Here is a 1,153,433-nt window from a genome sequence, read left to right as displayed (position 1 = left end):
AGCCCACATGACTGCTCTGCCCACCCTCAACTGAGTGGGCCTCTCTGAGGGGTTGCCAGGGATACCCCACTTTCCCCTTGGCTCCAGCTGGTTTCATCAGTAAGAGCTGAAGGGTAAGGCACAGACTGCCCTTTAAAAGATCTGTCCCTTTTCTCTTCTTGTCCTCTCTTACACCTGTTTCTCCCTCTCTTCAGAGTATTCCAGCAGTTATTGTGATGGGGTAGCCTTGCCCCCCCCCATCTCCTCCCAGAGATCTGGAGAGAGACAAGGTTTGTACTCTCTGGGTCCCACACAGTTGGCTAACATCTTCTGTCACCTTCAGGTATCCCCCCCATGCCTGACCCCCTCTTTGTAATCCCCGCCTGGTGGGACCTCTCTCTGTGCTCTTCCTGGGGCTCCCAGTCAGTCACTTTCATGCTTGCCTCTTCCTCAGCAGCCCTCAACTGCCTGAAGGGTTGCTGCAAAGGTGCTCACTGAGGTGAAGCCATCGGCAAAAGCCTTGGCCAAGGCAGAAAGGTGGGCTGCTGCCTGTCCTCTCAATCTCAGCCCTTGCTTCCTGGAAGGCCCCCTATCAGTGTGGCACAAGCCTGCCACTTTTGCGGATCCTGGCAAAGAGCAGTTCAGCAAGATCAGCTGTGCACAAGCATTTAGTTGCTATTGGATCAGGCAACGGTGCGGGATCCACATGCACTCACTCCAGTAACTGACAGGACAAAATTACACAATTACGATAAAAATGTCCAGCATTGAAAATCCAGGGATTGTAAATCTAAGCATTTTAATCTGTGATTTGATCATGTATCAGGTACTGGATACTCAAATTCCACATCAGGGCTCTTCTAAAGGACTAGATAAATTCCTCTGAAGCATTTTGTCTGTTTCCCAGACTCTATCAATTTGGTTTTTGAATTAAGCCCAAACAGCCGCAGATAAATTCTAAGCCTGCCATCTCTCTGTCCTCACAGCCCACAATGAATGGTTCTATTGTTTTCCCTCTGGCGTATAAATTCTTTCTAATAAAGCCACAGGAACATTGGAAGCTGCCTTACAACAAGTCCGGCCATTGGTTTATCCAGCTCAGTATTGTTGCCAACCCTTTTGAGACAGTGGGCACATGTGGAATTTGGGGGAAGTATTGTGGGAGCCAGCACAAAATGGCTGCCGTTGGGTGTGTGACATAACACAAAATGGCTGTCATATCTAAAAGAGGACCACAAAATGGAGTGGGCATGCCCCTGCATTGACCACCCCATTATTTGGGAGGAAAAGGCCTACATCAGACACTGTTGCTCACAAAGATAAGTTATTTTTGAAAACCTCTGTTCAGAATAGGAGGATATGCATCCAGTTGTGCTGTCCAATGAAATTTGGCCATGTTTAATGTAGGTGCAAACAGGAATTCTGTAGAAATATCAAACAGTCTCTCATGCATTGAGAATCCTTACTGGTTCTCTTTTTGGTTTCCAGAGGCACTGTGCTGGCAAACCCACTGACTCACAGTGGCTACCCAAGATTTCAAACAGGGGACATTCCAGTTTTACTTGGCCAAGAATTGAACTTCGAATCTTCTGCATGCAAAGCAGATAGATGCTCTGCCAATCAGCTACAGCCCTTCCCTCCTAGCTATGGTCCCACAATAAGAAGACTTCTGGCTGCTGGGCAGTAAGTCCCCACAGTTCAAGACCAAAGCAACTCAGACCCAGTTCAAACAACATGGGATTACCTAGAGATGTTTCAATGAAATGCTGTTGCTCTATCAGGGCCATATTGGGGGGGGGGCAGGCCCATGATGACAACATGGTGTGCTTTTCAAATCCATGAAGAGGGTCTTGTTTGGTCTTGCACTGCTATGAGAGGAGACCACTTTCTCTAGCAAATGATACCATCTCATTTGTGCACAGTTTCCAATCTTACCACTGAGTGGGAGTATTGTCGCAAGGAAGCGGACAGAACAGACTGCTCAAGAAATCTCATTCTTTAGAGGCATTAAAATGAGACAAGGGATATTGCATTAGTGCCCTCCCCATTCTTCTCCTTTATCTCACAGGAGAAAGAGAAGATGACTTTTTTGTGACGAATAATAGTTTTGTGATTGATCAAACTCCAGCTTAAAGTAGATTCTGGTCAGCAATATGTACAACTGTGAAAGTAACTCCACAATCCCAAAGGGCCTTTAGGCTTTCGCAAACGGTAGGCGTCCATGCTGCATGGCAAATCGCTTTTGAGACTAAAGGGAGTTTTAAAAGCATACCGTACGGTGATGTGTTTTGAGAGCCTGATGTACTAAAAATAAGAGCCGATTCCAGCATATTGCTTTAGAACTGGTGTAATGTATAGCAGAGGTAGTTTGAGGGTAGCACGACTGGTGAGGTCGCACTGGGAGTCAGTCTGGAAGGGGCACCAAGCAGAGCGGGGAAGGGGGGCACTGAATTTAAGCGTTGCATGGGGTGCCACTGAAATTTGAGAGCCCAAACTCCACCACTTCAAGAGGCAAACTATGACTGGGAAGTCCTGGCTCGCATCTCACCTCAGGCATGAACTGACAACGTGGCCCTACCCAAGCCACTAGTTTTTCCATCTTCCATCTGTTTTGCCATTGGACATATAGAAATTATGATACATATCTACTATACCGAATTGTTGTGAAGACAACTTTTTTGAAGTGCTCTGGAAACTCTGATTAGCACTGTATAAATACAAATAATCATTGCTTGCAGTGAATTAAAATGGAACTATTTCCTCAGCATTAGTTTTAGTTAATGGGCAATGTAAAATTTGCATGGTTCACCTGTAGCTTAAGAAATTTGAGAGATACGAACTCTGGAGATATGAAATCTGAAGAAATGAAAACTCAGCCCAAGAGCTTCAACACTACCGTAATTATAATACATCCTCCCACCAGCAGATAAATCTATTCTAATTTGGTCATTCTGCACAACTGATATCCAGCTGTACTCTCTTCCAACCCCACCCACCTTGATCAATTAATTTCAAAAATTGATTTCAACATTCTGAGCCCCTCCCTGTGCATTGGAGTTTTAAACTACACAGATGCCACCTTCTGTGACAATGGTAGGAAATCTGACACACTAATTTTCTTTTTCGTGGAGTGTTGAGGTTGCAATAGCCCCCAAGGCAAGCCCTCTTTATTAGCACTTAATGGAATAGCGCGCTGGTGGTAATTCACCCCAATAACTCCATCACACTAATTTCCATCAGTTGGAGAAAAAGAAAAAATTAACACTGATTGTGTTTACATAACCTTTGTGGGGTAGGGAATACCATGCCAGTGACCTTCCCCCTCTTATTACTGGTGGTAAATGGTCTTCCTTGCGAGGCCTCAGTTGCACATTGTCATTACATATAGAACAGGGTAGTCTCTCTGTGACAGGACAATTAAAATGTAAGCATTGTGCATTTAGGAGATGTGCAAGCAATCGACCTTGAAAAGCTTTGTTTATATAGCTTATGGGACACAGTTACAGCTGTGTGAATACTTTATGCAATCACTCCAGTGTTTTAAGCCTTTTAAAATTGCCTTTCTATAATTCAGGATCTGAAGAATTAGGTATCTTGATAACTATGTCTGAGAGGTCAGAGAGACTGCTGTTATAGGGATTTTCACACTTTCCAATTTGTGTTATGGATGTACAAACTGTGCTAGTGTGGTGACCTTTATTCACACTGCTTTAATATTTCATTTCTAGGTGCCCTTTGGTTTTTAAAGCCCATGAGGGTGGTTTTTTTTAAAAAATTAAAATGCAGATTTTTGAATAATGGGGCTCAGTTTGGGGTAATATAAAAATAGAGAGATTCAGCTCTAGAAACTATTCACATGAATAGTTGTGTTACCTTGGGGCAAAGTGACTTTTGTTTGAGCTACAGAATGCAGGGGTGAATGTGTAATATGGAGTTTGCAGACTTTCAGAAAGCCAAAATGCAGGGGCTCAATTCTGTATTTTAACTGGGGTGGGGAAAAGAATGGAAGAGAATCAGTGGGTTGCAGCAGCTAAAGAAGAGGTGAGGAACCTGTGGTCCTCCAAATATTGTTTGGCTCCAATTCCCAATGATGGGAGTTGTAGTTCAACAATATCTAGAGGCCACAGGTGGGCCAAATTGTTATAATTCCATGAAATCTTGGACCAGTCATTGCATCTCGACCTAACCTAGAACACAGGGTTATTGCAAGAAGCAAATGGGGTTGGCGAGGGAGGAAAAGCTCTACTTACCACCTTGAGTTCCTTGGAAGAAGGGTGAATTTAAAACGTAATTTCTAAAATATCATTGTGAGATTCACAGCAGGTTCAAGTGCAAAAAGGTGTCTTTTAAGACCATTTGTTGTGGTTGCATTATAGTGAAGTTATTCAAACAGGGACTTCACCCACCCACCCACACCCCTTTTAAAAGTACAGAGGTTTGTGCTTTTAATAATGGCCAATGCGCAGAAACAGCGATGTGGTCACAGATATACTTATTCCTGAAAATAATTGCATGTCATTTGAAACAAAGCTTGGGACAACTGCCCTCCACATCCTGCCGTAATAGTACATCTGACAAAATGTCAGCCTTGGAACCATGTTTCACTTATCTTTTGGGATGAAGTTATTGTGTGATTACAAGAAACAATTGGATTTCACATTCATATCAACCCTCTAACAATTCTTCTGGGATATCTTAAAGAACAGGTGAGACCAGAACACTGAAACTGCCCATTTTGGACCCACATTTCCTGCCTGTGTTTCATGAACTGCTGCAAAGATACTGATATCAGATAAAAGGAATTCTCTGATAGTTCTGATACAACAATAATGGTTTAGTAACATTTAGTATCTTACCACAATAACAAAATTGATGAAAATTCTTCTTGATGTAGAAAACAAAAATTTGAGAATTTATTACATGAAACAAGAACATCCATTAGATCTATTTAAAGCTTTTTCACCTCTGTCATCATTAATGAATTATTTATATTATAACATTTGAATAATATGTAGTATATTTTTAAAGAAAATATTACATTTATTCTACATTACATCAAACCCGTGATTATTTAGAAGCAAACAATAAAATTAGTTAATATTAGAACATACAGTATGATATATTGTTTGTAGACTATTTGTTGTCTTGTAATGTAAAAACATCAATATTATAGCTTTGGTGCTAGACTCAGAAACCTCTGCTTGGGAGAGGGCCTCCTGAGAGCCCCAGTCTGGTGGAGACCCTGAACTATCTCAGGAAGCAGCCACAGGTGACCCTCTCCTGCAGGGATCTCTACAGATGTTGAGGGAAAGAAAACCCAACAAACATATCCTCCATCAGGATAGATAGATATCAACACTTCAGAATGAAAATGTCAACAATTGATTTCTGGTGAGGGGTGGCCAAGACAGCATCTGTCCCTGCAACAATATTTTAAGCTATCATCAGTAATAATAATAATAGCAATAATTTTATTATTTATACCCCGCCCATCTGGCTGGGTTTCCCCAGTCACTCTGGGCGGCTCCCAACAGAACACTGAAAACAGAATAAAACTTCAAACATCAAAAACTTCCCTTAACAGGACTGCCTTTGGATGTCTTCTAAAAGTCAGATAGTTGTTTATTTCCTTGACATCTGATGGGAGGGCATTCCACAGTAGGGTTCTGATCAGTGCTTGAGCTATATTACTTGCCTGATGCAGGTCTTCAGCACTGTTAATTTTCAGCATTGCTGTGCTCTGTCCAGGGTCCTGATGTCTTACTGCAATACATGTTCACCATTGCTGCCTGCTGACCTATGAACTCACCTTCGCGAAGCAACTCCTCCATGGCCCTCGGTCCTGGAAATCCAAGGGATCAAGAAAGAGACGGAGTATGAATTTGTATCATCCCATGTATGGTATGAAACACCCCAGGTATGGTGGGAGAGGCATGCAGTTTGAAAGTATGAACCTTTTACTGTGCTTAACCCCAACATCACATTGGTCCATAATACTGCATCTCTAGCATTTTATAAGAAGAAGTGTCTTGCTGGATCTAGTCCAGCATCCTTTTTCTTTAAATAGTTGCAGACCATATGCCTATGGGAAACCTGCAATAAGGGCCTGAGTGCAACAACACTCTCTCCAATCGTGATTCCCAACCATTGGTATGCATTCTGCCTCTGGCAGTGGAGATAAAACATAGGCATTATGGGTGGTACAATAGCCTTATCTATCATGAGTTTGACTAGTTACCTTTTAATGACATCCAAGCTGGTGGTCACATCTTGTGGGAACGAATTCCATTGTTTACTGTGTGTTGCTATCCCTGAATCTTCCACCTTTCGCCTTCATTGGCCCTGAGTTCTAGTATTATAAGAAAGTGAGAAAAAAACATTCTTGCTACCTGCTTTTCCCACACCATGCCTGTTTAGAGCTGATTCAACATTTGCTCAGGTGGCAAATCCAAAGAATGGTCAATGCACTTTGTTAAGTAGACTTGTGCAACAAATTAAGTCTGACTCGCTCAAGATAATTTGTGGGCTTAATGAGAGGAGGAAATTAAATAATGTGGGAATGAATTGGGTGACTATCCCCACCCCCACCCCAAGGGTGTATTGCTAAGGAAGTTTCCTTTTTTCTCTCAACAGAAAAAGAGATGGGCGTTTTGACTCTGGGCTGAAGATTTTGGCGATCCACTGAATGCAACAGCGCAGGAAAGCAGTAAGTTGAGGACCATGTTGTGTATCCTTGAATGAGTAACACTGAATATGATGGCCTCTTCCACCTAGAGTAACTTTACTTTGGTTATTTTGATCTAACAGGGACATCATATCGTATATAATAACAACAGCGTTTTTTCACTGGCTGCAAGCAGAATGGTTAGGAAAAACACAGAAAGCAAGGTGGAATGCCCCAGAGTCCCTTTATACCACACATGCCAATTTTTGATCATTCTGTACAGCATGGGTGGTGAATCTTTTTCAGCCTGAGGGCTGCATTCCTGCATGGACAACTTTCCGGTGATTGACAGGGCCAGAGGCAAAGTGTGGGTAGAACAAGGGATATGAGCACTACCTTTGCACAGTAGGCTACATTCCCACCATGCAAAAGGCAGAGGTGTTTATTCTTCCACATCTTTTCATCCATCATCCATGCAAAAAGAGGCATGCTCACGGCGCAAAGACACATTCTAGCCAGGCAAAAGCACTCAAGGCTGGTGCAGAGAGAGAGGGGCATGGTCTGGGGATGGCATGTGTAGCCTAAGGGTGTCCTGAGAGCTGAATAGAGAGGCCTGGAGTGCTGCATTCAGCCCCCAAGCCTGAGGTTCCCCACCCCTGCTGTGTGGCTTCACTTATCAACCCATCTCAATTATATTGTACCACAGGAAGAGCAGCAAAACAGTCAAGCAAATGGAATATATTTCATAGGAGAGAGAGAGAGAGAGAGAGAGAGAGAGAGAGAGGAGTCACATTACACTTCCTGCAGCAGTTGTATTAGCAACAGCAACACTGGTGTTTCACTGGAGCTCTCTGCAGTAAACACTGGAAATGTTAACAGATTTGGGTCCCTAATCATGCAGGAGCATGCACCAGGGAATTTGGAATGACAGCAGCTGCATGTTGAAGGGCATGCACCTGTCCATCACACGTTGGGTGATTACTGTGGGAACAATCATAATTGTTGCATAAAGCATGGGATAGAAGAATTGTGCAGTTGTGTGATTCTGCCATCCTGATGTTCATTCATATAGACGTTTATCATTCATATATATATATATGAGCCAGTGTGGTGTAGTGGTTAAGAGCAATAGACTCGTAATCTGGTGAACCAGGTTCGCGTCTCCGCTCCTCCACATGCAGCTGCTGGGTGACCTTTGGCCAGTCACACTTCTTTGAAGCCTCTCAGCCTCACTCACCCCACAGAGTGTTTGTTGTGGGGGAGGAAGGGAAAGGAGAATGTTAGCCGCTTTGAGACTCCTTCGGGTAGTGATAAAGTGGGATATCAGATCCAAACTCCTCCTCCTCCTCCTCTTCTACTTTATCCTTCATGATGAATAAATATATGTAAAGAAAAACCAGAAAGCTACCCTTGAGAATGGTGGTTGATGGGGAGAATGTGTGTCAATGACATCATGAGCACTAGTAAATTGGGGACCTTTGCAGCTGGCTAAACTACCCTGGAAATCTAGTCTTCCTAAAATTCAAACCAGCAGATTAAAAATATGCACATTTCCCCCCCCCCCCAAAGTGGGAGAGTGGGCTCTATCAAACAGCCTCATCCTTCTTAACATGCTGCATTGGACATATCACATAATGCAGGTAGAAGAGTTGTGATGACACCACACAACAAAAGCACATTACTTCCTCCAAAGAGTCCTGGGAACCGTGATTTGTCAAGGGTGCTGGTGAGGGATAAACTACAGTTCCCAGGATCCCTTGGGGGAAGCCACATGCTTTAAATATATGATGTATACAAAGCTCCCCTGCTGCCACTGATCTGCTGTGGGTGCCTTTGAGGAAAATGGTTTTCATAATCCATGACATATCCTCACTGATTTATTCTGAATCCTCCTAAATGTTACTGCAAAATCAGATCTGGGCAAGACTGTTGCTTTTGGGACTTTTCCTAATTAAACTTGAATAGCTCTGCCATATTAACAAAACCCCACGCTTCCCATCTCCCTCGAGCGCCACATGTGCGAAAGGCCTGGGCTGCAATTGCCAGCCAGATAGCAGTAAGCAAGGATGCTTGACTGCTCAGGAGTGGCTAAATTATGTTGGACTGCAGCAATGCAATTTCATCTTTGCTTCAGAGTCTCAGCTCCTCTAGCCTCGCTGCAGGGAATAAAAGTCAGCTTGCTATGACAGAAGACTGTGTTTTGTGGGCCAGGCCGTTGCTGGCATGTTAAGGGGAAAGAGTTCAACTTTTGTGTTTATTTGCTGAAGCACTAAGCTACCAGTCAGTGCATATTTGATGGTTTCCTGGAGCTATTCATTACTCAGACAAGTTGGTTAGCAAGCCCAAGGGTAGCATGTATTCTTTGGCTGCTCGTAGGCAGTGGGATGATTTTGTCTCAATAAACTTTTCTATTCTTCAAAGCTCAGCTGACAAATTTGCCCTTAAGCTCAACGAAGGGTATATCCAAGATGGCCAGCTCCCGTCCAAGGATTTGTGAGCAGCTGGCCAATCAATTTTTGCCACAGAGGGAGCTGTGGAAGAGCATTGGGCCTGAAAATACTACCTTATCGATTAAACATTTGTGGTCTATAAAATACAGTAACAGCGCGAGGCTGGCTGGGGAGTGAAGCCTGCCAGCGAATTTCCTGTGTCTCTCCCCGCACCCCACCTTCTTTCAGCCTCCAAGGACAAGAGAAAAATAAGTTAAGATGCTGAGTTGGAATTCATTTGTATCATAATGGTTTTTGATGACTAGCAAAGGTTACTTTATGATTATCCACCTAATTATAAAACGGTCGGCAAGTATCATCTTATCTGAATCAGCATCGGCTAAATTATAAAATGCCCTTGTTTTATGCAAATTTGAGTCATATTGCAGCTTCACCCTTCTAACCTGTCTGTCTGTCAATAAGGCATGTGTGGGACATAAATCTTAAGGCTGCACCAGAGTTTGATTCTGCTGCAAATAAAAAGTGAGTAGAAGGTGAATTAATTCAGTAGCATACCTTGACTGATGGGGAACACTAAAGAGGCGGTTGGGTGTAAGGTTGCTTTCATGCCTGCAGGGAAACTTTACTACAGATGAAGAGCTGCGGCATCTCTTAGATAGATTCCTAGAATACTGAGAGTTTGATTATCATTTCTTCTTTTTTCCAGTTGGCAGACTTTTGTGTGTGTTCAGATTTACTGCTTATCTTACCTAAGACAGCCTTCTTCAGCTTTGGGTCCCCAGATGCTGTTGGACTACAATTCCCATCATCCCCAGCCAGCAAGATCAATGGTCAGGGATGATGGCTGTTGTAGTAGAACATCTGCAGGTTCCTCCCCTTGGTGGCTGTGATGGAGAAACTTCAGTCTGAACTGGGATGTCCATGGTCCCCACCCCTGCAGTAAAAATAGAACGATGACAAATTAAATAACTTAATAATTTGCTGCCCTTTCATGACCCCCCAAATCAGCTGAGGTGTCTGCCTCACTTTGTCTAATAATGGGGCTGGCCCTGCTTTTCAGAGAACATGTTCTGTGAGTCTGTGTCTATCTAGCTATATTAATGCTGTCCCCTTTGCAATGGAGCATGTGCTAGGCTCCTGCATGTTATCATAACAGTGTTACAAATTTGTATGTTATAGCCATACAGTGGTACCTCGGGTTATAGATGCTTCAGGTTACAGACTCTGCTAACCCAGAAATAGTACCTCGGGTTAAGAACTTTGCTTCAGGATGAGAACAGAAATCGTGTGGCGATGGTGTGGTGGCAACAGGAGGCCCCGTTAGCTAAAGTGGTACCTCAGGTTAAGAACACTGTATTTGAGGGTGGAGCAGGGCAAAGCAGAAGGGCCCAAGATATTTTGCTGCCAGAGGCAGAACAGCGGCAAGCAATCTTGTTTGCTCCCCAAATCAAAGCACATAATACCCAAGTCCTGCCAAGTTATTTCGGCACCTGAGGCAGACAGTCCAACAAGCCCCTGTCTCCTTTGGCAGTAAAAACAGTATCATAACAAATTAAATAGCTGACCATTTGCTGCCCTTCCAGGATGCCCCAAATCTGCTGCCTCAGGTGGCTGCCCCACACTGCTTAATGATAGGGCTGGTTGCTTCTCAGCTGTCAGTCAGCGGGCACCAGGATGACCTCAGGTGACCTGTTGACATCAGACTGTGTTGACAGAGACAGTGGGCATTGCAGGTGCTGGTGATGATCAGCTGGTTGTCACAGCTTGCAAAGCTCTCTGCCTTTGCAAGTGCCAGTGATCATGGTCATGCTTGCAAAGGCCAAAGCCCACAATTGTCATATAGGTTTACCTGCCCCACATCTGACATCATGTCATGTGTAGGACAAGTGGGTGTGGCTTGGCTGATTGGCCTTGCGGGTCAAATGAGGAGGCCTGGTGGGCCTAGTAAGTAGACCCAAAGACGTAGCTTCTCCATGCTTCTTCTAAAGCCTACAAGCAGCCTTTGTATGGGGGAATAGAAGATTGGAGTCCACCTTCCGGAACTTCAAAAAACTGCAAGGGCTTGCAGACACTGTGCAGATGAAGATGAAGGTTTGTCCAGGTGTTGTTTTTTGTACAGCAAAGGCATGGTTGTTGTTTTGCAGAATTCAGATTCTCTTTAGTCAAAGTAGTGCTTCCTTTCTGGCAATAAGCATTTCCTCAGCACTCAAAACAACTATATTTTGCGGCTTCCCAGCTAGCATGTCTACAGCTGCTCTAAATGCTCTGTGGAATTTTATTTATTTAGAAATTTATATCCCACGTTTCAGTTATGGGAGCCCCGGAGACAGCTTACAGAGTAACAGAAACAAATGCAAAGCATGCAATAGAAATATAGCGAAATAGAAAGCTAAAAAAGCAGAATAATGCTAAATTCATCCAAAGCAGCAAGGGGAACATTCACACAACCAGAATGCCTGGCCAAATAAAAAAATGTATTAACTACTTGCCTAAAGCAGGACTGGGAAACTTGTGGCCCTGCTGGGTGGGCTTTTCTTTTTCTTTTACTACTTCTGTGGGTCCCCTGATGTGTAGCCATTATGCCAAAAGGTTTTGGTGCTTCCTCAGCTACCCCAAGGTTGTCTTTAAAAAAAGAGAACTATTTAAGTTTTTCCACTACTTTCACAATTCATATCAATGATCTTAATTAATCATTTATATTATAGAGCTTTAAACAATACCTCATATAAATATTTTAAATATATATTTATATTTGTGCCACATTACATTAAAGCTGTACTTTTAATCGATCATGATTTAGAAGTAAGCTTTAGTGACCATTAGAATACAATACATACATTTGTATGTGGAAAATACAATTTTGAAAATTACTGACTACTCCCACTATGGTACTTTGAAGGCTAAAGAGCTTTTTCTGGTCCCCCAAGCCACCCTCTCAATTTTCCCCTTAAAAAACTTAGAATTAAATATTTTATTTTTTAATGTCTGCTCCCACGAGTACCCCACTGTGATGTCAAAAGTACTCTCATGGCCTCTAAGAGCCACTCCAAATATGTCTATTCAATTTTTAAAAAAATCAATTTATTATTTAACTGACATCTCTTCTTTTGGAAGACAAAACTGAGAAATCCTGTTCTCGCCATAATTTGCCCACACCCGGTTTGCACTCCCATCCCTGGAGGGTTGGCCGTAATGGGGCCATGATGGTCCTTAGTTTGAAAAAGGTTGGTCCTCCTTTAGGATCCAGTGTATATGCTGTGTATGATCTTAAACCACATGCCACACCTGCAAACATGTGCAAGGAAATGACCCTACAAAGCTGATTAACTGAGCACTATGTTAAAGTGAGAGCTGGACCATAAAGAAGGCTGATCACCGAAGAATTGATGCTTTTGAATTATGGTGCTGGAGGAGACTCTTGAGAGTCCCATGGACTGCAAGAAGACCAAACCTATCCATTCTGAAGGAAATGAGCCCTGAGTGCTCACTGGAAGGACAGATCTTGAAGCTGAGGCTCCAATACTTTGGCCACCTCATGAGAAGAGAAGACTCTCTGGAAAAGACCCTGATGTTGGGAAAGATGGAGGGCACAAGGAGAAGGGGACGACAGAGGACAAGATGGTTGGACAGTGTTCTTGAAGCTACCAACATGAGTTTGACCAAACTGCGGGAGGCTGTGGAAGACAGAAGTGCCTAGCATGCTCTGGTCCATGGGGTCACGAAGAGTCGGACACGACTAAACGACTAAACAACAATAACATGTTAAATTCCTCCCAATCTACCTGCAACCCGAGTGGCCAAGTGGAAAAAGGACAGGGCTTGTGCACCTTTGACAGGTGTTTAGAAGACAAAATTACAGCTTGTCATGAAAGCTACACTTGCTGATAATCCCTGCTTCTCCACAGCAGTTGAAGGTGCATGAGCCTGGTCCCTTTCCGTCTGTCTTTTTGTGCATCTGTCCATCTCCTTTGCAGCACCAGCTGTTCAGTCTGAATTCAGTGGAACCAAAAAGGCACAGTCCTAATTTCAGTAAGAACAGGACCAGCTCATCATGGGCAGCTGGGAGACAAAGGTGTTGAGAAATGCCAATCGTGTGGGATAGTGAAAGGAAATGAAGAGGAGATGGGAGGCGAGAGAGTGTATATAGATTAGGTCCTATTAGCCACCCACCCTTTAAACACCAAAACCTACAAAACACTCTAAAACCTGGCCCTATGATTATACAGTAGCACTACTCTGCAAGCAAACCCTAGTAAGAAGGAGCTCCTTTGAAATTCAGAGCCTCAGACACATTCATTATGAAGATCAGGCCTTATTAAATATATTCAGTTTGAAGATTAGGCCCTATTAAACACGAGGCAGTTCAAAGTTGAAGTCCAATTAAGCACAGGCTGTTGGAAAATTGGAGCTCGTGGGGAAAGGAGGGGAGGGGGAACCTTTGCATATCTCTGGCTCTTTGCTGATTGAAATAAATTAAATAACTTTCCTTCATCAGGCCATTCACCTAATGCTTACTTGCACTCCTTGGTGATGGAATTGAATTAGCCGGGCCAAACTTTATCAGTTTGCCGGATTAATTTCTTTTGCTTCCAAAGGAGGGAGGGGGGTGGGCAAGGAGAAAACAGGAAGCAGCCTTATGCCAAGGGAGGCCTGTGGGGCATCAAAACCAGCATTGTTGACAATGGAGAGTAGGAATCTGCCTGGGTTTCAGGCAGGGGCCTTTCCTAGTCCTGCAAGTGGATGCCAGAGATTGGATGCAATGCATGTGCTGTCCTGTCTGAGTTACTGCCCTTCTCCAAAGAGGAGACCAGGCAGCAGAGTGCAAAAGGAAAAAAGGATGGGGAGGGAGAAGGAGAAAACTTTGGCACCAGTTAAAAGGAACAAGCTTTTAACAGGTATTTTACTGATTTTGCTGGATTACTGTGGTATAGGAGAGCCTCATTTAAAACCACACTTGCTAGGGTGTGTGGACCACACTTGACGTTTGCCTGGCCATGGTTAATGGAAAAGGATCTACTCTGCGTTCGGATTGTCCCAGGTTCTCAATCCCCAGAAACCTCAGGTAAGGCTGGGAATGTTCCCTGTCTGAAAAAATCCCAGAAAGCTTCTGCTAGTCCGTGTAGACAATCCTAAGCTAGATGAACCAATGACCAGGCTCTGTATAAATGCAGTTTTGAATTGTGTGCTATAGTGAATACTACATTTAGCCCCTTTCTAAACAATCGTAGGCAGCTTCCTATGTTCCTGTTCTGCAGTTTGCGATTTTTGTTTTTTTTTACATCTGTGTGGACTGAGCCACCAGAGGGCACCACAACACACCCTTACAAACAAAGCAAACGTGGTCCATTGTGATGCATTTAGTTTGATGTAAACAAGGCCCTTCATAAATGCATCCTTTCAACAATGAGAAAAGGCACACAATTTCCTATTCCTTTAATCTTTTAAAATAGGGTTGTTTCTTTTCTTTTCTTTTTAAGGATCAGATGAAAAGGCCCACACTATATCAAACTGCTCTCATTGCTTACTTTGAAGAAAACATTGGTGAAATTATTTAGAAAGGCACATACGCACACAAAAAAAGCACTCGAGCTGGTTTAGCATGTCAGAAATCCGCTCAGCAATCTGATTAAGACATAGGCATTTTCACACCATTGACTGAAACTGAGTCATGACAGAAAGCTTTCACTAAGCACCAGTGAATCAGCATCCCATAAAAACAGCCAAGAAATGCTTCCAGAAATACTGTTCAAAACAAAGATATAGCTGAAGGATCTGGCATTGAAAGTCCTGCTCAGCATGGTATTTTTTTTCATCTCCTAGGGACCGCCCTCCCACAAGTCCTTTTTATTTTGATTGTGCTCATGATGGTATTGACGCAGTTATATGCAATCCCTCTTTCAATACTGTTTGTGCCTACAAAAGTTTCATGGATACATACTTCCAGTCAGAGAAGGTCCTGTAACTTCCTGCTGTAAATCATGTAACTTTTTATACCACAAATGTTCGGGTTTATTTTTTTGTCCCACTTTTGTTGTGCTATAGTGCAAGAGTGCCCCTCCATACAGCAAGAATTCAGGAACGCTGGGGAAGAACAGAAGAACAGCTAATAAAGCAGTTGAGTATAAATCTGGACAGTTGAGTATAAATCTACTGCTAATGCGCTATTATCACATCAGTGACATATTGCAGAATATATACACCCATAACAAAAATCAAAACAGCAACACCCTGGTCTGGAGAGGCCCTGAGTAGTTTTAAGCTCAGTGGCAACCAGTGGATCATTTTAATGTTGCATTTATTTTAAATGTGTTAACACATGACATAAGGAATGGTCAGAAGTGTGAGATCATGAGGAAGGTAAAGAGGAGAGTTTTTCATCTATTGCACATCAAGGTAACACTGAAGAACTTCACTCACTTGTACTGGGGAACTGGGGACGGCCAGGTTAATTTGGGTTCCCCTCACTTGGGCTTAGTTCTGCTGCTCCATGCATGTCTTTTATCATGGAACTTTGAAGTGTCAGGCATAGCCCTATTGGCTTTAGCCCAAACGTAGCAGAGTTTTCCTGCACAGCGAAGAAGCTAGTTGCGGCAGTAATGACTAGTCAGCTAGACTTGGAAGAACTATTTACAGGATTTATTAAAAGGAAAAAATAAAACCAGCAGAGTTTCTGCATACAAATAAAAGCAAAATAAATCCTCTCTTTCTTTCTCTCTCTCATAACCATACACAGCACTTCTAACTCCTAACACACCTAACACCAAACTGTGCTAGCAATCCTAGATAACAGAGTTGAGTGCTGCTCGTTAACCAATCAGAGTGAGTAGTTTCTAGGTCAAGCAGACCTGGGCTTTCTGCCAAGAGTAAATTGACACCAGCTTGAGTTAATTGTGCTAAGCTAGAATCTGCAAGTTTCCCACGAGAACCAATTAACAGAAACTGAACATTTTATTGGGATAATGGCATGCCCAGTTGATGCAATGACTCAAACTCACTTAAATGACTTCAGGTCAATCAACGGTATGCTTCCCGAGTTCCTGCATTGGCACTGTAGTGTACTGTGAGAACGGGGTAAACAACCCAAGAAAAAGCAGGTACCTTCCCCCCTGGAACAGACTCATGCTTGCAGTTGAAAAGTAGCCATTTAGGTTACTCAGCACTTGGCAATTACTGTCGTCTGTGTGCCACAGTGAAAAATCAGCACAGATGAATTTGTGTGGACTAAAGCACTCTCTACACGGTGGAGGATTGAAGGATCTGAAATGGCATGTCCAATCCTCTAAATTACAGCTGGTTTCCCTCCTTGCACCAGACATCTCGTGTCTGTTCTTGCTTATTCTTCAGTCTATCACAACTGAAGTTTGAGGGTAGGCAAGTGTTTAGTCTGCCACTTTTTATAAAGGACTGGAAATTCTCTTCCTCCATGTTCAGACACTCAAGTGCGGACTGGATCTTGATTTATTGCAGGGATAGGGAACCTAATGTCAGCAGCTAAATGCACCCTCATCCAGGCCTCTCTAATCTGGCTCCTGGACCTCTCTCCAAGCCACACACTCTCCACAGCCACATACTCTTTCCTGAGGCACAGTCTAGCTTCATTATCCTCCTTGAGCATTTCTGCCTGTCTGAAATGTGTTCTTATACTCTTGGTTGTCTAGTTTGGAAGATAGAAAGGGATGTGTGTGTAGAAGCTAGCCTACCTTATGAAGGTAACATTTATATTCATTGCTATGCCCATTTTTGCCTCTGGCCTTGTCTGAGGTTCCTAGAAGGTTGCCCAGACTGGAATGTAGCCTTCTGGCTGGAAATGGTCCCCACTTCCTTGGTTTATCATATGTGATTGAGCACCATTCAATGGATTGATTTTTGTTCTTCCTGACAAGAAAAGCACTCTAGGCTATGCCTTTGTATTACAAATATGTGACACCACGAACAAAAGAAAACAAGCTGGACACCATGAACTCATCTGCTAATCAGTGTCTTTTGAATGCCTCTACCCTTTTGACTTCTTTTACTTTTCAATGTAAAATTCAACTGCTTGTGTTACATCATGAGATGAGATCCTAGAGTAATTTGGATAAGTTAGCAGCCAGTTATATATGGAGAGCAGTCTTTTCTCTGATGCAAGCAACTTACAAAGCTTGGTAAACTTTTTTTTTAAGAGTAGGAGTGCGGAAGCCCCTCAACCCGCAGACCATTTTAACAGGTGGGTGGGGCCTTCCACCTGTCAGTTATCTGATATCACAATGACATCAGATGACCCAGCTTCAAAAGAAAGAACTGGAAGTGCACTCTAAATGTACTCCAAATGCTTTCCTTTCTTCTTTTGAAGGTGTGGCTTCAAACTCCATCTGCAAAAGACAATTTTCTCAGTCTGCAGAGGAAAAACCCTGCCCAAAGTAGGGCTTGCAGTTGGGGTTGAATTCGAATTCAGTGCCAGCTGCAAGTCCTACTTTCTTCCAAAGGTCAGCTGTGCTTGAGATCTTCCAACTGGGAACTACTAAGTGCAGCTAATCCCAATGGGATTCCAACTTAAAAGGATATAAGAAGTTTACAGCTTATAGTTACCCAAGAACTATGTATTATGAAAAAGGTGATTAAATCTCACACACCAGGCTTAGAACTCACTTCATTAGAGTCCAGAATGCTCTGTCCAGTCCTATGCATAGCAGAAAATTCAGATGCCTCAATGCATCAGTTATTGGCCACTGCTGGAGGCAGGAAGGCAGAATTCATGAGTTAAGATATGACCCACTGTGACAAACCTTTTTGCTTGCATAAAAGCTTGTATGTTCCAGGAACATACCTTGCTTTTGAAATCTTTCTTTGAACATAAGGGTGTCTTTTTTTCTATTGCAAAGCACCATATGTATAAATTTAATCGAATAGATCAAGGCGGTAAACAGAAGACAGGGAGAATTTTTAAGTCTCCTGCTGTGACACTGCGTAAATACGTGGTGACTTATTCTCCCTCTTCAACATATCTTTACCCTATAAGTACAATGGCAATAAATGGAAATGTTGCATTCCATTGCAGGGCTGATGGGTTTTTATCACTGCTGCAAACTCCCTGAGCTGTTGAAGCAAAAACATATCATGGGAGGCAGAAGGATGTCATTACGGTCAGAACACCACTTTGCAGCTGCTGGAAATAGGCAAACTGTGGCCTATATTTCACCTCTTTTGAAAAGAGAGGGATATAAAATTTGAAGTGATAGTGCGGATTTTACTTTTATGAGAGGAAAGGGAGTGTGTGCCTTTTATGTGCAAAACACACGGGGGAGCATAGCTGTAGTGAACACAAAAGTTTAATCTGAATTTGAAAAAGCAAGGAAGGGGTTTGCAGCTTGAGGGTCAGCCGATCTTCGAAGGTAGTAGTTCTGAACCTTTTCAGAACCAGAACCCAGTTTTAACCCTCAACTGCAGCACGGGGCCCACTTCTCATTTCCCATGTGCCTGTGTCTCCCCCTCCTCCCCCTTCAGGTGATAATATGCAACAGAAAGCAGGGCCCCTGTACTTTCCTAGGGTCTCTTCAGATTTGCTTGCACAAAGCCTACAAGGAGGCCAGACTATGTCTGGTCTTCATTAAGTGTTCTGATTTGTTTGTGGGGAAGTTATACAACAACAAATGTTTATCAAGATACACTTCTGACATCTTCCCAAGAATCATCCACCCATTCCACACTTTTCAGTGCATTTCCCAATCACTTGCCTGATCAGAAAGAGACTGGGGGTTCTTTAATTTAAAAAGCGGATCTGTGACATAGAGCACTTCAATTCACTGTAACTGTGTGAACCCAAAGCACTTGAACCCCTTCAACAAAATGCTGATAGTCTGGAGGCAACCCTAGCTGCATAGAAGAGGGCATTTTTGCAGGTACAGCTTGTCAGGGAGGCAATAGACTTTCCAAAATTATCTTCCTTCTCTTGCAGATAAAGAGAAGGAAGATAATTCCATTTGCTATTCACTTTTCTCACTGCCTCTCCCATCCTCTTTAAGAAGAAACTCTGAACATCTGCAAACACTGTGCCATTCATGTGGTGTGAACCATCTCAGGGCAAGGCATGACCTACTTGTTGGGTTTGGCCCACCAGATGAACACCAGTGCTCTAAAAGTCAGTAGGATGTGCAGAAAGCAAAATATACTTGATGTGGGCCCACTGGGGGGAGAGCTGAGGATTACCTTGTGCTGCTTGACAGCAGCTTCAGTACTGAGTTTTAGGGGTTCTTGCACTTCATAGTGACCAGTGGTAGAGAGCAAATGGGGCTGCATTGGTAAGGCAGTGGGGAGCTGTCCATGGTGTGAGCACCGCAGTGGAGCTAATCCTATGCAGGTTTTCCCACTGCCTTGCCTTTTCCTCTTGGTACTAGCAGTGATGCACAACTTTTGGAAAACAGAAGATCAATGCCGTTCCACCTACACCTTTGGGTCCTCTCCAAGTCTGTGGCTTTATAACTGTAAGATGGGATTCTGTAGAAGAAGGAACTGCTGAAATGGACAGATCAATCTCTTTCCCAAATTACTGGCCCCATCTAAGTCTGTTAAGCATCTCTCTGCATAACAAAAGAGTTGGCCAGGTCCAGGTGTGTTGCCATAGAAATGAATAGCCAGAGATGCTTTCAGAAGAAGGGGACAGGTGTTCTTTCACTCTACTGGCTGGAGTTGATGAATAGTGGGTACAGGAGAACAATAAACCAGAGCCTAGTCCTGTAGCTGGAGCTGAGAAAACACAGAGGCCCAATTTGCTTTCTGTGCTGCATCCAGAGCTGCGGTTTTGTTATTCCTAGCTGCTGGAAACCTAGGACTCAGCTGTACAGCTGCAAATATAACCTTTTAAGTGCATTATACAAATTTGACACTAGATGGCAATGGTGAGCTAATGGCAAATTCAATACATATTTTTAAACTTTTTTAAAAAAACTATATGTCTAGATTCAGCCCTAGTGGGGGAGTGAGATCTGTTGGGAGTGTTAATGCCGTGAGCCCTTCCATCTTAAGCTCATCCTGTATATATGTGTAAATAAAACCACAGGGAAAGTCTGTAGCTCTGTGTTAAGCATCTGCCTTCCCTGCAGGAGGTCCCAGGCTCAATACCCGGCATCTCCTGGTAGGACTGAAAACATACTTGCTCTGAAACCCTGGGGATCCACTGCCATACAGTGTACTGAGCTAGATGAACTGATGCATCCGATGTACTATAAGGCAACTTCCTATGTTCTACATATCGTATAGACATCAACATCACCAGTGACCTTCCTTCCAAGGAAAGCAAACCTGAGGTATGTGCTGGCATCTCATCACTCGGAGACTGGGCTGCATGTCTATATATTAATGATAGACATTCTGAAGAGGCTATGGGGTCTCCTACTCAGAGATTTTCCTTCCTTCTGGAACTCTGCTTCACCCACAAAAAGGAGCATGCCAGAGCCCAATATTTGGAAAATAGGCAATTAAATGAAAATAAAAAGCACAACTGCTGGATCTTATATTTTTGAAATGTCACAGATTTGATCTTTTATATTGCTTAAAAATATATATCTTGGTTTATCATTACCGTTAAAAAGAATCTAGCTTTGTTAGCCTCATTGGATATCTTTGGGATAAATGAATCCATAAATGACACCACATTGGGTTGTCAACATTACTGGTGTATTGATATATTGCTGAGATAGGTTTGCAAACTTGAGGTTTGTTGAATCTACTTTGAGGTTTAGTGGAACCCCAAGACTGACTAGCTACAGTAGGTGCCAATCAATGTAACAGATCAAATGAAAAAGCCTAGAAATGTGTTTCTCTAGTACTGGAGGTGAACTCGGCTCACATCCTTTCACACAAAAGTCTAATCTTGGATAGCTTTCTTCATTTCGGCAGCCTGAATTAGGTGGGAGGAAAAAAAAGTCATTTTCTTGCTAAATAATTGGGTGTCAGAAATCTTTGCCAGTCTGTGGCAAATGACCAGAGATCTGTCAGTAGATCCCAATCTACCTTCTGTCCACTCCCAGCTGTAAGATAAGGAATTCTGGAACTGGTTATCCACTCTGGAATGGCGCCTTGTATAACTCTCAAATAATCTCAACCCATCAGAGTAGCATTGTTAGCGTCTGCACTGTGTCAAATTGTGTCAGCAGTCCAAGAATCCCTCTTTAGACAGGTATGCTTGTCTCAAGGGGCCTTTATCAGTGAGAATGACAACACAGCTCCAGTCAGACAATGGTTACTTAAAACACTGGGCATAACAAAAATGGACAAATTGGCAAAAAAAAATTCTCAGAAGATTAGGAATTACGCCAGTGATTGGCAGAGAAGCAGACTTCACTACTTGAACAATGGAAAGCAAAATGCATTTATATAAGACTATATATCTGTATCTATATAACTTGGCACCCAAATTGTTTCACATTTTGGTGCTAGGTGAGAACTTGTCTTTTTGTATATATATATATTTTTTATTAACTTTTCTGTTTTACAATTTAAAGTACTCATTTTTACATCCTTAAAATATCAATTTCTTCTCATCTTCTCTTTCCATGGTTCATTTTACATATCATAAATCCCTGCATATTTTATGGAAGCTACCATTCAGTATTCTGTTATTACATGCATCATAACTTATTTACACTGTTGAATTTATCTCAATGACACTCGTGTTTACAGCTGTACACAGTTATTTCCCATATATTCAATAAACGTTTTCCAATATTCTCTAAATGTAGGCTCTTCTTGTTCCCTTATTCTATATGCTAAATCTACAAGCTGCACGTATTCTGTCAATTTAAGTTGCCACTCTACTTTGGTTGGAACCTCGCTCATTTTCCATTTTGGGGCTAACAAAACACGGGCTGCAGTAGTGAACTTTTGATTCTGTATAAGCAGAGGAATACAGGAGGCATTTTTATACTGAGCCAGGCCATTGGCCTATCTAGCTCTGTATTGTCCACACTGGCTGGAAGCAGCTTTCCATGATTTTCAGACCAGGCATATTCTCAGTCCTACCTGGAGATACTGGAATCTCAACCTGGCACCTTCTGCATACAATGCAGATGCTCTGCTGCTGAGCTACTGCCATTTCCTATTCTCTCAGGCTTCTAAAGTTCTAATGGTTTTAACAGCTGCATTTACTGTTTCATTGAGTACTTTTATATTTTTTCCTTTTATGATGCTGTGATTTTTTAAAATAGCTTTATGCGAATCACCCTGGAAACATGGTTGAAAGGGGACCTAAACTCCTGATAATAATAGGTGGCATTGCTTTGTAGTGAATGAATGTAAAACACATCCCAATATCTCCCCCCCTCCTTCTGCCTCACAGGCCCCTGAATTTGGAAAGTCTTCGAATCTGCATCTAGCATTGCTATTTCTATGCTCTTCTCTGTTTATCCCCACCATGGCTGAAACAAACTGCTGCTTGCAGAAGCATTGGCCGGTGGATTGATGAGAATACATCTTTAAACCTGAGGAATTTGTGAGCCTGGTTTGCATGGATTGCAGGAACACGCTATTGAGTTAGACCGCTGTATTGATTTTATATGTATCCTTGGGGTTTGCAGTCTCACTCTCTCCCCCCCTCCCCCCCCCGCTTTTGTCTGGCTCGAAGCTCTGCTGGAAGGCCTCAGCAAAATCTATTTAATTGTCTCTTAATGAAAGATAGATAGATAGAGAGTGGTCCATTAAGAGAAGTTTGTTTAGAGCTGTGGATCTTCCGTAGGGTCCCTGCAGAGTGGCTATTTAACATATTGCCAAAAAAAGGGAGAAATGCATTGCTCCTAAATGAAGACAAAAGAGGAACCGGAGTTACATAAAATTAGCAAATGCTAGTTTACATGCATAGATGTAAATTTAGAAATAACGACTATAGTGTAAATCAGGGGTCAGCAAACTTTTCCAGCAGGGGGCCGGTCCACTGTCCCTCAGACCTTGTGGGGGGCTGGACTATATTTTGAAGAAAAAAATGAATGAATTCCTATGCCCCACAAATAACCCAGAGATGCATTTTAAATAAAAGGACAGATTCTACTCATGTAAAAACACGCTGATTCCCAGACCGTTCACAGGCCAGATTTAGAAGGCAATGGGCTGGATCTGGCCCCCGGGCCTTAGTTTGTCCCCCCCATGGTGTAAATAGAAACACAGGGTTGTGTCCAGCATAGCGCTGTGTGAGCGTTCCATCAGTGCGTGGCTATCTGGTTGCACAATGGAACATCTTTTCCCTGCCTACCATCTAAATCTGCTCTTGGGGTTCTTCCAACCCTCTGGAGCATTCTGCAAGTGGAAATTTTTGTGCTGTTGGGACACATTAGTTGAATACCATCCACAGAGCATCTCACTGTTGTGGGGAAGGTTGAGCAGGGGCACTTCCAGGCAGTTTCTGTTTTGTAGGTAGGATTTGATCATCTACTCACAAATTCAGGTTGCACAATTCAAGCAGATTTGGCGCTTATGTACAACCAATCTGCTCTCTCCACCACAAAAAATAAAATAAGGAAAGTGATGGGGAAATTGTATTACCTCCCAACAAGCAGATCAGAACAAATGCTTAATAAACTGGCATTGTATAACCTTTCTGCAAACAAATCAGGATTAATGCACCTGGAAGTGACTCAGGTGACCTGTGTGCTGAGTCAGAACTTCTTACCCCTTAGCGAAGTACTAAAGTGTGGGGTAAGAATATGCTTCCTTTGATTTTTTGGGGGGACATCCTTCATTGATGGACATCCTGACAAATTGCTTACTAATATAAACACGACAGCAGCAATCTTTTAATAAGGCAACAAAACTGACCTTACTAATTACCAGTCAGATGGTGTGCTGGATATCACTTAGCAGCTGCATACAATATTTCTATCAAATAAGGTGGAATAATGAGCTGATTTACGAGGTGAAGGGTTTAAGGCTTAACTGAGAGCCACTGGAAATCCCACAAAATAAAATGTTAAGATCCTTGTTAGGCGCTCCACCAGGAACACTAGCAACATATATTACAGGAGAAGTGGGATTTACGCCCATAAAATTAAACATCCTTGTGACAGCTTTTCTGCAGTTTTAAAGTGCTTGGATTAAAAAAGAATATGCTACCTAAAAAATGTTTTTTGGAGCAGGACATGATTAAGAGTCCAGAACAGTGAGTTGTCTCACCACAAAAATAAAATAGAACTGTGTAGCATTTTGAAGCCAGGAACGGATTGATCCTTGGTTTATGCAGGTGGTTTGAGGGGCCCTAACATACTGATGTTCAAAACAAATTGGGTCTTGTGTTCAGGTGCATAAGCATATGAACAACAGGCTGAATCTCTCAAAGATTTAGTATTTACAGATGTCATCATTTGCACAGTATTTACCTTGTATGTCGAGAGCTTTCTCCATGATTTAATACCTCCTAAAGCCTCATTGAGATTAAGACACCAAGCAATCTCTTCCCAGCACCTGCAGGGGCATTGCTGTAGAAATCCGACTGTGCAACATTTATATATTTGTGGAGCCCCAGCTGTGGAAAATGCATGCCGTTATAAATTGTGCTGTGCCGTGATATGCATTCACCTTAGAAAGAAATGTATTGTAAGTTTGTTAGCCAATATGCCTTAGGCTGATGATTTATCTAAATTAAGTCTGATCTGATCTAGAGAAGTTATGTAGTGGTGCACAGAAACTGAGGATGGAAGGACTGTCGTAGTTTAGTGGTAAAGCATTTGTCTTGTATGCAGAAGGTTCCAAATTCATTTCCCAGCAACTTCAGGGGTCAGGAGCTGGAGTCAAGAGCAGGTCAGCATTAAAACACCTGGTGCCAGTGAACTAACTCTTTATTCAGACACCAAAACAGCTCAGTGATCACAGCAACCCTTTCCAGCAGGTCTTGCCCCAATGAGGTAGTTGCGAGGATGGAAGGCTTTCCCATAGCTCTCTAAGTCTCCTCCTCCCCTGGTTCCTTCTTGGGGAAGGCTCCACCGTCTTCTTGCCTGTCTTTGTTCCGCCCTCTTCATACCTCTTCAGGTTCTGGAAGACCAGGGGGAGAGGAGCTGCCCATCACAGGAGGGGGAGACAGCTTGGCTTCCTCACCAGTCTGCCTAATCTCTGCCTCCTCTTCAGCCTTCACTTCTGCCTCTGATTCTGGACTGCTGTCTGCCCCAGCCTCTTCCTGCTCACTAAACCCTGTAGCCTCTTCAGCTTCCAACACCTTCTCCTCTCAGCCAGCTCCCTCTGACCACTCATCATTGCCCCACCACCACTCCCATGGCTCTGAGCCTTCTTTCCTTGGGGAAGCTAGGGACCTTCAGTGTTCACAACTACCTCCATGGGGCAAGACCTGCTGGGAAAAGTTGCTGTGGTCACTAGTCTGCTTTGTTTCTTTGAATAAAGAGAGTTAACTTCACTGGCAAATCCTACAAATGCCAAGCTATGTGGTCCAAAGGAATTCTGAGCAAAAAGACTACTATGGCATGCCACTGTTAATGCATTGCTCCAGGTAGTTTTGCACCCACCACCCCTTGGCTTCCAATGGCCCCTGGGCCTTGCATTATTAGAAAGGGTAACTAGTCTGTTACCCTTTGTATTAGCCATGATTTCTTGCACCTTTTCTGCCCTTCTGACCTGTTTGCTATTCAGTCCTAGACCTTGGTGATTTCTTACTGCCTGGAAAAGTTTTGCAGAAAAGGCAGTTGGCCCTTCAGCAGGGTTGTGGATGCCTATTACGGTGGAGAGCACAGCCAATTACAGGATCACCCATTCCTTTCCCACATATTACTCACCTGGGAAAGGCAGAGCTTTATCTTAGCCCATCTGGCATCAATAAGTGTGTGTTGTTAACCTTTGCCCAGATAAGGAACTGCCTTCCTGCTGGATCATTAAATGTCTTTCTGATATATCCAGGAGCTAGATCAGATGGAGAGTAGCTCTGTACAGGACCACATGGCTGGCAAGAGAGCAGAAAAAATGCCATTTGGTGACAGTGTGTAGGTTTCTCTACCTTCAGTGGGGTGAACCTTTGAGGTGATACATATAATCAGTGCTATTTTTCTAGAAAAAGAGGTTCTGGAACACCTCCCTTATTCTCTTAGAATGGCAATGGCACCCACCTGAGAGGTGCCAGAACTGAGTTCCAGCAATTTCCGGCTGAAAAAAAGCCCTGTATATAATGCAAACAGATATTCACAAGGGCACTTTCTGGTTGCTTAGAAAACAGATCTGAACATCTCAATACAATGCAGAGTTAATTTATATAACAAGTTGGGCAAAAGCTATTCTATACCCTAACAACTTAATATAACTCATTTCTAAAACTTTGACATTTGTCTCAAATTGGCAGTAGTCACTAACATTTTCACATCAAAAATCCAATTCTAACATGTAATGTGTGACACAGTTTAATTTCTCCCTCTCGTTTTCTTTTCATTTTTCAGGGCCTATGTACACTGCATGTAACAGTATTTTATTTTCTCTGGAGAGCCAAATTCAGAGGAGAGGCCTGTGAGGCAGAAAGTTGGTGGTGGGGGAAGATACTGGAATGTGTTTTATATTCATTCACTACAAAGCAATACCACCTATTATTATTAGGAGTTTAGGTCCCCTTTCAACTATGTTTCCGGGGTGATTCGCATAAAGCTATTTTAAAAAATCACAGCACCATAAAAGGAAAAAAATATAAAAATACTCAATGAAACAATAAATGCAGCTGTTAAAAATAAAGCTATTTTTTTTTAAAAAAAAACAACAACAACACAGTAAGGTCAGCAGTTCGAATCCCCACAACAGGGTGAGCTCCCGTTGCTCTGTCCCAATTTCTGCCAAGCTAGCAGTTCAAAAGCATGCCAGGGCAAGTAGATAAATAGGTACCGCTGTGGTGGGAAGGTAAACAGCATTTCTGTGTGCTCTAGTTTCCATCATGAGCAGGAGGCTCACTAAGTGAAAATGACCCAGATGCAAGGAACCAAAATATCAAAGAGGAGAAAAAGTTGAGCTCCTGCTGAGACAAAGCCCTGCAGGTGCACTTGCATCCCAGAGCCACAGGTGTGACACAAGCCTCATTAATGTGCTTTGACAAATGCTTTCAACTCTGGCTCTTAGTTCAATGAGCACTTTACAAATGCATTCTCAGGCTGCTCTCCTATGATAGTTCAGATTTATTTGCTTGGGTTTGGCTCAAGCTTGGGACCAGCACTTAAATGTTGGGTAGACGGTGACAATAAATTTGTTTTCGAAAATACACAGCTGGAATTTCCACTGCACAAGTCATGCTTTAATGTCTGCCTCCCAAAGAACCTAATCACCTTATTGTCCAAAAATGAGAATCATGAGGCCAGTCGGCATTCAGGATTCTTTAAAGGCTAAAACAGTCTTTCAGCCATGATCTCAGGATCAATGCTAAACAGAAGGGATGAGCCTCCCCCCTCCATATAAGTTTTCTCTCAAAGAATATGAGTAGACTGCATGCTGGGGGCCAGGATAGGAATGGAGACGCTGCTTCTATGTGAGGCGTGGTAAGGTTTCTTCTTCAGAATAATGACTGGGTGCATTGTACTCAAAACAATATAGCAGAATTGAGGGAAAGGCTCTCTCAGTATTATGGGGATCTCCTTCAGAGCTGGCTGGGTAGGAGGAGATAGATGTTCATCTGGGTCACTAGGTTTTATGAGGAAGGAATATGGTCTTCTAATCAACAATCTGTTCTGACCTCTTTTTATCAGGTACCTGCAGGGGCAAGGCAGGATTCATGGAGAGTGAGTGTCTTGCTCTAACAAACGCTGAAGGCTTACTCTCTTCCTCCAGCCCACATTTCCCAGGCTCCAGCCCCCAGGCCTCATGTAGAGCACTTCTTTATCTTTCTGTGGTCTCCTTCTCCATTCGCTGTCAAAACATGCTCCATTTAGGGAAAACTGCAACAAAACAGCATATATACATCACCTACATCACGGCCCACCATTTTGTAGCCTTTTAATCACCTGCCAAAATGATTTCCTTAAACACAATTTTTTCTTATTCCATGAGTAGCACTGTGGCGATGTATGCCTGATCAGGTTTTGCATTTTGCATGCATTCCCTTTTAAGCCCTTCAGGCAGTTGTGGCAAAGTTGATACAACCTGCTAGTATGTAAAATAGCATCCGATTTATTTAGGGAAAATGGTGATACTCAATCTATACGCAGGTGATGTGATAGGAAAGCAACCCCCCCCCAAATAAATAATTGTACCTAGTGTTCAGTGTGTGTGCTGTTAATTCCATTCAGAGCCATGCTGTGCTTTTCCAATTGTTCAGGTGTTAAATGGCACCCAGAAGGTCTTTCTTTTCTTTTGTGCTATAAAGTTTTCATTTTAGGTGGCAAATTTTCACAACTTCGGTAGTAGTTAAGGAAATGGGAACTTCACAACATGAGGGGAAAGAAAACCCAGACCCAATGGAGTCATCAAATTCCTGAACATCTGGAGTTAATACCTGAGGCATTATGAAAACATAAACTATTGGAGAATTATGATAAAATTTCCAGAGTCTGCACTTTGCAATACTACGTTTCACTAGTTATCTTTCAGGAACTGGAGGTGATTCCCTCACTTACAGGTGACATCTGTTGGAAGTAAAAATGATAGATTCTTTGCTGAAGTGCTTGAAAAATCTTCAAGCTGTCATTTGAATCTGAGGCTTATGTGATTGATTCTCTTGCCATGTCATAGTCCTTGATAAATGTTTAATTGGCCTTATTGATGTTTATCACATTGTAGGTTGCTTTTAGGTGTTCATGCCCACCCATGCAATCTCATCACATCCCTATTTTTCCTTTACTAAAAGCCCCCACCACAAATCCTATGAATACATTTTAAGCTTGGTCCTCAATCATAATTCAAGCACACTTCCTATCTGGTGAAGGAGAGAACCTCAAAGTCACGATCACATAAAAACTTAGAGCTAGAAGTGAAGACCTGAAGGTCGTTCACTCCAGCCTACTGTACTAAGTGTTCTCACATTGGTCAATTGGATGCTGCTAGGTAGCCCCCAGGGACGGGGGTGGTGCAGTGGGTTAAACCACAGAGCCTAGAGCTTGCTGATCAGAAGGTTGGTGGTTCGAATCCCCGCAACGGGGTGAGCTCCCATTGCTTGGTCCCTGCTCCTGCCAATCTAGCAGTTTGAAAGCATGTCAAAGTGCAAGTAGATAAATAGGTACCACTCTGGTGGGAAGGTAAACGGTGTTTCTGGTTCACCAGAAGTGGCTTAGTCATGCTGGCCACATGACCCGGAAGCTGTACACCGGCTCCCTCGGCCAATAAAGCGAGATGAGTGCTGCAACCCCAGAGTCGGTCATGACTGGACCTAATGGTCAGGGGTCCCTTTACCTTTACCTTTTAGGTAGCCCCCAGGCAGGACATGAGTGCAACAGCATTCTCCCCACTCATGAACCCTAGCAACTGTCATTGGAAATTCTAATCAATATTGACCCAGAGCAGATTCCAATGTATAGTTAGCAGAGTAAAAACTTAAACATTCCAGGATTCCCAAAAAATAGATCAGAGGAAATTATATTTCATTCAGCAGAGCTTTACTGCTACTGAAGGGAAATGAGCATAATGGTCACAAATCCAATACATTCAGGATTGGCGCTGTACATAAGAAATCCATTTGCAGCAGACTTAACTTTAACTTACAGTAACTTATAATAAGTCTAAAACCTTAACACTAACCATACTATGTACAGAACACCACACCAGAAGGAAGAGAGATAGAAAAAGAAATTGAAAACCAGGCTCCTCCTGGCCTTACTTTTATAGTCAGCATGACCTTGACAGAAAGAGATAAGAGAACCAGTTTAAGCCAGCTGTATTCAGCTTCTCCGAAGGAATAACCCAAACATCACGAACCTTCTGCTTGTTTCTTTCACACAGAGAAACTCCCAGAACCGTCTTGAATTAATTAGAATAGGAAAGTTCTGTATACATCAGATAAATACTTTCTGCACCAAGAAATGCAAAATGACAGTAACTGGTTTTCATAGGCACTGGAGGCAGTAGATACCCACTATGACTAATTGTCACATGGATTTTCCACATGAATTTGTCTGATCCTATTTTAAAGCTGCTTGAGTTGTTATCCACCAGTAGGACTGTGCCTCTCACTAATGGGTTGATGTTTTCATTTTGTTTCATTCATTTCATAAAATTTTCTTAGACCACTTGACTGTACAAAACCTCAAAGTGGTTTACAAAAAGGTAAAACAATAAAACCATGAAATCCTGTACCATACTGTTTTCCCTTATTTATTTAAAAGGATTTCTAAACTGCTTAATATTTTTTACATCTCTCTGTGTTGTACAGCATTAACCCCTCAATGCCATTAAATAAATGCAGCCCAAAACAACAATGAAACTCCCAAGCAGTATAAAAAGATATAAAATAGAACGGGAATGAGGGGATTCAAACACATAAAGCAGGATCTGATCTCATGTGTCAGGAAAAGCTTGGACAGAAAGAAGCAACTGATGATTATTGCGTCACCTATGCAAAGGACATTCCATAATACAGGGACAATAGCAGAAAATGCCTATTTTCAGGCCACTGCCCTATGATATTCCGTAGGTTGTCACGCCACAAATACAATATTTCTAGATGATCTTACAGGCCGATACACTTTTCTAGGGGAATAGGGTGAGTCCACCACACTTTGTCACTAACCCAACTGCTGCATTCTAAATCTTCAAACAATATGACTTTCAGCAATGGCCTAGCACACTCCTGTTTTGAAGTCTTTGTGGAAGTTGCATCAAGTATAGATCAAATGCGCAATTGAATTGTGACCCTGTAACTAATGAATTTTGGCCGAGTCTTTGGTGCTCAAAATCTTCCTCACCTCTGAGATTTAAATCAGAACTTAAAGGACCTTTGCCACTTTGTGAGATTGATGCTTCTGCTGCATGTATTATGTTGTTCTCCAGCTCATAAAAAGTGATAGGCTTTTTATTTTATTTTATTGGCAGCAGAAGTCTTTTTGTGATATTTCTGCAGAATTATACTGATGTATGTGAGCTGACAGTCTGATCCACTCAGTCTCCATTACTATGTCTCATCAGGGAATATTCTGCCAGCAAAAAAACCCACTTTCAAATATTTAGAGTGTGGCAAATAAAGATATTTTTGTAATGTGCTGCAGAACATGCTTTGATTGCTTGTCTAGAAATTGCCTTGCGAGTACTCCTACTCCTCTGGCAGGTTCGATATAGGGCCCTTCAAGGCTGGTGGGTTTCTTTGTGGTGCATTTTGCAACATGTCATTGAAATAATAATTAGTGCATCAGCGGTGCATTTATACTGTACCTTCCTTATGTCACTTCCACTTTATTAGTTGTTTTGAGATTCTCCTCCAATGTTACCTCATTATTGCCATCTGAAGGGGCACTTTTATACTGTAAAAAGCAGGACAAATTTGCACCTGGCACCATCGTTGTCAGTCTTTAGGCACCAGGCTGAAACCATTTTATTCACTTAGGTCATTAAGTTGCCTCCAGAGTTGCTACTCGTCGTTTAATGGGGTGAATAGGAGTTGTGCTTATTAATGTTATTGCATGAGTATTAATATGTTATTGCATCAGCATTTAATGTCTCTTGCATTGTTCATTGTTTTACATTGTTCTGGTTTCACGTTGCTTTTATTTATTGCATTTTATACTGCTTCGTTGCTTTGAGATTTTTTCTTTTGTATAGGGTGACTGACAAATGTAACAGATAAAGAGAAAAACAAAATCTGGAACATTTGTGGAATAAAACATTAGAGGCCTATGGCTCGATGCCACAGGAGAGGAAACAACTGGAAACAAACCACTATGTCCGCAGCAAAACATTTGCAGCCACAAACAGTATTGAAAGTGGGGCCCAATATAACAACCACAGTACCTTCATGAACACAAATCATCATGCATGTACAATAAAAAAGATGTCTGGAGGGGCCCACAGTGGCACATTCCACATGGGTTGTTCTCTCACAGCGGGCTCAGGAGTATTATATACTGATAATGAACTGTTTCCCTGAGTGCATGTCCTAATGCAGCCAAAACATCTACCCACAAGAAGGAGATATCAACAGGCTCGAGGGAACCCCAAGGTTTACAAGAAGTACAAAATATATTTGGGCAGGGGAGCAGCCTATTGAGTTCATGTTCAGTGGGAATAGAATGCTGACTAACTTGTGTGTGTGAATTGAATTGAAAACTGGGAGGAGGAGAGGAGGAATGGGATGGAGTACCTTGGAAGAGGTTGTGACTGGTTGGCTGGGCTGTAGCCTTGGAACAGGAATGCTCCATGTTGCAACATTTTGTATTACTTAATAATAAAACATAGGAGAACCTTGTAGTGACACCACTCCTCTGTTCAGGCATATGATGCTGCCTAGCCTGTCCTCTGTCCCCTTTTGTTATGCATGCAGTTCTGAATAGACTTGGCTCAGGATATGTGTGATTTGCAGGGTTTAAAGGTAAAGGTAAAGGTACCCCTGCCCGTACGGGCCAGTCTTGACAGACTCTAGGGCTGTGCGCTCATCTCACTCTATAGGCCGGGAGCCAGCGCTGTCCGCGGACACTTCTGGGTCACGTGGCCAGTGTGACGAAGCTACTCTGGTGAGCCAGAGTCGCACACAGAAACGCCGTTTACCTTCCCGCTAGTAAGCGGTCCCTATTTATCTACTTGCACCTGGGGGTGCTTTCGAACTGCTAGGTTGGCAGGCGCTGGGACCGAACTATGGGAGCGCACCCCGCCGCGGGGATTCGAACCGCCGACAATGCGATCGGCAAGTCCTAGGCACTGAGGTTTTACCCACAGCGCCACCTGTGTCCTTGCAGGGTTTAGATGTGCTAAATTTTTCTCTTACAACAACCAGCCCTGGACAGAGAGATGGTTATTTGCAGCAAACTTCCAGCTGTCCAGCTGTCTCTCTTGCAGGCTGCTGGCAAGATCATCAGTTAAGGAAGACAGAATCAACAGTACTGATTGCACTTGGTTTTCATAGGACCAAGCAATGCCCCAAGGTTTTTGTCTACCATACAGGAGACCACCACTATCATTCTCATGCCTTGCTTCCCTATCTTCCATAGCTACCTGGATGGCTGTCTTTAGGAACAGAATGCTAGAGCAGATGGATTTTGATCTGGTCCAGCAAGATGGTACTTTTGATCTTAAATTCTTAGCATCACACAGAATTCTGCAAAGCAGTGTGCTTTGCGTATGAAGTTCTGTTTACAGTGATGGTGCATGTTCTCTGGATAAAATATGAGGATTCCTTCAGAATCCATGGTGCCCAGTTGCAGTTGCAGAACTTGTGCCCCCCCCCGATGGTTGGACTCCCAACTCCCAGCCACCCTGGCCAGTGGTCAGGAAAGATGGAAGTTTCAATTCAGAAACATCTGGAGTGTGCCTCAGGTTCCCCAACCCTGGCAACAAGTGGAGGATGGTTGCTGCTGAATGACAGAGTGCAGACAAAGGACAGAATGTGCTGTTTCTGAGGGCAAAGAGGTGTGAGGAAGGGATAGGGATGATGAGAGTTGTAGTTCAATGAAATCTGGAGGGCCACATGTTCCCCATCCCTAATCTAGATGGTGCAGAGCATCTTGTAACCTGCAGTATAAGGATGAGGAATGACCTAATAACTTGTAATATAGGTCATGCATTCCTGTCTCCTTCAGTAGTTTACATCATCCAAGCAGGGCTGTTCTTACACAAGAGAATGAATAGACACAGATCAGACTAATCTAATTATTATGGCAAGAACTGAAATTGCCAGTAAATGAAAGAGATCTGGAATTCTAATAGATGACAGGCTTAAGAGAGCCTGGAATACATTTCTTATGGTTGACTAATTCATTTAGTTAGTTTCAGCAAGGGGAGGGCAAGAGAGCAAGCCAATGAATTTATTCAAAGGGAAGAGGCTTTCGGTTAATTAATGGTACCAAAAATATTTCAAATGTTAACCTTGGCATTTTTGCCCCCTGTGAGTTGGATGATTTTGATATTTGAGAAATGTTTTTTATCCTATGTAGCTTACGTTCTGCATGGTATTTGTAAGCAAGTTCTTCTGAGAAATGATTATGATAAAATGACTCTTTGTATAACCACAGACAATGTTTGTGCAATTTTGACTATGACAAAAGAAGACGATCAGGGAATGAGATACATAAGTCAGTGGGTGACAAGGATGGGAATTCTGGCTTGAGGAAAAGCTACTGGAGTTTCAGCCACCACCTCCAGCAGCTGCATGCAGGTCCTGTCAATAGTAGATGCTGATTGGTGGGAGGGTGAGAGAGGAGTTGGGGTCATCCATTGCAGTGCTGAGTATGGCAGAGGATAACATGCAAATCTAGTTCTGGCCGTGGGAGAAAGTGTATACCTGTGTACTTTGTTATGTGTGTTCTGCGATGTGTGCATATACTGTACAGCATGGGCCAACAAACTATGGCTTGGGGGCTGAATGCGGCCCACCAGGCTCATAAATCTAGGCCACGGACCCTGCCGCCCACTCGGTCAGTCCTTGTGTTGAGCTAAACCGGCACGGTGCAGCGTTTCCTTGAAGCCGCAGACGCCTTGCCACGCAGGGACTGACTTCCATGACGCTGGCATGGCTTGGGATTGGCTGCAGGAAGTTCCAAAGCTTCACTGCCCGCATGCTGAGGTAAACCTGGCGTGGCCATGGACAGAGAGGCCAGCGGGGGGTGGGGTGGGTCTGGGCCATGCCATGGGCATCATGATGGGCGCATTGTGGGGCTTCAGCTGGAGCTTGGCATGCCTGCTGGCCCCATGCCTGATGCCCGGCTCAGTGCTGCTGCTGGTGGTGCACTTGTCGGCCGTGCTGGAGCAGCTGGAGAGCGAGCTGCGCGCTGCCTGCTCAGTGCTCCATGTGCGCGGCCTGCCTGCTGACCTTGCCTTGGACAACAGGCCGCAGCGCATGGTGCACGCTGCCTGTGAGCTCCATGAGGACGGGCCGATGGAGCGGCTGCTGCTAGTCAACAACACCGGTGAGCGGGCGGCGCCGAGATGCGCTCCTGAGCGCATGCAGAGTGCATTCCTCCTCCAGTTCCGGAGGTCAGCTGTGGGACCGGCTTGCGGGGTATTTATATTTTTCAAAATATAGTCCAGCCCCCCATAAGGTCTGAGGGACAGTGGACCGGTTCCCTGATGAAAAAGTTTTCTGACCCCTGATGTGCAGTTATACCTTGGCTTTCTAACAGAATCTGTTTCGGAAGTCTGTTCGACTTCCAAAACGTTCAGAAACCAAGCTCCTGCAGCCAACTGGAAGCCGCAGAAGCCACGTCAGATGTTCGGCTTCCAAAAATAGTTCACAAACTGGAACTCTTGCTTCTGGGTTTGCGGCGTTTGGGAGCCAAAATGTTCGAAAACTACGCTATTCGAAAACCAAGGTACGACTGTATATGGTAGTTTGGTAGAGCGTGCGAGTCTTAATCTCAGGGTCATTGGTTTGAGCCTCAAATTGGGCAAAGGATTCCTGCATTAAAGGGGGTTGGGCTAGATGACCCTTGTGGTCCCTTCCAGCTTTACAATCCTGTGATTCTATGTCAGGATCCTCTAACTTCTGGACAGCGTGTGGCATAAATATGCTTGTGCCATCTTTGGATCTGGCAATACACACTGTTATACCCTCCACCCATGATCACCCATGCAGAATGTGAAGTAGGCTTATATAATGATCACCTTTTTTTGGCTTCTTAATGAATATTAGCATTTGCGGGGTGTGTGTGAGAGAGATTTATTTCCATTTATACAGTTCTTACCTGTAGATGGCACTGTGTGAACATGATACAAACAGACCCAAACCAGGACAGCTTTCCAGTATTTCTACACCTACAGCTTATTTTTGTTGTCCTCTGGGTCTAGAATTATTTATATAAACCCTGTAATAAAGGATTTTCAGTTCTAGAAACAAGCTGTTGATTACAGAAATAATCAATGCCATTGGTAGTAAAATACAATTAAAAAAAAAAAAAAGATACTGTCAGAAGACTCGTTTCATTTTTCTGCTTGTGCCGGTTACTGGAGGAATCCAGAGAAAAGCTTGTTTTATGGAGGTGCTTCTGTGTCCTAAGGCATCGTGGGGAGTAGATGGACTCCCAGTGAGACAGAGATTTTGTTTTGAGACCTGTCGCTAGTGTTTTAAAGTGAAAAGCTTAAACTGACCCAATTTGTTTGGTTTTCAGCTGGTCAGGCCCCAACCTAAAGTGACTCATAGCAGTGGCATTTCCACAAAATAAATGTTTTTGTGGTGTTGTTGTTGTTGTTTTAAAAAAAAGGAAAGGAAAGAAAGAAAGAAGAGAAATACAGGGTGCGTTCACACCATACATTTAAGGAACAGGGCTTCCCCCAAAGAATCATGGGAACACTTGATAATGCTAGAGCTTACAGCACTCTTAACAAAACTACATCTCCCAGGATTCTTTAGGGGAAGTCACATGCTTTTAAATGTACAATGTGTATGCAGCTGCAGAGAGAAAGTGGGGCAGCATGTAAAAAGGAGGGCTGGTCCCCTGCACCTGTAATAATTGTCTAGAAGACAATATTTCCAGTGGTGTTGATAAGCTGCACCTTCTTAAGGTCTGTCTTGTGCATCCTGCTCTCGCAGATATACCCCAGAACTGAGTTTGGAAGGGAGGAAATTGGTTTTTCCAGCATGCTGGGAAGGTGCTGAAGATCTAAATCAGCACAGGTTTTTCCATCCTTTAACAGCAGCACGTTGAGCAGGAGAGACAAAAGCTGTGCTGACAGCTCATGTTGGGAAGGGAGGGTGCAGCTGGCGCTAACCCTGCCTGTTAGTGCAAAGATTATGATCAGGCTTCCAGGATGCTCCCAACCTCACTCTCTTCTTCATATACAGAGTTATTGCTCCAGCGGAAAGGGATTACTTATCTGATGGACGATAAAATCTACAGGGTCACACATGCTGAGAGCCTGCTGACACTTCCTCTTAAGACATAATCGGAACATTTGCAATAGATTTCCCACTGACCTCCTTGGATAATACAGTGAAAGTGTGGATTGGAGACAGGGGTGGACTGTGTGATCAGGGCACAGGGCAGATAATGTGACAGCAGCTTAGACAGTCATTGCCAAAGACTGTGATGTTCTTATTCCACCCAGCCTATGCTAAGAAACATATTCAGCAGAAAGTGATTGAGTCCCAAAAGTTCTGCTCCAACTTCTCTCTTGCAATTTCTTCTTCTTAGGCCAACCATGAATATTTTATTTATATTTACAATATTTTAAGCTATATATATATAAATATAACAGTCGGCTAACAGTTGTAGCAAAAATGTGAAACCCCAAAGCTGTCAAATTACAATAAAGTTAAAATTACCATAACAGAAAGCAGCATCCATGGTTTGTTTTTTTTAAAGCAACATTGATTGTTGTTGTTTTTTAAAGTAAAACAGTAGCACCTAAAAATGACCCTGCGGGGGGGGGGGGGAGGTATTAATGATCCAGAAGAAAAGTTTCTCTGGGCTTGGTGCCTCCTTGATGTCACAGAAAAGGCCCTGTCACTCATCATGCCGGCCTGTAGTACTTCTGGTGGCAGTGGAAGCACATGAAGCAAGGGCCTCCGTAGATCATCTTCAGGGTCAGGCAGTTTCATAATACAGAGTCTGCAAAGCCATTTCACAGCATGGCTTCTGATTCTGTCCTCTCTGATCTTCAATCACTGTGAGTCTGGATATTGCAAAGGCCTCCCTTGGCCTCTGGTCCATAAGCAATAGAATTTTTGTATCTTATCTACTTATGAACATTAAAGAATATTGAGGTTTGGGCAAAGAAAGCTGATGTAAAAGGGCAGTTGTGGGTATCCACACCACACACTTGCAATTGTTCATGTCAAATATTTTCTGATTGAAGACATGACTGTTTAAAATTGCATTGCCCTGTAAAGTATTTGTCTTCAATTGCTACTGCATGCACATTTGGACTCAACTTTGCATAAGATGCTATCCAGAACACAGAAGTGCATGGTTGCTTGGTATCAGTCTACATCAAATGTACAAGACAGGAGTTGGAAGTAGGGACAGGCAGACCATAAATAGTGGGAGAATAAGGAGGTAGTCAAGGAGCAGAAATTGCAAGCCTACATTTGCTGTAAGGAGCAAGATGTATGTTTCATACACAGGCATGTAACATGCATTTTAGATGGTTTCTTCATTTTATATAAAGCATTTTTACCCTGCTCTGCAGCTGAGAAGACTTCCAGAGTGCCATACAAAAGATCAAGTAACCAATAAGGCAGCCTCTGCCTGCAAACCTATGATCTAAAAGATACAAAAGGAAAACATTTATAGGGAATAAAAGAGTGGATGGATCTGCTTGAAATTAGGCAGAGTTAACTAACTGGAGGGATGTCTTTGCCTGCAAATTTTATCCATTTATGTGAAAAGTGTTAGAGTTAGTCAATTTTTTATTCCACTTTATAAACATTTTGCAGCCTCGCTGCTCAGAAATGATAAGAAACCAAAAAATTAGTGCAGTTGTGAAAGGTTAAGTCTGTCACGGTGGTTCAAAATGGTGTCCAGCGGTATTTAAACAAAGACAAAAGTCTGTGTGATAAACCAACAAAGCATGAAAAGTAAGTGTGTGGATTTTTTCCATTAAATAAAATACAGATTCTTCATCCCATTCAATTTTCTTCTTTGCAGGATAGCGACACGCCCCCTCCCCCTATTGCAGAATGAAATACAATACATAAACACAGAGGGGTATGCCAGGTATCCCCAGTCAATTTTCTTTTTTGGACTTCTCTCTCTGTAGTTGTTTATTTGCATCATTTATTTAATAGCTTCTTTTATTTTTCCATCAGATGCCATATGAGCTGGAAATAAATATCCCTCCAAATACAACCTCCTGAAGGCACTTGCTCTGGCTTGAAGGAGCACAGGATCTGTAAATTGGCATGCCACAAAATCTTTCATTTGAAGGCATTTGCAAGGCTGCCTGAGCTTGTAAAGTCGCCTGTCTGCTTTGCGACTTGAAATGAGACACGCAAGAGGCTGATCCGAAAAAAGGGCTGCTTCATGAGCTGCGGAGCAGCAGCTGTTCTGCACATTCCATTCACTTGCTTCCAATGGATCAACCCCCTTTCTGTGGTACAATGCTGCACAATACGATGCACAATTTTTTTTAAAAAAAATTCTTTTCAATTATGGTTAAAGCAACAGAACAAGAGAAAGTGAAATTGACAGCAATGACTTATCACTTCACAGCCCTTAGGGGAATTCTAGGTTTCATCCAAATCAAAACCTTTTAGTGCTGCTGAACCATTGTTTTCTGGAAATTGCTAGAGGTAGAATTAAAATGGAAGTTCCATATGACTCTTAATATGGTGCTGTAATAGCCAGTGATGCCTGTTTGCTTCATAAAGTCAACTCAGAAGTAAGTCCTGCTCAGCAAATGTTAATTATTAGTTTACTTCTTGAAGCTTCTGCTCCTTGTATTGCTTCCTGTTCCATGTGGCAGTAGTAGTAGTACTGATAAAAAGGCTCTTAGTTGTGTCTTAGTTGCTCATTGTTCCCTGAGGGGATTTAATTACCGATTCTCTCTAATTATTGTGTTTTCTCTTTTCTTTTTTAATAGCAAAATAGTACTGTGGCCGGATCTAAGGTGGGCCACATCACTTGTTTCACCCATTCAAAGTGAACAGCTTTTGTGAGAAAAAAATAAAAATAAAAAAGTTTGGATTTGGATTTGATATCCCGCCTTTCACTCCCTTTAAGGAGTCTCAAAGCGGCTAACATTCTCCTTTCCCTTCCTCCCCCACAACAAACACTCTGTGAGGTGAGTGAGGCTGAGAGACTTCAAAGAAGTGTGACTGGCCCAAGGTCACCCAGCAGCTGCATGTGGAGGAGCGGAGACGCGAACCCAGTTCCCCAGATTACGAGACTACCGCTTTTAACCACTACACCACCAGATTACGAGACTACCACTTTTAACCACTACACCACACTGGCTCTCCACACTCTCCACTCTCCACTACACCACACTGTCTCTCTCTTAAAAAATAAGCATGACCTTTAGTCTGTGAACTTGGGATTCTCCCAGTTCTGAAAATCAGCTCCTCAAAAGAAAAGATTTCTAGAGAGGGATAGATAGAGGTAGGCACCAAACTGAGAAATTCCCACCCTGCATTCTGCCAGTTGATGGATAGAGGGGACATCAGACTAGGTATCCCCTTTAGATCTCAACAGATAGCAGTATTCATATGGGTAAGACTAGTACTCCCAAAGATATACAGGGGACCCAAGCTGTTAAGAGGCCACAACCAGTACCTCCAGTCATACCATGAAGACTACAGATAATCTGCGTTGCATGGCCTTTCCTGCTGCATCGCACCAGGAAATGGGTAGATAAATTTTGCAAAGAGCTGTAATTTCCAGACAGACTCAAGGCCATCACATGTAGACTGCACTCAATGAATCAATCCAAGAACTGAACAAAGCAAAGCATGACAGTATTCTCCAATTTAGGGATGTGACTGGTGATTATAAAAGGAATGCTGGGCTGCAGAATTCAGTAGCAAGGATGGGTCCCGAAGCATTCTCTGAACCTACTCTTTCAAGCAGTCCCACCCAGAATAGATTAACTACCATATTCAAGATGAGAAGAGCATTCAGTTACTAGAAGTCCCTTTCTGGATACAGGCATAGGCACAAAGGAAGTCTTACACTGACTTAGGCCGTTGGTCTATCTACCTCAGCATTGCGTGCAGCTCATAAATGAGCCCCCTGAAACAGGTATGTTTTCAAAGCAGAGTAACCAAGAATCCCAGAGCCATGAAGCTGCTAGAAATTCAGGTACTTCTCTCCCTCTTTTGCAGAAGTGGGAGAGCTATTGCTCTACATGCAAAAGGTCCCTGGTTCATCTCAAGGGATGGGGAAGACTCCTGTCTGAAACCCTGGAGAGCCTGTGAAGACGGCACTAAGGCAGATGGACCAGTGGCCTAATTTGGTACACGACAGCTTCCTATGTTCCCCGGGGATTTATAGCTTGAGCCCATGCTTCCCCCTGTATTTTCCATTTTGCGTGCCAATAAGTCTTCCAATTTCGTAATGTTTACTCTGATTCTCCCATTGCTGAAAAGTCACCCCATCACTCCTTGTTGTTGCCGAGCGGATTAACCCAGATATGATGTATTGTAAACTCTCAGTTTTGAAATAAATGCACATTAGGTGTCAATTGTATTTGCAGCTTTCTGACTGGTGACAAATAAAAAGCGTTAAAAAACACCAGACCTTATAGGGCTCTATTGTTGTCTAGGTGCTCCTGGTGACATGGACAAATCGCTTAAGCTTCATGTTGGTGGTTTATAATTTAGGCAGAAACCTTTGCTAATACTTTATGTCATACAGATGGGCATAATTAATCCCCCTTTTATATATACATATAGAGAGAATTTCGTGTGTGCAGCATATCCTATGGCATTCAAGCTTTCAATGCTAATCCTTGTTTTGATGCTCTAAGGAAAGTGCCAAGGGGTTAATAATTAACCCCCTCTGGGGAGGGCGGTTTGAGGCTTTCTCGGCCTTCTTATGCCACCTAACGTTCTTGAAAAGCTTTTTTGTTTTATTGTTGTAATCTTTCATTTAAAGAAATTCCTGCTGGAGAACTCTTTCAATTTGCTCTGCGGAGCAGAAATAAACTGGCTTATCTGAGATCTTTTAATATCACAGTCAGACTTTTAATAAACGTGAATTTCATCAGTTGCATTTTTTTCTTCCTTTGCTGGCAAGATAATTTTGTATTAACACATCACACCTTATCACCCAATAACACTTAGTCCCTGTATTCTTATGACAGGGTAATTTCTGTCGCAACGTCCCTCGTGTCAAATCGGCTCCATTCCATTACTGCCCAGCCTGAACGGAGAGTCTTGGCTTGGTAATGAATATTCTAGCTTCGGAGCTTTTATCTAAGGATTATAAAATGAATGAATGCAGAGTTTAGCCAGAGGGAGTTACTGCTTCATTTTGGTTTGTTAATGTCATTGGAATAAATGTGACAAGCACACACTGATTAGAAAAGTAAGATGGGGGAAGAAATCCATTATATCCAGCAGTGGTGCACATCCCTCATAGTGTTCCAGTGAGAGGAGACACTTCTGGTCCTGCAGCAAAGGCTCGCAGACTATTCTTGCATCACTAGTTGGCCATACTCTGTTCTGTGCTTGGAAAAATGGTCCAGTGTCACCTGCATCCCCTCTGTAAACCACGGCTGGAGGTTAGAACTGTTAGATAGGTCTCCATGCATGGTGTAAGGCTCGTAAAGCAGCAACCTTTCTGAAATTAAGCAAGTCTGGGTCTTGTCAGTGCCTGGATTGGGAACCTTCTGGAACTCCATGTAGGAATTCTGTGATGGAAGAAAGGCAGGATATAGATGAAATGAAACGAAATGACTCTCCCTAGTTCAGTTGGTGGGAAAATTGAACTGTGTTCAATGCAATATAAAATACATTTGTTATGAGCACATGGTGTCTTCCAGATGCTGTTGGATGCCAGCATGACTCCCATTATCCCTGACCATTGGAATCCAACAATATCTTGAAAGCAGCACACTGGATATGCCTGAACTAGAGGTAGTCCAGTTACATTTTCCAGGCAGACAATATCAAGGGGGAGTTGCAGCCCTTGTTCCACCCTATTCTCTCCAATTTTGGCTTGAGGACTAGGGCTGTGCATACCTACCTCGATCCATACAAAGATGATCTGGGGCAACTCAACCCAGATCCTTGCCCTGAACTAATTTGGGGCCTTGCACAGTCTTTAATTAGAGTCTTTAATTCACATATTGGTGTGAATAATGAAATCTTCCATTTTGTTCAGATGTCTAACCTTGGAAGCAATACATATAACTGTACTTCCCATTTTGCCTGAAAAGCAAAATGCGAAAAGCAATGACCCTGGAACAGGAATTTTTGGAACATAATTAAATAATAATAATAGTTCAGCCTCTTTACTCTTTACTTTTTAACAATCTTGCAAGGCATAAGAACTTATGGTATTCCATATTCGTGGTGCATTCTTTGTTCTGTTGTTGTCTCATCAAATGCTTGTTCCTTGCAAGGTTTACTTCCTGTCTACATCCTGTCTGCTTACTTCCTGTCTACATTCTTGTCACATAAAACTATTGCGTAGCTTTTAGGCATAATGGGTGATATCCAACTCAGAGTACTTGAGTCTATTGAGTCCAATGCACCTAATCCAATAATGACTAATGTTGGCTATCACCCAATTAAGTCAATTATGATGAGCCATAGCTTTGAGATGTTCAAGACCAACTTAAGATTTGTGAAATTTTCCCAAGAAAGGGGAAAGCTTGCAATCCAATAAGAAAACTTGTGCTATAAATATTGCCCATGATATGAATAGCTTGTATATGTAATAAAAAGATGAAGGCAAAATCAAGACAACCATGAAATAAATAATAAGCAACCAAGACCTTCAAGTATGAGGATGCAGAGTGAAAGATCACGTGGTCACATTGTTGTTAGCCACAGTCAAGGACCAAATGAAGAGATGAAATAATTCTTGGCCAGAAACAGATATGAAAAGATACATGCAGAGATCAGTGAACATATTCACACAATGATGCACACAGAAAGACCAAACCCATTGGTAATCAAAGAACAACAAAGCAAAGACTAGTTGAAGCATATCTAACACCTCCACACCCCTACAGCTTCACTGCATTGTTGTAAGCACACAGATCTCAATTATATTAAGAAAAACTTGGTTAAATTTCTTTAACATGGAAATGGTGAACATGTTACGGGAAACAAGAAACAGTAGGGTGTGTGAAGAGTACCTGTTTTAACTTGGTAATAGCAGAGAAGGTGTAGACAGGTGCTTGGCAGGGGGTTGGACTTGATGGCCCTTGTGGTCTCTTCCAATTCTATGATTCTATGAAATACATTGAGCAAGGTTCACTTCTTTAGAAGCCTTCTGGCATGCAAGATGGGATCTAGGAAGGCCATGGAACATCTTCAGACCATAGTAGGCCTATTCTTGCATGCTTTGAGGTCTTTAATGGATGAAGGTACAGTGCCAGCACTGATCTGTGAACTGCCACAAGACCTCCAGGTATAGGGCCGTTTATTATTATTATTATTATTATTATTATTATTATTATTATGAGATCTCAAAGGATTTGAGGCAGGCATAAAACAGACTGGGGGTGTGTCCAGGTTGTACTAGGTTTGCCTTGCACTCTGTTTCTGGAATAGATTTTGAACCCACTGCAATATGATAGGGTGTGGATGTGTTCCAAAAACACTTTTCTACCAGAGCTTGGGGTTCCAGTTGCACCTCTTGCTTACTTCTTATGTGAGCATGTTTTAGAGAAGATTGCAACAAAGGGTTCCTCCAGATGACCTGCTTATTGAACATTTATTACAGAAAGGTTACTTGGATTTTATTGAGCATGCATTTTGATTTGTTTTGTGGGAGGGTATATGATAGTGAGCATTCGTCCTGCATGTATTTTGATTTGCTTGTGGGGTGTTTATACGTCTTCCCAGTAATCATTCATTCTAGACTTTTCAATGCATTTCCCTGTTACTTTCCTAGCTGCAAAATGCACTTTAATTGTGCAAGTACACACTTGAATCCATCTTGCAAAAGATGCAAGGGCAAGAAGGCACACCTCCTGAACTCACAGGTCAGTGGCCAAAAATGTTCTATTCATTGTGTCCAGTGGAGGCTGATCCATGAGGGTAAATGTGGTGCTGCCCCACTAACCTCAATCTGCCCTCCTCCAGCCCTCACCTGTTTGTCTTCTTACTTGCATCTAGTCCAAGGGGTGGCACTGCCTATCAGCTTCCTACAGAACTCAGCAGAGAAGTGGATGGGAACAAAACCCATCCCATTAGGGCTCCCCTACACTTCCACTAGTCCCGTGCCTGAAAAGCAAGGATCCAAGTGGTTTTGTCCTATGCTTTCTAGCCATGAGTCCAAATTGAAGCAGGGCAATTGGAGGCGTGGATAAACTCTTAGTTGGCTCTGCCTGTCATTAGTGATCCTGGCCTCACCTGGACTCTGTCTTCCTCCTCACCCAATGAGGCCCAATGGGCCTTAGCCTCCGCAGGTGGTGTACATGAACCCTTCCTTGTACAGCTGAGGTGGGAAATCAGCAGCCCTGTAGAAGTTTTTGGACTCCTTCTACTTGCCCCAGCCAGCTGTCATGGCCAGTTGTTGGGGATGATGATGAGAGTTGTACTCCAGCAACATCTGCAGGACTGCTGATTTCCCACAGCAATACAGTGGTACCTTGGGTTAAGTACTTAATTTGTTCCGGAGGTCCATTCTTAACCTGAAACTGTTCTTAACCTGAAGCACCACTTTAGCTAATGGGGCCTCCAGCTGCTGCCGTGCCACCGGAGCACGATTTCTGTTCTCACCCTGAAGCAAAGTTCTTAACCTGAGGTACTATTTCTGGGTTAGTGGAGTCTGTAACCTGAAGCGTCTGTAACCTGAGGTACCACTGTATAGAAATTCATATTAAGTACAGCCCTCCCCTTTTCTTTCTTTTAGCAATTTCTTGGTAGTCTTTAACCCCCACAAAAGAGCTGTGCTGGTCCCGGGGGGGGGGGGGGTGTACCGTGCGGCATGGTCCATGTCTGGTCCGAGGCTGAAGCGGGGTCCAAGGCAGGGAGTCGGGCGTGGTCAGGAACTCTGGCAGAAAGCAGGAGAGGGTGCCGGAAGGAGCAGGTAACCAACAATGTTGCTCCTGCAACCTGGGACTGGGCGGGCTGGCCTTTATCTCCTCTGAGGCATAGGGCGGCCCTGGGCCACAGGTGACTCACCTCTCCTGGCCTGGAGGCAAGCACTCCTCCTACGAGAACTTAGTTCCCTCCGCCTCTCTGCCCTGAGCCTCTGCAGCTCAGGAGAGGCTGGAGGGTTACTGGACCCAGAGGCAACCTCACCTTCCCCTGACAGGGCTGGGAGAGGAGCACCTGCAGGCAATGGGTCCTCGATCACCTCCAGAGCCAGAGTGGATTCAGCTGGTGTCTGCTCCTGAGGATCCGGCACAGGATCCGGCCCTTCAGGTTCAAGCCCCTGCCCCGGCTCAGCTGGCCCTGGAGGCAGGGACTCCTGTGCAGGCTGGGATTCCTCAGGTTCAGCCTCTGAATCAGATTCCCAGGCCATCACAAGAGCATTCCACTTGAAAGGCACTGGGAACTGGAGTAGTTGCCAAAAAAAAGTGCACATCCATAGAGGCTTGTGACGGCTTCTCAGACAGGGGTGCAACGCAATCTTTCTGTGGTGATCATGTTGCTAGCAGAAACCACTGACATCAAGCAGTAGGAAATGCTTGGCAAGTAGATAGGACACTGGCCTATATGACAGATTAAAGCACTTTAGATTTTCCTCTCTAGACCATCAATCTTTTTGTCACTGTAATCCGCATGTCAGGATGTCAAGAGGCGTACCTGGCTCCTGGCACCTGTCAATGTGTGGCTTGGGTCTCCCTCCACCCTGCCTTTCCTTTGTAGCGCAGGTACCTACTTTCACTTAATTTAATATGTGTAGCTCAGAAGTCTAAAGATGAGGTGAGCTCATTTGGCATAATTATCAGATGTGTCAAGAATGTGCAATCCAAGGCAATATAAATGTCCGGGAGCCATCACACCTTCGACAGCCTGTCAGCTGTTTGATGCTAGAAGGATAGAAAGAACACCTGACTCTTCAAGCAGAAAATAGACTGTTAGAGAAATGGTAAAGACTAAACCGCTATCATGTTTTTCTGTTTAGCATATGCTCTCACTTCCTACTCTCCTGCCCCCACACCTACCATTTCTCTCGCATGTCTGTTGCGAGACCTTCAGAACAGCACAGTGTGATCTGAAATGAATAATGCCACTCTATATCAGAAGAAGGTGATTCAGAGTTTTGTTCTAACAGGGGCTCAGAAGAGGCATATGGACTTGGATGGCAGATCTAACAAGGGCTATTGTCTTTAGCAAAAACAACAAACCCTGCCACTTACCAGCAGATACAAGATTCATTGTGCCATGTTTGTGTGAGCTTTCCAGGGGCATTTGTTCAACCGTGGTGAAGACTGAATGGTGAACCAGCTAGATATTTGGTTTTGATCCAGCATTGCAATTCTTACATTTCAAGTATATCTTAGAACACGTCCCATGCAGAGGCCCAGGACCTCAGAGACCAAAGCCTGCTGGGGGAAACCCCAGGCACCTGCTGGACTTATGCTGTCATGCCAAGAATGCCCTATGCCTCCCAGCTGACCAGGGATTCCCACTCCAGGCCTCAGACAAGCTCTGCAGAGACCTGCTTAGAATTGTAATAATGCCCCTTGCTTTCCCGAATGGAGGATGGAGATGTGTGAGAGAGTGAAAATTCAGAAACGTGTGATTTTTCCATGGCTGGAATGTAATCTGCTGTACAACGATAAGAATCACATCTTCTGCTACTCCTGTCTTTGCTTCTGGTTACACTTACTTTCCCCCTCCCATCCCACCTTTCACTATTATGTATACCCATCAATTGCCCCAGAAAAACCAGAACATCCTGTTTTCTCCCATGAGAGTCATTTTGATGCACGATTTTGCGTCAAGATCTTGCCTTGAAAAAAGCATTGGGGGTGGGGGGGACATTGTGTGGTGCCTAAAACGCACGTTTTTGGGCACCCTGCAAAAAAGGGTGATTTTTCCGGGTCTGTGACTTGCTCGGGATTTCGGACCTGGAAGATGGTGTCCTGAATTTGGGCTGTGCTGTGTTGGAGGGTGGGCTATTATGTAGCACCCAGAAGCTTTCCCATGAGGGAATGTAGTCCTCAGGCTGGAAAAGGTTTCCCATTCCTAGTCTCCAGACACTTTTCCAGCCCTGTGCAGATCTTTCAGGGACTGAACTTGGGACCTTTTGCATGCAAAACATGCATCCTACTACTGAGCTACAGCCCTTCCCCTTGGATTAGAGACCTGGAGGGAGAGTGGACATTTTGCTGGCCACATGTAATGCAAACAATTGAAACAGGAGCTTTAAGAACTGTTCCACTCACAAGGATCTGCCAAAAAGTCAGGGCCCTAAACAAGCAACAGTAAATGAAGCACCCACCTGTGTAACATCTTTCCCATTTAAGGCAATGCCAGGTGCATTTCCATTATGTGTGTCAAGTTGCCACTGACACAGCAGTCAACAGGGAAGCCCATATTTCTGCACAAGAGTTAAGAACCCAACTTAAGGGAAAGCACAAGGTAAACAAGGCCTCCAGATTCTGCAACTCGCCTTCCAAGGAAATGTGGATGACCTCAGCTCTGGAAATCTTCCAGCAAGTTTTAAATACCTATTTATTTCAGCCTGCTTTCCCCCTAATTTAGGCCTTTATTTTTACAAGTTTAATTTAGAATACTGTTTAACAGCTTTTTAAACTGCTAGAATCCATTCTGCTCTTTTGTTTATTTCTGACTGGCCTATATTTTTAAAATAATTTTTCGCTGCTGCCATTTAAATTGCCTAGTTTTGTTTTCAATCTGATTGCGGATTTAAGATAGTTAAACTGCCTTATGTAGGCTATGCCCCCAAAGGTGGCTGTTGGGGGCTGGGGGGTGCAGCTGGATGCTCATTGAGCCATTATGGAAGGTGAGCTGGACAGACAAGGTAGGAAAATGCAGGTGAAGCTTCTGATTACATGCATAGCTGGTGGGTAAAGCAGCGGCTGGCTTCACATTCCAGGCAGGGCCTGAACAGGGTAGAGTGGAGGCAACAAGCAGAGTAATAAAGGAGAAATGAGTTCAGAGGAGGCTGAGCAGAGATGCAAGAGGCAGAGATGTGGAAGGAGTGAACAGGGAGAAGAAGAGAGGAAGACATGAAGGAATGGAGATGGGGAGACTTTATCCCAGATTGGGAAGAGGCAAGCTGCCTGAGAGGTAATACAGGTAATCCCAGTGGTGAGCAAAGGAGAACGGAGAAGAAGAAGAAGAGGAGGAGTTTGGATTTGATATCCCGCTTTATCACTACCCGAAGGAGTCTCAAAGCAGCTGACATTCTCCTTTCCCTTCCTCCCCCACAACAAACACTCTGTGAGGTGAGTGGGGCTGAGAGACTTCAAAGAAATGTGACTAGCCCAAGGTCACCCAGCAGCTGCATGTGGAGGAGCGGGGAAGCGAACCCGGTTCACCAGATTACGAGTCCACCACTCTTAACCACTACACCACACTGGCTCTCTAGGAGCATTGGTGCAGGCAGGCAGGGACCTTACACATTTCAAAATAGGTGAAATGGGTACAGAATCTTATGATGGTATAGAGAGCCAGTGTGATGTAGTGGTTAATTAAACACAGAGTGTTTGTTGTGGGGGAGGAAGGGAAAGGAGAATGTTAGCCGCTTTGAGACTCCTTCGGGTAGTGATAAAGCAGGATATCAAATCCAAACTCTTCTTCTTCTTCTTCAAGAGCATCCAAGCTCAGAGAGTGAGGGGCTCACCAGGTGGGCTCTGGAAACAAGACATGTTGGAACTCTGAAGATCAATGGGACCTGAATCGTGTGTGTGTGTGAGAGGGGAGGGAGTGTTCCTATAATAAAGAAACTGCGAAGGAACATGGCTGTGATCATGCCGTCCATTTCTACACAGAAATGTGCAGCAGAAATGCTGTGTGGTTGACAGTGTTGGCACAGGAGGAGAGTTTTGTGCTTCTTTCCTTTCTTCAGTTTTGTTAATTGGGCAGCGCTATTTAGGTCTGCCATTTACAGCTTTGGAAAATACACAATGCAAGCACATTCTCTGGTCCAGTGTGTATTGTGGCGCTTACTGACTGAGCTACAGGTTTGACCCTAATCTGGTATTTATTGTGCCTCCTGTAGAGAGGGAGCATGGATCCATGAAATCTGTTTTGGAGAGCAGATTCACATTACAGCGTTAAGCTGCGTTAGTAAGAAATGAAAATGAAAAAGGATGGATGGAAGGAAATAGTATTGTGCTATTTCAGAGAAAGCTTTAGTTAGAGTTTTTGGTGCTCTTTCCATGTATGCGTGTTCGAGATTGGCGAAGAGATAGGCCATGCTCTGCCAAAGGATTTGTCTTCATTCTTTGCTCTTGTAACCTGCGTCTGGAGCCCTCTTGTTTAATTGATTTGGGCTCTTGCCAGTTAAAGTGTTAAAGATCTCATTTCTCCTCTCTTGCATAGTCTCCGAAGCTCCTCTTGATCCACCTTTTCGTCAATAAATCATTTTGGAAGTGAAATATAAATGAATCTCTGAGCCAAGATTGATGCCAGCGTGAAGGCTTGCTTTGAATATAGTGAGTAACAAAGTAGGGCTGCTCAGTATTGCTGGGCCTGTTAAATTTTTCATCCAACTGTGGCATCCCTTTCTTCCCTACAATGCAGAGTTGCAGTTCACAAAAGCCATTGGGATAGCTGACTTGCCAAATCCTCTGTGACTTGACTGCCTGGCCCTTGTAAGACATTCGTCTTACCCCAGCATATTAGAGACGATAGCTACTGACTGCCTCATTTTGGACCTAACTGCACACTGCACACAAACCTGTCTCAGAAGCCTGACAGCTGCTTTCCTCATAAAGCAGAGAAGCAGGGAGGGTGTGTGTGCACTTGTTACTGAGAAGTACAGATCAGCTGGGACTCTGTATGTGCCCCAGGACTATATGTATAGTCCGGCTTTGCTGTGAGCTATAAAGTTTAGTAGTGGTAATAATAATAATAATATTTTTTTATTTATGTGCCACCCATTTGACTGGGTTGCCCCTGCCACCCTGGGCAGCTTCCAGAAAAATATGAAAACATCAAACATTAAAAACTTCCCTAAAGAGGGCTGCCTTCAGGTGTCTTCTAAAAGTCCTATCATTGTTTATCTGCCTGGCATCTGGTGGGAGGGCGTTCCACAGGGCGGGTGCCACTACCGAGAAGGCCCTCTGCCTGGGTCCCTGTAACTTCACTTCTCGCATTGAGGGAACTGCCAGACGGCCCTTGGAGCTGGACCTCAGAGCCATTGCAAAGAAAGAGAGAGACCAATGTTGGCTGAAGCAGGGTATTATCTCATAGCAGCTGCTGGACTGCAACATAGGGGCAAAACCAATTAGTAATTGCCATAGCTAATGCAACCTTACACCTTTATTGTGGCCAAAGACCACATGGCACCCCTGACATTCTGTAGCAGGGACTTGTGTTTATTTGTTTGTTAATGAGCAGGTATGGCTGTTCTGATAGGGCAGAGCTTCAACTATAACCTCCGAGCAGCAGAATTGCTCCTGCGTATCAGCAGGGGTATGGGTAATGTGGCAATAAGGTGAGGGTTTGTGGACAGCTACCAGCTTCTAATGGTTTAATCAGGAGGCATCTCAACTTTCTTATCTTTCCCTTCCTCCTGCTTCCTCAATATTCCCCATTCCAGCTGTCTCTCAGTGTTATGCTGTTCAAGCTACAAATGATTAATTTTCCTGTTGCTGTGGTTGCCATGTCCTTTAGGAACTATTTTTGGTGTGTGTGTGTGTGTGGGGGGGAATCAGTGCCTTAGTGAATTTTTAAAAAACTTTGGGCTGGCTAACTATAAACTTTGCCAGTCTAATTTTCTCTTTGGACCTAAAGGGACCAGAGCATTGCTTGTGTGCTAAACACATTAGTGATGTGTTTGGCTTTCCGTAAGCAACTGCTGTAACATTTAGTATAATTGTTGTCCCAGCTAAAGTATTTCTGTTTTATTTCAACTATTTGCAAATTTTATTCCACTTAAGCCCCTATAGTACCCACACAGGCAGAGGTTACATGCTCACACTAGGTAAAGGACCCCAGGACAGTTAAGTCTGCTCACCCCTTTTGGTGCCACGGCGTTGCAGGACGGCAGAGGCTTCACCGGGCCCCAACCTGGGAACTGGAACAGCGGTGCCCTTCCTGATAGGCGGTAGGGGTTTAAGCCCACACCACCTATCAGGAACTGGATCCTAGCCTGCACCCAGCTTTGGCTAATGGGGATGCAGGCTGGGGACTTGGGCTGTGCTGGAGGCGGAACCAATGGAGCAGGTAGGCTTCCCTCAGATCCACCTCTTGCCCATTTAAGCAGCCCACACCTGGGCTATTTGTTCCTTCGCTTGGTTCCTGCTTGGTTGTAGTCTCTGCCTGCCCCTCCAAACGCTGGCTTATCCTGTTAAAGGTATCGGGGGGGGGGGAGAGATGTCCGTGTGCCCAGGCAGGGGCCAGGGCCAAAGACACTCCCCCCAGACAGCAGTCCCTGCGGGGGTCATCCTATTTGATGTAAATCTTAGGAACGGCTGTCTGGATTTACCACATGTCATTTCTGGTGGGCAGGCCAATAGTATTTTGATTGCCTCATGCCCAAGCCAAACCTCTTTCATCTGTATTCAATAAAGTTGTGGCCTGTTTTTACCCCCAAACCACCCTCATTGGTCTCTTATTTGGGGAATGGGTACCCAATACCTGATCCTGCAAGTCCAGGCAAACTTGACTATGGGGTCTCGCTTCAGGCCGAGGGAGCTGGCGTTTGTCCGCAGACAGATTTCTGGGCCATGTGGCCAGCATGACTAAACCGCTTCTGGCACAATGGGACACTGTGATGAGTGCCAGAGTGCATGGGAATGCCGTTTACCTTCCCACCACAGCAGTACCTATTTATCTACTCGTGCTGGTATGCTTTCAAACTGCTAGGTTGGCAGGAGCTGGGAAAGAGCTCACCCTGGGTTTGAACTGCCAACTTCTGATCGGCAAGCCCAAGAGAATCAGTGGTTTAGACCACAGTACCACCCATTCCCTGACACTATCATGCCTTTGGCTCTTGTCTCCAAGCCTGGCTGCATGGGCACCCTTCTGATTTGCACTCTTATTACACATGTTAACAAACATTTTGTTAGAGTCTTAGACTAATAAGCTGGAGGCAGCTGACTGAGCCTTCGATGCCCAGAATTTGGCCGCTAGATGTTGACAGCTGCATGATTTCATTTATTCTGTTAAACTTTCCCAATAAGCAAAGAGCTCAAGAAACTAATTCTATACTTTGCAATCACCCAGAAGCTTCAGCATGAAAATAATAAAGCACCAAGTTAACAACTTGGAAAAAGAATCCAAAATACACAAGCTGAAAAGTGTGAAAAATTGGAGTGGTTGTGCATGGAGTGAGATAATTGGAAGAAGAGGGCACTGCAATTTTTCACCTCTTTTATGTTTCTGCAACCAGGAACACCCCCCCCCCTTTCCAGAGTGGGACAGGGTATGTCCCATTCAAGAGGATAAAATTGTGCATGTAATCTCCCTGCCACTATGAACTGTCTGCAAGGGCACTGGGTCATGAGTAGTTTATTCCTCAAAAAGTTCCAATTCCCAGAAACCCTTAACAGGCTACAGTGCCCAGAATTCTTCAAGGGCAAAACAGTGCTTCAAGTGTGCTTTAAAGGCATATTGTATATGCAGCCAAAGTTGTTGTAATAATGTACCCAATGCTGCAACATAGGTCTTTTAAAAATAGTAACTGTATTATTCTAAAATATATATATATATTTTTAAAAAAACAGTCCCATTGCAATTTCCTTCACACTAAAACACTGATGATAAAAATGAAAGGGCTTTTATTGCTTAATAGTACTAAGGTCAAATGACCTGTATATTGAGCATTCATCCTGATTTACTTATGCAGGGTTTGTGCGGAGGTTAAACTATGTCCGTCTTTATTGCGCATTCATCCTAATTTGTGTTCTACGACAATGAGCATTCATCCTGCTTTTCTTGCAGAGTGGTCATACATCTTCCCCTTAATCCTTCACCCATCCCACACTTTTAAATGCATTTTCCCACAACATTCCTAACCACAAAAGGCCTATTTCTAAAAAGTGGCCTTATTGTGCCAACACAGCAGAGCATCTTATTCTGCTTCAGTTTGTCAAATCCTAATTTCTTGTGTGCGCTTGACTCCCTCCCGCAAAACACTGATAGTCTGGAGGTGACCTGAGATTAAAATTGAAACCCCGGGGTCTGCAGGGGATGTAAAATAGTGATGATCTCTCCTTCCGCAGGTGGACAGGAAGCGCCTACAGAAACATTTGCAGTTACAGTGGTACCCCTGGTTACGAACGCTTTGGGTTACGAACTCTGCTAACCCGGAAGTAGCTGCTCCTGGTTGCAAACTTTGTCCCAGGATGTGAATGAAAATTGTATGCAGGAGGCCCCATTAGCGAAAGCATGCCTCAAGATAAGAATGGTTTCAGCTTAAGAATGGATCTCCAGAACGAATTAAGTTATTAACCAGAGGTACCACTGTATTTCATTTTTTGCCACTAGAGTTTTAATGGTAAAGGTAAAGGTAAAGGGACCCCTGACCATTAGGTCCAGTCGTGACCGACTCTGGGGTTGCGGCGCTCATCTCTCTTCATTGGCCGAGGGAGGCGGCATACAGCTTCCGGGTCATGGGGCCAGCATGACTAAGCAGCTTCTGGCGAACCAGAGCAGCGCACAGAAACACTGTTTATCTTCCCGCTGGAGTGGTACCTATTTATCTACTTGCACTTTGACGTGCTTTCGAACTGCTAGGTTGGCAGGAGCAGCGACTGAGCAACGGGAGCTCACCCCGTCGTGGGAATTCGAACCGCCAACCTTCTGATCGGCAAGTCCTAGGCTCTGTGGTTTAACTCACAGCGCCACCCGTGTCCCTGTTTTAATGGTAGAGGGGGTAAAAAGAATGTGCTCCAGGAGTGTACCTTGGATGGATCCGGAGAGGCTTTAGAGTCATTGTATCCCTAGCTCTCCCTTTCCCCCCTGGAGCGGGTGTACATATATATATGTAGCCATTGGAGGACTGTCCCCATCCTGAAAAACTGCCCTTCCCAATGTACCTTTTAGCCTGGTGACTTGAACTGGGCAGGGCTTTGTATTTCACTATTTTATTTTCTCTTTCTCTCTTTTTCCTGCCTCCCCCCTTCCTCCACCTCTACTCCTTCTGAATTGCTCTGCTTGACAGTAATAGCGACATGGGCGTAATGATTCGGATTACAATAGCGTTGTTTCAATGAACATTATACAGCAAATACAATTGAACAATATTAAGTCTATTCTCCTTTCTCTCCTGTTTCCCAGCTCTTTCCTTTTACAAAGCAGCCATCTGGCTGATGTGCAGCCTAATGGTGCTAATTAGATCAGCCAGTATATAAAAAAACCTAATTTTAGGTCATCCAAGTATGTACACAGCGTGCTGTATTGGTGTGGCCTCTCTGAGCATTTAGGGCTTCAATCTATGTCAAAGAAGACACACATAATTCCAGAAAAGTGTCTTTTTTGTTGTTATTTGTTGAATTTATAGCTCACCTGTTACTTTATATCCCACCATTAAGGCACTGCTAGATCTGGCCCCATTAGGGTAAATGTGAAGTTAGGATTGTTGTTATTTTTATTTCTTTATTTTGCCTGAATGTGCATCACTTTAAATTTTCCATGCTTCTGTTTGTTTGTTTAGTTGTTTAGTCGTGTCCGACTCTTCGTGACCCCATGGACGCTTTGTTCGGCTTGAAGAGATCGTTTGGAAGCATCTCAAGGCAATGTGCAATAACCAATAGAAACAATTAAACACAACAAAAAACAATGGGTGGTATCTGATGCTAGTCCTACTCAGAGTAGGTCCATTGAAGGCCCATTAACTTAGATTCATTAATTTAAGTGGGTTTACTTTGAGCAAGATTAGCATTGGATGCAACCCAATTGAAGTAAAATGTGCAAACTATATTAAAAATATGGGAGAAGAGGATGGGATTTACCTGATGCCTAAAAGATAACCAAGATAAGGGTCAAGCATGTCTAAAAAGAGAAACATGTAATTATTGATCTGGAAATCCTTTAGATCAAGAGACCATAACCCAATGCCCTGCCTGCCCCACCAATGCCTGTTTGTCAATAAAGCTGTGGGCAATTTCCACTCATACACTGGTGCAGGTGGGTTCCCATGAGGCAAGACACCGTGATAACAGCAAGAACCTTTATTGAACTAACAGAACTGGACAACAGGGGCAAAGCAACTGCTTATATACATTCCTGAAGGCCTGGGCCACTCCCACTCCCAACATTATTGGCTGTCTAAACTTCCAAGCTGCGAATCATGACTCTGAGTATAAGGGCCAATGGCAGAGGCCCAAATCCTGAAATGTTCTGTGATTGGATATAATGTATCAAATCAGAACACAGGGGCTCAGAATCCTTAGTCCTGACTGAAGCTCAGACAAACACAGACCACTGAATACATAACATGCACATCTCTTGTTGTGTTGCACCCATATCTGGGGCCCTGATAGGGGCTGCCGAAGTTGCTTCCACCACAACAGAAGCATTACTTGAAATAAAAGCCAGAAAATGCATGTGTGTGCTTATTGATTGAAGGCAAGGGCTGTTACAGTAAGAGGGGAAAGGTTAAATATCTGGTTAGCCAGCCAGAGGCTTGCTCATTTCCCCTTGTGTTTCTTGGCAACGTAATCGCTTTACGTTCACACCTATGTACACCTAAGCAGTGGAAAGATCCAGGCAGGCTGGCTCCTATTCCTCCCCAGCGCAGAATTAGCCATTGCATCTCTCCCTCCCTGCTCCCCTTCTGCAAAGATGCCTAATAATAAATTCAACTAAAAATAATTACATTGTTGTAAATTAGATATTAGCATATGAATTGGAGGGTTTAACATATGAAAGGGCTTTTTTGATGCCATATAAAACTGATATGGAAAACGGCTGTAACAGAGTAACAAATTACAATTCAAAAGGTAGCTTTATCTCTTGCAGATTGAAGGGTTGATGGCTGAATGGAAATGCCTGTTTGAGGGGGGGGGAAGGATGTGGGGTGGCAGGGAAGAGGGAGGAGGCATGTTAACTTTCAGGCCTGCCTGGATTATTTAGTAGCATTTGGCATTCTCTCCTCCTCTCTGCTTTAAAACGAGGAGGGACCTTATTGGTTAAAGCACATGCACATGTTTGCAGAAAGTCTTAGTTTTAATCCCTGGCTTCTATACTTAAAAGGATTTCGGACAGCAGGTGTTGGGAAGCCCCTTTCATTTCCTTTTGGAACGTTTTGATTCAGCTTTACAAAAGTTAGTTTCCATGCTAATACATCACTAGATATTTATAACAAAACAAAAACAATGCTGTCTCCTACCCAACCCCCTGGAGGGAGAACCCATGTGGTTCCTCACTGAACTGCAATTGTCCATGTGGAGGATGCCAACGTGATGGATTGCTAGATAGGGAAGTCATAAAAGGACACAATATTTCCAGAAAATTGTTGGAGCCTTAAGTTCCACTTAGAGCTCTAAAGCCCCTTTCTTGACACTCCAATCCAGCTGCCAGTCAGAATAGACTTCACCAGGCTAGATGGACCAAGGGTATGATTCATGTCATGAATTAATCTAGCATGTCCACAGTCCAAGAAGCAGAATCCAGGGTGGAATCCTGTACTGTTAAAAGCAGACACCGTTCTCAGTGTCTGGGTTCACTGGGATTGCCAACCACAGGCGCTGCTTATACATTATATATTATATAATATATTATAAATGTTCATTTATTTAACTTGTATACAGCCCTTCATCCATAGATCTCAAGGTGCTTCACATTGGAGTAGGGGATAACTGGAAAAAGCTCCTTGCATGCGACTCATCCTGGGATTGGGATCCTTGGTTGCCCATCATACAGTCTCCCCTTTACAGACATTCCCCCAATGTGTAGGTAGGAGACATTGGGTCTGGCCACTCTACCGTTGCCTCTATGTAATTGCATGTCCATGGATGGAACATCCAAGTAATGCCTTATTTCTGGTTCCAGCTATTCTTCCCTTGCCTTTTTCAAAACCAATGTACTAGATCTTTAAAAAGAACCCTTAGCTGTTGATTAGAAACAAAACAAAGCCCTGCTGGGAGCTGCTCCTCTGCGACAAAGTACCCAAAGGAATATGCAGACTTTTCTGATACTGACCCTCCATGTGCTTTCCCTGTTTGCCGACTCCCTTGTGCCCTTTCCCAAAGCCCCACCAGTTCTTGTGAACGTGTTTCTATATCTGGCCCTTTAATAGCTCTCTGCAGTGGCAAGCAGGCCATAATTGAAGCTATCCAGCAGCCTCTGCAATGTGCAGAAATTCTCATTGAAATCAGGCCTTATTTTTAAAAGCTTCCAGCCTTTAAAGGTTGCCCAATAAGTGACAGTGATGAGGATAGATGGGGACATTTTGCTTAGCAGCACCGACAATGTCTCTAAGTAGCTTATTATTTTGTTTTCATCTAGAGATTGCTCTGTTCCCTTTCTTTTTTTAACACAGAACAGAGGGGGGCGGCGGCAGCGGGGAACTGCCTCAAGGTAACTTTCCAGATCCCTTGCCTTTCTATATATCTCTTTTACTGCAATGGCCTTTCCAACTACACATGTTTCATTACTTTTTTTTTTTTAAAAATCAGATAGAATAAATTGAATTAAAGGTGAAATATTATCATGGCTTGGGTATTTGGCTGGAAGGGTGGGCTTGCATGAGACAGAAAGGACCTCTCTGTTCAGGTAATTTGGATAGCCAAAGTTGACCAGGACCTTGAATGTGTCTGACTTTGCAAGTTGAGCTTCCTATCTATAATGCCACTATCTGGTTGCAACCATGTGGGAGAGGGTGCATCGCAAAAAAACATGAGAACATGCAATCAAACTAAAAGTCCTGCTGCATCAGACCAAAGGCTTGTCCTCTCCAAAGTCCTGCTCTCACAGGGGCCAACCAGATCCCCATGGGAAGCTTGAAAGCACTTTCTTCACCTGCAATCTTCTTTTAAAGCCATTCAAGTTAGTGGCAATCACTGCCTTTTGTGGGAATGAATCCCACAATTGAACTGTGTGCTATATACTGTCTGTCCTGCACCTTCTCACATTTTGCTTCATTGGCTGGGATCCAGTATTATGAGAGAACAAGCTTCTGGAGTCAACCCTATTGTACAACAAGGGGAAGCAGTCTGCTCATGATGACAACATTTAGGAGGACACCTGAAAGCAGGAATTGTTGTCTGAATGGAGATTTCAACAACAACAACCCGAGGATGCTGCTTGTACATTTTTCCATGGTAGATTGCAAGTTTGGGAGGAGCTATTTCCACTTTGTGCAAAAAAGGAGGATATATGAAAGGAGGAATGGTTGTCTAAAAGAAATTCCCATAACAACAAGAAGAGACAGTGAGCAATAAGAATTCTTGCATACAAAGTTTTCCAAAGTTTTCCCTTGTGAATAACTTCAATTTAACCTAAGGAGTCTTTCCATAATGACCCAGGTAGCAAAATTTAACAGAAAAGTTTTTATTCCACATGATTTCTTATTGTCTCAGTGAGTTTTTCTGTTAAAGCCAAACTGTGTTTCATTTTGCATGTTGTTTCAGAATGTGTGAGTAAGGTAGGTTCCCATTAAAATCTGATGTGAACCAAATTTCTCCCCCATCCCTAATCAAACAGAGCTCAGCAGCCATGTATGCTGGTCAGCTTGGCAACCATCCCCTTTTCAGGCCCTGGTGGGCGGCAAAACCTAGAGTTTGATTAACTCTTGGTGGGTCATTATGTACTGTATATGCCTCATGGGCTGCACCAGCTTGCTGGGTCCACGTTTTTGCTCTGGCCATCAGAAAACCTGTTCACCGACTACCATGGTCATGGAGGTAAGTGTGGACAGAGTGGTCTTCCAATGTGTAACCTATAGTCAAGGGCACAGAGGTGGAATAGCTTGAACAATATTAAGGATTAAGACTCTAGGAAATCCAGACAGAAAGTTGCACATATCTGAGAGCTGGGAAAAAGGAGATGGAAAGAGCTGAGTGGCTCTAAATGCAAGTGCAACACGCAACTGATGGGGAGAGAGGAAGGGAATGGAAGGGTTAGCAAGAAAAAGACAGGAGCTCAGTCCATTGTGGTGTCCCACCAGTTTTTTCATTGTGCGGGGAAATGGAATGTGAAATGGAACCAGATAATAGCCCATTTATGGTATCCCATTCATGACACCTTCTCTTCAGTGAGATGCTTTCAGAATGCATATCTGGAGGGGGTTGAGGGAGGATTGGAAAGTGTGTGTGTGTGTTTGTGTTTGTGTGTGTACGCATGTGTGCAGGCACAAGCATGTGTGTGTAACATCTGTGTAAAGGTTCTGGTTGTGAATGGGAAACATGAAGATTTAGTGTGAAGCAAACATTTAAGAATAGTTTCCTGGAATATTGAAGATAATAGGCTTATTCATATGTTACACTGAACACAGGTACAAGCTGTTCCTACATGTGTACAAGTGTTTGTGTGAAAGAATTTACAACTGTTAGTTTGTATAGCCTGAACTATTATGTACACAGACTGTACACTCATAGAATGCTACAAGTGAATCATTGTTCTTGCATACAGAGGTACTTATGCTGTACACTCATTGGGTGGCAGTGCTCAATCAGAGCAAACAGCAATTTGGGTTTTCACCGAATTGCCATTTGTTCTAATCTATTGCTAAAGAGCAGGTTTTCCATTGGAAAGCAGTAGGGCAAGGGGAACAGCATTCAGACGCATGTTTTCTAGGCAGGCATGGCATAAGCAGATGTGTGGATGAGACCTCACTCTGATACATTGAAGGGCCCAGAATCCTTTGTCTTCAGCTTCTGTGTCTACCTGAGGATTTGCCTTTTCTTATCACGGCCATGGTGCTGCGACTTGAACCTGAGAACTCCTCTTGGTCTGTTCAGGGTTAATGGAGTAACTAACCAATACATTTTCTCAACATGGCTTTAAGTAGTTGAAGAAATAGGTTTTTCATCACAGTTGTTTGATGTTAATATGTTGCAATCTGAAGCAAGTTGAGATCAAAGCCAGCTGTTGAAGAACATTTATAATCTGGAGATAGAGTTGGAAACAATCTGTTGATGCTATAAATTATTATTTCCAGACAAATGGCTTTATTAGGAACAGAGTTAAAGTTGTAAAGATAGATCAATTACTTTTGGTAGAAAAACAACAACAAGAAGTCTTACTAGCATAAGTAGCTATAAAAGAAGAAAAATGGTGCTAGAAACTTTAGGAATTTTAAGATGAAAATATAAACACTCTCAAATGCCCAAATGCCTGGGATTTGGAGATAAGGTTTTACAGTGCTCTGTTTTACAGTTTTATATGTCCCCTTGTACTGGGCATGTATTTGAAGCCTGCAACCTGTTCCAGGTTTACCTTTTTAAAGAGGAGCTCTGAGGCACACATGTACCTTCGGCATGTGCAAAGTTTTTCCTCCACTTCTCAAGTGTCCTGATCACTGGTTCTGGTCATCCACAGGGCTTAGAAAGTGATAGGGATGTTGGATAATTCAGGTGAGAACAGAAATGGGAGCAGAAATGGCCAGTGTTCACTTATTCATGGAAATCAATCCAGTCAATACAATTTTTATTAATTGTTGCTGTTGCTCTCAGCCAGCAAATAGCATGGAATGGATTACATTTCCCCCACTCTGCATTTGATTACAGTTCCTTTGCAGTGAAATGAATGGGACGGAATAACAGTAATTATGACATAACTGACGTAATTTATGTAATTAGTTACGTAAATCACAGAAGTTCTTTATGTAATTTCTCCACAACAGACAGTAAAACGAATAACATAGTTTTGGGTGGAAAATGCATTGCAGTGAAATAAAAAGTGCATTCAGATGTGGGGAATATTGTGTTAGGTTTCCTGATGACAATGCTGGAACATCTATACTTTTTTGTAATGTTCCTTTCACACTACAGTATCCGTTGCTTTATGGAATGGTGGCTTTTGGATGGATATGCCAGCATATCATGCTAATTTTCATTCACAACAGTATGTTGTTGTGAACAGAATTCACAACAATGGACATCAATGGACAATGTTGCTATTCTCTTCCCCCTTTCCACACATGAATCCTCCCCCCACAACATGTTTAACCCATGAAAATGGCAGGAAAGAACTGTATACTGGTATACCACTCGAAATTTTGTCAATTTACTCTCAACATTTTCGGGTTAAGAGGATTTCGGTCTGATTTTTTTCCATTTGACATGGAAATTAGCTCTAAACTTCCACCAGATTCCACTAGATTTCCAGAAGTGGCTTTTTGGTTGGGTGAAATCTCAAATATAATGCAGAAATTAACCGTTAGGGAAACATTAGGGGAAAGGAACAAAGTGCTGTGTGAATGAAGTCAGAAACAGTATTGCATTCAACAAATACAAAGCAGAACAGAAAATGATGTCTACTTACATCTGTAGTAGGAGGCCATCTCAATATTGCAAAAAAGCTTGCTGGCTTCTGCAGCAAATCTTGGCCAAAGGCACAGAAGTAAGCAACACCATTTTGTCCTGCTAACTAGCAATTTACTTCCTGGGGCAAACAGCAATGGGAAAGAATTTCCACTGGGTTTGCACCCTTCCAGCCATTTTGTCTGGCCCAGTCATAGTGCCCAAGCAAACAATGTTTATCTAACAATAGGTTAGATAAAACACAATGTTGATTTTTAATGTTGCTTTGCATCTGCTTTATTTCTGCTACTTGTTCTTATGCTTCTCTATTATACAGTGGTACCTCGGGTTATTCTGGAGGTCTGTTCTTAACCTAAAACTGTTCTTAACCTGAAGCACCACTTTATCTAATGGGGTCTCTGTTCTCATCCTAAAGCAAAGTTCTTAACCCGAGGTACTATTTCTGGATTAGCGGAGTCTGTAACTTGAAGCGTCTGTAACCCAAGGTACCACTGTATTATGATATTTTAATATTTCTGTTGTAATTCTATTGCAATGATAACGTTTTGTAAGACACTGGGAGTCTGTGGGATTATATCCTAAAATAAGCAAAGGGAAAAAATAAATGCAGCTAACTGGACTAACTGCTCTCTTGGTTGAATCAAGATCTAAGGAATTATCCCACACAACTTTTGCCCTGATCTTTCCAGGCACATGTCCATGTTTTGAAGAACAGCTGCATTTTTGGTTGTCATATTGTTTCTGAAAGAGCAAACTTAGTAGGTTCTCCTTTAAATGTGAAATGAATTGAATTTCCTCCATCCCTACTTCTGAGCAGATATATATAGGTTAGAGGTGTACAGTGGTACCTCGGGTTACATACGCTTCAGGTTACATATGCTTCAGGTTACAGACTCCACTAACCTACAAATAGTACCTCGGGTTAAGAACTTTACCTCAGGATGTGAACAGAAATCGCGTGGCGGCAGCGCAGTGGCAGCGGGAGGCCCCATTAGCTAAAGTGGTACCTCAGGTTAAGAACAGTTTCAGGTTAAGAACGGACCTCCGGAGCAAATTAAGTTCTTAACCCGAGGTATCACTGTACTATCAGTAGTTTTGGGGACCTAAATTCCTGGATCTGAATGTGCTCCTTTGAAATCCGGCTAGCGGACAGCTTCAGCTCACCCATTTATGCTTTCCTCTCACCCCTCCCTTCCTACTTGCACTTCTTTCCACATGTTCAGTGACCTTTTTTAGACAGCACTGCACAGTGAGATTATTTAAAAAATTCCCTCTGCAACTGATTTTTTTACATCTGCTGGGCAAATGTAATTTGGTACAAAATAACAAATGAATTGGATAGGGCACATGTGCAGGTAGAGGGCCTCTTAGCATAACTAGTATTCTTGGCATCAGACTGTGAGCGATGATGGCTGTTCTGGAGGTGAGAAAACACGCACACACAAGAGATTTATATATAGAGGAAGCATTATAAAGTGCCTGTTCTGAATTCATAACAGAATAAGAGAAACTAGAGAGAATCACACTTTATTCTGGGGGTTAACTACCTGCTGTGGAAATACTAATTGCTATGAATTGTGCCCATTTATTACTGTACAGAGAGGTTTTTTTCTCAGCAGGTGAGCAAAGGGCTGAAAGAATTCAGGCTTGTTCGTTCAATGAGAAACAGAACAGAATTAAGTATCTGGCCAGGACTGGATAAAGGATGGCATCAGGGGTTGGATATATGGTGCAGCTGAAACCGGTAACTCCTTATTAATTCAGGGCTGCCAAATCAGCCTGAATAAGGAACTGGGATTAAAAAAATGCTGCATCTCAAAACAAGGTTTGGACCATCTTAAATCATACGTTCGCATTACTGGGGACACTGTGCCCTATGCAGTGCTGTTTGCACAGCATGCCCCTTCCGAAGCATCATTTACAGAACAAATTTAAGTATAGGAAGTTGACAGAACTTATGCTGGTTCATTGCAAACATTGTTTAGGAGGAGGGCAGCTGCTGGCTAAGCTAGCCTCAACTTTCAAGTGGGAAAACAAGCCTTTAAAACAGGTTGACTTCCACCACCCTTTTTGCCTGTGTAAGTTCTGCCCAGTCGCTATGTGATTGAGCTGAGTGAGGTTTGGAATAGGTGTACGTCTCTCTTTGCCCCATCTCATGCTCAGCAGCAGAGCGTATGCCCGCGCTGCCTGGGGCGGGCACGCGGGGTACTCCTCCAAGGGAGTGGTGTGCAGAGGACACCCTCTGCAGGGCAGAGTGCTGCTGCCCACTCTCCTCCTGCTGCAGTCTGACCCAGTGGCGTAGCGTGGGGGGGTGCAGGGGGGCCGGCCGCACCAGGCGCAACATCTGGGGGTTAGGGTTAGGGTGCGCAAATTACTTGCCTTGCCCCGGGTGCTGACAACCCACGCTACGCCATTGGTCTGACCTGGCAGTGGAGCTGCTGCAGCCAGGCAGGAGGTTCCTCGCAGCCAAGGAGGGTGGGCAGCAGCATTGCTGCCAACTCTCCTGCTCCTCTTCTCTGGGTCAGGCTTGACCCGAGCCCCATGGAGCTGTGCCAGGCACAAGTTCCGCAGCCGAAGCGGATCTCCTTCTGGCGCGGAGTCAGGCTCCAATGAAAGAGCCTGTTTGTGCCCCCTTTCAGAATTGAGCCCAGGACTACGGCACCCACAGTACCCCTCTTCTTGCTGTCCATTCCAAATTGCCCAGCTGATGCCTTCTTAGAGGGGTAGTTGGTTGCAGACCTGTTTGCTATGCTTTGCTACTGTTGTTTGCAATCTGTAGCTGGTTCCCCACCCCCAGGGGCAGGGCAAGCCACCCACTGGGCGGGGTGAGTTGGGACAGGGCAAATTGCATCGAGCCTCCCCCCCCCCCCAGCTGTAGGGTGGCTGAAGGAGAAGTGGTTGCAAGCCCCATGCTGCTGTTTTGGGCAGTGTGGAGCCTGCAGGTGCCCGAGTCACCGTGTTACACAGCGTGTTACACCCAGGCAGCCCGCACCCCCCTTCCCACGCCACTGCTCATGCCCCTTTTTGGGGACTTTAGTCCACTTTACATGTGCAAAACTTGAAGCCTCATTGAATTAAATAGGAAATCTGAGTAGGCACGGTTAGTTACCTATTTACATGTCCATCCTTATTCATACAGTTTTAAGAATTCGTGCATTGTGGTGGATATAAGCAGATCATGATCAGGTTTGCAGAATGAGCAAGGAGGTATGTTGGTTAAAAAATACAGGAATGTAATAACTTCAATGTGTTTGCATTTTATTATAAATGTATTTAAAAAAGAACTCTCAGAATTAATGCACCCCATTTGCTTTAGTGTGGTGAAACAAACTTTAAGTTGAACAAGTTTATTAGGACTCTAGATCCCTCTTTTTCAAGTTTTGCAAACTTTAGCTCAGACCTGAATTTCGCAATTATACTTGTGTATGTCTGTGCCTGACCTGGAGAGGGAGATCTTGTTCCAGATATGAGATCCTGGGATGGAGAAAGAATTAGTATCCCAGTAGGAGATCCTGACAAGTACAGATTTTTGACAATCAGTGACCACATTTTTCTATGCCTGGAGAAGAGAGTGATGGTGTTTCAGCCAAGAGATCCTCGTATGCAGCAATTTCTGACTGCCCACCAGACTGGAACAAATGCCCTCTCTACAGATTTACTACTCCTGAATTGGAGAAAGAGCCTAGTGTTCAAGCAGGACATCATGATGGGCAGTTTTCTTTGTTTTAAACCCAGTTATCATATTTTTGGTGATCGCTCAAGAGATAATGGTTTGGCTCACACATAATGCTAAACCATGGCTTATTAAACTATGAAGTCATGGCTTTGCATTGTGTGTGAACCCAGACCAGCAGCATAAAAATGGTTTATTAACTATGGTTAAAGGTTGTTTATTAACTAAGCTTTTTAATTGGTTTATAAACCTCAGTTATCTGACAATTTGCCAAGTATCAATGGGGTTATGGACTGGAAGTGTCTGTTTCAGCCTACCGCCTCTCAGGAGGTATTTAGAAATGGTTAAGGTGGGTTTGTGCATCTGCAACGCCTTTGTTCTACCTCCACTGTCAGATGCATTATGCTTCTGAATACCAGCTCCTGGGAATCATTGGTGGGGAGAGTGTTGTTGTGCTCAGGTCCTGTTTATGTCCTTCCCATAGGCAACTGGCTGACCATTGTAAGAACAGGATACTGGGTTACTTGGAGCATTGGCCTGATCTTCTAACGTTCTCTGCCAAATGTTCCTGCTTCTTTACCAAAACCCATCTTATGACATTTTGATGGTTCTGTTCCAATAGGTTTGTGCGTCTAATGAATCATGTGGAATAGCAGTTCATTCATAATAGGTTATCTCTCTAATAAGCTTTCGGTCAACCGCTTATACGAGAAGCTATTGTTTCTTCCCTCTAGGGAGTTATGGTGTAATCTCTCTGTGGCAGAGGCCATGCCTCTTATTGTCCAGACAGCATGTAGCACTCTGGGGCTTTATATTGATGTGTAGATACAACCGCGCTACAAATAAGAGGCTTGTAAGGTTTTTGTTATGAGTCATGCCTGCCATTTCCTTCCAACAGAAGCAGACATGGGTTCCCCTGGAGGCTTCTCTGACAATAGTCAAAGCAGTGCCAGCAAGACCACCTGCTCCCACATGCTATAACAGAAATTTCAGCAATTGAACTGGGTGAACATTTTGTTTCTTTGGGGAAGCTATTTGTATGAGAGTATAGGATAGCCATGATAAAAAGGGAGAAAACGGGTCCCTGCTGGGATTGACAGAACATCACTAGTCTTTTACAACCACCTCCCTTCCCTCCATGTTTCCTTTTGGTTTGGTGAAATGATTGGTGGCCTTAGACAATGTTGTCCTCTAAACTGTCCTAAACCGCTGACAATTCTTGCAGTATTTGCCAGTTTGAAAAGCAATAGTTTGTTGTTTATGGATTCTCTCTCTCTCTCTCTCTCTCTCTCTCTCTCTCTCTCTCTCTCTCTCCCCTCCCCTGCCTTCCCTCCCTCCCTCCCTCCCTCCCTCTGATGTGTCTTTTGGGAGTGCTCTCTTCTGCAGATTTGGTGTCTGAAATGGACTGATGCGCTGTCCTTAAATGTATCCCATAGGGGAAAAGATGCTTAAAGTGGCTTTAAGTCCTCCCGCTTGCTAGTTTGCTTTTACTTACTGCCAAACTCTAAATGTAAGCTGTTCTTGTAAACCTCAGAAATATGGTTCTGATCGTTGCTTGCTGGAGCGGTTTAATGGCAATTCATGTCCTGCATACGTCAAATTCAGCTGGAATTCAAACTAGGAACACTCCTACTCTCTTTCCTGGCACCCCTTAGGGTGAAGGGTGGGTAATAAACAAACAAACAACAACTCTGAAGCTGCAGGGATAATACATGTCCCTAGGTCCCAGCATGGTTCCATCCACCCTTACAGCCCATTGTTTCTCCCCTGCATGGCTTGCCTAGACATACTGCTAGGTTTGGGTCTTTCCCTAGGTAATGAGGGCAAATTAGTCACAGTGTCAGGGCTTAGCCACTGCACTTATTCAATGCCAGAGCTCAAAGCAGGGATTTTTTTGAAGTACAAATTGAAGAAAAGCGAAGAGCCTTGAGCCTTGCCCCAGGCGTTGCTAATTGGAAACTGGTTACAGCCTCTCTGATGCCACTTCAGATGGACTTGCTGTTATCAGATCCTTGCCAAAACCAACTGCCTCTAGACCAGTGTTTCCCAACCTTTTTTGGGCAAAGGCACACTTGTTTCATGAAAAAAATCTCGAGGCACACCACCATTACAGCCCCGTGACGTCAGCGCGCAGCGTCACGCCGGGAGGGACATGAATTGCTAGCAAATTACATAATCACCTCCTTGAGGGCTGGCTCATCTTCTCCGAAGGCAGAACCCCATTAATTAACAGCACAGACTCACACCATAGCCAAGACGAGGGGGGAAAACCTCAGTCATGCACAGTCATGCACATGTGGGGGCTAAATGAGGACGAAGACCGGGCAGAGAGCAGGGTTCAAATCACCCCACCTGGCCAGGACAATCCCTTGGTGCTCCCTTGGGCCACTCGCCTGACCCACCTCGCAGGGCTGTTGTTGCGAGGATAACACGGGGAGAACCACGCGCACCCCCGGGAGCTCCTTGGAGGAGAAAGCGGGCGATGAATGCAATGCACGAAATATATGAGAGGCGACCAGGTTTTGCAGGTGAGGGGCCCCCGCCAGCCTCCGCTTCCAACACCGGGCGCAACGACGCCGAAGTTTCCCCCCGGGCTCGGCTCGGGGAGCAGCGCTGCTCCCCCCCGGCTCCCCTTCGCCCTCCCGGCTCTCTCTGCCGCCCACTGGGGACCCCCCTCACCTGCCAAGTCCGGAGCGCCGGTGGAAGTTGCATGCATGCATGCAGGGCGCCGCGTTGCCATTGCATTGCACTTCACTCCATGCAACGCCTGCACGCATGCATTGCCTTGCATGCCCGCCAAGGGGTCTCCCCGCGGTCCGATGCGTCCCCTCCGGCGCGGATGCAGCATTGCAAAAATAACCCCCCCCGACGCAGCCCTACCTGGGGGGCAGCCTCCGCCTCCGCCGCTCCGCCTCCGCGGGGATCCCTGGGCTCCATCCTGCCGCCCGATCTCCGCGGGGGTGCAGGCAGGCTGCGCGGGGTCTGCGCGGAAGAGCCCCTGCCCGCCCGGCCGCCGCCGCTGCGCTCATTCCATGGCCGGGAGAAGAGCGCTTCAAACAAAACGCCCGGCCCGCCAGGCCACGCTGGGAAACGTAGTTCGCGCACCCCGCGCGGGCACGGAGCCCAAGGGCGAGGGGACTACGGATCCCGGCAGCCCCCGCGCCGGGGACGGAGGGGGAGAGGCCGGGTGCAGGGATGGAGGGACGGGTGGGCGAGCGAGTGAGTGAGTGGCAGCCGCCAAGCCTTGGCCGAGAGCCAGGAAGGGCCTCCCCGGAGGAGGAGGAGGGAGGCGCAGAGCGGGAGGGAGGGAGGGAACCCCAGGGGTCATCTAGTGACGGCGCCCCAATCGAAAATGTGACTTTAAAAAAAAAAAATCTTTCGAATTTTTTAATTTTTCCCGCGGCACACCAGGCAACATCTCACGGCACACTAGTGTGCCGCGGAACAGTGGTTGGGAAACACTGCTCTAGACCAGCCTCAGAACTCCCATCAACTCCTATCCCAATTCTGCTGATTAAATGCTTAGGTCTGTAGGAGTTCTGCAAATGTGAGACTGGAGGAGAAGCATTTTCCTAAAACCTCAATTGTTATTACCCTCTATGTACAGATTAAGTCCACCATCTTTGTAGATTTGTGTTGATCTATCATTTAAGACACACAGACCGAACACTTGGGTTGTACTGATGTGCTTGATTAGCCTGCACATATACAAAACATAAAACTTACCATTAGAGAAATGTCTTGTCTTCATTTCTTGCAGTTGCTGACTCTCTAGGGCAGCCTTTCCCAACGGTGGTCTCCAGATATCTTGAACTACAATTCCCATCAGACCTAGCTGGCATGGAAAGCAACCCCACATCAAGATAATCAAAGCCCTAAACACCACAAGCAACCAATTAGAATGGAAAAAACAGCCACAGTCTTCAGGCAACTCTGATAAGGAAGAAATGAGTTTCATACTACAACTGCACACTCTATAATCTTGTGCAGAGATGGAGAATCTACTGGACTCCAGCTTCCATCAGTCTTAACCAGCACGACCAATGGGCAGGATGGTGGGTGTTGAAGGCACACAGAATAGATAGCCCTGCACTAGATGGTCAAATCTAAGAGAGCTTAATTTTTCTGCAGTTCATGCTTGTTTATTGACAATCGTGAAATTTCTCAGTTGCAGTGAAAATTCACAGGGTGGAGTCTGTGGCCTTCTGGACTTTGTTGGACCGCAGCTCTCATCAGCCCTAGGCAACAGGGATGATGGGAGTTGTAGTCAAAAACATCTGGAGGGTCAAATCCCTGCACTAGAATGGCTTGTAACTAGGAGGCTTCTGTCTAGAACCCATAGTCTCCTTAGGACAAAGGAACCAGACCTACTGTTGTACCAGGGATTCTGTACAGACCGTGTTTAGGCAATGTACACAACAGACTGTGCTGGCACTTCTTTTGGGTGAAGAAGCATTTTGGACTACAACAGAATGGCTAGAAATAGCTGGAAGGTCCTGGACTGCTCTGTTCTGAATGGGGGCATATACTTCTTATCTACCCTACCCATTGATGGATCACATAATGCATGCATTTTTTAAAAAAGAAAATAAATTGTAGTTTTGAGAAAGGGACGGGAAGGGCTAAACAGAGTTTTAGATGCAGATACCTCTCACTGGAGATCTGACATTGGAGCAGTGGGTTTTGCTACAGTGACCTTCTGCTTTTGCTCATCTTGTACAGTGGTACCTCTGGTTAAGAACTTAATTTGTTCTGGAGGTCCGTTCTTAACCTGAAACCGTTCTTAACCTGGGGTACCACTTTAGCTAATGGGGCCTCCCGCTGCCGCCATGCTGCGATTTCTGTTCTCATCCTGAAGCAAAGTTCTTAACCCCAGGTACTATTTCTAGGTTAGCGGAGTTTGTAACCTGAAGCATCTGTAACCCGAGGTACTACTGTATATTTGTAAATAAATGCAAAAAGTATGGACATGTTTAAGTCTCCAGTGATCTCCAACAGAAACTAAACTTGGGTAAGCACTGCCCCTGAAATGTGCACATGGTCTGAATGTGGTCTGCATGGAATTCTTGGTACCACATCAAATCTCGTTCCCTTGTCCCAGGGAGCCTGTGGGTTTTGGACACAATCCTTCTAGCTACTAGGTCAGTCTAGACAAGGGATGGGGAACCTGTAGCCCTCTAGATGTTGTTGGATTACAGCTCCCACCATCCATAACCAGTAGCTAAGTTGGCTGGGGCTTATGGGAGTTGGAGTCCAACCACATATGGAAGGTCACAGGTTTTCCATCTCTGCATGGGCATGGGCAATTTTTATGAATGAAATGACACTTCTTCTTCCATAGCAGAAAGTGGACCTGTCTGCCATCGCTTGCAGACTTTGGCTGGGAAATGGGGCTCACATAACAATATTCTGAGCTGCCTGATAGCTGACGGTGGTGTAGAAGCTGTGAGCTGAGCAAAGAAGATAACTTCTGACAGAGAGCCCATCCCAGCCATAGGATATTCCCATGATCCTATGGCTCAGCCAGTACCTGGGGACATGGCCAGACACGCTAAACTAGTAAGCGACACACTAGCACAAAGCAGACAAGAACACATTTTGTTCTTCTCTAGACAGCTTCTGATAGTGTTGCAAGGAGAATGGAGGGGAAATATCACCCTCTTAAAGCATTTGACAGATTTCTTTCTCTCTCTGCCTGGCAGTAAGAGCAAGAAAAAAGAAAAGAAAAAGAAGCCTGAAATAATGTTGTAGCTTTAATAGAACGACACCTTTATTTATTTATTTTTTAAAAAACCCTTTCTTTAGCGCCAAGGCTGCAGCTTTAGATCATAATTGGAAACATTTGATCAGGTTGAGTGGCGATAAGTGTCTTTCTTGTTAAAAGAATAAAAACAACTATTTTTCATCCCCGACTTACAATTCTTCTACGGGTTATTTAATGATAAGGAAAATCCATGAATTTCCTTATTTATTCTACCAGCTATAGTAAGAAACATTGTCTTCAGCATAACATTGCCATATACTTTTATCTGCCAAGTTTTTCTTTCTATTCCAGCTTTTCCCCAGGAAAAAACCCTAAAATGCTGTAGCAATAAAGCTTATGTGAGCAGAGAGTAAACCGTATGTATCATATATTTTTTATCTGCCCAGAGACAGATGTCTCTATTAATATGCAAAAATGTAACTACTAACAATATGAAAAGATTCCCAATGCCCATTTTAAAGCAGAGGTTGAAAAAAACCATGCCAGGCCATCATTACACTATTGCTAAATTGCAGCCTCCACCAACCTGGTGCCCTTCATATGCTGATTGGGCTAGTGGGAATTGTAGCCCTAAACATTTGGAAGGATGTGCGTTGGTCTGTGTGTTGGTCAACGTGTGTTGGTCAACGTGCGTTGGTCAACGTGCACTGATCAACACACAAAAAATAAATTCACGCACAGGCGTCTTCTGAAAACCCAACCCAAACCCCCAAAGTCCCATGGTGATCGGCAAATGGTAACGGAGGCAGGATCGTGAAATCTGGAAGCCCCTAGTCATGAACCGGCACTTGGGCGGTAGATACAGATTCAATCGTTCTGACTCAAGGAATGAGGCAGTTGAGCAGCTCGGCAGCTGTATCCATGACTGAGCAGCCCTTTTTAGGATCCACTCTGCTCACCCCGAAAAGGGGGAGGGGCTAGAAAAGGTGCCCTAAACATAGTCTGCCTCCCTTTTCCCCTGACTGGATTACCGCGCCCAGTGGGGTCACCACCTAGCGGTTGTAAAAGACAATTTTACCGTGTTTATGGAAGACAATCTTAGTCGGCTATGAGCCAAAGAATTTTCTTCCCTAGATTGTGATTAAGAATGTGAAGATAGCATCTGCCCCTTTCATTTCCTGTGACATTTAGGTACCAATGGGGGTGAAGGGTGAGAACGGGAGCCTTTTCCCCCTGCTCCAGATAGCAGGAAAAGATTGGTACTGCAAGTGGGGGACGGGGAGGCAAAGTAAAGATTCCCTCATCCCTCCTGCTGGGTCCCCATTCTGAATATCCTTTACCTGCTATTTACTTCTTGAAAAAGACAACATCCCTTCCCACAATTATAGTAATGTTTCATTGAATGATGTCAATGTCTAGACTGGCCCTTAGCTCTGTGCTGCAACCATTAATATAGATGTGGTTTGCACTTTAAAAAACAAAGAGTTTTCTAATGCCCTCCTTTTAATGATTAAAAATTCTGCAGAGAGGACAGTGCTATTGTACTCAGGTCCTGCTTGTTGGTTTCCTGTGGGCATCTAGTTGGCTATTGTGAGGGAACAGGATTCTGTACTATATGTGGTTTGTACGTTCTGTGGTCTAGCCTGTATGGAGATCCCATGGAGATGTGTTCTTAGGACTTATATGCTCTGGGGGTTGCAGAAATCAGAGCTAGTACTGGATGATACAACTGTTCCCACCCCAAAGGGAAAGGCAACATCATACTTTGCACATAGGTAACTCTGGGGTTGTGGCGTTCATCTCATTTTATTGGCCGAGGGAGTTGGTGTACAGCTTCCAGGTCATGTGGCCAGCATGACTAAGCAGCTTCTGGCGAACCAGAGCAGCACACGGAAATGCCGTTTACCTTCCCGCCAGAGCGGTACCTATTTATCTACTTGCACTTTGACGTGCTTTCGAACTGCTAGGTTGGCAGGAGCAGGGACTGAACAATGGGAGCTCACCCCGTCGCAGGGATTCCAACCGCTGACCTTCTGATCAGCAAGTCCTAGGCTCTGTGGTTTAACCCACAGCACCCATCTGCATCCCTATGTACTTTGCACATAGAGAATTTCTAATAGTAGCCAATACTTCCTATAGCAGGTGTCACATGGGACTCCTGCAGAATTTCCCCCAGAAGGTCACAATCAGCAAAACTAGCTGTAGGAAACTATTATATGAAGTAAGCAGAATTAACCACTTAAATTCAGCTTAAATCCATAGGATCTGCAGGAATTCTTTGGGCTGGAGAGAGGCAGTTGATGGGCACCACCCTAATCTCCTTGAGATGACAATAGTCTTCTGTGATATGGCAATACGGTGCTGCAGTAGTAGATTTCCTGTCAATTTCCTGCCAATGCAGGGGAATTTTGGCTGACCTACAGCTCCCATCATCCTTTGCCATTGGCCATGTGGGCTGGGACTGATTGGAGTTGTATTGACTATTTGTTGGACTATTTGACCTTTGAGGTCCCTTCTAACTCTACAATCTATGAAATCCCATCACACTCAATATCTCATCATCTTCACAAGGCTGCAATCCTCAGGAATCTTGTAAAAACAAACATTCCCCTGGTTTGAAACTGGTTTAGTTGTGTTATGTGAATGTGTCCTAAGTACAAATAGCAACAGGAAAGGTTCCAGGAGCGGAATGCCATATGCACAACTATTTGAGACCTGTAAATCCATTTACAAAGGAAAGATATCGATGTGGGTGATCAAGAATCCCTTGCCGTTAGAGTTGTTTGATATCCCAAGTCCTGATCATACTCAGAGACTCCTTGGTCTTGTTAGAGAACTATATTTGTGCTGTTTCACAGTGGCACAGACCTTCTGGCTCTGTCACATCAAAGCCAATCACTCTTGATGAAATTTGTTTCCACTCCCTTTTTGCACAAGGCTTTCCCCAATCCTTCCCTTTCTGTGTGCTAATTCTTTATGGACAAAGAAGTACTTCACTCACAGAGTTCCTGCTTTGATCAAAGGCAGCCTTATCCAGTTCTAGTGACAAGCCCTTCCCAAAGAAAATAGGTCACCTCACCAGCTTTTTAAAGGAGAAGGAATATGGGTGGCAAACTCCAGCAGCTAACATTTCTGTCTGTATGACTATCAGCCTTCCATGCTTTCTACCCATTGTCCTTATCTCTTGGGAGCTGAACCTTAGCACAGGGACTCAGAAACCAGTGGACCTCCAGATATTGCTGAACTCTTAACTCCCATCAGCCCCAGCATGAGGCCATAGCTCAGTGGATAATTTGAAAGTGAGAACAAGTGACTAATTTAAGTCCCATTAAAAAGCAACAACAAACAGTTTTGTGGCACCTCAAATTCCACAAAAGATTTATTGTAGCTTGCTTGCATTTAGAATCATAGAATTGTAGAGTTGGAAGGGACCATGAGGGTCATTTAGTCCAACCCCTGCAATGCAGGAATATTTTGCCCAAGGTGGGGCTCAAACCCACGATGCTCTACCAAATGAGCTATCCTAGGGATGAAATCTAGTCCATGAAACTTTATGCCATAATAAATTTGTTGGTCTTTAAGGGCCACAAAACTCTTGGTTGCTTTTGCTGCAACACACTAATTCTGGGAATTGAAGGGACTTAGAAATCTATGATTTCTATAAATTGTGGTGGGGAATCTAAGGACCTCCAGCTGTTGTGGTATTACAACCCTCCCCATCATCACCAACTATTAGCAAAGATGTTTAGGACTGATGGAGTCACACCCACACCATACATTTAACACACATGACTTCCTCCACCCCCCAAAGTGTCCCGAGGATTGTAGTTTGTTAAGGGTGCTGGGAACTACTGTTGTGTGAGGGATTAACTACAGTTCCCAGGGTCCTTTGTGGGAAGATGTGTGCATTCAATGACCTACTGTGTGACTATAGCAAGGAGACTTTAAAAAGCGTTTTCAAAAGGCTCCTTGAAGCAGATACCAGAGCAGGAAGCATGAACTCTGCTCTCCTGTGATATGCCAAGGCAGCAACTATTTTAGCTGGGGGTGATGGAGAACATTAAAGGAACAGTACATAGAAATGGAAATAGTTATCCTTGGAAGTGAGCTCAGAGATTTCATTGCACCAGTGGCTCCAAGTTGGCTTTGGTGACTTTAGCATAATGACTAATCCAGCCCCTACATGCATTATTAAACCAGTCCCCCACCTCTGGCAGTTTTCTGTATCTGTTATGCTCTAATCTCAAAATCTGTTTCTAGGGCCAGCAAATGCTGTTTTACAAAGTGGAGTATTTCTCCCACATAGCTGTTCTGACGGCTTCCTATAAAGCTATCACTGTGACTGCTTAATGGAGGCAACTAGAACCCATCTCCTGCTCCAAGCTTTGGGCTTTGAACTGCCTTGTCATCCTCTCAGTAGTTATCAACCTTTTCATGGACTGTTTGCCTTGGACGACAGTTGGTTTTACTGACATGTCTGCACAGTATTAATAAAATTTTTGCTTGGATTTGAGGAGGTCATGCTTTTTAAGGTGGTGGGAACAGTTTCGGTGAATCCTTTTCTCTGGGACGGTGCTCTTACGATAGCCCCAAAACATCATTAATCTCAAGCCAATGACCTTTCTTCCAGCTCATTAACATCAAATGCTAAAGAGATAGAGGGCAGAGCCATTATGTAGCAATTTATATGTAAATGCATAAGGTACCAAATAAAAAGCAAGTCCACTGGCATTCATTAAAAAAGAACAGCATTATTGGATTAGGTTTTGAAAGGTCTGTGTTTTAAAAGTTCATCAAAAGAAAATAAAACACTTTTTGAAACCATTCCATAAGCCTTCATAAGCTCCCTCATATTAAGACAGGTCTCTGGTCCACCTAGCTACTGACTGCTGGTGGCTTTTCAACAGCGCTTCAATGCCATATATTTAAACCACTTTGCCACCCCAGAAGAATCCTGGGAACCAGGGGCGGCCTGTCCTATTTTGTCACCTGAAGTGAAATGGGAACATGCTGCCTCCCCTGGCCACTGCCACTTCCATGGTCCCCCTGCAGCCCCCCTGCCTGCATGGCTTATCAGGGTTCTGGCTTGCAACACTGGTTTCTAGATTCTGGTGAGATATTGCCAGAAGCCACTGCTGCTTCTCCCATCGTGGTGGTGGTGGTGGTGGGCATTGTCAGAAGCTGGAAGTTGACCCTGCTGGGGAGGCCAGAAGTTCCCGGGCAGGCCACAGGCCTTGGCAACAGCCTCAGCGCCATTTTGGAACCAGCCTCGGCAGCTGCTTCAGCAGCAGGCCACCCACCCAAGTGGCACCCTCAGGCTGTATCTTCAGTGGTAGGATATGCCGTCTCAGGATCTCAGCAGTATCCCGCATCCTGAGGTAGTCACTGTATGCTAGTGGTGGGCAAGGCCAGAAACAAAAGTGGTCAGAGCAACGGATGTGAATTTTACCATTGTACAGCAAGCTAGTTTCTACATACACTCACACACCCCTCTCTATTCCTACATCCAAACAGGCAAGAGACTTTATCAGAGTTCAAGGATACACCCCATCCAGGCAAAAACACTGATGGAGGGTCAATGCAGGACCAGTAAGGGGTGTGGCCTTACTCATGTTCTGCTCCCCTCTCTCAGCCCTAGTGCCTCAGATCTTTTAACTAAAGATTGATATATATTTTTCCATTGAACTATAGACCCTCATCAGAGTTTGTTTAAACATGCCATGTGGTGAATGTGTGAATATGGGTGCCCATGTGTTTTATGATGACTGGCTCCTAAGCTTATTCCGTCAGTGCTTCTAACTTTCTCCATTACAGATTTGAGCTCTGCTAGGCAATTTCATAAGAGACCCTACAATTGTTCCTTTAAATTCCCGCATCTGTGCAATTGTGTTACAGTAGCACAGACTATGTGTAATTGAAATGTCAAAATCTTTACGCTCTTAGAAATAACATGCCTACCATTTTCTAGTCCACCAGGAGAAGAGCACAGATGGTAAGTTCTAGTGCCCTACACACATAATCTTCTCAAAGTGCAAAAGGGATTGCGTACTGAACTGAAAACAAAATCCTGCATAAATTCAAAACTTGCCAACATTGGCAAGGGTGCCATTCAAACTGTAAATGCAAAAATGGAAATCTGAGGTTTGAAATTGAAAATTGAGTGGTTAGGACTTAAAGAGATCTTGATTATTCTGCTTCCTACCCTCTACACTGCCCCCCATAGCCATTTTAGCAGTGGTTGGTCAGTGGTGCCACTTGGGACTGGTAACCAAGATGGCTGCCATCTGTGGTGATCAGCCACCATTTTAATTTACCACAAATGCGGATGGAAGCTAAGATTGGCTCTTGCTCAAAAGTGGCAGTTCCACCTGCCCACAGCAACACATGAGAGACCAGAGAGGAGGGTGATATGTGATATTGTTGCTGCTGTGGCAATGGAGGCAGGAAAGGGGGAACAAAGTGCCTCAGCACTGGTGTATGTGTGTGTGTGTGATGAGCAGTGGGTGTGATGGCTCTGTGCTGAGGGCACCTTGAAGTCTGGTGCCGATTGTGACATCTCCCAGACCAATTTCCATTCTACTATCCATCACAAAAGAATATGCCACAGACTGTGTAAGCTGCCGTTGGTCAGTGTGTGTAGACATGTCAACTTTTCGTTCATAGGCACAGCTCAAGGCTTGACCCTGGGCAAAGTGTCCTCTGGTGCCACCCCTCTCCAGTCCACTGTAAGTGAGTACTGGCAGGCTTATCTGGCAGTGCTGAAAGAGTGCTCCAAGCAGTATTGGCAGCGCTTCAAGAAGTGCCGGGTGGCTGCATTCAGCCATCCTTTTAATTTCCCACAATCCCCTGGAATGATGCTAGGAGCACTGTGGGAAACTAAATTCAGCTACCTACATAAGAACATGAGAAAAGCCTGCTGGATTAGGCCAACAGCCCATCTAGTAGAGCATCCTGTTCTCACAAGGGCCAGCCAGAAGCCTGCAAACAGGTTCTCAGCACAAAAGCGCTCTCCCCTCCTGAAGTTTCCAGCAACTGGTATTCAGAAGCATTACTGCCTCCAACCATGGAAGCAAAGCAGAGCCATCATAGCTAGAAGCTATTGACAGCCTTATCTTCCATGAATTTGTCTAGCCATTCAAGTTGGTGGCCATCACGGCCTTCTGTGGGAGTGAATCCCATAGTTCAGTTATCAGTCCTGAATCTTCCAACTTGGTGTGCTACGCCAAAGAAATTAAGTGGGGCACAGACGGGTTTCAGCAGTGGACTAGACCCTGATGTTGGGAAAGATTGAGGGCACAAGGAGAAGGGGACGACAGAGGACGAGATGGTTGGACAGTGTTCTCGAAGCTACGAACATGAGTTTGACCAAACTGCGGGAGGCAGTGGAAGACAGGAGTGCCTGGCATGCTCTGGTCCATGGGGTCACGAAGAATCGGACATGACTAAACAACAACAACAACCCTTCCTGCCCCAGTGCATCCCAATGCTTTGCTATTCCCTCATTGTGAAACATGCTCAGCACCTGTGAAAGGCAGTGAAACTGTCTAAGCAGAGCTTCTTGCCTGTAGCTTTTCATGGTGTTCTCCTCATTTGCTTTCCTTTGCTGCAAAAATGACACCCGGTCAAGGGAGGAGCACTGCAGATTTGGCTCTGGCTGCTCTAATCACTGAGCAAAAATGTTTGTGCAGCTGTGCTGATGAAACTTCCAGGAAATGCGCTGCATTACGTTGCAGTCCAACATATTGTTTACAGGACAGAAATGAGTCTAGGGAGTATTCCCGTTGGCATCTTGTAAAACCTTTTGTCCACGGGCAGAGCTATGCAAATTGCGACTGATGTTGCTAGCTTTTCCTCTGAAAAAAAGAGAGGAAAGGAAGTCCTCTGCTTCACCTAGTTTGCTATTAATTCTGCGAGTTATGTCTCAGTCACATTGCTTGCATAAAGCATCTTGATCTTTCCAGACGTTTTTATTCATTTTTTATCATTTTTTATTTATCTTTCAACAGCTGCACAGTGGGAAAAAAGTGTTAAAAACAAGGGGAGACGATAAAAATGCAGCCCTAAAGTCATAACTCCACCATTAAAAATGCAACAAACTTTACCCTGTAAGAGTTGCTCATTACATACTAAACCACTGAGCAGAAGAGATCCAGCAAATTGCTCCGTAAACTGGTGAAATTATTCTCAGACACAAAACCAAACGCGCAGGCAGATTCCCATGTAGCCAACTCAACATATATGTCTGAAATGTGAAGTGGCAGAAACTGAGTGAGAATTGATCTCTGGTTTATACTATACCTGTCTTCATACCTGCAAATTGATCACATGCAACTGTGGAAAATCAAGCATTTGGATTTGCTCTAGGGTGATGGCCCTGGGAGTACCAATGGCACTCTTCATTTTTCTGTAGTAGTCAGTTAGGCTGAATGCAACTTTCAGCTGTACCTGTAAATGCAACAAAGTGAAAGGTGGACTAAGTAAGGTAGAAGAGTGGAGAATCTCAGGCCCAAGGACCAAATGTCCTTCAAGCCTCTCTGGACACATTCACACAATACATTTAAAGCACCATACATTTAAAGATTGGTTTTAACAATCTTAATAGGGAACGCTGGAAATTGCAGCTTTGTGTGGGGAATAGGGGTCTGGTGTAACTTTTAATTATCTGAACAGGGAAGTGTGCACAGAAACCTTGGGATTTTACAAGGCTTGAATGTAGTCAGGGTTTTGTGTTTTTTTCAGCTGGAACTCAGTTCCGGCATCTCTCATGTGGGTTTGGGCACCTCTCAACTGGGCACCATTGCCATTCTAAGAGAATGAGAGAGGTGTTCATAGTGAGTTCCAACACCTCTTTTTCTAGAAAAATAGCACTGAATATAGCCTATCATTCTGCCCACTTTTTACCTCTGGCTATGTCCACCACTTGTATGTGACCTCTGATCCTTTGCTCAGGAGGCCATGTGGCCCTTGGGCTGAGAAAGGTTTCCTTCCCTTGGGCCTATGTTGCACAAAACACAGTTGGTCTAAGCACTGCTGTTAGCAGAGGATCCATACATGGGGAAACTGTGGATTATTTTTGCCCAACTGCTGGAACAGCTGCAGTGTTTTAACCTCTTTTCCCAGGACTTGGCAAAATGATTGGCTAGTGAGTGGATCCCCCCAGTCTGCTATCTTATTGCTTCTCTTGTTCATTCTGCCCTGCATGCCACTTTTAAATTCAGGTTTACCAACAAGAATTTCTATACTTCCCCCTCCAGAACTAGAGCACTGCTTTCAGAACTTTTAGTTCATTTATATCCCTCTTTCCCCTCCCCAAATTTACCAGTGCACCAAAACAATCTTGATGTGATCGTATAGATTGTTATATCAGGATTTGTTTTGTTTTGCATGGTGTTTTAACAATGTGCACATGCAGTCCTGCACATTGGTAAAAGGACACACAAAAGAATACTGATACAAACAGATAAAAGGAAATCACATAAAAATTTACTCCTTTTGTACACCTGCAAGTGTACAACTGCACCAGTAAAACACTGTAGGAAAATAATCCAGATGTATCTGTCCTTAAAGTCACATCAATATTGCATTTTTGCAGTATTTAATCAGTGCCCACATACCTGTTGGTGATGCAGAAGATGGGAAATACTGTATTTTTTGCTCCATAAGACGCACCTAGTTTTTAGAGGGGGAATGCAAGAAAAAAAATATTATTTAAAGCGAGCACTGAGCAGAGCCTGTATGCATCCCAGGCTCTGCTCAGCGTTCCCTTTCACGAGCCGTGTGGAGCATGTGTGCGGCACTTGCAGGCTTTTCCCCAAGGAGGGAGAAGGGCAGCCCGTCACTCCCTCCTTCTCCCTCCTTGGGAAAAAGCCCCCAAGAGATGCACACACACTCCACACGGCTTTTTAAAGGGAGCACGGCTCTTGGGGGCTTTTCCAGGAGGTGGGGGAAGGGACAGAGGGGCTAAGCCAGGAGCTAGAACAGTGAGAGGGAGCACTGCACAGTGCTCCCTCTCACTGTTCTGGCTTCTGGGATAGCCACGCGAAGCCTCCTCGGGGCAGCAGGATGAAGGCTCCCGGTGCCCTGAGGAGGCTTTGTGCGGCTAAGCCAGAAGCTAGAACAGCAAGAGGGAGCACTGCGCAGTGATCCCTCTCGCTGTTCTGGCCTCTGGGATAGCCGCGCAGCTAGCATTCGCTCCATAAGACGCACACACATTTCCCCTTACTTTTTAGGAGGGGAAAAGTGTGTCTTATAGAGCAAAAAATATGGTACATGAAGGAGTTGAAGAAACCATTGTTGGAGGCAGTATGCCTTGGAATACCAATTGCTGGGTATTGCAAATAGAGAGAGTGTTGATGCACTCAGGTCCTGCTTGCTGGCTTCTCAAAGGCAATTGGTTGGTGCCCAATGTGCGAAGAAAATTTTGGACTTGATGGGCCTTTTGGCTGTTCCAGCAGGGCTCATCTTATGTTCTTGTGCAGCAATGGGGAATTCCTAAGGCATCAGTTTTGCTTCAGAACAAAGATAACACAATTTGAAATCCACGAGGAAACTTGGGTGAGAAATAGGCCCGTTGTACAAGCATGGCTACCAGGCCAATGAATGAACCGACCCTGATAATAAAGGACAATGACAGGAGTAATGTTTGAAAGAGACGGGAATGTGTTGGTGCAGAATCAATTTGCACTACACCACCTCTGTTTTAGGAGGTATAAAAATTACCTAATAATATTTCCTTATGCCTATTTGCTTCAAAGTACCAGCTGTGAAAGTCTGAAAAGGCTGGAGTCCCTGTTTCAAAAGAAAATATTTAATTTGTTGATAAGGGGAACAAAGAAGCGGTAATATGGTGCAGAGATAGATTCATTATGGAAATTCAACCAGCCTTTTTCAAACCTGAATCAGCTCTTCACCAGGTGAAAATTAAATTGAAGAATACTCTTATTCAGAACTGTGCATGTATAATACTTGTGTCTTCGTAATGTTGTTAAAGCCAGAATTTGCATAGTAGATCATTTAAAAGCAAATATTCCTTATTCAGTTGTTGTTTATCATCATCATGGGATGGTGTTGTTGTTTAAATAGGCCTTTAGCAGGTTTAGTAAGTTAGTGGCTCTCATAAGGTTCAGTAGGGGAGCAACTGTAACATGGTGGACCACTAGCAGTGCTTCTCTGGATTATCTCAATGATCAGGCTGGAATGTAGGGGCTCAGGTGGGCCTTAAGGTATCCTGGGCACAAGTTGTTTAGAGCCAGTGTAGGTGTGTTAACAGAGGTGATACATGCTGTCAGTCATAGACTAAGGTAGTGAGAATGTTGTGTATGTGACAGTTTGTCAGACACATTACAGGATAAACCAAGTGAAGTAAATTACAAAACGAAGACAAGGTGTTAGGGACTGGGCAGAGGAGGAATGGTGGAGACTGCCTCCCCATCCTGACCCTTCCAGGGAGGAGGAAGAGGAAGACAGTATAGATTTACTACAGGGGGTTGAGGGAGGTCACAGCTCAGAGGTGGATGAGGGGAAAAGTTGGGAAATCATGGGAGAGCCAGAGCAACACTTGGCTGACATGTTGTCATTAGTAAGCATTCCAGACACACCATCTCCCAGAACCTGGCAAGCCTCAAAAGTAGGAGAGCAAAGAGCTCAAAGACAGAGGGCACTTAATGGCACCCATAGAAGAGGTGATGATGACGGCAAATGAGGAAGTGGGAGAGAAGGGGTTGGAGATTCACTTGGGACAATGCCATTATCCAAGAGGCAGGGTTCTATAGCCTCTCTTTGTAAAGATTGAAATAAAAAAGGACTGTAAGAAACTTTTCCATGTCTTTATACTTTCCTGGGCAACCAGCTGGGAACCACTGAAAGCATCCTGACACAAGGCTATCGTTTCATATTAAACTGATATGTTATTTAGTTCGTACTTCATTATCCTCTCATCTCTCTCTCTCTCCCCCCATTTTGTACTATAACTCCTATCATCCTTGACCATTGGCCATGCTGGCTGGACTGATGGGAGCTGGAGTCCAACATTATACACCTGGATATTTTAGTTAGTAGAGCATGAGACTCTTAATCTCACATGGGTTTGTGCTCCATGTTGGGTAAAAGATTCTTGCATTGCAGGGGATTGAACTAGATGACCCTTGTGGTCCCATCCAACTGTACAATTCTATGATTCTGTGTTATGGTAAGATTGTCTATGTCAATCTCAACCTAGCATTGGACTGACACTTTTCAGTGCCACTTAGTTTCTAAGACAAACTCCATCACAGAGGGGAACTACAGCCTTCTTTTCATTTACTTTTTTTTAAAAAAAGTATTGGGACTTAATGTTGCCTAGAGTAATCTCATTCTAGCTCTCCTTCCTCCTGCATTGGTATGGATGTTCAGGCATTTTCTTTATTCTTTCTTTGCATACGTCAGGACTGAGGGTGAAATTCAATGTTGCATTAATATGATTGTTCCTTCAGCACAAGCATTCTTGCTTGCTAGATGTAGGATTCTCTCCCCTCCCCCCACATAATAGTAGTAATACAGTGGTGCCCCGCAAGACGAATGCCTCGCAAGACGAAAAACCCGCTAGACGAAAGGGTTTTCCGTTTTTCGATGCGCTTCGCAAGACGAATTTCCCTATGGGCTTGCTTCGCAAGACGAAAACGTCTTGCAAGTCTTGCATTTTTTTTCGCTTTCCCCCCTTTTTCTAAGCCGCTAAGCCGCTAATAGCCTTTTAGACGCTAAGCTGCTAAGCCTTTAATAGCTGCTAAACCGCTAAACCGCTAATAGCGCTAATCCGCTAAGCCGCTAATAGGGTTGCTTCACAAGACGAAAAAACCGCTCGATGAAGAGACTCGCGGAACGGATTATTTTCGTCTTGCGAGGCACCACTGTAGTAGTAGTAGTAATAATAATACATTCATTCATACTCTGCCCATCTGAATTGGTTTCTCCAGCTGCTCTGGGAGGCTTCCAGCACACACAAAAACATCCAGCACAGATGCTCTATCTCCTGAATGCCCAATGTCGATTGGCAGGGGGAGGAAAGGGGCGAAAACTGTGTTGCACTACTGGGACTCATTAATTTGGCTCCTGCTAGTGCAACTGGGATCAGACCTGAGCATTGAATGCTGAGGTTTTTCCTCTGGTTGGTCTTGGCCAAATTAATCACAACCTTTCTTTGAATTAATGTCTGAAATGTTCCTTTACTTTTTGGTGATTATCTGGTTTAGCAGTTTCTTAGGACTCCCCATACATAGTATTAGAGGAAAACATCCTGGTCCATGCATATTAACCTAGAATAACTACCCCCCATCCCCGCATTCAGAATTCATCGTCTCAGTACTACAGTGTTACTGGAACAGAATATAAAAACAGTATCCTGGTGAACTCATCATCATTTAATGTGCCAGTATTGTGTTGTCTAGCAGGCGACTAGACTCGCGGGGAGGGGGAGGAATTCATTGCTCCTAGGGCAGCAGAACAGCTCGAGCCAGAAGCCCATTTCAGCTACCATAGTTTGTCTCTGGGGTGCCATGCTGGGTTTGTGCTATTAAAATACGTTATGCCAGCACAACCTGTGACTCACACTCAACTCAACAACCACTTATGGAAGCTTATAAGTGGCTCAGTAAACCTCCTGGCTTTTGTTGTTGTTGCTGTTGTGAGTGTAAAAGCAGAAGAACCGTCAGTCTTATCATGCACTTTGTGGGAAACAGTGCATCGATTGGTAGGGTATGTTTAGTTCTGTACTTAAGTTGGCTTACAAAAGAGTAAGAAGAATAAACCACTTAATGCAAAATTAGGCATCTAAGCAGTTTGCAAGTATTTCAATTATTTCACTCCACAGTGTGGAGTGCTGATGCTCAGGATTTCAAACATTCCATTTCTTTACTCCTCTATATGTTTTCTCCATCTTCCATCTCAACAGGCAGTGAGCATTCTGTGACTACCCAGCATGCTCAATCCTTGTTGGGAAGGTTTTGGATGTTTCCCCTCTTAAGGTTCCCCCACCTCCAAGATCTTTTATATTTATGCAAACCTTGGTTTCCGCCAAGCCTGGTTGACAACTCCATCTTGTACCTGGGTGGTGCCATTCTGGCTACATAAACCACAGCTTGTTATTTTTGCTCGTGGATGCTGCATGTTGTTTAAGTAATCTTATTGTACTATTGGAATGTGCTTTTTTGTATACTATTATATTTGCTACTGTTTTGCTATGTTATTATGAAATTGTTTCTGCGGTGTTTGTTTGAAATGCATCCCTATTTCTTTGTTGTAAGCCGCTTTGAGCATGATTTTATTGTGTGGGAAAGCAGCTTAAAATAAAACGAACGAACAAATGAAATGAATGTATGTTGTAGATATTAATGATCATTTAAGAAATATGTCCTGATCATCAGAATACATTACTCAAGCAAATTATTAAAACCACCACTGTGTCTTCCCTTGGCACCACACAAAAGAATTTCCATTACATGGATTTATGTTTTCTTGTATATAATGCTTTTTTCAAACAGAGTCCCAAATGGTGATTGATTTTTTGGGGGGTGGGGGTGGGGTGGGGGGCAACAGCATCACAAAGTAACCTTTGTTATATGAACATCAGCAGCTGTGCAAAGTATGAGCTTACTTTAGAATTAGATGAAAACTTAGTCTCTCTATTTATTTATGTACTGATATGTTATTTTGGCTTGCTAATGTTTCACAAAACTAATATTCATCATAGATCATCGGTTTACCTATAAGCTGGCTAACAAGGTGATGCAAGGAGTGATTTATATCAAGGTGATTCAGTGCCTGGATTGTTGGCACTGATAATCTCATATTGATTTCACTGTCTTTTTACAATTATCTCTTTTTAATAAGTAACGGGAAGATTCAAGACTCCCCAAAGGCTTAGTTAGCTTCTTTCCTTCATCTTTGAAAAACAACAAAACTGAACCATCAAAGAAGTCATAAATAATAAGGCGCACTAGGCAAGTATGCTTTGATATCTGGATATAAGACATTGGCTTAATAAATAAAATAAAAATAGAACACTTCATTGACTTTCATTATTTACGCAGGAGAACTTTTGATAACAACAAAGACAAAAATTTATTCTATGCGCAAATGTTTGTATGGATATGCTGCATGAACACATCTGACAAACTGTGATGATGAATAAACCCAAAGCCTTCCCCTGCATAGGCTCACCTCTAGGATGCTGGGACAAAGCAGCCGCGGATGATTCCCATTCTGGAAAAGGTAAGTCCGGTTATTACCCAGATTTATCTCACAGCTTAAGTGAAACACAAAGGTTTCTGGTTAGGAAAAGAAGGGGACAATATTTGCCCTCTAGTCTTCAGGGTCCTCACCTGTTCTCTGAGAATTCTCAAAGACTATACACAGAGGCTCTGAGATTAGACCTGCAAGCTCCTTTGGGTGCAATTCACCAGGTACTGGAGATTTGAATGCATTGAAAGTAACTAGGTGTTCCCTTACCATTTCTTTCCCTGTCTTGGACTTCAGTCCCCCACTTGCATCATTTATTTTGCTATCACCAGGTTGGGCACTACTTTCTGTTTGGCTGAAGACAGAGGTAAAGTAGGTGTTGCACAGTTCCACCCTCTCTGTGTCACTCAGTAGCATTTATTTGTCTTCTTCACACAGAGGACTTACTACTTGTTTGCTCTTCCTCTTGCTTTGAAAATATATTCTGATTCTGATTATTAACCTCTCTTGTAAGCCTGAGCTCATTCTGAGTTTTGGCACGTCTGACCTTCTGTCTGCAACTGTTAGCCACTCGTATATTCTCTTCCTTCATGACTACTATATCTTTCCTTTTTGAATGTTTGGTAATCTTCCCTAGGAAGGCATCATGCCCAAGTCTTGTATGCTTCCATGCTCCAGGTCATGGTTGTCTTCTCAAGTGTACACATCCTTTACAAAAAGTGCTACTCCTCTTCCCTCCCAACAAAAAAAAGTGCACAAAAAGCTTTCATAGGGGGAAATTATGAACAAAAATGTATAAATTTGTGAAAATAATGTACAAAAATGCATTATAACAAGGAAAATGATTGTAAATGTGTGTATATTAAGATAAATGCCCCCCAAAATTAGTACAACTCTTTATGAGGACTTATTTTTAAAGATTGCAAATTGATGTAGAAGTGGAATTAACTGAATTTAAGACTGATAAAATGAGACATAGAGAGAAACTGAAACGGACAGATTTGTCAATCCCATGGCACTGGCTTCTGACTGCACAAGTATGTAGCTCTAATGGCATAGATTTACCATATATTCAGACTTCAATGACAGCAGGGGAATTTGGAGTGATCACATCCCAAACCAGTGTAAATCGGGGATAGCATCATTCTGCAGAGTATTTGACACTGGAGGAAAATGGCTTGTTTTGTTGTCAGATGGAGTTTGTAGGAAGAACCAGCTGAGAATGATGCTTACTGCAATTTCTAGCTGCTCAAAGTTGCTTATTGGAGCACAGAACTAAAAAGATTATAGCATTCAAAGGAAATAATTCAGAAACAGCAGATGTTCCATAAACTACGATAAAAAAGAGACAATGTATGCAAGTGCCTTGACTTGGAAAAAGGTATCTAGACAGCACAGCTGCTGTGAAAGCCAAGGGAGGTCGGCTGCAGAGTGGCAGCAAAATGCACATGCTATGCAGAGTGCTTAATAGGAAATTTCTCAAACGTGAGCAAAGAAGGGATCCAAGGAAATTAATCTCATGCGTTCTTGCAAGAAACAAAAAAAAGAAGGGGGTGGATGAGCTGGGGAGGGAAAGGCAATGGGAGAGAATAATAATAAAGATGCAACAGAATTTTGAAAGACTGTATGGTCTGAGGCCAGCCTATGATGCTTTGCAATTGGTGAGATAGACTGTGACCTCCTCCTCTCCCCCCGGTCCCCTTTCTCATCTGGGTTCTCTGTCAGCCCCGTTTCCTCCAGAGAAATGGTGAATGAGAAGAAATTCCAAACAGCAAGAGTTTAGCGTCGCTCCCTTCCCATAATGCCTCTTGGCTGCAGCTGCAAAAATGTCCTTTGAACAAATCGAAGTGGGCTTTAATTCAAGCTTTCGGTTTGATTGATTTCATTTCATCTGCATCCACTAAATAATAGAGCTGAGATTTCAGACCACATCCCTCTTCAATTACCCACATTTACTTTTCTTTTTGTAATCAGCCCTCTCCTTCTTCCTCCATTTCTGGCTCTTCATTTTGAGAACCACCTTCTCAAACTGCTGTTGGCGCATTTGAAGCTTTATGGCATCAAAAGAAGACACTCAGGAAGAATCCTTCTCCCCCGCCCCCCCTGCATTTGCCTTTCTTTCATTTGTGGCATGAGATTTAACTTGCTGTTGCTTTTCAGATAAGCAATTTGTTTCCTGCTTGAATACCCCTCTTGTCTGTCTGCAAGGATATTTGGCAGAGACATTCAGTCACCTCTAGTAGCATGAGTGATGTGAAAATATATACATGCATACACACCCTGTATTGATGTCAAGCAACTTGTTCAGCTACGAAAGTTACATAATAAAAGTACCACACGTGAAAAGTTGCAAAATATTATTGTATATGTGGACATACAATTAATATAGATAGTACATTTTATTTATGAGTCCATTTCAAACTACAATTAGGAAAGCTATTGCATATTTCCAGTAATTCCTGTCCTCAAATGTGGAAGCTTAATTCTTTCCATTAGCTCCAATGAATGATTTCATCCTGATGCAAATACATTCCTCAGAGGTGTGTTTTTTATCAGGAGCACAGCAGGGGAAGGAAAATTACCTTCTGCACCTGATATGGTTACAATTATTATCACCCCCCACCCCTATTTGTATGTTTAAACAAGGAAATGCATGTTAAATGCAAACAGAACAAATAAACAGATATGTTCTGCTGAAAGATCAGCTTCATCAGGCTCCCCCTTCAATAGTAATCTATCAGCAGCCAGTCTCTTCTTCTTCTTCTTTGGCGATCACTCGTAGCCAAATAAGATTGTCTTCCATGAACACAGTCTTAACAGTGAGTCCATAAGTGACTGTGGAGGCCAATTCTGGATCCACACGTCCTTCCACAGTGGGGACATTGGTTTCCGGGCGGGAGCTGATCACGGTGTGGATTTGCCAAGCATGCCTTCCTCCTAGCACGTTTCTCCCTTGCGTCCTGAGTTTGAGTGTCTTCAAAGCCCATGACACCTTTGGTAAAGGCTGTTCTCCAACTGGAGCGCTCGCAGGCCAGTGTTTCCCAGTTGTCAGTGTTTATACTACATTTTTAAAGATTTGCCTTGAGACAGTCTTTAAACCTCTTTTGTTGACCACCAGCATTACTCTTTCTATCTTTAAGTTCAGAATAGAGTAGTTGCTTTGGAAGATGATAATCAGGCATCCGCACAACATGACCAGTCCAGTGAAGTTGATGTTGAAGAGTCATTGTTTCAACACTGGTGCGCTTTGCTTCTTCCAGTAAACTGGTATTAGTTCGCCTGTCTTCCCAAGTGATGTGTATAATTTTTCGGAGACACTGTTGATGGAATCTTTCGAGGAATTGGAGATGGCAGCCAGTCTATCAGGCTACAGGATGGATAAATCCTGATGGATAGATGTTTGTCTGAGCTCAATGGGTCAATACATCTGGCTGTTAACCAAAAGTTTGGCAGCTCAATCCCACCCAGTGATGGCTGTGGGCAGAAGATTATTGCATTGCAGTGGGTTGGACTAGATGACTCTTGATGTCTCCTCCAACTCTACAATTCTATGATTCTATGAGAAGGGCCATAGGTCAGTGGTAGAGCATTTGCTTTGCACACAGATGATCCTTGGTTCAATCCCTGGCATCTCCAGGTAGGGCTAGGAAGGGACCCCTGGACAGCTACTCCCAGTCCGCCTTGACAACACCATTGGCCTGACTCCATGTACAGCAGCTTCCTGTGTCCCTTGGTTACCTGCGCCTGCCCCCCCATCAAAGTGGTTTATCCCATATTGTCCACTGAACATATATCTCCTTGTGTGTTCTCATCTCCCTCCCTGGGAATGCAATTACTTGGGCTATCATTTCTCTGACTACCTTTTCATTTCTGCTGTCTTTAGCAGAGCATAAAGCACCTCTGTATCAATGCAACAATTGGCATGAGTCAACCATCTGCACTACTGCACAAGCAGCTGTGCAGCAGCCCTGTTGATTTACCGTAAGTGTTGAAGCTTCTGGAGAGCAATACACCCTGTTGAAGAAGTTCTGCTGGCTAAGTGACTTTGGATGATTCAAATCAGACAACACATTCTGGAACATGCCAGGGGCCTATTTTCAGCTGCCAACCATGAGAAAGTCCCCATGTCGCTTTTGACATACTAATGAAACAGGATATAATCCAGAGACCTCAACAAAAACTCTGCAATATTTTCATTTAAGATTTGCGTTCGTAGTGGAATCTTGTGTTTGTGTTTGTAGTTTGTGTGTGTGTTCTATTCTCCAAAAGCGAGGTACTTTCAAGGGCTAAACATCTTGAATTCTGTTTTGTTCCTGCATAGCACAGACTTGGATCAAGACATTTAAAGTGCTGTGATACCACTTTAACCAATCATGGATTCACAAGAATTTTTGGAACCTTTGTTAATGGTGCTGTGAATTGTTAGGAGGCCTTTCTTCACCTCCCAGAGCTACAGGTCCTAGCATTCCCTGAGAAGAGGGGATTGACTGTTGAATCACTTTAAATGTATGGTGTGAATATGGCCTAAATGAATCTGATCAAACTCACACAAAGAAGCTTAGTTCCTTAACTCAACGTCTCAGTCCCTGTGCTTTAAAATCTGAAGGCCCCTAGATTGATCCCTGGTGTGGCCATCTTCAAAGTAATGGATCATATGGTGCTATCGGCTTAGCTGCCTTTGTCACTTCAAACTGACTATCCCCTCTACTGGCTTTAGTGACTTGGCCTGTCAGCCAAGGATAAGGTGGAAGGATTTAGCCCTGCCTGAACATAAGTGCATCACAGAGTTCTTCTGGCACTTTCTCATTGATTTCTCTCCTCGTCTGAAAATGAGAGGAAGGGTCAGCAGCATATTAATGCTCTCCCTCAGCTTCATTTTCCATGGAGCCAGGTGTGACATGGAACATATTGCACCTGCAAGGAAAGAGGGAGGGTTGCAATCTGTCCAGAGGTGGAAAATATAGTTAAGACTTGAGGATGTATTTCCACTCTACTGACAAATCTGCTGAAGATGGAAGAGAGAAATTATGATCCCTGGAATAATGCAATGTGAATTTTTCCTCTTTCTCTCCCCTTTCCTCTGTGGAGCCCAGAGGCAACTAAAAAGAAAGTGGGATTTTGCCATGTAGCCTTTGAAATGCTTTAGATGATTGAGTGCTTTAAAACTCTGAATTTGGAAATTTCTGAGGGTGTTTTTATTTAGCACCAGCAAGCCTGACCTCAAGAAAGCCACCTTCAATTACCCTTAGCTACCTTTTCAGACCCAAGCAGATATCCCCTAGCCATTGGCCTTCTGCTTAGTTTGGGAGGGAGTACAGGTAGAAACCACTCCTACCCTTGACACAAAACAGGTCCTAATGGTTTGGACAGATGAAACATACACCGTAAGCTTCTCATGAGTGTATTGCATATCTAACCCACACTCCCCGAAATAATATGCAAACTGAAATGCAGCCTTCCCTCAAAATTCACACTTCTCTGAATTTTGCAATGCAGTTCCCCAGTGAAGTAATGTGTACAAAAATGCACATGCTTGGGTAAAATGTGAAGAAAAATGCAAGGATGAGTGAAAACAGTATGGGAAGAGGGCTGCATATGCATATGCTGATCCCATTTTTAAGGAAAGGCTTATCTTTCTTCCAACATGTTGCCACCTCTCCTTGCCTCCCAGGATCTGCCACTTAAAGCTGCCTCTCTCTGCTAGCAGTAGGGACAGCCTTGTTAGATGCTGACACATTCCCATGTACATTTATTCCTTTTAATTTTACTTTTCCCAAAGGAGTTTAGGGAGGCATATGTGGTTGTCTCCTGCCGCCTATCCTCACAACAACCTGAGATATAGTCTAGGTAGAGAAATATTGATTGTTACATATCTTTGTTTGTAAAAGATGTAAAATATATTTTTCTTTTGTATAATTTTGCTATTTCTTTGTCTGTTTTATTTTTGTTTTCTTCTTTGCTTTCCCCCTAAATGTTCTTTGTGTGTATGTGTTGATTTTAAACCAATAAAGATTAATATTTTTTTAAAAAAGAGAAATATTAATTGATTGGCCCTGTGAATGTCATGGTTGATCAGGGATTTCAGCCAAGACTGGATCTAGACACATCAAAAAAGCATTTCAGGAAAATGCATTGTAAACCTCATAATGGGAAATCACATTGCTGAAAGATGGAACTCCACAGCGCCATCACAGTGTCACAGTGTTATAACACGTTTAAAACGCTTTTTCTTTACTAATGCAGCTGAGTCCCAAGTCTCCCTGGCCCTAGACCAGCACTCTGTTCTCTTTGCCATATTGGAGTTCTTTATTTCTTTTCTTAATGCATGAAAAGGCTTGGGTGACCCTTACATGGGAAATCTCCACTGAAAAATATTGGATCTGAGTTGGCATCAAGTGAAGCAAAAGCTTTGATGATGATGCCTGATGGTTTGCATAGTTAAGTAATGACTTGAGTCATCAGATGGTGAATGTGCATCTGTGAACCAGCTCTTCTGACGCCTATGAACATGTATATAAAACTGACATAAGAAGTTGCCAGCTCAGGGTAGTAAACATAAAAGCCAGCCCTAGGTGATTTCTCTAGTCCACATGCTGGAATGAAAACTCTTTCTGCTATTATAGCTATTATGTTCATAGTGTGGCATGATTGCTGTGTTGCAGTGGCAGCAGAGGGAGGGAATTTGGATCTCTTTTGTTCCTAATATGGAGGCTGAAACGGAACAGCTTCTTACTGGGGACAAGTTTCACGGGGCCCAGTAATCAGAGGAAGAAATAAAGTGGAAAGAAAAAGAAAATGATTGAAATGGAAACAAACCTGTAGCTTTCTGCCCAAGGTGTCTGGAGGACTGAAGCTTTTATATGCACATTTGAATTATTCAGTTCCACCCCCTACCCCCTTCATGCAGCTTCTATTCTCTCCTTGCATTTAAAATCTTCTCCAAACACATCATCTCAAAATGTCAGCTTAATAAAAGGTGCCTTAGCCCGGAAGCCCCTGTGCGGCTTTGTCACTTTGCTTCCTCTGGCTTCTTGTTCCCCAGCTCCAAATGCAAAACCAGGCTAAGAGCAATTAAAAAAAGAAGAAAGAAAGAAAGAAAGAAAGAAAGAAAGAAAGAAAGAAAGAAAGAAAGAAACCACCAGTGTCCTTGAAACCACCTGACTTACAGTTTGCTGACTGTCCTAGATTATTATTGGATTCCAATGCAGAAGAGCTGACAATGTTTAGGGCTCTCTGCCTCCAGTATCTTTGCCTAGCGTGGACATAAATGATGGCAAAAGCATCACCTGCAGCCTTTCTGGGTTATCGAGCTTTTGTTAAAGGGAGGTTAGAGGAAGGGCTGTAGCTCAGTGGTAGAGCCAGGCCCATGCAGAGCTTGTTTGAGGTCTGGGGTGGAAGTCTTCTTCTTGGCATGACAGCGTAAGTCCAACAGGCCCCTGGTGCCCCCCCCAGCTGGCTTAGCTCTCTGAGGCCCAGGGCAAGTATACCCAGCTGCCTTCCTTCTGCATAGGCTTGGGTAGAGCACATGCTCTGCATGCAAAAGGCCCCAGGTTCCATCTCCACTGGAAGGCACCATGTTGGCTATCTCTGTTTTATATGGTCATCACCAGAGTTTATTGCACTGCAAGCGTTTTCTGTGTACGAAAAACAGTTATTTGCCAGGGTATAGGTAGACATGTGAAATGTCCCCAAAAAATGTCTTCCAGGGATATTTCCTCTTGAAATCTCCCCTCCTAGGGAAGTCAGATTAGCTACTTAATGGAAGAACTAACATCCATAAACCTTTTCATTTCTCATGGCCAAGGGAGATAATCTTTTGCTAAATAGGCAGTGAAGAGCTAGCAAAGCAATCAGCAGCTTGGCTGGTGAAGATTCCTGTAAATAGTACTTGGGGGAGAAAACATTTTCACCAATATAACACTGCATAATAATATCAGGAAGACTCTGTGAGCTAAATAAAGATTTCAGACAGGAGTTTAAATAGAGGACCTGGACTGTGTATATTTTGATCTTGGGGATGTCACAGCAGCCCCAGAACAATCAGTTTCCATCCCTCACCTATATTGCCTTTGGCCTCATCCACCAGTCACCGATGAGCAATGGGGCAGTTGGTCAATCCCCATATGACTTCAGGACACAGGACCGCCACTGAATTTAAGAGGTAATTTCAGAAGACTCAGCACTGAGATTGCACTTTCCGCATCCGATTGCTGTAAGAGTTTTAAACACAGGAGAATGGCTGTAATATATTCTTTGGCATAGCTATTGATGAGGGCACAGGGGCTGGAATGCAATAAGGGGAAAGAGCTGAGAAGGCATGGAGTATAAAAGGAAAGCCAGGGAGGATGCAAGGATGGAGGGGTACAGCCAACCAGAGAGGAAATGAAATAAATGCATTTGACGCTTGCTGCACATAACAGCCCGGCACTTTTAATGAAATGCTGCAACATGTCACCAGCTTAATGTGTTGGTTCTTGAAATAAATATTGTTATGAAACCAACAGGAGTCTGAGACAACTGACTGCATTGGTTGGCACTCAGCTTCCCAGATCTTTTCTGAGATGGAAATTAAAACTCCTGTGACATGGGTTCATCATTCACAGTAGAATCCTCAGCAGCTAAACCCTTTGCTGTCCAAATTCCCTGCTGCCCTGCCATCTTTGTAGCTTCTAGCTTTAGGAACCTTGTTCAAATAGAACCCCTGGGTGGGAGTCAACTAATTAGTCCCATCAGTAGAAGCCCACACAAGGACTCCAGACCTCCACACTAAATAAGCAGGGTAGGAAATGAAGTCAACACTTGCAGGGACATTGGGGGGCAAGGTTTGCATTTGCCCTCTCTCCCTATTTAAATCTTGCATGTTGTCACTTGGATACCTGCATTATAATCTAGCATAAATCTGTTCAGCATTCTGAGGACTGGAGTACTCAGTGACACCTCATGAATTAAGGACTCACAGAAGCGGATCTGCAAACTTTTGGAGAGAATGAGAGAGTGGGATTGATTTCCAGGAAACAATGGCGTAGCATGGTGTGTGTGTGTGTGTGCGCGCGCGCTCCAGAGGGGCCATGGCCCGAGGCACAGATTTTTGAGGGGGCACAAAGCAGGCACCCCCATGCAGGCACCCCCAGTATGGCCTGTCCCAGCACTCCTCTCCTGGGGTTGGAAGAGAAACATTCTGCCTTTTGATCTGGAGGGGCCAGAATCAGATGGAATGCTTTATATCAAGAGAAGGGGAGAAACAACACCAGTTATATTGATTCTTCCTGATAGTATCTTGTGGGTTCTAAAAATAGATTGAACACAGGGGAAGAGAGTGAGAGAAAAAGGTTAACATTTCCTGTAATGCCGAAGTGATAACCGCAACGTTGGATGTCTTATTACACAAGAACAAGAGCCAGTTCATTTCAGACTTTATTGCTTCTCTCTACCTCCCCAAATGAAGGTACAGTGTTTCCTGAGTAGTCATGCTTTGCAAGTTTGCAGTTGGGAACAAAGCAGCTAGGGGGATAGTGGCCAATATTCTTGGTTTTTCTCTTTGATGCAGTTTGGGGTGGGCAACTTTTTTAGCCCTGGGGCTGAAATGTATGCAGTGATCGGTGGGTTGGAGACTAGGGATTGCAAGCCAGTGGGCATGGTTGGAGCTAGCTCCCTCCCCATTAATGCTCATCTCACACATATCCATGCATACAGACATTCGGGGAGAGATAGATTCATACCGATCATCCCTGCATGCTTATCTCCCCATTGAAATCAAGAAAAAGATTGCTGTCCTTGCACTGCCATTAGCTGCCCAGGGACAGTGATCTTTGGTGGATGAAAAGCATGGGGAGAAGAGATTAATGCCTCCCAACAACCCTTGTGATGTATGCAAGAATGCTGCCCCTGTGCTATTGTTAGCTATGTAGGGACATCAGCTTTCTCCTTGCTGTTCAGCTTATGGTGGAGCAGCTGGGCAATGAGGAAAGACCAGTAAGTCTTCCTGGGGCTTGGTAGGCCACAGGAAAAGCAGTTAAGGGCAACAGGTTGCTCATTCCTGTTTAACATCACCAAAGCCTGCTTTTGCTCAGTGATTTTGGGTGTCTGTGATAGACTGTCGCTTTTATCATGTTTTTTGGTTTATTTCCCGCAACTATCTTTCCGTACTTCCCAAGTAGGGGAAATTATGTACATGCACATCATCACATTTAAGGGTACTTGAATATCTACTTTGCCGTGAAAACATATTCTAGGAAGCTGGTGGCATGGAAACCATCATCATGTGGGGAAAAGTAGTCATCTGTCAAGTGTCCTGCAGGGAAAGCTTTCCTTGTGTCATATCTGGGATATCTGGGGTGGGGTGAGCCAGAAACCAGGAACCATGGGACTAGTCAGGACCCAAAGAATAAGTTGAAAGCACAGGGCAAGCATTGTCAAAAAGCAAGAAGAAGAAGAAGAAGAAGAAGAAGAGTTTGGATTTGATATCCCGCCTTTCACTCCCTTTAAGGAGTCTCAAAGCGGCTAACATTCTCCTTTCCCTTCCTCCCCCACAACAAACACTCTGTGAGGTGAGTGGGGCTGAGAGACTTCAGAGAAGTGTGACTGGCCCAAGGTCACCCAGCAGCTGCATCTGGAGGAGCGGAGACGCGAACCCGGTTCACCAGATTACGAGACTACTGCTCTTAACCACTACACCACACTGGCTCTCAGGCTAGAGGATAGGCCAGGAGGCAGGACCAGAGACTAACCAAGAGTACAGGAATGCACCACAGGTCAACAAGACCTTGTTGCTCAAAGGATTTACCGTAGGTCAATGGCCAGGGCTGATGGAAGTTGCAGTCCGAAACATGTGGACCCTCCAGGTTGGAAAGGCTGCCCTACAGTGGCTGCCAATTAGCTACCAGACAAAGTTCAAGGACCTGATTTTGGTATACAAAGCCCTGCACACCTTGGCACCAGGGTACTAGAAAGAATATCTGATATCTTGCTTGCATACCCAATCCATCAGTGCACTTCACAGGTGAGGGATTCCTGCAGATGCCATCTTACTAGGTAGTCTGTTCCTTCCCCACAATGCAGGAATTGTGGCTTTAGTGTTCAGGCACCTAATCTTTGGAATGCTCTCCCCTTGAATTTTATACAGCTAATGTCTTTGTTGTCTTTCCAGTGCCTACTGAAGACCTTTGTCTTCCATCAAGGCTTTTAAGTAGAGATCCCCCCCCCCATCTGCATCTGTATTGGAATTGTTTCTAGATTTTTTTTATTTTTATAATGCTCTAATTGTTTTATTGTTTGTGTGTCTGCCACAAGGGTGGGATTAAAAAAATAGTAAAATAATAATTGTAGTAATAATAATACTTCACACAGAATCTCTGCACACTCCAGAGGATTGTGGGGCATATTTTGGTTGGCGTAACTCAGTAGCCATGCCTGTCTGGCATCATGGTTAAACTACATTTTATTTATTTATTATTACACTTTTATCTCACCTTTCCTCCAAGAAGCTCAAGGTGGTGTATATAGTTGTCCTTTTCCTCACAACAACCCTGTGAGGTAGATTAGGCAGTGACTGTCCCAAGATCACCCAGTGGTTTACTGGGGACTAGAATCCAAAACTCTAACCACTACACAACACTTGATTGTTCCCATTTACAAATAAACGTAGCTCCTGGGTTTTTTATCCATGACAAAATACAATGTTACTACCATCCGAATATATTCTTGATGTGATGTGACATCATTGCTCAGCATAGAAAATTAACAATTAAAATCAAATTAGCGTCTCTTGTGAAAGTGACATAAAGATACGAGTTAGTTTTATTGCAAGTGGCAAGTTTTAAAAATTGTTGGGAGTCAGCATATTTGTATTTCCTATTTTGGGGGGATTTTTATGTCGCTAACCCATGGCTGAAGGCAATGCCCCAGAAGCAGATCAATATGTCAGTACATCAAACTAGCCATAAAATGTAATAAAAACAGTAAAACTGGCGCACAGCAAACTAAAAATAGAAACCTTCAAATTTGCCATTACCCTTACTGACATGCATTGTTCCTTCAAGAGTATAAAAGTATGACATGAAGACCTTGGAGGCAGTAACTGCACGGAAGCAAAACAGGTTTGGGGCTAGTCTGTGTGTGAATGGGAGGCTATGTTTGGTCCTTTTATGCACTGCTTTGAGTTCCATGGAAGAAAGGTAGGATGTAAATAAATTAAGCTAAGCCCAAAGTGTCACATTGACCCTAGAAAGTAATAAATATCTATCCCAAATGAACTGTTTGGAATAGATCTTGTAACCTGGGAGCTAGTACTGAGTATGCCTCTTAACATACACTCAACAGGGGTGACACTGGAATAATTTATTCAGAGTAGGTAAACAATCTGAATAAATGGTAGGGGAAGAAGAATGGGTGTTGTTGTTTTTTTGTATTGTTCTTGGCCAGATAAATTAGTGGGATGGGAGATTAGATCTCAGACTTCCTGGCAGGAAAGGTCTGCCATTAGCTGGCCTCAGCAGCTTCACTGGCTTATTGGGAAGGAGGAAAGTCTGCATGGTGCAAACATACCAGCGGTAATCAGGAAACTGGTAATCAGTAGCCATGTGACTGTGGCCAGCCACAGGTCAGGTGAGTGCCACTGTTCCACCACACCATCTGCTCCTGTATTTATTACACTCTCAACCCCCCAATTACTTTCCCTCCTCCTAAGTATGTATACCAGAGTAACTGATAGCAAGAACGAGCCCTTTGTGACACTTTAAGTCTGAAATGGGTGTCATGCCACTCTATTTAATTACTACTGGTTCTAGCTAGGTTACTTTCCACTAAGGTGGAATGTACATTTGGGAATATCACTGAATGCTAACAGCTCTTTAACAGTTAAGGAAGAACTAAAAAAAAATCTGCTAATTTTCAGAGGTGTTATGTTCCCTATTATAGCTGTCAGAGAAGTTATAATTTAACCTTCACATAGGAAAAAAAATATGTTCCCTGGCATGGTGCTAGACTTGGTATTTCTCTCTTGACATATTATTTCTGGAATGAGTGCCAAGCTCCATCTCAACATTCTGTAGAAAATGTAAAATACCCAGTGGATCCAAATATGACAATAGAACTATCAAGGAAAAAAGATATATTTCAGTTCAGAGGAATGACTGACTTCTCATTTGACGCAGGGAGAATGGCAAAGCTGTTATTGTTGCAGAGCTAGTGTTAAGTGAGCAGTTGAAAATAATACAGTCTTCTTAATGGGCACTTATTTCAGGGGACAAGTTCCAATTTCCCAAAGATCTGGATCAGGTTTGCTCTGTTTGTTCCACCAAGAAGAAACTCATAGGTACGGTGTCTCTTCCAAGAGTTTTAAGGCAAGAGTTCAACATATCTTCAGGACCTTGGAGAGCATCCAGGGTCCGGCTGCAATAGCTATATGAGCTGTTGTCTCTGCAGGCACCTAGCTTCCAACTGAAGCCTTATATATGTTTGTTGCCTGGACTGCAGTTCAGTAAAGCTTGCTGTCTGGTTGTTAGAGGGTCCTTTAAAGTATTCTACAGCCTTTGGCTCATGTGTGGAAGCAAGGATACCACAGGAGACTCCTCTGAATCAGAGGAGAGTGGCAAGGCTGTGTCCTTCATTTGGGAAGAACCTGAAGATGGCCCTGGCAGTTCTCCCTCCAAGGATAGAGTGAGTGTCTATTGCAATGTGTGGTCTCTCAATCAGGAGACATGATAGCTGCTTGACTGCCCCACTCAGGCAATTCCTTTCAGAGGGCTGCAAGATCCTCTCCTTCCCTACAGAATGTTCCCAGGATGTAACATTATTTATCAATTTGCTATGCAACGCAATGCCATGTCTCTTGTCAGTTTCAGGAATTTCTTCTACGAGAAATGAAATGAAAAGATTGCCATTTGTTTTTCGCCTTCGAGAGCCAGTGTGGTGTAGTGGTTAAGAGCGGTAGACTCGTAATCTGGGGAACCAGGTTCGCGTCTCCACTCCTCCACATGCAGCTGCTGGGTGACCTTGGGCTAGTCACACTTCTCTGAAAGTCTCTCAGCCCCACTCACCTCACAGAGTGTTTGTTGTGGGGGAGGAAGGGAAAGGAGAATGTTAGCCGCTTTGAGACTCCTTCGGGTAGTGATAAAGCGGGATATCAAACCCAAACTCTTCTTCTTCTTCTTCTTCTTCTTCTTCATTGGGAAGGGGGCTTTGCTCTCACATGAGTCACCTGGTTTCCATGAGGTCGCAACCCTGAAAGACATGTGTTTTACTCTGGGGCATGTTTGGAGGGTATGCTGTTGACACCACCCCACCATACTGGGTGCTCCTTCTAGTATGCCAGGGAGAACTCTGAATTTGCCTGGGTAAATACCATCTCTTACCATCAGAGGGCACATACACAAAAGACTTAGCATGTGAGCATGATGGCTATTGATGACCCCTGCATTGCAGGGGGTTGGACTAGATGACACTTGGGTCCCTTCCAGCTTTATGATTCTATGATTTTATGATTCTATACTAGCCATGGGGACTATGCTCTGCCTCTGAATTCCGGTTGCTGGAAACCTCAGGAGAGGAGTGGGCTCCTGTGCTCAGATCCTGCTTGCAGGTTTCCCACAAGCATCTCTGGCTGGACACTGTGAGATCAGGATACTGGCCTGATCCTGCAGGCCTCTCTTCTGTACTTCTGTTTATGAGATAGTGTCTTGGACTCATGTGAGAAGTCCCACCAGATCACACAGACCTTTTAAGCTGATAGAAGGAAAACTCTCAATTGTAACATCACAGCCCTGCTAAGAGTGTGACCTTACGTTATTATCAATTAACTCTTGTCCCTGTCCTTCCTGGGCTGTCTGTCATTTCCTTCCACCCACCATAAAAGAAGGGAAGAATTCTGTCCTGTAATTTTCCATGTGGGGTTGGAAGATCACCGCTGCTGACAGAATTCTGCCTGTTTTTCCGTGCTTACATTGTCTTAGAGACATATATGCAAATGTAATTAATATCCTCTGAATTAATCTTCTGTACTCGGAGGGGAGAAAGAAAGAGCCACGGCTTACTGCTCCTCATCTTCTCGGCTCCCATGGATGGCATAGCGTCTGTGTGAAATAATAGGACAGCTTGAAGGATCGTTTAACACCCAACCATGCCATTTTAAAGCTCTGTTTGCAATGCCCTGCATGGAAGGATAATCGCTGTACCTGCTGCTATCAGACTTATCAGCATGAATGGTAATTATTGGCACCTACAGATAGGAGCAAAAGCTCATTCAAGCTCCATGAAATGTCAAAAACTCAGCCCACCCCTCCCTCTCTATTCTCCCCCTAGAGACAGAGGAAACCTGCCATGAAGTAGGGAGAACTGGGCCCACATTCCTCTGCTGTGCGGCGTTGGGTTTTCTGCTGAGAAATAATACCATGATCTGTAAATCTGAAAGTATAGTAAAGGCTGTTCAGTCAGTTCTAGTTTTAGTCTGGTCCTTACAATGCACTGGCAATGTAGTGAGGGGTATGCAATTGATGATGAGTGAACTTCATGTGTTGTGATGTGGGAATGATTTGGCCCTCCTTATTGTCTGAAGCGCAACATCAAAAAAACGAAGATCATGGCCACTGGGCCCATCACCTCCTGGCAAATAGAAGGGGAATAAATGGAGGCAGTGAGAGATTTTACTTTCTTGGGCTCCATGATCACTGCAGATGGTGACAGCAGTCACAAAATTAAAAGATGCCTGCTTCTTGGGAGAAAAGCGATGGCAAACCTAGACAGCATCTTAAAAAGCAGACACATCACCTTGCCAACAAAGGTCTGTATAGTTAAAGCCATGGTTTTCCCGGTAGTGATGTATGGAAGTGAGAGCTGGACCATAAAGAAGGCTGATCGCCGAAGAATTGATGCTTTTGAATTATGGTGCTGGAGGAGACTCTTGAGAGTCCCACGGACTGCAAGAAGATCAAACCTCTCCATTCTTAAGGAAATCAGCCCTGAGTGCTCACTGGAAGGACAGATCGTGAAGCTGAGGCTCCAGTACTTTGACCACCTCATGAGAAGAGAAGACTCCCTGGAAAAGACCCTGATGTTGTGAAAGATGGAAGGCACAAGGAGAGGGGGATGACAGAGGATGAGATGGTTGGACAGTGTTCTCGAAGCTACCAGCATGAGTTTGACCAAACTGCGGGAGGCAGTGGAAGACAGGAGTGCCTGGCGTGCTCTGGTCTATGGAGTCACAAAGAGTTGGACACGACCAAATGACTAAACAACAACAATTGTCTTTGGATGGTTTAAAAAAGGTTTCAACAAATTCACAGAGGATAAGGCTTTCAGTGGCTACTAGTTATGATGATTATTTATTACCTTCAGTATTGGGAGCAGTATGCCTTTGAATATTAGTTGCTGGGGAGCTCAGGCCCTGCGTGTGGGCTTCCCATAGACATCTGGCTGGCCACTGTGATAACAAGATTCTGGACTAGATGGGTCTTTGACCTGATCCAGCAGGGCATTTCGTATGTTCTCAAAAGGATATCTCACATGCCAATGGAGTTGGATGATGTACAGTGGAACTGTTTGACTTCTGAAACTTTCTAAAACTGAGGATCAAAGGGCTGTCAGCAAGTTCAATGGAAAAGAAAAGAAAAGAAAAACATGCCTTGGAAGCCATTTGACTTCTGAGGCACATTCGAAAATGGAAGCATTCACTTCCGGGCTTTTGGCGTTCAGCTTCCGAAACGTTCGGCACCCAAGACGTTTGAAAACCAAGACTTGGAATGGGCATAGAGGAAGACAGAAACATGGTCACACGGAAAAGGCAAGGACTTGTGTTTTGCTGTACTAGAGAGAAGATAAAGTCTGATAGGACTTTGTCAGAGGAGAATAGATTTTGGTGGAACATTAGGAGAAATTTCTGGGAAGGGGGGGCATTCCCTTGCTGGAGGTCTTCAGGCACTGACTAAACAGCCTAGATAGTCTAGCTCTAAATTTCTTGCACTGGCAAAGTCCAATAGTTCCTGTCGATAAGATGGATTTCAAGAATGTGGTAAAGAAGAAAAGGAGATGATTTGAGGGAAGTAGTTCAGGTATGAGAGAGGTGCACATGGTAACAAGACTGTTAAATGGCAGACAAATAGGTCCTAGGGCTTTTATGTAAGGCATGTTTAAAGAATTAAAAGGGATTTGCTTTCTTGATCAAATATTTTCCTCTGATTTCAAGTTTGACTAATCAGTCACAATGCACCTCTCCCTTTTCTCATGCTCATATTTGCTCTCTCTTCACCCATCACCTGGCCCTGGCATTTTCATTATATATTGCATTGTCTTTATACAGTAAGCTTAGAGAAATTTAGTTTTGCTTTTAGGAGACACTTGTCGATAGGATTTTTTGACATCTGGATTGCCAAGGTGTCATAGGTCTCTGACAAACTACATCCTCTGAAGCACTTTGCTAAGTTAATTGAACATAGTCATTACATCCCATTTATTTCAATAGGAACAATCTTGCCCCATTGACTTCAGTTCAACTAACTTATTTTGGATCCATCCCAGCTATTTTGACTCCAGTTCTGGCACGAGATATTCATATAGTGAGATTATTCATTTTATTCATTCATATCCCCCCCCCAAAGATTAAAGCTGGATTTGCCAACATAAGCTTCCTTCCTTCCTTCCTTCCTTCCTTCCTTCCTTCCTTCCTTCCTTCCTTCCTTCCTAAACTTGCCTGCTTCAGTGTGTTTTTCATTGCATGTTTTCTGGCCCTCGAAGCTCATATGACACCCAAAGAACCTCTTCTGGATATCATGCACATAAAGTCATTAAAGACTGTTTTACAACCTCCCAGCCAGGGATACTGGTAGCTCGGTTAACAACTGCCCATGCTTGGCTTGTGGCAGAAATTGTTAGTTTTACTTTTTTAGACTTTCAAGTAAAGCAAGATTAATGGAAAAATCAATATATGTGCTGTAATTCCATGCCGTTATTACAAGTGATATATTAAAAGTAGAAAATAATAGAAAAGTTTGGGGGGTGTTAAAAAGACAGTAATTGATGGATTGCCTTTTTTAGAGAGAGAGAGAATAATTGTGTGTGTAAGCCTGTGATGAGGCACTTAGTGAGCTGACATCATGTTCTGTAACTCTCCCATCCATTTAGTCAAGAAAATCACTGTTTTCTGAACACCTACAAAGCTAGACTAAGTAGAGCTATGCCTTTCTTGTCAAACTTGAGAGAGATGTTGAGATGCAGTAAGAACAGTTATAGAGAGGCACAGAATTCATCATGTTCTTTAGGAAACAAATTGCATATAGCTTATTTTCTTCCCACCTACAGGAGTTATGGGTGGGCAGACCATGATATGCCCTGGCTTCTAGGAAAGGGTAAAGGGACATACATAAAGTCCCAATTCTTTTCAACTCCAGTTAAAAGAGGGGTGGATTAGCATTATGTATTATTATTGTTATGCCATATATCATAGGCAGGGCCAGATTTAGGTTTGATGAGGCCCTAAGCTACTGAAGTTAATGGGGCCCTTTATATTTCCAGCTGTCCTTTGTCAACAACAAATTGTTGCTGTTTTTTGTGCTGAATATATGCTATATGGTAATTTATGGACCTAATATGGAGCCTACACAACACAAAACACTGTTGCTGTATGTAGGTTTTATTTTATTTGTTTTTTATCTTACATTTTGGAAATGTACAGTCAGGATTTTTTCCCTTTAAATTTTTTGCCCGCCCCCCCCCGCAAGAGTGGGGCCCTAAGCTATACCTTGTTTAGATTATATGTAAATCCAGCACTGATCATAGGGGCCATCTAGTCAAACTCCTTTCAATGCAGGAATCTTTTGCCCAAAGTGGGGATCAAACTCATGACTCTGAGATTAGAGTCTCACGGTCTATGAACTGAGCTTTCCCAGGGTTATGTTATAGACTTGCCACCCATCAGGAAAATTCCTGACACGTCCTGGTTGTTGGGTGTAGAAATGGCCTCAGGGGGTAATTTTGCCAAACTGGCAAAAAGTCAGGGAAAACCTGGATGTATGGCAACGTGGTGGAAAAAGCAGTGGAAACAGTTCCCAAAGCTTAACAACTTTGCGGGTGTCAGGAATCTTACTTTCAAGATATGGCGATCTTATATTTTATAACCTTCCTGGGCGCTCACAGGGCACCCTTCCCTTTTCCTACTTAAAATAGGTTTTAAATAAGCCAACAGAATAGGTTGTGGCAATTGCCTGGGCACAGTGCCCACAACAATTCCTCCAGTTTGCAAGTGTACCCATTGGCCCAAAAAGGTTGGTAATCTCTACAGTATTTTGTAAATTGACTATGACTAGTGACCTGTCTGACAGTTAAGCTCTTTGTATTTCCAATTCTTCATGATGGGTGGTTGCATAGAGACTGGCTTGCTGTAAATTGCATGCTGCCACTTCACACTGGGAAATAGTGGAGCAAATCTGTATCCTGGCACTGGTGATTAAAGAATCAATGTGGAAACATTCATTAGGTATATTCAATATGAAAAAGAACAAAATGGTTGTGCAATGGTTTGGAATGAAACAGTTTCCCAAATGTCTATTATTTGAATTACTTTCTGACAGTAAGAGCTGTTTGACAGTGGAATTTGCTGCCAAGGAGTGTGGTGGAGTCTCCTTTTTTGGAGGTCTTTAAGCAGAGGCTTGACAACCATATGTCAGGAGTGCTCTGATGGTGTTTCCTGCTTGGCAGGGGGTTGGACTCGATGGCCCTTGTGGTCTCTTCCAACTCTATGATTTTATGATTCTATGAAAATCCAATGTAGTGGCACACTGAAAACCTTCAATTCACTAGTGGCTTGGAACAGCATCTGAAGCTGGCTATGTGTGAAGGAACTGGATATTATTATTATTATTATTATTATTATTATTTACATACGGGCTTTTATGCACAATAGCATATCTCTTACTTTGTATATCCAAAGTCACTAGTTCATCTGGTCTGCTCTAGTTGCACTGCAGAAGAAAAAACATCTAGGTCCCCCCCCCCCCCACTGATTGGGTTCTTCTGTGCCTTAATTGACAGGTGGCTTTATTCATGAAAATGATGTTCCAATTCTTCCTCATTCAATGATAAATTGTCCATATGCTGCGCCCCCCAGGATTTTGCTAACAAGATCCATGCTGCAATTCACAGCTGTGTAACCAAGACAGTAAAACCTCTGATCTTTAACATACCCCAGGATCATTGAAAGAGCGTTTAAGGCTATGTACACACCACACGTTCAACGCACATGACTTCCTGCATTTTTTGGGGGGACTGTAGATTTTTAGGGGTTTGGGAATTGTGGCTCTCTTAGGGGTGTTGTGGGTTAAACCACAGAGCCTAGGGCTTGCCGATCAGAAGGTCGGCGGTTCGAATCCCCGCGATGGGCTGAGCTCCCATTGCTTGGTCCCTGCTCCTGCCAACCTAGCAGTTCAAAAGCACGTCAAAGTGCAAATAGATAAATAGGTACTGCTCTGGTGGGAAGGTAAACGGCGTTTCCATGCACTGCTCTGGTTCGCCAGAAGTGGCTTAGTCATGCTGGCCACATGACCCAGAAAAACTGTCTGTGGACAAACGTCGGCTCCCTCAGCCAGTAAAGCGAGATGAGCGCCGCAACCCCAGAGTCGTCTGTGACTGGACCTAATGTTCAGGGGTGCCTTTACCTTTACTTAGGGGTATACTACAGTTCCCATGATTCTTTAAGAGAAGTAACGTGCTTAATACGTGCCGTGAATGTAGGGTGTGTATGCAGCCTTAGGCAGTTGGTTAAAGTCTTCTGGTTTCTAGTGGTCATTTTCCGCTACGTGATCAGAAAGTCTTCTCATTCAAAATGGCAGCCTCCCACCATACAGAATTCTTTCAGTCAAATAAATAAATAAATAAATAAATAAACCACACTTGGCGTTTTTTGTTTTGTTTAAAAAAGCACCCTTTTCCTTCAAGCCATAAAATGGAGACGCAAATATCTGCACCCCCCCTTGACCTGGTTTCCATGGAGACTCAGTAAAACTGTGTGTGATCCACCTAGCTTTCAGAAGAGGGTGGGAGCGAAGATGGGTATATTTATAGAAATGACGCCAACCGGGCCAGCTTCGTGTGGCAGTTGGCTTTCAGCTTTGGGAAGGTCATGTTTTTGTTCTTGTTCTCGTTCAATTTATACTTTCTTCTCTCTCATGTTAGATGTTCTGGCGACCGCTATTACCGTGCTGATTGAGCACAGGAAGTGAGGCCTCATACTGTTCTGGAACCCAACAGCAAGGCATTAATAGCTTATGTATGACTGTCATTCCATCAGCCTATCCTGTGTCCTGCTGAGAAGCATGGGCCTAGGTGGAAGCCTGCCATCTAATGAATATTTAAATTAAATTTTAAGAATGAACTGTCCCCCGGAGACCTAATTTAGTCTCTAAGTGTTAAAGTGTACGGAATATCATATCCTGGGATTGGGGAGGGGGGGGGGATAAAGAGTTATGACTGGTTGCTGAGCAAGGGAATCTATCAGGGGAAGATGTAGTGCTTAATTTTCTTCGGCAAATGTGTTGCTGAGCCTTTCAAGGAGGTGAATTCTCATTAGCTCTCTGAAGATATAAAGCCTGGGTTCTTGCATCACACTGGTGTCATGGGGGCACGAATGGATTATAGTGCATCTCTCATGCAGCCTTTGGTATCGTAACACTGACTGGGGATCAAAATCATATTAACCCGAGGTGGAATTCATACCTTGCCTTCCTATGCCATGGATTGGGACCATTGAGGCAGAAAATAAAAGTTGCAAATCAGCGCCAAGGTTGGATGTGTTCTATTACTTAAATAAAACATTAAAACAGGAAGAAAGCAATCTAAGGAATGTAGTCGCTGTCACTGGCTTCCTGTGTTTTCTTTGTTTGACTAATATGCATCTTAACTCAGATAAAGGTAATTTTGCAGGGCTGTTATAAAGATCAGCTAATAATGATTTAGAAGTAGGTTTGAAACTCTCACTTTGAAATGAGGAGAGGTGTGTAGTCAGTGAAACTGCAAAGCGTCTTAAGTTGAAATTAAGCACTTCCTTTCATTACTGAAGGGTGCCACTTGGTAGCAGTAGAGGCAAGGAGCAGGCCAGGGCTTCACTAAACTCTATGGTGCAAGCCACATGCCAAGAAAGTAAGTAGCAGTGGTCAGCATGGGCTGGTAACACAATCTTCCCTTGCCCTGCCTCTTATAAGCAGCATTCTCCTGCAGGGATCCTTTGTCCTATCACCAACCTGTATCTGGGTAGTGTGTTCAGTCTTCCTGCTTATAGCATCACCAAATCCAAAAAAAGCCCATGCACTAGAACATACATAGGCAAACTCAGCCCTCCAGATGTTTTGGGACTACAACTCCCATCATCCCTGACCACTGGTCCTATTAGCTAGGGATGATGGGAGTTGTAGTCCCAAACCATCTGGAGGGCCGAGTTTGCCTATGCCTGCATTAGAAGAATGGAGATTGATCAGCTGCTGTGTTGGGTGGATTGCACTCTGTGAGGTGGCCAAGTCCAAGGTTGTACCACGCATGAGGTACACTGAGGCACCCACCTCTGGAGAAGTGGTGGCTGCAGAAGTTCCGACAAGCTCTTGTGGTATCTCTGCCACTTCTCCTGGCTTGTCTGGTACCACCATGGGCACCTCCTCTTTCCATCAAGTGAGAAGTAAGGTGAAGCAGTGGCAAAGTCTGGTGAGTTCTCAATGCTTCAGCCACTTCTCCTCGCTTCTCCAGTGGTGGATGGCAGGAACTTCTCTGGTCCACTGCTCCTGCATCTCCTGTGGTGGTGGCTGCCCTGCCACTGGAAGACAGAAGCCAATGCAGCCAGATTTTAAGCTGCACAACCCTGTCTTTGAGTGGAGGGGAGCAACAAAGGTGGTAGCTGCCAGGTGAGGAGGCACCTTCCTGTTTCTCTTCAGGTGGCGAAAAGGGTCAGGCTGCCCCAGCCAAGAACTACAGCTTTTGACCACTTGCGGCCATAAAGTGGGGAAGAAATGACTGACCAGGACGCAAAGGATCTTCTATGAAAACTACACTCCTCCCTATGTTTAAAGAGATGGCTAATTTCCCCCCAAAGGTGGAAAGGGGATTTCATTGACTTTTGAGCAGTGTGGATGAATTCTCAGAATTAACAGGTAGGCGTTGGGTTTACTTTTAAGCATGAGGTGGCCAAGGTTGTGCCTTCTTCTGCTTCAGGTGAGAAAGAAATAACACCACTCGGTGGCCTGGCAATTTGAGACAGAATACCCCATGGGAACAGTGTCACACCATGAGGAAAATCTAGCCTGCTGCTTGAAGCAGCAATGGCGGTCTTGTTATTCTTTGGTTCAGCACCATGTTTTAATGTGAGAAAAATGGTTGTGGAACATTGCTTAAGTTTAAGGTGAATTCTCTCTCTCTGAGTGCGTGTGAATATATATAAACTGCCCTTTTCTCTCAAGATTGATCATCTTGCCTGAACATGTGTTATTAAACATAAAACTTACACAAGGATGTGAGGGAATAAGATATATTATAGCAGAGATTTATGCCCAAGGTTCCTTGCCCAATGACTACATTTGTTTTACAGCTTTGCTTTAGGGCCTCTAATATGCATAAGGAAGGGCAACTCCCAGGACCAGTGTCTAGAAGAATTATGTGTTTGTATGCATACTGTGTGTGTGTGTGCATGTGTGTGTGCTGCAGAAGTGGTAAAGAATACACTGGAAATGTTGACTTCCCATTAGCACAGGGAAACTGGAGTCAATAAGGATTAGTGTGAATCCACTGCCCTATCTGCCAGCGGACTGTCTCGCCAGAGTGGTGCATGCTCTAGTTATCTCCCGCTTGGACTACTGCAATGCGCTCTACGTGGGGCTACCTTTGAAGGTGACCTGGAAACTACAACTAATCCAGAATGCAGCAGCTAGACTGGTGACTGGGAGTGGCTGCCGAGACCATATAACACTGGTCTTGAAAGACCTACATTGGCTCCCAGTACGTTTTCGAGCACAATTCAAAGGGCCTTCTGGCAGTTCCCTCACTGCAAGAAGTGAGGTTACAGGGAACCAGGCGGAGGGCCTTCTTGGTAGTGGTGCCCGCCCTGTAGAATGCCCTCCTGTCAGATGTCAAGGAAACAACTATCTGATTTTTAGAAGACATCTGAAGGCAACCCTGTTTAGGGAAGTTTTTAATGTTTGAAGTTTTAATCTGTTTTTAGTGTTCTGTTGAAAGCTGCCCAGAGTGGCTGGGGAAACCCAGCCAGATGGGCGGGATAGAAATAATAATAATTTCTTCTTCTTCTTCTTCTTCTTCTTCTTCTTCTTCTTCTTCTTCTCATCATCATCATCATCATCACTGTCAATATGAACGACAAACTGGCAAATCTTCCCCAACATTTTAGTTGTTACTACTTTTATTTATTTCTTTATTTCTTCCCTGCCCCATTTCTTGGTTAGAGCTGTTATAGAAAGTCACTCACAGCCTGGGAGAAACTGCCATCTGGGTAAATCATAGTGATGTGATATCAGGTTTCTCTGTTGTGTTTTTCTGCTACATTTGGCGTTCGTCCACACTTTCACTTGTCCTGTGCTTAGAAAGCATGGGGCTGAGTGTTTTTCTGCTTGTCTCGTGCTTTCTTGGCAGATTTCCATTTCCCCCGCCACTTTCTCTCAAGAAAACCCACTCTTTACCAATGGTGAAGGGAAAAGAGAAGACAGAGGGAAGTGTTGCAGGAAGGAGAGGAGCACTGGAATAGCGCCACAGGCCCCAGCTGCGCTATACATTTAAAGAAGTATCACACCACAACAAACATGGCTTCCCTCAAAGAAGCCCAGAAAGCAGGTAGAGTTGAGATGGCAGATGGGCTTCTGCCACGCCTAGTCTAAGCCTCATGCTTCTCCTAGTGTAAGTGAAGGTTTAAGTGGATTGCAAGTGAAGGTGAAATATTGTGCAACTTAAACAGAAAGCTGCCGAACGTCTGAGTACACGAAGCAACAGATCCCCCCTTTTGTGCCTCATTTATTAGGTTTCTTTGGTTCCGCGGTGAGGAAAATGATGCTCCCCTAACTGACACAGGACATGTGAGGATTGATTAGTTAATGTCTGCAAGGTATTTGGAAGATGAAAAGTGTTTATTGTTAACATTAGACATAGTGTTAGCTATGCCTCCAGCTTTCCATCTCTCACGTCAGACAGTGACTTTTTGTGAGTTTAAAAACGACCGTGGACAAACTTTCTTGTCTTTCTAGACTTACCCACTGCAGATGTTTGTGTGTGTGTGTGTGTGTTTTAATGGCATTATAGATTGCAATTCTTTTACTCACGGCACTGTTGCCAGAGAAAAGAACAGAGCCGCTGCATCACTGGGATATGCAAAGATAAGGGGGTTCTTTTGGGGGCGAGGAGAGAGAATCGAATTGTGTACCACAACCAGGCACGAAGACTTGTCCTTTGAACAGAATTACATCTCGGTAAACTAGCTCAGATGTGGCTCAAGCTCCGCTCCCGCTCCCCCTCATTATTAGTTTCTGAAAGGTGCCTGTCCTCCATGCCTTTCATTCCTGAACAGAAGCAAAAAGTGTATATCATTGTTTCCTGCCATGTTGTACAAGATGCTAGTACACAGGTTAATGGAAAAAATGCATGAATTTGGATAGATATATAAAGGTCCCTTGGGTGCTGAGTCATAAATCTTTGTAGCTGGAAGGCACAGCAGACACAAATAGGCCTGCCAGAACCAGCTGCTTGCATACAAATGAGCACTTGCCTTTTATTTAGTTGACTATTATTATTTTGGACCCAAGAAGAATGTTAAGTAACTTCTGTTCTCTTGCCACAATTAGGGTCAGTTCGGGACAGGGCATAATTTTGGTTCAGTTCACATTCAAGGGAGAACTTTCCTAACATCCCCCCTCCAATTTGCGCTTACCCACATCTTGGACGCGGGTGGCGCTGTGGGTTAAACCACAGAGCCTAGGACTTGCCGATCAGAAGGTTGGCGGTTCGAATCCCCACAACGGGGTGAGCTCCTGTTGCTCGGTCCCTGCTCCTGCCAGCCTAGCAGTTTGAAAGCACATCAAGGTGCTTCCGGCAGGAAGGTAAATGGCATTTCCGTGCGCTGCTCTGGTTTGCCAGAAGCAGCTTAGTCATGCTGGCCACATGACCTGGAAGCTGTACACCGGCTCCCTCGGCCAATAAAGTGAGATGAGCGCCGCAACCCCAGAGTTGGCCACTACTGGACCTAATGGTCAGGGGTCCCTTTACATCTTGGAGTCCAGTTTTTCAGCCACGTAATGTGCATATACTAGGGAAAATGTGTATACATCAGTGAAAATAACACGCAAAAGGCATTATATTAGAGAAAGATTGTGTGCAAAAAAAAATAGTGTGCGTTAGGCAAAATTGCATATGTAATGTGCATATTAGCAGACATCTGCGGAAGACGGTGATGGATTTTCAAACTGATGTGGAAGTGTGGGGAATTGAAATTAAGATGCGGAAAAAAATGAGAACCTGAGAGAAAGTGAAATTGACAGATTCACCCATCCCTATGATTTATTCTTGATCTCTGATTTGTGACAGCTCTAGTGACTGTAGGATACCCGTCATCAACCTGAAGCTCTGCGTTTGCTTTGGACTATAGCTTCCATCAGCCCCAGCCAGCACAGCTGCAGGCTGTGTGTGCAGAAATATTGGAGTGTACACACCCAAGTCATACTCAGAGTAGACCCATTTAAATCAACAAACTTAAGTTAATCATTACTAAGGATTGACCCTAATAGAGGCAGCCTAACAGAAGCTAGATAAGATACAACCCTTTAAAAAAACCATCCAGTGTACAATTATGAGATGGGTTTTGCTTGTAGGGCAAGTCTATATGAAATGTTTCGTACATTCTATAGACATGTGGATGGAAATGGAGGATGAAGGGAGTGAAGCTAGTTTGAGGTGGCCATGTGTAATCTTTAAGGGTTTCACTGAGCTATCAGCACAAAACTGTTAGGAGATTTTGATTCGGTTGTTTGCAATGCTGGTGCAAGACAGCAAAAAGACAGCAAACATCTCTTTCATTTACCTGATTGGAAAAGTAGTATTTAGATTCTCCTTGTCCCTAGAAAAATATTTGCTTAAATTCTAGTGGATTTTAGCCCCTTGCCCCGAATTTGCCTTTGAACAGATCCACACTATACATTTAAAGCATATCCAATGCACATTGAAAGCACTTGACTTCCCCCTAAAGACTCCTGGGAACTTGAGTTCGTTAAGGGTGCTGGAAATGGTAGCTCCTGTGAGGGGAAAACTACAGTTCCCAGGATTGTTTTTGGGGGAAATCACATGCTTTAAATGTGCTTTAAATGTATAGTTGCAGGTCTGTCAAGTATTTATTGCCTTATGCTTGACAAGAAGCATTGCTATTGAAATTTTACCTCCCAGAGCGCAGCATAATTGCAAAATTGGTTGGGAAATGTTGTTTGTGTCAATCAATCAATCACTACCTTTCAGTCTAAAATAGTATATACAAAGCATTTTTCTAAAGGAGTTGAACAGTATTGTATGGTGTTTTTTTTATTATTATAAAAAAGTACATATTACTGTGGTATACATTTGACCATACCCTCCTCCCATCAAAGAACAATTGAGACAGGATATCACAGCTACGTATTGGGCTTGCAGCTCACCAGCAACAAGACAGCTGTACTTTCAAAGCAATCAATCAATACCCTGTCTACAGCCAATGGTTTTCACTCAGCTGAAGTTTTCCTTATGGGAGAGAAAAAGGCTCAAATGTTTTGCAGTAAAAGGCAGAAAAGTGGTAAAATCCACACTCTCTTTCATGCCCATAGATACCCACTGTCATCCTTTAAGGGTAAGAAAGGGTTCAACCTAAGTTCATAGGTTGCTCTGGAACCAATAAGAATATATATATGATACACAGAAAGCCATCTTACACTGAGTCAGGCCATTGATATTTTTTTAGCTCAAGGGCCACATTCCATTCTAGGTGACTTTCTGAGGGCCACATGCCAGTGATGGGTGCATAATGAAATGAATGAATCTAAATTTTACTTCTGGGCAGCAGTTAAGTTTCTACACACACTCACAAATGTCTTTCTATTCAGGGAAGCATGTGGCATTGTAAGAGTTCAAGGACGCGTTCCAGCCTGGCAAAAAAGTTTGGGATGTGAGGTAAGGACATTTGTTGAGCTCAGAAGATATGGCATATTGACATATACTTTCTCAGTACTGCTGCTGTGTCTTCGCCTCCCATATGGCCCAGCCTTAACGTATATTTGTTGTCCAAAATCCACGGTGCTGGAGACCTGAGGCCAGTCTGACAGCTCTTGGGTTTTTCTGCATGGGTTGTCAGTCATACCACCTATCACCTGTGAATATGCTTTCCTTTAAAATGAAACTGGTGTTGTGGCTGTATTGTGTGTAATGTTTAGAAACACAATTGACATAGCAGCAAACCATTGGCTCTACTAGTTGCTGTGCCAATGTCACAAGATGAGATGATGTGCCTAGCATTGGCAAGGTACCAACCTCATCCTTTTACCCCTCCAGGAGTGCCTTAGCTTGTAGGAGTGTGTCGATTCTTATCTTCCACGTTCAAATTGTGTTGCACTTAAGCATGAGTGGATTCAAGACACTCACAAAAAGCCATAACAAGAGATTTCTGCTTTCTCTTTTCAGAACAACAACCCTTAACCATGTGGCTGTGCAACCTGTGAAAATTATGTCAATATTCTTGAACTGGATCTGTGCAGATTTATTTATGTTTAACTCATATCTTTGTTCTTGCATCCCAACCTTCCTCTAAATGTGCCGAGAGCGGCTAACAAGAACCATACAAATAAAATTAATAAAAAAATTGTCCAGTAGCACCTTAGAGACCAACTAAGTTTGTTCTGGGTATACGCTTTCGTGTGTATGCACAGCTTATACCCAGAACAAGCTTAGTTGGTCTCTAAGGTGCTACAGGACAAATTTTTTTATTTATTTTGACAGTGTTAGACCAACACGGCTACCTACTTGAATCATACAAATAAAATCAACATGGGACAATGATTAAAGCCTATACACAATGCAATAAAATAAGATAATAAAATACAGTAGAGCAGCAGCAGTAAATGAAATGATTGACTCCCCTCCGGTTACGTGCCAAAGTCCCAGAAAGATAGAGACATTTTAAGTTTTCACATGAAAGAAAACACTGGGGGGGGGGGCAGCCCAAGCTCCTGTGCAAGGGAGCTCCATAACTGTGGTGCTACAGCCAAGAAGGCCCACCTTCCTATGGGCCATGTTTGCTGAGCACAGCCTTAATAATATCATACAGTTATGATTGCAGTTCAACTCACAATTCTTTTCAGTAAATAATAAGATCCTGGATTTCCTGGATAGTTCCGTTGGTTAGAGCATGGTGCTGATAACACCAAGGTTGCAGGTTTGATCCCCATATGGGACAGCTGCATATTTCTGCAGGATTTGATTAGGTGATCCTTAGGATCCCTTCCAACTCTACAAGTCTATGATTCGAAGATAAGTGGATTCTAGGTAGTACCATATCATAATAATTACACATCAGTTCCAAAAACATAATGGGTAGACTCCAAACTATATTTTAAAAGTCATTGATTTTTATTGTTGAGTTTTTAGCTTTCCCATCTCTGACTTTTGCAATGCTGTCATATTGGCCTGATATTTCTCCAGGCTTGCTTCGGCTGCATTGTGCAACTTACTGTTCAAGCAAGCTGAATTGCATTACGTTAATAGTGTAGGCAGCATCGCGGCGCTGTGCCTACGGCAGTCAAAAGAATGGATGGTGTGCAACCACTAACACAGGCATATCCTTGAAAAAACAAATAAAACCATGAATTACAATGCCTTCCCTCTCTCCCTGTAATGCTTCTGCATTTAAAAACTAAAAAAAGGCAGCGGGGGGGGGGGGGAGTGGATGCAGCAGCAGCCTTTGGAGGACCACTTTCCCTTGGAAGATTGGTACTTTGAAAATGATGAACCAGCACTGGCAATGCATTTCGAACTTTTCTGCACTCAAGTGCTGTGCCTCAGGTTCTCTGGCACCAAAATACATAAAGTAAAAATAAAATCACAGAGCGGTGTAATTCTGTTTTTCTTCCAATGTCCTGCACCTGTATTTTATCCATAAATGGCTCTTGCAGTCGCAAATAATGCACAAATGGAGACAATTTATCCTAATTGGTAGAAGAAAAAGACTGAGGTGAAAATAACATTAAAATACCCAGTTATTGTGGGCATAGGACAATGTCATATCCTCCTGTATCTTTTATGTAGTGAGAGGTTATTCCCTGGGGAACTCCATGAGAATTCCTTCCAAGTAAACAGGCATAGGACTGGACCCTTGATCATTGTTGCTACACCGTTTCATTTCCCCTGCATTGAAATATAAGTCAACCTTTTAAAATGCAGTGGTACCTCGGGTTACAGAGGCTTCAGGTTACAGACTCCGCTAACCCAGAAATAGTACCTGGGGTTAAGAACTTTGCTTCAGGATGAGAACAGAAATCGCATGGCAGCAGGAGGCCCCATTAGCTAAAGTGGTACCTCAGGTTAAGAACAGTTTCAGGTTAAGAACGGACCTCCAGAAGGAATTAAGTTCTTAACCTTAGGAACCGCTGTATGGCAGCCCTTCTTTACTCCTATTCCTGCCATGCCATGTTTTTCAACTCCTATCGTGCACTTTCAAAACCACTTTAATGCAAACTGATTGCCGCCTCATCTATCCCACCTTTGAATCCTGCATCTATCCCAGCTCTGAGTCCTGCAATGCTGAGAACTCTGTTCCCACAATTGCTTCTGGCTGTAATGGATGTTTCCTGTAGGTTAATGGCTTCTCATAGAAAAATACTCTGGTTCTCAGGACTAGGCATCTCACTATGCTTTGGGAGAAAAGGGAAAAGAAAGACAAGGGGAAAGATGGAGGAAGAAGAAAAGGGCATAATAATAAATTGGTTTGAAAGCAGAGCAGTCCGAGGTGATCCCAGGGCACCACGACCAACATGGGGATGGAAGGTGGGGAAGACAGCTAGGGTAGAAAGGAGATCCATCATCACCACTGTTCAGATACTTTGAACCCTCAGTGGAAGTGTTTGTGCGCTTGTTATAAGGAAAAAGCTGGAAGCTGAAACGGCACACACTAAAGGTACAAACTGTGCTGTTAAGACAAAACTGAATCACAGATGTTGGCACATCTCGCCATTATTTGTTACAGCTGGCAGGTACCTCCCTAGGCATCTTGCATTCGGAGAGTATGCCCAATCTGGTCAAAGTCTGCCAAATGGAATCAGTTTTGCAGGGCTTTCTGTTAGACTCTTTGTAAAGGGCTAGAAGTAAAGCTTCCAATGATTCCATCTGTTTCTTTCTACCTTCATTTTGGAAGTCATAAATAAGGTTGAAATCAAATATACAGTCTGGGTTGCTGCCTGACTGCTAATGTGCAGAGTAAGTGTTAAGAGTTTCCAGTAAGGATTGTTCTAGGCCAAGGGCTATTGGAAACATTTGCAGGCTTCTGTTCACAGTTGGTATGGGAAAGAGCAAACAAACCCTCCTACCATGCTGTTCTTTTAAACTGTTGTGGGCGGCTAAGCAGGTGTGCTAGCAGCCTTGCAATAATGCAGCAATTAGTTAGTTAACTTATATTAAATTTTTAAAAGGACATTAAATGTTCTGGTTCTGTAAAGAAGGCTCTATAACAGGAAACCAGGTTATGATTTCAATGCAGTACTGCCTGCTGCGGCAATAATAAAAAATATCATTAGAGGAAAGCGCCATTATTAGAAAGGTAGTAACATTACTACATTACTTCTGAGCATTTATTAAAGGTAAAGGGACCCCTGACCATTAGGTCCAGTCGTGACCGACTCTGCGGTTGCAGTGCTCATCTCGCTTTATTGGCTAAGGGAGCTGGCGTTTGTCCGCAGACAGCTTCCGGGTCATGTGGCCAGCATGACTAAGCCGCTTCTGGCGAACCAGAGCAGTGCATGGAAACACTGTTTACATTCCCGCTGGAGTGGTACCTATTTATCTACTTGCACTTTGAGGTGCTTTCGAACTGCTAGGTGGGCAGGAGCAGGGACCGAGCAATGGGAGCTCACTCTGTCATGGGGATTCGAACCGCCGACATTTATTACATTAACCCCAAATCTGTTCTTTCTTCCCCTCACCACATGTTATTGGACTACAACTCCCATCATCTCTAGCTAGCAGGACCAGTGGTCGGGGATGATGGGTGTTGTAGTCCAATAGCATTTGGTGATCCAAGGTTGAGAAAGGCTGGCCTAAAGTTTATGGTGAGGTCTAAACAGTATTAAGAAATTTTACCTTTGGTCAGCCACTATCACCAGGCCTAAGTGATCTGATTTTCCTTGTTGTTATTGTGCCAAAATTGCAACTGGACATTTTGTGGCAGGTTTTGATAGAATGGAGTCTCCTCCCCACTGGCCAGTTGGATAGAAAAGATGCACGCATGATGTTTTTGCATCAGCTATGGGATATACACATATACTGCAGGTATGGGGGATTGTGCCACAAGGAAGCACCCCCCTTGCATCCCTCCCTTCTGTCTGCTCATGGTTCATTCCTCTGTATTGTTTGGCCAAGGCAGGAAGGAATAAGAATACAAATATTCAAAGGTTAGAATAATATAGAGGATGTGGAACCTCATTAAACATGTTTGCTGCCTCTTTGTGGGCCAGCCTACATTTTTCAGCGGATGTCTCTGTGCCTCCTGAGGTTGTTGTTGTTGTTATTAAAAACACTATTTTTAGGAATCCATTTGGGAATTGATCTGCTTCTATCTTCCTTCTCCTACTCGCCTCTGTTATCCCCTCCATCTCCAGTTTTCACTTCTCTCATTATCTTCTCAGGAGTAAATGTACCAGCACTTTTCTTCAATGTCGCATTAGTGAAGCAGATGTTTTCATTAAGTAACTGGCTTCATAAGACTTTCACTTCTTTCCTCAGTCCCTGACACTTGAACAGAATCACCACCTTTTGATTGTAGACAATCCAGCAATTCACTGAATTAGTGATGTAGGACATCAGAGATTTTATGTGGCCAAGTAGTCATAGTCATGTCATATAGCCATATAATCATGTGTCTCTAGCCACTGCTATTTTAAATATTGGAGTCATATTGTTTTAATTGATGTTGTTGTTTAGTCGTTTAGTCGTGTCCGACTCTTTGTGACCCCATGGACCAGAGCACGCCAGGCACTTCTGTCTTCCACTGCCTCCCGCAGTTTGGTCAAACTCATGCTGGTAGCTTCGAAAACACTATCCAACAATCTCGTCCTCTGTCGTCCCCTTCTCCTTGTGCCCTCCATCTTTCCCAATATCAGGGTGTTTTCCAGGGAGTCTTCTCTTCTCATGAGGTGGCCAAAGTATTGGAGTCTCAGCTTCAGGATCTGTCCTTCCAGTGAGCACTCAGGGCTGATTTCCTTAAGAATGGATAGTGTTTACAGGGGCCCTGCCATACTTTACCATCCATACATCAGGTTACTGTGTCTAGCCTGGAGCAGAGAAGACCAAGAGATGATACGACAACGGTCTTCAAATATCTGAAGGGCTGCCACATGGAAGAAGGAGAAAACTTGTTTTCTGCCACTCCAGAGTGTCCAAACCAATGGATTCAAATTACAAGAAAGGAGATTGCAACTAAACATTAGGAGAAACCTTCTGATGGTATGAGCTGTTCAAAGATAAGAGCTGGACTACCTTGGAATGTGGTGGACTATCCTTCACTGGAAGATTTGCACCTCTGTTTAAAGAGGTTGGATGGTTATCTGTCAGAAATTCTTTAGCTGTGATTCTTGAATTGAAGGCGGTTGGACAAAATGACCCTTGAGATCCCTTCCAACTCTACAGTTCTATGATTCTATGATCCTACTATCTTAAGACAATCCAACCATTCTCAGATGTAGACAATCCAAACTGTTGCACAAAGCAAAGGCTAAAAATTAAAGCTAGGTTGAGAACCATCTGCACTTCTGTCATATAGGCCTGATTTGTCTGCATTATTGGTAGTGGGAGAAAGAGATCAAGATTCTGCAAAAAGGAAAAATTTGATTTTGTAGAACCGTATTAATTAAATGTACATTAATGTTAATTATATGTAACCATATTAATGATATGTAACCTCCCTCAGGAGCTTGTAGAGTCATATTGGAGGTTTCATTGGAGGTTTTTAAGCCATTTGTCATGGATGTTTTAGTTGTGATTCCTGCATTGCAGAGCATTGGACTTGATGACCCCCAGGCACCCTTCCAATTCCACAATTCTCTGAGTCTATGATTCTAAGTTATTTCACTCTTCCTAATCATGGAAAGGGGGTCAGGATACACAAAGAACATCAGACTGTGCACTTTTGCAGAATATATACAGCGTTTTGGAACCTCTTTCCTCAGGGTTTAGAGGGCTGGTATAGCATAGTGGTGATGAGCCTATGCTATGCGTCAGAGTCCTGAGTTCAAGCATCATCTCTGCTATGAACTCACAAAGGAGCCTCAGGCAAGTCATCCTCTTTCGGATCCCTCACGATGGAGATCATAATGTTGGACGATGGAGATAATAATGTTGACCAATTATACAGCATTGTTGGAGTCCAGCTCTCATCAGCCCCAGCCAGGGATGAGGAATCTAGCCACACCTGGAAGACCACAGGTTCCCCACTTCGGGAATACAAAACAATGCATGTGAAGCACTCTAAATTTCAAGTGCTGCTTGATGCTTTTACACAGGAAGCGTTTCTCTGAAGAAGAGAGGGGAAAGAATGACAGACTCCACTGCCCTCCCTGATTGACAGTTTTCAGACAACTCCCCATGTCTGGTTTATTAAGTGATTCTAGCTAGGCATTAATGAGTTCTTAAGTAATTAAGGGTGCCCAAATCAATTTGCTCTCTTGTCCAGTTCATTTACCTTTCAGAGACAATATTAGTATTGATTTCTGAACAGTTGCCCTTCACATCTCTAAATATTACACACAGAGACACAGTCGCTATGGACCCCGGCTGAGGCCTGGATTGCTGCCAGCTGCCTGAATGTGTCTGATATCAAGAAGGGAAGCACAAATATGAAAAGAGAGACTGGTGTGCATTAGACACCGAGGTCTTTTTGCCAAATGCAACTTTGTTTCGGTCACTTGCAAATGTTATAGCTTGTTAAAATGTGTGTGTGTGTGTGTGTGTGTGTGTGTGTGTGTGTGTGATCATCCAGTCAGGTTGGCACCTTACTCCCAGAGTTCTGTTCCCTGACTGAATAACAAAGCCAAAGTTCATGGGTCCAGCTCTGGCTTCGATAATTTTTTATGTGATACAAGACAGAGATTCTCTGTTGCCAGAACAAGAGGGGAAGCTTTAGCATAATAAAACATGATGATGTGTCAGGCTTAGAGGTGGATGAAGATCTGTCTGGGGGGAAAATGGCACCAAAACAGCAGAGATTGTTGAAAGAAGCTGAGTCCTTTTACTAAAGGAATTACCATGACAGAACAGCTTGGCCCCTTCAAAAAGGAAATGGAAAATGGAATTGGCTTCTGTGAAGCCTTCACTTAGGAAGTATTTGAATTAGATGAGGTGGCAGCTACAGCTAGGTGAGGTCTTTGAAATGGGCATTCAGACGAATCATCTGCCAAAAATAAGTAGAAATTAGGGCACCAATTGCATGGATTGAACCTGCATATGAAATATCTTAAGGATTGAAAGTGCCAATATGACGAAGGCTAGCTGCAGTGGCTGTGTGCCCTATTTTACAGAGTTCTCTGTCTGAAGCAGTATGTGGTTCAGTTCCAGCTTAAAAATAAAAATAAAAAAACCATAAGAAGGTAGAGAAAAGCCTTGAAGTTGACATTGTTGTTGTTGCCTCTAAGTGATTTATGCCAACCATTTTATGCAGACAGGTTTATGTAGACAGGCCTGTGCAGTTTTAAAATTTCTTGAGTAGCCAGTCACCTGTCTGTCGAGCTCAGTGTTGTCTACTCTGATTGGCAACACTGTCTAGGGCAGTGTTGGCCAAACTTGGGTCTCCAACTGTTTTGGGACTACAATTCCCATCATCCCTGACCACTGGTCCTGTTAGCTAGGGATGATGGGAGTTGTAGTCCAAAAACAGCTGGAGACCTAAGTTTGGCCAACACCGGTCTAGGGTTTCAGATGGGGCAGGGGTGTCTCTCCCTCCCCTACCTGGAAATCCCAGGGATTGGACCTGGGTCCTCCTGCATGTAAAGGCAGATGATCTACTGATGAGCTACTGCCCTTCACAAAGTTCTGTATAAGGACCAAACTGCTTATCCTCTATGAGCAGCTTGGGCAGAAACAGTGTTGTTTTTCTAGAAAAAGAGGTGCTGGAACTCACCATGAACGCCTCCCTTGTTCTCTTATAATGGCAATGGTACCCACCTGAGAGGTGCCTGAACTGAGTTCCAGCTCAAAAAAAGCCCTGGGCAGAAATAGCAGCACACTTTGAAACCCATCTACAATGAAGACACAGATTTGTCTCTGTGGTTCCATCATTTTATTAACATATCATATTGTGGATACAAAAAGCTGGCTTAGCCATGACCATGACCATTTGGCACCCCTTTCTAGCATTTGTGGATGGAATACTTTACTGTCATTTTACACACCACCTGAAATGTCTTTTTCACTATGCTTTTGGAGACATTTAATTTAATAAGACAATCTCCTTCTTTTAGCTTTTAGCTTCTGTTTATTAGTTATGCTTTTGTCGGTTTGTGATTTGTTTTTATCATTTCATATTACTTTAGCATTTTAAGTGACGGTTATAAGCTTTGAGAGCCTTTTAGTCAAGATATGGAAAATAAATTCATTTTTATAAATAAATGTGACTAAATACTTCCCTGACAGATAAGTTTAAAGTAAGACCGATGCTTAATTAAGAAAAAAAATTAATTTTTTTCTTAGTTTTACATTACACAATATCCCAGGAATCTTTTGTTGTTGTTGTCATTGTTGTTGTTCCTTTTTGTATGTGTTGCCTCTTTATATTGTGATGATTTTGTGTCATGTGTTTTCTTTGGATAAAAAAGTTGTGAGTTGTATAAATAAAGAACAACCACCAGCACTCTACACTTCATTATGTGTTACATGTATGGTTTGGGAACATGATTTGAAACATTGATTAAGGTTATTAACACGAAATACAAGTTGCAACTGCACCTTAGCAATAATCACACAAGTTTTTTTCATGTCACAGTTGGCATGCAAAATTATTTCATATTTGCAAGTATACAGATGTAATTTTTGCAGGGATGAGGAGGAATTGGCAACTTTGCCAGATAGCTCTGGTTTGGTACATTCCTTTGTTAGGCAAAGAAAAGCAATATATTGCTATGGGAACTAGATACATAACCATGCATAACTAGATGCTCCTTAACAAATGGTTCCTTTCTGAGGCATGTTCTGAATAGGAAGAACCATCAGAGTCTGAGGCACATGCTGCCCATAGCAAATGATGATGCAGTTCAGATATGTGTTTACCAAAGACAGGCTGATGTTTGGGGAAGAAATGACTGAGAAATTCTTAGATACAGTCAAGCTGAGCTTGGGCTCTTGAAAAGCATCTTGAGGGCTAGGTGTTCCTCTAAAAGATCTAATATGGGAACAGTGGACTTTGGATGTCTGTTGGAGTGTTTAATTTATGGGTATGCACCAATGCTTGTTAACAAATACAAACATTACAAAATGTCAATAAGTACCTAGAGATTGTTTTCCAAGGGCAAACCAAACATGAATAAGTGCTACAACCTGGATTTCATCCCTCAGAGTGGTGTGGCGTGTAACTACATGATAGCCTGACCACTGCAGACTTCTGTGAAACTGTAAACTTAAATTGCCCAGCCAATCCAAAACTATTATGTTACATGGATGCTGTCTGGACCAGAGACACAAATCAACAGGTGGATTTCTCTTTATGTTTGGAAATGGTTCTGTTTCCTGGGCCAGTTATAAACAAGAATCTGTAGCTTTATCTTCCACAGAGTCAGCGTACATAGCTGCAACTGAGGCATGCAGAGAACGGGTCTGGACTGACCAACTAATGATGGACTTTGGGGTGTATGGTGAGAAATCTGTCTGACTGATGGAGGACAACCAAAGCTGTTTGAAATGATCTCAAAGCAAGAACCAAACATACTGGGGTGAAATACCACTATGTACATGAGGTGATACAATATGGACTTGTTGAATTGGTGTATTGTCAAACCAAAGAAATGACAGCTGATATTCTCACAAAGCCCCTACCAAGAGACAGTTTTGAGAACCTTTGAGTGAAGATGGGACTCTGGGTGGTTTATTAATTGTGCATGCTGCTGTTATATTTGCCTGAGAAAGGTTTTTTGGGGATATACCTAGCCTCATATAACCAACATGCTAAACTCTAATGCAGAGGTTTTCAATCTTTTTGAGTCCACGGCTCCCTTGGTCAACTACATTCTTTCTGTGGCACCCCTGTGGGACTCATGAGCCCAGTTATGTCACCCCTTGCCTGCAGAATTGGCAGCCTCTCACCCTTTTTTGAACATCCTCCCTTGTGGAATGTTCCCTCAGCCTCCTCTCCTCTTCCCTCTCCTTGGGAGTCCTCCGGGCAGCTGCTGCCACTGCCCCGATCTCTGAGGTGTCTCCTCACACTGCCCCACCAGGGCCTGGGACTTATCTGTCCATTCCCAACAGCAAGGGCTGGTGGGCTGGCTGGCTGGGCTTCCTCACCTGCTTGCTTCTTTACACTGAGGCCACCTCAGCTCCTGACAACCAGCACCCCTGACCTGCCCCAGAGGCACCATTTGCCCACGGAGCTTGTAGCCAGGGCTGCTGCAACAAACAGCCACGAAAGCCTTTGTGAGGCAGAGATGTGAAAGGGTATCAGAGGCAGGAAGAAAGGAAAGTGGGACAGAGGCCAGTGTTGCCTGCGGCACCCTGACCACCCTTCAAGGCACCCCAGGGTGCCACAGCACACTGGTTGAAAACCACTGCTCTTATGGATGTGAGAAAGGGTTAAGGCCATAGACAAAGCTGTCCTGCCAGGCTTAGCTAGGTCAAACCTTGAGTGGAATGGTTGCCAAAGCCTTTGTTCTTCCTCTTTCCACCATGTGAACTGTCCAGTCCATATCTATGCTGGATGCTCCAAGCTTAGACTGCATGGCTTTAGCAAGCCATCACTATGTTTCTATACAATGACATAGAAGCATTTATCATTTTTGTAATGTAAGTTAAACTGCCCGGTTTCCTCCCCCTGCTATATGGAAAAGCAAATGAATCTGACCTTTGAGGAGTTTGTAAGTAAACCAATTTTAACTTACCAAACGTGTGATCTCTTTCTATGCTAGGGGAAGTGAGGAACTTTGTAAGCAACTTAGAATAGGAGATTTTAAAGGTATAACAGCCTTTATTTCCACATTTTACCTTGTTGTATGTTTTGTGATTTTAAATCACTGCTGGGGCTTTCTCACCAAGGAGTACTTGCCCCAAACCAGGATCTAGGTATCTAAGGAATTCTTGTTTTAATTGCTGATTAATCAAATAAACAAAAATAGCAACAGGCACAGCCTTGTGGATGGAGAGGATGTTGAAAGATGGTTTAGTTACTTTCTTTCAGTTAAGATGCATTTGGACTCAGAAGGCTCCAGAGCTCAAACTGCTATGCTTCATCCAGTTTGGGGGAAGGAAAGGAAAGGAAAGGTTTCCAGCCCCGTCAAACAGAGTGAATGAGAAATAGTGCCTAATCAAAGGGGACATGATGGATTGTTGCTAAACGAATAAGAAAAGCTGCCTGCACTGATAATAAACATTGCAACTGCTTCCATAATGACTCCCTGGGGCAGCTTGTTCAAACTGCAGTCATGAAAGAAAAATAACTGCACCCAGCAGAGCTAGCCTATTTATAAAAAAATAAAATAAATAAATTGTGTTTTTTTAAAAAACCCAGAGCAACTAGTGCAGAATTTTGCTTATCCTATTTTCACTAGCCAGGACACTCAGTAAATGAACAAGTTCTCCAAAACGTTTTTGGGTTCAGCCCAAGAAAATGTAGGGCAATATCTTACTAATGTGTCCTGTCAGAGAAAGGATTTATGCTGGCACATTTGAGTTTTCCCATCTTCTCTCCCATCATGTGCCCCCCACTCTTTCCAAATCTTCTGTAGAGGGTTGGAGGAACCCTTAGAACAGTTTTGGGAGAGAGTGCAAGGGGAAAGAGAGGGAAAACTTCTGTTTCACAAGCGTAAATCCCTGCATGTCAGTATGCATTAGCTGGATACCACCCATAATTGACACTCATCTTTAGGGATATTTTATGTATTATTTTACTTCATTGAATCATAGAACTGTGGAGTTGGAAGTGACCCCAAGGCTCATCTTAGTCTAACCTCCTGCAAATTATAAACGCTATTGGGAGCAGGTGGCGCTGCATTCTAAACCACCAAGCCTCTTGGGCTTGGTGATCAGAAGGTCGGTGGTTCGAATCCTTATCTTTACCTTTTTACCTGCTATTTATTAAAATATTTGTATACCGCTATATCATAAAAAGTATATATATTTAAGCAGTGCTTTTTTTCTTAAAAAATGTTTAGGGGTATTCTCATTTTCCTACTCATATTGAAATACTGCCCCTCACAGAGGCAAAGCTTAGATTCACAAAATGTTTAGGGGTATGCGTCCCCCTGAGTCCCCCCCAGAAAAGAAGCACTGTATATAAGTGTGTCAGGGGCTGGCAGAGCCAGGAAGAGAATGAGTCCAGGGTGGGGAGGAGTGCAGGAATGGGAAATGAAAATCCTTGGCAGCAGCCCAGCAGGTTGTGGTGGGGCCCACTGCCATGAGGGAAAGAATCAGAGACTACTCATGCCCTCACCCAAGCAACCTTATCCTATCTCCACATGCCAGCTCCTTCCAGAAAGGAGGAGGTGTGTGAGACAATCTCTGCATTTTCAGAGTAAGCAGAGTTTTTGTTTGTTTGTTTTACTCCCTGCAGTAGGAAGAGCAATTCTTGAAGGTGCCACCTGTTAAGTTGTGGGTGAACATATCACACGACACAGCTATTCTTCAAACAGCTCTTGTTTATTCACAGGCCAGAACAGAACTGAACTGAAGGGTTCAGCCAGCCTGCTTATATACAGCTCCACTAGAACGCAACAGTAACCATTTTCTGTAACTATCCAATCAATGAACATCACTTTCAATCCCTTATTTGCATGTGTGGACCTGAGTGAAAACTATCTACAGTATCCCCCTGCTGGCCCAGGGTGAGAACTTCAGTACATAACACCACCCCTATTCACAAAGGAGAAACGCAGGCAGCAGACGGGGCAACAGATGGTAAGACAGAGTGACCGTCTGAGAGAACATCCTGCCTTCAACCCCCTTGGTATTTAGGGCTGACAGAGAGGCTACAAGCAGTGCTGGATTTAGGGCAGTTTGGGTGGTTCTCCCACACAGAGCACAGAGCTGAGGGAGGCACAAAATAATAACAAATAACAAATGAATTATTGCAAAAATAAGGAATAAATATAAATCTAATGTATCTAATATATAATAAATCTAATATATACATCTAATAAATAGCATAAATCATAAATAAAGGCGGGCACCAAATTTTGTCCTCATTCAGGGCAACATATTATCAAAGTCTGCCCTGGCTACAAGGTCCATTCAACTTTCTAGAGCATAGCTTGGCTGTTAGGGTAGCGAAAGAGAGGATTAGCAAAGCCTGCATTGTGTAGGAAAGAATAAAGGCTTATCTGTGTGTATTGTCTGAAGTGCCTCGAGGGGCTAATGTACCAAAGCTTTCTCTCAATAAAAGTGAATGGGAAAAGTAGTCACAGCTCAATTCCTGGAGGGCAGGACAAAGTGGTTTACAGCAATAAAAACATAAAACCTTACAATAAAACCACAAAAAGTTTTTTTTAAAAAACCCTTTAATGGTAGCCCTCCCAATCAACTATCATCGTGCAACCTGAATTTGTTGGTACATCCTTCAATCTCATTCAGAAATAACGATGGCCTGGAAGTGTCTCGAAGCCCTTCTTTTATAGTTTACAAGGAGCATAAATTTGTACGACAGAATGCATCTTCACTAAGATGATCACCAGGGCCTGGTACATAATAATGATAATTCCCTATGATAAGAGACAATGTAGCACAAGCAAAGGCAGCTAAAGGTCTCGGGTGTCCAGTTCCGTCTCCAATAGCATTGATCCTACCATGAGGTAGGATGTCAGGCTGTTTTGTACTGGGAGAGACCTGCACTGGCTCCCAGTATGTTTCCGAACAGAATTCAAAGTGTTGGTGCTAACCTTTAAAGCCCCAAACAGCCTTGGTCCTGTATACCTGAAGGAGCATCTCCACCTCCATCGTTCAACCCACACACTGAGGTCCAGCGCCGAGGGCCTTCTGGCAGTTACCTCACTGCAAGAAGTGAGGTTACAGGGAAAAGGCAGAGGGCCTTCTCGGTAGTGGCGCCTGCCCTGTGGAACACCGTCCCATCAGCTGTCAAGGAAATAAGCAGTTATCTTACTTTTAAAAGACATCTACCATAATGGGCTTAATTGCAGGCAGAGATGAAACAGCTTAGGCGGGGAGGTTCAAAAAGTATCTACATGGTGCTTAGAAATAAATATTAGTAAGACAAAGGAGATGGTGTTGGACTTCCGGAGGAAGAGAGGGGAACCTGCCCCATTGTATATCGGGGGGTGGTGGTGGAGAGAGTCTCCCCTTTTAAATTCCTGGGAGTTTACCTTAGTGAGGACCTCACTTGGAAAATCAACATACCACAGGTGGTCAGAAAGGCCCAACAGAGACTCCATTTCCTCAGGGTCTTGCGAAAGAATAATGTTAAGCAACAATTGATGAACTCCTTTTACCGGTCCACAATAGAAAGTGTCCTTTCATCAGTGGCGTAGCGTGGGTTGTCAGCACCCGGGGCAAGGCAAGTAATTTGCACCCCCTAACCCGTGGATTTGCGCCCCCTAACCCTAACCCCCAGATGTTGCGCCCGGTGCAGCCGGTCCCCCCTGCACCCCCCATGCTACGCCACTGCCTTTCATTTTGTATCACAGTGTGGTATGCTGGCTTGACAGCCACGGACAGAATGTCTCTACAGAGGGTGGTGAATACAGCACATGATATCATGGGCTGTCCCCTGAGCCCGCTAGATGACATCGCAAGGGATCGTTGCCTTAGGAGAGCGAGAAAAATTCTCAGGGATGACTCAAACCCCAGCCACCACCTCTTTAATCTTCTACCCTCGGGCAGGAGATATAGAAGTAGAATCTGCCGTACCAACAGGCTAAAAAATAGCTTCTGTCTGTTGGTTGTTAAGCTGTTGAATGGAAGATAACATAGCGCAACTGACTTGCGAGGTGGTGTGTTGTGCGATAAGCAATGGGTGCAATGAGACTAAGTGTTTGAGTGGGGGGGGAGGGAGGTTTGTTTATTTTCATTGTACACAGGTTCTACAGTGACAATAAAGGTGTTGTTGTTGTTGTTATCTGAAGTTTTTAATGTTTAATGCTGTACAGGGGAACCTCTACTCACGTATGGAATCCGTTCCAGAGGTCTGTTTGTGAGTCGATCCAGGTCGCTGGTAGAAGCGCTGTTCTGCACATGCGCATTCGATGGCAGTGCCGTTCTGCGCATGTGCAGACGGCAGCAGCCGCTTCTGTATGTGCACGAATCATGTCAAATCTGGTATTTACTTCAGGGTTTGCCACGGTCGCGAGTCGAATTGTTCACGAGTAGGGATGGTAGGGATGCGGGTGGCGCTGTGGGTTAAACCACAGAGCCTAGGACTTGCTGATCAGAAGGTCGGCGGTTCAAATCCCGGCGACGGGGTGAGCTCCCGTTGCTCGGTCCCTGCTCCTGCCAACCTAGCAGTTCGAAAGCACCTCAAAGTGGAAGTAGATAAATAGGTACCGCTCTGGTGGGAAGGTAAATGGCATTTCCGTGCGTTGCTCTGGTTTACCAGAAGCGGCTTAGTCATGCTGGCCACATGACCACCTTGGCCAATAAAGCGAGATGAGCGCCACAACCCCAGAGTCGGCCACGATTGGACCTAATGGTCAGGGGTCCCTTTACCTTTAGGGCTGGTGGTAAGTCAAGGTTCTACTGTATTGTGCTTTTAATATTCAGTTGGAGGCCACCCAGAGTGGCTGGGGAAAGCCAGCCAGATTGGCAGGGTATAAATAATAAATTATTATTATTATCATTATCATTATTATTATTATTATTATTATTATTATTATTTACAGTGGCAAAATATATTGTGCTGTCTATAGCCCCCTCCTTTGGCAAAGCGCTTCCTTGCACAACTCAGTAGACATCTTTTAGCACAGCTGACATGCACTAAAAGCCAAACACTGCAGATTATTCTTAATACTTTTAGTTCTTCACCGTGAGCTGGGGAATGAAAGGGTTAAAGTTCTCCTTGACTGTGTCTGTTTCACAAGGGAGCATGTCTGTGGTTACGCCAATAATTCTGGCCTCCTTGCTCAATTCAAAATACAGCTTCTTAATTAAAAAGCAATTGCCAACCAAGGACATAGGATAAAATACAAAACTTGCTAATTTGCTTTCAGGAGTGGGTAATTGCAAATGCCCGATTCTTGGCAAAGAGTGAATGAAAGCCCATAATAACCCAGTGTGGCTACACACTGGATGCACTTCTAATCCAGGAGCATTGGAAGGAGCCAAGCACTGTGCAGAGAACTCTGGAAATAATATCTGCATAGTATCTGGAAATAAAAACAAAACCCTACATGCTCACATGGTGTACTAAACCTTTGACTCCTTCTCTGCAAAGAAGTGATGGGAAGGTATGATTTAGAGTGGGGGCTGAGCAAAAACGTTTAGCTAAAGAGTAGGAATCTCTTTCAGCATGAAGACCAAATTCTATTTTGGCTTATTGTGTTTTCTAGTTCTCCTGCGTTTCTTGCTGGTCAGTTTGTATACCCCATTTTAACTCCTGCTGCCCAACTTTGGTCTTAGGCGACAGTAGCATTTCCCCAAGTTTCTGGTTTTCCTAGTGATTATGTTTCTCCATTCAGCAAGCTGGTGTAAATTAAGCGAGCATAAAATTACACCAAATTCAAACCCTGCTCAGCAGAGTTGCGCAGAGTTCAGTAAGTACTGGATGATCAAGCAGGAGGGGTCTTGTCTGACCCCAGCTAGAAGGTTGGACCACCATGCAACAATGCCTATATAAATGTATCATAGGAGCCAACTCCTAGAGGCCATGGGCGCTTCAGTCCTCACAATAAAATATTTGAGGGGCTGTCCCCCTCAAAAAAGTTGATGGGCACTGCCATTCAAATGGTGCTTGTGCACCGTGTCATGTGACTGATTGTATGGGGCGGGGCTTACCTGGGCCCCCGCAATATTTTATTCAAAATATATCAAAGTATTTCTCTATTCCTTGCTTCCATTGTTCAAAAAGGATCACAGATCTTGAGTTTCCCCACATGTCTGGCTAAAGAGCAGATAATCTCTGCATGTTCTTTCTGCCACCTCAGTAACCTGCACCTACCCTTAATTGGAAAGATCCAGACAAAGCTCTCTCTCTCTCTCTCCTGAAATGCTATGCTTAAAAAAATGAAGTGAAAAATGAAGTGTGTGTCGGTAATTTAACTACTTTGACAATATATAAAATCTGCTTAAGAAATATTAGCAACTTGGCCAATATTCTTGATAATTAAAAATGGATGTTATGACAAAGTACAGCAGCCATTAAATATATATCAGGTTTTGAGTGCATTTAAAACACTGCCCCCACTATCAATTTTGAAGCAGCATAAAAATGTGGCAAGTTTGCACTATTTTAAATATCTCTGATATATTGTCCTATATATTTGAATTATTAATGTGCAATACAGCCAACCGAATAGTAAATTCATCCCAGCGGCGGCTCTAGGAGATCATTACGGAAGGAACTGTGCAACTCTGTGAGATGTGAAGATAAGCAGTCCAGGAGCTGCTCTACCTGATTCAGATTCACAGCACCTTTGAATCCTGAGTCACAAAGATATGTGGATAATTCAATAACAATACAAAGTCTCTATTCTTATGCAAGTGCAATTGCAGTTGCATTTTCTATTTATTTGACATTCACCAGACCTTCTCTGGGGCTATAGCTGTTTCATGTGACTGTGGGGTTATGGTACAAGGTAGGAGATATGATCCAAATAGTCATGTGGTGATAGGGCCGCCATATTTCAAAAATTGTTGATGGAAATTTGCAAAAATGACACTGCCAGCATTGGTTGCCACACATCCATATTTTCCCAGACATTCAGCTGATTTCTGCCTGGACACTGCTTTCGGCTGCAGTATTCTGGGTATGTCTGGAAAATTCTGGACTTATGGCAACCCTGTGTGGGTTCTGGCTTCTACCAGGGCAGACCATATGTCTACCTAGTCTACTTTCATCTGCTTATTGGCAGTGGATTTCTAAATTCCCATCATCTGTTATAAGTGGGGTGCCAGTATGCCACAAACTGAGGCAAGTTCCAGGATCCAGTATGGGCCACTGTTACTGTTGCTGGGGCCACTTTTGCTGTAACCACTTGCCTGCCCATTACAGAAACCAGATGGGCAGTTCCTCACCTTTGCAGAGGAGGAAAGGTGTTGAGAGCCTAAACCTCAACAGGAAGTGATCTAACCATGACAAAGGACTGATGTCAGCACCCCCCACTTTCAGATCACTTGCTTCCTGCCCAACCAAGAAAACAAGGTCCAGAGTGTGACCTGCCACATGCATTGGGCCGATGACATGTTGAGACAACCCTATGACCATCCTGAAGTCTTGAGCCACCTCAAAGGTAACTGTTTCAATGTGGATGTTGAAGTTCCCCAACACTAGCAGTCTGAAAATCCTCAACACTGCCTCTGAGACCAGCTCTGTCAGCTCAGGCAGGGAGACTGTTCGGTAACAAGGTGGACAGTAACCCAGCAGAATCCATAATGTGCCCCAATTGCACAGTGCCAGGAACAAACACTCTACTGGACACAGAGCCTGGAGAAAGAGATGGCATCTCTATAAACTACAACACCCTCCGCCCTTCAAGTCTGACCTGATTCTTTACTGAGTGCCCAGGTGGCCACAGCTGGATGAGACTAACTCTATCCTGCTCACACACACTCTCCAGCAAGTGCACTTGCTAGCCAGCCTCTCAGGCTTTCTGTGCTTTAAGAAGAGTTTGGATTTGATATCCCGCTTTATCACTACCCGAAGGAGTCTCAAAGCGGCTAACATTCTCCTTTCCCTTCCTCCCCCACAACAAACACTCTGTGAGGTGAGTGGGGCTGATAGATTTCAGAGAAGTGTGACTAGCCCAAGGTCACCCAGCAGCTGCATGTGGAGGAGCAGAGACGTGAACCCGGTTCCCCAGATTACAAGACTACCGCTCTTAACCACTACACCACACTGGCTCCACACTGGCTTTAATTGAAGTCCAGGAGATGACACCATGATGTAACTCTTCCCATGGTGCATCCCCCTACCCGCCTCACCAGATTAGGAGGCAGAGGCAGCCAGGAGGCTTCAGATCAATGGATAAATTCTTAATGAAAGAAATGCACACAAACCAGCCACCCTATGCTTTCTCAGACCATTGGTCCATCTAGTTCAGTTCTGTCTACACTAACTAGCAGTGCCTCTTCAGATGGGACATCTCCAGTCCTAGCTGGTGATGCCAGGGAGTGAACTGATGCCACCGAGCTATGGCACTTCCCTTAACAAACAAGTTAAGCTCAGCCCTGTACTCATGGGAATCCTGTGAATGAAGCAAAACAACAGCTGCAGCAGCAGAAACCTATTTCAGAGGAGAATGAAACTTTTGAGAAAATGGTGACAAGTTCCAGCACAGTGCTATTCCAAGGTAATGTTGTTATTTTATGTAAGCACCAGGAAACCTGAATTTGAGTCAGATTAAGTGAGTTTTGTAAAGCGCCCTGAGTGTCAGCAGACAATGGGGTGCTGCATTAAAATTGTAATTATTCACTTTTTCACACCGATAAAATTGCAGCCTATTTAAATCCATTTTGCGCCTGCTGTCTTCTTTGTGACAGTTCGGCTGATAAACCAAAGGTATCTAGTTTACTCTCTGAATTTTACAGTGGTTAAAATCTGCTTGCTCAGAGCCTGCAAAAGTACACCAATTAATGCAATACCTGGCCAGCTGTTCAGAACTGCCTCCCAAGGAATAATTATTCCTAATCCGCCATTAGGTGATTAACTAGCATCCCCAATCTTGAGGATTTAAAGGACAATTGAGCTGGGCTGCTCCATTGCCTTCTTTGGCATGAATGCATGAGTAGAATAAGTGGAACATTAAAAAGAAAAAGAAAAACCCAAGAAGAGCACATTGTGCAAGAATAGTGTGTGGAGGTGTGTGCCTTCCATACTCTTGCCAAAAGGAAGTTCTGCCATTGATTCTCCCAGACCAGGCTTCACAGCTACAGTAGGTATTTTCATTGTCTGAATACACCCATATTCATCTGCTTCAGGCTGCCTGTACTGTATTTGAAATTAGTATTATGGGTATGCACCCTTTGCATTGGGAGATTTCATTTTTAGTCATCATAGCTAATAACCACTGATAGACCTAGCTTCTTCTGTGAATGTCTAATCATGTTTTAATCTTGCCTTTTAATCACCTTTCAAATCTTTCCAGTCTTGCACCGGGGGCACATTTCCATAAGTTAATTGTGTGCTGGTGTTTTGTGAGAAAGCACTTTCTTTTGTCTGTCCTAAATCCTAAATCTAGTATTATGGGAGAGGGAGGGAAAAAAAATTCTCCCTGTTTGCTTTCTCCATGCTGTGAATAATTGTAGGAATCTCTGCCATGTCCTTATTTGTCCTTTTAAAAAAAAATGAAGGTTGGTGGGTGGTGAGCCTCAAAGGCTTGTAAGGAAGGTGTGTCAACTGCTTGGTCATTGTGGGCTGTGACTCAGGTGCAGGCTTTCAGCATTGTGGTACCAGTTGTTTGGAGTTCATGGAACCGTAGAATTGGAAGGGATCCAGGTGGTCATCTATTCGAACTCCTTAAAATGCAGGAATCTCAACTGAAGCATCCATGACAGATGGCCATCCAACCTCTGCTTAGAAACCTCCAAGGATAGCCTACCACCTTCCAAAGGAATCTGTTCCACGGTTGAACAGCTCTTACCATCAAAAAGTTCTTCCTGAAGTTTAGTCAGAATCTTATTTTTTGTAACTTGAAGCCATTTGTGCACTGACTGGGAATGAAGCAGCGTGGCTGTCCCATCCAGGGGCAAACGGTATTGAAAGCAGAACTGCCCTGAAAACATTGTGAGCACAAATGACCATCTATGTGTGATAAAAATGATGTTCAGAGGGCTCCTAGGCGCTAAATGCCATGGGTGCTTTGGCCCTGAGTTGTTTGGACATTCATATTTGTCTGGGACTGTCAGGACTAATATGAGAATATCAACATTATGTGGGTTTTCAGAAATTTGGTGTAAGGAATATATGAGAGGGTCCAAATTTGTTGAATGTCAACTTTCACAGGTGAGCACTGACAGTCCCGGAGGAATCTTTGCTGGTGCATGTTCCTGCTTGCTGGGTCACACATTGTTATATGCATACAACCTCATTCAGGTAACCATTAATATTCAACAGCATCTCTCTTGAGTTTTTGGTCATCTGTAGAATTCATCTCAAGTCATTTCCTCTTCCTTTCTCCAGTATTGTTTCTCAGCTGCAGTCATTCATTCCGTGTGGTAATGACATTTCACTTGTCCTTTCCACTCTTCAGAGGATGGAATATGTTGGGAATATTTTACACAAATCAGACTAAAGTGGCCGGTAATTTTCATTATCATGCAGAGTCAGTGCTGCAGTGAACCTTGTTATGGCCCTCAAAGATTACTTTGGGAAATGTCAGCGTTAACGCTTTTCTTTTCAAATGGACTCAAGCTGCTCATGGTTGGGAATTTTCTTAATACCATCGCCATTAAATATCAAAACAAAATCAAACCCTAGTTGACCTGCTGAACCTGCCACAGAAGATGAATAAATCTAACCTCAAAGGTAACATTTTCTTCAGGTCCTCAGACATTTCAAGGTTATAACAACAATCAAACAACACTCTTGCAAAAAAGAATAATGATAAGCATTGCTGGCTTGTGCGAAGCCAGAGTGTTGGGCAACTGTTCATTTAATATAAGAGAGCATTTGTGCCATCTCATACATCACAAAACTGTCTTCACAAGAATCCCATTTTGTGACGTGCCCATTTAGCAAACATGAGACAAGGTTGCCCATCAGGTGGAGGGCAAATGGGTACATCTCCTTGAGGTGACTTTGGCTAAAATCCTCATCACAAGCCAGGCATAGACAACCTGTTGCCTTTGATCAAACTTCATGCCTCCCTTAGCCTAATTTCAGGTAGGTAGCAAAAGAGGAGAAATTGGTGCGGGGGTGGGAAACACAGAGAGACAAGGAGTGCCATACCCACTATTATCTCTGATCCTGCTCACTTATGGCTGACTTTGGCCTCATCTACCTCTGGCATGTGGCCTCTGAAAGATTATCCCCAAGCAAATGTGACCTTCAACAGAAAAAAGGTCCACATCCCTGCTATGTACACATATCTGGGAGTAAGCACCATCGAACACAATGGCATTCAGCTTTGTGTAGACTTGTATAGGATTGTAGAAGAAGAGTTTGGATTTGATATCCCGCTTTATCACTACCCGAAGGAGTCTCAACTCTCATTCTCCCTTCCTCCCCCACAACAAACACTCTGTGAGGTGAGTGGGGCTGAGAGACTTCAGAGAAGTGTGACTAGCCCGAGGTCACCCAGCAGCTGCATGTGGAGGAGCAGAGACATGAACCCGGTTCACCAGATTACAAGTCTACTGCTCTTAACCACTACACCACAGTGGCTCTCATTATTCTTTTCCACATGGTCTAGTGCAGGGGTCTGCAACCCGTGGCTCCGGAGCCGCATGTGGCTCTTTTACACCTTTGCCGTGGCTCCGGGGCGGATACTAGCGAGGGGAGGAGGCGCATTGTGCGCCCCGACACTCCCTACTGTGGCGGGCGCTGTACTGGCTGTGACGTCGCATGGGGGCGGTGCGTGCGTTAGTCACGCGCCATCCCGACGTCACCTTCCCGCCCGCTGTCAGATCGTGGCTCCGGAGATATATTTGTTTTAAATGTCGCAGTGGTTTTGCGGCTCCCAGTTTTTTTCCCCTTCGGAAATGGGTCCAAGTGGTTCTTTTTGTCTTAAAGGTTGCAGACCCCTGGTCTAGTGGTTAGGATTCCTGGTTTTCACCCAAGTGCCCCGGGTTCTACTCCTGGTATGGGATTGGCAATCATTCTGGGGCCTTGAGATAGCTCAGTTGGTTGGAGCACGGTGTTGTTGTTGTTGCCAAAGTTGCAGGTTCAACCCCCATGGGCAGCTTCATATTCCTGCATTGCAAAGGGTTGAATGACAGTCTATAATTCTTCCTCTTCTGTCACTAATAAATCTTCATCTCTTGACCAATACATATTTGAAATGGTATAGTATGAATAGGTAAAGGTAAAGGGACCCCTGACCATTAGGTCCAGTCGTGATCGACTCTGGGGTTGTGGCGCTCATCTTGCTTTATTGGCCGAGGGACTAAGCCGCTTCTGGCGAACCAGAGCAGTGCACGGAAACGCCGTTTACCTTCCCACCGGAGGGGTACCTATTTATCTACTTGCACTTTGACGTGCTTTCGAACTGCTAGGTTGGCAGGAGCAGGGAACAAGCAACAGGAGCTCATCCCACCGTGGGGATTTGAACCGCTGACCTTCTGATCGGCAAGTCCTAGGCTCTGTGGTTTTTTTTTTGTTTTTTTTTTTTGCCAAGTGAATTTTTATTGTTTTCCTTACATATTCTTTTCCAACAAATTGTAATAGCACCATACATTTCCTTTGACTCTCCCGAGTCGCGACCCCCCTCCCTCCCCACAACTGGTATATTTATCCTCTTTCCATCACACACATCATTCTCAAATTAGTACTATTATACATTGGAGGTATTATGTCAATCCTGCTAGTGTCTTGACCTCTTTACAATTCTTCTTTAAATATTCAATAAATTTACTCCAGTTATTTTGGTATCTTTGATCTCCCTGGTCCCGGATCCTCCCTGACAGTTTGGCAAGTTCTGCATATTCTGTCAACTTCGCCTGCCACTCCTGTATAGTTGGTATATCTTGTACTTTACATCTTTGGGCCAGAAGGGTCCTCGCGGCAGCTGTAGCATACATGAACAAAATTTGATCTTCTATTTTAATTTCTGTTCCTATTAAGCCTAATAGACACGCTTCTGGTCTTTTGGGGAAAGTATATCTAAATATTTTTTTGAGTTCATTATAAATTGCTTCCCAAATTTTTTTTACCTTATCGCAGGTCCACCACATATGAAAATAGTCCCCATCTGCCTTTTTACATTTCCAACACTTTCTTTCTTTTTTCCTATACATTTTAGCTAATTTTACTGGCGTCAAATGCCATCTATACATCATTTTTAGCAAGTTTTCCTTCAAAGCCATGCATCCTGTGAATCTCAAACCCTCCTTCCATAATCTTTTCCACACATCCAGTTCAATGTTATGCCCAATATCAATTGCCCATTTTATCATTGATTCCTTTACTTCTTCATCTTTTGTATACCATTCTAGCAATAAGCTATACATTCTTGATGAAGTTTTATCTTTACAGTCTATTAACTCGATTTGGAATTTCGATTTTTTATCTTCGAACCCATTTCTCTTTTTGTCTTCCTTTAATAAATCCCTGATCTGATGGTATTGCAGCCACCCTGTTAACCTCTTTTCAATTTGGTCGTATGGTTTGAGCTTTATCCCTTGGGCTGTTTTCCTAGTAATATCCTCATATGTTATTCTTTCCCCTTCCATGTTTGCTTTTTGTTGTTGTCAGCACCTCAATTGGTGATATCCACCACGGTGTCTTTCTTTCCAGGAGGTTTTTATTCCGATCCCATACTTCATATAAAGATTTCCTAATCACATGGTTTAGAAAACCTTTATGTACCTTTACTTTGTTGTACCATAGGTACGAATGCCAACCATATCTATTATCATGGCCCTCTAAATCTAATAGGTCGGTGTTTTCTAAGGTCAGCCAGTCTTTTAACCATACCAAGCACGAAGCTTCATAATATAAAGTCAGGTCTGGTAAATTAAAACCTCCTCTCTCTTTCTTATCTACTAGTATCTTCATTTTTATCCTTGGCCTTTTTCCCTGCCAAACAAACTTCGCTAAGTTTTTTTGCCAATCCTTAAATTGTCTTATCCCTTTTACCACTGGTATTGCTTGAAATAAAAATAACAGTCTAGGTAATATATTCATTTTTATCACAGAGATTCTGCTAGGCTCTGTGGTTCAACCCACAGTGCCACCCGCGTCCCTATAGTATGAATAGTGAAGGCTTAATCTGAACCATACACCTTGATCCTAGGCATATGATTTCAGTGACACTCTCAAATACATAAAGTAGCAGACAGCAGGGAAGGAGGGCATCTTAGCAGAGGCATAAGTATTATATAACAAGTTAACTTGTAACTTTCCCCTCAGCCCTAAATAGTTTTCGCACTGTAAGTTCCTTTTTTCGTATTCCTGCATTCAGACCAGCCCCCTTACTGAACCCATATGATGCATCTTAGATCAGCTGATTCATTAGATCATATGAGGTTCTGCTAAGTTAGCTAATCAATTGCTGAATCATGTGACATGCTGCAGTGGTCGGCATCACAATATGTTATGAATGGGGATGCATCCTAGTCACTTTCAACCCTTAGGTTCATTTTAATTCTTTTGGAAAAAAATGATTAATTTCACTTTAAGGTAACAAATGCACTGCACATTTTCATCATTGCTGGAAGGTTTTTTTTTTTTTAACTCAGTTCCTCCCTTGCTTGCAAACAGTGTTCTAAGGAGACAAGCTTTTGATGCAAGAGAAAATTATGCAATATTATTCATGTTTTATGAATTGCAAGCCATTTTCCAGTTATGTGAAGACTCTAATTTAAATCACAAACAACACTTCTTATTCTTTCAAGGAAGTGGAGGGGTGGAGAGCCTCTGGTTAAAGCTACAGTATATTGATGGTTGGTCTTGAGACCCCAGGCAGTTGCTTTCCCTCTGCCTAGACAAACATCTGAAATCCCATGGATGTACGTTACATTTGCTGGAGTTGCTGTTTGGAATGAGTGATAAGGGAGGTGGAAAGTGCCTTCAAGGCTGCTGTCCTACCCAGAGCTTGGTGAGCCTAAACCCATTGAACTCCACTGGGTTTTAGCATGCTTAACGCTGCATAGGATCAAGCTGCATGGCTCAAAATGAAGAATTCCAATTTCTGAAATAACAGTGTGTGTCCGTGAATGAATTCCCCGTGAGAAAACACTAAAGGTGTTTGCCAATAGCCAAACATGAACTTTCTATGCAATTACATGGGTTTTGAAATGTCTCTGCTTAACCATTCTTGCCTCTAGATCTCCACAGGGCACCCTCAAAGCTTGCAGGCTGGCTGCCTTTGGTAAACAAAATAATAACGATGATTATTATGGAGCATTTCCAGGTTCCTGGATGTACTCAGCAGCAGATATTCAAAATTACGGAATATGGAACTCATCCATGCACGCTAACTAACCTGCTTAGCTCTGGGTGAAAATATTGTAAATATTCAGTGAGAGAGTTCTCTCAAGGCCACACTATATGGTGTATGTATAGCCCAGGCATCCCCAAACTCGGCCCTCCAGATGTTTTGGGACTACAATTCCCATCACCCCTAGCTAACAGGAACAGTGGTCAGGGATGATGGGAATTGTAGTCCCAAAACACCTGAAGGGCTGAGTGTGGGGATGCCTGATATATCCACTGCTAAAAACAGCAGCTGCACATCTAGATCCCCTGACCTGTAACTGCTAGCATTACTTTTCTGATGCCACTATATATAGGAAGCTGTTTTATACCAAGCCTGTTAGTCCAACCAGCTCAGTATCTTTTACACTGGAGGCAGCTCTGCCATGTTTCAAACAGATGTCCTCCCCAGACCTACGTGGGGGTGCCAGAGATTGAACCTGATGTATTTTGCAGGCAAAACAAACTACAGCTTCTAAGATTCTTGGCTGGGGGGAACCACGCTTGTCAAAGTGTGATAAGAGTGCTTTGAATGTATGGTGCTGATGTGGCCATTAAGGTAAAAATAATAATTTTGTCCTGTGTGGATTCCTCCAGCATCCCACACTGGACTAAGTTTGGAAAGACCTAGGTTCAAATCTCTACTCATACCACAAAACTCACCAAGAATCTAAGGAGAGCCTGGTGAATCAGGCCAATGGCCCAACTAGTCCAATGTCTTGTTTTCACAGTGGCCAACCAGATCTTTATGGGAAGCAGGCATGAATACAACAATGCTCTGCCTACCTGTGATTCCCAGCAGCTGGTATTTAGATGCATGCTGCCTCTGACAATGGAATTAGAAGACAGCTGTTGTGGCTAGTAGCTGATGATTGTCCTCCATGCATTCGTCCACCACGGATTTGTCTAACTCTTTTAAGCCAACCAAGTTGGTGTCTCATGAAAGAGTGACTCCCATAGTTCCAACATTCAGCTTTGTTAGATATCCAACACAGAGAGAGAGAGAGAGAGAGAGAGAGAGATATTTGTACCTGTTTTTTCCATGCTGTGGATAATTTTCATGCCCCCTCTTACTTCTTGTTGTTGTTTAGTCGTTTAGTCATGTCCGACTATTCGTGACCCCATGGACCAGAGCACACCAGGCACTTCTGTCTTCCACTGCCTCCCGCAGTTTGGTCAAACTTATGCTGGTAGCTTCGAGAACACTATCCAACCATCTCATCCTCTGTCGTCCCCTTCTCCTTGTGCCCTCCATCTTTCCCAACATCAGGGTCTTTTCCAGGGAGTCTTCTCTTCTCATGAGGTGGCCAAAGTATTGGAGTCTCAGCTTCAGGATCTGTCCTTCCAGTGAGCACTCAGGGCTGACTTCCTTCAGAATGGATCTTACTTACTATTCCTCTAAACCCAAAAGTCTCAAATGGAATTGCTCCACCCCCTCGATCATATTGGTTGCCCCTTTCTAGACCTTCACTCAGCTCTGTAATATCGTTCTTGAGGCATGGCAAACAGAGCTGCGCACAGTATTCCAAATGCAGCCGCACCATAGATTTGTAGAATGGCATTCTCATGCTGTTTTATTTTAAATTGCTTTCCTAATGATCCCTAGTGAGGAATGTGCCTTTCTTCACAGCTGCTGCACACAACCTGACCTTAGGCCAGCTACTATCTCTCAACCTAACCTAATGCTATTATTGTGGAACTAAAATGTGTGAGGATAAGAAATGGGGCGGGAAGAGAAGAACCATGTGCTCTGCTATTAACTCCCCATGGGAAACCTGGGTGGACATGTAATATATAAATAGCTCCTTATATGAAGAATGGGGAAAATATATTTGCAACTGCTTTATAGAAACTCACAAAGATGAAAGTGTGACAAAAGAGGGGGGGGAGGGAAAATATCTAAAAACCATTAAACCCTTTCCAGGTTGGACCTCCCCCCCCCAAAAAAAACCCTTGCCATCTCACCTTGATGTCATTTTAGCTTCGCGATGATATGCTGAATGCTAATTTGCCTCCAGTAGTTTAGCTGAGCATAACCATCTTTCTGAGCCTTATCACTTGGTTCAGCCACATTTCATTTTTAATCTCTCTCTAACTTCAAACAATTTCTCCTTTTTCATGATACCTAATTAGCCTGCCTGCTTTAGATAATCATGTGAGGTGTTCATGCGTACATTACAGCCCCGAGTGCAAAATTGAATCTCTCTTCCCTCTGAAAAGGATCCATGGGGGACTCTGGCAATTAGTCTCTAGCAAACACACATGTGGAAACAGCTGTACAAATTTGAGCTGGACGGAGAAGCAAAGCTGAGCTGTGGGAGGGATCTTAAAAAAAAGGCAGAAAATGTAACAGGGAAGGCAAACTAGCTGAATGCCCATAACGTGGCAGCCAACAGCAGGATCCCTATAAGCGAACATCAGGGATGGGAGCAGATTTTTACCTAATTTTTGAATTCTATTTTCTGCTTTCTCCTCTTATTTGTTAGTCCTGGCTAGCTGTTTGGGTCATCTAGGGGGTGCTTTTGCAAAAGTGGCACTTCAGGGGGAGAACAGGCACCTGATGAAAGATGTGAAGAGGCCTTCCCATCCCATAATGGGGTCGGAAGAGAGGTTCCCCTCCTCTTCCTCCAGCACTACCTTCAGGTGCCAAGACCCTACTGATGCTGTGTGTGACCTGTTGAGGGTCTGCTGAATCTGTTCTCCCCTCTGCTAAATCTCTGTTTATACGTTGTTCATTTGACACCCCCCCCCCACTTCTGCTGAGTGTGGGGATGTGTTCACATGCCTGCCTGAGAGGCTAATGTTCAGTGCAACCCTTTGGCCAAAAAGGGTTAGTCAGGCATGTTGTAAATAGCAATCAAACAACTGACTTCCGTTTGTTTCACTGAAGTTCCATGTTTCATAAACCCAAGCCAATAGTCATTAAATTTCATACATGCAGTCGAAATAATGCTTGATGGTGACCTTCAAGATATTTCCTCTGTTCATTCTTAATCAAAAAAGTGACCTGAAATCCTCGAAAGATTTCAATTTAGTGCAGAAAGAGAGTGAGAGAGAAAAGGCAGATGATTTACTGTTTCGTATCTCTTTTTTTACACAACGAAGGGAAGGGCTTATGGGTTTGTTTTGTTCTTGTTTTTGTGTTTTTATTTTCTATTTTTATGCTGTGAACCACCCTAAGATCCTTTGGCTGAAGTGCGGTATACGAATTGAATAAATAAATAAATAAATAATAATTGAACAAATAAAGAAAAGAACAAAAAGTAAAACCTGGAGAATAGAGCATATTCCCTTTTCATTGGTTTTCAATTGACTTTGTTGTTGTCATGTAATGTGGCTGGTAAAAAGCGAGCAGAAGAAAAATTATTATCAGCATGCTAGTGAGGTGCAAATCGGCTATTGTTTTCTAAAAGCAGCACCATGCTGACTTTTTGTGTGCAGTAAGAGTTTTGCAGATTTTTCTCTGCATGCTGTAGAAGCAGAGAAAGTGGGAAGCTGAGTGGCACTGAGCAACCATAGCATTGCTTCTTTAAGGTACAAGTACACATTATGAAGCAGATACATGCCTTCTAACCATAATACTACTGCAGACCCTACAAGCGTCCCTATTTTCCAGGGACATCCCTGATTTAGAGAAGCAATGCTTGGTTTCTGCTTTGACCCCAGAATGTCCCACTTTTCCTTAGGATGTCCCTATTTTCAATGGAGAAATGTTGGAAGGTATGGAGTCAGTGGCGGAGGAAGCCACTGGGGCACCCGGAGTGGCAAACATGAAGTGCACCCAGGGGTGGGGTGTTTCGCCCAGGGGCGGGGCAATGCACCCACGGAGGTGGGACGATCTGCCCACGGGGGCATGGCGATCCTCCTGGTGGTGCCATTGGCGGCGCCCAATCCTCCCGACATGCCATCAGCGGCACCTGATCTTCCCAGGGGTGCCATCAGCAGTGTGCCTATCCTCCCAGGGGTGCCAGAGGCATTGCCCAATCTTCTCGGGGGTGCCAGTGCTGCCCGACAGGGACGCCAGGTGTATTTGCGTGATCAGCGGGTGGATTTTCACGATGACAGTTGCACCAATTGAGAAAATCCACCCGCCGGGGGTGCAAGCACTGCCACACCGATCCGACCGGGGGGATTTTGTCACCCCCCTAGGCATGACATCCGTGGCAGACTGTACCCCCCTTGTGATGCCCCTGTATGGAGTTATCCAACCTCTGAGCTACCTGAAGGCAATCCTGTATAGGGAAGATTTTTTCAAAAATGTTTTAATGTTTTATTATATTTTTATATATGTTGGAAGCTGCCCAGAGTGGCTGGGGCAACAGAAGTGTGGGGTATAAATAGTAAAATTATCATTATGGAATGGGATGTCCCTATTTTCATCGGAGAAATGTTAGAGGGTATTCTACCATGGATCAGTAGGTAGAAATATGCTTGGGAGAACTGACTAATGGAGAAGTGTTCACCATCCTGTTTGCAAGGTAGGAGAGAGGGCTGACATGTTATTGTGCAGCCCAGTTCATTTGTGCTGCGTATCATTGATAGCCATCTAAACCAGAAGACCATATTGCCATGAACTGGACTGACCTGATGAACAGCAGCTCATTCGTTCTTTTCCCTTCTTTTTTGCCCCATCAGCAGTTCCGTTTCTGTATTGTAATCTTAAGTGTTTGTCAATGGCAGCTAGTGCTCTCAGAGAGGCGCCTTCTGTTGTTAGATATGAATAATATATGCTGTCTGCAAGTGCCCCATTAGGTGGTATGGAAGTGCAGGGATATTTTAAAAGAGAGAAAATGGCATGAGAGAATATTACCCATTCGCAGCTGATAGAGAGGAGGCAGCCCTTCTGATTTATGTCTGAAACTCCCATAGCACGGAAAGTGAAATGACAATTTTGAGGAGGCAGACTGAGGCAAATGATATGTCAAAGGGAATATAAATTTTCAGTAATAATGCAAAGTGCAGAGGCATAAACAGGAGAGGTGGAGACAGAATGTAATGCTGAGAGCAGGGAAATGCAGACTTAGCATTTGGGCTAAGCATCCTTTATTCTCTACCTTACAAGGGAACATTGTAGTCAGTGGTGTAGGAAGGGGGGTACAGTGGGGGTAGGCCGCCCTGGGTGCCATCATGAGGGGGTAGGTGTGACAAAATGCCAGCTAAACGTGCCCGCTCCCAGCCCCTGAAAGAAAGCAGCTGCTTTGGGCAAACACCACCACCATGCTCCTTCTGCCCCCGCCGGTTGCCCTAGTGGGTAAAGAGAAGTGGGGTGAGGTGCGGTGGGGGTGGAGGCTGAGGGCGGGGAGAGGTCAGTGCAAGCCTGAACCTCCAGGACACCAACCATCAAGCCTGCGGCTCTGTCTCCTCCTCTCAGGGAGGCCACGTGATGACCCGGCTGTGCGTGTGTTGCCTTGGACTGGCAGGAGCACGCTCTTCTATTTCCCACCCCCCTCCTCCACCTGCCTTCTCCCTTCCCTCAATGAGGGAGATGGGGGGTTGGGGGGTTGGCGCATGTCATCTCTTTTCTTGAGCGGCTCAGTTAACTTTACAAATCTCAGCGGGGAGCAAAAACAGCACAGAAATGGACATGTTTCTCCTCTCACACGCTCTTAAAGCCAACTTTCTTGCTTGCTAGGAAGCCTCCATGTAAAAAAACAAGCACCTACTGAGCCACCCCACCTATCGCCCCTCCAATATGTCATCACCCCGCCCCCCCAGGGAGCTGGGGAGTTCGCCCCTGGGAGTTGGCCCCCATGTATGCCCCTTTCCCAGTGTGGGAGCCTAGCCAAGCATTGCTGAGTCATGTCCTGAATCTAGCAGTTTCCCCCGGGGCAGGAATCCACAAGAGGTGAGGCCATGTAAAATTTAAGGGGAGTGAGAGAGCTGGGTTCCCTAGAGCGGCCCAGAAAAGGCCCCCCTCTCCATCTCCCCACCTCATCTCATTTCCTCTCCATGCTTGTCTTGGGAGGCCTCTGGGGAGGTGAGTCCTTTGGGCGACGGGGAGGTTCTGGGGCAACGGGGGATGCAAAGGAGGCTGTTGGGGGGCTGAGAGATGAATGGGAGGATGGAACTCAAGGCCTCACTGAACCCCCCTGGGACACTAGCCGTGCCCCCATGGGTGGCTAGCCCCACCCTGGGTGCACAGCATGTGTGCCGCTCCAGGTGCCAGAGCAGCTAGCTCCACCTCTGATTGTAGCACCTTTCTATAAGGGAAAGAGAGACTGCAGTCTCATGCATTATTTGGCCCAATCTAATTCACAGTATTTTTTGAAACAAAGAAAACATTGAGTTTGTGGTGCAGCACAGTCCCTTGATCGTTTCATGCTGATTGGTCATCACTTCTCACATGCCGTTAGCCAATATTTTGGTTCACAAAGCTCTGAGTTTCTTAAGTGGTGGGAAAGGGCCAGCCAGTTTTCCCAAAGAGTTTTCACAGGTAGATGGTGTGTGGGGTTGCTGTGCTCACCTGACCTCCAGCTGGTCATGTCACTGCTACTTACTAGGAGGCAGAGGGGAGGGCCAAGGCAGCAGTAAGGCCATTGAAGCACAGACATGCTGGAGTGTCAGACTCCAGTGGTGTGCTGCTGAGCCACCATGCCACCCAACACTGTGTGGAGCAGAGGCAGATTTAAGGGAGCATGACCAGTTTGCTCACACTGGGTATGGAGCCTTGGTGGTGCCTGCAAATGTTGCAACAACTATTATTTAGAATGGAGCACGAGAGGAGGCGGGCACCAAATTTTGGTGCCACACAGAACGCTGCTGAAATTTGAGGCCTCAAGGTCTACCACTGTGTGGAGCATGTTAGGATTTTTATCTATCCGAGCTGCTCCAGCAAGTGGTACTTTGATTTGTATACATCATGTGAGTGTCTGAGAGAGCGTGAGAAAGGAAGTCTGTGTTATCTCTTCCTTCTGAGTACTATTGGAAGTTGGTTTCACTTCTGTGTTTGTCACAGTTCTGTACTGGTGTTCAGAGAGCACAGATGTACTGATGGAGTCTCTGTATATAAGACTGGCGTGCTCTTTTCAGGAGAGTAGAGTCGCTTATTACCGGCCACTCTGGACTGAAGAAGATTTACAGCCAGAGAGAGCCACCGGGGAATGCTCTGGAGACTTGGGTAATTTGCAGCCTTCCCAGGGCGTTTTTCCAACAGAGCAATGGGAACAATTTCTTCCTTACTGGTGTGGTCCAGAATCAGTAGTGATAAAAACAACCATCTAAATAGTATGGATGACCATATGATATAAAACATCCCCCAAAACATGTTCTGAAATAGAGTACATGTTTTTACAATCCACTTTTGTGCCATTGAGTGGGAGAACAAATGTGGTTACATGTCTTGAGTGTTAGCCATTCCACTGCAGGGTCTTAATACCACTCACCAAAACTGGAGTTGTGGCTGGAGAAGGAAGGAATGCATATCCTCCAACACTTTGAAGCCAAATTCGGGGTCGCCATCTTCCAGTTTTTTTGTTGTGAGAGTACGGTGGCCATTTTGGTTGCCTTGACCTCACATCATTTTTTGCTATGGCCCCCCCTCTCCCTAAAAATGTTTTTTTCAGGCATGGGGCCCAAAAAAACACATGTTTTGGGTTGCTGAGTGAGACTGTGGTCCAAATAAAACACTTTTTTTGGGGGGGGGAAGCATGGCACGAAATTGTGGGAGATCACAGCAACCGAAATACAGTCATACCTTGGCTCCCGACCACCTTGGGAGTTGAACATTCCGGCTCCCGAATGATCGAAAACCGAAAGTGAGTGTTCTGGTTTTCGAACGTTCTTTTGGAAGCCCGACGTCCAATGGAGCTTCCTGCAGCCAATCAGAAGCCGCGTTCTGGAAGTCAAACGTTCTGGAAGTCAAGCAGACTTCTGGAACAGATTCTGTTCAGCTCCTAAGGTACAACTGTAACCACCATTCTCTTGCGATTAAAAAATGGATGGTCCAGTTTTTCCAGGACTTGCTAGTATTTGAATACTATATGCCTGGTGTAGCTGTTTCTTTCCAGTGATGATACTGTTAAGGAAACAGCTCTTCTCATGCCTGTTGAGGGGAAAATAAGGGTCTTGGGGTCCTGCTTCTCTATTGGGAGCATTGGCATCACTTTGCTAATAGAAAATAAATACGTGGTTATGGTAATGAACTCTAGATATGATCTTCAATTTGATTAAGATGCACAGTTATGGAATGGTAATTTACTGAACTGCAACCTTTTAAGATGGATTTTAGCCTCGGGCCTAGCAAAGTGACTTTAACTCATCTTAATAAGATTAAAGCCTGAAAAGCACTGCTAAAACCCCACATTTAGTCACACAAGCAACTTTGCAATGTTATTTAAAAGAAAACATCTCACTTTTTTCTATCTCATGACCAGCAACAAACTTCATATAACCAACATGCTTAAGTCTAATTAATGCTCACCTTAGGAGGGACCAGGCTATGAAGCCTATTGATCACCCTCCAGTCTACCTGAGAAGTTCAACGTGTGAGGAGCGCTGAGCTGGTTGCTCCAAGCTCAGACTGCATGGCTCTAACAAACCTCTCTTGAATTTCTATAACAATAATTTAGGAAATTTCCCCACATTGCATCTAAGCTAGGTTTTACTGCCTGTGCAACTTTGTATCAATCTGCCCTTTGAAAAGTTTTTAAGTAAATCATTTTTTAACTTACCAAGCATATGGTCTTTTCCTATGCTGAGAAAAGAGGGTAGTTTTTGGAACTCATAAGGGCATATTTTGGAACTCACAAGGGCATGTTTTAAAGAGCCTATATTTCCACGGTTCCAGTAGTAGATAGGTAGCCGTGTTGGTCTGTCATAGTCAAAATAAAAAATTCCTTCCAGTAGCACCTTAAAGACCAACTAAGTTAGTTCTTGGTATGAGCTTTCGTGTGCATGCACACTTCTTCAGATACACAGTGTATCTGAAGAAGTGTGCATGCACACGAAAGCTCATACCAAGAACTAACTTAGTTGGTCTTTAAGGTGCTACTGGAAGGAATTTTTTATATTTCCACGCTTTGCTTTGTTGAATATTTTGTAGTTTTAAATATCTGCTGGGGTTCTCTCACCAAAGGGTACTTCCCCAAACTTGATTCTTGGCATCCATGAATTATCCTTTTATACCTATTTTTTTCTAGCTACTAATAAATTTCATAAGTCATTCTGTTTATGAAAATCATTCAGTGGGAAGACGATATCCCCAAGCTTAGTTTACCATCCTGAATTGCTTCAGTCATTTTCTCTGGCTACTTTAATTTTCTTTTCTTTTTCCATTAGACACCAACTTGGTGAATGTTGCCTTTACTTAAGAGCCATTTCAGCTAACTTTGCATGTCAGGGTTTAATCACCATAATTTTCTTCAGGCAGCATGTGAAGCTAGCTGCCATTTGAAGTAAGTGCCAACACACTTTTAAAATCTGTTCTAAATACTGATGGGATTGTAAGTATTTTAAAGCTATTCATGATTTACTTTCTAATAATGAACATGGAATAACAAAAACCAAAAAAGTGCAGGTCTCCACCATAAGGTCTTTTGAATCCGAATTTTGACTCTGGGAGGCTAAACAAAGGAAGTTTAGGTCTACCATGACACCATAGCACAGGGCTGGGAGCCATTTTTGCTTGGTGGGTCAGATCTTGACTTCCCCTATTCCATGAACTAACTGACACATGGATGGGGCCACCCACCTGCCAATCATAATAATAATCTGTAGAAAACACAACTTGAAAAAGGAGACAATGCACCTATTTTTGTAAACTAGGAAATCTTTAATAACAAAAAACACACAAAACAAAACAAAAACAAAATACACTTGGGCTGAACCACTGGCATAGCTACAATTTGTTTGGCCTTGTCCTATGGCTGTTTTTGATCCTCCTTTGTCTGCTGTGGCTCAGTTCATAGTCTTCAATAGATAAGAGCATTTAGCTAGGAAGCCCATAAGACTAATATTTGCAGGTTTAATTGGACTCTTAGGAAGATGTTTACATTCGGATGTTCTTTAAATTTGATGCATTTAGCAGATGAGGGCTTTGGATCCTTTTGTTCACTGTGCATTGGAGAAGAGGACTGAATGGGAGAAAGCACAAGCTGTAACCAATTGAATCTGAAGAGCCATTTCTTTGCTGGTATATACAAGAAACCTCTTGTCCCCTATGAGTCAGTTACCAGAAACAGAGAAAGAACAGGAACTTCAGCCAGTTCATCTCCATACCTATTTGACAGGGATGCCTGGCCTTCCTCCACAGAAAACACATGAACATAAACAAGATATTGTCATCTTTATCCAGGGGTAGACTTTGCCTTCTATGCATTTACTCCCCCTTTCTTTGTGAGTAGGCTCCCCATTATCTCAGGAATGCAGTGCCATGACTCACTACAAAATAGCTACTATGGGCACAGTGTTCATCTAGCAAAGCAAATGTTTGATTGTGAGAGTTTAACCAGTTTCTGGAGTATGCCAGTACTGATCTAGGGATGAACAGTTCATTCCATTCTTTGATCTGCTACTTTCCATTCCACAGCTACTGATTTATTTTGCACAACTCTTTCTTCTGTTTCGTTACCTGCTGAAGCGGAAATATACATATTTGTTATGCATATAATAGCACACAGTAGGTATGCATATCTCAGCCATCAACAGTTATTTACAAATGAATTACCTTCTGTGTGTTCATGTTCAAAAGTTAATACATTTCTAGAGAGGTAGCTTTGTTAGCAGTTTTCCTGCAAAACAAACAAATGAAAAACAAATGAAGACTCTTGTGGCACCTTAAAGACAAAGTTGGTGGCCCCTCAGAAAGTTATGTATGGTTGCCATTCTGCGCAGAATACAATGGGGCTTACTTACAGGTAAGTAAGGTTAGGATGGCAGCTTATCTTGCTAATTTGATTTCACAGTTTAGTATGAACACAATTTTGTCTCATTTCACTCACCCAGACATCAAGGAGGAACAGTTCAGCACTCTGCTTATATTTTGCTCTTTTTATTTTGGATTGTATGACTTACCCCTTCACTCTTGTTCAGTGGCGTAGTGTGGGGGGTGCAGGGGGGGCTGGCCGCACCGGGCACAACATCTGGGGGTTAGGGTTAGGGGGCGCAAATCCACGGGTTAGGGGGCACAAATTACTTGCCTTGCCCCGGGTGCTGACAACCCACGCTACACCACTGCTCTTGTTATGACATTTAACCACATATACTGTAATTACTTCTCTGACTGCAATCCCCCCATAAGTGCATATTATAGTCAGAAAATGGTGTGTGTGTGTGGCTGCTGAAACAAAATGCACAAGCTAATTTATGTTTTAAATGTTTGTAGTAAACATGATTTTGTGTTAATGGCAATGCTTTAGTGAAGCCTAGGAAATAAATTTCAAAATTTATCATTTGATTATCTGTTTATTGAAAAACATGCACTTAATAAAATTTCAAGCTCTACATTTTGTGTCAAGCCTACCTGCTCCGTTTTATGTGCTTTGTTATGCAGTGAAACATACCTTTAAAACCAATATTTTGAAACAAAGTTTTAAAGGATGGATGGATGGATGATCAAAAATGAGCAGGGAGATCCAGGTGGTTCTTCCCAATTTGATAAAGAGAGTTGGGCTGGATCTACATTGACCTGTTAACTGTTTTTTAATTTTTTTTATAAAGCTTGATAGGAGTTTCCCATTGCTGGTGGCTCGTTGCTCTGAAGTGACCTCTTGTTTCACATTTTAATAACACATTTATAACGTTTTAAATGATGAGTGTAGATTAGTCCATAGACTTTAACTAAGGTGTAGAGATAGTCTACAGGTTACAAAAGAAACCATTTCCTTCTATGTGAAAATAGTAATGAATAATGCATTTCAGTTTTTGATTTTTTTAAATACACAGTAGGAAGTGGATTAAGGCTATAATCCTAACTCCACTAACCTGGGTATCGGCCAAGTGCTCCCCCCCCTAAAAAAATGTTTAGGGGTACTCTATTTTCCTACTCATATTGAAATACTGCCCCTCAATGAGGCCAAACCTAGATTCACTAAATGTTTAGGGTTATGCATCCTCCCGTGTCCCCCCAGCAAAAAAGCACTGTGTAGGCCCCATTGAAGTCAGTGGGACTTACCTCTGAGTAGACATGTTTCCAAGTTGTGCAAGTTGTTTATTGCAATCTTAAAGTCAACAAATAACACTTCAGGAAAAAAGAAAAGAAAAGCGATACAGTATATGTATGGACAGCAGCAATAAGATATCAGTGAATATGTCTTCCAAAGCAACTGCTCTATTCCCAACTTAAGAATGGAAAGCAAAATGCCAGTGGACAACAAAAGAGGTTTAAAGACGCTCTCAAGGCAAATATTAAAAAATATAGTATCAGCACCGATAACTGGGAAACACTGGCCTGCTAGCACTCCAGTTGGAGAATAGCCTTTACCAAAGGTGTCATGGAATTTGAAGAAGCACAAACTCAGGGCAAAAATGAGAAATGAGCTAAGAGGAAGGCACATTTGGAAAACCCTCATCGTGATCAACTCCTGCCCAGAAACCTATGTCCCCACTGTGGAAGGATGTGTGGATCCAGAATTGGCCTCCACAGTCACTTACGGACTCACTGTTAAGACCGTGTTTATGGAAGACAATCTTACTCAGCTACAAGTGATTGCCAAAGAAGAAGAAAATTTCTTCTTCTTCCTATACCACCCTTCATCTGAAGATCACAAAAACACAAAAATGCATACCATAATAACAAACTAAAACAACTCTCTTTCTCTCTCTCTTCTCCCCCACCCTCTTTAAAAGGCCATAGATTGCTTAACTAGCCAAAGGTCTGGGAGAAGAGTAATGGTTTTTCCTGGCACCTTATGTGCATCAAAGCCCATGAAATAAATTCCTTGTTTTAGGTTTGCTCTGCTAACAACCACAGTTTCTTGATAGAATCACTCTTAGCAGCAAGCATGCTTTCAAAAGAAAAAAAGGGAAGTACAAAACTAATAAGGCTAAGTTGCATTAGAGAAATATAATGCATAGTGTTCTTTTGTTTGCCATCCCCACTGAGAATTGAAATCACTGCATAGAATAGCAAGCTACTATGATGATCACTAGGCATTAATGACCTGCTTTCTAATTATGGATTTAATAAGTAAACAATTTTTTAAAAGCACACCAGTTGCTCATGATCTTACTGTGGTTAGCTGGAATCCTTTTTTACCCCACTGGTGGCAAAAAGGTAAATGCCATTTTTAAATGCAAGTGAAAACCAATCCAGGCTAATTTATCTGTGCTGTTTTGCTCACTGCAAAGGAAACCCTGCAGTCATGCAAGCAAGTCCAATTCTTTGAAGGCTTTGGCATTCTTAAGTGATTTAATTTTCCCCTTTGAAAGTTGGAAGATGAATTAGTTCTTGGTATTTATAATGCTTGCTGCTACCCACTCCCAGCTGCCTAACTATATTTTTTTGGGACGCCCTCCCTGTAAAAGTGTCAAGCAGAATTTATACCTCAAGGAAGTTCTACCTGTGACTAAAGTAGCAGTCAATAAGTCAACAGCTAAACTGGGAATAGAGCTATGAAGTGTGTGTGTGTGTGTGTGTGTGTGTGTGTGTGTGTGTATTCCACTTTTTAAAGTGAAAAATATACGCATATCTTCCCAGAATCAAAATGCCTCTCTCTCTCTCTCTCTCTCTCTCTCTCTCTCTCTCTCTCTCTCTCTCTGTATAGTCAGTGTGCCAAGTCCTATACAACACTTTTTGTATAGGACTATCTCAGAGACAATGGGGTGTGCCTCTGATGGTGAATTCAAATTGCTTCACTATGAGGACTGAGGTGACCTTCCTGGGGCATAAGCCTGGGCAGTGTGGATGGAGGTCTTGGGCGGCCCAAATGACAAAACCCACCTCTTGGCCTGGCAATACATTTGGCACCAGCTTGAAGTGTCCCTATTTTAAGAGCAGAATCGATCACTCCTAAGCTTCTAAGAGTGTTTATATACTACACTTAGGAGGGTTACCAGCTTTCTCTCTGAACTGAACTGCTCTTTTCAAACCTATATAGAATAAACTATGCATCAAAGCACAGTTACGGTAGTAATAAAAAGAAGTTACTATATAATGCACAGTAACATTTGAAAACCATTATTAATATATTAGTGCGGACGGTTTAATAGCAGAGATGATTAGTTCTGTAGCTTCTGACTTGATACGTAATTGGAAATGTGCATAATAGGGTTGCATATTAGTCCCCTTTGATTTACACAGAATCATTTGCAAACTGGTAATCTGTGCTGAAGATATACTTGTTTGAGGGGGAACAGGCAAGCTTTGCTATTGAGAAAGGTGCAAAAAGGAAATGACAGTGTTACTGAGTGCATGTTCACCAGGATATAAACAGCTATGTGAGTGTGTGAATCCCCCCATAGCTAGCAGAGTTTTCATGGATCTTGGCTTGGATTCAGAGATGTCCTGTGCAAGTGGAAAATTTATCTAATTTCCCAGAGGGTCCTTTTGGCGTTGTGGGATGCAGTAGGATGCAGTGGGTGCAAGAACCATAAAATGTGACGAACTGAACTTATGATTGGAGAGAATGAGGAAGTGAGAAACCAGAAGTGACAAATTGGCCCATTCCTAGTCAGGAACCTGGAGAGCTGCTGCCAGTCTGTATAGAGAGAAAACCTCCTATTTCCCTAAGCTAGGGGGTGCCAATGGGCACATGAGATTTCTGAGTGCTGTGGGAGCACTCTGTTCAGTTCTGTCCTCCTCCCCTTCAAAGCTTCTCACTTTTCTAAGCAATCTGAGTATAAGCAGGTTCGATACAGTATAATCAAACTTAACCCTGAAAAACACATAGATCTGAAAGAGGAAGCATCACTCTTCCAACTTCCTACTTCAGTTGCTCAAGGACGAAAAAAGTAACCACTCTCACCACTTCATGACCAAGAATGCAGGGAGTGGATAGTGGGCAAGAGATTTTGCACACAGTATGGCAAAACCTCAATATTAACATTGCACCCATAGGCACCATGTTGGCAACCCTCTCCTAAGTCCCCTCCTCTGCTCTTCTCTCTTGCAGTTTCTACCTGTGATCTCTTAGACCCCACCTAAACTATGCATTTAAAGCATTATTACACCACTTCAAAGAGTCAGGCCTTTCCCTCCAAAATCCTGGGTACTGTTGTGTGTTAATGGTGCTGACAGTTGTTAGAAGACCTCTGTTCCTTCCCACAGAGCTACAGTGCCAGAGGATTTAACAGTCCCAGGGAACACTGGGAATTGTAGCTCTGTGTAGGGAGCGGGGTTTCCTAACAACTCTCAGCATCCTTAAAAAACCACATTACCCAGGATTCTTTGGGGCAAGCCACAACTGTTTCAAGTGATATGATAGAATCATAGAATCCCAGAGTTGGAAGGGACCCCAAGGGCCATCTAGTCCAACACCTTGCAATGATGCAACTTTAAATGTATGCAGATGGGGGGCCTTAACAATCAAGCTGTGTCAGGACCAGCATCTGCTCTCCTTGCCTTCTCCCTCCCTCCAGCCAGCCATGGAGATTGGTCTCAGAAGAAGTATTGACATGAATGGGCAGGAGTGACAAGTGGCAAGGAAGATCAGAGTCCACACAGTGCACCCCTAAAACCTGGAACAGGCATGAGTTACAGTGGTACCTTGGTTGTTGGACTTAATCCATTCTGGGAGTCCATTTGACTCCCGGAACCATTTGAAAACCAAGGCGCGGATTCCAATTGGCTGCAGGAGCTTCCTGCATTCAAGTGGAAGCCGCGTCAGACGTTCGGCTTCTGAAAAACATTCACAAACCAGAATACTCACTTCCGGGTTTGCAACGTTTGGGAGCCAATTTGTTCGGGAGCCAAGCCGTTTGACAACCAAGCTACCACTGTATATGATTTCAGTACTTCACTGGGTGTATCCCAAGACAAGGCACTTGCTAAGGAGGCAGAACCAGGTAAATGTAGACGACCTGTGCTCCAGAGGCTAAAAATATTTTCTGAAGTATGGTTCAACTTCCTAACCTCATCACACATGTTACATGGTTTTAATTGCCATAGTAGTCCTAGCACTTCTTGAGCAGGAGATACTAGGCTGCATCCAATTTTAAATAAGCCTGAGAATTGTAGGCTCGGTGCACTTCTTCAGCCAGTCACAGAAATATACAGAGATCTAAACACCATTTCTCCCTCTGCTGATGTTTTAGTTCTCTGATGAGGTTCTTGGCAGTTGTCCAAAAGATGTGCCCTTTGCAACCGTTTTGGCTTCTGTCTCCAATTCTTGTGCGTTATATTATGATTATAACACATATGGTACCGCCAGTTGATAAAACTGCTCCTGTGAGTCACAGGCAGGGCTTTGCAAAGTGCCTAATTAAAACAAGACCAGAAATTATACTGATAATCATTAGCACTTTGCTTCCAGATCTGTTTTGTATTTCAAAGAAATTTCCCCCTATGCTGTTTTTAAAAAGGGCACTTGATAAAACACAAAGCTGTTTTTGCAAAACATGTAAAACGTAGATCTAATGACAAATTATAGAAGTATCCTTAAGGTCCTCTAGTCTGTCTAGAACAGCTGGGCTCCCTGGATTTCGTGGTACATATCCTCATTTACATCTGGTCTAGAACTACCTTATAAAATCCAGGAAATGTAATTCTGTGACTTCTTGGAAGTGTCTGATACATTGCACCTGTTTTCCTTTCGCGACTGAGGAATCAGGGCATCAACAACACAGTTCTTCAATTCTACTCGCATCCTTTTTATTTCAAGTAAAATTTACAGTGCCTTTATAATACATGTGCATTCCAAACTTGCCTGTGGCATCTCTGTCTCCTTGAAACTTCCAGCACCAGGCAGCACTCCTGTTTAAGGCCAGGTCTCTGTTTGCTGCTTACTGGAGCAACACTCTTACCCTCACTCTTTGACTTTTAGTCTATGTTCTTTGTTTGCCTTTAGGACTTTGACCACTGCTCTTTCTGGCCTTGTCATGTTGGTGGTCCTGACTTTGCTTCCTGGATTTGGGACTGGCACTATCCGTACATGACCTCATGTCTCTGGGCCTAGTGTAAGTCCCCCAAATGGGACTGCTGCCTGGGACAGATCACATACTGTTGGGAATTGCCTTCCCTCAAGGGACACCTCAGCGGCAAGCCTTCTCCTTGTAGACTTTCCAGTCAGGCTTTTGAAGTGGGCATAGTTTTCAGATCCTTCTTCCCTGTGCTTGAGCGAATGGTGTTTTATTTGTTTGTTTATAGTTTTTTTATAGCATGCTCTTCACTGGATATTTTCAGTTGCAGAGCAGGGATCAAAGTAGTAAAGATAAACAGAGGGGGAAACCAATGCACAGAAATTACAAAGTCATATAAACAGGCCCAATAAACAACAAATTAGCAATTCTGCCATAAGTTCAACAAGGAAAGCATATAACAAGGGCAAACATTGACATTTCCAGTTTTACCAGTACCTAGGTACAAAACAAAGGGCATTCAAACACATGGTCTTAGCAACAGTTTCCACTCCAATTTTTTCCTACTTCTAGCAGCCCACTCACTCATATAATGAGAGCCCTACCAGGGGGCAACAGCCTCTCTCACTATTGCTTTTAAGCTACTTAATAGCTTTCATTTGCACTCCCTGAACTGATCCAGAATGTCACTCTGAAGTAGTCTGCTGTACCGAGGTTGTCTTCAATGTGCCTCCATGGTAGGAGTCAGCCTCTCCCATCACCTCTTGGTTCTACACCCTGTGAGCTTTTCTGTTCCTGTTTCTACTCATATCCATTATATCTCCTTGACAAGGAAAAGAAGCAGCTTGGGTTGTTGCAGTCAACTAACTTCTACTCAGAATGAACCCATCGTAATGAATGAACTGGAGTTTGTTGTGGTTGTTCGTTCCAACAGGTCTGTGTTCAGTAAGGTAAAAGGTAAAGGGAGCCCTGACCATTAGGTCTAGTCATGGCCGACTCTGGGGTTGCAGCGCTCATCTCGCTTTATTGGCCGAGGGAGTCGGCGTACAGCTTCTGGGTCATGTGGCCAGCATGACTAAGCTGCTTCTGGCAAACCAGAGCAGCGCACAGAAACGCCGTTTACCTTCCCGCCAGAGCGGTACCTATTTATCTACTTGCACTTTGATGTGCTTTTGAACAACTAGGTTGGCAGGAGCAGGGACCAAGCAACAGGAGCTTACCCTGTCACAGGGATTCGAACCGCCGACCTTCTGATTGGCAAGTCCTAGGCTCTGTGGTTTAACCCACAGTGCCACCCGCGTCCTGGTGTTCAGTAAAGGTTTAGGTTAATACAGCCCCTTGCTTCCATCAATGATCGCCAATACCACTAGATGGCAATGAGCAGTATGATGAACTCCCACCCTTCATCCTGGTCTGACCAGCCTCCCTATGATGTCTTCTCAGGACAATCCTCTCTCTCTCTCTCTCTCTCTCTCTCTCTCTCTCTCTCTCTCTCTCTGCAATGCATGTCCTGAATATAGGGGCATTATCATGAGGTTGATAATCACATTGATTTGTGCTTTCTGTGCACAGAGGCACACCTAAGCTGCCTTCCACCCTTGACAAGGAGCTGTACCAATGCCCCCTGTCCCTGTGCCCTAGGCAAGGAGCTGTATTGGCACCCCCCCATGCCTTGGAACCTTGGAACCCTGTTGGGCACTCTGCTCAGACTTCTTAGAATGCTGCCAACTGACCGGGGAGGGGTCCCCACAGGGCTGCTGTGATGGCCCATGCCAGCAACTGGATTTCTCCACCGAGGTGCCAGAGCACCTCCTTAGCTGCCCAGAGCAGTCGAGGAGCAGCCTGTGGAGCACACAGACTGGCAGGTGGGCTCCAAGACACTCCGAGCCAGAGTTGAGAGGTCTGTGCCTTTGGTGGGGTCCATTAGCAGCAAGTGATTGGTGGATTTGGGTAGAGTTCCTAGGGATGGTGTCGGAGTGCTCAGTCTATTTCAGCCAAGTAGTTTATTCTGTGATGTTCCTGCAATCAGCTACCTCTATGATTCTTTTTTTTTTTAAGGGAAAAAAACAGTAAAAAAAGGAAGAATCAAGGGACTTTAATAAACTTAACCTCTTTAATTTGTATAATTGTCACATTCCTGAGACCTTAGTGTAGGAGGAGAGAAAGAAATAACACTGAGCAGTTTGGGCGCATTGATAATTTATTGCCTAATAATCTCTTGTCTGCATTCCTTTTCCCAGTGTTCTCATTATTTGTATACAGCTTAATGTCCCATTGTTAGCAGCAGGGTTTCAGTAATATTGCTGAGCTAATCCTCCTGCCTTTCAGTGTTGCATGATGTGGTACTTGGACTCAAGAACCAGGCCAGGCAAATGTGAAAGGCCTGGGGGTGTCAAGAGGGTGAAATGATTGAATCCCCTTCTTTATTGGGGCATGCAGTTTCTTGAAGTCAGAGGCAGATGGAGCTTGTAGGATCAATAGCAGTGATTACAGCTACATTTGTTCAAGTGATCTTGATGCCGGCCATGACTGAGATGTCATGATTCATTGCTATCTATGCATTTACTTTGCCTGACCTCTTCCAACGGGCTGCTGTTGTTTGAAGAGCGTGCCATAGGTCTACTTGTCATGTCTGGGAGCTGTTTATCGCTCATTCATTCTTAGGGATGGGGGGAAATTGATGCAGCTGGCATTTAAATGAGAACTTCTCCAATTCTCACTTTCCAAAACCATGCCAGAACCAGAACACAGACAGCCTTCAAATTCTGCACATTTTTGAACTGTGCAATGCAGTTCTCCAGCTGAATAATGTGTGCATATCCTGGGGTAAAATGTGCATTAATATGCATATATTTGAGAAAATAACATAGGAAATGTATATATTCCACAAAATTAGATACAAAAATGTGTGCATTTGAAATTTGCATCAAAATGCTGACAAATTTTCACGAGGACTTCTAAAAACTAAATTGCAAGGGGATGTGAAAATGTTAAGAGTTGAACTTGAGAAAATGAACCTGAAATCGAGAGATTCATCCATCTCTACTCATCTTCTCCTCTCTTCCCATCTCAGCACTTTTGCTAGAAGGAAGAAGACAGTGGATCTTCTGACTCATGGCATTGGATTAAGGGGGGGGGGTTGTGGGGTCATCAGCACAACATCTTATAGGCAGTGGAGGGAGGGGCATGTGAACTGAGCCCCAAGTGACTAACAGGGAAATCTACTTGGAAGGGATCCCAAGGGTCATCTAATCCAAACTTGTGCTGGGGTAGGTGACTGGTGGTGAAACTCCTACACAGTGACACACTGCCAATGGAAGGAGGAAAAGCAGATAGTGTTGTGGTTGTGGCAGGAGACAGCCTTACTTAGAATCCTATGCTTCTTCTGGATTTGCTTGCTGCTGTGCTGGTGTAACATTACACTGATGGAAGAGGTAGCACAAGTCTCAAACACTCCCAGTGGAATAATGCCCCATGGTCATATCAGAGAGCAGTATTCTGGCTGTGCCAGGAGCCAGTCACAGCACAGGCTCAAGAGCCACAGATGACATATGAAGAGGTGTCACTGTTGGTTTCTGCTCTCTTCACTGTGCAGCGAAGTGCTTGTCACGGGACAATGTTTACATTCCACAGTCAGAGTACTGTTGGGTTTTCCCACGGGAATGGGAGACTGGATGTGACGTACACTGGTTTCCTGTTTTTCACCTGTTCTCTCGGTGTTCTTTGTTCTGAGGAGAAGGACGTTTGCTTCTCTGCTCCCGCAGAGGCAAGATGCATGTTTGTAATCTCTCAACATTGAACTGAAAATAAAGCAAGGTTAAGCATGTGGCATGTACTGCTCATCATTCCGCTGAGTACAGGACTCTGCAAATACAACAGTCACATGGCTAAATTTCAGCTTTCTTTCAAGGGAAGCACTAGCTGATGTGGCAGCTTAATGGTGGGGATCTTTGTACAAAGGGACCACATTTCCCAAAGAAAAGGAAAAGGGAGGGCTTTTGGGGATGAGAAACACCCAGTAGAGGATAACAACACAGAATAACCATGGCAGATGGGTAACTTTTGTTCTCAGAGTCCTCCAGACACAGACATTCACTAGGACTCCAAAGGTAAGAGAACACAGCAAACAGGGGAAGACCATGTCTGAACTCCTCTGAGCACCTTGCAGCCATCCTCCATAAAGCATCTAACGGCATACGGACAGAGCACTCATGCCCAACAGAGTGATTGCTCCTTGGCCTTGCAATATGGGAAAACTGTGAAGTGGCTAAGCTATTCCTATTAGTCAACAGTTAATGGGCATCTCTCTGACACAGATGAGGCAGGAAGACATTCAGTTTATAGGGGGAAAGCCCTGTTACTCACAGAACCCCAAAGTCAAATTCCCCTCACCATGCAGGAACGGCGAGTGCAGCTATCTTTGCATGGGAACCCTAACCCCACCATTTCCAAGGCAGTGAAGAAGATTGAATGATGGAGGGGGCATTTCCCCCTCTTCATTTAGTTGTGCTGCTGTCCATCCTTCTGTTTCACATTTTTTGCTATGATGGGCAGGTGGGTTCTCCACCCCCTGCTATTTTTCCTTTTTTCCTTTGAATGTTTTGCCATTGACAGCTTCATACCATGCCAAGACACCAGGCCTGTACAGATTTGATTGTGGGCAGTGGGTTGTTTTGCAGCAGTTTCCATTATTGTAGGGCTGAAAAATTTATGTGCATAGTCACCCACCTACCCACCCGCAAAAAGAACCACTTGTCTACTCTCCAATCACCATTTTGTAGTTGAGGATGTTTACAGAGTCCTTTCCAACTTTTTGGTGGAAAGAGTTTGGGCTAGATGACTTCTAAGGCTTATGTAATTAATCAGAACTACGTCCAATTGTTTTGGACCTGCCCTGCTCCAACTGATCTGATTTCCATTTCAGCTTTGTATGCTGAAGCCTAGCACCCTGCTGGCACTGAATAAAGAAGATTAATTAGTGGTACCTAGCTATATCATGAGGAACAGCTCCCGCAGCATCCCCTCTTCAAAGGCATAGTCAGATGCTTCTTCTGGCACCACATGCTTCTTTCTGAATCAACCTGTGATCAGCTTCATATTGAACTGAATCTTGTGAATAGTCCAACTATTTTATTTTCATTTTCAAAAGCTTTGTTTTTCAGAATAGATGACAGGGGAGGGAAAACTCTAAAATAAAATAAATAAAACACACAGTCCTTCCTGTGGAGGCTATGATAAAGGTTACCCTAGTCTGTCACCAGACCAGTAATAAAGATCCTGTCTTCTTTTCCTCCATCCAGATCAGAGCCTCTGAGGTCCAGGCGTGAAGTACCCCCTCCCAGCAAATAGCTTCGCAGGAAGAGTCAGCCCAACAGCCAGACACATCTTTGCATTACTGAGGGAGGATCTTTTTTGTTTGAAGCCATGAAATGTATTCAATGAAACAATGCCAAATACCACAAAGACTTTATGCTGCCGCTTTGCCCCTTAACACATGCTGGTGATGTGTCACTCATTATACCACTGCTATATTTCCCATGTTGCTGCAGACCAAAATCATGCCACTGTTGGGCAGTCCCTTAATAAATGCATGTACACCCCCTTACTCGCACAGTAAGTTCTGGGATGCCACCACAATCTTCAGAACCATTGGTATGTGGTTTTGAGATGCATCTCCGATAGCATTTTCAAAGACATCCAGTTTCCCTGCTGTGATATCCACTAACATGCCTCCATAAATTTGTTTAAAGCTCTAAAAACATTCAAGTTGGTGGCCATCACAGAGGGAGCTAATAATAATAATAATAATAATAATAATAATAATAATAATAATAATTTATTTATACCCCACCTATCTGGCTGGGTTTCCCCAGCCACTCTGGGTGGCTTCCAACAGAATATTAAAATACAACAGTCTATTAAACATTAAAAGCTTCCTGTAATACTGCGTTTTCATACTGCAGACCCAAGGAAAGTCATCCAGTTGTGTCATTGACTCTTGGACTTTTGTGTTTGATTGAAGCTGAAATCCTGAGCACACTTACTAGGAAGAAGCTGGTACCCACTGAACGCAGTGGAAATGATTTCAGAAGGAACATGAAGAAGATTACATTGGTAGGCTCTCTACTCAGATGGTAAGGACTATCCAGAAAGTTTATGTTCTTATTTGATGTGAAGCAGGGCTGTCCTCTTGCTCCCTTTCCTATTGAATATTTAGGAGAACAATACTCCTAAACCTAAGCACATCAAATTCTTATTGATTTCAGTGTGAGAGATTTAGGGTGCAATCCTAAAGGCACTAACTTAGACGTAAATTCCCATTAAACTCATCTGGAGCCTGCCATAATAGTACAGTAACTGACTTACAAGGGTTCTATTTCTTTGCCTCTTCTGTCATCCCACGTAAAATTCCCTTTCTACTCTATGCAGGCAATATGATTTGCATGCCCTTCTCACAAGACAGGTTTATGAAATTGCTTAAGGTCCTTCTGTGTGCATAAACAACTTGTCATTGGTTATGATAAACTCAAAGTAACAATTGGAGAATGAGAAATCCTCTTTTCCATGCAAGGAATTGGGGTCCAGCATCCATCGAGCAAGTTCAGTCTTTTAAATATTTAGAGGTACATTTTTCATTTTCCAAAGGGTGAAAGTTGGATCTAACTTGCACTAAACTCCAAGTGGAAAAATCAATCCAGGCCTTTTTAAAATTCTGGAGAAGCAGAGGCAGCCACTTAATCTGCCCAACCTTAAAGCTGCTGAAACTGAAAATTTCCTCTTAGATAGTATATGGTGCAGAACTTAGGAATATGATGGTGTTTGAACCACTGCTAAATAGGTTTCTGAGATCTGTACCTACTTTCCCAAGTAATATTCTAGTTGTCCCAAGGAGAAGAGAAACAGGGATATAGTTTATTTCTTCAGCACTTATATTTTATTCACTTTTCAGACAAATATTGTCTTCCCAATAAGAAAAGGACAAAATAAAAAAGACAGGAGATGCACAAGGAAAACTGAAGGAAAATATAGAAGAGGGAAATTGGTTTATTAACGCCAGCAATGTGACGAGTTTTAGATAAGAATTTATACCCTGCTTGAGTGGAAATCTTCCTTTTCTAGTAGTCTGGCATAAGATATAGGTGCTTCAGTTGAAAATAAATAATTAAAATAATTAAAATACAATAATTAAAATACAATTAAGCATTGATAGAATTAAAACTATATACATATATAAAATCTGTTAAAGACATACCAAGGATTACAATGAAAACAGCATGGCACCAGCCCTTTCATTAAAAGCAGTCAATTTCCAGAGGCCTGTTGGAAGAAGAAAGTCTTCATCTGCTGGTGAAAGGACAGCAAGGAGGGAGCTGGTCTAGCTTTTCTAGGGAGAGAGTTCCAAAGTTCAGGAGCAGCCACTGAGAAGGACTTGATAGGCCATTGGCCTCATCGCTGACTAGATCATTGGCCTGATCCAGCAGGCACTTTTTATTTTCTTATACAGTGGTGCTTCGCAAGACGAAATTAATTCGTTCCGCGAGTTTTTTCGTCTAGCGAATTTTTCGTCTTGCGAAGCACGGTGTCGGAAAAGTTTTGGAAAAGCTTCAAAAATTGCCAAAAACCTCAAAAAAGGCTACCACACTGCATTCTATGAGTTGCTCCTCGAAGTCAAGTCGCAACTGTATTAACGGTGTTAAGAAAAAGGAAACAAACTTGCAAAAAACGCAAGACGTTTTTGTCTTGCGAAGCAAGCCCATAGGGAAATTCGTCTTGCGAAGCAGCTCAAAAACTGCAAAACCCTTTCATCTAGCGAGTTTTTTGTCTTGCGAGGCATTCGTCTTGCGGGGCACCACTGTACCTCAATTCCCTTTTTGTAAATTTCATCTCCAGCTTACGTTGTTTTAATGGAAAACAAAGATGGAACCTGATCCTTGTTTACTACTGCCCCAGCCAGAAAGCCATGTTCCTTCCAGATCCTTCCTCATTACCTACATATGTTTTTGTAGGGTGATTTATAGGGGAGATAGTTGGAATAGGCAAACACCTGCTTGATGCATGTGTTTATATTATGGTGAGTTCAATTTTGACATTCTTTCACACAGAGGTTTCATATGAACAAAAAACAGCACATTGAAAAGCAAAGCAAAATATTTCTTCAAGAATAATATTCAGTTCTCCTTTCCCTGGTCAATACAAAGTGCAAAGCTGCTTCTGTAGGAGTAATTTTCTCGGGGCACACAACAGTTTTGCACTTTATCTAATATTCTGCTTATTTAAAAACTGACAGGTTGGCAAATAATTTGAAGAGCAATTCAAGCAGTACAGACAGTGTTCCTAGACCATCCCCTCCTAGTCCCAGAATAACTGAAAATATAACAATGTAATCAAGTCAATTCACATATTGTGAAGCTTTCTAAAGCAAACTGAGTAAACTAAAAGCATCATCACCCACAACCCCCATTATATAAATGTATCAGCCAGTAATCTTCCTTGTATGGTGGAAAAGTGAGTGACCACCACTCTCCTAAGCCACAATTATTTTTCATTTAATTGCCTTCATCCACTTGTGATCCCCACTTGTGTAACCACAGCCCTCTTCAAGTGTTCAGACTTAAATGCAGGAAGGTAGAGGAGCTGACTGCTGGCCCGACCTTCTTCCCATGTTCAGTGCAGAATCACATTCTAATCACATTCAGCAGAAGGCACTTGGAAGCCTCTGCATGATCAGGAGCCCGGCATTATCAGGGTTTCTGCCTGTCTGTGCAAGGGCTTCTCGGTGCAGTGATCCAGAGGCATGCTGCTCATGTGAGTTGAGCTGGCTTCTGAGCAAAAGCAGACTGAACGCTCTGATGGGACTTTCCAGAACTCTGTAGCCATTGCCAAGTTGAATGCTTGAAGGCAGAGGACCTGATACACTTCTTCTTAGAACACCCTTTGTATTCAGAGCTGGGGATCTGACATCTCAAGCCCCTTATTGTAAGGATTAGAAATGACTCTCCTTTGAGCAAAATTTAGTTACATTGGTTGGAACAGACTATTTCATGACAGATTGTTAAATTGGGCTTAGGGAAGTGGGAGTTGCTCACCGTTTCAGATGTTAACATATGCCAAAGAGTTGTAATGGAACAGTTTTTAATCATCATTTAGAATGGATTAATGAATTTTTAGGTGCTTATTTTGTTGTTGTTTTCATTGCTAATGAGCAATGAAATTTGGATTTGGATCCAAGCACTCTTAAGCTCTTTTCAGTGTAGGACACTTGGGATGGGGGTAACCCCCCAAAAAAAAATTGCTTGGAAGCCTGAAGGGCTCATCCAGAAATTTGATTTCTGTCATCTCAAATATGTGGAACTGTGGTTTTTTTTTCAGTTACATGAATGAAATAAAAATAGCATTTGCCACATTCTACTGCATGCCACCTATCAGTTTCCCAAATGTTGTCTGTGCTGCATGTCAGACACTGCCAAATACTGACTGCTACTGCATGTCAGCTGTCAAATCTCGACAGATATTTGCTGTGACGTGTGAAATGCAGCCAAAAAACATGCTCCTGCTTTCTGCTGTCAGGCACAGTCAAATGTGGCAAAACCCTTTGTATGGCAAATGTGAATACCACACAGTGAATATTAAGGGGATGCTCCTACAACCACAGAACATTCAGATAATATGCATCATTTATCAATGTATCTGTACATTTAGGTATGTTCCTCTTGACTCTATCCTTTCAGAACAGTGCTCAGTAATGACTGTTCTCTAATTCCCACTTCATACCTACATATCATCCTTCCTCCAAGGGGGCTGAATTACTGAACAGTTGAAAGAAAATTCCGAGGTCTTCCCCCTCCCTAGTTTGATGGAAATAAATTTGCCTAAATGCCTGCAATTCTGCAATAACAAAAAAGCTTTCCCAGAAGGTTAAATTACTTAGGAGAGATGCCAATTTATCACATCAGATGTAATCATTTGGCAATGCGGTTGGGGAGGTGATGCTTTCAGATTTCTGTTGTCATCCACTGCTGTGGCAGCATATCCAATTACGCTACTTTCATTACTGAGCCTTCGGATGGAGCTAGGAGCAGAGATCAGCAGCTGCGATGGATTGCATGGTGTACCTTAAGCTGTGGCAATAGCAACAATGGAAGTTGACAACAAACTCCTCTGGCTGCCATTAGATGCTTCCCAGCATGTCAAAAGGGTCTTTCTCAAACGCTCTCCAAGGAAAAGTTTTTTATGGTTGACTGCCATCACCTGTGTGGTTTGACATTTTGTAGCTAACTTTCTTGCATGTGACATGCACAATAAAAACAGCGGAGAGTGAAATATATGCTTAACTAGGTCAGACAGCTAACTAATTGCTACACATAAAAAATGAACTAGACATGGTCTTTTCTCTGCAGACATCTCAGTGATTGCACCCAGTGGCATAGCATTGGTTGTCGGTACCCGGGGTGGGGGCATGTGTGTGCTGGGAGGGGGTTCACCGGGTGGTGGGGCACCAGCTCAGCCCTTGCCACTGATGCCGTTGGAGCGCCCCCCACCAGAACAAAGCGGAGCTGTGTTGAGCCACCTGTGCAGAGGGGAACCTGGCTGGCTGATATAGATGGAGAGGAGTACCAGGCCAGGCTGCACTGGGGTCGCCTGCGTGGGGTCACCTGGTTTGTACCCACTCAAAAATTGTGTGCCCAGGGCCATGGCCCCCCTGGCACCCCTATGCTATGCTTCTGGCTGCACCAGGGGGGAGGACGAGGACATGAGCCTAGGGTTTGATTCTATTCATTCATGTAGTGCTAAACCATTGTTTAGCATTGTATTGAAACAGGCAAATTCAAGTTTTGTTTGTGGGAATTCCATATGTGTCTGGTTGGCCACAGTGAGAACAGAGTGCTCAATTAGATGGGCCCTTTGGTGTGATCCTGCAAGGCTCTTCATATCTTTTTAACTTCATCATATTCCTTCAGACCATTTCCCAGACCCAGACACTTCCCCATGGGTGCATCTTAAGTAGTCTTTCTGTTCTGCGTAGCACAGTTATCCTCTGCCCATTCTGATAACAAAGCTCTGCTCTAGCTTTCTATTCAAGCCTTAGCTACAGAACATTTATCTCTTTGTACCATTTTATGTTGTCTGTTTCCTGCCTAGCGGGAATCCTTCTTTGGCAGTGTTAGATGCAAATCAGCAAACACATAAAGCTGTAAAGGAGGGGAATAAATAATTTACATGAGGTTCCTAACCAGCAATGTTTATCATTTAATACCCTATGTCTTTACAGTAATTGTCTTCTATACAATTTCAGTCAGATGATATGCATCAATCTATCCTCCCAAACCTTGATGATGCTACGACTTTCGTGGGCACGCTCAAATGCAATAAATAATTGCAAATTACAACAGTCTTCAGTTATCTGACCCGTGCTGGCTCTTCATTAATAACCCGCCAATCCAGAAATGACTTGTCATATGAATTTATCTCCGGGAGAAGCTCTCTGGTGTAGGTATAGCTGTCACACAAATTCTCCCAGTAAGTTAAATGGTAAAGGAAATAAATTTCCATTTATAATCATAGCACAGAGGGGATGGGGGGACAGAAGTACTGGGAGGCAATACTCTAGCAGTGTGTGGCTCAAGTTTTTGTAACACACACACACACACACACACACACACACACACACACTCACTGGACTATTATTATTGGCAAATTAAGATGATAATGATAACTGAGTGCACTGGAGACATGAGACACAGAGGGTTGCTATGGATAAAGAACTGTCATCATCATGCCATCAACACCTGAAATGACATCAGTGGTCCATGAGAATGGTTGGGACACCCTCGCCCCCAGGATAGATGTGGGGCTGCCTCTGAAGATGGTTTGGAAACTTCAACTAGTGCAGAATTCAGCAGCCAAGTTGCTCACCAGAGTAAGACCATTTGTGCATATATAACATCCAATTCTAGCCTGACAGCACTGACTGCCAATTAGCTTACGGACCTATAAAGCTTCAAATGGTTCAGGACCACAATCCCTCAAGTATCACTTCTCCTCATATGAACTGACCCAGACACTGTGATCATCGTCTGAGGCCCTTCTTCTTGTGTCCCTCCACAAGAGGTCTGGAGGGTGGCAACACAAGAATAGGCCTTTTCTCTGGTGGCTTCCCACTTGTGGAATGCTCTCACTAGGGAGACTTGCCTGGCACCTTGATTACATATCTTTAGGCACCAGGCGAAAACATTCCTCTTCAACCAGGCCTTTGGTTGTTAAAAAGCTGATGGCAAAAGCATCTGCTTTGTATCTCCGGCATACCCAGGTAGGCCTGGGAGAGACTCCCTGCCTGATATCCTAAAAAACCACTGCCAGCCAGTTTAGACAATACTCAGCTAGGTGGACCAATAACCTAACTCAGTAAAAGGCAACTTCATAGGTTTATAAGCCCCAAGGAAAGGCAGGAGAAAAGTAGCTTAGCCTGGGAGCTGATTCAACATACCCTCCAGCATTTCTTCAGTGAAAATAGGGACATTTTATTCTATAATAATATTAGTAATTTTATTATTAATGCTCTGCTCATCTGGCTGGGTTGCCTCAGCCACTCTGGGCGGCTTCCAACATATATAAAAACATAATAAAACATTAAACATCTCCCCCTGCCTTTACATGTCTTCTAAAGGTTGTATCGGTTTGGGAGGTCTCATAACTTCATACGCTCCAACCTTTCTCTGATGAAAATAGGGACGTCCTAAGGAAAAGCGGGACATTTTGGGATCATATCAGAAACTGGGATGGCTTCTGTTTTTGGTGCTTCAGAAACCTGTGAAATCTGTTTGGCTAAGGAAAACTGTGATACAAACGAAGCAGGAAGCAGTGGCTCTATTATACTACATTCAAGCCTCTTTAAAACATCTAGCTTGAAGCCAGAGCTTCAAACACCTGTCATGTGGGAGTGCCCATCTCGGTTTAGCCATCCTTCCTGAGAGCAGACATGCACATAGAATTGTGTTACAGTGCATTGTTGGTCCAGTGGGTGGGAACACACTACATCCCTCTAAATAGCTGCAATGCAGGGTGGTGGCTTAAAATAGGAAGTCGATGGCGAAAGATGGCTGTACATGCTTAGACTCTCAGTACACGAACCACCTGGATAATAACAGACAGATCCTCAAATCACAATTGAAAGTGTTGTGAGAGAACTGCCTCACTCTACTAACTTTCAATAATTGGTGAAGCGATTGCAATAGAATTTGTGCACTGTAGTGGAAGAGATCTATTAAAGAGTGTTTTCCAAGTCTATGCTGCTGCAAAGAAGAGTTAATTGAAAACTACAGGGCTTGTATTAATTGGGTCTTTCCAGAAAGTTGTGCTTGAACGGCCTTCCAGCCCAATAGCTCCCCCAGAGAGCCAAGTGCCTGCATGTTATGGTATTTTGTTATGGGGTATCGATAAAGCGAAACCAGCCGGCACAGTACAAAAGTGCAGCAAACATCAGTGCTGAGCAGAACAAATCCACAACGAGAGGGTAATCTTCTGAATATATCAGCACTTCTAGAATATGCGGTCTGAGCCATACATACAGGAAAATGGGGTGGCAAAATTCTAACAGCGTTGAATGGATTGCATCATTCTGGACTGCAAATGGGGGATGCCATTTTCACAGTCAAGGGTAGGAATAACACAGTTAACAGTACTGGGAAGTCATTAATCTCTTGTTTGTGCCAGTACCCTGTGCCGTGCAACAGCACTCTGCCCACTTGTGATTCCAGCAACTGGTATTCAGAGGAGCAGTGAAGGCAGAACATAACCAGTTTGACTACTAACCATTAATAGCCTTAGTTACAGATAGGTAGCCGTGTTGGTCTGCCATAGTCAAAACAAAAAAATTCCTTCCAGTAGCACCTTAAAGACCAACTAAGTTAGTTCTTGGTATGAGCTTTCGTGTGCAAGCACACTTCTTCAGATACACTGAAACAGAAGTTGCCAGATCCTTCTATATAGTGAGAAGGTGGGGAGGGGTATTTACTCAGAAGGGTGGTGGGAATGGGTGATAGGCAGATAGCTGAGATGAGCCTGTTGACGACTCTTAACGACTGCAATAGGTCTTACAGGAAAAAGCAAGGGGTGAGAAGGTGAGAAATGGCTTTGTCATGTATAATGAGATAAGAATCCAATGTCTTTGTTCAGGCCAGGTCTCTCCATGGTTTTAAGTTTGGTAATGAGTTGTAATTCAGCAGCTTCTCTTTCCAGTCTATTTCTGAAATTCCTTTGTAGTAAAACAGCTACTTTGAGATCTTGTATAGAATGTCCTGGGAGATTGAAGTGTTCTCCTACTGGTTTCTCTGTCTTGTGATGCTTGATGTCAGATTTGTGTCCGTTTATTCTTTGGCGTAAGGTTTGGCCTGTTTGTCCAATATAGAGAGCTGAAGGACACTGTTGGCATTTGATGGCATACACAATGTTAGACGATGAGCAATTAAACAGTCCCGAGATGGTATGTGTGATGTTGTTGGGGCCAGTAATGGTGTTGTCCGGGTGTATGTGGCAGCAAAGTTGGCATCTGGGTTTATTGCAGGCTCTGGTGCCAGTGTCCGTGTTAGGTCTGGTTGTAGTATTATTGTGGATTAGGAGTTGTTTAAGATTGGGTGGCTGTCTGTAGGCAATGAAAGGTCTTCCTCCCAGAGCTTGAGAAAGAGAACTGTCATTGTCCAGGAGAGGTTGTAGATCTCTGATGATGCGTTGTACTGTTTTAACTTGGGAGCTGTATGTGATGACTAGAGGTGTTCTGTTATTTTCTTTTTTGGGTCTGTCTTGCAGCAAGTTCTCTCTGGGTATCAGTCTGGCTCTGTTGATCTGTTGTCTAATTTCATCTGCTGGGTATTTTAGTTCTAAAAAGGATTGCTGTAGATCTCTTAGGTGAGAGTCTCTGTCTGTAGAATTGGAACAGATACGGCTGTAACGTAGTGCCTGGCTATATACAATGGACTGTTTGGTATGTTTGGGATGGTAGCTAGAGGCATGTAGATATGTTTGTCGGTCAGTTGGTTTACGGTATAAGGTGGTGTCTATGCGCCCATCCTGTATTTTTATAGTAGTGTCCAAAAAATGTATTTCTTGTATAGATTGATTCATAGTTAGGTTGATTGTGGGGTGAAAATCATTAAATTTCTGGTGGAAGGTGTCCAGGGTCTGTTGACCATGTGTCCAGATGATAAAAATATCGTCAATGTATCGCAGGTACAAGAGAGGTTTGAGTGGGTAGGAGTTTAGGAAACGTTGTTCTAAATCTGCCATGAAGATGTTGGCATACTGTGGGGCCATGCGGGTGCCCATTGCTGTGCCGCTGATCTGAAGGAACAGGTCATCACCGAATTTGAAGTTGTTGTGGGTAAGGACAAATTGGCAGAGTTTGGTGGCAAGATCCGCTGTGGTTTTATCTGAAATGGTGTTCCTTATAGCTTGTAAACCATCGTTGTGTGGGATGTTGGTATACAGAGATTCCACATCCATAGTAGCTAGTATAGTATTGTTGGGAAGATTATTTAAAGATTGTATTTTCCTCAGAAAATCTGTGGTGTCACGTACATAGCTGGGAGCACTGATGGCATATGGTTTCAGAACAGAGTCCATATAACCGGAGACACCCACTGTAATAGTGCCAATACCTGAAATGATGGGGCGTCCTGGATTTCCTGGTTTGTGTATTTTAGGTAGAAGATAGAAAGTTCCTGGTCGAGGTTCTGTTGGTGAGGATCTGTTCTTGGATGTGTGGGGGTAGCTCCTTAACAATCTTGTTCAGTTCTTTTTTGTATTCTTGCATGGGGTCTGAGTCCAATTTTATGTAAAAGGCGGTATTGGAAAGTTGTCTGTGAGCCTCCTGAATGTAGTCAGTTTTGTTCATGATGACGACAGCTCCACCTTTGTCTGCTTCTTTAATTAATTAATAGCCTTGTCCTCCATGAATTTGTCAAATCCTTTTCTAAAGGCATCCAAGCTGGTGGCCATCACTACCACAAGTGGGAGCAAGTCTCATAGCTTAACTGTGTGCTGTGAAGAGATGCAGTGTTCACAATCATTGCCCCGAGCCATCAGGCTCATCTTAAGTTCTTCGAACCCAGTGGCAGAAATACCATTGGAAAGAGCAGTGATTTGATGGTCTATGCTGAGTTGGCTAAATTAACTGGGAAAATTTGGAACCAGAAAGACCAAACTTTCCTGAAAGACTGGGATGAATTTATGGTATATTTGAAAGACAACTGTAAATAACTGACATCGCTAGTAGGGTTACAAGAAGTTTTGTAAGGATAATTTTTATTAATTATTGCGAAATATAATTTACAATCTGTTTATTTATGAAAATGACTTAATAGTAATAACTATAATAACAAAATGCAATATCAGAGAGTAAGCTGGAAAACCATCAGTTGAAGAGGATGGAAGTCGTAGGCTCGTGTAGCCAAATGTTTGCTATGCTATACATAGGTTGGCTGTTATGTTTAAAAATATGTGGAAAAATCAATTAAAAAATTAATATTATTTTTTAAAAAGGAAAGAGCAGTGATTTCCCAGCACCTCCGGGATCCATCCCTCAAGGTAAGAATAGAATTATTGTAATGCCTTATAACCAACTTACACAACTGGTTCAGAAGAACACCAAATTGTTGATGCAAAAAGATGCTGAGAAGTCTAATCAAGATGGTTACATACCCTCTCTCATGGTTTGGGCCATTTTCTGATCAGCAACAGCAGCTTCCCTCCATGAATAAAAAAGCCTCAGAGAAGGAAAAGATCAGAGAGCTTTGCAATCTGATTGTCTTTAATATATGTACTTTTAATGGTAAGACTTTCCCCCCTAGTGAATGTCCCACAAATTCATGGATTGCGTCTTCAAAGGGCCCACACTTTCAAGTTCTATTCTTAGCCAGAGTTGAACACCCCCATGAATCATGATAATGTAGTGAGTAGGGTTGCAATATTCCCAAAAATGAAAATCTGAACAAAGTTGTTGAGTTCCCGCCGGCACCACTTTTTGGTCACAGTTGTTGAGCTTTTTTGTAGAACATTTCCCCCAGAAAATTAAGTTTTGGGGCTTCTTCTTTCAGATTTTTAAAGCTTTTTTATTAATTGCCCTACTTGCTATACATCCGGGTTTTCCTGGACATTTCGCCAATTCAGCGCAAATCTGCCCCAACACCATTTTGATCCAATTGCTGGATGTGTCTGGCAAAACCCAGACGTCCGGCAGCCCTAGTAGTGAGCCATTGCCTGCTGCCAAAGGATACAAAAGAGAACTTGGTCAAACTATCTAAAAAGTGATGCGGAAACAAATCCTTATTCTTTCAGAGAATACTAGGAAGCTCTTATTCTCTGCTAGGGCATGTTCTGGAAGAGGCAGAACATTTACACTGATTTTCCTTGCACAAATGCTCACATTATCATATACTTTGTAAATTGTTGATTGTGGGAAGTTGCAACGATGCATCTCAGGTGATCTCAGAATAGGCCTTTGGATTATTAGAAAGAAATCCTTCGGAAAATTAATCCATCCAAGGCTTTTGCAGGGCTGGCCCAATCCATTGTGCTGTCTGAGGTGGAAGCCTTCCAAGCTGTAGTACCCCAGGGTGGTCAAGTTTTTTTGACACCCGAGGCAGAAAATCCCACAAGTGCCTTTTTCTCTTGTGTGCAGCAAAAATGCAGTGACAACAGTAATAAATTAAACAACAAACAATTTGCTGCCCTTTCATGCTACCCCAAATCAGCAGCTGGAGGCAGTTATGCCTCACTCTGTCTAACGGTTCGGCCAGCCCATGACTTTTGCCTTAGCAATGGTGCATTTGTGACATGAACAAGAAAAACATGCCTCCCAGGTGATTCCAAGTGCAGCAGGTGTACACTTCCAAGGCTACTTGATGCATCATTTGGATGCAGGGAGGTCTAGCACATTTGTTTTGATTGCTGAAGTGCTGCTCGACTGTGTTAACACCTTGATTTTATTGAACGTCTCACATACTGGTTGCTGGAATTGCGCACTGATTTAAGCAAAACAGCTAACTGTAGTGTCTCAGGGAATCAGACTCGTTGGCTTTTAAATTCACCTTATATTTGTCATCTCTCAGGAGAAACAAAATACCGCTCCAGAATGTTGTTTTGTTTTGTTTGGATTAAAAATGCAAATTTTATTTTAGGTTGCAAATTGTAGACAAGGTTGAAAAATCGAAGGGGGGGGGGGAGAGGAGGAAAACACATGATGCACTTCCGATTTCAGGATTTATGTTCTTCTCCATGGAAATAAATAAATAAATCTGAATGACATTTATTTGGCTGGCTGAACAATCCATGTTAACAAGACAATTAGTATGTGATGAAAGTTATTATCTTCCTCGGGGTGTCAAAGTCGGGGGCTGCTGCTGCTGCTGTTGCTGGATCTTGGAACCAAGCCTGAATTCATTTCTTAGTCACAGTAAAAGACAATATTGAATTCTTCTCTGCAGAACTTGACAGGATGTAATTAATACTTTCCTTCTGCTTTAAATAAAAAGGAGCAAAACAACCTGCAATATTGTGTGTGTACTTTCTTCTTTCAAATTATATTTTGAAGGAAGTCACTAACTTGTAAAAGGTAAGTGACTGGCAGACAGGAGCAACCAAAGATCTAACTTTAGGCAGTATTGATTGGAGTGATTTACACTTTCTGTTGACATTGTGATTGTATCTGTCTAAAATTTGACACTATTGCTTCAACTAGTATACCTATATATTTCCTAGTAGCGGGAATGGTGAAATTTTGCAATTATGTGACAGCAACTACTCAGGTCATTTCCAGTTGTGAAGGCTGTACGAAAAATGTCTCCGTCTTTCCATGGACTTCAGATAAATTACTCAGATTTGTTACACTGCACGTTGAGGATATTCCTGGCTACATCTGTGGGAGGCTGTCTTCCTCTATGTATGCATTTCAGTATTGCAGACAAATCTCCCCAAGGCTTCCTCCCATGACGCTTTTTATTTTATTGTGCTTTGCCTACAGAGTGTCAGGCTGCTGCCAGCGACTCCCGGCCGGTTGCCCAGGAACGTACAAAGACAAGGAAATGTTTCTTACCATCTGCCTTTTTTTCAGTATTTTACAGAGAGAGGCTATAGAACCCAGCCTCTTGGATAATGACCCAAGTGAATCTCCACCCCCCCCTTTCTCTCCCACTTTTGTCATTCTCATTGTCTCCTCCCTCTACAGGTGCTGCTACGTGCTCTCTGTCTTTGAGTTCTTTGCTTTCCTACTTTCAAGGCTCGTCAGGTTTGGGGAGAGGGTCGGGTCTGGAATGCTTTCTAAAGACACTGTGTCCGTCAGCTGTCGCCCCCCTGGTGCTTCACCCTCTCCCCCTCCCAACTTTCCCCCTCATCTGCCTCTGAACTGTGACCTCCCTCAAACAACTGTTGTAAATCTAAACCAGGGGTCGGCAAGGTTTACCTCGTCTGGGCCAGTTCACTCCAGCGGAGATCCCTCTGTGGGCTGGATCGCACCAGTGATTTCCGGCGTCTGCGTCTGTGCAGATGCGATTTTCAGCACCTGTGCATGTGCACATGTGATTTCTGGCACCACGGAAGCGAGTCCCTGTGCCGTGCTGTGCTGGTTTAGTGCAGTGCACAGGGACTCGCTGAGCAGGCGGCTCAGTTTGGGGGCGGCTTGTGGGCCGGTTAAACAACCCCTGTGGGCTGCTTGTGGCCCATGGGCCTTAGGTTGCCTACCCCTGATCTAAACTGTCTTCCTCTTCCTCCTCCCTGGAAGGGTCAAGCTGTTGAGGCAGTCCCCACCATTCCTCCTCTGCCCAATCCCCAACACAAGAGGCCATTATGATGAATGTACTGGTGTTTGCTAGCATATTGCCCACACCTGAAGCAAAGCTACCACCATGGACCTCCTTTGTGAGGAATGGCACAAGGTTTTAATATTTTCTGCAAATGTGCAATGTATCTGTTTTAGGTAAAAGCATAGGTTGCAAGCAGTTGATGGAATATGCTTCATAACGTTTCATAGGAAGCAAGACACAAATGGAAAAATAAATGAAATAAAAATTCTGTCTGAAGAACTACGTATGCATATCCAGGTCCAGTTGCTAGCTTCTGGAGCTCAAAACCAGGTGAGCTTTAGGAGCTTCTACATTCTTCCCTGTTTCAGATTAATAATTCCAAACTAGGTAAGTATTGTTGGCTCCTTCTCTACCACCCTTCCTGCCAGCCCTCCCAGATCCCCAAGACCTCTTTGCTCATTCCCTTTTAAACTTTAAAGGCTTGGCAGAACCAGCAACAGTATTCAAATAGAGAGAATATTTCGGAAGAATTGGCCCATCCTCCCTCACTTTTCTGGGCCTACCAAACATCTGATTGGCTCAGAAAAAAAGTTAATTCTATTGTTTAAAACACACACACATAAAACTCTTCTTATTTCTGAGCTAATCTGATATGTAAAATTGAGTGAGGGAGCTTGCTTACCAGGGTAAACTTTTTTAAAATAAAAATCTTTCAAGTTCTAGCAGTTGTGGAGCTGATTTCAAAACTGAAGAGATGGCAAAATAGTTAGTAGCCATGCATTTATCTTAGCCATGGTGAGGCTTGTGGAGACTCCACCTAAAGGGACTGAGGGCTGAACCTATTTTGGATTGACTGAGGGTTGATTTGGGTTATCTTTCAGCTACCCTCAAGTAGAGATGGATAAATCTCTCAAATTTGGATTTCTCTCAATTTCTTATTTTTCTCATCTTCACTTCACCATGGATCTAAGTTGTAGTAGTAGTACTTAGAGCAGCAGTAGTAGTAGTAGTAGTAGCAGTAGTAGTTATTAAGAGTTTCAAAACAAATGTTTTGTAAATACATTACAGAAAAACAAACACAAGGCACAGGGCAATAACAGTTGTTGACAATATTGCTATATAAAGGTTAAGTTGACAACTAAGAGGTTGAGGGTCAAATAAGGAGGAGAAGGATTATGGTTGTGTTTCTTCCAGCCAAGGTGAATATAGAACAAGTTACTTGTCCCAGAGGTCATGGAGGAAGAGGTGGGTGTATTTGATGCTTTTTGTGAGGTTTTTTGAAGTTCTCATGAAAATTTGTCTGCATTTCACTGCAAATTTCTCTTAATAAACATTTTTTCTGGTGCCACTTTGCCTGTTATACACATTTTTGCAAGCATTTACCCTCAATATGATGTATTGTATAAGTTATTTTCAGTAATATATGCTTTTTCATGCACACTTGCCCAGAACGTACAAGTTTTGTACATGTAATTTGGTTGGAGGATTGCACCACAAAATTCAAAGAAGTGCAGATTTCGAAGGATAGCTATCTTTTGCTTTGCATATTGTTTGAGAAGGTGTGAATTAAGTAGCTTTGCATTAAAATCCTTTATCAGACTTCTACCCTTTATCAAAATCCTTTATCAAACTTCTACCCTTTATCAAAATCCTTTATCAAACTTCTACCCTCAGGTTAATCTAGTATCAATAGCTAAGATTGAATGGTGGGATGGATTTCTAAGAAATAAAGTCACACGGTTAATTGTGAAAAATCTTACATATTTGGCAGCATGTCAGCCACTCTTCAGAGCCCTCTTTCCAGTACAGTTCTGATACTTTTTTCCACTTTGGAAGGTCACCAGCTTCCAAACCAGATGCTACTATGATTTGCACATATGTGCATGGAGACGCTTGCTTGGAGATGAAAATGTCACAGCGATGTGTCTGTTTTCAAAAAAAATCTCTTCTTCTGATTCACAACTCTATTTTTGACAAGCCTAGTCTTCATTGTTAAGGGGTACTGGAAGCTGATATTCTCTAAGAGCCTTAAAGTGTCATGTTTTCTAAGAGAAACCATTCTTTCTCTTGGAAATCATGCCGCCATCTCTCTTGCTGTTCATTCTTGATCCTCCCTCTCATACAACAGACTTTTTGGGGCATTCCCGCTAATTTAAAAGGAAATTTTGCATGGCTTCTAGCAGCTTCTTGGAAATTGTGGCCAGCACTAGGTCCATGGTTATTGGGTGATGAGGTCATTCTCACCAAGCTGCAGTGCAATAACAAGGTACCCCGATAGAGGGATCTAACTAGATGACTGCCACAAAGACATGTGGCAGATGGGTCATAGAGCTTCTTTCAGTGGCTTGGGAGAGTCATCACTATAGACCTGCATTTTGCTGATGACCCATTAATCCTGTGCTCAACCCTGTCATGCGTCAGCCCTCCACCTTGGAGCTGAAAGCGATTTACACCCAGTGCCTGAGCCAAATCCAAGCTACTTCTGGAGTCAAGAAAGCTGTGGCCCATTTAAAATCCCAGAACAATGTCCTTGTTCACTTTAGCAGACTAGGCTTTGCTCTTGCGGGAGGAGTCACTATGAGTGGGTCCGCGATATGGGAAGAGTCACATCGAGACAGAAAGGGACTACCTAGGGCAGGGCTGTCCAAACTTTTTTCAAAGAGGGCCAGATCTGATGAAGTGAACATGTGTGAGGGCCGACCAAAGGACCAGCCAAAGTTGTTGAGCTTTTTTAAGGATTTTACCCCAGGAAATAAACTGCCATAGGGGCCGGATTAAACCGGCCAGCAGGCCAGATTAAGCCCCTGAAACGGACTTTGGACATACTTGACCTAGGGCAATGAAAACCATTAAGAACTGTTGCCAAGCTGCACTGCTGGTCTTGATGCTTTATTAAAATAAGGTGGTGCTGTGGGTTAAACCACAGAGCCTAGGACTTGCTGATCAGAAGGTCAGCGGTTCGAATCCCCGTGACGGGGTGAGCTCCCGTTGCTCAGTCCCAGCTCCTGCCAACCTAGCAGTTCAAAAGCATGTCAAGTGCAAGTAGATAAATAGGTACCGCTCTGGCGGGAAGGTAAACGCCGTTTGCCATAAGCGGCTTAGTCCTGCTGGCCACATAACCCGGAAGCTGTACGCCGGCTCTCTCGGCCAGTAAAGCGAGATGAGCGCCGCAACCCCAGAGTCGGTCACGACTGGACCTAATGGTCAGGGGTCCCTTTACCTTTACCTTTACCTCTCCCACACTGGAGAGATACGTTGTGTAACCACCAGAGAACATCAATATCTGTCAGAGACTGGGCAAAGGAGGAGGACACTGGAGGGGTGTGTGATGTCAGGGTCTGGGCACTTAGCGGCACCCATAGAGGAGATGATGATGAATGAGGAAGTGGGAGAGAAGGGGGGGTGGAGATTCACTTGGAAGCTGCTAAGTGCCCTCCGTTTTCGAGTTCTTTGCTCTCCTACTTTTAAGGCTTACTGGGTTCTGGGAGGTGGTGGGTCTGGAATGCTTTCTATTGACAACATGTCAGCCAGCTGTTCCTTCAGCTCTGCCTGCTCCTCCTCTCCCATTATTTCCCAACTTTCCCCCTCATCTGCCTCTGAGCTGTGACCTCTGGCAAACCACTGTTGTACAATGGTAGCTCTGGTTACGTACTTAATTCGTTCTGGAGGTCCGTTCTTAGCCTGAAACTGTTCTTAACCTGAAGCACCGCTTTAGCTAATGGGGCATCTCGCTGCTGCCACGCCACTGCCACGTGATTTCTGTTCTCATCCTGAAGCAAAGTTCTTAACCTGAGGTACTATTTCTGTGTTAGCGGAGTCTGTAACCTGAAGCGTATGTAACCCGAGGTACCACTGTAAATCGATACTGCCTTCCTCTTCCTCCTCCCTGGGAGGGTCAGGATGGGGAGGCAGTCTCTACCTCTCCTCCTCCTTTGCCCAGCCCCTGACAATATCACTAAAAGCCCTCTGTGGGAACAGTATGTGTGTCACATTTCCTGCCTGCTAAACAACAAACTAAGCAACCTCTGCTTCTGGGACAGCCTGTGCTATTATTTCAATAATTATCCACTTCTCCATTTGCTTGATGAAGCTTTTATGTGCAGTTTAGCTGGCTGATGACGGCCCACCTTTCCCCATCAAATAGAGGAAAACGGCAGCCTACCAAACAGAAAGCAAAGTTGTTTTTCAGACATATAAATGATAGCTTTTAGCATGGGCATATGGGTCTCTGAGAGGTATGTATTGATTGGTTCTCCTTCATCCTTCATGAAGAGAGAGCAAAGCACCTACAAAAAAAGGAACACGTTTCTGAGCAACAGAATAAGAGGTGATGGCCTTAACTAGGATGCATCTGAACACCAGCAATCCATTCCATCTTGCCCTAGGAAATGCTGCTTCAGAAGGGGAAAGTCTGAAGTGAGCATGATTGACAGCTCCAAGTACTGCCCCCCCATGTTACTTTTCTCCGTGAAGTATTCTAAACATGTTTTGTGAGCGAAGAAGGGGTACAAATTTCTTTTCAGCCGCTGCTTCCCCATTCCATTCATGGTGCATATAACCCATACATTTAAAACACATTTCCCTCGCCCCAAGAACCCTGGGAATGATAGGTTCCCAGCTAAGGATGCTGGGAATTGTTGCTTTGTGCTGCTACAATTCCCAGGATTCTTTGGGGGAAATGTACTTTAAATGTATGGGGTGCTCACCATAGGATCCAACTCCTAGGGACAGTTGGGGCTTCAGCCCCCTTAATAAAATATTTGAGGGGGCCAGGCTCCCCCAAAGTTGATGGGCATTGCCATTCAAATGGTGTGCATGCACTGCATCATGTGATTGATTATGCAGGATGGGGCTTACCTCCCCCCCTAATATTTTCTTCAAGTTGGCACCCCTGGTGTACACAAATTTCTTCTCACAGAGCTACAGTTTCCAGCACCCTTCACAAACTATTGTTCCCAGGATTCTTGGGGAGAGAGAGCTTTTAATGTATGTATACAGCATCCACTCTGTAAGTAACTTTGTGGAGAAATCCACAACTGACAGTCAGCTTGTCCATTCTTCACTGACCTCCAGGACCTCCAGCCAATCAGGGTCTATTGTTCCCCAGACCAATTAGAATGAATCTACCTGATCTATTTACCATCTATAAATATTAAAAATGGCTATCTCTTCCTGCCGCCCGCTTCCAGAACCTGCCACCAAGCAGCTACTGCAAAACATTCCTGCAATGTGTTAAACATCCCCAGGGCTTGATCTTTAACAGATACATTCTGATAACAACAGAGGTCACAGGCATATTTCTCAAAGCATAAAACATAAATAGACAGCTATATACGCAGCATTTTTCTGCAGGCTTGTCTTTGAAAGAGGGGGTGTCAGTATTCAGTCATGCATACAAGCACCATGTACATAGGCCGTCAGGTGAGTTACCGTATTTTTCACTTTATAAGACGCATTTTTTCCTCCTAAAAAGTAAGGGGAAATATGTGTGTGTCTTATGGAGCGAATGGCGCTGTGCAGCTCTTCCTCTCTGTGCAGCACCACTTCAGCGAAGCGGGAGGAGAAATGGAAGGGGCTCCGTTTCTCCTCCCGCTTTGCTGGAGAGGCGCTGCGCAGAGAGGGAGAGCTGCACAGTGCCTCTTCACTGCTGAAGAGGCGCCAAGCAGAGAGGGCCACCTTAACCTCACTGGGTTGTTGTGAGGTTGTTGTGTGATAGCCCTTGTTTAGTCCCCTGAGCAACTTAACAAACAGACAGGAGAACATTATTCTTGTTTTCCTTCTTCAGTCAGCCTTGGATTCCATCACTGCCCAAACCATGTGCCTCTGTCTCTCCAAACGGCCAGATGATCCTGTTTTTTTTCCTGGGGCTTTCTGTGAGATAATGAAATCCAAGCACTAATGCCTGTTAAAATGCTTCTACTGTTCACTTGCAAAATCAAGCTTTTGAAAAGAGGCTCTACAGAAATAAAAGATTTGGGATATTTTTTTTTCTTGTCTTCCTCCTCTAAAAACTAGGTGCGTCTTATGGTCGGGTGCGTCTTATAGAGCGAAAAATACGGTAAGTCATTTGGGTTTAACTCTGAGAGTTTCTCTGAGAGCTGGGTCATCATTGGCATCTGGAAATGCATATAGATCTAGCACTCAGCTCCTGATAAAAATGGTTCTGTTCCTCTTGGCCTTAAGTAGGCTATGGTCAATTTCCACCTACTGGAGTTGTACCTGGAAGAGATGCTGATGATGTCAGTAGTGGGGATACAGGACTGTACATACTCCAGGATGGAGCAGAGGCTCAGTCTTTTGCACATTCAGCAGAAATATGCCACTTCAAGCAGCAAGAGAACCTCTTGCTTCCCTTAGCAAAAAATTGCTTGCAAAGAGAAAGCTAGCACATCAGGTGGGGTGAAGGCTTAGGCAAGCCCTTTTCCTGCAATGCTGGTTTGCTGTTTGCAGAGAGTTTCTAATACAAAATGCATCTGGCCACATCTGCACCATACATTTAAAGCACTATTATGCCACTTTAATAGGCATACCTTCCCCTAAAGAATCCTGGAATCTGTACTTTGTTACAGGTGCTAGACAAGTTGTTAGATCTTATTGACCACACAGAGCTGCAAATCCCAGAGTGGATTAACAGTGGGAATTAAACTCTGGGAACTGTAGCTCTCAGCACCCAGTACAGTTCCCAGGATTCTTTGGGAGAAGCTATGATAGTTAAATGCTACAATAGTGATTTAAATTTATGGTTCGAATGTGGCCATGGAAGCAGTAAAAAATGTGGTACTGCGTCCAGAGTCTGAAATGGTCCAGTCCATTCTGCCACCTCATTCTTCATTAGAGAGATGGGATTGACAGGTTGGGTGTGTTTGCTAGGAGGCTCCAAACACTATTCACTGTACTAGCACATTTTATACTAAGGCTGTTGTCGTCTTGATCACAACCCAGACAATGTTGAAAAATATTTCATTTTACAGAAGCATAAATGTAAAGGTAATGTCAGGCTTCGGGGAATCAGCTCTCTCCCATGGGGAAGTCTGGAATCAGAGAAACAAGAAGAGTTCTTACCAAGCAATTTATTCAATAATTCACAGAGAATGATGCGGGAATGCAGCCTTCCCAAAAATGGCATTGCTCCAACTAAGCTCCTCCCGCCTCCCTTCCTAGCAACAGCACTTTCCCTTACGGTGGCTGCAGGGGCTAATTGTCTCTGAGTCCTTTGCTCTTCCACTTTCAATGCACGCCGGGTTCTGGGAGAAGAGGGGTCAGAAATGCTCTCCAGTGATAACATGTCAGCTGGCTGTTCTGTCTCTGTCTCCCCCTTCTCTTCTCACAACTCTTCTGTTTGCCTGTCTCTGAGCTGTGACCTTCCTCAGACCACTGCTGTAATTCAATACAGCCTTCCTCTACTCTGGGAAGTTCGGGGGGGGGGTTAGCCTCCATCATTCCTCCTCAGCCCCCTCAGTCCAGTCTCTGACAGGTAAACACAGTCTCTTACTGGTGTTTCTGTATCAAATTCAATTTAGAGAAAAAGACATACCTAGAAATGGTATGCATACAAGTAATGCATTTCTGAGTTTAACACATTTTCTCTCCCTGCAAATGCCACAATACTTTCAAGTAAGTGTGCCAAATATAAAAGATCCTTGTTAAATGGTCTGCAGTGGTAGGCGAACAATGAATATGTCCCAACATGGTTTGCATTATATTCAATATGCCATATCAGAAAATTCCAAAAGATGCCTTTTTGAAATTTTCAGATGATCTTTCCACTATAAAAAGAAACTGGTATAAATGATGTTCTCATTGTCTCAGGGATGGGTCAAGGACAAGTTGCCCCCCCACCTCTGCACCACTTCTCCCCATTGCCATTCTGGTGGTCCCCTTCCTTAAGACCCCCCCCCCGCCATTTCACTGATAGTGCTGTTTTTGCCTTGAAAATTAACAAACTGAAACTGGGGAATTTTCCTTGTAACTCAGAGATTAGGGTGAGCTAAAAATGTAAAGACATATACTGTGTTTATCTGCTAATTATATGTGTTTAGCTTATAATGTGTTAACATAAATTTCAAGGTTTTTCTTGTTCTGAAGACAAGTCTACCCTATCTTAAGTTATAATTTTAACAATAACAACAAATATTATAGTTATTCAGAGCCACTGCTGTTGCTTTGGATAAAGGACAAATAAAGTTTTTCCTAACACCACCAAATATGCTAATTGAAAACAAAATATCCTGGCAAGTATTACAAATTTTTAGATTTAAAAGAGAATTCTTTTAAAAATAGGTCTTTCATAGGTCTTTTTTACACGTATAATTTGCATTGCTATTTGTTCCCCAGTAATAATGAAGTGTTAGTCAATTGCACCTTCTTTGGAAACCCTTCCCTTTCTTTAAAAAAGGAACTTTGTTTGGGACTGTAAAATCCTCCTCAAATTCTCTGTTTCATCCCTGTGTTTAACAAAGGATATGTTTGCTTGGTTGTAGACAGTGCAAAAACAATTTTCAGATGTTGCTGCTACTGTCAGCAGGGTGTAATAGAACCTCATTACAGATCACGAGGCTGATGGGATTAGCTTTTTCTTCTTCAAGAAACTTACCCTCTCACAGCATGTTCATCTACATATATTATGGCATGTGTGTATCTATAGTGAAGAGGTGGGGAATAATTATGTGATGGAACCCCCTCCACCTCATCTTCTATAGGTTACCAACAAAAAATAGGTAGCTATTGGGACACTGGAAAACAAACTGTTACCGCACATCTGAGGAATCTTTCCAGTGCTTCTTCCAAGAATCAGTGTCTAGTTATTCAGGCAAAAAGGAGATTGGTGGAGGACTGAGCCAGAAGTAATGCTGACTTAAAAATGTCTTCTCGAGCCATTCTTCATCAATTAAAAAGAAAAGAAATTACATTCTAAAATTATCAAAGGGAAGGGGACATTTTCGTGGGTATGGTGTAAAGGTTTTTGTCATGTGTATCTTACTTTTGAGGTGGCTGAGAGGTATTTGCGAGCATCCTAGAATCATAGAATCATAGAGTTGGAAGAGACCACAAGGGCCATCAAGTCCAACCCCCTGCCAAGCAGGAAACACCATCAGAGCACTCCTGACATATGGTTGTCAAGCCTCTGCTTAAAGACCTCCAAAGTAGGAGATTCCACCACACTCCTTGGCAGCAAATTCCACTGTCGAACAGCTCTTACTGTCAGGAAGTTCTTCCTAATGTTTAGGTGGAATCTTCTTTCTTGTAGTTTGGATCCATTGCTCTGTGTCCACTTCTCTGGAGCAGCAGAAAACAACCTTTCTCCCTCCTCTATGTGACACCCTTTTATATATTTGAACATGGCTATCATATCACCCCTTAACCTCCTCTTCTCCTGGCTTTCTTTCTACAAATCATCACATCAATGGTTTGCACACTGCAGCCTCCCCAGGTGACTACACTTCAAGTAAAGCCCAGGGGAAGCTATCAAGCAGTGACTCCTCTCAAGGGCCTTTTTCAAATCAGGAAGCACAGGCAGCCAGGGAGGCTGCATAGTGCTGGATTAAGAATTACAAGGGGGGGAAACCACACACATATGCCACCTTTGGCCACCTCACAGCTAAAGTGAACGTGCCAACAAAAATTAGTAAAGATTTATAAAGAAACTCTCCAGTGTCCTGAGAGTGAGGCAGAAGGCTCTTTCACAGAAGAAGAAAAATTTCAAGAGATTGGAGGACAGATTCTGGTGCAGCATTGGCCAGAACAGACAATAATCATGAGTCCCACTCACTCTCACACACACTGCAAAACCTTCATTGACTCACAGTGAGATCACAACAATTTTTTTTTTTAAAAAATTATATCTGAAATGGAAGAAGGTAATTATTACAGCTGTGTAGTTATTAGATGATTAACCACAAAAATGGGGGAACGAGAGCATCTGCAGTGGTTATTTATGATTCTTAAACAGCCGTGGAAGAAATTTAAAAAAGTCATTACAAACTTGTAATTGCACAATCTTAACTAATTCTTCATTCTTCATAGTGACAAATTCAGCTTGCCTAATTGCTCCACCAACTTTTGTAAATCAGTAATAGCACTGTATGCTATTTGGATTTTTTACATGAAACTCTTTGAAGGCTTCCATAATGCCTTCTGTCTTACAAATATTACTGAACTATAACTCTAAAAGTTATAGTTTAAATAAATGTTTAAATAATAACAAATATGACTGGTTTGAACTGGAACAAGTTACAACTAAATATGAATTAACTGAATTCAATCCCCCACATTCTAGCTCCAATGATTTGTGCAAGGTGTTCTCACTGGTTCTATTGAGTCAAAGATAAAAAACACGAAGGAAATGCAAAAAAAACACAACTCACTTTCAAATGATGAACCAAAATGCAAAATTAGGCATGAGTATATACATCTGCAAATTAATATGCATAGATATACATGGAAATAATCCATTTTTATCTCTTCACAAAAGTCAAATATACAAAATATGACAAATAATTAAAACCTCTAGAATATACTCAGTTGAAATATGCCAACATACAAGTGCATCAGGATCTTAACTGGTACAGCCAGCAAATATTACCACATTCAATGCCATCTGATGGAGTATTGCTTGTCTTGTTTCCTGGTTTGCCCTGTGATCCTGACGTGTTCTTTGACTGTGTGGTGATTCCCGCCCCCTCCCACAGATGGAATAAATAAAGACACTGGACACCAGAATTTAGGTTAATGGGCGAAAAATGGCCACAACTTTATTGATTACAAATAAGAGCGGTATTGTCTTTAGGCATTGGCCCTATCAGACTAACCGGCATAGAACCGGGAAGAGTTAAGCACCAACAGGGGGAGCCCCTCAGATGCACATCCCTAGGCGCTCCCCGAGGGGTTACCGCTTGGGAGCGCGCTTTAGGCCCTAGCCTCCATAGGTTTTGGATGAGGCGACACCCCCCGGAGTCCTTTAACAAACTACCCTTCAACATTTAATATACTCAGTTGAAATATGCCAACATACAAGTGCATCAGGATCTTAACTGGTACAGCCAGCAAATATTACCACATTCAATGCCATCTGATGGAGTATTGTTTGTCTTGTTTCTTGGTTTGCCCTGTGGTCTTGACGTGTTCTTTGATTCTGACATCTGCCTTGTTCCTAAATTGTGTATTGCTTATTGGTTTTGTCCATTGGTCTGTCTTACTCTTCCTTGTTCCCAGCTCCTGATTCACTCCAGATTACTACCCAGAGCCTATCTCTGGCACTGGGCCACAGTACATTGCTGGTGGGCTGTATTTGGCCTGGGTGTGTGTCATAGGTTGAGTGTTCTCTAATCTGTGGAATATTCCTTGTGGTCACAAATATGGTTATAAGTTAGACCTCGGCCCTTGTTCAGGTGTAATAGAAATATGGAAATTCTACAGGGGGTGGCACACTAGCTGCTGTCCTCTCTGCCTCCCACCCTCTATATTATTATTATTATCTTACCCTTTACTATGTATATAGGCATTACGTCCATGCTGGCTTTCATGCTCCTGTCACAGGATCTTCAGCCCCAGCCTCGTACATCGGATTTCAGAAATACTGACATTTCCCACTGCCGATTGGTGCAATGGGGTGATAGTGGGCTTTATCTCACCATGGCAAATATTCAATTTTTTTCCACTCAAGTTGCCTGGTTCCAGAGACATTGGAACAGACCTCGTAGCTGATTATCTTTACCCCAGTGTAACACAATTAAACTTCTTAAAATGGGAGCAAAATGCATCTTTCTGTTTTTGTGATGTTCTTCAGAGATAGGTCAGACTTGCATACCAGACTGGTATTGTTATGTACTGAAGTTCTCACCCTGGGCCAGCAGGGGGATACTGTAGATAGTTATGCAAATGAAGGATCGAAAGTGACATTCAGTGATTGGATAGTTTGTATGCAAATGAAGGATCGAAAGTGACGTTCAGTGATTGGATAGTTTTAGAAAGTTGCTACAGTTACGTTGTACTGGAGCTCTATATAAGCAGGCTGACTGAGCTCTTCAGTTCAGTTCTGTTCTGGCCACTGAATAAACAAGAGCTGTTTGAAGAATCGCTGTGTCATCTGATATGTTCACCCACACCTTAACAGGTATAATCAGCAGTCCCCAGTTCCTATCTTGCACCAATGTGCAAATGTCTCCTGTTAGAAAAAGGAAATCTTGAATTAGCCTGATTTAATCAATCCACCTTTATTGTTAAACAAGTTGTTTTCACAGTGAATGTTATTTTTAACATCGATACTTTCAGCATACTCAGATGTGAGCTAAACACATTCTTGTACAATTTAGGTTTTGATAACTTCTGTGAAACTTCTGTCCAGATACACGTTTTAAAAATAGCATTTGTTTGCATTTGATGTAGTTTTATTAGATGTTGCTAAAATTATCTTACTTTGATGATAGCAAATTATGTTTAATTAAAAGTCGTGCAGAAGCTGCAATGTGCGGTATATCTTTTAGGCATATGATTTATAAAATCCTTTCATGAAGCTGGATATTTTATGGAATATTTTTCTTTGATAACTGAGTAAGGTTAGAAAACTTCACTTCCTTCGAAGAAAAAAAAAGAAGGGCACAAATATTTCCCTCTTTTGAGCATCTCCCAGTCTTTTATTTTGGGAGGCCCATATCACCTTTTCTTGGGTCCAATTCCAGCCTTGCTGATTCAGGTAATTATAATTTAAGTAGAGTTTCTCAGCTCTGCATCAGTAATGGATACTTTAATTTTGTAATGCTAATATTTTGTAATGTTTTATGCTCATTCATCTTCTTTTCTGTAGTTCCTGATTAAGCTCTATTAAGTAAATGAAATGTATACACTATGTTCCTGAAATCTCATCCCTGGACACTAGATTTTCTGTGTGCTGAAACGGAGGGGGGGGGTCTAACTCCCCCACCTCCATGTGGCAGTTGTTACAGAGGAAACGAAAGTGAAAAATGTAACTGTCAGACTCAGTTTTTGCCATCTGGAACAGCGCAAAATTGCCACACTACCCTTCATGGATAAGTGTATTAATAGAGTTGTGGCCCTGGTTCATCTCAAATATTGCCAAGTGTCTTTATTTGGGTGAGGGAGCTATGACTGCAGAGGGAGGAATCTCCCAGCACAATATAAACCAAAGATTTATATACCCACAACTCTCAGTTAAGGCAAGTAAGCAACATCATCAGACTTCAAGGACACATTCTAGCCAGGCAAAAGCATTCAAGGAGGGGGTTACTCAGGGGTGTGGCCTGGGGATGGGCATGACTTAGGGCTAGATAGAGAGGCATGGAGAGCCACATTTCCTAGAACATAGGTTTTCCCCCTTCTGTGTTACAGTAAGGAGTTGGGGATCCTGAAATCCTAAGGCAACATAACCTGTTTTTCAACACACATGCACAAACACGGGAAGTGGGATGCAACTAAGTGTCGCCGACACCTCAGGCTGGTTTGTTGTGCTGGGCTTCTTATGTTTCCTGTTATCTCTTCCTGAGCAGAGATACGCATGGTGTCAGCTCCCTAAAAAAATGTCAACAACTCTGGGCAACCTGTGGGCGGGGGGCGCCGGGTGGATCTTTGCACCCCGGTGCCGCATATGCTTAAGACAGCCTTGCTTATCACTTTCCACCAATCTCTGGGCTCTGACCCTTCTTCCCTTGCTGGGTCCCTGCTGGGTCCTCCCACCATTCCTCTGCATCCATAAAGTCCATGACATTCCCCCTCTCCTCCCTTGCACACACACACACACACACACACACACAGACTCTGGGGGTGTTGGGACACCCAGAACAGTATATTGGGAGGGAGGGCAGATCGTTCCAGCATTCCATTAGGCATGCAAAAGTGCTTCAGCTGACTGAGCAACCTGCTTAGCACTCGACTGAATTCCTCCCAGAGATGGGTGCCCACACAAACAAATCAGGGGAAATTAAGACAAGTTCACATACTTCCATGTCTATCTCTATTATGATAATCTACATATCCTGCAAGGGCTAGATAACATATGGTCAATAAAACTGGCTCATTTTATTTTGCATTTTTGCGGCTGCCCATATTGGCAATGCAGTGACAGAACTCTTGCAAGGGATTGATTTCGCAGAGAAATTTATCTAGGCTGTTTGTGGTTTATTAGGAAGATCAAGATAACAAGTGCTGCATTATTGATCAAACCCGGAGGGGGGCATTTCCTTATTTCTCCCCCCTCCCATGAAACCATGTAATTGTGTTTTCCTCATGCTTCTCACCCGTTCTTGTCTCTTCAGAAACGATCAATTTGGAAGGGGTCTAATGAAGTAAATGCTAGAAATGCCAATCATAGTTGTCAGGTGGTAGATATAAAGAATGGATAAAGATAGAAGGCAGGGAGGGAGTTGTTTTAGTAAACATGTGCCTGAGTAAATACAAGTCTCTCTCCCTCCCCCTTTTGCTTTTTTTAAAAAGCAAATACATCAGTGCACTAGCTATAGACCGGGAATAAGGAACTTCAGTACTGGAAGCCAAAGGTGAACCCTCCAGGCCTCTCTGCCTGGCCTATGGGACTCTCCCTAGACCACACTTCCTCCCCAGTCGCAACCACCGTGCATATTTTTGCCTGACTGGAATATATTCTGGAACTCCAATAATGACTTTTGCTTACCTTGATGCAGGATACAGAAGGGTAAATGTGTTACATCATCCCAAAGGGCTCATCTATGATCCATAGATGATATGATCATATCATATCAGTGATCCATGCGACGGTCACCTCCAGGCTTGACTACTGTAATTCGCTCTATGCAGGGCTGCCCTTGAAGCTGTCCCAGAAACTCCAGCGGGTGCAGAATGCTGCAGCGAGGCTCCTCACGGGGTCTCTGCCATGGGAGCATATTCACCCAGTGCTTTTCCAGCTGCACTGGCTCCCGGTGGAGTACAGGGTCAGATTTAAGGTGCTGGTTTTGACCTTTAAAGCCCTTCACGGCCTAGGACCCTCGTACCTACAGGACCACCTCTCCCGGTATGGCCCATGGAGAGCCTCAAGGTCCATAAATAGCAACACCCTAGTGGTCCCAGGCCCTAAGGAAGTTAGATTGGCTTCAACCAGAGCCAGGGCCTTTTCAACTCTGGCTCCGGTCTGGTGGAACACTCTGCCTCATGAGACCAGGGCCCTGCAGGATCTGATTTCTTTCCGCAGGGCCTGTAAGACAGAGTTGTTCTGCCTGGCCTTTGGCTTGGAGCCAATTTGATTCCCTCCCCTTATTCTCCCTCCCCTTCTCCTTCTGCGATGAGGCTACATTTTAATATTTTAATGCTTCAATATTTTAATGTTGTATTTTAATTTTGTTTTTAAGTTGTATTCATTCAACTTATTTTTATTATTGCTTGTTAGCCACCCTGAGCCCGGCCTTGGCTGGGGAGGGCGGGGTATAAATAAATATTATTATTATTATTATTATTATTATTATTATTATTATTATTAGCACCTATACTTTTGCCAGTCCCGTTCCTATAAAGTATGGGTTTGAACAGTTTTTCACTTGTCCTGCATTTTCTAGGCACTGGTCTAAGCGGTTTTTCCTTTGACCCACCACTTTCTCCTGGAAAACCTGCTCTTTAGTGCTAAATTGGAACAAACAGTAATCTGTGGAAATACTGATTGCCACTTGTTCCAATTCAGTGCTAAACTGCGGAATTCTCCGGGGGAAAGTGGTGTGGCAAATGAAGGCGTGGATAAGCCCTAAATTTACTTAAATTTATCCTCTATCCCTTCAACTTTGAAGGTTTTGCTTGTTTTTGTTTTTACAAACAAGTCGTACATAAATTTTAGGAAATAGAATAAATAACTAAAATAAATTTTAGCTTCTTTGTCCTGCAGTCGGTGCCGTAGGAGAGTGTCTCCACTTTGAAAGACTCACACTGACTTTTTAAATAATGCCTGCGCATGTGTGACTAACACACACAATCCTCCCACATTCTTGTCTAGCAACATAAAAATTTACAATTAAGGATCCTGGATCTTTGATGCCTAAAAGCTTTGCTGAAAATCATGACAAATTCCCAATGTTAGAATGTTCGACTGCTGTCTCAAAAGTAGCAGGGATGAAATTTATATCCTGTCTAAGTTTGGCAAGCCTGATCTCCCATCCCTAATCAAAGTTTTTATTTCTAAGTTAGGCAGGCAGTAAAGGGAAGCTGTTTGAAAAAGCAATGCCGCTGCTGGCATATAAAGCGCTTTAGGATTTCAAGGCTTTTCTTCTCCCTTAGTGATACAAAACAGAAATGATCCATGATGCTCTCTAACAGGGAGGCACTTGGTGGGTCAATACCAAGGAGCATTTAAATGGGGGAATTTTCTTGCACTGCTGCCATGGCACTTCAATTCTCCTAATTACCGCTATTAATAAAGTCCTGCCGATGCCTGATTAATGAGGAGTCAAACCCAACTTTACCTAATTTATTGCCCTTTCTTTGTGCTCATGCAGTAGAAGTGACAGTTGTCAGGTTGCTGAACCAACTTAAGGTGAGCCTTTGAAATTGAAGGTGCCAGAGAGATTAATAGAGTGCAAGGAAAACTGCCTTGCAAGGGGACCATTTGTTACAGAGCAAAAGATGCTTCTTTGGAGAGAGAGAGAGAGTGAGGAGGGGGGAGCCAGTTAGTGTTGAAGTGAATGCCAGTTTCCTGATGTACGTAGTGTTGGCTTCTCTCTAGGACATTAGGAAAACAGGAATACAGTCAGATTATGGGACAATCCCTTGCATGCTGTGTGTAAGGAAGGCCGAGCCCCAGGACTGGCAGTAAGAGTTCACATTGATGTGCAGCTGATGAGGTCCATTTGTTGTGGAGGCAGCAGCGGAGGAAGCTGCTGGGGCATCCAGGGGCAGGGTGAGGGTGGGTCAAACCGCCCATAGAGGCAGGACTCACTGCGGGGCCCCCGGAGTCTGCCTGTCTCCTCCCACTCAGCCACCCTATAGCTGGGAGCGGGGAGGCAGTGGACAGACTGTTTGGGCAGCACAGAGAGATGCGTGGCTTGGGCGTGCTGCAGGCCCCACGGTGAGTGCTGCCTGGCATTTTGTCACACCCTCAGTGGTGACACCTGGGATGGACCGCACCCACCACCCACCCCTTCCTCCTCCCCTGTGTGGAGTGGCCCACTGCCAACTCCAGACCAACCACTCCTCCTCCTCCTCCTTGCTTGGTCATCTGCTTCACTGGGTCAGCAAAAGCAAAGTGCAGGGGGCGGGAAATTAGGCCTAGAGGAGATATGTGGTAAATCCTGTGTCTTGCCACTGTTGCCTATTTGCAAGAACCCACTGGCTCTTGGCATGAGTGAAAAGGTAGTGGACCAAAACATGACTTTGGCATGACTTTGCCATAATTTTGGCACAGGTTTAACCACCTCTTGAGATATTGTCACCAAACTCAGTGCAATGTTTCCTGAGGTGGTACTCTACCCCGTTTGGCATGATGGGTCACAAGAGTGATGATTTGGATGCTTCTTGAGATATCATCATCAACAACAAGCAGTAGCATCAAGGTGGGGGGAATCCCCCCAAACTGATGGAGCATTGGAGGTTATCTCCAAAAGCCCCACAGCTGACTGGTCAGTTCCAACTTTGTTTACATGTGTTCCGCCTCAGCTGCATGAGCAAAGTGGGTAGTCATGTATGTGTAGCACCCATTTGTGGGCACATTCCACATCAAACCAGTGATGGAAGCTTGCTTCGATATGTCAATATCCCCTAGCTCTGAGTCAAAGCTTTTGTAATGGAAATGAATCTATCTTTTGACTTTGGGAAAGACATGAGACCAATATTCAAAGTTCTTATGTCAGTGGGAGACATCTGGTCAATGAAATGCATTGGGGCTATTACTGCAAGCGATAGAAGAATTAGTTTTATTATTTACTGCCTTTGCTTTCTTATGTAACAAAGAAAACACCCGAAGGGACCATTATTTATCCCAGGTGGACTGTTTTATGATATATGAATTTTATCCGCTAACATTAACCTATAACAACAATACTAAAAGAACAGTCTTCTATATGCTTCGGCATATATTTTGGCTTATCTGTCTATCTGCCAGCATTGATCATGTCAATTTCTGGTGCCAGCACTGTTCACGTCAATTTCTGGCATGATCTCACCAACATTGCATGAGACCTTGCTGAGTGTGTGAGATCTCATGGGATTTCAGCAAGATCTCACTGGAAATTAGTGCAATCTTACCTGAAATCAGTGCCAATACCAATGGCGCTTCTTCACTGGTGAAGGTGGTGGGGTGGGTAGCACAGGTGGTGGTGGCAGAGCAGGGCACACTTCCTGTTTCACCTCAAGAGGCAAAATGGGATTCGCCACCCTTGCTCAGAAGCACAACTGCCTCCAACCGTGGAGGAAGCTAAGCCATCATGGCTAGCAGCTATTTCTAGCCTTCTCTTCCCCCAATTTGTCTAATCCTCTTTAGAAGCTATTCTGCTTGGTGGCCGGCACTACTTCCCATGGGAGCTTCACTTTCATATTTTTTTTTCTGTTTGAAGATTAAATGTTCTAGTTGCAGACTTTCTTCAAGTGAAGTGGGGATGTGGCAAGCCTTTATTGCACCAATAGACTTAAAAGATGCTTCCTCTTAAGGCTCGTGCTTCATCCTCTTCACTAAGTTGGGAGGTCAATGTTGCAGGAATTCTCAACCATTCAATTTGTATGAAGAAACGCAATGCATTTCTTCTCTATGTAACTGACTGGAGTCAATTAGATGAAGTCAATATCAGGCTGTAACTATTCTAAGGAAAATTCTCATTCAGCCTCAAGGACTAGTTAAAGTCAAGTACCTTTCACTGCTTGCTTTCCAATATCACATTGTACAAATAAATATACTTCCACAGAAAAGAAAGGGGAATAATTTAATTCTATATTTAAAAATACCTGAAATATGTATTTACGTACCTTTGCAGCTGAGCAGATATACCAAAGGTTGGGAGGGTAGATTATTTTTATGATCCATGGCTGCATTGATATTAACATTCTTTTTCCTGTTTATCTTTTCTTTCTTTCTTTTGTCAGGAAGGATTAGAGACCAAACTTATGCAAGTACATTTTATTCTGAACTAGCAGGGAGAGCCCAGCACTGCTCAGGACTTGAAAGAAAGAAAGAAAGAAAGAAAGAAAGAAAGAAAGAAAGAAAGAAAGAAAGATGTGGGGTTTTTTATACTGGGTAATGTAATTTGTGGGTTTGGGTGCTGTGTATAGAATCAAAGAATTGCAGAGCTGAAAGGGAACCTGAGAATCATCTGGTCCAACCCCCTGCAATGCAGAAATATGCTGCTGTCCAATATGGGGATTAAACTTGCAACCTTGGTGTTATCAGCACCACACTCTAACCAACTGAGCTATCCAGTGTCAGGGACCGTGCTGAGGAGGACTGCACTGAGAAGGAATGGTGGGAGCCACTCCCTCCCCCTGATCCTGAATCTTCCCAGGAGCAGGAAGACAGTATAGATTTGGAACAGTGGTTTGCAGAGGGGCATAGTTCAGAAAGCAGAAGCTGGGAAATACAGGATGGGGAACAGTTAGCAGAAGTAACACTGGAAGAGAGAGGGTTAACAGATTCACAGTCTTTGGACAGCATTCCTCCACCACCCTCCCCAAAGTAACGAAGAGCTCAGAAAGTCTCAGAACAGAAAGCACAGAGGGTACAAACTCAGATTACAAGACGCGGGAGTGACGTAGATTAAGAGGGACGGAGGGGGTATAAGTCTTAACTGGGAACACTGCCATTTCTAGGAGATTGGTTCTTTGTTCTCTCACTGTGATTATTAAAGATTCTAACTGGTAAGATGTTCCTTTTGTTTGATCTCCTTATCTGCTGCCATGTGGGGAGGAAGCTGATTCCCCAAAGCCTGACATCCAGGCCCGTACATACACACTGCTACATGGCTCATTGCATCTGACGGCATCCAAATATAGGTGGAAAATGTCTCCTCCACCTCAAGATACCTCATTTGTAACCATCACACCAATTTGGTCAAAGCCATGACAAAGACACATTTGGGTCTACCATCTTGATTCCAGGTCATGTCCGGTGTTCAAATGCAGGCAAAAACTGCCATTTCTACCTCAGGAACCTTCATGCACAATGTTGATAGGCATGCCTATTCAGAAGTGGTAAGGCAAGCGGTGGGCATTTATACCACAGCGGTGGCCTCACCTCACCTAATGGCTGCACTGGTCCTGCTTCTGAATAGCAGCTTACAAAATGGTAGAGGCACACACCCACAACTCCTCAATCAACAGCAAAAAAGGCAGCATCAGCCATGATCACTCACACAGATAAGCCCTTTGCAACTTTTCTCTGTTCAGAACAAAGGAAGGAGTGGGTGTTTTCTGTTTAGGTGTTTAATGGTTTGTGTTTAATGTAAGAGAGATAAAGCAAATGCAAATAGGAATTGGGTAGGAAGAACAAACAGTGTCTTGTGGATTCCTGAGGGGTTATTTACTGGGACCTTTTAGAGGCACGCTCACAGGCACTGCCAGGGATACTGGCACTCTGGTGGAAACCCTTGTTTCAGCATTTATGTGGAGGCATGCCTAGAGAGGGCTTTTGACTAACCATCAATCAGCTACTGAGGCAAACAGAAAAAGGTGTGTGAAAGGATTCCTGTCCAATCTAGACAACAGTTTGATTTGGAAATGAAAATTCAATTTGGAACTTAAATTTGCAAATCCGTGTGTGTGTGTTAGGTTTGTGTTGAATGTTTGTTTTAAGCGTAAAGGGGAGTTAATCCGGTTATTTGTGAGTGCATAAAGTCCAACAGGAAAAATAAAACACCCTGTCAATGGAACATGCTGTTTGCTTCTTCGTCTTGCTGTCAGAGTACATTGCTCCCTGGCATCTTCATAAGATGGGGAATAAAACATGACATAATGAAGATGTACGGCACATGTTTCAGCTAAATTGGAAGACTGGCAAAACATTGCCATCATTTATCTGTGTTTATTTGAAATCATAAAGAGTTAAGTGCAGCAGTTTGCAATCAGTATTCCCACCCCCTCGAAATAAGAAAGATAAACAAATGAAGAACTATGACCATTAATTTAATAGTAAGTAGAGAAAATATACTGATCAGTGATATTAACTGAAAGGAAAGGTGGAGAAGCTCAGAGCTTCACAAATACCAGCCCTCTGTAGTTAAATAATGAAGCAGAACAGAGTACACAATCTTTCAACACATTATATGTGACATCCAAATATATCTATTTATATATCCATATATCTCTATTTGAAGACAAGAAGAGGAAATCACTAGCAGATCTGTGGTCTTGTATTTACCACCAAGTGAGTGTCTATAGATAGATTCTTTAGGCCGGGAATGGGGAATCTGTGGCCCTCCAGATGTTGTTGAACTCCAGCTCCCATCAACCCAAGCCAGCATGGCCAATGGTCAGGAATGATGGGGGTTGGAGTCCAGCAATATTTGGAGGGCCACAGGTTCCCAATCTCTACGTTAGGCTACAGCTGTTCCTTATATGAAGCAATGTGATGTAAAATATGAATCTGGAGTGAGTACAGTTTCATCGGCAAATCTGTGACAGAAAAACAAAAGAAGTCTCATTTGATGGGGGCAAGGGATCAACATTGTGCTCCCTGTTCAGGAAAGAGAAAATGAGGCCTCAGACTTGGCAGTGGGAGAAAACAGATCATCATAATTTGCAGGAAGCCCAGAAGAACGCATCTAGCGTAGGAGAAAGAATAGTGTCGTAGGTAAAACCCAGAGCCAAGTAAGCTCTGACTTCCTCAGCCATCCCTTTGCAGATGTGGCTGTACTTTTTTTTCCAGCTGCTGGAACAAAAGCACCTAGGGCTCCTTAAGAAAACACCCCAAGGTGTAGTTGTGGGGGTGACACAACTCACCTTCTACATGAGCCCTTACTCAAAGCAAAGATCCACAGGAAATAGACAGATAAGAATTTGCTAATAAAACACCACCACTTCTCGAGGGTCACCTGTTAGATTCCAGATGAAGTCTGCCATTCTAAACACACTGAGGAGTAAGACCCATTAGACACAAAGGAATTTACTTCTGGATAAACCTGCATAGAATAAAGTTGCAAAGCAGGACATCCCAATATCTGGACTATTTATTGCCCCTGTGCAAATAAATTGTTGGTTACTTATAGTGATATATTGAATTGTGGCATAGTTGTTCCTTCTGAATAAACATGCATATGACTGCTCTATTTTAAAGATATGCCAACTGTTATGGGCCCTTAAAGGAATTGAATTGCCTACTGGAAGGTATAATGTTGAGGCTGAAAAATCCCCATGGACCTTTGCAAATAGATATTTATTCAGCTCTTTGAGTACAAATGGGCACTATGAGATCAACCCATTTCATTAGATTAAAGGTGCACACTGTCACTACTAGCAGACTTGAAAACATCTATGCAAACGGAGTTCAAATATATCACAGGGTTGCATAAATACAGATGTCCATGGAGCTTAATTGCACGGCTATGTTCATTTTCGAAAAAAGGTACTGCAGTGCGCTTTGAAAGTCAGAACTTTTAAAAGGTCATGCTTTAACACAGAAATTAAATTTTAGATGTTGATATTCTCTGGTTAGAGTAATTGCTTATTACCTGACTCCCTGGGGTTTTAAGCTCTTGGGAAATCATATTTGCATCTCAGCTCTTGTTTAAAGAAAGGAGGTAAAATCAGACAGTCTGTCCCACTAACTTAATGCTGAAAAGAAGGAAGAGCCATGCAGACAGGTTTACAGATCACTGCAAAGCTGGCCACTTCTGACACCATCTGCTTTTGGGACTTTATGCTACAACACATATGTGATCTGCAGTTTCTTCATGGTCTCATGCACCACACAAGGGGTGGTGGTGGTAGCAGGAAGCAGCCTAATAGTTACTGGACAGCATCCATCCCCTAGCGGTTATTGCACTGTAAAGAAGTCTGTATAATAGGCATGAATGAGAAATCCATTTTAAACAGATTTATACATGAAATCTGTTAGCTCCAATCCAGCATCACCCACACAGAACCACCTCTTGCTGTTGTGAATCATGCATCCACTTATTTCTGAGCCACTCATGCATTAAAATTGAACCCTGCTTCCTTTGATTTCAAACCTCATGGTCAAAGAAAGCATTCCCCCCTTTTTAAACAAGGCTTATAACAGCTGCTGCAAACCCCCCTTCCTTTGCAAGTGTGGTTTGATTTCAAACCACATAGGCAAAGGAAGAATTTCCCTGTTGGGTTTCCTGCCAGTGTCAATCAGCCAGTCAGTGTTGACATCAAGCATTGCTTTGGTTAAAGATTAGCTGCACCATGAAGTTCCTAATTCTGAACTCCATGATACAGTCAATCCCAGACTTGCTTAACTGGGAATAACCAGGGATTCATTTTAATGCTGCATCTTTACTCAGCCCCACATATGATGGTAGGTGTGGGACATATGGGTATGCTTTGGGGAAACAGCCTCATGTATTAATCACTCATCATCACTGACCATGAAAGGTGACAAATGTAAGGGTATGCAGTGTTCAAATAGAGTACTGTGTGCCAACATCTGCGGTGTATGAACCAGTTCTGTAAAATAGCACTGCTGTAGCTTTAAGGAATGGGACACAGGTGGCGCTGTGGTCTAAACCACTGAGCCTAGGGCTTGCTGATTGGAAGGTTGGCGGTTCAAATCCCCGCGATGGGGTGAGCTCCCTTTGCTCGGTCCCAGCTCCTGCCAACCTAGCAGTTCTAAGGCACATCAAAATGCAAGTAGATAAATAGGTACCACTCCGGTGGGAAGGTAAATGGCGTTTCCGTACGCTGCTCTGGTTTTGCCAGAAGCAGCTTAGTCATGCTGGCCACATGACCTGGAAAAACTGCCTGCAGACAAACGCCGGCTCCCTCGGCCAGTAAAGCAAGATGAGCGCCATAACCCATTCATTTGCGACTGTACTTAACTGTCAGGGGTCCTTTACCTTTACCTTTTAGCTTTAAGGAACAAAGCTTGGTTGTTGACTCTAGAGCTGTGAGGTTGCATCAATGAGGGAGCTGTAGGCCTGCTTGGTTGAATGTAGCTGTTGTTCTTGTCGATATTTTATCCTTTTGCTCTCCAAGTAAAGGGATAGCTCAATTAACCCACACCCCACCCCTGCACCAGGCTGGTAGGGGGTTGGATTCAATGGAGTTAGCGCTGCTGGTGAAACTGGCCTCCTGCTGGCTTAGGATGTGGAGCTGGGAGCCCAGCTGATGAATCTCCCCAGTGGGGAGTTCCAAGTGGGAGTGTAGCCAGGACTGATTGATCTGCTCGTGCTCCGACCTTCCACTGTGGACACTGTGAGTAGCCGATCTATGGATGTACCAGTGGCTCTGCTGTTCCACTGGTGGCGCAGGTGTTTGGATTGCACATTAGGTGAGACGTTATACTTCACAATATCTGTTGGCTGGCTCTAAATGTAAGTTGTTGTTGGTTGTTGTTCATTTCAATTCATTAGCCATCCTTGCCCAGAAGATTGCTGGTATGACTAGCCAATGAGAATCCCTCACTTGAGGTTTGCAGACTCAAACTATAACTTTGTCCTCGCTGTTTCAAGCATCTGCTTGATATCTCATGTTGAGATTTTTGGAGTCGGTGTGCTAGGGGCATCCTTAAAACAACAGTGAGGCTGAGCTCTCCTGTAACAACCTTTCCCGGGAACTGCGGTTGCTAAGCGTGCTGGAAACCGTAGCTCTGAGAAGGGGAGATTACAAATTCCCAGGATTATTTGCGGGGATTCATGTGCTTTGAATATCTTTTAAAATGTATGGGGTGGATTTGCCCTTGGTCTAAAATCCTACACAGTGGTACCTCAGGTTAAGTACTTAATTCGTTCTGGAGGTCCGTTCTTAACCTGAAACTGTTCTTAGCCTGAAGCACCACTTTAGCTAATGGGGTCTCCCGCTGCTGCCGTGCTGCTGGAGCACGATTTCTGTTCTCATCCTGAAGCAAAGTTCTTAACATGAAGCATTATTTCTGGGTTAGCGGAGTCTGTAACCTGAAGCATATGTAACCTGAAGCGTATGTAATCTGAGGTACCACTGTACTTACTTAAACTGGGAGTAACTACCATTGAACTCAATGGGACTGGCATCTGAGTAGATGTGAATTTGATCCAAGCCTAAATAACCCCATCAGGACCCTTGAACATGGGAATTCATATGACTGGTTGCAAGCACAGTTTAAGCACAATTGCAAAAGTTCTGTGTGGTTTGTAGCATTCACATCATAGCAAATTGTAGAAAGCAAGTAGCAGTAGCTTTTATACACCCTAACTGTTGTTCAATATAAAATAGATTTAGCTTCAGAATATGTAAAATATTAAAGTTTCTCTCTCTTTTTTCCTCCACAGTTAGGAATAAACACAGCTATAAAGCATACTGATGTAAAACAACCACAAATTGAGGCACTACTTCAAGCTATTTGTACCACAGTTTTATTCCATTCACAGTTATGTACTATATGTAAATAAGTTCCATATTGTAGGGAAATGTTCCACTGTAACTCAGTTATTTGATCATTAGAAAAGAACAGAGGGTGGAGGGGAGGAAGCAGCAATGGATTCATTCGCATCTACTAAATTAGGACTGCTTTGCTCAAGAAAAACATTCCTAAACAGTTTGTGTGTGTGTGTGTGTGTGTGTGTGTGTGTGTGTGTGTGTGTGTTAGCTAGTGGGTAGGACAATGGACTTGGACTAGAGAAACATAGGTTCAGATACCTATTGAAATGTTCTTAGAGTAGTCACTATCCCTCTTCAAGCTAAACTACATTGCAGGGCCGCTGTGAGAAGACAATAGAATAATTCCATGAATATCATCCCGAGCACCTTGGAGACAGGGGGATACAAATGTGGCTATAATATCAGATTACCTGAATATCATGTGTAGTAACTTCTGCAGATTTGACATGAAGTATATATTTCTCTGGCCATTCTCAGTGGTTTCTCTAATCCTTATTTTTTTTATTTATCTAAAATGGAACAAAACAAAACCCACTATTATTACAAGCAGAGCCGCAATGAGATGGCTAGAAGCAAAGGAGGCCATCAGGCACTCAATCACAATGTTTCCCTGTGTTTGTTACTTTTGCATATTGCAAATTGAGTTTCAAGTCCCTAGGTGGGCTAGGTTGAGCCAATCTCATGTTATGCAAACATATGCCAAGTGCAAGAGAATTGCAAATGCAGAGAAGAAAATGAGGCTTAACTTGACTAGCAATTTTATTAATGCCCATTTGCTAGCATAAAAAGCAACCTGGCAGATTAGATGAATAAAACAGATTGTGCAAAAAGAAAAATCACGCAGGGTCATTCTTCTAATGAAACCCTGTATATAATTTTACTCTAGCCAGAAGGAACTCAGGAAGCTATAGAGAATCTTTTTGCTTTCCATTTCATGTGCTTCTGTGCCTTCAAACTGAGCAACTGATGAAATTTTGGACATGAGCAACAACTATATCGCAGATAAAAACAAACAAACTATATCGCAGATGTATTTTCCTACAGAATATGCACAGAAATTCCAATTCTAATATGAGGCTGTGTCTGAATGACTGTGAATCTAGACAGGTTCCGAAGTCCAGATCGATTCCTTCAAGCAAGAATAGTTTTAACTCTCTGTTCCGGTTTCCCTCTTTTCAAATGCTTTTATTTTTCTCTTTCTTCTCTTTCTTTCCATAGGTTAGTCAAAATTATACTAGATGTTTGTTTTGTAAACCCAAAGCTCTGTCCCCTTTAACAGATGTTGGAAATAATCCAAAACAGCCAAAATATTTTAGGGCCTTGGTTGTTTTTATTTTTTCACCGGCCATCCAAATGAGCCCTCCATGTAATACATGGTAATGAATCAACTGCACCTTGCAGATGCTAAATAAATTTATCCTGTGCTATATTACCCCAAGGTTTCTAGTAATTGCAGTTGATTGGTGGGGGCAGAAAGCCATCCAGAGGAGAAACACAATTTGTTGCTGTGGCCACCAGCTCCCAGATTTATTAACTTGCTTCTTTCTCCCTGGGTATTGTAAAACATGTAGCAAATCCAGCTGGTTTAGTAGAGTCCTTTACTCCTTTGGCTAGTTATGGTTTTTTAAAGAGTGCATTCCAATTACAGCTTGTAAAGGGAGGTGGCATTTGCAAACTGTTTTCCCTAGTTCTCTCTTTTCAGCCCTTATCCAGAAGCTTCAGTTTAATAAGACATTCATGTAATGCTTCCATCCCTTGGAGGATCTTTAAAGGCTATCCAAAATGGAGCGCATTATCCACCAAAGAAAAGCAATTTTCTCTGACATGGCAAAGACATGAACGATTTTCACAATGTGAAACTGAGGGTACGGTGGGTATCTTACAATATAGCAAACTTGGCAAAGACAAACACACGTGTGCATTTCACATTGTCCTGATGTAATCATGCTAAAGGGGGGGGGTAGTAGAAATGGATACATACTCCATAGGGTTTTGCTCAGGGCCAATGACTTTATGGTCTTTCCTCCACAATGCCCTCCTAAGAAAGGGAAGAACAAAATCTCTTCTGAATTCATCCTGTATATGCTTTCTAGGAAATGCTAATCTATGCAGCGTAATGTTATCTATCTGGCAGCTAGCCTTAGTTCTGAATTTAGCTCCCTTGTTTCCTGTTCCTTAGCCCTGTCCCATGGGTACTGAATACCATCCTCAGTTTCAGGATGCGTTCCCTCTTCTGCTCTACAGCTATTGCCCTACAGCTATGCAGGAATGTGCAACTGAAGAATTGGCTACAATCATTAAAGCTTCTGCTCTACAGCTATGCAGGAATGTGCAACTGAAGAATTAGCTACAATCTTTAAACAGATTGCACACAACACAGATTTAGGGGTGGAGCCACTTCCAGGGAAGGTCCGGCCAGCTGTCTTAAGCCTTCAGATGACTCTGTCCTTTGGTTGAGATAATGTCTTCCCTAGCCAGTGGGATCTACTGGAAATTGCCCATGATCTTGATCTGTCTTGACTGGCCATTGGTAATCACTACCACTTCCCTGGTAGGCTTTAGGTACCAGTAGAAGAACATAGTACCTTGAGCATCCTGTTATTTTGGCACAGAGATAGCCCATGCAGGTACCCTCCAGATGGCATTGGATTGGACTACATCTATCATCATTCCTGGCCATTGCCCATGCTGACTGGGGAAGGTGGTACCACACTGCCTAAAAGACACACCACACCTCCATATGTTGACACATTTCTTCATTGTTGGGTTAATAATAAAAATTCATAAGCCTCCTGAGACATGGTCTTTGTTTTCGGTTACAGGTAGGGAGCCGTGTTGATCTGCCATAGTCGAAACAAAATAAATAAATAAAATAAAAATAAATAAATAAAATTCCTTCCAGTAGCACCTTAGAGACCAACTAAGTTAGTTATTGGTATGAGCTTTTGTGTGCATGCACTCCTGTTTCAGACTTAATTTTCATGTAACTTGAGAGTTAAATCGATCACAATTGGAGTGACTATCATTGTGGTTTAACTTTCCCACACCTCGGTTTATTGCCAAAAGCAAAGACATCTTAACCTTTGTTACGGAGGGCAATAAAGTAATTAATCTTGCCGAGCTGTTGCATAGAAAATCAGGCTAAGGCAAAGCGCGTGATTTAGACTTTATGGTTTATATTGCATTACAGCCTCAAGGATTTGTACATGCTGCATGTTAAATTATGAGTGGCAGAACTGGTGAAACTTGCTGCTGCTGCAAGATTGGAGAGGAGTTGGAATTTATTGTCAGGGAAACTGGGTGGGATAGGATCAGTCCCAGCTCTTCTTACATTAGCAAAATGTTACACAAAGGACAACTGAAGCAATGTGATGAGCACTGGACTAGAACTAGGGAAACCTGCATTCAAATTTCTGTTTACTTATGAAACTCACTGAAAGAACTTGTGCCAGTCATCATCTCTCAACCTAACTTACCTCACAGGTAATTGAGAAAATGAAGGGGTGTGTGTGTGGACAATAGATGACTATATAAAACAGACAGGTGAATAGATAGATAGATAAGAAACTGTGGAGGAGGAATGATAGTGTTGTGTTAGGGCAGTGCAGTGTTGCTACAGTCACTGCTGGGGCAACTACAAAATGCTTCAAGTTTTAGTGCAGGCATAGGCAAAGTTGGCCCTCCAGATGTTTTGGGACTACATCTCCCATCATCCCTAGCTAACAGGACCAGTGGTCAGGGATGATGGGAGTTGTGGTCCCAAAACATCTGGAGGGCTGAGTTTGCCTATGCCTGTTTTAGTGGGTTGCTGCTGGAGTGAACTGTGGTGTGCTTTTAGTCATTATGAACAGCTCTAATCATAATAGCAAACAGTGTAAGCAGAGGTGTGCTGCAAAAGAAAAGATAACTAAGTGGCAAGCCCTAGCACTAGGCAAAGTGAAGTGGCTGCCTCAGGTAGCATATTCTCAAGGGTGGTGAGTGGAAAAACTGTGTGTGTCATGCAGCCCGCCTTGCACTCCCAAAGTTTGTCTGTTGAGTTCAGTGCAGTGTAGGACATGGTCCCATCATCGGTGTTGAAGTAAGATTTAGCTGCCAGTCTGATTGGATTTTGTTTATGGGTTGAGAGAGAGGCCATTTTGTCCATTGCCTCAGGCAGCAAAATGTCGTGGGCCAGCCCTGATAAGTGGCAGGATAATTTGCATAATCTGCTACCATTTGGCCTACTTTAAAAAGGAGATTAGACAAATTCACATGTTAGCTTCATCACTGAGGACTTTATGAATCATCCAGGTTAAAAGACAATACATCTCTGAACACCAATTGTTGTGGAACAGCAGTGGAAGAGGGAAATTGTGTTATAGCCTTATTTTTGGAGGCACTGATTGACCACGGTGGGTAGAATGACTCTGAACTAGGTGGACCCCCAGTCTGATCCAGCAAAGCTGCTCTCGTGCTCTTGCTGCAGTTTGCTAAATATTCAAATTTCCTTGACAGCCTCTTGATCTAATTCAGGCTCCTTAGCTAGTTTCCTGATCCCCATTTAATGGCAGAGTGCTCCTGTAGTTAATTTTTTACGTTTATGGCCCCTACCGTCATATTCTTTGGGTCTGTTAAATTTTATGTGCTGTAAAACTGTTTATGATTCATGGTGACCCAGTGCCGTCTTAGCTACAAAGTACAACTGTAAATCCTTTGCTTGGTCTGCTATAGTCAGTTTCTTTCCTTTCGTTCTTTTTACTCTTCACCACATCAGCTGTCAAGACTGACACAGTAGCTAGTGGAGGAGATCATTCGCAGCCAGCTTTCCAGATGAACCAAGCATAGATGATCAGTTTGGGGTGTTTGTGGGTCAGAGGGGAGCTGTCTACATATTTGGATAAGGAAAATGCTACAGGCAATTAATAACATATTGCTCCCATTAAAGACAATGTAAACTATCCAGAGAAAGATGAATAACCTCAGCTTCCACTGGAAGCCAGAAATCTCTTTGTTTTTTATTTTCCCTACCCCATATTAAGTGTAGTGGCTTTGTTTTATTAAATTTTATTGGTCTTTTCCTATCCTCAGATAGAAACAAGCAGATTCTATGTCAACAGTCTATATCATAGACTGTTCCTAGTTTTGTTTTTTAATAATAAAAATAAAACAATATGGCTAAACTTTCCTCACAACCTAATCTCAGCAACCCACCCAGTCAACTACTCCAAAAGATGCTTAGTCTTCCAAACTGAAATCTAAATGAGATTCCAAATGGCACTGTATCTGACAAAAGAAATGACTTTTAGTTTATAAAAGAGATTAATTTGACCTTTGGGGGTTTGTGGAGTTGTAGCGTTTTTCTGAGTTCCAACTTTGTGTGTGTCCCTCTTGATGCCAATAATGTGGTGGCCACAGGGAAGCATCTAATAAACTAATGAAGCAGAATGATGGATGGATTGTCCCATATACATTCACCACTAATGCAATATTATTGCACCCATTACATGTTGTGCAAGATATCTGCCAAATACCCACCAGTATGGAGGGGCTTTAAGAAAACTGCAAGGCAGTTGTGGCAAAGTGGGATACTCCCTGGCCCTTACAAAATTTCAGGCTGACACATTTTCATGAGCTTGAGCAACAAGGGCTGCCTACTGAGGTCAAAGATTCTGGGGCACAGCTAGCTACACATATATGGCGGTGAAGCATAAAGAAAGATAATGTTGAAATCAGAGAAGACATGAGGAACAGATAGCTGGCTTATGAGTGACTTGACCAGCAGGGGATGACAGGCTTGTAAACTAATAGAGCCATGGAATATTGAATCCACCCATCACCACAAATATCAGAAATATAAGTATAGCTCTTGGTCATTATGTGCTACCCTAATCATATCTGCAAATAGCCATAGCGACAAGGAAGCTGCCTTATATTGAATCAGGTCAGTCTTTGTTAACTCAGTATTGTCTATAATACTGAGAACTTCACAGATGGTCATGCCTTTGAGTGCAACAAAAAATTAGTGGTAGGTCCATAGCTCAGTGGTAGAGCCCTTGCTTTACATGCAACATATCCAAAGCAACATATCCCAAGTTAAATCTCTGGTATGTCCTGTTAAACAGGGATGGGGGAACCTGTCACCCATCTTTCATGATCCTTGACTGGTGTCCAACAACTTCAGGAGAATCACAGGTCCCCCATCCCTTAGCTAAAAGGATCAGATAGAAGCTGCTGTCAAAGGCTGCCGCTTAAGACCCCAAATAACCATTAGCTGGTCTGAGTAGACATTTCTGGGCAAAATGGACAAACAGCCTTACTTGACACAAGGAAGCTTTCTGTGTTGCAAATTGCTTGTGTCTTAGGATGAAGAGTGGCATATACATACCGGTATTTAATAAATAAATGAATGTTATATGCCGCTTTCTCTTCTGCAAGACTAGGGGAACCGACAAATGCTTCATGTAGATGATTTTTCTTTAGCATCTTGGGTTACCTGTTCTACCTTCTTCTGAACTGCCTGTGTTGCATTTCTGCCTTGCTGTGCACAGATTTGCTGTCCTTTAGGTTCTTTTCTCACAGTTCACTGTGTTTCATTGTAAATCTAAGTCAGTTTATCTGTACCTGCCCTCTGGCTCCAGGCACTTCTGCCAGTGCGGATTTGTGTAATACTTCCATCTTGTTGAATAGGTCGTTTTAGGCCTCCCAACTATAATGCACTTCTTTTACTTGCTCTTCTCTATTCTTAGTAGTAGAGACAAATGGTTGAAGTATGGGGGTCTGTCATCTCTGTCTTGGTTCATGTCATTGCTGTGAGATGACTCAGTTCAATTTCCCCCCAAAATTCAGCCATGTAGATAGATCTCAAGGACAAAGAAAGACCTACTGAAAAATAAAAAAGTCAGAGTATGTTAGTCGTGTAATGAAGGCTGAAACAAATTCTAAGCCTGCACAACAGTAGCCTGAGAGAAGGAAAGCTTTGTGATGAGTAAATAAGATAAAAACTGGAAAATGCCAACCATCATAATTCTCCATGGTGCTCTAGGAAAGTTTATCTGCTACAAGCAATTTTACTGGCTTTTGTTTACGATATTGTAGGTGTCTGTACAAATGCTCTGACTTAGAGCTATGCACAAATGCCTTCTTGAAAGTCTCCATCCTGTTTGTAAGAAGAGAAATTAGGAGGACCATTGGGATGAGAATTCTCCCAACATTTTCTTAGAGTGGGATTTGTAGTGGAAGTAGCAGTTTCCTTTTCCCAATCCCAGCTAGTACTGTTGTTGTTAGCGTATTTTCCTTTATTATTATAAACCCAAAGTGGTTTATATCATTAAGAAATATTAGAAATGCAATTGGTGGTCAGTCCTGAACACTGAAAATTGCAGGAGCAAGTTCATTTTAGATCTGATTGCTGCTCTACTTTGTAGTGCATGGACACACATTGTTAACATCTACCTTGATCACTATAACTTTATTTTGGTTCTTTTCATTTCTCTTTATGCAATGCAATAGCCATAGACTAATGATTAAATCCCCTCCAGCAGCCATTTATGTTTCATTTGGAGTCATTATTACCTCTCTGGATGGGTTTTACAGTTTCATTCAAAACATAGTGAACGTTAATAGAACAGCACTGAAATCCATGCCTATGTAGCTATTTCTTTAATTGCCTGTAGATGGAATTATTGCTTTGCTTCACTTTGCAAACAAAAAGGAGCAGCAGGTTTGATAGGATTCCCTGGGCTGCTGCTACTGTGCTGTGATCTGGAAATCATCTCTCTGTGTCTCATAACTGCTGTTATCTGTGAAAGAGGTACAGCTTCCTTTGTCCCATTCTGGAGCAGGGCACTGCTGTCTTAATAAGTACTATCTGATTAAAAATGCAATTGGAAACAAAAACAAACGCATAGTAAATATTTCAGACAGTATTTGTACCCTAGAAGACAGAAGGCCCTTCCAAGGCAGCCCAGCACTAACTGGAGAGCAAACTCATCAGATATAGAGACATCACTGAAGTTTTCAGTTACCTGGTTTGGAATACAAACCTGTCCAGTATGCCATGATTGGATGTCTTATGAATTGAGCATCATTTCTCCTCCTCTGAAAGTACTTTGCTGGCTTCAAATAGAAAATGTGATAATGTACACACAGGGTTAATGATCAGAAGACCATGCACTCCAGATCAGCTGTTTTGTAGGCACATACAAAAGTTATTTAATATTAGACCCTTACTCTCAATTAAACTCTCACTGACTGCTATATACTGTGGGCCAAAGCTTCCTGATCAAGCACCTTTTGGGTTGGTTAACATTTGTTTCAATCAATTACCTTGATTATTTCTTGGTAACATTTTATGTAGTCGTTCTCTGTCCAGATCTACAACCCTCTCTTGTTCCCAGGGATGTCTGCCTATGGGTTCTTAATCTCCAAAGGGTTGTTTCTATCACTGCTAGTATGCAGTAGGTCCAGAGTAGGCAAGGGGAAAGTGCTATTGCCATGGGGCAGCAGCATAATGCACACTTGCATGAAACTATGTGTCATAACCAGGGATGAAGGAGTAATCTGATGTAGTTTGCATTTAAAGGCAAATTGATGAAATTAGCACTTTCTGAAACAATATGAGAACGGAAACATCCAAAATTTGCAATAATCCAGATTTTGTGATGCAGTTCTCCAAGCAAACCATTTGTACAAAAATGCACATGTTAGGGAAAGATGTGCATACAAATGACTATACTGTATTAGTGAAAGCAGAATACAAAAATGCATCACAGAAGGGGAAATTGCTTGCAAAAATGTGTATATTAGACAAAACTGCATACTCCATTGCCTCAGTAATGGACTGGATGAGAGCCAACAAACTGAACCTCAATTCAGATAAGGCTGAGACAATGTTAGTTCCTTAGACCACAAGGATGGGAGGTTACCTGCTCTTGATGGAGTTACACTCCCTCTGAATTAGCAGGTGTGCAGCTTAGGGTACTACTGGATCCTTTGCTGTCACTTGAGGCTCAGGTGGCCTCAGTGGCACAGAGTGCTTTCCATCAGCTTTGGCTGGTGGCCCAGCTGCACCCCTCTCTGGATAGCCTAACTTCTGCCATCTATGCTCTGGTAACCACTAAGTTATAATATGTTATACATAGGGCTGCCTCTGAAGATGGTTTGGAAACATCAGCTAGTGCAGAATTCAGTGGCCAAGTAGCTCACCGGGGCAAGATGGTTTGAGCATATTACACCAATCCTGGCCCAACTGCGTTGGCTGCCATTTTGTAAGTTTATGTTGTGATCTTCAGTTGAGGGGCGGTACACAAATTCAGTAAATAATAACAAATTATTGGGACAAATTTCCACTAAAATGCTGATGAATTTTCAGTACAATTAAAAATAATCATAGATTTTATTTCTGTCACGTATCCAACATAGAAACAAGATTTCAAAGAATCCCCTGGACTTCCCTCCTCCCCTTTGTGGGTCCTATTGTTAATCATTTTCTCCTGCATATTTTAAAATAATCCAAATCTTTTACCTCTCCGTTGTGTCCAAAATTCACCATTAAACTACAAGTGTTATTCCAATCCTACTAATGATTTTAACAGTTTACAATGGTTTTTAAGATAAATTATAAATTTCCCCTGTTCCTTATTAAAATTTTGGTCTTCCTGATTTCTGATCCTTATGTCACTTTAGACATTTCAGCATAATCCATCAACCTGATCTGCCATTCTTCTCTGGTAGGGACTTTATCTCCCTTCCATCTCTGAGCCAATAACATCCGTGCAGCCATGGCCACATACATAAATAGTCTTTTCTGCTCCTTTGGGATTAAAAATGATCACAGATTAAGACAGGTTAAGGAGAACTGAATTCAAGTTTATTAAAAACGAGAAATGGAGAGATCCTTCCATCCCTAGTCTTGAAAAACTTCTGGACTTCCTTGGAAAGTGGTGTACTTTTCTTCATCGGAGGCTTTTAAACAGAGGTTGGATGGCCATCTCTCAGGAATCCTTTAGTTGTTATTCCTGCATTTCAGGAGGCTGGACTAGATGATTTTTGGGATTCCGTCCAACTCTACAGTTTTACAATTCTGTGATTCAAAGTGATTGATTCAATGGGTCTACTCTAATTGATGTTTTTGTGTTATAGTGCTGGAGGAGACTCTTGAGAGTCCCATGGACTGCAAGAAGATCAAACCTATCCATTCTTAAGGAAATCAGCCCTGAGTGCTCACTGGAAGGACAGATCGTGAAGCTGAGGCTCCAATACTTTGGTCACCTCATGAGAAGAGAAGACTCCCTGGAAAAGACCCTGATGTTGGGAAAGATTAAGGGCACAAGGAGAAGGGGATGACAGAGGACGAGATGGTTGGACAGTGTTCTCGAAGCTACTAATATGAGTTTGACCAAACTGTGGGAGGCAGTGGAAGACAGGAGTGCCTGGCATGCTCTGGTCCATGGGGTCACGAAGAGTCAGGCACAATTAAACAACAACTCTGAGTTGGCAAAAGCTACTATATGAACTGGAGATAATTCTCTGGAAACAGATTAGATTTTCACATGAATCTTATGAGAAAGCTTGTCAGTTCTCAGCTGAGATGAGTTTGCCTGTCACTAATCAGATGACAGCAGTATGCCATACTGAGTCTAAGCCTAGCTATATCAATGCAGCAATGGGAGCAAAAGGAACTGTGCCTGGGGAATGAATATTCTGAAAGATCTTTTCATGTCAACACGGAAGGCATGTGTAAAACAAGCAGAGAGATATTGCTTGTGCTCAGTTGGGAGAGGAGAATAGGAGAAAAGATTATGGTGGGTACATGGTGGGAAAGAGCAAGTTTCTTTAAAACCATCTGGCCATGTGGATCAGAGGTGAATAAAGTCTTGGTATTCCCTGCCCAGCAGCTCTTCTTCCTTTTCCAGATATTGCCTCAAGCTCCATCAATTATTTCCTGCACAGCCCATGTCAGCGTCAACCTTAGTCAAAAACAGAAAGAGAAAAGAAAAGAGCAGGACACACCTATACACAACAACCAACCACACACATTTTGAAAAGAAAACAATGAAATAAAAATCCCTTTGGACACGTGAATGCTCCCTTGCTTCTTGATATTTTTCTGGCTTCTGTTTTCTTGTTTTGCAATTACATACTAAGACACAATTTGTAGAGATGGAGCTCCATAGAGGAATCTGCTGTGTCCCTCTGATTCTTTCATCCTCTTCAGATCCGAGGGATTTGATGTGCTTTTTCGTTCTTTGCTTATGTTTGTAATTCTCATTCCTAAGAGAGAAGTTACTCCATTGGTATGCCCCCCTCTTCCCTCTTTCTGCCAGCAAATGATAAGCTGTCATGTGCTTGAGTGAAATGCATCCTAGGATCTATTCTGTGCGATGCCTAAATCCCATGTATGTATGTGTGCTTAGGAAACTTGCTATCTGTGGGTGGCCACACAACAGCAAATCCTTTGGAGCCACCATTGGAAAGTGCCAGTAATAGACCCTTGGGGACCTCACAAGTGCAGCAGGTCATCCGCAGCCAACTACAGCGTAGCCCCAAAGGGAGAAGTACAACGCCAATGCAGCACAAGACTTGTACTTCTTTATTTTTCAAGTTAAGGTGTCTGGGAGGGAGGTGGAGAACAAAAGCTCTCACCAAAGCCCATTTTGCAATCTTTTAACATTAAAGGGAAATAAAACAAAAAAAAGAGAACACAACACTTTTATTCATTTGACTACAGAGTGTTATGTTAACATCCCCCATTTAAATACAAAGCTGGCCGGCTTGTAAAATGAGCTTTGAAGTGCTGAGCTGACAAACCCCAGGGAAAGCATGCCTTTTATTAACAACTGCTAGTACACTTCAGGAACCTAATTCTAATGTTTAGTGAAAACCTATTCCGTAAGAGTAAAAGGCATCTTCAGATTGGGAAATCTGCTGGACGTGGCAAGGCAAATTGTTTCTATTTTACTGTCTGTGCCCAGGCCCTGTTATCAGTTTCTTTCTTGGCCAATTCAATTTAAATTCCCTCTGAGAAAAGTGATCCATTTTCTGTGTTGTTCGGCTTCAATTACCAGAGTTATAGGGTGAACGCACGGCAAACCCAGCTGCATTAATGGAGATAATAAATGCAAATATGCCTATCAGGGGTCTATATGTTCCTAAAGGTACACAGGCTGCCGTGAAAAATATGCAATTAACAAAGGCAAAGCTGTCATTAAGTATGGGGACCGTGATTTTGCAGGGCTAAAGATAGTCATGGTACTTTTGGCTCAAGGTATGGTCTGAAGTCGCGCTTATTTCATTTATGAATTGCTTCCAATGAAACATCCCAAAGTGAATAACAATTGAAACATCGTAGGAACACAGAAAGCTGACAAACAGGCTATTGGGCCATGCAGCTCAGTATTGTCAACACTGGCTGACAACAACTCTCCAGGATTTCAGGCAGAATTATCTCCCAGCCCCACCAGTACAGTATGTACTGTAGTGCTAAGTAAAACTGTGAGGGGGATATATTTCACATGAGGCTACCACTTTGCAGAAGCTAAGCAGGTCTCCATCTAGTGAGGTCCTGGGTAGGAGACCAAGGGGAAACATCAAGCATGCTGCTGTCTTGAATTACAAGAGGGAAGTAAATTGGGATATAAGTAAAGCAATTTTTGACAGTATTATAGAACTATCCACAGCACAGACATTCATTTCTAGTGTCCTGTGACTGAATCAGTGAGTGATCCAGCAAGATGCAACCCTTCATTTATTATATATATATATATATATATAGAGAGAGAGAATGACCATGGAAAGCAGGCATAGGTAACCTCAGCCCGCCAGATGTTTTGGGACTACAACTCCCATGATCCCTAGCTAACAGGACTAGTGGTCAGGGATGATGGCAACTGTAGTCCCAAAACATCTGGTGGGCCGAGGTTGCCTATGCCTGATGGAAAGTAAGGCATGCAGCTAGTCATCATAGTGACAAGCAAGATAGAGTTGGAAAGCATAAACCTGTGCCTGTTTACTCAGAAGTAAGTTTATTGGGGTAATAAACCAGGTAAGAATGCATTGGCCTGCAGATTTCATGAAATTCAACTGAAAAGCTATATATTAATTGCTTTACTTATTTTTGTTTTAACCTTTTACAATTAATAATTTTACTAGCCTTTTTAATATTCCACATTTGCAGGATGAGAGTGCTTCACATTTTGAATTATACAGTTCTCTGTCTTTGGAAGGCAAATCCTAGCTTGTATGAAAGGAGTTGAATTATCACTGGGAATTTGCCTTTGCTTTATAGGATGCTGAGTTCGAGCTCTCATACATTTTGCCAATGCAAGCAACGTTAACTTCAATGGGAAGCTCAGTGGTGCAAGAGTTTTGGGGACTGGGTAGGAAACTTAAGCTCTGCTATTCCCTGAGTGCTTTTTTACAATGCAGATGGGAGATAAATTAAGAAAGTACTGTGGTGTTTTCTCTGCACACATGGGCCACTAGAGGCCACCACATACCTTGCAAAGTAAACGAGTATGAAGGAATCCAAATATATCAAGGAAAATTGAAAACTCCAATCTTTCCAGGAGGTCTTCATAGGTCCATCTCTCACCTTCTATATTTGATCTTAACTACTAAAAAACAAATGTAGAAGGTGAGAGATGGACCTATGAAGACTTCCTGGAAAGATCAGAAAGAGGATGGAAAATTAGACCATATGAAGAGTTAAAAAACAAATTAACAGGTTGGTTGCAGTATCATCAAATTAACACCTTATGGAAAGAAGATAAAAAGATTGGGATGAATGAGAAAAAATCTAGGTTCCGGGTAGAGATAATAGAAAGTAAAACCAAACTTCTATCCAAAATGTATAATCAGTTATTAGAATGGGACACTAAGGACGCGGAGGTCAAGGAAGTTATGGTAAAATGGGCGATAGACATCGGATACAATTTGGATTTTGACAAATGGATGAGGTTGTGGAGTATAGGAGTGAAATTCACAGCCTGTTAGAGAAAATATGGAAAAGATGATGTATTGTTGGTACATCACTCCTGTGAAATTGGATAAAATGTATAAGACTGGAGATAAAAGGTGCTGGAAGTGTAAAATTAAAGAAGGAAGTTTCTACCATATGTGGTGGAAGTGTGAAGAAATTAAAAAAAATTGGGAATCCATATACAACGAATTGAAAAAAATATTTAAATACAACTTCGTTAAAACCCCCGAAGCCTTCCTTCTGGGAATGATCGGAGACGAGATTAAGAAAGAAGATCACATAATGCTTCAATATGCAACTGTAGCTGCCAGGATCCTGTTAGCACAAAATTGGAAAACCCCAAATATCCCAACCATTAAAGATTGGCAAATTAAATTATTTGAATATATAGAATTGGCAAAAATGATGCAGAACATCAGACAGCAAAAAGGTACAAAGTTTATTGACGATTGGACCAAATTTATAACATACATGGAAACAAACTCTAGAGATTTAAAAATCACAGTATGTTTAACATAATCCTTGCGATGTGTAGATGATATAAAATGAAAACTGCAGAATGGAATTATTATTTTACATAACCCAAAACCAAGATGGAGGGAAGTCAACCATTATTTGTTGTTAATTAATGTTTGTCTTTTGGTCTGTTTATGTTTTCTGTTTTGATCGATGCTTTCTTTTTTCTTTGGTGTGTTTGTTTTTCTTTTTCTTTGTTGTTTGGTTACTGAAAATCAATAAAAAGAATAGGGAAAAAAAAGAAAAAAGAAAACTCCAATAAAAAACAGAAGTCTGATGAAGTCCCAGAGGTGGGTCCGTGCTAGTGTTATTCTTCTGCTCATTAAATTCATCAGAGCTCTGCTTTATATTGTATACTTGGTTCAGTATCATGTAAGTATTTTCATCTGTTCTAAGAAATACAGAACCGGTAAAAGGTAAAGGGACCCCTGACCATTAGGTCCAGTCGTGACCGACTCTGGGGTTGCGGCACTCATCTCGCTTTATTGGCCGAGGGAGCCAGTGTACAGCTTCCGGGTCATGTGGCCAGCATGACTAAGCCACTTCTGGTGAACCAGAGCAGCACACAGAAATGCTGTTTAACTTCCTGCCAGAACGGTACCTATTTATCTACTTGCACTGCTTCCTTTTGAACTGCTGGTTGGCAGGAGCAGGGACCGAGCAACAGGAGCTCACCCCATCGCTGGGATTCAAACCGCGACCTTCTGATCGGCAAGTCCTAGGCTCTGTGGTTTAACCCGCAGCCATAGGCGCCGACTCCATGGGGCTTGAGGGGGCCCGAGCCCCCTCAAAAATTCATTTGGGGGGGCTCAGCCCCCCCAATAATCTCCGGCGCCCCTCCAGCAGAGCGCCATCGCCGCCCCTCCCCCAGCCCAAAATGCACAGGGTCGGGCTGCATGCCTCCTGCCCTCCCTCCCGAGCAAAAGGTCCACCCAATTTCTGCTCCGGAGCTGATTAATAGGCGCAGCACGCTCTCCCCTATTCGCTCACGAGGAGGCGGCGCCACTTTATTTGCATATTCATGAGCTTATTTATTATTCATGAGCTTTCCCGGGCCCCCCCAATATTTTTTATAAGTCCGCGTCCCTGCCCGCAGCGCCACCCACGTCCCTACAGAACAGGTAAGCAGGGGTAAAAGCTCTTAGATAATGTTGTAGTTAACCAGGTTGCATATCACCGAACCTAGGCATTGATGCCTTTTTGTTGTATTGAAAGAATTTAAATTAATAAACAAAAGCTATAATTCATGATTAAAAGGAAAGAGTCACCTTGAATGTATTATTTTTCCACTTTCATTCCTCTAACACACCAGAGTTGAATTAGCCTAAGTGAAAACTTACTCCTTACTCCTGGGGCTTTCTTCCATAGAAGAAGGGTTAGGATTTCAGCCACTATATCTTGATTTTTCAGTTCAGTACCTAGACTATCTTTTTATCACTGGCCATTAGAAAAGGAAAGTCTCATCAGAAGGTCATACAGTTTTTAAAACGAGGATTTAGGGTGGTGAAAAGGAGCAGTCAAATCCCAATGGTTCTCCCCATGTTATGAAAGGGGGTAAGACTTTAAGTGAGGAGCATAAATAAAATCCACAGGTAGCAAAAGAGATCACTACTTTCCATGTGAAAGTACAATAATGAGCGACACATTCCATTGGTTTTTAAAATTCACAGCATGAGGTGAAAATCCTAACCCCTGGAATAAAGTGGAGAGCAAGTATCACTGAATTCTATGGGATTTACTTCTGAGTAGACATAGCTAGTCTTAGTGAATATAGGCTGCCTTTGGCAACAAACAACACTTCAGAAACAAGAAAAGCAAAGACATCTGTACATATCAGTGAATTTACATGAAGAACAACACAAGGGCGAATATTTAAAAAGTTTTAGAACACTATGGCAAACACTTTTTATAGCAAGAGTTCATTCCATCCAGAATGGCCGGGGCAACCCATTCTGATAGACTGGGTACAATTAATAATATTATAATTATAATAATTATGCCACAATTAGGGTTAAATGGGCAGATGGAAGAAAATTTGGTTGGTAGTTCATTTTCAATGGATTCCACTGCCATATCTAGGCAAGACACCTTTATTTCCATAAAACAGAGCAAAAGTTACAAATCAAGGGGGGGGGGGGAAAGATTCCACTTCAGGAAGTAGAGGGATGCTGCAAATACACATTTATTCGGAAACGTCCAGCTGACTCAGTGGATAGCAGATCATTAGCGAATTAGTGAAATTCAGTAAAGCTGGGGAAAATTGCATCAATTATTTGATGCATTCAAATTATGTAATTTCTACATGCTCTCCATCAGTGATCATGCTTGGTCAACTTGACCTGAGTTACTATAATGCTTTCGTGCAGGGCAGATGAAAACACTGATGAAACTGAGCATCTGGTGTACTCTGCAGTTGGAGGCAGCAATGCTTTGGAAAACCAGTTGCTGTAAACCACAGGAAGGGAGAGTGAGTGCTCTTGTTTTCAAATCCAGCTTATGAGTTTCATTCGGCCACTGAGAACAGGATGCGGAACTAGAATGGGCCATTGGCCTGAACCAGCAGACTCTTCTTATGTTCTTATATTCCCATGATACCCTCTAGTTGAAGCAAAATATAATGTCAATCAGCTTTAAAGTAGCGTGGTATGAAAACTGCTTGTTTATACTCCACAGTTAAAATCAACAACAAAATGTAAACATACTAAAATAGCATTTTTTAGATCAGGAGTGAGGAACCTAAGCTCTCCTAAGCATGGCCACTGGCCAGATTCACCCAGATTCACTACAGACAGACACCTTTCATTTCTGCCCCTTTTCTCTGTAGAATGGGAGAAAGTTCAATCTATAGGTCAGACATTCCAGGTGTGTGTTAAGGATTGTTCTTCGGAACAAATTATACATAGCATTAAATGCATTTTTGAATCCTTCTCTTTCCACCCTTAACTTGAACCCTGTTCCTGTCCCCAATTGCCAGGTTCTTTAATCCTTTATCCATCTCTCTGGTACATTCAGTGTTGACTTCCGGAAAGAAGATGGCGCCTGATGCAAGTCTCCTGTGAGCCTCAGCAGAGTGAGTAGGAGCTTTTAAAAAATAATAAGGGAAAAAGACACACTCCCGGAAAACAAGCTTATATCCCAGCCAAATAAGGACTCCGGAAGTCACCGGACAGCATTTTAAACATCCTCCCTTCCTTTGAGGCTCTTCTAAAGCCCCCTTGAAATCCCGCTGAAGCCACCCAAAACTCCTTGAGGTTGTCTAAAACTATTTGAGGCTAACTACAATGCTCCGTCTTTGAATCTTGAGATTGGAATGATCTTCTCTTATATTTTTTCACTCATGGCGACCATGGCATTGCATGCAATCAAGATTGGGACATGACATGGGGAAGGGAATTTACCCATTTCTCTCTGCTAAAAATCACCTCCACAAAGCTGTGATTTGCCCCTGAAGCTGTTCATAGAAGGGGGGGGGAGGGTAATTCCCACCCGTCCTTACACCATTCTTCCACTCTCTAGTTAGTGAAAGAAAATATACAGGAACCTCTGAAATACACATTTTGAAAGTTCATTTAATGTAGTATGCAGGTTAACCCTTTCTCTTTAGGGTAATACATTTTAGATGAGCCATTTCATCTGTGGCAGTGGAAAAACAACTTGTGAAATCTACAAGTTGTGGATTTGTACCCAACTATGCCAGACGTGAGTGGCGCTGTGGGTAAAACCTCAGTGCCTAGGACTTGCCGATCGTATGGTCGGCGGTTTGAATCCCCGCGGTGGGGTGAGCTCCCGTCGTTCGGTCCCTGCTCCTGCCCACCTAGCAGTTCGAAAGCACCCTTAAGTGCAAGTAGATAAATAGGTACCGCTTTATAGCGGGAAGGTAAACACCATTTCCGTGTGCTGCGCTGGTGCGGGCTCGCCAGAGCAGCTTCGTCACGCTGGCCATGTGACCCGGAAGTGTCTTCGGACAGCGCTGGCTCCCGGCCTCTTAAGCGAGATGAGCGCGCAACCCTAGAGTCGGACACGACTGGCCCGTACGGGCAGGGATACCTTTACCTTTACCTATGCCAGAATAAAACAGCTAGTCCTTAAGATATGGCCAGCACAGACCATTGGTCCTTCCAGGTCAGTATTGTGAACACTGAGCAGCAGCATCTCTCTACGCTTTCACACAAGAGTTTTCCCCATCCTTAGGTGGAAATGCCAGGCCCTTCTGCATGCAAAGGATGTGCTCTCCCACTGAGACATGGCCCTCATCAGCAGCCCGAGCTTCAGCTCCATGTGTAAGGAATTCAAGCGGAGACTTCAGAAAATGTCCTTTTTTTCATCAAAGCAGAGCAGGAATAAAAGATCTCTCTATTTTGTCCAAATGAAAGGCTTGAAAGATGACAAAGATAAAGGGAGCATCAGAATAATTGAAAGAGCCACCTGATAATATAAACAAATGCAAGTTCCTGCCTCGACTCTCGACCTGAGCTCCTGGCATATGTTAGCTGTGCGGTGCACCCTGTTACCCTTTGCAAAAGCATTTTCCAGTGGAGAGGAGGAAGGTTGAAAGGACAACATTGTGCTTTCAGATATTTAAGACATTTATTCACCTAGATTCATTTTCACAGACATTTGTTCATGATGTGAATGCATTATATAGTATGAAAGAAGCTGCTGCAGAAGAATGATGAAGTTTTGTTTCCAGGCTCATGATGGGGGTCAGTGAATCTGCTCTCATTTCCCCCCAGTGCAATGCAACACCCAGACCTTTTAGCATCCCTCTCCCATTCTGGTATCTGTAAGTATTAGGGCTAAGCTGAAAAGCAGAAGAGGAAATCACTCCTGCAAAATGTGTCACCAGTTTCCAGTTTCCAGTGGGCCTTGGAAATGGGGGTGAAAAGATTGTCCTGTTTGGCAGAGAGAAGCATTGCTGTCCCTCTCATTTATGGTCACATAGCAATCTGATTGGCTGTGTGCACTGTGACATCATTGCATTGACTACATGATCTCTGATTGGCTTGATTGCATAACCAACAAGAACACCAATGCTCAGGGCAGTGTGTCCTGATTCACTGCTTGAATCAAAATGGGAAGTGCTACACTGCCGCTGCTTCCAGCACCACCTACTCGCTTCTGCTGCCGCCATGCATCTTGCAGCATCTGCCACTGGTGGAGAAGTGCTGCCACAATTGGTGCCAATTTCAGGCAAGATTGCACCAATTTTAGGTGAGACCTCACCCCAAAGCATGCGAGGTCCTGTATGCTCAGGCAAAATCTCATCCAAAATCTTACCCAGTATCGGTGCTGCTGGTGGCACAGCTTCTCTGCTGCCGACAAAGGTGTGGCTTGGAGATCTTCTGCCACCTAATGCCATTTTCAATTGCCTAAAGGCTGTGCCAGCTGTACCAATGCCATTTTCAATTGTGACAATAAACAGCGGGAAAACGGCATGAAGAAAATGTTTGGGGACAGATCTTTTCAGGAGTGCAGTTTTAGCAACCGGTTGTAATGACGTGCTTTGGATCTTACTTGCTCCTTTGTCATCCCTTGATTATCTCCTATCCAATGCTCATTACTCTTGTTTGAATCCCTGATCTGTTCCCCATCCATGTCTTGGCTATCCCTATTAGATTGCAAACTCTCTGGCCTGGAACCTTATCATCATCATCATCATCATCATGATTTGTGTTCTGTACCGCATCTAGCAGATCTTTAGTTACAACATTAATGTTACATGTTAATGCTAGTGAAAAGATTGCAGTTCAAAAAACAGGCACGTTTAGCTTCCTGAATGTTTACCCGTGTGCCAGAGGTGAAGTATGCTTTATGTACTTTTATAGGAAGCGTTCCAATAAACTGAAATTCTAGACATCTCTTGCTTCATTGTTGCTGTTTTTCTCTTGGTGGAAAGAAATATGCGCCCAACACAACAAATCTCTTTATAACCCACTTTATTGTTCCAGCTTTTCAAGGCTTCAAGATTGGCCCGGCTGTAGCATAACTGGTGAATATTTTCAATCCTGTTTTCTGTGCATTCTTTGCAGTTTCTTCTCTCTTTAGAATTCTTAAACTGTGCAGAAATGCTTGGAGGCAATTGCTTTGGAAATTCTTGATGGGCACCTGCTGTTGCTGTTTGTGTGTGCACTAGAAATGTGTGTTTGTGTGTGCACTAGAAATGAATTCTGTCCAGAGTAAACTAACTGCAAAATTCTCTCCTTCCTCACCCCAACTCAGACAGAATTCACTGTTGTATTTCATCTCCTAATAAAATACCATTTATTTTTTTTAAAAAAACAATTGCAAATATCTTTGTCTGCTATATTTGCAATCAAGTCCCATGATCCAGCAGGAAATGAAATGTGGAGCATGCAATTTGTTGCTGAGAAGAGGCCCTGCAAGACATCTACTAATGCATTCTCTTCCATTCTCTGATACCATCTCCACCTTCCCCAAGGTAAGGGTGAAAGTGAATGAGCACTGGCAGGAAGACTGTGTGCCGTGAGATGTGAGCCATTTGATGGCAGCCTGGTCCAAATCTGAAATGAGGTGTGTGTGTGTGAACCATTTTAGCCCATCATTCTCGAGTACTTGCCACATCCCAAATTCAGAATTATTTCAGATACTGTGAAATTGAACCAGCCTGATCTAATTCCCTGTACTTTAAGAGTGAGTTCACACATACATGTTCATCACTCAATGACGGCAGTATCAAACAGTTACTTGAACATACAGAATAACCTTCATAAATCAAACGCCACAAAATGAGCTTCTCATGTCAGCTGATATCACCTTGAACTTAATACTCATCAATTGATGCATTTCACATCTTCAGCTTCAAGTCTTTAAGTGATGAATCACTTAAGCCAAAGCTATCAGTCACATTGCATCTGCTTGGCATATGAGCCCCATAGCTCTTTCTCTATTACAAAGTGCTCTTGGTAGGGAGTGCTTTGCAGTGGGAAAGTGGCAAAGAAGGGGAAAGAGATTGTTTAAGCCTTCCATTGCCACCTATCTTTCTCCTGACATTACACCTAGCTGCTTTAACTACTTTCTGATACAACCCCTGCCTCCTTAGATATGCCTTGCAACTTAAAAAGAACTGTTTGGTTAATGGTGCAGGGAACCTCCAAGCAATATGAACTTTGATCCTTTGTTAATATTTCTGCATCTAGTGCCAAGGAAAGAGGACACTCGAAGGCACCTTTTCTCATATGTGGTGGATGTGCAAGGTAATAAAAGCATTCTGGGAAATGATATATAATGAATTGGAAAAAAATATTTAAAATAACTTTTATTTTTTAAAAAAACCCAGAAGCTTTTTTATTGTAGGTATCGAGATTCCTGAGGAGCAGAAAAGACTTTTTATGTACGTGACAACAGCCGTACGGATGTTACTAGCCCAGAGATGGAAAGAAGACAAGGTCCCTACCAGAGAAGAATGGCAAATTAAACTGTTGGACTATGCCAAAATGGCAAAATTGACTGGAAAGCTCACGAACCAAGAAGACCAAAACTTTAATAAAGAATGGGGAAAATTTATAATTTACCTGGGAGACTACTGTAAGCAGATGGAAACATTAGCAGGATTGCAATAACACTTGTAATAATAGCAAATATTATGGACAAAATGGAGAGACATAAAATATGGATTACTGAAGAATATGCAGTTGAAAAGGTTGACAACAGGACCCATGGAGGAGAAGGTGGGAAGTCCAGAGATTTGGAGAAATCTCTAAATATGGATATGTATTTTGTATTGTTATAATTCTAAACTTGTAAAATCCAATAGAAATTATTTCCGAAACAGAAAAAAAAGGAAAGAGCATACTCAACAACAACATTGTAACACATGGCAAGGCAGAACTGGGGAACCTCAGTGTTGGAGTCCTCAAATGCACCCTCATGAGTCTTCCCAAACAACAGCCCCTCCCCACCACAGCCTTTCTTTGTACCTTCCTTTAATGTTTTTGCCTGGCTGGAATGTGCCCTTCAATTTAATGCTTCTTGCTTGCCTGGAAGGAAGACAGAGAGGGATGTGCCAAGGCGAATAACCTAGACTACTGTCCAAAGGCAAAATTCACATTTGTTGCTCCTGCCTCTTTTGCATCTGGTTTCACCCTTCAGTGGCATATGCCAAAAGGGAATATAGCCCTCAGGCTGAAAAAGGTTTCCACATCCAGTGGTAAGATTTGCATAGAGTCAGCCTAAAACTCCTGACCTTTCCATCTCGGTAATAAATGGAATTGAGTTTTATTGAAGAATTTCAATAAACACCAACTGCACGGCTATATGATCTAGCTTGTTGCTGCCAGTACCTGCTTTCATTAGGCTAAGAACAGTATTTGGCTAGAGTTCCTTTTCCCAGTAGTGGACAGCCTGCTGTTGGGTAAGGTTTTTTTTTTTTTAACTATTAGTTTTTCTTTTTCTTTTTTGCTTGGGTCCTCAGAGCCAGACCTTAAAACCAAATCCAGCTGTCTGTTGTAATTAAATTTTAATGACTCAAGCCGGGTGATTTTTTTTTCCCCTTTTCCATTTTGCATCCAAAGTTGAATTACGCTTGAGATGATTTTGAGCTGTTGTTCTCCACTGACATTTCCTGCAGGCTTCTGCATTTATGTCCATGGATGAAAATGGGAGAAGGGAGTTCATACCTACCTTTGCTAATGTGGTCACTTTCAGGTGCTTTAAATGGACTCAAATCAAGGTGGTGGTTTATTGTAGACATATCACATTTACACCCCTCTTTCCTTTTATGTGCTACTTAGATGTGGCAGAGAACTTTTGTGTTCCTTCACCTCCTTCTAAGGTCACACGATCCCTCTCATGCTAGGGCATGATCTTAATGATCCTAAAAAGCAGGAACCTCTTGCCCTCCCTGGTCTTCTGTTTTGCCCCCTGGAAAAGACTCAGCATATTAATAAGTCTGGCCTTGGCAAACAGCCAGGAGACAGTGCCTATTTCCAACAGGGAACAAGAGTCCTTCAAGAGTCCTCAGATATGGAGAAAAGGGTTACCATCTGCCTTGCTCACTGCTCAACTTTCAGTTCCTCTTGCAGCACACCTGTACAGGCACAACAGTATGTTGTTGCTGCGGGCATCCATCTCGTGTGACAATGTGCCTGTGGATGTCAAAGTCAATCTGCTGGAGAATCACAGCGCCTGCTGTGGCTGCGGAAACCAGCACCTCATAACTGCTGCCTCCCAGCAGGCTCTTCTTAGGCTCTTATGGGATGCACAGCCACATAGGCATACTTAGAATCACAGCCTTCCTTTTATGGCTCAACATGTTTTATCTTTTTGGTTGTTGGTCTTTGATGATATGGGTATTAATCTGATTGAGAGGTGGTTGGTTGGTTGCCGCTCGAATAGGATTTTTGGATCAGCATGAAAGTCCACACAGAAACATAATAATGCTTGCTTCAACTCGCCTGTGGAAACAACTCAGAGGTTATTAAGAAGAAAAATGATAACAACAAGAAGATTGGAAGACGGAACTTGTGATCATTAAAGCAGCAGAAATATGACATGATTGGACCCTTACTGAACTCGAAGCATGGGTACCCCCAACAAAAATTTTAAAAATTCAGCAAAATATATGGATTTTATGATATGTATTGGTATAATTTGGTTTAACTAGTGTGATATGATTGGATTGTTAAATGGAAAACTTAATAAAAATTATTTTTTTAAAAAAGAGAGGTGGTTGGTTGGTTTTTTTAATAGTGACTTTTGTTAACTGCCTTGGAAAGTTATTTGTGTATTCATTAAGAATGATGACATTTCTTAGAAATAAAACCACATATTATAAAACAACAACAACTGCTGCCTCCCGTGTTGTCTCTGCTGCATTAGCAGCACTGAAGTGACCTGTCTGGGGCGCAAGTCTGGGCAGTGTATATGGAAGTCCTGGGCTGCCCAGACAACAAGACATAACTCTCAGCCACCATTAGCTATCCTGGTGCCCTCCCATTTTGAAGTTTTGGACTAATGCCCAAAATACAGGAAGCGGCCTTTTACTGTGCCAGACCAATGGTCCATCTAGTTCCGGATTTCCACACTGAAAGGCAGTAGCTCTTCAGGATTTGAGGCAAGAAACATTCCTAACCCTACTTCGAGTTGCTGGAGATGGAACCTGGGTCCTTCTGTATGCAAAGCAGATTGTCCACGACTGAGCTATGCTCCTTCTCTGTCTGGAGGGCACCATGTTGGAGATGACTTAACTAGATAAATTGTGCTTGCCCTCATCATGATTCATAGACCTAATTCCTTCCCCTTTATCTTCACTGTTAGAGAAAAGGCTAGAGAACTGTTAAAGGTACTTTCTTGCTTGATTCTGAATCAGACTACCAGTGAATTTCAGCACTTTTTTGCTGGTAAAAAGAATCGGGGGGTGGGGAGGCTTCCTTCCCATCCACACTAATTCTCTTTCATAGCCTGTAGATGGAGCTTGTGCATGGAGATTGCTGTGTAATATATATTCCACGCCTGCATACTCAGATTTTGAAAACAAGGGTACTGTCAGTCTAATGGCTCCACTCTGTGATGAATTTCATTGCTTTGCCAACTACATTTCCATGAATGCTAATGTCACCATTGTTTTTACAGCGTTTGCAGTGTGTTTTGGAAACCACAGAGTGATCCTATCTGTGAGTGATGCCTGTCGTGTATGGGATAGGATTCTGATATGCTACACCAGTGAATTTATGTAAGATTAAGTGTGGTAACAGGCTTCCACTAGCAGGGCATTATGGCTTGTATCCCACACATTGCAAACAGATATGCAACGGGTCTTCCTCTCTTTCCACTCACTCCCCCAACTATCGGTGCCCCAAAATTTGCTCTAGAGTTTGCCTCCTCCCAAAAAGTGATTCTGATTCCAATCCAGTTCAATTCACAGTTCGTTCATGTGGTCCTTGGCATCCCCCCCACCAGAATACCAACAATATAGTGCCAACAACACCAAGAATATAGTGCCAATATTAGTGCTATTTATTTCCTCCAACATTTATGATATTTAAACTTAAACAGCAGCATCATTTTTCACATAGGTAGAAATGGAAAACACAATTGCCACAATCAAACACCAATTGTAATGAAGCATTATGAAATTGAATTGAATTTAAAACTGCCCAAAGTTCCACCACAAAAGAAATTTAATTCACATTCAGTTGACCTGGAAAGTATAAGAACTACTTCAGATGTAATTCATAGATTTTTTTAATTAATTCAGTGAATTAGTTAATCTGAATTAGTTCTTTCGAAGTACTGTTTCTAACACATTCTTTGAGGGTCCGCAGTGGAGAAGGATGAAAGTACAACTGAAAATCAAACAATAAAACCGAATGACCACTCCCCACATCAAATGGGGGCACCTTATGCATGGTTGCGCGCAGCCCCCCGAACCTATGCGGCTCCTGGCAGTACAGCCTAGCTTTGCCCCCCCCCCCCCGGACTCCTGGAGGTCTCCACCTACCTCTGCCAGTTATCCTATTCTGGCTGGGGAGGTGTTGCCAGGAGATTTGGCCAGGTAAGGGGAGGGACCGCCCTGCTCACACAATAGAGGGTGGAACTTACATGGAATCCTCAATTGACTATTTAAAAAAAATAAATTGTGATCCATAGACCCTCAAAACAGTTTCAAAACAAAATACAGTTAAAACAACCAAACAACAGACGAAAGAGACCAAGGTAGTCATTTTGTTATGTCTAGAGCATGAAGGTCTTTTTTTCTTGTGACCTCCAGAAGAAATTTTGTCACGGTCAGTGTAATATCATTTGACCTATCCTCCAGAAGGTATTTAATATGGGAAGCTTCAGATTTTCCCAGCAAATTTGCTAGTAAGGGTTTGATCAGTTGATCCCTTGCTTGCTTGTACTGCCCACAATGCAGTAGGATATAGTTCATGCAATCAATGTCCTGAAAACATAAACAGATGCCTCTCAATCTGCCATTTAAAACTTCCGATGGAAATAAATTTAATCTAGCTTTGGTAAATAAATGCCGATAGGTGGGTACGGACAAATTCCTAAGATATGACGCTAACTGAAAGTCATGTCAGTATTGGATTCCAGCTGCAGTCAGGCCACAGATTACATTGGATCTGGATCGCAGTTCGCTATGTGAGATGTCCCAAAGCCTTTGCCTCAGGGATACAAGGGCGGTATCATAGCCCAGTTGATACAAAAGCGATGGTGACAGTCCAATCGAGATGCAAGCCAAATATTTAAATTCCCTGAAACTTTGCTAGAGGACTGATGCTTGTGGATATCATAAAGGCAATGCAAAACATAATGTATGGTAGAGGGAGCTGGTCAGGATCCTGTTCTCATTCCTCAAGACAGCATTTGTGTACATGTGCAGACGTTATGTGGGTGTGTTCCCAGGTTCACTCCAGGTATGCATTCTCTGTACTTACGTTGCCTAGACAGATCTTCTGACTCTGCAGGAGGAGGATTAGAAGGAGGACACAGATTTTCATGAAACCAACCAACCAAAAAAGTACTGTACATGTGCATCTTGTCTGTCATCAATCCTGCTGTGAACATTTGGATGGGAAAAGTGCTTCAAGGCAAGTTGTAGGAGGCTAGAACAGATGGCACTGGCCATCACTTTGAGAGAATCGAGAACTAATGTGTTGGCACACAAAGATAAATTATGCAATCATTTATGTAAAGTGAAGTGACAGTTCGCCAACCAGAATGAGGAATGTGAAGCTCAAGAGATGATTGGGCAGTCATGGCCTGTAGACGGAAAGCAAAATTCATGGCAGCTACAAGCTGTGTCAAAAGCAAACCTTGGGAAGGAAGGTGAGAGTCAATTATTATAATAGGGGATGATCTTCTTTTCATTGCTCTTTGATATCTACATGAAGCCTTCGAGAGTGGTCATTAGGAGTTTGGGGGCTGAGGTGCCATCAGTATGCTGAGGACATTCAGCTCTATTTCTCCATAACATCTGAATCAGAAGAGGTCATACAGTCTGTGGGAGAGTGGAGACAGTGGTGAAATGGGTGGGTAAAATAAGCTGAATTTGAATGCTGGCATTCGAGAAATTGGTCAGTTGCCTACCCTGGATGTGGCTGCACTCCCCCTGAAGGATTTCAGAATCCAGCTAATATTTGGAATATTGAAGGGGAAAATACAGCCTGCAGCAGTTCTCCTGGGTACAGCCTATCCAAACTAGCCTGGCTGGGCTAGTTTAAATACAAGCCATTATGAAACAATAGACAGTTGTTATCAGCTCAAGAGGAATCTTGTGCCAAGCAGAGGTTACCAAGGTGGCAGGAGGATGTTGGGGTTTTGTGCAAGGTATGCTGGGAAGAAGAAAGGGGAACAGAGGAGTCCTCAATGTGCTGCTGCAGAAGCCAGAACTCCATGCTGGAAGTCCGAAACCATCTTGGCAAGCTGAGAGAGATGTCTTGGAGTCAGGCTACGCTACTGTGTAGAACAATCACCTCTTGAGATGACCATGCTGTAAGATCTGGACTCCCTCCAGGTGTAAATATGTGAATAAATAATATTTCTTAAAGCTGTGACAGCATCTGCTTCTTATTGATTCTCAAAGGAACACAGACCCCTGGTGAGGGCCTGGGACCCCCCTGGAATCTTGCCACAATTCAGCAGAGATTGGGGGTGGCGTCCAACCTTTGTATCAGTATTTTAACTTTTGCATAGTTTAAAGAGTGGTTGTGAATTGTTCTTGATTGATCTTTTTTTAATTATTATTTTTTTACAATCAAACAATGTATACATTTTATGGAATAAACAGATAAATGCTAAGCACCAATTCAAACTGATGCAGCATGAAAGGATGGGATAAAATGGGCAATTACTCACTATATATATATATATATATATATATATATATATATATATAATCTTCACATCACTGCACTCTTTTCCAACGAACCTGCTGCCTTTTTGTCTTCTTATCACCCACATATCAGCAGAGCAGAAAGTGCTGTGTCCCTTTGTTTCATCTCTGCTCAGAACATATTTACCTGCGTCCCTCTGGGTAATGGTTGGCTGTCTTTCATAAGCAGGCTAGCCAACAGTTACAATTCTTAAGCAGTAGACAATTGCCCCCATTAGGATAGAGAAGCTGTCGAAAGCTCTTTCCCCTTCTTGGTTTATCTTTTCCCATGTGTACATTCTATGTCGTGGCATGTCCAACAGAGTATCAAGTCCGTCACTGCACCGAGATGTTCCACTGCTGCCGCACATGACACTTTCTCCCGGCTTCCACAGTGTGGAAAAATCTCAGAAGTTTGTTCTTGAAAGGAATATATTCAAACCCACTCCACTCCCCCCCCTTTTTTTAAGCAGGAGGCTCTGACTTGTGAGATTCTTGCTCTGGTATTTTTATGCTGGTTTCAAATGGTTTTAGATTGCTTTAACTGCAAATGGTTATGAGCTGCCTTGTGTATCCTTTTTGAGGTTTTAAAAGAAATAAACAAATGAACAAACTTCAAAACCTCTGGGGGATGACCTGAGAGAGGAAGAAACCCTTTACAAATGGTTAGAAATGGCATCATTATTCCTGAACATAATAATTGTTACATTTACCTTTTGTAATAGCTGGAGAAGTGAATGTATAATTTGACTTGTGACTGAACCAATCTAGAAAAAATGGGAGGGAAATTTCAGAGGTGAACAAATATCTACCTTTAAACCCATACATGTCCTCCCTAGAAGTCTTATCTTACACTTGGAGAAACTGAATCCAGTATCAAATATAACATTATTATTATTATTATTATTATTATTATTATTAGTGAGGGGAACACCTTTTAATTTGAAATATTAAGGGCCAAATAAGGCAGAGAATATTAATAGAGAATTTGTAGCTGCAAGGGGCAGGGGAGAGAAAATAAGAATGAAAGAGCTTCCTATTTTTTGTTTGTTTTCATATCACCTGCTATATTTTGGGAAATCGACATGCATTGTTGGTAACAGGCATCATTGACAAGTATTAAGGGTATGAAGTTAATCTAAATATTTGCCCAAACGCTGCAATAAACTTGAGCCAATTTTTATGGCTTAAAAGTTGAGTTTCCACTTTCTTAAATCGCTGCTCATTTTCGCCGATCTCCTTGGAACGTGCCTGCATGCTAAAACAATCAATAATAGCAACCACCACAGGGCAACAGAAATCATTACACTTGATTTGTTTCATTACAAGCCTTGTAATAGGAAATAATCTTATCACTCTGTTGGTAATGCTCTGATATCCTGCAAGTTACAAAACAGCATAGCAGTTGCATAGAATCGTTTTGGGAAATTTCAGTGTTGTGGAAAGCTAGTTAACAACAGAAGTGTTTATTGCACATCGATGCAAAATAAGCAAAAATAGAGATGGGTCTCTTCCCTGTGGAACTTGCCTTGAAGATTTTGACAGTGATGGCAACAACAAAGATTGGAAATGGGAGAGGGAAAGAGAAGGCATGGGTAATAGGAGAAGAATGTGCAGAAATGCAGTTAAGCTTATGCACTGCTTTCTATGGAGGTGGAGAGAAAAAGGGCTAAACCAGGGGACGGATTTAAGAAGGCATTGTTTTCTATTCTGTTCCATGGACTTGACACATGCAGAACTGTTTCCATTCGGCTGCAGTTCACCCTCCACCAAGAACTGGATTATTCATCTTGCTGTTGGCTGTGTTGAAATAACCTAGCACATGTAATGCATATAATTAATTATATAATTCACTTAGTCATATTTGCCCACCCCATTCATTTCAATGCAAAGGGAACTGGGTGCAAATGGTGTGTGGGGTTGTGGGTGTATGCAATCAATCATGTATTGTTTGCAGACTGAAAGCAACAACAATGAATGTTGATTGTATTCACTGGATTGATTTCCGTTCCAGATATGGAATGAATAAGTGAATGCTGGCAATCTCCGCTCCTCTTTCCGTTTTCATGAGAATTTTCTGCCATCCTTAAGCCACAGACATATTGGAAGAGATCATTAATGCTCCTAGGCACAAACTTTGGGGCCCAAGTCTGCATTCAGGGGGCACCACAAACAATACTCCCTGGCACATTCATCTCACCAGCCTTAGACTGAGCATAGGTTGGCTGCCAATCTCTGGAAAATCACTGCCTGCAAAGGGGCAAAAATGCACGTGAAAACCATAGTGGCTGGTGCCCACTTGGGGTGTTCAAGGCTGACCCAGTGACCCACAGTAAGTGGAGCAAGAGATGGCAAGATAGAGGCAAAGCTAAAGAAGGAATGGGAGTATGAAATTAGATTAATGATTGCACAAGGTGTCCAGGGAATGGACCTAGGGAACTGGCCCTAATCTGAAGTTAACGTGAACATAGATTACTTTGCCAAAAAGCAAAATAAGTCAGCAAATTCATGTCTGCCTCCCATCGTGGGTATCCAAATTCTCAGAGATGAGACAGATCCCCTGAACCCTGGCTGTCCACCAGCAGGAGAAAACATCACACCAAGAGATAGTTTCACTGCAACAGAAAGATTGTTGGGGGGATCTCATATGCAGAATTGAACTCAGTGTGATGTTACTTGGGCTCAGTAAAATTAAACTATTTAAGCAAAGCAGTGGAAATTTAGGTTGTTGGGCCTTTAAAATACCCCCTTCTAAGTTGCTTCCAGAGTTTCCCACTTCCCTTATATAGAAAGAGACCACACATTTAGCAAGTTAAAAATGGTTTACTTACAAACACTTCAAAGGTCAGATTCATGTGCTTTTCCATACAGCGGCAAAAAGAAACAGACAGTATAACTTAGGTTCCAAAATGGTAAGAGTTTCTAAATTATTTGTATAGAAACACAAAGATGGCTTGCTTAAGCCGTTCACTCTAAGCTTGGAACTTCCAACTTAGACCTCCTTACTGGTAGAGTTCACATGATAGAAGAGTGGAATGTGAAAGAAGAAAGAGTTTCCTAGCCCTTCCTCCAAAAGTGAGGGGGAGTGACTTAGCTAAGCCTGACAGGACAGCTTACTCTATGGTCTTAACCCCGTCATGCATTATTTAGAATTAAGCATGAGGCTGGATATCCCAGACATACAACTCAAGCAGCTAGTTTTTATTAGCATGGCCACTTACCTCTATCAATACTACATTCTGGAGAAAATGTATCATTGCTGTTCCCTAAAGGTCAGTGCTAATTGCTAATTCTTCCACGGGAAGATCTAAAAGTGTCCACTAAGCTTCAAATGCAGAAGCCAAGCATTGATGACTGTCTGTGAGACAGAAGCTGAGGCTTTGCCAATAGTGAAAACGCTACCCTTTCCCCAAGAAAGTGTTGGGTATTTTCTCTCCCCCTAGAGCCATTCACTGAAATGCTACTCTCCCTTTCTCTGCCCACAAATAGGGTGGAGAATTCCAAGAGGCCATCTGCATATAGTTCTAGGAATGTCTCATTTCACTAAAGAGCCAAAAAAGAAAAACCCAGTGAAAAAGTTTTGTTTTCACCATCCATCTGAAGAAGAGGGGAAAAAGAGACCTGTTGCACCTCCTCTGAGGAGGAAGTTCCAAGTGAAAATGTATTATTATTATGTTAAAAAAAATCTTTAATATTCTCTGTGCCTCCATAGCCAATTATCTTGACCTAATTCATGATGCCGGATGAAGCTACAGCAACCCTGTTATCTTTGCTTAGTTTGCTGGGTTTGCTTAATGGAAGATCTGTGCGCGCACACACACACTTACATTTGCTTATTTACATTTGCTGACAATGAATTTGCATACATTTCATATTTCTCCATCTGTTTTAGAGCCTGTTAGATGAGTCCTCAACAAGCTCCAAGCCCCCTTTAGACATCATTGTCTGCGCATTTCCTGAGCTCGGCAGTCTTCTAATGGAACCAATAGATCTAGGTGACAGGCCTATATGATTTAAAGAGGTTCATTAGGGCTATGATGAGCCGCACAACTATCTTGTTTACTCACAGTTAGCAATTCCACTCTCTCTCTGCCTTTATCTCAAAATAAATAAATAAATCCCTATTACGCACTGGGTGACATATCCTCCCCCCTCCCCAAAATAAATTAAAATTCAAGTACTGACACTTCAGGCATACATCAAAGCCTTACCAATTATGCACATGACCAACATTTAAAGGAGGAAATGCTATCGCTGCTCTTCCCTTAATCTCTGCAGCATTGTACTTGCAACGCCTGGTACCAGCACATAGGTTACTGGGTTCACTGCTGGGAAATGCTGGGTTTGCTGCTGCTGCTGCTGCTGCTGCCAGGCCCACAGGTGCTGCAATCACCCAGTTGCTTTCCTCCACCATCTTGGGAACTAAGGTGGGCAGCAGTGATCAGAGTTCTAAACCATGCATCCAAAGTTGCTGACTCTGCTATCTTAGTCATATTGCATGGTTGGCTCAGCCAGTGTGTTCAGGCTCACAGCTCATAGCCTCACTTAGTGTCACTTCTGAGCTGCCACAGTTGCTGCTGAGCAGGTGAACAAATTGCACACATGCACTTCACTCCCATTCAAATGAGACTGGAGTAGCCTATACCCACATTTAGTTGAATATGCATATGGGAAGCAGCTTTGGTTTTTCCCTTCATACCAGTAGGCATTTGAGTTTCTCCCCTCCTTCTAATTTGCTGAGTCAATTATGTCAATTCAGTACCAACAGGACATGTGTGCAGATAGCTGTGTGTGTGTAACACAGTCAGGCCATTTTAAATTTGCTTGTGCTGTTTTCTGGTTTTGTGCAAATCTGAGGCATCAAACAAAAACTATATACATATAAAAGTTTAAGCTGCTGTCACACCCTAACAAGCATGGTGGAAAAGATATGAAATCATGCACACACTTTTCAGATTGCTGCCTGATATATATGGGGTGGAAATTGTTAACATTGTTTGTGCAGTTTTCTGGTTTTGTGCAAATCTGTGCAAAATCTGTGCAATCTGTGCAAAGGGATCAAAAGTTAGGGTCGGGAGAGTGCTCCTCGTTTCAGGAGAGCACTGGAAATAGTTGTGAGCATGACCAGAAAAGAAATGAGGAATTGTGAGCATAAAACAGGAATTGATCATGGATCTGCCCACATATAAGCAGCAAAACAGTCTGCAGTCCCAAAGGGAGTGCTTTGAAGCCCAATTTCCCCCAATTTGTTGGATTTTTCCTGTATTGAATAAACTTGAATTTACAAGGAAGAAGCATCAAGACTGGTGGCTTTTTGGAGAGTAATGTAATGTGGGTTATGCAAATTAAATGGGAATGCAAACAGCTGTAAACACAATGTAAACTCTTAATGTGGACAAGCCCTTACTTAAACTCCCATCAGCTTCAGCCAGCATGGCCAGTGATCAAGATGATGGGAATTAAAGTCCAGCAAGTTCTGGAGAGTCACAGATTATCTGCCCTTGACATAAGTGCTTGAACGCAGTTGCACACATTCAGCATTTATGAGGATGGGAGCAGAGAAAGGGAAAAGGTCAAAACTGAGCATGTGATTCCAAGAGGGAGAAATACATGTGTATGAAATTGAAACATATGAAAATCAATTATGGAGCAGCAAACCTCAGCTGGTAGAGCATGAGAGTCTCAATTGCAGGGTCATGCGTTCAAGGAGCCACATATTGGGCTAAAGATTGCTGCATGGCAGGGGGTTGGACTACCAGATGATCCTCATGGACCCTTCCAACTCTACAATTCTATGATTAGTCAAATGAAATTAAATGTGACAACATCACTCAGTATTTGCAGAGTCCCACTCACTGAATCATCACCTTGTCGTGGTGAGTAGGCTTGCATGTTCCTATGACCCTTGTGAGTGAAGCCGTTGGGAATCTCGTTGGGGTCACCCAAGGCGGTAAGGTCAAAGGGAAGGAGCCAGACAAAGAATGATCCAAGAAGTCCTCAATGGCAGAACAGGCGGATGATCATAAGTGATATGTTACAATGGCTGTGAAGGCGCATGAAGGCTGCAGCAGATAGGAATCTACCAGTTTGTCGTGACCACTTCATGCCATTGGAACACAGCCCTACTGCAAAGACTGTGCATTGGTCAGCGTGCACACATAAAACAAATTCATGCACAGGCGTCTTCCAAAAACCCAACAATGTCCTCATTGTGGAAGGAATGTCCCAACTGTGGAAGGACGTGTAGATCCAGAATTGGCCTCCACAGTCACTTACGGACTCACTGTTAAAACTGTGTTTATGGAAGACAATCTTACTCGGCTATGAGTGATTGCCAAAGAAGAAGAAGAAGACTTGCAGAGTACTCCTATATATGTGCCTACTCAGAAGCAAGTCAAATTACATTCATCAAGACTTACTCGTGGGTAAGTGAGGACTGGGGTACAGCCTCAGAGCCAGAGGGAAAGGTATACAATATATGATACAGAAAAGCACCACATAGCACAACCATTACACAGCAACAAAGCAAAGCCTCCTCTTTTTTTCCACATTAAGATTCTCCTCGTATCTGTTAGAGCAATATTAACCTTTTGAATTTATTTAGAAACTCATTAGTGCTTTCTACATAGTCCATTCTTTTCCTGATTAGCTCTCCTCATTACAATTCAAATTTCTTTCTGCTACATTTACCACATTGTCCTGCTTCCTTTCATCTCTATTGTTGTTCAGCTTAATTTATTAAGGTAGTGAAAGAGGAGCAGGCAAGGGAGGGTGAGCGGGGAGGAGAAATCAGTTGACATCGCAGACTTCATATTTATTCCCAGGCTTCTCTGGGGAAAGGATGCACAGGAAGCTTGAAGAGAAGAGGAGGGAGGAAGCCTCACGGCAAAGAGGGATGCAACGTTAACTTCTCCCAACCTTTTGTATTGGTAGGCTGCTTTCTTCTTCACTCTTCACTGATTCCATCACACAGTGATCTAGTGTCTATGGAAATAAGAAAAGGAGCAAGAGAGGATACTGGCAGAGTTCTGATGCATTTGTACCATGAAAGCACCAAGGAATGCACAGAGGCCATCTTAATAATAGAACCCAGATCACAGTGCAGAGAACAAAAACACAGCCTCGAATGGAGGCCAGTGCTTTTCATGCTTTTCAGTCTCTGGGTGGGCATCTGCACTACTGTACTGACTGTATGTGAAAAGCATTTGGAAACATCCACTGAGCCAAAATGTCACTGCCAGATGGTTGCCCAGGACTTGTCCAAAGGAGTACCTTAGGTTACAAATGCTTCAGGTTACAAACACTTCGGGTTACAAACTCAGCTAACCCGGAAGTAGTACCTTGGGTTGCGAACTTTGCCCCAGGATGAGAATGGAAATCGCGTGCCGGCGGCGTGGTGGCAGCGGGAGGCCCCATTAGTGAAAGCGTGCCTCAGGTTAAGAACGGTTTCAGTTTAAGAACGGACCTCCAGAACGAATTAAGTTCATAACCTGAGGTATCACAGTATATTATTCCAACCCTTTGCAATATTCACTGGCTCCCTATTGTTTCCAGGCTCAATTCAAGGTGCTTGGTTTTACTTTTAACATTTAAGACCATCTCTTCTCATGTGTTCTCTGTGCCACAGACTGATCAACAAAAGAAGTCCTTCTCCCCTGCCAATGGAAATACAGCAGGTGAGTATTAAGAGAAGAGCCTGTTCAATTGGAAAACCTTCCCCAGAGAAACCTTCCTGGCGTCTTCATTTTCCATTCTACTATCTTGTTAATGCTTCAATATTTTAGGAAGCCCTTTGGTTAGGCTGATTTGGCTGTGTCTCCGCTCCCCACGCTTCACTGCAAAGTTACATTTTTGATCAGTTGTTTGTTGATTGTGTTGTGGGTTTCTTTGTTTTTAGTTGGTAAAAAGGTTTCTTTGGTTTTTTCTGTCTGATTTTTTTCTTTTGAAAATCAAAGCAAACCAGATGATATTGTCTTCTTCTGGATTGCAGTCCTAGAAAGTGCTTTTTTGCTGTTGTAAGAAACAAGAGGAATATCTTAATAAAAGTGTCATAGGTGCCACCACAAAATGGCTCCCAGTACTCCATATTGGTGAGTTCACAGTAAACCTGCAATAGGTTACGCTCAATTTACTTATATGATCACAACATTATAAATAAATTGGAAAAGTGTGGGGAAAATAGGGGGAAATCAAAATATTGGGTATAAGAATGTCAGAAGGAGGCAGTCGCTGGTCAGTCTTCAAGGGCAATCCCACATGCAGCACATTTCAATAGTCTAAGTGTACAACTACCAGGTGCATTGTGCCAAAATTTGTTTTCTGGGTTCTTCTGGGTGCTTTGAGAATGAGACAAAAAAATGGAAGAATCTTTGGAAGAAGTTTTTTTTTTTTTAAAGACACTGCAAGACCAATTTGGTCACTGCACTAAATTACGCAAGCTAACTCAAGCTCCCAGCACCCGAGGAGGCCTCCATTCCATATTCCCCTCCTATCTATAGAGGATTTCCCTTTCGTTATATAGGATTCACACCCAGCAACCTTCCTTTGGATCCTTCACCATAGACAGGGCATTGCCACACACAGATGATGTCACTCCAGGCTTAATCTTCCATCAAGATTCTGAATGTATCACCTACAACATTTATATGAACTGATTAAAAGCAAAACACCTAATCAGCAACAAAAACAGCCTGTACTTGGTTGACAGCACTAATTAGAAACAACCAGGTGGCTGTTGTGTATTGTCACACATTCATTTAGTTTCACGTACCACTGTAACATTTGCATGCGTGAAGAATATCAATTAGTTCTTGGATCGTGACATAAATTGTGAATTGCAATGGTTCTCAACCAGCAGCATGGTGCACCCCCCCTCCAATCCAATCCAAGACAAAAACTTAATGGAACATGGACATGGAATTAGAATTTAAATGGCTGCAATCCTAATATAAATCTTTTTAAAAGTAAATTGTATTTATTCAATGGAATGTGTTGCTGATGTGGGTAAGTAGACTTCTCCCTTTATTCCTTTACTGTCCTCATATGGTTAGACTTAACAGACAAAATGGGTTGTTATTAATACATAAGTCTGATTTGCATCATTAATTAATCCAAACCTACCTACCCTGACTTAGTGCAGGTATATTTGCTATTTGAGAGCTTGGAAATGGCATCTTCTGCTGCTTGTTGTGTGGAAGTGATTCTGCCACTAGTCCAAGCATTGAATGAATGATATAACTAGTCTTTGCTCTTCACTGCCTAAAGAAATGAAAGGTGTACCAAGGATGCTCTGTCAGCATCATCAGCCCATGAGCCAGCACACCTTGTGGTCGATGAATATGTCAGGGCTCACAGTGGACCTCCTACCTCCAGGTCCCCTTAAGGCAGTTCAGGACAAGAACTTCATTAAAATAAACCTCCCTTCACTGCCCTGATGTCTCAGGGTGTTCAGAACAACCTGTATGCCTTTCCATCCCTTCAAGCCATGATGAATTTCTGCCAAACACTAGCTGGGAAGTGGGGGCAGGGAATATTTGGACAAGGCACCCTGTGGGGTTCAAACTGAATTTGCAGCTCATCTTGGAATTTACCAAGCAGTGTTTAAGGTCTAGGAAAATAGTTTAGTTTCTCCCCATCAGTAGCTGAAATGCATGCATTTTTGTGATGCTGCAGCATATCCCACACAAAATATTAAATATCCAAAAATAAATATTTGCTAGGAAAGCTGTGAAATTGTGCCAAGAAAAGCAACCTTCTATCAGTAACCAAAGCCAAGCCATGCGATATTATTTTACTAACCAAATTGGTATGGCTTGCATATTAGCTGATGACTAAGTAGGAAATATGCATACAATTGGTCCCATCAGTGTGATTCCAGTTACTTCTAGACATAACACAGTGACAGTGGTGGACTTTGGACTCTCAAATTTCAGCGGTGCCTTGTGCAACGCCAAAATTCAGTGCCCCCCCCACCTCTTGCACTCCATTATACAGCATGGTTGTGATGACCCCTACAACATGACACCCAGTGTGGCCAATCCAGTTGCGCTGCCCTAAAACTGCCTCTAGGGATGCGGGTGGCACTGTGGTCTAAACCACTGAGCCTTTTGGGCTTGCTGATCAGAAGATCGGCGGTTCGAATCCCCACGACGGGGTTAGTTCCCCTTGCTTGGTCCCAGTTCCTGCCAACCTAGCAGTTTGAAAGCAAGCCAGAAAGTGCAAGTATATAAATAGGTACTGCTCCAGTGGGAAGGTAAACAGCATTTCTGTGCACTGCTCTGGCTTTGGTGTTCCGTTGCGCCAGAAGCGGCTTTGTCATGCTGGCCACATGACCCGGAAAAACTGTCGGTGGACAAATGCTGGCTCCCTCGGACTGTAAAGTGAGATGAGCACCACAACCCCAGAGTCCTCTCCGACTGGACTTAACTGTCAGGGTTCCTTTACCTTTACCTTGAAAACTGCCTCTGGTGGTGACCAGATGTTCTGATTTGCCAGCTTCCATCAGCCCCAGCCATCATGGCCAATGGTCAGGGACAATGGGTGTGTGGTCAAACAGCATCTGGAGTGTTCATACCACAGACCATCTCCACAGGAAATAATTTTCATATTTGTTTTTATCCTGCATTTGAAAGTTAGTTCTTTTTACGCTTTTCAGGGGATAGGGGATGGGGAGTGCAAAATCTTACTTTGCATGCTCCTATAGAAACCAAACAAAATGATAGCAACAATCATAATTGCCTAAGTGTATAATTTTGGACTCCAACCGAGGCCTAAAACAAGTGGGGTAATTACTTCACACATCTCAGAGCCATTGGGAAAGTAGGCTGCTCCGAACAGCTGAGCTTTTAAGATAAAGAGCATGAATTGGAATGAATTCAGAGAGCAATAAATTTTTTTAAAATGCAAGAAGTATTTGGGGAAATGAGACTTTTTTTAAAAAAGAAAAAGTTCAGAAGGAGTTGGGCCTGTACAATCTGGATGGAAATGCCATGGGTGATAAATCATTGTAGCCTATATCTGCCAGAAAAGTCAGAAGTCCATTGAGGCTAAGTCATACATGACCATGCTGAGTTGGGATATTTTGTTGGCATGGTGACTCATCTTGTGAATGCACACATTGAAACTTCAGCTTGCTCAGCCCAGACAAAAGAAACAAACAAGTAGGCAATTGATCTTGTCAGTACTGGAAATGGTTTGGAATACCCACAAGGCCCGTCAGTCACTATTATTTATTACATTTTCATTCCACTCTTCCTCCAATGAGCTCAGGACAATAGATGCAATTCTTCTGCACCTCTCTTTGCCCCCACAGCTACTCTGCAGGTAGATTAGTCTTAGAGGGTGTGATTCAGTGAGCTAAATTGACTTGAGACAAAATTTGAACTCTAGACCCTTCAGGCCTGGTTTGACACTCAAGCAAGTACACCATGCCAGATGTAGGGGCACTGGGTGCACAGCCAAGGATGGCACCTTCTCAAAGCCCAGTAAGCAGTTGCCTGGTTTTGGGTAGGAGATCTGTGAACTCAAACAAGGTCCTGGAGTCCACCTACCTCCTCCCCAAAGCCAAACAAGTGCTTACCGGGTGTTGGGAAGGAGATGGGAGGGCTCTAGGGTCCTTCTGGAGCCTCACACGTTGTTCCAAAAGCTTAAGCCGGGCATTGTATGAAGGAGTGCCAAATCTCTTGTCAATCAATACCACTGGATGCCCAGAGTAATTCTGTCTCATCTTGCTAAGTCATGAGGAAGATTATTTATTCAGGAAGAGATGCTTGGTAGAATATGAGTGGGGTGGGGAAATAAAAGAAGTAATCTATCTGAGCTCTGTAATATTATGTTCCTCAGATAAGCACATTCTTAAGTATGGTGCAAGGTACATGCAAGGAAAGTACTGTGTGAACTGTACTTCCGTCAGTATATGATGGAAGGGTAGGCAGCTTAGAACATACGAAGAGCTTGCTGGATCAGGCCAATGGCCCTTTAAGTCCAGAATCCTGCTCTCACAATGATCAACCAGATACCTATGTCCTCAAGCAGGAGCTGAGCATGCAGTACTCTGTCCCCCTTTGGTTCCCAGTAACTGGAATTCAGAAACATATCGCCTCTGACAGAAGGCAGAACATATCTATTAGGGTTAGTCGACATTGCTAGCCTTCTCCTCCATGAATTTGTCTAATCTTCTTTGAAAGCCACCCAAACTGGAAGCCATCACTGCTTCTTGTGGGAGCACATTATATAGCTTAACGATGCTTTCTACGATTTTGCTGCCATTTTTTAAAAAAAGCTTCCAAGGCCAGCAAAATATACTTTGCACGTTAAAAAGTACTGTACAAACAAAATAACAATATGCTGAAACTGAAGACGCAAGACCGTGTATAAAGTCTTATGTCTAATGTGCTTATGTAAAAATGAATGTTGTAGAGAAAGTGCTTCTGGTTTTTGTCCCTACATCGCTAAATGCAAGTACCAGGCTTTACTTTCATTTCTCTTGCTCCCTAGAGGATATGATCTGCACATTTCTTCAAATATGACTTCCTGCTATGTAAGTTCGTCATGTAGCTTATGCAAACTTTACTTGTGCTGGCAAATATTTGGACACTCAACAAACACAGTCATAAAGTGATCCGATGTCTATCAGGGCACAGGAGAACTTTAAAGAGCTGAAAGTGCAAACGTGCTTTATTAAAAAAAAAAATCACTGATAAAAAGGAATGCAGGAGGCTGCTGCACTCCAAGTACGAAGAATAAACTAACAATAAAAATATCTACACTTGTGTTCTTTTATGTTGGGAAAGCCGCATCCACAACTACTGCCTGCATATGGCCTTGACTATGCTATTGCTTTTATTCCTTTCTCAGTTGTTTCAGTAAGATGAGCCTAAATAGCTCTGGAGACTAATAAGTGGATAGCTATAATTTTCCTTTTCGTGACTCTGATTTGAATCTCGCAGTAGCTAAATTTTAAACTTCGCCCCCACAAGGCATGGATTTAAAAGGTAAAACTACGGTATGTCTTTTGGGGTGGGGGTGGGATGGGGAATAAGTTTTAATAATTATTATAACAACTGATCCTAGTTACACATTTTTATCCAATATGTAGATACCTTGGGACTCTGATTATTATTAATGACACTTAAACATATGTATAGTGCTTTCATGTGTTCAAAGCACATCACAGTCATTACCTATGCAATCCTTACAAGAAGTCTGCAAGGGAAGTAAATAGAACCTTTTGCTCCCACCCCTCAGAAGGGGCAGGTTCTTAGAAGTAATCCCAAGCACTCTTCACTCATGTCTCTGTATGCAATAAGAGATTAAGTGGAGCATGATCCTAAAAAGAATTGTGCACGAGGTAATCACGCATGTAATTGTTGTAAAAGTGTCTTGAATTTTGCATTTGGGGTCCAGAATTTGGAGAGTTCCTCTGGATCATTTATTCTTGCTGCAGCCTGCAATAAATATGAACTCTTTCCACGACGCTGCTATCTTTATTTGGCTAAAGAGGACTGGCGTATTTCCAGGCCCCCTTCGTAGGGTAACAATAGTGGGGCTATGTGCACTTGCTACTGTGCCCCCAGGTGTTGAGGGCAGGTCAGAAGAAGGGGAAGCCTTCTGAATGCCTGTTGCCAGGAATGGCCCAAGACTTTTTGGCACCTGGGGCAAACCACAAAATGGCACTCCTCTACTCAACAGTGAAGAAGGTGTGTGTGAAGGAATGAGGGGGCGGGGAGGAGTTCTACATCAGGATCTGCTGCCCCTGTGGATCCTGTCACCTGAGGCTGTTGCCTCACCTTGCCTCATGGTTGGGCCATCCCTGTATGAAACCTACCCCTGTGAACTGCGAGAACTTTGGGAGAAGGCTGAGTCCCTGCTAATGGAGACAAGTTATATGCATTTGCCAGTGGAAGCTGTCCGAGTAAGGCAAATAGGGTGTTGCTCCACCAAGCTCTGTCTGCCATCAGTCAGCCCCCCACTTTCTTACTTACAGCTTGCCCAGGATGTGGTCCTGGCTGTTGGCTTCATCCTCTTCAGTTTCAGTGCTGCCATTGCAGAATGCAACAGGGAGGAGGATGGGCCAGAAGTAGAATTAGTTGGCTCTCCGTCTCACTGGCTCTGGCTGCACCTGCTACTGGCCTCCATGGAGAGAAATGCCTGAAGATGGCTCTAGACATGCCATCATCTATGGAGCAGCAGGTGGTTCCAGTGACCAGAAGTTCCATTTAAAAGCTTTGACTGCTTTTCCACCTGCAACCTTATCGATAGAACAATGGTTGGTGGTGTGCCAACGCTCACTTGATCTCTGGTTGGTCACACTGCTGCTGCTTACCGGGAGTAGAGGGGGTGGCACTGAGGGGGCAGAGAGGTTGACATGGTGCAAACACACCAGCAGGATTGCCAGATTGACTCTTCTGAAGCAAGCAGACCTTGCCTCAGTGAAAAATACTTTGGCTACATCCAGTCCAAATTACTGCCATGCACTCTATACAGGACCACCGTAAAGTCTGGAAAGGTCAATAACTGCTGAAGCTGGCAGCTGGAATAGAAAGGTAAGAAAAAAATATTTGAGTCACGTTACAGTTACCATATTTTTTGCACCATAACACTCACTTTTTTCCTCCTAGAAAGTAAGGAGAAATGTCTGTGCGTGTTATGGAGCGAATGCCTGCGGGGGGGGGGTGTCTGCTGCAGTCGTGAGCAGAGGATCCATGGTTCCCCTTCCTTCCCTCCTCCGTAGTTACAAAGCATGGATCCACATGGATCCTCAGGATTTTTGCACTGGGCTACTCCAAACTCACTGTCAGATCACATGTCTGTGGCCACAGCATGAACCACAAAAATCATATATCCACTATTTCGTTTAGAATATTTTTTTTTCTTGTTTTCCTCCTCTAAAAGCTACGTGCGTGTTATGGTCCGGTGCGTGTTATAGAGCGAAAAATACGGTATCTTGCAACAGTTACAATGATGTTTCTTGGCCTAATTTAAGGCGTTGCTATTAGCCTCTAAAACCCTAAATGGTTTGGGGCCAGATTGAATGAAGGGACATTTACACCTGCATGAAGCTACCTGAAATTTAAGATCAGCACCCATGGCTTTGTTCTCTAGTCTGCCAGTTATGCCGACCATATGTTCTACTTTACAAAAGAACGTTCTCCAATTTGAAAGAGTCCATTATCTGAAGCAGAGGCTTGACAACCATATGTCAGGAGTGCTCTGATGGTGTTTCCTGTTTGGCAGGGGGTTGGACTCGATGGCCCTTTTGGTCTATTCCAACTCTGGTTTAAGGATGTCCAAGTCTGGTTTAAGGATGCCTAAGTTTGTACCTGGACAACCCAGAATTCTCATGAGCAGATCACACATACTGTTTTTTCAGTGACCCAATCCTGGCTCCAGTCCTGTCAGCACTCCCCACTTGAGTTCACTATCAGAAGAAACAATGTATGAAAGGTCCATCAGAAAAGAACAATGAAAGATTTCCAGTGAATCTTTCATTTCTTTTTAATTTTGGCTGATCACTAGTGAATCACCCCTCATTTTATGCTTATACAGTATATATTTCTTATTTGCCCTGTATATAATCATTTATATCGGCTAAATTTCCCTGTACAGTGGTACCTTGGGTTAAGTACTTAATTCGTTCTGGAGGTCCGTTCTTAACCTGAAGCACCACTTTAGCTAATGGGGCCTCCTGCTGCCGCCGCGCCGCTGGAGCACTATTTATGTTCTCATCCTGAAGCAAAGTTCTTAACCCAAGGTAATATTTCTGGGTTAGTGGAGTCTGTAACCTGAAGCGTATGTAACCTGAAGCGTATGTAACCTGAAGCGTATGTAACCCAAGGTACCACTGTACTGGTCTCATTGAAGCTTCCTAGCCTCCCGGTTTACTGGCAGTATAATTTCCTCTAAAATTGTTGATCTTATTCCCCAAGTTGTATCCTCTAAGAATTTGATATGTGGACTGTTCACTCAACCAGGTAAAAATGAATGAAGTTGTTGAATAGCATCAAACCCAATATCTGGTCTGCTAATCCCCCTGATACATTTTTCCAGTTTGATGTCTAATTGTTATGCTTTCTGTATGCTATATTTAACAAACCCAGAGCTCCCACAGTTATTCTTCCAAGTCCATATGTCTTAAGCATTCTTAGAAGGCTGTCATGCTGGAATATGATGTTGTCTTGACTACACTTCCTCCAGCTAATAAAACCGTTATTGGATTCTCTTAGATGTCAACACAAAAGTTGGTTACAATGAAATAAAAGAACATAGTTTCTATATCTGAATGCCTGTAATAACCTCAACATCCTTTCTAATTTATAGCAAGGTCAATAAAGAGAATAGCAGCAAATAGTCTTCCAAAGACTGTGGAGCCTAGTCACTCCTTATCGGTTCAAAAATGTTGGTGCCTGGAGCTATCATTCTTGCTATAATGCAAGGACAACTTGTTTTCTTTCTTTTTTTGTTGTTGTTGCTGTGAAATATTTAAACTTACCCTACACACAAGCAACAGCAGACCTGTTTAGTTCATTTCTCTTCAAAAGCTCTAACATGGACATTTGTTTCGGATTTTAAATTAACACTTTGTTTAGAGTTTCTATTATACAAATCACAGCAAAGGCTTGGGGTGTGTCTTTGTAGATTCCCCCAACCACCAGTGCAGGAAAGTTCTTCAAGGAAAGACATTTTTCCCCCTGAGTATAATTGGAAGGAATTCCACAGAACACTTTATTTCCTTTCATACAGTAAAAGGAACACTTGGATCATCATAAAAATAATATAGAGATCTTTTCATATTGGAATAGTGGTGCAAATGGTGAGTCCGAGCCATGGAGCCACCTTCTGAACACTGGAAGAGGAAAGTGGCCACCCTGGGAAGGAAGTGAAATTAGTCAACAAAACAATAAATACTTTTAGAATGCCTAGATGGGACAGGTCAGGGTGGTGGTGAGGCTGAGGCTGGCACTCATGCCAGTGAATTCACATAGCCTCACTACACCCCCTCGCTGCGCTGGCCTGCTCAAATCCCATCTAGGTAAGCAATAGCAATGTAGCAATGTAAGAAGGTATCATTTGCTATTCTGCCTGGTAGAATGCAGCATTGTTTCTGTTTCGGCCACAGTTCATCTTTTCCCCAAAACTACATTATTCACCTCACTGTCTGCTCTGGAAAAGTTATGTACAGTGGTACCTCGGGTTAAATATGCTTCAGGATACATACGCTTTAGGTTACAGTCTCCCCTAACCCAGAAATAGTACCTCGGGTTAAGAACTTTGCTTCAGGATGAGAACAGAAATTGCACGACGGCAGCACGGCGGCAGCAGGAGACCCCATTAGCTAAAGTGGTGTCTCAGGTTAAGAACAGTTTCAGGTTAAGAATGGACCTCCGGAACAAATTAAGTAGTTAACCTGAGGTACCACTGTAAGTAAAGGTACCCCTGCCCGTACGGGCCAGTCGTGTCCGACTCTAGGGTTGTGCGCTCATCTCACTTAAGAGGCCGGGAGCCAGCGCTGTCTGCAGACACTTCCGGGTCACGTGGCCAGCATGTCGAAGCTGCTCTGGCGAGCCAGCACCAGCGCAGCACACGGAAACGCCGTTTACCTTCCCACTATAAAGCAGTACCTATTTATCTACTTGCACTTAGGGGTGCTTTCGAACTGCTAGGTGGGCAGGAGCTGAGACCGAAAGACGGGAGCTCACCCTGCCGCGGGGATTCGAACCACTGACCATACAATCGGCAAGTCCTAGGCACTGAGGTTTTACCCACAGTGCCACCCGCATCCCTGCTAGGTACCACTGTACTTTACTTTATTAATTATGTAAACTGCACATTAAAGAGTACTTTAAAATGGACTGGAAAGATTTTCATTCCTGAGTTAACCCTTTTCCCCAGCACCCAACAATCCTTCTAAACAACCTTGTGTGTTAAAGTAGTATTGTTACATACCTGCCAACATTTCTCTGATGAAAATAGGGATGTCCCATTCCATAATGATAATTTTACTATTTATAACCCACACATCTTACTGGGTTTTCCCAGCCACTCTGGGCGGCTTACAACATATATAAAAACATAATAAAACATTGAACATTAAAATCCTTCTCTCTACAGGATTGCCTTCAGACAGCTTGGGGGTTTGGATAACTCCATACCCTCCGACATTTCTCCAGTGAAAATAGGGACATCCTAAGGGAAACGGGCACATTCAGGGATCAAATCAGAAACCAGAACAGCTTATCAGGGACATTCCTGGAAAATGCTTCTATTCCCATATTACAGATCCTGGGTACTGAAAAGGAATGACTGGTCAAAGTGAGATCATGGCACAGGTCAAATATGAACCAGGAGCCCCCAGATTTGTCACCTTCTTTCTCATCCTCTGGGCCATACAAGCTCAACCATTCAGCAGGGTGAAGCAACCTATGTCAGGTGACATCATGAACTGTGTGTGTATATTGATGAAGGCAGGAATGAGTGTCTGTACTGTGTAGCAAGACTTTCTAAAATGTTGGCTTTAGCAGGGAAGCTTTTGGGTTCTGCTTCAGGTAGAAATATCTTGGACCACCACAGAACAGTAAGCTCCTGTAGTCTTCAGTTATGCACCTTGGCTATTCATAACCAGTTCATTTGGTTTGATTTGAAACTTACCCCAAAGAGGTATTAAGCAGTTTTTGTGCCCATTAGACAAGATAGGGATCTGATCCCAGTGTATCACTGATGACACCTTCTTCTCCCTTCGGAGTAACAGTAGAATGTAAAGATGATGCTCTTGGAGCACAGGCTGGGAAATACTTCACAGCCCTTGACCACACACTGTAGAAGGACAGAAGCATTCACTGAACACAACAATAGTGTCTGGGAGTGTGTCCATCTCCTCATGGCAATGAGAATGGGCATTGTGTAAAAGGATGCTGGAATGAGACCCACAAGCTCTTCCAGTTCGGAAAGTAATCACCACCAAATGCTTTTGTAGACTTCTGTTCACATGCTGTCATGTCTAACACAGGGATTCCCCCCCCCCCCCCGTTTCTATTTCTGAATTGTTTTACTGTCAAGAGATGAAATGTGAAAAGAAGAAAAGGATTTATACTTTGGCAGAGAAATGAAAACTCTAGTTTTCACTCACTCTTTCTCCAATTAGAACTTCGAGGGAACACACCAGGAATAGAAGGTGACCTTTCTCCTCATCTAAGCTCGAAAAGATTCAGATGACACAGTCGATGACAGCTACCAGTGGGCTGAAATTGCACTTGCACTTGCTCCGGAGAAAATTGTTACAAGGTGCATGCACAAGCCTGTGTTATATTTAAGGAAAGCACATATAATCTTCAAATGTTTGTGCCATTTGGAAACGCCACTGTTTGGAGGTATGGTGGGGGGAATGAACAGAAATGCATTTTCGACTCTAAAGGTTACTGCAGAGAACACAGGCTGAAACTTGGGTTTTGACTTTTGAAGAATGTTCCCCATTTGGGGGAAAGTTCAGATTAATCCGATTTCATCTCAAGAGTCTGGTATTTTGTAATTTTCTGCCCTCCCTAAAAATGTGATTTCTCTCTCCTCCCTCCCCAAACAAATCTTAGCAATCTCTCTGCTCTCTCTCACACACAAAAATTGGTTGACATACCACATCTGTTTTTAAAGGGACATGAAAGAAAAGTAGTTCGATAGATACGGTAACCTTTCTGAGCATATCTACTAGAGGAATGGAGATTAAACTAGATCCAAGGAATGATAAGATGAGACACCAGGATGTATTCAGAATGGTCTTCAGTCATGGTAAAGCTAAATGAAGGGAATGATGTTTCCAGGAGTTTAAATATCAAGTGGAGGTCAGAACTGCTGTGGACATTTTGAGCTGTTATAATTGCAACCTGAGGTGCTATAATTGTCTGAGAATGGATGCTATGTTTTTGTTTATTTGGTGTGCTACATTGTACCATGCAATGAAACTCTTAATAAATATTTTAAATAAAAAATATATTATTCTTTATTTCTCTTGATTCAATACTGTTCCTGTTGGGATTTTCCATTCCACCTTACAGAAGTGGGATTGTTACATGTCACATGTCTGTTTATATTCCAGCACAGTTTTACTGGTGTAAGCGGAACTTCTGCTGTGTTGTTTTTGCTTTTGCTTTTCTCTCTCTCTCGGAAGAAACAGCAAAGAGAGGCGACATGTTTCTTTGTCCTGATTTATGTTTAATAAATCTGTAGTTTGTTAGTATGTCTCCACAAGCCTCAAGCCTCTTTTGCTTTGCTGAATATAGTGTTCTTGGGTCTTGAGGCCTGAGTTGCTGATTTATGTTGCACCAGAGGTCGAGGAATCTTTGCAGCGGCATGACTGGAAGGAGACGATCCAGCTGGGGGCTAGCCAGCTGGCCGTTCGACCCCCGGATGCCGACAGTTCCATCAGTGTCACTATTGTGCACGGTTGCTTCTTCTTGAACTCCATCACATGGATGAACTATCTGCTCATAGATCACATTGTGAATGGGATGATGTCATCACTGATGGGATGATAATCACTGAGGGCAAATGGTGGCCACCAATCAGAGGTAAGGCAAGTGATGGAAATTTAAATGCATGAGTTAACACTTAATTACAAGTTACTAAAATAAAAGGAATCATATTCAAAAAATATGGTGTGTGCAGCTTATGTTCAGCTGGGTTTAAAACAAGTTCCAGAGCTAGGCTTTGGTGAGCTTTAGCACAAATTAAGTCTGGAGCAGATCTATATTCTATATCACAGAGCAAAGGGAAAATGGATTGTATATATTTTCATGTAAAAGAAATATTCAGGTTTTCATTCCCTGAGTCACAATGGCCACTTATCAAAGTCAATGGAATGGCCCTGTCATTCAAATGATGGATTTTCCACATTGAAAGAGAAATGTTTAATCTGCTTAAAGGAATGTTGTTTTAGCTACTTTAAATTCAGTGGTGTTTCGTTTTTCTCATTTATTTAAGCTATTATATTCAAAAACGGGCTTAGTTTTGAGCAGCTATAACAAATAAATAATAACATTGCTCGTATTACTGCACTGTACTCATTGTATCCCATTAGCCCACGACTATTAATAAAGACAATTGAACTAATAAATCAGTAGTCAACAGAGATACCAAGTAACACTCCTGATTACATTTTAGCTCTTCTGTCATATTGCTGCAAATTCCTTTTCTATGCCGGTAATGGGAAAAATCACTGTTTTGGCCCCAAAGCAACATTTAAGAATCTGAGATACAGTCACAGGCACCACAGAATGCCCATTTGACAGAAGGAAAAGTGGTGATTTTAAGAAACACCCCTCCTCCAAAACTACAGGCAAAACAATGCACCCCCCCCCAATAAAACAGACAGAAATGCAGTCAACTCCCACTCAAAAGAGGCAACTCTCAAAACAAAATGAAAATTTTGAAAACCTCTCAATTTTTAGTTTGAGCAGGAACCGAGTAGGGTGTCTGAGGGTGTCAAAGTGCCCATGGATGGCCTGTTTTGGACCCCAAACATATGGTCGATGGATTGGCTGTAGATGAAGCATTATAGTTATACCTTGGGTTGAAGTAGCTTTGGGATGAATATTTTCGGGTTGCGCTCCGCGGTGACCTGGAAGTAACAGAGCACATTGCTTCCAGGTTTCGCCGCTCGTGCATGCACAGACGCTCAAAATGACGTCATGCGCATGCCCGGAAGTGGCAAAACGTGACCCATGCATGCGTAGACACGCAGACGCGTCTTACAGGATGTGAATGGGGCTCCGGAACGGATCCCGTTCATATCCAGAGGTACCACTGTATAGGTTTGCATAGGTTTACCTTCTTTAGCGGGACACGGGTGGCGCTGTGGGTAAAACCTCAGTGCCTAGGACTTGCCGATCGTATGGTCGGCAGTTCGAATCCCCGCGGCGGGGTGAGCTCCCGTCGTTCGGTCCCAGCTCCTGCCCATCTAGCAGTTTGAAAGCACCTCTAAGTGCAAGTAGATAAATAGGTACCGCTTTATAGCGGGAAGGTAAACGACATTCCTGTGTGCTGCGCTGGTGCAGGCTCGCCAGAGCAGCTTCGTCACGCTGGCCACGTGACCCGGAAGTGTCTCCGGACAGCGCTGGCCCCCGGCCTCTTAAGCGAGATGGGCGCACAACCCCAGAGTCGGTCACGACTGGCCCATATGGGCAGGAGTACCTTTACCTTTACCTTTTTACCTTCTTTAGCAAAATGGATTTGCCTCTACACTCAGTAAGGCCGCAATGTAGGGGCATGTGTGAGGGGCATGCTGGTGACACATGGCTGATGAGTGGGTGCTGGCCTTTATAAAGTGCTTCTCCCCCTGGCTCTTTTCTAGCTTGTCCAACAACCCCCTCCCTTCACCATCCCTTAACAGCAGTGTGGAATTAGCCACGATGGCTCTGCTCTGACTCCCGTAATTCTTCTGAATACCAGGTGATGGAAATCGCAGGAGCGGAGAGTTGTGCTTGAGGGTTTCCCACAGGCATCTGGGTGGCCACTCTAAGAACAAGATGCTCTTCTTATGTTCTTGTTAGCCACTTACCTTTGTGGGGGTTGAGCATAATTTTGGGGTGTTCCCCAATTGACTTTGGGGTGCACCTCTGTTCACCTGCTCCATTCTGTTCATGGGAGTAGGGTGCCCCTCGCCCCCCTTCGTGTTAAAAAGACAAAGCAAATCACTATTAGAACATGTTGCATGTCAGTGACAGGTTTTATGAGATCTCAAAGCAAAGATGATTGTTAATGACACGGCTTTAGGCAGATGCGACTTTACATCTCCATCTCCTCCTCCCTGGTTCTTCTGAAACTTGGCTCCCTTTTGTAGAGCAAACAGCCTTTAATTAATACAGCCAGGTCATCTCCATTTATAGCATAAGACGCTGCAGCCAAGAGAACAACAAAAATGTATGGCATTGGCAGGGAGCCCATTTCGAGATCCGTCTGCAATAAACAGGGAGAGACTCGTGAAATTGAGAGAAGTGGCATGCAGCTGTCTCGTTTGCCAAACCCATTGCAAAGAAGAGCCAAATATTTTCCCCATTCCAGTTCCGTTCTTGCACAGATCCTGATGCCATGCCAAGAATACTCTGAGGCCAAATTCAGGCCTGTTGAAAACATATGTAGCACAACGGATTTCATTGGTGTTACACCTGCTTAGACCAGGGTCCAGATCCCCTGCAGGAACAGAGGTTGGATCACTTCTGCTATTTGGTAATGATGGGACCAGCATGAGGTCTAGTTTAAACATGATGTCAGCTTCCATGAGACACCAGCTCATGCTATATTTTGTTTTCCGATGTTTCTGTCTCTGCTTATTAACTTGATGTAGCTTTCTTCTCGTATTCCAACATAAACTGAATTAGGGGTTGAAAACACAGCTTCGGGTAAGGCCAGAAATGGCCGATTCACATTCCCAAGCTATTGCCACCTGCCAGCAGTCTGGAGCTCTCCGTCCTCATATATGCTGCAAATTTTGCTACTGCCATTCACAAAGGTTTGGCATGCATGTATTGTATATTCAAAATAGTGGCCAGGCCAGTACAGAAATGCTTCGTTTGTTCAAATAAGTCTTCCTACCATGGTTGTTTCAAACTGTCTCTGAATGAGTGGGCTTCGCAGTCCGTGGTGGTGAAAGTGATTGGCGGGAAGGCTAATGACATGAAAGCCAAAGGAGGCGTGCCCTGGCCCTCATGTTTGTACTAGTCACCCAAAGTTAAGTTGCATAGTCTGGACAAGTTATTTTGGCACCACAAGTACTCCCTGCACATAATAAAAATGCAATACTACTACACTAGGGAATCACAAATTTGCTGTCATTTCAGGATACCCACAACCAACTGCTTGAGGCAGGTGCCTGAGTTCACCTAATGATAGGGCTGGCCATGTCTCCACTGAAAAATGTTTTATATAGTAGCTGCTGGTGATATTATTGTTGACATCTGAATGCAATGGAAATGTTTATCATATCTGATTCTGGCTAATATGTTTTAACCAACTGATATCAGTTGGTGTGTTTTAATGATTGATAATCTATATTATTACCCTGTGAACTGCCCTGAGGTTATTATTCCCAATGTATGATGAACTAATGCCTCCATTAATCTCCATGTGAGTGAGAGAAACAATGCAGAGTTAAAATCAGAGCCTGAGGCCAAAATCTACCTGCCACAAATCATTTATGGGAAAGTGTCCCACAAAAGTGATTGGAGGTGGCTAAGTCATTCTGATCAGTGACAACATGTCACACACACACACACACACACACACACACACACAGCATTTGTATTGTAGCTCCACTTGTGATTTTTCAGCCCAGTTCCTATGCAAGACAGCATTTCATGCAGTTAGCTTTGCAAAAACAAGAGGAGGAGGAGGAAGAGGAGGAAGGGCACAATGTAAAAGTCAGCCGTGCCCCTGCAACTTGTATACAGAAAATCTGTGACCCTGCTCTGCCACATGTGGTAACATTCATGGCATTTCAGTTGATAAGAATGATCTAAGACACTGCTCTTTAACAGCCTATAGAAATCAGCATGTACTTTGAGCGCACTGCCCTGAGAAAACTCCCAGAGATCATGAAGGCTTGGTCACAGCATGTGCCCCAGTGGTGGTCTGTAATGGGAAATGACACATTTATGTTGAAAGCTTTACATGCTCCTGTCCTTAGGCGTGAAGGAGACAACATCTGTATGTGCGTGAGGCTTCTTCAGCTGCCGGAGGAATCAGGAAGGAAGTGTTTGCTCCCTACTAATAAAACACTTGCTGTCTTGATAAAGGAGCAGGAAAAATAGTAACTGTTGAGGTGCTGGGTTTACTCTGCCTCTGACAATGTCATTCAGGGACACAGTTGAGGATTCCCAGGTGTATTATCATACTTTTTATTATAATTTATGACATGCACAGTAGACCTAACCGGGTTGACAGTAGTCTTGATGTATAAATATTAGAGCTGATTGCAAATGGAAATAAAATATACAGTCTTCTTGACATTTTTGTATTGAATCAGAAGAATGTCGGCTGGCTGAAAATGCAAATCAAAACTGAAAATGTTCTTATTCAACACAAGTAGCATTGAAAATGAAATTGTACTGTATGTGGGCATAGTCAGGGAAGACTAGCCGAAGGGGTGTGTGAGAGAGGCAGTCTAATATGGCCAATAGGAGAAATGTAAAGAGCAGAGCTGAAACATGCATTGGCAAATAGAAGGCAGGTAACTTTTCATTCTGTACTGTTCAAATGTTTGAGGGAGAGATTCTGATGCAAAAATTCAATTTTTCGTTTTGCAGGTAAATATTGTTTCGAGTTAAAATATGAAAGCTTTAGGCTTGGCATCTCTGTTTCAATATTGTTGGGATCCAAAACAGTTTATAGGAATCTAAAGCAAGATAAATAAAATCGACTTTCTAATAAGAATACAGTAACAACTGGAGAAACCAGGAAAATTGCAAAAGACTGGCTATTAGTCACCTGAAAATGCTTAGTCATCTCTCTCTCTCTCTCTCTCTCTCTCTCTCTCTCTCTCTCTCTCATCTATATCTATCTATCTATCTATCTATCTATCTATCTATCAATCATCTATCTATCTATCTATCTATCTATCTATCTATCTATCATCTATCTATCATCTATTACCAAACAGCAGCTTGACATGGTCTAAACCCCCAGCAGCTTTCCCAACACCTGCATATAGATGTTAAACACAGGGCTGGCCTGCCCATGTGACAGGGTGAGGCAGCAGACTTGGGTGGAGGAAGCCCAAGAAGCAGTGCCTCAATGGGTGCCCCACCACCTCTGTTGCCAGCAGAGAAGCTCTGACTGAAATTTCACAATTTTGGCAAGATTGCACCAGAACCCATCACCACCACCGCTTCACAGGCACTGTCACACAATCCAGGTAAGGGGATTGGTGGGGTGGCAGCAGGGCAGGGCAGAACGTTGTGGAAGTGCCATGGACACCAGTCACAAAATGGCTGCAATGGGCCATGGTATATTGCAAAATGGCTACTCTCTGTGTGTGATATAACGCAAAAAATAACAACCAGCTTTTTCAGTGGTGCCACCACTTTCATGGAATGCTATCCTGAGGGAAACACACCTGGTGTTGGGATACTGCCAGGGAGACAGAAGCATCAGGCAGGCCCCCAGTCGTCTCTGGACGATCACCGGTCTCCTGTGGAACAGCAGCAGTCAATTAGCGACACGAGCCTCAGAGACATTCAAAGGCCCGTGTACACCCTTTTCAGCGGAGTCTCCACAACGAAAGGATGCAGACAGAAGAGCATATTTACAGCTTTATTCAACGTAGTTGAACAAAGGAACAACATGACTGCTTGCCCCCGTGTCCAGGAAAACAGCCGGAACAAAAGCTATATACAAAACGGAAGTTCTCAGCGAGAAGTTAGAAGTAAACAGGCATGTGATACACAACAGCCTGTTCCCTTTTTAAGGTGGAATGGAACATCTGGCACCATCACTGTCAACTTTCAGGTGCTACTTTAAAACATTCCTTTTTGCCCAGGCTTTTTGGTTGTTGATTTGGTTCATACCTTGTTATGATTGAGGACAGCTTATGTGTTAAGTATATTCAAGTGGTAAAGTTTTCCTAGAATGATTCATTTCAGGCTGCCAATAGTGTCTTGCATTTCTGAGCACTCCCCTATAGAGAGGTGGGGAGAGACCTCTCTGTATAATAAAATATAGCTTGTTATTAGTTACAAAGAAACATAGGCAGGACTCTTCTCCTTAGCATGTTCCCCCAACACTTCCTAGGCATAGAGCATCAGGATTCTATCCTCTAACTGCAGCCTGCACTCCAGATATAACACTTAGTTCTTCTGACTGTATAAACTTTCCCTTATTAACATTCCCTGCTTGCTCTTTTCCCATTTCCAAACTACCGTATTTTTCGCTCTATAACACGCACCCGACCATAACACGCACATAGTTTTTAGAGGAGGAAAACAAGAAAAAAATATTCTAAATGAAACAGTGGATGTATGATTTTTGTGGTTCATGCTGTGGCCACAGACATGTGATCTGACGGTGAGTTTGGGGTAGCCCAGTGCAAAAATCCTGAGCATCCATGTGGATCCATGCTTTGTAACCATGTTTTTGCACCACTGCGGCCCCAGGCAACAGTGGGTGCGTGATTTTTTTGGTGCAAGCTGTAGCCATGGACATGCTATGTGATCTGATGGTGAATTTGGGGTGACCCAGTGCAAAAATCCTGAGGATCCATGTGGATCCGTGCTTTGTAACCAGGCTCTCTGTCCCTCTCTTCTCCCCACTCAGCGACTCTTCTCCCGCTTTGCTGTTTCAAAGCGAGCCACGGAGGAGGGAAGGAAGGGGAACCATGGATCCTCTGCTCACGACTGCAGCAGATCCCCCGCCATCCGTAGGCATTTGCTCCATAACACGCACAGACATTTCCCCTTACTTTCTAGGAGGAAAAGGGTGAGTGTTATGGAGCAAAAAATACGGTAATTAGAATGACATATAGGGAAAATATATCTCCTTTCCGAAACATCCCAACTGGAGATTAACCCCTCTACAGGAAGGCATCGCATGCAAAGTATGCATCAGTGCATGAATGAGTCATGGGGCAGAATTAGTACCATTGTGAAATGATAATGCTCTCGGCATCTTTCCTATATCGCAGTCTGTCTGGTTACCCAGATCCTAGATTCTGATTATTATTTTGAGGGCAAAAAATAAAATATATATAGCCAACTAGGCTTATTTTTCTTTTATGCTGTAACAACTCCTTTTATGCACTCTGCAGCATTTCCTTCATGCCTTTCAAAGTGTTATTTGCATAGAGATGCTGACTAGAGCTATAAATTAAGAGCATCACCTGCATTGGCCCAGATTTTGGTTTTGCGTGGCATTTGCTGTCAAACAATTTACAAATATTTGCAGCCAAAATACACCTTGAGTTTTCATGCGATATTTAGTAATGCCATATTAGTAAATGACCCCTGAATGGTTGAGTCCAGTCAAAGACAACTATGGGGTTGTGGCGCTCATCTCACTTTCAGGTCAAGGGAGCCGGCGTTTGTCCACATACAGCTTTCCAGGTGATGTGGCCAGCATGATTAAACCACTTCTGGTGCAACGGAAAACTGTGACAGAAGCCAGAGTGCACAGAAACGTCATTTACCTTCCCGCCGCAGGAGTACCTATTTATCTTCTTGCACTGGTATGCTTTCAAACTGCTAGGTTGGCAGAAGCTGGGACAAAGCAACAGGAGCTCACCCCTTCGCACAGTTTCAAACTGCTGACCTTCCAATCAGCAAGCCCAAGAGGCTCAGTGGTTTAGATCACAGCGTGGATATCAGCTAACTGGACCAAAAAAGATAATGAGCAATATCAGATTGTTACAAGGCATTGTATTTAGTGCTCTTTCTGTGTGGAGTTCTGCTTGTGCAGTGGGACTTCTTCCTCCCCTCTGCCCGTATGACCTCAAAATCTGCTCCAGAGGCTTGGATGGGGAAGGCCCATTGCACAAGTGGACTTCTGATAGTCTAGTGGATATCACTCTATGTGTCCTCATCTACACATACATTATTACTAACGTACTCCTAGGGAACATGTGTTTGGTTCTTGAACTTAACGTCACAATACACCATGACAAAACTGGTAATGCCAGGAGGTGACATAAGCCTCAAGACAACAAGTCAGAATAATGGGTATCTGGCCCAAATTACATCATTGGGTTTTCACACCACATTTTATGGGTATTGACAGACAGGAGCAACAAAGATCAGACAGTGCTTTTCTCCTGATATGTCCCATCACACTGAGGAGAGTGAGAGCATGTCAGACCTCCCCCCCCCAAAAAAAATCTGGCACATCTGTGAAGGCAAATAGGAGGGCGCTGGCTGAGGTTGGTGGGTCAGTGTCCCAAATACCCTAATGGATAAGCTTCCATTAATCCTCTGAATTTCTGTATGGATTGTTTGCCAAGTATACAGAAAACTGTAGCCTTAACCTGTTTAAGTAGGTGCCCACTTCAGTCATGCAAAGTTAAGATGACATTGACCTGATGATTGAAAAGAAAGAAACTCTTTCCATGACAAGGTGCCCACTTGAACTTTATAAGCATTCCTCCTGCATCATCAAACTGTTCACCAACAGGTTTTTGGATGAGGAATGGCTGCAAGGGAGGGCAGTCGAGTTGCATATGGCCATGCAGTATGTTCATATCGCATGGTCCCCAACAACGTAGTCAGAACTTCCAAATGCCTTTGAAAGCTAATGGTCTGTGTGTAATCGCTCCTGGCCCTGGAACCTAGGCTAGCAGCTGGTGCCACTAATTGGTAGCCCTGAGGAAGAGTGTGTGAGCAGCAGCCAAGCAACTGATTCTGGACCAACCGAAAAAGATTATTGTCACAACATGGCTAATTCCATCATTCACTGTAATTTTTAATCAAGATGCAAAGTCAAGGGACCACGAGGGGCTAACAAATAGCGGCTTTCCCCCCGATTACTGGAGACCATCTCATGCAAAACTTGATGTCCTTTGCTTTGAAATGGTTGGGCCTGTAGCAGCTTGCAACCGCGCCTAGTCACAGCTGCTCATCTCCCTTCCCTCTGGCATCTGCCAGACAACACTGGAAATAACAACATCAGAGGGAAATTTTGCCTGGCTTTTGGCCTCTGCTTTTTGGGACACGTGCTTTGTTGTTCAAGAGGACCATCTCACATTATATATTTTTGTTTTAAAGTGAAAGAACGCCAACCAAGCCAAGCAAAGCTGAGATGAAAGCCATAATACCAAAGGGATGCATTATGGAAGCACAGCTTATCTCCAGTTCCTTACTTGGTGCCTGCCCATTGCAATACTGTCGAGGAAATTAAAACAAACAAAAACAAACCCACTGCTTTCTGATGCATAAACACAGTCCAGCTTTCTATCATTATTTACTGACAGAAAACCCAAAAGAGACTGATGAATTGCTAATGTTCTAAGTGGCTTGTTGAGATTAAATACAGTGGTACCTTGGTTTTCGAACATCTCCACTGACAAACATTTCAGAACTCAAATGCTGTAAATCCAGAAGTAAATGCTTGTATTAAGTTTTCCGTATTGAGATTTCTGTTTTGAGGCTTCTGTTTTGAGTTTTCGGTTTTTGAACATTTCAGAACTCGAATGGTCTTCCTGAATGGATTACATTTGAAAACCAAAGTAACACTGTACATTATAGGGACAAGGACCCCAGGAAACATGATTTGAAAGAAAAGTTGCTCACTCATTTTTAGGAGGACTGGTTTGTTTGCTTGGGCCCACTGGGTTAGGTTGTCTTTTGTTCCACAATCTAAGTCACAACGAGAATGCTTACATTTCAGCAACCTCCTCCAGAATTCTTAAGGTAAGGTAAGAATGGCTCCAACCCTTCCAGTACAGTGGTACCTCAGGTTACATACGCTTCAGGTTACAGACCCAGAAATAGTGCTTCAGGTTAAGAACATTGCTTCAGGATAAGAACAGAAATCTTGCTCCCGTGGTGCGGCAACAGCAGCAGCAGGAGGAGGCCCCATTAGCTAAAGTGGTGCTTCAGGTTAAGAACAGTTTCAGGTTAAGAATGGACCTCCGGAACGAATTAAGTACTTAACCCGAGGCACCACTGTATATGTCTTGGCTGTGACAATGTGGCTTATACTCTATCAATACTACATGCCTCTGTTCTTGGAAGGCTTACAAATCCTGCTGCTTGAGTGGATAGAACTGGAACAAGGTGCCTCTGATTCTAAGTGAATGTTAATGCTTTGGAAGAGAAAACATGCTAGGCTTTGGAACTGAGGTTCTTATGGCAAATTAGATTATATGTGAGAGATACAGGAACAGTCTCCATATATGAGTATGTATGTGTCCTAAATGTAGCCATGAAGACAGGGGACAGCTTGAATTATTTCTTCTTAATTTCATTTCTGAACTGTTTCCCATGACACATAACGAGCAGTGATTTCACAACAAAATAAAAACAAATGTAAAACAACTACATATATAAAAATAGCTAAAATATTGCATATATAAAACCTATGAAAACAATCCCCTCCACATTAACCCATCATTCCATCTGTGGGTGGGATATTGTCGTCCCCCCCCAATGGGTGAGAACTGCCATGTTTCCTGCCCTTTGGAGTGCTGTGAGCAGTGACAAACTTTGGGCTCTCAAATTTAAGTGGCACTCTATGTGACACTTAATTTTGGCACCTCCTACCTCTCATGCTCCATTCTGCAGCATTGTTGTGGCGCCCCCTGCAGTACAACACCCATTGTGATTGCACCGGTTGCACTATCCCCAAACCACCTCTGCTATGAGCAGATAGGAGCCCTGAAGATAAATAGCACCCAGCAGCAGCAGGGAGCACAGTCCACTGTCAAGACCATATGAGCAGATGAGAGCAGTCAAAAAGTTGAGTGTGGTTTCAGGAAGCCTTTCAATCAGCTCCCCAACTTAAAATTCTATCTGAAAAAGTTACATTAGAAACTTCCAGCTCGTCTTTACCTTGTAATTGCCTAGGAAGTTTGTTCCATATGAAAGTACACTAGGGAGATGAAACTGTACTGCAATTAGAGTTCCCAGATACACAAACAGAAGAAATTGTGAAAAATTGCAATGACAAGGTTGGTTGGTTAGCTTATGATCCTGCAACTTCAGAGAAAGCCATGCCTAATGGCTTTACACAATAAAGGTAAAATAAAGACCACACCATTTTATGCAGCAAAGAGGCATTTCTGTAGTTCTGCATTTCCCACCCAAGATTTAAGAGTGTATATATTTCAGTACTTCTGCTAAAGACTAAATTACTGGATAAAACTGTTTCCGATACAGTACGATCACATATTACAAAGGGGTTCGGGTCCAAGTGTTCTACGTGTACACAAAAATATGTATACTCAAACCAGCTTCACATGAGCATCAATAGCCTTCCTGACGCAGTGAACTTAGCAGGCCTTACCTCCCCAACCCCACCCCACAAGCAAGACAGAGAGCGTAAAATTTCTCTCTATCCCAAGTAACTCAAGCGGGCATGACACAAGAAGTGCTTTTAAGCTCTCTGCTGAGCAAATGGCCCCAAATCCTTGAATATGAGGCCTTTCAAAGGTCACAACACAGGACTTATGGGGCAGGGACCAAGGTATTTAGGCAAACCATGGGTAAATTCCCTTGGGAGCTTTCAGAGAAACCCCTGAACAAGGAGGCAAAGATTTTCTGAAGTGCTTTTCAGAAATTTTAAACAATACTGGAAGGCTTTAGAAGAGGATTAGACAAATTCATGGCGAACGAGGCTATTGTGGCTACTAACCCTAATGGCTGCATTCTACCTCCACTGTCAGAGGCAGTGCGCTTCTGCATACCAGTGGCACAGGAGTGGAGAGTGCAGTTGTGCTCAGGTCCTGCTTGTGTGCTTTCCATAGGCACCTGGTTGACCACAGTGAGAACAGGATGCTGGACTCAATGGGCTACTGGCCCTGATGCAACAGGGTTCTTCTGATGTACTGCTTCACAAACCACTGCAGTTGCTCCTTTCTTCTCTCTTCCTCATCTCTGGCTGCAAAGAACCAAATGTGACTTTGCTTCTTATTTATCATTATGTAAAAGGCACCAGATATATTGCTTTGTTTCCACATAAGGTCTCCCTTTACGTTCCCTGTTTCCCTGTTTTGTGCATTGCCCCACCGATGTTCTCGATTAACACTCCCTTCTCTACTGTGATTTCCCTGTACCATTGATGTCTTCCTCTCCTGTGCTCTCTATTTGACAACTGACTTGATATCTTCTAAACAGCACTTCCTGAGATTAAGTGGGATAATTTTTTTTTCACCTTCTCCCCTCTTGTATTAGACATTAGGCACCATTAGCTGGCTCGTAGCTCGCCTTGGTACAACATATTGAGATTTAGAGCATCATATATTAAACATGCAAACAGATACTTTTAGCGGTAGCCGCCACATCTTGCAATATGTTTTATTAACGCCAGGCTGCTCCGAGTCATTTGTCACTGTCAGGATCACTACTGTTCCCAACATTTCTTAGGACCATGTAAGTGAACAGAATAGCGGAGGATATTACATGTTTCCCCAAGGATTTTTTGTAATCTCTGAGATGGGGGGGTGGGGGTGGGATGGACAGCAGGGGAGGAAGGAGAGGGGGGAGCAGAATGCAGTGATTTAAAGTGCACTTCAAGTTTGTTTATGTATTTTGGGTCATTCCTGTTCCTAGTGCTTCAGACAATAAAGGATTTGTGTTAGTCAAGGGACCCTCAGATTGTGCAATTACAATCAACGGTGCCTTTTAAGTAAAAGGGTACAAATTTGCTCATTTTGCAAATATTATTCTGTTTCTAAGCTTCAAAGACTTAGAAATATTTCAGAAAGGAAGGCAGCAGCAGAAGGAAAGGAAAGAGGGGGAAAGGAATGCGAAATTGGGTAAGATAGGCTCAGGAGGCAGCAAGTAGTAGCACCATCCACTTACCATGGACAGTCCTGCCAAGGCATTATTTTGCTTTATATCTGTAGCAATGGGACTAGGGATGGGTGAATTTTGGTTTCTCTCTGTTTCTCATTTTACCAAGTAGTTGCACTTCTCTTACTTTTGCAGTAGCTGAATTGCAGTGGGTATTTGCAAATGTCCTTCCATTCTACAAATTGTGTCCTCCATCATGGAGAGCACATGTTGCAGTGAGATCACCTAAAACTGCCTCCTTGTTGCGGGGTGGGACTGTTTGGATAGCCACAACACCCCATTGGTTGCCCCTCAGTTGCTGGGGCAGAAATTTGGCCTGTTGGGTTGTCTATTGCCTACCGAGGGGCTATTTAAGTTGCTGTACATCGCTTTATGTCACTGGGAGCTTCCTCTTTCTTGTGACGTGCACCGGTAGGAATTTTGCCATTTGGCTGTTTGGCTGTTGCCATCTGGTTTTTGCCTACTGTGTAGCAAATCGTCACAACTTTGTAAGGTTGGCAGTTAGGCATTGGTTCAATGTTTTCAGAGGGGAAGTGGTTGGCTGTGCCTGCCCCTCCATTTGCTGCTGCTAGGGAATTCCGTTAAAGGAATCCAGAGGCTTGCCTTGCTTTTGTCCGAACCCTGTCGGGGGGCTAGGGCTATGCCAGAGTCCCTGGGAGCATCTGGGGTGAGCTGAGAGACTGAAGCCAGCTTCGTGCTCCCCCAGAATGCTTTCCCTTAGTGACATCTGGTGGTGCTCAGCTGTCAGTCCTGTTCCCGCCACAGTGCAGGTTCAGGTAGTCTGGAACCATGCCTAAGCAACCACTCACATGTTGTAATCAATAAAGTTGTGGCCAAAATTATTGCCAAAAACCTTAAACTAAAATTCTGTGTCTATTGTGTATTTATTTGGGGGTGGTTGGGGGGGGGGTCTTCATATGCAAAGCATTTCACCAGTGGACTGCACTTCATATCCTTACTGGGTGTTCACATTTCCATTGAAACGCAAGGGTGGGGGGTAGAGACAGAAAGATTTCAGGTTGTGTGCAAGATTCACAAAAGGTTTCCTGATCTCCACTTTGGTATACCCAAACATTGCGGATCAGCAGCAGCCATGGTAGTGGCAGCGGCAGTGGTGGCAGCATATATTAAGAATATTTGTTGTGTTAACCTTTTTATGTCCAAAGATAAAATGCTCCTTCCTGGGCATGGTTGGCCAATTGGTGTCAAAGAAGGATAGAACTTTTTTTATGTATGCAACAACAGCAGCAAGAATACTCATCGCGAAATATTGGAAGACACAAGATTTACCCACCCGGGAAGAATGGCAGATGAAGTTGATGGACTATATGGAATTGGCGGAAATGACTGGCAGAATCCGAGACCAGGGAGAAGAGTCGGTGGAAGAAGACTGGAAAAAGTTTAAAGACTATTTACAGAAATACTGTAAAATTAATGAATGTTAGAAAAATGTTGCAATGAAGTTATATGGCTTTAGTAGAAATGTTATAAGGAATTAAGTATAAATAGATTAATAGAGTATTAAAGGGAAAAATAAGGTTAGAATGTGTTAAGATAATTATAGGATAGAAAGCAGAGGAAGATGGAAAGGAATTGCTGAAACAATTAATAGAAGTGGAATACAAAAAGGGAGGTGCGAGGAGGTCATTGAAATAAGGGAATGAAAGATAAGATATTGAAATTGATGTGTTTTAAACTGTTTTTGTTTTGTTTTGTTAGTTGAATGTGTTAGTGTTATGTAGTGTTTTTGTATTGTATTGTTCATTTTTTGTAGTGTTTAAATTGTTGGAAAAGTAATAAATATTATTTTCAAAAAAAAACACCAAAAACAAAACAAAGATAAAATGCTCCTGAGCAATAAACCATATGTGGTCTAAAATGTAATAAAGAGATTGACTCCACCCCATTCTTCCAGCCCTGCTCTCCTCCAATGGCTCTACTCTATGCAAAAAGGATTATGATCACTTACAGGTCTAATTGCTGCTGAGGGTTATCTTTGAGAATCCATCCAGACATCTCTGTTATTCTGACCATTAGCATTACTGTAAATTCATATAACAAAGAAGTCTCTCATGAGAACTGTAGCCTGAAGGCTGGATTCTCCACTTGCTGTGTTCTAATATGAATCGAGTGTGAATATGTTAATAGCTATGGTATTGTCCTTCCAGTTGTGTAGAAATAGTTTGCAAGGAGATTCATTAAAAGAGACCCATGTGGGATGGGTGGATTACTAGTTTCATGTGAAATGTCTATTCTTTGTGAATCTCCACTGCATTGCATACATTTCTAGAGTTCTGTGGGACTGAGCCATATTGAAGCAACAACCATGGTACACTGATCATATTCAGTGACCCCCCAAAACCTGCTGGTTTAAGATCAGCATTAAAGTTGTCTCATGTTGGATCAACCCTGGGAAATGGGAAACGGAGGCTAATAGCTTAACAGACATGTCCCATGATCAGTAATGGTGTTGCAAATTGTGCTTGCTTATAACACACCCTCCATACATCCACACTGTTTCTGGTCTTTGAAACCCAAATCTAAGTTGGGTCAACCCCAGATCATCTGAGGTCAGACTGGGGCCTTTCCAAAGTGCCAGATTGGGCCCCAAATCAGATCTGGGGGCCTATTCCCACCCATAGTAGATATCTCTCAGTTTTGTCTGGGTGGAATGTAGCCTACTGTGCAGTTACATATGTGGCTCCATTCACCTTTGCCTTTGGCCCTGCGCACCACTGGTATGCAACCCCTAGAAGGCTTTCCAGGAAGGGATGCTGTCCTTGGGGTGAAGAACTCTCTGCATCCCCAGATAAAGAAATAGGAAGGCACAGTCTTCCAACATCCATCACCATCCTTATCCTGGCTCAACATAGAGGCAGTTTCTCAATGGCACTAATTGAATGACATCATGAGAATTCATGTTTCTTTTTCTGGATTTGAAATTGCAACATGGTGAACAAGAGAAAACTATTTATTCACTCCCACATTGATATTTCCATCAAGATACTTCCTATTGCCAACTGGCTGCTGATTTAAACCATCCAGACTTGATCCACCTCAAGTGTTTTCCCCACCCCATCATGCCCAGATTAACCAAAATGTTGGTAAACGATTAACCAAAACGTTGGCATGCATTAAATGTATTGAAATGTGTAAGTGAGGGATGCCCATTTTATTTCCCTCCTGGGGAAAACTTGGTCCCAAGCTTAATGTTAATCAAATGGCAATGAGCGAAATGTTTGTGGACTCACTTGCATGCAAAAGAAACCTGTGTACAAGAACCATTTACACGTAGTGCCAAGGGTGCATGAAAACCTAGGGCACAACAACTGAAAATGTGGGCCCTTAGGGCTTTGCCTCCATTTGGCAAAAGCAAGACAGCACCTGCATATGTGGGCAAACAGTGGCAGCTGGTGTTGCGATGCTTTGCTGAATGCATCTCTGGAAAACAACAATGAGAAGCTGTTTAGCTATTCCATACAAAATATTGATAATGCTGCCTTAGTGCCTTTCCTCTGAAGGAAGAATGGCCTGATCAGGATGCAAGCAGCATCCAACTCAGTCCTTTGCATCTTATATACCAGCGCAAGAGAAACACCGTGAATATCAGCCGCGTTGTTCCCAATTTGCACTGGCAACAGCGAGAGGAGATTCAGCTCCTGGGGCTGAAATTTGCATGCGAGGTGACATTTTTATAGGCATTTACAGTGTTACCAATCATCAGAATAATAAGGGGAGTGTCCAAATGGGCTTTCTAAGCAAGCCCTCAGCCACAATTAGGACAATGAGCAATTTGAATCCTTTGCAAAGAAGGCACAGGGGTACTTTCTGGAATTAAGAAGGCAACAGAACCCTGCAAACTCTCTCTTGTGGCAATGTTACATTGCACACTGCTGTAATTAATAAGAATACATACTTTACAGGAAAAAAATATTTCTTTTTCAGCCTGACTTGTCTAATAAAGAAAAACAATGCCAAGTACTTCATAACAGGACTCCTGCCTCTCTCTTTTTAGTGGCACAGTGTTTGTTGTGAATTATTTAAGGCCTTTAGATTTAAGCACAGAGATTCAGCCTCACCCCAGATGAATTGAAAAAGCCTAATTAGCAGCTTTGATTTAATTCTATTGCAGTGCTACTCTTCCACTCATGGAATGTACCAGCTACATAAAATGCTTCTGTCTTTGAGTGGGGGCAAGGCCTATCTTGAAACAGGACTTGGAAGTCCTGTCTTTCCTTTTTTCCTAACAGGAAATCCACATTTCATGTTTGGTGTTCCTTAGAAGCTGAGGTAAGTAGGATTCCCCAACACCACTTCTGTTTCACCTTTTTGCCATCTGACTGTAGGCTTTTTCCATACTTCCCAAGCGCCCCGGGGGAAAACCCGTTTTTTTCATGTGAGATCACGGTGGCCATTTTGAGCATTGTGATCTTGTGTGCTCTCACACCATGCACTCGCCTCAGAAAAGCACCTTTGTTGGTGGCGTGATCTTGCGTGGCACCAAGATTGCATGTTTGGGGGCCACACGTGAGAGCTCACTCCAAAAAGCACCCTTTCAAGGTTGAGAGAGTGGCGCACGTCTCGGTTTTGGCTCACTGAACACAGATACAAGCTGTCTTTAAGCCTGTATAAGTGTTTGTGTGGAAGAGTTTGTTGAATTGTTACACTTAGCTGTCATGTGGACAGGCACACAGACTGTACAGCTGTTGAATGTTGCACATGAATAACTATATGAGTAATTCAGAGAAGTGTAGATTTTGAAGGATTGCTGTGGTTTGGTTCAAGTATTGTTGTGGACGGTGCAGATTTGGTAAGTTTGTCTTTAAACGTGGACTGAATCATATTTCACCCCCATCCCTGGCCAGCAGAGACTGGGATGTAGGTTGTGGTGCTAGCAAGGAATATGGTCGAGCAAATTCAGCTCTATGCCCTAAAAAGAGCCCTTTCTGTGATATGGACCCTTGATGGACGCTGGCTAGCTTATTCAAGAATATGCCGTCTACTATAAAACACAAATATATTTACTATGTACAGAATGACATTATTTGCTGCAGTACCTGCAATGATTTATTATAAGTAATACATTTAGACTGTAGCTATAAACAGTAAAGGTATTTATCAATTAATTTCAAAACATGAGTGATACCCTTTGTTTGCCTGATGCAGTCATTCATTCTGTATCTTTTATGCGGTTATATATATGTAGCCTTACAAAAGATGGTTTATATCTTGTCTGTGTTTTGTTTCTTGTTAAAACTACGTTGCGATTGGACGTGTTTTATGCATTGTGCTTTATCACCTGAGCGGCTTTCAGTTCACCTTGTGAGAAAAGGGACATAAGTTATTAAATAATAACTAAACAAATAGGTGAATTACAGCTATAACCAATAAAAAATGGGTAGAGAAATTCAAAGGGGAAGAGGCAGGAATCAAAATCAATTGGGTTTTTTTTTCCTATGCCCTCCTGGCCTACAGTGACAGTACAGAAGGTGTGGGAAAGTGCATTTTTCTTTCTTTTTGTGTTCTTTTTTTTAATGAACAATTTTCCTCCAATTCCCATATGTTACATCGTTCAGATGTCATCTGTCATGCATGATCTAACTGATCAAGGTATAGGTTTCTGTGTGATGCTGGTAACTTGTGGAGAAGACCAAAGTCTTCAGTCCTGAAACCATGCAGTCCAGAGAGGACCAACTGAAATCTATCGCGTTCAACTAAAATAAGTAGGCTTGAGGATCCAGAACAAGGTTGCTTGGTGCTGACATTCCTTTGAGTGCTGAACTGCAAGTGGAGAGCCAAAAGGCAACCTTGAAAAGGAATTAAGTTGGCTACAGGAGAGTGAATGAGAACAGACAGTCAGGATTTCCCAAAGCTAAGTACTCGGGTGCAGCACATTAATACTCTGCAACAGCTCTGAATCTGCCACGGCTGACAGCCAAAGGGGACTGAACTGAACATCTGCCATCTGTGATTTGTAACTGGCTTGTTGCAATCCTCTACTCCTTTCCCCCCTCCTAAGTTGGAGAGCATGAGTCCCACTCCAAGCATCTCATGTCTTGGTTTTACTGGATATACAAAAGAACAGCCATGCCAAGTGGGGAGTGATGTTGTCTGATGACTGGTCCCATTTGTTGCTTATTCTGACAATGAGCAGGAGACAGAATAATTGTTCCCTTTCAGAGAAGGCTGTTGCCCAAGAGGTTTCCATCTGGTGAATCTGGGACTAATTAGAGTGCATCCACGCATCAAGGTTTTGGAAGGGCTCAGAAGGAAGGTGGATAAATTGCACTATGCACTAGGCAAGTGGGTGCCCCAGCGGATGCAAATCACGACGTGGGGGTATGTCACTCAAGGCTTGCTAATAACCTGCATTAGTATTATTATTTTGTTTGGAAGCAATGGGCAAATATGTTGCTCCCTATACATTTTTTCTACCTAGCAGGATATTATTAAGATGTTACTTTGCATAAGATGTTAGAAGGGTTCAAATAATAGGAATTGTGTTAAAAGGGAGGGGCAGTGGATTCAGATACAAATAGAGAAGACAGCAATTTATCCCTCAGGGCTTAGAATGTTTGGGCATCTGGGAATTCACCTCTGAATACAGCCCATTTTACATACATAGGACAGCAGTCACACAAGAAAATTAACATAAATATCACACTCTCCTATCCCAACCCCCGAACGTTTGTGCAGAGATTTGGATCCATGTAATGTAGCACATTTTCTTTTTCCTTTTTTGCCCAGAGGGACTGAAATGCTGGAAGGAAAGGATGAAAGCAGAAGAATTATTTCATGGGAAGGGAAGATTTGTGCCAACTCTCCAGGCAGCAAAGGAGTGGGAGTCAAAAGATCATAGCTATATATCCCATCTATGGAGAATTCTAGTATTTTAGGGGTGTCTCACCACCTCATTGTCAGTGATGGAAGAAACATTAAAAATAAATCTGAATTGCTGTGAGGAAAAATGCAAAATGCATTCTGGGAGGGGAAATCCCTGCTTCACTTGACAAAAAAGTCCCCAATTTCTAAACTTTATCAAATGAGTTGTTTCTAGCTAGAATGGGAAGAAATGATTTACCCTCCAAAATGAACAAAGATCTTGTGGCACTGCAATGAAGTGAAGTGCAGCTGACGAATTGGACTACAGTGCAGCTTATGCTATAGTACAGCCTTTGCCAAGCTGGTGCCTAGCAAATGTTGCTGGACTACAACTCCCATCATCCCCAGCCAGCATGGATAATAGGCTGGTTAGTCTGTAAGCTCCCACAAGCAGGGACAAGTGACACATATTTCATTAAGAAATGCTTGGCGAGGCTTAACCTTTACAGGCTGTAGACAACTTAGTTAGGTCTGGCTTACTTCTGCTTGACTACCACTCGGTTATTGATGACTTGCCTGAATGAGTGTCCTGTATATTACCAATCAAATGTTACAACTAGAACTTCCAAATAACATCATGTCAACTCAAACATAAAATTATTCATTGAATTTAGCCGACACATGGTGCTGTGAGTCATCAAACATAGAATACATTTGCATTTTCAACCCAAGGGTCACATTCCCTTCTGGGCAACCTTCTGGGAGGCAAAAAAAGGCAGAACAATACATGTGAATATTACCTTTGTATCACAATCTGGTTTCTGCAAACACACAAGCCTCTCTGTCCTCCATCTGAGGAAGAAAGAGGAATGATCAGAGTTCAAGGACATATGCCAGCCAGGCAAAAAAGGAGGAAGTCAGGAAGGTGTGGCCTGGGGAGAGTCCACAGGATCAGACAAAGAGGCATGGAAGGTACATTTGACCCACTGGCCTGAAACTCACCTGTTTTACCTGGAGATGCTGAGATTTGAACCTGAGGCCAGATCTAGTATGAGTACTGGGAGTCTAGTATCTTTGCCTCATCAGCAGATCAATTTATTCTGCTAGCAGAGCTTCAGGTTCCAACTTCCTCCAGCTTTCAGCCCAAGCATGTGGTATAGTGTGGTTTAGTGGCTAGAGTGCTGGGCTAGGACCAGAGAGATCCAGCTTCAAATCCTCACTTTGTCATGAAGCTCATTGGTTGACCTTGGGCCAATACTCCTCAGCCTAACCTAGCTCGCAGGGCTGATGTGAGAATCAGGCTAAGGGAGGATAACCGTGCACACCTTCTTCAGTTCTTTGGAGGAAGGTGCCATATGAATGTGGTAATTAAGTGTCAGTAACCTTGAGGTAGTGATGTACTGAGATGTGGTCCCTTCTTAGATCAAAGTATTTGAATGCCCTAACCACAATATGAATAAAGTCACTTGCTGTATGATGGGAATAACAATCTTGAAAAAAGACTTGTAAGCAGCAGTTGTGGTGTATTTATTGACTGTGGAATGTGATTGCGGCGCATAAGTATTATATAAAATCGAACGATACCTCAAGGCAGCTATGGACAAAGAAATTAATAATGATCAAGGAACACTATAGGGAATGTATACTGAAAGGAGCCTTGAGTATTATTTATTATCTGAGAATTGGTGTTTTCTAGCACATCATTATGAAGTTTGAGCAATAAATTATTTGCATGTCAGGAAACAATGATCTCCCCATGAAGTTTTTTCAGCCCCGATTACTCTTAATGGAAATTGCATTGAAGTTCCAAAACAGGTTAAAATGTTACTCCTTGAGGTAGAATAAGTCAGAGAGAGGAACTGGAAATCTTCTTTATTGCCTTTCCATAAAGAGCTCCTGACAAGTATACAGCCTGTTCCATGACTGGTTTAATTTATTTACCCTTACCAAGACTCACTCAAGAGCCCTTTTCATCAGTGCTGAACCATGTCTTGCCACCTATTTGAGAAATAAAGATATTAAGCAGGGAACAGTTAGTTGGTTCTAAGAGACCTGTGCAGGCTGGCTTTCAATATCTGCATCAGTGAAATCATTTGCCAGAGCCAAAGCCTTTGGTGCTCACCCTGTGGCAGGGGCCTGCTTGTGGCATTTTGAAGGACAAGATGGGGTCTCCTTCTAAATTCCATGTACAATAGCCAACTGCACTGACAAGTCAGTCTAGGCTGCAGTGTGAGAAGGGAAAAGGAAGTTCTAGCCACATCCGCACCATACATTTAAAGCACTATGGTATCACTTTAACAGCCAAGGCTCCCCCCAAAGCATCCTACGAACTGTAGTTTGTTAAGGGGGTTGAGAGATGTCCTCTATTCCCCTCACAGAGCTATAATTTCCAGAGTTTCCAGAGGAATTGATTGTTAAAACTACTCTGTCAGTTGCAACTCTTTGAAGAGTTTAGGGGTCTCCAAAGAACTCCTAGCATCCATAACAAACTCTAGTCCCCAGGATTCTTGGAGGGAAACAATGCCTGTCAAATCTGTGTAATAGGTTTGGGGGGGAGAGGGGTAATAAAAATAAGGCTCAGTAAACTGAACAGGACTCCTAGTGGTCTAGGAAGGGTCAGGCTCCAGACTTCTTGCCTCTTTATGGAAGGGCCATAGCTCAATAGCAGAGCACTTGCCTTGCCTGGAGAAAGTCCCTAATTCAATCCCTAGCCTCTCCAGGCAGAAGAGGAAGAAGAGTTTGGATTTGATATCCTGCTTTATCACTACCCTAAGGAGTCTCAAAGTGGCCAACCATCTCCTTCCCCTTCCTTCCCCACAACAAACACTCTGTGAGGTGAGTGAGGCTGAGAGACTTCAAAGAAGTGTGACTGGCCCAAGGTCACCCAGCAGCTGCATGTGGAGGAGCGGAGACACGAACCCGGTTCACCAGATTACGAGACTACCGCTCTTAACCACTACACCACGCTGGCTCTCGGTAGAGCTGGAAATGTCTTTTCTCTGAAATCCTAGAAAGCTGCTGCCTGTCAATAGAGATAATACTGAGTTAGATGGAGCAATGGTCCAACTCTGTATAGGGCAACTTCAATGTTCCTCTCATGCATGGCAGCAAAAGCAGAATACAGTAAGCAATGGATCTGCCAATTTGTCTTCATTTACATAATTTATTCACTTTTCCTTTCTTGGCACAGCATAGAATATGGATCCCCCCTCTTGTTAAGATTACTGCCTATATATCCTGACCGGATGGGGTTAACAGTCATAACAAATAATAATGTTCATAGTAATGTGGACCAACCATCTGCTATGTGTTAGGAAATCATGGTTTCACTGACATGAGCTTAGCATTATGGATTTACAGCAGATAGAGTTCTCCATTAGCATTTTGCTCCCACTCCCCGTCCGGAGCTGTGAGAAAGCCACATTAATCCTTTGCCTTGATTGGCATCATCTCCTTTCATTGGTTCATCTGGTGCAACATGGACTCAAGCTTGTCTGAACCTGGATGATAAGCTCTCCTTGTTAAAAGCCATTATATTCACTAGTAGCTGTGCATAATTCTGATGGACTGCCACACAGTTCTCTGTGCATAATTGAATTCATATTCATCATAGAGCAATGAAAAATAAATTGTGTATCTATGCAATTCACACACACACACACACACACACACACACACACACACACACACACAGCACCCTTGTCATAAAGGAAGGCATGCTGTGGGCCCTGTCTTTTCCATAATCATTCCTCTTTGCAATGTTGTAATAGAATTCACAGTAACAGAGGAGCGGAAATTGCACACTTGTGACCCACCTAGCAGGAAAGACCTAGTTAGCTGCCGGGAGGAAATAGATTCATTTGCTGAGGGTTAAAGCTGCAGACCCTACACAGTGGTCCAAGAGTAAGCCCCACAGAAATCAGTGGGGCTTATTTCTGAACAGATACCATACTTTTCCATGTACAAGACTAGGTTGTTTTTTTTAACTGTCAAATAAGTTTAAAGGGCATCTTATACACGGGCAGTGCATTGGGGTGGCTGGTGATTGGTTGCAGCCGTGAGCTGCAGCTTGTAAGCGGCAATTTGGTTGTTTATTTGTGCCTGCCGCAAGGGCTGCTTTGGATTGGCTGATGTTGAGGCAATTTCCTGTGCGATTGCAGGCTGCTGTTTGTGAGCGGGCAGATGCTTGTTGGCTTCTGTGATGCATGCGATTTTTAGCGCTTGCCATTCGGGTTAGTGAATCTCTGGTGTCCCCCCCCCCCAAAAAAGCTCGAAAACTCTGAGCAGCACAACCCCCCCCAAAAGTTCAACAACTCTGGGCCATCTCCCCCCATTTTCTTAAATTTGAGTCCCCCAAAATAGTCTTATACATGGGGGCATCTAATACAGGGAAAAATACAGTATGCATAGGGTATTGGGACCTGGCCCTGAGACTGTGCAACAATGGCTCAGTTCTCACTGAGCTGATACACCTGCTTTTGGATTGTACCATTTCAGGCCACAGAAGGTGGCTCAAATGATTGAACATTGCCCCAGATTTTGTTAAGGGAAAAAATTAGTTGGACATACAAAGCCAGTATGATGTGGTACTGTAATTGCATGGAAGACTCTTTATTCACAGAGACAATTGTAGGCTGAATATCTCAGACCTATTAAGTATCATTCACCTCAAAATTTAAGATATTAGATTTGTCGAAGTACAACAATTCGATATGCATATTTTAAGAAATGAGTGGAACAAAGAATTGGAGGTTCCTATATTACCTAGACAGTGGGGAAGTGATTTAGCTTTTGTAGCTGAAAAAGAATATTTAGAATTTACTGGACTCCATTACATTTCTATAGAAAAGGACAGCAAATTTTTGGAGATGTAATAAGGACAATAATTTTTTGAAATGTATGTTTTTACAATGTCCTTCGGTTAGTAAGTTTTGGGAGAAAATATTGGATTGTATAAACTTGACTGTGCAGAAAAAGTTAAAATTTTCAGAGGAAAAATATATTTTGAATTACATACCTACCGTATGGAATTTGACAACTGGATAATATAAATGGATAACTTGTGTCCTTATTGTGGCCAAGAGGCTGATATCGATGCACTGGAAAGAAAAATGTATGGTCCCCATTGGTCAATGGATGACAACACTCACAGCTTATGAACTGATTGCTTGAAGATTTTGTATGGACAAGTATAGTGATATTCATAATGCGTTCATAAAAAAAAAACCATAGTAGGGTATAAACAACATTTATTATACTATACAGTACTAGATAAGCATATATGGAATTGTAGTTGTTTGCATATATAGTAATATAGTATAATATATACTATATATAGTATATAGTATATATATAGTAATATAGTATAGTATAACTTTCCCCTTTTGCTTATTTTTTATTCACATTTTATTTCCATTATATTTTGTTCAGTTGAAATATTCTCAGTAAAGTATTATCAATAATAATGTTTGTTAAAGGACAGGCACTAAATGTAAGAGGTTATTGAAGGAATTCTAATGTATACCAAACTGAAGCGGAAAGTTTCATTCTGCATATTAACAAATCAAAATGAAACAGATCTGTTAATACTACCATAAATGGATGATAATTACAAGGCTAAAAATGTTTTCCTAGCTTAAAATAGATATTATAGATATGCTGGTTTATTCTTTACAGGACAATTTGTCATAGCTCCCAGGGAATGTCCAACTTATATTTGGTGAACTACAGTGAGAGAGAGAGAGAGAGAGAATACTGTATAATATTAAGCATACAGAAACCAGTTGTAATGCATCTTACAGCATTCCTAAGAAACCCAGCTATTATTTTCCCAATTTACAAATAATTAATTGAGCCTGAGATCCCAAGGTCATCCAGTATCCATTCTCAAGATCTCCCTGGTTATGTTTAATAAAGTGGCAGCAGGACACCATTGGTCCTCCTCCAGCCATTCCCTGGAACTCATAATAGGAAGGAGACTTGGGAGAGGAAGAAAGCAATTTCTGATTCTCAAGGCAATTGTTTTCATATGCATCCATGTTTCATAAATGCATTGGATAGGAATCAAATGCTTACCACTCCCTCTGGAGTCAATAAACAGCTTTCCCTAAAAGAGAGATTATTCTGGGCCCCATCCTGTAATGAAGGTGAATCTGTGGCTGTGACATTAGGCAGTGCATCTGGTACCCTTCCTCAAGGGCTATAAGGAAGCCATCTCTCTGTGCAGATAATTAACTCTGATAGGAGTGCCACAGCCCAGGGAATAGCTGGAAGTGCTGTCAGATCCTGCTTCTCTAATGATATAATTACATTCAACAATCTTTAAAAACATCAGATCTCATTCATGCCTGTTGGGGAAATAATTAATGCATCAAAAACGCAAATTCAAAAACCTGGTACAATAGCCCTAACCAACATCCTATAATTATTTGCAAAAAAAAACCCCACTGTCTTTGGGGTGGGTGTCCCTTGGGGAGGGGCCCATCGTTAATTTTTCTTCAAAGATGTTTTTGTTCTTTACATCGGCTATTAGGGATGCCAGGCATTGTCTAGCAGACAAATTTATTGCTAACTATCCCCCCCAAAGTATAAGGTGGATACTGTAATATTAGGAAATGCTAATACTCCCTTTTATTACAATGGTAGTAATTATGTAACACACACACATTTTTCTATGTTGTAACAAATTGCTGGTTCACACATTAACAGATTTCATTGAAGCGGACAGTTCAATCGCAGATCGTAATGCCATGAGAATACCAATCTGTTGAGATTCATCTCCCAGATTCATTTGAGCATGTGCCTTCTGATAATCGGCCCAAGCCAGAATCATCTGCTCAGGAGAACTTGTGTCCCATGAACATGCCAGGCAGAGCATTAGAGGGCTTTACAGAATGATCTCAGAATAAGCAGGTGGAGGTGACCACTGAGATGTCATGAAAAGACAGCAAATTGTAACATGCATTGTATATGTTGTGTTTTTGCCATTAAGGGGCTGAGAGGTGCTTCTGGGATTTTCTGGGATTTAAATAACATGGGTATTGTGCACCTTTACTTAAGTGGGTGGGGATTTGTTGCACTACTTTGAGTAGCCCTGATCAGAGTCCCAACTGAAGAATAGCAATTCACATCTTTGAGAAGAGGAGTCTAAGTAATATGTTCACCACTCCAGTGCAGCTTTCTTTCTTCATATTCCAAGTGATAGAGGGAAAAGACACAATCCCCTTTGATCAGTGTTGGAAGCTGAGATATGAAAACTAGGAGCTCAATGGCACCTTAAACCTGGGTTATGGGCGCAACAATGGAATGTCTAGGCACACTTTCTTATAACAAGAATACAAAGCTGAAAATGAATGAACTGCAGCTGAAATATTGTGTTCATTTTTCATGTGGTCTAGTCCTTCCCCTGCCCATCTGCCCAATAGGGTAGGGTTTCTTCTCCTGTCTTCAGAGAGTAGCTGGAAGTGGGTTGTTAGAAAAAGGTCTTCCTTTCCTTCCACTCTGCAGCTTTAATCTGAAATCTTAGGCACAGTACTGCTCCCAGAGCTCAGAAACTGCTCGCGCTGATGAAATTCCCTGTCGCAAAATGCGCCTAGAACAATGGGAGTTTTGAACACTGCCTTTGATATCTTCCCTCCACATATATACTATATTAGTGTATTGCTGTTTTAATATTATATGACTTTTTGATTACCTTGGGTATCAGATTGAAATTGGATATCAATATTGGAAGTGAGCTAGAAGGGCAAGATAGAGAATTTTTAAATAAATAAATGCTGAGCAGAGGGGAGTCACAACACACTTGCTGGCCCTGGCTCTGATCTTGGGGGAATTTATGCACGGGTAATTATTTGTACAGGTGTTTCATATGACTGGGAAGACTGGATGATCAGGGTTTCTGATCATGTGGAAGGCCCTGTGTGAAGCCCCAGCTACACCTACTGACCATATAAATATCAAATATGGGGTCCACTAGTCATGATCCTGTCCCCCTGCCATACATTCAGTGAAAAATACTTTAAACCAAGTCCAGTCAATGGAGCTATAGTAAATGGGTAGAAGGATGCATGTTTTCCATTAAATTTCCCTAGTAGGCAGAATTCTGGAAGTCATCATGCGCTGTTTCTGGATATAAGAATGGAGTTGAGCTTTGGGCCACAGTGGATCAACTCTTGGTATCCTGGGGAGCTGTCCCAGGTCCTGTAGTACCTAAGCCTAACCAAATGCCTTGCAACTGGGCCTCAGTTACAGATGTGTTCTCTGCTACTGGTTGCCTTGTGCCTCAAGTTGGTTCTGCAGTATTAGTCCAGCCCTTAGCTTGGCTGAAGCAAGACACAAACCTAGGTTCTTCAAAGAAAGGGCGACAGCTTAGTGGCAGAGCACTTTTTCTGCCCACAGAAGGTCCTAGATTCAATCAATGACATCTACAAGTGGGATTGGGGAGATTCCAGTCTGAAAACCTGGGATGTTACTGCCAACTAGTGTGGACAATGCTGAGCTAGATCGACCAAGGGTCTCACTCAGTAGAAGGCAGCTTCTGCATTGATGCATTTATTGGTCGTAGGCCTATTAATTTGTTTTGTGCAGCTCTCATCATTTAGGGCCATGAAACATGATGAGCTTGCATTGTAAATATTTTTTAATCTTGGTTGGTCTAATAATTCTTGTTGTTGTTATTGCAATGGGTTCACAAGAAGGTCTATGTTAATCTAATTAAGCTCTTGGCCTCTCTGCTTTGTAACAAGGAGGTGCTTACACAGGTTAATTGTGTATTGTGTAACATGATGCTTCGAGTTAGCAGTGATTTTCCTCCTTTGAATTTGCTTCCTTGAACCTTTTTCTAGACTTCTTTGTTCTCATCCAATAAAGAATATTAATCTCTACTCTCAAGAGTTAATCAATGGGTTCTTATGCTTATATATTCTATTCATACAAAATGTGCTGAATGTGGTCCAATAACTTTTCGTTATGGGAGAAGGGAAGCATGTGTTTTCCTTCTTCTTAAAATCTGTTTTGTTAATATTGGTGAATTGGGGAATGAATTTTGGCTAGCAATAAAAATACTTATTTATTAGATTTATCTCTCATTGGCCGAGAGTAGCTTATAGCAGTTCACTCCCCAAATGTCAACACTGTTTTCCCAAATGCACTCATTATCCACATAATGAAAGTGTTCAGAGGATAAAAGAAGCTGAATGAAATAAAAATGACATAGCATACATAGATTTCAATCCATGCATGGAAAGAGTTCTTCCATGGTCAGAAAGGCCTTTGAGGCAGTAGAGGCTCCAACCCACCCACCCACAACAGTACCACAATGAACAAGAATTATTACATTTGTCTCATTACCAACACACCCAAGAAAACTTGAGACAAGAAAAAATGGGTAACAGGTTATATTTATTAAAATATAGAATCTGCCAATATGAACCACTGGCCAACGTTCACACTAGTGAGCCTGAGAGGCTCAAACACCACTCTAGTTCAGATTATGAATCTACTTACCTGCCCAGACCAAATGGCAAGTAGCCAAATACAAACAAAACACTGTGCCAGTCACACAGACAACACCCAGCTGTGAAGTAGGTAAAAGAGAGTTGTCAACTAAAAGAAATCCTACTGTGTTTCCTCAAAGAAGGCAACTAGCAGAACCCACACTGTAAAACGGTGGAGGGTGGGTCTCAGTGAGAAGAGATGAGAGTGTGGGGTGGAACAGACTTTAATAATAATAATAATAATAATAATAATAATAATAATAATAATATATTTTTATACCCTGCCCATCTGGCTGGGTTTCCCCAGCCACTCTGGGCAGCTCCCAACAGAATATTAAAAACACCAAACATAAAAAATTCCCTAAACAGGGTTGCTGTCAGGAGTGCATGCAGGAGCCAGGCCCTGTGACTGGTAGGGCCTCGCAGGACTGGGGCCTTCCTGAGTTTGGCCTGGAAGGGCAAGGTGCGGCCACACAGGTAAGGCTTGACAGAAGATTCGTAGCACCTGGTGGCAAGGGCCGGGAGGGGTATATAAGACCAGCATTTCCCTCTGGCTCTTTGCCACAGCAGCATGCAACCCACCTAGCTGTGCTTTGGCTTCCTGACTCCTGGTATCCTGACTCTTTGACCCTTGGCTTCCTGACTCCTGGTTTCCTGATTCATGGACTCTTGGCTTCCTGACCCCTGGACTGCTGACCCTGGACTGCTGATTCCTGCTTCCTGACCTGTACCCCAGTCCTGACGTACCAAGCCGGGACTCTGACTGCCCGTAACCCGGACTGTGACAGTTGCCCACATTACCCTTGCTGCAGAGTCCACCTCTCATCTTCTTGCTGGGGAGAAGGGTGTGTCAGATGTGTGTGTAATGTACTGAATCTAGGTTAAAGTTATTAAAATAGGATGTCACTTGCTAAATGGTTAGTCAAAGTAGGGCGTCACTTGCTAAATGGCTATTTGTTTTAACAGTACCGCAAAGGCACATATTCTGATCCCAGGTGTGGCAGTGATCGTGTTTCTGCCGCTTTGCTCAGGAGTTACCTGTATCTTTACTCACAATGTCCACCTTTCCTGCCACAGCATCAGCTGTCAGCAACAACTGATGGGAAAGTGATGAAGCAAGGGCTAGACTGAAAGAGGATGAAAGCTCGGTCTCAGGTATGGTGAAGATGGCATCTATGACACTCTGCCCATCTGTGTCTTAAACCAAGGCTGCACCGGGAACAGTACTAGACCTTCCAGTCCAGGTTCCCAACAGTCAGGAGTGGGAGGCTGGAAACTAGAGCATAGGCTGCAACAAGCAGGTGGTTCTATCTGATAACAAATAACAGTTTAGGCTTCCAGGATTTATATCTAGCTCAGCTAACCCAGAGGTCTTATATCACTTTCTTCCCACAGGGGCTGGTGTTATTCCATGCCTCATGAAGGCTCTGGAACATGAACACATGATACTGGATACTAGGTTATACTGCATACTTACACTATAATGTTCCTAAGAACATGCTGCATATTGTGATACACTCTGCTGTAGTATGCAGCATGGTCTGTTTCAGATAACTTACTGCAGTGGACCTCCTTCTTGCTTGTTACACATCCCTGCAGTGCAGATTGATGCTTGGGAGCCCTGGTGAATGGATAGCCTTGTCCTGAAGCCAGATTTGGCTGGATAGCCTTTTTCCTCTTTTCATTTCAATTGTTTGGTGAACAAATTGCACAGATCTATACATAATTGAAAAGGTTGTGGTATTCTATTACAACATGGCAACTTGAAGGCAGTACTAGATTGCGGGGGTTTCAATTTCAATCGAGATTAGCATGATTTTACAGCTTAAATAAAAAGGAGCTTCTTTTAGGTCTCTGAAAATGGGATCTACCTAGACTGTAATGCAGAGCTGAGCTGGCTTTCATGCATGCCATACCAATGAAGGGTAGATAAGAATCTTTAACTCAGAATCCCAAACATTTTTAAAGGAGAAATTTCAAGAGGAAACAGGTTTGACTGTGGTAAAGAAGGTGAAATACCTAGGGGTTTATTTAACATCTAAAAATCTGAATTTGTACAAGGACAATTATGAAAAATGTTGGTCAGAAATTAAAAAAGATCTAGAAATATGGTCAAATTTGAAACTGTCAATGCTAGGCCGAATCGCTGTGATTAAAATGAATGTATTGCCTAGAATGCTTTTTCTGTTTCAGACCTTGCAGATTCTCGACAAGATGGAATGTTTCAAGAGGTGGCAGAAAGATATTTCGAAATTTGTCTGGCAGGGCAAAAAGCCCAGAATTAAATTCAAAGTATTAACAGATGCTAAAGAAAGAGGGGGTTTTGCCCTGCCGGACTTAAAATTGTACTACGAGGCAGCAGCTTTCTGCTGGCTGAAAGAATGGATGCTCCTCGAGAACACTGATATCTTGGATCTGGAAGGTTTTAACAATGCTTTTGGTTGGCATGCATATCTTTGGTATGATAAAGTAAACAGCGCTTTAAAAAATCACATTGTTAGGAAAGCATTGATTAATGTTTGGATAAGATACAAAGATCTATTGGAAAATAAAACCCCTAGATGGGTGTCACCAGTGGAGGCCAAAGCAGTGAAGAGACTCAATACGGAGGCCGGATGGCCGAAGTATTGGGAAATCTTAGAACAGGATGGAGACAAGTTCAGACTACAAAGTCAGGAGAAATTGAAGCATAAAGTTGGAAACTGGTTTCAATATCGTCAAATAATGGAATTTTTTAAACAGGACAGGAAAATTGGTTTCCAGGTGGAAAAATCAAAATTAGAAACTGAACTGTTAGAACCCAATACTAAGATTTTATCTAGAATGTATAACTTGCTGTTGAAATGGAACACACAGGATGAAACAGTAAAATCTGCTATGATTAAGTGGGCTCAGGATGTTGGACATAACATCATGTCAGCTGACTGGGAATGGTTATGGAACACCGGTATTAAATTTACGGCATGTAATGCCTTAAAGGAAAACATTATGAAAATGGTATACAGGTGGTACATGACCCCAGTCAAGCTGGCAAAAATCTATCATTTGCCTGATAATAAATGTTGGAAGTGTAAAGAGACTGAAGGTACCTTTTATCACCTTTGGTGGACTTGCCCGAAGATTAAGGCCTTCTGGGAAATGATCTATAATGAAATGAAAAAGGTACTTAAATGTACCTTTCCCAAAAAGCCAGAGGCCTTTCTTCTGGGCATTGTCGGCCAATTGGTGACAAAGAAGGATAGAACTTTTTTTATGTATGCTACAACAGCGGCAAGAATACTCATCGCAAAGTATTGGAAGACACAAGATTTACCCACTCTGGAAGAATGGCAGATGAAAGTGATGGACTATATGACATTGGCCGAGATGACAGGCAGAATCCGTGACCAACGAAAAGAGACGGTGGAAGAAGACTGGAGAAAATTTAAAAGTTATCTGAAGGACTATTATAAACTTAATGAATGTTAAAAATGTCGTGGTTTTCAGAAACAAGGGGGTACAGGGATATATGGTTAGAAGATAGAAAAGAACTAAGTTGACAGAGACTTGAAAGCAATAATTGGGAGTTGCTAGTTGAAGTATGGACATTGGGATGCAGAGAGGGGGGGTATGGGGAAGTCCAAGAAAAGAGGTTTATAAGAAAATATGTACGAAACTATGCGTGTTTGTTTGTCATTTTCATTGTTTGTTTGTCTTTTTAAAACGTTGTAAAACCAATAAAAATTTTATAAAAAAAAAAACAGAATCCCAAACATTTTTATATATTAACCAGTGTCACATCCCATTTTAAATTTTCACTAATATGCTGAACAGATCCTTCTGAACATCATCATATTTTCACTCTGAAGGCATCTGTCTACACTTCCAGGCATATTTTTTCCTTCATCCCTCTGAAGTCCTTTTCATTTTGCCATAGCCTTTTTGAAGTAGAGTGACATTATGCCACCTGGGGATAAGTCATCATTTTTAGAGCAGAATTTCAGGACCAGCAATTCTTTCAAAAAGTAGATATCCATAGAAAATCACGGAGACTGTTTTGGCTGAGGTGCAGAAAGCAGTGAGATGTTGCAGCCCCTGTTAAAGTTGCCAGCATTTGTTTTGTAGACCCTTCTGATTGTGTGTGTGTGTGTGTGTGTGTGTGTGTGTGTGTGTGTGTTTTCTGGAGACGAATCCCAGCAGGGTGGTTGACAGTACACATCTAGCCTCCTAGCTCCAGATTCACTGCAGGTTACTGGAAGGGAAGGGGACAAGAAGATGAGGAGTTAAGTGCTGTGTACCTCGTTGTCCCTCCGCACCAACCACTCCTGTGCTATTGAATTGCTTAAGGACCACCTGACAGAGGTCTACAGTGGTACCTTGGAACTCAAACGGCTTGGCTCCCAAACAAATTGGCTCCTGAATGCTGCAAACTCAGAAATGAGTGTTTGCAAGTGTTTTTTGGAAGCCTAACATTCTGTGGCTTCCAACTGAGTGCAGGAAGCTCCTGTAGCCAATCGGAAGCCATGCCTTGGTTTTCAAACCATTTTGGGAGTCGAATGGACTCCTGGAATGGATTAAGTTCAAGAACCAAGGTACCACTGTATTTTGTTCTGCTTTCAGATACTGCAGGTTTGAATTTCCACATGCTCAGACAATTGTATTAAAACATAGGTAATGGAAGCAGTACATTTAAATCATGGAAGAGCCATTTTCCAGCTGTCCTCACTTGCTTGGGAGGCTCGAGACCCTGGTTATAACAAACAAAGTTGCCAATCTGCTACCCTCTGATCTCATGACAAGGCAAACCCAAATGCCCACCCCAATGTGGGCCTTGCTTACGATAGGCTTGAATTGGCACCATTCAAACTCAGCAGCTGGGAAGCCAGGGAGCAGTTATTTTCCATTCATTCAAGCTAAACAGATTAAAGGTCAGGGCATTGGAAAACTATAGTCTTCAGGTTTTCCAGCAGCAGCGGATCCTTTAGGGGTCTTGATAGTAATGGCATAGCAGTGATGACTGAAGAGTGCTCATTGGTCTTTCTGGGAACTCTTACAAAAGCTGAAACTGCCACACAATGTACCCTGAAAAACTCAGGAATGCCAAGCCAAATATGAATCAAGTTAGTAGGAGCAGTGCACACACATTACAAGTGATTGTCACATCTACATTACTATGATTATGGGACAGTAAGTATAGAAGCATTCTTTTCTTGGTTTTCATTCATTTCATGCACACCATAAACATTCCTACTAAAAAGTAGAAACTGTTCACTGCCTAAATGTGCATTTGTTCTCTGATGCTTTAATTGATTGCACCAGCCTTCCAACTGATCTGCCCGTGAATATCATTTCATCCAGTTCATTGGATCACTTTCCCTAATCAGCACCATTGAACTGAGAAACAACACATTTTCCAAGCCACCTCCAAGTCTGTTCACTGTCAGTGCTTACTTCTGCAGGGACAGCAAAATCACCCGAGGTTAAGAAGTGGGGTAGTTTTGTAATTGAAATATGCAGTTGTAATTTTTATTATTTCTTATGTTTTTAAAGGCAGGAAAGCGCTGCAGGCAGGATGCATTCAAATGGGGGAATTCGATTTACACATATTAGAATGTTCATAAAAGTTTAGCCAGTCCTTCGCATACTGAATTACAATGTGCAGGTTACTGTGTTCATGAGGGAAATGGTAAATAAACAAAACCGAATAACGAGTCTGGACCTCTGGGCCTTCTGCTGTACTTGTACATAGTTAAGATAGCTAATGTTGTATGCTGTGGCAAAAAATTCAGATGAGTGGATGGCATAGGTAAAGCAGACCATAGCTGTGTTTTTTTAATCCTCAGTGACATGGGGTTATTGTGAAATCTACTATAGGTTGAAGCCAACAGGCAGGAAGTATGTGTTGCTGAAAAATATGGGCAATGGAGGTACTTCTACATTAGGGGTAGGATTCAGCAAGGATTTCTGCCTGTGCAATGGAACATTCACCACTTCTCAACCCGTGCATCTCCTAAATCTGTTCTAGGGGCTCCTCCAACCCTCTATACCACATTTGGAGAGGGTATGGGGCAGACACAGGGGGAGGAGAGGGAGAGAAGTTTAGCTGAGTGACAGCAATCTTTGCACTGATGAGATGCTGTAATGGAATGCTGCCCTAGGTGTTTTAATATAGAATTGCCCATCTTTTCCCTGTAAAAAGTGAGGAACCATTGACATGATAGGAAATGTACTGGCTAGAGCATGGAAAGTTCTGCAGCTAGCAGAACAATGAGTGGGCAGTGCTTAAAGTCCTCCGTTTGGAAGCACCATAGAGCATAAATTTGAGGAAGCCTTAAAATAATTGCATCTGATGGGTAGTTTATGGAGAGCTCCAAGAACTAAATGGATTTATTTTAATTTTAAGGGTGTGGTCATAGCTTGGGGTTAGGGCACATGCTTTTCATACATGGATGAAGTTGCAGATTCACTCCCCAGCACCTTTAGTTAATGGACCTCAGGCCTGGAAAGATGTCTGCCTGAGACCCCAGCGAGCCACTGAATAGTCGGAATAAACACTCTGGGCTAAATGAATTAATGATCTGAGCAATAAATTTAAAGAAGTATCATACCACTTTAAACAATCATGTTTCCCTCCACAATACACACACACACACACACACACACACACACACACGTGAAAGTGTAGTTTGTTAAGGATCCTGAGAGTTGCTAGCAGACCCCAGTTCCACCTTGTTGAGCTACAATTCCCAGAGTGGTTTAACAACCAATGTCTCTTCCCAGGGAACTCAGTGGAGAATGGGACAGGATGGAGAACAGGTCTCTTAACAACTATTGTGGAAAATGGGGTCTCACAATAATGCAGCTTCAAATGTGTGTAGTAGGGTGTCTCTAAGAACATAGGGTGTTGGTATGAAAAGCAACACCTCTGGAACAATTGTGTTTCTAAAACAATGGGCCAAAACTGGATGGTTTTTTTATACTATATACTATAGCCATGAGGGTGGAACTAGGGGTTCAGATTTAAGAGGCACTCATGGTCCCCCTAGTTTACTTCAAACAGCAGGAGGCAGTAGATAAATATATGAACACCTCCCACATTTAAAACATCAAAAACTTTGAAGAAGGTTACGTTAGAACCCTTCTTTCTGACCTGCTATTTTCCCTATGTGCAGGGACTTTGTTTTGGATAGGACAACATTCATTTTCTCTATTCTGCAGTTGCACTATCAGCGTACAACCCATCTTAAGAAAGTGCCTTTTTGCTAAACGCAGGCATCTGCCTCCTGCCCTTTTCACATTGTTCTGCTAATGGCCTCAGAATTTCTAAGCAGAGCTGGCAAATGTCAGAACTTATTGATGTCATCCCTAATTCTAATAGATACATTAGGCTTTTAAACCAGTCTTCTGGAAGCTGTTGAATTTTTCTCAGGGAATATTTCACAGATAAAAGAGACTCATTTGTAGTACTAATTACACAGCAATGGATTTTGTTAGCAAATCTTGGGATATTAAAGGCAGAATTAGGTTCATCCTGTGCAAGAATTGTAAGATCAAAAAACCTTTGGTTTTAAGAGAAAAGTTAGGATGGTTATAACAAACTCACACACACATTAATGAAAGTTCTAAGTTAATTTGTATGTTATGTAAGCAGTGACATATGTTCTACAGTCTCATATATTGTATTCTCTTATAACCTCATACACCACACTTTCCTTTGGTTTATCAGCACCAAACCTCTTCCTTTGCAGGTCTTGGGAACTGGATGTGAGAATAAAATAATTGAACAACACATCGGGCAAGCAATAACCCTTTCTGCATGGATTATCCAGACTGCCTGGTTTCATGAAATAAGTTATTGCAGATTGGACAAATGATCCTTCTTTTCTTTTTGACTGCTGCTAATGATAACTGCTGGTTTTATTTGTTTCTTTTCTTACATTTATATCCCCCCTGCCTTCCATCACAGAACCCAAGGCAATGAACATGGACATCCATTCAGGCATTGACCAGATCCAGACGTGCTCAGCTTCAGCAAATAAGCAGCTTCCTGTGCTTTCAGACCACACTTTGGAAGCTTATCTGTTCATACCTCAACAAGGCTATGACTTTCCAGATGCTGTTAGACTTCAAACTCCCATCAACCACAGTCTCCACATGGTCAGATACGATTGGAGTTGTAGTCCAGCAATATCTGGAGGGTCACAGGTTCTTCACATCTGCTTCCTAGGAGCTATTATATATTTTTGGAAAGTTGTTTGTGCATTCAGACCCTTCCAAAGACATCATCACCCAATTTGGCATGATGGTTCCCAAGATGGAGCAGTGAGTTTTGGTCTTTGGAAACAGTCAGACACCATTTTGAATCAAGATGGCAAAAGGAACCATCCCAAACTGCACTGATTTGGACATTTCTGAATATATTGTTGCCCAATTCAGTGTGATGTTGCCTGAATTGGAGGAGCAGGTTTCGGTCTATGTTTAAATATAATTGAACTCCATTTGAGTCAAGATGATAGACTGAGCCTTTTGAAACTGCACTGATCTTACCCACTGACTTCAAAACTACAGTTTTCCTCTGGTTCACGGGCAATGCCAGGAATGAAACAGTATTTTATACGGAATCCAAACAGTGGGAAAGCGCGCCTTGGTTTAATAACAGTTTCAGTTTAAGAACGGAATTCCGGAATGGATTAAGTTCGTAAATCGAGGTACCACGGTATATAATGCCAAATAATAATATGGCAAACTTTATTACATTGAAAGGCAGGGCATCCCTAATGCTGGTCCATCTGCTCCTGGTGGTCCCTCCAGTCCTGGTCCAGATTATTATTTTTTAATCTGCAGCATATGCATGCATGAGTTATTTCATAAGGGGAGACTGTCATCTTCAAAATACAGGGATGACTGTAGACATTTTGCTACAATGAGGTTCAGAACAATATGGCACCCTTCCTGCTCATCTGAAGATAGCCAATAGCAGCCTAAAATTGAATTTTGCTTGAACACTGGTGACAGGAGAATGTCTTCCATCACATCCAAGGGCAGCAGACCAGCTGTGTGGCACACAAATGTTGGTCTTGCAATGTTTTCTTCTGATCTAATGTGGCTGCCTCACTCTGCCTAATGATAGGACTGGCCATATAAAAGAAACAGCAAAGAAAGATATGGGATAAATGTTGACAGCATGTAGGAAAGAGGCAAAGGCATGACAGACACATCAGGAAAAGTTGCTGGGCCTGACATGGCCTGCAGACTGTCTATTGAGGAATTGCCCTGTTTAAGTTTATAGGGGCATTAAGACTGTGAAATCTGAAATAGCACCAAGCTCTGGTGCCACTTCAAAGAACATTGAAGAATGCAGTGGCAGCACTGAAATGGGAAATATTCCACACAGTAGCTGTAACCACTCCCTCTAGTAATGCTCCTTGGCCTTTGACCCATTCAGCGACTCAAGACTCTGTTGTATATAATACTGTGTTGTGATTCACCACTCAGGAGTCCTGATCTTAATTATAATCCTGTCTCTTGTGTGTGTACTGGCCTATAATTTGAACCCCAAACACTCAAGTGTTTAATGAGGCAATGCTTTATGGCTCATATCTTGACATGCACCAGTGGTCTGCTGATGCGTCTTTTCATGCAGACTCCAGGAATACAAAACCAAACCAAAAATAATAAGAATAAAACATCAACACATGTGGGTTCTTTCAATTGGAAAGAGGAAAAAAACTGTTATTTGGCTGACTTTTTAAGCTTGCCTGGAAAATACATACTTGCGAAGTCTGGACTTCCTTTCTCAATTCTCATCGCATCACATATTCTTGATATCTGCTGGCCCAGAGGAGATGCTGCAAGTTGGATCGTATCAGAGTCATTCCTGCCTCTGACTTATCAAGACAGAATGCAAACATACATACACATCCAGAGACACTTGCTAGTGTCTGAATGTCCTTCCCTGAGGATTGTTAACAGGCAATTCACTGTCTTGCTTCCATAACTGCTAGGCTGAAATGCCAGCTTAGATTGACACTCAGACTTCATGACTTCTCGTGGCTGGTGCAGGCTTGAGTGCCTTTTGCAACGTTGCGCAGATTATTCTGGGCGCTGTTAACAAAAACAACCAGAAATTATCTGGTAGCGTATTATCAGGCTACTTCATCTGTGAGTATATAGGAAAAGCTGAAATTAGTGGATCCTCAGGGCAATGTATGGGAGTGTTCAAAGACTCTGCAGGAAAAAATATGGCCTTACGGGCAGTATAATACTGGCAATGCACCATTTAGAGAGAGAGAGAAAGAGAAGACAGGTGGGGAAATGTCCAAAATGGGAAAATAACATAATACACAAGATTTTGGATATTTCAGAGAGGTGATTTTATTTATTTATATAAAAAAACAAAACCACAACCATTAGAGAAAAAGGACAGAAGAAGGTGATATCAGTCTGAGCAAACCAGGCAGACTACACTTTCAGAGACATGGGATTGTTAGATGCCTATATTATTTGAAAGAAATGTCTCTTAATTTAAGGAAATTGGGTTCATTCCAGAACTTCACAGTAGCTGTGAAAAAAAAGAAAGAAAAACCAGAATTACTGCCTGCTATTTTAGAAAATTACAATTCCAAAAACACCAGCCATTGTAACACCACAGGGCCCTTATCTGCAGCCCAGAAATCCTTTCTAGGAAGGAATGAGGGATGCCTATGATTCATAGGTATTTATTTATTTCATAAAATTCCTATTGTAAAAATGATTGTAAAAAACAAAATGAAAACCACATTCTTTCTCCAAGGCGCATAAGAGAGGTTGCCCAATGTCTGAAAGGCTACAATACTATGAAAGACTGCACTGAGCCCTGACTAACCTTCTATGTGCCAATCTCCTTATTCACTGTACATCTGGTTCACCAAGGACATGAGCCCTACTTATATATTAGTTCCCCTCATCACATGACAGGACCAAGGAGAAAATGCTCATTAGTTGAATCCTGCTTTGAAATTGGCATATTTGCCCATCCATGATTTCAGGTGAAAGTCACCCAGTACAGATGAGTTGTTTATGTATGTATTCCATACCCTCCAACATTACTCCGATGAAAATAGGGACTTCCCATTCCATAATTTCACTATTCATACCTCACACATATTATTGAGCTGCCTCAGCATTCTGGGCAGCTTCTAACATATTGGATAACTCCATACCCTCCAACATTTCTCCAATGAAAATAGGGACATCCTACCAAAGCACATCAAAGTGCAAGTAGATAAATAGGTACCGCTCCGTCAGGAAGGTAAACGGCGTTTCCGTGCGCTGCTCTGGTTCGCCAGAAGTGGCTTAGTCATGCTGGCTTAGTATATGCCGGCTCCCTCGGCCAATAAAGCGAGATGAGTGCTGCAACCCCAGAGTCGGTCACGACTGGACCTAATGGTCAGGGGTCCCTTTACCTTTACCTTTACCTTACCATAGCCTCCAAAATTTCTCCAATGAAAATAGAGACATCCTAAGGAAAAGCAGGGCATTCCAGGATCAGAAAACAGGACGGCTTCTCTAAATCAGGGACATCCCTGGAAAATACTTGCAGGGTCTGTGTATTCAGATCTCTGGGCTATTTATTTAATATTGTTCAAGGGTGGTTATGATCTAAAATACATCGTTATGAACATGAGTCTTCAAATATCAGTTGCAGTCATCCCCCCAAGTGTTTTGGGAAAGAGCTTCATTTGTGCAGAAAGAAATAAAAATCTCATTCCAGCTATGCTGAAAATATCTGGGGTGAAACTTTGGGAGATAAATATTTAACAAACCCTGACTTTGTATACCTGTTTTGCATTCTGTTTACTGTAACTGTGCCACACCCAATTTGGAACTTTAGCATCATTTTTCAGACAGGGGCTCCTTTCAATCACATAACAAAGTCAAGTCAGAGTGAGTACAATGCTCCTTATTCTCACTCTTAATAAGTAACATTTTTGTCCCGTTTTGTAGAAGATTATTATTGTTATTATTATTTTGCAGAACTCTCCACATTTGTCTCATAAGCAGCCTTCAAAAAGTTCTTCTTCCAGTTCTCAAATGAAAGATCTGGCACAAACATGACACAAATTCAGTGTTATATTCATAGCTGTCTACTTATGAAAGTTGTGTTAATTAATAGGTGAAATTAGCCAACAGCTCTTAACAGCATAATTGTAAATAATTTCCTGATGATTTGCACAGTTTCTCTTGCAAACACAAGAGATGAGCTAATGATAATCCAGCAATCTCCAGAAAAATGACAAACATTAATTATGGACTATTATGATGTAATCTTCAAATTTAACAGATTTTGACATTTGCACAAAGAACCAGATAGAAGGACTTGTTTGACAACCTTGCACTCTGCCAATGCATTCTATAGCTTACATTATTTTCAGGCCCTGTTCTTTGTCACTGTCATGATAATAGTACAGATTACAGGGGAACAGATAGCAAAATAAATTCTAATATTTGTAACATTGGTGCTTGATGGAGTTATAAATATGCAGAAAGTAGGGTGAAGTGGAATGGCTTACAGAGCAATACATTATTAGAGAACACTTGGCCAACTTCTTTCAAGGCTGCAAGCTGGAGGCTGAAATGTACACATTGCACTAGTGATCACAAACCTGTTTGCATCAATTGGTACCCATATTATTCAGACCAGCTACAACCTTGTCCCAAAGAGACAAGCTTTCCTCAACGTGGTTGTAATTTAAAATACTTATAAAATTCTCCCTATCCCAGTTTCCTCTTGGATTTTGGTTAGGGTTCCAAATTACCTGGTCCTATTTAGAATCAGAATCTTAGAACTGTAGAGTTGGAAGGGATCCTGAGGGTCATCTAGTCCAACCCCCTGCAATGCAGGAATCCCAACAAGGGTTCCCCCATCAATTTGAACCCTGCTTAGCTTTGCAAATGTGCTAGTAGTTTTATTGCTGCAACACTAGGAGGAAGATACCATCTGTGTTTCTTTCTGGACTTTGCAAGCTCAGTTTAGCACATTTTTCATTTCCTTCTGTACTTTTGAGTCTCTCCCCACCCCCCCCCCTATTTTTGTGATGGTTGATCATCCCTAATTGTAATTTTCATGTGCTTTGTACGTGCCTGTCCATGCAAGTAGCTAACCATGAGTTACGAAGCATGGTGGCAACATTATGGACAAGCTTGTAAATTGGGTTGGAATTCATTCAGCTCTCATACGGCCACTCCAAGTTCATGTACACTTAGGGACCTAATTCACTGCAATGATAGAGGTCAAGGTCAGAGCTCTCAGCTGTGGATTGTAGCCCAATAAAAACCATGTGGATGCATCACACTGGTTTTTATTAATATTGCTGAATTTTCATGGCTGGATGACTGTGAATAGGGAGGACATAGGTAAACAAGTGGTGGGACTTCTTTTGATAATGAAAAGCAGTAATGACATCTTAAACCTGGTTTTATTGTGTGTGTTTTTACATTATAAGCTGATTTGGGTTAATTATATATATATATATATATAAATCAGGGTATACTTTTTTCAACAAAATATATAAGAAACTCAGGGCTAAGGCAAAACAACTGGCATCTGCTTTTTGTTTGGAATCTGTGGAAAGGATTTAGTATTGTCGGTTATGCTTTTTAGGGTGGGTTGTGTTCAAGGGAAAGGGAATGAATTAAATTTCTTCATTTGCTGTGCTACAGCACAGTGGATTCATTACAGTGGTGCCCCGCAAGACGAATGCCTCGCAAGATGGAAAACCCACTAGAACGAAAGGGTTTTCCGTTTTGGAGGTGCTTCGCAAAACAAATTTCCTATGGGCTTGCTTCGCAAGATGAAAATGTCTTGCGAATTCCTGCGGGGTTTTTTCCTCCCCCCCTTTTCCCCAAGCCGCTAAGCTGCTTATCAGCTGATCCTAAGCCGCTAAGCCGCTTAACAGCTGATCCGCTAAGCCGCTAAGCCTCTTATCAGCTGATCTGCTAAGCCCGCTAAGCCGCTAATAGCGCTAATCTGCTAAGCCGCTAATGGGCTTGCTTCGCAAGACAGAAAAAACCGCAAGACGAAGAGACTCGCGTAATGGATTCTTTTTGTCTTGCGAGGCACAACTGTACCCAGCTTTGCAGTGCAGTGTGGGAAAAGAGGGGATGCACTTCATTTGCCAAGACAACTGGATGAATCTCTCTGTCCTCCATGATTAGCACAGCACCACAAGGGCAAGGATTGGAACTGCCACAGAAAGTGCAGAAAGAGAGGGCATGTAGGTAAGAGCTGTACAACAGTCAGAAATGTGTAGAGGATTGCAGCCTACTTCAAAATCTGTACATTCATTTGTAAATTAGACTTAATATGAAATGCAATTGTGGTCATGTTTAATATGGTAAAGCTGATCTTCATTATTAAATATTTTGCTATCTAAATGATCTCTTCCACTTACACCAATATTTTCTTTAAGAAGACTGATATAATCATGGGGATGGATTCATCAAGGGTTAAATGCTGTACTGAGATTATATCTCCATGAATACTAACAAAGGAGCATGTGACTGTCCTCATTCCTTATAGACAATGAATCAACCACAGGATAATTACAGAGTTGCTGTATTTATAGGAAAAGGGCATTTCAGAATTGCTATTTCCATATGGACCAGTATTCTATAAATAACGATAATTGAGAATAATCACCACTGGAACGATTCACTAGAATTACTAAGATGTGAAAAGGACAGACTGAAATTTTTGCTGTTCAGTGGTTGTTGTTTTTTAAATGAGACGCCTTCAACCATTATTACCACTAGAGGGATGCTTGGATTCAAAATTTTAGTCTAAACTTACAAACCTTAGGAAGTAAGTATGGACCTCCCTTAGTAATTGAACAGCTTGTCTTTTGCCAAAGCCAGCACTATTTTTGGCACTGGACAGTTCATTGTTTTTCAGCACACTTGGGTGCTAGGTTTGGCTCTGCCATTTAATTGCTATAAGCTCTTCATTTTTAATTATCTTTTCCTTTAATTATTTGCATGTTTTGATGCAAAGGAGGAAGCACACAAAACATATGTCCTTTCATTGTCCTTCCTCAAGCCTTTCCTTACCGGTGAAGGGCCTGCAATGGGAGCTATGCATTTATAATAACAAGAGGGAAGTTGAAGGCAGCCTTCAGTTTAATTTATTCAGATGAATTAGAGCAGGGTTTCTCAAACTTGGGTCTCCAGCTATTTTTGGACGACTACAATTCCCACTATCCTTGACCACTGTTCCTGCTGCCTAGGGATGATGGGAGTTGTAGTCCAAAAACAGCTGGAGACCCAAGTTTGGGAAACCCTGAATTTGAACTTTACATGCATGGCTTCTGCAATTTCCAAAATTGGCCCCCTTTGAGCTGATGCTATTGGAGGAATCATAGCCGGTGGGTTTTAGCCTTTTACCTGAAATCCATGTTTCTGTGTGATCTTGGTCAGGTCAAGCCAGCAAGCTTCTTCAGGTTTGCCCCCAGGCAAGTGAATCAGGGCCCCAAGAGCACTTGAACCAAGTCACAGAAAAATCCCTTAGATACAGATAATGTAGACACATGTATGTATATTATCCACAGCTTTCTTCAGCTTCTTGCTTAACAGAAACAACATTTTCTTTTTAGTTTCAGCCAAGGGGTGCAAGAGGTCTCTGGAATATTTAGCTCAGGCATAGGTAAACTCTGGCCCTCCAGATGTTTGGGACTACAATTCCCATCATCTCTGACCACTGGTCCTGTTAGCTAGGGATGATAGGAATTGTAGTCCAAAACATCTGGAGGGCCGGAGTTTGCCTATGCCTGATTTAGCTCTTAAGAAAGCCTGGATTCTTTGGTAACACAGCTTCTAGAAAGATAACCTGTTATTGTTTGAACTTATACTGGGATACAACCATATAAATCTCACTTTTGAGATGTAGTGCCAAGAATGGCCTCTCTCTGGAGAGCAACTTTTGCAACTGTTTCAGTTCATGACTACCAATGCTTTTAACCCAAGCATAGTTCCAGCAAGTACTGTGTGTCAAAAACTGTTGTCCTGTTTCTCAGCTTTATTCCTTTCTGAAAGAGGCATCTCCCTTTTCTGCCTCTTTCTCGGGCTCTTTAGAATTTATTTAGAACTGCTGTGGGTTCAGGGCTTGCAGCTTCCCTCATCGTTGTGAGGCGGCCAAGAGTGGTTTTCATCCTAGAATTGTAGTGTTGGAAGGGATTTTGATTTTGTGGGGTAGGCTATGAAGGGATATTACAAGCTGCAGGGGAATTCCTGGGCTAGCCGATGGAAAACGATCTGGCCAAGCTAGGGCCATTAAGAAACAAAATAGGGACACTGAAGGCCATTGGCTATGCAAGAGAACTGAAATATTTCTCTAGCACTCCGCAGTCTCCCTGGCTGCCCACACTTCCTGATCTGAAAAAGTCCCATGGAAAAAGTTATTGGGTTACACAAAGGGGGAAACAGGTGTATAGAAAGGAGAAATCCCTGGATGCCTAGATCCAGGTTTGGAGCAAGTACTTTTTTGTGAGAGAAGCACAGCAGATTTTTTTTTTTAAAGGCAGCAAAGTGTGGAAATATTGGCTGTGAGACCTTTAAAATATGCTGTTGTGAGTTCCAAAACTTCCCTCTTCACTTAGTATCGAAACAGGCCACACATTTAGTAAGTTAAAAATAATTTGCTTACAAACTCTCCAAAGGTCAGGTTCATGTGCTTTTCCATACATCAGTGAGAAAGCACAGGCAGTAGAACTTGGCTTAGTTATAGTGATGAAAGTTCCTCCATTTTTGGTATAGGAACTCTAAAGAGGCTGACTAGAGCCATGAAACTGGTTAGGCTGGAGAGTGAATAAAAGGCTTGATTACCTTTCTCCCAAGGTAAGGAAGAGTGACATAGTTAAGCCTGGCAGGACATCTTTGTTGTTGTTTAGTCGTTTATCGTGTCCGACTCTTCGTGACCCCATGGACCAGAGCACGCCAGGCACTCCTGTCTTCCACTGCCTCCCACAGTTTGGTCAAACTCATGTTAGTAGCTTTGAGAACACCGTCCAACCATCTCATCCTCTGTCGTCCCCTTCTCCTTGTGCCCTCCATCTTTCCCAACATCAGGGTCTTTCCCAGGGAGTCTTCTCTTCTCATGAGGTGGCCAAAGTATTGGAGCCTCAGCTTCAGGATCTGTCATTCCAGTGAGCACTCAGGGCTGACTTTCTTAAGAATGGATAGGTTTGATCTCTGGCATTAACCTTTCCATGCATTAATTAGAATTAAGCATGTTGGTTATATGAGGCTGCTTATCCCACACAAGTTACCTTATGATGTCTTTCTCTGGGCTTTTGCTGAAGTGAAGGAAGCTAGGAAGACTGCAGAGTGCAGACCAAGGGAATGAAAGCAAGGGTGCTCATAAACACTCCTCAGCCTACTCAAAAGTAAGGTTAGGATGACCAAAACAACCCACATCTCACTCACCCATGAGAATTTCTCTAACATTTTCTTTCCTTATTAATTGTTATAAATGGTTGGGGGAAGTGTGGGAGAAATTTTTGGCACAGGACTAGTTCCAGCTGCATGGCCTGAACTGTCTGTGTGCATGCCAGAACCATCCAGTCCTGCAGAGTTCAGCACAAGGCATCTGATTGCACAGAAATGGCTTGGCTCATGGCAATACAGCTTGAATTCAGCGTTGGCTATTTTTGGGGGAAACAAAGTCAGTAAAAGTAATCTTTCATACAGAAAGTTGTTTAAGCTGCAACTTCCAGTGCTCACACAGATAAGCTCCCATTATATTCTCATACTGTTCCTCCCAATTATCCCTAAAGCATGTTTGTTTCCCTCCAGCAACAGTCACTATCCAATTACTACCACACCTTCTAGGTTATCAATTCTATTAGTGTGTCAATCTCTGCAAGAACCAAACAGTTCAAAAGACACCCCATTAATGGCACGTGTTGTGGGTCTTTCCACTTACAGGCCAACACAAATTTTGTTGAGATCAATAAGTTCAAGCTTATTGATAGATATTTCCAACAGTATCTACTGAAAGCAAAATTATGGATATTTGGGGGTGGGATTCAATCACAAATGCAGGTTGCAAAAGTATAGTTGATTGCATAGTATTGTGCAACAAATCTGCTTCCCCAGTAAAATGGGACTTTTTGCAATAAGGAAAGTGATGAAGAAATGCGCTGGAAGGTGTGGGATAAGACTTGCAATGTTGTCTAGCCACTCCACCCCCGTCCCTTTGTTGCATTCCTAATGTCCTGCCCTCATTGCCCCCCATGCTTTGGGGATAAGCATCTACACTGGTGAGCTGCCTATAGTCATGGAGGATCCCTGTGTGATGCAGAACCCTGATCATGCACGATTCTAATTCCATGGGCCTCTGGAGAAGATTCCAAGCTGTAGATATTCCAAGCTGTGGAGGGTGGTGGACCACCAGGAATACAATAGAGGAGGAAAGGTCATCAAGCATGATCCCACTCTCCCTGTCATGTGATGGGAAAAGTATGAGGGGCTCAGGTGAAGAAGGTTTACATTTGCTAGGATTTCAATGTGAGGTTCTCACATTGTCAAAACAGTGTTAATGTACCATTCTTTGGTTTTTGAATCACAGGTCTCCCAGGTTAACTGGGTGTCACACTTTATCTTCAGGATGAAATTGGTACCCACAGTAGTAAACTTGTTAACAACCTTTACTGATAGTTTCAGTTATTACTTGGCAATTCCAGCAATGTCAGCTGAAAGTGTTGGCTCAACTGAAGGGTGAGAGTTTTCCCCTGTTCCTATGGAGCAGTCAGATAATGTATTAATTCTGCTACTTTGCCCAGTTGCAAACAAGGGCCTTGAAGTGGGTGGGTGGAGGGCAGCAAAGGTGTCAGGGTAACCTGCCAAGCCAACAGACCTTCTGCTCTAAAAGATAAACCATGGAAAACAGGCAACAGTTCACTGCTGTTCCTCATTTTAAGAGTCTTTCACAACTGCTCAGTATGCTAGGAATGATCAAACAGAGTATTAAAATACAATTTAATATAGTATCACCTTAGAACTCTATTGGCAAGGCCTGTTGGCACATGCCATTTAAAGCAATGTGTTCAGCAAAGAGCAAGTTTGAAGTCCAGATTGATCTGAAGTTCCAGATCAAAAAAATCTGCTCCAGAATTGTGCCCTCACAGTATTCTATGGGCATAAATTATACAAACAACATTTGACTGTTTTTGCCTTCATAAAATAGGCAGGTTATTTGTGTATTAGATCTACTGTGAGTGCTGCTATTTTGTAAAGATAGGGAGGGGGAGTTGTTGTCTTTGCCCAAATCTCCAAAATGGGCTCTGAGACCAGGTATTTGAAGGGTGGGGTACGACTGATTTGGACCCTAAGCTGGCATCCCTGCCATGCTTCCTTCCACTGTGAATGCTGTGAGCATGCAGTTGTGGTGGTTTTGATGCAATGCAAAGTCCTGCTAATATAGAGAAAGGTTAGGATTGCATTCTTGGCTGCCTGCTAAACCCTTTCTTGTTATTTCAACAACCCTGTCCAGACATATAGGGAGGAACTGAACATCACACACTTTCAATCGTTCCATCAGTACAAGCATTTAATTTCAGATCCCTGATGGAACAATTTCTCCTTTCCGCTCCTCTCCCTAAACACTGGGAATTCTCCAGAACGCCTCCCCCCTTCCACTGAGCCCATTGAGAGGGCACACAAAGGAATCCTTTTTACACTAGAAGGACTTCCTTTATTGGCTCCTGCCATTACACCTACTTAGTTGAATATGGCCCATATTTTAGTTATGTATACTTACATTTAAATCAGGATGGCCTGTATGTTGTTGAGCATTATACTTTATGTACACTATTGAAATTATTTTTTAATGAAGAAATGTATAAAAAATTCTTAAATAAGCATGTAAATAAGTAGACCTGCATTATTATTATTATTTATCCCAGTAAGGATCTGCAAGCACACAGATATTTTGCTGGTTTGATCAAAACTCTTCCTTTCTTCCAAGTTTTTCAGATGCTTTGCCCTAGATAGTGGAGAAGAAGAAGAAGAAGAAGAGTTTGGATTTGATATCCCGCTTTATCACTACCCGAAGGAGTCTCAAAGCGGCTAACAATCTCCTTTCCCTTCCTCCCCCACAACAAACACTCTGTGAGGTGAGTGAGGCTGAGAGACTTCAGAGAAGTGTGACTGGCCCAAGGTCACCCAGCAGCTGCATGTGGAGGAGCGGAGACACGAACCCGGTTCCCCAGATTACATGACTACTGCTTTTAACCACTACACCACACTGGCTCTCACTAAGCCCACTAAGTAAGAATTTCTAATAATGCAATCCTAAGCATCCTTACATAGAAGTAACTCAGTGGGGCTTACTTTGGAATAAGCATTCATAGAATTTAAAAAAAGGAAATGTTTCTGACAGGGATTAATGCTTTGCTTTTTAGGTAGCCGTGTCGTGTTCTCCCGAGAAAAAAATGTAGGGGAACTTGTAAAATCTAACATGAGGCAATTAGGCTTGCCAAAATGAGCAAACTGGAGCTTCCACACATTGATTCTCAAACCAAACAGTAGAGGAGAGAACGTTCCTTACAGTCAGTTTTACATATAGAAAGCACTGATTGTTTATAAAATGGCTACTGTCCAGTAATAAAAACTAAGTTTTGGAATTATCCTTTTAAAAAAGGGAAAAGGACGCATCTCATCAGCTTTACTCTCACTTGTCTTCTGTAACCTCCTGAGGCTCAGAAGGTAGCACATTTAGAGGTCAGGCAGGATGGAAGAGGACCTCATCCTGTCTTTGCTGAAAATTGTTGGCAGGTTGAAATGATCAATTTCCCCCCCTCAAGCCACCTCCAAGGGCAGCATGCAGGTGCTAGCCATCATCCTGCAGGGGGTGGATTGTGCTGGCTGATGAGAAATTAAGAGCCCCATTCCTTTGCTGGCTTCTCAAAAATGGTTCATTTCCTAATAGTGAAGTAAAATAGTGAAGTTATGAAATAGTGCCTTTGCCCGCAGGCATTTTCTTATTCTTGCTGTGGTGGCAGTGTGACAGTGCACTGCTAAGATGACATCTTTCAGTGCCCTGCTTCTATTATCTCATGCCCTGCCAATTTTCTAATTGTTAGTGTTTTTTATTTGTCATGCTTTTATTTCTTCATGCTCAACCCACACATGCAGCTGAAGCAGGAAACGAATGCTTCCTAGAATGAACATCCCAGTATCTCTCCAGCCTATTGTACACCTCTGATCTTCTCCCTTTAATATTGCCAGGGTTCTGAAGTGTCAAGCATTTTAAAGTAGACATTTGCAAAATATGCAGGTGGAATGCCATTTTCAAGCCTATCCATTGGTAGCTATCTCCATAATCTGAATTTCAGCTACTTCAATCCATGTTACTATTCCCAATTTTTCAATAATAATAATAATAATTTACTTCTACCCCACCCATCTGACTGGGCTTCCCCAGCCACTCTGGGCAGCTTTCAACAGAACATTAAAAACAGAATAAAACTTCAAACATTAAAAACTTCCCTAAACTGGGCTGCCTTCAGATGTCAAACTTTCTCACACATGTGCATATAACAACATGGATCTTGGAGTCTGGAGCCACAAAATGTTGTTGTTTTCACACGGACCGATGAGAACGTGTGATCTAGAGAAGAAGCATGCCACAATAATGTAGAGCAGGCACCCCAACCTTTGGCCCCCCAGATGTTTTGGACTACAATTCCCATCATCCCTGACCACTGACCCTCTTAGCTTGGGATCATGGGAGTTGTAGGCCAAAACATCTGGAGGGCCACAGGTTGGGGATGCCTGATGTAGAGGGTCTTAAAGATTTCAAATAGACATTAAAGGGAAATTAAGAAACTAAGTTTGAAGACTTGAGGTAAAAGCTATGAATCACAGTGACCGTCATATAAGTTACTTTCTCTGAGAAAGTGCCCTAAGATCTTGAGTGCAATCCCAGACTGGACTAGAATTTTCTGCTGAAGAAAAATCTATTCCTTCCACTCTTTCCTGAACTGCCTAGTGTTGGTGATCTGTCAAAGGCAGAATGGCTAACTAGATTTTAGTCAAAAGTCTACAGAATGCTGATACCTGAGTGTTGCTGTGACAAGGTGGGGCAGGCTGTGAAAGAGGAAAAATTGAAAACTTTGAGAACACCTGAGTATAACAAACGTCTCTGAGGAATTCAAGGCTTGTGCAAAGCAAAATGCATTCTGGGAGAAGTAAAGAGACATGGAGAAGCAGAAGGAACTGATCTCAGACATGTGTAGCCTCCTATTTTAGTTGGGTTTCCGTTAGCCTACTAGCAGACTGGCCTTGCTGCACATATAAATATTCATTTCTCACTGGTAACAGAACTGTCACTGGACAAACCAGCAACAAGGAAGCAGGCAGATTTCTGTCTTAAGTTTCAGCCATGAGCAATGGGGCGAAACCTGCCAGCAGGGAGTGAAGGACCAATGACAGTTCATTTTCTTCTTATCAGGAAAGCAATATCTTGTTCACATACATGTGAAGAGGGAGGTTTACTGAATCACATCGCTGAGAAAGAAACAGAAGTTCTAACAAAGAGTTGGTAAAAGGAAAAGTATAGCAATGTGAAGTGGACATTGTGGGAGGTGAAACTGGCCACTACAATAACATGAAACGATAACTCTCAAGAGATGTCGGGGTTTCTTTTGAAAGTTATCAGGTGGATCAAATCTAAACATCCTGGCCATTACAATCTTGAATGCCAGACAGTAGCCTCCAGGCACTTATGTTTGATGTCTTTTCATGGATATTACAGCAAAATATATTGATACTATGATCTCAAAAGTCTCTGCACTAGTGTCTAATGCATAAATTTACTTAATTAAAGTGAACTTTGTCAGTTCTCGCTGCCTGCACAGTAATATTTGCTTTATGACAGGATTGTTGTCTATGAGCTCATAGGAAATAATAAGAGAGAGAATGAAAATATGAGTTATATTCAATATCTTGTTAAGCTTGTGCTTCATAGCTAATCCTTTTGTCTTTGCCTTTTTCATTCTGTCCTCTCCAGCTAGCTGTTTCCTCATAACTCAGTGTTTCCTAGTCATTGTCTGCCAACATGGTTAGATATTTGTTCATCTGCATTTCACCTGCTTTATCACCAGAAGAGTAAGGAAGTCTGTTGAGGGGCTTAACTTTGTTAATATTGCTTGCTTGCACAGTAAGATGAAGTTGCAATGCAAATATTTTTGAAGCAGTTATATTGAAGGTCACAGACAGGGAACTCTTACCTGACCTAAAGCCAAGTATTTTGTTTTGGACTATGCAAAGCTCATCATTTAGGAAATGATGACATGTGAGCAATAAACTGAACTTCAAACAATTCATTATTTAAAGAGTGATGATCGAAGGCATTTTTTCCAAAGAAATATCAATATGTGTTGGATGGTATAAATAGAGATGGTTCAGAGAGAATTTGAATGAGAGTTTTGACACCTTAACACTCACATCATTATGCTCTCTCCTATTCTCACCTTCTTTGGGACAAACTCAGACCGTTTGGGTAAGAAATGCTCCTTAAGAATTCTTAGAAATCTTTTGTTTTTGCTTATTACATGAGTCCTGTACATGTGCTATGCTGTCATATGATATCTTGTTATTATGTAACCATTATTTAGTATTTTGAAGTAAATTACTTGAAAACACACACCTTTCTCTCAAGTAATTTAATCCAAATTTAATATCCATACAATACCGCTAAGAACCGCCATGAACTTGGGATTTCTGAATGGGGTGTGAGAACTTATCTATAAGGGGCATACATTAACAATCTATTCAGAGCCAGGTCATGAAAGTAGGATGGGATAGGGAGGACTTTGGCTAAGCATTTATGGTTTAGAAATCAAGCTTCAGTAGTTAAGTTGTGGGTTCCAAAACTGATAAAATGAAATTTAATATGGATAGGGAAGCTGACATGCACGTGCACACACACACACAGAAGACTTTATGTCAGAAGTTTTTTTTTTTTAAAAAACTAAGTTTGTTATGGATAGGGAAGCTGACATGCACGTGCACACACACACACAGAAGACTTTATGTCAGAAGTTTTTTTTAAAAAAACTAAGTTTGTTATGATTCTAGAATATACAGCAAACAATAACCATTTGTCCACTGACTTAATAAAACTGTCACAATTATTATTTTTTTGCCAGTAATTAAAAAGTCAAATCCAATTATGCTCCATCGGAAGCCACTAGATTATGAGTTGAGAGTAATTAATTAAGTAATGTGTACAGACCAAGGAATGTCAGAAATCCAATGAATGTTGACATGTGCTGGTCAGTGTTAAGATTTAGAAGGCCATAGAATGCAATGTGAACTGCTGAAAACTGAAGCTGTTCTTAATTGCTTAACCTTGACACATTCTGGGTTGCCTGTTTTGTTTTGTTTTAGTTCTAGAATGTGACCACAATATAAACTGGTAACTGGCTTGTGTATATAGAATCATAGAGATGGAAGGGACCCTGAGCATTGCTGTCAACTTTTCCCTTTTCTTGTGAGGAATCCTATTCGGAATAAGGGAATTTCCCTTAAAAAAGGGTTGACAGCTATGACCCTGAGTGTCACCCAGTCCAGCCCCCTGCAGTGCAAGAATCTCAGCTAAAGCATCCAAGACAGATGTCTGCTTAATAACCTCCAAGGAAGGATAGTGCACAACCTCCCAAGGGAAACCAAGCCTTATGGGGAACGGTTGAAAGGTTGAAGGAGCCTAGAAAAGAGGAGGCTAAGAGGAGATATGATAGCTATCTTCAAATATATAAAGGGTTGGAAGAGGGAAGAAGCTTGTTTTCTCCTGCTCTAGAGTGTAGGACTCAAACCAACAGCTTCAAGTTACAAGAAAGGAGATCCCAATTAAACATCAGGAAGAACTTTCCGACACTAAGAGCTGTTCGACAGTGGAATGGTCTCCCTTGGGAGGTTGTGGACTCTCCTTGTTTGGAGGTTTTTAAGCAGAGGTTGGATGGTCATCTGTCATGGATGCTTTAGCTGAGATTCCTGCATTGCAGGGGGTTGGACTAGATGACCCTTGGGGTCCCTTCCAACTCTATGATTCTATGATTCTATGAATCCGCTACACTGTCAAGTGTCTCTTACTGTCAAAAAGTTCTTCCTGATGTTTAGTCAGAATCTCCTTTCTTGTAACTTGAAGCCATGGGTTTGGGTCCTACTCTCTAGAAAAGGAGATGTGTTAAGTATAATTGGTTTAATTCACACTGAAATGATAACGCCTGTGTATTGGTAAAAAGGTTTAACATGGAGTGATTCCACGGAAGGTTTAGAAAAGCAAGAAGAGCTCTCTAAGCTTTTTGCAGGTTAATAATTCTCTAGCAGCAACTAACACATGAGTGTTTAACCCTAGATCACATGACAAAGGTATTTGGTTGCAAATCTCTGTTTTTCAGGGAGTTGCCTTTGGTGCTTTGTTCTCCCCAACTCTGTGGAGTGAGGATGTAAATGAAGCTCTCCATATAAACAGATCCAGGGAAAATGGAGGCTGGAATGGGGGAGAGACAGAGTTAAGGTCTCAATCCTGTTTAAAGATATTTCTAAGAAGATGCTGTCCTGGATATGCACAAGATTGGATGCATCATTTACTGTTTATTTTAAAGAAAGTTCTGCAAAGTAAGCTTGGAATAATATTTTCATGGGTCTGGGCAATGCTTCATTCCAAAAGGACTCAGTTTTTATGCATCCAGTTACTTCATGCTGCACAATATTAATATCTGCAGAAAGTTGAAAGTCATCTTAATTCTGCCTGGTAAAGTTGGCACAGAAATTGTTCTCTTAATATATAAACAGCAGCATGACACTGAGAAGGTGCATTGCATGGAGTTCCATGCATGGAGTTCCACTTCAGTGAAGTGGGTGATTCAAATGGCATTTGCATAGACATAAATAATAATAATAATAATAATAATAATAATAATAATAATAATAATAATAAATTTTATTTATATCCCGCCCTCCCCAGCCGAGGCCGGGCTCAGGGCGGCTAACAACAATCAAATAATCAAACAGTCAAATAATCACACAATCTAAAAATATTTCATTATAAAATTAGTTAAAATCAAATTGATGGCAACCAATTAAGCAAAATTCTGTGCAGGTTGCCAGAGGAGGGAGTCAGGCTGCGCCCTGACCAAAGGCCTGGCGGAACAACTCTGTCTTGCAGGCCCTGCGGAAAGATGTCAGGTCCCGCAGGGCCCTAGTCTTTTGTGACAGAGCATTCCACCAGATTGGAGCCGCAGCCGAGAAGGCCCTGGCTCTAGTTGAGGCCAGCCTAATCTCTCTGAGGCCTGGGACCTTGAGAATGTTATTATTTGCAGACCGTAGGTTTCTCTGTGGGGCATACCAGGAGAGGCGGTCCCGTAGGTACGAGGGTCCTAGGCCGTATAGGGCTTTAAAGCAGTGTTTCCCAACCACTGTTCCGCGGCACACTAGTGTGCCGCGAGATGTTGCCTGGTGTGCCGCGGGAAAAATTAAAAAATTCGAAAGATTTTTTTTTTAAAAAAAAAGTCAAATTTTCGATTGGGGCGCTGTCACTAGATGACCCCTGGGGTTCCCTCCCTCCCTCCCGCTCTGCGCCTCCCTCCTCCTCCTCCTCCTCCGGGGAGGCCCTGCCTGGCTCTCGGCCAAGGCTTGGCGGCTGCCACTCACTCACTCGCTCGCCCACCCGTCCCTTCATCCCTGCGCCCGGCCTCTCCCCCTCCGTCCCCGGCGCGGGGTCTGCCGGGATCCGTAGTCCCCTCGCCCTTGGGCTCCGCGCCCGCGCGGGGTGCGCAAACTACGTCTCCCAGCGTGGCCTGGCGGGCCGGGCGTTTCGTTTGAAGCGCTCTTCTCCCGGCCATGGAATGAGCGCAGCGGCGGCGGCCGGGCGGGCAGGGGCTCTTCCGCGCAGACCCCGCGCAGCCTGCCTGCGCCCTCGCGGAGATCGGGCGGCAGGATGGAGCCCGGGGATCCCCGCGGAGGCGGAGCGGCGGAGGCGGAGGCTGCCCCCCAGGTAGGGCTGCGTCGGGGTGTGTGTTTATTTTTGCAATGCTGCATCCGCGCCGGAGGGGGCGCATCGGACCGCGGGGAGACCCCTTGGCGGGCGTGCAAGGCAATGCATGCGTGCAGGCGTTGCATGGAGTGCAGTGCAATGCAATGGCAATGCGGCGCCCTGCATGCATGCATGCAACTTCCACCGGCGCTCGGACTTGGCAGGTGAGGGGGGTCCCCAGTGGGCGGCAGAGAGAGCCAGGAGGGCGAAGGGGAGCCGGGGGGAGCAGCGCTGCTCCCCGAGCCGAGCCCGGGGGGAAACTTCGGCGTCGTTGCGCCGGGTGTTGGAAGCGGAGGCTGGCGGGGGCCCCTCACCTGCAAAACCTGGTCGCCTCTCATATATTTCATGCATTGCATTCATCGCCCGCTTTCTCCTCCAAGGAGCTCCCGGGGGCGTGCGTGGTTCTCCCCGTGTTATCCTCGCAACAACAGCCCTGCGAGGTGGGTCAGGCGAGTGGCCCAAGGGAGCACCCAGGGATTGTCCTGGCCAGGTGGGGTGATTTGAACCCTGCTCTCTGCCCGGTCTTCATCCTCATTTAGCCCCCACATGTGCATGACTGTGCATGACTGAGGTTTCCCCCCCTCGTCTTGGCTATGGTGTGAGTCTGTGCTGTTAATTAATGGGGTTCTGCCTTCGGAGAAGATGAGCCAGCCCTCAAGGAGGTGATTATGTAATTTGCTAGCAATTCATGTCCCTCCCGGCGTGAAGCTGCGCGCTGACGTCACGGGGCTGTAATGGTGGTGTGCCTTGAGATTTTTTTCATGAAACAAGTGTGCCTTTGCCCCAAAAAGGTTGGGAAACACTGCTTTAAAGGTTAAAACCAGCACCTTAAACCTGATCCTGCACTCCACCGGGAGCCAGTGCAGCTGGTATAGTACCGGATGAATGTGATCTCGCAGCGAAGACCCCATAAGGAGTCTCGCTGTTCCATGTGCATATTTATTTTTTTAGAATATAGGGTGCAGCAACATGCTGGACTGCTTTCAGGATGAAACAAAAATGGTTCTATCTCCCTATGAATTAAAGGAAGAAGGTCAGATTAATAAATACAAGCTGTTGCTTCCTGTCTTCAAATGGTTTTTGAACTCTCTCTCTTTTTTTTTGCCAATCACCTTTTGCCAAAGGAGAGGCAGAGTTATTCCAGGAGGGTAACCTGAGTTATTATCAGAGTCTCCTTTTTCTTGTCTTGCTCCTGCTGCTGTGGCTCCCAACGTGAAGGGCAAAAATAAGAATAAAAAAAATACGGAGGATGCCTTTTATATGCCCTACATTAGCAAAAACACCAGATTGAGAGGATCAGAAATGGAAACTGCATTTCTCTTTTGAAAAGGTAGAGCGCTGATAGCATCTGTTTATCCTTCCCACGCTTCCGAACTCCTGCTGGGAGCTGCAGACTTCATCTAAGAAGACTGTACAGAAGATTGCATACTTGATGATATACATGTGGGCAAAAAATGCTGACTATCTCCTCCAGAAACCCTCTATCCCTGAATGGCTCTAGATTAATTCTGGCATTATCAAGTTTGTTCATTTGTAGGCAAAATAGGATGGGTGACGCCTGCTGTGAGCCTCAACTTTCAAATAAGAGAAAGATATTGGATTGCACACTTGATGATATGGCTGTGGACCCAAACTCTGAAAATCTCCTTGTCAAATGTTTATAGCTTTGAATGATTATGGAGCATTGCTGCTATTATCAAAGCCCAGGCATTTTTAACAGAAAACAGGATTTCTAAGTCCCTGCTGTTTTCAGCTAAAGGAGAATATTTATTGCATTTTTATCCCACCCTCCATCCAACCAACCTGTAATGTCCCAAGGGAAGATACCAGGTTGCACTTTTGATGCACAGGTTGCCAAATCATAGAATAACCCCTTTGTGATTCTGCATCCATGTATGTCTAAGAAATGCTAGTCATCTTGTTTTGGGGTATAATAGAATCTGATAGCATTTCATTTAAGAAGAATAGGATCTTTTGCTAGATTTGAAGCCAAATAGTTATTCCTAAAGTTATACCAAATAGTTATGCCAAATAGATAATAGCTATAAAACTTTGAGCTGATCTAGGGCTTTAATCTAGTGGTTTCAGTTACAGGTCTGGAGCATTGGTCACTGGATGCTATGCACACACAAAGACAGTGTGTGCTGTTAAGAAACCATAACATCAACAAGACACATCAGCATTATATCCAGCACAACCTCTAGAACAGGCATCCCCAAACTCGGCCTTCCAGGTGTTTTGGGACTACAATTCCCATCATCCCTGACCACTGGTCTGTTGGCTAGGGATGATGGGAGTTGTAGTCCCAAAACATCTGGAGGGCCGAGTTTGGGGATGCCTGCTCTAGAACTCACTGGATTCTAGGGAGCTGGCGTTTGAGAACCAAGGTACCATTGTGTGTGTGTGTGTGTGTGTGTGTGTGTGTGTGTGTGTACATATACAGAGAGAGCAAGAGCAAGAGAGAGAGCTGTACCTCCAGATAGATAGATAGATAGATAGATAGATAGATAGATAGATAGATAGGTGTAATATCATAATAAGATATAGTTGCTGCCAATACTACTACTGCTAAACCTTTCTTTGGTGTCCAAAGCATACTGAGCATTGCATGAAACAGAAAAGTGCTGTGTGATTCTTGTCTGTTTTGGAAAGAAGAAGAGAATAGGAGTGGAATAGAGAAAGCAATATGACAGATGGTCAAGGAGAGGATTAAGTGGTAAGAGAAGGAACGAAACAAACTATGGAGGTACAGCTGTAATAAGTTAGCTTTGAAATGGAGCATAAAGATAGAGAGCAGGCTTTATCCACATGTGCCGGCGGTGTGGCTATTGCAGGCGGAGGGAGCAGTATAGCAGAGGTACAGTGGCAGGACAGGAACAAAGGAGGTCAATCGCAGATGAACAAAGGTGGCAAGTAGCAGATGCACTGTCCCAATTTATTTTGGCTGCACTGCAAGGGAATATCACCGAGAAGCAGAATGCTGCAGAGCTATTGTTGTTCCAAAGGATGGTGTGTTCCAGGTATCCTGCTGGAAGCCATAACCCTGTGTGAAAGTCATTCATCATGTGTCGCCCTCTTTTATCATGGTGTCAAGGATTGGCCCAATTGCTCAGTGGTGTGCAGGATGGTCATCTTGACTTCAAGCAGGAATCCTGAAGGGAACCATGGGGGGGGGGGTGATATTGTTAAGCTGATGGCGAGCAAGTGGAAATGTCTATAATAAAGTATATCTGTTACAGTCACAATCCTCTCTCCTTCTCGGTGCAGAAACAGAACTATGTGCATTTTCATAGAGCAGACCCAATTTCCTGCCATCTTTTTTACTATGTAGAACCTGTTTAGTGCTTAGAGTTCCCCCTCGTCTTGTAGGTTTTCTTTACAAAGCGTGTTCTCCTTCATGGAGAGCACGTGTTGTGGTGGGGGCCGACAGGACACTCCAAAGTTGTGGGGCAGGCTAATTGATTGTTGGCCACTGATGCGATTAGGCTTCCCTTGTTGTTGGGAAGAAGTTAATGTTGCCATTTGTTGATTGACAGCCAGAAATGCTAAAACTCCCTGCACGAGGAGTAGAGTTTCATCTTTTCTCCCCGTGCATTGGATTGCCCCCCCCCCTATATTTAGGGTTGTTCGCTTTGACCTTGCTATGCCTGTCATGGGGTTGTCTGCTCTTGGGGCAGGGGCCCGGTAGGAATTTTGTCCATCTGGCTGATTGGCTGGGGCCATTTGGTTTTTGCCTACTGCGTAGCAAATCGTCACAACTTGTAAGGTTGTGGTTAGGCATTGGTTTATGGTTTGGTTGGTTGAGGGGCATGGATTGGCTGTGCCTGCCCCTCTAATGGTGTTGCTGCAAGGGATTCCGTTAAAGGAATACAGGGGCTCACTATTGCTTTTGTCCACCCTGTCAAGGGGCTCGGGCCATGCAAGAGCCCCTGGTTGCATTTGGGAAGGGCTGAGGGCAGTTTCCCTGCTCCGTCGCTACCCCAAAGTGTATTCCCCTTTCTTACTTTTGCAGGTGTGTGGAATGTCAGTCTGTCCCCCACTGGGGGGCAGATAGTCGCAATCAATGCCTAAGCAACCACTCACACTTTTGAATTTTAATAAAGTTGTGGCCAAAATTATGCCAAGAACCTTAAACAAAAATTTCTCTGTGATGCGTGAGTTATTGGGGTGGCCCTGGGGACCTCAACACGCAATCAGAGGAGACAAGTAGCATCTCCCCTTCTTGATTTGGAGGTGCAGCAATAGATTTCACCAAGAAAAGTATACAGGACACATTTAAAGCCCACTGTTAGATCCATTTGTGATTCAACTGGAAAAAAAGAAAAAAGAAAAGAGAGAGAGCATTTACTGTGTTTATTGTTTTTAATAACTCACAAATGGAGCAATGTTATCAATGCAGGTCAAGAATTGTTAAAAGCAAAGGTTGAGGATTGGGCTCACTGCATACACAGACCGATATCATTGTATAAAATACAGGTATATTTATCCAGTCTGTGAGCTGCTCTATCTCAGTGGTAGAACATATGCTTTATATGTGAAAAGTTCCAAGTTCAATCCCTAGAATTTTCAGGTAACCCTAGAAAAGTCTCATTTCCAAAACCTTGGAGATCCATTGCCAGTCAGTGTTGACTTGAGAATACTGAGCTAGATAGATGTGTTGCCAAAGTTTATTCTCCATTTTGTTCTGATCAGTGCTTTTTTCTAAAAAAAAAAAAAGTTTAGTGGTACTCTCATTTTCCTACTTATATTGAAATACTGCCCCTCCATGGGGAAAACTTAGATTCACAAAATGTTTAGGGATATGCGTATCCCTGCCCCTCCAAAAAAGCAGTGGTTCTGATGCAGCCTGAAATGGGATGCAGCCAGGAAATCTTGATCATAACAATTTGATAACAGCCTCCTTTGCTGAATTTATTTGGTTTTCTTCCATTTGGAATGGTTTTGTGTGTTTTTAAATTTCAATGCTTTTTTCTTCTTTTAAAAAATAACAATATTTCTATTGTTTTAACCCACCCTCTTATCTTACAGTAAGGGCAGGTAAGAAATTTTGTAATAAAAGTAATAAAAACAACAAGTAATAACAAGTAATAAAAACATAGAATAAAAATAATAAGTAATAAAAACAAAGAATTTTTATTCACAATTTTCAAATATTTATCCACACTTTTCATTGTTTTGGGGGGCTCCTGTGATTTTGTTTGATATTCTCCCTACACAATCTTCCCACATAATATTCTCTTAATGCCCCCCCCCCTCAAGAGCTGGGTGCAGAGAAGCAGCCTCTTTTGTACGTCACTCATGGAAATCATTTCAGTATTGCTCTTAAAAGAAATGTTGTTTAAGAAATAGGCCGAAACCTGATTGTACTAATACAACTTTTCCTCTATCAGTGCTCTTTGCAAGTCTACCTGAATTATATCATTGCAATCAAGGCCAAATTCTAAAATTGTAAAGGGTAGATTTAATAAAATATCACTTTCTCTTTCCCTTTCTCTTTCACTCTCTCTCTCACACACACCTCTCAGCCCCTTGTCCTCACTCCCCAAAGAACTTTGTGATACTCTCTCAGGAGCATTTGAATAGCTCCAAAATACTGTTGCAGTGCTCTTACAAATAGCATATTAATGGCCATTAGCAGACATTTCACTCCCATTCCATATTATAAGGCAGTGGATTGATAGACATCTGAATGGGGTAATATAATTAATAGTTCCATACTGATGAATGATTCAGCCCAATCAAGGCATCATTCTGATTGAGGGAGAAAGGAAAATTAGGAAAATGGTTCTTCTGCAATCACCTCTCCCATTTTTTTTATTTTTAAAAGTATGTTTCAGTTTTTATTTCATAGACATGAAGCTAGAACCTGAAAGGTTGAAATGCTTTATTCAGGGTAAACTGCTGTGCAATTGATTTGGAGTTTAGAATGATCAAAGCTGTGCTCGGGTTTACGGGAATGTTTCCAGAACATTATAATCTCCTTTTCCTTTATAGAATATACAGGGCTTGTGACTTTTATAGTTAGTTGAGATATTTCAGAATCAAATTTGTTAGTTTATCAAAGGACATGCAGCCACTTATTGGCAAAGACTATAAATCAACGAACATGCATATTTAAAAGCCAGTTCATAGGAACAATGGCAGCTCTAGGTCTTGCGAGGCTGCCAGGCAAGATGTTATGAGTGGCCTTCTCCCTACAGTTCCCCACCTGTTCTCCCTCTGCCAGTCTCCAATGCTTCCCCAAGAAAAAGGAGTAGAGAAGTGAACAGGTAGTGGCACTGTTGACTAAATCAAGTGGGTGAGCAATGACAAAAGGAACAAGTCCAGGGGGCTGTGTCCAAAACCACCAACCTCCTGGCCCTGCATATGAACGTATTGCTGTCTGAAATTTGAATATGTTGAAGCTATGTGGCCAGTGCTTTACTGATCATAATTTTGAGTTGACCTTAGGGCTGGGCATTCAGGTAAGAAATTTCTTGACCACATTTCCACATGTCAACTGCTGTGTGTGAAGCCACACAACCTATGTTCTTAGTTTATTAACTAATTGGAATATCTGAACTGGCCTTTGAGAAACATCTTAATATGTATACAGTGGTACCTCGGGTTACATACGCTTCAGGTTACAGACACTTCAGGTTACAGACTCCGCTAACCCAGAAATAGTACCTTGGGTTAAGAACTTTGCTTCAGGATGAGAACAGAAATTGCACGATGGCAGCACGGCGGCAGCAGGAGGCCCCATTAGCTAAAGTGGTGCTTCAGGTTAAGAACAGTTTCAGGTTAAGCATGGACCTCCAGAACAAATTAAGTTCTTAACCCGAGATACCACTGTAGTCTATATGGGGGTGTTTTTTGGGGGGGGGGGTGTTCCTAGTCATGGACAGCTAGACAGAGCTGTTTAAATGCTTCCCAAAAGGTCTTGAAGAGCAGAGCCTAGGGAACAAGGAACTCTTGAGTTTGTCTGACTAAACCCCACTTGTATAAAATAGTGCTGTGCAGATACTGAGCACAGGTGTACAGGCTATAAAATGAAAGCAAAGCTCTTAGGTCTGCTTCATTAAGAATCAAGGCCACAGTGAGCTGCTGGGGACTTCCGCTTTGCCGCTGATTGCTCTCAGACGCTCGTCTCGGGAGTTCCGAGGGGTGAGCACTCACCAAAGGGGTGAAAGACAAAGGGGTTAGTCAGACAAACTCAAGAGTTCCTTGTTCCCTAGGTCTTGAAGAGCAGAGCCTAGGGAACAAGGAACTCTTGAGTTTGTCTGACTAAACCCCACTTGTATAAAATAGTGCTGTGGGTGAGCACTCACCAAAGGGGTGAAAGAGGGGGTTGCTAAGGTTAACTTTGGGTGCTCTTGGTAGGAAACAATTTATTTCAGTATCACAGTATAGAAGAAACTCAGGTTTTGGAAGTGGTTTTCCATGTGATGATATTAATGTAGGAGATTATCACAGTGGGCTATAATGAAAAAAGGACTGCTCTAGCAAATGGAGGACCCATTGAAATCAAAAGTGAGATTTCAGTGGCCTGTAAATAAAAGTACTTGTTTTAGTATTCCACAGGTAAGTGAGGCACTGCTTCTTTACAGAAGACCAGTGTTTTATGGCTTCTCATGAGTGGCCAGGGAAGAACCCAAGGTTGACCACACGCGGCCCATGAAATTACTGACTTCACCAGGACTCACATTCCTGCACTTGGAAAAATGAGTCTTGGGAATTCCGGGTCAGCGCCATCAGTAAATGGTGGAGTTCCTCCGACCGGAGGAACTAGCTCCGTGAAAACTGGGTCTTCCCGCCGCACCGAAGGCGGGGACCCGCTAGAAATCCCAGGCGGAGGAAGCCTGGGAACGTGGGGTTCTGCAGGGCACCAGAAGCGCCCCCCCTACTCATGGGAACTGCTTTTTGGGGCGCCGGATTGAAGCGGGGTGAGCGGCGCCGTGCTGCGAACTGATTGCTACTTTCACGGAGTGAAGCCGCACAGCCATTGCCGGAGAGCGCTGACTTTTTCCTGTGGACAATTGGATTTAAAACAAGTACCCGTGAATAGAAATGGAAAATTGGATCAAGAAATATCTTAATTTGGCATCGAAGCGGGAAGGTTCAAAACAGGAAGTCTGCCTTCCGCGTTTTGTATATAGACTAAAGCAAAAACTTCGTAAGCTAAAGCCTGGAAAGCTGTCAAAAAAGTCTAAATTTCCTTCATTCAGAACTACTGAAACCCCCTTGGAAGCAGGAGAAAAGGGGGGGGGTGTTTAACCCCTGCAGGAGAGGGAGCGAGAAGAATGAGTTTCCACCATCTCTAACCTGGGAACGGGGTGTCAGAGACAGAAATTGTAGGTTCATTGACTGTGAATGGAACATTTTGACAGATAGTTAAAGAAGAGAAACAAGCTGATTCCAATGTTGCCTTTTGCATCTTAAAGAAACAAAATATCCGGAAAATATCTGAAAAACGAAAGTAATTTTCCTTTGTTGGACTTGCCTTAAAAAAAAAAAAAAGATACAAATAGAAATTGTCTCCTCTAGAGGGAGCTTGTTAAATTGTTGCAGCAGTATACTTGAGGACTCAACAGCTGTGAGATTAAGACCGTGGGAACAGTCTTTTCTGACCTTGCCTAAAGATGAGCTGGGAGGAAGATTGGGTGCTTGCCTTATGCAAGACAAGTGCCCTGTTGGAGTAGATACATGAGAAGATGGATTTGATGAATGAAAAAATGGATTTGACTGTTGTGGTTAATAACTGTGGACAAACAGGGAACATTGATACAGAAATTATTCAGGGACCAACTCATGAATCAGTACTGACTGGGCAGGAACAGAAGATAATGGAGGAGGATGCGGTTGCACCTCAAATAATACAAATGGAGAGACCCAAGGCCCTACAGGAGCATAAGCCGCTGTCATTGAAGATTGAAGTTGGAATGGGCCAGGGGGAATCTGGTGTTGAGGAGGTTCCTAACTTTGGAGAGACCTTGAAATATGTTTTTAAATATTTTTGGGATTTTATCGAGGACTGTGGGGAGTGGGACTTTGGGGAATGGGTGGGTTTGATGAAGGGAGATGGAGACAATTCTGGGTTGGAACCCCCCAGAGAACTACTCTTCAATGAGAAAGGAAAGGAATTAAGAAAGAGACCAACAAAAGACAAGGAAAAGGACAAGTATAACCAACAAGAAGAAGAAATGCAGAAGGGACATGGAAGAGACTTAAGGGCCTTGGACATAAGGCTTCCAGGTTGATAGACTAGATGGATTGGACAGTAAGGACTGACACGATCCGAGACCAGGAAGATGAGACGTTGGATGAAGATTGGAAGAAAATTCATAAAGGAAACTTTTTATTTAGGGAATTGGCTAAAAATTAATGAATATTAGGGAAAATGTTGGAATGAAACTATATGACTCTAGCAGAAATGATATCAGGAGTTATGTATATTTGAAAACTAAGATTTAAGCTTTAAGGTATTTTAGGGTAAGAGAAGGTTAAATAATTTTTTTTTATAATAATTTTTATTAATTTTCCAAACATATAATAAAACAAATAACAAAACAAAACCATACAAAACATACAAACAAATAAACATGTATAATTTCTTAAACTTATTTTCATACACCTTCTTTCCCGGACTTCCCCATACCTCCCTTTTTCTGCATCCTTATGTTAACCCTTTCTCAGCAACCCTTCGTTCAGTTAATTCGCTCATTTTCGTTTTGCATTCTTTAAAGTTATGATTTACAGCTGCAATTCTCTATTTCTTATAACCATAACATCTCAGCCATCATCAATTTTACAACAGTCTTTAAGATATTTTTTGAATTTCTTCCAATCTTCTTCCACCGTCTCTCTCCCCTGGTCACGGATTCTGCCGGTCATCTCTGCCATTCCCATATACTCGATCACCTTCGCTTGCCATTCTTCCAGAGTAGGTAGCTGCTGCGTCTTCCAATACTTTGCCAGAAGAATTCTTGCCACTGTGGTAGCATACATAAAAAATGTTTTATCCTTCCTTGGCACCAATTGGCCTACCATGCCCAGGAGAAAGGCCTCTGGCTTTTTCAAAAATGTCAATTTAAGGACCTTTTTAATTTCATTATAGATCATTTCCCAGTAGGCCTTTACCTTCGGGCAGGTCCACCAAAGGTGATAGAAGGTACCTTCAGTCTCATTACATTTCCAACATTTGTTACTGGGCAGATGATAAATTTTTGCAAGTTTGACTGGGGTCATGTACCACCTATAGATCATTTTCATTATATTCTCTCTTAATGCATTACAAGCTGTAAACTTAATACCTGTATTCCATAACTGTTCCCAGTCATCAAACATTATGTCATGACCTATGTCTTGTGCCCATTTGATCATGGCTGATTTTACTGTTTGATCTTGTGTATTCCACTTCAGCAGCAAATTGTACATTCTCGACAAGTTCTTAGTATTGGGTTCTAGCAGTTCTATTTCTAATTTCGACCTCTCCATCTGAAAACCTATTTTCCTGTCCTGTTTAAATACCTCGTTTATCTGATGGTAGTGCAACCAGTCTCGTACCTTAGACTTTAATTTGTCAAAACTCTGCAATTTAACTCTTTCACCATCTTGTTCTAAAATTTCACAATATTTTGGCCAATTGGACTCCATATTTAGTTTTTTTATCTCTTTGGCCTCCATCGGTGATAACCACCTAGGGGTTTTACTTTCCAGCAAATCTTTATATCTTATCCAAACATTATACAGTGCTTTCCTCACAATATGGTTTTTAAAGCCTTTATGCAATTTTACCTTGTCATACCATATATATGCATGCCAACCAAATCTATTGTCATACCCTTCCAGATCCAAAATGTCTGTATTCTCAAGAAGTAGCCATTGTTTCAGCCAGCAAAAAGCTGCCGATTCATAATAAAGTCTCAAGTCCGGCAGGGCTTTTTGCCCTGCCAGACAAATTTTGATATGTCTTTTTGCCACCTCTTGAAACAGTCCATCTTATCCAAGATCTGGAGTGTCTGGAATAAAAACAACATTCTAGGCAATACATTCATCTTGATGACAGCAATTCGGCCTAACAAGGAAAGTCTCAACCTTGACCATATTTCTAGATCTTTCTTCACCTCTGTCCAACATTTATCATAATTGTCTTTAAATAAGTTTACATTTTTAGAAGTCAAGTTCACGCCCAGATATTTCACCTTTTTTGTTATTGTTAAACCTGTTTCCCTCTGAAACTTGTCTTTTTCTGCCATTGTTAGATTTTTCTCTAACACTTTGGTTTTTTGCATGTTCAGTTTAAATCCTGCTACTTGACCAAATTTGTCAATTAGTTCTAAAACTCTTTTAGTACTGGTCTCTGGCTGTTGCAAAGTCAATACCAAATCATCTGCAAATGCCCTTAATTTATAGTCTTTTGCTCCGAGCTGAACACCTTTAACCAATTGGTCCCCTCTAATCATGTTCAGCAAGACCTCCAGGACTGTTATGAAAAGTAAGGGTGATATTGGGCATCCCTGTCGTGTACCTTTTTCTATAGGAATCTCTTCCGTTACCACATTGTTAACGATCAATTTTGCTTTTTGCTTAGAGTATATAGCACCTATACCGTTTTCAAATCTTTGGCCTACCCCCATCCCTTGAAGATTCTTCTTCATAAAGGTCCAACAAATGTTATCAAGAGAAGGTTAAATAAATTAAGGCAATTTGAATAACAGAATATGGGGAAAGATGGTAAGGATTTGCTGAGCTAATTATAAAGTTAAACTGTCAAGATAAATTTTTTAACAAAAATTGAGAAAGATGGAAAGAATTTGCTGAAATAATTAATTAAACTAGAATACAAAAAGGGAGGTGTGAGGAGGTCAATGAAACAAGCAAATGGAAGTTATAGATATGTAATTTGGGATCTATGTTGTTTTCTTTTTTCTTGTGTTTTCCATTTTTCTTTTTATTTTTTTGTTGTATTGTTGTTTCTTTTTTTCTTTCTATGTATTACAGTGTTGTTTTTAATTTTTCATTTTTCTTTATAACTTTGAAACTACTAATAAATATTATTATTTTAAAAAAGGAAAAATGAGTCTTGAAAGTTCAAAATGCTTGTCTCAAATATGAAGTAAGCACTGTCGCCCATGATTTGTCTCCATCTGAATATAGGTATCAGTTTGGTTTGATTCATATATAAACTGAACTATTTTCTGATTAATTGGAGAAATAGCCCAGTTTATTTCCAAGCCAATCTACTTTGTGCTAGGATGAGCTTGCCCTTCCATCAGGGAGGATGTTGCTTCATATATTGTCTTCACCTGCCTTAAGCAGCTGCCGCAGTTCAGTATATGTTGCACTGGAATGCCGAAATAAATAGCATGGTAAGAGTGCCAATTGAAAGAATAAAGAAACTTAAGGTTGATTACTTCAGGCAAACAAATCCATTGTAAGCACAAGCTTACAGGTGGCCATCATGGAGGCAATAGGTTAACATTAACACTAACTGACAAGCAGAAGAAGTGAGAAGAAAGTAAAAGTTGGAGAAGTGAGAATCTGCAGGTGCTTATTCAAGAAGGGATCATAGGTTGCCTTTCTGTCTTCCACACCCCACTGTTTCAGGTAGCTTATTGCAAGTATTATTGCTTTACTCCCAACAACAAGTTCCTAAATCGGGCTTGAGGCAAAACCATTAGTATTCCTGATGTTGCTAGGCCACCACAGCTCCCATCGTTCCTGGTCAAGGTCAATCGGCCTTGCTGGCTGGAGCTGATGGATGTTGGAGTCCAGCAACATCTTGAGGACCACAGCTTCCCCTTCCCTGTCCTAAACTAACAGGTTGCTAACAAGGTCACATAATTCTTAACTTTCACCCGTTTCAAGCTCAGTGCAACCCACAACCCCTCCTTCTCAACCCCTAGGATGAAAAGAGGAACCTTCATAGCAAGAATTAGAATGGAAACAAGATATATTGCTGTGGAGGAGGGAACAACTTAGGTGTCATGCCAGGGTGGGGGAAAGCTTGTCTAAAGCTTCCTTTCTTCCTCTGGATTGCTTCATATAGAACTCTGACCCTTACTCATCCTTTGACTGCTAGAGTTCACACAGTGAGATTCACTTGGGAGGTGGAACTTGAAGTAGAGCTTTAAACTGGAAAATATCTCAAAGACCCAGCCTCAGGGCTGAAAATCATCTTAGGGGAAAATGTGGATAGGGGAAACCAAAGTTATTTTGAGTTTTCTATCTGAATTGAAGCCCCAAAGCCATGTAATATACTTACCCAAGAGGTATCGCCTATAAATCTATTTACACAAAGGATTTCACTCCTTCTCCTTATCTGAGGTCAGGTCTGCAGATCAGTGGCAGAGGAGAGCTGGAGACAGGAAGAAGAAGAAATATTGCCTGCTTAGTCAGCTGACTAGGTCCTGTCAACTGATAATAATAATGCACAATGTCAATGTTGCTGTAATTTGGAAATATGTGCTAAATTGCACTAACTGCTTGGTCTGGGTCTCAAGTTTCCCTTTCCCTTCATCTGATTTCCGTTCAGGGCTAGGACACCAGCTGTGGTGGGCCTCTTGAAACAGTTCAAGGCCACAGGCCTCTGGCATGACTCATCCACCCTCCCTTTCTCCAAAGAACGTGTGTATGTTCATTGGTGAGAATAAAGCCAAGGCTGCATTTAGCAGCAATGTGGGAGTAGTGGGTCATGACTTGTGGCGGTGGTGGATCTGTCTCCAAACATGGATCTCTCTGTATATTTGGATCTCTTCAGTTTAAACTCTAAGACCAGGCGACTATAGTTTGTAACATAGCTTATTATGCACCAGCATCTCTTAACTTTAGGTATACAGTGTGCTTGAACTGCCTTGTGTCTTGAGGCAATGAAACACTTTACACTGAACAGTGTGAGCAAGGAGTTTTCTTCACCATCAATTCTGGAAAGGCTGACAGAAGACTATGAAAGAATACTATGAAGCTACAGCTGGTTGCACTGCTGTAGGTTTACTATCAAAATGCTACCAGTCAAGACTCTTAATCGCTCTCTTTTTATGGTTCATTTATCTTTAAACCAGACTTGGACTGAATAGCCCTCAAGTAGAGGAGCCCTTCACATCCTGTCCTCTGTAAAATAGGATGCACCTGGTCATCCTAGCAGTGGGCTGATGACACCAAAGGAAGGGGACAGTGACTGCGAAGCAGTGACTGGAGAAAATGGTCTCCAGTGGTACCTCAGTTTATGAACTTAATCCATTCCGGAAGTCCGTTATTAAACTGAGGCATGCTTTCCCCAATGAGGCCTCCCACTGCCGGTGCCCTTCCACGTTTCGGCTTCCATTCTTAGACCGAGGTAAAGTTTGCAAACCAGGACACTACTTCCAGTTTTGCGGAGTTCGTAAACCGAATAGTTTTAAAACAGGACTGTTCTTAAACCGAGGTACCATTGTTCTGGCTTGACTCAGAGAAGGTTCCCTATAAAAGCATCTTTCCCAAAGACCCCAAAACATGGTTGGCACAGCAAGCAGGGCTTTTCTTAGGTTTCCTTCTTTTTAAGTCTTCTCCCTCTACCTCCATTCATTCCCCTTGCTTTGAGTTCTCCCTATGCATAAGCTTCATTTATTTATTTACCTCATAGGATCTGCACACCATTTCATAATGGGGGAGGGGAAGCCTTCTAAGGGTTTGACATGCAAATGTATGAACTAGTCATACAGTGTGAGAGCCAGTGTGGTGTAGTGGTTAAGAGCGGTAGTCTCATAATCTTGGAAACCGGGTTCGAGTCTCCGCTCCTCCACATGCTCCTCCACATGCAGCTGCTGGGTGACCTTGGGCTAGTCACACTTCTTTGAAGTCTCTCAGCCCCACTCACCTCACAGAGTGTTTGTTGTGGGGGAGGAAGGGAAAGGAGAATGTTAGCCGCTTTGAGACTCCTTCGGGTAGTGATAAAGCAGGATATCAAATCCAAACTCTTCTTCTTCTTCTTCTAGTCATTAAAAACAAATATAAAGGCAGATATTTTAAACAAACAAACAGCAGAGATAATAAAATTATAAAAATATAGAATGAAATAACAGTGAAAACACACACACACGTACATAATAAAATCACATGTCTGGGACGTCTTGTCTAAATAAAAAAAGGGTGCCTGCCTAATTGTAAGGTAAGGAGTTTCCTTAATCATGGAAATTTCTCACAAGGCCAAAAGAGGTGAAGAAGAGACCATCTATTACAGCACTCACTTTTCATAGTTGCCAGACAGGTGCCTATGAGAATAAAGTATTTTATCTTATTTGCAATATTTGCACACTCCTTTTCTAACATAATAGCTTTGTAGATGTCTTTTCTGTTGATTTGCTCTTTTAAGAGCTGCAGCACACAGAAAAACACCAAGTATACCAGGTTCACTACAACACTGGGAATAAGCACAAATACATACACACATTTTCTTATATGGGAAATGCCACCACTATGCATCCAGAAACACAATGACCAACTAGTGTGAAATTGTTGAAATTACCTCATAAATAACTCTTAATGCACAGATAACTAGGAGTTGCTGTAGCTCATAAGTGAATTATTCACTGCCATTATGGGGCATTACACAGTGGTTGATAAGGGAAATCTCCATAGGAGATTTACTGAATGCAGTTTTTCTACAGACTTAATCCCTGGAAAATCAAGCTGCCATTTCTCTTTTGCTCTGTCCTGAAATGTTAAAGGGAAAACATTTCTGGAAGGTGGCATCAAGTCTCTTATTTCATGGTTGGGGAACTGTTTCTTGTGAAAACACGAAACTACCTAATGGACATTTAGAGGAACGTTGCACACATCCCTTCCTTTCTTTTGTTTCCCTTCTCACTCCCCTTTTCCCTTTCCTCCATTCTTCACAGATTCAGCCATTAAGCAACTTTCATGAACAGCATATATAATACATTAGCTAATCATTTCACTTTGTGCTGTGCAGTGTAATATAATCACCCACATAGTCCTCTAGGTATTTAAAAATGATTGTTTCATAATTTCCTTTAATATCTTCCCACGTAGTCAAATCACCCTCGTTGCTCCGTTATTCCCTGACTCGCCATTCCACTTGTAAAAAAATAATGATGCTTGTTATTCTCCGGCCTGTTTGAACCTGCCAATGCTCTAGTTTTCCAGCATAAGAACATAAGAAGAGTCCATTTAGTCCAACATCATGTTCTCACAGAGAACAACCTAACATGTAGTTTGTCCACTTACATTTCTTGCTCCTAGTTCTGGCCCATCACAGTTGACTTCTTGCACAAAGACTAAGATGAAGCAAGAAAACAAGGAGACTACCTCTTGTCCTACTGTACACTGCACTAATATCAGTGCAAACCTATAGGGGGCATTTAAAGTATAATGCATTGAAATGCCTCTTAATAGGGAATTGCTTTGCATGATCAGGTGGCGACTGCCCCAGCCCCCAGGGACCACCAGAAATGAATGATGACTCATGACAACATGTTATGGAATTAAAATTTGGCCACAACTTTATTAAACTCTCAAAGACCTTGGCTTTGGCATTGGGTGTGTATCCCTCCCAGCCTTGCAGCCAGGGGAACTGGGGCTCATCAGGGTAAATGGGATATGGGGGTGCTCTGCAAGATGTATGTGTATGCAGGCAGTTCACCCCATATCCCCTCACAGAGAGTAGTTCACTGATGTCAGCGAAGCTCAGATGCTGACAGGAGGAGAAGAAGCAGGCATAGGGAGAGGACAGTTAGCAGCAGAAAGCAGAGAGGAGGGGGAGAGCAGCTGTAATCTGAGCTCTGAACCAAGGGACAGACAGCTGTGTGAGAGCTCCAATAGTGAGACAGACGTTGGAATGCAGGAAACATTCTCTCCCAAATCTAGCAGGATTTCAAAAGTGGCAAAGAGAAGAGAAGGTGGGGCTTCCGTGCTGGGGAAGGGGGAGGAGCTCAGTCCAGGCAACTCCATCTTCTGGGGAGGACGATGAGTAGAGGAGCTCTGTCCTAGTTTGTTGTTTTAGCAATAAATCTGAAATAATTACCAGCCAGAGTCGTCTCACATTTGTGAGAGAGACCAAGCCGTAACAACTGACAACCTTTCAGTGTATGGTCAGTGAAACCCATATTACCACCCTTTTAAGAGGGGACCCTGGAATTGCCGCCACGGGGGTGGGGGGGTGGAGAGGTGAGTCACCACTTCACGTCTCCCTCTCCATTATAGGGAAGAAAAGACTAAAGGATTCCACGCAAGGCCTTAAACTGCCAAAGTTGTGACGAATTGCTGTGGGGAAGACAAAACCTGCCAATGCAGGAAAATTTCTTCCCGGCTCTTCAACAGCAACCAGTCAAAAGACTGTAGCAGTGCCTGCTAAACAGGAAGAAAAAGTTTAACCTGTAAACAAGAAAGGAGGTTTGGAGGGTGAAGCTCCTGAGCCGACCTGCCTGGCTCCACCCCCTATTTATGCGACTGGCCCCACCTCCCAGCAATGTAACTTGACTACTGAGGCTGGGCGTGAGCCTCCAAGGAATAACACTGAGAGGCAGGCCAGCCCACACAAACTGGTAAGTTCCCTGAGGTCTGAAGCACGTCGCGCAATCCCGCAAACTGCACCCACAGTGTAAAATGCTCATTATACCCAATCAGACCATCAGACCATCTAGCTCAGTATTGTCCACACTGACTGGCAGTGAGGCTCCAGGGTTGCACCAGGGACATTTCCTGCCTTACCTGGAGCAGCCAAGGATTGAATCTGGGACCTCTGCATCAAATCAGGTGCTCTGCCACTGAGAAATGAGGCTTCCTTATAATGAGAACAACATGATGTGAGTCACATTGCTCTAATTATGGAAGGAGGACCTATTGTTAGGCCTTGTTCTTGCAGATGCTCCTGAAAGAAGAAGAAGAAGAGGAGGAGGAGGAGTTTGGACTTGATATCCTGCCTTTCACTCCCCTTAAGGAGTCTCAAGGCAGCTAACAATCTCCTTTTCCCTTCCTCCCCCACAACAAACACTCTGTGAGGTGAGTGAGGCTGAGAGACTTCAGAGAAGTGTGGCTAGCCCAAGGTCACCCAGCAGCTGCATGTGGAGGAGCAGGGAAGTGAACCCGGTTCACCAGATTACGAGTCCACTGCTCTTGACCACTACACCACGCTGGCCACAGTCTGACAGTCGGATAATGTACCTGGGAGGTTTTCATGGGAGGGGACAAAGTCCTCTGCCTAAGGGCACAGACCATTTTGATTCACAGGCAGCCGTTACATGAGTTGATTGCATGCAGACTTTTTGTCTGGTGCTTGGAATATGCTGGTTAGCGAAAACTCCAGACCTGGAACAGAGATAGATAAGTTAAGATAAGATAAGATGTGAAGGTCAGCTTGTGTCATGCCTCACATTCCTGTACCAACCTTCGAATTTAAAAAAACTCACAAAGCTCCCTGTTGTTGATGGATTTTTAGAAACAAGTTTTATGTCCTGGCCCTCCCTAGCCAAGGAAGGCACACGTCTGATAGTTAACTCTTTACTGATAATAATACGCACTCACAGCAGCTCCCACAGTGCTCCAAATATGCACATGCTTCTTGCCTCTAAATAATAATAATAATAGTAATAATTTATTATTTATACCCCGCCCATCTGGCTGTGCTTCCCCAGCCACTCTGGGCGTCCTCCAACCGAATATCAAAAACTAAGCAGCTGTCCACAGGTTGAGGCCCTGCAGGGCAGTTGAAGCAACAGGGAGACCCCGCCTCTCTGCTGGCCTATATATCCTCCCCTGACAGGTTGTGCAGTCATAACCTGAGACTTCTCCTGCCTGGTAGTTGCCACTGCTCTTCCCACTTCAAGGCCCTAGCGAAGACTGGTGCATCAACTCAACATGATTACCTTAGGATGAGAGCTTTCAAATCACCCCTAAAAAGGAAACAACACACACATAAACACAAAAGAGGACACAGATTTGCAAAATATTTGCATATGTGGATTTATATGGATAGATGGAAAATCTAAAAAGGAACATGATAATGTAAATAGAATAAAATATACTTCACCATAGTGGGGAAGATTGACCAGGTGAGCTATGCGCCCTCTCAGTCTGCTGGCTAGGTATTGATGGACAACTGAAGAACCCTGCTCACTTTATTATGGTTCTTCAACTGGACTTGGACAGCCCTTCAAGCAGCTGATTCCTTCAAATAGAGGACAGCCCTCCAAATAGAGGACTGTCCTCTGAAAAGCTGGGCACATAGCCACCCAGGATCAACTCCTGGAATGACTCAGCTGGTCATATTAGATCTTTGTAAACTGTCCCAATGAATGAAACTCTGTTGGTTAACAGTGTGAACAGTGTCAAGATGCTGTAACTCCTGCTCCAGGTAACAGGGAAAGGTAATTGTAGATTCCATTTTCAGGGTTACTTTGGGACCAAGCTTGCTGCTGCAGTCCCGTAATGCCTGCTCAAACAGCCTTTTTGAAGATAGATTATTCCAGGCTCCTATGCTTTCTCCTCCAAAGGACATTTACCCTGTGTAAAGGCTGCCCAGAACTTGGCACTGCTCAAGGAACGTGGGATATGAAGAAATATATTGGTTATGCCTTCCTTCCCTTGCATTTCTGTGTTCCTGGCTATAAAGGTGCAGCAATAATTTTATGATTTATATCCACTCTCTTATGTTCCCCATTCAGAGCCAATATATCTTATATATGCTCCAGTGTACAGGGTCAGAGATGAAAGATTGCCTCATATAGTTTTCCTTTGTCTTAAACCACAAGACTGCATCCCATGGTTTCATTTCTCAGCCTTTATTCCCACACACCCAAGAAATGGAAAGTCCTAGCCATGTCTGCTTTGCTGTGTGTGGAGGAAGACAGAGAAAGTAAGGATGTTTATTTCACAGCTTGGTTGGCTCATCAAAAACTTAACAAAAATGTCATGGTTTAAAAATACACCTTCAGTTCATGCTAAATCATGGGACTCCATGCAAGATTTCAGGGCAGTTTCAAGGGTTTAAGTGATCCTCCAGCTTTTTATCAGGACCGCACAGGATGTAAATGGTGCTCCAGTAGGAATAACCTGCATACACTGCTTTGGTGAGGAGCCAATTGGTTCAATCATCATACAATATCTGTACAGGCCACCTGTCAGCCCACAGGAGCTATAGTAATCTGTGTGTGATTGCCCCTTGAGGTGGACTACTCGAGTGCAGATGGACTGACTCTACCCAACCAAACTGGATATTTCTGAGCAGGAAGAAATATAATAAAGGATGTTCTTTTCCAACTTTGTGTTTTGCTGAGTGTTGCTGTCACCCTGGTTTCTTATTTTCTGTCCTACTTCCTAATTTGTCCTCCATCCCTGACTTGCTCTTTGGTTCTGACGCCCAAGTTCTTCCTTGATCATGCCCTGGGGGTGGCCAGCAGGTGGTGGGGCAGCTTTGGACACATAGCATCCCAGCACTGGGCAGTAGATGCACCAGTAGGAGTGCTGGGATGGCTCCACTGCTTACATGGCAGTGATCTTCCTGCCCACTTGTCCCTCCACTCTGCCTCCTGGAAAGCTACAGCAGCATCAATGCCAGGAGGCCAGGTGTGTGCTACTGACCCTGCCAGCCGTTCCTGGTTCTGACCACTGAGCTGTCTCATGGGTTCTGGTTCTGACTCTCCTCAGCCCTCTGTTCATAATTCAGTCCTGGCATGTGGAAAAGAAAATTTACAAAAGTCTAATACAGGTAGAATCCTTCCCAGTCAGCTTTTAATACATGATCTGCTGCTTTAACCTTTTAACACTATTTCCCTCTAGTTTCTTGTTTTGTACTGCTGGCTTAAAAGACAAATTTTTGCTAGTTGTTATCCTTGAGTTATTGTTTTGATTTATTTTTTTTGCCTACTATATCTCCCTATTCTTACTTTTAGCCATTTTGATTGTTCTCACAGAAAAGTGGGCCACAAATATTAAACCAAACTAGTAGCCAGGCCTGCTGCAATGCACTCATGCCTAGCCAAAACCAACAGATAAGATGCAAGAAAGGTGAAGTCTCCACTGCTCTCGGTATGCATACTTCCAGACATCTAGCCAGGGCTTTTTTTCAGGTGGAACATCTGTTCTGGCAGCACTCAGGTGGGTGCCATTGCCAAGGGTGAATTCATGGTTAGTTCCGCACCTCTTTTTTCTAGAAAAATAGCATTGCATCTAGTTTATTACATGGCTCCCTGTCACAACAACCCTGTGAGGAACATTAGGCTGAGAGAAAGTGACTGGCCCAAGCCCAGCACTTTATCAACTGCATAGCAGTGGTTCTGAAGTGGAATGAGAAAGAAAAGAGATGGATAGTGTAGCAAAAGGGAAAAGGGAAATCAAAGTCTTCTGATGACAGTGGTACAGTGGTTCCTAATGCTCCTTGATGTCAATAATAGGGCTCCTGTATACAGTCCCATCAGATCCTACACAGAGCTGTTCACCAAAATTCTCCTTCCATTCACTGTTTTCACTGTTTCTTTCTTTCTTTCTTTCTTTCTTTCTTTCTTTCTTTCTTTCTTTCTTTCTTTCTTTCTTTCTGTTTTTGGAAAAGGAAAAGGAAATCTTCAGCTCACAGACTCATTTGTGATTTTAATCACAATACAGAATGTGATATCTATATTCTGCTTTACACTCGAGGAAGCTCAGACAATTCTCCCTGGAACTAAGGAGGCTTGCTTTGACAGTTTGTGAATCCCTGATCTCTACCAACGTTAGCAAGTATTTTATCTATAAGGAATGATAAAGTACAAAGATGTGATAACATTAATCATTCCAGAAATGTATGAGGACTAGAAAAATACAACGGCATAGAGACACCTACAAAATGGTTTTCATATTATCTGTGAGTAACTGCTCACATTTACTTTGTGTATTAGCAAAAATTGTCACCATACATCATGAATGCCTGTGAATTTGCCTTATTTTCCCCATGTTTCTCAGATAAGTTGCTATTTTAGGGCCTCTTCACTCATTCTATGAGCCTAGCTGGGGTCTAGTTGTTTGAATCTGCTCTTCATTCCAGCTTGCCCAGTATTTTGCTGCTATCTATGGACCACAGCGCCGCCAGACAAAGGTGCCCCATGCTTACTGAGTACCAAACACAGCTTATGATAGAGCATCATTCCAAATGTAGCTTTATGGAAGAACATGGTGGCTTCCATAAGTGCAAGTGGTCAGAATTTCCATCCAAACTACGGTAATTACTTTCTTTCTTTGCTTATTCATTATAATTATAGTACTACCTCTGCCTTTATTGTTATGTAGCCCCCCCCTTTTTTCTGCTGGAAATTCAAAAGGACTTTTCTGCCCCCTCTGAGCATGTCACTCAACCACCACCCCTCACTTTCATGGCCAGTTGACAGGGCTGGTTCTCACACAAAAACACACACAAGCACTGCAAAGCGGTCAAGAGTAGTATAATTCTTCTCCCCACCCCCAGTGAGTACTCTGCAGCTTTACTGATTGCTCCCTCTTCCTGATTTGAAAAATCCCCCAAAGGTAAGGTATCTCACTACATTTCACCTTGAGCTTTGATTGAAACATGGGCACATGGGAAGTGTTGACCACTGGTGGGATGATCTGTAGAATGAAGCTCATATTCACAAACCACCTTAACCCTTGACCACTTCAGAAGTAAGGTAAACACAAAAAAATCCTGCATCCTAACCACGAGAATTTCACCAACATGTCACCTCCCCTTTCTCCTCTCACTAGTTGATGGGGAATGGTTGAAAGATGCAGGATAGATTTTTGACAGAGAACTATTATTGACCTTGGTGTATAAAGCCCTAGACAGCTAGGGACCCAGGTATTTGAATGCACATCTTTTTCCACTGTCCACAGCCCAGATTTGAAGGAGAGGCTGTCCTTGTAGTTCTATTTTCTGCTCCAGGAAACATCCAACAGCACAGACCAGGGCCTTATCTGTTATGACCCAACTGTGAAACTTCCTCCCATTGAAAAATATGTTGTTCCCCACATAATCAGCCTTCCAATGCCATGTTGTATTGCCCTGGAAAACTTTGGCTCGAAGGCTCCATTATAAATACAAGAAATAATAACAAATTTCAAAATGCATTGCACTGATTTGCAGCAACAACATGCTGGAGAGAGAGTAAGCTACAGACTTATAGCTTTTTTTATGGATGCTATTTTCTTGCTACTTCCAAAGCAGAAACAGGGAGAGTAAGCAACAACAACAAAAGAACCTCCCCCCATCCTTTTCCCCCTCATCAGCAACTTTCCCTTGTATTCCATCTCCCCAGTGCCTCTTTCTTCTTCTACCAGTGCCTTTGAAGAAATGGGGGTCTTCTCCTCCCACCCGGGATGTTGGCTTCCACTTGACAAGTTGGAGAAATTTGAATACAATTAAAGAGAGGAAGTAACTTGCGGATTAAAATAGAATCTTTGTTGTACTCAGAGGAAGAAGACTTCAAAAGAAAAAGACAAGAGGAAAAACATGCCATGTCCCACATTTTTAAGGTGAAAAGCACTTCTTTGAGAATCATCATAGATCTTATCATTGCACATGACCCTTGGGATGGTAAGAACTTCCTATGCCAAGAGTTCACCAAAGTCATTTTCATGGTGGCTAATCAAATGCTGAGAAGCTCACAAGCAGAAGAAAATTGCTGTTCCCTGCTGCTTGCCCTACATCTCACAATCCAAGATATCCTACTTATGAATGTGGAAGTTCGACTAAGCTGTATTAGCTAATAGTTGTGGCTAGACAATTCCTTTCTACTGTTTTTGGAAGCCAGAGGCCATTGGCATATATTCTTATAGCAAATAAACTTTTTATATATGTAGTTCTTTTTTTATTTGAAAGAATGTTATACCATGTTTCTACTTCCACATTTTATATTTCTGCTATTACACATCATTGGGAAGTTGGTGGAAGACATCCTGTGAGACAGGATAATTATTTTCCCAGTCTTTCACAGATCGACCTACACCATGCAGATTAGATAACAACAGAAGCCCACCAGAGTGTGATGGAGGTGCACCATGGAAGTTGCTTTGCAGAAGATGTAGATCCAGATGCTATAAGCATGTCTTAAAGAAAGCAAAGTTCACTGGATCTGTTGTAGCTCTATTCTCCACCCCCCCCCCAATGTTCATTGACCAATCAAAAGTTTTTTGTCTAATGTGTGTAGATTTGCTGTACCCTACAGTATACTTGTCAATAGAAATCTGCCCATCCGTCCCTTGAGCTTTCTCCAGGGTCTGGTTAACCTTTCCTCACGTGGAATGAAGTCTTCTAACTTGGCAAAAAAGGGAAAGATCACCAGGAGACACTCAAGCCATTTGAGAAAAGACACACATCCAGTTCAATTAATTCAAGAGCTTACATAACTTGTAGGAAGACTGAACTTCACTCTCTCCGTGCTCTTGGGTAGCGTAGACTCTTGACAACTGAAGTCAAAATACAGTAAAGGTGCAAAGACCCAATAGATATGCGACAGCAGAAAGGTCAGCCCTAGAAGGAATAATAAATATAGAGTTAGCCAACTGACTGTGATGACTGATCAGTCTTCTATGTGGGAAGAACTAATAGACCTTCATGTTATTAGCAAACTTGTAGGGTGGTCAATTATTATTGATTAATTAATTGATTTAATTTGTATACCACCCTATACCTCTAGGTTTCAGTGAGTGCAGTTCACAACATAAAATTACATAAAATGAGTTGGGTGTGATGATTCAAACCCCAAATTAATCACATATTCAGGGCTGCTATTTTTTTTTTTTTTACACATTTGCTTCAAGGAAATAATCTGTTTGGTTGTAAAAATGTGTACCCCGTCATTTGTGAAATGCAGCACAAATCCATTTTACCACAAGCACATAGGCCGAGGAATCAACATAAGCAGTTAGTTCCTTGCCCTGTGAACACATGATGAAATAAACATTTCATCTGTACTTTTGAAGTTTAGTGCTGGGCCAGAATTATTCCATCTAATTTTGCAGCCCTGCTATCAAGCCATGAATGCAGGGGACCAGGGGACCTCAATAGCAACCCTCCAGGCTTCTCTTTGCCACTGTCTTCTCTTTGGTTTTCTCCAGCAGACTCCTTAGAATGGTGCTGTGTCATGGCATTGTGTTATTTCAGGGCACTCTTGGGAAACAAAATGGTGGCTGCCAGCCAAGAAGAACGGAGAGGAGCCCTAAATTGCCCCTACATCAAAACATTGTAAAAAAAGAAGAGGATTTTCAAATTCCAAATCTCCTCCCTACCAAAAATTAAAAAAAATTAAAAATAAGCCAAAAATTTAGGTTTTCACTGAAAGAGTAAGGTTCAGTGTTCCAACAAGTTACACAAACCCAGGAACTATTGAAATGATTGAACTGGATGCCTTTTGCTTGTCGTTCTTTTTGCTATGTTAGAATACTTTGATATTGTAACTTGTAAAGAAAGCGGCATGAGAAACACAAGGGACTCATATTTCCTTTTCCTTGCTGGGTTTTGTAACATTGTAAGAGGCAAGATCTGTCTCTGTACCTTGTGCTCACACATCTCACTGAAAGGGGAGTTCAGCTTTGGATGTTCAAAATAAATGAGGAGAACAGGAAGCCTGAGCCATTGCACTTTCTATAATGTCTGAAGATGCTCTCAAGCCTCTGTGCATCAGGGATAACAGTAACCTACCTCACATGTCCCCATGAGGTTAAAGGCAACCTAAAACAAAATATAAATAGTAAAGCGAGCTGGGACAGCTTTAGGGGGCCACAGGTTAAACTCTGTAGAAAGCTGAATTCTGGTGCCAAAAAGTTTTTTTCAAGTTTATTTCTTCTTTCCTACACATAGACCCCATCTGCACTAGACATTTAAAGTAGTATCATAGCACTTTGAACAGCCATGGTCTCCTCTGAAGAGTCCCGGGAGGTTAGTTTGTTAAGGGAACTGAAAATTGCTAGGAGACACCTATTTCCCTCACAGAGCTACAGTTCTCGGAGTCCCCTATGAAAAGGGTTGATTGTTAAAGCACACTGGGAATTGTAGTTCTGTGAGGTCAATAGGGGGTCTCCTAACAATGCTCAGCGTGCTTCAAACTCTTGGCAGGCCATAGTATGGAATTTTGGGGAACCCATGAAGTGTGAATCAAGTAAATAATCCTTCTGTGCTTTTTCCACCATGCCAATGTATAACATGCCAATGTATTGATTTGGGCGAGGGGAAGAAAGACAAATGAGAATGACCCCAATCTCCACCTCCAGTTATACCATTTGAATGCCAAAAGGGCCCCCCCATATTGAAATTAACAGGGCTGTCCTCATGAAAGATCTTCATGCCATTCATCCTTCTTTCTCATCTCTCCAGATTTTCTCCCAGATTTACAACTGACCCTCAAAAACATGATACTGCTGCCATCTTCATGGAAATGGTTAGAATGTGTGCAGTACTTAAAATTTGAACAGTTTAAAGGCAATAGCTCACTTTTTGCAGTCTACAGAGTAGGATTACATATCTCTCTCTCTCTCTCTCTCTCTCTTTTTAGGAAACTCTGGATTAATGAATTTAAACAATGGAGCCACTCTGAGGGAGAGAAAAAGTAATTGCTATATATTCAGTTCTTTTTGCAGTGCTCCTGGGACAGCTAAATGGGTTATAATGCTGTGGAGTGGCTTGTGACAGGGTGTATTAACCTTTTTCTTCTCCCTCCAGCCTATGCCACACAACATTAATTTGTGTGGGAGGTTAATATGTTGTTCGAGCAAAATAGGATATGAGAAATAACCATTGCTGCAGGTTCCTTTTTGCAGCATATACGTTCTGGGGTGTGTTGCCTTGATGACTTTAATTTTCTCTTTCTTTTAGACTGCTGATGAACCACACCTGATGGATAAAGTACCTAATTGACAAGACTGGTGGCCCTGACAGAGAACAGATGAGCCTGGGAGGAAGCTTGAAAAGGCTGAGGAAAAAGAGGATAATGAGTGAACAATGTACGAGCCGTAGTCTTTTCTACCTAATAAGCTTGTTCTGGCATTCCCCACAGACTCAGGAGTAAAAAAGGTGAAGCACAATTCTTGGGGTTCAAATATGTTCAGCATTATTAAGGGCTTAAAGAATATACAGTGAGGTAACTCTGACCAAAATCAATACATTGGCATTTACACAGGAACATACATGTGTACTGATCAATATACATGGTTCTGTGACCTATGTCTGTTTGAGTATATATGCTTGAAGACCCCTGAGCAAATGACATTAAACCTGAGAGGTGCGAGGCCCAGCTTGCATAAAATGTGCATGTGGTCATTTATATGCATAGGTACAAATTTAGAAATACCAGTAATTACCACCATTTAAATAGACTTTTAAACAACACTTCACACCATACTGAGGTGAGTGACTTGTGTTCCTGTTCAGTCTCTTCCTGGTTCCTGTTCCTTACCCTTTTAAGGATTTGGCAGCATCCAAAGAAAGGACAGTCTTCTAACAACCCTTCAAAACAGAGACTTTTATCTGTAAAGTAGGACACATGGCCACTTTACATTTTTGTTTCCCTCTCCCACCATCCTGAGTTCATGAATGTTTTTTACACAGAAATGAGCATCGAAACAGGTCTTAGCAAAATAACTATTATAATAGCAGGAGGTGTATATGAGAGCTTGAATGCTACACAGAACCAATGGCAGGCACACTGCATACATAGACACACTGTCTATGTAACATGCTTTGAGAGGTAAGGAGGAGAGGATCCCCTCTGTTTGGTTCCCTTTGACTTATTCCATCCTGAGTTATTCCTGCCGCAGCCAAGTGGGGTTTTGTATCTGCAAATGGTGCTACTCACTCATACGGTGCCTGAACACCAAATTGTCACTCATGTGCCCAGTTTACAAAGTACAGCGGTACCTCTGGTTAAGAACTTAATTCATTCCGGAGGTCTGTTCTTAACCTGAAACTGCTCTTAACCTGAGGTACCACTTTAGCTAATGGGGCCTCCCGCTGCCGCTGTGCCGCCCTGCGCGGTTTCTGTTCTCATCCTGAAGTAAAGTTCTTAACCCAAGGTATTATTTCCAGGTTAGCGGAGTCTGTAACATGAAGCATTTGTAACCCGAAGCGTTTGTAACCCGAGGTACCACTGTACATAAAAGAATGGGGACAATGTGTAAATATGAATTGCATATGATCTGCCACTTTGGTGATCCAACAAGCTACTTGCTTGCATCAATTTGGAACCAAGTGTGATTGGGGCAAGTGTGGTTATTATGAGCAATCTTTTACAAGGACAAGATACTATTCACAGCAATTCAACTCACTCTCGCCGTGTTTGGGCTAGTATGATGAATCAAGGTTTGTATTCAAGATGGAGTGCTCATCAAATCCACTTCACCATAAATAACTCTGCATCAGAGCAGATAAACAAAAACTTAGCTTGTATAGTATAGAAAATAAACACTGAGACATGGATCTGACTCTGATAGAATCTCTCTCTCTACCTTGTACTCTCTGTGTGTGAGAGAAAGAGGCAGATTTTAGAGTATCACAAATAGAGAAGTAAGGGTTAGCCTCCCTTCTCCAAGACCAACCCCAGACATTTTGGTCTCTGAGGCAAATGTCAAGATGTCCCCTCCCAACTTCCAGTCATTATCCCAACAACACAGCCAGAGGACAGGAGAGGGCCTGGAGTTCTGACAGGACCCCTGTCAAACCCGCAGTTCCTCAGAGCCTTGGGGTACTTCTCCACGTTGTCTCATGACACCTCAAGTCCAGAGGGGCTATATCACTATAAGTTATTAGACAGGGTTTTGCTGGATGCTGTTTTGGTTACTTTTTCTAGGTTTCTGGTTGGTCAGTCAGAGGAGTGGCAGCATTATAACTGCTTCAATCACTCCACTCACATACAGCAAGATGGTAATAGAAGCCAGAGTTTAGAGCTGAAGGCTTGTGTTATGCGACCTAGAAAAAGCTGCAGGTTGAAAAGCCAGAGAGGCAGAGCATGATGTTTGATTCCTGTTTGAATCCAAGGCTGCAGCTATGGGAGAAACAAGACCCTTTTGGGGTGTTAATGCTGTGAACCCCTCCATCGTAGGCTCAGGTTGCATATATGTGTAAACATACCATATATCATAAAGACACCACAGTCTCCACTGTGCCTCATTTCCAAAAGGAAGCACAGACTCTGGGTGTGCACTTGGGACCCCTTGAATCTCACACCGCTCAGAGATTTGGGTGGCGTGCAACAATATATAACACTTTCCAGAGGGGGTGGTTGTGTGAGTCTGTTGCAGCAAAAACAACAAAATCTTGTGTCTAAAAAAAGTATTGTAAGCTTTTGTAGAATCCACCTACCTATATATCTCTATTATCTGCCTACAGTTTACATTTCTTCTTGATGTCCACATACATGTGTGTGTGCCTGCATGTGACATGTATGGATATAGAGAGAAACTGGAAACCATGGATCCAAAGAGGCTAAAAAATGAAAGCAGCAGCGTCTGTGACATTTCCCTGCAAAATTCAAATGCTTACAAGATAAGCACTGTGACCATTAGTGCTAATACCTGTGAAGGGTAAGATTGTCCTTATCTCATGTAATCATGTTACCTATAAGCATTGCAGGAAAATGTCACAGCTGCATATTTCATAGCATTATGGCCCTAGTTAGAATTTCTCTCTTTACTCAGGATCTACATGAAGAGACATATAAATAAATGGATGGATGATAGGTAGGTAGGCTAACTAAGAATACATTACATGCATCTAGTCCACAAGTGGGCTCTAGTCCACAAAAGCTTATGATGCAATATATTTGTGAGACTGAAATCCTATAGACTCTTGTTTAGGAATAGGCTCAGTTCAACTCAACAGTTTTCTTCTGAGTAACATGCATAGATAGGTGGGGTAGCATGCCTCTTGACTAGAAGAAGATTATGTCAGAACAGTAAAGCATGCAGAGGCAGGGTGGGTATTGCTGCTTCATCTGTCTATTGAGAATGAGTCAATGCTTCAGTGACAACTGAAGGGATTGGTAGGTCAGAATTGGAAGGGAACCAGGCCAGAGGATATATAAGCCACATGAGGTGGCTCTTTTCTAAGTAGGTATCGGGTATGACTTCTTACAGAAAGCCAGAGTGCCCTGGCAGGCTGAGATTTCTTCCTCTAGCAGCTTGGCATGGAACGGACACAACATGGATCATTAAAGAAGGAGTGTGTGACTTGCCACTGAATGTGAGTGAAGTTTGGAAAGTGCTGTGAGAGAAGCAGCTGGAGGGGAGTGAGCTAGCAGGTTGAGTGCATCTCTGTTGCCTTGTGTGTCAGTAGATTCAGGGGTGTGGTGAAACAAGATTGTTACTATTTCTCACAGTACTTCATCACCCATCGTTGAATGACCTTTTAATAACCTCCATATGGTGTGCAGATGCCGTCCAACGGAGCTCAACAGCAGCCAATGCGCATGCTTGCTTTTTTTGCTTTTTTTGTCAAAATCTAGTTTCTCGATACACTTTTGTTTTCAATTTCTCAGCACATTTTATTCAATTTTATTAGGTCATTTAGCAAATAATTTTAATTTTCTGCTTAGATCTGAGTTTCTGGAAGTAATGTACTGTTGTACAGTTAATGAGTCTGCTAATAAGCTCCAAGAAAATGTGATTTGCAAATCATTCTCTGACATAACTGTCACTCAGACCCTATGCCAATTAGCATAACCATTAGCAACTATCCCCTAAGAGGTCCTTGAAATTTAAATGAGATTTCCCAAGATCCCTTTTTATTGGGATAGAAGATTCTTTCTTATATGGAAAAGCACAACTACAAAAAAGCAATAACTCATTAATAAAAACTGTATCTTTAGAGGTAAATGGCCACCTGGGCTTCTAAGCGCCGAGGTGCCAGAATATACAGTACATGTTTGCCTTCTTAATGACTCTAAAAGTGATTGTGGCTGAATAACTAATTGAACTGCACAGGGAGGCACTGAGAGAAAAAAGCTTCCGATAAGAGATGTGTTTTATAACATAAGCAAAGACGCTTTTGAAACTGTACAACTATATTTTGTCAGGCAATCACAAATTCCCAGGAGGCTCCAGCCCATCATGAGCAACGTGGAAGATCTCATAAAAACTAATGGATAGTTCAAATGAACCCCACAGTTAAGTTTCCCTTTATATACACCCAGTCTGTTTCTGAGTAGGAGATACATGTGTGGCTTGCAAAATATCACAACCACACATTCAGAGCTTATAATATGGGTCTCTCCCTTCAAAAGCCATGTGATTGGCTCTCCTCACATGACTGTTTTACTCATGCATGAGATTGAAAGACAGGACAGTGACTTCTGCATGGCCGTGTGTGTGCAGCCATGTGCATAAACATAAAAGGAGCCTTGCTGCACAAGGCCTGAGGCTCATCAAGTCCGGCCTTCTGCTTTCACAGTGTCCAACCAGATGTTTGGGAATCCCAGAAGGAGAACCTGAGTCCAACAGCACTCACCACCATTTGTGATCCCTGGAAACTTGCATTCAGAGTATCCTGCCTTCAACAGTGCAGGTAGAACATAGCCATCATGGGAGAGTCACAAAGGGAGCCTAAACCTGAAAAGTGTGATTTCTTAATGTTGAAAAAGTGAATGATAGGTGAAAGTGAGCTGAGCAAGGATAAAGAAGTTCATCGCAGCAATACTGGGACTGCCTGTCAGGGACTGTTGGGCTCCGAAGAGCGTGTGAAGTCATCCAAGCTATTTATAATCCAAAACCACTGGTGAAGGAAAGATCCATACCTGCAACACTGCAACCACAGGAGAACAACTTGGTGTCCATCAAAGCTAGGAATTGTGCACGTAATTTTATTTTGTGCTCATCACCACCCATTGTGAGAAAATGTAGATCCTACTAGCTCTCTAGGTAGCAGCCTCCCACTTTGATCTTGGAAACCTCACACAGGTCACTAAACTTATAAGAGAAGTAGGTAACTAGAATTCAGTATCCAGACAAGGCTGGACTGGATTAGTAAAATTCGCTTTCCACCCTATCCTCATCTCCCAGTTTTCTTTTCTTCATCTTCACCTTAGTATTTGTATTTGCTCTATTCAAGTCTCCAGATGGCTTTTGTTCCTCATATTGCACAGGGCTGAAAGAATCTGAAAGGGTTATCAGAGACTTGAAAGGGCAACATCAGTGGCCTGGCACCAGCTAACAACCTCCAGATTCTTGGAGAATCAAAAAAGACGGCCCTTTCCCCATCACTTTGGAATAATAATACAGTGGTGTTGCATGGGGGCAGGGGGTCATGGCCCTGAGCATATGAGGGGCACAACTAGCTCTCCCCATGAAGGCCCCGACTTCCACAGGGATCCCTGCTTTGCTGTGGCATAGGTGGCAGAGTAGCTCAGGCCCATGGTGAGTGGGCATGGATGGAGGCAGGCAGGCAAGGGGCAACCCCAGCACAACAAAGCACAGCACTCCTTTCTGCAGACGTTTGCGGGGATTTGCCCTCCAAGAGCTGCATTGGCCAGTCAGGCTTCCCCTCTGCAAAGACAGGCAGGAGGTGCAGCACAGCCCCACTTGGCTTGGTGGTGGTGGTGGTGGGACTCTGGCAGTGTCAGCAGCTTGCCTGCCCTGGACACCAGAAACCCACTCTATGCCACTGTAGCAATATCTACACTTTGATTTCTTTTCCTCTTCAAATTCTGATCCACTCTCATTTCTTTAAACCAGGAGTGAAGAAATAGTGGCTCATGAGTCAAATCCAGCCCACATGTACTTTTGGACCATCTCTTCAGCCTCCTAGTGTCATACCAGCCTCTCTGTGTCACAACTCTTCTCCTCTCTTGGCTTCTGTGCTGTGTAGTGAGAAAGGGTCTATGCATGCATGCACCCTAGTTAGATGGGTGCATATCTGATGGAAAGAGAAAATATGCTAAAAGTTGCACCAGGAGTTCATAACTCACAAAACTTGGTTGTCCTTTTTATCTACAGTATGATAATGTGATGACTAAAGAAGATAACTATCTGAAGCTGCTTTCATTCCCAAGAACTATTAATAACCTCTTGATACACTAGTTGATAGGATCTTCAGTTCTGCAAGGATTCTGATTGGAATACTTTTTATCTGAAAACTTCAATCACTGAAGTTTATATTTATATTTTGATTTTTTGCCCAGTATCGCAGAACGATCTGCTCACCCATGCTAGAGAAAAAAATCTAATGAGAATGTAATTGGAGAGGAATTTCAAACAGTTTGACTGGTGCCTCCCTTTTTTAAAAATGTGCATTTTCAAGTGAATCAAATCATAGGGATTCATTTATGAAAGTACCTGTAAGAAAAGAAGCATTAGAAAACTATTTTTCTTTTCTTCATACACTGAAACAAAAAATTAATGAGTACATTAATGATGCTTTGCCCCTTCTGTATATCTTTTCATCTGAGGATCGAAACATGTTTTGCTATCATTAATTACTAGCAGAACTTTGATAATTAGCATTAATGACTAGGAGACCTGCAGCAGATCACAGAATTTTTGCAAATCAGCAATTAGTTTTTTTTAAAAAAATGTTTTGACACCAAGTAAAAGATATTGAATATGCCATCCATTTTTCAAGAACACAGATTAGGTTAGAAACAGGGTTGGAGTAGGGTGGAGAAACAAAATATTTGTAGATCACCCATTTTTTGCCAGTTTCTTTCAGTCTCACTCAAGGGACTGCCACAGGCAAACCTTTAAAGCCCTAAACCGCTCTGTAAACTTACAGCACCTCTACTTATATCATTGCTCTTCATGTCCTTAAAGTCACCTAGTGATGCCCTCTTTCACATGCTGCCAAAATCAAAGTTTAGGCTGATCACTATAGAGAGCAATGCCTTTTCTGTTGTGACACCACAAATGTTGAACTCTTTCCCCATGCACAATCCTCCATTGATTCTGAAAACAACTGAAGACCTTTATTTTTTTGGAAGAGATTTTAAAATTGTGATGTCAGGTAATTTTAAAAGGTCTACATTTAATTTACTGGGATAGTTCAATGATATATTTTTTATACTCTGCCTTGGTTCTCCACTTTTAAGAAAAGACCAGCAAGAAATACCCCAAAATAAATATTATACAGGTGTTTGAAAATGCATTAAGATTCGTCTTAGATACTTTTTCTTCCTGTCCTGTAAAATAACCCACTCACTTTATCTCATCCAGTGGTCAAATTGGCATTGTCTGATTCCCAGCAATTTCAGAAGAAATGAAAAAAATATTTAAAAATCTGCCATTGCAACAGTAAAGGAAGCTATGAAAACAGAAAAGGATGACCTATATGTCAGAAGTCAAAGAAACGGAAGGCATATTTAATTTCCTTTCTTATATAGTCTGTTGAAGGCATGCTTATTTCAGTGACCATAGTCTTTGTGCCAATTTTTATTTCTATGCCAATGAAATTTTATCTCTCTACCCATAAAGTTATGTGGCTAGCCATAGTATGTAAATAGAAATGAACATATTGTGTAGTGTTTTTCAGGCTGTTAAAATGTTGACCATTGTCTTAACCATTTTTCTAAAATTAAAAGAATATGTAAATAATTTTTCATTGGCAGTGAAAATAAACTTTGTACTGAAATATTGTTGCAAGGTTCATAGCTTGGGGACACACTTGGATTCATTACCATCACTGCAGGATTAAGTAGCAGGGAGCATTTTTTTATTAGCTTTGGCAGGCAGCCCAGACAGGCTCCTATCTGGATGTGAATCACCTGATTTCAGTTGTCTACCTTTTGCTAACCTCTTGTTTAGATTACTGCAAAGCATTATATGTTGGGCTGCCTTGGGAAACTATGTGGAAACTGTAGCTAATGTACAATCCTGCAGCCAAACTAACAGCTAACAACAACACCAACAATGTTGATGCCTCAAACATATAACTCCTATTCTGGTGTCATGAACTGGTTGGACACAGAGGAATGGGGGGAGGAACCAGCTAGGGAACCACCAAGGGTAAGAATGTTCAGAGCCCAGGGAGGGGTGATGGGACAAGACTGAGTGGTCAGAGGAAGAAGATGGAGGAGACTGGGAAGAGGAGGTGTCAGAAGCTGAAGAAGTAACAGGGCTTAGTGAGCTGGGAAAGTCTTTGGCAGAGAGAAGTCCAGAATCAGAGATAGAAACTGAACCTCTTCAAAGTAATTAAAAAAGGTAAAGGTAAAGGGACCCCTGACCATTAGGTCCAGTCGTGACCGGCTCTGGGGTTGCAGCGCTCATCTTGCCTTATTGGCTGAGGGAGCCGGCGTACAGCTTCCGGGTCATGTGGCCAGCATGACTAAGCCGCTTCTGGCGAACCAGAGCAACGCACGGAAACACCGTTTACCTTCCCGCCAGAGCGGTACCTATTTATCTACTTGCACTTTGACATGCTTTCGAACTGCTAGGTTGGCAGGAGCAGGGACCGAACAACGGGAGCTCACTCCGTCGCAGGGATTCGAACCGCCAACCTTCTGATCGGCAAGTCCTAGGCTCTGTGGTTTAACCCACAGCGCCACCTGCGTCCCTTCAAAGTAATTAAGACAGGCCAAAAGCATTATACGACAAATAGCCTGGTCCAACCAACAGGGCCTTGTATGTTTGTATATTGAATCTAAACTCAAATCTTATTAATCAGCTATTTAGAAGGAGGCACAGAGGGGCTGATTACAGTCTACATTGCTTCCCTGTCCCCACTAAACAGCTTATCAGTGGAATTCCAGCTATATGCAAGGGTTTCTCACAACAGCCCAGATGCTCTGTGTATGATCTGTTGGATTGGATTCAAAACCTATTTATGTTAGTTAGATTTCAGGAGGTTGTTATGCTACATAACATACTTGAAAATTGCACTCAAATTCTGTACTCAGAATAAATTATGCACATCAGTGCAATACATGCCAATGTGCTTATTTTTATTTAGAAGTCATTTTGCAGCAGGAGGTGATGGGCAATATGAATCTAAGGTTAGCAGTATTTCAGTGACAGCCACAATGCAAATCTTGCAGCCGTGTAAGCAAAAAAATTGCACTTGTCTGAACTCCAAGGTCCTCTGCATTGGTATGCCCATATTATTGCAAATAAAAGAGCATTCTTGGCCTGCTTGTTAGCACATGTAGAATGTCTGGTTTTGCTAGCTCAAGCCTTAAATACCAGCTTGAAGGCACAGAGAAACTTCAGTTGTTCTCCAGACTGTGCAGGCAGCTTGAAGGACAATTAACTCAATTTGCCCATCATGCTTTAAGCATCATCCCCAAATCTACCAGCTACTACCAAAGTACAGTTTCAAATAGTTTTTGTTGGTGTTTCCATAAAACAGAACATAGTTTAGCTTTCAGTTGGAAATGTTGAGGCCCTCCGAAGCCCTGCCAAATGACTGAAAATAAAATCTAGTTTGGATCTGTAAACTGAACAAAACTGATATAAAGAGAACAGATGTCGAATAAATACAGGGACACGGTGATGCCATTTTACAACCATTCTTCCTGACCATTTTTTAAAAGGGTTATCTTGGATTCCAGGGTGGTGCGGTGAAAATATATTATTGTGTGGCAATCATTCATTCTAGCAGCTTGCGCGGTTCCATGAAATATTTGATTGTTTGGGACAAACACAACTCAGATGTTTAATCTTGTATCTTATTTTCAGTGGACTTTTATTTTTATCTATAACTTCATCTGCGAAAGCTTCACAGCTATGGGGAGCCATTCAACAATATAACAATATAAAGATCTCCACCTTTAGGACAATGTCCCTGGCTCAAAGGTGATGGGCAAATTGTGAGGAAGATCAACAATGTTTTTGCTATGGTTGGGTCCTCACTGGACCCAACTGGTTATAATGTAAGACTGATGTATCCCCCTTATCCTTCTCACAGTTTAATCACAGCATATTTGGAGTGCAAGTATTTCTGTTTTCTTGTATCTTAGGGCAATTAACATTTATGGTGGTACCATACTCTTTATGAAAATTGGCATCTCCACATGAGGACTATAAAAGCTGCTACAATTATTTCCATGATCTCCATGGCCCTGTAAAGGCAAGCTGTAATTCCACAAAACTCAGTGATCACGGGTACAGTCTCCACATGGAGTGTCAATTTTTACAAACTGTGGCTCTGTGTGAGCACTGCCCAGCCATGAGCATGGTCATAATCCCCAATGCTCTAAAGCACTCACTGATATATGTCTACTGCTACTGTACTTAGAAGCCTATGTCCAAAAGTAAACACTCTTATCACTGAACAGAATAGCTCTACATTGCAATGACACTGGATAATTAATCCACTAACTAGCTGGCTTAGCAACAGTTCTTGAAGCTAAAGCAGGAGTCAGCAAACTTTTTCAGCAGGGGGCTGGTCCACTGTCCCTCAGACCTTGTGGGGGACTGAACTATATTTTTTGGTGGGGAAATGAACAAATTCCTATGCCCCACAAATAACCCAGAGATGCATTTTAAATAAAAGGACACATTTTACTCATGTAGAATCATAGAATCATAGAATCATAGAGTTGGAAGAGACCACAAGGGCCATCGAGTCCAACCCCCTGCCAAGCAGGAAACACCATCAGAGCACTCCTGACATATGGTTGTCAAGCCTCTGCTTAAAGACCTCCAAAGTAGGAGACTCCACCACACTCCTTGGCAGCAAATTCCACTGTCGAACAGCTCTTACTGTCAGGAAGTTCTTCCTAATGTTTAGGTGGAATCTTCTTTCTTGTAGTTTGGATCCATTGCTCCGTGTCCGCTTCTCTGGAGCAGCAGAAAACAACCTTTCTCCCTCCTCTATGTGACATCCTTTTATATATTTGAACATGGCTATCATATCACCCCTTAACCTCCTCTTCTCCAGGCTAAACATGCCCAGCTCCCTTAGCCGTTCCTCATAAGGCATCGTTTCCAGGCCTTTGACCATTTTGGTTGCCCTCCTCTGGACACGTTCCAGTTTGTCAGTGTCCTTCTTGAATTGTGGTGCCCAGAACTGGACACAGTACTCCAGGTGAGGTCTGACCAGAGCAGAATACAGTGGCACTATTACTTCCCTTGATCTAGATGCTATACTCCTATTGATGCAGCCCAGAATTGCATTGGCTTTTTTAGCTGCCGCGTCACACTGTTGGCTCATGTCAAGTTTGTGGTCAACCAAGACTCCTAGATCCTTTTCACATGTACTGCTCTCAAGCCAGGTGTCACCCATCTTGTATTTGTGCCTCTCATTGTAAAAACACACTGATTCCCGGACCATCCATCGGCCGGAATTAGATCTGGCCCTCCGGGCCTTAGCTTGCCTACACATGAGCTAAAGCTTTCTTTATCTACCAGAGGGTGAAACTTGTAGGATCACAGTTACATAATTATGAGAAGAAATGCTAATGGTTTAAACTCATGAGGTCACACCAGTTTGGACGCTCAATACAGGAAAACTTTCTTTGCGTGTGCAATGCTGGGCTTATTTCTAGGATGACAAAATTGTTTTTATCATCATTATTTATTAAATTTATAAGCTGCCCTTCATCTGAAGATCACTGTTTGTTTTACAATCTCAGATAATTTAGCTAATTTATTATTAGATATACGATGTCTCTCCAATAACAAAAATGCAGTCCTTAATCTCAGGAGCACTGTAGTATTCTATAAGGAAGGGCTGGAGGACCTTGTTCAGCCAATTCCTTCTAAAAACCTTCTGAAGGCAGGGCAAGAAGCAAAAACAGTCAGAACAATGGATGCCAATTTTAACTTTGTATAGCAGAGTAGTTTCAACACGCCCTCACCACTCTCTAGCCATTATCCAAGCAAGCAAGCAAGAATCAACATCAAAGCTCAAGGACATATTTGAGCGAAGCAAAACTAAAGGGATATGAAGCAGGGCAAGTGAGTGGTGTTGCCTTGGGGGAATTTCACAGGCTAAACAGAAAACTCTTGAGGTCTGCATCTGGTCCCTAGACCTGAGGTTCCCCACCCTGGCTACAAGGAGTTGTGGTGGAAGAATCTGTGCAAGAAGCTTGCTTCTTAAGAAGACACGTATGACATCACTTCTGTCTTGGATCAGCCTGTGGGTTAAAAAGGACTTGAACACATATTCAAGGAAGGAGGATCATGCAAATTGCTACTTGTTATACTTTACTGCAGTCTTACAATGTTGTAGTTTGAGAAAGGCACTCCCATTATGTCAATCGTGTATTTATTTATTTTTATCTTTCTTCATGCTGAATGTAATCACCATGTGCCACTCATTGTGCCACGGAGAGCAAGGAGTCCAAGATTGTGGTTGCATTAAAAATACATCTCTGGATAATTTTATTACCATGAATAATGCCTGCAATTACATGCAGCGCTAGGAATAAAACTATAGGCTGCTGATTTTAAGAAAGCAGTATATCCTACTAATAATTCTGTAGGAGCACAATAGGAGACTGTGTGGAGTCCTGGTGGCTTTGATCTATTCATAAAGAGCATCTACATCCGGTTACCACTACCAGGGCTGGGACACATTCATTCATGGCACTAAAATCTGCAGGCTATGTGATGCTGTCCATGGTAATCCCCAGCCCATTTTCGTATCAAGCTCAGGAAAACATGAGATTTGCATAGACAGAACCATCTTCCTAGGGAAAGTGGCATATTCTAGGACTGTACGTTTCCTTCTTATCTGTTCTTGTACATAATACAAGGTCAACATGCCCATCAGGTGCTGCCCAGTGTTAGGTGCTAGTCTTCCTGAGCTCATTTTCTATATCAGGAGCCAGCAACTGATATCTAAAGGGTCATCCCCAACCTGCAGATGATCAGGACTTGAACATAAGAGTCTGTTGGATCAAGCCAGCAACCTATCCAATCCAGCACCCTTGTTCTTGCAGTGGCCCAAATCAGGACCTGAGCACAACAGGACTATCTCTTCCTGCAGGAGTCAGCTTCACCTGCTGAACAACAGCCTGAAGGGGGAGAAGGCAGAGTGATTCCACCTGCAGCTGGTTAGCCTTCAAGGACACAGAGAAGGCACTGATGAGAACCAGCTGGCTCCAGTCTTCTTAAGCAGAGCTTCCAGCACCAGTCAAATGCTGGTAACAACACTTGTAGTTCCTGGTTCTACCTTGCTGTTTCCTGCTCGACTTGACCCTATGATTATCAGATTCCCTGACCCCTGGACCATCTGATCATGTGGACTGCTGTTCACCCGACTCTAGGGCTGGACTTGACTTTGGATGCTGCCTCTGCCTCCCACCAAGTACACGTCACAGGTTCTTCTGGTTGGCTGGCCTCCCATTCCACTGAGCCTTGCTAAGCAAGGAGACTACGACAGTTTCCAGCAACTGGTATACAGAAACATACTGCCTCTGACACTCATGTAGGAAAGCACAGCTTTCTGTTTATTGCAGTGCTTGTGTGACCTGTAGACACACGTTCTGGACCTACATGGTTTGGTTTTTTCCAGGGTACCCTCTTGGCCCCTGTCTTTGACAACACCTGAAAAGCATTTTCTGTGATTGCTCCACAGTTATGGAATGTTCTTTCCAGGAAGGCCCACTGGCACCAGCTTTGCATCATTTTGGCTCTAGCCTAAGACATTTTTGTTTTCCTGGGCCTTTGGGCAGCACCAATGATTGGATGTTTTTACTCTGAATAGGCTATTAATATGCTCATGTATTTTCATGGCTGTATTTTATACTTTTCAGCAGCAACTGATAAATTCCATTAAATAAATAGATCCCTGAATACATCCCAATAGCCAGTGCAACTGAGAGAAAGTTGCCTGAATATTTCCTCTTCTCTCCACCTCTGTCAGTGAATAGGAGCCATTCCCACTAGCTGAAGCTTCCAACATATTCAAGGTATCCTTGTATTTAGCTGGTCCCCCCCCCCTGTTTTCTAGCCTACAAATGCACTGAAATTTTGGCAAGAGCCTTAGTTCTGTTTGCCTTACCTTTTAAGGTTGCATCCAGTTCTTAAAAAAAAACACACAACTAAATAAATATGGGCTCTTTTCTTCCATCCTTGCTACAGATGGCACTGGCAACACACCATCTGGAGCAACAGCTGGCACTGTGGAAGAAAGGGCACCTAGGAAGGTGTGGGGGTGGCTCTTGCCCACGTAAGAAGTGAACAGTGGATTGATGAAAGGGAGCTGAACAAAACAAAATTCCTCTTGGGCAATTTTCAAGGTAATGGAGGAATAGAATTATACAAGGAAATGATTGACAAATTAGAAGCACTTTGCACCTTGTTTTAATGTGCTCAGATCTTTGGGAGGAGAAATATGTTAAGTTTCAAATTACTCATCTTGCCAATAGCTGCCATCCTGGAAATCAGAATTGATTTTGATGCTTTGTGCAGAATTCTAAGGAAACAAATCGTTCTCTATGGTACATTGCACTCGGAAAACGGCTTTATTTGGAGATCTAGCCATGCAAGTTAATTTAAGAAATGCAGATGGTGGGTGACAGTCAAGCAGATACTGCCAAGATGCACTTACTGGAGAACAGCAGCAAAGTTACTAGGTATGTTGCCATTTACACAAGCTGGAGAGAGAGTCTGATCCTCTGGAAGAATGATAGTGGTAGAACTGGGAGCCTATCAGGCTTCTTTAAGGCTAACGTCCCTGCAAGATTTATTAGCCTCTTGTTTGTGGTACACAGGAGATGAGCATATCATATTATACAGGCCTGAAGAAAAAGAAAAATGTAGTTGCAAAGCAAGTTTTCTTAGCTTGTATCAAAAGGCTAGTGTAGGGGTGTTTAAATACAAAAGGGCATATCAGTCCCTTTAAGGATCCCAGTGTGGTTCCAGCTGAACTCTACAAAAACTGAGCCAATTTCAGCACTAAGAAGCTGATACTTTCTGTAGGGCAATAGTCAGTAGCTTTGGGATAGAGATGCTTGGCTTTGGGGGGGACTCTAGGATGCAGTAGGGCAAATGCATATATCCATATTGACTTTTGGTTATTATGCTGTTTAAGGAAATTTCCTAGAGTTACAGTAATCAATTACCATTTTAATGACCAACTGAGGTGAAATTTATGTAAGTTTCAAAGGCAAGTAAAAATTTTAAGTGAACAATTATGAGCATGGTTCCTAAACTTTTGCTGGTGGCAAATATGGCCCTCTAACTCATGTGATGTTTACATTTTCAATCCGGTGAAGTAATAACCAAATTCAAGGAGACAGAAATCAGCCTCCAAGCAGGAGACTCCAGCAATGAATGTGCTGTAACATCTCTGGAGTTTTAGAAAAGAAAGTAATCACAGCCAGTATATAGGGATGAGTAGATCATTCAAATACAGCTGAATGATTTCATCCTAGATTACAATTGAAATGCATCTACACTTCTGATCATCCAGTTTTCAAATTAACGTTAACATAATATACAGTTTAGACATCCTGAACGCACATGGGCTTAAAATACAATTCTGTTCTGCAACAGAAGAGTAAAGCCAGCAGGCTTGGAGGAACAGCCAAGGGGACTTCTCCCACTGCCTGCCAACATTTGCTCCCTGAGGCAGGTGCCTCACTCCGTCTAATGCCCATGGGCCGGATAAGGCCTGAGGGACTCGTTTATTTGGCCCGTGGCAACCCCTGCCGCCTGCCACTGCCCGCTCTTACCGGTGCTTCGCTGCGTGGCTGCCCACTTCCGGGTTGGAGGAGCACCAGAAATAGCTTGTGTGCATGTGCAAGCATTATTTGTGCATGCGCAAGCGTAGTTTCTGGTGCACATCCAGGTCGGAGGAGGTCCGTGCACATGCACACAAGCTATTTCCGGTGCTCCTCTGACCCAGAAGTGCGCCAGAAATAGCATGTGTGCACGCGTATGGGCATGCACTCCCCCACCCTCTGGCCCACCATGCGATCGGTGCTGGAGACACCATCCTAAGGCACGGTAAGTTTGCTGACCCCTGGGCTAACCCTATATCTTGGACTACAAAACTCAAGAAAAAAGGTTCCTTTTGCACTGCTATAACAACATTTATCCTAAGCAACATAACTTGTGGGGGTGGGGAGTTTGCAGCTGGGGTAGGAAAGGAAACAAGAGGCAAGTTTTGATTATGTAGCAATCTTGCTTTTCTTTAATTACTCTAATTACTTATTACACTTATTTCATTTTTGAACTGCATCTCAAAACAATTTCACAACACAATAAAAATGTATCTAAAACAACTGGATATATATCTCTGTGTGTCTGTTAAAATAACCAAGAAGGTATGGTGGTAAAGGAGATGATGGCGAGTTTACAGAGAGAGCAAGGTTTTAGGATTACTTATCCGTAATCTGGCTGGTAAATTTAGAGGCAGGTTAAAGGGCAAAGATGGCTGCCTTTTCTCTCAAACTGAAACAAGATCAGCCAAGAGTGGATTGCAAACTATAAAGGCTATTTACACAAGTTCATGTGAAATTGTCAACTATGCAAATCAAAGTACATGTTGGTAAATATTAGGGGTGGGGGCATAACGGTGTTAATCATACTCTTAGTTTAGTGCAAAATCATCATTTCCTTCACATTAAATTTGAGAGAGGTGTGGTTAATGCTTCCTTTTAAATGACACATTTATGCTTTGCTTGTGATGAAAATTATTGCAGCTGACATTTTAATTTAAAGTGCTACTGTAATTCTTAGATGTATTATCAACCTGAAATGAATTTATTTTTAAAACACCATAGTAAGCATTAAAAAAGAAATCGGTGTTTCAACAGATCTCTATTATAATAATACTGTATATATTTCAGGAACTTTTTAAGATTTTTGTTTAGAACTGAATTTAATAATGCTATGTCAACTTTATTGTCTCACTGGAATATCCATTTTCCATTCATTCCACCCCCAGAACTCCTTTTTATTTAATACTTACAAGAAGTGCATTGTAAATGCACAATTCAAGCACTCAAGAGGGGGTGGGCTGCCGGGTACCTGGACCTCAGTGGGCTCAGCTGGTCGGGGTGGGGGGCAGCCATGGACTAGCTGCTCTTTGGTTTCAATTTATAACTTTATACTAACAAGACTCCTGCCCTGGGCCTCAGACAAGCTCTGCATGGGCTTGCTTAGAGTATATCAAGTGAAGTCTGTATGCTTTAATAACTTAGGTTTCAGTGAATCTAATTAGAGCAGGCTTCTTCAACCTCGGCCCCCCCCCAGATGTTTTTGGCCTACAACTCCCATGATCCCTAGCTAGCAGGACTAGTGGTCAGGGATGGTGGGAATTGTAGTCTCAAAACATCTGGAGGGCCAAGGTTGAGGAAGCCTGAATTAGAGTATGGCTCAGTTGTATGCGATGAAATGAGAACGATCCCATGCTAGTCATACTCAAAGTGTTGCTGGCATCTGTCTGTCTTGAGAGACAACAAACCATGGCGTTAGTAGCACCAAAATGACCATCCCAGGGCACAAGCCTGGGCATTGTGCATGGACGTGACTCGTACTTCCAAAATGTTGCTTCATGGAATCTATTTTATGTTGTCTGCAAAAGTGTACTAAACCTTCTATTTTATTTAAACTACAGTAATGTGCTCCACACAATTCCTGTTCTTTTATTGTTTGACTTGTCATTGTGTTGTTGTTTTGTTTTTTTTAAATAATATTTTATTGAATTTTAACAAGAAAAAAGGTTACAAAAAAAATCAACAAAAAAAACATAGCAACAAACGGTAAAAAAAAATAAATAAACACCAGAAAAACCCCATAACCAAAAATTCCACATAAAAGCAGGAACAAAAAAGAAAAAAAGGAAAAATACAGATAAAAATCCCTCCCTTCAATTTCTATCATTCTTTTACTTATTTTCCTGACTTCCTCTCACCTCCCTCTTTGTATTCCATTTAAAAATTTATTCAGCAAATTCGTACCCTCTTATCTTACCCTTAATTATATGTCCTCATATGATATTACTTCATATTTTCATATATAATCAAACCATTCTTACCAATTCTTATTTCACCCTTATCCTCAAATCTCTAAAGATTCTAAAATTTTAACCATATTTAACTTTTCTGCAAAAGCCAATTACTTCCTTTCCGACATCTCTTAATATTTCCTTAGCATTACACTAATTCCATAAATATACATTAATTGCAAAAAAACATTTCTCATTCTAGGTTTATCCAAAGTCCTTTTCCCTGGTTCCGGGTGATGTCAGTCCTTATGTCATCATATCCTCATCAGTCAGGTGTTCTAATGTCTAAAGCTCTCAAGTCACTTCCAAGCCCCCCCTGCGAGTTTTCTTGTTTTTGCTTATAGTTGCATACATCCTTGTTCCCTGTTGGATTCTTTCGCATTTTCTTCTCTTTCTCTTTGGGGAGCTAATCATCAGGGAATTCCGTACATTGTGTTGTTGTTTTGAAAACTCAAGAAACGTCCTTTATTTTTCAAACTCCCATTCAGGAAAGAGTATAGATCTATGGGAGCATTCTAGGGGTGGCCCCGAGAGCCAGTGTGGTGTAGTGGTTAATAGTGGTAGTCTCGTAATCTTGTGAACCAGGTTCGCATCCCCGCTCCTCCACATGCAGCTGCTGGGTGACCTTGGGCTAGTCACACTTCTCTGAAGTCTCTCAGCCCCACTCACCTCACAGAGTGTTTGTTGTGGGGGAGGAAGGTAAAGGAGAATGTTAGCCGCTTTGAGACTCCTTCAGGTAGTGATAAAGTGTGATATTGAATCCAAACTCTTCTTCTTCTCTTCAACATCCCTACATTCATAGACTGCTTAGAATGTTGTATGCATGTAGGAATATTGTTTACTAAGGACAAGATCATCTGACTGAGCCATCAGTGTGCAATGATTCTACAGTCATACCTTGGATCCCGAACGCCTTGCGACTCGAACGTTTTGCCTCCCAAATGCCGCAAACCCAGAAGTAAGTGTTCTGGTTTGCAAATGTTATTTGGAAGCCAAACGTCTGGCACAGCTTCCAATTGAGTGTGGGAAGCTCCTGCAGCCAATTGGAAGCCGTGCCTTGGTTGTCAAACATTTTCAAAAGTCAAACGGACTTCTGGAACGAATTCCGTTCGACAACCAAGGTACAATGTACCTGATTATTATTCTTCCTTGTCTCCTATTGCCCCCCAGTTTTCTTTTTGGTTTTTATATTCCACTATAATGGTGTCTAGGAGCAGGGCAGCGGTGGGGGGATTAAAAAAATCATTGACTTTTGGGAAATTAGCTGACTTATAATAATTTGAACATAAATTCCTTCTAGCCCCACCGAAAACAATCTGAAGCATTTGCCAGCATGAATCACTGAGCTATAAAAACTCTAGAAAATAAGGCTAAAAAAAAGACTAATGGAAATGATAATGTGATTATCACTGGTGATTCACTGAAATCTAGTAAATCAATTACCAACAAGGAGCCAGCTAAAATGTCTAGAAGGGTTTCCTCCCTCCCATCGCCAACCGGCAGCCAAATTAGTAACTGATTATAGGTCCTCACTGATGTATTCTTATTATTTGCACACTCCAAAGAATATGCCACAGATAACTGTTTTATTTTCCAAGTGTGCAGCATTCATTTCTCATCAAACTAAAGTATCTGTCCTTATCTGCTCTATTTTATTTGGAGTGCTGTGCTGCAAATCCTTTTCTACTCAAATCATATTTGGACCACTAATTACGAGTTCCCTCCATGAATGATTAGGAAAAAAGATTTTGTGTGCGTGCAGAGAGATGGCTCCAGTTTGCTCATAGTTTTTGGTACATGCAAATTGGCACAATGCCACTTGGGAACTAGAATGCAGGGATGAGCTGGCATTGGCTCCCAGAAATTCTGCATTTGAGTCATGATGCCCTGGCTTCAGATTGGCTGCTGGAAGCTGACCTGCCTTCAGTTCAGTTTTATGTGGCTTGTGCATGAGATGAAATGGGGGACTCTCACAATGTATTGTTTGTTTATTTAAGGCTGTGCTTTCATAAAAAATACAGCAAGGCCATAGACAATATGCAACAACATTATAATCAGATCAATGAAAACACCACAGGGAAAAACCATACATACATCAGTAAACACTACTTGGGGAAAAAGCTCACATTCCAAAGGCCTGCCTGAATACAGTGGTACTTCGGGTTACAGACACTTCAGGTTACAGACTCTGCTAACCCTGAAATAGTACCTCGGGTTAAGAACTTTTCTTCAGGATGAGAACAGAAATTGGGCGGCGGCGGCACAGCTGCTGCGGGAGGCCCCATTAGCTAAAGTGGTACCTCAGGTTAAGAACAATTTCAGCTTATGAATGGACCTCCGGAACAAATTAAGTTCGTAACCAGAGGTACCACTGTATGGGGAAATTGCTTCTCCAAAAAAATGTGATAGTTAGGCAAAGCAGCTGGGGCTCCATCAATGAAGGTGAGGCTAAATCACTGACAACCAAAGGATGCAGAGCAAAGGAGGCCCAAGGAATTCCAAGCTCTGGGTGTTGATATGTCTGGGATTGTCTGTTATTGGCCTCTGTTGGAAACAGCATGCCTTGCTTGCTGCTATCACAATAAACACATTAATACAACCCAGCAGGCTTTTTCTGTTAGTTGGCCATACTAGAATGTAACAGAATCTTGGAATTGAGTGTGGGTGTGTGTATGTCTAACAAAACAAACATAAGATTATATGACACATAGATATTATTATATAGCTATCAATGTGCTTGAGTAAGCAATGCAAGCAAAACATACAGTTGGGTGCCTTAAGCAGTTTATCATTTAAATTTTGATAGATAATAAGAAAGCAGAGGATGTAGCACAAAATGATAGGCAAAGGCAAGGGGAGTTGTTTTAGTTGTGCGTTGGGGACAAAGAGTTTAAGCTGAATATTCATAGGAGTCTTATCAACTTCTCTGAATTTTGCAAACTAGTTCTTCAACCAAGTGATGTGTTAAAAAGGTTGCACATAATAAAGTGTGAATAAAAATGCATATATCAGTGATAATAGCATACAAAAGTGCATCAAATTAGGGGAAATTGCTTTGTAGAAATGTGCATATTAGGGGAAATTGCATACAATCTTGTGACTGTTAGGAGACATTTGCAGTAAATTGCTGATGAGCTTTCAAGAGGACTTTAAAAAATAAAATACGATCACAAACTGATGTGGCAATGTGGAGAACTGAGCTTAAAATTTGAAAAATGTTGCTCTTTGTATAAATAAGTGTAAACAATAAGCTATATGAACGGGGAAAGTGGAAAAATAAGAAACTGAAAGAAACCAAAGTGGACAGATTCACCCATCCTTGTCATAGTGACCCAAGGCACATTGCCCCTCCTTATTTTTTAAAAAATACATTTGGTGGGGAAGTTCCAGCTTCTCACCCTCTTACTTCTTTCTCTTCAGAATGCCCCCCAGCCTCACATTGGTCCAGAGGCATTATCAGGATGGGAAAGGAAGAGACAGGGCTTTGTTTTCCAGAGTGCCCAAACTGGTGGTGGCTGGTTTTTTTTGTGTGTGTGTGTGTGTTTTTAAGAAATAGAAAGAAAAGAGCATGGAGAAAAAGAAAAAACCTGCTGCTTTATAGAATCATAGAACTGTAGAGTTGGAAGGGACCCCAAGGGTAATCTAGTCCTACCACCTGCAGTGCAATAATCTTGCCCACAGACATCCTTGGGTGGGCTCGAACCACCAACCTTCTGGTTACATTGATCCATTGTAAGTGTCAGAGGGGCAGGAGCTTCTGAGGGGTGCTGTAGAACACTGGGGAACGTTGCCTGTTTTCAAGTAGTGTGTGATTTTGTGTTGCTTTTATGTGTCTTGAAGGCAGGTAGAAGTGTTGTGTTGCATGGAGATTAGGAAGAAGGGCTGTGAGGGTATGAGAGTTGCTTGGGGCCATTTGGAATTTTAGGAGTAGGATGGAGGTACCCACGACAATTTCCCAATTTTTGAAATATACCCATGGGCTGCAAACTATTGATGATCCCTGAAACAGAAGATGCACAGCACCAAAACTATGCAGATTGTCAGCTGGGATGACAGCAAAGAATTCCAAAGCTCACAATGAGCTTCAAGGAACATAGAAAGCTCTGCGTTGTCTGTAGTGGATCTCCAAGGATTCCAGTGGAGATCTTCGCAAACACTGCAAGATGCTAGGAAGTGAACCTGTGACCTTTTCCTACAAAATATGTGCTCTACCACTATGGCTGATAGTCAATCACAGGGAAGCTAATAAATATGTGCTTTTCTGTTTCTGGAATGGAAGAATTGGGAATTGCTTGTGCAAACTTTAAGAATAATCAGCCCATTTGGTAATTTATAAAAGTTATTGTTGTGCATGCAAATTGCAACATACCAGTGTAAGTGAAAACTTAAGTGGGGAGAGGAAACATTATGAAGCATATATGAAAAAAAGGCTTTACATTTTTTAAACCATGTGAATTGAGAACTCCTCTAATAATATTTATCAGCAGAAAAATCCCTGTAGCATCACTTGTCTGGGCTGCATCGGAATGTGTCAACATTCTGCCGCCTGCAATCTGCATTAGATCTAAGAGATTTGGTAAGACGAAATTTGGATCAAAGCAATTACCTGCATGGTGATTCTTTAGGGTTGTCTGAGGCATAGCACTCAGAGAAATTGAACTGTCAAAAACTAATACGGGAATAATAAGGGGAGGACGTTTCATCTTCATTGGACACTAGAGATGAATAGCAGGTAACTTGCAGAGGGAGAGACCAAATAGAATATGTATTTGGCTTTAGTTTTTGTTAAAGGACTATAACACGAATAATGAATATATTAGGGAGAGAAGACCAGCCCTTCAATTTCTTTTAATAATGTTAGGGTTGTATATACTATATACTGGTTTCTGAATAAAACACATTTCAAAGGAAACACCTATACATAGCAATGCATTATGAATGGCTCCTCTTGAGAAATCGTACCACGGCTTTCAATTTTAACACAGCGATACAGTAATAATAGAAAATTCGGGAGTAATATGCAGACGGCTTCTTTTTTTAACCTTTATTATTCTCCGCTATGCTGAGTGAGCATCGATATGCTCTCTTGATGCTTCCTTCACCGGTCCGTGTTAAACAGCAGGAGCAGCAGCAGGAAGCCTGAAGGGCAGCTGGAGAGTTCCATCAAAGCCTTGTCAGAATCCCTCTCAGCTGGAGACGAACACCCTCCCCGCATCTTGAGCATCAGTGTTGTGTGTGTGGTCAGAACTGTGATGTCTGAAGGAGGGAAAGCAAAATCTCAGAGGCCGGCTTCTCATTGTTGCAGTCAAAATGAACATTCACGCTACACCTCACATCCGCTATGAACCTGCCATTATCCATGAATCTTATGTTTTAGAATTTTCTTTTGGGGGGAGGGGAGGGGAATAATCCATTCTCCAGTTGCTTCAATCCTTAAAAGAATGTATGTTTTCTGAGACCATCCCCACATCTTGCTACATCATGCTAAGATGCTAAAGCTTCTCTTAGATGCAAAAAGGAAATTTAAAGCTCAGTGTATTCCCCGCCCGCCTTCTGCACAGATGTCTGTGTATCTGGGGAACCTTGCCATGTTTGTTTGAGTATTTTATATACCTCTTTTTTTTCCAGGGGGCCGTCGCAAAGTGAGTTGTCGCATAATTGGAACGATCACTTTAGGCACCAATATATGCCTACTTTTTACAAAAAAAGCAGAAAAGGCAACTGTTCATTTTGAAGAAGCTGAATTTCAGGGATGAGGAAACAGTGGTCCTCCAGCTGAGATTGCATTTCATCAGCCTCAGCCAGCACAGCCAATGGTCAAGGATTTATTTTATACAATATTTCATCTGAGCAACACCAGAGCAGTTCACAAAATACAGCAAGATAAAATACATATCTAAACAGAAAACCACTATAAAATCCCTCCTGCTGTAGCCAGCCATATATCTTACTCCAAGCAGGAAATTAGTAGGCAACAACAACCTGGGTACGTAGGTAGGTTTTAAGAGAGGACGGGTTTGTAGTCCAAGAACATATGGAGGGCCACAGGTCCCCAACCTCTGCTTATCTGCTTCTTCTCTTCTCTGCTCAGTGCAAGACAGTTCCTCAAAATCCCCATGAAAGACCATAGCTCTGTGACAGGGAATCTGCCTTGTATGCAGAAAGACACAGGCTCAATCTCTGGCACCTCCAGAGAGGATCAGGAAAACAACTCCCTAGCTGAACCTCTCTGGAGAACCACTAACAGTCACTAGGTAATACAGGGCTAAATGGACCCATAGTCTGAATCGGTATAAGGCAGTTGGGAGAGGGACTTGGCAGTTCACCCAGCTGTTTTGTCCCCTATTCCGTTGTCTTGAGGGAAGAGATTTTTCACCCCATGCCAGCTCAATATTTTGAAGCCTAATGTGAATCTCAGGTTATCACCCCAGAATTCAAGTGGAGCCCTTCACCTTGCTAGGAGCAACACTTTAAGAAGTCATGCGGCACCATTCATTCTACACCACATTGAGCATTTAGTACCAGTCCTGGCTGATTGCACTCACTGCCAATTACTTTCTGGTCCCAAGTCAAAATGCTGGTTTTGACGTATAAATTCTTAAAAGACTCATGACTAAAATACCGGTACCTCAAGGACCGCCTCTCCCCACAAGAACCAGCCAAGACCCTGTGATCATCATCTGAGGTCCTTCTTTGTGTGCCCCTTCCCTGAGAAGTCCAAAGGGTGGCAACATGAGAACGGGCCTTTTTTTTTTAATGGCTCCCCATTTGTGGAATGCTCTCCCATTTGTGGAATGCTCTCCCCAGAGAGGCCCACCTGACACCTTCACTGCCCATCTTTAGGCACCAGACAAAAGCATTCCTCTTTTCCCAGGCCTTTGGCTAAAAAACCAATCTACAGTGGTACCTCTGGATATGAACGGGATCCGTTCCGGAGCCCCATTCGCATCCTGAAGTAAATGTAAGACGTGACTGTGCGTCTGCACGTGCGCGGGTTACGTTTCGCCGCTTCTGCACATGCGCGTGACGTCATTTTGAGTGTCTGTGCATACGTGAGCGGTGAAACCCGGAAGTAACGCGCTGCGTTACTTCTGGGTGGCCATGGAGCGCAACCCGAAAATATTCATCCTGAAGCTACTACAACCCAAGGTATGACTGTATAACATTTTAAACTGGGGGTCATTGTTTTGTTTAGTTATTAAGTATTATTGTGTTTATATGCAGTAAACTGCTCTGTGATCCTCAGATGAGGGGATATAAAGTATGTACATTTAATAAATAATTTCAGGCACTCAAACCCTGCCTTCATTTCCCCTCACCATTCATGGTGCTCACTTGAAGTTGGTTGATTTACCCTGCTGCGTGGCTGGGATGACCCTGATATTTCCTCCATTGCATTCCCCTAATAGACCTTGCTGGGAAGGGCATTGCCTAAAAGTCATTTCCTTCTCTTGGGGGTCAGTACACCCCCCCCCACCAGTCAGATGAGAGGGACCCATATGATTGGCTCTGCTCCTTCAGCCATTTAATTCATGCAACTTTCCCAGGGACATAGCACTGTACCCCAGAGAAGCAGATTCCCTCACTGTCAAGGGCTGTGTAGTAGCAGTGGTGACTGGTGCATGCTGGGACTCCTAGTGTGGAATAACTCTGCAGAGTTATTCAAGAGTGACACAGACTAGACTGACAGTCACTTCCACCCTCTGGAATGGTTGTAAGCAAGAAGGCAGACAGGCGGGGGCTGGCTATTGGCTGGCTGAAGTTGGTGGTAAGGTGATGCCTTATTTCCCCTAATAGGCCAGCCTCCATTATGTGTTAGCTGAGAAGTGTTACATTTAATTCGAGGCACAACAGGCAGAAATGTGCAACAAATGCGACACATTTTTGTTTGCCAAGACGTTATTATTTTCTCCATTTCTCCTATCACAAATACTGGAGATCCTCAGTCGGACAGGTGAACCAATTCCATGTGTCACTGATGGCCAATCACACACTTCAGCTTATAAGAAGCAACCGGCCTGAGTGATTAAACCCCATGAATCAATTGGCCATCACTTTCAAAGAGCTAATGCAGTGAAAGAAATCAAACTTGCCTGGTGACTGTCTCATTAATGCAAACAGCTCTAAATTGCAGATATAATTTATTTGCTCGAATAACCAGACAGGGGGAAAAATGCTCCAACAGAGCCAAATGTAAGTGCAAAATGCAACATTTCAGGAAACAATTAGCGGCCATTGCAGCTTCACCCTTGTTGCACCTCGTAGTCACATAACTATCAGCAATGGAAGCATCACCCACAATGGTAAATTATAGGGCTCTACAGCTGGAAATGCGCATTCTGATTTCATTAAATATCTGCTAGCGTTTTACCGTGCAACAATTCACACATTTCAAATAGAATCAATTGGAACTCAAGCCAGCCTGTTGTTGATTTTGCATATATATATCTCACTGTAACGAAAAGTGAAAGTGCTCTCTTAAGGGATGTAGCAAATAAGAGTTTAGATCTTTAGTGCTCAAAGTAGGCATCACCAAACCGTCCTCTGAGGGCACAAATAGGGAAAGGAAGAAAATCCTGTCTGACACTATCCCCCAGAATACTTTTTTTGTCTCTGCAATGCATGTATGCGAATGGACCAGGGACAAATGAAGGGCATAGAGACCCCCCCCCCAAAAAAAACACCTTATAAAAATGAATCCATCTAGCATAGGGATTGAGGATTCCAGTCTGAGGGCCACATTTCTCCAGGGGCAAGTTTCCAGGGGCCTCATGCCAGTGTTGGGTAGGGTCAGATGGGAAAGTGGGTGGAGCCAGAGGCAAATTCAACTTGCCTGATGTTTCCCTAATTTTTAATTTCCACATTATATTTGAGCTTTCACATGATATAAAGACTACTTCCCGAAAACTAATGGAATATAGTGTATGTTTTAGTACTCCTTTCCAAGTTGTTGTTTTTTTTATTCTAGAAAAAAAAATTGTTTGTAGCCCCCTTAACCAGGAAAACTGTGGGAGTAAAGTGAAATTTAGGACAGTATATTGGCATACAGTTCTTCTTGTGGTTTTCATGGGGGAACAGAAATATTCATGCACAGAAAGGGTTGTCCAGTGGCATTAGTTGTTACATTGGATTTCATTACCACTGGTGTAAACGAAACTTCATGTGACAAGCCAGGATATTGGTCAAAAGTCACAGTTCCATAACGCAACAGGTACTGTAGTGTGACATGAACGTTATTAGGAAATGTGACAGTTGCACTAACATTATAATTGGGAAAACTAATGCCATATTCCCGATGGCTGGATACACCCTACGTGGAGCAACAAATGGGAGGCTTAGCCTTGTATATGCCACCTACACCAATGTCTAAGATTCCTACAAACACAAATTACTCCAACTTCTCTCCATCACCTGCACATGACTCTATTCTTTAACCAAGCAAGCAACAAGCATGATCGCAGCGCAAGGAACATCCCAGCCAGCCAAAGCACTCAATGAGGACACAGACCAGGGCTGGTAAGGGAGATGGCTTGGGGAGATGTGGTGCAGCTTGAGGAAAAAGTGTGGCCCAAGAAGATGCCAGATAGAAAGGCTGGGAGGGCTGTGTTGGACCCCAGGGCACCAGCTTTCCCACCCCAATCTAGCACTTCAGAAACCTAGAGTGCCTCATTGAAGTTCCTCTGACAAAAGAACTTTAAAGAAAGTAATTATGGGGAGTCCTAAACTCTTAGAAGCACATTTGCCAAGCGGTAGCATGGATGGGCAAGAAACTCTTGCTTATTTAATAGTTTATATGCCATTCAAAATACAAGTCATTTTAGATAGCAGGCTTGCGACAGCAGGCCTTGTGTCACCTGAGGTGCCCTCATGGGTGTAGCCAGGATTTTTGTTAGGGGGGGGCAGGCCTTTGGGGGGCAGAACTTCAGTTTGCTATGTATTTTTATTGGGTTTTTTATCCTTGACCCCCTTTGGCTATGTCCATGGGTGCCTTCACTTTTCTTCTTAGGAAGCATTTCAGGCAAATCTTCCTGTTAATGGTAAAAAAAAGTAAAATTTATTAATAACACCAAAGATTTGTTTTCTTTGAAAATGGAGACAGGAGCCCCTGATACTAACACCTGATTATTAAAGGCCTGGGTTATTGCTGTGATGTGAAATGTCAGGAAAAGAGAAGCTAGAATGTACACCAATGAATTTTTAAGCAAAGTAGCACTTCGTTTACATCTTATTTTGGAGGGAAATGACATACTCAGATTTATGAGTTTGAAATGTGAATCTGAAAGAGATGCACATAGGGTGATAAATCATACTCTTGATAAATCATACTATGCATAGATCTCTTCATTTAAATGGGGCTACTCTGAGTATCGCTGGCATTGAGTAACTTGCGGTTTCAAATGATGACAAACTGGCCAGCTAGCTCCGATACTCACTTAAAGTGCACAGCCTTTGCATTTTATTTCCTTCCATGTCACATGCCATTATCAATACTCTACACACACACACACACACACACACACGATCACAAATGGCAGGGGTAGCACTCTGGGAAAGTAATAGATTTACTGTAATTTAAAAAGGAGGGAAACATAAATGGAAAATAGGAGGAGGGAAGCTCTCTTTCTTCTTGTGACCTTTGCCCAGACTTTTCCCTTGTTCTGCCAAGCCCTTTGTAACAGGGTAATTCAGTAAAGGTTTATTTTCTATTCTAGTGGGATACAGCACCATTATGGTCCAATTTCCGGTCTTAAAAGCAGAGCCCTGATGGTGTTTCAGAATTGTTACTAAGCTATCTGATGGCATTTGGTGCAGCTGTTACGTGGAATGGATTTAGTGGTGGAACAACCTTGTTGCATACTGATCAGGGACGCCCATCACCTGGTGGCAGTTGATCTTCAACTCAGTAACCAGAAACAAAGGTAAATAAATACAGCATCCAATACAGGGCTTTTGGTTGTTCTTTTTGCCTGTTATAGAGAACATGCACGAGTCTGACTCCTGGATCACTGGGGAGCTGTACATGAGAGCGTACAGTGGTGCCTCGCAAGACGAAATTAATCCGTTCCGCGAGTCTCTTCGTCTAGCGGTTTTTTCGTCTTGCGAAGCAACCCTATTAGTGGCTTAGCGGATTAGCGCTATTAGCGGTTTAGCGGCTATTAAAGGCTTAGCGGCTAAAAGGCTATTAGCGGCTTAGTGGCTTAGAAAAAGGGGGGGGAGCGGAAAAAAATCGGAACACTCGCAAGACGTTTTCGTCTTGCAAAGCAAGCCCATAGGGAAAATCGTCTTGCGAAGCAGCTCAAAAACAGAAAACCCTTTCATCTAGCGGGTTTTCCATCTTGTGAGGCATTCGTCTTGCGGGGCACCACTGTATAAGATTTGGAGGTGTATATGTCTATGAAATATACTCAGAGTCACAAGTGATTTCATGCTCTTTATTCAGCTCATAGTGGTGAGGAGGAATGAATGAAAGTCCCCTCACAGTATCTGCTTTATATACATTATTTACACAATGGGATGCACATGATTGGCTAATTCCGGAATTCTACTGTAAGCCAATCAGGTTGTGGATTCACTTCTATCTGGAGCAGGATTGGGTGGTTCCTGCCAACCAATCATACGGCTGCATTGTTCTAGGACCAATCAGACTGCTGCATTCTGAATCCTATTGTTCTAGGACTAATCAGACTGCTGCAATTTGGATCCTATTGTTCTCAGTACATAACACCCTAGAAGTGAATGGATTTTATGACACGAAAGGACATTTTGTTTGCTTACTTATGTATAAATGTAATGTCATCCTCTCGTAATATATCAGGGCAGTGTACAGTAATATAATAACATAAAAAACCCATTAAAAGCAGTACAGAATAATCAATAAAGCGAGGGATTTTGGGAGGGGGTGGGGACTGCACAGGCCTGTTGGTATTAAAAAGTCTTCTAGCAGTAGTTAAAAGTGAGAATGCTTGCCCCATCTCTACTGGAAGCATGTTCCACAGCATGGGATCAGCCCCCTTCCCCTTCCCCCTAGACTGCACCACTCGTGCTACCCTAAAAACCCCTCTGATGGATGAAAGGTCAAGCAATGTGAACTAGGCAAGTTTGCCTTTAAATGCAATCTGAATCTAATTTTTCCCCATCTCTCCCCACTTGCTCTGCTTCTAGGTTTCCTAGAGGCATCTGGCTGTGTGTAGTGTTGGACCAGACTGACCCTTGGTCTCATCTAGCATATCTGTTCTTAGGCTGTTACCATTGAGGGGCTTTCTTGGCTTTCAAGATAGAAACAGGCTGCCTATTCTTAAGCACTAATGACACAGTGAATCTGAAGCCCGTTTTGTATTCAGGACACTTGCTGCCCCACTATCATTTACCAGAAAGCTATCTTGCAGAAAATGGGGCAGGAAAGTGGAGGAGGAGGAGAACGTTAGGGAAGCTAATATAAACCCAAAGGTGAAAAAATAAAACATTGGTCAAATACCGTGAGAAGACAAAACATTTGCCTCTTTTCTTCTTAAAGGTGCATCCCTCCACCTCCTTGGCCTCGATACTATCACGCTTTGTACCACAGAGGAAAAGGGCCCGTTGAATTTATGTAGGAGACAGGAAAAGAAATTAGCTTTGGCAGCAGGCCCATTTTTCATCAAAGTGCATGATTTTCGGGTTGCAGTGCTTGACATCAGCAGCTAGCCAGGTCATCTGTTTGAAGACACACACAAGTGCACAGAAATGCTCAGGCTTTGTTCCACCAAAAGAGAAAGGAAATGAAGGCTCATGGACCTAGCCAGGCCTTTGGAAGGAAGGAATCAGAGCATAAATGCTCAGCAGTGGAATTTGAGCAGGTTTCCAAAGATTAGCACTGAGGAGATTTTGAGCTTGGCAGAAGTGAAGTGCCTGATTTTAGGATTTAGGCTTATGAGCCAGCATTACAGCGCTCAGGCATGCAGACGCTGGAGAGATCAATCTGTGTGCCTGTCTCTGGTTCACAGGTGCCAGAGGACAGACACATGACACCCTGATAATGCATCCCGTGTTCTTACCATTGCTATCAGCACAAGATGTGTTTTAGTAGCTGCTACACCCCTTCAGTTCCATTAGAACAGTTATACTAAATCAAACAATACTTAATTCTCATTTCTGTTTTTTAGATTTTTGTGGGCTGTATGCAGTAGTGGACTTAAAGGCAGAAGGAACCTTTGGCCTTCCAGATGTTGTTAGACTCCAGTTCCCATCAGCCCCAGTCAGCATGGCCAATGGTCATGGGAGTTGTAGTCCAGAAGATTTTGAGGGATCACAGGTTCTTCATCCATACTCTAAATACACAGTGCAGTACACACAGAGAACACCATATCAGAATCACTTACGAAGATTTTGATATGACAACAATGGGGATTAGGAAGATTGTTTCACTACTCCCATCCTCATGGCCAAATCCAAGTTTGTGAATGGAACAACTGTGAATGATGCAAAATGTACAGCAAGGAGAAGGAACCTTGTTCAGCCTCTGGGTACCACCAGTGGCTAAGAGGGCAGAGAAAAAAGTGAGTGGAGCAATGGATGTAACTTCTACCTTTATATAATAGCCAAGCTTCTACACACTCTCACACTTCCTTATCTGTCCTTCATCCAGGCAAGCAAGAGTTCCAAGACACACTCCAGCATATACAGTGGTACCTTGGTTCTCAAACTTAATCCGTCCCGGAAGTCCATTCCAAAACCAAACGCACACTTTCCCATAGAAAGTAATGCAAAATGGATCAATCCATTCCAGACTTTTAAAAACGACCCCTAAAACAGCAATTTAAGATGAATTTTACTGTCTAACGAGACCATTGATCCATAAAATGAGAGCAATAAACAATGTACTGCAGTCACACAATCAATCAATCAATCAGTAGCTGAACTGGGTTCCACACAGTCACAAAAACAAAACAAAAAGAGCCACAAAAACAAAACCACAAAATAAATAGCAAAAACAGAAAGACCTCAGTGTAACACTGAAAATGGAAGTGTGGCACTCAAACTGAAAGCGTAACACTCAAAATGAATCATAGAATCATAGAGTTGGAATAGACCACAAGGGCCATCAGGTCCAACCCCCAGCCAAGCAGGAAACACCATCAGAGCACTCCTGACATATGGTTGTCAAGCCTCTGCTTAAAGACCTCCAAAGAAGGAGACTCCACCACACTCCTTGGCAGCAAATTCCACTGTCGAACAGCTCTTACTGTCAGGAAGTTCTTCCTAATGTTTAGGTGGAATCTTCTTTCTTGTAGTTTGGATCCACTGCTCCGTGTCCGCTTCTCTGGAGCAGCATGGCACTCAAATCGGAAGCATAACACTCAAAACGGAGCATGTTCGGCTTCCAAAAAAAAGTTTGCAAACCGGAACACTTCCAGGTTTGCAGTGTTTGGGTTCCAAGTTGTTTGAGTACCAAGGCATTTGAGAACCAAGGTACCACTGTAAAACACTTTTTTTCTTTACTAATCTAGCTGGGTCCATAGGCAACTGTGGGGAGGGGGGACCTTCAGTCTTGGCAACTGAGGAACCCCAGGAACAAGCTGCTGTGCTCATTAGGCCAGGCACTCAGTCAAGTCTGTGGAGATCATATTTTTGCTAATAAAGAGTTAATTCCAACTTTGGACTGGGTGATTACTGACCAGCATGCTCTTTGACACCAGGAGGTACAACTGCCCACCAGCTTCCTGCCCCTTAGTCTCGGTGTTGTCCTTGTAGAACTCAGCAGGGCAGAGGATGGGGATAAAAGTAGACTTACTTGGCTCTGCCTATCATTGGCTCTGGCCCTACCTACTGTTGGTCTCCTTGCCTCCACCCTAACAGTCCCAGTACGCACCAGCCACCAGTGAGTTAAAGCAAGGGACAACCAAGCTCCTGGCCTGCCCTGTTCTTTCCCAAAGCCAGCAGTTTCCCATTGTCATGCCAGATGATGAAACAACAGTAATCAACTGCTCCACAAAACAGTTACTGCTAATTACTAATTATTGGGAACAAGCCTCCTACCCTAAGCATTATACTGACTCGGAGTTCACAGCAATAATTGCTTGTGGAATGGGCAATTATTCTCTTGTAAGTGATTGAATATGGAACGCTATAAAATGTGAGACAAAGGTTTGTTTTCTAAAGACCAAGGTAGTAAGGCAAACCCATATCGTATTTAAATGTGTTTGTGTTAGAGCTTGCTATGCTGTTGGGCAGAGAAACAGTGTGCTTCTCTCAGCGCCAATCAGCTGCCATAATTATTGCATTCTTAAGCTTGAATGCTCACAGCCCATCCTACAGGGACTGTAATGCAACTATTTTTAACTGGTAGACTACAGAATCTGCAGGTTGAGGGAGAGAGGGTATCAGGCACAATCTCCTATAAAAGATGAATAGTGTAAGGGATTTCAACAGGGGTGGAGAACCTTCAGACCATAGGCCAAATTTGGCCCACAAATTTGGTTTGACCTGAGAGACTATTTCCCTCAAATCATGGTGATCTTCTCCACACCTGACAGATGCAGGGCAGGTAGAGACATGGTTGGATTGACTGAGTTTCTGACAGGAAACTTGATGGTGCAATAAAAAGGAGAAAAGGGTTGATGTCACTGGCTATCACTACTGGGTGGTGAGTTCAGGCCCACTGGATCAGCTGAGCAACTGCAGAAAGCAGCTTTGCCAGGCTGATGGGCTAGCTTAGAGAGTGGGTTATGGCCTTGGAAGAGTGCCAAGGGTCAAATAGAGTGTTGACCCCCAGGCCTGAGATTCCCCATCCCTGGATTGCAGCAAAGGTAAGGTAAAGAACCCCTGGAGGGTTGTCAAAGGCAGCTATGGCGTTGCGGTGCTCATCTTGCTTTCAGGCCAATGGAGCCGGCATTTGTCCACAGACAGCTTTCCGGGTCATGTGGCCAGCAGGACTAAACCGCTTCTGGCACAACGGAACACCGTGACAGAAACCGGAGCGCATGGAAAAACCGTTTACCTTCCTGCCACAGCAGTACCTATTTATCTACTTGCACTGGCCAGCTTTCGAACTGCTAGGTTGGCAGGAAATGGGACAGAGCAACAGGAGCTCACTCCGTTGTGGGGATTCGAACCACCAACCTTGTTAAGAGGAAGGCGTGCTTGGCAAATCCACACTGTGATCAACTCCCGCCTGGAAACTAATGCCCCTACTGTGGAAGGATATGTGGATCCAGAACTGGCTTCCACAGTCACTTACAGACTCATTATTAAAACTGTGTTTATGGAAGCCAATCTTACTCGGCTACGAATGATTGCAAAGAAGAAGATCACAGCATCACACTTTAAATACGAAGGCCCAGGATTTAAGTGTCTTTCCAGGTATCATTGTGAGAGGGTCAAACACCTCCTTGTTAAGTGGGGATAAGAAGGGGGCTATACCTTTAAAATAATTGGAGAGGGACCACAGTTCAGTGAGAAAGTGCATACACTGCCTGAAGAGAATCCCAGCTTCAGACACCAGCACCTCCAGTTAAAACAACCAGGTTAGACCAGCTTTCGCCAACCAGGCCCTTCCAGATGTTTTACTAGCACGCCATGGTTCATAGCTTCTAAACCAAGGGATATAACCCATTGCCTTATTAGTGAAGGGGCAAGGAGGTGAGATTTGGGATAATCCTCTTTATTGTTTAATGTTCAGGTCCAATATATGTTTAATAGCCTATTATCCAGGGCCATTTGCTAGCCCCCACTATGCCAGTCACACCTGCATTGATTTACTGTGATGGTCACACAATAAAATTAAATTCAGGACTTAGTTGCTGTTATTGATGGAACTGTGCTTGTTTGGGGTCAGAGATGTGGGGCACCAGAAGGAGTACGGGGAAATATCTTTGGAGAAGCGCACACCATAACTTGCTATCCACTGAAGTCACTCTGGATTCTGACTTTCATTTAATCCTTTTCTCGTTACTTTAAAGCACTGGTAAATATACAAAAATGCAACCTCATATGAGGGAGTTGATATTTAGAAGCAGAATATTATTGTTAGTCAACTGACTTGATCACTCTGAATGAGTTGTCAGAGCTGTGGCAATGGAATGTTAATGTTTCTTAATGACTGTGAATGTTTCTTGAATGGGCAATTCACCTGTCTGTGTGGGGGAAGAGAAAGAATTAAGCATTTCTAGCGCGGGTGGCACTGTGGGTAAAAGCCTCAGCGCCTAGGACTTGCCGATCAAAAGGTCGGCGGTTCGAATCCCTGCGGCGGGGTGTGCTCCCGGCGTTTGGTCCCAGCGCCTGCCAACCTAGCAGTTCGAAAGCACCTCCGGGTGCAAGTAGATAAATAGGGACCGCTTACTAGCGGGAAGGTAAACGGCGTTCCGTGTGCTGCGCTGGTGCTGGCTCGCCAGAGCAGCTTCGCCACGCTGGCCACGTGACCCGGAAGTGTCTGCAGACAGCGCTGGCTCCTGGCCTCTAGAGTGAGATGAGCGCACAACCCTAGAGTCTGTCAAGACTGGCCCGTACGGGCAGGGGTACCTTTACCTTTACCTTTAGGTCAGCTAAAACTGAGGGTGTAGCCCTGGAGAGGTACCCAATTTATGCTTGGGGGAGAGGATCTTCTGCCTGCAACTAGGGCTTTGTTTGTCTTCATATCTGCTTCACATGTAGAATTGTGAGCAAAGGAAATATTAGGAAAATGCCATCAGTTGCCAATGTGCTTTCATCCCCTGGAAATTAAAATTTCATTTTATTTGGGTATGTGCAGAACACATAATGGTACTGATTAACAGTAAGCACATTATTAATCCCGTGTCATTGTATTTGATAAATTTCTTGCTCTAAGTCCATTCTTCTCTTCCGAATACTCCCAGGAAGGTCAGTCAGTGTGCTGGTTTTCTTTCCTTCCCTTCCTTTTTACCCTGGATAATATGAATTTGGCCGTTTAGGAGAAGAAACCAATATTACAATTTTATTCACAGGTGGGTAAAGTGTTCTTCACTTTGGCTCCAGTTTTCAAGCATGCTGGTGGAACCAGTTAAAGATACTGAAAGGATACATTCTGCTAAAACTGTGCATTCATAATGTGCAAAGATTCACTTACGTACGCATTCAATTTTTCTGCAGCAGAAAACTATCTATTTCAAAATGCTGAAGAATATGCAATCAGATGATGCTTATTTGCCTAGAAGACAATTACTAATTAAACAGGACAACAAATTTTGTGCAGCTGCCAAGCAAACTGGATTAACATGATTGCTGGATTATTAAATGGATTAAAGGCTACTGATAATTGGTTGCTAGCCTTCAGGGCTAAAAGCCTAATAAGCTCAAGAAGCATCACTTTGCCAAACACTTACATTTCCCATTCACCTTGAACCCATCTTTAATTTCTACTTAGTATTGGTCATGTTTCTATAGCAACCCAGTTAACTGACATGAATTATCATATTTTCTATGTGGTTATTTCATGCTAATTTCATTTTAAGTTGTCCAGAATGATAAGGTGAGATGGCGATTAAACAGCAACCGCCGCCTCCTTTCTTTCTATGAAATAGCATCCTATATGCAAATGTAATATCAGTGACATAAAAGGGAGCACACATATACAAACAAAATTACTTCTTATTTGCTCACAACCAGTCCTAAGTGGGCAGAGCAAATGAGCCAGCTTGGGTTTGTTTTTGGAGGCAAAGTAGTGAAATAGAATTTTAAAGAAACATTGCTTGAGCATAATGCTTTAGAATAACAACTTTGTGATAATAGGAGTGAGAAAGAAGCACCATCATAAGTCATATAAACAAATGACATTAGTCCTCTGTAGTCCCCCATCTCCTTTTAGATTCAATGCTTAATCAGCATGTCGAGAAAGAGGTTGTGCTCACTGTCTGCTTCAACTCCGGAGGAGGAATGCAACATAGCACTATGGCAAGTGTTGCATTAGCACATGCTTTTCAGCTTGCCAGATGGAACAACCCCCCCTCTCATCCCTTTGTGTACTGTTGTGGAGCATCTTTTGACCCCCAGAGAAATTCTGGGGGTGGTGATGCAGGGGGTATACAGGAGGGAGAGTGGGGACAGCCCTGTTGTGCAAGCTCTGACACATGAGCTGAATCTGGCCCCATCTGCTGACCATCTGTCTAGGTGCAGAATCTACTCACATGTAGACTCACATAGATTTTCCAAGTTGACTGCAATGGTTTCAATTCGCTTTTCCCTTGAAAACATAGCCATTTATGATAACAAGTAACATTGCTGAAACTGTAGAGATTCCCTTTCTCCTTTCCTTTGGAGCAAGTGTGCTGTATCTGGTGGTGCCTTTCCACATAAAGGTGTCTTCCTCTTATGGGTGATCTGTTTTACTGAATTGTTGTGCAAGGAAAGTGAAAATAAACTCAGCAATACTTGAACAAGAACCAGCATGAAAATAGCAGTTCAGGTAAACTGTTGTTGTTTTATCATCATTTTACATCCCTCTCTTCTTTGTTATTTTAGGTAACAGTGTGCATTGGGTGCTTCAGAGGGATTTTTGGCTCGGCAGAGGTGAAGTGAGGTCTGCACAAGTCAAAGTGGGGACCCTGATGTAGGCTTGCCCCAGTGATCAGACCTCCTCCTCCTCCTCCTCCTCCTCCTCTTCTTCTTCTTCTTCTTTTTTCTTCTATAGCTATAGACAGGCAGCTGCTAAAAGTAGACACAATGTCTCTCAGCTAATAATAATTCCATAACACCAGAGAGAGGAGAGGCTGCAGAGGAAGAGTGCTGTTATGACTGACAAGTCAAGCTTGTAATCAATTAGCACAAAAGCCCCCAGATCAATTTGTTTGCAATGCCTCCTTTTTTGCCTCTGAGATGACTGGTAGCTCTAGTGTCAAAAGCAAGGCTGAGACACAGACATGCCCTCTATCCTACTGTGCACAGAGTATGATGTGGGATGCTGAGCCCCACCACCAGCTATAAAAACCGGGTAAATCCACCCATGCAATCTGTCTCTGTGGGACAAGAACATGGACAGATAGTTATCCAGGCATTCAATCTCCTTGTGTTTAAACAAACATTCAAGGAAAAGCTGGGGGGGGGGAGCTGCCAAGTTTCACAGTCTCCAACACATCATTTTTACCATGTTTAGGACTCTCCATGAATGTGAGGGTGAAGATCTAAAATGGGGAACTTCTCTTCCCGTGAGGGGTCTCTGAGCAATGAGAGGCGCCTCCAGGACTAGAAGAGAATCCCTGCTTCACCCTCAAACTTCTGGAAGCTTGGTAAAAATAAGAGGCTGGAGGAAGAGGGACTTGAAAGCATGCCCCTAATTCTCCTCACGAGTTGGTTTACATGTGAGGAGACAAACACTCACATGGGGCAAGTATGAGTGGGGAATTTGTGTGTCGGACTTGGATTCCGTATGACATATTGAGTTTGGTGGTAATGAGTGGAAACCAGAGACTCATACCTTCTAGTTCATTATGCAGAAACTGGTACATGCATGGTCTGTGTAAGAACTGGTCCTCTGAATGGCTTCCAAGGCCTTTGCACTGCTCAATGCAGCAAAAGCCACCCATAAGTAAATTACATGGCACTGCGTTGTTCTGTTAAAAAGCTTTGCTACAAAACAAGCTGGCGAAATCAAGCAATCACATGGGCTAATGAGAAGTACTGGCAGTGAAAATAACACAAAGTAATTTACTACTCCGAACTAACCACTATCTTAATTAACATAGATGTCTACTTACACACATACACACACAACCCACCACACTTCATAATGTTTCAGTGCTGCAATCAGACACTCTACTCCTTGAATTATGGTTTATTAACTAAGTCCTTGTTGTGCTGAGAATATTTTCAGTCTTTGGCCTTACACTTAATAATTCACAAGGCATGAAGGGGGCTCCATAATTCATATCCTATATTGTCTTCCTTTGCTAATAATACCATGGCCTGGAATTTATGGCCTAATCTTCCATACTGCTAAGCATCTGCAGCATGAAGAGTACAACATTCTGCTCATCCCGATTTCAATGAGAAGTTAGAGGAGCTGATGGTAAGGATTTGCTGAACCAATAAATTGAAGTGGAATACAAAAAAGGGAGGTATGAGGAGGTCCGGGAAATAAGCTAAAAGAAAATAAGTAAAAGAAAAAATGTATGTTTTTAACTGTTTTTATTTTGTATTTTTCTTTTTTCTTTTTCATTTTTACTGTTATATTTCAAAAAAATTTAATAAATATTTTATAGAGGAGCTGAGCATCTGGCAGGATAAGGAGATTCATTCTTGCATTTGGGGGGAAAGATAAAATATGTATAAAATTCCATTGTTGTTGTTTAGTCGTTTAGTCGTGTCTGACTCTTCGTGACCCCATGGACCAGAGCACGCCAGGCACTCATGTCTTCCACTGCCTCACACAGTTTGGTCAAACTCATGCTGGTAACTTCAAGAACACTATCCAACCATCTCGTCCTCTGTCGTCCCCTTCTCCTTGTGCCCTCAATCTCTCCCAACATCAGGGTCTTTTCCAGGGAGTCTTCTCTTCTCATGAGGTGGCCAAAGTATTGGAGCCTCAGCTTCACAATCTGTCCTTCCAGTGAGCACTCAGGGCTGATTTCCTTAAGAATGGATAGGTTTGATCTTATTGCAGTCCATGGGACTCTCAAGAGTCTCCTCCAGCACCATAATTCCAAAGCATCAATTCTTTGGTGATCAGCCTTCTTTATGGTCCAGCTTTCACTTCCATACATCACTACTGGGAAAACCATAGCTTTTACTATATAGACCTTTGTTGGCCAGGTGATGGCTCTACTTTTAAGATGCTGATAAAATTCCATACTTCACATTTATTCCTGTAAGACTATGTGCTGCAGATCTTCATGGTTAAAAGTTATAAGCCATGGGTAGAAGTCACCCAATGAGTCCTGTCAGTGCAAACATCTGTACATGTAATGGGGTTTACCCCTCTCCTCTCTGATCCTCCAGTGCCCCCCAAAATTTGTTCCAATGGGGTTGGAAGAACCTACAGAACAATACAGTAGGAGGAGAAGATGGGTGGATCATTCCATCTGGCAAGCTGCAATGCTTGTGTTGGCTGGATGTTCACCATAGCACAATGTTGAATTCCACCCCATGAATTTTGTAACATTCCAGGAATGTTGGCTATTATTAAATCCTCTGAATACACAAAAATAGTCTTGCTTCCAGACAAACCATGATATAGGACCAAACTAGGTAAGACTTTTAAAAAGTTTAAAAGTATAATTCAAATGAGCTTTGCCACTGCATCCACTCCTTCCTTTCTTCTGGAATGAGTTTGAGATATAGTACTATTTTCTCCTGAAAGTAAAGTTTCCTAATTCATTAAAAGTGGGCAATTTCCTGATCTCTCCTGACAAAATCAAGGCAACCGCTGATTCTTTCTTCCAGGCTGCCAATCATTGTGATGATGTTCATACAGTCCACAGTAATGCTGAGACATTAACATTACTGATTATAGCTTTAGGTCATTGCCAATGCCGTATTAAGAATGTAATGGATTAATGCATAAAGCATTTCTCAAAAGAAAGGTTTCCATGCCAGTGTTTATATAGGGGGAAAGTGGTCCATCTGCAGAAGCAAATTATTGTGCTATAAGAAAGAGCTCCAAAATATAATAATAGGACATAAATACACACCTTCGGGTAGGCTCTTTTCCTGTTGCCTACACAGTAGATTATTGTTAATTAAACCTCTGCTCACATAAACAGAACAAGAAAGGATGTAAAAGTAATGAGCTGACAACCCGGTGTGTATTATGCTGGGCTTCTAAGAGAATTTAATTTGAAGAAGAATTATGCACAGACTGAAAGACAGTCCATTAAACCAAGCTAACTGTCTGGAAAGAGATAAAACAAAAATGTGTTCCACCTCCTGTGAAATAAATAGCAAGCTGCGTGTTTCTGTTACCTTGTGGCTTTCAGGGCCTCCGAGCACAATAGGATCTGGACAGGCAAGAATGCCAGTTCTTCATGAGAGAAGGTGGGGGGAGGCTTGCAAAGGCTTACTTAACCGAGCCTGGGAAAGGACTTGCTTCTCAAGGGGGAATGCGGACACAGCAGATAAGGCCATATCAGAGCCACACAGGTGTTTTGATACTATGGCGATACCAATGGTCATAAATATCCAGGGTTGCAGAGAAGAAGACAAGAGTGAACAGTTTGGTTTTTGAATGGAAATCCTAACAAATAATATTATTTAATCTTCTAGGTCATGTAGATATTGTTCTGTGTTTGTTTTGCAATTGGAGAGCAAAGGCCTAAAAGAAAACAATTTTCTGAGGAACTCTCTGGATTTTTTTTTCTTGGGGTGGGGGGCAGGGAGCTCTCCCCAAACTGTTGGAAAAATTTGTTCATCCAGCAAAATCCCTTCCCTGGAAAAGCATGTCACTGCCTGGAAACAGCACAGAGAATTTGAAGCAGAACTGTTTCTCCATACCATGGAGTTTAAGATTGTTGAAGGAAGGAATGGGCACGGTCCTTTTGTCCTTTCAGTCCTTGCTCATTGCTTCCGCCCTCTACCAGTAACATTTCATCCAGCAACAACTGAGTGGAATTTCTGTTCTGTTCCCCTGACTGAAGATCAGGGGACATAGCATCCCAACTCTGTGTATGGATTTGACAGTAATTTGTGAACATGCCGGCATTTTGTCTCTCACTTGATGCCTTCCAGTTGCCTTTGTTATCCATTCATGTGTGTGCCCAAGGATGTCTGGTATTTCAAAGGCATTAACTCCTCTTATTCCAGAGAATGATGAATTCTAGCAGAGCCCATTTGTGTTGTATACTGGCAATAATCATCATTTACCATCAGGTTGCAAGGAAAGTGGAAATTGCAGGCATTCAAAGGCACCTGAAGCTTTCTCACTTTACCCCCCACCTCCCATCCTCTCTAATGCAGCCGGAGAAAAATAAGAGATTACAAAGTACTTAGCGCCTCAGAAATCCTGTTGTGCATGCTGACATCAATAAGGCAACGGCAGTCTGAACTAAGGACTGAAAAAGGACCTAAACACCTTATTCCCCATGCCTCTGTTGTGGATTGTCTGGGAGAGAGAGATGCTACCACTTCAGCTCCACCATTGCAGGTGGCCAAATGATGGTATTGCAGTGTCCAACTTAGCAGGCGTCAGGTGACTCAAGGCTGACTCTGAACTTCTTAGTCTAAGCAAATTGTTGCTTGGTGGGGTATTGTTTCATTTGTTAATATGCTATGCATTTTTGTGTTTTTATATTGTAAACTGCCCTGTGATCCTCAGATGAAGAAGTATGAGAATTTAATACATCTCTATCTATCTGTCATCTATCTATGTCTATGTCTATGTCTATGTCTATGTCTATGTCTATGTCTATGTCTATGTCATCTATATCATCTATATCTATATCTATATCTATATCTATATCTATATCTATATCTATATCTATATCTATATCTATATCTATATCTATATCTATATCTATATCTATATCTATATCTATATCTATATCTATATCTATATCTATATCTATATCTAATCTATATCTATATCTATATCTATATCTATATCTATATCTATCTATCCATCTCTATCTCTATCTATATCTATCTATCTATCTATCTATCTATCTATCTATCTATCTATCTATCGTCTATCGTCTATCATCTATCTATCTATCATCTATCTATCTATCTATCTATCTATCTATCTATCTATCTATCTATCATCTATCATCTATCTGTCTATCTGTCTGTCTGTCTATATCTATCTATCTATCTATCTATCTATCTATCATCTATCTATCTATCTATCTATCTATCTATCTATCTATCTATCATCTATCTATCTATCTATCTATCTATCTATCTATCTATCTATCTATCATCTCCTCTCTCTCTCTCTCTATATATATATGTGTATATATATATATATCCTAGGATTTGCCTGCTTGCCTTCAGTCCACCAGTCCTGGCATGATAATCATCAGTATATCCATGTCAACTTGCAGGGAGGGCCAAGGGAGTTACATCAGGCTAGGTGTCAAAGCTTAGTCTCATGTGGTTGTTCTGTATCTGCATAAAAATGACACACACTCACCCTGTGACAATGAATGACCACATAAGTGCTTTATATAGACTATCTTTGCATGTCTGTGAATGCAAACATATGCACAAATAATGGCTTTTATTGTTGCTATGCTTTTGCATGCTTATACAGCTTAACCACAGAGACCAGAAAGCATATTAGGATTTGAAGCGGTGTGCAAACTTGCAAGATAAGAAAATCCAATATGTTGGTGCAGATTCCATTGGTTTTTTAGGTTGGTGATAGGTGCTCTTCACCACAAAGGCAACTGGAGCTTCCATGGACAAGGGTGTTTATAAGAACACCCCTAAACTGCGTACCAGTTGATTTAGAGCCAGACTTTTCAATTCTCCAAACTGGGAACCATCTACCTGCAATGCCTCTGTCTTAGCAGGATTCAGTTTCAGTCTATTGACCCTCATCCACTCCATCACTGTTTCCAAGCAGATTCAGATTATGCATAGCCTAAATGTTGCATAGGACATTTTATGCAAATAGGTACCCTCTTTTTGGGTGATATGCACAAAACCCTAGACCTACCCTCTACTCACTGTGGGCTCCACCACGTTGATCCAAAGGGTGCTTCACCCTTTTATTTCAAGAGTCAGCAACCCTAGTGACAGCCAGCGAGTGAGTGTAACAAAAGGAAATATCCCACCTTCCCAAAAGCACATGGATGGGAAACAGGCCACAGTTGGTTACAGTGAAAGTCTAAGCTCCAATTTCTAGCTTAATGATCCATGTCTCTATCTGCAGCAGCATTTTGTTTCTAACCAGTGTCCCTGGGCTTTCTTTGGATTCCTTTTTAGGCAGCAGAGCACTCAATACAGCTCTGAAGCTATTGGACATTCTGTTAGATCCTTAGCTTTCAGGGCCATTGTCTTGTTTGTTATTAGCAAGGGATTAGAGGTTTAAGGTCTCCGTGTTTAATGGCCTCAGCGGGTGGAGAGCGCAGCACTAGCTGTGAAAATGACAAAAATCAATAGCTAATCCAGTGCACTCAGTCAACCTTTTCAAAGCCTCATCTGTATTGATTTCCAAGTGCTGCTCTTCTTGTCCCTTGACGTAATCAGCCTGTTTGCTCAGCAGACTCTCTTGCTCTTGTTCCCTAGTCATTTTCTCTCTCTTTGCTCATACTTAAACATAGACTACTTAAAACTTGTTCACTTGCCCCTGCACCCCAAAAGAAAGGCAGAAGATACCAAACGAGTGGTACCTTGGGTTAAGAACTTAATTCGTTCTGGAGGTCCGTTCTTAACCTGAAAGTTCCTTAACCACTTTAGCTAAAGGGGCCTCCCGCTGCCACCATGCCGCCGCCACGCGATTTCTGTTCTCAATCTGAAGCAAAGTTCTTAACTTGAGGTACTATTTCAGGGTTAGCGGAGTCTGTAACCTGAAGCATCTGTAACCTGAGGTACCACTGTATAGGGAACAGATTGGAATTAGACAGAGGCTGCAATGATATTAAATACAGCAGACCCTCGTGTTATGTTACCTTGTTGTTGTTGTTTAGTCATTTAGTCGTGTCTGACTCTTCGTGACCCCATGGACCAGAGCATGCCAGGCACTCCTGTCTTCCACTGCCTCCCGCAGTTTGGTCAGATTCATGTTTGTAGCTTCAAGAACACTGTCCAACTATCTCGTCCTCTGTCGTCCCCTTCTTCTTGTGCCCTCAATCTTTCCCAACATCAGGGGCTTTTCCAGGGAGTCTTCTCTTCTCATGAGGTGGCCAAAGTATAGGAGCTCCTTCCAGTGAGCACTCAGGGCTGATTTCCTTAAGAATGGATACGTTTGATCTTGCAGTCCATGAGACTTTCAAGAGTCTCCTCCAGCACCATAATTCAAAAGCATTAATTCTTTGGCGATCAACCTTCTTTATGGTCCAGCTCTCACTTTCATACATTACTACTGGGAAAACCATGGCTTTAACTATACAGACCTTTGTTGGCAAGGTGATGTCTCTGCTTTTTAAGACGCTGTCTAGGTTTGCCATCGCCTTTCTCCCAAGGAGCAGGCGTCTTTTAATTTCGTGACTGCTGTCACCGTCTGCAGTGATCATGGAGCCCAAGAAAGTAAAATCTCTCACTGCCTCCATTTCTTCCCCTTCTATTTGCCAGGAGGTGATGGGCCCAGTGGCCATGATCTTCGTTTTTTTGATGTTGAGCTTCAGACCATATTTTGCACTCTCTTCTTTCACCCTCATTAAAAGGTTCTTTAATTCCTCCTCACTTTCTGCCATCAAGGTTGTGTCATCTGCATATCTGAGGTTGTTGATATTTCTTCCGGCGATCTTAATTCCGGCTTGGGATTCATCCAGCCCAGCCTTTCGCATGATGAATTCTGCATATAAGTTAAATAAGCAGGGAGACAATATACAGCCTTGCCATACTCCTTTCCCAATTTTGAACCAATCAGTTGTTCCATATTCAGTTCTAACTGTAGCTTCTTGTCCCACATAGAGATTTCTCAGGAGACAGATGAGGTGATCAGGCACTCCCATTTCTTTAAGAACTTGCCATAGTTTACTATGGTCGACACAGTCAAAGGATTTTGCATAGTCAATGAAGCAGAAGTAGATGTCTTTCTGGAACTCTCTAGCTTTCTCCATAATCCAGCACATGTTTGCAATTTGGTCTCTGGTTCCTCTGCCCCTTCAAAATCCAGCTTGCACTTCTGGGTGTTCTCGGTCCACATACTGCTTAAGCCTGCCTTGTAGAATTTTAAGCATAACCTTGGGGTAATGTAATTTTGGGTTGCAAACGCAGCAAACTCGGAAGTGTATTCTTCCGGGTTTCACCGCATGCGTAGAAGTGTTCTATTGCGCTGCACGCATGTGCAAAAGCGGTGCCTCTATTTGCAGATTTTTCGGGGTATGTACGGACCCCTGAAACGAGTTACATTCATATCCAGAGGGTCTGCTGTAACTAATCTGAGCCTTCAATCCCTAATTGGTTATCCTATCTTCCAACCAATCAGTATGGTGCTGAAATTATTTGACAGTGTTGGAATGGGGGCTAATTAGATATCTGTTATTTATTTATTTATATTTATATTATTATTATTATCCATTTTTTCACACTGATGTATCTAAGTCGCATCCGTACATGAAAGCAATACACAAAATGCAAACTAGTTTCAAATACAGATCACAGACACAGATTAGGGAGGAGAAGGTGGATTTAGCTTTCCCCTATGCAATTTTTTTTTTCCAGGGTGCCTCTTGCTAAATGCTGTGACACTGACAGCATATTGGGAGGGTGACTAATAACACAGCGCAAGGGCAATCACCCCCCACTATTCCAGCAGCATTGTTCCTACCCATGTCAACCACTCTGCACCCACATCATGCTAACATGCTCACACCCTTGCCCTTCTCCCTGTTGGTAAATGGCAATCACACATCAGACAGGAAGCAAGTATTGTGGCTCTGCTTCAGTGGGGGAGCTGCTTCTGTGTGCCATTTGACCTTTTAGGAGGACCAGTTATATTTTCTGCTGTTGTTTTCTCACAAATGTTAATGTTATCTGTTGAATACTTTGCATATTATTAGTAATAGCTGGCATATTGAATGCTACATTTGCCTAGTACCTTAAGGAGGGCAAAGTGCAGAGTTCCCTCCCTCCTCCCATCATATTTGCACTTTATATTTATTTCCTGCCATATCCTGAGAGCTCAAGGTAATGTGTCATGGAACACATGGACACCCCCCCCCCCACGCAATGGTTTCTTCCTCAATTCTCTCCAGTATGGAAGTTGATGTCACCTGCCCAACCTATTTGTATCCTATCCTTGCTAACTGAGATCAGAACAATGGTTTAAAACCATGTTAGGCAGAGAAATAGTGAGCTGTGCACAGACCACAAGTATTGGTTCATGCCCTGATTCAGCACGGCAGAAAACTGCCCACCTTGGTCCAACGGACTTCATAGACTGTCTGGTTCAGCTCAGTGTCTGTCCAATTCCACTTCATCCACTATTGCTGAAAGATAACAGTTAGTATCTGTATTGGATCTGAATAGAATTTATGTATGTGCTTTATTATATATGTAATTGGTTTTAAAAATTGTTTTTATATATGCAGTTGTTCTAACTGTTTTAAATATGTATCTGTTTTATATATGCTTTTATTGTAAATTGCTTTGAGGTGGGAATTGTCAATGAAATGAATAATAATAATAATAATGACAATTCTGCATGCAGGCTTCTGAAAAATAAACAGCAATGTGTGATTGGCTCAGAGTTAAGTGGCATTTAATGCAAGAGGTGGTCCAATGTGAGCAAAGCTCAGCTGGGTTGGCACTATCAAAATCCATGTATAAATTCATTTCAATTGGATTTTCCTTCCATCTCTAGTTGTCAGATATGGTGGTGGGCATGGGAGTTTTCCCTTCTCTCAGAGAGCTTCCAATAAGAATTAATGAGCCTCTGGCAGGTTTATAGTCTATTTTATTTACAACAACATACAGAGAGCAGCCCCGAGTCACCCTCCATCAGGATAGCAGTTGGTCACTCTGAATCCCCTCCCCTTCTGCAGCAAGAAGTGCGCCAGTGTCCAGTTCTCCCTCACATGTACTTCTGTTGTTCTTTAAGCCTTTCAGCCCCCTGAATTTGGGGGGAACCCCCCCTTGAATGAAGAGCCTTCCAAATGCTCCCTATCTCCTGGTTGCTTAGCTACTATCTCAAAGCTGTGCAACTCTTCTCCAGACTGTTAAATCTACAGTGGTACCTTGGGTTAAGAACTTAATTTGTTCTGGAAGTCCGTTCTTAACCTGAAACTGTTCTTAACCTGAAGCACTGCTGCACTGCTGCTGCATGATTTCTGTTCTCATCCTAAAGCAAATTTCTTAACCCGAGGTACTATTTCTGGGTTAGCGGAGTCTGTAACCTGAAGCGCCTGTAACCTGAAGCATCTATAACCCAAGGTACCACTGTATTGCTGGGAATGTGTGTGTGTGTGGGGGGGGGGCAAATCCTTCCCTTCTTCCTCTGTCAGAGGCTGCTCTGTCTGTGACTTCATTCCTTCATCTTCAGAGTCAGCACAGTTTCTGGCATCCAATTCTGACCAACCCCTGACACTAGTTGGGAGCTACTTAACAAGTTCAGCATCTTACATTATATCCAAGAGATTGATAAGATTGGGAAGATAACTCTGGAGCTTGGAAGTGGCCACCAATAATATCTCTTTACATCCCCATCTGTGGGAATTGCCATATTAATGGTGGTCTCTCATTGGTCACGTTGAGATTGCTGTAAGCCACAGTTGTTAAGTATTCACAGGCTCATACTATTTAAAGACTTGTTCATTTCTAGCTTCAAGTTAGTTTAGTATTGTTCAAATGAGGGGAATATGAAACTCTAATTTGCAGTAATGGTTTTCCCCGCCCGCCCGCCCCAGGCTGCTTAAATGTGACTTGGGACTCATAAACACATTTTGTCTGTCAAAGCAAGTAACATTTCATTTCATCTCTCATTATTGGGATCGCGAGGCTGCCATTTATCAGATAAGATACTTAATTATCAAACTCAGCTCTCTGAGCACTCAAACAACCTAAGAAAGTTCCACTTTGTGCTATAGCCATTAAATAAAAGCAAAATATTATCTCCATTTCCCCTGTATGAGTGCATTTAAGCCTCTCAGGCCAATGATTAGTTGTGTCAGAATGTGGATAGCAAATCACATCGGAATGTATATTCCATTGAAAACAACAGTGATAAACAATATCTGTATTTAGATATACATCATACCCCTAACCTAGGAAACAAAATGTATGAAGAGCTCCTCTGAAGGACCAGAGTTCTGGTAACTATACAGTAATCACAATGGTTCCCAAGTTATAGTCCTCTGAGACTTGCACAATAAAAAATAGCTTCTCCTGAGGGGAAAAAAAAAATCCCACCAGAGGCCATATTTTCAACAAAGAACATGATGCTATTTTCCTTGTTAAAAAGCAGATACACAACCAAAACTTGCTTCTCCAGTTCTCAAAATGTTAATGAGCCAGCTGAGGTGTTCTCCTGAATGTGTGTGTGCTACAAACAATTGTGACCAAGTATGCAGATGACACAACTTTGATGGCAGAAAGTGAGGAGGAATTAAGAACCTCTTAATGAGGGTGAAAGAGGAGAGTGCAAAATATGGGCTGAAGCTCAACATCAAAAAAACGAAGATCATGGCCACTGGTCCTATCACCTCCTGGCAACTAGAAGGGGAAGAAATGGAGGCAGTGAGAGATTTTACTTTATTGGACTCCATGATCACTGCAGATGGTGACAGCAGTCATGAAATCAAAAGACGCTTGCTTCTGGGGAGAAAAGCAATGACAAACCTAAACAGCATCGTACAAAGCAGAGACATCACCTTGCCAACAAAGGTCCGTATAGTTAAAGCTATTTCCCAGTAGTGATTTCCCAGTAGACTGATTGCCAAATAATTGATGCTTTTGAATTATGGTGCTGGAGGAGACTCTTGAAAGTCCCATGGACTGCAAGAAGATCAAACCGATCCATTCTGAAGGAAATCAGCCCTGAGTGCTCACTGGAAGGACAGATCCTGAAGCTGAGGCTCCAATACTTTGGCCACCTCCTGAGAAGAGAAGACTCCCTGGAAAAGACCCTGATGTTGGGAAAGATTGAGGGCACAAGGAGAAAGGGACGACAGAGGATGAGATGGTTGGACAGTGTTCTCAAAGCTACTAACATGAGTTTGACCAAACTGCGGGAGGCAGTGGAAGACAGGAGTGCCTGGCGTGCTCTGGTCCATGGGGTCACGAAGAGTCGGACACGACTAAACGACCAAACAACAACAAAAAATGGGGGAGAAGGGTGACTCCTCAGCTGGAAAGCCTAGTAAGGATGTGAACTGCCTCGTAAACTTCATCTCCCAGAAATCTTTGTGCTCAAAGTTTCCAGAAATAGCCTTTCTGATATATTGAAAGCCTGCCACCTTTTTTGCACCTAATAATAATAATAATAATAATAATAATAATAATAATATACCTTTATTGTCAATGTACAACTTGTGTACAATGAAATTAACCAAACCTCCCTCCCTCATCGTTGCTAATGCATCATTGCTAATGCTGGAAGTAGGGAATGCACTCCACAGCTCAGGAGTGCAGCATGTGGTTATCATGGTTCCAGGTTCAAGCCCTGGCATCTCCAGGTAGGGCTAGCAGGGTCCCATGTCTGAAATCCTGGAGAGTCACTGCTAGTCAGTTTAGATGATACAGAGTATAGATTAATGGTCTGACTCAGTGTTTGGTAGCTTCCTATGTTCCTGTGTCCTCCTACTTTACAGAAGACAATCCATTATCTGAAAGGCTTTGAGAGGACAGACCTTTGTGGAAGTTCTCTATTTGAAGGGCTACTCAGTCCAAGTCCAGTTTAAAGATAAAGAACCACAAGAAAGGAGAGCAGGAAGGGCTTTGTAATTGCCCATCAATTGTTAGCACATGGGCAGCAAGCAAAGCCGGCACTCAGGACACCAGGCCACAGTCTTATCCACCATAGTAAGTGGTATTTCTATTTAAAGATTTTGTTCTTGATTCCCAACGTTTAAGTTGCCTATGTGAAAATCACTTGGTGAATAGGCTCGTCTACCTCTATTTTAATATAATTTAAGATATTATGTGAGGAAAGAGGGGCTATCCCAATTGTAAAAACAGAAAACTTTATAAGGACCTAGGTACTAGTCCTGCTGCATGGCCAGCAATTTTTGCTAAATTATTAAGGTTGAATCTTTAATGAAATCAGAAGCCTATTTGCTTCATAAATGTTGCATGGCATTTTGAGAGAGAGGGATCTTACAAAATTTCCAAAATGGAATTTAGTGCTCAAATAATGTTAGAAATCTTTGGCATGAGAAATCTGGTGTCAGCACAGGAGATTGGGTTGGGTGACATTTAAGTAGGCTTTTTCCCCAGCCACATAATCGTAATGAATTTCCCGATACAGCGTTGTGCCATACAAACCCAGGGAATTCATCACACTAGAAGTTCATGGCAAAATTAATTCACAAATCAAACTTGGGCAGCACTTTCTTTGACAAATATGCATATTTGAATTCGCATCAGGCAAACTGATGAGACCTGTTGAATTTGAAATTGGCTGTGAACATTAGTTCAGCATCAATCAATGAAAGAAGTTCTCTTCACAAACTCCACTCTATTAGGCACAAAAATGTTATTCCTGCCACCAGTGCCTATGTCCTGGTACTGTTGCTTCCTATTGCACAAGGTCATTCAATAGTGAGAAAATGGCTGCCCTTCACCCTGACAATGGGATCATTTCTTTCACTCTCTGGACCTTGGGATCCTCATCCTGGCTGTACCAGCCCTTCTCTTCCCTATTGGCTGGCTGTGAATTTGGTTGTGCCTACACATGAAGCATAATGATCCTCTCCCCACCAAACCTTTGGAGTATTACCTGAATGCCATTGTGCCTATCTTGTCACTGTTCTCTTCATAGGAGAATTGCTGTGGTGTTAGGAACTCATAAGGATAATGAACAAGTCCCATATATGTATAATATAGAAAACAGAAACTTTGTTACCAACACATCTAACTGAAGCCCAAAGCTTATTCCACCAAGAGATACCTAGGACTCAGCCATACAGCTGCAAATAAAATGTTTTAAGTGTGTTTTAAGTGCAATATACAATGTGGCACTAGCTGGCGATGGTGAGCCTTATGGAAAATTCAATGTATTTTTAAAAACACTTTTAAAAAAGCATTTTCAGAATGGTTTTTATATGTGTGTAGATTCCATCCTAGTTTTGAGCTGCATTTGTTTGGTTAGAGCTTTGCCAAATCAGTCGTGAGCACAACCTCTGGGCCGAATAGGTTCTGATGCCATCGCTCCTTGGTCCACTTTTGAATACCTGGCTAGCTTATCAACACTTCTACCCTGCCATGCTCTAAATGCCTTCTTCCTGTTGCTCTTGCCTACCTCTGCTTACTTTGATTCCTATGTATTCTGGCCACTGTGATTTATTGCTGCTGCTGTAGTCCATTTAGATGCTTTTATTTATTATTTTTCTGAACTGGTCTTTGACCGTAATAATAAATTACTATTACTTATTTATTATTTGTTACTCTGATATGTATGGACTTGGGTATTATTAATGTACTGTTGTATTTGATTGTTGATAGGGGCCTTGCAGGCGCCATTGAGTCTGAAATGTGGGGCACAAATATTCAATTAAATAACTCTCGGGATCTGCACTGATTCTCACACTCCTAGAGGGAAGGAGCTGCAGCTCAGTGGTACAATGTCTGTTTTGCATGTGGATGATCCCAGGTTCAATCCCTAGCATCTCCAGGTAGGCCTGGGAAAAGAACTTCCTGTCTAAAACCCTGGAGAACCACTGCCAGTCAATGTGGACAATACAACGTAGACATTGGCTGGCCCAATGGTTTGACCTGGTGTAAGACAGATTCCTATGTACCTGTTCCATGTCTGGAACTATCCCTATTTGTCCTGCCTCAACCTGTGTCCCTGCTGTTTGTTTTCTACCCATTCTAGACCCTCAGTAGTGATATACTTTGGAGATCCTGATTCTCTGGAGGCCTCATCTTACCTTGAAGCACTGTGCCTTGGCTCCCACCACAACAGAGGATCTTACTTGACAATAAGGAAAAAAACTTCTATTGAGGCAGAGGAAAGGTATAGGCTCAGCAACAGGGAGTGATACTGTCACAGCAGGCTAAGAAGCAGGAAAAGTGAGACTAGGTGGGCTAGAAGCAGAGGTCCAAGTTTGAGGAGTCCAAGATCAGGTCAAGAAACTCTGAGCAACAGGGAAGCAACAGAGCTGTCCCAGAGGAATGGCACCAACTTTTCAAAGGTGAGGCAAGGTGATCTCACTCGTGGGACTCCTGTGCCTTGCAATACTGTTGAGAGTGCAGGCATGCACTATGTTGGGGAGGATGGGTCTGTTTCCTGTCACAGGAGCGCCACCAAGTCCTGGGTGATGAAGTTGTGCCCTCCCCTTCCCAGGGGTGGATTCTGGGCACTGGGCCAAGAAAGCACCATCTCCAAGCCTGGTACATGAGGCACTGGGCTTTGGGAAGGAGGTGTGAGGCTCTTGCAGGGTCCTAGAGTCCACCACCTCCTTCCCAAAGCCTAGTAAGTGTTTTCCCAGCTTGGGAAAGAGGGGGGCTCTAGGACTCTGTCAGGGTCTCTGCCTGTTTTCCGAAGCCTGGCACCTCGTGTAGCAGGATTTGGGAAGGCAGCAAGAGGGCTGGGGCTGGGGGCAAAATTTGACCTCACACAGGGCATCTCACACCATAGTACCTACATCTGCCACTGCCCTTCTGGCTCCAGTTCCTCCACCCCCAACAGTTAGTTGACACCCTCCCCTCATTCCACTGAGGCTCTCCTCCTCCCAGGAGGGAAGTGAGGAGGCAGAACTCCGGCTTCTGCATCAGGAGAGAGAAGCACCCATTTTATCCAGCCTCTGTTCCTTGCCCCCCCCCCCCATTGCATGCTTCTCTTCTCCCTCCGCCTGCGTTGGGACTCATGGCACACTGCTCAAAATAAACTGCCTAATAATATCCACAGAGAATACAGATTTCTGGTTGAATTGGGATGGGTTGGGGACACAGGGCCCACGATGAATCTCCCCGCCCCCCTCCACCAGCCAAGGCATCAATCACCACAGTCACTCAGTCATAAAAATGTCTAGCCTCTATGCTTTGGCAGTCTAAACAAACCCTAATGGAATTTGTTACTCTACACTATATAAGCAGAGCAATTGCTAATTGCTTTCCCCACACGTTCATTAAACATTTAACCAGCATTTCCACATACAAATGGCATATAACAAGGTAGCTTTTGCAAGATCATTTTGTATATAGTTTCCGAAGACGCTAATTGATGTTTAATGGTTTTGTAATTGATCTCTGTCATATCGTACCAAGGGGGGGAGAATGTTAGAACATATTATAGCAAAATGAGAATTGGTACACTTTAATGTAATATTAACAACATAACCAATATACACATTTACCACAGTGACATAAAACTGAGATAACTTAGAGAGGAAATAGATTGGCAGTCTGGGAAAAAAAATATCTGAAACTTTTTTCATTTATTTGTTGAATTGCCAGTAACATTATAGAATGACAGTTATAACCAATGGCTGTGAGAGGTACCCACAAAATTAAACCTCTCAGTGTGGACCATGTGTTCTATTTTAAGTTTCATCCTCATATGAAGCAGTGATATGTTTGATAAGTAAAAAATATCCTTGCTGTACTGTCAAGGTGATACAAAATGGCTCTCTGTGGCGGTAGATGGTCCACTCACACTTGGAAGTCATTTCTTGATTCTGTAGTCAACAATTGATGTATGTGGCATGAATGTCAACTGGCTATATGGTTTTGCAACACTAGAGGGAGAAAAGTTTCAGTGTTTCCTGACCTTGGGTTGTGAGGGACTACCATCTAGATTTGAAGCAGTCAAGTCCTGGGTGAGCTAGCTTTTATGTTATTAGTGGTAGCACCTGCTATCAATGCATTGTGAGGATTTCTTTGGAAGCTTTCAGGAAGGCAGAGCAGGTTAAGACCTGGAATTAGGGAATGCTCCCTAATATTAATAGAAGCACATGAATGGCAGTCTACTTATTAGGAGTGATGTGTCAGGACATATGTGTTTGGGCCTAGCATCCCAAGAAACCAAAATTTTCATTTTTTTTCCTCACAAGCTCAACCCCAAGCAAGCAGGAGGGAGTCCCCTCAAAGAGATAAACATGCCACAAATGATGCTGGACTACAATTCCCATCATCCCTAGCCTCTGTCCATGCAGACTGGGGTTGATAGAAATGGTAGTGCAATAACATCTCAGTGGTGCCACGTTGCTACTTTTGTGCCACATTGTCTATTACCAGGGAACCAATCCCTCTGTGCTCATGACTAAAAGGGCCAACATTAGAAAGGAATATAGGAAGGTCTTATGCCTGTCTGGTCAGTATAATGACTAGGAGTATCATTAGCCAATCTGGCTAGGAGGAAGAAGCAAGGAAGTCTGAAAGAAGAAGGGCATCACACTTTAGCACAATCTTCCTACTCACTTGATTGTGGCCTTTTGTGTCATTTTTACCTAAAGTATGTCTAGCCTAGCATATTCAGAGACCATCAGAGAGGCTCAGAGGGAAAACTCCACAGGAATCTAATAAGCTGTTTGGCCCTATGTCTGCTAGATAGCTTTGAGGATTCCTAATCGAGCCCCCATCCAGTTAGAAAGGAAACGTGGACCACAGCAACTTTAACAGGGACTACAATTGCCTAGTGGTTGATTGTGAAAACGTCTATTCCCTCAGCAACCCTGCAAAAAGACTATCTCTGATCTGCAAAGCCTTCAACTTGCTTATTTAAAGATCCCACATTTGTACTAACAAATCCCAACTAAAGAGCCATATAGGTATAAATACTTCTATTTCATATGATATTTGGCCAAAACTTAGTTATGCATTTGTGTGGTGAGCGACACCTGTACACCAAACTCCACCTATGTAAAAATCCATGCTGTTTTATTCTGTTTTGAAGGCTTAACAAGAACTTCAGCATCCTTTCCTCTTTCCATTTTTAGTTGTTATCAATGTTCTTTTCAGAGTCTTGTCATCTAAACTACCAGCATTCTTTATTTATCCTCATCAAGCCATCTTCTGAGCCATTTAATGACTAGACTCCCAATATCGAACTGTTCTCTCATTATGTCATCTTCCTCCCTGTGTAAATTATTACTTGGCAATGGCTCTTTTCTCACTCTGTGGCATTTGGTTTCTGAACTAAACTTTCAGAACAAGTCTGGGTCTTTAAGATCAGAAGTCAGATAGAATGTCAAGACAATAAGTCTGCTGAGGATCTGCAATTTTATTGTTTTTCCTCCATTGATTATTTTAAAGGATGCAATCAAAATGAAGACAAATGTGCCTGGGGAAAAAAAAGCTGCCTTGAAATTTCATACCTTTTTAAAAAGGTTATTTGAATAGCATGGAAATTGCTTATAGGAAGGACTTTGAACTATGCCACATTGAGGATGGATTCAAAGTTTTTGAATCATGGCTTTTTTCCCCATACTGGAACACTTTAGCATTACTGGGTCTTTGCTAAACACAATCATCCATAAATGGAATTAAAAGAGGGTTCCACACCATACTTAATATTGCAGGATTTGCTCTTCAGAGGCAAACAATAAGATCATTTACAGATTACCAATTTTTTCTGACAAGATGCCTGGAATGATGGGCATTGTGTTGTGCAGACACAACTGAGCAACAGAAAATCGGGGGGTGTTCTTAGGCAGAATGTGATGCAGTCTGGGAAAATTGCTTATTTCACTGCAGCAAAGGCCAAGATAATTTGTTTTCTGTATATGTGGTTCTTCCCACAACTTGTGGTGTTCCCAAAACTCACGATTACCTGCTTTGGGGAAATGAATTTGCTCACCATGTAATTAATACTTGGAAGTAATACAGACTGAAGATTATTTGCTAAAAAATGTTCTACAGCTTGGGATGAAATATGACCTTCCTAATGTTAATTTGCACTATGGCTATGTGCACACCATGCATTTAAAGCACTTGACTTACCCCAGGGAATCCTGGGGACTGTAGCTCCTTAAGGATGCTAGGCATTCTAGCTCACTGAAGGGTCAAGCACAGTTCCCAGGTTTCTGTGGGGGGAGCAATATGATTTAAATATACAGTGTGTATGCAGCTGATACTAATTTGGTTTAAAACCTCACTCATCTGAGGGCCAAGTCCTAGACACCAATCATGATGGCTGGTTGCCATCATACAATAACCCTCACTTGTGAGTCTCCTCACATGTAAACAAATACATGAAGGGGGGGGGGTTCTTCCAGGCTCCTGTCTCCTCACATCTAGTGAGTCACCTTTTACCTTTTGCAGCCCTCGTGAGTTTGAGAGGAGAGGAAACTTCTCTACTTGCAGAACCTCTAGGTGCAGTTTTGAACTCAGATTGTGTCATGCAAAGAGACTGAATTGCTAAATATTCATACCTACCCACCCGCACCCCAAGAGAGAAACTGACTGGCCTGTCACCCAGAAATGATATCACAAAGTGGCATCACTAGGCCAGCGTAGACTGGAACCGAATTACATAGCAGTACTATGATAGGTTTTGCTGGAAGAAGACATGGGGTGGCATGAGGAGACATGGGAAGGTATTCAGGTAGGTTTTACTCGGAGCGGACACCTCAAAATGAATGGACCTAACTTACTCATGTACAGGCATTTCTACTCTGTGTGAAACTGATTGACTACTAGCTCAAAAGACAGAGAGGAGGGCAGAGTCCAGAAGGGAGGAAAGCTGAGAGGGAAGAAATGTCACAAAGTCAAAAAGACTGAGGGCACTTCTAGACTGTCATTGTTTTCAGGTGGGATTCATTGCATCCCAGCAAATTCAGACTACACAATTAAAGCTCTTGAAAAACAAGCCTTCTTCAGAAAAAGACAAGTCCTTTTTGCAATATGGAAAGTGACCAGAATATGCATTGGAATGTGTTGCTTTGACTCAACAATGTGTAACGACCCCACAAATCAGGATTAATATGCATTAAATAGCTGAAATTGTCTAAGCTCTATGCCAGGCTTCCTCAACCTCGGCCCTCCAGATGTTTTTGGCCTACAACTCCCATGATCCCTAGCTAGCAGGACCAGTGGTCAGGGATGATGGGAATTGTAGTCTCGAAACATCTGGAGGGCCGAGGATGAAGAAGCCTGCTCTATGCAAATAAGTCAGGCTGAAAGTGACCACAGAGAGTGAGTAGGGAGAGAAAAGTAGAAGGTCACTTAGGGTTTATCCACACTTAACTTTTGACCCACTCTTTCCAGGTACAGGTCCATGCTTTAAAGCTCTGTGTCTGAGTGCCTCCCTTTTTCCCCCTCTGGAGCTCTTCCGGCAAAAACCCATTCTTTAAAGCTGAATTGGAGCAAATGGCTATTTGGATTTTCCATGGATTACCATTACGATTCAGCTTTAAAGAGTGAATTTTCACAGAGAAGGATACAAAGCCAAAAAGGGGGGGGGCACTCAGACACAGAGCTTCAAAGCATGGACCATGCCTGGAAAGTGCAGAGGAAAGATAAGTGTGGATAAGCCCTTACTTGGTCTATTGAGAACATTAGGTTTCATTTTCAAGTAGGCATGCATAGGATTGGGTACAAATCAGGAACAAGAAGGAAGGTCTGTATTTTTTCTCTTTACTCTTTTAGCAAGTTACTGGTTCAAATTAATTAGCTCTTCTCTGTGAATTCCTAATTTCTAAGGGTCCTTAAAAGATTGTTCTGGCATTTCCCAGTGTTAATTGGGTTCTGTTTCAATTGCAACAAAATAAATATTTGGCCCTCCAGTATGGAAAAAGAAAACACCTGAGATCCTTGTGTGAACAATTTTTCATCCTACAAAGTCCTTGTCTAAACAGACACAGGAAACAAAGGATCAATAGGAATACCAGACTAGGCAGAATAACAGAAGGACCTTGTTTCTTCCAGTATTTCCACGTATGCTTATCAATGCCTTTCTTAATGATGGGTTTGTGTCATTTGCCTAGCAGCTGATAATGAATGGCCCTACATTCAGAATAATAGTTGGAGCAGGGAAGATTTTACTCTTCTTAAAAGTTGGTTTCATTTTTCTTAAGATAGAACTGGTTAGATTCTGTTCTAAAAGTTATTACCTTATCTGCTCTGAGTCACTATAGGGAAGGCTTTAAAAAAATCCAAATAAATTCATGTAACATTCTGCTAAGACACCACTGGCAATGAACCTGACATTTTCCTTTGTAGGGACAATCATGTAGTTGCTGCATAATAACCATGTCACTTTTCCCCCTTTTCTTTTGCAGCACATTTTTTCAAGGTAAAAAGGCATACTGAGCTAGTAGACAATTTCCAGTAAAGGAAAGATTTGTTAGTCTTAATTCAAGCAATTTCATTCTATTGTTGTCTTAGATTTTACAATGTAGATTATTATCTTTCTCTCTCTTTCTTGCATGCTGCTGTCATTTTATTGATTCAGGTCTGTTGAAGCCAATAAGTTTCATCCCATCATTAATAGTTTGGAGTAGCTAGCACCTCTTTTTTCAAGTCAAATCCTGAAGCTGAGACTCCAGTACTTTGGCCACCTCATGAGAAGAGAAGACTCCCTGGAAAAGACCCTGATGTTGGGAAAGATGGAGGGCACAAGGAGAAGGGGACGACAGAGGACGAGATGGTTGGACAGTGTTCTTGAAGCTACCAGCATGAGTTTGACCAAACTGCAGGAGGCAGAGGGAGGCAGGAGTGCCTGGCGTGCTCTGGTCCATGGGGTCACGAAGAGTCGGACATGACTAAACGACTAAACAACAACAACAACAATATTTTACTACTTATTAAAACTCCCATGGTTTTTCTTGAAATTCCTTAGTTGTTGCACCAGGAAGAACTTTGCTTTGAATTTCACTTTTGGTTACATTTCAGTGGCAACTCAAGTTGACTTGATGGCTAACTCGCTTTTGTTTAGGGAATTCATTGTTTATAGCCTCACTTGCTCTATTAGTGAAGTGAATGTCATGCATACAAACATGTTGTACATACCTGCCAAGTGCCCCAGAAAAAAACTCGGACATCCTGCTTTGTTGTGTGAGATTGCGGTGGCCTTTTTAGGTGCCACACTCTCACCCCCCAAAAAACGTGACTCACCCAGGTGTACACCCCAGAAGTTGCACGTCCTGTTTTTCGGGTGTGAAAAAAGTTGAAATGTATGGCTGTATACCAAAATTTGGGACACAGGTGGCACTGTGGCCTAAACCACTGAGCCTAGGGCTTGCCGATCGGAAGGTCGGCGGTTTGAATTCCCGCGATGGGGTGAGCTCCCATTGCTTGGTCCCTGCTCCTGTCAACCTAGCAGTTCGAAAGCACGTCAAAGTGCAAGTAGATAAATAGGTATCGCTCTGGCGGGAAGGTAAACGGCGTTTCCATGCGCTGCTCTGGTTTTGCGAGAAGCGGCTTAGTCATGCTGGCTACTATCTGTGGACAAATGTCGGCTCCCTCAGGCAGTAAAGTGAGATGAGCGCCACAACCCTAGAGTAGTTCATGACTGGACTTAACTGTCAGGGGTCCTTTGCCTTTACCTTTTATACCAAAATTAGCTAGTACCAATCAGGGTCTGGAGCACAGACTCTCTGTAGGATCCTTTAAATATTTTGTGTGTGATTTAAGGTATTGCAAGGAGAGAGTTTGGTCATGAAGAATGTGCATCTGAGGGTGTTTGTTCTCTGAGCCCAGTTCCTCCCATAGAAGACCCACCCAAGTCCATTCCCATGGCTTTCTTTTTCTTTTTGCAGATCCCATATTAAAAAAGGAACAGAAAAGAAAAGGAGGGTCTTTAAGTTTCTTCATGTCAGTCATTTGCTCTTCAGCAATCTTCCATAGTAAAATTGTGTCTTGCTGCTGCAGCACTGTAGCACTCATTGGACAGCCTTGTAGTCCCAAATGGTGTACTGTTGCATTTTCCGGATTCATTCAGGAAGATCTTTTGTAAAAGCTGGTCCAAGAGTGATGCAAAACCAAAGAGCCATCATTAATGCTATCAGTGTACCATTCCTGTTTTTATAGGGTTCAGTAAATGTGATCCCTGCTCAATTATTAATGAGCTGTCTCACTGAACTGAAGGAAGAGTGGGGGGGGGGGACCAGGACCAGTTTTGCTGCTGAAAACCAGTTGTCTATAGAGTCTGGGCTGGACCTACTTCACATATTGTGCTGTCTACACTGTACAGTGGAACCTTGGGCTATGTACCATCCTCCTTACGAATGCTTCAGGTTACGAGCTCCGCTAATCGGAAAGTAGGTGCTCCTGGTAGCGAACTTTGCTCCAGGATGCGAGCAGAAGTCGTGTGCTGGTGGTGCGGCAGCAGCGGAGGCCCCATTAGTGAAAGAGCGCCTCAGGTTAAGAACGGGTTCAGGTTAAGAACGGACCTCCAGAATGAATTAAGTTCGTAACTGGAGGTATCACTGTACAGTGGTGCCCCGCAAGACGAATGCCTCACAAGACGAAAAACTCGCTAGACGAAAGGGTTTTGCGGTTTTTGAGCTGCTTCGCAAGACGAATTTCCCTATGGGCTTGCTTTGCAAGACGAAAACGTCTTGCAAGTTTGTTTCCTTTTTCTTAACACTGTTAATACAGTTGCAACTTGACTTCGAGGAGCAACTCATAGAACGCGGTGTGGTAGCCTTTTTTGAGGTTTTTGAAGACTTTGGTGATTTTTGAAGCTTTCCCAAAACTTTTCCGACACCGTGCTTCGCAAGACGAAAAATTCGCTAGATGAAAAAACTCACGGAACGAATTAATTTCGTCTTGCGAGGCACCACTGTATATGCATTTCCATGTAGGGAAAGCAACAATCAGGGGCACTGGTTAAATGCCCCTATTACAACCAAACTGCAATTGATAGGACACATTGAGTGGACATGCTTCACTTGTTTCATGGTGCTGCTGGTGCTACTTTGATGTCTTCTTGCACCTCTGCAGCACCATGTATCTCTAGGCCCAGGTTGCAGTTTATTTTTAAATCTAGTGTGAATTCATCTGAGAGCTTGAGTTAGAAGACACACAAGTCAAAACATCTCATGATAATTGTTTCCAGAAGCCGCATCAGCAGCTTGATTGACGTATTTCTCATCAATAAGTTGGGCATGTTTACTTCTGTGCACCAAGCATTTTTGCATAAGTGGAAAAGGCACCTTCTCGGGGATGATGGAAAAGTATTTTGGAAATGAGTGAGGTCAGGAATTACAGAAATCATCCAGCCATTACCACCTAAGGCCAACCCTCTTCTGAATTTTGGTTTGGCACCAGGCTCTCCTCCCTTTCTTCCTTTTTTTCAAGTTTATCAAGTTGTGATGGGGGAAAGAAGGGGAGGACAAAACAACGGCTGAGAAGACTTTTTAAATCATTCAACTCTGCAATGAAAGCTTCTGAGCATGTTTAGAATCTGTGCTGCTGATGTGATCTCAGGGAAGACCAATTTTCAGCTCATTATTCATTGACCAAAGACTTGTTCATATGTTACACCAAACACATGTACAAACTGTCCGTACGCATGTACACATGTTTGTGTGAAAGCATGTTCACTATTCAGCTCAGATGCTGAGATCTAGCTCCAAGGGCCTTCTGGAAGTTCCCTCACTGCAAGAAGTGAGATTACAGGAAACCAGGCAGAGGGCCTTATCGGTAGTGGCACCCACCTTGTGGAACACCATCCCTTCAAATGTCAAGGAAATAATAGGTAACTATACAACCTTTAGAAGACATCTGAAGGCTGTCCTGTATCAGAAAGTTTTTAATGTTCAATGTTTTGTTACGTTTGTATATATGCTGGAAGCTGCCCAGAGTGGTTGGATTAACCCAGTCAGATGGGGTACAAATAATAAAATTATTTTGGGGGTGATGACACTTGTTGAATTGTGCAACTGAGCTATTGCGCACACAGGTACACGCACTACATACCCAATGATTATTAGATTTGAATAACTATCGGTGTGTACAGCTCAGCATGGGCACACTGATTTTATGCTAATTGATTTTAACATGGAAGTGGCCATATAAGTGATGTTAGAAGAATTTGCTAAAGTCAGGAGAGGCAAGCTAACCCAAGGATGATGGACAACGGGCAGCTCTTCTATAGTAATTAATAGGATTGTGAAAGCTGCATAAGATGTTTCATAGCGCAATACTCTGCATATCTACTCAGAAGCACCATTGATTTTATTGGGGCTTTCTCCCAAATAAATGGCTAGAGAATTGTAGCCTCCGTCATCTTTTTTTATTTTTCATACCAGGTAAATTAATGAACCTATCTACCAGAGGTTCTTGTAATCCTTTTGCCAGCCTCTCAGAAAAGAAATGTCAAGCACTGCAGCAACTTGATTTTCTGTTCTAACAATTAGAGTATATCACAGGCCACACAACAAGATCAATACCTGTCTGGTAAACTGTTAATAAGTGACAGCAAAAGACTGAACGTCTATAAAGAAATAACTTCTTTAAATGCCATTTTTGAAGAAACCAGAGCCACCATATTTATTTATTTACTTATAATTTACTCAATGTATAATTAAACCATGCATATCTCATCTATCTTGAATCAGGTATAATAATAATAATAGTTTATTTATACTCCACCCATCTGGCTGGGTTTCCCCAGCCACTCTGGGTGGCTTCCAACCGAATATTAAAAACAATGCAGCATCAGACATTAAAAACTTTCCTGAACAGGGCCACCTTCAGTTGTTTTTTAAAAGTAAAATAGTTGTTTATTGCCTTGACATCTGCTGGGAGGACGTTCCACAAGGTGGGTGCCACTACCGAGAAGGCCCTCTGCCTGGTTCCCTGTAACCTCACTTCTTGCAGCGAGGGAACCGCCAGAAGGCCCTTAGAGCTAAATCTTAGTGTCTGCGCTGGATGATGGGGGTGGAGACGCTCCTTCAGGCATACAGGTATATATTGCAAAACATTGGCTGCCAGTTTGTTTTCAGGCTCAGTTCAAGGTACTCAGTGTTTAAACCTTTTGGCCTCCCAAATTGGAAATACCATTTCCTCCCCCAAAGTTCATGTCACAGGTTAATATTGTCAGAGTGAGCATCTTTTGGAAGTTCTCCACCCTAGATGGAGGTGGCATCCCAGGAGAGGGCATTCTCTGTAGAAGCCCTTAAGCTATGGACTTCCCTCTCTGCAAAGGTGTATCTGGCATCTTCATTCTGAAGTTTTCATCAGATGCTGAAGGCACACCTCTTTGCCCTGGCCTTTGACATGTGAGATACAAATTTTAAGACAACACAGATCAGAAATAACTTTGTATGCCCATCTCTACTCTCAAGAAGAATGTGTATACCTAATGCTTTATGAATCTTAGGCACCTGCTGCTGATGCAACCTTTTTGCTTTTGCATATTTTAGAGGTATTACTGTTTGTGTCTATGCCTGTTGCTATTGTTTCAGAATTACTGTTTGCCGAGAGTGGTTTTTATTCCTGCTTATTATTTATGTTGTGTTTTACATTTTTGGTAAAAAGCAGGGAATAAATATTTTAAATAAACAAATAAATATGCACAGGAAACCCATTGCCAACTGTGGCAGATGGAACTCTTTGAGTACATGGGGCACTTTCCCTTGTCATTGCACCATTTGCTACCATATAGCTAGATGGCAGCCCACGTGTTCATTCTTTCTGGATCTGGCCGTACCGCATGCACAGACTGTCCACTTCTGTCTTTGCATCCAAATTTGTTGCATTCCCAATGGTGAGAAAGATGCCCTATGCTTCTTCCACATTCATAGCAGCCAAACCTCTGTCTCAGGAAATGCAGGTGCTCAGTGTCAGCTATGGCACTGGCCAAATGTGTTCATGACCAATGCCTAACATCACACTCATTTCTTCCAGCTGTTCTGTCATAGCGATTTATATAGGAAGGCAAACTCAGGAAATATTCCTGATTGCAAGGTGGGGGCCAGCGGGCACTGAGCATGTATTTTTGGTGTCAGAGACCTGCAGTTTGTCTTTCTCTGCCTTCTGGAGAAATGTGTATACCTCATTTATTTGCCTTTTCAACTTCATTGGCTCTCTTGATTGGCTATTACTAGGCAATAGCCAAATGCTTTTTTTTTTTTAAGAAGAAAAAAAAATGAAAAGAACGGGCTGATCATAGCAATGGTAGCCAAGGTTTCCTCTGCATATTTTTACAATTTATTCCTCTTGTTTTACAGCCAGGTTTCTGCTAGCGCTTGGACTGGTTCAATACACTCTACTAAATGTTCATTGTATCTGCCACCTTCTTATCCTATTTCAGTAGAAAGAAATCAATGGGAATTGATTTTGAAATGTCCAGCCTTATCAGGTATTGACTGAGAAGATAGTACTGTGTATGGATTTTAACAAAGCCTAGAATGCTGGAAATGACAACCTAGGACTAAAAGGATGGTTGGACTCTCGCTTGTTTTACAAGTTTATCCCTCTCATTGCCCCTGGCTCTTGGATAGTGCCAATTCCCTCTTGATGGCTCTCCACTAAAGCCGGATTCTAGTGGAATATTACATGGGCTAGAGGAAAAAGCAGTTGCACTTGGAAATACAAACGGTGCCAGCAAATGCTATTTCAGCAATTATCCATGTTTAGCAATTATGCTAATGTTGATTCTCAAAAGGCTGTTATTTGCTCAGCAAGTTCTTCATACATTATCTCTGTACCTGTCTAACCCTGTATTTTCACATGCACTATTACAGGTTGTTTGTCAAGTTAAGTGATGTTTTCAGTAGGGAGTGTTGTCAAGGCACTGTTGGTTTTGCAGGATTCCTAGTCCCACCCACCCTACTTTGCAAATCCTACACAGTTTCTGCCATGAACAGAAAATTGCAGAAGCCTTAAAGGGGAGAGGAACAAATCTCACTGTGTTCACAAAAGCTCTTTTTGTTCCCTGAAAGGAGTAGTGAGGGCTTTGGTTTAGAATACAAAGGTGGCCAACTAGCTAGTGGGTTCTTTGATGCCATGCTTAACAGGAAGATGGCTATTCAGAGCCATTCAAATACTAATTTAAGATACTCTGGAAGTTTGTAAACCAAACAGTATCAAATATTTTAAAGAAGTAAGGACAGATAAATAAAATATGTCAGAATATGGAGGAAGAGGGGTAGCCAACATGTTTTTACTGCAACGCCCACCATTCCTTTTTTTCAAGTTTAGAATACTTTTATTTTTCTGAAAACAACATTTTTCTTCCTTTCAACTGCACGAAAGAGCAGTTACAAAATAGGAAAATTGTCTCTTTTCCATTATCATACATAATATTTACACCAAGAAAACTGCATTTTTAGTGGCAGCAGCTGCATTTATCTGATAGCGCCTCTTTGCAGACACAACCCTTGGCACATTTGTTGCATCCAGCTGGGCAACAGGAGGAGCAGCTTTTTTTTTTTGCATGAAGTACATTTCCAATTTTTGCATTTGCAGGAGCCGGCACAGGAACAAGAGCCACCAGTGGTGCAGGCACAGTCCTGAAGATCCATCGCAGTTGCAGCAGCGATCACAGATAGGAGGATCAATCAAGGCAAGAGGAGATGTGTCAACTCCCACCATTCCTAGCCATTGGCCATACTGGCTGGAACTCCAAAACATCTGGAGGTCACAATGTTGGCTTCCCCTGGACTAAACTCTCCATAGGCTAGAGTCATTTCACCTTGCAGATAGGCAAGAAATCGTTTTAGTAGCTCAAAAAAATATATATCATTGCTGTGACCACCTTTCTCCTTCCTTGCTTGCTTCTGTGATTTGGCTCAGGGGAAGAGAAGTACTCATAGGGATGGAAGGTATCCAATTCTAAATGCTTTTAGCAGAGCACATTGCATGTGTGTAGTGCACACTGGGAAGGGGGATCAGCTTGCTGGAGAGGAATGGGCAGATGGCAATTTGGAATTCTTCACGGAGGTTTGATTTGTTAATGCTAAATCAATTGGGAACAAGGCTTACGTTCTCCATGCTTCCACCACTGAGCAGCATCTTGTCTGCATCCTTGAAGATAGCTTTGTTTCAGATGCTGTTCAGATAAATCAGGATTCTAAGGCTGCCAGTTTGCTGTGAAAGAGCGCACAGTTTAGGAAATATGAAATCCTGCCCATAACCTCCACTACAGAGCTCCTCCTTTAGAATGTTTCTTTCATGGATTGGGATGGGCGAATATGACAATTGTGACTTCTCTCTGTGTCTCAGTTTTTTAAAAAAATCTTCAGTGTGATTCACCACATTTATGTATCACTTTGTTTTTTTTTAAAGGTCCTCGTGAAAGTTCATCAGCATTTCGGTATGCAAGTCTGCCTAATAGACACATTTTTGCAAAGTAATTCTCCTTAATAGATGTTATTTTCAACAATATCTGCATTTTTACACACTCTTCACCCTTGTATATACATTTTTGTGCACACTATTTGCACTGCACTGAAAAATTCAGAGAAATCAAAGAATAGCTGTGTTTTGGATTGCATACTGTTTCACAAGTTGCAGATTAGGTAAGTCCCCATTTAAATGTGAACACGATCAGACTTCAACCCCAACCCTACCTACCTATAGGTGGTTCATCTTGCTAGATCCCCATATCCAGCCCCCAGGGCATTGTGGACTGTTTCCCCTATAGAACAGAGATTTCAAGAATAATGCTGAAGAGGCATGCCCCAATGGCATATTTGGAGTGAAAGAGACTGGATCCATGCACCTCCTCTTTTTTCCATTCCTCCCAACAGAATATTGTGACTGCATGCATATGCACTATTGAGCATCTAGGTCTATGGAACGGGTCCAAATCTTTCAGCTGTGACATGCTATTTACTATGCGCACTGTCTGGGCAATTCATCTTTAGCATAGGTAATTCATTCCCTCTGGCCACTATACTTTGCCTTCAAAATTCAGTCAGAACTCAGCTCCACATTACATTCTTTAATCTTAAAATATTCAGCTTTACCTACAAGCACAGAGCATAATGCACAACATTAAATTTAGTTGGGCATTTCAGGCAATATCAGATGATGCCATTCCACTGGTGGAATGACCTTTGAACTGGCAGAGGAAATCATTAACACAGGCAGAGGGGAGGCATTTCCCCCCAAGTTCCCATCCCCATGGACTCCCCCTGTGTACACCCCCCAACAAAGTGCAGGACCCACCAGACCAGTGTGTAATATTGCTTGTGAGGTGTAGGGAGCAACACCAGAAAAGGGAGTTGTCAGAAAAAGAAAACACACACACACACACACACACACACACACACACACCTTCTTCCATTTTAACAGATACCTCCACTGGATTAAAAGCTTTTGCATGTTCAGACCCAGAAACCTCCCCCCTAAATAAATTCACACTTGACTCAAATTTGGTTTTTGGTTTTAGGCAGAATTTAGGCCACAGCTTTATTGATTACAGAAAGTGAATGGTTGCATAGGCTCTGGTTCGACTAGCTCCCTGCCATGCAGGTACTGTAGTGCTGACCCAGGGTTCCAGCATAGGTCAGCCAAGGGTGAACACCTGGATAAGCAGAAAGCCGGGAACAGGCTATCTCCACCACCCAAATGTCCCCCTGGACTCAAGCATGGGCACAACCCCCTCTCAGTGGTTTACCAAGCTATCGAGTCCCTGGATTCCTTTAACGGAATACCCTTCCCTTAGGGGTGGTGAGCGCGTTTTCCCATCCCTATCACCTGAACCAGAGCCTATCCGCAACCTTACAAGTTGTGAAGATTTGCTACGCGGCAGGCGAAACCCAAATGGCAACAGCTAATCAGCCAAGTGGGGAAAATTCCTGCCGTGCCCCTGTCCCAACGACAGGTGACACATGAAGGCATAGCAAGGTCAAGCGCAAAGCCCTAAAAGTAGGGAGAGGTGTGTGTGTGGGGGTGTTCTGAATGCACGCGCCGAAAGAGGAAGCTCTGGGTCATGTGCATGGGTATAAATAGGTCCCTTGAAGCATTTGGACTGTGTCCCATTGGCCAGATTGCACCCAGCTACGAGGGACCTACCAATCAGGTGTTGTGGCTGACCAATCGTACCCACCCACAACACAGGGTGTCGGTGTCTAGGTCTCAGCACAATACTTGCCCTCTTTAATGGAAGACCTGATTTCCCAGAGAAGAGCATTCGATATCAGCCTTTGCTTGCAAATACTGGTAAATAAGTAACTAAAACTTTCTCACAACTGCATACAATTATAAAGAATGCTAGCAATTTTCATTGTAACTTTGGCCATTAGCAGAAAGTAAATGTGCTTCCCTTCTGTTTATGGTGTACTATAAAACTTTTAAAAAATAAAAGAAAATCAACGCAGTAAACAACTTTTTCATATTTATATAAAACCAACCTACAGTGACAATAAAGATGAAAGTAAACTAAGTTCTAAAAGCAGAAAGGCTGCATGTAGGGTGGCACGAATATAGGATGCAACTAGTGTGAGGGCTATCTATCTCAATAACTCATGCCAGAAGTGAGAGATTAAAGCCTATCCAGGAAAATCAAATATTTTGGCCATAGAATGCTGTGATATTGCTACGAGAACCTTCACAAAGAAGTATTCATCTTCAAATGCTAAAGCCAAGCAAAGTCCGATGTGGACTGATTTGGCAACTATTGGCTTTGAGGGGAGTAACTGAGCTCTAATTGTGTCCTCCTTTAAATGGCTACATTAAATGGTTCCTATTGAAAGGTGGCTCTTTCCACCCATGTCACGTCCTTTAATGGACAAACTGTTCTTTATTGAAGTTGGCTTTTCCTTTTCTCATTGGAACGGCTGCATCAAAGCTCTTTTCTAATATGCTGTCCCATTTCCGAGCAGCTTAGTGTTTGGCACTTATTTCTTGCTGTTGCCTTTTGCAAGTTCCTCATCAATTAAAGTTTTGGAGATATTTTTCTTTTAAATCAAGACAGAGCCATGATATTTAACTAAACAATGATGAAAGTGTCAGTAAAACCACATTAAGGAATGGTGCTAAAGGCATTTTCAACTGTGACTATAAGGACTGCACTGAATGTTCTCCTATTGAAAGTATTCCTTTAGTCTTGGTCTCTTTCATTATTTCTTCTCTCTGTTATGGATTAGCATCATTCCTCCACTTCTCATTATTGCATCTTCTTCCTGATAGGCATCATGGCTCATCCCAGACAATTCTTTTAATGGATGCCTGGTTATATATTGTACCTTCTTTATGTTTATTTCTTGTTTTGTAATTTGCTGTAAGACTTTCACTAAACTAAGAAATTGGGAATCACAAGTGAACAGGGTGATGTCATGATTTGGGATGCCACAGAATTCCAACAGAAAAGAATAAGTGTGCAAAAAAAAATATCTGTTCATGTATTTGCTCATTGTCAGGAATGGATCGTGAAAATGGAGGTTGCATTTGTTGCCAGTAGATTCACCCCCACCGCCACCCTCACAGATATGCAATTAATAGCATTAATGAAGCTTGATTAGCTGTTTATTTTAACATGGTTACTAATCTTGCATTTGCATTCTGTAGACTATAATGGCAGAGAAAAGATAAATACAATTTACATATTCTCCAACTCCTCCTGTCATGATGAGGTGATGATGGTTGTTGATTGTACCCTTTGCTATATTCTAACTTCTTGCTGTGCGTACTATGATGCTCCACACATTTACTTGGATATAAGCTCCACTGAAACTGACTTCTGAGTAAATATGTGCACCACACCTTTTGAGAACCACTGCCTTAACTGGATGTAAACCCCACTGAATTATATGGCATTTCTTTCTGAGTAGAGAAGGCTTGCAAATTATACATTTGTACTCCCCCCCAAAAAAACACCTGTGAGAAATTTGCTCAGTCCTCGCCCCCCCGTCATCTGTAGCTGTGTCAAACATCATTAGCCCCCTGAAGGCATGAGGCACAACTGAAATTAGTCAATATCTGCTCCTTCTTTTCTGTGTATAGGATTGAGGCTGCAATCCTTAACTCCTTACCTGAAAGTAAGCCCAATTGAATTCAACGGGTCTCGCCTCTGAGTAGACATATTTACGCTTGCAGCCTGTGCTACTACCATTTTCCTTCAACTGTCCAAGTGCGCTGGGCATCTTGATGGGTCATTAGCTACTTCATTTACTTCAAAAATGCAATTCTAAAACACAGAAGAAGCAGGAAACACTTTAACATGAAATCGGGTGACGATAACAACTAAAAGCATGTACCGTTCTAAGCATAGGGAAACATGAGTTGAATAATGGTGTGTTTTGCAGAAACTGAACTGCAGCACAAAGGAATCAGCTCTTCATCAGGCAAATGCATGACAGAATGGACATTGCTAACTTCATCCCCAGTGCATAGAAAAATAACCACATAGGACCTCCCTACATGACTTCTGCGCAAGCATTTCGCCGGGTTCCAAACAGTTCAGATTCTATATGCAGACATTTGTATACACATGAGCTCTGAGATCAGAGATAAGTGTCATCCCACTATTTTCTTCATTCTTAATGTGACAGAGGTAGCATATTAATAGAATTACAGTGTTTGACTTGCAAAGGTTTCATGTTGAGCTGCTGCTAGGGTCTCTGAGCTAGGTTTTCTTTTTTTGCAAGTGGCTTCCAGCTGATCCATATGGAATCAGATGATTTGTGGCCTGTTCTTGCATGAGGCCTAAGTATCCTATCATTAGGTTTGTAAAATAATGTTTGCTATGTTGTGTTTCAGCTCTGGGTGCTTTCCTTTGCCTTCCTGCTACCTGAATTAGCATCCCTGCTGCCATTCAGCAGGAAATGTGGGGCTTGTGTAAACAGGGAAAGATGACTCCAGTGCTATATGTGTGAGGATTAGAGTTTGCTGTTAATAGCTTTGAGCTCAAAGCAGCTTGAGAATGGAGGGGGAGATCTGATTCAAAGAAGAAAAATGATAATTTGGGCCTGGAGGGAATTGGGGAGAGCCTTGGCCAAATTGGAAATTACCTTTTGGTGCTCTTACGCTGTAATCCCTGCAACTCCAATTATAGCAGAAAGATAAACTGTTTGACGGTGTCTTACAACACCCTGCCTTGTACACGACTTAATCCATCCAATAAGTCTTAATGAAATCATTATTCTTATGACGTCTAATTATAGTTTCTTGGGCCTCTAAGCACAGTGGAGTATAAAGGATGGTATTGAATTCACTTCTAAATGGGGAATAAAAGAGCAGACTGAAGCTCAGCTCCTACAATGCTTCTGAGGCGCTTTCTGCGTCGTTGCATTTTATTCAGCAGGAAGATTTGATGCGAAGCACATATCAGGGGTTGGCGATAGGGAGCTGGCTTGGGTTATGAGGCAAAGTCGATCGCTACATTGGGCTGGAGCTATTTCAGCTCTTACAGATGACAGGCTGTGCATGTTTTTTTTTCTTCCATGGCCTTCCTAATCAATTATCAATCATCCAAGACAGAGATGATTAGTAACTTCACACTGGCTGGGAGAGGCATCCAATAAAACTTCATTTGGAAAAAGAAATAAAAAGAAAAAAGAAATAGAGAGTTTCATTTTCCATTGCACAGGTCTATGATTGCAAGAGAACTAGCCACATGCCATTCTTAACACTCCTGGGGAGTTGGAGCATATTTGGCTTATTCCCATTTGCTACTTTCAGTGGCCAAAGATGCAAAGTATGAAGACTCAAGTAGAGTACCTGCTAACACCCACCCACCCATTGCTGCTCTTCACTGGTTGGCCATACCAAGAATATCAGTAGACACAGCCCCTATGCTCTCTCTCTCTCTCTCTCTCTCTCTCTCTCTCTCTCTCTCTCTCTCTCTCCTGATGTCAGGATGCTGTCAGCGGCTCCCAGCTGGTTGCCTAGGAAAGCATAAAGACAAGGAAAAGTTTCTTGCAGTCCTTTTTTATTTCAATCTTTATAGAGCGAGGCTGTAGAACCCAGCCTCTTGGATAATGGTATTGTCCTGAGTGACTCTCCGCCCCCCGTCTCTCCCACTTCCTCATTCCTCATTCTCAACGTCTCTTCTATGGGTGCTGCTACATGCCCTTTGTCTTTGAGCTCTTTGCTCTCCTACTTTTAAGGCTCACCAGGCTCTGGGAGATAGAGGATCTGGAATGCTTTCTAATAACAACGTGTCAGCTGGGTGTTGTTCTGGCTCTCCCATGATTTCCTATGACTTCCCAGCTTTCCCCCTCCTCTGCCTCTGAGCTGCGACCTCCCTCAAACCCCTGTTGTAAATCTATACTGTCTTCCTCTTCCTCCTCCCTGGAAGTGTCAGGATGGGGAGGCAGTTTCCACCATTCCTCCTCTGCTCAGTCTCTGACACCTGGTGTTCACAAGGTCTAGCAGCCTTGTATGCATGCTTGAACATGAACGTGAGGCTGCACAAAAATGGCACAGTTTGGATTTTCACTGGTCTTGTAAAGAGTGCTCATTAAGACCATAAGAAGAGCCAATGGATCAGGCCAGTGGCCCATTTAGCCCATAAGCCAAGCAAATGCCCATGGGAAGACCACCACCAGAACTCCAGCTCAACAGCACTCTCCTCTCCTGCAATTTCCAACAACTGATATTCAGAGTGAAGCTGCCTTTGACAATGGATATTTGTTTATTTGTTTGTTTAATAGCTTAAACATGTATAATTCATACTTTCATAAAATATATTAGGGTATTATACAAAATATAATTAAATCAGAAAAACTATCTATAAACATGAAATTAAAAATATCAATTAAACATCAGTAGTTATTGGTTGGTTTAAACGACAATTTGTTTTGCTGATTCGTACGACTATGATGACTAATGTCACATCTCTAAGATATTTCATATTTATATTATATTAGAATCACAGAGATGGAAGGGGCCTTCAAAGGCTTCGAGTCCAACTCCCTGCCGCTGCTGGAAAATCTACTACTACAGCAACTATTTATTGTAATAGATTTTTTAAAGCGTCCAAAATGCCATATGGAGTTGAAACAGGTGTCTTGATGAAGCAAATTGTCTGGACTTGTTTCATTTTGACTTCTGGCTTCAGTTTGGCTCCCAAATAGCTTTGGTCCTCCTGATCAATGACCAATAGGAGATGGGGAAAGAGTTTACAGACTTTCTTTTCAAGGAAAGATGAAGGGGAGTCTATTGATGAGCTTACTGGAGTGACTGATCAAGGAGAAGTGGGGCTGCTCACTGGACCGCCAGATATTGGTGCTTGCAGGATCCCAACATTCAGCCACCCTAAAAGATGTCTGTAAATCCAGAACCTGAGTTCAGTGTCTCACCTTACCTCTTGGAAAGGGATGCAATGAAGCCGGTGCTGCAAGCACTTGATACGGGGAAGGATTGCACCCTTGAAAACAGTTGATAAGGGACAAAGTTCAGGATCTATCAAGGATTCTTGAAGGAACCCGCTTTTCTGGGAACTCAGGTCCCCCCCCCCCCTACACAAACCAGTGGAGACATGTACATACAGTATGTCTTCATTGGTTTGCACAAAAGAACATATGAAGAGCTTGCTGGATCATGTCAGTGGCCCATCTAGTCCAGCATTCAGCAAAAAAAAAAAAAAAAAAAGCTTGCAGCTTTGAAGACACCTGGAAGAGGTTATGCACAAACCAGCCAATAACCGTGTTGCCCCAAGAGTCCTTGCCAGGAGGTGAGATTCAACACACACATACCATTTCTTCATAATATTTCATGGGGAGACAGAAAGATTCAGGTTTTCTGTAAAGAGGTTCTGCTTCAGGCCAAGGTGAAGTGGGTCTCTGCCACAGCACTGTAGTGGCGCATGAGCCAAATCTTGATTTTGGTGCATACGTCTTGTGTTGAACTTTAATGCAAGTCTGTAGAAAATGCATATGATACAAAGGACATGTTCAAGACATAAACCCATGATTGTAGTGAAAAGCTATCCCAGGCTTCAAAATCATTACAATCTCAAAGTGCGTACCAGCCTTTCTTGACACGGCTTTCAGCTCCTTCTTTCATGTAAGCATCAAATTCTCCACTTCCACGTGCAAAGAGCTCCTCTGCTGCATAGCCTTTTGTTTCTGACTTATCTGTCCTTACTCAGAAACTGACATTTAGACAGATGATTCCTCAAGGCCGTCTAAATCAGAGAATTAATGCCCATGGATAGTCTTGAGTGATAGAAGGCCCAGTCTCTGAAAGCTGTCAGGAGTGTGTAGGGAAAACTTTCTTAGGGTATCAAAGGTTTTCTCTGATGCTTCTGCTGCTAGCCATGACCTTATCAGAAAAATTGCTAATGGTTTGATGATTGCATTTTATTTCAAAGGCATTCATTTATCTCCTTCTGCCTTCCAGCCAGTTGGCACCTAATATCTGTTCTGGGAGGCTCTGTCATTTACTGTTGACTAAATGCTGCAATCGTGGTTTCTGGTTTTCAGAAGACATGGAAGACCACCATCATGCTCCAAAACAAGACTGAGAAGTCCTTTCATCTTTGCAGAGAAGAAGGTATAGGCTGTTCATGTGTCCAAGGACAGTCCAGCATTTGAAGATGACCTTTATTTGAAGGGCTGCCCATTTTACAGAAAAAGAGCCCCGAGAAGGGAGAGGACAGGCCTTGCTGGCACCTGGGCAGCAGACTGAGCAGAAACACAAATCATCATAGTCTGTGCAGTGTATTTCTGTTTAAAGCCATTATTCCCAAATTTGCCTCTTTATGTATAAATTTGTGCATGCAAATATGTGTTCTCTTTTGTCCACTGCTTTAGTCACCCTGTAAGAGGCCACTCTATGGAGATAGCTATATAATATGGACAGGGAACAAGTGGCACTCTAGATATTTTTGGACTGCAACTCCCATCACCCCCATCCAGCATGGTCAGTGACCAAGGATTCTGGGAGTTGTAGCCCAACAACACATCACAGTTTCCTCATTTGTATACTGCAATTCCTCCAAGTCAGCGGAGCCAACTTGGGCCCCAGGATATGATGAAATCACATGCAAACCCATCCCCCCGGCCTCGGAATCTGAATTCCAGTGCCACCAAAGGTTAGGTGCTGAGACCATACAAGAGCTCAGAAAGCATCTCCAAGGTCTTGTGAGACCTCGGACCTGACCTCTGGTGGCACCAGAAGTTGGTTTCCGAGGTCTTGTGAGGCCTTGAGCAGCATCTTTGAGGTCTTGTGAGGCCTTGAACAGAATCTCTGAAGTCTCGTGAGGCCTCAGACATGAGTTCCGGTGCTTCCCGAGGCACAGGAAATTGCATTGGGGGCCCTGTGGTGTGGGTGCTGAGCACCCACAACAAAATTGTTGTTGGTGTTCGGGCACCCAAAGCCCCTTACATTTCGTGCCCCTGCACCAAGCTATTTAACCTTACCTCAACCCTTTGTGGGACGCGGGTGGCGCTGTGGGTAAAACCTCAGTGCCTAGGACTTGCCGATCGCATGGTCGGTGGTTTGAATCCCCGCGGCGGGGTGAGCTCCCGTCTTTCGGTCCCAGCTCCTGCCCACCTAGCAGTTCGAAAGCACCCCTAAGTGCAAGTAGATAAATAGGTACCGCATTATAGTGGGAAGGTAAACGGTGTTTCCGTGTGCTGTGCTGGTGCTGGCTCGCCAGAGCAGCTTTGTCACGCTGGCAGTGGCGTAGTGTGGGGGGTGCCAGGGGTGCCGGCCGCACCGGGTGCAACATCTGGGGGGGCGCGCTCGCTGCCTCTGGAGTCGCCAAAGAGCCTCGGGCGCAGGCTGTAGCGGAGCCGCATGTCTCGCGGAACCGACGAGCTGTGCACGCGTCCAGGCTGAAGGCGCCCGGCAGGCAGCGGCTCTCAGTGCTCGCCGCGGAGGACGCGCCAGGCAGCCCCTCCTCACAGCCCCGCCTCCGCCGGTGCTGCTGCAGCTGCTGGGCTGTTGCATTTTCCTCGCCTCTCTGCCCCCCTCCTCCTCCGGGCAAGCGGCGTCGTTTGGGCGGCAGCGCCAGCGGCAACTCACAGGTTAGGGGTTAGGGGGGGTGCAAATTACTTGCCTTGCCCCGGGTTAGGGGGCGCAAATTACTTGCGTTGCCCCGGGTGCTGACAACTCACGCTACGCCACTGCACGCTGGCAACGTGATCCGGAAGTGTCTGCCGGCCTCTTAAGTGAGATGAGCGCACAACCCTAGAGTCAGACACCACTGGCCCATACGGGCAGGGGTACTTTTACCTTTACCTTTACAACCCTTTGTAGCAGGGTTAGGGTGAGAGACTTTGACTTGCCTCAGGCCCTCAAGTGAACCACATCGGTTAATAACATTTTTAAAAAGCAGCAAAACATATCTGTACATGGAGCTCTGGGAAGGAAAAGGGCAGCTTGATAGAATCCCCTGCAATTCACAGATCATAGTTAAAGAATCCCTGACAGATGGCCATCCTACCTCTGTTAAAAAACTTCCAACGTAACTGAAACAGTCGAACAATTTTCTTACCTCAGTCAGCCAGTCAGCCACAAGCATCTTTATATACATTATACAATGGGATTTTTTTGAGGACATGTATTTATAGTGAGCTCATACATACTTTTGCTTTCTAGTCTATGCTGTCCCAGTCTGTGTATGAGCACTTCCACACACACTACCGCTTTCCCCAGGAAAACCCTCACTTTAGTGCTGATTCGGAATAAACAGCAACTCAGGTTTTTCGTGAATTGCTGTTTGCTCTGATTTGAACATAAAGAACAAGTTTTTGTAGGGAAAGCACAGAGGCAAAAAAAATAAGACGAAGTGCTCAGACATGGACTATGAAAGCATAGATTTGTGCCTAGAAACATGGCACAAAAGGATGTCTGGATGAGCCCTGTGTTCACATGTCCCAGACTATGGTCTTAAAGAACATAAGGCAAACACCTTGCTGAAGTTAAGGAGGTTTGGATCTGGTCAGTGTCCAGATGGGTGATTGGTTGGGAAGCCTCATTGGTTTCCATATTAGAAGAAAGTAGAGTATAAATGCAAGAAAATAACGAGGAAAATAACGAAATGCAAGAAAGTGTCGAAGCTTCAGGATTGTGTGTGAATCTGAAGCTTTTGTCTTTACAAAGTGATAGGAGACGCATAGATTTTCACTTTCCCAGCATTCTGTAAAATTGTTATGATCTTTATCTGCCTCAGAATATTGCTGGGAGAAGTGATTAATTAATTGCTTGTAAATCACTTTGAAGATGAAAAATGTTTCCAGTGCACAGTATTGCATGTTATGATTTAGCCCTAACATGTCACCAAGGCTCCCTTTCATGGCTGAATAATTTCTCTGTGTTAATTGAAATACTTGAGACCCACGGAATACAGATTGCACCACTTCCCATCACAACCTCTCTACTCCTGTCTTACAGATGGCTCTGTGTCATTATCTGTGCCTTACCAAACTGAAATTGTCAGAAAGAATGATGAAATCTACAGCCCTAATTGCATTTTGCAGGGAAGCAAGTTCTACTAAAATCAGTGTGATTACTTTCAAGAAAGAGTCAAATGGTAATGTTTCAGGGAAAGTGGGGATCAGCTTCCTAACTTTCCATGTACCAGATCCAGGGTATTCCATGTTTGGTACTGACAGCAGAGTTCATTGAAGTGAAATAGTATTTTTGCATCCAAAAATGTGTATATCAGAAGAAATTCACAACAAAATGCTGACAAACTTTCATGAAGATTTTAAATAATAATAATCACAAACTGATGTGGAAATGTGGAGAACTGAACTTAAATTTGAGAAAAATAAGAGATGGAGAGAAAAAAACATTGACAAATTCACATATCCCTTCTCTCAGGTAAGTGGCAGAAACGAACTATGGGGAGCATGCTCAGTTTGTTCACACTGGGCATGAAGCCTTGGGGGTGCTGCCAGGAATGGCACAACTATGATTTAGAATGGAATGCAAGAGGCAGAGGCTCGCCAAATTTTGGCATTGCACAGGGTGCTGCTGAGGGTTGAGACGCCAAGGTCCATCACTTGATGGCAGCTTCACAGAGTGATCTTAAAGGGAAGAAGGAGACAGAGACAGCATTCAATGAAACAACATTCCCTATGCCCTGCTAGGTTCATGCTCATGGGACAGAAGTGAGGGTGACACAGTTGCCTACCACTTTCATGCCTTTCTGTGCCTTTTCCTCTTGCTTTTAGGGGTGTCTCATGGGATTCTGAAGGCCCTGGATCCTTTGGATCCATGCCTTTTTCCTCAGATCTGCCCCTGGCATGCCATACCAATGGAGCAGTTCCAGCATTGGGGAGGAAAGTTGTCAGGAGCCTTACAGGGTCAGACCTCACTTTCTGATGGTGTAACTCTCCTGGGGTGCTCTGGGAAACCTACCATAGCTTTCATGGAAATGCTGAAATTAGGACTGTGATTCATTCCATCATAGAAAGTCAGCATCAGTTGAGGGAGGGTCCCCTAGATTATTGTTCCAAGCCTGGCCTCTGGACAACACAGTTTCTTAACTGGATTGTTCCCCAAATGTCTTATTTCTCCTTCTTTACTCATTCAATAAATGTTTACTGTCTACCTAAGACTAAGAGATACATTTAATCTTCCATGACACCTGTAGGTCTCCTATTACTCCTTTATTAGAGCAACTAGAATGGTTTTCCAGGCCATGGTTTTAGGGGTCCAATTTATATTTTTAGCACTGTTAGTTGAAGTGCTTCACACTTGGGCTCCTTTCTCAGATGTGATGTTTAATTCATGTTTATGTGCCTTCTCATCTCCATCCTTTCTTGCTAACTGATTTACTGTCAGCATCATCCTTTGTGTCTTCTCTGCACAGCAGAGTTATGTAAAGGAGCTTGGCTTCCCCGCCCTTCACTTAACACTAACCTAATTCAAGAGCTGTCCCAGTTTTTTAAAGTGTGGTGAGATGGCACCCTCAGCAACTTCTGAGAAGGGCAATCGCTGTCGTGGCACCATCTCTCCACGGATCCTGCTTGAAGGTGGCAGGACCTGGTAAGGCTGGCAGTGGCAGGAGGCTTGCTAAAAGCAGCTGACAAGCTAGCTGGTGATTTCATCAGTGGGTGATGCCTAGAAAAAGGAAAATATAATTTAAAGGGTGGGTGGGTTATATAGGCAGCTGGTGGACTGGAAAGAAGCTATGTGATGGAGAGGTCATAGGTGACTTGAGATGCTTCCTGGCTATTGTTTGAAGCAAAAGCTACAGATTGGGATTAATGGCTGCATATCTGAAGCTTAGCCCATGCCTTTGAGGGTCCTCATATCCTGGCAGTGGTAGCGTCGACATTCAGCTGGGTCTCTTCACAAATAACACTGATTTTGGGCAAAAACACAATGGGACTCTCCTGTCGTCTGGTGCCTGTCTTGGATGACACTGAAACATGTTTCACAGAGCTGTGTATTGGTTTTGGGGCAGCGGGTGGCTGCAAAGAGCAGGAAAGTGACTGTTTTGTCAGATGTTTATGTAAGCTTGTTGTACACACCAAGTTAGCAATCCTTGAAGCATCTGGCTCAGCTAATGCATCTTCATAAGAATGGTCAACAGGTTATACCACTGGCACATGAAATAGCAATATCAGTGAACAATTCTGTAATAATATTCCTAGCGTGATCCAAGAGAGAACCGTGATTACAGATGGTTGGTTTATACCCTTTACATGAGGATGCATATCACTAACTTATTTTAACTCATCTAATGTAAGTATAAATATTGTCATTATCCATAAAATTAATCTTTTGTTTGAGGCAGAAAGGACAGAGAAAGAGAGGAGGCAAAAAAGAAGAGATCCAATTAAAAGATAGGGCACGTTCTGTATCTGACTTCTTATGCAATCATCTATTACCAAACATCTGTCACTCAGAGTTTAACTTGCTGTATCCTTTGATTCTATTTTAAAAGTGCTGAATGGATAAAAAAAAACCCTCTATCTAACAGTTTACTTATCAAAGTGAAAGGAACTGCACTGCACACATCATAGGGCTATGTCAAAGGTTCTCTATCTGGGCTGCTTCTTCTCCCTCTATCTGATCTAGATGTGGCTGTGAATTCCCATGGCAGGTGTGTATGAACAGTGATGGATTTGGATGCAGACAAAAGCTAACACTTGTGCTGGACAAGATGGAAACACTGATGGTCGGTGGTCTGACTTTGCTGGCATCACACTCCCCCCTAAAGACCTGATGTGAAGTCCAGAGGACCCTTAGATATTAGACTGGGTGCCTAGGTACCTGATTTGCAAGCTATATATAATTTCTATTTATTTAATACATTTCTTAGGCACCATTCAACATGTTATATTTCCCCATGACAGCTTACAGCATTGAAAGCAATTTTAAACCATATTTAAAAATGTTATGGGTTAGTGTGGGAACATGGAGATCTCTGGGTACCAGAGTTTCCTCTCTAGAGTCTTGGGTGTTTGAAGAGGAAGGTGGTTTCCTACCCTTACCTGAAATTAAACAAATTGTGGTGGAGGCAGAATGCACCTCAGCATTCAGCAAGCGCATGTTTGCTGACTGGCCAACCTTTACAAAGCACCCATAAAATCCATCTTTTGCTATGGTAGTCTGCACCTAAGAAGGAAGGTCTGCTTTGACCTGGGTGAGTCTGTTGTGTTTCCACTATTGTCAGAGACCAATACTGCTTGGATGAGGAAAGGTGGGAGCCTCCCCCACCCTGCTCCTGACCAGGATTCTGAAGCTGCCCAGGAGCAGTGGAGCAGTATAGATTTGGAACAGTGGTTTGCAGAGGGGCATAGTTCTGAAGACAAAAGTTGGGATGAACTGCAAAGTGAAGAAGAACTGGAAGAGAGAGAGCTAACAGACTCTCTCCCGCTGGAAAGTGTTCAGCCTATCAGTCCAAGGTCACGTACAGCAGATAAGGTGGCTACACAAAAAGCACAGTGGTTGCAAGATCAGGTTGCAAGATGCAGAAGAGACTAGGGGGGAAGTGGGTGGAAACCTTAATTGGGAACACCTTCATTCCCAGAATGGGTGCTTCGTTCTTTTGCTGTGATCATTAAAGACTCTTTAAATGGGAAGTGATTCCTTTCGCTTTGTCCTGCTTATCTATGGGCAAAGGGGGGGGGGGAGGAAGCCAAGGCCCCAAAGCCTGACAATTATGGGAACCCAGGCTTGCATGTTCAAGCAAGCTGAGTTGCATCGCTGCCTTCTGCTAAATCCATGGATTGCTGCCTCTTTCACTGTAAATCACTGCTCCCACTTGTAAATTGAAAGTAAACAAAGGAGCATTGCATTCCTTCTAGGAGCGTTAAGCCTACAAATCACCTAAATGCCAATTTCCCCCTCCCTACCATAGCTAACCCAGAAGTTCCAATGGCCTAAGGATCCCGACAGAGAAGCCCAAAATATATGCTAATCCTTTTTTCCACCAGTCAGCGGGAAAGCAGAATAAACATGCATTTTCAGAAGCCATTTCTCAGACATTTAGGACAAATTCTTCCTGACTGGCACCATTTGAAAACTTTCGAACACCTGGTCACTGCCAGGAAGACAGGATTTGTAGTCTTTGTCTTTGTTTTAATTGTTAAGCCCAACTGGAGCATGAAAGATTATGCCTTTAATTTTACCCACTAGGAATATTTTAGACACCAAAGAGTCCTCATTTCCCTCCCTCACTTCTCTCCTCCTTCCCCCCTTCTCTATTTCATTCTGTCGCTACAGAAATACCCCCAACTAGGGGTTATCGGAGAATTCCAACAAAACTGAAATGGAAGCAGAAATTGCTCATGTTCACTTATTCATCCCCTGTCTGGAACAGAAATCAGTCCAGCAAACATGATTGGTATTTGCAATTGTTCCTTTCAGTCCACAAAATTTATGTACCTGATTACATTTGTCACCATTTGCATTGCATTTCCTTTACAGTGAAACGAATGGGGTAACTTAATGACAATGCAATTTCATAATTTTATGCAATTAATTACTTAAATTATGCAAGTTACATAACTTTTCCCATTGTGCATTGTGAGACAAATAATGTCATTTTGGGCAGAAAATGAAGTACAGCAGAATGTGACAAATGTGATACTTTCTTACATCAAGGTGGTCATACACATGAGGTCCATGTGGCCCTCAAGGTCTTTTTTTGGCAGCCCTTGGCAACACTTGACACCCTCCTCCCAAAGCCTAGGTAGTGCTTTCCCACCTTTTGGAAGGAGGTGAGAGGGCACTAGAACATTGACAGCCTTGCACATCCTTCCCAAAGCCTGGTGCCTCACTTAGACAGCTTTGGGAAGGCAGCATGAGGGCTGAGGAGGGTGTCAAATTTTGTGCTTGTGCCCCACCTCCTTCCCCTGCCTGACAAGGCAGTGCGCAGCTCATGGATTCCATGTCAAAATTCTCTTGTGGCCCACTTGGTATGAAAAGTCAGGCTGCCCTGCCTTAGGGTGCTTAATTCTGAGGTGTGTTCAGGTCTCAGTGTCAAAAGGTTCCCGGAAGGAGTGTTGGGATTGCATGTGAGAACTGAATACTTGTGTGCAAATTGCACACTTCCTAACACCTTCCTTACTGATACCAGCAGCCCATTCCAGATATGGCAGCCAGACACTCACACATAGCTACTATGAAAGCAACACTGCTCAGGATACTGCTTACAAAATGTTATTTCTCAGGAGCCTCTTCTGAAGGAATGATTGATTCCAATTTTGCTCATCCTCTCATCGCATTAGATGGTAAACATTAGCCTCTAAAAATTTTTTTTGCTACTGCGACAATGACATCCTCTTACTCACATGCCAGAGCCCTGGTGGCTATAATTCTCCTACTCCAGTCATCAATCAGTCTGTTATTACTGCAGCAAATAGCCCATTTGTCAACATCTAACGTTGCCCAAAATCAGGGCATGATGGATTATTCTTCAATTAAAAAAGCAGAGTCAGATTGCATCAGGATTAGATCAGAAAAGCCAGAACGTCGTGCCAGACTGTGATAACAGCCCTAATCCAGTAGTATCTTTAACATTTGAGATACAGATTGGTGTGTGACTGGGAACTCTGGTGTGATTGTTCTTCCCTTGCTATTCATGTTCAGATTGGTTTCCGATTGACCTAACTGGGTAAGTCCCTGGAACCCCTGGAATTTTGCATTGGTCAGAGATTGGGGTGGCATGCAACAATATTCATCCACAGCCCCCATATTTGTTCTCACTCTCCATTGCCTTCACTTGCCTTCTGGGATGATGCCATAATAACATGAATGAATCTGATTGGCTGTGCAGCATTGTGATTTCACCCTGCATAGGTGCTAACTCCCTGGGGCCCTGGCTGCCCAGGCACCCACAAAATTCCCCATGAAGGGGCCAGGCACCCACAAATTTTGGTGCCAGGGCCATGCACGTTGCATGGCACCCATGGCCCCTGGGCATCCACAGTCATGGGGCCAAGTTGGCAGTCCTGTCACCCTGTGAACTAAATATATATATATGAACCCTGACTGATGCTATCCAGGAAGCACAACCAGTCGGGGTGTGGAGGGGACAGATAGTACAGAAGCAGAAACCAGCTGATACGATGATGCTAAACAGACTTTAAATGCGAGGAAGGGGATGCGAAACATTCACACTATCTGGGGAAATTTGGGAACATTTCTACTGCAGAAAAATGACTGTTTTTTAAACCTAAAAATAAAAGCTGAGAAAACATTTGGCAGGTACAGCTTTAGTTAAAATCTGCTTGAACCACAGCTTCACGCAAAGAGTTTATGTGCTGAGTGGCAGCCATGTATTTTGCATTCTTGGCAGCAACTGTGCACTACCAGCATATCATTTGAATCTGGCCTTTTTAATAACAATAATATTGAAAACCGACACCGGCTTTGCAAAACGCTTTGCGAATCTATGTATGATTTCTTATTAGGCGTCATTATTTATTACTTCCCCACTGCCCTCGCCGTCTTAATTCTCATTTCTCACCATTTGTTTTCTGCATATTAGTCACAGCATTCCAATAGGCTCGACGTCTGTACAATAGAACTTAATTAGGTATAGTGTCTCTATAGAATTAAATAAGAGCCCGCAAACAAGAGGGTATGATGCAAATTATAGAAAAGCACAATATACAGAATAAATCAAAGCACCGAGTTGCAAAGCCATTAAGAGAAAGAGAGATGGGAGCAGGAGGGAGGGAAATTAAGCACCATAGTCAGGGGAGAAAAGATTTGTCGTAAGATGAGAGATGAAAAAGTTATGCAGCCAGGAAGGGGGGAGGGGTTGCAAAACTGAAGAGCAGGAAGAACTCTTTAGTTAAATGGTATTTCTAATTAATCCCATGATGGTATCGGGGAACTGATTGTATAATTTTTTTGCTACCCACTGTCTTATAAACGTTCTTTCTGTAGAGAAAAAGTACACTCTCAGCATTCAAATGGTTGGAGGTCTGGCATAAAAAAATTTCCTTTACATGCTTGATTTTCTATTATCAGAAGTTTCAGAAGAACCTTTGAAAAAGGTTCTTCAAAAGGCATGCTTGTTTTGGGTTTTTTTGTTTTTTGTGTGTGGGCGGGCACTCTCTTAAGGTTAGGCATTCATCAGACCTAGGGAGCCATGGTCAAATGATACCAATCCCTGGCATTTAGGATCTCCCTCTGCATCTTTCCCATGTCGTTATTTCATATCTATAGATAACAAAGGATCCAGAACACCAAAAGCGCGCTGCCGCAACTCACAAAAGGAGAGCATTGTGAGTCCTTTCACTTTTCTCTTGTTTATTTCATATGAGCTTCTCTATTTTTTCTTGCACACATTAACAAGGTTTAAGAGCCTCGTGCTCTACCAACTGAGCAGTACCACCTGCTAACCACCGCTGGCCCCGAGTGACACAATCTGCTCTTGAGTTTCTTAACCAAATGACACAAAGACAACATGCCACTTGTTGATAGAGATATAACATTAAACGGAATGGGTTAAATTCAAAGTAGCACTAAGGAAATCATTCCATCCGTGCAAACATTTCTGCTTGTCTGGTGGGATGATCTCCCCTTGTTCCCTCCACGAGCTGCTCTGGAGGTAGTTCTGATACCACCACCCCGAAGGCAATTTGGGGTTGGGGCACATGGGCTGGGGAGAGGACTTGTTCTTCTAGCTATCACTAGCGCAACTACTTACTTTTTTTTTCTTTCGGTGTACTCATAGGGCCAAAAGAAGGAGGAGTCACAATCTCCATTTCCTTCTTTCCATATCCATTGCTGCTTCACACTGAATCTAAGTCATTTTCCATGAGAACATCCATCCATTCATATCCCACATCTCCTCCAATGAGCTCAAGGTGGCATGCATGGTCCCCTGTCTCCTCTTTTATTCCTTCCTGCAACACTGTGAGGTAAGTTAGGATGAGACAGAGTGACTTCCCCAAGGTCACCTAGTGCGTTTGATGTTTGAGCAGGGACTTAACCCTGGTCTCCCAAGTCTAAGCCCAGCACTCTAACCACTACACCTCAGTGGCTTTTCAGCTCAGGCTGTATTAATATTTACCCCCTTATTCTTCTCATGAGAAAGCACTCTTGTTAAAGGTAGTCCAAAAAGTATCACCATGCTACCACATCCCTTTTTAAAAGTAGTATCTGAGATTTGCTATTTTGCATTCTTAACCTTACAGGGAATCTTTGCAATACTATTTTACCATGTGAAAATAGTGGGGAGGGTAATCTGTATGTGTGTGTGGCTTTTTACCTTCAAAATATTGTGTGAATTGGACCTTCTCTGCACCTCGCCAAGCCTGAGAGATTCTTCTGCTTCGTTATATACTTTCCCCCTGGCTGTGCAGGTGAGTCGCTTCTGCTTTTGTTTATTTTGCCCTCATACTCATTTAAGGGTCGCATCACATCTCCGATCAACGCTGACATGCGCCCTTTTTCCAGTCCGAACAAATGTACTGTTTCTGCCAGGAGCCACTTGCCTGCTTTGCTAGGAGATGTGGGAACTTTTATCTCTCTCCTCTGCTAGAGGAAGAAGTAAATCAGAGCAAGCTGACAGCTTTGTCTCTTCAGTATGTTATCCATGGGCAAGAGGATGCCTCCCTTGAGATCCCATTAGGTGTACTGTCTCCACCACTAAACTTTCAACAAGCACACTCACTAAGACCTGCATGTCAAAGAGAGTCCGCCAGTTAATGATTGCTGGGAGTTCATGTTCTCCTTTCTCACTTCCTCCATTTTTGCTTTCCTCCACTTTATTAAAAAGTGAATCTGTGTAGCATTAGCAAAGCTTCATCTCTCAAAGCAAGCAGAATGATTTCAGTTAAATGCATGCATGCCCCAAATACCTGACTCTTGCTTCTGGTACAGTGCAGGATCTCTGCCCAGTCAGCTACTCAACAATAAGCAAGAGGATGAGCAGCGTACCCTTGTGTGCCTGTGCTCTACTAACAAAGAGAAGGAGAGGAAGCGGTCCTGGGAGAGGGTGGGAGGGGTCTGGTTTACAGTGAATGATAGACAGAGCAAACTTTCATTACGCCAATGTATTTTCCCAGATACCTAAAACCCACCAGGAAGCCTGGCAGCCATGTATTTGACCCCTTCCCTTCTGCATCCATGGCTGACACCCTTTGGAAGTTAAAAGAGATTGAGGAGCATTCTCTGGAGACCGCAGGAGGGGAGAGGGCTGTTGTGGTCAAATCCTACTTGCTGGTTTCCCACAGGATGTTCACAGTTCAGCCGCTGTGAAAACAGGATGCTGGACTAGATGGGCTGTTGGTCTGATCCAGGAGGCTCTTCTTAGGAATATTCCAAAGTGCTGCATGAGCACTGCAAAAATAGGATGGATGTGAAGTGTTGATTCCCTGGGAACTCTGGAACATAGGCAGGTGTGAAAAGCTCTTCTTCATTAAAGGCCCCATCTTGTGCATATTCACTCAAAAACGCAGTGGACTTACTCCCAAGTAAGTGTGAACAGGCAACTCCCTGTTTGTGCGCAAATGGGGAGCTACCTATATAGAGTTGTAGCCAAATGCTGTTGTCTTTGTTCATGGAGTTTTCTTGGCAGGGATACTGGAGTGGCTTGCCAGTTCCTCCTCCAGGTGGATCACGTTTGGTCAAAACTCTCCACTATGACCTGTTCATCTTGGGTGCCCTGCTCAGCATAGTTCATAGCTTCTCTGAGTTATTCAAGCCCCTTCGCCACGGCAAGGAAGTGATCCATGAACGGGAAGCTGAAGAATTGATGCTTTTGAATTATGGTGCTGGAGGAGACTCTTGAGAGTCCCATGGACTGCAAGAAGATCAAACCTCTCCATTCTGAAGGAAATCAGCCCTGGGTGCCCACTGGAAGGACAGATCATGAAGCTGAGGCTCCAATACTTTGGCCACCTCATGAGAAGAGAAGACTCCCTGGAAAAGACCCTGATATTGGGAAAGATGGAGGGCACAAGGAGAAGGGGATGACAGAGGACGAGATGGTTGGATAGTGTTCTCAAAGCTACCAGCATGAGTTTGACCAAACTGCGGGAGGCAGTGGAAGACAGAAGTGCCTGGCGTGCTCTGGTCCATGGGGTCACAAAGAGTCGGACACAGCTAAACGACTAAACAACAACAAGCCAAATGCTGTTTTTGATCAAAAGCCGGAAATAGGTGTTGAACTCCAAATATTAAATACTCTAAACACACACACACACACACAGGAATAGGTACTGCTGTGGCGGGAAGGTAAACATTGTTTCCGTGCGCTCTGGTTTCTGTCATGGTGTTCCATTGCGCCAGAAGCAGTTTAGTGCTGCTGGCCACATGACCCAGAAAGCTATCTGTGGACAAACGCTGGCTCCCTTGGCCTGAAAGCGAGAAGAGCGCCACAACCCCTTAGTCACCTTTGACTGAACTTAACCATCTAGGGGTCCTTTACCTTACCTTTTAATAGTATGGTAACATGTATGGTATGGATTTGGCCTAAGAAAGACAGCTAGGAGTTGCATGGTAAAACCGTGGAAAACTTTGTTTTCCTTAAGGTTTTCTATTTACTGTCATAGAAAGATTAAGCATTATAGCAGGCCCGTCCCTGGAAAAGCAGGTGTGAAGTCTTAAATCTCCCCAGATGCAGTGCCCTTTAGGCTGCAATGTAATACTGAATTGCCCTCCGAGTGCTCATTAAAGTGAAGGCCAGTCAATAACCAAGGGGGACTGAAGTCACAAATCCATGCCTCAGCCTCTGGGGGAAACAAGCCACAATAAGGGAAGAATCAATTGTCCACAGCCTCTCCATCTCCCATTGAGTCTGAGCTCCAGTGTCACTTCCTCCCCGTCCTCTCTTTCCCTATAAATAAGTGGGGCACCAAAACTCTCAAAATGTTAGCTCTGCGGCTGTTTGCTGAGAGATTTACTGGCTACATAGCACTGGTAAATCAGGGGAAACAGAAGACATGTGGAGACGAGATGCATATAAACAAGGAAAGTGTCAGCAAAGAAGCCTCACTGTCTCGCTCTGGCTCTTTCCATAGGGTGTCCAGCTGCCTAAATAAGGTGTGAACAATTTCTAAGTGAGCAGGGATGGGAAAATCTGTCAGTTTCAGCCCCCCCCCCCCTCAAAAAACCCCCTTAAATTCAGTTCTCCACATTTCTACAGCAATTTGTGATTTATTTATTTTTTAAAAAAATCCTCATGAAAATTTGTCAGCATTTTAGTGAGGATTTATCCCAATACACAGATTTTTGGATGCAGCTTTGACATACAATTTGCAAGCACTTCCGTATGCTGTCTTTATGAACATTTGCATTTATATGCAGACTTTAACCTAATATGATGCACATTTTTGTTCACATTTCTTGGCTGGAGAAGTGCATTGCAAAATTCGGCCAAGTGTGGATTTTGAAGAATGGCTGTGTTTCAGTTCCTGTATTGTTTCAGATCAGAAAGTGCAAATTAAGGATGCGGGTGGCACTGTGGGTTAAACCACAGAGCCTAGGACTTGCCAATCAGAAGGTCGTGGTTCGAATCCTTGCGATGGGGTGAGCTCCCACTCCTCGGTCCCTGCTCCTGCCAACCTAGCAGTTTGAAAGCACGTCAGAGTGCAAGTAGATAAATAGGTACCGCTCCGGCGGGAACGTAAACGGCATTTCCGTGCGCTGCTCTGGTTCGCCAGTAGCGGATTGATCATGCTGGCCACATGACCTGGAAGCTGTACAGAGGCTCCATCAGCTAATAGAGCGAGATGAGCGTCGTAACCCCAGAGTCGCCCACGACTGGACCTAATGGTCAGGGGTCCCTTTACCTTTACCTTTAAATGTGAACTGAATCAAATTTCTTCCTCATGCCGAGGCATGAGCAGCATACAACAGAAGCAGAGAGGAAGCATAAAAGGGAAGCTAAGAGAAAGGAGGGCAAAAAGAAAAGTGGTAGAGAATGAGAGTATTTATTTATTTATTTATTTATTTAGCCACATTTATATACCGCTTACTCAACAGAAAGCCTCTCAGTGGATTACAAAAAGCAGCCTAAAGTATTAGCAGGTTTTTTTAATTGAATCTAAAAAACACATTAAAAACGGATTGACTTTGAGTGATCAACGAAAGATGAGGAGGAGAAATGACGAATATGTACCCTCTCTGAAGAAAACGGACTGCTTTGGGGGAAAACACAGGGATCTCATCCCCCAGTGTAGAGCAGAGCCATGCCTGCCTATTGCAATAAACACACTGCCTTGAAAAAGTGCACTTAAAAGGAAATTGATTGCTCCTATTGTGAAGAAAAAGCAGCTGTAGACCCCATTCCACACTAGTTTCCTGCTGAAAGTTATCCGCCTTGTTGGAATATATTCCTAAATGGGCTTGTCTGCTGTACCAAGCACCTTTGTAGAACAAATTGCTGGGGGGCGGGGGCGAGGATTTTTCAGTAGAAACTGCCATCAGCCCCTGCTCTGGATTGGAAGCATATTTCAGATGGAAGTCCCAAAGATGCTTTTTTTTAAAAAAAAAAAACCTAAAAGCAACCAGTTTAAATACACTGTGTTAAAGTGTGTTTATTGCAAGGAGGCATGAAGTTTGATCCTAGTCCAGATGCACTGTGCCCCATATAAAATCATCTATGAATAGCCGGTTTACATCCATTTTCTCAGATATGATTTGCAGAATTAGACCACAATTTGGCCAGAATGAAGTACTTTGACTTCCCGATGATTTTAGTGGGAGAGATAAGGATGTGCTTCAACTTATTCCCACTGAAATCAATGGAACAAAAAAGTGCTTAACTTCAGCTGGATTGTGTCCTTGTTTTGCGTGCTTCAAGCATCCAGTTTTCTTGGGTGAAAAAATGTACCCTAGGTGCACTTTTCATTGTGCGATCTCCACACTGAATCTCTAGACCTGCAGGGTAGTCCTTGTGGGACATTGTCACAAATCGTCTCTACTATGGCATTCCCCAGTTTCAGCTAGTTAATCTTACAGTTTTCCTTCTGGAAACAAAAAGAACGACCTGGAACATGAAATATCCCAGAAATGCATTGATTTTTTTTCTATGGGTAGGTTTATTATCTTAGTCCACGTTAGCAGATTGGGGGACTAAAATACCACATCATTTTCCCACAGAAAAATGGTCAGGGTAGGGTCAAGAAGCCATGTGTTGGCACACACCATATAATATTGTCTGGGGACAAAGAACAGTTGCCTTGCAGGTTTCTTAATGGCATGAGAAAAATACACACACCCCAAAAAGTTAATGTTGGTGTTCAGTTTAAGTAAAGGTTTTTTTCTAGAAAGTTTGCAGTATTACCACAACATTTTTACTTTAAAATATAATTTCTGTTGTTTGTAACTGGGGCAAAAGCCCTCTTTTTCCATGTCTCAGTCAGAGAATGTCACTGTGAAAAAAGTTTCAACAAGTATGCTTTATATGTGGTGGGGTAGTCCCTGAAGAGAACTACTTCAGGCTGTGCTCAAGGGAAAATGTTCACTCCTTGTTTTAATGTAATCACTATTTAGGATTCTGGTGTGGAACTGCGTGCTATCAAATTCAATAACCAGGCATGGTCATGACAAGCAGTTCCTTGCAAGGTGCTGGAAACAGCATCGTTTTTGAACAGAACACACATATATACATTATGACATTGGCATGCAGAGTTGATGAGAATGGAGGCCCGTTCCTTAGCAAGCTGGTGCCTATATTCATTTCAGCAGCAGATTCTCAATCAACCATGGCATCCTTCCGGAGCAGTTGTCTGAGTTGAGAGTGGATGGCACTTCTTTGCAGTGGCTTGGGTCATTTACAGAAGGTGATGCTTGGGGAGTACTCTTCAGCCCTGTGGAGCCTTCAATGTGGAGTTCCTCAGGGTTTGATTTTATCCCCCATACTGTTTAATATCTACATGAAACAGCTGGATGGAGTTTTGGAGTCCAGTGGTACCTTGGGTTACATACGCTTCAGGTTACATACACTTCAGGTTACACACTCTGCTAACCCAGAAATAGTGCTTCAGGTTAAGAACTTTGCTTCAGGATAAGAACAGAAATCGGGTTCCGGCGGCACGGCAGCAGCAGGAGGCCCCATTAGCTAAAGTGGTGCTTCAGGTTAAGAACAGTTTCCATGGCTGTTTAAAGTGGCACAATGCTGCTTTAATTGCTTAGTGCAGATGGAGTTATAGAAGGGGGATTTGGAGAACCCATGAAGTGTGAACCAAGCAAATAACCATTCTGTAGTATCCTAGTGTGAACTTAGTACAGTGGTACCTCGGGTTACATATGCTTCAGGTTACATATGCTTCAAGTTACAGACTTCGCTAACCCAGAAATAGTGCTTCAGGTTAAGAACTTTGCTTCAGGATAAGAACAGAAATCGGGTTCTGGCGGCGCAGCAGCAGCAGGAGGCCCCATTAGCTAAAGTGGTGCTTCAGGTTAAGAACAGTTTCAGGTTAAGAACAGACCTCCGGAAAGAATTAAGTACTTAACCCGAGGTACCACTGTACGTTGTCCACAATATACCGATGACACACAGCTCTACTTCTCCTTGACGTATGCAAGTGTGGCTGTGAATGAACTGGGCTTTTCATCTTTTTTGTCATTGTGATCTTGGCTGCTGGTGCACACTTTTTTTTTTTACCTGCAGCACTCCAGAGTGAGAGCAAGCATTGCCCTCACTCTAGTTAACACTAGAGTGAGTAACACTAGAGTTACTCTCATTTTCCTACTCATATTGAAATATTGCCTCTCAATGAGGCCAAACTTAGATTCAAAACATGTTTAGGGGTATGCATACCCCCAGAAAAAAGTACTGTGCATACAATTTTCCTTTGATGACACCATTTTTGTTGTTGTCGTATTCAGAAACGGGCTATTGAATACAAAACAGAAAATATGAAGTTCTGGAGACTTCCAGAGAAAGACCTTCTGTCTGAGACCTGCTACCACTAATCACAGGCGTTGAACCAGGGAGACCATGGGACTAACCGAGTATAAAGCAATTTCTTATTTTTGGACAGGGTAGAGATTAGAGACAGATGGCTTGAGATGAGACCTCGTCTGTATGACCTCCTTACAGCCTGAAATATCACTGGTTCAAACAAAGAAAAGAGCAAACACATATATAAATAAGAGCCTGCGGAAGGCTAAGGACAAGGCAGCCGAGTGAATCACTCTCCATGCTCCAGGGGATTACAGGAGATGGGTTACTTTAGTCAAGCAAAGTCTTTTGTTTCAACTTAATGTAGTGTAAAAGGTTTGGATTTATTCTAACAGCATTAAAGGCATGTCCTGGACCCCTCTTAGGCTGTGACTGGGGAGCCCACACATTTGCGTCATTTGTAAATCCTTATGGGATTTGCGGGGGCCTGGCTGCGGCATATATTTTACATACACCATTTAAAATAAATAACCCAGCATCCTATTTGGTAGCTTAATGTGCTGCACTGACCACACTGGCAATGCTTTGATTCTTGGTCAGCAGGGAAACTGAATAACCCTATATCTCACAGCTTCTGGATGCAGTGTGGCCAGTAATGTTAGCAGCCATCACGTCTGTAGAATGTGGGATATAATCCACTGGGAGCAGTCAAATACAACATTCCTCGTTTTGCTAGAGTGGACATGCAAGGAAATGTTTGGTCCAGCCAGTCAAAACCTCCTGTTCCTCCTGGCCTAGAGCATCCTTCCTTGCATGTGACTAGTGGGTGAGCGTGACCTTTCCAGACCTGATAAAAGGCCAAGGCATGCTGCTACTCTTTCTTTCCCATCTTCCTTTCGTCCTGCAAACTTCCCAGACTGCTAACTGCAGTCACTAGGTCAACCCACATATGGGATAAATCTGTTTGTATATGCTTGTAACTTTAAGCCTTAAGCCTGCCTTCAGGGATCACACTATGCTCTGCCTGATCATGAGTAAACTTCCTTTTTGTTGCTTATGAATAAGACGGCGGTGTCTTTATTCTTTTAGGAGGAATTCAAGGGGATGCCGGTGGCACTGGGGTTAAACCACAGAGCCTAGGACTTGCCGATCAGAAGGTCGGCAGTTCGAATCCTCGCAATGGGGTGAGCTCCTGTTGCTTGGTCCCTGCTCCTGTCAACCTAGCAGTTCAAAAGCACGTCAAAGTGCTTCCGGCAGGAAGGTAAATGGCGTTTCCGTGCGCTGCTCTGGTTTGCCAGAAGTGGCTTAGTCATGCTGGCCATGTGACCTGGAAGCTGTACGCCGGCTCCCTCTGCCAATAAAGCGAGATGAGCGCCGCAACCCCAGAGTCGGTCATGACTGGACCTAATGGTCAGGGGTCCCTTTACCTTTACAAGGGGTTTTACCACATTTCAATTTGGACAAGCCAGATTGAATTGCTTATTGTCTTAAGAAACTCACACGAGTTTGCAACTAGTTTTCTGCTGTGTAAAGGGGAATGCACTCTGCTAAGTAAAGGAACTTGCTAGCGCAAGTTAGGAAGGATATTAATAAACAATATATTCTCTCCTGCCACCCTGAACATTCCCACATAGAATAATATTGCCTTGTGTTCAATGAAATGCCTCACTATGGATTGGGAGAATGAAATGTGTCATGCACAGAGCACAGAACTTGGAATTTTCTTATTTTAAAAATTACATTGATTGAAATTTATTAAAGATACATGTCGCAGAGTTCAGTTCATAAAATTGGGGAAACAATGAGACAAATAGATAAAGTAACTGGAAAAAAACCAATAGTAATTTTTGAAGCAAGGATAGTGGGCCATCACTATCAGTACCGTGCAAGAAATAACATAGGTTTGGCACGACTGTTTCCAGTTCCCACCTGTAATCCCAACCCATAGGTGTGTTAATAATAGCCCAACAACTCTTAAAGAACAGCAGGAGAATAAAAAGAGAAGCTCCTGAACATGTCAGCATTGAGTTTCAGCCACATGCCTAACTCAAATCTTCTCTGTCATTTACTCATCAGGAGTGGTGAGAGTGAAACATCAGGCTGCGGCATGACAGCTCCAGGTGGAAGATTATTCTGCAGTTTAATCACTTCCTGACAGCATCAGTTGCTCCTTCATCTGCATCTATTAACCTTTATTTCTTCCGTTCAGGACTGGATATGTACACCTCATGTCCGTGAGTTAGCCGCACAACTTCAGACTCATGTATCTGACAAAGGAGTCTAGGCTCTGAAAGTTCTACTTAAAATAAGAAAGAGCAATTTTCCACATTGGTTGGAAATCACATATTTGGACAGTTTTGGACAGTTTTAGGTGAATCAGATTATTGGTCTATTAAGATCAAGGCTCTGACTGGCAGCAGCTCTCAAGGCCTGCCAGCTCAGGTTCTTATCGCCAAGAATTGATCCTGGGACCTTCTTTATGCAAAGGATGTGCTCTACCACTGAACTGTAACCCACACACAGGTAAAATTAGGGTAAATAAATATGATTACAGGAGTTGGTGGGATACTGAATTTATTTATATGTATTTATATGTAGAATTTCAAAGTGCTAAGTAGCTATTCACCAATTCCCTGTAGCTATCATGACGTTTTCCTACAGCCGACTTATTTTCAGACTTCTGTATTATCATCCATTATTCTTTTGTAAAAATAAAACTACTCAGAAACTTCAACTATAATATAATGCATTTTATGTGTTAGTTTTCTGCACATTTTATCCTAATTATGCATATATATATATTTTACACCCTAGCTGGAGAACAGCACTGAAATAGTTGGAGAAATGAAATGTTTCAGTTTGCATATTGTTTTGGAAAGTGGAAATTAGGTAGGTCCAAACTTTGAATGTGACCTACTTTGACTTTCTCCCCCATTCCTAATGTGATTCATAGATCAAATATTTTAAATGATCAGTATTTTCTGACTTGTTTGGTCTTGTTCTTGAAACTTGTGGATTCTCTTCCGTAAGCCATGCCCTCATTCAACGATAAGGAGATTTCTGCCAAAATCTTCATAGATGCAGGACTTTGATCAGTGTGCATTGGGGGGAGGGGGACTGGAATCTGACTCGGGAGAGGGGAACAGTGATTTGTGGGGACCTATATCAGCCAGGGGGATGCGGGTGGTGCTGTGAATTAAACCACAGAGCCTAGGACTTGCTGATCAGAAGGTCGGTGGTTCAAATCCCAGTGATGGGGTGAGCTCCTGTTGCTCGGTCCTAGCTCCTGCCAACCTAGCAGTTCAAAAGCATGTCAAAGTGCAAGTAGATAAATAGGTACCGCTCCGGTGGGAAGGTAAACGACATTTCCGTGCACTGCTCTGGTTTGCCAGAAGCAGCTTAGTCATGCTGGCCACATGACCCGGAAGCTGTACGCTGGCTCCCTCAGCCAATAAAGCAAGATGAGCACCGTAACCCTAGAGTCAGTCACGACTGGACCTAATGGTCAGGGGTCCCTTTACCTTTACCTTTATATCAGCCAGGAGGCTTCAGAGCTGGAGGGTGGCACACTTGAGGGGTGAGAGGAAGAGGAGAAAGAGGCAGGTCAGGCAAGTGAAGCGCCAGGTGCTTCCCCAACCTCTTCTGCACCACTATATCCCAGAACCAGGAGAGGATTGAAGAGGGAAGAGCAGAGACAGCTTTCATGCAGGCATAGTCTCTGGCTGTGTGCATGCAGCCTGGCAGGGGGAGGTACATAAACTGGTGGGGGGAGCATGGTCCCCGGTTGCTGCAGCTGTTCCCTGGAGTGCAGACCAGTCAGTAGCTGCCTGGACACTTGACTAGTTTGCATGGGTATTCAGAGCCATAGAAATTACTGTGTCTGCTTTTGAGAATGAAAAGTTAACTCCATGCCACGTGGATTCCTTTGGCTGGGGAACACTTGTGACAATGTATTTGCATGAAGGGTGAACTGCAGATGTTCACAAGAGATTTCATTCTGACCAGATCCAGATAGGCCACGGTCCAAATTTCACGGCTTATATATATCCTGTTTCAGCACTTCCAGATCCTGAAGTCTAGACACAACAGCAACCAAGGAGAAGCAGGGCAAATATCTGCCTAAATAGATGCTAAGGCAACATTTCATGCAGAATATTCTTTGAGCTTTGGAATTGTCAGCACGATTCTTCTCCATTTACAGGGCTGCCATAATTCCCACAATTTGTTTGATGAATTATAACTGATGTAACTTGACAAATTTTAGGGAGGATGATGGATAAGCAGCCCTGGATAAGGCTGTTGCTCCTTATTTTCTCTCCAGTTTGGTTGCCGATAGTTCAAGCACATCCCCCAAGGGCTGGCCCCTTGTAACTAGCCTTCTTCTCATGGTAGTCTGGGCAATTAGTTTTTAAAGTAAGGCATCTTGACATCTAGAGCCCCACACTAATTAAGTTGGTGTTTTCATGCTGAGATATTGAGGGTGGGGGGCTATCAGCTTCATCCAAAATATCTGACTCATGCAACTTGCCTTCTATCACTTTGCAGTAGTCTTAGGTAAAAAAGGTAAAGGACCCCTGGACAGTTAAGTCCAGTCAAAGGCAGCTATGGGGTGTGGCACTCATCTCGCTTTCAGGCCAAAAGAGCCAGCGTTTGTCAACAGACAGCTTTCCGGGTCATGTAGCAGCAGCCTAATCTCAAATTACTTCATTTGTTGCCATTGGTTTACTCATCCAAACTGCATTTAGTTCCAGCGTAAATGTATTTCCTATGAAGTAAATTAGAAGATATTCCATAATCACATGAAGTATTTCACAGTATTTGTCCAAATGCTGGTCTTTATATGATCACTTATTAGACTATGTGATTGTACCTGGTGCCATGGTGGTGCTCTTAGACTGCTACGGGTCACAGGGGTTTGAGGTTTGCAAAGGTATTCTGCCTAAGCCAGGAAAAGGTAGCCTGTGGCCATCCAGATTGTCAGTGGACTCCAGATCCCATCATCCCTGGCCACTGGCCATGCTGGCTGGGGTTGATGGGAGCTGGTGTGCAACAATATTGGAAGACCACAGGTTCTCATCCTTGGTCTAACCTTTGGTTGGTGAGTTTACCTAAGCTTCAACAGACAAGCTCAGGGATTACACAGTGTCCTTGCTCTCACGGTTGAAGTTCTTTCCTGAACAGCATGCCTTGAGCCGGTGCTCAAAGACCAGTCAGTTCCACGATGCCTTACAAAGTATTTTGATGGGCAGTTGAAAACTCACTGAGTGTACAGTAATACTTTCTGGGCCAGATAATTTCTTGAAGAAATTACACTTGATTTGCAATGCATTACGAGCAGGACAAATTCATATTCCAACCAGGACTGACCTGGCCTGGATTTGGACATTGGGTGATCACTAGTGCTGAACAATCAATCACTGTACAAACCATATTACTAATGATCCCTTTGATCAAAGTGCCCCCCCATATATATATGATCTTTGTATTCCTGCTTTGTTTCACACTAAGTCAGATTTTCCCCAAGAACAATAAATCAGGAAATATTGAAGTCATTTTGTAAAAATGACTTTAGCTGAAACAAGTTTTTGTAAGGTGGCAAGGAATTGGAGTGTTTTTCATTAAGTTTGCATGAAAGGATGAGCAAAAGCTGCATATTTAATATTAAGGACTTTCCACCAGCAGCACATATTCAAGTTCATCACAATAGCAGTAGTAATAAATAAAGAGGTAAATCATCTGCTGATGGGAGTCAAGTGATGAGCAAGAAAGGATATTTTGTATGATTACAGCTGGCATTTTAACCTGGGGGGGGGGAATGAAATCTTTGTTTTTCCACTACCTTTCTAAAACTGGTATTTTGGCTTCGTTATTTTTATTTTATTTTTAAAATCCTCTTTTTTTCTGAAGGGAAGGTATAAAAAGAAGGGCAGGGGATTTTTCTAGGATTTTAGGTCCTAAAATCATATTTTTGTTTGCTTAGTTTTTCTTTTATATCTCTGTTCCTTCATTGCAAGGTATTGGAGGGTAACAAATTATTTTACGAAAGGACGAGAGTTTGAGTTTCCAGTCTGACATTTAAATTGGAATTCACATTTGATGGCATGAAGAAAATTTAAATGCATGTCATCAATGCGGCACTATAAAGAAGATTTCTTAAAAGCTTTCACTTCCTTTCTGTTTGCCATTACATGTGCCCAGAGAGAGCTTTGATTCATACGAGCCATTGTAAATAAGCATCAATTGTTGGTTCTTCCCTTGTCTGAAAAGCACCTGCCTTTGTATGATAAAACCTATTGTGGATGCTACTACATGTGACTACTGTAAGGTACTCAGAGGTCCTAGAATTTTTAAAATAGGAAGTAGATACAAACATATACCACACAAAATGCCAAGATTTAAAATCATCGTATGAGGGGTGCATATGGTCAAATATTATTGTGAAATGTATCATTCTAGTACAATACTTGCACTTTTTTAGCATGTGAAATAAAAATCAGAGTACAGTGGTACCTTGGGTTACATACGCTTCAGGTTACATACTCCGCTAACCCAGAAATAGTGCTTCAGGTTAGGAACTTTGCTTCAAGGTGAGAACAGAAATCGGGCTCTGGCGGCGCGGCAGCAGCGGGAGGCCCCATTAGCTAAAGTGGTGCTTCAGGTTAAGAACGGACCTCCGGAACAAATTAAGTACTTAACCCGAGGTACCACTGTACTCAATGTGGTGATCAGACAGGGTCTCCGGACGTTTCACCGTCTATTGATCCCTGTGCCACCACTTTATTTCTCACTGCCACCACCCAGGCCCTACCTGGGACAACACTGAGTCCAGTCAGGGTTAAATTGAAACATAAACTTTTGTTTATTTATTGCAGTTTAACAAGTGTGTGGTTTCATCAACAGTATCAGTCAATTACATTCATGGAGTGCCTATCCAGACCCTTAACTTTCACTACCTGTTCTCACTCACTAAACCACCCCTCAGGTATTTACTTGTCTGCCTAGCCCCTAACTGTTCCTGACACAGCCTATTTCGCTACACTAACTCAACCTACCCACAAACTCTATCCCAATTCACTCCCACTCCAACCAACCACCCAACTCTTCAACGAACCCCCTCCTTTGCCCCTCCTAGAGCTGGTTTTATAGTCCCACTGACTCCACCTCCCTGGGTCCTGACTGGGCAACCTGATTAACTATTTCACCTCCAGCACTCTCTCATATGTTAACGTCACACTCAATTCTAAGGTTAGATCCAGACTGAGCTAGCCATTCTTTGTTGTTGTTGTTTAGTTGTTTAGTCGTGTCCGACTCTTTGTGACCCCATGGACCAGAGCACGCCAGGCACTCCTGTCTTCCACTGCCTCCCGCAGTTTGGTCAAACTCATGCTGGTAGCTTCGAGAACACTATCCAACCATCTCGTCCTCTGTCGTCCCCTTCTCCTTGTGCCCTCAATCTTTCCCAATATCAGGGTCTTTTCCAGGGAGTCTTCTCTTCTCATGAAGTGGCCAAAGTATTGGAGCCTAAGCTTCACAATCTGTCCTTCCAGTGAGCACTCAGGGCTGATTTCCTTAAGAATGGATGCGTTTGATCTTCTTGCAGTCCATGGGACTCTCAAGAGTCTCCTCCAGCACCATAATTCAAAAGCATCAATTCTTTGGTGATCAGCCTTCTTTATGGTCCAGCTTTCACTTCCATACATCACTACTGGGAAAACCATAGCTTTTACTATACGGACCTTTGTTGGCAAGGTGATGTCTCTGCTTTTTAAGATGCTGTCTAGGTTTGTCATTGCTTTTTTCCCAAGAAGCAGGCGTCTTTTAATTTCGTGGCTGCTGTCACCATCTGCAGTGATCATGGAGCCCAAGAAAGTAAAATCTCTCACTGCCTCAATTTCATCCCCTTCTATTTGCCAGGAGGTGATGGGCCCAGTGGCCATGATCTTCATTTTTTTTATGTTGAGCTTCGGACCATATTTTGCGCTCTCCTCTTTCACCCTCAATAAAAGGTTCTTTAATTCCTCCTCACTTTCTGCCATCAAGGTTGTGTCATCTGCATATCTGAGGTTGTTGATATTTCTTCCGGCAATCTTAATTCCGGCTAGGGATTCATGTAGCCCAGCCTTTCTTTAGTCCCCTTCAAATCAATGGGGCTTAGCTTAGTTAAGTTTAGGGAAGGCCTGTAGCTCAGTGGTAGTGCACTTGCTTTCTAGCCAGAAGGTCCCAGGTTCCATCTTCTACACCTTCAGGTACGACTGAGAGAGCCCTGCCTCAAATGTCAGAAAGCCATAAAAGTCATGCAGACAATACCGAACTAGATAGGCTAGTGGTGTAAGGCAGTTCCCCATGTTCCTATAGATCTGGGATAATGGAGCAATCATAACCCCCGCCACAGGCTAACTAAGGGAGTTAGGATGGTTGAGAAGAGCCCTGTGTCATTGGAGAGGGGCTCTGCTGGCAGGGTAGCACATTTACCCAGAGGCACACAGTATGTCCACAGAAAACTCTGGAGGTCCATATCTGGTGGAATTCTCACTGGCAGTAGGGACTATTCAGGACATCTCAAGTGTGGGCCGGGGGCAACCTTGGATCTGCCAAATCTAAGTCCATTCACTACCCTAGCATGCCCTGAAATGGTCCCTGTAGAGTGCTGGATTTAGGTTAGTGCAGGTGGTTCCTCCACAATATAATAATATTGTGTGTATGTGTGTATTATTGGGTTATTCTTTTTATTTTCATTTTATATGTAGTGATCTTTTCTGTGAACCGCCCCGAGACCTTCAGGTATAGGGTGGTATATAAATTCAATAAAATAAAATAATAATATCTATATTTATACAAGTACCTATTGAGAAGATCCATTAAAAAGCAACCACCAAAAGGAATTGTTGTGGAAATAAGATAGTTTTTTGGGGGTGGGGTGATAATTTTTGTCTTTGCTCAGGGCACTGTATTACCAAAGTCTGTCCCTCCCCTGTACTTACACTAACCTTGATGTGGCATATGTATTTTATGCCAAATGACTTAGAGGTCTTGTGAGTGGTATATACATTTTCTTAAACACATAAATGAATAAACATACAAACATACAATACATTTCCCATCCCTTTGAAACCAGTTTAAGAGATTCAAAAAGAAATAGGCAAACAAATGTGATAGCTTAAAAGTTAAAATCCTTCCAAAGTGAAGCAATAAGGTTTTGGAAAGGTTAACTCCCATCTGCATTCCATTTTGGATTTGTTGTTGTTTAGCTGTTTAGTCAGCAAGACTAACTTAAGCCCTATGCAGGTGTTCTGCAACATGTAAAACCTACACAGGAGCATGACATGCTAGGATTGTAGTGCTAAGCTTTGCCCTCCCACTTCCCTTCCCATTGCTCACCAACTTGCTCGAGGGCTGGGAGCCTCCTGTATATACAGAGGTTCCCTATGTGACTTAGAACTCTGCTTAATTCAGGTTCTAAATTGTGCAGGAAGTCTCCATATGTGCAGCCTTCAGACTAATGCCCCACAAGTTACAGGTCAACAGGAAGGGGGTGGCGCTTCCTCTGCTAGTCTTTCTGTGCTTTCTGTTCACTAATAGGTCTTAAGCATGCAGAACACCTGCATAGGGCTTTATTCTGGTTCCAGGTAATAGATCAATGAGTTATAGTGGTCTTTGTGGGCCATCCAGCCTAACCCAGTACAAGATACTGCAGGGGTCAGCAACCTTTTTCAGCCATGGGCTGGTCCACCATCCTTCAGACCATGTGGTGGGCTGGACTATAATTTTTTTTTGGGGGGGATGAACAAATCCCTAAGCCCCACAAATAATCCAGAGATGCATTTCATTTTAAATGGAAGGACACATTCTACTCAGGTAAAAACACGCTGATTCCCAGACCATCCGCGGGCTGGATTGAGAAGGTGATTGGGCCGCATCCGGCCCCCAGGCCTTAGGTTGCCTACCCCTGGGTTGTTGTTTTTATTTTGATTATGTATTTTGTGGTTTTATATTTTGATTTTATTCTGTGAACCGTCCTGAGACCTCTGGATATAGGGTGGTGTATAAATTCAACAAAGAAGAAGAAGAAGAAGAAGAAGACGAAGAAGACGAAGAAGACGAAGAAGACGAAGAAGAAGAAGAAGAAGAAGAAGAAGTTAGCAGATGGCTGTCCAACCTTTGCTTGGAGACTTACAGCAAGAAAGAGCCCAGGTCCCTTATAGGTAACTGGATTCATTGTCAAACTGCTCTTACTGTTATAAAGTTTCTCTAATCTTCAAACCAAAACTGAACCTTCCTGTAACTTAAGGCCTTTAGATCCAGCTCTTTCTTCTAGGGCACCAAAGAAACAGTTTCCTTTGCTTGTTAGTGACATAATACAAAAGGCATGCTGGAATCAAGAACGTCTGTTTGTAACTTTGTGCAAATGAAACAGAAAAATCATTCTCAAGAAAACCTTATCTCCCAACCTCATTGCAAATAAAAAATAAAAAAAATCAATCCATTGTATCAAACTGCTACTAATAATTGCGAGCAAGTACATGAAAAGTTATTTTTAAAGCCTTCAGTATTCTAGCACGTCAACAGAGCTGTGACAAGCTTACATAGAAAGCAGAGTGGGAAAACAGGGCACAGCACAACCTATTAAGCAGCATTCATGAGCATCTCAACATTTCGCTTTGACTTTGTTTGCCTGGATGTGGCCAGGAGACCAAAAGGAAAATGTCAAAGAGGTCCAAAGCCACCTCTGAAACCCAAATATCAATGAAATTTACTTTGCGGGGGATTGTTGCATGCAGTCTTGAATTTGTCCTCCAAAATGCCATGCGTATGTGGTGTAGACGTCTTACTGCCATCAGTGACAAAAAGGAAAACACTGCAGTTTGATACAACAAATAAGCTGGCCAAATTCATAGTGTCAAATAGCACTATGACTGTTCAGTATTCTGGAGCTTGAACAAGGAATCTCATGGTCTGGTGCTTGGACCTGGCTTGGCAGTCAGCTTGAAAGGGACAAAGCCTCACGTTTATTTATTCTTCAGTTGCAGAGAGAAATAGGGTGTGCAAAGTGAACCCTGCAACTGGCAGGTTGTATTAAGACTCTAGATTGGCTAGATAATATGAAGCTTCTGGAATGGCTAGAGCCACATTCACAACATACATTTAAAGCACTAAAATGCCACTTAAAATACTTGTGGTTTCCCCCAAATAATTCTGGAAGCTGTAGTTTGGTAAGGGTGCTGAGAGTTGTGCCCAGAGGTGCAGTTCCTAGAGTTGTTTAAGTAACCAAATGCCTAAATATAAACATCTTTATAAGGTGCCTAAAACCCATCTAGGTTGGCAAAAAGCAAAATTGTGAGAGAAGTATATTCTGCAATGAGGGTGGGTTACTATAGAGAATGCTCTATAAAGTAATTGTTTCAGGCCCACTGTATTTAAAGAAAAAAGAAAAGCAGGGGCTGCACATAAGGTAAATGAAAATCAGAAGATGAGGAAGCTGCAATCTAACTATTAAACAATATGGGAACATGTATGCAACCCTGGCAAACACCACTAGGAGCTACCTATTGATAAATTAAGACAAAGCAAGCTCTCATCAATAGACAAAAGGCACAATTAGCTCATAATCTATCCCTTGGAAATGAAGGCAAATTTCAAATCAATGAAAGCAGCAAACATACCAGGGATGGCCCAGGAGTCAAATGTAGCTGGCCCTCCAGGCATCTCTTATGTGGACCTCTGAACTCACCTGAGATCACACATCCTCTCCACCCACACCTGCTACTGACTCTGCTTCGCATCCTCCAGTGTTTTCGACCTAGCTGGATCAGTCCTTGAACTCTCATAATGCTTTTTACTAGCCTGGATGAAGGATAGATAGGGGTATTTGTGTGTGAGCATGAAGAAAATAACCTCCTGTACAAAGGCAAAATTTGCATTTGTTGCTCTGCCAGTTTTGCCTCTAAGCCCACCCACCAATGGCATGTGGACTTTGGTAGGTCGCTCAGAAAGGAATGCAGTCCTCTGGATGAAAAATAGTTCTTCATCCCTGATACAGACCATTAGCAAAGCATCTCATATATCTCTCAGCTAAATGACCTAAAGCAAAGCAAGGGTCAAGTACCGAGCTACCTACCTGTCAGCTCATCCTTGACTCCACTTTCAGCCACAGTCTAAGGGCTTAACCACACTTACCTTTTGCCTTGCTCTTTCCAGACACACACCCACATTTAAAAGCTCGGTGTCTGATTGTTGCTTTTGCCCCGGAGCTTTCCCTGCAAAAACCCGCTCTTTGGAGCTCAATTGAAGCAAAGGTCAACTTGAGTTAATAATTTGGAATAATCACAGAGGGTTTGAGTCACAGCTCCCCCTATCTTTTCTAAATGGCATCCCCAGTGGTGTTGTATATCTCCTGTGCCTCCTTGCCTATGTACAGCCCAAATGGCTCACTGTTGTTGACCCCGAGGGCTGCAGCTGAGAGGAAAATGGAAAAACTTTATCTGCGATCATATTGCATTAAGAAGCATAGATACCATGCTGATTCTATTTTGAAGACATGCCGGCACCGATCTTCCAATCCCTATTCTTTGAACTCCCATTGCTTCTTAACTTTTCATCTGGGCTGCATCATCTAAAACATTGCAACAGATGCTGTTGCCTTAAGAAGATTAGCATTCTTAACTGTGTAAAACTAACAGCTGTGAATGATTCAGGAAGTTGACATGAGTGAAAGTTTCTGAATTCTACTCGAAGGCTGCAAGCAGATTTACCTGGGAGTAAACCCCACTGAACACTGTGGCACTTACTTTCAAGTAAGCACCCGGAGGACTGGGTTATCAGCTTGTTTTTTCTTAGATAGAAGAAATGGTTCTATCTGGCCCTAATGAGAGGCCCAGCGATAATCCTGGCATAAAACAGCATGACTGAAGAGATCTGTAAGAGAGGCTAGACAAATTCAGATATCAACAAATCTCCATCATTGAGACCCACACTGTTAGAATGAAAACATTAGAAAGTGTGCAGAAGCCCTTTGCAAATGACAGAGAGTTGTTTTAGAAAAAGCACACACACAGTTTAGTCTTTCTGTTTTTCCCAGTTGACCTAGGAGCCCAGCTAGGGGTAGTTTTTTTCTGGACCGTTTCACCCGTCCCTACATGATGATATAAAAACCAGCGCTTCACTGAACTTCCTAATAGCCAGGGCATATTTCCTATGCAACCCCGGTGCTCTCTCTCACTGTGTGTGTCCTCCCAAACAGTGTGACACAACATATTGTAAAAAGAAAATGGTAATTAGAAGGAACATTTGAGCAGGGGAACTTGCCTGGAAAAATGCTTTAGTTAAATGAAGCAACAAAGATTGTTTTAATCTGTTAAACACACAGAGAGATCTATTCATCCTCTGCTTTTTTAAACAAAGCAAAAAAATACACAAAAGGATTTACTTCTAGGGCAAGGGAGAAGTAAGGGCGTATTAGCCTCCTCACTACTGTCTCTACCAAACCTTTCAGGGGTCACATTAATACCATATATTTAAAGCACTCTCATACCATTTTAACAGTCATAGCTTCCTCCAAAGAACTCTGGGAGCTGTAGTTTATTATAGGTGCTGAGAGTTGTTAGGAGACCCCATATTCTCCTTCCAGAGTTACAATTCCTACAGTTCCCTTTGAAGAGGGATTGGTTGTTAAACCACCAAGAGAATTGTAGCTCTGTTTGCATCACCAGCATGGCCACCATTTTGCATGCTGCACAACAGTTGTTATATTTTAATAAATATAGCCTGTTTACCCACATTCCTGTTGTCTAGAGTCCTGTTACGTTGGCAATGAGCTATATCACCATTAAGCAAATAAGAAACGGAAGCTTCTTAGTAACTCAAATATTTGTGACGTGCATAACACAAATTGGCAAGGCAATGACCGCATGTGATCCAACATTATCCTTTGCATATGTAACAGCACTCAGATTTTCATTGTGATAATGATAGTTCAAAATTGCAGGCAAGAAATTAATCCTCACTTTTGCATTCTTTAATGGACGATTTCAGATCCGAACAGGATTCTGCAGCCTGCTTCTGCTTATAAAAGCATTTCCTTTTTCCTTTTTCCTCCTTTCCCCTTTTTAATGTTGACGGCTGATGACAGCTACTCATGCTTGGAAGCCAAACTCCTTTCCACTGGTGTAGTGAAATGGGTGCTGATGCAGCAGCCCCCTTCTCAGAAGAGCTGTTCATTATACGTAGAGAACCCACTTTGATTTTGAGGTTCAGTCAGCCTGCCAGCAAAGCTGTTGGACTATATCTAACAGGTCCCTCCTCCCGGAGAATGTGAAGTGCTGTGCTCAAAGAAGGCTGAAGTGCTCCAAGTATTGCAACTATTTTACTAAACTGGGAACATGCCCAAACGCCATTGTTTAGAATCTCAGTTCTGCTGCTTAATGTGAATAAGACCCATCTGTGCCGCTGAATGAACTGGCATTTCTGCTGTACTTCTTCCATCCTCGGCACTGGAAATTCCGTTGGTCCTGGCTTTATCTGGACAGGTTGGAAGGCTGTGGCTCTATTGCAGATTATCTGTGTTGCACACAGAAGGTTTCAGGTCCAATTCCAGGTAGGGGAGGGCGTCCTGCCTGGAAACCACAGCCAGTCAGTATGGACAAAATTGAGCTATGCCACATTCACACTGTGCATGGAAAGCCCTGTGATGCTACCACTGGAGAAGAGGGATTGACTGTTAAACCACTCTGGAAATTGTATCTCTAGGAAGGGAAATGGAAGCTCTAGGAAGGGAACCCTTCTCAGCATCCATAACAAACTACAGTTTCCATGGCTGTTTAAAGTGGCACAATGCTGCTTTAATTGCTTAGTGCAGATGGGGTCATAGAAGGGGGATTTGGAGAACCCATGAAGTGTGAACCAAGCAAATAACCATTCCATAGTATCCTAGTGTGAACTAAGTACAGTGGTACCTTGGGTTACATATGCTTCAGGTTACATACACTTCAAGTTACAGACTTCGCTAACCCGGAAGGATTACTTCGGGTTAAGAACTTTGCTTGCGGATGAGAACAGAAATCGTGCTCTGGTGGCGCAGCGGCACCAGGAGGCCCCATTAGCTAAAGTGGTGCTTCAGGTTAAGAACAGTTTCAGATTAAGAACGGACCTCTGGAACAAATTAAGTACTTAACCCAAGGTACCACTGTACTAGATAGAAAACTGTATTATACTGAGCCAGAGCACTGATCTAGGTTCCTATGAAGAAGCAGCAGTGGCAAGGGTAGTCACCAAGTAGCATGGTAGGTTGGTAATAAGGAAAATAGGAAGCAGGGGTAGGTTTTCTGCCATTCATGGGAAAGAGGGGATATAAGCAGAACTAAATGAAAGCTGAAAGCATAGACCCAGTAAGAATGGAAATAGGGTAGTGTGAAGCTTTGACTAGGCTCAAGATTGCTTGTTAGGGAGGATGGAAGCAAGGTTCAGAGGGGAAGGATGAAAGTATGTTGCAGGTGTGAGGTATGGCTGAGCCCCATCTAGGATTTCTACATTTTTATGGCTGGTCCAAAATTTGGACACCAACCTGATGAGATTTCCAATTCCAGATGCTTGAGAAATTTGTTTTGTTGTTGTTGTTGAATTCCTACGCAAAAAAAAAAGTATTGATCCACAGCTCTCAGTCTAGTATGCACATCAGAACTTAGCTACCCAACAGATTGGGCACAGCTTCAAATGTGGCACAGTTCCCACAGCTTAAAAATATATATTTTTAATGAGTTTAAATGTTTATTTTGAGAGTTATATAGGTATTGTGCATTTTTCATTAAAAAAAAACAAATGCCAGATTAATGCTGCAATGAAATACAATGGAATACAATGGTGAGCACATCAAAAGGGTGCCTCCTGCTAAAAAATGTTAGAAATTAATCCTAATTCCACCCCCTTTAAAAAAATGCTGAATAAAGCTGGGCTGAACACACTCCCCACTGACAAAGCCTAGCAGAGTCAGCAACCACTTTCTGTGCCAACTGAAAACTTTTTTATACTTCCAGGCCTGTGCAGGCTGTTAAGAATACATCTTTCCACATTTCTGTCTGTTTTTAACTTTATGGCTTTATGTTTTTATTGCTATAAACTGCATATGCATATATATATATATATATATATATATATATATATATATATATATGAGAGAGACATCCAGAGACCAGAGGTTAGGATTGCACTGTAACTCAGTCTGGGAAATTTAATTTAATAAATATAATAAATATTTGAAATTCCATAAGCTTCATCTGAATTTATCTGTTCGGGCTCCTAAATTAATTCAGCTGTAATTTACTAATTCCACAATATGTCAGTGCAAAGCATCATTATTTCCATATAAAACTATTATTTCATCTATATGTTATCCATCAAAATATCTAGGGGAGTTAAGGAACTTCGCTGGAACCTTGACATTCACTGTATGGCTAGAACAATTGAGTAACGACCTTTTTCTGACTACTATGTTGGTATTTTAATGACAGTAGACTTTTAACTCCAATTAAGTTTGGTTTTAAACAATCCAGTCAAACCAATCAAACTAGTCCAAGCTGAAGTCTGTCTTCTATTAAAATCTGAATTGAGAAAATGATAGAAGCTGAAAGTTTTCAAAGTGTACGAATTTGAATGTAAGTGTTCAACAAAGAAAATCAATACTCAAATTTGATTCAGGAACACATTTAGTTCTAACTTAACAGTTCAGACACTTAAAAGGCAATGTATACAACTGACTAGGAAACTAGGACTAAAGAGACAAGACATTTGTCATTGTGTTAACTAATAAAACACAATTTTATTAACTTGAAACATAACAGAAAACTGCCCAGATCCTTCAATCTCCTTCTGAGGCCCTTCTCAAGGTTCCTTCTCTGAGGGAGGCTTAGAGGGTGGTGACAAAATGAAGGACCTTATCAGTTGTGGTTCCCCATTTGTTGAATGCTCTCTTCAGTAAGTTCTGCTTTGTGCCTTGGTTGACATATTTGGGGCACCAGGTAAAGATTTATCACTTTTTCCAGGCTTTTGACAGATTGAGATGGTGTTGCTTTGTTATTAGTGTGCTGCCAAGTTTCCTGTGCCTGTTATGGAGGTTGCTTTGTTCTGGGTTTTTTCTGTAAGTCACTTAGTGAAATCCAGGTAACAAGCAATGAACAAGCCATCACAACAGCAGTTGTAGCAGCAACAGCAACAATAACAACAGTGATGGGACCACTGTCAATTATAGTCTGCTGGGAGTGGTATAGGGCTTTCTGGGTCTACCCTGGTGAGCGTTCAAAGATGTTACACATGCGTTCATGTGATGCCAACATATCCTACCCTATTTCAAGGCTGGATGCAATGCTGCTAACCCAATCCAAACCCATCCAGGTCAAGTGCATGGAATGGAGTTATTTCTATGCGTTTATCAAATTTTCTGGTTTTCTTTATGAAGTTAGACTGAATGGATAAACCCAAATGAGTTTCTAGTGGCCTCATAGAGAGTGCTTCAGAAACCACAGAGAAAGGATTTATTTTTCCAGGGACAAGTTTACAGTATGTTAGCAAGATTAGGTGAACCCCCTTCAAGCCAGACTCTTCCCAAATTCATCTGTAGTGAATGGGAGCAGAATGAGAAATGTGAACATTTTCCTTTATGGAAATTCCATCGAGAATTGGGTGGCAGTGGCTGAATTTTGTTCAGCCTCTGTGATGATTGAATGTCACACCATTTCAGGATTATGCTTCCTGCACCCTGGGTCCATTCCCAAATGCCACATAGGAAAATTGTCCTCATTTCTGCTTGCCTGGAGAAACTTCGGTGCTAAGCAGAAAACACATTCTTCCTGCCACCACCACATTCTTAAATCTTCTGAAAGGTTAAACAGTCATTGATAATTAAGCAGCTGCAATTTGCTTTCACTATAATTATCATAACTAGTCAACGGTGAATAAGGAATGGAGCTATCTCTTTGAAGTCTATCAATAAGGAACTATGAGTGAACGTTCCTTCAATAAAAGTAAGTTTTCTGTACTTAGATTCAGGTGGTGGTATTTCTTAATGAAAATATATAGGCAAGTTTTAGAAACCTCTTATCAGAGTCATGTAATTATCCTAGAGCTCAAGCAATTCATAACATTATTTTAATGGTTCTTATGCTAGTCTCTTTTGAAATGGTAACTGATAGCACATCATGTATTTTAACACATGGAAATTATGAGTGTAAGGATACTCTTTTGATCTGAGCCTATCTAGTTGACTTGAAAGGTCCAGCAGGTAATTATTACAGTGTCATCTGGCAAAGAACAACATTTCATTTCTCCTTAGCAAGATGAAGGGCTTGATCTCACTGATTTACATATTTCTCTCTCTCTTGGTTGCAAAATAAGAGATTGGTCAATCATCTAAGGCTCTTCTCGTTTTGAATTGAAGGTCCCTCCCCAATACTCAAACTGGCATTCTGTTATCCACACTTTTACAGAGAACCCCCAAATTCCAATTTTGTCATGATTAGTATAGATGGTAGTTGGATAAACATAAAAACCATGTGAAGTTTACAATACATTTACTGTTAACAGCTACATTGGTTACAATCCAGTATTGGAAGAATAACCACTTATGTGGCCATTATTTGGGGGGGGGGGGTGCTCCTGTTAAAACTCCACATGTATTTGGCTAAGACCTCAGACTTTCTCAACCCTTGGACTACAAAAGCAGAAGCAATGAGTGCTTGCCACCTAAGCCCAGAAAGATCTATTCATATTAATATCTAACTCTGAATTAGGATATGATGGAGAACTGACTGGTAGTAAAGTAACTAAGCAATAACTTCTTACTTTCATGGTACGAAATGTCTTTGTTAAACTCTTGTAAAATAGAATTTTTTTATGTTCTAATGCTTAAATATGAATGAACTTTAAAGGACAAAGATGGTAGCCAAGTGTAGAAATAAATATCCTAAAGTTATTAGCTGACAAAGTAAGAGGGAGAATGCCCTCCTGCCACATAGAGATATTTTTCATGGTTCTGATAGATGGACATCTGTGATCATATTTCATATTCCAAGTAAATGAGAAAGATGTGACAAAACATATCACATTCAAGATTTAAAGTATATTATAAATTGGCAGGGGTGGCCAAGTTTGTAAAGTAGAACACCATTATTTGTTTTTAAAACTCCATTTATAACACTGGTAAACATTTACATGATCAGATCACTATTCATTTTAGATTGGAAATCTTCAGCATAACATGTATGGCCCTCATACAGAAAGGTTACTTTTTCATGGTGAATCATACATGAACATAGGCAAGCACTCAGTTCAGGAACAATGATATAATGAACGCCTCCTCACCAGTCTAGCTGTTTACATTCCTCCGGCTTGGGATAGCTAAGAGCTTCCTTTTTAATCAAGGAGCATTGCCAAGTACTAGCAAGTATCCTCTCTCTATACTTTGATTGCCTTCCCACTAAGATGACAATTGTATCCTGTAATCAGCCAAGTGCTCATCAATGGGGGCAACTTACCGACCTTACTTTCTGCAAACCAGAAATGACTGAGAAATGCAAGATGGAAAATAAGTCAAATGAGAAGACTCTAGGGGCAAAGGAAAAACATATATATACTTAACTTGACTATAGTCAGTGCTGTTTTTCTAGAAAAAGAGGTGACAGAACTCACCATGAATGCCTTCCTTGTTCTCTTAGAATAGCAATGGCACCCACCTGAGAGGTAGAGTTTTGGCAGGAAAAAATGTCCTGACTATGGTCAAGAATGAAAGTAGGCATTTCATTCCAAAGTAGCCCTACGTAGCCATGCACTTCACTACACCAATGGAAAGGAGTTTGGCTTCCCATCAAGCTGCATGTGTCTGGATACCAGGAACATGCATGCACTTTAGAAATGAAGGTGACTTGTGGACATTGTAAAGGCTATACAGGCTCTGACATGAAGAGGGTCCTCTCTGTTTCTACAGACGTCCTTTCCAGAAGGGCCTGATTCAGACCATACAGGTTACACAGTGACTTCTAATCCCTGGCTTGAACCAATTCTATCATTACTGCATCATCACTTGGAGCAGAGGTAGGACATCTCTGGCCTGAAGGGCCTCCCTACCTCCTCCATGAACTCATTTCCTGATTCTGCCCTTGCACAGCAGTGAGGCTTTGAATGATGTTCTTTGATTGACACCAATGGTTGGGGACTCTTTGGCCATCCAGATGTTGCAGGACTGCAACCCCCATCATACCTGACCATTGACCATACTGGCTGAGTCTAATGTGATTTGGACTCCAACAACAACTGGGGAACACCACAGTGGTTACCTTTGACCAAGACTGCATTCAGACAGTGTTGTTGTTTAGTCATTTAGTTTTGTCCAACTCTTCATGACCCCATGGACCAGAGCACTCCAGGCACTCCTGTCTTCCATTGCCTCCCACAGTTTGGTCAAACTCATGCTGGTAGCTTCGAGAACACTGTCCAACCATCTCGTCCTCTGTCATCCCCTTCTCCTTGTGCCCTCCATCTTCCCCAACATCAGGGTCTTTTCCAGGGAGTCTTCTCTTCTCATGAAGTGGCCAAAGTATTGGAGCCTCAGCTTCACAATCTGTCCTTCCAGTGAGCACTCAGGGCTAATTTCCTTAAGAATGGATGTGTTTGATCTTCTTGCAGTCCATGGGACTCTCAAGAGTCTCCTCCAGCACCATAATTCCAAAGCATCAATTCTTCGGCGATCAGCCTTCTTTATGGTCCAGCTCTCACTTCCATATGTCACTACTGCGGAAACCGTAGCTTTAATTATACGGACCTTGGTCGGCAAGGTGATTTCTCTGCTTTTTAAGATGCTGTCTAGGTTTGTCATTGCTTTTCTCCCAAGAAGCAGGTGTCTTTTGATTTTGTGACTGCTGTCACCATCTGCAATGATCATGGAGCCCAAGAAAGTAAAATCTCTCACTGCCTCCATTTCTTCCCCTTCTGTTTGCCAGGAAGTGATGAGACCGGTAGCCCATGGACAACAGGAATGTTTAGACAGTACTTTAGCCTAATTTTCCTGATGTTTACTTACCTGACACATTCTGTGTTTGGCATGATCTTTCACCACAATGCAAAAGCCCCTTCTGGAAATCTAGTGGGAATTTAGTGCTGATTTCTGTGTTAAATGTTCCGGGGGGGGGGACCCCGTTTCCAACACTGTTGACTGGGAAAATCACAGGAGTTTTTACACTGCAATTTCCTATGATATTCCAGCATAGAGTTTTCTCCTGCTGTTTAAAATCTAGAGTGACATGATGGTGTATCGATCAAAAAGCCCCTGATCCAAAGTGTAACAGGTACAGCAATGTAAAAGGAATGCTTGAAATTTGAACAGAAGCACTAAGCATAAGAATCAGTAAAACTATTGCATATTCTGGTAGGTAGCTGTGTTGGTCTGATGCAGTCAAAATAAATAAATAAATAGTCCAATAGCAACTTAGAGATCAACTAAGTTTGTTCTGGGTATAAGCTTTCTGAAGAAGTGTGTATGCACACAAAAGCTTATACCCAGAACAAACTTAGTTGGTCTCTAAGGTGTACTGGACAATTTTTAAAAACTATTGCAGTAAACCCCATGTCTGAATGCAATCTCAGAGTCTTCTCCTCTGGCCAACCGCTTATAATGAATTTCCTCAATTTTAGTAAAATTTAGATGCGACTCTTGAAACTTGGCATCCAAAGTTTGCCTACCCTTCTGGGTTTTACGCCTTTCTGGGAAATATATATAAAAAAACCTGTATTTTCAAATGTACTGCCAATAGAACTTAGTACTCTGTGTGGTTCCCAGAGATTGCTTACTCACATGGATCATGGCTGCTTTTCTAAACATTCCTAAAATAGCAAACTCTGAGAATATATTGTTTAGTATTATTCTGTCAAGGCACTAAAAAGCTACCCCACTGCATCAACACTGTACTCCAAAGGCAGGGCTCTGTTTTTAATTCCTCCCTTTTCTCTTTGCTCTGCACCGCAGAAATGCCGTTTCAAGGGATGAATCAAATAGGTTTCATCTCAGGATGACAGTGATGAAAGAATCACAGCAAAGTGCAAAGACCTGCCCTTCATTATATGCAGGATTAATCTGCAATCCTATGCAAACTCTGAGGATAGGTCCCATTGAACACAGTGGGATTTATTTCCAGGTAAACAAGAGAAAGGTTGCACTCATTGTTTCTGAAAGCAGTGTGTTCTACTGACCTTTGCATATGCCACCTTCAATAAGTCCCCTGCTACAGTCTTAGGCATTATTGGGTAGGAGGATATCACAGGGACTACTGCTAGATCAACACCAGCATGAGAATAGCCCTAGGATGTATAGTGCAATGGAACAGGAAGGCATATATCCCAAGATCTTGGGAAATGGGCTGGGAAATACCTGAGACCTCGTGTGGTTATTGCTAAATGGACCCTTGAATTGGATTTGATTCCCTGCTTGTAAGCAAGTTAATAGCCTCCTGCTTGGTTTTTAAATGAAAAGCAGGCTTGGAAGTTGTCAGTTTCCGTGGAAATAGAACAGGTTACACAACAATTCCCTGTGTCATATTCGTTTGCTCAGAATCATCCAGCTTTTCTTCCCACAGCAGAAAAGACACAAGGACCTCATATAAATAGCAGTAAGAACCACAAACATATTTCTAAACTAGAAGCTGTAAATTGGAATTTCCATATTTAGTAACATACGTAACAACTGATTTGGTGTTAAGCCAATGTAACATACAAAATCATAAAATAAAAAGACGAACTAATCAAACTACCAATTATATATACTACTACGAATAAAAATGACTAAATACTAAATCACAATACACATATAAAAGAAAACCAAAAATATAGTGCAAAATCTTAAAGTAAATAATACATTGAGATGGATTGAAGTAACAAAAATAATTAAACCTTAATTCCGAATATCCATAGACCTATAGTACCACTAATAAGGAGAGGGAAATTTTGAGTTGAGAATGACAGGATGAGTGATAAGCAGCTCCTTGGCTAGTGATTCTTTCACTCCTGGAGAAGAGCTTGCCAATTCCTCCTGGCCTTCTCATTCTGTTCTCCCTCCTTCCTCTTCTCCTGGTCTTTGGCGGCTTCCTCTATGTTACCCTTTCTGTCAGCATCTATCAACCTAGTAACTGCTGCTCTCTGTTCTTTTTCACTTTAGACTCTCCTTCAACTCCTGGTATTGTTGTTTCGTTCTAACTCCATCCCGCTTCTCTTAATCTCCTTCCTGCTAATGTCTCACTTTCTCCCACTCTCTCTGCTCTCCAACCTGGTACCTGTATCAGGCAAACTGGTAGCTGCCTTTTTATCTGGCTGCTGATTGTGCATCTCTGTTTTCTCTGACACGTGGCCACTAGGGAAGCAATAGTGGGGTGACTATCCCAAAACCCAGGATCCAGACTGGATAGGTAAGTGTATGAACCCTGTGCATGTTAAGTTGCAGATCATATTGTGAAATATTGTAGCCCTAGTTTACCCAACAACCTTGTGTCTTGTCTTACTGTTGTGTCTTGCACACACAAATGTATCAGGAGATTATTCATGTGACTTCAGCAAATAATGATGTTTGGCCTTTAATTCCTTATATTTCAAACATGTTAGTGTTGCTGTTTCCCCCCTGATTATCAGGAAAGGCCTATGGTCAATGTTTGAGTTACACAGTGACCAGAGGTGGTCTCACCATCTTTCCTTTTGTGATGACCCTCTTTACTACTGTCTTTGGAAATCTACCAGGAGTCACCATCTGATTAAAGCTGAGGGCATTCAGGGTGGGGCTTGTGGATTTCTTTGAGGACCACCCCGCATATTCCGTTTCATAATTGCAGCACCACTCTCAGTGTGAACAGCTGCTACTTATCTTACGACAGATTTTGCTGCCATAAAGACATAAGAAAATGGCCGAACTAGTCTAGCATCCTGTTCTCCCAGTGGCCAACCAGATGTCTATGGGAAGTCCACAAGCTAGACAGGAGTGCAGCAACATTATCCCCACTTGCAGTTCCCAGCAACTGGTATTATTTGCCAGCAACCAATACCACCGTTGGCTTTGTCGGGAACCTCACAGTATCTCTTAGTAACATGAGATTAGCTCAGCCCTGCATCAGTTAAAGCAAGAATTAGTCTACCAAGACAGGATTTCTGCTATTTGGGTGAAATATGGACACAATTTGCAGGAGGTAACTTTACTGAATCACATTGCTTTTTTTCACGTTGGACATAGGGCTGTAACTGTGGCAGGATTAATGCAGAGCATCCATCATTCCCATTAATGGATGGCAATGCTGGGCAGATATATTGTGTGGTCTGGTTTTAATTACTTTTTAAGGAGGCTACTGTATGTTTCTTTGCAGCAGCAAGTGAAATACAGAATTGAGATTAGTAGCCATTGTATTCTTAGACTTGTCGATAGAAACATTGCCCTATAGCCACAGAAATATTTTGAATATTGTATTTAGCGTAGTTTTTATTTACAGAATTCAAGGGTTTGTATTCCCTCCCTTTTTTTACTTTGGTGGAAGCAATTCAATTGCTTTTAATGTCCCTGGTTTTTTTAAATGTTTCTAAATCCTATAGGGACGCAGGTGGCGCTGTGGGTAAAAGCCTCAGCGCCTAGGGCTTGCCGATCGAAAGGTCGGCGGTTCGAATCCCTGCGGCGGGGTGCGCTCCCGTCGTTCGGTCCCAGCGCCTGCCAACCTAGCAGTTCGAAAGCACCTCCGGGTGCAAGTAGATAAATAGGGACCGCTTACCAGCGGGAAGGTAAACGGCGTTTCCGTGTGCGGCTCTGCTTCGCCAGAGCAGCGATGTCACGCTGGCCACGTGACCCGGAAGTGTCTTCGGACAGCGCTGGCCCACGGCCTCTTGAGTGAGATGGGCGCACAACCCTAGAGTCTAGCAAGACTGGCCCGTACGGGCAGGGGTACCTTTACCTTTACCTTTAAATCCTATGGCATCCCTTAACATTAGCAATATTAGTTTAACCAGGAACCCATAGAATATACAGAGGTACCTCAGTTTACAGATGCTTCAGGTTACAGACACTTCAGGTTACAGACTCCGCTAACCCAGAAATAGTGCCTCGAGTTAAGAACTTTGCTTCAGGATGAGAACAGAAATCACACGGCGGCGGTAGTGGGAGGCCCCATTAGCTAAAGTGGTACCTCAGGTTGAGAACAGTTTCAGGTTAAGAACGGACCTCCTTAACGAATTAAGTTCTTAACCCGCGGTACTAGTGTAGAAATAAACCAAGAAGCCATTATGAGTCCAATTCTATCACTTCTACAGTACTCAGAATCTGGTCTCATTGAGTTCTAGGGGGCCCATCTAGTCCAGAATCCTGTTCTCACAGTGGCCAACCAGATGACTGTAGGAAACTGCCAAGCAGGACCCAAGCACTCTCAGGTAAATGAGTATAGTATTGACTCCTTTACTGATGAAGCTTTGTCAATTCTTGGTGGTGCCTGTCAGGTTCTGTTAAGCCCCAAGCCATTCCAGTGTAGATCCGTAAGGGTTGAGGTGGTGTATTTCTCAACATTTCCCATTTGGAGCAGACTCTGTCAGCATTTCTGATCCTCCTCTTACTTAACCATCATTATCAGATGGGCCTTTGGCCTGATCCATCAGGCTCATCTTATGTTCTTATGCTCTTATTGCAGAAGAGTAATCACATTGCTTTTATAGGATTTAATGTCTGGTTTACATTCCCATGCAGGTCAATTGAAATGTTACAGCAGCCAGATGGAAATCTCTGCAGATCTTTCTGTCTGGCAATAGAGTCACATGGTATGTGGATTTACTCCGATGGATGGTTTCCACAATCCATATGATACAGCAGCAAGACAGAGCTACTGGCATGAGGAGGCATTTCAAGTTGTCTCCACACATCTACCATACTGAACAGATGATCAAAGGTTATCTTTTGAAGTTTTAGAATTACACACCTACCGCTATGCACATGGGCATTCCTTCATACTTTATCCAGAGCTGGATGGCACCATATTATTACCATATAAATGGTAATTACCATATAAATGGCTCCAATATTACATTCATGTTGCTGGCTAAGGATGAAAGGATTCCCTTTTATCCTTGCTTTATTATTCCATGTGTTTGCTGTGACAACTTGTGGATGGGGAGCAACACTTTGCCTCTGGTTGCCTCATTATATCTAGGGGTGCGTGATCTAACAGCAATACAACTCTGTGGTCCTCTACCCCTTTGTGCACTAACTAGCCCTATGCTGTCTCCCTCAAAACTGATTACAGTGGTACCTCAGGTTACATGTGCTTCAGGTTACAGACTCCACTAACCCAGAAATTGTACCTCAGGTTAAGAACTTTGCTTCAGGATGAGAACAGAAATCGAGGCCCCATTAGCTAAAGTGGCGCTTCAGGTTAAGAACAGTTTCAGGTTAAGAACGGACCTCCGGAACGAATTAAGTACTTAACCCGAGGTACCACTGTACATAATTATAGTAGTTCGGGCAACAGCAGACAGCATGGCACACAACAACATAGGTGTTAGCAAAAGTCGAACTGCAGTGGAATGGAAATAGCACTGATTGTGGTGGACACAGCACTGGATGGAAATCACTGTCTCCTTACATCCCTATCACTAGCACCAATGCAAGGATTCTTCAGAAATTAGGATGTCTACATAGATGTCTGCTTGTTACATGAGGTTTGAATTAGCTCATAGTCTCCCAGAATGAAGGGTATTTCTTTGGGTGGAAGAAACCTGCAATTCCACAGCATTGGTTTTCTTTTTTTCTAAGTGGGCCAGTCACTGATGTTCAGATGGAGAGAGAAGCTCCTCCTTCCCAAGAGCCAGCAATGTTTTTTTTTGTTTTTTTTTAATAACATCTTGCATGGAGGAGTTTGGTTCCAACAGGTGATGGCCTACTTTAACTCCCAGGCATTGGAAATTAACATTGCTAAGTAGATAAGCAAAAGTTCACATACAGTACCTAACTATACTTAGACGTCAAATTTAACTACTCTGAGATCCAACTGCAAATGAGCATGATAACTCTAAAGTGGTAATTAAAATTCCTTTTGAGTCCTCATCATTAAGCGACTCCTCTGAGAGGCAGACTTCATACCTGGACAAAAATTGTGTGTTAATGGAGATGCACCCTGTATAATTGCTGCCATCCATCACCCCCCTCCCCCCTACTCCTCTGATGTTGACAAAGTGCAGCTAAATATTTAAATAAACCATTTATCTTCACAAGCTGAAGGATTAAATGCAGGCAAAATTCTCAGCGTAGTCAGCAAATGATACAAATCCGTGGATTAAGCAGGATTTTGTGGATACAACTAAATCTGCTTCTGCATTATTTAAAATAAAACATTTTATTCCCAAGATCTTTTGCTGAGATGGGTAATGGACACACACACACACACTTACCTTATGTCTTTGTGGTGAGTGAAAGGGGCTATTTCCCTTTTGTTATCGTCAATTTATTTATATGCCACTTTTCCACATTTATGTTGAAAGCGGCTCACAAGAACGGTGAACAAATTATATGAAGAAGAAGAAGAAGAGTTTGGATTTGATATCCCGCCTTTCACTCCCTTTAAGGAGTCTCAAAGCGGCTAACATTCTCCTTTCCCTTCCTCCCCCACAACAAACACTCTGTGAGGTGAGTGAGGCTGAGAGACTTCAGAGAAGTCTGACTAGCCCAAGGTCACCCAGCGGCTGCATGTGGAGGAGCGGAGACGCGAACCCGGTTCCCCAGATTATGAGACTACCGCTCTTAACCACTACACCACACTGGCTCTCATAATGGTATTTAAATCCACATTATTTAAATATCATTATGTCATAATGATATTTAAATCCACATTAGCAAAACATTACAATTAAAAGTTGGGTTGTCGTATCTGCAAGCACGTTTTCAGTGACACGACCAGGGGTTGTGTGGCTATTCCCTCCCCCCCCACAGGTGGAATAAATAAAGACAACGGACACAGGGTTTTAGGTTAATGGGCGAAAATGGCCACAACTTTATTGATTACAGGAAATGAAGGGTATTGGCTTTAGACATTGGCCCCTAACCGACTATCCGGTCTGACCGGGAAGGGTTAAACACCAACAGGGGGAGCCACCCGAGATGCGTATCCCTAGGCGCTCCCCGAGGGGTTACCACTCGGGGGCGCGCTTTAGGCCCTAGCCTCCATAGGTTTCGGATGAGGCGTCGCCCCTCGGAGTCCTTTAACGAACTACCCTTCAAGCATTGGGGGAGGTGATGGCGTTCCTCCCCCCCAACCTCATCTGCATGACAATACCCCGGCCAATGCCTACCACCAAAACCGAGGGAGTTGTGACGATTTGCTACGAGGTAGGCGAAAAAACCAAGTGGCTCACAAAACCAGCCAATTAGCCAAATGGAAAAACTCCTACCAGGCCCCTTGTGGCGACCAGCCGAAGCCCATAGCAATGTCAGTGGCAAAACCTAAAGGGCGGGTGGGTGGGAAACCGCGTCGTCTCCAGGGTGAAAAGGGGCAAGCCGAGGGCTGCCCCGACTTTAAGTGGCCTTTCTAAGGCCCGCCCCTGCCGCCAGCCGATTGGCTGGCGCCACAGGGGATGCTAATTGGGGGAATCCCTGCCTCCCGCGAGGCTGGCGCCAGCCTCAGGAGAGCGAGAGTGGGCGGGGTCGTGATCCCACAACCCCCCCCTCCTCCTGACGATCGAAAGGGGCATTGGCATCCCAGTCTCATGGATTAAAATTCCCAGGGTACAACAACCGGAAATGAAAGAATAGGGAAATTCCTTTTTTGCATTCATTTTTAGATGGCTTGCCTTTGCACAGGACATTGTTCTTAACATGCATTAACAGCTAATCTCTGGTGTGATACTGACTGTACACTCTTAGGTGCCAATAGTGTTTGTTTTGCCTGTCATGCATGGTAAATGGTACTAAATTAAAAAGTGCCACTAATTTAATAGAGGTGCTAATTACTTTTTCGTGAAATTAATTCAGAAGACAAGGACTGCGGCGACTGAAACTAAGAGTACGGTAATCATTTTCTGTGTGCTCGGTACAGGACTATAGTCCAGCTGCAGCTCACTGGTCATCAGACAAACCAGGAAAAGAATATACCTCTGCAAAAAGCCTGTATAAAGTACATCAGCAGGTTTTTCGGCAAAACTGAAAAGAAATATAGATGCTCTTTAATGACACGAAAAAGGAGCTCAAAATGTCAACTCTCAGCACTCTTTGATTTGCCATATCATTGGCAATTTTATCAAATCAGTGTTAAATTTGGTACTTCTGTAGAACTTCCAAATTAGACCATGTCTGCCAAGTTTCAGGTTATTAGCTCAGCAGATGCCATTTGTATAAGCTACCAAATGTTGAGGCTTATAGTGACAGAGCCTTGTTTTCACTACTTGCCTTAACTAGAGCAGTGCTCCTATCATATCATTTTAAGAACATTCCGTTAGTGGAATACGTTGCTTAACCGCATAATTGGGAACTTGACCTACTGGGCTGTCTCGCATTCCCAGCACTACTAATCCTGAGCACATTTGTTTGGGATTATTTTCTTCTGACAGAGGTCACCTGGATCAAGCTGAATTTTAAAATGGCTCCATTTCAATTGTATACCACTAGACATTGTGTCTCTGTAAAAGGCAGATTCATACAAATGCATCTGTCCATTACATTAATTCTGAATAATCTTCTTGAAATACAAAATAGGGCAACAAGCCATTTACAGTTTAATGCTATCTTTATCAGTTGTTTATAGAAATGTTCCATATGTTAACAGGCAATGAATGTCTGAAATATTGTGCTTGCTGACATTCATGACCACATTACACGTCATGTAGGAGCTCAATGATTTGATTTCCTGGTGTTCTTGTTTTTATGTAGAAGATTCCTCAGCGACTCTCAGCTTTTATTTTTATTTTAAGGGCAGTGTTTAACCCTTATCACCATGCAGTTTTCTTGGAATAAAATCAGGGACAAATGAATTATGGTGCTGGAGGAGACACTTGAGAGTCCCATGGACTGCAAGAAGATCAAACCTATCCATTCTTAAGGAAATCAGCCCTGAGTGCTCACTGGAAGGACAGATCCTGAAGCTGAGGCTCCAATACTTTGGCCACCTCATGAGAAGAGAAGACTCCCTGGAAAAGACCCTGATGTTGGGAAAGATGGAGGGCACAAGGAGAAGGGGATGACAGAGGATGAGATGGTTGGATAGTGTTCTCGAAGCTACCAGCATGAGTTTGACTAAACTGCGGGAGGCAGTGGAAGACAGAAGTGCCTGCCGTGCTCTGGTCCATGGGGTCACGAAGAGTCGAACACGACTAAATGACTAAACAACAACAACAACAAGATTCCTTCAGTTCCATTCAACCATTATCCTAAGTTTGCACATCCCTTTCATCCATTTTCAGTTGCATTCTGGCAGCATGTCTCCATCTTGGGATGTTGGGATAGATTCTGTCATGGAAGAATGGAAGAATAAATAAAGCTAAACACAAAAGAATTGTCTTGAAAACTCCACCACTGTAGGTTTTAAAAAGATAAAAATAAGTTCCACATTTCAGTGTAAAGGAAATGTCAAAACAATGTAAAAAAAAGTCATTAACAATGTATTGTTTGCTAGCTTTAATAAACAAGAATGTGAGTGATTGTTGATCATATTCACTTGACTGCTTTCTGTTTCTGACAACAGGTGAACATGCGAACGGCAGCAATTTCCATTTCCATCAAATTCTCCAACATCCCTATCCACCACACAGCATTCAGTGTGCCATTGGGACTTACTTCTGAGTAGACATTTATAGGATTGAGCTGCTATCTTTATCTTTAATCAAAAGAACAAACATCCTCTTGGCCTTGAAATCAACAGAAGATAGATTATTTCAAAAACAGATTCCCAAAAACAAATACATAGAGCCAGTGGAATAGAGGCACCAACAATGTACGTATAATATAGCACAAAGGGCTCAGGCAGCAAAACTTGGTATAGAAATGAGGATGCTCATACAAACATGTCCTGGTTTTCATTTGTGAAATGTTGGAGGATGTGGAAATCTAGGCTAATAATTAACAGAGGCCCTTTGCTCTTTCATCTGTGGCCTACATAGAAGCAATTTCCATTCAATTACATTTAAATGAGTTAAGAGAAAGTTGCTGTGCACTGTAACATCTCTTTGTTCTTGATATTTAATTGTCTGACCATCTAATCTAATTGCTGACATCTCATCTCCCCACCACTGCATTGATGTGCGATTTGTTCCTGTGAAAAGTGCAACCATTCTTCTTTTAAAGCTACACATTGAGCTCTGCAGCTCAGGCCTAAATTGTTGCCTTTGCAATAACAGCAGTTAAATGCCTAGGAAGCCATACTGAGATGCACTGAGTATCAGCACAGTCCTGGCTTTAGAATTGTGGAGCCCATGTGGAAGGTACCTTCCATTCTTATCATCTCTTCCCCATCTGCAATATGTGGGGTACACTAAATAAGAATTCCCTCCTGCTATCTCTAACTTCCATGAATGTCTTTGGACCAAATATGCTTTGGCAGCTCTGCTGGGTCAGTGTTCAGTATCCAGACCCCCAACACAAAATGTTAAGAATAGTACTGCTGGATCTGTGTGAAGCCCACAAGCAGGACTCAAGTGCAAAAGCACTCTCTCTTTCTTCAGTTTCCAACAACAACAACAACAACAACAACAACAACAACAACAACAACAACAACAACAACTAATGTATTATTTATACCCCGCCCATCTGGCTGGGTTTCCTCGGCCACTCTGGGTGGCTCCCAACAGAATATTAAAAACACAATAAAACATCAAACATTAAAAACTGCCTGGTTCCCTGTAACCTCACTTCTTGCAGTGAGAGAGAGAACAGCCAGAAGGCCCTCAGAACTGGACCTCTGACTATGGAGACAAAGCATAGCCATTAGTAGTAGTAGTAGTAGTAGCAGCAGCAGCAGCAGCAGCAGCAGCAGCATTATTAATACTAGCATTATTAATTAAATTTGTCAGTCACTTTATCTTGCCCAGGCAACCCAAAGTGGCTTACAACCAACCAAATGGGCAATAAACCCCACATAGATACATCAAAATCAAGACGAAAAAGAAATATTTTTAAAACAGCCCACCCACTTCTAAAAGGCCACAGATAGTTAAAGGCCAAAGACCTGAGTACAGAGGAAAATATTTCTCTAAAGATATACGAGAGCCAGTGTGGGGTAATGTTTAGACTGTTGAGCTAGGACCCATCCTACTGTTCTCATCATCCCTGATCATGGACCAGGGATGGCTGGCTGAGCTGGTAGGAGCTGTAGTTCCAAACATCTGCAGCACAGCGGGTTGGAGAAGGATGAACTAAGGGTTTTCAGGACCTGGGAATAGCTGAATAGGTTGCATGTGACTGCTGTCTACAGTTGCTCAGCCTCCAGCCTTTTCCCTGCCATTTGCTATTTACAGGCAAGTTATTTATAATATGACTGATATTAATTAAGTCATATACAGGGCATGGGTTATGCCTTTAATCCTAATGTATGAGAGACCTACAGAGAAGGGCATTGTGAACAAGTCAAACACAACTGAAGCAGCAGACAACCATGCCACAATTGGCCCAGAGAATAAAAATAGTTGTCCTTGCTCCTCATTCCTTGTAGCGACCATTTTTGGACTCTTCAAATCATTCATTTTCTCTTAGTGTCAAATCCTGTGGCAAGCAGTTCTTTCAGTGAAATATGTCTCCGCAGAATCCACAGAGAGAGGAGGAGGAGTGAAGCTGTCTCTTGTTACACATGGACACGTACATGAAGTCTTAGAAGGAAAACAAAAGTTGCTAAATTCTCCCCAAATTTATTAGGTCATTGCTTTTATGGGTGTTGTTTTCTTACCTTGTTTTCTCCTGGCATTGTGACATAGGAAATTAAACAGACTATAAACTTTTACTGGAACCAAAGAGAATGTACAACAGCATTATAATAAATAGCTGTGCTTGGCACTCAGAAACCTAAATGTGAAAAAGTTCCCTGTGCCATATCCCTTGTAGATGTGATAGATTTGTGGTGTGCAGCATCACCTTTGCACACAAAGATAGAAATGCCCCAAATGCTTAAATAATTTTAGATTTTGTATTTAATGGCCTTACACTGCTATTCTCTTTAGATGTGTACTACATCAGTTACTTCAAAATCTGGCAAGCCAATTCTGCTGTGCTTGGAGAGCCTCCTGCTGAGCGGGGGCCCTGGATTTCTGTCTGCAAATCCTGCCATAACAGCTTCACAGCTCCCCCCCCCCAAAAAAAAGTCATTAGAGGGAAGCAGTTTAGGACCAAGTTTATGAGATGAGATTTGCGACATTTGTCCCCCCTACACAGTCATATTGGGTGTTGGGTAAGAGACACTGGATAGGGGACATGGTACTTCAAGAATGTTAATGCTTTATGTCTAGGGACTTCATGAACATTGCATTTCAGTGTAACTGTGATTTAATAGTAAGGCCTGTAGGCATGTGATGCAGTAAGCTCACTTAAGCTAAACAAGTCCAGGTCTTATCAGTGGCTGAATGTGAGGCTATCTGGGAACCCCTAAGTATACTACAAAGCATTCTGTTATGAGAGATGGACAGAAAGTCACTGTAGTTATTATTATTTTTAATGCTAAATTTCTAACCCTCCACATCTTAAGCCTTCAATCACAATAAAACCAATCAAATCAAATGCACATTAAAATATAAAATGCTGCATAAACTCTAAGACCATCTTCATATTTGAAAGGAGGAAACTATAGATGACATCCCTTTTGATACTATAAAAAAACCAGTTGCTATCCACAAACATTTACACAGGCATGGATATGCACACGCGCGCGCACACACACACACACACAAGGGGGGAGTACATAGCATTCTTGACATGAACACAGTTCTTTCTGCAGCAGAATCTCCCACCTATTAGAAAAATCTGAGATGAATTTAAGCAAGGGGGGTGGGGATCTCCATTCTGATCTTGTCTGTGTCAAATATGTCTAGATTCAGGTATTTAATTGCTCATCTTCTAACATTGTGTATGCTATCAAATGCCAACAGTGCCCTTCAACTCTCTATATTGGACAAACAGGACAAACTCTATGCCAAAGGATAAACGGACATAAATCTGACATCAGGAATCACAAGACAGAGAAACCAGTAGGAGAACACTTCAATCTCCCAGGACATTCTATACAAGATCTCAAAGTAGCTGTCATATTACAAAAAGATTTTCAGAAATAGACTGGAAAGAGAAGTTGCTGAATTACAACTTATTAACAAACTTAAAACCATGGAAAGACCTGGTCCGAATAGAGACATTGGATTCTTATCTCATTATACATGATAAAGCTATTTTTGGCCATCTCATCCCTTACTTTTTCCTGTAAGACCAATTGCAGTCGTTAACAGTCGTCAACAGTTTTACCACACCTATCAGCCAATCACCCATTCCCACCACCCTTCTGAGTAATATCCCTCTCACTATATATAAAGGTCTGGTGACTTCTGTTTCAGTGTATCTGAAGAAGTGTGCATGCACAAGAAAGCTCATACCAAGAACAAACTTAGTTGGTCTCTAAGGTGCTGCTGGACAATTGTGTGTGTGTGTGTATATATATTTCAAATATGTCCAGATAGCCTCTTGCTGCCTTATACACACACACACGCACACACACACACACACAAAGTTCTACTGGATACCTGCATTTGCTGACTAATGATATTGTTTTCAATATAAGATGTATAATGATATTTAAGTTTTGAAAACATCAATAGCTGCTATGTCACAATTGGATACCAAACTTTTTAAACTTTCTACTTTTAGGGAACATTTTCCACAACATAGCTTCATATGTGGCTCCTCCATGGAACTCCTACATGTTCCATAGGATTCCAGAGAGTGTTCTATAGCGCACACTTGGTTCATGTGAGGTACGATTGAGTTTTGCTCCTTTCTCTGAGTTTCTCCCCACATACCTCCCCAGCCCTGCTCCACTGCTCCTATTATCACATCCTGTGAATGGGGCTACAAACTATATGGGGGGGGGTGCATTTCAGGACAGTCCAACTACAACACTGAGACAAGTCTTGTCGCCTGCTAATGTCTCCACATCAATCTGCTGTTAAAGTTATCTTAGCTGGCGGGAAAAGTTGCCAGGCCTACAAATTTTAGAAATTTGCCCCATGTAAATGTTCTGTCCGTACTGATGATTTCCTCATTCTGCTTTCATGTTGATTTGCAGGAGAGAGTGAGTGGAGGGACAGGTTCAGGAACTGTTTACACTTATGCCCTTAATTTAGTTTTCTGTTCCTTCAGGGAACAGGAGTCAGAAAGCAAAGCGGGAACAAGGTGTGTGTTAACTGCCAGTGTCTAAAGAGCTTTGTGGTGTATGGGCCTCTAAAACATCTTGAAAGCCACCCTCTCATCTCATTTCACATCTGTTGAACTTTTATTAAATTGCCACCCTGGGTTTTTCAAATGGCTTCCAGCTCCTTCTCAATGCGGCAGCACTCAATGAAGCCATACAAAAGAAAATGAGAAAATAAACTGCAGAGGGTTTTGTGTTGTTGTTGTTTTTTAAAAATCCTACCCCCGCTGTAATTTTATTGAATGCAGCAGATACATATGTCTGGCACGGAAGAAGTTATCCCGTTGGTTTATTGTTTACTTACGTATTTAAAGCAATTTGGAGATATACTCCTCATAGGACTATTTCCACATAACTGAAATATATCAGCCGTAAAGATAATTTTGCTTTCTTTATCTAAGAGAAAAACAACCCTTTGTTGTTTTTTATGCATCCATATTTAACGATTTAGAGGTTTCAGGGAACAAACCAAAGTAGCTTGCTTCATTGGGGGGGTGGGTGAGGGGGCAGGTAGTACTTTTATAGAACAGGACACTGAAGGAAATTTTGATTCCCAAATTTATTTTTATCTGACAATAATCCTATGAGGTAGGTCAGCCTGGGAGACAGTGATTAGCCCAAGGCTAAGTTGGGATTTGAACCCTCCTCCAACCACTATACCACTGCTGCCCCATTTACTGGCAAGTATATGCTGGGTATGGTGACCACATTCAGAAGATACGCTTCCTTCCACTCTAATGATTGTGCAGAAAACAAGGGAGAAGGTTTAGCCATGTGACTTCCACACACTGTCAGAGAATCCAATCCTTTAATCTATTTCCACAGGTAACTGAAACAGGAATTTCAGTTTGCAACTTTTTTTTTTTTTGCGGTGGTGGGAAAAGGATGACTGAAGGCACACTGGCTGGCCCCAGTGCCATAACCTTGGGTTACAGATGCTTCAGGTTACAGACTCCGCTAACCCAGAAATAGTACCTCGGGTTAAGAACTTTGCTTCAGGATGAGAACAGAAATCGTGCGGCGGTGGTGCAGCGGCAGCGGGAGGGCCCATTAGCTAAAGTGGTACCTCAGGTTAAGAACAGTTTCTGGTTAAGAACAGACCTCCAGAATGAATTAAGTTCTTAACTCGAGGTATCACTGTACACTCCTGATTGTCTGGCTCAGCTGCATTCCATGCATTGTGGAGATGAATATCTGTGGCTGAGAGCCGACTCTAGTCATAAATGCTCCCCATACAGTTTTGAAGCAGTGTTTCCACAAGAAGCCCCTGTGACTAGAGCCAGCTCCCTGCTGCAGACATTCAGCACTGTAAATTTATTTATTAGATTTATATATTGCCCTTCATCACAGAATCTCAGGGTGGTTCACAATATAAATGCCCCAATTCATGGAATGTGGTAGGGCCAGTGGCGTAGCGTGGGGGGTGCAAGGGGTGCCAGCCGCACCGGGCGCAACATTTTTGGGGGCGCACTCGGAGCTCTCTGCCCCTACCTGGTCCTGGTGGCTCACTCTCTCTCTCACAGTGCTGGCTGCAAAGGAAAGGACGAGGCTGCGCGCTCCCCAGCCCAGGCACCGCCTTCTGCGCGCACACTCGCTTGGAGCTAGAAGCCCTGCAGAAAAGGCCGTCGGGTGCAGGAGCGGCGCCTACGTCGCGCTTCGCGGAGGGGGCGCATCGCCCGGCATTGGCGTGCGTTTGGGCGGGCTGCGGAGGGCGCGAGCGCTGCGTGCGCCCCAGGAGGCCGGCGAGGGCGGGAAAGCGGGCGGCTCGCTCCTCCCGTGCGCCCGAAGGGGCTTTTTTGGTGGTTCCCCGCTGCTACGAAGTCCTAAGCAACGAGAAGGAAAGCGCCTCATGAGCATAGCACTGGAGGGTGAGTCTCAACTTTTCTGGACGAGCACTCAATGTGTTGCAGATATTAAGCATAAGAAACGCTCCTCATTGTCCACACCCATAAAAATATTCATTTATTTTTTTATAAATATTTTATTAAATTTTCAAATACATAATACAAGATCCCTACACCAAAAAGCCAGAACCAAAATACCAAAGAGCCATATAGAAAGAAAGAAAAAAGAAAAAAGAAAAAAGAGAAAAATATAACCAACCATTCAGTACAACTTTTCTTATATAACTGATTGGACTTCCTCACATCTCCTTACCCTGCATTATTTATAATAAGAATGTCAGCAAATTATTACCTTGTTTCATACCTTATTTTGTACTTTCCAAATATTATACTTCTAAATTTAAAACAATTTTTATCAATTGCTCATACCTTAAAATTGAACGTAGTGTTGCCTTAAATTTCGACCTTTTCTTACTTATAACTTAATTTTCTATTTTACAAAGTCTATTTGCTGGAACCAGTGGCGTAGCATGGGGGGTGCAGGGGGGGCCGGCCGCACTGGGCGCAACATCTGGGGTTAGGGCAAATCCATGGGTTAGGGGGCGCAAATCCACAGGTTAGGGGGCGCAAATCCATGGGTTAGGGGGCGCAAATTACTTGCCTTGCCCCGGGTGCTGACAACCCACGCTACGCCACTGGGTAGGGCCAGACTGTGTGGAACATGGTGGAGGGTTGGGGCAAAACAGTCAGATAGGCAGGATACAAGCAATAAACAACATCATTAACTAACATCATTTACTAACACGGCCAGCAAGTGTGTTCTCTCTTAATACAGTGGGAAATGTGTGAGATCAGTCCTCCTTACCAGTCCTTTTCCTAGCTAGCAAGGTCCAGGAAACAAGAGAATGACCTGTTCTTGATGGACTTTCATTTGCCTTGGAAGAGCAGGTGCATAGGTAATCCTCATGTGAATCTGTCACTGGAGAAACAGCAGTGCAGAGTGCCTATGTTCAATTTGGGCTGTTGCACCAGCTGTGTCTGTTCCTGGAAAAGCGGTAGCTTGGCCACAATAATGCACACTCTGGTAACCTGCTACTGTAACACACTCGATATGGGCAGTCTCTGGAAATGGTGTGGAAACTGAACGAAACATGAAATGTGGCAGTTCATCTTTTGAGCGCAGCTACCAGCAGATGCCATCTTACTCCATGTTGCCCCAGTGCTGAAAGACTGACTCTAGGTATCAATATGTTTCCGAGCTGAATTCAATATATTGCCGATGACCTATAAAACTCTGAATGATATGAAACTTAAATATTTTGAGGAGTACGTCTCCCTGTATGAACCTGTGTGGGAACTAAGATCAATTGGCAGAGCAGCAGGTTTCTCAGCAAATTTTCAAATGGACACAGCAGTAGTGGATGCTCATAGCTGTCTGATGTGCAGGTGATTCTGCTTTCCTCCATGCTGTAAAAAGCATAACCAGCTCATTTTTTTGCATTCCAAGCCACTTTTAAATGCAGAAGGCAGGGCCAGGTTTTTTGTCCCCCAGGTCAGTTCTTGAATCTATTTCATATACACCTTGGAGAGTAAGCATTCTTGTGCTTGGAAAGTTGATTTGAAAAAGGAATTAGTTCCACTTCCAGTTTACCTCCTCCAAAATGGACCTAATTCCATTCCACTTCATTTCACAATTCACTTCACAATTCATTCGTGTGCTCCTCCGTATTTCCCGCCCCCTGCAACAGCCTTCAGAATTTCACAAGCGGCTCTGCTAAAGTATAAAATATACATAAGAAAACATCAAAACACCCACACAGTGTAAAGCGAACTGTTGTTTTATTAATTTCCTCAACAATTATGATCCTTAAGCTTAAACAGCCGCATCATTTTTCACACAGGAAAAATGGCAAATGCAACAGCCACAGTCAAACAGAGATTTAAGAGCAATGAAACCTATACGAATTAAAATTAAAACTGAACTGAACTGAAAATCACCCACAGTTGAACTGCAAGAGGAATATGATTCATGTCCAGTTCACTCAGAAATTATAGGAGTAAGAGATTTTTTAATTAATACAATGCAATACTTCATCTGAATCAGTTCCTTCCAAACACTGAAGAATTCTTATATAGATATGGTCAAGCTAGCCTACACTGCTGCTGCTGCTGCTGTATATATTTTTGTGTAAAGAAACATGTTGAGAGCTAATGGTAGCCTCCAGGGAACTTTGCTGCACAATTGCTAATTGAAATAAGCAGACCTCAGCAGCTAGACCTCAAGCAGCCCAGTCTAATTTGGTGAATGTACTCCTCTTTCCTTTATATTAGTCTCTCTCTCGCTCTGCTCCCTGCCTCCCCACTGGCATTAAGAGACACTTATAGCTGCTCCCATCTCCCTAATAGCAGCGCTTTATGGAGCTAATGTTGGACTCTATGGGACTGAAGAAGTACTGCTGCATTTTTAAGCATGTCAGCCACAAAACTTTTGCCATCTGCCTGGGGAATTTTGCCTCTGCTCGCAGTCGGTTCAGCTTGGTCTCCCAAGGCGCAGCTTCATTTAGGTTACTCTAGTTCCACTTGAACAATTGTAGTTAGGCATCAAGGGCTTGTTCTCATATTGGCTGTAGTGCTTTGTATGAAATGAGGCACATTCCCTTTCCCAGCCCCTGCTGAGATGACCCCAGTTAGAAATTTACAAGAGAAATTAAGGCTCGAATGAGGAAGAATTTGTAAACTAGCAAACACTAACCCTCTCTAAAACACCTAGCACAGAAAATAAACCTTTCCAAACAAAGACTGTGCTATGAAGATATAGCTAAGGAGGAAATTAAAAGGTAGAATTGCCCCTACACCCAGAAAGAAGACTCAAGAAACTTTAATAAGTGGTAAAAGGCTTATATCTATTAAAATAGAGCAAATGTGAGGATCTGCCAAATTAGCCAAACAACTATGTTTGGATAGAGGGAGTCAATGCTTACACATAAGAAAATTATCCCTCACACTGTGGCATGTAACATGGGTTAGCTGCTCCCCAGCCAAGGATGGGGAAAAATATTCCCTCCTTGTTAAGTGAGCCTTGGGTAAGTGAAGTCCAACTGGTCACCTGGGCCACACAGTCAAACGTTCACCATGACGTGCACATCAGGCACTAAGGGAACCCCCAAGCCTCTGGCTTTGGGAAATAACTCAAGAGCACCCCAACACCCACAATGCCTCAAAATTGCAGTAAATTCAGATCTTACCTTTCCTTATCTACCCACACTGAATGCCAATTAGGCAAATAAGTCAGCAGCAATCATCCAAGTTCATCACACCAGCAAAGAGAAAATTATACAAATAATGGGAAACAAACTCAGAGCCAATCCTGTGTGTCACCCGGGATGCCAACTTGAATAAACTATTGTGGGGGGCAGGTAAGCCCCGCCCTGCATAACTGATCACATGATGTGGGGCACAAACACCATTTGAATGGCAATACCCATCAACTTTGGGGGGAGCCCCCTCAAATATTTTACTAGGTGTGGCGAAGGGACCTTGACCCCTACGAATTGGCTCCTATGACCTCACCGCCCAGTCAGGCACTGCGCTAAACATCTCAAAGGCCATGCATGAGACAGAACATCCCATAGGCAAATCCCTATCAACATAAAATGTGCCATTAAAGGGAAAACAAACAAACATCAAAGTTCTGGGTGTGAACAGGCAGGAGACAGAAACCAAACATTGTGCCTTTCTTACCATATGAAACTTTCTGACCCTGGTAGCACACCATAGCCATGGCATTATCAAAGGATGTATAAGATGCAGAAGAGATGTGCTGAGGATCAAACAGTTCATCGGCTCACCACAAGGATGTGACAAGTGGCAAATAAGGCTAAAATATACCTACTCCTGAAAGTTTCACTGAATTTTTCTCCCCGCTCTTTGATAGTTTTGAACCCAATTTCTTTTCTCCTTCACTGATGGAGAATGGTGGTGGTGGTGGTTGGGGAGAAACATGGGATAAATTTTCAGCACAGCACTAATTACTACATATTTCTTCCCTGGAGCATCTGAGTTTCCATGATCCTGTTAAGGCAGACTGAGAATATGAAAGCAAGCGTCTTGCCATTATCACACTTCCACACAAACGCCCCTGGTGATCTTTTGAGCTTGACAAGCAGTCTCTGTTCTGTTGGATTTATGATATACATGATTAGGTATGAAATGGACAGGAAGCTTTATTTTTGAGGACTTGCACTGTGTGGAGAAAGCAAATTGATGAAGACAACTTGTTGGTTGTCAAACCGGGCGTTCCTAATTTACAGAAAAACTGAGAGCTCTATTACTCAGTTCCACCCACCCTCAATCCATGTGTCTCCCCATGCCAAATTATTCTTTATTTATGGGAACAGGAAGGATTTACTTGTTCAGAAATGATTCCTTGCCTATTGTGTGTATATAAATAAAAAAGGAAAATGTGTCACGTTTTCTGGCAAAGCCTTTCGTTGTTGTTTTTTAAAAGAAAGATCAATGGACAAATAAAGCTATTGTGCAGAGAATATTTAACACTTTTGTGACATTTAGTGTTAAATATTCTTCACGTAGAGGTTTTCTTTTTATTAGACGCTTACATGAAACATTCATTTTAAAAGGTTATTGGTGCTCAAAGTCCATGCCAATGGTATGAAAGCTGAATGAAGGGGGCATTATTATACTGGGCAGAGCTACAACGAATTTGCACTGCTAAAGCCTTCCTATATTGTCCTTTGATAATTCCTTTATCTAATGTTCACTGACTAATGGATATAAAACCATCCCAGGCAGAAAACTTAGGGAGGTTTCCTGAATATTTGACTACAGCTGGAGGTCCGGGTCTGGTTAGTGTCTGGATGGATAACCAGTTGGGAACCCCATTTATCCCACCTTGCATTCCAGGATGGAGGAAAGGCAGGATATAAATGTAATAATATCCATTGGGGGGGCACATTTTATACCCAATAGTTGATACCTGACAACATTTGATGCTTCACATGCAATGTAGTTCAGCCATTATTATTGGAACTCTGAAAGTACTGAATAGCAGAGCCTTAGAGTATCTGTTCTGACAGCAGTAAGGGACAGCTACCTGTGCTAATGATGATGCTTTTGTTAGCATTTGCAAAGTGCCATTCAGAATGCGGGTTTAAACAATCCTGCGATCTGCCAAGCCAATGCTGCAACCGTACAGAAGAATTTGTGCCACAATCTAAAGAAGCCTGAGTAGGAATTCAAGTGCTCCTACATACAGAAAGTACTGCCTGGTTTGAGTCCTTTTTACAACCCCTTGTGCTTTGTTAGAAGCTCTTGAATTTTGGGAATGTCTTTTGGGGATTGCAACAGCAGAAGCTGTTTGTATGGCACTTTTCCATATCAGATGGGTATGATTTCAGACAGCACAAAGAAATGTACAAAACTGTCTTCTACAACAAAAGCGAGGAACCTGTGGTCTTCTGAATGTTGGTGAACTACAGCTCCCATATTCCCTGGTAATTACCCATGTTTGCTTGGGCTGTTGGCAGTGCCTGATGGCAACATCTAGAGGGCCAAAGGTCCCCTCCTGTTCTATAACCTCGGAGCATTTGTCCACCTAGCCCAATACTGATTGCCAGCAGATCTCCAAGGTCTCTGACTGTTCCTTTCAGCATGATTCCAAGGACTCATGCTTGCTGGACATTGGCTCAACAACTGAGCTACAGTTCCTCTCCAGACTTGATAGGCAAGAGTGGCTCTCCCCCCACTCCAGGAGATATTTGAAAACCTACAAGTTTCTTCTACACTATAAATAATACTTGATTCACTATTCAGTATTTGCTATTCATGTTTCTTATTTCATAAACAATATTCAATATCAATGTAATCCTGTGTGTAGGTTGACAATAACTGTGTGACAAAAATTCAGTCTGCACATGGTCTGAGAATATCCTCTCTTTTTTCAGGGATGAACTGCAGAGACCTGGGTTAAATTAAGCCATGGTAATTTATCCTAGTTGTTATATAATATTCATTTTTAAATTAAAAACAGGTCATAATTTTTTGGAGATAGACAGTAATTGCAGGTTTTAACAGACTATGGCACAATTTTCCTTTTGTGGGGCGGGGTGGAGAGGGTACTGTCGAATTGAAACCAATTTTCACCCCAAACTCTTTTGTGACATTTAGTGTTAAATGTTCTTCACATATTTTCTGAAACCTCAAAAAGCTCCTAAATATTCATCAAATATTTGGTTTCTCTATTTGGCACCCAGTGATATTTTACTTCAGTATTTAATCCCTGCCTTTTTATTTGTCAGTTTGTATGCAATGGTGGCGTATGACAGTACAGTGGACCCTCTGATTATGGATTTAATTCATTACTTGGGTCTGTGCGCACCCCAAAAAATTCTGTAACCAGAGGTGCCGCTTTTGTGCACGCACACACGCAGCACGATAGAGGGCTTCTGTGCATACGCGTGCAGTGAAACCCGGAAGAATACACTTCCGGGTTTGCCGCGTTCGTAACCTGAAAGTTACATATCCAGAGTGGTATGTAACCGGAGGGATCACTGTATTGGAAACTGATATGCGTTAGTCTATCATGGTGAATTCCAAACATAACCTTGTCTGTCAAAAAGCCCATCTCCATATTGCAGAGGATTCTGGGGCATTAGATTTCACTCTTAGTATATGAGAGCCAGTGTTGTATGGTGGTTAGACTATCTGACTAGAACTAGGAAGACCTTGTTTCAAACTCACACTCCACTATGTAACTCATTGAGACACTGTAGACAAGTCACCACCCATTGCCCATCTCATCTTGTGGACGCTGCACCTTGAGCTTCTTAGAGAAAAGGCAATGTATATATGTAATAAATAAAACAATAAATTAATATACAGGTTTCTATCCAGTTTCATAATCCCAGCTGTACCCTGATAATGCTTCCTTAAAAGCCTACACAATTGTTTCATAGCAGCGAAAGGTCAAGCTTTCTTTCACAGATGCTGGTGCACCTGTATGGATCTCCTCTTTGAGTAATTCACATTAAGCTTGCAATCCAGGGTTCCCAGAAAAACAGTCTGAAAATGAGTGGCATCTCATATTTGACCATTTGATGGAAACCCAGCCAGATGCGTGGGGTATAAATAAATAAATTATTATTATTATTATCAGCATTTTTAATCTAATGGCATTTAATTGATAACATGCAGTGGTATCTGGTACATTAGGATCTGGATAGATTACAGCATTTTTAATTTGAAGTGTGCTTTCATCAAAACAATCACACACATTCTAACTTTTTTACATTCTAACTTCAGAGAGAGAGAGAGAGAGAGAGAGAGAGAATGATTTACCATTCTTCCATTTTAGGGAGGGAGAAATCTCTTTCACATGCTGATGCTCATAATTCCATTCTATCCTGTTTCTGTGCTAATCTGCAGTATCCCTCCCAAACCTCTCAAAATACGTATTTTAAATGCATATTTTGTCTCAAAAAATTCCTTTTTATTTGTTTAAGCTTCAGAGAACTGCCACACAGCCTTCAGAGAAACGCAAAATCCAGTCCATAGTAGGCAAGTTCCAATCTTCATAGAGCAGGTCATTTAATATAGAAAATTTAACACTAGGAAATATACTCCAGAAATGCACTCTGTGTCAACTTACCCTCCCGCCCCATTATTAATGCATATGTTTAATTGATCATGATAATTCCCTGCTCATTTGTCTGTTTCCATTAATTCTGATTTAGTATACACTGCCTGACACACTAAATACGTTTGTCTCTTTCATTGTATTTCAAAGCCTTCTTCAATATGAACTCTTTGTTGGAACAAATCGACTCTGAGATATACTTAAAAGAACTTAGAGGCAACCAAAGATATGTTTTCTTTAAGGCATTAGAAGACAAATCCTATTCACCAAGAGTAATCTTGTTGAAGAAAATTAATCTATGGATAAAACACACACACATCCCAAACACATTAGCGTAACATGGTCCTAAGTGACTGTCTGTTCATGTAAAACATCAAATAAAGTTCTAGTTACGACTGAATACAAATTTATCCAAGTGAATACAAATTAATCACAAAACAACATTTGGACTTAAATTGTTCATGTCTTCTTGTATGTTGTCTCTGAGTCAGCAGCAAATAGGGGGAGGTTTTGCACACAGGTAGTCCAGATATTGTGGACTACAACTCCCATCATTCTTGATCACTGACCATGCAGGCTGTGGCTCATGGGAGCTGTAGTCCACAACACCTGGAGGGCATCACACTGGCTTCCTTTCTATTATACTAAAATACAGCTGGTAGGAAAGCAGGCTTGGTTTTGTCCATTGGTTTTGAAGTTTTGAGCAAAAGGCAAGTGGCAGAGCTTTGAGACTTATTTCTATATAACCCAGAAAGTGATGATCATGGAGGCTAATAAGGAGAGAAGAGGACTTTGTTGTATTTACAAGCAGGTTTTTGAAAGAACCCAAAGAGTTACTCACTAGGGGAGAGTGGCTATGTAAGCTCTCAGAATACTTAGAATTAGCCAAACTGACAGATATAATAAGACAAAAACCAAAAAGTGAAGTAAAAAAAGAATGGGAGTGCCTAAATGAATACTTCAAAAGTCAAGGTTTGAGGGCAGAAATCTGGCTGAGTCTGGAATAACCTTGTGAAGTGAAAGGATATGAAAGAAGGATTTATATCTAGACGTTAGGATAGAGTGGATAAAGAAAAGAGGAAAACAGGAAGACACAATGAGAGATAAAGGAGGTGCTGTGGGATTGGTGGAAGTCAATGTCTTGTTGTTGTTGTTTTGTGTTTATAATATTAATTTGTAAGATATGGATTTGTTTGTTTTTGTTTTGTTTGTTGTTTAGTTTCCGAGTGCTGATTTTTGTGTGTTGTGTATTGTTATTTTTTGATAGCTTTCATGTTGTTGTTGTGTGGAAAATACTAATAAAATTCATTTTTTAAAAAAAAGAAGAAAGAAAGAAAAGAAAGAAAGAACCCAAAGAGTAGCCACAGAACAGTTGCTACCAAGCATCAACTGTGGACGGCCAGGTACATAATGCTACCAGTTGTGCAGATCTCTGTATAAGAAAGGATTTCAGCACCATGGACAGGTCACCCCACCATAATTACCATTCAGCAGCAGCATTTTATAAGTATCACCCACAGAACCTGACAGGCCATGAATGGGAACATACGGGACAGAACTCGGTGCATGGTTAGAATTAGTATCAGATGTCAAATTCAGCCAGGCAAGTACTAACGAACAGCAAATTGCTGTTTGCAAAGTCTTCTACGAACAAATCATTTGGTAGAAGCAAAAGGAAGGCAACACAAAGTGAGAACATGTCTTAACTTATGGCTCAGCTTGAGGAAAAAAACACTACTCATGCAAGACAAAAATAAATTGCTTAACTTTTACTTTGTACGAGACTTCAAAGGCAAATGTAAATCACAGTCAAACAACATGCAAGGTGGAGGAAGGTTTGTAGGTCAGCCCCAGAAATGCAGCAAATTAAAGAATATTTGTCCAATGCATATGAATTCAGCCAGCAGGGGCTGATGAATTACACCCCAGGATGCTGATGGAAATTGCTGCAGAAATCGAGAAGTCGTTAGCATTTATATTTGTATACTCATAGGGGACAAGAAAGGTGCTAGATGGTTAGATAGGAATAAACACGGTTTCTGTTTTTATAGAAAGGGGAAATAATGGGCAGTTGCTCATTGGACTCCCACAAGGGTGGTGTCAGGTATTTTAAGATTTCAATAGCCTTTTTCAGGCAATCATTCCCCATGATTGCAAGCCATGTAGTGGTGAGCCAGCTGACTCGCCTCTGCCATTACATCCCCTGCTGGTCCTTCCCAACACCATCAACACATGTTGAGAAACTCTGCATAATCACTATGCTGCTTACAGACCACTGTAGCTAAGTGCATCTAAATTATTATTTCTTTAAAAAAATAAAAGAGTTCACAGTCAGAAGGAATGCCCTGGCTCCTGCCCCCAATGACCAAAATTAGTATGTGTTAGTAGGGGGAAAAAACTAGTTAGCGACATCTTACAGGTGCAGAACATCAAAGGTGCAGCTAGAGAATTCAAGAACAATATCAGGAGTTTGAGACTGCATGAAAGCTGCAGTGATGTCTCAACAAATTGACACACCCTTCCTACCAGCTTTTAATGGTGAGAAACAGTCCTCTCACTTGTGAAACTGTTCTTATGAGGCTGGTTGGGTGTGGGCTGATCTGAGGGACACAGGTCTGTTTCCAATGGAACTGTGTTCTTGGTGATGCAGGCCCATGCAGAGCTTGTCCGGGTTTTTCCGTCCTCCACCAGTCACGGACTGTGGGCCGGGGGGGAGGGGTGGCACTATTAATCCGGGAAGATTGTTCTTTCAGGGCTCTACCACCGCCATCGATCCCCGGCATTGAATGTGTTGGCCTAGTGTGGGGCTCCGAGATGAGCTTGGCTGTCTGGCTGGTGTACCGGCCACCTAGCGCACCAGCAGCCACCCTGTCAGGCCTGCTGGAGGCGGTGGCCGGCTGGGCCTTGGAGTTCCCTAACCTATTGGTATTGGGGGACTTCAACATCCATGCCGATGCCACTCCCTCCTCACAGGCTCTGGACCTGGTGTCTTCCATGGCGACACTAGGGCTCTCCCAGTTTGTTTCGGGCGCCACACATCAAGCAGGCCACACGCTGGATCTGATCTTTGGCATCGGTATAGATGTGATCATGTTTCCTTCGATGAAGGTGCCATGGTCTGATCACTACGCTCTGAAAGCCAGGATTGACGTTCCACCCCCACCCTGCTTAGGTGGTGAGCCGATTTGGGCTCGCCCGCGGAGGCTGATGGACCCTGATAGATTCCGTCAAGCCTTGCGGGACCTTTCTCCCCCTGGCGACTCATTGACTGAGCTTGTTGAGGGCTGGAATACCCAGCTCCTGGCAGCCATCAATGAGATCGCACCTAAGCGCCCTCTGCGACCCCGCAGAAACCGGGCTCCCTGGTTTACTGAGGAGCTCCGGAAAATGAAGCGGGACCTCAGACGGCTAGAGCGAGTATGGCGGGGTGCCCGTGACGGAGCCTCAAGAACATCTTATAGGGTTTTTATGAAAACCTACGAGATGGCAGTGAAGGCCGCTAAGAAGTCCTACTTCTCGGCCTCCATTGCATCCGCTAGCTTTCGCCCGGCACAATTATTTAGTATAATTCGGTCTTTAACGTCCCTCGAAGGACAGCCAAATTTAAATAACAATTCGACACACAGCTGTGAGGCATTTGCGAGCTTTTTTGCGGAGAAGGTCCTGTCGCTCCGCCATGACCTCCCTGCCAATTTGGATACAATAAAGGAACTGGAGGCCCCTCGACTGTCCTCGGGTCCAGTATTGGACCACTTTGACCGGATATCCCCAGCCGATGTGGACAGACTCCTCCGAGCTGGAAAGCCCACCACTTGTCCTCTCGACCCGTGCCCGTCTTGGCTGATTAGAGCGTGTCCAGACGAGGTGCGGGCCCCCCTGGGGGATATCATCAATTTGTCCCTTGGCACCGGGACATTCCCAGGGGAACTGAAGGAGGCAGTGGTGCGTCCGCTCTTAAAGAAAACATCATTAGATCCCTTAGATCTATCCAATTACCGCCCAGTTTCGAATCTTCCATTCCTGGGTAAGGTGATTGAGAGAGCGGTTGCTGAACAGCTTGGTAGGTTTCTGGATGAAACATCGGCTCTGGATCCATTCCAGTCCGGCTTCCGCGCTGGTCATGGGACCGAGACGGCTCTGGTCGCCCTAACAGATGATCTTCGTAGACAGCTGGATCGAGGCGGGTCGGGGCTGCTGATTCTTCTAGATCTGTCAGCAGCTTTCGACATGGTTGAACACAAACTTCTGGACCACCGCCTCGCCGACGTGGGGATCCAGGGCACAGTCCTTCAATGGCTGCGCTCGTTTCTCTCTGGTCGGGGACAGAGGGTGGCACTTGGGGGGGAACTGTCATCCCGCCACTCCTTGGTGTGTGGAGTGCCTCAGGGTGCGATTCTCTCCCCGATGCTTTTTAACATCTTTATGCGCCCCCTCGCCCAGCTTGTCCGGAGTTTTGGGCTGGGCTGCCATCAGTATGCTGATGACACCCAACTCTATCTGTTGATGGATGGCCATCCTGACTCGGCCCCAGACACACTGATCAGATGCTTGGAAGCTGTGGCTGGATGGTTACGTGGGAGCCGGTTGAAGTTAAATCCTTCGAAGACAGAGGTCCTCTGGCTGGGACGGGACGATATGGGATTGAGGGGGCAACTCCCATCTCTTGCGGGGGTGCAATTAGTGCCAGCACCGTCCGTTAAGAGTTTGGGTGTAATCTTCGATACCTCCCTTTCCATGGAGGCGCAGATTGCAGCTATAACAAAGGCGGCATTTTTTCATCTCCGCCAAGCTAAGCAGTTGGCTCCTTACCTCTCTCGCCCTGACCTAGCCACTGTGATCCACGTGACGGTCACCTCCAGACTGGATTATTGTAACTCGCTCTACGTGGGGCTGCCCTTGAGACTGACCCAGAAACTCCAGCGGGTGCAGAATGCCGCAGCGAGACTCCTTACGGGGTCTTCGCTGCGGGATCACATTCATCCGGTGCTATACCAGCTGCACTGGCTCCCGGTGGAGTACAGGATCAGGTTTAAGGTGCTGGTTTTAACCTTCAAAGCCCTACACGGCCTAGGACCCTCGTATCTACGGGACCGCCTCTCCTGGTATGCCCCACAGAGGAACTTACGGTCCTCAAATAAAAACATCTTGAAGGTCCCAGGCCACAGAGAGGTTAGGCTGGCCTCAACTAGAGCCAGGGCTTTTTCGGCTGCGGCTCCAACCTGGTGGAACGCTCTGTCACAAGAGACAAGGGCCCTGCAGGACTTGACATCTTTCCGCAGGGCCTGCAAGACAGAGCTGTTCCACCAGGCCTTTGGTTAGGGCACAGCCTGACCCCCTCCTTTTGGCAATCTTTACAATGCTTTAGTTTATGGTTGCCATCAATTTTGATTTTAATTAATTCTTATGATGTTTTATAATGTGGCACTATTTTAGTGTTGTTAGCCGCCCTGAGCCCGGCTTCGGCTGGGGAGGGCGGGATATAAATAAAATTTATTATTATTATTATTATTATTATTGTCTGAGGCCTAGAGCAGATGGAAGGCACAGGTCATTTGTGACATGACACTGTAAGTCTGGCAGGCCCCTAGCTTAGTCCTCCAAGGCCTGGGGCAAGTGTACTTAGGTGCACCTGCTCTGCACAAGCCCACGGTGATGGAATCGACTGATTTTCTGGATCCATTTCAATTGGGGTTAAGGCCTGGCTTTGGCACAGAAACTGCTTTGATTGCCCTGTATGATGACCTCTGTCGAGAGAGAGAGACAAGGGAAACATGTCCCTGGTAATTGTTCTCAACCTCTCAGCGGCTTTTGATACCACCAACCATGGTATCCTTCTGGAGTGACTCTCTGAACTAGGGGTGGGTGGCACTGCTTTGCAGTGGTTCCAGTTTTACTTGGATGGTCGTTCGCAGAAGATGTTACTTGGGGAGTGCTTTTCAGCCCTGTGGAACCTTCAATGTGGGGTCCTACAGGGCTTTATCTGGAGGTTTGGAGTACGTTATTAGCAGTATGCTGATGACACCCAGCTCTATTGCTCCTTTACCTCTGCAGGTGAGTCAGTGGAAGTGCTAGGCCAGTGTATTGCCTTGGTAATGCACTGGATGAGAGCCAACAAACTGAAGCTCAATCCAGATAAGACTGAAGTACTGTTAATGAGTGGTTCCCTAGAACAGATGGGTGGGAGGTCACCTGCTCTTGATGGGGTTGCACTTCTCCTGAAGGAGAAGGCGCAGCTTGCGGTACTCCTGGATCCTTTGCTGTCACTCAAGGTAGCCTCATTAGCCTGGAGTGCCTTCCATCAGCTTCGGCCGGTGGGCCAGCTACGCCCCTGTCTGGACAGGGATAGCCTAACTCAGGCATCCCCAAACTCAGCCCTCCAGATGTTTTGGGACTACAACTCCCATCATCCCTGGCTAACAGGACCAGTGGTCAGGAATGATGGTAATTGTAGTCCCAAAACATCTGGAGGGCCAAGTTTGGGGATGCCTGGCCTAACTACTGTTGCCTATGCTCTGGTAACTTCAAGGTTAGATTACTGCAATGTGTTAAACGTAGGGCTGCCTCTGAAGATGGTTCGAAAACAGAATTCAGTGGCCAGGTTCCTCATTGGAGCAAGATGGTTTGAGCATATTACACTGATCCTGGTCTGACTGCACTGGCTACCAATTAGCTGCCAGGCTCAATTCAAAGTGCTGGTTTTGACCTATAAAGCCTTAAACAGCTCAGGACCACAATACCTTAAGGACTACCTCTTTCCATATGAACCTACCTGGACTCTGAGATCATCTTGTGAGGCCCTTCTTCATGTGCCTCCTTGAGAGGTCTGGAGGCTGGCAACACAGGAATGTGCCTTCCCAGCCATGGCTCCCTGTCTCTGGAATGCTCTCCCCAAGGAAGTTTGCCTGGCGCCTTCATTATACACCTTTAGGCGCCAGGCAAAAAGGTTCCTTTTTAACCAGACTTTTGGTTGACCTGATTGACATCCTATACCCTTTTAAAATGTGGCTCTTTTTTGGGGGGGGGGGTTAATTGGGTTATTGTTTTTATTTTTATTTTATATATCATGATCTTTACTGTGAACAGCCCTGAGACCTGTAGGGTGGTATATAAATTCTAATATAATAATAATAATAAAGGTCAGCCCCACTGACTCCTTCTCCAGCTGTCCAGCCGCCCCACCTGGCCAGTCAACACCCTCCCTCTTGCTATGGAATCTCTCAATTTCATGAATGGAGCAGGAGATGGAACCAAAAGGACTGCCTCCCCCTCCCTCGCCTCAACTGGTAACAGCTCCCTCTTCCCTCCAGGGCTGCTCCCCACCAAGGGCGCCATCTACACCCTCCTGTAGTGGCATCTCATCCGACCACAACTCCAACCTTAGCCATGAGCCAGTCAAGATCATGGCGCCCGTGACAGGGAGACCCTATGCCCATGCAACACACATACAATGTATGCAAGAAAAACTGTCAACTTCTTTGGTTTGTGAACCTCCTTGATATTTCTTTTTGTAATGAAAAGCAGTGGAGATGACCACTAATTCATATCGCACATGAACCATCAAATGGTCAAATATGAGATGTCATTCATTTTCAGACTATCTTTCGGAGAACCCTAGATTGTTTGCAAGCTGAGAGGTTTCAGCTCAGTCTTACTTCACTTCTGATAATTTTAAAATTCAGAGTTGTTATTGTGGAACAGTGGTGGTGGATCCAGCTTTATGTTAGTTCCAAGTATTTTGTTTTCAGCCCTACAGGAGATTGGTACCTTAAAAAAAAAATGCATTAGCTGCAAAGCAATGAGCAAAGCAATGTAATGAGTGTTTCCCTCTCACTACAGAATCTTAAATATGGAGAAGGGGAATCCTGTTATGATTGGGGGGGGACTGTCTGATAAAAATAATTTTGAAACACCTTGACTGGGAGAACCTATCAGTTGTTTCTTTCTCATGTTCCAATGAGGTAAAAGCCCTGGTGACTCTTTTCCCTACTTTGAAACCTATCAAAATTCCTCAGGCCTTTCCTTCTGTAAATTTGCCATAAGTGACCATATTGTGTGTTTGTGTGTGTGTGTGTGTGAGAGAGAGAGATAGAGAGAGAGGGGGGCGGGAGGGAGAGAGAGGAAGGGAGTGAATGAGGATGTCAGAGAAAGCAGTGAGAACATGCTATATGGTTTCTCATGTTATGGAAAACAAAATTCATCATCCTTTGATGTACATAAATGATGGAGAAGAAAAACGATTGCATGCTTTGAAGCAATTTCTGGCAGCTGAACTAAGCATGGCTATCTTTAGAATGTGAGCCCAGACTTGAGACTGTTTTAAAGTCCAGTAACTCACGCTGTGATTTTGAGGGCTTGGAGTGTGCTATTAAATGGGTATCTAGATGTTCAAGGGAGATTGCACATCAGAAGTAGATTTGGAGATAAAACAGACCCCCGCCCCCCATTTTTCACATACCAGGTACAAGCAAAAGAGAGTCTAGCAGATGCTAAGTGCATTATATCTTCATTTCCAGTGCATTTGATGGAAAAAAAATTAAACATCAGCAGCTGTTTGAGAATGAGTCTGCAGCAATCCCTCATTTGACTTAATAGCCCTGGAGGCCTAGCAAAGCTGGATGTGATCTACACAGTGACACTCTTGGGCTGACACAGGGTATAAGAGACACAAAGCACAGATACTATAATCCGGGATTTATCGACTGTGTTTTCTTTTTAAGGAATTTAAATAAAAAGGCTTTGTGCAGTGGAATGATGACTTTCCAGGTGTCCATTTACATTAGTCAGCCAGGCATCAAGTTTATGTTTCCTTTGAGCTAAAAGTTCCTCTCTGCCTACCAAGCTACAGTATTGCTATCAGTGCATATGCTAGAAAGTTAGAGAAAAATCTCACATCAATCCCATTTCTGAATTCCATGGTGCTCAGGAGAGGTCTTTTGTGGAGCCCCCTCCTCTCTGATTTGCTGCATAGCAGTGGTTGCTCAGCATCTACTAGCCAGTCCTAAATACCAGTTGCTGGAGGAAAAGGAAAGGAAGGGCTATTTGCCTCATGTCATACTTGCGAGCCTCACACACCCATCTGGTTGGGAGAGTGGATGCTGGACTTGATAGGCCAGGGATGAGGAATGTTTTCCAACCTGAGGAGCCCCTCCCATCATCAGCAACTTCCCAGGTGCTGCATACTAGTGGTGGGCAGGGTCTGAAGCAAACATGGACAGAGAAAATTTTTGCACATCTCTGCCCAGGCAAGCAAAAGGCATTATTAGAGCTCAAGGACACATTCCAGTCAGGCAAAATCACTCAAGCAGGGCATGGAGCAGGGCTAGCGAAGGGAGTGCCCTAAGGAAGGGACATGGCTTGGGGACGAAGCCATGGGCCTCCCAGAGATGCCTGGAGGGCTACCTTTAGCCCTTAGACCTGACCCCCCCCCCTTGAAATTGGTGCTTGGTATGATCCATCAGGGCTCTTGGTTCTATCCTGGGGTTGTGTTGTGTTATGCCCTTCTGCTATTATTTTTGAGTCAGATGCTTCAAGAAAGAGGCTCTGAAATGAAGTTGTTGATGGGGCCTTTGCTTCTGATTTTACTCTAGGCAGTTACACGAGGATAAGCAGGTCTCCTTTGATGAGCACCCCTACCTGAATATTGCTGAGGATGGAATTCAACATGGTGCTATTACGCTTGTTCCATAAGCACAATAATTTCTGCTTGCCCTCTCCCCTCTCAAACACTTCTCTAGGTGTTGTACCTGTTCTCCAGAGCAGACTTGGGGGGGGGGAGTGCAGTGTGAAACCCCTGTTGCACTAATGGGAGTCCTGGTGCTGGTTTCCATTAGTGCACTGGGTACAATGAATCCTGCCTACATTGGGTTGGGAGGGAAACTGAATCTATATGAAAAATGTGCTGATTCTTTTTCTGTCAGGCTTCGGGGAAGTGGCTTCTTCCCTCCCTTTGGCCGTGGATAAGCAGAACAAAGTGAAAAGAGTCTCTTACCATTTAACTAGATTTTAATATTCGCAGCGAAAGGACAAAGAGTCCATTCTCGGAGTAAAGGTGCTCCCAGTTAAGGTTTCCACCTATTCCCCCCCCCCCGAGTCACCCGAGTCACTTCCTCGTCTTGCAACCTGATCTTGCAAACACTGTGCCTTCTGTGTAGCTACCTTATCTAATCTCCTTGACCTTGGACTGAGCAGCTGGACACTTTCCAGCGAACCGGAGTCTGTTAACACTCTCTCTCTCCCTGTTTTTCTTCTCCTAGCTGTTCCCCACTCAACTCTGCCCAGCTTTTGTCTTCCAAACTATGTCCCTCTGCAAACCACTGCTCCAAATCTATACTGCTCCACTGCTCCTGGGCAGCTTCAGGATCCTGGTCATGGAGAAAGGGAGACTCCCATCATTCCTTCTCAGAGCGGCACTCCTCAGCCCGATCTCTGACATTTTCGTACTTTGCTAGTTAGTTTATGTTTCCCTTTTACTAGTTGGCAGCCAGAAGGCTCTAGAGAATGGCTGACCCACAGCAAATCAGATGGGAATTAATCCTGGCCAATGATTCTCTGCAGCTTCCCCCCCCCAAAATGGCAATAAAATCAACAATTCAAATTGCAATGGGGATGATTGGGATCTCAAATTAATGAACATATTGGTCATGGGAACTTCAAAAGAAACTGCAATAAACCAGAATAATAACTAGGACATGAGAGATTTCAAAATTGCTGATAATATGTTCATGTGATAACAATTATCAGAAGAATAAGGAGCATCTTGTAATAAGTGAACTTCTGGAAGAATGATGAAAAACAAAGATTTGACTTTAAATGGGAACATAGTGTTTGAGGAGCTATATTTAAAAGCCCAGGGCCCAGATTGCAATAACCCTTTTTTGGAACCTTAATGCTTCAAAATGTGAGTTGATTACACTCACAAAAAACCTCTCCTGAATTGGCTAGAGTCATACAGGTATTTGGTTACAGGAGTCCGCAGACTTTTTCAGCAGGGGGCTGGTCCACTGTCCCTCAGACCTTGTTAGGGTCTTGACTATATTATTTTGGGGGGGTGAACAAATTCCTATGCCCCACAAATAACCCAGAGATGCATTTTAAATAAAGGCACACATTCTGCTCATGTAAAAGCACCAGTCAGGCCCCACAAATAACCCAGGGATGCATTTTAAATAAAAGGACGCATTCTACTTATGTAAAAACATGCTGATTCCCAGACTGTCTGCGGGCTGGATTTAGATGGTGATTGGGCCAGATCTGGCCCCTGGGCCTTAGTTTGCTTACGCATGGGTTATCACATCCAGTGTCATTGGGGAGAATGCCCTCCTTCAGGTGCATCTCAGTGACAGATGAAGTGTGGGCAGTTTTGCACCTGTCTCAAGGTAAGGCAGTATCAGCAAGAATGTAAATGCACTGAGCAATTGCCTGTGGACTCACACGAGTTGGACATTGGTGTATAAAAGCCAGAGCTGCCAGAGCCAGCCAACCCATGAGGTAGGTTTTTGCTATTGAAGAAGAAAAAGAAGAGTTTGGATTTGATATCCCGCCTTTCACTCCCTTTAAGGAGTCTCAAAGCGGCTAACATTTTCCTTTCCCTTTCTCCCCCACAACAAACACTCTGTGAGGTGAGTGGGGCTGAGAGACTTCAAAGAAGTGTGACTGGCCCAAGGTCACCCAGCAGCTGCATGTGGAGGAGCGGAGACGCGAACCCGGTTCCCCAGATTACGAGACTACCGCTCTTAACCACTACACCACACTGGCTCTCTAGTGCTGGAGAAACAACTCGGGTAAGGGAGGCTTTGGCAGTGGTAGAGTAGCACAGCATTCTGCAGAGAGAGGGGCAGAGAGAAACCAGCAGCAAAGCTTTGGAGAACACCCTCCTCTCGCTGAATCTCAGTGAGAGGGAGGCATTCCAAAGGCTTGCAGAGTTTGGCACCCATCCTGCCTGGTGGTATAATTTTGCAAGAGCATTTCCTTGAGGGTCAGGCCCTGTAGAGCCTCACATTCCCACCCCCTTGTGGTGGTGGTGAGGCATTTTGCCTCAGGTGCCAAAATGTATTGGGCTGACCTTGAATGCTACTACTTATTGGTCCTCTTTCCTAATATCATATCATCCACCCTTGAGAGGATGATGGCTCTGAGGACTGAGTCAGAATGTTTTACCTGTATACCTGATTGGCCATGGGAATAATGTTTGTGTGTGCCTAATCTGCATTGCACCCAGGGGAAACAGGTGAACTGGTGAGAGTAAAATAGGTTGATCACAATGCTTTCTGAGGTCTCACAAGGCCTTGGCATCTGACTTCTGGTGCCACCAGAAGTCAGGTACCAAGGTGGGGGGAGGGATGCACTGGGCTCCCATAACCTGAGGGCAAAGAAGGCAACCAGGAAGCACCCAGAGGTATATTTATGTTGTTGTTGTTTAGCCGTGTCTGACTCTTCATGACCCCATGGACCAGAGCACGCCAGGCACTCCTGTCTTCCACTGCCTCCCGCAGTTTGGCCAAATTCATGTTCGTAGCTTCAAGAACACTGTCCAACCATCTCATCCTCTGTCGTCCCCTTCTCCTTGTGTCCTCAATCTTTCCCAACATCAGGGTCTTTTCCAGGGAGTCTTCTCTTCTCATGAGGTGGCCAAAGTATTGGAGCCTCAGCTTCACGATCTGTCCTTCCAGTGAGCACTCAGGGCTGATTTCTTTAAGAATGGATAGGTTTGATCTTCGTGCAGTCCATGGGACTCTCAAGAGTCTCCTCCAGCACCATAATTCAAAAGCATCAATTCTTTGGCGATCAGCCTTCTTTATGGTCCAGCTCTCACTTCCATACATCACTACTGGGAAAACCATAATGGTGGGTAATTCCCTGGACTGGTACTTCAGGTTTGGGACCCACTGAGGTGGGAAAGAAACTACTTTGAGGCTTGCCAGGGCTGAGGAAAAATGGAGATTCGAGATCACAGAGGTCAAATGTTGGTGGTTGGTGGGGTCAAGAGTGTACAGTTAATGTGAAACTTTAATATGTTTTGGAAATGACAGGTTCTCAAATATTTTTGCACTGGAGACGGAAGGTCTATCCATTTTTCAAGGCTCACGTGATTCTCACTTGAAAACCAGGGATGGGAACATTGGGAGGAAAGGATTGTTAATTGGGGGACGGGGAGAAACCACCGAAGGCAAAATTCAGCTGAGAAATTCCTGGAGAGCCAGCAGCAACCAAGCTCACTAGCAACTCAGTTTCTGCTGTTCATTGACATATGCGGTACAGCACAATGAAAGAAAAATATATGCCAAAAAGAAAACTAAAAAGATTGCTGCCATTGCTTTTGTTTCTATTTGGACTTCTCCACTCGCATGACAGCAATTGCATATATTTACAGAATGGGAGAAAGTGAGAAAGCAGGGAATGGGTGTAGAGTTGCTAAATGATCTAACCCTCCTGAGATTTAATGGAAATGAATTGAGGTTATTAGGTAGCTTGGGGATGCAATTACAGGGAAATAATCTAAGTTGTTTAGTGAAGCATTGATGTGGGGCTCACCAAAAATGATAAATGCTAGCTGCTAGCTCCACTTAATAAGAACACATTTTCAAGAGTTGGCACGAAGCTAGTTGTTCTTTTGTGAGGCTATTCAATACGCCACAAAATTCAGCTTGTGGAGTTTTCTCTGTTGACCATTTGTCTTGATTCTAGCAAATGGAATTAACACAAAATTGCATTTTGTGTTTCTAGTAGGACTTAGTCACTCACACCAAGAATATATCATCTTTAATTGTTTGCAGTGGTAAGTGTTGTTCCACACCACAACATTTTATTGCTGATACCATGTGTCCCTTACAAAAGTTATAACATCTCATTGACATCTCATCCAGTTTTAAAATATTCTTTTATGTACAAATGGGCTTTTTAGACGAATCTATAAATGTCTGTTTCTTTTAGTTTCTCTCTTCTTCTTTTTTGAAGCTTAAGTTCAGTTCCTCACAATTATACATCAGTTTGTGATTTTGTTAAGACATCCTCATGATAATTTGTCAGCATTTTAATGCACATTCCTCCTAACATACACATTTTTGTATGCAATTTCTCTGATAGACACATTTTTGCAAGCACTATTCCTTGCTACACTGCATTTTGTATGTTTGTTTTTATGCACTCATTAATATATGCTTTTTTGCACATAGGATGCTGGACTAGATGGGTCACACTGGCCTAATCCAGCAGGGTCTTTGTATGTCCTCATTTTATGGCAGCAGAGGGGCTTAACGGATCAGCATAATCACTGCTGCACCTACAGCCTCACTGATTGCGTGAGCTAGGGCACAACTGAGCAGGTGGGAGAGAGGCAAAATGTCTTTTTGCTATGCCATCTCCCAGGGTGGCATGGAAAAGAGGCATGTGGTGACAGGCAGCATGACTGGATCTTCAACCATCAGGTCCTTGGCAGCCCAGCTGTCCTGTTTTGTGGGACTCCACTGGCTACGTCTGGCAGGGCTACCACTATTGGTAGCTTCTGCCCATCCACCATTTAACCACTTTGAGGTGCCTCATGGCTGCACAGTTCCCTCACTGGGGGAGTTTGGCTTCCGTAGGAACCTGGAGTCCAGGTTCTCAACCTTATAACACAGTAAGTGTAGCTAATTAAAAAGCAGGATTTATTGCAAAAACAAACCAATATCTCTGGACGGCTCTAACAAGCTGCCAGCACCATTATTCAAGCTGACCCTTCTGAAGACTGCTTCCTGCTAGCCCAGAAGCAACTGAACTTTCACTTCAGATGTCTTTTGTCTTGCTTCCTGTCTTGCAGCCCTCCCATTCATCGAGACCTCAGAGAGAGTGGGTCAGCTTCCACCTCTTCTCTGTTCTCTGAGAGGCTGTTAACTCTTTCCCACCTGTTTGTGCTTCCGGTGAGCTTTGACAGCATTCTAGCCAGCTCTCCGCTATTCCCTTATCAGCCAGCATTCCAAGGGGCAGGGGAGTTGGCACTAGCCGATGCTCATCCTGCATAGCTGTTAATCCTCTCTGTCCCTGGCTGCTTTCTTCAGTTAGCAGCAACTCTTCCCTGGCTACACACCTTCCCTGGGAGCTGGCTCATTCATGACAACAATACCAGACAGAGGAACACATCCACCTCCTCCAGTCCAGCAAATGTGTGTCTATGGACACCAAGTGTTGCTTTGAACAGTCTTTTCAGATGCATGGTATGCTGCGCTCACAGAATCTTTGTTGAAATGGCCATTTCTATCATTTAGTCTTCCCAGGTTGGTTTTTTTTCAATGAACTCCTCTCCCACTATATAATGGGAAAACTTAGGGGGTGCAGAAATATGAGATTTAAGTAGACATCAGAATAAATGTATGATTGCAGGTTAACAAAACACAAACCTAAGCAGACTTGCAATGAGTAATGAATTTACCTTCTCAGTTTGCAACACTTTGCCATGGTTCCTTAATTCCTGTAATTTCCTCTATATGTTTCCCTACATTTCCCCATGAAGATCTTTAACTATGTGTTTCAAATACACTTCATAACTAAGCTAACTGCTTTGGGATTAGCAAATCTATCACAAACAGCTCGTGGCTCTTCGTGAATGCTTGCGTTGTTAGTATTTGCCAATAAATGTGGAGAAATTATTTTTCTGCCTCTGGCATCAGTTGTTTGTTACTCGCTTATTTTGTTGTCTTGTTCATTATTTGTGCACTGAGGTTGTTTGGATAATTCCCAGAACATGCTGCCTCATCCAGAAATAACTCCATGCATTTTGATGAATGTTACTGAACCCCATTGGCCAGTTTACTTGCATGGATCCTGTAGATATCCATACTCAAAAATTATACATGTGTTTGATTGGTTTGCAAATATATAGTTGTAATTAGGGATGACGGGTTTGTGCCAGCCTTGCATGTTTTCATTCATAAGTCAGTTCTGCCACATTTCCACATTAAGCTATGCTTTTTGCCTTAAAAAATATCTGCACAAAGTTTTGTATTTAAGTACATATTTTAAATATACATTAGATCACAACATATTATTTAAATGTGCTTTTTAATGCATGCATTTCTGGATGTATTTAATCCTAAAATATGTGTTTTTTAATGTATTTCGATACTTCTTCTGAGCTGAGAACCATTTCACAAAATTTGCAAAATCCAAAGGATAATGGTGCAAATCAGGTCAGTTAGCACCAGAATTCATATAAATTGGATTTCTCAAGCTCCCTGGTTGTAATAATATTTTTTTTAAATAAAAAGTATTACTGAGCATGAATTTTTAGATGAATATTCAATCATGCTGAAATCCATGAAAAGTTTTAGTTTTGCAAACCATGTTGTTATGAATTATTCTTCTATTGCCCTTCTACCTGTGTGTAATAAATTATGTGACCCAGTGAATCATAGCAGAATGCTGAACTCTGTGCTTTTATTTGCAAATCAATTATTTCTTACTACTCATCCAACTGTGATATATACAGCAGCAATGATGCTGTCATTGAACACTGCAGTGATCTCACATTATGTCTAACCCCAACATCTGCAGGAAATACAATAAATTCCAGAACAAAGCCTGGCTTTCCAGCAATCTGATTTCTAGCCAAAGGAGTAGATTCATATAAACTAGTATTAGGATGGCAATCCATGTTTTTAACAATCATTATTCTACTAGCCATTGTCCTTGCGATAAATAGAAAGAAGCACCTTGGGAAAAGATACAGTCAGCTTCCCTCTCATTACATAAAAATGAGAAGCAGGGCTGTCACCCAATTAAGAAGGAACAATTAAATATCCCTCAATTAAGCATGTGGATTTAAATCAATTAATTTATCTATTAATTTTTGAACAAAACAATCATTAGGGATGTATAAAAAAACATCCTCTGCTTTTAGATAAGGTATGCAGATCCTTGAGACACCCTCTTGGAAGTCACATTGCCTCCTGTGTCATTGAGAAAGGAAGGAGGGATGTGTGGCTCAGTGGCAGATAGGGCTGTAAGAAGGCATCACTTTCCATTCCGCTCTTGATTTGCCAGATGCAGAACTGTTTCCATTACACTGCGTTTTGACTTCCACCAAAAACTATTTTGAACACTGTCCACTGTGGTGAAATTACACAACTTGCGTAATTTGCATAATTACAGAAATTGCACAGATAATTTCATTTTCATTATGTTACTTGACCCCTTTCATTTCTCTCCCCCACCTTTTATCAATTTATTTAATTTAACAGCTATTAACAATTTAAAAAAACCAACAACGTGAGGATGTCATGGGTAGCTCAGTGAAGACTTCAACCCAGTATGCAGTAGCTGTGAAAATGGAAATTTCCATGCCAGAGATCATTAGGAAAAGGCGTGTAAAGAATACTCATTTTCTCCAAATCTCTCCATTCCAGTTAATCATTACAAAAATTCTATACAGTGGCACCTCGGGTTAAGAACGTAATTCGTTCTGGAGGTCCGTTCTTAACCTGAAACTGTTCTTAACCTGAATACCACTTTAGCTAATGGGGCCTCCCACTGCCGCCGCCCCGCCACCACGTGATTTCTATTCTCATCCTGAGGTAAAGTTCTTAACCTAAAGTACTATTTCTGGGTTAGCGGAGTCTGTAACCTGTAGCGTCTGTAACCCGAGGTACCACTGTAACTATAAAGTAGTGGCTGTGCTTGCTTTCCTCCCTCCTCCCTCCCAAACTTATTCCTTTCTTACATCTCCTGTTTTTAAATTATGTTAAATTATGTTTTTTTATACAGTGAGTTTATTGCATGTTATATGTTATAAGCTGTCTTGTTTTATTTTTGAAAGAGCAGGTGATAAATTTTCAATAAATAAATACAGTTAGCCCAGAGGGTAGCCTTGGTTCTCAGCTTCCTCCTCCTTAATCACAGTTTTGCCCTTGTAGAACTCATCAGGGAAGAGGATGGGCTTTGCCTCTCATTGGTTCTAGCTTCACCTACTGTTGGCCTACTTGACTACCAGCCCTAATGGGCACCAACCACTGCTGGACCTACAACAAATATTGAATGACTGGAGGAGGGCAAATGTTGTCCCTATTTTCAAGAAGGGGAAAAGAGAGGACCCAAATAATTACCGCCCAGTCAGTCTGACATCAATACCAGGGAAGATTCTGGAGCAGATCATTAAGCAAACAGTCTGTGAGCACCTAGAAAGGAATGCTGTGATCACCAATAGTCAGCATGGATTTCTGAAAAATAAGTCATGTCAGACTAACCTGATCTCGTTTTTTGACAGAATTACAAGCCTGGTAGATGAAGGGAACGCAGTGGATGTAGCCTACCTTGATTTCAGCAAGGCACTTGACAAGGTGCCCCATGATATTCTTGTAAAGAAGCTGGTAAAATGCGGTCTTGACTATGCTACCACTCAGTGGATTTGTAACTGGCTGACTGACCAAACCCAAAGGGTGCTCATCAATGGTTCCTCTTCATCCTGGAGAAGAGTGACTAGTGGGGTGCCACAGGGTTCTGTCTTGGGCCCGGTCTTACTCAACATTTTATCAACGACTTGGATGATGGACTCAAGGGCATCCTGATCAAATTTGCAGATGACACCAAACTGGGAGGGGTGGCTAACACCCCAGAGGACAGGATCACACTTCAAAATGACCTTGACAGATTAGAGAACTGGGCCAAAACAAACAAGATGAATTTTAACAGGGAGAAATGTAAAGTATTGCACTTGGGCAAAAAAAATGAGAGGCACAAATACAAGATGGGGGACACCTGGCTTGAGAGCAGTACATGTGAAAAGGATCTAGGAGTCTTGGTTGACCACAAACTTGACATGAGCCAACAGTGTGACACGGCAGCTAAAAAAGCCAATGCAATTCTGGGCTGCATCAATAGGAGTATAGCATCTAGATCAAGGGAAGTAATAGTGTCACTGTATTCTGCTCTAGTCAGACCTCACCTGGAGTACTGTGTCCAGTTCTGGGCACCACAGTTCAAGAAGGACACTGACAAACTGGAACGTGTCCAGAGGAGGGCAACCAAAATGGTCAAAGGCCTGGAAATGATGCCTTATGAGGAACGGCTAAGGGAGCTGGGCATGTTTAGCCTGGAGAAGAGGAGGTTAAGGGGTGATATGATAACCATGTTCAAATATATAAAAGGATGTCATATAGAGGAGGGAGAAAGGTTGTTTTCTGCTGCTCCAGAGAAGCGGACACGGAGCAATGGATCCAAACTACAAGAAAGAAGATTCCACCTAAACATTAGGAAGAACTTCCTGACAGTAAGAGCTGTTCGACAGTGGAATTTGCTGCCAAGGAGTGTGGTGGAGTCTCCTACTTTGGAGGTCTTTAAGCAGAGGCTTGACAACCATATGTCAGGAGTGCTCTGATGGTGTTTCCTGCTTGGCAGGGGGTTGGTCTCGATGGCCCTTGTGGTCTCTTCCAACTCTATGATTCTATGATTCTATGACTAATCAGGCTTTAAAACCGGTGTTTCCCAAACCTGGGTCTCCAACTGTTTTGGAACTACACTTCCCATCATCCCTGACTACTGGTCCTGCTAGCTAGGAATGATGGGAATTGTAATCCAAAAACAGCAGGAAACCCTGGGAAACACTGCTTTAAACAAAACAGCCACCAGTTTCTCGCTCTCCTAATTTTTTCCACACACATCTCAACAGACAAAGCTAGTTCCCAACTGCTTTCATTCTGTAAAGCAGTTGCATCTCCTGAAGTACAATTATGTTGTTTTTAAATGTGTGTTTGTGTGTGTGTGTGTGTGTGTGTGTGTGAGAGAGAGAGAGAGAGAGAGAGAGAGAGAGAGAGAGAGAGAGAATGAGTGACAGATGGACAGATAATTCCTGTCCTAGCCAGAATCTAGGTGTCTAGTGTAACCCTGTTATTAAAATTGCTGTTGTGCTGCCTAGTGCTTTGCTAATCCAAAACATGGGCAAATTTGCAGTGAGCAATGAGAATGATCAAGTGGCAACCCTAAGCAACATAAAGAAGCATCAGGCATAAACAACCTTGTTCTTGGAGTGCAAAAATAGAGAACAAAAAAAGCTATCCTAAGTAAATTATAATTTCACCCTCACTTCAATACACCTAGATATCAGAAGAATAAATACAGTAATGAAATAGGCATCTCACCCCATTAGCAGAGCTGCAGCAATCACTCTTCCATGAGGCAATGAGGTTCATGAAGAATCGGAAATAAATACAGTAAGAGGTTTGCTGCAGAACAGGAAACAAGCAAACAAACAAAAATGCCATAAATGTGTTTTAGTTGTCTGCAACATAATGAGGGCATGGGAGATTATATTTCTTCCCAGTCTTGGTGTCTTCAGGATATCTAATGAGGCAGGAGAGTTATAGCTTAGAAATGAAACAAAAGAAAGTCAAGTCTCTGTGAAATACCTAGCTCTCTATGAAAGTCCTAGATGGTGTTCTAACCTGTACAATTCTTCTCAAGCCTTTCTATGTTAATAGACTGCCCTATCTTGGCACTTCAAGGAACTGGAGTAAGATCATTATCCTGGATCTATTCTTATGACACTGACTGAATGTGATGTGGGACAACTTTTCAGTCTTATCATGCCTTTATACAAATAAATATAGAGCATACTGCATCATACAGCTCTGACCACGGCATCTCACAAAACAGTGGGAAAGGTGCCAAAATGTCCAGTCAAAACGAAGAGAAAGTTGCAAGGTCTGAGGCACGCTAGTCCAAAAGCAAGTGGGAGATGATTGAGATTTATACAATTATTCCTGGTGTGGATAGAGAACAGTTTTTCCTCCCTCTCTTATAACACTAGATTCCTAAGCCACCCAAATGAAACAGAGTTTTAGAACAGGAGTATTTGCTCACATGGTGAACGGTTGACGTTGGACAGGGCTGGGGAACCTGTAGCTCTCCAGATATTGACCATAATCCCTGACCATTGATTCAGATTCTCCTTCCCTGATCAATGAGATTCACCACCTCCTGATTTGCTGCTGGCCACTAACTTAGTTGGCTATCAAAGAAGAATAGACAAATTCATGAAGCATAGGCTTCCCAGTGCCTATTAGCTATGATTGATTTCCCCAACCTGGTGCCCTACAGATGTTTTCGACTACAACTCCCATCAGCCTCAGACAACTGTGTCCCTGGCAGCAACACTATGTCGCCATGTTGCTTCCTTCTCAGAGCAGCCCTGTTTCAAAGAATGTGGTAGCTAGCCTACAGCTGAGTGGCATGGCTTTTAAACCTAATAAGAAAAACCTCATGGAGCAATTCATTAACAACAGAAAGGACATAATGCACCCCTCTACAAAGTCCTCCATCCCATCCTGAACATGCCACCATATGTGTTCTTAGGGAGGGATTCACTCTACTACCAACCCCAAAAATCACTGAGATCACTCTGGGTGGAATATTCAGCCTAGCACTGCAAGGCCTCTGCTTGCTTTCTGAGTTGTGCACAATTTTCCTAATCATGTTATTGCCTAACCTTTTACTCTCAAGACACAGCCTCATGTAGCTGTTTAACCAAAATTTCATCTCGGTTTGTGCATGCAATACGTCTTGTGACTGCAAGTGCCCCTGCTTTCTCAGTCCTTGGGGCAAATTCTACTCAGTCAAAAGAACTCTCAGCCCGCTATCAATATATCAAAGTGTCACCGCTGATACAATGCACACATGTAAGTGGGCCGTAATTTGAAAGCTTCCATGGAATTCCATTTCACACCCATTGTTGAAGAAGGTATTAGAAATCAGCTGCTGCTCATTTTTCTAAAAGCGAAACGTTCACCTATAGCATCTAGAAAGAACAGAGATCAAATGATAAGCAGAAGATGATGTAATCCTAAAGAGCACCTTGTGCACCATGGAATATAATACTGAATGCTGTTCCTGGCAACCCCAAGATCGTTGGATGGAAGAATGTTTTTAACTGGAATTGCTTTTAGAATGCTTTTAAGTGTAACTGCTTTTAGATGTTTTTAATGGTAATTATTTTTAGAGCATTTTAAATGTTTCAGGATTCCAGCCCCCCTTTGTTTTCAAATTGTGCCCTGAGATCCTTGGGGAGGAAGGGAGGGATATAAATACGATGAAATTAATAAGTGGGATTGGACTGCATTTCCAAATGAACACGTTTAGGACCTTCAGAAGCTATCTGCCCCATCAGCCTGTAATGGTCCCTGCCCCTCTGTAACATACTTTCTACAATCAGGGCAACACCCAGTGGTGATGAACAAATTCATGTTCTTAAATTTATTTTATTTTAACTACCTAACCAACTACAGTTAATCATACATGTGTTGAACCTTGACTATGAAATTTAGGTTCCGTTTAGGTGTTGGTAACTTCTTGGCAGGGTTTTATACAGCTTCCTAGCAGGGTTACTAATCTGAGTTTGCAAGTTGACTTCCTTCTAGGCCGAGGAAAGAAAGAGGTGATGGATTCTCAAGGCAGGCAATGTTGTTGCTTGTACAATAATGGGACAGTGCTCAGTTAAGCCACTGTGTTTGAATACAGCACAGTACCAAAGTTCCAATGAAACCAGTGAGACAAATTAATCACACCATTGACTGAAGCCAAATTGTTTTTCAAAGGGACTTTTTCTATCTTATTTTTCATTGAACAATATTCAATGAAGTCATCCGTTTCTTGTGATTTAACCACCTAGACACATAATTTATTGTTAGGTAAATGACCTTAATTGTAGGGACTGAAGAGTAATTCATAGATGGCTTGCAAAGATGGAATCGATATTGGAAACTGTTTGCAAGGAACTACTTTAATTAAAATCCACATTTTGCTCATTCATATGCATACATACTTCTTAGGCTGGGGAGAGAAATGGCTGTTGAATTGGCTGAAGGGGAGATTGTTGGCGGGGAAGGTTATCAAGGAGGGTTTTTAATAGTGTAGATGAAATGGTTTCAAGTGAAAAGTATAACTCTTGGGTTTTAAAGTACAGAAGACAAAAGGCTGCACAGTTTTACAATGACTTGGATATGGAAAGAAAAGAGAGAGATAACCAGTTCTTAAAATAAATTCTATTAGTGTCATACAGAAAAGTAAAACAATAATAAAAGATTGGTAACTGGGAAAATCATGAGGCTGTAACACAGCACACAGTTCTTTCCTGCTATTCTCATGGGGGAACGCAAGCACACAGGGTGTTGAGATGTCTAAAGAAGTCTGTCGTTGTGTCGCATCATGTCCACTGGTGTGAGTGAAATGCAGCCCAACATAGCAGTATCTTGATTAAAAAAGCCACAGTTCTATAAGGCAACAGGGTGCAATGTAAAAGGAACATTAGAAACTGGGACAGAAGCAGTAGCATTATAACCATGAAAACAAACGTACCGGCAATAATCCTCATGTCTGAATACAGCCCTATACACTCTGTTGAAGAAATGTGATGTTTACCAGGGCAGAAAGGTGGTGTAGATCATAGGACTTTGTGGCTATGTTGTCAAAATATATGCTCTATCACTTTTTCCTTGCACATGAGTCTCTGCCCAGATACATTTTCCCTCATCACTTTCTACGTTGACCAACCTCTCCCTTCAGGTCTTGTACAGCCTGCACAAGGGAGGGTAAAAAAAGAAAGAAATGTAATTGGCTCTTTTGTGTTCCTTCATAGGAAACTTTGCCCTCTCCTGTGGACTAGATTCCTCATCCAGGATGTCTTTCATTGGCATCTTATCTGTATGGGTGAAGGTCAGCAGCCACTAATGGAACATCTGTCATGCCACCTTCTTACTTGCGCAACCAAAGTCAAATGTTGAGGGACGAGAACCAAAAGTGAGGCCTAGGGCACCTCTCTCTGCCAGCCTCTTCCCACCTGTTTTCTCTGTTCTTTCCACCTGAATGAAATAAAGCCCAGGTTGTACAAAATTGGGCTGAGGGTTGTAAGTGGTCCATCCCTGACTTAGATGATATTACTTCCAGGCACTGCTGACAACGGCCGGGATAAATGAGTTATTTACAGTGGTACCTCAGGTTACATACGCTTCAGGTTACATATGCTTCAGGTTACAGACTCTGCTAACCCAGAAATAGTGCTTCAGGTTAAGAACTTTGCTTCAGGATGAGAACAGAAATTATGCTCCGGCGGTGCGGTGGCAGCAGGAGGCCCCATTAGCTAAAGTGGTGCTTCAGGTTAAGAACAGTTTCAGGTTAAGTACAGGCCTCCGGAACGAATTAAGTACTTAACCCGAGGTACCGCTGTACCTAATTACAGTAGTTTGGGCAACAGCAGACAGCATGGCACACAACAACATAGGTCGAACTGCAGTGGAATGGAAATAGCACTGATTGTGGTGGACACAGCACTTAACCTGAGGTACCACTGTACTGGATCTGAGCTCCATAGCGAGTGTGATCTCAGTAAGTCTTAGCTACAAGAAAGTCTTTGGTAAGAGTGGACTTCCGGGTTAGCGCCTCCGGCAATGGCGGATTTCCTCTGACCAGGAGGAATCCGCTTCGTGAGAACTAGGGTCTGGACCGCTGTGGCGAGGCGGAGACCCATTAAAAACCACAGGCGGGAGAAGCCTGTGGACGTGGAATTTGGCTGGCACCTTTTGCGCCTCCCCTACTCACGGGGAAACCTGGTTTCGGGGATCCGGAGCGACGTGGGGTGAATGGCGCGGTGCTTTGAATCGACTGCTTTTTTCACGGAGTGAAGCCACATTGCTGTTGCCGGAGAGCGCTGACTTTTTCCTGTGGACAATTGGATTTTAAACAACTGCCCGTGAGTAGAACGGAAAATTGGATTAAGAAACTTTTTAATTTGGTACCGAAGCGGGAAGGTCTAAACAGGAAGTCCGCCTTCCGCTTTTGTAAATAGATTGAAGCAAAGACATTGCAAGCTAGAGTCTGGAAAGTCATTTGTAAAGGACTAAATTTCCATCAGTTAAAATCACTAACCCTCCCCCCCCTTGGAAGCAGGAGAAGGGGGGGGAATCTTTTTAGACTGTTTAAACCTGCAGAAGAGAGAGTAAAGAAAGATAAATTTCCACCGTCTTGATCCTGGGAGCGGGGTGTCAGAGACGGACACTTTGGGGAAGTTCACTGACTGGACAAAACGTTTTTTGACAAATAGTTAAAAAAGAGAAACATATTGATTCCAATGTTCCCTTTTGCATTTAAAAGGAACGAAATATTTGGGAAATGAAAGGAACTTTGTTGCTAGAATCTGCTTTTAAAAAGAAGGATACAAATAGAAATTGTCCTAGAGGGAGCTTGTGAAACTGTTGCTGGAGTCGATCTGGGGAATTCTACAGCTGTAGAGATAAAAGATCGTGGGAACTAGACACCGACCTTGAACAAGAATGTGCCCAGAAGAAGCTTTAGTGCTTGCTTTTGCAAGACAAGTGCTTTACTGGAACAGCTACATGAGAAGATGGATTTGATGACTGTTGCAGTTGGAAATTTTGGACAAACAGTGAATACTTATATAGAAACCACTCAGTAATCAATCCAGGAATGTGCTTTGACAGAGCAAGTGGTGAAGAAGATAAAGGAGGAGGTAGTTGCTGAACCTCAAGTACCAGAAATGGAGAGAGCTGCGGCCTTGCAGGAACATAAGTTGCTGTCTTTGACGACTGAATGTGGAGAAAGTCAGATTTGGAGAGATGGAGTACTGTTTGGTCTGGAGATGGGAAGTTGGATAGATCCCCCTGTGCTGGGATGTTTTGACTTTTCGGATCTGGCTTTGGGCCAGGGGGAGTTCGGAGTTGTGGGGGTCCTTAATCTTGGAGGGACTTTGAAACATGCTTTTAAATATCTTTTGGATTTCAGCGTCGACTATAGAGAATGGGCTGACTTGTCGAGAAGGGATAAAGATATTGTCAAGTTGGAGACTCCCCAAGAGAAAGGAAGGAAATTAAGAATAAGATCAGCAGAAGATAAAGTAAAGTGCAGGTATAAACATGAAGAAGACCTGCAGAAGGGACAAGGGAAAGACTTAAGAGCCTCGGATAGAAGGTCACCAGGTTGATGGACTAGATGGATGGAACAGAAAGGACTGACAAAACCCGAGACCAGGAAGAAGAGACAACGGATGAAGATTGGAAGAAAGTTTTAAAAATTCATTTAGAAAATTATTGTAAAATTAATGAGTATTAGAAAAATGTTGGAATGAAACTATTTGGCTTTAGTAGAAATGTTAAAAAGAATTATGTATAAATCTGTTTTGTTAAAAAGAATTAGGTATAAATAAGATTTAAGTTTTAAGCTTTAGGGTTTTTTATGGTAAGATAAGGTTAAAATAGATTAAGGTAATCTAATGACAGAATATTGTGAAAGATGGAAAGGATTTGCTGAAATAAATAATAACTAGAATACAAAAAAGGGAGGTGTGAGGAGGTCGATGAAACAAGTTAATGAAAGATAAGGATTTGGGAATATTGGATCTGCTTTTAATTTTTTGTTTATTTTTGTTCTTTTTTATTCTGATGTATTGTGTGTTTTGTGGTTTTTTGTGGGTTTTTTGACTTTTGTTTTTATTGACTTATATTGTTTAATCTTTTTTTGTATACCTTTTTTCCTTTTCTTTTTTCTTGCTTTTTCCTTTCTCTTTCTGTAATTTTAAATTCTCAATAAATATCATTTTTTTTTAAAAAAAGAAGTCTTTGGTAAGAGTGGTCTCACTGGGAAGAACGTTGTCTTTTCTGCTGCTTCCTGGACCTTCTTCTTCTACACTTCCTCTTTTTCATAAATTGCTCCAACTTCTTTCTTTGATTCTAGCGCTGGAAGCAGAAGCTCTTCAGTTGGCTAATTATATTTGCCAGCACCTTTTGATGATGCCATTGCTATTGCTTTTAAAGAGATGGACCGGCTGTGCTTTTAAACCAATTTGCATAGAATTAGCATTAAATGTACTCATCTCTACCCCAAAACACAGAAGTGTATGGGAGACAATTATGGCCTGTTCGTAAGTACTTCAAAAATAACACTGCTTTTAAAAAAATATTCTTTCAGGGTCAGCTGAACTCTGTTAGCGTTCAGTGCTTAAATTCAATAACAGTTGGCAAATATCCTGAGCCACTCTGAACAAGTAAAGCAGAAAAAATAAAGGGTTTGAGTAGCCACAGAGCTTTTATCAACTTCAGTGGGAGTCCTGCACATGCTATCTGAAGCATAAAATTTGATTATCCTTTTTTTTCACTTTATGCAATGAAAACAGTTATTATGGAGTGTTGTGGGGGAGGGTCCTGTTTTAATCTACCATGCAAGGCCAGTCAATATCCCTAAGTAGGCTACACAAACACAGCATTTATACATATAACTGAACCTCATCATCACAAAGTACACTTACTAGCTTGTGTTACAGCCAGATGTCCAAAGTTTCAACTTCCCCAAGCATGGCCGATCCAGGATATTTTGCTACAAGATGGCGCCCTTGCCAATCAATGTACAGAAGTCATCTGAATTTGTAACAGAATCTTATTTCCATACACGCCACAGAATAGCAGGCTAATTGTGGGGGTGCAGGACATGCCACACGAAACACACGCATGGGGTTCAGGAGGGACAGCCAGCGAGCGGCCAGTGGTGCCCCCTCCCCAGCAACTGCCGCCTGATACAGTCACTTTACTTTGCCTAATGATAGGGTCAGTCATGTCCCCAAGATGCATCCAGGATGCATCTTGAAAACATGTCATTTAACCACACTCACTTTGTTGTGAAAGCAGACTGAATTCTATTCTAATTACAGATAGGTAGCTGTGTTGGTCTGCCATAGTCAAAATAAAAAAATTCCTTCCAGTAGCAGAGCTTTTGTGTGCATGCACGAACATTCTGTGTATCTGAAGAAGTGTGCATGCACACGAAAGCTCATACCAAGAACTAACTTAGTTGGTCTTTAAGGTGCTACTGGAAGGAATTTTTTTTATTTTTTCTATTCCAATGTCATTCTAAGACCATGTGGTTTTAAAGTATAATAACAGTTCTGCAGAACTGAACCAGTGCTCATTTAGTCCTGTTTTCTGGCTCAAGATAGATGGTCCAATGTCTCTGGGACCAGCTCTGTCATTAAAAATAAAGGTACCCCTGACTGTTAAGTCCAGTCACGGACGACTCTGCGGTTGCGGTGCTCATTTCGCTCTATAGGCCAAGGGAGCTGGCCTTTGTCTGCAGACAGCTTCCAGGTCATGTGGCCGGCATGACCAAGCTGCTTCTGGCGAACTAGAGCAGCGCACGGAAACACCGTTTACCTTCCCGCCGGAGTGGTACCTGTTTATCTACTTGCACTTTGACGTGCTTTCGAACTGCTAGGTTGGCAGGAGCAGGGACCGAGCAACGGGAGCTCACCCTGTTGCGGGGATTCAAACCACTGACCTTCTGATTGGCAAGTCCTAGGCTCAGTGGTTTAGACCACAGCGCCACCGGTGTGTGTTGCAGTATCTCCCCCACTCCAGCCATTCCTCCTGTCATTCCCAATGACACCTGGAGAACTCCCCATCCCTGATTTAAATGGTGACTACCAACAGAGACATCACCTTGCTAACAAAGGTCCGTATAGTTAAAGCTATGGTTTCCCCAGTAGTGATGTATGGAAGTGAGAGCTGGACCATCAAAAAGGCTGATCACCAAAGAATTGATGCTTTTGAATTATGGTGCTGGAGGAGACTCTTGAGAGTCCCATGGATTGCACGAAGATCATACCTATCCATTCTGAAGGAAATCAGCCCTGAGTGCTCCCTGGAAGGACAGATCCTGAAGCTGAGGCTCCAATACTTTGGCCACCTCATGAGAAGAGAAGACTCCCTGGAAAAGACCCTGATGTTGGGAAAGATAGAGGGCACAAGGAGAAGGGGACGACAGAGGACAAGATGGTTGGACAGTGTTCTTGAAGCTGCAAACATGAGTCTGACCAAACTGCGGGAGGCAGTGGAAGACAGGAGTGCCTGGCGTGCTCTGGTCCATGGGGTCATGAAAAGTTGGACACGACTAAACGACTAAACAACACCAACACCAACAAAGGGCAGATGTTGGAGGTCATGCAAAAATTTTGGAACATAGGAAGCTGACATAATAGGTCAGATTATTGGTCTCTCCAGCCCTGCACTGTCTGCTCTGACTGGCGGCAGCTCTCTGGGGTCTCAGACAGAAGACTTATATGACCTGATATTGCTAACGGAGATGCCAATGATTAACTTGCACCTATGCAAGAGCTATGGTCACTCCAGTGTATATTTGTTCTTCTGGAGGTACACATATGTTGAGCAGGGGAACAAGTGAAATTCAGCCAAGTTGTGTAAGCTCCCTCCTTGCTCTCAGAAGAATGCAAACAAGGCAACCACTGCCCTTCTGTTGATCTTTTAAGGGAAATATATGCACTGAAAGTGCACCTTGTGGCTCCTTTATTTGCCACTTGGCATTTTGCACTCAGAACGCTCAAGCAGAAAGGATACAGATAAAAGTCAAAGTAAGAGGGACTGCCTATTATACTTGGTACATTAAACAATAGCATGAGCTTTCGATCTACCATGGCATATTGTTCATTTCAAAGATGCTGTTACTCATGACATCAGCTGAGTCTGGGATGAGTGCATAAAAATCCTGAAGTAAATCATAAAGCAGTTGACAGAGTGTATGGAATGAGCTACAGTGCAATTCTTCATTTGAAAAGTGATGGATGATGGACAACCGCCCATGTATATCACTAAGGCTATCAAGGCCCAATGGCCCAAGGAGAATTGTGTATAGAAGAGCAGTGGAGAGAAAAAAAAACCTACGCTAGTAGGATGTGGGGAACAGATTTGCCTTTGTACAGATGTCTCATTTTGAGGCAGTCTGATGTGGGCCATTCATTACACTCATTTAACAATAAGTTCTGAAAGGTGCAGCTACCACCTGCTTTGTGAATATATTCCCCATGGAGAAATGTGCTTTGGTTGTATTTCAACTGCTGCATATTAAAAGTCCAAAATGGCAGCAACTATCCTTTGTCTGTATTGGGGTGGGGAACCTGTGACTCTCCAGATGTTTTTGGACTAAAACTCCCATCATGCATGACCATTGGCCATGTTGGCTGGAACTGATGGGAAATGGAGTCTTAAGACTTCTGGACAGCCTGTGTATTTCCCTCTGTAAACAAAATCAAGTTGTTGTTAATACTGATATTATTTTTTATTATTAAACAAATGTATAGACCACTTCATGGCATGAAGTCATCAAAGTGGTGTACAGGGTAAGAAAAAGAAACACATGCAATAAAATCAATTCAACAAATTCTACAACAATAAAACCACCCGTAGAAACTCTAAAAACAATGGAAACATTTAATCAAATATAAAATATATTCCTCACAGGAAGCCTTCCTAAACAACAAAAATGTATACAGTAGGTGTCTAAGCATCATCTCATTAGGCACCAGTCTGATTTTGGCTGGTAATTTATTCCAGAGAACTGGAACTGTGACTCTAAAAATCCAGTTTTTAGACATGTAATTCTGGGGGTAAGCTCTGCCATGAAGCAGATGAAGTGAGAGTTATGTCTTCGCAGTACTTTTGGGGGCGGCACAGGGGTACGTATACCCCTAAACATTTCATGGATCTTTGTACTTTTGCCCATTTACTGTATTCATTTTTCCTGATTTGAACTATAAAATGGTGATTTTCTTGAGTCAAAATGAGAGTACCCCTAATTTTATTTATTTATATTTTTTTGTGTTTAGGTACCTTAAAAACTGGATAAAGGTAAGTGAACATGGGTGTTACAGAAGCTTGGGCAGAACACTCTTCCTGACTGATCAGTGCCCTCCAAACTATGAAAAGGAGGAAGCAGGAGGACAAAGAGAAGTTGTTGTTGAAATTTCCAGTTACTGTGGTACCTTGGTTCTCAAATGTAATCCATTCTGGAAGCCCATTTGGCTTACGAAACATTTGAAAACCAAGGCGCAGCTTGCCATTGGTTGCAAGAGCTTCTTGCAGTCAGCGGAAGATGCGTCACACATTTGGGTTCCGAAAAACGTTCAAAAGCAGAAGCATTTACTTCTGGGTTTTCGGCATTCAAGAACCAAAACATACGACAACAGAGGCGTTTGGAAACTGAGGTACCACTGTACTAGTGTTGTGCAAAAAAACCCCTCCTGCATTCCCCACCCTCTACCATTCTTCATTAATTCATGAAAAAAATATATATTGCATTCAGAAATTACCAAAAGGAAGAGAAAATTTTGCTGACAATCTTACAAGTGTTTTTTTTTTTGTTTTGTTTTTAATGCACTTGCCTTACTTTTGAGGTGGCCAAGGGGTGATGACCATTCTTTCTTTCATTCTACAAAGCCTCTCCTCACTGGTCTGTGCTCTGTAGCTTTCCCACCTTCTGCTCTTCAAATAAAGTCCAGGGCAAGACATCAAGAGGTGACTCCTCCCATGGGACTTTTTCAGATCAGCAAGCAAAAGCAGCCAGGGAGGCTGCAGAGTGGTGAGGAAATGTTCACGGGTGGGGGAAAGGCCTATACCTCCCTTGCTACCTTGCAATAAAGCACTGCGAGAATGAGGCAGAAAAACCGAGGCCTGTTTCACAGAAATAGAAAGGAACTGAGGAACAAATTTTGGCACAGTACTATAAAAAAGAGCTGGGTTTTTTATTAGGCCATACGCAGTTTATATCTCTGATCTCTTTATTCATGGCATCACTCTATGGAGAAAGAAAGCAACAGTTATCCCGAGAACCCACCAAACTGCACCTAGTACTTATATTTGACTTGCACTTCTACGGTACATGGATTTAATGTACAGTAATAAATAGCGCCATAATACCTTGCATTTCTATTGCACATTTATACTCTCCAGTATAACATTCTGTAAATGATGGGGCTTGCCTCTCCTCTCGCATTAGGCATGCAAGGCCCATTGATTTTAGTGGAGTTACTCTTGACTGATATTGGTGCGGGTGATGCTGGAATCAGGCCCTTGTTATGCAAGAACTACTTGATGCACCACTGAAGCATAGCGAGGCTATTATGGAACAAGACCGTCCTGCATTGTGGAGATTGGTTAGCACAGGAAAATAAAACACAACCTGTATTCGTTTGAAACAGTAGTGTGCATGGAGAAAAGGTAAATATTAAAAAGCTAGGATTGCAGGTCTGCTAAAATCTCAGGACCAAAACCAAGCTCAAGCATGGTATTGCATCAAAGTCCTCATCAGAACAGTTTAGCATGGGGTTCGTCCTCTTTTGTAGCAAAATGTTCTCTAGTCCAGGGACTAGAATCACCTCTGCCCTACTTTGCATAGAGCATAGTTAAGCTCTTCAGTAAAGTTAGTATCACCTAGGCCTTGAGCTGTGTGGAATGCATGAGCTCAGAGGGCATGCAGTCATTGACAGGGGTGCTGAAGAGAGAAATCTTTCCCAGTATACAGTGGTACCTCGGGTTACATACGCATCAGGTTACATACGCTTCAGGTTACAGACTCCGTTAACCCAGAAATATTGCTTCAAGTTAAGAACTTTGCTTCAGGATGAGAACAGAAATTGTGCTCCGGCGGCGCGGCAGCAGCAGGAAGCCCCATTAGCTAAAGTGGTGCTTTAGGTTAAGAACAGTTTCAGGTTAAGCACGGACCTCCGGAACGAATTAAGTACTTAACCTGAGGTACCACTGTATCCCCCCACTAGAAGGAAGGAGATTCACAGTACAGTAGTTCTTTGTCTCTCCAGGACCTACATGAAATAGTGACACAGTGCCATTTGCAGGAAATAGAGGAAAGTCCTACATCACTCCCAGACAACCTGTTTAATGCTCACTCAGCCTGATTTGTTTGCAAGGGCATTAGGAAACATCAACTATTTAAAGAACATTCAGCCTGATTTGTTTGAGGGAAGATTAGATGGTGTTGTGCCAAGCCAAGTGTTATCCCACACTTTCCATTGCATTTTCTCACTACTTTCTTCATCACTAAAACTCTGAACTTTGAGGGAAGCTTATTTTGCAAGAGCTGCAAATCTGTTTTAATTGCACAGCTTGAATCTGCTGGGATGTGACTGCATCCCAACCCAAAATAGTGACAGTCTAGAAGTGCCCCTATTGTTTCTTTCCCTTTCATATGAAAAGTTTGCAGCCCTTCTTTCTAACTCTGCACTTTTCCAGTTTCGTCGCAGATGGAATTCCAGAGCTAATACCTGATCTGGAAATCTAGTGTGTTAACCCTAAGAAATATAAAATCTGGTATCACTCAGGAAAGGGGAAAAAAACTCTCCTTCATAATTCCTGTTCTATGGATGGTGAACCATTGCTTATTTGTATGCCAAGGCACCTGAGCCACAAAGTTCCCAGGAGAACAATAAAACACACTGACATGGAGTATTTTGGTTTATGGGTTCAGCTAGGCCACAACTTTATTGGTTACAGATATGAGCGGTTTGGCCTGGGCATTGGGGTGAAGCCAGGGGTGGAGGAAGAAGGGGTGCAGTGGGTGCAGGTTGCCACTGGGGGGTTACAAAATGCCATGTAGCACTCATCGCGGCGCCTGCATCTCTCCAGGGAGAGATGCAGTGGCTTGGGCGCATGCAAGTCTGCCCTGCCCAAACGGTCTGCCCACTGTAGGGCAGCTGGTGTGATGGCCTGGGAATTGGATTTGGATGCTGAACCTGAGGAATCCCAGCCTGCACAGGATTCCCCGCCTCCAGAACCAGCTGAGCCGGGGCTGGGGCATGAGCCTGAAGGGTCCTCACCTGTGCTGGATCCTCAGGTGCAGGCACAGCTGAGTCTGCTGTGGCTCCTGAGGGGATGGAGGACCCATTGCCTGCAGGTGCTCCACTCTCAGCCCTGTCAGAGGAAGCTGAGGTTGCCAGCTGATTGGCTAGGGCTGTCCCCCAGCACAGATGACACAGCCGGCTGTGACATAGGGGGGAGGTGGCCTGCCTCCACTCCTAAGCTGGAAAACCATTGAGGCACGGCTGCCTGGCTGCAATGCTGCCCACTGATGAAAAGGTGAGCGGATTTACCTTCTGGCTAATCAGATGCAAATGCAGCCCAGAAATGTTCCTGCAAAATTACTGGTTTGCTTTGAACAAATGATGTGCAAAAAATAAATAGAGGGATTAAGATCAGGAAACAGTAATAAAATCAGGTGCACCCGTGCAGTTGACTTCCTAGGGGAGCAATTTAGCAACACCAGTGATATTTGAAGCTCTTTCCTTTCAATCTGACATACCAGGCTTATGATGGTAAATGAGGTTGTGTAGTGGCTGGGTGAGAATAAGAAGCAACTATGGCTGAATTGATCAAGGTACTCACTCACATTTCCCTGGAGAGCTTTTGCCTTGGAGCTGGTGGCTCTTCATTTAAATGTGCATATCTTGCTTCTGGTGGCATTTGAGTCCATACCTACTAATCTGTTAAAATAGAGAGGGGAGCTCGCGTTCCTCGCTCTGACCTGGAGTTCCCCAACCTCTTTCCCCAAACATGTTGCCCATGGTAAAGGTAATTAAAAATAACAACAAGCTTCATATTTTTTATAGTGATATACTATATTATTCTTTCTTCTTTTTCACTTTTCTCCAGTTCTTTTTAGTAATAATAATAATAGCACTTTGTGTAAAGAAAATAATAATAATAATGCTCCATATTGTTATATTTGGAGTTAACTGAGAAACTTTCCTAACTCATTAACTTAGTAACTAAATAGCCTTAATGCTTGGCAAAGGCTGCTTGAAATATCTTAGATCTGATAAGGAGTTCATATTTTAGCACTATGTACCCTGAGCCAATAGGATGGCAAAATGCATGTGCAAACAGACCCTGGATCCATATTCCCAGCTCAGATCCAATCTTTTATTTATTCGTGATGTTTTTTAACCCTAACTCTTCACCATTATGGTCCCAGGGTAGGTTACAACAACACAACACACCATTAATAAAACAGATAAAACTATTGCAATATTGTTATTTATTTCTATACTCCCATAGCATAAAAGCATCCGGATGACATCGGACTCAGCTACATTAGTCAAAAAACAGTGTTTTGAATGTGTTATAAACATGCAGCACCAGATGGCGATAGAGAGTAAAAAAAATCTATGTGATCTTCCATAGCGTTTTTTTTCTTTTGTTATAACAATTTTGTTTATGACTTATTTATAGCGGGTTTTTCCCTTTGTGTAGATCCACCCATACAGTGTTAAAACCACACGCACACACACCATTAAGGGGACTGGCTGATCAAAATTAAAGAAATTAAACAGCTGCAAATGAAAAGCCTTATTGGCAAAAAAATAAAAATTAAAAAAAAATCAGCTTTGGATGTACATGCAGAGACCTTACAAAAAGATTACAGGTAAGTTTGAGCAAAAACAACCAAGAGAGAGAGAGAGAGAGAGAGAGAGAGAGAGAGAGAGAGAGAGAGAGAATCAGAGTCTGATGGGCCCAATCTATACAAAATGAAAGGGAGGATGTTTAAACCTTTTCAGTGTTCAGGAAAATGTCAAGGCTAGTAAAATCACAGATTTCAAGGGCAGTGAGGTAGGGAGGCTCCTTCTTGCTTCTTGATGCTGCTGAACATCCATAGCACCCTTCTTTCCTGAAAAACAGCAGACTAGCAAGACTTTAGCTTTCTATAGCTACAGCATGCATGTTCCTTTGGATGAGAGTAATTGTGCAAGTACATCCATTCCCTTTCCCATGGCTGTCTATTGCAATTGCAGGCCAATTCAACATGAGGAAGCCAATTGTGTGTTTTAATAGTATGCTTATTTACAAATGTGCAATTTGAATATGGTAGTACAGAAAAGCACACAGACAGGACCAGCATCAGTCCCCCAAAACCAAACCAAACAGCATGCCCTCTCCACTGTTGTATGCTAGTCAGGTGTAAGAGCTCCCAATGGCCAACTTGTTTCTTTCTAAACAAGCAGGTGGGATGTGTGCAAAAGCTAGTAGCCACCAGCCAGCCATGCTCACTTAAGCAAACAGATTTAATATTCTTTGCATTAGATCTTCTGCCTGGCTTTTGCCTTAGTGCTAACCCAGAATTAAAAATGCATCTATTTACCTACTACCAGGTGTGGGTGGGTATTGTTCCCGTGTCTCTATTTCTTTTTTGTTTCATTTACAGTAATGGTATGAGCTGGTGTATTGCTAAAGGCACATAAATTAAAACAAGTGAAGAATTAAGTATTTAAAGTCACTCGAAATTAAGCACTTCGGGTGGCGCTGTGGTCTAAACCACTGAGCCTCTTGGGCTTGCTGATGAGAAGGTTGGTGGATGGAATCCCTGCAATGGGGTGAGCTCCCGTTGGCTCGGTCCCTGCTCCTGCCAACCTAGCAGTTTGAAAGCACACCAAAAAGTGCAAATAGATAAATAGGTACCACTCCGGCGGGAAGGTAAACAGCATTTCTGTGTGTTGCTCTGGTTTTGCCAGAAGCAGCTTAGTCATGCTGGCCACATGACCCGGAAAAACTCTCTATGGACAAACGCCGGCTCCCTCGGCCTCAAAGCGAGATGAGCGCCGCAACCCCAGAGTCGTCTGTGACTGGACTTAAATGTCAGGGGTCCTTTACCTTTTTTAACTTCAAAAGACAAGTAAATTAATCACAACTGTGGTATCTTGAAGCAAATCTCCAAAATTATCAATACTTGCACTTTGGTGCAAAGTTGAAAAACTGGGCCTTTACTGCTGCCTCTCTTTATCTTTATCTTGATGTTCATAAGCAGAATGGCTCACGGTGTTCCATTCTGGAGCACTGCAGACACAGTCAAAGCAATATTGACCAACTGTTGTTTATTTTTATTATAATCATCATGCTTTGCTGTAAAAGGTTATTAAAAGCATAATAAAATCAATCCCCCAGAAAAGAAAGCACCAATCATTTGGGGAGAACTGTTAAGCCTTATGCAAACTTCAGTCTGCACTGGCAGAACAAAGATTTTCAAAGGATTGATTTGCCTCTTACCTTCTATGTTGCTTTTAATTTAAAAGAGAGCTTCAGAGAGAAGTTTGGTTGAAGGATGTCTTGCCACACAAGTTTCTAATACAGACCTCAGAACAATAATTAAACAAAGGCACATGTGGAAATTCGTTGCATAGGGAAATGGCCTACATAATGGATTGTATGCAGCTGGTTTATTACTCAAACCCAAAGCAGATCTTTGAGGCAACTTCCATAATTTTCTCTCCAAAAAAATTGTAGTTCTGCCAAATTTCAACCCCTTAATCAGACCTCAAATGAGATTTATGAAAAATATTCAGCATAATGTATCTGTTGTGTACATTATACTTGGACAATGTTTCTTTGCACAAATCGATGCATAACAAAGTGTGGCGTGGCACATAAATAAGACTGAATAGTTTGGGTAAACTATGCGAGGGATGCTGCAAGTTGCATCGAGGACTCCTAAAATACCTGATTAAGCCAAGGATGGGGAACCTATGAGCCTTCAGATGTGGGTCTCCAACTTCCATCAGCGCTAGCCAGCATGAACAATGGCCAGAGATGATGGGAGATGTAGTAAAGTATTGCAACCTTGCAATACTATAGCAAGGCACAAGGGCTGCAAACACAATGGAGCATTATTTCTCAAAACCAAGGGCATGTTCTGAATGCACATGATTCAGCAATGTTGCTACAACTAAGCAGCTCTGTGCCTAGGCGGTGTATGCCTAGTTGCACAGAAGAAAGCCAGGAAGGAGATACTGTAGATGGAATAAAATACGTTTGGGACTTGTGCCACTTGTTGAAAAGGATAACCACCACTGCTTTGTTCCCTGCCTCTCTCAAGCGTTACCTATATGACATCCCCTAACCCAAGTCCTATCTTACACAACAGATCAAACTGAAGAAAATGGCAGCACCCTGCAAGGTGCTATTGACATGACAGAACAAATGACAAACGTTGGGTGAAATAATCCTTGTGAAGGAAATAAGTCTGACAGAAGCCCAGAGACAGGTTAGGAATATGTCTCGTTGTTCTAAATGAGTGAAAAGGTTTCCTCACTGGTTTGAATGGCATCTGAATCAAATGTTTAAAGTACTTTGTGATATGTCTTAATATAATCTGGGAGGGTGAGAGCAGAAGATGATGGAGTGTGAGTATGGGTAAGGGGGGGGGGATAGTAAAAAAAAGAAAGGAAGGGAATGAATCCCTAGGAGATTAGATATCAATTCCATCTAAATAGATAGTCACAAACAATTTAGGAAAGGCCTTATGGAGCGTCAGATTTTAAAGAGATCCTTATCATTCAATGAAACTTCAGTAGGGCTGAGATAAGCATTTCTGTCCTTGAGAGTAGCATGTTTCAGGAGAAAAGAGTTTTTTAAAACCCACTTCAAAAGTATGTCTAGCCCTTTGAGCTCATTTTCTCATTTCTCTCTAGCTTTTTTCTTCTCTCTGTCTCTGAAATACACAAAATGTAATTTTAATAGAATTGCCTTCTCACCAGGAAATAAAAAAGGTTGTGAGGAAAGCTTTGCCAAAGAGAATGGCAGGTTTCCTTTTCATGCAGGTTAACAATAGCACCCTCCCTTCCATAAAATGGGTTTTCCTTCCATGAATTGCAAAAAAACCACACACCATGTAACAGCTTCCAAGGGATTGTAGAAATCAAACTGGTGACATTCTGGCCCCTTTCTAGTGTAAGCAAAATTTGCAGACTGGGGGAGAATGTCTGAAAAGGAAAGTCATTTGTCAACGGAGGCAACAACTCCTCATTCAAGTGTGCCATGGTTTATTTATCAGGTGTGTGCATCAAAGTCCATCGCTTCTTTTGCGAAGTTATCAGGAAAGAAGACAAAAACAGATGTGTGATCTCAGAGACTGAATGTGGGGGACTCTGGTGTTCAGTGGCGTAGCGTGGGTTCTCAGCACCCGGGGCAAGGCAAGTAATTTGCGCCCCCTAACCTGTGGATTTTAGCACTTGAGTCTCTTCCGCCCCCCCAGATGTTGTGCCAGGTGCGGCAGGCCCCCCCTGCACCCCCCACGCTACGCCACTGCTCCCACCACAAGTCTTCAGGACAGCCATCCGAAGGCTGGCGTGGGGAGAAGGTCTCTCCGCCCCACCGCCAGGCTTCGGAGCAGCCTTCCGAAGGCTGGCGGTGGGGCGGAGAGCACTCCTCGGTGGCGGGAGGAGATCTCTCTGCCCCACCGCCAGGCTTTGGAGGAGGTCCGAGGACAGTGGGGAAGACGTGCTGCGCTTCCCCGCTGTCCCGGAGATTTCCCTATGGACTTTTGTCTAGCGAAGGGCCGGCCAAACGCGCCCCCCCCCAATGTTGGGCCCGGTGCGGCCGGCACCCCTGGCACCCCCCATGCTACGCCACTGCTGGTGTTACAACATAAAGCATACATTCTCAAGCAGGAACATAGCTTGGTGAGTGCCCTGAAATGGGATAGGGCAGGAGTGGGCAAACATTTTGGCCCTGTGAGCCACAAGCAGTGGGGGACAGTGAGTGTGGGGCACACACATAGGGGCTGTACAGTCACATGTGTATAAGAATGGTGAAGTAATCCAATTCAATTTGCATTTACCTGCAAACTTACCTCATTGGTATTTTCTAAAATGCAAACTCAAACACAGGCATCCTTCAAAATTGGCACGTCTCCAAATAAAATATACAAAAATGCACGTGCTAGGGTAAAGTAGGCATATAGATGCATATGTTTGTGAAAATAGCATACAAAAATGCATTGAATTAGGCTGGGGGAGGGGGCCTTTCTAAATATTTTTCGCTCTATAGGACACACCCGACCATAGGACACACCTTGTTTTAGAGGGGGAGAACAAGGAGAAAAAAATCTCCCCCTCTCTGCTCAGCGCCCCTTCAGCGAAGCAGCAGGAGAAACGGAGCCCCTTCCATTCTCCCCCTGCATGCCTGAAGGGGCGTTGCACAGTTCTCCCTCTCTGCTGAAGCCGGGAGAGTCTCTGCACTTTGGAGGCTTCGCGTTGCTATCGCTGAAGCCAAGGAGCCTGCATTCGCTCCATAGGATGCACACACATTTCCCCTTAATTTTTGGAGGGGGGAAAGTGTGTCCTATAGAGCAAAAAATATGGTATATATTAGGAGAAAGCCACACTAAAATGTTGATGAATTTTCATGAGGGTTGTTTGTTTTTTAAAAAGAACATGTTTGTTTGTTTGTTTTTTAAAAATGCAAACTGATGTGGAAATATAGAGAATGGAACTAAATATAGGAAAAATGAGAAACTGAGAGAAATTGAAATTGACATACAGTATTTGCCCATCTCTACATTGGTGTGACACCCCCCTCATACACACACATGGAAGTTTTAAGTTCCTCCGACATGTACCCACACATTCTAATTAAAGCAAGCATTCAGAAGCAGGTATGAAGCACAATTGGTGACCTCCCTTCAACATTTCCTTCAAGTCAGGCATTACCTGCACACATTTTTCCTTTCATTTTCGCCCCCTCCTCTACAGTTCCATGCTTTTTATGGAACATCACAAGAACATCAGCTATTCCACTGGATTTTTAAAGGTCTCCTCCATTGCAGCACTGAACCCAGTGTTGATACTGCTGCCCCTGCCCACTGCTGAACCCAATTCTGAGCAAAATTAAACCCTGGCACATCAGTGGAAGCACAGTGGGGTCTGACTCTTCCCCAGCCTTCCCCGAGAGCTTTCAAACCCTCTGCCTCCTCTTTCTTCACAACCACCTGCTTATTGCTCCAGTGGCACCAGTGGCAGTGGGGAGGGGGGAGAAGTATGCTGTGTCCCTCCCCTAGCCCCCTTTGTCTGGCTACAACTGCAAGCCAGGCGCCAGAAGCACTGGGAGATATAATTTTCCTAGCGCTACTGACAAATGGAGAAATTTCATATTTTGGGGCTGCTGGCACCTGGCTCACAGCCATCAAAGGGAAGACTTCATTTCAGAGTAGAATTTTCAAAGGTTGTTACAGGAGAACATAACAAGCAGCAGAAATTCATACTTCTGGGCAAAGGAGTACAAAACATTGATGATGAGTAGTCCTTGCCTATTTCAAAGAGTAGTGTCTACTGACTCCAACTTTTCCACATTCTCATGAGCTAGACATTTGCCTAAAGCTCTGGTAAGCCCTGACATAAATATTAGCAAAGAGATGGGTTTTTTAAATGCATGTCTATCTAACTACCTACCTATCTACCAAGAGAAGCAGGGAGCTGAATCCAGCCAGTGGTCCAAATCATTACAACCCCAGCCCTTAACTCATCAGTTTTGTCAGGTTGGTGGGGCTCTACACCAGCCATCGTATGTAATAATATGTAGGTTTGTGCTACCAATTCATTTCGAACTACAAGTTTCATGACTTCTTTCACTCTTACAATCTCTGTAGGGGTTCCTATTAATACAAATTCTCCTCTGTCTGACAGGCATAGTCCATAAAGGATTTCTTTTCTGTTTCAGAAACCCTATAGCAAATAAGTAGCAAAGACTTATAGGCTGCCCTAGTGTCATGTAGCATCATTTGACAGTTGTCAAGGCCCCAGAACCCTAGCAAGGCTTAGTACCTTACTCTTAAAGGTTTGCACCAGGCAGTTGGGCTTGGGAGCTGCCATACTGACATCCCACAATGCCCCCAACATAACGTTGCTCTGGGACATTGGTGAGAAATGAAAATGGCAGCTGAGGCTGCTATGAAGAGGTCAGAGGCTGTGAGTCCTGGAAGAACTGTTCCCTTCCTTACAGGCCTTTTCTCACCTGGCCTGGGAGGGCGGGGACCTGACTGACTCCAGCTGCAGAAGCTGAGGCTGTTGAACAGACTCTTTGTTTGGGGGGATTGTTGCTGCTTATGATATTATTTTGTATCTTTATTTTAGATCTCACTATGGTTTATCTGGAATTTGCTTAATGTGGTTGTGTCCTTTTTGTTGTTTTATTTATTCTTTATGACTACAATGTTTTTAATTATGTATTTTTTCCCCATTTTATAAACTATCTTGAGCATGGTTTTGACCAGGCTTCCTCAACCTCGGCCCTCCAGATGTTTTTGGCTTACAACTCCCATGATCCCTAGCTAGCAGGACCAGTGGTCAGGGATGATGGGAATTGTAGTCTCAAAACATCTGGAGGGCTGAGGTTGAGGAAGCTTGGTTTTGACTATGGAAAGGCAGCATACAAAGACAATTATGTGTGTCTGTATATGCATTTCTGATTGCAACATTTCGAATAGTTTTTATTGTATGGTTTCATGTATACTTGTTATAGATTGCTATTACAGTGGAACCTTGAGTTGTGGACATAATCCGTGACAGAGGCACATCTGCAACCCACAGCGTTCACATCCTGAAGCGCCGCATCTGCGCAGGCGCTGGCGCGATTTAGCGCTTCTGCACATGTTCGAGCAGCAAAACCTGGAAGTAACCCGTTCCGGTACTTCCGGATTTCCCGCGGTCCACAACCTGAAAACACGTAACCTGAAGTGTCCGTAACATGAGGTATGACTGTATATTTTTTATGAAACGTGTTATCTAAATATTGTTATAAATAAATAAATAAATAAATAAATAAATAAATAAATGCAAGATCGGAGCTTACTGAGGACCTCCTAAGCCTGGGGCTGGCCTTGTCTCTATGTCTCACTTCTCTCAAGGAATCATGCCATGTTTTTGACAAAAAGCAATGCCATAGGAATGGTGAAAGGAAAAACAGATATATATTAAGGTGAAACCCTGTTTCTGTTCCTGGAAAGAAAGAAGCAGCCATCTAAAGAGCGAGACTGATGGAGTTGTACAGGCTTCTTTGCACAGGGAACAAAGCTAGAGCTAAAAGGCCGTGAAAAACACATGGGCTGTTATGACATTCAATCTGCAAAGTGAAAAGGCATCTCATTAACCATTAGATGTGCTATTGACAGGCCATAACATTTGGAATATGTTTATAAATGATTTACAGAGAGAGCCAAGTGACAACTAATTATGGTCACCCAGCACAAACTGCCTGCCCTACTCCTTCTCTTGCTATCAATCCTGCAGTTCTCCGCATGCAATTAGAACTCATATTGACTACCTATAAATTTACTTCATTAAACCCAGAAAGGAGTCTTCTGCTTTTACATAAAGGGCATTAAAATCAGACACTTAAAGTAGCAACGGTGGATTCTGACTTAAGAGAAAGTTATCGTCATTCATAATGGAAACAGCTTGCTGTTTTCACTGGGTTGGTGATGGGAGATTTCACCCACCCCCATTTAGATTTTAAAAAGACAAAACTTTCTATACCTATGCATTTTTTAAAAAAGTATGATGTGATTACATGTCTTCTTTCTTTTCTAGAATAAATATTTTTGCTTCTGTTTAAATGTGTTTTGCCTTGGGATTCAAAGCGGTAAAGCTTAGATTGCTTCTACTGATTGTGTGAATGCCTGGTCAATGACCACTAGGGTTGGGGAAGACATTCATTCAGCTTTAAGGGGAACTGAAATAATGCCTTCCTTCAAAATATTCACAAAATATTCACAAAATTTGTGAACTCCCCCAAAATGTTCACAAACAAACATACAATAGGAAAAAACCTCACAAAATGTGTATACAGTATTGGTGAAAATAGCATACATAAATTCATTATATTAGGGGAAATTGTTTTTAAATGCATATATGAGTCTTTTTCCCCCTAATAAATGCACACAAAGATTTGTATGTATTTTCATGCAGATTCTTTGCAAACTGATATGGAAATGGTGCAAACTGAATTTAAGATTTGAAAAACGAGAAACCCGTATCAATTGAAGTTGACAGATTAGTCCGTCCCTGGAGATGCTGAGGACGGAAGATAGGCTCTTGCGTGCGCAGTGCATCCTCTCTCTACACATGAGAGATGGCTACTCTAGGGAGAACATGGAGAATGGGGGATCAACTATACAACCCAGAAATCACAGATGGAATGCAACATTATGCTCTTCCAATCCTTTCGTTCGTGCAAGCATTCCAGCTTGCCAGGTGGGACAATATCCCAGCTCCTCCCTCCATGCACTGTTCTAGGGATTCTCCTGACACCCCCTGAGTCGGTTCTGGTGGGTGGAGGGGTACGTGGGGAGAGGAGGGAAGGGGGAGGCACCATTGCATGAGTGGAAGTCCTTGAGCAGGGCCTCTGTGGACGAGACTGGTTAAGTAAATTCTGCCCCACATGTTTAACAAGGAAGTTTGGAATATAAAGTTGTAATTGCCCAGTGGAACTGATATTAACCGAAATGGAAACAGATATAAACAAGAAAGAAGCTAAGGCCTATGCCAAGGGATGAAGACACATGAGTTTTTAAGTAAGTGAATCTCATTTGCTTTCTTTTCGGAGACACTTTCCCCATAGGCTCGCCATGGTGATCTCTTTCCATTTTATAGATTTGTTTTGCTCTGGGGGACTGTATTTTTACTGCAGAGTTAAGAGGTAATTTTTACATAGACTCCATTACCTGCTTATAATTAAACTCATAAAAAATGTGTCTCGAAAAGAGGATAACTTCCTCCCTTGGCTGAAGAGAAGTTTCAGAAAAAGAAAAAAAACCTTAAAGGAACTTGTCCCCAAGTTCCATAAAATGACAGAGAAAACAAATTATTTGTCTCTTATTATGACATCATGGACGAGATGAGTCCAACTTCTTCCTTTATAGCTGTACACATAGTACAAGAAGTGTTGAAGCAGCTGCTCTTGCGGGAATTTTCACCTCCCTTCTCAGGAAGGTCCCCATCCAAAAGCAATGCTCAGGTAAGAACTTTGCAGGTACGAAGTGCCACTTCTGAACTCAGTGGTGCATATTCCTGCTGTTGCCATTAAGAACACCATCACAGTGCATTGGCAATGCCTTTTGCACACATTTCTCTAAATCTATTTTCATTACAGGAGATTAAGAGCTGTTTCTGGCTGCTTGAAGCAATACTTATTTTCAGGGTGGGGTGGGGTAATAATATTAACAGAAACAGCAAAAAGAAAGAACTCTTAGATGCTTAATCCTATACAGAGTTAAATTCCTGTAAGCCTATTGACTGGGGTGGGTGCAGGCATGCCTAACTCTGTGTAGGATTGCATTGTAAATGTTGTGCTATTGAGAATCTAGATGGAATTTAGCAGAGAAATAGTTAGGTGAGTTTGGGGAGGTTTGTGCATGCCTTCTGAGCACAAGTGGTTAAAATACATCAGCCGCTATCTCTGTTTTGTTCTTAGATGCAATGACCATTCATATCTCAGTGGAGCATGCAAGGACAGATCATTCAACTTCATACAGAACCATTGTATGAAAGCTTATACAGTCTAATAACAGTCTTTTAAAAAAATATAAATTTTATTAACAAACCAATCAAATCACATTAATTCCAAATTACACGACCAAATTTTTACATTTTTGTTGGGGGTACCCATGCTTCGAGCTCAGAAAGGGATCCAAACATCTCTCTTGCTGCTGCTTTAATGTTCACAGTTCTGTCCAAATAGTATTCACAGTTCTGTTCAATCTTCTCTTTATTATTTTCCTCATCTTCTTGTTGTTGTCATATATTCCTTTCTTTGTGACCTCTGATAGTCTCCACAAGCGGGTTGAAAACAAACGTTGTTATATCCTGTGTGGATTTTCTTTCCTCCAAGAGCCATATTCAAACAGACAGATGCCATTTCCGCACTTCCGTACAAAACATTCTTAAAGTCTGTCCATTAATCCTCGCAGGCCTGTCAGTCTCTTAGGGGGTTCTGCCAGGTCAAACTCACAGTCCGATATAACAAGCCGTGGTCTCCTCCCCCTCCATCATAAATCTGTAGCCAGGCCTGCCCTAACAAGTCTCTTTTTATAACTGCGTCACAAAGACCTTTCATTCCTTTCCAGACATTCCACAAGCCATGTCTTTGATTAGTAATTTATTTCCACACAGTTCTTAATCATCCTGCTTGTAATCAGTAATTGCAACGATTCTTCTTGGGGGGGGGGAGTTATTAGGTACGCACATAAGATTAAAAAAAAAGTCCCCCCCCTTCAGTCCTGTTCCGACATACCGACTCTTTGATGTATCTTCTTCTTGATATATTGTTAAATCCAGCCCGTCGCTCCACTTCACAGAGGTCACTTCAATTAGCAGTCTTTACTCCTGATCTTCACGCGAAATATGTGCATTTGCTTCTCTCTAATTGTTTATTTTGAGCTCCTGAAACCAGGCCGCGCAATCAGAGACAGCGTCCGGGAGAGCCGTCCCACACGAGGGCTGTGCGCCTAGTGCCCTCACCCCCTTCTTTCGAATCCAGGGGTGATTTATGGCAACCGCAGGCAAGGTAGTGTTCCCCATTACCTTGGGGTAACAAGGGAGGCTGCATACTTCCATATCAGCCTCTTAATTACCTCGTGTGAGACGGAGAGATGTTATTGTCGGCCATCTTCCAATGCGCCCCTAGCGCCCCCCAGTCTAATAACAGTCTTGAACTTTATTAGCCTCTGTTCAAAGAGAGAAGTTGTAGACAGAGTCTGATTACTTTTACCTAATGCATATGGGCCTTATTCATAGAAGCCTCTAGCTACAAATCAAAGTTGTGAACAATCAGCATTATAAAATAAATAATCAGCATTATTAAGGCTGCATTTCTAGAAAGGGGGTGGAGAGAGTTTGTAGAGCATCTGTTTTGATAGCAGAAGTTCCCAGATTCAATCCCCAACATCTCTAGATGGAGCTGGAAAAGACTCCCTGCCAGAAACCTTGGAGTGCCACATCTGTGTTCTATTCTGTGGTTGTTGTTGTTGTTACCTTTCATTCCTTTATAATGTCCCTCCCACTTCGAACAATGAGAAAGAAATGAACTACCCCAGCTCCAGGGTGTAGTTTTCTCACTTGCTTGAGGGCATGTTGGAGGACTAGCAAGTCTATAGGTGCATCTGGTCTATGGTTTCCCCTGGCTCATCCTGGTTCAGCCCGGACACTGAGATCCAGACAGAGGGCCTTCTCGGTAGTGGCACCCACCCTGTGGAATGCTCTCCCTGTCATGTGACAAAGACACATGAGAGCAGAAGCAGCAAAAGCAGGCTGGGAAGTGCTGGGACTGCACAATCATTTGGGCCTACTGAAGTTGTTCAGGCCTAACTGCTAACTGTTGAGTCACTCTGACATGTGACTTAGCAGCCAGTTTCTCTTTGTGCTCTCTGCGTAAGATTTCAATGAGAGTCTGTCTGCCTCAGCTGTGAACAGTCAGTATGTAATCTCAGTCAAACAGTTTGGAACCATGTTGTTTATGAAGAAGTTTATTTTAACTCAGTAAAGCTTTTATTCTTTAAAAACTCTGCGTTATTAATTTACGCTGCACGTCATTCCCATCAGATGTCAAGGAGATAAAGAACTATACAACTTTTAGAATACATCTGAAGGCAGCCTTGCATAGGGATTTTTTTAAATGTTTGATGTTTTATTATGTTTCTGTGTATGCTGGAAGCTGCCCAGAGTGGCTGGGGCAACCCAGTCAGATAGGCAGGGTAGTTGTTGTTGTTGTTTTGTTGTTGTTTTATAATCCTGTACACACACCATTTTCAGCCCTAATGACCCCAGAGTTCCAACATCACTAGGGCAAAGGCAGTGGACATTTATGCAGTGGCATAGCTGGGGGATCAAAGATTATATCTCCCACTTCAAGGTTGGACCTCTCTCTGTCCTTGGAGAGGGAGAACTGATATTTCCCAGGGACCATAGGGATGAGTAATTAAATATGATCACTGAACCTGATGAAATTCCTACAACTAAAATGAAACCTATTTTTTAAAGGATTTGCTAACTTTAGCAGACCAGAGCCCAACTTAGCAGACCAGAGCCCGACTTCAGCTGGGTCGGGGGGATATAAATAAAAGTTATTTTTTATTTTGTATTGTATTTATTTATTTTAAACCTGGAATATTGCACGCACACAGATCCATACATAAACAGCTTCAATTGCTATGCTTCTTGAAATTCTACAAGTTCTCGATGAAATGGGCTTGGCATTTGCCTAACATTTGTACGAACCTCTGGTGGTGAGCATTTAAGTATTGTTAAAATACAAACAGTTAAACATGAATGGTTCTAATAATATATGGGAGGAGGACGAAGCCGCTTCAAAGATGCTCTGAAGAAAGTGACAGCTCTTTTCAATGAACTTCATTTATTCTGCTCTACAGATGAGAACTGAAAGCAGATTACTACAATAATTGAATGGGAATGTTTTGTTTTCATATAGGAAATAGAAATATTTATTGGACTTTTCTGGCTTCTTTCCACCACTGCTTTCAGTTTCTCTGTTTATCTCTCAGTTTGCTGTCATATTATTTATTATTGCCACAATTTTGTTAATCACTAATTTTTTTCTCCTATTCTAGATCACGGAAAGGGTTGGTTTTGTTTTGTTTTGTTTTGTTTTGTTTTTTTTTGAGAAGTGGAGGCTGAAAATGCAAATTCCCATCTTTGAATAAGACAGTCCCAATCTGAGTCTGGTGACACCACCTTTGAGTTTTCCTGATGTGAAGGTACCATTTGCACCAAGGGATCATAGAGATTTGTATTATTCTTGAATCCAAATATGGGAAGCTACCCACTACATGGGCAGTGTGGTGCAAGAATGCCTGTATTTCCTTCTCATATTTCCATTTTGTCTCTCAGGGTTCATCTTGTCTATCACTGGTTGCCAAACTGGCAAGGGTTGGCAACCAAGGATAGGGATACAGAACAGACCAGAGTAGCCTCCAGCCTTCAATGAAATGCAAAAGAGAACATCTCAGTGACATTTTTATAGAGGACAGTCCATTATTTGAAGGACTGTCAGAGGATAGTTCTCTATTTGATGGCGTTCTTTAGTTGAATGTGTCTCTGGTCCAAATCCAGTTAAAGCAAAAGAACCATAAGAAAGGAGAGCAGGGTCTATGGAGAAGCCCATCCAAAGTTAGCACCTAAATAGACAGATCACCTGGTCACAGTGTTCCCCACTATGCAGAGATGAAGCGTACTTCTATTTAAATTATGGTAAATTATTTCTAATTTTTCATCCGATATCTGAATTTTAGGCCTCTTTGTCCTCTTATTTGGTGTCGTCTTGCACCACTCTATGGTGTTCTTCTACCTAGCACCAGACATGTCACATGCGTTGGACCAGTTCCATACTGAGACAGCCCCATGGTTGCCACAGAGGCCATGAAGTCCTGAGCTGGCCCATTTGAGGCAGCCTTGGCCTGGATATTGAAATCCCTCAACACTACCATGAAAGAGCACCACATCTGAGACTACTTCCATCAGCTTGCTCAAGGAGGTTGTAGAACAAGTGGGTGGATAGTATACTATCATACATCCCCCATTCTGTCTCTCTGGCCCATCACCACAAACAATCCCAGAAACCCAGGCACAGTGAAGTCTTCTGGTGAAGGAGATTGAATTTTTATGGACTGCAACCCCTCCCATGCCTGCCCCTCTGATTTGGAATAGTGCTGCACCAAGTAGCCAGTTCGTCTGCCCATATTTTTATCCTCCTCACCCCACTCAAAGATGCTGCTGGCAATTCAGCACTGACATGACAGAGTCTCACCTGTGACTCCAATGAATAGGATACTTTTGCTCATTGCTAACAATCTGCCCCTCAAAAGACTCCTGATTATGGATGAATTGGCCTGATTGAGCACTCACAGTATTATTATTATTATTATTGCAAACATTTCAGCAGCCGGCAAGTATCATGACCTATAATTAATACATAAAAATAACCCAAATAACAGCAAAGTCTTTTTGGTCTTCAGTTTTTTGTTTTTTGTTTTTCTGACAAAAGAAATTAATCCCTCACCTGGCTATTTTTAGAATGATCACTCATGGACAAGAATTTTTTTTTCAAAAAACTTAAACAAAAAACAACAAGCAGAAATTAAAAGCAATTATTGCAGTCAAGAGTTGGACTCTTTCTCCCAGAGAGCTCGAAGAGTGAAAAAAGCCCACAGCAATTGCTTTCTTCAAGAAGAACACCACTGCAAAATGGGATGTGTGCATACAGTTTGTACAAATGGTACCCAATTAACCACTTAAAGGCATATTAATTGCTCTATACTGCCAAGAAATATGGAGGTGTTGTCAGACTGCAATAAAATCAATTACAAAAAAATTGTCTTGTGAAATATTCCATCAGCTAAATAAGCTGTTCCAGGCTTCTGGGAATATCTGTGGTTTTGTGTGTAACCTGTTTGATGTTGCTGAACTCTAACACTGAACTCCATGAAGAATTTTAGAAGAAGATACTTTCCCCACAAAGCAGTGAAAATGAATTGTCCCTTCTCCAACAAACATGGTTTGCACAAGGAAAGATGCCTCTGCATGAAAATCTGAGTTGGACTGATCAATAGGAACTGATTCATGGAGATTAGACTTATACTGAGTCACACCATTGGTCCACCTAGCTCAGCAGGAGCCAATGTGCGGCCTTCTAGGTGTTGTCAAACTGGCAGCTCCCACCATACCTGACCATTTTGCTGATGATACTAAATTGTGGCCAACCAGATGCCTTTGACAAGCCCACAAGTGTGATCTGTGCGCAACAGCGCTCTCCCCACTTTTGATTCCCAGCCACTGACATCAGAAAGCGTGCCACCTCTGACAATGGAAGTAGAACATGATGGTGAAAGTGTCATAAACCACTTGCAGCTTCAGGCAATTGTTTGGATGCCAGGACAAGCCTTCTGGTCTAGGGAACCCATTGCTTTCCAATCCTAAGCATCACTGTGAAGACAAATGATATATAAAATCCTGCATAACAAATCCTAGGCATGTGCAAAATACTTAGAGCCAATTTAGAACTCTACAAACACAGCAAAACCCTTTCTCTGTGATATTTTTTAAGACCCCATGAAAATCCCTCACCATTTTAGTGCCAATTTCTCCTAATATAAACATTTCTTTCACTAATATAATTTTTATGTACTGAAGTTCTCACCCTCGGCCAGCAGGGGGATACTGTAGATAGTTCAGATCCAGATATGCAAATAAGGGATCGAAAGTGACGTTCAGTGATTGGATAGTTACAGAAAATGGTTACTGTTGCATTCTAGTGGAGCTCTATATAAGCAGGCTGGCTGAACCCTTCAGTTCAGTTCTGCTCTGGCCTGTGAATAAACAAGAGCTGTTTGAAGAATCACTGTGTCGTCTGATATGTTCACCCACAACTTAACAATAATGCTTTTCTCTCCCCCCCCCCCCGCTAATATAAGCACTTCTATGCATACTTTACCTCAGTACATTCATTTTTGTGCACATTATTTGTCTGGAGAATCTCACTGCAAAACTTGTAGAAGTGCAGGTTTCAAAGGATAGCTGTGTGCAGGATCAGCAGTGTGAGGAGGGCTCATGACTCATGCAATTTGTGATGCAGCCCCCATCTGCACTATACATTTAAAGCAGCATCATACCTCTTCAAACAGCCATGGCATCCTTGAAAGAATGCTGGGAAGTATAGTTTGTTAAGGGGGCCAAGAGTTGCTAGGAGATTCCTGTTCTCCTCACAGAGTTCCAACACTCAGAGTCCCTTGGGAAGAGGGATTGGTGGTTAAACCACTCTGAAAACTGTAACTCTTTGAGGGGAATAGTGTTGGTGATAACAAACGTCAGGGCCCTGACCAAACTTCAGTTCCCAGAATTCTTTGGGGGAAGGCGTGAATTCAGTTCCCAGAATTCTTTGAAGGGAGTGGTACGATACTGCTTTCAATGCTTAGTGCAGATGGTACCTCGATTTTATTTTGAGGCCAGTGAGATTCACACACCACAGTTCATGGCTCCATTTGGCCTGGTTGATCTCAAGCTGTACAGGGCTAGTTTATCTGCATTTTTAATCCATTAAAAAAAAAAGCTAGCATTTTGTTTGGGAATTATGTAATGCCAAATGGCTTGTTGCTCTTTTTTGTTAGCGCATATTTTCCATTTAATAATTTAAAACACAATATCCAGCCCTTTGTCATAATACCAGGGCAGCATTTATGCAAACCTCCAGCTGGATGCATATTTATTGGCACCTTTGAATATACAGAGTTTACATTCCAGCTCTGTTTTATGCTTGTTCTCTCTTCCTCTCTGGTACATTGATGGTCGTGGGGCCATTATTGTTTCAAGTTATAAAATATGGATATCACTACCATGAATATTAGATCTCAATATATGGCCTTCTGAGGCAATTTGAACTGTATAAAACAATGTTTAAATACAGCTAACAGTGAAGAACTTTAAAACGTGCACAGTAAGAACAAAAGGGCCGAGCAAATCATGCAACAATGGACAAAATCAGGCAGTAGCAATAATGGAAAATGCTGAAACCATGGGGATGTCTCAATAGTATAGAGAACCGGGTATACTGTCATGGGACAGGAATCAGCTTCACCTGCAGAACAGCAGCCTGAAGAGAGAGGGAGTGACTCCACCTGCAGCTGATCAGCCTTCAAGGACACAGAGGAGAAGGCGCTGATGAGAACCAGCTGGCTTCAGCCTTCTCAAGCAGAGTCAAATGCTGGAAACACTGCTAGTAGTTCCTGGCTCTACCTTGCAGCTTCCTGCTCATCTTGACACTGGACCCCATAATTATTGGATTCCTTGACCCTTGGACCATGTGGATTGCTGTTTGCCCAACCCTTGGACTGGACCTAACTTTGGATGCTGATGCTGCCTCCAGGCAAGTACACCTCAGAGACTCTTCTGGTTGGCTGGTCTCCCACTCCACTGAGCTCATTGAATGAATGCACAGAGGCAATTATAGGTCCATCCCCCCAATGAATGTGATGTTCACTGAAAAGAGTTGTTTGCATGTATGGATAGAAAGCTCCCACATGCAAGGAACAACCCCTGACTCCATTTAGCCCTGACGGAAGGTCCCAACAGGGGAAGAGGTGTCCCCTGAAGCTGCCTGCACAAGAACCCATTTAGCCTGGGCTAGTGGGAAGGGTTGTGCCATGGGGATGTTACATGATTTCCAGCTTGGTCTGGATGTACGCACAATAGGCTAGGCACTTCTCAGTTGCATGTACAACTCATCACACAATAGGGCTGTTTACATATTACACTCAACAGATGTACAATCTGTGTACCCGTGTACATAAGAAGTTGAGCTGTACATTTGTACAGTTGTTTACATGTAGATATTTTTACTACGCAGCAACAGACCTGCTCCAAGCAGCTGTAAAATGTTAAAAGAAAGATGCCATCTCAGACTTCCTTGTAGCTACATTTTTATTTGTTTGTAAAGCTATATGGATTTTTATAAAAGATTTTTAAGAATTTTCACTAAAAAGATCCACCCACAAATGAAACAAGATGGAGCCTGGCACAGGATGGAAATATGGCGAAACATGTTCTCCTAGTTGTATGTAGTTGCTTAGGCCAATACAAAATGGTGGCGTGAGGCAGGCCATGTTCATGGCATGGATGGACTTGGATGCTTTAAATGCCCCATTCAGGATCCACTTCAGACTCGACTCTAACCTAAAAAGATCTGGACGCCACTGTGACATGGACCCAAAATCTGGAGTTCACCACCACTTGTAGCTACTGCATAGTTTTCTGCTTGGCATCTTGGTTAGTTTTCTAATGAACTTTGTAGGTATCTATAACTCCCAGCTTCATAGCCGACTTCCATGGCTAGTCTTTTGGAATTTGATACCCTTTCAGTTATTGCTCTGAATCAGCTTGTGTTTGTTAGGTTGCTTTGATTTGAACAAGATCCCTGGTGTCACCTCACAACATGACTTTTTGTTTGCAGATAAGGTTTACAGACTATTCTGTGTCTTGCCTCTTCAGGTTTATCCTATGATATAGATTTCCCCAATGTCTCGCATTGTGTGTCATATGTAAGAAGATAAAAGGTTTTTGTGTTTCTTCCCCCAAAATAAAGATGCTTTAAGTACAGAGGATTGCACGCATCCACCTGAATCTAAAGATCCAGGTAGTGGTTCTATCCATCAATGGCTTTTGTTTTTTTTAAAAAAGAGATCCCTGCAAGCAGTTCGTTGATTGATGAAACTTCGTGTCTCTGTGGAAACTCTGGCAGAAAGTGCACTCTGTTCCTAAGTGGCTTAGAGCTGCCACTGCTGGGTCTTGCTCTGATAGCTCCAAGGTTGTGATACATATTCAGTAAAGGCTAGGCAACATCTGCCAAGACTGGACCACATCCGTGTCTGCAGAAGAGCAGGGGAGGGGGGGGACCTTTTACAGCTCGAGCTTCTGAAGGCTACATACCACTGGTGAGCAAGGCCAGTGGCAAAAGTGGATTGAGCAAAAAGTGTAACCTACATTCTGTTGCGGGTTTCAATACTCACCCGCATGCACACATCTTTCCATCCATTTAAACAAGAGGTTCTCTCAAAGTTCAAGAATGTGCAGAAGCACTTGAAGATGTGGAACGGAGCCACTGAGAAGTGCAGACCTTTCAAGTGTCCTTACTTTCCAGGGACAGTCCCGGATTTACAGAAGCCATCCTGGTTTCTGATTTGATCCTGGAATGTCCCACTTTTCCTTAGGATGTCCCTATTTTCATCAGAGAAATCTAGGAGAGTATGGTAGGACATCCCTATTTGAAATGTTGGAGGGTGTGGAGTTATGCGACCCCTGAGCCAAGGAGAAAAGTAACTATACAACCTTTAGAAGACTTCTGATGGCTGCCCAGTACAGGGAAGTTTTAAAATGTTTCATCATGTTTTTTGTATAGGCTGGAAGTTGCCCAGAGTGGCTGGGGCTACCCAGTCAGATGGATGTGGTATAAATGTTGTTGTTGCAGTTTTCAACTGCAGGGTATGGAAGTGTGTGGAAATTGGGGTATGTGGCCTGGGCTGGGTTACAGAGGACTGGAGGGCCATGTTTTTACCCCCAGACCAAAGGTTTCCCACTCCTGCGGTAGAAGAAAGTGATGATTAACATTGCATGGTATGATGGCATTTAAACTGATGACATGAATGGTGGGGCTAAGGCTGGTTTCCACTAGGGCTTGTCCCCTTGAGGAATGCTCTATGATTTCCTCCCTAAACCCATCCATGAATTTTCAGGTTTCATTCCAAAGAAAAAACTGTACAGTGGTACCTTGGGTTACAGACACTTTGGCTTACAGACGCTTCAGGTTACAGACTCCGCTAACCCAGAATTAGTACCTCGGGTTAATAAATTTGTTTCAGGATGAGAACAGAAATTGCGCAGCGGCGGCAGTGGGAGGCCCCATTAGCTAAAGTGGTACCTCGGGTTAAGAACAGTTTCAGGTTAAGAACGGACCTGCAAAATGAATTAAGTTCTTAACCCGAGGTACCACTGTATAGCTAAAATAAGATATAAGGAAAAGCACACAGGCAGTGTTGTAGGCAGTTGCTCACTAAGCAACACAATCAAACAACAAACATGTTAGCTTCCTTATATTTATGTTTTGGCTGCTCTGCAATGATTCACTGCTGCCAAAGTTCCCCTTCACCATAATGTTTCTGCCTACAGTGCTAGGCAGAGACAATCTGGTTTAGGATATTGAAGGGGATGCCAAAACAATGAGGACTGTCACGACTTTAAGACATGAAAATGCTTTTTAGAACTATTAAATACAGAATTATTTGGGCCTATATACCTGATTCTGTGCAAACAGTACCTGTAATCAATACAGGTTAGTGAAAGTTGAGGGAGAGAGACCAAATTTTGGGCACAGCAGCTGCTCTAGATGCTTTCCTCCAAAGATGATTTCTCTCTTTTATAGGCTGATTCTGCTTCATAGCACTGGAAGTAGAAGACAGCATCGAACTTTGCAATTATTTGTTTCATATAATTATATTCCTGGGAGCCATGCCTATTTTTTTCAGATATTTGCCACTAAATGCCAGATGAGCTATGTGCTTAATTTCCATAGGAGGCAACTATGTATCTTGTTTTTCCTCAACCAACTATAAGGAAATGTAGAGTCAGATTTTCATTGTGAAGAGAGCATGCAGGAAGGAATTACTTTGCTCCCCGACTAACATCAAGCTGGGGAGCCCGACAAACACGGCTGGATGACTTGTGAATGGAGATATTCATTCATTCATTCATTCATTCATTCATTCATTCATTCATAACAGTATTTCTACACCACCATATCATAAAATATCAATATGTTGTACAGCAGTGTTTCCCTAAGTGTGGTACTCAGATACCCAGGGATACATGACATGGTTTCAAAGGGTACATGGCAAAAAAAATGTAGAACATTATCACAGTTGTTTTAACTGCAGAAAATTATTCAAAGATAAAATAGTGTAATTAAAACTACCTCCAAATTATCTTTGCCGAAGAAGGGGTACCCCAGTAAGACTAAACTTTCTAAAGGGTTACACAATCATTGTAGGTTTGGGAAACACTGGTGAAGAGCAGTAAAAAACAAAACACCATTAAAAACCATACAAATAATCTTGAAAGTGGCTGGCTAATAAATTTAAACAGCTCCAAAGGCCTGTTGGCATAAAAGGGACTTCCAGACATGCCTGAAAATCAAAAGCGAGAATCCCTGCAGATTCGTGTTCTTATGTACCTGTATTATTTTATATTTCAAGGATGTCCCATGATCATATTATAAAGCAGTTATGTTCTGTGCTATAAATCAAGCACTGTTAGGGGTTGTTTCTTCTTGTTTTTCCAATCTATTTTCCATCAATAAAAATTCAGTATGGTGCAAAAAACTTTTTATTCTGAAAGAAGAAGAAATTTGAGTTAGAGTCTGTCAGAAACCTCAAGCTTGTTGCTGACATTGCTTCACAACAATGGGGAGGTGTTGTGCAGTGGGGTGGGCCTTTGAACGAAGGAGCAATTCCTTACCAGACTTGCTTTTCATATAAATTCTGATCCCCAGGTTGTCAAGGAAAGGTCCGGGGGGGGGGGAGGTGGGCGCTCAAGTTCCTTACAGGAAATTTTGCACCAAAATTAACATCAAAGTTGTCCCCAGACTCAGAGGTATAGGAGACGAAGCCAGTGACAACATTTGACAACAGACATTTTCTTTTGGCATGGCTACTGATGTTTGCCTAGGCTCCTTGTTTGCTCTTTGTCACCTTTGATTCTCTCACCCCAGCCCCAATTTCAACATTTTAAATATATATTTGGAAAGCTGAAGATGAACTTTTCATTTATCATCCCACACTGAAAGTGTGTGTGAGACAAAGGGGACTGGATGGGAGAAATAATCTTTTTACAATCCAAATGCATCACTGTTATGCCAAATTTTCATTGCAGAAGTTCGTGCAGTGGTCAATCCTTATCTGCAGAGCACAGAGATTAGAGCAGGTTTCTAAAGGTCTTCAGATTTTTAAATGTGAGCTTTTCTCTTCAGCGTTCATCCATTTGCTAACACCCCCCCCCCCTGATGACGTCTCAGTTTCTCTTAACAGGGGCATATGAGCTTATCACATTTGCAAATGTACAGATGAGTCAAAATTGGGAAGAAGAGCAATGACTAGGTTGGACGGGATGCAAACTCAAAGAGAAGTAGGAAACAGTGAGGAACTGCTGGGGGGAAAGAGAATAAAGACTATCTTTATTCCTTGCCCCCCCCCAGTTCTTCTCTTTAGGACGGCTTACACATTCAACTCAAAGGCTTGTTCATGTGTTACAATGAATAAAAGAACAGATGGTTTTTATGCATGTACAAGTTTTTCCTATGAAAGTGTACACTTGTTGAGTTGCACAGCAGAACTATTGTGTACAGTGACTGTACACTCAGTGACTGTAAGATGTGAACGTGTTTAAATATTTGGAGGTTGTAACCAGTGTTAGTTCTACTCAAAGTAGGCTCATTGAAAGTAATAAACATGACGATCTTAGGTTCATTTATTTCAATAGGTCAACTCTGGAGACAGGTCTTTGACTGGACTTTGTTCCCATGTACCAATTCTCTACAGAGCCACTGAATAACCAACATTTTCGGTATGTCAGGTTAGTCATGTAGCTTGGCCCTTAGAGAAAGTTCGTGAGAGAACAGCGATTTGTGAGCTGGTTCTTGAGAGTAGGTGGAATCTGTTAAGCAAAGTGTCTAATGATGATCCTGCCACAGTAAATAACTTCATTTTCAAAAAGATTAAATCCATCTGCAGGCATAATTTTTTTAAAGGTTATCTCTGAGTTCAGTAGGTATAGTGTACTCTTATCAAACCCAAAGAGCTTGCCATGGGTTTGATAACCCTTAAGTCTCCCCTGTTTTCACATTTCTGCAAGGAGGCAGGAGAGAGAACCAAACTGGAAATAATTGCCTCCTGCAGTAGCAGGTTTATCACCATGAAAATATGATTTGTTCCCCTGGAATGTATCCTACTCTCAGATCATCTTGTGCTTCCCCGTTAACTTAGAAATTTCATCAGATAGAAGATCCCAGAGAACTCCTTGCTGAGGCCCCATTTGGTGCCATAATAGAGATAATTATTGTGAAGGCAGGAATTTCAGGCTGCTAAGGAACGAACACAAAAGTGGTTGTGGCCTCCATCACAAAAAGATATACACAGCTCTGTTATGCGTTCTGCTTTTATTTCTTTGTTAGATTTTTTTCACACCAATATGTTGCTTTTTTGTTTTTGATGTTATTTAATGGCAAGCACCTGCAAATCTACTTGCCAGTTTGCCTGGGAAGAGCTTCTCACTAGATGCAGAGCATCTAGCAGTACACAACCCCCACCCCCAGAAGTAAAGAAAATAAGAAGTGTCCTTTTGGATCAAGCCATAGGCCCATCAAATCTATCATTGTGTTCTCTTAGTGGCCAACCAGTGGCCTTTGGGAAGCTCACAAGTAGGACATAAGCACAATAGCACCAAGCCTACTGGTAGAGCCCAACATTTGGTACCCAGAGATATACTAACCTGCAGTGCTGAAATTGGTACACAGCCATCATGGTTAATAGTAATTGCCAACTTTATTCCTCTGGCATATTTCATAAAGCCTCTGAGTCACCCAAGTTGATGGCCATCACTAAATCTTGCAGCAGCGAATGCCATAGTTTAATTATTCACTGTTGGAAGAAGTTCCTTTTGTGTGTCCTGAGTCTTCCAGCATTTGGCTTTATTGAATGACTTTAATTATGTAAAGGGGAGAAAATTTCTATTTTCTGATGCTATTTAGAGGAACAGCAGGCATCTCTTACAAGTAGTTGGTGGGAGATGACCTTCCCTTTCCAAGATCACTGGCTACGTTGAAGGAGAGACAATAACTCATTTCAGGACTCACAAAAAGGGCACTGAAGCATTTTACAGAGGGCAGAGTGGATGGCCACACTAGGTCTGCCTCTCCATTGCTATATTTTCCTCATGTCATGGAAAGTGACTTTATGAAATGGGGAGCCTTTTGAACCCATGAATGCTTCCCAAATAATTTAGACTCCTGCTTTTCCAGGTTTCCAAAATGCACTGGGGAGCCTCCACAAAAAATGTAAGCAATGATGGAATTTCCACACTGATTGATTAGTCATAAGGTATTCCGTTAACATTTATTTAATTGAATTGAAGCCCTAAATGAAACTCAGTTTTTTAAATACAAGTGATACGGACCTCTATCACACAATACTGGATGTGACATTATCTCAGAGTGCCTTTTCTTCTTCACTGCTATTGAGAACCATTCTTGTGGCGTGAGGAAACTCTCATTGGCATCACATTGTGTAATACAAGATAGGACGTTACCAGAAACGGGTAAAAAGTAGAGTGTTGACAGCCTAATACCTTAGTTTCACTCTCAGTTCTATGCAAAAGCTGTCACAATACAATATGGTGCTCTGGATATTGGCTGGCTATCCTTTCTCAAGCTGTTTTGGTTGCAAATGGTTAGCAATCATCACCTATCATTTGCTCAGTGGGCAGTTCAAGCTTTAACTAAGTGGAGGAAGCAGTGCTTGAATACAGGTACTATGATATGTGAGTTGTATGTGATTTTCCAGTGTTAATTGCTCTACCAAGGCTGAACCTCTGATCCCTCCTGCAGCCTGCAATGCACACCATGAAATTAACTAAAGAATGTTAATGTGCCTTTATGGTTGCAAAGCCTATCTTCCCTGTTTTAAAAGAAGACTCTCACAAGTAGTGAGAGGAGGGTCACAAAACTTCGGGGAGTTTTGTAGCTGGAATTTAAGTGGAAGAGAGACCTGTGACCTGTACAAAACTGAAATATTATTCAAGTACCATTGCTCTTTGCAACCCTGATGCAAGATTGGCAACTGTACTTACCTGCTGTAGGAGTGATTGCTTGCTTACCTGTTCTTCGTCTATACTGTATTTCTAAATAAAAGAGGAAAACATGACGCTTCCACAAATCTTCATTGCTCTTTCATACAAACTCTGTAGCAATTTCCTAAGCCAGGCCAGAACTTTTCACAGCTCAGAAAAGTAGAGAGGATGTTACAATAGCTAAAACATGTGGTGGTTAGAATCAATGAGTGGGTTGAACAATCTCGGCATCTGCACAACCATACAAACAGGATTGGGAAACTGTTCCATTGATCCCCTAAACATGATCTTCCCATGACTTGGAGGAAATTAGTTCACATTTATTTATATCACTCATCCCTGGAGAATTGAGGATTAATACTAATTAAATTATCAGTGAATTTCTTGAAATTACTAAATAAATCAGCGTTAGCAAATAACAATAAAAAGAACTAATGATTTAGCAAATATGCCACAGGCTGCTTTAGCAGACCTTTCTCTGGGCTGCTTACACACTTATTTAAATAATATTTAAAGCATACATTCCCCTCAAAAAATCCTGTGAGCTTTAGTTTACTAAGGGGAGGGCTTGTAGTTCTGTGAGGGGTAAACTACAGTTCTCAGGGATTGAGTGTTTGTGTGCTTTATTCCTGGTAACAGAATATTATAATCCAGATTTGCTGGATCTGGATAACTGTGGCCAGTATGGTGCAGAGCCCATGTGAAACAGGATATATTGTTGAGCTTGAACTGCAGGGACTGGGATTCAAATTCTGCTGGGCCATGATGCTCTTTGAATGACCTATAGCAAATGATAACTCTTAGTCAAAATGGCTGCTGTGAAGTGAAGAATGGATTATTCCATGTATGGTCTCCTTGGAAGAAAGCAGGGATACAGAACATGTGTGATAAAGAAATGCATGTGCCAAACTCCTATTTTGTGGCATTGTGAGTGGTGCAATAGCAATTCAAGTGAAAGAAAGTGGAATGGGTATCACTGAATTGCATTTTGGCTTAGCTATACCTCTTCCCTTCCCTGTCCCATGGAAGTAAGTGAACATATGAAATTATATATATAGCACTGGATCAGGCTCCTCCATAACTTTTATAAATGGAAGCCTGACACCACAATCCTAGATATACTTACTCAGAAGTAAAACTCATTGAGTTGTGTGTGGCTTACTCTAAAGTGGCATTCATTTGCCATCTGTGTGAACCTTGGTCCATCTAGATCAGAACTGTCTACGCTGCTTGGCAGTGGAGATGCTGGGGATTGAGTCCAGGCCATTTTGCATGGAAAACAGATACTCTGCCACTGAGCTATGGTCCTTCCCCAAGCTAAAAAGCACCATTCACCAGTAGATGCTATTTACACAGAAGCATAGGATGCTGCCTCATACCAAAGTCAGGCCCTTTGTCCATCTAGCTCCTCCTTGTCAACATTGATTGACAGTGGCTCTCAATGGTTTCAGATATGGTAAGCTATCTGGAGGTGCTGAGGATTGCACCAGGGACCTTATGCATGCAAAGCAGATCATCTATCACTAAGTTATGGCCCTAATCCCCCTTTGGAGATCTCTCTTCCTCCCCCCCCCCTTTTGGGAGATGTCAAAAAGCCACATATTTTCAGTAGTTGATTCACTCCCACCTAAGAATTTATTTCCTGGAGATTAGTCTTCTATGACAGAGCGAGTATGTTCCTTCTATGCTTAACTACTCCTTCTAATCCCTTCCAGCAGTCTTTTCTTCCTGAGTGGCCTGCTGACCCTAAATGTTTGAATCAGCACATCTGCCTGTAAAACCCGTCATAATTCATGCTTTGTGACAGTACATTGGCACAGCAGTCTGGCCATCGCCTCTTAAGCACCATGCTGCTGGTGCAGCAGGTCACAGGATTAGGCCATTAGGGTATAAATATTTTTCATGACAAAGTGACAGCACAGTTAATGGAGTTTTTGATATATTTGTGGGGGGAACCCAACAACTTGCTAAACATTTGCGGTGTCTGTAAAGCAAGAAACCTGCTTTGAGTAGGATTGAACCCAGACTATTCCTAAAGGTTTGTTTTTGGATACAGGAAATATTAGCTTATGTGTGTGTATCACACTCATTCCCCCAAAACTGATAATTTTCAAGGGTCAATGCAGTTTCTAAGCAAGTACACACAGCATATAGTTGAATGATGGAATTGGCTACAACACAATGTTGTGATGGTCACCAATTTGGCCTTAAAATGAGATTAAATGACAAATAATGGCTATTAGTCACAATGGCTATAAAGTACTTTCAGGAACATATGCAGTTGCGTGTTCAGACCCAGAGACCACCCTCCTAAATAAAGACACATTTGACTCAAATTTTAGTTTTGGTTTTTGGCAGAATTTGGGCCACAACTTTATTGATTACAGAAAAGTGAGTGGCTGCATAGGCTCTGGTTTGACTAGCTCCCTACACCCTTGCAGGTAGCGCTCTATCATAGGTCAGCCAAGAGTGAACACCTGAGGAAGGTGAAAAGCCTGGGAGCAGACTCTATTCACTCCCCAGATGCTCCCCTGGACTCAGGCATGGGCACAACCCCTTTTTGGGGGTTGGCCAAACCAAGTTGAGTCCCTGGATTCCTTTAACAGAATATCCTTCACATAGGGATGGCGAGACCGTTATCCCATCCCTATCTCATGAACCAGTGCCTATCCACAACCTTACAAGTTGTGATGAATTGCTACGCTGCAGGTGAAACCCAAATGGCAACAGCCAATCAGCCAAGTGGGAAAATTCCTCCCATGCCCCTGTCCCAATGACAGATGACACACGACGGCACAGCAAGGTCAATCACAAAAGGCCCTAAATATAGGGAGAGGTGGGCGGGTGTTCCGATGCACAAGCCGAAAGAGGAAGCTATGGGTCATGTGCATGGGTTTATATAGGTCCCTTGATCCGTTTAGACTGCAACCCCATTGGTCAGATTGAAACCCAGCATGGAGGGACCTACCAATTGGGTGTTGTGGCTATCCAATGAACCCACCCACAACCAAGAGGTCAGTCTCCAGATCTCACCGCAACACATGTCCTCTTTTAGGGAGGACATGATTTATGCGCCAGATGCTAGGAAAAAACTGCCAGAGAAGTCCACTGCACTCATGTCTTGCTAGTGAGCTCCCTCCCCATAAACATCTGTCTGACTGCTGTAGGAACAGAATTCTAGATTGGTGGGCCTTTGGTCAGATCTGGCAGGTTCCTTCTTGTGGTCTAAAGGAACATGCCCAACAGCCAAAGTGCCTTCCAACCCAGCTTTTTCACTTTACAAGCTGTTGCTTCACTGGCACATAATGAACCTATGTTCCCACAAGAGGCGGTGATGGCTACCAACTTCGATGACTTTAAATGTCTAATTCATGCAGGATAAGACGGTTAAGGAGTGCAGGTAATGGGCTAATTGCATTAAGGAGCAAAGAGCTGACCCCTTCTCATTCTTAAGATGCACTTGGCTGAATCTGCTGACTTCCTTATTGGTGTTACTGGACAGATTAGGCATATAACTTTGTGTATAAAGGGGCTCATCTTACATTGTGGGCTCTGTATCTTTGGAAGTGGGTTGTTGGTCATTGGCAGGAAGGATTGAATCGTTGCAGAACTGTGAAGTTAGCCGAATGCTTTGCACATATAAGAAAAGACTTGGAGAATTGCCAGACTTCAGGACTCTGAGACCTCTAAGCTTTTGCAGGATGCTAATGCGCCTCTCTGGTCTGCAGCTTCCTGGGCTTCAGCACAACAGTTCTCAAGCTGCTTTATTCAACGGGAAGCTCATTGCTCTAGCCTAGTTACGAAGGAGGGCTGCACATGCCTCCGTTCAGTGAGCATTATCAGTCCCAAGTCAGTGTCGTTGCCCCATTGAACTTGGAGGGAGATGCTTTTCCCAGTAAGTGTGGATAGTGATCGGTAGCTGGGAAGTGACAGCTCAGTTCTAGCCATGTGTACTTGGAAGTAAAGGAATTTAACGAAGCTTACTCCCAGGTAAGTATGGCTAGGGTTGCAGCCTTATCCCACGTAAACATTACAAGGTTGACTGTTTGCAAATAAGTTGGCCATCATGTACCCCTTATTTGGGGGGGGGCAGACTGGCTGTGAAGTGTTAAGAGAGAGTCTAAGCTCAGGGCAGCCCCTCCCAACAGCCACTTTTGGCTGCTCTTCTTCCTGTGTCTTCAGCCCTGTGGTTCCACAAACCAAGCAGATGAGAGACTGTGGGCTCTGGGTTGCCTTTCTTAGCCCAAATTCAGCCAGTGGACTCATTGCCTGAGCACTGTTGGGTGACCCAATACTAGGACACACCAGCCCTCATCAGACCTTCACATCCATATAGAACATTTAATCCATGGAATTAAAGCATTCACAACTAAATTGATGGGGACTCGTTTCATTTTAGCAGTATTTTTAGACAAATAATGGGGATGTTGTGGTAAAGTGATTTTGGGGCGGGGGCGGCGGTGCATGGATACAGTTCCTTGCCAAGGGGGCAAGGCAGCCTAGGAATGCATCTGCTCCACACCAACCTAGAGAATAGGTTCCCATGCTTCCCAGACAGATTTGCATGGCATTGACGCTTCTGTATTGTAAACACAGTGTTAGTTCCAAGGCTTATCTTCTTATTGAGCTTTACAGGAGGACCATAGTGTGCCTTGTTCTTGGCAACCAGATTTTGAAACCCCCTTTCTGTTCACATTCACTGAATTCCATGCAAAAGAAAAAAGCACCAGTGCAAGAATCTCTTAGTAAAACATTAATCTTGGATCACAGGTTTATTGTATGGATTTTGCAACACAGCCCATTTTACAAACATTGTCTGGGAAACATTTACAAGAATAAATAAGATGGACTTGCAGTTGTAAAAAAAGATTACACCACTGTAATGTACAGTCAAAAAATATATCTGATATTCATTGACTTGACATTTTTTTTAACCTTCCCTTCTTGTAAACTAGAAAGAAAAGAACTCTGAACGCACAGTGCTGTTTTTTTTTGTATTTATATATTTTTTCTTTCCCCCCTTTTTTAAATACGTGCTTTATCTATCAAACATCCAAACTGTACAAGTGAGCTTAATTGGTAACCTTAAGCATCCCGGGGATACTGCAAATGAAAATAAATTTAGCTCTCATGCAACAACCCCTCCCAGCTAGCAAAGAGTTGGATCAAAGGAGCTAATACAGGGAACTTCTAGCTAGCTTGGGATATTGATGGCACAGTTATAACCCCCTTAGCCTTGCAGGGAGAACATAACAAGAATGCTGTTGGCACAATACCTTTGTTGGATGCCAGTACCTCTTGGTTTCAACAGGGAGTGGGTGGGAGCGGGGGGAGAAAAGAGGAAATAGAAAGGGGTAGATCAGTGCTTAACCCAGCCCTTCCTAAATGATCTGTGTAGGCCAGATGAAGTGAATTTGCAATTGCAATTTTGTTTTTTTTTAAATGTATGAATAGGACCTGATTCTCAAAGCTATTTTTAACTGGGGGAAAAGCCACCAAAATGTGACACGCACACACCCAGTCACAGTAGGGGTATGTGCGTTTGTATGTTTTTCAGGATAGGGTAAGTTGCATTCTAAGCAAAATTTACAGGACTGCTTTTTGATGCCAAATGTAAAAGTAACCTTTGTGTGACATTTCTCAGGCACAAAGGGTTCTGTGAATTGGGTCTTAAATGATTTAAAAAGAAAGGAATGGCAGAGAGAGATGATAACAGGGCAAGAATGTCACAAATATGAACAATTAATTTCAGCCATAACTGCCTGGACTTTTTATCAAAAGCTTGCTGGCAAACAGCAAATGATGAGACATGTTAACGCTTCCTTTTGCAGCTGCAACCTAACATTGCTTCTGGAAAGCTACACACACAAAGCTAGACACCAAACCTCCATATTTTCCCCCACCCCCTCAAGCTGTTATCAGTGTTTTACACACACCTTCTTAGTATAGCACCACATGATCAGTTAAAGCTACCGCCATTGGGATGAATAACTGCAATGAATGAAACCAGCATGAGGTCCAAATTAGTGGCAAAATCTGTTCTTTGGGTTTGAAAAGGAGAAATGTGTTCAGGCCTCATTTCTCAAACATTCGCTCTGCCCAAAACCTATAAACACCACCTTTTTTTGTCATACATTTTTTCTCATTACGAAGCTTGAGTTGTTTTGGTGTCCGAGACATGGGCAAGAATTTATGGCAGAGACACCTTTGTTGAAAAAGGACAAGAAAAATGATCTCTTTTTCGTAAAGGGCAATCTGGTTTCTAGTGGCGCATAGAGATTTCAGAGATTTACTGTTATCGTGTTTGGGTTCAGCCAGGCGCTTGCCGCAGCTGCCGTCGCCTTCTCTTAAAAAACAGATGAGCTACTTTTAAAAATAGTCTCTAGCTGTTAGGTCTGTGAAGAGCTCCTCAAGAAAGTAAGCCAATCATAAGGTGAGGAGATGTTCACATTGACTGTGCACGAAACCTCGAACAAATGCTTCTGTGTGTGTGTTTGTGTGTGTGAAATTCTTCATCTCCTCAGTGAGGTGTTTTTCCTCCACCACCCTGCCTCCCCAGCCAGACTGTGATAGAAAAATAGACGCTAACATTTGCAGTTCTATTCCTGACATAACAAAGGTGAGCGAGAAGAATACAGCGGTGTTGCTTAATTAGTTCCAAGGCAGCATCGTTTTGACTTTGAAAGTTGTGAGGCATATTGGGAAATTTCTTCCTGGTTAAATATCTCTGCCAACAAGGCGGAGGAACAATGCTGAAACCTAAATGCACTTTTTGATCTGTTCAAGGCCAACTTGTCAGCACCCACATAAGAAGCACATACAGCATACCGGCATGATTTGAATAGATTCCCCCCCCACTCCCATCATCCTGTGCTCAATATTAATTTCATTTCAGCTTGTCTCATTTATTTCAAGGGTGGTGGAGGCTGGAGAATGTCAAGCACTCCTCAAGCCTAAAATAATCTTTAACAATACAGAATCAATACTCTTCTCAAAGGCACTGCTGAATGAGCTTTATAGCCTTGAATGGCTGGCGAGCATGAACTAAAGCATAGGTTGGTGAGGGATGCAGGGAGCAGCAGGTAAGGCTGCCATTACCTGGAAGTACGACTCCTTTAACTCAGCAGGATGTGTAGAAAAGTGTAGGATTGTGCTATATACCACAGAAGAGTTTTCTGTCTGGAATGTCCCAGATGCAGCGCATGGTAAATCTCTTAACTTTGGAATCCATGTGTAGTTACCATGGACCAAGCATGAAAAGACTATTTGTGTTCTACGACATGGCATACAAACCAGATTGTGCAAAACTACAAACTCCAATAACTCCAATTTACCTACCTTCTCCCTCTCTCTGACATCTCCCCATCCCTCTTTCCCTAACACATATACAGTGGTACCTTGGTTCTCAAATGCCTTGGTACTCAAACAACTTGGAACCCAAACACTGCAAACCCGGAAGTAAGTGTTCTGGTTTGCAAGCTTTTTTCAGAAGCCGAACGTGCTCTGATTTGAGCACCACGCTTCTGATTTTAGTGCCACGCTTCCAATTTGAGTGTTACTCTGAGGTCTGTCTGTTTTTGCTATTTATTTTGCATTTTTGTTTTTGCAGCTCTTTTTGTTTTGTTTTTGTGACTGTGTGGAACCCAGTTCAGCTACTGATTGATTGTTTGACTGCAATACATTGTTTGTTGCTTTCATCTAATGGTCTCATTAGATAGTAAAATTCATGCTAAATTGCTGATTTAGGGGTTGTTTTTAAAAGTCTGGAACAGATTAATCCATTTTGCATTACTTTCTCTGGGAAGGCGCATCTTGGTTTTGGAATGGACTTCGGGAATGGATTAAGTTTGAGAACCAAGATAAACTTTAGTAACACCATTGCTGGATTCAGGCAGTCATATTTTTCAACAACCAGTGATTCTGCTTCCACACAATGGTGGAAACCAAGTGTAACCTGCCAGTATTTAAAATGCAACAAAATCCACTGCTGTTATGTACTGAGTTGAATAAGATCCAAAATGCAGCAGTCTGATTGGTCCTAGAACAATAGGATTCAGAATGCAGCAGTCTGATTGGTCCACAGGAGCCACCCAATCCAGCTCCAGGTGGAAGTGAATCCGCGGCCTGATTGGCCTACAGGAGAATCCCGGAATTAGCCAATCACGTGGGGCCCATTGTGTAAATAATGTATATAAAGCAGACATTCTGGGGGAACTTCCATTCCTTTTCACCACTGTGAGCTGAATAAAGAGCATGAAATCCACTCTCGACTCCGAATATATTTCAACTGCCATCCCAACTTTACCAGGCTTCCCACAGCTATCCTACTGGAGCTTCATTAAGGGTCCGTTAGGTAGTCATGGTGAAGCCCCTGCTCTCTAGCTCATTGCCCTGTGACAGCAAAATAAAAGTGAGCAGTCTCGTAAGGCTGATGAATCAGATAATGTAAAGCATTCCACACAAGATGTGCCCAGGGAGTTGCATTTTTAAAAAATGTTATATATGCGGCAATAAATGATGATAGGATGGATTGCTTGTCCAGTAGGATTTGGGGGAAAGTACATTTGGATATTAGCTGGAGATGGCCTTCTGATAAGGACAACAAGCTTGCACATTGTAATTGCTAAAAACAAAGCTTGCACTAAGGTTTGCAGAAAAACAAAATATAAATAAGTAAATAAAAATAACAGCAATTATACCAATGAGTCATCACTCAGCACTATTGTATCACTGATGCTCAAATTTCAAGGAACATATCAAGCACAGCCTTTTGGCTCTTTAATGCACAGTCAATGGTCAATATAACGATCATCTGTGTACAGTCTAATGCTGCACACATTTTTTCCTAGCTCAGTTAAGAAAATCAGGTCACATTTCTGCCCTCTTTCACACACACACACACACACACACACACACACACACACACACCAGTAAACACTATACATATCTGTTCTAATTAACTGCCCACATGGAGCCCCTTTGGAAGCTGGGAGTTCATCTCAAGGACTTCTGCTATTATGTCATTAGAAAATAATCATAATAAGACCTCCTACACAGTTTTGCATGTGAATGCTGCAGCTGAAGAAAAAAAGCATTTATTTGACATCATGGAGTGGTTTGCTTTGCATTACTTGTTCTTAATGTGAACAGGGAACAAATCTAAGAAAACAAGACCTACAATCAGTTAATCGGCAGGGACCTGAAAGGAGTCTACCATGGCAGTGTTCCCACTTTCATACCACTTCCAAAATGCTCTTCAGGTCTATTGTCTTGTCTCCAACCTTGCTGAGTGAATCTTGCTTAGTGCATCTCTGTCTTCCCCCCTGCCCCGGCCACTCAGCTGTTGACTGCACTGATTTAATTTGGTTTTAGGTATTCTAATTTATATATGTGATTTTTTTCAAAGTGCATTTTCTTAGATTTGAAATATGTGTGCATATATCACATTGAGCTATAAAAAAGAAGGTCTGATTCTAGGTTTCCTGCTTGGCAGGGGGTTGGACTCGATGGCCCTTGTGGTCTCTTCCAACTCTATGATTCTATGATTCTATGATGAGCTCTCTCATTCAGCATCGTGTTTTTACCAAGCAGATGCGCCAGTGCTCTGAGTTCACAAAACATTTCCTGGTGCAATGTAACAAGGTCTGTGACCAAGTACATTAGCTAATAATGACATTCTTGACTTCCACAAGCTTCTCTTTGTACTCTCACATACAGCATCAGAAACAAAGGAGTTCAAATCTGTACTTTTCCTTTTACCAACTGAATTCCCAGAAAGGCTGCACTCTCACTTGTGATACTTCTCTTCTCTCTTCTCTCTGTTCCTCCCTACCTCCCCCTCCCCTCTCTTTCACTCTTTCAGTGTTTGCATTCCCAACCTGATAATTTTTCGGGGCTGGTGTGCTGATTCAGTGCACCATTCCCACCAACTTCATGCCATGAGCCAATGTGGATCTTCCCACCGCATCTACACGCACTGGTGTGTGCATAGCAGACTGGGTGGGATCAGGGGATCAACATCAGTAAAGGGATTAGCACTAGAAAATGGCATGCGGCGTCAAACATACCATAGTACCTGTTTTCAGGTACTGTTGTCTCCTCTTCTAGCTCCATGCCAAACTGAGAGCATGGGATGCTCCCATTTAGACATATCTTCAGCTCATCCTTGTGGCTGCCTTTCTTCCATGTCCCTTCTCTCTCTCTCTAAATAACGTTGAACATATGTATGCTATAGTTCACCTTTTGTGATTCTTGATTCCAGTATCTGATCATAAAATGGGCCATTCATCCACTCCAGATTTTGACCAAAGAACAGGTTCACATGTTTCCAACAACACCAGAGCCATCTGTTTCTTCCAGATTATTATATGCCCCAAACAGGTTTTCTCCCCTCCCTGGGTGCAGAGGAATTGCAACATGGCCCCACTGCATTGACAATGAAAGGCCTGGTATGCAATTCACAATGGTTCCACCATCACCCCTGTATCAGATACACTGGCTTTCAATGCTGCAACTTCCTTAGCTGCAATAGTGTTATTTACTTCCACATTTAAAACAAAGATTGTTTCACTGGGATTTAATGATTTTACCCTCCCAGTGAACTTGTAAATATATATATCTTGAGAGCAAAAGGGATTACTAATTAAAGGTGCCTTCTAAATTAAAATGTCTTGCAGTATTGCGACTGTTATTTATTTATTATATCTTTTTTAAAAAAAGGAAATTAACACTATATTTCAAAGGCCAAAAAATCAATGTGTCTAAAGCCTGAGTGCCTAGTTATTAATGAAATGACCAGAGGATAGAATCATATCAGCAGGGGTTTGTATGGAATTATTTCTGATTAACAGAAAAACTCCCCCCCCCCCCTCAATCGCCAACCTGCAGTTGAAATGAATAAGCCAAGAAAAGTAGTAATACCCATGCCAGCAATTCAAGTGTTTCTTACACAGATAATCAGGGCGAACAAAATGTTTCAAGAAAGGTGCAACTTTCACAATGCTGAAAAAGAGATGTCATGAGCCTCCGGACTTGACATGTAAGGAGAAGGATTTGATCCTCCTGCCTTAGTTCGGTTTCCTATATGTTGTTCTAATCTGGACAAATAGCAGCTTTGGGGGTCAGTGATTTTCATTGAGAAAACTACATGGCAGGGGATATGTCCACACATCTTGGCCATCATGTCTGGTTTGACTCCTTGCAGGGATCAGGCCAGGATGCCAGCTCTGGCCTGTGTGAGAAATTGGCTGGATTTTAAACTGCGTCACCTGAGTCAGGCAATCAGCATTTTTACTACAGTACACAACACGCTTTCCCACCCCACCCCACTGTAAAACCCATTCTTAGTTCTTCTCTCAGCTTTTACCACCTGCACTCTCTGTTGACTCATTTTGTGACTCAAATTTATTTGATGACTGATCTACTCACGACTGAACTGTTGAATATTATTGTGTATTTAATTGTTTTGTTCATCTTTGTTTCAATTGTCAGCTTTTCTGATGAAATCTTCAACAAAGGTTAAAACAACAACAACAACAACCCAACTTTCTGCCCAGCTGTTTGGAGTTTTCATGAGGAGACTGAAATAGGAATTGATTGGGGTTGGGGTTCTGGGGCTTATTAGTCCCAATTAGTGCAGTTTGTGGGGGCACTGTGGAATAGCTTCCTAATTCTACTTGACTAAGACAGTGTTCTTGCTCTATTTTGAAACAGATTTTTAAAAGTATATTGAACTCTAGGCAGGTTTGACCTTCCTGTTGCAGATAAGTAGCCTGTACAGGAAGTAATTCGACAATCTTATTGTTATGGGTTTGGGGAGAGGGAAAGTAGGCTGAATGCAGTGACCCTCCTAACCCCTGGATCCAGCAAATGTAAAATATAAGCCAGGCTAGCTTTCCGTTGAGTGATGTTAAGGGAAGCAAAGGAAAGGGGCTCTGTGCAAGGTGGCAAATGGGTGGAGCCCTCTCCCAGCTTGTGGTTGGTTTGAAAGAAAGGAAACATGAACCCTGGGTAACTGCTTGGAACCCCTGGAATTTCGCATTACTCAGAGATTGGGGTGACGTGAATCTACCAGAATCGCGTGAGTCTACCAGAGTGGATGGTGGGAGCATTAATCACTTGTGAAAATTGTTGAACATTTGCAAATTATATGGATGCAATGAGTGATAATGGTTCAGGCCTACATTATAGTATTTTAGAGACTTCTGTGCTTTCAAATAGGATAAGCGACGTACAACGACACCAGTTACGTGTGTAATGACGATGGGAAAATGCACTGTGAATATGTCAGTGCATATCCTCTTTTGCATGTACGCCTAAATACAGTTACCTGGAGTGTAAGACCCACTGGAATCATTCACACTTACTTCTTGGTAGAATATATGAGGCAAGCGTTTGGAACGATAAAAATGTAAAGGGGCATCTGTGAGACCATAAAGCTGGCATGTGATGAGCCAAGATGGGTGAAGAGCTCTTGGGAGATGCTACAGCTAAGACTACTTTCCAGGTAATTATACTTGTCATGTGTCAGGTTTGACCATCACATCTTGCACAATGGCTCCTGTCATCTAGGAGGATATAGCTGCTGCTGCATAACCCCACACTAGCAAACATGATGGACTGGGTTGAAACCGATGGAGACAATATTTTTTCTTTCTTTCTGCATCTTTTTAAAGAAGCCTGATGGCTAAACATATAAAAATACATGAACAGCTATAACAGCTGCATCATTTCAATAGGTTTGGCTGCCCACGATGAAACAGCAACCAGCCATTTCATATTATCCAATTTACACACGGTTCTACAGCTTCAAAATATAATTGTTGACCTGAGACAGCAAGGCAGAATTGTCCAGTGTATGTTTCCAAGAATTGCTTCTTAGGACTTCACAGAAAAAACTGCAGAATAAAACTTCCCCCTGTCTTCCTTAATATACCAACAACAACCTTCTCTGTGTGCTTGCCAACTTCTACCTGAATTCTGTCCTTTTGAAAGGGGAAAAAAACACCAGTTCCTATATTTGGAGATGGGTATAGCATACTCCTCTTGCCTTTTACAAATTTAGAAAAGCCAAGTGTTCTGTTTTGAGGCATAACCATCAATTTACCATGTACCAATCTGGAATCGGATTGTTTGGAGAGCTGTCAGATCTCACGTACATTGCAACAATTCTATACTTTACCAATCTCCTTTGTTCTGAGTTACAAATACTCCACATCATCTCTCGACTCTCACAGTCAGATAGGTCTACATCACATTCCTTGTTTTGAGAATTTTGATTGGCAAGGTTAACCTGTAAACCTGACTATGCTGCAAACTCATGAGTTCACATGTTATATTTCCCCTAATAACTCAGTTCATTAGATGGTGTGAAACTTCTGTCACCCATTCTTACAGGTTCAGTTATAGCAGACTAGTGCCCCTTGCCAAAACAGGGAGTTGCATCTCTGATGAGCCTGACAGACTGACCATTATCACCCATTCTCTTACAGAACTTTCCCTCAGAAAATGACGATATAGAAGGTGCAGACAACCTCCAAGCTGTGTGTACTGCAAAACAACCAGCAGATATGTAACAAGCCTGCCCCTCCATGACATCCTGCTTTTAAAGAGACACTGTACAGAAACAAGTACTTAAGGTGAAACTCAATTAACTTCATTACAAACCAAAGACCAATAATTGTTTGAAGCATGAAGATAATTTTAGGGTGACTTTGATTTAGATGGCTAGGAGGTGCAATTTAACAGAACTGCTTCACCAGTGCTGCAGCCGCTATGAACCAACCCATGCACAACATTGGAAATTGAGTAGCACTGTGTAGCAACCAAGGCAGCAAATTCACCAACAGCCTCTTGGTTCCATGGCCTGCTTCTAAGACAATGGGAGCAGACAGAAAATTACAGCTTCATTGCAGTGGCCTTTTCATTTGAAAAACTGATCACAAAGACTCACTGTGCTGAAAGCCTTAACGTGGGTCTATTGAAGCTTTCCTCTTTTGCCAAATGGCTGATATAGAAAACTAAAAACATAAAGTGAGGATTTGTGGGGGAGGCAAAGAGAAAGAGGAGTTGAAAGGCGACTGATTATTCCAGTAATCCCCCTTCCCCATTCGTATCAAGGAGAAACAAAAATACACATCCAAAATGGCAGAGTGAAGCAGTCAGAAAGGATTAGAAATCAGAGTCTTCCAGCCTGCCTCGTGGCTTGCCAATTTGTACAGTAGGTTGTTTAAAAAGTGAGAGACATTCCTGGAGAAATCAGATGGTAGCAGATCCCTCCTCCTTCCAATGGCACTGAGATCTGACCTGGTCTCTCGCTCCAGGGTGAAGAGCTTTGCTTTCCTCACCCCATTGCTCCCTTTAAGTACGAGGGGAACCAGTGCCCTTCAGACATCAGGGCTTTGGGAATTCAGCAAGCTCTCCACCTTTCATGGGCTAAAATGAACTCAAGTATTCCAGTGCAACCTCGTATACAAATTTATATTGTTCCTAAAAGAGAAGAAAAAGAGAGCCTAATGAGAAAAAAGAGTGATTACAAGCCTCATCCTCCTGTTCTACTTGAGCACGTGAGTTTAGATTGTCTCCAATATGAGTCCTGTTCAGAGTATGCCCATTGAAATTAATGGACAATGTGTCTACTCTGAGCAGGGATGTAAGGAGATGGCTATTTCCACTGCTTTTTTCTAAAAAAAAATGTTTAGGGTTACTCTCATTTTCCTACTCATATTGAATTACTGCCCCTCAAAGAAGCCAAACTTAAATTCACAAAACGTTTAGGGGTATGTGTCCACCCAGAAAAAAGCACTGGTTATTTCCATCCATTTTTGGGTTTATTGTGATAAGCACTGTATCCATTTCAGGGGTGCCAACTATAGGGGGCTCTAGGTGTCTGAACCACGCACAAAAAATTGTGGGTGCTCAGCACCCACACCGCAGGGCCTTCATGCAACTTCTGAGGTCTCACAAGACCTCGGAAAGCATCTCTGAGGTCTCATGAGGTCATCAGGTACCACCAGAAATCAGGTTCTGAGGATGGGAATGCGGTGACATGATTAATTTCAGTAGAGGTTAAACATCAAAAACAATGCAGTAAATAACATAATTATTTCCTTAACGTTTGCAAACTAGTAGGGGGGCACACTAGTTCCAATGGGCTATGCATGTTGACATGTAATTCTAAAAGGGCTTTAAATTACAGTGGTGCCCCACAAGACGAATGCCTCGCAAGACGGAAAACCCACTAGACGAAAGTGTTTTCCTTTTTGGAGGTGCTTTGCAAAACGAATTTCCTATGGGCTTGCTCCGCAAGACGAAAATGTCTTGCGAGTTCCTGCAGGTTTTTTTTCCTTCCCTCCCCCTTTTCCCCAACCGCTAAGCTGCTTATCAGCTGATCCTAAGCCGCTAAGCCGCTTAACAGCTGATCCGCTAAGCCGCTTATCAGCTGATCCGTTAAGCCGTTTATCAGCTGATCCGCTAAGCCGCTTAACAGCTGATCCGCTAAGCCGCTAATCAGCTGATCCGCTAAGCCGCTAAACCGCTTATCAGCTGATCCGCTAAGCCCGCTAAGCCGCTAATAGCGCTAATCCGCTAAGCCGCTAATGGGCTTGCTTTGCAAGACGAAAAAACCGCAAGATGAAGAGACTCGCGGAACGGATTCTTTTCGTCTTGCGAGGCACCACTGTATAGCACAAATATTTATGGCTTGCAACTTATTGGGAGGAGTTATGTGTGCACATGTAGGAACCATAAAGCTTTTAAAGCTCCTTGTTAGCTGTCTGATGCCTATTGAAACTGATGGAGACAGTCACAACCAAGTGAAGCTGGGTGGCAGTGGGGGTGATAACATTTGTTTATTTTCAGGGGGAAATTCTTTATGTTTCAATATCCAGAATGAAATGTGGCCAAGATAATGCATACCCAGCACTATTCATTTCTAATACTTGTGTCTCTTTGTTACTTGAACCTTCACTTGTATTCCTCCAAAGGCCAACATAAGAGGCCTTTGAGATCCCTTCTCAATGTTCCACAGACAGAAATGGTATGTCATGCATTAACACTAGAGGGCCTTCTGTGTGGTGGCACTCCAGTTTAAGTTGGTGCCTAGTGCCTCAACAATGAAGGGTGAGGTGGAAGTGAATCAAATTAATTAGCAATCGCTCCAAAAACACAAAGCATCCGAGCTGAAGCGTAGGGCCAAATTCAACTAAGTTCTTGCACTAGCAGAAGCCAGCATGTTGAATCCCGCTAGCATAATGGGACCTACTCTGGTTCTCCCCTGATCTGCTCAGAAGGTTCAGGAGAACTCACTGTGCAGGGGGCAGGAGGGTAGCGCATTTCATCTTGCAAACACGAATGCTTGTGCTGGCTGATGGAACAGTTCTCCTTAGCCTGATGTTGTATTCCACCCACAGAATTTAATTAAAAACTGGCCCATTGTGTAAGCATCTCACTAGAGATGCAATTCCTACACCCTAACCCAGCCTGCAGTACTTACCAGTGTCTCCACCATGTTGGATTTGTTGTTCCGTAGGGTTTTCACTATGTGAAAAACATCAATGATGTTCTGCTGCTGGATCATTTCACACACACTGCAGATTGCACAGAAGGTGCCACTGCGGCCACCCCCATTCCTAGGTGCATAAGGAAAGACATGGGGAAAGTAGGGGAATTTGTATTAGCTGAGGACTTCGAGGAGTGGCTTATTTGTCTCTCTCTCCCCCCCCCCCCCCACATCCTGCCATGCAATGTGCCCTATTGCATTTGCAAAGCTGCCCATGGAAGTAGCAGACACCAACTATGGGATCCACTTCCCTCCTTCATGAACTGAGAGGGATACACAAATATTCCAAAGGTTTGAGCAGGCTGTATTCTATGATAGACTGGAATATTATTTTAAAGATCAGGAGTGTTTGGTTTGAAGGATCTTAGCAGCCCAATACTTAAGCAGATCAGGGCCATAAAAAAACAAAAACAAAACATTCCTGTCTAGCATTTCATCAGAATGGATGCATACCAGATCTAGCTGCTCTTTAGATTTCCAACAATGCCCTGGAACACTGCTTGCTTGGGGGTTACTTTGTGAAATTTAAGTGGTGACTAGATCTTGCTGCTCTCCCCTGATAAGCCCCCAGGATCTACCAATGGACAAAGGAGCCCTCCACAGGACGCTGATCAAGGCCTATTCAACTTGTCCCAGCCCTGAACTAGATGGTGTTTTCTGGCCCTTCAATTCCATGCAATTCTGCTCAGCAGGCATTTGGATCAGCAGCACTATGGCATACACATGTACAAATGCAGGGTATGGTGTTCCACCAAAGCAGTTCATCAGCAGTGCTTCCCTGCTTTTCTGCTTTGTAACCAATATTTAGCACAGAAAACAAAGGCAAACTACTTACAGGCAATGGACCACAGTTCTCCCATCTCGCCCATCATACTGCTCCTGCCACTTCTCCAGCCTCCTGACCACCTTCAAGAGGGAGCGCTTGGAAGGAGGTATGTCTCTATATGCTGGCCAACCAATGTACTGCAAATGCTGGACAATACGGTACCCATCCTGGGGCTAAAAGAAAAGAAATACATCTTGGTTGGACTGTGTAAAGGACTTGTATGAAACCTTTTATGTACTCTCAGAAGTTCATGTTCTGGTCTTCTGAGAGTCCTCCTCTATATCCCATTGTAAGAAAGAGGCTTCCTACTTCCCACTCCTACTGCCCACTGTAAAAGGAGACCAATGGAAGCAACTTCAGGCTGTTTCCACTTGCAGGGAAGGTTCCCCAAAGAAGTTTATTCATGTTGGCACATCAGGAAAGTAAACAATGAGAACAGGAAGGTATTCAGTTATGCTAGATGAACTGATGCAAGGTTTGCTCATTTTTACTTGCTTATTTTTCCTGCTTGAGGAAATGAGGCTGGAGGTGCCATGTCAAGACAAGGCAAATCAGACCTCTTGTAATCACTGTATGGAGACACATGGAATGAGATGGATTTATACTAGGTGTGGGGAACCTGTGGTTCTGCAGATATTGGTTTCCAGGGTCACATCCACACCATATATGTAAAATATTCTTGTTACTTTAACAGTCATGCCCCCCCGCCAAGGAATCCTTGGAATTGTAGTTTGGTAAGGGTGCTGGGAATTATAGCTTTGTGAGGGATAAAATACAGTTTGCAGGATTCTTTGAGGGAAACCATGACTGCTAAGGTGACATAAATGTGTTTTAAATGTATGGTGTGTATATCACTAAGCTCCCATCATTCCTGGCAAACAGGGCTGGGGCTCATGGGAATTTGTAGTCCAGCAGTGCCTGAATTTCCACAGGTTCCTCATCCACAGTTTAGAACAGAGGTTTTCAACCTTTTTTAGTCCACAGCTCGCTTGACCAACTGCATTCTTTCTGTGGCACCCCGTGGGGCTCAGGAACCCAGTTATGTCTCCCCTTGCCCGCAGAGCTGGCAGCCTCTCACCCTGTGCTTTTTTTCTAGGGGGACGCAGGGGAACACATACCCCTAAACATTTTGTGAATCTAAGTGTGGCCTCATTGAGGGGCAGTATTTCAATATGAGTAGGAAAATGAGAGTACCCCTAAACAAGAGGAGGAGTGGAGGGAAGTCGAGCAAAATTATGGTTTAAATTTTTTTTGATGATGTTTTTGTTATTTTTGGAAAATTTAATAAAATGTTCTTTTAAAAAGGGGGGGGGTGAGAAGGAGGCCAGTATTGTTCAAGGCACCCTGGGGTGCCATGGCACACTGGTTGAAAACTGCTGGTTTAGATCATGGAAGGGATGGCTGGTAGCTAACAGGATCAATAATTTCCTCTCCTGAATGTCATGAGCAAACATTTGCAGAAAGCTAGTTCTTGGAATTAGTATCTGATTTATACAGTAGCTGACAAAAAAGGTATGTCTTTTTTTCTCCCCGAGGCCCACTATGACCACCTTTTTAACAGACAAGCAATCAATAGAGAGTTGGTACTTAATTGCGTGGGACAAATTACTCTGACGGATGGTGAACATCAATGTAATCTTTGCCATTGGCAGTACAAGATTTCATGAGACTTTTCAGAGAATCATAGTTTGTAAGCACTCTGTTTCCCTTTCATCTTAAGGCTCAAGGATAAGGATAGGTAACAGGTTAGAGGGATCAGACATTTGCCAGGAATGGGTCACATCTAGAGACAGAAGAGTGCGTAGGGACATGCTAGTAATATGTTGGGGAGGTATGCAAGTTCCTGCTGTTGGGAAATGGCAAAAAAGTTTTACTCAAATGACCCTTCTGTACTAATAAATGTCTGAGTGCTAAAAAGCAACATTAAATTCTTTGAAAATGTGGAAGCTGAATTTGACTCAGATCCTTTCCCTAACCATCCCTATGTCAGATCCTGGATCCATCCAGTGATGGCAATGGAAATTAATTGGGGGAGAGAGAGAACAAAAGGGGCAAAGTATATTTCTACGTGGATAAGCTGGGGGGGGGGGGACGACACACACCAGGTTTGTTAATGACAGGAGTCCAGCAATTGGGGAGGGCTGCGGGCATGAACTCCTGATTTGGGAAGGCACTTGCCTCCCACTAGCACTGCCCACCCTGGCTTCCTGCCCACTTCCTTGCTGCAGGATCTGCCCAGCGTAGCTCCTCCAAGATCAAGGGCAATCAGGGGAATTCAAGGACAACTGGAAGGAGGTGTAGTCTCCAGGGAAACAAAACTGGAGGCAGAAGGAGATATGCTGCAGCTATAGTGTGAATAGTATTTTAAAGATAACTCAAGCTGTGGAATGACAAGAGACCACAACTGCTAAGGAGCTAGAGAGAGAGCCCTCAACCATAATAAGTAGAAGCTGAGGTTCGGTGTGTGGAGTAGGGTGTAGAGAGGAAGAGAGAACTCACAAAGCCTGTGGTAGAAGCCCACCTGAGTGGGAAAGAAGCAACTTGGGGAAGGGCCGTAACTCAGGTCCCAGGTTCAACCCCTGTCCTCTCCAGGGAGGGCTGGGAATACCCCCCACCTGAAACCTTGGAGCGCCACTGCCACTCAATTATCTGACTTGGTATAAGTCTGTTCCTGTGTATGAGAACTTTGCAGCCAGACCTCTGTATACTTAAAGCTTACTGATCTGATGGACAAAATAAAAAAATTCCTTCCAGTAGCACCTGATGGAGTAGACAACTCTGATGGAGTTGTCCAGGAGACCAACCCCAGACTAAATGCCAGTATTTGAACCAGGGATTGTATCTTTTTACCCTTGCCATGTTGCAGATCCGGAATATTCTATTGATGATGTCCTCATCAATATCAGCAGAAACAAATTCCACTTGGATTGGCCCATAACAACAGGATGTCTTCTCTGGCCAGTACTGCATGCAGAGCTGCTCAGAGAGAAAAGGGAAGCACACAACAAACCAAAATTAGAATGGAGGAAAACACAACATACCAGCTTTTACACTAAAACCCATTGCATCCAATGAGAATATAGCCAGCTATAATAGTGAAACCTTTAACATGATTTGTCATCTACATATAACATATTGAATATAGAATACGGGGGGAGCCTGTATTCAGCCTCCTGACCCTCAACATCAAATTGGCAATCATCAGAATTGACCAAACCAATAATTTCTTAGAGGATGTTGCATGCATGGGAATTTGAAAACCCATCAAGAGCAGATGCTTGATAACATTTCTCCTCTCCATGCTGTTCAGAACCCAGAACTTCGTAAGGCAAAGGCATCCAGCAAACCGATTCATGCCTTGTAGCTTACTCTTGTTGGATGAAGCCAGAAGTGATTTTGTTCAGATAAAGCTTTCAACAGTATCTCACACATAAGGCAAAGACAAATTTTTCCTTCCATATTTTTGTGGGACTATTTGTCATCCATGAACATGGTGTGAGGGGGCATATCAGTGCCTTTTTTTTTTTACGTGGGAGTGATTCTAAGAAATTTTCAGGAGTGCACTTAGCGTTAAACATGAAATGGCCAAGGTATCTCCCTTTCCTTTCTTTCTGTCTATGCAAGAAAGGGGTCTAAATGGTGCTTCAAGCAGCAGCTAGACTCTCCTCTGAAGCCTGAAGATTGAATTTGGGATTGAGAGTGCATCCAGAGTGGTCCCTACATTCCTCAGAGTGCCAAAGTTTCAATAGGGAGCATCAGCTGAATCAATATGAAAATTTGCTAGAGCCCCTTGGAATCCTTCAGAATCCATTAGCCTCTGGGGGCACATCACTTCAACAGGACCCTTCAAGACAGAGCAAACCAAATTGAGTGTGTGCCTTGCTACATGTTGTAGGCCAATGACATGTTGTGATGAGACAGCCTCATGACTGCCATGGTAGAAATCAAAGGTGGAATCCAACATAGCACTAAGGCAAATGTTCCATCAGCACAAGAATTTCTGCTACCTCCGTGCCCCTGTACATCCTTTTAATCAGTTCTTGGGGTCCCCCCTCAACCCTCCGGATCAGATTTGGAGATGGTGCAGGGCCTGCATGAGAAAATGAATGGGAATGTTTCATTGTGTAAGCAGAAATCCTTGTGCTGATGTGACACATTAGTAGTATACTGCCTGAAGTCTTGAGCCAACCCCAGATATGGCAGTCTCAGCATGTGAGAATCTCTCCCCTCACTGCAACAAAGATCAGCATAATTGTCCAAAGAAATCTGGGAGGAGCCCATGACTGCCAAGGCTTATCTCTGATCTTAAAACCACATGAGAAGCAACTGCTTTGAAATAAATAAGTTTTCTAGAAATCAGTCTGTACGAACTCACAACTCTCTCCCCCCCAAAGAAACTACCTACTTGTGCAGCATCCATTTCGTTCAGCATCACAATAGAGGAGCAGTTGTAATCAAACACCAGCCTCCAAAAATCTGCTACTGTGTTGGGTAAAGGATGCTGGGTAACTATAAAGGCAGCAGGTTGCTTGTGGCTCTGACAAAAGAGTTGGCGGGGAGGGAGAGAAAGAAAAAGAAGGGATTAATGTTAGTGGGGAAAATCAATCACCATTGATTTCAGAAGAATATTAAACCCAGGAGGCTGTGGGCAGGCAAACGAAGCCATGTAACCAGATTATACAAATCGCACCTCACACTCCTTGTTATCGCTGCACATTGAATGAATGAAGCCTTTGTAATGGGATCCCAATGAAGACATTTCATTAGAGAAGTGCCATAAGAACAAGGATTATCCCTTATGAATTATTTATGTGTCAAGACTCAGCAAAATAACGACGATAATTTGAGGAAATGACTGAAGGGGACAGCTGGAAGAAGGACTTCCCTTTTCCTAAAGACATTGAAAGCAGAGTGGCCGGAATATGAAGATCTAAGCAAGCTTCCAAAATGGGCATCTGCTACAGCTGCCCACCCACCCGCCACAACAGGAGTTGTTTACTTCTTTTCATTTAACAATTCAGCCCTGTGTTGTAACAAAGGCTACTATTTCAATTCCACACAGTTCCAAAACCAGTTTGCAATGCAGTTTGCGAAGGCTGCTTTATGAAGAAAAGAAAAAGAATCAGGTCCAGTGCAAATTTCTCCTAATATATGCATTTGTATGCAATAACATGCACATCTTTGTATTTCTCTCTTCAACAATGCATGTTTATACGCTGTGTTCACTAATATATGAAATTTTATGCACTTTGCCCTGGTAAAATGCAAATTGAACACATTACCTGGCTTAGAGAACTGCTTTGCAAAATTCAGAGAAGTGTAAATTGCAAAGAATGGCTGTTTTTCAGTTTATGCATTGCTTTGGCAAGGGGAAATTCAGTAAGTTTGCCTATAATTGTGAACTGTTTAAATTCCCCCTCCATCCTATTTGCACATTTGCTGAAGGTTTGACATTTTTTCTTCACCATTTTCAGTAATTAATTTTATTTCTTTTTTAACAAAACAAAACAAAAACAAAACAAAACACCGCTTTGTATTCTGAAGATTATGGACATACCATAAGTACCTTAATAGCTATGTAGAAGAAGGAGTTTGGGTGTGTGCAGTTTGCCTCCTGCCTGAAACACTACACTTGACAAACTGCACCTGACAATATTGCTTCTTCTACAGAACTGTGAAGAGCTACCCATTATTTGTTCTGATTAGCCTACCCACCATGCCCAGAGTCTGCAATTGTCAATGCCTTTGCCATCATGTGGATTTACAAAATTCCTGTGCTTCGTCTGTCCTTTAAAGTATAAGAAAATGCTGGCATGAAAAGAGATTACATATGTAAAGCATTATTGTATTTTGACTTTGGCTTACGGTTTAAGTGAGTAAACAATCCCTTCTAAACATCTGTGGAGTGCACGTGGATTAGCATAAGGGATCAGTCTAAAAAGCAGACATTTAACTCCTTGAAACAATTGGCCAGTGTAATTGGGGGGTACATAACCTTCTGTTCCTACTCAAAAATAGAGATCAGACCAACGTGGATCAGGACTAGTGCTGGTGTAATGCCAAACATTAAGAGATTGGGAATGGGCCACAATACTGCCTGCTTTCTTGATCTTTGCTCCCCCCCCTTTGTTTCTATTGCTTCCATTATACAATTTCCCATTAGCCATGGTTTGATATTATGCCTGCACTATTAACCATAGTTCATCCCAACTATGAGATGCCTCTAACTCAGCATTTGAAACCAATTTTGGTTCAAATGCAGGGTAGAAGCACATCTGGGAAACAATTAACCACTGTTAATGTTGACGCAGACATAGATCTGAACCACAGTTAAGGACGCCAGGCCCTTATGTGTGTGTCTGTATTGCATTCCCTTCCCCTCAATTCCTGTCCAAAAATGGTGGCCTATTCTGCCAGCCACATCTCTACCCCCTCACAGGTCACTACTGATTATTAGTCAATAAACACTTTTTAAAAATTCCTATCTGTAATAAGGGCAGGGGGTGAAAGATCAGAAGGGGTTTGTAAGACATGAGGATGATCTCAGCTTCATAGTGGAATTGATCACTGTCCAGTCTCTGTAAATGTGAAAAATACGGCGGTTTCATTGCTGGCAGCAGCACAACTCAGAGTTAGACACAGACGGGTTGTGCAGAAAACAGCTTCTGCTTAGTGAAGCAGTAAAGGCCTTTGCTCACTCGGCTGTGAGATAACGGATATGTACCCACTATCACAGTGCCTCTGAATCACTTTGACAAGACTACATACTGTGTCTGAATGTATCTTAAGCCTTTTTTTCTGGTAAGAGATGCAAACATTTGATTGTACAGCAGAGGTTCTCACAACAACGATAGCCTGAACTGAGCACATAATAGACAATGGAAAAGGAATAAGCAGACAGGTTTGTGGGACCAGTATGCTTGTGGTTCATTTCCATTGACACTCAGTTTAGGGAATAACAACAAAATCAATTGGAAGATAAAAACACATCCTAAAGGGAAAATATATGGGAGTGCTTGCAAGGAAGACACACAAAAGTGCCCCCTTCCCAATTATTGGGGGGGGGGTATTTCTGCAGCCACTTTGCAGTGGAAACTGCTGTTAGGAATAACCATCCATAGGAAGAGAAGATTCATGTTACAAGAAAGGAGATTCTGACTAAACCTCAGAAATACTTAACTTTCCAACAGTGGAACAGACTCCCTTGGGAGGTGGTGGACTCTCCTTCCTTGGAGGTTTTTAAGCAGAGGTTGGCTGGCCATCTGCCATGGAAGCTTTAGTTGAGATTCCTACATTGCAGAGGGTTGGACCAGCCTACAATTGTATGATTCTATTCTCTGAGGAAGCTGCATTACATGGAGGCAGACCATTGCTCAGTATGGGCTACACTTCTCAGTACTGTTAGCCATAGTCTCAAGCCAAGGTCTTCACCACCCTTAACTGAAGATTCCAGCGATTAAGTCTGAAACTTTTCACATGCCAAGCACATTCTCTACCCCTGAGCTGCAACCCTTTGATTCATTTCTAAGAAAAGGACAGCCTGATGCCTTCTCCTAGTCTTCTTGGGACAAGCACTGCCCTCTCTTACAGCGATTTTGCTGTTGCTTAATTCTCACTGTGGTGGGAAACCTGTGCCTGGGCTGTATCACAGCAGACAGTAAGAGCAAACTCAGACAATGAGATGTGCCACCATGCAGCTTTCATATTTTTACAAATCATTATGGAAAACTTGTCAGCATTATTGTGAGAAATTATCCTACTGTAACAGGCAGACAGTATTTAGCTAGAGCTGCCCATTTTCTAATCATCTATACAGAAGAAAACATGACCTCAGAGTGAGGTTTGCTTACATCCATGAGTGCAGCATTAATGTAGTTACTTGATTCCCCATCAACGGAGATAAGGAAGGGGAGGCACCGATCCAAGGGGAGTACATCCATGCAGCGATTCTTGTCATGGTTCCTTGGCAAGAGTCCAATGCTGCAATCTTCTGGCCGTACTCGAGGCGTTACTATATTAAGGGTCTGTAGGCAAAGGAAGAAACAGGAGCTGATTAGTGTTTAACATAAAAAGATGTGATTTTACACATAAAATGCAAGCGTTCTCTTTTGCCAATCTATCTGACAGCAGCCAGACTGAACTCATAAATCTTCTCAACATGCAAGGCTGGAACTCATACTGCTACATTGGGGTGAGGGAGGATAGAATCACCTTCCTTCATAATTCAGGTTTGAAACTTCCCCAGTGCTTGCAGAGTGCTGAAAACTACAGGTTTAAATGAAAACAGAACACTTGCTTTGAGACTATTTTTAATATTTCAGACAATGTATCTGTCTAATATTCTTTTCTGCAGGAACCCAATAAGGTATCTGAGCAGCCAAAGAGCATGAAAAATATGACCAAGTGACAACACATAAAACATAATGGTGCAAGTCATCTCTGATATCACCTTAGTTGTGGCTATTTTGGATGTCTATGCTAACAGTAAGACCAGATAATGTCCATACCATGCAAGAGTCACTGAAGCTTCCAAGCTTGTGATAGGTGAAATCTGCCCAACTTGACTAAAGTTCAGCTTTAAATGTTCATATTTATTATTACATTGTACTCCAGCTACACTTCATATGTTATTGGGTGTTTTCATTTCTTCCTGTTTAAAGAGCTAAATCAAGGAATATTACTCAGCAGTATTCTGTATCATAGTGACATATTAATATGATGTTTGAACTTCTGTATTCTCTGTATTCTCAATCAAATGCAAACCAGAAGGTACTGTGTATCTTTCGATTATATCAGCTTTTGCTAAAAATGGGTGCACTCAGAGCCTTTGTTCATGCCTTTAAACTTGTAAAATCATTACGGTTCATCTAAGAAAGCATATTAAGGTTGGAAGCTCAACCAGTTTTTCCTACGTAGCTATTAAATTGATTGAACCAACACCACACTGAATAACACTCATTTATTATTTCACATAGATCCATGGTATTCCAAACATTAAAATCAGAACTCGAATAAAAAGACTTCAAACTGTCAAAGCCATGTGTGATGCTCAAATCTGTGATCTCAGTGGGAATTGATGCATGCTATAGATAACTAGAGCCATCCCAAAAAATTATTTAGGCCAGAATGCTCTCCTGCAGCGCTAAATCCTTTTGATGGAGTTCTCTCAGGCAACTGTCTGGCACAAAGTAGAACCTAAAATTCCTTGTAATGACACTCCTTTGCCCGGATGCACATGATGAGCTGCATCATGAGAAGGGCTAGACATTTGGCCTCTTAGTGATTCATCAATGTCTCTTTCCCACTAATCTTGATAAACCAACACTCAAGCATGCCCACAGCTCCGGATCATGCAGTTAGCTGTAAAAACAAGCAAACCTGCACCTTTTAATGTCACCCTGGTCTCTTCTCTCCATCCCTGCAGCCATTCAGTTAATGCACATAGGGTTTATTTAAGAGGCAGGAGCTGGAAACTAAATCTTTTTTATACAGATCAGCAAACTAAAGTCATGGTACCAACAAAGGCCTCTGGGTGTCATTCAGATACATAGAGTGATCATGAATCAGAATGTACTCTAGTTTTATGTATGGCAGCCACTTTTTCAATGTGTACATTGCATAGTGACTACACAGGAGTTTCACAGTGAGATCCAGCCCATTCATCATTTATATAAAGAAGGTGCCAGAGCCCAGATCTGGAGACTTGATCTAGCCCTTAACCAGGACCTGAGCTCCTGATGTGCTCAGGTCCTCCTTTCGGGCTTCCCATTGGCATCTGGTTGACCACTGTGAGAACAAGATGCTGGACTAGATGGGCCTTTGGCCTGATCCAACATGGCTCTGCTGGTGCTCTTAATTTCAAAGGTCTAACACCACCACATTCCCGATAGGGTCTCGACATCCCCCACCAGCAAGCCTCCAACCATTTACCTGGTTGGTACACAGTCCAACTGCTTTCCTTGTGGCAAATACATTGAGAATATCTCACTGGAGATAGATGCTTGTCTACCTTCTTGGTGCTTTGAATACTGGTCTTGCAGTTTTCAAAGAGCCAGGAAGGTGTTTATTTTTCTGAATCAGAGAAGATGAGTGGGGCCCTGTAGTAACTTATGGGGTGCATATTACATTTCCCTAAAACCAGACCTTCATAACCACTTGCAACATTCTACACAAATAATATATGGAATGCACCTCTTGTGCATATTGGAGATGGTACTGAAGCAGGATTGTGAAACTTAAATTAGGGCATCTTAATGTTGTTCAGCCAAACAGCAAAATCGCTGATGTTTCCCACCAGACCCTGTTCAAAAGTGGGCAGCAGCAAACTGATGGAATCTATTGGTTAAAAGTGCACTTTTATTTTGTGTAAAGCAGTGTTTTGGAAGAGATATATGACCTTTCGATTCTCTGTGAAGAAACAAACAGAAAAGCTGTAAACAAAATGTTAATGAGATTGGGGGATACTTCAAAGGGAGAAAGTCCATCTTCTAGCTTCATAATGGCCATTTTCAGATGAAGCAAGGTGAGCTTTGTAACATAAACCAATTTACAAACAATTTGGTGAATGGAAGCAGAACATTTTGTTCACTGCTGTGAGAGAAATGGTTACATTTTTGTTTCACAGCCCCAGGCAAACATTAGCAAAAGCTTCCATTCAACCTAAATGCTTCCTTCGTGTAAGCACTAAATATCTGCAGCAGAAGCTGTGGTACCCGTTGATCACCTTTTCTTCGATTCATGGAACTGTAACTTTTCAGCAGTCTTGCAAATGGAGAGAAATAATGCAATCTGATGCACAGACATCTGCTACACAAACAAAATTGCAAACCAAGAAACTCACCTCAGTAGTTACTTTATGCCTGGCTTAAACACATACTGACTGGGAGCCCAGTCCCATAACATCAGGTGTGTGAGGACAGCCTGTGGCTATGTAGAAGTAAAAATAAGAACGAGTATCCTGGTGTACATTTCTTCTAATATACTAATATACCCTTAACAATTTGGAATGTTATTTCCAGTTGTTTATGCACTTTTTGTATACTTTACTCTTGTAAATGAATTTTTGTACACTTCACTTGCCTGGAAAACTGCAATGCAAAATTCAGAAAAGTACAAATTTTGAAGGATGACTTTCGAAATTCAAAGTGTGAATTTGGAAGATGGTAGCATTTCATAAAGTGTGAACTAGATAGGTTTGCCTTCAAATGTGAATTGATTCAAATTTCTCCCCCACTCCCCACACATGAACATACTTGTTCATACTTACATATCCATGCAACGGGTCCCTCCCAATAGCTACTGTCTTTTCAGCCTGACCCTCTTTTGGTTTCCATTACTGAACCATGTGTTTTTACTATAAATGGTGCTTCCACATTCCCAGAAGGGAGGGAAAATCTATAATCTGACTATATACCATTGTGAGCTATGTACACTCTCTTTTGTATCTAATACACGGGAGGTGACAAATGTGGACATTTTGACAATATACATGCGAGCATCCTTGGCACCCTGTTATAATTTGAGACATGCCAGTCATCACCTATTCCATGACTGACAAAATACAAGGTCTGCATTTTTATTTTTATTTTACCTGGAATTCATCTTTAATCTGGCTGGAATTCGTCTGCGGATCCAGTCTGCTGATGTTGTAGTATATGGATCTGAATTCACAAACAGGGATGGCTGTGTTGCCACAAAGGCATGCTTCTAGAATGGCATCATGAACGAAGACATACTGTTCCTACGCAGTAAGAAGTTGTACACTGATCATTGTCAGTCTCCTCAGGATCAATCTTACACATCCTACTTTAATAATGAAATGCTCAACATTCCCTCTCAGAGTTCTCGGGTCAACAAAACACTCCTACCGTCCAACTGGAGTGGGAAGTGCTTGCATTTTATAACTGTGTGTGTGTGTTTTCCCCTCCTGGATAAAAGCAAACCCAATGCCAAGGCAAACACATGTCAAAACATGGGTAACAGATACATTTTAAAAAGCATTTGGGCAGGTGGAATGATAGGCAAAGTTTTGCCTGGATCTTAATCCATCTCCAGCATTAAAACTGATCCCAGTTAATTATTTCTATAGCACCATTCATGCATATGGCAATTTACATTCTACAACATGTAACTACAATTCCTGGTGTACATGCTTAAGCAAAGGCGTACAAGTGGACATAGACTTTTATTCGGCGACATATTCTACCTATGAAATATTTTACCTGGTTTTTAATTATTGATTCTTCTGAGAACATAACTGCTTTTTCTAAAAGGGCCATTTCACTACTTATGTCATAGAATCATAGAATCATAGAAGCATAGAGTTGGAAGACACCACAAGGGCCATCAAGTCCAACCCCCTGCCAAGCAGGAAACACCCCCTGCCAATAATAATAATAATAATAATAAATTTTATTTATATCCTGCCCTCCCCAGCCGAAGCTGGGCTCAGGGCGGCTAACAACAATCAAATAACCAATAGTTGAATAATCACACATTCTAAAATATTTCATTATAAAATTAATTAAAATCAAATTGATGGCAACCAAAGTACTGTGCAGGTTGCCAGAGGAGGGAGTCAGGCTGCGCCCTGACCAAAGGTCTGGTGGAACAACTCTGTCTTGCAGGCCCTGCGGAAAGATGTCAGGTCCCGCAGGGCCCTAGTCTCTTGTGACAGAGCATTCCACCAGATTGGAGCCGCAGCCGAGAAGGCCCTGGCTCTAGTTAAGGCCAGCCTAACCTCTCTGAGGCCTGGGACCTTGAGGATGTTTTTATTTACAGACCGTAGGTTTCTCTGTGGGGCATACCAGGAGAGGCGGTCCCGTAGGTACGAGGGTCCTAGGCCGTATAGGGCTTTAAAGGTTAAAACCAGCACCTTAAACTTGATCCTATACTCCACCGGGAGCCAGTGCAGGTGGTATAGCACCGGGTGAATGTGATCTCGCAGCGAGGACCCCGTAAGGAGTCTCGCTGCGGCATTCTGTACCCGCTGGAGTTTCTGGGTCAGTCTCAAGGGCAGCCCCACGTAGAGCGAGTTACAATAATCCAGTCTGGAGGTGACCGTCGCATGGATCACAGTGGCTAGGTCAGGGCGAGAGAGATAAGGGGCCAACTGCTTAGCTTGGCGGAGATGAAAAAATGCCGCCTTTGTTATAGCTGTAATCTGCGCCTCCATAGAGAGGGAGGTATCGAAGATTACACCCAGACTCTTAACGGACGGTGCTGGCACCAATTGCACCCCCGCAAGAGATGGGAGTTGTCCCCCCGATCCCATATCGTCCCGCCCCAGCCAGAGGACCTCTGTCTTCACAGGATTTAACTTCAACCGGCTCCCACGTAACCATCCAGCCACAGCTTCCAGGCATCTGGCTGGAAGCATGTCAGTGGAGACAAACCCAGGTTTGCCACCATATTTACATTCAACAGGATGCTGACCCTTGATCCGCATGTCTGAATTGTGATATGTTTGCAAAAACTTGTTTGTCAAAATAATCTCTTACATTTGGTGTATAAAAATAAAATATGTGTATGGCTAAGAGGTGTAGCGTGTGAAGTAACCCAATACTTAAGACATCTGGTTCTAGTGAGTGGTGGGATGAACATAATGTATACGAACTTGTGATGATAATCATGTCAAATCTCTCATTTTGAAGTTGCCTGGATTACAGGTGCTGAATGCAAAACAAAGACTATGGCCACCTCAGATTTTCCCAGCTAAAAAGTAGATTTGAATTGAATGATTGCTGGGGAAATTTAAAGAGGCTAGATATAGTTCAGACTGTGTTTCAATTAATGGAAACTGGTGGGTTTAATAGCAGCAGCTTTGTGAGATGGATTTGGAAGCTAATGATAGATGTTTAATGTTAGCTTGTGCGTTACAAATTATGCTGTGTGATTCCAGTGATGAAAGCAGACTTTGTTTTTCAATGATGCATGTGCATGTCATATTCAGGTATTAGATTATGAGACATTTCCTTGTATGTGTGCATGAAATGCCTCTTCTCAGATAGAGCCAGCAGCCTGTGCTTTTTTAGGTACTTGTATTAAAAATAAATATAGATCATTGCCACCCTGGGCTCCTTCCAGAGGAAGGGCACAGGATATAAATTTAATAAATTATATCTGCTGGTCCACTAATTAGGGGCACTTTGCAAACCCTTCAACATAATTCCACAAATTGCACCAAGGGATTAATTGACCAGGCTTCGCAGGCATACTAGATACGCTCGCATGTTTGCCTTTTCTTCCATTATATAGGCTACAGCTATCTGGTAGTGTGGAGCTGTTTCTTGGAAACAAGCTGACAGGCAAGAAAATGCATCCTTACACCTACCTCTGTCTGCACCAAGTTGACCCTCTGGGATCGCAGCTCCCGCACACAGTTAAATATGTCCACCACACCTTCGTTCTCTGCCATGTCAAGCATGATGTCAATGGCAATAAAGCACCCTGTCCTCCCAGCACCAGCACTGAAGGAGAGGTGGGGGGGGGGAGAAAAACAGGGACCAGATCAATGGACCGTGAAAAGGCAGAGCATTCCGTGGTGGTGGTGGGAATGAGCGTTGTAAATTCAGCTGTCTTCCTTCATTAGTCCCTCTTTGCCCTGAAGGTCTGGACAGCACTGCAGTGCCACTCCAGTTCTCTGGGGACGGCAAGGCTAGAAAACTTCAGGAAAAGGTACGGAGCAGAGATATTAAAAGAAAGAATGGAGAAAATACCAAAAGGGAAAAGAAGACCCAAGATAGCAAGTCGTACTATCTGCAATACACTAAATTAAAAACAAAAACACATATGTATGTTGAACAGCTTGGAACAGCAGGTGTGGAACTCATTTCTGTTGACAAGCAGAGAGAGAGAGAGATAGACTCAGATTTCAAAGGGGTCTTTCTTCAGCTTTTCATTTTTTAAAAGCAAACTTCTGTTTTCTCCAAGACAGACACATTTGGACAATGCTTAGTGGTTTCCTTCTAATCTTTGGCCTATGCAAATTATTCAGAACATACAGGTGGATATCCAAACCTGGTTGCAAGAAGTTTCAAAGCAAGCATCTCACCGTTCTGAGTATCTGGGGTATTAAGACTGTCCAGTAATGTTTGCACTTATTTATTTGTTTAAATATTGCCTCACTTTTATATAGTATACTGAAGGTGGATTACAACATGCAAAAGATAATAAAACCAGTCGATAGATATCAATTAAAAATGTATTTTAAAACATCAAAAATCAAACAGCAAAACAGCAACAACCTTCCCCTCAACAACCCCCCCTCCCCAACCAGCACCCCAGCCCAAGACTCTGTTCAGCAGCCTTGGCTTTTGTAGCTGGAGTCAGTCAGGGCCCCATCTTCCCAGGCCAGGTATAAAAAGGCCTGCAAGGTAGGGTGCAGGTCTTTCAGGACTCACAGCCAATATGGGCTAGAGCAGCCTTTCTCAACCTGTGGGTCCCCAGATGTTGTTGAACTACAACTCCCATCACCCTTAGCTATCAAGGCCAGAGCTCAGGGATGATGGGACTTGTAGTCCAACAACATCCAGGGACCCACAGGTTGAGAACCGCTGGTCTAGACCTTTTTCCCCAACATGCTAATTTTGTATTCGCAGGCATTTGTTTCTTCCCCGCTGTGGGGAGGAATTTCTAAACCTTCTAACTGAAATGTAGAAACCTATCATCTGAAGACATGCAGTGCACTAACATATTGTGAGGATTCTGGCTCTCTGGTAGTTTGCCTTTTTGTGATGAGGGTGATGTGATCTGCCATTACCCAGGATGCTCTATCTGATATTAATTCCAGTCTTCAAGACACGAGCTTCTGAAAACCAGATTTTGAGACAGAGCCTTGAATATGGTGCTGAAGTGAAGTGGTGCTGAAGTAGCTACTTATTACTGGCTGGTGAAGAAGGCCACTCATAGGATTCGCTGGCTGCTGTTATGGGACAATCAGTCCTGGCAAGTGGCACCAGTAGTAGCTGGGAGGTGGTGGTGGCTGCACCTCAGTCAATACTGGGCAAGCACTCAGTGGCTGATTGAGTATTCACCCCAGGAAAAGAAAAGTTTGCTAGCAAGCACATATTTCCACAGTGGTGACTGCTGTACCCCTCAGCTACCACCTCTACCCTTCATTGATCCACAGGACCATCAACAGGTCCCAGTAACATCTACCAGCTACTTGTCCCAGGCACAAAAGCTCAGGTTTGGATGAACAAATGTTTAGGCTCTAAATACAAGCCTTATCACAGATCTCCCTTCTCCCAATCTGTAAAGAGCAGAAGAAACTAGAAAGTCTTTCTCTTTTTCCTAAAGGCATGAGAAATTTCAGATGCAGGAAGTATGGGCAAAGCAGAGAAACATTAATGGCAATGAATCAATGGCCCAGATCAATCGACAGCTGGGAAGGAATAATATGAATAATCTTAGTGAATAAATGGCCCTTCCCTAACGTTAACTCTCTTCCTGCAATTCAAAATTATAACAAATAGCTGTAAGATTTCTATATTTAGAGGAACCCTGCACTTCATAAATACTGAATGACAGTAATACTGTCCAAGGAAGCATTAGGGAAAATTTAGTAATTACTACTTTGGGCTAGTCATTTAAATTTTTAAAAGGAGGGAATGTCATTTGATCACTAAAATTAAAAAGAAAAGGAATCAAATGTTCGGGTTCATCAGTGCCACTAGGGGCATGACCTGAACCAGCAGCTAGCTATCGACATGCTTTGAAATAGGGATGAGGAACATCAGGCCTGGGGAAATAATATGACCCACCAGACCATTCATTCCAGCCCTTGAGACTTTCTCCATGCCATCCACCCTCCTCCTTGGCTTTACTGTGTGCACTCCTTGAGAGTTTCGCCTGGCTGCAATGTGTTGTTGAACTTGTGGTAATGCCATTTGCTTATGAGGACGGAGAAATGTGTGTGTGAAGATAAATCTGGGTCTTGTATGGCTGGAATGATCTTGCATACAGAGGGAAGATTCACATCCACTGCTCCACCCACTTCTGCCTCTGGCTCTGCCACATTTGTCCCTGGCCCCACTCACCACAAGCATATAGACCCCAAAAGGTTGCCCATGAGGAAACACATCCCTTGGGCTGAAAAGAAAAGAAAAGTTGTCCCCCTCTAAAATAACTGTTGCAAAGGAAAGATGCCTGTTTTAAACTTTGCAGCTTATTATGGGTAAGTTCCACCACCCAGCCTCCAAGTGGAAGACTTCAGAAATGTGTAGCGCAATCAAGGATGGTCCACCAATGTGGAAGGCTGAAGCAACTACCTCAGGCAGGGGGCTACCACAAAATCACAGAATTGTAGAGTTGGAAGTGACCCAGAGGGTCATCTAGCCCAGGAATTGCAACTAAATCATCCATGACAGATGGCCACCCAACTTCTACTTTAAAAACCTCCAAGGTAGGAGAGTCCACCACCTTCTGAAAGTGTCCATTCCACTCTTACCGTCAGAAAGTTCTTCCTGATGTTTAGTTGGAATCTCCATTCTGTTAACTTGAATCCATTAGTTTGGGTCTTACCCTCCAAGAGCAGGAGAAAACAAGCTTGCTCCATCTTCTGTGTGACAGCACACATCTCTCCCATTTGGTTGTGACACACTTACCTAATAGGGGTTAATCTGCAGTAGGCTAATGCATGAAGCAAATTTGGGGGGGGGGTCCTGTTATAAAGCAGGGATTTGGGCTGCACAATATTCATTCCCATGACCCCCTAGGGCAAGGTGGTGGAGTGCCTTCTGGGCCAAGGGAATGAGCACAACCAGGAGGGAAATGGATGAAAAGAAGTGAGGGAGAGAATTAAAGGCATACCTGCAGTGCACAACAATAGGCCCCGCCTCTGGTGGATTGAGGAACTTCACTTGTCGAACAAAGCCCAAGAGGCCAGTGGCATAACAAGGAACCCCATGGTCTGGCCAGCTGGTGAAATGGAATTGGCGGATCTCTCGGATCTCATGGTAGCCTTTCTAAGAAGGATACAAAAAAACAAGTGTTTTTTTCTGTAATAGTAGTATCATCATCACCACCACCATCAATTCTCTGCCATCTACCCTTCCCACCCACCCCAACCAGCCACTTCTTTACAATGGTGTCACATTTTAAACCCAATTCCACCCAAAAACATTTCATATATACTTTGTATACACAACTTTTCATGGTAGAGGAGAAAAACTGAAAAAGCCACTTTGATGGCTCTAAGACAACAACAGGTTTCCAACCAGTGATGATGAATTCATTTTAGCAGGAGATGTTGCACAGTTAATTTCACAGAAGAGGAAAGGATACACAATAGCCTGAGTCCAATCAGGGCTTTGTGTGGGGAACAAGATGAACACTAGCAAGCTGATTAAGCCTTTGCATGCAGAAATATGTTGAAAGCTGGTCCAAGCTTTGAATGGAGAACATTTATGCCATAGTGAGAAATGGCCTGGCAACCTACCCAACAGCAAGCTGGATTTTTTTTAAAAAACAGACTATGAAAGGATCTGACTCCTTCCAAAGTAGAAATGGTACACAATTATGCCAGGCCTCCCTGCCTTTCAATGGGGAACCATATTCAGTTAGGCTACATTCCCAATTAATAACAGAAGTGAAATGAGGAATAACAATTCAGAAAATCCTAACATAGTGGAAATGGCAGTGGTCTTCCTTTTTATCTACTCTTTTAATGTTTTCACTAATTTAATTCTGTTTTTAAGTTTCTCTTCTGCTCTTTGGTGTTGTGTGTACTTGTGCTTCTAAAATATATTATTGTCTTGAATTAATTGAAATGTATAAAATGAACAAAGCGGGAGGCTAGTATCTAATGCAGCACTAAGTAACTGTCGCATCAGTGCAAAGGTATACACTCGTGCAACATGGCTTCTCTTCTCCTCTCTCCATGTGTCCTGTGTCCTCTCCAAATCTGCTTTAAAATGGCTGGGGAAACTCCCATAACATATTAGAGGTGTGGGAGAGAAGTGAAAGGCTTGTTGCGTAAGCATAAATCCTTGCAGAAAAGGGATGGTTACTTAGCGCTGCATTGGACACAAGCCTAAATGTATACATTTTCTAAATCTGAGAGCAGGTTATACCTCTCTGAGATATACAAATAAAAGTTAACCATCACCATTCTGATCATATAGGAACAATGCTTAAGAAATAAGTAGACCCCTGTCTGATTAAAGGCCTATGTAGATTAGCGTTCTATTTCCCCACAGTGGCCCCACCAGAGGCCAGTGGGAAACCCACAAGGAGGATGCAAGGGCAAAGGTGTTGTGCCAGCTTGTGCCATCTAGCAACTGGTATGCTGCCTCTGATTCTGGAAGGTAGAATCAGGGGCGAACGAAGGAGTCGTGACATCCGGGGCGGGGCATCGCTACGTAGGTGCATGTGTGGCGTGCCACGTACGACACATGCGTCGTATGTAGTGACACCACACATGCGCTGTACACAGCGATTTGCCGGCGGCGCTGCTCCAGTGCTGTACAAGTGGTGCTGGGATCCCTCCATCGCCGCTACAGACGTGAACTCTATATGCGGCTGTAGCGGCACTGGAGGGATCCCACTGCCGTCTGTACAGCGCTTGAGCGGAGCCGGTGGCAAACCGCTATGTACAGCACATGTGTGGCATCATTATGGACAGTGCATGTGTGCGATGCCACACATGTGCTGTACATAGTGGTTTCTTGCCGGCGCTGGGATCCTCTGCTTACAGCTGCGCGATGGCTGCTTCTGCTCAACAAGCCCCCGCAGGGTGCCTTCTTGTCACCCCCCTAGACATGGCACCTGGAATGCACCGCCCCCCCATAGCGACGCCACTGGGTAGAATATAGCTGTCACTGACAGTGTTATCCTCCTTTAAGCTGTCTCTAGTACACTTAGAAATAGTATTGGCAACTCCGTAGCTACCCATCAGTAATCTGAACGAAATGTCGAAGAGCTTTGACCTAGTGGCAAGAAAAAGAATCTGCTGGTGAGGGGAGGGCTAGTGTGTCCTTACCTTTTGAACTGTAAAAGTGCGTATGATATATTCTGCCAATGGCTCTGTTTCAATTAGGGTGACTTTAATATCTCCATAGACTTCTGTATCATCAGGCCAGTATCTGACACACTTCACCTATGACAATAAAGATCACAAACTGAATGCTAGCACATTATGTATGGCTACAAATAGAACCATAGGTTGGCAAGGACCCCAAGAGTCATCTTATCCAACCCCTGCAATGTAGGAATCACAGCTAAAGAATCCCTGACAGATGGCCATCCAACTTCTGTTTAAAAACCTCCAGCGAAGGAGACCCTTCCCCCCCACCTTGCAGGTCAACGCTTTGATATATTGGCTGCCCTGTCCATCTGTCAAAGTGGGAGGAGACAAAGATCTGTCCCCACATTTGCTTTGAACAATCGTCATCCTACCCTGCCAACTTCCACCAGGTTCGTGACCATGACTACGCTTGCAGAGTTCTCCTGCCAGATCATTCTCCAAAAATCCTTGACCGTCTCTTGCATTGGTCCTGAGGGTGAAAAGAAGTGTGTGAGAGAGAATGCACATCCATGTGCTGATTGCAGCACAATCCATTTCTTTCTCCACCGCAGCTGAAAGGCCAAACCTCCTAAAGCGTGGACTGGACTGCCTGTGTGTTTTCTTGAGTGACAAAACTTTTAAATCATCGAAGTGATCAGAATGTAAAATGATACACTGGTAGCTCAATTTGGAGCCATGGAGGAGACAAATGAAGAAGGAAGTGAAGACACAACTCAAAATAAAATCTACAGTGCTGGGCCTGGGAAGGGTAATTACTAGATAAACATGAGGGCTAGAATCCCAAGTTACTTGATGAGATTTTTGGTGATAGTGGGTTCAATCCAACAAAGTCAGTGCTCATCACTTTCCTTCCATTTCTTTCCACCTTGTCTCTCTCAAATCTGCTCCAAAAGGTTGGGGGCTCTCCAGAACATATTGAGCATGTGTGAGGTGAAATTGGGTGAGGTGAGGTCTTCTATTGCATGAACAGAAGTCATTCCACTTGTACAAAGACTTCATTGGAATCAACCTAACACTTCTGGGTCACAACTTAATTGTTGTTTAATTATTAAAATGTGTGGCATTTAACAGAAAGCTGCCTCCCCTTGGATATGTTGCTAGATGCTTCTTTTCATATTTATGACTTTGTCCTGCATTACTTTATTTTTGAAAGTATCGTTAACAGTACTGAAACGTAGTGCTAAGAATATTGTGGCTTGAAAAGGGCTTCCTGTTGTTCAAATCAAAGGCAAAAAGTTGGATTATTTTCCTTAATCAAAAGCAACATTGTGGGTCCCCTTGAATGGGCTCACTAGAAGTTCAGTTTGTAATAAAAATGAATCACCCACTCCAATAACAGCCCGAGAAATTCAGGTATATTTTTGTAGATTGCTCCTTTTCAGCAAATGTATAAAAGATAGATTTTTGGAGACTTGAAGGTAGTAAGAACTCCTGGTGCCCGTGAGTATACATATTCATTTTCTTTTCCCCGTTGTGGCCTCTGATCAGAAACAGCTCTTGTTGTTTATTGAATGTATATAGCAGTGGGCAGCGAAAGATCTATCACACCACATTAAAGAGTCTTCAAAAATCTATAGTCTCTACTCAGCTTTATCAGCCTGCCTCTTGGAGCTTTAAAACTTTTCTCATGTGTAGGCTGCAGGGATACCAATCTCTTTAGTCTCTGCTTTCTGGAGTGACATAAACCAAACAGGCTTTTTCTGCCATCTTCCAGTTATGATACAGTGTGTGCTTCTGTAGCAGAAGACAAATTATCCTTCAAGCTCTGAGATTTTGTATCATTTCATTTCTTGTAGATCTCAGATGGGCAACCTATGGCCCCCATCTCAGTGTGGCCTTTGATGCCTCCTCAAGTTGTCCATTTCTTCATCCCATCAGATTGTTTATTTCCTCCTTATGTCTCCTGTCTTTTGAAAGTCCACTTTCCCTCTTTTTATGTAGTCTCAGAACAATTGAAAGAGGCACTATTTTATTTGATAAAAAATAATCTTTTCTAGGCTTGAGGCAAATAAGCTTGCCTCCCCCAGTGGTCCGTGCTTCTGACACATAACGTACTAAAGTCAGAAAGGAATTGCTTTCCAGAACAGTAGCTGCATTGATCTGTTATATGAATATATAATCTGTATAACACGGAAGGAGAACATGGGCTCCTTCAGATGTTGCTGGATTATAAATTCCATCATCCTTGACCATTGACCATGCTGGTTGGGTTTGATGTGAGTTGGGGTGCAGCAACATCTGAAGGGCCACACGTTCCCCACATCTGTTATACTCATTTGAGAGTAATCCAGGGCCAGCCCAAGAAATGTTGACACCTGAGGTGAACCACCCACCAGGGAAGAAGGGGTGAGTGAAGATCTACCTCCAAAACAAGGGGAAAATAAATATCTACATTGGGAGCAGACAGATCATTACCACTGGCAGGAGAAAACAGTGCTCACTGCTATTGTAGATTGACCTAGCAAAAGAGGGAGATCTGCTTGTGTACACCAGGAATTCATTTTTTCAATTAAACAAAAGTGAAGGGCCACAGACATTGATGACCAGTGCGATCGGAGCTGGTCATGTCAGGGTCAAAGCCGAAGAATGGGCAAAGTCAAAGTAGGCAGGGACACCAGTTTTCTCTCTGAGACACCACTCATCATCTATTTATTCTGTCTTTCTACCACAGACATTTGCACAAATATGAACACCATTCATCCACTAGCCATCCATTCAGATTTTATTTTATTAAAAAATACATTAATCAATGCAGAAACCTAGAATTGTGAATGTGCCTTTATTACTGATTAATCTCAACAGGTCACTTCTAGAAATCTTTAGGTCAATTATTATGTATTTATTTTCAAATGTTTATACCATGTCATTTGGACAACTGAGTGGTTTCGCTATACTTGCCTTGAGTTGCAATGTAATGGTGAGGCCGATGGTAACCCTGCAAAGAAAACAAAAGAAAGGAATTATGTAGGCTCCCATCTCAGGGGCACTTCAGATATGCATCTATAAGCTTAGAAGCTTGCTTGGTACCATGCATATCAATGCTCATCTGAAAGAGAAGTAGTGCTCTGCGGTGGGGAGAGGGAAGCGGGGAATTCTCTCCCTCCTTAGATACCTGGAGCATTGTGCATGCTACTATACAGTGTAAATGACATTTTCCAAGAAATACAGGAACACTGCATTGTGGTTCATTTCTACATAGAGCTCCAGGTGCCAGAGATAGGAGAACCGTCTGTCTATGGTCAGAGCACCAATGATGCTTGTAATTGCCCTGTAAATGTGGTTTAATTGTAAGGGAGGGATGGGGATTGGGGGACAGAGTGTTGTGGGAGGGTAGGAAAAGCAGGTAAACTGGGAATTAATCTCTAGCTTCTAAATCTCAGGTGAAGTACAATTTATGGCCCTTTAAGGTGAGACATACAGGCTCCCAAAGGTCAACGCTGAGCTGGGATGGAGCAAGATTCACCAGCATCTCTACTGCTGACGCGCTTCCCACTTTACCATCTATCTGTTGGCCTTCAAATGAGGCTGCCAAAGCACACGGTATCATGGATGATTCAGTAAACTCATCACAGGAACTGCTTCAATGTTTCTTACTGTCATGAAAATTCTGAAACCATTTATATTTCAAAAGCAAGAAAGGGAGGGGAGAATGGTTTTATTCAAGCAAGTCCTACTCAGAGTAGACCTCCTGACATTAATGATCCTAAGTTACTTATGCCGATTAACTTCAAAGGGTCTACTCTGAGTAGGACCAGTAGGGAATATCACCCCATGTGACCTTGCAAAGATGAAAGCTAGGGCTCCCATTTTCATATTTTCTATTAAAACTGCTTTCACTTTAGGAAGACTTACTTACTTAGTCATTAATAGATTGAACATGGAGAAATCTGTGTCCCCTCATCTGAAAACAACACATCTGTTTCTTGTCAAAACTGACTCAGGCATCAGTGATTTTTAAAACTGTGTGGGTTGCTCTATATTAAATATGTTTTTCCTTTCCCTTAATTGAAGGATCTCTTTAAAATATTGTGATATCATTAAGGATTAAAGAGACTTACATTAGAAACAGGACTGCTATTAAATACTTTGCTTAATACATTTTCCATTTAGTCATGAATCCACAGCTCTCTATTAATGAGATGGAAAGTGTTCAAAACGATGTCTGCATCCTTCTTTCCATTGCTATACATTATCAGGATGCATACAAGTAGTTACATGTCCTGTGCTTCAAAATACTAAACTGCACTACTTTGTACACTTAGGGCACAAGCCAAACTCCCCACCCACACCCCACCCCCAACATCCCATAGCCCTGCAATTCTCTGCAACTGCAGTGGTAGTTAGAGGGGAGCAAATAACTGAGCCTAATTTCAGTGCCAGGACGGTGCAGTGATCAGGTCTGTGTCAAGCCCAGGACATCTGATGGCTGTGAAATCGACAGAGGTGAGCAGAGGGACACTTCCACTCAACTGAACAACCCAAACACAAAACCTGTTTCTCGGTAGAAAAGTCCCATTGAGTTCAAAGCCAAACTAGACATCATATTAGACACAGAGTTGTTCTTGTCTCTGTAGTGTTTGGAACATTGCTCGACAATCGGGCATATGCCTAGAATACAAGTTCCAGGTTTAATCATATGAACACAGAAAGTTGTTTTATAGAGCAGCTATGGAGAACCTGTGGCCCTTCAGTTGTTGCTGGTCTACAACTCCCATCATTCCCAGCAAGCATGACCAATGGCCAGGGGTCTGAAGGCATGTGCTCAGCAGTATGCGGATGACACACAACTCTATTTCTCCTTTACATCTGCAGGTGAGGCAGTGGAAGTGCTGGACTAGTGTCTTGCCTTGTTAATGGACTAGAGAAGAGCCAACAAACTAAAGCTCAGTCCCAATAAGGCAGAGGCACTGTTAAACGGGATTGGATGGGATTGGATGGGAGGCTGCCTGCTCTTGATGGGGTTACACACCTCTGAAGGAGCAGGTACATAGCTTAGAGGTACTTCTGGTTTCATCAGCTTCAGCTGGTGACCCAGCTGCACCCCTATATGGGCAGGGATAGCCTAACTTATGTCGTATATGCTCTGGTAACCACTAGGTTAGATTACTGCACCCCATTATACATGCGGCTGCCGCTGGAGATGGTTTGGAAATTTCAACTGGTGCAGAATTCAGGGGCCAAGTTCCTCACTGGGGGAAGGTGGTTTGAGCATATAACACCAATCCTAGCCCTACTGCACTGGCTGCCAATTAGTTTGTGGGCCCTATTCAAGCCTTAAATGGCTCAGGGCTACAATACCTCATGGACTGCCTCTCTCCATATGCACTAACCTGGACCCTACAATCATCTTCTGAGGCCCTTCTTTATGTGCCCACTCCATGAGAGGCCAGAGGGCAGCCACATGAGAAGGGGCCTTTTCTGCAGAGGCTCCCCATTTGTGGAATGCTCTTTCCAGGGAGGCTCACCTGGTGCCTTCATTACACATCCTTAAAGGTAAAGGTACCCCTGCCCGTACGGGCCAGTCGTGACCGACTCTGGGGTTGTGCGCCCATCTCGCTTAAGAGGCCAGGGTCCAGCGCTGTCCGAAGACACTTCCGGGTCATGTGGCCAGCGTGACGAAGCTGCTCTTGTGAGCCTGCACCAGCGCAGCACACAGAAACGCCGTTTACCTTCCCGCTATAAAGCGGTACCTATTTATCTACTTGCACTTAAGGGTGCTTTCGAACTGCTAGGTGCGCAGGAGCTGGGACCGAATGATGGGAGCTCACCCCGCCGTGGGGATTCGAACCGCCGACCATACGATCGGCAAATCCTAGGCGCTGAGGTTTTACCCACAGCGCCACCCGCATCCCCTACACATCCTTAGGTGCCAGGCAAAAAATATTTCTTTATAACCATGCCTTGGGCTAATTAAACATGCTATGGCCTTTTAAAATGTCTTTGTAGGAGGTGAGTTTTTGGTTTGGTTTGTTTTTTTATCATGTATTTTGTGTTCTCATTTTGTATTTTTATGTTGTGAACCATCCTGTGATCTTCAAATGAAGGGAGGTATACAAATTTAATAGATGATGAAGGTGATGAATATGGGATTTGTAGTTCAGCAATATCTGGAGGGCCAAAGGTTCTCCACACTTGTTCTATGGGTTCAAGAAGAGCTCTTTCCCATCACTTGTTACCTGATTTTTTAAATATAGTAATAACAAGTGAGGCATCTGTTCATAGTCTGCATTTTAATCAAGGCTTATATTTTGATCAGATACCTGTATTCTTAAAATGAGCTTAATATATATTTTAAAATATCTGTATCTCTCATGCCAGGCAGCATCTCTCATGCCAGGCAGTGAGTGCATCGGCAGATGTGCTCATCTTAAAGAGGGCCCCTTTGGTTTATTGGTTTATTGCGGTCATAAAAAGGCTGAGAAGCAGGTCACTGACCTTGCATGCTGTAGAGTACAACTAAGTTGTAAAAGTGGTAGGTAAATAGTAAGGTTTTGCCATTCGGCCTCTCAATATACAAAGAGTCATTTGCCTAAAGGTCAAAAAGGCTAAGCATCTGGCTGGCTGGTATTTTGGGAAGCGTTTTAAAAGCTGTTCCTTGTTTCTTTTTAAATTGAGATCCTTTTACTCTGCAAAGATTTCTTTTCCTTTTAAAAAGCTATATATGTTATGTATTAAATATATTAGCTTAAATGTAACTATGCAAAGGATTTAGAAAGTAACAAATTTAGATGTTAGATTCTTATTTCATAGAATCATAGAGTCCTAGAGTTGGAATAGACCACAGGGGCCATTGAGCCCAGCCCCCTGCCAGGCAGGAAACACCATCAGAGCACTCCTGACATATGGCTCCAAAGAAGGAGATCTTTCATAACTGTGTGTGAGAAGGTGAACTCAAGATCTCTGTTTAAGATAAGATTAGCCACCATCTGTTTTGGAGTGAATAGGGCAATAGGGCAAAAGGTGAAATGTTAGTTAAGGCGCCTTGTCTAGGGCAAAAGGTTATCTGGTAATTAAGGTGCCTTGTAGAGGTTAATGGTAAGGGGGCAAAGGTGATCTGGTAATTAAGATTCCTTGTTGAGACACATGTAAGATATATTACTACTTATTTGTCATTTATAGATGTAACAATATATAGCTCTTTGTGTTCCATATAAGGACAGGAGGATATGGGTGTATCTTTTACGATTGGTCCTAGCAGGCAGCCAATAGGAATTTCAACCAGGCTGATTGGACAGAGGCAGCCAAAGGAGGAGCAAAGGGGGCTGGATTAAGGGAATATAAGGGCTGGCCATAATGGCAGGAGGCAGGCCAGAGCTTGGTAACCATATACCACTGTGCCTCTCATTTATTTGTCTGACAAATAAATAATTATTTTAATTTCTCTATTGCTGCGTTGAATATTTCATTCCAGCTAAGCGTTAACCACAAGCAGGGTGCTACACAAGGACTGAACCTGGATTTCTACGTGGAAAGCATGTGCTCTACCACTAAGCTATGGCCTTGTTCCATTTAAAAATGATAAGCTGACAGGTAATCTCAAAACCCCCCAACAAAAAACCTGTTTGAGACCCTAGAGTTGCTGCCTTTCAGACTAAACAATACCAACCTAGTTGAACAAATAATCTAACCTGGTCTGGCTGCTTCCTCTTTCCTAAAACAAATAACGTGAGGCAGGATCATTGCACTGTAAATCACAATCTCCCATTGTCTCCTGCTTTCCATTAGACAAAATGACTACTATGTCAGTTCACACTTTGCATGTGCTAGTTATAGAGAACAAATAGATACAAGAGACGCAACAGAAAGGAGCTTGTTTCTGATCTAATCATCCTGGTCAGGAGATCAGGAACTCACTACATCTGCACAGGGCTGGGGCTTTGATAAAATCATTGTGCATTTCGGAATGTTGCAAGCATTTCAAAGGATTATTTCAGGTGGGACTGAAAAGTTACAGCTTGTGAAAAAAATTCTTGGAGGCTCCAAATTCTATTTTACTTCAAGGCATTGATCCAAAAACAAACATTATCATCTCACTTACTCCACCCACCCACTATTAAGATCCTTAAAAGTTTCCATAGCACTTACATCTATATAGTTGGCATTTATGTAGTCTGAATGGGGATCTCCTTCCAGCAATTGCAGTCTCACTCTGGAGTGATCATCTGAAAATAATCAAAGAAAATATGTTGTTTTGTTACTTGAAGGCAGGAACATATGTATCAAAGAAAACAGGAACAGCAGAAAGAAGAAAGAACATAGAAAATTCAGGGTGAAAGGATTTTCAACACTAACTGATGTTTCTTCAACTACTAAATGCACATTGCTTCAACTCAATGCCTTTCTGAGTTATTCAGAAGCTTGTCTGTTATTTATTTGAACTCATAAAATTCGCATTTCTCAGACACCCTTAGTATGATTTCTGATCTAATTAACACACTGCTTGGCCTTAGTATTTCCTTCAAGAAGTTCTGAAAAACTAGCACCTTTTGTAACATCTTTTTGTAACATTGCACAGCTGAATCATTGCAGAAAAGCAGTTGAATCAGACACAAAAAGCAAACTTTTTTGCATAAGAATTATCTCTAGGCAGGCTAGGGATATTCCGTATTTTTAGTTTTGTTTTTCTGTTTTTTTATATAAACAGCCTGCTTGGTGCAAGCTAAAACACTTGTTGTTAAATGAGGTAGATATAGAGCTGGGAAGATAATTTATAGCACAATGAAGATAGATGAAAATTATTAGGATTCAGGTTTTTTCCATAGGCTGATTATTAGAACTCATTTGTTCATGCATCTGCAATGATGTGGTGTGCTGAGTGGTTTTTTTAATTAAAAAAAAAAGACTTTGGCTCCTGAGCTACTATGCAGAAGATGGGATACAAGAGAGACTAGAAAGGGAGAAAGAAAGCATCAGAATGCCAGGGTGGATAAATAAATTGTTAATAGGGATTTATATATGGATGGAGAGCTGTAGCTTTATGGTGAGACAAGTGGAAATCTGTAACTCTGGGGAAAACATTTGTGAGATTATTTAAGATGCTATCCTGAACTTAGAAAACAATTCTGACAATGATGAAGATTTTCAAATGTTTGTGTCCTGTTTGGTTTTTAACAGTTCTGGGTGGTTAATTTTGTTGCCAAGTGACTGAACATTGCAACATTCACAATGTTTTATCTCCCATGCGGAGTTCTTTTGCTCAAAAGTGTGAATGGCACGGGAGAACCCTTTGCTTTGAAAGCAAGGCTAAGAAATATAAACGACCACAGCTCAACCTTCAGAAGGTAATGAGGCCTTTTATTTTATTCATCTTTTTAGTGGGCTATGCTTGGTTAAGACTAACAGCATAACTTATCTTTTAAAGTTTATATTTCTATCTGTTTGGAAGGTGTTGGGAAGATACATATATAGGCTGCAAGGCGTTTATGTATTATTAATAACGGATGATTGTCAGTGGAATAGCGGGAACAGAAAAGAGGTTGAGATACTGAAAAATGACACATGCGAAAAGACTGTTCAATCATCACACCAACTGCTAGATATGTGTATCTTCCACTTTGCTCTTCAGCCTTGTACCACTAATCCTAACTTGCAAATAGCTGCAATAGTATTGTTGTTATCATTGTTGTTCCTTTTGTTATTCCGATTGTTCACTGGAAACCCAGCCAGATGGGCGGGGTATAAATAATAAAATTATTATTATTATTATTAGCTTTTTTGAAATTTGCTATGAGGGCATTTTCTGTGTTTTAGAGAAGTTTCAGGTGCTGCTTGTGAAGCTGTGTGTTGTTGTGGTGCTGCTGATAGGAAGCCTTATTGCACATGCACAACAAATTCTCGAGATCACAAACTCAGGATCATCAATCACTGCAGCAGTTCTAAAAAACGTAAATGCTATATAGAAATGTTTTATAATTAAGGGAGCGAGGAAGTGTCTTTTGTGAAAGCCAGATAAATCCTGCAATTGAAAGCAATGTTGTGCTCCACTGAGTATGTGGAACTCAATGTGAATAGGACCAGTCCCATTTAAGGATTGAGCCTGCTAGTAATGCAGACTCTCCAAGTGTTACTATTTTCCAGGGACATCCTTGATTTAGAGAAGCCATCCCAGTTTCTGATGTGATCCTGGAATGTCCTACTTTTCCTTAGGATGTCCCTATTTTCATCGGAGAAATGTTGGAGGGTATGGAGTTATCTGACCCCCATGCCATCTGAAGGCAATCCTGTATATGGAAGTTTTTAAATGTTTATTTTTTTATTATAATTTTTAAATATGTTGGAAGCCGCCCAGAGTGGCTGGGGCAACCCAGAAAGATGTGTAGAGTATAAATATTAAAATTATCATTATGGAATGGGATGTCCCTATTTTAATCAGAGAAGTGTTGGAGGGTGTGGCAATGCTGCACAGAATGCTTCAGTACTAGAGTCACCAAATTCAGCATGAAAAACTAATCGTTTGTAGGAATAAATATATTTTGCAAGTGTGGTGCAAGCTGCACCAGGTAGAATTCTCCTTTCCTGTTTTTATTATTGCTTGTTAGCCGCCCTGAGCCCAGCCTTGGCTGGGGAGGGCGGGGTATAAATAAATATTATTATTATTATTATTATTATTATTATTATTATTATTATTATTATTATTATTATTTCCATTAGTCGGACACAACTAAACGACTAAACAACAACAAAAGAAAGGCACAGCAGCCCAGTACAGGAGGGAACCTAATAGTTTTCCTCTTGGCCTAAGTTTCCTTTTCGCTGCTTTCGAGTTCTTAACTTTTCAATTCTTCTTGGATTTGATTCCTCCCTGGTGAATTCACCTAAGTTTATTGCTTGAGGATCATTACGTTCCACCTGGTATTTGCAGATGCCCCGTGCTTCCTCAGTCAGAATCCACAGCAAGGAAGACGAAGTAGCCGATGTGATTAGTACCTAGAGATTTTGTGCTCGCCATTTATCTGTAAGCAAGGTGATAAACCTGTCCCTTAAGGCCCAGGCACTTTTAGGAGTGAAGAGCACCGGAGCTAGAAGTGTTTGTCACAAGCAATAGCTTCCAATATGTATAGATAATGCCAACAAATGGTGAAAGGAGATAAAATGAGAAAGTATGTGTACATTTAGCCCCTTGGCGCTCCCTGTCGTGTAAAGCCATGAAGACGAATGCTTCAGGTTTTGGTTCAAAGAAAGAATCTGTGTCAATTAAAGGTCAGGAAAAGGCTTGAAAATAGGAGCATTGAAGGAAAATAGGAGCACTGAAGGAAAAAACAACAACAAGTATTGTTCTGTCTCCCACAAACTTCTGACCATTAGTCTAAAGCCACAATTCTCGGTAATCAAGGCCACAACTGAGTTTCAACTCTTCTTCGGGTTGTATTTAATGAAGTCATTGCACAAAATTTTGCTTTTCCTCTTCTCCCCTCTCTCCAGATTTGCAAATGGGGTGTGTGTGTGGAGAGCATGTGGGGCAGAGAAGAAGAATGGAAAGTTCAGTTGCACAAGTGGAAGTTGTTCTGCTCGTTCAGTGTCTAAGCTGGTTACAACCCACGTTATGAAAGACTCTTCTAGGTCTGTGAACCTGTGACTGTCCGGGTGTTGAGACCAAAATTCCCATCATCCATTATCATTGACTATGCCGGCTAGGCATGGTGTAAGCTGAAGTCCAACAACATCTAGAAGCACATTTCCCCCTATCCCTGCTGTTTTCAGATATTGTACGGCTTTTGCAAAAGCGCATAGGAGAAATAATAGCCTGTGGTGATGGACATATTCCCAAATCTAACCACTTCTTTAGAATATGTAAAGACAGCCCTGTGCACATGCAGAGGGCTATTTAATGCAGTCAGCAGGTCTGTTTACCCAGCAAAAAAATCAAAAACAGAGTTGATGATTGCATGAAGGACAATATGTGTTCTACATGGAGAGGAAAAGAACCTTCAGCCCTGAGACCATTCCCCCATGCGTTTTCATACATAACCTATTATATTTGGAAAGGGCAAAAAAGGACAGGGCACTGGCACTGCAATTCATTGAGAAAAATAAGAATCCCATAATATTAGAAAGATAAAGGGAGAAAAAGTGGAGAGGAAGAGAGTGAGAATGGCAACAAAAAAACTTGAGCATGAAATTATCAAACGGGAAAGGTTAAGAGTGCTCAGAATTCTGTGCTCTTATTCTTTTTCACAGTTACGCTGACAGACATACCCCCTCTCTCAGCTAGATGTTTACAGATACACACAGGAAGTTCAGTTCAGTTTGAATTTGCACCTACAGGAGATGATGTTGCCATATCTATTCTTATTGCGGTTTTCATCTTCTTTGGCTGTATCCCAAGATGCTGTCTGCCCCTCAGGTAGAGCCTGCAAAATAAACAACAGCAGAGTGTTTATATGAAATGGCCAATGCCTTCAGGTGTTTTAACATAACGAAATAGGGGTAGGGGAAAAGGCAGCATGCAATTTAACACCCAGCCAAGCCAACTGTTTTTCTCAAGGAAAGGGCACATTTAATAAGAAAATGATGAAGAGACCATTAGCATCCTATGGCTTAAACTGGCTTACAATTGCTTTCCCAATGCAAATGGCACTAAAAACAAGTGGGAAACATTTTGCTTCTGGCTTTGTAATCATTGGGTTCTTTTTCAATGCACCATCTCTAACACAGGGACATAGATTGCTTCTCTTATGCCTCTGAGAAATACAAGTTGCCTTGTAAAATATTTAAATTGACAGAGGACAGAGGCAATGTTTTTGTAATATAAAACAAGGCATAAAGGTTTCTCAGACTCACGAGCTATTTGAATGTCGCATGTAATATATCCATATACTGCATTGTAGCTGTATATAGTAATGCCTGCTAATGTGAGCACAATTCAAAGTGCTGATTAAATTCAGATCAAGGCTCCTTTAATTTAGAGAGCTACGACTTTTCTTCCATTTAATTTCAGCTGAAGAAATACATGGAATCAACCCACCAAGTCTATATCACAAGAGCACAAGATACATTCTTAGCATTCTTCCCTTTCTGACTTCCACCTTAATCAGTGATTTATTTATCTATTTTTTTAAAAAACCACTCTGTACAAAAAAAAAACCCATTATGGATTTTTTTAAGTACTGTACACATTTCGATGCATTTTGGCTTTTTTTTTTTCGAGCCAAGAACTGTACTGAAAATATGGTGAAGTGCAAAATACAAATGATAATTATGTTTTGACCCATGTGGTCAGGAGGTGAAAATTACGTTGCTTTCATTAAAATGCAACCATATGAACTCCTCTTCATGTTGAGAATGGTAGGCTGATAATAAGTCTAATCGAGATGAAATGCCCATGATACTCTTGAGTAACACTGAAGGATCTTCTCCCGTTTCACAGAACTGATACCATATTTTGGCCTTTTCCTGTGATGAAGATAGAAAAGGGGAGCTCCCACACGCCACTCATAAACCCAGTTTTGTTTGGCATGCTTTAAAGATGGCACTTTTATGGTTTCTGAAACCTTATTCTGTGCCCAAATAATAATTATCTTTATAACATACCCATTCGTAGGAAAGCACATTTTCTGCTGCTCAATAACAGATAATTTGCTTAAAAAACCAAAACAGAAATTGCACTTGTTTGTTTCTTGTAACACTAGCCATTGCATTTGTGCTGGCTGGTGGTGGTGAAATGTGCTAAAAATGATATTATAATCATGCCAAACCACAGTTCACAAATGGTTCCCTCTGGAAATAATGGATCCTGTTTGTGTCAGAGAAGGATAATAAAAGCAGTTCTGGCTCAAATCTTCACATGTATGAAGTAATGAGTCAGCAAACGGGAAGATCTTTGATCACACACCTATTTCCTTGTACCAAGAAAGTGCTGCTTAAAAGTGGCAAATTTTTAGAGCGGAGGGGGGGCAGCACAAAAAACGTAAATTAGGGACCCCATTTTTATCATCAAAGATAGAGAAGAAATGACGCGTTATTTGTACATTAGAGTCTAGTTACAAATGATTGCTCAGAGAATGGTGGCAGTCATTTGCGATCTCATCATGCGCTATTGATATGAAAAAAGATGAGGAAGGTTATAAAATCCTTCTAAGCATTATACATAGGATGGTAAAAGTGAACTTTCCAAAGAAATGCACAATTCAGCTATTATCAGATATTAATTGCTTTGATCAATAGGCGTCTTATCAAAACAGCAGGTTTTTGCTTTAAAATACAAAGATCCAGTGTGCGTATAGAAAACATATGCCCCTTCTGTTCACTAAAAATATAATCTATGATATACATATGTATAAAACTTTCTGCTATACAGTGGTGCCCCGCAAGACGAATGCCTCGCAAGACGGAAAACCCGCTAGACGAAAGGGTTTTCCGTTTTTCGATGCGCTTCGCAAGACGAATTTCCCTATGGGCTTGCTTCGCAAGACGAAAACGTCTTGCAAGTCTTACGATTTTTTTTGCTTCCCCCCTTTTTCTAAGCCGCTAAGCCGCTAATAGCCTTTTAGCCGCTAAACTGCTAAACCGCTAATAGCGCTAAACCGCTAATAGGGTTGCTTCGCAAGACGAAAAAACCGCTAGACGAAGAGACTCACGGAACGGATTATTTTCGTCTTGCGAGGCACCACTGTAGTATGATTTACACCAGGGGTTCTTAAACTGCAGTCAATGGACTATCAGTGGTCCACAAGGTGGTCTGTCATATGCCTGCAAAAATACACTTAAAAATCCACCTGGAGTTAGCACAACTGCTCCAACAGGCAGAAAAACAACAACCAATAAGTGGTTCACGAAGACCTGCAGTAATTTGGAAGTGGCCCATGGGAAAAGAAGATTGAGAACCACTGATTTATATATAAACAGCTCAGGATAAAATCAAATGCCATTTGAAATTTCAACAACAATAGGAATGATGGACTAAACTTCTCGGTCTATATCTATATTCTTTTCTTCAAATTTTCTTCACACTGTATGGCTGTCATTTTAAAGCACTTAACACAATGACATAACTGGTAAACTTGTCTTTGAAAATTCAGACTACTGATATAGATGGGACAATAACCTGTTACAATGAGAAAAATAGCAAAGTGCAGAGGAATAAATAATGTATCCAAAACAGATAAAATCAGGATTTTTTTAGACATCACTGCCAGCACTGACTAAGTATGGCTAATCTGCACTTCTTTCATAACTGTTGTCAACTTAACAATAGAATTGTAGCAACAATTAACCAGTTTTAAGAGCAATAGTGGTACCACCAATGATCTCACTAGCATTCTGAATTTATCAGAAAAACGTAGGCATTCTATTGTCACTGGTCGCAGTCCCCACCCCAAATCTCTCCCTGTAGGTAGAAAACAAAGAGAGCAGCTAGATGACTGGCTTGAACCTTTCCCCCTTCTATGCTAGTATTCTTCTGGCAAGGAAGTGTTTATTTTGGGGTGTGGCTTTTTTAACATGGGAGAACATCCAAAAGTGGTTCTAGCTCCAATTTTAATTGGCACTGAACCTTCTTCCAGGTCTCGACTTTACCACAGTATTCTGCTGCATGCATAGACTCAGATTCAGAAATATTATTGGAATTGTGCTGAGGATTGCAGCTATGGTGTCCTATAACTTGGCATCTTTTGCTGGATCGGCTTTGGGGGGCCCCCAAGAGAGATATTTTTTAGCTTATATGTAAATCTGGCACTGTCTCGAACAAATAAATTAAAATGTCCAGAAATAGCCACCTGAGAGGAGCGGAGAAGAAAGCTCGAGTGGACGCATTGCCCTGAAGGAATGGGATGGGAGAAAAAGCACTACCAGCTTCTTCTAGAAAACAAGCCAGGTTTCTTTCACTGCAGCTAATTTTAAAAGACATTGATGTTTATTGTTACAATAATCTTATATAAACTGCTTTGTGAGGTTTGCCTTAAAAGCGGTATGTAAATATCCTTAAACAAATACAAATAAAATGTAGAAAGCACAAAAGTGGGTCTTCTTCAGTTTAGCCTTGAGCAAGACTCCCAGGATATCTACCAAACTACTTCTCAAATTTGGGGGAAGGGATATAGTTTAAAATCAATTGTGTGTGTGTGCTTGCATGAAAGACTGTTCAAGAGAAAGAGCGAGGGGGAGAAAGGGAAAGACTATGTATAGTTGGAACAAGAAATGAAGGGGGGCAAGTCTAATGGAGTTAGTGATTGATGAAGGCAACTCACAGAGCGTTTTCATAATAGAAAAATTATTTGGTACAATGTCACTAAATAGATCGTAATTTATGAAACTTGTTTACAGGGTAAAGGACAAAAAATATATCTTAAAAGGCCAAGTATATTTGTATGTGAGACAGACACCAAGCTAGAATACATCACATTTTGAAATACAGCTCCTGGACATCAAAGATAAGGTCATTAATCTTCTGTCTTTCATGAATCTGGGATGGCATCATGCCATCTAAACTAAAAAAAAAAAAATCCTACTGATTATTTATGTAGCACTTTGAAAGTGCAGAACTTTGCAATAAATATTAAATTACAGAAGCAACCTTCTAGTCACATTCCCCACTCCCATATTATACCAAATTAGGTAGACTAGTTCAGTAATTGTAAAATTATGAAAACCATGTTTCAGCTCTTGTTTGTTGTTCAAAAAGAAGCTGCAATGCAAGCTTGGCTAAAGTATGGTAATTTGAAATTGTGAGCCACATAGTCAGCCATACAAGGACATATTCTACAGGACAAATAAAACATCAGGTGTGCAAAATTAGAGTCAGCACCTTCAGTGAGGGAAATAATTAAGTTATATGACTGGGCACATTATGGAAGTATATCCCAAAATGTGCAGTCATCTTATGGGAGAAAGTTCACTCTCCATTACCCACTGAACTGAAGCTGAAAAACATGATGGCACAGAAGCAGTCCTTGTATTAGTAGTTTATATTCCACCTGAAAACATGTACACATTCTTGTGGACAAAACAGATGAGCATATGATTGCTCAATATCTCCTTCATCACTACAGACTTCTTCAGACCCAGAATCCAGCTTCATCCCCAATGTGAAACACAGAGCACATTATTTTTTCAGGGCTTGATCCATTTGTGCTCCCACAAAACAGAATAGAGGTAAGTGCTTTGTGACAGATAGACAAGATGCATGGATTTAAACAGGGCTCTTTTTTTTCAACCAGAACTCACCGGAATTCAGTTTCCCTCTTCTCCATCAGCTGCTTCCACCAGGCTGCAATATTTTCACTCCCTCTACCCCATCCCACAAAATGGAACTGCCCAGTTTTAATTCAATTGTACAGACTCTGAACATGCACTTGCTCACTGACTTGTGACAGTTGTTTTCCCTTAAGAACAAATGGAGGTTAACAGTAATTCTTCTCGACATCTAAAGATAGTACAGTTTAATTTAAGGTCTGAACCACATCAGTTTGACCCCTGGAAGTACCTTAAAATCATGTCCACAAGCTTCGAAATAGGATATAGATTTCAATGACATCCCAGCCCTTCAGATAAATGATACTGTATGGTATTATTGCAGTAGCCACTGATTTACCTGCCCCTTCAGCATTGAGACAATTTTTCAAACATCTGTCCTTTCATAATTCAAAAACCACACATGCAATTCACTTGTCACACAAAGGAACCAGGAGTTGCAAGAGAAAATTCCCCTTTGCATCCTTCATCGAGCCGAGCACTCTTTGTTCATCTGATTTACCTGAAAGTCTGTACTGACAGTAAGACTGGCATGGGATGGAATGAGCATCTATTTTATTTTGTTTGTAAATCTTGGTCCCCAGCTTGTTGGAAACTAGAAACGGCCACCAAATATCGCAGTGGAGAGCCGTTTCACCACAATGTGCTATATGGAGACTGATAGGAAAGACTAAACCCCACCCCCATGTTGTAAACAGGGTTTGGGGAACCTCTTCCAGTCTGAGAGCTGCATTCCCTTCTGTGGAACTTTCTGGGAGGGGCGCATGCCAATAGCGAGGGCCAGGAACAAAAGTGCATAGAGTAAGGAATGTAAATTTTAGATTTCTACAGTAGGCTAGTTTCTACATACACACATACCCATCTCTATCCCGGCAAGCAAGAGGCTTTCTCAGTGTCTAAGGACACAGTCTAGTTAGGCAAAAACACTCAAGGAAGGTATGAAGGAGGGCTGGTGCCAGGTCTGGGAAATGGGAGTCTGATGTAGGGAGAATCTCAAGAACCACATAGAGAGAGTTATTGGGCTGCATTTGGTTTCTAGGCCTGTGGTTCCCCACCCTGGCAGTAAAGGTTATACATGTTATATGATAGATGACCACAGTGTGTCAAGGTAGATAGCTAAAAATATGTTTGGTTATCTCATATTTAAGCTAACCCCAGTGCACCTCAACACCTATTCCGCTACGGTTTTCTCTCCAATGCCTGTGGAGCCGAGGCACAGGAAAGTTTCTTCTTACTTATTTCTCTCCTTTCCACCATTACTATTCCAATACAGTCCCAGGCCACTTCCCTGCCTCTAATGCCATTTCTATAAAATATTCAGTGGTTTTTCCATGGGGCTCGAAGGTTGGATTTGCCCAAACTTAGAACTAAATTCAAACATCCCACATTGCATTTGATCATGGCGAAATTCTGCAAAGCCTTGGGCGATACGCAACTAAGGAACAAAGGCAGCCAAGAGAAAATATTTCCAGCTATCTCCCAGGCCGGCATTTGATCACAGCTGCTATACCACATCTATCAGATGTTGATTATGGGGATTCAATACTTCTGCCAAAGACAATAACAGTTTAATTGCAGCAACAAGGCTCTAGCAACACACACCGACCCAGGCAGAAGCAGCCTTCCTGCCTCTCAGTGTCTTGTTTGGCAACAGTCTGAAAACTCGTCCATTGATGAAGGGTAGAGAGACATATATATATATAGATAGCCAGGGGCAGCTTCAAGTCTGAGAAAGCCCTCTGGCAGCAGTGGTAATGGGCAGCCACTTTAATTTCCCAGAATGCTCAGGAAAGTAATGGGGAATTAAATTGATCATGTCTCACCACCAGGTAAGCATGCGGGTCCAGGGCTGGTGTTAGCACCAGCAGAGCCTGATGGGGCTGCCAGTGGACAGGTGCCAGGTGCTGATGCCAGACCTGAGATAGCCAGGAGTCTCTTGTTTAAATGGAAGGCCATCAGCAGAGACACTCCAGTTGCTCACCAGGCCATCAGCAAATCCCCTCCCTAAATTGCAAACATGTATTTCATCACTTCATACGTAAAAGGAGCTGAGGATTAAGGCAGGGCAGCCAGTGTGGTCTCCTCCATACATGTTGGAATATAATTTTCAACAGCTGATCTCTCTGGCACCCAAAAAATATTTCCCCAGTGCAATGTAGCTCTGTGTTTCTTCAAATGTGATATGGTTGGTGTGGCACCCCAAATCTGGAAATACTGCTCCATTTCCCAGTCCACCTACCTTTACACACTCCTGGGGGCAGTGGGACAAAAATGACTAGACTTTCAGGAATCGTTAGTTCGCAAAACAGTCTCTGAACAAACCTTCATAGAGCCAGAAGCCTCTGGGTGGCTGTACCAGCTAGCAGTTCTTCTGGCAGCTGGTTGTCACCTGTGGAAAGCCTCTTACCAACACTGTCAGGTCTGTCATCCATCTGCTTACCCTCCAGCAGCACCTGGTCCTGTCGGCAGAAAGTGATGATGAAGGGAGCTGCGTGCTCATCTCTGCCAGAGAGAGCTGTCAGTAGGACTAGATACTACAGCCACCTGGAGGCTTCTCATCATATGGATGCTGGTCCAGAGGCTGCTGTGTGAACAAACTCTGAGCAGTTCAACTAACAATAAACTCAAAACAGTGAGTCTTTGGTTTGCACCTATACTACACCATATTATGGTTTGGTGGAGTTTATACAAGAGATAAGGTGGCTACCGCCATGATCCCTAACCCAGTATGCTCTGCTGTATGAGAGTTTCAGTGAAAAGAGAAAGCTTTGCCATGTCTTTTTCCATAAGTGGGGTTACCGGGAAGCCGTTATGGAAAAGCCAAGCCCTTTCCCCACATCAGTGGACTGGGGCAGAAACATCTAGGATGACGGCCACAACATATAACAGAAATAGGACTCAAGACAAGGAGGCAGGAGCAAATAGGGGGAAGGCATTCTGGTTAGCATATAAAATAAGCCACTTAAGCTATCGAGACGCTTCTCAAGAGCACTTGTTCTGATTTGACAATAGCCTTAATTTTCATTCTTTAGCTCGGCATTCAAGTGAGTGAATGTTGCTCTCACCTCATACTCCTCTTTAAAGCCATAGCCCTGTCCCCGTTTCATCTGAGTGATGTGCTGCAACAAGTCGGCCACTCGGATTGCTGGCTGGAACTGTCCCCTGGGGTAGGACATTTCCACCGGGTCGCAGCTTCGATAGGGATGGGTCTGGATTGTCAGTGTCGGCTGAGTCATCTCCCCATGGCTACTGTCTGTTTTAAAAAATAGGGAGGCAAAACAAACTTTCACCCAGCTGTTATTTATTTGTTGTCTTCCGCCCCAAGGTTAATTCCCCTCCCTCCCATGGCTGAAATGAAGCACAGTAGGAAAACTGTACCTGCCCAGAGCCATCCCACCCCCCAAAGCTAATGCACACACATGCTGGATTTTGTGTGACAGGGAATGAAGAAAACACAGAAGCAGCTAATTACCCAACGGTGACAACAACAGGAGGAGGAAATATGGTTATTTGATGCACATTACATCAGAAACTGGAATTTCTTTCATGCTACCTAATCACATTCGATAAGGTCCCCATCTCTTGTCCTGCTTGTTGCTTTTGCAGCTTGAGGGCAGAAAGACTATACAGAAAGGGCATATCCTGCCTCTGGTCAGTTCTCCTACCTTTAGCCCTTGCCAAGCAAGACTCCAATGCCACTTTTCAGTAGGTAGACAGGAAGGAGAGAGTGAAGAACAGACAGGTGCAGTATCACAGCAGGGAAACCTGAAATGCTCTGTGATGCAATGGTTCCATGCCTTGGACATGTGAAAGCAACAGGTTCTGCTTCAGGATAAGAGATGGGAACCCTATCAGGAGAGCTAGAAGGCAGGGGCTGTATGTGTGCAAATTCTCTTTGTTGCTCATCTGTACTGATTTAGCATTAGATCAGAGATGAAAACATGTGGCCCTCCAGCTGAACTCCAATTGCCTTCAGCCTTTGCCAGTTTGGCCAATGGACAAGGATTATAGTCTTTGTAGTCCAGCAATGTCCAGAGGATCAGAATTTCCCCACCCTAAATTAAACACTCCTTTAAGGGGTGGTTCAGGGATGCTTTATGCTGTACTAGTTCTCAAACTTTGCATGTACTGGAACGTATTCTGCACTTTTCCTCCAAAAGCAGAATCAACTTAGGTGATGTGCCTGCCATAATTCCTTATACAGCTTCACAGACCATGGAACAAAGTTTGATATTTTGCATTTTGAATGGGGACTGGGCAGGGGAAGGGAAATGATGGAGAAGTTAACTAGAATTCTTTACTGCAAATCCCAAATTTTGTGACTGGGATGTTTGTACGTGTGAGTGTACAGTAGTGTTTTGTATTCCTTTGTATTTCTATTAAGTCCTGCAGTGGGGAAAGAAGGGTGTTTTTCTGGGGTTGTTGGGAAGTTAAGGAAGATGAAGTACAACATAATGATGGGGGCAGGGCTTTTGGGTCACACTAAACATGATGTGGAGGAGACACCTATGTTTCTTCATGATTTTTTGATTTCAGTTTACTGCAACTGCCAGGGAGGTAGGAAGCAGACTCTAAATTTGACTGAAGCAGCACGGCAGAGAAAGGGATTGCTTAACACTTCCCCTACAGGTTCTCCTCCCAATATTGATAAAGGAAAATCGATTGATTTTTATTTTATTTTTTTGTCCCCAAAGTCCCGGCAACTCCTGATGAAGAAATCTGCATCTATGGAATACAGCACTGAGTATTAACGCAAAGTTCAAAATTTCATCAATGTAAGCATATTAATTAGACATGAAACACAAATATTCGCAAGCTTGCCGAAAGCCAATTTTTGTGTAGGGGGAAGCCAGACAGCAAAGCTAAGCATTTATTTAAACAATAACCCGCCTAATGCCGTTACTAATGATAATGTGAGGACTCTGAACAGAGGGTATTTTCAAGGCTTATTAGTTCTCCGGGCTGGATTTACTTTCCCAATGCATCTTTACTGTTCCCCATTAACCCTTTGCAATAGAGAATGGGGCCATTTTCTTTAAAAATGGTGAACTACTTGCAATAGGCTGCATAATCTGCTTAATTTGCTACCATTAGGTTGAATCCAAACCCAGTTGCACAACCGAATTCTCTAAGGACCCTAATCTTCTATCAGCCTCAGTTTAAAAACATTAAAAGTTTCCATTCCAAGAAGGAGTCACAACCAAAGAAACAAAACAAAAAGTAATGAGTTGGCCTATAAAAGTACACTCAGGCCTTTGGATTTGTCATAAAGTTAAACTCAAAGCTACTCAGCTCAGCATATTCAGGTGTAAACATTATTTTCCATATTCAGAATGAATTCTATTCTGGGCTGTATTTTTTGTTGTTTTTGATAGCCTCCTTTTCCAGTTCTATAGTTGGAAATATAACAGCTGAAGTATATGGCAGTGGGGGTTTATGGTACAGAAAGAAGGGGCGGAATTCAATATTGCTTTATGTGGCATGTTCATTTGTCACAAGCATATCAGCTTCCCAGATGGAACAACCCCTCTTCTCCTTTCCCCATGCACTGTTCTGGAGGGGTCTTCCTGATCCATAGTCAATGTCAGTGGGGATGGAGAGCGTGCAGAGAGAGGAAAGGGTCTTCCACTGATGAGGTTTGTTAGGTGAATCCTACCTAACAGGAGATAGAAGCTTGAAACTAGACTTTGGTGTCTCTTGCAAGTCCATTTCTTGAATGGAATTCCACTCAGGGGATATTCCAGCTGGTAGAAAACAGGAAGGTGACTTTTGTCAAATCTGCCTGCAGTCACTTGAGCCCTACAAAAAAAATCTGTTCTGGACTGGAGTATTGGGGAATAATTTTGAAAAGGGGAGGCTTTAGAGGAGCAAGAAATTTGCAAAAAATAACCTCCTCCTTTCCACCTGCAGGATCCATCATCTGGATCAAATGCCTTCCATTGTTTTTGTGAAGTAATCAACTATATACTATTCCATTAATTCATAAGACATAGCTGACACCAAGCCAAGTTTGCTAGTGAAGTGGAAATAGAGGTTCTAAACTCATCCCAAAGCAATGGGGGAAAGAGATAAAAGAGTCTGTATTCTTTGCCCCAGATTCCTTGAAGTATCCATAAACCATATTTTTTGTGCCAACACAAAATGGACAACATCTGATATCGCAGCCCGATCTTGATTCTCTCTCTCTTTCTCTCTCTCTGTAAAAGAGCGAGCAGAAAAAGATATTTCCCCATAGACAAACTGCAAAATGAGACTGGTATTAAAATATTCTGCATGTGTGAGAAAAATGATGCTCGCAATATGTCTAATCACGGTCTAAGACTGAATGCCACCAAGACTAATGATACATTCTAGCTGGACATTTTAGAAGTGCTGATTACAATACCTGTATGAACAATTCAATATCTAACTGAAGAAGAAGTTATTATTTCTAATTTAAGATAATCATTAAGAAGAACAGCCTTTGCAGATAAAAATTTATGGTCTATCCCTTTAGATCTCAGAAGCCACAGTAACTCGGTGTAGGACTTTTCTTGTGGCTGCCCCTCGTCTTTTTGAAAAACCACTGCAGACATTTTGGTCCCAAAAAGCCTTCCCAGGTGGATCTGTCTTGGGCGTCTATTTGTTTTTTTTAAAAAATAGAATAAAATCAATCTGCTGTTATTTTGGATATTGTTTTAAACTGTTCTTTTTGAGGCTGTTTTTACTGCAGTTTGTACATTCCCTTGAGATGCACATGTATGTGGAAGGAAGCAGGTTCCACAGCGGCAGCTGATCCCAATGTAGATCCTTATTCCCCCCACTCTGTTTCTGATGTAGATCTTCACTCACCCCTTCTTCCCTGGCAGGGATGAGAGGCACCATTTTATGGTTTGCTTCAGGTGTCAACATGCCTTGGGCTGGCCCTGCTCAGCCATCCCCACCCCACCCTCTCCCATACAATTCCTTCAGCACCTTTTATGGTGCACAAGAACCTCACTGAGTCACATCAATGCAAGAACATTGTTCTTCTTATACAATGCAGTACTGTACTTGTGTATCAGCAATTACACCAAATCCAATCAGCTTTTTTAGTTGAACAGCAGACCATAGGGTTGATCTATAAAAGCAACATGCTGTCTACTTCTTAACTATATGTATTCAATACAGAAAGTGTGCTGACATACAGTGTATCTGCAGCAGGGACCAGAGGAAGAGGAGGAATGAAGAGAGAAGAAACACCATGGTGCACCTGTTAAAAGTGAAAGAGGACACCTTCATCTGCCTCACCTGCAATAAAACATGTCTCGCCCATATCGGTCTCTACAGTCACAGCAGGCACTAGTAACTTTCCAATGGTTTGACCTTACTCCCAAAGGCAAACACTCCCATTGTCTCCCAGGATAGACAGAGGCAAACAACAAGGTGCTGTAATATGAGCAATAATACAAAACAGGAGTAGCTAACCTTTTTTTGGCCCGAGGTCCTTTTTTCAACCTTGGCCAACCCCCAAAGGGGCCCATATCAGTTATGGGAAAGGCAAAAAATGGGTGTGACCAGCATAAATACACAGGCAGGCAGCCACACCTCCACAGCTGATCCAACAAATCAGATATCACCCCCTTTCTGCTTATCAAATTATCAATTGGATGAGCAGTGAGGGGGCAATTTACATACCATCCTAGTGTTGTCTTATATACCCAACTGATTAGTGCATTCAGTAGGTGAGGGCCTCCTGCAAATACCATCTTATCAGGAGGCCCATTTTGCACTATATGGAAATCGGATCCTCCTGCTAAATATTGGAAAGGTGCTATCCCTGTTGTCTTTTTGGTACCTACTGAAGAAGAAAGTCTTTTCTCTAGAGCTCTTTCCCAGTCTGCATCTGTATTGGAATTGTTCTAGATGTTTGTGTGTTTGATGCCCTGGTTCCTCTGCAAGGAAGGAAGGATGGGAAATAATAATAATAATAATAATAATAATAATAATAATAATAATAATAATAATAATTTATTCTCTCTCCTTTCCACTACTGCTGCCAAAATCAGTGGAGTCTTAGGGGGTCATGAAAATTTGCTTGGTGGGCCAGATCAGGATTCTCAAAAGGGGGATTAGCTATTCCTGATGTAAAACACACTAACATATATCTTGATCTTCTCATCATAGCTAATCATTTACTGTTTCAAACAGTTTTTAATATTGCTTCACAGATCACAATAAAATGGAGGGGGAAACCTGCACAGTTAGCAGGGAATAAAATAATCCAGATATTTCTTTCTTCTATCCATACTACTAATCTGGTAAAATGAGAATAGGATGGGAGAGTGGGGGAAGAGGAAGCCTGTCAGTGATAAGGCCAAGCTCTGCTGGAAACATCTCAAGCACTACCACAATGGAGTGTGCCCTGAATACAAAAAAACAAAGTTTTGTTTCAAAACTCTTCCTTTAATATCCATAGACTCTCTGATTTTGACACGATAAGGCTATCATATCCATTTATATTTTTATTCGGTTAGCCTTGGCAAGTGTGTAACATGATAAGACATCCTTTGCACAAAATAAATTATTTTTGGGCTGGTGTCTGCAATGGATTTAATTACACACACATCCAATCTCACTTTCCTGGAGTAAAGGGTTGTCATTTATTTGACATCTCCTAAGGATGGCTCCAGAATGGCTAATATCACTCTCTGCATTACCCCAGTGGTAATGGAAACACTTGCAAAATTGGCTTACAGGTTTTATTTGTTTTCATGCGCGTCTAGGTTATGATGTGACAAATGACTCGTTTCAAGGTGATATGCTAATAAAACATAAACATGGCCCAAAGTGAAAAACTATCATACACAACTAAGCATGTGCTTTAAGAAAATGTGTGCCAGACACTTCAGGGTTCATATAAAAACCCAGTTGATCAACCATTAGCTTCTGAAACTGAGGCTGCTGGTCAGAGAAAGAAATTACATGCCATTCCAGCATCATATAACTAACATGCTTAACTCTAATTAATGCATGAAGGGGTTAAGACCATAGAGTAAGCTGTCCTGCCAAGCTTAGCCAGGTCACACACCTCCTCACCTTGGGAGGAAGGGCTACCAAACTCCCACTTTCCATGCTTCCATCCTGTAAACTCTGCCAGTAAGGAGGTCTAAGATGGATTCTCCAAGCTTAAGCAAACAATCTTTGTATTTCTATACAAGTAATTTAGAAACTCTTAACATGTTGCAACCTTAGTAATACTGCCTGTCTTTTATTGCTGCTTTATGGAAAAGCACATGAATCTGACCTTTGAAGCATTTGTAAGCAAACCATTTTTAATTCACAAAACATGATCACTTTCTATGTTAAGAAAAGAGGGGAACTTTGGAAGTACCATAGGAGGCACTGGTAGGCACACTGGTTCCCACAAGCACCATGCTGGCAATCATTTTAATAGTGTGAACACAGGCATGGGTACATTTATACCCTGTGGAGATCTGGTGCCAATGGTAAAATCTGGAGCTATCAACCTAAGTAGAAAATCATTGGATCCTACTCCTAGGAGCAAAGTAAGAATTATTTAGCTGGACTGACATTTCTCAGAAAATTCCCAAACCCCACCCCCCTAGAAAAAGAAGGCAGCTTTGCAGAATATTATCTGATTAGTCTCAGCCTTCATGTGTGTGCATGTGGCAGCTGCCATTTTCTCCTCACACTGCCCCAGAATGTCATTTGCATTGGGGGTGATGCAAAATGGAGGCCAGTCTGTCAACACAGATGCTGCTGCTGCCACTGACAATGGCAACATAAAAGAAAAGAAGCTGTACTATTGCCACTTCAAATGGTAAGTCCCAACTACCCAAAACTGTAGGATAACTTATCTCCACACACCCACACCCAGAGAATTTCAGTTAAATGGTACCTTCAGTTTCCCTCCTCACAAATGGGGTGGAGAATTTCAAGATGTCTAAGTAATGTCTTAAGACATTATTTTGGATGGCTATTTTAAAATGAAAGCAGTTCATATCAAAATATTATTTATATTTCACCATTTAAAATATGTCTTTTCCGCATGAATATGTCTATTCCTAAAAAAACAAAAACAGATTGTCTATTCAATGTCAAATCTTGTCTTGAACATTCGAATGGAAGAGAGTCCATAGTTTACTTCAGAAACTTGTTCCATTGATGAACTCTTCTTATACTGAGATCCCCCCCCCCAATAATAGTATAGCCTATGTAATTAACTCCCTGCTTTTTGTCATATCCATATTGGCTATGATAATCAACTGGTCCATCTCTCTCATTTCTGGCATTGCATGAATATCTGAAAACTATAAATAGACCACCCTTTTATTATAAATAAATAAATACCAATTTTGCCCTACTCCCCCCCCCCCTTTGCAGGACTTCCCTTGTATCATACCCATCATTATCTACTAAATTCCTCAAAATGAGTCAAAATTGTATAGTGGAATATTGTTAAAGTGGTTCATCAATCACTTTGCCTTGACATATCAGTGGATTTTTTTCATTGCAGATGAAGTTAGGATCCTGTCCCTGCATAAACTCTGGAATAGACTGCAGCATGGCAGCTAATGTATCATGGATTGAGTTGTCAGTTTTTAAACTTCCACTTTTTAAAATAAAAAACCCCACTATAAAATAATCTAATCTTCAGATCAAGTTAATGATGCTGAAACTCAGTTATAACACACCATCATCAACTTTGCCTTTTCAGCTGTTTAGATGTATATAGAAGCATTTGCTAGAAGACTACAAAATGCAGCTGTTTTTCACCTGTTTGTTCATTATTTGTTCATCTATGTATTTGTTCACGTGCATTGTGAATTTATGAGTAGAGCTTCAAGTGGAGTTCTCTGAAGGTGGTGTCACAGAAGAGAACTTCGGGAACACATAAATGTTCACATCCCAAGGAGAGAAGAGCTTTACAAGGCACCTTCTCCCCCCCCCCCTGCATCTTGTGTTAAAATCAAGCCAGAGAAGTTCTGACTGCCCTGCCAACCTCATCTGCCAATTCCCCACTCTGAAAAGCACCATTCTACCTTCTATTTAATTATCGGGCCAGCAGCATTGAGGGAGGATGAGCCAAGGTAAAGGTAAAAAGGTAAAGGACCCCTGGATGGTTAAGTCCAGTCAAAGGCGGCTATGGGGTGTGGCACTCATCTCACTTTTCAGACCAAGGGAGCTGACGTTTGTCCACAGACAGTTTTCCAGGTCATGTGGCCAACACGACTAAACCGCTACTGGCACATGGAGGACCGTGACAAGTGCCAGAATGCATGGAAATGCCTTTTACCTTCCCACTGCAGTGGTACCCATTTATTTACTTGCACTTCAAACTGCTAGGAGGCAGAATGAGGAAAGGCCAGCGGTTTGTCCCTTCCATGCTTTCTCTCACTGTGCCACACTGCAAGGAAGTGGGCCTCAAGGAAATGTGTTGTGGACCTTGTGTCCTGTCTTCCATCACCACTGTCATAGCCCTTGGGAAGACAACAAATCCAATAAGCCATCAGTGCAATAGTAAGAAAGCAGGAAGGGGTACTCGATCCTCTCACTCCTCACATGCAATTGCTGCTACTCCACAACAGCTGGTGACAGGTTGACGTGGAAAAGAGGTGGGTTGGCTTCCTTCTCTCATGCTGCCACAACTCTCATCACCACTGGCTGGGTAAGTAATAAGACAGGGGGGAAATATGTTATGGGAAATAGGAGCCTGAGAGTGATTGTGTTTTGGGAACCCCAAAGGTTGGTGTGAAAGGAGGTCATTTTCCAAGACTTACTTTGGCTCAGGAAATTATCCTAGACCTATTTCAGGGGTGGCCAACTCCCAAGAGACTGCGATCTACTCACAGAATAAAAACTGACAGTGATCTACCCCCCTTTTGGAGGTTCAGGTCAACATTGTGGAGCTTTTTTTTTAGGAAGGAAAGCACTTTAATCATTTAGGTTGAGTCAAATGTAAACAAGAAAGACCTCACCCATCTTTATCAATTGCTTTGAATATTCTCTCTAGAATGGAATGAAAACCATTCTTGCTTTGACTTTTTGTCAAAAACAAAGCAGTTATTTTTTTAAAAATATATATTTGAAATGTGCTTATATCACATGAAAATTGCAAATACAATTTGTACAAGTTGAGTATAATTTAAATGCAATTTTTTTCCATGTGTGGGTCTATGACAGTGTTAATGAAACTGAAATGGGACAGAATTACACTGCTCAGTCCACCTCCAGTTATACCAATAATTCCCAAAAGTTTACAATATATTAAATAACTATGCCACATACAAAATTATGGACAGATTGTCAAGAAACAGGAACATGACTATGGAGTGTGGTAAAGCAACATCACAGACATCTATGGTGGAGTTAATATACAATACCATGGTGTGCTGTCTATAATGCACAATGTTTTCTAAACGAATAACATTTGCTGGCTTAGAGATTTCAATTTCGTGATCTTGAAATTTCATAAATAACGTCAACATTAAGCAAAGAAACTTAAGTCCCGGGTCCTACATAAATGGAGACGGGCCTGGGACTTGGGGGAGGTAGGTACATATTTATGAATAAATGAGTAGCATGTGGCTCACAAACAACAGTGGTGCCCTGCTGAGGCCACAGAAAGTGTCACTCGTGCGAACCAAATGAGAGCACTAGTGGCCTTCAGTGGTTGGACTGGGAAGCGGAGCTGAGAGGGAACTTGTAATTGTTAGTTGGCTCCTGGACCTTAAACAGAAGTTTGTTCCTGCAGCTTTGGTATAATGATGGAAGACTTCCCATCTTCACTGTCCAAAGAGCTGTGCTAAGAGGTTGCTACAGATGGAGGTGAGCCATCAGGTAAGCCATCAATAGGGATAGGAAATAATTTTTGCTCAAAATATCTATTGCCTGCCTCATACAATATTTATTTTGTCTTGTGGATACTAATAAACCTTTGACCACTCAAAACCCACTTTGAAACTACACATTGGAATCTGGGGCCCCCAAACACCACACCCTACAGAGGGCTAGGAGCAGAACTCAACTATTTTCACACACATGATAAGTACAACTTTCCTCAAGAGGTGTTCCAAACCACTGTTCTTTTTCAAGGAGGATAAAGAATTTAGTAGATCTATTCTGCACAGGATATTCCAGTCTGAAATCATCAAACAAAAATAAAAATAAAAAATGGGAGAAGTCCTTAAAAAAAAAAAAGGTATGTTGTGATGTTTTGTTTGTTCATGTTTGGCTCAGATCAGGTTGGCCCAGCTTCCAGTTGTGGCTGATTTCACAAGAAAATGTGGTTTATGAGCAAGCATGTTCTTATCCTCTTGGAAAACCATGTGTGGCTGGAAAAAATCATTGTGGGTTGGATCCAGACTTCCATTTGAGGGAGAGAATCAGGATTATAGAAACAAAAGCAGAACCTACTGGATCAGGCCAATGGCCCATGTAGTCCAGTGTCCTGTTCTCACAGTGGCCAACCAGATATCTGTGTGAAACCCTCAAACAGTACCTGAGCACAAGAGCAATTGCTTCCAAATGTGGAGGTAGAGCACAGCCATCATAACTGGTGATTGATTCAATGGAGGTTCACCTCTGGGGCATGTGGGACAGTGATTTTTACTGATTTCCCCTTCTTTCTATAGCCCATAGAAACAAATCTCCAGATCATGTTTTCAGTGGCCACAGGGAGGGCCACTGAGGGAAAGGAGGAGTCAGTGAAAACTGCACTCACCTCCAATTCTTCTGGTATGAGGATAAGTCCTGTGAAGTAAAGTGTATATCCAAGTCCTTTATATTCCAGAGGAGTTGCTCAAGTATCCTAAGGTTCCAGCATGCAGACAATGCATGCATACTCAAATCTCTGGGTCTGTGAGGCTCCTACCCTTGTGGTCCTTCCTTCCTTCTTTACTTCCCTACCTCTTGGATTATTTTTAATGCACAAATGGTTGCACCTTGCTTGTGTTATGTTTCTGCCTACAGCAATACTCAGCCTCTGGAACCACTCAATTGCTGCTCTCTGATACACCATAGAGGAAATTACAATATATTTATTTTTATTTTTTTTAAAAAATCAATGCTCTCTTTATACAAATCAGGGGTCCTGGGTTTTATCTTCAGACATGCAACATCTGTGCATCAGCTTTGCAGGCGCGATCTATTTTATTTGCTCTACTAGGTGTGAAAAATGACAAACATATTTTTAAGCCTTTTATCCCTAAGCATACAAATATCTAATCTTAAAAAATGAAAAAACAGAATGACAAGATTTGAGAGTAAAGGAATAATCCAATCTTTTTTATTGAAAGGGGAATCAATAAAAAAGAAATGAATTCCATTATGTGATTTAAATGTTCTTCATTCGGGGGCTTAGCAGAGAGCCACATTTTCATGATTTTTTCTTTTTCTTTCTGTATTGGTAGAAGTCAGAACAAATGTTCCTAACAATTTCTTCCAAATCAAAGTCCCTAAAATTCATCTTTGGGGTTAATTCTAATCCTTTAACCTTCAAACAGCATCCCCACAATGCTGTTTTGGAGAGTGTGTATGTGTGTTTAATTATCATCTGAGACTGCATCATAGCCTTTGAAGGAATGAGACTGATAAGGTGGCAGAGTTTTGACACTGAGCATATGGTAAAATCAGTTACACATTTTGGTGACCATGAGGAGATGTTTACCATCCAAAATGGGGGCCGCCTCAAACAAACAACAGTTTTGGAATATGTCTGCCAATATTCTATTGAGCCATTTTCAGATAGAATGGATGTGTTTTCTCATCAACAGGCTATTGTGCATCATAACAGTCCTCTTACCTAACAGTGTGGTCGATGGAACAGTGTCTGATGATACTTTGAGATGAAATTCCATTTGCGCACAGAACACGGATCAATGGAACCCAACAGAAGGTCAACAGGAGAAAAATAATGTGGAAAATAAAATAAAAACACAAAGTTAGCTGTTTCCAACATCCCAAAGACTCGGTTCTTTACTGCCATATTTATGTATCTACAGGGAAAGGCACAAAAGCACACAATCAAGAATAAAGTCTACATAAGTACCTGAGTAGTAGGAATTCAACAAAGATTTGCTCTGAAGGGTTTTGCTTTGGACAGAAAATGAACAAGGAGAGGATGGTGCTAGGTAGGAAAGACATAAGGAAGAAGCTTTAGAAATGTATAGAGAAAGATAACAGAACAGAGAGAAAAGCTCCTTAGAGAACAGAGTAGCATTTAATTCACTGGATGTGACATAATTAAACTGCCTAGAAGCAAATATAGTCTTCTAATACCACCAATAGATGGTATTTAAAAAATAAATAAAAATACACAAATAAAATGGGTGCCAAAAACCCTAGAACTGCTCATATACAGCAGAGACAGGCAACATAACACATACAGGGCACTCCTGCTAAGCTACATATGTTCCTCCTTCTCAAACACCACACATACATTTGGAGAAGACTGCAGAATAAGAATATGGAAGCATAAATCCATAGTTGAGGTTTGGAACCCACAAGAACAACACAAGTTATCTGAATTGCATTGGGCTAAAACATGTTAATGGAGGTGGACTTCCAGCCATGTCTATCAATTCCAGCCATGTATTATCAATTTGCAGCATCGCAACTTTCACAAAATAAAAATTAGGGAGTTCTCTTTTAAACAGGTTCATGGGTTTGGGTTGATGGGGTGAATAATGTTAAATATGTACACAAAAAGCACAAATTGGAAGGAAATTAGCAGATGCAACAGAAGCCTGACTCTCAAACAGATGGTTCTTGACAACACAAGTTGGCTTGAAATTATGTGAGAATTTGAAGTTAACTTTTCTGGATATTGAGACTGGAGTGGGCAGTAGGATGAACATGGGATGAATAAGCAAACACCTGCAATTTCTGCTCCCTTTTCTGTTGTTATGGGAATTGTTATTGGAATCTGATATCCCTGGTGGTCAATGCTCTCTATAGCTGCAACAGTCTCCTCTTCACTTTTCATCAAGCTAGTTTCTTCCCATTCTTATGAGTCAGTTTTAGTATCATATTCCAAGGCTCTCCTAAGCCAACTTTGTCTCATCCTACTTGCATCTTGGCTGATACCTGATGTCAACTCATTCCATTTCCCAGGAACTACATGTACACACATTAGAGTCGTACCTCGGAAGTTGAACAGAATCTGTTCCAGAAGTCCATTCGATTTCCGAAACGTTCAACTTCCGAAGCGTGGCTTCTAATCGGCTGTAGGAAGCTCCTGCAGCCAATTGGAAGCCACGGAAGCCCCATCGGACATTTGGCTTCCAAAGAACGTTTATTTCTCCAAACCCTTAAGGATCAACTGATGTAATGTGCTTTATGTGGGACTGCCCTTGAAGAGAATTCACAGACTTTGGCTAGTGCAAAATGCTGATATGAGTGTTGTTATGAATGTGGGGTGGTGAGATCAAATTCAGCTTTGTACATGCTAGCTTTGTACATGAAGAGAGGTACCCCCACAATTGGAGGTGGGGGTGGGGGTGGGGATTCAAACAAGAAACCCACACTTTCTCTAGATTTAAGATGTCTTCCTTCAATCTTCAAGCTTTTTAATCGTCAAAATCATAGTATAGGCAACACTTTTACATTTTAATACGTCTTGGAAGCTGGCTTTACATGGGTCAGCCAATATTTAAGGATTTATGATACTCAGGTCTCAGAAAATGTGGTTTGCAGTCCTTTCACATTTGTTTCCAGTGTTACAATTATATATTTGTCTTCACCTTCACTGTGACGGGAAATGAGTTAATGCAAAAAACCCACAGTACATTAAAAAGAGAGATGTCAATAGATAAAATAGAAATAATTGTTCCATAATACCATATAAAAGTAGATAAAATCCAATATACATCAAAGCAATTTCAGAAGCAATTTCTAGATCTCCAGAGTAAACATTATTTACAAATGAATAAAAGCTCATCAGAATTACTCCATGGGGCGAACAGTGCTATTCTAACAGACTCCAGGTGGAGTTGTATCAAGCCTACAGATATTTCTATTGCACTTAAAAAAAAGCAGGTCAAGCAATTTTCCAAAGTATTGTCCCATGGGAAACTGAACAAAGTACTAGTGTGCCAGTAGAATCTACTGTTAACAAGGTTGTTTATAACAAGGGAACTGTACCGCATAAGATTTCACTGATGGCATTTAATGCACCTAACTCACATGTTGTACAAATCTCTTAAGGAGCCAAAGTCTTCCCTTAAGAAAAGGAAGTGTATACTACTAAGCATATAGGCACTCGATAGACTGGTTCTCTGGATATGTATCGATGAACACGAGTCTTTAAAAACCATCGCCTAAAGTAGATGAGGGACGCGGGTGGCGCTGTGGGTTAAACCACAGAGCCTAGGACTTGCTGATCAGAAGGTCGATGGTTCGAATCCCCATGACAAGGTGAGCTCCCGTTGCTCGGTCCCTGCTCCTGCCAATCTAGCAGTTCGAAAACACATCAAAGTGCAAGTAGATAAATAGGTACCACTCCGGCGGGAAGGTAAATGGCATTTCCATGTGCTGCTCTGGTTCGCCAGAAGCGGCTTAGTCATGCTGGCCACATGACCCGGAAGCTGTATGCCGGCTCCCTCTGTCAATAAAGCGAGATGAGCACTGCAACCCCAGAGTCGGTCACGGCTGGACCTAATGGTCAGGGATCCCTTTACCTTTATAGTAAACTTTCTGCACAAGTTCTATTAAAAAGGTAAAGGGACCCCTGACTGTTAGGTCCATTCGTGGACGACTCTGGGGTTGCGGTGTTCATCTCGTTTTACTGGGCGAGGGAGCCGGCGTACAGCTTCCGGTTCATGTGGCCAGCATGACTAAGCCACTTCTGGCGAACCAGAGCAGTGCATGGAAACACCGTTTACCATCCCACTGGGATGTGCTTTCGAACTGCTAGGTTGGCAGGAGCAGGGACCGAACAATGGGAGCTCACCCCATCGCAGGGATTCGAACCACCGACCTTCTGATCGGCAAGCCCCAGGCTCTGTGGTTTATACCACAGCACCACCCACACCCCCCAAACAAGTTCTATAGGAAACCCTAAATTTCACTAGTGAACTCAGTTCTACAGCACCACAGGCAGCATCACGCTGAATTATCCAGTAAATGCAAGTGACTCTTGTGACTTCAACTGCCATTGAAAAATAAACTGGTAAATCTTAGAACAAAGGCTAGATTTCCTATTACTATTGCAGACACCAGGACAGCTTGAAGGCCTTGCTGTTCCTAGCCCAGAGGACTCAGAAGTCTTGTTGGCTTTGCGTAAAAACTCTCTTAACCTTTGCATCCCAAATCTAAGCAATTTGTTGTTTGAGTAGTCACACAATCTTGTGCCTTGCATCACCTCTCCAGCCTTCCAGAGCCTGACTCTCTTGGCCGATGCCTCCTGCCTCTGCCCATTCTGCACTTTTTCTCTCTTCCCTGTAACCTAATCATTGGCTTGATGTGGTCTATAGTGCCTGCACCTGGCTCTTCAAGCTTGTCATTGTTTTAACCTGTTCCCACCCTTGAGCACACCATTTGCCTCTGATTCCAAGTGGCCCTGGCAGTTATGCAGACAACAGGAGATTCAGAAGGAAGACAAGCCAGAATAAGATACCAAGAGATGCTTTGAATCTCCATGGAGAAGTATATTCCTTGTTCTGCCAAGTCAAATCCAGAAGTCGGATTTTCTTTGGAAGTCCTGAGCCAGGGCTAAAATTGTGCTAGTAACTGAGCTGACAAAGAGCAGCTAGAACCAAGTAAACTAACACACACACACACACACACACACACACACACACACACACCCTTACACAAGACTCTGTTGTTCTCAAGGTTTGGGACTTCCTGGGTTTCCAGACGGAAACCTCTCTCTTTTTCTAAAATCATCATCATTAATTATTCAGTTATTATTAAACAAAACAAAAGTGCCTCAATAAATACAGTTTCAGAATGCTAAGGCAAATTGAAGTACTCAACTTCCTCGTCTCATTAGTGCAACGGTTTCCGCTTGGACAATAGTACTTTCCTCCTCTTCTTGCCCTCCCCCCTCCCCAAATCTCCTAGGAAGGGTTGGGGGGAAAACGCAGAACAGATTTAGGGGATACGCAAGGGGAGAAGGGAGAAAAAGCCCAGTTGCACAAGTAGAAATTCTGTCACTGACAGGATGCTTACTTTACCACTACATTGGATATAACCCAAAGTGATAGCACACTGTGTCATACAGACTTTAAAACGTTGAATTCTAATATGTAAGAATCGGTTTGCCAGTGCTTTCAAAGCAACACAGCAGTGGCTTCTGAGGCTTTGTGTGTATATGGAAGCAGTAGTGTGTTCCCAGCCGTGATCGTGTTGTGCTTATTTAGACAGGGATCATGTAGGGTGAAGCAGCAAGGTTGATGGAGTTCCAGGCTGGTGGCAGCAGCCCCACCAGTATGCCCAAATCAGCAGAGCCACCACCTCCAACTCTGGAGCTCCCCATGGTTTGCTACTCCTCATTGTCCCATCCCCACCCAAGTTCAGCTCCACCACAATTGGGAGGATGAAACCCCTTCATGAACCACCACTGTGTTGTTTTGCCCCCAAACTAACAAGGGTTTACTATTCTATACAAATAGAACAATCACAACCTTTCTCTTGTTCTATACACAGTATAGTGAATGTACTCAACTGATTTTTGTGGAGGAAATATGCTGAAAGTCTTGCAGCTTTTGCTGAGGCTTTCAGGATCTGGAGGAAAGCTTTAGCTATTGCAGGAGTTAGGTATTCAACCTGAATTTCACAACTGGTGAACTTCAGTGTCAGCTCTAATAATACTCATAAGGAACTTTTTTCTGCACTCATCATCTTTGCACTTATTGTTCCCATCTAAGTTCCCAGTAGGCAATGCTAACTTTATAACTGCACATGACAGCATGGCTTTGAATGCAACATCAGATGTCATGCTAGCATAACACCTTCCCGTGGACTTCCTTAGGCAATGTCCTCTGTTTCAGAAGTGAATATTTCACGCCCTTTAGTTTCAAAGCAAAACTGCTTGGCTTCCAAACTGAGATTCCTGAATAAGCAACCTGTGATAAAATCCTAAACTTTATCTTCCTTTTTCTTCTCTTACTTTCCAACAGCTGTCAACCTGGTTGTGTCCATGATGCAGAGTACTCCTTTGGACCGCTCCTGCCACATCTGCTTTATGTATGACCTACTGCATGACAGTCCATCAGTGTGGTGTCGGCACAGCAGTGCCTCTGTGCTGGATGGATCATTAGTGTATCATTGTTCATTTGATACGGCGTCTCACTCATCATGCTCATGGGATGCCACGCTTCAGGAGATGTGCTCTGTGTAATGTACCTCACTGGATGCTACAGATACTTGTGTATAATTTTAGCTCCCTAGTCTGATCTTCCTTGCCATCTCCTTTCTTCACTGAGTAGGTACCTATATCCATTTGTTCCATAGGGTACTGGGTAAAATCACAGCAGCTTCAATACAAGGCTTCTTATATGGCAGATTCCACACTCCACAGAATTATTTTATGTTTCCTGATTTTTAAGACATTACAGTTTGGAAGAAGAAGAGTTTGGATTTGATATCCCGCTTTATCACTACCCGAAGGAGTCTCAAAGCGGCTAACAATCTCCTTTCCCTTCCTCCCTCACAACAAACACTGTGAGGTGAGTGGGGCTGAGAGACTTCAAAGAAGTGTGACTGGCCCAAGGTCACCCAGCAGCTGCATGCGGAGGAGCGGAGACGCAAACCCAGTTCACCAGATTACGAGTCTACTGCTCTTAACCACTACACCACACTGGCTCCCTCACAGTTGCCAGAGTCCTATTCCTGACCACAAATGAGCACAAAAGCTGGGGCCATTTCTGCTTCTGTGGCTCCTAGCCCTCCCTGGACATTCTAGGGATATAATCTGGGACCTTCTTCATGTAAAGCCAATGCTCTGCTACTGAGCTACAGCCCTTCCATTAACAGCTACTGAGAATGGTTGCAGGTGGAAGTGGAATGTCTGTAGTTTCCAGGTGTCCCCTAACACTGACCACATTTCTGGTTTCTAACTTTGCCTGTGAACCTGCACTCTCTAACTAAAACAGCTTAGCATAGTTTTAGATAGTATTGATTAATAACTGAGCCATGTGTTGTTTTGGAGAGGAAAAAAATAAGCACAGATGAAGTGCTCTGTTTTCTGTGGGTTTCCTCAGCTGTCCAGCAAGACATATCCTTCAATCTTAGAGGAAATTTAAATTCTATCAGCACCATCATCAGCTGCACTGTACTGATGTGATATTCCCTTCCAGTGCCAGGGCAGGGGGCACTCAAACCACAGGCATGGGATGTGGCAGGGCTCAGCAGCTGTGTAACAATGCTGGGTTGATCTGGACCTAGTAATAGAGGAATAGGTTGCTATGGACATGTAACACCTGACCTGGAGCTGTTGTTCCTGCTCTGATGAACTGTGGCAACTGTATGGTTGCTGTATGGCCACTAGGTCATGAAGAACCCCAATCTTCAAATATCCCTGGGGTTGGTTTGTCTGTTTGGGGGTTGCACAGTCAGTTCAAGAACCATGTGCAGTTGTTCTACTTAAGTCAGAATTCAGTGAAACAGAAACTTGCCTAAATTGCTCAGGTGCTAAAATGAATTATTTTAATACTTTTATTCAAGTGACATTAGAAAAACAGAGACCTGTAGCAGAAAGAGAAACATCTCAGGAACGGAAATGGAGACATTTCACTCTCCCAGTTATTTTTATTACTGTTGTTTCCCTTGCAATACGTTTCAAATCCTTAAGATTTTTGTTCCCATGGGATCCAAGAGCTTTAATTACCATAAAGCTTTCTGAATATGGAGGCACCAATTGCAAACAAGTAAAACTTACTGAATCCATTAACATCTTGGCAGCTTGAAGAAAAGGCTTCTTCATTATGAGCAGAACTGAGTTTCGTAGCAGTCTTGTCTGAAGAAGCAACAGGTCCCATTTCTCTCTGACTGCTGCTCTGCGTCTCCTTTTGCTTCTTGGCTAGTTTCCTTCAGGGTGTTTTGAAGAGGGAAGAAACCATTGTTAGAGTTTTTGTTTTGGTTTTACCATTTCTTAACTGATCAAACTGAAAGAAAACAACTGAAAGCTGACCAAATAATACCTTAAAAGAGAGAGAGAGAGAAAATATTTCTGGTTTTGAGCAACATGCAGGTCTATTTGCAAATGTGAGGAAGCATCACATTGCATCTCCATTGTAAGCATTAGCAATGGAGAGTGCATATGGAAACTAGCAATGGAGTGTCATGTAAACTGAGAGCAAATAAAAGTAGGGCCAAGGAAAAGAGAAAACGGCAGAATGAGATATTAATGGGAAAATACCAGGCAACTGCCTAAATCCAGCCTGAAATTCCCCAGTGATAAGTTTACACTAGATCAATACCTAAAAGTCCAGGGCCAAATCTACTTCCCTTGAGAAATGCCTTGTCTCTTCCCCATATACCAATCTAAAGTGGAAAGCTGGTTGTCACCTTGGGGCAATGTGTGGGGATTTCAGGTTGGGGCTTTGTCGCTTTACCTTGTTTCCAAAGAAGCCTAACAGAAAAGAGCAGGTATCACACAAAAGGAAACACTCTTTAAGGTGCTGTTGACACAGTTGCTTAAACTGAGTTTTTGATTCCCCATACCTGAGTGTAAATGTAATGAAAAGCTACCATTAAATAGTTGCATTTTCATATTTTTTTTAATAAAAATATATGTTTTTCTCCCTGATTCCTACGACATCAAGAGCAACAGTGACACTTTATATATATCCTGGGCTGAAAAACATTCTTGTTTGGGGTATTATTCACTTGTGAAACCCTCGATGTCATGGGCAGTGAACCATTTTCATCTGATGGGTAGGATCAAAAGTGGCAACCCTCTGTGGTTTGACCTATACACCTGTTTTAGTTACCTGACATGATATGGCATACTTCGCAAGTGCTCTGAAAAAAGGGACATCCTGGTGTGTGAGATCACGGCAGCCATTTTGGCTGCCACTCTCTCTCTCACTTTCATGCCCTGCTCTCTCACCCTGAATAAAGCACTTGAGAGCATAACACAGGTCACGAGACTCACCCGGGAGCAGATCCTGGAAGACATACATCATGGTTTTGGCTCGGGGAAAAGTTCAACGGTGTGATATGGCATCAGATAAATTCAGACTCCCCAAAAGCAATAAGGTTTGTATTTGGCTCCAAATCGAAGCAGCACCAAATACAAGTCCGGTCTGCAAAGGAGCAGCTGACAACTCTTTCTAAAGTTCCCAATTGTCCCTTTGCAGTTGTGGTTTTAGGGGAGCTTCCGAGTAGAAATGATCCTGCCTGAGGCAGCAGGGCTTGCATTCCATGCCCAATTTAAACAGTCCAAAAATGCAAGCCAAGGAAATCAGAAGCACACTCTGAGGCTCTTGGTTGTTCCCATAACAGCCTTGAAGTCCAAATTAGATAGGCTCATGGGCCTAATTTGTCCTGTGGGCCAGAGTTTCCTCACCACTGCTCTGTTTTCAGAGGCAATATCCATCTAAATATTAGATGCTGTGAGAGAAGGCAGAAAACAGCAGAAGAAGGTTGTTTCCTTCACACACTATTTGTGTGTGGACTTTTCCTGAAAGCATCTAGCTGGCCACTGTTGGAAACAGGATTATGGAGATGGACTCTTGGCCTAATACTGCAGGAGTCTTATGTTCTTAAAATGGCCTACTGAGTGCCACCTAGTAATTTCCTGTTTGCCATTTCTAAACAGAAGCATATACCACATTAGTTACAGAAGACACAGTCCACATTTCATATACACATCAGATTTGGTTGGAAATACTACTGATTAATTCCTACCTATCATTTTCAGGTGGTGAGTAGTTCTCCTGAATTTGGTCCCATGTGGTGAGAATGATCCTTGAGGAGAACCTACCACTGCTACCTCCTTTCCTTCTCCAAGGTACATTTCTAGGGTCTTAAGATAGGAATAGGGAGCAGAGCTCATAGAATATTTGGTGCTCCTTGCAAGCACTATGAGCAACTATGAATCATAAGATCCCCAAATCCTGTATTTATTGTACCTTGTGAACCCTCTACATGTCAAGGATCTTCAGAAAATTATTGATGCCTCTGTTGTCAATGACACACACTGGCCTCAAGTCTAGATACAGGCTTGAGAGCACCTACATGATCACAACAAAGGAGCATTAGCAGCAGAACAAACTAAGCTTTTCTCACCATCCTCTTTCTGACACCTGACATGCTGCTGATATGCTGTCATAGAGGGGAGAGCAAGAAGCCCTCCTTCCCCTTCATAGCTGACAGAACATCACTTAAAAGGTAAAAGGAATGGTTATTTGGGCTCCACAAGGTTGAGTGTGTGATAGGGAGGGGCTGTAAGAGAGTAGGCTAATGTATTTCTGAAAATGTACTTGGTCAGAAAATAAGCAGAGTTATTTCTCTCTTTATTTTACTAGTGAATTTGATGTGAATTAGAAGTTCCCCTCTTTAGTAAACACTAGGTCCCTACTCTTTCCTTGTGGAAATTCACTGAGAAGAAACAGCTCACCTGAGAAATGTCATCTTATCTTGGCTTTGCCACATTAAAACTGAATATGAGAAAAGAGGCCAAGTAATATTATATATAAAATGTTTGCATGAAATTTTCTTCGTCTTGCACCAAGAAACATCAATAAAATAAACAGTTCAGCACACTGATCTCAAATGTTGAGATGTCATATTCATCTGTGGAGATATAACATCTCACCAGAATTACTAGTAGTGTACTACCCTACCTCTATCAACTATAAACCATTTTGGGATGTGGCTGCAATTCTTTGAACAAGGCTCATCATTTCACTTAGACAGAGCAAAGCTACCCACTGAGACAGAATTGGTGTAAGAGCAACTGTATGCAACTTCTTTCTCACACTTTCCCAAAATGGACTGCAGAAATATCCTAAAATGAGGCACTAGGCCTGTAAGAGAGAGAGAAGTCACATTAAATTAACCACCCTTCTACAGGAGATTTGCCTGCATTGAGTGTAAAAATCAGAAATGATTAAGAGTGACAGCAAAACCTTTGAAATAATAAACAACCAGTCCACTGTCAGCTCTAAAATTGCTCTCCTCGCCCCCACCCCAAACCTACCCAACAATGGGAGATCCCATTGTTTGCCTCTGACTACCAGCTGTATGAAAATGGAGAAGAGTGATCAACTCGGCTTCTGTTGACATTTGGCTGCTCAAGTCTTCATTCATATCTGAAGGTGGTGGGTGGGGTGGGGGGACTCATTCAGAATGAATATTTGACATTCTATAAACCAGCAGCCCGGAAAGATACCACATAAATCTTCTGCACCAGAAAAGAAGTTTGCTCACATGGCCTCCATTGATAAGAAAATAAAACAAACAAATATAAGGAAAGAAAGGAAGATTACTGTAAGCAGGGACTTTAATCTTATTTTCTTTGTTATTGAAATGTGAATAATGTAATTAAATTATGTTAAGAGATTGCAGTTTCCCACAAACTAAATTGACTTGCTCACAATCAATGATGAGCCTAAAACATGCCTCCATCTTTAAGGAAAAATTAATTGGATCCTTGCATAGAAAATCTTTCTTTTCAATTATTTATCAACCATGCTTATTTAATACTGCAGTCTGCCAAGTAAGCCTTGCTGAAAAGCCATGGTTGCACATATACCTAGAAAGAATTCCCCAAGCTGATTGGGTACCCTACAGATTGGCTTTGGTTGCAACTCCCACCAGCCCTCAGCCAGTATGGGTAGCGGTTAGGGATGCTGTTGTTGTTGTAGTCTAACAAAATATGGAGGGCACCAGGTTGGGGAAGGCTGCTTTAGGACCATAGGTTGCTCCTTATTTAGAAAAGTCACAACAGAACTGAAATTTTAATGACAATGAATCACATTTAAACATCAGAATAAGGTGACTGCTGAAGCCTTGTCAACTGATGGGATGACTCCTACCCAGAGTGGCCTTTGCATTCATTTGCTGTGAGGCAACAAATAGGAATCACATGCTTTTCCAGAGCTTACTGCTGTTGTCTGTTTCCCTCAGTCTCTCTACTATGGCTGTTTGAACCATGCCAGGGATTGAAAATACCATTTGCATACAACATTTTGATTACAACAATGACATGGCCACACTTTTTTGTATGGAGCAAGTTCAGAAAGTTTGTGTTGCTGGGAACCTGCTTTGATCTGATTCTTGTTTTGATTCTGGGCTGCCTATTTTAATTTGAAAACGTGTGTCTGTTTTAAATGGTTCCTTCTGTTTTGTTATGCTGACCTATGCTGTGCTTGGCATACATATTTTGCAAGCAATTTCCCCTTTTCACAAGTTACTTTCACCAATGTGCACATTTCTGTATGCACTTTCCCCTAATATATGTATTTTTGTAATTTGTATCCATAGTTTTGTTGAAGAATGGCATTTGGAAAAGTGTGTGTGTGTGTGTGTGTGTGTTAAAGCAGCTTCATTTGGGTTTGTCTATCTGTTAAGGGACTGCAAATTCCTGAGTAGCTAGGTTCACATTAAAATGGGAACCAAATTAATTTATTCTTCATTCCTATATGTGGACTACTTCCAGAGGGCTTGTCCTGAGAGGCAGCATAGAAATATTGAAAATATATAAAAATAAATAATAGGACCTAGAGTCTCACCTAAGACAAATCTATCGCAGAAACTTTTCAAAATATCACATGCTGCTAAAATATATATCCAAATGTGTTGCTTTTGGTTTAATGCCGTAAAGTAACTAATCTTCTGTTGTTGTTTTTTTTTGGGGGGGGACAAAACATTGAACAAATATAGTAAAATGTAAATCAATTTATTTCAAAATGTGAGAATGAGGGGGGAGGGGAAGGCACTAAAAAGGTTTGTCAGTGCAAGCCAATTCATGTTTACTCAGATGTAAGTCCCATTGGGCTTACTCCTTAGTAAGCAGGTCCAGAACTGCAGCCTCAGCCTGTTTTGCTGTTAATCCTTTTTGACAGGAAGTTGGATAGAGACATTAAAGCTTTGGAGCCTCAATTACATTTCATGTTTACCAAATATGGGCAGCCAGACCCAAGACTAGCTGTGTAAACTGCAGCCATAATTTTTGCAAGCTGCCTTGAGTCAAAATGCAGAGTATAAATAATGGAAAGAACATCAATACCTAAATATTTACAAGGGATGCTATGTTCAACCCCTACTGAAATGAATGGAAATTAGCAGTTCCAGCAGCACAGGATATATAATCCCAGTCTTAGTGGGTTGTTGTACAGAACGAAGGTCCAGTGCACATTTGAGGAGGAGCTGTCACTAATGTGAGCTTCTTTATTTATTGCAATGGAAGGGACATCTAAAATATCAAGCTGCTCCTGAAATGGGAAAACTCGCAGTTGCTAAGGCTGTGTCTGTACATCAGTGGTCCTGCAGTATTTTGGTTTGGGGCGATTTTGGCAACCAACACTTTCGGAGTGCTGCTCTTACATCTGAGTTGGTTCTGAAACAAAGGGAGCTCCAGTAGGAGAAGCGATCACTATAAGGCACTTTGTTTCCAGTGAGGTACCTTTACAACCTTTAGTGAGTTTTAATGAACACCATCACAGTCTTATTACAGGATTCTGAACATTTCAGTTGTTTGCAATGAAGGAAAGAAACAATCAACTACTACATAACTTTTCAGCGGAATTAAGGTGCTCAAGATAGCTCATGATGCATAGAGAATGAGACTCTTAATCTCAGGGTCATGGGTTCCCGTCCCACGTTGGGCAAAAGATTCCTGCACTGCAGGGGGTTGGACCAGATGACCCTCATGGTCCCTTCCAACTCTACAATTTTATGCTTCTATGGCTCATAGATTGCCGAAGAATTGATGCTTTTGAATTATGGTGTTGGAGGAGACTCTTGAGAGTCCCATGGACTACAAGAAGATCAAACCTATCCATTCTGAAGGAAATCAGCCCTGAGTGCTCACTTGAAGGACAGATTGTGAAGCTAAGGCTCCAATACTTTGGCCACCTCATGGTAAGAGAAGACTCCCTGGGAAAGACCCTGATGTTGGAGAAGATTGAGGGCACAGGGAGAAGGGGACAACAGAGGACGAGATGGTTGGACAGTGTTCTCGAAGCTACCAACATGAGTCTGACCAAACTGCAGGAGGCAGTGGAAGACAGGAGTGCCTGGCGTGCTCTGGTCCATGGGGTCACAGAGAGTCGGACATGACTAAATGACTAAACAACAACAAATGGCTCATTCTGTGATTCTACTTCAGCCAGCTCTGCCAGTGTGGCCACGCAGCATTGACCTCATAGTCTCCCTGCCCTGCCCGTACCCAATCATGGTAAGTGGCCATGAGACTACTCTCAGGAGGACATCTCCACCACTCTACTCCACCATTCTTGCACCCCCTTTCACCGAAAAGCCAACTACTTGATAGCAAAACCAGTTATCACCAACCATTTCCTACCAACGTTTATGTTCTCAAGACACAAACCTTAGGGTGATGTATCAGCCTTCATACAACAGCCCAATACAATGCATGTCCCCTCTGAGATAAGCCCAAATGAGTTCAAAGGAGCTCACTCCTAGAAGGGTGTGCACAGTACTAAAAGCTGAGGGAGATAATATATGGCTGTTCGGATGGGGGAGTTAAACATTCAGCCCCCTAAGTCCACACACACTGGTGATGTCAGCCTATGCCATTCTTTTGCTTATCCCGACATGACAGACAGGGGTGGCTGCAGTACCAGTGTGGTGTAATTTGCCTGGCAGGTATCACATTTTCAGTGGATGGAAAAAGGAACCCATTTTCCTATTTTCTGTTGTTTCAAGCTAAGCACAAAAGCACTGAGCTGAGAGTCCAAGAAAACAATGTATAGATATATACTTTATGAAAGGAGGATATTATATATATTGCAGAAGGGCCATATTATTGCTGTAAATGTTCAGGTGAAATTTGTTTTTATATATCTTTTTACCATACATGACTTCAGTATTTTGGTCTGTGTGATCTGGAATAATGGCAGATTTCTGGATTTGCTAATGGAACACAGGTACATAAAGTACTTGGCACCAGAGGTTTGTCAGATTTCTCAGTGGGAAATGCTAATCTAAAATGAATATGTCCTTAATAATGAGCACTCTGGGCTACTATTGAGGCTTTAAAAGGGGTTTGTAAACAAAGCTGAGAATTGCTTATTAAATTCAGCTTAAATTATCTCTGGCAATAGGTGGCTGGATGCTCTGATGCTTCAGTTTCTTCACAATGTTGATAATGACAAAGGGCTGGATCTGGCAGGCTTCGTTTGCTTTTGCAGGAAATGAACAATGCTGTTTTGAGACTGAATAGTCCCCACAAAATGGAATATTTTGGCTTCAAATGCATGTGCACCAAAGCACTTCCAAAGCCAGCAAAGTGATTCTCTTTCCTGTAGTGGACACAAGGGGTTTCTGAGACACACTAACCTGGACACTAACAGAGAGGTTTGCTGGAATTTGCTAGAGTTCTGTTCCGTTCACTTAGCACTAAGAAAAGCAAAACCATAGCTCAGTTTTCTGCCCTGCATAGATGAGGGCCAGCATGTTGAACATTAGGAGAGCTAAGTAGTGAAGAAACATTCTTTGAGCTGTACTCCAGTCCTCCCTGAACCTTTCATGGCTTTCCTAATCATTATAAGAGCTGTAGCTCAACATTTAGAATAGGGAATTTCAAATGAATGTTATACTGCATGGTAGGGAATTCCAGGAACAGAAGAACCTGCTTTTTCATAAGTCAGACTATTGGGCCATCTAGCAGTGGCTTTACAGGGTTTCAGACAAGGATTTATTGACCTTCGGTATACAAAGCCTGTGCTTACTACAGCCCTTCCCAAAACAAGCTCTAATATGTAGACATAAAGAAGGCTGATCACCGAAGAATTTATGCTTTTGAATTATGGTGCTGGATGAGACTCTTGAGAGTCCCATGGACTGCAAGAAGATCAAACCTCTCCATTCTTAAGGAAATCAGCCCTGAGTGCTCACTGGAAGGACAGATCCTTAAGCTGAGGCTCCAATACTTTGGCCACCTCATGAGAAGAGAAGACTCCCTGGAAAAGACCCTGATGTTGGGAAAGATTGAGGGCACAAGGAGAAGGGGATGACAGAGGACGAGATGGTTGGACAGTGTTCTCGAAGCTACCAACATGACTTTGACCAAACTGTGGGAGGCAGTGGAAGACAGGAGTGCCTGGCATGCTCTGGTCCATGGGGTCACAAAGAGTCAGACACGACTAAACAACAACAAGTCATAGAAGGCACTCCAATGGTGATTAGCAGCCTCTACTCTTGCTTGCTTGAGAGCCATTTCACACAGGACATGGGTTGATCCACGCTGCAATAAGGCATATGGTTAATAGTCAACCAGTTCATTATGTGTAGGCCACAGCTGTCAACATCTCCACTATGCTGAATTGTCTCTGAGTTAACTATTCAATTACTTTGTGCAAAACCACACAATGTTTTCAGATGAATTTCAAATATGTTGGTGAGCTGCTGATGGTTCTGGAAGAGGTGTCAATAGTGTCTCATTTAGGTGACACTAAAAGAGTTTCTCTCTTCCACCTAACTGTGACTGTAGCAGTGCAATAAAAAAGGTAAATCAGAACTGTGAAAACAAGACACTTTTACTTTGGAGTGAGCATTTGTGATTCAAGATGCAGAGATATTACAGGGGGGGGGGGAGCATACAAAATAGACAGCTTTTGACAACTTTTTTTAAAAAGAGCCATTAATTCAATATCTAGAGACCCTTCTTCAACCACCATCACCCAAATGAAAAAGTCAAACTCAACGCAAATTCTCAAACTCAAATTAGTTTGTTGCTTTTTAAGCTATTGAAGGCATTGAGATCCTTCTTGGGAAGGGGTAAATAAAATGACAAAAAAGTTAAAGAAACTACAATTGCTAGACCTTGAGCTCTAACTAACATGCAGAACCAAGGCAGAGGATAGTCAGCCGGTGTGTTGAGCTGTCTTCAGAGTGACAGAAGCATTTATCTGAAAATGCTTCCCTTCTACAAATAAGGCAATTGAAATGCTATCTCTGAAGTCCTGACAACCTGTATCAATGACAACTCCTGCTTTCTTCTCTGACCAGTTTCCCATAAACACAACAACTGGAACATCCAGGGGAAGTGGCTTTCATCACATTAATGTCAATCACAGAGCATAGGCTGTATAAAGTGTGAAGCTAGCAAGAAACTCACCATCGTATGTGTGTGTTTCATTCATTATGTAAATGGAAAAGTGTCTGAAGAAACAGCTGCTGGATGGATACTTCAGAGAAGAATGTAACAGAAGTAACCAGTGTGTGCTGACATAAATTTAACATCAACATGTCGATATCAAAGAATTACTGCATGTATTGCGCTCATTTGCCCAAGAGCAAAGAAAGAATGTGGGGATGTAGTCTATCAGAATGCTTTTGAGGCAGCAGGGTAGAAGTTATTTATAATTAGCACCTAATAAGGACCAGGTTTCAATTAAGATGTGCAATGGCTACAGAGCTATTTACTTAAATTATGTGGGGATAAAGAACCTTTGTGCTCTAGTCTTCTTAATGACATTCTCTGTTCAAGGCTATTCCAGTATATGGTCTGAAGGCACACGAGGCCACCACCTTTCTGAAGCTAACTAGGTCTAGAACTGGGTGGTGACCACCTGGGAACCACATGTGCTTCACCTTGGGTTCTGTGATGGAAGACAGTGATATAAATGCTACAAAATTATGTCCTCAACTCATAAGGGCTGAGGATGGAAACTAGGAAGAAGTGGTATGATAAATTCTTTGATGGGGGTGAGAAGATAGAGAGAAACAGCGAGGCTGAGCAACATATGTGAAGGAGGCGAAATGTGTGACTGTGGACACAATGAGCCTTGGATATAATAGGCTCTGTCTCTCTGAAGGTATCTGTTCTGCTTCACTTCCATTGTACAAAGTGCTATTCCATCTGCAACACTTGCTTGTCTGGCCACTGCTCAAGCAACCCATAAAAAGGGTCTGCCCAAATGTAATCCTTCTAATAGGTAGTGCCGTTGTGCAGCTTTCTTTTCAATGATCTCAAAGGGGCTTGGCATGGGAACCTTATGTGAAGTATGTAAGATCAAAGGTTTCTTCAAACTAGAAAGAGAATTGAGGTTTTATTTAGCTTCATGTATCTCAAGAAAACAAGAAATAGATTCAGCATGTAAATGGTGCCATTTTCCAAAACCGCAGGTATAATTTCCCCCAAAATTATTCTATAGGATCTACTCCATCTATTGCCTTATGTACGTGATTGAAGTGAGAATGAAAAGTATTCCCTGCACAATACCAGTTTTCTATAGTAGATGTTAAGTGTGCGGTGAAATGGTGGCTGGGAATTCATACTGGAGTTGTTGAAGTCTCCAAATATTTTAGATGAGACAAGATGTAGTGCCACAGATTCCTCAAACTCATAAAGATAGCCAAATGCAACAAAAGAAGAGGCTTTAGCCTATATTACACTCCAACAACAATATTGGTATAACAGTAATAGTCATTAAGAATTGTATGCAGCTCTATCAACCTACCCCCCCCCCCCGCTGCCTCTATCTGCTGCCATTATCTGCCAAGAAGTAAGGAAAGAAAGGATAAAAAGTGTGTTTTGGATGGTCAATTCAGAGGAGTTGTGAATTCTTCTATGGCTCAGATTTTAATCTGAGCCGTAGAAGAATTTCAGAGTTTTGTAAAGTCCCTGTCTATTCCATATGCAATGTTTATGAGCCCCTGAAATTTATATCTGGACTTGAACTCAGAGCTGCCCACCAGCATTTATACCTTTGGATGATTTTTGCACACTGCCTGGCATGCTGTGGTTGCTGCCATTCTTGTGGCTGCTCCAATTACACTCCAAGGAGTATAGCGAACCTTCAAGTCCATACTGTTTGGTTGTACTTGTCATAAGTGTTTATGTCATACACCAGTAACTCACACCACCCCAGGGATTCAGTGGCATGTTATGTAAACATGCAAGTGCAGCTGAACAATACGAGTGTAAGATTATACATTCCCAGAGCAGCATGGGAGCAATTACAAAGGTCACAGGAACCATGTGCTTCAATTAACATGTAAAGCAGACCTTATGTCTGGAAGATTATTATTTCAGTAAGAAGTGATTGCACACGGGAATTCCCTGTGAAACAAATTAACCCTTTAAAACAAATTTAAGCTGTGTACACATTACCAGCTTAAAATGCAGCAAGGTCACATACACACACCCTGGCTGCATTTCAAATCACATTTGCACCTCATTGTACACATCAGCATGGCTGGATGTGTTTACAAGTCATATCCTATATAGTCACACCAGTGGGCAGAGAGGAGGGCATGGATGCTCCTTATAGCTTATATTTTCTAATAGGTTGTAAGCTGATGGTGGGGGACTACATCAAAACACAGTATTTCTAACAAACAACAACAGGAACAATGTAGGATGTAGCAAATATTATGTGCGCATGGCTTCACAAAACAGTGGTAACAGTGCATTAGATGTGGAGTAAATGGGAGTGTGTACACACCTTTATTAAAAACTCCTGAGACAAGTGTTTTTTAAACAGCTTTCAGGAGTGTATTCTGCATAACACATTATTTTATTGTATTTTACTTTATTTATTTATTGAATTTATATACCACCCTATACCCAGAGGTCTCAGGGCGGTTCACAGAACATTGTAGCTACACTTCACTCACAAATTGTAGATCCCAATATGACTTGAGCAACAAGTAATAGGTGTTGGTGTGGCACCTCAACAAGTGATGAGGCAGGAAATGTGCTATGTGGTTCTTCCACCCCTCATTAATTTATCTAGTGCTGTGCTGAAATCTGTCCTCTGGTTTCTTGAAAGGTTTCTTCCCCCATGAAAGAGCCACCTGCCTTTGATTTCATTTCAACTCATTTCCATCTCACAGTGACCCTGAACACCTGAGAGGGCATCTTTTTACTGTGTACTCACCGATCATTTGCCAAGCACCCCCAGAAACATTTGAAAGCAAGGCAGAAGGGTGGTGCTATTAGATAGAAGGGTTTTGCTATCTGAGAGCAAGACAGAAAGGACTTATCAAAGTTTTGCAATTCTCTACTATTTCCTCAGGGACGCGGGTGGCGCTGTGGGTTAAACCGCAGAGCCTAGGACTTGCCAATCAAATGGTCGGTGGTTCGAATCCCGGCGATGGGGTGAGCTCCCCTTGCTTGGTCCCTGCTCCTGCCAACCTAGCAGTTCGAAAGCACGTCAAAGTGCAAGTAGATCAATAGGTGCTGCTCCGGCGGGAAGGTAAACGGTGTTTCCGTGCGCTGCTCTGGTTCACCAGAAGCGGCTTAGTCATGCTGGCCACATCACCCAGAAGCTGTCTGAGGACAAACGCCGGCTCCCTTGGCCAATAAAGCGAGATGAGCGCCGCAACCCCAGAGTCGGCAACCCCAGAGTTGGCCATGACTGCACCTAATGGTCAGGGGTCCTTTACCTTTACCTTTACTATTTTCTCCTCCTCATTACCATGTCTGCTCCACTATTTAAACAAATTCCTCGAATACAAGCGTGCCCAGGAGGATGCACTATATGTGCTTTCCAATCCGCTGAATAACTAGTCTCCCTCTGGGTATTAGGGACCTGCAGTTTCATAAGTAGTGTGGTTCTTATCTGAAACTTCCACCACCATGGATTTTTTTTTTAAAAAACCTCTCTGTTCATTAATGATCTTCCAGGAACAAATAACAAGAAAGTAAACAATAAAAATTAGAAACTATATTCACAGTCTCCATAGTTATATATTAGCGCAATACAATGTAATATTAGAGTTTATCTGGGCAATGAAGTTGACAAGAAAGAGTCCCTTCAGAAAGAAAGCTGTGTTGGGGGAGGGGGGGCTGCATTCCCTGCCACCCTAAATGACACGGCAGATTACAGTGCAGGATAACCTAATCATGGATGTCCTACATCACATCTAGATTGGCACTTGGTTCCTTGTAGAACTCAGCAGAAAGGATAATGTGAGACAGGGCTCTGCCTGCCACTGGTTATAGCTCCACCTACTGTTGCCCTCCCACCCTTCCACCATACCAGTCCTAACGGACACCAGCCATTGCTGCTCAACCCTCCTTTCCCATCAGCTAGAAAAGAGAAAGGTTCACGATTCTTGAGCAGTAGCAGCAAAGACAGTGAGTACCCTAGATGCTCACCACCTGCTTTTGGAAACAGTATTTTTCAAAGTGAAGTACAATTTACAGTAACTTTTGCGCTTAGCTTGCTATTTTCCTATTAGTCTACACCAGAAAGAAATGATAATCAGCAAGACTGCAAGGGGTGAGTGAGATATAAAGGCAGGGGTTTTAATTGCAAAAGGAAGAAGAAGAAGAAGAAGAAGAAGAAGAAGAAGAAGAAGAAGAAGAAGAAGAAGAAGAAGAAGAAGAGGTGTTTAGACTTGATATCCCGCCTTTCACTCCCCTTCAGGAGTCTCAAAGTGGCTAACAATCTCCTTTCCCTTCCTCCCCCACAACAAACACTCTGTGAGGTGAGTGGGGCCGAGAGACTTCAGAGAAGTGTGACTGGCCCAAGGTCACCCAGCAGCTGCATGTGGAGGAGCGGGGAATCAAACCTGGTTCACCAGATTACGAGTCCACCGCTCTTAACTACTACACCACACTGGCTCTCAATATGGAAGTAGCCATATTGAGTCCCCATGACTTTTTTTTTTTTTAGCTTCATGAATACAAAAAGGTGGTTGTGTGGATATTGAATAGATGATGTGCTTTAAAAATGTTGTGTGCTACAAAAACCAAAATGAACAAAGAGAAAAAGAAAAGAAAATGTGACTGGTAAAATAAAAAGTAATTTGTAAAAATTAAAAAGCAAAACAAAACCCTGCAACTCTAATGAACATGCTCAAGAAAAGTCATATTCAGCTAGGTACTTACAAGTAATAGGAGTAGGAATATGCATTTCTTCTAAATATGCAGTCAGATGAAGAAAATGTCCAAAAGTGGGGAAGAAGGAAAAAAAGCATGATTAGACTTTATATCCATTATGTTAAGCTTGAAATGCACACAGTATTGCAGCGCTTCACCCAGTTTGGCTTTATCTTTTATAGATTTCTGAGCATTGCTCCAAGGTCTGATAGCTAATCTCCGCAAACAGGAATTCCTGGGTTCTACAACTATAACTGCCACTAATGCATTGCACGGCCCTGGGCAAGTCACTTCACTGTGCTTTGAGTTCCTCACCAAGGAGTAACACAAAACTACCCATTGCTGCAAAACAGTTTAAAGTCTATCCGTGGGAAGTCTAGCAATGAAAAATGTGAAGAAGAAAAACACACGTTTAGTACTGTAATAGTAGGAGGTTTTAACTTAATACTAGGATAGAACTGAAAGATCACTAGCAGACACTTTTGCTCTGAAAAGAGGGGCTTTCAGGGGCTAAAATAGTTCACAAAGCCCTCACTGCTAACCTTATTGGTTGCTTATTTGTGATCCTGACAGCAGCAGTGAACCGCCCTTCCTGCTGCTGCAGAGCACAATTTTCCACATCTATTATTTGCACATAGGATTCCAAACTGAACTGGCATGTTTTGTCCTTAATCTGATTCGGCTTCTAATGTTACTACATAGTCAAATCTCATTGCAATGTACACAATGATATTTGGCTACATGGAACCTGAAGTCAAAACAGAGTGAGGGCAATGCTTTCTGCCCTCACTCTGTCTGGAGTCTTGATTTTTTTAAAAAAATAAAAAATATATGAATAAAATAATGCCCCAAAGCAGTGGCACCAGACTGAATAAGGAAAACATGCTGTCTCTGTGTGTAGGGATATCCCCCCCAAAAAAAAAAAAATTGAGAGAGGGACCCCCTGTTTGTAGGGTGCCAACAATGTGGATGAGGTAGGAGAGTTTTTGGCTCAGCTCTACAAAATGTATATTGCTAGTATATGGAATTGTTTCTGTTTTTTTTAAAAAAACCCTGCAGATATGAAAATGCATAATTATGTATTCTGTACATAAATGATATCTCATTATTTCACAATAATATGATTCATTTAAAAGTGTATTGGCTTGAAAGGGAGTTGGAAAAAATACCCAGACCACTATCTGCAGACACACACACACACACACACACACACACACACACACACACACACACACTTAAGCTGTGTTCTTCTTGAGAAATCTCCTGTTCTTAGAAATGAGAATTAAACCTGCATGTAGATTTTCATGCATCATGATCACACATGCATATACACCTTGTACAGTTGTGCATAGTATTCCACTGATGCATTGCCTAATTTGAATACTGATATATTATCAATTATTATACACCAGCCCCAAAACAGCTATGGTGATGCACAAAAGGAGCCCACAAGACTCCTCAATCTGCTGGAGCCCACATAGCCCACTTAGAAAATCAGTGATCATGCCAATAACCTGCTTGGGGGACACAATTTAATCTTCTCATCCTCTCTGCGAAACAGGTAACTGTTGTGATTGTCAATTGTTTAACAGAGCTGGACATGCCCAGCCCTGGCAGTGCTGCATACAAACTGCAGGAATGCAGCCAATTATAGTCCCGGAACAGAGTGCATAATATTATTGTCTCATTTTAAAATAAGGGCTTCTTTTCTCCCAAATATTATTCACTATGAGGGGCAATCGACTTCTACGTATATAGTTTCTAAGACTACCCTACTGACAATATGCAACACACTACCTCTCAACTTCTAAAGTACTGTTAATACAATTTGGGGTGTTCTTTTGCATTGGACATCTGAGAGTTTGGCCCCAACATAGACCTGTGTAGCAATGCATCATGGTAGAAGTTGTCCTGTCTTGACAAACATGACAATGACACACTGTCATAGGAGAACAGACAAGAGCAAGAACAGTACAATGAAACACAGGGAAATTCAGCTCAACACAGAACTACTTGAAAAGATTGCAACAGTGTTCTGTGTCCAAAAAAATGGAGGAGGTTGGCAGTTCTTGAACACTGTCACCAGCAAGATGACTATTACAGTCTGAACTATTTTGTCTGCAATTAACAAACCAGTTGCTCTAGTATAAATTAAGAGTTGTCATGTGGTCTTGTTGAGAAGATTAGGGATAAGATTTTCCCCATTCCCTTCCTTAGCTCTTCCATTAATTTAGTCTGCCCTGCATTCTATTTCTCTTGAATTCCAGTTTAACTAGGAAAACTTCTGAAATTAACTCTGGAACTGAAGCATGCACAGTTTGCTACAGATTACAGTTCTTTTGCCTCTTTACCCATCTCTGTGTTACCAGTGAGCATGTACCCATCAATACAATACTGGAACAAAGAGATCTTCATGTGATCATGTACATGACTGCATCAGAATGACATTCTGTCAGGTGTTTCACTGATATACATATGTTGTCCTGCACAATGGTAAACTACCAAGGAAAAAGCTTACTCATGTAAGTGTATGTACAATCACATCAAGATTCATTACTACAGTGTTTTATCAGAGCACAAAAGTGCACATATGCATTGTTAAAACACCACATAAAAACTATCACAGTGCAATCATACCCGTGGTTAGATACTGGGTTTTTTTTTGCAGTGTTTTATTAACGCAGATAGGCACATTCGAAATGGAGGAAAGATGTCAATAAACCGAAGGCACTGAAAGACTACATGCACTGACCATTGCTCTGTAAAACAAAACAAAAAACAAACAAACCATGGAACCACAGAAGATTCCCTAATGCACAGATTCCACTCTGGAAGCATCTACTCTATGACTCCAAAATATGAGGAGAAATTCAGATGAGAAGAATTTTGGAAGATTGATCCAGAATAAATGATTTGTGGATTGCAGGAAGGGATGAGGGTACATTTTCTCAAGTCTCAGATTTTAAGTATAATTCAGTTGCCATGCTGAATTCACACTGATAGAAGCCATTTAATCTCTCCTCTGCTTGTGAGTTGCTAGGCATTTGCAAGAGCCAACTGCTCCTTCCTCTCACTTGTAGAAGTAGAATTACTGTTATTTGTTCTGTGGATAGTGAGTTTCTACACTGGGGGTTGGAAACTAGTGCCCTCCCCCCAGTGTTTTTGGACTACCACTCTCACAATCCTTGTCCATTGGTCAATGGTGGCTATGACTGATTAGAGCTGGAGTCCAATAACATCTGGGGGACCAGGTTTTCTCTATTCCTGTTGTATGTCATACTCCCTTGGACCACCTCTACAGTCAACAGGTGCTGAGGATGAGAGGACAAATGTTAGTGTCTCTGTCTCAGTCATTATATGATAAGTACTACAAGCAAGTCCACTACAGATGCTATCCAGTGATGCACAAGATGTCCTGGAATGCCCTGGCAATTACCCTATTGTACATGGAGAACATGCTTTGGTGTGGAGAATGGGTCCTCTAGAACGGTTCCTCTAGAAGAGCCCTCTTCTGCTCACTGAAGGGGTGTTTCAAACTTAGCAGGAGAGGGTTGTATGAGAAAAGTGATCCCGCCCCATCCAAAAAATTGTTATGTTTCTGCAAGCTCTTGCATTAGACTTCTACAAGTTGCTTCTCATAAGCTTTCTCAGTCCACTGGAGCTGATAAGCTACAACCTACCTCCTTCTTATTCATTCATGTTATTTACAGTATTTATTTATTTTCAGGATTTATATTTTGCCTTCCCACCAAAGTTTCAAGGAGGCTAACAGCAGCATACTTGGTTGAAAACACAATAAATAACAATACCAATATGGAAATAGCAACTTACCACATATTTATTCTGTAATGTACCATTGGTATATTATTGCGGTACACTGTCAATGAGCAGACTTCTGTTACTTGTGCAAGAGTTCACAGAACAGCACTAATGTATATTCACCTTTTGCTAAACAGCTCATTGTACAGTGGTGCCTCGCAAGATGAAAAGAATCCGTTCTGTGATTCTCTTCGTCTAGCGGTTTTTTCGTCTTGCGAAGCAAGCCCATTGACGGATTAGCAGATTAGCGCTATTAGCGGCTTTTAGCGGCTTATCGGATCAGCTGATAAGCGGCTTAGTGGCTTAGAAAAAGGGGGGGAAGGGGAAAAACCCGCAGGAACTCACAAGACATTTTCGTCTTGCGAAGCAAGCCCATAGGAGATTCGTTTTGCGAAGCACCTCCAAAACGGAAAACTCTTTCGTCTAGCGAGTTTTCCGTCTTGCGAGGCATTCATCTTGCGGGGCACCACTGTATGTTAAAATTAAGTTTTATACCCTTTTCTTTGCAAAGCTTCAATTCCATGTATGCTGGATGTACAGAATCATCTCCACATAGAGAATTAGTAGTTTGAGTATTGTTGCCAATATAAATAAAACTAAATGATGCTTCAAGCAAAGCTATTATATCCTTGACTACTTTCCTCCATCCTAATATAGTGTGAATTTTGACATGAAAGGCATATTCACACATTTTATCTTTCCATTCAGTTATTGAAGGAAGAGCCAGCGCCCTCCAATATTTCACATAGGTTAACCTCTCTGATATCACTGATAATGTTATTACCTAATGCATGTGAAATGAAGGATGTATTGATTTTGGAATAACTGTTTCTTGCCTTGGAAAAAAGCATATAATCATTATTTTCTATGTGCTGACAGATAGCCTCTAAAAATACATCATGCCTTTTCTTAAATAATGTATTCAAAGGTTTAAGTGTTTCCTTTTCTTCCTATTTTATCAGGGAAATTATCTATAACTACATTCATATCTTCCCTTAAAATGAGTTCTATGAATTCTATGAATATTTAGCAAGCGTTTCCAAATAACAGTTTTTGTTCAGAACTGGGTGCACAGATGTGTGTGTTAAGAAATTAAGTTCTTAAGCTGATGTTCCCCTTTCATAAGCACCTTTGTCTTTCTATTAAGCACCCAATGGGGGCCTGTTTGTTTCAGCTGGCCTATGCAGGAATATTTTCTTTTTGGTACAGCGGTTCTCTGAGCAGATTACATTGTTGAAAAAGTATATGATATTCTGGGATGGAAATCTACTTTTTAGTACTGCTGTTTTATGCATGCTGTGGGTGTTTAGAAGAAATTGTATTGCATTTTTTATTCTATTATTTTGAAGCTGTAATTTTAAAATTGTTATGTAAACTGCATTGAGAGTGTATTATTCAGAGGGGTGGCCTATGCATATTCTAAACTTCATTTCTGACTTCTGGGGATTACACATAATGGATAACCATCACAGGCTTCAAAAGTATAGGAGTTAAGCCACATGGCCTTGCCCATTTAAATCTTACTTTAAGGATAAGGGGGATTACAATTTAGCATTTCTGATGCCTGCAGTCCAGATATGCAGGATATTCCAATCGATACTGACTTTTGCTGATCTTCATGGGTGACAGGCCTGGAGAGTTCTGTGAAGGCAGCTTGCTCTGGTCAACAAACATTTCAGTGGAAGATATCTTAGGAATGACCAGATGAGCATCTAGGACAATGTGTTAATAATAATAATAATTTTATTATTTGTACGCTGCCCATCTGATTGGGGTGTCCCAGTCACTCCCATGTGTTGGTATGAGAGACCCTGTTCGTGGTGCCGACTCATGAAAGGACCTTCTCAGTAGCATCTCCCAACTTAGTAAGGTACAGATGCATTCCTCATTATCAACATTCAGAGGAAACTAAATACAGTAGTACCTCTGGTTGCGTAACCCTCTGGTTACGTAAACTTTGGGTTGCGCAGGGGCAAACCTGGAAGTATTTTACTGGGTACTGCTGCACACACATGCACAGAAGGGGTCCTCAGGTTGCAGAAACCTCGGGATCTGACCGAAGCTCCGGAATGGATCCTGTCCACAACCGGAGGTACCACTGTACATTCCTGTTGACCTAGGCATTTGATGGCTGAAATGCACTGCTCCTAACAACCCTACAATCACTAGCGATGAGGATATTTGATTGTTTTCAAATGTTTTGGATTGTTTACATATTTAAATGTTTTGTTTGGCTCCTTTGGAAAGGCAAGATAGATAGTTGATAAGAGATAAATAGTGCCGCCAAATAGATTTGAGGCACTAATATTCAACAAGGGTCAACCTTAATTTTTTTAAAAAATATATAAAATTGTCCAGTAGCACCTTAGAGACCAACTACGTTTGCTCTGGGTATAAGCTTTCGTATCTGAAGAAGTGTGCATACACATGAAAGCTTATACCCAGAACAAACTTAATTGGTCTCTAAGGTGCTACTGGACACTTTTTTAATGTTTTTTGACTGCGCCAGACCAACACTACCTGACATTCACTACCTGAATCTTAATTTTTGAAGGTAATTGTAAGCTCTCAAGAAGTATTTCAAACTGAGTGAGTTTACGTCAGTTAGATGGAATCTTTGACTGTTCACCCATCCCTAATTTCAGTCATGTTTACTTCTTCTGGCAGTGCGGTCTTTTTCACCCTGAAACATTTTCTCCTTATACAATCCCACAATGCCATTGTTTCCCCCATTTGGATAGCAAATGCTACATTCAGAAAAATCAGATGTTTCTATTACTGATCAGTTATCATGCCCTGGGCCATGAGCAGATGTCACTCTGATGTCTGAAGGTAGTGCCTCAAGTTTGTCTAATTAAATCACTACTTTTCTGCCTCATTGCCTTGAAAAGCAAGAGAATCTCATACTAGATTCTCTGTGGGCTAAGAGATTATTATGGAAGTCTGAGTACAATGTAGCTAAGACACATATGGTTGCTTTTTTTCTTTTTGTATAATGTAAGGACTAATCTTTATTTTAAAATTATGTATTTAGGAGTTGCCGTTTTAAAAAAGAAATAATCCATTTATTATACAGATTGTTCCAGTCCATCAATATTTTGGATAGTTTCTCATCTCATTGTAGTTTAATCTGCATTAGCTTTAAAATAAGATACATGAGGCAAATGCATCTCTCAGTTTGACTCTATGATCCTATTGTGCAACTACAGATCAAAATGATCGGATGAACAGATTTAATATTAATTTGTTGAGGGCATCAACTGGTTTAGTGCAGAAGAGGGTCCTATTTTGAGTCTATACTTATGTATAGTTTAATATCTTTAACAACCGTCCCTGGTCTGTGCCCTCTGGAAATTTTGGACTCTGGCCCCCACCAGCTTCAGCCAGCATGGGCAATGGGGAGGGATGGTGGGAGTTTTAGTCCAACAACACTGGGAACACAGATTCCCCTGGAAAAAAGGCTTTCATACAAATAAGTTGAAGAAACTCAGATATGGCTTTGACCTTAGAGGACAATGCTGGCTGTACACTTGTGGTCAGCAGTCTGTGGGACAGAGAATAATACTTGCTATTTTCTCCCCTTCCCTGTTCTGTTTTCAAACATGTTTCTGACTTTTAGTTCACATAGATGCATTTTTTTGAACCCAAATCCAAATACTGTGGTCCCAAACATCTGAAAGGAGCTAGGATGGGAAAGACTGATCTATATTGTACAGACTGGAACCAACTGAACTAGATTAAAGCACTTTGGCTCATTCATGCTGAGAAGCCCTACCATAGTTTTCTTAAAGTCTATAATATACTATATCCAATGTTGCTTGGGATTCTGAGAAATAATAATAATTAAAAAATAGTGCAGTTTTGAAATCAGTGGCTAAAATCAGCACAGTTCCAAAGGCTTCGTTTCACAATCTTGATTCAAAATGGCAACCAACTGTATCCAAAGATAAATTAAATCCTGCTCCTTGATATCTTCATGCAAAATCTGGTTATGATATCTCAAGAGGTATTCAAATGTACAGCGAACAGACAAACAGTTAACCTTCCAAAGTATATAGTGGATGTTGCTCAGGCAGGAGTATTATGTGACCCATGAGAGCAGCAAAATAAGCAGACTGTACAACGGTGATGGGATAAAATCAGGCTAAATATTTATTAACAGGCAGGGCAAGGGTTGTCATGGCATTGGGTGTCAGGATGAGTTCATCATTCCAAAAGCCCCATGTTGATGGAATGGATCTGCTGGGTTTGCATTGCTCTGAATCTGTATGACGGGAGTCAGCCAGTGTTGAACCTTGTCATGGTACAAGCCAAGCAGGCAAGGTCTCACTGGGGGACCAGGCTAAAGATTCCAACCAGGCAGATACCAAACTCACACTTGGGTCTGCCGTGGTCAATCCTCCCATCAGGCCCCTTATGGCCCCCTCCCCATACTATGCTGATCCTGACCAATGTCATTTCCACCCTCATACAAACAATGTTCTTCCGCCTAACAAAGGAAAGCTATAATTTCACTGAGGGAAAGGCGAAAAGAAACCCCAACCAAATGCCAAAAAATTTTCCTTTCAGTCCCTGTCAACCAATGACCCAAAATTGCTCAGTGAAGGCTCCAACCTGAGGGTGGGTGGGCAGGAAGCTCTCAGAGCAAAATGGCTCCCCTCCCCACTTCAGCAAGGGCTCGTGGGACAGCTTTTCCCCATGAGCCCATCACTCAGAGAAGATAATGGGCAAAACCTTGCACTGTGGCAATCTATGGGCCACAGTGCCACCTGGCAAAGGCGTTCCATGCTTATTGGGCATGGAACAGGGCTTCTCACAAATTTGTTTGTATAACAATAAGATGATATGAGTACAGTCTGCTTTAAAAGTCTAGGCTGGACCAGACTTTCTGGTACAACAGCCTTTACTTTCTAAAGCTTGCTTTGGAATTTTCTGAGACTGGTTTTGCACAGCATCAATTAAGTGCCTTTGGTTTACAAGTTAAAGGAAGATTTCTGGAATTCTGAAAATCATGTTGATTTGGTAGTTGTGAAATAATGTTAGCTTTCCCCATTTTCAGTTGAGACAAACTTTCAAAATGAGGATAGGTCTGCCATAGTCAAAATAAAAAAATTCCTTCTAGTAGCACCTTAAAGACCAACTAAGTTAGTTCTTGGTATGAGCTTTCGTGTGCATGCACACTTCTTCAGATACCTGTGTATCTGAAGAAGTGTGCATGCACACGAAAGCTCATACCAAGAACTAACTTAGTTGGTCTTAGTTGGTCTTAGTTGGTCTTTAAGGTGCTACTAGAAGGAATTTTTTTATTTCAAAATGAGGGTGAGTGCAGAACAATTTGGAATGCTGATGGCTGACTTTGTGGCCAGATTTCAAATCTTCGTTTAGCTGTGGAATCACTGGGTTTTTAACTCTGCTTGATAACCTAGCTCAACAATGGATTTACATCTTCTATATAGCTGGAAATAATGGGACGCGCTATAACTCTGCCATTCATCAACTTTCTAAATCAGCTTTGGAGGCATGAATATCATTACTGAGAAATGTGGAACAGTACATGGTAATTTAGAAGCACAGGGTGAATTAACAAATGGACTTCATGTCCTGTCCAATGTTTAAAGATGTCTAGGATGCTTCAAAGTCTTCATCTAGGAGACCACTTTAGTTTATGGAAATTATTATGCAACACACTGTAGTAAAATTTGGTAACCAGATACTCTAACTGACCTCTGTAAATCAAACAACAATGCCTTCATTCGCAGTAGTTATAAGCATATCACAACTTGATATTAGTAACTAAGCACCTTACAGCTTGTGTTAGAGTGATCTGTTGGTGACAAATATATGCTGTATGCTAACGCAAGGAATGCTATACAGTAATTGAGAAAGGTAAGCTTCCATTGTGGATGCAGAAGTTCAGCAGATGCGCACTTATACACCATTCAGTTTTTATCTGATTGAATTTTTATCAGGGGTTGGGAAGTAGCTAGATGTGTTAACTCTTGTGCAGGTGTTTACGAATGGGATATGCTATAGGGGAATGTACATTTAAATGTACATTGTATTGAAGCAGTGGGCAGCAGCCATATTTATAAATGAATGGAGAACATCCACATTTGGGTTTGTGTCCAGGAAAAAATTCCAATGAGCAATGTGCGCTTGCAGTTCTTAAAACAAGACTCTCAGTGGAGTTTCTGTGGACATAAGATACCATATATTGGAAAACTCAGCAGAAACTGAAACCAAGTCCATTAACCACTTTAAATTCTGCACTTGAACTTGCAGTTTAACCCTACTACTGATCATAAATATTCTTACATGCAAACAAATTCCACTGAAATAAATGGAACCTGCATCCATTTAAAAACCATACCCTAGTACAGATCTTTTACATACATTTGTCAATGGTAATAGTGAATGCTGTTAAGGATTATAGCAGAAGGCAATTTAACACACATATGATGCCTCTAGGAGTTTAGAGCAAAACAAAAAACAAAAAAGGTAAGTTATAACAAATCAATATGAAATGTTATTTGGATAAAGCATGGTTTGTGATGCTTTGCCACTCATTAAAACTATTAAAACCAGAGGGAATTAATTGATCTCCCCAGTTTTTGAATTAATATTAACCAGCATTGTACTGTTATTAGCTTAATATACTTGCCAAATTTGTACTAAAAATGTAAAACAGAAGTAGCAGAAAAATATAATCTCTTCGTTATTTGTAATTTTGTTCCAGCCTCTTTACATTCTATTATGGTTCAGAAATTCCAGATATGAAAAGTACAAACTCCCAGAATCCTATCAAAAGGGGGGAAATGCTATTTTCCTTCACACGAATGAAGACAAATTTGAGACAATAAACAAGAGCACAGGAAGATGTTATCAGATTTCAAAAGCTCTGGTAACCTGACAAGCACACAGGACTCTTGTTAAATTTCCTTTTCACAATAAAGGGGATTATTATTTTTCCCTCTCATGGATTATAAAAGCTGCTAAAGAGGCAGAAGAGTATAAGGGATTCAGAACACACGAGGCTGAATTTTAAACATGAATACAAGAAAATGAATGCAGGATACAGAATAATGTCCTAATCCTAATGTACGAAGTCGTATTTGCAGATATTATCTTAAGAGTTTCTAAGCATCTTCAACATTTACTGAAGCAAATGGAAGCTGAGGTCAACTTTAGTGCATCAGCATTTCTTTTATTCATGGTTCTCAGTGGAGTGATTGCTTTTGCAACTCTGAAGATGCAGCTCTTCAGAAATGAGCGTACAGAAAATGGGAACAAGTGTATTGAACAAGTTGTAGAAATGGTTTTCCTGAGACAATAACACATAAGTAGCCAACATGATGCCCTCCAGACATTGTTAAACTACAACTCCCATCAGCCAATGCTCAGGGGTTGTAGGAATTGTAGTTTGGCAACATTTGGGGGGGGGGGTGTACCTCATTGGCTACACCTGCCATATTGTTTGTCCCAGGACAGCTTTTACGGCACAGTGACAACACAAATATAGCTACAATCATTATCAAGCAGTCATACTCCTACAATTAAAACAACAACACTACAAACAGTGTGACTAAAGATGGGAAACTGAGCTACTTGCATGTGCAAACTCACGTTACCATCGCATTGCTGGGATGTAGCAAACTATGGGCTTCCTTTAAAACTGTGCTTTGGGAAATATGAGTATAATGTCAAAATAATGACATGTGTTAAACAAGGACAACCCCGCCCCCCATTCTTTTAAAATACCAGCTCAACGGAATCACTACTTCACAGTACGTGATAGGTGTGGTGATCATAAAATGAGAGCAAGGAAACTCAGCTGACATGCCATGCTGGTTCAGAGTGTGAGAGCCAGTGGTTCACATAGAAAGCATATACAGATGCAAAAAAAGGATTTGGATGGAACTGCTTGATAACTTTGTTCCCAACACATGCCAGCAACGACTTCAGAAAGTGGTGAGATCATATATGGGTTGAAACAAATCCTCAGACAACCTCTCTTCCCCAGGCAAGTTTTTAATAACTTTGTCCATCTGAATGGACAGTCCAGAGGAAATGGCTGTCAGTGAGCATGCACAGTCAAGCCACACTTAGAAGGTTAATAATCACCTTGGGTCTACTGCACCGCTCCTTCAAAAAAGAATAGAAAGGCAGTTTTTTGAAGCATCCCACACATTTCACAGCTTGTAATATTGAAGTCAGATGGGAAACGCCATACACATTCATTTTTTGCATATTTTGTCTTCTCTAAATACACAACACTTACACAATCAGAAAATATAGTTCGCAGACCATGTCCTCATAATTTACTATTCCAGTATGAAAACAGAATAAATTCAGCTTTAATAACATTGTTTCTACGCTTACAGAAATGCTACTTAACATCTGAGAGAGTGGAAGTGCTTGCTAATTAGGTTCCTCGGCACCTCCATGAGGCACTGTTTCCTTTTTATAGCTAAGTGAAATGACTTGCTCAGATAGTACAAGATGGCCCTATCTAAACTACAAGCTTATATTGGTTTTATTAAGAGCTCCACTAAAGAATTCTGGGAATTGCAGTTTGGTGAAGTGTTGAGCACTCTGGTAGAAAGCACGCACCCACGCACACACTTCAGTACAATTCCCAGAATTTGCTGGGAAGAGGGAATAGACTACATCACCAATATAAGTCTGCAGTGTGGATATGCCGAGTGATAGAATTGGGTCTAGAACTCAGGACTTCCAATTGTATTCTTGTTATGCTTATATGTTTGTACATTCAAATTGGAAAATGAAAATCCAAAATGTTCTATCTTCTTCACACACTTACCATGCCAGAAAGAAAGATGTCAATGGAGACGGGAAAGACCCAAATCATTGCCCTCATCAAATTGTGCACACAAGAAATACAAACAGCACGCATCACAGCCAGTGGGATACAACCACAGAGAAGTGATTCCCACATATTCAGTGAGCACATGAAGGGCAGATTAGCTTTTCAGGCATGTATCTAAAACTCCATTTAAGAAAAACAACAACCCTAGCCTATCTATGCCTCTGCTCCCCCAAATGAGCATAAAATATGCTCAAACAAGATACGAAAAATTTAAAACAAAAGGTATTAACCATTCCCAAAACAAAGCAAATTAGAGATCTTAGAAACTTACCTTCTCTTGATGGTAAGCATTGCTCCCAGAAGGATAATTACAAACATCAGAAGGCCAGCTATAACTCCTGCCATTTTCACAGTGTTGTCAACCTGCTTTTCTGGCTCCACGGCATTGGAATTCTGTGTAGATGCTCCTTAAGAAGTTGTAGAAAAAAGGGAAATAATAATGACAATAAAAAGTATTGTTGAAATATCCCAGGCAAATCATTTTTCAACAACAATTTCACGGTAACATTTCAGAAGACCAGTCCTGCATTAGATCATCAGAGAAAGGAAGATGTAACCTTATTCCAAGTATGATGTAGCATGAGGCAAATTTTTCATAGATGGTATACAATTACACACTGACACAAGAGACTAAACAGCAAGCAGACTTTAAGTAAATGCTGCAAAGTTATGTAACCAAATAGTTTTACAGCTCCTCCTCCCAAAGGGAATCTGATGGTTTTAAGGCCCATTACTATTGCTTTCTAGGCTCTCAGACTCACTTGTTATAATTCATCAGCACACACTTATAGTATGAAATTTCTGTATTGTAGATATCAGAACTATGGAATATTGAGTGATGACTGAAATGAAATGGAAAAGTTTTATTTCCTTAGATCCTTATGTCTCTACTTTACATGGTCTTTGTGACAAAGTTCATTTTGACTAGTTTCTATAAAACAATTAAAATTGACATTCCCACATTTCCTAGGGTTTCAACAACTGTCCTGTCTCCTCATCACCAACACCAAAAATCATTGAACACTATCTGAATTGCCAAAGCTTAATGGCTGGAAAGTGGGAGAATATGAACCTGGCTCTGTCCACCTTAATAAGACTTCAACAGGTACCCTAAATCTTCTCTCTTTCCAACCAGCAAATATTTCAAGCAGGGATGAGCAAATCTCTTGATTTTGCTTTATATTAGTTTCTCATTTTTCTAGTCCTAAGTTCAATTCACCCCATTTTCACATTCATTTTTTCTTGTGAAAATTTGTACACATATTTGTGAACATTCCTCCAAATATATGCACCTTTTGCCTAATGTATGCATTCTGACAAGCAGTTTTTCCATAGGAGAATGCATTTTTGTACATTGTTTTCACTCATTTATGTATTTTTGCATGCTCTTTCCACTAAGACACATGTTTGTATGCATGCATTGATTGGAGAACTGCATTACAAAATTCACAGAAGTACAAAATTCAAAGGCAAGCTGTATTTTGGTTTTTGTATTGATTTGAGAAGTGCAAATTGGGTAAATTCTCATTAAAATACAAACCCAATGGTTTTCTCTTCCATCCCTACTTAACTGTTAGCTCTCAGGCTGGGGGATGCCTGCCAGAAATTTAAAACACTGTCCTAATTCTACCCAACCTTTGAGCTGGCCCGTAGAACTCTTAAAAGCCTTATACCCCATCAATGAATGTCTCCAAATACTGGTCACTAGATGACCATTTGAATAAAATGTATTTCATCCATCTCAAACAATTGTCCAAGAGCATTTTGTAATATCAAAGGAGCTTCTTATGTCCTTTGAGATTCCTAATAAATCATGGGGAATTCTGATGACAGTGGCAAAACTGGATTTTCATGATCTGGAGGCATTTAAACAAAATGAAGCTAGAAGCAAAGCCAATGAAAGAAGATGTTTTAAGAGGATGTGTGGAGAACCAACAGAAGAATATGAAGAGTCTTCAGCTATCAATCTACAGTGGAAGAGTCTTGTTTGCATTATGCTGCATTGTTTATTGAAAGTCACTTTGAGTGGCTGTGAAAAGAAAGTGAGTAAATAAAAAAAGATGAGAGATTGGATCTACAAGGTAGATTTGGCTACATACTTAGAAAAATATGGATTGTGCATTTATCTCAAAATCACAGGTAGGACCTACATGTTTCACACCTTTTCACAGCTCATCCTCCCACTTCTGCAATAACTAACTTCTCAAATAGACATCTAGGAAAGAAGTATTAATACTGGCAGAAAATAGAAGCTAAACCTGAAATAGGAGCCATTGAGGTAAGGATGATTATTCTCAAGTTTGAAAGGGCAGGCAAACTGAATAAAGAGGGGGAGGCTTATCAAACTGAATAAAGAGGGGGTGGCTTTCAAGATCTTGCAGAAATCTGCATAAAACTATAGCAGCACTTTCTTGATGCATTTCTGTGTATTTGTTTAGTACTTTAACAAACAAAAGGTCCACCAAAAAATCATGCTTTTGAGGACCTCTGTAGTTGGTTCTATACTTAGCAAGTGGGTGGAACTAGGAAGGCTATCCTCAGCAGAAGGGCCATATTAACGGGATGCTATATGACAGAATAATCTAGAAAGGCTATGGAGGAAGAATAGCAAGTGACCAAGCAAAAATAAGTGTAGAATCTCTCTGTGACAACTGAGATGGTCAGACGAAAACTAGATTCTAAGTGTTGCTTTGGGTAGTATCAAATCAAAATCTGGGTAGGTGCTCAGAAAGTAGATTCCAGCCACCAGAATTTTTTGAAGATAATGCTTAGCTGTAAAATGACACAACAGAATTCCCTGCCCATAATTAGCACTGTCAATACCTATTGCCATTCTTGCTCAAAGCCCTAAGCTGTTGTTAGGAATTATACGCTTGAAGAAAATTTATATTATCGGCATCAGAGCTTGTCCAGAAATCTTCTGTAAAGACTTGCAATGATTTTTCCAAATTTTATATAGCCCAATGTAAAAAAATAATAATGATACATATTCCCATTATATCACATGGCTAGAGCAGTATTATTTGGTTAAGAGAAATATGCTAAGAAAATGGAAAGGAAATATGGCAGTATGTTGTTGTCCAGGATCCTTTAGAATACACATTTGAGTGCAAAAGGGATTTCTCTTCTCTCTCTCTCTCTCTCTCTCTCTCTCTCACACACACACACACACACACACACTCCATCCACCCAAACTATATTTTCCCCACACACAGTACCAGAGGTCTTTATGAAGTTCCCTCAGGTTTCTATATCGTTATTTGTTTGACAGCAGAAGAGCTGCTTTCATAATGGAGCAGTCCCAAGAAGCATGTGGAGATCATACATGATCAATATAGTTCTGGGTATAGTCGACTATAAAACCATCTGTTGTGCTGAGCACATTTGAGTAAATGTGGAATATCGAAAGAACAAATTGCAGTAAATTCAGGGTGTATATAATACCCCATAATGTGTGGCGTATAAGTAGCTGTTCATCAAATTGATCAATAAAGTTTCATATCACATTGCAGAATGCTCTGCTGCATATATGTTCCAAATGTAAAGGAACACGTGCCTTGCTGGATAAAAATAATGATCAGAAACAGGGTCCCTCTAAAATTCTATGGTTCTACAGCTGGCTGCTTTTTCCATGTATTCCTGTCAGAGCTGTGACTGCATTTATTTGGAGGATATGTTAAAAGTGTGGCCCTTAGTGTAAGCACCTCATGGTGAGTACCCCCACCTCTTTTTCTAAAAAAAAAGAGCACTGATCAAAACTGAAATGAAAATCAATCTTAGTCCACAAATTACATGTGCAATCTTTCTTTCATTAAAGTCAGTTTTCAAACTCTCACTGCTTCTAGTGAATCCGGAAGATATTAATGTCTCCAATCATGCACATTCTGGTGGATCATTGAACTTGCACTCACACTGTACAATCCTCCTTTATGTATTTTGTGTCTTTGTTTTTTTCCATTATGAACTGTAGTATCACCCAACCTTGGTATTTATACTCAAACAGAATGTATATGTTTTTCAATTAATTTCACTTGGTTTAATGTCCCTAAAGTTTCCTCATGTTCTTTGCATGAGGCTTTTGCATATCTTGATTTGCATGACAAAGTTACATACATTTTGAGAATTGTCCTTTTCAGATGGAATCTCAAAAGTTTGTTGATACTGTTGCCCAAAAGTCACAAATCTCATCAACCCAGAAAATAATATGTCTTAAGGTGATAGATCATTTATCCACAGGAAACAATTGTACAATTGAAATGATATCCATACAATTTCAAATCCCATCAATCTGACACATAGAGCTACACATGCAACTTTGATAAAAGACATTTGAATTGTGTCAGGATGTTAGGTTTCAAAGCTCTCTAGAGCTTTCAACCTTTTTAACTCATTCTTTTGATTTTGGCCATGAACACACCTGGCGCTGTAATGACTGCCAAGTTAATGGTGAATTGTTTTAGAATTTGAACTACACGTGTGTCAGGGCTGCCGCCCAGTCCCAGCTCACATAGGACCAAGTCAGCCAGCGTTCAGTTTCAAAGAGTCTTTATTGGATTACAGGTTCCATTTCCAAACTGCAACGTGCAGCCCTACTTCTTCTAGGTCAGAACGACGAAGACCCGTCTGAGTCTCCGCCTCTAGCGCACCAGCTTAATACCCTAGCCTTGCTCCACCTCCTGCGCCTTTCCTTCCGTCTCTGGGTCCTCCTGCCCCCCTGGGTCTCTCCTTTCCTACTCTCTTCTGACGCGGACCCCCCTGACCCTTCCGCCTCCTTGCGGCGGGCTTTGGGACTCGGTTCACTCTCTGGGCTGCTGGCTGCGCCAGCTTCCGTTACATTTGAACTTGGCGCGCGCGCCCAACTCTCCACTTTCCTCTTGATCGTTTCCTCGCTCCCCGAGGTGGGCGTGACTACTCCTGACTCATGCCCTCCCTCCTTCTGAAAGTCTCCGGAGCCCGATATCTGGTCCCCTTTCTCCCCGCTGCTCCCGGCTGGGAACGTGGGTCCCGATCTCCAACTGCTGCTTTCTGATCCCTCTCTGGACCCTTCTTCCTGGGGTGTCCCCCTGCTCTCCCCCCTTGCTCTGGCTGCTGGCGCTCCCTTCTGGGAATCCTCGGACTCGCTAGACAGGCTCGGTGATCTCGGGTCGTCATCCCCACTCATCCTTCCTTCGTATTCCTCCCCCTCGCTCTCTGTCTCCTCCCTTCTCTGCGTCTCTGCTCCTGAACCCCTGACATCCATCCCCCCCTCGAAGCCCCCCCTTCCCCCCTCCCCGCTTTCAAGGGTGGTTGGTGGGTGCTCCGTCATCACGGGAGTGAATGTCGGATACAGTTCGCTCCCCGTTGCTGGCCGCCAACTGAAGACCTCCGAGTCTTCCTCCCCGCGTTCGTCAACGGTGGTCTCCTCCGCCTCCATCTCGGTGCCGCCGTGCTCGAAACCAAGGTCCTCCCCGCAAACGTCCATGTCCGTCTCTGCGTCTGTCGCTGGACCTGGTGTCTCCTGCCACTTCCGGCGCCACTGCTCCTCTGGCCGATCGTCCCACCAATACGAGTTGTCGGACGCCGAACCCTCCGGTGACCCCTCTGGGGAACGTGTGCGCGGTGCGGGTTCCCCTTCCGAGTCGAAGCCATGGAACGTGCTGGAGGAAAGCGTGGGCGTGAACAACCAGTCGTCGAAGAAGCCCGCTGGCATAGGTCTGTGTGGGAAAAGGGCATGAAACTCATCCTTGAGCAGGGGTTCCTCCAAGGCGTAGTCCGGCACCCAGCTATTAGTACTGGCCCGGGTGCCCTCCCTTGCTAGTAGATATTCTACTCCGTCTTCCCCCCATCTGGAGTCCAAAATCTCCGTGACTTCGTTGATGGGGTCCTGCTGTGGCAATCTTCCCACCTCCGTCCGCTCCGGAGACTGACTCGGTGCCGTTCCTGGTTCCTGGAACCTGTGCGGTGCCCTGTAGGGAGTGAGCACCGACCTGTGGAACACCGGATGCATCCTGGAACCCTCTGGTAGCACCAGCCGGAAAGCCACCGGGTTGATCTGCGCTTCGACTCGGTATGGACCGAGTTGCTTGTGCCCTAGCTTCCTCTTGGCTAACGATCGGGTCGGCACCGCGTGGGCTGCCAACCAGACCCAGTCTCCCACTCGGATCTCCTCGCCAACTCGCCTGTGCTTGTCAGCTTGGACCTTGTATGCGTGCTTCGCCAGCTCCAGCTGCCGTCTGAGTTGATCGTGGACCTCTTGCAACTCAGATGCGAAAGCGTCCGCCGTCTGTGGTTCCCCTTCCCCCACTCTGTCCAGTCCCGGGAAGGTTCTGGGATTCCTCCCATTGTTGGCGAAGAACGGCGTCACCCCTGTGGATACGTGTTTCGTGTTGTTGTAGGCGAATTCGGCGAGCGGCAGGTAATCCACCCACGTCGCCGGCTGTTGATTGGCATAGCATCTCAGGTACTGCTGCATGATGGCATTGACCCTCTCCGCTTGCCCGTTGGTCTGCGGGTGCCTTGCAGATGTCAGGTTGATCTTGACGTTCAGGAAGCCCATCAGCTTTTGCCAGAAATTCGAGATGAACTGGCGTCCGCGGTCGGACAGTATAGACCGTGGCAGCCCGTGCACTTTGAACACGTGATCTATGAACAATTTGGCTGTTTGTTCTGCCGTGGCCACCTTCGCACACGGTATGAAATGTGCCATCTTGGTGAACAAGTCCACCACCACTAGTACAGCTGTCTTGCCTCTCGAGCTGGGTAGATCCGTGACAAAGTCCAGGGCCACCCTCTCCCATGGTTCAAACGGCGTTTGCAGCGGTTCCAGCAGTCCCGCCGGTGGTTTGTGCACCGGCTTGGCCCTCTGGCAGGTGTCGCACCTCGCGACGTAGTCCGCGACTTCCCCCCTCAGTCTGGGCCACCAAAAGTCTCTTGCGACCAATTCCACCGTTTTTTCTGTGCCAAAGTGCCCGGCCGTGGGTGCGTCGTGCAGCTGCTGCAGTACCCGGGCGCGAAGTTCGTCTCCCGGCACGTAGACGGCCCCTTTACGTAAGAGCAAGCCGTCTCGTATCTGGAACTCGTCGCCCTTCGCCGTGCCCTTGTGCACCTCTGCCATCTTCGCCTGCGCGAATGAGTCGTCCGTCAACGCCCTTCGCACCGCATCCAGGTCTACTGTGGCTGAAGCGCACGCCCACGCTGTTGGCGCGAAGATGTGCATGGCCGCCGCTGGCGTCGCCTCTTCGAGGTACTGCGGTTTTCGGGACAGGGCATCCGCCATGATGTTGGTGTCGCCCGGGACGTACTCAATTCGGAAATTGAAGTCAGCAAAGAACTCCGCCCAACGGATCTGCCTCTGGTTCAGGAACCGAGCCGTGCGCCAGTGCTCCAGATTCTTGTGGTCCGTGCAGACCTGCACCGTGTGCTTGGCGCCGATCAGGAAGTGCCTCCACGCCTTGAAAGCTGCATGAATGGCAAGCAGCTCCCTATCCCAGATGGTGTAGTTCTGCTCCGACTTGCTGAGCTTTCTGGAGTAGAACGCCCCCGGCCTCCAGACCCCCTGCGGGTCCTTCTGCAGCAGTACCGCTCCCACTGCTCTATCGGACGCGTCTGTCTCCACCCTCAGCGGTCTGCTGGGGTCGATATGCAGCAGTTGCTCTTCCGACGCGAAGAGATGCTTGAGTGTCTGAAAGGACCGCTCCGCCTGCTCCGTCCAGATGAATTTCTTTTTCTTGGAGCTTAGCGTGTCCGTAATAGCTGCCGTCTGCATCGCGAACCCCTTGATGAACTTGCGATAGAAATTGGCGAATCCGACAAACCTCTGGACCTCTTTCCGGTTGCGCGGGCTCTTCCAATCCAACACCGCACGAACCTTGGCGCTGTCCATGGCTAGCCCCTTGTCCGACAGCTTGTAACCCAAGAAATCCACCTCCGTCGTGTCGAACTGGCACTTCTCCAGTTTGGCGTACAGTCTATGCTGCTGCAGCCTCTTCAGCACCTCCCGAACGTCCTGGTCGTGTGCTTGCTGCGAGTCAGAGAATATCAGGATGTCATCCAGAAAGCAGACGCACTTCTTGTAGAGGAGTCCCGCCAACACGTGATGCATAAAAGCTTGAAAAACGTGGGAGCCATTTTGCAATCCAAAAGGCATAACTCTATATTCGTAGGTGCCCAGAGGCGTGAACATGGCTGTCTTCCACTCATTGCCCTCCCTCATACGGATGAGATTGTACGCTCCTCGCAGGTCCAACTTGGTGAACACGCGTCCCTTGCGCACCGTCGCCAGCAGGTCGTCAATCCTGGGCATAGGGAAATCGGAGGGCTTGGTCATTCTGTTTAAGAGGCGGTAATCCACGACCAATCTTTTTTGGGGCGTGTCCTTTTTCTTCACGAAGAAAACAGGACTGCCCCCTACTGCGCTGGACTCCCGGATGAAACCGCGCTGCAAATTGTGATCGATGAACTGTTTGAGTTCCTGTAGTTCGTCCTCAGACATGGAATATAGCTTCCCCTTCGGCAGCGTCGCCCCTGGCAGGAGGTCAATCTTGCAGTCATATTGCCTGTGCGGTGGTAGCTTGTCTGCCTCTTTCTCGCAGAAGACCTCCAGAAAGTCCGCGTATTTGTGGGGAACTGCTTGCAACGTTCCCAACTGCAGTTGTGAGTCCTCCTCCTCCCCCTCCTGCCTGGGCAGGATGCAGTGTTCTGCGCAGTAAGAGGAGCCGAAGATCAGCTGTCTCTGGTACCAAGCCAGCGTTGGACTGTGCCTGTCCAGCCAACTCATGCCCAACACAATGGGCGTGTCCGACAGTCGGGTGACATTAAAACTGATGACTTCCCTGTGGTTACCAAGTTGCATCACCATTGGTGGCGTCTGCTTCACCACCTGCCCCCCTAGCAACTCTCTGCCATCCACTGTGACGACTTGCAGGGGCAGAGTGGCAGGCAGCAGCTTTATAGCGTGCTGCTCCACAAAATCCTGTGCTATAAAGTCTGCGTTGCTTCCAGAATCCACAGAAAGCGGCACTTCGATGGTGACTCCATTGGGTAGCTGGAGAGACGCTGTGAGTTGCACTACTGGTTTGGGTGGGAGGGGGTCCGTGGGTTGCAATATCGCTGGGGACTGCTTCACTGATGCGTCTGGCTGGGCCCCAGTGCCTCTGTCTCCAGCCAGACATCGTCGTTTCCCTGCTGGGCTTCGCTGCATTGTGTGGCCACTTTCACCGTTGCGGAGGCTGCGGTGTGCTTGGAGCTCCTCTGGGGACACTCTTTCGCCAAGTGTTGAGGGCTCTCGCATATGTAACACTTCCTGGTCCCTCTAGGAGGTTTAGTCTTGACTGCTGTCGGTGCAGAGGCTCTGCTAGCTGACTGAGCCCTGGCGCCTCCCACTTCCATAGGTTCCACTCCCCCTCCTGGCGGAGGTGTGGATTGCGCACGCGCTGCTTCCCTTGGAACGAAAGAGAAACTTCTCGCTGCTTCGCACCCTCCACGTCCTTCATCTCTGCACCATGGACGTTCTTCCAGCCTCACCCCCACAGTCAGCGCCCTTTGGACCACCTCCTGCGTGCTTCGGGGCCTCTCCCCCCTCGCAATTTCATCCTTCACAGCAGAGCTGAGACCCTCCCAGAACAGGTCCCTGACTGGGGGCGAGTCCCGGTCCCATTCCAATGCACTGACCAGCGCAAAAAAGCGGGCGTGGTACTGTCGGACGCTCGCCCTCCCTTGTTTCAGTCCATGAATCTCCCGTCGGGCAAGATCCACATCAATGGTAGACAAAAAACATGCATCCATCGCTTTGATAAAGGCATCTGCACTCTGAAGCGCCGGATCTTTATCCCTCCACAAATTGCGCAGCCACGCCTTCGCATCCCCATGCAAATGGGACAGTATAAACCCCACTTTCTCTTGCTCATCTCTAAAGTCTTTTGCCAGCAGTTGCAGTGCGCACATCACATCTGCTCGAAAGTTGGGGTACTGTTGTAAATTCCCATCGAAGTGAGCCACCAGCCCTCCTGCTCTCCGTGCCAACCCAATCCCCTCCGGTCTGGGTCCTGGCTGCCCATGCTTAACCCATGCTTCAAACCTGGCGTGGAGATCTCGGTAGGCGGCTGCCACATCCTCCTCCCTTTTCTTGGATGCCAGTACCTCCGCATTCAATTGGGTAACTGCCTGTTGCAGCGCTGAAACTTTCTCTGCTTCCGTCATCTTTGCCAACCGTCGTGAGCTTGCTCCCACACACCGATCCCCTCCTCCAGCTGCTTCTGTCTCCGCTGCGAGGTATCAGGTGTCAGAAGCTTGAGAGACGGGTCTTACTGTCAGGGCTGCCGCCCAGTCCCAGCTCACATAGGACCAAGTCAGCCAGCGTTCAGTTTCAAAGAGTCTTTATTGGATTACAGGTTCCATTTCCAAACTGCAACGTGCAGCCCTACTTCTTCTAGGTCAGAACGACGAAGACCCGTCTGAGTCTCCGCCTCTAGCGCACCAGCTTAATACCCTAGCCTTGCTCCACCTCCTGCGCCTTTCCTTCCGTCTCTGGGTCCTCCTGCCCCCCTGGGTCTCTCCTTTCCTACTCTCTTCTGACGCGGACCCCCCTGACCCTTCCGCCTCCTTGCGGCGGGCTTTGGGACTCGGTTCACTCTCTGGGCTGCTGGCTGCGCCAGCTTCCGTTACATTTGAACTTGGCGCGCGCGCCCAACTCTCCACTTTCCTCTTGATCGTTTCCTCGCTCCCCGAGGTGGGCGTGACTACTCCTGACTCATGCCCTCCCTCCTTCTGAAAGTCTCCGGAGCCCGATATCTGGTCCCCTTTCTCCCCGCTGCTCCCGGCTGGGAACGTGGGTCCCGATCTCCAACTGCTGCTTTCTGATCCCTCTCTGGACCCTTCTTCCTGGGGTGTCCCCCTGCTCTCCCCCCTTGCTCTGGCTGCTGGCGCTCCCTTCTGGGAATCCTCGGACTCGCTAGACAGGCTCGGTGATCTCGGGTCGTCATCCCCACTCATCCTTCCTTCGTATTCCTCCCCCTCGCTCTCTGTCTCCTCCCTTCTCTGCGTCTCTGCTCCTGAACCCCTGACAACGTGCAAAATCTTCATCTAACGTAAATTTTCCTGAAGATATTCATTGCTGGTGACATGAGGTATTGTTTTGAGAAAAAATAAAAGAAGTAATTAAACACATACAGATAATGGGTGTGTGTCTTTGTTGCAAGTCCCTTTCACTACTTGAAAGGATTTGAGAGTAATTCACTCTGAGGCCAGTCTTTGAAATGCAAAGAATCAGACGGAGACTTTTATCATATGTGGTGGAAGTGTGATAAAGTAAAAACATTTTGGGAATTGATCTACAATGAACTAAAAATAGATGTTTAGATATACCTTTCTCAAAAAACTGGAAGCATTTTTGCTAGGTTTGATGGGAGAGGAAATTGCGAAGATAGATCAAAGACTATTTATGTACGCCACAGCAGTAGCGAGAACTTTAATGGCCCCAAAGTGGAAGTTACAGGAAGTACCTACGATTGCAGAGTGGCGGGCGAAGATGATGGAATTTGCAGAATTGGCCAGACTGACCTGCAGAATTCAGGACCAGGACAATCAAAAATTTCAAAGGGACTGGAGTAAATTTATTGTATATTTGAATCATAATTGCAAAAATCTGAAGACATTAGCAGGATTGAAATAAATCCTACAATGTGGATAATAGAAGTGAAAGAACTAAAATTTGAGACAGGACTTGAAAGTGGAAAACCTGCTGAAGGGAAGGAGGGAAGTCGTATGCTCGGCAGAGCAGAAAGTTTTATGTTTGTTATTGCATTGTTGAAAATATTGTTTAAGGAAGAAAATAATAAAAACATTAAAAAAAAAAAAAAAGAGGAGGCCAATCTTCATAACCTATCAACTGTTGTCACTGAGATGATCCTCGGGGACAGCAAGTGCCCTTCAAGGAAAATCTCTGTTCCTTGCTGCCAAATTTCAGCAGCAGAGAATCCTAGGCTCCTTATGGTGTGGAAATTGAGCTCAGAGTCATGTGTCCTCTGAGTCCAAGTCCAGTTCTGTGGCCCTCTTTAGGTCCCAAGCTGAAACAAAGAAGTAGAAAGCTTCTTTTTATCCTATAAAACTGTCGGAGACTGACCTCTTATGCTTCTGCGTTTCCTTCTGCTGCAAGGATTCCTTTAGTATCATGAGGACAGAGTACATTCCTCACCAATTTATGTCAATTATGTACATGGGTAAGCTCCTTTTCTTCAATGGGGTCGCTAACATTTGTAGGAAAGGATCCCTGCCATTTTTCATTCTTGATATGTGTTTCTCTGCATCTTTTAACTAATTTTAAATTCTCGTAAGCTGCTTTTGCAAGCACAAAACTGAAAGGCACCATAGAAATGTTTCAAAAATAAATAAACACACAAGTAAATTTGAAATACAGGGAGAAATAGGGCATTCCTTGTCTGTGGAAAAGGGCTGTAGCTCAGTGACATTCACCCCCCAGCATTTAAACAGACTATTGCATAAAATGCTGGAGAGCTAGATGCTCCAATTATCTGATTTGCTTTAAAGTGGTTTCTTACATTCACTTTTCATTCCTTAGCCAATGTGTTATACTAAGGATGTTTTGGTGCACTTCCTACCCAATACATGGTAAGTTTCATTACAGTTCACTACATTCCTCCCTTCTATTCTACTAGTTAATACTGAGTTTTATTCATACTAATGTGATCAAGAGAATTCTGCGAAGACGCGTAGAAGATGCTAAACTGTTCTTTGAGATGCTGATAAAATGAAAAGCAGCTAAATCCTATTTATGGCTTTGATGAATAAAATATTTAATTCATTATTCTTATTTTAGGATATGAAGATGACACATTTTTAAGCTACTTAGTTAACAAGGATTAAAATCAATCGTAGGGAGGATCTGATAGCATTCCTGTAACAATTAGATATTTTTCAAAACTTTTATATCACTTTTTGCTGGGAAGATTCCTTTTAGCAACTTTTAAGCTGCTCCCGTCATGAATATATGCATACATACATGCACAAAATGATCAGCAGGTGTTAGCCGTCACATTTCTTAACTATAAAGTAACTGAATGGGGAAACAGAACAAAAGATGAAAAGCAAAATCCAGTCCCAAGGCATGCTATGTGTCCAACTCCATGTACAAACAGTGCTTATGGGAAGTTCTTGGAAAAGAGAAATACAAACCAACTTCCACTGAAGGAGCCCCCAGCACAATTCCAAGAACATCCCATGAAGATTTGTTTTTATAGCCATAGAAATGAATGTGGTTACACATGCCATTTTTTAATGAATTTAGCTTAGCATAGGAAAATGGAGCAGCCTAGACTTCCTACAGATTCTGCTGCATATTTTGGCTGTGCAATAGAATGATATGTGCATATGTAGGGGGATATTGAAGCTACTAACATGAGTTTGACCAAATTGTGGGAGGCAGTAGAAGACAGGAGTGCCTGGCGTGCTCTGGTCCATGGGGTCATGAAGAGTCGGACATGACTAAATAGCAACAAGGGGGATATCAAATAAAAAAGAAAGGCAAGCATAAGGAGCTTAGGTCCTAGCTAAGATTCTTGGGAAATATTTAAATTGGCTTTTTCAGCTGGAGAGTTAACGGATTGTAGTACAATCTGGAAGTAAGAAACTAGCAGGCTAAGTATTTGTCTTCTCAGAAGAAGTTGTAATATGTAAAATGAATTTCCTTTAAAAATAACTTGGTGCATTACACAGAAGTAACTAGAGAAGAAAAGGTTAGGATATTAAGGCATGCCATACAGACAATGAGCCAAAGATTTCTTAGCTAAAGTTGAAATCACAAACTAAGGGGGGAAATGAATTCATAAGAATATATATATGATACAGAGATAAGAGTGAAAGTTGTATCTTGTTCCTATGACATAAGAGAAAATTAATGAAGGTTCTGATATCACCACAGCCACCCAAGTTCACAAATAAGGAGGAGAAAACAGAATGGCATTACATTAAAGGCTGATGTAATAATTGCACACTTTTGTTGCTTCTTGGGATGAATTGTTGGAAATGCTTTGGTCTTTTATGCCCAATTTGCCTGTTTCAGCTGACAATATATGTTGGGAAAGGTGCTTCTTTTTGATCCTCCTCACTCCAGGGGGAAAACAAAGCCAACTTAAGTACAACTGTTGGCACTATAGAACCTGCAATCATCCCTGGAGTCAAAAGGAAGCCATTTCATCTCAGTAGTGTTTGGTTTACATATCAAAGGGCTCCAAGCACTGAAATGTTTTCCTTCTCACCAACCCAGATGGGAAATAATCTTTGGCGGATCCTGCATAGCAAATAACTTCAGTTAAGTGTTCTATGGAGAGATGGAGCTTGAAATGACATCTGAGCCTCCTTACAGTCCTGTGTGGTGTAGGTGAAATGGGCAGAGGACAAATGAAACACACTGGGTTTTTCAGTATAAGAACCGTAAGTTATAATGATTTGGTGTTTAGCACCATTTTGAGGTTTCGCCTCTTGCTCCTCTTGGTTTTTGATTCTTCCCCCTTTTTCCCCTTGGGCCCAAGGAAAACATCTTATCTGCAGATGCTCAAACTGCAACAGCCACTTGTTTGATCTTTAAGTGAAGGCACCAATTCAAACAAAGCGAATCTTCCATGTAAACACTTCCAGAGCCAGTGTGGTGTAGTGGTTAAGAGTGGTAGTCTTGTAATCTGGGAAACCGGGTTCGTGTCTCCGCTCCTCCACATGCAGCTGCTGGGTGACCTTGGGCCAGTCACACTTCTGTGAAGTCTCTCAGCCCCACTCACCTCACAGAGTGTTTGTTGTGGGGGAGGAAGGGAAAGGAGAATGTTAGCCGCTTTGAGACTCCTGAAGGGGAGTGAAAGGCGGGATATCAAATCCAAACTCTTCTTCTTCTTCTTCCGGACTGCAATATCAGCCACAACCCCATGTATTCTTAAGATACTCATGTTGTGTGGGTGGGTTGCTGGCTAGGCCCTCTCTTTTCAACAGCTGCCTCTTTCTTTCATCATTATTAAAAGTCTATTGCTGTTACAGAGTTCTTAGACATTATACCTGAAATAAGAACCTAAATGCATTAATAATAATAATGGCTGCAGCGGGTGATGGGCTCCCAGAGAAATCTATTTAAGAAACTATGGCATCATGTATTAATAATAATAGCTTCGGGCTTGTCATGCCTTTGGAAGCTTAACTTTATGGACATTTAATGACAATCATATATTCATGGTAACCTTTTGAAGCAACCCAGAGAGAATGAACAATTGTAATTCATGTTGTTCCAGTGAAACAGCTTTTCTCCTTCGGGATCAGGCGAGCACACCTCAAGCAAAGGTGCTAAGGCATGTAAATTATTAAGAGAATGTCAATCCAGTGACTGTTCATAGATATATTCTTTTAAAGCTGTAATATTCCTTCTGGTTTGATGCACCCTTTTGCCTTGATGCTTATGGCAGTCATCTGGATAAAGCTTTATGCAATGCAGAGGGGTGCTAGATGCCTTGGCTGAGCTAAAGACCTTTTTCATGTACTCCATTTGCTATAATAAATGGAGATGTTGTCTATGTCATCTTCAAACGTACTCCTTTAGCCTGTTTTCTATTTCTGGATCTAGTGATGTCAGAATGCCTCCAATTCTCCTCCCCCCAACTCAATTAGGCTGGCATTCATTTCATTTGTAAGACTATGCTGCAGAAGCAGCAAGGTCTCAACATGTACGTTTCAAACAAGTTGGAAATGCAGGGCGCTGAAGTTCTGGAGAAAAGTGTCCCCGTAAACCATACAAATATGTGCATTTTAGCAGATTTGCTTTTCTGACCTAGGATATCACTTGGTAAGAGTTCTAGAAACAATTGTTGCTAATACTTCATCATGGTGATACAGGAGCCTACACTCAAAATATCTTTTGGAAAGAATAGAAGTGACAGAAGGAAAATATTCATGGATCAAGCCTAGGATGAAATGCAGCAAGCCATTTGAAAATGAGTTTGTAATGAAATAGACCTGTCAAAGGAATAGCATTCAAGTGTAAAAAGATAAATTGCAATAATAAATTTGACATGAGACTAGGTCTGTTTTAAGGATGCATTATCTGTCTACGAAGCTGGAATACATTTTGAAAAACAATAGAGCTGTTCTAATTTAATCTGAATGAACAAGACCTATTAAACGAGCAACCTTTTTAAAGAACAGCTTTCTGATGTTGCAAAGTTATTCATGTATTGATTGAGGAGCGGGTTCAACCTGAATTTCCTTTTTATTTTACAGGAAATTGATTTTATGTGTTGCAATCAGTACATTAAGGTCTCTGTGCATTTTTGAGTTCCTGTCACTGATTCAATGTGCACCAAGTTTCGTATATGCTCTTTCTGTGTCATATGACTTTTCCATTGACTTTGTTGCAAACACTTCCATGTGCACACAGTGACAATAAGTGCACAGAATCCCCCCCCCCCATTAAAGTCAGTGGGAAAGGTCTTCAAAGAGCAAGCTGCTAATACTATGCACTCCAAAGCAGCTATTTCATGGAATGGCTTTTTGCTAATAAAGCATTAAACAAAATAGGATCCATATTTCAAGGAACTCATTCGGTAGCATTTTATTTATCTACCTGATCCACTGCTGTTGAATATTTCTGCAAGAATAAGAGCCAAACCAAAATGAATAGAAAATTCTTCCCAGTTCTCATGTGCAGTTCACAATCAAATAGTACTGTCAGACTACAGTCTACAAACAACACCAACAGCAAAACTTATTAACCACACCAAAGATCCTCTAGCCTCAACTCTTCCGAGACAAGGAGGAATAGTTATTTCTTCCCATTTTCTAAGCTAGTTTATTATTCCTATCATTTTTTGCTTGTAATGCCAGAAAGCAGAATCACATGCACTGTCCACACTCTGTATCTATGTATGATTAGTTTAATGCATGTATGTCGTAGAGTCTACATTCAATGCTCAGAAGGTTCTTTCCATGACCAGGGATGGCATTTCTCAGTATTTGCAGAGGCACATACCATCCTCTCCCATCCTTAAGCATTCAAATTGTAAGTGAATATGGCTCATCTACGCAATCCAGAATGCTTGAATATGTCAGCACTTCATATTGCGCAACAGCTCAGTAAGAACTAGTGGAAACTGGTCATGACTGTAATTCAGGATAGAAGGGAAGAAGAAGAAGAAGAAGAAGAAGAAGAAGAAGAAGAAGAAGACGACGATGTCTGGAGACTGGGAAACGGAGGGCTGTCTCTTGAAGATGTTAGCTCTAGGGATGTTGTTCAGGTTTCATCACCTTCCTCGTGAAGTAAGAGTAATAACACCAATATGTTTTTCCTTACATAGTTTTGGAAATCTTAAAGATACAGGTGTCTGAATTAGCTGAGAGGTGCCTGAACTGGGTGACAGGTAACAAAGAAACTCTGGATAGAATGCAGACTTCATTATCTCGTATCCCAATATAATGCTGACAAGCTTGGCCAATTTATAGAGATTTAGCCCTTTAGCAAATTACTCTTGTGCTTTCAAGGGCTATCCCACTGATGTGCATGTTGTGTGTAGCTCAGTATGCCCTGCTGTGTGCATGGATATGGCCATGACAACATCTATTGGGAAATGGCTTTAAGAATAACATCAATATATTTTCTCAGATGTGCAAGTTGAAAATTGGACTGCATGTCTGCTGATGTAATCCTTCCAAACATTTCAGCAGATATCCTGAAAGGATATCTTATAGCATCACTTCAAAAGCCACTCGTGACCTTTCTGCCTGCTACTTTCCAGAGTGTGGAATAGTAGTGCCAGTGGCATTCACGTTTTAATTGTCTACTAGAAAGGTATCTAGAAATGGAATCAATGAAAAGATGAGTCACCCTCTCTTGGCGTTAGGACCTGAACCATAATTAACATTTCAAGGATAGTTTGGCAATACCATGTTATCTCCACGTGGTTCTGGGTGCCATTCTAAGTGCAGCAATCTACTTAACTACTACATGTAAACATTCAAATTGGATTTGAGATGGCCTAATGCAGAAAGTATTTAAAAATCTCCTGTAAACAAATCAGCCTGGCATCATACTTGTTTCGGCATGCAGGCAAAACATGACACGACAATCTTGCAACTGCCAAAATGGTTTGCATTTTTATGACACCCCCTTTCCTGAACTGATAATCACCTGTGCTCATGAGGCTGGGCGGGTTTCGGGTGGTCACCTGTTGCCTACTTATTACTGCTAAGAACAAGGAAAACGGTCCCCAGGCAGCATGCACAAGAGAGAAAAGAAAAAAGGAAAATAAAAATAAAATTGTGCCACTTAATAAAACTGCATTTTAATTCCAAGAACTTGTACTCAGAAAAAAATGAACCTTGAGAGATATGGAACCATTTATGAGCCCTCTGCCTTCGTTTCAATTAGGTGGTAAAATTAATGAAACACGCTTTGAGAACACAGGAGGTAATTGTTTCCCCCTTAGCAAGAGAATGCAATTTTCACTAATAAAGTGTCAATACTAACATATATTGTTTGGGGAGAGGAGGGGAAAATCAGTTCATGCCAAAAGAACGGCTCAAATTAAAATAAGAACATAAAATACATGTCATTAAGGAAACTAAAGGGGCAAAAACTGATTAAAAATCCTTTTTGAATTAAAATTCTGTAGCACAGAACTGGCAAATTGGGGTTTAATTATCAGCTGATATTAAAGGGGTTCTTGTTACACAAATGATATGCATTCAAGTTCCCAAATCTGTTAGATTATTATTGTTTTCCTCAGCAGACCCCCCACTTCATTCTAATTTAATTGGTGGGTATCATTTTATGGATGAAAAAGGCAAAAGATACAAAGGAGATAATACCACCAGTAAATAAAAGGAAGAAGGAAAATCATTTTGGTTTTAATGGGCAGACAGTGTAAGTGAATATAAAGTAGTCACAGACAAACAGGCAAAACACAGATATTTTTAAAACAAACATGTCAACGGGAATGTACATTTATGGTAATTGTGGGGGGAAATAGTAAGTCCAGAAGGAAGGGCACAAAAGCAGGTGCAGGTACTCAGTCTTACCTTTTAGTTTAGCTAATAGAGAAACATGTTAATTCAGGTGTTCTAAAAATGACTTCAGTAAACATGTGAGGAGTGGGGTTGATCATGTGATAAGTGCTCAAGATTATGCACAACAACAAATGTTTGGTAGCTCTCCGAGACGGAACACCAGACTAGGTGGACAGATTTAGCAATTCACTATTTATTGTGAATGCTGACCCCCAATTTGTCACCCCACTCACAGGTAACATTGGAGCAGTTGTGTCAGGGTGGTTTGGGGTAGAGTAGTTACAAAATCGATGCCCTGGGGCTTTGCAGATTCGGTACTCATGGGTACCAGATGCCTGAATAAGGCTTCCAGGAGGGACAAATATTGACAGCAGTGGCCAGGGTTCTGCTGAAGGTGGTGAAACAAACAAACCATTACAAAGAAAGAAAGAAATATTGAAAGAAAACATAGTGTTATGAGTTTGGCGGGGTGGGTGGGTAGGCTGGGTGCCAATACAGAATTCCTGGATCCAGCAAGTGTTAAAATCTAAAGAAGGGTTTGAGTTGTTAGAATAGCCAGAAATTACTTTGTGATTTATCCTGTATTTTTATCCCGTGAACTGCCCTCAGATCTTTAGGTGAAGGGTGGTATATTAACTTGATATAATAATAATAATAATAATAATAATAATAATAATAATAATAATAATAATATAACCATTCCTCTAAATTTGGGTTGTTAACATAACAATGGAAGTGGTTCTGTATCAGAGAGCAAACGGGTGGCCCCTCTCCCTCAACTCAATGGTAGTTAGTTAAAAGAAGGAGAGAGCTGAGTTGTGTGTGTGTATGCTAGAAGCTAGAATCCTTTGAGGTAGAGGCATGCCTGATTTATGCTTGTATCCAAGGCCAAGAGAAGAAAGACGCTCCATCATAGGCTCAGGTTGTATACAGTTTATTTGTAAATAAATCATATATCCTAAAGGGTAAAGGTAAACATAAGGTAAAGGATCCCTGGACGGTTAAGTCCAGTCGAATTTGACTATGGGTTGCAGCGCTCACCTCCGCTTTCAGGCCAAGGGAGCCGGTGTTTGTCCGCAAACAGCTTTCCGGGTCATGTGGCCAGCATGACTATGCCACTTCTGGTGCACAGAAGACCGTGACATGTACCAGAGTGCATGGAAATGCCATTTACCTTCCCGCTGCAGCGGTACCTATTTATCTACTCACACTGGTATGCTTTCGAACTGATAGGTTCGAAAAGACAACACAGCCTCTGCTGTCCCTCATTCTGAAGGAAATATGAACCCTGGGTAAGCGCCTGGAACCCCTGGAATCGCTGGGAGATTGAAGTGGCATGCAACAACAGAAAGGATGGGAATATTCCCACCCTAGTGTGCTAAAATGAGCCTGCTCCCCGGCTTCACAAATTGTTAGGAGGTTTTCCTTTAGTTTAACTGAAGTTTTAGCTAACATGCCACCCCAAATTTCACAATTGGGGAAACCCAGCCAGATGGGTGGGGTATAAATATTAAATTATTGTTATTGTTATTATTATTACAATTGGTAAAGTGAAATGAAATCAGCTTGGTCCTAGTTCTTTTGTTCTTTTAAATTGTCATGGAGATTCATATTGTAGAGTTTCATGCAGGGTGCCACTGGCATGATATGTGCTGGATGGATGTCATGCACCATTTTCAATTCATGTATTATTTGGGCAAGGAGAAAGAGAATTAGAGCTTCTGGTGCTCACAAAACAGGAGAGACAGAGATTTTCCCAACTTATGCAGGAATGGAAGGGTGAGCAGCCATGCAAGGAGGAGGACTGAGGAAAGTATATTGGTTAAGCTGTTTGGGATCAAGCTGTTTTGTGGTTTTCCAAGGGGAAGGTAATGGCTAAAGGAACAAGATGCCATTCCAGACTGTCTCCAGTTCAAGACACAAACACCAAACAGAGAGCAGGTGGTCTGACCACAGCAGAGCCTAGAATGGAAAAAAATAATTCTAAGGCACACGATGCATGCACAAGAAGGGAGAACTAGTGATGAACAGAATTGTGCCCTTGTAGGAAGGGAACAGTATTTCGTTCCTTTCTTAAAGAACCCAACTACTATGTAAATCTTTCCTGTTTTATGCTGTAGAGAATCATGTCCTTTTCCTGAAGGATTTAGGATTATATGCTGGTCTATGACCAAAATAAAGATTTGATTTAGGATTAGGAATAATAGTAGCTTTCAGAATGGTTTTAGAACCCTTGCCTAAATGAGCCCCTGTGCCAGAACAACCAGCTAATGCCTGGATGGTGAGTTCAATTCAATCCAAATTATTATTATTATTATTATTATTATTATTATTATTATTATTATTATTATTATTATTTATTATTTATTATTATTTATTATTATTATTATTATTATTTACTTATACTCCACCCAACTGACTGGGCTTCCTCCCATTAGGACTGCATCCCCAGTTACATGGAAGCACTCTTGGGATTATATAATGCTAGTATTATAACACATACTTATATTAGAAGAAGAAGACATAATGTCTAGTAATGCTTACATTCCATTTTAAACCTCCGCTATTATTATTATTGTTATTATCAGCAAAACCTACATTATTACTATTATTATCAGCAAAACTCTCCCCTTACCAGATACAATTACATTAAAGAAAAAGGTTTCCAGGTGGCATGCCTGCATCCTTTCTTGAATAAGATTTTAGCCCTCTTTGTATATTATACATGAGAAGAGGATATCTATGATGGCAGGGCAGAAGCAGTTGGCAGGAAGAGGTGGCACTGCAGATCTGGCCTCCTAACCACTGTGTAGGGGTAGGGGTGAAGCAGGGGGGTGGTGAGGTCAGGGTGGAGTCCGTGCATTTGCGGAGCCAATCTGATGCTTGTTCCCTTACACAGGCACCTCCCTCCTGACCTCAGTGCTAGACTGGCTCCCATGGCATCCTGGTAAGCAGCAGGGATGGTGCTGCCTGGAGGTAAGGTCCACAGTGGCATCAGTCCCTGCTGACCACCCCTCCAACAGGGGTTTTAGGGCTGCATATCTTGCCCCACCCATCAAAGTCATATGGCTCTTCTCCCACCCATCATCACTGTGTTTTTCACAACATGTGCAGCAGGGAACCTGTTCCAGATGGCCTGATCCAGGTCTCTAAGTGTCATGGGAAGCTTCTGCAGAAAATGGCAATGACATCCTGTCACCATGCTTTCCCTATTTATGTGAGTAACTCCAATGCTTGCATGTATCCACAACAAAGGGAATAATGCTTTTCACTTCTTTTCAAGATTAATTGAAACCAGCCTATTTTATTTATCTTAATCAATAAAACTTGTTCACCATCCCTTCCCACATCTACCTTCCAGCTTTCACATCTTGTTGCAAAATTAACAAGCGATTTTCAGCAGAGCTTGCTTTTAAAAGGACATTTTAAGTTTTCTGTCTGAGCTATTTTAGAAAACTAGCTGCCATTGGCAATTTGGAAGAAGGTTCATTAAGTATCTTTTCTGCTCCATATATTTTTGCCCATGTCCAAATTATCTTTCCACCAAATCCTCTTTGCTATCAGACAGTAAAGAGAGTGAAAGCAGTCCATAATAATCTAAACATATGTGAGAGCTTATTATCTTGAACCAGCCTGTTCATGGTGATCCGGAGGAGAAACCAACTGCATATTCATTCTTAGTCACTATAGAAATCCATTGTCTACACCATATACAGAAATAGATTACTACAACATCATATTAGGGCTTTACTGGTGGCACACGTTCATTCAGGTTCATGGCAAATCCAGATCACCATGAGCCAGGGCATTTCCGTGTCTTACTTTACCAAGGACAGCTCCCTATTTGAAGAAGTCCTCTATTTAAGCAGCTCTCCAGTTAAACTCTGGAGATACTGTATAGAACCCAAATGTCTTCATTGCATCTCTTCTCTCTGTCCCTCCCTCCAGCAGCAAGAGAATTGGCCTTTTCAGCCATGGGAATGCTCTCCCCAGGGAGTCCTGCTTGGTGCTAACAGGTTTTTAGTATCAGACAAAGATGTTAAATTTTCCTCCAGGCATTGAGTGTTAATCTTCTGTACCAGCTAATGGATTTCCCCCCCAACCCCTTGGCCTTTTTTTTGGGTGATGAAGCCTGTGTTGGAAGGATGGAGGTATTTGCTTTTATGGCCTCTTTGCCTTAAGTGTGTCCAATTGTTTTTTGTGTTGTTGTTGCTGTTTTTGCCCTGTGTGATGGGATTTTGTCTTTCTACATCAAGACTTCATGTGGCAAGCAACCACTAAAACAAACATGTAATTATTAAATTTTCAACTGTGCCATTACATTTGTTAACTATTGCATATGCTAATTCAGGCCAATTTTATGCAAATCTCTGTCCTCTATGTTGGTAACAGACTCCCTCTTTTTGGGTGATGCTTAACTGCTCATTGTGCCATGCACTCAATGAAACTGGGAGTAAAGACAGGCAGGCACCAGCCTACGCTGGACATCATATACTAACATGGTGAAAAATGGTCTCAGTATTGCTAAATCGGGGGGGGGGGAGCCTAGTTAAAAAGAATTAACATTATAATTTCAATGGCATTATTGTATCTCACAGTGTTTGTTAAAGTTTTAATGCAAGGGCATGAGAAAATAAATTATCTGAAACCCATTTTGCTTTTGTTGCTATTGCTACTACACACATAGGAGTTAAGGTAATGCACTGACAAAGAACTTCTACAGAGGAAAACGACAAGGAGAAAGTGTGAGCAATATACTAAAAGAACTCCACAAGACAACAGCATGCAAGGGAGAAGAAGGAAACACACTCTGTTGGCTATAGAAACATGACATAACCCATTTGCTGCTTCACATCTTAACAGGTTTATGATCTCAGCATCTCTACCAGGTTCTGTAGCATTTGCTAAATGCAACAGAACTGCTATGGGCTGCTACTAGAGACTAGCAAGCTCTACAAAGCTCTCCTTTATTTTGGCACAGAAATGATGCAACCTCTTTAAAGGATTGCAAGCCAAAATGCCCACTCTCATCCCCGTCATTCCTCTGCATCCTCAAAAGTCATCCCCATCCTTCACATTCTTTCCAAATGCCAGTGGTGCTGAGAAAAGCAATAGCAGCATGCAAGAATATATACATTTTTTTCTCCCATTCTTCTCTTCCTGTCCTCTTCCTGACATGGTGATTAGCAGCATGTCAAAGAACAAAGCTGGGTGGCTGACAGAACACAGACCTCTCAGCCATCAGGCTTTGTTTCCAGATGGGGGGGGGGAGAGAATCTCCCCTCTCCCTTTTCCATGCAAGCTTTCACTGGTGCTTGGGAGGGAAGGAAAGTGGGGATGTGTTGAAAGGACTGGTGGGGAAGAACTTTGGGGTGGTAAAGGCAGGTTGTGGGGCAGAGGGAAGCTGTGAATTCCTGCCTGGCTCCAATTTCAATATGAGCCAGACAAGAATTTCCCTTCTCCTTTTGAGGTGGATATTGTGGATGCTCAGATCTGGCTTTGCAAGCCTGAGCTTTGGAAAACTAGTTTTTCCCATATGATTTAGGTAGCAGATCATAGATGGGTACTGACATGAGATCTTTCTCAGTTGTTGCTTCAGTGTTTTCAACTGGTGTGTGTGTGTGTGTGTGTGTGTGTGTGTATAAATGTGTGCTAGGTGCAGTCTTACATTCACGTGTAAGCAAGACATTATCCAAGAGTTCACCTTGTTTTGATACATTATTGTTATTATTAATCAATATGAGAAACAATACTTTTTTGTCAGAAAAGGGATGACCCAGACACACAATTTAATTGCTCATATGAGCAAGTCATTTTCTGGTTAAACCTACATTGGCAACGAACAAGGCACACAACAGAAACCAAAGGTTAAGAGTAGTCAAGGGCATTCCAGTTTTTATATCACTCCATGCCCATCATTTGACCACCATCTTATTCCTTGATGGTTTATTGTACAATGAGATTTCCTTGCTGGGCTTGTCCTGGACCAATTTGATAAGGCATAGAAGTACCCAAACAATAGGCTAACATTTCACATGTGACTACAAGAAATGAGGCAGAAGAAAGGACATGAGTTTTAAAAATTGTGCAAGAGCTGGGAAGCCCAGTGTCAATTACACTGAGATAAACTGGGCTATATGATCATTATGCTATTCAGCATGATATCAGTGCAAAGGTTGGGCAAAATTTTGACAACACAAAGCTGTTTGCCAGGCAGTCTTTTTAACCACAATTCCCCTCCTCATTTCTACAATTGCGTTCAAGGGCATGTTTATTGAGAATGTAGAATTGGCTGAGAGATATTCTTTTTCTTTTCTTTACATTTTGTTACAAAATAAATTGCTTTATTGACACCTTTGCTAGCAAAGCTACCTCCGGGGTGATTCTCTTCCATTCTCAGGAGGTTCATATGAACTACTATAATCGAAAAAACATATTAGGACACATATAATGCTTTCCCACAGGAGCCACAACCTTGTCATTTAGACTGAGAGGTGACAAATGTATTATTTTAACAAAGCACTGCCATTTCACTTGGCTCAAGCTAGACACTGGTATGTGGCCAGTGGTTTGATTCCTTGTCTCATATTAGTTTTAATCTGAAGTCTTTCTTGTCAAGGTCACTGGAGATAAACCAGGAACAACTGCCAACCAGTATCAAGACAAGACTGACTTTTCAGAAACTGTTAAATCCATCCCCATAGGGAATCAATACATGCGGTTATCTTTGAACTGTTTGCAAGTTTGAATATCCCATCCTCACTCCCCATCCATAATGAAGACCAAGATACTAGAGGATTATATTCTCAGAAGAGTAATAAGAACTGTAGGAATGAAGCTACAGAAAACAAAAGGGAAATGTTGGGAAGTTAAAACAACAACCACGGTCTGTCTGGTATGAAGAAACAAAAGCAGGTCTTCCCCAAATCCCACAAACATATTTGATAACTCACTTTTTCTGAATGAACCACATATATTTTAAGGGGCAAAAAAACCCCACTTTTGATAAGAGAACCAAGTTATTCCATTACAACAGAACTACAAAGTGTCCTATGGCACCTTAAAGATTACCTGGTGGCTGTATTTTCAATCACAACAGAACTGGTTTCCATATGAGCATTATGCTTAGAACTAGGAATTTTGTTTTTCTAAAAAAAGGTCTTCAACATACCTTTTGTTGCCAGCCGGACACAGTTGATTTTGGTCTCCTGAAAATGACAGAATATGGAAAAGCATCAGGTATGTCTGCTTCTTTGTGTAAGAACAGTTTAAGAAGTAGCACTCTGAGCCACATTGGACAACAGGGTCTTTCTGAACTATCCATTGGAAATATGTAGCATAATAAGTGCAAAATTGTTGTGCAAAATTCAGATGTTGTACGTCTCTTGCAAGGGTATCACACGTCTTCATCAATGGGATTCAAACAACAGTATTTCATACCTAGGGAAAAAATGATAATGCCCACTAATACTGCAATAGCATCCATAGCTATTGCAGTTCCCTTGTGGAATATGACTTTATGAGTATCACGTCAATTGATGGGTGCCTGTTCAGATAGAAACTATTCTGAAAAAGATGTTGCTGAATAACTCATACAGTATTTATCAGAAAAGTAGGGATAAGCACTTAACTGATTCACATAAAGAGCCAAAACACTCTATTAAAACTTTCACTATCAGACACTTGAAAGCAATAATATCTTATAAGCCTAGAAGATGTCTACCAGATACTAGAAAAAAATATGTCTCCCCTTAGGTACCTATTTTCTTAAATGATTTATATATCAGCATGAGCTGCTTTTCAACCATTACTTTTCTGCACTAATCCAAAAGACTCTATGTATTAATGTACTACAGAAATATCTGCTGGTTATGTTTTATTGTACCATTTACAAAAGTAGTAAACCAAGTGCCCTCTTTTAAAAATAATGAGTTGTATCTGTTGCTGTCATTCCATTGTACAATGGACTTCGTCTTGCACAATGGAACTTATCCTTGTAGCCGCCACCCTCAAAATCTCCTTCAATGGGTTGGTAGGCCCTGCAAAGCAGATTTGGGGGGCACAGAAGGAGAGTAGGGGAAGGGGAAGTCCCACTGCATGAGTGGATCTCCACATGTGCAGCACTGGATGCAACCCATTGATAATGTATTGTTAAAGGTAGCCATGTCCCCTGCAAACACACACAAACATACAATCAGTAATATTTTACACGATGGTATGTTGCAATGCATTGTATCAGCCCCTATATTTGCATGCCAGATGCTAAAGCTGGACTTCTTTGCAGCCATCCCCATCATTTGTAGACTATCTCTAGGGCTTGTTTGGGGGCTTCTGGTCTGTGGGGTCCTGACGTTCAGGCCTAAAGGCACCACCAAATGGGAGGAGATCAGAAGGTCCTGAAGAAGCACATCCAATGAGTTGCTCAGACAAGGAGCCCAGCTTAACTGACAGCAGGCTCTAATTCCCCCTAAGAACATTAGAACAGCCCTTCTGGATGAATCCAATGACCTATCTAGTCCTGCATCCTGTTCTCGCAGGCAGCCAACAAGATGCCTGTGAGAAACCTGGAATCGGGACCTGAACATGTGCACTCTTGCCTCTTGTGGCTTTCAGCAATTGCTATTCAGAAGCATTACTACTTTCGACCATGGAGGCAGAACATAGTCATCATGGCTAGTAGACATAGGTATTTTTAGATTATGGTTACTCCCTGCCTTGTCCCTGGAACTGCAGAAAAGTCCAAAAGAGGCCTGGAGAATGGAGACACGAGAATGGGCCTTTTCTGAAATGGCTCCCCATTTGTGGAATGCTCTCCCCAGGGAGGGTTAGCTGGCATCTTCATTGTACACCTTTAGATGCCAGGCAAAAATGGCTCTCTTTAACCAGGCCTTTGGCTGATTGGCATCCAATGTCCTTTTAAAAGGTGTTGGGGGGGCAGGTCCATCCCCATCGTTCAGCACAGACACTGAGATCCAGTGCCGAGGGCCTTCTGGTGGTTCCCTCATTGAGAGAAGCCAAGTTACAAGGAACCAGGCAGAGGGTCTTCTCAGTAGTGGCACCCTCCCTGTGGAATGCCCTCCCATCAGATGTGAAGGAAATAAGCAGCTATCTTACCTGTAAAATACATCTGAAGGCAGCCCTGCTTAGGAATTTTTTAAATATTTAATGCTGCATTGTTTTTAACACTCAATTGGGAGCCTCCCAGAGTGATTGGGGAAACTCAGCCAGATGGGCAGGGTATAAATAATAAAATATTATTATTATTATTATTATTATTATTATTATTATTATTATTATTATTGGGTTGTCTTTGGTTTTTTTGTTTTCATTATGTATTTTGTGCTTTATATATTGTGATTTTATGTGTTGTGGACCACCCTTTCTAATAACAGTAACACCTAATTCACTGTAAATATGTGCTACTGCCAGGCTTCAGAATCTCTCCCCCCTTCGCTACATTATTTATTGACACAGATCACACCCATATGGCCCATGAACATGTGCACAACATAGCAAGCCTTTGTGGTTCTGAAAAGTTACTTTGTCAGGCAGTAATAGGCTGCAAGCTTTCCTTTCCACTTATGTTTTTACACTGTCATGTACAAGTCTCTGGTGTAATGAATACTGCATAAATTACTGTAGGAAACAGGGCCCCATTAATATGGATACGTTTTGTGCACATTTTGCAAGCATCAGCATGGCATTGCAGTATGAAATTTCTACATCACCATATCTGAACAGTAATTTCAAAAGGCGAAAATATTGTTCAGTTTCAATAACACCCCCTTATGGCAAATATGTTCTCCATGGGCTGGATTAGATAAAAAGATGCCTCTATATCTCATGGCATGTATGTTGATGATTTCTTCCCCCTAAAGCACTACTTGTGCAAGCTTTAGGAGTATTTTAGACCTCCACGTCAGCAACTGAAAATCTTCCCACTAATTTATCAGCCTCAGAACTGGGGAATAATGACTAGCCCTCCAACAGAAAAGCCCTCGAGAAAGGCCTGTTCTGGCCAAAACCACACTGGGCATTAAGAAAAAGTGCAATACTCTTTAACATCTGGAGATAGGTTTTCTGTTTTTTTTTTTCTTTTTCGGTGGATTGTGTGTGTGTGTGTGTGTGTGTGAGAGAGAGAGAGAGAGAGAGAGAGAGAGAGAGAGAGCGTGCTTCCAACAGGCAACTAAGAATCAGCAAAAGATAGCTGTTGAGTAGTGGAATATTTGATAAAACATCCTGGAAGAACACTTTTGGTGCTCAGAGCTCTGGACCCTTTTTCCTATTATCATAAGCCCTCGCAAACTTAGGCCGTGTTCAGAGAAGATGGAAACTGTTGTCTATCACTGCATTGGTTATATTGGCTATTCTTGCCCCACACTATCTCTGCTCATCACAGGCACTAACTACAGGTGTGGTGAACCTTTTTGACCAGGCTTCCAAAAGCACGAAATGTTTTAACAATACATACATACCTACATACATAAATAAGAAGAATCCACCAATTCCAAATTTGGCAACTCCACAAACTATAATTTAGTCATGTGTTATTCTACAGGTGCCCAATGGGAAATGAAAAAGGAGTACAAATATAGGGGGAGGTAAATTTTTGTTTTATTCTAAACCTTTGCTAAAAATTTATTTGAAATAAATTAATTGAGCACTTTAAAAGCTACTAAACAGCAATAACAGTAGTGTAAGATTTTTTCACTGTTACACTTTGTAGCAAAGGGAGCTTAGTTCCAAGTTCTCATTATCTCTGTTACCATTAGCTGTGAGGGCTGCACTGAAAAACAGCACAATTAATAGCCAGTTATATAACAAATGTGGTAAACTGCAGCTGATTTAGATCACAAGTTCTCTCGCCTTTTGTTATGCAACACTATATTTGTGTGTATGCGCATATATTTGGGTGTAGGATAAGACAGACGCTCATTTGAGTTCTTCTTGCGGGCTGTCACGAGGGAGCTGGGCTATCTGGTGTTTCTCCCAGAAGGTAATCTAAATAGAACATGTGTGAAACAGAATATTCTTTGGCTTTGTTATACAAAGCACCTGTTTTCTGAATGGTGTGAATTTTGCTCCTTGGGCTTGCCAAAAGCCAGATGCTTAACTGAAATGAGTCAGAGTTTGATAAAAAGGAAAACAACAAAACAAAATTCTAAGCCAAGTTTCTTACTTGTCAGAGAGGGAGAAATACAATCAGCTTCTTTTACCAAAACAAGTCAATTGTCCCAAATTAATTTCCCACACAGATCCACCCCACCCTCACAAATATACCAAACGCAAACAATGCTTCTTGATGAAACCATGGTAACTTTCTACGTTCGTTGCTCCACTAATTCTTGTTTGAAGCTGAACTGCATATTACATAATTGCTCTAAACAAATCCAAAAGGCTGGGGTACACACTGGCAAATGGACTATCCTGGCAGATATAGATGCAGAAGATTACATCATATTAAAAGTGTAGGCATTCATTATTTTCAAACAGTTTTCCTTGAAGCAGGAGGTTGGAACTGCAGTCTCGCAGTTATGATTCAGTAATGTGGGGTGCAGGACTGTGTAAGCCGCTACTCCTCCTCTCTTGTTGCATGGCCTAAATCAGTTGTCATCAGGTATTTTAGGCTTATGCAAGCTTTTCTTAACTTCGTAGAAGAACCAATGACAATTGGAATATATGGCAATGGGGAATAGGAACCAGGAAAGGGTCAGAGGATAAACACAAGGAGATCATATCCACATCATACATCTAAAGCACATGGCTTCCCACAAAGGATACTGGGAACTGTAGTTTATTAAGGTACAGTGGTACATACATACGCTTCAGGTTACAGACTCTGCTAACCCAGAAATAGTACCTCAGGTTAAGAACTTTGCTTCAGGATGAGAACAGAAATCATGCTCCGGCGGTGCGGCGGCAGCAGGAGGCCCCATTAGCTAAAGTGGTGCTTCAGGTTAAGAAAAGTTTCAGGTTAAGAATGGACCTCCAGAACGAATTAAGTACTTAACCTGAGGTACCACTGTACTTGGAATTACAGCTCTGTCAGAGATAAACTACGGTTCCCAGGATACTTTGAAGGAAGCCATGCACTTCCTATGTGCGGTGCAAATATGACTGCAGCCTTGCAGCACCTTAAAGACTAATAGTGTTATAAGGTTTTCATCCGATATGTTATTTTAGAAATCCAGAGTGTTTATTCTTAACAAAATGGTGGATGGAACTGAGTTCATCCCAGCCAGACCACAGATGACAATTACGAGACTGGCTGAAGCCAGAAAGTTCAACACTTACCCCATTTGCTTTACTGAGTGCCTGGAAATAAATACTGTAGCTTTTCAGCGGCGAAAGTGGAGCATTCCAGTAGCCGTTATAAGTTTTGTTGTCTCCCACCGTGAAGGGCTGTGTGACAGGAAGGTTGACTGGTTTCAACTCGGCTGCAAAGTAATGCGGAGAGTCGAGATTTGAAGCATTTTTGTAGCTCACTGGAACAGAGAAACACTCAATGATGTCGGCAGCTCTTCGTGACTTCTGTGGCCTCTCTTCTTTCACAACAAGCTGATAAACACTGAAAGAGAGAGAAAGAACAGCACCATTCAACAAGTTGAGGATGAATGGGCCATGTGAGTAATCAGAGCAAAATGCTTCACAAAAAAAGACTCTGTTTGAGTAAACCAACAATTCCCAATCCAGTAAATAAATTTTTAAAGTACATGAAATTAAAATGTCAATCTAAATAATAATCAAATATCTGCATATAGAAAAATCTCAAATCAGAAGGAAGTCCACACCCCCATACCTGTGTAAGTCTAACAGGGTGGAGGCAACAGCATATTCCTAGTTTTCCTAAAGCACCAGAAGCATGGCTGGAGTTATGGGATGAAACATGTCAAAGTGAAAGGCAAAGGAGCAAAATAAATAAAAATATTTAAACCAGCTTCCATACCCCAGATCCAAGAGGATGAATCACAACAGAAGTGTGGATTGTCGGGTTTGATGGGCTAAGATGTCACAGCCAGGATATGATGCGATGTGATGTCATAGTCTAGAAACATGGTGCACTCACCTGAAAGCCTAGGGCGAGTTCTGCCAAGGCACAGCCCAATAATGAATGCTGAATGGTGTAATTGGATGGTATTTCTAATCTCAAAAGAAGCACTAGTAAACTGATCAAATTACGACCAAACTACTGCTCATGAAGTGCAAACCCCACAGTGATAATCATTTATTTATGTGAAGGATTTCTACCCTGCTCTGTAACCAAAAATGCTCACAGAATGGCTTACAAAAGATCAGTAGTAAAACATGATATGAGTGATAGCTCCAGCAGTAAGCCAGAGGCAAGTTGCCAGTGCAGACAAGCCAGTAGCTATTAAAAAAATAACTCAAATTAACTTTTATTAACTATAGCATGTTGCCAGCAAATAGTGTAATTATTCAATAACACAACTATAAAAAGGTAAGCAGTCATGTCAATTTTCAAAAGACCACCCATCAGTTTTAGAGCAATTTCACATCAAAGCACATACAGTATGCGTGTCTGTTACAGTACTTTGCTTCGTCAGATGTGAGTGTTATTAATACATCAGAGAATGCAAAAAGATAATGCGATTGTACATTTGGGTCAATACATACTTTGCAGCAGCATTGCAGAAAGACACAGCACACACCACCACAACAACAGCAACAACAACTTGCACCATATTCTGTTATATTTCTGGAAGCAGCTTTTACACTGTGTAAAAGTTCAACTATACTGTGGAAATTAAGTTAGAGAAACGTCAGGAAATCAGAATAAACTGCCATGTGAATGTAGCCACAGAGCGTCTTGTTCTCTCTGTCATTCCTACAGCTCTCAGACTTGGCAGCGGAGGCAGACATACTTGAGTCTTAACACTAGTCGCCCATTTGACAAAGAGAAAGGTATCACTTCAAGTCGCTTCTCTTCTCATCAGAGTATTCATATATGCTGCCCTCAGCTGTCTATATGAGGCTGGCTCTTTGTCTCATTAGACAGGAAAGATCGATGGAAGGCCTGGGAACAGCCAGTAGCCCATCATTCTAGCTGCTTTCAGAAGCTTGTTGTGGCAGGAAGACGGGCCTAAAACATTTCGAGTAATGTCTCGCCAATGTTATTGTAGGAAACAATGGAATGGCAGCTAAAGCAAGAAAAAGAATCCGAACATTTAGCTCACTTGTTGGAACAACCATTGTCTCCTTTTTACGATTCTGTGACATACTCTTCTAAAAAAATAATTTTATTTTTTTTGTATAAGTCAAGCTAAAATAATAATAAAAGCAGTGATGAGAAAATGCAAGAGACCTTCTGAATAGCCCATTCTGTTCTTACAGTGGATACCTAAATGCCTTTTGGAAGCCCATCAACAAAGTCATGAGCAAAATCGTCCTCTCCTACTTGTGATTTCCAGCAACTCAAAGGCATGCTGACTCTGTTAATGGAGGTAACAGGGCTATCATAACTAGTAACCAAGATAGCTGAATCCTCCAAAAGAGCCCATTGCCTCCCTAGGCTTCTTTATGTCATTCTATACTCTGGTTTAATGTGATGCTCAGACACAACCTGTTTTTAACAGGTCCTAATTATCAAGGGGTGCGGGTGGCACTGTGGTCTAAACCACTGAGCCTAGGGCTTTCCGATCGGAAGGTTGGCGGTTCGAATCCCCACAATGGGGTGAGCTCCCATTGCTCAATCCCTGCTCCTGCCCACCTAGCAGTTCGAAAGCACATCAAGTGCAAGCAGACAAATAGGTACTGCTCTGGCGGGAAGGTAAACAGCGTTTCCGTGCGCTGCTCTGGTTTGGACAAAGACCAGCTCCCTCGGCCAGTAAAGCAAGATGAGCGGTGCAACCCCAGAGTCGTCCGCAACTGGACTTAACGGTCAGGGGTCCCTTTATGCCACAAGGTGCCATAGGAAGGCACTGGACATAGTAAAAGATCCATCGCATCCTGGTCACTGTCTCTTCGAGCTCCTGCCGTTGGGACGGAGATACAGGACGATGAAGACAAGAACGAGCCGACTTAAGAACAGCTTCTTCTCCAGAGCGATCTCAGCCCTGAATGGGAAGTCCGGACTTTGAAAGTCATCTAATCTCCCTTGCTGTATTATACTGTATTGTTTAATTAGTGTTTTTATGGAGCAGTCAAGTAATTTCGTTGTCCCCGAAGGGGGCAATGACAATAAAGATATTATTATTATTATTATTATTATTATTATTATTATTATTATTATTACCTTCATTTACCAATGAGTCAAGTACAATTACTCCAAAAACATTCCCTGCTAATGTGCATATCCATGCCACTCTGAAACAGGCCAATGCATGCAGTACAAACAACAATTCCAATTAAATATTGTTTTACAAAATGAGTCTTGGCTTCCCACTTGTAAGGAATACTCCAACATTATAATCCTTCAAACTGGACAAATTACTTTGGCTCTGAAAGTTAAGCAGCCTGCAGGGCAAACTTATGAAACTGAAGTCCCTTTCAAAGAAACCTCGACAGTTTACAAACTCTTAGTCTTCAGAGGGTGGCTTAGACTTTTAAGATATAACTGTTCAATTAGTCATGTAGCATTCTTAAAAACGATGAAATAAATTGCATAATGGAGCCACTGAGAACACAATAAAAACTAAAAGAGCCCAATTTGGAGTTAAAACAGAAGTTTCTGGGAGAAAAAGTGCTCAAAATTTGTTTTTAAAGTGTATATTCCTCAGGGGAGGAGGGGACAGAGATCTACAACTCCCTCCTTTATACAAACACTCTTCTAATCCCAACAACCTTGATTCCTCTCAAGAATAAAATTAATCCATAAAGAATCAGACAAAAAGCTTTCAAACTAAAGGAGATTTTTATACAGGTAATCATAAAGAACTTCCTAGTTTTCAAAACCTGGATTATGTCAGAAATCTAGTTATAAATGCAACAACCATTTTGCTGAGATGCTCAGAAATGCTATTCAAATGCCTATTTCTAAAATTGTGGCAAGGTATTCAGAGTAATTTGCATTCATGCAATTTTCTAATTCTTTTGCTATCTTTGATCAATCTACTCAAGGATTTCAAGCAGACAAAGTGGGATGTGTAATCCCTTTCGGAGAAATGTGTACAGTCAAGTCAACCCCAAGTAAATTTATCATAATAAATTAATAGTGCAGCTCAACGGGGCAATGAAAATTAGGATCAGGTAAGATTAGGAAATAAAAACTGAAAACAGTGTAGTCGGTGTTGTGCAAGCAGAAGGCAACTCAGAGATCAGACATTTCCCTTCTCTTCCCCAACCCACAACCCCCTGAAAGCTTTTGCACAATGTTGTGGGTGACCTGTGGAACACTGTAGGTTCTGTCATACAGGGGTGAAGCAGAAGGGGGAAATCACCTGAAATCAATTGAAGCAGAGGCGGTCAATTTCATAGAATCATAGAGTTGGAATAGACCACAAGGGCCATCGAGTCCAACCCCCTGCCAAGCAGGAAACACCATCAGAGCACTCCTGACATATGGTTGTCAAGCCTCTGCTTAAAGACCTCCAAAGAAGGAGACTCCACCACACTCCTTGGCAGCAAATTCCACTGTCGAACAGCTCTTACTGTCAGGAAGTTCTTCCTAATGTTTAGGTGGAATCTTCTTTCTTGTAGTTTGGATCCATTGCTCCGTGTCCGCTTCTCTGGAGCAGCAGAAAACAACATTTCTCCCTCCTCTATATGACATCCTTTTATATATTTGAACATGGCTATCATATCACCCCTTAACCTCCTCTTCTCCAGGCTAAACATGTCCAGCTCCCTTAGCCGTTCCTCATAAGGCATCATTTCCAGGCCTTTGACCATTTTGGTTGCCCTCCTCTGGACACGTTCCAGTTTGTCAGTGTCCTTCTTGAACTGTGGTGCCCAGAACTGGACACAGTACTCCAGGTGAGGTCTGACCAGAGCAGAATACAGTGGCACTATTACTTCCCTAATAGAATTTAATACTCACCTTTCTCTCTACACATTCATTTTACCTGAACCTGTGTACGGCACACACGAGGTGAGTGAAATTATATAGCTTTTCATAAAATACATGTTTATAGTGTAGCATAAAATTCCCTGCTCCACTTTTCTACATCAAAATCACCTGGAGAGAACCGAGAAGCAGCAGCGGACATCTCAAGTTTGCAAGTTCTAACAACATCTTCTCCATAAACCTGACCTGCCTTGTAACACAGATTAGGCATAATAGCTGCTGCCTCCATGGCCCCTATCATTCCAGTTCGATGTTACTCCTTGCTGGCAGATTAAAGATAATGACTGTCTACAGCTACAACCTGCTGTGAGAGGAGCTATGCTAGTGGATTTAGAGGTGCCTTTCCCCTTGTGAACCACCTGTTATTCATTTGATTTGCAAAATAGAGCTACCAAAAGGTGCTCATGTCATTGAGCATTAAGCAGATTTTTGTTGGCTGGGATCTTCTAGTCTTTTTTTTTTTTTTTGGTACACAATGCTTTATTTCAGAGTGACATGGAAAGATCCAAGGACAAGAGCTGATATGTATGCAACACACTAAAACCCCTGAGGCTGCTTTATGTTATGATTCATATGGATCAATATGCATGAAAATGTTACACTGGAGTTTATCATCCATACAGCATGTTAAATTGTGTTCACATAGCCTGCATTACCAGGAATGTGGGACAAAGCTCACATTATCTCCCAAAACATTTTGTAGATGACATATTTTGACAAAACACTGTCAGTATTTTTCAGGACCAGAAATTGAGGTTTGCACCATTAAAATGCTCTATTGCCTGGGTGTGACCAATCTACTTAAACATACATACACATACATAGACTTTTTGCAGTTAGGAAAGTGACAGGGAAAAGCGCAAAAAAGTTTGGAATGAAAGAATAATTAATGGGAAGGTGCACAACTGTTACCCAAGCAAATCAGGATGAATTGTAATTGCTGAGTGCATATTGTTGTGTAATCTCCCCACAAACAAATCAGAACAAATACTCAGCAAAGACTGGAGATGCGCTAGCCAAGTTGTCTGAAAGAAACCACTGTGGCTTATAGCAACTGCGGAAATTCCAGAACTTATCCTGCATGTGCAAAGCTCATAGTTAGAGGTGTCAAATATCTGGTATTTTGAAGAAAAAGCAAACACTGTATCAGACTAAACAACCTGATTTCAATGAATGTTATTCTGTCACAATAGTAACAGTAATATTGCTGCCCTGGACTTCTTTGGATGAGGGTGAGGGATATAAATTAACAACAGCAGCAGCAGCAGCAGCAGCAGCTATATTATTAGAAATAAAGAGGAGAATAACACAATCATGAACAGCCTTGGGGAAACTCAAGCTTTATAATGATTTCCTTAGACTTGATAGCTAAGGTGTCCAATATGTGCATATTACCTGTGGTATGTTACAAAGTAGATATGTAGTTACAGATGTAGTAGAAAAAGCTGCAAAGCTAAAATAGACATATGCAGGGCATGTGGCAAAAGATAATCTGCACCAATGGAATAAATCATTGTTAGTATGGAGACTCTACAATTTCAAAAGACCAAGGGGATGACCACCTATACAATGGGCGTAGGATTAAGAGCTGTAAGGAAGATCAGAAGATTTAGAGTGGAGCATATGATCCTACTAAATTTCTGCCCTTCCCATTTGTATAGCATATGCATTTTGTATAAGACCCCCCCCCAACTGATTTCACATTAGTACAGGCCAGCTCCCAATACTGGAGCAAGGGCCCTGCTTACAAATGAAATTGGAATGATCTTCAGAGGGGTAGCCAACTTAGTCTGTTGCAACAAAACCAAGAGAGCCTTTTATGAAACAAAGACTAACTGAAACTCCCCCCCCCCAAGCTCTGTTCTATATATTTTAAATGTGCCCACCTAAATCATGCGCTTCCAAAAGTAGAAAGACAAATATAAAAACTCTGCCATTTATATATGTGAATACATTCTTAACCTCTCCTATAAACATTCACTGATTTTTCTGAAATATTCTATCTATCTTCAGTTTTTCTACCAAAGGGGCCACATGGTTTGGGGTGCAGAATAGACAGGCAAATATAAAAATCCTGAAATTTAGATTTGGTATTGTATATGTGGAGCCCATCCCATGCTTTATTGGAAGTCTTACTTTTGCTTTTAGGGGAACTATTGAAGAATTCTTGGTCGAAATGCCATAATTGCCGCTGTGCTTTCCTTTGTATCTTTGCTGTGCATTTATGATAATCCCCTCATTCCATCTGCAGCCCACGCATTAATGCAGCAGCCCCCTTTTCTAGTTCCAAGAAATTATGCATTCATTATGGTGGAAAATTAACACTGCAAAGCAAACTATAATTAGGAATTCTTCAATTCAGTTTATGCTTTTTCAATTAGGCCCTCTATAATTTTAATCATGGGAACATTAACATGTTTCCGTAATTTATATACCTGTGGTATAATTAAGTCCTGAAATGCCTCAGTCTACAGCAGCAGAAGTGGAGCTGAGTCATCCCCCCTTTCTTTGTATTGAGGTGCAAATGTATCTAGGTACACTGTGAACCAGGTGGCCTGGATATAAGCATCAAAAAGATGTGCAGAGTTAACTCTCTGTCTAATCAGAGACTTGGCTCTCAACCTGATCTAAAGAACCTGCTGTGGGATCCCACAGCAATTTTTTCATAAATGATCAGGAGTCAGGGGTGAGCAGCGCAGAAGACAAATTTATGGGACCACACTTTTCAGGATGGTGAAAATCCAAGCAGATAGTGAAAACCTCGAAAGCAATTTCTTCAGATTTAGTAAACAGGCTACAAAATAGCCAATGGCCCAGTTGCACATAACATAAAATCATAGCTCATAAGCAAACTATAGTTTAATTCCCACAAGCATATTGCTTCTCTCGTGCTGCTGACTGTGCTGCATGGGAGATGAAACAAGTCAGAGTCATAGCTGCGTTCCTGGTTTGTTTCTCTCCAAACCATGAGTAGAATCCAAGGCTTAGAGGAAACACACCACATGCCTACATGACACAATTAGGGGTGGGGGAGAATCAAAGTGCTTGCACACAGCAAATCACTGCTGCATGGCCCAATGATGTGGCAGCTCTGGATCATGGGATCCACCCCCTCCCCCTGGATCAACCCCATCCCCAAACTTGACCCTCCAGATGTTTTGGGACTACAACTCCCATCATCGCTAGCTAACAGGACCAGTGGTCAGGGATGGTGGGAATTGTAGTCCCAAAACATCTGGAGGGCCGAGGTTGGGGATGCCTGCTGTAGACAAACTCTTATAAGATACTGTGGAAAGATGTGGGATCTGACAAGAACTCCAGGCCAGGTGTGGCAGAGCGCACATAAAGGCTGCAGCTATCCTGCAGTGGTGGCAGCTGGCAATGGGGCTGCCAGAACTGCTGCCCCCCACAAAACCCAAAGGCCCTTCAGATATGTGAAATTATTTGGGCACCCAGTTAAAATCTTAGAGGCAGCCCTTCTTATCTTTCCTCAAAATAAGCTATGATGAGCAGAGTGTAATTTTCAAGAGTTGCAGGTCATCCTAGGTAAAGGTAAAGGGACCCCGGATCATTAGGTCCAGTCGTGACCGACTCTGGGGTTGCAGTGCTCATCTCGCTTTATTGGCTGAGGGAGCCGGCGTACAGCTTCCGGGTCATGTGGCCAGCATGACTAAGCCGCTTCTGGCAAACCAGAGCAGCACACAGAAACACTGTTTACCTTCCCACCGGAGTGGTACCTATTTATTTACTTGCACTTTGACGTGCTTTCGAACTGCTAGGTTGGCAGGAGCAGGGACCGAGCAATGGGAGCTCACCCTGTCATGGGGATTCAAACCGCTGACCTTCTGATCGGCAAGTCCTAGGCTCTGTGATTTAACCCACAGCGCCACCCACGTCCTGCAGGTCATCCTAGGGCACCTTAATTTTGCCCGGAGGGTCATCTGGTCAGGCCAGGCCTTCAGTGTCCAGCTGCCCCTTGCCACTATGGGAGTTCAATCTCAGTATAACCACATAGCTGTGCTCTGGATTCTACTTTTGAGTGATATCAGTATGCGACAGAACGACGGCAACAGATGTATGCAGAACAAGAGAAAATTCACGTTGTCCTTTTCCACCTGCACCTTTACGTTGCCTATTCTCTACCTGTTCTCTGTAAACATATTTCCCCTGTATTTGTTTAATGGTTGTATAGAGCAAATGTACATCCCCCCCCCCGAGAATACAAACAGAGAATGAAGAAGTCATTCAAAATTAATGGAGAGCTCTATGATGAACCTGCTCCGGCACTAAGCTCTTCCTTGCATGCCTCATCAGTGGTGAATATCAATTTCATTTTGCATAGAAATCTCAACAATGCAATGATTCTTAGCTTACTTCTTGAGCTGATCTACAGCAGCAGCTAGAAGATCAACATCTGACACTAACATTACCTTGGAGATAATGAACTTGCCTCCAAAATATTACTTAACAGGAGTTTCACACTCCTTGGATTGTTCATTATGCATTCAGAACATTTAGGCACAAGATACTTGATGCTACTACCATATATAATAGATAGTGGCACGGTGGAATGGGAGTTTGTGAGCTGGGTTTATATGGCAATTATAAGCTAGAGTTTTCTGCCAGTGAAATTCTTGTTAAAGTGCATTTGTGTCCAAACCAGGGAAGGCATCAAACACCACCAAGTCAGTTTTCAAAAATGTACTTGGTGTTCTGAAGCAAATGGATATGTTTTTCATTGGAAGTCAGGGTGTTGAAAGTCTAGGTCTGATACAAAAATGACTTCTTATTGTGCTATTAGCCCCTGTCATAGACTTTCAAGTAGGGACTCTCTGTAAGTCTGCCTGACACTTACCTACTAGACAAAGCAGACAAGCAGGCACAGACAAACTCTGGCCCTCCAGATGTTTGGGACTACAGTTCCCATCATCCCTGACCACTGGCCCTGTTAGCTAGAGATGATGGGATTCTGCTGGTTCATACTGTTTTTTCACCTCTATGTCAAATTATCTTGAAGACACACCTGTTTAAATAAGCATCTCCCTGATTCCCTGTCTCGAATTTCCTGTTTTAATTTTTCTAACTAATATTGTAACTGGTTTTTATTGTTGTGCTGTTTTGACAGCATGTTTTATTGTACATTTTAATTGTGGTAGTTTGTTTCAATGTTTTGAAAATTTGCTTTATTGTGTATTTAATTGTGTGTGTTTGTAATTGTTTTTACATTTGTTTACTACTTTGAAGCCACCTTGGAAATTACCAAATGAATATACATACCGTGTTTGGATAATTTTAGGTTATTTTATAATTGCTAAATTATAGATTACACCACCATCACCACAGAACAAAAACTATTTACTGCATTCCCTTCCTTAGAGGTGTATTTCAGGTCTATGCAAACTTTTGTAGCTGAGGAAAGAAAAGTCTCCCATGACCCTTGTTAACTTTTCAAAAGAACCTGTGTCCTATATGTGAGGAAAATATTATTAATGTAATAGAAATATCAGACTCTGAAAATAATGTATATAATATTTGTGACATTTCAATTACCTCTGTATATGTAGAATAATAAGTCAAATAATAATTTGTGTGTGTGTGTCCCTGTGTGTGTGTGTGTATTCTCAGAAAGGTTTTCATAATGGCCTCATTTTTCCACAGAGACATTTATTGAATATAGGAAAAGTGTGGTAAATTAGACTTTTTAAAAAAGTGAAGAGTGTAAAGATTGTTCAGTAAAAAAGAAAGAAAATAGCAACGCTTATGACAGCAGGTGGTAAAATGAAATATGAAAAAAATTGTTGTTGTTTTTATTTTGGAATTTTCTCTTTTTCAATATCTTTCTAAAATCACTCAAAGTCAGCTAAAGTTACATTTGCTATACAGTACTGTATCTAGAATACCAGAGAATATTACCGTACTTTTAATAAAGCTACAAGTTTCCCCTTCTATATACCTAAACAACAAAAAAGGAGTATATTTTTATATTCCAGCATTCTCCAACTTGGTGCCCTGCAGACATTTTTATGTATTTCTCCCTCCACCCCTAACTATTGGCCATGATGGCTGTAACTGACAGAAACTGGAATTCGACAACATATGTTGGAAACAACATATACAAATATTGGCTATGGTATGGGGATCTACTGTTCACAGAAAGTTCAAAATATCCACTGGAAATACTGAAGTCCTTAGGCATACATGTCTAAGTAACTATCCATAATTACAAACTGTGGTTTGGTGCTAAGTATGGTTAGCAAAAGCACCAGTGCAGATTAGTGTCCTCTCTGAACCTTCTTGATGATTATGTGGTTCAGAATGAAGATTTGCCTAGCTCAGAACATTTTAGACAGGACACATTCTTTAAACTCTCAGTTTGTAAAATAGGGTTCCACATATATTTATAGTAAGTGGTTCCTCCCACATACACTTTTGGTGGTGGTGGGGAGTCAATTTTTTGTCCACAAACTGGGCACAAATTTTTACTAAACAAATGCCTCCAAAACAGAATTTTCCATCTTCTGAAGCACAATATCCAGGAAGTCCAGAAGAAACAGAACTGCCCTTAGCTTGCCTAACCTCTCCTGAAGAACATTTCCTACATTATTCTTCCAAGCTTTTCATGGACTATTCATTGTGCTTCTACCTTTGCTTTCTTTTGCCACTGCTTTATTCTGCTTCTTTGCTTTTTTATTAGTGGTTTTTTGTTGTTGTTTCTATTTTTTTAAAATATATATATATATATTGTTGCAATTCTTGTTAGCCACACTGAAAACTAAAATGTGGAACTAAAATAAGCCATGTTTTAATATAAAAAAGCATGTATTGTTGTATGTTTGTAAAAGAAGGGAGAAGAGAAGAGAAGAGAAGAGAAGAGAAGAGAAGAGAAGAGAAGAGAAGAGAAGAGCATGTTACCTGACAGGTGCCCCACGAGATTGTGCAGGTTTCAGCAAGACTGTGATGGTTGTCTCTGTTTCATTCAGAGGAGAGTCTGCATCATATTCAGGCATTGATGGTGCTGTGGAGTAGAGGGGAGATCCATGGGTTAAATACGATCTCTGTCATGTCATGAGATTTGAAGCTAGTCACGGTACATTGACATTTGAGAATCAACACTGCAATTTTAATTCTTGGTTGGCAATGACCTGGGCACTTGATTGCTATTTTAAAGCAATTAGGAAGAGCTGGACATTCTTAGCCACTCTTGATTTCAACCTTAGCACTGTAGGACACCTTAGTATAGCTTTGGATATATTTAAAGTTCCAAGGGAAAATGACTGGGATCCCAAGTTTGCCCCTACCAGGGGTGAAGGAAGGAGGATGCGGCAGGGGCGGTTCGCCCTGGGAGTCACCACTAAGGGAGGTGACAAAATGCCAGGCGGCACTCACCACAGGGCCTGCAGCACGTCCAAGCCATGTGCCTCTCCTGGGTGCCCGCAGACTCCGTGCTGTGTCAAATGGTCTGTCTGCCGCCTCCCCCTCAGCTGTAGGGCGGCTGAGTGGGAGGAGGCAGGCAGACTCCTCGGAGGCCCCACAGAGCATCCTGCCCTGGCTTGCCCCCCCCCCACGGGCAGCTGGCATACATGCCACCCCAGGCGCCCAATTGGCTCGCTCTGCCGCTGACTCCCACTGTGAGAAGTCTCCCCCAAACAGACTGCTACTCACAGAACAATCATATCTACATCTGCCAAGTCTCCCTTCCCACTAAGTCCCTAGAACAAATCTGTTCTAGATGGCTGAGGGACTCTCTAAAGCGGCATTGAGTTCTGCAGGGTTAGACAGAAATTGCCTTCTCCCCCTTCCCCAGCGGGATCCTCTTTTGGATGTTGGTCCCATCTGTGAATGAAAGGGGTTCGGAACCAAGCGATTCTTTGCTTGAATTCTGCTCAGCTTCCTATATAATGCTTTTAAGGGATGCAGAAGAAAATTATTTATTATTCTGCTCTCCCTGCAGTTTCAGATCTTGACTTGCAGCTGATCTCTTGCCAGAGCCTTTTATCCAACAAATGGCTCCAGTATGATGCCATTATGTAAATTCCTGTACAGTGGTACCTTGGGTTAAGTACTTAATTCATTCCGGAGGTCCGTACTTAACCTGAAACTGTTCTTAACCTGAAGCACCACTTTAGCTAATGGGGCCTCCTGCTGCTGCTGCGCTGCCAGAGAATGATTTCTGTTCTCATCCTGAAGCAAAGTTCTTAACCTGAAGCACTATTTCTGGGTTAGCGGAGTCTGTAACCTGAAGCGTATGTAACCCGAGGTACCACTGTACTACATTCCCAAACAGCTTGATGAACTGGGGAGAATCAAAACACCATGTTGGGGTTCTTTGGAGGGAAATTCTGAGAGATGCCAATGAGTGGTCTGCCCACCGACAGATTATGGCTGCCAATCTGTGGAGAACTTTGGGGCTGATCTACTCACCCATCTCTTAAACCCATCTCTCCCCCTCTATCCACATATATATTTGTACAATAAATGTAAAACTGTAGTAGTAGAGTGATACAATTAAGGGAATTTGTAGTTCTACAATTAAAACTTGCTGGACTTTTAAACACACCTCAGAGTTGCATCCCTTACTGTATGGGGTCCATGGGATGGGAACCCACAAGGCTCCATTCCCCATATTTTTAGCAAACCACCTATGATATTAAACACAGCTTGAAGTGATATTAACAGACCTTTACACAGACCATAACCAGGATTAAGCCTTCTTAGTAGCCAGGAAGAAATATTCATGCTCTTATTTATACCCCAAAAGAAAAGCACCCATGAGCCCCAATCACAAAATGTATTAAGCAGAAAGTGGCTGGGGATGGGCAAAAGGTTTGCACAATGAGTTCTATATGGCAATCACTTATAATTCATAATATCCAATGTTTAGGGAGGTAGTATTACTATGCCACCTCGCTGGGTGAAAATGCAAACATTTTTCATCTACTAGTATAATTTAGTCATAAATCTCAAAGACATTTACCACTAGGAGCTTCCGCAGGTGAAAACTGAGATTGCACAAAGCTCAGTGATAGAGTGTATGCTTTGCATCTTTTCAAGAGCAATCCCTGGCTTATGGTAAATGGATCCAGGAAGCAGTGCTTGACTGGGGGGAGAAAAAACCACATTTCACAAATGCTGAAGAGCTTCCTTTGAGACTAGTTCTTTGTTAGCCTTGACAGTGCTAGATGGTTTGTTGTACCATTAGTTTCACTGCTAGAGCAGATATGAAGAAACTGAGCGTTGTATCCAACTTGCGCTCAGAGTAGACCCACTGAAATTAATGGACCTAAGTGAGTAATGTCAATTATTTCAGTGGGTCTACTCTGAGAATAACCAACATTGGCTTAAAAGCCAATTTTCCCAATATTATCCCCAGTGGAATACAACACCCAAGCTTTGAGTTTCTAGAGGACTACCCCACTGGCTGTACCCCTGTGAAAACTGAAATCTCTCTTTTTTTCACAGCATAGTACCTGAAATTTTAGTTGCAATCCTTGTGGTGATGGGGGGTCCAAAGCCCTTCACTGTGCTGGCTTTGATGGTGAATGAGTAAGTAGTCCCTGGATACAGCCCTACAAAGAGATGATGAGTTTCATTCCTTAGTTTGAAGACCTTCCCTCTTTGGTTAGACAGGTCAGCGGTGGGATCTAGGGACCCAACAGCCTTGTATGTAATCTGAAATGAAGGAAAGAGAATATCAGAGGCCTTGTGTCATTTTGTAATGTTTTACTAATTCCCTTTCCTATTCCCATAAAGATCTAACTTTCAATTAGAATGCCTGGAAAAATCTATACAGCAGATGTGATACGAATGCAACTGTCTTAAGTTAAATAACTTGGCACCCGGCGGCTCTTCTCATCAGATCATAATTACACCGTTTGTACATGCTATAGTAAATGTCACAGGACATTTTTTATTGTTGTTTTTTGGTAGTGATTTGCAACATATTAGCAGGTTAATGGGAAACATCAGAAAATGATGCTATTTATCAATAAATCTCAAGATTGACCCAAAGCTTTTTGCTAAATTTACTCGTCTCATAGATATCCAAGACCTGTTTGGTCTGGTAACATGCGATCTCACTATCAATCTTAATTAGATTACAAATGTTCCACTTCATAGTGCTTTGATATATGGATTGAAAGTTGTTTATCTAAAAAGCTCACATCTGACTGGGACTGTGTAAAGCAAGATCCTTGCACCTTTGCAATCACCCCTCAAAGCGTCTTATTTGATTCCCCCCCCACCCATTCCAGTAGCAACCACAGCTCATACAACAGCTGGTTTGTACGTATCTGGGGAATTAGGCAGCCTCTGAGCTACTAACACAGGTATGGCATAGGAAAGCTTTTAGGACCAAGGAAGATGAGCAATCCCTAAGCTTCTCTAACCAAGCTTGAGGAAGCTCCCCAACTCAAATGAGCTGGCAACAAAGGGATGAGTATCTTCCTACCTTTGCAGCTACTTTTCATAGCTAATGTTTCACTTAGGACATTGGCCACACAATGCTGGGTCTTGATGACGGTAATGTAACATAAACACAAACAACTGGAAAACACTAGCCTGCGAGCGCTCCAATTAGAGAATAGCCTTTAACAAAGGTGTCATGGGACTCAAAGACGCTCGAACTCGGGACGAAAGGGAGAAACGTGCTAAGAGGAAAACCTTCACCGTGATCAACTCCCATCCGGAAACCTAGGTCTCCACTGTGGAAGGATGTGTGGATCCAGAATTGGCCTCCACAGACACTTACAGACACTGTTAAAACAATGTTTATGGAAGACAATCTTACTCAGCTACGAGTGATTGCCAAAGAAGAAGAAGAAGAAGAAGAAGAAGAAGAAGAAGAAGAAGAAGAAGAAGAAGAAGAAGAAGATATGAAAGAACCCTAACTTCATTACGTTTCATTAGGGCTAAATGGCCTCTGGTTTACAGGTAGTGCTTCTCAAATACAAAACAGTGAAATGTTTAATAAACCTTTGCTATGCATTTCAGTGCTTTTCTATATTTGAGAAAGCATTGGCTGCAAGCTAGAGACCACTTATTCAATTCTCCTTGATTCTTCCTCCTCCTCTTCTGATCACTGTCCTTGGCTTTCAGAGTTGCTATACACCTCAGAAAGCAGGCACTTTAGTACAAACCCAAGCAAATATTCATGAATAAATATGTTGCTGCAGCTACTAACACCCCTTTGGAGAGCTACAAGCTTAAAGCACACCTTTTGAAATTCTGTCCAAGTTCCATTATACTTATCAATGGCCACTGTGCAGATGTACACACATATTCAGAGGTAAACCTCATGACTTATTTACCAGCTAATTTCTTTTCTGTGTTCCAAATTCAATATAAAGGTGGCTCAATTTCGGTGGAACTGTCAATAAAATATACCACGCTCTACTGCTCCCTTAACCTTTCTTGATATTACAGGATCCTCGCTTATATGTAATATAACACTGTGAATAAATCAATGTATGTTAATATACACACATCTTCAAATTTTTATGAAGGGCTTCACAAAAATCAAATTCACAGGTTATAAGAAAGTCTTGGGGCGGGGAGAAACCACTATTTTATAATAGGAGGAACATATTGCATGCCAAACAAACAGCTAAACAAAATCCTTTGAATATGGAAGTATGAAATGTTAAATAATGCACCTGGGTGGCATGAGAATGGGGAAAGGTTGCAAAGTGTGGCTGATTCTATTATCTAAAGCAAATGGATTTAATCAGGAAATGTGCTACTGATTGATCAATGCCAAACCTTTTGTTATGTAGAGATTTCTGCTGGCAACAAATACACCAAGTGGGCCAGGGGAAGCTTAGAGGCAGAGCTCCTGCTTCGCATGCAGAAGGTCCCAGGCTCAGTTACTGGCATTTCTGGGTCTGTTCCCTGCCTGAATCCTGGAGAGAAGCTGCTGTTCAGTTTAGACAATGCTGAGCTAGATGGGCCGATGTTCTGACTCAGTGTAAAGTGGCTTCTTATATTTATTCCAGCTAAAGGTGAGCAGCTTTACATCCTGTTGATATCAGTGAAGGTGTTATGCAAAGGCTTAACCATCTCCCATTGAATTCAATGGCACCTAAAAGTGCTTGGCTTTGCATTCCCTGCTTGGTCAAGGCCTATTGGACATGGCTCGGAAAAAGTGCCGTGGAATTTTACAAACTGAAGTGTAAAATAAACTCTCATTCCTTGTCCTGCAAGCAGCAGTGCTAATAAAAATACATATGGGATTTTACTTCCCATGACAAAATTAATCCCCTGCAACAAGATTTTTGCAAGAGAAATGAAGGTATTAAAAAACAGATGCTTAGGTTCTTGAGTCCTCTCTAACATCCAATTCCAGTGGTTGCCAAATGAGGGGAGGCAGAGAATTTGATCATTGAGGAGTCCAATATGAACTGACTTGATCCTCATCTCCTGAAGTGAAGTATGCTCACCAATTCTGAGTCTGATCTGTGTATACTTGGCAGGGGGTTGGGGGCAGATTGCTTTTTGAGACAGTCCTAAACTGGATCACTTTTTTCCAGCTATTTCTTAAATAGCTGCTTGGGAACTTCTCACTGGTGTCAGTGCATTACCTAGGCAAGAGTGCAACACTCCCTCTATTTCTGTAGTTGCCATGTATCATACATGGTGCACTATACCCTGCCCCATAGTTGGCAAATATTGTGTGATTTGATCCCAGCAAATCATCCTGTGGGCCCCCAATAATTTGAATTTTGATTATTGGTTTTTTCAAACAAGAATTTCTATGAGTTTTTCCCCTCCTCCCAAATGATTGAAGGTGTTTGTTTTTCTAACCGTCAGACTTGCATTTGTAAAGGTCACACTTCCATGATATATGCCCTGCCCTCAGGACACAACATGTTGGGAGACACAATGAATTGCACAGTGCCCATTTTAAAAAGTTTAGGTCAATTTTAGCAATGAATGAACATGCTCCAAACATCCACCAATGCAGTAGCTACCTTGTTGCTTGCAGTGATAGAAAACCTACCCTTTTATCAGCCTGACTGCAAGTATGATGAAAGAGGATAGAACAATACAAAACCCATCCAGGGAGCAGCTGAACGAAGCAGCAAATTCACCGTCATACCTGAAGGCAGGGACTGGCCAGGTCATCTTCAAGCAGGCACAGCTAAGTAGCCTTAGGAGCAAGTTTTCCATGGTTTCCATGGGCTTTTGGATCCTGCAAATCTAAAGCCACTTGCACCCAGTGGCGGAGCTTCATGCTCTGGCACTGGGGGGCGGAGATCAGGTGGGGCTGGGGCTGGCGCACCACCCACAGGGGCAGGGCGTGCATATTGGGGGCGGGGCATGCCGCCTGCAAGGGCAGGGAGCCCAGCACAGGTGGGCTGGCAGCCGCGATGGCACCCTGCTGGGATTGCGCTGCCAGGGGCGGTGCGCTCCCCCCGCACTCCTCTTCCTCCGCCAGTGCTTGCACCCCACCACAAAACATCCCATTTAGAGGGTTTTCCACAGACTACTACCAGCAAGAGAACCACTGTTCAATTTTGAGCAATGGCCTTTGCTCTACAGAAGTCAGGCTGGGCTCCAATGGTACCTTGGACAGCTCCAGGCCTGGCTAAATTAGAGCTCCAGTTTTTGCCAAAGGGGGAGGGGGGAGACAAACAAAGTGGGGAGGAGAGGGGAAAATATAGTGAATAATCTTAGATGCAGAATAATTATGTTTTCCCCAGAGTATGTATGTGAAGATTTGCTTAAACAATATGCTTTGTTCTAAGTGGTTATTTGTTTACATTTGAAATTAGGTATTTCTGGTGCAGGTTACACCTAATCACCACTATAATGCATGCAAATTATTATGGTAACTCCAATATAAGCCTCATCACATTGCCCTCCCCCATATAGGTTGCAATCAATTCTGTGTACTTCCCATCACAGGACACAGCCTGGCTAACCCTTCTGTCCTAATTCCAATGCTATATTGAGTCTAGAAGCTGCAAATGTTTATTCATGCCACAAAATCCAAATGGTCTTGTGACACTGACAAGTGAGGAGCAGGGAAAGGGGAGACTTAAGAAATCACTGCATTTGTGACCTTGCCAGCATCTGAACTCTGGCCCTCTGGGGAATGCATCTCTTCTTGGCTTAAAGAAAACAAAACAAAGAAACCAATTCTTTACTTCTTCTGGGAGCCAAAACCCTGGAAACAGAGCTATTTATATGTTGAGGCTTGTCACAGCCTTGTACACATAGCTGGAGCAGACCAGTTGAGAGAATAAACTAGGGATTATCGGGTGACTGCTACAGAAGTGAGCTCAATTGCTAAAGCATTTAAGGTTAAGAAACAAAAACAAACAAACAAGAAACAACAGCACACTCATTCATTCCATTGGCAGTTTGTACGGTTTACATCTCACCCAGCATTAAGTATTGGGTCCTTCTAGACTGGACGTAGCATTGTTGTTCAGATATCAGAAACAGGTTATTGGCAATTTTCCCCCAACTTATTACATTTTCCACATGAAGGTCGAGTCTGAATTTGTTTTTTTATGATCTGGCAAGTCAACAATGGTGCATGGATGCTGTGATAAACTTGGATGTACAAGGAATGCTGATTCCACAACAAAAGGCCATCTAGGTTGACCACAAACTTGACATGAGCCAACAGTGTGACGCGGCAGCTAAAAAAGCCAATGCAATTCTGGGCTGCATCAATAGGAGTATAGCATCTAGATCAAGGGAAGTAATAGTGCCACTGTATTCTGCTCTGGTCAGACCTCACCTGGAGTACTGTGTCTAGTTCTGGGCACCACAATTCAAGAAGGACACTGACAAACTGGAACGTATCCAGAGGAGGGCAACCAAAATGGTCAAGGGCCTGGAAACGATGCCTTATGAGGAACGGCTAAGGGAGCTGGGCATGTTTAGCCTGGAGAAGAGGAGGTTAAGGGGTGATATGATAGCCATGTTCAAATATATAAAAGGATGTCACATAGAGGAGGGAGAAAGGTTGTTTTCTGCTGCTCCAGAGAAGCGGACACGGAACAATGGATCCAAACTACAAGAAAGAAGATTCCACCTAAACATTAGGAAGAACTTCCTGACAGTAAGAGCTGTTCGACAGTGGAATTTGCTGCCAAGGAGTGTGGTGGAGTCTCCTACTTTGGAGGTCTTTAAGCAGAGGCTTGACAACCATATGTCAGGAGTGCTCTGATGGTGTTTCCTGCTTGGCAGGGGGTTGGACTCGATGGCCCTTGTGGTCTCTTCCAACTCTATGATTCTATGATTCTATTATTCTAGAAACCACCACTGATTCAGTTTCTTGGAGACAAATGTGAATATTGAATGATAAATGCTTTTCAAGCACACCTGTAGATCCATGCATAATCCTTCATTATGTGGATAGCACTGATGAACCCCACAAGATTAAAATAAAGGCAGCGGACTGTTTCCCCCCTTTTGCTAATTAAATGACTGATGGATTTTTATGGCATTTCTCTTTTTGAAGCCTTGATTATTGCTGTTTTTGTGAATAACAATTATTTGCCCATTATAGCTGTGTTAAGTAGTCCAGTGTTGGGGTAATTAGGGTCACTAGATCAAAATTTATAAAATGAAAGATAATGGCTGAGCTACCATCTCTAGTCTGTTGCGTTCCAAGACACTATGAAACATGGGTCATCCATATTGTTCATTGATACTCTGCAATTACTCTACAATAAATTGATACTCTGAAATAAAGGGTTGCTATTTATTTATGTGAATTTTTAAACCCATCAAGGAAATTTAAAACAATAAAATCCATCAATATACATTTCAACATCTAGAGTAGCTTTCAATATAAAATACACATTTCAAAATAGAGGAATCATTTAATACACACTTCACAATTCCTGTTTAATTAACTAGTATTATAAACTTTTTGGCAAACCTGATGGGCAGTGGAGGGAGAGAGGGCTGAGTTCATGGTTGAGGTCCCAGAAGATACCAATGCAAGTCTCCCTCTCAGGGACATACAACCTCCCCTCGTAGGACATTTTCTTCTCCCTGCTCTCAGTCAACATGTGGTGGCAGCAGAACACACTTCTTACAGCTGCCATGCGTTCATCTTAAATGAAAATTAACCCAGTTTAAGGGTATAAGAGGCCTACAGTTCTACTCCAACAGGTTTTTCCAAATGGATAAATGGGGTTTTATGAACCACCAGTGTCTACTTAGTATGGTTTTAAATGTATTTGCTGGTTTTGTGTTTTTATCTGTTTTTTCAAAATTATCTTTAGTGTATATTGCCTTGGCTATTTAGAAGGCAGTAAATAAATAAATTATAACAGTGGTAAACTTAATAACAACAGCCATCAGAATGATCAGAGAGCAGCACATATAGGTTGACTAGTGGTGGACTTACATTCTGGGGGCCCTGAAGCTTGAACTGTTATGGGGGCCCCTTCACAACCAGCAACAAAGTCTGGGTAACCACTGTTATCTTCTTCAATGGGGTTGTTCCACGACAGATCACCGCACGGTTACAATGTCTGTGGCTACTGACTCTCAAACTTTGGGATTGTTGAAATATATATATAAAAAAATCAATCAATTTGACTCAAATCAATGCAACTCGGATTGGGTCTACTAAAGCCAAAATTCTTAAGCATCGTGGACTAAAGTCAAGTCTGGGGCCGCTCTGGGATGAGAGGCCCTGAAGCTGAAGCTTAGAATCATAGAATCATAGAATCATAGAATCATAGAATCATAGAGTTGGAATAGACCACAAGGGCCATCGAGTCCAACCCCCTGCCAAGCAGGAAACACCATCAGAGCACTCCTGACATATGGTTGTCAAGCCTCTGCTTAAAGACCTCCAAAGTAGGAGACTCCACCACACTCCTTGGCAGCAAATTCCACTGTCGAACAGCTCTTACTGTCAGGAAGTTCTTCCTAATGTTTAGGTGGAATCTTCTTTCTTGTAGTTTGGATCCATTGCTCCGTGTCCGCTTCTCTGGAGCAGCAGAAAACAACCTTTCTCCCTCCTCTATGTGACATCCTTTTATATATTTGAACATGGCTATCATGTCACCCCTTAACCTCCTCTTCTCCAGGCTAAACATGCCCAGCTCCCTTAGCCGTTCCTCATAAGGCATCGTTTCCAGGCCTTTGACCATTAGTTTCATAGAAGATCTGCCCCTGAAGTTGACTACTTTTCAAAGTTCTTAATTGGATACAACTCACACTGCCATTTGGGAATTGCAGGGCTTACAGTAAAGAAAGATGGTGAATCCATGCTCTTCATTTTTTTATAAACTGCTGGACTTGTGAATTGCTTTAAACTTCCCATTTACATGCTGCACACCCTTGCGGGGGAGGCATACCTACCTTTTCAAACTTTAGAAATTCTCTGCAAAATTTGATTACTTGGAGCAAAGGTGTAGTATTGCAAATTGCCTTTCCAATTTGGCAAAAAGCTTGAGTAAATCTCAGCAATCAAACACAGTTTAATTGAGTGTAAGGGGTTAAAGCAATCTGAGCATGTGCCAACTGTGGCTGCCAGTGTGCATAGCAGATGAATGCACACTGTATGGGCACAAAATCAGCACACACACTCGAAATAATCTCAAGTTAAATTTTGAGAAAGAGATGGAATGAAAGGGGTCTCCTTTGAATATATATCAGTACTACGAGCTTAGAATTTTTGTTGTTGCAGGCTCATTAATGTCTAATTTGGTGGTATCACTAGTCCCTATTTGAGGCAGGTCAACTAAGTTGTCTCTGCCTGCCGCTCTTCAAAAAGTAGACTGGTGACAGTTCAGCTGGGCTCACCTTAGGCAAAAAGAAGTAAATCTCTCCTGACATTAATGACCTTGATCGAGGCATAAATCCTATGACTGCATTGTACCAAAAGAAGAAGAAGAAAAGCTGCCTGCTTTCCCAAGCATGAGATCGTCTATCACAAATGAAAGCATTCTTCCTATGGGGAAGAATGTCAGAGATAAAAGGTTGCTATGACACACACCTTAGCTACATTCAGGTTGGATTCCTGCAATGTGCTTTACAGGGAACTTCCTTTACAGATTCTTCTGAAGCGTCAAGTTGGCCCAGAATGCAGTTGCAAATATGTTGGTCGGTGCTCACCCATGGAATTACATTCTACTGCTTGTGTGACAGCTGCACCGTGACAGCCCTTCAGATATTGGACGAAGGTTATCATGTCACCTCTAAGTCTTGTCTTCTCCTCTAAGTCTTGTTTACTCAACACTCGTAACTATTCCTCATAAGGCCATTATCATCTTAGCCGCCCTTCTCTTCTTCACACACTCCAGCTTGTCAATATCCTTAGACTGTGGTGCTCACAACTGGACACAGTACTCCATGTGGGATCTGTCCAAGGCAGACTAGAGAAGCACTATTCTCTTACTTCTCTTGACCTGGATACTATACTTCTGTTGATACAGCCTAGAACTGAATTACCCCCCTTTTTTTTCGCTGCTTCTCTATGTCCTGCCCCAGGATTGAAGCATGGTTGCATCACCATCATATTTGTACCCCACTCACGTGACTGGGTTGTCCCAGTCACTCTGGGTGGCTTCCAACATATATAAAAATATAATAAAACACTACACATTAAAAAAAAAGATTCCCTGTATAGAGCTGCCTTCAGGTGTCTTCTAAAGGTTATGTAATTATATAGTTAGTCATCTCCTTGACATCTGGTGGGAGGGTGTTCCACAGGATTAGGGGCACAGGCTCAGTGAGAATGCTGGAAAGTGGGGTTGGCACACCCTTACATTGCTCTGGTGCCCTCATTGGCTCCGTAGCTCAAAATGTGGAATGTGCTTGGCTGAGCTCACTGACACTTGCATCCTGAGGAAATGCGTTGTGCCACAGTCTTAGCTGCCTGTGGAGGGCTTCACTTACTTGCATGGTGCTGCTTCCTGCTGCAACTGCTTCTTCTCTGTCATTCTTTGGGGACCTTCAGAGTTGCAGGGCCTGGACTTTAGTCCTGTGTCCTAGCCTTCACGGCACCACTGGGTATGAACCGAATCAGGGACTTAGTGATGGCAAAACTTTGGCTTTCTGTTCTAAGTACTAAGGCCTTGTAAACCAAAGTCATTATCACGGGGCACAGTACCCGCCTTGAACCCTGATGCATTTGATAAAACCAGCAAGACAATTTTGTAAACAGCTGCCAATGTAAATACATCAGCTGCAATCTTGATTTCCTTGTTCCACGTAGCAAACAAATAAGCCCTCATAATCCTGCTTCTTAACAAAAGCTCCCTGTATCAAGATTACTTTCCATTTTCAAAATATAAAAGAAAAAGAATTAAGGTAGCCTGTTTTGCCCAGAGTCTGTTTTTCCAGGAATTTGACATGTTCCTGCCAAGTTGCTTGCAGAGTGCTGCTAACTCATTTCTATCTCAAAGTGAAACCGTAACTAGATTTAGAGTTCATGGTGCTTTGGGAAGGAAGTGTTTTCTTTGATTTCAGCCTTTGTCTTTGACAAGGGAGTTTGGTCTTAGGAGAATACAACACTTCCCACCCTCCTACTCTTCAGTGCTTCCACATTCCTGTCAGTTTTTGCTACTTCCTCATGTGATGTGACATGAAATGCAATTTGAGCTAACTGGCATATAAAACTTACCCGTGTAGCCATCACACAATACCTTAAGTTGAGCAACATTAGCAGGCAGAGCCGGATCAAACTTAACAGCTAAATCTTGGATTATTTATTTGCTGCTCAGGGATTTCTCTTTCAAGCTCGGTTTTGGGTTTTTCATAAAGCTAAGCATGGAGTTAAAATTCATTAGAAGAAGATAATCTGAAACAGCTGAACATACCAGTGATCTTGCATACAGATCATAGTGCCCACCAGGGAGCACAGCAGAGTTCTACACTGGCTGTCAATTAGTTTCTGGACCCAATTCAAAGTGCTGTTTTTGACATCTAAAGCTGTAAACAGCTCAGGACCGCAAAACCACAAGGACCACCTCTCCCCATATGAAGCTACCTGGACTGTGAGATTATCCTCTGAGGCCCTTCTTTGTGTGCCTCCTCCATGAGAGATCCAGAGGGTGACGACACGAGAACAGGCCTTTTCTGCAGTGGCTGCCCATTTGTGGAATGCTCTCTCCAGGGAGGTTCACCTGGTGTCTTCATTATACACCTTTAGGTGCCAGGCAAAAACTTTCCTCTTCAACCAGGGAGCGATAGATGTGTCTGTTTACAACATGATCATCATTCTGTACCTAGGATTTCATTGAGTTTACTAAATAAAAAAATTCCTTCCTGTAGCACCTTAAAGACCAACTAAGTTAGTTCTTGGTATAAGCTTTCGTGTGCATGCACACTTCTTCAGATACACTGAAACAGAAGTTGCCAGATCCTTCTATATAGTGAGAAGGTGGGGAGGGGTATTACTCAGAAGGGTGGTGGGAATTGGAGATTGGCAGATAGCTCATCTTAGCTATCTGCCAATCTCCAATTCCCACCACCCTTCTGAGTAATACCCCTCCCCACCTTCTCACTATATAGAAGGATCTGGCAACTTCTGTTTCAGTGTATCTGAAGAAGTGTGCATGCACACGAAAGCTTATACCAAGAACTAACTTAGTTGGTCTTTAAGGTGCTACAGGAAGGAATTTTTTTATTTTGACTATGGCAGACCAACACGGCTACCTATCTGTAATTGAGTTTACTGTTCTCCCTGCCCCTCCTCCAATGATTTAGTACACCAGTGGGGAATGTCAGTCTTAAGTGTTGAGCCCTGAACTGTTTTGCCTCTGGGCAAGCCCACTTTTGTCCCTAGCCTCCACCCACCACAGGAATGTATCTAACACTATTTCTTTCAAATGTTGTTGTTAGTATCCATCTATCTCAAGAGACAATGGAAGAGTGTGTCATTGGGGGTAAAGCCAAACCATTGGAGATGCCTGCTGTGGCTGCAAAGACTGATACGGGAGAGACACGTTTTGTTGCAGCTGGGGAAGATGGAGGCATCCGGTTTCACTTTTACAGATGCACCATGGTGTTTCTTCTCCGTGTGCTCCTCCCTCCTCTCCTCTGGTTCCTGCTGTGAATACATGACCTGAATGATAGTTTCCAGACACAGCAGTCACTTGCAAGGGATTCCCATACAGTGGGGTTAATGTTGCCAGTCTTCACATCCCATTTAGGGAGATACGTAGCCGCTCCAGCAACATATCTCTATTTCCTCACATCCAGAAACGCAAGAAGGGCTTTTACTCTTGGCCTTGCCCTCACCAGTTCTGGAAGGCTCCTATAGAAGAGTTCCATACGCACAGAAACTTTGCGCCTGCCCATTAGGGGGAATAGGACGCCCCGAACATATATTTTTTAGATCTCCTTTTTATGTTGAGAGTCGTAGAGACACCATTGATCCTTTGTTAAAGAGGCTTGCCGATCTTTCAGATAAGTCTAAACTTAATTCTCTCCTCTTAGGCAAAGATCACAAGACAACATGGCTGGTAGCCAGATTCTGTGCCCAGGTTTGTAGGCACAGATCATCCTCTAGAATAAAATAACTTACTAGGGAAATGCTGAAGTCGCCCTTTGGAGCACCTCAGGGTCAATTTTTATGGTAGCCCAAATCTCATTTGTACGGGTGTATGTATATATCTCAATTTTAACTCATGAGCTATTGCTGCAGTCTGCTCTGATTGTATATTTTATCTTTGTGAACACTGTTTTTAGTGTGTTATGCGAGCTGGTCTTTGACCGTAATAAATTACCTGTCTATCCACATCCCACCTGCAGACTCTTTGCAACACAGAGTTGTTCTGCCAATGGTCCTGAAGCCAGCTCCCCGTAGAGCACATCCATGGGGATCCTGCTATTTTCCATTCTGTGGATATGACCAAACCCTAGACATCACTGAGACAGGAGGGCAAACATGCTGGAAATGTCAGCTTGGGAAAGGCCATCTTTGTTTGAGACTCTGTCCTGCCACGTGATGCCCAAGTTCTCCCTGGTGCACTTTTGTCTTGGTGTGGAGATGTGCATGATATCCCCCTTCCCATGGGCTCAAGGTTCTCCCCCCTCCTCACTTCATCCCCACAACAATCCTGTATGGTAGATAAGTTTGAGTGGCAGTGACTCGCCCAAGTTCACCCACTGTTCCACTTTCAGAAGCTTCTCACTGCAGCCATGCAACTGGTAAGTTGTGCAACCCTGGCTTTGGTTAGGGGCGGGGGAGGCGGCAGCAGCAGCAGCAGCCATGGGAGGTGGCACTTTCCTGTTTCACTTCAAGCAGCTAAATCGGGTGGGCTGCCCCTATAATCACTGCACCACATTGGCTAGTATCCAGACTGATTTCATTGGGATTCACAAAGCTCTCTTCTTCTAGACGTACAGAGAGAAAATGAAAAATCTGAATCTCCCTTGTAGGGGGCATCCTCAATGGGTATTTGCAAGAAAAAAGACGATTTAGCCAATCAAGGAGCCTTGCTGGCTGAAAAGAATAATTCTATCTGCTCCTATAGTTAACCGCTGAGCTTGCCCCAAGATGGCAGAGTGAGAGAAAAAAAAGCACAAAAGTGGAAGGTGTGATCATTTCCTGTCATTGTCTGTACGAAACAATGACTCTGATTGCTGTTTGTATAAGTGCCTTCACAAGTTACACTGTCAAGCTGTCCTAGATTGAGTTTCTACTCGCCAAGAAAGATTGAAAAGAAGCTGTTTCAATGCAAGAGAAAGCAGGAAATAGCCTGTGCAATTTTGCAGCCCTATTTTTCTATTTTTCAAAATTAATACCTATACACTTCCCACCCAGCAATAATTTCCCAAAAGTATAGCCTGACTAGCCATGTACAGTTTGAGAACCACAGAAATTCAACCTATTCAAAATTAACTAGGAACAGGTAGAGTAGATTTTGTCTGTCAGAATGAAGTTGACAAGAGCTATGTTCCAAAACCAGATTCATTTTACATGCCCCAAACCATCTCAGGCATTTGTGATGTATCTGCAGTATGGTTTTGTACACTTCAGTGAAGGGAAGGCAGGGTAGAAATTATTTACATAAATAGGGACAAAAAGACACAACTTCTAATTTGTGCATCATCCTTTCCTGCACCCATTTCCTTGAACTGAAAATTTAGGCCAGGTAAGAAAGACCTACTGGCCATGCTTAGGAATGCTTAAACTGAGAAAAAAAACCTATCCCCCTCCCATCAAGTGTTCCTATAAAATGCATCCTTGCTTGCTTTTAATGCAATCAAACCAAATCACAATTAGCCAGGCACTAAAATAATGAAAGTGTAGCTGAATATGAATATATGCTTTTTAATCCTTCCCCCTGGGGGGAATTCAGCTTTTTGCCCTTTTACTAATGAGGTGGAAAATCCTCCTCCAGGCTGCCAGATGAGACTGAAGGGCTCCCTTCTCCAGAACTCTTTGATTTAGAGATGGAAAACAAGAAATTGCCCACTAAGAAAAAGAAAACCTGAATGGGGTCTTCGTTTGTTTTCATTTCGGCACTATGAAACCATTGGCCGTCATCTCCCCCAAAAACTTTTCTGGGAGGTTCTCCTAGTTAGCAACTTATTTTGGCCAGTGTACTGAGATCATCAGGGGTGAGGGGAGCCTCATTAGTGGTCCTCCACGGCCCAGAAGCAAGACTCATGCAAATGAGGTGTCGTGTTGGGAGGGAGTTCCATAGGATCCAGTCCTATGGAACTCCCTCCCAATAGAAACCAGGCAGGCAGCATCTTGTAAGAAATCAGGCTGAGTTTCAGATGCCAGTTTAAAACAGTTTTATATCAGGAGGCCTTCACACCATGAACCCTGCCCCGCTGTTTGCTATTTTCTGGTGTTTCAATGGGCGCTTTGGATGTTGTATATTGTATGTTTTGTCTTATTTTCCCTGCAGGTGGCTTTGAGATATATTGTGAAAGGCAGGATACAAATCTATTAAATAAGTAAACACTGAAGAAGAGAGAGTACTACAGTGGTACCTCGGGTTACAGACGCTTCAGGTTATAGACGCTTCAGGTTACAGACTCCGCTAACCCAGAAATAGTACCTCAGGTTAAGAACTTTACCTCAGGATGAGAACAGAAATCGTGCGGTGGCATGGCAGCAGTGGGAGGCCCCATTAACTAAAGTGTTATCTCAGATTAAGAACTGTTTCAGGTTAAGAACAGAACTCCAGAACGAATTAAGTTCTTATCCTGAGGTACCACTGTATTTGTTCATTGCCCCACAGGTGCTCGGTCGCTGTCCATACCACGGGCTGCAAAAGTGCTGCTGAAGAGGGTTTGTTAAATAAATAAGTAAATCTGGGAAGAGTTGTACCTTGGTGAGTAACCCATAGAGGAAGCCAAGCATTTTAAAAATTGTGAGTGGTGTGAAGGTGAGCGAGGTTAATTGCCGAGGATGTAGGCTTAAGCTTCTCATGCTGAGAGTCTCGGAACTGAACTGATCTTGATAGGATCTGGCAGTTCCTTAAAAGTTATACCTCATTAGGCTTTAGTAGCAGAGGAAAATTGGAAAGCCAGAGAGGGAGACATTTGGACAATTTCCCTGCTGAAGAAGGAATTATTTTCCTTGTCTTTAACGCATTTGTCATAATGCACACTTTCTCTGAGTAGCTTTCCTGTCTCTTTGTAGTGTTCCTATTCCACTTAGTAACAGGAAGAACAAGCGCTATGCTCAATACAAGCTTCGTAGCTCCACTCATGGGACACTGTGCAAGCTGTTCCCACACTTGTACTTCTCTCCACAGGGGAACTGTGCTGCCGTAGCATTTGCTGCCCTGTGTAAAACTGCAGAGCATGTAAAATCAGACTTTTTTTTAAAAAAAAATACAACTGATCCAAAAAGATGGCCACTTTGACGAATATTCTCCAAATATTCTGCACCATTTTTTGTGTGTAAGTTGCCTTCTGTTCCCTCTACACACATACACACAATGCTGGTTTGCACAACACAACAAGCCAAATGGTGGCTTAGCAAGGTCATGGAAAGGGACTCTAGAAAGGAGCTGGTTTTGCTCCTCTCTGGTCCTTTTTATTGTCATGCTGTGCTGATCTGAGCCAAAGTTTGCTTAAGCACGGATAGCTCAGCCGGTAGAGTATGAGACTCTTAATATCAGGGTCATGGGTTTGAGCCCCACGTTGGGCAAAAGATGCTTGTATTCCAGAGGGTTGGACTAGATGACTCTTGTGGTCCCTTCTGATTCTACAATTCTATGGCTTCTGAACTGGGACTTGTAGCTAAGCTCTCCCTTCGCTGACCATGAGTTGTAGCAGAGTCAGCCTGCCCAGGACTTGGGGTGAAGTGCCTCCCTCAGGCAGCAGAAGCGCTCCACCCCCCCACTGCTTCTGCCACAGAAGGAGGCATTCTGGGAACAGAGCATTGCTGCTCGTCTTCCCGGCCCCCCCCCAGCAGAGAAGCTAAGCAAGTGGTAACAGATTGAGGAGCGCCCCAGCTCCTGTTGAGTTCATTGAGAGCTGGGGTGTCCTTGTTATCCAGCTGTCAATTGTCTATGTCCCCCCCCCCCAGCAGGGCAGGAGGCGAGCCAATTGGCAACACTTTGAGGAGCACTCTGGGTCCCACCAAGTTCAGCGAGCAGCGGGGCACATCGGTGGCGGAAGTGGGGCAGGAGGGGGCAATTCCCATTTCACCTCAGGTGGTGAAATGCAATAGGCTACCCCTGAGGTGTAGCCAGGGACAAAGCTTTTAATGCAGCTTGTCTCATCGCTGTGTTAAAAAGGGATTTTTTTTAATACTAATGTAAAATGTACTGTTTTAAGGGCAAAAGCCATGATTTGGAAACATAGTGATGCAAAGAGCCTCTGGAATGACCTTCTGACAGCCATAATTTTGTGGTCATTACTTGCTGCATGGATATACAGTGGTACCTTGGTTTTCGAACGTCTCCGTTGATGAACATTTCGGAACTCGGACATTGTAAACCCAGAAGGAAATCCTTCAGTTTTCGAATGTGCCTCGGAAGCCAAAATGGAAATGTGGCTTCTGTATTGAGATTTCTGTTTTGAGTTTTTGATTTTTGAACATTTCAGAACGCAAACGATCTTCCAGGGTGAATTACATTTGAAAACCGAGGTACCACTGTAATGCGATATGTCTTGGATTTCCTTTTCTCAGAACCTGTGCCTGTAAATTTATTGCTGTATGTTATAATTGCTACAACAGCCAGAAAAATCATTAAATAGTCTGCAAAGACCCTCAGCAATTTTCAAGTGCTCTGTGCGGGGTGGAGAGAGTTGGGGAACCACTGTGGTAGATAATTTCTCATCGCTGGGAGAATATTTAGCAAACAATATCCAGTGTTACTGCTTCAAAACAGGGTGCAGTTCCTGTGTGAGCCCTCTAGCACACGAGACTTGAAGTTGGTGATATTGCAGTCTTTCTGCCTGTGACTAAATACTTATGAAAGAAACATGTTTCAAACAGCTTTTACTTATTCTTGTGGGAAAATACCAGAAGCTTGAAAATTAAACAGGATTACCAATCCACTGGGGAAGTGGGGAAATCATCACAAAGTAATAGAAAATCAAGGTTTTTTTGTAATTAATTCAAATTAAGAGTAATTATTGGAAAAGTAATGATTTGCATCAAAGCGATTGCCTAAAGACCCAGCAACTGAAGAATGCTTTGATACATTTTATATATACATGTGCCCCCGCTGCTTTTGATTGTCAAATGATGCCCAGTTGATTGACCTAAATAAACAGAAGTTAATGATTTCTCTACCATAAACTCTAAACAAAATAATTGGAGCTTCTGTATCTGTCAACTGAATTTTTGCTCACTGCAAAAGAGAGAATACGTTTGGTGTTTTGGAATTACTGAATGGCCAGATCTGCTTAATAATATGACATTAGCTATGCTGTGGAAACCAACTGTGGTTGGCATTCAAAGGCTTTTGCAAATCAATGAACATGCATGACGATTAATATATTTTTTTAATCTTGCTTTGAAAAGCAGAGTGGCGGAACACACCACCAACTGATTGAGAAAGTTCCCTATTTCCAAAAATGCTTGAATGATTGGTAGGAGAAGGTAAGGAAGCGGATAATGAAATCCACAAGTCCCACTTCTTAACTCACCCGTGTTTTAGCCAAATCAAGTTTCTGCCGTATCCTTCTGAAAAGAGTAATGTATAAAGAAGCCTATTATAAATCAGTAGGGCGGGGGTTGACCCCTCTGAGTAACTACTTTCATGGATATTTGGACTTTCATGTTAGTTCAGAGTTTTCTGGACTACATGGATTTGGAAGTTCACGAAGTATTGTGAAGAACTGCAGTAGCCATTGCGGCAACTACTAATTGCATTCCTCTCTGTTGTCTGACAGTACAGCTCTACAAGAACCATGTTCCAAGCCCTAGTTTGGAAACTAGGATGCATAAGAAAGTTTCAATAAGTATTATTATTATTTTATTATGTATTAAGTAGGATGGTATCTTACTGTATTCTAGACTATACAAGGGAGCACTGACTTTTGTATTTGAATTATGTCCTTTTTTCTATCCTGAATCTACTGCTAATTTTTATCTCATTTATTAGAGGCCTCCGCAAAAGACACTACAGCTAAGTATCAGCTCCACACATTATATCATTTGGCTTCTAGCTCAGGATGCATTATGCCACTTTCTCTGACCCTTCAGCCCATACACCAGATCTAGACCACCTGATTTCGCCCATCATATCCCATCCACTGCTATTTATTCTCTCCAAACAATGAGAAAAGGAAGCCATTTTTTCAGCACACGGAGACTAAACAAAGGAATCTGTCAGTGTCGGGAGATTCCTCCATGGCCCAATCCCTTCAGGGTGTCTGTGTGTCAGCAGAGAGAGAGAGAATGGGATGTATGTGTGTTTTCCACACATCCATTTTGGGTGTTTCTCCCACACCCACTTTGGGTCAATGGGCATCCGCTCCCACTTTTCCTGGATTGAATTTGACTTGGGGTGGGGAGGTTCCTCAACTCTCTTCTAGGCATTGCAATTGTGAAAAGAAGCTTAAGATATAGAGACAATGTCAGACGGAACTAGGCTGGTGTGACCATGAAGGAACATGAAGCAATTGTTTTGAGTGGCAGACACCAGAGGGAATAATATTATACTGCCTTCAACCTCCATCTCTGTGCGTCATTTAAATATGAGCTGAGAAATGGTATGGCAGTGGCTGTTTGATTCTGATATGGAAACATCTAATTTCAGCACTGGGGAGAGAAGGCAGCCTTGCATGTTATAAAATTGACAGCTACCTTGCAGCAAGTGCAGCAGATACACACATATGGCTAGATCTTAGTTTGCACGTGTATAATACATGAAAAGGCAGGTATCTATATCACATTCACATAAGCAGCATATTGTCTGTTAAATACTGATATAAATGAAAGAGTTTAGCCCCAGAGCAACAAGAGTCAAAAAGCTGCCTGGTGCCTGAAGTTCAAAAATATGCATGTCAAAGGAACATACAAAACTGAAGCAAGGCCATGTGAAACTGTCCATAAATATCAGGCAGGCTTGTTACTTTGCAATACCACTTTGGGTATACAACCTACACCATTCTAAACCATGACCATTACATACACAATAGCAATACCCTCAATTGATTTTTGACTGCAAAACCAATACACAGGCTTCCTTAGCTTGGCACCCTTCAGATGCTTTGAACTACAGTTTTTGTTTTAGTATGTATTTTGTGTTTTTATGTTGTGATCCTCCCTGTGATCTTCAGATGAAGAGTGGTGTTCAAATGTATTAAATAAAAATAAAATAATTCCAATCAGCCCCTGCCACCACAGCCATATTAGCAGTGGTTGATGGGAGTTGTAATCCAAAACACCTGGAAGAAACCAGGTTGGGAAAGCTGTGCTAAAGTATAGTTCACAGATAAAAATCCTATAGCCTTTGTCCGCAAGAATAAAAGATGACCTAATATCAGCAAAGCATGCAATTTACTGTACAAAAATAAATCAGAACTGGGATAAGAGATCACTTATACAGTAGTTGCTTTTTCCTCTGACATTTTGTTTTATTGCAGCTACATTTTCAAGCTGAAAGATTGAGGAAACAATGCAAGCAACTAGAAGGAAATGTCAATGAAAGGACATTTCTTGGTAGGAATAGGAATGATAGGGCTTCAAAGAGTTGCTGGAGTGTGTTTTGATTGCTATACAAACTTCTTATTTTACAAGATAAAACAACTTTCGCTTCTTGGATATTGAAATGTCTCCTTTCTGGAGAAGTTATTATATGAAACAGCATTTATTGGTATTTCAATATCGAAGATGCACCTTCAAGTCTTCTTTGAACATTACTAGCCATGTAATTAGTTTCTACTAAAAAATTATTCTGCATTGCATTTAAAACATGTATCACTGATGACTGGGATGAGTAAGTACTACATATTCTGAATGGCTTCGTAAGAAGTGGCAAGAAATGTGGCAGAATTTTTTTCCTGCATTCCTGGCCATTGTGAGGGAATGTACTGTAGATCCTAGTATGGAGGAGATATATTTCATTCAGTAGGGAGTTGACAACATCCAACCATGTTCCTCTGATGAATGAATACTGCCTGAACTAGTGGGGGCTTCTGTCAGAGGAATGGAGAAGGAATTTCCCCATATTCATTCTCTGCACCCAGCAGCACCTATCACTGTCTCAGACCCTACTCCAAGAGATGAGGGACTCTTTGGAACAATGCAGGAAATGGCTCAGTGTGCTGGAAGGGGGTGGAATCCTTCCATTGCTGACAGCCTCCCCTGGATCCCAGATCCTTCTGTCACTGGAGGGACAGCATTTGATACAAACCAATCTGTTGAGGAATATTCAAGTCATTCAGCTTAACTCAATCTCTATGAACACATTTTCCTTCTATATCAAGAAAACAAATTATGTACATCACCCTACGCCTAACAATAATACCCTGGCATGGCAAAGATGCACAAGAAATTATGTATCAGTGCTATGATCCTACCGATTATCTTCAGACTTTGCTTGTCTAAGGCTAACTCACAGTTTGTGATACACTCTTTCATTTCATGCAGGAAAAGGGGTCTACGTAGAAAAGTTAGAGCCTTGAAACGTTATGGGAATATTTTACCAACTGCTAAACATTGGAAGGCTTAGTTGAAAGCCATCACACAAGGAACATAGCCACTGCTTTTCTTCTGGGGATACTGATTGGTACATCTTTTTTCTAGAAGAAAAACACTGGTTAAATGTGTGGCATTTACTGTAACAACTTTATGATGAGTACAAGCACAATTTTTTCTAGAAGAAAAGCCCTCCCCAGTGACACAGAGAAAGCCCTATACATCATACACTCTAATTCTGATCTGTGCTGAGAGACCAAGGACTAGTGGTTACAGGGCTAAGTCTGAATGTGAACCAACAGGATATAATCCTCGCCCAGCCATGAAGCTTCATGGGCATTTCTGGACAAATTACTACCTCTCTCAGCTTTAGCTAGTCATCTGCTTCAAGAACAAGAAAGTGATAAGTATAATACATTAGTCAAACATAAGACATGGTACTATGCACATTTTAGGAATTTCTGAATACATAGTTTTACACCTTACATACTACACTTTTAGACCATTTTATACATATGGTTAGGATACGTTATATGTTCCAAGGCCTGAATAAATACCTGAATAAATATTATTAACACCCTACAATACATTTATTGCTACTCCACTTAGAGGTAGAAGTTTTAAGACTAAAACATATCCTTATGGTTTCCGAGCAATGGAGCCAAACTACAAGAAAGAAGATTCCACCTAAACATTAGGAAGAACTTCCTGACAGTAAGAGCTGTTCGACAGTGGAATTTGCTGCCAAGGAGTGTGGTGGAGTCTCCTTCTTTGGAGGTCTTTAAGCAGAGGGCTTGACAACCATATGTCAGGAGTGCTCTGATGGTGTTTCCTGCTTGGCAGGGGGTTGGACTCGATGGCCCTTGTGGTCTATTCCAACTCTATGATTCTATGATTCTATGATTCTATGACTACAAATAATTCCAGAGAATAATTCTAATAAGCCAACACTAAAATAAACATAAACCATGAATGTAACATTTATAGTTTGCGAACCTGAGCGTGACATCAATTCAGGTTCCATAAACACGTCTAATAAAAAAGATTATTTTAAAGATATACTTTCCCTAGATGTGACACATTTTCAAAATTAATTAAAGCATGAACATACTCACTTTCATCCCATGTCCTGTTTCTGCTACTATAAAAGCTGCAATCTTTTATTTATTATTTAAAGAGACATTTTAAATGGACATTAAAAAACAAAAGCAAATTGTGTTTGCTTATTATTATTTTTTAAGTATCCTTTGGTCCCAGCAGGGAAGCAATGAGTTACCACAACTCTAAGCTGGTGAAGAGGAAGGCCTCTGTCCTAGTGTCTCTCTCTCTTGCTTTACCTCCCCATTTGGAGACATAACACTGACTACCGAAGGCCTAAAGAACGGTCACTGTTAACTCCATACTTGCAGAGCAGGTGCCTCTATGAAGGAAATGCCCTTTTGTGTGGAAAGGAACCTCTGCTGCCTCGTGATCACTTCCAGTAAGCCAAAATGGGAGTTAGAATAATACTCATTTATGTTCCATTCCTCATTTTCTGATCTGATTCATTTAAGACTGCAACGTTGATATAAAACTGAACGTATTATTCACAGTAAGAGGTATCTGGCATGTTGCAACAAAAAGAGTTAACTCCAGGGCCTTTTGTGTATAGCACAAATGCTGTCAAACGGAAGGCACTATTCCTTCATCTAAATATTTATCCAGGGACATACACTGGACAAGCAAAACAGTCACAACCTTAGTGAGGAGGTCTGCCATATCGGATCTTAACTTTTCATTACAAAAACAAGCACTTTTCAAGGCACGGCCAAGGCAGAATGGGCTTGCAGCAGACTGCAATGTGTTTAGCTGCTGGCAATATTTATAAGCAATAAATTTTAGGAGCGAAAATGTTTTGCAGCAGTGAAGCCAGAGAGTGGTATGTTGTTAAATGCAGTACTGAGCACAACAGCTCTACATTGGCTAAAATGCAAAATCTCTAAGGCCAGAAGCTAAAGGAAATGAGAATAGCAATGCACTTTTTGATTGCGCGCGCGCGTGCGCGAACACACACACACACACACACACACACACACACACACACACACACTTTTATATGTATGCCCTACAAAGTCACTGGATTTCCTAGATAAACTGAAAGTAAAAACAATAATATTTTGTTGAGTTTCTCATTAGACCCCATCTCAATCAAGCTATAGTACTTCTAATAAGAGTATTTTTAACACACCCTACACCCATTTTCTATATTGATGTTTCTTCTCTTCCACAGAAAAGCAATGTATTTTTATGTTGACGTACACCAGATCAACAGCCTTTTGATATGTACTTGTTGTCAATTTCCTGAGTTTTATAATACTCAAAAATATTAATGGTTGTATATCTGTTTTGTTTTTTTAAAAGGAATATATCTCCATTAATTTTTAATGCACCAATTAAAAATGAAACAAAATGAAAGATATGCAAAAGTATGTAGCTGTTTTTTTTTAAAAAATAGTTTATTATATTCTTTTCATTTACATTAAAAGGAGTATATACTGCCTTATAGAAAAGCAACACACATTTGAAATATTTCAAATGTAGTAGCAGCTGGTGGTGCTGCTCTGCAGATTTTGCAAAAGTAGCATCATTGCTGCTTTGTTGGATGGGATGTGGCAGGAATTCATAGCTGTCAACTTTTCTCTTTTCTTGCGAGGAATCCTATTCGGAATAAGGGAATTTCCCTTTAAAAAAAGGGAAACGTTGACAGCTATGGGCAGGATGGCAGCAAGGTCGAGTCTGTGTGGCAATGCTGGAATGGGCTCACTGCCATCCTGCCCCATCACACCCTACCATGCCAGCTGCTTCCAATTAAACCGCCTGTTGAAGCTTCTCCCCACTTGTTTAGGAAAAGATACTTGGTTTTTGCCCCCTGAATAGAAAGCCAAATTGGGTGGTGATTTTGAGTCAAAATAACAAGATAATAAAGGGTTAATCAGCCTCTGACTCCATCATTCCTCCACCCATGATCACTGCTTCCTTTGGATTCTATTTGATTAAAAAAAAGGGCAGAGAACTACACACAGATGTCAAGTAACATCTAATTTAGAACCGGCTTGTGGGCTATTTCATTGAAAACATTTTCATAGCTTCTTTGGATATCTTGGTGTGTGCGTTTTTTACAGATAGGTAGCCGTGTTGGTCTGCCATAGTCAAAATAAAAAAATTCCTTCCAGTAGCACCTTAAAGACCAACTAAGTTAGTTCTTGGTATGAGCTTTCATGTGTATCTGAAGAAGTGTGCATGCACATGAAAGCTCATACCAAGAACTAACTTAGTTGGTCTTTAAGGTCCTACTGGAAGGAATTTTTTTTATTTTGTGTGTTTTTTGTTTTTGCAGAAAAGACTTATGGCCTGAAAGGCTATAAGCCACACCTCCAGAGGGATGATAATAGCAGATGACATAAGGCAGTGTCTTCTTCTGCCGGAAGCCATTCACTTTCTATTTTACACTCCTCTAATTCCTGCTAGGGGTTGCGGAGGCAAACACTCCTGGGGCACTGGCTAATACACATGGATGCTTCATTGGGCTGGGTATACACAATAAACTTGCAGCCTTCTTGGCCTCCTCACTTCTCCCAATATCCTCTGCAGGCACAAGAAACATTTACAGCTAACTAGACACTGTTAAAAAATGGTTCTCAAGCCTCTAAAATATTGGTTTCCAACTATGCTGTTATGCTTTTGAAAGCATAAAAAACACCTTACACTTTCCTTGCTAGAGATTTTAAACTGTTATCATTATCCCATTATCCTTATTGTTCCTTAAAGAAACCACAAGCTGCTAAATGAAAAGTAACCACTTGAAAAACAAACAAACCCCAGGCTTTTTTATTTTTTGCTTACAAGGAAAGATAGCAGTTCATCAGTATGACTTATTGTGGACAATAAAATAACACACACTTGCTGTAGGGGATTTTGTGGTCCAGGCAGGCTTTTTGTAAAAGTGTATAATGTTTTCTTTATTTAAAACCTCTCAACAAAATAAGCTAAGAGAAGCAACACCTTCCTTCTTGGCACAGCCATATTGCTGCTGGGATTATGTGAGTTAAACCAGTAGTAAGTAACTGGGTGCTTCCTAAAAACTCTTTTTATAAGCCATCTTCTTGGCACTTGATTACCATGACAGAGGAAGCTAGGAGTCTAAGAAACTCTGCTGACAGCAGAGCAGACCTTTGCCGATGGCGAAACAGAATGAGTTCCTACAGTTCCCAAATCAGTGTGATTTATAGCCCAAGGCTATGCCTCATTATTTCTGCCTAGCCAAGGTCGTTAGAACATCATGCATTAGTAGTGCAATGGGCTTGCTGATTCCCTTGCCAACACTGCTGTGGTGCAGTAGCCAAGATGTCTAATCTTCATGGGAAACAAGTGAGCAAACATTTCCTTGGTGATTTCCCTACCCCCCCCCCCAAAAAAAAACACCACACACACAGTAGCTGTGTAGTAGTAGTTATTTTAACATCAAATAACAGGGACAGTATAAATATAGTTTTCTTTGGTAAAGCTAGGGATTAGGAGATGTCCACATCAATAACATAAAAAATTATGGACAACTAAATTGAAAGAAAGCTTGTATTTTGTGAAGTACAAATAAATTATTGTGTCTTCTTATCTAAGCAGCTAACTGGATAAATGTGATATCTCCATATTATTTTAACAGGATGATTATGTCATATTGTAATATGATCAGAGGTATCTAATTATATCAGTAATATTAAGATTTGGTTGCCTAAGGATGATAGGCAACACAGAATAGGAACAAAGTCAACTATACCAAAGTATCTCGGGGGCAAAGCTGTGTATGGGGTCTAATTTATTTAAAGGTTGATCAAGAATAACACTGAATTTTAGACAAAACATGAACTTGGGGGGGGGGGTGATTTTTTTGGAGAATCAAAATATCATTATTTCAATTGCAATCTGTACATGACTGTATCCACCCACCTACAATTTTCATACTACTCTTGGAATTCATGGATTGGGGGAGAAGATCCATTTACTGCAGCTAGATTCAGGCAGGTAGCCATGTTGGTCTGACGCAGCACCTTAGAGACCAACTATGTTTGTTATTGGTATAAGCTTTTGTGTGCATGCACACTTCTTCAGATACACATAAGCAAGAACAAACTTAGTTGGTATCTAAGGTACTACTAGACAATTTATTTTTATTTATTTATTTTTATATTTTACTGCAGCTAGGCATACATCAGGAGACTATGTGGCAGGATGGTGACAGTATTAAAATCACTAGGTGTTAACCTGCTTGCAACCTAAACCCATGCTTACTTTCTGAAAATAAAACTATTGAGTCCAAGACAGTGGGTGGGAGATCTCTGGCTTAAACATGCCATGGAAGCTCATCATCTTGGCTGCCAAGTGTGGGTAACTGAGTAAGCCGTACTGGGGTGTAGAATGGTGACCAGAGGATACCACAGGAGGAAGGAATCCAAGAAGCTGGAGATCACTTAGAGAGGAACTGTAATTACAGAGCTGTAATTCCAAGTACAGTGGTACCTCAGGTTAAGTACTTAATTCGTTCTGGAGGTCCGTTCTTAACCTGAAACTGTTCTTAACCTGAAGCACCACTTTAGCTAATGGGGCCTCCTGCTGCTGCTGCGCCGCCGCTGCACAATTTCTGTTCTCATGCTGAAGCAAAGTTCTTAACCCAAGGTAATATTTCTGGGTTAGTGGAGTCTGAAACCTGAAGCGTATGTAACCCGAGGTACCACTGTATCTGCTTTGATGGATTGCCCTGAACGTTGCCAGCAGCTGTTCTGTTTTCTGTTGCACAGCTGTGTAAAGCTGTCCCTTTTGCTAAATGGGGGGGTCAGTGTTATAGATTTGGGAGGCCCCCCCCTAAATTCTAGAAATTTATAAATGGTGGGATTTCGATTATTGGGGATGTGAAGGGAGAAAAACAAGCTGCAGAGGAATTTCTGGGCAAGCCTGTGCAAAATGACTCGGTCAAGGTAGGGCCATTAAGAAACACTACAGGGCCACTGAGGGCCATTGGCAACGCAAAAGAACTGTCCTCCCCCCTTGCCTGAGGTGGGAATAGAGATCGGGGGTTTGGAAGGTTGCCAAGGTAACTGGGTGTAACGTGGCAGGAAAAGATTCTTGAGCAAGTGTTGCTGGGAAGAAGAAGGAAGTAAGGAAGACTGGGATCCATCTTGGGCTGGCTGGCTGCAGGCTGGATGGGAGACATGCCTTGGAATCCAGGGCTGCACTGCTGTGGGGTACAAGACCCTCTTGAAATGACCATGCTGTAAGATCTCAACTCCCTCCATAAAGACTGAAGGCGTAAATAGGTGAACAAACTGTATTTCTTAAAGCTACGACAGTCTCTGCTGTGTCTGAATTCTGCAAAGGACCATAGACCCAGGGTGAGTGCCTGGAACCCCTTGGAATCTAGCTGCAGCTTGGTAGAGAGGGGGGTGGCACCCAACTTTTCTAACAATACTAATAAAGACAAGGAGGTATGGTGTGCCCCCCCCCATTCATAGCTAACTGCCCCCTTTCCCTCCAAACTGGGACCACAGCGTATTATGATCACAATCCACTGTATTTTCTGGGTTCTTGCTGTCTTACTCATGCTTCCCTGAAAATGGTGTTTTATTCATTGGCTATAAATAAAGCTAAATGGAGCAACGTAAACGTAAAGTGGGAAAATGAAGTGGATAACAAAGCAACCGTGAGCTCTACTGTGATGTATACAGACCATTAAGGATTTCATTAGGTTTTCTAAAAGGTCATTAGTGATAAAATATATATTATTTTTTATTTTACCTACTTCCCAAACATTATAGTCAATTCTGCTTCCCAAGCTCTGTAACCCATTGACATTAATTAGAAAGCTATATATTAGAGAAGCAATTTTAATGAGCTGTTATTTCAAATGGCTTTATTGGAGAACAGCATTGTTCAGTTTAATAGCACATAAAATGACAACTATAGAAATTGCTTTGATAAGATTAAAGCATCTAGAGGTTATTCAATCTCCTGTACTGTACCCCTCTCAGTCCTTGGGGCTAAGAATATTTTGCTATAATACACATACAACTTGCTGTGCCAGCGCTTCCTGTGAACTGTATAAGTTTTTTTTTTAAAAAAAAAAAAAAAAATAGGCTCCTTGGAAAAGCACAGAGAATACCTCATCTGTAAATTGTTTTACAGTACTGCAGGAATGCATGTAGAAAAAGCGAAACCAAAAGATGCTCTTAAATACGGGCCAACGTTTCAGGTGTGTTAGAAATTAAGGGTGTACAACAACAACAAAGTCACCTTGGTGTCTGTCTGATTGGCTCAGATTGCTGCACCTAGGCCTGACATCACACTGTGCCTTGCCCTTAAGGTGGTGCTTTGTCTGATTTTCCAAAGTCAGGTGACTTTCCTGTTGAATATAACACCCCCCCCCCACTCAGGGGCAGAGGAAGGAGGGTGCGGTGGGGGTGGGCTGCCCCAGATGCCTTCGCTGAGGGGAGTGACATTTGGCACTCCACCCGCCCGCACCTCCCAAGCCTACCCCAAGCCTTCAGGGTAAGGGGGGGTGCTGTACCGCTTTGTTTTGACAGCTGGGGGAGGCTTGGGAGTCGCAGGCAGGCGGCGCGCCAAATGTCACCCCCCGCCTCAGCGATGACAACCGCCGCCATGGATTCTGCCTATGGAGCCCGTAAGGTAGCCATTTCCCAAGTAAAGACAGGCATATTCCCTTATGATGCTCCTCAGAGTTTGTTCTAGGATTTGCTCTACAGAGCCCCTTTCCTCTTTCTCACCCCATAGTTATGGCTGGGTGCTTACAGAAACAGGCCTGGGATTTTTATTTCAATTGTTGAGGAGTTATCTTCACATCACTGAATGTGTGTCCTGGACTGGCTTTTTTAAAAAAAACACCTTTGAAGTGTGATTTTTTGAATTTATTTTTTACTCTGGGAGGATTCTCAGTTTTCCTTTCTGCTCAGTAGAATGTGGATTGTTCACCACATTGTTGAAAGGCAAATAATGAAGCAATCAGATAATTGCTTTGTTGTAGAAACCCATTTTCCACCACTTTGGTAGTGCTGGTGGGATTCTGGACTGCATTTTGGTGGAGCCCAGCTATCCATTTCATTGTGATTTCTTTTGCCTTCCCTCCATATCGATGAAGAATGTCACCTTGATATTACTATTGCTTCCCGCCCGCCCCCAGTACAATTAAGCCAATTGCTCAACACCCAAATAAGTTCTTTTTCCCTTTAAAAAGTGCATTATTTGCTAAATTGGGGGTGAAGAATATTGAGCCAAAGTAAAGGCAGTTTGACTGAAGAAATAATATGATGCTTTCTAGTCTTTGTTCCATTTTAGAGTAGTGATGGTGTCCTAATGCAAAGTTGGAGATGTTGTATTGTTTTAAAAATAACATTATTTATATTCCCCCAAATTTGCCTCTTGGGAAGATTATAAACTCTTAAGAACCAATTCTTCTTCTCTACTGGTGGTGGTGGTGGTGGGGATCTTTTATAAATAAGGAACTGCAATAAATCTAGTATACATTCCATCTAGCCTGAAGGACAAAAGTGGAGATGGGGATCCTTTCTGGCTTGTATGAATCCCAGAGGTATTCCAGAAGCCTGCATTTAAATGCAAGCTAAAATACATACCAGTAACTACAAACTCCTTTTGACTGAGATAAAAGCAGAAATGCTTTAAAATGAATCCCAACTCTTTCCCCTTGAAAACATTAGACATTCTGCTAGATTCATCTAATTGCAATTGCAGAATTGTTATGAACGCAATAAGAAGGAAAATCAGAAAGAAGGTTAAGTTCAGATATAGGATAGGCACATATCCACCCCGCCCCGTGTTTAAATAGTGCCAAGGCTTAATTGATTCTTAATAATTAATTCATCCCCCCCCATGTGTGGTATCTTTAAATTACCATAATTTGAAATGTGTGACACAATTAGATTAACTGAGAAAGTCACATATGAATAGCTCGCTTCACTCATATGACATTTGAGTGATACTGCAGGATTTTAAGGATGTGTGAAGGTTAACAAGAGGATGCAGGCAGCATGATCTACTGTCACACCAGCTGTGGCACAACCTATGCCTCTACCCCTGATGTAGCATCTTAAGAACATAAGAAGAACCTGATTTATGGATCCCACTGCCAGTACTGGACCCCCAACCCCCTTTTTGTCAACTGTGTCATTGCTACCCTAATTCCACTCCCACCCGCTTGCCTTCATTCCCCCTTCTCTTCCGCTAACTAGGTATTCTGGGAAAGATGGACAGAAGAATGCTTGCATTGCTCCAGATTGTCACGGTGACTTAAAAAAAAGCATTTCAAATTTAGTTGTTTTTTTTTTAAAAAAAAAACACACACAAGAACACGAGTTCTTAGAACGCAGCTCAAGATACCATGAAAACCTGTGAAAATCAGTGTCCTCTTCAAAACTTCCCTCCATAATACACACAAACACACACACGGCACAGAAATGCAGACGGCTGTGGCTACGAGGCTTACAAATTTATGGTTAGGGTAAATATCATCATCATCTTCAATAAGTTCCACATATTTGTATTTACAAATTCAGGACAATGACATTAATGCTGCAGGAGTGCCCTCATCATGCAGTCTACATCATTCAGAGTGATGCCTCTTGGGCATTTTGAACGTTTGACTCATAAGGGAGAAGCTTTCAGAGGAATAGAGAAACCTTAATGAACTGTATTAGGTCTGCCATTCACATCTAGATAGGAAATGAACTTAACGGAGCATCCATATAATGCTTCTCAACACACCCACACCCACACCCACACCCACACACCCACACACCCCTTTCCTAATACATCACTATGCTGGGGTTCAGGGCTTGTGTCTTTGCATTAGCCCCACCACTACTGCAGATGCTTAAAGGATCAGACTTAAAAGTATCCATTCTGCTCCATTTTAAACATTTATTTATTTGCAAAAGTTACACTGCCTATCGGATTCATAGTTTAAACATTTGCGCAGGCATGCCTGCAATCATTCCACATCGCTACATCAAGTGTCTCTCTTTAGCTCTGTCACCTATCAGTTTTCTTTCCTGACTGATTTTAAAATGCAACTGTGATCTCTCTTTTTTCTTGTAACCCATGTCTCCATCTGAGCAACATCCTCTAGTCATCACATCCACAATCATCTGCCTGCCTGCCTTGAATAGTTAGCTACCTGCCACTTTGGAATAGATTCTGTCTGCGTTCTGAGGGGGTGCATTCTGTGTGATGTGTGTTATAACCCCTTTCTGCCTGGATTCAATGAATCACTGGGAAAAGTGAAACTTGACATTTTAAAACCTCTTTCTTAATCAGCAAGGCTGTAGTTTTGATTTATTAAACACTGCAAATAGTGTTTGTGTGAAGAATACACTACACTGCAGCAAGGGAGTCATAAAAGGCTCATCGGGGACATTGGAAGCATAAACTGTTTTACACTTTGAGGTAGTTATTTATGAACTAAAGATAGGTGCAAGGAACCTTTGGCCCTCCAAATGTTGCTGAACTACAACTCCAATCAACCCCAGCAACCATGATCAATGGCCAGGGGTGATGGGAGTTGTAGCTCACTAACATCTGGTGGGCCAATGCTTCTTCCCCATATCTGACTAAAGTTATATGGCTTGGAGGTTGATGCTGGCAACTTCCTTCTCACAGTTGGTCTGCATGTGCTAGCCATAACAGTGTCCTATATCGTAAGAAGTCTTCATAGGGGTGTGGAGATAGTTAGGCTTTTAGATCTGCAGGTTGTTAACATGATGACCTCCTTGAAGGATGGGTTTACGTTGATGGGCTTTTTGGTCCCTTCGGGCACTCATGGCTCTATTTAGCTATACAGTGTCTGGATGTATAGAGTCTGTAAGGTCAGCCATTGTTATTGATTGACTGAATGAATCAACATTATGGCAAGGAGATAATAATTTGCAAACTAAAACTGCTAGGCAAGACAGTTTGTATTTGAAGCACTAGGACAGATGTTATGGTGGCAGCCTGTCTAGGTAAGCATAGCATTCCAACTTTTGCCAGAAAGACTCAAGGCTATCTCAAGACATTTTACTGCCTGAGGCAAAGGAGAAGGTAGTCCTCACTCAATTTACGGAAGTCAAACTAGACTGAAAGCCTGAAAGCTGAATCTTATGTCAACACCAGTTATGAGACAGCATCTTCCACTGCATGTGAAGTCAGCAGGTTAGATTATTATTATTATACAAATTTATAGACTGCTTGACAACATAAGACCATCAGAGTGGTATACAAAATAAAAACAGAACAGAACACACAAACAAAAGTTCCAAAAATTATAAAATCCACTCAACAAACTCTTTTTTAAAAAAAACCAATAAAATCATCCATACAAACTCAAAAAACAAACAAGCAGAGTGCAACTCTGGGGTGTATGATATTTTCAGCAGTTCTGTATCTGAGAAGTGGGTGAGACACTTCCTTAGATATCCTTGTCCCAGGCTTAAGAGGCACAGTGCACACATATCTCTGTTCCAACAAAGGTAAATGGTCAGTGACTCAAGAAAAATGACCAAGGAAGCAGAGAGTGCTACACACCTGCCCCCCCCCCCCAAACCACCTGCACCCATCATGATAGATGCCTGCATCATTCTGCCTAATGAAAGGACCAGTCCTGGAAAGAACAAGCCACCAGCTTTTGTGGGTCATGCACTGTATAACCACGAGCATCTAGAAGCTAAAATATTGGGGGTATTTCAGTCTGGGTTCCCTTGCCTGCCCCAAATGACAGGATTCTTGATAAATATCAGCAGTAGCTTCCCCTCTTCCAAATCTTCCATTCTAATGTATTTTGCCTCTCCTGGTTGTCAAATGAAGAACGAACTTCACGAGAGTGACCACTTCACTTCTGCACCACATGAAAACCTGCCCAATACAGCTTTATCCTAAACATATATATTTAGAAGGTAGTTTTCAGTAGGATTTACTTCTAGGTAAGTGTAAGTGCCAGGGGAAAAGAAATGCTCATTCATTAAGGACACAACTCTGCACACTGTAGGGTCACCACCATGACCCTACAGTGCACTATTTAATTGCTCGTTTTTTAAAAAAAACAACACCAAACCAATTTATAATCATAATTATGCAGCTATGAAATTACCCTAAAAATGAAATAAAATGAAGTAATTAAAGAGACCGCCAGGAAACAGGAAATGCCTCCTTAAATAGGTGATATCAGTAATGTCATGCCTGGGACTGAAGGGCAAAGCAAAGGGGGAAATGGAGGGGAGATGAGTTTTATGATGACCTAGGTCCCTTGCTCCCCCACCTGAAATCCAGTAAGAGGTGAATTTCCTCTCCACACATTCACAGTTGTTAAACCACAGATTTCCTCCCCTTGCAGCCACAACATGGCTTTAATTATCAATTTCTTGTTTCCTAGTGGTGGATTCTTTCTAACTTATTTATTTGCAGTGTGGGAAGTTTCTTGTTCATTCATTTATTATTAATTTGGCCATAATTGCATGATTTATTTTTAAAATTGTGTGTGTGTACACACACACACACAGAAAAAAATATCCAAATCACTGTGGACCAACAGATCTGAAGTAGAGCCTGAACCAATTTTGTGGTCAGTGCACATTCTCAGCCATCTCATCTGGATGCTCTATAACAAGCTGAATGAATAAATAATGACCATTATCAATTAAACACTTTTATGTGGAATCAACCAAGGTGATTTTTATGATGCATCATCCCCACTCTATATCTGTTCAGTCGGACAAGTAACTTCAGGAGTGGGAAAATCCTTCCAGTGTTCTGTACCTGCAGGCAGTGTAAATGACAAACTGTCTCTTAAAAATTACAAGGTGTTATATTTTTCATTGTAACTGCTGCTCTTTTATTTTCATAGTAACTCACAATATCATACAAATTCCCAGAAAACAGTTTCCACTGAGGTAAGATTCAATGTGCAGCTTATTATCTGCCTTCACATTCTGGGATCTGCAACACACCTGTCATGCCAAACAGTGAAACAAAACAGTATTGTCTTAATTCATTTGCAAACTATTTCCCGTGTACCAATCTGCCATGTGCCTCAGCTGCAATGTTCAACACTAATGCCTCATGTAGCTGAGGATTTCCTTTGCCCAGACATTGCGAGGAAGAACAAATTGTGGAAGCCTTTTAGTGACATGTGCAAACATCCACCAGAGACTCAGCTGAAACTATTCAACTCAATTTCTTACTTTGACCCAAACCACTTTCGAAAATCATGTTTCCAGATGTGAGAGGCTCAGCACATTAACCTTGCTGCAAACAGCCAGCCCTCTGCCATCTGTTTTTACAGCACAGACAACCGGTAGAATTGCTACAGTCATAGAAGTGGTTGAAATGAGACGCAACAGGCAAGATCGTATTCTACCTTAAAATATTTTCTTTCAGTGCATCAAATGGGCCTTTCAAGAAAATTATAGGCAGGAAACTAGATGGAATTTTAGTATTCACATTTAATCCCTTGCTGCCGTCATACAGAGTTCAGGACCTAAGTTTTGTACAAGAGTTCATGAACTTCATTTGGCTACCTTGTCAACACTGCTGATTTTTCACTTCCTCTATTTTATATTGGTAATGATTACCCCACTCTTGAGCACACAGGACTCTCAGAGTGGATTAAAATTAAAGTAATAATGATATCCTGCCCACAGGCAACCCCATCTCTCCCCCCCCCCCAGTTCTCTGCTATGGCCGTTATCCATTATGATGTGGATAATGATCCCAAAAGACTATTATTTCACTTAACAGAAAAGCTCAGGGAAATTTGTATGCAGGCCAAGAGTACATATTGTAAGGACTGTGGGTTGTTTCCAACCCAGAAAGGATTTCTACCAACAACTCAACTCATACGAAAAGAGGATATTTGTTTTCCCCTAGAGAACAAAAGGAATTACAGTGAGAAGTAAAATGACTAGATGCGGTCTGCAGGCCCTAAGATTCCAAGCAGTTATTAGCAAATACATTGTCATATAGCAAACGCCAGACACTGCACAGAGAAGGTGCAAGGTGGATGCCATTATCTATGAACCTATATCAGAAGATGACCACCAACTGGTGGGCATGAGACAATATCAGCCGCACTGATTTAAGTGTAAATGCATTTGCACATGCAATGCAGTAAAACTACTCATGTAGTGCTAATTATACCTGGAAATAAGGCAGTGCCTAGGCCTCTTTTATTCCAGAGTTTTGGTCTGCAGTATTTTTCATAGATTTTTCTTCCCAACACCAGATGCAGGCCTTGGGACACACAGCCAACACCTGAAAGGCATCTACACCATATTCACCACAGGTAGAAGTACATCTTGCATCATCTAACAATCAATTCCCCTTACCTCATAGAGTGTAATTATCCCATTAGTCTCATTTGGTGGCTTCCACTGAACGTAGATCTTCTCTTCAAAAGGTCCACCCTGAATCGATTCAAGGGGAACAGGTCCAGGAACTAGGAAGGACATGAGAAAAAGCAGTTATTGTTTACAATACTTATACCTTCTTCTTCTAAAATTTCCACCCACAAGAAAGGAGTATTCAGAAATGCTCAGGTCATCAACTTAAATAGGGCATTCAGGGCTAGTTACAAGATTGTGATACACATTTTTATTTTTATTTTTATTGATTATTTTTATTATTGCCTCCCTTGCATTTTGTGGCTGTCTATGTGTGTGCACGTGTACACACTGATAATCACAACTTGTGTTTTCAACTACTTCAACATTTTAAGTCATTAGCGCTTTCTTTTTTCCTTACCATCCTCCTCAGTTTGAACTAGCAGCTCTTCACTCTCCATCTTGCCCTCTGGGTTTGAAAGAGCCAACCTCAGTCGGATAGTCATGAATGGCCGCAATCCCCGCAAAGTATAGTGTGATGACGTCTGAATTAGTTCCTCCGCCTCATATTTCTGCTGGTTGAACACATACTGGTAATGGACTGTCAGGTTATAGCTGTGGCAACGAGTCACAGCATATCCGAAGGGCTCCCACTGCAAGGTCAGCTGCCGAGATCGGATGTCAACAACCTCCACATTCTGTGGACCGTGTACAGGATCTGTGGAGCAAGCACATGGTCTTTAGGTAAGTAGGCATCCAACAGGTACACCTTTCTCTTTCCTCATATGTTAAGTTTGCTGGTAGAAATACGTTAAGGTTACTTAAATAAATAATAGTTGTTCTATTTAAGTACTTGATGAAAAACTCAGTTATTTTGGTCAGAGAGGCAATTAATCATAGGGAAGAAAAGCTGAAGAACTTATAGGATGGGATTGTCTGGGTCAATGAATGGTCAATAATGTCACTTATTATATTTTCATACCACAGAAGTTGCCATTTGAATTTCTTCATCAGGATTCAAAATGCCTTGGGTACTCTCAGGGGAATCATGAATTCATATTATAAAACAGTTTAAGGTACAAAAATCTCGAAGCAGTGTACAAAATAATGAAAAGCAAACAATGCGTAATAAAAGAACACTAGCATAAAGCAAAATTTCATACCTGCACCATGACCAGTAACTAATATAACTAGTATGAAGATGCAGAAAACTTTTAATACCAGAAATGTATTTTTAACTTCACAACACTCCTATGGTCTCTACAACAGTGTGTGCAAAATGCTTTGAACAAATGACAATGACCATGTAATGTGTTGCTTGACTCATTCCATGAAGCCTATGCAGACATACCATCTGCAGACATATTAGCACAGTGAATCTTCTTCAGTCCTTATAACATCTTGTTGTTTGGATTAGGTAAATAGTTTTCTTCCAGCACTAACATGCATTAAGAATGTTTGGTGTACACTAAGAGGGCTACTGAACTCATTTAAATAGATGTCCTGGTGCTTTTCAGCCACCGTTCTTGTATGGAGGTAATTTAGAAGAGAAAAGTAATTACAAGGAGACAAAATTGCATTCTCTTTGGCTTTCTGTGACCTCTGCAAAATGTAACCTGGTCATAATTTACTCAGATTTGCTACCTCATTATGCATCCAAGCCACAATGCATGTTCATGTGGTGAACAGAAAGCCAACAATATATGGGATTCCTTTCATAAGATCAACAAATGGAGCTTGCTTTGTAGCAGCTGAAGCCCCGTGCAGAAGATAAATGCTGTTTATGTGTGTGTCTTAAGGATTATCTCCACTGGATTTGCTACATGACTGACTGCCATCACTGGATGTGAGATCTGTAGAAGAGCCAACACACATTCAGCCCAAATAGTGTCGGATTTACGTATAAGCTAAACAAGCTATAACTTAGGGCCCCATTCTCTTGCTCCCTCTAAATATGTTGTTGTTTAGTCGTTTAGTCGTGTCCGACTCTTCGTGACCCCATGGACCAGAGCACGCCAGGCACTCCTGTCTTCCACTGCCTCCTGCAGTTTGGTCAAACTCATGTTGGTAGCTTCGAGAACACTGTCCAACCATCTCGTCCTCTGTCATCCCCTTCTCCTTGTGCCCTCAATCTTTCCCAGCATCAGGGTCTTTTCCAGGGAGTCTTCTCTTCTCATGAGGCGGATAAAGTATTGGAGCCTCAGCTTCACGATCTGTCCTTCCAGTGAGCACTCAGGGCTGATTTCCTTCAGAATGGAGAGGTTTGATCTTCTTGCAGTCCATGGGACTCTCAAGAGTCTCCTCCAGCACCATAATTCCAAAGCATCAATTCTTCGGCAATCAGCCTTCTTTATGGTCCAGCTCTCACTTCCATACGTCACTACTGGGAAAACCATAGCTTGAGCTATGCAGACCTTTGTCGGCAATGTGATGTCTCTGCTTTTTAAGATGCTGTCTAGGTTTGTCATTGCTTTTCTCCCAAGAAGCAGGTGACTTTTAATTTCGTGACTGCTGTCACCATCTGCAGTGATCATGGAGCCCAAGAAAGTAAAATCTCTCACTGCCTCCATTTCTTCCCCTTCTATTTGCCAGGAGGTGATGGGACCAGTGGCCATGATCTTCGTTTTTTTTGATGTTGAGCTTCAGACCATATTTTGTGCTCTCCTCTTCTAATTCTAATTATAAGTGGCTTATTTGTAACATGCTTTGAACTGCATTACCTGTTGTTTCTGTCTTCTATTAGAAAGAAAGCATGCAAGCTTTCACCATATGACCCCAACAGCCCATTGTGCATATCTTAACTTTTTGAACATTAAAGTGTGTGTTGTTCTTGAAAGGCTCTTAAAGCAGCTTACAAAATTTGATGCACCTGTTCCTCAGGCTCACAATCTAAAGATCCTTGGCACATGAGGAAAAAGGAATGGGAGAGAAGAGGAGAAAGCAAATTCCAGTACACGCCAGTGTTCATGGTAGTTTGTCACTGTGTTACACTTCAGAGGAGCAGTCCCTTCCCAGAAGCACTCTTCATCCCCAAATCATATCCAGTGGCAACATCTAGGTTAGAAAGTCAGGGCAACTCTTGCCACCCAGTTCTTCCTGAGAGAGCTGGCTTGTGACCAGCTTAAATCATCACAGGAAGGGTCTTGTTACCTTCATCCCTTGCAGATGTCAGTGGTGGTACATTATTATGAATGCAATAATATACAATATTACTGTGTGCATTTCGATACTGTGTACAGTAAAACTCAAATACTGTATTCACCAACTGTTCACCATGAGAGCACATATGGACATGCATAACATAGTGATAGATTATATATACCGTAATTTCCACTCATAATTCCTCTTTTTCTCATAACTCTTCTACTGACATCAGGCTGGTGCCATCACTGTACTCTTTTTGGCACCTACTTAAAGCATTTTTGTTAAAGCATACCTATCCGGACATGTAGAAGTTACATGTGTTTAAATCTGACTTTAGCTTTTTGTATAAGTTTAATGAGTTTTGAATGTTTTTAAATGCCCACTTTTAACTGTTTTTACTGATAATTTTAAAGAGTTTCTTTTTCCAAACCTCTTTGAGGTGTTACTGCAATCAGGTGGTATTTACATTTTGTTAAATAAAAAAATATTTCAAGGTGTTATAAAATTATATTGCCTGCTAATTCTATATTCTCCTTTTATTAGTTTGTAGAAGCAAAATATATAAGAAAGATATTTTATTTTTTAAAAAAATAATAATAACAAAACACACAAAAAACTAAGGAAACCTGTAGACATCTGTCCTAAAAACCACATGTGACATGAAGAAGAAAATCTAAAAATTGTTGCAGAAGAGAACACGCAAAACATTGTTTTTACTTCTGCTCATGAACAAGGAATAGATTTGTTGAGCAGCTGGTGTGCTGTTTCTATCTATGAAATAGATGACCAAAAAAAAAGCTTCAATATAGTCACATTTATTTTGAAGCCTGTTTTAACAAATACAAATTTGGCTCAAAATTCTAAATATGCAAAATAATTTTATCTTGCATGGATGGGGAAACAAGCCCGGTGTGCTGCTATTTAAAGAAGTGTTTGATTTATTTTTATTTTTAAAGTATCTTGTGTGCTGCACTTCTGGGCAAAGCCAGAACAACTCATAACATTATAAAGCAGTACAGATAGGGTCAGGGCTGTCGTAAGCATATGCGGCACTGGGGTGCAAAGATCCGCCCACCCCACCCCCAGTTGCCCAGTCCCAGGCACGTAGGAGGGCAGAGTTGGAAGGCCACTTCAGCACCTCGCTGGCTCGGTTGCCCCCCAACTCGCAGCGCAGAGCCGCCTGCAGCAGAAGAACCTGCTGCGGTGCTCCGATCGACAGGCGGGCTCTTCCCTGGACTCAACTCTCGGGCCCTGGACTCTTGGCCTGGCACTTCTGAGAGCCCAGCGCCTGGGTGCCCCACACCCCTAGTGCCTATGAGTAAGATGGCCCTGGATAGGGTAAAATTCAACATAGCACTAAGGAGATTGTTCCATCAGTGGAAGCCTTTCTGCCTGCCCACCAGAATGAACTCCTCTTTCCTCTCCCTTCACTCTCTTTTAAGGGTTCTCCTAACTCTCCAGAGCAGATTTGGTGGAGTTGAAAGGAATGTGTGAGAGGAGAAGCCCCATGCACTTTCTTTTGCTACCAGAACTGGACAGTTGAATATGACCCATATAAAATAAACATGACAATAACAATGATGCTAGCAATCTTAAAAACCTAGGCCAGCTGGAATGGTTTACAAATATCAATAACAACCCAACCAACAGAACTGTCAATACTAAAATATAACCAATGCTAAGATAGCAGCTTTTAAGAGGAAGTGTTTCAAGAGAGAGAGAGGCTTTTAAGACTGACTTAAAAATTAGCAAACACACCACACATTTAACACACTTCTTATACCGCTTCACCAGCCATGGCTTCTCCCAGAGAATCCTGTGAACCATCCTTTGTTAGAGGTGCTGGGAATTGTGGCTGTGAGGGGTGTCCTAGCAACTCTTAACACCCTTAACAAACTATAGTGCCCAGCTGGCTGGTGCTGATGGGAGCTACCGTTTAACAATATCTGGAAAGCCACGTTCCCCGTCTCTGCTCTAGAATATCCAGCAGCTGTATTCAAAAAGGATAACCAAATAAGGCCTGCCTACGGGAATAGGCACTTGGACTATTCACAAGGAGGCAAGTGTGGAAATGTACTGCCACCCAGCTTAAATCACAAGGAGGGTAAAGAGAATACAAGCATTAGGACCACCCTACCTGCCTGAGACTTTGGTACCTGAAAAAAAACGCATGTTCCCATATCCACCTGTCTGGGAACTTAGGTCAGCAGATGAGGCTTTCCTCTGGTACCACCAAATTCAGGTGGTTGACAACCATAGAGGGCGAGTTTTTAATTGTGGAACCCCCATTTTTAAAAATGCTTATATATTGCATGGCCACCCTTCAGTTGTGAAAGAGTGCTTTTCTAGACTTGAATATAAAAACTACTATGTCAAAATAAAAAAAAATCCTTCCAGTAGCACCTTAAAGACCAACTAAGTTAGTTCTTGGTATGAGCTTTCGTGTGCATGCACACTTCTTCAGATACACTGAAACAGAAGTTGCCAGATCCTTCTATATAGTGAGAAGGTGGGGAGGGGCATTACTCAGAAGGGTGGTGGGAATGGGTGATTGGCAGATAGCTGAGATGAGCCTGTTGACGACTCTTAACGACTGCAATAGGTCTTACAGGAAAAGGCAAGGGTTGAGAAGGTGAAAAATGGCTTAGTCATGTATAATGAGATAAGAATCCAATGTCTTTGTTCAGACCAGGTCTCTCCATGGTTTTAAGTTTGGTAATGAGTTGCAATTCAGCAGCTTCTCTTTCCAGTCTATTTCTGAAATTCATTTGTAGTAAAACAGCTACTTTGAGATCTTGTATAGAATGTCCTGGGAGATTGAAGTGTTCTCCTACTGGTTTCTCTGTTTTGTGACATTTTGTTAGCTGTTTTACTACAAATGAATTTCAGAAATAGACTGGAAAGAGAAGCTGCTGAATTGCAACTCATTACCAAACTTAAAACCATGGAGAGACCTGCTCTGAACAAAGACATTGGATTCTTATCTCATTATACATGACTAAGCCATTTTTCACCTTCTCACCCCTTGCCTTTTCCTGTAAGACCTATTGCAGTCGTTTAGAGTCGTCAACAGGCTCATCTCAGCTATCTGCCAATCACCCATTCCCACCACCCTTCTGAGTAATACCCCTCCCCACCTTCTCACTATATAGAAGGATCTGGCAACTTCTGTTTCAGTGTATCTGAAGAAGTGTGCATGCACACGAAAGCTCATACCAAGAACTAACTTAGTTGGTCTTTAAGGTGCTACTGGAAGGATTTTTTTTATTTTGACTATGGCAGACCAACACGGCTACCTATCTGTAACTAAAACTACTATGGTAAGTGAGATCTGGAACTGGTATACTTTGGGGCCTGTACACTCCACCTACTCAAAGCTATTTGGTCCTGACAGCGGTAGCCAGGTATCCCTTCACCTGGATGTCCAAGGCTGTCAAGGACAAGGTTGTGTGCGAGTCTTCTAGGACTTTGAGCCTGAGTTGTTTACAAAGCCTCTCCTCCTCCCGGAGGGGAGGGGTTGCGATCTGGAGCCGTTCTCGCACTTCACAGGGGGCGTTCCGGCCCCTGCTTGCCGTCATTGCTGCCGCACCACGCTCCCCAGTTAGTCTTCCAATTGTAGGGAAGCTCGGGGGCAGGGTTTAGCAGCTCAAATGCGGCCGCAGCAGCTCTTTCCCCTCATTGTGCTGCCGGGTTTCAACAGGTCAAGACTGGAGGACAGGACTTCGTCGCTCGCTCTTTTGCAGGCAGAAGGAAGCTCCAGGAGGCAACAGCAGCTTGCAAAGTGGGTGCTTGTGACCAGCTCCGGCTGTGAGGTTTGGTGGCGTGGCTGTGGTTGTTTTTTTTTTGCCCTTGGGTGGATGATTCTGACTGAGAGAGCGTGTGTGCCTTGCCATTTCCCCAGTGTTAGCATTACTTTTGAAGCGGGGCTGATTTTGAGGTGAGAGTGTGTGGCGGTTAGACATTGGAATATGTTGCTGGTGTATGGAAGGGCAGGGTGTGGCCATCACCTACCCCTTCACTTTATGGGTATTCCATTAAAGGAATCCGGCGGTCGTGGATCCTGTCCAATGCCCTGCTGTGGCTGGGGGCCATGGCATGACCCCTGGTGACATCAGGGGAGAGCTTACAGTTGTATTTGCATCAACAGGCTCCCCCTACTGGTAGTTAACCCTTGTTAGACTCACCCCTCCCTGAGGGGGTAGAGTCAAGCTCTGCTGTTTATCCAATGCCTAAGCCAATACCTCTCACATGCTGTAATCAATGAAGTTGTGGCCTTTTCTAGCCCATTAACCTTATATACTGTGTCCTTGTGTCTTTCTTATCCCCAAGCAGGTGGGGGGGTGGTCCTTGAATCAGAACCCGGGTTGTGCAGACTAGGCTCATGGAATTAAGAATCCTGTTTTGTTTGAAGCAAAGGTTGCTATTTCTTCAAAAGTGTCATTTCGAGCATCTGCCCAAATGTAACTAAACAGTATTTTAATCCACATGCTTCAGTTAAACGAGTGCAGGTTTCTCATGCAGAGACTGATAGCTTTTCCAACCCCATGGTTCCTGTAATACTGCACAAAGCACAACAGAATAAGCATGTAAAGCAATTAATCAAAGAGGGATTCTTAGCATGACTTTTCTAGAAACAAAAAAGAGAGAGACAAAGATGAGAACTAAGATCAATCTCTCTATTTTCTTCTTCTCCTGGTTGACATTAAAAATTGCTTTCTACACCATCCTTTTATTTATCACAGATGCCTAGCCAACAGGGGCTTACAAAATGTGAACAATAAATATTTCGGCAGCCAACTAACAGGCAATTAAAAGTGTACATTTCTGCAAAAAGAGCAACCTCCTGAAGAATAAAGACAGTGACAGAGTACTTCAAGCAAGTGAAGCAACAAAAGTGTCACATGATTCAAGCACCTTTTTCTACCTGTCATTCCCACCTGTAGCCAAAAGCAGCAGTTCAAACAGTGGTGACCCTTGTCCTCCAGAACAGGAATCAACCAACATAAATTCCACAGCCAAAGTCTTCCCAAGCTGTGATTCTCCAAGGCAGGTGCAGCCCACTAGCAATATTAGATGTCCCTCTATGGGGTTAATAAACCTGCGTGTTTTAGTTTTTGGTAGTTGTTGGTTGCCAAGCACCTCATAAGTTACAAACTGTGGCTGGTAAGCTGCATTTAGCTTTGCAGAACACAGTTTATTGTGCAGACCAAAACTATAGAGCACCGGCAGTCATATAGGTTGAGTAACCTTGAGCTACCCATTGGTGATTTAATTTCCCTTCCTAGTGGGTTCCTCTGATTTCTTTTTTCCTTTTTAGTGACCAGTGCCTGTCTTCAATTTTGTTACTGTGCAGTGCAAGCACTTTATAAATCATAATCTTTAGCTATCTGTTATTAATTACCCATAATGATTATGCAACATTGCACGTACACAGGCCTATAATACTTCCTAGGTCCCGCAAGCAGCATTTACTGCCGTCAGATGGCCTTCTCCTAGCTTCAGAAAGTGTGTTCATATGACCAGCAGCCATTTATACTGATGGTTGCTTCAAAACTATTCTGCAGAAAACCACCCCACATGAACATCCATCATTATTTGAACCCAGACACTGGGATCATTATCTGAGGCCCTTCTTTGTGTGACAGCTCTGCGAGAGATCTGGAGGGCAGCCACATGAGAATGTGACTTTTCTGTGGTCGCTCCCCTGTTGCATAATAATAATAATAATAATAATAATAATAATAATAATAATTATTATTATTATTATTATTATTATTATTATTATTATTTATACTCCGCTCATCTGGCTGGGTTTCCCCAGCCACTCTGGGCAGCACATAAAAAATTGTAACACATTCAACATTAAACATTTCCCGATACAGGGTTGCCTTCAGATGTCTTCTAAAAGTCAGTTGTTTATTTCCTTGACATCTGATGGGAGGGCATTCCACAGGGCGGGCGCCGCTACTGAGAAGGCCCTCTACCTGGTTCCCTCTCCCCAGGGAAACTCGTCTGGCGCCCTCATTAAGTATCTTTAGGTGCCAGGCAAAAACATTCCTCTTCTCCCAGGCCTTTGGCTAATACAATCATCTACAGTGGTACCTCGGGTTACAGATGCTTCAGGTTACAGACGCTTCAGATTACAGACTCCGCTAACCCAGAAATAGTACCTCAGGTTAAGAACTTTGCTTCAGGATGAGAACCGAAATTGTGCTCTGGCAGCACGGCGGCAGCGGGAGGCCGCATTAGCTAAAGTGGTACCTCAGGTTAAGAACAGTTTCAGGTTATGAACGGACCTCCAGAATGAATTAGGTTCTTAACCCGAGGTACCACTGTATTGTCTTTTAAACTGTGGGAGGCACTGTTTTTGTTTGATACTATGGTATGTATTTTTGTGTTTTTATATTGTAAACCACCCTGAGGTCTTTGAATGAAGGGCAGTATGGAAAATAAATAAATAATATAGTGGCTTAATGCACAGCATCCATCTCTTTAACTTTATCTCTATCTCTATCTCTATCTCTATCTCTATCTCTATCTCTATCTCTATCTCTATCTATAATCTATCTATCTATCTAATCACTATTAAACTGGATCAATCTGAAACGCATACGTTACTGCCAACTGCACATCTAATGATACAAAGTAGAATTTACCCAAGTCAAGGCATTCTATGTCCCCTGCTCAGTTTCTTAGGCATGGAGTGGGGGCAAGCATCAGTATGTGAGGTGCATTCATCTCTTTTTTTTCTTCGCAGTATTATATATTGATCTGAGAGATCAAAGGTGGAGAAGAGTTCTCTTTAAAAGCTATTCCATATGTCACGCTCATTTCTTTTCCTTCCGAATCGTCCCTGTGTATCTTACTGGAAGGAAACAGAATTTAATCAGTAGGCATCTACACCATTAATAAACTGTGCTGCGTGCCATCGACAGGGTCACAAAAGATGGGCTTTGGGGGGCTCAGAGCAATATGGACATCTTCTACTCAGTAGTGCTGTTTCATTAGTGACAGGAACAATTTCTTGCAATTAGACTCCTGCAGCAGGTAGTTAACCTAAAGGGCAGTGGCTGATTGTCTCCATTTAGCTCCATTGCTCAGCTGAAGCCTCTCACTCAGAGCGCTACGCTTTGATAGGAGCTCTGCCTTCCCTCCCCCTCTGCTTGCCTGGCAGTAGGAGACAAAGCGGATAGCTGTTATTAACAAGAGCCTAAATCAAAATTCCCAATCCCACAGCTTGCTACAAACCAGAAATCTCAGAACAGGAAAGAAACAAGAAAGAAAATCATCTTCATCCGTCAAAAAGGAATGTTAAGAAAAAGGAATAACAGAAAGTGGGATGCTTCTAATTGTAGCAGATTCACAATAGTCAACTTTTTTCTTGAGATGATAATGAGGTCATCAGTGTAAGGGGAAATCGGGGCCTTCAAACAGAAGACAATATTATAGCAGGAGAGAGATCCAATTAAGGCATAAGAAGGGGTAATTGGCTTCAGCTAACCAAAAAGTGCTTCAGCGTCACACAGAAAATAAAGATAGCCAGTCATGTTACTCCATAAGAATCTCTAAATCCACAACAGGGCAATACCTTAATTAGGCCAACCAAAGCATCACAAAACAGTGTGCAAATTTTCAAATTCTCTGGTACTCTTAAACAAGCTAGGTGTTAAGCAGTGCAATGCAGGGAGAAGAAAGAAAAGGGGTTTTGGCTGTTGTTGAAACCATCTGCTCCATCTTAATATGCAGCGGCAGGAGAGATAGCAGACATATAAATGCAGGCTTTTTGGTTCCATGTAAGGTTGCACAAGGGGACGCGGGTGGCACTGTGACCCGGAAGCTGTACGCCAGCTCCCTTGGCCAGTACATAAAGCGAGATGAGTGCCGCAACCCCAGAGTCGGTCACGACTGGATCTAATGGTCAGGGGTCCCTTTACCTTTACCTTTAAGGTTGCACAAAAACCAGCTGGGGCCAAGAAGCATAACAATGGCCGATACTCCGTGTCTGAAAACACACAAGAGAACTCACTGTTACCCAGCACTGTCTCCATCTTTTGGCAAATATCAGCCATTGTTATACTTATTGTTCCTAGCAGGTCTTGGTGCAACCAGGTATATATGCCCATGCCCTCCTGCCATAGCCACACACCACTTTTCTTCCCACCCCACCCCACCCACACTTTTGCCATTAGTTCATGACACTCTAAATGTCATTCTAAATTAAGTCCAGGTTTGCTGCCATTGTTCACTATGACTGCAATAAACTATGCCACTCTCTTTCGGTGTATGTTTTGTACTTATTTTATTAAAGGTAAAGGTAAAGGACTCCTGACAGTTAAGTCCAATCACAGATGACTCTGGGGTTGCGGCACTCATCTTGCTTTAAAGGCTGAAGGAGCCTGCGTTTGTCCACAGAAAGTTTTTCTGGGTCATGTGGCCAGCATGACTAAGCCGCTTCTGGCGCAACAGAACACAGAAACCAGAGCAGCGCACGGAAATGCTGTTTACCTTCCCGCCAGAGTGGTACCTATTTATCTACTTGCACTTTGCGCTTTCAAACTGCTAGGTTGGCAGGAGCTGGGACTGAGCAACAGGAGCTCACCCCGTCGCCAAGAGGCTCAGTGGTTTAGACCACAGCACCAACCGTGTCCCTACTTATTTTCTTACTTACTACTTATTACTGAGTCTGCTCTGTGAGGTCATTTTAATTGTGGCTTGATCTTGTAATATTCTTGAGCTTTCACCTGCCTATTATTTGGATTTTTATCTGTTGCTCTGCTTCAGCTCTTCAGCTTTTCTTTTTTCGATGTTATTGCTGCACAAGACTTACTGGCCCATTGTCTTCCTCCAAAAAACAGGCATGAATGTGGTAGTGGCTTCAGCACTTCATTAAATTATGTAACTACTGACATGCAGTGTTTTCTATCCCTAGCATAAAGCCTCCATACTGCACTGGGTAAGGAAGCCCTTCATTCCAAAGATCAGAACCTGACTAGACACATTTCACACTTTAATATATTGACGGCCAATTGATTTAAAAATAAAGGACTGAAAATATATTCTCCTCTCATGCTTGTTCTCAGGCTGTTCTTGAGGAAAAATAACTCATTACCATGTTGTAATAAGCAAGCTGAGGTGGTATAACATATTCTATCAAATCCAGGAACTACAGAACTCCTGGTAATGAAAGCAGAGCAGAGCTGATTTTTAAGATTCTCAAACCACTGGAGGAATCAAATAGACAAGAGACTTAAGACCAGAGCTCTTCTTTCTGTTTTGAAAGCTACACTATACATTTTTAAGTGGTTTGAATTGAAAAGGAATCATACTTCAAAAAAAGCAAACAAAAATATTCTCTAAATTATATGGTCACACAGAATCTTGCAGTAGAAAAAAGAGCAATCAGTTCTTTAAAAAAATTCCATGGTTCACATCCCTTGTATTCATTTCAGTCAGTTTTCCTTCTCTTTGAAACTTGGGTATGAAACGTTTTGTTGACCATAAATGCAAGGAGAAGGGTTATGAATGTTGTTTGTTTGAGCAATGTATAAGCTACAAATTTATATACACAACTGATGCCATATTTTACAGATAGTATAAGAAACACAAAATAAACAAAGAATATTATCTTCTACTGCTTTAGTCTAGAAGTATGTGACAGAGTTCTATCAGGCAGAAAATTAGTCTTTCAGTTGCAAGCCATGGGGTTTCAAAGCTTATATTTATTTTGACCCTCATTCACAAAGGTATTTAAATTCTAATATTTACCTTCCATTCATTTGAAGGGCTTTTTATGTAGCTGTGAGGACGTTACGTTCTTCATAATTCACAACTGTCACATTTGAGGCCAGGAAATCATTTCTCCTCTAGGCCAAACTAACTGGCAGTGTTGGTTATTTTGTTCATTATATGTGGTTAATCTCATTTGTGTGAGCTATTATCTTCCCAAACCTGTTAACACTCCAGATGTTTTGGACTACAATTCCCATCATCCTTGACCATTTTCCATGCTGGCTGTGACTGATGGGAATTGGAGTCCATAACACCTGCAGGAGACCAGGTTGGAGAAGGCTGATGGTAAACCATGAAGCTGCCACTGGCACAGGCAGTTTTATTCACACCTCTGCTTCCTGCATGGTATGATCTACATCAGGCATAGGCAAACTTGGCCCTTCAGATGTTTTGAGACTAAAATTCCCATCATCCCTGACCACTGGTCCTGTTAGCTAGGGGTGATGGAAGTTGTAGTCTCAAAACATCCAGAGGGCCGAGTTTGCATATGCCTGATCTAGATGATATAGATTAGGCCTGGGGCACATGCAGTTGGCATGGGAAGAGCATCCTTTAGCAAATGAATCCTTTAAGAACATGACCACAAGAGGCAATTTACATAGCTATAATTCAGCTTGGATCTATTTAAATACATTTTGGATTAGGCACCATTCAAAAACACTGATTTTTTTTTTGTACGTCCCCCCTCCCATATATATTAGTCTGTTGTTAACCTCATTGTAGCCACATTATATAAAGATTTTAAAATAGCTCAATCCTTTGTCAAACTCAACACTCTAGTGCTCTCTAACCACAAAAGAACAAAAAGAACAATTAAAAATAAACCAGCACCCATCAACAATAAAAGATAATTACTGACTTTATTAAAAGCATCCATCATACATTCACCGAACTAGATATTATTTCAAAGCTAGGAATGGAATCTACATTATTAACTATTCTGAGGATTAATTATAAAAGAACGATTAAGAATGGTAACAGGGCTACATGACAGAAAGATTTCTCGATTTATTTAGGGAGCGAAGAGTAATACATTGTTTGCAACATTTTTTTAAAAAAATCAAGGGTCTGATTTATATGTAACTGTTGGGGACCGGCTGGATGATGAAGAGCGGTGGGAGGTGCCAGCCGAAGAACCCCCCAGGGATGACACAAAGGAAGAAGACTTAGAACCAGGGCAGTGGTGGTGGGACACAGGGAAGGGGGCACAGGAGGGGACAAGCTGGGAGTGAGCACGGAGAGTCAGAAGAAGGACACCATTCCAGGACAGGACGGGGTGCCGAGGATTTCAGTTGGAGTGCAGACTCTGACCAAGAGGAGCCAGACGTTGCCTCAATTTCACAGCAGTGGGCAAGTCCTTCTAAAGTGGACTCTCCTCATCCACTGACATCATCATTGCAAAGAGCCTTGTACATTGCTGAGCCAGACATGCCCAAAGGGAGGGTCCCTCTTCCTCACCATAGTTTACGTCTGCTTGGGAGGATTCCAGAGGCAGAGGGCTAGAGAGGGAAGGAGGAACCAGACCCCAGTCCCAGCAACATCTTCAACTAGCAGGGCCGTCTTACCCATAGGTGCTAGAGGTGCGGGGCAGCCGGGTGCCAGGCTCTCAGGGGCACCAGGCCGAGAGTCCAGGGCCTGAGAGTTGAGTCCGGGGAAGAGCCCACCCATCGGTCAGAGCACTGCAGCGGGCTCTTCTGCACCACAAATTTGGGGGCAACCGAGCCAGTGAGACGCTGAGGCGGTTAGCCGCCTCCGCGCTCCTGGGACTGGGCAACCGGGGGGGGGGGGCTCTGGAATATTTTTGCACCCTGGTGCCGCATATGCTTAAGACAGCCCTGTCAACTAGGGTAGTTGAGCCTGGGTGAACTCTGCTGTGCTTTCCATTTCTGAATATAAAAAAGCTAATTTCCTATTGAGTCTTGAGTCTTCATTCTGACCTGTGGGTGATCCTGCCTGCCTGCCAGCCCTGCCAATAGCTTATATGAAAATGGACGGGCAAGCACATGTGGTTATTGTGGCCACTGGGAGTGTAAAAGTCGACACTGTACATCCTGAGACAATTAGGCCACATATTGGGAAAGGTCAGAGTGAAATCCACACACAGACACACACACACACACACACACACACACACACACACACAATCACTGCGTTTTTTCACTTTGTGAACATATGGAGCTTTGGTTTAAGCTCAGCATCATTTTTCAACTTCATTCTACATATTCAAACACAACAAATGGGCACAAATGGGCAATTGGGTTTTTATGCACACAAATTAGACATACTAATGAGAATCCTCTTTTCTTTCCTTTTTCCTTTTTCGCATACACAATTCTGCATTCTTGGCTCTAATGTTCATCAAGTGATTTAAAATATTCATAAGACAGGGCATTACAAGTAACTGCCAGACAAGGAATGACTTTTCATATGATTTTCATCTTCCTAGTGTCCATTTAAAGAACCTGCTGACAAGAGTCCTCTGCCACAATTCTGTCAGCAGTTTTCAGCTGATAAATATTTGCAAGGAACAAGAACACCACAATCCTGGGGAAAGGATGATTATGTCAAACAGCTAATGCTAATAAGAAAAACAGAAAACTGCTTACATGAATTACTTATGGGGCTCCTTTATCACAAATATAAACACTTCCAAAGAAGAAACAAAACCAATTCTTATTGCTTTCATTAATTAACAGGCAGGGACATGATCTTATTGAAGTGGTTATTATAAGAGGTTATTCCTCTGCGGTGTCTGGTAGAATTATTTTTTCCATATAACTTGCCTGCAACCTTCAAACTTTAATGTTAACAGCTTATTTATTTTCAGCAATAATACAGCTTGGCATTTTATACAACACAGCAAACATCCAAAACTCTGTAATCCCTAGCTCCAATCATGTCAAAAAGGCTACTATTATTATCCACATATCACAGATGCAGGAGAGAGGAAGGCCAAGATTGAGAGATAGTGACTTGCCTAAGGTCACCTAAGTGAATTCATGGTTCAGGTATGAATTAACTAGAGAGTTCCCATTAGTATTTAGTGTACTGATGGCATCTCTCTCTTTTTCAAAACAACAGATGAAAAAGCTCACCATCAGACCGCAGCAGTGTTCCATCCATTATGTTCTTCCCAAAATGACTTTCTTTGGTGATAGAGAGTCACTACATAGAGGCCTTCTCAGAGCAGTCAACATGACGGATATAGCCAGGGCTTTTTTTCCAGCTGCAACTCAGTTCCAGCACCTCTCAGGTGGACACCATTACCATTTTAAGAGAGCAAGGGAGGAGTTCATTGTGAGTTCAGCACCTATTTTTCTAGAAAAATAGCACTGGATATAGCAGTGTCCCAAACACCACAGATGACCTGTCAACTTTAGCCAAAGGAACAACCATTTTGGCTGAGCTCAGTCCAGCCCCGCCTCATCACATCTCTCCCTCTTTTTTGTGATAACACAAGAACTATCAACATTGTTCTTTCGGCATCTGTCCATATGGTACCTAGAGATCAGCCAACTGGTCCATATGAAACTACTTAACGTTGGGTTCCAGTCCAGGGCAGAATTCCTTTGAAGCTCCAGGAGTCTCTGATGTGCAACATATGAGAATGCACATGCAAGACTTTAGGCTGCAAACCTTACTATGATTAGTCAGAAGTCCCTCTGAATTCAATGGGGCTTGCCCCTAGGGAAGGGAGGTTAGGATTGTAGCCCAAAATAGAAGGCATTGCTCAGCTTTCAATATGTGCCTATGCATTTATTGTGCATCTGCATATAATTAGATTAAAACTGGGAAAGTCAGGGGTAATTAGTTATGGACACGCTCCCCTCAGCTTGGTGCAGAAGCAGGTAATCAGTTACAAGCGTCTTTGGAGAAGGCTCCCCACCCCTTGAGACCTTTACCCCATGAGAGTTCTTGTTTGACAAGTAAATGCTCTACATTTTCATATATTTTTGTCCAGGTAGGGATGAGAAAGGAATTTGTTTGGTCTACCTTTGACAGCAGATCAAGCAAATTTGAAGCTCCCCAGCTAGCTTGCACATCAAAATGAAACTCCCTTTTGGATTATACCATTTTCTGGATTTTGCTATGCACAGATTAACTATGTTAAAAAAGGTAAAGGTAAAGGTACCCCTGTCTGTACGGGCCAGTCGTGACCGACTCTGGGGTTGCGTGCTCATCTCGCTTAAGAGGCCGGGAGCCAGCACTGTCCGAAGACACTTCCGGGTCATGTGGCCAGCGTGACGAAGCTGCTCTGGCGAGCCAGCACCAGCGCAGCGCACAGAAACACCGTTTACCTTCCCGCTATAAAGCGGTACCTATTTATCTACTTGCACTTAAGAGTGCTTTCGAACTGCTAGGTGGGCAGGAGCTGGGACCGAACGACGGGAGCTCACCCCGCCGCGGGGATTCAAACCGCCAACCATACAATCGGCAAGTCCTAGGAACTGAGGTTTTACCCACAGCGCTACCCGTGTCCAATTAACTATGTTAGGGTCGCCATATTTCAAAAAGTGAAAATCCGGACACAAAGGTTGTTGAGCTTTTTAAGTGATATCCAAAATTTTCACCTGGACGCCATTTTTGACGGACTAATCCTGGCTATGTCCGAGAAATTCCGGATGTATGACAACCCTAAACTATGTTTCCCAGCATTTATTGCTTGAAAATGTCTGGACATTGCTTAATGAAACCAAGAACTATTGCCCTTCATGACTTCTGTCTCATGGCTAGCTGAAGCAGAGTAAATCAAGCATACATTAAATGTCCTGTACTTTGATTTTCCCCACAGTTGACTAAGCGCACAATTATATATACACATACACATACACACATATAAAATCAACAGCATACAGCTACAAGAAAACCAAGCCTTGCCTATATACATTTATTATACTTTGATGTCCTCATGCACACACACCTTTGTTCTTGTGCTGTTCAATGAGGTTTAGCAGAACAACCAAAATGACATAAAATCTATGCAACTTAGACTGGCTAACTTAGATCATGAATGTTCCCGTCTCTGCATAATGTTGGTGAACTTTTAAGGATCTATCCTCTTTTCCCATTCAAATAAATGAATCCTTTGAAGTAAACTAGCTTCCAAAGTTGGTATTCCCAATGTGATTTGGCAAGAAGCATTATGCGGGCCACAGGAGTGAACTTACTATAGCCTTGACAAAATCCACTATATTTTAAGTCACGATTTTTCTTTTAAGTCCAAGCATACTTTGCTGAAAACCCATAAGCTTTTTTTTTTTAATGCAATGGATTAATTACCTCCTCAGCAAATGACTCACTTGAGATTTTGAAGCTTCTAATACCTATAATCTTCCCATAGTCCCCTGGCAAGAAATGCATGACTGAACACATCTATTACCTGGGCATGCTCTGAGTTAGTTCAGGGTGCAACATTTGACATAGCAAGAGGTACAGAATTGTGCATTTCTTATACTGGAAGCGTCAAGCCTGACTTGTACTGAACACTGAATAAATTGACAGAAGGCTCAGCACGAAATAGATGGCAACTGAAATCTACATTTCCCACTTAGGAAACTCAAAGTGGGCTTTAGTTGCAAATGATCATAACAGTAAATGAGTGAGAATGAGAGATCAATATAAAGTAGTCAGTCTTGCAGAGATCCTTATAGGGTTTAATACTGGTCAGTGCTCAACTGCAAGATGCATTGTCAGTGCTAGTGTTCATCATTTTTTAGTTGATTTGTCGTAAAGATATGTGCAAACTAACACATAACCATGTAAACAATAACAGAACCACTCACATTCAGTATTAAAATAAAAACAAATTACAAATGTTTTTAAGATGAGTCTATATAACCCAAAGTTGAAAATGGAAGTTAAACAAGAACAACAAACAGAGTGTCTCTCAGAATGTGAGTTGTCTCTGCAACCAGCTAAGCCATCAATACTAAACATGCACAGAATATACCACCTCCACTTTGGCAGGGCCATTTGTCCCTTGCAAAAATGGAGTGATATTTGGTGGGTTTTGGAGAGAAGGATTTAAATAATGTTAGGTTTTTCTAAAATGCAAAGTGGTCAAGCGTCCCCCCCCCCTTTTTAAAGACGACACAAAAATTATAAAAATTTCCCTCCTCTACCCCAGAAGATTCACAAAATATTTGTAGGTATATGTAAAGAGGGGAATGCTTTTGCCTGCCTGAAATCTACAGAGTTCTACTGTATCCAATACTTAAAACCAGCACTAATGGAAGAACAATCTTAAGTATGGGGTAGGGGAGAGATTGGTGGTAAATGTCGTGAAGCTGAAATTTCAATTCAGTGGATCACTTACTGTTCCCAACCCAACCCTAACCCTGCGGAAAGCCATCTAATGAGTCTTTAATTTGATTTTGACGTGTTTTTAGGAGGTAATTTAATTATTGTTTGATTTTATACCAATGTTATGTATCTGATGTTAGCCACACTGAGACCGACTTTGGCCGGGGAGGGTGGGATATAAATAAAAGTTGTTTATTATTATTATTATTATTATTATTATTTCCTTTGTAAGAAAATAGGAAATAACGTAAAACCATTTTTGCAGGCAAAAAAATATAAAAAATTGATGTGGGGGAGTGACAATAAATTTTCCACACCAGATACCACCTGACCTTCCTACACCTCTGCTTCCATTGGAACTAGTGGGAAATTAGCCAGCTTCTGCCTTACTAGTACAGTTAAGGGGTACAGTACGGGGCTGTTTCAATGAAGCAATGGGGTCTAATCTGGTGGATTTGTTTAGGAAGTGTGAGGTCTTTGGATCTTGTGGGTTACAGGCTACTTCCTGTCATAGCCTCCACACGATCGAGTTGTAATGGCTACTCCTCCGGCCGTATCTTCGGAACCCATCCAGGCTCTCCTCCGACGGTGATTCACGACCTAAGCCTTTGTATGAGGATTCAGGCATGCTCTCCATTGCACAGAGTACCCAGACAGCAGCAGAAAGAGCCAGAAATATGTGCTACATTGCTACTTTGTTTCTAACTATGCAAGACAAAAAAGAATATGCACCTGCTCTCTGTGAGAGTCAGAAAACAACTGAACAGGAAACCAGTAACATCAACATCCGTCTCCTGTCTCCTGTGAGATTTCCAACATTCTGGAATGCCAACAGAGTCTTGTGACTCCAAGAACTGCACAGTGGCATAACAGATACCTAACATTTCCAACTTGACCTGTTTCAGCCCTTTGCACTGGCAGAATCACCACCAGGATCATCTACCTATGTAACTTTCTGCAAGTGTACCAGAGGTTGCCGAGAGTGCTGCCTTGCCAGAAGAGTTACACTTCTGCCTCATCCTGATCCCTCTCAGGTAGACTTTGGGAGGCTTAGCCTAGCTGACAATAGTTAGGATTGCCCCCTTACCCATCTGGAGTTAAGGATTCTTGCATCCAGAGTAGTGAATGTGCGTTCTAGGCCACGGCATCTTTCTTTTCGGGAATTAACTAGTGGGATTTCATGTATCTTTTTTTCAAGTTCACCTCTGTGCAATGGTTTATCTCATTGCAGATTGCTGGAAAGGTTTGTGTGGGTAGTGTTGGTGCAGTGAGAGACAGACAGACAGACAGAGATCCAGACTGTAAGGGACTTTGGCTCACTTCCATTTTGCTATGGCATTATAGCAGCAAGGCTGCAAGCAAGCATATGAGCATCCATGTGCAAATAACAGCCAGCGTTTTTAATAGAATTAGGCAGCTGAGCTCATTTCCGCCCCATTAGGATCAGAGTATGAGACAGGGCCACTGAAGAAAAGCAAGCACAAAAGATTAGTTTTCCTCCTCACTGCTTTAAGTGAAGCTCTGAGAGCCAACTGCTGAAAGTGATGCTGTCCAGGGAACTTAGAAAGCCCAGTGCAGAAACAGCCATTACCTGCAAATTCTTTTTCCAGCACCATTTTCACACTAATGCTCCCCTGACCAATGTTTTACAGTATCAGTGCATTACACTGTGAAAGTGCAGCGGAAAGAAGAGAGCAGAGAAAGCAGCGGCTGCTTTTACTGAACAGATGTGGGAAAGCTTAGGCTGCAAAGCTTCAATGACTCCCCCACAGCTGTAATATTGTGCGCATGTAGTCCAGGCAGCCTTTGTGGATCCTTGCCGAGACAATGTTTTTCTCTCATTTGTTCTGTGAAGGGAAGACATAGCATACAGTCCGTTTGTTCTCCAGTAGAATATGCATGTATATGAATGCATCCACATGTTGCATGGAGAGAATGCAGATGGTCTCTTTCTGATGATCTACTGCCTACCTCCAGCTGCTAATAATTTTCCTTTGGGTTCATGGTGGAGAAAAGATGGTGAGCAGGAGAGACATGGGTTTGAATCCCCACTCAGCCAGAAAGGCAATCACTGACTCTCAGTGTGGCTTACCTCACAGGGCTGCAATATGCGGACTCTTTGAGTGGTTCAGCCTTAAAATTAGTAAATAAACATTTTTGTGTCGTTTTGTTTTTTAAACGACACAGAAGAGAGAAAATTTCAGTAGCAGTTAAACATCATCTATAAGCAAATCGACATCTGTTCAGTTCCTTTTGCTGAATCACAATCTACAGTTAGGGGTGAGTTGCTCCACATTGCTCCAGGAGGTGTTGATGGAGTTTGGGGGTAAAATCATTTGCTCTACCCGAACTCCAGTGTGAATTGTGTAGTCTTTGGAGGTGGGGAGGTGGGATCATTCCATCTGGAACCTATGGTTCAGGTCTGCTTGAGAATGAAATTCAGTGCCATAGCAGTAGTAACAATAGCAGCAAATTCTGTTGCATGTTTCAGGCACTATCAAGCCCTCTCATGGTCTCAAATGAAAAACTCACCCTCATTCAGCCCATCACAGCGACCAGACCTATCTATACGTAAAGTCTATGATTCTAACAAATATTATACACATAAAATAGTAGGATCATGCAGCGGCGTAGCTAGCCGCTCGGGTGCATGGTGCAGGGACGTGTCCTGCAATTGGGGGTGGGGCGATCTGTGCCCATGGGCGTAGGGCAATTTGCCCGTGGAGGCGGGGCAAGCCTCTCCATCGCTTGGAGCCTCTCTCCTCAAGCTTTTTATGATGGAGGACCTCTGTAGCCACCCCGAACGACACGATCTCAAGATGGAAGGGGAGGGAACAGCTGCAGTCGCCTGCGATTCCTGCGCAATGTTTGCCATCTTGCCAAAGGTTGCAGGCAGCTTTACCTGCAGCAATTGCATGTTGATTGCCCTTTTAAAAGACAAAGTTCAGCAACTGGAGGAACGTGTAGCTACGCTCCAAAGAATTAGAGAGCTGGAGCTCTTCTTGGAAGCAACAGAGCACACCGTCTCCACCAGAGAGGAGACAGGGGACTCCCCTGAGAAGGAGGATAGTTCAGCAACACAGGAGCCAGATATATGGAGAAACGTGACTCAAAGAAGTAGGAGGCCCAGGGTTCACTCTGATTGTTTAGAAATACACAATCGCTTTGAGGTCCTCTCCCCTAGCATGGAAGACGAAGAGCAGACTCCATTTGAGGATCTCTCCCTCATTACAGTCGATCAGGTATATGAAGACGAGCAGCAAAGTCAGTCCTCAGGGAATGTGCAGGCGACCTTGGAACAGACAGCTCACAGAAGAACCCCGACCAAACCCAAGAGGAGGCGTGTAGTGGTGATAGGGGATTCCCTACTGAGGGGAACAGAAGCAGTGATCTGTGGGCCTGACAAGATGTCTCGGGAAGTGTGCTGTCTCCCCGGGGCTAAGATCCAAGATGTAACTGAACGACTGCAAAAAATCATAAAACCCACTGACGAATACCCCTTCCTCTTGGTTCATGTGGGAACCAATGACACTGCAAACAATAGCCTCCAGAAGATCAAAAGAGACTACGAGGCTCTCGGCAGGAAATTGAAGCAACTAAATGCACAAATTGTCATCTCGTCTGTCCTCCCAGTTGAACGACGTGGCCCAGGGAGAGAGGGGAAAATAGTGGAAGTGAACAGCTGGCTTCGCAAATGGTGTAAACAGGAACGGTTTGGATTCTTAGATCACGGACTGCAGTTTCTTGAAGATGGACTTCTGGCAAGTGATGGGCTGCACCTCACAACGGTTGGGAGAAATGTTTTTGCCAAAAATCTCAGAAACCTCATCAGGAGGGCTTTAAACTGACTACTGTGGGGGAGGGAGACAGTGCTCCTGAAGGTAGGAGTCTATCAATTAATGAAGATGATCATCCAAATGTCATAGACCAAATGGAGCAAACAGCACGCGGACCTAGTGGAGGGAGGAAAAAATCCTTAAATAAGAGACACGGGGGAATGATTAATGGACTTCAATGTCTGTACACTAATGCGCAAAGCATGGGAAATAAACAAGATGAGCTTGAGCTCTTGGTACAGCAAACTAAATATGACATAATAGGCATCACTGAAACCTGGTGGGATAAGTCCCACGATTGGAATGTAATAATGGGGGGATACAATCTATTTCAGAGAAACAGACCAGACAAGAAAGGAGGAGGAGTGGCGTTATATGTCAGGGATGTGTATACCTGTGAAGAGATCCAAGATTTAGAACCTCAAAGCCAAAGTGAGAGCATTTGGGTCAAAATTAAGGGAGAGAAGAATAACAGAGACCTCATTGTGGGAGTTTACTATAGATCCCCAAGCCAAACGGAGGACATAGATGCTGCCTTCCTGGAACAGATGGCCAAGCATGCAAAAGGAAGGGAGATAGTAGTAATGGGGGACTTCAATTACCCGGATATTTGTTGGACGTCAAACTCAGCCAAGAGCATAAGGTCAAACAGATTCCTCACTGGCCTTGCAGACAACTTCATTGTCCAGAAAGTGGGAGAAGCAACAAGAGGAACAGCCATTTTAGATCTGGTCCTAACCAATGTTGATGACCTGGTTAGTGGGGTAGATGTGGAAGGATCATTAGGCGCGAGTGATCATGCTCTTCTAAAGTTTACTATACAGCGGAAAGTAGCAGCCAAGCATACTAGGACTCAATTTCTTGACTTTAAGAAAGCCGACTTCATAAAACTTAGGGAAGTGCTGGGTGAGATCCCATGGACAGCAATACTAAAAGGAAAGGGAGTTCATGATGGCTGGGAGTTTGTTAAGAGGGAGATAGTAAAAGCACAACGTCAGGCAATACCAATGAGACGAAAACATGGAAGGTGCCTAAAGAAACCAGGGTGGCTATCTAAAGAACTTTTAACTGAATTAAGATTAAAAAAGGATGTGTACAAAAAATGGAAAAGGGGGGAAACCACCAAAGAGGAATTCAAACAAATAGCCAGCACGTGTAGACACAAAGTCAGAAAAGCTAAAGCACAGAATGAACTCAAGCTTGCTAGAGAGGTTAAAAGCAACAAAAAAGGCTTTTATGGGTATGTTCGTAGCAAAAGGAAGAACAAAGAAACAGTGGGGTCACTCAGAGGAGAAGATGGTGAAATGCAAACAGGGGACACAGAAAGGGCTGAACTCCTCAATGCCTTCTTTGCCTCAGTCTTCTCCGATAAAGAAAACAATGCCCGACCTGAAGAATTTGGAGCAAATGATTCAGCAAAGGAAACACAGCCCAGAATAACTAAGGAGATAGTACAAGAATATTTGGCTAGATTAGATGTATTCAAGTCTCCAGGGCCAGATGAACTGCATCCAAGAGTATTAAAAGAACTGGCAGATGTGATCTCAGAACCACTGGCAGTCATCTTTGAGAATTCCTGGAGAACAGGCGAAGTCCCGGCAGACTGGAGGAGGGCAAATGTTGTCCCTATTTTCAAAAAGGGGAAAAGAGAGGACCCAAATAATTACCGCCCAGTCAGTCTGACATCAATAGCAGGGAAGATTCTGGAACAGATCATTAAGCAAACAGTCTGTGAGCACCTAGAAAGGAATGCTGTGATCACCAATAGTCAGCATGGATTTCTGAAAAATAAGTCATGTCAGACTAACCTGATCTCGTTTTTTGACAGAATTACAAGCCTGGTAGATGAAGGGAACGCAGTGGATGTAGCCTACCTTGATTTCAGCAAGGCATTTGACAAGGTGCCCCATGATATTCTTGTAAAGAAGCTGGTAAAATGCGGTCTTGACTATGCTACCACTCAGTGGATTTGTAACTGGCTGACTGACCGAACCCAAAGGGTGCTCATCAATGGTTCCTCTTCATCCTGGAGAAGAGTGACTAGTGGGGTGCCACAGGGTTCTGTCTTGGGCCCGGTCTTATTCAACATCTTTATCAACGACTTGGATGATGGACTCAAGGGCATCCTGATCAAATTTGCAGATGACACCAAACTGGGAGGGGTGGCTAACACCCCAGAGGACAGGATCACACTTCAAAACGACCTTGACAGATTAGAGAACTGGGCAAAAGCAAACAAGATGAATTTTAACAGGGAGAAATGTAAAGTATTGCACTTGGGCAAAAAAAATGAGAGGCACAAATACAAGATGGGTGACACCTGGCTTGAGAGCAGTACATGTGAAAAGGATCTAGGAGTCTTGGTTGACCACAAACTTGACATGAGCCAACAGTGTGACGCGGCAGCTAAAAAAGCCAATGCAATTCTGGGCTGCATCAATAGGAGTATAGCATCTAGATCAAGGGAAGTAATAGTGCCACTGTATTCTGCTCTGGTCAGACCACACCTGGAGTACTGTGTCCAGTTGTGGGCACCACAATTCAAGAAGGACACTGACAAACTGGAACGTGTCCAGAGGAGGGCAACCAAAATGGTCAAAGGCCTGGAAACGATGCCTTATGAGGAACGGCTAAGGGAGCTGGGCATGTTTAGCCTGGAGAAGAGGAGGTTAAGGGGTGATATGATAGCCATGTTCAAATATATAAAAGGATGTCACATAGAGGAGGGAGAAAGGTTGTTTTCTGCTGCTCCAGAGAAGCGGACACGGAGCAATGGATCCAAACTACAAGAAAGAAGATTCCACCTAAACATTAGGAAGAACTTCCTGACAGTAAGAGCTGTTCGACAGTGGAATTTGCTGCCAAGGAGTGTGGTGGAGTCTCCTACTTTGGAGGTCTTTAAGCAGAGGCTTGACAACCATATGTCAGGAGTGCTCTGATGGTGTTTCCTGCTTGGCAGGGGGTTGGACTCGATGGCCCTTGTGGTCTCTTCCAACTCTATGATTCTATGATTCTATGATTCTATGATTCTATGACTGCCTCCCCCTCAGCTGTTGGGTGGCTGAGGGAGAGGCAGTAGGCAGACACAAGTCCCACACTGCGGTGTCAGGCAGCATGGAACCTGCAGGCGCCTAAGCCACCATGTCATTCCTAAAAAGTTTTGTGAGCCCATTTTTTTTATTTTTTTTAAAAAACAACTTATTTTGTCACACACACACACCCAGTGATAATACTTGGGGTGAACCGCACCCCGACCCCCTTCCTCCGCCACTGAGATCATGAAGTTACTTCAAAAAAGGAGGAGAATTCATACAATATCACTAAACAGCAATCCAGTAGGAATGCTATCATAAACATAATAACAGAAGCAACAACAAAGGTTCCCTATACTGACACCGATGCCTTTTCTGAGTAGAGGAAGGAAAAGTACTTTACAACATGGAGAGGCATGTTTAAAAGTCCATTAGCAATAAATTTGCAAATGTAATGCTTTAAAAGTGGCAGGCACGTTTCTAGAAGCAATGGAATGAAGGGGCCTATTTGACAAAGAAATGAAAGCAGAAAAAGTAGGGGGAAATAGGATAAGGGGTAACATAAAGCACATACTATGTTATGTGTTTTTGTGTTTTTAAGTTCTAAACTGTCCTGCAATCTCTTTGAATGAAGAAACAGAATACGGAGTTAAAATAATGAAGTAAAACACACACTTAGAACGTTCAGCTTCAGAATATTGCAGGGCATGGTAGACATCATAACAGAGAAACCTTGCTGAAGCTAAGCAGGGTGAAAGACACCCTAATCTCTCTATACATACTGAAGACAGGTAAGATAGAAACAGAACATGACATAAATGAATGGAGGTTTGTATGGATCAACTATAGCATGAATTTATTAGGATCGGTCTCGTGGTTCCTAAGGTTCACAGCATCAGTTGCAGAGGTGGAAGGACCCTGAGGGTTATCTATTCCAACTCCCTGTAATGCAGGAATCTCAATTAAAACAAAGGACCTACTACTTGCTTGCTCTTCCTCTTGCTTTGAACATAGCAGAATAAACCGTTTTTTATCCTCTTTAACCTCTCTTGTAAGCCTGAGTTCATTCTGAGCTTTGGCCTGGCTGACCTTCTTCCTGTAATTGTTGGCTACTCGTGTATACTCTTCCTTCATAATTTCCCCTTTCTTCCATTTCTTATGCATGCCCTTCTCAAATCTCAGCTCAGCTGTAAGCTCCTTATGCAGCTTGCTGATTTTTTTAGATGCCTCCCACCCCCCCCACCCCTGAAAATGTCTGCATTTCTTCCTTCAGTATTTCACCTTTCAGAATCTCCCATTCGTCTTGGACTCTCTTCTCTTTGAGTATTTCTGCCCATGGGATCTTAAGAATCAGTAGTTCCTTAAGCTTTCTGAAATCAGACTTCAAGTCCAGAGTGTAAGCCTGGCTACACTCAGCTTTCCCTTGCCTCTGTACAGTGCCAGATTTATGTATAAGCTAAGCAAGCTATAGCTTAGGGCCCCATTCTCTTGGGCCCCCCAAAAAAATTAAAGGAAAAAAACTGGATGTACATTTCCAAAATATAAGATAAAAAAATAAATAAAACAAAGCCTACATACAGCAACAGTGTTTTGTGTTGTGTAGGCTCCTATGATGTCATGGCCCACATCTGCTTCCTAAAATATCACGGGTTTGCTCATTTCTATATATAGGGTGCCTACACTCTACAGGGAATGGTTGCATGGCAACATGTGCAAACGGATTTAGATACCTATTAGGTCCATAAATTACTATATAGCATATATTCAACACAAAAAACAGTGACAATTTGTTGTTGACAAATTGTGGACATATAAAGGGCCCCATTACCTTCAATAGCCTAGGGCCTCATCACACCTAAATTTGGCCCTGCCTCTGTATCATGAAACCCAAGAGAACATGATCATTTCCTCCCAAGGTTCCCAGTACTTCCACTTTGTCAATTAGTTCCTTCCTCTTCCAAACTAGAGTGGCGCCTGCTCTAGTTATCTCCCGCTTGGACTACTGCAATGCGCTCTATGTGGGGCTCCCTTTGAAGGTGACTCAGAAACTGCAATTAATTCAGAATGCAGCAGCTAGACTGGTAACTGGGAGTGGCCGCCGAGACCATATAACACCGGTCCTCAAAGATCTTCATTGGCTCCCGGTATGTTTCCGAGCACAATTCAAAGTGTTGGTGCTGACCTTTAAAGCCCTAAACGGCCTCGACCCTGTATACCTGAAGGAGCGTCTCCACCCCCATCATCTATCCCAGACACTGAGGTCCAGTGCCGAAGGCCTTCTGGCAGTTCCCTCACTGTGAGAAGTGAGGTTACAGGGAACCAAGCAGAGGGCCTTCTCAGTAGCAGCGCCTGCCCTGTGGACCGCCGTCCCAGCAGATGTCAAGGCAATAAACAACTATTTTACTTTTAAAAGACAACTGAAGGCAGCCCTGTTTAGGGAAGTTTTTAATGTTTGATGCTGTATTGTTTTTAATATTCAGCTGGAAGCTGCCCAGAGTGACTGGGGAAACCCAGCCAGATGGGCAGGGTATAAATAAATTATTATTATTATTATTATTATTATTATTATTATTATTATTATTATTATTTAAACATGAAGACTCAGCCCTCATAACAACTAACAGAATGTAGTGTGTGTGTGTGTGTGTGTGTGTGTGTGTGTGTGTTTATACACACACTCACATATACACTGTTCTGCTACTTGCACTTCTTTTCACGAACCATTGCATCCCCATTACCATTCTCAGAAATAAAACATTCTTCTCACATGCTCATAATGAAAATTGCAAGAAGGCACGTCCAAACACCAGCCATCTCCATCATTCCCTTTAATTTCCCCCACCTTTTTAGGAAGCCGCATTTGAGTGTAGCCACACATTTCATGTTGAATGCCCATCATGGTATGCACAGCAGAACTGATCTTGAAAGCATTAATGTACAACGCAAAGTACATCTCAAAACCTACAACGAAACATTAAAGCAGCCAAGTGGAAGCCTTTACACATGGGATGAAACTGAGACTGCTAAATAAACTATGAAATCACCTGCAATCAAACCCATGATTCACATTTAGCATAAAGTTGCTTTACAATCTCTGCACTCGTTGAAAATGAAGAATGAGGGGAGGCCGCTCAAGCCTGAGATAAGAATTGATATTCTGGACCAGACTAATAGTTCATCTTGTTTACAATTCTATCTTTGACAGTGATCAACTGGTTCATACGGGCAATATGATGGGCAGAACAACCATCAATATTCTCAGCATTTGATAGACAAAAATCTATTGGCTCAGTATACTGAGGTCTTTGGGTTTTTTCCTGAGTAGTACAGCTTCTGTTATTGTTATTACTGTTGTTGTTCATCTACTATATATTTTGGAAAGTGGTTTGTTCTGTCTTTTAGTTATCTGCAGGCTTAGATATTGTCAATATCATCACCAAATTTGGCTGAGTGTTCTCAATGTGAGGGTGGAAGTTTTCATTGGTGTTTGGATGCTAGCTGCCATTTTGAATCAATATAGCAGACTGAAACGTTACTTTTGTGTAACTTGGCCCAATTTTTTGGCATGGGTTTGTCTGCCTCTCGAGATATCATTGCCATACTTAGCATGAGGGTTCGTGAGGTGGGAGTGGCACTCTTTGCCAACATTTGGATGCCAAACACTGTTCTGAATCAGGATGGCAGACCAAATGTGACTTTGGTGTGACTTCACATGATTTTTGATGTATCTGGTCCAAACTCAAAAATTACACTTTCCATTAAAAAGACAAACAAATAACAACAGAACACTTTTTAGATTCAGTGTGTCAGGCACTGTCTATTAGTAGTAGTAGTAGTAGTAGTAACAACAACATCAGTTCTCTTTTATGCAATTTTCAAAGTGATTCACAATGAAAACAGCAGAAAACTGTTATAAATACAAAGAGCGGTCGAGGCATTTAAAACAAAACTAAAACAATACAAAATAGAAATTTGTGACAAACACCCATTTATAAGGTTTCTATATTTCAAAAAGTAAAAAACCAGGACACCCTGAAAGTTGTGGATATATTTTTTTAGGGAACCCACACAATTGTTGAGCTTTTTTGAAATCTTGGTAATGTTCAGGAAAGCCTGCTGCGACAAAAAAGAATTTTATTGTTTCCAGAAAGTGCAGGTAGTGAGCACCTGTCGTATCTCAACAGGCATGCTGTTCTCCAGTTCCACAGAGCAGAGGCAGTCATATTGAAAGCCCTGCACAGAGTCAATGCAGATTAGGCTTCTGAGAGCTTAAGAACTCTCCTGCAGGCCACAGAAATCAACTGGTATATAAGGCAGTCTCTCAAGTAACCTGGTCTTGAGATGTATAGGGCCTTGACTGAACTAATTCTCACTTGAGAGAACATTTCCCTTGTGCTAATTCTGTGACCGCATCTGACGCCCAGCAGAGTAGTTTTTTTATAATGCTTCCAACTGTACTCCATGCCTGGTTTGGCCAGACTTTAGACCTAGTGGCACTTCTGTAGACCTTAAGCAGCATAATCCTAAACCCCTGTTCCTTATAGGGAAATAGGAGAGGGTTGAGATTAAGCCAACAAAGGAGCTTCATTTTTGCAAGTCAAGTTTCAAGTCATTAGCTGGTACGAAGCAAGTTGTTATTCCTGCCATTACAGCTAAAACTATCCTCTAGAACTGTCTAAAGTTAATCTTGTTGGGAGTCTACAAAGACCAAGTTTTGTCATGGCTGACATAAGCTCCCCCCCACCTCCAATATCTGCAAAACTAATTACAGTATGTTTGTGTAACATGACCACTTAGTGTATCACATAGTATGTGATTCATAACGCTTACTGAATTAACCTTATATGTAGAATGGATTAATCACATGCCATGAAAGTAAACGCAACCTCAAGCATTATATATTTCTCTGACTATTAGTGTATCTAGCTGGGTATCCTTAAGTGGCATGCTTGGGAACCTCAATTGTATGCAAGGGCATGCCAAAGCAAAGCATGCAGTTTTGGCCAACTTGAGGTTATGATGTAAAGTGACTCAGGCAAACCACCTGAGATCCAGTGCAGTTTAGTGGTTAGAGTGCCAGACTCTGTCTGAGGAGACCCAGGTTCAAACTGCCCCTCTGTCGTGAGTTTCTATACCTCTCCCTAAACCACACACAGAGTTGTTGTGAGAATAGCACAGGGCAGAGCAGAGGAGGAATCATGGAAGAAAACCTGTTGCTTTCTTTGACTGGATGGAAAATTATTGTGCTAAATGGTATACAGGAAATCCTGTTCCTATTGCAAAAAGGGGAGGGGGATACTCCACAGTGCTTTGCATTAAATATTTCAATTAATGTTACATATTAATCAATCTATCCCTTCCCCAATGTGGTAAGGACATGTATTGACACTGCAACAGTTTGCTGTCAGAATTCGTGAGAAGAGTACAAAACAGGGCAGGCTTCCTGCAAGAACAGTGGTTACGTTGTCAGCAGTGATGACAGCACCAAAAATATGCAAATCTGGTGGCCTAATAATAAAGATGAATGAGCTTTCCTCTTCCCTCCCAAAGGGACATGGTTTTGATCAGCAGGCATTAGAAAATGAACAGACATGTATATCTCATACTGACGATCACCCCAGGATGGAAAGAAACAGAGAAGGGGGGATGGGTTTTTTTGTTTTTAGAAAAGGAGGGAGCTCAACATTATTAACTGCAGGCCTAATATCTTCCTGAAGCTAATTCCTCTATCCGAGATTGTGACAAACAATGCTTCTTAAGAGATGTTTTTGAAAAGTGAATGCCTGCATGTGGCAGCCAGTGGCTGTGAATGTGTCTAGCGCTTTGTAAAAGGAAATTAATACCGAGGTAGAAATAACTATAAATCAGCCTTACTGAGCCCCATCAGTTGAAATACCAGCTGTACACGAGAATGCATTTTGGCATTTCCAAGCTGATATTTCAAATGCAATGGGGTTGGGGGGGGAGGAGAAGGGGCGGAAAGCCTATACTGTCAGTAAATCCAGGTTTGCTAATTGCATATGAAGAGGAGAAGCGCTGCTCGCAGCCTGCTATTCGTATTAAGAAATAATGACAACGTTAGGAAACCCGTTCTGTTCAAAAATCAACTCTGCATTTGTCACCCTACTCAAACCCAGTGGGAGGGCGAAGCACGCCATTTGCAAGCATGTCAATTACGGATGCTTGCCAGGCAGGTAGTCAGCACTTTAAGCTTGATCCAGCAAAAAACTTCCTTTGAAGTCCTTTGCAAACAAGGCTTTAAATTACAAGGCATACTTATATGTGCGTAGTCGGATACAGCTGGCTGCAAGGGTGGGACTGCATTAGCTTTTTGAGATAGGTTCTCGCCTTAGCTGTGCTTCAAATTTCTTATACACCCAGTCCTTTATGACTTTTATAAAGAAAGAGCTGGGGGAGAGAAAGAAGAAAACACCAGTGTAGCCTGTTCTTAAATCTGGCATGATAGGAATATGAATGACAGAGCTGCACTTGACATATTATACCTAGAATATAATAAGCATAAGGAGGAGGACATTTCCTTTCAGCTGCAAGCCCCACATGCTCCTGGCTGTCACAAAATCCTGACAGAGGGTGGGGTAGGGTGAACAATTAAGTAGTGTGAATCTCCAGGGTAGGAAAATGAGCACTAACCTTTACCCAGGGGAGTGGACTGGATGACTTGCTATTATTCCTGACATTTGAAAATCTGTCCTTCAGCCAATCCTTTCCAATACAAATCTCACCCTCCAAAGAGAGAGAGAGAGAAAGTCACCTTAATTCAAAAGTTTTTCCACTTTCTAATTAGAAGGCAGAAGCTACATTCTGCTCCATGTTCAGGCACAACTTTGGTAAACAACATAAAAAAGGAAATTGCAAGGGGGGAGGGGGGAGAGTAGGGCAGAAACTCCAGTAGCACAAAAACATGTTTTTGAGCTCAAAACATTCTATAGTAGATGCTTATTCAAAAGTTCTCTGGCACAAAGTTTCTGAAGACTATGGGGATCTTAAAGATGGTTACAACAGCTTCAATGAAATGAAGCAAAAAAAGGCTGGGCTTTTTACCACAAGGCAGCATAAAGGCACAGGTTTATAACAGCTTTATTAGCATAATTCTTAGAAATTAGCAAGAAACCAGGAATTAGTCATCATCATTCCTATTAATGCTGAGCAGCTGCCACAGATTTCAATTCCTATGCAGGCCAAACAGAACCACCCACCCACACCATGAACGCATTGGTGATCTTGGAGAAACCCAAAGCTTTGCAGAAGTGCAAAAAAGTGGGGAGCCCCAAAGCCCACTCTTCAAGTAACAGCCCAATTAAATTTGAGCAAGCAGATGTCATGACCATTGGCTCTGTCTCCCCATCTCCTCCCAATGCTTGACCTGAGCCCCACCAGTACTGTACATTTAAAGGAGTATCGTACCACTTGGAAGTGTCATGGATGGCTTCCCCCAAAGAATCTTGGGAACTGTAGTTGGTTAAGGGTGTTGACTTAAAAAACTTATTTTCCAGCAGCAGCCACACAAGAACTAGCTTTAATGCCACAAACTGGAGTAACACATACACACTATGGATAGATACCCTTCAACATTTTATTCTGAGGTCCCACTTGTTTCTGAGATGGGTATTCAATGTTAGCAGAGTTCCTATGAACTATCTAAGCAGTTGCAGCGGAGTAAGATGAGTGGGTGTGGTTGAGTCCACCGAACACATTCTCTTGACTTGTCCTTCTTATGCAGAGCTTAGACAAAATTTTATAGACCCACTCCTATGTCAATCTAGCTTCCTATCCGGAGAAAACCAGGTTTTACATTTGCTGAATAACGTCACTAGAGCTATACCTTCCTTGGTGGCCAAATTTCTTTTTTTAGCTTTTAAGCGTCGCAAGACTATAATTGACTGCATTGATATGGGGCTATCTGTTTAGCCCATTTTAGTGTTGGCTAAGTTCTAAAATCTTCCTGGAGCTTTAACTGTGTATTGACAAATGTACTTTTTTCTGACTGACGGTCGAATAAAAGGTTGTTGATGATGATGATAACTTTTAAATCATTTTTATTGGGGTTTTTAGTTTCCCTAAACATACCACAGATTTCTATCTGTGGTGTGTTATCTGTTGTCTAAAAAGGTTACATTGGAGACAAATTGTTCTTGAATCATCAAGCATCTTGGCTGGTGCCCTTATGACGTTTAGTAGTGGATTATTTACATCTTCATATAAACCACAGAGAAAGTAGCTGGCATGCTTGTGGCTTTTCAATTACATGCATAAGATCACAGAACAAATACTTGAGGGTGAGCTGTTAGTTTCTGTGTAATTGTCCTGGTATGGTAGGTTCCGTAAAACAAACTATGAAATCTCCCTTGCTAAGCATGAATACATTTACGTTTGTTTGCTTGCATATTTGTTAGTGCACTGCTTATTTTGTATTTCAATAGTTTCCTTCTTGTATTTGAATACAAATTGAGGACAATTTACATCTACTTCTGAGAGTTTTATTTTGCATTCAAATAGGCGAACCTTGCATGCACATTATACTGTGAAGAAAACAATGAAGTCAAGTGTGTGCTAGAATGAATGCATTAGTATGGGACTAAATCAAGATAGAAATCTTGCTGTCATCCCTGTATGAATCATCTTTCTGTGACCCAAGGGTGCCTGCAACATAGCTAAGTGAGAAGCCAATGAGGGAAATTATGGGAACTATGGAAATATAGGATACTATGGCACCACAACAAAGGTAATGTCTATGGGATAGCACAAGCATTGTGTGGAATAATATGATTTGTCATTCTCTTTGTCTAGTTTGTGTTTACATATCTGTCCATTTTAGTTTATCTCAGTTTCTAATTTTTACAAAGTTCAGTTCTCCACATTTCCACATCAAGTATGCAAAAGTTGTTTTAAATTTCTCTATGAAAATTAATCTTTATTTTAGTATGACTTTTTATGTTCCTTAATAAAATGAATTTTGTATGTTGTTTTCATCTATCTATCTATAATCTATATATCTATATTTTCTGTAAACATTTGATTGGATGATTCCATCACAAATTTTGGAGAAATGCAAATTTCAAACATTGTAGGACTTGAAATGCAACTATTGTTTTCAGAGGTGTGAATGAGGGAGTTTCACATGAAAAACTGAACTGAAACAAGTTTCTCTCCCATTCCTATTTGTTCCCCAGTCTTAATTTTACCTAGATATCATTTCTCTTGCCAACCTTGTCAAAGTGCAAATAGATAAATAGGTACCACTCTGGCGGGAAGGTAAGCGGCGTTTCCGTGCGCTGCTCTGGTTCGCCAGAAGCGACTTAGTCATGCTGGCCGCATGACCTGGAAACTGTATGCCGGCTCCCTGGGCCAATAAAGCGAGATGAGCGCCGCAACCCCAGAGTCGGCCACGACTGGACCTAATGGTCAGGGGTCCCTTTACCTTTTACCTTAGATATCATTTGGCAAATTTTCACTGCGGGGGTTAATTTCATTTTATCAGTCTACAATTTGAACTAAAGTTCTTCCAATAACAGATTTTAAGGCTCTGGATCTTTTCAGCTGGCTTTTCACCTTGCTGTATTTTCTTTCTGAAGTCCTCTTATTCTTCCTTCTCACAGTGTGCAGTGTTATTTGTTAAGCAAACAGATTAAGCATTCTACTGTTGGGTATATTATTATGATGTATACACTCATGTGTTTTCTCCATATCAAGTATTCATGTATGTTCTTTTATAAGAGACATGTTGTGCCTCTCGCAAAGCTTCTAAGTATAAACTTTTTTCTTCCCTCAACCTGCTAAACTGCCTGTCCATTTTTATAGTGTTGCCTGCAAATGTGTACCAGCCTTTGATGCTTTCAGTGCAATATAAATCAGTTATAAACTGTATGAGTGAAGAATGAATATTTAGCTTAGAAAAGAACACTCTGCTACCAGGCAACACTAGCTTCATAATCATAATGGTTGGTATACAAAACTGTCCCAAAGCCTTAGCTAAGCTTGAAATGCTTAATCTCCTTGGAACTACAAAAAATAGAAGCCATCTAGGTCTTTGTAAATGTGAGCTAGGTCTGGAAGAACACACATACCCAGTCTCTGATGCCACAGGTCTAACATCTGTTTCATCATGTGCTAATAGCCTATGCTTAAGATAACAACGCAGGTGGCGCTGTGGTCTAAACCACTGAGCCTAGGACTTGCCGATCGGAAGGTCAGCGGTTTCAATTCCTGCGACGGGGTGAGCTCCTGCTGCTCGGTCCCAGCTTCTGCCAACCTAGTAGTTCAAAAGCATGCCAAAGTGCAAGTAGATAAATAGGTACCACTCCAGTGGGAAGGTCAACGGTGTTTCCTTGCGCTGCTCTGGTTCCACCAGAAGCGGCTTAGTCATGCTGGCCACGTGACCCGGAAAAACAGTCTGCGGACAAACGTCAGCTCCCTCGGACAGTAAAGCGAGATAAGCACCGCAATCCCAGAGTCGTTCATGACTGGAGTTAACTGTCAGGGGTCCTTTACCATTTTAAGATAACAAAGCAAGTGAATGAAAGAGACTTTGATCCCCAGAGCTGGTGGGGAAAGAGGAGCATAAAGGATTTTCCAGAAGACAGCATCTTTTGGCAAGATGGGGCTCAAGAGCTCTGTATCCACCTGGATCAGCATGATTCATCTCCTTTTTCTTCCTCCCCCTCCCCCTCCCTCTAGACCAGTGTTTCCCAGACTTGAGTCTCTAGCTATTTTTTGTACTACAATTCCCATCATCCCTGACCACTGGTCCCGCTAGCTAGGGATGATGTGAGTTGTATTCCAAAAACAGCTGGAAACCCAAGTTTGGGAAACAATGCTCTAGACAAAGTAGACTCAGTGTTGAGTGGTCAAGACACCGATTTCCAGTAACCATACTTTTGAACAGTGTGCTAATGTGTGTGCCGGAGAGCTCTTCCATATTCTGAACTGTATTCTTAACTCCCCCCACTCTGTAAGAATCATTTTTAATGACTGATGCTTTAATGTATTTTTAACTTTCTTTTGGAAGCTGCCCAGAGTGGCTGGGGAAACCCAGCCAGATGGACGGTGTAGAATTTATTTATTTATTTATTTATTTATTTATTTATTTATTTAAGCTATGACCCATTTTCCCTCCAAAGAGCTCAAGATAGGGTACATGACCCAGTGGCTGCGCTTCCGAGAGCAGGTAGGGCGGGGCTGGCGCGCATCCCGGGGGTGGGGCAGGGCACCCACAGGGGTGTGGTGCGTGTCCTGGAGGCGTGGCATGCCGCCTGCAGGGGCACGGCACCCAGTGGAGGCAGGGGGCAGCCGCGATGGCACTGTTAGGAACAGGCATGACTGTTGTGTGTCACATGCCTGTTTACAGTCCAGCACAGTCTGCTGGGAACTTTCGTTGTATTTTACTTTTGCTATACGGCTGTTTGCTTGGACACGAAGGGAAGCAGACATGTTTTTTCCTTTGTTCCTGAACTATGCTGAATAAACGCCTGTAAATAATGCTTACACATGTCTCTGTCTGCCACTTGTGTTGTGAGAAGTTATTCACTCTGCTGATTAGAGAGTGCCAAGCCTCTAAAGGTCTCTGAGGCTTGTGTTTCTGATTGATGCTGTTCCGAGAACCGGAGTTCGCCCGGCTGCCGGCCGGTGGCTGGAGCCAGCTGGGGGCCTGCCAAATGCCCCCGTCTCCCCGGACGCATCCCAACAGGCACCCCACTGGGATCGCGCTGCTGGAGGCGGTGCGCTCCCTCCTGCACTCCTCTTCCTCCACCAGTGGACTGACCTAAGGTCACACAGTGAGCTTCATGGTTGTGTGTTGATTTGAACCCTGGTCCTAGTCCTATGCTCTAACAACTATACCACACTGGAAATTGGAAACTGAGAAGAAGTCGGTACAATGCCAATGCTAGATATAAGAGCTCTAGAAAACCATGCCAAACTAAGTTAAGTGTGTGGAAGCAAGAATTTAAAGGGGAAACAGGTAGAAGAAAGGGTGGGGGAAATAAGTAGGTTATTATGAGTAGCCAGGGTAGAAAATGAGTTTGTCAAGTACATGTAAGAGTGGATGCCCTAGGCCTGTTTTAATTGCTTCCTTTTCAGCTGCTTTTATATTCTCATTTAATAAGTAGATATATGAGCTTGAGGTGAATTTCCTGACAAAAGTAACCAAAACCAAAAATGGGACATGGACCATTTCTTAGATTCCATGTCTGTTCAGAGCCCAAACAAAGTTTTAGCTGTTTTAGTAAATGGAGCTCATTCTGCTTGTGTGTTCTAACACCAACCTACTCCATCAGTCCCTTCCTTCTACTGCAAACCCATGACATCAGAATGATTTATCTCTACAAACCTTCTTCAGGTGTTCATCTTGGATTATCTACTACACCATACTGGCGTCTTTCCTTACTGCTTTATTAGGCCTTGCTCTTCCTTTTATCCTTGCCCTGTCCATATCACTTAGGTAACAGAAATCCTTTTTCGTGAGGGACTACTAAAATCAATATGCAACACGGAGAAGTAAAGAAACTGAGTGAGGTGCTCCATGATGGAAATATCATGTCACCCATGATGAATTTGCACAGTAGTCTCAATCAATCAATCAATCAATCACACAACTACTATCTTTCACATCTCTTTCTTGAGGACAGTGCTACTGGTCTACCTCACAGGATTCTTGTATGGATTGCCGAGAATATATTTGTAGTTCTTTGAAAACCTGGATAAAGCACTGTCTCTATTTGAATATTATTAGTACTATGGCAATTATGTTTCGAACAGCATGTACAGAAGAAGAGCCTGCTGGATCAGGCCAATAGCCCATCTAGTCCAGCATCCTGCACACACAGTGGCTGCCCATTTGCCTGTGAGAAACCCTTAAGCAGGACCCAAACAATAGAACACACTCTCCTGCATTTTCCAGCAACTGGTATTCATAAGCATTACTGACTCTGGCTGTGGAGGCAGAACATATCCATCATGGCTAGTAGCCACCAATAGTCTTATCCTCAATGAAGTTGTCCAATCTTCTTTTAAAGCTATTGAATTTGATGGCTATCACCTCGCTCCTGTGGGAGCGAGTTTCATAGTTTAATTATGCATTGCATGAAGAAGTGCTTCCTTGGTATAAATTCATTTATTTGCACAGCCTATTTAATCAACCTTGGGGGAGTGCTCAAAATATTTGGAGTATGCAAGGTCATTTCCTTATGGCTACAGTGGGACAGTATAGTGGGAATGCTCAGTTCTTAGGTTAAGGATGTTTCTCTAATGTGATTCCTAGTGCAACAGAATGATCACAAAGTTAATATATCTACTTATCCACACAATTTCTGTTTCAGAAGACTTAACCTTTCTACAAGCAAGAACTTTGACAAAACAAAAACAAAAACCCTGCTGAAATATTAGTATCCCAAAAGCAATGCCATTGTTTAGAGGTTAATCATAAGGCTGCTCCAAGAAGCAGATATTTTTTTAATGTCACTCAGAAATCAGCATGGTGTACGCATCGTTCATTGAAGCAATCAGAAGAATGCATTCCAGTCAACACCATTCATCAATGTCAACCACAGGAGCAATTATATTTCATCCAACAAAAAACACACAGAGATGACAGGCATCATATCTTAGATGACAAGCGGAACTATCTTCTGTAACTCCATGTCAGTCATGTCCTGACTGGGACAGGCTTGTTTGTGGCCATCAACAGCTGAACGGAGAGTAGGCTATTATATTTGAATAAATCCTAATTGCAAAAACTGCTCATCCCAAGCAAAAACTAAAATTAATTCCCACCAGGAGCTTGTGCTCCAACACTGCGGCAGGCAAAAAGGACATGTGTTAGGGGGATGCTGAGTGAGGCTGTGGTTCTGCAGCATCCAAAGCTCTCCTGTTCCCCAGCATCCTCCTAGCATGAACGGCAATCTGTCCCCGTCCTGGAGCTGATGTAGTTTCTGTGGTCTAAACCACTGAGCCTCTTGGGCTTGCCGATCGGAAGGTCAACGGTTTGAATCCCTGCGATGAAGTGAGCGCCCGTTGCTCTGTCCCAGCTCCTGCCAACCTAGCAGTTCGAAAGCACACCAGTGCAAGTAGATAAATAGGTACCATTACGGCGGGAAGATAAATGGCATTTCCGTGTGCTCTGGCTTCCATCACGGTGTCCCATTGCGCCAGAAGAGGTTTAGCCATGCTGGCCACATGACCCGGGAAGCTGTCTGTGGACAAATGCCGGCTTCCTCGGCCTGAAAGTGAGATGAATGCCACAACCCCATAGTCACCTTTGATTGGATTGAAAGGAAAACTCCCAGAATGTGTAGGAGGGGGTAACAGAAGAAACAAAATACTTCCCACCTTTCAAGCCCTCCACATTTGCATTTCTCCATCCACTGATAAAATAATAATTTACTTGGTGAACAGTGCATATGGAGATATTAAAATATCTTTTCAAAGGAAAACAGCACCTGATCCCATCATTTTATAGGTCTCGCTACCAGCGTAACTAGGAATAGGCTGTAGTATCTCTCTAGCTTTACCTTGAAGCTCATTTCCATTTGTTTAGTGTCTATCTGCTCCAGCAGAAACACAGGGGTCTGTGATCATCCACCGTGTGGAGAAGGCATCATTTAGGCATGTAAGTGTGATCTGCATTGCAGAAAGGAGAAAACTGCTCATGTGATTCTCATGTGCGTCTAGAATTGGTCAATGTTGGGCCTTGTGAACCATTAAAATATTTGTACTATTGCAATCATTGACAAAGTTGCTGATGACAACATCTTGAGTACAGCTATCATAATGGATAATTGCATGTGTTCACTCACACCCTCATATTGTAGCTGCCACCCAATTTCCCTCCAAGTAAGATTTCACAGCAAATGTGTGGATGGCTGTCCTCGTGAAACATCCAAGAGCAAAATGCTTTTAATGATGAGTGAGATTTCCATGAGATGGGTTGCTGATGGTGCTCATTTCTGGGGAGAAGCTTATGCAATGTTTTGACCTCTATAGCCAGCAGTGGGACATTTCATTGTGAGCCAGTTTCTTTCTCATGTCCTCCCTTTCCTTATTCACATGGTGGATGATCATAAATGCAACATGAACAGGTCTATTCAATCTGGGCAGCATGCTTCCCACTGCCAGCGTAGCGTAGCATTGTCATTTTGAACATGTAACCAAAACACTTCAAAGAGGAAATAGCAAAGTGACTGATTAAGTTCTCAGGTGGCTAAAAGCAATCAATTTCTGATCTTGTGCCTTACAGTGTCAGCTGAGGCCAAACGTATCACCTACCACAACATTGCCTAATGTACTTGAATTCTTAATGATGAAGGTAAGTTGCTTGCATATCGCTAGATGTTTAATCTGAATCTGGCTGTGTTCTAGCCTGCTCTCAGCTACTGCCTTATCAGCTTGCCCATCCAGGTCAGGAAGAGCCAAAGCCTGCAGCTGCCAGCTCTCCCCTGCCTGACTAACATCTAAGTCTCTCTGTTCCTGGCTGCTTTCTGCAGTTGGCTGCAAACCTTTGCTTGGAGCTGGCTCATTCCTGACATATACTTCCTTTCTACCTGTTGACAAGATCCATACAGAATAGCAAAGCAAGAAACCAGATGTTAGCTTTAAAAAGTGATGGCCCTATGATCAAATGTATCCTTGCTGTGTACATGTGTCATCTGAGGGAGTCAGAAAAACAAAACAAAAGTTACCATACAAGGCAAAAGTCCCTGTTCTAACTTTGGTCTTGCTTCATGTGCAAAACGTATTTATCTATTTGCTTCATGTGCAAACGTACAGTATTTATCTAGTTACTGAACATTTGAAAGCACAACTAGCCCACATGTAAATCAACAGAGCAGAAGGTTTCCAATTTAGTTATATCAGTGGACTACACTGCAAGACTGTCATAACTTCTCTCTCTCAGCATAGTCCTTCAACTGCAAAAGGGAAATAACCATGTACAATACTGCACTTCAGTACTCTCTCAGCCCAAGCTGCAAAATGGGAATAAATGCAATAGATAGTACTGCAGGGTTGTTGTGAACTCAGTAGTGGTCTGTGTGAAAGGTTCCCAAAACCTGATGGTGCCTTCCTGTTAAGCATGTGGTTGTGTCAGTTTGGCTACATTAAGCATCAGCACTCAAAGAACTGAGATCTGACAATTCCACTCATTCTGTATTCTTTGGTTATGTACACTTTGACAGATCTGTGTTTTCTGTGCTTATCTCTTCAAAGTGTATGCCCCTAAGAAAATAGCTTTGCTGCTATTCAAAGCACTCTGTGCTCCTGTTCCAGTGAATATCTGTGACCTCCTACCTTTGTACTTCAACCAGGGGTGAATGATCTTACAAACATAAAGACTTCTAGTGACCCACTGAGGTAATAGAAGAGTTCCAGGTCATGAGCTTTAGCTATAGGGATCCCTAAATTTCCCACTCAGTCCATAATTTCATCCTAAGGGTTGTGAAAGAACACATTGTGAAAACGGTTCACACAAAAGAGGACCCAAGAATTGACTATTGTATTCTATGTACAGCACTTTCCTCCCATTTCTCTCACATTAAAAAAAGCAGAAGCATTTTTGGGATTGTGGTTCATTTCTCAAGTCTCCTGAGAGGGGTCTATTCAATGAAGGCAGGGTTTTAAAAAGAAAAACAGCCCAACAATATTTTTCTTCAACAATGGAAATTCTTGTCCTTTGTTCTGCAAGTAACAGATAAGCTGATCTTTCAACAATTAAGTTTGCAATCCTGCTTCTCCTTTGAAGGAATGAAATCTGATTATACAAGATGTTTCTCAGTTCAACTCATGGGATTCCATAATAGTGAAAAGAAATGCCTGTCCTCACTCTGTGTTTGGCATTTTGACATGTAACCTAATGCTGCACATGCTTACTCAGAAACAAATCACAATTTCCAAACCACTCACTCACCCCACTTATCACCCCCATTTTGGGGTGGCAAAATGAAGAGGGGCTTTTATCCCAGCTCCACCAAAAAGTTCATTTGTTGCAACATTTTTATATGTAACTGTGTTTTCTGTTGCTGTTTCAGTTTTTTGTACACCGCTTAGAGATATTTTAAATATATTAAGTGGTATAGTAATTTTATTTTTAATATATATATATATATACTTGGAAACTGTATTTTTCTTGACCTCTGGTCCCATATTCAGACAAAAGTTTACTTGGAGAATTTTTTCAGCTACTACTGTGTTTTAGAGAACAATTGACCCTCTTGTCCCAGTTTGCTACACTGAAATTGTATGTGTGTGCATAAATAGATAGGTAGAAAGATAATGTGTCTGTATGTGTAGATATGCATGAATACCTGAGATATGGAAATATTAAGAGGTAAATTCAAATAACATCAACATATGCAACTTTCTTTTCTTACAGGATAATAAATACAGTGTTGAGTTTCACATTTTAAGTTTGAATGAATGCAGTCCCATTATAAAGGTATTTAATGCTAATATTCATCTTGGCTCCAATCACAAGGGCTAGCTTCTGCTTTTTAAACACAATTACTACAAAACTATAAGTATAGTTATAAGCATAGTCTAATTTGAATAAAATACCATCTATCTTTTTAAAAGCATTGCTGTGTGAGTGCAATTAACATCCTACATATTCTGTTAAAACCTTATCAACTTTAATAGAATAGGAATAATCTGGTGCAAATAGCTTGTGGAGAGGCTATTTCCATAAATGTGAAATTCAGGTCAAAAGTTACAGTTTCCTTAAGTCCGAAAGGTGTTCTGAAATGCCTTGCTGACTTATACGAATTCACAAAATGCTATACGGAGCCACAAAATGATAACCAACCCCCTTTCAGTCACTGACACATAGGAGTCAACAATGGCAGGTTTTATCGGTGAGGACTGGGAAGCTAAACAGGCCTGGGTCCAATTAGTTTCCGAAGGGGTAGCTCTGTTGGTCTGCTGCAGAAAATAAACCTAATATAGTGGTGCCTCGCAAGACGAAATTAATTCGTTCTGCGAATTTTTCGTCTAGCGAATTTTTCGTCTTGCGAAGCACGGTTTCCCATAGGAATGCATCGAAAATCAATTAATGCATTCCTATGGTCAAAAAAAGTCCAAACAAAGCCAAATTTGGTACAACAAGAGTTTATTAAGTGCTCTTTAAAGTCACACATACTGTAAAGAGCATTTCAAAATTCAAACCCAGATTTTTTTTTTAAAAAAAGCAGAGTGGCCCAATGATCACAGAAAATAATAAAAATGCAGAAAAAAACCCACAAGCTTCCAGATTCTTGCAAACCCCTCCCCAACTGTTCCCCCAGCCACCCAGCACACAGAAATTCAAATCCAGAATTTTTTTAAAAAAACAGCAGAGTGGCCCAATGGTTACAGAAAATCTTAAAAATGCAGAAAAAAGCCACACAAGCTTCCAGATTCTTGCAAACCCCTTCCCAACACCAAGTCCTTGAATTCCAAACACCCCAACCCAAAATCCAAAAACCCCCAAAAAAGTTTTAAAAGCTTAACTTACCAAATGGCTGCAAAAGAAGTTTTGGAAAAGCTTCAAAAATCACCAAAGTCTTTAAAAACCTCAAAAAAGGCTACTATGTACACTGCGTTCTATGAGTTGCTCCTCGAAGTCAAGTCGCAACTGTATTAACGGTGTTAAGAAAAAGGAAACAAACTTGCAAGACGTTTTCGTCTTGCGAAGCAAGCCCATAGGGAAATTCGTCTTGCGAAGCAGCTCAAAAACGGAAAACTCTTTCATCTAGCGAGTTTTCCGTCTTGCGAGGCATTCATCTTGCGGGGCACCACTGTATTGTGACACCTTCATTTCATAAACAGTTTGTTATGGGCCATAATTTATGGTATGTGTGGAGTTGCCAACTATAATTCTGTGGGCACATATGGAAGCCTAATAAACTGTTGTGGGCTTGATACAAACCACAAACATACAGGTACACATACCATGATTTCTCCACAATTTCCCCCAAATTCATGCCTACAGTTAGACTCACATAGTTCTTTCTAGAGCTACAGCTTCCATATAAAACAACCAGCATCACACACCATTCAGGCAGGTAGTGGCACTTGCTGAACAGATTTTTCATGGAATTCTACTACTCGGGGCGGGGCGAAGGGGGGGGGGTAAATAAATTATCCCCTATTCATGGAGCTACATCATTGTGCAGCACATGTTAATACTCAACAATATTCCCATTTAAAAAAAAATGATATAAATGTTACTACATTCTAAATATGATAAACGGATAATACTAACAGTATCCTTGCAACTCACTAAATGCGCTATAATAGATCGGTAGGTGCCAAGCAACCATTTAGGAATAAAACTGTTTTGAGCATCTCTTACACAGCTCCATGAGTTATTACTAATTAAGACTAAGTACAGCCTAGGCCTCAGTGCTTGGAGGAAGGCACTGGGTTTTATTGATACACCTGCCATGACACCAATTGGTAATCAGGTAATTCATCAACTTGATCTTTCTAAAACACGGCAAAATACATGCAAATAAGTAGGATAACTGAAAGAGAAGAATAAATGCTACAATGTGAAGCAGAGCCTTACTTGAAAATGTATTTCCAATTATTCCACTTGGGCAGGTGAAACCAGTCTTAAGATATCTTTTTTCTTCTCCTCAGGTATAAAAAGAGATCACACACACACACACACACACACAAGCACACACACACACACTTCTTTGAAGAGAGGCAATATGTGTTTTAAGGTATAGATCTAATATTCTGAGTGATGTGTATTGGAAAGATGGGTGTGTGCAGAGAAATATTCACTTAAAACCAAAACCAGTCAAAAAGATTCAGAATAATGGCCCCATCTCCCTTCGTTTCAAGAACAGAAAAGAAACAAATGAACAAACTACATTTTCCATTTAGCACACTTTCTGAATTCTATTAAAGGTGTTAAATGAACAGAGCAGCTTCAGGGTATGACAAAAGTAAAATAAATGGAAATGTCTTCTTATATGAAGTAGAATGGTGATTTTTCTTGTATTTTTTAATCAAGCACTTTGTTCTACTACGATTGCACTGCAAAACTGTTCACACATAAAAAGCCAAACAAATTTTACTTTATTTTGGTTTTAACCCTTGCATTCCAAGCCCAGCATCTCCAGAGATCATTTTAACCAAGCACTCTCAATAAATTACTGTACACATGGGTTCTCATCATTGGCTGCTAAAATACCTATAATTCAAAATATCCACAGTCAGTCAACAGGGTTGCCTGTTCTGCTCCTTAAAAGTATCCACGCAAGTGGGCAAAACTGCAGGTGTGGTTCATCAAACCCGTGCCTTCCTCAATCTTATTTTTACCTGTCGTAGGAAATCACACTCAAAATGTTACATGAACAAGGCAAGAACTTAAATATAGGATGTGGAACTTAAGCTGTGCTGAGATCCCTCCCACTTTGACACGGCACATTTTCCAGTTATTGCTTGGCAACCCTGTCAGTAGACCACAACTTGGTTTTATCTCCTTAAAAAGCTGAAGTGAAGGAATGTCAGAGCCCTCTATAGATGATGTAAAATGCATGGATAGAGAGTTGGAGCACACCTCCTGCTCCTGATATTGTGTTTCCAACACCTCAGCAGTGTTGTTTTTGCCGATTTTACGTAAAAATAGCTCAAAATTGCCAAATCGGGTCCTTCTTTAAAGAGGACACATATTGTGGTGAGACTTGGACAACCGACACCCTGTGTTGTGGGTGGGTACAATTGGTTGACCACAACACCCAATTGGTTGGTCCTTCAAAGCTGGGTACAATCTGGCCAATGGGACACAGTCCAAACGGTTTGAGGGACCTATTTATGCCCATGCACATGACCCAGAGCTTCCTCTTTCGGCGTGTGCATTCAGAACACCCTCTCACCCCTTCCTACTTTTAGGGCTTTGCGCTTGAACTTGCTATGCCGCCATGTGTCGTCTGTCGTTGGGACAGGAGCACAGCAGGAATTTCCCCCACTTGGCTGATTGGCTGTTGCCATTTGGGTTTCGCCTGCCACGTAGCAATTCGTCACAACTTGTAAGGTTGCAGATAGGCACTGGTTCATGTGATAGGCATGAGAGAACGGTCTCGCCATCACTATGTGAAGGGTTTTCCGTTAAAGGAATCCAGGGACTTGATGGTTTGGTCAACCCCTGTGAGGGGGTTGTGCCCGTGCCTGAGACCAGGTGGACATTTGGGTGGTGGAGTTAGCCCATGCCTAGCTTTCCGCTTATCCAGGTGTTCATCCTTGGCTGACCTATGCTGGTGCCCTGGGTCAGCGCTACCTGCATGGCAGGGAGCTAGTCGAACCAGAGCCTATGCAACCAGTTACCTTCTGTAATCAAGAAAGTTGTGGCTGAAATTCTGCCAAAAACCAAACCATGTGTGAGTCAAGTGTTAATTTATTTAGGGGGAGGTTTCTGGGTCTGAACACGCAAAAAAAAAGCAAAACTAAAAAAAGTTTAACAACATTTTTGCCCAGATGTTCACTTTTTGAAATATGGCAACCCTAGTGCCCCTGCCTCAGGCCCAAGGGAAGTCTGAAGCGTTTTCGCACCTGAGGTGAAATTCTTCATTGCTGCCCCCACAATTGAGGGGGTCTCCATAAGAGCTTCTCCAGATACCCCCTCCCCATTCAGTGGCAGGGCTTTGCACCAGCTTCTTCCTTTGGGGAAAGCTGGTGCAAAGCTTCACCACATTGCTTGACTGGGGGGACTTCTCCCCCTCCTGTGTAGTAAAAAAGCTGGGCGGCAGAATGCCTCCCCTCTTGCTTACTCGCCAGTAGGGGAGGCATTCTGCAGAGTTTTGCCCCCGGTCCCTATCTGCCCCTAGACCAGAGTACCAGGTGGCAAAGCTGGGCTGTGCCCTGGGGGGTGCATTGCAGCCCTGGGGTGTGCAATGTGAGGCATTTGCCTCATCCTGCCTCTTGGGCAGCCCAGTGGAGCACACATACATTGGATTGTGCAGGAGTTCCCACTGCATAGGACAGTGCACATGTTCAAACCAACATAAGCAGTTACCCATTTGCTGATGGTGTTAAAAAACAACAACCCAACATCTGTACAAATAACTGTGATGCCATTTTTTAAAACAGGAAATCTGCCAACGTGGCGTAAAAACAGACTTCAAACTACAGCAAATATATCTGATAAACTACACAAAGTAAATGTGCATTTATCTAAAACATTTCTAGTTAACTTTTCACACAGCATCTCAGAGTTATTTACCAAGAAAGCAACAAAGCAGTAAAATTATAAAGCCTAATAACATATCCACATTACAGCTGAGCTATCAGCATGCACAACACCTTACAGCATTATGTAGGAAATGCACATAGGTCCCTTTTCTCAACTTGTTTACAATCTACAATGCACAATGAGTGGGGAGCTGCAGGGAGGGAAGCATCTGGGCAAAATGTGGTGCCTGAAATGAAACAGCTAATTGCACACCCACCCAAGAACAACACAAAGTGCATTGTACCCTAAGCCACTTAAATCATTTTGAAACTTGAGGCAGAAAATCCCAAAATACTTTTACCTTTCCTTCACAGTAACAGACAGATAGTTATTTGCACAAGAACATCACTATTCAGCTTATCTTTGCCCCACAACCCAGGTATAGTAGGATTTAACAGGTGTAATATATTAAAATCTTCTATTTCACAAGCTGAACTAAAATAAATAAACAATACTCTTCCATAGAAGAGCTTCTTAGGATTGTATACCAGATGAGACCTCACTGACTTTTGATAATCATAAGAATATCCATTACAGTAATATTTATCTTCAGGTTCTACCTCCACTTTTGGAGACAGTATGCCCATGAATACCAGTTGCTAGCTCTTCTTATCTTCATCATCACACCCTCTAAGAATGTGCTCCTCTTTTTCATCTCACGGTCTGACAACTGGGCCATGATTATGATGGTCTACTGAATAACATTTTCAGAGGCATATTTAGGGCAGCACTGCCACACTCAGTGCCAAGTCTAGGGGTTACTGTAGGGCATCACAATTATGATGTAGTGAATTGAGCAGAAGATGAGAGATCTGGGGACACCAAATTTTGCCTTGCACAGGGCGCAACTGAAATTTGACAGACCAAAGTCCACCTCTGACATTTTTAATGTGTGAAGGTCAAAAATGTCAGAGTAGAAGAAGCTCTCCACTGTATTTGCCAATATACCTGCTCAAGGTATGTGTCTAAGTATCTAAAGATTCTGTGTTGGGTCTCAAATCATAACTCTGTATTTTTGAGGCCTACTGCACAATTAAATAAAACACCATAAAATAAAACCTTTGCATGTGGAAAGGTGCAAAAAGGGTGTGGATGTACTTTGGAAATAATTCATTTCATTTGGCTCAAAGATGATACTGCGGCAGATTGTGTAACTAATCCCTAGTATTCAAGACACAGCAGTCTATTTTATCTACTCCACCATCCTTTAGAGTTATCTTTGGAAAAGGAAAAGAAATACTTTTTTAAAAAAACCATTTATGCATGGCCTCAAGATGATATGCACATCATTTCAGAAAACTGAGCTGAAAAGATATGGAAAAATCAAGGCAAGGGCCGAAATAACTGTAATCTTACAGTCCACTCATCTATCTTCCTTGGTTTTCTGTAGATGAATCGCTGCCTTCCAGAAATCTGTTTTCTTTCCTATGTCCTCCTGGTACCCCATCAGTTTGTGTTTTATTCATGCTTGGATTCTATGGCATAATACCCTTTCTTCTTAACATTGCAAACACATGGAAGATCTAACCACTGTAAACAGAATTTATAGCAGCCTATGCTTGCCAAGGGCCAGAGATATAAATAAGATCCCAACCCTTGTATTTCTTCAGAATTCTTTGTCTGCTTAAAAAAGGGGGGCATTCACAATGTCAGGCTATTGAAAACTCATGGAATTGGCTAATAGATCAAAAGTTTTAGTTAGATACCTTCCTGCCAAACTATGACAGAATTAAGGTGGTTTGGCTGACAGTTCATACTGAGATTTATGGGGTCCAGTGTTTCTTAATTAGAGTGGGTGTGCATGTCCATTTTTGACACATCTTTCTCTGTGTAGTGCTTTCTCACCATGGTGTCAGTGCTGGGTCGCAGGCATAGTCAGGGGCTAAGAAGCTCCAGCAGCCATTACTCCAAGATTTAATAAAGGTCTGGGGAGGCTCTGGCCCTCTAAATTGTATTGGACTCTAACAGCAGTCGGTCCCAGCCAACACGGACAATGGCCAGTATGATGGGCATTGTAGTTCAAACACATGTGGACAGTTTCATGGTTCCCAGCCCTGGTTTGGAATATATTTCAAATGGGATGTCCAATGGCCAAATGCCAGAATCCAGGCAGAGCTGTAAGTCCAAGGGAGAAGGAAGGTAGCAGAGAAGCAGTGAAACTGGCAGGCTTAAGACTGGCTGCAACCAACATGCAAGACATTGAATGTTGCTTTAACAAAAGACTCAGGCCTCACTTGGAAGCATTTATAGCCAGGCCAGGCCAGAGAAAATCAATGCGTTGTATGTACTTGGAGTCATTTTGGAGCCTAACAATGACAGTAATGCTGAACATCTTGTACATTACTGTACTGTGGACCATCAGAAGGAACATCAACATGCAGACTGGGGTATGGCAGGAGGAACTTCAGCTTATCTTATCCTTTCTAAAAAGGAATGTGGGTGGTGCTGTGATCTAAACAACTGAATCTCTTGGGCTTGCCGATCGGAAGGTCGGTGGACTTAATCCATGTGATGGGGTTTGCTTCTGCTGCTCTGTCCCAACTTAAACCAACCTAGCAGTTCAAAAGCAAACCAGTGCAAGGAGATAAGTAGGTACCACTGTGGTGGGAAGGTAGATGGCTTTTCCATGCACTCTGGTACTCCGGTGTCCCATTGCAGCAGAAGCGGTTTAGTCATGCTGGCCACATGACCCAGAAAGCTGTCTGTGAACAAAAGCCGGCTCCCTCGGCCAGAAAAGCAAGATGAGCACCACATCCCATAGTCGCCTTTGACTGGACTTAACTGTCCAGGGGTCCTTTACTCTTTTAAAATTCTTTCTAACTCATAGGTTTATCTAGAAACATTATTTTTGGAAATAACAACAATAACAGGACCTATAGATCTTTTTATTTCTGCTAACTATGCTGAGAAGTATTGCTAAAATGGCACAATTGTGCACACTTTCACAAAAGTGCAATTGTAAGAAGCACCTAGCAGAGATGCTGCCCTGCTTCTATATAGGTTTCAATTACTGTGCAATCTGAATCATGTTGAGAAGCCCCACTGAATTCAAAGGTTCTTAATCCCAAGTGTGTGCATAGGATTACTGCTGACACACTTATTTTCCCCCAATAATTTCACATTGTGGAAGGTGGTTTTATGTTGATGTATGCATCATATTATGTCTTTTTCCTCTATGGAGGAAAAGCATTAATTGAATAGCCTAAGACATGGAAGAAGTGAAATAAGTCAAATCAAAATCACTTATAAGACTCCTATAGATTATTATAATAGAAACCCACAGTATTGTCAAGATTTTTTAAATAACCTTGAAGTATTTATACAGGAAACTTGACACCTTAATTTTTATGGGTTAATCTGTGCAGAAAAACATTGAATGTTCAAAGTGCATTACTGGGTTTATTGTTTATGATTATTCTACAGTGGTCTGTACAAGGTTGTACGTACAGCATAAAGAACAACCTTGATAGCATACTTTAATTATTTGTAGTTAGCCAAAGCTATTGGTTTTCTATTACTGAAAAACAGTTTAAAAAGAATAAATGTTGCAAGTCCTGTTGAGTAGATATAAAAGCATTTATTTATTATTAAAATCCGAGTCCCAAACTTGAAGCAAAACCCAATAATATTTTTAAGGCTCTAAAAGCTGTACGGTCCCTGAGCTAACCCTAGCATTGTTCAAGGGTAGGTGTCTTTCTGTGTGTATACATTTGTGTGTGTGAAGTGGGGAGCTCACTTGTATAAGAACCTTGAAAAATTGGGGTTCTAAATCAAGCAGGGAATCTACAGGAGCAAAAGAGGCTGCCTGATTCAGACTTGTCAAGAGTGACAGGCATAGTGATGTGGTCAATGGGACCTAGCACACTTGCCCCTGCTCACATTTAGGGCTCAACTCTTCTTTAGAATGAACAAATCAATCCCCAAACTGAGCCATATTAATTTATAAACCACTGCAAATCTTCTAAATCAGCCACTCTTCTACACAAGCATTCTCACTGGTATGAATATACCTTTCAGGGAGTCTTCCTTGTGATATTATTTTGATGCAGTGTAGATTGAAATGGTATCTATTTTTATAACACTAAGGAATAAGGCATTCCTGCTTTTATACATTGCTCGTCTTGATGTACTGAGCTTTTGAATAAGTGTGTTATCCATCATGGTGAAAGACAGATTAAAACAAATATTACCACCATCAAAGCAAGATGTGCTTTGATGGCTGGAACAGACAATACAGGCAGCATCTCTCAGAGAAATTAAGTCCTGAATCACTTTCCTATAGACCCAATTTCCAACATCAGTTGGAAAATGAGTAACTCAAATTCCATGGATATTTGGTTGCTTAATTTTTTTAAAAAATGGCTTTTGCTTCCATAAGCATTTGCTTTCAGATGTTTTATCTGGAAAGGGGGTCAGAATATTTTACAGTGTGGTCAGGAAATTGTTTAACCTGACATATTTATGCTAAAACATGTATGGTCCCAGTCAAATCAGTGGGAACACTCATGTGTGTCTAGATCCATTTGCACCACCAAAATAGATTATTTGAGTCTTCCTATAGACTTCTTTATGCATTCAAAAAGGAAATGTGTGGGCATAAATTGTGCAGGAGGACTGGGTGTATGTGCATGGTCCCCAACATTTTTGCATATTGGGGGCATTCTTCCTTGATGCCCATTCTTCCAAATTGAGAAGGAAGATCTGCCGTAGGCTTCTAATCATGTTTGGCTGAACACACTTAGAAGTCTCATCAAGAGAGCAAACTGTGATTATTGGAGGCTTCTATGTTTGTTCAGCCAAAATATTTTGAAGCCGCCTCAGAATTTCCCCCTATGCATGAAGGTTAGGTGTGGAACAGGTGGAGGCAGAGAGAGTGGGGCATATATGTGCCTGGCCAGTCCCTTCCTACATGTATAAAGCCCACATACTTTGTAGCAGATGACTGCATACCTGGCAAAGATTTAGAGACTATTCCCAGATCATGGTCAATCTTCTTTCCTAGCTCAGATGACTCTGAAGCTGTCATTGGGGAGGTAATATCACTGCCCTATCAACTGAGCTGGGAATCACCAGATATTTTAGGTGGGTTTGGTGCAGAAGGCAATGGCTCAGTGGCATCGACCCTTCATGTATTCCAGAATGGGCAATATAATTCTACCTGCAGTACATCTAACACATAGTAGAACATGAGAGAAGACTTAGTGGAGCACCATGGCTGCATGCAAGGCCTCATCAAACAAACTCCAAGCCCAATCAGCCCTAGCCAGCATGATGGGATTGAAGTTGTTGTGCAGCTACACTGGGAGGGCCATGTGTTCCCCACTTCTCAACTAACCTAGTCTGAGGCTAATATCTTATCCACCTTTACATACTGTGGTTCTCAGAAAGAAAATAGGGTACTTGAGGGACCTCCCAGAGGTGCTAGGCACTTTTCTGGCATCTAGAGGGCCTCCTGCCTGCTCCACAGAAACATTCTTCAATGGAACCATTAGGTTCCACACTTAGACAAAGCAAATTAGCAACTGCTGGGGGTTGGTTGGGGTGGGGAAATCAGCAACAGTATGGCCCAAGCAACCTAGACAGCATCTTAAAAAGCAGAGACATCACCTTGCCAACAAAGGTCTGTATAGTTAAAGCTATGGTTTTCCCAGTAGTGATGTATGGAAGTGAGAGCTGGACCATCAAGAAGGCTGATCGCCGAAGAATTGGTGCTTTTGAATTATGGTGCTGGAGGAGACTCTTGAGAGTCCCATGGACTGCAAGAAGATCAAACCTCTCCATTCTTAAGGAAATCAGCCCTGAGTGTGCACTGGAAGGACAGATCCTGAAGCTGAGGCTCCAGTACTTTGGCCACCTCATGCGAAGAGAAGACTCCCTGGAAAAGACCCTGATGTTGGGAAAGATGGAGGGCACAAGGAGAAGGGGATGACAGAGGATGAGATGGTTGGATGGTGTTCTCGGAGCTACCAGCATGAGTTTGACCAAACTGCGGGCAGCAGTGGAAGCCAGGAGTGCCTGGCGTGCTCTGGTCCATGGGGTCATGAAGAGTCGGACACAACTAAACGACTAAACAACAACATGGCCCAAGCAGCAGTTCCTGAAGGTGTGAAGTTGTGGCATCACTCTCCAGATGGCAGCAGTGTCTGTTGAATTGGAATGGGAAAGGTTGAGGGACCTCCACTTTTGTGGTAGCCCTGGTGGTCTGCACACCTATAGCACCAATGCCAGCTCAGAGCTCCTCCAATCTTCCTGCCACCTTGGCACACTCCATCTTGTCCCAGAGAGCAGCAACAACACCACCAGAAGACATTGCTGTTGCTTCCCTCTTCATGCACTGCTGATGCACGACTTCTTCTTTCTGAACCCAGGGAGCAAGACTATGATGATGTACTCTGCAAATGCCCTTTATTGCCTTGGCTGACTAGTTCAATTCTTTTCTCAGGGTCAAATTCAATGCCACACTATTACAGTCATTCCACTGGCACAAACATTTGTGCTTGCCACACAGAATGGTGTTTTGTGTGGGGTTTTTTTTTGGGGGGGGGGGTCTCTCCACCCTTAGAAGCTGATTTGGGAGACAGAGGTGCAAGGGACGCACAGCAAAGGAGTGGGAGGGAAAAGGTCAGTTGGCTATTGAGAATAGTGCTGGCTTGCACTAGAGCAATTGTTTAGTTGAATCCAGCCCTCTGAATCCCATCCTTTTTTCAGAGCTCCACAGAGTAAGACTCACCACCACAACAGAATGGTGGAAAGCATAAACTGAGCCCTAGATGTCTTATATGCTTTATACAGTTCAGCCTTTATTCACAATGGAAATAATTATCTCAACCTCTCATTCACTAAGGAGTCATTTGAAATTGATGGAACTTTTCCCATCTGAATAAAGTTTCACACTGAATGCTTGAATGAAGTTCTCTTGACTTTCTTAAAACCACAATGCATTTCCAATGAATCTTTTCTTTTTAAAACAAGGGCAGCTTTAGGACGAAGAAAGGACTAATCTGCAGTTGCAGATTGGGTCAAGATTGCTTCAGCACAATGCTGAGGGAATAAGCACCTTCATTTCCTTCTTAATGAAAAGTACTTTTTTAAAAAGAAGTTCAAACTGTACCATTAAATACTTTTGGCAAAACAATGTTCAAAACTAAATTCTGATAAGAAATGTCAAGGTTTAAGAGAAGATGAAACAGTGGAACTGTGGAGTTTTATCATATGGAACATTTAAGGGGGAGCAGGGAGGAAACATTGCGGGCTAATGGAAACAAAATGTGTTTATTTCAGTCTAAACTGATTTTCCTCCCCGTTCTGTAAATTTGAAACAACATTATTGTTGTAAATAATACTTTGCCTCAAGAGCGTGAAATGCAACTGTTCACAGCTGTAATCCACATAAAATCCCTCGAGGTTTGTGGCCCCATTGTTAACTGTTCTTTTTGTGGTGCCCAAGTGCCTGCAATGGTACCCCATGCTGATCTGTTGTTCACATCTCTCTATGGTACAGGCAGAAAATCTCAAGCAGAAATGAGGACTATTTTCCATCTCTTTACATTAGTCCATGTATCATTTCTTCTCATAAACCAACAAACCACAGAATTCAGCATACCCAGAGGAACCCTAGGGTGTGCACACAACACTTAAAATTCAGCCCCTCAAAGGAGCACAAACATACACACACACCACACTGGGTGTTGAGAACTAGGTGTGCATGCACTCAGCATCGTTGGCTAGTAACATTCCCTCAGCACAGGGCTGGACCTTGCACATGCACAACCAGGTCCTCCCCATCTCTCAAAGCCAGGTGAAGGAATGTGAGATACAAGTAGAAAGGAGACTAGGAGGAAATAAGAGGTGCAGGAGGTGAGAGCAGCTTAGGATAGTTTCCTAAAGGTAAAGGTAAAGGTACCCCTGACCAGACGTGGGTCCAGACGTGGACGACTCTGGGGTTGCATGCTCATCTAACTCTATAGGCCGAGGGAGCTGGCGTTTGTCAGCAGACAGCTTCCGGGTCATGTGGCCAGCATGACTAAACCACTTCTGGTGAAACCAGAACAGTGCACGGAAACGCCGTTTACCTTCCCACCTACTTGCACTTTGACGTGCTATCAAACTGCTAGGTTGGCAGGAGAAGGGACCAAGGAACAGGAGCTCACCCCGTCGCGGAATTCGAACTGCCAACCTTCTGATCGGCAAGCCCTAGACTCTGTAGTTTAGACCGCAGCACCACCCACGTCCCTAGGTTGCCTACACATTGCCAAAAGAGAGGTAATATATCACCCAAACGAAAGGACAAAAGAGGAAACAGATTCGCATAGACTAATTTATATGTATGGATGTTCATTTAGGAAAAAAATACTATGCTTTTTAAATAGAAAAACAATGCATCTTAACATTGTGGTCAGGTGGCCTGTTTGCCTGCTCAGTCTGCTTTCCAAATGATGTTGATGGGGAGCTTCAAAACCCCTGCTCTCCTTTCTTGGGTTGTTGCTGTTTTTTAATCAGACAGCACTTCAGACAGAGAATTCCTTCATATATAGATATTGTCCTCTGTAAAGTAGGGCATATGGCCACCCTAGAGCAGTGGCAGAGAGAAGGGAAGAAGCAACGAGCCACAGAGCTACAAGAAGGTGAGGGGAGCGAAATGAGAGGCAAATCAGGCAGTAAGGAAGAGAATGCCAGAGGTGCAATAAGCCAGGGGAAATAAGAAACAGATGCAAGGAGAAATGAATAAGCCTGTGGCATTGTGGCAAAGGAAGGGAATGGGCCAGGTCCTGAGCTGTTCAGGGCTTTAAAGCCACAAACTTGAAATGAGCCTGGAAACTGGCAACCAGTACAAATCACATTAAAATTATGAGATGGAAACAGACTGTGGAGCAGTTCAGATGTTTTGCTGCTGTTTTGTTTTCTCTATCTCTTTCTCTCCTCTCTGAAGTTGTTGTTTTCTCTCTTTTTGGGTGTGTGGGTGTACAAAGTTTTGGAAGCCAGTGAACAGTTAGCTATGGAAGGGGAGTTTCAGGCAGCACACATAAGAGTGTGAAAAGGTTTAAACAAAGTCTAATAGTGGAGGGGGTGCTCATTTAGGGAACCCCATGTAAGAGGCTTTAGCAGTATTATAGTACATACATGTACTTGTGAAATGTTAGAGAATTTGATGCCAGCCATAACAGCTACAGCTACTTGCTATATTTGTCGCTGTCATCTCACCAGATAAATTCTTTTAAGTATGAAGACTCATACTTTGGCTAAATTTTAGGATCTACACAAAGACTTATCTGATTATACCAAAGAGCAAATGAAAAAAAAACAAAAACAAAACCCAAACCTAGCAGTTCTAAAGATGCAATGGCTCACATTCTTGAGTAGAAAAACCTGTGATTACAGCACACTCGTAACTCATTAGAGTGCTTCATTATAGGCTTCTGAAACTGATGTGAAGAGCATTATCACCTGAGTTCCTGCAGTACTTAAAATCTGCATTCCTTCTTCAGCAAAAAAAAATCTTATCACTGACAACTAGATTTGGAAAGTCTCAGTAAGAAGGCAAAAGGAGTCTGTTTTGCTCAGATATCCAAAAGATTTTTGGAAGTCAAGTCAAGATGGCTTCACATCTGTCCTTACAATGTCCAAAGTCTGCTGAATTGCAATCCGATAGTTATTAACCTGGAAGTAAGCCCCATTGAACTGCACTTCTGAGTAGACATGATAGGATTGTGCTGTTAGTTATGAAAAATGTGGGGTGCAAAACAAGAGAGAGAGAGAGAGAGAGAGAGAGAGAGAGAGAGAATATTTAATTATCCTATATGTGTGGAGTTGCAGCAGCTGTGAGAGCAGGTGGAGAAAAGCAAGACAAAAGAAAGGAGCTTATTTTGCTACTATTTTCAGGGAAATTGTCTGGAAGACAATTTCCAAAAGGCTGCCAAGCTGTTGACTTTCACCAGCCTTAAATGTGCGTTTACAACTTTATTCTCCATGAGAAACGGAAATAAAAGCTAGTGCAGAAAAGCCATTAAATAAATTCAGTTAAGGGAGGGGGCAGAGACTTTTAAAAAGATTTGTACATGACAAGCACAGAGCTCAAGGCAGTCCTTCCTCATTTCTTGAAAGCTTAGGAACTTTTTTTAAACTTCATATTTATTCTCTAATGGTGAGCTGCCCATGTCTTACACAGCTGTCTCAATAATAAGGGAAGAAGACACATGAAGGCCCAAATGATTGCTGAAGTGTGGAACTTTTAAGTAAACCACTTTGCATATATTCAGGAAACAGTTGCATGTAACAATACAAACATAGCTTACAATTTGTATTCTGTGGGATTCAACAGAGAGAAAAGCAACAAGAAATCTAGATATACTAATTATAGTTAATCATGTTTCTGGGTTGCCCAGATAATAAAAATACAGAAAGCCCCAAAAGTTTATTATAGTGTGGTTCATTTTTAAAAAAATTGTGGCTGTCACATGCTCTGTTGGGAAGGGTGCATTAAACCCTCCATATTCCATAATTGAGTAATGGAAACAAAATATGGAAACTTGGGGAAGTGCATGAAAATGACTTATTGGCCCTTCTGTGGACCAGTAGGAGAAACCAAGGTAGGAAGACCTTGAGCAGTTGTGCCTGGTTCTTGGGGTCTGTCACTGCCTGTCATTGGGGCTGTCCTTTTAGGTATAAAATGACACACACACCCCAGGCCTGCTAGCAGCCTTCTGTCATAAGCTGCCTGTTACTTGCTGTCCCCTGCTGGGGTGACACCCTGTTGCAACCTCTCATCTTTCCCTCAAAAAAACACATAAGAACGGTCCTGCTGGATCAGGCCAATGGGTTATCTAGTCTAGCATTACAGTGGTCCACCAGATGCCTATGGGAAGCCCACTATCAGGACCTGAGTACAATAACACTCTCCCCTCTTGCAGTTTCCCACAGCTGGTGTTCAGAGGCATACAGCCTCTGACTGCAGAGCATGGCCTCCATCATTGCTGGTAGCCATGGATAGCCTCGTCCTCCATGGATTTCTCTAATCCTCTTTTGGAGCCACCCAAGTTGGTGGCCATCACTGCCTCCTGTGAGAGCAAGTTCCACAGTTAACTATATGCATTGCATGAAGAAGTCATTTATTATATATGTCCTGAATCATCCAGCATTCACCTTCAATGGATGTCCATGATTTCCAGAGGGAGAAGAACTTTTCTCCATAACATGCATAATTTTGGTAAACTGCTATCATATCACCTCTCGCTTGCCTTCTCTAAACAAATAAGTCCTAGATACTGCAACTTGCTCCACCCCCTTGATCTTTTTGGTTGCCCGTTTCTGAACCTTTTCAAACTCTGCAATATCCGTTTTACAATAACTGGTGAGGCAACCAGAACTGTACAGTGGTACCTCAGGTTACATACGCTTCAGGTTACAGACTCCACTAACCCAGAAATAGTGCTTCAGGTTAAGAACTTTGCTTCAGGATGAGAACAGAAATTGTGCTCCGGCAGCACGGCGGCAGCAGAAGGCCCCATTAGCTAAAGCGGTGCTTCAGGTTAAGAGCAGTTTCAAGTTAAGAACGGACCTCCAGAACGAATTAAGTACTTAACCCGAGGTACCACTGTACTCTGTATTCCAAATGCACTTGCACACTAGACTTCTAAAACGGTATTATGACAATGAGCACTCCTTTCCATGCAGCCTGTGCCTCCTTGAAGCAGCTGTCATTCTAATGGCTGCCATCCTTCTCACCTTTTTCTCTACTCTTTCTTTCTCTCTCTCCCTTCCTCTCTCTCTCCCCCCTTATTCTGCTGTTTTGCTTTCCGCTTTCCACTGCCTCACCTTCCTCTCTCTAAACACAATTCAACAATAAGTGATACAGTATGCACTAGCCTTTAGTAGGCTGCTTAAGTCTACAGGTTCATTACAGTGATTCATTACAGAAGGTTTTACCCTTTGTAAAGTGGTCAAATATGGTACCATTTTCTTGATTATAAAGTCTATGCTGCTTGCAGTTTGGCCTTTAAAATTAATTATGTTTTAAAACTGTGTGCTTAAATGATTGTTTCACTCATTAGTTTCTTATGGCTTTATTATAAATTAATATATTTATGTCATCATTCTCTCAGGAAAAGAGACCAGCTAAGCAGCAGGAGGAACAAAACAGAAGAAACAAATTATTAAATTGCTTATGGCGGGGGTTGCTAAGGTAGTGCCCTTCAGATGTTGTTGAACTCCAATTCTCAAGTCCCAGCTCTCAGGCCAATGGACAAGTGTATTGGGAGCTGCAGTCTGGCAACACCTAGAGCACCTCATGTTGGCTACCCCTGTTTTATGGCCTAAAAATGATGGCAAGAAAAGCATCCTTCCTCTCATTAAGGTTATGATTATGCACAAAATCATTCAATGTGGATCGGCACCAGGGCTTGCTTTCATCCAGAACTCGCTGAAATTCAGTTCCAACACCTCTCAAGTGGGCACCATTGCCTTTATAAGAGAACAAGGGAGGCCTTCATGGTGAGTTCCAGCACCTCTTTTTCTAGAAAAACAACACTGATCAGCACTATTCTTGGATACTATCAGAACAAATTTAGAGATAACATTTTAATCATCATCAATCTTTATTACGATCCAGAGACCCAACAAATCATGACAAAGCAATACACAATTCATACAGCCTACCTCCAGGTTAAACAAGCATTTTGTTTAGAATATAGGGATCATTTGTTCTTGCAACCACTGATAAAAACTTTGCCACTGCTAATGTTCTAGCATTTGTCCGGTCTTCCAGTAGGAACCTGACATAGTAAGCCTCTGATTTTCCCAGGGAAGGTACCAGCAAGGGTAGTATCAGTTCAGCCCTGGCTTGCTCATATTTTGCACAATGTAACAAAATATGTTTTATGGAATCGATGTCTTGAGCACACGAGCAAAGTCTGTTCTGGTAGGGAACTCCTCTCAACCTACCATCCAACACTGCAGAAGGAAAGACATTTAGTCTAGCTTTGGTGAAAGCCTTCGATAGTTTGGTACTGTCAGATTTTTAATGTAAAATGTAAGACCACTAATTCAAGAATATGATCCAGGTGAATAGATCCAGATTAATGATCCAGATTAATGAATCCTAGAAAAAGACCATAAACAGCTTTAGACTTGTTTATACACCCGCTCCCCAGTCACTTGAAGAAGAAATCAATGGGGAAAGGTAAAGAAGAGTGATGTGAAAGCCAGCTTCCTATATCCCTTCATTTTCTCATGGCAGAAATATTAGGAAGAGCAATTGCATAGCACACTTCAGTCTCTGATCAACTGTATTTAATTGAACTGCTGCCCAACTGAGTTGCTATTCATATCCTCCAGTTCCAGCCCATGAACCCCAGATTCTGTTTCTAGGAAGATTTAAATGTGTCTTAGGAAGGAGACTATTCCACCCTTGCTCAATAACCTTTTTGTAAGTGGTTGCTATAACAGAACTTATCCTTAAACTTCTACTCTGGGGAATCTGATACTGTACACAGAAAGTAGCTTCTTATTTAGGTTATACTTACATAATTTAAGAATAGTTTCATGAGGAGGAGGAAGTAATTTCCATTGTTAAAATTAACTCGGCAAGAATTTAGAAAGAGTATTTCCAGACAAGCAGCTGTTAATTTTACAGCATTCGATATAAATTAGACACAACATTTTAACCCACACCATGGAAAAATAAGTCTTCAAAGTTATTTGTGGTCGCCATCCTCATTACTCATGAGAACTGGTATTGCTATTCATCCATACTGATTCTGTGAAATACTCAGGCCCTTTCAGGATTGCTAGCTTGCTCAACACTTATGTCCACTTTGACGTACAAGAGACACTAGCTCCACCATGCCCTTCCAAAAGTTTGCATCCAAATGTAAATGCATCCCACTGGTTCTCTCCATTCCACCAGGTTTCCATTAGTTGGCATCTGTCTGTCTTGGGAGACAATGGAGGAGTGTGCCTTTGGGGGTGAAGTCAAACTGTCTGAGAGTTACAGCACCTGCTGTGGCTGTAGAGACCAATACAGGAGAGGCATGTTTGGTTGCAGTCAAGGCAGGTGAAGGTGTCCAATTGTGCTGCAGCAGATGCACCATGGCTTTTCTTCACTCTGTGCTCCTCCCAGCAGTCATTCATCCTCTGCTCACTGCTATGGATACACAACCTGACTATCTGTCTTCAGGCACTGCAGTCGGCTGTAAAGGATTCCCACATGGCAGAGTTGAAGTTGCCAACTATTAAATCTATGTTCTTCTTTAAAACCAAGCATTCCAGCTTACCCAGTTTGGGTCACAGGCCTCTAGTATTAGCATATAAATATGTTGGCTCTCTCCAAATGTCCCTGGCATATTTTTTTAATCCAATGGTGCACTGGTATCTTTGAATTGCTAACATATTCCTCCTCCACTTTCATACTTCTTTCCCAATGGATAATCACAAGCATTTTCACTGTGAAACTTTGGGGAATATTTATCCTGAACTGGACACTTTTCAGCTGCTGTAGGCTTTCAACAGGGCTTACTCCCAGGTAAGTGTATATAGGACTGCAGTCTTAATAAGACTTAGAGCTGAATCAGATGAATATTTACTCTGAAAGAAGTTTTGATATGTTTGTGTTTTACCCTGTGCCTTGCATTTCTTGGAAGCTGCTGAAGGTGGATGAATTATGGTTAATCTGCTGGTAACCTGTTTATTTTATCTTTTTTGCTATACTGATATTTTTTTCCGCTGTTTCTGCTTCTGTTGTGTTGTTGTGACTGTTTTAATGTTATTTTAATGGAGTTATTTTCAGCTGCTTGGAGTGCATTCTTATGGAGAAATGTGGTATACTAATTTCCTAAACCAGTGTTTCCCAACCGGTGTTCCGCGGCACACTAGTGTGCCGTGAGACACCGGCTGGTGTGCCGTGGGAGGGAGGCGGGCGAGTCGGGCGGCGAGAGGCGGCGGCGGCGAGGATCCGCGTCGAGCCGGGGGCGGCTCCGCGGTGCTGGTGCCGAGCGGCGGGGCAGCGCGCGCAAAAGGGAGGAGCGCGAGACAGCGGAGGAGGAGGAGGCCGGCATGTCCGGGCAGCAGCAGCAACAGCAGCAGCAGCAACTCCCGGCGACGGCTCCTCCTCCGCCCGCTATCGCCGCCACCACCACAACAGCCGCCGCCGCCTCAGCTGCCGCCGTCCCTCAGTCCCTCGCTCTGCTGCCTCCTCCCACCCCGGCAAGGGGAAGGGAAAAAACTTTCACTTTTGTGCGTCCCTCCCGGCGTGACGCTGCGCGCTGACGTCATGGGGCGGGGCTTTAATGGTGGTGTGCCGCGAGATTTTTTCCCGGTAAACAGGTGTGCCGTTGCCCAAAAACGTTTGGGAAACACTGTCCTAAACAAACAAATAAATGCTACTGAGCAACAATAACTTGCTAGATGTTTGTAATTTCTGACCCATTTCCAAATGGACCTGAGGGGAGTTTGCTTATCACTATCAGCACATGGATATTTTCTTCATCTCACATCTTTTATGTGTCATGAAATTAGCATCTGGAACCATCCAGGACTGGCTCCAGGTTCCCATAGTTCTTGAACAAGAGGCTACCATTGGCCCTTACATCTTCATCTTGCCTAACCATGTCAGTCATAACCCCCTGGGTTAGAAGTTGTCAGGTGAGATGCACATAGATTCACAGGAAGTAACTGGGAGATGGTTCAAGGTGCCCAGTGACTATGATTCAGCTTAGGTGAAAGCCCATAAGTGTGCATACCATATGGCAGTGGCAAAGAAGTTGTGCTTTTCTGCAACCACTGCATTCTTAAGTAGCTGTCCTGCAGTGCTTTTTAGTGTGGTGGAAATGTTGGTCAAAAGTTGGTCCAGGAACACTCAGAAGCTTGATATGACAAATTTGCAAAGCACTTTGAGGATCAAGTCACTCACATTCACACCCAACTTGATGCCGTATTTGATGCCTGTCTGATTGAAATGACTAGAGTACTGTCTGATCTCATTCTGTGAATCAGTTTAAGTTATTGTAGCTTAAGGATGTAGACAGGATATTTGCAGGGGTTCATGATTCCACATGAACTCTTGACCCTTGCCAGACATGACTAAAAATGAGCTAGCTGGAAGGAAGAGGGAGATGTCTACAACCTTGAAGGAGATGATGATAGGGCCTTTTCTCAGAAGGACTTCCCTGTACCGCCTGATTGTAATTTTTCCTTCTTCAGCAAGTCCACAAAAGTCTGCAGCAATCACACCTCACTACAGCAAATATGTTTCCCAGATGGGCCTAATAAAAACAGTAAAAATTTCCCACTTTTTTGCAGCCACAAATTTAGCATTTATAGCTCACAGCCCATCACCTTCTGCTATGGTAGCCCTCTTCATATTGGGCACTGCAAGCGTGAGACAATGAAGCAAAACAGCACTTTCTTCATCGCAGACCCAACGCAACAGATGGAACAATTAGCTCCCTGCCCTACAACACTGTTGTTTTTCAAAGCAAGGGTGCCAAGGAAGATAATTGCTTTTACTGTTCTCTTGGAACATGCTGTATTGTTTGCTGACAGCCTCTTCTACTCAGAGCACACTCCACAGAGCCCTGGGCGGTAAAGCTCATGTGTGCATTTCAGATTTCTTTTCTAATTTAAGTACTCGGAATATTTCAGTTCCAGGATGGCATCCAATCTTGGCATTTTTTTAAGAAGGCATATTCATTTGAAAGTTTGCCTGAAAGACATCAAGGTCACAGTGTAGTGAGACACTACCTTTTCCTGTCCTTTGTTTTCACTGAGACTAGAGGGAGGGAAGAACATGCCTTTTTATGTTGTGAAAAACAATGCAATGAGGTATTTCCCCCCACTTAAAACACAACCTTATGCCCTACAGATGAGACAGCTGCAAATATTAACACCAGTAAATTCAAGTATCTAAAGCACAAGCAAACCAAAGTTAAGCACTTCTAGATTTAATTGATTACAATTACTGCAATGGGTAATATTTAACTCTCCCACTGCAATAATAGTCAGGGAATTATTCAGGCCATGAAGTGTCTCCCCAACCCCACCCCAGTCTGTGCCATGGAGCTGCTTGGTGCCCTCTGGTGTCACCCATCTGTTCCCCAGTGAGATGGCAGCTGGATCCTAAACTTCTCATCCAGGACAACCTGAGCTGAGGACTACATCCTAAGATATTAGATGGCAGGAACTATTTGAGCCAATTGCATCTGTCTGAGCTACCCGCCATTTCGGAGACTGCAGTGACAGGCCTCCTGTCAGAAAAAATGGCGGAAAGACATGAAATGGAAATTGCTCAAACCACCAGTGAAAACACAGCAGAACCATCCAATCATAAATGTCAGATTTTTTCCCCAGTGGGAGACGTTTACCTGAAAGTAAGTTCTACTGAACTCAGTGGAATTTATTTAAGTGTAAACATGTATAGGATTGCACTGTTAATCCTCATTTCCTGCCCAAATTAGAAACAACCATCTACAGAAACCGATGAAATTCAATATGGAAGAAATGCAGCAGTGGAGGAAGTTAATTTGGTATTCCATGCCACCATATGCAGGCAAACATACTGGAATAACTGACAAGTTAAAACTAGAACATACATTCTAAGTCTTTGACTTAAAATCTGTTCAATCACTTTAAGATTTTTGTCTTTGATCATGAGAGTTCAGATCTGCCTGGGCGGCTGTTTTTAAAAAAGCTGAGGCTCACGATTACTTTTACAGAAACCTACAGCAGCGTATGGCCCTGGAAGACACAAATATTACATTATCTGCCAGCCTCACAAACCTTATCTACTTGTTTTTATCTATTTAGATTAAGATTGAGAACCCCCCAAAGGGCTATTTTTGACTCCCTTTGTTTTCCCCAAATGTCCCTCAGGGCCACCTCAAGTAGAATACATGTCAGACATGAAAGTTACTTCCATCTAAGGGAATATAAAACCCACCCTTAGACAATGGAATCCCATGTGCATTTCACTACATGTCCACTAGTTACTTATGAACTGCAATGTTATTGGTCAGCCATAACTTTCTAGTACTGAAATACTCGGTAAAGGCAAAAGGCAAAATATACTGAAATACTATATAGGTTCAGTAATATGTGATGGTTTACATCAGGTCTGGGAACCAGTGGACCTCCAGCTGTTGTTGGACTCCAACTGCCATCAGCACCAGGCAGCATAGACAATGGCCAGGGCAGAAGAAAGATAAGAGTCCAAGAACTTCTGAAGGGCCATAGGTTCCCAAGCACTATGCTTTTTCCTATATGAAAGTACTTTCTTGTTAGTTGTTGTTGTTTAGTCGTTTAGTCGTGTCCGACTCTTCGTGACCCCATGGACCAGAGAACACCAGGCACTCCTGTCTTCCACTGCCTCCCACAGTTTGGTCAGACTCATGTTTGTAGCTTTGAGAACACTGTCCAACCATCTCGTCCTCTGTCGTCCCCTTCTCCTTGTGCCCTCCATCTTTCCCAACATCAGGGTCTTTTCCAGGGAGTCTTCTCTTCTCTTCTCATGAGGTGGCCAAAGTATTGGAGCCTCAGCTTCAGGATCTGTCCTTCCAGTGAGCACTCAGGGCTGATTTCCTTAAGAATGGATCGGTTTGATCTTCTTGCAGTCCATGGGACTCTCAAGAGTCTCCTCCAGCACCATAACTCAGAAGCATCAATTCTTGTTAGAAACGATGCATAATGTGTAGAATGGGCCTCATTTTATGTAGCTGGAACTTAAGGAAGACTTGACGAGCTAGAAGTGGAAGATGCCAAACACTGGGTAAGAACAAAAGGTTATTTGCGAAAGGTGAAGTTTCTGAAGGGCAGATCCCCCAAATGAAAGGCAAGTAGGTATGTTCACTCTTTTCAATGGTGGCACAATCTGGACAGTTGGCCTTCCAGTTGTATAACTATAAAACTTCACATAGTCAATGAGTTTCGGGATATATTGGAATCTGAGTGAGGGAGTGCAAGCTGATTCAGAGCAGGATGAACTTGATCAAAATGACTCTTGCCTTCTCTTGTCTGGATTAAATGTCAATTTGTTAGCACATATCCAGTCCACTACAGCTGTTAGACACTGATGCAGAATCTCAAATACTCTGGATGAAATTGATTGATGGCAACTAACTCCATAGATCCTTCAATGGTTTCTTTTACCTGTCAAGCAGCAGGGGGGCAAGGTGTAGAGAAGAAGAAGAAAATCCCCTGGTACCATATTCAAGAATCTACTATCTAGGAAAAACTGAAACCACCAGAAAACAGTGCCCTCAGTCGCTATCACAGCCAGGAAAACCAGGAAAAAGCCATGTACAATGGCACCGAAAACTGCTTAAACATCTAGTAGAACCAATAGGGCTCTACTCCACATATCTCTGGTCTGTAAGGGACAAAAGCTGTTGCAGCCCCAAAACTAGGAGAAAAAGCAAACTGGAATGGATCTAGATTCTATGCATCATAGAGAAAAAGCTGAAAATGGGTTGGAATCACTTGTCCAAAATTGGAGTGTTAGAAACTTGTAATTCTTCAATATGGCATGATTCTGAGAGGGTTCTTTTCAGAAAAGGTTTTGCTGTTGCCAGTTCCATTTAGTTCCCTGAGCTGTGAGAATCAGCACAATTGTCATGCGTTTTTTTAATTGCCTTTTGATAGGAGAAGAAATTGAAAAACGTGATGACAGCATAACTGATATTTGTTGCTCACTATTCCCAAGGACATTTTTGAAGGTTCTCTCCCCCCCCCCCTTACACACTCTGAAGCTCTTTGTGACACCAACCAGCTGCCTAAAACACTCAACTGGTGGGAAGGGAACTTAGCAAAACACAATCATTGCTTCCTAAAAGTGAAGCACCAAAGAACATAAATTTTCTGCCCCCAAATACCATGCCTTCAGAACCATCAGAACACATATACAATGTTGCAACCTCTGCCACATCAACGTTTCATTCCTAAAAAAAATGTAAATAATTTTTCAGGTTCATTAAGAACAAAAAGGAAAAGAGTTTTTGTTGTTGTTTGGCAGGTCATTTAATGATGCAAATCAGCTACTTTAGATATCAAGTGGCTTAATCAGAGAGTTTTATACTTGAAATATGCATGACATAATCCATTAATCAGCACGTGGCTACTGGCAGGCTTCTCTGAGACATTATAGTGCTCTCTCACAACCACCACTGCTGCTGCTCGCTAGATAATAGTCCTGTATTAAATGTGATTAGTGCACCATTTTCCTAAAGTGATATGCAGCTCAATCCTGTTCTGTACAATCAGAGGGGCAATTGTCATTTGCTGAAATGGGGTACGGAATGCATCCTAGAATATCTCCATTAGAATCATTGCTTATAATATTCCACAACCATAGAATACTCCATTTCACTTACTCTGTCTCAACTTCTGTTCCAGGTATTTATGACAAAAGTTACCCTTCTCCCAGAAGTGAATGCTATGTACACATAATTTTGACTCAAAACATCCTAAATAGGGGCTGAACAGTCCTGAAAGGCCACTAGTTATCGTGAAATAGCGCTTTGTGTAACATGATTCTGCCTGTGCCAATCTGTTATTTTGCCCATTTTTCTGTTTCACTTTTGCCTTTGGGTTTGGCAATTGCCAAGGGGAGGAACTGCATTTGGCTCAGAGCTCTCTGGTTGCTGACCCCTATTGCACAACATCAATCCATTTCCTTGAAGAAGATTGGTTAAAACCAATATGAAGAAGAAGGTGCAAAGCTTAGGAGTACTCTTAGAGTCTTAGACTGTCACTGGAGGCGCAGAGGTCTTCAGTGGCTAAGAGTGCTTTCCTCCTGCTTTGCCATCAACAACCATTCCCTGACAGGGAGAGTTTGGCTGTTAAGTATAATTGATTTAATTCAGACATAAATGGAAAATGTATGTGTATTAATGAAGGTTTAAAATGGAAAATGGCTAAATGTGTATTGTTAACATGAGGTTTTCCATGGGGCTATATTAAAGCCAAGAACACCACTTTGAGCTCCTGCTGAGTTAATGATTAACTGATTGTTGTTCTCTGCTAGCTAACATGTGAGTGTTGTAACCTTAGATCATGTGATGAAGGTATTGAGTCACAAATCTCCATTTTGAAGGCTGTTCTCTTTGAGTCTGTCTCCCAAACTCCATGGAGTGGAGATGTAAATTAAGCTCTCCTGAAGGGAGAGTAAACAGCATAAGGCCAATGAAGGCTGGAATGCAGTTGTGGAGACAGAAACCTTGGCTTCTGGGTCTGCTGGAGTTATTTCATATCTTGTAAGATGCTGAGCCTGTGCTGGACAGCACAATACACTGTATGGATATTCTGGTTGTATCTTTGATGCTTATGTTTTGTTTTGAAGAGTTCTTCTAGTAAAATTTGAATAACACTGGTCAGCAACAAATTTGTTGTCTGCGTTTTTTTCAGTTGATTTAGGATGAATCTGATGCGCTGAATCCAAAAATCACATTGGATTTGTTCAATCAGGTCAAGTTTTTGAGCTATGGCCACATGTCATTTTTTTAACGTTTTTGTTCACATGTACGCTTGTGTGGAGCATTTTAGAAGAAGTTGGTGGGGGTAAAATGCCATGTTGAATAATTGTTTTGATTGGAAATGATTATTTTAATGACAAGAAGTATTCAGGTCCAATAGTTCTGGGTGATTATGTCGAAAAGGGATCAGTTTGAAGTCATAAAACCTCGAAATCTTCCATAAATTGGTGCGGCAAAGCATAAAGTTGAGGGATCAAAACTAAGTTAATCCTGATCTTCAATCAGCACGTTGTCCTGTATCTCATTGTGATGAAATTTCAGTGCCTATCTTTGGAGAACTTCCTGACATTAGTGACGAAGATGCCTCCAGTGTTGAAGGACATAAAGAAGAAGAAGTGATTCTTGAACATGATGCTCCACGTCCATTTTCCCAAAAGGAGTTGAATGATCTAGTTCGCGACCTCAGCTTGTCAAAGGACTCTGCCGAACTGTTGGCATCCAGATTGAAGGGAAAAAACCTCCTCTCTGACAGTGCTCGCATCAGCTTCTTCCGCAACAGGCATCAAGAGTACCTCCGTTTTTTCTCGGAAGAGAAGGACTTGGTGTACTGTGCAGATATTGCGCAGCTTCTGCTCAAGCTTGGAGTGCCACAGTACGAACCCAAAGATTGGAGACTGTTCATTGACAGCAGCAAGCGATCACTGAAATGTGTTCTGCTACACAACGGCAACCAGTTTTGCCTCCATACCCCTGGCTCACGCGAGTACACTGAAGGAGAACTATGAAGCGGTGAAGTATGTGCTGGAGAAAATTGGTTATGATCAGCATAAGTGGTTTATTTGTGTTGACCTGAAGATGGTGAACTTTTTGTTGGGACTACAGTCTGGCTTCACCAAGTACCCATGTTTTCTGTGCATGTGGGATAGTAGGGATCGTGCTCAGCATTACATGAAGAAGGACTGGCCTGTGTGGGAAGAATTGGTGCCTTGCAAAAAAAGGAACGTCATCAACGACCCTCAACGACTCCATCAACGACAGAGACAGAATACTCTTCCCACTGCTGCACATCAAGCTCGGCTTAATCAAGCAGTTCACCAAGGCTCTGGACAAGGATGGTGACTGCTTCACTTACTTGTGCCAGGCTTTTCCAGGACTGACCATGGAGAAGTTGAAAGCTGGCATCTTTGACGGTCCTCAGATCCATCAGCTCATCAGAGATCCAGAGTTCAGAAACTCAATGAACGAAGTGGAACTGGAAGCGTGGAAGGCATTTGTTCTGGTAGTGAAGAACTTTCTTGGCAACAATAAGGCCAGAAACTACGCAGAACTTGTCAACAACATGCTGACTGCTTTCAGAAACCTGGGCTGCAACATGAGCGTCAAGAGTCAAGATGCACTATCTGTTTTCACATATGGACCGGTTTCCTGAGAACCTGGGTTCAATGAGTGACAAGCAGGGGGAGAGATTCCATCAGGACATGAAAGAGATGGAGACCAGGTATCAGGGTCGCTGGGACGCAGTCATGATGGCTGACTACTGTTGGTTGGACTCTGAAGAGAGACCTCCCTGCCGCTGAGCATTTTTGGAGTTCCAAGAAATGGAAGTTCAAGCCCTGAAGTTTGAAAAATGGTGAAGCAGCATGCAATTTACGTGTACTTACCTTTATCAATACCCACCATTCAGTTTACAGTAAACCTGACCTGATGGAGAGAAACGGATGCCATTTCCTGATTCAGCAGTGCAAAAATACCCTAAATCAGTTGTAGAAATCTAGACAACATTCAAAAAGTAAAAAATTGTTGCCCAGTGTAATATTTTCATGAGTCTGGACAATGCTTTACTTCCAAAAGGAGTCATCTTATGTTTCCTGTCGCTTAAAACTGTGCAATATTAATATCTGCAACATTGGACACAGTGTTGCAGGCCTTTGTAAACTCTAGACTGGACTATTGCAATGCACTTTGTGTGGGGCTACCCTTGAGGTCAATTCAGAAATTGCAGCTAGTAAAAAAATGCTGCAGTGTGACATTTAACCAGAGCAGCCCTGTATCAACATATTACACCTGTGCTGAAAGCTCTGCACTTACTGCCAGTATATTATCTAGCAGAGTTCAAAGTATTAATGTTAGTGTGCAAAGTCCTAAACAGCCAAGATCCAAGTTACCAGAAGGACTACCTTGTCCCTTTTATACTGGCTCGATCCCTGATAATCTGGAGAGGCCCTCCTGATCACCATTTTTAATTGATTCCACCATTGTTTTGAAACATGGTTCCTATTGAAATTGAACAGGGCCTACAATTTGGATATTCTGTCGCCTGACAAAAACATTTTTACAACTAATTTGATTCGGTTTTGAGCATTTGCACTGTATTTTATTATTGTATTTTTTATGATTTTTAAATGATTTTACTGTACGCCACCATTGTATTCTTCCTCATAAATTTAAATTAAAATGTGGTAAATAAACACTTTCCTGTTCACAGTATCAACCAAATTCAGATTCCTTTTAACCAGAAATCACCAGCTGGTTAATATTCTGATCAAATATTTAATTGTACTTGGTTTTTTTCATTGTCAAAAACATTTGGATCAAACAAACACAACATATGAAGCTATGAGGAAAGGCCCATTCCCAGGCTTCAGAGCTACTTGCAATTTGAGTGCCTTTTCACCCCTGATTGCTGTTGTTAACAATACCAGAAACTCACAACAATGGAGAATACACGGTGGGGGTTTTCGTATTGCCATGTTTGATATCGCCTTACAGAGTTTTAAATAAGCAATGATAAAAAGTTCACCAGTGAATCCCACTCTAGCCTGCATGCTAGAAATTCATTCCTGGGGGTGCTTGCTGTGATGGGATAAAACCATGCCTTGTGTTTCTTCTCTTTATTATAAGCTTTTATTTGCTTTTCTTCTCAGCTATCTACTTTGATTTAGGGTATGTTTTCCCTCAAGACTGACAAGGCAGCATGATACAGGCATATCAAAGTTAAAGAGTTATTTACTTGAAAAATGCCAGCTTTGAACATCTCTTCCCTTCCCACCTAAATGGCGCCTTTTAAAGCCTGGTCTAAGCAGCTACCTGCTGAGTGAAATTATCCCAAATCCCTTTCATGCAACCACTTTTGGACAACAACTCTGCATTAAAGAATCTGCCCTGTGCCTCAGGTGATTTACAAATGGCCTTCATGGAGTTAGGACAAAGCATTTTTCTCTCCAAATTAAAAGTGCAACACAAAGCTTAAGGGGAAATATATATGGCAGATATATATGGCACAACTATATTCATACTGAAAACTCTCTCCTCTTTCATACTACAGAAAGGCCTGTGGATGTACACCATTGGGAACACTGAATTGGTTCCACCAGTGCCACAGTGCAGCCCCAAACTCACTGCCACCTTTCCCACCCTCAAACCACTGCTTCTTTTTTTCAGCCAGAACTCACCAGAAATCTGTTCCGGAACCTCTCAGGTGAGCGCCATTGCCATTCTAAGAGAACAAGGGATGTGTTTGTGGTGAGTTTCGGCACCTCTTTTTCTAGAAAAATAGCACTGCCCCACACAATTCCAGCAAATTACACTCTGCACTACTGCCCCACTGTGCCAGATACTGATGCCAGAAACTATTTATCTCAGTCCCAGAGCTGCCAAAAACTGCAGGGGCATGGACCAAACTAGACTAATTGCCAGTAACTTGATTAAAAAATATATAAAAAATGGCAGGAGTTGGCAAGTCTAGTTCCAACAGATGAATCCTAATCTCTCAGAGGGACAATACCTGGGCAAAGCTACTTCCTCTTTTCCTTTCTCTCTCAACAGATGAACATATTGCTACAGTGCTAGTCCAGAGAGTGATAAGGTAGCCAAGTGGTCACTATGCCCCCCCTTCAGAAAAAGTGTGGAAAGCCATTGTTAACCATGCTAGATCTTAGAAAGCCATTTTGGAAATAAGGCCAGAATCTTGCTTGTTCGGCCATCACAGCTCTGTGCAGTGCTATTTTTCTAGAAAAAGAGGTGTCAGATCTCACCATGAATGCCTCCCTTGTTCTCTTATGATAGCAATGGCGTCCACCTGAGAGGTGCCAGAACTGAGTTCTGGTGAGTTCAGGCTGAAAAAAAATGCCCTGGCTCTGTGTTTCTGGTGCCCAAACAACCTCAACAGAATAACATTTTTGGGCTCTTACATGTGATAAACCAGGCTTCTTCAACCTCAGCCCTCCAGATGTTTTGAGACTACAATTCCCATCATCCCTGACCACTGATCCCTGCTAGCCAGGGATCATGGGAGTTGTAGGCCAAAAACATCTGGAGGGCCGAGGAAGCCTGTGATAAACTCTTTAACATTGTGAACTCTAGCACTTACAGCCCATAATTTCTGCCTATGCAACAGAACTCCTCTCATTTCCAGACCAGACTTGTTTCCTACCTAGCCTTCTGTTTCAGCCTAGGCTGAAACCCAATCCTGTTTCAGCCTAGGCTGAAACCCAATCCTGTTTCAAACCCAAATTCTCAGTCCTCTTTTACTCCTGCCTACTTGAGCCCTACCTTTTTTAACGGGTGTTCCAATACCTCAATGAACTGCTGCCCCTCAAATGATGCTTTTCAAGATTTCCATAAGCAACATTAGTGTTGCTGGACATTTTCCTACTACTTTTTTGCCCTTCCATGAGCACTTTGACTCACAAGGTTGCATTTTGTCTCAAAAAAGTGAGCTAGCTTAGAAAGGAGCTGGTAAACTAAAATGAAATGCAGCTGAAAGTTTCCTGTCAAAATAAAGTTTCCTGTCAAAAGTTTCCTGTCAAAAGTTTCCTGTCAAAATAATAGACAGGAATGTATCCAGTGTATAGCTCAGAGTCTTGACATTGTTAACCCTCAGTTGTCCTCCATTTGCTAATTCAGTCAAGGTCACAAGGTGTTATACACCATATATTCCATAGAGCTTCCAGCTCACAATTTTTCATAATTGTGTGTGTGTAATTGGTAGTGATGCCGTTCTCCAAGAGTTCTTAAATAACTCTAATATGAAATTGTTCAGTGATTAAATAAAATAGCTACTGTTGCTAAAACTATCCACTTCTTTATTAAAGGATAAATTAGTATGCAATGTAACAGCTTTTTTTTTTTAAGGTTCAGGTGGCAGCTAGGAAATTTTCGACACTTTTACATGAACTGCTGGGATGGATTTCCTCAGCCATACTATTTATATTTGAAATCCTGTCATTCTTTAACAAATCAGTTCCCAAAGTCCGTACATAGTCAGTAAAAGTGATTTATTTAAAGCAGGAAACAAAAGTGGTATTCAGTACTAGTCCTGGTCAGAGTAGACCTGCTGAAGTCAATTGATATGACCAGGTGAGGTTCCTTACTTTCAGTGTCTCTAGACTAGTAGGACTAAGTAGGCTGACTACAACCCAAAAGCTTCTGATCCATGGAAGAGGAGGTGGGGAACAGATGGGGAGATGAAACCTCAAAGCTCACCACAGCTCATACACATAGCAGGTTCCCAATGTGTCAAAATCTGATTGACTGCTTGAGAACATAATGCCATCACGTTGCCAATATCTGTAGCGGGGTAGCTAACCTTTATTGGCTGAAGGGCAGCGTTCAACCTGCATTTCTTCTTCTCATTCCCTCTTTCACTTCAAAAAAAAAAACTGAGTGCAAATTTATGCAGCCCTAGTTAAAGTATGTCAGCTTTTGGCAATCCAGGATCGATAATCCATCTCCACCTTTGCATACACATTAATTGCAGATAGATTGCTAGGTCAATCTATCTCATCCACTGTTTTCTGCTCTGGGGGGAAAAAATGTACCCCTCATATGGCTCTGAAGATGATTTTATTGACAACTGAAACAGGGTTAAAATATTTGGTTGCCTGGGTGAAGGATAGGATCAGGCCTGTCCTCCCATTTCAACTCCAGAAGTCAACCAAACAAGAAGGTGAATCTTAAGATTCATTCACACTTAGCGTTTGCCCCAAGCTTTCCAGGAACAGGTCCAGGCATTAAAGCTCAGTTTCCAAGCACTTTGTTGTTGCTGTATCATCTCTTTCACCAGAAAAACCCACTTTTTAACACTGAATCAGAACAAATGGGAACTTGAGTTTTCTACAGATTTCCATTTACTCTGATTCAGTGGTAAAGAGCAAGTTTTTGTAGAGAAAGCACTGGGTGGGGGTGGGGGACACTTGGAAACGGAGCTTTAAAGCACTAACCTATGCTTAGAAACATGGCACAAAAAGAAGTCTGGATGAGCCCTTATTTAAACACTGGTAAGAGGGCAGCATTCTCCATTATACCTATGGCAGTAGGGCAGAGTGCGGGGCTTCCCAAACTTGGATCTCCAGCTGTTTTTGGAGCTAGAAAGACTAGTGGTCAGGGATGATGGGGATTGTAGTCCAAAAAATAGCTGAAGACTCAAGTTTGGGAAACTCTGCAGTAGAATATCTTAGAGGCACAGGGCAGTCAAAGTGGAATGCACAGCTCTGTTCTCCAACACCTCACCAAGAAACACCAAACCAAATCTGTCCCCATAAGTGGCAATCTTACTCTACCTAATGGTAGGGCCAGCACTGAATTGTACAGTGATGTGCATCTATGGGACTCTAAGTTGAAAAGCAGGTTATAAATTTACTGAATGAATAAATAAACATTCCTGGTGGATGACTGCTGTAGGATCAGCGCTGCCCATGCATGCAAACATTTTTTGCAGCATCTACACAATGTTGTTGGCATCAAAATACCAGCCCACAATCCCCACCCCAATTGAATCTTGAGGGAAATCTGATTAACCCCCCCCCCAACAAACCACAATCTGTTACCCTTTTGTGGTATCTGAATGACTTGTTTGCAGCTCCTGTGTCATTTCCTGGCTAGTGGCATTGTGTTTGAGTTATACACCCACGCAGCACAAGCAACGCATCCATGTTATATTCATTGAGGACTCTTCAGCCAACAGAAGGAAGGCTTGGAGCTCAAGAGAACCAGCACTGAACAAATAACTGTTACCAAGTACCTGTCGTTTTTAGATAGCTGCCTGTTCCAAACTAGTTATTCTAAGGGCATCTGGGCTTCCAATTGTGCTATGATCTACATACTACTCAGACATGCATGACAGCACGATAAATTCTTCAGAGTTTTATAGATTTTATTTTTGCCCCTGCCCTTATAAACAGATAACAGTGTAGCTAAGCTTGATAGGAAGGTAGCTAATAATGTAACATCAGCTTTATTCTCAGTCATTGTTAAGATTAATTTGAAAAGCAATAGGAAAAGTAACTAATTCTCTTGTTCGCTGTCAGGACAACCATTGCCTCAACATTTTATGATCAGGCATTAAATAGCAAGCAATATTACCACAAGCTTCTTCCTGGCTCAGAGTTGTGCTGGGTTTGAACCCCATCAAAATCAATACCACCAAATTTCATATGGCTGTCCATCAGTCTGCCTGATCGCAGCCCACTACACCGTCAGTCATCAACGCTCTTTCCTATTATTCCCTTGTTTATCCTCAAGACACAAAACACCATTAGTGAAGAGCCACAGAAGTATCTGCTTTGCATCCAGAAGGTTGCAGTTTCAATTCCCATCATCTTCAGAGGGAGTTAAGAGAGACCCCTGCTTGAAACCCTACAAAGTCGCCATGACACTAAACAGTACTGACTTAGATGAACAAATTGTCTGAGTTGGATTAAGGCTGGTCCCTATGTTTCCATGTACCATTACACACTCTGATATGTTCTTCTGTTCTTCTGCAGAGTTCCCCAAAATATGCTCATAACTCTGCCTGGTTTCTCAATGGATCTGTTGGCTCAGTTTCTCTCAGTGCTCACAACCTGAGTTTGCTACTAGAGGGAGTGATTAAGAAAGGAGGTGAAGGTGTTCAATGGGTTTGAGAAGCACTCTCCTCAATGACGTCTACAGGTCATGTATTCTAAGCAACGTTGGTAATCTACTTCTTCTGAGGCACCCAGCAAGGAATTCAGTTGTCACTGTAATTTCAATTATATCCACTGCAATTTTAAATCAGCCAAGAAATACTGTTGCATTGCCCTCCTGCACAGCTGAGCTATCAAAAACGCAGGAGAAACTATCTGCCAGGTCAACAGCTCCTGAGAAACTTGCACAGCATTTAATGATTCACGCAGAACATTTAATAATACCGTATCACTTGAGTGAACATACATTATGCTACAATGAATATTCTACCAGAATAATTAGTTTTTTCCCCATCCATCTATCTGCCACAGTATGAATGTAACAAGTCAGATTATATCTATACATTTCTTAAAATCACCATTTCCTCCTCCTGCCCCTGTTTAGAAACAAAAGAAATTATTTAAGCTAGAGGAGAAAATATTACTTCTGCTGCTAAGTCAAAACATGCATCAACAACCATTTCTATAATTATTGCAAAGGCAGTTTATTCCAGCTTCTTTTTCAAATGAAGAAAATGTTCAAAGGCCCTTGCTGGATTGAAAACTTCACTGTGTGCCCTTCTAAATACAAATGTGAAACAGAGAGGTCAACTACCCCCTCCCCACAAACTTAAAAAGGAAATTGATTTGTTCATACTAATATCCCATTAGCATGATATATGCATGGCAGTCAAGATTGCCTTCTGACACACTTTGTTTTTCAACCAAAATTACACCTTACCTTTATGGATTTTCTGGTGAAATGCCTAATTAATACAAACACAACTTTAGAGATTGTTCCTTGTAGTTTTCTTTCTTTTCCCCTCATGCTAGATGATGCCCATCTGGACAGAGCTTTATATTTATCGACGTGCTAAATAATTGTGTTGCGTTGGGCAAATTGCATGTTTTCAACTTCAATTTCCCTTCTGTAAAGCAGGAATTTTCACGATCTACATCACAGGAAGTTCCTTACAAATATGGGGGGGGGGGGTAGTTGATGTGCTAACTAAAAATGGAACCTCTCTGCTCAGAGTTACTTTATCTCTCTCATTGTCTGTATACACACATCAACACAAGCCATTTCTTTTACCACCATACTTTGCTTATAAATTTCCTGGGTATATTCGGTTGGCAACTTTTCGAGTCAGAGCACTGGGCAAGTCAGATCTTTTGTCTGACCCAGTAGAACAATAATTAGATTTCTACACATGCTGCAATCAGCACTCTCTTTCATTTCCCATGTTCGAAGCTCTGAAAGTTATTGGCATGAACGTATACAAATTATAAAAGAAAGACTTTCGATTTCAAACAACTTTTTGATTTTATGAGCTATTCTTTTCTTTTCGTAACAGCCTGACTTGAAAAAGAAAATAATAACTTCCCCCCGTATCTTAAAACCTATTTGCACTACTATTTGTTTGCAAAATGCATTTCCCATAGACCCAGAATGATGATTTTACTGGCCAGAGTTTGTTGCATTAAAACAACCTTGCTATTACAACTGTAGCATTATAAAGTCATGACTTAGCCAGCAGGGAGCAAAGGAGAAAATAATAATCAGGGTGTCCTGATGGCATCAAACTGTAAAAAGTACAAGGTTAGAAGGTAAATGGATCGGATTCAGATTTAAATAACTTGAAACTGTGATTCACAGGGAGCAAAATGAGTGAGGGGAAGAAACACTGATGGATGAGTGTGCATTATCAAAGAGAATTTCTACAACAATTTTAAATATTTTGCTATACATTTTAAAGGATCAGAAAAACCTTCAATACAGAAAACGATCTAAAGCATAGGATTTTAATGACTGCTTTTATGAAGGAAAACTGAGAATAGTAAATGGCCTTTAAATTTACTCTTCCCAAAGTAGTTAAAGACCAACACTTCCCAGGACAAAAAACAAAACAAAAAAACCATCAAGGATGAGGGGGGACAATGACTTGGATAATAATCAGGTCTCCAGAAGGACACAGCCAGAGTTGTAGTGGGTTCTCATAGCACAGGAACTGTTCTATTGGGATACAACCTATTAGGGGCTCAATGTAGTGTGGGAGACAAGACCCAAAATCATATGGGGCACATAGCCTCTCTCCTCTTTTCCCCTTTGCCTCTTCTTGCCACCTGCATGAAGTGCAGGTTACTCTCACCTGACTTAACACATCTGACCTAAACTTTCCCTGTTTATCCAATACAAAAGGGGTTATTCTCTGATGATGGAGAAGTAGTCATCAGACATGTGTAGACACACATATGCCCCCAAGCAAGCATGGTAGCAACACCAAGGGATGGTTATTTGGGGCTTTAATTGTCCCAGACAATGTTTCTGAGCAAAGCAGAGCGCCTTCCTCAACCATGCAGAGTAATCACAAGCACCCCTGACACACTTGGCATGATTTAACAGCTTCCAGGTCTGAGGATGCAACTTCCAGACAGCTCTCTCTTTAGAAATTAGCCACTGCTGTTTGATGGGTTTGAGTTTTGTGCCATCTGGCAAATTTAGACAAAATCTGAAATAAAATAATGACTGTAGCTTCTGGGTGCAGGTGCATTTCCTAAAGATAAAGTGCAATTTACCAAAACAATATTCTTTTCAGCCTGTGTCTTCCTGATCAGATTTGGAGATTATCCTTTAGTACATCTGAGGATATCTTCTGGCTGTAAGCTTGCACAGATAAAGATAGACAAACAGTCATTCATACTAATGAGCCTGTTCTAATCAGTTAGAAGAGGTTAGTGTGCAGGAAGCTGGCTGAATCCAGATGCATCAATGAGTAGAACAAATAAACCAAAGGGGGGGAACCCACCTCGGATTAAGGCACTAATCATTTTATGTAAAAATGATGAGATGTTATGCATCACCTAATTGCAGGAAAAAGGGGGGAAACATTACAGATCCCTGTACAGTGAGAAATTAACTTCAGTATGAAAAAAAGTAAATATTTGCTCTATTTTGCCAACAAGGTCAAGAAGATGCTGCACATTGCCCAGTAGTCCTCTATGGCTGGCAACAACAGATTAGAAGAGGGTGCACACTTCATGTCCCAATGCACAGAGCCACATGTAGCCAGCATGTGTCAGGTATGTGCTGTTCTGACAGCAACCAGATTCGAAACATTATTCAGCAAGAGCTCTTATCAAGAGATGCAGCAAAATTAACATTTAGGGCTCATCCAGACAACCTGTTTATTGAGCACTTTTCCCAGTTTGCTTGAACAAAGTTTACACAGCGTTTGGTATGCATCTGCTCTTCACTGAAGGTTTGCTGAGATTTGTTTGTGGGAGTTTATATGACAATGAGCATTCATCCTGATCTGCTTGCAGGGTGCTTCTGTGTCTGCCCATTAATCGTATGTTCAGGTCACATTTTCCACTCCGGTTCCCCATAACTTTTCTAACTGAGTGCTTTAATCCACTTTAATTTCCAGTAAGCACTTCAACCCCTCCCATAAAACAGTAACAGCCTAGAGACATCCTTAATAATGCCCTCATATCCCTAAAGGCTGGTGATGGTTTTTGGCTCTTGCTAGAATTATGGACACCCCAACGTTCACAATATTTCTAGCTGACATGGTTATAAAGATAAGCTTATAAATGTGGAGGTGGGGAAAAAGTTTCAAAGCAAGGAAAATAGTCTGTGGCTACTAGTGAAAGGCAGGTTAGCTTTATTCAGTAGTCACTAACCACAAGGCTAAGAGCTGCTGAAAGAAGCTCACTTCCGAGTCTCCAGCAAACATTGTTCTTTTTGAATAACTGACAGAAATAAAACACAGTGTCTGTTTTGAAGTCATCTATTGCTTGTCACTAATGGCTAGCACAACTTAGGCCAGCCTTCCGAAACTTGATGCCCTCCAGATTGTTTTGCGCTACAACTCCTATCATCCCTGGCACAAGAAACAGCAGGTGAAGATATGAAGCAAGAAGGTATATATGAGGACCAGGAGATTACCGGGCATAGTCTCTGCAGGGAGGACATCTATGCACCTTTTGTGATATTATTATTAAGGATGAAACAACCTTGCTGCAGCTATGAAGGTGTGTTGGGAAAGGAGACCATCTGGGAACCTCATCTGCATCACATTGAACACCTTCAAGGAAAGGCAGAATTGTACATGCAGTCGGTCAGTCATTCTTGGGTGTTCTCCAGAGCCAGAGCAGTGAATTATCTCATACACGCAGGAGCAGCCCATGCATTAGGTGAGGTGAAGCCATTTGCTTCAGGAGGCAGATCCAAGCGCCATCTCCCCACCATTGCAAGGCTGCAAGCCCTCCCAGAGCTTCAGCCACACCACCAATGCCCTCATTTTTGCACCCCCACTGCTGCTGCATTGTGGTGGCAGTATGGGTGCAGCCACAGGGGCTGGCAGCAGCGTGGGTGAAACAGCGGGTCCAGGAAGGGGGTGGGATGGGGACCTGTATCTGGGGGGCAGTGTTGTGGGGGCAGAGGTGGGGTCAAGACATTCTTCCTACAGCAGCAAAACATGTAGATCTGGCCCTGCGTAAATTTAAAATCACAAAATGTGACATGGATGCTCAGACAGTACATTACTTTGGTAATGTGCTACATAGGTCTTGCCACGTTGCTAGAAGCAAAATGTTTGCTCCGAGCGATTCTTTTCATGGCTGGAAGGCAACATCACATCCTTCCAACATTACTTCCAGAAGCTGAAATCCAACATATTTTAGAAACATAGTGCTTTCAGCGTCACAAAGAAAATGCTGGTGCAAAACTGTGACAAGGAATTGGAACTGCTGCAGTACACAAGGTACAGACTTTTATCTCAAGCACTCATGGGTGACTGGCTGTTTTGTGCTCGTTGCCTTGCGCTACTCACTTTATATCAGCAATACATATTCAGTTGCTCTACAGGGGAGAAATGTTGATGATACTGAGTCCATGGCAATAGCTGAATGGTGTAAGGTTACACAAAACTCCATGTTCCATGCAAGATTTCATGATTCATGGGATGGGGGTTAAGGGAACAATACAATATTCATCTCTGCCATAATGAAAATCAATCCAATATGCGACAAAAAAATTCACCCCAAAATGGTTTACATATCTGAGGTTGAAAGCGTAATTCTATAAAAATGTATTTAACAGTGTCCTTTTAAAACCCGGCCCCTTTCTCACCTTCTATGCTGCACATTAGAGCTTTCAAAAAGCCGATTAAAGTACACTTTATTCTGTGTAATGTCTAAAATTGGGCACTTTAAGTGTGTAAACCAAAATGCCTCTTATTATTTGAGTGCTTTTTAATGCAGAGTTGTGCACATTAAAAATACATTTGAAAAAATGGAAGCGTCATTTAGGCTTCAAGCTGTCTCCAGAAAAGCGAAAGGTACAAACAGAGAAGCAGGAAATTGGAGAACAGCTTTCAACACTTTCCTGTTGTAAGTGTGTTGACTGAAAAACACAATCTGTGTTTTAAGATTTGTATAATTTTTGTGCTTTACACATATTTGATCACCTGCAGATGTTCCTTAGAACTTTTGAAGCAAGATTGTACTCCCATTTATCCTAGGGGGTGGGGGAAAGAGGATAGGATTCCTGCGACCAGCTGGCAAATATTTGCTGCATTTTGATGCTTTGAACTTTTGGATATTTTCCCTATTACTTTGTTGGAGATATAGTGAGGTGGCAAGCTGTCTGTGTACATGTTTGTACAACAAAAGGGGAACAAAATAATGTTGCACTTGTCTGGAGGTTAAACATGTTCCAGTCTAGTAAGTAACAGAAACAGAAATAAGATGTCAGGTTTGGCCACACTCAAGTAAAGGGCCTTGGAAGTTGTTACTTAAGTGAGTGCCCAGGGGCTTTGCTAACAGGGCAATCTAAACCCCTAATCTTCTGCAATGATGGAGGTGTTCCTTCCCTGCTTAGCTCTGGCAGGTTTGCAGATGGGGAGCCTCTGCTCCTATGAAGGTTCCCACTGTAAGTGCAGAACTACCACTGGTGCCCCACCCCTGGAAGCAGCCCGCAGAAAACTACAAAACAAAGTCGTGGGGTGAGGTCCAGCTCCGGGGGCCTTCTGATGGTTCCCTCACTGCAAGAAGTGAGGTTACAGGGAACCAGGCAGATAGTCTTCTCAGTAGTGGCGCCTGCTCTGTGGAACGCCCTCCCATCAGATGTCAAGCACATAAACAACTATCTGACTTTTAGAAGACATCTGAAGGCATCCCTGTTTAGGGAAGCTTTTAATGTTTGATTTTTTTTTGTATTTTAAATATTCTGTTGAGAGCTGCCCAAAGTGGCTGGGGATGGTCTGGGTATAAATAATAATTTTTATTATTATTATTATTATTATTATTATTATTATTATTATTATTATTAAGGGTGCAAGTAAAGGAGGATCTGGGCTGATCAGTGATCCATTGGATCCTTTGTCCATTGAGTTTCTGTTTGGATGCAGTGGTCATTCCACCATTGTATTTATGCCTGTCTCTCCAAAATAAAAGTTAGATTACTTTCCAGCTGCTTACCCAATAAGGGATAACTTCTTGTCAGGCACTGGATCTACACTTGCTCACTATCCATATTGAAAAATACTCCCCATTTTGACAATTCAAAAAATGTGCATCAATTCAGAAAGCATTGCCTCCACCTTAAACTGATTTTTATTTGACCAATGTAATGTGATCATGTAGCTATGGATCACTGATTGGCCAATTATCAGTCAGAAAGGAAGCATGCACTGAATCTACATTAACACAAATGGTCCACAGTGATGCCAGCACATAGTCAAATCCGATTCCTCATGAAACCAACTTGTTTACTCTGATTCTTTATATTCTGAGTAAAATCTGATTCGTTGTGAAACTAGCAGGTTTACTATGATCCCTGATGTTCTAGGATCACCTGTATGAATGGTACAGAAAGGAAAAAGTAACCTTTTTGGAGGAAATATGCCACCTTGGAAGGCAGCAGCTAACAGAAACAATATTTGTTTGTTTGTTTGATTAAAATAACTTCATATGTCAATGGAAAATGTCCTATAAAGTCTTAACAACATGTTCACAGCATCTATGCTATGGCTTAGCATCAGGGAATTCATCTGATATCATTTACTTTCCATATTTCTACTGCAAAATACATATAGAATCCTAATTTCATATGTCACCCCACAAAAACAATGATAATAATATGGCACGGGAAGACTATCAGCTTAAGAAAGGTGCCACTTAACCAAGCAGTACAAGACACCATGCAATTTGAGCAAACTGCTTTTAGTTGAGAATTGTATGACAACTGAAAAGATTTCTCTCCTATTTCTCTAAGAGTTTACATTATGATGTAAATTGCAGGAAGGGGAAGATTCTCAGCTGATGCAATTCTACTGCCTCAATGTAATTATACTTATTAAAATGCAGTTTGAAAAGACAAGGTGTGTTTTTTTAAAAAAAAATCATATTTAATAAAAAATACTGGAGGGAGTCAAGTCACATCCTCATAAATGATAGGTGAATATTTTCATTTGGTAAATTCACATAAGACACATCTGTTGGCTAGGAGGGATATTAAGATGCAAAAAGGTTTTCCCCTCCAGTCCTTTCACAAGTATTCACAATATACTCATAAGCAATTTGTTATGGACTGAAAGCATTTTTACTACTAGATGCGAAAAAGAATGTACTTGCCAAATTGTATTTTATCTTCCATGCTCCTTTCTTTTCTCCCATGGGTTGTTTTATTTTTTGTTTTAAATAAAACATACAAACACTAGTTTTTTGAACAGATCTGCACAGATTATTCCATAATGGCTATTGTGTTGTGACATGCAGCTGGACAGGAACATGTCGTTCCAGGAGTCCAGAAGGAACTCTTTTTCCCATGTCTATAAAGGTTTGTTTGACTCTCTACTTAGGCCATACACCTTTTGGGCTTGCCTTACATTCACTCATGAAGAGGCTCCCCTTCACCCAGGCCTTTGACTTCACACACACACACACACACACACACAGGCTGTCAAATTTTGGTCTGTCAAATTTCAGTGATGCCTTGTGCGAGATAAAAAAATTGGTGCATCCTTGCCACTCGCCTTCCGTTCTGCTCAATTCACTACTATGTCATAGTTGTAACACTCTGTGGCGCCCTGGGCAGCAAGTGCCCAGTGTGGCGGAACTGGTCGTGCTGCCCTAAATCTGCCTCTGCAATGAGTCTGAATGTATCATCCCATTTGCTGCTGATTCTGCTGGGCCTTGACAAATCGTGTCCTCCAAATCATGGAAGGCCATGTGTTGCGGTGAGATCACCAAACTGCCTTCTTGTTCTGGGGCGGGCCTGTTTGGATGACCTCCTTGCCTCATTGGTTACCCCTTTGTTGCTGGGGTAAATTTCTGTCGGTTGGGGTTTGATTGGCAACTGAGGGGCTATTTAAGGGGCTGCACGTGGCCAAGTACTTCCTCTTTCGCATCGTGCAGCAGGATCTCCCACCCTCCCTCCCTATAATTTTAGGTTGTGTTTTTGACCTTGCTATGCCTGTCTAGGGGGCGTCTGTTTTTGGAGCAGGGGCCCGGTAGGAATTTTGCCACTTGGCTGATGCCATTTGGTTTTTGCCTACCGTGTAGCAAATCGTCACAACTTTGTAAGGTTGGCGGTTAGGCATTGGTTCATTCTTTGGTAGAGGGGAATATGGAGTGGCCTGCCCGTCAATTTTGTTGCTGCTATTAGGGAATTCTGTTAAAGGAATGCAGGGGCTCAATTTGCTCTGTCCAATCCCCTCTCAGAGGTAGGGCCATGCCAGGGTTCCTGGGAGCATCTGGGGTGAACTAAGAGGCAGAAATCCGCCTCTGGGTTCCCCCAGTATGTTTTCTCTTACTGACCTCTGGAGGTTCCAGTTGTCAGTCCTGTTCCTGTCGGTGCAGGTTCAGGTAGTCTTAACCAATGCCTAAGCAAACACTTACATGCTGTAAACAATAAAGTTGTGGTCAAATTAATGCCAAAAATCCTAAAGAAATATTCTGATTCCTGTGTGATTTATTTTAGAGGGGGTTTGGGGGTCTTCACACGCAACTGTCCAACTTCCGTGCTTCACAGATAAACTAAGACGTGCTCAGCACGAGGGCCACACTGAACCCACATCCTCCATAATGGAAGCAATTTCCCATAGTCCCAGAAATCTGAGGTTAGTCAGAGGTGACACAGAAGTTATCCAAACATTCGTCGTATCACAATTTCACATGTTCCAGAGAAAAGCCCTGGCATTTGAAACACGGTTGAGGCGAAATCTTGATTCAGATTAATCTTTGTCAAAACTGTAGGCTTAAGCCACTATTTATTGGGGGGGGGGCTCCTTGAAGGATGCAGGATATAGCTAAAATGTCCCAAGATGCAAAAGAAAAGGAAAACAGCTTATTCTACTTATGGTCTACAAAGTATAGTGAGCAATTTCAAATAGAGGCCATTTTATTGATATCATCTATATTTTTATTGTGACAACAGCATAAGGTCCACACGAGACCCCATGCCTTCCTTGAGGGTAACCTGTTAATTGCCATGTCTCTAGCTGCTCAGAACAGAATGCTAAATTCACACTCTGCTATAAAGCAGCCAAAAATCGAAACACCAAAAATAATTTATGGAAACACAGCTTGACGTGGAAATGAATAGCTAAACACAAAACAAAATGTGTGAAAAGAATTGTGAACTATTTATCTGGGTTTAGAAAAAGAAAATCAACTCTTAATAATAAATCCCTTAGTATCTGTCCAGTTTTAGCAAGCATCTCTGTGGGAATAAAGGAAGCCCTAATGCTCTTATGATGATAGCTTCTCAATAACATTTACAAGGGCTGCATTTATGTGTGCATCGAGACACAGTTATACTTAAATCTCATGCTCCAGACACAAGCTGATTTCATGCACGGATCAGGAAAAAGAAGGGATTGTGAGGAATTCCTAGCTTCATGTATACAGAAATGTTTGCATCCTGATTCAAATCACTATATTCAGCAAGCAGGTGAGTTACCTTATTCTGCCATTTTATGTGGCTGAGTGCTGCAACCACCCAAACAGACTTGATTGGACCGCAGATTGTACTTGGAAGAGCTGAGACCTTTCAGAAAGCTTCAGTATCAGGTTCTTAGTATTAAAAATTATTCCTTAATGGGTGGGGTCTCTGAATCAATGTGGGTGAGTACTGTGGACTTAAGAGTCAGGGATGAATGGCCCAGAAGATAAAACCGAACAGGTCACAGTTTTGTAAGGAGTATTGCAAGGAGCAGGGAATCATCAATCAGCTTGGATAGCTCAGTTAGTGTGTGGTGCTGAGAATGTCAAGGTAGCAGATTCAATCCCTGGGTGGGACAACTGCATTTTCCTATATTGCAGGGGGTTGGACTAGATGATCCTCAGGGTCCCATCCAACTCTACAGTTCTATGACTCTATGATTGCAGAACATCCAGAACAGCAACTCAAATATACTAAGAGGAGCCAACTCCTAGGGGCTGAGGTCCCTTTGGCCCTCCCAATAGAAGAAGACAAAGACGAAGAAGAAAAAGAATCCTATCCTAACCAGCAAGGCAATTATTATGTGATTCTCCTTACCACCTTCCTATCCCAGGAATTACTCTCCTTCCTTTAACAGCCAAAGGCTTGGTCTTGTTAAAGTACAAAATGCCCCTCCAAGGCTAACATGCTGTAGAAGCTGCCACTATATCCAGTTAAGAATGTAACACTACCTTTCTGGATATCGTCATCTCCACGGAAGCATTAGACCCATAATGTGTCTGTATCCCAAGGAGAATTAGACAAATCGTATTAAGCACCCCCCAAACTCCATTTCTTATCTTTTAATCTCATGTCCCTTTCTGCTCCTAAATTCTACTGATGGACAATATGTCTTGGTTAATTCATCACTGCTTCCTGTGACATGGCTATGGCAAATTAGCTTAGACTTCATTGCTTTTCCATCTCCCATGGTGCACCCAGTCACTTTATTACACACCTGTGCCCTTTCTGTTAAATACCTTCCCATTTGAAACCAAGCAGACATCTGCCTGTGATGACAAACATGTTGCACTAATACAGTGCCAAAGATTACTCGGAGGCAATATTGTGCTCTGAGAACAAATAATAATAATAACAACTGCTTCACAAGCAAAAGGCTTGCTTTAAATCATGGGTTGGCAAACTAAGGCCTGGGGGCCGGATAAGGCCCACCAGGGTCGTAAATCTGGCCCATGGAGCCTGCCGCCCACTTGGTTAGTCACCGTGCCATGCTGGTTTAGTTCCAGTTTAGCTCTGCAGAGAGGCACTTTCCTGGGACTACATCTGCCAGCATGCTCAGACTTCCGTGACACTGGCCAATCTGAAGCCTTAGCAACCTCAGGCCTCCCCTCCATTAGCTGGTTTGACACAAGCCGGCGGCCAATGGCGACCCTTCCAGAGGCTTGCTGCTCCAATCGGGACGAGGCGCAGGGCAGGGTGCCTTGTTGACATCTAGCTCCGATGTAGGGATATCGCGGAGTGGACAGTGAGGTCCGGAGGGAGCACACTCTCCACCAGCAGGCAGCCACAGTCTGCCTACACGCGTGACCCTGGGGTGCAGGAAAAACTCCCCCTCAGACAAGCCACAGCTGTCTGGAACATCGTTCCCTATGTCTGACCTTTTGCGGTCTCAGCAGTCAGCGGTGTCCTGTCTGTAACCTCTGTCCCTGAGACCTTTTGTCTCCTTCGTCATACACTGTGCAAGGGGAAAGTGACGCTGTGGAAACAGGTGCCAAAATAACTTTGTACCACCCCACAATCTCAGGACGGAAGATGTGTAAAGGTCACAGCCCAAAATGTATTTGCCTGGCTTGCATATTTGTCTCAATAAAAGGAGGCTCCACAGTACTGGCAGCAGCTTGCTTCAGCCCACCTGTGCGCAGCTCACATGATGATCAACTCCTGTCTTGGGCCTTCACTTCACTCCGAGAAGGGAGGAGGAGAAGCGAAGGGGCGGGAAGAAGCGGGAGCAGAGAGCCTGCGAGGAGGGGGGAGGAAGAAGAGGAGGAGGACTCCTCTGTGCTGCTCTGTGGTGGCACATTAGCAGCACGGTCATGGACACCCTGGGGCCCTTCCTGGCGGGGGGGCTGCGGCCCTCCCCAGCCCAGCCCACTCTGTCTGAATGCAGTGAACGGAGGTATCTCAGCGGCTCTGTCTCCAAGGAAAGGAGGGAAGGCATGTGTGTGTGTGCGCGTGGTCTGGCCTGCCACAAGTTCTGAGGGACAGTGAACCAGCCCCCCGCAGAAAAAGTTTGCTGACCCCTGCTTTAAATGTTTCACCTTTGCTTCTCTGCTAATCAGAGTAGGCAATACTAGGATAGATAGACAAACATCCTGGCCTGATATAAGCCCATTTCCTATGTTGTTGCACAGAAAGACAAGATTCACAGCCTCTTTCCAGATGGAAGGTGCAGCTGTTCACTTCTTTGTTACAGGGATCCAAATATCATTCCTCTTGGTTACTACATTTTAAGGTCCTAAACCCGCCATCCAGGAGACAACAGACCATTGTGTCCGACAAAGAGTTGTTAACTCGATATCTGTAAGGCATAACTGAAAATGAAGTGGGCTTTCACAAATAAATTTATGAAATTTCCTTTAGCAATTTACTTTAGCGGCTTGTGAGGATTGCCTCTTTGGGTCATGTCCAACACTGTCCATGTGCCAGGCTTCAGGGAATGCTATCCCTCCCCTTGTGGCAGCAAGAAGCAGAGAAAACAAGGAAGTTTCCTACCAGTGAGTTTATTCCATCACCACAGCGACAGACAAAAGGAATGAAATCTGCCTCCCAGTAATGGTGTTGCTTCGAGTTCCCTCCCCCTTCCCTTCCTAGCAGTAGCACTTCCCTTTATGGTGGCCACCAATGGCCAATTGTCTCTGACTCCTTTGCTCTTGCACTCTCAATGAATGCCACGTTCTGGGAGAAGGGGGGTCAGAAATACTCTCCAGTGTTAACATGTCAACTGGATCCCCTGGCTCTGGCTCCCCCCTCCCTGCTCCCCAAACACGTCCCAACTCTTCTGTTTGCCTGTCTCTGAGCTGTGACCTTCCTCAAACCTCTGCTGTAATTCAATACTGCCTTCCTCTTCTCTGGAAGCTTCAGGAGAAGGCGGGTGGTCTCCACCATTCCTCCTCAATCTCGTCCCCTTCAGTCCAGTCCCTTACACCGTCTGCATGAGAAGAGCAGACTTCCACTGGCACAACACAATTCCATTTTCCCTCTCTTCCCTCCTGAAAGCTCCCTTCAAAATCTGCTCTGGAGGTGTGGGGAATTCTCTTGAAAACATGGTGTTTTTCCAGCAGTGATCCCATGACTGCAATCATGGAGCAGAAATTCTAACAGTTCCTTCACTCCACCCCCCACCCCCACACATGTCCTTCTGTTATGGCTGAAATGTTGTATGAAAAATAGCTGTGTGCGTATCAAGGGCACTTGTTGGATAGTGTCTGTGATGTTCCTAATGATGAAGAAAGGTTAGGGCTCACACAAGATGTCACTGAACTGTGTGTAGCTCATCTAGCCCTATAATAATAATAATAATAATCAAAGCATTTATTACCCATGAAGCTCACCCACCCAGCCAATCCCTCAAGGACCACCTCAAGGGCCATATGAAACAACTTGGACCCTCCAATCATCATCTGAGGCCCTTCTCCATGTGCTTCCTATGCTAGAGGTTCAGAGTGTGGCAACATTAGAATGGACCATTTCTGCCATGGCTCCCTGCTTGTGGAATGCTCTCTCAAGTGAGGCTCGCCTGGCACCTTCATTATACCCCTTTAGGTGCCAGTCGAAAGCATTCATCTTCAACCAGGCTTTTCGCTAATTAAACAATCTGTGGGAAATTGCAGTCAACTATAAGTAGCAAGGTTAGGGCTAGTTATTGCATAGGCACTGAGATCATATAATTGTATTCCTAGATTCAGCTAGGCTTCCTCAGATTCAGTCAGGCTTCCTCAAACTTGGCCCTCCAGATGATTTGAAACTACAATTCTCATCATCCCTGACCACTGGTCCTGCTAGCTAGGGATCATGGAAGTTGTAGGCCAAAAACATCTGGAGGGCCAAGCTAGGTCATGCCCCCACCCCCCGGAAGTAGGACTGAGCTTGCTTGCTTGCTAGAAGCTCAGACTGCATGCTTAGAGCTATTTCACTATATTTTGCATCTCAAGATTTCTGTCCGTGTTTAGTTGCTGCTGCTTGGATAAATGCATGCACTTGGCCTTTGGAACTTTGTAAGTAAAGCATTTTTAAACTCAATGAAGTGTGTGTTCTGTTCAACGCTAAGAGGGGTAGAATTGGGGAAGCTTTGGTAGTACCTAGAACAGGATACTTGAAAGGTTTTACATGCTGTATTGCTGCTTGCTTTTGTGATTTTAAAACTCTGCTTGGAGCTTTCTCTTATTGGAGAGTGTGCATAGCACTTTGGAGCTATGCATCCAGCCAAAATGAACTATACATTTTGCCCCCTGCCCCAATCTATGGCCATTTAAACTGTGGGGAGGGGATTATTTTTGCTTGTTACTATGGTATGTCTTTTTATATTGTAAATTGCCCTGTGATCCTTGGATGAAGGGCTGTATAGACATACAACAACAACAACAACAACAACAACAACAACAAACCACAGCAATAACCTGCTATTTCAGGAATGCTTTGCTACCTTTTCTTTCCTGTACTGCTGCAAGCATCTGCCCCTGCCCTGATTTATTAGGACTTTAGGATCAGAAGTTGTTATTCATTCACAGCAAGACTAAATCCCCTGTAGCAAGGCTGCCGCCATCATGCAGGGATAGGATAATGATGTTGGATCATAGCCAGCAAAAGTATATCACAAAGATAAATGTGTGTTCTTTAATTATCTGGAAATAACTGAAGAAGCACACTTAGGAGGAAGCAACCATTTTCTTCCTGACATGGTGGGGATCAAGGGGGAGACTGTAAGCAACAGTGCCAGGACTCATTGGCTGGAGGCTGGGAATGAGCTGGATTATTGGAGAGGAGTAGACTCTGCTGTTGTCTATGCCTGGCATTTAAAAAGAGAGGGGAGAAAATCCAGGGAAAGGGCAGTACATATTTCGCTTTTCCACCCAAACTGGAAATACTGGAAAGACCTGGGTTTTGATTCACAATTACGGGAGGCATTCAACTAAATTGTTGTGCCAGCGCAGTCATTTGCACTAGTGCAGGGGTGTGGAGTCTCTGGCCTACAGGCCAGTCTTAGCCTACCAGGGAGCCTAATTTGGCCCACAAGGCTGTTTTCTCAAATCATAGCCACTCATCCATTAGTTGATGTCACTAGTGGTGTCAGCTGATGAGCAGGAGGACAGAATTTAATCCTGCATTCACTGGGCACTCACATTCCAAGCAGGCCTCAAGATCACACAGCAAAGCAACAGGATTTAATCAGCACTTACCAAATGAGATTAAAGCCATGTGCAAAAGTGTGTGTAAGGTATATCAAAGAGGCTTTGACAAAGACATTAAGACAGCTTCTGTGCTCCCATTTGAGCATCCAGGGGCTCAAACAGGAATGTGAGGGCTGTCTTAAACCCTTTCTGCAAGTTTCGCTCCCCTTTAAGTCCCACCAGGTGAAAACATTCCTCTTTTACTAGACCTTTGGCTAATTAAACAATCTATGGCCTTGTGTGAGGGGGATATTGTTATGTTTGTTTTTGTGTTAAATATATTTTTAATAGTGTAAACTGCCTTGTGATCCTCAGATGAAGAGTGGTATATAATTTTAATACAGTATGTATATATATATATATATATTTAAAAAGTTATCCTCTCCTGTGCTAGCGCAATGGATTCTCCCAGTGGTCCTCACTTTTTGCATGCCTGCACCGTCCTCAAATCTAGGCACTTTGTTAGCACTGTGCTGAATACAACCTTAAGTGATGTTATCAGAACTCCGCAAGATGGAGGGAATGGGAGGGGTCACAAATCTTAATGGGAGGAGCTTAAGCATGCCTAGCGGTCTGAGCAGAAAACTCAGTCCACCACTGAAATAGGATACCAACCAAACCTTCAAACTGGTGGCTGCAGACAACATGAGCAGCTCACAACATATTTTGCCTTAATACCCTCTTTCGTCCCCCAGTTAACCCAACAAGCAAGATGGTTTGGTTTTCTCCTGTCAGCAACTGCTGGGATGTCAGAAACATTGACCTGTTGTTTTAATCACTGAATTCTAATAGGATTGCTTCGTTACATATTATAACTATGGATGTTTATATTTAAAATATGCTCAATGGGGTTGTTTCATTGTGTATTTTAATATATTAATTATTGCGTACCAGGGACAAAATTGAGGGGTGTTTTCATCCCAGCTTGGCATGTGGCTCCTGTTTTTCTGCTTCCATCTACTCTCTGCTTGGGATAAAGGAGAAATTCAGTTCAATCCACATTTTATTGTGAGTCTGCCTACTTTACAGCCCCTGAAATGATATTCATACTGACATGCAGTTATACTCTGAAATTTGTACTTTACTGGATTTTGTGAGGCAGCTCTCCTACCAAATAAAGTGCAAACAATGCATATTTGGAGCAAAAAGTGTGCTCCATTGACTCCATTAAGTCAGTGAAAATAACATATCACATGCATTATATTAGGGCAAATGGCTCACGAAAGTGTGTGTATAAAGCAACATCCCAAATGCAAATGTATATAGGAGGAGAAAAGCGCACTGAAATGGGAGCCCAAATGCTGATGATTTTTTGGCGGGCTTTCAAAAGGATATATCACCCAAAAAATTGGGAGGGTGGATAACAGAGCATAAGACTGGAAAAGAGAGAAACTGAGAGAAATCAAAACTGACAGATCTGTCCATTGAGGGATGCTCAATTGTTGAGTTTAGTTCTGGCACCATTGCACAATATATGACTATGCCTGGTGAGGCCACTTAAACCACAAGTACTGAATATGGAAATAATCTCAGAGCTGTGTATGTGTGTGTTTTGTGACAGTTACAGAAAGAAAAGGTAACTTCTTAAAACACATTGCCACTGAGAACAAAAAAGATATTTATATTGATGTGTGTGTGTGTGTGTATATATATATATATATATATATATATATATATAAAATACACTCTACTTTTCACCTCTTCCATGTCTCAAAGATAATACTGAGGCACTGAGGCAAAGACTGACATCATCTCCAGTGCCTGGTAAGGGCATGAAGATCAGCAAATTCTGATAGTCTTGCCAGGTCCTGATGGTTTCCAGTTTACTGCAGTGCTTTCTCACTGGTGGTGCCAGATTTATGGAATGCACCCTTTGCTGAAATATAAGATGCACCTCTTTACTCAGGTATTCCCTGGATCTCTGGACCCCAATCTCTGATGTTCATAGCTGTGTAGCTTAAGTGAAATTGTTTTATTGCATATTTTCATTATGGATAGTGATTATTTGTGGGGTTTTTTGTTTTTTATACTTTGTTAAGCTGCTTAGAAGCCTATTTTGGTATTAAGTGGTATATAAAAATAAATGATGAATAACTACATGTGAAATGAAGACTTATTTGGCAACTGAGAACACCTCTTCCTTTACATAACAATGTTTGCCAGTATTATTAGTTCTATGGAGAAGACAGACAAACTGTGCACCAGGTCTCACTATTTCACAGGCTATAAACATCAGCAAGTACATTGTATTTTTCCTGCCACAGCAGTTTGAACACGTGGGTTTTATGGGCCAAGGGAGGTCAAAAGGAATGGGAAAAGGAAGAAAAGTATAGTGAGACAAACACACAATTTTGATGACTCCCATCAAAATCTGCTCCAGGGCATGCTACACCTTTGATCATGAAAAGAGCCACCTGTCTCAACTGAGTCACCCACACACTCACAGTGCAACTTGCACTGATTCCCATTCTGCAGCAACACAAAACAGAGACAGAAGCAATAGGGGAAACTTTTATTCCAAGTCTTGTAAAGGTTTTCCCTTCTCACACTGAGGGAAAAGGTGGGTGTGTAATTCTTCTGTCATTCAAATGGAACAAGTCCTAAATAAACATTTCCCCTTTGCTTCAGCTATGGAAATCCACAACCAACTAACCAAATGTAGAATGCAACAATTCTTGTCACTTGGTGAAATTTCATTTCTGCCACTTGCTTCCTTGCCAGGGGGTACCAAACAATGAACTGTTCAAGTTGTTCAGGTCTTTGTTGTACTCTAAGAGCAAGACACATTTGTCAAATCCTCACTGTGATCAACTCCTGCCCAGAAACCTTCGTCCACACTGTGGAAGGATGTGCAGATCCAGAATTGGCCTCCACACTCACTTATGGACACAATTTTAAGACCATATTCATGGAAGACAATCTTAGTCGGCTACAAGTGATCACAGAAGAAGAAGAAGAAGAAGTACTCTAGCAATGTGCTGGGTGCTGAAGAGAAGATAATTGTGAAAGGAAGATAGACAACATTCAGGTGGGGACATGGAAAAGGCTCCGAAACTAACAAATTAATAGGGTGCATTATGTAAAGAAGTCAGAAAGCACAAGAGATACAGTGGTACCTCGGGTTACAGATGCTTCAGGTTACAGGCGCTTCAGGTTACAGACTCCACTAACCCATAAATAGTACCTCAAGTTAAAAAAAATTGCTTCAGGATGAGAACAGAAATCACGTGGTGGCGGCGCAGCAGCAGCAGGAGGCCCCATTAGCTAAAGTGGTACCTCAGGTTAAGAACAGTTTCAGGTTAAGAACGGACCACCGGAACGAATTAAGTTCTTAACCTGAGGTATCACTGTACATGGAAGAAGAGACTAGGCTAATTCAAGCAGTTTACATCTTAAGGTTATTGTGATGATGATGATAAGTAAAGTTCACATTTCTTGTTCCGTTCTTATCAGACTGAAAATGTTATGGAAATATTGCACCAGCAAATTGCTTCAATTTCATTGTACCATAATAGCAACATCTTTTGTTTTAAAGGTTTCAAGCTAGAGAGATAATATGAGCAGCAAGAATAGGCATGTTACAGCCTGTCTTTCTGAGCATTTATTAAAATAATAATCAAGTCACTTTCCAAATTTACCACTGAAGCAGAAAAAAAAAAACAAGCCTTCCCAGGTACTGTGCTCCACTTGGAGCTAATAGATAAGAAAAAGAGGATGCATTGAAAACAGTTGCCTCCTTCTACTAAACAGAATCCTATTTTGGAGAGCAAAATCTTATGACAAACCGGCAAAAAAATGCCACAAAATGCTGCAGTCCCTGGTCATATCGATTGGAGCATTAAGCATTTGAAAAAAAACGAGATTTTCATCTATGATGCTTTCCCCTCAGTCTCAGGGAATTTTATCTCAAAATCACATAATATTTCACTAATATACTGTGATGCTGCCCACCTGCCGTCTTAGAAAAAGATAATGATATTGTATTAATTGTATCATCAATATAGTGCACTCTTGTTTCTGCAGACACCTTGGGGGCCCATAAATATGACTTCAACAGAGCCATGCTCAGAATAGAGAGGGAAAGAGAAAGATGCATAAAGCACATTGATATATTGTAACAGCAGACATAAATCAAGTTTGGAATAGCGAGTTATTAATCCATGGAAAAGCCTGGTAGATGATATTAGGCTAGGAGGATTGTGGATCTATATATCTGTGATCTCTGTTTTAAAAGATAAGACTTCAGTATGAGAGCATTTTGGCTCACTTCATTTTATAAAATGCAGCAAAATAATTCTACACCCTGTACTACCATTGTCCATGGGCTGTGAGACCTAGGTCTGGGACCAGATGTTTGGGGTGGCAATGTATGTAGTACTGTAGGCCAGTAACCACCACTTTCATTTATTCCCTTGTGTGGGGAGTGGGTGCACAGTTCATGAAAACACCAGAGAAGGTGGTTCCAGAGTCCAGCCAAACCCAACACCCTCATTTCTCCAGAGTACCAGAATTCTAGGGAAATGAATATATCAGGCATGGCTGAAGCCGTCTCTGTCAGCACTTACTTCAAGGGTACGGAATCCTTTTCAACCCAATAGCCACATTTCTTTCTGGGCCATCTTCTGAGGACCACATGCCAGTGTTGAGTGGAGGCAGAAGCAACAGCCGGTAGAAAATCAAATGTAAATTTTACTTTTCTACAGCAGACTAGTGTCTACACACACTCACACACCTCTCTCATCCTGCTGCTGTGCAAATAAGGAACACTATCATGATTCATTGACATATTCCAGCCAAGCAAAAATATTTTGGTTACAAAGCAGGATGAGTGAGGGCTATGGCCTGAGGAGAGAGGGTGTCATCTGAAGTGAGACCCAAGAGTCAGGTAGAGAGGCCACCCTCACAGGTATACTTGGTAGGGATATGGGACAGGGCCTTCTTGGTGGCTGCTCCCAGGCGTAACTCCCTCCCTAAATATGTTAGACTGGCTCCCTCTTTGCTGTCTTTCTGCTGGCAGGTGAAGACTTTCTTCTAACAGGCTTTTGAGAATTGGCTGCTTTTAATGAAAGGGTGGCTGCTGTGCTGTTTTTTATTGTAACAGCTGAAATTAGGGGGGAAAGTGGGATAAAATTATATATATATATATATAATGATAATGATAGTAACTGCTGAAGACATACTTAGGGAATGGTATTTATCATGCTATTCTGTCTTCAGAGCCAAAAACATTTAATCAATTGTATTGACATAGGGGAGGCTCATGATCTGAAACTGGTGAACTTCCGTCTCAATTCTCATTCTCATCAAAAAGCAAATAATGGAGCGTGACACTACCTAAGTGAAATCTCTGTGATGGTGAGTTTTTCTTCAACAAGAAAAGACAGGTGGCAAGTGAGCAAATGTCAATTATCTATTACTGTCTACGTGACTGTTTTCCACCACCCAATTTAATATTTAACTGTACCCATGCTAGTTAGCCTGTGCAAAGGTGGGCTACATCCAAATGTTATTGGTGACAACATAAAAACTTATTATTATTATTATTATTATTATTATTATTATTATTATTATTATTAATTATTATTATTATTCTGTTTTTATTTATTTTCATGATACAGAAGATAATTTTTGAGAAAACAATTGTTACAACAGTAAAACCTTTATTAATTTATCTGGATTGCTCTCTTATTAAGAGTGGGCAAATTTGTGTTTCCTCTAGAAAACTCTGAGATTTGAGTAAGTGTGAGATTTGAAATTCTTGTAGTTTTTCTGTAATTTGATATTCTTATAAATGTTTCCTTTACAGTAAAACAAATGTTGAACCATGGGTTTTCTTCTCTATGAGAACCAGACAAATGCTGGAAATTCTCCCTTTTATGGCCCAACTTAGGGCAGCATTAAATACTTTGGGGAGCGGGTGAGATTCGACACTAAAATGGAAGGTGCACGAAGCCCAGCAGATGCAGAGTATCATATCAGATTACTTCATAGGGCATGCACATCCTGTCATTTAACTGTCAGCTCTTGTGAATAGTGAAGTCTCACATTAGAAACTGTGAGCTGTGACTGGCAACCAAGTCTCAGCCGCAAGTATCCTGTTTCATAAAGCAACCAGCCTCCCATCTCTAGCAGCTTTGACTTTTCAGAATCACTCTGTTTTCCACTAGAGTCATTTGAAACAATCTTTTACAACACAAAATTTGGCTTCAGGCTGTAGGATTTGACAGTGACTTCATCGTTGGAGGATTTACAGAAGATGAGACTGGCATGTTCTCAGATAACGAGCCTGTTGGGATGATAGTTTATTTTTTTTCACTTTTTTTTTTTTTGCGCCTCTCACACCACCAGCAACAACGGCAGAAAACCTGTCTTCCCCTCTAGCTTCTGAAAGCCACCTGCTGATTACTGCCTGTAATACAGTGGTGCCTCGCAAGACGAAATTAATTCGTTCCGCAAGCCTCTTCGTCTTGCGAGTTTTTCGTCTTGCGATACACGGTTTCCCATAGGAATGCATTGAAAATCAATTAATGCGTTCCTATGGAAACCGCCTTCAGACCAGGTCCGGGGACAGTCTGTCCCCCGACCTCTTCTGAAGGCTGGGGGGGGGGACAAGGGCTTTTCTTCCCACCCTCAGCATTTTAAAAAACCCCGGGACAGCGGAGGACTTCTCCGCTGTCCGGGGCGATCTTAAAATGCTGGCGGGCGGCATTTTAAAATCGCCCGGGATAGCGGAGGACTTCTCCACTGTCCGGGGCGATGTAAAAGCCCCTGGGAAGGCAGGCAGGGGGGACAAAGACTTTTGCCCCCCGCCTGCCTTCAAAAGCCGTCCAGGAAGGCAGGCAGGGGGGAGCAAAGACTTTTGCCCCCCGCCCGCCTTCAGAAGAGGTCCTGGACCTCTTCTGAAGGCGGGCGGGGAGCGAAAGTCTTTGCCCCCCCCCGCCTGCCTTCAAAAGCTCTCCCGGGAAGGCAGGCAGGGGGGAAGCAAAGACTTTCGCCCCCCGCCCCCCTTCAGAAGAGGTCCTGGACCTCTTCTGAAGGCGGGCGGGGGGCGAAAGTCTCCCCCCCCGCCTGCCTTCAAAAGCCGTCCGCGATAGCGGGAAGCTCTTCCCTGCTATCCCGGACTGCTTTTAAAATGCTGGCGGTGGGGAGCAAAGCCTTTCGGCCCCCGCCGGCCTTCCTGGACCTCTTCTGAAGGCCGGAGGGGGGGAAAGGCTTTGCTCCCCACCACCAGCATTTAAAACAGGTCCCCGCAGATTTCCCTATGGGCTTTCGTCTTGCGAAGCAAGCCCATAGGGAAATTCGTCTTGCGAAGCGCCTCCAAAACAGAAAACCCTTTCGTCTTGCGGGTTTTCCGTCTTGCGAGGCATTCGTCTTGCGGGGTACCACTGTACATTAAAACAAAAGCAAAACAACAACAACAACCCACACCTGGGTGCTAAGAGGAAAGACCTGAGCTGTAGTCCAAGACCACCAATGAAGCAAGATCTGGCCCAAAGTTTTCACAGAGTTTAAGTTGAGGGCAGAAGTGTCTACAGTCAATTCAACTAGCCCATCCAGCCATCCATTGCCTGTTGAGGGTGCCCCTTTGGGTGCCCTTTCAAGGCCTACAATTCATCCACCAATATGAGAAGTGGGTTTGTACTGGGGAAGGGAAGCTTTTCACCTCCCCCACCCTTTTTATTTTGCAAATGATTATTTAAACACTTTTTAAAAAGTCACCTGCTTCAAAGAGCTCTGGCTGTTACTGTCTCCATCATTCTTTTATGGAGTGCCACTATAGAGATGATAGCCTACTCAAAAACAGTGTGAATCACTTCTTACTGTCTTCTCCAAAAAATATACAGTGGTACCTCTGGATACGAACGGAATCCGTTCCGGAGCCCTGTTCACATCCCGAAGCAAACGTAACTAGCGACGGCATGTCTGCGCACGCACGCGTCGCTTTTTGCCGCTTCTGCGCATGTGCGTGATGTCATTTTGAGCGTCTGCACAAGCAGCAAAACCTGGAAGTAACCCGTTACTTCCATGTTGCCGCGGAGCGCAACTCGAACGCGCTCAACATGAAGCACAATCAACCCGAGGTATGACTGTAAAGGTTTATTCTTGGCTGCCCCATGTGGTTAGGGAGGAGAGTGATTAACCATGAGTCTGGTTCAGATGGTATACTGAACCAAACCAAACCTTGGCTTTAGTTTGGCTTAGCTTAGCTTAGTGTGAGAGCAAAAAAGGCCAGGGATGAGCAGAGTGGTTACAAGAATCTCTTAAGTAGCCTGCAAGTTTGTGTGGTCCCAGAAAACCATAGTCTGACATACCACAACATGCAAAGCAAGACAGTGCATATTCTGAATGTATGTTTATAGTCAGGCCCATGTAGAGCTTGTCTGAGGCCCAGGGTTGGGAATCCCTGGTTGACTGGGAGGCATGGGGTGTGCTTGGCATGACAGCCTAAGTCCAACAGAACCCTGGAAGCCCCACACACTGCTCCAACTGGCTTTGCCCTCTGAGGCCCAGGACAAGTGTACCTAGCTGCCCCTCCCCCCCCCTGCAAGGGCCCGCTTACAGTGCTTGGTGTTACACCACAACTCTCCAAATTCTCATGCTACTAGTACTACTGACATAACAATGAAAAGGTAGCAGAAGAAGCCCCATTGTTTTGTCCTTCATGTCCATAAACCCTATGCAGTAAGGCAAATGTGTCCATTAGAGTACAATGTTGCAGTCCCACTATCAGTTTTCTACACAGAAACCATAAATTCAGAAACAGTATATTGATACGCCAGAGGACAAGCTGATTTAACAGTGTTGTATTATGCAGTGTATCATACATGACATGGACCGACTCTTCTTACATAAGTCCCATCACAATGAGAAGACTCTTGAAAGAGCCCTCCAAGAAGTAGAAGTACAATGAAAAACTCTGGTCAAAACGCCTGTTCTCTGACTTCAGTGTTGAGACCCAATGATTCCCGATTCTTTTTTGAAGGATATATAAGAAAAGAGCAACCCACATCACTTACATTGCCATGTGTTCCTTCTCACATTATGTGAGTGACTCTGTGTGTGTGTGTGTGTGTGTGTGTGTGTGTGTGTGCGCGCGCGCGCGCAAATCAAAATGGAATACACCAATGTGATTACAAAGCAGAGTCATTTATATTGTACCACAATTCATATATTTTAAACTTTTCAATATATCATAAACAGTGCTTTTTTTGGGGGGGGTGCAGCGCTACGCATACCCCTAATTTTTTTGTGAATCTAAGTTTGGTCTCATTGATGGGTAGTATTTCAATACGAGTAAGAAAATGAGAGTACCCCTAAACATTTTTTTAGAAAAAAAGCACTGATTATAAAACAACCTGAACTTATGGGATAGGGATGGGCATAAGGTCATAAGCAAATACAATGAAATACATATCCTCTTTTTTAAAAAAAATGAGGGGGCAGGAAATATGCAGCAGGCAGGGGAAGTACAATAAGAGTGGAGGAACTTACATGGGCCATATACCACATCTGATTATTTGGTCAACAGAAAATCAGCCTTTACCATAACATGCCCCTGTTTGTATGACACTCACAGAGTCTTAAAATCAATATGACTTACCTGCACATTTTGTTCTTGTTGTGAGCGGAGGTCCAGGAGGTCCAGTTCCTCCTTCTCCAGGTCTGGTAAGAAGCACTCTGATCTCATACTCCACATCGGGGTCTAGATGCCATAACTTGTAATTGGGTGAATCAACAATGTGGGTTTCAGCCCAGTTCCCATTGGTCGTACGGTACTCCACCTCTTTCAGGATGATAGGTCCATCTCCAATGATGGAGTTGGCATTTGGCTTGATCCATAGATAGGTGGCTCCAACTGCTAGAAGTTCTGGAGGTGCAATAGGTGTGGGAGGTTCTGCAAGCAAGAAGAATGGAGATATTTGTGGGTGACAGGCTCTTGGTGGTGGGGAGTAGATGGGTTGTCATTATGCAATGCAATGGGAGCAGTAAACAACACACAAGAGTTATACAGAGAGATTACTATCCATGACACCAACATTAAAATGGGCAGCCAAATTTCACGTGCTAACGAGACAATCAATACTGCTTTATTTTGAAGAAAGAGTTCAGATGAACACTGTTTCTTTATAAAGAAGGGTTTTTTTTTTGGGGGGGGGGGTCCCATCATGGAAAAAAGCCACATCTCTTGTGCCTGTCAGCTGAATCAGCCTTACAGATGATCAGGTCCTCTGAAGCATATCCAAGTACCTTGCCAGCCCCATATGGGTTCGCATTTGTCCTTAAAAGTGTTCTTAAAATAGAGGGTGGAGGAAAGAATCCATATGAAACAGCATCATGGAAAAGGTACTCTTCAGTCTACAACAGAGTAGTTGCCAACAATGTCACCATTGTTAATGCATCATGTTCACTCCATGCGAATCAAGAACAACAAAAGTTCTGCAACTTCATATTCAAGGGCACTTAGCTAAGCCTTCAAAATGCTTATGGATTCCGTAAGAAAGATCTCTATTACAGCATTAGGAGATATGAATCAGATACTGTTACTTTTGTGGAAAAATAGAGAGTAAGTTAATAAAAGCACATCTCTTCAGCACCCTTTGATAAAATCAATATAACATCTACAGTCGCTGCCCTGATCATTTTTATTATTACTATTTTATTGGCAATCCATTTATACTTTGTGAACCTTCAAAGTATTGTCTGTAGTTTGTGGGACTGAAAACATTAAGTGAAATGGACATTATTAAGACATTCTTTTCATTTTCTCTGGAAGTTCTCTTTACTAGTTTGTTTTGATTTTGTTTCTTACTCTGTCCTGGAAAGTCTCAATGCATCACTTATTTAAAAAGTTGCTGTTGACACTTCTGGGTTTGTGGACAAAGAACTCCGGGGGTTTTGGTTGGTTGGTTGGCTTTTTTTTTTTTTTTTTGAATGCATGAGCCACAGTCAGGTTGTTCTGAGTGAACACTCTGGCCAGTGGGACACTGGAAAAGATGCTATCAATTTGTAATATTCCATTCAGAACATTATAAATGTATCAACAGTTTCTCAACAAGTCTGGCTTTGGTTTTGAGTTGCTGGGCTAGCTTCAGTTTCCCCACCACATATATGTCTTCATCAATAAACATACACAGAATTTATGCCGTGTTGCATGGTATATACTGCCCCATTGGACAGCACTCTTTGTATAGCACTAACTGTTCATCAGCTGCAAAATTTTCATATTAGAATGGAGGCTTGTGACTGAATGTTGGTCAGCATATCTCACAGGCTACAGACAGGTGTAAGCTTGCCTCTCATATGGATAGCTTGGTATTGAACCAACCATTAAATCTGAGGACTTCAGTTATTCTTTTGAAGGAGGCCCACAACATTTTGCCCCAGAAATGTTGAGGGAAACCCTCAACAACACATTTTGCTAAGATCTTTCTGTGAACAGAGAAAAATGGATGGGATGTTTTGCTGCCAGAGGCAACCCCACACCTCAATACCACCTCCTGCCCCTGGAGGCACCCCCCAGCGTTACACCCCTCCCCAGTCTCCAGTTTGTCACTCCAGTGTTTGTCACTCCAGTGTTTACCACCACTGCATGCTCACTTCCACCTCCTGTTCCTCCTCTGCTGCTGCATCCACACCCTGCCATGGTCATATCCCCTCCGCTGCAAGCCACCTGCTGCCATGCTCCTTGCCCTCAGCACACTGGGGCTTTCCCAGCCCACCTCCAGACAGAGGAGGAGGAGGCACAGCAGTTGGTAGGCCATAGAAGAGGTGAAGTGACCACAGTGGTGACTGCACAGGAGCTGGAGGAGGAGGAGGAGAGCACCCAGCAACAGCAGCAGCAGTGAACACCCAGCAGTGGGTCATGAGTGCCCAGCAGATGGAGGGCTGCAGTGCCTCTGGGAGCCTGCCATGCTGAAGCAACTACCTTACCATGCCTAATAGGTGGGCTGGCTCTGAGAATTGATATCCAAAAATCTTTGACTGCGAGCTGCCATTAAGTCCATCTACTAAGGCACTGGTTGCTTGCAGACATTCACAGGTGCAATTGGCATCTCAGTGACTCAAAATACTGGATGAGTAGATTTTGTGCAAAAAAAAAATATTTTATTGAACAACCCTGTGGACCACATTAGCCTGAGAGAAGATGACCAGCCCAAGGCTACATGGCCAAGTAGGGATTTGAAACTGTTTTCCTAGGCCCCGAGCCAGTGTCAGGTCAGCAGGGGGAAGGACGACCCCCAGGCATACAACAGGAACGATTCCAGCCTGTCTCTCCCATCAGCGTGTAGCTCTAGGGAGTTCTGAATCACCTTCCCCAACGATTTATAAGGACTCATGTTTTGGAGACACTGAGCACATATTCAGAGTCCAGCAGAGATAAATGCAGTCAGAGCTAGGCTGAGGTTGTAAGCATTAAAGCTGCTTTATTAAGCATAAGGCAGAACAAAAGAAAACATGTCTCTTCTCTCTGGTCTTCCTCAGACAGAAGTCAGAAGTGAAAGCAAAACCAAATGGAAACAGAGTACAGTAAACATCCGCTCCCATGATTTCAACAGTCGGTGCTGGAATGCATAACACAGACATGTGATGAACCAATCCTACATATCTGCACAGTGAGAGGTATAGAAATCCAACAGCCAGCTCTCTAACCACTACAACACACTGGCTCTGTTTTCTGTGGCTAATCCAATATGAGGGAGTCAGCATCTTCGCATAACATGCCTCTTCACATCCATCCCATGCTAACACCAAAAATGCCCATCACTATGTCAGATGGGATTTCAAATGTGCCCTGTAAGTTGCAATGACCCCTGTAAGATCCAATATCCTCAAGGACCACCTCTCACTATATGAACCAACCCAGACTCTGAGATCATCATCAGGGGCCCTTCTTCGTATGCCCTGCTCTAGAGAGTCTGGAGGGTAGCAACATGAGAACAGACCTTTTTTTGCAGTGGCACCCCTTTGTGGAATGCTCTCCCCAGGGAAGCTCACCTGAAGCCTTCATTACATATCTTTAGGTGCCAGGGAAAAACATTCCTCTTCTCTCATGCCTTTAGCTAATAAAATAATATATGGCCTTTTAAACGCTGTGTGTTGGGGTGTGTGTCTTATTGTTTTGCTTGTTACTATGTTATGTATTTTTTGTGTTTTTATGTTGTAAACTTCCCTATGATCATTGGGTGAAGGGTAGTATAGAAAAGTAATAAATAAATAAAATAAAAATAAATAAATATCCTGGATAGACTAGAGACAAAGTCTTCCTATACACAGACACAGAGCTGATATGTATTATCTACTGTCAAGCCTGAGATCAGGCAAATCTCTTTGAATCATTTATGCTTACTTATATTTGACGCCCAAAACCACGATCAAGTTCAGTGTGTGGAGTTGGGGGCAGGAGAGAAGCGGACAATGACAAGCTAAGAACCTCTAGAGAGCAAGACTAAAATAAGCATGCTAAGTAATATATATATATATATATATATATATATATATATATATAGTCAGATAATTAGATCAGAAAAAAGAGTGCTGTTTACATGAGGTTATACAAACCTAGACCTACACACAGAGATAATGAATATGGCTAATTGAGCCATGAATAATGATAATGAGAGTTCTATACTTCCAAATGAGTAACCAGAAAGTTGCCAACCAACCGAGGGGGGGGGGGTGAAGAATAAACAGCTTGGCCATTTACAGTACTGTATATATATTTTTCTCTCCTGCCAACTGCTAGTGAAGGAAAGTTAGTTCCTCTCTCTCCTGCCATCATTACCTCCTTTCCCTCCCACCCCCCAAATGATATTTTTATCTAAAGTATTTCTATTTTTTTTTTTTAAAGTGCATGCATCCATTTAGAATGAAAGAAACTCATGGTTTATTAGCACATGCAATTTGACGTGGCCATCACATATCTTTCCCTTGTGTCCAGTGGTGGCAAAGAGGAGGAAGCGATGGTAGGTGAAAATGACAGCTGCTAGAGTCGCTCTCCCTCCCGGGGGGGGGGGTATTGCAGGCAGGCCACGCACTCTCCCTGTGCATGGGGGGCGTGGGGCGTGGCAATGTCACCAGCGTTGCAGGGAGCCCCTGGCTCCATGGCTGACCAATCCAGTGAACCGGGGGCGTGGCTTGGGCCATTTAAGCAGTCACCCACCTGCCCCTCCTCTTTAAAGGTATTCCATTAAAAGGATTTGAGTGTGTGGATCTTGTCTGAAGCCCGAGTATGGGCTAGGGCCATGCCACGAGCCCAACAGGGACCCTGGGGGAGCCCTCAGTTGATGTACATCAACAGGGCTCCCCTTACTGGTAGTTGACTCTTAATAGACTACCTGCACGGCAGACAGGAGTCAGATATAGTTGGTTCAATTACAGGGCCTAAGCCACTACCACTCACATTCTGTAACCAATAAAGTTGTGGCCTTAATCATCCCATTAACCCCAAATACTGGTGTCCATGTGTTTTATTATTCAACAAATGGGGAGAGGGGCTTCACGGGCAACTCACCTACTCTTTTTCACCTAGCCCACTCTGAGATGGTGGTAATATTTGAACGAGGAGAGGGAAGAGGAAGCAGCTGAGGCAAGTGGCAAGGAATGGAACTTCCTAAGACAAAAATGGGGTACCGGCAGAGAGACTTTGCACTGGATGTGGAACAAGCTCATATCTCAGCATCTGTTGATTTTAGTAATCTTTCGAATGCTTTTAAATACCTGGTTTTAACTAATTTTTAATCAAGAATTTTCATGTTTCGTTTTATATTTTTGTAAACTGTTCAGAGGGCTTTTTATTACAATTGAGTGGTACACATATTATGTTAAAAAAATAAACAAGGTGCAAAAATATTCAGAGGTGCAGAAGTTCCCACAGGTAACAGTCACATTAAAAATAAAAAAAAATCAAAATTTGATGATGTACCAATAGAAACTGACCTGGCTTCACTAACATAGAAGAATCTATAGGTGGCAAGTCTACCTAATAACTGACTTACTCACTTGAAATAGCAATATGCTTGTAATTTCTTAAAGTGCCATGCATTTCAGTAAGTAATGAAATCTTCTATTTAAGTGATTTGCTAGAGCTAATTTTCAGTGCCACTGAAGTCAAGCATGGAGTTAACACTGACATTAACTGAATCGTAATTAAGCATTTACACTTGCATTTTATCACATAATATATTAAAATAAAGCTATAATCTCAAAAAACTGCAACAGGTCCACTTGCTGATGGCCTTTATCTTGCACAGTATACAGATGAACTGCCTGCTCTTGTTCTGAAAATGCTATCTTAATTATCCTTAATTGTCCTCCTCAATAATTAATTCTAAATGTATTTTAAGCAATGTTATTTACTACAGGGATTAAAACTGAGTTAGCCAGGTCACCATAATAAAAATGCCCCTCTGAAAGGCCTCTAATTTATAAAACTTTGGAAGAATGCCAGGCTGGTAGCATTGCATTGTTCTTGGATGGGCGACAGGCCTACCACCTGTTCAATGAAATGGGTTTTCTAGCAATCTATCCCCTCCAAAATGCAAGGAGGGCATGCTAAGGAACCTGCTAAAATGTTTGTTTTGCTTTCCATTTTGCTGAGAGACAGCTGCAGCACTATCACTGCAAATGAGTAAAGCACAACAAAAGACGGAGCAAAACAAACTAGCAAAGCGCTGGCAAGGCAAAGCACACTGCAGCTCCAAGTCTATCACCAGTAATTTCAAAGTGGGGCACCAATTTGGAAAGGATGAAATTCAAGGTTCAATCCAGATCCTGTATTTTAGCTGCTGAATCATCCATCTAAGGGGGCATTGCATAAATGATACTTTTTTCCTACATTAGTAAAGTGGAAAGCAGATGAACCTCACACACGCAATCTCATGTGTAAAGAATATGCAAATGTATTCTACTATGTGCATTTTATAGACACTGAGAATCAACTTCCACCAGCAATTTCCCATTGTAAGTACAAGTGATAAAACAGACATATGCACAATCTTTACAGATGGCTGGGTACCCCATACCCCCGTTCCTTGACAATCATAGGGAAAACATGTGTAAAGTGTATGTATGAATTGCACTTAAAGCTTTTCTATAGATATAGCCAGCTTTTCAATGAGTCAATAAAACAGCTGTATGCATGAAAATAGGACCTCCTCATTACTGATAGGGATGTTTCCAACCACAAGATCATAGAATCGTAGAGTTGGAAGGGACCCTGAGGGTCATCTCATTCACTCTCCTGCAATACAGGAATCTCATATAAAGCATCCATGACTGTTGGCCATCCAACCTCTGCTTAAAAACCTCCAAGGAAGGAGAGTCCACCACCTCCCGAGGGAGCCCGTTCCATTGTCGAGCAGCTCTTAATGTCAAAAAGTTCTTCCTGACTAATTTCAGTAGATACTGACTGCCTCTTAAGAAAATATTTTGTCGTGGTCCAAAGCACTTTGGAAGCTGCCAAACTTCATTTGAGGACTAAGTCCACTTAAAGAAAAATATGGCTTTGTTCTCTCCCATTCACTATTGAGGAATTTTTAAAAAGCTGTAACTCTTATTTCTCATTTGATGGAAGCAAAACCAAGCCCGTGAAATTACAGGAGAACTCTGTGGTAGGGACCCATGTTTTCCCCACCCCAAATCATCCATGGTTGGCTGCCTAAGCTGCTTCTACTTCTTGTAACATGGGGTGGGGAGAAAGCATGAGAGCAAGAGAAAGACATCCCTCTTGCACTAGCCTTGCATGCCTCTTGAATGTTGCTGTCTTCATAGGAGCATGAACATGCTGATAGTGGTGTGGTGTTGTGGATCTTCTCCCTTGATCAGTTGCTCCCTGCAATGCAGTTGGATGGTATACCTGAGATCCACTGCCAAATGATCCCATACTATGTTTTGCTGTTTCTGCCCACTATTTGCAATGCCAGCCTCAGGGTGGAAGACCTATAGCAGCTGCAGAGACATCACCTTGCCAACAAAGGTCCATATATCGTTAAAGCTATGGTTTTCCCAGTAGTGATGTATGGAAGTGTGAGCTGGACCATAAAGAAGGCTGATCGCCGAAGAATTGATGCTTTTGAATTATGGTGCTGGAGGAGACTCTTGAGAGTCCCATGGACTGCAAGGAGATCAAACCTCTCCATTCTGAAGGAAATCAGCCCTGAGTGCTCACTGGAAGGACAGATCCTGCAGCTGAGGCTCCAATCCTTTGGCCACCTCATGAGAAGAGAAGACTCCCTAGAAAAGACCCTGATGTTGGGAAAGATTGAGGGCACAAGGAGAAGGGGACGACAGAGGACGAGATGGTTGGATAGTGTTCTCGAAGCTACCAACATGAGTTTGACCAAACTGTGGGAGGTAGTGGAAGACAGGAGTGCCTGGCGTGCTCTGGTCCATGGGGTCATGAAGAGTCGGACACGACTAAATGACTAAACAACAACAACAACTTTTCTCCAATGATGATATTGTATTTCATAGTGTTGGGGGGAGAACTCAAACAGGAATTTCTGGCCTCAAATGACATATCTTATGTCCTAAAAGAAGAAAGGAAATTATTTAAATAGGTGTTACTTTCAACTAAGATTGTGACGAATTCCTCCTGCTTTATGACAGGATATACACACTTGCATGCTTGATCTAGTTCACAATACCAAAAAATGTGCATTTGTCTTAGCCCTACTTAGCAGGTCATTTCAACATAATGGCTAATCCATCACTTAGAAACAATAACAAGATGTGGAAACAGGGATGCTAGAACATGATGACTAGTCAAGTAGACAAATCCCTGTATAAAACATTTGGATTCATGTCAATAATGGAATGATTTGGCTGCTTAGCAGGAATATGCAATTTCCTTTTATAGTCAGCCATGGCAGAATAGCAGCCAGATATACGGTATATTTCAAGAGAAAATAAGTAATCTTAGGAATTACTGATTAATGCACATCATTAGATCTATAGAGAACTGAAGAAAGATTAGGTAAAACTGCTTCTGAAAATTAGCCTCTATGATACGTTATATTCTGATACCAGCCCAATCAACAATGGGTGTCACACTGAAAATGCCAAATGAAGCCTTAGAGGGAAGCATTATTCCAGCAGGTGCCTCTTCTCCATACAAAAGCCTACAAATCTTTATTGCTTTAAATTAACAATATCTCCACGCACCCATAAATCCTGCTAGTGGCAGAAACTGCAAGATGTGATTAAAACTAGGGGCAGCAGCTCAGAGAACAGAGCAAAATGTGGCCAAGGGACAAATTCTCATAAGGAAATGCTGATTGGTATCAAGCAAGACAGTGGGAAAGCAAGAGCTCTGAATAGAAGACTAGAGTCACAATTATACTATCAATCATGATGGAAACTCCATAGGCACCTCAAATGCTAAGTGCACTCTCTAACAATATATTTTATAGGCCTCTTCTCACTGAGTAACATGAGAAGCAATTACGTGACCTGATGAAACATTATAATACAGTTGTGTAGCAGCAAATCTGCACAGGGGCAGCTCAGGACATGAACAAGGGCCTTCTGTCTACTACCCAAATGAACAAACTTGTCACTCCATAGTTTTAAGCTTTGGCACTATCACCATAGGTGGACTCCAGTATCAACATATAGACCACCAGTACCCTAATTTATTTTTTATCCAAGTTATGTATCACAGAAAGTGACAACTATAGTTGCACCTATGGACAGATTTGCAGACAACATCGTTCTGGCGGTAATTATGGATATTAAGGTTTTATAATAAAGGTGTATCGAACAGTCATGTGGTGGTTATTTAAACCATTGAATGTTTCCAATATGTTTCCAAAACAATATGTTTCCAAAAACCGCTGGCTGACTCAATGGGTGGGGAGTGGTGATTCAACCAAAAAAACCCATCAGATTGGTATTTAGCAATAATTTGCTACAGGAGAAACCTAGAAGAGAAAGTGAGAGCACACCACTTACAGCTATAACCACTGCTGCATATTCTGGGTGATGCTAATTTCCCCCCTCACAGTCCCTGGGTGATAAGTCTCTACTTGTTTACAGACAGCCCACTAGCCTAACAGATTTACTCATCAGCACCACGTGCCACACAAACACACACAAGAACCAGTCCCAAAGGCCAACTTTGTGTCCATCTCCATCTTGGCATCAATATCGCAAGACATCATAGCATGAGGGGTTCATTCACATTCTTGTCTTCCAGCTTGATGGGTGTCATTATTACATACTTTCCTACTGTCTATGCAAAAGAATAAATGGGCACAGATTTGACTTCAGAAGCGGCAATAATCAGAAACCAGTAAAATATCTGTTTCCTTCTTGGGCTTTTTTTCTGTGCTAGCACACAAGCTATGGGTGTGTGGGTGTGGGTGTATAAATCATATGAATTATGACTGGAGTTATCTTTGGTCACCTTGTGATACCAATTAAAAACATTTTTATTCTCCAAGGATTTTAGTGGGAACTTGCTGAGATATTTTGTCAGATGTTGCTGCAACAAATTTTCAGGGTAGGAGCATTGTTGTGGGCATTATATTGTGTTTTATTGTAAATTGTTTGTTTTAATTTTGTTAAAATATTCAATTTTCTGTTTCCCCACTCTGGAATCGCAAAGGTGATGAATGGAAGGATATGAATCTAAGTAATAAAATAAATATTTTTACATATATTTAAACTTCAAATGCTTCTTTTGAAGTTTACAGGCTTTAAGTTTTGCATGTTTTTGCTATTTTCACTCCACTTTTTACAATTTCCCCTCTCTACATCTGCATGCATTCATTATACCTACAGAGGGTAAAGTTTCACGCATCTGAGCAAGTGGATAAAAGTCCATGAGGTCTTATGGTATAATGAATTAAATAGTTTTTATGGTGCCAACAAAATTCTTCATTGTTTCAAATGGTACAATATTAGCTCTTCAAGAAAGTGTGACCATCCAGTCCTTATAATTATGACAAAATAATATTTGCAAATTATATGACAAAATAATTTTTAGTCTGAGACTAAATAGACACTTGCTGGAGCTTCCTGGATAGGCCTTTTTCACACTGTAGCCAGTGAGAGCCTATTAAAAACACCCCTCTAAAATGTGAAATAAAAACTTCCATGCCAAGTAAATATTTAAGAGTGACAAAATGTATTGCTATGCTGGCTGGAAACTTTAACGTGAGGGTACATGAACCAGAGCTTGTAATGCTAAATGAGAGAATAGAGGCTGGATCGAAAATCTATGTTAGCACACAAATATCCCTGGCTATGTGAAAACTATGGATGGCATTCATCCCTCCAACCCCATCAAGGGAAGACCTGCACAAGGACTTCTGCTTGCACAATGGAGCTTATCCCCTTTTCTTTCTCCCACCTCCTGAAATTGGTTCAGGGGGCTGAGAAGAACCCCCAGAACTGCAAATGGTGAGGGGATGTATTATTCTGCCTGGCAAGCTTGAATGGTTGCACATATAGAATGCCTGGAAGTGTGTGACACTTAATTCTACCGAAAAGAAACAATAGCATATGTCACTGTGGAAGTAGCATTGCAGTGTATATCAAAGGCAGCCCATACTTAAAACAAGTTGAAAATGCTGAACAATTATGAGTAAACATTCTCTCTCTCCCCCTCTTCCTTTCTCCTGCACACAGACAGAAACAAATCCAGCTCATATATTTCCCCAGAATCCTTCCTCTCCTGTCAGCAACCCATGTGGTTTATCACCTTTTTTCCCCTATATTACAAAACTTTATTGTGACAAAAAGCCATCCAAGGTAAAGGTACCCCTTTACCGACTCTGGCCGACTCTGGGGCTGCCGTGCTCAGCTCGTTTTATTGGCCAAGGGAGCAAGTACAGTTTCCAGGTCATGTGGCCAGCATGACTAAGCCGCTTCTGGTGAACCAGAGCAGCAAACAGAAACGCCGTTTAGCTTCCCGCCAGAGCGGTACCTTTTTATCTACTTGCACTCTGACATGCTTTCGAATTGCTAGGTTGGCAGGAGCAGTTACCGAGCAATGGGAGCTCACCCCGTCGCGGGGATTTGAACCGCTGACCTTCTGATCGGCAAGTCCTAGGGTTTGTGGTTTAACCCACAGCACCACCCGCATCCCTTCTTTTCTGACATAGATATGAGGTATGATTCCACATTTTTAACTATGGCATCCTTCTGTTGAGATGGTTATACTTCACCACAACACATGGTCATGCTGCACAAAACCCATGGAAGAATTTCTAACATTGCTTTATCTGTAATCTCAGCCCCTCAGTCCCTTGCTTGCTCCTACAGTTGTGATATTGTTGCACTGGCAACACCCACACAGGCAATTCTTCTTTCACACCAAATTTAGCTGTGTATAATTAGCATTCGCTCTGAATTATATTTTTGTCTTATCAGCTATAGAAACTATGCAAAGTGATTCCTCTGATTCAGGATTAGAAGCTACTTGCTGTAATATGATAGAGAGCACAGATCTTTCATCTCTAGGAGAACTAAGCCTGTCGTTTACAAGCTGCTAACAATTTCATCATTACAATTAATCCTTCTTTATATTCAGCAGACATGGTTAAAGCCTCAACTCTTTGATAGTTGCTTGGTCAAACTCTATAGGAAGTCTTTAAAACTGCAACTGGTAATATTTAAAACTTTAAAGATATTTGTTCTCTCTCTTTCATTATATATATGGAAAGTGCTCTTTAATCTTTACACTGAGTGCAGTACAAGGATGCATTTAAATTTCAGTGAAATAAATGGGAATTCAATCTAGCCTGGGTGGGGGGTGGGGGAAGCGATCTGGGACGTGTAAAACTCTGTTCTCCTCTCCTTCGAGGCAGAAGTTAATGAGTCCCTGAACATCTCCTCCAAAGCTGGCTCTGGAAATTTAGCCGGGAACTCTGCTTTTGTATTCTAAATCAGGTGGATTACTCAGAGGCAAGTGGATGTGTGCAGGATCCTACTGTGAGATAATGTACCTGTTCCATCCCCTATGGCAGATGCCAGGGGTCAGCAAACTTTCTCAGCAAGGGGCCAGTCCACTGTCCCTCAGACCTTGTGGGAGGCCAGACTATATTTTGAAGAAGAAAAATGAACGAATTCCTAAGCCCCACAAATAACCCAGAAATGCATTTTAAATAAAAAGACACATTCTACTCATGTAATAACACGCTGATTCCCGGACCGTCCGCGGGCCGGATTTTGAAGGCGAATGGGCCAGATCCGGCCTCCAGGCCTTAGTCTGCCTACCCATGGCCTATGCTCTATAATTTAATTAATCAAACTGCCTTCAATAGGGTTGCAACCTTTCACCAGCCAAAACACGGGACAGGTCAGGCAAACTGAAGGACAGCCTGGGGTGGGGATTGCGTGGCACACACACACTCATGAGATCAAATCCTCCCCCCACTGTTGAGGAGGGTTCCCTGCATTCAGCCTCCCACCCACTCCTTACCCCCACCCCCCTGGCTCCTCTCTTCCCCTCGACTCATGTAGGCAGGCAGGCTTCTGCAGGCAACTTGAGCCTCAGCTCCAGCCTTTCGCCCATGCTGGCGTCGGAAGAGACTCAAGCATGAAGAAGGAGGTAGGAGAAGTCAGGTTGGGGTGATGGAGAGGGCCAAGCAGCGGTGGACCCACACCCTGCTAGAAAGGTGGGCAGCAGCTGAGTAGGAGCACCAGTGAGAGGAAAGGAAAGAAGGGGGGGAGGGAGGGAGAGGAGGTCACTCCTTCCCCCTTCTCTCTATTGTTGCTTGCACCAGGCTGGGCTCCTCATCAGCTGCACCAACAGCAACGCAATTGCCATTTTGGACCAGCTGAGCTCAAATATGGGGGGGGGGAGGCATCCCGTTTGTAGTCCAAATGAGATAATTTTGTCCAAAAATGGGGTGATCCCATTTTTTTTAGGGAGAGGTAGACAGTCTCCAACCACCAGGGGTAACATTGATGGTGACAAGTTCACAGCACCCGCAGGTTTCCACCCTTCGCTCCCCTGAACAGCCCTAAGAGAGAGTGTGGGGAATGGCAACAAGTGATGCAGACAGCATACTCATCTGCCCTGCCCTGCTTCCCATGTTTTCTTTACTCTTTATATCGTAACATCTGAAGAGGCCTGCAGTACGAAAGCTTTCTACACTGAGAGCAGAGTAAACATTACCCAACCAAGTTTGTATAGGCACCTTCTCAATAGCTGCAGGGCAAATAACAAGCTAAAAGCTGTTGTAACACATGATGGACTTCTTCCATTTGGATTTGAAATGTTAACGGAGCTTTTTTTCAGAAAAGAATGGGAACATTTAGAGGCTCTTGGTTATTTGTTCCAAAGGGGTAGAGGATGTCAGCACTGTTTCACGTATTGCTTTACTAACATGGTTTTATGACTATTACCTGCTGTTAACGTTTCATAGTCTCCCCTCAGCATTCACTTTAAGTTATTGTCCAAGGGCTTTCTCTCCCTTCCCCCATCTTCCTCTTTTTAACACTTTAACAATCAGCAGCCAGAATTCTCTGAATTGGAGTATTTATGCTCGCAATTCTTACACAACATTTCTATGGCACGCACTGTAAACATGATGTGTCTGTTACTGGCTATCTCCTTGAACCTTCAAATCTTTTATTTTATTTTAGAGATGAAAAAGACTCACATATTTTTATTACGACTTTCACTAGAGGACTGCATCACTATAAACCTCTGCACAGGGCTCCAAGACATCTTATTTCAAGCTCAGCATTGGTGGCAATGTTTACTTGAAATAACACATTGTATGAGCCAAAGTTGATGAAAGTCAGCTAAAGTTTTGCCAGGTTCCAGCAATTCATTTCAAATGTGGGAAATTGGAGTCTTGATAAAATGTGCATGAATGGGAAGGGGATCTAGTTTAGTCTTGCAAATATATACAATCACCATATCCTTATCTTGATACTGTGGGCACTTTCTAAATGTTATGTTACTACCCTGGTGCTGAGTATCCCAGATTCTTCATTTATGAAGGTAAGGTTTATACGAATCTGTAGTCAGTTTCTCAACTGATCTATCAATGTCCAATCTATCCTCCTTTCCTCACCTTGGGGCCGTCTTGATTTCTTTCCTTGATTCATCCAGTCTACAGAGCCTAGAGAGAGATGGCCTTCTGCCTACAGGCTACTTACTAATAATTTTTGCAACTCAACTTCCCTTGAGATTTGGAGAGTATGGAAAAGAGAACTCTAACCACCTGCCCTCCAGTAGAATTATAGTATCTTCCCTTACCCTATTAGGTTAGTGCTTCCTAACTCTATTGTCCCCTTATTACTTTGGTTGAAACTCATTTGCAAAATGGAATTTTACACTGCTGTAAATGAGTAACAAGCTTAAAGTGTAAAGACAGAGGATGCGGAAAAGAGGGAATTAACAAGCCATTCTATTTCATGAATCTATCATTGTTCCCCTCCCTTCCCACCCCATTAGATTTACTCTGAATCCCAACACAGCTTCAGAGGATGCTTTCATTCTTTGATAAAGTGGAAAATAGCATTGGATTAGTAGAATTGTATCTCATTTCCCAGTGTAAATTAAGTGAATTAGATGGAAGATGTGTTGTTCTAATTGTGAAGCTTATTACGGATCTCAAATATATTAGAACTGAATGCTTCGCTTTGTTTGCGCTTTTCAGGGGAAGAGAAATCAAGACATGTCAGAGCCATCTCACAGCCAGTATTAGTAAAAGCAGTACTTGAAGTGAGAGCTTGAGGGAGGATGGAGAAATGCAAAACCAACCTCAGTTATTGTTTGATCAAATTTGCAAAAGTAGGTGAACTTTTGACATGGATTCCACTGCTCTGCTTTGAAAGAAAAGAACTGAAAAAATGCCAAATTGAAAGGGATGGTGCATGACTACATAAGCAAAACTAATTATATCTAGTCAATGAGTCATTTTATTCACATGCATAGAACTTCATCTTTGCAAACATTTTATTCTCCTACTTTTTTTAAACAGCAGAGCATTAGCCATACAAAAAATGTGAGTTGTAAAAGCATCTTCTCATAGAAAGCTGTGCCTTTCTAAAAACTGTTAAAAAGAGAGTAGGTATAAATCTTGCCAGCCATTTTTTTCCTGAATTTTGTTGTCTAGTTTGCAACAACAACCAATACTCAAAAGCTAACCTACAAACACTGATGAGAACATATGTGGGAGGGAAGGAAAGTCTTGGACTAAACTGAAAGAAACTTTTGCTTGAACAAAAAAACCCAAAAAAACATGAAAACAACCTTATAACAAATGTTAAGGGAAAGTTCAGTGTTGTTGTGTACTTCGGTAGCTAGGCAGGTGGTGGAAAAGGGCTTAATATTTCTGTAAGACGTGTCTTCACCTGCCATTTTGACAAATGACCTTGGCCTACTCAAACTATATAGCTGATTCGTAGCAAAAAGAAAATAAGAAAGAAATTGAGCAACTTAAGATGGCACACATTATTTGTATATACAGGAATTTATGAAGTGGGTTGTGGAACATTACAAACAACAACAACAACATCACAGTAGTTTGTTTCCAAGCATGCCATTCCATTATTCAATAATTTATTTTTATAATATTCATACATTGAACATTCAGGACTTTCCTCCACTTGTGTGCAGAACTTGGTGGTAAAAGAGAGACTTTTTGAGTAATCACTCATATTAGCATCTTGTTAGTGGGGCTTATGAGCAGCTGGAGGAAATAAGCTTTGAGAAACCTAGGAGTTCATGGGGGAATATATATATGGTGGTGGTACCGTTATACTTCAGGTTACATACGCATCAGGTTACATATTCCGCTTACCCAGAAATAGTACCTCGGGTTAAGAACTTTGCTTCAGGATGAAAACACAAATCATGCTCCGGCGGTGCAGCAGCAGCAGGAGGCCCCATTAGCTAAAGTGGTGCTTCAGGTTAAGAACAGTTTCAGGTTAAGAACGGACCTCCGGAACGAATTAAGTACTTAACCTGAGGTACCACTGTACTTACTATTCAAGGAAGGCTCAAGAAGACCAGCTATGTTCACAAGGCTAAGATTTATGCCCCATTTATGCTTGCAACCTCCCCTCCAACCAACTCTAAGGCTTAACCCAACGCCTTATCCACCAAAGTTGAGACGGTTGTTATGAGGAAGGCAAAACCCCTGGGTATATAATTGACTCAAAGGGCAAATTCCTTCCTGGCCCATCATAACCCATAGCAAGGTCATTAAACTTATCCTACCCCTGGAATGAGTAGGATACAGCCTTACAATAGGGAGAAAGGGTGGGAGATCTGATGAACCCCAAGTGTTCAGCATGCTGCTGGCATTATCTTTAAATACCCTGGGAGAGTACCTGAGTGAAGTCCTTGAAGCACTCAGTCAGGCCCACCCCAAGAGTGTGTGCCCACCTACTGGCCCTGCTACCATTGGCAAATTGTACCTGGGCCAGATTCAACCTATTTTCCCGCCGGTCAAAAGACTGTGATGGTGGTGCGATACTGCAATGCCATGATGCTGCAAACCATCAGTGGTAAGCATAACTGTTGCACAAGGAGAAATCCTTAGTTTTCCTTAGTACATACCAGTCATTAAGTTTGGATGATACACAAATTTATTTATATTAAATTAATTGTAATAATGACATTTTTTATTATTTATTTCATTTCATTTATGAACCCGTTCCCATGAAATAGTCTGAAGCAATTTAGCTATAATTAAATTGCAATTAGTCATAAACCAACTGATTAATCAATTATAAGGCATGGGGCTAATCAACTAGATTCTTTCAATCAGTTATTACCCATATTTATAATAGATAAAGAATGGCTGAAGCGGCGATTATATTAGGTGTTAATAGCTTTCTTTCACTTACAAGCTGAATTGGTTGTTGCTTGTGGGGTATATTGATTGACATAAGTAAATTCATTTAAGTGAAGTGAGTTAATTTAGAGGAAATAATAAGGATGGAAGCCAAACAAGTGGATTAATTAGCAAAATACAGTAAGTTAAATTAATTGATAGGAGAAGAATATAATTATGGTAGAAGCTGGTTAATTTGTTTTGAAGTAATTATGGGAAAAGCTGATTAACTTGTTTTGAATTTAAGGAATTAAATTGAAATTTACATGTAAGAAATTAACTTTAATCTGAATGACTATCAAGTAATTCATTTTGAAATTAAAACATATAGAATTAATGGATAAAAAGATAAAGATGCATTATAAGTTTAAGAAGGGAAGAAAGACATATATAGCAATAGTTAAAGAAATTTAGGACAGACTTGCCATTAAACAGATGGCAGAACTTCTCGGTAAGCACTTCTGTTCTTAGGAGAGAGTTAAAATAAATTAGGAAGTAAAATCTCTGAAGTGGAGAAGAAAATAATAGCTTTAGAAAATAAGATAATGGCTTATAAAGAAAAATATGAAGAGATAAACTAAAGACATCACACAGAGCAATGAAGCATTAAACAGAAACTTATAAAACCCTAAAAAGCTATCACTAAAATATAGTGTGTGTCCACACACACACAAAGAAAACATGGAAGCCCACAAGTCACCATTAGTTCATATTCATTTCTGTAAATCTTCTATTTCTGATTGCCAACTTTTTTTTTTTTTTACTAGGCTCTGCTTCAGCACTCTTTACAGCATCTGTAAAGAGGGCAAGGTGTTTTATATTTAATCCATCTAATTCAGCATTATCTACACTGACTGCCAGAGCTCTCCAAGATTTTAGACCGAGGACATTTCCAACCCGATTTAGAGATGCCAAAAATTAAGCCTGGGACTTTCTGCAGGCAAAACCTATGTTATGTCAAAGAGCTAGAGCCTTTCCCTTCAGGTGCTAGTTTCTGTACATCAAATTGCTCTGAAGGCCCAAGAACATCAACTGGAGGCCTGAATTTATGCAGATATACACATATTGCATTATGTTATGTTGACTTGTATATAAGAGAGGTATTCATAGGGTGAACCTGCATAGAAATTTGATTTGGGCACCTGATTTGCATGTACCATGCAACACTACTGCATAGTTAAGGTTAACTGCCCCTTCCCTGCATACCATAAACCACACAGAACAGCAGAATAAGTACATAAAATGCAGTCCACACAAAGGAAGCATGATAAAACCCTAGCACAACATTGCCCCTTATTTTCCACAGGTCAGTTTTCTCACTTCTGGTTAATAGGATTCCATATTTTTTCCCCTGCACATTCAATATAAGGGACAGTTACACAGTTGAAGTAAGTTCAAATTTTATAATAAAATCATAAACAGGACAATGGTGTATGACAACAGAAGAGGAGAGTATGGGGGGGACAGACAAGCAGAAGGCAGAGCTGAATTCTTGATGAAACAAAGTAAGTCCCCTGTCAATGAGGGGATGAGGTGGATTTATTAGATTTCCACAACATGTGTCTCTGATGTTGATGGCTAGATGGGTAGGTTACAATGTCACATGGCCCCTCTTGGGGTTCCACCAAGACAGATGTTGCAAGGTCTGCCACAGTGCATGGGAAACTACTGCTGCTACCAAGCAGCAAAACGCCATGGAACAAGATGTGTTGGGCCAGGACACTAGGACCTTGGGATCCAAAGCTTTGTGGATTCACGGGGAGATCCAGTCCTTGGGTCCCTCAGCTCTACCAGCCTAGAGCTGGTGCAGCACAAAACTTGTGAAAAACTGTATCTCCACCTTTTGCCCTCGCCATCACAAGCACCACAGATTTCGGTAAGATCCACCACTCCGCTGCTCCTAGCCGAGGTTTTGCATTCCTATGTCCACTATTTATGTGACGTGCTAGAGGGCCTCTCCAGCTGAACAACACAGAAGGATGCAAAAACACCAGATAGGAGGGAAGGGAGGAATCCTTGTCTTTCCTTTGCTTGTGTGTGCCACTACTGTCTCCACTGTGCACTCAGGTAATGGCTGGAGGGAAAGAGGAGTGTGGTAGTTTGGTGGGAAGCCAGGAATTTTCCTTTGGTTTAGATTTTATCTGAGTTTGAGAAGAATTTTGGAGCTTTAACAACTTGGCTGTGGTTTGCGGCAGGCTTTTAGGAGCCTCTATGCCCAGTTCATTTCTAAGTCTTACTTGGAAGAGCCTTCTCAACATTCCTACTGTTAATCAAAGAGGAATAATTAACATTGATCAAATAAAAATGAAAGGAAGTTCATACAGACAAATAACATTTGGAAGAACTACCTAGTGTTGTTGCTTTTCATAATTGGGACATCCCTTCATGTGTGTAGATAGTTCCCTACCTTTAAGTTCAGAAATTTATTGTTCTGTGTCTTATTTTCTCATTCTTGTACTTATCTAATTTTCAAGCCTATAAAATTGCTGCATTAAACTGGGTTTACCTGTCACTTTTCCCCATTTATTATTTCTCTTTCCTTCCATTATTCATCAGTTATGTATTTATTTTAAAAATCCTTAACTGATTAATTTGTTCTGTTTTCTTAATCTCCAGGCTCAGAAATATCAATTACAGTGCTGTTTAATGCTCATGAGGTAAGCATGATGGCCTTTTCATTCTTCTCTAGCTAAGAGCTGAAGAGGAATTGCTGTCCTGCCCTCATCCACCTATACACCCAACCACCATCTTCAAACCCCCTCCCATTTCACCCAAATCTAAGTGCTGCTACTGCTCTGATGGCAGCTATTAGGAAGAAGGAAATGAGGTAAGTGCATTCCTTGTCTGGGGAAGTGGGTACTGCTACGTGACATGTCTGGCACAAATTACCTATCACCCATCTCCCATTCACAAAATAGGGGACAAAATGCTTTCTTCTGCCTGCCCCCACCCCCGCCCACTGGCCACCCTCCCACCCAGGCAATGGAAGACTTTTCTAAAGGGAAATAGTATAACTGGTCACGTCAAAATGATATTTTAAATGACAATAATCAATATGCCCCTAAAATTGAGTGTGTGCCCCTTAACGACATGAGTATCCTCCAGTGTTTTGTAAAAAGAAATGCAGGGGATCAATTGCAGTCTGTGCCAATGTATACATTATACCACACCTATCAAGGATTTGTTGAATCATGATAGCTGGCTAACCAAGTTACAAGGCTACAGAAGTGACACTCGGCAAAGCTGCGAAGCTTACTGTGGAGTGGATTAATATAATCCCAAATGGCACCGGTTTCCTTTCAAAAGGAAGGTTCTTTGCACTAGTAAGTAGTTTGGCCTAGCTTTAGTTGTGGCTCATATTCTTAGTGCCGCGTTCTGCTCTGGCTCGTCTATCATACGTTATTAAATCCATTTCAGCTTTCTGCAAGAGCAAGCTGCTAATCTCCCACAGGTACCGGCGATTTACACTCAACAAGCACTATGCAGAAAAGGGAGGGGAGATAATGTCCATGGGGAGGGAACCCATGCAAACTGTGAAATGTGTAATTTCAGGTCAATTTGAGCTTAAGCAGCTCCATCAGCCCCTATGCTACCTGTTTACAAGGAGGGAAGCGATTAGGGCAGTGAAGTTTAGAACGTTTACCTATGGAGGCAATTAGAAACTTTTGGCTGTGTGGCACTTTTCCTTTTGTGCGGAAGAGAAGGATGCTAGCCTATACTGTAAGTTGCTGAAATAGCAAGTTACTGAAGGGATTCATAACAAAAGTTCTGTACATGAATTTGTCTGGGTTGATTATGCAGTTTAAGACGCAACAACCTGCTAGGTTGGCAGCTAAGAGCCTAAGGCAGAATTTTTCATAAAGTTTCAGGAACAGAGAGTCCCTTTACCCTCCACTCCCTACTGCTCCTGCCCACAGTGGAGAGAAAGACAAGTAACTTGGAACTGAGGCAGCAGTTGCTTATAGTTTCAAACGGGGTGAGAGGGCGGAAGTAGTAATGGTGACACTGTGCTGCACTACCAGTGAGATTTATTGTCACAGGCCTGAAGACCTGACTTAAAAGGCCACAAGCATTAAACCATCACACTAAATATAGGGCAAAGGTATACAGGATCAAGTATGCTTAGCGTTGTTCATCAAGCCTACCATCTTGAATTGTGCCCAGACAGTATGTGGAGTCAGTAGAACCTTCAGAACACTACAGGCAACTCCCTGTTTGTGCATTCTGGGCATTTGCACGCATCAACAGAGTGCACAGAAGCCTTCCCCCCCCCACTCCCCCCCCCATTCTGCCCTTTTCCTGGTCCAAAACAACCCACACATTGGCGGTTGTGTGTCAGTTGAACACGTGCAAAATGGTTGCCGCCTATAGTCTATGGCCATGTTAGGGGATCTTTGGCTTGCAAGCCTAATTTGACCCACTAAGCCTCACAGGTTGGACTGAAAGGGTGCTTTAAGCAAACCACATTCACCTTTCCTGGGCCTTGGTATCATGTGATGCCAGGCATTGGGCAAGTTCAAGGAAGAATCAAGCCACGGCTTGAATTTATGCCACAGCTGCAAAGGAAGAATCGGGAATACACATGGAGTGTGCTCCTTTGCAGTGAAACACTGGCACTTTTCGGATTTGGTGCCTTTTCTGTCACCCTGCACAAATATTTCATTTTGTAGGTTCAAGTCTAGGTGGGCAGAAGGAAGAGTAAGGAGAAGGGAATGCAATCCCTAAGGCCCCATCCCAAGGGGCACCCAGTCCAGATTCCATAGGAGGCTGACTTCCTCATACAGTGGTACCTCGGGTTACATACGCTTCAGGTTACATAAGCTTCAGGTTACAGACTCCATTAACCCAGAAATAGTACCTCAGGTTAAGAACTTTGCTTCAGGATGAGAACAGAAATTGTGCTCCGGCGGCACGGTGGCAGCAGCAGCAGGAGGCCCCATTAGCTAAAGTGGTGCTTCAGGTTAAGAACAGTTTCAAGTTAAGAACGGACCTCTGGAACGAATTAAGTATTTAACCTGAGGTACCACTGTACTGAAGAATTAAATGTTCTGCCATTTGTGGGTAATTCTGAAGACCCTAATGAAGTCATTCTGTGAATAAGATAAGGAAGGGACAAGTGTCTCACCCAGTAGCAGCATGGGGGTCTGGTCTCCTGACTCGCCCCACCCATGTAGCACCCAGTGATTCTCCAGGGTGGTGAGGGAATACATGACTTAATGGCAAAGTAGAACATGCTTTATTGGCGCCAGGATTGTAGCAACACCAGAGGCAAGGGTGCAATTTCCTCTCAGAGCAAGATGTTGCATAGAGAATATAGTGAAACTGCACTGAAAGGGACTTAACTCCCTGCCTCTCAAACACGTTTAAGCTTGTGCTGATGTTTCTTTTGACTTGATGTTGGATGAAGGGAGAAATGTGCTCCAGAAAGAAAGGAACACACATTTGTGATCGATTGATAGTTTTCTTAAACCATGGCTATGTCTCCACCAACAGACATAGCTGATCCTTGAGAAGGGCTGTATCTCAATGACAGACCAAGCATGGGCTTTTCATGCAGAAGGTGTCAGGTTCAACCCCAAGGAGCACTGGCGAGAACTCTTGACTGAAATCCTGGAGAGCCATTGCCAGTCAGTGAAAACAATACTGACTTAGATGGATCAACAGTTTGATTTGGCACAAGGCAGCTTTCTACGTTCCTAACAGGGAGGTTTGGTCTCAGTTGTTTGTGACTACCAGTCACATAAAAATTTCTACTAAAATACGTTAAGTGAAAGTTGGCTCTATAAAATACAAAGCAATACCTTGTCCTTTCTGATGAATGGACCACTTAATTCTGTGCGCCAAATGGAAGAGTAAGCAACAGGGCACCTGAACTTGACTGCACTTCTGCTTTTAAACTACTGTTTGAAAATTCCCTCAAGGAAGCTAAGTTTAAAAAGACAAAACCCAAAGCTTTCCATTATTTCTACTGCCTGGTCTGATTTAGAAAACACCCGGGAGTGAGGCCTTTTAGCCCTGACCATGTGCCAGCTCAAAGAGGCATTTTTCAGAATGCTTTCTCTGACGATTCCAATTTGCCTGAACACACTTTGAACAGGCCTGCAGCCTCTGAAGCACAACTGCTTAAAAACATCTGACAGGCTTGCAGTGGCTGTGAAAACCCTGCCACTGTTTCAGAAATAATTCAGCTGAGGAAAGTATCAACTGGCTGCTTAACAGCCATATTCTCCCCTCCCCACCAACCTGCTACTAAAAATAGGTATATCAAATATATATGCATATATGAAAATCAGATTAGCTCCTTGACAGACTTGGAAAAAAACTTGATTCTACATTCAAAATCAGTTTCAGCCAGTTTTGAATCTGGCTTTTTAAAATCGATTATTAGACAGTCAGGCCTCCTGACAAAAATCCAAAATGCAGATTTCAAGCGCTGCATTCTACCTTAAGATAAGCATTTTAATTTCATCCTGAAAAACCTGTATGAAGCATGTGTTACGTGTACTGTTGTGCTCATGTCTCCTGCTGAACACAGAGTGTCTTACTCATAATTTGTCAGATTCTGCTAGCTAAAATTTAACATTCAAATCCCTGTTCTGTTTTATGATTAATGAATACAATATTTGCTTGTATCATGGGCAAATCTGATGCAATGGAAAGAGTGCCATATTGACTTTGGGCTAGAACTAGATACTATTATTTAGCTTAAGATTCCCTCACAGGGTAGCTGCTGATATGTATATATGATAAGAAATGAGAAGCAATTTGTGAGCCTCCCCCGCTCCCTCAAGTGTTGCATTTTTAAGGTACTGTACTTCACAACAAGAAAGAATCCTGAAATTTAGTCCATGTTTAGTCCATGGCAAAATTATTTCAGGAAAAATCTGAACATAAGGTTCATTGTTCTCCTTCACCAACTGTGGCCCTGAAGTGTAACCTGTAATGGTTGTTTTCAACTCATTCAAACCAGGGATTTGGTTGAAATGGACTTTGAAGTGGATCAAAATATAGGGCTTGACCTACTCAAGCACACACTGTTCAGTTCAGGGAGACTTACTCCCAGGTAAATGTAGACTGTAAAGGGCTGTAGCCTTAAATATATATGTGGAGGTATCCAGGTGTCCAATATCAATGTGGGGAAAATATCTCTTTCACATTCATACTTTATTATGACTGTTTATTTTGTTGTTGCATATAATTACAGAGAGCAGTGTTGGAATAATCAGGTCCTTGCCTGCAGGAACTGTGCACCATATGCACAACACACCATAGGAGCCAACTCCTATGGGTCATGGGGGCTTCGGTCCCCATAATGAAATATTGAGGAGGCTGGGCTCCCCCCAAAGTTGATAGGCATTCCCATTCAAATGGTGTGTGTGCACTGCATCATGTGATTGATTATGTGGCTCCCCACAATATTTTATTCAACTTGGCACCCCTGCAACACACTCAAAGTACAATGCAACTGAAGGTGCAATCCTACACATATCTACCACTTTCCTGTGAGCAAATTTCATTGTACTCCATGGGGTTTGCTTCCATAGAGACAAGCATCCAGGCAGGCTTGCACCATGAAAGTAAAAAAGAAGAAGTAAAAAAAGAGAGAAGTGGAGGCAAAGATAGAAAACAATATATGTAGATAGATGATAGATAGATAGATAGATAGATAGATAGATAGATAGATAGATGATAGATAGATAGATAGATAGATAGATAGATAGATGCACACACACACACACAGAGAGAGAGAGAGAGAGAGAGAGAGAGAGAGAGAGAGCGCCCTTCACGTCCGTAGCTTCCTATCACTTGAGTGCTCCAGCCCCCTTTTGCTGCCTGTAGTAGTATGCAAAAGACAAACCTCTCTCTCTTTGGCACGCAGATGGAAGTGCAGATTGAAGTACCAGCAGCAACCACATACACATTTCATTCCTCTGCACAGCAGGCTGGGGTGGGAGGGTGGCAGAGCACCAGAGAAGAAGCGAGCCGAGAGACTCTGGGCAAAAAGGGACACCTGTTCCTTTAAAGTAGTAATACTGATGTAGAATGCCCCTATTTTCTGCAAAACGTTGGATGGTATGATAATGCTATTCCATACTCCATCAATAGATATATATTTTTGGAATTAAACTTTCTCTGCTCTGAGCCTGAAGACTTGGAAAAACCCCTTAGTGTCCTTAATGCAGTGAGTAGGAGTGGGACTGAGGAACTGAAATGCAGTAGATGTCACTGCCTGTGGAGAGGGGATATAGAGGATGTTGAACAGTCCTTGTGGACAGGAAAACAAAAGCCACAACATGGTAGGAAGGCATGTCTTATTCTAGTCACCTTCTGTCCATTAGCTCCTATGGCAGCCAGTCCCCTGTGCTCGGCCAAATCTGAAAAGGGACACATTCAGGCAAAAGTGAAATATATATCTATTTGACTAGGTCTTCGGATCTTACACTGATGTTGACTCTGGAGCAGATCATGCAGATTATATATTGCTGCTGTTGACATGCATTTTGGATCGATAAGCCTTTGGCCGCATTTATTCTAATCTATTCTATCAGTTTTTATTTGTTTTAGCTACCTTTCCCATAAAAAAAAGTTTCTATTGCTATTTTGTATTTTGCATTTTACTGTGGATTCTACTGTTGCTAGCTGCCATGAACACCACTGGGTGGAAGGCGGGATACAAATTTAACTAAATGATAAACAAATGCAAATGCGCAGCTTTCCAACAAAAAGAAGAAGCGTAAACGAATCTGCTTAAATCTGTCAAATGATGTCAATTCCATGTTTCAGCTCCTTCCACAGTTTAGGAGCTGTTGAATTCAAGACAGCTTTATTGTTTCAAAATGTACTAAGCACATTGTCTGAAATACATCTCCTGGGTTGCTGCTACAATAGAAATATCCTTAAAGAAGTAAAAACACTCCAACAGATTTCAGAGCTTACAAAAATTATTCTATCACAGCGCAGTGGTTTTTGTGAAGAACAGAATAGATAAAGAGCCACTTTGCATGATATTTAAATAAATCTTGACCTTACTGCTCTAGCCATCTATTGAGTTTTTGGTCCCTAAATCCCTCCCCTATTTATTTTCTTTTTTTAATACAGACCTTATAGCCAATGAAGATTGAGTCCCATTTTTCCTCTCATGGTCATGAGTTTGGAATCCAGAACATTCATCTGTGAATGTCCATGTCCAAGTGAAGTACCCACTTCCCATTACTTGGGCCCTACTGCCCATGGCTGCTAGAAATGTGGAATAAGATGTGGATTGTTAAAACATTGTAGGTTTGTTTCACTTGTTCTTTCTAAATTTTGAGCAGGGAAGAGGACCAGTCATAAAGCTCTTTTCAGAATTATTGCCTTGATGATGCAAAAGTTGAAGGAAGGGAAGGCATCTAATAAAAACCACTAGTGCTCGGTTCACACGATGAAATAAGATGCCACATGGCATAAATTTTCATTGCCTATATATGAAGCGCTTGAGTGGATTAAGAAGTTATGACTCTAAAACCTCATTCAATTGAAATCCCATTCTCTTTTGTATGATCTGAGTAATGACTGATGTCTGGTTAACATATCCCATTTGATGTGAGGGTGGTTTGCCTGAATGCATGTATAGTGAAGATCAAGTTCAAACCACCTCTCCAACTGGGGCAGCAATCCTACATGCACTGCCAAGGACTTCCATGAATGTTGTGCAACATTCAATATTTATGCATACATAAAATCCAATATTCATAGGCTCAGTTTGAGCAGCCAATATATCCCAGATATAATCTATGAGTCAACCATCCAGCTAAAGTCTGGGAAATATCAGCATATTTTTTGGATTAGCCAAGATGGAAAAGCCACCATGAAGTGATTTTGTCATACTGTATATGTATGAAGAACCTTGCTTCTCCATGTGCCTTTGCCTGGCAATTTCTGTCTTCTAAAGACAGACTTAAAGTCATCCAAAATATAGCACATTATGTGACACAGTCCTGCTCAAAAGACAGGGTTACTGTGAGAAAACTGGGGGTGAAGGTTAGTGTCAAGTATCCTACAGGTGAGGTGAACTGATCACCTGAAAGAAGATATGTAGAGCAGGAAAAGAGAGCCAGTGTGGTGTAGTGGTTAAGAGCGGTAGTCTCGTAATCTGGTGAACAGGGTTCGCGTCTCCACTCCTCCACATACAGCTGCTGGGTGACCTTGAGCTAGTCACACTTCTTTGAAGTCTCTCAACCCCACTCACCTCACAGAGTGTTTGTTGTGGGGGAGGAAGGGAAGGGAGAATGTTAGCCGCTTTGAGACTCCTTCGGATAGTGATAAAGCGGGATACCAAATCCAAACTCTTTTTCTTCCAGGAAAGAGCAACCCAAATAATCAATGTACTGGAGCAACTCCCCAATGAGGAAGGTTTATCACATGCTGACCTTTTTTTGTTTAGGAAGAAGGTAAGGGGGGATGATGTCTATAACATTACGAATGGTGTAGAGAATATAGACAAAAACATATTTTTATCCCTCTCTCCTAATACTAGAACCCAGGGCCATCCAATGAAGCTTAATCTTGGAATATTCAAGACAGACAAAAGATGGTTCATAGTTAAACTATGGAATTCACTCTCAAAAGAGGTACCGTAGTAATGACCACCCACTTGGCCATTACTTTTAAAAGAGTTTGACAGATTTGTGGAAGGTAAGGCTATCAGTGGCTACAAGTCATGATGGCCATATTGTACTTCCAATGCTGGAAGCAAAGGTAGGTCTGATCCAGCAGGGTTCATCAGATGTTCCAAAACTCTTTATGCAAAAAATAGATTTGATTTTTCCCCTCTCTGGGCAAATAAATACAAGTGATAATGAACGTATTTTTGAACACGGAAGAGAAAGTGGCAGATTTGTTTCCAAACAAGATATGTTTCATAAATTTCCACAAAGCGTTGGCAGTCCTTTAACATGTTTTTGTCTGTGTCTTTGCAATTCCCCTTGGCAATCCCATTTGACAGCTCTATTTTATTTTTATAAATGTTTTATTGAAAGATCTTTGAGCAAAATATAGAATGCAGTGAGTTTGCATGGTGATTTAAAACCAATGCACATACATCTGTGATTGAGTGCTAGTTGGAATACTATTTGCCGTTTGAAAGCAGACGGCTTTCAGACGGCTTTAATATACTGTTAAAACTAAATATTGCATAATACCTGAGAAAATCAATGAGCAACATATTCTCACACATGGTTTGCATTTGCACCTATGTTTTAGTCTCCAGCATTCCTACAGCTACTCTAAAAACTCACTGTCTTCTGTATGCAAAGTTCCTCTGATATTTAGCCACACATTTTTTTTGTCCTTTCTGTCTCCCTGGTTTGGCCTGAAATGACACTTTCCTTTGAACCCAATACTGTTGCTGTTCAGCAAGTGATGCAAGGAGTTTGACTACACAGAGATTTGGGGCAGGACACAAAGCATGCCAAACCCAGATGATTCAGGCAAGCAAAGAACAGATTGATGTATGATGGTGTCCACGAAAATTTATCACTGGGCTCTGTAATACAGCCATTCATCACTGGTCTCAGCAACAAACTCTGGGATCACTGTCACTGATATTAACTCTGGACATGGGTGCTTTCACATGTCCTTTAACACTGCAGATGAATATAGAGACACGTTTGTATACTCACACTCCAATTATCACAAAAGTCACACTCCCTCCAGCAACATCTAGTGGGTATTGTCTGTTGTGGGCCAACAACCACACATAGGCAATAATGCATTTCAATGCATTGTTTTTATTGGTTATCAATTACAGTGTTTGCCACTAGATGACCCAACTCTACAATTCTGTGATTTTATGTGTCCTCTATCTGTTTTGGACTGCAACCTCACCCACCTGCTTCAGCCAGCATGTCCAATGTATCTGGAGCAAAGCAGGCTGGGAAATACTGGTATACAGATCGAATCCAGTCATTGGCCAGCCTATGTTCTGAGATAACATTGGTGGGAGTGGGAGGAATCTTGAGCCCAGCAGGGCACAAACTGATAGCATGCATCCATTCTGCAACCTGGGTGCATGGTAGATATGCCAGCCCCCAAACTGAGACAGGCCAATGAAGCACTGCCCTAATATTCCTTATGGGGAGCACATCTCTTGGGACATCCCAATCCTAGCTAGTGACTGTAACAGATCTGGCCTTCAGTGCCAGTGTCACGGTCCGGTTTACCAGCGGTTAAAGTCCTGGCGGAGGATGTCGGGACCTGGGGCAAGACAGCAGGGTGGGAGCAGGAATGAGAGTCCGGAAGCCAGGAGTTTGGGAGCCAAGGGTCTGAGGCTCAGAGAGCCGGGAGTCAAGAAGCCAAGGGTCCGAGGGTCAGCAACCAGGAGTCAAGGAACCAAGGGTCCGAGGATCAGGAAGCAAGGAGTCAATAAGCCAAATGGAGCAAGGCAGGAAGTGTGTTGCTGTGGCAAAGAGCCAAAGGGAAATGCTGACTTTATATCCCTTCCCGGCTCTTGCCACCAGGTACTGTGAGTTACCAATTGGCCTCACCTGTGTGGCCGCGCCTTGCCTTTTGAGAACAAACTTAGGAAAGCCCCAGTCCTGTGAAGCCTTACTGGTCACAGGGCCTGACTCCTACACACACTCCTGACAGCCAGCAATGAACAACCTGTGTCAGAGATGCAAGAGAACAGGCAAGCAGTACTGCTATGGGGAAAGTCAAACAACCTCACACTGAACTGGCCAACTGCTGGTAAAATTATAGCATTGTCAGCTGGTGGCTAGTCAATCTCCATTGCAAAGAATGAATTCTTAAAAAGAGGGAGGGTGGCCACGAAAGTCAGTAAAAGCAATGGCCAAAGTCACATGGGGGCCCAAATGGTGTCACTGGAAAGGAGTGCCTCCCACAAGATTCAGGCTGGTGCACTACCTATGACCATTCCTAGATGAACATCTCTTTCAAGAGTTACCTGTTCTCTGGTAACCTCCCATTTGGTCTGTGTGTGTCTACCATGGAAGGATTTCATGTTGTCTATGTGGGGCTTTCCTTAAAGAGTTGGACAGCTGCAAATAGCACTGAATGCAGCTCCCTGGATGTTAACTGGCACAGAGTTTGGCACCATATCCACCAGCTTCGAAGGAACTGCACTGACTGTCTAGACATTTCTGAGTCAATGTAAGGTTCTAATGCAGACTTGGGACCCAAATACCCAAGGGAATATTTCTTCATATATGTAAAAAGGTAAAGGGACCCCTGACCATTAGGTCCAGTCGTGACCGACTCTGGGGTTGCAGCGCTCATTTCGCTTTATTGGCCGAAGGAGCCGGCATACAGCTTCCAGGTCATGTGGCCAGCATGACTAAGCCACTTCTGGCGAACCAGAACAGCGCACGGAAACACCGTTTACCTTCCCGCCGGAGCAATACCTATTTATCTACTTGCACTTTGACATGCTTTCGAACTGCTAGGATGGCAGGAGCAGGGACCGAGCAACGGGAGCTCACCCCATCGTGGGGATTGTACCTGCCTGCAAATTAAGATAAATCAACCAATCAATCATTTTATTTCTATGCCGCCTTTCCAAAGTTAAAACCATGCTCAAGGTGGCTTACGACATATTAAAAGATGCCTAACTACAACCATAACAAAATTAGTCCTTGCATCTGATGCCAACGTCATCAACATCTTTAAGTGGTGACTAAAGATGGACCTCTTTGCTGCGCCTGAACTATCATGCCAGTTGCTATTTATTTTTATTTATTTCTTAATTGAATTTATATACCGCCCTAGGTCTCAGGGTGGTGCACAGAACAAAATCAAAATAAAAACCCAATCATGCCCCCTTGCTATTTTTTATCACTTACTGTTCAATGACATTTATTACCTTGAACAGACAGAAGAGAAGCAGAACACTCATATTTCATATCCTCCTCGCCATCACTTTCAATGCAGTCCTCAATACTGCCTACGCAAAAGTAATTATCATGGAGTTCAATGGGACTTACACAGAAGTCTGTATTAGATCACAACCTTAGAAATTTAAGTGCTGGGGGAGGGAACTGAAATAGCTAAACAGTCATACCTCATGCTACGTTTGCTTCATGAAACTTTTTTCAGGTTGCATCCCACAGTGACCCGGAAGTACCGGAAAGGGTTACTTCCGGGTTTTGCCGCTTGCACATGTGCACAAGCACCAGATTGTGCCGCACACCTGCGCAGATACGGCACTTCAGGTTGCAAGCTTTTCATGTTGTGAACGGGCCTCCGGAATGGATCCTGTTCACAATCACAGGTACCACTGTATGTGTATGCTGTATCCAAGCATGTGTATGTACGCTAACAACATTTGTTTAAAACATCTCCATTTCACTAGTGTTTTTACCCGGAAAATAGAGACCCTCCTTTGTTACAGCATGCCATTTGCATCCTATGAACATTCTTTGCTAAAATTTATGTACAAAGTTTACTTGCCCCACCTGTCTCTTGCTTATGGAAGTATTGAACACATGCACACACAAACACACAGTCAGAGGCCAATTTCATCCACACAAAAATATCCTGAGTGCCCTGCTTTCAACTTAGCCACAGAAGGATTACGGATTTGTGAAATGAAAGGATAAGCTTTCAGAAGTTTATCCCTTTCTCAACCCTCTTCTGCTGCTATTTGTGCTTAAAATATATACTTCACTGCTTTGTGTGTGTATAATTGTGTGTAGGAAAGGAAGTAAGCACTTTTTATTAGTTGCTATAGCTCCCATTTGTGTGTAGAACCAGACTGAGCAGAAGTGAAAGAGAGGCTGGCTTGGCTGAAAATGTAGGGCAAAGACTTATTAACAACTTACCTGGTGCAATTCTATGAAGCCCAAGTGATAAGGCACTTGGGAAGGAATTTATTGGCTCTGGTGCACAGAAATCTATTTTGCAAATGCAATCGGTCAATAGGATTTTTAGCACTTCCAAAATAAATGGACAAAAAGAATGCTGACTGAATATCTGATGTCAGTCCCAGGCAGTGGCACCTATTGAAATCCTAGCCAGCACCACTGTTCTTTGGTCAAAGTGTGCCGCATAAGCTAACACTGATAATTGAATAACTCGACCTTAATGACTTCTGAAAGCATCTTTGAAGTGGATTTCACATAAATTGCATGTTATGAACCCGCACGTTCCTTTTTGATTTGTACGCCGCCACCTCTGCACTTAATATAATAGCTGTATGCAGGCTCTTCAAATCAATACCATCTCTTGAGACACCCACAGTAGCCACATGAAAGGGAAAGTGCCACATGAAAGCGTTGGCTCCATGAAATCCTATCTGATACAAGTTAATTACTTCTTCAGATTAATTTATCAATGAATCACACTATCCTCTACCTCTTTGAAAGCAAGGAAGCCTATAATGCTAAACTTCCACAGCCAAATGGGGAAAATGGGGCGGGGGGGAGAGATGCCCTGTATTGGACATCAAAGAAAACGAGTGATGAAAATACATATACCTTATCCCATATTAAGAACTGAGACTCCTCAATAACAATCAATCCAACAGCAGCAAGACAATTCCAGTCAGTCAAAGCAAGTTTCACTTGGTTCTTGGCAGCCTTCAGTGCATTAAATTTATCAGAAAGAGCGATTATCAACAAAGCATTAGCTTAAAGCAAATTAATCAGCTTTCAATTCAGCTTATGTTACTTGGAAGCTTGGTGTTCAGGGGGCACTCTGCTAAGCTTCTATAGTTTTCATAAGACTATGCTTAACACACGAAATGTAATATGTGCATCCTTGATAGAGTTTGGAACAGATTCTTCATAGCATTGTCATTTGCATTTTTTTAAAAACCAGGAAAGAATACAAATGTGCAATTTATACACAAAATAAGCTGATGTTGCTTAGTCCATTTGCATCTTTGTGCATTGTCTTTTCACATTACCTTTTAAATGGGGGGAAATCAAGCATTTGGGAGATCACTAAGTCCTGGGAGTTATTTACACAACAATTAATATGCACATCACACTAATACAGAGTTGGCAGCTAGCCTTTCAGTAGATTTTGCTGCTTAGAAGATTGTGGGCACAAACATTAAAAATAAAACAAACAAAAAACCCCCACAAACTCTCCCTGGCTTAAGTCCAGCAACAGAGGCTACATCTCTTTTTTGGTACAGAATCATAGTAACCATAACCATGCTGATATAGGCTACAACCTAACATGCAGCCTGCTCCAAAAGTCTTCAAAGCGAGCAGCTGCATACTGAATTAATAATAATAATAATAATAATAATAATAATAATAATAATAATAATAATAATAATAGTTTATTTGTACCCTGCCCATCTGGCTGGGTCTTCCCAGCCACTCTGGGTGGCTTCCAACAAAAATTAAAAATGCATTAAAATGTCACACATTAAAAACTTCCCTTAACAGGGCTGCCTTCGGATGTCTTCTAAATGTCAGGTAGTTGCTTATCTCTTTGACATCTGATGGGAGGGCATTCCACAGGGCGGGTGCCACTACCAAGAAGGCCCTCTGCCTGGTTCCCTGTAGCTTTGCTTCTCGCAGTGAGGGAACCAACAAAAGGCCCTCTGATAATAGCAGAGGGTGACCAGATTCATTTGGGTCACCCACAACCACCCCAATCAGCTGCAGTCATTACATGCATATAGTGTGCTTTTGCACTGTGTGAGTCTCATTGGAAAAGCATTTTAAGAAGTCAGCGCATTCAAGTTGCAGCCTGGATCATAACCCGTTTTGAAGAGTCACAGTGCAAGTTCATCTATTACAATAGCTGGTGAGTGATCACAGATTATTTGCTGCCTCTTTTCCACCTAGGCATGGCAGTCCATCTGGGAAAGAATAAGAATCGGTGATCCGTATAACAGAATGTTGTGTTTGCTGTGAGAAGATTCTTCCTGCAATGCTGTTAGGATATTTCCGTTCCACCTTAAAAGGGAGCAGGCTTTTGTAAGCAACAGAGTCTGCGCATGTCCTATTCACAGGATGTTTATGCTTGCTGTTTTTTCCTTTCGTTTTCTCAGTTGGCCGAAGATGCTGACACAGAACGGTCACGTTTTCTTTTGTTCTGTTAAACGCTAATAAAGTCTGTAAATTATGCTCTTCTGCGGTGCAAGCTTTTGGCTGTGTTTCTGCTGATAAACAGTGTACACCCAGCCCTGGAATGTGGCTAGGAATTTCCAGAGGCTTCGTGTCGCTAACTGCTGGATCTGCCTGTCTACGGGAGGCCGATGGATCGTCCAGAACTCCGGCTTGGGGGTCCATGATGGACACTATCTCCCTGGCAGTTTCCCAACAACAAGGTTTCGGGCCCAGATTCACAGCACCTACAGGAGAGTAAAGCTGCAACAGACTGCGTAAGAGGTATGAAGGGGGGAAAAGCGAAAGGGACGGACGCTTTTTCTGTTATACCTCGGCAAAGAGCCTTTGAACTCCGGCAAGGCTTAATTGGCCTGGGAGCCGAGCCAAAGAGTTCGTGATTAATGGGCTGCCAAGATAAGGAGTCTTTTGAAGGCATAGAAGACTCGCGGCTACTGCCAAAAGCTGAAATGGAATTTTTCCAAGCTGATGGAGATGCTCAGTGCCTTAAGTTGGATGGGCAGAATTATGAACCCTGGGCAAAATGGTGTGAGAGTTTACTGCGTCAGTTTGGGGTGTGGCATGTCGTTTTTGAAGCCCCCCCAGTTCCTCTGACAGAGAGATGGAAAGGCCAGAATTCGAAAGCGATTGACATAATAGTCCTATCCGTATCTCTTGAGGAAATTAAGACGCTGGCTGGCAACACCACTGCACGTGCAATGTGGTCTGCTTTAAAAAAAGCTCACAAAGCAAAAATCCCAGCCCAGAGTTTGACTGCATCGGAGGTCCTAGCTGTTTCCCAGAATGCGTTTGAGTGCAGGGATGCTGAGGGCACCGGTTGCAAGCTGCAGGGGGAGCTGACCGTCACGTCGTCCCAGGCAGCATTCCAGCCTCCAGGGGGAGCCAAGGAGTCGGCAGCTGAGAGCTCTGGTTCTCATGGGAACCAAGGCCATCGCCTTTGCAGAGGCCGGAAAGGCAAAGGTAAACAGATGCCTACAGATGGCCAGGAGCAGAGGGAGGGTGAAGAGCCCGCGCAAGGGGAAAACAAAGCATTGTTTGCTGGCACAGCTTCACCAAAGGCTAAAGGCACGTCTGCTGACCAGAAGCAGGGGGGCAAGCTGCAAAAGCCCACGCCAGTGGAAAGCAAGGTTTTGCTTGCTGGCACAGCTTCACCAAAGGCTAAAGGCAAGTCTGGTGGCCAGGAGCAGCAGGGGGGCAAGCTGCAAAAGCCCAAACCGCTGGAGAACAAGGGTTTGCTTGCTGTAAGGACTGCTCCAACAGCCAAAGGCAGATTTATTGTGGATTCAGGTGCGAATCGCCATGTTTCCAAGGACAGGCATCTCTTTATCTCCTTCAAGCCCCAGGAAGGTGAGATCCACCTGGCTGATGGAAGGACGTTGCAGATTGCAGGAGAAGGGACTGTGAAACTTGCAAGTCTGCACACAACCATCAGCGGTGTACTTTATGTTCCAGGAGCGGCGAGCAACTTGTTGAGCGTCCCACAGCTTACTGGGCGTGGTTTTCAGATTTCCTTCAAGAGGAGCGTCTGTGTCATCAGTAAAGGCAAAGAGGACTATTTGCATGCAAAGTTTATGGATGGTTTGTTCCATATAACTTATGATGACACTGTTGCTGTGAATAATGCTGATTCTTGTTGTGTTGCACAAACTAACAAAGTTCTTCATGCAGGTTGCATTCACGATGCGCATCGAAGGTTTGGTCACCTCTCTTGGAAGGCACTGGCCAAGATGCCAGAGGTGGTTGAAGGTTTGAACATCAAACCTTGTAAATTTCACATGAAATGTGTATCTTGTGCAGAGAACAAGGTGAAGGTTGCTCCAAAAGGCAAGGAGTCTAGCAGGCAGGCTTCCAAGCCCTACCAGCTAGTGCATGCGGACCTGGTTGGTCCACTAGCGCCCTCTATAGGAGGAGCAAGGTACTTCATGATTCTGATTGATTCTTTTTCTAGGTACATTCATGTGTATTTGCTCGAACAGAAATCGCAAGCGTTTCCAAAGTTTAAGGAATTCTGTGCTTGGTTGGAGAATGTGCACAGTAAACGTATTTCTTGTTTGTTTACTGATCGGGGCGGGGAGTTTACTTCTCAGCAGTTTGAAGCTTTCCTGACTGAGAAGGGAATCCAGCATGACATGTCAACGCCCAGATCGCCATGGATGAATGGGCTTGCGGAGAGAGCAAATCAGACATTGCTGCAAGGAATCAAGACCTTGTTGCATGATGCCAATCTCCCTGATAAGTTTTGGGGGGAAGCTTTGGGGAATCTGGTTTACAGTTATAATCGCAGATTGTCATCACCTATTGGTTGTACCCCCTATGAGAAGATGTTTGGCAAGAAACCCAACACCAAACACATGAGAATTTTTGGTTCAGACATGTGGGTACGCACACAACAAACCAACAAGCTTGGGAAGCGTGGGGCACATGGTTTGTTCATGGGGTACGAAAAAGGTGCATACAGGGTATGGATGACTGACTCTAAGTCCATTAAGTTCACAAGGAGTGTTGAGTACAATCCTAAGTGGGGGGAAAATGTGGGAATTTTCCAGAGTTACCCAGAGGAGGATGAAGGTGATGTCAAGCAAGCAGCTAAAGCTGAGGAAGCTGCTGCTGCTGATGAGGATGAGGATGAGGATGAGGATGATGATGATCAGAGTTCGGATTCCAGTTCAGTGGGCGGCGCTGCTGCTGATGTCAGTGAAAGTGATGACACAGCAGACTACAAGAGCGCACAGGCCTCAGTCAGACCATCTGATGCGTCTGACAATGAACTGGAAGAACCACTGTTCACCATTGGTCATTTTTCTCCTAAGAAAGAGGAGATGAGTCCAGAAGACTTGCGTCTAGTACGCAGATCTGAAAGGGCGACCAAGGGCAGACCTCCAAAGAGGTATGCTGATGAGTTTGCTAAGACAGCAACAGCTGTTCTTAGTAGCTCAGAGAAGGTATGGGAACCTTCAAGCTTCAAAGAGGTTCAGGAGTTAACCTCTAAAGATGCTGAGCCTTGGCTTAATGCCATGAAGGCTGAAGTTGATTCCTTGAACAGGAACCAAACTTGGGAATTGGTACCGGTAGTCCCAGGAATGAGACTGGTTGGCAGCAAATGGGTCTTCAAGGCCAAGACAGACCAGAATGGCAAGGTAGTCAGACACAAAGCCAGGTTGGTTGCCAGAGGTTTTTCACAGGTACCAGGACAGGATTACCATGAGACCTACTCACCCACAGTCAAATATGAGAGCATTCGGCTGATGCTCAAGATCGCTGCGGAGGAGAAACTGCATGTTTCTCACCACGACATTAATACAGCTTTTTTGTATGGGATTTTGGGGGAGGAGCTGTTCATGCTTCCACCTGATGGGATGGAGATACAGAAGGGTATGGTCTGTAAACTGCGGAAATCCTTATATGGTCTCAAACAGAGTGCCAGGTGTTGGAACACAAAACTCACTGAGACATTGCTTTCTCTAGGTTTTCACCAGGGCAAAGCTGATCCATGTGTGTTTGTCAAGGAGGAGGGGCAAAACAAACTGTATTGTTTATGTTTTGTTGATGATCTTCTGATGTTTTGGAAGAATCAGGCTTTTTACCAAAGCACCCTAGCTCAACTGAAGGAGCACTTTGACATGAAGGATCTTGGTGAGGTATCCAACTATCTTTCTCTGCAGGTGGAGAAGGACCAAGCAGGTAATTTTCTGGTACACCAAACACAGAAAATTGCTGATGTATTAACCAGGTTGAATTTGGTTGATGCAAACCCAGCAGACACACCGATGGTGACAGGTTACCAGGTAGACAGTACTGCTGAAGCGTTTTCTGACACAACGCTATATAGATGCATTCTAGGCAAGCTGAATTTCATTGCCAGATGTTCAAGACCTGACATAGCTGTAAGCTGTAATTTGCTTAGCAGGCATGCCAACAATCCTACGGTTCAGGATTGGAAAGCTCTGAAGCGCATAGCCCGCTATTTGAAAGGGACTATGCACTACAGGCTGAGGTTCACCAGTCAGAAGACTGGAGGTCTTGAAATCTTTGCAGATGCAAGTTTTGGAAGTGACACCACGGATGGTACAAGCACTTCTGGAGTATGCTACATGTACAACCACTGCCTGTTTGACTGGTTGTGCAAGAAGCAAACAACAGTGAGCCTAAGTTCCTGTGAAGCAGAACTCAATGCTCTGTCATTTTCACTCATGGATTGTGAATGGTTGATGCAACTGTTTAAGGACATCGGGGTTTCTGTGAAATGTCCTATACAAGTGTATCAAGACAATAGATCGTGTTTGGCTTTGCTGAACTCCGAGAGTTGCAAGCAGAGAACCAAGTACTTGCAGATTAAGCTACATCGTGCAAGAGAGTGTATTCAGAAAGGACTGATTCAGGTGTCCTACATGGCAGGAAATGAAATCCCTGCTGATCTGTTGTCTAAGGTTGTTAACAAAGAACAACATAAGGTTTATGTACAAAGGTTGCAATTGAGTGAACCACAGGTACAACAGGTTACACGGAAAGGGGGAGGATGTTAGGATATTTCCGTTCCACCTTAAAAGGGAGCAGGCTTTTGTAAGCAACAGAGTCTGCGCATGTCCTATTCACAGGATGTTTATGCTTGCTGTTTTTTCCTTTCGTTTTCTCAGTTGGCCGAAGATGCTGACACAGAACGGTCACGTTTTCTTTTGTTCTGTTAAACGCTAATAAAGTCTGTAAATTATGCTCTTCTGCGGTGCAAGCTTTTGGCTGTGTTTCTGCTGATAAACAGTGTACACCCAGCCCTGGAATGTGGCTAGGAATTTCCAGAGGCTTCGTGTCGCTAACTGCTGGATCTGCCTGTCTACGGGAGGCCGATGGATCGTCCAGAACTCCGGCTTGGGGGCTCATGATGGACACTATCTCCCTGGCAGTTTCCCAACAACAATGCTTCAGAGAACTGTAAGCTGGGGGGGGGGGAATTAAGGTGACAGAACATATATGGTTCCTGCCTGGTTGAGACATCCAAACCTAGCTAAATGGAAACCTGAGATCTGCTCTGAGCAATGTATGTGCCCATTCATTGAGCTTTGGCTGCATGCACGAAGCCATCAGGTTACAAAGGCCAGATTGAAGCATTTTCCCACCTTATTCATTCATTTTTTGATTGAGTATGGCAATGTTGACATAGTAAGCAATACACTGATTAGGAATTTTGATAACACATCAAAACTGGCAACAGCGGATTTGACAGTCAATTAGCATTAATGCTGAACCACAGCAATAATTAAGTTTTAAACTGCGTTGTTAATCTGTACAATGAAACACACTTATTCACTCTAGCAATAGCTGTGTAACTTGCCAGTTATGACATGTATTTTTTTAAAAAAGATGCACACAAACTACTTTTTTTTTTTTTGGAAACTCATTCTACTTTGAAAAACAAAATCTCTTATCTAAATATGATTAGAGATAGTTATCTTCCTAACCCCATAGGACAAGCATTTGTTTGTATTGAATGGTCCTTTTAAAAACTCTATGCACTCGAGACTGAACAATCTAGTTCAATCAATTAATAGTGTTTTTATTTGGTTTTAAGCAAACAGTATATTTTTTTTTACATGAGAATGATCTCAAGAGCACATCTAATAAGCCTGTAAAAGTTTGAGCATTTGGTATCTGTTCTCAAAGTAGAAAGAGAAAAGGAGGCAGATGGAGGGAATCCCCCACAGCAGAGATTTAAAGACAGAACAGGGCTTAAAAAGAAAGTGATGAACAGGTTGGTGCTCGCAATGACTGTTAAGACTGAAGCTGAGGCTGGAAGCTACACTAAGGAAATAAGAATGAAAAATTCTGTTAGATGCCACCTCCAACTGTCCCGTTTGATATCCACACTGAAGACTACTTCTGCTGTGCTCAATGCAAAATGAGAGCAAAAGCCCTTATTCATCAGTGTTAAGAAATCCTTCCTTTCATCCCCCCTTTTTGAAGAATGATCCAAGAGGCCGCATTACATTTCTGCCCTTTCTGCCCTACAAGTCAAAGGATGCCAGGGACTGGCAGGGCTCTGTGGAATGGGCAGAAGAGGTAGCTGGGCCAGAGACTGATCCAGGGGGTAGTGAATGATGGGGTTTTGTGCCTCCCGTGAACAGGAGTCAGAGCTGGAGGATGATGGGGGATGAAGGGCATGAGATGCCAGGAGCTGATGGAGAGACAGTGCCTGAAAGGAGGGGGGTGGAATTCCCTCTGCTCCTTCCCTCGCTGTCCCCTGGGACCAGGAGGGGCCTGAAGAGGCAGGCAAAATGACAACTTCTGCGTCAAAAGAGTCACAGGTTGCATGCGCTTATGTCGTCAGGTGAGGGTTTTTAGGGTGGTGGCCTGGCTACCGCTTGCTCCAACAGTTCAGCTCCCAGCATAAGACCAGGGAGGGTAGCACCTGCCTAGCTACCAGAAGCATGTGGGTCTGTGCACCTCTAGCACTACTACTGTAAGTTTGTGCTTTGTAAATAAAGAATTAAACTGCCAGCCATTTGTCCTCCTTGGGCTGCGTGTGTACTCAGGACATAGCATGGGCTAGAAAAGAGGGGAAGTCATTCAGGCTATTAACAGGAAGCATACCGTATTTACGCGAATCTAATGCGTCATCAAATCTAATGCGCACCTCAATTTTCAAAACCTTGAAACCAAAAAAGTATTTGCTGGTGAATGCCAGTGCACCATCAAATCTAATTTTGCAAATCTAATTTGTGCACATTGTTGTTGTTGTTTAGTCGTTTAGTCATGTCCGACTCTTCGTGACCCCATGGACCAGAGCACGCCAGGCACTTCTGTCTTCCACTGCCTCCCGCAGTTTGATCAAACTCATGCTGGTAGCTTCGAGAACACTATCCAACCATCTCGTCCTCTGTCGTCCCCTTCTCCTTGTGCCCTCCATCTTTCCCGACATCAGGGTCTTTTCCAGGGAGTCTTCTCTTCTCATGAGGGGGCCAAAGTATTGGAGCCTCAGCTTCACGATCTGTCCTTCCAGTGAGCACTCAGGGCTGATTTCCTTAAGAATGGATAGGTTTGATCTTCTTGTAGTCTATGGGACTCTCAAGAGTCTCCTCCAGTACCATAATTCAGAAGCATCAATTCTTCGGCGATCAGCCTTCTTTATGGTCCAGCTCTCACTTCCATACATCACTACTGGGAAAATGTGCACATTACTTTTGTGTAAATACGGTCATTTACTTGGCGGAACATATTTGTCTGTAGAAGGCCCCAGGTTGCTTCTCCAGGTCCTAGCATCTCCAGTTTTTGTTGTTGTTGTTGTTGTTGTTGTTTTTGTTTTAAAGGATGGGGCAAGTGATGCGGAAGACTTCTTCCCAAGACTGTGGAGAGCCCCTGCTGTCACTCAGAGTAGATAATACTGCTGTGGAGAATCATTGGCCCTCCAGATGTTGCTGAACAACACCTAGAAACTATGGACCATGGCCAGGGATGATGGGAGTTGTAGTACAACAACATCTGGAGGGTCAAAGGATCCCCACAGCTGGTCTAGGTGGCAAAACAGCCTGACCTTCTGTAAGGCAGCTTCTGATGTTGATCATAGGAATAATAATTCTTCTCTCCTTCCAGTCAGCGCTGGAACACAATGCAGGTGGACTTCCTGAGTTGTGCTTTGAGTTACCACATCACAGTGCAGAAACAGCTGCCAGATTGTCTAGGATATGATGGAGCACTTGGTGATGTGTGTTTTAGCAAGACGCACATCAAGATTTAGGTAAGAATTGTCAACATTCATTTTGTTTTGTTCCAAGAAAGATGAAGAATTTGATGAGCTATTGTTCTTCAGTAAGTCTCTCTCTCTCTCTCTCTCTCTCTCTCTCTCTCTCTCTCTCTCTCTCTCCAGCTTTTGAGACAAAAACAACCACAAAAACTATATAGTTTCCTCAGGACCTGTGCGAGTTAGAATGGAAGAGAATGACGGCTGATTTGCTTAAAGCCTCCCTAGTAATTTTCACTTAAGAGGAAAAAAGACACCCAGGAAAAGTGCAGTTAATTGCACCCCTGAGTGGGATAATTGGGAAAATTTGTGCTGCTTATGATTTTGTGTGCCAGTTCAACGGTCTTAAAAGTGCGTATAACATTCCTTAGACAGAACTAGGTAATAGGGAAGAGTAAAACATAGGTTCCTTATGCAATTGCAAAATAAGTTTGTGGGCAAAATTGGTTTTAAAAAATACCCCCCACACACACACAGTAAAACATTTATTTTTTTATTGTGTATTATCATATTGAAAGACATTAATATTTTACATACCAGTGTGTTACTGCATGTAGATTCATTTCCATATCAGTGGCAAAGGGGCACAGAAGCAGACAACAAGTCAACCACTCATTACCACTCAAAAAATCACAGTTGAATGATGGAGTTTTAATCAAGCACTCTATGTAAGCAACCAATAGCCTGTGCTTAAGGGTTCTCCAATTTTGGTGATCATGGAATCGTAGACATTAGGCAGGCTAATAAGCCTTTCAGCCCAGTCTGCTGACCCAAAGTTACTGTTATGCGCCAAACCAGCTCTCAAAATGAGCTACCATAACATTAATGGAGACTCTCCTACATGTCCGCATACATATCCACTGCCATTTCCTTCACTGTTCCCAGTCTCTTGAGCCTCTCAATTTCTTGTCAGTTTCGCTGATTCCAATTTCCTTTGCCCTGGTCTCTCTGTGCCAGAGAGTCAATGCTCTCCAGGGAAATCAACAGTATCAGGGGAAAGATTTTCAATTTCATGGATGCCTCACCAAGTGTTGAGTTGGGAGTTTGTTTAAATAAAGTGTGTGTGTGTGTGTGTGTGCGCGCGCGCGCGCACGCACGCATGCACGCACTATTTTGCATACATATTCTTTTGAGGAAAAAGAAAAACTAAGGTGGTGAAATTGTAATTTTAATTGGAGACTGCTCATCTGATGCCTTCTATCTTTTTAGCACCAGGCTTAAACATTTTGTTGTTGTTGTTATGCTGTTTTAATAACGGTTTGCATTTTCGCTGGCCCTACTTTTTATTTGCTTTTAATATCCTTTTCTCATATGTTGCTGTTCTGCCATTATTATCATGCTTGAAGATTATAGTTTGTTGCCCTTAATGCTTTGGATTTGTTAGTTGTCCTAGGAGCTTCTTTGGGCTTATATTTCATATAAATTTATGAAACAAACAAACAAATGTACAATAAGAGGAGAGGAGAGGCTCAAAGGCACTTTAAGGCTGCAATCCCACACTTACTTACCCTTATAGTAAGCGCTACTGAACTTAGATGGATTTACTTCAGAGTAGGCATGTATATGATTGAGATGTAAATGGCACATGCAAAGTCTTTCAAATATTTATCTTTGTATAGAGTTTCTCTTCTCTCCAGAAAGCAAAAACAATGCAGTGCAGAGTACTTTGTAATATTAGGTTTCTCTTGACAGTTTAAAATTCATTTGGATTTCAGAACATACAGACTTGCTTCAAAATTATATAGCTCACTTTCATCTGTTAAGTCTCCCACATGTGCCTTTCAATAGCTAACACCTTAAAGGCAGAATCATGGGTCATCTTTCATTTGGAGCAGTGCACACACGAGACAATGTTATACATTATGACACTTTTAACTTCAAAGCCTAGTCTTACTGGTTTTCTGAAAGATTTTCCTTGCAATTCTTCAACTATTCTCCACAGAGTACTTCTGGCTTTCTGGGCTGAGTTCAAATGACTTCATCATGGCTTGAGGGCTTTCAGACCCAATTATGGGATTATTCTGCAGTAAGTGGTTTAAGCTCCTAGAAAGGCTTCTGAAGATGGGATTTAAGTATTTTCAAAATCCCAGCCACAATCAGCATAATTAATAGGCTTTCTCCAATTTGACTTAAACAAATCATTCTTTGAGTTAGCATTTATCAATATCGCTACCTAGGATATGGAAATTGTTGGGACCACCAAAAAAGCTTTGAAAGCAAAAAAAACAGCAAACTGATTTTAAAAATGTGTGGAATCTTTATCAAGGAGCCACCCTAAGTTGTACCTGGACACTAGAAGGGTGGGATAATCTTCAGTTTTTCCCGACTGACCCATCTAATCCAAAGCAAATCATATTATATCACAGCAGATTGACTGGAATTCTATCTGAACCTCTTTTCCCCTGGCTATATTCACTCATTTATTTTCAAACTTCACTATGACCACTTTTAATTAAAAAAAAGAAAAGAACAAAACCTTCCAAAGGAGTATACAGAGATATAAAGCTTTTAAGACCAATAAAAAAAATCACCAGATGGAATACAACAGGAGCAAAGCTAACCAGATACATCAAGAAGAGCTGCTGGGAAAAGAGAGGATTTTAGCTCCCTTCATAAAGACAGTTAGTGAAGGGGCTATAGAAAATTCTCAGGAGAAGGCGTTCCAGAGTATTGTGATCAGATTGAGAAAGACTCAGCTTCTCATGATGTACCAACCTAGGAGTTCCTAAATGTCTTGTGACCAGGGGTGGTGCACTTGAGGCAAAACAGGAAGTGCAACCCCACTCTGCTTCGCCACTCACACGTCCACCTGTACCACTGGCAGTGCCGCTGTGCCACCTGCCTCCAACCACACTGCTTCCTCACCATCCATTTACAATGGTACTGCCATACCACCTCCACCACTGGTTTTGGTGCTGATATGCAGTGGAGGCAGCGGGGTAGGTGGGGCACCTGTGGGGGGCAGTGCCTCAGTGGCTTCTGCCACCTGAGGAGGCTACTTCACCCTGCTTCATGGGTGGGCTGGGCCTGCTTGTGACATGGGTATTTGAAGCACTGTCTTTCTGTTGCATACCCCTGTCCATCAATTGTGGTCCTTATTCAAGCCCCTGCTTCAAGTCTGCCACCAGGACTGCTGCAGTTGGTGGTGATATGTAACAGGGGCTTTTTGCATGCAGCGCCCTAGTAATAGAACTCACACCCAAGGTTTTTTGCTAATTAAACCATCTATAGCCTTTTAAACCAGGCATAGGCAAACTCCGGCCCTCCAGATGTTTTGGAACTACAACTCCCATAATCCCTAGCTAACAGGACCAGCGGTCAAGGATGATGGGAATTGTTGTCTCAAAACATTTGGAGGGCCGGAGTTTGCCTATGCCTGGTTTAAACTGTAATGGGGGGGGGGTTGTTTTTGTTTGTTACTTACGTTGTCAATCACCCTGTGATCTTCAGATGAAAGGTGGTATAGAAATTTAGTAAATGGGGGGGGGATTAAAAAGCTTAGGCTGGCCTTTCTCTGTTTTCAGGTGAGCAACAAAGGCAAAAGCACAGATCACAAGAAGTAATAGTTCCACTCTATTCTGCACTGGTAAGACTGCATCAAATGATAATCTATGGCATTTAAAACTGGGGGGGGGGGGAGTATTGTATTTGTTTCTTACTACGCTATTTTTTTGTGGTCAGGGATGGCAGGAACTATGCTCCAGACTATATGGAGGGTGCCAGGCTCTGGGAAAGTCTGTTGTAATATGTAGTCAAGAAAATGTGCAACTGCAGTCCCATTATCACGTATATCACAAGCACTTTGAGCACTTGAACTTATCAGAAATCTTACTGCCCAGCTACTCCAGTTGTTTTTCATCAGGATCCAGTCTTTGCTGGTTTTCCCAGGCTTCAGTTAGCTGGTTTTGGCCTCTGGTGTGTCACTTTGGTGTTCAATTTCCATTGCCCCTCTCTACATTGTTTGCATGATATGGACCAATGTACTGATGACTGCAGTTTTCTACCATCTATGATACTGTATCTCTCTCTCCCCACACCTAATCATGCTCTACTTTTAGCAGGCATGAACTCCTGAAAACAGCTCCACCAAGAATATATAAAATCTGACAGTGTTTTAACACTCAGTAATCCCCCCCCCATTTTTACTCTTAATCTTTTAGCAGTTTCTTTTCCAGTGCTAATATATGGTCAACTGCATATGTGGATTCAGTTAAAGGAACAATATTTTTCATCTATTATTGTCTTCCTGGACACTCCCATATGAATGGCTGCATGAATTCACTACATACATGAAAGGGTGATTGCAGATATGGTTTTCTGAAGTTTCTCAAAACTGTACATCATTTAGAAACAATGCAGCAATTAACAGCTCTTTGCTGTCCCCATGGAGTGCTGTTTTATTTCAGTCACTTGTACTTCCTTCTACTGTCACATTCCCCAGTGACACTGTACAATCTAAATGATGACATCACTGAAGGCAATTTTAAGTGTGAGGGCACTCCTCATAAGTTTAACTTGTCCTTGCCAATATTGTTATACATTCGTACCTCAGAAGTCAAATGCCTTACGAGTCGAATGTTTTGGCTCCTGAATGCTGCAAACCCGGAAGTGAGTGTTCCAGTCTGCAAACATTCTTTTGAACCCAAATGTCCGACGTGGGTTCCAGTTGGCTGCAGGAGCTTCCTGCAGCCAATCAGAAGCTGCGCCTTGGCTTCCGAACGTTTTGGAAGTCAAACGGACTTCCGGAACGGATTCCGTTTGACTTCTGAGGTACTACTGCATAGACATAACCAATTGGCTACACAATTACTGTCCTTCCACTCAGAGTGGCTGGGGAAGCCCAACCAGATGGGCGGGATATAAGTAATGTTGTTGTTTAGTCATTTAGTCATGTCTGACTCTTCGTGACCCCATGGACCAGAGCACGCCAGGCACTCCTGTCTTCCACTGCCTCCCGCAGTTTGGTCAAAGATATAAGTAATATACCATTATTATTATTATTATTATTATTATTATTATTATTATTATTATTCCTAGAAATAGCGGTGTTTGTTCATTCATTTAATGACACTAAATAATCAGCCTGTCAAGGATACACATGGGCAAAATAGCTGGCAAGGAGAAGGACAAAGACAAAGGGCATGTGACTATGGCACCATGGGTGGGATGAAGCACAAACATTCACCCACTTTAATAGACTGACTTGAAAAAAATCAGAGGGTGGGGCTAAATATTCACAAACTCTGTTCCCATGTTCTAACTGAGGGAGCCAGTGTAATGCTTAGAGTGTTGGACTATGACCTGAATCCCCCACTCAGCCACGAAGCTCACTATGTGACCTCGGGCCGGTCACTGTCTGTCAGACTAACCTGTTGTGAAGATAAAATGGCGGGGGGGGGGGGAACCATGTATGCCACTTTGAGCTCCATGGAGGAACATAGTATAGAAATGCAATAAATAAATTAAGTATTAGCCAACATTGCATCTAACTTTACAATCACTGCATCCCTGCATCAATCACTGCATGGGAGCCACTGACCTCTGCTAACTAACCAACCAACCAACCAACCAACCAACCAAATGAATGAATGGATGAATGAATGAATGAATGAATGAATGTCTGCCTGCCTGTCTGCCTGCCTGCCTGCCTGCTAAAGAAGCAGAAATGGTTTTAGGAACCAAAGCTGTTATTACTGTCAAGGTTCATTGACTGCAAATAATTGTCCTTCTGTCCTCAATCCTCCTTCTCAGGTTTTAAGCAGCTACTTTCCCACAATTTCTCTTCTAATATGAAGCTATAAATACAAACAAAGCAAGAAAAGCTTACAGCAAATTGCATCTACTTTAATGTGCTTAGGTAACCCCCAATTTAGTCTAGAAGAGCCTAACATGATTTTAATTATTGCTTGAGTTCTTATAACCATACTTGCAGCCCATTTTGAATAAATAAATAAATGATTGAGAACAGATGGCAATGTTATTTAATGTATATCTTAAATAATTCTTCCTCTCCTCTCCACCCCTGCCAGCAAAATGTTCCATGGAAGTGATATAATTTTAATGAGGTGTTTGGCACTTTCATTTATCAGTTTGTAGGAAAGCTTCTTGTATTAAAATAAACCATTACAATATCCAGACTGACCTTATTAAAAACACTGAATCTAATTTTAACCTAAATGAAAACGGCTCCTCCTAAGGCTTCCTTTAAAGAACAAGAAAGGCATTTGTTGACTAACTAAATTTGCAATCCTTTCTGCAAAGAGGGAAATAAAATGCTAATTGGTCAAAAGTGATATACACTTGGAGCTTGGAGGCAGATTAGCGACCTTCTTGCATTTAGCTACTTGAGATAACAGGAACTGATAACTCTAAGAATCAAAGGAGAAAGTCTACAAGGCTACCTTAAATGCAATTAACTTAGCCCTGGCTTTCTTGACATTTGTCCATATGTCACACATTTAAAAAATATATTTCCTATAGGGAGTATAATTCTTATTTGAAAGTCATTTTTTTTTGTAAAATATTGCAATGGATGCACTGATCCTACACATGTTATCTGCCTCCAAGCATTTTATTTCCCTCTTTGCAGAAAGGACTGTGCAAGGAAAGCCCACTAATGTCCCAACAAATGTCAAGGCACTCAGAGCACCTGCAGGACCTTGGAGAGCTCCCAGTCTCCTACCAGAAGCTTTATGAGCACCAGTGCTGGCTGGTTAAAGGGTCTTCAACTTCTTTTGCAGACCCTTTGTGGAGCCACGGAGACTAGGGAACTGTAGATTACTCCTTCTCTGAATTAGAGGAGGTTGGTAAGAATGTGTCCTTTGGACAGGAGGCTCCGGAAGATGATTCTGGCAGTTCTTCCTTCAAGAACAGAGCTGAAGTCTTACTATCACCTGAGTCATTTAGAGCATGGTTTCTGGGCTGCAGGTCATGACAGTGTCTTGTTTAACTACACAAGTAGTCCATAAGACAACCACATAGTAACTGATGTTCATTTTATTTTTTGTTTTTGTTTTTAAAAATATACAGGTTACCAGAATATACAAGTTGCCCAACTTTACCCTAACACATCAGCATGCAGCAGAATGGAAACGAGAGAGAAATCTTAATTGTGACTTTAATATTGATGTGTTAAGTAATAAGGAGTGTCCTTAATCATGTGCAGAGTGTCTTTCCTCCGCTCCCACATAATTATAGTTTAATAACATGATCTACTTCACCACGTTTCCCAAACTATGTACATGGTTGCAGGTGCTCAGTGGATTGCCAGACTTATGTTGCTGTTGATTTTACTAATGGATCAGTAATGTGGTTGTGCAGAAGTTGTAAAGCATGATATCTGAGAGGATTGGGGGAGAAATATCCACTGTGTACTCTTCTCAATCTGCTGGCTGCACCACTGAGACTGTACTATAGATGGAACTGGGTGGTCATGAAATTCTTAGTTTCAGTACTGAATCACTGTTGTCTACAATTGTAGAGTGGCATAGCAGCAATTTCAATTATATTCTGAACTATGTGCTTTGAATCACATGTTTGAATTACAGTTATGTGACAGTGTTTTGGAGGGCACATTCTGAATGAGAAGCCACAGCTATTTTAGAAGGGTTAATTTATGTCACCTCTTATTGCTCTCTTTTATATGCCCACACACATCTGTTTTGCAGCCAGTATTGACATAAGAATTGACAGAATGTTTCTAGTTATCTGATTTGGGAATGGTTTCCAATCTAGTTTTAACTTATGCTTAGATCAACATTCCAGTTTTTTCTATAGAAGACAAACAGTCCCATATCTGACAATATTTGTGCATAAACAAATGGAAGAGCAGATCACTTACATTAAGTATCTTCTACTTGCTTTCTTGCATGAAATCCCAGAGCAACAAGTGTCACTATTTTGGACTGCGCCGGGGTGTGTGTGGGGGCGTGTTGGAGAGAGAAGGCAGCTACTAATGTCCTACTGCTTATTTGAAAATCTACCAACATCATTCATGTTTTCACATACGATTCCTCCTATACAGTACTGCAAAAAATAACTACTTTTTATTGTTAGCATAAAACATAAAAAGTACATTCTGTAAGAAAATCCCAAGGCTATCCTTTCCCTCAGATGTCCCTCAAGTTGCTAAAAAGAATATTGCCTTCCCATGGCTAAACCTGCTGATCTTGAGAAACATGGCAATAAATGGGTAATGTCTTTCAATGGAATTGCAGGTCTCAGAAAAAGTTAACATGGAACAAGAAGACCTCAGAGAATTACAGAAACTGCCACTATAAAAGAATCACTGTCTCCCCTTATCAAAAGCTTTCAGCTGGACTCGAGAATGAATAGAAGCTAGAACTTAGTGATAAATTGTATAAGAATTGTTTCAAACAGCACAATCCATATTTTGCAAGTAGGGCAAGAAGAAATGAAATTGTTTGTACCTTGACATTTGTGCAATGCTATACTTGAGGGGACTATTCTGGGGGTGAAAACATGTATTCAGATTATGCCTCAAAGCATAAAGGTTGCAGATAACCTTTATGATTACTTTGTTGCTACTAGTGATGTGCCTTCAGAAGCAGTAAGGTGAAAACTGCTGGGTCTAGAATGGGGAGACCTGAGTTCAAATCCTACTGCAATCATAAAGTTTACTGAGAAATCATCATGGCCCAGGATCTCATCCTAACCTCTCAGAGTTATTTTGAAGACAGAATGAGATTAAACCAAGGAATGGGGCTTTGAACTTCATAGACGAGTGCTATGATAGAATTGTGATAGAGGCATTTGAGCAGGCATTTGAGCAAGACACCAATGTCTTGGTTTGCGAACTTTACCTCAGTCTAAGAATGGAATCCAAACAGTGGAAAGGCACCGGCGGTGGGAGGCCTCATTAGGGAAAGCGCGCCTCAGTTTAAGAACAGTTTTGGTTTAAGAACAGACTTCCGGAACAGATTAAGTTTGTAAACCGAGGTACCACTGTACAGTGTTACATTTTTGACATGTTGTCCACTAAGATAAACCCTTCTGTATGCTCCTGGACACCAACCAAGGGTAAAATTTTGCATTCCAGATATGTAGCCCCTTTTCGAGCTGTTGCCTAAATTAACTTCATGCAATGGAAAGCTAACTAGCAAACATAGGATACTACAGTTTTAAATCCTGGTGGCTGGTTCTGCTTGCTTGAGGATATGTAGCCTGTACATTTGAGCCAAAGTCAGCGGCAAAACCCCCACCCCACTTCCCCTATGGTACCCCGTTTTCCACTTTCCTCTTTCTACTTTTGGCAGGATGAAGAGTCAGCCCGGGTAAGACAGAAACACTGTACATGCTACTCAGTGCTGACCAGCTCCCCTGCTTTTGATGTACAAGCGATCAGTTGAAAGCTAAACTTTTAAACATGTTTCTTTATTTAGTTTGCTCTCCACAAGGGGCTATGTAGTATTTGACTGAAAGATCAATTCTTTCTTTTTCCCTTGCAAAATGCATTTTGAAGTGGTAATAAAAGTTTGAATGTCTGATATCATTACAATTGTGTGTGCACATAATGATAATGGTTGGAAATGACAGGCATACAAGTTTTGGTAATTTTATTTTCTCTCTCTCTCCACACACACACACACACACACACACACACACACACTAATGGTAAGAAAGGAAAGGGAAAGAAGTTCAATACAACCTGCAGACTAAGCCTCAAAACTTGGGGGGGGGGGAAGGATAGTATAATTGTCACTAACTAAATAAGGGTTACATTTTAAGGTTGCCATGTTTCCAAAAGTAAAAAACCTGGAGCTTTTTGAGGCATATTCAGCATGATTTAACCCCCATCGCCCGATTTCCAAAAAAAAAATCCAGGATGCCATTTTCAGAGGCACATTCCAGGACATTTCCTGGAAAATCAGGACTTATGGCAGCCCTATTATATTCATTCTAAACAGCACAGTATTTTCTTGTTTCACATTAAGCCCAACATGATGTTTTGCTTCTACCAATTTTGCTGCCAACTGCTGCATCCACATTTCAGGCCTGACCACTGGTTCTGTAGTACAAAACTCTGCCTAGTCAACATTAAAAAAAAAATTAAAAATCCAACATCTCCTTTGTTAACATATTTTGTGGTTAGCCTCTATAGTAGCGGACTGCTTTTCAGGCTGGCCTGTTGTGGTGGTACAACAGAATTGCCTTTGCCCACCATAGTCTTGAAACAGGCTTTGCAATGCTTCAAGAACCTGCTAAAAACTGAGCAGAGAACAAGCCAGATGAAAAACAACCCATACTTGAGTACAATGGCTGTTCCTTGACTCCGGTTCTCTATAGTTATCGTGGGCCCACACACAGCCTTAAGCTATGGGGAACATAGGGCTTTTTCGGCTGTGGCTCCGATCTGGTGGAACGCTCTGCCACAGGCGACTAGGGCTCTGCGGGACTTGACATCTTTCTGCAGGGCCTGCAAGACAGAGCTGCTCCATCAAGCCTTTGGCCAGGGCACAGCCTGACTCCCTCCTGTGGCAATCTTCACAGAACTCTAGCCCAATGGTTGCCATCAATTTGACTTGAATTAATTTTATAATTAAATGATTTTAGAATGTTGTATTATTTTATTGTTGTTAGCCGCCCTGAGCCCGGCTTCAGCTGGGGAGGGCGGGATATAAATAAAAATTTATTATTATTATTCTTATTCATTAGCATCCAGTGTGCTGGCACTAGGAATAGAGGGGAGAGGAGAGAGAAATGTAGTTCAGTTTGCATTTAAAGACAAACCTGCATAATAAATGCAATTTCAAAATTCACACTGCTCTGGATTTTGCAATGCAGTTATCCAGCCAAGTAATGTGTACAGAAATGCTTATGTTAGCAACTGTGTGTCCCCCGCAAAATGCATAGATTAATGAAAATAATATACAAAAAATGCATTGGGGGGGTTGCTTGTAGAAATGTGCATATGAGGAAAATCCACACTGAATGCTAATGAATTTTAATGAGGACATTCAAAAGAAGAAGAAGAAAGAAAACCAATGTGGAAATGTGGAGTACTGAAGTTAATATTGGAATGAGAAACTTAGAGAAAGGAGAAATGAACAGATTCATCCGTCCCTAGCATGCACACACGTTAAGTGCATTTAAACCTGGTGTGGGCACATGGGGACATAAATTCTTCATTCATGGCTTCTGTCGCATATAAATTAGGCCTGAAAGCTGGTGGGAGTGAGGAAGCCAGACAGCCCCAAATCCCACAACCCTGTCACAGTACATTGCATTGTGACTATGCTCCCCTCCACAACTCCATTAATTCCTGAACACTTTACAGTAAAGCTACTCAAATCAAGGAAATCTGAGGAATATGCAAAGCTTACTGCCTCATATACTTCTCTCCTTGTGTCCCTATTTCTATGGAGTGTCTCGGAATAGGTACTCATCCATGTCATATGCTGAAAAGCCAGAGGAAAGTGATGAAAGTTAATTATAGAAGTTATAGCTTTGGGGTAGAGAAAGAAAAGTCAGACTCAAGGTTACCACTTTGGTCTTTCTTTTGTGACATTTCCACATGTAGCCAAAGTAATCCTACGACTTTTAAAAGAAGATGGAAAGCTGTTTTGCCTCAAAACTGATTCCCACTATTGGCCCAGCTAGCTCAATAATGTCTTCACTGACTGGCAGACTCCAGGGTTTCAGGTAGGAGTCTTTCCTAAACTTTAGGTAAAGGTAAAGGGACCCCTGACCATTAAGTCCAGTCGTGGCCGACTCTGGGGTTGTGGCGCTCATCTCGCTTTATTGGCCGAGGGAGCCGGCATACAGCTTCTGGGTCATGTGGCCAGCATGACTAAGCCACTTCTGGCGAACCAGAGCAGCGCACGGAAACGCCATTTACCTTCCCGCCGGAGCGGTACCTATTTATCTACTTGCGCTTTGACGTGCTTTCGAACTGCTAGGTGGGCAGGAGCTGGGACCGAGCAACGGGAGCTCACCCCGTCGTGGGGATTCGAACTGCCGACCTTCCGATAGGCAAGTCCTAGGCTCTGTGGTTTAACCCACAGCCGCACCCGGGTCCTAAACTTTAGACACAATCAAAACCTCTGCTCACCGTCCTTCCATTACATTCCATCACAGCAATTCCATTTTAAAAGGAGCTACTTTTAAAACAGAGTTGGGGAAATCATCCTTCTTGGCCTAGATCCAAACCTATTTTCTTGGAATAGGATCCTACAGATTTTTATTGAATCAATTGCTTCCAAAAAATAATGCTTTGAACACAGCCACTGGCTGCAATCCACTAAACATTTACTCAGAAACCATGCTCATGATGTCTCTCTGATGTGTGCAGAGGTAGCTGCACCTCATCACCTCATCATGTCATAGAATAATTTCCCTGTCTATTTCATAATATGTGGCTAATCTTCATTCACTGTTCCCATGTTCCACTATGTTTCCACCAAGACTTGCAGCGGGAGAAAAACAATTAATAAGCACTTTGTACAGCACTTGCACCTAAGTGCTCATAGCTCTTCAAATGCATTATCTGGATGTAATCCTTATAATAACCTTATAATTAGTAATATTATCTCCCAGAGGAGAAGGGGTCTGAAACTGGGAGAGTGCAGCTTGCCAAAGAGCGCCTAGCGAGTCCATAGCAGAAGCACGATTAAAAATGAATAATTCAGGATCCACAACTTAGTCAATTGGCCATTATGCTGCACCAGCTCTCCTAATACTCTTCAAGGCTACAACTCATAAGAACAGAGGAAGCTATTTTATATTGAGTCTGCCCATTGGTTCATCTATCTCAGTATTATCCACACTCATGAGCAGCAGCGTTACAGGATATTGACGAGGGATCGCCCCAATAAAAAGCAGGTGCTCTACCACTAAGCTAGACCTTACGAGACCTCTATTAACCTAGTCCATAGATCCTGTATAATCTTTCTTCTTGACAACAGGGTTTTGTTTCTGTTATTCATTACCTTTTTATCTTTCTCTCTCACCAAAACACTTAAATCGGATGCCTAGTTTTCCACTTATTGGAACTTTGAGAGCTGTTGGTGAGCAAAGGGTGTGGTTTTTTTGCAAACATGTGTTGAGGGTTATAGACAACTGGTGAGAAAACAGATCTACACAAGGACACACATATAGAGAGAGTGAAGTCCTTGCAGAATGATGGATGGCAGTGTTCAATGAAGCAGTTCTATTGCTAACTTACATTTCTATTGTCTTTGGGGGGTTACAGACATAGATACTGTAGATAGGTAGGTAGGTAGATAGATAAATAGATAGATGATAGATAGATAGATAGATAGATAGATAGATAGATAGATAGATAGATAGATAGATACATAAAGGACCCCTGACCATTAGGTCCAGTCGTGACCGACTCTGGGGTTGCGGCGCTCATCTTGCTTTATTGGCCGAGGGAGCCGGCGTACAGCTTCTGGGTCATGTGGCCAGCATGACTAAGCCACTTCTGGCGAACCAGAGCAGTGCACAGAAACGCCGTTTACCTTCCTGCCGGAGCAGTACCTATTTATCTACTTGCACTTTGACGTGCTTTCAAACTGCTAGGTTGACAGGGGCAGGGACCGAGCAACGGGAGCTCACCCCATTGCGGGGATTCAAACTGCCAACCTTCTGATCGGCAAGTCCTAGGCTCTGTGGTTTAACCCACAGCGCCACCCGCGTCCCTTACATACATACATACATGATAAAGTGTCAAACATAAAGAGCAATTGGAAACCAGGTGCAATGAGATAATCACATGTATTACAGGGATGGGAAAAGTACACACTAACATTCTTGGAATCTGCCTTCAACAGCATAGAAAAAGGTATTGTATATGACCTACTGTCTGTAAAGAGACACAAATTCACCAAAACTTTGGATTAATCATCATATTTATATGATAAACTACTTCTAAATAATGTTGCTAGCAGCTTCCAAGAGTTTCTGCAAAGTTCCAAAGGAAATTGAGATCAGAGAGGTATTACAAAAAGTTTTTATCTGCTATTATGGGGGAAAGAAAGAAAGCAGAAAAAAGCAACACAGGCCTGCTGAGGAACAAACAATTTGCATATTGTGTACCGTTGTGCAATTCAATACTAGCTTCAGGCTACCAAATAGGGCAGTAAAGCACACACTAAGTCTGATTTATGGGATCTAAGGATAGATAACCCAAGAATTTTCTGCTATTTGCATCTGTTTCAAATGCATACACACACACTTCCTGCGGCAGACTTACCAGAAAATACATTGAAAACAAACAAGGTTATAATCTGCCTGAAGAAAAGGCAAAGGGATAGACAGGGCAAGTGCAAGAAACATTAACTCTAATAGGACACACCAGTTTACTGTGCCCTGCTCTGTAAGCTCCTCCCATCAGTGTTAACTACTATAATACTTATCTGCATAAAGCCCAATTTGTTCCCCAGACATTTTGCTAGTAACACAACTAGTGATAGCAACGACATATCCCATGAAGGTTCCCCCCTTCATCTGTCAGATCACATAAAGGTTTTCCTCCCTTCATCTATCCTATACTATGAGTGCATGGCTCTAAACTAATTTGTTGCAGAATATTTACTGCTCTAAATGCCTTTCAATATCAGAGGATCAAGGACAGAATGAGGTCTGTGGTACAGGCAAAGAACATGAGACAAATAACCAGGGAAGCCTCAGAAAAGGAATCCATCCATTCAAGTCAGACAGACTAAGGACAAGTCCCAAAGAGGATGCAGAAGGAAAGAGGGTGGGGGGACAAGTCGTCCATGGGCAGCCAGGGACAGACAGTCAAGTTGTTCTGGTTGCCAGCATTAAATATGTCTCTTGCAGCTTTGTTTTGTAGAGGCTCCTGTTAGGCTAATACCTGTAAAAATTCCTGAAGATTCTTAAGGGAAGTGGTCCATATTGTATCTCATTCTTTAGCTAAGAGCTACTTGCCAGTGGCGTGTAGCCAAAATGGCTAATGTACACACACACACACACACACACACACACACACACTGCATACGACATGAAAACCACACATACAGAACATACAGTATATACCACATACTAGCCACATATACAGCACACACTCACATATGTACACTTGCCACACAATCAGACAGACACATATTCAGAGAGACCCCTCTCTTCTGCTAATTGAGAGGAAATGGGTTCTCAACAGCTTTTTTCTTCCCCTTGGCATTGCTACCATGGGATTGAAAAATGAAAAGCAAAGCCCTATTCTTACCTTAGAAAAGTTTCTCTTCTGCCTCTAAAAGGAGCACTCTTCCTGTTTCCTCAACTTTAAGGTCTTCTTGCTACGGTGTCATGAAATTCTCAGACTACTGCTCTGGTAATGGGTTATTCATCAATTACGAAAAATCAAAAGTCCTGGAGTTTGAGAAGAGATTCTCCCCGAGTAAATGGGTACTGGACGGTCACAAACTAGCGCAGACCAAATTCTTCCGGTACCTAGGGCTTCTATTCCATCATTCCAGTTCCTGGAAACATCATTGGCAGACTGCCTATCAAAAGGCGGAGGTAAGCAAACTGGCTATACTTCCATTCTTTTAGACAAAGGGAGGCCATTATGTTCCATCAGCCATTAAGGTATTTAATGCAAAATCTGTCTCTCAACTCCTCTACGCCTCAAACACCTGGTTCAATGGCTCATTCTCCAGGTTCAATGGCTTCCAGGCAAAGTTTCTCCGGTCCCTCCTACAAGTTCCAAATTGTGTTCCAAATGCAATACTATTTTTAGAAACAGGTGAATGTCCTCTATCAACTAAAGCATAGTGGGCTGCCCTGAGTTACTGGCTCAAGATCTCAGTCTTTGGCCTAGGGAAGGGGTTACTTCCATACCTAAACAACGAGAAGTTTACCAGCTCATGGATGAAAATTATGGTTAGAAAAGCCACTTTGATTGGTATGCCACCTTCTCTCCTGTAACATCTGGGCTATGATACCACCCTTAAATCTCTGAGGCAAAGGCTCTGGGACATATCACATAGTGATCTCTGATCTCAGTCTCATGTTATCTGTGGCCCATTAGCAGTAGGAATTCACTATGGGTTCAATATTCAGGCACCTGCATATCTTAGAAATTTGTCTGTACCAACATATTGGCGTCTTTTCACCAAAGCCAGATTAAATATATTCCCATCAGAAGTGTTAAACGACAGACTGAGAGGTATCCCTTATCAAAATAGGATCTGTGGATGCTCTCAGGACTTTGACTGCATGAGGCATATTTTATTGCATTGTGGACAATATGATCAAGCTAGGGAACTATTGATTAAACCACTATTGGCAAATCAGCCAGGTCAAATTGAAGTCTACTATACCAAATATCTTCTAGATGACAAGTCCAATGATATCACAGTGGCCCTGGCAAAGTTTTTTACAGTAGTCATACGAATCAAAGATAATAATAATAATAATAATAATAATAATAATAATAATAATAATAAATTTTATTTATATCCCGCCCTCCCCAGCCGAAGCTGGGCTCAGGGCAGCTAACAACAATAAAACAGTACAAAAGTACAACACAAACAACACTCTAAAATCATTCATTATAAAATTAATTCAAATCAAGCCACTGGCAACCATTGAGCCAGAGCTCCGCGAAGATTGCTGAGGGAGGGAGTCAGGCTGTGCCCTGGCCAAAGGCCTGGTGGAACAGCTCTGTCTTGCAGGCCCTGCGGAAAGATGTCAAGTCCCGCAGGGCCCTAGTCTCATGTGACAGAGTGTTCCAGCAGATCGGAGCCACAGCCGAAAAAGCCCTGGCTCTAGTTGAGGCCAGCCTAACCTCTCTGTGACCTGGGACCTTCAGGATGTTTTTGTTTGAAGACCGTAAGTTTCTCTGTGGGACATACCAGGAGAGGCGGTCCCGTAGGTACGAGGGTCCTAGGCCGTATAGGGCTTTAAAGGTTAAAACCAGCACCTTAAACCTGATCCTGTACTCCACCGGGAGCCAGTGCAGCTGGTATAGCAGTATTTAGATCAACATACCCATGACTAAACAAATAAGGTTTCAGTCTCCCTTCCCTGGGGGTTGTCTGTATGAATCTGTATTTTATTCTGAATCCATGTTATGGATAGTTGGACCACAATAAAGATTATTATAGGGTGTCATGCCATGCTGTTCTTGAGCCCTAAGACCTTCCTACAAGCACTCCTTCCTGTTTCCTGAACCCTAAATTCTTAGTGCAAGGGGTGCCATGCCAGAGGATGTCTTCTTCTAAGGTAAGAGGAGGTGCCAGATTTTGGCAGAGGGTTGGTGGGCTATGAAAAGCAGCTTTTCAGGCACAGATATGCTGAAACAGGTGCTTGTATTTCATGCAAAACCTGAAGGCTTATCTTCACATTAAGATTTTAAGGTATGGCCATGTTTCTGCCCCTATCCCTCTTACAAGGTGCTTTCTTCCCTAAAATCATAATGGGCAACATATTTCTATCCATCATCAATTACCTGCATGAAATCTATCAAGATCCAAAGGGCTACAGATGTGATAACTTACACATTTAAGTTCCTGAATAAAATTTGCATTTTTGGGGGGGGGGGGTCCATGATGCCCAAAATGATAGTCGAGGGCATGTTGCTTTTATCAAATAGTGAGCCTTTCATTCAAATTATCACTTTCATGTTCCTGGGTAAAATTCAAACGGGCATGTTTCAAAATTATGCTGCTGCATAGTCATTTAAAAACCTCTATCACCTGCTCACAAAGCCAAGTCAATTTATGCTAATTCCTAAATTAATCTTCTCCATATACTCATCTCGGTTGTTGCGTTAATCTGTCAGGCAAGGGAATAATGATGCAATACCAAGCTCATCAGTCCTGGTAGAAGATGAGGGAAAAGTGATAGCCACACATACCAATGTACAGTAGCAACTGGAGTAGATTTTGATTCTTTCACTACGTGAACTACTCTTCACAATTTTTTCCATGGAACACGTTCTTTTGATTAATTTTTTGACATGGGTATGGCTCAGAAGGGCACAACCGTGCATTTAAAAATCAATGTGGAAAACGGCTTGACTTGTTCTCATCAGAAACATGCCTGTTGTCAGAGCAAGCTCTAACTAATAGTTTGGCTTCCAAAAATCCCAAGCACTTTACTTTAAACAAGCCTTTACAACCTCATTTGCAGCATGAGAAGGGGGAAAATGGCTTAGGGGGAATAGCTCAATTGAAATAAAAAGTACAACTGAGCATAATCAAGCTCCATTCTACTTCCACTGTTGAACGCTGCCAGTGAAGATGAAAGTCTAGATTTTTATTCGCCTCTGGGAATTAGGTACATTTAAAATTTCTATGCAACTCATTTGCACCTTTCTTGGATCAACAGGCTGCCCTTACATTTCATGTGCTGAACTCTGCTTGTATGTTGTATCAATACCAAACCTTTGCAGAAGACCCATCAACATTACTGAATGAAGGCTGAGCAATTTACCACTTATATCTTTCTTAGCACAGCTGTTAGAAGCTCTCTTAGGTAGAGAAATCCTAAGCTCCTGGAGAGGGTAGCTGAGGAGCTGCTAGATGCTGAGAGTTCAAAGATGGAGGAGGATATCTACCAAAAGATAGTTACAGAGGCAGAAAGATCTGTCACCATTGCAGCTCTGCCATCAGAGCAGCAGAGGATGAAAGTGGGCAAATAAAAAAGTCATTGGAACTGCAGGATCCAAAGCCTTTTAGTTCCCCTAATATATTGTCTAAAAGGAAGGGAAACCTTTAAACCATGAAGCTGGCTTAATTAATCTTCTCCTTAATTCGGGAAGAGCCATAGCTCAGTTGTAGAGCAGCTACTTTGCATGCAGGAGGTCCCAGGTCTCTCCAAGTAAGGCTGGGAAAGACTCCCATCTAAAACCCTGTACTACTGCTGTTGGTCAGTGTTGAAAATACAGTGGTACCTTGGGTCTCGAACTTAATCCGTTCCAGGAGTCTGACTCCCAAAACGGTTCAAAAACCAAGGTGCAGCTTCTGATTGGCTGCAGCAGCTTCCAGCACTCAATAGGAAGCCGCGTAAACCACATCACACATTCAGCTTCTGAAAAACGTTCACAAACTGGAAAACTTACTACTGGATTTGCAGTGCTGGGGAGCCAATTTGTTTGGGAGCCAAGCTGTTCGAGTACCAAGGTACCACTGTACTGAGCAAGATGGTCTAATGTTCTGACTCAGTATATGGCAGGTTCCTTTGCCTTCTGAAACCATTGGGAGGTGGAATGAAAAAGAAAAGCCAAGTAGAAAAAAGAGATATATGTAAAGGTAAATGTAAAATGCAACCCCTCCATCTTGGATGGCTCTAGCCCAGCAGGGTGGTGATTCTTCTGCCATAGGATTGCTCTGCCTTTATAGTGACATATAATACCGCAGGGACATGGGTAGCACTGTGAGTTAAGCCACAGAGCCTAGGGCTTGCCGATCAGAAGGTCGTGGTTCAAATCCCCGCGATGGGGTGAGCTCTTGTTACTCGGTCCCATCTCCTGCCAACCTAGTAGTTCAAAAGCACATCAAAGTGCAAGTAAATAAATAGGTACTGCTCCGGTGGGAAGGTAAACAGTGTTTCCGTTTGCTGCTCTGGTTCGCCAGAAGTAGCTCAGTCATGCTGGCCACATGACCCGGAAGCTGTACTCCGGCTCCCTTGGCCAGTAAAGCGAGCTGAGTGCCGCAACCCCAGAGTCAGTCACAACTGGACCTAATGGTCAGGGGTCCCTTTACCTTTACCTTTTATAATACCGGTATTCATAAATGAAACATACAGGCAAGCAACCTGTATGTTTGATTGGCATGTGACCACCAATGCACACACATTTCTAGCATCGAAAGGGGGTGTAACAAGGGTGGAATGGGGCAGGGCAGGCTTACATGTGCTTCACTGGTGAGCTTGATGACCCGGAATACAACCCCCGCACAAATGGAGAGTTGCCTATAATTTGTTTGCTTCCCTTGTACAGAAGGGGTCTGTAGGGCTCACTGAATAGCCAATGCAGTTCCACTTCACTTCTTTTACATAAAATTTTTCCTACTGAAGGATAGCCCACCACCACCACCTCTGACTACATACAAATTAAAGTTAGCACATTTGTTAGCTCCTGTTTCTAACTCAAAATTAAGTAATAGGACTGTGTAAATGGAAGATATGCTACCAAGGAGACCTGGCTGAATCTCTGAGCTACCAGCTGTAGCTAAAGAAGTCTAAACACAGTATCAAATTATCCTTGGGGATTTTTGTCTTAAAAAAACAAAAGAACGTCTCCTTAATGGCTTTACAAAAGGTGATTTGCACTATTTGAAACTGTGGGCATCTTTCCCCCACACTCAGGATGTGTAATCCAAATGCTGAGAAGATGAATAGCAAATTGATTGCTGTTGTTAGTTGAGGATGGATGAGCAAAGGGGGGAAAATCAGAATCAATAGTTAAAAAACAATAATTCTGTAGAACAGGGCATATACTAACAATGGAATTCAAAAAGAGAAATGTCAAAGTTTTCATGGGGGAATGGGAGAGATTAAGTGCTCAGAATATTCTCAAGATGTGACAGAAATGGAATGTGCTCACCCTTCTCAGTGAAGTGCATTTTATTCATGTCCAGAAAGCAATGGTTTCGTCTGCAACATTCGTACAAATTATTTATAATTAAGCACATGGTAACTCATGGGAACAAGATTACTACCATTAGATCCGACTCTCATTGTTACCTATTCAACAGTTTAGATTAAGGAAAACCACATTCTAAATGGGGGGGGGGAATCTGTCAATTTCAGTTTTCAACAGTGTCTGCAAAAATATCTGAGGGTTGTTGTTTCTTTGTTTTACAGAAAGGTCTGCATGGAGATTCATACACATTTCTCCTAACATACACCTTTTATACACAATTATGCCAGTATATGCACAGAGAGTGGCCTGCCAGCCCCTGCAACTTTATCTTTGGATCTGATCAGGAAATGGCTATGTTCCAGTTTGCATATTGTTTCAGAAACTATAAATGAACTAGGTTCACCTATAAATGAGAACTGAATCAGATTTCTCTCCCATTCCTAGAAGTTTCTCTGGTTACTATTTGTGCTGCATGTGTGGTCTGTGTGCACATAGTCTACATGTGTCGTCTATACATGTGGCTACATGGCCACTAATACATGGCCTTTGAATGGATGTCTTACTGTCAATGCGGCCTTCCTCCTGAAAAATGTAGCCACTTCATTCTAATTAATAGTATATGAATCTGCTCTGGGAGTCTTTTGGCTAAAGAGTGCAGTACAGTGCTATAAATGAACAGGAATAATCAGTTGAGACACAAATTATTGCCCTACTATTTTTCAAAAGACGTGTAAATTCACCTTGAACTTTCAGAATCTGGTGTGACACAAATTGAAGTGAATGAGTAAAATAAAATTATGTTCTGCTCCCTTCTTCCCTCTCCCTGTTATTTCAAGGTCAATCCCAGCACTGGACTGCAACAGTCTATGGCAGAGTGGGGCAGTGTGTTTGGCTGTTAACCAGAAGCTTGGTGGTTCAAGCCCACACAGGAACAGCTGTGGGCAGGATTCCTGCATTGGAGGGGGTTGGACTACAACACTACAATTATATGATTCTGTGATGTAACACTTCACTGCAATGACCAAATAAAAGCAGACATAAAGGAACAGCTCTCCCTTCCCCAAATCAAATAACACCAGAGCTGTCCTTAGATGTGTGAATTATCTCAGGAACACAATATCCTTTATGGACGCTTAAACATGCACACATGTGCACACACAGAGGTGGAACGGCGCAACCTCATTGCACAGCACATCAAATCCACGATTTGCTTCTCATAGCAAACCATACATTCATATTCAACTGGCTGAGTCACATTTCTTGAAGCTGAAAATACAATACTATAGCACTCAACCCTGGGGGATAAACTCTCATTACTGTTGCTTAACCTGTGTGGAAAGCGATGCTGGTACAAAAGGTTTCATGAAAATGTGGAGGGCCTTGATTATTATTATTATTATTATTACAGTCCAACCTTGGTTGTCGAACGTAATCCATTCTGGAAGCCTGTTCGGCTTCGCCTTCTGAAATGTTTGACAGCCGAGGCATGGCTTTTGATTGGCTGCAGGAACTTCCTGCACTCAAGCGGAAGCCGCATTGGATGTTCGGATTCCGAAAAACGTTTGAAAACTGGAACACATACTTCCGGATTTTCGGCATTCGGGAGCCAAAATGTATAGTAATGGAGGCATTCAGGAGCCAAGGTTTGATGGTACTCATGAAGCAAAATCTATCTAACTAGCTTCCTTATTTCCAATTGGGGGGGGGGGATCATATAAGTAGTGATAAACGGATCAGTGGCTATTTCCAGTCCATGTCAAATTTGCATAAATCTGTCCTGTATTAATTTGCATTTTTAAAAGTCCTTACAAAAATGTTATTTAAATATTCTTTCATCACAAAATAAACACTTACTTAGTAGTATGCCTTGAACAACTAACAAAGTCATTTTATAACTTTGTTTTTTTTATGGGTTACTGGGAATATTAAGCCTGTGAAGGGTAAACCATAGTGGCCAGAATTATTTGAGGGAAAGAACGTGCTCCAAATGTGCTTTACAGGTGTAGTGTACACGCAGCCCAGATTTCAAGTGTTTTAATAATTGCTTTTTCAAACAATTATATCTTGCCTATTCCATTTTTAAAGAAAGCACACAATCCAACAAAGAAGGTAGTTAACAAAGCAACACTTCATTATGCATTTAAAATGCATAATGATCCCCAAATTGGACATAATTGTAAAAATACAACAATATTTACATAAGAAACCCAAAACAAAACAAAATAGAATGCCAATGAAAAAAGAAGCTGAAGGTCTTTCTGAAAAGTCATGCCATGTCTCTACCAGCTTCCTAAAGCATTACAATGGCAGGGCTTAGCACATCTTGCTTGCCAAAGCATTCCACTGCTACAGAAAATGGGCAGCCCTGTTAGTAGTCAGCTGTCTCTCACCAGACTGAAGGATCAGGGGAATTTCCTTAGATAACTATCGAACATGTGAGAAGGAAATGGTCCTTAGGAAACACATAGGCCAAACCCATGAGGGCTTTAAAGATAAATACCAGCATATTAATTTGTGCCTGGAAAGTTAGAAGGGGAGAGAGAGAGAGAGACTCCACATGCAATTTGTGAATTCTTGAGTGAAAGGAGTGTAGACTCCATTCTAACATTTAAATAAAAGTTTAAGAAAGGTTGCAATCTTTAATTGAGTGTTAGCTTGAACATTTTAAAACTTTATCATCAAATGAATTAATTAGTCAGTAGATTTAAAAAAACACACTTTTAAACAATTACTTATAAAACTGCCTATGAGAGTCTTCAACCCTCTTTTCTCTCTTTCATAACAAATAATATCTCTTCTAAGGTGATGCACACTTCTATGACATGTGAAATAGATAGATAGATTCAGATCAATAGATTCAGATCAATAATCAACTAAAACCCATAAGGTGATACTCAATGGTGACTGTCCACTGATGGAATCAGTAGTAAAGGGGGAAGACAATTTCCAGCGATCCTTCTGTAGTGCCTGTCTTAATCTGTTGTAGAGGATAGGAACCCTTCTGAGAAAAAAATGAAGGAGGGTATGGGGTACTGCAGGAGAATTGCCAAAAATTACCTCCATCTCTATTTCACCGACAGTTTTAGTGGTAAGTCACCTTAGATATCACCCAAACAATGAATTTTCTTTAATCAAGTTGCTGCCCCAATTCAAAAAAAACATTTGAAAACGACTTCAGTTTTTTGGCATAATGCTGATTTTTAAATTTGCCCCAATTGTGACCATCTTGTTTTACATCTTCTCCAAAGTGAACACATTTCCCCCCTTTCACATCTATTGCCATGTATTTCATGCAGGATTTTCTTCAACAAGAGAAAAGGAACATTTTACTTCCCTTCTGCCTTTGTGCACTTGGGTGAATTGAGCTTGCCTTGATCTACAGATTTAGAGACGAGACTGTCAATTGACCTAGTCTTCAATTACAAACTAATATAATGTATATCCAAACACATCACTGGAATTTAATAAGCGGCTCTTTGGGATTAGGCAATTCCAATTTGCTTTCATTTCAAATTCTGTGCAAGCACATCATTACAAATTTGATATTACCCTCACCAAATTAGGTCTTTTCGGAAGCACTGATCCATACAATTACAAAGGGATAGCAGTACTTCATTAGACTAACCTCGCATCAAGCTCTCACAAATTTACCTGATCAATAAGAGGATGGAAACAAAGAAAAGTAAGTCTTGGCAAAATAATACTTGATCTGCACTTAATTATCTTGACCCCCCTCTTAAAAAACAACAACCAAAAAACCAGCAGTGTCTACCACAACAGCTTCTCCACCTCCCCCATCTGTTTACTCTCGACATAAAATCTATCAAGGTCTTGACTCCTGGGTGTTCATCACTTCAACACTGTTTACAGCTCACATTAAAGCAACAGTTCTCAACCTGTGGATCCCCAGATGTTGTTGGACTACAACTCCCATCATCCCTAGCTAGCAAGGCCAGAGTTCAGGGATGATGGGAGTTGTAGTCCAACAACATCTGGGGACCCACAGGTTGAGAACCGCTGCATTATAGCATTACAGTTGCAGCAACAATGGCCAGCTCTTGCCTTCTCTATCTAAGGATAGATGTCTGCAGATACTTTCACTCAAAAGCTAGTACTCCTTCTGCACATATTTGATAAATATCAGTAGCATTAATAATAAGTACCCGTTGTTATTTGTTGGTAATATTTTAAAATTTCAATCCTAAATTATCCTCAATGTTTCTAAACTGCACCTTCATCTAAAACGTGGATTCCAGGATGATGTCCGTAAAAATCAAAGATCAATACAATATTTAAAATGTATTTTAAAAAAGTAAATTGACTTAATAAAATCTGGTACTCTAATTATGGTCACCAAGTACTTCCTGTTCATGTTCATGAGACTGAAATTCAAGGACTGAAATTTGCTTGGTGGGTCGTGTTTTCCCCCTCTTAAATGTTTTAATATTGGATTCATTGGTCCACTGTCAGAGCTCTGTGTCCTGCGCAAGTGCTGAAGACAATACACATGTATACACACAAACTTCATTAGCTGCCACTTACCTTTCACTATTAATTCTGCATAGTTTGAAACTCCTGATCCACCATCTGAGCGGATGACACATCGGTATTTACTGATGCTGCGCTGAGAAGTGTCAGCTACGCTGACCGTAGCAGAAAAACGTCTATGGTTGACGACTCTGGTGACCATTAAAGCTGTGTCTCTGCCATTCCACTGCTGTCAAATCAACCAGAGGGGAGGGGAGAGAGAAAATATGATATGATCATGCAAGAAGGTCATTTAATTCATTTATGCTTCAGTCTTCATCGTTTTTTATTCATACACAAATTCAGGGAAATCGTCCCCTAAATAATTTTCTAACAAATTAGCAAAGCTCAATAGTTCTACTGAGACATGCAGTCCTTGTCTTAAAGGATTTTGTACCCAAAAAAGCCACTATAAACAAATGCTGCCACAACAGACAGTTCGTTTACAAAAACCAGAATAGTTTCTATTCCCCCCCCCCCACTCCATTAGTGGGATCTTTCAATCAGCTCATGAAAACATTGAATGAGAACTCTAACACCCTCTTTCCTGACATAAAGAGAGACTGTAATAGCATGCGGTGGAACATATACATATTGATTCAAAGTGCCACTATAGGAGTTATTCCCAGATAGTTGTGTGGTTGTCTGAGAATAGACCACATTAAATGCAGTCGAATACAATGGGAAATATTTCTGAGTTAACACTTTAATTTTTGCTGGGCAGGGATATGTAAAGTAGCCTGCAAGGAAACCACAGAATTCAACAGAATGTTCTATTACCTGCTAATCAATCCCCATTTTTCAGGAACCTATAATTTAGGACATGCCAGATCATAAGGTAATCTGCCCTGTGCTAATAGAAAAGACATGGAATCTTCCATGGCTTCAGTTGAGAAAGTAATAAACATAAAGCATGTATTGTCAGCTATTATGAAGCAAAAGTGTACATATGCGTTGGGCACAACCAGCTCTTAACATGAGCAGCTCATACAAACTTATGATTGAGATTTGGTTGTGGCCTTTTTTAAAGTGGTTGGGATGTTTTTAATATATCCCTCCTCCTTGTTTTTAATATATCTATGGGTGAACTTGTTGATTGGTAGGTTGGTTGTAAGTCACTTTGGGTTGCCTTGGCCAAGATAAAGCAACAAACAAACAAACAAACAAACAAACAAACAAACAACAATAGCTTCCAGAGAGAAGATGCTTCTTATATTCATTATTATTTTTAGATCCCCTGCTTCTTTTATTCTAGTATTTTTAGTGAGATTAGTGGGAATGTGTTCACACAGATACTGCTTATTTGCCCAGTGTTGTGAAAGGCATCTTTAACTTCTCACAATACATTTTTAAGATGAACCACGTAAATGTAATGCATTTAATACTGTGTTCATAACAGTTGCTTATTCTAATGCCTTCATCCTACTAACTTTCAAAGTGGTTCTGATTGAATTAATTGAAGTCTTAATCTGGCATAAGTAATGTTAATGATTTGTAATTAACTTCTTTAGGATTGCAGTAATCAAGTTGCTACATAAAGTAAAAAACAACAACAACACTATAGATAACAAGAGTTTCAGTTTGTACATATGCACAAATTCTAGCCAGAAGCTTGCCTGAACTTTGTTCCATTATGTCCTGTGACCTTGCATGGCTTATGAAAGATAGAAGAATGGTGGTAACCTTTATTGCCTTTAAGTCCTTTTAGGAAATTCACAGTAATTCTTACTCTTCCAACAGTTCCTTAGTATTTGTGTTGTATGTTAATTATCTGGGAAACTAACACGAAAAAAGGAGCTGCTCGCAGGGCTGGATTCAGTTGCAGGAAACAAAGATGATTGCCTAGGTGCTGGTCGTGATGCTGAACTTAGATAATGCTTGTCACAGTCTGCTTACTCAAGATTGCTCAAGACAGTTTAAAGAAAAATTGGAAACCCTGATGTTCATGGACAGCACAACATTTTATTTTTAAGCTGTGCCCAACACTGTATGAGTGGAAGGCAATCTTGGCCTATGGTTCTCTTCCTTTTTCTTCTGCACTGACTCCTCAAAATGTCTGCCCAGAGGGTCAGGGGACATACCAAGCGTTATATAGTAGTACCTCTGGTTACGAACGCTTCTGGTTACGAACACTTCAGGTTACGAGCTCTGCTAACCCGGAAGAAGCTGCTCCTGGTTGTGAACTTTGCCCCAGGATGAGAACGGAAATTGCACACAGGAGCAGGAGGCCCCATTAGCAGAAAGCACACCTCAGGATAAGAATGGTTTTAGCTTAAGAACGGACCTCCGAAACGAATTAAGTTCATAACCAGAGGTACCACTGTAGCATTGTATGGGCTACAGTGGGAAGAAAGATTCTCCTAAACAATGGCAGATGACACTTCCAATTCCAGCTTCCCCCTGCAGTCCCATACAACACAGCCACAATGTTCAGCAGGTCCCACTGACCATCCAGAGATGCTTGGAGATAGAGCAGATAGCTGGGGGTGGGGGTGGGGGTGGGGAACGGAAACAAGCATTATTCAAGCTACTTTTTGCTCACACAATGTTGGGTATGAGCCATCGTTTCCAGGAAAATTTACATCAGTTCCATTTTCAACATATGGTGCAATTGTGAGTTCACAGTGATCAGAGGCATACATTTTATTATCTGACAGGGATTAATCTTCCATACATGTCATGTATTGAATCTGTTGAATGGGCTACGAATGCAACAGAAATAAGGCGTTGGGGAAATGAACAAACAATGAAAGCAACAAAGACACTTCTAATGTGGAGAGTGGATATTTGGTTGAGTACAGGGGTGGTTAATTAAGCTATGGCTCTCCAGATATTGTAGGACTCCAGTAACCCCAGCCAGCATGTCCAATAGTCAGAGATAATTCCAGCTGTTGTAAAGGTGGTGTTCCCTCTTCGCAGTAAAACTCCAAAATATGCAGCGTGATATTTACAGTCTTTTATTTATTACATATATACAAAGAACAGCTGCAATTCAAAATCACGCAACCGAACCTGTCGAGTCAGATTCGGGGAATGTCTTCCTTTGATTTCGGTGCCAACAAAGTAGGCATAGAAACCTCACGATACATCTTTGCTCTTTACGTTTCATTTCCCTCCTTGCCTGTGCTGGTGTGAAAGCCCCCCCCCCCTTTTCTGAGGCTGAGCTTCCTCCTACCAACTTTGGTGGGTTGTAGGGCTCTTCACCATCCCTGACCCCCTGCTCCTCCTGACTATGCCTCGCCCCCTGCTCTGCTTCGTGCATCAGTTCCCTGTCTTCCTCTTCTGCCAGTTCCTGCTCAGAACCCTCCCTTGCTACTGACAAAACTGTGCGTTCTGGCTCTTTCCTGACAGCTGTGGACCAAACATCTGGAAAACCACAGGGTTGGGTGCCTACTGGTCTGGGAATAGCCATGGTTCTTCTGGAAATTATTGTCGTGCCAATTATGCAGCTTTAGCCTATGGCTAATTAAATAATCTATAGCTTTTTAAACTATTTATTTCATAAATAATAATAAAAATAATAACATTTCTCTAGCACAGTCAAGTATAAAATGAAAGGGTAGTGCAAAGAATGAAAATTTACTTTGGTTTAACTTTATGGGCATTCAAACAGCAAACTTCAGAATTTCAACATATTTTGCACATGTGTGTTCAATGTTTTTCAACAAACATGAATACTAGAAACTCAATCTTTGAAGACTCCTGCCTTCCTTTCCACGTGTCTCATCCTTCCTCTTCTACACTATTCATTTGCCAACTTTTAATGTCTTGTTTTTCTTTTGTCTTCCTAGCCTTTGAACCAAGCTTCTAATTTGCCAAACTCTGATTTTTTTATTTTTTTGCAAATGGACTAAATTAGGAAAAGGGGGTGCATTTATACAAGGGTAGTTAATTTCTATAAATGTGCCAATTGATTAATGTTCCCAGCATATTCAGCTAAATAATTTTTCCATGCACAAATCTGAGACAATAAGGTATTGAGTAGAAGCATGCAGCTGGTTTTGCACAAAGGGAAATGCTCTGTCAAGGAATTCAGAGGAGTATCACTCCAGTCACTCAAAGGAACAGAGAAACCCTGGAAAGTATGGAGATCTATTTGAGCTTTGTGGTCTTCAAAAATAGGAAGCTCTATTTGTTCTTTAGAGTGTCTGAAAAATAACACATAAAATCTCATTCTACTTTACCTGTAGCCACAGTTTGTCATGTTGAGACCACTTTCCTCCAGCAATGCACTGGAACGTTGCATTCTGTCCAACATTAACCTCCACGTTCTGGAGCCGCAGGAAGTGAGGAGCTTTTCCTAACAAAAATGCAAAATATTATCTGGGTAGAGCTTCACAGTTCATATGTATGCTATGAGAACCAGCCATTCTTAACAAGGATGTCCGGTTTCCCACAGAACAAACTACTCATCATAGCACTGTTGAGTTTGGGGTTTGTTTAAAATACTACAGTATGGCTTTCAGCTAACAGTATGAAAACAAAAGCATCAACCATCTCGGCACAGATAATGGGCTATAAATAACGCTTCCGCACCAAAAGGATTCAACATTCCCCAGTAATATATTTCAGTTAATATACGATGGAAGCAAATAGCAAATTTCTTCTGTGTAAGGATGTAAACATATAATACATATAACATAATATGTACAAAATCAATGAATATGGCATTCACAAGGAAAAGTAGGCAAAGGAAAACTGAGCCAAGATATTTTTTACTAAGCAGCCTGGGTTCCTACTCACAGACAACTAACAACAGCAACTTGATATGGTCCAACCCTATTAAAATATTACCATTACCAAATTCAATCGAACTCAATGGGGCCAACATTCAAGTAAGCACACAGAGCATAGAGGCTTTATATATGGGGTCTTCAATGTGGTGCTCATGGACACCCTCAGATAACCCCACTGTGGTGCCCACCAAGGCCCATCCCAATATTCTATATTTAAAGAGATTAACTGGCATCTTTGTTGTTTGAAGGGGTGCTGCCTTTTCTTTTTGCAGGACTGTTCCTTGCTTTTTTGTATGTTTTATTTGTTTTGCGTTGCACGTAGGGGCTTTGCCTGGTTTTGGGGAGGAAAGGCCCTGAGCATCACCATTTTTCCTTCTGTAAAATGGCTATTTTGTGGAGAGGCACTACCAAGATGTCAGCAGATCCAGCTCCCAAAGAGCATGGCACGGCTGTTGCTGTGGCAGCAGCACTGGGCAATGAATTCATTGGAGACAGGATATGCTGTGCCTGTGGATCGTGATACCTGAGGCAGTCACCTCAGCTTGCCTCATGAATGGGCCAGCTCTGCAGCATTGCAATCAGATCATTGCTGCAGCACTGGCACAGGGAGGGTTTAACTTTTTCCTCCAAGCCCCTTTTCTACTATTTGCTATAACGGGGGGAAACACATAATGGGCAGCTCCAATCAGCCTCAGCCACCATGATCAATTAAAGGTAAAGGGACCCCTGACAATGACTCTGGGGTTGGGGCGCTCATCTCGCTTTACAGGCTGAGGGAGCCGGCGTTTGTCCGCTCTGCAGACAGTTTTTCCAGGTCATGTGGCCAGCATGACTAAGCCGCTTCTGGTGCAACGGAACACCAACACCAGAGCAGCGCACGGAAATGCTGTTTACCTTCCCGCCGGAGCAGTACCTATTATCTACTTGCACTTTTTGGGGTGCTTTCGAATTGCTAGGTTGGCAGGAGTTGGGACCGAGCAACAGGAGCTAACCCCATTGTGGGGATTCAAACCACTGACCTTTTGATCGGCAAGCCCAAGGCTCAGTGGTTTAGACCACAGCGCCACCCACATCCCTACCATGATCAATTATCATGGATAATAATGAGGAGTCTATCAACGTACGGAGGACCATAGCTTCGCAGGCTCTGTCACAATGAAAGGCCAGCTACAATTTGGTGAGCAGTATCACTTGGCCAGCAGAGTCAAAGAGAGTTATGCCATCCCTTTTAGCTGGCCGGTAGTTTATCCATGTCACAATTTATTGATGTACTAGCTGTTGGCTGAGACAGGGTCATTCATCTGTCACCTGAAATGGAGAAGCCTTGATATAAAACAATACTGCTTTTGCAGAATATTTACAGCAAACCGTTATGACAGTTGGTACTTTCCATTCCTTTTAGCTTTAGTGTATCAAAATGGGCCTTTTTTTAATTGATGGCAATGCTACTGCTACTGAGTCCTCTACAGTTTTAAAAAGGAACGAAAAGAAGAAATGAATAAAGGAAAGGAAAGGAAAAATGGTTGATGACTTTGAGTTCAAACACAATCACATTTATTATTATTATTATTATTATTATTATTAATAAATGTGATTAATAAATGTGATTAATAATAATAATAATACAGCACCCATCTGTCTGGGTTTCCCCAGCCACTCTGGGTGGCTCCCAACAGAATATTAAAAATACGATAAAACATCAAACATTAAAAACTTCCCTAAACAGGGCTGCCTTCAGAGGTCTTCTAAAAGTCAGATAGTTGTTTATTTCCTTAACATCTGATGGGAGGGTATTCCATAAGGCAGGAGCCACTATAGAGAAGGCCCTCTGCCTGGTTCCTGTAACCTCACTTCTCGCAGTGAGGAAACCGCCAGAAGGCCCTCTCAATAGTATAATACCTGATAGTCAAAAGGACAAAAAAGTTTTTTAAGAGAATACTCTAATGAGTCAAACTAATTCTCTTCTAGCTAGCAATGTTGGGGAAGTGAGTATTAAAAGAAACCACAACAGCACTTTGAGAGAACATAAATGCCTTATATATGCTGTCCCTAACAACATTGCTGGAATTGTCCTGTCCCTTCCTCAGTCAACTTTACACTTATTTTAGCATTTAAAATTGTAGACTGTGTTGGGTGACTGGCAGAAAGCCAGGATATAAATGTAATAAACAGATAAATATAAAGCATGAACAGAAATTAGAAGGCACCTTTGGATCCCAAAATCTTCCATATTTATCCCTTTTAAGTCTAAAAGAATATTACATAGTTTTTGCCTGTTGAAATTAGAAGGACTTATATATGCTTCATTGTGACTGCACTGGCCCAAGTATTAAGCTTTCTGTTGCCTTCTAGATACCAGGCAGGTACCATGAGCACAAAAATCAGCCTAGTGTTACCTCTGAATTAGTCCTGGATTTGGGGGAGTTTGCATCTGAATGTTATGAATTGGACATCTGTAACAACAAATAGATACAAATTCCTAATTGAGTGTTTCCATGGATAAAATGGCTGGTACAAAATACAACAGCCGAGGGAATGTAGTGAAACAATCTTTTGACTTATTCTATACTTCACAGTATGAATTGAGTGCTTTGAAAGGGATACATATTCTTTAAATTCTTTCATTGAGCTACTGAAAAGATTTACATTCCTTTAAAGAAAGTATACTCCAGGGCATTTCTTCCAGAGTGAATGTTGCACTAATTTGCTTAGTTGTGTGCACATGAAAGAACTTCCCCCACATCCCAAAATTCCCCCTTTAACTTACTTCTATATGATACCATCAGAACCCTGCAATTCTTCTCCTTCAATGGCCTGAATCAGAGCTAACAATCAGGGCTTTATATCTCCTTAATAACGGACTAGGATTTTGGCACTAGCTGCACATTTGTAGCGGTTCTGCCTGTTGCACAACTTGATAAATTATGTATTTATTCAGGGCTGATTGCTTCCACTCTGTAAGCATTTGGAAAGGATAAAAGAAGATGTTTCAGAACTGATTGAATTGGGCAAATTACTCCTCTTGATGCAAGGCCGAGTGTAACACATTACTACGGTTAGGAAGGAAAAGGGAGGGGGGAGTATGCTTACTGCATGGATGGGCAAGAACTCTGACTTCATCCACAGCTATGTACCCAGGGTGTCCCTTCAACGAAACCGATTCAAATATCACCTGAAATACACAGGGGGGAAACAAGCTGCTTAAGTAAGCTGTCTGAAAGGATCTCTCGCCTATTCTTTCTCGCATAGCTGAAGCTGAAAATGTTCAAAATCCAGGGACAGAGATTCACAACTCAACATATTGATTGCTTTCATAAGCTAGCCAATTTAACCCCTTGAAGGTTTATTCATTAATGCGCAAGGAAGAAAAATACACACATTGTCCTGTTCCAATATGTCTCCACTGAACATAATGTCGGAAAATATCTATCACACTTCTACTTGGAAGAAGCTTTGGGGGGGAGCAGGGGAGGAACCACACTGATTTGCTCTTAAGCATAAGCATGAAGCCAAGTTAAATGAGTTAAATCAGTGGCGTAGCGTGGGGGGTGCCAGGGGGGCCAGCCGCACCGGGCGCAACATGGACGGGGGGCGCGCTCGCACTAGCAGCTCTCTGCCCCTACTAAAATCCACGGGTTAGGGAGCCTGCGCTCGCTCGGCTTGGCGAGGAGGTCGCAGAAGGGGGAGAGCGAAGCCTTCTGCCGGGCAAAAAAAGGAGAGGAAGCCGGGCGGGCGGGCGGGCGGGCTGGCTGGCTGGCGGGGGTCTGGCTGCGCCTGCTGCTGCCGTTGCTGCTGCTGCCGGGGCTTTGACAGCTTGGCGAAGTGGAGGGAGAGGAGCTTTATGGTAATTGTGGCTCTCTCTCCACTGGCCGCCTGGCTAGTGAGCCGATCCGAGCAGGGAGTCTGGCGAGGGGGCGGGAAGAGACTTTTCCACCTCGCCTGGTCAAAAAGGAGAGCGGAGTCTCCTCAGGGCGCCCTCAGGCAGGGCAAGGCAAGCAGAGCGAGGAGGAGAGAGAGGGGAAGGTGGGGGAGCAGCCAGGAAACGCTGCGGTGTGGAGGAGGAATCAATTAAGGAGAGAAAGCGAAAGGAAAGAAAAGAGGCAGCTCCAGGAGAGCGCGGGGGAAAGAGAAGCCTCGCTGCTGCTGCTTGGGAGAGTAAATTACTGTACTTGCCTTGCCCCGGGTTAGGGGGCGCAAATTAATTGCCTTGCCCCGGGTTAGGGGGCGCAAATTACTTGCCTTGCCCCGGGTGCTGATAACCCACGCTACGCCGCTGAGTTAAATGCTAATAAAAACAGACAAAGACCAAGGATTTCAGTGCCAGAACTAACAGCACGGTCCTACCCATGTCTACTCATGAACAAGGCCTATTGAATTCAATGGGGCTTACTCCCTGGGATTAGGTTGCAGTCTCTGTGTTATAAGAAACACGCAAACAAAATGGCTGCCCTGTAAATTCTCCTTCTGTGTCATTAAAAATGCTAAAGCTCATAGTATAATTATGTTGAGTCATCAAATATTGCATACAACACTTAAGGAGGGGAACTTCACACTGGGAACACCTTTGGATAAACTACCTGAGCCGTATTTGGGCATGCAGAACATGTCACTATCCATCTGTCCGTAGGTTAGGTTGACAAAGTTAATTAGAGAAGATAAATAGTGCCATGTCAGGTTTGCAGAAATATGGAGCTTGTTAGAATGATAAAGGGCAAGATCTGGTCAATCCATATCTGTTATTAGGAGATATATGAAATAGATCATAAATTTGACAATTTTATGTTTTACCATGTATGCGATGTATGTACATATGCAATGCATTTATTCAGTATATTTATAGATAACTGTAATATTTTAAAAATAATACTGAATTTATAAAGTTATCTGTAAGATAATTGTGTGTGTCTGTGTTGGTACTCACTGGAACAGAGTACTATCTCCAATTTGATTTCAATAGCAGCTCCCATGTAGCTGATCCCTAAATAGAGCACCCAGGAAGTATCACAGAAGGTGGCTTTGCTGTTGTTGAAACATGGGATAAATCAAAATGGCAACCCCTTTGATGCCCAATGATGCTTCCCTGCCTTCTTCACCTTTTAGAGGCTTTCAGTTCATAGCAACAGAGGAATGTTTGCCAATTAACCTTGTGAAAAACGTCTTAAAAACATTAACATTTCCAAGTTAATTTATTTATAAATATTCTGTGTTTGGAATTAGACTTTTTAAAAAAATAATAATAATAATGAAGCCCTTTCAGTTTAAAATGAAACTGTGTCACCTTCCTCATTTATTTCATTTATAATCTTTCACTGTTCTGTCAAAATATAATTATGCTTAAAGGATTAATAATCAGAAATGAAATGAATGTATTTCTCATTTCTAATTCATATGCATATGCCTAATTAAAAAAAGCATTTGATGTAACACACAATATTTCTTTCCGTTTAGGCAAGTTTTCAAAGATATTACTGCGAGTATTAAGTTGTTGCAAGTGATTTATGTAATATGCAGCATTAGTCATTCTTTGGGACTTTGGGATGTCCCAACATAGCTGAGTAGTGACTTTGACATCCAATCTGGGACAATGTGAAAATTTGTGGCAAAACTGAAACAACTTGAGAGAAGATGAAAAGAGTAGCCTAAGGTAAACCATATTAAGGGAATATGCTGACCAGAGAAGAAAAACACTGAAATCTCATCTACCTCAAATGATTAAATATCCTCGGTGTCAGGGCTTACAAGTACTCAGTACTGCTAGCCAGACCTGATGCATATGTTACTTTTTGACACCTTAAAACAGGCTTCCTCAAACTCGGCCCTCCAGATGCTTTTGGCCTACAACTCCCATGATCCCTAGCTAGCAGGAACAGTGGTCAGGGATGATGGGAATGGTAGTCTCAAAACATCTGGAGGGCCAAGTTTGAGGAAGCCTGCCTTAATGCACTTCTGCTCCTGGGCAGCACTGGTGACTGGGCTTTTGGTGGGTACTGGTGTTCATTCTGTGTGAAAAGGGCTGAATTCTTTTCTGTTTTAGATTCCTTTTTTTCTTTGGATGAACGCTTATGTCATCTTGTTTTATAACTTTTTTAAAAAATGAATTTTGTATTTTATAATTGTAAATTGTTTTGGGATGCCTCTGGATGTTTGAAGTGAAATATATATATATATAATGAAACACAATAAATAGCAAGCCACATTTATTTTATGTGGAATACACAATGCATGTAATTTTCAATTAGTATTAACTACTCTAGAGAAGATCCTTGTATTGAGCTGACCCACCAGGATATTAGATAGCAGCTCTCATTAGGTTAGTGCAGGCATCCCCAAACTCGGCCCTCCAGATGTTTTGGGACTACAACTCTCCCCATTCCTAGTTAACAGGACCAGTGGTCAGGGATGATGGGAACTATAGTCCCAAGACATCTGGAGGGCCGAGTTTGGGGATGCCTGGGTTAGTCCATGCATGCAATGTATCAGATGTGTGTATATTTAAGAAATGATATCCACACAGTGGGTCATAGCTCCAGATACAGGAGGTAGAAGGGATGAAATCAAGGGGAGTGGAATTGTTGGATGAAGAAAGTCCTGCCTCTTATCCGTCTTTGCAGAGGACAACCTCTTCATTGTTAAGTACATAACAGTGGTCAGCTATGTGCCAAACCAAATGTGATGTTGACTGCACAAATCCTATTAATGTCCAACTTATTTCACTGGCACAAATGGGAGCTCTAATGTAAACAGCTGCTTCAGTGATGCCATTTTTGTCAGGATCATGTCAGAGAAAGAGCTAAACACTCTCTCTCCATCTGCACCCCACATCCTCAAGAATATTCAGTTTTGACTATGGCTACTATTTTCATGACACGTCTCTCCATGTACTTTCCATCAAGGCTTCTGTAAGTGTACTTCTCCACATTCCCCATATAATTATCTGTATAGGGGCAAGGGGCTAAATTTGACCACTCCTACTCCCGGGGTCTTCATGCGTCAATTGTACTCAGTATCCCTCAATGGTGAGGAAAATGTCAGCTAAGTGTTTCTGCTGCAAAACAAACAAACAACAACAACAACACAACAAAACAGTTTGTTAAAGCTGAAATTTGTATTAGCAGCAAACTTGTAAATGTGTTCCTATGTAAATTCAGGTGTCTGGTGAAGCAAGCAAACACCTGAATTACATTTCTAGCATTTATCTTAGTTTTTACAGAAATGCCAACATTCCTTGACTTGCATTAGGACAAATCCCAGAAAATACTATGGCTGCTCTCTGCTAAATCAGAGTGTGATTCTGAGTACTGCTATCTGTTATTTAATGAGGGTCAAAACAGACCATATTGATAGTTATCTGTAGTATCTGGGGGAAAGGGGAAGTGGTTATTATCACAGAATAGATAGGATATGATATGAAAGAATAACAAAATATCTGATGCAAGGGATGGGGGAATCTCAAACACACCTGATAGAAGTGTGGCCAGAATGTGCTGATTGCAAGTTCTACCTTCACCCAGCCTTCTGTAACAATCCCAGACACATTCCAGATAGGGTTGCCTTGAGGTCCACCATTAACCTTGACATAAACGTTCAACGATCCAGGGCTGGAGCGGTCTCGACTGGACAGGTAGTAATGGAAGTCAATACAGTGTGTGTCATTTTCCTTCAAGGTTGGTAGAAGCAAGTGAGCTTTTTGCCCAGATGCTCTCCCAGAGCTGTTCACCATCATGAAGGAGCCTGGAAATAAATGTGAAACAAAGAGAGGGACAATATCAGAGAAAAATAAGGTCAGTGGTTTCCTTCTCTTCCCCTGGAACAATAGTATGATGAAGAGCCAATAATTCTAAACAATCTGCCCAGCAGTCAGAAAACAAAACAGGTATTCATCTCAAAGAACTGAAAACCTATTATTTTATGTCAACACTTATCTGAGAAAGACAAGAAGACATCAAAATTACAGGAGCTGCAAATAAATTTGCACCCACTGCCTCCACCATCACTTAAAGAGGGTTATTTATTACTATTTTCAAATTTTCTACCCTGGATTTCAAATTGTCTGACAGTAAAATATCCACACCAAGCATGAAGTGCATACACATTGTACAAACCTCTTGCCAAGTGGCCAGGCTCTCCCAGTGGCATTTTCAAGCAGTATGAAGCTGACAGCCTTTATAACACATCTAAATTTATTGCTTTGTATTGTACCAATGTATTGTAATACATCACTGGAAAAGAGCAAGGCACAGTGGCACACAAAGGAGTGTGACTCCTCCACCGGACGGCAGCAATTAGCCGCTGTGCAGGTCATAGATTACTGTGGGGTTTCACCAGCTTAAAATACTGAGCAGGCCATGGATTACTGTGGGGTTTCACCAGCTTAAGATGTAGAAAGGAGAGCCTTAGACCAAATGGAGCCACGTTGGAACAGCTACCTTGACACTCCCTCTGTTTGAATTCCTTATATTTTAATTACATTTGTAGCCCATTTCACAACTCTGATGCACCATTTGAATGCATGACTTCTCTCTGTAATTAAGGACTATCAATTTGTGCATGTCCCTGCAATTTAGAATTGTCAATTTGTACATGTCTCTGATCTAATCACTCAAATGAACACAATTTTTGAGTGGGCATCAATGTTATTTTTGTTCCTCGTGAATTAAAGAAAGAAAGGAAAGTTAACACAACGCAGGCCACACAGGGAAATGTTACTAGTTTTACAATCAAATATTAACTTTTAGTTCTGTTTGGTTTAAGCCCAAGAGTTAGAGACTGGATGCTGTAACAGCTGCTGAGACTCTGATCAACAAAAACTCAGTTCCAGTGTGTCACACAGATAGCACTGCTGTAGCACAGCAAGAAGGGAAATGATTCATGCTGAAAAGTATTGCCATTTGTAAAGCAACCTTTTAAGAACAGCTATTTTAAGAACCTCAAAGCAAGAAAAGTCCACCAAATCCAATCCCTTGTCTTGACTTTTGTCTCTTCTTTGGGACAGTGTGTTTGCTAATGCATTTTTTAAAAAATTCCATTATACTTATCGTGCAAGGTATTCCTGGATCCTGTAAAAAGCAGCCACCAGATTGGGATTTAGGTTTCACACCTCCTGGCAGTCAATAGGTAACATTGCAAGTGAGCAAAAAAATAAAATAAAGAACAGGAAGCTGCCATCTTAGCTCTTTGCTGCTCCTTCCTTTTTCAGTTTTTAAATAACAAGCCAGAATATGAGGAGATTCAGTATCAGAAGAGCATGGAAGATGGCTTTTAACAGGAGAGGTTGCCTTAAAAACTCACTGAGACACTCTGGTACGAAAGGTAAAGAAGTCTGACGGAGCATACTATTGTCAAAAAAAAGTGGTGAGGTGCCACAGAATAAACAGCTGCTGACAGCCTGAGTGGGTTCTGGTGGCAGCTTTTATGGGATCCAGAAACACCTTTCACAGTAAGTTTAACAGACTTTTCTGGAGACCCCATAAAAGCACTTGTGAATGGATCTCTGATGGTGCAAGAGGAGCCATTGACTGGGATATGAGCAAAGTCTGCCCCAAAGCATCATTGGTAGGGCAAGTATCATTAGCCATAGCATCTTTGACAACAGCATTAAAATGATAGCTTGATGGGGTAGGATGGAGGACACAGTTGAGAGAATTTTGGTTATATTTTTTCTGGAGATAACGTAATTGTCTCCGCTTGAGTGTTTGAGGCCTCCTAGATGAATCAACTGGCAAAAAGGGAAGAGAAGGCCCTTATTGTAGTTGTTCACGAAGTTGTGATCCTAGAAGGCTGATAGGCTCACATAAAGATCTCCTCTTGTTTGATGCAGAGGCAATCAGTATGTTATCAAGGTAAAGAAAAGGCAATATGCACTGAAGATGGATGTGTGAAACAAGGGCTACCACTACTTTGGGGAATGCTCTCTATGCTGAGGCCAGGCCAAACCGCATTGCTCTGTATTGCATGCCCAGGCGAACACCCCCCGACCCTAGGCAACACCCAGGTGGAATAATGAGTCATGACAACGTGCTAGGGGATTAAAAATAGCCACAACTTTATTAAATTTTCAGATGCAGGAAGACCCTGGCTTAGGCATTGGGCGTTTATCCCTCCCAGTCCCCAGCCAGGGATCTGGGGCACACCAGAGTTAATTAATCTGTCTGGGGTTTGGGCTGGCTCTGGAAGTTTGTTTAAGCAGAGAGCCTGCCCCCCCCCATTTCGCCGCAACACAGGGGAGAGTACTGACAACCTTTCAGCGTATGGCCAGTGACTCCCCTCAACACAACCCCTTTAACGGGGAATCCTGGGATCACTGCGGGGGTGTGTGTGTGTGTGTGTGTGTCACCACTTCATGCCCCCCCCCAATTTAGGGAAGATAGACTAAAGGATTCCACCCAAGGCCTGAAACCACCAAAGTTGTGACGTTTTGCTACAGTGAAGGCGAAACCTGCCAATGCAGGGAAATTCCTTCCCGGTCCTTCAACAGCAACCATCAATGACCGTTGCAGCGCTAACATACCTGTAAAGAAGCTGTTAACCTGCAATAAATGTCCCAAACTAAGGGAGGGTAGGGCGGGAGAAGCTCTGGAGCTGACTGAGGACCCTCTATTGTGCCAGGTGGGCAGTTCCGTCCCTTACCTGGTCAACTCCCCTGGCTATGCCTCCCCAGCTGCAATTGGTTCTCAGAGCTGATGCCAGAATGAGGGGAGTTCATGGGACCACCTGATCTAGCTCTGAGATGATCTGTATATAACTCCCCTAGAGATGGGGCAGGAGAGGCTGGCAAGCTGGGAAAATCTGCCTAACAGAGTTGAAAGTGGCAGGTGCTGCTCCTGAACCATGATGGGGAAGGCTGGAGTCAAAACTTGGGTAGATGGAGAACTACCTGTAATATTGTCTACTGCATTTATGGGCTGTAATTTTGCTGCTGCAATTCGCTCCAGGCAGGAGAGTGTGCATTTCTTCTGTGCCTTTCCATTTAAGCACAGGAAAAGAAGCTGTTTGAACAATAGCCGATCATTAGGTGATTGTTAGCAAAAAACACGGGAAACTCTCTAACCTCCCACTGAGAGCTAATGACTAGAGGTTTGAAAAGCTTTACCTATACTGAGCAAAAAGCTGGAGGGGGGGGTGGAATCCAGAGGTTACTATGGATGAAGTCAGCAATGCAAAGGACAATATAGAGTCTAAGGAGACTGTAGAGAAGGAAACCAACAACTGAATAGGTCTCAAGAAATCAGCGTGAAAACACCGGAGCAGGGAAAGGAGTGCTGAGAATAACTAAAAATGAGGCTAAACACACAAAGAAATTCCACAAAAGGTAAAAGAAACAAGGAAATAACCAGTTTGGAAAGGACAACACCAGGAGTCTCATGAACAAACGACCACTTTCTGCGAGGCAAAGAAAAAAAACACAAAAAAACTGAAGGAAGGAAGGAGTTGGGATGAGCTGAGAAAGAAACTTCGGGTTTAAATTCCTCATTTTATTTTTTTCCAAGCTTGCAATCTTGCCTATTGACTGTCAGGTGGTGCCACACCTAAGTCCCAATCTGGCTACAGTTTTTACTGGGTCTCCAGAATCGGGTGGGGATCATAATTCTACTCCAATAAAACTTTATCTGAGACATGGGTCAGGGGCAGACTTGGATCTTTCAGATTTCAGCAGCACCCTATGCAAAGCTACACTTTGGTCCCCCCTCATTTCTTGCCTTCTACTCAATTCACTAAGTCATAGTTGCAATGCCCTGCAGTGCCCGCTAGACTCAGCACCCAGTGCAATGGAACCGATCACACTGCCCTAAATCTAACTCTGCACTGGCCGCATTCAGACATTACACTAAATGACCTTGCAGGTTGTGCATTCCCTCTCCTTCTCTATCACAGATGCAAGGAGAAGCGCAGGAGCTTTCACTTCTGTTTTTGCTTAACCATCCACAGCTTGTGTGTTGTCCAAACTGGCAAACTGTGATGGATGTTCATTATGGTTCGTTTTGGGGAAAGGTGGAAAAACCCATTTGAAATTGTTGGTTTGTTTATGTCTCACTAAATTTAAAGTTTAAAGTAGTGGCCACTATGTTCTGTTCCAAGCTCTGTTGTCTGATTGCCTCCCTTTTGTTCACACACTTTGTCTGCCATTATCCACCTTGGATGGATCTACACACAGGAAAAAACCCACTATAAGTAAGTCAGAAATTAAAACGTTATAATAAAAGAAAAGAAAAACCTATGTAAAAATGCTATAGAAAGGTTTTGTGCTCTCTGGTGCCATCTGGTGTTGCATTCAAATTGCTGTACAGTGGTACCTCGGGTTACAGACACTTCAGGTTACAGACTCCGCTAACCCAGAAATAGTACCTCGGGTTAAGAACTTTGCTTCAGTATGAGAACAGAAATTGTGCAGTGGCGGCACAGCTGCAGCGGAAGGCCCCATTAGCTAAAGTGGTACCTCAGGTTAAGAACAGTTTCAGGTTAAGAACAGACCTCCAGAACGAATTAAGTTCTTAACCCAAGGTACCACTGTACTGACAAATGTAGCTGAGTCTCTTATCTGTCTACAGCTGCTAAGCTGACCAATGCTGGCAATCATAGACAGGAATTCTGTACCAACCTGACTGGCTTCCACCCTGAATTGAAAGGAAGGAAGGGTATCCTATCCTCTAAGGCCCCAAGCAACTGAATTTTGGTACATGTAAAAACCAGTCTCCTTTACATCCTAATTGAATCAGATCAACACCCTGCTACTTATTAACCAATCAATTCCAAGGACGTTAAATCACCTTGTGATGCTCCACCTAGCATCATCTAGCACATATTCCCCTCTTGTTAAAGAAAATAGCCTTGGCAGCATTATTATTATTATTATTATTATTATTATTATTATTATTATTATTATTATTATTATTTTAGCTGCCCTTCACCCTAAGGTTTCAGGGTGGTCTACAATAGTAAAAACAGAGTAAGCAATGGGTAGCTGGTGGTGAGGGGGCAACAGTGTACTGAATAAATAGGTACTATACAGGTTCAAAACTGTACTACATATACAGGTTCAAAACTTCGTGCTCCTGAGAACTCTAATATGCTTCATTAGTTTCTTCATAAGGGTTGTATTCTACAGTCCATCCCACCGTGCAGCTAGAGTTACATTTGCAGCTGTTTTCCAACCCATACTCACAGTTGACCTTCTCTCTTAGTCTCTCTCATACAAACACACACACACACACACACACACACACACACACACACAACAACTATGGGAATCCACAGAAGAATATTTTGAGAAAGGCGTTTAAAATTCTCCCTTTCATGGCTGCAGTGATGTGACAAAAAACACTCCTCTCTAGCAATAAAAATAATGAGAACTGTTGGTTTAATTCTCTTTAAAAGATCTGCTTTGTGGATGTGTGCACACATGCCTTGAGGAAAGCTAGCAAAAGTAATAAGAGATTGGGAGAGGGGGGCAGAGAAAGAGAAGAAAGAGTATCTATTTCAGCAGTCAGGCATAGTAATTTTTAATCAAATGCAGCCCTCTTGACATTCTCAGTTCCGATGCAGCTGCCAAGTCATGCTACAAACGTTATCTCTCTGCTGGCCCCCATGCAGTTCATAGAAGATTGAATCTGGGAAAGCTTGCCTCACTAGTAACCTATTGAAGTTAGGGCCCCCCCCTCACTTTTTCTTTTGTATGCCGTGTTGCAGCAGTGTGACAGACACCCAGATGAGCCGGATAAACATTCTGATCATTTCTGATCAATGAGCAGCCATATGTAGTAGGCTTAGAGGAGGAGGAGACACTGGCAGCATTTGCCCAAATAAGCTTTTCCACTGCCTTGCAATTACACACAACAGAAATGTGTGTGACTCTCCCTGTTTTAAAGTGGATCGTGTCAAATATAGACACAATGGGCAGCAGAAATGGAGATGAGAGAGAATGAGTGTGCATACTTGCATACAAAGAGAACACTCGGGGTGTGGAGGAAAAGCATGTGAAGTCTTGCTTGGTCTCCTAACCACACAGCATCCTTTAGACAAGAGAAAATATGCAGATTCTCAAGAGAAGAGCCCAGCTAAATGGAAAAGCATGAATGAGCTTACCACATCATATAGATGCTTGGCCAAAGTCCAAATCACATATTCCAGGACCTGGGGAGCAGTTTTACAGCAAGCAAAGTACTCTGGGAGCAGTCTGCATTCAGCTATGAAAAAATAATCTGGAGCAGACACCATCTTAAGAAAAATCTTTATCTGTACTTATTTTAGCCTTTGGGAACTTTTAAATCCCCTCAATTACTATTTTATATGCTTTTATACTATATTTTTACTAGTTTTATACTGTCTTTTTATTTTAATGATTTTCTTTATTGTTTTTATGTTGCACGGTAGTTTTAGATTTTTAAAAATATTACATTATTAGCTAATGCTTTAAGTAACTATGTTCTGAATCCAAATCCCAAAGTTAAAATATCCTACAAGATGATTTAAGATCCAGTGAAAATAACTTCTGTTTCTAGCAGATAAGGTTGTGCTCTTGGGGTTCAGAGTCAAATATTCAGCCCTGAATTTTGCCGTTTATGATATCTTCAGTTCTTTCAGAGGAAGGGATATAAATTTAATCTCTCAATCAATCAATCAATCAATCAATCAATCAATCAATCAACATCCTAAATACCTAAATAGAGACCAAGCTGTGGAAAATCAGCAAGTCCCCAGTACAAATATCACCAATGCCATTTAGCCACTTGCCATTTACAATGAAGGATGCTTATCTTGTTGGGATGCGGGTGGTGCTGTGGTCTAAACCACTGAGCCTCTTGGGCTTGCCAATCAGAAGGCCGATGGTTCAAATCCCCGCAACGGAGTGAGCGCCCCTTGCTCTGTCCCAGCTCCTGCCAAACTAGCAGTTCAAAAGCATACCGGTGCAAGTAGATAATTAGGTACCACTGCGACAGGAAGGTAAACGGCATTTCCATGCACTCTGGTTTCTGCCACGGTGTTTCGTTCTGCCAGAAGCGGTTTAGTCATGCTGGCCACATGACCCAGAAACCTGTCTGTGGACAAACGCCAGTTCCATCAGCCTGAAAGCGAGATGAGCGCTGCAACCACATAGTCGCCTTTGACTGGACTTAACCATCCAGGGGTCCTTTACCTACCTTTAACTTAATCATGTCTGGGGTGTACAACCTGCAATATTGGGGGCAGTGCACTTCTGAATGGCAGGGCAGAGTCTCAAACAAAGATGTGCTCTTCCAAGTCCACTTTCCCAGCATGTTGAGACTTCTGTCTCAGCGACGTCTACACTGGCTTGCTCATGTACACAGAATGGAAGATGGCAGGATCCCCAATGATGTGCTTAGTGGAGAGCTGGCCTTGGGCACATGGCCTGTTGGCCCGCATTACAAAGATGTGGCACGAAGGCTGGCAACGTGAAGGCCAATGTATGGGAATCCCCTGCTGATGACCACAATGCCTCGAGACAGACAGTTAGGACATGTAGCCATGGCAATGACCAGAGGAGAAATGACCATTGGGAGGAATGCAGAGAAGAAATTCCATGGTGCATCTGCCCCAGCATAACTAGACATCTTCATCTGCTCCAGCTACAATAAAACACGTATCTCCTGTCTCTACAGCCACAGAAGGCAGTCTAACTCTCCAACAGTTTGACTTCACCCCTGATGGCACACTCTTCCATTGGCTCTCAAGACTGACAGATGCCAATGCTTCTGAATACCAATTGCTGGGGAGCCAAGAGGGGCATGTTTGGTGGGCACAGCCAGGGCTGTAGCTTCTTGGTAGGTATTACTGCTGGGGGGTTGAGGCAGCAGCTAAGTCGGGGCTATGCAGATTGGTCAACAGTTCCATGAGGAACAGAAGAGGGGAAATTGCTGCTGCAATCCTCTCCTCCTTGTGGGCGCTGCATAGGCATCTGGCTGGTAACTGTGAAAACAGGATGCCTTGGGACTGATCCACCAGGTCTCTTCTAGTGATGGGGGAGAAATTTGATTCAGTTCACATTTGAAGCTGATCTTATCAAATCTGAATGTTGAGAAACAACATTGCAATCAAAACACAGCCGGCCTTCAAAATTCACATTAATCCGAATTTTATGGTAGTTTCCCAACCAAATCATGTTTACAAAAAATGCCTATTAGGTAAAATTCTGCATTAAAATGAATACATTTGTGAAAACCACATACAAAATACATTATACTAGGCAAGATTGATTGCAAAGATGTGGATGCTATTCAAACTGCATACCAAAATGTTAGAAATTTATACAAAAATTGGGAGAATCGATTGGTGGGATTGGCACTCCTAGAAGTACCACATAATTCCTGTTCTGCATTTATAAGAACTCAATCATTTAGTGTGGCAGCATCTATGCTTTGAAACATCCTATCTATTGATATCAAGAAGGCACTGTGTGAGACAAGGGTGTGTGTGTCTGTGTGTGTGTGTGTGTGTAATTTAGAATAGTGTTTTTATTGCACTGTGTTTAAGCTTCAATAAAAATAATAACAATATCAAGCAAGTACCTTCACTGTACTCTTTTTGGCATCTGCTAAAAACATTCTGGTTTAGACTATCCTATCCAGATGCTTAGAAATGCTGAGGGAATTTTAATCTGTTTTGGTACTTTAACTTTTGTGTGTTTTATAGTATTGTTGTAAATTTTTCTCGATTTGAGGGTTGGCTTTGAGGGTTGTTGGGGTTTTTTACAACCAAGCAATGTATACCTTTTAGGAAAATGAAATGAAGAAAAATGAAATGAAATGCTGAATCATTTTCATGAGGATCTTTTTTTAATGTGAATACCAGCAGAAATGTGGAGAACTGAATTTAAGATTCAACCGTCCACCACCACCTAAAATATGGAGGATAATAGTATAGTGGATGCTCGGGTTGCAAACGTGATCCGTGAGGGAAGCACGTTCGCAACCCGCAGAGTTCACAACCCGCAGTGCCGCGTCTGCGCACACACGGGTCACGATTTAGCACTTCTGTACATGTGCAAAGCACGATTTAGCACTTCTGCACATGTGCAACAGCCGAAACCCAGAAGTAACCTGTTCTGGTACTTATGGGTTCAGCGCGGTGCGCAACCCAAAATTGCGCAACCCAAAGCATCTGTAACCTGAGGTATGACTGTACTGATCTAATATACCATCCTTTGTCCTCTACTGAGGCAAGCAAGAAGCATTGCCATGGTTTAAGAACATATTCCAATCAGACAAGAGGATGCAGCCTTGATAGAGGGACTTGGGAGAAGTCACATGGGCCATGTAGAGAGACTTAGAGCACTAAATTCATATACTCTTAAAACTGACCTGAACCTAGCCAACTACTAAACACATAAAGAAGGATCAGGCAGCGGCGTAGCTAGCTGCTTGGGTGCCTGGTGCAGGGGCATGTCCTGCAGCTGGGGGCAGGGCAATCCACCTGTGGGGGCATGGCGAGCTGCCCATAGGGGAGGGCGATCCACCCATGGGAGCAGGACGAGTCTCTCCAACGCTTGGAGCTTCTCTGCCACCTCCCCCTCAGCTGTGGGGCAGCTGAGGGAGAGGAAGTAGGCAGACGTTTCAGGCAGTGTGGAACCTGCCGGTGCCTAAGCCACCACGTCACTCCTAAAAGGTTTCATAAGCCCATTAAAAAAACAAAACAAAACTCATTTTGTCACACACACCCCCCAGTGATGACCCCCCTACCCCCTTCCTCCGCCACTAGGATCAGGCTAATGACCCATCTAGTTGAGCATTCTGTTCTCACAGTGGCCACCCAGATGCCCGTGAGAAACCCACAAGCAGGACTCAAGCACAAAAGCACACTCCCTCCTGTGGTTTCCAGTGACTGATATTTCAAAGGATTATAGCCTCTGACCACGGAGGCAGACCAGAGCAACCATGTTGCATGCTGATGATGCATGCAGGATTGGTTCAGAAGCTGTAAACATGCATAAGTGACAGAGTTAGTGTAGGCAACCCATTCCCAAATGCATTCAGACAATATGGCCATATTGTTGAATGGGACTGGTCGGCAAACATGTCTTTTAAGTTGCAGCCATAGAAGAAAACTTTGGTCAAACTTGAATGGTTATAAACAATCATTTTGCTGCTGTTAAGAATCACCTGAATTTCTTTCTATCTGAATGAATGAAGAAAGGAACCGGAGAATAACATCAAATATTATTTCTCTTCATATTTCCAGCACTACTCGTTTTCTGGAACACTGCCAACCTTATATCTGTGTTTTATCATTTTCCTCCCTAAATTAAACATTCATCCATCCATATTGCCATTTGCTATTTTCATCTTCAAATTTGCAAACATGTCAGGGCTACAGACAATATAATCCTACAGCTGAGGAAAGGAGATATTTTGCATTCTGTGAAAGGCCAGGGTTTTTGTACTTATTAATGTAGACACAGGGGCACATGGTCTTTCAAGCAAGTTGATATCAAGTCTGCCTGGTTTATGTGGTTTGATCAACAGGTTAGCATAATTAATATTTGTTGCTCCCAGTTTCATCAAGATTTTTGAAATATATAATTTTATTATATGCTTAGATCATCAGGATTAAGTAGAACATGAATTCTTTTAAATATATATACAAAAAAAATGAAGCCTAAACTGGTCCTTGCATTGCTACAGTTATTGAATATATCACTAAAATTGGGGGATTAAACCACGAAGTGCTCCCTAGATGCTCATAAATTTCATTTCCCCCCTCCCTGATGCATAATGATGCCTTGATAAGCCTCCTATTATTGATGCATCTGCAACATATATCCTCTTTTCAGAGCCGAAATCGTACTTGGTAGCAGATGGTGCCTATTGTGTTTACACATCAGCACTTTATGATTGCATTTTCTCATGTCTACAGTAAAAAAGAAAGCCATAATTGAGTTTTTAATGGCTTTGCACATTGTTCATTAAGATTACATGACTGTGTTCCTGCAGATGACAGCTGAAGAAATGAGCCACCAAGAAGGACCCCTCGTGACCAGCTCAGTTGAGGCTGCTTCAGTATCACCTTTCAGCTGCCACACTGCTTAAAAGCTAAATCATCATAGACACCAGAGTACCAAATGCACATTTAACAGGATGCAGGTGGAATGACTCTGGCACAAATCTAAATCCCAGCACCTAAAAACTATTGTTGTAATAATAATAATAATAATAAGAATTTATTTATACCCCGCCCATCTGGCTGGGTTTCCCCAGCCACTCTGGGAGGCTTCCAACAAAATATTAAAATACAGTCATACCTCATGTTGCATCCGCTTCAGATTATGTCTTTTCAAGTTGCGTCCCGCGGCAACCTGGAAGTACTGGAACAGTTACTTCTGTGTTTCGCCGCTTGCACATGCGCAGAAGGGCTAAATTGAACTGTGTACATGCACAGAAGTGCCGCTTCTGGATGCAAACACTTCGAGTTGTGGATGTGCCTCCAGGACGGATTATGTCCGCAACTCGAGGTTCCACTCTAGAATAATTCATGAAATATTAAAAGCTTCCCTAAACAGGGCTGCCTTCAGATGTCTTCTAAAAGTCAGATAGTTGTTAATTTCTTTGACATCTGATGGGAGGGCGTTCCGCAGGGCGGGCGCCACTACCAAGAAGGCCCTCTGCCTGGTTCCCTGTAACTTCACTTCTCGCAGTGAGGGAACTCCTCAGAGCTGGACCTCAGTGTCCGGGCCGAAAGATGGGGTGGAGATGCTCCTTCAGGTACACTGGACTGAGGCCGTTTAGGGCTTTGAAGGTCAGCACCAACACTTTGAATTGTGCTCCGATCAATTAGGGAAGTGGGGAACCTCAGGAATAGGGGCCAAATGCAGCCCCCCAAGTCTCTCTGTCTCTGGCCCTCAAAATGCACCCCAGACCACACTCTGTCTTCTCAGGTCACACACCTCACTGATTCTGCTTGGAGCACAAGTGTTTTTGCCTGGCTGAAATGTGTCCTTGAACTACCAATAATGCCTCTTGCTTGTCTAGATGGATGATATAGAGGTAGGTGGGTTCAGAAAGTAACCTACAGTACCAAAGTTACTGCTCCATTTACTTTTGCCTCTGTCCCACCCACTACTAGCATGTGCCCCTTGCAAGGTGGTCAGAAGGGAATGTATCCCCTGGGCTGAAAAAAAGAATCCCCCTAATATTGAATTACGGGGGGGGGGGGGCATTTTAAGGAGTAATTTCAAACTTTGGTGTTCTTGAAGGTACCTCCCCAGTGCTCCGCAAAGAAGCTAAGCAATAGACTCGTGTCGGGGGAAAACATGGATACTATTCTCAAATGATAAAAGCAAAATAAACCCCAACACACAAATCTACTTACTGAAGGGCCTACACAATTCATCATCCAAACAGGAACACTGCATTGGCAATGCTTTGTGATAAAACAGAGGACAAAGAGAACCTGTTCATTTCATTTTTTATTAGAAATATCATAAAGAAGAAATGAAAGGATTGCTCAACTGGAAACAGCAATAAATTACATTAACAAAAATGTTCTTTCAACAGTGCAGTTAATTTGGGATGATGACGGCAATGCCAAAACGCCTTCTTTGGCAATTCTTAAATGATGGCGTCAGAAGAATTCACCAAGGTATTTTCAGTGGGTAATGGTCATTGAGTGCCAGAATACAGAAGTATAAGAGCAGACCACTTACAGCAGGTCAAACTATGGAACCTATAATGAGAGTCAAGTTGATAGAAATTTGTTGTCCAAAGAATATTTGACATTAAGCATTGCTTCCAACTTCTACTCTTGTTCTAATTTGGCTTCAGAATAGACACCATTAACATGAGGGCAGAAGAGAGCCTCCTAGACTAGGCGATCCTCAAAATGATTTATTTAACATTTGTCATGATTTCCTTGTGCAAAGCTTACAGATATATCCAGTCCTTATTGAGCTTTCTGATTTGTTTGCAGGAATGTTATATGACAATAAGCATTCATGCTGATTTGCTTACAGGCTGTTAAGACATCTTCCTGTTAAATCATTTAGTTCCACACTGTTCAACACATTTCCCCATCACTTTCCTAACTGCAAAACATCTGTTTACTTCATGTTGTGCTTTAATCTACTTCCACTGGCCATACTGGTTCACATGGTACATTTTGCGTCCACAAAACTACTGGGGAAAGTATAGTAAATGGAACTGTAACCACTCGGTTCACACCAGTTCTGTATGCAGATAACTCAAGACCTATTTCCTTTCTTCCACACAGCCGGGTTGGAGGGGGTCTACTGTTCCCGCCTGTTGGATTAGGATAGGAATTACTACAGCAAGACAACTCCAGTAAGCAGTTTTACCTTTCACCAAGCAGGGTAAGAACAGAAGAAAAGCCCCACTGTATCAGACCAGAACCCCATCTTGTCTAGCATCCTGCTCTCACGTTGGCCAACCAGGTGCCTATGAAAAGTCTGCAAGCATGAACTGAGTGCAGCTGAACTCTCTCCCCCCCCTTGATTCCCAGCAACAAATACATCAACTGATATGCTGCTTAATCTTTTTTTGTGACTGGATAATGTGTGGCTTAATGCATCCGCAATGTTCCAACATTTGATGTTTCTACCCTCAACAGGTGTAATCATTGACAACCTTTAGAGAAGAGAGAGGTTTTAATTACAAATATAAACATGACAACGCAGCTTCGAAACAATGGAATTTCCCATTAAAATATATGGATGCCTCCATGACCCCAACATTTGAGGTAATGGATTTAGCAATGTAGCAAACACACAAATAAAAATGAAGAGGAGGAATCGAACATCTCACTAAGGCAATTGTTCCATCAGGGAAAGCATTTCGGCCTGCCAGATGGATTGAGCCTTCCTTTCTTTCCCCTGCACACTGCTCTGGGATCTCTTTCAACCCCCTGTTCCCTAGCCAATCACAAGAGGTGCGTGGGGGAGGGGAGGAGCCCCACTGCGCAACTAAGATATACCAAAACACATGAATCAAAATAATGGTGGTGGTGATGCCAGACAAGAGTCAGCATAGAAAACCTATTCCTAGTACCCAGAGTCACTAGTCACTGTTACAACTGCTTCAAGTTCTATGGAATTTTGGGGCACATGGGCTGAAATGTTGCTCTTCCGATACATCTTTGCAAACTCTTCCTAAAGGCAGATGCTGGGCAGGGTCGAGATGTGTCAATGTGCAAACTTTGAACTGAGGAAACCAGAGATGTGTTCATAATTATTTTACTTACTCAAATTGTTGCAATCTTGCTCTACTGCACTGAATTAAACGTCTATATACATTTATATACAGCTTATATACATTCTCTGGGTTACCAGAGAAATCCACCTCCACTTACACTGTGTTAGAAAGGTTAGATTAAGCAGAGGGTGTCCTCCCTCCCATTCCCCAGTTTTCCTAGCTAAGCTGACTTCCCTTTGACACTGACCTCCCCCTTTCACTGATCAAATGTGCAGGCAGACAGACAAGCAATGGGTGGGCTGCCCACTCATGGTAGCCTGTGGTAAGCCCAGAAATAAGGTGTTCCAAGGGCAGGGAGGGCTGAGTCAGCCCTGGATCCTGGAACTGATGCAGTTATTATGTAAGGACCAGGAAAGACCATCCTGCTGCCCGACTCTCCACCATGGCCATTATGAGAATCAGGGCTGCAATGCAAGAGTCTCCATAAATCCGGCTGATGGCAGGGAGTTTAGATTGTGCCCTCGGTCCTAATTTTGTTTGTTATTCGGCTGAAAGACCTCTAAATATGTACAGTGCTCATTTAAAAAGTTTCACAATACTGGATTTTTATTTTTATTTTAAAGCTTACAGGTCCAAAATCATGCATGGTAAAGAACACTATTGATTGCGTTCAAAAACATTTCAGGAGCCCCCAGGGGTAACACCAGCTGAGCGAACAGTAGACCTCTTTTTAAAAAGAACATTGAATCATTTCACAAGGCAATCACAAAATTGCTTGACTTCGTAGCAGTTTGCACACTCAAAAGCATCCTTTTAAAAATGTGCAGCTTCACAGACTGCTGTTCTTCAGGTCCCCTAGAAGGTTTGAACTAAGGAATTCAGGCTTACCCCACAGCTTCATAATTGCACCCCACACATGGTCTTTGGAGATGCCCCTGATTGAGCAACAGCTGATTGCAGGCATTTTCATGGCTTTGCAAGCCTGGTCACTGGTCAATCACAGGTATTATCAAGCTAGATGCTGGTTTTAAAAGGCCTCTGACAGCTAAATAATAGCATTGTTAAATCATCAGCATCTTTCGCTGGCTTCCAGCCAACTGATAATTTGAGATAGAATGAAAGAATGAATGTCTTCTGGTAGGGAGGAGGTCTGCCTGCACAGTAGGAAAAAGCAAACTAAAAGTGGGCAGATGTAGCATCAGAGCAAGTTTGTCCACTGGCAAATAAGATGAAGGCACGCACCTGAAAAACAGTAATAATACTGTACACAACACACTGGAAGTAACCTTAGTACTCAAATTCAGCATCAAATATTTCCCCAGCTAATGTGTGCTTTCATTTTGTAAGAGTGACACAATAGAGGACAAGAGCAAAGGTGTTAGAATTTAAAATGGAGACTGTACAGGGAATGGTTGAATTTCAACCTATTGGGGATGGGGAGGAAGAAGCAACGGGGCATGAAATAGCATTGAAATGCTTAAAAGCTAGATAATACATTCTTCTTCCTCTTCCCATGTGAAGAGAAATCCCCCCCAAAATGGGTGGAAGAGGTCTGCAGCGTAATGGCACAAATGATCATAATGGGGATGGAAAAGTATGCTTTTAAAAAATCTGGTAAGCAAGCTGTCCAGAAAGCTGGGCCACACTTTCAGAATATTTGTTTGCGCTGCACCAAATTTTTATTGACAAGAAATACATTGGAAAACAGAAAGAAAACCCCTAGCCGTGTTTGATTTATAACATAGAACACAACTGCCTTGTGATCATGGGACATCCAAAAAGTATAATACAATGCAATACATAAGAACATGACTCATTCCCAAAATATAATTATAAACGAGACCTACAGCACTCTGTTCAAATGGTGAAGCTGGATTAGGACTAGTAAAGGTAAAGGGACCCCTGACCATTAGGTCCAGTTGCGAATGACTCTGGGGTTGCGGCGCTCATCTCGCTTTACTGGATGAGGGAGCCGGCGTACAGCTTCCGAGTCATGTAGCCAGCATGACTAAGCCACTTCTGGCGAACCAGAGCAGCGCACGGAAATGCCGTTTACCTTCCCACCAGAGTGGTACCTATTTACTTGAATTTTGATGTGCTTTTGAACTGCTAGGTTGGCAGGAGCAGGGACCGAACAATGGGAGCTCACCCCGTCGTGGGGATTCGAACCACTGACCTTCTGATCGGCAAACCCTAGGCTCAGTGGTTTAGACCACAGTGCCACTAAGATTATCCTAAAAATAAAAAAGTACTAGGAGTATTCTCAGTATCACTTGATGCTCTTGCTCTCATTTCGAAAAGTTATCTATCCATATTTTGCAAAAAAATTTTATATATATACTTTACTACACTGAAATGTCAAATGTTTCTGCAATAGTCCTTGAATCTTCCCGCCACACTTGCCATGCTCTCCTGTCACACCCTTTGAGAACCACTGGCTCAGTTTAATAAACTAAATAGATGGAATTTTACTTCTTTTCCATGATTCAGTTTGATACTATTTTTTTGTGATAAAAGTATAATTTGCAAGAAATATTCTCAGCTCAGTTTTCCTTGGATGAGGGGATCTGTGCAAATAGGCTTGCACAGGAAAAAGAAACCATGAAAGATTCTGGAGGATTCCTTCAGTTTGCAACAGTTTGTATTTTGAGGGGTGAAAAATCAGAACTTTTTGTTGTTGTTGAAAGAACAGGGTCTCCCCCCCCCCCCCGATGGCAGTTAGCTCTTCTCACCCACCCTTCAAATACAAACAGTTGCAAAAGTTCTAATGATAGGAAGACATACCGTATCTTCAGACAATGTCACCACTGTACATAAAAATCAACATTACTGTTTTCATTTATATTAAAAACAGTCTTCTAATTGTGCAGAAATGAAACTACAAATATATTTAATTTTAGGTAACAGGTGCATAATTTCACCAGCTGCATTCTGGAATTGCAACTTCCAAACAAAATTAAACCAGGTGTAATCCCAGAAGTATTACAAAATGGAACTGGTCCATTTCCTCATTCCTAATTTTATGGCTGTTAAGTTTGCTGGGGCTGAGGTTCTTAAAACAGAACACAAAATCCTTAATATTCAAGCAATTATATATTTTGTTATCTTGAACCTATTTATTGCACACAGAAAGTTACAGTAAACCACGCAATGGAAGGATAGAAAAAGGTCTTAAGCAATAATGAGGTGTAAAAAAATTCATTGAACTGGTGATAATTTCTGCTGCTTCCTCAGTGTATTCAGACACAGAGCCATATTTTAAGTATATTCCAACTCAAACAATCTGTAAATCAAAAGTAATTTGACAGATGTATCAATTTATTCCACTGACACTTATCGCAGAGTTTGGTAATCTCCCCTCCCCAGCCCCCACATTCTCACGCACACAAACTGAGAACAAGTTCCTTGCACAGTATAGGCTTAATCAGTAATTAATTTCTACTTTTCTCATTATGTTAGAAAATCTCTGTTATTTACTAGATAATTAAGTTTTACTAATGCTTTTTGTCAAGCCGCATTTGGAGAAAAATCAGAATTCAATTAAAATGCAAAAAAGGAGCTCTTTAATATTGTTTCCATCATGAAATAAAATTAACTTGAATTAGCTGGATAGACAAATAAGGCAGCAAATTGAAAGTGGATCTACATCTAAAGTCATTCTGCTAATCCAAATTTACAGAGCAATAATGAAGATACAAGCTCTTCTGCTCAAATGAAAAGAGAGTATTGGCATGTGGGATGAAGGCAGGAGAAGCGATAGATACCAGCCAGGTTTGATACTCGTATGGCACAGCTGCATATTCCTGCATTGCAGGGGGTTGGACTAGATTATTCTCAGGGTCCCTTCCAACTTTGTGATTCTATGATTCCCTCTCTCACTCAACAGGTTACGCTGGGGGCAACCAGTTGTCCAACTAGCTTCTTGGATATATAACACCTGGATGTAAAAGGCAGTTGTTGAGCACACCCAATATTTATTGGCTCTCTTGCCAACAGTCCTTCTTCCAACGTTTGTGTACCATGAGATGCTCAACTATTCACACAAAACACATGCTATCCTATGAAGCAGAATCTTGGAAGGACCAACAGTTACAAGCCACCAGAACCTTCTATAGAATAAGCAACAAACATCATCACAAAACAAACCCTACTTTCAGAGTTACTTCTTATGAAATTAGTCATGCAGGGCCTCCATCACATAGCTGGAATTGTGAGGTATGCAGTTGACAAAGCATACAGAATGACGAAGCAATGCAAAGTTAAAATTAAGCCTATGTTCATATGGATGAAGTGAGCTCAGTAATTACGAAAATTTAGGAAAGTGGCTATGCATTTTCATGAGGTAGAACTCCACATTGTTATTTTGGATCCTAGTATAACTGCATCTTCTTCACTTAAAGGTACAGAAACTTACCTTTTGCATACCATTCCAGTTTGAAGAAAACTTCTACTATTTCTCCCCTGCTTTTTTCCTTTTAATTTTTATCTACACAGGTCTTTGCTCTTGGCAAAACAGAAACACATAAAGTGAGTGTATCACTGCAGCCTTAATTGCAAATGTTTTCATATGAAAAATATGACTAGGTTATTGCACATTTTCTTCCATTTGATGAATGATGGTTAATTACAGAGAAGTCACCTCCCTTTTTTCAGAAATGAAAACCACATATATCTTCAAAAATTATACCTCTTATACAAATCTAGTGAGGTGTAGTTGTCACATGCTGTGTTTTCCAGAAGAAAGAAAGAAAATATACATATGCTCACAAGCATTTTATGTTGCTATGCCCAAAATCCAGCAAATAAACAGTAGTTTTATCCCTCAATCATGTTCATGATGGATATTATTGAAATAAACTCCCTAACAGTGAATCTTTATTCATTCATTCATTTTGCAAAGAAGTAACCAGAGTATTCGTTATTGTTTGGTGTTTTATTGTAATCTCATCTAATAATGTATTTGAAGGGCAGGTTACAATAACAAGCACACACACACACACACACACACAGTAAGCCACTTTGAGTGGATAATTTGCCTAGAGGGACAGCTTGAAACCTTGCATTTGAATTTAGGGATAAGCTTACCCCAAATTTTAATTGGGTAAGTTGGGTGGTAAGCCCAATGCATTACTCAATTTGAGCCAAGTCTGCTTGAGGGGGCCTTTTGAAAGCTTACTGTGTCATTCAGAATATATGTACAAATTTGACATGTTTCCATAGATCTATGCTACTTCATGTTGCCAATTCTCATGAAAGTAGCGATGTTTCAAAATGTTTTAGAATCATAGAGAATCATGACCCCTGAGGGTCATCTAGGCCAACCACCTGCAATTCAGGAATCTCAACTAAAGTATCCATGACAGGTGGCCATCCAGCCCAATGGAGGATAGCCCACAACCTTCTTTCCTTGGAGGTTTTTAAGCAGAGGTTGACTGGCCAACCTGTCAGCCAGCACTTGTTGTACTTCCATGTACTAAAGCCTTGTGATTTAGGTTGCCTTGTTTTCTGCTGGTCCTCTCAGATTCTCCCTCCCATTAATGTGAGTCAGGGATCTGGTGAGGATTTGATTCAGAACATACCTAATTCGCAGATTCTGAAACAATACTTAAACCAAACCATGGCTATCCTTTGGTATTCAAAATTCTCTGAATTTTGCAGTGCGGTTCTCCAGCCTAGCAATGTGTACAAAAATGCATATACTACAGTAAAGCTTGCATGAAAATGCATATATTAGTGAAAATAGCATACAAAATGGATTGCACTCAGGGAATTGCTTTGAGAAAGAAAATGTGTATGCTGGGCAAAATTGCCTACAATATTAGGATAAATGCTGGTGAATTTTCATGAAGACCTCATGGATTGTTGGAGGACCTACTAGAACAGATTGTGAGGGAGAACTGGGGGAGAAAAGGATGATGAAAATGGAGGGCCCACTGACCATCTTTCACCCCAACCTTACAAAAGATGAGGCTGCCAGAGACATTATATGTATATGCTTACTGAATGTTAGCATTGAATGCTAGCAATGAAATTAGAACAGTGTAATACCATGTTGTGATAAATCTTAAGGATATTATCCCTAATTTTGAATTAATTACATTGTACTTCACAGTGTGTGTGTGTGTGGGGGGGAATCCTTATAGCACAATCCCATTCATTGTAAGTCTCACTGAATTTACTTAGGTAACTATGAATAGGACTAAATCTCAATAGAAATTTTCAACTACAATTAAAAGTTCTTGGAATGCCCTATAGCCCTGTTAGGAGAGGCACAGAGTTGAATTGGTTTAATAGCTGCCTTACCGTTTTATTGAAATAAATTTCTTTATGAAAATCCATGATACTTTATGTGGTTATAGAGCATCTGTGCCAGGCTATGCATTTGAATCATGATTAGACAATGATTACTTAATGAACCATGTTCATTCGTAATCAGAAATAAAAATAATAAGCCTAAACAAGATGTATAGAAACAATTTGAAAGACTAAAGGCTTGATTAGAAAATTAAGGAAATTAGAGAAAGAAATTAAATATGGCCAAAGCGTATGTTTTTAAAAACTCCAATCACCTTCCCACTACAAATTATTAGAAATCTATATTTATTCAGGTCTATCTTTAGGATGTGTTGGACTCTTTTATTAAGACAGCAGTTTATAAAACTTGTTAGAGAACTTTCCTTAACATGCTACTGGAAGGCGCTTCCCTTAAAAAATTAGCCATGCTAATCCTCTTCAGGAGTTCTGTGTCTGAGTTCAGTAAACATGTGGGGAGAAGCCTAGGGGTGAGTGTGCTACTGTTCATGTCTTGGAGGGCAAACAAAGAGCCTCCTGTACTCACAGAAGTCCCTTGTGATCTTCTAATTTTCTAAAAGGTGTAGGGTATTCTCCATGGTCCCTCCTTTAGAATATCAAAGGCACAGTATGTAGGTAAACAGAAACAAGACATTAAATCATGGGGCCTGTTTGAAAACAAACAATGAATGGCAACCCAGCAGAGTTCCTCAACCTGGTGCCCTCCAGAAGTTGTTGGACTCTACCTTCAGCCCCAGTCAGCTTGGCCACTGGTTTGTGATTATGGGAGTTGTGGTTTAGCAACATCCAGAGGGCCAATCACTGGTTCTCAATATAAATGGTAAAAAATCCTTGAGCAGCTGTTGGGAGATTTTTATGTTTATTCAAACATGCAGCAGATAACTGCTTTTTGTGTTCAATTATCATGCCACAAGCACAGGGATGCTGGAATATTTTGGTTTGCTTCATATTTTGGATCAAACACACTCATTTCAGTCCCACTGACGCATGCACAAAGCTGAACATAAGACATGTGGATTAGTTTGCATATTCTATAAACTGATACAGTGGTACTTCGGGTTAAGAACTTCATTCTGGAGGTCCGTTCTTAACCTGAAACTGTTCTTAGCCTGAGGTACCACTTTAGTTAATGGGGCTTCCCGCTGCCGCCATGCCGCTGGAGCACGATTTCTGTTCTCATCCTGAAGCATAGTTCTTAACCCGAGGTTCTATTTCTGGGTTAGCAGAGTCTGTAACCTGAAGCATCTGTAACCCGAGGTACCACTGTATATGCATTGTTCCCACAACGGAACTTACAAGGTTCTGTATTTTCTTTTAAAAAACATTTCAGAGCTGCTTTGAGCAGTGAATAACTTCACTGTTATGTCGGTGAGGCATTTTAAAAAGCAACTGTGGGCAGCCAAGTCTTCCGCTCAAACAATTCCTCAGGGAGAGAGTGCAGAAGGGAGCCCCCGGGTCACCTTGTAAGCACAGCATTTTGTGTGTAAAGTGCATGAAAATGTGCAGAATTGTCTAGGATTCCCCCTTAAAAATGCACATGGAAACAAGCTGAGATGGGTCTGTAATTAAACACATGCAGAACTGGCACAGGATGGAGACAGGCTGATCTGTGCATGTGGTCGTGTGGGGAACCAGAGGTCTGCCAGATCCTCAGCTATCCTGGTGGGATCCACTGCCTTTGCTGCTATGGAAGTTCTTCCTCCCTAGCATTTCCATCTTGTGTGTCTGGAAAGTGGAAGATGAACATATGGTGAAGTTTGCAAGGACAAGATATGAGAGTACCTGCGTTAGAAGAACCTCTGCGGCCCCTTAAATTTGATGTGCTCTGTGCACAGCCGCCTTTTTTCCAGGGGAAGATAAAACATAATGAATCCAGCAACCAATGCAATACTGTGGAAGGAGAATGAAGCGTTGCTTTATACTCCAACCCATGAGGCGATCAATTGCTATGAAAATACCAACTTTGCAAAGAGTCGCAGTGCTGTAATTACATACCATTGTTGAGGATATGCTTTAGCTAGCAGATAATAGAAATGTTAAGACCTTGAAAGAGAACCCTTGGTGATGCTTTATCCCACATTACTCATAAGCATAGCTCACTTCTGTCGGTGATTGGACACAATGGGCTTCAACTCAAGACAGGCTACTGTTGCTTTGTAGTCTAAATGTAAAAGTAACGTTTAGAACCCAAACACACAAAGCTTACTCATTGGCTTCCTTCCTTTTATTACTACTGCACATGGGGCATCATGGTATGAGTTGCTGTAGGGAAAATTCCGAGCAGGCTCCTTTTTGACAATTTGCTTTGTAAATTTGACTGTGAGAAAGAATCCAATTTCCGCAGCCTACAGGCAGTCCATTTTAAAAATTCATCTTTCCATTTTTAACACTCGTGGATTGCTGCTCCAGCTTTTAACACATCCAATTATACTTCTCTTTAGCAAGGCAAAGGCTCATCATATCCCACTGCTGGGAACTTATGCAGTTTTCACTCTCGGAAATGCTGCACTAGCAGAAGCCTGGTTGATGATGAAGAGGTTTGGGCTGGCATTATAAGTTCTGGAGAACAGCCACTGGAACCGTGAACATGGACAGAATAGAAATGGTTCTCCTACCATCCTGTCCTACAGCATCGGTGTCCCAAGGTTCCAGCTTTGCAGAAGCCCTTATAAAAGGAAGCAGGAAGATGTTGCTGGCAGGCTGGTCAAGAGCTTATATTTGGAGCTTCTTGCCTATGATAGCCACCAGCTTGGATGGATTTTAAAGAGGATTAGACACAACCATGCAGGATAAGGCTATCAATGTCTACTAGCTATTATTAGCGTCCATCGTCAGAGACAGTAATACCAGTTGCTGGGAATCTGAGGAGCAAAGAGTACTCTTGTGCTCGGCTGCTGCTTATGGATTTCTCACAGGCAACTGGTTGGCTGTTGTGAGAACAGAATGCCAGACTAGATGTACCATTGGCCTGATCCAGCACACTGTTCTTATGAACCAGTACACTTCTGAGCACAATTCAAAGTGTTGGTGCTGACCTTTAAAGCCCTAAACGGCCTCGGTCCAGTATACCTGAAGGAGCGTCTTTACCCCCATCGTTCTTCCCGGACACTGAGGTCCAGTGCCGAGGGCCTTCTGGCGGTTCCTTCACTGCGAGAAGCCAAGTTACAAGGAACCAGGCAGAGGGCCTTCTCAGTAGTGGCACCCACCCTGTGTAACGCCCTCCCACCAGATGTCAAAAAGAAGAACAACTACCAGACCTTTAGAAGACATCTTAAGGCAGCCCAGTTTAGGGAAGCTTTAACAGACCACTGTATTTTAATACTTTGTTGGAAGCCGCCCAGGGTGGCTGGGGAGACCCAGCCAGATGGGCAGGGTATAAATAATAAATTATCATCATCATCATCATCATCATCATCATACCACTTTGTTCATTCTTTCATGTCCTTTGCCATGTTCTGTGCCAATGCTCCCTTGAACTCCCTTTGTAGTTTTTGTGGGGGTTTAGCTCCTTGCCTGACTCTTTGCCCTTAGATTTCTGCTGATCTAGCAAGTCCATTTATACTCCAGCTTGCCCTCTGACAAAAAAGAAAAGAAAAAAAGACTGCTTAGCTTTCTTCAAGGGAAGCAGTAATTGTGGCTCTGTGCAGCCACATGGAATCGGGCAGGGTGGCAAAGAGGGTGTGCTACGTGACTGGTGACTCTTTTTTTGGTCTTGGCTGATCACAGGGGACAACAGGATAGCCCACCAAAAGGTGGAAAATAAAACTGTCCAATCACAGTCAAGGAGGGTCCTTCGGTGACAGACTGGGTAAGGCCAGTCTTTACTCTGGCCTGACGCCACAGCATTTAAGCCGGCTGCTTGCTTCCAAGCTTTGACAAACTTCAAAATATACTTTAGAGATGTGTTAGATCATCCTAAGTCACATTTTTTGAGACTGAACTCACTGGTTCATAACCGGTTTTAATGCCTGAGCTTGGCTTTGGAACCTGAGTAGTAGTAATAAAGAAAAGAATGGCAATGAATAGTGAGGAAACAGCTGGCTGTTAAACTGAAGCAACTTGCTTATACCATTTGGTACTGTTGGATGCATTTTTATCTGAATTTTTCTGGCCCATTTAACATCACTTTCAAGCACCTCGGGCCTTAGGGCAGGGCAAGTCACAAGCTAGAATGTCACACAGGGACACAGGAAGCTGCCTTATAGAAAATGAGGTCAACGGTTAGCAGCAGCTCTCCAGGGTTTCAGGTCAGATTCATTTCCAGCTCTCCCTGTAGACACCAAAGATGTAACTGGGGGGTTTCTGCATGCAAAGCATCTATGCTAACACTGAACTGCAGCTCCTCTGTACAAAGCACAAGATGATGTTGCAAATTGTAAAATGTGAGTACAGGAACATTATGCTGGACATGACAGTACAAGTGTGCCGGGTTCTTCTAAATGCTTCCAATAAAAATCATAAGAGTCGTTATTACTAAGCAATGCCTAAGAAGAGCCAAAATGGACTTCCATTATCTAGTATAGTAGAAGACCCAGCTCTCCCTTGGGAATACCAGTTGACCGCTGGAGGTTGGGAATTTCAGAAATAAAATGAGCGTACAAACAAATCAAGTATTAGGACATAGGCACAGATTATAGATACTGTAGTATGGCATTATGATTCTTGAACAGCATCAGATAGACAGAAAGGAATGAACCAATATCGAGTTAGACTATTTTGTCCATCCCTATTTTTTGCTTCCAGACTGCAAAAAAATGTTGAGGAAAAACTGCTATTATTAACAGTCTAATTTAGCACTGTTAAGTTTATTTTTCTTCATTACATGAGTCTCGGGGAGGACGCAAATAATTAGTTCTTCCTATCACAAGATATATTTCCATCAATGTTTGGTAGGATGCACATGGAACTGAATCACATTTAAAGAACTAGACACACAATTGTTTTTTCAACAGCTATACTTCTGAGACTGCACAGTGATTGAACAGCTAATCTTCTCACCCAGTTCCCTGTGTTTCCCACCACACAGTGAGTGTATAAAAGGATGAGTTTTGTCTGATTGTCTAAATACAGTCAAAACACTAAAGACAATTTGGAAGAAAGTAACTGTGCTCTCCCCCCCCCCTTATAAAAAAATGACTATGGTGCTATGCTACTGTTGTAATCAACTTTAAGCATCCACACCCACCCTCCAAATTATTTTAAATGCACTGATTCCTTGATAGCTATTGCCTTCTGCTTATAGAACACTAGATGGTGGACATCACGGTTCTCTGTACAAAGTCCTTTCCATGCATAGACATGGGTTGTATTCATTGCGGTACTAACAAAATTGTTCCATTGCTCAGGGAGAAATCCTTACATTGATGGAACAATCTCCCTCTCTCTTACCCCCATGCACCCCACAAATCTGTTCTGAGCATTCCCCCAACTCACTTGAGCAGATACGGGGATGGTGCAGGATACATATAGGAAAATCCTGTTGTATTAGTGCTAATCTGTTGAGTGGGAGTGGTACCACACACCTGTTGGGCCCACAATTGGCACTGCCTGGTCTGCTGTCTCTAATATCCGCACATTCAATGGAAAGTCTGTAAAGGTGTGCCTTTGTGTGTACACTTTTACATTTGAGTGTCCCTTGACAGATGGGCCATTGAATGCGCAGATAAGGGAGAACCAATAGACATGGTGCAGTCCACATATCTGCTCTATGTATGGAGGAGATTGTGTTAAGAATATTCATTTATCAAATCAGTCATGTGGTATTTTTGTGTAACTTGTGTGTGGCATGTTGATAGTTTGGGTTGACTCCAGCCCTTGGATTTTAATGGTGGTAGATATTTCCCTAGGGAAAAGTTTGCTGTCAGCAAATACAGAATGGATAATGGGGTGACACATAGTACTGTCAATGCATTTAATGATATCATTCAGTATTATCTGCTTTGTAATCAAGATACTTACACAAAATAAACACAGAAAACCATTAAAAGGCATTAAAGACTGAAATAAGTAGGATCTAAAAAAAGGGGGGGAGGATTAGAATGTTTTTAAGACCTCAAACATAACTCTCTTTTATCTGTAGAAATTTGAGGCTGTAATTAGCAATGCCTTAACACAGCCATTTTACTGAGGGCATTTGCAAGATGACAGCATTTAACAATGTCCCAAATTCATAGATGTAATCAGGATGTAAGACTGTAAAATCCCGTTAATAGACTTTCACAATTTGACCCAGAGCCAGCATTAAATCCTCTTCAATAAAAAAACTGTGGAGAAGAGCCAAACCAAAACTGAAAATTGGAAGAGCTTAGACCTAAGTCACTTATTAAATGTTGCACTAACACGCCATTCAGTTTCCACGGAGGACAAGTTGGCTCAAGTTGACTGTCTTTTTGGCAAATGGAAAACAGATCAGACTTGGCTGTGCCATTTAACAGCTCTTGACCTTTGGTGAAATATGCAGGGGGCACTTTATTATTTATTTCCCACACCCTGCTCTTCCATATGGCCTAAATATTTGTAGCTCCAGCACTGCAACTGCGTCTTTTATTTTCAGTTCATTTTGGGGGATCATATGTATGGCTGTTCTAAAAATGTGGATTGCCTGCACAGGTCCAAAATAGAACTTTACATGTTTATCAAGTGTCCAAATTCCAGCAGGAAATCGGCCCATATCAGTTCTATGTTTATCCCACAGAGCAGATAACTTGCACTTATTTATGCCATCTGGCATTACTTGTGAAGAAAACCAGGCATTTACTGCCTATAAATTTGTGGCCTATTTATAACTAAGAGTCTTGCAGCATCTTAAAGACTAAAATATTTACTATGGCATATAGCTTTTATGAGCCAAAGCCCATTTTGCTAGAGTGAATGAAGTGGGTTTCAGCTAAGGAAAGCTTACACCACAATATATTTGTTAGCTTCAAGTCTCTGTCTTGCTTTTGCCATATCAGGTTCCATCTGCACTATGCATTTAAAAGTACTTTTATACCGTAACAGTCATGACTTCCCTCAAATAATCCTAGGAACGGTAGCTTGATAAGGGTGCCTCTATTCCACTCACAGGACCTGGGTAGTGCTGTGGGCTAAACCACTGAGCCTAGGGCTTGCCGATCAGAAGGTCAGTGGTTCAAATCCCCGCAATGGGGTGAGCTCCCGTTGCTCGGTCCCAGCTCCTGCCAATCTAGCAGTTCGAAAGCACATCAAAGTGCAAGTAGATAAATAGGTACGGCTCCGTTGGGAAGGTAAATGGCATTTCCATGCACTGCTCTGGCTTCACCAGAAGCGGCTTAATCATGCTGGCCACATGACCTGGAAAAACTGTCTGCAGACAAACGTCGGCTCCGTTGGCCAGTAAAGCGAGATAAACGTCGCAACCTCAGAGTTGTTCATGTCTGGACCTAACTGTCGGGGGTCCTTTACCTTTTTATTCCATTCACAGAGCTACAATTCCCTAAATTCCCTGGGAAGAGGGATTGCCTACTGAACATTGACATGAGATCTGCTGCCTTTTTGAAGAAGCAGGTGTATATTACTTCCTGCAACAACATGTTTCAATGGAGTTTATGCTCTGAAAAGCATACTGGAGACTTCTCTATTTTTTGCAGAACCTTCCCCAGTGTCCCTTATTTCATGAAATGTAATGAAAGATTCACCCCCTAGTGATTACTGAAGCACAACATCACTTAATTGGGAGAAATCTCTGCAGACAATAGCTGGTCAAAGAAAATCACAGAAATGTAAGAACAGATTTCTGACCCAAACTCCTTATCCCGTTATTGCCGCATTTACACTTTTGTATTGCTGAAACACAGTCAGAATTATGCCCTTTGTTAATCACCATGGCTGCAATCCATGGACTCCCATGATAGACATGTAAAGACTTGCTGCCCAGCAGGGTACACTCTTTGTTTTTGTTTCTTTCCAAAACAACTCCCACCCCTCAGAACTACAAAACCCAGCAGGATTTTTTGAAATAAATGAAGAGCAATGGAGTGGAATGGTAGGTGGGGAAGCAAGGGGGAACCTCTGACTGGAAGGGGAAAACAAACGTGTCAAAGGTAAGCAATTTTCCTCAGCAAAGATGGTAGGGCAAAGGATTTTTATTTTATTTTTTGAAATTGTTTTTATTTTATTTTTTCCAATACAGAGTTATAAAAATCCTAATACATCACCATATACAGAGATTCCTCTGAATCTCAGGGCTTCCCTCCACCCCCCCCCCCCGGAGTACCATTTTTAAACTGCATTTAAAACTGCATCTTCTTCCAAAGTCTACATTTTACATCACTCCATATTGTCCATGGTAATTATTACACATACAAGTGAAATCAAAATCCTCCCAATGATCCCATCTGCTTACAGTGATCTCTTAGGTAAGTTATAATTCCACCCCCCATTCTTTTGTAATGTTTTGTCCTCTTGGTTCCTGAATTTTCCAGTCAGTGTTGCCATTTCGGCAAAGGATTAATCCCATTCTCAAATCACCATGGGCTGTATTAAACCAATACGTCCTGTCAGTACAACAATTTCTACTTCTGTAGTGAGAGTTTGATCCCTCCTCCCACTGGATTCACCCTGAGCCCTCCTCAAATCTCCTGCAGAGGGTTGAGGAACCCCTACAACAGATTTATGGGAAACAGAGAGGGAGGGGGTAGTCCAACTGCACAAGCAGAAATCCTTGCACTGATGGAATGCCTTACTTAGCCCTATACAGGATACAACCCTATGATCCTCCTTGTGTAGCAGCTTCCTCCTGGCTGCTATAAACCTCTTAAGGAATGGTACATCTGTCTCTTTCCAAACCGTGCCTCCTTTTTAAAACTAATGTAATACTAATGTACAAGAATAAATCATGCAATCTTCCAAAGGACAAACAACAAATCACAGTCATCTGTACTATATGTTGTATCATGGACATCAATCATAAGTGAACCAACTTAGAGGTATTTTTACAACAATTAAAGAACCGCAACCATAGGAAAGTGCAACTTTTGTAGGATAGCTAAATTCCAATCTGCTCATTAGTCTGTGAGGCAAGAATCAAGGCATTGTGTATAAGAAGTCATGAAGATTGGATTCCCCGAGGGCCCCCCCCCATTCCTTAGCTAATGAAACACATGGACACCAATGTTTTGGGTCAATGGGATAAATTAGGCCACAACTTTATTGGTTTCAGATGTGAGCGGTTTTGGCTTAGGCATTGGAATTGAACCAACTATATCTGACTCCTGCCCATCACTCAGATAGTCTCATAAGGGTCAACCACCAGTAGGGGGAGCCCTATTGATGTACATCAATTGCAAGCCCCCCCCCCCGGGTCCCTGATGGGGTCATGGCATGGCCCTAGCCCACGCCCAGGCTTCAGACAGGAACCACACCCCCGGATCCCTTTAACAGAATACCCATAAAGAGGAGGGACAGCTGAAGGCCACAAGCTCCCCTCCCACAAACCAGGTCTACCAATGCCTAACTGCCAAACCTTACAAAGTTGTGACGATTGCTACAAGGCAGGCGAAAAACACATGGCTGGTGCCAATTTCCCAAGTGGGAAAATTCGTACCTGGCCCTCGCAAACAGGCAACCAACTGTAGTCCATAGCAAGGCCAAATGGAGAACACATAAAATTGGGGCGGGCGGGTGGGAGATCCGCTGCAGGAGGCAGAGGAAACCGAGACCAACCGTGCGGAGGTTTAAATCCAGGTGAGCCACGCCCCCAGGTTGACCTGATTGGTCAGCCATGGAGTGTGATGCAGCCAGGAATCCCGATGATGCAGGCGGCATCACCATGCCCCCCGCTGTTCCCGGGGAGGGCTCCCTGGGAAGGGGAGCGGTCTAAGCATTCCTCTAAATCTTTTAAAAGAACAGCAGGAGGTTGAATCATGAATGTCTTGCATCAATGCCTATTTGCACTCTGAGACTGTATTGCTGAAAGTAAAAGGATTACCTCAATCATAACAGGCAATAACTTTTGCTAATTGAAGAAGAAGAAGAGTTTGGATTTGATATCCCGCCTTTCACTCCCCTTCAGGAGTCTCAAAGCGGCTAACAATCTCCTTTCCCTTCCTCCCCCACAACAAACACTCTGTGAGGTGAGTGGGGCTGAGAGACTTCAAAGAAGTGTGACTAGCCCAAGGTCACCCAGCAGCTGCATGTGGAGGAGCGGAGACGCGAACCCGGTTCCCCAGATTAAGAGACTACCGCTCTTAACCACTACACCACACTGGCTTCCTCTACCTTTTAAAAAAAGTAGTATCTAATTTGGGTGGTTCCATGGTCCCGTAAAAATACTGCACAGGTTTGAATGAAGAAGACTTCAGTTGCTTTCTCTGTATTTACTATTACTGTTTACCACTACTGCCACAACCCACTACAACTATTACCGCCACCAGCAAGGCTTAATTCTGGTGGGTGATGAAGCAACTGTTTGAATCCTTTGCCCAGAGGCCCAAATGATTGGCGCAAATCATCTTCATTTGAATTAGTTGGCTGCATGGATTGACAAAGAGGTACAGGTGAATATTGCACAATCCCATTCAGTTGTAGGTTATCAAAACACAGAAAATAAGTAGGTTTATCCAGAAACTTCCTGAAAGGACCATGTCATAACTGTTAAATAATCATCATTTACCTTAGTTCACAGTACCAAATGTGGTTCCCTCCTGATGTTTGTTAGACTACAACTCCCATAATCCCTGACTATTGGCCATACTGGCAGGTCATGCTCTCCATAAGGTGTCGGACTATAACTCCCATCACTCTTGACCACCAGCCATGAGTTGTACTCCAGCAGCATCTGGAGGACATCATGCCAGCTACCCTTGCCTTAGTTAAAGCATCAGATACCAATTCTTTCCATATAAAGAAAAAATATATTGAAAAAGCAAACACTTTGTTGCTAATAAAAATTATTACTAATTAATTCATGCCCCACCTTTCTACAGAAGTGCACAAGGTGGCTTTTACCCAAAATTGGCAGAATAAAAAATAAGACAAAGGTACAACATACTTAAGGGACACGGGTGGCGCTGTGGGTTAAACCACAAAGCCTAGGACTTGCCGATCAGAAGGTCGGGGGGTCGAATCCCCACGACGGGGTGAGCTCCTGTTGCTTGGTCCCTGCTCCTGCCAACCTTGCAGTTCGAAAGCACGTCAAAGTGCAAGTAGATAGGTACCGCTCCGGCAGGAAAGTAAACGGCATTTCCGTGCGCTGCTCTGGTTCGCCAGAAGTGGCTTAGTCATTCTGGCCACATAACCCGGAAGCTGTACGCCGGCTCCCTCGGCCAATAAAGTGAGATGAGCACTGCAACCCCAGAGTCGGTCATGACTGGACCTAATGGTCAGGGGTCCCTTTACCTTTACCTTACAACACACTTTAAATGAATAACAGAGTAAGAAGCAAAGCCAACAGCAGGTAAAAACAAACAACCTCCAGTTTTAAAAGCAAATCACACAACAGAAGATCGGAAGGAACACTGCTGATATTGTTTTTTCTCTCTTCTACTTCTTTATGACACTCTTTTCTGATAGGACTCCATATGCTCTTGTCACATATATGTTCAGAAATGCTTTCGCTTTCCTTTCTTTCAACTTGCCCATGCAGATGTACACTCCGCATTTGCTAGAACTAATGAATGCAGAGACTCCAGCTCCCCCCACCTTCCTGCTGCCCATTTTGTGCCGCCGCCACCACCTGTTGATCAGAATCATGTCACCAAGTGTCAATGCTTGGAATCAAGCTGGCAGGGGGATGCTCGTTCCATCTAAATCCCTTCCTGGGTAAATATATTAAACAAAAATGTATCATTAAGGGAAAAAAATGAAAAACAACACAAGCTCACAGCTGGTGCAAAATGTGACTCATTGTTGTGACTAGAGCAAGGCAAGATGTTCATATCAAGCAATTTGCCCAACAAAATCAGAGTCTTTCCTCCATCACCCCCGTATACATATGAATCATCTCATTATCTACAGCTTGTCATCTGTGAATTTGCAGTAATTTTATTGACTCCTTTATGTGAACGTGGCTTGGCTTGCAGATGGCTTTTCAATATGGCTGTTAAAGGTCTAGCACCATTTATCAACATGCTGCCTCTCTTTGGTGTGACCTTTTCATCTGGTGGACTTCTGTGTTTGATTCATAATATCTCCATTTAACATGAATTAGGATGGCCTGCATCTTATTTTCTACATTAATACATTTTTAACGAAATTATACCTTAATACATTTTTAACAAAATTATCATACTCTAAATGGTGTTACTGGGAGTGAGATGTGATCAGCAGATTTCCAATGGCCTGTCCCCATCCCAGTACAGTGGTACCTCAGGTTAAGAACTTAATTCATTCTGGAGGTCCGTTCTTAACCTGAAACTGTTCTTAACCTGAAGCACCACTTTAGCTAATGGGGCCTCCTGCTGCCGCCGCGCCGCCGGAGCACGATTTCTGTTCTCATCCTGAAGCAAAGTTCTTAACCCAAGGTACTATTTCTGGGTTAGCGGAGTCTGTAACCTTAAGCATATGTAACCCGAGGTACCACTGTATGGATGGGACCTTTCCTACAATCCCCTTTACTTTGCACTGCTTACTGGAGGTAAGGGGGTCATTGAGGAAGGATACATCCTGACTCCAAAGGCTGCTGGTTTCAACAAGGCTTCAGCTGCTGTCTTTAATGTGCAGTGCACCTGAAACATCTAGATATCATAAGAGATCATGGGAGCTGTAGCCACCATAGAATGGTAGAGTTGGAAGGGACCCCAATGGTCATCTAGTCCAACCTCCTGCAATGCAGGAATCTCAGCTAAAGCATCCATGACAGATGGCCATCCAACCTCTGCTTAAAAACCTCCAAGCAAGGAGAGTCCATTCCACTGTCGAACAGCTCTTACTGTTAGAAAGTTCTTCCTGATGTTTAGTTGGAATCTCCTTTCTTGTAACTTGAAGTCATTGGTACGAGTCCTCCAGAACAGGAGAAAACAAGCTTATTCCCTCTTCTATGTGACAGCCCTTGAGATATTTGAGATATCCATGGTCCTGGGATGTCTTGGAAACACAGCTCCTTGTCCCATTGTGGATACTAAATACCAACTGAAACCTGGACCAGCATCTTATGCAATACACAGAGTTAATTATTCATTCCAAATTCTCAATTCGGAACACAAGGTAGACATTATACAGCTGATTCTAGTGGGGCAAATTTACTTTTCTGCTCAAAGCTGATTTTGTTCCTTCATTTTCCCCAATAAATATATGATGCCAAACAGCACAGAAAAGCCCCAGTGGCAATATAGTTAAATTAGATCTATCTAAGTCCAGTCTAAGCAAAACAAAATTTATTGTACACATGTGCAATAAACCAAAATCCCCTTAAGAGCCTTCATTCCTGTGACTGGAATTGAAATTCAGCGGCTGACAGTTTTGCTTCAACAGGCTGAATGGGTGCTATGGCCTGATTCAGGAGAACAGTATTGCATCTGCCACAGACTGAGAGGATAGATCTGCCAGCGAGCAAAAAACTATTCTCACTGAGACAGTGAACCCGGAATGTGCACAAACCATTCCTTTCTTATCATGTTGAATTCATACTTTCTGATGTTAAGATGGCAGAGGTCCAAATAATGATACATGCTAGGTGACACTGTAGTTTAGATTGGTCTTTTCCAGCAAAACACAATTCTAATAATTCTCAGTGGAAGAAAGCATGCCTGTTTCTACACACACTCCATTCTGCAAATGGAAATAAGGTAGGATATATGAGCATACATGCATGTGATGCGTGGACATGCACACAAGGACAGGCTCACTCCCCTCTGAATGTGATCAAATGTTCTAAATAACTAAAATCCAGCTTGTATTTGCACCCACCATGCCTAATGCAAGTACCTGTGTACATTTTTTCACCTAGACTATTGATCATTCAGCAGTGACAGCAAATTCAATAGATAGCTTGAAAACTGCTCCACCAGTTTTCCCAAGGATTAACTATTAAATCTCACTTCAATTTGCTTAGTAAGTGGTAAAACACAGTGTTCAAGAGGCTCATTTCATATATTGAACTGCAATGTATTTTTCTCCTTAAGAATCTAAGAAGAGAAGTGCTGGATCAGGCCAAAGGTCTATGTTCTCAGAGACAAATTGGAAGTCGCCATTGGTATCTGCCATGAATTTACATAATCCTCTTTCCAAGTTGGATGCCATCTCTATATCCTGAGCTAGTAAATCCCACAGCTGAAGAAGGAGAAAACTTGTGTCAGGAAGGTTAGGTTTTACGCCCAGACTTTTCACAAGAGACAATTAAAATAATGAAAATGGGAAACGTATGATCCAGTGCTGGGGGCATCTTTTACAAGTGACTCCCCACTTACACAAGGGGTTACATTCTGGGCTCCTGCACACATAAGTGAAATCCTGTAAAGTGAGGAACACCCTCTAAACACCCTTTAAACACCCTCTCTGCCACTCTCTCTTCAATCCATAACAAAAATACTGTACCCAAAAATATCCAAAACCAGAATTGCAGCTCTGGGACTGGCAGGAAGATACATGGGAAAGTAGTAGCTGCTGCTGCTGCTGCGCTACCCCACACATCAGCTGTTAGGCAGGGAGACTGAGCAGCCTAAACAAAGTCCCACTGTGCCTCTGGTCTCTTTGGGGTTTCCTCCATCCTCAGTGACACTCTCTTTGGGCTCCAGGGAGGGTCTCCTTGTGAGCCATGGGGACTATCCAATTTTTTAAAAAAATATTTCCCAGCACCGTGCATATAAGTGTCTACAAGTGAGTAGAATGTGTGTAAGTAGGGATTCATCTGTCCTTACAGCTCTTACCAGCCTCAGGTAGAGTGGCAAGTGATCAGGGATGATGGGAACTATAGTCTGAAACATCTGAAGGACTTCATGTTGACTACCCCAATTCTAATCGGTGCCAGTGTTTCTATAAAAAGCCTTCTCATGTCCTATATAGCTATTTTCAAGGAGCACTACATAAAGTCGCTTCACTTTTTTGGTAAGTTAACAGCCATTTCCTTCGCTTGCTATAGTACAACTTGGAGCCAATAAAGGCTTGGCCCAGAGGTAACCTCAGAGGGGCTGCATCACCTGTCACATACATTTGCATAGAGGGTGGACTTCAAGGTACATTTTCTGGAATTATTTCCTAGGGAAATTGGAGGATACCTATATCTCATGTTGGCTATGTGGAACACCAAGCACTACACCACTGAACAGCAGTACTGGGAGTTGACTATTGCCTTCATGCCTTGATTCCTGAAAGGATTGGGTTGGCCACCATGAATGACAGGACACTGAATTAGCTGAACATTTTAGCTGATCTAGCAGGGCTATCCTATGTTTTTATTAACTGGTTCTATTAACATTCCACCTCCTTCGAGCTTCCTTCTTCTGTCTCCAAGACACATTCAACAGAATAGAAAGAAGTTGTTTTCCATTTATAAAAAATATTTATATGTTGCTATATAACAAAAAATATCAATGCAATTTATGACAGGAAGTTTATGGGTACCAATGGGTACAGCATCTTGTGCTAGATGTATCCCTGAAGCAGACACCCACTTACAGTGCTTTATTTTTCAAACATACAGGTGGAACTGCCTTCAAAATCCAAGCATGTTAACTGGAGAAAAGCACCTTAAGCAAAGTAACCTTTTCAAAATTCTGTAAACAACTTGAATGGCACTTGTAGTTCCACTTGCTTTAAACAGAAACAGGAGTTTTAAAAGGCTAATATTTCCATTTGGGCCCAGGCTTTCTTGCCTACACAAATAGATGGGTTTAAAGCAATAGCGGCTCTAACTGAAGAGGACGTTGCCGATTTCATCTGAAGTACGGACTCGTTAAAGCTTACAAAGGAAGTGTATGATTCTGCAACCTATATTCTTTTCTGCAAATTGGGAGTGGGGGGGCAGGAATTGCTGTCAAGATACTCCATACTTTCCTAAGCAAGGTGGAAAACTCTGCAATTTACATTTTCAGCATCAGGTAAACTAACAGTTCCAAATGGGTGCAGTGAAGAGGAAATGGATGAAACTGAGCAAAAGAACATTTATGTTGGCTATCACAAAATACTCTCTCTGTAGGAAAATGCATTAGACTGTGAAATGATCACCCCAGGGCAGATATGGAACTCTCGTCACTTGAGTTTCTCCCAACTAGACTGGACAGAGTCCTCAAGCATATAATGTAGGCAGAAATCTTGCTTCATGAGCAATATGGACATGCTAACTTCAGCAACATGCATGACATCCCACCCTTTTTACATCAGTTACATTTGCCCAGAATAAAATGCACCCTCTTCAGACTTTGCTCATTAACTAGCACAGCTTTAACACACTGAAGTCCCTACACCTGAATAGAGAAGGAATACATATATTTTCATGATTTTTAAAGCCACATCATTGAAAATACAAAGGATTTACATGGTAAGTAATCAATGTAAGAATCTTGGATCTAATTTGGGAATTTGGGATCTAATATTTCTTCCACATTCCACATTCACTAGATTTTTTGTATTTCCAAGCAAGTTTTATTAGGAAAAGTGTATTGGGAGGCGAATTTTTCCCTGGCAGCAGACAACAGAATCACGAGACTAATGTAAAATACTCAAACAAGAGTTTTATTATGACTATAGAAACAACAAACACAAAGCATGTGGGTGTTCTCTTTCTGCAAGCAAATTCAAACTGCAACTACTTCTCTCTTTATACACACCGCCAGCTGTGCCTAATTGGCCTGGAAAACCACACCCAGAACTCATAGAAAATGTCCTTAAAGTTATCTGCACCCTTTTCCTGTTTCATGAGGAATGATACCTAACAAAGTGGTCAGGCAGTTCTGCTACCTAGCAGAGTGACCAACACCGCAATATTAACGGCATCTACTAAAAGTAAGTCCTATTAAATTCAGTGGGTTTACACCCAGGTTAGTTGGATTAGGACTGCAATCTAAATTAATCATCAAGCATAACAACATAGTTTTGGGATCAGTGGGGAGAAATGGCCATTAAAGACTACAATAATCTGTTGTCCCTGGACTTCTAAGAATAAAAGAGGGAAGGGGGTGATTGTGGGGTACAACCATGAATTCCCAGCATTAAGACTGTCCCACCCTAGCCTTATTCTATCCAGGTAAGTAACAGCAATCTTGCTGGCAGGAGGGATGGTCCAGCACATGGCAGTGTTCAAAGTACTTTAGAGGAGCTAATGGCTTAATCCCCCCCTCTAAATTATATAGGAGCCAAACTGGTTAAGATTGGCTGAAAAGTTTTGTTTTGTAACACATCAAGCACCAGACTGTTCCAGTTCCTATCGTACAACAACTCAGTTCTCCAGTACAGTTCCTATTCACGGAAAATTGCTTACCTAGAAACATGACCTCCCTAGCTTTTTGATATGGAGCAAGAATGGTATCTTCCAGTTGTATTAATTCCAGAAGTATTTGCTTTTTGTAATGGGCTTTTTAATGCTTTTCAGCACTGTGCTGGAAGGCAGCAGTTTTGCCCTCTGGCCCCCATTAATTTTTCCTCCTGTACATGTGCTGAGAATAGAGCTCCTTGTCTGACTTGGGGCTTTGTTTGATGCCATCAACTTATTCCATTACATGCCTTTGTCCATAATGACCTAGTCTTTGCTCCTTCCTTTACCTGTCCAAACAAAGTCACCGAGATTGTATTTCCCTTTTGAATTCACTTGGGGAGGGGAAGAGACTTGGATTATCACCTTACTGAAGACTTTCTAATCTGCTGTCGCTTTACAAAATCTAAAGGGCCGCCCTTAAGATCACTGTGGATTTTCAGTAATTGTGTTTCTCTAGTTCAAAAACTGATAACGCTATACAACTCTCCGAACTGCCTTGAATATCCATATCCACTAGAGTTAATTATCTCATTTGAACCTTGTCAAAGCAAACTATTGCAGCTCTTTTGAACTTCAGAAAACAGCCGTTGGCTGGAACTCAATGTCCACTTCCCATATTAAATTATTTCCCTTCTCCTCCAACTGTGTATTGTTCTAGGTCTTCTTTCAACCCCCTGCAAGCAAATTTGGGGAGATGTAGATGGCCATGGGGAGGAGAGAAGAAAGGCCCATTGTGCCAGCAGCAGTCCTTGTTCTAGCTTCCACTAGTGCCTTGGGTTAGTTGAACCTGGCCTGCTGTGTTTATGTGCATGTGATGTTTCTACAGCACTTCAACACCATTCAGCATGGCTTCACTTATTCAATGTACAACCGGTCGACTGCAATTGACAGGTAGATCCCCTGGTGTCCATGATAACTCCTTCCCCAAAAAAGCTCAGCAACTCTGGGCAATGACAATGGGTAGATCACTGCCAGTTTTATTTTACTGGGAGTAGATCACAGTCTCCAGAGAGTTGGATGTGCCATATTGTAAAGTAATATATCCTTTTGCTAAATAAGGGGCAAGGAACTTGTGGCCCTCCAGATGTTGTTGAACTACAACTCCTACCAGGTTCTGTTGGATGGGATTGACTAATAGTAAAGAAGATAGCAAGGAAGCATGGTCACCTAGGAAGACCACAGCCAATGGAGAAACCTTTTGAAGAGTGAAAGAAAGGACTCACAACAAACACTCACTGGCCTCCTTGAAAGTAAGTTAAGTGTTACAACCCCCCTGTAACCCACTTAATTTCTCCAAATTTGTACACACACAGCGATTTTTTGTTTATAACAAAATGAAGTGTCTATCCTCATATTTCAATAAAAGTGTTGTGGATGCTAGTACAAAACAGCTGCCATCATGTTCCAAACCACACCTGGACCAAAGAGAACATGCCCAATAGCACAGCTTCCTATAACATATTGATCCATGATCATCCATGGGTGGTATTCAATTACATTTTACTCAGAGTAGATCCACTGAAATTAATGAACATGTCTAAGCTAAGTCCATTCATTTCAACTGGTCTGCTCTGCATAAAATTCAGCAAATAGCACCCTAAGTCTCACAGCAGCTCCTTTATTTTGCTGATAAGATAGAATTTCGAACCACATGACAAATGTGGTAGGAACCTCAACACATTATCGAGTGTTCTAGCATTAGTCTCAATAACACTAGTCAGAGATCACATGTTAGAAAACAGATCAGTTGTTTCTGGACACAATTGTGAGCCTATTTTGGATGCGGTGGAACTCCAGAAGACATAGTTGAGAGAGCAACAGGATCAAAATTCATATTTCTAATTCCCAATGAACCCCCATCTTTCCACCAATGCCACTTCACAAACTTGGCTGCTCTTGCAGCAGCAGAGACTGGTCCTTCCAGTCTCTTTGTCTGGCTGTGGCACAGAGACACATCACTCCTGTCATCACTGCAGCAGCTTCAGCTGTAGCTGGAATGTATGATTTTAAAGAGACAAGAAGCATAACACGATAACACATTACACTCATCCAAAGTGAAGCCTCTGTTCAGGTTGTCAAAGAAGAATGTACATCAAGGATGCTGCTGTTCCGGGACATTTTGAACTTTCTCCCTTACTGTCTTCAGTAGATGGGAGTAATAACTTGTCTCTCATTGGATTTTAGATTCACATTCCTTAACTGCTGGTTTATAGTATTTAAATTGCCAAAAAGAGTAACCCATTTCCCCCTTCCAGTCGCTCAGAAGAAAATTCATTTAAAGTCCAGTAACTGTAAAAGTGGAGAAAAAATGTCCGGTATCTTTAGAAGTACTGGCAGAAAAATTTTCCTGTTGGAAGGGAGATCAAAGCTTCTGAAGGTGAGAAAACTTCAGAACTTACAGGATTCACATGTATTCTATCTCTAAGCCCAGATAATTTAAAATTTAAAGATCTGAGAAAGAATTTCCCTCATCCTGACATAAAAGATTTTTATATCCTTACTCGTGAGGCAAATGCTCTCCCACTTTCTCTCCCTCTCTAACCCAAAGCGAACACACATGCAAATGTGTTTCACAAGCTGTGCGTTACCACTCCAAAGGCTCTATCCTGTAGTTAGAGCTCTGCACATCCTGCCCCACTTAGATTATTTGTAATTGAAGAAATCCATTTGTGGAAGAACAGGGGCAGACTCTGTTTCCTCTGCATCTCTTACAAAAGAGCCACTATCCATCCCCTTAGCCTAGCACTACTTGAATAGCAGGGTTCAGAAATAAGCACTGCAGAATACCTGGTGGCAAAGACGCATGCTAGCATTTATTTAAGATATTTGTAACCTACTGTTCTATAACACACCAGACTACAGTCACACCATACATTTAAAGCACTATGATGCCACTTTAAACAGTCATTGCTCGCTCTCCCCCCAATTCTGAGAACTGTAGTTTGTTAAGGATGCTGAGAGTTGTTGGGAGACCCTTGTTTCTAAAGCTACAATTGTCGTAGTCTCTTTGCTTAGCAGCAATGTGCAGAGCTCAGTAGAATGGGAGACCAGCCAACTGGAAGAGTCTCTAAGGTGTACTTGCCTGGAGGCAGAGTCAGGTCCAGTCCTAGGGTCAGGCAAACAGCAATCCATGTGGTCAGGCAATCCGGGCAACCAGGAAGCAGCAAGGTCAAACCAGGAATGACAAGTGTTGTTTCCAGCATCTGACTGCTGCTGGATGCTCTGCTTAAGAAGGCTGCAGCCAGCTGGCTCTCATCATTGCCTTCTCTGTGTCCTTGCAAGCTGATCAGGTGGAGTCACCCTGCCTTTTCCCCATTCAGGCTTCTGTTCAGCAGGCGAAGCTGACTCCTGGCCCATGACAACAGTTCCCAGAGCTACAATTTCCAGAGTTTGCTGTGAAGAGGGGCTGATGAAGCAACTCTGGGAATTGGAGATCTGGGAGGGGAATAGGGGTTTCCTAAGAGCTTTCAGCACCCTTAACAGCTCCCAGAATTATTGGATGGGGACACATGACTAGCTAAAGTGGTCTTATAGTGCTTTGAGTGTATACTGTGAATGTAGCCAGAGTCAGACTCTTGGTCTGCCTAACTGAGAATTACTGACACCGCCAGGTAGTGGCTCTTCAGCATTTCAAACAGGCTTCTTTCCCCCAGTGCTACCTGCAGAAGTCAGAGATGGATGCTGAGACCTTCAGCATGCAGAGCACGAGTGTACCCCTCAGAACACACACACACACACACACACACACACACACACACACACACGTTATGCATTCATGGAGGTAAAAAAGAAAAGCTATTGAAACCATCTGACATTCTTCCTGGCATCCATAACAGAAGGAACTCTCTGGAGAAGAGCAGTTTACATATGCTTTGAGCTTGTTCAATGTTAATTAAATGAATTTAATTAATACATTTCAATGAATTAAAGACTATATAAACTGTGAAACCTAAATTGATAATAATCCAGCAGCATCTTGCTTGATATGAAGGGAATTATTTAACCCCTGGACCCAGAGAAGAGCAGTTCTCTTCTCCAAGCCTAGGTCCAGTGCTTGATTATTACCTAATTCTTTGATTGGTGGTTTGATGCTTCAGGTGGAACATTGTACAAAGTTGCATTATGTGGAGCCAAATCATTGGTTCATCTAACTCAGTATTGTCTAGGCTGGCTAGCACAATTTCTCCAGGTTTTCAGGCTAGGATCTCTATGTGGAAGTGGTAGGGATTGTACCTGGAACTTTTTGCATGCAAAGCAGATGCTGTGCTTCTGTGTCTCAGTCCTTCCCATATGAAAAGAGGGTTGGTACTTGACAGCTGCAAGTGTCCCTTTCTCCACTTGTACTATTTCCTTATACTTCTGCAATTTCAATTCCATTCAAATAACCTTGCACTATCCACGAATCTGCCTTTCAGCTTTATTTATTTTATTTTTAGAAAATAATTTTTATTAATTTTCTTTTCTGAAAACAAATATTCAATATCATTGCTGAACATACATTTTCCAGTTTCCCCCCTCCCTGTTGACTTCCCTCAACTACTATTTCTGGTTTATTACATCAGATGATACATTCTGCTGTTTATATACAATACAATGTTAAAACATTGTTGTACTTCTTGTTCTCTGTAAATAAAATTGCAAATGTGTATTTAAATCCTGCCAGTGAGACCATTTCTTTCTGTTGTTTCTGCAAATACATTGTAAAGGGTTCCCATTCTTCTTCAAAGTCACTATTGTCCTTTTCACACAGTTTGTCCGTTAACTTTGCTAACTCTGCATAGTTCATCAACTTTTCTTGCCCTTGTGCTTTTGATGGTATTTCTCCAGTCTTCCAGTTTTGAGCTATCAAGATTCTTGCTGCTGTTGTAGCATATATGAATAATGTCCTTTTTTCTTTCAACAACTCTTGTCCTAAAACACCTTTCAGCTTTAAACCTCCATGCATGCATTTTATTTTTCAGTGCAGGAAGGATCACATGTTCTGTCCTATTGTTAATCTACTTTTAATTTTTTGATGGCGTATATTAGTGTATTTTTCATTTTGTGCTCTGTAGCCTTCCCTGGCATTTATGCTAATGGAGGGGAGGTTATAAATATTTTAAATTAATAGATAAATGTTGTATTTTAAAATAAACAATTTAAGATGAGTATGGACTTAAGGTTTGTTTGGTTTTTTTCAGGGAAGGGAAAAGGTTGGCAGCATTGGGAATCCAGGGATGTTCTGTGATCCAAAGAATGTCTTGAAGGTAGAAGCTTTCCCCTCTCCTGCTACCTTGGTGTATCTGCATGTTACTACCTGGAGACAGATTGTGCTCAACGATAAGCGACACAAGCTGTCAGGAAATGACAAAAAGGCAATTAGTAAACCACTATCTTTTTTGCAATTGTTGATGAAATTTTAAGCCTCTCATTCCACCCACTCCCATCTCTTACTGCTTATTCCTGTCAATGTGCAAGATAGCACCTGGGAGAAAAATCCAATTAACTCAAACTCTTCAGTGCTGTGAAGGAGGTGTTTCCCTCTAAATTATGTTCCTAGCAAAAAAAAAAAAAAAAAAAGTAGTAGGACACTTAAATGGTAAGTCTGATTGGTCGCTGCTATCAGGAAATTTGGGCATCGAAACTGGCTTCTTAAAAAAAAAAACAGCTCATATCCTGTGCAAAACATGTGACACACCTAGTTGGAAGTAATCTACAAGCCCAAGTGCTTAGCAACTCACTCTCACACACATACACACGCAATTTGTGAAGCCCACACAAGCAACAGAAATGTTGACTGATTCTTGGTGGGTTCCCATTTATGCCTGGAGTGCTGCATTTAGTTTGCTACATCGTACTTATGGAAATGTTGTGTCACAACTCACAGCATTTGGAAACGATCCTTTCCCATTTCTCCTATGCAATTATACCCACTTCTCTTTCTTAAGACTGAGGCTCTTGTCTAGCAGTACCACTTCAAACCATGAGTGGAAACTCATGATGGAAATCTCCCTTAAAGGGGAAAAATTCATAGAATCATAGAATCATAGAGTTGGAATAGACCACAAGGGCCATCGAGTCCAACCCCCTGCCAAGCAGGAAACACCATCAGAGCACTCCTGACGTATGGTTGTCAAGCCTCTGCTTAAAAACCTCCAAAGTAGGAGACTCCACCACACTCCTTGGCAGCAAATTCCACTGTCGAACAGCTCTTACTGTCAGGAAGTTCTTCCTAATGTTTAGGTGGAATCTTCTTTCTTGTAGTTTGGATCCATTGCTCCGTGTCCGCTTCTCTGGAGCAGCAGAAAACAACCTTTCTCCCTCCTCTATGTGACATCCTTTTATATATTTAAACATGGCTATCATATCACCCCTTAACCTCCTCTTCTCCAGGCTAAACATGCCCAGCTCCCTTAGCTGTTCCTCATAAGGCATCGTTTCCAGCCCTTTGACCATTTTGGTTGCCCTCCTCTGGACACGTTCCAGTTTGTCAGTGTCCTTCTTGAAGAACTGGACACAGTACTCCAGGTGAGATCTGGCCAGAGCAGAATACAGTGGCACTATTACTTCCCTTGATCTAGATGCTATACTCCTATTGATGCAGCCCAGAATTGCATTGGCTTTTTTAGCTGCCGCGTCACACTGTTGGCTCATGTCAAGTTTGTGGTCAACCAAGACTCCTAGATCCTTTTCACATGTACTGCTCTCAAGCCAGGTGTCACCCATTTTGTATTTGTGCCTCTCATTTTTTTTCTGCCCAAATCCCTGAGCAAAGAAAAATTGAATGTAAGGAAGAAGGCCAGGCTAGATCTTCTATCCCTGTATGAAAGGGGTGGTATTCAATTATGGCAAAAACACATGCCTGGATGTCACAATGGCATATGTAGCTTTAGCTGCTTTCAAGCATATTTCGTAACCGCCTGACATTTTGCCAATATCCTTTAAGACTGAAGTGCCCATTGCGGACTAATGTTGTACTGATAGTGTCTGTTCTATTTCGTTCAGTCTTTGGGCAAATTACAGTATTTTAACAGCTGGCAACCACAGGAATGGCACAGCAAGATTGTGGAGCAAATATGTCTCTTGTTCCACAATTCTCCCCCCTCCCCTTGCCATAAAGAATCCCAAAACATTGACTGCATTGTTACCTGGTCTCTGAAACATTTTTTTTCAACAGGGATGAAAATTCCATGTCTGTATGACTAATAATAATAATAATAATAATAATGCATACCTGTACCTGCTGTTCCCTCTATTTATTTAAAAAGCAACTGGGTGTTCATGAATATGTATGTATGTCACCCAGACATTCATGTCAGATGAAGGTTCATGGAGTTCTCAGAAAAATGTAGCTTCATCTTTGGGTGAAATTAGTTCTGTAACCATGTGAACTGCTACAATAGACTATCACGCTGCAGCAAAGTCGTCCTTCTTTGGGATCCTTTGGCAAATAACTTCTCTTGCTGGGCAGGCAGTTTAGGCAGGTGTTGGATTTTTTGCTACGTTTCCTTGCCTGCTCCCTTATTATACATGTTTTGTTTCATATGGCAGTGATGAATGCTGAGGATGCTACATGTGCATCCATCTTTGATTGGTATTGCTTTGTCTCCACAAACAGCACACCTACTGATTAGGCCCAAGAGTGCTTTTATATTATCTTTGTTGCTGCTTAACATGCTTATGTATCGGCCTTTTGAAGAGCTAAAGCAGGATCCAGTTGTAATTGTTGTGTCAGCTTATCACCCTGAAGTCCTATTATAGGACAATATCTTCTTTAAAAAAAAAATAGTAATACAGGATCCTTTGTGTTCAAAAGATGAGATAAAGCAGTCTACGATCAAGCGTCCTTGACTGGAAAGGTTAAATCGAACCTGCCCATAAATCACATTTTTCTTCCCCATGAAATGAATTGTAAAGGAATCTACCACTTCACTATACTAAGGGTTCTTCTCTTCAAAGACTGGTACCAACATCAGGATTTTGTCAGCTCAATTCCTCATAGGATAAAGTAATTGTTCCATTTCCACTTTTGAGTTTACGAGAGACTTTGCTGGATTATGTGAAGTGCCTAATCCATGTGCATCCTATTCCATGGGATCGGGACACGGGTGGCGCTGTGGTCTAAACCACTGAGCCACTTGGGCTTGCCGATCAGAAGATTGGTGGTTCGAATCCCTGTGACGGGATGAGCTCCCATTGCTCTGTCCCAACTCCTGCCAACCTAGCAGTTCAAAAGCACACCAGTGCAAGTAGAGAAATAGGTACCCCCCAGTTTAGTCATGCTGGCCACATGACCCAGAAAGCTGCCTGTGGACAAATGCTGGCTCCCTCAGCCTGAAAGCGAGATGAGTGCCACACCCCATTGTCACCTTTGACTGGACATAACCGTCCAGGAATCCTTTACCTTTTACCTTTACCTTTATTCCATGGGACTAGTAGGCAATTGTGAATGGTTCCATTTTGTATGGAGCTGAAGTGTGCTATGATGTGGATTCAGGGCCTTCTTCGGCTTGTACTTTCACTCTTTTAAGAACATAAGAAGAATCCTGCTGGTTCGAGCAAGTGGTCCATCTAGCCAAGCAAACACCAACCAGATGTGCATGGGAAACTTGCAATTGGGACCTGAATATAATAGCACTTTCCCAACTTGGCATTCCCAGCCTCCACCAGTAAAGAGAGAACTTAGCCATTGCAGCTAGTGGCTGATGACAGCTTTCCCCTTTGTGAATTTATCTAATCCTTTACAAAGCTATCCAAGTTGGTGGCCATTATTATTTCTTGTGGAAGTGGACTCCAAAGTTTAATTATGTGTTTTGAGAAGAAGTACTTTCTTTTGCCTGTCCCGAATCTTCCAACATTCATATTCATAGGATTTTCCCTGAGTTCTATAAGAGAAGAGAGGCTTTGCTAGGCCTTGGTATATTCTAACTGCTGTTGTGTTCTTCCTGGTGTTTTTGAGCACCTGAGAGTTTTAAGAGCTACTGAGGTTGCTTGTAGTTTGCAGAATTTGGTTCTGTTGAGTAGCCACTGACAGGATTCAACCACTTCTAGATGAACCATATTCTTAAGATAGCTGAGACAGATCTGCATTGTTCCAAGTGTTTTGTGACAAGCAACTCCAGACAAAGCTGCCCCTTCCTGGTGGCATCATCTAGCTGTGCATAAGTTAACTTTTTCTACTACTGTCTGTACTATAAATAATTATATTTTCATCTACCACTTGCAAAGTATTTTGCTATGGCTGGCCACAGATTCTGAGGCATATATTCATGACTGAATTGGATAAGAACAGATTTTCCCTTCTTCATATCCTTAGTGTTCTATAGATGTGCTCTGTGCTGCATCCCACCCCTCCCTAATTCTGGTTTAACTAGGGGGATTTATCAAATTAATTCCATAAATGGAGCATGCAAAGTTTGCTGCAGCTTTCCCCTGGGTGTTTAGTTGATGTGCCCTTCCAGAATGGCAAAACATCATACAAAAAAGAATCTTGATGCACCCATAACATACAGTTACACCATAACGATTATTTGCAGTGTTCTAACATTCAGCATGTGTACAATAGTATTACAGAAATGGAGAGACAACATTAATTAACTCAAGGAATTAAAAGCTGTAGGAAACTGCATGTACAGTGCTCTGTTCAAGATTGGAAAATCGTAAGTGGAACAATGGAGGATTCCCGAGGCATTTATTCCACTTCAGAAACAAGAACAAGCAATTTAAAACTTTCAACTCACAGAAAGAATTTAGTTGAGAATTTCAGGAGTATATCTAAATTGAATCTTTTAGTCTTTGAGCATATTTTCTTAAGGTCCTCCCTAATATTTGGTGGAGAGACATCTACATGTATGAGAACATCTCCCCCAACCATCAGTATGTTTTGCAGTAAAAGTGATGCTGGGGAAAAGTTTGGGAATTAAGAGAGACATATGAGACATTTTTGCACTATTTGCAGACCCTTCACCAACGTGGCTTGCCTTCCAAAACATAACACATCCATAGATGGCTCTACATTAGTATGTAGGACTCAACATGATTTCCTTGAGATGTTTTGGACTACAATTCCTATCCTGCCTGACCGCCAGTTAAACCAAATGAGACAAATGGGAGTTGTAGTTCAAAATATCTAGCCTACAACTCCCATCAGCCCCAGACAGCAGAGTCAAAATATGATTACAGTCCAGCATCAACTTTAGCTGAACACTTGGTCTTTTTGAGAGCTGTTAAATTAACTTCCATTTGCTTCATGTTACAGAGTCATGCTATAGCATATATTCAGATCTTGGACACCTCCTTCCACTTTTCAGAAAAAGATAACTGGGGTATATCTGGTGGTCTGACTCATTATAAGGCAGATCTGAATGTCCGAGAAGCAAAATGTAGACTTGCACAAGGCAAATCTCTGAAGCGTGAGAGTCAAAGCTTCCCTGATTGCCTTCTTTTTAGTTCTGGAAAGCCTCCCTACAAATCCTCTCTGCTTGTAGAGGATAGATATGCCTACTCATGGCACCAGAAAGGCACTCTACACATAAACAGAGGAATTTCTCCTTTTTTACTACTTTTCAATTGCCAATACTAAACCTTGGCATCGAAAGCAGGTTGCAATTCTTCAGCTTCCAGTACTAAGCTCTGTCACTAAAAATAGTTTGCAGAATTAGCTGGTGCCCTTTGGAGCACGTCACACTCTGAGCAGTCACCCTGCCAGTGCTAAATCCCTTATAGTCCACCTGATCTGTTACACAGCAGCAGGACCAACAGACACACTGTATGCATTTGTACTTATTAGTTTGGAGTTACAGCTCAATCAAAAGATGTTTTGCCAGTTCAGAAGCGGCACACTAATTAATACAACTGGAAGCAAGAAGTTTCAGAAGTCTCCCAACAGCACTCATTAACATACACCACTGAGAGATTTCATAAAGTTCAAAGCTTATCTCGTAGCCTTCATGCTCTGCATGTGCTCAGAACAGCAGCTGGCCAAGTGATCTCCCCCCCCCCCTTTATTTTTTTTTGCTAAGAACAAAATTAAATTAGATCAGATCATCATCTTTTTCCCCCTTGTAGAATTAAAAGTATGCTATGAAAACAAGTCAATTGGCTTCTGGAATACACATCCTATCAGATACTTAACAGTAAAAGATAAAAGGGAATACCTCCAGCATTAGCCCCATCATAATACAAGGTCTGTGACATTTTCATGGGAGAATTAATTAAAATTCAGAAGGAGGCTGTTGGAGGTAAAACAAAAATTCTAAACACTATGTCAAGAGCTCCACAGCTACAGAATAAGAGTGGAGTATAAGAGGAAGAGGCTAACCAAGTAAAGGAGCATTGAGAGTCTCCTCATACCACCACCAAACTGAGGAAAGTGGGGGGATTAGGGGAACTGTCAAGTATTACTTTGGGTTCAGGAGAAAAAGCCAGGAGTTTTCCTCTGGTTTATACAACAATCTGAGATGGAGATGAACTTTGGAACTTACAAAGCTTATCTCAGGTTTGAAGTGAACTTTACCAAGCCCCCAAAGTTCTATCTGGCAGCTTGGTAGAACTTTACTGGAACATTTAATTATTAGTTGTCCCATATTTCATTATTAGAACCCCCAGAAGGTTTTTCTCATATCATGACAAACTTCACTAACTGAAAGTGGTCTGTATTCAGATGCAAAAGTAGCCATGCTTTACAGGTGGGTGGGTGTGTTTAATCAAGGATATATCTTTCCTTAACTACCCTGTGCTTTCCTGAAAAGTGTTTAGAACACTCTACTGTTGGAGATGTGATACTGGAACTAGACTGATGGGCAAAGCACAGTATGTGGAGTAGAAGACCAGGAGGAACTGCTGATATTGAGAATACTGTTCTGTCTCTGTAGTACAGAAAAAGGTAACTGGGCACATCCAGAAAGCCTATGCATGCCGCTTCTTAAAAGTCTTGGAAATATCATTGCTATCATAAGTTACATCTGTTCACATACTTCAGAGAGAATTGTATAACGAAACATATGCAAGAGCAAAAGACTATTCGAATTCACTGAACAATGCTTTTTATTTGAAAAACCCCCAAAATATACAAAATTGCTTTACTCTGCTTCATTTCCCGACATTCATAAACATAATTGCATTTATTTTTCTAGTCAATACTGCAAAACAAGTGATAATTTACAATATTACAGCTTACATCTCCTAGGATTACAGACACTCTATCTGCAACCCATACTGATAAGAGTGCCAGGGGGAGAGACAATTCAAAAGATTTCTACAGATTTCACCCTCCCCTGAGGATGTTCTCTACACCATTATCATCAGCTGCCTCTTCTCCAAAAAAAATAACAAAACCTCCTGAAAATAGCGCACTTGTTTAAGTGAATTCATTTTCCATTCATCAAGTGGAATCTACACAAAGTAAAGTTGACTTATTAAATAAACTATCTAGAATGAGATATAGTTCGGGTTGGTATGGATCAAGCCTACTTCATTTGATCTTCAGACTGTGCTCAGAAGTCATGATGGGAGTGTGCTTTTCTATGCATTCATTTGTTTTCAGAACAGTACTCTCTCTGTGTCCCCCCCCCCTTTAGCTTTCTAAACATTACATCCAGAGTCCTGCATTGCCTCCTCAGTTCCTAACAGTAGTGCTCTTATTCAGGGTTCCAGCCAGCCTGCAATTGAAAGTCCACGGTGATCATAGTTGGCTGCCAGAAGGAGCAATCGCCAGAGGTTCTCTGCAAATAAGGGTCTACCCAACAGGAGTTGTGTAAGATTATGCATTGTGACAAGAAAGTGGATAGTTGTTGTTTCCCCCCCATTCTCTCACAAGACTAGAACTAAGTCAGGGAAATAAAGTGAAGCTGACTGTTGAAAGATTCAGGACAGACGAAAAGGAGTACTTCTTACATAGTGCATAAACATGGAATTTCCTCCCATGACATGTATATAATGATGGCCCCCAACGTGGATGGCTTTAAAAAGAGGATTAGACAAATTTGTGGAGTATAAGGCTATTGATCTTTGCCAGCCATGATGTCTCTGTTGTACCTCCATTGTTGGAGGTATATGTGTCTAGTACCAGGGTGGCGCTGTGGTCTAAACCACTGAGCCTCTTGGGCTTGCTGATCAGAAGGTTGGCGGTTTGAATCCCTGCAACGGGGTGAGCTCCCGTTGCTCTGTCCCAGCTCCTGCTAACCTAGCAGTTCAAAAGCACACCAGTGCAAGTAGATAAATAGGTACTGCTGCGGCAGGAAGGTAAACGGCATTTCCATGTGCTCTGGTTTCCGTCACTGTGTTCCATTACACCAGAAGCAGTACAGTCATGCTGGCCACATGACCCAGAAAGCTGTCTGTGGACAAATGCCTCCTCCCTCGGCCTGCAGAGTAAGATGAGTGCTGCAACCCCATAGTTGCCTTTGACTGACCTAACTGTCCACGGAATCACAAGTCAGACGTGCCAGTGTTTGTTTGTTTTTTTAAAAGGTTCTGACCTCCCTTTGTCTCCTCAGCCTGGTCCTCGGACCCTTGTCAGCATAAAAGAGTCCACGAGAAGAGTATCTTTGCAGAATACTTTCTGCTTTTATTCTTAAAAGTCTTTTTGCAAAAGCGACTGACTAACTGTACACACATCAACACTACCAGCTTTCACTAACCAACCAACCAACCAACCAACCAACCCAACCCAACACTAACATTTACCACTCTATATATACAACCCGGTGAAAGGCTGCATGAGTTACTGCAGGCCGCTGACTCATGCTGACCCAGCTTTTTAAGCATTAAAGAAACAGTGGCCAATTTTTAGCTGTGACAAGAAGAACACTGTTGCATTCAGCTCCTGCTTATGTGTTAGTCACAGGCTTAATCCAACAGGGTTCTTCTTATGAGGGGGGAGAAGATCCAGCAGTAAACTATGACAGAATCAGGAAAAAAGAGGAGCTGGCAGTGAGGATATCAGTCTTTTAAGTTTCCTCACTGGTTCAGCCAAGAGCCCTCATTGAGCTCCTTAAGTGTCAGCTCCAGCACTGCCTTGCTCAGCTTCTGCTCCATATCTCACAGTAGGCATGGATCATGGGCAACATGCACAATTGGAGCAAGGCAAGAAAGCAAGTTCCCACATGCCAACTTTCCCCTGTTAACAGTTGTTCTTTCACTTTCACTTTCATACAAGTTGAGTTATTGCACCTACACACCCACTTTATAAAAAAATGACATACCATAGCACATCAGTTCTGTTCCATTTCATTTTTGTTTCCATTTGGTTTGGGTTTTTTGCTGGGTTTGGTCTGTTTCCATGACAGGTGGAGGAAACATTGTCTGACTGGAATTTATATTGTCATCAGAAACCTGAGAAATTGTTAGAATTCCTGCTCCGTGATTGCAGTCATGGGATTGTTGTCTGTCACATGACGGTGTATGTTTTGACTCCACAGAGTGGGAAGTGACGGAGAAGTGGGACTATTGTCCTTTGTTCTTTGCTGTCTGATGCTAGAGAGAGAGGGAGCCATGTTGCAGTGCTCCGTGTGTGTTTATATGTAAATAAAATAGATTAGCCAAAATGCTGATTTGCTGAGGTCTGTCACGCGACCTGCGTAGACTCTGTGGATCCCTAAGTGTGCCGGTGTCTGTTGGCATCAGTCACTGTGATGTTCGGGCTGAGGAAAGCTTTTGAAGCTCCCAAACGATCGACCAGGAAGGAGAGAACATGCCAGTCAGGCATGTGCCTCTGCCAGGGTCCTACTCGAGTGTAGGACGAGCTCCTGACAGAAATAACCGTGAAGTGCTGAGTAAACCTTTGTGTGTTTGTTTCTTTGTTTTAAACTCAAGCACGTTTTCCCCTCTTGCGAACAATGGAATTGCCTACTATTGCATCCTCAAATTGTAAACCGCTTTGAGGTTCTTCCTGCAATCCAGTGGTATATAAATTTTATGAAATAAATAAATAAGGCTTTCCCAATTGAGATCCAAGGATCCCTAGATAAGCAGGGTTTCCTCACTCACAAGGTCAGCAACAGATTACAAACTTCCTGCAAGACAGCTTGCCTACCACTATTGGTTCTCCTCTGAAACAAGGGGTTTTTTTAAAAAAAAAACACTCTGCCTTAAGTTAAATGATGATGATAATAATAACGGTAATTTTATTATTTATACCCCGCCCATCTGGCTTCACTAAGCCAATCACCTACAATGACTTCTGCAGCCCCAGAGTGTCTTGCCTAATATATGCCTGCTTTTAATGCCAAATAAACCTCTGCTGGATTGATAGGAAGGTGCTATTTCCAAAGATGACCATTATGGGATGCTTCAAAAGAAGATACTGGGCAATCCAGGACTTGCTAAAAACACACACACACACCCCCAGATATATTCTCTTCCTATCTCTCCTTCCCTGCCAGGTCACATCCCTGAGTCCTTGATGCTGCTACCAGCCTGATAATGGTGATAATGGGAAGGTGCCAACAATCACAGCCAGGAGCGCTCACTTCTTGATTGCTTTCACTGAGCAGGAGGGGGGGAGCAGACTGAAAATAGCTCAAGTGTACCATTTAACACAGCCAGGGTGTAGTGATTTTATGGACCCCCGAGGAGAACAATTCATTCTGGGCCATTAAAAGCCTCCCTGGGAGTCTCACTTTCGCAACACACTTCTTTCTCCCCTCCGCATTTTTAGGGAGATGGTATCTGTGGGCAACTGATGAAGTGTCTCTGCAACTCTGTGGGAGATGTATGATTTCTGTACAAAAGTGCTTCTGGAATATATGCTGGACATGAACTGACCTTGCCAATTTTTTTCCCCACCTGGTGGGGAAGGGAGGAATATACAGTATGAGGACGCTTCCCCAGAAAGAAAACATGAACTGAATAGTGAAAGAGTCCTCTTATTAAGAAAAGAGTGATTTCAAACAGTGATACATAACCAGGTATTTTGCAGCTATATACTCAAGAGCACTTAGCAGATATTTAAACTCCCTTTTAAAACACCAAATCTATCATTTCCCCCATCCTTTAAACTATGCATGTGTACAAAAGAGCAGTCCCAAAATAACAAGTTAATTCAGGATTCAGACTAGGAGTTTTCTAGTCAATTCCCTGGTACCACTTGTGATAAGCCTACTAAGGGCTGCAAGGTAGAAGGGAGAAAAGCTACATTATTCTCCCAGGCACGAGGAAATCTCCCCAGCAGCCCACTGGTTCCTCTTATATTGGCTATACTTTGTGTTCAGCCCTGGGTCTTGGTTTGAGAAATAGTCAAATTCTGGTCTTGTATGTGTGGCTGCCTGGCTGCTATCTAGATATCCTTAACTCTCTGTTATCCTGATGCCCTCCCAGCATGCCAACCTTTTTGTATCTGCCTACCTGTTTTCTTTTCAGCTCTTTATTTACGCATTTGTTTCTGGATTCTTTGCTTGAACTTCTTGAGTTCCAACAGACTGTGCCTTCAGCTCAGGAGTGAGGAACCTGTGGCCCTCCAGAAGATGTTGGACAACAGTTTCCATCATTCCTCACCATTGGCAATGCTGGTTGGGGCTGATAAGGAGTTGCAGCCCAACAACATTTGAAGAACACAAAGGTTCCCTGTCCCTGGTCTAGTCATTTCATATATTTATTGAATGCATGTGGGACAGGGGATGAACTGATCTGCTTCTGACTTCCATATGTTCATTTGAAGGCCTGGACACATCTCACCTGTCTGTAGGGTATCTATCTAGAAATTTTAATGAATGTGGGATAGTTGGAAGCAAATATATTGGGGGAAAAGCTACACACACATTGTGGATCAGACCAAAGACCTGTCTAGTCCAGTGTTCTGTTTTCACAATGGCAACTACATGCCTTCTTATCCACAGTTTCCCAAATTTCTGGGTTGATTCAAGTATAATAATTAGAAGCATATTCCAAGGAATGCAACCATTGAACCCAAACTCCAGCATTGCCAGTGACCAGGCATTATGAGACTTGTGGTCAAACATCGTCTGAAGGGAGACAGGGTTTCAATCATTATCCTATACTGCTGTAGATCTGGGTTCTGCCTGTGATTCTCTGATGCAGTGCTCCATCCTGACTCTAGTCCAAAACTGCAGTAACCTTGATCTCGTCATCTACCTGCCAATGGGCCAAGACTCAATTACTCACAGAGAGAGGAATACATGGTTCTGCAGTTTGTACTTGCAAAAAGTGGCTGGCGTGCAGAGAAAAGAGAGAGCTGGCCTGATTCACGAGCTCCACAGGTAGCCAATTGGGGTGACAATTTCTTCTTCTTCTTGAATTTTTATTTTCCACTATATTAACTGTAACAGCTATTTACAACTATATCGAAAGAAAAAAAAATGGTAAACACAGCACCAGCTGACATTAAAAGAATATTATATCAATTCTAATTTAAACACACATGTCAAATTGGTATCTAAACAAGATTGATTATTATAAGTGATATGCTTGAACATGGAAAAGTATAGTGTTTGTCCTTTCCACTAGGCAATTTGAGTCTCATAAATGCTTGCAAAGTCCACTTTTGTTGTACATCCATTAGTCTCCGCAGCACAGAAATATAATTTAAGGGTGTGTGAACATCTGCAAATAGGAAGAATTTCTTCAAAACTAAATCAATGCAGATCATAATATCTAACCAGAAATAATACACCATAGGACCAGTGTTCGAAACTCCCATTGTTCTAGGCACATTTTGCAACAGGGAATTTCATTAGCGCGAGCAGTTTCTGAGCTCTGGGCACAGTACTGCGCCTAAGATTTCAGATTAAAACTGCAGTGTGGAAGGAAAGGAGGACCCTTTTCTGTCTCCCCACTTCTAGCTACTATCTGAAAACTAGAGAAAAGACCCTCTTTAAAATATATGGGGGGAGGGCAGGGGAAGGACTAGACCATGTGAAAAAATGAACATAATATTTTAGCTGGAGTTCATTCACTTTCAGCTTTGTATTCTTGTTATTTTTAAAAAAGTGCCTAGGCATTCTGTTGTTGCGCCCATAACCTAGGTTTGAGGTGCCATTTAGCTCCTAGCTTTCATATCTCAGTTTCTAACACTGAACAGGACCAAAATCATAATGCCCAAATCGTATGCCTCAAAGGAGTGTTGCCAATGTTACACCACCAGCTTCTACGTAAAATAGCCAATTCCTTCCCATAAAGGTACTGTGGAGTCTAAGCTACCTGAAATATCATTTTTTGTTGAATCAAGCTCAATTTTAAATCTAATGAAACACTACATATAGCTACTAAAGCATTTTTTTACTAATTTGGCGCAACAGGATACTCTTAACTCTCTATTCCAGCGGTTTCCTGTTCGTGGTCCATGGACTCCAGGGGGTCCACATGACCCACCCAGGGGGTCCATGGTACCATTCACACAGCAAAAACTATCACAGAGATATCAAAACATTCAAAAGTGGGGGGTGCATGGCTTGGCTTCTGAAACACAGGGGCAGTACTTACTAATTGGCCACCACTGCTCTATTTCATTCATCTCTAAGATCCTGAAAATCTAATTTACAACATTCCAATAAAAATTTATAAACAACTATTACAAAATTTGAAGACAGGCGTGCCTGGTGTGCTCTGGTCCATGGGGTCACAAAGAGTCGGGCACGACTAAACAACAACAATTACAAATTTAGCTTTCTGTGATTAGATTTATACTTTAGATCAGTTAATAGGATCCAATGGAGAATTTTTTGCAATTTCAAACTTGGGATGACAGCTTTAATAGTTTTCTTGGGGGGGTAGGGGGGTTGTAGTTATCACTGCTTTGTCATAGAGGTCCTTTATCACAAAATGGGTGTAATCTTCCACTTATTTTACCTTTTCCTATTTGAAAAATCCTACTTCTGCTTCTGATCGTCTATCACTATTCAAAGAGCATTTGTGAAGGAAAACATGGTAGCAGCAGAAGTTAAGCAAAAAATGGGCTGGGTGGGAAAGAACTTCCGCCATCAAAACATTTTTTAAAACAGTTTAAAAAATCAAAAAGGAAGCCACCAACACCATGGCCATTGTAAGCACCTCCCCCACCCCCCAAAAAACCTCTATTCAAAACATTTCATCCCAACTTCTCTGAAAGCACATTTCTATTGTGTGTTCATCCCAAAGGGCTCCTTCCAATCAGGCAAATCCCCAAACAGGGTGAAAGTAGCCCAAGCCTTGTTACTAAGCAATAAATACATGAGCCTTAAATTTCAGGGGAATTCCAGACCTACATTTACAATGCTTGATGCAATTGATGTTGTTCTCTCAATGCTAACTTGTACAGTAATCTGTTTATTTGTACATCCTAAGTAATTTCTGGAAACACAAAGAAAATGCCTTCACCACCATTCATGCTCCCTAGGCTTAGATGAGAACAGATAATAATAATTCATGATGTGTACACAGTCAGATTCTAAAGCTGTTCCTTTAACAAGTCTGCATACTTCCTTGTAAGCAAAAATTAATGCATCCAGGTATGAGTCAAAAATATAGTAATAATTTTATCGCATTGCTTCTGGAATAATAATAATAAAAATGCTATTTCTAACAGCTGTTGACAACCAATGCAGCCTGATCAAAAAGACAAAGATAAATGTAATGTCTCAGAGATGCACAAGCTGTTTGATTTGAAACACACCATTTTTCAGGGCTGTATACTGTACTAAAAATTTATCGAGTATGGAAAGAACTCCATCCCATTCTGGTTTAATGTGGACACTGTTACAAGGTGACAGACTGTGCCAGATATGCAAATCAATGAAACAGACCACTGGAGGTAAAAATCCCATAATAGGCTGCCCTTGCTTCTTCAGAAACTGGTGAATTATGAGCCTCGTGAGGTCAGTTCAAGGGTGCCTACTATCATGGTGCTCAAATCAAGATCCTCAAAGCAGTGGCGTAGGAAGGGGGTGCGGTGGGTGTGGGCTGCCCTGGGTGTCATCACTGAGGGGGGTGACCACGGGCCTGGCCTGCAGTGTGCCCGAGCCACACATCTCTCCTGGGGAGTGATGGCTTGGGCACTTGCAGGCTCTGCACTGCCTGAAATGGCAAAGTGGGGCTTGCGGACTCCGTGGAGGTTCAGGGTGCAGGGCATATGCGCCGCCCCAGGAGCCCAAGCAATTAGCTACGCCACTGCCTCAAAGCCAGGCACCAGTTTCCCTGCTTTGCTTACCACTAGGACTGTTGATCAAACAAGGTAACTACTAAGAGAGACAAGAGAGTTGGTTGATTACAACCCTCCTGAACTTGTGAATGATGTGATCCAGGAGAGCCAGTTCCACGACACAGGCTGCTTTATGGGTCTACGGCCTGCTGCTGCACTCCCTGAGTCTGGCCCACATGTTAGAGAATGAAGTCGCATATGGCCCCACGTCACTTCTGGGCCATTTCCCTGCTTGGTGTGGAGTGTCTCCTAGTTTGTTCCTCAGCTTGTCCTGTCACACTGTATCCTGCCAGATTGAGGTCGATAGAGATGTATTCTGCCATGCATTCATCTGCATTTGGATTTGGTTTCAGTGTGCACTACTTACCGGCAGATCAATATAGTTGAATGTAAACAATACCTTACTGTTCTAAGCGGAAAAAGTTAAACAAATGGCATATGGAGTCTAACTGACCCTGTTAATATGCATATAGCATAATTATAACAGTTGCGCAATTATAACAGTGCAATAAGTATTAGTTGTGAATTGCCAGAAACCTTGCAACCCTAACACATGCTGGAAGCTGCCTGATCAGTCTATGCATAATATCAACATTTTGCAACTCTGTGTGTAAGACAGACAAAACAATCACATAAAACATGGCTGTAACTTGATACTATTGCACAGAAATGACATATTTCCCTTTTCTTAATGTTAACCATATCAGGCCCTACAAGTTCCAAAGCTGGATGTTGATGGCTGGGGCAAGGTGGCTTTGTATTTAGACTCAACCCCAGGATATGGTCAACTCTAGATCTAGGTTTGCTAGGTAGAGAAGTCTTTTGTCTGTTCACATTATTATTGCCACTGTTTTATTTATTGAATTTCTATACGATATGATACCTTTATTGTCATTGTCCCATGCAGAACAATGAAATTGAAAAACGACATAAAACATTCAAAACCCCCTAAAAACTCTGAAACCCCATTTTAGAACACACTATACTATAGAGACCCCTTATGCTGCGTTTAGAACCAGAATTGCATTTGCGTAGAAACTGTTTCTCAGGCGGCTAGTCCTGGCCTTTATAACCCTATACCTTCTTCCAGAAGGCAGAAGCTGAAAGAGATCATTTCCGGGGTGCGTAGTATACTGTCCTTATCTGAACATAGCATAAAAAGACATGATGAAAATACAAAATAAAACAAACACAAGCACAAACCAATAACCCCACTCCCACAAAGACATTTAAAAGCCCATAGATTGTTTACTCAGCCAAGGGCCTGATTATAGACGAACATTGTCGCCTGGCGCCAAAATATATGTAATGAGGGCGTCAGGCGAGCCTCCCTAGGGAGAGCATTCCACAAATGGGGAGTCACCACAGCAAAGGCCCATTCTCATGTTGCCACCCTCTGGACCTCTCATGGTGGGGGAAACACAAAGAAGGACTTCAGATGATCATCACAGGATCCATGTCAATTCAGACGGGGAGAAGTGATTTTTGGTTAATCATAAATGGTTCATCTTCCAAACAATCTAGGTGCTTAAGCAGGTAACTGACACATATTTGGAAAAATGAAAACAGAAAAACACAATTCAATCATGCTTTTAAAAGTGTATGTGGAAAGAACTTTCTTTATTTTTGCCCCGAATCTTCCAAAATTCAGCTTCATTTGGATGCATTTGAGTTCTAGTGTTATGAGAAACTTTCCTCTATCTACTTCCTCCACGCAGTGCATAATTCTACAAACTTCTAACCTGTCACCTCTTAGCTTTTCTCTAAATTAAAGCATTTTCTCATAGGGGGGTCGCTGCTCCAATCCCTTGATTATTCCACTTGCCCTTTTCTAAACCTTTTCCAATTCCACAACTGTACCAACAGTATTCCAACTGTGATTGTACCACAGATTTGCATAATGGCATTAAGATATGCACAGTAAGTTTCGTAGATAGTGACTGTGCCACTTCTGCACTGTGTACTGAACTGAGCAGGTTGTTAGTATTTATTTTTTTAAAAAGTCTAGTGGTAGCGGAACGGAAAAGTTAATAGCCAGCATTACTGAAGGTCATTTTGGTAAAACTGCTCATAAACAGGAAATGCAGTGTTGGTTTTGTATTCACAGCGCATCCTTACAAAATGATATCAAAGTAATTACGCCAATCAAGTTAGCCCTGTTTAGGCCTCCACTGCAGCTAATTAGTTAATGCCTATGACACACTTTGAACATATAAAATATGAAGATTTGCTGGTGCTATAAAAAGTGATTGGCAAGTCTTCTCCGGGGAACTTGGAATGCTAAGTGCATCTTGACTTCTCTTGTAAAAAAATCTATTTCTGTCTGGTTGTCCACAAGAGAGGGTTTTTATTTGTTGCATTATAGAGGCTTGCTTTTGAAAACAGAGGCCCACGGGCACATTGGGATCAGTAAGAATGAACTAAGACACATTCTGTGGGACCCGGAACCAAACCGGTTAGCATCCAAGGCCATGCATCGCTAAAGGTCAAAGTACTGAAGAGGAATAAGTAGGAAACACATTCCCATGTTTTTATGTATGCAGCACCAAACTTTTTTATTTGTCCCCTCCCCCCAAAGTCTAAATTTATCCTCTGTAGATTGCACATGTGTCAGTAGTATGGGCTATAAAAATGTTTGTTTTGTTTTGTTTTTTACACCACTACGAGAAAGCAGAGGAAGCCAATTTGCTACAGATACACACTACTCATTTTCATTAATGCAACCTGTCTGACTGAAGGTAAAATATAACACTTACAGACACCAAATACACAAATAGCTTCAGGAGTCTTGAAACAACAGGATTACTTCACCAGGTAAAACAGAGACAATAGGCTGGATATTTTTGAATGGTTAAGTGGGTTATAAATGCACTTGAATAATAAATAAATAAATCCAGTAAAACAAATGCCTGGCTATTGGTTTGTTCTTGTTCTTGTTATATTACGTATGTTGTATTCTCATTTTGTATTTTTATGTTGTGAATTGCCCTGTGATTTTCAGATGAAGGGTGGCATACTAATTAATTAATTAATACATGCAAATGTTTTACCGACCTCTCTCCCATCTCTAAACCTGATGCATAATGTAGAAGCTCTAAAGCCATGCCAAAAATAAGCAAACACGCTTCTTCTAAGACCACCCCCTTTCACAAGAATGCCAACTAACCCACTTACATGTAATCAGCCCTTGGCTGCAACATAGCATCAAAGGTAATATCAGCATCATATATTTACTGCACCGTTTTACTACTTCAGTGGTCATACATGCCCACAAAGAATCCTGGGAATTGTAGTTTACTAAGGGCGCTGAGAGTTGTTAGAGATCAATTACCCACACCTCTTCCTTTTACGTGCTAAGAGTCCCATGACCTATCTTGTTCTCTAGCTTCCAGCTCCCCAGTCCCTGGATTTCTTCACTGAGCCATTTCTGAGATTGCAAGTCCATGCTTTAAAATAAGGCTGTGAGTATCTCACAGTGAACAGAGGGGTAATGATTGAACGTTCACACAAATCAGCTGGGACAAAGTGCAAGAGAATGAACTAAAGTTCCATTAGCCTCCCAGAACTAGTTTTACAAATGTCATTAATAGAACATTCATTCAAAAGGAAGGTAAGTGGAGAGGAAATCAATATTTGCTTCTTAATCTTCTAATTAAGTTGTTGCTTGTTTCCAATCCTGAGAAACCCATTATAAAAACCATTTGTTTGTAATGATCTAAAACAAAGTGTCTCCCCCTACCCCCAAAACTGGCTGGAAACAGAAATAGTTTAAATTGTTCTTGATTTTTTATTTTTGGTTATTCAACAAATAAAAAGGGGGGAAATGCAGTAATTAGTGTCCATCAAATGTCCTGGAACTAAAATACCCCTCACTGTAAGCCATTGATACAAGCTCATTATATCTGAGAACAAGGATTTCAAAGGAACTCAGAAAGCCCATAATTTAACTGGATTATACACTGTATGACAACCCATGGTTCAGTTGCTTAAGAACATGTCTTTAAAGCATAGAATCATAGAATTGTAATGTTGGAAGGGATCCCAAGCGTAATCTAGTCCAACCCACTGCAATACAGGAATCTCAACTACGGCACCCATGAAAGTTGGCCGTCCAATCACTGCTTAAAAACCTCCAAGGAAGGAGAGTCCACAGCCTACCAAGAGCATCCATTCCATTGCCAAACAGCTCTTGGTTTGGTTTCCAGACCCTTTATTATCCTGGCCACCCTCCTCCGCACTTGTTCCTCCTCTGCACTTGTGGACACAGTATTCCAGGTGTGGTTTTACCAAGGAAGAATAGAGTGGTACTATTATTTCCCTTGATCTGGACATTACCTGTTGATTTTTTTTTTTTTATTTATTTATTTATTTATTTTGCTGCTGCTGCATCACACTGTTGACTCATTTTAAGATTGTGGTCTACTAAGATCCCAAGATCCTTTCCACATATGCTACTGAAAGCCAGGTGTCACCCATCTTATATTTATGCAGCTGGGTCTTCCTGCCTAAGCGTGAAATTGTCCCTGCTGAAATTCATCTTTGTTCATTTGGGCCCAGTTCTCCACTCTGTTAAGGTCATTTTGAACCTATATTCTGTTTTCTGCAGCACTAGTTACCCCTCTGAGTTTGGTGTCATCTGCAAATTTGATGAGCATTCCCTCAATTCCCTCTTCCAAGTCATTTATAAAGGTACTGAACAACAATACGTGTAGGATAGAACCCTGTGGCACCCCACTTGTCACTTTTATCCAGGGTGATGAGGAACCATTAGTGAGCAGTCTTTGGGTTGGGCCAGGCAACCAGCTACAAATACACTTAATAGTACCCTGGCATGGCTTGTTTTGAGAAACCCATTCTGGGTCTTAATAATCACAGCATTATTTTTTTCTTGTTCACCGAATGACTGTTTAATTATCTATTCTTAGACCTTTCCTAGTATTGACATCAAGCTCACTGGTTGGTAGTTGCCTAAATATTCTTTCCTCCACTTTTTGAAGATGAGCACATTTTCCTAACTCCAGTCTGCAGGGACCTCACCTATTTTCCAAGAATTCTCCAAGATCATAGGTGGAGATTACATCCGCAAGCTCCTTTAGTACCCTTGGATACTAAATGTTTACATTAAACATTTACTAAACCTACGGTTGTTTTTTTGCAGTTCCTGTGAAAAAGAAGAAACTTTCTAGTGTGAACTTGATTTCGTGGGAGTGAGCCAGGCAATTATCCTTCACCCAAACAGATGCTTTCCAAGGAAGAATATCTGAATGGCCCTTGAATCTATTTAGAGCAGGGCTATATAATATTGGATGGCATGCAGATAGATTCATTACTAAATTGACAACTAGTCGAAGGGTTATGGTAATGAGACTGAAGATTCCTGGCAGAATTGATTTTTATTGCATTTCATATTTTGCATACACCTGACAAGTTCATTCGTTAATCAAAGGCAGAACAAGGATAATGCCCAAGAAGAGCCAAACTGAAGGAGAAAGCAGTTCACTTGTGTGTGTTTAAATGCATAACTGGTATTCCATTGTTCTGGATCTCATGGAAAGCCAGGGTTGTGTAATAATTAGAGCAGGGTTTCCAAACTTGGTTCTCCAGCTGTTTTGGGACTACAACTCTCATGATCCCTAGCTAGCAGGGCCAGTGGGATGATGGGAATTGTAGGCCAAAAACAGCTGGAGACCCAAGTTTGGAAAACCTGGATTAAAGAGTCAAATTGGGACCTGGGGTGAGAGGCAGAATTCTAATCTCCACTCACCCATAATAGTTTACTGGATGAACTTGGGCCAGCCTGTGTCTGTCAGCCTCACAGGGCTGTTGTAAGGATAAAATGGGGAGGGGGGAACCATTAACACCATCTCATAATGCTTAGGGGAAAGGTGACATGTCAATTTAATGATTAAAAATTAAACAAAATGGAACCACTTTCTAGATCAGTTGTGATCAACTTGTTTGTTTCCGTGGCAGTAATGTGAAGTTTTCTGCTCTTTGTGTCAGCAGAAGTGTGTAAGATACTCAAGCATGTGTGATGAGCAAAAGTGTGCCCAGCTGATGGGCAAAATTACCGTAGATGTGAACTATGCAGGGCTTTTATTACACACTATTTAAAATACTTAATGGTGTAACTTGACAAATGGAATCACTAAATAACTTTAAAAGAAAAAAGAAAAAGCTTGGCCAAAGTTGTAAAGGCATAACACTTAACAATTTACCATATGAATTCAGACACAGTGCCAATTTTCTACATTTTTATGTATCACCCTCTACAACCATTATTGCTTTGCAGAATAGATTTTTTTCTTCTTCAAGAAATGAAAACATAAATCTATGTCTGGTTTCCTGCATAAAGGTTCATTGCATATAAGCTGCCAGGAACCAATATTTGACATTTTTTAAAAAATAAATAAATAAAAAGTTCCATAAGGGTACAAATTGCCAAAGGCAAGGAGGAAGATCTGAAGAGAAAGTAACTGTTCGGTAACTTACATCCAGGACATACTCCTGATCTTTCATCTTATATCTATAAGCATGGGAGCCCCCCAGGGAGAGTAGAGGAATAGGATTTCCTATTGTACAAATGGAAGTCCTGACACTAATGGGACAAATTCATTGGTTACAACCCTTAGTTTTTTTAAAAAAAAGTGGGGAGGAAATTTCCTCTTATTGGTAGCTATTTTGCCCTAACCATTTTTGGAGCAATTCCCCCCATTGCAATAACCATACTTATCTTCAGTTTGCTTACATAATATCAGAGGAGTCTATCTTTCAAAAATGCAAAAATCACACAGCTCTACAAGCCACTGAGGACTGACTGACTCTCTCTCTCTCTCTCTCTCTCTCTCTCTGACACACACACACACACACACACACACACACACACAAAATCAAGCACTTGAACACTTTTTATGAGGCTGTGTGCACTAGCACACTCAGTCTGAAAAAGACACCAACAGTGATAGTTATCATATTTATCACTTATCGTATGAACCAGCTGTCTAATGTCCACCAGTGAGTAGGTTGGCATTATGTAGCAATGCATGAAATTGTGATATCTTGAAACTGGGGGAAGAAAACAAGTTCTGTGAAACTAATCAATGTCATGCTTAAACTCAGGCTTGAGTGCAGGGATTAGCCAAAAAAATTAACAGTAATTTATTTAGAGGAGTGTTTCTTTTTTAAAAAAATGGGGAATGGGGAGGATTTCAGGGAATGAACTCAAGAATGCACAGTTAATATCAGCACAGCCTTAATGGTACTCTCATTAAGGGAGGTAATTATTACTTACATAGCAACATGACTGCACATGCACACTCCAGAATAGCATAAAACAAGAGAGCACTGCTAGAATATAAGCATCTAGCCATGAGATACCACCCATGAACTAACAATGAAAAGGTGGCTAGTATAAATTTCCCTTCAAGTATGCCTTGCAACCTGATCTGGCAGCCTTTCTGCAGCTGGAAGTGCTTTGGATATGGCATGCCAACAGTCATGATAGAACAATGTCAGAAAGTGTGATATTGTAGCAGCGACATCCGCAGTGGCATTTTGCTGCTATCACAGGCAGTTGTGTCAGCAGAGATATTGAGAACTGGAGTGACAAGAAAGTTTCTCTTTCTCTGTTTCAACAAAGCAAACTAACATCTTGATTATTACCATTTCTAAAGCTCAGGGGAGGTCATGATTTCACACCATTTTGCAGATCAAACCAATCTCTAAAAGGAAACTGCACTCAAACCTCACATCCTTTAAGAAATTAACTTTTCCTGTCCTCCAAAAGACAATACTGGTATTAGCAAAGAAATATAATTAACAATTAATGAGTTTCGCACCAGTTAAAATGGGAAACCCCCATTTTGCAAAAGTCAACTTGAATGAAATTCTTTGTGACTTTAGTGGATGCTGAATGGTTCTCACTGTGGCGGTGAGCATCAGTTTGGTTTATTACAGCAGAAATATCTTCAGTAAAGTCAATGGCAGCCCTATCAGAAAAGGGGGGGTGCCAGAGAAAAGTGATATAATAAAATAATATAGTAAAATAATAGGTGATATGCACCACATTTAATTAAATTAAAGTTGGCTGTCTCTCAAAATCAAGTCAAAGGCATGTCAAACATTGGTTACACATTTGAGAGTTAATCCGAGTGTCATCATTTATTTCAGACACAAATCTCTCTAAGTACATGGGGGGGGGAGTGCAAAAATTAGGAAATTGTGTCCCTGGTTTGTTGACATCCAGAACTCTAAAATGGATTGAGAATATCCTGGGTTTCTCAGAGCCAAATTAATATACAATCAAATTAATGAAATCATCCCCATAACCACCACATATGTAGATCAAAGACTACCTGGAAATATTTGTCATTATGTTCTCTGGCGCAGCCTGTATGATGACCCAGGGGAAAGCTATATTAGAAAACTTTCATCTCTTTCATTAATGCCAGTGATCCTTATTAGATTGTTTATATGTTGTCTAACAGTGACAAGTTTGTTACTTATCATGCAGTGAATATTGCTGTGGCAACACAGAAATTGAGAGTGTGCTTTGTAGAAACTAATGTAGATAATTGTATCAACCTTTAATCTTGTTTTACTCTGTCAGATGTTACTATTAAAAACAGTAATCAGATGTAATGCAGGTTTGGTTTTGTACTAAAATGTGAACCGAGTTTTCTAAACACCTAACTGGTTGAACAATACAATTTATTTATGTGATGTATTTAAGCAATTGTTACCCTACCTATCTACTCAAAGCAGTTTGCATTAACCATTAAAAACAATAACGCAAATCTGCATACATTGCAAAGCTAGCAAACCACTTTAAGAGCCAATAAAACCAAGCCACAATTTTACTCAAAAAGGAGAAACTTCCATTACAATTAGATAAAACTATTAAGAAATAGGAAACAGAAAGCCAGCTCTTAAAGTCAAAGGTTAAGTTTAATTCTCTGATGTCGAAAAGTCATCATGGGATGACTAAATGTTTCTCATGGGGAAAACAAATTCCAAAGCCTGCGTGCAGCCACTGAAAATCCCCTTTTTGTCTCATCATTAACTGTGCCTCAGATATTGACAAAACCAAAAAAGGTTTATATGAAAGGAGGCAGACAACTGAGATACCTTGATCCTAAGCCATATATGACTTTAAAACCAACAGTTATCATTGCTCCTAGAAGATTTGACTGACAATAGGCAGGTGATTAGCCTTTACATTTTGAATCCAAATTGGTACATGAAAGTGGGGAAAATGGGATTCAAAACCAACATACTCTGGGCAATGACAAATGTTACTAAGTACTGGTAACAACCAAAGCTAAACACACCCGTATCAGCCAACATCAGCCCGTATCACAGTTTTGGAAGTTCTCACCCCGAGATAAATAGTTTTGTTCAGAGGCTTTCTTACCCAGCATGCTTTTTACTCACCAGTTGGGACAGCAGGATCCATTGTTGGTTTCTCCCAGGTATTAATCTGCTCCCAAGTAAATCCATTGGTCCCCAGAGCCACACTATAACCACAGTTACTGTAGTGTTCATCAAACGAACAACCACCTAAGGAGAAAAGAAATGAATAAATACTTTTGTCGTAATTACTTCTGTCTCGTTATATTTCTCCATTTAAATCACTGTCTTTTATATGAAAAAAAACTTGCAGGGGGAAAATAAAATGAATTTCTGGAACATTAAATTGTTTCCACTGCCCTGGGGGTATATAGCAAAGATTTCTGAGTCTTAAATGTATACTTGGAACATATGGCTTGCCTTTTTTAAAAACTTAATAAGCAATTGTTTCTTAGGTCACTTTTCCTAGTCACAGCTTTAAATCTTCACAATATAGATAGTAGTGTCATATGCCACACATTAATCTGAAGATTTGTGTCCATATCTCAGTTAATGGTCCCTGAGGCATTGTGCAGTAAAACCTAATGTTCATAAAAGATCACGCAGAGGGGAAGGAGACAACTTCATATTTGAATAAGCAGCACATTAAAGTTTGGTGCTCCCTTGCCTCTTTGGTTTCCCTTTGAAAGTGCAAAAAAAGAGTGTTGCAGTTACAAGTCTTCCCAGTTTTATGTGCCTTTCTATTCTAGTTTTTGTGCCCTAAGGTTCAGATTTATTTTTAGTAGCATTAGCAAAGGGCTACTTTAACCCCCACCCCCCATTCCAGGTGAGTCTTGCATTAAAACAAAAAGAAATCTCTTCTGGCATTGATCTTGCCACATGCTTATATATGAATATGAACTTACAAGTTTTTCATAAACAACTGATAATAAAGCATTCTAGATCTGTTAAAAACAAAGTTCTGCCCCCCCAGTTCAGTTTAATAGGGAATCTAAAACTGCTATGACTTCCCCCCCTTTTCACAGAAGTGTATGAAATTTGCAGGCGCAGCAGCCCTTCTAGAGCAAATTATGTTTTACAATATGTCGCCATGAAAGGAGAGATAATTATAGTGGACAGCATACCTGGCCCATGAGTAGTTGATGTCACCAGTACCCATGCAGAGCTGCTTTTGCACCACACTAGGTTTCATGGCATGTGTGGAAGAAATGCATGCTTGCTTGAGCTGGTTAATGATAGAAGACCTGGAACTTTCAGTCTCTACCGAAAAGGGATGCTTTACACAGCACAAGCTTCTGCTTGTCATCTTAGAGAATGTTCCTCACTAGGGCAACAGTAGCCAATGTTGTTAGACTCCAGCTCCCATCAGCCCCACCGATTATGGACAGGAGTGGTTGTCCCACAAAATCTACATGGTACCACATTGCCCACATGCAACCTGGAATCACATAGTCACTATTAAACCTGCTTAGCATTCAGGAGAAAAAGTCATAAATGAATATATCCAGTATTCAGTGTAAGCTATCCCTTTCCTAATTCTCCTACGGAAACTGGAGTTTATTCATCTGTCATGCTAGGTATGACATATTTTGTTTCCTCCTCCAGTCAAGTTGGAATTCTGTTCACCCATTGGAATTGAGGAAATTCTTAAAGCAAATTAGCAGGGTTGAAAACACCCCAACTTGCTCTGCAAGCGAAACACCCAAGTAAGACTGCAGGATGCCAACCAAAAGAGCTATAGGGATGCTATTTGACTTCTATTCCTCCCTATAAGCCAGATTCTCCATGTATGTACCCTGATAAATTCAGTGTAACTAAACTGGAGTGGTTCAGTGTTAGACAAGACAGGGTAGGCACAAGGGTTCAGTGTCTTTCTGCCCAGTATTCACCATCTGCTTCATCTTAAAAACATTGCAAGGAAATAAAAGCACAAATGCCTGATGATGACTTACTCAAAAAGTCACTATCTGGCCCCCATCCCGTATTCTTCTTCTAACTACTGGGGGGGACTAGTTCCTGCTTTCACTTCTCCTTATGAAGATTGCCCAAAGCTAAATTAATTAAGCACTCTAAATGACTTCCAAATATAGATAGGTAATTAAGCATCTTTATGCATGGCTACTTTTGTGGGCTGATTTTTAAGAGTTGTAACCAAATTTCAGTGAAAGCAAAATGTCAAGATCATTTTGGGGGAATGCTTCTTGAATAACATACCTGACTTCTTTGGAAGAAAGCAAAAAGAGAATTTTGATATGATTCATGAAGGATAGGCCACATGAATGCTTTTCATTGACCCATGCACCCCACTGCATCAAATGAGGATGTTCTGTGTGGCTTCTGCTGATAGGCCACCGGGCAAAGCATTCAAACAATTGCTTCACCACATCTAGAGTAACCCCTGAAAAAGCAACAGCAGGACCTGATCCTGCCTTTCCCCCCTAAGAGCTGATAGGGAGATGCGACAATAGATAAATAGATATTTAACAAAACAAATTCCTGCATGGCAGGGGGTTGGACTACAGGACCCTTGGGATTCCTTCTAATTCTATGATTCTATGAAAATGTAAAAAGTAACAAAACAAAACAAGCAATAATGGCTCCATAAATTGAAGGAAAATTGCAAGGATAATGAAACTGAAGGAAGCAATCAAAGATTATTTTATCAACAACAGTAGAGGAAGGTGAGGCAAAATGAGATTTCTCAAGACCAGATTAAAAAATGTTGTAATTGTCAGGAGCTGAGAACAGGAACGTCAGGGTTTTTTATGCAAAGAGGGCCCAACTGTCTCATACAGAAACTTTTGTGCCTTCCACGTAAATATGCAGAAACACATAAGCATTGTCCATTCTGCTCACAAAGTTCTAATGTACTATTAAAATAATTACTTGTCAAATGGATTTCTAAGAACCCGTTTCATACCAAGTCCCACCTTGAATATTCCCCCTAAGGCTGAGTTTTCTGGCTGAGTTCCCTGGGGTGTAAATTGTTTTAACAATGTAATTAAACACTTCTACAATGGGCCAATGTTTAATTGCTTGTCAATGTCACAATGTAAACCAAGTAAACAGAAATAACATAAAGGGCATCATTATCTCATGAAGCAGACAGCTGCAAAGAATATGGAAGAACGTTCACATATTAATTGGGGCTAACAAGGAGTGACACTAGTATCTGGATTTTGGACACATTCAGAGGATTAACAAATTTTAAAAGAAATTAATAAAGAAGAATGTATTTTATGCACATGTATGTATTTTATTCTCTTCTAGAGAAAGAATGTATCTTTCTCTAGAAGCTCAGACTATTGCAGGGAAAATGTCACTTCAAATAATTATTCAACATATTTATTGCGATCACCATTATTAAGCTATCCTAAAGACCGGTAGATCAGTGGAGATCATGTTCTTTATGGCATTATTTATCATCTGCTGCTAAAATTACTTATGGCAGCATGAAGAAGAAGAAGAAGAGTTTGGATTTGATATCCCGCCTTTCACTCCCCTTCAGGAGTCTCAAAGTGGCTAACATTCTCCTTTCCCTTCCTCCCCCACAACAAACACTCTGTGAGGTGAGTGGGGCTGAGAGACTTCACAGAAGTGTGACTGGCCCAAGGTCACCCAGCAGCTGCATGTGGAGGAGCGGAGACACGAACCCGGTTTCCCAGATTACGAGACTCCCGCTCTTAACCACTACACCACACTGACTCTCCACCACACTGACACATGAGTGCTCCTCAACAACATTATGGTTAAGATAATGCACAAGAACAAGGAAAAGAGCAAGTACACATGCATATAATTAGATGGCATCACTTTGCCAAATTTTGAGTGAAAACATGCTATCAGGGTTTTGGTAACACACTGGATGGTGCAATAAGCCATCCATCACTCCTGTTCCACTAGCCTAAGAGGTTTCTGCTTGTAAAATGGTACATTCATGTGTTGCAGCTGGACTTAGGTATAAGCCCCACCCCACCAAAAGCAACTCACTGGCTACCTACAGTTTTGGACATTTATCATAGCCATTGGTTATCAGTGCAATTGGTTTCAAACAGGCATGGTATGAAAAATGTTAGAAGTCGATATACAGTCTTAAAAACAAAGTACAAACCTACCTAGGTAAAGGTAAAGGGACCCCTGACCATTAGGTCCAGTCGTGGCCGACTCTGGGGTTGCGGCGCTCATCTCGCTTTATTGGCCAAGGGAGCTGGCGTACAGCTTCCGGGTCATGTGGCCAGCATGACTAAGCCGCTTCTGGTGAACCAGAGCAGCGCACGGAAACGCTGTTTACCTTCCCGCCGGAGCGGTACCTATTTATCTACTTGCACTTTGACGTGCTTTCGAACTGCTAGGTTGGCAGGAGCAGGGACCGAGCAACGGGAGCTCACCCCGTCACGGGGATTTGAACCGCCAACCTTCTGATCGGCAAGTCCTAGGCTCTGTGGTTTAACCCACAGCGCCACCCGCGTTCCGCACAAGCCTACCTACCAACCACTTAACTAACGGATGCATTTAGACATTTCAAATACCCCTAAGAAACATTTATAATATGAGCAGTTGGAGTGTTATTTTGGAAGGGAAGGAGGACAGGGGATATATTTCTTGCAGCAGACAAATAAAGTAGTTGAGAGTTGCTTGAAAATATAAAGAAAATGATACAGTTTACAGAAATGAATGAGAAAAGAAAAAGAGTCTTGTTGAATCAGAGCAAATATTCATCTAGTCCAACAGCCTGAATCCAACAATGGTCAGCCCATGAGCAAAGCATGAAGACCATGTCCCTTCCCTGTTGCTTCTCTGCCAGACACTGGCATTCAGAGGCACCTTGGCTGTCAACAGGGAGCTGCATCTATTCAGCCATGCTCCTCTTGAACCTGCTTCCAAAGGTGCTTTCAAGGGCACTCCTATGAAAATGCTTTCTATATCTCTATTGTCCAATCCTCTGGCACAGAGGCAATTTTAAGGGAAGGTACATAATTTTGTTCAAAGACCTTCATTTTCTCCCATGTGCCATGTTAAATTTCAACTTGTTGGTAAGCTGCAGAATGTCACCTTCATCTGACTTACTTCTTTGGACACCCTTCCTGCGGGGAGGAAACAAAGCAACTCAGCCATGGATTCCCACCCAACATTTCCTGGGTGAATACTGATGCAAACAAAGAAGACATTCAGCTTCTCTGCATTGTTTGCACCCTCCTGTGGAAATCCTCTTATTAATCTGTCCCACATGAAGCCGAGACAAAGAACAAGTGACCTCCCATCACGGAAAGAGAAACCCAAATAAACAAAGGCTCCCTTGACCCACAACAAGCTTGCAGTTGTGACTCATTACAGCAAAGGCTGAAATAACCCCTGTTTTACATTGTGCGCTGCTAACAATGCTGCTGTTCCTCTGAATGATCCTAATTAATTTTGAACAGACCTATCATCAGTTACTGAGTCTTGCCCCTGGATTAAATGTAAACCAGCCTTGCATAAATTGAGTGCTTTCTTTGAATCTATAATTGAATTTGCAGAAGTGTGCGCCAGGGGGGTGTTTAAATAAGTGCACAAATATGATAAAAAGGACTTCACGCCATTATATCTAATTCAGTAAGCAAAAATAATGGCAGGGCACGTACCAATTAGCTTTTGATTTATTTATTTTAACAAATCCAATTAGTAGAATGTTTTATAAAGTCATCCAATGTCAAAAACTCGTGGACTCTCTAAAGAAAGAGCACTGGAAAAGGAGAAGAAATTAAGCGAGGCTCATTAGGTAAACGGTACTACTTTTAAATTATGCAGAGGAGGGGAAGGAGGGGAACGCTCTATTGTGTGAGAAGAAGTCCCTGCACTCATGGGATAACTTTGTTGGGTAGAAACCTAAACCTAGGTAGGGAACACCCTACCTAAGATTAAAAAGGATAGTTATGTCCAGGCTTTGTATCACCCCTGGAGATGCTGCAGATTGAAGCTGGAGCATCACAGCACTTTTTGGAGAGGAGATGACTACCTTCACAAAAACACTGAAAAACTTTCTGTGGCATTGCATTTTTGGAAAACTAAGAGGTGCGACCAAGACCCCAGGGACTCTGCAGGAGGAACTCTGCTGAGGGCAAGCTCAAGCAGGCACTCGCTGTGTTAGTCCACAGCTGGAAAGGCAGGAAAGTACTTTTAAGACTAACCATTGAAATCCAATGACACATGAGATGAGACTGCTCATGCAAAGGGACTTCATGTCCTCCCCATGCCTCCCAAAATCTCCTCTGGAGAGCTCCTCTAAACCTTCCAGAGCAGATGTTAAGGACACACAGGGGAGGCACAAGTAAGAGGGGAAAGGACTCAATCTGATGCATGAGTGAAATTCCGTTTTGCTGATGCACTGATATGGCTGGATACAACCCTAACGGATTTACTATGGTTAAAGCTTTTATCAACTAGAATGAAATTTTTACATGGGAATATTGGGTTGTTGCACAACACTTATAAATTCATTTTTCTAGCAGGACGGTAACTGCTCAATATTCCTAATTTAGGGCTCAATTACTTCCACATACAAACTTTATTCCCAGGCATCAATGTAACCATTATCTGTACCAGATCTTTCAGTAGAAAAGGGCTAAATCCAAGTTTGACAGTTTAGAACATGTTAAGAACTATCCATCCACATTGTAGAGGCTCTAGGTCTCTGATTACTAGCTAGTTTTGCCAGTGGAGCACATCTGATTTGCAGTGGGCCTAGAACAGGTAAGCACACTTGCCACTAGTACCACTTCCTACACCCATGGTCCTCTGTCTTCTGGCCATCTCTCCAAGCCCTTTCAGGAAAGGTAAGGACACCTACTAACAGGGATATAAGGATGAAATGGAGAAAAACGTGAACAGAACTAAGCATTTTTTCCAGAAAGCAAGGACCCCCTGGCCTCTCTTTCCCTGAACTGCAATGCAACATCACACAATTAAGGAAGAAGGTCAAAGCAATACCAACGAGTGCAAATGTCTTGAAAAAAGATAATGGATATCTTTACAAGCCATTGCAGTAGCAATTAATACAAGCAAAGATTTCCTGAAACCCTAAAATTTTATGACAAATTCAAATCAAGAGTAATTGAACAGTTGAATGATAAAGGTTCTGTTAGGTTAATGCTAAGCCCATTAATTATGATAGCTTTGCCTTAAATTATAATTTTAATTGGCACCACGAAGATCCTTTTAAGAATGAACCCTTTGCATAGCTGCTGTGTCCTAGCACTTTCACAAAACTGCATATTTGATTATATTTCTCCAAAGGGTGATTTAAATAGACTGTTCTGAGCTAAAAGAAAAAGTTTTAAATGGTTGTTCCATCAGAACCTAGATGTAATGATTTCATGTGCAATCCTCACCCCACCACTTCTGGGTGGGGCTTATCTGTAGCCCAGCCAAGCATGCCAACCAGGGCAAAAGGTGTGGGGCATCAGGGCCCATACCATAAAGTGATGGCAGCATGGCCATTTCAGGATCTAACTCATCCCAGGCCGGCTCGACCCCTCCCATCCCAAAACACCGTTTAGGGATCTTCCAATGGTGAGATACCTGCAAGAGACACTTCTATCTCCCTGCACTTTCAGCAGCCATAAGAGGATGCTGAATGCCAGCAGAGTGATGCTGGCATCACTCCTCAGGAAGAACCTGACAGGGTCTGGCAAAGGACTGAAGCCACCCAAACCCCAATGAAAAAAGGGGGGGTTGGATTGCTCTGCTGTTGACATTTCTGCAGCATGAGGTGGGAAAGTAGACTTTAATAAACCAAACATAACTAATAATAATAATAATAATAATAATAATAATAATAATAATAATAATAATATAATATATTTATACCCCGCCCATCTGGATGGGCTTCCCCAGCCACTCTGGGCAGCTTCCAACAAAATATTAAAATACAGTAATGCATCAAACATTAAAAGCTTCCCTAAACAGGGCTGCCTTCAGATGTCTTCTAAAAGTCTGGTAGTTGTTTTTCTCTTTGACATCTGGTGGGAGGGCGTTCCACAGGGTGGGCGCCACTACCGAGAAGGCCCTCTGCCTGGTTCCCTGTAACTTGGCTTCTCGCAGTGAGGGAACCGCCAGAAGGCCCTCGGAGCTGGACCTCAGTGTCTGGGTAGAACGATAGGGTGGAGACACTCTTTCAGATATAACCAACACAAGATATTCTGTAAAGCTCTTAACTTGTGAAAATTCCCTCACACTTGATAAGCTTCATGTACCAAGAGCTAGTACAAAATAGCCTGAATAATCTGGGGAAGGGCTGTAGTTCAGTGGTAGAGCATCTGCCTTGTGTGAAGAAGGTCCCAACTTCAATCCCTGGCATTTTCAGATAGTAATGGGAGAAACTCCATATCTAAAACCTGAGAGAGCCACTGGGGTCAGTGCAGATAGACCAATGACCTCACTTGGCTCAAAGCAGCTTCTGAATGTGAAGTTTTGGCTAGTCTCCAGAGGAGAGGCTGAAAAGAAATCAAGTCACTCTGGTTAAACCATTGAAATCGCTCCCACAAGCTGTAGCAATGGCTACTAACCATTGAGGCTTTAAAAGAAGATTATACAAATTTAAGGAGGATAAGTCTATAAATGGCAACAAGCCTTGATGGCTATGTCATTTCTCCAGTGTTTGAGGCTGTACGTCTCTTATACCAGTAGGCCTCTGATTGGCTACTGTGAAAACAGGATGCTGGACCACAATGGGCCTGCATATGTCTTTATGTGCTCACATATTCAAACTGAATTTTCCTCTAAAAATTCAGATGTTTTGAGAAGCAGCCTCCGATATGTGAAATGAATGGTGTCTATTTCAATGCCCCAAATGTGGATTGTTCAGCATAACCCTGGAAAGTATTTACGGGAGCCCTAAGCCAATCAGGAGAAAGTGAGTAGTTTAGAGTGGGGATTATCAAAACCACTGAGCTAAACCCTGCAACTCTCTGGGTCAGCACAACAATATTTGTGGCAGCATAAGGATAGCCCCATCCTCTGCTGATTGTTAGTGGGAGATTCAGTTCAGTACTTTGATAGCCAACACTGATATTGTGGTGTCAAATTGCAAAAGGTAATGCAAAATAAACACACCAATCATCACTTTAAGGAACACTTGATTATCTCAGCTCTTAACACAAGGTATATATTTCACAGTATATATTTCTATCATGGATAATAATTTTACAGACTCAGCATTATAATGTGATGCATATTTAAAAAGCATCAAAAAGATAAAATTCGTTGCAATCTTCTTTTGGCATTTTTTATTTACAATTAAAGGAGCAGAAATGAAAAAGATATATGGTTCAAACGGACAAAATCACGTTGATGTAAACATTAAAAATTAAGTGCAATTTGTAGGCTGAAAAGCAACATCACAGCTTCAGATACCCAAACTCTTTACTTCTATGGCAAATAGAAACAGTCACAGAAACTTGTCCATTGCCATAAATTGATATTATAGATAGTCTTTGGGTTCCACCCCCCCCATATAACAGTTTTGAATAAATCAAGATATTGCATCTATGCTAAACAAAAAACAAAAACTCTCCAACTGTATAAGCTTTGCAAAAATATTTTGCCTGATAATGATCCGTGCTAAATTAAATCAAAAAATGCAAGAGGATTGGCAAAAGAAAAGAAAAAAATCATGCTTGATCTCCCCAAATCCCTATTATGGGGTTTACTCTTTCCGTGGCACGCAAGGTCATCTTCTGAGAACTCACTTAAGAGGCTTATTGACCAAAGACATATAATTAACAATGATATACAGTAAGGGGGCATATTTGCTGGATTCACATTTGTCTCTCTTGTATTAAGAGTTGTTAAATATGCATTACACCCCTCCTCTGAAGGCAGCATATATGGCAGATGGATAGAGGTTCAGTTGGTAGAGCATGAGACTCTTCATCTCAGTGTTTCCTTCTCATTTTAGACTCACAATAATCATAAGAAGAAAAGATTAGTAGTCCTTCTGGATCAGGCCAGTGGGCCCAATTTAGTCCACCATCCTGCTCTCACTGTGACCAAGCAGATGCCCATGGGAAGCCTGCCAGCAGACAACAGCACTCTCATCTCCCACATTTTCCAGCAACTGAAGGTAAATTCAGCTTAGAGATAACCCTGTACACGTCATGGCTCAGTGGTGATTTGAACCCAGGCCTTCCTACTGAAGTCTCACAGTTTATCTTGCAAGGCATTTTTCTTGTTCAGTAGACAAACTGCTTGTATTTTCCATCATTTGATTTAAGATGCCTAGCCAAAGTTGAATAGTCATGCTTTTATTATCCTAGCAGCAAACCACCAGAACCTGGGAAAGTTGGTTCTTTTGCAAGAGACTGAAGATTTATATGGCATTTTCTTAAAATTTATCAAATCGGATTCAAAGATGAAGTGTATAGATAATCTGACTTTGCTTGCTAGAATTCTTGTCTTGTAAGTAAACATTAAGTAAGTAATATATTCTTGCCTCAGCTATCATATTTCTTATGTATTTATACCAGGAAGCAACACTTCTAGTCTTATATAAATCAAGTGGATATATAAGTTTCTAAAATGTAGATGCCTTTGTTGTTAGATAGCCAGTGAGTCTACCCAACCTATAAAGTACCTCTCAAGAATCCCGTATTAAACTATATTTTCCCAGCATATATACAGGTGAAACTCAGAAAATTAGAATATTGTGGAAAAGTTCATTTATTCCAGTAATTCAACTTAAAAGGTGAAACTAATATATGAGATAGACTCATGACATGCAAAGCGAGATATGTCAAGCCTTTATTTGTTATAATTGTGATGATTATGGCGTACAGCTGATGAAAACCCCAAATTAACAATCTCAGAAAATCAGAATATTAAATGAAATCAGCAAATCAAGGATTGCAAATAGAGCAGTATTGGACCTCTGAGAAGCATGCACATGTACTCAGTACTTGGTTTGGGCCCCTTTTGCATCAATTACTGCCTCAATTTGACATGGCATGGATGCTATCAGCCTGTGGCACTGCTGAGGTGTTATGGAAGATCAGGATGCTTCAATAGCAGCCTTCAGCTCTTCTGCATTGCTCGGTCTCATGTCTCTCATCTTTTTCTTGGCAATGCCCCATAGATTCTCTATGGGGTTCAGGTCAGGCGAGTTTGCTGGTCAATCAAGCACAGTAATCCCATAGGCATTGAACCAGGTTTTGGTACTTTTGGCAGTGTGGGCAGGTGCCAAAGTCCTGCTGGAAAATGAAGTCAGCATCCCCATAAAGTTCGTTTGCAGAAGGAAGCATGAAGTGCTCCAAAATCTCCTGGTAGACGGCTGCATTGACCCTGGACTCAATGAAGCACAGTGGACCAACACCCGTTTTCCAACACTGATGACATGGCTCCCCAAATCAACACAGACTGTGGAAACTTCACACTGGACTTCAAGCATCTGGTATTGTGTGCCTCCCCATCCTTCCTCCAGACTCTGGGGCCTTGGTTTCCAAATGAGATGCAAGAGCTGCTCTCATCAGAAAAGAGATTTGGGGAGCCATGTCATCAGCTGGTGTTGGTTCACTGTGCTTCACTGAGTCCAGGGTCAACACAGCCGTCTACCAGGAGATTTTGGAGCACTTCATGCTTCCTTTTGCAGACGAGCTTTATGGGGATGCTGACTTCATTTTCCAGCAGGACTTTGGCACCTGCCCATCTGCCCCAGCTGCAACAAAACATGTCTCTCCTATATCGGTCTCTACAGCAACAGCAGGTGTTGCAACCTTCCAACCATTTGATCTCAGCCCCAAAGGCATACTGCTCCATTGTCTCCTGAAACCCCAACAGTTGTGCTGCTGCAGATGCACCATGACATTTATTCTCTCTCTCTCTCTCTATATATATATGTTGCCAGTCTACTTTGATGAATACAGGTTGTCCTGTATTCTGAACAGAATCCAATGTTGTCCAGACTTTTCCTCACCCAATATGACTTGTCTCTCCTCTCCCCTGAAGTCCCCCATGCACCCCCAAAACTATTTCAGAGTGTCCCCCTAACACTTTGGAGCAGATTTTTGAGGGTTTCTAGATGGTTATCGGAGGCTACAGGGAAGAAGAGAGGAAGGTAACATCCTGTTGCACAAGTGCAAGTAGATGGCATCTTCTACTCATGTGATGGTTATTTCCCTTCAAAGCTGCTCTGGTATTCCAGAATTCTCACTTCATGAGATATTACAATATTAGGAGAAGGAAGGCAGTATTCGAACCGCCGACCTTCTGATCAGCAAGCCCTAGGCTTAGTGATTTAGACCACAGCACCACCCGCGATGGGGTGAGCTCCCGTTGCTCAGTCCCAGCTCCTGCCAACCTAGCAGTTCAAAAGCACGTCAAAGTACAAGTAGATACATTGGTACCGCTTGGGTGGGAAGGTAACCGGCGTTTCCGTGCACTGCTCTGGTTTCGCCAGAAGTGGCTTAGTCATGCTGGCCACATGACCCAGAAAAACTATCTGCGGACAAACATCAGCTCCCTCAGCCAGTAAAGTGAGATGAGTGCCGCAACCCCAGAGGTGTTCATGACTGGATTTAACTGTCAGGGCTCCTTTACCTTTTTTTAAAAGGCAGTATTAGGAGAACAGAGGCAGGAGCTACCTAAGTTCACAGTGTCTGCCTGAGCTATCCACTATTTCAGAGCCTGCAGTGACAGACCTCCTGTCCAAAAAGATGGGGGAAAGGTGCAAAATAGAAGACACTCAATTGAACAGCTGGATGTGGAAAACTGCACAAAACACCTTCTACACAATGAGACTATTGTGGAGCCATTCTGTAACTTTCACAAATGCCAAGTTATTTGCAATAGAAGAAAAAGTGGTTTGATGACTGCACCATTTTTGGATGTTGGTGGAGTAAAGATAACATAATGTGGAAGCATGTAGAACAACAAAAACAAAACCGGCAGCTATAACACTATAAAAGCAGGGCCTTTTTTCAGCCAGAACTCACCAGAGCTCAGTTCTGGCACCTCTCAGGTGGGCACCAATTCATTCTAAGAGAACAAGGGAAGTTTTCACGGTGAGTTCCTACATCTCTTTTTCTAGAAAAAGAGCAATGATGAACAGAAAGCTGTGCAGAATGGATTCCCTAAATGGTTTCTGATATTTATAAGATTCATGTTTGCTGGTTTTGTTGTTGTCTCTTGTCTTAAAAATGTTGCATAAACTCTGCAAGACACATTTAAGACAAAAGACAACAAAAATGCTAAAATAATAATTGTTATTATTATTATTTAGTACACATCTGTGTAGCTCCATCTGTTCCATCTTTCCCTTTAAAGGTCAGCACTGGGAAGTCTATTAGGGCAGATTTTTTGTTTCATATCAGAAGAGACAAGATAAACTATTGTGCTTACATTTTTTTCTTACAGTTCACTATTAAAAATCCTATCTGAAAGAAGATTTCTAAGGGTTTATTTACTTTCCTATAGTTAAGGTATTAGTCATTTCTCAGAATACTGTAACTCAACACTCAATACAGGATTAAAGTAAAGAGAAGGTTTAGCTGTACATTCTATATTAACATTTCTTTTGCAGTTAACCTACAGGAAGGTGATACATTATTTCTCACAAATGGAGGTTTTAGGTTTTAAGGAATGCTATTTATTCTGATTAAAATATATCTTTACCCATTATAATTTAGGAAAGCTTGTCAAAAGTATGGTATGATAAAATATCAAAAACTTTAAGGTCACAGATGTCTGAATATGGGCTTCATCCTAAACTTGCAACATAGTGAATTAGTGTCTCATCCTCCGGATACAGTATGGTATACTAGTTTGGTCAAGGGAAAATCAGAGTGAAATCCTCAGTTAATACAGGAAGCTGCCTTATACCAGGTCAGGCTGTCTCTCTGTCTGGTCCAATACTGTTTACCCAGCTCTCCAGGTTGTCTTTCCCATAACCTGCTATCTGGAATTACCTGGAAACTTGGGACCTTTTACAGTGTATAGGATGTGCTTTGGTGTTGAGTGCTAATGGCATGGTCCCTCTTTGTCCTGGTGCAAAGCCTTATCTGAAGGTGAACCCAAGGCCACTCCCACCCAAATTGTCATGCCTACAGACCAACAACCCATCCCAAACTGTTGCCTTCTAGTCAGCAAGCAACAGTTCCAACCAACAAACCACCAGTCCATTCCAGAGTCACTTGCCCTGGGCAACCCATTATTTTAGCCTAAACTACCTCATAGATTTGCTCTGATGTTATTTTTCAAAGGTTCTGATACATTAGCATTAGATTCCAATGCTTAGACAATTTGTTGGTTGGCCTAGTTCAAAGTGCAGGTTTTCAGCTTTAAATTACTATGACGTTCATGACCATATTACCTGAAGTATGCCATTTTCTAATACAGGTATGGGAAAACTCTGGCCTGTCAGGCTTCACCATTTTGTCCATGAGGCTGCTTTGGGGAAGCCACGACCACCTTCCCTACATCTAGCATACTGGTACAGGGCAGGTATGGGTGTGGGTTCAAATGAACAATAAAAAGCTTTGTTCAATTTAGATATGGGTCAAGAGAGCACATGGTTGGCTGTATAGCCACAAGCCCCTCACCGAAGGCTGCGCAAACCGAAACCAATCCCATAACACATCACGGGTTGTGGCATGAGGTACCTTGTTCGGAATTGCAATAACTGTAGAGTCAAGGTCATTCCAGTGTGAACCAACTTCTTCCTTGGGTTTCTCTTTCTTTTTCAAACAGAGGACTACAGTATGTTCCTTTCTAGGAAACCTTCCAGGGGCAACATGCCCATGGTGGGCATGGTAAGAGGCTAAAGTGGGTGTTGCAACTGTAAATATTACTTTGTATAGTTGCTTTACAAGCATTGAGACACCTCTGTTTCCCATCCGGGCAAGCAGGGTGCCCAATATGAAATTGAGGAAACATTCACACCTGGAACAAGCACTCATAGATGGTGACAAAGCATGACCAGTGAGGAGTGTGGCCTGGGAAGATGGGAGTGTGGCCTAGGATGGTTCTGCAGCCCAGGTAGGTTTGGAAGGCCACATCTGACTACAGGGCCTGAGGTTTCTTAGCCTTGATACATAGCAAAGCTCTTGGGTAGTTAGCTGTCCTTCCTTCCTTCCTTCTTTCCTCTCTGGGAAAGGAAGAACACAGACAGAAGCAGCACAGAAGTGATAAACTCCTCCCCGACTCCTTCTATAAACTCTCTGCAGGCATTCTAGCTCTGAGGTTGTGATTTTGACTCCGTATTGTATTTTCACAGCAGAGCACTGAAGCTCCTTGGCCTAGCTCTTGTATATTCTTGAAAACTGCAAAGAGTTGATAGAGCACAGGTAGTACAGAAGAGGAAAGGGCAGAAAATAGAGAAGTCTGCATAACGGCTGAGCTATTATTTGAAAGTCTGCTCCGCACCTCCAACAGGATGACTTAAGCTAAAGAACTCAAAAGCTTTAGGACCTTTGTCCTGCTAGATAAATTCCAACGATTCATCTTTTGAATAGTTTCCAAAACCTAGGATTAATTAGGTTTAAAAATGCACATTTATTTTAGAACCAGCAGCACTAATCACCACAAGCATCGACTGCATCTGTGCAGATTATCTTAAGCACATTAATACATGAGTCAGGCACGTTTCATTGTTAAATTCCCAACACAAATCATTTTATTAGCCGATTATCATTTAATGGCACACAACAAACACAAAATTCAGGGTGTTTCATTGCATACTTTTCCCAGCCTGGGAACATTTGGTGAAGGGTTAGTGTTATAAGTAAATATAAATAAATATAAATAAACCTTCAAAAAAAGAGATAACTACAGGATGGTGCCTGCATTTATTGCAGCTGTTGAAGGTCAGTAAATATTCATCAACCCTCAACTGTATTTATCAAAAAGTATCCTATTAAATTTACATTAACTGCGGAGCATATATAGGGACACATTCTCTATTACATCTTCAGGTTAGTTGCCATCATCATGTTTCAGTAAGCAAAGAGCAATGTGGCTTTGAACTGATTACGTCTTGCCAGCTGTTGTCTTTCCAGGGTCTTTGGTGTCAACACGCTTAATAAAGTAAGGGAGGGAGTTGAATGCTGGGCTCCCTTCCTCTATTAATAAAGCTGATAGCCTATAAATGTTTCCAGGTCACAGATGACTAACTTGTTTATGATGTTACGGGGATGCAATTATGTTGTGTTGAGAGATTGCTAAATAAGCACTGATGGTGAGCTGATGCTACTAGACCTAGAAATATAGGTCACAGCTACCTGGCACACGGTGGGTGAAGGAAGACACAGTTTGGTGACACATAGCTGAGATGGTTAGAGCTTTCAAGAGACTGGCTTTATTTAAATTGTGGCTGCAAAATTATTTTACGGTGATGATTTCAAACAGGTTGGTTGTTTCTCATTTAGTGCATTGGGTCTATTGGCTGAAAGGCGGTGTAAAAAATGGGGAAATAAATAGATGTGACTAGAGAAAGTAAGACAATATGGGGCTTTTGAAACCCCCTGTGTGTAGCATAATGTTTAGAGTGTTGCACTAGGACTTGAGAGAGCATGGTTTGAATCCTCACTCAGCCATGAAGCTCATAGGGTGACCTTAGGCCAGCCACCCTCTCTTAGCCTAGGTAAAGGTAAAAGGGCCCCTGACCATTAGGTCCAGTCGTGACCAACTCTGGGGTTGCAGCACTCATCTCGCTTTATTGACCGAGGGAGCCGGCATACAGCTTCCGGGTCATGTGGCCAGCATGACTAAGCCACTTCTGGCGAACCAGAGCAGCGCACGGAAACGCCGTTTACCTTCCCGCCGGAGCGGTACCTATTTATCTACTTGCAATTTGAGGTGCTTTCAAACTGCTAGGTTGGCAGGAGCAGGGACCGAGCAACGGGAGCTCACCCCGTCGCGGGGATTCGAACCGCCGACCTTCTGATTGGCAAGTCCTATGCTCTGTGGTTTAACCTACAGCGCCACCCGTGTCCCTCTTAGACTAACCTACATCAAAGGCTTGTTGTGAGGAGGAAATGGGGAGGAGGAGAATCATGTACACCACCTTGAGAGCCTTGGCATATAAAGGTGGTATGTAAATGTAATAAATAAATAAAATATAAAACTTGGTGGCAAGAAGCACACTTGGAAGCTGTAAAAGCAGCCCTCCAGGACTCTCTCTGTGTTCTTTGGGGCTCTGGATAGGCAACCATCACTTTGCAGGCCATGATTTCCACTGGCCCTTCTCTAAGCCCTCCTCAAATGTTTTTGCTTGCCTGGAACAGGGCACTGAACTGTGATAATGCCCTTAACTTGCTTGGATGAAGGATAGAGTTATGGTGTGTGTGCATGTGAGATGCTGTCTTTTGGGTGGCTGGACTGTAATCTACTATACAAGGTTAGGGTCATATCCATTACTCTACTCATTTGTGCCCCTGTTCCTGTTCACCAATAATATGTGGCCCATAAAGGAATTGTGGCCCTTGGTCTGAAAAATGCTTTCCCACCAAAGCTTGTAAGAGTATGCTCTTGTCTTTGAGAAACTACTGCTGCTTCCTTCAAAAAAATACCCACTGTCAGAGGGTGGCACCAACTAATCCAACACAACACAGAAAAGTAGGAAATTGCACAGCTAAACCACTATTTATTCTACATTTCCAGATTCCAGTTTATTTTGAGCTTGAAGCTGCTCCTCAGGGAAATAATTTATGACAACAAAACGATGATAGCAGATCTTTAGCAAGCAGATTCTCTCTTTGTTGAGGTTTCCAATCTATATTATTTTTCACCTTTTGTGTGTGTGTGGGGGGTGCTCCTCTACTTTTCTGTTATGTTTTAAAGATATAGTACAGTCCGACTGCATTCAAACAACAAAGTGTGGCTTACTAGGACCTCCCAAACATACAGAGGAGGAGCTTTTTTTTTCTTTCACTCCCAGACCATTCTAAGCTAAGCCAAGGTTTCGCTTAGTGTGTCGTCCAAACCTGGACTGATGGTCATATTCTCCCCTGGCTAGCCATGAGTTGTAGCCAAGAACAATCCTGTCTACCTAGATTCTGAGACGTACCCAAGCTTCTTACCTTCTGCATCATGAATGGCTTAAAAAGAGCATTGGACAAATTCATGGAGGAGGATCTCAGTAGCTACCAGCTATGATGGCTATGCTCTGCCTCTACAGTTGGTAGCAGTAATGCTTTTGAATACCACTTGCTGGAAACTGCAGGAGGGGAGAGTTCTCTTGGGCTCAAGCCCTGCTTGCAAGTTTCCCGCAGGCATTTGGGTGGCTACTCTGAGAATACTACAGTGGTACTTAATCCATTCCGGATTAAGTATACTACAGTGGCAATACAGTGGAACTTAATCCGTTCTGGAATTCCATTCCAAAACCAAAGCGTTCCAAAACCAAGGCATGCTTTCCCATAGAAAGTAATGCAAAATGGTTTAATCCATTCTAGACTTTTAAAAACAAATCTTAAAACATGAATTTTACTATCTAATGAGACCACTGATCCATAAAATGAAAGCAATAATCAGTGTACTGTACTATAGAATGAATGACTGTATTGTGGATGATAAAAATAAACATTAATTATTTTTCTTTACCTGCACTCATGATAGTCATTGTTTGGATGGGGGGCTTTTATCCATTTCCGCAGTCCCACAATCAATCAATCAATCAATCAATCAACCAACCAACCAATCAGTAGCTGGACTGGGTTCCACACAGTCACAAAAACAAATTAACCAAAAAAGCCTCAAAAACAAAAATGCAGAAAAAATAGCAAAAACAAAAGCGTTTCAAACTTAATCCATTCCAGAAGTCCGTTTAACTTCTGAAATGTTCAAAAACCAAGGCACAGCTTCTGATTGGTGCAGGTGCCCCAGAAACAATAGTCAACAGCCGCACTGGATGTTCAGCCTCTGAAAAACATTCGAAAACCAGAACACATCTGGGTTTTCATCATTTGGGAACCAAGGCGTTTGAGAACCAAGGCATTTGAGAACTAAGGTACCACTTTATATGTATTCTTGGCCCATTCCAGTAGGCCATTCTTATGTTCTTCTTATCTTATGTATCTTATGAGTGATGTCAGAAACATTTGCTCATCATACCAACCATAGTTTGCTGGATTTTAAGGAGCCTGCTACACTGGACATCCTGTACAAAACATCACAAACAGGCAGAACAATCCTGACTTGATGAGGCTTCTTCCAAGCTCACAGAGGTAATCTGTTTAGCCTCCTTTTCTATTTACAAATACACAGCTGCAGATCTCAGATTTAAAATACCTGATCCATGGCACACATATAAAGCCCCAGCTGTTCTTGCTATCTGAAGCTAGCTATTAAAAGCAAGGACAGCAGGTGGGATACAGAAAAAGAAATAGACACCTTGTAACATTAACAGCAGCAACAAAAAAATGTCTAGTACCTCCATAGAGACATCAAAAAAATGGAAGTGCCATGAAAGCAAGGATAAAAAACAACAACCGGATAACTTTTGTTGGAAACATTTGTATTGTTGATGGCCAGAGGAGGATACAACAATTCAGAATCTTGTCTGCTTTGCAGAAACCTGCTCGAGTTCAACTACTCTGGCTGTTTTTTCTCTCTCCTCACTCCCACCCGATGATTCCAATTCTCTCTGCCACAATTGCAACTCTTAACCTTACAAGCAGAAGGCATAAAAATTGTTACTTGCACCTCATCTATCACAGCAGATCATTCTGCTGAGCTTGCTCTTCGGAATTGTCCCTGGCCAACCGAGGCTCCTAACAAAGTGCAGGTAATCTAAAGCCAGGATCATCAAACTAATTCTGACCATGTTTCATGGCTGCAGTCTCATCATTCGGATCATTAGAATATTTTATTCTTCTTCCACCTATCTATATGAAAGTGTCAAAGAGGCATTTGCAGTGCTTTGCATGGCTCACTGCTGTCCCATGCAAACCGTCTCTGGTTGGCTCCTTAAATTTAAGAATGGTGGGGGGAATCAAAAGATCATTTAGACAATCCATGAAAATAAAGCAAAATCTGCATTTAACAAATTAACGGAATGATGCAGGCCAGAAACGTTCTTCTGTCTGCACGCAGCCCATTCCACATACCTCCTGGTTTCACCTGACTGGTGTCATACATAGGGATGGGGGAGACACCTGATTCAGATTCAGTGAGCCTACCTAGTTTGCCCTTTCTAAAAAATATATATGAACCAAAAAGTATTTATCCTTTGAAATTCACACTTCTCTGAATTTTGCAATGCTGTGCTCCAGCCAAGGACAATGTGTATAAAATCCATGTTTACAAATGTGTACAAAGATGCTTATTTGTATAAGAAATATGTACAAAAATGCATTCCGTAGGATAAAGTGTTTACAAATATGCTCATGTTAGTGAAAATAGAATTTTTGATGGGTAAATTGCTTTGCGAAAATGTGTATTTTAGGTAAAAATGCATACAAATATGTCCATATCAAAAAGTTTCATAAGGGCATGTTTTTAAAAAAATATTTATGAACTAAGATTTTAATGTCATTTTGATCTTAATGCTATGTTTATGTATTTTTGTGGACACTATATTAATTTGATTTAATATATAAACAACAACAAAACACCTTATAAACTGATATGGAACTGTGAAGAACTGAACTTAAGACTGTGAAAATGAGAAACTGAAAGAAATCAAAACCAACAAATTCAGCCTTTCTGACTCAGAGCCAGGTTGAGCCTTCTCCCATAGGTTGGACTGGGCTTTTTTTTTTTTTTTTTACCCATGTTAAGTTTAGATACCTATTATTTATTAATTTTATATACTGCTCATTTTCACAAAGGAGCCCAGGAGACTCATCCAAAACCCATAAAGGGGAAAAGCTATTGCAGAGCTACCTAGCTCCATACATTCCCCATGAGCAGTAACTGGGACTCAAACGAAGGCTATTATTATTATTATTATTATTATTATTATTATTATTATTATTTATACCCCACCCATCTGGCTGGGTTTCCCCAGCCACTCTGGGCAGCTTAAAGCACATAAAAATTGTAAAACCATTAGACATTAAAAAAATTCCCAATACAGGGTTGCTTTCAGATGTCTTCTAAAAGTCAGGTAGCTGTTTATTTCCTTGACATCTCATGGTAGGGCGCTCAGTAGGGTGGGCAGCACTACCAAGAAGGCCCTCTGCCTGGTTCATGTTTGTTCATTTGAAATATAAAGCCAAAACAGATACACTATTTATTTATTTTAAAAAGTGGTTATTTATCCCACTTTCCAGCTGAAAAATGCCCAAGCTAACAATATATATCAGAGTTAATGATGCAAATATGAAAACATATTTAAACACAATCAAAATGTACGTTAAAAACAAAAAAGTACAGACAGATGAAGAAATACAGATGAAATACCAGCACACCATAAGCAGATAAAATAAATAGCTGTGGAACAATAAATCTTAAGGACGCAATGAAGATCCAGCAAAGGAGAAGCAGAACCCCCTAGGCAGGGAGTTCCACAGCCACAGAGTAGGCCCCTTCAGCAGCACTGACAAATGTGCCTCAGGGAAAGAGCTTTTTCAATGGATTTCTATTTGGGGCTTGCCAAATAGCAGACCAATCAGTATGGCAATCTAGTAGAGCCACAACAAGGCAGTCAACACACTGAATTGGAGTACAGTGGTACCTCGGGTTAAGTACTTAATTCGTTCCGGAGGTCCGTACTAAACCTGAAACTGTTCTTAACCTGAAGCACCACTTTAACTAATGGGGGCTCCTGTTGCTGCCGCGCCGCCAGAGTACGATTTCTGTTCTCATCCTGAAGCAAAGTTCTTAACCTGAAGTACTATTTCTGGGTTAGCACAGTCTGTAACCTGAAGCGTAAGTAACCCGAGGTACCACTGTATTAGAAAAGTAATAACCAAGAACTTGGCATACTGAAAATAAACACAAAGCTAACTACTAACTTCCAGCGCAGAAACCCTACACAATCCAAGTCAGGTTTTTGTGACTTTCAGATTGGAAAGTCACAGATTGGAAGTAACATGGAAGGCAACATTTTAGAGAACTCTACTGCTGCAATAAAATAAAATAAAATAAAAATTGCATTTCAGCTTTTGTGAATCAATGTGCTGAACGTGCAATGCACTTTTTAGCAAAGTGGAACCATCTGCGGAAATAATAGGAAAGTTTTGCACATCTCCAGATAGTTCCCTGTGTGATCTTGCCTGCAGTCTTCATTTCCCTGCAAAATTTAATTCAGCACTGAGACTGCACGTCTCTTCCCACGGTACAGAAAAGCATATCCTCCCATGTATAACTTCATATTCAAGACCACGTTAGGCCAGCAAAAATTGAAACACCTTTCAAAAAGTGTGATCTAATGTGTAGCGAGAATCCAATTATAAGTACTTTATTCCCAGGACAGGAATGTATGGTGTAATACTGTAGTTTCAGATGCAAGTTCGTGGATCATTAGGAGTTACAGAAGATGAAAAGTTCACATACCCTCTCCTTCCAATTTAGTGATGTTGTGAAATGTCAAGCTGCGGGGTTTTTTATTTTTTATTTTAATGCACATAACCCAAAGCGTATTCTATCACCATGAGAGCTCAGGTTTCTAAAAATAGGACAGTTGAAAGGTAACACATACAAGTATAGTTAACCTATGTCAAGATTTCCCCCTTAAGGGTATTAGATTAAATATAATTTAATTCAAGAATTAATTGCAGCTTCTGGCTTTGTGGACTTGTATTCATGACAGGTGTCAAATTTGTGCCATCTTTTAATTACCCTAACAACTCTAGTTAATTTACCTCTACCAAGAAGGATATCCAAATTTATTAAGACACCTGGAGTGAAACACATCTCTTCTGTTAACATACTGCTAATCTCCCATTTTAATTCTGCAGAAATCAGGGTGGGCCAAGCCTCATACTTTTAAGCCGCCGTCTCTCAGTGGGGGGGGAAGAAGACAAATATTTGAAAAGAGCTAATTGTTCAGAGCAGATATAGTTGGTGATATTTTATGAAAAAATGCAAGCAACTGGTGTCATACAGCATGAAGATAGTTACAGCCCCTAGATCAGGGGTTGGCAAAAAAAAATAGCCGTGGGCCGGTCCACTGTCCCTCAGACCTTGTGGTGGGCTGGAGAAGCGGCACCAGGGGGGGGGCTGGAAGAAGAGGTGAGGGGGGCAAGTAGTCCTCCTCTCCACCCCCCAGCCCCAGCGCTTACATTCCCGGAGGCTGCTGCTGCCGCCACCGCCACCACCACCGCTGATTCTCGTGGGTAGGCAGAGCGAGCTCGTCCGCTCCACTCTCTGGCCCACAGGAGCACTAGGGTGGTGGTGGCGGTGGCAGCGGGAAGATGAGCAGTGCGAAAGGGCTAGCTCCGGAGAGGGGCTGCTTAAAATGGTGCTCAGCCAGTTCAGCCCCCTTCCTCCTCTAGGCAGGGTGGGGAGAAGCCAGGAGGAGGGGAGGAGGAGGAACAGCCACGATGTGTGTGAGGGAGGAGGGGAATGGAATGGCGGAGGAAAAAATATGGCGCAGCCCGAACGAACAGAATCCCCACGCTGATCCACGGACAGTTCACGGGCCAGATCCTGAAGGCAATTGGGACTGATTTGGCCCTCAGACCTTGGTTTGCCAACCCCTACCCTAGGTTATTGCCATCTATCCCTCCCCAGTTCAGTCTCCATTTTGTGGTGCTTGCCTGAGATCATAAGAGACCACATAGCTTGCTAACATGGTGCTCACACATACCTAAGGCCCCACAGAGGTCTTCCCCTACATCAGGAGTCCGCTGCCCCCAAGAAGCCTTCCATTATAGCAATAGGAAGAATTTTATTTAGGCCTAATTGTGGCACAGGCACTATCTGAGGGGAATTACTGTTGGGGAGGGAGAGATGCTGATGGTTTTCTTTATTTATATCCCACCTTTCCCCCAAAACTGGGACTCACAGCAAGGAAGGAGCTAGTCTAAGCTTCTCTAGGGAAGGAATTCCGAAACCTGGTGGCATCCACTGAGAAGAGGGTGACTTCTTTGGCTAGCTGTGACCCCCCTCCCTGAGCGGTGCGAAAGGGCTAGCTCTGGAGGGCTAGCTCTGGAGAAGGGCTGCTTAAAATGGTGCTCAGCCAGCTCAGCCCAGCCCCCTTCTTCCTCTAGGCAGGGCAGGGAGAAGCCAGGAGGAGGGGAGGAGGAGGTGCTCCCCACCGCCAACAAACATGTCACCGCCACAATTACACTTGAGAGGAATCTTCGATTGCAGCTAATAGAAGGCTTATTTCAGGGCTTATTGATGTGTGTATGGAGTATCTTCATGGAGATTACAGTTGGATGGTACAGGCATGGGGCAGGGTGCTGGCAAAGTTGCAGCTCTGTGGGCACACGGGCATGAGCAATGCGTTGTTTCCGCTGGTGTGCCAGCCCAGCCACAACCTCACTGTCCCATCCAGGTAAGCAGCAGTGACACCTCTGTCAACAGAGATGCCCCATGCCATTGACCCACCATGTCATCCACTGACAGCTACCACTTTGAACGTAAGTGACTCTGAGGCCTTGTGCTACATTTAGGATTTTTTTTAAAAAAAAATCAATGAAAACTATTTTCCTGCCTAGATTCCAAGAACACCTGAAATTGGCCAAGGGTAGGGAAGATAATTCACACGGGAATATGTGTGTTCCCTGTCAAGTATTATCTCACAGGCTTCATACAAATAGTTTTTTTAAGCTACCTGGCTAAAGGAGGAGGGGAAGAAGGAAAATTAATTGCTCCAGGTACTTGAAATTCTAAGGACATCTCCCCCCATGTACAAAAGACTGCTTACGGCACCGTCTGCCAAAAAAAATAAAAATTAAAAATGGAAGTGACTCCTTTCTAAAACAAAAGTAGGGCAAAATGTCTAGTGTGTCATCCCTTTATAAGACTGCGATTCAAAAAGCTGTGTGTGTTTTTGTGAGGTGTTTGAATTTCTACATGAAGGGCCTCCGCAGTATGGGAAGCGGTAAGTTCTTATGCCAGCACAGTGAAACACAGAAGTACACTACGGGGTGTGAACACAGGAAGGCCGCCAGAGGGAATGTGCCGATATTAGGAGTGCCTTGGTTCCTGCAATTACCTCCCGGTAGAGGCCCCCTGGAGTTACTTTATTACTGTAATAAAGCTGTGCAATAATTATGTTGATGAAATCCATTTAAAAAACGAAGCCTAATGTCGAATGCAGTTTTAACGGCAGAGCCTGAGTGACTGGTACATTAAGTCCATCGGTTCCAAACTACTGAAGAACAAAATGAGAGCCGGGTACAATCCAAATCAGCCTCACAGATGAAAGGGTTGGGTGGGGAGCCATGAGGTGGGCTGGAGAGGCAATAAGACTGCCTGGCGGCCAGCTGCTGCCTGACTGTGCATCAGCTGTGCCCTAGGCCTCCTTCCTAATTCCTCTCACAAATTCCTCTATTCCATGCATTTCACACACAGCAGGAATAAAGTGAAGAAATGTATTCCTCTCATATAGTTAAGAAAGTGGTGGTGTATTGACCTTTTTTTGGGGGGGTGCATATGAGTATTTTTCTCTTTTCTTATACCTACTTACAATGAGCATCACTGTCCCTTGAATCTTTCAGTTTAAGAATGTCCAGAATGTTGGCACCTACTCGGATGTAGCCAGTACTTTTTTTTCTATTTAAAAAAATGTTTAGGGGTACTCTCATTTTAACTCCGCGTCCCCCCAGAAAAAAAGCACTGGATGTAGCTGCCATATTCATATAACTTCAACCCCAAAATAACAGATATGTCATGGATTTAATGAAAAAAACTTGGAGAAAGCTGAGTTGACATATACGCATCTCGCTGAGATGAAATTCAGCCACAGTTGTCCATTCATTGATAATGTCAAGGTTGGATTACTACTGGAGAGTCCCATGGACTGCAAGAAGATCATACCTATCCATTCTGAAGGAAATCAGCCCTGAGTGCTCACTGGAAGGATAGATCCTGAAGCTGAGGCTCCAAGGCCACCTCATGAGAAGAGAAGACTCCCTGGAAAAGACCCTGGTGCTGGGAAAGATTGAGGGCACAAGGAGAAGGGGGCGACAGAGGACAAGATGGTTGGACAGTGTTCTCGAAGCTATCAACATGAGTTTGACCAAACTGCGGGAGGCAGTGGAAGACAGGAGTGCCTGGCGTGCTCTGGTCCATGGGGTCACGAAGAGTCGGACACGACTAAACAACTAAACAACAACAACAACTCTGTGTGGGGCTACCCTTGGTGGTTCTGATAGCTGCAGAACATGGCAGCAAGGTTGCATGTGGGGGCAAGCCACAACCAGCATAAAAACACCTTGCTTATGGGATCTGGACTGGCTGAGTTCAAGGTTTTTATACTAGCACATAAGACGCTATGCAGCTTAAGACCAGGTTACTTGAGAGACCACCTTATCCCTAATACACTTGGAAAGTCACTGTGGTCTGCAGGAGAGCTTCTCCCTGAAGTTTCAAAGATACCAGAAGCCTGATCTGATGCCACACAAAGCAAGGCTTTCAGTGTGGCTGCCTCTGTTCTGTGCAACAGCATACCTGTTGAGATATGACATGCACCCACTATCTGCATTTTCCAGAAACAACTGAAGACATTTTTGTTCTGACAAGCTTTCCCAGCAGCATGAGTGTATACTTTGTGGTGTTTTAAAATTTATCTGTTTTTGCTTTGGCATTGTTTTAAACTGCTTTTTAGCTATTTTATTGCATTCTGTGCATCATCTTGAGACATGCATGTGGAAGATGATTAATTTATAAATAGATTTAAAAAATATTACTGCCAAGGAAAAATGAAAGCACCTATCACAATTATACAGTTCAATGCATTTCATTGAGCTCCACCCCCTGTAATTATTTTTTTTATTGGGATTTTTAACATAACAGCATTAAAAACAAGCTGTAAAAGAGAAACTACAACAAACCATAATGTTATTGTTGCATGGAATAATGACCCTTTTCTCTTGCAGGCAAGGCCTAAGGCAAAGTTTGGCCTGATTTACATGTGATATGAGTGAGCCACAGCTAAATCGCTACTTGTGTAAGCATGCCATGAAACTCCCATCTTTTTAAAATGGTTTCCCCATATGTACTGGAGCCACATGCAAGCCAGCAGTATTTGGCCCTAGCCACTGAGGTGCTAGCATATTAACACTACATATGATTATGGTGAAGTGATTAAGGTGTTAGACCAGGGCCTGGGAGACCAAGGGTTAAATCCTAGCTCAGCCATGAAAGCCCACTGACCATCAGCCATTCACTTTCTACTCAGCCTATCCTACCTCACAGGGTTGTTGTGAAGAGCAGGGGTAGAGCTCCTTGGAGGAAAAGTGGGATATGAATTTGATTAATTAAATAATACAGTTCCAGTATACATAGTAAGAACATTTTTAAATTAGAGGAGAGCCTGTTGAATGCTTACACAGCAGTCAAATGTCACTTGTGTTGCAGAAACCAAGGTATTACAACTGAAGAATAAAATCTCTATGAATTCTGATATGACTTGACCTGATCAGGACTTGCCAGACGACAGTACAGACTGTAACCCACTTATCCTCCAGGTTTTGTACTTCTCAAATGTTGCAACATTTTGGCTTTTAAAAAGCATGGAAATACATTTACAAATGTGCATTTTTAGAGAGATCAAAACACTCAAATGTATTTAGACCTAGATGCAGATTTTAAAAACAATTAACAGTAACAATTAACAGATTAATGCAGAAATGAGGCAGAATAGATTTATTTATCACATTTAGCACTGCATTTATATCCTACTTTTTCTCCAAGGACTTCAAGGTAATGTACATGGTCCCCCCCCCTTATTTAATCCCCAACAACGACCCTGTGAGGTAGATTAGGCTGAGAGGCAGTAGCTGGCCCATGTTCACCAGTAGGCTTCATCGTCGAATGGGGACTTGAACCCAGGTCTCCCAGGTCCTAGTCTTAATTTTGGATGAACACACCTGAAGGTGACAATGACCAAACACACACACACACTAATTTACTCATCCCCAATTAATGGTCCTATCCTCCCAAAGTGATTCAATGTAGAAAAAGAACTTAATGGCAGATTTGAAATTTGTCACCATTAAAAAAAAAAGTGTATAATGAGATTTTGTATGAAACTGGGGGTTCCTCCTCAAACCAAATATCTGAAATAATAATTCCGAGGAAAGAAAGACGAGTTTTGGGTTCTCATACATTCTTACTCCAGCTGCTACCATGTACTTAAATTGCAGCCATTGGAGTAGTAGTCTTAAAGTCACTGCACCCCATAGGAACACTTTTTCATTTATAACTGTGACAAGTCCAATGGACTCAAAACTTATTTCAACCTATTCATTTCTAGTACTGCTACAAATATTTTCTTGACAGCTTTTCCTGAGGCTGGGGGGGGGGGTGAGCAACAACAGGAGGAAATATTGCCAACCTTCTGCTGATGGAAGTTGACTCGTTTTTGAAGTGAAGGTCTAACCTTTGATTGTTAGGTGGCATAAGTATATTTCACCCCCTTTCCCCCCTCCCCATCTCTTTTTTAATCTCTTTGACATTACAACAAGCAGCAGCAATGCCCAGAGTAGGGAAAGGCAGAACTGTCAACTTTGCTTTCTGTCAGCTTCTCATTCTCAGTTCTCCCCATCAGTTGGCAGTTTTTTTAAAAAAATCCAGCAACATTTGAGTGTGAATTTCTCCACACATACTCAAGTTCATATGAAATTTTGCCCTTTTTTCTTTTCTTTTCTTTTTTTTGCAAACCAATTTTACCTAATGCTATTTTCTCTAATATACTTTACATGTTTTTTTGTGCATCTTACTTGGACCCTGAGTCCTCTTTTCCTATGGGGAATGTAGAATAACTAGGAGTGACATTAGCACAGATGGCCTGGATGAAGACAGATCATTCAGGAGAGAAAGACGAAGAAGAAGAAACAGGTTGTTGGTTTGGTGGAGGATCAAGCAGGAAGTCAGTGTAGCTTGTACCTCAGCAATGAGTTGCTCAGTATGGGGATGAAGGACAGGGTGAACAAATTATGGACTTCCTGTTTCACCTGATCCCTACTGGGCTTAAAGCTGTAGTACAGCTTGGATCTATCAGTCATGATGACACTTCCATGCAGTAAAGACCAGGCTAGCGGTTCCCTCTGCTTGCTAGCTGGTGCAGAGAGTAAAGAACCTGATCTCACTTGCTGTAGCCCCTGTCTGAAGTGTCTTAAGTATTTTACTGTCATAGAGTGGCTTGTGAGAATCTCTTGAGGATGAAGAAGTCCTACAAGTATTGGAGATACCTCAAATGAGAGCCATATAAATCCTTGGTATTATGGATTAACTTGATTCAGAGTGTCATCAGTTTCATTTCATGCATTTACTAAAACATAAAAGAGATTCCAAGTGTCTCTGAACAACTTTTACGACTAACCAAGCTGAGCCGAAGGCTCATATATCGCTCCACCCCACCTGGTGAGCCATTTCTGCATAACTGATGGGCTGCATTTGGCTTTGTGGGTCACAAGCTGTCTCACTTGATTTCACGTTTTGCTCCATGAAACTATACCTGCTATACCTGTTTAAAGATCCTTACGCAAATGTGTTAATAATCTAGAAATTCCTCTCTACAAACCAGTCTTTCTCCCACTCTTCGATGGCGGGCTAACATTGTTAACAGAATCAGCCAAATTATCAACTGTTTCAAATATATCATTATGTAAATTGTAGTTACACATACAGTTTAATACACACGCACACGTTATAGACACACAGGCACGCACACGCACACAGGCTTAGTTCAGCACATTATATTGTTAAAGCTTCCCTTTCTCTCTTCCCTGCACAGATGTTCAGTAGGTGATTAGCATTACTGCTCCATCCGTTCATCCACACAGCTTAGTTACAAAGCACCACTCACCCCACTTTATTTCCTGCCCCCTCCATGATATTGCCATGGATAAAAGAGGATACATCTTCAAAGGTATAACCTTCAGGGGTGCCAAATCACAATTCAAACAAGTTATCTTGCAAGCCTATTTATTTCCACCAGAGCAGACCCCAGTACTACATGTACACATTTCACAGATAAAAATAGGAACAGGCTTGTAACGCTATCATTCTCAGAACAAGGGTTGCTAGGAGGTACAATGTGCAATTTCTGCCAGGTGGGCTTCTAGATTGTCACAAATACAACTCTGGAGTCCAAGCTGGAGAGATAGGGATGGGTCAAAGCAGTGGGCAGAGAATGCAATGAGCACATTATCTTCCACTTACCACATCTACATGCATTGTGAACACTCTTCCATATGGTCATTTTGCTGCAGATTATGTAGTTTGGGGTTTAGGTAGAAAAGGGTATGCATACCTTTGTTCTTTGAGCATTTGATCCACATTTCAGACAACAAATCTACTCAGAACAGAGCTCTTCCTGCGCAGTCATATATGCATCTATTTACAGAGAAGAATCATTGGATCACTGGACTTATACCTAGTGAAACCTGACAACTCAATATTTCCAGTGTAGCCATAAAACCTAAATGCTACTAGATGTCATGAGAAGGCCAGATTTAGGTTTGATGAGGCTCTAAGCTACTGAAGGTAATGGGGCCCTTTATATGTCCAGCTGTCTTTTGTCAACAACAAATTGTCACTGTTTTTTTTGTGTTGAATATATGCCATATGGTAATTTATGGACCTAATAGGTATCTAAAGCCATTTGCACATAACAAAGTATGTATTTTATCAAAGTAATCGTTGAAGTGAAATGCAATTAAGAAGTATATTTACAGTGGTACCTCGGGTTACATATGCTTCAGGTTACATACGCTTCAGGTTACAGACTCTGCTAACCCATAAATAGTACCTCTGGTTAAGAACTTTGCTTCAGGATGAGAACAGAAATCACACGGTGGCGGTGTGGCAGCAGTGGGAGGCCCCATTAGCTAAAGTGGTGCTTCAGGTTAAGAACAGTTTCAGGCTAAGAACGGACCTCTGGAACGAATTAAGTATGTAACCAGAGGTACCAATGTATAGTGAAATACAATTGAAAAAAAGTACAGTATATGAATTGTAGTGAAATAATTATTTAACTTAAAATGATTTTTTATTCATAACAAACATAATAATGCAAACACAGGTTTTATTTTATTTGTTTTTTATCTTATATTTTGGAAATGTACATCCAGTTTTTTTCCTTTAATTTTTTCGTGGGCTCCTAAGAGAGAAGGGCCCTAAGCTATAGCTTGTTTAGCTTATACATAAATCTGGCACTAGTCATGAGAAGAAGTCCTCTGCAGTTGCAGGAAACAAACATAACTTTCAGGGATACTGGAAGGCAGTAAAGTGAACTAATTGATCTTGTTCTCAAAATATTTGCAACACCGAATTTCTACTGGGTTCTGGCACTTCAACGCTTTCTGTGTCATTTATTTTCTTTATTTGCAAAACTTTCTGTGTTGCCAACATTAGGAGAAAATATCACGGTGCTGAGCAGCATAAAATCAACCATAAAATAACATTCATAAAACAAGTACAAAATACATGTTAAGCTCCAAGAGTAGCATTCGCTGGCATTAAATATCATTGACATTGCTAAGTGGAGAGGAATCTGTCAAGGCCATCGGGTGGCTTGGGATCTGCTCCATTTAAACTTTTCAATTTGACTCCCGTCTTTCTATTCCACTGGCTAATACTATTTATTCTAGCATTGTTATTAAAACAGCTCTCTTTGGAAGAAGAAAAAAACTCAGTCTAAGTAAAAAGCTAATAGGGGCGCCAAAGGATTGCCCTCAAAATAATGAGGTCCTGCAACCTACTTTCCATTGCCACAGTCATTTGTATTTTCTACTGAAGCAGAATCAAAGGCTCTAACTGAATAAGTTGTAGTCAAGATATACTTTCTGTGAAGATTTGACCACAGCTGACCACAGCTCAACAAAGCCACCTTCCACAGAAGGTGCTCAAGCCGTCTTTGATTGACTTATAATAATTTAAAAACAACAACAGGATTTCTAATATTGTCCTCATTTTCCCCCTATTCCAGAATGTTTCAAGTATGGAGGCAAACATTCTTCCAAACAGTTTTCAGTTAATCACATTCAGTTACATGTTATTATAACTGTTTCTGGGGGAAAGGACTTGCTTATTGTACCATATAGAACAACTGATTAGTTCAAAATTGGGAAAGGAGTCCAACAAGGCTGTATATTGTCTCCCTGATTATGTAACTTCTATGCAAAATTCATCATGCAAAAGGCTGGACTGGGTGAATCCCAAAACGGAATTAAGATTGCTGGAAGAAATATCAACAACCTCAGATATGCAGATGACACAACTTTGATTGCAGAAAGTGAGGAGAAATTAAAGAACCTCTTAATGAAAGCGCAAAATATGATCTGAAGCTCAACATCAAGAAAACTAAGATCATGGCCACTGGTCCCATCAACTCCTGGCAAAGGGGAAGAAATGGAGGCAGTGAGAGATTTTACTTTCTTGGGCTCCATGATCACTGCAGATGGTGACAGCAGTCACAAAATTAAAAGACGCCTGCTTCTTGGGAGAAAAGCAATGACAAACCTAGACAGCATCTTAAAAAGCAGAGACATCACCTTGCTGACAAAGGTCTGTATAGTTAAAGCTATGGTTTTCCCAGTAGCAATGTATGGAAGTGAGAGCTGGACCATAAAGAAGACTGATCGCCAAAGAATTGATGCTTTGGAATTATGGTGCTGGAGGAGACTCTTGAGAGTCCCATGGACTGCAAGAAGACCAAACCTATCCATTCTGAAGGAAATCAGCCCTGAGTGCTCACTGGAAGGATAGATCCTGAAGCTGAGGCTCCAAGACTTTGGCCACCTCATGAGAAGAGAAGACTCCCTGGAAAAGACCCTGATGTTGGGAAAGATGGAGGGCACAAGGAGAAGGGGCTGACAGAGGATGAGATGGTTGGACAGTGTTCTCGAAGCTACCAGCATGAGTTTGACCAAACTGCAAGAGGCAGTGGAAGACAGGAGTGCCTGGCGTGCTCTGGTCCATGGGGTCACGAAGAGTCGGACATGACTAAACAACTAAACAACAACAACAACAACAAATTGTACCATATGAACAAAAAGCTGACTGTACAGACCATCACCCCAGAATGATGTCTGCCACTTATTGCTGGTGCTGTTGTCCTTCTGCAAGGACTACACCCATGGGCTTACCCTATGGTAACTTTGCACAATTGCATTCATATGTTCCCTTGTCTTGTAACTACTAAGGATGCAGCTTGGGCTCTGTTGTACTGAATACCTTCTGCTTTTTAACATACTCTGGGTTTCTCAGCTTGGTTTTCTAGCTTGGAGGGAAATGGCTTTTATGGTCGCATATATGTGATCATTTGATGCAAAGCCCAAAGGACTCACCCACATCATGTTGCTCATCCAAATGTGATCACAGCACAGCAAGTTTTCCTTTGCCAAAAAGAGAATTGCTTAGGCTCTTGCTACAAATCTTCAACAACACCAGAGGTGGAATATGACAGAACCCCTAAGGCAGGCAAGACCAGTAGGCAGGGTACCCAGGACTGATAAAAAGTTCAGTGAAACTCTGTCTTGGCAAGTGAGTTGCTTGTGTTATCTTCTGCAAGGCAAGGCTGGGCTGGGCTAAGAAATCTAGACCAAAAACAACAACTACCCTCTCCTATCCCATGCTCTTGTTCATACCAGGGATGTGCAGAACACCCTGAGAAGGGCCACCCTGACATTCTTATTGCTTCCCTTGAAATTTCTTCAGATGTTTAATCTTGCAAGGAATGCTCCTATTCACTTCAGATGAAATTTAAGAGGCAAGTTGGGACCCTTAGTCACATTGAGCTGTGGACTTAAAAAACAACAACAACCCAACTTTGATTGCATAAGGACAAAACACAAACACTGCATTTCTAGATGCCACAAACCTCATCTACTGCAGTTGCTGAAACACCATGGGAGCCAAATGTCATAGGAACATTGCAACAAGTCAGGCCATTGGTTGACCTTGCTCAGAACTGCTTAGCAGCAGATCTCTGAGGTTTCAGGGAGGAATCTCTTCCAACCCTATGTGGAGACTGTACCCAAGACATATGTTCTACCAATGAGCTGTTGCTCCTTCCCCAAAGGAAAAGGATGCAGAGACTTCTTGCTGGATATCCAACACACAGCTTCAAGATCTGGGATAACAGAGTGATTAATTTTCAGCAGAGGAGCATTATTCTCACAAATGAATGAGCCACATGTACACTTGTAATGAATTTCCTGCTTCAGTCCTCAGAGCATTCACTTACTCACCGTTTTGCTCCTCTTTCCATCTCACCCCACCACAGTTCAAAACATCTGTTACTTCATTTGTATAGAACTTAAATATCCATAGATCCTTGAGTTTTAATTACCAGAGGCCTGATAAAAATTTTAAGCTAGCAGCTGTTGCCATCAAGATGGCTCCAGGGACATCTTCCATGTAATAACAGGAAGAGAAGAAACAGAATGACAGTAAAACTTTCATTGGGACAATGGCGGCTGCCAAGTAAGCGCACTGAAAAGCCACAGAGCACCTGCAGCTCCAAACTTTAGTCAGAAAGAAGCAGGGATCTTGGATATTGTGGGTGGGTGGGTGGGTGGGGGGAGGAAATGGAACCAGCAACATGAATTGAACTCTTACCAAAATGTGTGCTGGCTGGAACAGTGAAAGATTCCTACCGCACTAGGATGACTTTGTGGGAAATTCTGGATTATTCAGATGTCCAACATTTCATGAAAAGCTTGAATAAGAATTTTAGAAGCATTCCCACTTTCAGAAAAGCCACGTTCGTTCGTTCATTCATTCGTTCGTTCGTTCGTTCATCCATTCATTAGAATTTATATACCACTGTTAGTAATGTAAAAAAACCTCAAAACAGTTTACATGTAGGTTGTATATATGCTGAAACAGATATATGGGCATTCATTACACATGTAGTTTACCTTTGGATTTCCCACACAGAACTAATATCCATGTAGGCATTTTTTTGCATACAAAATGGTCCATAGGTACTGACTACACCCTTGTGTTAACTGGAGCAAAGACTAGATATACATCCCATAAACTAATGAAAGCTGCAGCAGCTATTTAATTGAGAAGTAATTTCCTTTTCTTTAAGACTAATCTTATACCTCTCCGGAGGTGTTTCTAAATTGCACAGTAACATAATCCGATGCACTCCAAGCATGAGATTTGGTTTCTTTGGGTCTTCCTGCAGGCAAATTTGTGTAGCTTCCCACTCACTGAACAATGGAAGTCATGCATGCTATGTCACACTTCTAAGCATTCTGACTTTAAAATACAAGAGGCTGCAAAACAGTCGAAAGGTGTCTGTGGGTGCAAGGAGGCTAGTAGTGAACCAGGATACATGTATGCTGATGACATGTAGTCCTACTTCTCCATAACATCTGAATCAGGAAAGGCTGAGAAAGCTTTGGACTGGATGCAGTGGTAGGCTGAATGAGGGCCAATAAACTGTGTTTGAATCCTGGGAAGACGGAGGCTCTTTGAGTAGATGGTTCCCATGTTTAGGAGATGGGCAAATTACTTGCTCTGGATGGGGTTGCAAACAGGAGCAAGTGCATAGTTTGGGGATATTCATACATTTTGGGGGGTATTCATGGATATGTCACCAGTGGCCCAGCTGTTCTCTGTGGCTAGGAGTGCCTTTGACCAGCTATGTCTGGTTTGCAAACTATGGCCCTTCCTGGACAAAGACAGCCTGGCCACTCTATTCCATGCAACGGGAACCTTGAGACTAGATTACCGTAATGCGCTCTATGTGAGGCTGTCTATGGGTGTTGTTCAGAAGCTCCAGCTGGTACAGGATGCTGCATCCAGATTGCTGGTGGGAGCTTCTGGCCGAAAACATATGACATTTATTGAACTACATAACTGGATAACAGGGGCAAAGCAACTGCTCATAAACATTTCTGAAGGCGTGGGCCACTCCCGCTCCCAACATGATTGGCTGTCTAAACTTCCAAGCTGCGAATCATGACTCAGAGTTTAAGGGCCAATGGCAGAGGCCCAAATCCTGAAATGTTCTGTGATTGGATATCATGTATGGAATCAGAACACAGGAGCTCAGAATCCTTAGCCCAGACTCAAACTCAGGCAAACACAGACCACTGAATACATAACAACACCATTGTTAAAACAGCTGCACTGGCTGCCCATCTGCTACCAAGTGAGGTTCAAGCTTCTTCTATTGATTTACAAAGCCCTGAACAATTTGGGTCCAGGGTTCTTTGGGGATTGCCAGAACCCTTATATTCCAGCTTGATCTCTGAGATCATCTGCAGAAGCATCTTTAGTTGTTCCCCAGGTTGGCAACAATGAGAAATCAAGCCTTTAGTATCATCAGTCCAGTCCTGTGAAACACCCTGCCAACAAAGAGACAGTGAGCATCTTCTGTGCCGGCTTTCAAATACCTGCTGAAAACTTTTTTTGTTTTTATATTGTTGTATACTGCTGAAATATATCTTTATGATACAGCAATAGAAAAAATATATTCAAATAAATAAATAAATAGGAATGGAGAAATCAGCCTATTTCTGCTCGACAACAGTTTTGCACAGCTTTTTCATAAGTCTGTTCCATCCCATTTTCCACATTAATCAGATTTTTTTAAAGAATCATATGAAAATTCATGCTTTAAGTATTTACTTAAATGCATAGTTTAATCAAATAATACATATTTAGATATGTAAATACATATTTAGATATGTATCACAGTATGCACATTACTACATGTATTTTATCCTAAAATATGCAGGGACACGGGTGGCGCTGTGGGTTAAACCACAGAGCCTAGGACTTGCTCATCAGAAGGTCGGCGGTTCGAATCCCCGTGATGGGATGAGCTCCTGTTGCTCGGTCCCTGCTCCTGCCAACCTAGCAGTTCGAAAGCACGTCAAAGTGCAAGTAGATAAATAGGTACTGCTCCGGCGGGAAGGTAAACGGCATTTCTGTGCGCTGCTCTGGTTCACCAGAAGCGGCTTTGTCATGCTGGCCACATGACCCGGAAGCTGTACACCGGCTCCCTCGGCCAATAAAGCGAGATGAGTGCCGCAACCCCAGAGTCGGTCACGACTGTACTTAATGGTCAGGGGTCCCTTTACCTTTACCTTTATGCATTTGAGCTGAAAACTATAATGCAATACCTAAAAGGTAGAAACCTGAAAGGTAATTATATTCCAACCCATGCATTAAGTATGCATTAGGTCAGATGGCTTGAAGATGTGAATCATTGCCTGCGTTAGAGCTGCGGAGTTTGACAGCTGTCAAAGCTGCCAAACAGGTGGTTTAAAGTGAGAAATTGTCATTTAAGATTCCTATGGATTAAGACGAGTTATAATTGAGCTGAAACTGTTGGAAACAAAGTAATAATAATCAGTTAAAGGATTGTTGGTGAAAAGGCAAATAAGTAACCAGATTCCCCCTAGGGGGAACTCTGTGAAACTACAATGGATACAATGGCTGTGGAAGGAAAGTTACTAGTGGAAATCGAAAGGATGTTTCAATTGGTGGGAATCTTACAGGAGCAGAGCTTGGCCATGAACAAACAACTTGAGACTATGACCTTGGGAACAGGCAACTCTGCTCTTTGTATTGAGGACCTTAATGAGAAAGAATCCACAGCTGATTGGGAAACAATATCTACAGAGCTGGAAGAGACTAAACAACAAGAAAAAGAAGAAGTAATCCTGGGAAGCAACAACCAAAAGTTGACATCTGTGGAATACAAGCAAGGAGACGCTGGGAGCATATCCACCACAAGTCTGCGAGAGATACAGAAGAAGAAGGAGGAGGCCCCAAGACAAAATGGAGTACAGGAATTTAAAATAAAGAAATATGATTGGGGCCTCCGTTTGGACTTTGACTTGGAAGAGACAGACTTTGTGGAAATACTTCAGCAGCTACCTTTGAATCTTCTTGTTGGAAGAGGACATACTTTGATGGTGAAAGAACTTTTCCCAGATTTGACGACTGCTATAAAGGACTACCAACAGGACAGGCGGAGAGGAACGGAAATAGATTTGAAAGCCTCGGACGTGAGGAACCCAGGCTGAGAACTTCGAATTTGGATTTTTATTGGGAAGGGACAAAAACCGGGGATGGGAGGGAGGGAAGAAGAGACTCTTAAAAACTCTCAAGACTTTTAGGTTTGGTTAAGATGACTCTTAATTAAGATAAAATGAAAATCGATGGAAGAGAACTTAAGTCCAACTTATGAAAATTAATTTTTAATTATAAAAAGGAAATAAGATGAACAAGACTGTTAAGAGGAGAAATATCAACTTGCTGACATAATCTTGAAACTGGGATGCATGAGGGGGGTGGGGGGAAGTCAGGGAACAAGGTTATGAAATGGGGATTTGCTGATTCTATACATGTTTTTGTCTTTTGTTTTTTCTTTGTGTATGTTTTGTCTTTATAAAAGCAGAAAACCAAATAAAAATTTTATAAAAAAAAAAAATGAAGATGTGAATCATTGGTTTCCCCTCCAGTTCAGCTCTAGTTGTTTGGAAGTGCAAAAAAGAATAGGCACCAGTCTCAGGGAAAACAATGAAAGAAGCTTCCAGGTGCATAAGACTTTAAAAAAAACCCAAAAAAACCGAGCCCAACTTGTTTCAAATACAATTCTTCCTCAGAGGCACTCTTGAGCAAACAATTTCAACCTTTGCAAATTAATTGCTGCCACTGTTGCAACTTAATTGCAGCAGTGTACAGACACTGGTTTGAAAACAGTAGCTCAAGAGCACTCACAAGGAAGAATTCTGTCTGTAATATGTTGGAGTTCAATGGAATATTGTGCACCTGGAGGTTTCCTTCCTTCCTTCCTTCCTTCCTTCCTTCCTTCCTTCCTTCCTTCCTTCTTTCTCCTTGCTTGGAAAATGCAGTCCAAATTGGGTGGCAAACTCCATCTAAACCTAACTGCTAACCCCAGAATAATAGCAGACACGCACCTTGAGTTGAAAAGAACTTTGAAGTCACTACATGTGTTAGAATGCAACTCTTACAAGGCCGGGTGTCAACCTTTATTTTATATAGTTTATTTATTTATTAAATTTATATACTGCCCTTCATCCGAGGATCACAAATAAGTTTACAATATAATTTAATTCAAAACGTTAATACTCTGAAACTTAAAAAGGTAGGTGTCTCACAATTCACTGGCTTTAAATTCTATTGGAAGGTTATGCATTTGACGCTGGTATCAAATGAAAGCTTTCTTTCTCTGCTAGTATGCTTGGAGGGAAGAGGTAGCCAGAGGGGGAAGTCATGGGCCGCTCTGTTTGAACATAGCCAGCTAAAAAGGTACCCACCCTTTTCAATGTGCAATTAGTGGTCAAAGCAACTTCAAGCAATTTAGGCAGACAGCACAGTGGCCTCTAATGGCTGATGCGAAAACAAATGGTCAGATTAGGCAAACATCCAGTGCTGTCCATAATTTTAGCCATGTTAAGCAGTACAATTATGGTACTAAAAGGCTCTTGCCATTTATGTCTCAGCTTTTCCAAAGCATATTTCAATTTCTAAAATATCCAAGATGCTTCCTTAGAGACCAATGCAGGTTTTGTGGCATAGGTTTGAGTAGACTACTACCTCGTGAAATGCATTAATTGGATTGTAATATAACTGCAAGTTAAACAGAGAATGTGGACAAATTGACATCATTGACAGAATATTTTACTCAATCCATCCATCTACCCATCTACATAATGTCTGAATAATGTCAGGGAATATGCAGCCTTCTAATAAAACTACATTTTAAAACTATTCCATGCACGGTAGCATTCTGGATGTAAATAAAGAATATGGGGAGGGTTGCACACTGTTCTCTATATATGCCAATATTTAGCATTCAGTTGTGAACATCCCATTATATAATTACAAATTTGGCCACTGTAAATGCCCAAAGAGCACTGGTAGCTTATGAGATGAATATATGTAGATGGATGAGCCATTGACTATTAGGATAAAAGGGTTATGTTCAGGTGCAACCACTGCAGGAGCAAGCAGAAACCAGGATCAGCTGCAGGATTTGGTTACCTGAGCTATGTATATAATTCTGGAGTAGCCAATTCAGTTTCCTGCAGAAGCCATTGGGCCACAACTCCCATTAGTCCCTGCCAGCATGTCCAGTGTTCAGAGACAGTGGGTATTGCAGTGCAACATCATTTGGAGGGCACCATGTTGCCAATGCCTAATCTATTGTATCTATCCAAAATTGTTGCTTCTCTGTAAAAACCTACTTCCTCTTTGGTTCTACTTGGTATATGGTTTTCCAAAACAATTGTACAAAACCATGTATTTGTGTAAACAAGGTAAATCAATAGATCTGTTGGACATGTACTGCTGATGGGTATGAAAAGGGTCAGTGGTCAGAAGAACAGAGTACAAATCAAGAGTATAACAGTGAGATTACACCATTTTTTGGTGGGTGAGTCAAACTCAGCAGGTGAGGTTCCATGATCCTGCATTACCTGAGGGAACTGCGGCTAGGAGACTGCTTAATCTCCTGCCCCTGGTTTCTGGGTGGTTAGAGATCTGGAAAAGACTTGCAAAATATTCTCCACTGGAATAAAACAAGACTCTCCTTAACTTCCTTCCCAGTCACAAGAGAAGACTAACAGAATATTCGCTATGTCATAAAATAATCATTTAGCATTTTTACCAATATAAGCAAAATTTACATCTCATTATTCTAAAACAGATAGAACAAAAAAAGCCATTGTTCATAATTACAGATTCGCTTTAGCAACTAGTGCCTCTCTCTCTCTCTGCTACAATGATTTCACTTCCCACTGTACAGAGATTAAAAGTACATTGTGTACCAGGGGAGACAAATGAACAGAGTTTAAGACCTTTTGTGGGAGGAGGTTTCCCAAACTAGCTGTTCATCATTCTCATGGACAGCAGATACTTGAACTGTCATTTGAAAAACTTCAAGGCCGTGTCACTTTCTACCTGCACAAGAGAGGGTTGCCCAAGCAGAAGGTCAAAAGGTGCACAGCTATCCTGATGGTACAAAAAAAGTTGGAGAAGGAAATAGTTTAAAACATAAGAGTAGACAGTCTCCACTTTCAGTTGTTTTAAAAGCCAGTTAACTCTAACTTCTGCACGCTACTTTTTTACATCCCATGTGTCACTTTTTACATATTCTGTTTGACTTGTAGCTCTGCAGACAACATCCATCCATCAGGATTCAAAATTTGTTGAACCAAGATCCCATGCTATCAGGATTAAAACCCCTATGGATTACTTCAGGTTCTGTTATACTAATTTAATTTAAATTACTTTTAAAAACTGTATTAATTTATAATTAAATGGGAATTACTTCAAATATCTGTCCCATGATTATGCCAAAGCGACTAGTTACAGCTACTGCCAATATTAGCGGGTGGGGAATCACAAAGGAGGATTATACATGAATAGCCAACAGTTTCAGGGAGAAGCTCAGGTGGGCCAAAGCTCAGAATGAACTCAGGCTTGTAAGAGAGGTTAAAAATAAATTTTAAAAGATTTCTTCAGTTATGTTTGAAGCAAGTGAAAGGACAAGCAAGTAGTAGGACCTCTGTATGCAGAAGATGGAGACAGGTGGAACTGACACAGAGAAGGCGGAACACCCAAAAGGAAAGCAGTGGCCAACCTGGTTATAACCAGATAAATGATGTAAGGAGCTGCAGGTCAGGACAGGAAAACAGGTGGTAAGGGAACACCTAGCTGCTTTAAACAAATTCAGAACTCCAGGGCCTGATGGGCTTCACCCATAGTTACCAAGAGGCTTATGGGTGTAATCTCAGAGCCTTTGTCTATAATCTTTGTGACTTCTTGCAGAAAGGGTAATGTCTCTAAGGACTGGAAGTGAGCAAACATTGTCTCCATCTTCAAAAAGGAGATGGGGGGAGAAGACACAGGTAACTATTGACCAGCCAGTTTAACATCAATACCGGGCAAGGTCCTAGAACAGGCAATTAAAGAGTCAGTCCGTGAGCACTTAGAAAAGTCATGTCATATGAATATTATTTCTTTTTTTGATGGAGTTACAAGCTTGGTGGATCAGGGGGATGCTGTGGACCTTGCCAATCTTAGTCCCAGTAAGGCTTTTGACAAAGTCACCCATGATATTCTTGCAAAAAGGATGGTAAAATGTGGACTGAAGGAGATTATGTAACTGAACCCAAACAGTGCTCAAGAATGACTACTCATCATCCTGGCAAAAAGTGACAAGTGGGGTGTCACAGGATTCTATTGTGGGCCTGTAGTTGTTCAACGTCTTATAAACAACTCTGATGAAGGCATTGAGGGGGAAAACATCAATTTTGGAAACAACACCAAACAGGGAGGGGTAGCTAATACCACAGATGCCAGAATCAGGATTTAATACGACCTTAAAAGATTGGAGAACTGGGCCCAAACTAAATGAATGAATTTCAACAGGGACAAATGTAGCGTTTTATACTTAGGCAGAAAGAACCAGCTGCATAAATATAAGATGAGGGGAAACTGGCTTGCCAGTAGTAGATGTGAAAAGAGTGTAGAGGTCTTAGTAGATCACAAACTTAACATGTGTCAACAGTGTGATGCAGCAGCAAAAAAAGCAAATCCTATTCTAGGCTGTATTAACAGAAGTATAGGGTCCCAATCAAGGGAAGTAATAGTACCACACTATTCTGCCTTGGTCAGACCATACCTGGAGTCCTGGGTCCAGTTCTGAGTGCCACAATTTAAGAAGGAAGTTGTCAACTTGGAACATGTGCCAAGGAGGGCAACCAAGAAGATAAGAGGTGACTGAGAGGAGATACAAAAGCTATCTTCAAATATCTAAAGGGCTGTCGCATGAAAGATGGAGCAAGCTTGATTTCTTTCTACTGTTCTGGAGGGTAGAACCTGAACCAATGGATTCAAGTTAGAAGAAAGGAAAGTCCCACTAAACACCAGTAAGAACTTTCTGACAGTAAGAGATATTTGACAGTGGAACCATCTCCCTCAGGATGTTGTGGACTCTCCTTCCTTGGAGGTTTTTCAGGAGAGGTTAGGTGGCCATCTGCCATGGATGATTTAGCTGAAATTCCTGCATTGCAGGGAGTTGGACTAGATGGCCCTCGGGCTGCCTTCCAATTACAGTGGTGCCCCGCAAGACGAATGCCTCGCAAGACGAAAAATCCGCTACACGGAAGGGTTTTCCGTTTTTCGATGCGTTTCGCAAGACGAATTTCCCTATGGGCTTGCTTTGCAAGACAAAAATGTCTTGCAAGTCTTGCGATTTTTTTCGCTCCCCCCTTTTTCTAAGCCGCTAAGCCTTTTAGCCGCTAAGCCGCTAAGCTGCTAAGGCTTTAATAGCCGCTAAACCGCTAATAGCGCTAAGCCGCTAAACCGCTAGACAAAGAGACTTGCGGAACGGATTAATTTCGTCTTGTGAGGCACCACTGTATACAATTCTATGATAATTTTCACATTAAAGTTGAGGGGACCGGTTTAACATTGGATGTGCCATGCCATTTCTAAACAAGCAAACAAACAAATATTAATCTCCTGTTTAATCCAGAGTTCTACGTATTCTTTTTAAATGCTAACTGCAAAGAAATGAGAGAAGATCACTTTGTTTCACAGCCAAAAACAACAGGAATCAGCACGGAACACTGCAATTTATCCACCACTATGGAAGTCATAGGCCATTGCAATATGCTAAGGTATAGGAGTACCGTTAATGCATTGCCAGAAGCCAACATTCATCTCACAAAATTTAAGGGAGCTTACACACTCACCTTCATTAACCTATTACCGCAGTGAGGATGAAGTTCACTCCAAATTGCTCTCGTAACATCTCTGTTTTCAGCACTGGCAGGCAATTCTCTTCATTTTCTATCCAAACCACAGCATTTTTCTCTTAAATCACATTTACCAAGATCTGAGTTTTATGCTTCATTTATCACACTGAACTCTCTCTTTCCCTTTCTCTCTCATGCATACACCCAAGCCACAGAGTAAAACATCTTAGTCCTTTGCCAGCTCCAAGGTTCTAAACTATGTAGGAGGTTGCTAATTGTTTAATTAAATCCTGTGATGTTCCATCCATCTTTTCACTCTGCATGCACAGTTGGAGATAAAGCTAAGGCGGACCAAATATAAAATATGCATATTATTATTATTATTATTTCCTTTAGAATTTGCAAATTCTTTCCCCTATTTATTATTATTATTAAGTATAATCATAAATAAATGAGAATAAAAATGTGCACCCCACCACCGATACCATTCCATTGTAACTATCCAACCTCCCAAAATTTCAACACCTCTTGCGATGGTTTGACCCCTTTCCATTTTAACAGTAAAAATATGTATATTAAATACATCTACATATACGTGCTCTTATAGGCATCTCACTGAATGTATGTATGCCAGACGAGTGGCACATACATCATATGAGCAGGATGAACAATGAATTCTGATCTCCCTCCTCACCTTCTTCACGCATTCAGTATATATATATAGATAATACAGGATGCATCATATATATTAATTAGCATACTGTACTGTGCTACTGTACTCGACGCTACCAACATGAGTTTGACCAAACTGTGGGAGGCAGTGGAAGACAGGAGTGCCTGGGGTCGCGAAGAGTTGGACATGACTAAATGATTAAGCAACAACAACTGTGCTACTATAATGATCAGGGCTGGCCCAATTCATTTTGCTGCCTGAGGAAACAGACAAGATGATGCTCCTCCCATTCCATGTACAGTACCTCAGCTGACTGGTAGCTGAACAATGGCGATGAGGCAGCAGCTTCCATCAACAGCTAAAGGCAGGTGGTTTGCCTAAAGGATAGACACAAGAACTATGATCCAACACCACTACCCCCCACCCTCTGCTGCCTCACTTTGTCTAATGGTAGGGCCTGCCCTGGTGATGAATGTATATTTAAGGGGTTCAGACAAATTCATGTCTTATGAACAGCTGATAGAAATTATTATATGAAATCTCCCTATTAAGGGTCATTGCACTAAATACCAGTTGCTGGAAGGGGCAACAGTGAGAAAAGATGACCAATACTGGAAACAGGACATTGGTGTTGAGGAACCTTTGACTGACACAGGAGCCCACTTTATTACATATTTCTCAGGACTACAATGTTGGGTGAAAAATCTTTATAGACTGCAGTGAATGCTTCCACTGCCCTCTCCCCACTTCCCTCTAGGATACTCTATCTGCCTTTAAATCTTTGGTTTCCATAGAAACAGAAGCACTGTAATAAAGTGAGGACAAAAATATTGTATTCTGTCAACGTAGATTGTTTTTGTAGAGACAGGTGGCTGTTTGTATGAGGGCACACACCCAGGGCTCTGTGTTACTTACTCATTCCTGACTTCAGCGCCTGCCCTGTCAGTTCCATCTACTATTTATGAGAAGTGCAATCCCAGAATCTTCTTATCCTTTCTGGTTTCCCTTTGTTCTTTCTGAGAAGGGAATATGAACCTTATCCCTCTGCGTAACACTCAGTGAATATGCCAAGATCAATCAAGGATATATTTTTTGCTACGCAAGTGTAGAGTCCTAGAGATCATCTGTCCTCAAAAAATGGAAATAAAATATCAGACTCCACAATCGCTGCCATGAGTTATTCCTGTGGGCTTCAGTTACTCACACTTCCCACCCGTCAACAAGAAGCAGTAGGTGAAATATTATGAGAAGCTTATTAAATAATAGGCAAAACATCAGTCATTGTTTCTTATTAAATTTTCCTTGAGGCATTTATATACCCTGCTGCCCAATGACCACAGAGGCGGAGGGGGGCACAACTTGCTTCTGCCACCAGCCAGGACATAAAGGGCCACAGGGTGGGGGTGGGTGGGCTGTGTTTCTTGCTTTCCAGAAAAAAAACATCATGACAAGAGGAAGATAATTCTGGCTCCCTCCATTGACTAGAGGAGAACAGGTACAGAGGAGGAAAATCGTTTTGGTTCACATTTGAAGGCGAACTACTGAATTTGCACTTTCAGAAACAATATGAGAACTGAAACACAGTCATACTTCAAAATTCACACTTCTCCAAATTTGAAAGTGCAGTTCTCCAGCCAAGTAATGCGTACAAAAAGGCATATATTAGAGTAAAGTGTGCATGTAAATGCATATATTTCTGAAAATATCATACAAAAATGCATTGTACAAGGGCTAAATGTGTTGCAAAAATGTGAACATTAGGTAAAATTGCATACAAATGTGTATATTAGGAGAGATTTGCATTAAGATGCTGATGAGGACCTTAGAAAAAATTACAAATGAATATGGAAATGTGGAGAATCAAACATATGACTAAAAATAAATAAACGAGAAACTTAAATTGCCGTATTCGGCCATCCACAAAGAAGCAGCACATCCAATCAATTTGCTTCCACACTCCCTGTAATTACATGCTCTGGTGATGCATCTCAAAATTAGACAGATCTTCCATCAATCATTCCAGATTTGTTCATTTTTAGGGTTTGCAAAGAAGTGGGGTACTAGCCCTTTCAGCAAATCAATGTTACATGTGCCATTGTGCATCTTTCACAAATTCATACTGACTGATGATTAAAAGAAGGATTCCCTGCTTTCCCCCTCTCAATAGAAAATCACAGAACCAAAGAATTGGAAGAGACCAGAAGGGGCGTCTAGCACAACCCTGTGCAATGCAGGAATCTTTTGCCCAATGTGGGGATCGAACCCACAACCCTGAGATTAAAAGTTTCATGCTCTACCAACTGAGCTATCTCTTGGTTATGCAGCAGATGGGCATGAGCCTTTTTTCTTCCATTGCTTTCCTTCTCTTTGGCAAGTATCTCACAGTTCTTGGAGTGGGCAGGATGATTGTTAATACATCACTCTGAAGCCAACAGTAGATTGTTATCCTTGGAGATCTTTAAAAAACACGAGCCGTATGAAGGACAAATCAATAATGACAAAAGTGGAAAGAGAAAGGCATGTAACTGAAAATGAAAACAATAAAGTTCCTGAAAATTGAATGAAAACTTCCAGGAACAGTTTGGAGTTGAGGCTAGGTATAGCATCTGCAATGACTTACTCTATTAGCAAACTCATATTCTAGCTGAGCTTTTTCTCCAGAGCTTAAATTCCCCCAACCACAAGATCTTGGTGTTTGTGTGGTTAAAAGAGTGTGTGTTTTCTCCTATGAGAAACTCCTCTTTCAAAAGCTGGAACAAAGAGGAGGGGAGCGCAAGCCAGCCAAAATCAAGCATTTTAAGCCTTACAAAGGCAGAGAACTTGGTGTACAGAACTGAATGCAGGCCAACAATAAAGCATAGAATACAAAAGCAAATTACTAAACAAGACTGTCACACTGTAAAGTTTCAGATCAGAGAATAAATTATGTGGATTAATACTAACAAAATTCCTTGATCCCCTGCACCACCCCAATCAGCTGCCACTGCAAAAAGATACCAGTAATATACATGCCTTGTTCATTCAGATATATAGATATATAGATATATAGATATATAGATATATATCATGTCATTCTGCAAAATATTCCAACTAGCAGAGGGTCAGGTCCCTATGAATACAGCAGAATGGGCAATATCATTGGGCACTGGAGACAGCCTTCTATGGCCTGCAAGTTGTGTACATTTTTCTTTAAAAACCATAGTGAGAATAGAGGGAAACTAAAGAGTGTTCATCTTGGTTCCTCTTTGCTAACCACGCTACTATCAGATTGACAGAAGAAGCTTCCCCAGGAGAATTTTATACCACGCATGCTGTGAACTTTAGTTCCACAGATGCTGCTGTTTCCTGATAGGAAGTCTGACTTGTGAGAACTCAGACAAATCGTTGTGCTAAAAAGCAAGAGTCTGAACAGAGGACCTGTGTCAGCTAAACTGCACTGTGCAACCTTGTCTTCCTCTTGACTGGCATGAATATAAGCTTGGGATTTTAAAAATGGCAGGACCTCGGATCAGCAACTGTGCAGACTTTTAACATTAGTAATTTGCTTCAAACAGTACAAACACAGAGGCTGCTCACAGTTTAGGACTGTCGATAGAGATCTGATTACCAACTTATGAAATAAGTAATTGTTCCCAGACCCTGGGCACTTTTAATTTTATACACCATTTAGTGCATCCAGCACCACTAATATCTGTAAATTTCGGTACTTGTGGTCGCAGAATTTCTGCCAAAGAGCAGAACTTCTTTTCATTATGCATGCCAGTGTTGACTTGGTGTTGCAAACAAAGCCTCTCCTCCTCCAAGAGGGGAGGTGTTGTGGGCGGGACGCGATTACTGCGTCATGCAGGGGGCGTTACGCCCCCTGCCCCACTCACCTGGTTGGCACACCACGCCCACAGGTAAGCGCCCAATGGCTTGGAGGGGGCATGGTTTGCCGTTGAAGATACTGCTGTGCCAGCCATTCTGCCTCATTTGAGGCCCAGCTCTTTTCTGCGGCTTACGCTATTGCCTTCTTTGGCACGTTTAGGGTTGGCGACGTTGTAGCTGAGGCTACCGCAAATGGCACAACACGCGACCTCCTCATGGAGGACGTCCAGATCAAGTATGACAGTGCAGGTACGTCAATCTAAGACCGATCAGGCCGGTAAGGGTACCTTAGTCAAACTTACAGCTTCTGCGCAACAGGGCCCATGCCTGGTGAAGGACACCAGGCGGTACCTCTACCTCAGACCTCCTGGCCCCGGCCCGCTCCTTATTCACGAGGACGGATCATGATTGATGAGGCACCAATTCACAAGGGTACTTCGTAAAGCTATAGACGCTTGTGGTTTCTCTTCCCAGGACTACACGGCACACTCATTTAGGATTGTTGCCGCCACAACAGCTGCATGCATGGGCCTGCCAGCGGATAGGATTAAAGAAATGGGCTGCTGGAAATCTGATTCTTACAAAGGTTACATTCGATAGCATGCTATGAGCTTCGCTACATTACCTCCACTTACCCGTCCTTTCTTCTCTCTACCCTTAGCTGCCTTCAGGAAAAGTGTTTGGATCTGTGGTCACAGTATTGTCCATTGGGCCCGCATCCGGTCTGCAAGCCGCGACCTCACACCTAACCTCAGGCTGCCGTTTTGGGTGCGAGTTTCCTGGTTTTCAAGGCAGGGCATGCGTTGGGAGGAACTCATGCCATTGCTGAAAGGAAAAGTTGCTGCATTTGGCCCCCCTGACATCCTTATTCTTCAACTGGGGGAGAATGACCTCGTCAGCAGAAGGAGTGTGGACTTGTTGTGGAGCATGAAAAAAGACTTGGACGAGCTTGCTGCTCTGTGTCCCAGAACAACCGTGTTCTCGTCCTCGCTCCTAAATAGAATAGTTTGGCACGGTGGGCAGAACATTATGGCCATTGAAAAATCCAGGAAACTCTTAAATCGTGTGATTACCCACAAAGTGCGCTTTATGAATGGCCTAGTTATCTCTCATGATGGTATCCGGATAGGCGATCAGGCCTTGTTCCGGGATGACAGGGTTCATCTTTCAGATCAGGGGAGTGACATTTGGTTAGGTAGCATCATCAGCAGTATTAGGGATTGGTTACAGCTGTAAGGGTATTGGCGGTGAGCCTCTTGGGCTCGGGTGGCGGTTAGGCATTGGAATGTGTTGTTGATGTGTGGAAGGGCTAGGTGTGGCCATCGCCTACCCCTTCAAATTTTGGGTATTCCGTTAAAGGAATCTGGTGGTCGTGGATCCTGTCTGATGCCTGTGTGGCGGGGGGCCATGGCACGACCCTTGGTGACATCAGGGGGAGAGCTTATAGTTGTATTAGCATCAACAGGCTCCACCTTCTGGTGAATAAACCCCCTTTGGGCTCACTCCTCTCTGAGTGGGTGGAGTCAATCTGTCGTTGTCCAATGCCTAAGCCAATACCTTCTCACTTGCTGTAATCAATAAAGTTGTGGCCTTTTCTTGCCCATTAACCTTATATTCTGTGTCTGTGTGTCTTCATTCCACAAAGTGGGGATCAGGTTTTCGAACCACAACAAGTCATTAGTCTTATTTGCATTTTGAGGAATGACTTCTGTTTTCACTGTGATTGCTAAACAGTTTTGCTAGTGATATGGACACTTCCCTGATTTCTACTACATTTTTTTGGGTAGTGAATTCTGAACTCCACTCAATTCTGCACACACGCAATATAATTCTACGGCACTTCAGTTCTAGAAATGTAATAGAGCTGTCTAGAGTCTCTTATTCTTTTAGCTTGCTACTGGCAGTATAACCAAAACAGGGTGACATCACATGGATTAGTGACGCTTTAAGTTAGAAACCTATGTTTAAAGAATGTAATTTATCTCCATTTTATGATCTCTGCTTTCTAAATGCTTCACACACTTCAATGCATTTATTTCACTTTATCTTTCATTACTTTCATTTTACAGATAGCAAACTTAGATTCTAGGAGAATTATCATTTGATATGGAAAAAATGATATCCATAAGAATTTGCACTCAAATATTTGCAAGCAAGAAATGATAAACCTCCCGTTTTAAGGTTAGCAAATGCAGAAAAAGCCTTTGATAACATCTCTTGGTCCTTCATGAAAAGACTAATTAACTAATTAACTTAATGGGGTTTGGAGAAACATTTTGCAAAGGAATTCAGGCAATACATTTGGAGCCAAACTTATTATAAACAGAAGTCTCAAAGAAAGTTGTAGTATAAAGAAGGGGACACGGCAGGGATGCCCTCTGTCCCCGCTAATATTTATTTTAATATTGGAAATACTAACTAGGAAAATAAGAAGTGATAAAATATAGGAGGAATTGTAGTAGGAGAGAAATCATTTAAACTTAAAGCCTTCACTGACGATCTGTCAATTATGACCAAAAATCCAAAAGAATGCCTACCAAAAGTGCTGGAAACGATTAAAGAATGTGGACAGGTGGCGGGTTTTAAACTCGATAGTAAAAAAAATGAAACTCCCAGTTAAAAACATGGAAACCCAAGAAAAAGAAGAATTAGAAACGATTTCCGGATTGACAATTAGTAAGAAAGTAAAATACTTAGGAATGTGGCTCACACCAAAAAAAACCTTAATTTATTTCAAGAAAATGATACCAAGACTTGGAAAGAGATAAAAAAGAATCTGGAGATCTAGAATAGACTTAACCTGTCTTTTGGGGGGAGAATATCCACTATAAAGGTGACTGTCCTTCCAAAGATGCTTTATTATTATTATTATTTCAATCAATTCCCATGATCGGGTGAATGGGCTATTTCAAGGAATGGCAGAGAGATATCTCTAGATTCATCTGGCCAGGAAAAAAACCCAGGGTTAAACATAAATTATTTATAGATATAAAGGGGGGGGGTTCCCTGCCAGGCCTGAAACTATACCACGAGGCCGCCTGTCTCTCCTGGAACTGGAAGTGCATGTTGTTACAAAATACCAATCTGCTTGACTTAAAAGGATTCAATAATCATTATGGATAGCACACCTACCTAGGGTATGACAAAGTGAAGGTCCATAAAGGTTTCTTGAATCATATCATTAGGAAATCTTTATATCTGGTGTGTTCTAAATATAAGGACCTATTAGAGCCTAAAAAACCATGGTGGTTATTACTGATAGAGGCATTCTCTGTCAAAAAAAAAAAAAAAAAAGAGAACATGAAAGGAAATTGGGTAACTTACAGAGTGCTACTGGAAGAGGAAGAAAACAGACTAAAAAAAAAAGAGGAAATTCAAATTCACTTATCTGACTGGTTACAATATCACCAGCTTAATGATACATTTAATTCAAATAAAAGGAAAGGTTTCTCCACAGAACAATCTAGACTCAAAAAATAACTAATTCAAAACCAAGTGAAACCACTTTCTAAAATGTATAGACTCCTCCTAGACTGGGAAGTCAAGGAGGAGGAAGTTAAATCGGTAATGGTCCAATGGGCCAGAGACTTTGGTTATAATATTCCAGTGGATACATGGGAAAGATTATGGAAGGAAGACCTGAAGTTTACGGCATGTTACACCCTGAAAGAGAACTTCATGAAAATGCTTTACTGTTGGTATCTAACACCATCAAAGTTGGCAAAAATGTACAGAATCAGGTCAAGCATTTGTTGGAGATGTAGATGTAGAGAGGCAGAGGGTACAATGATACACATTTGGTGGAATTGTAGGAAAATAAGAGAATTTTGGGACTTAATATATAAAGAGCTCAAAAAGATGTTTAAAATCTCAATTGGAAAACACCCCGATGTCTTTCTACTGGGTATTACAGGTATGGATATCCCCCAAAATATGAGGAAGATCTTCCTACATGCAACAGTGGCAGCAAAAATCTTAGCAGCCAAAAATTGGAAAGCAGATTCCATCCCAGCATGGTGCAGTGGTTAAGAGCTGTGGACTCGCAATCTGGTGAACTGGGTTCGTGTCTCTGCTCTTCCACATGCAGCTGCTGGGTGACCTTGGGCCAGTCACACTTCTCTGAAGTCTCTCAGCCTCACACACCTCACAGAGTGTTTGTTGTGGGGTTGGAAGGGAAAAGGAGATTGTTACCCGCTTTGAGACTCCTTCGGGTAGTGATAAAGCGGGATATCAAGTCCAAACTCTTCATCCCAACCAAAGTGGATTGGCAGACAAAATTATTAGAATTTACTGAATTAGCAAAGATGACAGGAAGAATTAGAGATAATACAGACCAAACATTTATTAGAGAGTGAGATATTTATGAAAATGTCTTAAAGGGCATTGTAAAAATGTGAATTCTTTGGCAGGCTTAGAATGACCCGTGTAGAAACATAGATAATCTTATAAACATAAAGATATGGGATAAGATTGGAGTAATAACGAAAAGTGTGTTACATATAAGAAATCCAGGACCCTCGATGGTGTGACTGGAAGTCATAATAGAAGTTGTGTTGTAAGAAATCTATTTACTTTTTGCAATTTGTATTATCCTTTACTTTTTTGGGTTTTTTTAAAACTAATAAAGCAATTATTATTTTTTTAAAAAAGAATTTGCACTGAATTTAAACAAACAATGAAACCTGCTCAATTCAGTATTCAAATAATGCTCAGATTACTTGCATGCACGCAAGCACACACAGCCGCTTTGCAGCGGGCAGTAATTTATATCTGGAAAGTGACAGAAAAGTGTTAAGCATATTTTCCCCAATCCTGGTACTCTGATCAAATGTAATGCAGTTGCCTTCAAAAAACAAAAAAAACAGGAAATCCAACTGAAGCAAATCTTCAACGTCATGTGTAGCTTCAACCCGATTTCCACGAATCAAGTACAGTATTTGGGATATTTATGGATTCAGTCTAAATGTCACCTTATCTTCATAAACCTAAGCCTTGCCTTAAGCATTTTGCCAACTATTAACAAGCATGGTAGGAAGCAGAGTAGAGCACAAATCTATGTTTTTAAAAACCCATTCAGCATGTTTCCTACTGGAATTGTGCACTCTTTTCACCAAACACTGATGTGCCTTGGGAAACATTTAATTCTCATCTAAGCCTAAACAATTAGTCTGCACCTACCTAAAATTCCTAGTGCAATGGAATATTTTTTCAGATGAGTTAAAGGTTATAAGGTGATCAGTTCTAGAGATGAGCTGACAGAGGGGTGTATTTTTATATATCTATATATAAAGATCAGTGTCAGAAATACCCACTTTTAAGCGATAATTTGGTAATTGCTTTGAGAGTGCTCAGGAAACATTAAGTGCACTACGAATTAGCTTCCTTTGCCCTCCATAAAATAAGCAACATGGCCAAATCTGATTGCCTATAAAGTCTCATTATATGAATCTGTTGACACTATGACCCTTGAATGCCTATGAGACTACAGAGGAGGAAGGTACAGCAACTAGAAGTCTTGTCACAGCAGCTTCCAAAAGGGAAAAGTGGGATTTTTGAAAGGTGAATAATTTCACCATTTTCATGATCTGAAGAGATCTCCCCCCCTTAAAGCATTACTTTTTAATTGACCCCAAAATTAAAACTGGGAGAACATTTAGTGCACCCCGATCATGTATCACTGACATTCAGAGGAATTAAGCATATATTATTCTGTAACTCCTTTGATAATTTCCCCATAAATGGATATTAGCATAAGACACTGTAGACAACATGAAAAATGTATAATATACCACACTGCAAAAAAAAAAAGTTGTTTAAAAGTCTCCATCTGGGATTTATACTTGCACAATATGCTCCAGTATAAACCTCCCAAGAATAGAAACTGGAAGAGCACCACATACTTACAGGGCTTTGTAAAAAATAACTAATTTGAACCTTTTTTTTGCTGATTTCTCATAACGTGGGCGAGAGGCACCATTGCTGGTAGTTAATGGAGTGTCACAGATTATTATTATTTTGCCTCAAGCAGGAAACTTAAATCCAGTAAAAACAGAGAAATCAGCACATCAAAGAGTATTTTACATACATTTCAGACTAAGGAGGAAAGAATCTGATCAATTCCAAAGGGACTGTGGGAGTCGAACAAGGAATGGCAGCTGAAGAGCAATGGCGCTTCTTTAGAACTACTTCTCTTAATGCCAACAAGGGAAACTAAGGCTTTGAGACAGCCTTACTTTCAATTTGTGAGATAGCATCTGATTATCTACTCAATGTAAATCAAGAGTTACTCCACTAAAGAGAATGAGATAATACCAGTATCCTTTCAGCTGATGGAGAGAGAAAATGTAGGTCAGTAACGAGAAAGTAAAGAAACAGCAAAATATGAATATTGCACTTGGTCACACATCTTCGTATTCATTTAATGGAAACTTCGTGGCACGAGCCATCTAGGCAAATCGGGCCTGGAAGGTATAGAAGAGCTCACCACAGTTCAGATCACAAAACGTGTCTAGCTTGGTAGATAGATTTTAAAGCATCAAGGTGTTCTGGGCCCCACGACCCCCTTTTCAGGGGGTACTCAAGGGTACTCAGTACCGGCACATCTTTTGTTGTTGTTGTTATAAACTGAGGCACTTACTGCAACAACTTCATGGTAAATACCAGCACCTGTTTTTCCAGAAAAAAAGTGTTGTCCATATGTCATGGAGTGAGAGTGGGAAGAAGATCCTGAGGTGTGGGGATGGAGACAGTTCAAGCAGAGACTGGGAGGAGGGTCCTGCCCTGGGACAGCCAGACATTCCAGAAAGAGAGTCAGCTCCCACGGCAGTCGAGGAACTGGCTTTGGATTCAAGCACCATCATCAAGGATGTGCCATTGTCAGCACAGGCACAAAGAGACCCAACCTCCCCCCAACACCCGCAGGAGTGCACACTTGCAAGCTCACTCTTCCTGCTTGTGATGGGAACTGGATGAATGACTGCCCCTGCTTTAAAATTGGAGTGGGTTGGGGCAATGTCTTTACCTATGCCTAGACATGGTTCCTGGTCTCCAAGGATTATCTTTAGAGCTTTGTGACTTGCATGCTGAGCTGACATGGAGGATCAAATGCTGACTTCCTTAATAAATTTTTCAGGATTTCCTGGGCCAAAATTCCAAGTCTTTTGTTCAAGGCTGGGAGCTAGGAGAGGCTGTGATTATCTAAACGGAAGAGTTTGGCAATGAGCTATTCTACTTTTTGCTCAACATAGTGGATTTATGTTCTCAAAACATGTCTGCAAATCAGTTATTTTATCCATGTACTAAAGATGGTGTCAGAGCTGCTTGAAGATCCTAGCTCACAGAGGATCACGCTAGCCAGCGATCATTAAGTAAAAGTCTTTATTGAATTACAGTTTCCATTCTCACGCTGCTGCGCGCAACTCTACGTCTAGTAGCTAGGTCGGCGAAGCTCCGTCTGAGTCTCCGCCCCGTGTGCACCAACTTAATATCCTAGCCTTGCTCCACCTTTTCCGCCTGACTGTCCTCCTCTGGGTCCCTCTACCCCCCGGGGCTTCTTCCTTCCGGGATTCTTCTGACGCTGACCCGGACCCTCCTGCCTCCTTGCGCCGGGCTTTAGGACCTGGTTCCCTTTCGGGGCTGCTTACTGCGCCGCCTTCCTCTGCATTTGAACTTGGCGCGCGCGCCCAACCTTCCACTTTCCTCTTAACCGTTTCTTCGCTCCCCGATGGAGGTGTGGCCACTCCTGACTCATGCCCTCCCTCCTGTGGTGAGCTGCCAGCGCTTCCCCCCTGGCTCCCTTCCTCTTCCCTGCTTCCTGGCGGTGACGCTGGTCCCGATTTCCAGCTGCTCCCCCCTGAGTCCCCTCTGGCTCTATCTTCCTGGGGTGCCCCCCTAGACTCCCCCCTTGCCCTGGCCACTGGTGCTCCTTTCTGTGAATCCTCTGATTCACTGGAAAGACTAGGAGATCTCGGGTCGTCGTCATCACTCATCTTTTCTTCTGCCTCCTCCCCTTCGCTCTCTGTTTCCTCCCTTGCCCGTGCCTCTGCTCCTAAACCCCTGACAGATGGCATCCTAGGAATTTGCATTCAATGATGTAAACTGCATTACATGATTTGCAGGTGATGTTTGGCTTGATAAAGTTCTGCCAGTCACAGTGCTCTTGAAGAAAACTGCCGCCCTGAGATAAACACAGGTGATACAATGTTTGAATTCACAAGGATATGATCTAGGGATGCTGATTGGTGCTTCAAGTACAGCTCTCACAAACAATCTGCATAGATTGGGAGACTGGTGAAGTGCTATAACTGGAGGCTTGCTGATTGCTTCCACGGGATGTTCAGAGTTTGCTAACAATGGGTAGCTTTCTCTGATGGCCACGTGGCACTTAGGAGATGCTATGGAGAAGCCTTCTGTCAATGGGATATATTGTTCTTCATTGGCCAGAACTTCACATTCATTCAGAAGGGTTTATCTAGAAAATATGGATATCTGGTGGATTTGGAATCAATGACATGCGGGATATATTCTTGGGGTGGGGTTCATTAAGTTTGTTGGTTCTTCGCCAGTATTTTTTTAATTGTTGCCGATGTGTTTGATTCTGAGACCTAAGCTGTGAAGGATGTTTCTGTTGATATGTTTGGAATGGCAGGTTTTCTAGTTTGGTTAGGTTTCAGCTTGTAAAGATCAGTGACATGCATATATATTAGGGTGAACTTGCAGGACTGCCTGAAAGAGTAAGAGGACTGTAAGGAAACTCTTCTCTCTATTTTAGCTGCAGATTTGCTACAGTCAGGTATCAGTTGTAGTTGGTACAGAGTGGAGAAGTGTTTTCTAACCTCACCTCTCCCTTCCAGTCCACAACATGCTACCAATGATAGCACTCTATAGAAAAGAGAGGGCAGGTTTTTTTAAAAAAAATTCTCTTGCAGCCTGAAAGATTCTGGAAATACAATGGTATGGAAAAAAGAAAGATCCATACTCCCATAATTAATAGCCAGAAAAACATTTCAGGGAGTATGGAACCTCAAAAACAGAGGTGGAATCTCATAGGTGGTTGCTGCAATCATCCTTACTCAAATGCTTGTATCCCACAGGAATCCCACAGGCAATCACAAGGAATCACAAGGCAGCAATCCTCCTTTCTTGCATCTATTTACAGTCCCAACACTAAGGGCTGGTGAACATGCTACACGTGTCACAGGCATGCTGCTCCAAACATCTTTTCTGTGGCAAATGACCGTATGGTCCATAACTTTTCAAAAGGATGTTATAGCACTTAATGGACTGTCTTATCTGACCTCATTAAGGCATGACATGGGGAAGTTGTGCTGTTTTTGTCAGCATCTAAATACATAGCTGGTACTTAAAATATTAATGCCAATGATAGCTTACTAATTGTCAATAATTAAAGAAGCAGAAAAAATAATGCACAAATAATTTTATATGGTGTGTAAAATACATTTCACAATTTCTTGGAAGAGAGTCAGGAAAAGACTGTCCATACAAATAAATCCAAGCCAGAATATAGAGATAGTGGGTGGTATTCAATGTTAGTCATACTCAGAACGGACCCACTGACATCAAAAGGTTTATTCCAAGTATGATGACCCTTAGATATCACCCAAACTTTAGATGCTAATCTTCCGTGAACACCTGTCACACTGGAAAAAATAATAAAAATAATAATCCCAATTTATTTAGTGTCCAATGGCTGATTGACATGCTAGAGGCAACAAAGAGTGAAATAACACAACTGAACTCAGGTTCTGAGATGCTATCAATCCCTCCTCCAAGCCACCACGATCTCGTCTGCAACCTGTAATCTTTCAGGGATGGCATTTTATAATGATTCACCACATGCTTATCTTTTCCTGTGATTCTTACTCTCACCCCTGCAGTTCGTTGCACTTTAAAATGACTCGGTACTGCATGAAATTTTTGAATTTGCTTTTCAATGCCTTATGTACAGCGTCATTTTCTGCCACATGCTGACTTCATCTTAAGATTCTTTTAGATTTCCCCAAAATACAAGGTAGGAAAAGCCGCTTATCTGTGATTGTTTATACTTAAGATAAAGTTCATTCACAGTCACAAACACTGGCATTCACTGTAGCTGGCCACTTGGTGGGGAAACTCTTCAACAGCAGTGTTTTACTGCTGAGAAGAGATTTCTACCTCATTTTGCTACAGCTTAAGGCAGTCAAGCTTATATGTGTGTGTGTGGAAAAAAAGGAAGAGGTGTCTTCCCCCTCACTTCAGAATTTAACTGCTATGACTCAGCAGTGGTCAGCTTCTGAACAATTAAAAGCGTCAAGGCAACAGAAAAGTTCATCAGTACCTTCCTATCCCAGCCAATGTCATTCCATATTAATACTGAAAGGGGGCTTTCTACAGAACAGTGGTACCTCGGATTAAGTACTTACAGTGGCGTAGCGTGGGGGTGCAGGGGGGGCTGGCCGCACCGGGCACAACATCGGGGGAGGGGGGCACTCACACTCGCAGTGCTAAAATCCACGGGTTAGGGGGTGCAAATTACTTGCCTTGCCCCGGGTGCTGACAACCCATGCTACGCCACTGAGTACTTAATTTGTTCCAGAGGTCCGTTCTTAACCTGAAACTGTTCTTAACCTGAAACACCACTTTAGCTAATGGGGCCTCCTGCCGCCGCGCTGCCAGAGCACGATTTCTGTTCTCATCCTGAAGCAAAGTTCTTAACCTGAAGCACTATTTCTGGGTTAGCGGAGTCTATAACCTGAAGCATATGTAACCTGAAGCATATGTAACCCGAGGTACCACTGTATGGACTTTTTAATCTGCAGAGCATCTAGTGATTAGGCAAAAGCAACACAATTTAAGCATTTGTTTCACAGCCCATAATGATAGTTATCCACGTCATACGCTACACAAAACATAGGGTCTGCTAACATGAAATATGAAGGCGTTTGGGGTCTAGTATGATCAGAAAGTAACTTAGTGCACAACCTTTACATTGCTTGCTGGAAAGCAGCAACAATGGGACTATGCAGAAATGGGTAGCTTAAATGTTGCACTGCAGAATGCCACTCGAATTTGGTTTTGCTTTACAAGGAATGTGTCCTTATTCTTAAAAGAAGAGGACAACAAGTCCTTCTCTCACTGACTGCTACTTTCATGGACCTTTAAATGTCTTAAGGAATGTGTGATTGGCAGATTAAAAAATACTTTGCATACTATGGGGAAACGTCATTACTAGAGATGGGGAAGGGAAGTAAAATAAATAAAGAACTCTGGATCCAATTCAAACAGGATCAAACAAATGCACACACTCAAAGCAACAACCAATGCAGGCCTCCTTATGTCTTCCCTTCCCCCCTATTTACCATAGTGACAAATAGCATTCATGCTGAGTGCTGTGTGATGCTCCCAAAAACTATGGATACTACCAGATATTTTTGCAATAGTATTCATAGATGCTATAGGTGCCGGAAGGCCTAAAATGGTGCCAAATATGCACTCTTCTTGCTAGGGGGAAATGACATGGAGAACTAGGATGAGGTCCAAGTTTGCCAAGTCTCTGGAATGTGTTCAGCAAAATAATTATACTGTAGTTCCCCAAATTATTTCCATAAAAGTCTGCAGAGAGGGTGGATCCAAACTTAATTCAAAAAATTTAAAAGCAAAGCTAGTTTAGAATATACAACTTTATATTTCTAATCTGAATAACACATGCCAAATTAAAAATGCCAAATTAAAAAAAAAATAATCCACAACAAAAGTATTTTAATGACTACTGTACAGTGCAAGAAACAACAATCCAGCTGCACTTTTAAATCCTATTGATTTCAATGGCATAGTTAAGCCAAAGCTTCCATCTCTCCAAATGATAATCAGTGGGTTTAAAAATGCTCTACGTTGACAAGCTTGTGCACTTGAAGCAGAACTGCACCATGATGTCAAGGAAATTTTAAAAAGTCAAAAGCTTTTTCTTCCAGCAATAGTGCACTTATATAGCTGACACTAATTGCATTTTTTTGAGGCCACATAACAGTTTGTAACTAAATAGCAAAACTAAGAAAGACTCCTTGCCACATGTTCAGAGAGTTAGATATTTCAGCACCCTGGACAGTTCCAAGACCGCTAGAGTTTCAGATTTCCTTCTACATATTTCACTTTGCTAACAGTTCAGCACAGAGATGCATAATGCTAGAGCTTTCATTGCCATAGTAACCGAGCCCTTGTTCACACATTATGGTTTTCTATTTCCCCAGGATGGATGAAAAGCAAGGGATTCTCCACATTCATTACCTTCTCCTAAACTTATGGGCCATACTTTTGCTTTGAAAAAAGCTACAAGTAAACCAAGCATACATTCCAAGCAAGGCAGTGGTGTACAAAGTTCTAGCAGTACTTTATTGCAATTTTCTCCATTATCTAAAAATAATGAAAGAAATTAAGGGAAATAATTATAACTTAAATTAGAATTTAAAAAGACTGAAGAAGAGTTGAAAAGATATCTATAATCCCTGAGTGATTGACACAGAAAAGAAAGAAAGGAAAAGAAAGAAGCTTCTGATAATTCAATTATGTCCCTTTTGTTGCAGCCTTGGTCCCGCAGGAATTACTGGAAATCCAGGATTCTGTTTTCGATCAGATAACTGAGAAGGCAGATGATAAAAGTGAAACAAGGGTGAAAGGGAAGGGGAGGGGAGTAAAGTTTAATTGTGTCAACAGGCTTAAAAAGTCAGATAAGAGTACCAGGTCACAACAATTGCTGTTTTGTGGCAATACTGCTGTAATCAAACCACTCTGGAAAAGTCCATATCCTATTAAAATTGAGAACATAAGAAGAATCTGTTGGATCAGGCTAATAGTCCACCTGCTCCAGCATCCTGTACTCACAGTGGCCAACCAGATCTACAAGCAGGATTTGAACACAAGTGCAACCTCCCCTCCTGTGGTTTCCAGCTATAGTACAGGTATTCAAAAGCATTCAGAGGTATGTAATCCACTTGTTCTCAATATGTTAATTCTAGGAGTTACACTCTTTAATCATCAATATCCATTGGCAAGCAAATTTCAAAGTCCATTCAAAAATCATTTATCTACCAAGGCAACAGATATAACCCAAGCTGCATGTTTCTTATTTAGGGCCCATTCGTCCAGAATGTGACCAACAGAGGAACTTACAAAAGCAGGAATAAACAAACATCTGCAAGAGCTATGTCCTACCAAACATATCTACAGGTGTGCATTTGCTTGCATTTGCTCAGACACAAGTACAATGTCTAATGTGATCAGTGAACAGCTTTATATACAAAGTCTTGCACAACAAAGTGCATCTGCCTCTAATTGGTGTATGACTTTTTCTTTCCAAAGCTGAAACTCAAAATAAAATCTTTATTGCTACCTACTGATTCAGAAGCAAAGCTGTTTGTACCCTAGTCAAGTGAGTAGGATGAACATAAAAACATCCACACTGAATTGGATTAGCTATCAGAGCACCAGTCTCTGTAAGAAGTACATTGGATGATTCAGAGGCAATCTAAAACAGCACAGAGTATTGTCATAGTGACTAATTTTCATTTGATTATTAATACATTCAACAATTAACATTCTGAGGTCCAGAGGCTAGGACCCGGATCAATGAATTCAAGTTACAAGAAAGGAGATTCCAACTAATCATCAGGAAGCAGAGGTTACATGACCATCTGTCATGTACGATTCAGTTGAGATTCCTGCGTTGCAGGGGGTTGGACTAGATGATCTTGGGATCCCTGCCAACTCTACAATACTATGCCTCCATGAGCTATAATATGTCATGATTGTCCGTTTGGGGGCAGTTCCCGCTTTAATATTAAACAATGAACGGTGCCAGAAAATAAATTGTTGCCAAGATCTGCAAAGCAATTTGCTTTTCTAAATTTCAAAAGCCAACCTTTTCTTCAAAGCACCAGAACAAAACATACCCGGAGGAAGGATCTGCATCCAACCCTGGCTTTGTCCCATTATATTCCCACACAGGGAGAAGAACCCAGTACATCAGATTAAACCCTAAAGGAAGACAAAATTTCAGGCGCAGCCTTGGAGAGACAGCTCTGAGTCCCATGGCCTTTGATTCAAAGAATATGTGACAAAAATGCAGCCGGAAGATGGAAAATCTCTTTTGATAGCTGTGTGATACAGTCATTGGGGGTTTTCATAGACATACCATGTTTGAGAGCTCTTAAGCCTCTAGGTTAGCTGTCTCTGTGAGCTCCCACTGCATGTCAATAGACTTTTTTCTTTTTTTTCTCAAGGAAAGAAATGAAACAGCAACAGCAACTTTCTTCCTCCTGGCTGATTTGTGCTAAATGACTGCTTTAAAAATAAATCAAAACATTTCACACAACTGTGCCTGAAATGTGTCTATTTTGGTGTTATGAAAACTGCACAGAGACAACAGTTTTGCCAGTAGAGAGCCAAATCTATACTCTTTTTCTGGAAGTGTGACAAAGGAGAGACACTGGCCCCAAAACTATATTTTAAGAGAACTCCACAGAAAAAAAGAGTATCCACCTTGGTAGGCACTTTGTCTCAAGATGAAGTTCACTCTGTATAGCTACCATTATTGTGAAAATAGGGCAGTTGCCACTACCCAGGAAACCAACTGATTCACGTTTCCCACCCACCCACCATCTTTCTCCTCCCTGGTTCAAGAAGGCACAATGCCAAGCATAAGGAGAAGGAAGCTGACAGACAGAGCCACCTTCTGGACTGGTGGCTAAGAAAGAAGACAGGGAGGCAGGGGCTGGCTGAGGGAAGACTGGGGTGGTTGGTGAAAGATACTCGGAGTCGAGTGTGAATTTCATGCTCTTTATTCAGCTTGTAGTAGCAATGAATGAAACTTTCCCCAAAACGTCTCGCTATATATACATTATTTACACAATGGGCCCTGAGTGTTTGGCTAATTCCGGGCTGCTCCTGCAGGCCAATCAGGTTGCGGATTCACATCCTCCAGAAGCCTGAATGGCTGCTCCTGCAGGCCAATCAGGTCGCGGATTCACTTCATCCAGGAGCCGGATTGGCTGTTCCTGCAGGCCAATCAGGTCACTGATTCACTTCCACCTGGAGCTGGACTGGGTGGCTCCTGCAGACCAATCAGACTGCTGCATTCTGGATCCTATTGTTCTAGGATTCAGCTCAGTACATAACACCTGGTGGGGAAGTTCCCCATTCACTGAAAAGGACCACCTTCTGCTAGCCAGAATGAGAAATCTGTCTCTCTCTCTCTCTCTCTCTCTCTCTCTCTCTCTCTCTCTCTCTCTCTCTCACACACACACACACACACACAAAGGGAAGGAGGGAGAGAGAGATCATAAACCCTGAACATGATCATTAATGGGTGTAACCCCAAGTTGCCAACAGGAGTATAGATGTATTTTCTGGAACTTGTAGTTGCAAGGACAGTTTTGCAGTCAAACAAGAAAGGGAAGTCACAGCTGTGTTTCCTTGAAAGCTTTGCAAAAAGCCTACTTTAAAAAAAAAGAGGTGAGGAAATCAATTCCCAGACAGAAGAAAGGTGGGGCATGTTAGCCAGCACTAAATGGTAAGACAGAATGCTATTGTATTTTAGTCCTTTCTCATATATCAAAATGATTTCCAGGTCATTTAGGTGACAAAGTCCTCTTGCTTGCTTTCTTGAATTGTCACTCTGAAGCCACTCTCCAACTTAAGGTAACAGCACCAATCTAACCAGGGTGGTTTAAGTTCTCCATACACAGAGCTGCTGTAAATCTGAAGAAACCCTAGTATGTGTGTTCACATACAGAAGTATTTCTATTTTGAATATCTGTTCTATTTTCACTGACAAGAAACTCGTTTCTAGATATTAAACAGCTTAATGACCTCATTTCATATAACCTTTTTTATATACAAAACAAAACCCTGTAAGAAAAGAAATCTTAACATTTTTGTTTTGTCTGTTCATAAAAGATGGCTAAGAGTTGCTGTTCTGATGATAGTACTTGAAAAAGTGACATGTGGAATAGCAACAGTTATTTAAAAGAAGGTGGCTTCCCTCACCTTCTTCTGACACAGATAAATCAGGACTGGCATTTCCCTTGGAAGAAGGAATTGCCCTGTTTTGAGAATTGCTTGGAATCAAACCGGCAGAGTTCCCTTAACAAAAAGCAGCCACCTGTCTGTTCCTGTTTTATGTGCCAATCAAGTCAATGCAACCTGTGCATTCACAATTGTCTCCCCTTTCCTGCCTCTTACCGGCAAGTAGATTAAGGATGTTGCATTGACTGACAGGTGAAATATAAACAGATTATAGATTCGCTTAACTTTCATACAGCACAACTTCAAATAAAAATGCATTATGGGTTGCTGCTATCCAACAACCAGACGTGGGAGATATATGTGTGTGCACACATGAAATTTCTGATCAAGTCAGAATTACAGCGTTGAAAGGGACCCAAAGGATGATCTAGTCCAATCCCCTGCAATGCAGGAATCTCAACACATGCCCCCCCATGCAGAAATTAATCTTATGCTTAAGGGAAACCACATAGGATTTTCAACATCTACATGCAGCTGCTGGGAGAGATCATCAGGGGGTTTGGGCTGGGTGTTCATCAGTATGCGGATGATACCCAGCTCTACCTCTCTTTCAAATCAGAACCAGTGAAGGCAGTGAAGGTCCTACCAGACTTTTAGAAGGCATCTGAAGGCATGTGTGTGTGTCTGGAGGTGGTTGGAGGATGGATGGCGGCTAACAGATTGAGGTTGAATCCTGACAAGACAGAAGTACTGTTTTTGGGGGACAGGAGGTGGGCAGGTGTGGAGGACTCCCTGGTCCTGAATGGGGTAACTGTGCCCCTGAAGGACCAGATGTGCAGCCTGGGAGTCATTTTGGACTCACAGCTGCCCATGGAGGCGCAGTTCAAATCTGTGTCCAGGGCAGCTGTTTACCAGCTCCATCTGGTACGCAAGCTGAGACCCTATCTGCCTGCGGACTGCCTCGCCAGAGTGGTGCATGCTCTGGTTATCTCCTGCTTGGACTACTGCAATGCGCTCTATGTGGGGCTGCCTTTGAAGGTGATGCGGAAACTACAACTAATCCAGAACGCGGCAGCTAGACTGGTGACTCGGAGCGGCTGCCGAGACCACATAACACTGGTCTTGAAAGACCTACATTGGCTCCCAGTACATTTCCGAGCACAATTTAAAGTGTTGGTGCTGACCTTTAAAGCCCTAAACGGCCTCGGTCCAGTATATCTGAAGGAGCGTTTCCACCCCCATCATTGTACCCAGACACCGAGGTCCAGCACTGAGGGCCTTCTCGCGGTTCCCTCACTGCGAGAAGCTAAGTTACAAGGAACAAGGCAGAGGGCCTTCTTGGTAGTGGCACCCGCCCTGTGGAATGCCTTCCCACCAGATGTCAAAGAGAACAACAACTACCATACTTTTAGAAGACATCTGAAGGCAGCCCTGTTTAGGGAAGCTTTTAATGTTTGATGTATTACAGTATTTTAATATTTTTTTGGAAGCTGCCCAGAGTGGCTGGGGAAATTCAGCCAGATGGGCGGGCTATAAATAATAAATTATTATTATTATTATTATTATTATTATTATTATTATTATTATTATTAAGCAGGCATGTCCGACTTCCGAAAGGCTGCAATCTACTCCCAGTATAAAAAAAACTGGCAGTGATCTATCATTGGATGGATGAGGAGCATGCGCAAGGTGCTTTGTGGAAGGAGGTGGCAAACTGGATGCAGGAGGGGGGAGTTTAAGGGGGGAGGAAAGGAAGGCAAAAGTTCTCTCTCTGAGGAGCCAGTCGCCAACTCTCCCCCCCCAGCCAGCCCTTTCTCTCTCTCCCCTCCCTGTCAAAGGGAGCCACACAGCTGACACGCATCCCAATCGTGTCTGCCCCCCGCCTCCCCCCTCATTGTCAAAGGGACCCAGCGCTGGGGCCACCGTTGCAGCCGTGAAGGCTGGGCTGGGCAACATTCCTCGCGCTTGCCACATGGCCCGGCCTTCCCTGCTGCAATGGCGGAGGGACCCAGCGCTGGGGGTGGGGGGGGGGTGGCGGCGACATTCCTTGCCCACTTTATTTAATCCTGTGATCAATCAAGATCTCTCCCGCGATCTACTGGTTGATTGAGATCAGCTGGTTGGACATGTCCACAATAGAGGAAAGATAATCGTCTCTCTTTTTAGGTCAATAACTGAGTAGAGCACCAAAGTTTGGCCTCATGTGTATGCCAATATCTGCATAATTACATGAACATCAGCTAAAGCAGGGGTGGGTGGTGGACTATGGTTCCCATCATAAAATATAGAGCTCCATGGACCAATGATCTGACTCAATATAAGACAGATCCCTGTGTTCCTATGTCACTCTTCTATGAGAAAGAAGCAGTAGTAACTCGTTTAATTGCCTAAGGTTGATTTTACTTTCTCCTGTAAAGGAAATTATCAGTTCAAATAATGGTTTCGGTAACTATTTCACACATTTCTTTTTTAAAAAATCAGGCCTCTAACAAAGTTCTCCTCAGGCCTATATACCATATTTTTTGCACCATAACACTCATTTTTTTCCTCCTAGAAAGTAAGGGGAAATGTCTGTGCGTGTTATGGAGCGAATGCCTGCGGGTGGCGGGGGGGGGGATCTGCTGCAGTCGTGAGCAGAGGATCCATGGTTCCCCTTCCTTCCCTCCTCCATGGTTACAAAGCATGGATCCACATGGATCCTCAGGATTTCTGCATTGGGCTACTCCAAACTCACTGTCAGATCACATGTCTGTGGCCACAGCATGAACCACAAAAATCATATATCCACTATTTTGTTTAAATTTTTTTTTCTTGTTTTCCTCCTCAAACTACGTGCGTGTTATGGTCTGGTGCGTGTTATAGAGTGAAAAATATGGTAGTTTTAGTCATTGTTGTTTTTTTAAAAAAAGTTTAGGGGTACTCTCATTTTGACTCAAGAAAACCACCATTTTATTGTTCAAATCAGGAAAAATGAATACAGTAAATGGAGAAAAGTGCAACGATTCACAACATGTTTAGAGGCGTGCATACCCCTGAGTACCCCCATAAAAAAGCACTGGTTTTAGTCATTCAGAGTTCAGAACATACACAAAAAAGCAAAATCCTAAATTTATCTATACCAAATGGGCATAGTAGTGAAAAATGGGCATAGTAAGATGGTAGCAGGATGTGGGGGTGGAAACAGACCATTTTAACGGCTGGCATTAATAAAGTACCAGTGGTCAACTCATCACTATGCAGTTCTTGGAGGTTAGTGCAAAAATGGGGCATCCATTATGTGCATGTGGTCTCATTGTGGGCTTGTAGCATCTTGGCAACCCAGAGCGGTCCACAGATGTCAAGTGCTATTAGAGGACTTCGGGGAAAACTCATGAAACACTGTTATGTCAAGTTCACAGCTGCCGCTCCCTGGAATTCAGTGACGCATTTGGCACAAAACTCACTTTTCTACTGCTGAGTTTTGAATGAATTTTAATATATATGAGTATCTGTGGACATCAGTGAGCCTGGCGTAAATCCCCTTGTTAAGCCTAACTGCGGGTTATCTAGCAAAGCTGCTGTGTAAAAAAATTAATATAGCCAGCATCTTTCTGAGAAATCTTAGAGAAATGGTGCAGATTATGGATCTTGCTAATTTGGGTGGAATGGCTTCCAAAAGGAAACGTATTGGTATCAAAAATGGGAATTTTGATGCTGTATTTTGGTAGGGTGTTTTAAAACATAATAAGAAAAACCTGACATTGCTTTAGACCCACACTCATGGCTGTATAATATTCCAAGGTAAAGGTGACTTAGCAAATGTATACAGCGCTAATCTATTGGAATAACTAAATTTGTAATTTGAACTGCAAACTGTCAAAAGGCACCAGGGATGACATTTTCCGGCTCTTTGCACAAAATCTTTAGCAAACAAGTCCCAAGCTCTTCTGAACTTTTAGGTTAGTGGGTAGTTGAAATATTATTATTTTTAAAAAAGTTTCCAAATCAAAAGCTTATTTGCAACACCTAGAGGGAGAATATGACTGCCTAGAGGCAGAATATGACTAATATAGCAGCAATTGGCTTTATTGAACTAGAATTTTTATCTCTTATGAATTCAGTTTCTGAAAATGTATTAAAAAATATCTATTATTCTGCTTCCTCCACCAAACACACAAAGACACCTCATCTTTTAATTTTTTAAAAAAGTATTTAGAAGATTGAAAGGAAAGTGGGGGAACTAAGAATTATTGAAGCTATCTTAGAATTCCCCAAGGAAGGACATTTGGAAACCGAATGGGAACATATAAACACATTTCATAGCATTTTTGGAACATTCCTTGTTTCTAAGCGTATAATGATGCAACTCTTTTTTGAAATATTATAATATATTATAAGAGATTGGGACATAGCAAAGTAATGCAGCATTTGCGGTACAATGAATTTGTATCAAAATGCAATGTGGGGGAAGGACAAAAAGGTCCTACTAGGTTGAACCCCTAAAATGTCCAGGGATCAGGATCAAATATAGATAGTAGGTGATGGGGGAAACCCTACCCAAGAGAGCTGCTACCCATCCAAGTAAACAAAACTGAACTAGATGTGAAATAATCTGGCCTGGAATAATAATCATCACCATCTGAATTATTACTTAAATCTATATTCTGCACCCTCCTCCAAAGGAGCCCTGGGCAGCAAGTGTGTCGGTACTAAAATAATACAATTAAAGCTTCTTTTATAAAGTTTAAAACGCCTTAAATCAAACACCTGCTCTTGCCAGGGGCAGAACTTTCAGCCATCAAATGATTGAGTAAACAGTGTTAGGTCTAGAAGTTATTGAATATTCAAGAGTAGCCAATCAGCTCACAATCATCAACCCTTTAAACCTGTAGATGGGAAGTTCAGCATGTTGGTGCAAAGGAAAAAAATAGGTATGAAAATGAGAATTTCCTAGATGCCAAGTTCCAAGTTTGGGGCAAGTACTCTTTGGTGAGAGAACCTCAGCAGAGATTTAAAATCACAAAACATGCAGTAAAGTGTGGCTGTGAAACCTTAAAATGTAACTTTTTTCAAGTTCCCCTCTTCTCCTTGCATAACAAAAGAGACCACATATTTAGTAAGTTGAAGATGGTTTACTTGCAAACTCTTCAAAGCTCTGGTTCCTGTGTTTTTCCCTACATCTGCGAAGGCAGTAAAATTTGGCTTAGTTACAAAGTGGAAAAAGTTCCTAAATTATTGGTATAGGAACTCAAGAATGGTTGATGAGAGCCATGCAACTGGAGCAACCAGCTCAAACCTCTTCACACCTTGAGGTTCACATGTAGATTAAGGTTACAATAACAGGCTTGATTACCCATTTCCTCCCAAGGAAAGGGAAGGACATAGTTAAACCTGGCAGGACAGCTTGTTGTTGTCGTTTAGTCGTTTAGTCGTGTCCGACTCTTCGTGACCCCATGGACCAGAGCACGCCAGGCACTCCTGTCTTCCACTGCCTCCCACAGTTTGGTCAAACTCATGCTGGTAGCTTCGAGAATACTTTCCAACCATCTCGTCCTCTGTCGTCCCCTTCTCGTGCTCTCCATCTTTCCCAACATCAGGGAGTCTTCTCTTCTCAGGAGGTGGCCAAAGTATTGGAGTCTCAGCTTCAGGATCTGTCCTTCCAGTGAGCACTCAGGGCTGATTTCCTTAAGAATGGATAGGTTTGGTCTTCTTGCAGTCCATGGGACTCTCAAGAGTCTCCTCCAGCACCAGAATTCCAAAGCATCAATTCTTCGGCGATCAGCCTTCTTTATGGTCCAGCTCTCACTTCCATACATTACTACTGGGAAAACCATAGCTTTAACTATACGGACCTTTGTTGGCAAGGTGATGTCTCTGCTTTTTAAGATGCTGTCTAGGTTTGTCATTGCTTTTCTCCCAAGAAACAGGCGTCTTTTGATTTCGTGGCTGCTGTCACCATCTGCAGTGATCATGGAGCCCAAGAAGGTAAAATTTCTCACTGCCTCCATAGACAGCTTAGTCTATGGTATTAATCCCTTCATACATTTATTAGACTTAAGCATGTTGGTTATATGAGGCTGGTTATCCACACGCAGCACACATCAAATGGACTAGACACACAGCCAACAAGCAGACAGATAAATGTAGATTAAGGCAGTTTATTATTTAGCAAGCAAGCAAGAAACAAACAAACACCTTCTCACATCAAACCAGAGCTGAAACACTTACAACAATGAAGCAGAATGAAGTGGGAAACACTTGACACCTCTGGAGGTGGGACTTCTCATCAGGATTCTGAACAAATGACAGCCTCCTGAACTCTAACATCTGTTTTTACACTTTTCATTTATGATACCAAGCTTTTAGGAATCACAACTGGGCAGTTCATTTCAAGATCTCATTCAGAAACTGGCCCAGGAGTTTATTTCAGGTTACTTCCCCCTGATTCTGCAGAAGGGTATAAAACTGGTCTGTTTTCTTATTTTCATATCTAAAATAGACACCCAATATCCTTCTCAAAACCCACAATCTTAGGCCATGTCTAAGTAACTCTACACAGAAGTAAAAATCCTACTGAACATTGCAAGTAGCAATTTTGGAATAATAACTATGGTGTCTTCACTGAACCTGCGCTTATGATTTTTGTCCCTTTCTGGAATCAGAAACTGGTGTGATGGTGCAGTTCATATGCTATTTCCACCACATAATAAAGCAATGGCACTGCTTCATACAGATGCTGTTGTTGTTTTTTAAATGAATGGATATCACTTTTGTCAGGGGCTGGAGAATTGGGGGTACAAAATGTGCTCATTTTCACTTGAACCCTGAAAAAAGCCAAGAAAAGACGACTAGGCGTTTTGTGCTTGTATTTGTCAGTTCTATATAACTGAAAGGCTCAGACTTAGGCTGGTTCATGAAAAATAAACTTTCCATATTTCACACTTCTTGATTTCACTTTCTTCCAAGGATATTCTAATCACAAATCCAGATGCCCTTGATAGAACCCCACCACAAACTGGGTCAGGTTGTCCTGAAGCCATGATACACTCCTACATATTTGGGTCAATCTGCTACTATCCACAATGTTGAATTGATATTAAGGCTACAGTCCTATACACAGTTACCTGGGAATAAGCTCTGCTGAAGTCAATGAGACTTATTTCTGAGGAACTATGAATAGACTTGTACAGTAACAGGGCATAAAGGAACAGAGTTTAAAGCAGCCTTTCCAAACCTGTTCATCATCAGACATTTTGGACAATTCATTCCAGCCCCAGCCAGTACTAAGTCAGGGTAATCATAGCAACTGGAGGGAAACAAGCTGGGGAAGGCTTCTTAAACTAAACGTTCTTGAGGCACAACATACCAGGCGCAGAAGGGAATTAACTAGAAGGGAAAACATGCTGGACCCAATAATAAGAAAGCAAGAAATCAGAGGTTTGACCAGCAAAGCTGGTCTGCTCAAAAGTCATACTTTCTGTATGGTAACTCTGCATCCTATGTGGAATTTACATACACTGTAAAAATGTGTTATTTTTTTTATTTATTTTTTTGAAAAATACATTGAATTTTGCATAGCTCACTTTCACCATCTAGTGTCACATTTGTATATTTCATTTTGCAACTTATTTAAAACGTTTTATATGCAGCTGTGGAGCTGAGTCCTTAATCTGAGTTGAGTGACAGCAGCCCATGGTTTTCCAGTGGCGATGGTACTCTCTTTTATCATTATCTTGCATGTTCCAAGACTAAGCCAAGGCAATCAAAACAGACTTGAGGGATGGCCACAACGAGTCATACTTCAAATTAAACTCTGCTATTAATATGACACATTCATAAACAGTTATTATTTTAGAAAATAAGTAGAAAAGGGGGCTAGGGATTAACGTTCTGCTTTGCTTACCTTCATCTGCACCCAGCCACTGGCTAAGACTGCAGATGTTTCACTGCAAGACGACGTCCAACAGTGGAACGTAATTAGAAAAAGCTGCTGCACTTTCCAGCTCATTTGGCCAGGGTTATTGAGGTTTGGAACAAATGCCTACAACTGTTACAGTTTAATGGAAGATTCAACAACAGGGGTATTTTTCTCCAAGACTAGCTATGCTTTCCAAACTGTGAAGGCTTCATTTTCCTAGCATTAATGCTACCCTATCCCTGCCAAACATGCCTATCTCACAGAGCAAAAACTTGTTTCCAGCCTTTGGGATTCCAAGTCACCCCAAATATCTCTGCGGCTCAGCTTCTAATACTGAATTAAGCATTCCAGCAACAACACTGTGAGGAGACAAAATAAGAATGTCATACTTTTCAGGGAGCAGGGTAGGCAGACTTGAAAGATCGCATTTATTTTTGTATGAAAATAATAAGGATTTACACAATAGCCAGAAATCTGGCATGCAAAATCCAAACATCCCTGTAATCCCTGTTTACAATACACACAGAAAAATTAAAGCAGGCTTAGCTAAGCAGTGTTTGTGAATATTAATAAACCTATATTTCAAATCTGGGCTTTGTAAAAAGGCAGAAAGAGGATTGTTTTCAAACAAACCTATATTTTACACAGACCACTTGGAATGTGGAAATTGTTGAAACACTACACCATGTGCTAGAAATGGGTTAAAGCTGTTTATAACAGCAAAATATTGTTCTGTAATTGAATTACCTGGCAATATTCAGCTCCCAGATAATCATGTGATGAACACATGAAGCTGCCTTATGCTCAGAACCTCCCATGATTTAGAATTAGGATGAATTCATACATACAATCAACCTGAAGCATTGGTAGGGAAATAGGTGGATGGGATCTGTACTGCACAGTGTAAATTGGTGGTGTAATTCCCTACTCTCCATGTGCACAGATTGCAAACTAGCCCATCAGGAGGCTTATTTGTTTAGCCAAGAACCATAGCAAATCCAAAGCCCAATAAGCTGAAACAAAAGTTCAAAATATAAATATTAAACACATGAAACCTGGCTTTGTCAGGAGACTTATGCCAATAGGTCGCCAGTGCGATCCATGACGTTTGACTAAACAAAACATCACTTAAACCTATGTGTGGCTACAGCAAAATGAGCCACCATGATAAAGCATTTCCTCTGATTATTTTGGAGAGGACATTTTCTCCCTGTTGGATCCTTCTGCAAATCTAGTAATAAAAGGCAATAAATAATACTTCACATTGGGAGAAATGGAAATCAAGCACTATAACAGATAAGGGCGGCCATCCTCGATTTCCTGGTGTTGAATTAATACAAAACTACTGGTTGTTGGTTGAGCAGCGACATGCTAAATGTGGGTTTGGAGGCACCTATTCATTGGAAATTTCTTCTGTTAAATCTTAAGAAGGCTGTTCTCCATTTGGCGCCTACCTTCCTCTTCCAACACGGAGAGCTCTTTCCCAGTCTGCATTGGAATTGTGTCTAGGTGTTAATTGTTTAACTATTTGCTTGTTTGCTTCCCTGGGCTCCTTTTGGAGGAAAGGTAGGATAATAATAGTAGTAACAACAACAAGAAGAAGATTCCATCAGTGGCAAAGGAATCCTACAACTATCTTTCCACACGTCAAATAGCCTTGATCTGCTCGACATACTCAATACAATTCAGGAATCTATGTTCACAACATGGTTTAGTAGACTGACTTGGGCCCTCCCAGGAGCACTTTGAATTGTTCATATATAATATTTACAGCACTTGTAATGCTGGCTGCCTGCTGCAGCTCTTGTTTCTTTTCAGCTCCATAAGCCTGTGATGGACTGAGAATGAAACATCACAAAAATCACGCCAAAATATACTACAATTCACTTAGCTACCTGTGCTGTACTTTTTGTCATCTGAAACCACCTCCCCAGAGAGGGAAGGCCTTTTGCTGGCAGGAGATAATGCTGAGGTCACAACAGTCTGCTGTAATGTGGTGCCCTGGGCATCTGGGGACACCAAGGTGGGCTCTCCCCTTGGCAGTTCACATGTCAGTCCAGGGATCCAGATTAGTGCCCCACAACTGATTGAGACCCTCCCCATGATTCCATTGCTCCGATTCTCCATTTTCATCCCATTCATTCTCCTACTCTGACAAATCCTACTAAGATATCTCCACTGGACTCCACTGACGTTTCCTGAAACCCTAAGATGGAGCATTTAGACCTCACATTATGCCTCATTGCCCCATTTAAGCTGCAGCCATGGACAGCCATGGACAGCCATGGACAGAAAGTCTCTACAGAGGGTGGTGAATACAGCACATGGTATCATGGGCTGTCCCTTGAGTCCGCTAGATGACATCACAAGGGATCGTTGCTTTAGGAGAGCGAGAAAAATTGTCAGGGATGACTCACACCCCAGCCACCACCTCTTTAATCTTCTATCTTTGAGCAGGAGATATAGAAGTATAATCAGCAGTGCCAACAGGCTAAAAAATAGCTTCTATCCGTGGATTGTTAGGCTGTTGAACGAAAAATAACATAGCAAAATTGACTTGCGAGGTGGTGTGTTGTTTGATAAGAAACTGAGTGTTTGGGAGGGGTAGGCTTGTTTAATTTCATTGTACACGGGTTGTACAATGACAGTAAATGTATTATTATTATTATTATTATTATTATTATTATTATTATTATTATCAAATGCAATGCCCACTTGAGAGCAAGCCATACCGAACTAAATGGGACTTACTTCTGCAGAAACACGTGCAGGATTGTGCTGCCAGGCATACTTATGTAAAAAAATATAATAATTTAAAGAAGTGTTACATTCATTCAATATGTGGCTGGAAAATAATGAATCATAGAACTGTATAATTGTAGAGTTGGAAGAGATTCTGAGGGTCATCTAGTTCAACCCCCTGCAATGCAGGAATCTCAACTAAATCATACATGACAGATGGCAATGAATTATGCCAATTCCAAAAGCATGGTGTACAGCAGGAATGGGAAACATGGTCCTGCACATCCCATCATCCCTGACCGCTGGCCATGTTGGCTGGGGCTTATGGGATTTGAACAACATCTGCAGGGTAACTATAGTATAGAATAAATGTGATCGATCTCTGTTATCCAATCTTCACTGATCTGAAACTCCTGATTTTCCTTCTGCATCCTACACATAGTTCTAAGCCAATGATGCATCCTATGTCGACAGCACTCCCATTTATCCAAACAGTTAATTCTCCCAACATATTGGATGGCTCCTAAGCCATTCAGTATCAGATGCATTACACTGCACAGAGCTAATTGCAAGAATGTATTTCTGACAGATCAGCAGAGCAGATTTCATTCTGCTTCCTATCTCATTCTTCTTCTCCTTCTAGCATCCGGTGTCTTCACGGTTGTCACAAGAAGCAGCTTTGAGTAAAGAGATACTTTAGTAGCCCAAAGCATGAGCACCATCAGTCACACTCCTGTATATAAACCGATCAGTCTTAAGAACCTCCTTGTGACAAGCCTGCCTGGCTTCTTTCTATAAAATTAGACTTCTCCTCCCCTATTTTCTCATCTCCATCAGTGCTGACGGCAGGAACACAGACAGCTGCAGCCGCATTATTCAGCTTAAGTGGAGATCGTCACTTATTGGAGCTCAAATTGTTCATTAACTTGTCATGCCTGAATTCAGAGGATGGGAACCCATAGCATGAAGCAGAATCTTTTTAAACACAGATGTTAACAGGCCATACAGTAAACCACTGAGTCTCTTGGGCTTGCTGATCAAAAGGTTGGCGGTTTGAATCCATGTGACGGGTGAGTTCCCATTGCTCTGTCCCAGCTTCTACCAACCTAGCAGTTCAAAAGCATTCCTGTGCAAGTAAATAAATAGGTACCACTGTGGCAGGAAGGTAAATGGCATTTGCATGCGCTCTGGCACTTGTCACAGTTCTCTGTGTGCCAGTAGTGGTTTAGTTATGATGGCCACGTTATCCGGAAAGCTGTCTGTGGACAAATGCCGGCTCTCTCGGACTGAAGCAAGATGAGCGCCGCAACCCCAAAGTTGGCCACAACTGGACCTAATGGTCAGGGGTCCTTTACCTTTTTTACAGTAAGCAAAGTAGATCTTCACTAAAGGACTAGATAACAGAAGGGAAGAGCCTTCTGTTCCCTTCCTGATGTATAGATTCTTTTTTTAAAATACTAAGGAGATGTTTAGGCTCTTCCCTTGATGCCACTTGTTCCCGCTATCAAACAGATGAAGAACTTGTGCCCCCCACACCAGATGCTATTGGACTCTAACTCCCATTAGCCTCAGACAGTATGGCCAACTGTCAGGGACAACAGGAGCTGAAGTCCACCATTATCTGGGAGGCCACAAATTTCCCACCACTGCACAACTCAACGAGTACTGATATTTGAATTCATTCAGATCACATTCCAATATGCTAAATGAAAGCAGAAACACTGGTTTAGGTGAACTGTGCAAATTATAATCAAAGTATCTGTAGCTTTGGTTGATAAAGTTACTAGCATCTTCCAAATATGTTTAAAAAAACAAAGATCAAGAAGCTCAGGTTTAAATGAATTCTATGGATTATAATAGATTTTTGCTGACTCCCCTTGCAGTTCCTTGCACACCCTGAAAATCTCTTGGGGAAATCTGTATTGGGAGACCCTATGGAGCAATTAAGGTTTGCTACAGTTATAGTATAGCCTCCCAGCCAGTAGGATCCTTTGCTTGATAGAAGCAGGATCTCACCAATTCTAACACATTTGCAAAAGGAGCACATTTACTCCTAACAGTTCAGGCTTCACAACACTTCTCTTAACTGATAAGTGATGAGAAGGCAAAACCCACAAATGCAAAGAAGGTTAATTAAGCCGGTTTGCAAATTTCACAGTATATATTTTAAACATAAAATATTCTTCCTCTGAGAGAACTGAAAAATGAATATAGTGCAGAATAATTAGACATGAAATCCATTCACATAGGAATTAAAACACAATGGTTGCACCTTCCCTGTAAACACATGGGAAGATTTCAAAGCCAGCTTACTACCACATCTCACATCTGTTGGTTTTGCCACATCATTTTGCTGAGTGAAGCCACCTTCCTTTTACAAACCGTTGTAATAAAACCACACCAACCTCAACAAATAGTCAAGCACTGAAACAAAGGGAACTTTGAAAAATAAATTTTCAAAGGAGTGGGAGGCAGGTACATTGTTAAAGGTGATATTATAATAGTTTAGCCTTCACCCAACAGATGTTTGGGGCGATGACTCCTATCAGCCTTTGCCAGCCTGGAAGTTGAAGCACCTGGTTGGCAAACAATAGAATAGTCAAAACAGGATGTTGGCTGGAATGAGACGAGACAACAAACATGGGATGACCACCACAAACAGCAACTCATGTTGTTGTTTTCCTCCCTTGTCCTATAACATGAAATTATTTTAAGTGTGTGGTGCGACGTCCAGTAACATGGAGCCAGCGCGATTGTAATGTGATTGATGTCACATCACATTTTTCCATAAATGCATGTAGCTGGGGCTGAAGAGAGGAACTCAGTGGGGGCTTGTTGTTTTGTTGATCGCATCCCATCTTGGTCCACCCTAGGGCATTGCCATCCTGCCTCTGACTGTCCATTTACAAACTGGCAACCCTGTTGCATCACATGACAAGAATAAAGCAGCTTAAAAAGAACCACTGAATCCACAGCTGGCATCTTCTCAAGTTAAAAGGGCATCTTCTGGCTTCAAACAAAGATAGGCTATTAGTGCCTGTCTGAGTCAGAATCACAGATGTGGACCCCTAAGAGACAACCCACAATCTCTGGGTATTTCTATATAACATGACACGGCAAAGTGGCACAAACAGATTTCTTGGCTAAGAAGCCTTCTGAGTGTCTCTCTGGTTCACTGCAACGAAGGCAGGTTAAATGCCCTAATTCTTATTTAAACAAACCCTTTACTCCCATAGATTCTTGCTATTGAACTTCCCAGCTGACCCTCTAATAATGTACATTCTGGAGCCTATCAGAAAAAGCCCAGGCGTTGCTTGTTCCTTCCCAGCCCTACCAAATTACAGAGAAAGTGCTCATTTATTTCAGAGCTGCCAAATGCAGCAACATTTGCCAAAGTTTCAATTTAATTCATCTTGTTCTGCAAAGCCCCATTTCCCAGAGGTAAATACTGCTGTCTAATGAGGGAGAGTCATGCACAATTACACTGTGAAGCGGCAAATGGCCAAACTAGCTTGCAAAAGCTGATTCTTCTTTCCCCCCTGCACCCACCCCAGCAAACTATTTTGTGGTGATAAGGGTATGAGCAGCGGTGACTAGAATGTTTAATTTGCAGGCTCCAAAAGGTCATCATAAAAAAGGCTACTACCTCCTACATATGATGGAAATCTCTAAGGTAGGATCATATTGAAATTGAAAAATTGAAATGTTGCACACCCCAGTACCTGGAATTATAATACTATTGTGGGCTGCCATAGCACAACAAAGAAAAGCTGTGTGGGCGAAGGGTTTTGCAGGTTATTGTTATATCCTGCCTCTCGTTTGCTGCTTCTTCTTCACATGGCAATTCATATGAAACTGAATGGCAGCAGATTTCAGAGGGACAAAAGAAAGCACTTAATTACATTTATCTGTATATGTATTTTGGGTGCATTAATGTGGTGGTTGCCAGCTGTGGTTGGAAACCCAACTTGGCTCCCACTCGAAAGTCTAACTGCTGCCCATCCACCACAAATGTGGGACCCTGCGAAGAGGGTTGACAGGTGGGCAGAGAAAAACCACATTTGTGGGAGAGAAAAGGATCTGGCTAGCAATATTGATTTAAATAATTTATGGTGGCAAATGAACATAGAGGTAGAAGTATGAGGTGAATATTCAGACTTGCAAAAGTTTCATTGGCATGATCATCTGTTCTCTGTGGTGTCTGTAATTAAAGTCTTAACCCCAGAAGTGTTAGAAAAATAGGACGGGAAGGGAGTAACAGTTTTAGGTTTCACATTATGAAAATTATCCATCAGCGACAATTGCTTCATAAGTCTATAGAATATTTTTCTTTGAAGATTTTTGAAGGGCACAGGGAATTTCATGGCCCCAGCTGTGCTATACAGTGGTACCTCGTGTTACATGCCCTTTAGGTTACAGACACTTCAGGTTACAGACTCCGCTAACCCAGAAATAGTACCTTGGGTTAAGAACTTTGCTTCAGGATGAGAACAGAAATCGTGCTCTGGTGGCAGTATCGGGAAGCCCCATTAGCTAAAGTGGTGCTTCAGGTTAAGAACAGTTTCAGGTTAAGAATGGACCTCCGGAACGAATTAAGTACTTAACCCGAGGTACCACTGTACATTGAAGGCATTATCATGCCACTTTAAGCAGTCATGGTTTTTCCCCAAAACATCCTGGGAACTGTAGTTTGTTAAGGGTCCTGAGAAGGGTGTTAGGCAATCTGTATGCACCTCACAGTGCTACCATCTGCAGAGTTGCCTGGGAAGAGGTATTGTTTGGGAACTGTAGTTCTGTTAGGGAAATAGAGGCTTGCTAACAACTCCCCTCTCCCTTCAGTTCCCAAGATGCTTTGAGAGAAGCCAAGAACTTTTAAAGTGGTATGTTAATATTCTAAATATATAGTGCAGATGTGGCCTTATGTTAGGGAAAAGAGACAGGCTGGATTGCTGGTTGTGATTCTTCTAAAAGGGATACTATACACATTCTACTACAACTATTAAAAAATCCTTTAAAATGTTAAATATTGTTTTCACCAAGAGCACAGTCTGCCTGACCTCACTATAAGACTTTCTTTGTGAAATTTTTTTTGACAATCATCAGAGACAAATCCCAACAAATGCACACATTTATCATTACTGTTGAACTTATTCCAAATTCTTGGATGTGCAGAAGTACAGGTGTTTCAATTTCCCCATCAAAGAATATGAAATGATGAAAGAAATATTACACCACATATGGTGTGGAGATTTCAATGATTTCTCCTGATGCACAAAATATCCCACCCCATGAGCCACAATGACTGGGAGAATAGCCAACACCTCCGCTTGAGTATTATCGCAATGCATTTTAAAGACAGAAAACTGAAGCAACTTGACAGGGAACTATCTTGAAAACTGACCTTCATCAAAAATATTCCCCAATTTTCCTGCTCACATGTTTACCATTCTTGTTCTCTACAAGCAACACAAAAAAAAACTTGTAGGGCAGACAATTATAAGACTAGTATGGTGCTGAAATCTAGCCTCCATTTTCTCAAAGCCCTTCTTTCTCAGAGAAAAGGGCTTTTTGCCTCATTGTGTGACCAGGCCACGACAGCCCCAGCCCCCAGGGTTCATAGGAAAGGAATAAAGACTCTGACAACATTATATGGAACTAAATTAGGCCACAATTTCTGAATGTAGGAAGACCTTGGCTTAGGCCTTGGGCGTGTATCCCTCCCAGCCCCCCAGCTGGGGGGAACTGGGGCTCATCAGGATAAATGGGAGATGGGGGTGCACTGCGAGACGTAAGTGTACACAGGCAGCCCAGCCCATATCCCCACATGCAGGGTAGTTCACTGACAACCTTTCAGTGTATGGCCAGTGATACCCAGTCAGAAAACCCTGTTAAATGGCTACTTCTTCCTTGTAATAAGAGGGCCTCAGGCTGCTCTGATCCAAACACAACTTATGGCTTTTTTTCCACACCACCTCCCAAACTTGAACCTAACCAATGTCAAAAACCTAAAGAGATTTAGGGAGAGTATGTCAAAACCCACAATAAGGAACACAATTCAGAAAGCAGAAAGAAGCAGGGTTGTCCTGTGTATTTTAATTTATATTACACAAAATCTTCACTGATACCAATGCACATCTTAAAACACCTGTGCCTTCAGAAGTATATGTCAGGAACTACCCTTATCCCACCCTCCACTAGGGTTACATCAGGGTTATTCCAGTATTTCCCAAGTGTGTGCTGCAACCATAGGACAGATCTGTTGATTTCAGAATGGGAACTTAGTGAATAACATGCAAGGATCTAGGCTTTCTCAATGATGCTGTATTGTTTTCAATATTTGGTTAGAAGCTGCCCAGAGTGGCTGGGGAAACCCAGACAGATGGGCAGGGTATTAATAATAATAATAATAATAATAATAATAATAATAATAATAATAATAATAATAATAATTTATTGGCTGCAGAATGATAAAGAGAGGGGATTTTCAGCACAGCACTACTCTGGAAGCCAGAGAAAGGAAAGGGAATCAAATACACCTGCAAACATGCCCCCAATATGCAAACTATTGCTACTTCTTGGTCAGCAAATCCATGTAATCATAGCTAAGAGAGATATTCTCATGCCTCCATTTAGGAAAGTAGGGAGATTTGCTTAGTGACTGAGGCTAGAATCCTAACCATATCTGCACAAAGCAAAATCCATTGAATTCAAAGGACTTTACTTCTAGGTAAATAAGGGTAGCATTGCAGTCTTATAGACTCATAACTAAGAGTAAATCCCACTGAATCAAATGGAACTTAATTCTGAGGTGACATTTAGTCATTACCTAATTGATGTATTTCCCCCATAAAATCTCATGGCAGCTTACAAAACAAATGCAACAATTAAAAACACAATTAAAATATAAAATAAAAACATTAATAAGTTAATAGTTTATGTTAGAAATGGAAAACACAATTAAAACACAGGTGTAAAGGCATGTACCATGATTTTGTCTTTAATGGTCAACCTGGGCTGTAATCTGAATATTAAGAGTGTTTGAGTAGGAGCAGTGTGCTGAACCTTCAGAGCTTGTCCATCAGCAGCTGATGTCCCATTTTTAGCAAATTTCTTAACAATAATGAAAAAAGGAACAAGCCCCCACCACTGTTGATCCCTTTGGCAGATGAGCCTTTAATTAATCCAGAAGGGAAAGTGTGATTTTTTCCCCAGTACCTGTTTATGTTCACTTTACAAACAGGCAAAAGCTAATTACTTTGCAGTGCCAGTAAAATCCACCTAGGGAATATGGTGCTTTTATCTAATGCCACTGGCAGTGGGACTAGACTGCTTTGAATTATACCCAAGATCAAAGCGCGTCTGTGTGCCGCATTATCATATTTCCTCCTCCTCCCACCCACCTTCTCTCTACATCCTCCTCATTCCACAAGGCTGGCTTGCATTTCATAACGTTCCATTTGCTAAGTATGTTGCATTTAATTAGTAGCCGACATCCAAACTACTCACCCTTCCTCCCCACAAATCACAGAACAACACAAACTCTGCTGTCGTTGCGGCTGAGAACAGATGTGGTGAATGCAAGCGTCTTACGCACTTCCATGACAAGTTAAGCTCCTTCTCTCCCCCCCCCCCCCGCCCGCCTATTTTTCTTCCTCTTCACCTTTGTGGAATGGAGGCAGCTAGGTAACTCATCTGCCAATGCTCACGTCAGCAACAGCCATTCATACACACAGTGATTCCCCTGTTTGCGGCTGCTAATAAGGGGTAGGTTAGGTACAGAGCAGCATTAATTAGCCATAAATTGAAAGCCATTACCATAATAGTGAAAAGATGTATGAATATGAAATTTGCTTTTTTTTTCCTGTGGTATTTACAAAAGGAGGATTAATAAGGTAATTTGGATTAAATTCTTACTAACAAACCTACTAGGAATTCAGCATATGTAAGACATTAGATGGGAAAAGACAAAAAAAAAGCATTAGCTGTGGACAGAAAATATAGGACACAGTGTCCCCTAATATTCAAAGGCATGAAATGTGGAGAGGTGTCAGGAGGGAGCACAGATATTTCACAAGAAGTGCTGGATTAAATGTTACAGAACCCCTAAACTCTATTATAAAATTCAACTTCATAATACCTTCTATGTCATATGTTTTCACCTTCTGGCATTCAAGAATAAGTCAGTCTGCTAATGACTGTCCCAACATGTGGCATCTCTTTTGTGCATGAAAGTGCATACCATAAGCACATGGAGAGAGCCTATGCAGTGTCCCCAGTTACACAGGTTCTCAAACTTTCAACTCCCACTTGAGATGGCTGGAGATTATTGAGGCCTACCAGACGCACAATGGCTATGCAGGGACAGAGCCCATCACAACATGGTGGGAGATGCAGGTAGAGTTGGGCATAATCCACTAGCAATGGCTAACATCACTTTCCACTGATGGGCTAGAATCCATCTTTGGAAATTCTTTGCCATAGCATACTTGCTTGTGGCAAGGAATTGCCTAGCTCAGCTTTCCTCAAGCTAAGTATAGACATTTGCCCTGGAGGTATTGTGGCAGAATTTACAGATCAATGGGCTCTATAGTGGCACCTCAAGTTACATATGCTTCAGGTTACATACGCCTCAGGTTACAGACTTTGCTATCCCAGAAATAGTACCTTGGGTTAAGAACTTTGCTTCAGGATGAGAACAGAAATTGTGCTCCGGCGGCACGGCGGCAGCAGGAGGCCCCATTAGCTAAAGTGGTGCTTCAGGTTAAGAACAGTATCAGGTTAAGAATGGACCTCCAGAATGAATTAAGTACTTAACCCGAGGTACCACTGTAAATGGGAAAAGGTGGGGTGTTGTTGCTGCTGTTTACATTTTCTCTTCCCAGCCCCTCTCTCAAATTATTTTTACCCATCACCTGCTATTTCTTCTCCTGTTCGCCTTTCACATTCAATTTGAATTCTGCCAGATTCTTCCATTCCTGCTCCATGGTCTTTTACATTCACTTCTTCTGTGTATAACAATCATTTTCCCTATTCTATTTATTAACAATGAGGAAAACAATAATAAGAAATATTAACCTTTAATCTTTTTTCTTATTTTGGTCAGCATCTTCTGCCCCTGCCCAAACTTCTCTGTCTCCAGCTACCTTTACTCAACTTGTAAGGAGTTGCTGGTGCTGCCACCGTTCCAAGTTATAGACTATGGCATGGAGGTGAGGAGTCATTGCGAAGGTTGTGCCACTGAGGTCCACCTGAAAGTGGCTCCACATAATGATTTACACTAGTGGATCCCAGCGCACAGTTTGAAAACCAACCAATATGTGGAGATCAGGAACAGGGCGCAGAATATATAATGCAGCCTGATATCAGGTCAGACTCTTTGTCCACATTGGCCAGTATTGGCTACTCTGACTTGCAGTAGCTTTCCGGGGTCTCAAGCAGAGGCCTTTCACCTGAAACATTATCCTTTTAACTGGAGATATCAATGTATGTCCACCAGCATTAAACTATGGTGCCTCCCAAGCTTGACCTCAAAAAGCTTGACTTCAAAAAAAAAAAAAAACAAAGATCATGGCCACTGGTCCCATCACCTCCTGGCAAATAGAAGGGGAAGAAATAGAGGCAGTGAGAGATTTTACTTTCTTGGGCTCCACGATCACTGCAGATGGTGACAGCAGTCACGAAATTAAAAGACACCTGCTTCTTGGGAGAAAAGCAATGACAAACCTAGACAGCATCTTAAAAAGCAGAGACATCACCTTGCTGACAAAGGTCCGCATAGCTCAAGCTATGGTTTTCCCAGTAGCAATGTATGGAAGTGAGAGCTGGACCATAAAGAAGACTGATCGCCAAAGAATTGATGCTTTTGAATTATGGTGCTGGAGGAGACTCTTGAGAGTCCCATGGACTGCAAGAAGATCAAACCTATCCATTCTTAAGGAAATCAGCCCTGAGTGCTCACTGGAAGGACAGATCATGAAGCTAAGGCTCCAATACTTTGGCCCCCTCATGAGAAGAGAAGACTCCCTGGAAAAGACCCTGATGTTGGGAAAGATGGAGGGCACAAGGAGAAGGGGACGACAGAGGACAAGATGGTTGGACAGTGTTATCGAAGCTACCAGCATGAGTTTGACTAAACTACGGGAGGCAGTGGAAGACAGGAGTGCCTGGCGTGCTCTGGTCCATGGGGTCACGAAGAGTTGGACAAGACTAAATGACTAAACAACAAACAACAACCCTTCTTCTTCGATATCTTTTATTGTAGATTAGGGGTGGGGAACCTGTGGCCCTCTAGATTCTGCCCATTATCCCTGGCCATTAGCCAGGCTGGCTGGGGATGATGAGAGTTGCTGGCCAACAACATCTCTAGAACCACAGATTGACCATGCCAATGGTAGAGGCTTTGATGATGTCTGAGGAGGGCTGTACCTTCTTAGTGAAGGTGAAGAGCACACAGTATGTTTCTTTTACCATGTGCCTCAAATCTAGGTTGAAAAATTTCCACATTACAATAGAAGCAATTTCGTGTTTTCCCAAAGCAATAATGTTGCAAAGCAAGAAGGATGTCACAATTACTTTTGGAAGCTACAGGATTTTTTGATTATTATTTTTTTAAGCAGCCCAGAACACAAATGCAGGATAAACACATTTACTAACGTAAGCATTGTGAGACAACAGCAGGAACCGCCTTTCTCTAATTTACACAACTGAATGATAACTCAGCCATAACAACAAGCCTCTTAAGGCTTCCTTTAAAATGCTAAGGGCAAACAGTGAGTTCACATTGAGTCAAAATAAAAAAAATTCCTTCCAGTAGCACCTTAAAGACCAACTAAGTTAGTTCTTGGTATGAGCTTTCATGTGCATGCACACTTCTTCAGATACACTGAAACAGAAGTTGCCAGATCCTTCTATATAGTGAGAAGGTGGGGAGGGGTATTACTCAGAAGGGTGGTGGGAATGGGAGATTGGCAGATAGCTGAGATGAGCCTGTTGACGACTCTTATTGACTGTAATAGGTCTTACAGGAAAAGGCAAGGGGTGAGAAGGTGAGAAATGGCTTAGTCATGTATAATGAGATAAGAATGCAATGTCTTTGTTCAGACCAGGTCTCTCCATGGTTTTAAGTTTGGTAATGAGTTGCAATTCAGCAGCTTCTCTTTCCAGTCTATTTCTGAAATTCCTTTGTAGTAAAACAGCTACTTTGAGATCTTGTATAGAATGTCCTGGGAGATTGAAGTGTTCTCCTACTGGTTTCTCTGTTTTGTGATTCTTGATGTCAGATTTATATCCGTTTATTCTTTGGCGTAAGGTTTGGCCTGTTTGTCCAATATAGAGAGCTGAAGGACACTGTTGGCATTTGATGGCATACACAATGTTAGATGATGAGCAATTAAATAGTCTTTACATAGACTATTTACATACATTAAATAGGCTTCACATTGAGTGTAATTCTTCTTCGTCTCTCTCTCTCTCTCTCTCTCTCTCTCTCTCTCTCTCTCACACACACACACACACACACACACTACTGCAGGTGTAGCCAATGCAACACCATCCAGATATTGTTGGGACTACAATACCCATCATCACTGACCACTGGCCATGCGGACTGGGGATGATCGGCGTTGCAGTCCAACAACAGCAGGATGACACCAGTTGGCTACCCCGTTCTAGAAGTTTATAAGAACACCAAATATCTTCTTGAGTGAGTGGGAAGTTTATTGGTTCCAATGCGTGTAAGAGATTTTATATATACTCACATTTCCTGGTTTTTTAATTCAGTTTTCTGGATTGCACTGCCTGCCTTTCACAGTAAATGATACAGCATGCTTTAAATCCAAGCCTAATTGATACAGTCGCCAGCAGCACATGACTCCAAAGTTATTCACCTGTTTTTGCTCATTTGCATTTAAATACCATGTGGTCACTGTTGCACCAAAGATTGATAATTTGGCATTCTGCAGCTAAGGACAAGACATTTAAATTCCATAGCAAGAAGCTAACAGAGCCACAAATCCTCCACATGCTGTGGAAGAAGAAAATGCTCATTAACTCTTACATGGGTGACTGCATGACCTAATACTGGTCATTACAGCTGATACTCAAAGGTAGCCCAAGAAGTAACCCTAGCTGCTAACAGAAGCCAAAGCCTCTTTATTGATATGGATTGGGACACAAAATAATTATGAACCCTGGTGAGAAAGGAAAAAGGGAACTTTAAGACATTCCAAGAGCAGACAAGGGTTGTGATATAGCAAAAGCGGCTCATGGGGTTGTTGTAAGGATAAAGTAGAGTAACTCAAATCTAGATATACGAAACTGAGCTTAATGAGTACAAAGAATTTGTTTGAAGAGCCTTAGTTTTGGATAAGTAACAAGACATGACTGTTATGACACTGATGTACCAAAAATGCCATAGCGTAGCTGTGCTGTTATTATGTGTTTTTAGCATTATTTGATTAAAACATTCAAAGTCCACACACACACTTTTAATCTGGCTTCAAGGCCTGTGCGGTCAATGCCTTTGGAGCACAGGCTCTTCTATGCCAGTTTACAAAAGACTATGAGAGTAGCACATTAGAACAGCTTATTGTTATGCCACTGGAATGCTTAGGCTTTATTTACAAAGGACTCTGCAAAGGAGAAAATGACTTTAAACCTTTCACTGTAAACTTTTTAAATTCCATTAATAGATTTTTCTCTATTCTGCCTCAGAGTTTATTTTCTCTGACTCTATAGAGAAGATTTCTGTAGAATCCACTTTAAGTCCGCTATTCATGCTCTTGGTATTGGTGCATTGTCTGAGATGTATACTCCAGCAGTTAGTGGAGGACATGATTTTCTGCAAATTGGTGAGGAATACTGAGTTCTCTAATGTTGCAGAAATATGTCAAGAAAGCAGCTAGCTGCACTCACCTAAATGTTTGTCTGCATTAAAAGCACCCCTTTCCAATAACAAAGAACGCTTCAAAAACAATACCAGTCATGTAGGAAATTACAGCTATGAAGAGGTAGTGTGGATACGAATTGGTAGACAATGGTCACATTGCAAGGAGAAAGAAAATATTAATCAATATTGATGGAACATTACACATTCTTCCCGGGGTTTGCATCTGAATCTTCCTGGAAGCTCAATAGTGATGGCTGTGGCTACCACTATCAATATATTCCATGGTTATGGCCGAACCCCATAACAGAGTGGAATCACTGTCCTTAGGAACATATTATATGGAAGAAGTGGGGTGTAATTAGCTACACGTCTTCTCTTCAAAGATGTCATAATCAAGGTTTAGAACTCAGCCCATGATTCTCGTCAGGCTCGTTACTATCGACTCATTGATCCTAAAGCAGAACAAGACAAGAATGTCGAGGTCAGCTTTGTGCTATCTTAATGTGTGACTTTGCTGTCAGTTCAATGAATATTAAGTGAGGCTCCAATCTGCCCAGACAGCACTTTCATGAACCAGGTTGTCCTCCTTACCACGATCTCTCTTGCTAATGTTGAAGCCAACTCAATAGTGTTTTGTTTATTTGTTTGCTTTGAAAAATGCCAATTGCTCCAAATTTCCCCGTGTGTTAAATAGGCTTAGAAATAAATATCACTTCCCACTGCTTCAGCATTAGCCTTTTTTCCCAATATTTTGAAAATATGGTCTAATTTCCTGTCTCAGAATAGACATAAAAAGATGTTTTTCCCTCCCGGGAATTTCACTGGAAGAACATATAAACCGTGAAAGATGCTTCCACAAATACTAACCTGAGTTTAGAGAAAGGAAGTAACATGGAAGCCATGGAGTGGTCAAGCTCACCCATAAGGCATCAGGGTCAACAGGGGCAGCAGATCCTGATGTACATCTTTATGCCCCCTTTGTTCTTGATTTAGATCTTCACTCACCCCTTCTTCTCTGGAAGGGAGGGAGGAACCATGCTGAGCTTTCCCTCAGGTGCCAAAATGTCTTAGGTTGGTGCTATGGTCAAAACAGCTTTCTCCTTCAAAAACATGCTGTCAGAAATTCTACAGGGGAATTGAGTGTCGCACTCTTCCAATCATTCCATCTGCACAAGAACCACAGCTTGCCAGATGGAACAATCCCTCCTCTCCTCCCCACACATGCTGTGCTGGGGTTTCTCCCTAACCCCACAAAGCCAGGTTATTTTGGGAGGGGAGAGGTGTGCAGGGGAGAGGGTAGGAGAGGGGAAAGCCCTGTTGCAAAAGAGCAATCCTTCTGCAGGGCTTCTACTGACAGCGCTGGTTAGGTGAATCTGAATCTGAAACTGACATTGAATGGCCTTAGGCTGGGCCACCCATTTCTATACCAAATTTTGCGCAGAGTATTGAGCATGCAACACACATTACTCAATGATTCAATGATAAACAATAATAAATAAGCAACACTAAATCCAATGGGAGGACTTAATGTCTAGGAAGCAGGATTAACAATACAACCTAAGATATTTATCTGACAACACTTCTATCTTTTGTACATTTCAAGCATCTTTCAAAACAAAAAGGAGGAGGGCAGTAAGATCCAACATTGCACTTAACCTGTGCTTTAGGAAACCAGTGCCCCTTCTGCTGAAATACTGTCCTCTGTTCTTTCCTCCATCCTCAATTATCCTTCCTGCCCTTCACCTAAAATCAGCTACCATTGACATCTGATGAATCCATAAATACCAATAAGTGATTCTTAGAGCTACGAAACATGTTTGAATATTCAACAAAAACTGTCTCTCTCAAGGGTATTCAGCTATATTCTCCTGTTATCTATTATAAAATCTATTCAATGCATTAAGATTACTTGATCCAAAAATTATCCACTCTGTGAGGGCAGGGGGAAGGTAAAAAGGGACAGTGGTGTTTGTGCTAAGCAACATTATCTTATCACCAAAAGAATAATCAATATATTATATACACTATGTCTGCCTCTTGAAAAAATGAAATACAGTAACATTTAACATATTAAATTTATCACCACCACCACCATCATCTTAGAGCCCCATGCTTCAACCAGCCCACAATACTCATCTATGTGGTTTATTGATCAAACAACAGTGCTAAAGCTCCAAAATTATTATTGTACCACATTTAAAGAGTGAATGTGGATTGAAATATGAAGTGGCCTATTCTGCCTCCCAAGCCCATTCCAAGAAGAGTTTGGATTTGATATCCTGCTTTATCACTACCCTAAGGAGTCTCAAAGCGGCTCACAATCTCCTTTCCCTTCCTCCCCCACAACAAACACTCTGTGAGGTGAGTGGCGCTGAGAGACTTCAGAGAAGTGTGACTAGCCCAAGGTCACCCAGTAGCTGCACGTGGAGGAGCAGGGAATCAAACCCAGTTCACCAGATTACGAGTCCACTGCTCTTAACCACTACACCACACTGGCTCTAAAGAAGAGTTTGGATTTGATATCCCGCTTTATCACTACCCGAAGGAGTCTCAAAGTGGCTAACATTCTCCTTTCCCTTACTCCCCCACAACAAACACTGTGAGGTGAGTGGGTCTGAGAGACTTCAGAGAAGTGTGACTAGCCCAAGGTCACCCAGCAGCTGCATGTGGAAGAGCAGAGACGCGAACCCTGTTCCCCAGATTACGAGACTACCACTCTTAACCACTACACCACACTGGCTCTTTCCCTAACTTCAGACCCATTTAGGAACTGGTTCATCTCATGTAGCAAAACACGAGAATTGTTGCTTATTTGAGAGGATACGGAAGACTTCAACCACACTGTATTCAGCTACTGGATAGCACCCATTCCGGGACAGTTCCAATTCATTTAAAATGAAAAATTCATTCCATTCTTGCCTAGACAGTAACTCTTTCATTTTTTTTGGCTGTCCCATTTACATTCCCATCCCAGAGTCCATGTGCAAAATATATCCCATGATGTTACTTCTGAGACATGTAGAAACAACATCTTCTATAGAACCTTCACACCCAGGAGAATGCTGCATGCTTCCATGATGACATAGCTCCCATGAATGCTAACATCCCAGATATAAGATAACTTCAGTGTGTATGTGTGCATGTAATTGCATCCTTCATGCTGCCAGACTTGCACTTTGGGGAAAGGGAAGACGTATGCATATGTGAACACTAGGGAAATTTACAGAAGTTGAGGAAACCTTTAAGTTTCATCGGGCCTCTTATGACATCACTGGAACATGCCAAGCTGAACCTCAGCAGGGCCTTAAAGTTAAGAAAATTAACCATTTTACCTGAGCCCCTTCCAGATCAAGCTGGTGGGCCAACCTATCACTATTGATATAGTCAAAACTGTACAAATTTGCACAGTAATATGCACTACTGTACGTGTCTTGAGACAGATTGTGGGAGAGATAGCCACGGTAAAGGCTTGTAATATTGCAGGGTGCCCCCTGACCTCGGCTGACCAGCACTCTGAGCTTTACAATGTATTGGAATGCATTGACCTTATAAGGAGTTATGTTCCCCCCCTCTGGGCAGTGTAACCCTATATCGTTTGTGGGTGGGTTAAAGCCAGGACCGGATGTAGGTAACGTGAGACACTGGCAAACGGCCATGCGGCTGGAGAGTACAAAGAGTAAAAAAAGGGACTGGAGGGAGAGGAGAAGTCTGAAATGAGCTGCCCTTCGTCCATGGAAATATTGCTGGCTTCTGTGTCTTTATTTTATGCTAAAAAGCACCATTTGTAACGGCTGGCTCCGACAACAGATGTTGAAGCAGGTTCCACAAGGCCACCATATCATGTGCAAGGGCCCTATTCCCATGGTGATGTAAGGCCCTCAACGGCATTTCCAATATGGAACTATCAGGACTCAGGACCCATGATAAAAACAACTGAGGGATGTGGCAAAGTAGAGAATAAATACCATCCAAAGTTGTGAGCCAGGCCTTGATTTATTTGTAACTGTATGTGACTGAATACTCACGAGACCCTCCCTACTTCTCCCTTAATTACTACAAGCAATTTTATTAGTGTACTTTGCAGCATCATTAACTATTACTTTAGGCTTAACATTAAAAATAATGAGCTAATACAATATTAATGATATTAATTAATACCATCAAAGCTTCAGAGTCCCACACTAGCCTGCCTTGACAGACCCTGAGAAGGCATTCCCTTCATCTACCCACGGCTTTAATGGGGGGGGGGGGAGTTGGGTTGGGGCTGGGGAGAGGATAGCACAAAGGGCTTTCTCAGGCCTTATCAGGAAAGATGACAGGATCATAAAATACAAACTACCAAGACAACAGAAACAAGAGGGTCGTCTTTCTCCACATCCATTGACCCTAAAACACTGGCAGTATAAGCAGCTGCCTCATGCTAGCCATCTTGTGCTTGTCACTTTGACAGACAGATGCATCATGGCCATCTCCTGAACAGTAAGGCCCGAGTACTGATATACAGGAACCGGTGGCTGCCTGCAGCACTGAACAGAGCTAGGAGCCTAGTAAGGGGGCGAGAGATGAGAAACGTACAGAATTTAATCCAGGAAGCACACTGGCCTGTCAGAGAGGCAAGTCTCAAGAGTCCTCAGAATAAATGATTTAACAGAATGGCTGGATTTGTGGCTCTTGTGGCCAACAGTAAACAACAACAACAACCTGCAGGGAATTCACTGAGGATGATAATGTGTTTGCACACTGGCCAAGCAGCTGTTTGAAAGAAGATCAGTTTGCTGAAAAATTCTATTTTTTATTGAATTTGACAGATTGCAAGGGTGACGACATTTTGAACTGCTGCATATTTTGCAAACATTGTACAGGTATGAGGGAGTTTAAGGCAAACTCATTATACATGGAATTCACAGGATCTGGACCCATTACAAGTGTTCCTCACCTGTGCCACAGACTTTACAAAGCAAGCACTGGCTACGCAGTCTGACATAGATTGTGCAATGCAGGCTTACCCTTTGTAATATTACTTTATTTACTTTTTATATACCACTATATAATTGAACCGGGAGTAGGAGATACCACTGTGCTATGCAGGAATGCCACAGAAAACCAACTGAAAATTGGATTGGCCCATGTTATCAGTCATTAACTGAAAGGATCTGCTAACTCAGAAGCCATTCTTAATTACACACTGCGCAAAGGATTGGTATATTTGCTCTGAAATTATATTATATGAAAGTACTCGATATGGTAAACACTATCTGGAAACAATGAATCCTGTGAGTGAATACAGCACATGAATCACTGAAAACTGAAATTCTCTCACTGTATGCATAGGGATTTAGAGAGCTGCTTTATACTGAGTTATACCATTGGGCAATCGAGTTCAGTTTTGTCTACACTGATTGGCTGTAACTCTCCAGGGTATCAACCAGTTCAGGAGCAGAGGGTGAATACAATGACCTTTCCTTACAGTATAGTGTTTATTTTCTAAAAGAAGGTTAAAACAGAGCTTCCCAGAATGCATCATTCCTGTGTGACTGCTTTTTTAAAAAAAAAGCTAGTATCTGTTCTGTAATCCTTACTGCAAAGTGTTCCTGTGGGAACTGATGGGGCAGATGTTTCCTAACTCAGATGGAATAAATTTAGAGTTATCAAGGCCACAGAGTCTCTAATTGGATACTATAAGGAAGCCAAGCTTAAAAAGCTTCACCTGTCTATCTACAAACCATTGCAATAGAAGCCTATAAAAATCAACAACTTCAAGTCACATTAAAAATGTTAAAATACAGAGATGTCATACTCTATTTTATATGTTGGTGTGTTATAAATGACCACGAAGGCCACTGATGGTTGTTGCAGGAAGTTTAACAAATACTTTATGAGAAACAGTGTGTGGGATTAAGGTCCTTATTTGTTTTTTTATAGACGTCCAGTTAAAAAACAACAACACTAGCTTTCACCTACAGGGAGTTATGCTATCATTAAATCAATGGGGCTCGTGAAATACTGTGAAACATTTCCTAGAACTCAATGGGAGATGATAGTCTTGCAGGTTTTGCTTGAAACACTAATCCTAATTCAGTATAACATTTCAAATGTGCCAAAACAGTTGGTGGCAAGGGAGCCTATTCAAATTAGGCAGAACACTTCTAGACACAGAGAAAAAGGAAAATATCTTCAAAATTAGATGCTGCCTTTTCTCCCTCAAAGCTTTGTTCCCGTTCCTGGATTTTTATCCTTGCTGTCTAATTTTTCTCCCATCACCACGGCTTATAATTAATTCATCTGTAGTTTAGGCGGCTGGAGGTGAATCAGCAATGAAGGCCTTTCAAGCATTCCAATGGTTCACTCATTTCCTAGAGTTACAATGCAAATTGAAGACTAAGCAATAATGAATGAGTTGTGAACTTGAACTAATGCGCAGCAGGGTGATATCTGAGGGCCAAGGCAGGCCGAGTGCCCAAAAAAGGAGTCTTCTTTCTGTTTTCAGAATACAAAATGTATCTTTTTCTAAATGCAGACATTTCTGAGCCAGCGCTACAAGAACTTGTAATAACAAGACATTGTTCAATTTATGGGGCAGAAAAAGAGGGTTTAGCTCCATTACATTTTGCTATGTACTTCATAGCTTCTCCTCTTAGGCTACATAGGGAGGAAAGCCTTGATATAAGTAAAGCGAGGCCTGGAGGTTAGGGTTTTGGATCTCACTAGGTAGCCTCCTACAAATTCCCTCTGAAAGGTGGTCCTGGGGCAAATGCAATGATAACCTAGTGGAATAAGGTCCCAGGGATTAGAGAGCTGGGTTCTCCAAACTGATCATTAATCATTATCTACAATGGAGAACTCATCCCCTACTAAGATCTGCTGCCTTCTGAGCAGTCCACCTGCAATGCCACCTCTACAGTGGCCTCTTGACAAATAGAGGGCACTGTTGGTCCCCTCCCACACTTTAGGAAGGATACATTGGGGGCTGCTTTCTAGGGTGTCCTGGGCTCTACACCCACCTGGCATGATCAGAGCTGGCCCGTTCTCCTCACCTGCAACAACCTTTGATTCCCACTTCAACCATCAAGTAAGCTTGATTTGATTCTTTGTCTTGCTCCTGATGTAGATCTTCACTCTTTCTTCCCTGGCCAAAATGTATTGGGCCAGCCCTGACCTTTTTCTTTGAGAGAACTGAAGAGCTGGTTACTTCAATGCAGTGGCTGGGGGCTTTAAGATAGAAAATCTAAACAGATAGGACAAAATAAATGCAACTTTTTTTCTAGCTTCTTGTGGCCTAATTGGAAATGTAGCATAAATTAGGACACAAAAGGGCCCAGGGATAGTTAAAGCAAAAATAGTATTTTAGCAGCGTTGCATATTTAAGCAGGAGGCAGGAAGAAATCAACTGATAATCTTCAGGGTAAAGTGAATGTCATTTGTCATATGCAAGCCAGTTCAGGAAGGGTGTTTCAAAGTTGGTCCCCCCCCCCCTTTTATGAACATTGGGAGCTTCCTGCAACAAAATGGTCATTGCACTCAAACAAATTACTTTGACTTATGGATAAAGAATGACTAATATAACTGTGGTTCATTTGTTCTGGGAAAGTATGACACAGAAGAGTCATTACCAGTGGATGAATATTCTGGCAGAACAAGGATGTTGGCATGGCATGAAGGACTTGCAGATCCCAAAGTCATAGAAGCGTAGAATTGGAGAGTTGGAGAGGACCCTGAGTATTATCTAGTCCAACCTCCTGCATTTCTGTGCAGCTGAAAGGATGTTGTTGTAATATCATTGGCCCCAGGACCCATCTTCTCATTATTTCAATAAAAGAATATTGCATTTCAAAATGTAGAATCAGGTCTTTTTCATGTTGGATTTGATTCTCAGTGGGACACTTAACCAGCCAATCCATGGAACCCAAACTGCAAGAAGAAGCAAGATGCCAGGTGCTGGCTTCCAATATAATACATCATTTGAAGGGTTTGTTCTCATACAGGGTTCGTCTGGCCAGCTATCTGGAGTCAGTATAAAATGAGAGCCCAAGTTAGCTAACAGCCATGGATGACTAGTGTACTGTTTCAGAGGCTACTTCTAGAGCATATTGGGCTCCTGTGCTTTAAATACACTGGAGCTGTTGCCTTGTAATTTTGGTCTAGAAAGAGGTACATGGTTTCTCATGCTGTTGAGCAATGAAGTAGACTAGCCAACATTTGATTTCTTCCATCTGATACTAGGCTCTAAAGTAGTCACAGATTGATATTTACTATTCCAACGTTTCTACATAAGTTACATTTTAGTAACAATGAAAAACATATATCTGGCTTGGCTCAAGGGCGGTCCTCTTAATTGCTTGTAAAGGCAGGGTCTTACTGTTTCCTAGCTGTTTCCTTACTGTATGGGCCTACGGCCGTAATAAATTATTATTATTATTATAGCATGAGACTGTAAAGTGGAAGATGTTGAGCCATGATCTGAACAAGGTGTATTGATGCCTTCTAAGTTTTTTTGCCAGTACACTCATCAAGAAGATTCATAAAGTATAAAATAGGGTGAACACAGGTTATATTTATCAAAATATAACTCAGGGGATGTGCAATTAAACCAATTAGCCCAATCAAAGTAGTCCAGGCAGGAGAGTTATTGACTAAGTGGGGAGGGAAAATACGGTAATTCCCATCTACTCAGCATGTTTATAACCACAGAGCAAAGGACTGAAAGGAACACTTCCATCCTTGCAATGCACCTTGGGTACATGAACCTGACATGTGCACTGTGGCACTACAGGCCAGTGTTCACCCTGCTGCACATGCCAAACTGAAAAGAACTCTCCAACCAAAGGCAATGGAAAGTGACCAGAGTGTGTCAATAATGCCTTGGGTGTTTAGTCACACTTGCAAACTCTCAACTGTTCGAAGCAGACAATAAGTAAAGAGTTCCAAGGGCAACCAGGGGCTGCCTTCCCCAAAAAAGAAATCATATTCAACACCCCACCCCCAAACTGGGCAACTAGCATAGTCACTTTGTAAAAGGAGGGAGGGTGCAGTGAAAAGAAGAGTGCAGAGTTCAGAGCCTGTTTTTCACTTCTTCCCAATTAGGGTAAAGAGTGCACATGTGTTTAACTCCATACCTGTCCTGGGAGAAACCATGAGAAGCTTGTTTACAGGGGGAGGTGGGTACAGCAATCCCCCCCCCTTCTAAGTGGAGGCAGCATCCTTCTCAGTTAAGATTGACTTCTACTTGCTGTGGGCTTCATATTGCTGTCATATTTCCTCTAAGATGCTTTCATAATATTCTCTGTCACACCTGAGTTTTCTTGAGTTGCACTTGCAGCCTGGTTTCATTTAAAGGCACTGACTATCATTTCCTCTCTCATTTGTGTGTGTGTGTGTGTGTGTGTGTGTGTGTGTGTGTGTACACAAACACACAAGCTCAAACAGACACATACACACACACACACACATACACACACACACACATGGAGAGATATTTCTTTCATTGAAGGTTCACATTAAACCAAGCCACAGATGACTGAGAACTCTTCTAGTTATAATCACAGACATTAAACAAGAGATTACTTGGCTGAAGTAGTCTTGGTTCCTTAGTTTTATTTTATTTTATTATGTGCAGAACCCCTATATTCCAAGTAACTAAGCAGTGCCAACTAGAATGCTTGAGATTTCACACCTCTGTAGCAAATCCTGAACAGACAACTTGAACAGTGCTTTGTTTCTGAATATGCATTAACAAGTTAAGTCTTCCTTTTCCAAAGAGGAAACTGGTTAACTCTTCTATAGTGTAAGTTCAAGGGGTAAAATTACATCACATAGCACCTAAAAGAAAAGCAGGGGGGGTAAAGATCAAGCTGATTTTCCTCGAAATGTGGACCCAACAAATTTCCCTGATTTTAAAATGCATATATGGCTGTTGCCATAAGCCAATGCCAAAGTAAAAAATAAATAGTGATGACAGTTGCATCTTAAATTGGGACTGATTGGTTAACTTGCATTATAGCCCACTCCGCTTTCCCAAAAAAAACTCAGTAAAAAAAATCCCTTAAGTGCTTCCTATTGAATCAGTCACTGAACTTGCATTTGACGCAAATTATGCAGCTTTCACTTCAACAAATCAGGTGTCTCTTACAGACTAGCAGACTTCACGCCCAGCAAAGACATGACGGTGAAGTGGCATTTGCAGAAGATCACTCTGTTCACAGAAATTACAGTACTTTATAAATCATATTATTGGTCAAGCATTCCAGGATATGCAAGAGGTCATCCATGAAGAGGTGGAAGCAGTGAAGTTCCTCACCCCTTCCATGCTGATGCCTTGATGCAGCAGATGAGTGGCTGAATGTTAACATTGTTCACTTCCAGTACATTTTTTTGCAAACCCTGAAGTGGCATATATGCCACTGAGTTGGGTGAATGCCTGAAACCTCTTTTACACATGCACAAGGTTGACTGACATGTATGCCACATCTACTGCTGATGCTTTGCTCCAGCAGGTATTTAAACTGCTCCTGAGGAAAAGAGCAGGAAAAGCTGTGCAAAAGCTATAACAGAGCCAGTGTATTGTACAGTGATACCTTGGTTTACAACCATAATCCGTTCTGGAGGTCCATTTGTAAAGCAAAACAGTTTGTAACCCAAGGCACGCTTTCGCCAATGGGGACTCCAAAAAAAATTTATTCGTAATCCAAAAAAATGGGTTGTAATCCCCAAAAAGGTTGCAAACCGGGACATGCACTTCTGGGTTTGACGTGTTTGTAATCCAAGACGTATGCAAACCAAGGTACCACTGTACTGAGAATACCAGTGGGGTGTAGAGCAAAACGAGGACAGTATCCCAGATCTCCCTTCATCCACTGCCATGCTCACCAGCTGTATTTCAGTGAGCAATGTCAAGCACCCAGGTATATGTGATTTTTCAATACTCTTTCCCAAGCCCACATGATTCTTCTTTGATTCAAGAGAAAACTGAAATGCTTTGTAACATAAAACACATAGAAATCTAGTATAAGCATGTCCAATAGGCTGGAATGTTTGAGACTTGCAATGCAGGCATCATCTACAGGATAAGGCCAGAGTGCCACAAGCCACTAATTGCCACTGGACACTTGCCGTTAAAGAATGGCGTACTATTGGCAGAGGACTCTCACAGAATCATAAGAAACTAGAAATTTATCATTTGTCCATAAAAACCCTGCCCAGAAGCAAAGATTGCTCTAAGTATTGAGAGCAATGGATTTTATTAACTGCATTAGCAACTGCATTTGCAGTATGGAAAAGCAATATATTCCTATTTTAGGTGCATATTACTTAATATACTCAAGGCAGTCTCCCATAAAACACCACTTGGGATGTGTGACAGGGAAACTTTCCTTCTTTTATATATCAGATTCATTCAGAAAACTGAAGAATTATTGTTGGCTATGATGCAAAACCGTTTCCCTCTAGACTTGGGCTTGGAAATCCAAATTCCCACTTCACCCCGGGAAATATTTGGTTTATTCCAATCCCAATAGGAAATCCATTTCATTTCTGAATACCTCAATGGGAGTGGGACAGAATCGGAGCACATCTATAGCCTCCCTGTAAGCCCCCAAATCTGCCACCCACAACCAGTTCATGTTGCTTGCTATCTCAACTATTTGACAAACAAGCAGCATCTCAGGCCCCAGGAGCCCTGGGATATTTAGGTTCCATAATGTTGAATTGCTCACTGGAAGGACAGATCGTGAAGCTGAGGCTCCAATACTTTGACCACCTCATGAGAAGAGAAGACTCCCTGGAAAAGACCCTGATGTTGGGAAAGATGGAGGGTACAAGGAGAAGGGGCTGACAGAGGACGAGGTGGTTGGATAGTGTTTTCGAAGCTACCAGCATGAGTTTGACCAAACTGCGGGAGGCAGTGGAAGACAGAAGTGCCTGGTGTCCTCTGGTCCATGGGGTCACGAAGAGTCGGACACGACTAAACGACAACAACAACAATGTCAAATTATGGTGCTGGAGGAGACTCTTGAGAGTCCCATGGACTGCAAGAAGATCAAACCTATCCATTCTGAAGGAAATCAGCCCTGAGTGCTCACTGGAAGGACAGATCCTCAAGCTGAGGCTCCAATACTTTGGCCACCTCATGAGAAGAGCAGACTCCCTGGAAAAGAACCCTGGTGCTGGGAAAGATTGAGGCCACAAGGAGAAGGGGACGACAGAGGGCGAGATGGTTGGACAGTGTTCTTGAAGCTACCAGCATGAGTTTGACCAAACTGCAGGAGGTAGTGGAAGACTGAAGTGCCTGGCGTGCTCTGGTCCATGGGGTCATGAAGAGTCGAACATGACTAAACGACTAAACAACAACAATGTCCAATATGATGTGGTTGCCCTGGGGAAAATGCACTCCCCAGAGCCCCTGTGCCCTTGGTGGTGTTCCAGGTGCCTGGGAGAATGGAGAAAAGAGAAAGATCTCCCAGCCACAGCAACAGAAGTCACAAAAACAACCAGGTCAATTAATGGTGGAAATGGGAGGTAGGAGTGAATTAAAACCAAACCAGATGGAAACTAGTAGCATAATGGTGTCTGATTTGCAACACATGCATGCATTGGCACCATGCAAGATTCATTTTTGAAACAATGAATATTCCATTATGAATTTCACTAATTCACATTCCTCCCCTGGGTGTCTGCAATACTTAAGATCTATGGGGAGAGGCATAATTATATGGATGATAAAGGGCCATCTTTACATGGATACGAATGTCATTTGCATGTATCTTAAATGTTTCTCAAATAATGGTATGGGACTTCCAATTAAATTCGGGGGATCAAATTGTCAGAAGACCAACACTTTGATACCCAAATTTTAATTGGAAGTCCCATACCATTAACTTTAATGGAACTGATTTGAAACTAAGAGAGCATAAAAATGAAGCCAAGTTTGCTTAGTTTGCAATTGGAATCCTTCATTTTGTCAATAAATTATTCACAGTTGAAGTTTTACAGTTCTTCTCTATTAGATGGAGGGTACTTGTTGCCAGTTCAAAATCCTTCCCAGAAAGCTATAAATGTGTATGTTATTAAATATAAGAGATGGTCCTTGTCCATTTTATGTAATTCATTACTGTGGCAGTGTATCTTCAGCTGGCCTCTTCCTACGTTTTTGACAACACCAGTAAATCTCTCATTGACTTTAAATAAGAGCAGTATGAAACATGGTACCTAACTTAGTTTCCTGTTAAAAGGATCTCAGGATTATTAGCTTTTCCACAACTTGGTTATTTCCAATTTTTTAAAGAAAACAGCACCAAAATCCAGGCAATTGGTTCAGCAGTGCCTAACTAGTGATAGCATTTTAAGCTTACAAAATGTGAATTGCCTTCTTTTTTAAAGTGTCTTTTCTTCTTTGTGTTACAGTTCTGAGCAATCAAGGATATACTTGTACTGGCATAAGATCACACCCTCAAGAACTTAAAGGGTACATAATGTGCCATCACCAGTGGGTTGCACTCAAAAAGTTCTCTTCCTCCACTGGAGAAAGATTCCTTCTATCAGAGGAAGGGAACATTTCATAGATTCATAGAATTGGAAAGTTGGAAGGGAGCCAACGGGTCATCTTTCCCACCCCCCTGCAGTGCAAGAATCTGAAATTCCTCAGAAAAGAATGTTCTGATACATATGTTAAAAAGGGAGAAAATCCAGAGTATTGTAGTGATGGCCACCAACTTGGTTAGTTTTAAAGGTAGCTAGACCAATTGATGAAGGATAAGGCTATCAATGCCTTCTAACCATGATGGGTTGCATACTACCTCCAGTATTGGTGCTAGCATGCCTTTGAATACCAAGTGTTGGGAACCACAGGTGGGGAGAGTTATAATTCAGCAGTTGTAATTCTTGTGTTCTTAACATTTCCCTTATGTTCTGTAGAAAGGCATAGGGATGAAGAGGAATGAAGAGCTTTAGAAGAAGAAGAAACACCCAAAGAGGAGTAATAAAATAAGGCTTTTTTGTCCATCTAAATCAGTGTTTCCCAAACTTGGATCTTTAGCTGTTTTTGGACTACAATTCCCATCATCCCTGACCACTGGTCATGCTAGCTAGGGATGATGGGAGTTGTAATCCAAAAATGGCTGGAGACTCAACTTTGGGAAACGCTGATCTAAATAGTATAGTTTTCAGAAGATGTCTGAAAGAAAGCAGGGACAACTGCTGCCAAACAACTATCTGACTTTTAGAAGACATCTGAAGACAGCCCTGTTCAGGGAAGCTTTTAATGTTTGATGTTTTACTGTGTTTTTAATATTCAATCGGGAGCTACCTAGAGTGGCTGGGGAAACCCAGTCAGATGGGTGAGGTGCAAATAATAAATTATTACAGTGGTACCTTGTTCTAAAATGCCTTGGTACTCAAACAACTTGAAACCAAACACTGCAAACCCGGAAGTAAGTGTTCTGGTTTGCAAGCTTTTTTCAGAAGCCAAACATGCTCCATTTTGAGTGCCACACTTCCGTTTTGAGTGTTACGATGAGGCCAGTCTGTTTTTGCTATTTATTTTGCATTTTTGTTTTTGCGGCTCTTTTTGTTTTGTTTGTGTGACTGTGTGGAACCCAGTTCAGCTACTGATTGATTCATTGTGCGACTGCAGTACATTGTTTATTGCTCTCATTTTATGGATCAATGATCTTATTAGATAGTAAAATTCATGTTAAATTGCTCTTTTATGGGTTGTTTTTAAAAGACTGGAACGCATTAATCCATTTTGCATTACTTTCTATGGGAAAGTGTGCCTTGGTTTTGGAACACTTTGGTTTTGGAACAGATTTCTGGAATGGATTAAGTTTGAGAACCAAGGTACCACCGTATTATTATTATTATTATTATTATTATTATTATTATTAAAAGCAGGGAATTGCATGGGTCAGGGCTTGCCCCACTATGGACTTGGGCCCTCGTGAAGGCTACTGAGCAGAATGAGCATGGCTGCATGTACCAATCCATCTGGGTGACCAAGGCTGATTCAGTCCCAAATGCAGGCTTGAACCCAGACTGGTATGGATCTAGATAGTCAGTACCATCCAGGAATGTCTGCAGATGTTTTGCCACAACCCTCTCCATCACCTTCTCCAGGAAGAAAGTATTTAAAACAGAGCAGCAGAGCAACCATCATTCACATTTCATTTAGTAACTAAAACTGAAAAACGATCCCTAAAGCATTGGCAAGTATGTTTTTAAACATTTGTAGCATGAATATGTGATAAAAAATAAGGCATACATGAATAATTATTAGTATATCATATCATAGCAAGGTATCATTATAATCACAATTCAACTTATCCTAGCATTTAAGAAGTAACTCCCAGGCTCAGCTTGCTACTGCTCTCTGTGAAAGGAACCCTTTAGCTATCAGATGAAAAGAAACATTTCTTTCCAAAAATATCACCACTTTCTGAGAGTAAATTCTTGTAGGCTATGGCGAGTTGCCAGTCGACTGAATAAAAAATTGATTATTCCAAGTGAGATTTGAAATCAGGTCTGTGTTAACGTCCATGATTTCTTTCTTGTTAGGAATGCTTTCCAATCTCATTCTACGCCTGCTACAGAGAAAACATTTAAGCATCTGCTCTTGAGTTTTTACACAAGTTAAAGGAAATGCATTAGGCCAACGAGAAATTCTCCAGCCTATGGTCTGATACAAACTCCACTTAAATTACTTTGCCACGTAATATGTTTTGCCAGAAACAAGACAAAATATTTCAGATGCTTATTTAACAAACATGTTTATTTAAATGGCACACTTTTCGTGAATGGGGTTCTTCAGAATCAGGACTTATATCCATCCATTATGGTAGCACAAAGAGTTGCTGCAGGCAAGTGGTGTTCTGTAAGGTTTGGGAAGGATACCAACTGTGTGAGGAAACTGTCCAATGGGTCTGCCTAATACCGTGACTGAAGAAGTCAGGTAAACTTCAGTAGCTGCATATATTTGTGAACAACAACTCCGATAAACAACTCAGCATGGCAGCTTGGACTTGCCAGACCGCTAAGATCAAGATTCAACTAGCTCCCACTGAACTATAAAGGAAAGCTACCCATGGAGGGGAGGGGAGCTTCTATTACAGATAAGACATGTCTCTTAAAAAGACAGGCTACACACACAATGTGGCCAAAACTGGGTGTGACTATCTCACACTCTCACATGCACATGGCCCCCCATATCGTGCTGATCAGCTGAGGAGCTGGGGACAATCATGTATCCCTGCTCATTAAATGAACTCTACCTATGAACTTTACCTACCGTGTGTGTGTGTGTGTGTGTGTGTGTGTGTGTGTTTGCTGCTACTGACAAGATCAGTAGGATCTTGCATGGGGGAGAAAAATGCTTGAAGAACTGTGCTGTACCCCCAAACAGGGAGTTAGCTGCTTTTGCTCTAGTTAAATTGCAACTCTGCAGAACATAACAGAATACTAGTACAACACCATTAAAGGCATCTGCAACTGATATAAAAGGATGCTGCCATCAATAAAAGCTACATCAATGAAGCAAACCTTTGGAGAACACTGTAGCCTGATTTTCACTATGTAGGACTTGCATAGTTAAATTATATTTAAGCTTCATCACCTCAATATGTGCAGAGAAGTAATAATCTATAATGAGGTGTGTGTAACTATTTCAGAGAAACAGATCTGTCAATACTCACCAACAAGAGTTATTCAGTAGAGAAATGGTTTTCCTGGCACATAATCTAAAGATATTTAAATCTCCGTGTCCTACAATCATCTAACTTTGGGACAACAAAGTGTTCAGCAAATGAATCTGTCAGCACAAGGATTTCCCCATATGCAATGGAATTCCTCCCTCCTAATCTGTCCCCCTAATGTACCCACAAATCTATTCTGGGGTTCCCCCAAGCCCCTGGAGCAGATTAGGGTAAAGTGTGGGCTTGCAGCAGAGAGCGGGGGGGGGGGAATCCCTTTGCACTACCACAACTAATTAGTTGAATACTGGTACAGGACCTTTAGTGGAGAACTGACTATATCACAGGATATACTCCAAAAGGTATGCAAAATCAACAGTATTTGTTGGACAAAGACTTTACCATTGAGATGGACCTGTGTCACTGCTGGTGAGTCCTTTTCCCCAATATCTGCCTAAGTCCCACATTGTTGATGGGAGTCTACTTGTTACAGTGAAATACTTTTTAATTTACTTGGGAATCCAATCCAGGTTGTTTCCACCTGGTTCACTCACCAAGGCAACCGTGGATGCTCAATGTACTTGTCCCTTGGGTGTCTTAATGACCCTAGAACATAAAATGAGCATCTTAACATGACTCTGGAGTAAATTCAAGTTGTACTAAGGCTTAGCACATCTGCTCCTGGGCTTCTGGTGCCCAATGAATGTTATTGTCCCATAAGCCCAGATGTTTAGAGATGACAAGGACCCATTACACATGATGATACACTAGTCCATCCAGGTGAGCTCTTTCAGCTTAGGGTTGGTCATCAGTATTATGCTGCCAAGTACTACACGGGAGGTGCATCTATCATACATCAAGTGGAGAGTTGATAAAGCATGTGACAAAGTAAACAAAGTTGTAGGCACTTTTCCTTTTAAAGTGTCACTCTACTTTCACTACACTAATCAATGATTAAAACGCTTGAGAGCCCGAAACATTTTCTGCACTGCCATCTCAGAAGCTTTCAGACTTAATGCAGAACATAAACGTTCACAAACTGTTCCCTTGATTGTTAGTTATCCAGCTACCAAGTTGCCAGACCCTATTTAGTTAGCTCCAAATTTGCCTTCAAGCATGTATTTTAATTTCTGAGCAGAGGAAACAAAGTAAAATCCTGTCCAAGAATATGGCCAGCAGATGGTTTCTAAACTTGGCATGTAAACTACAACAGAATAAATAGGAAGACAGAGGTTGGAAGATATTCTTCTTGACCCAGCTCACTACATGCAGTTTTCATAACACAAGCTGTTTAATTTTCTTTGAGGACTGCCATACTAGGCAAATATATTTGTACCGTAACAGCATCAAAAGCCCCATTTTCCTCTTCAAAAGAAGCTTAAAAGATGTGTGCAGCATGCAGTTTGGATCTGTGCCATCAAAACAGTGTGTGTAATTATGCCTTGTTAACATGATAATTCCATCTGGTCAGACTACTTACACAACAACAAAAGGCACTCGTAACATGCTATGGCCTCCTAGGCAGGGAGTCCTGGGGCAGAGCATGAAGCCCCTGTGCCATCATAAGACAACAGATGTTTGAGAACTGGGAATCGCCAGCCATTTGATAGTTGTCTGAACAGTCAACCTGCATTCACACAGGTCCATTAGTACTGCCTGTGACAATTCCTACACTCTCAACATTTACACCACAGCACTTAACTGAAGACTAGGTATGCCCAGTCTAGGTATGTCCAAAAGCATATTCTGAAATCAAGAATCCTCAAGACTTACTGTGGGCTTGTAGCAGCTGTGTTTTGTTCATTTTTATCACTCAGCCTTCCCCAACCTAGTCCAGCTGCTTTGGACCACCAATTCCCCCCAGTGCCATCCAGTGCAGTCATTTGTCAAGGATGATGTGAACTGCGGTTCAAGAAAAACTAGGTACCAGCTCTATGGTAGGACCTACTAGTAAACCATGGGGTGGGGGGAGATGGGCATCAACACAGAAAGGGGCTATGGGAAGAATTTTGCAAAGAGTGTCCCTCGTTCCTGAAGTCAGTCCTGCAAAAACAGGGACACGGGTGGTGAAGTGGTCTAAAACACTGAGCCTCTTGGACTTGTCAATCACAAGGTTGGCCATCTGAATCTGTGTGACAGAGTGAGCTCCTGTTGTTTTGTCCCAGCTCTTGCCAATCTAGCGGTTCCAAAGCATACCAGTGCAAGTAGATAAACAGTTACCGGTGCGGTGGGAAGGTAAATGGCATTTTTGTGCGCACCTCTTCAGAGCTAAGACGCTGCTTCAGCAATTGGCTCTGCCTGCAAACAGCGGCATCAGCATTAACCAAATCCAATACAGCAAGCCCTCAGCTTACAGTGGAGATATGTTCTGGGGATCACACCTAAAGCCCAAATTGCATATAGTCAAACCACATTGGGTGCAATGGCAGGTGGGGATGTCTAAGTCTTTTTTCCAAGGTGTCTGCCCCGTTTTTATTGATTTGTGTGGGCTTTTTGCCAAGCACATAAAGGTGAATTTGCACAAGTTAAATGTGTGTCAGTTGTGAGTTTACTGTGCTGTTTACTATAACATCCCCAGTTGGCTCACACTCCCCAAGTGAGGTATCTGAAGAAGTGTGCATGCACACGAAAGCTCATACCAATTACAAACTTAGTTGGTCTCTTAGGTGCTACTGGAAGGAATTTTTTAATTTTGTTTCGACTGCCCATGTGAAGAAGAAGAATCCAGTATCTAGGGCTGGAGGATGGTGCTGATGCAACAGAGGTGGAAAACAGTATGATAGAACAATCAAAAGAGGCAAATGCTTTGAAATGAAATGAACAAACATTCAGCACAGTCCAATATATACACATTCAGTTCTTTTGTGCTCCTGAAATAAGATTTCAACCATTTTCACAAGTATAGCAAATAATACACAGATCCCTTTCAAACATCGACTGGAAGTGCAGAATTAATTTTTCTGCAAATTTATAACTAAATCCAATAATTCAATTGTAAGCTCAGATTAGCTTTTAAAATGGATCATGATTCTTTCACACAAAATCATTTTAGCAATAATAGAGCACGCTTTTCGTATTAGCTTAAAATTCATTGAAATCTTGTACACTCACAGTACTCGAAGAAATCTGGTTATAATGAAGCCATTTATAACAGATCAATCTAAATGTATTGGTAGGGTAAGTCAGTGTCTGCCGTATGTGGTACTGAGAAAGCTACACACATTGGTCAAAGTGTCTCAAATTACGTAGTTTTCAATGGAGCTCAGGAGGTTTCAAATTTTGCCTTAAAATGCTGGGTTAGTATCTCTCCAGACTGGTGGGGGTTTTTTCCAGATCTATTCTGCAACATGTCACTGACACAATAATAAGTGCACAAGTGGTGAATTTATAGTAGACCATCCCCACATCGTTTTGCTTTATTAGTTGCACTGTGATTCCTCTCCAATGTTCCCTGATGTCTGGATATACACTTCTGCACTGAAGTACAACAAAATCAAGACACACACTGCCCAATGTTTGCGGTATAAAAAGTTACGGGATACTAGCAAATTATGCACCGTACAGTAAGCATGCATTGGGTTGCAGCCTAAATTAAGTCCTCCTGCCTAAATGAATTGTAGCAAGGGAAGCAACAATCAAACCAGCCCCCTGCCTCTGCAAATACTATGCATGTTACAATGCTACAAATATATTGTTTGGATTGAAAGGAAATGAGTCTGGATGAAGAGATTCAATTGGAAAAGTGGTTGATCCAGCTGACAGTACACTTTGATATTGCCTGTGTTGTTAAGGTTGAATATCAATGCTGGGAATTTTTCCTGTACCTCGATGTAATGTCTTTACAAAAATGTTTATTTATTGCCTTCAACACATGCATCTCAAGATAATGTACAATGAAAACAACTAAAAATCAGCACAGAAAACAGATTTAATAAAATTCAGAGACACCCATGGCAGAGACTTCACTCATCTAGTTTTGTAGAAGCATGCAAATGCTTTTTGTTTGTTACATCTTATACTTTACTAAAATATGGCTTCTTATCCTATTTCCACCCAACTCTCAGCACAACAAACCATAATTAAGCACACTTGCATCCCAAACCTGGAAGAGTGTGAAATGCAGCAGGGTACTCAGGGCTTTTCAGATGCTGTTAGGTTACAACTCCCTACATCCCTGCCCCATTCCTTCCAAATCACATTCAAAGGCTTCCACCTGGTTAAAGATCACTAGGTCTGGTCAGTACCTGGATGGACCACATGGACCTAACCTTGGGTTCTATGACATAAATTTAAGAAAAGAAATAAATATGTATTGAGGTGTTTTAATTTCTGCAAAACACAACTCTGCAACTTATTGACTATATATTTTTTCCCCAATTTATATTAAACATTACTTGAAACCTGATCTCAGGAAGAGAAGAATGAGGTAGAGGAGACCTGAGAGACTTCTAGAGATGAAATATTAAATCTAAATCTAATGTTCCTCCTCCCCTGATATACAACAAATGCCAACAATAGTATCTGGATTGAAGGCACCCCTTGGCTCTTATGCAAATGAAAAATGTATTTATAGTGACAGAAATATTCCTCTACACTGAAGCTAAACATTTTAGAGGTTGTTTTCAGATTTATACAAACAGGGTGATGCACACTTCTGAGGACCATTGGGTGTCCACTGGGGAAAGGGAACATTGCCCCCTCCCTGTGGTGAATCCCCATCCTAATCCTCAGATTCCTAAAAAAAAATCATTTTAAAAACATTTTGAGCATTTGTAGAACATGAGTTAGGAGGCAAAATAAACGGATACGATTCTTCTCATTTTTTGTGTGTGAGGTTACCCTGCTTCCTATTTTAGTGTTAAAATTCACCACTGCCCCCCTGGAAAAATTCCCACCAATGCCCAGGCCTGGGAATTTACTAATTCAGGTTGTTGGGGGTTCCAACATGCTCTAATGTTCTACCATACATCAGATGCTTCTTTGCCTTGGGAAGAGAGCTTGTGAGGGCGAGAGTTCTACTCTAGTCTTTCCCCTGCCTTTCAAACATTGCAACACATTCAAATATGCAATCCCTTGAAGTGATACACCCCAGAGAGATTCTGTAAACCTTTTCCTGCCATGTTCAGTCAGAGAGCTAGCAGACACATAATTGCAGGAAGCTTGTACCTAGGTATCATTGGACTGAATCAGATAACATTGCATACTTCCGAAGGTTAAGAAATAAGACCAAAATACAATAAAAGTTGCCACAATAGGTTTTTTTTAAAATAAATAAATATGAACAGCAGCTAGCAATATAGATTCTTGAAAAATGGATATAGAGTAACTGAATGTGGCATATATAACTTCTTGGCCTACTCTGAGAAATCACAAAACTTTTAATATTTACAATTGCTACATCAGTGGTATTCAGCACAATCATTTCTCCCACTAATGAAAACATACTCTTTTATCATCATCATCGTCATCATCATCACAGTATACATCACTAAGCTGTCTGGATATATAAGAGGATCACATCTCTCACGATGTTGAGTCTCCAAAAGTACATCCCTCATTATGAGGAATACATTAGAAATGGGTAAATAATCACAAAACCTATTTTTTTAAAAAAAAATATAGCTTCCCTCCCTCTCTATTCAAGCTGTGGTAAGGGTTGGGGAAGAAAAGCATAAACTCCTTACGTTTACCAGCAAAATGCAGGAAGATAACTGGCAGCAAAGAAAGTTCATCTCATAGATAGTACCAATGAAATAATGTGCTATGATGCATATATTAGGGCAAAGTGTAAACAAGAATGCATAAATTGGTGAAACTAACGTACTGAAAGGATTGTGTTAGGGGGGAAACCAAGCAAGATTGCTCAGAAGTCAGATGCCCTTGTTTCACTGTCCCATCACAACAGCACAAAAATCAGTAATGTCTCCAAGTATATAAGAACATCTAGGAATTTTTTATTGGCCCACAATAGCCAAGATACTTGCATTATACTAAAACATTCACATTCTTGCATGGCAGCAAGAGACTGTGACCCCCATGTTATAAATAACAGTATTTAATCACAGAAGTACATCTGCCCTGCCAATGGACCACTGATGGAGAACATATGCTAAACTAATAGGATCTTGAAAGAAAACTAGACTTGATACAGTAAATCCATTATTAGGATGGATTTGCTTAAGTGAAAAACAGCTTAAATTTTACAATCAAGTTATAGCCCTTTCAACAACAACTATAGAAAATTCACAGTTTTGGTCAGTCACACTTAAAAATGAACTCACATAAGGCATCATTGGCTAAGCCTGTTGGTCCACTCTATAAATCCAGTCAACCACATCCTTCTTCCAGTCAAGGTTGTGAGGCAACGCTATCATAGTACCATTCAGATGAAAATGAATTTTTAAAACAACAATACGATATACAAAGAATAGAGATAAAAAGTCAATTATATAAAATACATTTTAGGGTTTTGAATCAATAGTCAAATAGCGGATCTTATCCTGATTGCCCCAGCTAAAAATCTTGCAACCTTTGATGTCACCTGCTCATCTTGATCAGCTAAGAGACAGGACACTTTGGCAGTGGTTGGGAACCCGGGATGGACAATAAAAGAGGGGTGATAATCTTATTCCTCAAGTCTTTATAAAGAGTGCAAGCCAGAAGGGCATTCGCCACCTATTCGGTACTGTCATCTCCACAGGGACATAAGTATTTTTCATGTGGAATTTGTTGGAATTGTCCCTCAAGTACAGCTGAGGGCAATACATTCAACCTTGCGAGAGTAAAAGCGTGTCTAAATTTTAGAATTGCTAGGTTATGCAGATAGGGTGCCAGAGAGTCAAAATGGGAAGGTGGAAAATAGTCATACCATGGGCAAAATTTCCTTATTATAGCCAAGTTGTTCTGACACTCAATATCATTTAGGCGCTGACAAATTAGACTGTTTGCTTTACTAAAACCCAAAGTGAGTAGCTGTTGTTGTTAAGTTGTGGGTGAACATATCAGATGATACAGCAATTCTTCAAACAGCTCTTGTTTATTCACAGGCCAGAACAGAACTGAACTGAAGGGTTCAGTCAGCCTGCTTATATAGAGCTCCACTAGAACGCAACAGTAACCATTTTCTGTAACTATCCAATCACTGAACGTCGCTTTCGATCCCTTATCTGCATATGTGGACCTGAACTATCTACAGTATCCCCCTGCTGGCCCAGGGTGAGAACTTCAGTACATAACAGTTGTGGTGACAAAGCACAAGAGTGAAGTTTTTGATAGTTAATTTTAGTCCAGGCGCTCTTGTGACAGTCTTGCAGCACTAGGGATATTAGATCGGGGGGATTTGAGTTTAGGTGAAGCTAATAGTTAAGTTGTTGGAGAATGCTCGGGTAATGGTCCGGCAGGCTTGCGATGCGCATCTCTGCTTCTTCGGACCTCTGAGCACAGCAGAGTAAACACAGTGAATTGGCCTTCTGCCCTCTGTGCATGCAGAGTGTGCATAAATCAAAGACCCCAGTCAGCTACTTTCTACGCTAGAAGCTCTGGTCCCCCTCACATAAGTGTCCTACATCGGATCTGTAATTCTACCGAGGGAAAATTTGCCTCTAGACGCAATGATGCGTTTGGGACACAGGGTGGTAAAGAGAAAATTTGCCTTAAGCACTTTAATTGGACAGCTTCCATAGATCCAAGGTGAGTGCCTGCCCAAATCTGAGCCCTTCAGAGGAAAATTTGGGTATGGATTTACTAGGCAATTTAACACAACCACACATAAACTGGCAAGGCATCTACTAATGGCCTTGTTCTCATATAAAAGTGATGCTTCCACCCATGGCGTATGGAAAGAGATCACACGCTGTCTAGCCTCACATTACCATTTACTGTGACACCAGCATGCTCCGACCACTGGTTTTCCATCAGTGTACACTTGACATTGTCCAAAATGCTGAGCTTTCCTGAGAAGACATCTCAGCTTCCTCTCTTCCCACTAGTGTGGACAGGCACTACGTGATTTGGAAACACATCAAAGCATACTGATGTGTACAGCAAGGTGCAAATGCAACTTAAGCCACACGGTGAGGGCAACCTCCCTGTGTTTTAAGATGGTAAGGAATACACAGCCTTCCACTGTCCTTCTCTGTCTTCTCTCCAGAATGAGACAGAGACTATAGCAGCTAGAAGTCAATCCCACACCACAGTAGAACGCTTTCTAGTCTGTCTCCCCTCAAATCCAGACCCACATCTACGAACATGCACAAAGCAAAAGCAACCTCAAATTATGCTTTTGCAAAGGCCAGCTCCTTTCATATACTTCATGCAGAAAATTGCCCAAACTCTTTTTTAAAATAACCAAATTAAAGGGGGGGGGATACATTTGTTTCTAATTTGAAAACAAAACTCTATTTGCCCATTTCCCCCCATCCCACACTTTATAGCTTTTATCTTTAGGAAATATGAAGGCTCCAAAGTTCTATAATTTGCACTTTATTTGAACACTAATGAAAAGAAATGTTCTTCCACTTCAAACTATTTCCTCAGTCAATTAGACAAATCCTCTAAGTGGAGCTTGTGAAGTGATTCGTGTCCAAGAACTTAATTAGTCCCTAATTCTGGAACTTGCAGCCTCCTAACCCATGCTTATCTATTAAGTAGAGGCCACACAACCCAGACGACAAAGCCTGTGGGAATTGGGACATGGGATCAAGGCGGGGAGCAGGGTCAGTTTCATGAGCACAGCAGAAAAGCTTATTTATTAGGTTTATTAGGGAAGGCTTGCCCCACCAACGAAAAAGGACCCAATGCTCATCAGTGGCTTGCAAATCACCAGTGAATGAGCAGCAAGCAAGCCCACATTACTCTTTGTATTCCAGGTTCTCCAGTTCATACTGAATTCTCAGATCTGCCATCATGATAAGCCATAGCAAAATTGTTGCTGAAGCCTTACCAATTATAACTATGGATCAACTCAGATGGACTATTCAGACATTTTCCTTTCTTTCTTTCTGCCTGCAAATGTCACTGGGTACGCAGTTTTGCAGAGAAACATCCTATGTGTACTAGAAGCATGTGGGTACACTCTGTGGTACCTCTAAAAATTCCAGTTACAGAAGTCCATGACATAGCACCAGTGGCGTAGCGTGGGGGGTGCCAGGGGTGCCAGCCGCACCGGGCGCAACATGGGCAGGGGGCGCGCTCGCACTAGCAGCTCTCTGCCCCTACTAAAATCCACGGCTTGGCGAGGAGGTCGCGGAAGGGGGAGAGCGAAGCCTTCTGCCGCGGGCAAAAAAAGGAGAGGAAGCCGGGCGGGCGGGCGGGCGGGCGGGCTGGCTGGCTGGCGGGGGTCTGGCTGCGCCTGCTGCTGCCTTTGCCGCTGCTGCCGGGGCTTTGACAGCTTGGCGAAGCGGAGGGAGAGGAGCTTTATGGTAATTGCGGCTCTCTCTCCACTGGCCGCCTGGGTAGTGAGCCGAGCCGAGCAGGGAGTCTGGCGATGGGGCGGGAAGAGACTTTTCCACCTCGCCTGGTCAAAAAGGAGAGCGGAGTCTCCTCAGGGCACCCTCAGGCAGGGCAAGGCAAGCAGAGCGAGGAGGAGAGAGAGGGGAAGGGGGGGGGGAGCAGCCAGGAAACGCTGCGGTAAGGAATGAAAAGAGGCAGCTCCAGGAGAGCGCGGGGGAAAGAGAAGCCTCGCTGCTGCTGCTTGGGAGGGTAAATTACTGTACTTGCCTTGCCCCGGGTTAGGGGGCGGCGGGCGCAAATTAATTGCCTTGCCCCGGGTTAGGGGGCGCAAATTACTTGCCTTGCCCCGGGTGCTGATAACCCACGCTACGCCGCTGCATAGCACCTACAAATAAGGCCATGTGCAATGAGAAGCTTTGAATATTGTGCTCCCATTCCAATTGAGGGTGGCAATATTCCCCAAATTGAGCCAGTCAACTGCATAAGTGCTGCTGTTCTTGAACGATCTTAGGCAATTCTTCTCTCTGCACTCCTCCCAGTGGCCATTCCTTCTCTGGTCCTAATTTTATTGTTTGATTCTCTTAAAAAAAAATACAATCAAGCAGTGCATAGCTTGTACTAAATAAATACGTAAGCTGAAATACATTCCCTCGTCTTCTGCTGATATCTTTAAAATAAATATTTCGAAACAGATTACTCAGTTGGTTAGAGTATGGTGTTGCTAACACCAAGGTTGCAGGTTTGATCCCCATATGGGACAGCTGCATATTCCTGCATTGCAGGGGGTTGGAATAGATGACCCTCAGGGTCCCTTCCAACTCTAGAGTTTAGCTTCTTGAGTCCAGCCTGGTCACCACCCTCTCGTCCGCTGGGGCAAATTAAGAACCTCATTTTTAGGTGAGGTGAACTAAGCAAGGATAAGAACTTTGGGGCTGCATTTGTGAATGTTGGGGGACTACTACATAAAGCTTACACAGAGCTTGGACAAGGGGTAGGCAACCTAAGTCCCAGGGGCCAGATGCAGCCCAATCGCCTTCTCAATCTGGCTCGCGAACGGTTCGGGAATCAGCATGTTTTTACATGAGTAGAATGTGTGCTTTTATTTAAAATGCATCTCTGGGTTATTTGTGGGGCATAGGAATCCGTTCATTCCCCCCCCCCCAAAAAAAAATATAGTCTGGCCCCCACATGGTATGAGGGATGGTGGACCGGCCCATGGCTGAAAAAGGTTGCTGACCCCTGGCTTAGACTGTATCCAGTCTTTTCCCCAGCATTCATTCCTATTTGCTTGAGCAATGTTTATATGCCTTCCTGTTAATCATTCTTTCATCCCACACTTTCCTGACCGCAAAAAGGCTTTTTGTTTGTTTTCAATGTGTGTTTGTTGTGCCAGGAAGACAGAATACTTTAATCCACTTTAATTGTGCCAACCTAAATTTCCAGCATGCACTTGAATCCCTTCTGTAAAATATTGACAGTCTGGAGGTGGGGACACTCGAGTTTTGAAGGAAGAAGCGTACACTGGGTTTTTCTTTTATTTTCTAGCAGTGGCAGTGGAAGGGAATTTGGTGTCTGTGTGTCTGTGTGCACATTCCTTTAACCCACACATTTCCTTGCAAAGATTTCTATAGTTACACCCTTGCCCAGCTGTGGTAGCAGCTCTGACAGAATACAAGAGAACAGCACAGGTGCCTCCAATTTACTCAGCTCTGCAGCTGAGGAAAAACAAAGGAATTGGCATTGCCTAGATGTTTCTTGAGGTCAATGTCAGGAACGTGGCAGGGAAAAATTAACAACACTCTTGGCCAAAAGCTGCACTACTGAAAGTCAAAATCTAGGAATGGTCAAGGAATAGTCACGTTTTCCATCGTTCATAAAGGAAGTGGGGAAGGAAACTGATTTTTCATCCCATACATACACTTCCCCGGCTGTAAAGCTACTGTAAGATGTAAATATTAGTTCAGTTTAAGAAGAAAACAGAAGTTGTAGAAACCAAAAATTGCAGGAGTTAAAAAAAACAATCCTCTATAATACAAATGTGTGTGCTTACATGCAAACACACACAGAGAGAGTTCTGCCAGTTTTTCCTGCCAACAAAAATATTATTGATGTTTTCCAACTGCTAGCCAATAAAACTCACAATTCGTTTACACCAAGGCTGCTATAGACCAGGAAAGATAAGCAGCATCATTAATTTGAAGCATAAACTTTAATGCATTTTTAGCAGCATTTTTTTTCCTAGAGTGAAATCTGTTTGCAATCAACACCATCAAAAAAGGAATATCACATACATATGCAGTACAAATATTCTCAAAAACAACTATCAACGTTGTCAGTCACATTATTTGTACCAATTACTATAAAATGATCATGTGAAAACTCTTCACTAACAAGCAACACTTGCACATGATGAATAGGTGCCACAAAGCAGAAGATGAAAAAAAGCAATCCCCTGTGAGAGTTACATTCACCACCTCTAAACACAGTTATATGCAGCCAGTTCTTTGATATGAATCCATCCCAAAGGTAGATTCAACCATGCAAAAGGGTGAGAAAGTACAATGCAGAACACTGCGCCTCCAACAATGACAACTGTGTCCTGCAAACATTACTGGGGCATGCTCATAAAGCTAGGTGGGCACCCAACAAGCATTTACTCGTGGATTGTGTAGAGCAGGATCTCCCAAACTTGGGTCTCCAGCTGTTCTCGGAGGACTACAATTCCCATCATCCCTGACCGCTGGTCCTGCTAGCCAGGGATGATGGGAGTTGTAGTCCCAAAACAGCTAGAGAGCCAAGTTTGGGAAACCCTGGTCTAGAGGATCAGAACCAGACAAACACCACTTTAGACCAGCAGCAGCCACTATGCTAAAGTGAAAGGGTCACGTCTTGCTTGCTCTGTTTTTTGTAATCTCCCTTTGGCATGTACTGCTGAGGAGCAGCAAGCAGAACACACACACACACACCTGTAACAAGGGTGAAGATAAGGAAGCAATACACCACACTGACCACAGAGCTGAAGAAGTAGAAAAAGTTGAAGTGTGCAAATATATTGATTCTATGACAACATATACGTCAGTGCTTTGTACCCAATCGGCACGTAAGACAATTTACCCTCCTGATGGCTTGATGTAAGCAAAATGTATAAAAATATATCCCCGGCACCCATAAGGTGTGCAGTCTGTACCTTCTTTCTGCAGTCTGAATAAACTGAAGCTTTTCCACGCTGGTGTGATTATTGGCTCGGGTCACCCCAGCACTGGACTCTTAACCGTAACAGTTGCAATTCCTGGAACACCTTGTCCCTCTTCCCAAGGACAAAGGAGCAATCAGTTGGAGGTGGTAGAAGGCTCTGTTGCATGATAAAGGCTTCAGGTTTCCCTGCCAGCTGGAAAATAACTCTAGTTCAGTCCCATAATTCCCAGTGAGAGAGGTCACATGCCTCTTTTTCCAGGGAGCAGACAAGCCTGAGAACTCTCCTCTGTGCAACCTGCTACCACAATCCTTTCCCCCAAGGTAGAGCTTTCCTTCCTTGTGGAAGGAATAGGCGAGAGCAGGTGGTAGAAGCATGGGTGTGTTCAGAATGGAGAAAAGGGTCCATTCATGGTAGCCTATGATTGCCTCAAATTTGCTGTTTTCAGCTGAAGCAGAGGTGTTTACTTCACCCTTGGATTCCTGCACTGTTTATTTGATTTATCAATTGTTCCCCATGAGGCATCCCGAAGCAGTAATAAATAACATACATAATGCTGTTTCATGCATAGAAATAGTTAAAACAATTGCACACTGGATAAAGAACATTTTAAACAATTATTTATAAAAGCAGTTTGAAACACCAATAGCACATACGCAAAATCAATTCAAAGCCTACAAAGATACCAACTGGGATAAAGATCTCTATTTAGAGAACTCATTGAAAGATGAACGTCTTCAGCGACTGTCAAAAAGACAATAAAGAAGAGTGTACATTTTATACTACCGAGTACTGCTTTCTGATTTCCACTGTATACATGAGTTTTGGCATTATGAGATGTATCGTATTTCTATTTTAATTACAGTAATTATTTCTAAATGTGCACAGCTACATATAAATTAGCGCATGCCGATTCTACTCAGATCTGTACTCTCTTTGTGGAGGAGATTCTGCTTTAGTCTGAGGTCCATTCTCTCCCATTCCATTCTGCAGTATGCATTTCTGTGCATTATTCTTATATAATAGGGTTGCTATATTTCAAAAAAATACACACAAAAGTTGTTCAGCTTTTTGTTTTTTTTAGTTTCCCCAAACTTGTTGAGCTTTTTCTGCAGTAAGCTTTCTAGCTCTTTTTAAGGAAATTCACCAAAATCTAGACTTCTGACATCAGTTGCCATACATCCAGATTTTCCTGGACATTTCAGCAACTTCCACCCAGACACTGCTTCCGAATGTATTATATAAGATATGCACTTTCCAATGCATTCATGGGTAAAATACAGAATCGGTGTGAACCTTTTGTATAAAATGTGTATCTCTGAGCATGCTTTTTGCACACAGAAAATGCATGGCAATATGTGTATTCTGACTGGAAGTCGTCTTCTGATCCACAAGGAAGTTTTGGGATGCTGGATTAGGCCAGTCCACTGTGAAAAGCAGACAAAATGAGTTCTTCCCCCACCCCTAGCAAGTGGTAGGTCAGAACAGATGAATAGGAAGCTGCATTATAGTGAGTCTAACTATTCGTCCATCCAGCTCAGTATTTTCTCCACTGACTTGGCAGTGGCTCTTCAAGGTTTCAAGAGAAGGGCATTCCCAGCCCTACCTGCAGATACTGGGGGTTGAACCTCAGACCTTCTGCATGCAAAGCAGATGCTCTACCACTGAGTTAGGGCCCCTCCCAAAACAGCTCTCTGTCAAAACCCCTGGAGGAGAAAGCAAGCCGTTGCCCATCTCTACGTGGGAGCTCTTGTTTCTGGTGTTGGCATACAGATGTAGGGGATTCGTGTAAGGCTGCACAGCCTATTGTCAAGGAATGTGCTTATATTGCTAATGGCAGAAGACATATGCTGAGGTTTAACAGCTTTTTGATGCGCTTTTCTCTGAATATTGCCAGAAGATGTAATTTTTGATTTTGGAGTTTGCAACCTTTTATTACGGCTGCTGGAGAAGGTAGCATTCAAACTGCATCCCCGAATTTTACTCACGATTGCATTTGAAATATTGCTGAATATACTTCAGTTGCTTATTTGAGTCTGCACAGAGAGAACCAACAACCATTATCTGATAAAGTGAGTTTATTGCAATAGCATGAGAAACATTTGTTATAAAGAAATGCTTTATTTGGCCCTGCATTTTTCAAGCACTGATATACTAATCCCACCGAGTGGTTTCATTTCAGGGTTGCTGTTGTTTCAGTTTTGTATTACTTATCAAAAACAACTTCACTGGTGACCAGTATACTACTGTATACAATTCAAATAATAGTACTAGTTTTAACTTTTGCAGTAGGGTTGATGAAGAATCCTGGCATGAAAATGCAAAAAGGAACAGAATTTGTCCCATGTCTGGAATGTAAATCAACTGAGCAAATACCATGACTGGTATTTGCTGTTGTTGTCACTTTCAGTGTGCAAATAATATGTGATTGAGTACATTTCTCCCAAACTGCATTGTGCTTCATTTGGACTGAGATGAATGGGGTATAATAATGTAATGATGACATAATTACATAATTTACTCATGTAATTTCCACACAGCCAACCATGAGATGAATAACATAGGTTTTGGTGGAAGGTGAACGGAAGCAGAACAGAACCAGTGCTACATGCAACTAATACATGGTACAATGGAGAACGATGCCTTTTTACATTCTTCTGTCATGGACTGGATGGAAGGAGAGGAGTGGTGGGAGACAAGGGAGCAAGGGAACCCCCAAGGGAACCCGAAGGGCAAGAAGGTTCAGAGCTAGGAAAATGGTGGTGGGATGATGATGATGGTCAGAGGGAGAAGATGGAGCAGACTTGGAGGAGGTGATGTTGGAAGCTGAAGAGGGAAGAAGGTTTAGTGAGCAGGAAGAGGCTGTGGCAGAAAGAAGTCCAGACAAGCAGGAGAGAGGTGGGCAGGAGACAGAGATGAGGCAGGCTGCTGAAGAAGCCAGAGAGTCTCCCTCTCCTGCTGTGACCAGCTCCCCTCCCTGTTGGTCTACCAGAACATACAGAGAATTGAAGAGGGTGGAGCAAAGACAGGCAAGACAAAGGAGCCTCAGATCGCTTAGGAAGGCCAGTAGGGGAAACCTATGGCTGAAAACTGGCAAATAAAAAACCTGAGATGTTGAGGTTCCAGGAACAGAAACCAGTGTTGCTGACAGAATTTGCAGGCCCTGCAAGCATATGTGAACTAATGTTAGGCCTTTGGTGTCCAGACTGCATAGAACAGTGATGGCCAACATGGCCCTCCAGCTGTTTTGGGACTACAATTCCCATCATCCCTGGCCACATGTCCTGTTAGCTAGGGATGATGGGAGTTGTAGTCCCAAAACAGCTGGAAGGCCAAGTTTAGCCATCACTGGCATAGAAGAACTGACATTACATCAAAGGAGGCAGTGTAAAGGGCATTGGTAGTGCAGTACATATCTACTTCACTGCCACATAAGAAGATGCCTTATACTGAGTCAAACCACTGGTCCATCTAGCTCAATATTGTGTAAACTGATTGGCAGAGCCTCTCCAAGGCTTCAGGCAATGAGTTTTTCCTAAACCTACCTGGAGATGCCAGGGATTGAACCAGGGACCTCCAACTTGCAAGGCACTGAGCTATTATTCTTCCCTGCCTATAAATGCAAATCAGATTTCAAGAAATTAGAACAAAAGGCACCAAACAACCAAAAAATCAAACAGACATCAATTCTCCATTTCTTCTTCTTTCTAAACAGGCAAGACTTTCTGCAGCAGGAGTTTCTAATCTCTTGGGTCCCTTGAGCACATTTTAAGATAGTGCTGTTTGTGTCAGTCACAAAATGGCCAGTGTATGTGTGTGTTGCTGAATACAAAATGGATACCTCTTCAAAAAGAACAAAAAAGAGACAGGACCACAAAATGGTTTAGGCATCCCTACCCCACCCCACTTCAAAGGGCACCCATATCAGCCATTGCCATAACTGGTCCCAGGGAGAAGTTCAAAGAACTTCTCCTCTGTTCAGAATGGAAGGGTGGGCATTCAATTCCAGCATCCAATGAAATGTGGGCCTATTTAAGGGGGCATGTTCAATGTTGGAGAAGCCAAGCTGTGGAGAGAGGAATGTGTCAGGAGTTCAGCCTACACTCGAGTAGGACCCTGGCAGAGACGCATGCCCGACTGACATGTTCCCTCCCTCCTGGTCAATCGTTCAGGAGCTTCATAAGCTTTCTTTTGCCCAAACATCACAGCGACCGATGCCAACTGACACCGGCACACTTAGGGATCCGCAGAGTTTGCGCAGTTGCATTAACAGACCTCAGCAACTCAGCATTTGGGCTAATCTACTTTATTTACATATAAACACACACGGAGCACTGCAACATGGCTCCCTCTCTCTCTAGCATCAGGCAGCAAAGAGAAAAAAGAACAAAGGACAATAGTCCTACTTCATGGAACACAGTAACACAAACATCCTGTCTTTGTCACTTCCCACTCTGTGGAGTCAAAACATATACCGTCATGGAAAGACAAAAATCCCATGACTGCAATCATGATCCAGGAATTCTAACAGAATGGAGCAGGAAAAGCAATCCATCTCTCATTCACTGTGCATTTTTTAGAGGATATTTATTGAGACCTTTCATGGACACCACAGTGGGCATACAGGTAAAGTCGTCACCTTTATTGTTTAGGGTAGGAGAATGGGGAAATAGTCAAAGAATAAAGTATAATGAGACGATCTGATCTAAGGCTGCTTAGAAATGAGAGCAGCGCATTTCTGCAACCAGTTGCCAGTAGGAGGGGTCCCCCACCCTGCATCACCACCCTGCAATTTGCAGCCTAATATAAGCTGGTCTGCTTGTGCCACTCTGTTCTTTAGATCCTTTTGGCAAGAACACACAGGGAATCTTGGCCGTGCCTGATCTGAATGGCAATAGATTTGCACCAGCTGCAAAGGCAGGATAGCACTAACTCCCTAAATGGTCAAAAGATGCATTTAAGAAGAAACTGACTGCCATGAGAAATGACAACATCAGAGATCTATCCAACACCATCTTAGCCAGCTTGGAAGTGGCATTAAATAGATATGGGAATTTGATGGCAGGAAGACAACAGCTCTTTTCCCAGATGGGATAAAATGGTGGGGAGGGTGTTCCTCTATCCTTGGAAAACTCAAATGCATTTTTTAATTTTTTTAAAAAAATACAACTAGAGGTCAACAGCTATAAAATGATATGCACTGTGTGGCTTTAGTAAAATAAAAATAACAGGCATGTAATGAGTGGTGGGTATGGGCAAGGGTAAAGGTGATGAATTCAGGAAGAAAAATCTCTCTGTTTGCAGTTCTTATGAGCACTGACAGTGCTTGAACAAACACTACATACCCTGCAATATTTCATAGATGAAAACTGGGGCACCTTTGTTAACATCACTATTCTCATACGGAAGATCATTTCCCAAGTCTCAGACCACCCACACATACACAGACAGCCTATTACATATTCCAGAAAGCTCTAATCTGTCTGTTTTCTGCTGTGTTCATTTTCTCTGCAAATCTCTGACCCCTACTGATTTCAAAAGCCAAGACAGAATTTGTTCCTGGGGTTAAAACATGTAATTATCTGATAAAGTGTGATCAAAGTTCAAAATATACCCAAGCAACTGCCTGGTGCTTTCGTTCTCAGGCTCACACATGTGTCTGCACATGCATGTGCACTAATGAATTGACCCTCCAACCAGAAATGCAGCCCTGAAGCCAGACAACTCACACACAGCACGGTACCAAAAATGTAGCAAGGCATCCACTCAATAAGCCAAAAATTAGGTCAAATTAAAAAAGGGAACAAGAAACAGGGATCTGTCCTGGTTAATAGGGATAATTGGAGTATCAGATGCATTTGCTTCCCTAAAGGTAAAGGGACCCCTGACAGTTAAGTCCAGTCATGAACGATTCTGGGGTTGCAGAGCTCATCTCGCTTTAAAGGCCGAAGGAGCCAGCATTTGTCTGCTCTGCAGACAGTTTTTCTGGGTCATGTGGCCAGCATGACTAAGCCGTGTCTCGCACAATGGAACACCAACACCAGAGCAGCACAAGGAAACGCTGTTTACCATCCTGCCGGAGCGGTACCTATTAACCTACTTGCACATTTTGGGGTGCTTTGGGGTGCTGGCAGGAGCTGGGACTGAGCAACAGGAGCTCACCCCATCATGATCGGCAAGCCCAAGGCTCAGCGGTTTAGATTACAGAGCCACCTGCATCCCATATGCTTCCCTAAAGCCATGCCCATATTGGTCTAGCAAGACAGGAACAGTAAAAGGTTATGCAAATATGTTTGTTTTTTTTATTTGGTTTCTGGAATTTGGCTGAATTCCCTGCCACATTGAGCCTATTTTATGGTGAATATATAAACATGCACCATTTTTAAAAATATATATAAGGGAACAGTATACTGCACTGTTTCTCATCACCTAAAGCAGGTGTGGAGAACCTTTAACTTTCCAGATGTTGCTAAACTACAATTATAATCATCCCTGGCCATTGTCCATGCTTGGTACATCTGGAGGGCCAAAGGTTTCCCCAACCACATCGATAGCTATAGACAGAAAGAGTCTACTTGCCTTATGTGCAACTCCAATGCTACCCTCAGGGCAAAAGGGCAAAGGGAAGAACTTGTTCCATATGAAGCAAATGTGCAAGAACAGTATCTCTTTTCCCATGAAACACATAATTTTAAATAGGCAGATTTCAGCATGAAATGTGATATAGTTCTCAAAACATGCTACTGGCCATTGGTGGCTACCCTCAGCCTCCACAGCCATAGGCTGTATGTTTCTGAATACCAGTTGCTGGAACCGCAGGAGGATTTGGGTCCTGCTTGTAGGTTTCCCGCAGGCCACTGGTTGACCACTGTGAAAATTTGGTGGGATGATGCTAGACTAGATGGGCCACTGGCCTGATCCAGCAGGCTCTCCTTACATTCTTTTTTAAAATGGTATTTATTACTTTTTCAAAATTTCCAACACAGCACTACAAACAAAAAGGGAAAAAGGAAAAAACAATACGAATACAATACAAAAACGCTACATAGACTAACAAATCAAACAAAAACAAACAAAAACAATTTAAAAACACCTCAAACATTTTCAATATCTTATATTTCATTCACTTATTTCCAGCGACTTCCTCACACCTCCCTTTTTGTATTTCACTTCTATTATTTGTTTCAGCAATTCCTTTCCATCTTACTCTGTTTTCTGTTCTATAATTATCTTAACACATTCTTACCATACTTTCCCTTTAATTTTCTATTAATCTATTTATACTTAATTCCTTATAACATTTCTACTAAAGCCATGTAATTTCATTCCAACATTTTTCTAACATTCCTTAATTTTACAATATTTCTATAAATAGTCTTTAAACTTTTTCCAATCTTCTTCCACCGACTCTTCACCCTGGTCTCAGATCTTGCCAGTCATTTCCACCAATTCCCTATAGTACATCAACTTCGTCTGCCATTGTCCAGCACTTCAGTGTTTTCAAGAAGCAATCATTCTCTCAACCAGCAAAAGGCAGATGGGGTCACAACGAAGTTTAAAGGTCTGGCAGGGCAGGTCCACCTCCTTCTTTAGCATCCATCAATATCTTAAGCTTAACTCGAGGCTTCCTGCCCTGCCAAACAACTCTAGGAGCATCCCTTTGCCACCTTCTGAGACCCTCCATCCCATCCAGAGCTTGCAATGTTTGAAACAAAAGCAACATCCCCAGCAACACAGCAGCCCTCATCCCCACCACAATGACTCGGCCCACCAGTAACAGCTTCTGATTTGTCCATATTTCCAAATCCCCCTTCTCTTCAATCCAACATCCTTCACAGTTGTCCTTAAGCAGATTCACATTTTTGGCGGTCATACTAACCCCCAAATACCTCTCTTTCTCAACCAATGTTAGTCCTGTCACCTCCTGAAACTCTGTCAGGCTTTCCTTTTCCAATTCAGATAGGGCTCTGGTCCTCAAATTCATCTGTTCTTCTTTAAGTTCCATCATAACGAATGTCAGCTTATGTTCATCAAGTTGTTTTTGTATGGATGGGACTCTCCTCTCCAGTTGTATTACTTTAAGTTCAGCAGCAAGGGTTTTTTCCCTGACTTCATCTGCAGTTTGCCGTATCAGAGTAGATTCCTGTATCAGTTTCTGGGTGGTTTCTGAATTGGTATTCACCTTTTGTCCCAAATTATTTAAACTTTCTACAATTAAATCAGTTTCAATATTTGCAACATCCAATTTCACATTTATCGCATCTGTTTTCTTATGGAGTTGTTCCAGCGAATCGTTTATTTTCAATAGTGCAGCCATTAAGGCCTCCTCTGTCGACACCCCGTCTGTTTTTTCCTTTCCGTTTGCCATAACACTTAAGAGATTCAAGGTCAATTCCAAAGTCTCACACTTTTCTTATCTTGCAGCTGGAAATTCCCCTAGCCCAGCTCCTATAAAGTAACCAATTTCAAAAGCTTCCACTAGGGGAAAACAGGTTGTATTTGTATTGGTCAATATGTCCTCTTTTAAACACAGTTTCAATAATCCGAAGTTAGTTTCAATTTTCAGTTACTTTCCTCCTTTTTTAAAAACAACCGGAAACAGTAGAAACAACTTACATTCTCCTTACATTCTTGTGCAACCTCAGGAGTACAACATTCACACCAGTGACATTACCATATGAAAACTTGACTCATTGATTTGTGACCATCAAAGTAAGTACTTCAGTCCCATTGGATAATAAGGCTTTATACAGATCTGCAACCCACCTTATAAATATAATGATGATGATAATGCAGATACCTGAGTTGTGCACATTTAGCTAAATTTATTGCTATCCTAGATTCCTCAAGTTACTTTGCTTTGCTCACTGCCTCCTTCCCTAGGGAGCAGAATGGTTTCCAGCACTGTCCTTTGAACACTCAATCAACAGCTTCATTGCCTCCCCACTTGAAATCAAAGCATTAAAGCATTCGTCTTCACTTTTAAAATTAGACTTAAAAACAAAACGGAAAACTTGCAAGCCTGTAGCTCTGCAGAACACATATTCCACAGGCAAAGGGTCCCCGATTTATTCCCTACCATTTTCAGTAAAGAGGATCCCAGGTAGCAGAGTGAGGAAAGACCCTTTCTCGAAACCTCAGAGTGCTGTTGCTGTTCAGAAGAATCAGTAATGGGTTAGATCTGTCTCCCTGACTTGCTGCCCGCCATAAATTGTAGAACTACAACTCCCATAATCTCTTACCATTGGCCACACTGGCTGGGGTTGATGGGAGCTGAAGTCCAACAAGGTGTGGAGAAAAGCCAGTTAAGGAAGCCTATGCTAGGTGGACCAATGGAGCAGCTTCATATGTTCACAATGCACTTTCAAATAGCATCCCCCTTTGCCATATTCAGTAGCTGGAACTACTGGAGTCAAGGCCTAACCTTGCACCTCAGGCGCACCGGGTTCCACCACACATTGTCAGTGCCCAGTGTGTGTGTGACATCACGCAGTGCGGCACACACATGACATGACACAGCACCACAGGGCCCAATGGTAACCATCATGCCCTCCAAAAGGCCCGTGTTTTGGAGGGTGCAACAGGTCCCATTGGGCTTCAACGTGCCATATAATATTATACACACACCTTTTGGAGGGCGCAACAGGCCCTGTCCGACACTCCCACAGCTGTGATGAGCCCTATTAAAACTTGGCATACCGTGTGACATCATGCATGTGTCACATTGGGTCAACCAGCTGGGCACCCACAGAAAAAAATTGTGGGTGCCTCGGTACCCAGGGCCCCCCAGAGTTGGCACCTATGTTGCAGCTTTCCCTATTATAGTCTAATATTTTCCCTAAGACGTGGAAGAAAAATATTGTCAGCCCAAGTCCACTAGAACTTAGCTTGCTTGCGTCACACAAACCTAAAATACACAAACATTCCAGATTAGCTGTCTCTCTCTGTGTACACACACACACACACACACACACACACACACACTCATACATAAAGACACATACATACTGCAAACAAAACCAGGTTGTCCTGTAGAAAGACCTTCTCCAGCATTGTAAGCTTGCCCTTATTTTTGTTTGTTTGCTTGTTTAAAGGATTTATTTGATGCAATTCTAAAGTGTAATGAAGTTGCTGGGGAAAAAGACAGGGACATCTCGAAGCAGTGCCTGCAAAGGGGAAAATATATTTTAGATTTATATGCAGCTGGAGGTATGTGGGAGGTGGCAGAGAGCCTGCCGAGGTTGCAAATATCATCACCCCAGTTATTCATCACTTTAAATGATGTTTGCTTTAAGCAGAAAAGGAGACTATACATTATCTAGCAGCATTTTTTGAAGGGAGAAGGAACAGTATTATAATAAAGATGATTTTTCCAACAGTAAAACTAATGAACACGGCACAATTCTCTTTGCACAAAAAGGTAAATGTTCAAAACAATTTAGTTTAGTCATACTGGCCACATGACCCAGAAAGCTGTCTGTGGACAAACGCCGGCCTCCTCGGCCTGCAAGCAAAATGAGCACCGCAAACCCATAGTCGCCTTTGACTGGACTTCACTGTCCAGGGGTCCATTGCAACATTTAAAAAACAAAAATTGAATCTGGATGTTTTCAGCTTGAATGTGCTTTCCTGAAGTTTGTAGAACAATATGATGCTTTGCTTTCCACTGTTCTCATCAATACTTCCCATTTCACCTGTGGTGAAAGTGTTTTACACAGAGAAAATTAACCCAGAGGACATTACAATATTTGTACTTAGCCCAAAAGATTTTGGCCTGAAGTCCAAAACACTGTTATTTATGAGCAAGTCTCACTGGAATGGAAGGAGGGAGTAAATCAATGGCGCTTACTCATGAATCAATTTATTTTAGATTCATTGAAGTTAGAAATATACCAGATAATTGTACACTATGTAGGATTTCCAGTGCAGAAGTTCTATGTCAAGCAGTTTAATCGCTGATTAAATGACATTTCGACAGAATTTGGAATTCAGCACCTGGTTTGGAGCTACAAAATGGTCATCTGTCCTGGCATGCTACAACCCAAGATGCAAGACAAAAAAAGGAGGTAGAGACCTTCTTTGCTTTCCCCGCAACTGCTTGTCATCACCTGGGGAAGCAGGAAAGATATTGCTGGAAGTTTGACTGCGCATCTGATGAGAATGAGTTTCAACTGCCCCTCTGATTATTATTAGGATGGTAGCTCAGTAGTTGGTGTTGGAGGAGACTCTTGAGAGTCCCACGGACTGCAAGAAGATCAAACCTATCCATTCTGAAGGAAATCAGCCCTGAGTGCTCACTGGAAGGACAGATCGTGAAGCTGAGACTCCAATACTTTGGCCACCTCATAAGAAGAGAAGACTCCCTGGAAAAGATCCTGATGTTGGGAAAGATTGAGGGCACAAGGAGAAGGGGACGACAGGATGAGATGGTTGGATAGTGTCTGTGGGAGTCATAAAGCCATGGCAGAGGCTTGTAATACTGCAGGGTGCCCCCTGACCTCAGCTGACCAGCACTCTCTGCCTTACAATGTATAGAATGTATTGACCTTATATGGAGTTGTGTTTCCTCTGGGCAGTAATTACCTTATATGGCGATGGGTGGGCAAAAGCCATGACCGGATGAGGTAACGTGAGACATTGGCAAACGGCCATGCGAGAGGGGAGAACAAAGGAGAATAAAATCAGAGGAGAGTGGTCGAAAGAGCTGCTCATACCATCCTGAAAATATTGCTGGCTCTCTGTGTCGTTTTTCAAATGCTAAACAGCGCCATTTGTGACGGCTGGCTTCCGTCAAGTGTCTTCAAAGCTACCAGCATGAGTTTGACCAAACTGCGGGAGGCAGTGGAAGACAGAAGTGCCTGGCGTGCTCTGGTCCATGGGGTCATGAAGAGTCGGACACGACTAAACGACTAAACAACAACAAAAGCTCAGTAGTAAAGCATCTCCCACTGATACTGTGGTCCTGAGTTCAATCCCTGTTGTCTCCAGGCAGGGCTGAGAAGATCCTGCCTAACTGTGGAGAGCCACTGTCAGTCTGAGTTGACAGAACTGAGCTAGATGAACCAATGCTCCGAGTCAGTATAGAGCAACTTCCTACAGTATGTTCCTATGGATATGAAGAAGACTGTACCATCAAGGGTACCGTCACATGCATTCAATATGCTACTCTGGATTGTTCAGCTGTATATAGACCCTACGATTGTACATATGTGAATTCGTCCTGGGACATTTCAGAGAGAGACTAGTCATGTGTGAAAATACAGTGGTACTTCGGCTTACAGATGCTTTAGGTTACAGACGCTTCAGGTTACAGACTCCGCTAACCCAGAAATAGTACCTTAAGAACTTTGCTTCAGGATAAGAACAGAAATCGTGCGGCGGCAGCGGGAGGCCCCATTAGCTAAAGTGGTACCTCAGGTTAAGAACAGTTTCAGGTTAAGAACGAACCTCCGGAACAAATTAAGTTCTTAACCCGAGGTACCACTGTACTACTACTACTACTACTACTACTAATAATAATAATAATAATAATAATTTATTTGTACAATGCCCATCTGGCAGGGTTTCGCCAGCCACTCTGGGCAGCTTCCAACAAAGACCAAAAATACACTAAAATGTCACACATTAAAAACTTCCCTGAACAGGGCTGCCTTCAGATGTCTTCTAAATGTCAGGTAGTTGTTTATCTCTTTGACATCTGATGGGAGGGTGTTCCACAGGGCGGGCGCCACTACCGAGAAGGCCCTCTGCCTGGTTCCCTGCAGCTTTGCTTCTCACAATGAGGGAACTGCCAGAAGGCCCTCGGAGCTGGATCTCAGGCTGAACGATGGGTGTGGAGCCTTGCCCCTCTTGTCTGGTTAAAAACTAGCAGGGAGGGGACAGCTGGGAGTGCTGAGAGAGGAAGTCATCCCTGCCTGCTTGGAGGAGGGAGTGGTAAAACCACTCCTCAATAAAACCTCCCTTGATGCAGAGGATCAAAGTAACTACCAGCCACATTTTACATGGCAGCTGGAGGAATGCATTTTTCATTAGTATCATTGGAACTCTGGGATGTCGTCCACATGAGTTGTTTATTAGGCTCCCTCACAGATATTATTCTGGAGAGGATACTCTTGCTCTGATGTCGTTATGCTTTGGGGTCTTGATTCTTGCTGGTTCCATTAGTCCTGTGCTTATACAATTGATTGATTGATTGATTGATTGATTGATTTAGCTAGATTAGAACTTTTTATAAATGTTCATTGCAATTAGTAATTTCTGTGGGTTCCATTTGGAGAACATTTGTTGAAAAGCAGTATAATAGTTTGATACAAGCAAGTAAACGTATTGTGAGGTTCAGTTCTGGCAAGTTATTTCCTCACAGCACTTTCTGGATAAGAGATTTCAAATGCACATCACATATACACACAAACTGTGCATTTAAGCAGCTATAAACGGAAAAGACCATTTATTTGTTGGTTTGGCAACATCCTCCTATATTGATCATATATCTTTCCCATCTTTAAGCCGATCTTTGAAGGACTATTTGTTTCTTGATTCAATCGTTTTCTCCTTGTATGGATTAAATGTACCAACAAAAGAAAAGAAACTGCCTTCTCCGTGGTAGATTTAACTAATAAAGTTAGGAAACCTTTGATATGAATGTTTGGGGGATGAGATGAGCTAATTTAAGGCTTTCTAAACACAGTCCAGGCCTTCCGAGGTTACAGATTAATTCCCTCCATGGATAAGGATATGTTAAATCCCAGTCTAATATCCAATCTGTGATAAATTCCATGGCATCGTCCTTACTTACAAGTGAATTTGCCTTATTAAAAAAGTAATGAGCTATTAATTAACTGCACTCATACAAAGCTGTTTAATTCCCAATCCAATTAACAGCAATCTGTTGAAGGAGTCTAATGATTATTTTAAATTTGCTAAGAGAAACATCTTTGTGCCTTTCTTAATAAGTTATTTATATAATGGCTCACACTGCAACCTGCCTGAATTTTAACTTGGCCACATATGCATTGCACCATACCTTCCATTGTGTAACATATTATTATGATCAGTAAATCATTTTGATCCAGAGCCATACTGTAAACATTTAAATGCCAGAGTTTAATAAGCCCCTTTCCCTTTTCTTTTTGCTGTGTGCATGCATGCACAAAATTAGAATTACATTCAAAACCACTGCTATGATAGACAATATTTTCCAAGTAATTATGAGAATCTTTTTTTCCGTTTACTTTCAGTGTTAGGTGGCAAAACTGTATGCTACAAAATGCATTGGGTTGAAGCTGCAACTGGCATCCCTGCATGTAGTCCACCACCAGCACCCACCATAATTTTTTATTATTATTAAATGTATAAAGCACCTAAGAATGCATACATCACTGGCAGTAGAGAAACTTGCTGTGACAATCATGCCATGCCATGTATTGAGTTGTACACATTGTGAGGGATGCGGAGAGCTAAGCATAGGCATGCAATATATTTGAAGCCTTGTGTCTTCTTTAAGACCACAAAAGAGAACTTTTGTTTTGTTTAAACTAAGTTTAAATTTTCAGTTTCCTATTCCAGTACTTATGTGCATTCCCACAGAGGCTTCCAAATTGCACATTTCATGCAGCAAAGCTGTAATCTGAATCCTTCTCAGGGTAGAATATATTTTGAACCCTGAGGTGTAAGACATGACATCCCACACCATTCCAAGTACAGAAGATGCTCAGATGGGTGGCTGAGTCTTGCTTTGGGCAGCCGATGCAGGCTACAGCATCTTCTGCCCGAGATGGCCACTTCCTACTGCTGCACTGGATGAAACAAGCCACAGTCTGGTTTGTTACACCATCCAAACCTGGGACCGTGGTTTTTTTCCTCCCAAACAAACCTAGAGTTGTAGCCAAGGTCTGTTCCTGGCTTATGACATGACAAGTCTGACCATGGCCTGTTTTATTTAATCATAATCTGCATGGCAGCACACCTGTGAGCTCTTGACAATTCAGGACACCTATGGTATCTTAACAATTTAACTAATTAGAGGGGGAGTTTACCTGCTGCACTGAATGCAGTGATGTGATAGAGTAATTGAATATTTGAAAACTGTATTTAAGTTAACCAAATGTTTTGTATGGTGGTGTAGTGTGAACTGTTGAGGAATGGTGGTGAGAAGGGGTGTTTTTGCAGCTGTTGATTTATTATATATTCAAAAATAAAAAGTAAGTAAATATATTGTAGGCAAGTTTTTATGCCATCGCCTCAGTCGCTGCCCAAACTTGGTTGGCGCAGATGCCCAACAGGGTGGAGGTTACGTCATGAGCAATCTATTTGTTCACAATAAGCCATTTTATTTTAAAAGGTGGTTTAATGTACGACATGTGAATCAGACCATCAGCATAAAGGTAAAGGGACCCATGACCATTAGGTCCAGTTGCGGACGACTCTGGGATTGCAGCGCTCATCTTGCTTTATTGGCCGAGGGAGCTAGCTTACAGCTTCCATGTCATGTGGCCAGCATGACTAAGCCACTTCTGGCAAACCAGAGCAGTGCACAGAAATGCCATTTACCTTCCCGCCGGAGCGGTACCTATTTATCTACTTGCACTTTGATGTGCTTTCAAACTGCTAGGTTGGCAGGAGCAGGGACTGAGCAACAGGACCTCACCCCATCGCGGGGATTCAAACCACCGACCTTCTGATTGGCAAGTCCTAGGCTCTGTGGTTTAACCCACAGCGCCACCCGCGTCCCTTTTGACCATCAGCATACCCTTGCATAAATACCCACAAGTCTGAAAAGGCTTGGAGTTTTAGGAACCATTGGCCACTAACATCACACATTAAAGAAATGATGGAAACACTCGGGTGAACCAGCCCAAGGTGTCACCTCTTAAAGCTCCAAATGTTGATGGCATGCCCTACCCATGCTTCTGAAATGGGTGCACTCAATGTGCACCATCCCGACCCCTTTTATTTTCTGCCCAGCACCACAAGACTCCACTAAATTGACATCCATTATGTTAGTACGTGAGAGCACTACTGTATCTGACCAAAGTCCCATCTAGTCCAATGTTCTGTTACCAAAATGGACATCCATAGGTTTGTTGGAAGCCCACATACAAGACATCAACACCATAGCCATCTATTGCTCAAGCTCTCCACTTTAACTAGTATTCAGAGACCTGGTGTCTCCAATACTGGAAGTAACATATATCCTCCAAGACAAGCAGACATTTGCAGCTTTTCCCTTCATAAATATGTCAAATCCACATTTAATGTCTGACCAATCAATGCCTATTGATAGACTCCTGTCACACATGCAGAAGGTGTCTATTCCTTTTTTAAACAAAAACTGGAGGCAACACTTCTGCCAAAAATGTCAGCACTGAAACATTTGCAATTTCTTTTGATGGCAACTCCTGCATTTTCCCCTACAAGGTTTTGGAGAAATGTGTTATCGACTGCATAGCAAGTGTGACCAACTTCATGGCTTACTAAATTGATGTCTTTTGTTAGTCAAGTATCAACTTTTTAAAAAACAAACAAACTATTTTTCCATTTCAACAGGGAGGGGGGAAAGCCAGGTCTGAACTTTTGCTTCTAAATAAGCAAAAATAGAATTTCCTGAAGCTGTGTAAGAAAATAAATACTTGACCTTTGCTATAAAAGCAATGGGGCAGAGATTGGGTGGAGGACTCAGCCCTCAAGTGAAACTGAAGATATTGCATTCACTTATGAAGATATTAGACACAATTCAGTAGGCACGTCTTCACTCAAGGGCTACTGTGGAAGACCCATTCATTTAAATAGAGCCTGCGCTAGAAAAACTCCCACTGGAAGAGTCCTTGTAACCCTGCCCTCACACATACCCAACAGATTGATGCAAAGACAAATCTCTTTTGATAGATTTTCTAGTTGATCACTGCAGACCTTCAGCATCTCCCAGCAAGGTTCAAAGACGCTACTTCAGCACGGTGTCTGAATTCAGCATCCAGTCTGGGCTGGCTGCTGTTCTCCCTTTTACAAGACATCACAAATACCAAGGACAGCTCAGCTTTAAACTGATGGGGGGGGGGCTTTCTAGATTTAAGTCTCTTCCTTGCAGTCACTTTATTTTGCAAGGCCCTAATATTCATTTTCATGCTTCATGATTTCCTTTCTTTAGACGGGATGCATGCATGTTGCCATTTGTTGATTTACAGTTTGCCTTTGATTGAGGCGTAGGGCACTTCACATTATTTTATTATCTAAAGTGCAAACACCCGACATATTTTCACTGCTGTGCACATATTCTTCTTTGCAAATCAATGTTTCGCAGCTGCCTGGATCACAAGAGCCATCCGCTCTTATTGATCTGCTCATATTTTTTTGTTCTATTGACTGTGCCATCTCCGACTCCACAGAGTTCCTTTCATGGCCAATGATGCACTGATTATATTAGGTTTCTGTGTTTAACAGAAAGGACCTTTATAAACATAAGAGTCAAATCAATAAAGTCAGTGAACCCACACAGCAGTAGAAGTTAAGAAGAGTGTTTATATAATTACTATGAGCTCAGAAAGGGTAACATGCATTATTGCAGTACTTCTTGCAACAGTCCTGCAAGGCCGGCCTGTATCATCCACCTCACTGTGCACTTTCTGAGCAGCAAGCCCCACTGAACTTCTCCACTTGTCCTGTGCCTAGAAAACATGCCTCTGAGCAGTTTTCTGCTTGTGCTGTCTTTTCTAGGCACAGGTTTGAGTAGTTTTACCACTCCCTCCTGGAAAACCCACTCTTTAGTGCTAAATCGGAACAAATGTCAATCTGTAGAAAACCCAATTGCCATTTGTTCCAATTCAGCAGTAAACAGTGGGTTTTCCTGGGGGGAAGTGGTAGGGCAAAGAGAAGCATGGAAAGAAGCAAGGCAAAGGCAAAACCACTTGGAGCCATGCTTTCTAAGCATGGGACAAGGAGAAGTGTGATGAGTCCATACTCTTGACTAGACACATTTAGGATTGTGCTGCAAGAAAATAATTGTCTTAAGACTATCCACTGAGTCCATGACAGAGTTAAGAGTTTAACAACTTCCAGCTCATCTTCTTAACCACAGACATGAACTCTACAAGAACTCTCAGCCTGAATTCTTAGAACGCCACGGTTCTCCACAAGCACAATAGTTTTATTCCAATGGGATTCATAGAATCATAGAATCATAGAATCATAGAGTTGGAAGAGACCACAAGGGCCATCGAGTCCAACCCCCTGCCAAGCAGGAAACACCATCAGAGCACTCCTGACATATGGTTGTCAAGCCTCTGCTTAAAGACCTCCAAAGTAGGAGACTCCACCACACTCCTTGGCAGCAAATTCCACTGTCGAACAGCTCTTACTGTCAGGAAGTTCTTCCTAATGTTTAGGTGGAATCTTCTTTCTTGTAGTTTGGATCCATTGCTCCGTGTCCGCTTCTCTGGAGCAGCAGAAAACAACCTTTCTCCCTCCTCTATGTGACATCCTTTAATATATTTGAACATGGCTATCATATCACCCCTTAACCTCCTCTTCTCCAGGCTAAACATGCCCAGCTCCCTTAGCCGTTCCTCATAAGGCATCGTTTCCAGGCCTTTGACCATTTTGGTTGCCCTCCTCTGGACACGTTCCAGTTTGTCAGTGTCCTTCTTGAATTGTGGTGCCCAGAACTGGACACAGTACTCCAGGTGTGGTCTGACCAGAGCAGAATACAGTGGCACGATTACTTCCCTTGATCTAGATGCTATACTCCTATTGATGCAGCCCAGAATTGCATTGGCTTTTTTAGCTGCCGCGTCACACTGTTGGCTCATGTCAAGTTTGTGGTCAACCAAGACTCCTAGATCCTTTTCACATGTACTGCTCTCAAGCCAGGTGTCACCCATCTTGTATTTGTGCCTCTCATTTTTTTTGCCCAAGTGCAATACTTTACATTTCTCCCTGTTAAAATTCATCTTGTTTGTTTTGGCCCAGTTCTCTAATCTGTCAAGGTCGTTTTGAAGTGTGATCCTGTCCTCTGGGGTGTTAGCCACCCCTCCCAGTTTGGTGTCATCTGCAAATTTGATCAGGATGCCCTTGAGTCCATCATCCAAGTCGTTGATAAAGATGTTGAATAAGACTGGGCCCAAGACAGAACCCTGTGGCACCCCACTAGTCACTCTTCTCCAGGATGAAGAGGAACCATTGATGAGCACCCTTTGGGTTCGGTCAGTCAGCCAGTTACAAATCCACTGAGTGGTAGCATAGTCAAGACCGCATTTTACCAGCTTCTTTACAAGAATATCATGGGGCACCTTGTCAAATGCCTTGCTGAAATCAAGGTAGGCTACATCCACTGCGTTCCCTTCATCTACCAGGCTTGTAATTCTGTCAAAAAACGAGATCAGGTTAGTCTGACATGACTTATTTTTCAGAAATCCATGCTGACTATTGGTGATCACAGCATTCCTTTCTAGGTGCTCACAGACTGTTTGCTTAATGATCTGTTCCAGAATCTTCCCTGCTATTGATGTCAGACTGACTGGGCGGTAATTATTTGGGTCCTCTCTTTTCCCCTTTTTGAAAATAGGGACAACATTTGCCCTCCTCCAGTCTGCCGGGACTTCGCCTGTTCTCCAGGAATTCTCAAAGATGACTGCCAGTGGTTCTGAGATCACATCTGCCAGTTCTTTTAATACTCTTGGATGCAGTTCATCTGGCCCTGGAGACTTGAATACATCTAAACTAGCCAAATATTCTTGTACTATCTCCTTAGTTATTCTGGGCTGTGTTTCCTTTGCTGAATCATTTGCTCTAAATTCTTCAGGTCGGGCATTGTTTTCTTTATCGGAGAAGACTGAGGCAAAGAAGGCATTGAGGAGTTCAGCCCTTTCTGTGTCCCCTGTTTGCATTTCACCATCTTCTCCTCTGAGTGACCCCACTGTTTCTTTGTTCTTCCTTTTGCTACGAACATACCCATAAAAGCCTTTTTTGTTGCTTTTAACCTCTCTAGCAAGCCTGAGTTCATTCTGTGCTTTAGCTTTTCTGATTTTGTGTCTACACGTGCTGGCTATTTGTTTGAATTCCTCTTTGGTGGTTTCCCCCCTTTTCCATTTTTTGTACACATCCTTTTTTAATCTTAATTCATTTAAAAGTTCTTTAGATAGCCACCCTGGCTTCTTTAGGCATCTTCCATGTTTCCGTCTCATTGGTATTGCCTGACGTTGTGCTTTTACTATCTCCCTCTTAACAAACTCCCAGCCATCATGAACTCCCTTTCCTTTTAGTATTGCTGTCCATGGGATCTCACCCAGCACTTCCCTAAGTTTTATGAAGTCGGCTTTCTTAAAGTCAAGAAATTGAGTCCTAGTATTCCTTTCTGAGTTAAATCTACTGGTGCACACAGAGTGGCAATCATTAAAGCTAGCATCCTACCAGATGTCCAAGGCCAATTCCCACATCCATGCAGTGGATTCCCACATCCATGCAATGAGGCCTTTTGTCTAGGGTCGCCATACACCCGGCAATCCTACATCGGGCATCCAATGCTGGCTATACCGCTTTTCCATAAAAGTAGCTCAACAACTTTGCTTAAAAAACACAACAACTTTTATGTCCAGATTTACAGTGGTACCTCGGGTTAAGTACTTAATTCATTCCGGAGGTTCATTCTTAACCTGAAACTGTTCTTAACCTGAAGCACCACTTTAGCTAATGGGGCCTCCTGCTGCCGCCATGCTGCCGGAGCACGATTTCTGTTCTCATCCTGAAGCAAAGTTCTTAACCCGAGGTACTATTTCTGGGTTAGCAAAGTCTGTAACCTGAAGCATATGTAACCTGAGGTACCACTGTACACTGTTTGAAATATGGTAACCCAACTTTAGTTCCTATTATGGATTGCAGCTCTTGCACCGTACGGGTGGTTTCAAAATGTCCCCCATTGATTTGGAAGCTATTTGGCAGGTGGCATAAAATAATGAAATCAGAGTCCCTGGTACAGAGAGTGATATGGTTACTTTATAGCAGTTTGCCTTATGGTGAAGTTATATAAAGCAAGTTAGTTGTCCCAGTGGGTAGTCAAGGTGTATTGCAACACTTGGGTGGAGGAGGAGGAGAAACAAACAGTGCATACACACTGAAATAACAGGAAGTGAGGGCAACTGGTCGGATGTGTTGTTGTGTTGTGTTGTGTTGCTGGCAATAGATGGCTGACATTCTGCAACTGATCCCGAGGATGGGGAAAGAGTTAGAAGATCATAAAAAGTGAGTGATCAAGCCACACATCTATCATTTGCATGTCTTCCATAAGAGTATTCTTGGGCTGGATTTAGTATTACAGTGGTACCTCAGACTACAGACACTTCAGGTTACAGACGCTTCAGGTTACAGACTCTGCTAACCCAGAAATAGTACCTCGGGTTAAGAACTTTACTTCAAGATGAGAACAGAAATCAGGCAGCGGTGGCAGTGGGAGGCCCCATTAGCTAAAGTGGTACCTCAGGTTAAGAACCGTTTCAGGTTAAGAACGGACCTCCGGAACGAATTAAGTTCTTAACCCGAGGTACCACTGTTGTTCCGCTCTTCACATAATTGGCAACTGGTTTTGTTTTTGTTTTGTTTTTGCAATGCTGTGTTACCCCTATTGCTTCCTGTTAACACCTAGAACTATTAAATCAAAGTGTATAGAAGGTGGAAAGTTTCTAAAGTGCTATGACAGACTACCACAAATGGCATGCACAAGATATCTTAAGATGTCTCCTTTCCTTTTCTTGGTACTGGATTCTTTTTGTAAAAGCTGCATTGTAAAGCCAAGACTGTGCTGTGCCATTCAGACTGCGACAGCCTGTAATTCCCATGCAATATCTTTACATGAGCAAAAGCTGGCTGCTGTTGTCTCATTTTACATTCATCCAACACCAAAAAAGACGCGATATGCTGAGATGATTTTCTACCTAATCAACCCACTTCAAAATGATTTGCCTCCTCAAAGTCCAAGCCTTCCTAAACCAATTAACTGGCTGAAAAGGAAAAGAATCTCTGACTCATTTCATCACTAGGAAAGGATATATACCAGGTTGAATAGCACACTGCTATATTAATATCAGGGTAGTGTAATTGCAAAGAATTTCTGTAACTGGAAGGAGTTCAGCAAACTGGGCCCCAGTAAATGTTTTATTATTATTATTATTTAACAGCATTTTTAAACCACTTACTATTTAAAAATCTCTAAATGCTATACAAAAATACAACACCAAAACCCCAGCTTCATAAAAAAGAGAGATACAACATAAAATCCAGTGACACAGTATTCTGAAACTAGATAAAAACAAGAATTCAATAGCAGGAATTTGCAAAACTGGCTCTGAACATTTTAAATGCTGAACTTTTGGGTTAATGATAATGTAACTATTTCAGTTCATCATTACTTGCACACACAGCTCTGTAATATGCATGGATTGTTCTCTGCAACCCGCTCAAGTCCCAGGCAGAAGGAACAAACCGTGTTCAGACCAAACGTGTGTTTGCTTGCCTGGAGAGAGGACAGAGAAGTACATACGAATCTGTAGAAATTAGCCTACTGGCATTTGTTTCTCTGCCCACTTTTGCTTCTGACCCCTAGGAAGTTGCCCAAAATCGAATGTGGCCCTTGAGCTGAAAAATATTTTCCTATCCCCAGTCTAGAGAAACACAGAACAGGTTGCAACTTTTCTTTCGAGAAGGAGGGTTTCCATTATGAGCCCCATCTCTGGTGTCTTTGTCAATTTCCATTAATCTTGAACTGCAGGGCACTGTGTTAGGGGCCATTAACACAAGCTGGCCATCAAAACAGACCCACTTTGTAAAGCTTTTTTGATTACTATACAGAAGCACACAGTTAAACTATTTAATTCCTATTAGCTTTAAAAGCTTGTATGGGGGACTGTAGCCTGTATACTGTCTCTTTTTAAAGCATCACTTTTTATGATTAATAGCAAACTTATTCAAAATCTAGCCACGTTGCTTACTTAAGTGGCCTTTAAACAATTTGCAATCTATTTTTTTTAAAGAAAAACCTAGAATGGCCCTCTTAAGACCTCCTCAAAGGATTCTGCTCCCTTCACTCTGACTGTATTCAAAGCACAGCCAATTAAGAAACCACAAATGGGTTAATAGTTGGCTTATTGATTTAGTGATGCTTCTTAAATTCCCCGCTTCTACATTTTTCAATGGATTCCATATGAGATGGTCAGGCTTCATCTGCATTTCTGATTTCCAGTAATCCCAAGGTTTAGAGAAGCAGACACACAAAAAGGTCATGAGAAAAATCCTAAAGGAGGAGATAGCTGCAAAACAACCCAATAAAGAACTTTGGTACCTTGTTGGCCACTATAGGAAAAGGACACTGGACTAATCGGTCTTTGGTCTCATCCAAGAGGGCTCTTACACTCTTTTTTAAAAAAAAAAAAAAGCAAAAATGGGGAGGGGAAAACTGAATTCCCAATGAGGACTGAGCATGCTAAGTAGGAATTTAATATTGACTAAGAGGGGGGTGAGAGAGGGGAAATGGGCGAAAGTGGAATGCAGGAGCTGGAAACTTGAACAGAAGCATTCTATACTGTAACATTTTGTTGCAGACCAAGACTAGTACTTGCAAACAGCTGAAGCTGGGGACATGCCATAAACTCCCCAGAGGCACCTAGCCATCCTTTGTTAGAATATTGGATGAGATGGACCTTAGTCTGATTTAGCAAGATACTTATATTTCTAAACCCCCTGAGCTAACAAGGATTAAGAAGACAATGAATTCACTTCACTCCTCAATCATGCTAAGTGGCATCTCTCACATTATAGCTTTTATCCTCTAGCTGACTTTTATTTGCATCTCAGTGCTTTGCTGCATCCTCAGCCTACATCACGCACCATCACAAAATGCATAGGATTCCCTGCAGTAGTTCTTGTAAGTGAATTCCACAGGTCCATTTATCAGCCTACAGAATGTCCGCCTTCCACCTAAATAAGGTTTTCAGATGGGAAAGAGAACCAGGACAAGCTTTCAGAATTCATTGAGACTAAAGTGAAAAGCTCAGGATTGCATCCTCCTCCCCTTTCCCTTTCACTCCTGATCAAAAGCGTTTTCTTTCATGTCTATGAAAGTGTTGCTTACAGCGCTAAATCTCTGGAGAAGGAGCTGTTAAATCTGCTCTATGATACAGTGAGGAGAAATGATCCCAGACTTTCACAATAACTTTTATGGAGGGAAATAAGTTCAGTATATATTACACACACACACACAGAGAGAGAGAGAGAGAGAGAGAGAGAGAGAGAGAGAGAGAGAGAGAGCTTGAGGCATGATAACTTCTAGCAGGGATGGGGAACCTGCAGTTCTCTAGATCAGACATGCAGACATCCAGCCTGCAGACCACATTTGGCCCTACAGTGGTCCTTATTTGGCCCACAATTTCCTCTTTTCTCCCCTGTAGCTCACGTGCCCCGCACCTGATGCCTTATGACGTCTGGTGCAGGGAAGGTAAAGTCTCAGCTGCAAAGGACAATTGGGAACCTCAGAGTGCACTCCCAATTGTTCCCCTGCAAGTGGGACTTGCATTTGTCACCAAACACAAATCCTACTGGGACTGATTCTGCACAGGAACTCCTGATCCAAGCTCCTAAGTGATCTCAGTCAAAAACAGGGATTACATTTGGGACTGAAAGCAAGCTCCACCTTTAGTAAGAATCTGGACAATCCCAGATTCAAGATGAGTCTCCAAAGGTAAAACGGAAGAATCTGGGGTGAGAGCTTAACACTGAACTGTCTGACAACATGTGATTTCAGGTGACTGAGAGGTGTGCAATCTAGCTAAAAGAAGACTGTGGAGGATGGGCCACTTTTGGATCTGGCCAGCAGGGCAGTTGCCCACCCCTGCCCTAGATGTTGGAGTCCAACTCCCTTCAGCCCCAGGTAGCATATTCACTTGTCAGAGGTGATGGGAAATGTGGTCCAACCTCTTTCACAAATTGAGGGTTTCCCCATACCTGCATTACAGGGCTGGATCTAGAATTCACAATAGGTGTGTTCAGCTACGTAAGCACCCATCTGAATTCATACCAAACATATTCCTGCTCGGAGCCCCCTTGAACAACGCTGTTGGCTCTACCATTGTTTAATGAAAAAAGACATGTCAATTTTTTGGAGAAGGGGAAGAGGCGACAGGCACTCAAGAGGTGTTGTGTGGTTTTTTTCCCCTGTATTCACTTTGAATACTCAAACAAGCCCATCCAATTTTGCAAAGAATATTCCAAATTTCTTATAAAATAGAGATAGGCTGTCCTACAAGCGGCTCTCAAACGGCCAGATGTGTGCTTAATTTGATTATCTTGTCCCTGCTCTGGTTTTTTTTTTTGCCATCCATTTTTTTTCATTTCATATTCTCAGCATTCTCTGCCCAATTACCTATAAAAGCTAAGAGGTTTGTATTTATATCGTTTGGAAGAGGCCAGGACAGTTCAGTAAATTGTAGGGATTTATTTTTTTAAAAATGTGCTGTTGAAACTGCTGCTAAGTCTGCTCTCAATTTTCTAAAACAGAGATTCAGCTATAAGGTAGTCATAGGAAAGCCCAACATTTTCAGTTTTTATAAAAACATTTTCATTTTTTATAAAGGAAACAGCAGGCGACTGAATTTTTCCTACAGGCCAAGCCATAGTGCATTTCCAAAGGAAAGAGAAACCTTAAAATCCATCAAGTATCAACATCAATTTTGCAAGAGAAAACAATGAAGACTCTTTATCCTGCTAATTTCTAGTCCTTGTCTTGCAACTATATGCATGCAGATTTAAGGAGAAATCTGATAAAGCAGATGGGGAGCCACATGTAGAAGCCAACACAGCTGATCCAAATACCATAAAAGCAAACAAAAGCAATTTAAAGCCTTGAGCTCAGCTGCTTCCCCTAGCAGTACTGAGCACATGAGCTGCTCCTGCTGCCAGCTTCATTGCAAGCAGCTATGTCTTCAGGGACAGAACTGGAGGGTTTCTGGAGCATTGTCGCAACTGCTGCTTAACCCACTGTAGCAGCAAAACAATAGTGCCAAGGAGGAAGGGGGGGGGGGGAAACGCCTCCAGAATGGAAATCAAGGCACAGGAATCACAACCTTACTTCCATGCTGGAGAAAAGGTGAAACTTGACTTAATTGCCTTGGATTAAATTCCAGAAACAAGCAGAAGTAAAATTCTTTTATTATAGCTAGCCACAAAATAACTGAATACTGGTTGGGGAATGGGGGAACTATGTTAACTATGTAACCAAAACACAATGATACTCTTACAAAGAACATTGAAAGCTTAGTGGTGTGGTTGTACAAATTCTTGGATTGAAGTTTAGAATAAAAGACATGGGATGATGTTGCACTGTAAAAAAAAAATCTGATATAAACATGCCCACTCATATTACATCCACGCAGTGTAGACACACACACAGAACTGTAGTGTGGACAATACGGAACCAAATGGAGTAATGATCTGATTCCGTATAAGGCTGTTCCTTGCATTTCTAAATTAAATGAATGTAAAGTGTATTTGGTACAATGCTATAACTAAAATGAAAATGGAGTAATCAAGATTAGCATTAGAGGTTCACATACCTAGGGTAAACAGTGTAGAGACCAATGGATGGCACAATAAAATGAAAGGTGCTTTATATCAACTTAGATCATTGGTGCATCCATGACCAAATATCACCTCCTCTGTCTGCTAGTAGATTCTCAGCATCACACAGGTTTTTTTTTTCAGCCTTGCTCCCAAAGATCTGGAGATGCCAGGGGATTAAACTTGGGAAGTTCGTCATTCACATCATCATTCATAGTGTGCACCTGACCACCAAGCCTAATGCTGCCCAAAGGCACATATCATGCTATGAATTCCCTAGTTGGCCTTGGCAAGGCACTCACAGCTTCAGTTCTCCAGCTATACAGAGGAGAGTGTCGTGCATTTTACAAGTTTGTTGATAATGTGAATGATATAATGTCCGTAAAGTGAGTGCTCTATATTATTAATGTGTAGAAGAAAAAGTCAAATGTCAGTGTGGTTCCCCTCAAGGTGATTAGCGATTGAAATTAGAGACCTTTCAGGTGCAATACATATGACACGAGGTGCTGGCACTACTCATGCTAGATCTCAAAAACTTAAAAGCACCCTTTACTTTCTCCTGTTAAGGAATCCTTGCACTTTTTCTAGGTCACTAATAAATTAAAGACTAAGTTCTAAAAGTGCAAACCCCAGCAATCCTGCAGCAAGCCTCTTTTCCCGTTTATGGTTAGCAAATAACTTCTTACCACTCGCAGAGCCCTAACAATAAAAGGGAATTTGAGGAGGAAATCAAATTGGAACCATCACTCAACGGTTCACATCTCTTAAAAAGTAGCCGAATCTACTGATTAAAAAAAAAACCATTTACAGCAGTTCCATTTACAGTTATGAAATATTACCTTGAACTACCTTCCTTCTAGTGGAAGAGATAAGAGGATTCAACAAAGCTTGTAGTCCATATAGTTTGTCCCCTAAAAACTGCCTGGGCCATCAATGAGTTGACTGTGTGTCTAATGAGCTAAGCATCAAAAATTGGTTTTATTTTTTTTAATGCAGTTTAATCACTCACTCAATAGAGGAAATGTCAGGAGGTTAATTTTATACATTTCCTCCTCCTATTATTATTATTAAATATTGTAAGCATGTAAGTAGCAGTTATCATTAATATAGATTTGTGCAAACCTCTCTGAGTGAGCAGAATAAAAATGTCATGAATAAATATGCCAATGATAGCTCTCTAACCACACAGAGGTGGCATTTGCCTTCCAGCAGGCTAGACCCCACCACCCCTCACTCTGAGCAGAGTTCTGCAATATTTACCAATCCAGCCCCAGAGCTTTTGTTAGCGGAAAAGTTGTTTTCAAACAGCTTTCTAAATACGAAAATCAAACAAGCCTAAAAGGCCTCCTTAGAACAGAACAGACAAATTCATGGGGGATAAGGCTACTAGCCATGATGGCTATGTGCTGACTCCACTGCAATACGCCTCAGAATACCAGTTGTAGGGAATCACAGGTAGAGAGAGAGTTGCGCTCAGGTGTTACTTACAGGTGTCACATCATCTGGTTGGCCACTGTAAGAATATAATAATAGTAATAATAATAATAATTTATTTCTACCCCACCCATCTGGCAGGGTTTCTCCAGCCACTCTGGACAGCTCCCAACAGAATATTAAAAACAGGGGGGGACGGGACTTCAAACATTAAAAACTTCCCTTAAAAGGGCTGCCTTCAGATGTCTTCTAAAAGTCGGATAGTTGTTTATTTCCTTGACATCTTATGGGAGAGCGTTCCACAGGGTGGGCACCACCACTGAGAAGGCCCTCTGTCTGGTTCCCTGTAACCTCACATCTCGCAGTGAGGGAACCACCAGAAGGCCCTCAGCACTGGACCTCAGTGTCCGGGCTGAATGATAGAACAGAGTGCTGGAATGGTGGTCCCTGGCCCGAGCCAGCATGGCTCTTCTTAGGCTCTTCAATTCAATAATAAGGGGGTCTCTTATTATTACACATATGATCCATTTACTTTTGATGAATGCTTCCAGATCCACCTTGCCTCAAGATGGAGTCTTGTTCCAGGGCACCAAACAAGGCGGGAATTATTTTTCATTCCTCCAAGGTCTCATTGTCTTCCCAAAAACAAAATTTATTGTTACTTTTTTACAGTATTTGCTTTTCTCAGTGCCAACTGCTCATAATCTCATATTATGCATTCTCATTTCCAGTGGTGCTAGTCTTTTCAAATTGGTTTGGTACAGACATATTGTACCAGATATTGCTCATCTACAAGTCCCATCAGACCCAGTAAGCATGGCCAATGTTCGGGGATGATGGGAGTTCTGGTTCAGCAAGAACTGGGAGGCCAAAGGTTCCTTACACCTGCTTTAGACGATTAGGCTTGCAGTTTCTGAACAAAAAGACTCACACGTTACTAAAATATTTCTTTTTCTTTCCCTCCAAGTCACTTCATTTAATTTTTTTAAAGAAAAAACCTTCAGCATAATCCCCAATGACATTGCATTATTTCTTCTCACCCAGACAGACAGAAATAAGACAGTAAATCAGTTTGGAAGCACACAATGTGCCATCATGCAGGCCAAGTCAAGAGGCACATAAGTTTTATAAGACAAGTAACCTTCTGGGAATCAAGATCCTCACTGGCTGTCTTCAACTACGATCCAAAATCAAAGTTTACTTTAGACATGGCAAGAAGAGAGACACTGTATAGCCAGCAAAGGCAAACAATTCACCCATAGGCAACAGGCCATACTACTGCAATTAGATGAACTCAACAAAAACAGAAGTCACTTAAAAAAAGAAAAAGACTCAAAGAAGCAACACTTGCACTTGAGTCCTTCTGTAGATCAAAAGAAAAACATCTCTGAATAAAGTGGCAAATGGTCAAGTACATAAACTTAGGATGAAGAATGACCCCAATCCATTATAAGTGCTCTTGCCACTCAGAAGAAATGCATTAACCTTTTCCCTCCACTACAAAGTAGAAATTGTCACATGTGAAAGAGATAGTCTCATAAATGAAATCTATTCTTTACAACCCTCTCCAAATACTACCGCATTTACCAGCATTCATGTGCTTGCTATCACAATGTCCTTTAAAGGGCACTTTGTTGAGTTGTCTCGGCAGAATCCTCTTCTAACATCACTTGACGATCCTTCTGAGGAGAAAGCCAGCCCCTACATTCACAAGTGGAGCATCAAACACCCACAGGATTACACAAACACGCCAAAATTGTGAAGGCATAGTGGTAAAGGCTGGTCTCTTGCCCCACAATTATACTTCGTAAAGAAGACAGGTCCCTTCTCAATCACACAATGTTCGCAATTAAATCTTGCTTAGCAAGAAAAACAAAAATCGTGGGGGTACTTTCTACAAGCCACAGCTGTCTTCCTCTTTGCCCAGGAAGTATCTACTTTCTTCCCCAACTCCCCAAAGCTTTCAGGATCACATGTGACTTGAGATATTATTGGCTGGAAAATCCACAGAGGTTGGCATCCACAGAGAAATGCACTTGTGCTATACCAGGGTTGGTGTAAGACAAACCCACAGCCCTTGGACCAGATACAGCATGCCAAGCCACAGGAAATGATCTGCCAGTTTCCAAAACTTAATCTCCCAATATGATTGAGTGATTAATGGGCATTTGTGAGGGTTTATTGGAAGAGACTGAAGAGAGTGAGTTTGTGTCTTTGGGATTAAGGCTGGTTACTTGACTGAGTTTTTCAGAGGCTTGAATGTGAGTTTGTTTGTGGGTGTATCCACGTGGTCTGCTATGTTATATCCATTTGCAAAAGGAGAGGGGAGGCTCAGGTAACTATCAACCAGAAAATGTCGTAGAACAGATAATTAAACAGTTGGTCTGTGAGCACTTAGAAAAGGATGCTGTGATTATTGAGGCCCAGTATGGGTTTCTCAGAAACAAATTATGTCTCACACACACACACTCATTTCTTTCTTTATATATACAAGTTACAAGCTTGGTAGACAAGGGGAATGCTGTGAATGTAGTGTATCTTGATTTCAGTAAGGCTTCAGAAAAAGTTCCCCATTGTATTCTTGCAGAGAAGCTGGTAAAATGTGGGCTGGATGAGCTTATCATTAGGTGGATTTGCAGCTGCTTGAATGACTGATCCCAAAGAGTGCTCACTAATGGTCCATCAACGTCCTGGGGAAAAGTGACATGTGAAATATAACATTAGAAATATAATTGATATATTAGAAAGGTTGGAAGCGAAAAGAAATTGCAAAGCATTGTTAATGTTTATTGATGCTGAAAAGGCCTTTTATAATGTTTCTTGGTTATTTATGATAAAAAACCTAGAAAGAATTGAGATTAGCCAGGAATTTTTAAATGGTATTAATGCAATCTATTTTGAACAAAAAGCAAAAATGATAGTTAATAATGTGGTCTCAGAGGAAATCAGAATTGAGAAAGGAACCAGGTAAGGGTGCCCGCTTTCCCATCTGCTATTTATTTCTGTTCTGGAGGTTTTGCTAAACATGTTGAGGAAAGAGAAGGAGGTTAAAGGCATTGTAGTAAGATCCAAGCAATATAAATTAAAAGCCTTTGCTGATGACTTGGTTTTAACTTTACAAGATCCAGAAACCAGTGCAGTAAAAGCACTGGAGCTGATTCAAGAGTTTGGGCAGGTAGTAGGGTTTAAATTAAACAAGAGCAAAACCAAAGTTTTAGGGGGGAAAACTTAGATAATGAGGAAAGAAACACCCTTTCTGAAAGGACAGGTCTTGTTTCTGTGAAAAAAGTTAAATATTTGGGTGTGAATTTATCGGTATATATTGTTATTGTTTATCTGTTTATTGTGTCCCCGCCCCTTTCTTCCCCTTTTTTCTTTTTCTGTTTTTGTGTATCATTTTGCTTTGTGGTTTGTGTTATCACTGTGGAAAATCTAATAAAAAATTTATTAGAAAAAGAAAAGTGACATGTGGGATGCTGCAGGGTTCTGTCCTGGGCCTGTTGTGGTTCAATGTCTTTATAAATGACTCAGGTGAAGGTATTGAGAGGATGGTCATCACATTTGCATCCGACACCAAAGCAGTAGCCAATGCCACAAATGACAGAATAGGGATTCAAAATGAACACAATGATGTGATTAGTGGGTAGGACTAGGTAAGAGTATTTTTTATGTTAAAATGGTATGGGGGCAGAGGTGCTTGAACCTTCAGGGTAGGAGGGAAGTACATTACTGCAATGGAGATCTGTTCCTAAGAAGGAAGTGAAACTTGTAATCAAAGAGAATCTCATTGGGAAGCATCACCATAAGTATTAATATATTTTATGTTGTTATCATACCTTTCCTCCAAGGAGCTCAAGTAGCAGACATGTTTCTTCCCCCCTCTCCATTTTGTTCTCAGAACAACTTTGAGATGTCACCCAGATAGCTTCATGGTTGAGTGGGGATTTGAGGCCTAGTCTCCTCAGTTCAATGCTCTAACCACTACACTATACCACACGGCAGCTGCATACACAGCATACATTTAAAGCATGACTGCCCTAAAGAATTCTGGGAAGTGTCGTTTATTAAGGGTGCTGGGAATTGTAGCTCTCTGAGGAGTCAAGTACAGTTTCCAGAAGTCTTTGGGAGAAGTCATGTGCTTTTAATCCATGGTGTGTATGCAACCTGGCTCTTTACATCTCACATTTCCTACAGAAAGAACTCAAGGCAGTTTAAAACAGATAAAATAAATCCTCAGGCAGTTAGCCATGCACGGTTTAGATGGAACACTGTCAACATTTCATGCATAACAGCCTCAAGCACTAAATCTTCCTCCCCCACTTGCCTGCACACAAAGTCCAAAAGTGGCTAAATGCACCTGGGAACTCCATCAATCCTCTTGCCCTTCCTTAACCATGATATGAATATAGTTCACTGTTCTCCATGAAGCTCTTATTTCTCTCTCACTGGCATACCCACTGCCTGTGCTCCCACTTTCCATTTACTTGATTAAAAGAGAAGCAAGAAATTTCTCTGCTGATGTTGAATTTGCAGTGGTTTGCCTACTGACAGACAAGAGTTTAAGAACAACCATGCTTCCTCTACTCCAAAATATTTGTATCTTCTTTTTTTATACAGCAACACAAAAAAGAGAGCTCATGATATTCTTAAAACCACAATACAATCTAAAAACAACAAAGCTGCAGCCACAGCTTAAGATGATTAAGGGCCAAAAGAGAGATGATATGTTAAATGCATTTATCATGCCTTGCTTTTTCTTCTTGAAAAATAGCAACTGCGGGATGCTCCTGTCAGAATTAGAGCTATAGGGTGTGCGGATGGAAGCTGCTATCGCCAGAATGCTACTCATGTCTGTGCAAAGACTTTCAGAGTGTTTTCAACCATACTTTCCTTGGGTTAATTAGAGATCACTGCATTTGTTGATGCAAATGTAAACCCCAGCCAAGAGCGGTAACAGCTCCGTTATTATGTGTCATGCCGCTGACTAAGGTAACATTCGCAAAATGTACAAAGGCATGAAGAAAGCCTTTGCACCAACTGTCAGGAAAACTGCACCACTGAAAAACTTGTCTGGATTGACGATCATAGACCGCACCAAGCAGAGGAAGCCCATGGGCAAAGCACTATCAAGCACTGTACTCATGGGGAAACATGGTCTCAAACTAAGCAACTGACAACATCCAGACTGTGTCTGTCTTGGAAAAGCTGGGTGTCCCTCCCTCCCTTGACAAACTGAAGAATGCCATCAACTCTCAGGCACGTCAGAAAGCCCCGGGACAGGATGGAATCGCAACACAAGGCTGAAAGCTGGCCTCAACACCTTCCTCATGATGTACCTCCACAGCTTTCTCTTGGGGTGTTGGAGAAGATGGGCTTCTTCTGATCCATGCCACAAGACATGTGGGAATCCAGCACTGTGACCCTTTACAAGAACCAAGGTGACGGCCATGACTGAAAACAACGAATGTGGAATCTCCCTGCTGAGTACTGTGGGGAAAGCCTTCACCTGTGTAGTTCTCAATAGATTGCAATCAATCATGGACAGGGTCTATCCTGAATCACAGTGCGGCTTTAGAGTGCTCAGTCAACATGGTTTTCTCACTGTGCCAGCTGCAGGAGAAATGCTGAGAGCAGAGACCTGACGCTGCCTTCAAAGACCTGACAAAGGCCTTTGACCTCCTCAGCTGAAAAGGACTCTTCACACTGCTCTCAGTAAGATAGGATGCCCACCTAGGCTTCACAAGGTGATTGTGTCCTTCCACAAGAACATGCGCAGCACCATCTAGTATGACAGATCATCCTCAGATGCCTAGAAAGAGATGTGTGAAACAGGGCTGCATTTTCATCCCAACTCTCTTTCAATCATTTGCTTACATTGACAAAACAATGACAAACCATTGTGGGCTGTTAACATACAATCTCCCTAAAGAAGTAACCGTATTTTAAATTGCTTTACGTTAGCCACTGTGGGGAAAGGTGTTATATAAATATTTTAATAAACAAGAGCCTGACCAGCCAACCATTAATTTTATGGCTCTGGCCCCCGGAATAATGCCTGGTAGAATTGTCTGAGAACACTGGCCATCCCTGGCTTACCTAATTACTTCTCTCCAGAGCCTTTAATTCTTACTAAGTCAACTGATTTGTTTTGGAATGCTTCCAAGATCTCGTCAACAATTCTAAAGCTGAAGTGGGTTCAAGTCAATATTTTGCATGCACAAACTCCAAATAGATTTTCAACGCCATCGTATCAAAAAAGGCATGAAGACATCAGGGGAAAAACATAGGAATCCACGGCATGCAACTATTTCAAGGGTTCTCTAACGTAGAGCATATTCTGTACATGAATTGCTAGAGCCACCTAGGAAGCAGCCTAAGAAAACAGCAGCTGCTAATAGCCCAGGATGCCTTTGCTAATTAATTAACCCAGAATGATCCCTGAAGTAATAGATCAGTGCTGTATATAGGAAAACAAATTAAAAAGTAATTGCACAAATAGATATTACTGCTGACTGCTCTAAACTAGTGAACTCACACTTGCTAAATGTTCCAGAAGCATTCTATTGAGCCACTGCTAGTTGGAGAGAGGAGAGGAGAGAGGTCTGGGCATCATGCAAAAAAACCCTAACATATCCATTTACGAGGAGAGCCTGTAAGAGCAGCACTGCTGGTTCAGGGGGGAAAAATCCATCTACTCCAACATTCTGTTCCGAAAGCCATGCAGATGTCTATGGGAAGCCCACAAGAAGAACATCTGTGCCACAGCACTCTCTCCATTCATGGTCTTCAGCATCTGATATCCAAAGGCATAACACCTCTGACACTGGAGGTCATAAACTGTCATCATTATGAATAGCAGCCACTTTCAGCCTTATTTCCCATGAATTTGTCAGATCCCCTTTGAAAGCCATCCAGGTTTGCAGCCATCAATGCATCACACAAGAGTGAATTCTATAGTTTAGACATTTGTTTAAAATAATTTGTATGCTACTCACTACTATGGTTTCTAAGCAGTCTACAATGTGGAAACCAAAAGGATGCAGTGGTGGACGTAGCATGAAACCAGTTAACCATAAAATCAGAAAATGCACTTAAAATGTATGCTGAATTTTTAAAGTCTTCACTGAGCTGTGCATGAGGATTTTCTTTTGTCAACTTCGCTGGATGAACCTGGGTTACAGTATTATGAGAGAGCATTAAGACTATTAAGGTGTGCTTCAACTCCTCATTCATATAGGATATTCGGTTATCTGGAGAGTATTGTATGGGTAGTTCCATCGAGGACACACAAACTACTCCAGATCTCTCTTGTTGTTCATAGACTTTACCAATCAAAGACATTAGAGCTGGGGTGGTTAACCTGTATCCCCTCCAGGTACTGTTTGACTACAACTTCCATAATACCAGAGGCTGTCTGAGGCTAATGTGAGTTGTAGTCCAGCAACATTTGGAGGGCCAAAGGTTAGCTACCCCTTTATTAGAGATACAGAAATACTTACTCGGCAAGATATATACACGAGAAGTGAGATTACAGGGAACTCGGCAGAGGGCCTTCTCAGTAGTGGTGCCCGCCCTGTGGAATGCCCTCCAATCAGATGTCAAGGAAATAAACAACTATCTGACTTTTAGAAGACATCTGAAAGCAGCCCTGTTTAGGGAAGTTTTTAAAGTTTGATCTTTTATCATGTTTTTAATATTCTTTTGGGAGCTGCCCAGAGTGGCTGGGGAAACCCAGCCAGATGGGCAAAGTATAAATAATAAATTATTATTATTGAAAGTTTTTTAAAAAAATTTCTTTTAATTGGGTCCATCAGCTCTATCACCAGTTTAAAAAGATGGTTTCTTTGAAAACAGTGTTGCTTATCAAGTTCCGCAAACCATTAACTGCTCCATTTGATTTATTTTAAATTGAAATTTATACACACAGAGGGAGACACTGCTAATTTATAAAGAAAACAGATACAATAAAAACTATATAAGAAATTAAAATCAGAAATCAGATAAGAATATCACAATGTTTATTCCACAATATTTAATTGCCAGCATAAGCCTGGCAGAATAGTTAAGTTTTCAGCAGGTGTTTAAAAGTTGGAACAGAAGAAGTCTGCTGAATCTCTGTTGGCAGAATGTTCCATAGTACTGCAAAGTTTGATATCCTGTTGTCAAATAAGCCTCACCAACTTGGGAGAAAACCAATAACCTGCAGATGATGAGGGAATATATCCCAGCTTCATGGTGCGTAGAGTAGTTTAGGATAAGTAAAACCACAACTTCATAATGAACTATACAAAAAAAGCAATGCAGAAATAGGCATTGCAGATGAAAAGTGAGAATCATTGGATAAAATATTATCTGTCCACTAAGGCAAACATTTGATGGAATAAAAAGAGTCTTTTTCACCAGGCAACAGAACACAGTCAAACACCATAAGCAAAGACATTCCATGGGTGAAGAAGCCCCTCATGCCCAAGCCATGGGTGGGAGTCAGCCTTCCACTTTCCCATCCATGATTTTGCACACCCACCATTATTCCACGACCACTATCAACAACTGTGAACATTGCATATATGACACATTAAGTCAGATGCTAATGTCACTGCATACCTTTGTCAACTGTCCTCAAACAGCCATTGTATTCTGTCGCAAAAGCCAACAATATTTGCATATGTCTGATACTTCATACAGGTCTTAAGGAGATAACCAACCAAAGGCGGGGAAAACCCATTTTCAGTAAGCCTAAATTTCAACAAATGCCACTGCTATTCCTGAAACAAATTCCCTTATCAGACAAAGGAGAAGGGAATAAAACATTTATTTAAAAGCTATCTGAATGTCAGGCTTTCCAGACCTTTAGAAAGGAGAATGTCACTCACTGGTTGCATACCCAAAGCCTGACTTTTTTTCTTCTGGTGTTTATGATGATGGGAGGCCTCGGGATACACACTGGGGCAGAGGTGAGTTATGAGTTAGTGCAAAATTGGGGTGGAAATCCCTAAATAAATACTAATTAAAACTTAGCAATGTTATCAATATTACATTATTAAGGGCCATCCTAGTCATCTCAGTGACCAAAGCATGCATTGGCAAAACTTTGGAAAGGAGAAACAGGTTTGCTAGTTTCTGAACAACTGAGTAGGATGCTGTGTGCATTTTTTCCCCTCCTGTATCTCACTAATTAAAAAAGCTTGAAGTTTAGTATCTTTAAAATACAAGTTAAACATGTTAGGAATTGGCCTGGAATATCAGAGTGCAAGTCCTCAACCCCAAAGGTCCATTAAAGTCAGGCAGCCAGCAGTGGCGTAGCGTGGGTTGTCAGCACCCGGGGCAAGGCAAGTAATTTGCACCCCCTAACCTGTGGATTTGCGCCCCCTAACCCTAACCCCCAGATGTTGCGCCCGGTGCGGCCGGCCCCCCCTGCACCCCCCCACGCTACGCCACTGGCAGCCAGATAGTGTATATTCAGATGTGGGGAATATTGAATTAGTTTTCCTGACTTTCACACTGCAGTACCTCTTGTCTTATGGAAATGTGGGGTTTTGACCGGGATGTCATACTAAATTTTATTCACACGGGGGGGGGGGGATGTGTCACAACAATAAACATCACTGGACGACATCGCTATTCCCTACTCTTTACACACCTGTGCTTCTGCTCCCCCATGATTCCTCCATGAAAATGGCAAGAAAGAACTATATACCAGTAAACTACCCCAAATTTCGTCCCTTCCCTCCCACAATTTTCTAGGTTATGTGACCCCCGAGACAAAGAGACAAGTAACTATACAACCTTTAGAAGACATCTGAAGGCAGTATAGGAATGTTTTCTAATGTTTAATGTTTTATTATGTTTTTATATATTTTGGAAGCCACCCAGAGTGTCTGAGGCAATTCAGTCAGATGAGTATGGTATAAATAATATCATCATCATTATGATTCTTGTTAAGTTGTGGGTAAACATATCAGACAACACAGTGACTCTTCAAAGAGCTCTTGCTTATTCACAGGCCCAGAACAGAACTCAGCTGAAGGGTTCAGCCAACCTGCTTACATAGTGCTCAACTACAAAGCAACAGTAACAACTTTCTGTAACTATCCAATCACTGAACATCACTTTCAATTCCTTCTTTGCTTATGTGGACCTGAGTGAAAACTATCTACAGTATCCCCCTGCTGGCCCAGGGTGAGAACTTCAGTACATAACAATTCTCATGATGATGATGATGATGGAATAGGACGTCCCTATTTTCACCAGAGAAATGTTGGAGGCATGGCGCTCCCAATGGAATCAAATAACACAGAAATGAGCCCTAATCGTGGTCTCCATTATATGAGTTTTCCAGAAGTGGTTTATAATGCAGTTAGGGAATGTCAGGGGAATTCAATGAACTGCCCAGTGAATGCAGCCCTAATTTACAAATTGGGGAAGCTAACGTCTGCCCAGAGACTCGGGCATTTCACTCTCCACATTCAAAACTTTGAAGACCATTCTTTATTACCTAGTGAAATAAAGGCTGTGCATGCTTAATAGTTGAATGTAGAAACTTATTTCTACAATTTACAGCTTTAATATATGCAGTATTCAGAAGACAGATTTGTCCATTAAGGCAGTGATGGGGAAGCTGTGCGTCTCAAGACTTTATGGGTGCCCAGCTCCCAGCAGATTTAGTGAGCACAGCCAATGGTTAGGGATAATGGGAGTTGTACTCCAATAAGATCTGGAGCCCCACAGAGTCCCTATCTGGGTATTAAGAGAACTGCACTCCATATTCAGCTAAAGAAAAGCAAGTAGTTCATTTTTTCCCCCTCTGATGACAAAAAATAATCTCAGTACAGCTCTGATACTGAAGAAAACATGTTAGATTCATTTTTCAAAATAACTAGAATGTGCTGACTTAGAGACTAATTAATGGTGAACACTACAAAGAGCTACTAAGGAAAGCAGAGGGAAATGTCCTCAATTCATATTCATCTTGGAATGCATTACTCTTTAATCATCTTCCACATATAATTACATATTATAGATAATGCATTTGTATTGGGTCATGATTGCAGTACATCATCATCATGCAAATGCCATCGTTAACTTTGGGAAACCACACAAATTATTCCAAAGAATATGCAGAGTATCTCACTACACTGGAGAGAATGTTTTGCACCTCTCAATTAAAATTTAGAAAATTGCATTATCACATTAACTCCATGTTCATACGCTGTATGCCTCTAATTGCCAGATACTGGGAACAAACAATGGTAAATTGCTTAATACCATCATGTCTTACTGGTCAGCTTCCTAGAGATATTTGTGGTCACATCCACAGCATACATCCAAAGCACTATTATTCCACTTTAGGAGTCATGGCTTCCCCCAGAGATTTATGGGAGCTGTAATTTGCCAAGGATGCTGAGAGTTGTTATCAGAGTCCTATTCCCCCTCACAGTTACAATACTCAGAGTTCCCTGGGAAATGGGGTTGGTTGTTGGGCCATTCTGGGAATTGTAGCTCAGAGGGGGGAATGGGGGTCTCCTAACAAAACTCAGCACCCTGACCAGACCAGACCACAACTCACAGAATTTTATGGAAGAAGCCATAGTTTTGATTAATTGACTAATTTATTAAATTTCTATTCCACTTCTCATTCACATGAATTGCAAAGCAGCTTACAAGCAATAAATGACAATAACAAAATAAGGTAAAGGTACCCCTGCCCGTACGGGCCAGTCTTGACAGACTCTAGGGTTGTGCGCCCATCTCACTTAAGAGGCCCGGGGCCAGCACTGTCCGGAGACACTTCCGGGTCACGTGGCCAGCGTGACAAAGCTGCATCTGGCGAGCCAGCGCAGCACACGGAAATGCCGTTTACCTTCCCGCCAGTAAGCGGTCCCTATTTATCTACTTGCACCCGGGGGTGCTTTCGAACTGCTAGGTTGGCAGGCGCTGGGACCGAGCAACGGGAGTGCACCCCGCAGCAGGGATTTGAACCGCCGACCTTTCGATCAGCAAGCCCTAGGCGCTGAGGCTTTTACCCACAGCGCCACAAAATAGAACATCACAAATACAACATCAATCATATAGAATAATTAACAAACCATCAGTAAAACAATTACAATCTATTAGTAAAGCAACTAAAAAAAAGCTAAACAGCACAATTACATCAAAAGTCGTATTATAGGATACTACAACGTTCATAATCTATAAACCAATAGTGACAACATTAAAAAATAGCAACCAAAAAATAAACTAACCACTGCTGAATTTATACACACACTCTACCCAGCAATCCACTCTATTTTGTTTATCAAAAGACACATCCACATGACAACAACTTCGTATACAGGACTGCAACCTAAGTTAGTTGCACTTAATTCTCATTGAAGCTAATCAGCCTTCTGTTACTGACTCACTTTTCACATTATATTTCAATGTGGTGCTTTACTCACTCTGGGTAACCAACTTACTCGGGATCCATCATCAGTATTTGTATACTGCTTTTCAATCATAATGATTCGCCATATAAAAATCCTACGTACAACACTTCACACTAACCAATTCCTAATACTGTATTGTTATTTCAGGGGCATTAAGAATACCAGCTCCTGCCCACCTAGCAGTTCGAAAGCACGTCAAAGTGCAAGTAGATAAATAGGTACCGCTCCAGCGGGAAGGTAAACGGCGTTTCCATGCGCTGCTCTGGTTCGCCAGAAGCGGCTTAGTCATGCTGGCCTCATGACCCGGAAGCTGTACGCCGGCTCCCTCGGCCAATAAAGCGAGATGAGCACTGCAACCCCAGAGTTGGCCATGACTGGACCTAATGGTCAGGGGTCCCTTTACCTTTAAGAATACCAGGTGCTTCTAAGGGCAACAAACAATGAGCAACTTCTAGTGATGTCCAGCCACTTGCACAAAGGGTATTCCAGTTTCCCTTCTGCCTGTTCCAAACCACTCTATGTGCCCTCAAAATCTGCTCTTGACAAGCCCAACCCTCCAGAGCCAATAATGAGGGTGTACAGAGGACTGCTGGATGGGGTGGTGGAGAAACATTCTTGTTACACAAGCACATGGGTGAGATCCAGTGTCATGGGGCTCCTGGCTCTGCTCCTCCAAAATATTGTGGCAGCAAAGAGTTTATTTCAGGGGGAGATGTTCCTTATAGTCCTTGTAGTCCACTGCCACTGCTCTGAGAATATGGTACTTTCTTCTAAAATCCTATACAGTACTACCAAGATGGTTAAATTTGTGTGGGTGTGTGGGTATGTAACTGATCCCTTAAACAATGAGGACTTTTGACTTTTCTCAATTTCTAGGGTCTGGAATGTTCATGAGATGTCTGCCTTCCTTTTGGATATCGAGACTAGTACAGTGGTACCTTGGGTTAAGTACTTAATTCATTCCGGAGGGCTGTTCTTAACCTGAAACTGTTCTTAACCTGAAGCAGCACTTTAGCTAATAGGGCCTGCTGCTGCTGCCGCGCCGCCGGAGCACGATTTCTGTTCTTATCGTGAAGCAAAGTTCTTAACCTGAAGCACTATTTCTGGGATAGCGGAGTGTGTAACCTGAAGCATATGTAACCTGAAGCATATGTAACCCGAGACACCACTGTATAGGCATACCTACAATTGCCCTCCCTAAATTATTAGTGCTTAGCTGCCATGATGGTTATTGTTGCTGAGTTTAATCAAAACCATGTCTCTTGTTTTTATTTAGATCCCAAGATTTTGCAAATTGCCAAGCTAAAAACGTCTGCTCTCCAACTTCGCTACAAAGCTCTACTGTTAAAATAATGGGTATTTCATTGCTGTACCAAAGGGAGAAGGAAGGCACAGCCATGCATATGTATAGTATTATACAAACATACTTATGCAAAGATACAATTTACTTAGCAAGTTCACGTAAGGACAACTAATTATTCAGAGGCTGTTTGCTGAGTTCTAATTTCTCGGGCCCTGGCACTGGCAGCCTCTGGGGTTAATTCTGTGCCAGATAAAAAAACATGCTTGCTTATTGGTGAGTTTGCCACCCCTACATTGGTATCCAACGTGTTCCAGTTTATCTTCACGCTCGCTCAGGTTCTCATTTTATTATGGCGTGCAAAATATGCCAGATAGTATGCACAATCCAATTGAAAAGTTAAAATTCAAACTGTGTAAAACCCATTTGTAGAAACTTAACAAAATCCAGCAAACGGCTGAAGGGAGATCGTCTACTGGCATGGAAGTAATTTGTGGAGGAAGACATTCCACGGCGTAACCTCTTTGATATCAGGCTGAATGCTTGATACTTATGCGCAAAGGCCACTTTACAGACAGTCACACTAACAGAACGCAGTGTCAAACAAGCTACATTTAATTGGAGACCACTCCGTGGATTTAATCACTTGTGACTTTAATGAGAACTAAATTTATAAAGAAAAAAAATCTATTTAAAACTCGGTTAGAATTCTAACATGGAGCCATCCGTCTCTCTCTCTCTCTCTCTCTCTCTCTCTCTTACACACACACACACACACACACACAAACCACAAAGTGAAGCAAATGAGTACCACAGGGGAATATCTGAAGGACACCAGACTCTATACCTATTGCCAGAGGACCAAGAGACAGCAAGAAAGAGACCTACCTGACTCAGTCTGAAACCCTGTAGCTAATCAAAGCATGTTTTATAAGCCATATGTGGAGGTTATTTTACTCCTACAAGGAACAGCTGATTCCCGAGGGGGGGGGGAGAACTTTTATAACATTCTTATGACTAAGAAGTGCCTAAGCTTTCCTCCTCCCTCAATTTCTTTTCCTTTTGTGTCATGTCTCTTACATTGTAATTCCAAAGGCAGGGACAAACTTATTATTGATTACTGTAAGCTAGGAGTCTTTTTCAGCTGAAGAGCAGGTTTAAAAGACTAAGCCTACACAAATCTAACAGGGGAGGGAGTCATCACAACTATATCCTACAGTTATTGAAATCCAATATACAGTATCAAGGCTAAATGGTTATCTGTGCTGTTAAGATACTTGCTTATCCAGAAAGAATTTAATTCTCCAGGGCAAACCATTTGCAAAACTTTTTTTTGAATCAGAAGTGTGCTCGAGTGTCATCAAGTTTTAGATCAACTATTAAGCCTCCACACAGACCAATCAGATGCCTACAGAAAGCTCAAAGACAGACCAATCAGATGCCTACAGAAAGCTCATAACCAGGACAGCTCTCCTCCTTGTCAGTGCCAGCAACTAGTTGAAATAGTATTCTGTGCACATACAACTGTACGTGAGCAGGCTCATTCATGTCACTTGCTGAACACCTGGAGGTCAGGACTATATACAGTGGGGGGCACACAAACACACACACATATTATCTCTGTTCGGTGAAGGGGTTCTGTGAAGCAAGGAGGACTCAGATGCTGCCTTCATCTGAGCTCCCTACATCTTAAAAATCAGTAACCACAAAAGTGTAACAGGAAAATGTGATTTTGACCGAAGATGCCTTTGAGTGAAGAAGTCAGTTTTGAAATCAGCCCCCTGAAAAATAAAGGAATCCTTTGTAAAAAGACACCAATAACATTCGGCATGTTTTGAAAAAACAGTTGTTTTCTCTCTCATTTCTTTTTGGGGATCTTCATGCGTCCATTCTTGGTTTCCTACAGTACACAGTTAAAAAGGTAAAGGACCCCTGGACGGTTAAGTCCAGTCAAAGGCGACTATGCGGTTGCGGCGCTCATCTCGCTTTCAGGCCAAGGGAGCCGGCGTTTGTCCACAGACAGCTTTCTGGGTCATGTGGCCAGCAGGACTAAACTGCTTCAGGCACAACAGGACAAGTGCCAGAGCACATGGAAATGCCATTTACTTTCCCGCCACAGCAGTACCCATTTATCTACTTACGCTGGTATGCTTTCAAACTGCTAGGTTGGCAGAAGCTGGGACAAAGCAATGGGAGCTCACACCATCGTGCAGATTCGAACTGCTGACCTTCTGATCAGCATGCCAATGAGGCTCAGTGGTTCAGACCACAGCGCCACCCGCATCCCTTACAATATGCAACCAGCGACTTGCCTGTACATACATTTCCAAACTAGCATCTTTGCATATTGTCACCAGGAGTGGGGGAGAAATTTTGTTTGGGAGGATTTTAATGTGAATCTACCTAATTAGCACTTCTTGAAACAATATGCAAATTGAAAAACATCTCTCCTTTGAAATTTGCACTTCTCTGAATTTTGCAATCCACAGTTCTACATACAAATAATGTGCACCAGAGTAGTGTATATCTGAGTTTTCCAAACTTTTCATGTTGGTGACACACTTTTTAGACATGCATTATTTCACAACACAGTAATTCAGTTTAACTAGCAAACCAGAGATTAAACTTACCCCATTCCAGCCCTGGGAAGAGCGCGGGGAGCATCTATGCAATGCACCTGCACACTGCAGCTGACACACTAATGTATCATGACACACAGTTTGGAAAGCTCTGGTGAATATGTATGTGTAAAAAATGCATATACAGTGGTGCCCCGCAAGACGAAATTAATTTGTTCCGCAAGTTTTGTCGTCTAGCGAATTTTTCGTCTTGCGAATCACGAAATCCCATAGGAATGCATTGAAAATCAATTAATGCGTTCCTATGGTCAAAAAAAGTCCAAACAAAGCCAAATTTGGTACAACAACAGTTTCTTAACTGCTCTTTAAAGTCACACATACTGTAAAGAGCAGTTCAAAAATTGAAGGGAAAATAAATTAACTTTATAAACAAAACATGTCTTTGTTTTTAGACAAAGGAAACAAAGTCGCGAGACGTTTTCGTCTTGCGAAGCAAGCCCATAGGGAAATTCGTCTTGCGAGGCAAATCGAAAACGGAAAAAACTTTCGTCTAGTGAGTTTTTTGTCTTGCGAGGCATTCGTCTTGCGAGGTACCACTGTATTAGTAAAAACAGCATATAAAATATTTTGGGGAAATTCCTTGCAAAATGAAAATTATTAGTACTATAAATTTGCACTAAATACTAAATGATTTTTTATGCAGACCTACAGAAAAGCACAAACTAGTGTAGAAATGTGGAAATCTGAACTTTTTAAAAAATAAAAATGACAGATTTAGAAAGACATTGACAGATTGCCTTTAGGGTCGCAGGTTTCCCCTTCCTGCACAGCACCTAGAGTCCTTTCAATTTTTAAAACAGGTGCAAATATCAGGTAGCTGGAAACCCATTTAGGAAGAGCAGGTGGAGAGACAGTCTTAGCAGTGGTATTTTAAACGTTTTGTGCTGGAGGGGATATGGAAATTCTCTGTGGTCCGTTGGCTCATTCGTGCAAGCAAGTCAACACTTTTAAGCTACAGTCACCAGCTGATTAACATCCAGTGCTTCCCCCCCCCCAAAAAAAATATATGCCGTTACTAACCATGAAGTTGTTACAGTAAGTGCCACACGACACCCTGCATATAGAAATATATTGATTTTGGTGTTGTTCTCACTAATTTACTCAATACAAACAGTCCCCCTACCAAACTTCTCCCACCACAATCAAACTCCACGTCATCTAAAACGCATGTGTCAAGTAAATGGCTGAGGGTGCAATCCTATATGCAGTCACCTCAGTGGCGTAGCGTGGGGGGTGCAGGGGGTGCCGGCCGCACCGGGCGCAACATCTGGGGGTTAGGGTTAGGGGGCGCAAATCCACGAGTTAGGGGGGCGCAAATCCATGGGTTAGGGGGCGCAAATTACTTGCCTTGCCCCGGGTGCTGACAACCCACGCTACGCCACTGAGTCACCTGGCAATAAACCCCCTTGAACTCCATAGGACTGATGTGCACAGGATTGTTCCACCAGCCACTTTGTTTTACTGAACGCCAGCCCTGCCATTCTTAACTCTGAATCAAGACAAGTAAAGCAAAACCTACTGCTCCGGTGCGGTTGAGTGAAATAAAAAGGCAAGGAGAAGAGTTCAGCATTAACACAAAGAGTGGGGAGTTATCTGACTCAAGGTCTGTGCTTTGCTCATTACAAAGCCTTGTTTGTAGAAAACTGATACCTAAAATCTAAGCTCTGCTTTCCTTGTGCAAGGGCAGACACCAAATAAGTACCGGCTCACCTTATAGCAAAGGGCTACATTATATATTAATAAAGTCATCACAGTCTCTCTTCTGATATTATTTAATGCACCAGGATCTGGTTCTGGGCATTTTTTGCATTTCAGAATCACTGCATGATAAGATTATATGCACTTATCTGCTATTAGGCAGAGAGAGAGAGAAAACAGAAGGCCTGATTAAAAGATGCATGTGATATGCTTAGCTTAGATTAGACAGAACATCTCTCTCTCTCTCTCTCTCTCTCTCTCTCTCTCTCTCTCTCTCCCCCTCTCCCCCATAAAGGAAATATGATCCTTGGCTGCTGTAATAGCAAGTTGCAGCGGGAGCTTAGGCTGTTACAGCACCCCACAGGGCCAGACTACAGAGCTCTGACTCATGAGAAAGATATTGTTTATATGCAGAGTGTTGTTCATTTAGAAACAGCATGGCTGTGTCTTAATGGGTATGACCTTCCCACAACAGCAAAAGCAGAGTCCATCTGCAAGGAGAAGGTTATCCAAAGGGAAAAGGCATAACCTTTATTAAAATGGCCAGTGGGAGGAGGAAGTTCCACACACTAAATGACGCCACATGATGAGAAGTGGGAGTTTATTAAAAGAGTCGAACAAAGGGAAAGTGCATATAATAAGACTGCACACGATGCAAAGAAGGCGGCCAGTCTGTTCTATTAAAAAAAAAACCCTCCATCAGGCAATATAATAAGCAGTATACATTAATATGTAACTATTAAAGTGGTATCATAATAAGCCGTCAAAGAAGTTTGTCCCACCTTATCCAGATGGCAAACCATTCTTAAGGTCAGAGACCAAAAAACCAAGCATTTTGCTTCCATCTTTGTCATGCAGGTAGTGTTGGCAGGGCTGTGACCAGGAATTCCTTTAGCTCCCAGCACTCAATCAAGCCATAGGGTTCTCACCTCCAAGGAGAGGTTTCCCTTCCCTTCCCACATGTGTGATCAAACAGGGCTACAGATATGCCACAAGTTGGTGTGGAAGGAGAGAGGACCAAAGAAGAAAAGATGGTAGGAATAGCTGTTGCAGTCTCCATCACTTCTTTTTATTTTTATTTACCTCGCCCATCTATATGGGTTGCCTCAGCCACCCTGGGCGGCTTCCATCACTCATAAAAACTCCTAAATAAAACACCACACATTAGAAACTTCCCAATATAGGGCTGCCTCCAGACGTCTTCTAAAAGTTGTAGTTATTTTATCTCCTTGACATCTGATGGGAGGGCATTCCACAGGGAGAGCGCCACTGCCAAGAAGGCCCTCTACCTGGTTCCCTGTAACCTCACTTCTCACAGTGAGGGAACTGCTAGAAGGCCCTTGGAGCTGGACTTCAGTCTAAGCATATCTGCCACAGCTTCTGTCTGCTCAGAGGCATCATCTGCTTTGGGGGCAAACAGCTCAGCTGGAAGAACTTGCCTTCAATGAACCATGGCCTAGGCCATAGGAACATGGGGAGCTGCCTTATACTGAATCAGACCCCGGGTTCATCTGGCTTAGAACTGCCTACAATGCTTGGCAGTTAACTCTCCAGGATCTCAAACAGGGGGTCTTGTCCAGTCCTACCTGAAGAGATAGGGAATGAAGCTGGGACCTTGACATTCAAAGCAGATGATCTACCACTGAGCTACAGCCTGTTCCTGGCCGGATGTGGGCACTTGCCTAACTTAGCACCATTCATTCAAAGGTGACCTGCTGTCCTCACAAGGGTAAGGGAAACAGATATTGCATTCTTCTGTGGATGTGCTTAACAGCAGCAATTTTTTATTACTCTTTCTCTGCTGTAACCCTCTGGACTTCAGCGCAACTTCTCTAGAAGTAAGTTGTTTGTAGAGGGGTAGCTAAGTAAGACATTTAAAAAAGCTAAAGGCAAGGACTATGAACTATCCATGAACTAAGGGAGCGTTAAAAGCCACAAATACGCAAAATCAATTTATCTTATTTTGTCTATTAGCCACAAAAGGTTTTAATACACATCATAAATAGTAGTTGCCAGAAGAAATAACCTTTGCTCCAATCTCTGCTCCACAAAACTAAGATCTACCTTTTTGGACAGCACAGTAGTTTCCATGGCAACTAACAGTGATCCCTTATTTTAAAGAAAGGATACTTCAGTATTCAATAATAATTGTCTAATACACACACACACACATTGTTCCAAAAACCATTTATGGGGTGGCAGGCTCTAGGGCTCCCTCAAACGAACACAGGACAAAACAGTGTGTAGAGAGAAGGCTAAGCATTTGCAAAAAGGGGGATGCAATATAAATTGGAGGTACAGTAACCACTTGCCTTTTTACACGCAAAGACCCAGTTCCTGCTGTTATTTTCCAAGTGCCTTTTTAGCATTAATTGTTCTTTTATGCAAAAAACAAATCAAGCCAGCCAAGAGGAAAACAACATTGGACTGAACAGCTAAGAGTTCCCCAGAGGAAAGGGAAAGTGATTTTGGAGTTAAATTGCTATATTGTTAACAGTTGCCACGTTCAACATCTTACATTTGCACAGGACCAACATACCAAAGGCAGGGGGCTAATAACGTGAATTAACTATACTCCCAAATCTATCTGCATTTCTGCCCCCACCCACTTCCAACTTCCATTGCCTCTACCGCCTAAAATGCCCTTAACTGCTGCCTCATACAATGATGTGGTATTTTTCTTCGCCATCTGATAATATTCCAAGCGTTCATATCATTCTACACATTTGGAAGCAAAATGACGCCTCTGCTACAGCTAAAATTTGTAATGTAAAGGAAAGGTCAGAGAAAAGGGCAAAACAAACCTCGAGGCATACAAAGTTACCTCCAGACACTCTTGCATTCTGGATGATAACAAGGCACCGGGTTGCATTTATTTATTTAATTCATACCTATAGAATTTCATATTTTTTCATATTAAAGAAATGTGCTTTCTAAGAGGCAAAAAATAATGTGTTTTCTAAGTTTCTAAGTGGTTTCCAAAAAATTGTGTATATGACTACACACACACACATGCTAATAAATCAACATACGGTGAAACTAAAAACTGCTATTCAGATAAAACAATAAAATCCCCGAGGCAAAAATCTAGCAACACTTTTTGGAAGTGTTTTGGACTCTTAAAAGTCAGGGAAATGACTTGGTGGGCTGGGCACTAAGTAAGTACCTGTTAGGTAGACAGAAGATGGAATGGTTTTACTTATACAGTGAGGGGGCAAAGTATTTGATCCCCTGCTAAATTTGCCTGTTTACCTTCTGACGAAGAAATGACTTGTCCATCATTTTAATGGTAGGTTTATTGTAGCTGTGAGAGACAGAATAACAACCCCCCAGGAAAACCCCCCAGAAACCCAGAAGACAAAAGTCAGAGATTGATGTGCATTATACTGAGTGAAATAAGTATTTGATCCCTTTGCAAAAGATGACTTAGTACTTGGTGGCAAACCCCTTGTTGGCAATTACAGAGGTTTTTTGTAGGTGGCCGCCAGGTCTGCACACATCTCAGGAGGTATTTTGTCCCACTCCTCTTTGCAGATCCTCTCCAAGTCAGTAAGATTTTGAGGCTGGTGTGTAGCTACTCAAACCTTCAGCTCCCTCCACAGATTTTCGATGGGATTAAGGTCTGGAGACTGGCTAGGCCACTCCAGGACCTTAATGTGCTTCTTCTTGAGCCACTCCTTTGTTGCCTTGGCCGTGTGTTTTGGGTCATTGTCATGCTGGAATACCCATCCTCGACCCATTTTCAATGCCCTTAGTGGTTATCCAATGCTACGGATTGCTTAATTCAGGGATCTTCCATAGAACAAATTCATATGTAAGTCCAAAGCAGTATCAATTGTAAACAACAGCATGGTAGACTCCCCTCCATTCTTTACTGGTGAAGCTCATGCAAACTGCATATGCCAATAAAAATTCTGCCAGTGGTTAGATTTAACATATGCTGAAATGGAATACTGCTGTCTGAGGGGAACTTATGAAACATACTGTATTTCACTCCCCACAGATGTCAACTCTGAAGCTAATGGACTACTCCAATGTAAAGAGTGCATGAAATGTTCTACTATTCTAACCTGCAAAGAAAACCCATGGAACAAATCTGAAAGTCCTAAGGGAAGAGCTACATGCTTTCTTTTTTTTTAAGTGCAGAAGCACATTTGCTCCAGCGAGCAAGAGCAATTGCGTAGAAAACATGATCGTTCGCCACAAGTGGTATGCATATTAGGAAATATCAGCAGCAGTCTGGCAAGGAACTTCTAACAGTAGATGAGTACAGATGATTGTTTAACAAATGGTACACAGAACTATGTGAGAAGTGATCACTTTACAGCAAAGTGAGAACTTCCACTGATGTGTGGGGAAACTGCCCTGGCTTGCTGTCAGTTGCATCCTAATTCCCATTTGGCAAACAGTCATTTGTTTCCACCCAAAATGTGAAGTGCTAAGACGCAGCTTTCCAAACTTTGGAAAGCCCGTCATCCTAGAACTCACATAAAGACATTGATTGGCTATAGATTCAGGACCAGCAGAACAAAGCCCTTCGCACAATGCATAATTTGTAGGATTCACTGCCACAAGACGTGGTAATGGTTATTGGCTTAGATGGTTTTGTAAGATGAATAGACACATTCATGAAGGGTAGCTATCAATGCTAATAGCCGTTGAGAGATCTAAATGGGATCTCTTATGTGCAAAAGCAGCAGGCCACAGAATACTGGAGGCAAATACAGCAGGTGAAAGCTACGGGTTTCATGTCCCACTTGTGGTCTTTCCAAAAGTATGAAAAAAAAATTGCTGGATTGTTCTTATTCAAGCTTACCAAGGGCTTCTCAGTGACAAAATCAGTAATGACGGAGAAGATTCCCACTCTGTTCATCACTACCAATCACTACCAATCTTCCCCATGCAATATGCAGCTGTGGGGGTTTTCAGAAGTGCCTCTAGAAGGTACTTTCAGTTCACACATATTCTCTGCACAAGCTGTTATTGCCTCCCTATAACTGTCCACAGAAGACAACAGTTCATCAGCAGATAAATGTGTGTGGAATATGTTCTCTGTAGCAGGAAAGTTTGAAAACTACAGTGGTACCTTGGGTTACATATGCTTCAGGTTACATACACTTCAGGTAACAGACTCTGCTAACCCAGAAATAGTACCTCGGGTTAATAACTTTGCTTCAGGATAAGAACAGAAATAGTGCTCTGGCGGCATGGCAGCAGCAGGAGGCCCCGTTAGCTAAAGTGGTGCTTCAGGTTAAGAACAGTTTTAGATTAAGAAGAGACCTCCGAAACGAATTAAGTACTTAACCCGAGGTACTACTGTACTGCTCTAAGAGTGCAATCCTAACCATGTCTACTCAGAAGTATGTCCTATTGAATTTGGTGGGGCTTACTTCCAGGTAAGTGGGGTTAGGACTGCTAGGTCTACTAGTTGATGCTCAAGAATTTCACAAGAAACAAGACTGTAATTTGCATTTGCCTCAGCTCTGCTGGCTTCTATGGGACATGGAGATGTAAGCAGTACCAAGATACCACTTCAGTCTTGGGTTTTTCAATCTTGATCCAATATTCTGCGATCCAATTTTTTTTTTGCAAACAAGTAACAAAACTCCAACAGCCAGCTTCAGAGAACTGGACACCCTGGAAGTTTTGACAGAAGACGGAAAGGCACTGAAAGCATAGCTCAATGGGAAAGCCTGTGTGGACAAGTCTATAATTGCATCTAATAGTTATGAAGGCAGCACCATCTGATGGACAGCGGGGAAAATACACTGGCTGCAACAGATGGAAGCTTTCATGTGGTTAGGCATGAAAATCCATCAGAGAGGTGAGGCGTTTGTGAACGTTTGTTTCATCTTTGCTTTCATTATCAGAGTATTAGCTGTGCAAATTGGTTACAGGGCATTAAGTCTTCGGTGGTTAAGTGTAATCTTAAAAATAAAACAGGCAGCGCTTCCCTTAACCTCATTTACAGAAGTGGCTCACCAAGTCATGTTTATTTCTATAAATAAGATTCTTTTATCTTTTTCAGCAGCAAAGCAGGAAAACTGAAGGAGGGGGTGAAAGGTGGAATTCACAATCACAGAAAGCAAACACTGGCTTTCTCCCTTAACAAACAGTGATAATGGAAGCTTCTGACCCCTTGGATAATCTGTGGGGCCCAATTCACTTTTAAGTTTTATAATTACATTTGTTCGCCATCTCCCATTTCTGTCTCCACCTCCATCTCCTCCTCCGCTTTATAAAAGTTTGGACAGTGATACCAAAACTCAGATTAAAGGACCACAGTGCTGCTGTTTGATAATGAACTCTCAATCTACCCCCTTACCCCATCTGACAGATCCCCCCCCCCTTCCAGGCTGCCCCTCCAAGTAGGGGATCTGCCATTAGCAAGCTGTGTTACCAATAATGGTAATGGGCAATACACAAATATTATGCAAGTTCTGCTGAGTCAAGTGGAACTTGGTGCAGAACAAATGCTCATATGATCACCGCTTTTCGACGATGCAAGCATGAAGCAAGTTCTACAGAATCCAACATGGTAAAGATTCAAGCACAAGTTGATAATTCATGTAACAATCCTAAAAGAGGAAGAAGCAAGTCTACTGAAAATGGGGAATTATTTCCATGTCAATATGTGTAGGAATAGGATGTTAGTCTAAACTTAACCTGTCTTGAAATTTACTCATCTCAGAAGTCCTCTGTTCAGCAGCCACAACAGTGGAAATGATATTTGAGTGAACTTCCTTCTTATGGGAGGAGTGTCACAATGGTGAATTTGTCAGTTTTTTATTCCTTTCCCCGCAATGATATACGTTGCATATAGCAGCCTTCCCAATCTGATAAACTTTTGGACTACATCTCCCACCAGCCCCAGCCAGTGTGGCCAGTGGTCAGGGATGATGGGAGCTGTGGTCCAAAACATCTGAGCAACACCAGACCAGGAAAGTCCAGAATACAGTAACTCAGTCAGTTACTTTCTGTTGCCCGTTATGCAGATCACTCTGCCTTTTGCAGAGCTTAATAGGGTCACTTCCATTCTTATGATTCCCTCCTTTTTTAAAGTTAAGTTTAACATTTTCAGTAGAAGCCTTCAAGGAGAGATTTTTTTGCAGGCTTCTGAACAGTGATCTCCCTATTTGCATGCTCTGCCAATAGGAGTATATTTCACAGAGCAGCCAAGAGTTCTTTGATCTTTCAGCATCTTCTTAGCCCAAAAGACCATTCTGCTGAATTGCACTCAAGCCTGAAGGTTGCTGGAGTCGAGCCTCAATACTTGTAATACCCAAATAGCCATGCCTTACAGCTGTTGTCTCCATAAATGGATTGTAAGTATTTAAAATAATAATTTTCAATAACTGGGTAGGTGATATGGACATTTTCTTAAATATAGGTAATTATTATTTACTTTTCAGACAGACTTTTAAAAATAAAAGAAAGTCCACAGTAGGACAAAGAAAGCATGTGAGGAATCTACACGGCGGCAGGAGGGGGAGAAATTTACAGCAGGATAAAGAAACCATGTGAGGAATCATCTCTCACAAGGAAATTCCGACTGAAGAATGAAGGGAATGAGATTCCAAAGGGCTGTGTATGCTCCAAGACACAACCTCTCTCAAGATTAAAATGACAGCGATGGGACAAGTGTCAAAGAACAAATCAGACTTGTCAGCCATCAAAAGAAAGTTAATCCAGCCCTTTAGATCCCAGAGGTTGGTGGGGAAAGGGGTGGAGGAGTTACCCAATGAACTTTCAATTAAAACATTCCCAAGTTGTGATTTAAAGGTACAGCCGGACTCCTTAACCTGATGTGGCACATTTCTGAAACACTTGGCACTCCTCCTCCTCCTTTGATGGGAGACCAACTGTTTACTATAAAAAGGACTGGAGAGCCTTGACTCCGCAAAGGAAGGAATGCCTTCAAATATCACACAAGACACAACATATTTTTTTATTAAAAAAAACAACAGGCTCCCTAAAATATAAAAACATGTCTAATGGTGCCCCCCCCCCAACAAAAAATTCCCATGAAGCCAAACACAACACAGAGTTTATTTGGAAGTTCCATTTCTGATACTGAAAGCCAACAATACTCTAACCTGCTTCCTTATTTTCAGTTGCCTGTGGAAGCCACGTTCCTCAGCTGTCTTCACCACACTTGAAGAAAGTGCAATACTATGCATGTCTACACAGAAACAAGCTTCCTTGAGTTCAATGGGACTTACTCCCGGGTAAATAAGCTCAAGGCTGCCTCCTGATTGGCGTTTTATGGCTGCGTGTGTGTAACAAGATGGGCAAGGAAAACGCAAAACGCCTATATTCCCTATAGCTCAGCTTCTACCTAGAGCTTGCCAGATAAGCTCTGAACACCCATCATGCGAAGTCAATCTCCCACAAGCCAAGACAGCCAGCCAATACAATGCATTTATATATATATATTTATAAAAAAAAACTTATAGAGGTCGACTCAGAAGCAAGTCCCACTGAGTTCAATGGAGCGGACTCCCAAGTAAACGGGGCCAGGAGTCCAGCTTCCAACGTGCAAGGAATGGCCATCTGACCTAGCCTTTCACACTCGCAGCTACACACCCGGAAGGAAAGGGAGGACGCGACGCAGCGCAACCCACGGTCGTCTTGAGGAGCGCTGCTCGGAGTTCAAGACACCCACCTCCACCCGCTGCGCGGAGGCACGCGGCGAGAGCCCAACGCCCCTTACCTGCGAAGCCCTGTCCCCCGGTTTTTTGCAACAGCTGCAAAAGAATGGCAATCGTGGCAATCCTAGTCATTCTTTAAGGGAGTTCACATCCCCTGCCCAGGGTGGTAGCGGGAGCAGCAGCAGCAGCAGCACAGCCGGTGGTTCTCCGCGCGCCTTGCAAACATCCCTTGCATTGGAAAGACCGAGGAGTTGGGAGAGCGGCTCTCTGGCGCACACAGCTGAAGCCTCAGCTATCCCTGATCTGATGAGTAGCACAAGCTGATTGAAGAAGCGAAGGGGGAAGGAGGAGGAGGAGGAAGGGGGGGCAGAGAAAGAGAGATTTCCCCCGAGTCCTAACGCTTGCCTTTTCTCGCTCGCCGTCTCTCGCTCAGAGTAGGGGAGGGCGGACGCCACGCACTCGCTCCCGTCACTTGCCTTGACCTCAGCAACTGCAAAACCCCCAATAATGCATCCCGTCTTGTTTTGGCACAAGGCGATCCGAGAGGAGGGAGGGAGGGAGGGGGAGATCAATGTAATTAAGCAGATGATGCTTCTGCACGGGAACTCGACGCCGGAGAAAGGACTCCTGCAAGGAGGCAGAGGAGTTGGAGCACTCGCAAAAGCGAAATCAATGGAAGAGTGCCCGGGTGTTGCTTCCCCACCCAGCGTGTTTGCGTTGTGTGCCACCTCGGTGCCAAGAGCCTCTCTCGACTGCTTTTGTAACGGAGCAGCAGCGACAACAAGCAACTGCGAGCGCAGCTGAGGGGGCTTTCCTTTGAAGAGCCGCCTGGTGATTCTCGTGGTGGCGAAGAAGGGGAAACGTCGAGCGAAGGGAAAGCGATGAAGGGGAGGGGGGAGCAACCTTCCCGCTGGCGCGCGCGCACGCACGCCGACACACACACCCCTTTCGTGCTCAGCCAGAGCATAATAAGGATTGCGGTTAAGCCGCGCTAAGGAGAAAGAAGAGAAGATGAGCCCCCCTGCTAGGAGCATGAAAGTCACCAAAATGCAAGGTTTCCAGGGAGGCCATTATTAGATCAAATCTTCTAAAGCGCTTACAGACATTTCCAGCTGAAAATAGTAATTTTCGTCATTATTCACTTAACTTCGGATAGAGTTGGCTGCTAAATACCTACGCTCAGCAGGCGCACACGGGGAGCGAGGCATCACGCGCTCGCAAGGTTTCGCAACACAACGCGCGCGCGCGCGCCCGCGAAGCAGCCGCGCAGAGGCGAGGCGGCCCACGACCTGCTCTGCTTTCCGGAAAGCGAAGGGTGCGCGGGGTGGTCGCGGACGCCTTCCTCGGCACCTCTCCATCCAGTCACCTAGCTAGCGCGCCTTGCTTCAGCAGCAAATGCGAACCTCTGTGGCGACGCACCTGCCGCCCGATCTTGGGTTTAGAGAGAGAGAGAGGGTGGGGGAAAGGCCGCCGAAGAGCCCCCTAGTTCTCCCCACCCCATCCCCGGTTTCATCGCCGGCACGGCGGGAGATGAGTTTCTGATGGCATCTCTTAACTTTCAAAGGACGCCTTTTTTGCGCTCCTCTGTGGGGGTCTCTGCGTGCGTTTCAGTCAAAGCGCTTCCGACTTAACGAGCGCAGCTTCCTCGGCTATTTTAATGGCGCTGTTAATAATCCTGCCTCATACCGTCGCTCTACAGTGCCTCTCCACCCCCACCTCCCCACCATCCCTTTTTTTTTTTTCGTTCTCTAAAAGACCCCCCGCCGATGGCACTAATTTCACACAGCAAGTTGATTCGAATATACTGGATGGATACCGTGTATTGGAACGGCGGTACTCCCCGCGTGGCCAGTAGGGGGTACTGTTGCATTAAGAGTAACTCATTTCCATATTACACCACCACCCCTTCAGCAACCCGAGGGGGGCAGAGTGCCAGGGAGAGGAGGAAATCAAAAGATGAGGAACGTATGGGTAGACTGGCAATTTTAGAAGAAGGACAGAGAACATTACCCAGGTGAAATGATAAGAGAGCTTGGTGTAGCACTGGAGTCCAAACCCTGGACTACAAAGCTGTCAACGCTGAAGTACTGCAGCACGGAACTGCTCTCCAGATTTATAGGTGAGACCAAAGTGGAAGGAATTGCATCCACCACCCTGGGGGATAGGCTAATTTTAACTCATTTCAAGAAGCTGGCCGATAGCAATGAAAAGCAACTAGAAGAGTCAGTCTGAAGAATTTCCCTGTCTCGGTAAGGGCCATATAGCACAGTGACAGAGCATCTGTCATACATTCAGAAGGTCCCTAGTTTGATCCCCAGCATCTCCAGGTAGGGCCAGGAGAAACTTCTGTCTGAAATGCTGGGGAGAAGCTGCCAGTCAATGTACTAAACTACATGGACCAATGGTCCGACTCAGCAGAAGGCAGCTTCCAATGTTCTGTGCAAAAACCACAAAATGAAAAAAGAGAGAGGAATGCAACTGTAACAACTAGTTCAATGGGTGCCAGCCAGCAAGGAGACGCTGTGTCAGAAAGGTTGGTGCTATTTTAGGGTTGTGGTTCCCGACACACTTTGTTGGGACTCAGCAGCCAGCCAGCCAACACCACTTGCATTATGCAAGACAATTCACTGGAACTCACTGCAGAGTGGGTATCCATAGGGTTGCGCAGCAGCCAGTAGGTGTAAAAATGTCCATGATCACTCTCTAAATTATAACAGGTGAAAAAGCTTTTTCATTGCAACAGCTAGTAGTACAAAAGACAGTTTATATAAGACAGCTGTGTTAGACCCCTGAGTTTATCTCAGGTTACCACCAGGTGTTGAAGTGTCAGGAGGAAAATCTACCTTTCTCTGTTTCTTTTGCACCTACATCTATTGTGAATGGTGCTGACACATTCCCCATTAGGTCTGCACTGCAGCTGAATATACCTTAAGTTCTATGACATTCTGAAGTTCACTTCCTTGAAATGTCTCTTCTGAAAATACTGGAACTGCTAGTGCTCCATAATACAAAAGCCTACTCTCTTCACACAAGTGCATGATCTTGGAGCAGAAGAAGTAGACCTCTCATCATTAGTAGATTGTGTGGTGCACATTCAGAGCCTCCGTGAATTATAACCAGTCCCATTGCAGCATTATAGAGATGGAAGGGACCCTGAGCATCATCTAGTCCAACCCCCTGGATACAGGAATTTGCAACTATCTCATATGGAGATCGAACTTGCAACCTTGGATTTATCAGCACCACACTCTAACCAACGAGCTATCCAGGAGTGCAATCATCCTTTTAAAAGTCTGCTCTTCCTAATCTTGAACCTCTACTCTAATCTCCTTTAATCATTAGTTATTGTTTATATCCCGCCTCGAAGAAACTCAAGGTGGCACATTGGTTCTCCTCTTTCCCCATTTTACTCTCACAACATCCTTATAAGGTAGGACAGCCCAAGAAACAGTGACTGACTGGCCCATGAGACCTTCATGACCAAGTGGGGATTTGGAACCTGGTTTCCCTGGTCCTAGTCCAACACTCTAACCACTACAGAACACTGGCTCATTTCAGCTTAAAATGAAACTAACACCATTCTGTGTCATGGCAAACTCATATAACCACTCTTGCGGCTTATTATTTCAATTAAAGCTATGCGGAATAATCTTTTTTCAGCTTGCAGATTAAAATTAGCCATTTCATTGGGGACAAAAGCTATCCCAAATAATTTCTCTGAAAATATATGTCATCATCATGCTTTGTTTGTTTTTAAACGCCTTGTTCAGCACTATTGTGTCCCTGGATGCTGCTTCCTGACACCACTTTCTCTTTCTGGATGCTTCATAGAATTGTAGAGTCGGGAGGAACTACGAAGATCCTCTAGTAGTCCAACCCCTTGCAATGCAGGAATCTTTCACCCAATGTGGGGCTCGAACCCACAGCCCAACTGAGCTACCCCTCAGCTTCATCTTCCTCCTTCCTGGAGTAATCACATGGGTTATCCTATCCAGTTAGCAATCATACAGTAAACAACAGGCAAACTACAAGGAGTTGGCTTGACCAGGGGTTCAGAAGGCCCCATACCAGTCTGAGTGGGCAGGAGCGCCACTCACCACCACTCCCTGCCCTCTGCCTGGATCTTAGCAGTGGGTGGATGCAGGGACACAGTGGGGGGGGGAGGTGCCAGGGGACCGTGGCCATGAACACACAATTTTTGAAGTGGTGTGAACCAGGTATCCCGACATGGGCACCTTCTGGTTCATCCCAATAGATTTTGCTATAGGATTGTTCCTTAAGGTTCCCCCCGCAAGAGTGACCCTGCCTTCAAATTATCATATAAAGTCATGTTTTTTTCTGCAAATATTCACAAAAAGGCATTAATACTTTCAGGACAGCTCAGTTCTAAAACGGGTCTTCTTCTTTGGCAATGACTTATAGCCGAGTAAGATTGTCTTCCATGAACCCGGTCTTAACAGTGAGTCCATAAGTGACTGTGGAGGCCAATTCTGGATCCACACGTTCTTCCACAGTGGGGACATAGGTTTCCGGGTGGGAGCTGATCACGGTGTGGATTTGCCAAGCGTGCCTTCCTCTGAGCATGTTTCTCCCTTGCGTCCTGAGTTCGAGTGTCTTCAAAGCCCATGACACCTTTGGTAAAGGCTGTTCTCCAATTGGAGTGCTCGCAAGCCAGTGTTTATACTACATATTTTTTTTGCCTGGAGAGAGTCTTTAAACTGTTTTCGTTGACCACCAGCATTACGCTTTCCATGTTTAAGTTCAGAATAGAGTAGTTGTTTTGGAAGATGATAATCAGGCATCTGAACAACGCGACCAGTCCAACGAAGTTAATGTTGAAGTATCATTGCTTCAATACTGGTGATAGTTGCTTCTTCCGGTACATTGGCATTAGTTCGCCTGTCTTCCCAAGTGATGGGTAAAAATTTTCAGAGACACCACTGATGGAATCTTTCAAGGAGTTCTAATATGGATACAGGCTTGCATTCCCCATCCATCAGTTTGGATGGGGTTTTGAATGTGAGTCCACTGAAGCAGTCATCCAAGCACCATATATATCCATATTCCAGTAGAGTGTGCCATTATGAATGTTTCCAAATGAACATTTGTTGTGGCACGGTAAAGCTAAGTAGATGGCTTCCAAGTTGGAAAGCGGGATGGCCACTTTAGCATGCATTGTGAGGAGAGGCTTAAAAAAAAAAAGTATCCATTGCGGCTTGAAATAGACTCCAAATTTGGTTGTGTGAATCAGCTCTTGAAAGGGAGAATGGGGAAGCAAAAAATTAGATAGCAATTTAAAAAACAAAACAAGAATCTGGAAGATAACTTTGTTTGAGTTCCTGTGCAGCCAGTATCAGTTACTGTAGTCAATACTGAGCTAAATCGACCAATGGTCACTATAAGGCAGCTCCCTAATTTCCTTCCTAAGGTCCACTAGCTAAAATGGAATTTACTTCCAAGTAATTATGTGGCACTGTGGTCTAAACTACAGAGCCTAGGGCTTGCCGATCAGAAGGTTGGCATTTGAATCCCCGCGACAGGGTGAGCTCCCCTGTTCGGTCCCAGCTCCTGCCCACCTAGCAGTTTGAAAGCACGTCAAAGTGCAAGTAGATAAATAGGTACCACTCCAGCGGGAAGGTAAACGGCGTTTCCATGTGCTGCTCTGGTTCGCCAGAAGCGGCTTAGTCATACTGGCCACATGACCCGGAAGCTGTATGCCGGCTCCCTCAGCCAATAAAGCGAGATGAGTGCCGCAACACCAGAGTCATCCGCGACTGGACCTAACGGTCAGGGGTCCCTTTACCTTTACCTTTAAGTATGTATAGGAATGTGCTACTAATTTCATAGTGCACCATGTAAATAGGTTGGCCAGATGCATAACAGAACAGGACTCTTGCACATTTAGTAGTTATGCAAAGAGGGAATTTCAGCACATGCACCCTACTCTAGTATTGGTATTAGCAATGCTGTTTTCTTAAAAAAAAAAAAAAAGTTTAGGAGTACTCTCATTTTGACTCAAGAAAATCACCGTTTTATAGTTCAAATCGGGAAAAATAAATACAGTAAATGGACAAAAGTACAAAGGTTCACAAAATGTTAAGGGGTATGTGTACCGTTGTGTACCCCCCAGGAAAAAACAGCACTGAGTATTAGTATTAGTATTACAGTCATACCTCATGTTACATCCACTTCATGTTACGTTCTTTCAGGTTATGTCCCATAGCAACCTGGAAGTACCAGAAAGGGTTACTTCCAGGTTTCGCCGCTCGCACATGTGCAGAAGCGCAAAATGATGTCACGCACATGTGCAGAAGCAGCAAATTGCAACCCGTGCATGCACAGACGTGCCGCTGCGGGTTGCGCTCTTTTCATGTTGTGAACGGGCCTCCGGAATGGATCCCATTCGCAACCAGAAGTTCTACTATAGTATTGAATCTATGCACTGTCTTTCCAAAGGAGCCCAGGATAGAAAACAAGTGATCAAACAATACAAACAGTTTAAAGTTAATTCCATTACAGATGCAGACTGGAAATACTTATGAATAATCTTCAACCCTGTAGTTATATAATGCTTTGGTTCTGAAATGGGGAACTTGTGGCTCTCCAGTTGTTGCTGAATTACAACCCATCTTTAAATATCTTAAGGGCTGTCACATGGAAGATGGAGCAAACTCATATTCTACTGAACCTATGGATTCCAATTTCAAGGAAGGAGATTCCACCTAAGCATCAGGAAGAACTTTCTGATAGTAAGAGCTGTTTGATAGTGGTGGACTCTCCTTCACTGCTGATTTTTTTTAAACAGAGGTTGGATGGCAATCTTTTGGGGATTCTTTAGCTGTGATTCTTGCATTGCAGGGGTTGGACTAGATGACCCTTGGTGTCCCTTCCAACTCTATGAACTCCCATCATCCCTGACCACACTGGCTAGGCTTGATGGGAGCAGGAGTCCAACAAGATCTAGAAGGCAACAGGTTCCCCACTCTTATTTTAGTTCAAAACCAGAAATATCTGGAAAAAGAGTGGACAGCATACCATGTGGGCTTGCGTGTTTCCATCACATAATCCCCTTTATGGGTTGCTGTTCTTCTTTTGCACAGTTCATAGTTCCCAGCATGAAGCATCTGCTGGACAGACAGGCAGGGAATTAACACAGGCTGTGGGTGGAAGCCCAGCATCTTGTAAGCACTGGATGACGTGTTTAATGAATGCACTCAGAAAGATTTTCTCATCTTCCCGTGCAATGCTGTACGAGCGACTCACTTTATTCATGCATTATTTTTAAAAATATAAATCCCAAGTGATTGCTAAAAAAAAATACATGTAGCACAATCCTATAGATTTAAGTTGCATGTTGTCCAATGGGGCTTACTCGCAAGTAAACCTGCATCAGATTTGCAGCTTAAAACAAGTAACACTGACATGCTGTATCCAATTAAGTAATCAGAATATGTTTTCTTCTGATACTGGAATGTTTGCATTTAATCCATGCACACTCGGGCTGCCATTCCTCATGATTCGAGAATGGGAGAAATTTGATGTCCTAGCAAAAGACATCTAATTTTAAAAATTGCATAAAGGAGAAAAATAACCCTTACCCCCATACATTTGACATTGAACCACAGCTGTTGTTGTCTCTAATTGGACTAAATTTCTTTGTACCTATGTTTTGCAAACAGGAGGTTAAAGTGTTTTTTCCCATGAGATGTTTAGTAAAAAATAATTTTAAAAAAATTAAACCACAAAGATTCTTTCTCTTTTTGAAGCCTTTAAAAAAGGGCTTCCCATTTTATTTTATTTTACACCTGAGCTAAATAATTATTCTAATGTGTGCGACAATCAAGAGGCAGATTTGGTCAGTATTCAGTCTCCTCTGTCCAAAAATTAGAAAGGGCCACAGCTCAGTAGAAGAGAATCTGATTTGCATATTGAAAGTCCCAGGTCCAATCCCAGATAGGGATGGGAAACCCTGAAGAGTTGCTATCAGATATTCTGAGCTAAGTGAACCAATAGTTTGACTTGGAATAAGGCAAGCCCCTACGTCTCTTGGTCTAGCCAGCGTGTATGTCCAGTGCAAGTGAATGTGTTCGTCTTCTAACTGAACTGTTTGCGCCTGCAGCAAAGGTTTCCAGATTGGTTAAATATACATTTCGCTTTGTGACTTCCCATTACACTCTACAGAGATCTCTTTCCAACTTCCCCCATCTCACTGACAGTATAAGAGATGAGATCTGCCTTGAACGTCTTTCTTACTCCTCTTAGTTTCTTCAGCTGCTCCGTGCGGAAGAAGCCAAATGCAGATTTGGCTCGGCAGCTGCTCAAGCTAGTAAAAGAAGATATTGTGCCCCACCCACCAGTGAGGAATTTTAGAGGAATGTTGGCTGCTCTCTCTCTCTCCCCCCCCCCCCGAAATATCAGAAAATGCAAATGTTCAGATAGCATAGATTTTACAGAGCTGTCTCTCGTTAAGAAGCATCCAGGAGAACAACTGTCCAGAACTATTTGACTTCTTGAATTGCTGTCAGCAAATGAAAAGAAGTCTAGCAGGATGAATATTGAACCACCTGCCTTCACTCAAGACCCTTGAAAGTAACTGCCTTTTTTTTTTTTTTGCCCTCAACTTCTCTTCCCAGAGCTGTTAGCATATTTGCAGCTAAGTATGAGCATAAACACAGATACCAGCTGTCTTTTTAAAAATCTGGCTGCAATATGAAATTGCTAATAGATGTCTGACACATTGGCACTGATCTCCTACATACCATTTGCCTTAATATACTCCTCCTTGCCTAGGGAGAAGTTAAGCAACCGTGCATCAATAAGTCAGGAATATCAACTTCACCTTTGCAACAGGATTTCTTTTTTTAAAAAAATCTCTTTACAGAGTGAGCTGAATGCCTCAAATCTAGGAGACTATTTTGGGCTACACTGGTCAGTACAAATACAGTGGTACCTCGGGTTAAGAACTGAATTTATTCTGGAGGCCCGCTCTTAACCTGAAACTGCTCTTAACCTGAGGTACCACATTAGCTAATGGGGCCTCCCGCTGCCACCACACGATTTCTGTTCTCATCCTGAAGCAAAGTTCTTAACCCAAGGTACTATTTCTGGGTTAGCGAAGTCTGTAACCTGAAGAGTCTGTAACCTGAAGCGTCTGTAACCTGAGGTACCACTGTACTAGATTGCAATAATATAGAACCAGTGTCTGTGTGAATTTGATAATAAGCTCCATTGCATCCAGTGAAGTCACTGTGCAGGTGAATATATCTGACTGGGGATTGCCCCAGCCCTGAGGAACAGGGTAGTTTAGAGGAAAAGCAGACAGAGGAAAGGAGGGGAAGTTCCATTGCATATGGGGAAGTCAATGCAATGACTTAGTTACACCTCAGGCTTTCCAAGGGCCTCTGTGCTGTCACACCAGCCTGCCCACTCCCTACTGAGGATGCTTTTCTCCATGTCCCATCCATGGCCAATGTTGGGAGTGGTTGAGAGACTAGTCAGTCAGATCAGGACCCTGGTGTGAGATGAGGCAGGGTTGAACCTTTTGTCTCAGCTAAAGTTTCAGTCAGTATCCACCCTCCTGTGTCTGCTGTTAGCAATGACAGGACAGCTTCCACTGGTGTCAATAGGCGCTTTCCTGCCATTTCAAATAGCTGGCATGAGGCCTATCAATTCCAATTTATTTACTTTAGTGTTTATGTAGAGCTTATGTACCCCACTATTCCTCTGAAAAGGCTCCCATAGTGATTTACACGCAGTCAATTAAAACAAGACACTCCCTTCCCACAGACTTAACAAAAAAATGACACACAAGGGAAAGGGGATGGGGGCGGAATGGGGATGGAATGGGGACGGGGCAAACCCAGGCACCAATTCTTAAACATTTGTTCTTATAATGACCTGCTGGCCCATTTCAAGGGTAGGCGGTACCTGATGGAGCTGGTGTTTCAGCAAAGCTGTTGGAAAGAGCCCCACTTCCCATCTTTCCTGCTGAAGCAAACTGATGGCAAACTGATGGTTGCTCCCTGGTGACAGTTGAGGGAGAGGCCTCAATCTGGACTGTGGTGGGTGGAAAATGTTGATGCCCCCCCCTTCCATGCCACAACCCTAATCCAGTCCCCTCGCCCACATTTTTCAAAAAAATCAAGCATGCCAGGACAAACTCCATCATTGTGCCAAATGTTCCATGCAACCATTTCCATGCAACCATTCTCCATCAATTCATGAGGAAGAAAATGGCATTTGAAAATAATTGAAGGGGGTGTCATTTTTTAGATTCTAATGCTGCTGTCACCAACCCAGTGCTTCCCACACCCCTGACACCACCATAACCCCATCACAACCTTTGTGAGTGGCAGCACTGCCACAGCCAAGAGGGTGGAGCAATGGTGGTGCCACACTTCACACACTGTGGTCAGTGCTGTGTTTTTTCTCCATTTAATCTGAATTTACCACCTTCGTGGAAAACCTATTAAAACGACAAGTTGGGAACAGCAAATCCAGACACTGAGTTCACAATAAACGTCTGTGAAGAAACAGTCATTTTATTGCCGCTGCCGCCGCCGCTGCTGCTGCTATCTATAGCACCAGGTAGCATGAGTTCACATTCATAGTGAGAACCTTAGTCCTCAACCACCAGAAAATCCAAACACCAACATTTCAGTTCCTGAGGAAAAGAGCAAACTCTACGCTCCATTCGGCAGCATCACACTAGTCCTCATGGTCACTCAGCATATAGAACTTGAACCCAGTTCTCCTGGCTTATAGTTCAATCCTCTGGCCACTCAGATCACATAATGCTGATGTTTCTAAAAATGAAAATTCAAATTTCTAGTGGAATGTTAATAGGAAACAGCTTTCCCATTCTCCTTCAGATACATGCCTCTTGGAAACTGTACTAATACAGAGCTTTTGTGTTTTTAATATTTAGAATCTTAGGTCCCTTCCAGGACTGCAGGATTTGCATGATTGTCACTGGTTTACGATTATTTCCCTAGGCTATTTCAACAAGGCGCCTATTTCCAGCATTCACTGATGCTTCAGAGGGAGGTACATGCCCCCCCCCGCACTGTAATGTTAATATGCAATGCTGTAGGTGGAAAGAGGGAATAAGTTTCCCCCTGATCCCCTCAGGCGATCAGTTTATGCCCTGAAGCATGAGATTTGATTACCCTTATTATCTCAGTGAGTGTAGCTACAGTCGTTACAAGCAGTGATAAAAATTATCCCACTATTGTTGGAAATGCAGAGAAAACTTCATTTTTCCGACAGATCAGCATGCCCTTCAGATGGCTTTTCTTAGAATAGCCCTTGGCCCATTCCACCTTGCGACAACTTAGGCTGTTCAAACCCCGTCATTCTGAAGTGTTTATGTCACTCTTTGTGAGCCTTTTCCTTCCATTTCTCGTCGTTTCTTCCTCCTCAGAGCCCCTCAGCCTCTTTATGTTGTGCACTGGGCATTTAGGAGTAATGCAGGTTGTACCTCTTCAGGCCCACCTGCCATCCCACCTCTAACATGACAGATGGGCAGCACATTGTCAGTTGCTGAATAGGCCAATAAGGGAGAATGGAAGCTGGCTATTTCTTGGTTAGTCAATTAGAACTTCTCTGTATTCATTTATGTAGCCACTCCTGAGCCCAGCCCAGTTCTCCCATGTGAAGCTGCTATTTAGACAAGGGATGGGGAAGAGATTTATTTCAGTTCTCATTTTAACGTGAAACTACCTAATTCACACTTTCCCGAAACAATACGTGCAAACTGAAAAACAGTTTTCTGTTGAAATCTACACTGCTCTGAATTTTGCAGTTCTCCAACCAAGTAATTTGTACAATAATGCATTTAGAGGGGGGGCTGTTCTAAAAAAAATGTGTATTATTGTGTATATAACATGCAAAAATGTTAGAGGGAATTGTTTGCTTGCAAAAATGTATATATTTAACAAATTGTGCTGATGAATTTTCATGAGGACTTTTACCAAATTGCAAACTGATGGGGAAATGTGGATAACTGTAGATTGGAAGAGGAATGGAGAGAAACAAAAACTCACCCATTCAATTATCCCTTCGTATAGCACATCTATGGGGTTCTTTGTGAGTGCCAGCTTCCATGGGAAACAGACATTATATATTTGGATGTCCAAAAAAGCTTTTAACAAAACACCTTACTAAAAATGAGTAAGTAAACGTTGCCATCATGGAATGAGAAGACTGGTTTTCTCCTATGACCTCACATATACTTAAAAACAGGAAGCAGAGAGCAATTTAATCCAGATCCCCATTTTTTAAAAAACAACTTATTGCCAACAGAAGTCTGAATCGCTCCTTCATATTTTAGAAAGCTATGGGCTCTGAAGAAAGCTGGATGAAGAGTAGAGCACAAGTCAAACTCTGAAGTCAGCTGAGTACAGGTTAGTGCACATAATCATGCCGACCATGTGGCTGGGCAGTCGGGTAGGAAAGTGCATTTGTTCTCTGCATTGCATCCTCTAGTAGCTGGTCATCAGAATTCTTTCTTTTTTTTTTATAAAATTTTTATTGGTTTTACAGAATTTTAAAAAGACAAACAAACACTAAAAATGACAAACATACACGTATAGTTTCAAACATATTTTCATAAACCTCTTTTCTTGGACTTCCCCATACCCCCCCTCTCTGCATCCCAATGTCCATACTTCAACTAGCAACTCCCAATTGTTGCTTTCAGATCTCTGTCATCTTAGTCCTCTTTTAAATTCTAACCTTATATCCCTGTACCCCTTTGTTTCTGAAAACCACAACATTTTAACATTCATTAAGTTTGTAGTAGTCCTTAAGGTAACTTTTAAATTTTCTCCATTCTTCTTCCACCATCTCTTTTCGTTGGTCACGGATTCTGCCTGTCATCTCGGCCAATGTCATATAGTCCATCACTTTCATCTGCCATTCCTCCAGAGTGGGTAAGTCTTGTGTCTTCCAATACTTTGCGATGAGTATTCTTGCTGCTGTTGTAGCGTACATGAAAAAGGTTCTTGGTCATCAGAATTCTTTCTGGTCCATAGGCTGCTGACTTCCAATGTGGGAGGCAGAAGGACTCCTGGAGCCTTCGAGAACCTGATGAGATCAACTGGTTGCTCCTCTTGCATTTGGTCAAGGAAACAACAAGAAAGTTGCAGTGTGACTGCTGACAGGATTGAGGCACTCCTGCTCAGAGATCTCTACTGGCTGCCAATTTGTTTCTGGGTCTCATTCCAAGTGAGCCTCTTGGGCTTGCCGATCAGAAGGTCAGCTGTTCGAATCCCCGTGATGGGGTGAGCTCCCGTTGCTCTGTCCCAGCTCTTGCCAACCTAGCAGATCAAAAGCATGCCAGTGCAAGTAGATAAATAGGGTACCGTTGTGGCGGGAAGATAAATAGCATTTCCGTGAGCTCTGGTTTCCGTCACAGTGTTCTGTTGCACCAGAAGCGGTTTTGTCATGCTGGCCACATGACCCAGAAAGCTGTCTGTGGACAAATGCTGGCTCCCTTGGCCAGAGAGCGAGATGAGCGCCGCACCCCACAGTCACCCTTGACTGGCCTTAACTGTCCAGGGGTCCTTTACCTTTTTACCTTTATAACTAAAGACCCACCTTTTTCCATATGAACTTGCCTGGACCCTGAAATTGTCGTCCGACGCCCTTCTCAGCCTCCTACAACTGAGGGTGGTGCAAAGGGAGCAGCTCTTTTCTGTAGTAGCTCCCCTTCTGTAGAATGATCTCGCCAGAGAGGCCATGCTGGCTCCAACACTTATCCATTCATCCATGTTTCAGCAGCACCAAGCAAAGGTGTTTTTTGTTGTGTTTTCCCAGGCATTTGGACAGAACCAATGACTGGATGTTGTTATTCTAACCATGTTTAAGGTTTGCATATTTGTATTACTGTATTTTAATCTCATGAATTGCTTTGAGACTTCTTGTTGTGGGAAGCAATTCATGAATTCAGTAAACATAACCAAACTCTTTAGCATTTTCCCCAGGAAGGGAATGTGACTGAAGGACCTCTCATTGTGTGGCTTCTACATTCCTGTTGTGGTAGCAATGGTTATGAGAACCTGCTTGAGAAAGGCTCCTTTAGAGAGAGTCAAAGCTGAGTATCTCAGGGAAGATTCAGAACTGACTACAAATAAACACTTTCCTTACTTGTGCAACTCATTCACTGTCTCCTGGGAGGTTTTGTGCCTGGCCATCATAAGAACATAAGAGCATCGCTGCTGGATCCGATCAAAGGTGCATCTAGTCTACCTTCCCGTTTCCTTGGAGATCCATAATGAATGAGAATGATGTAGAGGTGCCCCCTGCCCAATCCAGTGTCACTGATACTCAAAAAAGCATCTATTATTCCCTTCCCTGTAGGATCCAATAATGGCAGGAATTAGCAGATAAATCACTAATTTAATTTCTTTTATTAGAAACCAGTGAAGTGCTGACAGGGAGGAGGATGCTCGTACAATGCTTGGGAAAATAATTTGAGCGCCATATAATATCAGCATTAGTTTGCATTCTTCTCCTCTGTGGGGTCTTTCCCTT

The 1,153,433-nt window shown here is 42.4% G+C and overlaps 1 protein-coding gene, 3 long non-coding RNA genes and 1 pseudogene across 21 annotated transcripts in view; all 5 read right to left on the bottom strand.

The window, feature by feature from the left end:
- LOC310709169 overlaps positions 1 to 380,075 on the bottom strand; it is a 393,123-nt gene extending 13,048 nt beyond the window's left edge. The window contains exon 1 of the long non-coding RNA XR_014527382.1: positions 380,019 to 380,075. This is a non-coding gene — a long non-coding RNA (uncharacterized lncRNA). The remainder of the gene's footprint in view (positions 1 to 380,018) is intronic.
- Positions 380,076 to 401,595: 21,520 nt separating this feature from the next.
- LOC310709327 (metallothionein-like) lies at positions 401,596 to 401,853 on the bottom strand (annotated as a pseudogene). Its single transcript has one exon. The product of its transcript is annotated as a metallothionein-like (transcript).
- A 123,184-nt stretch (positions 401,854 to 525,037) lies between these two features.
- Positions 525,038 to 533,457, bottom strand: LOC310709303. The gene is made up of 2 exons (XR_014527452.1): positions 533,382 to 533,457; positions 525,038 to 529,870 (listed from the first exon to the last, which is right to left on the bottom strand). It is a non-coding gene; the product is annotated as an uncharacterized lncRNA (long non-coding RNA).
- A 4,670-nt stretch (positions 533,458 to 538,127) lies between these two features.
- Positions 538,128 to 542,838, bottom strand: LOC310709825. The gene is made up of 2 exons (XR_014527680.1): positions 541,682 to 542,838; positions 538,128 to 541,378 (listed from the first exon to the last, which is right to left on the bottom strand). It is a non-coding gene; the product is annotated as an uncharacterized lncRNA (long non-coding RNA).
- A 4,172-nt stretch (positions 542,839 to 547,010) lies between these two features.
- PTPRT (protein tyrosine phosphatase receptor type T) lies at positions 547,011 to 1,139,791 on the bottom strand. Of its 17 annotated transcripts, none has more exons than XM_083507878.1 (35): positions 1,138,961 to 1,139,791; positions 967,059 to 967,184; positions 899,148 to 899,419; positions 894,779 to 894,860; positions 891,137 to 891,252; positions 886,968 to 887,142; positions 819,841 to 820,134; positions 717,562 to 717,858; positions 717,147 to 717,256; positions 682,154 to 682,355; positions 679,599 to 679,701; positions 667,958 to 668,231; positions 662,835 to 662,871; positions 654,786 to 654,842; positions 636,909 to 637,044; positions 635,872 to 635,892; positions 623,941 to 623,970; positions 609,844 to 609,992; positions 603,010 to 603,087; positions 602,764 to 602,799; positions 591,044 to 591,231; positions 583,054 to 583,141; positions 578,877 to 578,953; positions 573,690 to 573,726; positions 571,163 to 571,260; positions 570,747 to 570,863; positions 568,577 to 568,731; positions 565,098 to 565,233; positions 562,356 to 562,505; positions 558,616 to 558,789; positions 555,171 to 555,302; positions 553,616 to 553,741; positions 550,775 to 550,938; positions 549,874 to 550,009; positions 547,011 to 547,868 (listed from the first exon to the last, which is right to left on the bottom strand). In XM_083507878.1, exons 1-35 carry the CDS (start codon positions 1,139,028 to 1,139,030, stop codon positions 547,815 to 547,817), a joined length of 4,497 nt encoding a protein of 1,498 aa, XP_083364004.1. In that variant the 5' UTR covers positions 1,139,031 to 1,139,791; the 3' UTR covers positions 547,011 to 547,814. The 17 variants fall into 17 exon arrangements, with proteins under 17 accessions (XP_083364004.1, XP_083364014.1, XP_083364013.1 ...); XM_083507888.1 differs by having other exon boundaries at positions 623,941 to 623,967; XM_083507887.1 differs by having other exon boundaries at positions 654,786 to 654,839.
- Between the last annotated feature and the right edge of the window lie 13,642 nt (positions 1,139,792 to 1,153,433).

The sequence above is a fragment of the Podarcis liolepis genome (assembly GCF_965112155.1).
Source record: "Podarcis liolepis genome assembly, chromosome: 6".
Lineage (NCBI taxonomy): Eukaryota > Metazoa > Chordata > Lepidosauria > Squamata > Lacertidae > Podarcis > Podarcis liolepis.
The sequence above is the reverse complement of the archived record's forward strand: the minus strand, read 5'-3'. Positions and strand labels throughout refer to the sequence as shown.

Excerpts from the sequence above, each read along its gene's own strand:
- PTPRT (XM_083507878.1), bottom strand. The coding sequence starts at position 1,139,030 with ATGACTAGGATTGCCACGATTGCCATTCTTTTGCAGCTGTTGCAAAAA. Across the intron at positions 820,135-886,967 it reads TGCAGAATTAATAGTGAAAG|AACCTCCCACACCTATTGCA; the intron begins GTAAGTGGCAGC and ends TCTTGCTTGCAG. Across the intron at positions 609,993-623,940 it reads TATTCCTACTCCTATTACTT|GAAACTAGCCAAGAAGCAAA; the intron begins GTAAGTACCTAG and ends AACACCCTGAAG.